At 41.9% G+C, this 1,016,559-nt stretch overlaps 6 protein-coding genes and 4 long non-coding RNA genes across 28 annotated transcripts; 5 read left to right on the top strand and 5 right to left on the bottom strand.

Moving 5' to 3' along the window:
* Nucleotides 1-64,562: 64,562 nt before the first annotated feature.
* Nucleotides 64,563-111,659, top strand: LOC308584792. Its single transcript, XR_014007006.1, has 5 exons — nucleotides 64,563-65,045; nucleotides 65,477-65,580; nucleotides 108,811-108,861; nucleotides 110,816-110,936; nucleotides 111,552-111,659. It is a non-coding gene; the product is annotated as an uncharacterized lncRNA (long non-coding RNA).
* DKK1 (dickkopf WNT signaling pathway inhibitor 1) lies at nucleotides 79,385-82,756 on the bottom strand. The gene is made up of 4 exons (XM_081189841.1): nucleotides 82,346-82,756; nucleotides 82,060-82,222; nucleotides 80,814-80,951; nucleotides 79,385-79,974 (listed from the first exon to the last, which is right to left on the bottom strand). Exons 1-4 carry the CDS (start codon nucleotides 82,553-82,555, stop codon nucleotides 79,724-79,726), a joined length of 762 nt encoding a protein of 253 aa, XP_081045967.1. The 5' UTR covers nucleotides 82,556-82,756; the 3' UTR covers nucleotides 79,385-79,723.
* On the bottom strand, nucleotides 102,271-801,086 carry PRKG1 (protein kinase cGMP-dependent 1). Of its 7 annotated transcripts, none has more exons than XM_081189595.1 (20): nucleotides 759,548-759,808; nucleotides 708,524-708,931; nucleotides 584,427-584,593; nucleotides 431,943-432,056; nucleotides 307,729-307,834; nucleotides 268,720-268,783; nucleotides 241,233-241,310; nucleotides 236,296-236,390; nucleotides 197,350-197,415; nucleotides 184,454-184,528; nucleotides 146,106-146,202; nucleotides 129,399-129,538; nucleotides 119,915-120,004; nucleotides 117,413-117,554; nucleotides 115,819-115,982; nucleotides 113,736-113,858; nucleotides 113,161-113,223; nucleotides 112,312-112,378; nucleotides 110,861-110,965; nucleotides 102,271-108,974 (listed from the first exon to the last, which is right to left on the bottom strand). In XM_081189595.1, the coding sequence occupies exons 1-20, from the start codon at nucleotides 759,703-759,705 to the stop codon at nucleotides 108,876-108,878; spliced, it is 2,421 nt and encodes an 806-aa protein (XP_081045721.1). In that variant the 5' UTR covers nucleotides 759,706-759,808; the 3' UTR covers nucleotides 102,271-108,875. The 7 variants fall into 7 exon arrangements, with proteins under 7 accessions (XP_081045721.1, XP_081045722.1, XP_081045725.1 ...); XM_081189597.1 differs by lacking the exons at nucleotides 102,271-108,974; nucleotides 759,548-759,808 and adding exons at nucleotides 799,555-799,643; nucleotides 800,637-801,086 and having other exon boundaries at nucleotides 109,125-110,965; XM_081189598.1 differs by lacking the exons at nucleotides 102,271-108,974; nucleotides 759,548-759,808 and adding exons at nucleotides 799,555-799,643; nucleotides 800,162-800,308 and having other exon boundaries at nucleotides 109,125-110,965.
* On the top strand, nucleotides 647,014-655,503 carry LOC308586066. Of its 2 annotated transcripts, none has more exons than XR_014007736.1 (4): nucleotides 647,014-647,219; nucleotides 651,691-651,856; nucleotides 653,551-653,597; nucleotides 655,238-655,503. It is a non-coding gene; the product is annotated as an uncharacterized lncRNA (long non-coding RNA). The 2 variants fall into 2 exon arrangements; XR_014007737.1 differs by having other exon boundaries at nucleotides 647,015-647,256.
* A 3,139-nt stretch (nucleotides 801,087-804,225) lies between the features above and the next one.
* Nucleotides 804,226-874,365, bottom strand: SGMS1 (sphingomyelin synthase 1). 10 transcript variants are annotated; one of them, XM_081189721.1, is made up of 8 exons: nucleotides 874,102-874,365; nucleotides 841,813-841,871; nucleotides 832,719-832,790; nucleotides 815,252-816,088; nucleotides 812,167-812,284; nucleotides 808,388-808,541; nucleotides 806,494-806,660; nucleotides 804,226-805,856 (listed from the first exon to the last, which is right to left on the bottom strand). In XM_081189721.1, exons 4-8 carry the CDS (start codon nucleotides 815,869-815,871, stop codon nucleotides 805,677-805,679), a joined length of 1,239 nt encoding a protein of 412 aa, XP_081045847.1. In that variant the 5' UTR covers nucleotides 815,872-816,088; nucleotides 832,719-832,790; nucleotides 841,813-841,871; nucleotides 874,102-874,365; the 3' UTR covers nucleotides 804,226-805,676. The 10 variants fall into 10 exon arrangements, with proteins under 10 accessions (XP_081045847.1, XP_081045845.1, XP_081045848.1 ...); XM_081189719.1 differs by having other exon boundaries at nucleotides 874,106-874,365; XM_081189722.1 differs by lacking the exon at nucleotides 874,102-874,365 and adding an exon at nucleotides 873,556-873,822.
* Nucleotides 874,366-875,778: 1,413 nt separating this feature from the next.
* Nucleotides 875,779-879,183, top strand: LOC308584815. The gene is made up of 2 exons (XR_014007031.1): nucleotides 875,779-875,949; nucleotides 876,275-879,183. It is a non-coding gene; the product is annotated as an uncharacterized lncRNA (long non-coding RNA).
* An 18,655-nt stretch (nucleotides 879,184-897,838) lies between these two features.
* On the top strand, nucleotides 897,839-916,256 carry MINPP1 (multiple inositol-polyphosphate phosphatase 1). Its single transcript, XM_081189699.1, has 5 exons — nucleotides 897,839-898,583; nucleotides 902,415-902,612; nucleotides 905,957-906,054; nucleotides 907,354-907,487; nucleotides 914,360-916,256. Exons 1-5 carry the CDS (start codon nucleotides 897,992-897,994, stop codon nucleotides 914,769-914,771), a joined length of 1,434 nt encoding a protein of 477 aa, XP_081045825.1. The 5' UTR covers nucleotides 897,839-897,991; the 3' UTR covers nucleotides 914,772-916,256.
* Nucleotides 911,092-931,102, bottom strand: LOC308584810. The gene is made up of 3 exons (XR_014007026.1): nucleotides 931,092-931,102; nucleotides 929,094-929,209; nucleotides 911,092-913,055 (listed from the first exon to the last, which is right to left on the bottom strand). It is a non-coding gene; the product is annotated as an uncharacterized lncRNA (long non-coding RNA).
* Nucleotides 931,103-936,268: 5,166 nt separating this feature from the next.
* PAPSS2 (3'-phosphoadenosine 5'-phosphosulfate synthase 2) lies at nucleotides 936,269-983,612 on the top strand. Of its 2 annotated transcripts, XM_081189632.1 has the most exons (13): nucleotides 936,269-936,427; nucleotides 961,747-961,861; nucleotides 962,742-962,977; nucleotides 964,627-964,765; nucleotides 965,635-965,753; nucleotides 965,878-965,991; nucleotides 969,240-969,351; nucleotides 970,411-970,440; nucleotides 975,026-975,231; nucleotides 976,597-976,732; nucleotides 977,781-978,049; nucleotides 979,195-979,424; nucleotides 980,341-983,612. In XM_081189632.1, the coding sequence occupies exons 1-13, from the start codon at nucleotides 936,401-936,403 to the stop codon at nucleotides 980,480-980,482; spliced, it is 1,875 nt and encodes a 624-aa protein (XP_081045758.1). In that variant the 5' UTR covers nucleotides 936,269-936,400; the 3' UTR covers nucleotides 980,483-983,612. The 2 variants fall into 2 exon arrangements, with proteins under 2 accessions (XP_081045758.1, XP_081045759.1); XM_081189633.1 differs by lacking the exon at nucleotides 970,411-970,440 and having other exon boundaries at nucleotides 936,272-936,427.
* Nucleotides 983,613-986,636: 3,024 nt separating this feature from the next.
* Nucleotides 986,637-1,007,896, bottom strand: ATAD1 (ATPase family AAA domain containing 1). 2 transcript variants are annotated; one of them, XR_014006987.1, is made up of 11 exons: nucleotides 1,003,913-1,004,075; nucleotides 1,000,027-1,000,202; nucleotides 998,122-998,220; nucleotides 997,432-997,552; nucleotides 996,134-996,334; nucleotides 994,846-994,952; nucleotides 993,028-993,117; nucleotides 992,500-992,550; nucleotides 992,051-992,184; nucleotides 987,416-991,112; nucleotides 986,637-986,991 (listed from the first exon to the last, which is right to left on the bottom strand). XR_014006987.1 is itself a non-coding variant. In XM_081189700.1 (10 exons), the coding sequence occupies exons 1-10, from the start codon at nucleotides 1,007,687-1,007,689 to the stop codon at nucleotides 990,992-990,994; spliced, it is 1,113 nt and encodes a 370-aa protein (XP_081045826.1). In that variant the 5' UTR covers nucleotides 1,007,690-1,007,896; the 3' UTR covers nucleotides 986,637-990,991. The 2 variants fall into 2 exon arrangements, 1 of the variants encoding a protein (XP_081045826.1); XM_081189700.1 differs by lacking the exon at nucleotides 1,003,913-1,004,075 and adding an exon at nucleotides 1,007,677-1,007,896 and having other exon boundaries at nucleotides 986,637-991,112.
* Between the last annotated feature and the right edge of the window lie 8,663 nt (nucleotides 1,007,897-1,016,559).

The following is a 1,016,559-nucleotide window of genomic DNA, read 5'->3' as shown; positions in this document are numbered from 1 at the left end:
ATAGCTATCAGAGTCAAGTGCTTTCAAGAGTTGATTCGAAAGCTGGCACCTCTAGGTCTAACTAATGTGGCATGCTTATTTGCACAAGGGTGAAAACATCCCAAACAAGAAGGAGAATTGTTAATTTGCCGCCCCAGTGAGATCATCTCTTCAGTGGGTGGTAAAACACTATTTTTCAGCCCTCTACTCCTTCCCAGTGTTGACCAGTATTAATTATCCTAATCTCACTTGGTTTGAACACATGTAATGCCAGATAAAAGCTATTTCTTTGGGAGTAGAGTATTTGTTATCCATATTATGCCTATTCCAAAACTAGGCAGAAGAGGGCGCTGCCTGCATTTCTGATACGTCTTTAAAAACAAAAAACAAAACAGCTTTCCAGTAAAGACTCACTTTCATTCATTGGAGGGAAGAGTTCTTTTTGGAAGCGTTTTGTTTAATCATTTATGCCCTTTGTTTGTTCTGCTTGTGACTTTCTTCAACCACACTTCTTGTGGTATAAGCCATTTAGCCGAACCTGGAAGTTTCATGTCAAAATCCACACAATACAAAGGTCAACAATTTCTTGTAAGAGCTTCCCAGCTGACATCACAACCTTGTTATACAAAAGCTTAAATGAAGTTGTGTGTTCAGGCTTAAGCAGACATCTCTTTGAAGCTCCTAAGGGAGAAAAAATACAGAGGGATCTGGCAAAGGAAGCTTTGAGCAGCTATTGTGCAGCTTATAGCTTTATTCAGTGCTTTTTTCTGGGGGGGGGGGACACAGAGGTACACGTACCCCTAAACATTTTGTGAACCTTTGTACTTTTGTCCATTTACGGTATTTATTTTCCCCAATTTGAACTATAAAATGGTGATTTTTCTTGAGTCAAAATGAGAGTACCCCTAAACATTTTTTTAAAAGAAAAAAACCACTGGCTTTTTTACATTGTCAAAGTAATCAGCAAACTGTAATGCAGACCTGCACAAGTTGAAGTCCACCAAGCCAAATGGGATACCATTAGCTTATGTACGATAGTCTGCAGAGTGTCTGACAGCCTACCTGTTTTTTAAGCCCCTGGCAGGCACAAAAAGAGAGTCTGATGGGCTACCGTCCATGAACAGTGAGCTAGAAGAATACACACAATAGTCATAGTATCATGACAATATTAAAAAACAGCATAGATGTATTACAAATAAATATATTGAGATTCTGGGAAAATGCCTCTGTATTTACTAATGGGGAGTGCCTGGGAATTTGCAGAAACAAAAAAAGGTGATTTTTAAATGGAAAGTGATATTTTCGAGTTCCCCTTAAAGCTTAAAGTCAGCAAAGTCAAACCAAAGCCACACTTGGTTCCATCATCTTGATTCAAAATGGTACCCGACATCCAACAGTCAATAAAGACCTCCCCCCTCACCTGGGCAACCCTTATGCCAAATTTGGAAACAATATCTCGAGGCAGCTGAACCTATGGAGGTTAGACGGGCAGACAAACCATTTTCCAAAGCTTATGGTAGAATTATATTTATACTCTTGACAGAGTGGATCACAGAATTACAACATAGGAAGCACCCTATGCCATATCAGACCAGTGGTCCATCTAGGTTGGCTGGCAGTGATCATCCAGGGTTTCAGGCAGGGCTCTCTCCCTTTCCTGATTGCAGGCCCACTCATGAGGCAGGATGAGGGGACTGCCTCAGGCAGCAGGATCCGTAGGGGCAGCAGAATCCTGATGTTCATCTTTATATATCCTTCCCCCCCCCCCCGCTTCTGATGTGGATCTCCCCTCACCCCTTCTGCCCTAGTGAGGAGGGGGACACCATTTTGTTGTTTGCCTCAGATTCCAAAATGTCCTGGGTCGGCCCTGCCTATGTGAAAATGCTGGGAATTGGAAGCTAGGCCCTTCTGGAGGTGAAGCAGATACTCTACCAGAGAGCTATGGCTCTTCCCCATAGAGAAAAGCACCACTCCCTCTTTTTCCATTGTCTGGGACATTGGGTGTCAATGTAGCCAAAACAGCACACCCAATAAACAAAAGAGTGGAATCGGCCTATGCGGCAAGTTTTGCCCAAGTACAAAACTAAAATAAAATTAGGGGGAAGCAGCTGTAAAAGAGAGGAATCCTTCAAAGCAGCCAAATTAGGACAATTGAATTTCATTTGTGGAGAAAGCTGGAAACCAGGGTGGTGGGTTGAGTGTTGCCCTGTGGCACCAAAGTCCAGCAGACCAGGAGCCTTGTAATTGCATGTGCAACATGATATTCCACATTAAGCACCTTCCTCTCACCAAGACTGAATGTAGTGAATTACCAAGTCAGCTACAAAAGTGTGTTCATGTTTAACTTCCCTCTCAGTGAAACTGCCATGAATCCGTGTTCATTGACAGTGCATGAAGAAGGTGATTGATACTGCCCTCAGTACTGCCCTCAGTGACTTTGCTCTCAAGGACCTTCTTGTGGATTGCAATTAACATGACCAGATCAGTCAACCGAGCAGCCTTTTGTTTGGATGCTTCTCTGTTTGACTTGATTCTGCCCAGCAGCTCTCCTCCATCCAGAGCTAATACATTCTCTTGTTCCCAGATAAAGTTCTTTTGTGGGTTGAAATCTCAGGCTAGCCTCACCAAATAATCCAACTACAGCTACCAAACTGTTATGCCCTAGGAATGTTGTTATCACTTTAGTTGCCCCTCTATTTTGAGTTCCTAATGCCACAGCAATGTCAGTGCTGCTATGCAGAAAGCCCATCAATACCAAGATAATAACTCATTAGTAAATCCAAGGACATCTGGTAACTCCCAGATTGGATGGTTTGTCCTGCAAGAAGAGGTCAAGGGACCCTTAGTGACACCCACAAGCCCCACTCAGTGACCCCAACCAATAGTGCCGCAAGTTGGCCAAGCTGCCCTTCCACCAGGCTGATGCAAACCCCAGAGATTAATAAACTTGCACAGTCAATGTGACTGTTTCAATGTATAGGAGCCAAATATGAATACTGATAACCCCTATTCTATTCACAGAGCTAAAATTCTGAGTTCCTGGGGAAGAGGGATTGACTGTTAAGCAGCTCTGAGAATTGTATGGGGAACAGGGGTCTCCTTACAACTCTCAGCACCCTTTAAAAAAAAACCTACAGTTCCCAGGAAGCCGAGCCAGTTTGAAAAGAGTTATGACACTGCTATAAATGTATAGTGCAGATGAGACTTCAGTCTGAGCATAAGATAGAAGGGCTCAGAGCATTGACACTGCAATAGACACCCCATTAGGTTTCAAGTTGGTCTCCCAAATGATATAACTGGATTCTCATAAAGAGCAACATCAGGCCTACGGATGTTCCCAGCTCCAGCTGCAAAATTAAACTAGCTGCTCTAATTTCACACTCAAGGGAGGAGTGTGAGAGCCATGATTTCCACGTGGGTCTCTCCTTTTAAGAAAAGCCCATCCATTGAGAGACACTTCCTTAAAAGAAGAGAGTCGTTGACAACTGTCCCAGGGCCATCAAGACAATCTCCAGCAGTCCTGCTTGTTCCCTTAGCCCTCTCCTGATCAAACCCCAGTCCTGCAGCCAAGAATCACAGGGCTCCAAGGGACCCTTCAGATATCTCAACGAACCCACCCAAACTAACAATGCAATAGACAATTTTTGCCAAATCAGTCTCTTCACTTTAAGACAATGGTGACTGAAGAACAAATAGGGAAGTTCCATCTCAATGAAGTCTTATTAGGCCTTCTGTAATTATTCTGTTGATAAAGCATGTGTATAGTCAGCATTTTGAAGAACTGTCAATGCAGCTTCAAATAATCCGGGGGCGGGGAAATTTCACCCTCCTTGAAAAGCAAAACCCTTTTGTATTCATAAATTGTGCAGCAGCAGACTGGTCCTGTACAGATCCCAGGTAGATATTGCAACTAAGAATGGAAGAACCTCTTGTAACATACTCCCTGTATAGTTTCTTTTTTTTATCACAGTAGATTAACTTCTCTGCTTTTTCACTTCATTTCTCACTGAGATCTGTTTCTAAAAATACAACTTCAATATTGGTTGCATGTAGAAACTGATGGCTCAGATCAAAAGCCTGATCTCCTCAAGCTGAGATCATATTCTGAAGACAACAAAAGCTGCTTCCAAGTATGTGTTTGTTGTGGGACCAATGCTTCATGCTGGCAAGGGTCTCCCCCCCCCCCGCCCCCGGAGTCTACATGATCTTGCTGGCATCAAAATGCCAGTTTGTATTTTCACCCATTTAATTCAATTTTTTAAAAAGCACAAATCACTTGTGATATTTCAATGGCTTATTTGCACATAATTTATCCATCTTACGGAAGGTTAAGCCAGTCTGAGTCTGATCATTGCCTAAATGAGTGTCTGCTTAGGAATCCCGTGTACACTGCCTTGAGTTCTGTGATGGAAGAGAGGTGGAATATGAATTTAGTAAATAAATAAGATAGTTATACTGCTCGGATACATCCCAAATGGTATTCAGCATAATCCTAAGGCTACTCCCTTATGCACTTTACAGCCGCTTCTCCCCTGTAAACCATGGCACAAGTGGATCTCAATACTACCCAGTATGAACTGCAATAGGGACCATGACAAGGTTATCCTTTTATGCACCTCAATGGCTGACTCCCATGAGAAACTCAAAGCAGAGGCAAAAGGGAGGGATCAACTGAGGCACATAATGGAAGAACCTCTGCTGGAGTGGAGCCCAGTGAGCCTATGAAATGTCTCAAGAGTGAAGGTTCTATTTGTTTATGTCATCGTAGCATGGAAAAATTACTTAGGACAAGGATGATGAACCTGTGGCCAACCAGGTGTTGGACTCCAATTTCCATCAGCCCTAGTCAGCATCAGGGATCATAGATGATGGGAATTGTAGTTCAGCAACATCTGGAGGGCCAAAGGTTCCCCAGTCCTGTGCTGGAGAGTCCTGCTCGCCCTGCTCCTCACCTGAATCGGTGTCTGGTTCAAGGGCCAACCTTGTGTGGTCTGTCCTAACAGACACATAAAATTGGTACCAAATGCCCAAAAATGCTTGGAAATGTATTGATGCTGATCTCCTTTGGGCAGCATTCTTCAAAGGTTTCAGACTTATAAAAGGCACTTAAAATGAATACATGTAGGTTCTAAACTGATTGATTAAGAGATGAAAAGGGCAGATCTAATGGAATCCCAAAAGAAAACAGCTTGTAATACCTTTGTAGTCCACACACATTACTGAGATTCCCTGAAAGCTTCTCTTATCATCATAGTTCTAGGTCAGTGACTCACAGGCAAAGGCATCTGGCTGAAGGGAGGGGAGGGGGCTTCTCTATAAGGGACTGGTTGAGATATTTTGTAGTTAAGCTACAATATCCACTGGCGTCTGGCGCTGTAGAATTCAGGACTGGGATTCATCACACCAAAAAGAGGCTGTATCTTCTGCAGGTTCTTTATTGCTGAATTTAGTCATTTGAGTCTTGTTGGTATTTAGTTGCAGGCAACTTGTTCCAACTAACCATGAGGAATTTATTTTATTATTTATACCTTTTATTAGATTGATTTATCAGTTTAAGCATAGAATATATAAACTGTATGGGTATGATCCAATGATGTCATTCAACTGATGGTTTCTGGGCTTCTGTCAGTGGAAACACCCTCCCTAACTCTCTAAATCTGGTGACCCTCCAGAGCAGAATTAGGGGAAGTATGGGGAGCTGCCTGTGGAAGTTAGCTATGGTTAGATTATAGAAGCTAACTTCAGGCTATGGTTTATGGAGCTGGTTTGTTTCAGCTAAGAATACTTAGGATTAACCACAGTTTGTCCAAGTCTGGATGACATGACTGTGTTCAATCTAAACAGAAGCTTTTGGTCTTCTGTCTGCCAAACTGAAAAGAGAAGAGAGGAGGAGTATATGAAGGCACAGTTCTTACCATGGCTCATCCTCAGAATGCTAAACCAGTGCTTGGCAAGCTGGGCAATAGACCCACCCTTTTTTAATGGATTCAAATGAGACACATTTGTTCAAGAATGACATATTTAATTTATTGAAAGGAACGGTTATATTCCAGTGTGATTATGGGTGCAATTATTTTGCTAAGTGCAAAACTCAGCATTCCCATGGAATGGGAGATTATTGTTGAGAAAGCAACTGATTTGAACACTAAGGATCAAGAAAAGAGATGATTGACATAAAAGGGAATTTTGCTTCTTTAAGGAATGTAGAAATTGACCTTGAGTGTCCATGGTAAAAATCAAAAAGATGAGCTTTAAAGGACCAATAAACTTAAAAGTAGGATTTCCTATGGAATGATAAACAGAATTGCAGGCAACACTGCACAGGAAATACTTTTTAAAAAACCAGTATACCATCAAAAGAAAAGCAGGATACATAAAACTGATTTAAATCTGACTGAAACACTCAGAAAATGTCTGCATCATGCCTGCGAAAACAAAAAAAAAGACGTACAAATTATGTTGCTGAATCATGCCAAGACCCAACTAAGGCTTGTCAGATGCTGGGACAAAGTGTCTGTAACTAAGGCAGTCAAGCAGAAGAGCTATTCTACTCAGATATTCCCAAATGTTCCCTCCCTATGGCTCATAATCTAAATACATTATGTGGGAGATCTTGCATGGGCACCTCACAGGATTGTTGTGAGGATGAAATGAGGAGGAGGGGAACCATATACACCACGTTGAGCTTCATGGAGGAATGAATGGTGCATCAAGATAATAAATACATGTAATGAATAAATTAAAATGAATTAACATTGTGGGTAAATCATAACCACCTGCCACAGATTCACATGCCAGTGCTGGCAAGCCCTGTCAAGCAGCCCTAGTTCAGTGGGGACTCTCAAACCTAGAGCTGACCCAAATGTTGCTCTAACTGTTATGTACTGAAGTTCTCACCCTGGGCCAGCAGGGGGATACTGTAGATAGTTTTCACTCAGGTCCACATATGGAAATAAAGGATCGAAAGTGACGTTCAGTGATTGGATAGTTACAGAAAATGGTTACTGTTGCATTGTAGTGGAGCTGTATATAAACAGGCTGGCTGAACCCTTCAGTTCAGTTCAGTTCTGGCCTGCGAATAAACAAGAGCTGTTTGAAGAATCACTGTGTCGTCTGATATGTTCACCCACAACGTAACACTAACTCTATAGATGAAATCAAATTGAAAGCAGCATGTTGTCCAAATGGGGTTTTTCCAGGGGTATAGCTGAGAAGCAGGTCACATTTCCTGCTCTTATGGTTGTTGCAGGAAACTTTGTATGGCAGCTTGATTCTGGCATGTCGTTTTTTCCTCCCTCCTTCATATGATATGCCTTCCCTAGAATCTCTCCAAAAGCACTCTTGCAGTGGGCAAATGTAACACCAGTAGGGGGTCCTTAAATGCTATTAATCAGGAAGCGTGATGACAGAAATGAGCTATTTTATTAGCATGGAAGAGGATGTGCTTGCCCTAGTAAAACAGAGAGCTATGAAAGCCAAGCGTTGCGCTTGGTGGCGGCAGCAACAGAGAAAGCATTTGGACCATGCAGCGTGGCTCGCCACAGAGATTCACATTATAGCTTTATCTAACAGATTTGACGCTGTCATCCTCGCTGCTCAGGGCCACCCATCACTGTCCAAGGCATGGTTTTGATCTCCCAACCACCTCTACCAAAAGGCAGGCTCCATACTTGGGATGAAGAAAGAGAGAGAGCAAGAGTGATCTGGTGCCTCCTTCAAAAATCATTAACTCAAGGCTAGAGAAACAAAGCTCACGGTGACAGATGTGGTTTGTGACATAAGCAGGCTGTTGTCTCCATGGGTATTAGCACAGACAAACAGCCTGGAGCAGGGCAGAGACGCACTGCTCTGGTGTGGCTCTGTGCAAGAAAACAGGGAGAGCACAGCCAGCTGTGTGTGTTTTGTATTAGTGGAGGGGATGCTTGGCGACAACTTCACCATGGCTAAATGACTGACAGCCATTAATCACATCAGGAACTGCCTCGAACTGCCTCCCCCCACCCCAACTGCTGATTGATACAGTAATCAAAAGATTTTGTGTGTGTTCAAATGGTCTTGAATCCAAGTTTCCATATCCCCCCTTTTCTATGTAACCCCAAATAATTGCTTTTTTTATTCATTTGTATACATATATACTATATGCTAAGGGACACGGGTGGCGCTGTGGGTTAAACCACAGAGCCTAGGACTTGCTGATCAGAAGGTCGTGGTTCGAATCCCCGCAATGGGATGAGCTCCTGTTGCTCGGTCCCAGCTCCTGCCTACCTAGCAGTTCGAAAGCACATCAAAGTGCAAATAGATAAATAGGTACCGCTCCGGCAGGAAGGTAAACTGTGTTTCCGTGCGCTGCTCTGGTTCGCCAGAAGTGGCTTAGTCACGCTGGCCACATGAACTGTACATTGGTTCCCTCAGCCAATAAAGCGAGATGAGCGCCGCAACCCCAGTCAGTCACGACTGGACCTAATGGTCAAGGGTCCTTTACCTTTACCTTATGCTATATGCTCTGTGACATGATAATACTTAGTTTATTTAAGATTGCAGAAGTAATAACAATGTACAAATCTTATCTTGTCAAATCAAAAAGGACCCAGAGTTCTCTTGCTAGGTTTTATTTCATGCAAAGTGAGTTGTCCATTTCTAGGTTTATACAGGCCATACTCTCTAAAAACTTTAGGAATGTTCATTGTGGTGCATGAGTGTTAGAAATAGATCCTCAGTCCCTGGCTTGGAATGCTAAATGAGAGCTAAGCTACACATTATGTTAATAGCTTGTTTAAAAAGTGCTTAAGACTGGTCACAACAGAAAGAAGCCATGATGTGGATTGAGAGATTGTTCCTGTTCCAGGAGATTGGCCATCTCTTTGTCCTCTGTGGGTTTACTCTCCCCTCTGAAAGAACACATGTGTAGATTGGAGGTGCTTCTCAACCTATCCTTGTCCCTTGAGGCTCAGGTACCCTCCGTAGTTAGGAGTGTCTACTACTAGCTCTGACTAGTGCACCAAATACAGGCATTCTTGGACAGTGGTAGCCTGGCTGCAGGGACTCATTCTTAAACTCAAAACTTCATCATTGTAATTTGCTCTCTGTGGGGTAGAATCTAGATAGATAGATAGATAGATAGATAGATAGATAGATAGATAGATAGATATAACACCGGGAAAATGCTCCTCTTTTAAGCATGTTGAAAAATATATTAAATTTGCCATAAACTCACCATCACCCTCTAGTGTCACATTTATATAATGCACTTAAAAACACACTTAAAATGTTATGATTGCAGCTGTATAGCTGAGTCCTGGGGCTACCCTTCCACCTGGTCAGAAAGCTCCAGCTGCTGCAAAATGATGTGGCTAGACTGATGATGGTGACAGACTACCACCATGCCAAAACCCCAGTGCTTAAAAGTTTGCATTGGTTGCTGGTATGTTACCAGGCTGAGCTCAGTGTTCTTGTATTAATTCACATGGCCCTTAACAACATGGTCCGGGGTATCCTAAGGTGATAGTGGTGCTACAATAAAACTGCTTGCACATTTGCAAAGCTAAGCAGGCTCCAGTATCATTTTGAATTGGATGGGGGGCCATGTGTTGGGATGCCTGCATTGCAGGGAGTTGGACTAGTTGACCTTTGGGGTCCCTTCCAATGCTACAATTCTGTTGTTCCTTATATACCAGCCTGATCACTGAGATAGTTGTGGAAGTCTCTGTTGGTGGTCCCCTGTGACTCGGATGCATGGATTGTAACTGCTAGAAGTTCTTACCATCCAACTGGGATGCATGTATTCTAGAACTCGCTGCCAGACAAGTCATGTGACGCACATCACTCTTGCCCCAAACAAAGTGATTTTTCCTGGGGCGTTTGCCAGGTATGGAAGCTGTGCATCTAGCATAGTGGGCCAAAGCCTGTGGAACTCCTTCCTCAGCTGTGATTAGACAGGCACCCTCCTTGCTGAACTGCAGGGACATGACTAAGGCTCATTGTTGCAGCAGGGATTTTAAGGTAGTGTTTGGGTTTATGATAGGCTTTTATTCTACTAGGCAAATGAAGGCTTTTAGAGTAGTGACACCAGTACCTTGGAACACTGCTCCTATTGAAATCAGGCAAGCCACTGCAATTCTGATATTTTCCCTCTTGCTGAAAACATTTCTGCTTCACCAAGAGCTTTTAGAGAATTAATTTGAATCGGTTTGGTCATTTTTTTTGCATTTTATGGTTTTATAATTTTATAGTGTTTTAAAAATGTTACATCACTTTTGAACAGGCTTGTGGTGTGGAAACACTCAAATAAAATAAGTACATAAATAAAATATTTGTTTATTGAATTAAAGTGGGTGAATTGTTTTTTTCCACCTGCACTCTTTGTAACATTGTCTGCACAATACACAAATTGGTTGTGTCTCCCAAGTCAAGAAGTACGGCTCTCTTCTCTCCACTTCCCCCTTTGCTCTTTAAACTTGGATGCAATTTGAGAGACTTGGGTCTCATATTAGTTTTAACTGCTAGCATTGTAGACCTACTGGCACCGTTAACAAAAGGGGAGGGCTCTGACACTCAGAAAAGATGCTATTATTTCACTAGCCAACAAAGATTAAATAGCAAACCCTATTATTAGTGCTAGTGACACACAGATTTACCATATGATTAATCACTGAAGTCAGAATCAAAATTCTGGCTGGCTACTGAGAGTTTATCCAGAGCTCATTAAACCTGTCTTTTTTAATCGGACTTGTAATTTACTATTTCTATGATATCAATAAACTTCTTTTGATTTAATATTTTTTGCCAGCATCTCAGGACATAAAAGTGGGTGGGAGAGCCTGCTGCAATTTATGATGGAACACTATTTCCCAAACCCTTTAAAGAAGGTAATGAGAAATGAAACAATTATTTTCAGTTTGTGTGTGTGTGCGCGTGTGTGCAAAACTGTACAGAAGTGAAAGACAGGGCAACCCCTATTATTACCCTGTTTTACTTACATATTTTGCGATGTAAAGTTGATGAAAAAGTTCATTTAAACATTATCTATAGATATATAGATAGATATATATAGACACACACAGAGAGAGAGAGAAATATTTGGCTGATAAGGTATTGTCTAGTGACAGTGAAATCAGTTTCACATACAGATCTTGTGTTTAAGTTGTCTAGAGAAGCCATTACCTTGTTACACATCACCATATTGTGCCACTAATTATTCTGGTTTGTTTGTTTAAAAATGGATAAAACAGAAGCAGATTAGCCAGTTAAAACATGTATTTGTTTGAAAGGTCTGTTTACAAACTTCCAGAAACAGGATCTTCCATTCCCCATTAGCAATACCACGGAGTCCGCTGGGATGGATACATCCTGTCCATTTAAGCAGAGACACCACCTCTGGTAAGTTTCTCTTGTAGTGAGGTTAATAAGCAGATAGAGGGATGACATCCCGGTACTTTTGACTTTGATGCTACGACAAGGGGAGGGACAGCAGGAATGTCTCCTCATTGGCGTCAAACAGTCCCCCTGAAGCACGCATGCAATTTAAATTATTACAAGGCAATGTTACAAGTACGAACTCTGGTACAAAATAAAGTAATTACATTTAATTAGGCAGTCAGAAAGGGGTAGCCAGCCACTCGCTGCCTTAGAGCTCAGCCTTTTGTTGACTTAACACAGGACAGGTATTGAATGAAACTTCAAAGTGCAAGTAGATAAACTGCTGCTTAATTAGTGGAGACAAAGTTAAGAAACACAAGCAAAACAACAACAAAATCCTCAATTTTCCTTTGCCTGGGAGTTCAGATAAAGACTGTTGTGTCTCCTTTGCGGGTGACCCCATATTAGGATGGTTGTTCGGCTCAGAGTTTGATGATGCACTTATGTTCAAAAGGAAAGATTTTGGCTTTAATTAGAGTAGCACTTCAGAAAGGTGCTAGATTGACAGCCCTAAAGATGGGGGATTCCTGGCTAGCTCAATGAACATTTTTGTCTGCAAATAAGTGGTTTAGGCATAAACCGCTCCTGTCTGCCGCTGTGATTAAGTACAAATACTTAACCTATTTTGTGCTAAGGTTTAAAACTAATAGTCCCAGAAGCTACAGAATGAACAAATGAATTTTGCAGGGAACGCTGAAGGACCTAGCCAGATCAGACACGTCGAGTTCAGCATCCTTTTTCTAGATAGTCAAATGTTTGTGGGAAGCTGACTACTATGACTACTGACTACTATGACATGAAGGCAACAGCCTGGTATATTGTTATTGAACATGAAATATCTCACCTTCTTAAGTTTGTGTAAACCATCCCTAAAGCCATTTAAGCCACAGGCCATCATCACAGCTTCCGGTAGGGAATTGTGTATATGAACCTGTCTAAGTCATCCCATTAGCTTCAGAGACCCTGTCATCATCAGGTCAACCTCTGTGGTCATACCAGGTGCAGAGCCTTTTCAGCGATGGCTCCCCAACTGTGAAATGATCCCAAGGGAGATCCCACTGCCTTTTAGTGTCATTTTATTGATTATAGTGTTTTCATTAGTTTACTTCTGTTTTTGCTCACAGTTTCTTATGAGCTCTACAAAACAGTTTATAAATTACATGAAATAAATAGTAAGTACAGTGGTGCCTCGCAAGACGAAATTAATTCGTTCCGCAAGTCTCTTCGTCTTGCGAGTTTTTCGTCTTGCGATGCACGGTTTCCCATAGGAATACATTGAAAATCAATTAATGCATTCCTAGGGAAACCGCCTTCAGACCAGGTCCGGGGACAGACTGTCCCCGGACCTGGTCTGAAGGCTGGGGGGGGGGACAAGGGCTTTTCTTCCCACCCCCAGCATTTTAAAAAACCCCGGGACAGCGGAGGACTTCTCCGCTGTCCAGGCGATCTTAAAATGCTGGCGGGCGGCATTTTAAAATCGCCCCGGACAGCGGAGGACTTCTCCGCTGTCCGGGGCGATTTAAAAGCCCCTGGGAAGGCAGGCAGGGGGGACAAAGACTTTCGCCCCCTGCCCGCCTTCAGAAGGTGTTCCCGCCCCCAGCCCCGCTTCGGAACAGCGTTCCGAAGTGGGGCGGCTGGGGCAGATGTTCCCGCCCCCCCTCCCCGCTTCGGAACAGCGTTCCGAAGTGGGGCGGCTGGGGCAGCTGTTCCCGCCCCCCCTCCCCGCTTCGGAACAGCGTTCCGAAGTGGGGCGGCTGGGGCAGCTGTTCCCGCCCCCCCTCCCCGCTTCGGAACAGCGTTCCGAAGTGGGGCGGCTGGGGCAGATGTTCCCGCCCCCCCTCCCCGCTTCGGAACAGCGTTCCGAAGTGGGGCGGCTGGGGCAGCTGTTCCCGCCCCCCGCTTCGGAACAGCGTTTTGAAATGCTGGGGGTCGGCAGCGAACGCTCCCGACCCCCAGCATTTTAAAATCTCCCCGGGACAGAGAAGTCTCTGCTGTCCCGGGGAGATTTTAAAATGCTGGGGGTCGGCAGCCCCCCAGCATTTTAAAATCTCCCCGGGACACAGGGAGATTTTAAAATGCTCCCGACTTCTCTGCTGTCCCGGGGAGATTTTAAAATGCTGGGGGTCGGCAGCGAACGCTTCGCTCCCGCCCGCCAGCATTTTAAGATCGCCCGGGGCAGGCGGGGGGAAGGCAGGCGGGGGGGAGCAAAGACTTTTGCCCCCCGCCGGCCTTCAGAAGAGGTCCTCTTTTGAAGGCCGGCTGTGGGCGAAAGTCTTTGCTCCCGACCGCCAGCATTTCCCTATGGGCTTTCGTCTTGCGATGCAAGCCCATAGGGAAATTCATCTTGCGAAGCGCCTCCAAAACAGAAAACCCTTTCGTCTTGCGGGTTTTCCGTCTTGCGAGGCATTCATCTTGCGGGGTACCACTGTAATGTTATATGGACAATGGATTCAAGCATATTCTATGTTGTAAACATCACAATGAATTATTATTATTATTACTATTATTATTACTGCTGTTGTTGTTTGGTCTTTTCTTCTGTGGCAAGAGAAAAAGCTTTGGTTTTCTACATTTATTTAAACAAATTCTGCATCAGTTCTTTTATATCCTCTAAAGTTCACTGTGAACAAGCCAGAGCCCCATTGTCTTCAATAGGACTCGGTCATGACTAACTTTAGCAGGATTTGGATCATTGCCTTTGATCTCATGCGCAACTATTGTAGAATGGAATATCTTATTGATTTCAATGAAATTCACTAACAGGAACAACTGACAGGGTTGGTACCTAGGTTTTATCTGAAGATAACAATGTCCAGGTCAGCCTTTCCGAACCTGATGCCTTCTATGTGTTTTGGACTGAAGTTCCCATCAGTACTTGCTGGCTGGGAGTTGTTCTGGTCCAAAACTTCTAGAGGGCATCAAGTTGCAAAAATCTGATCTATGTCCTGGCTGTCCTCAGACACATTGGGGGAAGCAGGTGATAACATTTGTAAAGATGTAGGGATTTGCAGTGGATATACACCAAGGATCTCTGATTTGCCATGGGTCTCTAGCACATGTTCTTGGTCATCCAGCTCTAATCCCATTTAAACAAGATGTTAATACATGACTAAAAGGTAAAGGTAAAGGTACCCCTGACCATTAGGTCTAGTCGCGGACGACTCTGGGGTTCTGCACTCATCTCGCTCTGTAGGCCAAGGGAACTGGCATTTGTCCGCAGACAGCTTCTGGGTCATGTGGCCATGCCCACCTAACTGCTTGCAAGCAGGGCCTCTCCTGGTGATGTCAGAACACAGGTCAGTAGGCACAAGAAGGCACTTATTTATGTAAAGGTAAAGGGACCCCTGACCATTAGGTCCAGTCGTGGCCGACTCTGGGGTTGTGGCGCTCATCTCGCTTTATTGGCCGAGGGAGCCGGCGTACAGCTTCCGGGTCATGTGGCCAGCATGACTAAGCCGCTTCTGGTGAACCAGAACAGTGCACGGAAACACCGTTTACCTTCCCGCTGGAAGGTATTTATCTGCTTGCACTTTGACGTGCTTTCGAACTGCAAGGTGGGCAAGAGCTGGGACCGAACAACAGGAGCTCACCCTGTTGCAGGGATTCAAACCACCAACCTTCTGATCGGCAAGCCCTAGGCTCTGTGGTTTAGACCACAGTGCCACCCGCATCATGACTAGGTGCATGCAAATGTGGACAGGCACGTGCATTCGACAGCATATTTGGAATGCTTATCCCATTCAAAGCATTACAGTGGTGATAGTTTGTGTCCTCACTCTAGTTCACATTCATATATACATTCAGATTATGCAGAGTTCCCAGTCCAGCAAATGGTACATGCAGACAGGCTTGTATTTATAAATACATGTCTCTTTAGGTAGGTTGGTACACCATGCTGGTGCAATATTGGGAAAGGCCATATCTCAGTGGTTCTATGCTAGCATCTCTAGGCACACACTGGTGAGAGGACCCTGTCTGAAATCCTGGAGAGCTGTTGACAGTCATTGTAAACAGTACTAGATGGATCAATGGTCTGTCTCACTATAAACCCATTTCCTATGTTCTCCTGCTAGTGGAAGAGAAGTAGGATCAAAATGTTTCTTAGGTTCCTGATTTTTTGTTCATGAATTGATAAAGTAATACCTGTATTTGAGAACTGTATCTATTTCCTACTAAAGGCATGGAAATATTGAACTGCGAGCAAGGGAGAGCTGAGAGACGCAAGGAGGGAGGAAAAGTGGGGGAAAGGAAGTAAAAAAAATATTGGGGTGCAAAGGGGCATGCAGAAAAGGAGGAGGGAGTAGGAGGCAGGGGAATTGGGTTGAAGACAAAAGCAGGGGCATGAAAGGGTCTGAATAATAGGAGAGGGTGGCAGCTTCATAATTAGGCAGAAGGTGAAAAGGGTGTGAGAGGATGAAGATGCAAGAGAATTCACCAGGGGTGGTTTGTGTGCACGAAAGGATGGGCTGAGGCATCGGCATGAGGGTGAATGCGGAAACAGAGGTGCAAAGAAGGGCGGCAGAATAGAAGACAGAAGTGCCTTCAGAAATGGGGTTGGGAAGGTGAAAAGGTAGCGTAGTAATTGCATAGGGTGGTTAGGGGAAGATCTAGGGGCTTAATGTGGGAGGAATGGCAAGGAGGTAGGCAAGCATAGTGGGCAGGGGCACAGATCGTAGCTACATACCTGTAGCTAGTATATGACACTACTTTTCTCTGATTTCCTATGATTTTTTGCAATTCACACTTTAAAAAAGAAGCTTGCAAGCCAGACTGTTAAATACTGCTGAGTTCTATTGAAATGAATGAAATGTAAGCACACGGTTAGGAAGTTAGATCCCAGGGCCATTGATCCCAGCATCACAATTTCTACTGGTGCAGCAACCAAATATCCTTTTTATGTTTCCTCCTTTATCTTTCCGTTCTGCAGGTGATAGCAATCTGATTTCTTAATCATCTGCTTTTCACACAGAGGCTATTGAATTTTCCACTGTATTCTTCAACAGGAAAGATTTTCAAATTCTATGAAACTGTGACAAATAGACACCAATTTGATCTAAAAGTTCAGTGCAAACCTGTGTACAAGGCTTCTGCAACTGAACTTCCCCATTGTTCCTTCTGCTCTCCTTGGATAGTATCATTTTATTAAAGACATAAATAGCTACTTATAAATTCCTATATTTAAAATGCCTCGCTGCCTTCGTGCTGACTCTGACAATGAACTTTGATGACAAGTTATGGACAGCATTTTTCATTTTTATCCTAGCACTAACATATTCTGGGTTCATGGACTTGAAAGTGATAATTTTAGCAAACAACTTACTTCCTGTTTTCCCCCCCTCTTGGATCATTCCCCCCTCCCATCCTGGCAGACATACAGACTCCTCAAAGGTACTTTCATAATCATCTGTTCCCTGCTCAGTTACCCACTTCCGCCTGTTCCTTACTTTCATTTCACATGGTGCTGATGCTCTCAACGCTGGTTTAAAATCTCATTGCATATCACACAATCCATTCAATTAAATATAGGAAAGAGGATAAAAGCAGCAACCACAGTCTAAATCCACCACTTTTCATTCCCTTGTATGCATAATATAAGCACCAGAGGTTCCAGGTATGTGCTTCCACTACCATACTGTTCACCGTTGCTCGATCCCTGCTCCTGCCAACCTAGCAGTTCAAGAGCATGTCAAAGTGCAAGTAGATAAATAGGTACTGCTCCGGCGGGAAGGTAAACGGCATTTCTGTGAGCTGCTCTGGTTCGCCAGAAGTGGCTTAGTCATGACCTGGAAGCTGTATGCCGGCTCCCTCAGCCAATAAAGCGAGATGAGCGCCGCAACCCCAGAGTTGGTCATGACTGGACCTAATGGTCAGGGGTCCCTTTACCTTTACCTTTACCTTTACCATACTGCTCAACTGTCCCGACTTTAGTAGGACATCCCGGAACTACAGAAGCCATCCCAGCTTCTGATTGGACCTGGGGTGTCCCATTTTGGCTCACACAAGATCACATCCCCAAAAGACACCCATGGAGGGGCATGTTCCACGAGAGTTGCTTGGCTGCCACGACAAACTTCATGCATGCATAAGAACTGTCTCACTGCCTTTGCAGAGCAACCTTTCTTCACACTGGCAAAGTGGAGGCAGGATAGGCCTGCTGACTCCCACCTGGACACATTTCCACATAAAGCTGGCTGCTGGGGGTGGAGGGCTGGGGGAGAATATTTTTCTTCTTCTGTCCCCATGACTGTGATGTGCTCACTGTTGCCAGCTTCCCCACTCATCCTCAACTGCAGTTGTTTTGAATGTGGACAGTGTCAATCTCTAGTGAATGGGACCAGGAAAAGATTTTGCTCTTTGCCTTAACTGGCCATATCAGCTATGATTTATTTTTTGCCCCATAGCAAGGCTGTAGTATCTATTACTAGTTAAAATATTTACCTATCACCCTTCAGCAAAGATTCCCAGATTGTTTACAAAAACAATAATAAATACAAAATAAAATCAGAATAAAATATAGTAAATTGCAGTATGTTCTTTAAAAGTCATTAACAGTGCAATCTTATACATGTCTACTCAGAAGTAAGTCTCATTGAGTTCAGTGGATCTTACTCCCTTGTAAATGGGTATAGGACTGCAAAAGATAGGCGAGAGCTTTTGCTGAATCAAGCTTATTTTTATCTGATTATCTGAACAACGTTCGATTATAATTCTTATGGACTTTCCTCTTCCTACACAAATTAAAGCAACAAATTAGCTAAAGGCAGCAATGTGGAAGAAGACTGGTAGACTGTGGTCAAGACAGATTTATGGGTTTTCCCCTTAAGCTGCTTTCTTGAGGAAGCTTTGATAAAGAACACATGATCTCAATTATCATTAACTCTGTGTGGTTTCTACATTGGGCTCTCTCAGACTTTAGAAAAGCAGAGAGTGAGATGTTGTGAGACTATAAAGTCTTTTGAGTATACCTTTTGATAGCCTTCTGACAGAGAGTGGTATGTAAATGTAATGCGAATTTATAAGCGTGCAAATATAAATTAGCAGAACATAAAGTAATATCTAATAAATATATTGCATACTCATTTTAAAGTCAGTTTTGTCCTCACTAGAGCTGTGCAACTACTCTGCCCAAATCACAGATCCCAAACCGAAGTGGACCAATATTGCCTGTGTCTCCTCCTCTCCCTCTCCTCTCCCCCCCCCCCATCACATGTTGAATAAGGTTAAAAAACTAATTACACACTATGCAAATATCCCAGGTTTAGGACTTTGATATGGGTTGGGTCGGCCCCAGATCATTCCGAGGCTATTCTGAAATCCTGAATCAAGCCCCAAATTGGATTGGGGCATGTGGACAAACCTAGTCCTCATGTTCCTCCATACCAAAAAATTCCAGGGCATAGAAAATGTGCATGTTGGGATGAATTAGGCTTGTACACTTCCTGATATCTAGTTTGCTATGTAGGGGATTTTATTTTACAAGCAACGGCCATTTCGTGTAGGGGTTCCGTTCCCAGCCCCTGTGCATGTTGATTGTGTGTGCATAAGCGCATCTTGCCCTGTTCTGTTCTGGCCCATTCTTCCCTCTTCCAGGTCCAAAAGGACCCATGCATTGGCAATTGTGTGTCATTTAGAAGCGACTAAAATGGTCACCCCCTTGTTTTTTAATGATTGCTATGGAAGAGTATGCAGTCATGTAACTTGCTCCTCCATCTGAATTTGTGTAACAGAGAAACCGATTTGCACCTAGAAATGGGGAAGAAATTCAATTTTGTTTGCATTTTATTGAGTAACTACCTAATTTTGACTTTTTAAACCAATATGTTAACTCAAAGACAATTCTCCTTTGAAATTCTTATGTCCCTGAATTTTGCAATGCAGTTATGCAAGCCAAACATTGTATAAAAATGCTTATATTAGGGGAAAGTGTTCATTAAAAATGCAAATGAAAACACAATGCATATAATGTGGATTATATTTGGGGAAATTGTTTGCAAAAATCTGTATTATTAGTCATTTTACATTGCCAAAGGCAGACCAACAACCTGGCACTGTAGTAAAGTCAATTCAGGTAACTGGTTTGTAAGTTTCCATAACCACAGCTGAAGTAAAACCCACCAGTCAACATGCAAAATGAAGAAGAAGTAATCCAGTAGGCAGGCAGGTTGGCAGTGTCCATATGAGCTTACCTTCTGGACTGAAAAGTCACCATGGGGAAGAGGTGCATCTCATCTGGACTGCAGCAGGGAGGAAAGAATAAACCTTCCTCCCTGTGAAAACTGTAGAACGATCACAGTATACCTGAAGGAACGTCTCCGCCCCCATCATTCAGCCCGGACACTGAGGTCCAGCGCTGAGGGCCTTCTGGCAGTCCCCTCCCTGCGAGAAGTGAGGTTACAAGGAACCAGGCAGAGGGCCTTCTCAGTAGTGGCGCCCGTCCTGTGGAGCGCCCTCCCAGCGGATGTCAAGGCAATAAACAACTATCTGAGTTTAAGAAGACATCTGAAAGCAGCCCTGTTTAGGGAAGTTTTCAATGTCTGATGTTTTATTGTGCTTTTAATTCTGTTGGGAGCCACCCAGAGTGGCTGGGGAAACGCAACCAAATGGGTGAAGTATAAATAATAAATTATTATTATTATTATTAGTGATAGCTTTAACACCATCATTTCTTGTTTGGCCCTACACATATCCTTTTTTTTAATCAAAGCTAGAATCCCCTAGGACCAGAATTGGGATCCTGTGGCTCTCCAGATATTGGTGGACTACAACTCCCTTCATTCCTGATCATTAGCTCCACTAGCTCAGGCTGATGGAACTTGGAAGCTAATGACACCTAGAGGGCCAGACATTCCCCATTCTCTGCTCTAGAAAGTAGCAGTAGCCTCTGGGTTGTATCCCAGCCCATTTAATATGCTCGTGTTTATTTTTACATTAATATCTCTTCATGACTACTGTATATAATTTATGAATTTAAATCTATAACTATAGTTGAATCCCACATTTCCACGAAGCCATTTGTTTCTCTGCATGACTTCCACCATCAAATGTGCAAAACAAATTTAATAGTTTCTGGATGCCCAAAGCAAATTGTTTGGCTCGAGTCTTGATATTAGTGAGCAGGCATGGTCTTGTGCTTTTTCTTAAATGTACATCTATTAACTTGCTGGGTTTTTACCCTTTTAAATCTCAGTTGCACTGTAAATGGGACTCATTTAACTAGAATCCGGTTATCAGAGACCACATGCTTCTACAGTAGGCAGGCAGCACTACCTAGAAGTAATTTTCAGCATCACTAAATAACAATTTGAAATGCGTACTGCAAGAGAGTGTTTCCATATCTTTCCTCCTCATACTTATTAATCAATTAGTAAAATAAGGTAGGTCTGAATTAATTTTGGAAACTTATGAAAACGTTCAGTTACAGCAGGGGTCACAAATGTGGCGCCCTTGAAGTCTGATCCCCACAAAGCCTCTGGGACCCTTTGCTGTCAGGTGGAGGGTTATCTTTTTGCCTCCTTAAAAAGTACATAGAGTTAGAGTAGGAATTTGGAAAAGTGAGACATGCTCCCCCAACATGTTCTCAAACAGCTTGGAATTTTACCAGTCATGGGGCAGGCATAGTAAATTCTCTCCCACTGGTTGCAATGGGAGGGGACAAAATTATAAACTTATTCTTCTCCAGCTTCCTATCTTAGCTGCTCCAACCAGCAAGACTCTGTGACTTCTCCTAGTAGAGAGGATTGCTCTGGAGCATAAGAAACCACCTGTCAGGCTTCAGGGAATTGACTTGCTCTCCGTGGCAGTAAAGAAAGGATCAAACAAAAGAACATCTTACCAGTTGGAATCTTTAATAATCACAGTGAGAGAACAAAGAACATGTCTCCTAGAATGGCGTTGCTCCCAATTAAGGGCCACTCCCCACTCTGTCCCTATTAATATATGTCACTCCTATGTCTTGTAATCTGAGTTTGTAACCTCTGCACTTTCTGTTCTGACACTTTCTGAGCTCTCTGTGACTTTGGAAAGGGAGGGGGTGGATACTCTCCAGAGACTGCGAATCTGTTAACTCTCTCTCCTAGTGTTTCTTCTGCTAGCTGCTCCCCATCCAGTATTTCCCAGCTTCTGCCTTCTGAACTATGCCCCTCTGCAAACCACTGTTCCAAATCTATACTGTCCTCCTGCTCCTGGGAAGATTCAGGGTCAGGGGGAGGGGGTGACTCCCACCATTCTTCCTCAGTGCTGCCCTCCTCAGCACTGTCCCTGATACCACCTTATACTAAGTCAGATCATTGGTCCATCTAGCTCAATACTGTCTGCACTGACTGGCAAGAGCTCTCCAGGGTTTCAGAGAGAGGACATTGCCAGCACTACCTGGAGAAACGTGGGACTGAACCTTCTGCATTCAAAGCAGATGTTCTGCCACTGATACAATTGGAAGCATTCACTGGTATATGTCCTAAAAGCTGAGATATATATTCATTCACAAAAGGCATGTGGGATTGTTGTCAGCATTTACATGTAAATGTCAGTATTCAGTTATGTATATTTTGCTCACAACCCAAAGGTTTGTGTGCATTGAATGATACTTAATTGCATGGTTTTTTAGTTACCTTTTTTAAAGATGCCTGCACAGATTATTAAACTGCCGTAGAATTTTTTTTATAAGAGTAATAATTAGAGGAAACTGAAGAAGCGGAACAGCACTTGTAAGATAACAACATTTCTCTGTTTACTTTGTGTCATGCTCTAATATAAAATATGCCTTTTTCTTTCCTGGAAGAGGTATGTCATAGAGGCCTTTGATTTTACAGTAATTATCAAAGTTTACGTTCTGTGTTCCTTGACATACCAGGATTAACTAAAAGTCTAATCAACTAATCCTCAGATTTCTAAAAAGTTGGATGTGTTTGTTATTTTAAGGTTCAGATTCCAAAAATGGCAATTGTGGTAACATCTGGAAATGCAGAGGAATGACAAGAGCAATGTGAGCAAGGTTTTGGCAGAGCTTAAAGCTCTTTTATAAAGCAATAGCTTTATAAAATATTTATCTGAAGTGATACCTCTGAATTATTATTTAAAGTCAGAGGTGTTCACATATATTTGAAGAGAAGCAACCAATACAGAGGGGAAATCGGACATGAATTCTGTTTTAGACATTTTCCCAACTGCTTGGTCAAAGGCAGGAAGTACACTTTAAAAGCAGTGAGCGCAAGACCGTCAGAAATCAAATTGCAGTGCTTTGGGCTCAAAATAAATCTAATGTCAGGAAGTGGTCTTTTAGTCCAGTCTTGCAGACATTTTATTGTTTGTGTATATCTATAAATAAATGTTTCCACTGCCCACTCATTATATTGATAAACTGATATGACAACTTTCATAGGCAACCAAAGAAAAGTGTGGGTGCATGGAGGGTAAGTTATAACTGGCACAACTGGTGACATTGCACAGAATTATTGCTGGTCATGGATAGAAATGAAGATGAATTTGGCAATGAATGCAAACTGAATCAAATTTATCAAAAATCACACTTTCCAAAACAATATGAGAAGTACAACACAGCTATCCATCAAAATTGTGACTAAGGTAGAATAGAGTTGGTACTGTTACTTCCTTTGATCGGGACACTAGACTTCTGTTGATGCAGCCTAGAATAGCATTAGCTTTTTTGTTATTGTTGCTGCGGCTGCATCTTACTGTAGGCTTGCGTTCAGCTTGTGGTGTACTAAGACCCCTAGATTTTTACATGTACTACTGGCAAGCCAGGTGTCCCCCCCCCCACCTTATATTTGTGCAGCTGATTCCTATTGCCTAAGTGTGGAACCTTACATTTGTCCCTGTTGAAATTTATTTCATTAGTGTTGGCCCAGTTTCTCCAATCTGTGCCAAGCTAACAAAATTAATTTCAATAGGGACAGAAGTAAGGTACTGTCAGCTTTAAAGCAAGAGGGCCTTTGAGAGCACTGAAGACCAAGCTGATAAAATTTATTTTTAAGGACACTGGCATGTGTCAGCGAAGGAACCCAACACATGGGGAGGGAAGGTCAATCACAAGCTCATACCCTCCAAGCGTCCTGATTTTGCAGGGACAGACCCAGAATCATGAATGCCACCCCAGCTTCTGATTTGATCCTGGAATGTCCCCATTTTCCTTGCAAGTGCTGCCACTGCCAAGCTCAAGGAGGAGGAGGAGGAGCCAACGCTTGTCCTGAGTGACAGCGGTGGTAGTAGTGGCAGCTACGAGGGAGCCTCCCACTGCCTCTCCATGGACACTGCTGACAGCCCTTCTCCCCTGGACAGTTCACAGCAGTTTCTGGAGAGCAGGCAAGGAGGAGGAGGAAAGGCCCAGCCCTGTGTGACTTGCTAGCTCTGAGGGGCAGGCAGAGGGCAGGGCCACCCTGGGAGAAGAGAAAGCGTGAGCAGAGCAGAGTGCAAGGAGTCTTGGTTTTTGTTTTTGTTTTTAAATGCTTTGTTCATCCACATCTAATCTTTCCCCTACCAAAAAGCAATGAAAAAACGGATTAAGGAGTTTTCTCAGGACAGTGGAGGGTGGGTGTGCTGTGTCCAGTTGTAGTGGTGGCTTTTGCCTTTCTTCTGATAGGAAATGCTTGGGGGGGACACACACAAAATGGGGAGGGGGTCAAGGAGGATCATTTGGGTGAGTGTGAGAAATGTCTCTATTTTCATCTGAGGAATGTTGGTGGGTATGCAAGATTGCTGACCAGTTTAGGTTTCACTGTTTTGCTTCTCTTGAACAGACAAGAATAAAAGCACGAGCCTGTCAAAGTGAACATATTGTTTACTTCGTGTGATATATGAGAAAGGGAGAATGAAAACACCCAGAGACAGATTTGTGTGTCGGTTGTCTTTTTACTCATGCACACACATGCACACACAAATGCAGTCCATAAGATGTTTCTTGTTATATGTGTCTATTGTATTCAGTAGGCCTCCCTTCCTACATCTGAATTAAATATCACCCAAAATAGATTTCTGTAACAAGTTATTTCAAAGCACTGAATCCTCTATACACTGGGTGGGCAGGAATTATCATTTCACAAACCACTTTCAACAAGACAGTATGTGTGTGTGTGTGTGTGTGTGTGTGTGTGTACGTACTCTTTCTTTCCCTCTCTAGGGGTATTATCTTCCAAAGTTCTGAAACCAAGGATTAGCAAATGTGACTTGCTGCAGCTTTGACTTTTGTAGAGAATCCTGCGTACATAAAACTTTTAATATTCCTGGGAGTCGTTACAACCACATTAACATTTCTTTTTAGTAATTTATTTTATAAAATCTTTAAAATTAGGCAAAAACAGCACATCTTGGTTCGCCTTAAAGTTGAATGTGTTTCTTGTGGTATAATGTGGCATGGACTAAAATCCACTTCATCGGATGAATGAAGTGTCATTCTCAACTGGCAGGTCAAGAAATAAGTTCACCCGAAGTCAGTGGCATGGTTCAAATGATGGTTCAAGACTTCAAAGAATTACGGAGTTGGAAGGAATCCCCAGGATCATATACTGCAACCCATTGCAATGTGAGAATTACAGCTAAGGAATTGCAATTAAAGAATTCCTGACAGCTGGCCATCCAACCTCTGTTTATAAACCTTCAATGAAGGAGAGTACACCTCATTCCAAGGGAGTCCATCGCTTATGCATTTGGGAACTTGTGATGTGGTCAAGCACATCCCTTAGTACTATCACACGCTGGCTTTGGCAGAAAGAACCTGGCCTGTATTAAGGCAGATTTCCTGTTTACAGAAAAACTGCGCCACTCTGGCTTAATGTTAGATATGATCCTGACGTCTTCGCCCAATTTGTTACCCAACATTAAGCCAGAATTTCCTGGTTTACTCACAGCATAACCAATGGTATGCGTGTCAAGAATCTTGAGATACATGTGAAAAATGACTCAACCCCAACACTTGTTCCTGGCTGGAAGCTGTGAACAATTGTCCAAATCAAGCCATTGAGATGTACTTCATAGATATGTTTGTTTGGCTATCTGTAACTTAAACATTCCCAGCAAGGCATTCAAATGACATTTCAAACTATATATATGTGTGTGTGTGTTAAATGAATGAGCAGTTGCATAGGATCCAAATATTTCCCTTCAAGAAGACGTTGATCCTGTTACAAAATGATAGCATATGTATATTGTACCCATCTGCCAACAGACTGTTACTGGGAAAATCTGATCCTATGCATCCCTACTAATTCTACTATTCATAATGTGGTTACAATATGGAAGGTGGTTGTTTTGAGCGTCTTCTACTGGGCTTCGCCTGTGGCTTGAATAATAACCAATGCAACATTGTTTATAAATATTAATTCCTTAAATAAGCAAATAAGGAAACAATTTTTTCTCCCAAAACATATTGCTTTTGACCCTTTTTTCTTGTTTGTTGCATGCAGGCAAGTGTTGGACACTCATTCAGCAACTGCTTTATGAGCTCCTTTCTGAGATAGCCCTCACAACAGTTTCTGCCATTGAATCTGTGCAACCGCTCTTAAGTGCAAGAGGACATTGTCCCACTAATATAGCTTTCTTTAAAGGGGAAGCAAAGAGCAACACAATCTCCCTGTTTCCTATAACATTGTGGAAGAGTCATACAATTAAAGCACATAATGAAAAAAAAGTCTGAAGACCTTGTTGAGATAGTGCTTTGCCACGATATGGTTTCTTCGTTGGGAAGAGCAAGCAGATTCAGCTAGCTAATATATAAGATAATTTCGGCTCTGAAAACCTAAAGCTGTGGCATATTTCTGTGTAAGTCAACTGCTTGCATATTGGCCCAGCAAAAAGTGCATTTTCTATGTAAAGGCTTATAAACAGAGTGCAACAAACTGAGTGCAGAGCCCGACTTCTTCAACACTTGAGTCTGGGCAAGACAAGATTTTGAGGTTTTCCATTTGTGTGCTGTTTAAGAACTCCCAGTTAGCAGTTCATCATATTGCCAGCCACATGGAGCGTATCACGTTAGGAATTTTTTAAAGCCCCATAACTCCAACCTGTAAAAATACATCAGTTCCAGAGGGGCAAAATTGTTACCTTCTTGGGATATACAATGTCACCATTTTTCCTGATCATATTACTGCTTGGGACTGAAGCCTACCTTGTTTATGATTTGGCTACTCAGATCAGTAGTAATTGATATTGCTCTAATATACAACTTCAGTTGGTAGGAAGGCACCTTTTGTATTCAAAAGACTCAATCTTTTCATTTTCTGTGGTAGTAATTAAGACAGATCATTAAGCAAGGTTTGCCAGCTGTGGTTACTACAAGAAGGCAACAACTACCTAATGCTAAACATTCCTCAGTGGGGTTGTTTTCAGTAAATCTTTGGCTGAGTTTTCATGAATTTGTGCGGAGCTGAAGTTTCCTCTTTGCAACGGTGAAAACCACATGGCAAAGTTAAATTGCTGTAATTGGATGTAGAGAAAATGAATTATGGGGAAAGTAGTTTAATTGGGGATATATTTGAATGAGTTAATGACAAATACAACATGAAATGAAATCTGCTTAAAAGTCTTAAGAAAACTATATGGGGATCCCAAAACTACGGTTTCTAGCTGAAATGTTAAAACGAAGGACATTTTTAAAAAAGCAAAACTTTCTATTGTGGTATCTACAGTCACTTTAAGGGCATTATGATTGTTGCAAAGTTGAAAATACTATTAATCATATTTAATGATTAATTGTTGAAATTACTATTAATCATATTTCTGGTCAATAGTGTAGCACAGTACATGGGATAATGATGCATTTTCTATTTAAAAATGGTGCAGTGATATCTCAGTTCATATGCCAAGTATCTAACAAGATTCATGTACAGTGGTACCTCTAGTTACGAACTTAATTCGTTCTAGAGGTCCGTTCTTAACCTGAAACTGTTCTTAACTAGAGACGTGCTTTCGCTAATGGGGCCTCTTGCTGCCGCTGCGCCACCGGCACACGATTTCCGTTCTCATCCTAGGGCAAAGATCTCAACTCAAGGTAACTCTTCCAGGTTAGTGGAGTTTGTAACTTGAATCATTTGTAACCTGAGGCGTTTGTAACTTGAGGTACCACTGTATAGTCCACAAGTTATTCAATTCCACAAAAAATGAAAACGCTAATCAAATGATACAATGAAATATCAGGTCAGATAAAACACATCAACAGCACACACAAATCTACAAAAAAGGGTGCTGTGTTAATCTCATGGGAGTGAAAATATAATTTAATAGAATCACATCTCTAGAGTCTAATCATTTGTAAAATAATGATGATGATGATAATGATGATGATTTACTACAAAGCATTCCTTGGATAGTTTAGGCATATTACTAAATCCTTTGCCTATCTAGAATTTAAGCTGTAAGATATTTTCCTTGACACCATTTGAACTACATTATAAATTAAGACATAGGAGAGGGGGGCTTTTGAATGCAGCTTTAGCCTGGGGCAGGGGGAAATAACAAGTGTGTGTGTGTGTGTGTGTGTGTGTGTGTGTGTGTGTGTGTGTTCCTTTAAAATTAATTGTATTATAATCTTGGATTAAGCTGTTCATAATAAGATGAACTTCATACACATCAAAATCAAAGTAATTAAGGGGGGAAAGGTAATTATACATTTTAAAAATATTCTTATTACTTCAGAATGGCCAATTGCACACCTATAATTCATGCACTTACACATACAGTTATTTCAAGACTCAAGAATTCCCTCCTTGATAACTTAAATTGCTGGCCACTGATCATTGGTCTCCACAAGCCTGCCTTCATAGAGTTCTCCTTGTTGTTGACCATGTCAGGTCAATGTGGGAATGGCATTCCAGTGAGACTTCACAGTTTAATACACCAGGTCAATGTCGGTTTCAGGAACGCATGGCTTTAAAATATTGGAAGTGACATGGATACCAAATGTGGTGGATTTTTAAAAGTTGAATTACAAATTCCTGCACACAACGTTGGTTCTCTATCGCTTCCACACTTCATACATACTTCTTTTCACTGCCTTATCCTCCCCCCACCCTGCACCCCCCAAAAAAAAAGTCTGTTGCTTTCATGTTAATCTTGGCTGGACCTGTTTGATCTTGTTTAATAATAATAGTAGGACTTGGTGACGCAAGAGAATCAATACTTTTTCGTAGTGCATCTCTTCTAGCCTGAAATTCAATGAGTACGGTTTCTCTCCTTGGTGTTCTCAAGCCATAAACACGTGGTTTTCTTTTTGTGGTTGCAGCCCAGATGAAAGCCATGTGCTTGTAGTGGGAACTACCATGAAAAGCAGTTTTCTCATGGCATTCCATCAAAGAAGAGAAATCTGAAGATTAGCAAGGGGGTCTCAGAACCTCATTCAGATTATTTTATTTTAGCTTAGCACAATGAGGAATATTGCCATACGTTTTCATAAGGAGCATGGGTAACATTAAAGCATCCCTGCCAGGTTTCAGGGAGTTCTGCCCCTTCTGAAATGGGGAACTAGCATTGAAAGACTGATCATGTCTCAAATATACTGAGTTGGATACAAAGGTTCTCTACCTCTGACTAAAGCCGTTTCCTCTGCACGACTATGTCCTCTATGCTGCAATTGCAAGCTTGCATAGTTAAGTGGAAGAGTGCTTGCTTTGCAAGCAGAAGGGCCTATTTTTAATCCTTAGCATCTCCAGGTAGGACTAAGAAAGACTCCTTTCTGAATCCTGGAGAGCCTCTGAACTAGATGGACCAATGGTCTACCTCAGTGTAAGGCAACTTCCTAGGTTCCTAGCTTCTTGTGATAGAATAATTTCACCCAACTCTAACTTTCCTTCATTGAAGGTCATTGTGTTGAAATGCATTATCAGGCTTCCTGGTCACAAGGAGGCTTGTGTGTCCAGATGAATGGGCTTACAAACAGCCTTCAGACTTCCCCATTCAACATGGAATGGTCAGGGATTTGGCCAGGCAGCTCTACAATTCTTACCTGTGGGTTCAGATTGATCAGTCAGTGAACTTTCTCTTACAATTTGAGACTAAGCATTTCTCATTACTGTTGGCTGGAAGTATGTTCATCTGAGATGCCTTAATGAACCAAAACCTCCCATACATCAACCAGTTATCAGTACTGTGGCTTATATTGTTCCATGCTCCCCATTTTCCTGAGTGGTAGAATATTCCAAGAGAAGGCTTCCACACACCATCCTTTTCCTTGTAGGGAGAGAGGACGTGTTTTAAACCAGCCCATTTATTTACAACCTGAACTCTGTGCACAGGATAAATAGCAGCACAGCTCCTCAAACAATATCAGTCCCCAAAATTAGCAGCAGTCCCGAGATTATTTTTTTCTTGGCAGCCAGTGGCTAAAACATGAGATCTTTGGCCAGCTGAATACAATTTGCTCCACCGTCTCCTTCAGGAAGGTGAGACATGTCTCAAATCCCAGTGGTTCAAGGCATCTTCTGGTCACCAAGCTATACAAAAATCTAGAGACAAGACCATGATTTAGTTAAAATACTCACTGATTTTATTATACGGCTAATAGCTCATGATCTTTCAGCATGTGAGAAAGAGAAAAGGGAGAAAGAAATGGAAATTTAAACAAAGCAAAAATCAGCATCAATATGACAACATCCTTAAACCGAAATAAAGGACTAAAAACTATACCAAACAGCAGAAACAACCTTAAAATGCCAGGGATTAAAACTACATTAAAAACTACAAAAACGGTGGATTTAAAAACAGGAAATTTAAATGAAGCCAACTTAAAAAGCAGCAAGTTTTAAAAGCATGAGAGAAAAGAAAGGGTTTTGCCTGCTGCCAAAAAGATATCAAAGTAGGTACTATCTGAGGAGCCCATTCAATAGCAATGGGAAGAGAAGAGCCTTTCTCTTGTAGCCACCCACTATATATTAACTGACAGTAGCAATCAGAGAGGGGCCCTTCACTGATGGTTTCAAGTGCATACCAGAAGAGGCGATTGTTCAGATACTGTGGGCACGAGCCATGAAGAGCAGTCCCACCTATACTCTACTAGGACAGCCTGTCTAGAAGGATACCATGGCTGATGGAATCATAAGCCCCATGAGGTCCAGAAGAAGCTATAGGGTTGCACTCTCCCAGAATAAGTCATTCCACAAGGCAACCAAGGAAGTTTCAGTACTGAAACCAGACTGAACCATGATTGAAATGGATCCAGAAAATCATATTCACCCAAATGTGCCTGGGCCCTTTTTTAAAAGCACACTTGCCGTAATATATATTCAGGCTTATCATTCACAGAGTTTCCTGGGCTTTACAACTCAGGAAGAGAGCTGCCTCTAGATATTCAAGCAGCATAGTAAACAGAAGAAATGAACTAACATTGTCTGGCTCTAAGAGACCAACCTTATGAAGAATCAGGGAAGACCTGTATTTAAGTAGTTTAGATACTGCACATTTTAGCTCCTTGGTCTTCAAGGCTGTCTCCTTTAGAGAATTGATAATTATAGTTCCCTGCCTAATGGTATGGTATCCCAAGCAATTACAGGTATTGAAGCTGCCATTAAGTTGCTTTATCATAAGCAAGGGGCTGATAAGGGGCACATAAATAGTACTTAATGTCAAATGTCATGCCATGTTATGGAAAATGTAGGTGAAATGGTTATCTATACTGTGTATGAGCAAATAAGTGATATAATTATTTCCTTTCTTTATAAACTATGCGTTTTCAGATCAAAGGTATCAATCACGTCTTGTTCAGCTCATGTTCTAACAGCAATCGTTCCTTTTTTCCATTTCCCACTAAAATGTAAATCTGAACTGGCATAGAGCCAACAGAATCTGAACTGGCTTAGAGCCAACAGAAGTTGCTCTGAAAGGGGAGAGTAAATATCTTAAGAAACTGGAGAATGCCATACAGGAGGGGTTTTTTTGCTCCTTGGAATGAATGACTAACGGATTCAGGATTGTAGTAGCTGCAGTTTTCCTCTTATGCCTAGGTGCTGCATTGTAAATTGCTGCTGGCTAACAAAGGGCAGGGGAAAGCAAGAGCTTTACAGGACTTGAGACTTTTGCTTTATTATAACAAAATGCAGAGCTGAGCATTCGCTGAAAAAATAACTCATAAACCACATGTTGCCAAAGGCTCAGAGGATCCTGAAAAACTTTATCCTGTTCTGTGGAATTTTATCATATATACAACTAATACAGACACACAGGTCTCCATCTCCATGATGCAAAATAAATTTTGGCTTTGCTGATCAGAAGGTCAGCGGTTCGAATCCCCGCGACAGGGTGAGCTCCTGTTGCTTGGTCCCAGCTCCTGCCAACCTAGCAGTTCGAAAGCACGTCAAAGTGCTTCCTGGCGGGAAGGTAAATGGCGTTTCTGTGCGCTGCTCTGGTTCGCCAGAAGCGGCTTAGTCATGCTGGCCACATGACCTGGAAGCTGTACGCCAGCTCCCTTGGCCAGTAAAGCGAGATGAGTGCCGCAACCCCAGAGTCGGCCACGACTGGACCTAATGGTCAGGGGTCCCTTTACCTTTAATAGAGTATTAAGTACTCCACTTGCATGTCCTGGTGCGCTCACAACTGCAAGCCAGATCCTTAAGGGATTAAAGGTGGTGGCTCGTACTGTGAATACATACAAGTCATACAGAAGGATACTGATGTCTATGGAAGATAGCGGTGGAAATATCCAGCTTGTTAGCCTAATTTATCCCAAGCCACACTCACCTGCCCCTCACCTGACATCATAAGCAGCGCCAGGTGTGAGGCAGGTAAAGATATGTCAGGGGGAGAGAGAAAAAGGAACCTTAAAGTTCATATTCCTTGGCAGGCATATTCCTTTGTATTTGACATCATTTAAATTTGCTGCCAAAGGCAAAACCTACTGGTTGCACTTGGGAGTTCCCTATTGGAGTTTGCATCTGGCAATGGCCGGCTGAGTGAAATCAGCTCCACTCAAGATTCTCTGGATTGCAGCTGATTCCTGCCAAAGGAGGGGATGGGAGTTGGTGATAATCAGCTGGTTGGCAGCGGCTGCAACCTTGCTGAGATCAGCTGAACTTGGGAATTCCTGAGTGGAAATTATCCAGGCAAGCCAAAACTGAGGTTGGCATCCGATGCTGATCAGCTGATATGCAGTGGCTACAAATTGCACTTCCAGCAACGCTCTTCCTTTGCAGCTCAACTTGAGTTCAAGCTGAGCTGAAAAGGAGGAAATGAAAGAATCAGAGTTGGGTCACCTGGTGATGTCAGGTGGTTGGCAGGTGGGCACCTCTGCCCACCTATCAAAGCAGCCATAGGAAGTGAGGCCACACTTTATCTCCCCTTTTCTTGTATAGCCAAGGCTGTTTCCATGAACATAAGATAAAGTTTCCTGAACTTTATCTTCAGCTATTTCAATAATGCACCCAATGTCCACTCTTTGTTTCCTGTTGGAATATCTTGTGGAAGAAAATGCTGCTGACTTTAAATAAGACAGACTAGATTCTTTTTAAATGTTATGCGTAATATGTATCCTGGCTCTAGGATGCTTGAAATTATCATCCCATACAATGATATAGGATTTTAAGCGATTCAACCAAAATAAGTGGAATGCAGGTTTATGGTGATATAAAAGAAACAAGCATTTAACATAAAATTGTGGCTAAATTCCTAATCCTTTTCTCCTTGGGGCACCAGTACATTCTGATGAAATAGCATGATGAATGATGGAAGAATTATAACAGCATTTTTACTTTACCATGTCTTTCAAGGTCCGTAAATGTTAACACAATGACAAATCATACTAGTTAATATTGTTAAGCTCAGATCTAATCATTGCACTTCATGCATCCATTTCGAATGTACTTCCTTCATTAACCAGCTTATAAACTCAACACAGTTTGACCTTCAGTAAGTGAGCAGGGGTGGAGGGACCCAGAAAGGCACCCTGTCAAAACTGAAAATAGCCCTTTCAGGAAGCGATCTGGCCAACTGATTACATGAGGCACCAGAACTTAAAAGAGGATGGGGTGATTAGCAGCAAATACTACACAATGTTTTAATTCTGTTTTGTGGCCTTAATTTTTTATAAACTTGCAGACGTTATAAGCCTTGTCTTATACTTGGGATCCTTATCATTTGATTGTACTCACTGAGATTAAAGGACATGTTTCTATTAGCCAGTAGAAAGCCTTTCTTCTAAGATGCATATGGAAACACTTCTCTGGAATATTGTGCCATTTTCTTTTCCAACATATATTTTAGTTACCCGTTAAATTCATACTGAATGAGCCATATAGACAAGTCATTGGAAACAGGAAATTATTTTATGTACTACCACCAGAGCAGTTTTCCAAATGTTTCCTTGTTATCATTCAATAGTTACCCTACAGTTTAAGATCTGCTAGTTTGAACTCATCTTCAACAGTTGCTTAAATATTAATTATTATTATTATTATTATTGAAATATCAAGCCAGGGAGATTATGAATAAAGATGTTTATCTTTATAGCAGCAGCATTTTTTGAGTTTCTGTTCATTGTATGCCGAAATTGAAACAAACTTTCTAAAAGCTGAACAAAGAGCATTAGCATTTAACATGGTACTCCAAATCTTCCTCTGCACTGCTTTTCAAGATCCATAAAATATTTATTTATTATTTGTAGTTTATGATGGTTCCGGCAGGTTACAAAAAATACCACAATTAAAAGAAACACAAATGATATTAAAATCATAAAATATATGAATACAACTAAGCAATAACAAAGTTAACAAAATAGCAACTCAGAACAGCAGTGCAGGAAGAGAGGAGACATCCACTCAGCCCAAGCCTTGTGTAAGGAGATACATGCTGACTGATTGGCAAAAATCATTAAATGATGGCCCAAGACACATCTTAGAGAAGATGTCATTCCTCAAATTGTAGGGCCACCACAGAGAAGGCTCTTTCTCTCATGCATTGTCTCAAACCACAGACAGTGACAGGAGTCCCACAGGACTTCCCCACTAATCCTAACCACCCAGGCAGGTTGACATGGGAGGAAATGCTCCTTCAACTATTTGGGGCCTAAGGGCTTTATATTTCAGTGTTAACACCCTAAATGGGCTTGGTAGTAAATTGGCAACCAGTGCAGGTATTTCAAGACCAGGATAATGTGTGTCTGGTCAGAAACCCCCACCAGCAGCTTTACTGCCGCATTCTGCACTAGTTTCAAATTATGAACCATCTTCAAGAGTAGCCCCACAGTGAGTACCTTGCAGTAGTCTAGTCTGGTAGTTAGCAGAGTGTTGATCACTGTTGTCAGGCTATCCCTGTCCAGGAACAGCCATAGCTGGCCGGAAATAGGCCATTACGGCCACCAAAACCACGTGGGTCTCAAGGAACATAGTAACCCCCTCCCCCCGCCTGAGACACAAACATCTAAACAAACAATACGCTTGTTCCTGCCAGGGAATGAGACTGCATCCAGAATAAGAAATCATTTTTTCTTTCTATCTTATTCTGAAAACTGACATTACAGAAATTGCAGCCCCATAATCGTAGTTAAGGTACCAACATAAAAGCACTGAGTATATTATTATTACAATTTTGCAGATCTAGCACAGCTTCATTAATTCAGATTGAGAATCCCAGATTGTTTTGATTACTTTTTACCTAATTTCTTTAACAGTGATTGAGTGTTCTTGTACTTACTTCTCTATCATATTTTCCTGCCCCCCCCCATTCTATGATAACTAGGAGCTAATTTATATATTCAAGCAGCACATTTTTTAATCTCCATGAAAATCACTCGTCATCATGCCTAAATATTGGATCACATAGATAATGTCAGTGTGAACCAGGCTGAGTGTACACAGATAGAGGTAGCAGCATCTGGCTGCAATTTCCACTATTGTGGCTGCACTTTTTCTCACTGCCATGATGACAAGAATTGTTGCTGTGGGTATCTGCTGTTGTTCTTTTACTTTTGCCAGACCACAGGGAAGTAGCCAAAATATACATATATCTGTAACTATAGCTGGTGCCTTCCTGACAGCTGGGGCTATGGATGGCCAGACACACAGGATACTGGGGCTATGAGTTTCAGCAGAACTGAACTTGAACATGGAAGGAACTGCAGAACTGACAGCAGATGTAGGCATGCCTGGAACTGAAAGAAAGGGAAGTTGGGGAGAGTTGCTGCTTAGAAATGCCACACCAAGTCACAATTTGACTTGTTATGCCATATCCCCGGGTAGCCATTTTGTGACTTGCACCCACAGAACTCTCTCACAATTCAAAATTTTGGTCCACTGATCCAAAAGGTTAGTAATTTCTGCCTTAATTAACTACACAGAAGCAAGTCCTATTAATTTTAATATGACTTACTTTCAAAATATGCTTTTAGAATTAAAATGCATGTTTCCAAACCCATTTTCAGCGCATGATTTCAACATCTTCAGACTTAGAAGTCAATCTGTTATTTGCAGGGCAGAGAAAAACTCCCAAGTTATTATGTATAGGAATGTGTATATGCACGCCTTTATCAATTATATTTGTAGATTTTTACAAAATTCGTACAATATATGGCTGTATAACCTTTTCCCTCTCTATGGAGTGCCTCCTTCTTGAACCCCTGTGTTGTTGAGAGTTTCCTGTGCTTTACCACCTCTACCCCCTTAATCAACTCAGTGCTATTAGAGCCATAGACAAAATTTGCATGCATCTAATGATGCATGGTAAACTGCGGGTGTTTTTGGAGCTGACTGGTGCCGGGCATCCCCAGATGTCATTTATCAAAACCAGATGTGCTTTGTATCAGTAAGACTTCTAACGATGTCTACGTGAAGTTAAATGAAGAGTAACTGAAGCCAGATAGGCCTGTTTTGATTTAAATAAATCAAAGCCCATCATAGCCATAGCAATTAATAAACTAAGACGAGAGAAAACATGAACAATAAGAGAAGTCCATTTAGTTTTTTGTAAAAAACAACAACACGGAAGTCTCTGAAGAATGGAGGCAACATCCTTTAGTTTAAGCGCGGCAGCTCTCGTTCTAATCATCAGAACTAATTGGTAAGCCCTGAAAATTAAGAGCCCAAATAGCAGGAATAAATCAACAATGGAAATTTTGATTGTAATGACTTTTTAGTCATGACAGCCTCTGAAAAGCAATTCTTCACTCAAATCATTGTGGGCACAAAAGCCAAAGTTCTGGTTAATGATGTAAGACAAGGTCTTGAGCTGTAATTATGTTTCTTACATCAGATATCTGGCAGAGGTATTAATGAATCAGGGCTCCAATGATTTTAGATAAAGGAAAGAAGTTCAAAAATGAAGAAATAACTGATCCTACATCCACTGAAATCAATGAAGATCTGAGCTGCTTACCTACGGGGGGGGGGTATCCTTTTAAAATCTCACAATCCTTGTATGTTGTGCTTGTATTAAGGCGATATATTAATACAGGCAATTATTAGGAACATTTTGAGCAATTGGATTTGTAATAACTCCACATACAACCAGTGTAACAAGTTGAATACTTTGGTTTTTATTTTATCAAGGAGTTTAAGGGGCGCCCAAGATCTGGTGCAAGATGTGATATTAAACTAGTTGGGAGCAGGGATTATAGTGCTATTAAATTAAATCTACATATAAATGGCCAATTGCTAAGAAAATCCAACACAGTCACATCTGAAGTTGATGGGCATTGTGATCAATTATAGGGGTGAGGCTTTCATTCTTCCCCCAATATTTTATTCCAGTTGGCACCCCTGCATACCATCCTAACTCCACCCAGTCTGTTGTTCTTGCTTGTTGCAAGCTGCTCAGAGTTTAAATAATTTTTAACTTGAAGGGGACATGATAGACCATTTAGTTCTATCACTAAACTATATATATCGCCTAAAGCAGCACTTTCCGCATAATATGTTACTAGTGTTTTTACACTACAGTGTATATCTGTATCTATACACAGATAAACACACACTATGTGCACATATAATACACACACACACACGGTGTGGCGAAGGTGTACAAGGAAAGAGGGCAATTCCCAATATATACAGCAAAGAGCAGTATGATTAGCTAAGTAAGCTCTGGATCACATTTTTGATGCTTCTGTATTTCTTGATAGAATTCCTTCTATGGAGGGAAAAGCTTGATCACCATGAAAGGAATGTAACCATGTTACCAACAAGGCCAGTGAAATGATGGCCTACTTCCTGATTGTATGTTGTCCATATGGTGGAGGAAGAACATGTGTGATGTAATACTTTTATGGGTATGTGTGGAAGACCAGCGGAAGGAAATGTTACTAGGTTGTTGCAGGTTGTTGCTTGCAACCATAAAATTAAAATCCATCAGTGACAAAGCACACAGTGTGTAGGCCTTCCATAAGGGATATAACGCAATGCATACATTTGAAATGTCTTTTTATTACTGCTTACAGAAAAGAATGGGGGGTGAGTAGCCATAATATGTTGCCTCTTTATTCATTCGTGCAAGCCAACACACACACACACACACACACACACAGAGAGAGAGAGAGAGAGAGAGAGAGAGAGAGAGATTTTTTTCCTAAAAGAATGTTTAGAGGTACTCTCATTTCCCTACTCATATTGAAATACTGCCCCTCAATGAGACCAAACTTAGATTCACAAAATGTTTAGGGGTATGTGTACCCTTGCGTCCCCCCCCCTCCGAAAAAAAGCACTGTGTGTGTGTGTACACATATACATATACATATAAATGCATGTATGTGTACACACACACACACAAAATACATATATCCTTTAAAAGACTATATGCCATATATGTTTGAGTTGAAAGTTTTGCATATATATATGGATGTTGGCTGTCTTTTGACATAGTTAAGCAGTTAACTTGTTACTGATGGAGATTCTAATATAGGTTAGCATGTGTAGAGGAGTCCATCAGTCATTGTCCAACAAATCAATGACTATGATGAAGCAAATAAATCACTCATGATTTGGAGAGTCTATTACTGACTCAATAATCCAATGAATTCCCATTTCCACAATGGAAAAATGCTAAGCAGAATAGTCAGTTGATAGATGAGGAGAGTAGTGCTTCAACTAGCTTCAAATAACCAATGCACACAATGTCAGGAACACCAGAACTACTATTCGCAGCATCTGCCAGTGGCAAGAACAGTCCTGAATGCAGTGTTTCTTCTTTTATATAATAGCAGGTAGCAGTTCTGAAATGTGTCTTGGTGCAATTTCAGACTATATCAGTCATGAGGGAGCAGGGTTGTAACTGTAGAGCCTGGGGAGGAGGGTCAAGTTCCTTTGCACCTTGATGTACCTCTTGTTGGCATCCATCTGTCTCAAGAGACAATGGACTGTACCTCCAGGGGTGAAGTCAAACCAAGCCCGGGAAGTATGTATGGAGGTCCTGGCTCCCCAGACGACAAAATCCCTCTCTTGGCTTTACTGATGTGGTCCAAAGGAAAACAGAGCACTATAGTTGGCACCAGCTTGGCTGCAGGAGTTGCCAGTAGGAGGCGTGCAAGACGCCACCCAACTGTCATAGGGGCTCCACTCTGGAATGGTGTAGGAGTCACTCCTTAGCCTTTTCTTCTCCCGAAGATGTCCTGCAAGGCACCTCAGTCCCACTAATAATGTCTGGGTGGGGACCTTCCATTGATAGCTATGGCTAATATCAGCTTCAAATGGGATTTTTTGTGGGACCACTGCATCTCTCTCTACACACCGTGGTCTCAGTCCTGCTCTGGCCTATATTTAAATAATTAAAAATGTACATGTTAAGTCACAACTGCAGGATGTGCTGCTTATAGTAGAATAAAGGATGCTAGCTATACAGAGGAAATGTATTGTTTGAGGAAAACCCCATTACCACCCAATACATATGCTTTTTGCTGCACCCTTAAAAATATATATATGGCAGTGGGATTGCAAACTTATGTGCTACAACTTAGAAACCCTCCACTAAATTAGGACATAAAACTCCTTCCTTCCTTAATTTCTGTACTATTTGCTCGTGGTTTATACTGTTGATAATTAAAGACATATTTCCTATGAGCTCTTAAGTTCCATAGAGTTTTGGCTTTGCAAAAGATGAGTGCTTAGTGAAAACTCCACTCTCCTAGCTCCCAAGAAGCGAGAGATAACCAGAGAATGTACCCCTCTAGCAAGGCAGTCTGCAGGCAGGTAGGGTCTCAGCTGGTGTATCAGATGGAGCTGGTAGACATTTATTGTCGTCAAATCCTGCACCAACCAATAAGATATACCTACAAGCTGATTGGAGTGCCTGGTTGCCCAGCCATATGCACAGTTGAACTGTTGCAGCCCTTAACAGGATTCTAAGTGATCACAAACACTTAGAAATAACTGCTACATGGTGCCTTGGATCGTGTGCAATATGTTTGGGGCAACAGCAGGCTTTAAGAAAACTACTGTATTTTTTGCTCTATAAGACTCACTTTTTCCCTCCTAAAAAGTAAGGGGAAATGTGTGTGCGTCTTATGGAGCGAATGCAGGCTGCGCAGCTATCACAGAAGCCAGAACAGCAAGAGGGATTGTTGCTTTCACTGCACAGCGATCCTTCTTGCTGTTCTGGCTTCTGAGATTCAGAATATATTTTTTCTTGTTTTCCTCCTCCAAAAACTAGGTGCGTCTTGTGGTCTGGTGCGTCTTATAGAGCGAAAAATACGGTGATTGAACTGCCTGGGTGTCTTTGGGGGAAATGAGGTGTTGTCTTATAAAACAGATTAGATCTTTATATTTATATTTCTATCTTACTGTTCTTCAACTTAGCAGTGGAACATAGAAAACTGCCTTGTACTGAACTAGATCACTACCAGACCCAAGTCCAGTATTGTCTACAATGACTGTTGAAAGGCAGCCCTACGTAGAATACATTACAGTAATCTAGCCTTGAGGTTACCAGCGCATAGATTATAGTGTTTAGGCTATCCCTGTTCAGGAATGGCAGTAACTGGTGAACCAGATGAAGCTGCTAAAAGGCATTCCCAGCCACAAAGGACACTTGCATGCTATGGCATAAACCAGTAAACAACAGAAATTACCTAAACGGTGGCCATGAGCTATATAATTTTCAAAATAGATGATCCACTGAAAGAATATTGTTTTTCAGCTTCTCCTTTAGGAAAAGTATTCACATTGGTTTCAACATTCCCTGAGCTTCGATGGTTTTTAAACTGCCAAAGGAAAGCACATTTCAGAGGAATTGTTTTATTTAGTTTGTCAGTTTGTTTTATGTTTCATCCAAAAGGATTATTTTCTTGTAAACCACAGATAATTCCTATAAACTGCTTCCTCCTACAATACATTCAGTGAAATCATTCTCCTCCCCCGTGAATTATATTTAAATACTTTCCCCCCGCTCCATCAGATGACATTGCACAGAAAATGCCAGAACCACATGGAAGAAATGGTTTCATGTGTTTTTCTCGCCTGCAGTTTCCCCTCCTGTTTTATAAACTATAGCAGGCAAAGCAATAGAATCCTTAAATTTGTGAGACTTCATCTGCAGCTTAGTTGAATTCAGTTCTATAACCTACCTATTTATTGTCATTTTAGGGGCATTCCAAAGTGGGAACAAGACCAGTCTTTTGTTTAAAATAAAGAGAAAAACCTTATAATTATGATAAGATGAACATTTGTAACGTTCACCTCTCCACCCTCCTAGTCCCCAGACATCCCACTCCTATTTCTTGGGGGGTGATAAATGGTCCTGTGAAAGAGGGTACATATTCAGTTCAGCTTGACCAACAATATCCAAAAGGTTGTGGAACGTCTAACATTAATGGTGCCAAACAAATCACTACATATCCAGGAATTGGTGTTTGGGCACATGATAAAAACACTCCCAATTTATTGAGGGAAGGGCTCTGTGCACTTCTGATTTCAAGGATACACTAATGAAATAGATATTTTTTTTAAGGGAGAGGACAAGATATACCTGGAATACGCCACTGTGTGTGTGTGTGTGTGTGTGTGTATGCTAAACCAAGGCAAATTAAAATGCGTGCATTTCAAACCTTTTCAATATCTTTATATTAAATAACAAGCTAACGTAGCTATAGGCCAGTTTTGAGACTTCTTTTCTTGCAGGGTTATGGGACAGGAAATAATTTTCACTGAACACGAAACTCAAATGAAAAGGTAACCCAGCTGTACTGAAACAATCGAAGCAACTCTAAGGTTTTGGGAATATCCATCCCCACAAAAATAATGATAATAACAGGCAGCTCTGTACTGCAGCACTCCACAAAGGTCTGGCATATTGAAAGGCCAATCGTTCCAGTGGAAGATCAGGAATACTAGCGAGTCAGTGTTTTGTCTGAGATAAGAATGTAGGCAGAAGCAATAAAAGAAACTGTAGAAGCAGAAACACTAAACTGAGATGCTTTTGGTACAAGGTGATAGACACCATAAAAAGCTAAGAGGTCTCCTATTCCTTCCTCAGTTGACTGAACACTGCCTATAATGCAATCATGCTAAAAAAAAGTAGAAGCAAGCTCTTAACCGGATGTGCCTAGATACTGCTTCTTAATGAGATTGATGTGATTATTTTTTAATCTTCTGGGTCTGGCAATTGTACAGACACAGAGGGGGAGTCTTTGGGACTACAAAAGAATTAAATCAATACAGCAGAGTGCTACAACAAGCTTCCCATTGGAAAGGACTCTGAGCCACATGGTTCAACACTGTGTAAGCGACACTTCCGGAATTTTTTTAAAAACCTCCTTAAAGAGGATGCTTAGTGTCCAACTGTTCGTGTAATAGTGGAGGAAGTGTGGCAGCAAACAGTCAACAGGAAGTGGGCGTGCCACCTCCATCTGACCTCACATGATAAGTGCTGCATGCTGAACAAAATGTTTTATCAGCAGATCAAATCTCAGAGGAACACATGGAAAAGTAATTGCTAGCATGCATGCATGCTAACATACTAAGAACAGATAGGGCTAAGGTCCATGGGTGAGTTGGTGAGAACTGCAGTGTGTTTTCTTATCTAAAACAGGAAACATTTTCCTCCTAATTTTGTTGAAAGTATTACTACGCTAAGCCAGAAACAAAGCTTTTGCTGCAGTTTGACAAGACCAAATCCATATTTTCTGAAACAATGTGCAATGCAAAACACAGCTACCATTTGAAATTTGAACTTATCTGAATTTTGCAATGCAGTTCTCCAGCCAAGTAAAGTGTAAGTGTGTGTGTGTGTGTGTGTGTGTGTGTGTGTGTGTGTAGACACACTAGAGTAAAGTGTGCACCAAAATGCATATATTAGTAAAATGGCATTCAAAAAAGCATTATATTAAGAGAAATTGTTTTTCAAAAATGTGAACATTAGGTAAAGATGCATAAAGAAAAAATTGTAACAGGCTAGTGAGAAAGGATTTACTTATGTAAAAGCCATGCTGCTTCTGCTCCAGAAAGCCTTGCTTTTTGACATGCTTGGTTATTTTACAGTATCTAAAATACTTTCTGCCAGTTTGTGTTAAGCAAGTCGGTCTACAATTAGGCAAACACACTTGTAAAATGTGTATTGTGGAGGAAATTTGCACAAAAATGCTGATGAATTTTCATGAGTGCTTTTCTTAAAATAGTAATAGTAATCACAAAGTGATGTGGAAATATGGAGAACTGGAGATTGGAAAAATGAGAAACTGAAATTGATATATTTGCCCATCCATACCTGCAGGTAAAGGGACCGGCACCATCCTCTTCATTCCTGTGGTTCCTTTCCTAGCCGAAAATCCAGGTGACTATCTCCCAGCTGGCTCCTGGAGGCACTAGGAATGGCTCCAAGGCCAGAGACCACTTATAGCTTATAGCTACAGGTGCCATCTTTGTGTCATAGGGTTAGTTTTTAAAAATAAAATAGTTACCCAGTTCAATTGTGTCTTGGAAGCAAACAAGAGTTGAAGTGAAAAGATATACTCTTGCAGAGTTCTCTGAGAAGAGGGATTGATAGTTAAACCACTCTTGAGAATAGTAATTTTGTGAGGGAAACAAGGCTGTCCTAACAACTCTCACTATCCTTAACAAACTATATTTCCCAGAATGCTTTTTTTTTCTTTGCTCCTTGTCCTATAGCCCACTAAAACTTGAATTTAGCAAAGAACAGATTAAGAAGGGTCGACAATAATATTACTGTAGCCACCTTAGTGACACATGTAAGTGGTCTCCTTGTGTGAGCAGTTTTACTTCAAAAGAAAGAGGTCACACAGGCGGTGGCGCCGCTGCTTTGGGTTTCTCTGTTGCCGCTGAGTCGGCTGGCCAGCTCTGCCATGTGCGCCTCGACGGCCTGCCCAGAGCGCTCCTTGGGCTGCTTTGTTGTGCTGGGCTTCTCTGCTAAAAAAAGGTGGACAATTCTGGGCAAGCCGGGTGGATCTGTGCACCCTGGCGCCACATATGCTTAAGACAGCCCTGCATAGTTCAATCACTTTGGCATAAAATAGGCCACAACTTGAGTGATTAAGGATCTTGCCAGGCATTGGGTGTGTATCCAGTATCAATGAATCCACAGCTGATTGATTGTTTGGCAGGGTTAACCAAGGTTAAGACTTGCCCTATGACATACATCAAATGGGGGCCACCCTCCAATATCACCATTTTGAGATCATCATCAGCCACCATTTGGGCATCTGGACAGAAGCACCTCCCCTTGGATCCCCTTAATGCAGCGGTTCTCAACCTGTTGGTCCCCAGATGTTGTTGAACTACAACTCCCATCATCCCTGAGCTCTGGCCTTGCTAGCTAGAGGTGATGGTAGTTGTAGTTCAACAACATCTGGGGACCTACAGGTTGAGAAAGGCTGCCTTAATGGGATATTGTCAGGATGCTGTCAGCGGCTCCCGGCTGGCTGCCCAGAAAAGTATAAAGACAAGGAAAAGTTTCTTACCGTCCTTTTTTTATTTTAGTCTTTATAGAGAGAGGCTATAGAACCCAGCTTCTTGGGTAATGGTGTTGTTCTGAGTGAATCTCTACCAGCACTGCCCCGTCTCTCCCACTTCCTCATTCGTCATCATCATCACCCCCTCTATGGGTGCTGCTACGTGCCCTCTGTCTTTGATCTCTTTGCTCTCCTACTTTTAAGGATCATCAGCTTCTGGGAGATGGAGGATCTGGAATGCTTTCTAATGACAACGTGTTGTTCCGGCTCTCCCATGATTTCCCAGCTTTCCCCCTCATCTGCCTCTGAGCTGTTACCTGCCTCGAACCCCGTTGTAAATCTATGCTGTCTTCCTCTTTCTCCTCCATGGAAGGGTCTCCACCACTCCTCCTCTGCCCCAGTCCCTGACAAATACTCTGCTTCCTTAGGATCACAATGGGTGGGACTCCAAGGATGTCCACCTTGACTAAGAATCCTACCCTATGCCTTAACTGCTATCAGGTTGTGGCAAAAGCCAAGACAAGTCCAATGCAGTCTGAAGACCAATTCCTCCCTGGCCCCGAATACAGTAGCTGAAAAATTCTGAGACCTGGAACGTAACACTAAGTGTGGGATGGTGGGGAATTCAGCGCTAACTGAGCCCAGGTGCTTATATAGCTTATATTGGCAGGGAGTAGACCAGAGGAAAGAGGTTTCCCCTCTGGTCCACTTCTGAAGCCATGCCCCTCAGCTTGCCCACAATTAGCTGCAGTTGTGGGCAAGCCCTGGAAGCCTAGGGAGAAGGAAGTGGTATCCTCCTCCAGTCTGCGTCGGCACCGGAAGTCCACCCAGTCACCATTGGGGCCATGCCAGACCACAAACACTGCCCCCCATAGCAGCCGGTAAGTCGGTAAGTCCTGCTTGGCAGGGGGTTGGACTCGATGGCCCTTGTGGTCTCTTCCAACTCTATGATTCTATGATTCTCTGATTCTAAGTGGCATATTTGGGGCTCTCTCCAGTCACCGCTGCCAGTACTAACTGCTAGAAGGAAATCTGCTTGTTTGATTATACATGTAAAACACATGGATTGGCCTTTATTTATGGAGCCTGAAAAGAAAACAAGGCACAGCCATTGTCCTCTGGGTGGGAGCAAGTATTATTGGCCTGGTGATCAGCCTAAATGCATCATGTACAGCTTCCATCCATATGTGTTTTTTTCTGCCTTTGTGGCCACTACTGCTGCTAAACGGCTATCATTTTGTACACAAACATGTCTATCTTAATTTACTCATTCAGTAAGTTGAGAAACCACATAATTGGAAGACAGCAAATAGTTCAGTATGTGTATGCTGCTGCTGTTTTGTGTGTTTCAAAGAAATGATTTTCTAAAATTAAGATCTCATATGAGAATGTCAGCAAAGACTTCCTAGTTTTTACTACAGGGAGGAGTGGGGGAAACTTACAGCAGTTCAGAAATATCATGAACAAGAGGCTGCAGCAGTTTCCTCCACAAAGATCTGTAGATATATGATGATGGCATGCGTTGCATATTAAAAATTAGGATCACTCTGTCAAGCCGCCACTTGGAGATCAATTCATGGTGGTCTCAAGCAATGTTTTTTTGTTCTGGCACATTAAACAGACTGAAGACATATGTCTAAATTTAAGACATCCTTTGGGTTCTGTATACATATGAGCCAACTGAGAAATTTGAACTATTTCAAAGCCTTGGAAAAAAGGAATTGTAGACACATCCTTTGTTTCGGCATATATTTCTAATTATCTTGCCTTTTACTATTCTTCTCCAGTCGAGTATAATCAGACAAAATAGATCCTGCTGGGCATCGTCATGCTTAATAAAAGTAAGGATGAAAATCTGCAGATTTGGCGACACTGTGGCGCATGTGATGCACCAGTGGTTCTGCTGCAGTCTTATTTAATTATAACACCACATGCAGCTGTAATAAGGTAATTCTCTGTTTACATTTGTTCTGGCACTCCTGCTATACTTTTGCTCATCTGGGGTGCTAAGGATTTCCAACTAGTAGCACTCTCCATGGGGAGGAAACCCAAGTGAAAATAGTGGATGGAGAAAGGAAGTATACTGTTCAGACCAGGAATGCAGGCATTTAGGAAGAGCATCAGTTGTTGGACCTGATTGGGTCACACCCTCTCATGTAAATCTGGAGGAAAGCAACACCGCTGGAAGAGATGAAAGGATATCGGTGTATACCAACAGAATAAATTAGTTGGTTTTTCCTTTCTTCATAGGCGTGAGTTTCCCAGATTATAATTTTGAGGCTGCAGTCTAAGAGTAGGTAATGCGGAGCTCTCTAGATGTTGTTTGAATCCAACTGTCATAAGCCTCGGCCATCATAGCCAAAGACTATGGGAGTTGTGGGCCAGCAACATCTGGAGAACATCATGTTGGCTACCCTTGCTGCAATCTTTTCCACACTTACCTGGAAATAAACCCAACTTGAAACCGGTGAGGCTTACTTCTGGCATGAATAAATACGTACCAGATTGTACTGTTAGTCATGGGAGAGTTCATTCAAGTTACTCCTGCGTCTTCATTTTATAAATATGCCAATTAATAACTGAGACATGAGAAGTACTATGCTAAGATTCTGGAACAGATTCCCCAGTATATGGAAAGGTTTGTTCCCTGGACATGGTAAATATCATCTTTGCGGACTGTGATTGTAAATATTCAGCACTATGTATGAATGTGTGAACCTATCTAATATGATCGTTCAGACTTTTTGCACAACTTAAAAGCCTGACTTGCCTGCTTGTTAAAGCTTCATGCTGGATGGCTGAAGTCCTAGTACTTAGGTTTCACTCATCACTGTTGGTCTCTTATGCAAACTTGCTTTAACATGCATTGTAATCTGTTGTGCTAATTAAGCTAAATTAATTTAGCAGGAGGGAATTGATTCAATAGCATTAGTAGGACATAGCGGTGTTAGATCCAAGTATCTTGCCCTACACGTGAGGTAAGGCAATCTATGCCATTCCCCAAGTAGTTCTCAGGCGTTTAATGATTAAGATCTATATTCTATCTTTTGCAAGGAAACAGGCTGGTAGAAGCCTCTGTGTAAAGCCTAACAATTATTTGCAGCCCATATTCATGACCAAGGACCAGTAAGTGCCATGTCCCCTTTGTTGGGTAAGGAGCGGTTTGGAGAACATTTATAATAAAGTACAATCTTCATGAGTACAGCATGAATAAATCAATCATTAGGCAGATTTAGTGAAGCATAGGGATAGGCTTTTAAACCATTTTTAATACACTCCAGCTGCTTTAAGGTAGCTGCCCCCCACCCTCTGCTCAGGACCACAATACCTCAAGGACCGCCTCTTCCAATATGAAGCTACCCGGACCCTGAGATCATCTTCCGAGGCCCTCCTCCATGTGCCGCCTCCTAGAGAGGTCTGGAGGGTGGCAACACGAGAATGGGCCTTCTCGGCAGTGACTCCCCATCTGTGGAATGCTCTCCCCAGGGAAGTTTGCCTGGAGCCTTCATTATACACCGTTAGGCACCAGGCAAAAACATTCCTTTTTAACCCGGCCTTTGGTTGATCTTATTGACATCCAACACCCTTTTATAATGTTGCTCTTTGGGGTTTTTTTATTGGGTTATTGTTTTTGGTTTGATTTTATATGTTGTGGTCTTGTTTGTGAACCGCCCTGAGACCTCCGGGTATAGGGTGGTGTATAAAATGAATTAATAATAATAATAATAATAATACCATGAAACAGACCACACTCTGAAGTAAGTTCAAAAATGATTTACTTACTTGATCCAAGGTCACAATCATGTGTTATGTTATGTAGCAATAAGAAATGCAGGTCTATGTTCTTAGGTAGAAAAATATAGCAAAGGCAGCCTCAGACACATGTTTGACACAGATACCTATGTTGAGGCATGTCTGACTCCATTGCATGCATTGTGAAGAGAGGGGGAGGGGGAAGAGAAACAGGAAACAAGACTTACTTCGTCCCTCTTAGGAGAAGAGGAGATGTGGCATATCTGACACTACTTCAGCAATTAGAACTCTGTGGTCCTTAACCCCTTCATATACTAACTTGCAGTGTTAGGTTTGGCTCCCACAGAAACTACAATTCCCATTATCCTTTGCCATGTGCTTTAAATCATGTGTTTTAAATGTGTGCTGGTTGCACTTTCCATATATGGTGTAGTTCTGCCCAAGCTCTGTACTCCCTAGCTGTAAACTGTAAACTTTGTGCGCATATATATATCCCATCCCATCAGTAAGAGCACTGCAGGAAGGTAACAGCCTTGTTGGGGAGTGCCTACAGTACATATGTGTGCTTTCCAGCTGGCTTCTCAAATTCTGATTTTGAGGCACACCAAATAAAAACAGATGTTGTAATTTTAGGAAGCTGACATTGGGGACAAATTTCTTATTTGGGCTTGGATCTTGAATCTTGTGTCATGAAGGCAGGGAGAGGGAGAAAAGTATCACTCCTTCATTAAGGCCACAATCCTATATACACTTACTTGAGAGTAAGCCCCACTGAATCAAGTAATATTTGCTTTGAATAGGATTGTGCTTTACAGGTAGTCTGTTGGCTGTCCCCATAGACTATGTTTGGGCAATAGTTTGTTTCAACAGTTTGTATCCCACTTAAAACCACAGTCTCTGGCTGTGTACGCACATTTAAAGCACATCCCCCCCCCAAAAAAAAAAATCCTAGGAGCTGTAGCTTACCGCTCACAGAGCTAAAGCACCCTGAACACACTACAGTTCCAAAGATTCTTTCAAGGGGGACCTAAAAAGTGCTTTAAATGTATTGTATGTATACAGCTTCTGTGGGTTTACCTTTCCCCCATCTTCTTTTGTGGCTTTCTGGTCCTGTGTGGTCAAAGATAGGTCTGTAGGTCTTAGTCCATAGTCTCCAAGTCTTGCTTCCCTCCTCTCTGCTCGTTTCCTTTTGCATCATAGCTTTTAGATGGTGAGCCTGCAGGCTGTCTTATTTTTTATATCCATATAATGCTTAGTATAAATATTAACAACTGCACTGCAGTCCAGCCCTCTATTTTGCACCATACTAGCTACTACTTCATGGCGCCTGAAAATACTTTCTTGAACCATGCACTATACTAGTATGCATAGTACAAAGGAAGAGCAATCAATGGGGATGTGGGAGGCGATGCTCTTTGCAATGCCCCTCCTCCATCTGTCTTTTAGTAGCTGGAGGAGGCAAGCTGGATTTCAGTAGGTCTTGTGAGAATTCAGTTTCCAGCATCATCTTACACATACCCAGATTAGATAGGTCTTTAGACTGTCGGATTTGACATGATAAAATGATTAGATTTGTTGCACAGTGTTCAGAAATTTACTCCTGCTTGTTGTTTCTTCACCGGCATTTACCATTTTAGAGCGTTGCTGTCTAGTTGGTTTTGCTTTGTTTCTCTCAACAGCTGAACAATCCCACTGTAAATATTCCACTGCATCCCAATTCTCCAAATTCTCCAAATCTTTGTGGCTGCCCAGAAGAGCTTCTGTAATGGGGACAGCTTCTGGCAGAGAATCACAACTGGTGGTTAGCGAATGGCCACAAATTGAAGACAGCAGAACACTGTAAACCGCAAACAAGAGATTAAAAATAATAAAGTACATAAGAAGGATTTTTGTGTGTGTAAACCAACAGTAGAACTGTTGATGTATGGGTGGCCTTCTGCACTTTCAAATGCATCACTACTTGTTCTACAAGTGGACAAATGTATTCTGTTCCGAGGAGCAAACCTGTATGGGTACAGAGCTGCCTATAAGGCTCCAATAGGGAGATAAATAAAGGAATGGGCCTACTTATTCTCTATTGGGTGCAGAAGTGGCTTGACTGGTGGTGGGGTAGTTCTGCTGTGCAGGCTTCCCATCAGATGGGTCACTGCTACTTATCTCTGCCACGATGTTCCTACACAAAATCAGGTCCCCATCCTGAAACATAAAGCCCTTTGCTGCAAACTATTCAGGCTGGTGATTTATATGCAATATAATTCAAATCAAGTCATGCATTTGTGTTGAGTTTTGCAACATCCCTGTTCTTCCTGACACATTTTGATTAAGAGGTTGTCTTGATGGCGGGATTCACCAAACTGTCATGCAACATGAAAATGCTATTAAGAGTGGTGTATTCATCCTCTCCTGTCTCTCTTCACCTATGGTAATAGAGATAGGCGAGAATTAACACAAAGGAATTGTCCACCACTGTATAATGCCTCTCATTTAGCAACAGGAATGACCCAGTGCTGGGTAATACTTCTCATTGAGCAATGTGAATCACCTGAAAAGACTGAACTATAATGCTCAGGATTATATTTTTGGCTGAGTCCCCCAAAGCTCAGTGTATGTATAAACCTAAAATGCTTCCATATGAAATGGAAGTGTTGAACATTTTCACTTGTGACTGCAGTCTCTTGTGTCCCATTGGATGCCACTCCAAAAGAACTGCCAACCTTTCTGGAGGTGCAAGTGGTAGGAATCTTCCAGATGCATGAACAAATCTTTGCATGTGACCCATCCTGGACATATTATTTCCTAAAGACGCAAAGGCATTCCATTGCCAAAAAAAGAAAGAAAACCCAACTCTATTAAGTGTAGAGCTAAGGCATGAACAATAAAAGCAATCAAAACATTTTCACAATTAAGATTGGGCACCAGCATTCCTTTCAATGATGGGTGAGAGGAAGTCTGTCGTTTGATCAGAAAATACCACTGATCTCATGACACTTCCAAACCACTGTAGCCATGAGAATGACTAGTGGTGTCTTCGATCCTCAAGTCCATGTTAGTGAATTTTCCATGTTTGGGTGGTGTGGCCAAGAGGTGGGGGTGGGGCAGACTGCTTATATATAGAAGAAACAGACTGTGTCAAATTGCCCAGTACTTGTGTGTCAAGGCCCCCAAGCCAGCCCCCCTGTTAGAATAAAGAAATTCACACTGACACAGAATTTTGGTTTAAGGTTATTGGGCAAAATTTAGGTCACAACTTTATTGATTTCAGCAAATGTGTGCAGTATTGGCTTAGGCATTGGCAAAAGACTATATCAGACTCCTGCCCCCTTTGCAGGAAGTCAGTAAGGGTAAACCACCAAAAGAGGGAGCCACATCAGGGGAACCCACCTGCAGCTTTCCTCGGTGTTCCCAGAGACCTAGCATGGCTCTAGCCCCTCAATTGGACTTCGGACAGTGTGAAGCAGGTGCTTGGCACACGTCGTGCTGCAGCCTTTATACCCCCTCACGATCACCCCATTCAAAATGATTGGCCAATAGGCCTGGGGTGATCGTGGAGCCACCCTGGCGTGAGGGTATTACTCCACCCACGCCGGGGGGGGGGTCTGAGTTGAAGGCCTGCCCACAACCAGGACCATCTTTTAAGATGATCCTATTTATCTTATAGGTTCACAATCAAAATTCATATTAGCCCTTGAAATTTTTCATTTTGGGACAGGATAACTTCTGAAAACTGCATTTAGACTGCTGGTCTATACTTACGAAATAATAAGCTTGCCCATGGCTGGCAAACTTCATATTGAAGCATAGGATGGGTGTGTGGGTGCACATGCTTACACACACACACACACACACACACACACACACACACACACACACTACAGTGAAAAGACTCTGTTAGTCTGATCACCATTCTGTCTAATGTGCAAGTTGTTTACTGAATAAAGTGTTTGGGAGCCGGTTGCCAACAATCATAAGTATAAGTTAAAATTATATATACTTTATTCTGGAGTGACTGTTGGCAGGCTGAAACCGTTTGTCAGCCTGGTACATAGATAATAATCTACGTGGAACTTTCAGGAGTGACAGTGTAAATACAGGCAGTTTGCTCTTTTTAAAAAAGTAGTGCTTTAGCAGGAGAGGGGGGTGGAGAAGCGACCTAGCCCATAAACTTTCCTAGTGTGCCAAAAGAACAACATTTGTGCAGTTCAGACTTGAGTTGTAACTCCAGCATAACTCAGCTAGAAGAATTGGGGATAAAGGGGGAGGAATAGGTAGGGAAGAAGCAGTGTATCAAATCCTCTTGCTGTTGTAAGAACAACATGAGGGACTTGAGGAAGATGTGGAAGCTCTAAGGAGCTACGCCACCCTTGCTTTCTCTATCCTCTTCTGCAAAACTGTCTTGCAGCTCTTGGTCTGAGATCTGTACTGGCCAAGCCAAAAGAATCAGTTAATCAGGCTGCAATACATAATCTGTTAAACAATATAACAATACTGTATAAAGAAAGTTTTATATGCTGTAATGACACTTACTGTTTTTACAAGCACCCCACTTCCCTGAGCAGTGGAAAGATCCAGGGGCAGCACTATCTGGATTTGGCTTCTATTGGAGGGGGAAAACACTGAAGAATTATGATTGCTGTTTTTGTGGTGTGTGTGTGTGTGTGTATTTGGCTTATTTAGAAGCCAAGCATAGGTGGAGGGGAAGCAGCACTTGCATGCCTACCAGACAGCAGATCCAATGCCAACCTTGATGCTAAATATGGCAATGCCATTATTAAGAGCTATAGCAGTAGGAATTTTCATCATGACCACACCAAGGAAGCAAAGGATTAACTTCCCCTCCCTGTGCGCAGCTGTCCCAATGAAAATCATTGCTGGGGGAATATGGTTAAAAACAAACCATAGACTTCAAGTTAAAGTCATCTCTAGTTTGGACCCAAGATGCTTCCAGCCTCCAGCTCATTCTTCTCTCTATGCTTCATTCTTCTCTGTCCCCCAAAATGCTTCTTTTGATCCCAGTATATCTGAAGGAGCGTCTCCACCCCTATCATTCTGCCCGGACACTGAGGTGCAGCTCTGAGGGCCTTCTGGTGGTTCCCTCACTGAGAGAAGTGAAGTTGCAGGGAACCAGGCAGAGGGCCTTCTCGGTAGCGGCGCCCTCCCTGTAGAACGCCCTCCCTTCAGATGTCAAAGAAAGAAACAACTATCTGACATATGAAGGCAGCCCTGTTTAGGGAAGCTTATAATGACTGGTGTTTTAATGTATTTTTAATCTTTTGTTGGAAGCCGCCCGGAGTGGCTGGGGAAGCCAGATGGGTGGGGTATAAATAAATTATTATTATTATTATTATTATTATTATTATTATTATTATTATTATTATTACTACTACAGTGGTGCCTCGCAAGTCAAAATTAATTCATTCCGCGAGTTTTGTCGCCTTGCAATTTTCTTCGTCTTGCGAAGCACGGTGTCGGGAAAGTTTTGGAAAAGCTTCAAAAATACCAAAGTCTTTAAAAACCTCAAAAAAGGCTACCACACCGTGTTCTATGAGTTGCTCCTCGAAGTCAAGTCGCAACTGTATTAACGGTGTTAAGAAAAAGGAAACAAACTTGCAAGACGTTTCCGTCTTGCGAAGCAAGCCCATAGGGAAAATCGTCTTGTGAAGCAGCTCAAAAAACAAAAAACCCTTTCGTCTAGCGAGTTTTTTGTCTTGCGAGGCATTCGTCTTGCGAGGTACCACTGTATTACTACTACTTTGCATGCCTTACATAAGCCCCTTCCTCCATCTTATGACTAATACTTAAGATCAATCTCAACTATTAGCTCCTATTGAGGAAACATTAATCGCCACATTAACAAACAATCTTACTAATAAAAAAGTGCCTATCTAGTACAGTAGTGTTTGCTATGTGGAAATACTTCAGCACCTGTTGAAGACCTTCCTCTTCCCACAAGCCTTTTAAATGCAGATAGTTGAATTGCTTAAGGTTGTTTTATGGGAAGTGATTTATAAACACACTTGATGATTGACAGTGACAATGAGGATGAGGATGACTAGCCGTAGTACTTTACTATAGAAGTATTAATGATGGCATTTGAACTGGAAATTCATTTTCCAATACGTTGGTTTTGCTAGAGATTCCCTCTGCTGTTTCTTTTGTCAAGAGACATTGGTCATGTGAAAGTTCCCACGGTGAGGGAGTTTCAGCCTCTGTTGTGGCCAAGTCTATTATGCTAAAATTGTTACTATGCATGGTTGAGGTTTTGTTATATGGAGGAAGCTGAGGTTGCTTGGGAGCATATGTATTGGCTCCTGACAAGTCCGGATCAATTGATCAAATGAAAGTTATCAGATTAAAGTTGGTTAAGCTTTCATTAGAGGAATATGCTGCAAAACATCTTATATGAGATCAGGCATCACCAGCCCCATTTCTTGCACATTCAGCATGTAAAGAACCAGGACTGTCCATAGAAGACAAATGAATTGCATCTTGCCACAAATGCTTTACAGTCACTTCTGCCTCTCTTGCTCTAGCTGCTCCAGTTGTTGATTCACAAGAGTCTAGCATAGATTTCTGGACTAAATTTGGCAATGGAGTTCTGGACGATTTATCTGAAGCACTGCAGGTCTGTGCTTGTGTGGTAGCCATATTAAAACTGCAGTCTCCTTCAGTTGAGCTAAGTGCTGAGTCAAAACAGCCGTTATCCCACCGCCTGCCCTCCAATTAAAATATATGGCTTTTAAGCCCATGTAAAAGTAAAGTAGATAAAACAGATATGCTCATTGCCTGTATGTTTCAATTAACATTTAACAGCTGAGTCAACTGACTTTAAAACTATTCAAAATTAGAACAAATTAAAACAGACCATGGAGCTCTAGGGCAAGCAGCCTTACTCGTCACCTTCTTCAACCGAAAGTCAACAGGCCTACACTGGTGTCAACGAAATAAACTATATGCTGTTTTAACGACCTCTTTTATTAACTACTTTTAGCATTGTTTTAAAGCTTTGGCTATTCTTCATATAATTTTACTGGTCTTCTTAATCTTTGTAAGGTGTTCTGAAAGACTGTTTAAAGCAGGATAATTATGAATATGTGTGACCTGCAACAAAACGTTGCAATATTTCCTGACCTTCTTCCTAAAAAAATAGTACCTCTATTTCCGTCCAGTCACACCTCCAAGCATGTCATTCCACACACCCCACCACCAACCATGTACTATTTTTCTATGATGGGAAAGAAAAAGAGAGAATGGGAGGGGTCTCTCTGTGTGTGATATGACATGCCACTCTACATTCCACAGCTATTAAGCATGTTTAGTTCTTACTGGGCTATTGATGGAGTTGACCCCCTTGAATTTTTTGTTTTAGGTATGTGTTGTACTTCTGCTGACATTGCATGCCCGTTTATCCTTCTTGTTTCTCAGTGGCCTTATTGTAGCTACTGTCCTGCTGGCCTCACCACCTAAGTTCATTATTAAAAGAGGTGATAATAGAATTGTTGCTGTTGTTTATCAGAATCACTTTTCAAATGACTGATATTTCAGCTTTCTGGTAGGTTAAATGCATAACAAAAGTTTAATTTTTTTATTATTGAAAGACCCTGCCAGTTTTAAATTTGACCACCAACAGCATTAAGTAAACAGGATATTTATTCAAGGGAGAACCTAGTTCTTTATTAAAAACACACTCAGCTCACCTGGGTTTTCTGTTTCATAGCATCTTGGAAGCCCTGCACAATTTTGAGGACTATTCCATTGCTACAAACAATTATAAATTGTATATTGCGGAGGATTGGGAAGAAAAACTTATTGTTTGCAGAAGTCCAAATTATTACAGAGAAAATTAGGGGTGTTTTTTTCCTGGTAAATGATCCTCACCTTTTAGTCACACCACATGCTGTGTTTGTTCTAAACAGCATGAAGCAAATACTCTGGCTTTTCATGGCTTTAAACATCCTAGTTCTCAACCTTGCTACATCCTTTTAAAAAATAAGTGTTCCTTTCAAAATGGTCAAGATGAAAGTTAGAAATAATTTCAATTTTCAAAAGCCAACGGCATTTGAATTAAATCTGGTTAAAGAATACTGGATGTGAAAGCTTTGTGTTTGCTAAGTGGACTAGGCTTTCATCTTACAGCTGCATTATCCCAACACATTGTTTGTTGTTACCAAAGCAGTAAATGTTGTTTGGCTTCTGTGGAAAACCTAGGGCCCAGGAGACTTTGAAGTATTTTCTGTGACTTAGTGTCACCTACTGTTCCTGTCAGCAAACTGAGATAAATGTGATGGACTCAAGGTGTCTGGTCTAATTCCTTTATTGACACATTGTCTTGTCTTCAAAAACTTGTGTAAATGAATGTATCCAGAGAGTAATGCGTCAGTAATGGCCTTCGAGATAAAGGTCATTGTTTATGTACTGATTCCTTGCTTCCTAAGTTCCTAACAGCCTCCAGATCTTACAAATTAGCACCTCACTGAGATCAAAGTCCTCCCTATTCTTTCTTCAATTACTTGCTTGCCTGGTGGAGCCAAAGGAGACACTTCTAGAATCTTCTGGTCTTGGCTGAAGTCTGTGTTTTGTAGAGGGCAAATGGTGAAACTATGCACTGTCTTTTTACATTTCATTGAATCTCTGCAGACACATTCAAGACCCAACAGAACGCTCACAGTTTCCAGCCTATTGGAAGCAGTGGGTGAAACAAACTTTGCCCATCTTAACAATGAATCTCCCTGACTCTTGGGAATGGCAGCAGCAGTTGTACATACTAGGTTGCATATATTAGCTAAACATGAGCAATGTGATGTGGCAACAAAAAAGGTAATGCAATCTTAGGTTGCATCAACAGAGTTATGTGCAAAGACTGTGAGAAAAAGAACATTATTATTGTTTGGTCAGACCTCACCTTGGAGTACTCTGTCCAGTTATGGGCACTGCAGTGTTAAAAGGATATTAACAAATTGGAAAATGTCCAGGGGAGGGTACCAAAGATGGCGAGAAAACAGTTGCCAACAAGATTTTCTGGACCCAATGAACTATATGTCCATCCCACTTGCAAAAGAGAACATTATTTTGGGGGTTTATTTATTTATTTAAGAGTTGATTAGAACTATCCCGTGTACAAAAGCTTTGCTTGCTACACAGTAAAGTCAAGAGAAAATTAAGTCCTGGATTATCCCCAATAACAACTTTATTTTATAGACAATAAATGTAAAAAAGCAACTTTGTCAGGCAATTTTCATTTCTGGAAAATGTATAGATTGACTGAGATTAAAAATTGTTTAGAAACAGATCCTTTATATTGGACAACTATGAACTACCCAGAAGTTAAAACATGGCCCTATTTGAGAAAACACCGAATTTGAATCTCTAATGCTAAAAGATCAGTCTCAGAAATCATGGAGCGAAATTTATGGTATTATGAACATAGATAACAGCAATTAAAACCTATCAAGCTCAACACGAAGAGATCTGGGACATGAAATACCTGTATCTGCATGAAAATATTTGTGACAGTAGGTTTCACAGCAAACAAACAGCACTGCTGTGAAATATTGATTGATTGATTGATTGATTGATTGAACACCCTCAATATTTATGGGAGATTAAATAGTTTATGTTGGAAGTCTAAAGCAATTAATGGTGATAGATACCATGTTTTTTGGTCTTGCTCAAAGATATGATATTACTGAACAGCTGTTATAATACATAGAAATCACTATTAGGTGTGATTTACCAGCATATCTAATAGCTATGCTAAAGATTTAGTCTTGTTAGAGGACTGCTAATAGCCCACACAACTATTAGTTACACTTGGTGGAAATAATCAATGCACTAACACTGGAGGACAATACAAAGAGTATGGGGAAGAATAATCACTTAATTGAAAAATGGAGCCTTTTTGTTATGTACTGGTGCAACGAGACACAAGATAATGTGGAACAATATGCACTGCTAGAAACATTGTAATTCATACTAACGACTTGGATTCTTGCATGTATAACTTCAGACAAGGAGAGGAAAACAATTAGCTTTAAACTTCCATTGTAAACAATTGATCAGGCTTTCATTAGTTTTCAAAAGCCACTCATTAATGAACCATGGTTCTTCAAATTTCAGCAGGACGCAGATGCATTTACCTGTTACTAGAACACTTCCCATATCTATAGGATCAGAGGATCTTCTCTACTGCTATTACATCATGCTCTGTTTATGAGCCTCCCAGGAGCATATTGAAGACTTGACTAGATCCAGAGCATAACAACTTGTAGAAAGCTACATAATTGTGTAGGGAGTTGCATGAGTAGGAAACCGATACTATGATCTCATATCTGTTTGCATCTGCCCACCTGGGTCTTGCAACATCTCTTCCTGTTCTGTGTTTGTTCATACATGATCATTTGTAATGAGTGGATCGATAATTTGAGAGTAGAAGGCCTATTTCCTTTATCTTTTCCTACTTTATGCAAGATTTTTTTATACATTTCTTCCTTCCTTGCCCACATGTGTTCACCATAAAGAGGTTAATAAGTGCTTAGAGAGTTACCATTACAAATATATTAGACTAATTACAATTTTAAAAGATCCAATAACCCAGCTGCACTATTAATATGAATGAAAGCATTTTGCTTGGTCTCATCCAGGGCCGAACTTGCATTAGAGGAAAAAGTCAAACGGTTCAACTAGGGATTGTGCTTCCTCATCCCACATCCAAGGGCTGTGAGTGGAAAGAAACTCTGCTGGGATGAGGGTGCTCATCCACCCCCACCTGAGGCAATGGTCTCTTCCTGCCTCATGGAAGCCCTCTCTCTCTCTAAACCAGGGGTGGGGGAACCTTTTACAATCCAAGGGCTGCATTCCCATCTGAGAAACCCATGCCAATGATGCAATGGTGTAGCTAGCAGCAAGGGTGCTTGGGGCAGCACATATGCCCTGACCCCAGGGGTGGGGTGAGCTGTCCATGGCACGGGGCGAGCTGGGGCAGGGCACCCAGTGGAGCCTCCAAGGAGTCCGCTCACCGCCTCCCTCTCAGCGGTAGGGTGGCTGGGAGGGAGGCGGCGGGCGCATGCAAGCCAAGCCCCACGCTGCTGTTTTGGGCAGCACGGAGCTTTCATGCAGTCCACCTGTCGCCTCCCCCTTAGCCGCCCTACAGCTGAGGGGGAGGTGGTGGGCAAATGCAAGCCCCACACTGCCATTTTGGGCAGTGTGGAGCCTGCAGGTGCCAGAGCTACCGCATCACTCCCAGGAGAGACGCATGGCTCAGGTGTGCTGCAGGCCCCATGGTAAGTGCCGTCCCCCCATGGTGTGGCACCTAGTGTGTCCCGCCCACCATCCCTCCAAGCTATGCCTCTGCAGTGGTGGGTAGAGCTAGAGGGCGGGATTTGCAGAGCAATTAAGGTACATTGTACCTTTGCACAATAGGTTACCTTCTGCACACACTCATCCAACCATCCCTCTCCTTCCAGATAGGTAAGAGGCTGTATCAGAGTTCCAGGATACATTCCAGCCAGACAAAAACACTCAATAAGGATGTGAATCAGGGGTGGAGCAGGGTGTGCATGAGAACAATCTGAAGGCCAAACAAAGAGGCCTAGACATCTGCATTTGCTCCCCACCCCAGGACTGAGATGACTCATCCCTGCTGTAAACTTTGCCTTCATCAATTCCTAGAGCATCACAGCTGAAAGAAAGGTTTACTTGTATGCGGTCAAGCAACCATTCTCTTGCCTTGGTTTTCTGCTCCAGATATAAGGTTAATTATTAAAACTGGATTTTATGCTGATTCTATAGAAGACTTAATTGCCATAAAAATAAACTTTTTTGTTAATTTATTTTCTTCTTTCATTAATGAGAACAATATGCTTTCCCCCTAAAGTTAAGTGTTCTTTCTTGGCAGTGAAGAACATTACATTCCGCTCTATTAGCAAAATTAAGTGATATGAAAGCAGCTAATGACTTGCTTTGGGAATTGAGAAGATTAGCTTTTCAAATCATTTTAATTTTGAGCAGTCCAACTCAGTCCGTTTAACTTTACAGGAGGGACATATTCGTTTCCAACAAAAGTGCTCATTAAAGCCAAGCAGTGAGATGTTTTAAATTTTAATTTAATTTATTTTTTTTAATAAATGAAGCTTCAGGTTCAATTAATAAATAGGCTACCCAGGGCTTAAATTCATTGAAGCATCCCAAGGAAGAAACAGATGAAAATACCTAGTGCTGGAAGTTTCACAGGACCTACTCACTGAAATCACTTCTATTTAGGGAGCTATACTGTTACAAGATGAGGATGGAAGAACCCCCTAAACCCAAGAAATTAATGGATGTCAGGATCTACCGTATATACTCGAGTATAAGCCGACCGGAATATAAGCCGAGGCACCTAATTTTAACACAGAAAACGTATTGACTCGAGTATAGGTCGATTCACCACACCACAAACCTGGTGGTGGCGGCAGTGGCAGAGGAACAACAAGCAGCCTAAAAGGGCTGCTTTTGGGCTGTTCGTTCCTCCACCGCCAACAGTGGCAAAGGTGAAGGAGGAGGAAGGAGCAGCCCAAAAGGGCTCCTTTTGGGGCCGCTGGTCCATCCACCGCCGCCTCTGCCGCTCTCAAGAGCAGACATAGGAGCCACGGTTGGGAGAGGCACAGCAGAGCTGTGACCTCCCACAAACCACTGTTGTAAATCTACACTGTCTCCCTGGAAGGGTCAGGATGGGGAGGTGGTCTCCTTCTTGACATCACACATCCCCTCCAGTGCCCTCCTCTTCTGCCCAGTCCCTGACATCTGGACGCATAAGTAAAAAGGATGGGGAGGGCTGGTTGAGAATAGGCTGAGGTTGGTGGGACAATGCCCCATTCACACTTATGGAGCAGCCCACATTGATGGAGCAGGGTCTGTCAAAAGCAAGCATAACAGGCTGGACACCAGGAAGAATCATCAAGTCATGTCTTTGGTGTACCAACATTAATGGAACACTTGGACACTTAACACTTCCAGTTTGCATCAGTGGAACATGACTAATACTAACGTAGTAGAGAAAGCATTGGGACATTAACGAAGGTTGGTCTACAAACATTAATTTCTAGAAGTTTAGTGGACACTGAATTCTGGTTAGGCTTTGGGCCTAACCCAGAATCCAGCCTGCCAGTAGTGCATTTGTTCAGTTTAAAGGAGAGATGCTAAGTCCTTATTTTGTCCACAGTCTCTCATTTCAGCATATCCCTAAATATACTGTGCATGCCAAACAGACAAGCAACCTGCTATCAAGGGTCTTCTGGTCTCTCTTTGTGCTTAGAAAATTGAGGGTGCTTGGCACCTTAGAGTAGATGCCCAGTATTTTGTACTGTCAAGCCATAAATAAACAAGACTTATGTGGCTATTCCAAGTTTGGTAAACTAAAACTAAGGGTCCATTCAGTTCAAACCAACCTTTGCCCTATGTTATTTGCAATGTGCTATCTTTAACTCAAGATCACAGTTTTTAGCAAGTTGGACTAGAAAGTCATTTAAGCAGGTTGGAATTTGGCTGGCAGCTGGCAAGCCTTGGGTACTTATTTCCTGTTCCTGTTGTTTAGCTACTTCTACAGCTGACACCAAATTAGTGCTGCAGGTCACAGCATCCCCCATTCTAGCTGAATGGCATGATCCACAAGAATTGATGCTGCTGATCTTTTCTGAATATAGTGGGGCTGGGTTGGGGGAAAAGGAATAATTACTGTGGGCCAAGTGGCACATTACGGAGATGCAGACAAGCAGAGTTCCCGACTGAGCACACATCAGTCACAGCTGCCTGACAAGACTACCAGTGCGTTATACATAAATCTGTTTCCCTTTTCCCTTCAGAGCAAAAAAAAATAGCTTGAGGGGGATCAATTTTGACAGCAATATCAGCAGGCATGCAAAGGGTTAGCCATACTTCATCATCTTCATGGCACACATAAATATGTAATGTGACAAGGAGATCTCTAAATTATTATCTTTTTAAGTTTTTGTTTTTTTTAAAAAAAATTACAACTAGTTTTTATCGTCAGTGCTATAGGGGAGCGAAATGTAATCCTCATGTGATGGGTAGGGAGGGCAAGTGCTTTTGCAAAGGGGTGGCCTTACTTGTGTTTGCTGCTGCTTCATTTAAAAAGAAGGCTTGCCCTTTAGTGCTGGCATATCCTTCCAAGGAAAGAACCATAGCTTATCAGCAGAGCAATGCTTTTCACATGCGGAAGATCCCTGGTTCAGTCCTTGGCATATCCTGTTAAAAGGGTCAAATAGCAGGTGTTGTGAAAGACCCGCTTGAGACTCTGGAGAGTCACTGACAGCCACAGTTCAATAGACAATATTGGGCTAGAGGAGTCAATGTTTAGGAACATAGGAAGCTGCCTTGTATTGTGTCAGACCATTGGTCCATGAGTAAAAGGTTCCTGGGAGTGGGAGTGGGCAGAAGGCACCTAAAAGGGGGCAGGGTGGATCTTGACTGGCCATGGACCCCCTGGATCAGGCATAGGCAACCTCGGCCCACCAGATGTTTTGGGACTGCAACTCCCATGATCCTTAGCTAACAGGACTAGTGGTCAGGGATGATGGGAATTGTAGTCCCCAAACATCTGGCGGGCTGAGGTTGCCTGTGCCTGCCTGGATCCAAAGCATCTACAGTTCCTCTGTTGTGCTGGGGCAACGAGAAAAACATGCCACCACCTTCCACCCCGAACAGCAGGAGTTGGCAAGGATGTGAATACAGTGGTAGCTCCACCACTCCCTTCATCCTACAAGCTGCTTCAAGATTGCTCTGTGATGGCCCAGCCCAATGCATGCTTACTCAGGAGCAAGTCCCACTGTGTTTATTCAGACTTAACTCCTAGAAAAGTATGCATAGGATTGGATCTTTAAATATGTTTCCAGTATCTTACCTGCACAAATAATACATTGTTCTGACTGACACTATGTACTGACTGACTGACACATACACACACACACCCAGATTAGTATTATGGATGATCCATCCAGCTCCGTCTCCCTTTCAGGCATGTCAGAGTCAGACCTTCAGAGTCAGTCCTTCTTAGAAAGATTCCCCCCCAACACCAGTTCAAGGGCCATAAATCTCCTTGCTAAGGAGAAGAACCACAAGCCAATTGGAAGTTAAATTGTTGGGCAACCCACAATCTAATTTAAACTTTGGCTGCTTTATTTTTACCATTTGGAGAAAACTGTAGTTTCGCATAGGGTATAATCATGTTTATTTAAGTGCAACGTATATCTCTATGGGGGAGAAACAGCCAACTGTGGCAAACTGCTTTCAGCAGAAACATGTGGAAAAGACCCAAGAAGAATGGATGGCTCAGTGAAGGTAGCTATGAAGTGCTTTTTCAAGGTAATATGTAGAGAAAGATGCTGAGTGGATTCAAAGCAGAGAAACCCAGAAGATAAACTGAACTCTCTGTTGTGCAAGTTTAGGGGCACATCATGCAGGTGTGTGTCTACTATATATTCTGAACAGTGGCTTGATTGTCTGTCTGTCTGTTCTCTACATCAGAGGTTTTCAACCTTTTCTAGTCAACGGCTCTTGACCAACTACATTCTTACTGTAGCACCCCTGTGGGGCTCAGGAGCCCAGTTATGTCACCCCTTGCCTGCAGAGGTGGCAGCCTCTCACCCCTTTTCGAACACTCCCCCTTGCACAGTGTTCCCTCAGCCTCCTCTCCTCTCTTCTCTCCTGAGGAGTCCTCTGGACAGCCGCAGCTGATGCCCTGGTCTCTGAGCTGCCCCAAAGAGAGGTGCCTCCTCACACTGCCTCACTGGGGCCTGGGAAGCACCCCCCAGCCAGCCACAGAGGCACCATTCGCCTGGGGAGCTTGTAGCCAGGGCTGATGCAACAAACAGCTGTGCAAGCCGCTGGGAGTCAGAGACACAAGAAGGCATCAGAGAAGGGAGGGGACACTGGTTAAAAACTACAGGATGGCCACATCCTGAAATATCATCACCAAACTTGGCACAAGGGTTCCTGAATTGTAGTGGGAATTTTTGTCAATGTTGAACTGTTGGCTGTAATTTGAATCAAGATGGCAGTACAAAACATGGTTTAGGCATGACTTTGCCCATATTTTGGCATAGGTTCAGCCACCTCTCAAAATATCATTGCCAAATGCAGCATGAGTGCTTCCAAAATAAGGCTGGTGGTCTTCATGGAAGCTGGGTACCATGTTGATGCAAGATGGTGGACTGAAATGCAACTTTGGACCAACTTTACCTGGTTTTTGGTGTGCCACCCCTAAGAACTCACAATTTAAAAATTGTGAACTCTATCAATTTAAAAATCACGTTTTTGTGTTTTCTACAAATTATCAGGCTTTGGCCATATTTTCTGGTTCCTGTTTCTGTTGGCAGGGAGATGTCTTATTTGAAATATTTGTAGTACAAATTGCGAAGGCCGTCATTCTTCCAGATATAGCGTTCTCCTCTGTATAAAACCATATTCTGAGAAGTGTTTTATTGTAAGAATGTTTTAATACTTTAAATGCTGATCAGAATGTAAATAGTTAACTGTAAGAAGAATAAACATGTATTTTACATTGACTAGAGCCGAAATATACAAGGTCCGCCAGCAGTGGGCCAAGTGACAGTTAAACTGTCAAAGTTGATCCCTGTTGCTAAGAAGATGGCAGAGTACATTCTGTGTTTTGATTTTTATATATATACCAAGCAGTAGCATCCAAATGTGGACAGCTGATGGCTGGTCATTTGGTGGACATTCCATTCAAATCTATTGGTCCGTAATTATAGGCCAATGAAAGTTTTGAATTCCAACAGGAACAAATGGATTGGCTTGATAGTCCTGACTGAAAGGAATTTAAGGTCAGGTCCAGCACTGTTTGAAGTAAGTTAGTTGGACAGTCTTTGGTGTACTGTAAACAGCTTCAGCCCAGGACTCAAGAACAAACTCTGAAAGCCAAAAAAAAAATATCTGAGAGAAAGAGAGAGATTGAAGTAGGAGCAGCTGAGGAAGCCCACCTGGAATCTGAAATTACTTGAGGTGAGAGCTGAGAAGGCTTCCAAGAGCATAGTGAGTGATTTGAGCATCAGACTTTGGAAGAGCTGAGGACAGGGTAGGGATGGGCAAATCTGTGCATTTTGGTTTCTTTCAGTATTTATAATATTTATAATCTTAAATTCAGTTCTGCATCCTTCCACATCAGTTTGCGTTTTTAAAATGAAAATCATCAGCAGTTTAGTGTGCATTTCTCCTGATACAATACTTTATGCACATTTTTGTATGCAACTTTTGCCTAATAGGCTTTTTTAAAACCAGCAATATTACCAAAAATGTGGTTTTTGTATGCTATTTTCACTAATGCATGCATTTTTATGCTTACCCTAGTACTGTATAAGCACTTTTGAATAAATTCCTTAGCTTGCTTGACTGCAGAAATTGAGAAAAGTGGGAATTTCAAATGATGTCTATGTTCTGGTTCACCTATTGAATCAAGTTGGTTTGTCTTTAAATATGAATGGAATCCAATTTCTCTTCTATCTCTAGGTCATAGTGACTGCAGAGGGAAGCTGTCTTGATTGAAGACTTCTGATGAGGCCCTTTGTAAAGCTAGAAAGGAACCTAACACTCACCCAGAGGGAACATTTCAGGTAAAACTCTCTTAACAAGCCTGCTAATTAATAGAGGGTGAAGTTAGGAAGGGCACTTGTCTCAAGTTATTGTAAAGGGAAAGGAGCTAGAGGAAATACCTAGCTATCTCCGTAAAGCAAGAATAAAACCATAAATGTTTTATGTAACATCTATTTAAACCAACAGTAAATGCTACATAATGACATCTTGAACCAAGCTTTATTTTACAGCTTGCCTGCATGTAAGCATGTTATGTGTTGTAATAATAATAGCCAGAAAATGCCAAGGTTATGCTAGAGCATGATACTGACAAGGTTGCAGGTTTGATCCCCATAATGAACAGCTGCAAATTCCTACATTGCAGGTAGTTGGACTAAATTATTCCCAGAGTCCCTTCCAACTCTGTGATTCTCTGATAATAAATGGCAATGTTTTCGTTTTACCTCTAAGTGAGAATCTGTTTTGTTTTGTGATCGTAGAGAGTTTCCTGTGTTTGTTGGGATCTGAACTAGATTCCCTTGGCAGTCCTTTCCAAGTGCATGATTCTATGGCTGCATTCAGATATGGGGTTTGTTGCATTCATTTTACTGGTTATAATGCTAGCACTTATGTCCTGGTTTCTAACATTCCTTTTGCACTGCAGTCCCTGTTACATTAATGGAGATGGGGTTCAGACCTGTGTCAGGTCAGGGAGGGACAATATGTTTACTGAGGGGTTAAGCAGAGGAATCTATGTACAGTGCTGTGCAATAGAGAAGCAAAAGTGGGGGGTATTAATAGATTTGGCATGATTTGTAGCAATGCAGAGAGTGCATGCTATGGCGCAAAGAGAGGGGTTTTTTTTAAGTAATAGAATAGGTTAAAAAGAAAACACTACATCAAAATTATAATAAATGTCTTCTAACAGCATGGTCCTTGTGGGATAGCAATATAGCAAAGCAGCTTTCTGAGTTGTCCAAGTAGGGCATCCTTCTCCATGATGAGCAACACAGCATCCTTAGTTAAATAGTACTTTCTGCTCTGTACATATCATCAGGTTATCTTTCATCTCCAGACACAACAAACTCTTTGACTCATCATTCTCGCACACACATAACCTGTCAGACCTGAAATTTCATTTCCTCTTGAATCCCTCCACATTTCTACAGCCTCAGGTCTCATCCTCTCATAAAAGAAAACTAAATTAGGTTTACAGAAATCATGCCCTCCATGCAGCTAATGCACTCCGTCTCTTAGAAACCAGACAGCTGCTGTCTCCAGCAGTAATACTTTAGTTCCATTCATTACTTGTCAGCCAACCTGCTCCTTGCTTCACTGTTTCTCCAGCTTGCCCTTCAAGACAAATATCCAATAGGTTCTTATAAATCTGCAGTACAGTGGTACCTCGGGTTAAGAACTGAATTTGTTCTGGAGGTCCGTTCTTAACCTGAAACTGTTCTTACCTGAGGTAGCACTTTAGCTAATGGGGCCTCCCGCTGCTGCCACACGATTTCTGTTTTCATCCTGAAGCAAAGTTCTTAACCCAAGGTACTATTCCTGCTTTAGCAGAGTCTGTAACCTGAAGCGTCTAATATAATAATAATAATAATAATAATAATAATAATAATAATAATAATAATAATAATTTATTTATACCCTGCCCATCTGTCTAAGTCTCCCCAGCCACTCTGGGCTGCTTCCAATCAAATGTTAAAAACAATACAGCATTAAATCTTAAAAACTTCCCTAAACAGGTCTATAACCTGAAGTGTCTGTAACCCGAGGTACCACTGTAGTGAGCAAATGCAGAAGACTTAGAAAACTACTGTGCCATGTGCAGTGGATAACTATGTTAACTTTTACAGAATCCTGAGAACCTTAGCTTGCATTTTTAGACAAAGTAAGGTTTACTGCGCTGCCGCTGCGCGATTTCTGTTCTCATCCTGAAGCAAAGTTCTTAACCCGAGGTACTATTTCTGGGTTAGCAGAGTCTTCTGTAACCTGAAGCCTCTGTAACCTGAAGCGTCTGTAACCCAAGGTACCACTGTAGTCCTTAACATACCTTAGCGCCTCAGGAAGCAAAACTCTGGTATAATTCCATATGCTCATGCTCCCACTCCCAAACATTCACAGAGAAAGATATTAACTGTTCATAATAAGTACCTGTAAATGTATATGGTTTTCAAAGAGTTTTCATTGTCAACTTTTCCCCACAGAGCAACAAATCCTGTAACTAGTAACATTGACTCCTATTGACTTAAGTAGTGTTGTGAGTTTGTGGGTGCTAGAGACCCTGAATTCCTGGGTCTAGTAGGTGTTGGAATTTAATCAAGCCTTCTGAACCCCTGGATACTGCAGGGGTTAAAATATCAGGCCAGTCTCCTGATGAGGTAATTGCCTGAAAAATGAGCCATTAAGATAGCTCTGGAGAGGAGCTCTATGCCAGAGGTTAGTAGGTGGGACCCGTCCTCCAGCTCTAAGATAGTTAGTGAGAAAACAAAGGCAGAGTTTGAAGTAAAGTTGGTTGGATGTGACCTGGGAGGGGGGGGAGGTTGCAGGCTGTTAAAGTCAGCAAGGTGGAGAGAGTGTCAGTATACAGTGGTACCTCAGGTTACATATGCTTCAGGTTACATATGCTTCAGGTTACAGACTCCGCTAACCCAGAAATAGTGCTTCAGGGTAAGAACTTTGCTTCAGGATGAGAACAGAAATCGTGCTCCGGCAGCGCAGCAGCAGCAGGAGGCCCCATTAGCTAAAGTGGTGCTTCAGGTTAAGAACAGTTTCAGGTTAAGAACGGACCTCCGGAACGAATCAAGTACTTAACCCAAGGTACCACTGTATAATAGCTGGTGTCTTTTTGAATCCTAAGCTGTGTCTGTGGAAGAAACAAGACCCTAAGCTGTATATATGTTTAGGTCAACCACATATAATAAAGACACCACAGTCTCTGCTGTGTCTCATTCCCAAAAGGCAACATGGGTAAACATGCCTTAAAACCCTGGAATCTCACACTGCTTAGAAATTGGAGTGGAAATTGTGCAACAGTAGTATTTAAACACCTGAAGGTAGGACAGCAACCAATATTTGTTTAGAATAGAATTATATGGTTTTCATAATTACTTTTCCTCTGCCTCTTTTGTCTGTTGACAATATGAAAATAAATTGAGAATTGGCTATTTTCACCAGGGGAGGCCTAAAAACAGTATGTAATACTGGGCTGCAACTCAGACATTTATATTCTCAGATGTTTCCAAAAGCAGGCTTTTAATTTAGAAAGGACAATGGGGCAGATACTACGTAAGAGACACAGTGTGTGTGCATAACAATAAACTATGATGTTAAATATTAAATTATTAAAGGATGCAGGCCAAAAAATACTTTTTCCAAAATTTATTAATAATGTTACATTCTAGAATCTAGATAAATAGACCTGTTCAAGCCAAAGTTAAGCATTTCTGTTTCCCATATATTCAAATCGGAACTAGTTGTAGCATACATGCATCTCTACCTTTCAAAGCAAGGGCACCTACACACCTACCAACATTACTCCGATGAAAATAGGGACATCCTATTCCATTGTTTTTATTTTATTTTATTTTATTTATACTCCGTCTACCAGGCCCCAGCCACTCTCTCTTGGGCCAAGGAGACAAGTAACTATAGAACCTTTAGAAGACATCTGAAGGCAGCCCTGTATAGGGAAGTTTTTTAATGTTTTATTGTGTTTTTATATATGTTGGAAGCTGCCTAGGGTGGTTGGGATAACTCAGTCAGATGGGTGGTGTATAAATAATAAAATTATTATTGTTGTTATTATGGAATAGGACTTCCCTATTTTCATCTAAGAAATGTTGGAGTGTATTTAGATGCAAAAGTAAAGGCCCATTGAATCTAGGGTTGCATATTCCAAGAGGTTAAAATCTGGACACAAAAAGTTTGCTTTAAATTCTAAAAATCCCCCCCCCATGGGCATTTAGGCCCCACAATAAAGGGCAAGTCTGGTATTTTCCGGACGTATGGCAAGCCTAATTGAATCCATGTACAGAATCATTTACAATAAAACAGCTCAAGTTGCTTCACCACCTAAGCAGAGTAATATGAAACCAAACATATCTTGTGGACCAGCTGGTATGTAACATAGTTTAACATTACAGCAGTGAACCTGGTCGAGCCTATAGGGCATGAGTGCTTCCTCCTTCCATCCAGTGAGACTGCTAGGAGCAGATTAGAAGCATCAGCTTCCTGCTTTAAATTAACTTCTGATTATCATTACCTCTAAAGTCAGAACTGCAAATAAGTTATAAATCAAAGAGTATTGAAACAGCCCAAATCAGAACCACAATTTCAGTTTTGTTTCTATAACCCTGTGCATGATTTCAACCATATTGCAATCCCTGTACAGTGGTACCTTGCGTTAAGAACTTAATTCGATCTGGAGGTCAGTTCTTAACCTGAAACTGTTCTTAACCTGAAGCACCACTTTAGCTAATGGGGCCTCCTGCTGCTGCCGCGCTGCCATCATGCGATTTCTGTTCTCATCCTGAAGCAAAGTTCTTAACCTGAAGCACTATTTCTGGGTTTAGCGGAGTCTGTAACCTGAAGCATCTGTAACCTGAAGAGTATGTAACCTGAGGTACCACTGTATTAGGTGTATTAGGTGTGCTCAAGAACTCAACTCAAGAATAAGCGATGCAAGATTTCCCACTTTTCCCCAGGAAACTTGCCAGTTGCAACAACCTTCCCTCACCACACCTCACTCTGTTCAGATTCCACCTTCCAAATGACTCCAAACTAGAGTGAGCAATTTAGGTTGCTAATGCACAACATTTTATTGCAGATGAAGAGTGGGTAATTTTTTTCCTGCATAGGAAAATCTGTTGCATTATTTATTTTTTTGCTCCTAAAAAGCATTTCAGCTAGTTTCATTGCCAAAAAACAAACAAACCCCAAAAAGTTCGTTGTAGATTGATTATGCATTACTACACAGTGTGTCCCTTTGAAAACAGATTAAAACTGTCCTTACAATGGAGGGTGTGTATCCACACCTGCCTAGTGACCTGGTGGGTGGGTGTATACCAAGATCACAATCACCACTTCCTTTTTCATTCACCCAGGATATGTGCAAGGAAGAAAAGGTGTAGAAAGGTTTGCAGATGTGTATTGAGTAACCACATCCACTCTCGTGGGCAGCAGAATCAATCTAGGTTGTTGAGGTCAAGGCATGACTTAGCTCCAGATTAAAAAGTACATTTTCCTATGATAAATGGGTTAGTGCACAGAGGTGTAGAGAAAGCAGAGTGATGTGGTCCCCTCTGTGACTTCATTGTTTCCAGAATGGCATTCACTTGGGGGGTTTGTTTGTTTTTCTTTTGGAAATATAAGCCAATAAGTGGGTTCTCCTCCTGTTTTCTGTTGCGTTCATGGAGCAACACAGGCAGTGCAGATGTTCCTTAACCTACTTCCCTACCCTCAATACTATTTCCAAAACCTTTAATTATTGGCAAAAAAAGAGAGAGAGAACAGAATCAAACACATATAAACAAACAAACAAAATTAAAGCATTGTTTTTAATTGCCCAGGGATGTAATCCCTTTGTTGAAGAAAAAGATGAGGTTTAATAAACAACTCCCCCCCCTCTCTTTACAATAGTAGTTTTTATTAGAACTAAAAATAATTGGATATTTGGCCACCTGTATGCATTTCCCAACCACAAATGGGATCAAGATTCAGTTACCCAGCCCTGTAGCCAAATTAGAAGAACAGGAGTGAACAGCTTAAGCAGGTGGCGTACCTTGTTCTTTTCTTTTGTTTAATCATTAAAACTTCTCTACCAGAAAGCAAATCACCTGTTCCGCCCCCCCCCCTGCTTTTCAGTAAGTGGTTTTTTTATTTAAAAAAATCTGTACATATCACTTACTTAGTGGGATCAAACAAGGAAGCTTGAAAAAGGTTTAACCTGATTCTCTGTACCCTTCTGCGGCCAAAATGGAATTAAAACTACACATGCTTGGCAAGAGAATTGTCAGGAGGGTGGTATTTGTTTGAAGAGGGGAATTGTGTATCCTGAATTGAACATTGTGGGCATATCTAATGTAATGAATGTTGCAGTCTCGTTCATGTTCATGCATTTATTTGCAGGGTTATTTATATACCACATTTGGGGGCATACCTCAACTGAGGTAGTTAACAATGTTATAAAAATAAAAGTACAAGCAATCTAAAATGATCAAAACTGACAAAGGGGGTTATTGTTTGAAAAGGCTGTTCACATTTAATTTAGAATAAAGCCCACTGATTAGAATAGCCATGGCTTATGAATAAACATACGTGTGATTGGGCTGCATGCTTGCAAGACTTTCCCCATTATTAATTTAGGACTCCAATAAGTGGTGCATTAAGGAAAATTTTAGACTCCGACCTTCATGATCTTGGAATCGGGTCTCTTCCATCTTCTGCTTCAAGAACTCCAGAGAGGGATAGAAGGAACAGCCGAGCACCTTTGTAGATACAGTGGTGCCTCGCAAGACGAAATTAATTCGTTCCGCGAGTTTTTTCGTCTAGTGAATTTTTCGTCTTGTGAAGCACAGTGTCGGAAAAGTTTTGGAAAAGCTTCAAAAATCACTAAAGTCTTCAAAAACCTCAAAAAAGGCTACCACACCGCGTTCTATGAGTTGCTCCTCGAAGTCAAGTCGCAACTGTATTAACGGTGTTAAGAAAAAGGAAACAAACTTGCAAGACGTTTTCGTCTTGCGAAGCAAGCCCATAGGGAAATTCATCTTGCAAAGCAGCTCAAAAACCGCAAAACCCTTTCGTCTAGCGAGTTTTTCGTCTTGCGAGGCATTCGTCTTGCAGGGCAGCACTGTAATTGATTTCATTGTTGGGCAGCTCTTACCATGGGAATGTTTCCCGTAATGGTCAGCTGAAATCTACACTCCTGTAACTTGAGCCCATTCAATATAGTCCTGTCCTCTGGGGCAGCAGAGATCTCCTCTGTGACAGTCCATGTGTTTGAAAAGCACTCTCATTGTGTCTCCCCTTAGTCATCTTCTCAGGCTTAACATGCTGGTAGTGCCTTCAAACTACTGTATGAGTTAGCAAAGGTGTTTGCAAACCAGCAAACATATTGAGAGTTAGGCAAACCTTAGGCATAAGATTGTACAAAGTTTTGTGCCAGTACACCTTTTGCAAGGCAGGGTGTAAGCGTTTTTACAGTGCCTTATGCTAGTAGGGATCTTGAGGTACTGTGCAATAGACTCAACAATCTGGCGCTAAGAAAAATATACGTCTAGATTTCAGGTTTTTTTCCTCACACAACAAATGTATGCTAAGTTGGAAAAAGCCTTGTAGAGTAAGAGCCTTGCACTGGTCAAAAGTTCCCCTGAATCCTGTGAGTTTAAATGCATTGCCTGAATCATAATGTGACCATTTGTTGTCTCATCCCTATGCACGTTTCTTGAAAAGTAAGTTCCACGTGTTTAGTCTCAGATAAATGTACAAAGAATTGGAGACAAAATTTTTGACCTTGTGTGATCAGGCACCTGGTTCTAGTTTACAACCAAACAAAAATTTTAATGGTCACAATGTGATTTATACATTAATATCACATTTGAATCAATAAATTATTTCAACCAAGCTCCATTACAGAGGAAACTCGTTGATTTATGTCCATTCTAGTCCTCAGAAGTCCCACTATGTTCAACTAAGCTTACTCTCAGGTAAGCGTGCACAGGATTGCAGCCCCATGTGCTTAATAACTAACAGGGAAAGTTTCAGAAGGCAACTGCATGACGTGGCAGAAAGCAGCCAACCATTTGTTCCAGGGGAAATTCTTTGTGAAGTTAAAGTAAGTGACCTCAGATTAGGTGCTTCTGTGACCTCGGGGAAACGATATTTTGCAACTAATTGTATTTGTTATTTAAGAAACAGAAAACATTTTTGAGATCCTCTCCTTAATGGGACTGTGTAAATACAAAGAGCTATTATTATGGGTTACTTTGATGTTCTGTCTTCATATTATCAAAGCGCTCTTTTAAGAACAACTATAAGAAAATAAACGTTAAAAAGGCACCACACCCACACAAAAACCCTCTAGAACATTGTAGGTAAACTATCTTTAAAGTAGGGGAAGATTCATATTAGGTGTTACATGATGATTAGAAAGTAAGCACACACCCAGAATTCAGGGCACCCCTGACTTTTTTGAAATGGTGCGCACAATTGAATTTCCATAAAATAAGTCCTTGGAAGGAGTGGGAGAACCCCTTCAATGCGGTTATTTCCTGAATGTCTGTTCAAGTTGCTTCTAGTTGATGGTGTGCCTGCAGTTGAAATACTGTTTATGCTCTGACTATCTAATCTGAAAAGGGACACTTTAAGCAGAGATATATATTCTGGAGAATAATAATTCACTCAGTAATTATGTTGTGGCCATCCGTGGGGGATGAAATTCCAGTTGGGGAGCCACAACAGAGGAGGCCCTACCCCATGTCACTACACAGCAAGCTGCACCTGCTGGTGAGACACTGGGAAAGGGGCCCCCTGTTGATCTCAGGGCCCAGGTCAGCTGAAACAAGGGTGGGGAGGCACGACTGTGCCAAATATCTAGGCCCCAAGTTACTTAGTGCTTTGTGTGTTAACACTGACTCCTTAAATTGGGTCCAGTAATGTATAGGCAGGCATTGCAGATCCTGCAGAACAGATGTTGCATGACATTATATAGAAGTCCCAGCCGAAACACTGCATTCTTCAGTAGCCCTTTGCAAAACATATTACAGTAGTTGAGACATGAGATCAGTAGAGCATACGAAGCTGTAGCCAGGCTATCACAGGAACAAGCAATGCATGCAAACCAGCCAGAGCTGTACATAGGCACTCCTTGCTACCGAGGTCAGTTGTGCTCAAGTAACAAAGCTGATCTAAACAGCACCTACAGTATCTGTTCATTCAGGGGGAGTGCAGCTCTCAGTAGAACAGATCAAATATCCAGCTCAGATACAAGAAGCACTGGTCTCTGTCTTGTCAGGATTCAGTTTCCATTTATTAGCTCCAGTTCCAATCCAATGCAGCCTCCAGGCAGTGGTTCAACACCAACACATATGGCTAAGATAGTAAAGAGCAGTAGAGGAAGGTATCACCAGCATACTGATGACACCAGACTCCCAAATTCTCTGATGACTGCACACAGCAGCTTCATACAGATATTTAAAAGCATTGGGGACAAAGTGGAATCCTGTGGACAGAGCAGAAGCCACCCAGCATTACTCTCTGGAAACAGCCCTGCACCTAGGAGTTGAACCATTTTATCACAGTGGCACCTGAGGCACAAAACTCCCAAAGCACCTCCCTCTGGGATTAAGAATACAATAACAATAAATCTAGAAATTTCCAATTTGATTCTTTGTCATGACACCCCAAATCAGCTGCCTGCGGTAGTCAGCTCACTCAGTCTAATGGTCAACGCCAGATTTAGGGCAGTGTGGGCAGTTCCCTTCCCCCACAGGTCATTGAGCAGACAGGGCACAAAACTATGACAAAATGCACTTGAGAGCATGCACAGAATGGAAAGTAAGAGGAGGGAGGGTGCTGAATTTTGTCCTAACTCAGCGCATTATTTTACCCAAGTCCACCCCTGCTAATGGTGCAGAGAGTCCAGTGGCCGTGGAGACAGGGCCTCATCTAACTATTCAAAGCTGAGTTTAGATATCTAGATGCCTCCATGCGTTTTCACAGGGACTTAGCATGGCGAAGGTCACTGCAATGGAAGAACAGTTTGTAGCATTCAGTAGGTGAGATTGCTCAGACAGATGTGATTATTTCAGCAATGTAGGAAGCGTATAATCATATATTAATATCACTGCTTACATATGAGAAATACACACATTCATCAAACACCTAATACAATCCAGGACAGTGATATAGGAAACAACTGAAAGACATTTGCTTCAGGTGCGCTCCGCAGCAGGCGTTTCAAGGTGGGAAGATAAAAGCAGGGAGCTTCTGATCTCAGCTTGTTAAAACTTCAGGGTCGGGCACATTGCCAAGGTGGGTGGGGGACTTGCTGAAGCATACAAAAGCATGGGCAGCTCCAACAAGGTACAGGAATCACCTGCTGAAGACACTGGTTCAGGCTTTGATTACTTCTCATTTGGATTAGTGTAATGCTTTGTTTTCCAGCCGGCTTTTCTTCCAGCTTCACTTCTTGTTAAGAATTCTGCTGCCTATACTAGGTGGCAAGATGCAAAAAATAAAAAATAAAATAAAATAAAATAAAATAAAATAATTGTGTGTGTGTGTGTAGCAGGGCTTGTACACCTTTAATGGTTGTGCAAAGAATGGGATTTCAGTAGGTGTAATTTCTGTGACAATCCACTCTTCTACAGAACTCTTAAAGGTAGAGTAGTCCTGTACGCACGACCACCTTTATCTTTGCGCTTTAGCTTTGTGATCATGTGAGTTGATGCTTTTCATCCCATCGGCTCCTTATTTCTTTCCAGATCCAGTATCGGTGCTCAGATTAAATGCTCAGTTAGTCCAGCCTCTCCTTCTTGTCACTTCTTGTGGCAAGATATACAAGGGACATATAGGCCCCAATCCAGAATCTAGTTTGTGGCCCCCGAGACTCAGTTTCTTGCCAAAATCTCCCCCACTCCTGCGCTACTGTTTGTTGTGAATTATGGAATTTGCATGCAATGTTGCAGGTGAGCAGAAGGCTGCTGTTCTCCTCTCCACAATCTTGAGATGCTTCCTTTATCCACAGTCTCTGTTGTCTCATCAGCTTTTAATTTGTCTCTCAAATCTTCAACTATTCCTGCCTGAATCTTTTAGTCCTCTTCCATCCTATATGGCAGCTTCACAGGGCTAAACCTTTCTTTATTTCTGTCTCTTTATACTATCCACTTTGCAACTGCATTTTCCTTCCTGGGTGCTTGTAGGTAATTCTAGGAATCATTAAGCGCTCTTCAAATTCTCAAGTCCCCTTCATACATGAACCAAGTAGAAATGAATGTAGAAAGCAGAAGTCTCACGGTCATGTAGCTCCTTACTCTCATCCGCAACATCCATTCGCACATTGAGTGCATTGGCTTCTCTTTCGATGGAAATGGGGTTTAATTTTGCTCAAAGTGCTGTTATATTCCCAAGGGAAGCCAAAGGTATAAGCTACAGTTTGAAATGGGATACAAAGGAAGTGAAGTACCATTGTGTGCACTGCATTATGTTTGCAGAGCTATTATGCTGGGTGTCCCTATTAAACATAAAACTGCCTTCAAAAAGAAGCCACAGCTGGGAGATAACCCACATCAATGCGCTAATCTGGTTTGCATAACAAGCGCAATTTATATAGGCAGATAAAATAGGGGAGTTGAAGCCAAAAAAATTGGAGTTTCTCATAGAAGCAAAGCTCAGCAGTGTTTTATTTTGCAAACCCTTACTTGAACCTTTTTTGTCCCCAGACTATACCCATAAAATGTATATCAAAATTAAGAAGATAGTTTAAGTAACCTCAAGCTAGTATTTTCTCAAATGAGCAACTCTTTATATAAACAGCCCAGGCTCATGAAGAATCAGATGTATTTAAACACATTGCTTTCAATAGCCTTAGTCATGCCTAAAGCTGCTCAGGCTTAGATTGCAGTAGGTAAATTTTAATTGAGCTCAGTGGGACTTGTGAACATGAGTAGGATAAAATTCCTTCATCTCACAAAGGTCCCACAGTCTCTATGCTGTGTGCTCAGATGTATCATCTGAATGCCAGGCAAAGGGATTGTACTGAAGACTGCATCGGTCCACTACATTATTGCCATTAAATAACGTGTTTAGGTTGGAATCCTCAACACACTACTTCCCAAAATGAAAAATTAAAAGATGCTGCATGGATGCAGGTGGAAGACTTTGTCTGCAGCATGTGCCTTTGGGAAACAATATTTCACTGCTTCTGCCTCTGTGCCCATTCAACTGAGCTCTCTTTATGATGGTGATTAATGCAGGAGTTCTTATAGATGCAGCATTCTGCCTTTCCTCATTCAGGTCATTTTCCAGGGTTGAGTTTTCCTCCTCTGTTCTGGCCTTATGTCTCCCAAGGCTGCACAGGTGAATTTGATCTGGGGCATTGTAAGCGGCAGCAGGGCTGGGAAGGGGGAAGGAGGATGTGGTTTGAAAAGGGAACACTTAATAGCTTTTCTCCCTCTAAGGAGCTGCCTGTCACTTCCCTGCAAATGGTGTTTTCTTCATTCTGCAGCAAGCGGTTTCCTGTTTCCTCTCCTCTGTTGTGTCTTCCTGAGACCCTAGCCACAGATGATCACTGGGAGGAGAGCTGCATCTTCTTGTGGCAGATAAAAGCTGGCAGAGGGAGGGGGGAAATTAATCCTTCCTCATCAGTTCAGGCCACCCCTCCACAAGGCAGTGTCACAGCAATCACATTTCCTTTGCTTTGAAACCACCCTGATGTCTTTGCAGCAAAGCCCCTCAGGCCAATTTACTGAAGCTTAAGATGGCACTGGAGAAACATACAAATAATGAAGCAATAGCTGACCTTGCCTGAATAAAGAATGCAGCTGATAATGATCTATGGGGGATTGTGTGCCTTAGCCTTTAAGAAGTGCTGATTCACCATGCCAAGAGAATGTATACTGATGAAAAGGCCTCACAGCCAAATGATTAGCTTTAAAAAAAAGTGCAGGGGGAAGGGAAGAGTGACCAAATCCATCTGGGAGAGGAAACTAAATAGAAATGACAAGCAGCCCTATCTGAATGCTTTCTCCTGGAGTTGGCATTTATTAAGACCACCTTCTGTCAATGATGGAGCATTCCTGTAATCAGAAAGCTCCATCTTCAACAGCCCCATCATGCAATAACAACGTATTATCCCATTAAAATTAATCCACAACCCTAAAGCAAAAGTATTGCTATCAAGGAGAATTGGTGTTCCCTAGGTTTTGTCTCTTGAATGATGAGCTGGAAGGGAATGCAATGGAGTAAAGAACTCAAAAGTACTCACAAGACCACCCTCAAGTCCCAGCCATCCTCCCCTCAACAATGAGATCATGGGAGGCTTCAGCAAGACCTGTATGAAGGCATTTCAGCTCTTGCTTGAATTTCCAAAGTAGTTCAATTTGAGATGCAGATGAATGCACCTCAAGCTTGCTTGGGGTAGCTGCATATTTTATTGTTAGCCACCTTAAAATATCAATGAAACATGTGTTCTTAGAATTACAAACAGAACACACACTAGATGTCTATTCACTGGAGAAAGCATACTTTATAAACAAAGTTCTGAATGAAGATTACTGTGGGTGGATTACCTTTTAATTTTGAGGGTTGTCAAGCATAATGGTGCAATACTTGCACACACAACGCGTTCAGAGCCCAGTTAGTTTAGCAGAGATAGAAAATTTATCTAAATGACAATTTGCTGCAACCCTTTTACTTGTACTGCTATTGAACCCACCCCTGAAATTGCCAGGAGAGAGGAAGAGTAATATTTCATGCTAGGTATTCTCTAGACTTACTGTAGAAACCCAGCAGTATAAATCTGCAACCCACAGAATGGGCTGAAGTGATGGGGAAACAGTTACCAGAGTTACAGCCTAGCACACCTACAATTAGAGATCTGAAACTCTTCCCCAGTGTTTGATCAAAACTGAAGAGTGTCAGGTGTTTCAAACCTTTTCTAACTTGCAAGTATAATCCCTCCCTATAATTCTTAGGTTGGTGCTTCTGCACTCACGGAGACAGTATGTGATCAGATATTACTGTACAAAAAGATTCACAAAGGATGGTCATAATTATTCCAACTAACAGAATCCCCACCCAACAGATAATTAAAAGAAATTTATTTCACTTGTCAAAACAATAGGCTCAATAAAATAAAACCAGTGTGTACAACACATGTCACAATAGACAAGATCATGCAGCACTTCAGGAAAAATTAAAATCTCCCATCATGTACAGTTAAGTGCCACACCCAAGAATTTACAGACACAGTAATTTACTGTAATTAGTCACTTTTAAAAATAGTTCCCTAAAGAAACATGCTTCATCCTCCAGTTTTGAGGGGGCAAGATGCTGGAGTACTTTAGTGTAAACTCTAAAACATGTCAGTCCTTGGAGGTGATTTTTCCGGAACAAGAGTATCCCACACCTCAGTCTCTTTTAAGTCCATCAGGTTTAGTAATAAAAATGCAACTGTTAATGCCTCTGGCAAGTATGTAGTCTGGGTGAGTTGCTGATTGTGTGGTCTCTTTGTATCCGACAAGTCAATCCATCCCCACAGCTGCATCTCTGGAAGATCTCCAAACCATGAGCACCTTTCTTGCGGTGTTTTGTGCACACTTGGCCTTCCTTGAGAACCGGTTTGCAAATCTTGGACCAGAAATGACGGGCACAGCACAGTCCTTCCATACAATCTGAGGAGCGGAGGCATGAGTCACCTTCTTCACCTGAGGAAATAAAGGAAAGGGTAATTGAGAACAGAGCGATACTTGTTTATCCCTAGTCCTGTTTTCTCCTTAAGCAACTGCAGTGAAAGCGATAAGACACTGAACCAACGGTTTTCAAAGTGCTTCCCTGAAAATTTCACCATAACTCGCACATGCTTTGCACATACCACAGGTGCATGTGTGTTTATGCAGGAGCATAGGAAGGCCAGAGGCCAGTGCCACACAAGCTGAGTATGTGCCATAGAACCCTCTAACACAATTTGACAATATTAAGAGTTCCTTAGCAGATCCATTGTGTAAAAGTGTTCCCCGTAAACAGGAATTTACAAGCCATTGAACCGAACAAGCCATGTGTTGACAAAGGATGTTGCCCAGTTCTGAGAGCATGTCTTTGGGTTGCTGCTAACAGTTGTTGACATGTATGTCCCACTATATAAGTACCATCCGTTGCAAGGAAAACTTTGTGGGGAAAACATGCTCAAAATATTGGCCACCCAAGTGCTAGAAATGTGTACATAGTTATTGAGAATGTCACCATTTGAGGTTTCGAAAGAAAGCCTTCACAGCGGAAGGCATCAATTTTAAGAGAATCCTGGAAGGGACTAAATGCCTGTATAGGGACTGGCATAAAGCTATCAGATTTTTAAAACACCACTGCAGTGGTCAAAACAGCAGTCTCTACAACACATGAGTTGCAGCATGCAGTGGGACAATCACTCCCAACGCACCTATTATCAGTCAAGATCTACAATGTTCCAAGACTTTGAAAAACCTTAAACGTGCCATATTTGCCTTCTTTGCCACCCCACCCCAGCCTGTATAGCTGCTAACACCCTTACCTTTTGCATAGTGAAATTGGGATGAAATTGTGGTCCTTTTGGGGTGAAGGTCCAAAGTGCCATGGTCTGAATTCTCTATGATAGTCTCCTCAATCTCCCCAGGATGGAATTTATCATATTCCACTGGTACACAGCTCCCTGATAAAAACCAACAAAAACCAAAACTCAGTGAAAACAAGCTGATAGCTATGGAAAACCATTTCAATCATCTGCTTTGTTGTTCCTGGGTAGACTGCCTCAGATGCTGGAGAAAATCTTGGTGCTCAGTTTTTAAAACACACTTACACAGTGAAATACTAATACGAAGTTGTGTGCCTTTTATCCCTGAAGCCTATAACCTGTTCAGGACCTCAGTGCTAGTGCCCAGTAACCCAGCTGTTTTGGGTAATTTACCTAGTTCTTTCTCCTACTGTTGGAGTCCTCCTTCAGGTGTTACTGAAAACCTGAAACACCACCAGAAACAAAAAGAAGCCTAAGCACTGGAATGGGCTTCCTCCTCTGTATTCTTCAAATGCTTAGCCTGGAGACAGCACAATCTATTCTGGAGCCAACTTCAGGGAGGGATCATAACTCAGAACACATGTCAGGCATGCAGAAGGTCTCTGGTTCAATCTCCCACATCTCCATTTAAGAAGATTAGGTAGCTGGTGATGGAAAAGCCCTCTTCTTGTCCAACACTGGGCAGCCACTACCACTCAGGGTAGACAATGCCAGTCTAGATGAAGCAATAGTGACTCTAGCTAATGCAATGTCATTTATTGCTGTTTTATCATCCGTTCTGAAATCCTGGCAGTCAGCCTGTGTAAGTAACAGTGCCTCACTATACCATCAACTTTTGAGAGAGCATCCCAAGGGCTCTCTGGCAAGATTAAACCCAAACATTCACCATAAGCACATCTTGCATTTAATTTAGAAGTCAGTCTCTCTAGATTCAACAGTGCTTACTCCTAGGTAAGTGCTCTAGCAATTGCACATTGACAGCCAAATTTCTCTCCCCCCCCCCCACTCCATTGACAGGTAGGATGCTGGCCAAAAAGCCAATAAGACTTTCCATTACTTCCAGCTCCAACACACCCACAGCCAGATGGGCAGGTTTTGGGAGTGTGTTCTTTAAACACCCACATCATTTTATTTCGCTATTTTTTTTCTACCTCCAGCACTAGAGCACCTTGCCTCCCACCCCTTTATGCCGGTCTTGTCGACAGGTCCAGCCCCAGGCAAACAACTAAAGCCAAGCAACACTCACCGTTACTGCAATAAGTGCCCGGGCAGCACATGGAGTCGCGATGGCAGCGCTTGCGGCGCCTGCGGCAGGCAAGGCAGATCTGTGCCGCCGGGTAGCCCGGCAGGGCAGGGGTGGCGCAATACTCTCCCGCTCTGCAGTCGTCGTCCCCGATGCACGGATAGCCCTGCAGGCGAGGAAAAGCCAAGTGAGGAAGCGCCAGCGGAAAGGAGAAGGCTCCCAGGAGCCCCGTGGGTAGACGGTGATCCCCACCCCGCCTCTCCCTCTCGCGCGCACCCCAAACACATACCTGGTGCGGATCGATGGGGTGATGCGTGTTGCTTCCGTCGTACACCGACGGCGCCGGGGTGACTGGAAATCCGGCCGCCGCCGAGCTCTTAATGATGGCGTTGGAGATAGAAGCGGAGTTCTCCGCGGCGTCGGCGCAGCCAAAGAAAGAGAGAGCGAGCACTATCACTGTAACTAGACGGCAGGATCCGTCCGCGCATAACGTTAGCATATTTGCGACGGCGAGAATATTTTATAGCAGCTGGAAAGGTCACGGGTTCGGATCCAACTCGGTCTTGGTTTTTTATTTTTATTTTTCAAAGCCCCCAAGTAGAGTGTGTGTGCAAATTCCCAGGAGATAAGGGTCCTTCGAGCCTTGCGGGGGAGTTTAGGAATCTCCGCTCGCTTCCTTTGAGCTGACTTTATACTCCCCGGGGTCCTAATTCCCGCCCCTCGGGGGGAGGGGGAGGGCGCGCAGCCCCGCCGAGGATGGGATTACAAAAGGATCATCCGGCGGAGGTGGGGGGGGGGGGAGAAGATGCGACGCACCCCCGCAAAGCCATTCGCTCATTGGGCGGATGTCCTAATTGGGGATCGGCCGGCAGGGGAATTCTCACTTGCTGCAACGCCATGAATCTTGATTTGATTTGGATACAGACGATTATTCATAGAAAGCGGGGGGGGGGGTGTTCCGCTGGCTTCGCAGCAGCTATCCCTTCAGAGCACCCAAAGGGGAAATTTATTGGTGTGAATTCTCTTCAGACAGTTCCGTGTTTTAGCTGTCCATGTAAGGTGCGCTGTCTAGGGAATAGGGCAACCCCCACCTGTGCATATTTTAGCTCTGTGGCAATTACTTCCGAGTAAAAACGCATAATAAAACACTCCCTTTCCAGTGAACGCGTCTGGCTGAAATCTCAAGCACGGTAACTTTGAAGCACTGAACATAGTGCTTTCTTTCGAGTAAAATGAAGAGAAGATGGGGAACGAAGGGTAACTCTGACTTTATAACAATGTCACCCCTCTTTCTCTTGCAGCCCCTATCATATTCAGTAGCGAATTAGATTATTAGTGAGAAGAGAGTGTTACCTTTGCAATCAATGTTAAACTGCAACCCTAAGTAAGCTTTCCTGGAAGCAGGTACCACAGACCACAGTAGAGCTTGCTTCTGAGTAGACATGTACAAGATTTTTACCATTAACAAATTAGTTGTAGAGGCACAGGGCAACATTCCTTTGCTATGGAACATTAATAATAACTGAAGCTGACAATCAGGGCAAGCCCAAGACAGTTGTGCTTTTCTGTTTGTTTGTTTGCATTTCTATCCCACCTTTCTTCCAAGGAGCTCAAGGTGGTGCATGTAGTTCTCTCAATTTAATCTTCACAACAACCCTGTGGGGTAGGTTATGCTGAGAGTGAGTGACTGGCCCGAGGTCACCAAGCAAGCATCATGGCAGAGCGGGGATTTGAACCCTGGTCTCACAGGCCTTACCGTCCAACACACCAATCACTACACCACACTGGTGTCCCTGCCTCCCATCCCATGTACAGAAGCTAACTGAACTGGCAGCTGAATCTTACTTTAGTGCTCCTCATGGCATCACATTCTCCACCACACCTGGGGGCAGAATAGTGGGTGCAGGGCTGCCCACATGGCACACACAGCACTGTCCTCCAGAGAGGATAAAGGCCAATGCTTCCTCCAACATCTGCTACCTGAAGCAGTTGCCTCACTCAGCTTAAGGATAGAGCCAGCCCCGGAGACAACTATCAAAGATGCTTCAGTGTAGTTGATTCCACAAGTTATGTTAAAGCAAACCATTTTCCTCTGAGATGGCACTGATGTTGCACTGAAGTATCTTACGACTAGTGTCTGTGGATTCTGGGCTGTTTCAAAGCTACTTGATGAAAGGACCCCTCTTCCACCTTCCAGTTGTCTGTTTTAAAGATATATTTTTCATTACATAACTTCGTAATAGGAGGTTGCAAACTGTCCACAGCTGGATTTCTCTTGATGTTTCACATCCAGCCATTCCCACTCTTACCTTTGGTGCGGGCAAACTTATATAACAAGGCTTCATTTTTTAATTTTGGGGATATCAAAAGAGATGGACCAATGGGAACAGAGCTTTCAAGTTGCTCTTTGATGGCCTATTAAGAGGCAAGGCAATAGACTGGAGTTTCTTAATTGCAGATTAGAGAGGGGATGAGTTGTACTGTGGAATTTGAAAATAAATAATTAAATGCGAGATTAGCCTAGTCTGCTTTCCACCCCCTCCCCCTATCGTGCATTTTTTTTTTACTGCTAAGATTTTTGAATTTGGTATCATTGGAGATGCTAGTTAAACAGCCAAGGGAGATCAAAGAACCACTACAGGCTATGAACAAAAATCATTCTCACCCTTTTAGTCCTCTCAAACCATATGTAGTTTGATCAGCTCATGTTGATAAGAAATCCTCTGAACTGCAGCTTCTTTGGAGGTGCAGAGAGCTAATTGTTTCTAGCCATGGGCCTAGATCTTCTAGGGAGCTTAGGTTGGTCAAGGAGTTCAAAGAGGAACAATTTTAATGGGTGCTAGCCACGCCATCCACAAACCATTTCTGTGTCTCTTTTGTTCTTAAATTGGCATTGTTCCTTCAAAACAATGGTTGTGCCATATGTACTAGAGAGCGAATAGATGGGAATTCCTTGTGACAACATCAGTCTCTGTCATCTAAAATAAACTCTGCTAATTATCCTGTTTTTACATCTCAGGAAAAATCATAGCTTTGTAAATAAATAAATTTATATTACAATCCTCTGCATGTTTGCTCAGAAGTAAATTCCACTGTGTCCAAAAGACTCGCTCCCAGGTTCTATGTTTAGGATTGCAGGTACCTATTGCAGCTCTATTGAGCCAATATTTTTGTAAAATACAGATATATTTATACCATTGTAACAAATATGTAGCATACATACAGCACAACAGATTTAGATAAACTGTTGTTGCAACCTAAAGCCTATTGAACTTTTCCACCAAAAACTGTAACTTAGGGTGGCCAGGTGGAAAAGAAGAAAAGGCTCCTGCGCCTTTAATAATGCCTTGGCATAATTTCAGCAGGTGTTCCTTGTCGTTAAATTGCAGATAGGAGCAAATTTCAGTGGGTGCAGTTTGTCATGCGGGCTACACCAGCTGAGATTCCCTCTTATGCAGGTACTTATCTTTTTAACCTTGCCACCATAACCTTGGCATATCTAGTTCATAAACATTTTGGGATGTTCATGTCATCTGTTTTCTGCTTGTACCCAATTACATGTTATCGTGGCAGTTTGCATTTTGTAATTAGGCAATGTTGTGCTATGACATCTAACAGCCCTCTGGTATACCTGGGAAGGGTCCTTTTTATTGCCCCAGATTTATACCTATGCAAGGATAGAACATATCCATATGAATCACTTTACTGAAGCAAGTTTGTAACAAATGAGAAATGAAGTAGTCATATCAGGTTTATTTATATATAACTTTTCTTCAGTTGCTGTAGTACAGGTACATTGAGAGTACTGCTTAAAAACAAAACAAAAAACAAATGGATCAGACCAAAGGCCCAGTTAGTCCAGCATTCTGTTCTCACAGTGCCCAGTTAGCCGGCCTGAGTGCAACAGCACCCCAGTCACTTATGATCCTTAGTAATTGGTATTTAGGGACGTGGGTGGCGCTGTGGGTTAAACCACAGAGCCTAGGACTTGCTGATCAGAAGGTCGGCGGTTCGAATCCCCATGACGGGGTGAGCTCCCATTGCTCGGTCCCTGCTCCTGCCAACCTAGCAGTTCAAAAGCACGCCAAAGTGCAAGTAAATAAATAGGTACCGCTCCGGCAGGAAGGTAAACGGCATTTCCGTGCGCTGCTCTGGTTTGCCAAAAGCGGCTTTGTCATGCTGGCCACATGACCCGGAAGCTGTACGCCGGCTCCCTTGGCCAGTAAAGCGAGATGAGTGCTGCAACCCCAGAGTCGGTCATGACTGGACCTAATGGTAAGGGTCCCTTTACCTTTACCTTTAATTGGTATTTAGAGGTATACTGCCTCCAAAAGTGGAGAATATAACCATCATGACCAGTAGCCATTTTTAGCCACTGCATCATCTTCTTTTAAAGTCACCCAAGCTGATGACTATCACACACCAGAAATAAATCCAACAATGATTGCTACGAATACAATAATGAAAACTGAAAATGAGCTGGCTCCAGGAAAATAATTTCAGTAGGCAATCAAATAATATTCAATTCCTAAAGATTTATTACACTAGACCAGCGATGAGGAGCCTATAATCCTCCAGATATCGTTGGACTCCAGTTCCCATCAGTCCCTGACAGCATGGCTAATGGGTAGGCATGATGGAAGTTACATCCGGAGAGCAAATTGTTAGCCACCTCTGCATTCAACAATTCATTTGTCCAATTAAAATGAATCAACCACCACTTAATTTAATCCAACCAGGCGGGAGTGCCATACTAGGCTCTTCTGAGCTGCTTATTTTCTACTACCTGAAAATACAATTTTCTGACCCCTGAAGACTTTGCATTTTGAAAGTCACATCTCTTCCAATCATTAAGTAATAGTAAAGGTAGAGGTAAAGGTACCCCTGACCGTTAGAGCCAGTCGCGGACGACTCTGGGGTTGTGCGCTCATCTCACTCTATAGGCCAAGGGAGCCGGCGTTTGTCCGCAGACAGCTTCTGGGTCATGTGGCCAGCATGACTAAGCTGCTTCTGGTGAACCAGAGCAGTGCATGGAAACACCGTTTACCTTCCTGCCGGAGCGGTACCTATTTATCTACTTGCGCTTGACGTGCTTTCGAACTGCTCGATGGGCAGGAGCTGGGACTGAACAATGGAGGCTCACCCTGTCACGGGGATTTGAACTGCCGACCTTCCAATCGGCAAGCCCTAGGCTCTGTGGTTCTGGACCACAGCGCCACTCACGTCCTTTAATAGTACACACTATAGTACACACTTTAAATTTGATACACATAATGTCTGTTTTCAGTTCATAAAGTCCTTTCTACAAGTCAGTTATATTTGCTGCAAGACACTGCTATCATAGTCATTGTGAGGTTTTTTGGGGGAGAAGTGGGAGAAAGAGGTGGGGTAATGATAGTTTATGCGTGAAGTTTTGTGACTGTGTCACGTGGGTAGGTTCTTTATGTATTCCTTTTTTGTTTTTGTTGGTAGCATGAGAGGTCGGAGAGCCCAGGGCCTGGTTGGTTGCATTCAGTTTATTGCAGCAAAATTTGGTTGCATGTGTGAAGGGGGGGAGGTCGTTGGGTCAGGTTAGCCATATTAATTGATATGCTGTCGAGGGCGGGGTGAGGTTGTTGTCTTGTTGGGCTCTTTGTTTGTCCCCCGTGCTAGTTTTAATTCATTGGTTAGCTTTTCTAGTGGGACTGTTTCCTATACAGTTTGGTATCAGTGGTCTATGGTCACTCCTGATAGGACCCTCCAGTGTCTAGTTATGATGCTCCTAGTTGCTGAGAGTAGGTGTCTTATGAGCCTTTTGTAATGTTGTTGTCTTGGAAATTGTTTAATAGGGCCAGTTCTGAAGTTGATTCTAATACCTGTTTTGTTATTTTGCAGATTTCTTGTAGGACTGATGTTTGTTTAAGTGAATTCAGTTTCTAAATTAACCAGTCACAGGAGAGGGTTGTCTGCCATATCTTAGCATGATTAATTGCTCTTGCCTTGACTTATCCCAAACCGCTGCTGGGAATTGACCATTCTGCTATATCTTTGCATCAGATTGACGTGTACCTCCAGTTTTTAAATTCCGGGCAGTGAGGAAGTGCTGCTAGAAAATACTAATAAATGTAGTCTAACAATATGGTGTGTGTGTGTGTTTGGATGTGTGAGGCTGAGTGGGTTGATTTATGTACCAGGGATTCTGAACCATTAACTTCCTTATTTCTATGGCCAGCTAGAGAAACCTAATGGAGTAAAGTTGGATATTGCAATATCTGCCTAAAGGAGGTTATGGTTATAGACACCTACATAACCATAAGACACTGTAAAAAAAATAAAAAATCATTCAAATACATTGCACCTTAGGACAGTTGCCTGCTGGAAAATTTTTATTTTTCAACTGGATGATTCTATGATTCCATTGCAGCTGGAATAAGATTATGATTTAAAATGTTCACAGGTTCCCATTTTCATAGGCACGGAAGAGGAAATGACAGTAATCTACCCTGTTGATGTCAGCAGGGTTTCATCCTGGCCATAGCCCAGACAATGGTGCATTCAGCTGAATGCATGAAAAGAGCCTGTTAGTGTGCATAGGGGCTTATATACAATAGGAAAACCTTATCCTAAAAGTTACTATGACCGTTCATATTTGCATAGAAGTAAATTTAGCTGTGTTCAGTGGTGCTCACTTCCAAAATGTATACATTGAATTTTTAAAAGTACTGTTACAAGTTATTATTGGTCAGCAGGCCTAGATTCTGAGATATTTTCCTTAGAAATCAGTGATTTCCAAGTAAGTTAGCATCCTGTTGTAGAAGTAGAAATTGTGGTAGGTTCCCTTGGTGGTCTGCTACCCCGACATCTATAACCAGATTTCAAACTTCAAACCTTTTACTTCTCTGTGCATTTTTTCATGTGCTAAGCAGAAGACACCGGTGTTGTGGGTATAAGTCACACCTCTGATATCAATGTCTTTAGCCAAATTCATAAAAATGATTTCTATGTATGCCCAGATGTACATGAATAGAGAGAATCACATGATCAGGAATGCTCATGCTTCCTTCCCTGTACAGGGAAGCACCCAGCAGTGGTTAATGCCTATGAGAAGTCCAAGCTTCAACTCCTAAGTCACATCTCTGAACTGATCCAGGCATTTGTGTGGTGGACTAAAGGTGACCAGATGCAAAGGAGGATGAGACCTCTGCACCTTTAATGGTTGTGTAGAACAGGGACTTTCAGCAGGTGTAGCATGCATGACAGGCTACACCTACTGCAATTCCCACATGTACACAACTATTAAAGGTGCAGAATCCTGTTTTGCAAATGACAACCCTACGTGGTCTGCTTGTGTGTTCTTTTAGTAGTAGGTTAGAGAGGATGCAGCACATGCTGTTTTTGCTTAATGCATTCCAGGACATAAGACACACACATTCTGAATAGAAATAAAGTTCTCCCTTTCACTGCTCTAGTAGCCCTCTCAATCCTGCTGCAGAGTAACCTAAACCTATTTTACCTTGCCTTTATGATAAACTCTCCCTGTTTCGTGGGTACCCATACCCTAGTTTGGATAGCTATTCTAATTGTAGAGCTGCCTCAAATTATCACAGCTACAAGCACTCTGTTTAATGAGGGCAGGAAGTCTCCCTAGCTGTGGCACTTACTTTGTGAGCCATACATCCAGCCAAGTCCTTTATGAGGGCTGTCGGTCTGGGGGCTACTAGGAAATAGGTGAGTGCATTCTTCTACTGTATCTTCTTGATGATAAAAAAACAAAATAAAGGAAGAATTTTAATGCCATCTAGCTTTTCAAGAACAGTCTGAACAAATTACTAACAGGAAAAGAAGAGGGGGGTGACTGCTAGGCTGAGTGGGTTGATTTATACATCAAGGGCTTTGAAACAAAAGAAAATCTCCCGACAAGAAAGAATTAAATTCCAGGAGAGGGAGTTAAGAGATAAAGTAATTAGGCAGGAAGAATTGTTTGCTGCTTGCATATACTAAGCTATACAATCCTAGGGAGCATAATCCAGTGCACAAGACAGGCCACCCAACTTCATAGGGAAGTTGAATGCTATTGCTGTAACACTACCTTAAAGTGGGCCACACATACCCCCGTAGCAACAGAGAGCCCTACAGCATGTAGCAGACTGACATATTTGCTATGGCGTAAGCTCTGATGGTCTAAACCACAGAGCCTAGGGCTTGCCGATTGGAAGGTCGGTGGTTCGAATCTCCGCGACGGGGTGAGCTCCCGTTGTTCCGTCCCAACTCCTGCCCACCTAGTAGTTCAAAAACACATCAAGTGCAAGTAGATAAATAGGTACCGCTCCAGCACTGCTCTGGTTTGCCAGAAGCGGCTTAGTCATGCTGTCTGCGGACAAACGCTGGCTCCTCGGCCTATAGAGCGAGATGAGCACCGCAACCCCAGAGTCATCCACAACTGGACCTAATGGTCAGGGGTACCTTTACCTTTAAGCTTTGATGGACTTAAGTTCACTTCATCTGCTCTCTGAAGGGTTATCCTTAGTTACTAGGTCTATACACATGATGAATGTGCAGGAATTCTTTTTTATATTGTAAGTAATGGAGTCAAATAGCAAAGGATCCAATTTCTCAGGCTACTTGGATTTGTTCGCTTTTCACCAGCACCCGCCTTCCCAACAAAACACACACATACACATGGGTTGGGGCTGGTAGTTGCCAGAAGCCAAGTCTTTCAGTTCTGAACACCAAATATTTTGTTCTAAGCATTTATTTAATTACACCCTGTGAGGGTTTAAAGTGTGATGGTTTCACGACTGAGGCTCCAACTTAACTTAACCACTCTTCCGTCCTGATTGGCTGATGGTCTCACCACCTTTCACTGGTTTCTGGGTTACCTGGAGCCCCACCCCCTGCAGTATTGTAGAGTGTTGAGATGGGTCATAGGTGTACGTAGCAGCACAAAAGGAAACTAAAGGTATCTGTGTCCCGGTACCATTAGAAAAAGGAAGGACTGCAGTTTAGTGGTGATCTGCTTTGTCTGCAAAAGGTCCTGGGCTCAAATCCTGATCATTTCTTGTGAAAGGCCACCCACTCTCTCATATCCTAGAGAGCTGCTGCCAGTCGGTGTAAACAGTGCTGAGTTGGATGGAGCAGTACTCCAAATGTGGACAAGGTTTCAATGTTCCAAACAGGTCATCATCTGTAGCCTTCTTCAGACATTCAATGAACATACATCAGACAAAGGCAGAATTATGGTGGCTTGCTCTGCCCCCCCCCCCATTTTATGCATATTCGCTCTCATTCTGTAATATGACTACATGTGTACAAGTGCCAATACACGGCAGTAACACAATGGAACTTTCTATCCTCTCCGTTTTTGAGGAGAATTCTGTTGCCAATTGGTGTAGACAGCATTGAGCCACGTGGACCAGTGGCCTGACTACGTGTGTAAGGCCGCTTCCTTCACTTGTTGGGAGTACCCGCAATTCGGGAATTATTTGCTACAGCTGTGTTGTTGTTGTCTTGTGCTGAGAGCTGCCCCGGTCCACGCCTCAGGGCTCGCTTAGCGCCTGTGTTTTGGTAGGGAAAGACCTGCCCGAGTTAAATCCGGAGGGGAATTTTATCCAAGGCAGGGAAATCTTCACACACAGAGCTGGGGTTGTGCGCCCTGCGCAAAATACTCCTCCTGACCGGCCTGTGAACACAAAGCGAGGCACTGAAGCGAAATGGGAGGCCGCCTGTTGCAGGTAAGCAAGCGGCCGCTCTGCTTGGCCAGCTATAAAAGCCAAACCGGGCGCGCGGGACTTGTGGTGGCACTGCCTGAAAAAACAAACAAGCCGGGCAGCCCCTAGCGGCCTCGCAGCTGCCTGGAAGCCGTAATTTGCTCGCCTCCATTGGCGCCTGCGCCGTGTTTTCTCAAGCCGTCTCTGGCGAGCGGCGTCGACCGTCGAGTGAAGCTCCAGCTCAGGACTCCCTTTGAAGCGCGGGAGATCAAACGCCTCCGAGACCCCCGTCCCACCCCAAGGCCTTAATCAGCCCGGCTGGCTGCGCCCGTTTTGCTCTCTCGCAGTAGACACCGCGCTCAGCACATCCGAGCCCCGCTCAAAGCCATTCACACGACCACGGGCGCCGCCTGCTTGGCCCGGACAGCTCCCGGGCAAACAAACGAGACGCATTCGAGGGGCTTTGATGAAAAGGCGGGAGATGAGAAATAAACGGCGGCTTTACTCTCGCCGGGCGACTGGGCTCGCTCGGCTCCCTCTGGTGGAGACTTCAAAGTTTTGGCTTGTGCGCCTCCGTGAAAATGGCTTTTTCTTGCTTTTTTCCTTTTGGGACTTGGCTACGGTTTATTAGTTAAGAGGTGTTTTTTCTCAGAAAACTGCTGGGCATGTTTTCTCTCAAGTTCGAGCGGTCCTCTCCAAAACCTCGTGTCAGCAAGGAGGATTAATGGAGACGGTGGGATAATCCTTCCATGCAGAAAAAGGCTCAAGGAGAGGGTGCGAGGCCAGTGAGGGCTGTGGGGCTGGGTAAGTGGGGGGGCAGAGGATCCCCACCCCTGGTTTAGGGTGGTATTGTTATGCACAAAATTTGAAATGGCTTGAAGGGGAACAACGGAGACCAGTAAGTTGAAGCAGAACTTGGAAGAGCAACTACTGCAGCAATTGCAAGATCTGGAGGAGTGTAGAGATGATCTGGATGCAGGCCAGTACGAAATTCAAGATCTTTAAAACAACAACAGCAACCTCGTGTCAGCGCATGTCAGTAAATAAAGCAGAGAGAGAGGGCAGGAATGCCCCCCCCTTTAACTGGCAGGTTGTGCAGGTGAGCTCTCTCTGGGCATGGGGACAAGTGTCATGGCCCTGCTGGTAGTCTGAGGTGAGGACCAAGCTGGCATGAAAGGCACAGGAGCAGGCCAAGCCTGTTCATGTTAAGTTGGTAATAGTATCTCTATTCCCATACTGCTCAAGAGCCTCATTTTTGGCCTTGGGAAGGAATCACGAGGGCCCCTTCCCCAAGCTCTAGTTAGTGCTTACTAGGCTTTGGGAAGGAGGAAGCACCCCGGGGCCCTTGTCAGAGAGCCAGTCTGCCTCCTGCCCATAGAAGCCTCTTTCTTTGCTCTTGCGATGCATGAGGGGCCCCCTTTGTTCTCCCGCACCTCCAAATTTCCCCCTCGCAACACACCCTTAATGTGGGAGTAAGCCCTGTTGAAATTAGTGGGCTTACCAGTCGAAGCCCCTCTTGTGGGCGAAGTGGGACATAGCCCTGCCAGGATTCTGAACTCCAGCCTTTTTTCCTGTCACACACTGTAATATCAACACATTTCCAATACATTTCACACTCCACATTCCACCCTTCTCAAAGGAGAGGTGCTTGTGAAGAATTGCCCCCCCCCCAATATACCCAAGAGTTAAGCAGTGTGTGTGTTAAAGGGGGGAGTGATGCCGTGCAAGAATAGCAGATCCTTGCATAGAGACAAGAGATAATTATTACTGTAATATCCAGGAAGAAATGGCAGCTCACTGTGATTTCAAACGAGGTCAAGGGTCTGTTTGTGTTTTTTGCAACTTGGGATCTTCTGTGTGCAAACTTGCTTCTGAGTAGACATAGGGCTGCGCTATTAAGTGTTGCATTTTCTGCATGAAATAGGAAAGGCTGGTTTAAAACTGCAGCTGGCATTGTGCAGGGGGTTGGACTAGATGACTCTTGTGGCCTCTTTTCCTTGCTCTCTGCCTGGAGCAGCCAAGAGGTTCCTGCTGCTTGACTCAAAGTTTAACAGCAGCAACAGAGCTTCCAGTTCCTAGAGTGGAAGGGAAGGTTGTCAGAGAGAGGAGCTTATGTTTCACCCTCTTCCTAGCTCTGCTTCTGTTACTGGAGAAGAGGAATGTAAGTGAGCCCAGGCTAAGATGTATTCCAAGGAACTGGGCCCCTGAATGCAAAGTCAAAAATCAAAGAGTTTACACAAAGTTTATAAGCGCAAACTAACTTTTCACCACCTAACGCTTAGATCTTCCACTAAGATGTTATCATGTAAGAGGGGAGGAGGGATGAGAAGTGAAGCATGAGGTTATTAGAACATGGTGATGTAGCAACACTGGGCTTCTTCATCTTCCTGGTGCATCTAGTGTTGAATTCACATTGTCATGCAGTGTGTACACCCTAAAGCACCCTGACCAAGAGTGATGGGAACCCTAGCCCGCTATAATTTTTTCTAGCGAGTGCTGAGAGTCGTAGTTTTATGGGAGGTTCCCAGGATTCTTGGAGGCATGTGCTTTAAATGTATGGTATGTACACAGCCTGTGAATGTAGAACTTGTTCCATAGCCATATCCAGTAATTTTTTTTTCCCAAGAGGAAAAGATGCTGGAACTCACCATGAAGTTGCTACAGTAAGTTGTGGGGCGACTCAGGGCAGCCCTGAACAGATCCCAGAGCCCCTGGTTCTGGTGCCGGTCAATTAAATGTACGCCCACCTCCCTTGTTCCCTTAGATTCAGGTGGATGGCTAGGGCAGCTTGGAAGGGCCCTCATGCAAATGCAAAAGTTTTTGTCCCTTAGAATATCACAGCAGTAGAGGACAGTATAAAGGGACAACTAGTGTTCCCCCCTGCCGATAACTTGTATTAATTTTTATTATATCTAGTTTACTGTTCTGGATCCTAAATCCTCAATACCGTAGTCATAGATTCATAGAATTGTAGAGTTGGGTTTCCGAGGGTCCTATAGTCTAACCCCCTGCAATGCAGGAATCTTTTGCCCAAGGTGGAACTCGAACCCACAACTCTGAGATGAAGAGCCTCATGCTCTTTCCCTTTTCTTGTGCTATGTGGCAGCTGGTGTTCAGAGGAGAGATACCCTGCCCTTGAGCCGAGAGGCATCTTTAAGATGACATCTTGTTTTCCTGTGACTTATGGTGCTTTGAATGTATACTTTATATTGGACTACCATGAAAAACTTTGCTAAAAGTCTTAACGTGCAAGAAAACCCTCTCCCCGCCAGTGATACTGATGTAGAATGAAATGTTGCTTTTTTCCTCTGAGGGGTGTTGGAGGGTATGTCTTCTGAGTTTGGGTCCCAGAGTGTAATGTTTCACTGGCATTGGTATTATCATTTATTAGATCCATACTCTTCACCTCTCTCTGAAAGAGCCCAGAGCTACAAGCATATCCATCTTAATACAATTAAAATTTCTAAAGGACAGAGTAAAACAATCTTTTTAAAAACAATTTGAAACTGCTAAAAGTAATCGTGTCCTCTCAATTGCAGGGTTTCTAGGGTCAGAACTTTCAGCCAGCAGAAGCCTGTGTAAACAGGAATGTTTTGTAAATTTCTTGTAAAAGTTAATATTATTTTTACTAATATTTAGGGCATTTGTAGTCCACCCAAGGAGCCCAGGGCAGCAATAATATACATAATATACATAATATACAATAATATACAAACATATACAAGTTAAAAACAAAAAGGAAAGCAAAAACATTCTAAAAACAATTGCAATTAAAAACATCTGAAAGCATGTACCTTTGCTAAACTACCGTTCCGAGGATGCTTTAGGGGCAACATATGGCAATTAAAGTGGTATAAACCTGATGCGTTTGTAACATAAATGTGCTTAGAATCCCATATAGAAGAATAATGGATTGTCTCAGCCTTTGACTTGCTTCCTTGCAAGTATCCTGTTAGACCTCCTTTAGACATTCCCTTACCTGTAGTTGCTCCTATGCTCATCAGAGAATGTCAGAAGACTTTAATCCATGAGGATGTATCAGATGTCATGGTTAGTAACTATGCAGGCAATGTAGATCCCAAGGGACTGGCCTTAATTGCAACCGTGATGTCTGAAGAATGAGCAACCAAAACATCTAGGAGGGCTCAAAATCCTTATTAAAAAAGAAAGGCTTTAACTGCCCTCTTAAACCCAAGCAATGAAGGAGCCATATGGACCTCTCAGGGAAGAGCGTCAAGTGTTGTCACCCAATGAATAATTCCCACCACCCTTCTGAGTAACACCCCTCCCCACCTTCTCACTATATAGAAGGATCTGGCTACTTCTGTTTCAGTGTATCTGAAGAAGTGTGCATGCACACGAAAGCTCATACCAAGAACAAACTTAGTTGGTCTTTAAGGTGCTACTGGAAGGAATTTTTTTATTTTGACTATGGCAGACCAACACGGCTACCTATCTACTCCCACAATGAGGTCCCTGTTATTCTTCTCTCCCTTAATCTTGACCCAAATGCTCTCACTTTGGCTTTGATGTTCTAAATCTTGGATCTCTTCACAGGTATACACATCCCTGACATATAACGCCACTCCTCCTCCTTTCTTGTCTGGTCTGTTTCTCTGAAATAGATTGTATCCCCCCATTATTACATTCCAATCGTGGGACTTATCCCACCAGGTTTCAGTGATGCCTATTATGTCATATTTAGTTTGCTGTACCAAGAGCTCAAGCTCATCTTGTTTATTTCCCATGCTTTGCGCATTAGTGTACAGACATTGAAGTCCATTAATCATTCCCCCGTGTCTCTTATTTAAGGATTTTTTCCTCCCACCACTAGGTCTGCGTGCTGTTTGCTCCATTTGGTCTATGACATTTGGATGATCATCTTCATCAATTGATAGGCTCCTACCTTCAGGAGCACTGTCTCCCTCCCCCACATTAGTCAGTTTAAAGCCCTCCTGATGAGGTTTCTGAGATTTTTGGCAAAAACATTTCTCCCAACTGTTGTGAGGTGCAGCCCATCGCTTGCCAGAAGTCCATCTTCAAGAAACTGCAGTCCGTGATCTAAGAATCCAAACCGTTCCTGTTTACACCATCTGCGAAGCCAGCTGTTCACTTCCACTATTTTCCCCTCTCTCCCTGGGCCACGTCGTTCAACTGGGAGGAGAGATGAGATGACAATTTGTGCATTTAGTTGCTTCAATTTCCTGCCGAGAGCCTCGTAGTCTCTTTTGATCTTCTGGAGGCTATTGCTTGCAGTGTCATTGGTTCCCACATGAACCAAGAGGAAGGGGTATTTGTCAGTGGGTTTTATGATTCCTTGCAGTCGTTCAGTTACATCTTGGATCTTAGCCCCGGGGAGACAGCACACTTCCCGAGACATCTTGTCAGGCCCACAAATCACTGCTTCTGTTCCCCTCAGTAGGGAATCCCCTATCACCACTACACGCCTCCTCTTAGGTTTGGTCGGGGTTCTTCCATGAGCTGTCCGTTCCAAGGTCGCCTGCACATTCCCTGAGGACTGACTTTGCTGCTCGTCTTCATTTACCTGATCGACAGAAATGAGGGAGAGATCCTCAAATGGAGTCTGCTCTTCGTCTTCCATGCTAGGGGAGAGGACCTCAAAGCGATTGTGTAATTCTAAACAATCAGAACGAACCCTGGGCCTCCTACTTCTTTGAGTCACGTTTCTCCATATATCCGGCTCCTGTGTTGGTGAACTAGCCTCCTTCTCTGGGGAGTCCCCTGTCTCCTCCTTGATGGAGACGGTGTGGTCTGTTGCTTCCAAGAAGAGCTCCAGCTCTCTAATTCTTTGGAGCGTAGCTACCCTTTCCTCCAGTTTCTGGACTTTGTCTTTTAAGAGGGCAATCAACATGCAATTGCTGCAGGTAAAGCTGCCTGCAACCTTCGGCAAGATGGCAAACATTGCGCAGGAACCGCAGGCGACAGCAGCTGTTCCCTCCCCCTCCATCTTGAGAATGTGTCGTTGGGGGTGGCTACAGCGGTCCTCCATCATAAAAAGTGTGCAGACAGGACAAATAACTCCCCCCACAAAAAACCTAGGTCTCTCCCAACAAACGTTTCAGACTAGCTCCCCTAAATCTAAAAGATGGGTATAACTGCCTCAACAGAAACCCTGCCCCCTCTGACCTTTGCACAGGGAAAACAGCTAATCAGCCACAAAGAAACACAAGCACACAAGAGAAAACCCTTTTTGCTCCTTCTTCAACTGCTTTCCTGCTAGCTCTCAATGATTTATAACCATTTCTTTTTGGAGAAACAATCCAGTATTTCCATTTCCTTTTATTGTGTTGGACAGAGCTCAGCTGTAACACTATAAATGGGTAACAATACCACGCAAATAGGTTTGAATAAATTCAGATTAATTTTATACTGCTACTGGCTATTTGAGTACACCTAAGCATAATAGAGCAGTACTGTTACTTCCCTTGATCTGGACACTATGCTTCTGTGGATGCAGCCTAGAATAGCATTTTTTTTTTGCTGCTGCATCAATCACACTGTTGACTCATGTTAAGCTTGTGGTCCACTAAGACCCCTAAACTTACTAGTATAAACTGTTTTTATTTTGAGTATGAATGAATAAAAATAATTTCCTCCCTTTAATCTGTGCATAAAGGAAGTGGAGTTACATTATAGGACCTTTCCTATACTGTCAAGGTCTCCCATCAATTTCAGTCCTAATTCAGGTATTCCAAATTGCAGGTCTTAATTTAATGGGACCACAGGCAGGACTTCAAATTGATGGAGGTCGAAGGCAGTTACATTTTATTTGGTCATTCTACTTTCTAATGAGGAAGAGGTGCTATGACACCCCCCTTGAACACCAGTACCCTGAAACTAACACACTTTATAATAAGGACAGCAGGGGAAGCTGATAAACCAGTTACTAAAGCCCCATCCTGGGTTTGTGTCTCTTGAAAATGCCGCCAAGCTGTGAAAATTCTCCTGATAAAATGAAAAGTGACAGAGCAACTGGGATTTAATACCAAAAAAAATCGGTCAAAAACAGGTTATATGATTCCTCAAGTCTATGGAAACCATGCTTTTTAATCCTGTGCTGACTTTAGATCACTTTATGATGAGATGATGTAGTGCATGGCAATTAAGTCTTCTGTAAGAAGCTAATCCATATAGAATTCAACACTATTTGAAAGTTGCACAGGTGACTGAAAACCAGTGTTGCTCCCGGGCTCAAGTGGTGGTGTGATGTGGTTCCTTGGAGTCCACAGAGTTTATTTTTAGGAAAAGCAAAGAAAACCTACCATACATATGTGTTGAGGAACAAGCATTTATTTGAAGTCTATCACTGAAATTTGTTATTTAGGGAAGCATGCAGCAAATAGGTTTGCTTGCAGCCTGATCCAATGCATGAGGTAATTCCCATGGAGCTCAGTTGGTCTTACTGCTTGCTAAGTATATAGGATTGCAGGCATTCTGTACAGAGTACAGAGTTCGGCATGTTGCCTAAACCCAGGAAATTAATAGATTTTCACACTGTTCTTCTATGTGCCAATTACAGAATTCCTGATGAGTTGCATAAAATAGCTTTTCCAGATTATATGTCCCCTCCTGACATTGTGAAAGGATGCAGTTGCTGCCTAATCTATAAGGAGAGAATGGTGTATTGCAGTGGCACTGAGACAAATGCATTCATCGCTAGGGGGTTCCATCAGGTCTTAATTTCCCCTGCACTGAGCCATGTTGCTTAATTCATTCCGATTCCTTTGAACAGTTTCTCAATATTCCCAGAGAGCACAGGCAATTCATTTTACTGATTTCCTTCGCTGAGGATAGATAAAAATATCATTAAACTTATCATCAGCATGAAAATGGTTTTGAAGGCAGAAAGAGGCAAGCAATAAAAAATACCCCACCAGTACCCACTTCATCAAAGCAGTACAGATTATAAATGTTAATTTCCCTTAAAAGCTGGGTGTTTATTTCATAAAATACAATCCTTTAATTACAGCTGTGTAATAACTGACCACCCACAGGCAGCATTGTTGTGGGTAGGATATTGTCAGGTCTTGCAAGGAATTTAGGTAAGGCCAGTAAGTGTGTGGAGATAGAAAACCTTTTCAGTATTGCAAACTGCAACACTCTTTGTCATGTAAGGGATTTGCGCTTTTTTGGAAGAAAAAGAGAATGGGTATTCTCACCATTTCTAGAATGGTTTGAGATTGGAGCACACCAATGTACCGTATTTTTTGCTCTATAGGACGCACCCGACCATAGGACACACCTTGTTTTAGAGGGGGAGAACAAGAAAAAAAAAAATCTCCCCCTCTCTGCTCAGCATCCCTTCAGCGAAGCGGCAGGAGAAACTGAGCCCCTTCCATTTCTTTGGGTTCCTTTTGCTGAACCTGAAGCCTGTGGAGCGCAGTGGGAACTCGCGCTGCGCTCCGAAGGCTTCAGGTTGCTATCCCTGAAGCCTGGAGAGCGAGAGGGGTCTGTGTGCACCGACCCCTCTCGCTCTCCAGGCTTCAGCGAAAGCAATGCGAAGCCTCCGGAGCGCGGAGGGAGCGGTCCCTCTGCACTTCGGAGGCTTCGTGTTGCTATCGCTGAAGCCAAGGAGCCTGCATTCGCTCCACAGGACGCACACACATTCCCCCTTAATTTTTGGAGGGGGAAAAGTGCATCCTATAGAGCGAAAAATACCGTAAGTGCAGGTAACATGCTGATATTTCTTTTTAACCCGTCTTTAAAATGCTCTGACTTTTTTAGCGGACTGCCCCTTTCCACCCCACCCATCAATTTAAAGTTTTATATTATGCTGTTGGTGCTGCATTCTGTTTATTAATCGCTTATGTAACCATGACCGATATAAGAGGGACTGCCTATTTCTGTATAAATGTACCCTCGAGTTAAGATCAGCCTCTGAGGCTCTGCTCCAGGTCCCAACACTATCTGAAGTAAGTAGGGATATGGGATCTTTTCTGATGTGGAACTCTATTCCCTGAACCAACTTATCAGTTGGCACTATCTTTATTTTCATTTCAGCACCAGACAATTCTTCTAATGCTAGTTTTTTATAAAAATGTTTGTTAATTTAATCTATAGACTAGTGTGGCTGTCATGGTTTTACATTTTTAAAGTATTTTAAAATACTTTAAAATATTTACCTAAAAGACCCCGGTTTTTCTATATTTTACTCAAGACCATATAAACAACTGCCCAACAGTTGTGTAGTATTCATAACACTAATGCTTCTTTATAGATTTCATGTCTACTTAATTTTTATTTTATTAATAAATAATAAAGATAAAGAGCAAAAAGAAGTTTCAGCAGGTTGAAAGCAGCATAAAGTCAGACATTATAAATGAACTTGTTGATTCAAAATATTGTAAAACATATCCATTCCCCATAAACCTGTTAGGCTGGTTTGCATGTATTCTTTGGTAATAAGTAACGTCTTTGAGATAACCAAGCAGAAATCATTTAAGTTCCATAAGTTCCATAGAGATATTGGCCTGAACGGATTTCTGGAATATTTCTATTTGAGAACAATTCCAAAATAGGTGTATGTAATCTGCTTTATTAATTGATTAAACAGAGCCAATTGATTATTAAATAAGTAGTAGCGAGGCAGCAACAGAAGTTAACAGGCACTCCAAGTGTCCTATTTTCCAGGGATTCCAGTCCTGGATTTACAGAAACTGTCTTGGTTTCTGATGTGAACCCAGAATATCCCGTTTTTCCTTAGGACATCCCTATTTTCATCAGAGAAATGTTGGAGAGGAAAAGGTTATGCAACTCACAAGCCAGTGAGATAAGTAACTATACAATCTTTAGAAGACATCCAAAGGCAGCAATGTATAGGGAATTTTTAAATGTTTAATGTTTTATTAAATATTTATTTATTTATTTATTTATTAAACAGGACATCCCTATTTTCATTGGAGAAATGTTGGAGGGTATGAGTTAAGTGGGAGCTGACTCAGGGTGTGTGCAGAGAGGCATGGGCTATGTCATTAGGCTCCCTACCGCCTTGCAAAAGCAGTTGCCTGTCAAGAGGTTTTACGTGGTTTCATACCCACACAGACTTGTGGGCGTGTGAATTTGTGTGTGTATTAATTTCAGGCGCAGCATCTTTATCCTGACATGAGGAGTAAGGGATATGATTCCACAAAGTTGTGAAAGTACTGAGCGCAGGACAATACTGTATGCCATGGGTAGGCAAACTAAGGCCCGGGGACCGGATCTGGCCCAATCGCCTTCTAAATATGGCCCACGGATGGTCCGGGAATCAGCGTGTTTTTACATGAGTAGGATGTGTCCTTTTATTTAAAATGAATCTCTGGGTTATTTGTGGGGCATAGGAAGTTGTTCATTTCCCCCCCCAAAATATAGTCCGGCCCCCCACAAGGTCTGAGGGATGGTGACCTGGCCTCCTGTTAAAAAAGTTTGCTGACCCCTGCTGTATGCTGTAAGAATTGACAGCTGAACAACTGTTTAAAATGCAATTCGAAACACATCAGAAGGTAGAAATATGAACAAGGCAACAATATTCAAAAGTAATTTTTTTTTATTTCAACTCTATAAAGTATACAACAGGCACTCGGCAATTACAGCTGCAGGGAAAATACAGAGCAAAACAAAAGCAGTTAAGTTTATGATAAAAAGTTTTTGTTTTTTGTTTTAGTCTACATCAAAAGAGTGCAACTGGTCAAAGACCATTTGATGAAAGTGTATTCTTGGACAAACAAAACTAAATCCTCCTCTTTCATGTAGAATCCTCAGTAAGAAGAAAACCAAAGGAAAAATAGCCATTAAGATTATAAAGGAAGCCACCGGTGTAAAAACAGCATACATTGGAATAAGTACGGTAGTAGGCAACGCTGAATCAATTTCCCTTTGCTATTAAAGCCTGAAACATCAATGTCTCAGTGCTGTGGTCTGTTTATGGAGTGGACTGTTCACAGAGGAAGAGGACAAATTACACACTTTCAGTGTTTAGCTTTCTAGGTGTACTACTGAGAGTTTGTCTCAGAAACATTTGCATATACAAGGAAACTCATAGAAAGCACTGGTCCTGTTTTGTTCAGTGGTGCAACAAGATTCATTCCTTCTGCAGTCATTGGTTTCACAATGGGAATAATATGGTTTTCTTGTGTGGTGTAAATTTGACAGTCAGTTTGCTAATCATTGGTCTGATCGGAATATTTTTGCAATGGAGCCTATTATAAAATGTGATATGTTAGAACTTTTACTGCACTACAGTTTTAAAATTTGCACAGCTTAGCAAAACAGGAATACCTGTATACAGACTGATAGTATGTCATATATTAATTTGACCTGCACATACATTTATACATTTCACAGAAATGACGCTGTATCTCATTAACAGATACACAGCTCTGGTACATTTATAACAGAAATAAGAGAACAACTTCATCATTTCTGTAATTCATCAATATTATATAATAAAGGCTTATAAACTGTTAGCCGAAAGAACTGTAAAACGCAGCAAGCTAAGAAAGGACAACATTTTGAGGTGTGTTTGTCTTTGTCATGCAGCATAACACCAAATTTGTATTTTTTTTAAATAGGATGCCATGAATTTTAAGGCACTTGCAACAATGCCAAATAACTAGATGATGATCTAAAAACTATGGGACAGATGGACAACGGTACAGTTGACATAAGTTTCAGTAATACTGACAATTATGACATTAATTCAAGTCTACTTTGATCTAAAAACATTACCTTACAAATAAGAAAATGAAAGAATAATGCAATGAAGTTCTAAATAAAAAGCTATATGTGTACCACAAAATATCAACACGAAAAAAATTTCTATTTACATAAATATTTGCTTGTGGTCCTATTATTAAATAAGAATTTTCTGTGAATGATGCAGCACTGTAATAATAAGCTAAAGCTTACCTGTACCTTTAGAACCCAGTTCTAGCAAATGTGTCTCCATTATGACAGCAAATTTCTTTTTTATGCAGATGCACCATCATTTCATATATTAAAGGGAAGCAGAGGTCCCAAGCACGTTTATAGGGAGTAAACTCTACCAAAATGAATGGACCTTACTCATGAGCAAATTGATCTGAGGACTGCAGCCATAAATAATAAGTAGTCTGCATACTATATTTCCAAGCAGAACTGCTGGCAAGCTTTCATTCCCAGCCATGTGATTTGGATTTGGGTTATTGGGTGATATTCAGTCCTAGTGCTACTTGGCATTGACCCATTGAAGTTAATGGTTATGACCAACTTAGCTTCACTGATTTCAGTGGGTCAACTCTGCATAGGATGTAGTTGACTTATTCTCCACCCCCCACCCCCCACCCCGCTGCCGCCCTCACCCTCAAATTGTGTGGTTTTTCCACTTTGGCCTGCAGGTACTAATGATATGTTATGGAGCTAGGGATGTCTGTAATAATATGGCCCTGCTTCATGTCCTAGCCAGGCACAGAAAACTCACCATGGGGTGCATTCCATTCTCCTGTGGGATCTGGATGGAAAGAGTAGCATGTGCACCAGTTGTAAGTAGCAGTACACTGAAATGTGAATGTGTGTGTATATGCTTTTGTATATATATGTGTGAATAAAATGTATTACTTATAAATGCAGGGTTTATTAATACACACACGCTAGCTTAAGATATTTAAAATACATTTGGTGAAGAAGATGCCAGTGAGTCATATGAAAAAATAAATCTGTATTAAGTGCACACCGCACCAATTATATACTATTGAATGCGGCTCAAGGACAAACGGAAGGAATCAAGCCTAATAATTCATACCAAGCTCACTTTGAAACTTTCCTTGCATAATTATTACTAAATTTGTGTGTGACTACTCTTCAGCTGAATGCTTTTAGTTTAACACATTGTCATTTCAGCTATTTAGAGTGGAAATAGCATGTTCTCGTGTTTATAACCAGGAAAAGCCAATTAATCAAAAAGAACAAGTTTTGCATTTAAGTTCACTCAGCGTAGGAGTATGAATTAAACTGGAGTTCTGGGAGTGCTTTTTAGAAGTGAATCCACCTGCAATGTAGAAACAAGGTGACTTTTGACCAAGATGACTAGTCATGTTCTAGCCCTATTGTATAAAATGTCAGGAAATGCTTCGGATAGTGTTCAAATGCTTAAGTTTAGAATTGCATATGTGTTGGATGGTGTAGAAAAGTAATTGGCAGATGTAACAAATGCTGTGCTATACTGGTTTAATGAGCAGCAGAAATGATAAATGATGATGTAAAGCTTTTTGCTGTCTTTTATTGGTTTATACTTTAAAAAGCAGGAGGCTGACTATTAGTTTTAGAAGCCTGAGTTACATGAAATTATGTTCTTCCAGAAAACTGTTGATATATTTACTTACTGGAGAATGATGTATATCTGTTTAGAAAACCTCTGTTCAAGTTGTTGATAGCTACATGAATGTGAAGAATTGTTGGATTAAATTGTAGGATAGCTCTGAAGTGGCATATTTGATTTCATGCACTTGCAAGCAAAGAGAACCCTGTTTAATGATTTTGACAAATAGTAAAATCAAGGTAAATGTGGTTAATTTTACAAAGAAAAATCCTGACCCCCATTTTTTTTAATCATTTAAAAAGTCTGTCCAGATTTGGACAGAAAAGATAATGGGTAGGCAAACAAAGGCCCGAGGCCCGGATCTGGCCCAATCACCTTCTAAATCCAGCCCGTGGACAGTCCGGGAATCAGTGTGTTTTTACATGAGTAGAATGTGTCCTTTCATTTAAAATGCATCTCTGGGTTATTTGTGGGGCATAGGAATTTGTTCATTCCCCCCCCCCCCAAAAAAAAAATACAGTCCGGCCCCCGACAAGGTCTGAGGGACGGTGGACTGGCCCTCTGCTGAAAAAGTTTGCTAACCCCTGGAAAGATTATGGGTCCATCCAGCACTATCTGGGATTATTGCCACAATGGTTAACTAGCTTTTGCATGCTGGAAGGTCAGCTACCATATGCAGATTCTGTAATAATTCCTGGTATACAATAAAATACCTCCTGTAGACTGATTTTATAGGATTAAATAAAGTAGCACTTTATTTTTTTTTTACTTCACTTCCTTCTGCTTTACTTACCCATATTTTAATTGCAATATCTTAGTATATTTTTATGTCTCGTTTGATAAATTGTAGTAAGCAAACAAATAGCATGCCCCTTCAGCTTCAGCACAATCCAGTACAGTACTTAGGAAATGGTGATATCTCTGTCTAGCTGCACCTCACTAGCCAAGAAGGCTTCATAGTCCTTGCTGATGCTGGTTTTGGCCAGAACACCTCTAAGCAGCTCATAAGAAGCTGTGTGAGGAAGAGTGTGCAAATGCATCAGTTGTAGGGGAAGACTTGTCATGTTATAGTGGTGTAAGTTTTGGAAGCTCTGAAGTAGACTGCAAATGGTGCTGCTGTGTTTGGTTTGTGGTTGGATCCTAGTGTTCCCACAAATATTCCTATGTACTGGAAGAAGAGTGCTCTTTCCTAAGATCCAGCAGTTATGTTGTTCCTGACCACTAATACGCATGGTTGTTTTATCACAATCAATCAGGTGGATGCCACAACAAATAGTGGGAAGGCATTCCTGCCCCCAAAAAGGGCTTAAATATCTTGGTTATTTCCACCAGTAATGAGGTGGAAATAGGATCGCAAGTTTTCTGTAATGTATGCCAGTGTCAAGCAGGAATGACTCCTGAAAGAGTTATGCTAATGTCAAATGTGCAAGTATATAAGGAAGGCCATGGTTTCTCTTTTTCACTCCTTAAACCCACATGTTTTCTTCTAATGTATAAGACCAGGAGCCTGGCGGCCTTGAGAAACTGAAAAGGTTGATTGAGCAGCTGCTAATTTTTAAGAAACAAAGATTTTGAGGGCTATTCCGCAGTTTATATTGAGTTAGTAAAAAAACTGCATCGTATCTAATCATTGCAAACTGAAAGCACAATTCTGCTGTGTTTCCTAAATCATATAAATCTTTAAAAATTGCAGTGACATACATTTAACAGAAAGTGCTGTTGCAAGTTGCTGTTGCCGTTAGGGCTTTGAATGCATATAACCTAGGGAGGGTTTGAAAAATTACATTAAACAAATTGGGTTGGATTTACACTGAGGCTGCTGTCATATGCATTCTTTTCTTTGGATGAAAACAGTGGGATTTACTTCTGAGTAAAGCATGCACTGGATCGTCCTGTGAGTTAGTTGAACTTAAGTCCCATCTGGAATCAATTAATAAGTCAAGATTTTATAGTAAGTTAAACAAGTTAGTTTTGCCTGAACTTAAGCCCTTTTAATCCCAAAGGAAGTGAAATATTGGAAAGGGCAAATCAAGGAGGAGGGAGGTGTAAGTACAAAAAAGATGGAAGCTAGGAGAAACACGGATTTAAAAAAGAGAGAGAGGGTTAAGTTAACTCATAAAGAGCAAAACTGAAGATGAAAATTGCTTTTTTGGATTCAGGTTATTGTGAGACTGCAGTGGTGTTACTTTGACGGAAATGAACAAGGGGATAGATGTGTTTATCTTCAGTGGCATTTCATATTATGTGATGGCATCTTAAAAGTGGGTTGTAGGGGTTGTTTTTTATTGAACTAATAAAAACTGTTGTATACGTAAGGCTGCATTAGCAGTGCAAGTATATTGGAAGTACATGTTTCCTGGTAGATGTCTTCACTGAGATTGCTATCATTATTCTATGTTTTTATAATCTATTACTGTCAAAAGAGTGACACATATATGTTAGAAAGCTCAAGCCTAGTAAGTATGATTCACCCAAACTGGAACATTTTAAACTCTCATTAATTTCCGTATGCACTCAACTCTCCCGTTGAAATGAATGGGATTTTGAAGTGGCCCATTTCAGCTGCACACATTTCAGCTCTATGCTTTTTAGACTGATTGATATAACTTGTGGTTGTATTACGTTTCACAAGGAGAGTGGAATTATTTAATGTTTGCAATAAATAATCAAAATACAGCTAGAAAACAGTGGGACTAAGCATTTGGCAAAAAGCAAAAGAAATGATGGCAATGCTATATGGAGGAGCAGCAAAAACGTGTGTGTGTGTGTGACTATTATTTTGAGATTTTAGTTGACAATCACATTCCTTGCTACATATTTTCCTGAAAAATGTTTATGGATGTTTGGTTATTTCATGGATTAAAAAATGTACATAGCACCTATATAGTATGCAGTGAGTCTTGCATTTTCCCTCCTTGGGCTCTAAAAGGTAAATGTTATTTTAAGTTCAGTGTAAATTCCTATTGGACCAGTTGGCTGCTATCATTTCCTTTCCAGGACCTTTTGATAAGCACATTTGTCTTTGTTTATAATATAGTTATTATATATATATAATATGTAAAATGAGTAGTTTTATGAATAATCTTCTACATGCTCTTATGTAGCTGTACCAACAAAATTAAATGTTAGATATACCATGTTCTCAGATACGTGTGAGAACCGACCGACCCATACTTGCTTTAACAGTTCAATAAAAACTGTAGCAGTTGTGCTTTTGTTATCAGTTTGGGAGGGGAAAAGCACATCAGAAATTAAATATGGAAAAGGGTAACATTCATTCTTGTCATGAATACTGCTCGAAAAGAAAGACAACCTATATAGCACTGCTTTGACATGAACTCCAAGACCAATAGCTTTGTGGTCCTCATTGGTTTAATACATTGGCCCGCTTTAAGAGGCCCAACACACTCCTTTTGCTTTTTTGGGAGTACCCCAGACCCCACACTGTAGATTCTACAGTACTTAACATTTCAGAACAGAATTAGCAATACAATGATATTGCAGCTAGAATTATGTGCATCTTATTCTATCAACTTTCAAATTACGACTGGAGTGAGTTCATTACAGTGATAGAAAACACATTTAATTACTGGTGAAAAAGGCTTTGCTTCAGGACCACCATGTCAACTGCTATGTTAAGTTCAAACAGAAAACATGTGAAGAGCACTATTGTCATCTAAGCAAGAAGTCCTAATGCCACTGTAGTGTTACTGTAGCAGCATCAATCAAGGCATCATGGTGACCCCGAGCACTAATCCTTCCCAATTCCTTCAGGTCTGCTGGCAGCCATGTCTCAGGAAGCTGTCTTCAGCAAGGCAGAAGCAGGTAAGAGAAATACATTAAAAGTCTATGTCCCATCCTGAGTTGTCATCAGGTGGTGGTTCATCGTTGTCCTCAGGGAAGCTATCAAAATTGCTTGTATCTGTTGGAGATGCAACCTGTCCAGTGGAGGGAAAAACAGACTTTGTACTGTTGATGATGATGATTTATGCCCAAGCTGTTGTCTGGAATCATTAGTTTTCATGTAATTCATGCTTGCCTGTAAATTCATGCTTGCCAGTGAGAATTCCAAAGAACAGTACTCCATTTATAGAACTGCCATGAGATGTTTTGTTTGTTTAAATTTTCTGAACAAGCATGTCATGGGTTTTGCCTTTCTGGTTAAATAGTTTGCAATCTGACTAATATAAATGTTTTTACTGGCTGTTGATGGTCACTTGGATGAGAAATTTATCTGTAGCAATGGGATCTGTGATGAATGCTTGGAACAGAGGCATGGGGGCTGGGGCCATGGGCACAGTTTTTTTTTAGTTTTTTTTTGGGGGGGACATATTTCTTATGATGTCCTGCCACCCCATGGGCCTTACAGTGCGTCATGAGCTGCTGTGTCATTTCACGGTGCCCCCGTAGCTGGAGGGTGCCATGAGAAGGACACAAGAGTTCACAGTGCCTGCAAGCCTGGCGCTATTTTGCACACTGCCCTGTTGCGTCCTTCTCAGCTGCTCTCAAACTGGAGGGTGGCTTGAGAAGAATGCAACAGATCACCTTGCCAGTGCTGCACCCCTTTTGTAAGTCTTGCAAGGCAGTGCTGGGTTTTGCATAGGTGACATGAGTGAGCCCCTTGAAGCAGGACAGGGCTTCCCACTCTGCAGCTGGGGAGGTGGCACAGCACAGCCCTGTGCCCGTAATGAACGCTCTGTCACTGTCTTGGAATATTTTGCATGAGAAGCAGCAGTTCAGGAGCATTCAGCAGTTTGGAAAAGGCATAAAATGACATGAGAGAAATGTGCTGAGTGGGTCAGGGTACAAAAGGAGACTTTGTAAAACCGTCTCAGCCATGAAACTTACTGGGTGACCTTGGGCAATTCACCATCTCTCAGCCTAACCCACCTCACAGGTTTGTTCTGAGAATAAAGTGGAGAGGGGGAGAACCATGGCCACCACCTTGAGGTCTTTGGAGGAAAAGGTGGGGCACAAATGTAGCCATAATCATACAAATTCTAGAAGGTACAGATAAAAATAGTACATGCTTTGTTTAACTAAATCTTGAAAAGAATTGATTTGTTTATTGAATTATATACAAATGGCTGTTGCAGTAGAAAAACAAGAACCAGTACAATGGCCAGAATAAACACAACTAGTGCTAGTAGAACAGACGTAATTAGAAAGGGGCTGGGCCCAAATAGCAATGGTTAAGCGTAGGGCACCACAGATACAAAAATATATGTTTGTATTATAAACATGAAAGCCAGTGATACAGTGGGCTAGTTTGCATGACACAGTAAGCCAAACTATGGCTCCATGAATGCTGCAGCCAAGGTTTGTTCTTGATTACAGCTCAAAATTAGTGAGGAGCCTGCTAAACCACAAATCACAGTTTGGACAACTTGGGAAGCCAAGCCTTGACTTAGCTCCTCTCCAGGAGACTGCAAATTTGTGTGTTAAAAACTAGTTATAAAGCTTACAAATTCATAAAGCTAGCTATGCATTCTTTATATTTCTTATAATTCCTTTTTCTATAGGGTCAAGGGGGGGGAGCCCCTGACCACAGCAGAAGTTGGTAGTGAAAGAAATGTTATTTTATCCATATAAGTATATTTTGAAAAGAAACAACAGGTGACAGTGTTAAATTTGGAAACATGGAGAGAAGGAAAGAGAGTTTTGAGTTGGCTGAAGGCAAAGCATCTTGGGGTGATGGAGGAGCTCTCTCTCCCCCTAGGGATGCATACAGCATAATGGGATTTCTAGGTTTCAAGACTGCCTGTTTGTCTCCACTTAGGTTTTGCTTGGATATTTGGAAATAAAGCAAATAGTACAAAGACACCTTAAGTCTCCAGTGCTCGCTCATCCAAAGGAAACTAAACTCGGAAGCGCTGCGCCTGGAACTTCTGACTGCTTGGGTAAGTGGGGAGAAGGTAACAGTCGGTACCTAAAGATAGAGGGGAACCCACTATTTTCAGAAAACCAAGCTTCATGACTCCTAAATAAATTTCAAGGTTTTGTACATTTAAAAGTGATAAATTCATTCATAATTTTCTGCTTTAATTTGTAATTTAGTATTTGTTTTAGGGATTTTCAAAATTGATGGATTGTTTTTCAGTATATCACATGAGTTGCAGATGGGGAAGTGGGTGCTTCAGTTTTCACAGTGAATTCTTAAAACCAGAAAAATGAAATATTAAAGCATAGTTCACTATATGAATCAAAATCAGAAATTCAATTTCATCCGAACATTGGAAAAACACAATTTGGTTAAGTCATGAAGCTCATGCTTTCAGGATATACATTGCTTAGCTATATAATATGGGGAAAGGGGTTGCTGAGGATTTGAGAATATTTGTTATCTAAAATAAAATATATCAAATTAAATTGTATCCAAAGAAAAACCCTAAAACAACCAGAGCTTTCACCATTCCTCCTTTTGGAAAGGTCTGTGGGCTTAAAAGGTGAATGTATGCAAGTATATGGTGACTATGGAGAGCTTTCTCCCATTGCTTCATTCCCTGCTGCTACAGTACTGAAACCTGGAGGTACATCCATGAAGTTTGGAGCTCTGGTACAGAAACAGCTGTGCTTCTGTTCAGTCACTTATAAACTACTGTGTTTGGAGGAATCTTTGTATGACTGGTGGAGAGGAAGTGATTACAACTAAGAAGAGGTACCAAAAAGCAAACTATTTTGCACTACTGTACTTTTTTTGGTGGGGGGGGGGAGAGTGTGCCATCAGCTTTTGACTCTGCTTAGTCCCTGGTTTATCATTCGGACTAGCATGGAGTTAGTACAGCAGTTGCAGGTGGTAGATATATGCCTGACAGCAAAAGCACAGCCTTTAGCACTGGTATAGAATCGCAGGAACTTGGCAATTGGGAAGGAAATAAAAGGCATGTTGGAGAGACAGGAGGAAGGAGTAAAGGCGAAGCACAAGAGACCTAAAGCAAACTGGCTAGGAAAGAAGAACAAGCAGCTTTACTACAATCAAAAGAAAACAAAATGTCTCTGGAAATAGATCTCAGTCCAGGACTCCATCTCTACATATGTGCACAAGCTCTGATGCATCAACGTCAGAGAAAACTCTGCACTCTTAATGCATGCCCCTGACAACAGCATCGGTGAGAAACATGCTTATATAGATAAGCTCCAGTATAGCTGGAGGCCCACAGAGCTTTCAACCAAAGCTGGCTGCTGTTGTAGCAGAGAGTGTTTCAAATTTCTTTCTTCATTCTCTGTTCCAATCTAGCACGTATGAACAAATAACAGAATAAATGGTATACTCACACTTGGTATTATAGGAGGTGTCAATGTACCTTTTCTTAAACCTTCCCAGTTAAAGCCTTCAAACCACCTAAAAACAGGGAAATGATAATATAAGGCAAGGAGCAGGATTTCCAGCCCCGCTAAGTCTCCTGAGGGTTGGGGGAACTGTCTACAACTGTATGGGATATGGCATAGAGGGTGGCAGTTGGTAGGGGGAGTGGTGAAAATGGGATGCCTCATTATGCACCACCCACAACCACTTCTGCTAGTGGAAAGTCACACTGCATATAGCACTATAGGAACAAGAATGGCATTTCTCTATACATGGTAAATGTCAAACAAAATGGGACTTTGTGCTATACAGAAAGCATGATGTTTGGCACCTCATTATGACATGTTGAGTGGGAACTATTCCTGCATTGGTATTTTTAAAAAATATATAAATTATGTTCTTTGAAGATATTGTTAATTAAAAACCACCAATATATTAACCAACGTTCCATGCATTTGTTTCAATGCAAATAGCTCACAGAGCCAATGGCACCCAGTTTTAGGAGCTATGAAGCTCAAGTCCATTGAATTCCCATTAGTGGGAATAGGGACTGCACAGAGAAATACTGGTTGTACCCCAAAAGCCTAGAGGTGGTTTAAATTCAAAGCAGATGCCTCATAATAAGCAATGAACTTGTTTCAAGCTTCAAACTAAAAGAAAGCCTAAACACTGCATATATACTTCTCCTGTTGCCCTTGCTTCTGTCAGAATTTTCTCCCTCCATTTAGTACTGGGGCAGGACTGTTGCTTCTTATACCATCTGGAAAATGTCCTGTGAACTGATGGTAATAACTTTTCAGCATCTGAAACATACGTACTTGTGCTTTTGAATATCCTTGACACCGTTTTTTAAGTTCCCTAGTCTTTCTGATGGGTTGTCCCTGTAAGAAAAAGAAAAAAACCACCCCAGCACACAACAGAGTGGAATGAAAAAGCTGGCAGGTAATTCCATTCTCTACTGTCCTCTATTTATTTAAACATTCTCTATCGCACTGATGTTCTCAATAGCATGGAAGGGAGCTAACAATCAAAAGAGTGGACTGTCTACTCCAAGTATGACTCTAAGGCTGTAATCTCAACCATGTCTATTTTACACCCAGGCCTTTGGCACCTGAGATGTGTTTTCAAGACCCACCCTATTATTGTGAATGTAGTATGCTTTATAAGTGCCTTTAATTCGGAACATTAGGTTGTTGCAATCCACCCTGTGACCTGCTGGTGAAAGGCAGGTAAAAGAATTGATAACAACAACAACATCTATTCAGAAGTACATCAGGACCAACCCAAATACCAAAACATGCACAAAAAGTCTATAGAATACAACCAGCATCAAAACAGCAAGAACTTGTGGTGCTAATTCACATTCCCTTCTTGACAATCTACAAAATGTTACCTGCATAGTTTTTTAGTTAGGTTAGCAGCATTTTTGGCAATCTTCTTTGGAAATTCAATCATGTCAATCCCCCTTAGTATGATGTTATAAGTTTTCATGGGGTCTGGGCCTGAGAATGGTGGACTAAAGAAAAGAAAAGAAAAACCCAAAGTTAAAAATCTGTTTTAATATGTCGTCAAATGTTGTAAGGTAAGGCAATAAAAATGTGTTAAACTCCTGAAAGAGCTTTCATTATATAGCAGTTACGTTCAAGCTGATTTTAGTGCTGTTACTAGATGCTGTACCATCTACGGGAGCTTTCCCCATTGTGGTGCCCTGCAGTTGTTTTAGACTACTACTCAATGGCTGGGGTTTATGGAAGCTGTAGTCCTAAACATCTGGAGGGCATCAGGATGGGAAAGAATGATGTGTAGGCCCTTAAAACCAGCAATACCCATGTTCCAGCAGCAAATACATATTAAGTTCTGCAACTTTAAACACAGGGAAACACACATTTTAATGCAATATGCCTATTTATTTAAACTATGACAGAATGCAGAATTTTTGTGTTTCTTTGGTGTAAGGTAATACAGCTCTTGTCATCATTCCTTCTGAGTTGTAAATCTATAAACTGATGAACCTATTTCTATATATCTGGCAAATAACTGTGCCTTTTTACAAGAGCAGGTACTACGATAATGCTGTATTCATATAATTTTGCATGCTATATGTATGGGATGAGATTTCACTTGAAAATCTTGCTTTTTTTGCAACATGAGAATACTTTTCCAGTTCTACATGGATTTATTAAACCAATATAGGCATCATGTTGGGAAAATCTGAGAATTAGGGTCTGAAGAAGTGCACCATTCTAGGAACAGTCAAAGGTACTTTAAAATGCATATATTTGACCCTGATTTTATCACACAACAATTCTGAAAACTTTCCTGTAGGGGAGAGATATAAAAGGGGTTGGTTCAGAATTCCTATGTGCTTAAAGTTCATGGATACAAAAAGGAAAGGATAGGGTGCCTTAATGACTCCCCAACTGTTTCCTTTAACTTTTGCATTCCACTAGCACAACAGTTTAGCTGAATAATGGCCTTTGGTGTTCTTAAAAATATGCCACCAACCATGGCCAAAACCTATTTTGGAGGACAATATTTTTCTAGCATGTTTTGTGAATTGTAGCTTGCTAATGCTAAAATAATGAGGACCTAGACCATAGCATCATGAAATTGTTTTGTCCTGCATGAGTTAAAACTGAATAACCTTTTATGACTATTCCATTATTTCTAGACAAGTGATAATTTGTCTGCTTACCAAATTACATAGTATTCTGAAGTTGCAATATCTGGAAATTACACAAGGTGTGCTATTGTTATTAGAAATGGTTTCAGTACCACGTCTTAGCATTCAAAGTGCTTTATAGGAATCCATTGTCTTTTTAAAGCTGGCATCCCCAAACTTGGCCGTCCAGTCCCCGTTTTGGGACTACAACTCCCATCATCCCTAGCTAACAGGACCAGTGGTGAGGGATGATGGGAGTTGTAGTCCCAAAATAGCTGGAGGGCCGAGATTGTGGATGCCTGCTTTAAAGGCTAAGCTGTGGTGCTCCAGATGTTGTTGGACTCCAACTCCCACAATCCCTGACCATGCTTCTGAAAGGCCACAGGTTAGCCACCCACTGTTAAATCATTCCTGACAGATGCTTATGCTGCCTCTCTTAGAAGTGTAAAAACAGACCTGTTTTATATGTGTTTGCTGTACAAAAAACAACAACAAAAGGCTGCCAGAAGAACAAGGAATGGAAACCAAGAGATTTAAATTTGTAACTCTGCACCTCTGTTGTCCAAGCTTTCCCCTTCTGCTGTCTGTTCCATACCCTTTATTTGCTAGAATGTTGACTGTGAACCAGGGCAAAATAATAATGAGCAGCCTCAACAATAAGTTTTTAGACCCTTTTTTTTGGGGGGGGGGAGTGCATAATCATTGCATATGCAAGCTCTGAACCTCTAGTGCTCCTAATCAAAGTGACAAAGGCAGAAATATTCTCTAATTTGCTGATCTATTTTTATCAGTAGCTCCAATTCAATGCCCATACCTGCCAGTCAAGAGTTCATACATTAAGATTCCCAGTGACCAGTAGTCTGCTGAAATGTCGTGACCTTTGTTCAGGATGATCTCTGGGGCTACATATTCTGGAGTTCCACAAAAAGTCCATGTTTTCTTTCCAAATCCTATTTTTTTTGCAAAGCCAAAATCGACCTGTGAAAGAAAGTTCACACACCCATCAAGAAAGAAAAAAATAAAGAGCAATTATGCAGACACAAAGGCTTGAGGAGATGCTCATGCTTTGCTTAGAATAAACCAGTTCAGAAAGAAATCTTTCATGGGAATATACTCAGAGTGAGAATATAGGGCTGTCACAGAAAGCAGAAGTACAGAAAGCTATGTAGGAACATCTTTCAGACTTAAGATTTGTACAAAAACAAAATAAATGAGTTCATAACACTTGTTTAAGACTTCAAGTTTTACAGATGGTCAATAATTACTTGATCTGTCCATCCGTCAGCCATCATAATTGGCTATTTTATGTAGGAGCTAACCATATGCAGGCAACTCCCATTTTGCTTGCTTCCAAAAAGTGTGCAACCATGCACGCATGGGCCATTTCCGAAGAGGGTGGGGGGTGGGGGTGGGCTTAGGCACACTCCACCAACACACGCAATGACCCAGAATGTAACCCCCCACGCAAAACAGGGGTTGCCTGTAAAGAAATAACGTACAGCAGTGTTAAACAGGTTCAGCTGTCCCTAGTTTCAAAATTATTCTATTGGGGTTAAGTTACAAGAGAGTAGATTTTGACTCAACATGAGAATAAGCTTCTTAATGGCACTAATGGCCTAGATGGGTGGTGAGCTCTCTCTCACTGGAGGTCTTCAAGCAGAGGCTGATCAGCCATCTGTTAGGAACGCTTTAGTTCTGGATTTCTTGCATCAAGCAGGGGTTGGATTAGATGGGCAATGAACCCTCTCCTCCAGCTCTGTGATTCTGTGTGGTTTGTACTTGAACACTTGATGGTTTATAGCATAAAAGGAAAGGCACTCCTATCAGCCTTAACGATTGTCCCATCTGCAGCCATGATGATCTCTTTCAAGAACAGCATGTATTAAGTCAGGCATGTCTGAGGCCTAATTATTTTTTTATCGATAATAGTGTAGCACAGCACACAAAAACTAGGGGATTGAAATAACGGACTATTCGCAGAAATAACAAAGGTATGGTTTGAAAAAGAGCCGTTATAGATTCAGTGTTTCTTTGGATGAAATGTTGGGGAAGATGTCAAGCTCTTTATCTAGTTCTGGAATCATGTGGTATGAACAATAAATTTCCGAGCGTAATGCCACAAAGGCTATTTAAAACCAACTGTGAACTTCAACTTCTGCTCGCCTAAGATTTGGAAACAGTGAGATTAATTTGTTTTGATTAGTCCTTTTTACAAACTGATTTGTCCTGGCAGTACAGAGCTGAGTACTGCTGTTCAGCCAGAAGCACTATTTTATGGCTGTTATAAACCCATTGGAGAAGGCATTTTATTATAATGGTAAAGGAGACAGACCCTTAACTATAATGCAGTGCGCATCTCAATGTAATATTTTATTGCTATTTGGAAGAAAAACATCATGAGTACTCACCAGTTTGGCATAACCTCGGTGATCTAAAATGAGGTTTTCTGGCTTGAGGTCCCTATAAATGATTCCTTTGGAATGCAGATAGGCAAAAGCTTCTACCACACATGCAGTATAAAATCTGGTTGTAGAATCTTCAAATGAACCTCTGCAACCAGGGATACGGGGTGTGAGAAGTGAGAGGAGAAAGACTGAGAGATCAACAGTGCTTTACATTTATGCTTCACATGAACATATTTGTATTTAAAACGTTTCATACGCATTGTTTCTGTAACAAACACATCTGTTTGGGGTTTTTTTTATCTCCATGTTGCAGATAATGAAATACAGTAGCAACTTACCTAAGGCCACTTGCCACCATGGGCACCATGAATTGACATCATCTCATGACAAAGGTTAAAATTGAACTTAGGGCGCCCTGGTTCATAGCTCAATGTCTTAGCTATTACACAACACCAGCTCCAGTGTATGAATAAGCAGAGAGGCAAAACATAACATATTAAGGACTCTCTCTTCTGATATAAACTTAAACCAGTCAGCTCATCTCCTGATGCCCAGTGCTATATCCCCCTACCATCTGACATACAGTGAGACAGGGCTCTCCTAGTGCTACTGATATAGAAGTGTGCTGCAGGTGCTGGAGGGTTTGGATGTGAAAAGGAGCAAAGAGGCATCCCTTCCCTTCTATGCCTGCTAGTTGAGCAGGTAATGGGTACTGGGGCCTCTTGGGGATTTTGAGGATGAATCTGACCCTGTTAATGGTCCTCGTTATGACACAGTGGATGCTGCAGTATAATCTGACTAGTAATTGGGTTCAGAATAAGCCTAGATATCCCCCAGTTTTGTTTGGATGGAGGAGGGGGAAATTGCTGAGCCTGGTTGCTGAGCTTGGTTACAAGTCATACCAGAGAAGGCTTCACCAATCGCTAATCTCTCACAAACCAAGCCACTTTGCCCATTTTCCTTAGAAACCTAAATCCTAGGTGACAAATGCCCCCACCCCTTGCCCTGTAGGGAAGGATCAAAGTAGCAGGGACTGGCCAGTTAGAACCGCAGAGCATGTCTGATTTGGGACACAAAGAACCTAGAAGCTCCATCATTATGAAGGTAGGCATCAGATTAGTTTTGGTCTGCACTATAAGAAAGGTTTGCTTTTGCATGGCTGAAAAGTAATTTGGAGGACATTGCAGTGACTTGTGTAACTACATACAGGGTTTTAAGTTTGGAGTAATTGCTCTGATCTCCACTGGCAGCAGTAAACCTTACAAACTGAGAAAGCATCGTTCAACCATTTTTAGCATGTAATGCATATGAAAACAACCTAAAGGACTTGTGGTGTCAGGAAAGCATATTTCATATATTTAATGACTTGACTGCAGCAGCCCCACTGGCTGCCAGAAAAACACTACTGTGAAACAGCTGTAAGGTTATCATGGAATCATATTTCTTTGCTTGTTTGCTTAGTTGTTGAAGGCTTATGATTTTTTAAAAGCCACAAATATCTTTCTCACATGCTGCACTAAAAATAAAAATAAAAGTATTCCAGTGGGAACAAAGAAAGGTATCGATACCACAATATTCTCACAAGCATACCGCAAGGTCGAAAATAATTGGTATATATTACAGTCAGCTGTCAAACATTGTATTTCAGGAATTGGAAATATTAGATCTTAAATTCTTGAATAATACTCCAAACTGTTTATTAGCAAGCTGTTTGCAGTATGCCCCCCACCCCCCATTAATAGAAAAAAAGTCTGCAGGTACAAACTTGTTTTCAACAACTATTCTACTCTTACATTCCCCACAAATACTTTAAAGAGAGCACTTTAAACCCTCGGCTGAAGCTTAGAAAGTGTTTCAAAAATCCAATCATTTACGAGCCATTTAAATATTGTACCAAGCATTTCTCTCCAATATAAATTCAGCTTCTACCTTGAATTTCAATGTAAGCTGAGTTCCAATCATAGGTTAACATTTCTATTTCTGCCTTATAACTGGTCAGGAAATTACCTTTAAATCTACTGAAACTTTTTCTATTTCCAGAGGTGAATGCTGTTTTGATACCATAATGTTTCAGTTACTAAGTAATATTAATGGATGGTCTGAGGAAAAGCAAAATATAAACCCTTTTCAAAGCTAGATGGCAGTATATACCATGAATATCAGAGAAAAAGAATTACAAGCATTTCAAAGGGTTTTTTAAAGTAAATAAACAAACCCCAGCACCTTGCAATTTGAGTGTGTGTGTGTGGTTTTTGGGGGTTTTTTTTACTAAAGGTTAGGAATTTACTTCTGAAATTTTTTTGAAGGACAAAAGAAAAGTAACTTTAGGTAAATAATTATTATACCCTTCTTCCCTTTGTTGTGCTATTATGTTAATGCTGCTGGTTACTAACTTTCTCCCTATTATCAGTAGTTTATTCTCACTAATTCTTATTTCAGAGTGACCATTCAGTATGCTGGAAGAATTTCATTTCCTATCCAAAGGAATGATGCAGTTTCCCTTACCTGTCCCTGAGAATTGTCCAAAGCTCTCCACCTAAACAGGCTTCCATCAACATATATAAATATTTGCTGTCCTTGAACGTCCTGTATAGCCTATTCGAGAGGGAGAAGAAAACTTGTAATTTTATGTTGTGAACTGCCCTGAGATCTACAGATATGGGGGGACAGTGTTAAACAAATGTAATTATTAATACTACTACTAGGATTTTAATCAATATAATCTATGTATTATTATAATCTAGGGGGCAGGAAGGACGTACTGAGCTCCAGAGAGTTTAGGGATGATATTTTTGATACTCTGAAACTATAATGCTATGCCCATTTGCTTGGATGTGACTCACTGAACTCAGTGGGGCTCACTTCTAAGTCAACATGCATATGATTGCACTTAGTCAATAGATGCAACCAGCAACATTGTATAGGGCAGCCCTATACAGGCAGAGAGGCACCTGGCTGCAGAAGTTAACATCCCAACTCATTAAAAGTGACGGAGACAGCAATGGGGCTTCTCCCCCCCCCCATCTTCTATTGAGTCCACTTGGAAGAAAAATGCCTTGTATCTTTACTAATAAAATGCATATTGTCAGAGCTGCTTCAAGATCCTAGCTCACAGAGGATCACGCTAGCCAGCGGTGATTAAGTAAAAGTCTTTATTGAATTACAGTTTCCATTCTCACGCTGCTGTCTGCAACTCTACGTCTACTAGCTAGATCGGCGAGGCTCCGTCTGAGTCTCCGCCCCGTGCGCACCAACTTAATATCCTAGCCTTGCTCCACCTTTTCCTCCTGACTGTCCTCCTCTGGGTCCCTCTACCCCCCGGGGCTTCTTCCTTCCGGGATTCTTCTGACGCTGACCCGGACCCTTCTGCCTCCTTGCGCCGGGCTTTAGGACCTGGTTCCCTTTCGGGGCTGCTTACTGCGCCGCCTTCCTCTGCATTTGAACTTGGCGCGCGCGCCCAACCTTCCACTTTCCTCTTAACCGTTTCTTCGCTCCCCGATGGAGGTGTGGCCACTCCTGACTCCTGCCCTCCCTCCTGTGGTGAGCTGCCAGCGCTTCCCCCCTGGCTCCTTTCCTCTTCCCTGCTTCCTGGCGGTGACGCTGGTCCCGATTTCCAGCTGCTCCCCCCTGAGTCTCCTCTGGCTCTATCTTCCTGGGGTGCCTCCCTAGACTCCCCCCTTGCCCTGGCCACTGGTGCTCCTTTCTGTGAATCCTCTGATTCACTGGAAAGACTGGGAGATCTCGGGTCGTCGTCATCACTCATCCTTTCCTCTGTCTCCTCCCCTTCGCTCTCTGTTTCCTCCCTTGCCCGTGCCTCTGCACCTAAACCCCTGACATCCATCCCCCCTCGAAGCCCCCCAGTCCCCCCTCCCCTCCTTCCGGTGCTGGAACTGGGGGCTGCTGTTGCAAAGGGACGAACGTCGGATATCGGTCGCTTCCCGTGGCAGGCCTCCAGCGGAACTCTTCCAGGTCTTCCTCTCTGCTCTCGTTGACGACAGTCACCTCCTCTTCCATCTCTGTGCCGCCGTGCTCGAAACCAGGGTCGTCCCCGAAAATGTCCATGTCCGTCTCTCCCGCACTACCTCCAGGCGGCGTTGCTCGGCCGGAACAGTCCAGCCACTTCCTGCGGAACTGCTCCTCCGGCCTATCGTCCCACCAATACGAGGGTTCTGAGACAGATCCCGAGGGTGACCCCTCCGGGGAACGGACGTCTCGTGTTGGTTCCTCGTCCGAGTCGAACCCCCTGAACGTGCTGTCCGAAAGCGTGGGCGTGAAAAGCCAGTCGTCGAAAAAGTCTGCTGGCATCGGTCTATGTGGGAAGAGGGCATGAAACTCGTCTTTGAGCAGAGGTTCGTCTAAAGCGTAGCCCGGCACCCAGCTGTTCGCACTGGCCGGGGTGCCCTCCCTGGCGAGAAAGTATTCTACTCCCTCTTCCCCCCATCTGGAGTCCAAAATCTCCGTGACTTCGTTGATGCGCTCCTCCTGTGCCACTCCCGCGTGCCCCGTTCCTTCTCTGAGCGGACTCGGCGCCGTTCCTGGTTCCTGGAACCTGTGCGGTGCCTTGTAGGGAGTGAGCACCGATCTGTGGAACACCGGATGCATTCTGGAACCCTCCGGAAGCGCCAGCCTGAAAGCCACCGGGTTGACCTGCTCTTCGACTTGGTAGGGCCCCAGTTGTTTATGCCCTAGTTTCTTCTTGGCCAACGACCTGGCCGGCACTGCGTGGGCTGCTAACCAGACCCAGTCTCCCACGTGGAGCTCTTCGCCAACCCTTCTGTGTTTGTCCGCTTGTACCTTGTATGCGTGTTTAGCCAGCTCCAGGTGGCGCCGCAGCTGATCGTGGACTTCCTGCAGCTCCGACGCGAACGCATCTGCTGACTGCGGCTCCTCTTCTCCCCTGCATTCCAGTCCCGGAAAGGTTCTAGGGTGCCGCCCGTTGTTGGCGAAGAACGGCGTGACGCCCGTGGATACGTGCTTCGTGTTGTTGTAGGCAAACTCTGCAAGCGGCAGGTAATCCACCCACGTCGCAGGCTGTTGGTTTGCATAACATCTCAGGTACTGCTGCATGATGGCATTGGCTCGCTCCGCTTGCCCGTTGGTCTGCGGGTGTCTCGCCGACGCCAGATTGATCTTGACGTTCAGGAAGCCCATCAGTTTCTGCCAGAAGTTCGAGATGAACTGCCGCCCGCGGTCGGACAGAATAGACCGTGGCAGACCGTGAACCTTGAACACGTGGTCTATGAACAGTTTGGCGGTTTGCTCCGCCGTGGCCACCTTAGCACACGGAATGAAATGCGCCATCTTGGAGAACAGGTCCACCACCACCAACACTGCCGTCTTGCCCCTTGAGCTGGGCAGATCCGTGACAAAGTCCAGAGCCACCCTTTCCCAAGGTTCGACCGGAGTTTGCAGCGGCTCCAACAGTCCAGCCGGCGGTTTGTGCACCGGCTTTGCCCTCTGGCAGGTGTCACACCTCGCTACGTAGTCTGCGACCTCCCCTCTCATTCCAGGCCACCAGAAATCCCTGGCTACTAATTCCACCGTCTTCTCCTTGCCAAAGTGCCCGGCCGTGGGTGCGTCGTGCAGCTGCTGTAGCACCTTGGCTCGAAGTTCGTCACCCGGCACGTAGATGGCCCCTTTACGGATGAGCAAGCCATCTCGTAGCTGGAAACCGTCGGCCGCTGCCTTGCCCCCTCGCACCTCTGCCATCTTCGTTTGTGCGAAGGAGTCCCCCTGCAACGCTCGCCGCACCGCCTCTAGGTCCACGGTCGCCGCGGCGCACGCCCACACTGTCGGTGCAAAGATGTGCATGGCGGCCGCTGGTGTCGCGTCCTCCAGATACTGTGGCTTGCGGGAGAGAGCGTCTGCCATGATGTTGGTGTCCCCCGGGACATACTCTATTCGGAAGTCGAAATCCGCAAAGAACTCAGCCCAACGTATCTGCCTCTGGTTCAGGAACTGTGCTGTGCGCCAGTGTTCCAGATTCTTGTGGTCCGTGCAAACCTGCACCGTGTGCTTGGCGCCGATCAGAAAGTGCCTCCACGCCTTGAACGCTGCATGAATGGCCAGCAACTCCCTGTCCCATATGGTGTAGTTCTGCTCGGACTTGCTGAGCTTCCTGGAGTAAAACGCTCCCGGCCGCCACACGCCCCGCGGGTCCTTCTGCAGCAGGACCGCCCCCACTGCTCTGTCCGAAGCGTCTGTCTCCACCCTCATCGGCATGCTGGGGTTGACATGAAGCAGCTGCTCTTCCGACGCGAAGAGACGCTTGAGGGCCTGAAAGGACTGCTCCGCCTGCTCTGTCCAGATGAACTTCTTCTTCTTGGAGCTAAGGGTGTCAGTGATGGCCGCCGTCTGCATCGCGAAGCCCTTGATAAACTTGCGATAGAAGTTCGCAAAGCCGACAAACCGTTGGACCTCCTTCCGGTTGCGTGGGCTCTTCCAATCCAACACTGCTCGAACCTTGGCGCTGTCCATGGCGAGCCCCTTGTCAGACAGCTTGTAGCCCAGAAAATCCACCTCCGGCACGTCAAATTGGCACTTCTCCAGCTTGGCGTAGAGCCTGTGTTGCTTTAGCCTGCCCAGCACTTCCTTGACGTGCTTGTCATGTTCTTGCTGCGACTCCGAAAAGATCAGGATGTCATCCAAGAAACAGACACACGTCTTGTAGAGCAGTCCCGCCAACACGTGATGCATAAATGCTTGAAAAACGTGAGCGCCATTTTGCAGTCCAAAAGGCATAACTCTGTATTCGTAGGTACCCAGTGGCGTGAACATGGCTGTCTTCCACTCATCACCTTCCCGCATGCGAATGAGGTTGTACGCCCCCCGCAGGTCCAACTTGGTGAACACCTTTCCCTTCCGTACCTTCGCCAGTAGGTCGTCGATGCGGGGCATGGGGAAGTCCGACGGCTTGGTCACACTGTTCAAAATCCTGTAATCCACTACGAGTCTTTTTTGGGGCGTGTCTCGCTTCTTAACAAAGAATACAGGACTGCCCCCCACTGCCTTAGACTCCCGGATGAAACCGCGCTCCAAATTATGATCGATGAAGTCTTTGAGTTCCTGCAGTTCGTCCTCAGACATGGAATACAGCTTCCCTTTAGGCAGCGCCGCCCCCGGCAGCAGGTCAATTTTGCAGTCATATGGTCTGTGAGGGGGTAGCCTGTCCGCCTCCTTCTCGCAGAAAACTTCCAGAAATTCTGCGTACTTGTGGGGAATCGCTTGCAGCGTGCCTAGCAGCAGCTGTGACTCCTCTTCCTCTCCTTCCTGCCTGGGTACGATGCAGTGTTCAGCACAAAAGGAAGAGCCGAAGACCAGCTGCCTCTGGAACCAAGCCATCGTTGGGCTGTGCTTGTCCAGCCAACTCATACCCAATACAATGGGCGTGTCAGACAGTTGAGTGACGTTGAAGCTGATGACTTCCCTGTGATTCCCAAGTCGCATCACCATTGGTGGCGTCTGCTTCACCACTTGCCCCCCTAGCAGCTCCCTGCCATCCACCGTGACAACCTGCAGGGGCAGTGTGGCCGGCAGCAACTGCACAGCGTGCCTGTCGACAAATTCCTGCCCTATAAAGTCCGCGTTGCTGCCGGAGTCGATGGTGATTGGCACGTCCATGGTGATTCCATTGGGCAGCTGGAGAGATGCTGTGAGCCTCACTACTGGTTTGGGCGGGAGGGGGTTCACTGGCTGTAAAATTTCTGGGGACTGCGTCACTAACACGTCTGGCTGGGCCCCAGTGCCTCTTCCTCCAGCCAGACATCGTCGTTTCCCTGCTGTGGTCCTCCCTGCTGCGTTGCTGCAGTCACCATTGCTGAGGCTGCAGTAAGCTTGTGGGGCCTCTGGGGACACTCTTTCGCCATATGCCCTGGCTGCTCACAGACGTAACACTTCCTGGTCCCTCTAGGAGGCTTCGCCTTCACTGCTGCCGGTGCTAGGGCTCTGGTTGCTGACTGAGCCCTTGCACCTCCAACCTCCATAGGTTCGGCTCCTCCTCCTGGCGGAGGCGTGGATTGCGCCCGCGCTGCTTCTCTGGGAAAGAAGGAGGGGCCCCCGGCTGGTTCGCGCCCTCCACGTCCTTCGTCCTTGCTCCACGGACGTCCTTCCAGCCTCACCCCCACGGCCAGTGCCCTCTGAACGACCTCCTGGGTGGTTCGGGGTCTCTCCCCCCTCGCTATCTCATCTTTAATCGAGTTGTGCAGTCCCTCCCAAAAGAGGTCTCTTACAGGAGCCGAATCTCTGTCCCATTCCAGGGCGCTGACCAAGGCGAAAAAGCGGGCATGATACTGTCTGACGCTGGCCCTCCCTTGTCTCAGCCCATGCACCTCCTTCCGTGCAAGATCAATGTCAATACTTGATAAGAAACACCCATCCATCGCTTTAATAAAGGCATCCGCATTCTGGAGCGCCGGATCGTTATCTCTCCATAAATTGCGCAACCATGCTTTCGCCTCCCCATGCAGATGGGACATGATGAACCCCACTCTCTCCTGTTCATCTCTAAAGTCTTTATGCAACAGTTGCAGTGCGCACAGTACGTCGGCTCTAAAGTTGGGATACTGTTGCAGGTTCCCATCGAAGTGAGAGAGCAGCCCGCCTGTCCGTCTCGCCAACCCAATTCCCTCCTGCCGGGGTGGTTGCTTTGCCAGTACGTCTAACCTGACCTGGAGATCCCTGCAGGCGGCAGCTGCCTCGTCCTCTCTCTTCCTGGATGCGAGAACCTCGGCGTTCAGTTGTGCCACTGCTTTTCTGAGGTCCTCTATCTGCTGCTCAGCCGTCATGTCTCCTGCCGTTCGTGAGCTCGCTAGTGGGCGCCTGTTTCTCTCCCCTCCTCGAGGCTGCAGATGCCCACAATGTGGAGACGGAGCCTACTGTCAGAGCTGCTTCAAGATCCTAGCTCACAGAGGATCACGCTAGCCAGCGGTGATTAAGTAAAAGTCTTTATTGAATTACAGTTTCCATTCTCACGCTGCTGTCTGCAACTCTACGTCTACTAGCTAGATCGGCGAGGCTCCGTCTGAGTCTCCGCCCCGTGCGCACCAACTTAATATCCTAGCCTTGCTCCACCTTTTCCTCCTGACTGTCCTCCTCTGGGTCCCTCTACCCCCCGGGGCTTCTTCCTTCCGGGATTCTTCTGACGCTGACCCGGACCCTTCTGCCTCCTTGCGCCGGGCTTTAGGACCTGGTTCCCTTTCGGGGCTGCTTACTGCGCCGCCTTCCTCTGCATTTGAACTTGGCGCGCGCGCCCAACCTTCCACTTTCCTCTTAACCGTTTCTTCGCTCCCCGATGGAGGTGTGGCCACTCCTGACTCCTGCCCTCCCTCCTGTGGTGAGCTGCCAGCGCTTCCCCCCTGGCTCCTTTCCTCTTCCCTGCTTCCTGGCGGTGACGCTGGTCCCGATTTCCAGCTGCTCCCCCCTGAGTCTCCTCTGGCTCTATCTTCCTGGGGTGCCTCCCTAGACTCCCCCCTTGCCCTGGCCACTGGTGCTCCTTTCTGTGAATCCTCTGATTCACTGGAAAGACTGGGAGATCTCGGGTCGTCGTCATCACTCATCCTTTCCTCTGTCTCCTCCCCTTCGCTCTCTGTTTCCTCCCTTGCCCGTGCCTCTGCACCTAAACCCCTGACACACATATATATATATATATATGCTTTCGTAGATTTTCACGGGTACAGGAATGCAGGTTTTGGTGTCTTCGGGTGTCTTCCCGTGTAAGAGTTGGGGTGTCTAGGCGACGTTTCGACGAGGTCTCACTCGTCATCTTCAGGCTGGTGCTTTCGGCTTCTTGTTACTGGAACAGAGCAGGATCTCAGTGTTTGAGTTCCTATAAATACTGTTGAGGGGGTGTGGTGTATAGCCTCCAACGTTCTGGGCAGAGAGGAAGTTCCCAGGTTAGTGTGTCTTTTCTTCTTTTGTTCATTAATTACTTGAGGGATATCACTCAAGATAAAAAAAACACACACCAACCGCTACTTACATGCACAATCACACCACCACCCTGCACAAATAAACTCCGTAGCCAAGACTCTCATCTCCAGAACCAAACGCCTGGCTGACAAAGACCACTTGACAACTGAGTTACAGAATCTCTCAAATGTGTTAATCGCCAACGGATACCAGCAAAACAGGGTTACGAAGCTAATCCAAAAAGAAACACCCCCCAAAAACCAAGACACAGAAGAAAACAATGGTATGGCCCTCCTTCCTTATATCAAGGGCACTACAGATAAAATTAGCAAAATCCTCCATAAACACAATATCAAAACAGCCTTTTGCACCAACCAAAAAATAGCCAATATCCTCAGAAACCCAAAAGATAAAATCCAGTTAGAAAACCAAGGGGTCTATGAAATACCCTGCAAAGTCTGCCCAGCCACGTACATTGGACAAACAAACAGACGAATAAATGCACGTATCGCAGAACACAAGAATGCCGTCAAAAAAGAAGAAAAAACTTCCTCTCTTTACCAACACATGAAAGAAACAGGACACGAAATTAATTTTGCAGATTCCAAATTGCTCTTTAACATGGAACATCACCACAAGAGAATAATCATGGAAGCCATCGAGATAGAGAAACACCCTCACAACATGAACAAGCGTGACGACACGTCCCGCCTGCCAGACATCTGGAAATTAGCCCTCCCCACAAAAACCGACACCAGAACCAGAGGCACACAGAACGCCATCTCCAATCAACCACACCAGACCCAAACCCAGACCCTCTCCACAGATAAATTACAGACACCATCCAGTAGCCAAACCATAGTGGCACCTCCGGGTGCTGCACCCCCCTGCAATCCCTACACAGATGGCTGGCACAGGGCACAAAACCACAGCTCGCCCCTATACACGAAGCCAAGCCAGAGCACAACTAAGTGCAGTACAGCCATTTTCTCAGAAAAACTCTTCACTAGCTCAAGAGGTCAAGACACGAAAGCTTTAGCAACTAATCCACACCTAATGACCCTCCTAAGTGGTACTCAGAATATCACTCAAGAAATCACTCAAGATATCCCTCAAGTAATTAATGAACAAAAGAAGAAAAGGCACAATAACCTGGGAACTTCCTCTCCGCCCAGAACGTTGGAGGCTATACACCACACCCCCCTCAACAGTATTTATAGGAACTCAAACACTGAGACCCTGCTCTGTTCTAGTAACAAGAAGCCGAAAGCACCAGCCTGAAGATGATGAGTGAGACCTCGTCGAAACGTCGCCTAGACACCCCAACTCTTACACGGGAAGATACCCGAAGACACCAAAACCTGCATATATATATATATATATATATATATATATATATATATATATATATATATATCCCTGTATTTTGATCTCTTCTGTTATTTTGGAAGTTTTATATTGCGCTAGGTTTTACCTTCAAATACAGACTACACTGCAACTCTCACATAAATCGTACATAAAGATAGAATAAAAGATAATTCACACACTCTGCCCAAGCACAGCTTGCTCCAGCCCTTCCTCCCTCTCTTGCCAAGCTTGTCAAAACTGCCAGCGAAGGAGGGATGGAAGGAGTGTTCCCGTCCCCTGTTTGAATGTTCTCCCATGCTTTTGAAGTCTCCTTGAAAGGGTTTGAGATTGGATTATCAAGGTATTGGTATAAATCAAAGCTGTGCGTCACAATTCCTGCAATGCATTTGATGCCTCAGGCCGTTTGAATGTCAGCTGTAATGTTTAGAACACATAAGGAATAATCTATGTTTAATCAAACACTGCAAGTGGGGTTGAAAAGCACGTTCCATCTGCACACATAGGAACACACCCTTATGGTAGGTCAGATCAGTGATCCTTCAAGCTCAGTATCGCCAACATTGCCTGGCATCAGCTCTGCAGGATTTCAGACAGGTCTCTCGAAGCCCTACTTGGAGACAGTGGGGTGGGGCCTTCTGCATGCAAAACAAATGCTCTAACGCTGAGATACAACCTTCAACCAGTAAGGATTTATCAAGGGAAACCACAATAGTACCTCACAATAAAATCTGAGTGAGCCCCTTGCATGATCTGCTTCTCTGAGCGGATGTGCTCCTGCTGTCTTGTGTCCACTATGTGGCGTTTCTTTAGTATCTTCATTGCAAACGTTTTTGATTCATCGCTTTTCAACTGGACCTTAAGGGGGGGGGGGAGAAAATGGCAGATTGGAATCAGGGCACACAATGACTCAAGTAGCTAAAATGCTGAACTTTGAACTACAAGTGAAGATAAAAGTTAATACCGTTCATATATTTGAACATCTGGACCCTATAAAGTTTCTAAAAGTGCAAACACAAAACAGGTGGCCATATATATCTACATAGGAATAGTTGGTCTCAAACTGTTGGAAGGACTTGCAAACTTCCCTTTCCAGCATGCTCACCAACTCTGCATCCTGTCTCCTCGCATCATGTATTCTTCAGTTACAGAGCCTTTTGCAATGAACCACATGCTAGCATTGATTTCAATTCGGAAATTCATCCCTTCCAATGTGCACTTCAAACTGATATTAAAAACATGTTTACCAAACAAAAAACAAACCCTATAATCCCTATTATCCACACCAGCTGCAGTTCTCATGTCATTTTCAAGGTCATCACACAGTAATCAGATCAAGAGGCTACCAGAGGATGGGCTCCTGTGGATTTTCTGTGCAGGAATGGCTGCAGCTGGCTGACCAGCCAAAGTGGGCCAGACACACTTCAAGCAACTGAAGTCACCCAGTCCACAGCTGGGCCTAGAAATACCTCCAAGTGTAACCCCTTCTAGAGTATGTCATCTGCCTAATACCTGGAGCTGAGAACCACAAACCCACACCTGTATCTTGTCAGGATCCAGCTTATTAGCCCTTATCCTGCTCACTTGATTCAGATGGCTAGAAGTAGATACTGATGGCACCACACTCTGAATCCCCTGATTACCACTCCCACTGGCTTGTGGTATTCCACAGCTTAATTGCCATTGAGCAGAGCAAAAGTCACCCAATGCCACCTTCTGGAAGTAACCCTGCAGTTAGGAATAGAGCCACCATATCACCATGCCTCCACCCTGAGGAGCCCATCTAGTAACATACAGGTCAATTGAACTGAACACCACTGAGAGATCTGGGAGAATCAACAGAGTCACACTCTCCTTGTCTGTCTCCAAAAGAATGCCTAAAGCTGTCTAGCCATCTCTCTCTTGATCACCTTGCCCAGGTCACAAATGGTCAGCCCACTATTTGTATTGCATACAAACACAACTTTAAACAGGCCCCAATTACTACATTTCCCCCTCCATTGGAGCAAAACCACATTTGCAATCCATTAAACAGACATGCTTTAGAGAAATTTGCTTATTCAGTTCTCTAACATTTGTTTTCCCACATACTTCTGGTGGCTGTCCCCTTTAAAAAAAAACAAAAAACCCCAAAACACCAGTACTCATTTAAAGCCTTGCCAGCTGCTTGGAGAGGGGGTAATGTGCATTTTTTGAAATGTGAAAATGGAGGGATTTCCGCCATCTAAAATAAGGCATTCACTAATTCTGTAGTCTTCAGGGACATTTTTAACATACACCTCCATGAATCGCTTGAAAAAAGAAAATTGGGGCAGAAAGAAAATCCACAAAGGGGGCCCAGAATAATGATGCCTTATAACTTTTTGGATTACTCTCTTCGCTTAGAAGACTGGGGAATGGTTACATATTTCTTTCTTTTAAACATGCTGTTTAGAGCTTTATGCATAATTCCTTTCCAAAATCACCCCCGTCATCAGCTCCTTTATGATTTTTCAGAGAGAAGCTAGAAATACAATATTCTTTTGCTTTGCAGTCACTAAAAGAGAGACAATTTGATCGCTTAAAAAGGCTTTCTGCCTGGATTCTTCTTTTGAATTCAATTGACATTTTCTCCAATAGGAGTAAACTTGAGCAATTCAGCAGTTTGGTTTTAAGAGCTAGGATGAGATACATGTGAAAATGGCTCACATGTATGGTTGGTGTGTGTGTGTGTGTGTGTGTGTGTGTGAGAGAGAGAGAGAGAGAGAGAGAGAGAGAGAGAGAGAGAGAAGGAGGGAGGGCTTTATTCTACAATAGACCAATTAAGGCCATCAGAAGTATCCTACAACCAATTTCTTCACAGCTAAACTAATAATCCTAAAAAGAAAAGAAAAATGGCAGGTCATCTATAATTCAGGTGTAATAGAAAAGAATGCTAAAATTGAGATAATAACTTTTAAGAAGTTTCCAATTTATTTCAGTGGGAGAGTTAAACCAAAGTGTTTTTAAAAGGCTTCTAAGTGAACCTTTTTTAATATTTGAAAAGCACATAAGCTAGGAATGAAATACCTGTGGGGTTCCTGGGGCCTTCCTCAACATTAAAATGAGCTGGACAGCTCATGCAGAGAGCCATATGTACTATGGAGCTGCTGGATTGAAGTGGTAGTTTCAGAAGTTGTCTTGGGACAGAAAAAGTATGTATGGATTGAATGTAATGAAGGTGCTTACAAACCAATCCCATTGTTCTTAAAAAGTTCCACCTGTGTTTGTCCTATGGCATGAGAAGGCTTTTACCATGAATGTCTGCTTGTGTATCAGTGTGCCGAACATCACAGCTGAACATTCAACAGCAGTTCAAAGCTGGCAGAGTGAGGGATAGCAGAATTAGGACACATTCCTAGACAGAGCACTTCCATGCCCTCCTTTCTGCTTGAGGAAAGAGGCTACTGGGTCATTCCCCAATTGACTTGATTCTTCACCATAACACAACTGCCAAATTATTGCTCTGAAAACCATTCAGAGAACTACAAATATTCATTATAATCCAGAATAAGCAAAGTACAGATGGACTGTGAGGGATGCTTATATGGGGTACCAAAATACACACAGCCTGATAAAAACAAACACAATTCACATTAGGTGGGTGATGCTTTTTTAAAAAATAATAATAATGTTTTTATAGGGTTTGTCAGTGATTTTCTGTTTATGTAGTGGTTGGTTGTCGCAGAACTATTCAGCTATAAAAATAAATGACAAAAGAAAACAAATCCTATTTGTAATGCCTGCATTACTAGCCTGGATGGCGTACTTGCTTTTGTTTGAAATTATTCATGTTGGCAGCTGTTTTCTTTTTATTGAATGCATAATTTTGAGAGGAGCCTGGGCAATTTGGCAATGCTAAATGGATTGTGCAGTAAATGCAGTACTAATTATTAAAGCTTTGTAGACGTAACACACAAAATAGAGGATAAATGCAAAATTTCCAACAGTGGGAAGTTGAAGGAAAACATTTCCCTTCCAGCTGACCAACAAAACTACACATTATTACATCAATTGCAGTCATAAATGTAAGCGCTGCATGAATGAGTGTAACCTTGTGAAAAGCAGAACGGTTCTTCCTTGCAATAGGGTAGGAATGTCAGCCTAGGAGTATTGGTAGAGCACAGTAAGCTGCCTTATATTGAATAAGACCTCTGGACCATCTAGCTCCGTATCTCTAGACTGACTGGCAGTGGCTCTCTAGTGTATCAGGCAGGGGACAATCCTATCCCTGTCTGTAAACCTCTGCATGCAAACATGTGCTCTGCCACTGAGCTATGACCCTTTCCCCATGCTAAGTTTCATGATGGATTGAAACTGCTAGCCAAAAATGGAAAAACTCAAACACCAAAAATGAAATAATATTGAAACTCAAAAGCCATGATCCATCCTAATGTTTGTGCAACAGTCAAGGGTGTGCACACATAGCCTGGTCTGTGAAAGAAGCTTGGATCCCACTGTTTGGCAGGAAAGAGAAGCTGGGGCAGAGCTGCATCCAGTGGTCTATTCTTCCAGATTTCCTGGGATTCCAGCTCTTTGTTTATTGGCCTCTGTATGTAGCATCTTGGTTGCTAGATTGGAGTGGGGAATTCTGTTTTCAGCATTCATTTACACACATGAGTCTCCTCTAGGAACCCGACTTCTAGCTGGATCCAGATGGAAGAATTTCAGAAAAATATATTGCCTCTTATTCCATAGGATCCATTTTCCTTTTACAAAAGGCAACAACACAGTTGCTCTAACAGCCGTGGTAATAGTTTAAGCACACCAGGCTTTTGCAACAAGTAAGAAATGAACCCCGTTCAACTGGCTTTTCTGAAACAAAGCAGTTTTTTTCTTCAAACAGGCAGGAACCTTTGCAGAAAGTGGATCCCTGGCAAGCAATATGCAGAAAATCTAAGTAATCTGAAGGAATGCTATCTATCTTAAATTTCCTGATATCATTAGAATTCATCAATCTTAAATAAACTGTGTCATACATAAGTCAAGAACTTCTGTCGCTTTTTCTAGGGGCAAAGAGTAAAAGTGATTGATGTCTCTGACAAACATCCACACGCTGTCTGTGTCTAGGGTCATTATAGGTGGAACTTCTTGTGTAGACTCAATAAAGCAATGATTTTATGAACATTTTGTCTGCAGGGGGGAAAATGGAAAGTTCACAAGCAAAGGTGTCTTTTTCTTCAAATATACATTTAAAAACTCTTAAATTCTTCATTGTAACATTCCAAATTCTGTGATAGCGGGCCCAAATCCTGCAGCTGGATAATCCTTTAAGGCTTTACAGAATGTGCTTATTTTGCAGTTTATTTCGAAGGCTTTCCCCACCCCCAGCAGAATTTGTAAGTTTTGGGATTCACATCTCCTTTTGGGAACAAGGCAGGTATAAGCTATTATTATTATTATTATTATTATTATTATTATTATTATTATTATTACCCCAATCCTTTCGGAGCTAAGTTCTTAAATTGCTGGCTGCTGCTATTACTTATTTGCTCTTATATGATATTTTAGGTTTTTTATAATGTTTCACAATGTTTTCCTTGTTTTGATGAAAACAATATTTGTGGAGTATTTCTACTGTGCAGGATAAACTGTAACCACATTACTGTGGAACTCAGTATTGCAAAACCTATTCCCATACTCACAAGTGCATGAATAGTTGAAGAGCTTCCTATGTATATTAAGTAAAGGCTGTGAAAAAGCATATGTGAAGCTTTAGTATGCTATAATGCTGTCTCTTTTATTTTACAACTCATAATGCTAAACATCCATAATTGGCCTCAATTCATGCCTTTGTGCATCTTTCTATTTGCATATTCTGCACCCTGTTTAGGAGACATTTTACAGTTTCTGCTAAATATCTTTTTGTTTGGATATAAGGTCTATTTCTGCAGGGCATTAACTGAATAACAAAATGCAAAGAGACAACAATACTTGATATGATCTGGACTGCTCATAGCATGGGTCTGTGCACGTCCTCTTTATGGATTCTCATAAATGAATGCTCTCTCATGCATAATGAAACACTAAAAGTAACCTTGGTTCTTGAATCCCACACTGATATTTGCAGCATAACTGTACATGAGGCACACAAATAGAATTGAGGGTCTCTGTCTCTCTCTTTGGAGGGAGGGGGAAATGGTCTGCAGACTAATGACATGAGCAAAATGAATCCTTGGTTAAAAATAAATTAGCCAGCACAAGCTGAAACATGAGAAAAGCAGTGTCCTTTTTATTTTCTGAAATGCCTTGCTTCATCAAACACCATCATGCCTAAAATGCTGCATGGATAATTAACTAAACCACAGAACCTTATTTAGCCAGTGCATGTGGTCAGTACAGTGTATTCCTGCTCAGGGTGCTATGTTCATGGTGACAAGATCAGCTGAATTTTGTGTGTTATGGCATCTGTGCAAAAGTTATGTGGATTGTCTCATTGCCCATTTTCTTGACCCTGCTGGCCATGCAAGCTGGCCAGGGAAAACAAAAACAGCCAACCACATTTTAGTGGACATTGTAACTGGTCCTAATACATATAGAGAGCAGGCCAATGAAGAATAAGAGTTTGGATTTGATATCCCGCCTTTCACTCCCCTTCAGGAGTCTCAAAGCGGCTAACATTCTCCTTTCCCTTCCTCCCCCACAACAAACACTCTGTGAGGTGAGTGGGGCTGAGAGACTTCAAAGAAGTGTGACTGGGCCAAGGTCACCCAGCAGCTGCATGTGGAGGAGCGGAGACGCAAACCCGGACCCCCAGATTACGAGACTACCGCTCTTAACCACTACACCACACTGGCTCTCAAGATGTAACATTGGTTCCCTGCTAATTACAGTGAAAAATTGGGAGCCAGCTTCATGAATGTGCACTTCCTCCTTGTAGCCCAGGGATGGGGAACCCAACCTTTTCAAAGTATTTGAACTGCTTAACTATGTAGTGAAAGACTGCCCTGGAGAGCAAAGAAGCTGCAACATCTCCAGATGTTGTGGAATACAGCTCCCATTATTCCTAACTGTTGGCTCCACTTGCTATTTTCTTTTTTTTCTTCAGATGCTCAGCTGACCTACTGATCAACTTTGTTGCCAGACAAAGTGAACGAGGTCACCATGCTTTGAGTACCTTTATTTTTTCTCTGTCTCACAAGTTATACATCTTATAGATTCAGAAACCACTGTTTAAAATAGATTTGACAAGCTTAACTGTGGTTTGGAAGGAAGGAGCAAGGGAGAGTGAATTGTCTGGGAGTGCAGAGCAGGAGGGAATCACATTGTGGACAGGAAACCTAAGGCATTAGGGAGGCTGCATCCCTTTGCATTCTAGGAAGAAAAACATGGCAAAGGAAAGACCAGCTTAGCCCTATCCATTGGCCAGAAAAGGAGAAGTTGCAGAGGATTTGCTTCTCCCCTCCTTCCCTACCAGAAAGAACACTGGGACTGCAGAGTAAGAGGGAAAGCCTGTCGTAGTTCTGTCATTGTCCAGGGAACTAAAAGCTACTGGATTTAAGGCATATGCATGAGCAGGAGTGTCTGTGTGCTACTGCAACTGTGAGAAAATTTTGACTGAAAGGAGGGCTATAGAATTAAAAAATATATAAATAATAGTGTTGTACAACACTGACTAAACAGACTAGTGAATATCCTTGGGGTGAGGGGGGAATCATGATTAAAACTATCTGTGCTTTTTTCTGTTGAAGTTAGGAGTCTCACTTCTGGGAGATTCAGATTTCATTTGGAGAACTGGTATCAGTTTAACCTCTCTGCCATGGGTAAGTTTGATCCTCTTTTTTGTTCTCATGGAGAATATGTGCTGGAGCATAATGGAGGCCTTGCTAAGTCCTAGATACAGCCTTGGACATGGACTCAAGTCTCTTAAGAATACTGTAACTGTATAAGTATACAGCTCCTAAGTTGTGCAAGTCCCCACAGAGGTTCATCTGGCAACTTCAGCCAGATGAACCTCTGGCTTCCAGCAAATGCTGAGGACATGTCTCTTTACCGTGGCTTTTGACATTTGAGATGCATATTTTTAAGATCAATCTTATTTCCATGACTGGAAGTTGTTCTGCAACTGTGTTCTAATGTTGTAATCTGCCCTGGGACCTAAGGGTGAATGACAGAAATAATAATAATAATAATAATAATAATAATAATAATAATAATAATAATAATAATAATCCCTACCCCCATGAGGTAAAGATATACCATGCTATTTGTTTTAAACCTTCTGCATCTAACCCACTTGTCAACTTACAGAGTGGAAGAGTAGATTGGGATCAAGACATGCACAGAAGCAATTGCATGAGGAAAATCTCAAACCACATGTATTCAACCAATATCTCCACATTAAAAATCCTGCATATGATGGGGCTCTGTGAATTATATGAAAAATCCAACAACTATGATACAGACCAGTCAGGCCTATTCCATGCAGACATCACATCATGTTCTAAAACTGATTCAGGAGTAGATGAAGTACTGCCAATTTGTAAAGTCTGTCCTTTCATATCTGATCACTCTTCTACATGAACAATGCTCAGTTCTTAAAGTTCCTATAAGTACAGTACATATTAATTGAGATATCTTAGAAACAAGGAGTAAGTTGTTTTCAAAAACTTTGACAAACAACATTAAATTAAACAACATCCCACATCCCACCATAATATACTTCAGAATACAGTAACACACAACTATACAATCTATATATCATCAATCATTACTGTTATCTATTACTAATTTACAGAACAGAAAGAAAAAAAGAAAAGAAAGAGAATTAAGAGAAAATAAAGTTGACTTCTGATTACACCCATTGTATTATCACTTAATTTGATTGTTTTACACACAGCATCATGCTATTATTTTGTTTTCCTAATTCTTATCCAAAGTACATGATTATTTATCACATTCATCTTACATTGAATAACTTGGAGCTTTAGACTTATACTCAGGCTCTAATTTTATTTTTCAACTTATTTTGTACCTGATTAAATTTGCTGAACACTGCACATAAGATCACTTGGGTCAGGAGGTGCTAAAATTAGGCAGAATATTCTCCCACACTGTTCTTGAAGTTCCCATTTCATTTTCTTGACATGTGTATGGTTCACTCAGCTTCATATAAAATGTTTCCTTGTAGCAGTTGCTCCTAGGTTGCTACACTAATTGCATACAAGGTTTGACATTTTTCTTGTATCATTTCAAACAATGATAGATATATTTTGATCTTTTTCTTTTTTATATCAACTGTTAAATAAATGTTTATTTTGCTGGAGAGTTAACAAATGACGGAAGCAAAGTAACAACAACAAAAACCACCCCGTTGAAAAGCTTCATGGTGTTTTACAGATTTTGGAGTAAGGAATTCCTGAGCACACTTGTGAATAATTAAGACTTGCATGTCTTTCCTTATTTTCTCTGCTTCAAATACTTGCTTGGGTTTGCTCTTTAAACTCTATTGTATAACTGGATCTCATCCATTGATTAAGTTAGTAAAAAGCTTAAAAAGATAAATGAAGGCCACAATCCAATGAAGGTTACGCAATTTAAGTTAGAAATTGTCTCAAGGGGAGAATTAATGGGACAGAAAAGTGCTTAACTTTTTTCAAAATGTAGCCCAAATAAATAAATAGATAAATAAGCAGACCAGGAAGCACAAAACACTGTAATTATCTTAAAGAGGGAAGAAAGAGACATATATACAAAGGATACTCTGAATGCTCACAATCTTTTAGAACTCTGCTATTCATTTCATCAATGTAACTTTTGAATATTGATTAGATGAAGAAATTGCAATCACCTAATTCACAATTATTTATCTCCACAGGATAGAAGTTAATGGTCTTGGCCCTCTGGTGTATTAACTTACATTCAGTTTCACGAGCTTATGCTCCATTGTATGGTTACATGGATTTCTTTCTCTGAATGACTCTATTCACTCTGAGAACATTTAGAGTGGTCAAGAGTGATTATTGCTCTGCAGTATGGCACAGTTTTTATAGGATACAGCATCCTAACCAATGTAAACCACCTGCCCTGGTGTGTGCTGTGTTGGAAGAGTTAAGCGGGCCCCCGCTTCCTCAAACCCTCCTTTAAATTAATGGATCCACAAAGTGTATGTATACTTCTGACAGGCCACGTGTAGAGGTCTTCATTTGTAAAGATAAAGTGATGCCTAGGCACCACTTGCCAAGTATTAATTCATTGGAGGATAGGCACAAGAGCATACTGCTTGCAGACTGTCTCGCCAGAGTGGTTATCTCCCGCTTGGACTACTGCAATGAGCTCTATGTGGGGCTACTTTTGAAGGTGACTCAGAAACTGCAATTAATCCAGAATGTGGCAGCTAGACTGGTGACTGGGAGTGGCCGCCGGGACCATATAACACCGGTCCTGAGAGACCTGCATTGGCTCCCAGTATGTTTCCAAGCACAATTCAAAGTGTTGGTGCTGACCTTTAAAGCCCTAAACAGCCTCAGTCCTGTATACCTGAAGAAGCGCCTCCACCCCCATTGTTCAGCCAGACGCTGAGGTTCAGCGCCAAGGGCCTTCTGGCGGTTCCCTCACTGCGAGAAGCAAAGTTACAGGGAACCAGGCAGAGGGCCTTCTCGGTAGTGGTGCCTGCCCTGTGGAATGCCCTCCCATCGGATGTTAAGGAAATAAGCAACTATCCTACTTTTAAAAGACATCTGGAGGCAGCAGCACTGTTTAGGGAAGTTTTTAATGTTTAATGCTGTATTGTGTTTTTAATATTCAATTGGGAGCCGCCCAGAGTGGTTGGGGAAACCCAGCCAGATGGGTGGGGTATAAATAATAAATTATTGGACAAGATATAAAGTCTTACTTGAAAATAAAACTCCAAGGTGGTTGTCACCGATGGAGGTAAAGGCTCAGAAAAAGCTCAATATGGAGGCCAAATGGCCAAAATATTGGGAGATTTTGGAGCAAGAAGGAGACAAATTGAAATTGCAGAGCTTCGAGAAACTAAAAGATAGAGTGCGAGATTGGCTTCATTACTACCAAATAAGAGAGGTATATAATTTGGATAAAAAAAATTGGCTTCCAGGTGGAAAAATCAAAGTTGGAAACAGAATTGTTAGATCCCAAAACTAAGACACTTTCAAGAATGTATAACTTGCTGTTAAAATGGAACACTCAGGATGAAACGGTTAAATCTGCTATGATTAAATGGGCACAAGATGTTGGGCATAACATTATGTTTGCTGACTGGGAACAGTTGTGGAACACTGGTATGAAATTTACGGCATGTAATGCCTTAAGAGAGAATATTATGAAAATGATATATAGGTGGTACATGACACCAGTCAAGCTTGCAAAAATCTATCATTTGCCCGATAATAAATGTTGGAAATGTAAAGAAACTGAAGGTACATTCTTTCACCTTTGGTGGACGTGCCCAAAGATTAAGGCTTTCTGGGAGATGATCTATAATGAAATGAAAAAGGTATTTAAATATACCTTCCTGAAGAAGCCAGAGGCCTTCCTCTTTGGCATAGTTGGCCAATTGGTGCCAAAGAAGGACAGAACTTTTTTTATGTATGCAACAACAGCAGCAAGAATATTGATTGCAAAGTATTGGAAGACACAAGATTTACCCACACTGGAAGAATGGCAGATGAAGGTGATGGACTACATGGAACTGGCAGAAATGACTGGCAGAATCCGAGATCAGGGAGAAGAGGTGGTGGAAGAAGATTGGAAGAAATTTAAAGACTACTTGCAGAAATACTGTAAAATTAATGAATGTTAAAGGGATGTTGGATTGAAAATAAGCGGTATTGGTAAAAAGATTAACAAGAATATGTGAATACGGATTGACAATGGTTTAAAATATATAGTTATAATAGGTTAAGATATTGAGTAAAGATAAGTGATAGAGGGTAAGGATTTGCTGAATTAACTATGTGAACTGGAATACAAAAAAGGGGGTGTGAGGAGGTCAGGAAACAAGTAAATGAAATATAAGACATGAAAATATTGATTTCTTTTTAATTTTTTCTTACTTTTTATGTGTTTCATCTTTGTATTTTTGTATCTCTTTTTCTTTTATTATTGTTATTCTTTTTTATTTCTTATTTTTAATCTTGTAACCTTTTATTGTCTGTAAAATTTCAATAAATATCATTTAAAAAAATTATAAATAATAAATTATTATTATAATATAAGGATATCTCATTGGAGCATGGGATAAACCTGCACCATAAAACGGAAAAAGCAAGACTGCCTCTATCCACTCTAGACAGTCCTGTCCTATGACTCATTTCTTGGCCATAGTGGTGTGACAAAAAGAAGGAATCCAGGAACTGAATCTCTCTCACACACATTTTTAACTATAGGTGTTGTTGTTATAATGGGTGATAAGAGGTATTATATATTGCAAGGCCTTCTTGAGTGGGTAGTGCAGTCCACAGAGACAAGCAGTTAGAAAAAAGCTCCTCTATCATAATTTTGTGCATGTATGTGTGTGGAGAAGGGGGTGAGGAAGGGATATTTTTTGAACTTGAAGCACCAGTGACATTGTAAAAAATATACTCCACTGATTTTAAGGGAAAGGAGAAGGTGGTTTTTCAAAAGCATGTAAAGCAACCACTATGAGTTGTGACTGAAAAGCCATAGGAGGTCAGTGCACATTCTTGGCACACACAAAATAAGCTGATGGGTAAAGTATATCTTAATAAGCACATGCTAATTTACATAAGGCACATGAGTAGATATTTTAAAGCAGGCATAGGCAAACTCAGTCCTCCAGATGTTTTGGGACTACAACTCACATCATCCCTAGCTAACAGAACCAGTGGTCAGGGATGATGGGAGTTGTAGTCCCAAAACATCTGGTGGGCCGAGTTTGCCTATGCCTGCTTTAAAGCATAGGAAGAAATGATATACTGAAGTGGAATCTTGGGCTTTGTACCAATGTACTGACAAGATCTGTACACAGCAAGTCAATAACAGAACCTCTCTGATAGCAATATCTTATGCTTAAATGATAGGTATTGCAGCAGATAGCCACTATATAATGAACCCACGAGAACAGTCGTAAACGGAAAGCATTTCCAAATCAATAGTTCTGACTGACAGGGCTTGGGGAACAGACTATAATTTCTGCCAAAGTGTCCAAAACTTTCAGATATGTTTTGTATTCACTGATTATTCTTTTTTGTCATTCTTTAAATATTCTCAACTTAAAAAGTGTTCCCCGCCATATACTCAAACAATTTTATCCCACCTTTCCACAATTATAAATCCAAGTTTTGCAAACAACAATACAAAATAACAATTGCAATATAATAAAAGTTTAAAAAATAAAACTATAAAAACATATAACGCAAGCCACTAAAAAGCAGTAGTCAACTTCAGTAATAAGGTTCAGCTTCAAGAGTCCACAAGGATGATGATGCTCATATGGAAGGATCTTAGCAGTGAGATGCCTCAATGGAAACCCACTGCTAGTGTGTCTTTCATGTAGTTTAACTAAAGGCTTATGCCAGACACAGTTAGTGAAATGTGGGTTTCAATATTTACTCATGCAATGTTAAGTTGACAATGCTTTTAGAGAAGTTATACATCATTGCATCTAATTTTTATTTACATTTCCCCCTGGTTTTTACAACAAGGACAGAAGGAGGTAGAATACCTGAAGTGTGCAGTTTAGAATATGCCCTAAAGTTCTCTGGAGAAGACAGGATTCACTGTGAGTTGGACATTTGGAAGCCACTATGCAGAAAACTATTAAGTTACATTCATAATTGCTGATAAGCTGACAGGCCCCGTTGGGACTAAAACCAGGTATCCTGGTTTCCTTTTTTGGCTACTCCATGTAATGAGCCACCATGGCTGAAGCTGAGAGAATCTTCTTAGGCAGTGAACTGTGTGACCTCCCATGCGCTGATTTGCTCCCCACCCACCCATGCTGGCCATTGGTTCTTCCAAGACAGGACAAAGTATAAAATCTTCCTATCTGGACTCAGGTGTGTTCTTCAGCTTTGCCTCCTGGATTTGTCCCTCATCCTTGACTCAACTCCTAGTTCCCAGCACCTGGCTTTCCTCTGACAGCAGCTGACAACTGTCTTCAATGTATAAGCAGGGTCTTATCCAGTTAGGAGATTTGTTCATTTCCTGTCTTTCATTGAAGTAGTTGCTGCTTAAGGCTAGGTTTTAGTTTTTTGCATTACAGCCTATGTGCTTTACATAAGAGATGTTCCGTATGGCGCAATGTAAGAGGTCTTACAGTCAGGCATAAAAAAGGCAGCGTGTGGAAACAGCCTCCCAGAGGGAAGGTAATGTGCAGCTCATCTCTTAGTCAAAAGACAAGAATGACTTTGTTTATTTCTGTGGCGCTATAGCTGTTAAAACAGGATGTCTGGCTATCTTATATTGCTTCCTTTTATTTCATCTTAGGCAGAAACATGAGCTGGACATTTCTTGGAATAGCCTCTACTTACTTGGCAGACTTGGTGGAGATTTATGATGGTGGCTGTTAGGAGGTCACTAAGTCTGATAAATGTGTAGGTCAGGCATAGGCAAACTCGGCCCTCCAGATGTTTTGAAACTACAATTTTCCCATTATCCCTGACCACTGGTCCTGTTAGCTAGGGATGATGGGAGTTGTAGTCCTGAAACATCTGGAGGGCCAAGTTTGCCTATGCCTGGTGTAGATTGTGGGCATCATGAACTGTTATTTTTATGCACTTCCTTTACTTATTTATTTATTTACAAAAACAGACTAAGGGGGCAAAAGGGGTAGATTATTTTCTATTGTTCTTTGATAGGAATGAATACTGACGAGCCAGAGTTACAAACCCTGCAGTCCTTTGTATGATTACTTAACCCATATTTCAAACACCTGATTTCTAAAGGAAATGTTACCAAGGCTATTCTGTTTGAATTATTATCAGTATTAATACCGGCATTTATTTATTTATTTTTATTCCACTGAATGCCAAAATAGGCTTCTAAGTGCTTTGCAAATTTCATTATGTTCTTAGTGGATGTGTGCAGATAGATTTGTAATTACTTTCACTAAAAACCCAACTCTGCAAGCCATTTATATTGTTTGCTTGAAAATTGAACAAGTCTCTTCCTGTCTCTTTCTGCAAGATCCTTATGGCCACCACCAGCCATTTGAGGTGAAGAACAGGACTAAAATAGTACCTACTGAGAGATAGTGTAATATGAGACTAAGGCCAGATTTCTTAAAACAAAAAAACCACCCAGGGAACTCCATGAATAGCAATACAAGTCTTCTGGAAATGTCTATTAACTTATAAAGACAACCAAATTATATGGGAGGGACCCCATTACTCCATATGATAGCTCACACTTTTCACTGCGTTAAGTTTTATGATGTGGCTTACTATGATGTGGCCTTTTATGCTGAGGAAAACTCCAAATCTCCTAAATGCCATTCCAATCTTCCTTGAACTGACAATTATTTAAATGTCTGTCTCATTTAATGGACATGTACCTGCATCTAAATTGGTCCAGGGAACACATTCTTGAAGCAGCTGGCACTCACAAAGGTGTCTGGAGCACTATCCACGTACTTATAACAAGCCACATCTGAACATTAAACTGTCGGCCAGTGCATTCTTGACAGCCCACCAGCCAGTACTAGCTCTGAATCACAGACATTCCAGTTTTCAATCTTACCACTGATTACATGATAGCAACGTTACACCTTGGTGATGGGAGAATTCCCACCACAAAAGTCAACTTAGTGCTATAAACAGCATTTAAGCAATGTGTTTGTTTTTTTACTTAATTTTTTTTCCAGAGAAATAAAAAATTACAGCTCTAAGAACATAAGAAGAGCCCAACTGGATCAGGTAAGTGGCCCATCTTATCCACAATCCTGTTTGCATAGTGACCAACCAGATGTGCATGACATTCTACACCTGTCACTGCACAGTAATTTGGTGCTTGGTGGGGAATGGAGAAGAAATTGGTTTGGTCCACTTTTCACAGTGGTCTAACCCATTCCAAAGTTCTTGAACTTGCTTTTAGCTTAGCATTTTCTTTTCACATGTCTGCAGTTAGGTTGGCTGAGATTATTCTGGGTCTCGGTAGATGGGCATGCCCAATTAAATGCCGGACATCCCTCCCAAATGGCAGGCCCCCAATGCCATTCACAATCTCACCTGGAACCCCAGTCTGTTTCAATATGCATTATATAAGCTGTTGTTCAAGGAATTGTGGCACAATCATATGCATATTTACTTGGAAGTAACTCCCACTCTGTGAGGCTTACTTCTTCCCTGGTTAAATGCATTTAGTATTGCAGCCTTAGCTGCAAAGTTCTTTGGCTCATAGAAATTGCCTGCTTAAACTTTAAATACAAATAATTCTGGGTGTACTGTGTGTACATCTCTGAACTGTGCTTACAAACTGCAAGTCAATCCAAAGAAAAGGTTGTTAATGGCATGACTGCTTGCTTGCCTTGCTTTTATGGAAGGGATATCCCTTTATTTTTGGAAAGGCAGCAGAAAACCTGTTTACTGCACTGTACATAACTTAAAGGAGTTCCTAAGAGTCTGACAGGTGTCACGTATCAGGGAGTCCTCCTTGTTGCTATAAATCTGTTACTCACAAATGAGTCACCCAACTAATAATATATTCTCTTCTTATACATTTGATACATACACATGTATAGAACAAAAAAAATACATATTGATCACCAGTATCTTCATTTTATATATATATATATATATATATATATATATATATATATATATATATTAATATTCTATTAATATTGTTTACTTATTTATGTAATATATATCTCATGCCTTCAACATAAACCTTTGTGTAATATATATCACATGCCTTCAGCATAAATTCCCACGGGACCTAATCATACAAAGCCATATAAAACAGAATGCAAACAGAATATATAAAATTAAAGCAGCAACAACAGCACATTAAAATTGCTATTTTGGTTATTGCATAATTCTATTACAAGTTGGAAAATGTTTTTTATCTTAATTGCAAAAACCTAGAGCAAAGCAAACATAATAGCAATGAGGAAATGATAAATATTGCATTATTTCTGAAACTGTACCACAGCCCATGTGAGTCCTTATTTCAATATATTGGCTGGAAGATTTCCCTGTTCCCCCAGCTGTCACATTATTTAAATACAAGGTACCCTGGAGAATGAAAAACCCAGACTTACAAAGGCAGTGACAGGAGTTTATTCAGATTTATTTTTTTCTCACTACTGCAAAGTTTATCACCGCTTTTTAGTGACTGACAGCTTTACACCCTTATCTTCACCAATATTTCTCTTCACTGGGTACCGAACAAGGAAAAGATAAATATCCTTCCCAATCCCCTCTCTCCCCCCACAAGCAAACCCACAAAACAGAGTTAACATGTTAAAAAGAGAACTGTTACCTACCAGCTCAACTCTTCCAAAACCTCCAACTCCAAGTGTGTCAATGATGTTGAAGTCAGATAGTTTCAGGTTGGCAAAGAAGGCAGCTTCGGCTTCATATCTGGATTTTTTAATGCGAAAAAATGGAAATTTCTTAGAAGTGCAAACATGAGTGCTACATAACTCTGTTCCTGGATGACATGCGCGCTGAATGGAGTTTACGAGCTTAATTTCCATCTTGTCTCTCAAAGTTTCTTTGTTTTCTCGCCCATTGTCTTATTGGTCCACGTTCAAAACCTATTTGCATTTCCGCCCCCAAAATAAACCAGAGGTGCCAACAGAATGTCTGTGTAATGCAAATGCTTTGCGCTATAATTCAATTCCAGTTATCAACTGAAGGCTACATCTTGACAGTTTCTATTAATCTTCTCGTGAAGGTGGGAGGGGTGGGGGCTTTTTTTGGAGGATTTTTATTTTTTTTGCTTTTCAATATTTTTGGAAGATAAAGTTTTTCATATGAGTTTCTCTTGTCCGCAAGCTGGCAGTTTCTATAAATGTTTATTGAAAGTGGCAAGATCATTAAGGTCCCTGGAGAGAAACCGCAGCCAGGTTTTATGAAATCAGATCCAATAAGCTGAGAAACTGGCGTGTGGATGTCTGAAAGGAATTATTTCAGACACCCATTAACATTTCTAAAAGAACATTTCCCCTCCTCCTGCGTTTAGAAACTCAGCCTACAAATTCAAAAGCTTTGTGGTTCCCAGATCCAGGAGTTGTCTCTCGAGTCTGTGTACAGAGAGGCTTGTAATAAGTGTGCACAGTACGAGCTATGTAAGCCATGTGAAACTGACACATGTGCGCATGCCAAAACTAAGCCTCCCAAGGGTATACCCATGCAGATGCATCTCCCAAAATAGCTTCTTCTTGGGGATTACAGTATTTTTAGAAAGGCTAAGAGGGCAAATGGGAGAACAGGTTCCACTCACTTACTGAAGTTTCATCTGGGAAGTACTTGGGTGCCAGAAAAAGAAAAGACCTCACGCATGTGCTGCCACCTTTGTTCTTCAGAAACTGTATATGGTTCTAACATTTACCATGTACAGAACAGATAGTTTCTCAAGCATTCCAAAACAGACTATGTGTAAGGTCACATGGGCTAACTAAGTAAAAATTAGAGGGGACTTATTTAGCCGTGCCCTTTTAGCTCATTTATTCCAGCTGGATGTAGGTGTCTTCCTGAATCACACTCAAAAGCGCTTAAAAAAAGAAGAAGTATACTCCTTTAGGTTTCAAAAACAGGTGACCAGAAGAAACTCTTGGGCATTTAAAACTAGTTACACCCTGGTCAGTGTGTTTAATTTACTAGCATTCCTAATAAAAATGTGAATGTTTGGTGTTAATGGCATTTTTTATTAATTACACATGTTTATTTTCTGCTGGTTGTCATTACTCGGGAGCACACTAAAATGCACACCTTCAATTGTGCCGGAGAGTACACCACCAGCAACAACAAAAATCACAAGACCAAAAATAACCACATTTGACTGCTAACATGACCAGCAACACACACACACACACACACACACACACACACACACACACACACAATTAGAAATGTTAAATGCATGTGCAAAGCAACCCTAAGACATTATGCTTCACTAAGGTTTCAACATTTTATTCACATTGCTAGACGAAAAAAAGAATGTAATTCTCATAGATCTTCATAAATATTATTTTTCTCCCAGTTTAATATATGTATATAGCAGTGATTCTGTCATACCTGTAACTGTTTAGAATCTAATCTATGTGTCTGGATGGGCTTGTGTAAACAAAAATGTTTTAAGCAGGTGCAAACAAGAGTTCAGCAAAGGCACCTGCCTGATGTCAATAGGCAGGAAGTTCCAAAGTGTAGCTGCCACACAATATACAAATTTCTTACAAGCACAGATATTATTTGACACTTGTAAGCAAGCAGTGCTGGTTCCACAGACTGAAACAAGTTAACCAGTGCCGATCTTTGAGCAGAGGTGTCACATGCTGACAGGAACTGCAGTTTTCAGGTAAAGTGTAAGGGAAGCCCCGCATATAGTGGTACCTCAGGTTAAGTACTGAATTCGTTCCAGAGGTCCATTCTTAACCTGAAACTGTTCTTAACCTGAAGCACCACTTTAGCTAATGGGGCCTCCAGGCGCCGCCGGAGCACGATTTCTGTTCTCATCCTGAAGCAAAGTTCTTAACCCAAGGTACTATTTCTGGGTTAGCGGAGTCTGTAACCTGAAGCGTATGTAACCCGAGGTACCACTGTACATTGCTTAAAGGTAAAGGTAAAGGTACCCCTGCCCGAACGGGCCAGTCTTGACAGACTCTGGGGTTTGTGCGCCCATCTCACATCTATTGGCCGGGGGCCAGCGCTGTCCGGAGACACTTCCGGGTCACGTGGCCAGCGTGACAAAGCTGCATCTGGCGAGCCAGCGCAGCGCACGGAACGCCGTTTACCTTCCCGCTGGTAAGCGGTACCTATTTATCTACTTGCACCCGGAGGTGCTTTCGAACTGCTAGGTTGGCAGGCGCTGGGACCGAGCAGCGGGAGCGCACCCCGCCGCGGGGATTCGAACCGCCGACCTTTCGATCGGCAAGCCCTAGGCGCTGAGGCTTTAGTCCACAGCGCCACCCGCGTCCCGTACATTGCTTAGGCTCTCCTTTAGTTAAAGAACTTTGTTTGGGTGGGTGGCTGAGGTATGGCCAGCTGTCTTCTGTGCCCCTTGATCCACTGGTCCAGGGGTCTGCAACCTTTAAGACAAAAAGAGCCACTTGGACCCGTTTCCGAAGAAAAAAAAAACTGGGAGCCGCAAAACTCGTCATTATAAAAATAACTTTTTGTCACTTTTTTATTATTTCTTCGTTTGACCCCTCAGAATTACTCCTCCTCATAGAAATAAACGTTAAATTAACAAGTTACCTTTTTGTGTGTGTGTGTTCTTCACTCCCCTTCAAAACAGTGACCAGCGTACATGCCCCCTTTCAATGCAGTGACCAGTGTACATGCCCCTTACAATGTAGCGGGCGGGCGGGAAGGTGACGTCGGGACGGTGCGTGACTAATGCACGCACCGCCCCCATGCGACGTCACAGCCAGTACAGCGCCCGCCACAGTGGGGAGTGTCGGGGCGCACAATGCGCCTCCTCCCCTTGCTAGTATCCGCCCCGGAGCCGCAGCAAAGGTGTAAAAGAGCCACATGCGGCTCCGGAGCCGCGGGTTGCAGACCCCTGCACTGGTCCATTCACAAAACATGGATTAGCTTTAAGGTAGAGAGTGTTCCCCCTCTCTCTACAGCTGTTATTTTCCTTGTGTCCACTACTCAGTGGGTCCAGACATAAAGGTGGCAAGCAGCTGCAGCAAAAGTCACCATCATCCCTCTCCCTCTGGGCATGCCATGTGGCAGTTCATGCTCTTCATCCTTTTTCCTGCTGCTTCCTGATGGACCCAGAGGGAGAAGGCTCTGGTTCTTGTGGTAGTCCCTGTTGCTGCTGCTCTCCCTTAGCTGATAATCTTATGAGCACTGAGGAGCATACACACAGTGATAAAGAAAATTCAGCCACAATGTTGGGAACTCCAATCAGGGCTCCTGTCAGCTGTTGCTGTCTGGGACTTGGGCCATGGCAGCTGCCCAACTATGTTGTCTCCTAATAGCCATAGGTGGGGAGGGGGATGCTGGAAGTAAGGCGCGCAAAAAAAGATTACAAAAAGCAAAAGTAAATAGAAAAACTGCAAAAGCATATTGTGAAGCAATCCTGGTAATCCTATTTCAAAAGGTTCTGATGGGAAATAAACTCCATTTGATTGTTCATTAGGTCCTTTCCATAACCTTGCATCTATGGCCAACACATTACATCTGATCTTGGAAGCTAATCAGCTCAGAGCCTGTGGTGGTTCATGGAATAACCTTGTTTGACACAGTTGCTTATTGATCATTTTACACTTGCCATGATGTGCATGTTAAAGGGGTAGAAGGCTAAAATGCTGCCAAATGGAAGATCAGCTTACAAATCTCTTCATAGCTGAATTATAAAGAACATATTGTGATAAGCTTTGTAACCTAGTCAATGTACTTCACAGATCTATTTTTAATCCAGTTAGGATGCTTTTTTTAGCTCTTACATTTTCCATCATAGTTTATACTGGGATGTTTCTATTTGTAATGTAGGTAAAATGTAAAGGCAAAGGACTCTTGGACAGTTAAGTCCAGTCAAAGGCGACTATGGGGTGTGGCGCTCTTTTTGCTTTCAGGCCAAGGGACACAGACAGCTTTCTGAGTTATGTGGCCGGCATGACTAAACTGCTTCTGGTGCAATGGAACACTGTGACAGAAGCCAGAGCGCACGGAAACACTGTTTACCTTCCCACTGCAGCAGTATGTATTTATCTACTTGCACTGGTGTGCTTTCAAACTGTTAGGTTGGCAGGAGCTGGGACAGAGCAATGGGAGTTCACCCCATCACGTGGATTTGAACTGCTGACCTTTGGATCACCTTATGGTCTAAAGCAAGAGACTCCATGGCAGTGGCGTAGCGTGGGGGGTGCAGGGGGACCGGCTGCACCGGGCACAACATCTGGGGGTTAGGGGGCGCAAATCCACGGGTAAGGGGGCGCAAATCCACGGGTTAGGGGGCGCAAATTACTTACCTTGCCCCGGGTGCTGACAGCCCATGCTACGCCACTGCTCCATGGTTTAGACCACAGTGCCACTGCGTCCCTCTTATTTGTAATGTAACGTCACATTTGCCACAAGTCTTAGCTGAAATTACTAATCTTATTTATGTGGAAGCAAGTCTCACTAATCCAGAAACAGGTGCTTCAGAATTATCCTCCCTGTTGAGGATTACAGCAAGAGAATGGATTTGGAGGACCACACCATTCACATGATGATTACTAAAAGATAACCTGCATTTAATAAAACAGTAAATAGCCATACAAGGTCTATTTCTTAATGGAAAGACAGTTCCATATTAATGGGCTGTTAAACACATTGTCTGAAACCACTTTAAGCCTACATTGTTAAAATAACATAGCATCTTGTTTCCTTTGGGAAACAGGAAGCTGGAATAGATAGGCCTTTGGTGTGATGCAGCAGGAGTATTTTCCTTATGTTTGCATGTTTATACAACATCCTAGTAATCATAACCACATTCACCACCTAATTGTAGCCACGCTGACAGTCCAAGAAAATGCCTACAGTGGTACCTCGGGTTAAGTACTTAATTCGTTCTGGAGGTCCGTACTTAACCTGAAACTGTTCTTAACCTGAAGCACCACTTTAGCTAATGGGGCCTCCTGCTGCTGCCATGCCGCCAGAGCACGATTTCTGTTCTCAACCTGAAGCAAAGTTCTTAACCTGAAGCACTATTTCTGGGTTAGCGGAGTCTGTAACCTGAAATGTATGTAACCCGAAGTACCACTGTATTTGATTTTTGTTCCAAACATCCTATTTTGTAGAACCCTTTAAAATGTAGCTTTTAGCTCACAGCTGCTACATGTAAGTCCTTGCCTCTACTGGCCATCCAAGCATGGAGAATAATGTTTTAGATTCTGCCATGAGCAAAATCAGAAAATTTGCTAGTCCTGTTGCAGTTTTTTGTTCCTCTTTATCCTCCTCAAATTTTTCTCTTGAGCAAGAATTTCCAAATTCACCTGGAAATCATGCTTCATGGAATAGTTGGTAGATACAATAGTGGTGCATTTAAGTCACTGTAAACCTGGTCTTATGGGAGTCTCTTGTTATAGATGGCAATGTGTATTACTTGGATTACTTCTAAACATGGTAAACCAGGTTTGCTGCATTTGAGGACCCTCTTGCAATTTTTTGAGTGAGGAGCAAAGGCTTCTGTCTCAAAGGCATTCCCTAACTATCACCCTTGCTGCCAACACAGAATTTCTTAATTGTTTCAGAACACCAAACAGGACATCTAATCCTGGTAAGAAGCAGACAATAGTCCACAACACAGTTGGGCAACTTGCATTAATGTTTTTCTGGGTGCCAATACCACCCCTATCAAATTTCATTATTCCTCTCCCCCTCAACATTCATTTTTCCTTCCAATCTAAGCTCCAAGAACTCACTTTAAACCAGATTTGGTGACCTCTCCACTCAGATACCCACAAGGACATGCACCACTTGAGTTCTGATGCTGCATGATGCAACTGGAATGACAAATTCTCAAATGCAATTCTTTGAAATGTACTGAAAGCAACATTGCGTGGGGGCAAAAGGAAAACTAAAATTCTGTCTGATCATGTTTCTGAAACCAGATATATTACATAACATTTTATTAATTTTAAAGTGAATTGCTCATATAAAGAGAAAATCCGCTTGTGCTTCGAGCCCCAAAACCCACCCCCCATGGAAATAAAGACACAGTGGAGACAGAATTTAGTTTAAATGTTAATGGGCAAATTTTGGGCACAACTTTATTAAAACACACAAATGTGACTGTATTGGTTTAGGCATTGGTATCAAACTATATCTGGCTCCTGCCCCACCCTGCAGGAAGCCTGGAAGGGTAAACAACCAGCAGGGGGAGCTCCATCAATGTATATAGACTGGTGCTAACCCCTGGGGTTCCCAGGGGTCCTGGCATGGCCCTAGCCCCTCTCCAGGCTTCGGACGAGATCCAGACCCCCAGATTCCTTTAATGGAATACCCTATTCATTGGAGGGGCAGGTGATGGCTGCACCTCCCCTCCCCACATTTCCCTAAACCAATGCCTAACCGCCAAACCTTACAAAGTTGTGACGATTGCTAAGAGGTAGGCAAAAACCAAGTGGCCACAGCCCATCTGCCACATTGGAAAAAATTCCTACCTGGCCCCTATTCCAAAACAGGCGACCAACCAAAGTCCAAAGCAAGGCCAAACACGACCAAATTAACGGGTGGGTGGGCGGGTGTTCGGCAGCCCAAAGCAAAAGGAGGTCCCTACGTCGTGCTGCCAAATAAATACCACCAGCCTTGCCACGCTGCTGATTGGCTAAAGGCCATTGGCATAACTGTGGCACCACCGGCCTAGAGCCGGGTAAGCCCCGCCCACAAGCCGATTAGGGAAGAGTTTCAGGGCCGAGCACAACATGGACCCTCTGTTAGGAGGATCCAACTTGTACATCAACATTATGGGGGAACAGAAGGAGTTCATACAAAGAAGCCCAAAAGCAGCGGGGAGACTTTATAGTTCCAAGGTTAAGAAACTCCTGTGTATACCTGTCAGTGTTTCATAGTTCACCTGGGCTGAACTTGGTGTAACAGGCAATTATAGCAGCAAACACCAAAGAAAAAGCCAATCTCAAGGCTATGAAATTTAAGTATGTAAAACACGGTTACATTTAAATTCCTCTCTTTTTACTCCTTCCTCTTTTACCTTTCCATCTGTAGTCTTCTTCCCATACACTGTCAAAATTTAGATTGTTAGCTTATTGGCACACAGATCACATAACCATTCCCTCTAGTAGCAAATACGGTGGCTTTGAGCCAACCAGAAGGGCAATGAAACTGGGTCACCCACAAACAAGGCACATGTTTCTGCATACACTCTATGTATGCAGAAAAGCATTGCATTGCAAAAAAACGTAACAAAATCGCCCTGGAGCAAAACAAAAAACAAAACAAAACACCCAGAATACTGTCAAGAGCTATGGATGAGCAAATTCCTCCAATAAGAATGGAAATTAGAAGCACTTTAGAGGCCTGACAATGAGGCAAGTGGGAGAGGGGAAGTTGGGTGACAGAGTTGAAAATGACAGCCTGAACAACTGGAGCAAAGTATCAGGAGTATTGTAGACTTCGTAAGAAAAAAGAAAAGTACAGAATAAATCACCGACCAATTTCTGAGACTGAGGGTGGAAATATAATAGGAAAGTGTTATAGCATAAAATATTTCATTATATATCTAATGACAGAAGAAGGGGAAGAAAATAAAGTATTGGCAGTTTGCAAAACATCAATAAGATGTCCAGATTTCGAGAGCAGCAACTATTGAAATTGAGCAAATAGGTGGTCAAATAAGTCATGAATTGGAGCCCGATGTTGGGCAAAAGATTCCTGCATTGCAGGGCATTGAATTAGATGATCCTTGTGCTCCTAACTCTACAATTCAATGAGGCATTCTAAGTCAAGGAAGGAAAAACGAAAAATACGAATGTGAGTTGACTTCAAATTAAGACACTAACCACTAATAGCAAGTCCAAACAATAGCTCAAGAACCAGAGTGCTAAGAAGCATTCATCCAGTGCTATCTTCTGGAACCATCCCTGGGGATAAAACCAGAACCACTGCAGAAAAGTGCCCCCTATACTCATCTCCCATAGGCAGCCCAGGAGGATACCATGGCCAATGGTATCAAAATCTGCTAAGAGATCTAGTAAGAGCAACAGGGTCACACTCCGCCTGCCCATCTCTATAGAAGTCATCATCCACTAGGGCAACCAAGTCAGATTTAGTCCTGAACTCAGGCATGAGTTCAGATTGGAATGGGTCTAGATAATCAGGTTGCTCCTTGTGAAATTTTGAAAATTAATAAAAATAATTTGGGGAAAAAGATAATTGGTTCCTGCCTGCAGCTACATTGCCATGACTGGCAGGGGGTCCAAAGGGCCCATCGTTGGGCTCATACTTGCAAGCCCCCTGTAAACCTCATCAGGCTGCAAAAAGTAAAACTGATCCCACAAAACATGGCTTATTATGTCATTGGAAACCTCATGAGACTGCATCTATCATGGTATCTAGCTCGCTACACAGATGAATGACTTTGTCCTCTAAGAGCCCAGTAAAAATCTCACAGAGAATTTCAGAGCTGTCTCAGGCTCCACCCACTGAATGGACCATTATGAATTAGCAACTCTTAAAATAGATGAATTGTGGGGGGTGGGGCGGGATTTGAGCAAAGGACATCTATCGTTTCGAAAGATAAAAGTTGGGTGTTTTGTTAAGAATGGACACAGAAAGTTTGTGAGGGCTGGTTACTTTGAGGTACCTATGTGTAAGAGTGAGCAATCCTTTCCCTCTCAAACATGGGAATTTGAATGGGTAAGATGGAATTAGGAAGCTGTAAGTGTTATCTTCTAGGATTCTCCATAAATGTTCCTATTCTTGTGGTTTCTCAGCTGGTTCTTACTTGTGATGGCAGGTTTGTGGCTGTGGGCTGATTCTCCCTTTCCCAATGGACACAATCCCATGCACTGTCCTGATTCCAAGTCCTGGTTTTATACAACAGCTGCTATGAAATAGTTAATTATTAATGGCACATTGGAATATAACTAATCAAAATGCAGCATATCTGTAAAACAATGAACAAAGATATTCCAAAAGTGTGCCAATGCAAACCTCTAACAATTCTTGTTGTTATAGTAGAAAACTGCATAACAAATAGGCAAAAGTGTGTGAGAAGCAAATTGTTGCAAGCCCTATGTTTAAATGCTCCATTTTACTCAAAAGGCACCACAGTTCTAATCATTCACAAAATGATAAATGAGGTCTGAGTTTTGTAATTATTCTGCTTTGGGTTTATGAATTTGGTTTTAGTAAATAAAGGAGATGTGTTGAGAAACATCAGACATCTGTTACATGCAGCATCCTCTCACATAAGCAGCATAGCTTAATTCAGCTACGCAGTAAACTACTATGTAGATAGGAATTATAGCCAGCTGGGAGACAGCAATATCTGAAATCAAAATAATCTAACATTAAATGATGAAGACCTGTCTTTCAAAAGGAAAGTTCATGCATTCCGCCTGAAAGCTTCCAAGTACAGTGGTACCTCGGGTTACAGACACCTCGGGTTACAGACACCTCGGGTTACAGACTCGGCTAACCTGGAAGTAGTACCTCAGGTTAAGAACTTTACCTCAGAACGGGAACAGAAATTGTGTGCTGGCGGTGCAGCGGCAATGGGAGGCCCCATTAGCTAAAGTGGTACCTCAGGTTAAGAACGGTTACAGGTTAAGAACGGACCTCCAGAACAAATTAAGTTCGTAACCAGAGGTACCACTGTAGTATAATGTGTAAGGCTACAAGTCAAAATATAGTGGTAGCAACTTCCCTAACTGGTTAGCCACATTTTGGACCTCTTCTAAACAATGACACATTCCTTGAGTACTCGAGTAGCCAGCTCAAGGTAGAAAAATCAGCCCTATATCCTTTGCACATCCCGTCAATTTGGCAAGCAGATGGGAGTTTGGGCTGCAGCTCCTTCCCACATCACTCCCACTTGCTTAATTTCCTTCCCCTTCCTTCCTTGTTTTAACTTCTTCCCTTTCATCCCCCAGATGGCAGAACAGGCACCCATTATCTTGTTTATTGCTGGTTGCATATCACTGTAGTCTTTGTACTACTATACTTCAACAGGAAGTATTCCATGTTCTGTATGTACATATATATTTGTTATCCTAACTACAGATGAGTGAATCCATCCATTTCAATTCCTCTCATGTTCTAATTCTTCCTATCTTAAATTCAGCTCTCCTCATTTGATTAAAAGAAGAATGTCCTAATGAAAATTCACCAGCATTTTAGTGTGAATTTCTCCTAATTCATGTTTTTGTATTCAACTTTGCCTAATATATTCACTTTTGCAAAGCAATTTCTTTAATATAATGTATTTTTGTAAATTATTCTCACTAATACATGTACTTTTATACACACATTACCCTAGAATCATAGAATCATAGAATCATAGAGTTGGAAGAGACCACAAGGGCCATCGAGTCCAACCCCCTGCCAAGCAGGAAACACCATCAGAGCACTCCTGACATATGGTTGTCAAGCCTCTGCTTAAAGACCTCCAAAGAAGGAGACTCCACCACACTCCTTGGCAGCAAATTCCACTGTCAAACAGCTCTTACTGTCAGGAAGTTCTTCCTAATGTTTAGGTGGAATCTTCTTTCTTGTAGTTTGGCTCCATTGCTCCATGTCCGCTTCTCTGGAGCAGCAGAAAACAACCTTTCTCCCTCCTCTATGTGACATCCTTTTATATATTTGAACATGGCTATCATATCTCCCCTTAACCTCCTCTTCTCCAGGCTAAACATGCCCAGCTCCCTTAGCCGTTCCTCATAAGGCATTGTTTCCAGGCCTTTGACCATTTTGGTTGCCCTCCTCTGGACATGTTCCAGTTTGTCAGTGTCCTTCTTGAATTGTGGTGCCCAGAACTGGACACAGTACTCCAGGTGAGGTCTGACCAGAGCAGAATACAGTGGCACTATTACTTCCCTTGATCTAGATGCTATACTCCTATTGATGCAGCCCAGAATTGCATTGGCTTTTTTAGCTGCCGCGTCACACTGTTGGCTCATGTCAAGTTTGTGGTCAACCAAGACTCCTAGATCCTTTTCACATGTACTGCTCTCAAGCCAGGTGTCCCCCATCTTGTATTTGTGCCTCTCATTTTTTTTGCCCAAGTGCAATACTTTGCATTTCTCCCTGTTAAAGCTCATCTTGTTTGTTTTGGCCCAGTTCTCTAATCTGTCAAGGTCGTTTTGACCTAGTATCTACTTGTTTGTACACATTTGTCCACTGGAGAACTGCATTTGTAAAAATTTGTGAATTTCAAAGGCTGGCTGTTGTTCAGTTTGCATATTGTTCCAGAAAGTGAGAATTATGTAGGCTTGCCTTTAAAGAGAACTGAATAAAATTGCTCCCTGTATCCCCTTGGCTGCTTGCAGATATATCCACATGAAGAATATAATAGGAGTTCAAGGAGATTATGCTGAAGAAAGTATATTCAGGACATTTTGTGCATACATTATTTTAAAGCAGAGAGAGCAAGGGGCAAATGTTCAGTTGCAAAGTACAGCTAAACAAAGATAGCATTATAACGTGTGTTTGTTTCTCAAGGTAATGGTGCCAGGACTCATGTTTGGCTTCGATCCTCTTAAGGAATATGTGAGAAGAAATTCCTTTCTAGTATAGACATAATTTCTGTGCTCAAATATCGCTGCCAAGATTAATGTGAACCCTTGGCTCAAGCTAGCATAAAAGCACTTCAGCCAAATAGCTATGCAAGCCAACACGGGGTTTTTTTGTGTGTGTGTGTAATAATAGATTTTGGATGAAACATTTGGTCTAGGCCTGGCTGAATGCAGGTGTAGGTTATAAAAAAAGTAGCCAAGATGAAGCTGCCAACTATGATGCTTTGTTACTCATGAAACTCAAAGGAAACACTAATGGACTGGCAATATAAATCAGTTGCAGTTGATTATGATAGATAGTCTCACTGCTCTAAAACAACAGCTCTGGGTCAATGAGGGGGTTGGCAGGGGGTTGGACTCGATGGCCCTTGTGGTCTCTTCCAACTCTATGATTCTATGATTCTATGAATGACTTGGTCTCAAGAACCCACCATATTCTGATACTCTCTTTGGTTCATTGCAAAAATTTCTCAAATTGCTATGCCATAGTATATCATAGATAGTGTAGGCCTAGTACCTGTTAAATTCAGGCTTGGTAGGGCTTATTTCCTTTTTCTTCTCATTTCAAAACAAGCACTAGGGCATGCCACTGTGATCCAATCTTTATTGGTCAAGCAAGGAATACAGGTATTATCCAAATACTAAGAAAAGTGGAAAATCTCAATAAGATTAGGCAATGGAGGCAGGGCAGTAAACCAAGCAGGGCTCTGTATCACATGATCAGCTCCTAAAAACCACTGTAGCCATGGGAAACAGCTGCAAATTGAGCTATTTTTCTACCTTCCTCTTCCAAATTTTAGGTGCAGTTCTCCTAACACACATTTAGAGACATCATGTACATTCTCAGATATTCAGAGGATGTAAGCCAGGGTTGGCCCACACACGAAGCCAAGTGAGGCAACCCCCTCAGGTGGCAGGAACCACAGGAGCAGCAGATCCTGATGTATAAATTTAATCCCCTGCTTGTTCCAGATGTAGACTGTCACTAACCCCTTCTTCACTAGCAGTGAGGACAGCGCCATTTTTGTGGTTCACCTCAGGTGGCAAAATGTCTTGGGCCGGCCCTGATGTAAGCACATCTATTAAAGAAGAAGAAGAAGAGGAGGAGGAGGAGGAGGAGGAGGAGGAGGGGGAGGAGGAGTTTGGATTTGATATCCCACCTTTCACTCCCTTTAAGGAGTCTCAAAGCGGCTAACATTCTCCTTTCCCTTCCTCCCCCACAACAAACACTCTGTGAGGTGAGTGGGGCTGAGAGACTTCAAATAAGTGTGACTGGCCCAAGGTCACCCAGCAGAGGAGAGGAGACGCGAACCCGGTTCACCAGATTACGAGACTACCGCTCTTAACCACTACACCACACTGGTACCCTTGGAGGGGCATGAGGCTTTAGGTTTATGAAACATCTTTAAGGATTCTTGTGGGAATCTCCCATATGTTCATGTGCATCATTATGGCAAATGTTAGGTGATCACAGCAAACAGCACTTTGAGCTCTCCTGAATACCCCCATTCAGAATTCTGCAATTATTTTCTTGGGTTGTACTGCCGTTCATGCAGATTTCTGTGAAACATCTGCATCTATAAATAACTGCTGCTCTCCTACAATACCTGTCTTTGCTTCTACCTCTCAATAGCTTAAGTGAGGCAGATAAATACATATCGAGTTCTGCAATGCTAATGGATTAAAATATCATTTTTTTTTATTAGTGAGCAAATGGGACTGTTGCACTGATGTTATAATATTGGCAAAGAGCTCCTAATTGGTCAACTGTGCTAATTTTGTACAGTGAATTCCACCCTACCTCTTTACCAAGTCTCACGAGCAGATAAATATATTTCACATTGTTAATTAGAGGCCGCGAACTCAAAATCTGATCATCTAAGCATGTAAATACTTGATGGGCCTCTTGTCTCTAGTCTGGAGACTGAAAGATAGCATGGCTTGCATAAATAAAATGTTCACCACGGCAACAGCAATGCTCTGCTGAATAACTTAATTGCTCTTTTTGTTTATTTTTTAAAAAGAGAAACAAAAAAAATGGAAAGGAGAAAAAGAATCACATACCATCTGCCTGCCATATATAACCTGTTTGGCATGGTGCATATTTATTTGTCCTGCTCTTCATGTCCTTTAATAACTATGTATTGATTGAAATTGCAATGGGGAACAAGTCATATTGCATTGCTCAGATCTCTGGCTCTTGGGAAACTATCATATTAACCTGTTCCATGTTCAAAGATTTCCTTTCAAAATCAATTGGAAATATTCCCTTGACAAATTCATAGCCTCCAAGCTTAAGCACTTGGACCTGTAAATATATCTGAGGACAATGAATATTGAGTTCATTGTATGTTTTATAGGCACTGACTTCTTGTTACAAATCTTTATTTACTGTAAATCATTTTGAGACATTTTATAGTAAGATGTCTGCAAGATGAAGAGATAAATAATATGAGAAGAATACATTTGGATTTTAGTTAGCTATTTTGTCAAAACTAAAAATCAATTTTTGTATTCATCAAGTATTTAAAAAACGTAAACATCATCTCTGATAGTGACTCAGGTTTAAACAACACATTTTAAAACTCTTTAGTTTTATAGCTATGCCTGTGTCACAAAGTTCCCTAGTGTAAAATAATGAATGTTTACTGCCATCCTTATTGGTTCTGTCCCCAACTCCAATATTGTAATCAAAGTATTCAACCACATTTCCTAACAATGAAGAATCAGGACCATATCTATATAGATTTAATAGGACTGAGTGTTTTAAGCAAAACAATAAAGGCCAAGATATTCTAATCAGAGTTGTCTGTTGCTCTGTTTATATTTCCCATTTCATTGTTGCAACTGCTGATTTCATACAAGAACATTTTAGCTACAGTGGTCTCCCTATAATTAGTTAATAGTGATTGTTTTATGAGTTTAGCAGATTGAATAGTTACAAAACTCTGTATAGAAGGAAGGGGAGGCTAGAGTCAATGCATTTCCTCATTCCCCCACACTCACATTTCATTTTCCTGCTAAACAGCTGATTTGCAGGATTTCAACACACACACACACACACACACACACACACATTACTTGTGCTGTTTGGAGTTTTAAAAAGTTATTTAGGAGATTTAAAAACAACAATTTAAGTTCATTTAAAATTGATTTTGTGTAAAATTGTCCATGTGTAAGTATCGGTGCACATAAATACAGGTTTAATAAATGAGAAGAGGATACCAAATAATGAAATACAGTGGTGCCTCGCAAGACGAAATTTATCCGTTCCGCGAGTCTCTTCGTCTTGCGGTTTTTTTGTCTTGCGAAGCACGGCTTAGCGGCTATTAATGGCTTAGTGGCTTAGCGGCTTTAAGAAAAAGGAAACAAACTCGCAAGAACTCGCAAGACATTTCGTCTTGCCTAGCAAGCCCATAGGGAAATTCGTCTTGCGGGACGACTCAAAAAACGGAAAACTCTTTCGTCTTGCGCGTTTTTTGTCTTGCGAGGCATTCGTCTTGCGAGGTACCACTGTAATGGCCTGAGAACAGTAGTGATTGCATATGCAATGCAAAACACAGAATTCTGTATAGTGAAGTGGTAGTTTTGAAAAAAGTTTTTCCACTCTGTCTTACACAGCAGACTTAACATGTGCTAAAGGCTGCTGTGAGGTATGTTTTATATTTCCACTGGGGGGCAAACATGCTCTAGTCTTTAAGAAGGAAGAAGAAGCCCTTCTTGTAAATGTCATTCATTTAGCATATACAGTGATGGACTTACATTCACTTGAGGAATGGTTTTTATATCATGTAAGCTTTGGGATTTCCTTTCGATTTCTTACCAATCTAGATTGATTTATTTTTTTAAATCTACACCACAACTGGGCTTTCAGAGGAATCCCTGCTCTCCATGTTTTTGTGCTATAAAATGCAACTATTTGAATATAGCACAAGCCTGCATTTAAAAATAATGTATGCAGTCTTAAGGGGGGGAAACGATTCCCCTATGTAAACATTTATTTATTTATTTATTCAGTCATTCATTTAAAGTGCTATGTTTCCGAGCCGAAAAGATAAAAAGACAGCTCACAGTAATAACAAAAATAGTATCAGAATATGAAATATTATAACTAAAACAACAACTTAATAGAATGAAAACCCAGCTCTGCAATCCACAGAAAACATAATGAGACTAGGTAGTGGTATTTTTAAAATCCATCAGATTTTATTAATAGTGGATGGGGGGTGTGCGTTACTTAAGCCTCATTTAGAAACGGCTAATGAGGGGGCCAAATGTTCATCCTGTGGGAGAGCATTCCACAAAGATGAGGCCACTGCTGAAAGGGCCCTGACTCTTGTGCCCACCAATCTGATTATGCATCATTTAATCTATTTAATACTTGCTGATTCCACTTTTGAATCTCCTCACAAAGCAGCAAACATAACATATTGTTGCATGCCACCCCAAACTCCAAGCGGTGCAAGTTGCCAGGGGTTTCAGGTGCTTACCCAGGGTATTTTCATTTGGAATAAGGTATGGAGGAGACTGGGGTGTCTTTATCCACAGAAGCTGGAAGGGACCACAAAGGCCATCTAGTCCAGCCCCCTGCCATGCAGGAAACTTTCTGCCCAACGTGGGGCTCGAACCTACGAACTGGAGTTTAAGAGTCTCACGCTCTACAGGCTGAGCTATCAAGTTGTCAAGTCATATGGTTCATTTACACACACATACAACCTGAGCCTACAATGGAGGGGTTGGCAGCTTTAATACTGCAAGAGGGCCTTGCTTTCCCCATAGCCACAGACTTGGATTCAAACAGAAATCAAGCATCACTCTGCCCCACTGGCTTCCCAGCCTGCTGCTTCTAGCTTCTGTCACTCAACCCTCAACTCTCGCCTTTGTCTTTTTAACTATTAGCCAGTTGAGGAAGGGAGCCCATCCATTTGCTGCCTAGCACAGAGCTACACCACCTTACCAGGAAGCGAGCTTGGCTATTCCAAGAATTTGAGTCCCTGCTTGAATTTTAACACTTGGTGGATCCAGGAGTTAGAAGGGTCTCTGCATACAGCCTACTCCACACAAATCGTAACAATATGATAACAATACAAAGCACAATTTTATGCTTTAATAGAAGAGTTTGGATTTGATATCCCGCCTTTCACTCCCTTTAAGGAGTCTCAAAGCGGCTAACATTCTCCTTTCCCTTCCTCCACCACAACAAACACTCTGTGAGGTTAGTGAGGCTGAGAGACTTCTGAGAAGTGTGACTGGCCCAAGGTCACCCAGCAGCTGCATGTGGAGGAGCGGAGACGCGAACCCAGTTCCCCAGATTACGAGACTACCGCTCTTAACCACTACACCACACTGGCTCTCTCACCTTGGATCCCTAAAAATAGCCAGCATATAAAAGAAATTCAGCTAACATGGCTACAAAGCACAATAGTACCAGCAAAACAAAACAGCAGCACCACAGCAACAGCAGCAGAACACTTAAAATCATTCAATAAAGGGGGCAGAGTACGGATATCAATGTGAATTTTTCCTTAGGGTAAAGCTATACACTACACAAGAGATCAGTGATTGTATTTTCTGGTATATATATTTAAGTGCAGTTGGGGTCTGGGTTCTACCAGTTTGCATAACTGAGGAAGGTAACTATTCTCTCCAATACCATTTTTGCGATCTAAAGCCCCTCTCTCAAATCTGTTATCGGACCCATGTGCGAAAAACAAGTCAACGTTCCCTTTGCAGCATCATCTCCCCAATCTGAATCGACGCACTCCATGCTACAATTAGCCTTGTGGGACGGGGAGCATTCTCAAGCAAAGGTAAAGAAAAATGGCTTTAGGAGAAACAGCTCTGTAACTTTACACTTCCCTCTTATTCTGAAGATCATCTTTCTGCGTTTCCTCTCCCTTAATGGGCATATTGTCAATTGAAACTCCCAGCAGAGCTTTAATGGCTTCTATGTTTCTGGAAATTAGCACTAGTGGTTTCAAATTAGTATCTATTTCTACAATCTGGAGCTGGAAATGCACTTGAGAAGTCTGAACTTTCCTGGGCCTTTTACTGTAAAACACCTGACTATAACATAGAATTTGCTGTCTGATTAACAGTAGTGAAATCACTAACCTTCTCTTTTCCTAGCCCCAGAAAATTCAAATCTGAAAATGGCATCGTGAAATGCCACGGGCAATAATCCTGGACTTGGAGATGACATGAGAGCAGAATGCACAACATAATATCCACAGTCCAAGTGGGGGCAATTGTTATATAAAGCAGGGGCTGGGGTTGATGGGAGTTGGGAATCTAACAATGTCTAGAGGGCCACAGGGTCCTCACCAGGAATTGTGAAAAGATTGGAAGACAACTTCAGTAGAATATTATTATTACTGCATCTCATAGAAAGAAGGGGAATGTAAATCCATCAGAAGTGCTACCTCTCCTTGTATTCCATAATGATAATTCCTTAGGAAAACCATATGTCTAGCCAGTTCAATGATTAAACATGCTGATTATTAACCCAACTCTAAAGGACCTGGCAGAACACAGGACTGGTTTAGAGAGACAATTAGAAAACCATAACAACATGAAGCTCAAATGTACTGTGGCATGCATCTCTTGACTCACAATATAATAATAATAATAATAATAATAATAATAATAATAATAATAATAATAATAATAATAATAATTTATTCCCCGCCCATCTGGCTGCGTTTCCCCAGCTACTCTGGGCGGCTCCCAATCAAGTGTTAAAAACAATACAGCATTAAATATTAAAAACTTCCCTGAACAGGGCTGCCTTCAGATGTCTTTTGAAGATAGGATAGCTGCTTATTTCCTTCACATCACAAAATTTGCTGCCCCTCAGAAGCCCCTAAGCTTTAGCTGCAACAACTGAGCACCTCCACCAGGTGGTGTAAAATAATGTGGCAATCTATATATGGGTTGGTTAAAGATGTTATTTTCATTACCTGAGGACTTCATTAAGTATATCTATCTCACTATCTACTAGACATCTGCTTCCAATGAAAAAAGCAAACAAAAATGATCTGTGACAGTTTTTACACCCTAATTGAATGGGGGGGGGAGGGGGGCAGTAATTGTACACAGGCTAAATACATCAACATAGCAGTAGAAAATATGTTGGATGAACAGAAAACAAATAGTATGGGAGTCATACAGTAACAGGAAAAGCCCTATGGTACAATTGCAATTCTCAGAATGGCTTGAAGTATATCTAAAACATTAATGTCAAGATTTTCACAGAGAATCATTTCACACATTATGCAGAGGCAAAACCAAGTGTACATTCAGCAGGGAACTGCAACTAATCACATATGATACATATTTTTTTTCAAATCTGTGCAGTCACATAAATGCAAAGTGGCCCAGAAAGACAGTATATTGCTTAAAATCCTTTGGGGTTTATTTTGACTTTGCTTGGGGGCTACCGTATTTTTCGCCCCATAAGACGCACTTTTTCCCCTCCAAAAATGAAGGGGAAATGTGCCTGCGTCTTATGGGGCGAATGCAGGCTTTCGCTGAAGCCTGGAGAGCGAGGGGGGTCGGTGCGTACCGACCCCTCTCGCTCTCCAGGCTTCAGGAAGCTCTGCGCAACCCTCGGGAGACCGGCTCCGAGGGTTGCGCAGAGCTGCCTGCAATCCCGGGACCAGCGCAGCTCTGCCCGGCCACCGGGAGCCTGGGGAGAAGCTCCGCCCCGCTCCCGGTGGCCCTGCAGAGCTGCCTGCGCTCCTGGGACCAGCGCAGCTCTGCCCGGCCACCGGGAGCCGGGGGAGAAGCTCCGCCCCGCTCCCGGTGGCCGTGCACAGCTGCCTGCGCTCCTGGGACCAGCGCAGCTCTGCCCGGCCACCGGGAACCGGGGGAGAAGCTCCGCCCCGCTCCCGGTGGCCGTGCAGAGCTGCCTGCGCTCCTGGGACCAGCGCAGCTCTGCCCGGCCACCGGGAGCCGGGGGAGAAGCTCCGCCCTGCTCCCGGTGGCCCTGCAGAGCTGCCTGCGCTCCTGGGACCAGCGCAGCTCTGCCCGGCCACCGGGAGCCGGGGGAGAAGCTCCGCCCCGCTCCCGGTGGCCCTGCAGAGCTGCCTGCGCTCCTGGGACCAGCGCAGCTCTGCCCGGCCACCGGGAGCCGGGGGAGAAGCTCCGCCCCGCTCCCGGTGGCCGTGCAGAGCTGCCTGCGCTCCTGGGACCAGCGCAGCTCTGCCCGGCCACCGGGAGCCGGGGGAGAAGCTCCGCCCCGCTCCCGGTGGCCCTGCAGAGCTGCCTGCGCTCCTGGGACCAGCGCAGCTCTGCGCTGCCATCCCGAGCGGGGCGCTAAGTCCCGCCCCGCTCGGGATGGCGGCACAGAGCTGCCTGCCGTCGCGGGACTGCAGGCAGGTCTACGCCGCCATCCCGAGCGGTGCGCTAAGTCCCGCCCCGCTCGGGATGGCGGCACAGATCTGCCTGCCGTCGCGGGACCGCAGGCAGGTCTACGCCGCCATCCCGAGCGGGGCGCTAAGTCCCGCCCCGCTCGGGATGGCGGCAGAGATCTGCCTGCCGTCGCGGGACCGCAGGCAGGTCTACGCCGCCATCCCGAGCGGTGCGCTAAGTCCCGCCCCGCTCGGGATGGCGGCAGAGATCTGCCTGCCGTCGCGGGACCGCAGGCAGGTCTACGCCGCCATCCCGAGCGGTGCGCTAAGTCCCGCCCCGCTCGGGATGGCGGCAGAGATCTGCCTGCCGTCGCGGGACCGCAGGCAGGTCTACGCCGCCATCCCGAGCGGTGCGCTAAGTCCCGCCCCGCTCGGGATGGCGGCAGAGATCTGCCTGCCGTCGCGGGACCGCAGGCAGGTCTACGCCGCCATCCCGAGCGGTGCGCTAAGTCCCGCCCCGCTCGGGATGGCGGCACAGAGCTGCCTGCCGTCGCGGGACTGGTGCACTTCTCCCCATCGCCAGCCCCACAAGCTCGGGGGACAGCGGGGAGGCAGAGCGTGCCTTCCCACTGTTCCCCGACCTGGTTCTTCCAGCCCCGCACCTGGGGGGGAAATAATTTTTTTTTTCTTTATTTCCCCCCCAAAAAACTAGGTGCGTCTTATGGGCCGGAGCGTCTTATGGGGCGCAAAATACGGTATACACCTCCTTTGTAGGGCAGTTGACTCTCAGAGTGAAACTCTCAGTGGAACCTTACTTGCACCAAGGGGAAGAGACAGATCAGGGTGGCCATGTGTCCTGTTTAACAGACGACAATTCTGAATTCTCATAAGCTTTCAGATGAGTCCTCTATTTTAGGGGTGGGGAACCCTTATTGCACTTTGCGGACCAACTTTGACAGACGGGCGGGGTAATACACTTGTCTATCACGTGGCATCAAATCTCTTATGCCAACCATTTAAGGTTGACCCCACAATCCTGTCTGAGCACAGGAGAGCTGGGACTCAAAGCTCTTTGCAGCAGTCTCAACGCCCCTTTAAAGATCACTCCAGCAACCTTTGGAGGGGTGGGGGACAATGCTTCAAATAGTGCTGGAAAAAAACGTGCCTGTTTCTTTATCACTGTGCAACTGGGTGGTTCTTGTCAGAGTCAATGCCTGTATAAAGCAGACATTGCCTCTGGCAGGGATGCAGCAATGAAGAAAGAAAGAAAAACAAGAGTCTGCTTGCTTTCACTGCACATGCTGATTCTTTTTGGAGACTGAGGGGATCAGGGCAAGGTTGGTTTACATCACCCATTATGGCACCTGATAGACAGCTGGACATGGTTTGGGAAAAATTTGGCTTGTGGGTCAAACTGGACTTCCTGGTGGGCCCAGATTGGCCCATGGGCTGTAGGTTTGAAGATTTGTGGGCTCTCTAGCCTGAGCCTGGTTTAAGAATAAGTAACCATAAAACAGAAGAGGAGCCTGAAGCTGCCAATTAGAAACACATGGCTAGCAGACTCAGCAGATATACAAATTCCCTCCGTATTCTCTACTGTGGTAAGATTGCATTTTTATTTACAGCACTGCTGCACGCCACTCCAATCTTCAAGTGGTGTGGAATTCCAGGGTTCCAGGCACTGACCCAGGGTTCATGTTTCCTTTTGGAAATGAGGCACAGCTAGGACTGTGGTGTCTTTATAATATATGGTTTATTTACACATATATACAACCTGAGCCTATGGTGGAAGGGTTCACAGTATCAACACCCTGAAAGTGTCATGTTTCTCCCATAGGACTGGATTCAAACAGACATAAAACACTGCTCTGAAACGTTGCTCTCCATCACATTACTTTCAATTCCCACCTCTAAACTCAGGCTTTTGTCCTCTAAGAGTTGGAGGAGTGGCCCCACCAATTTGCTGTCTTTCCCTTTGCTCTCTCAATGGACCATCAACGTCCCTCTTTTCTCTTGATGACCCATCACCCAGGCAATTACCTCATGAGCAAGCTAGCCTGCCTTGTTTTTTCAAAAACACTTACTGAATCCAGGGGTTAAGAAAACTTTATTAATTTCTAACACATACTGGATTAAGGAATTACAGTGGATGCTCGGGTTGCGAACATGATTCCTGCGAGATGCACATTCGCAAGCCGCATCTGTGCATGCGCGGGTTGCGATTCAGCGCTTCTGTGCATGCACGACCACTGAAACCCGGAAGTAACCTGTTCCGGTACTTCCAGGTTTCGGCAGTCCGCAACCCGAAAAAACACAACCTGAAGCGGCTGTAACCTGAGGTATGACTGTATAGGTATCTGGCACCCACAAACTCATAACACTATAGTACTTGTTTATAAATTTGACATAAAAACAACCACATGCAAAGTAGTGTCCTAATTTATAGTTTTCTTTGGTGATGCAACTTATATTTTTTGGTCATGCACAACGCTCCAACAGATTATTCTGTGAACCCCTGCAATTTGAACAAAGTTGGATGGGGATAATTTCATGTATACGTATGCCAGTGCTTTTACTCTAGAAAAAATGGTGCTGGTACTGCATACCCTTGAGTAAAGAAAAAGGACTGCTTATACCATATGGTCTGACATTGGGCTGCCTTTGGGAATCTCACCGAGCTCTTTCCTTCAGAGCACTTCCCATTTCAGTGCATAAATGAACCAGGCACTTTAGTTATGTCAGGAGGACCAGAACAAGTTAATAATTAAGTTGAACAGAATAGGCCGTGCAGCGGGCATAGCTGCTTCCCTATGCTGAAGGCACTGAATTCTCAGGACCCCTGCCTGCCAACTTTGGTTCTATGAGGTAGCTGTCAATTGAATACATCCCGAGGTCTGCTTCACATGGCCATTCAATGCTCTCAGGGGCAAGTTTACCCACATATTTTCATGCATACATAACTAAATGTATCGGGCCAATCGTTCATCTATCCAGGTATGCTTTTCTTTGAAAAACAGTCTTTCACATTACCTTCTACCTGATTCCTTTTCCTTTGAATATTCTTTTATTATTTATTTATTTTCCAGAAGCCAGGAAAGTAACCTAGGACCTATAAAGCATGTAGTCTGTGGCTGAACTATGGTCCCATACACACAGTGTCCTTCAAATGTTATGGAAAATACGCTGTTGTGGAAATGTAAGAATTCATTATCTCAGCAACATGTGAATTCTCAACAATGAAGCAGAAAGGCACCGGTGGAAAGATAAAAAAGACATTGTTCCATGGTCATAAATATATTCGGTACATGGTGACATGTCCTCTGCATGGTACAACAATATACTTAGGTTTTCTTTTTAGACATTTACAGCACCATGGTTTTTATTTATATCTCTATGAGAATGATTTGGTCCATTGAAAACCACTGTTCTTTAGGAGTAGGAATTTAGTAGCTATTGAAATAAACATATTATGGTTTTCAGCTTATTATGGACATACCTTTGTATGAAATCTCCTATTTGGATAAAGGCCAGATGCCAGCCTCTTCCAAGACTGGGTTTATTTATAAGATTTTATTAAAGATTTTTCATGATACAATAAAGCTTTTCATCTTTGTCTATATAAGTGTCTCTCTGTCAGTAGTGCTGACTTGCGCCCTAGACTGTGGATGCCCAGCAGCACGAGCGCAACATGACACATGACGTGTGCATAGTCTCTGCCTTCTGGTGCTGCCCACTGCCTTGCCTCTGCTGGCTCTCTGTTGGGGCCTGCTGTGGCTGCAGACATGCTTGGGCACCCAGAGTGGACGTTTTGTGGGTACCAAGGCACCCAGGGCCCCCCAGAGTTTATGCCTATGCTCTCTGCTGTCATAATATACTGAGATATTATTCCGTAGTTCTTTTCTTACCATGTATTCATTATTTTGCACCCAGTTCAGTATATTCGGTCCCATTTCTTGTTGTATTTGCCATAATTTTCATTCCATTTCCTTTTCTTCCATTCTTTTTCCAAAGAAGCACGAGAGGTTTTATAGCATTTTCCTCTGAATTCATTCCAAATTATACACAGAATCCTTTCTCTCTGAACTCTATCTCTGCCATCTTAGAATATCTCTTGATCTCTCCATCCACCCCTTTGTTCCACTCCTCCAACATCACAACTCTGCCATTTGGCTGTTTCAGTTCTTCTAGACACCTGTGTGAAGGACTTGTCTATTTCACCATCTGTTGCCTCCAGTTCTACCATTTCACTCTCCTGTTCTGGCAATCCATTATCAATATTGTTATCTAAAGTCTCTGATTCCCCTTTAATTTCATTTCATTCTTCTCTGTTCCAGTGTCATGCTCCATTTCATCAATCCCAGTTCTAATTTCTTTTAATTGCTTATCCAATAATTTCTGTAAGGTGCCAAGAGTCAATGGAATGTCCCACAATGTATTTCCCATATTGAATGTTCTTGGTCTTGTTAACAGTTTAATCTCCACCTTAAGATAATCACAGTTTCCACCTTAAGAACTTCAATTTCCCATCTCCACCATTAGATCTTCATAGCATTCTTCCTGTTCGAACCACATTCCTTTCCCAGGGGAGGAAATGTGATGTAGAAAAATTACTTTAGATATCCGTAGGAAAACAGAAAAGGTTCTTACATGGCTTCTGGGCACAATGTTGGTTCCTCTTAAGTTGCCCACCCTCATCTATGCTCCCAGGAGCTGGCAGCTTCTCAGTCTCCCAACTTAGTGATTTTTCCAGAGCATCAGAGGTTAATCCTCCATTCATTCTTATCTCTAGAGTGAATTTTGATAGCTAAGATTACCTTGGCTATCATTAATCATCATGTAATTACCTACAACACTGTTATTTCAGCACGCCCTGTATCGGGCATTTTTGGGGCATCAGATGGCAGGACAGAGCCTCAAACAACGATGTGCTCTCCCAAGACGACATTCCCAGCATGTTTGCACATCATCTATGTCTACACGACTTGGTCATGTCCACAGATTGGAAGATGGTAGGATCCCCAAGTATGTGCTCTACAGAAAATTGGCTTCAGGCACCAGGCCCATCAGCAGACCAACTTTGCACTACAAATATGTCTGCAAATGTGACAAGAAGGTTGCCAACATCAAACCCGCCATGTGGGAACCTCCTGCAGACAACTGCAGTGCCTGGAGACAGTCAGTCAGGTTGTTCATCCACAGCAGTGATCAGAGGAGGACTGACCACTGAGAGGACCACAGAAAGAATGATGCCTTCATCTGCCTCTGCTGCAACAAAACATGTCTCTTAAACATTGGTCTCTGCAGGCACAGCAGGCACTGTAACTCTCTGATGGTTTGACTTCATCCCTGAAGGTGCACTCTTCCATTGTCTCCCAAGACAGACAGATGTCAACGATGTAGCACAGGACAAAACCACCCTTACTTGCTTCTTACAGTGATCCCACATTGCACTTCAAATAGCATTAATTATACTACTTTGACTCGCATAACAGATAGTACAGTTGAAGATGATTAATGGCATATTCAAACAGTAAAGGGATTAACGTGAGATGATCTAGATTCCATGCATTTCCATGCTAATGAGATTAAAAACTAGATAGCTAGCATTTGTCATGACAAACAACGGATACTGGATGTACCCCAGATAGGACACTTTCCATAGTGTTGATGAGATAATTTAAGTGCTAAACTAGAAAGATATACTGAGAAAAGAAAGTAAAAAAACCACAGGGTGGAATCTAGCATTTGGGTTGTGTCATACATGCTGGTCTTGTTATTCCCCACTCTTCCATTTTAAACCAACCATGAGTACCCCTGTAGCTTGTGAGAGTCTAGTGTGTTAGATCAGAACCTCCCCATTGATATCTCTATAAAAACATTTCCCCAAATGTAAGCAATTTTGTAATCTTATGAATGCTTACTTTCTATGTTCTTTATCCAATATTCCAGCCAGTCTTTTTGAGTATAGGTGCATGGATTACTAATAGAAACAGACTAGTAAATTAGACTATGCCCTTTCCACTCTCCCTCCATAAAATTTGCAATTTTATTTTCTAGAATATACACAGCTCAAATGCTAATACCTAGATTATTTCTGACGGGTATATAATCCATGGAATTCTATATTGAGTTCATTTATATCCTTGAAGAACTGTCTTCATCTCTTTATTCTCTGTTGTCATACCAATTCAGGTTTCCATGGAAACTGAGACGAAATAGGGAAATTGTAAAATCTAAATGAGCAGGAGTAAGTTGACAATGTTATGTTTCATAATACATAAAAATGCAAATAAGCCAAGAAGTTATGGAATGAACAAACTAGATATAAAGCTAAAAAGGTTACAAAGTATTGTAAAAAGTGATATTGCGTTTTAATGTGAAAACTAGTCGATAAACCTTAAAAGCACACACTTGTACTAAATGAGATAATCTGCTATATATTAGAAACTGAGCACATTCAATCATCATATTTTGTGAAAAGTACTCTTTATTTCTGTTGAAATTTTGGCCCTTCAGCTTTGGTGTGACATTTGCATCAGAATCTACAACAGCTGAGAAATGAATTTGATTAAAGCAGTACAATTATTTGGTAACTTGAAATAAATAGTACAGGTCTACAAGACGTAAACATGAGACATGGATGGGAAAATACACTTGCTTAAAAACTTTCTTGAAGTAGAAATCAAATGGCTATTCCAACTTTTAAGTACAGATGGCTATCTATGGGATCTTTCTGCCACATATGCCACCAGATTGCCTGGGACAAAACTATGTGTTACATATATTTACATCATTTCTATGCTATTTGACACTCTTTTGTCCCTGTGGCTGCTGCCATTTATTAGACGCTTAAAAAGGTTGTCCTTGCTGCCAGTCCAATGTGCCATTATGGCATTAAATATGTTTGGCTGTGATGCGCCTAGTAGTTTTGTTGACCACTGTGATGCTACCTCTAAAGTTCTGATGTCATAAACATCACAACACACACACACACACACACACACACACACACACACACACGGGGCCACGGAAAGTGAGAACAAGAATTAAGTTGAACTATGAAAATGAGAGACTTTCAATGTTTGGCAAAGTATTTTTTCAGCTATTGTTATTTGGAATACATATGCAAATTTTAAAGCAAATATCCAGTATTAAGACACTATCCAAGTGAATACTGATAATTATTTGGTTCAGGCCCAATTTATATACACCTGTTTCTGGCAGGTGTGTATGCACACAGAGTATATTTTTCTATCTTACTTTCCTTCCAATGTATGGCTAATCTGTAGCACCTTGTACTTCAATGCAGAGCTGCAAACACACAATCAACTGAAAGATTTTCACCTTTGCAAATGTAGGTTAAGAATGCAATCAGGAAACTAATTAACTACTCAAGGGTCTCATTGACTTTAACAGAACTTCTCATGAGTAAGCTGTTGAATGCTTAGAGCAGTTTAGAGGAACAGATGCAAAGATAATTGAGTTGTCCTTACATATGGTTTCATTTCATCTGATACGATAAGGAGTCGCTTTCACTAAAACAACAGCTTCTATTGCTGATAACAGAATTATTTTAACAACTTATAATGCTTATCTCAGAAACCTTTTTGGTACTCAAAGGTATGTCCTGATCCTTTCCAAGGGAATCACTTTATGATGTTGTAAACAATGCATTTTGTAAATTAGATACATTGATGAATTAAAGACACAAAATAAGAGTAATTTAGATTTGCACTGAGACCTGAAATTTCAGATGAGACTAGAGTAGCATTGTCACTTCATAAATAAGCTGGGGAAAACATATAGCAATTAGAACTCAGATACTTTGAGCTACAAACAACCATAAAAAGAAACACATGCAAATTTTCATAGGAAATAATTTAAAAGGAATCAGAGAGTCATTTGTCTTTCTTCCAGCTAAAATTGGTTATATTAAATATGCAAGTAGACGCTTTAAATGTGTGTTTTATTTTATCCTTTATAAAACAACCTAAGCATTATTCTTGTTTTATTTGTTTTGCTTTTTTATTTATCCCAGCCTTTTTGATACCAAGGCATGTTCTAAACATAGAAAAACAATAAATAAAATAAACATGAATTGCATACTATACAAAAAGCGCAGATAAAAACCAATACTCAGATCAATCTGTTTTATTATTAGTTACAGGTAGGTAGCTGGTGTTGGTCTGCCATAGTCGAAACAAAATAAAAAAATTCCTTCCAGTAGCACTTTAAAGACCAACTAATTTTGTTATTGGTATGAGCTTTCGTGTGCATGCACACTTCTTTTTTATTTTGCTTTTATTATTGTTTACTACAGTTTATTGCTTATTATAGTAATTTTTATTATAGCTATTGCCCCAATCAATTGAACCACATTCAACGTTATCCCTGAGTATCATCTTATATTAATTCCACACTCAACACACCCCTCTCTAGACTACATCCAGGCAAGCAAAGAAGAATTATCAGAGTTCAGGGATACTTTCCATCCAGACAAAAACACTCAAGGAGGGTATGAAGCAGGGTCAATGAGCGATGAGGCTTGGGAAGGATGTAGCCAGTCCAGAGGGCCAGGCAGAAAGCTATGAGGCCCATATTTGGTCCCCAGTTCTGAGGCCAACCCCCCAATCTATCCCATTCAGTACAGCTTCTCTCTGTGAGAGTGGCAGTAGCTGAATAATGTGCCCCCCCCAGCCTGCTGATGGGGGGAACTGCCCACACTATTTTGTGGTCCTGTCTATTTTTCTTCTCTTTTAGATATGGCAGTCATGGGATCTTGAAGGCCTTCCAGAGGCTTCAAAATCCTTTACCTAAGATGGTTACACGGCTAAGCTTTATCTGCATTATTTACATTGCTGAACAGCAATGAAATTTCATAGTAATGAAACATCAATAGTGACATTGTCTTAAATAGTTTGGACTAGTAAATCTCCTCCATTGTATTATAGGGCTACAGTTGTGGCTTTATGTGAAGGGCGAGACAAATGAATCACAAATGAATCTGCCTTTATAAGCAGAGATTGGAGCAGATGGGTGGGGTGGTAGGTGCTACAGCTTTTACTTAGAAAAATGGCTTAATTCAGCAAATTTATATATGATTCATTGAAAGCATAAACTTCCACAAATGTTGACAATTAAAAAGGTTACATACATTATATAAAACTTCAGACATTAAAACTGTTCAACATTAGATAATTAACAGTGCAGTACTGGTCACACTTCAGGGAAAACTGTGTAAAAATACATTTTTAGCAAATGTCTAGTACAAAAGGAGCTTGCTTAACATGCACTGGAAGGGAGTTCCACACAATCAGTGGTGCCACATTGAATAATCTGATCCTGGTGACCACAGAGTGGGAATTGCACAACACTATTAAAAGCACTATCATTTATGAACATGGTGGTTGGACTGGAACGTTGTTGTTGTTTAGTCATTTAGTTGTGTCCGACTCTTCGTGACCCCATGGACCAGAGCACGCCAGGCACTCCTGTCTTCCACTGCCTCCCGCAATTTGGTCAAACTCATGGATCACTGCCTTGCCGTGGTGAAGGGGCCTGAATAACTCAGAGAAGCTATGAGCAATGCCGTGCAGAGCCACCCAAGATGGATTGGTCATATTGGAGAGTTCTGACCAAATGTGATCCACCTGGAGCAGGAACCAGCAAGCCACTCCAGTATCTCTGCCAAGAAAACTCCATGGACAAAGACAACAGGACTGGAATATATGTGGCAAATAAACTGTCCCCCTACTTGCTTTTGGCCTTTAACATAATATGTGAAGCAGGAACGTTTTCTGTTAATTGAATTGGGTTGAATGTTTCACTCACATGAACTTAGTGGTCTTTTTGCAGCGCAGTGTTAGATTTCACAACATTAGAATCTACATAAGCCAGAACATAGTTTTTGTAAAGAAAAGAAAAAGCACTATCCTGTTATTTTCAAACATTAACATAATGAGCAGCCCCATTACTTTGTGGAAAGATGTTTAATTTGGGAATAGAGGGCCAATAAACACATTCAACTTCTCATTATAGCTTTCCCTTGAACTAGCTTAATTGGTCTTTCTTCCACTCATTGGCAAGTTTACTGAAGTTTCATGGATTAGGAGGAAAACATTCTTAGCCTTCAAGACATGTTCTTAGCTGTTGGCACTTTTTAAATGTAAAAAGTTGTTCTTATTCAAGTATTTTCTTTGTTTAAAGATCAAAACGAAGCCATTCAGCGTCTTCTCCTCAGTGCCTCTAGTGCTTTGTTTCCATCTACCCTACATTGCTCTTGGAGCCTGAGCAGCAGCATAATAACTGCAATGATGAAAACTGCCTAAAGCTAGAGGAAAAGCCAGTGCTGAGTGCTGGACAGATTTGGAAACCAACCCTCTGCTCAGCCATGAAGCCTTGGTCCAGTCACCATCTCTTCACGTCACAGTTTATGTTGTGACTATAACATGCAAGACAACAACCAGGGTTTTTCTTCAGCTGGTACTCACCAGAACACAGTTCCTATACCTCTTAGGTGGGCGCCATTGCCATTATAAGAGAACAAAGGAGGCTGGTGAGTTCCGGCACCTCTTCTTCTAGAAAAATAGCACTGACAACAACAAAAGGCCCATGTATGCCCCCCTTGAGATCCTGGGAAGAAGGGTAGTTTGCCAAACATGATTAAAATAGAGAATTTCTTATGGGGGGGGGGGAAATGTAATGGACCCAAAAAAATGACATCCTGTATATGTAAAAAGTAATTGGAGTCTGCCTTAATTTTAAGTAAATGTAAAGAAGGGATTTTTGTATCAATAAAAATTGTAATTTGTTCTAATTTGATGTGACCCAAGTATAATGCATGGGACCAAGGATAAATATTACACATAACTTTATGTGTACTTTATTGTACTATTATTGTATATTTCTTTTATATTCATCTTCTTTGCACCACTTTGGGAGTCTATGGTATATACACAAACCATCACATAACAAATATATGCCATCCAATTGCTTCTTGAGCAGTCCATAAAAATGATAGCATGGCATGCATTAGGCAACAGCATTTGCTCAAAGGCCATAAAGGATTCTGAAACAAAAATGAATTCCTACAGAGAAACAGAATATACAAGCCTAATTTCAGATAAAGGGATCTACCTTAGTAATGCTCATTAATTTCAGTGGATCTATTCTGAGTAAAACTTAGCTGAATATTACTCATAATTTTTAGGCAGGTAGGGCCAAGCTGTCTATATATATATATTTAAATGTACTAAACAGTCATGGATAACTTTGATATCCAAAGTTGATGCTTCCCATTATAGGAGATTAAATGACTCTTTTTAAAGAGTGGTAGTTCACAGTGGTTCTATGTATATTGAGTTTATTATTATTTTATTATATTTCTACACAGCCTCCCAGCAACCCCTTCAAGGATTTTTTTTTAAAAAAACATAATAGGTGGATCACTCCAAAATACACAGCAGATTAAAAACAATAATTCAATACACCACAACTACATACTAGAGAGCTGCAACTGCTGAGGGACAATGAAGGGGGAAATGATTCCTCCACTTTCTTATGAAAAGGCATCAATGAGAGGAAAGACAGTAGAAATAGGGGCGTGAAAGGCAGCACTATGATGGTGCAGAGCTGTTGAAGAGCTAGCAGCATCCAGCAAAAGACATGCTGCCAAACACTGTGTTCCTTTCTGTCCTGCTCCATCCACCATTGATTTGGAGGGTTTTCAGAGGTTCCAATTGTAGCTGTTACTTTCATATTATTAAAGGCAAGGAGTCCCGAATTTAAAAAAGGAAGGAAGGCGGAAGTGCCAACTCTACGTAACAGGTAAGATCCAATTCTTCTGGCACAAGTGGAACACACTGTTGGCCATGTCCCTTTAAGGGCAGACAGAACAAGTAATCACTACTGACAAGGAGCCCGTCATAGCACACAGAGTGCTGCTCCAGAGTATGATTGCTACAGCCACCCAGCCCGGTTCTTCTCCACTAAACAATGGGCCTTTAAAATATTTAGTTTTCAAAAACTAAACAGGTTCATCAGCACATCTTTATCTGGTAAGCTCCCAGGGTGTGTTGAGGCTCCCACAAAGCCATTTGCTCACCCCTCTCCCCAAATCAGAACTGGGCCTGTCTGTTGTGAGGGAAAATGGGATAAAAAATACATATGTATGCCAAACCAAGGGTCTTGAAGGAAAGACAGGAGACCAAATAATAAAGATTTAGATATTCCCTAACTTAGGAAGCAAATTAAACATTAAAAAAGCAGACTTTTGCTGGCAATGAGTCAACTGCTTTCTTCAGCTGTTGCATATGGAATTTGCTTCACAGATAGGCAACAAGAATTAAGTCCTAATCTAAAATGCAGAGTGAAAATAGGGTTGGAAATTATTTTTTGTAGTGTTGCCATCTGTAATTCATTTAAGTTGATAGGAGTTCTTTTCCAGACTTATTTCATGTGCAGCATAATTAAGCCATCAATAAAACAATGCTTTTTTTTGAGAACTCAAGAATATTTAAAGGAAAACATGTAGATTCTTGTTCTTTTGGCACTACCACATTTTTTTTTGCAACATGATATTAATATTGATGTTCGAAGCAGAATTTATGAAGGAATTGCTTTGAAATGTCTGTTTATGATATACTGAAGCACTGTAATTTTTGTTTATTTTATATCTGTATTTAAATGTAAGTAGCTGGGTGAAATTCACCATAGTGCAAGTGGGTCTCTGTTCACTCAGTAGGGTTTCTCCTTTCTTTTGCCACCCTGGCAGCTGCCCCTGTTCAACCCCCCCCCCCTGCTCTGGAGGGTTGTGGGGATCCTGCAGAGGTTTTGAGGGGACACAATGAGCTGCAGGGTGAGAAGAGATGTTCTGCTGTGCAAACAAATTGCAGTTGTGCATCACAGGATGTCATTCATTGTTTACTTGATGTTACAGCTGGAATTCTACTCATATGTAGTATTTGTACATTAGAGAAGATTTATATATGTATTTACCAGGCTGACAGTATTTATGACTATACTATAACTAAGATAACGTGGTACTGAAAGGCATGCCCTTGTGGCTGCTTGTCTATAGAACGAAAGAAAAGTTTTCTAGAGCACTGCCAGCACAAAGCCTGCATTCAGACATCACACAAAGCCACGGTTTCAACTGTGCTTGTTTCAGAGAAAAACAGTTAACGTTAACCAGTTTGTCAGTTCAGACACGACAAGCTGTGGTTAAGTAAAAATGAAAGCAACAGCTTTTGAGCTCCTCACAGCTATACGGGGGAGAGGGGAGTGCAAGTGCCCAAGGCTTGCTGCAGCTCATTCCAGCTCATTTACACTGCACTACAGTATGGTTTAGGGACGCGGGTGGCGCTGTGGTCTAAACCACTGAGCCTCTTGGGCTTGCCAATCAGAAGGTCAGTGGTTCGAATCCCTGTAACGGGGTGAGCTCCCGTTGCTCAGTCCCAGCACCTGCCAACCTAGCAGTTCAAAAGCATGCCCCCCCAAAAGGGGCAAGTAGATAAATAGGTACTGCTCTGGCAGGAAGGTAAACGGCGTTTCCGTGTGCTGCTCTGGTTTCAGTGTTCCGTTGCACCAGAAGCGGCTTAGTCATGCTGGCCACATGACCCGGAAAAACTGTTAAGCGAGATGAGAGCCGCAACCCTAGAGTCGTCTGCGACTGGACTTAATTGTCAGGGGTCCTTTACCTTTTTTACAGTATGGTTTAGAGCGACATCCAAACATGGCAAAAATATTTTAATTACTCATAGCAGGTTATATGCAATAGTGTTGTGGAAGAAGAATCACAAACACTTTAAGCTTACTTAAGACACTGTTTTATCTGATTATATATATATATATATATATATGCTTTCGTAGATTTTCACGGGTACAGGAATGCAGGTTTTGGTGTCTTCGGGTGTCTTCCCGTGTAAGAGTTGGGGTGTCTAGGCGACGTTTCGACGAGGTCTCACTCGTCATCTTCAGGCTGGTGCTTTCGGCTTCTTGTTACTGGAACAGAGCAGGATCTCAGTGTTTGAGTTCCTATAAATACTGTTGAGGGGGTGTGGTGTATAGCCTCCAACGTTCTGGGCAGAGAGGAAGTTCCCAGGTTAGTGTGTCTTTTCTTCTTTTGTTCATTAATTACTTGAGGGATATCTTGAGTGATTTCTTGAGTGATATTCTGAGTACCACTTAGGAGGGTCATTAGGTGTGGATTAGTTGCTAAAGCTTTTGTGTCTTGACCTCTTGACCTTGTGAAGAGTTTTTTCTGAGAAGATGGCTGTACTGCACTTAGTTGTGCTCTGGCTTGGCTTCGTGTATAGGGGCGAGCTGTGGTTTTGTGCCCTGTGCCAGCCAGATCTGTGTAGGGATTGCAGGGGGGTGCAGCATCCGGAGGTGCCACTATGGTTTGGCTACTGGATGGTGTCTGTAATTTATCTGTGGAGAGGGTCTGGGTTTGGGTCTGGTGTGGTTGATTGGAGATGGCGTTCTGTGTGCCTCTGGTTCTGGTGTCGGTTTTTGTGGGGAGGGCTATTTTCCAGATGTCTGGCAGGCGGGACGTATCATCACGCTTGTTCATGTTGTGAGGGTGTTTCTCTATCTCGATGGCTTCCATGATTATTCTCTTGTGGTGGTGTTCCATGTTAAAGAGCAATTTGGAATCTGAAAAATTAATTTCGTGTCCTGTTTCTTTCATGTGTTGGTAAAGAGAGGAAGTTTTTTCTTCTTTTTTGACGGCATTCTTGTGTTCTGCGATACGTGCATTTATTCGTCTGTTTGTTTGTCCAATGTACGTGGCTGGGCAGACTTTGCAGGGTATTTCATAGACCCCTTGGTTTTCTAACTGGATTTTATCTTTGGGGTTTCTGAGGATATTGGCTATTTTTTGGTTGGTGCAAAAGGCTGTTTTGATATTGTGTTTATGGAGGATTTTGCTAATTTTATCTGTAGTGCCCTTGATATAAGGAAGGAGGGCCATGCCATTGTTTTCTTCTGTGTCTTGCTTTTTGGGGGGTGTTTCTTTTTGGATTAGCTTCGTAACCCTGTTTTGCTGGTATCCGTTGGCGATTAACACATTTGAAAGATTCTGTAACTCAGTTGTCAAGTGGTCTTTGTCAGCCAGGCGTTTGGTTCTGGAGATGAGAGTCTTGGCTACGGAGTTTATTTGTGCAGGGTGGTGGTGTGATTGTGCATATATATTACTTCTTCACTATCTGGGAAATGCACAATCTGCTCCCACATCTCTGTTGCACATCCCCAAATGAGTGATATCAAAAGTCTGCGTTCCGTTGCACACATCATGTTGCTTTGCAACGCCGCCTTATCCGAAGCTACTAATAGTAGCTCAGGCTGACAACAACCAAGTACAGTGATATTATTGATATCTACAAGATAACTAGCCAATGCTCATTGGCTGAGAATTATTCAGCATGATGGATTAAAATTGATCTGGTGCTGGGAACAGGAGACAGCAACATGCATGGGATTCGGATATAGGTGCTGCCAAACAAGTAGCCTATGTCCCTGCAAGTGATGAATCCTTCTGGTTACTTGACGGAAAGGTACGTTTCAGAAGCTGGTTCCCCGAAATTCACTTTGTCCTGTTTGTGTACCCGCACCACCCCCCATCTAGTATTTTTCTCTGCCACTGCCACTAGTAGGAGAGGCCAAAATAAAGCCACTGGTTGCAATCCAGCAGTTCAAATGTAAACAATGAAATTTCTGTGTGAGGGGAATTCTCCGTTCCCTTCTCCAAGAAAGATAACACTGCACAATGTGAAATACCTGGGCACATTGGGGTTTATATTCTTTTATAGAGCAAACTAGAAGGCACCTCAGATGTGATAAATCTTTGAATTGCACACATTGTGGCCAGGAATCAATCACTGAGTCAGCTTTCTATATATAAATAAGTAACTTAAACATTCCTCAAAGTCACTATGATCGGTGCTCAATAATGTGATATTTTCCAGTGCAAACTGACAGAAAAGAATAATATTCTGCCACTTATCTTATTAGCAAGTGTGCACCTTGCTTACACAGAACTGTATCTCCTGCTGTCAATTCACAGCCTGATACTTGAAATATATTCCCTTGAAAGGCAATTAGTTGAAGTCAATTAGAGCAACATGAAAAACCATCTTATAGGAGCTCTGCCAGATGAAGGAACTGTTGAACAGAACACCTTTATGAAGCAGGTTTCAGTATGGCTTCTGTTAGGTACAACGTATTCCATATGGATACTTTCAACAAGCCTAGCAAATCTGCGTGTGGTATTTGACTAATATATTTTCTGAAAAGTTGTTGTGCTTTGTAACTTCTAGATGTATGAAGCAGTGATACCTTCAGCTTAACAAAGTCAAAGACCACTTAATTCAGCCACTTTAGGATTGCATAGACATGCAAGAAAAGGATGGGCAGAGCAGTCTTAAGAGGGGCCTGGGAAGAGTGGAAAAGCAGATTATCCATAGCATCCTCAGCCCTGCCAGCTCCTGTCAACCAGGATGTGACATTGGGAGATTATTTTTTGCAGCACTGGCTCCAGGCTGGCATAGCAGAGGTCCAAATCAGGCCCCCTCTGGGAAATGATTCAGCAGATCTATGAATGCCTCAGCTCTGCCACCACCCTAAAAATTAATGCCCTGTGTCAGGTTCCTCTGCTGGCTACCGCTGGAGCTTGCTAGACATCTATAATGTTCTGACTTACCATCAGGGTCAAAAACATACTAGGCTCTCTTACACATTTCTCAACAATACCCTAGAGTAGTTGTAAATATGGCAATAGCAAGTTACCACTTAAACTTTATACTGTTTAGGCACCTTTCAATTTGTGCCTCTCAAGAACCTTGAATTCTGCTCGTTTTATTGCAAAAAAATAATAAAAGTCATTTCTGGTTTCACAGAGAAGATTAAACTATAATGCACACTTGTAAGACTTTCTATTAAGATCGTTCAGGCAAGAGAATGTCTAAGTCGCAATTATAGCAGCCCTTATCATCAATTTGTTGGAATGTGTACTATTATATACAGATTTCTGAGGAGTTGAGAACATATTCCCAAGTTGTCGGTGTTGTGATTCCAGCTAGTCTGCTGGTGTGAATATTATTCCTTTCTTAATATGAATGTTGACTGAAGCACTAGCTAGTCTGTCAAACCAACCTTTCTAACCTGCTAGTTATTTTTAGCTGCAGTTTGTGTAATAATTCCTGATTGGGGGGGGGGAGTTGGGTCTATCAACTAGGGGTGAAAAGGATGGTGTAAGGGAGAAAGCAGGCTGTCCTCCTCTCCGTTGTCCTCTCCTTTCTATGTGCAGGACCAAGCAATCCAGAGGTTGCAATTGCTGCTGCAATGTGATCACACAGCCGATCCTGGGATGTAGCTGCCTTGCTTTGGTGTTAAGAGTGAATCTACCAGCTCATCTTCTCCATGTCTTAAGCCAGAAGGGCAACTGCCTGCATCCTTCCAGCCCATCCCAAGCCCATATCTCCTTGTGTTGCCACTCTTCTTTGGCAGGACAAGCAACGGGAATAATTGCTGCTATAGGAGCCAGCCCAGGTCTGCACTACTTGAGAGCCACACATTTTTTTGACTTGTTGATCTTTTATTTATTGTCTCAAAGAAATACTGTGCAACATAGTTATACTTTTGGAATACGGTAAAAAAATTTACAGTGGTACCTTGGGTTACAGATGCTTCAGGTTACAGACTCTGCTTATCCAGAAATAGTACCTCGGGTTAAGAACTTTACCTCAGGATGTGTACAGAAATCATGTGCCAGTGGTGCGGCGGCAGCGGGAGGCCCCATTAGCTAAAGTGGTGCTTCAGGTTAAGAACAGTTTCAGGTTAAGAACGGACCTCCAGAACAAATTAAGTTCTTAACCCGAGGTACCACTGTATATACATTGGTACTGATCACATTTCTTTAATTTTATATTTTTAGGAGTTTTCTTTTACAACACTAAAGGACTGTTTTCAGAAATATTTTAATTTAGTTCCCTCTCCCCTTTCTTTTAAATAAAGAAGCACAAAGGCAAGTATATTGAAAGAAAGTATATAAAAGAACCATTGACTGACACTTACTTTGCTTTTGCTTCGGCATCCTCATATGCTTTATTGGAAACATCATCCAGGCCTCCAATCAGATGTTTGAAAGAGCTGTAAAGTAAAAGGCACATATTAAAAAAAAATATTCAAGTATAATAAAAACACCGTTAAAAAAAATGTCACTCATTAAGTACATCTTCCTTTCAAGAAACTTCTAAAACATCATGTGGGAGGGGGGGAATTGAATATAATAGAGGTTGCAATTCTATACTAGTCCTGTTTATTGCCAGTAATCAAGCCTAGTTGCCTTGCCTTCTTAAAAGCCTTTGTGGGCCTGCCAGAGGCTTCAACTTATTGTTAAGAAGGATTGAAAGATGAAGTACAAAGAAGAACCAAATTTGCTTTTGTGGTAACACGCAACAGAAGAATTATCTGCCATTTAATGAGCAGCAACAAATATAAGTGCCCCATTCCTGAGAAAACCAACAATTAAGTGGATAAGAATGGGATGCTCAATATGGGGTGGATCTTAGTGATTACTTATTTGAGATTTTTTTTTAGGGGGGACAGCTTTTAACCACCAGAATACTTGCTCATCAAAGCAGACAATGGATATGTTTTTGACAAAGTCAGCACTATTTATCTGATACTACGGAGACCTTGCTCCTAGTGTTGGAGAGCGCTCCCTCCAGAGGCAGTGAGGGGCACCAATCCAGATGGCTTTAAAGAATGGTTTAGAAAAAAAATCATGGAGGACGGCTTTCAGTGGTTATTAGCCATGATGGCTGTGCGCTGCCTCCAGAGTTGGAGGCAGGAATGCTTCTGAATACCAGTTGCTGGAAACCACAGGAGGGGACAATGCTCTTGTGCTCAAATCCTTCTTGTGGGTTTTCCCCAGGCATTTGGTTGGCCACTGCGAAAACAGGATGCTGGACTAGATGGGCCATTAGCCTGACCTTCTTATGTCCTCACATTAGTATATCAATGAAAGAAGAACAAGCTGCCTGCTAATACAGGAGCACCATGGCCAGAGTTCAATTCTCCTTTGAAATGGAAGGTTATAGGAGGGTTATATGTTATAACCAACTAAAATGGTATTTTAAAAATAAAGAGTATTGGGGGAAATCAATTCTTGGCAGGGCGAACATTAATATGTATTTAGCTTTCACATTTTTTGAACTTCAACAGGAATGCAGAAATATTAAGGACATGGGCCAGTAAAGGCAATTCTTAAAGTATCACCTTGAGAAATGAGATACGGAGCATTAAGCTGATCATAACAACAACAAATAAAAACCATTAATTAATTATTTGGTAGTGGTAATTGCCCGAAGCAAATATAAGAAACTAAATTAAACTTCAGCAACTTTCTAAATTAATAACTCTCTGAACTAATAATTAAAAAGGTTGCTGCTTTGGCTCAGTTTTTTATTCAATTGTAAAATACGAGATAAACATACTATTAAACATAACAAAACCATAGCAAAATGATTTCACAGTTTTTGACATGCAGAATTATATGATTCCTCATAATCCCCTCCAGCCACTCATTTGTGCTTTCTACTTTACCTGTCATTCTTCATTTTTTTAAAAAGGTATCTACACACACAAACATGCGAGGTTTTTCCCCACCCCATAAATTGTATTGAAACTTTTCATCGTAAAATAGAATAAAAAACAATCTAATCTAAAAAAATTTAAAACAAAACAAAATAACATCAAAAATAAAGAGAGGAAGAGCAAAGAAAATACGGGGCCCTCTCTCAAAGGTAAATATGAATCCTTCTCTCACACTGAAGGGGGTGGAGCTCCCCCTAAATCACAGCACATCAGCATCCTTGACTAATTAACAACATGTATATTTTGGCACTTTTAAGTCATACATCAAATAACATTTCCAGAATAATGGAGACTATGGTATATGTGATTCGTTAAAATATATGGTTGAGATAAGCACAAATTTTAATTTAATTTGCAATCATTTAACATTAAAAATATGATGGGATTCATCTCTAAGGCACCACAAACCAAAAATATTTTGAAGAGAGAAACATTTTGCACATACTCAGCTGCACCTACTTGTTTTTGCACTTACAGAAATAAATTGTAACATTTAATGCACATGTTTTCCAGGGCTAAGGTTCCTCCATGCCAACTGGAAAGACATGTTGCCTTGCCAATCAGCTGAGAAAAAAAGGTGGCGTAATACCTGAACGAGGGAAGGAAAATGAAGGAATTGCCTATCCAGGGCAATGTTGCTTGGATTAGTGCTTTCCATACCGTCTGCTGGAATACACTAGTGTACTGCAATAAAATACTTTTGTTAAATATTTAAAACAGGCATAGGCAAACCCAGCCCTCCAGATGTTTTGGGACTACAACTCCCATCATCCCTAGCTAACAGGACCAGTGGTCAGGGATGATGGGAGTTGTAGTCCCAAAACATCTGGAGGGCTGAGTTTGCCTATGCCTGATTTAAAAGCTATGATGACCCTAATTTCAGAAGGGGGCATGGATAGAACCTGTGAGTGGCTGCTCCATCTGGTGAGCTCTAAGAACTGCAGCTTGGAACATCTTTGCGTCAAGCTCTGACATTGATTTCAGATCTCCATTCTCAGTCCAGGCACCAGTTAAATCTTGCAGCACACTTATTTCAGAAATTCCATAGCTAGAGAGATATTTTATGGGATGCAACAGTAAGCTGGTGGAGACAGTACTGCATCCAGTTTTCTTGTAGAATTAATGGTGCATGAGTAGTTGAGTTGAGGGAATGATGAGTTGAGGGAATGCTTCAGGTTATATTATGGAGCTTCCTTTTACTCAGGCTCTTGGTTTATCTAGCTAAGTAATGTCCAGTCCATCTGGCAGAACTCTGCAAAGTTCCAAAGTTTGTAGCTGAAACCCATTAATTAGAGGCAGCAGGGACTAGAGTTGGGAGCTCCCAAATTCTACCCAAAAATAGAAAAAACTGCATTTTTTTTTAAATCCTGGAAGTAGATCATCTGCAAAGTCTCTTTCTCTGACATGACACCAGTCATGTGAATAGAGTAGCATTCATAGGTTGGCCAGCTGTAGTAACATTCTGGGCCAGTTCAGTACAATGCTATGTCTAAATTCCAACAGTCTGATTGATAGATATGGGTCTGGCAAATGGCTGGGAGCTGATGGCAGAGTCTGAACAATCTTCAAAATTACAATATCTATAGCAGAGCTTTCCAAACTATGTGTCGTGACACGTTAGTGTGTCAGCTGCAGTGTGTAGGTGTGTCGTGTGAATTACAGTTACCAGCATTCTTTGGCGGAAGTCCACATGCTTTAAATGTGCTTTAAATGCATGGTGTGTGCTCAGGAAACCAAATCTACCAAAATTCATTTTTCCTTCACCCAGTGTGAAGTCACTATTCCTGTTTTATCTGATAGCAGAAGATGTAGTTACTTAACTGGATTTATAGAGATGGTACAGCAATCACATTAAAAATTTAGGAAGGTACTTTGAGCAAATGGCAAATTTGTAACTATGAAAAGCCCGAGAACATGTAATGCAGCAATCAGCACATTTTTACTCGTTCCTGTTTCTCAGAGGCGGTAATAAAAGAAAGAAACCTAGTCAAGCAATTATGCAGATGATGCGTTGAACAAGAGGACAAACATTCCAGTTTGATTTCATGATAAGGTATGACATGTGCATTCCCAACATAGGGACAACATATTTTTCTGCTACTAACAGCTCCACTTTTTCCTCATTCTTTAATCACTCCCTCTAATAGCAAACACAGGCATTAAATAAGGCTGGAAAAAGGGGGGAGTATCAACAATCCTTTTCCATTTGGAAAATGAAAATGAAAAACTGGGGTCAGGGATGGAATGCCCTGCTTTATCCCCTTAAATATCCTGGAGAAAGACATGGCTAAATATGCAGGAAAATGATTTTGAGGAGATATGGAAAGTTTTTGTAGAATTTGTACAAATAATTGCAAGAGGTGTTTGGGAGGTTGGATAGTTTCACTGGAATAGTCTCAGGGGTGGGGAGCACATTCTTATCCTTATTTGTTTATTATTATTACTTTGTCGAGGAGGAGGAGGAATCCTAAATATGAATACTCCTTCTAGCATGAAACATACTGCAGTATTCTGTTGAAGGTCCCATCATTCAAATATAGAAACCAGTCAAAAGGGGGCACAATTAAGAAGCAACAATAGCAAACACACTATGCCAAAATGGTGTGCTGAAATTTAAACTTATAGATATCCCCTAAGCACTAAAAAAAACCAATCTGCATTTCAGTGCACAATTGCCAGTAAATAGGGGTGTGGGGAAATATGGCATGTCCACTTTTATTTTTATTTGCTCTTTGACTAGTTGCCAGATATACAAGATGATGATGATAATGATGATTTTTATTATTTATACCCCGCCCATCTGGCTGGGTTTCCCCAGCCACTCTCATTCTTTCCTATTTTTCTTGCTATGTGCCTAATTTGATTCAACAATGGTTGTGCTGGGCTGTGGCTCCAGACCTCCTAAAAACTGCTGGTACCAAAACGGCTGATTTCAAGAGCCTGGCAACCTTCCTTCAGTGATGCAAACTGCGGTAGGGAAAGCAGATAAAACTGATTACAGTCAGAGACTTCAAATGTGAGTCTAAGGGAACTGTAAGTAGTTTTGAACTGGGTTTTTCAGATGTTTGGGGCTTTGGGCAGAAACAGTCAGGAGTTTTCTGAGTTTGTTGGGTTCTGTCTTGGGAATCCATCAGTCTAAGCTGGCTGTTCCTTCTCTACCATTCCTTCTCAGCTTTAGACTTCTAACAACAAATATATTTTCACAAATTCACCAAACAACTCCAATGATCTTTTCTCCAAAGGACAATGCCCGGGCAAATGTTGCTCAAACTTACTACTGCCTGGGGTAATAAAAGCTCAAGAATTCTATTATTTTAATGTCCCATCCTGCAGAGTCAACTAAATATCCTAAATGAAGAAACAATAAGTTACTTGGGGAAGACTGTGATACCATAATTCAGTTCACAGCAAAATGAAACGGTTATAGATGTGGTGAAGGTGAAACCTCCTTCTCATGTGCAAAAAATGAAATGCAGCTCAACAGCTTTTGCTCTTAACATTGTGTATACATATTAATTAGACCAGTCTGCTTACCCACCTTGGGTGCAGCCGCATTGCAGGCTGGCAATGCCTCCTGGCACTGAGACCTGATGAGGACTTTGGCATCTGAGGATTGCCCTGCTGGCATGGGACAGCTTAGAGCTCACCTTGCTGGCTGGTGTCTTGGATCCAAGCCTGCCTGCAAATTGGCCAATGACAGGCAGGCTTGGAGGCAGAGCTGTCCCAGGGGAAGGGCCTGATGGAGCAGGTAGGCTCCCTTCAGGTCCACTCCCAGGAGATTTAAGGAGGCCCTGTCCTAGCACCTTGTTTTTTATTGGATCTCCCTGTTGAATGGTCTCTTTAAATGTGAAGGTTCATTATTGTTTCACAAGATGTGTATGTCTTTAGGGGCTAGGGCAAATAACGAGACCCAGTTTTACAGCTGTGAAACATAGCAGGTGCTGCTAAGTTGTGTTAATTAAGCTGTGTCAGCAATTGGGTATAGTATATAAAGAGCAGCACCTAGCTCAGTACCTTGGGGGATGGGTTGGTGGTTGAGTCATGCTTGTTGTTATCTTTAGTGTAAAATGAGTTTTTGTTATTAAAACCTTGTTAAAGTTATTTTGAGTTCCTTGTTATGCATGGTCTCCCCAGCAAGCTCTCTGCAGCGCTACTAAACTGCAAATAGCCAACACTCCCACCCACCCACCTACCTCCTTTCATGCTGTCTCAGACCTTGCTATGGTATTGGTGGTCGCCATGTTCAGGCCTGAGCAGAAATTTGTCTACTAGGCAAATTGGCTCCAGCCTGGTGTATTTGCCCACCTCATACCAATCATCACAACTTTGGAAGTTTAGGCATTGGGCAAACATTTGTCTTGGTTGGGGGAGGTTGTAGTTTCTGCCTGCCCATCCCAAAATCTAGGGTATCCAGTTAAAGGGGTCTGGGAGGAGCTGCTTCTGTCTGTATGCCCAGGCGGGGGCTTGGACCTCAGCACTCCTCAAGGCAGAAACCCCCATGGGGGTCCCCCCATTTGATGGAAGTCACAGGAAACCCCCACTGCCAGATTGACCCTTGACATCACTTCCGGCAGGTGGACTGGATGTAAATGGTTATCCAAAGCCTATGCCACACCTCTTTCATATGTTGTTAATAAAGTTGTGACCTGATCTGAGCCCATTCAAGCTGTGTTGTGTCCTTTATTTACTGTTCAACTGGAGAGGTGGGAGGTGGGGGCTGGGGGTGGGAACTGCGTAGTCTGAGCAGGCAACCATAGAAGTTTCCTATTTGAGACACTGGAAAACAACAAAACAAGTCTTAACTGCATGGGGTTGGGCAAATCAATATTTGTTTCCCTCATGCTGCCCCAAGCATGTATACTTGGCTCAACATTTAATTCTCTTCTGCTTTTATATTTATTATATGCAGGTTTTTGAATCTTTTCATAAGGATTTAGCTGTGAATACCCACAGAACAACTTTAGTTGTTTCGGGCCACAAACTCATTCCAGCAACTGTTGAATATTTACTGCTAAATAGTGCCAGCTTTATTACGGAGCTGGCTGCTCTTGAGACCACTGTCTGGAGAGGAGCATGGCCCACAAGATTACAGAATTTGGCCATCCCTGATCAACAGGCATTTTGTGATGTGACAATGCACTGACTGCTGGGGTTATTATTTTTGAAAGAGCCTTTAGGAAACAGCTATGGGCTGAAGTAGAAAATAAAAATAAAAATCTGCTTTGGGTGACTGACCTGAAATACAGATAAACTAGATTCTATAGTCACTCCTTTTTTACATACGCTCTTCAAAAAGCCTGAGGAAAAAATAATTTATCCAAAGAGATTGAACTGAGCCACAGTCAGTCCATAAAAATAAAGAAGTATTTGAAATCTAAATCATGACTGAAACCCATACTGCATAAATAAAATGTGTTTGGTATTATAACAATCACCAGATGTAAGTGCTCCGTGACCAAGAGAGTATAAAACTGACAGGAATAAATGGTATTGAAAGTAGATGCAGCAAGTAGGTTTCTATAAAATTAGTCAGATCGTTTGGTAAAGTGATGTAAAGCTAGATAATGGTAGATGCTCCTTTTAATTTGAAAGGACAACAAAAGTTGTAACATCTACTCGAAAGGGTTTTGCTATGAATTTGATTGTGGCTTTGGAAACAGCATCCTCAGCCTGGAGCTGGTGCAGGGTCAGGCCCAATCTGCCTGCCTCACCTCACTCTCAACCTCTGACACCACAATGCAGATAAGGTGGCTGCTCTCCAGAGCCCCAGGGGCGGCAGTGGGGAGTTGGGATTGCTATGTTTTGTCTGTGGAAGAAGATGATAATTCATATTCAGAGAACACTTTCTGTGTTTAGAGGGGGTGCATCTCTGAACACCTGTTGCTGGAGAAAAAACAATGCAAGCAGGCTGTCGCCTTCATATCCTGCTTATTGGCTTCCAGCAATTATCTGTTGGGGAAGGTAGGACTGGCCTGAAAGTGGCTCACCATCTCTGAAGCCTTGTTCTCAGGCTGTAGAGATGGTAACTCAGTTTCTGCACATTTGAGAAAGCACTCAAGAAATTGCTGTGATTTTCAGGAGTGGGAGATGAGCGAGGAACTTAGTTTTAGACTTCTGGGAGACTGGAGGTGTTTCTATTTGTTGCTTACATGCTTATTATTTACTTATTTTATTTTTTAAAAAGGGTTTGCCTTTGTGGGAAAGTGGTGGCAGTGATCTGCCCCATCTGGGTCCATTTTTGCCTGCAAAGCATCTGAGGAAGAAATCTACATCACATTGTAGCATCCTTTAGAGTACATAGCGGGAGGAGGCATCGCCAAGCCCACCATCCTCCTCCTCCTCCTCCTCCTACTACTGTGTGGAACAGGAGACAATCGTGTTTTCCTCTATCTGTAAATGAAACTATGAATTTCTTCCTCAGATGTGCTGTGGTGACAATGCCCTGGAAATGGGGGTGATCATGGCCACCACTTGCCTATGCTGATAAAATCTATAAAAATCTATAAAAAGTGCAGGGGGGGGGGGAGAGAGAGAAGCCCCTGCTGGTGACTCATAGATTACAGTGTTTCTTAAATTCCGCTGGACCACAACTCCCATCATCCTTGACCTAGCTCTGCTAGCTAGGGATGATGGGAGTTGTAGTCCAACAGCAGCTGGGGACCCAAGTTTGAGAAACACTGGATTACTTATAACAATAGGTCACTGCTCAAAAAGTGTTCCAGGCATCTTGATAATGTTTTCATGCCATTGTGTTTTTTTTGCCCTTCCCACACCCTCACGAATGTGCCAAAAATATTCCCAAAAGAATGTTCAGCACAGTCCTAGGGTGAAGATGAATGTTTCATCTGATCCAGCAAGGCTCTTCTTGTGTTTTTATTTACTTTTCAATTGTCTATTTTGTTGTTACTCTGGACTTCAACACATATACTCATTTGGCTAGTGGATAAAATGGGAAATTGCTGCAAATACTTTACTGGCATATTTCCTTTAATCCTGTAAGCTATTCTCAGCATGGTGTTTCACTTCATATCACCAGTATTCTGTCAGCACTAATGAGGCTCTCTTTAAAAAAACATAAAAAAGAACCAGAACAATAAATTCAGAGAATTGATGTTGGGAATACTCGGTAAATCCATTAGTGTTATATTATACCAGCTGCCCTAGACCAAGCTATTTTAAGTCCTAACCTGTCTGCTCATACATCTGTTGTTAACATAGGGTTGGTTTCAGATAACCTTTTCTTTTTCTTTTTCTTTTTTGGTGCCACAATATTTTTATCCTTCAATTTCCTAATGTTTAAACATGGAGCTGTACTTCAGAACAGGCACTTATTTGCCTCAAAAGTCACGATCGCGAAAAGGAGAACCCATCTGCTGGTTGGATCACAAGGCTCGGCAGAGGTGTTTGGAGAGTTTGACGTGCAGGTGTCTGCTTGATGTGATGTCTACTGGTAGGGCAGTAGAGCCCAATGGAGGTGTGGTGCTTTGCCTACAGTGATGTGTGTCACTGAGATGCACAGAAATAGAACCCATGCAACAGACATGAGATCCTCTTTCTTGGATTTGATGAAGGTCCAAACCTCTGAGCTGATCTTTGCTACTTGTTCTGGAGGAAGAGAAGTTGGGGCTCTGGAGGTGCCCAGCAGGGTTTTCAGGTAGACTAGCTGATTCTTTGGATTGGCTCTTCTTGAAGTTTACCAGGAACCTATAAGTCTGGAGGGTGTTGAGAGTGGAAATTTTCTTTGTCCCGGGTGATGGCAACCCATGCTATGCCACTGGCCAGGTGTAGGGTTCCTGAAGGAAGATGTCTCCAGACAGCCTGCTTACTCTGTATAAGCATGGCTTCTATTGACTGAAAAGGTGGAGGAGAAAAATCAAAAGTGGTCTGAGGCAACAGGTGCCTTAGCAATAAAGAAAGGGGTCTCTCTGCGATTTCCCACCCCAGGGAATGCTTGCCACCAAGTCTTTTCTGGCTACCCGCTTATCTGTGTGGTATGAGGTAACAACTTTCTTGCCTAGTAAGGCAGAAATTGTAAATGCTGCTGGCAAGCTGATCTAACTCCCTTTTTTTAATCTTGACAGGAAAAGACAAAGAGAGAAGGAACTGAGGAAAAAGCACCAGAGAAGGAGCTTGTGGACCAGCAGAACAGAAGAAGAACAAGCTACTGAATTAAAAACAGCAATTTAAGAAGGGGCAAGATAAGGTATGTATATTAAAAACACCCAAGGAAAGAGCAAAGAATGGGACAAATGGAGATTTGGCTGCACTCAACAAAGGCATGAGCAAACTGAATTCTGGGAGCCCTGCATCCCCAAAAGCTGCCTTTGAGCTGTGGGCAGAGCCAAGACCCAATCTGTTGACCTTTCAGTGCAGGTATGGGTAAATGGTAATTCTCATAACAAAAACCTTCTTTATGCTTTCTGTTCAGATTTAACCATTTCATGGGATTATACAGGAGAGGCTCAAATGTGATTAAATACTCAAGTGTGAAAATTTTGCAAGCCTGGTTAAATTGGAATCCAAGGGATTTAGATTCTCTGTTACCTGTGATTAACTCTCTCTGGGGTGGCACTCAAATTTTCAAATTCAGTGGTCTTGTGAGAGCAGATTTCATTCACTACAAAGCTAGGGATAGTTCTGTGGAGCCACTCCCTTTGTTCCTAATGAGCCGCCACCTTCACAGAATTGAATAGAATTTAAGAATACAAGAGCAGCTCCTCTGGATTAGATCGAAAGCCTATTAAGTCCAGCAACCCGTTTCTTGTGGTGGTGGACAACAAGATTCCTCTGAGAAACCCAGAGACAATTCTTAAAGAAAATTACCCTCTGCTGTTGTTGTAGCCCAGCAATTTGGGGGAAGAGCTGTGGCTTAATAAAGCATCTGCTTTGCATGCAGAAAATCCAAGATCTTCCCAAATTCTGGTGAGCTACTGCCAGTACCTGTAGACAATACTGAGCCAGATAGACCAATGATATGACTCAGTGTAAGGCAGCATCCTACATTTGAATGACATTCAGTGGCATACTACCTTTGAACATGGTGATAACATATAGCCACCGTGACTTGTGGTCATTGATGGACCTAAACCCCATGTATTTGTCTATTCTTCTTTTTAAAGCCGTCTAACTTTGTCATATTCTTGTGGAAGTGACCTTCATACACTAATAAGAGAATATTCATTTACATCAAAGGAGCTCTGACACCCACAATAAAATATGTAAGTTTGACATCATTGATTTTAAGGGACATAAGCAAGATGATGATGATGATTAATGGTTTCAGGACTACATCCTCCACATGCAACTTGAATAATGTGTGAGGGAAGAAAGCACTGACGTAAGCTATTAAAGGAGACTTCAAGCATGTACTTTATTTATTTATAAAGCCTAATAGGTTTCCCATAATCTACAACGAGTTTCTCCACTTAGCTTCATGTATATAATTAATTGAGTGTTGGAAATGGATACGCTGACTGCAAAATCAGATTCTCCAGGGTCACAATACAACTAAGTACATATTCCACTATAAATAGCATGAATGCAGTCACACTCAGCTGCACGACATTGTTGAAATCTCTGGTACGCAGTGGATTAACTTTGAGTCCCAGAAGTTTAGAGTTATATATGCACTCTCCTGCTACTTCAAGGACATTGTCAGTAGTAAAAGAAAAGCATATTAGCTGCTGTCATAAGAATCAAAAATAATTACCAAATGATTAAAGACTAATTTTGGATTAATTCTACCTATTTATTTTGATTATGATTAAGTTCCAATTGCAAAATGTTTGTACTGAGTAGTTCAAATAAAATGTGAGTAATTATTTAGCGGCTTTCCTCAATGAATATCTGTCGAATGTGTCTAATTGGGTTCATTAATTTCCATCTTTCCCTATGGATTTATGCAGCATAATGGCTGGTTTATGTAACATGGAACCTTTCTTGTAAATGTGTCACAGAAGCTATTTAGTTCAAATTCCTAACAGCCCCCATCTGTTTATATCAGATACAGCCCCAGTGAAATTCCGGTGGGTCATAAGTTAAATTAACAATGTATTTCCTTTGAAGCAGTGTTTTCTTACACTTCAATAAATAGAATACATTGTGAAATTAACTTCTTGCAGCTATGTATGTATGTATGTATGTATGTATTTAACCCACCCCTTACACATCTATGGTCACAATAGAGCTCAAAAGTAACAAAATAATCTAGAACTTTTTACCATACTCCATACTCCATGTATTCTCTCAACATTACTATCTAATGTTTCACCCTCCATCCCTTTGAGTGCATTTCAATTTGAGGATTTCATTAAAAGGGTATGGGGATCATTTGTATAGATTGATTAAAGTGAAATAAGAGCGCATCCCACATATTGTAATTTAAATGAAAACTCTCATTTAGCAACCCAATAATTGCTTCATATTGATGTAGGAATTAAGATAAAGAAATGCTAATTATTCTGTTGTTGGTTTTTAAAAAATATTCACATCTCCAGGAAGCTTGGAACTGCTGAATTTTTCTGTTGTGAACTGCCCTGGGACCTTTGGATTAAGGGTAGTAAACAAATTTTAACAACAACAACAACAACAGTGAAAGAATGACAGTATTGGGGATCTGTGAGACCACATAGGAGTTATCCTTGTTAGTCATTTCAAATCCCAGAGTCCTTTTACTAGAACTGTGGTCACTGCCAAACATATCAACTGTAACTTAATTTGTGTATCTTATGCCAATACCGGATTAGTAAAGTGCCCCCCCAATGTAGGAAGGGCGTACTCTTGGGGGTACTCTGTCACGAGGTCCAAGTGCTTTTGTGTGGCAAGGCGTGTCTTTTTCCAGCTATGGCTGGTTCATCAGTTACAGCCATTCCTGGATCAGAATAACATTCCACTGTAGTGCATGCTCCTGTATCCTCATGATGAGATTGTAACACACTCTGCATGATGCTTCCCTTGAGGACGGCCCGGAAACTGCGCCATAGTCTTTGGCAAAACTGCTGCCATGGACCAGTAAAGCACAAAAAGGAAGTCTTGTTTAAGGCTGCTTATTTCTTTGCAGTACTACGTGAAGGTGTGGCTGTTTGAGTATCTGAATCTACGATGTGCACGGTGAGGTTTGGGTACTAATTCCTCATGTTTGGATAAGTGAATTTTTCATATAAAGAGCATTTGGCTAGCGGGACCTACGTGTATACAGTGTTGTATTAAAAGTCATCCTGTGATCACTTGTATGATGAAGGGCAATACACACAACTTCAATAAGGATCAGTTTGAGATAATTGGTATCATAGGGTAAAAAATGGCACACTTACTCTCTGTCGATGACAAGACATGTTACGGCTTCAGCAGCGATAACATTGGCTGTCCGAACATCTTCCCTGAAAGGACAATAATATGCATTTTACACAATTTGCCAGCAGTCTCTACAGTAAAGTAAACCATTCACACATTAATATACCTTGCAAATGAGAATTATGCTTTAGTGATTTATTATATTTTCAACCATTTAAAAAATGTCTTGTTTTGCTTTAAATCTTGCGGCTCTTTAGAAATGTTTCCAAAACAACATTATCATAAGAAGTCATTTTCTCAGCAGATAGGTTACTCAGTCATTTCTATGCCTTTTTACAAATTCATTTATCTTGATTATGGGTCTCTCTGACTTTGCGGTTCAGTATGAGAGAAATGAGCAACTAATTCAGTACCAAGGGCCACGTAAGAAGCATGAATATTTAACTGTGTTATTATCATTATCTGCACGTCATTTTTAAAAATGCCAAAAAAGTTCTTCAGAAGATCACATCCCAAACTGGATGAGATTGCTGCAGAATTGCGGCTTTAAAAGCAGGCCTATCCTGTTCAGGATTAAAATCTATGTATTTTATTTATTTATTCAGACTATTTAAAGGCCACTTTTACGAGTTGAAATCACTCAATACCACATGAAAAATAGCAGGTAAAATACAATTCTTATGATAATAAAATATAATACATTACAAAACCTCCCATAAACCCACATTACTAAAACCAGTGATAACAAATACACATTCAGCCTTAAGGCAAAACACAGCATTTTTGTAAGACCACTAAAGAACTAAAATGCAGCATCACAGAGAATCACACCTACACATGCCAGTGAAAATAATTAATTGGGTCTTCAAGGCATTTCAGAGGAACCGAAATGCAGCAGCTTTGCTGGTAGTGAACTTCAAAGTCATGGGGCCACCACAGAGAAAGCCCTTACCTTTTTACCTGACAACAGGCAGTTGAGTTGCAAATTAAATGGTCAAATGTACTAAACCTCCCCTTCTGCTTGGGTTTCCCCCTACAGCTTTTAGTAGACCACCTTCTGGTACTGGACTGTCAGTTTGTTTGTGTGTGTGTGTGTGTGTGTGTGTGTGTGAGAGAGAGAGAGAGAGAGAGAGAGAGAGAGAGAGAGAGAGAGAGAATGAATGAAATAGATTCAGGTGATGGATTGCAGGGACAAAAGCAGTTGGCAGGGGCCCATTTACAGACCTCCAGTCTGCCACAGTCATGTAGTTTTGGGCCTTTATACCATCATTATTTTGAGCCAGTATTTACCATATAGCCCAAAGCTAGGAATAAGGGGAGTTTTAATCCAGTGAAATCTGAAGAGTCATAGGTCCCTCACCCCTCAATATATACATATTGCAAACTCAGGGGGCAATACATAAGGTGCCGAAACTTTAGCAGGGCCTCTAAGGGTGGGAGTCACAATGGCCCAATGAAGATTGAGCATGATTAGTGGCAATAGAAAATATAGTGACTATTAAAGGAAGCGGGGGGCACTGAACGGAACAGTCTTCTGGAAAAGAAAATGTCACACTACAACATTTCACTGTAGCTGCCACTTGTTATCCTCACATTTGGATTTTATATTGCACCTGCAACACCATCTCTGTAATGCTGTTTGAAGGCCATTTGCAATATTGCACTGATAGCTTATCAACACTTTCCGTAGAAGTACTGCTCAATCAAAAGGGGTTTTAGTACAAAAGAACTCTGTTCTCTTACTGATAAAAATGATACTTTTATATGATATACAAGTATACAAAGTGACTCTCAACTTTATAAATCAAAATCTGATATGAAGTTGGCAGTGTAATATGGCTCTTTAAAAAGGTATGTATTTAATAAAATTATGGTATCAGCAAACCTGCAGTAACACATCAATCCTGAGCCACTGCTTTCAAAGTTTTAGCTAATTGCAGAACACTCCATTTCTTCATTGCACTGTGTATGCACCTTTAATGCTGCCTTTTAGTTACCGTCACTGATGACACTATATGTATTGCCTAGTGAAAATTGATTTTTAGTGCCGAAGCACAAAGTGCAAAACACAGAATTTACACATGCCTTCTTTTTCTTTTTTAAAGTGCATTTCAGTACTGGCAATGAAGGCAGGGGTAGATCAGGAAGAAACAAATGTTACTTAATGTTTTCTTTAATGTAAAGAGTCACACACAATGAAAACAGTAACATAACAGAGCTTACTACAGTTTATTTTAGAAACTGAGAACAAATGTTACTTAATGTTTTCTTTAATGTAAAGAGTCACACACAATGAAAACAGTAACATAACACTCAAACTTTTAAAAATAGCAAAAAGAAGCCAAGTTTATCAGGCAATTTCGACTTCTAATAATTAATAACTGTTTGTTTACGTCAGTAGATAAATGATTCCAATTCCAAACATGCAGCAAGTTATTAATACTCCTTTCTATTAGTCTAATCCAAATTTTCATTATAATGCAGCACAGAGTAGACAATCACAGTGCCAACCCCGCTCCCCCCCCCCAACCCACCAGCATAAAATCATTATGAAAATACAATCTGGTGAGCACTGACTCGCAGGTTTTTTCAACTTCTAGGCTGTATTCTTCATCACTACTTCCAGAGAGATAACCCTCATTCTCAGAGTCACTTTCACTGTCAGAGTAGCCCATAGTTAAGAGCTTGCAGTTACCATTTTCCTCCTTGGGAAAACTACTGTTCCCTTCTATCCAATGACCCTACCTTGGGCTCTGGCACAGCTCAGGAATTTTACAGACCTTCCAGCTTAAAACCTTTTAGGCTTGGAAAAGGTCACAGCTGCTCTGGGAAGTATCTCCTGCAAGCAGGATGCAAAATGTAAGCAGAGCATATTGCTGAGCCACAAAGCAGCACAAAGTTCATCTACTTGATGGCACCTCCTCTCATCATCCGCACTCTCTTAACAGCTCTGCTGCACTGAGACCTTCTGCCGCCAACAGATGTAGTGGCAAATGCTTTATACTAGCACAGACTTAAACATGACACCTGTTAACCCACACTAGGGATTTGAGCTAATCTGCATGCCAAAACTTTTTTTAATTCTTATTTTATTGTCTAGCTCAGCAGTTTCCTACAGTTCCTTGTGAAGAACACATTCTGTTCTTCAGTATCAAAATGAAGCTGCTTGCTAAAATCAAAAGAAAACCCTTAAAGGCGGGTGGGGAGGAGCTTTATTCTGTTAATGATTCCTAGAATTGGTTCAAGATGCATTATAGTTTTATGACAGTGCTACTCATAAGTAAAACCCATTGATTGCAGCGGAACCTAAGTGTGAATAAGACTGCAGCCCCAAACAGGCCACTAGAGCATATGACTATTAATTGAAATAGGAGAAGAATAAATTTTCATGAATATTCATGCTAATAGTGATAATAAAAATAATAGTCCATAAATATAATTTAGATATATTTATCTCTTTCTAGTTATTTCAATGCATGTGTTAAGTGTTATTTGTAGGTTGCGGGTAAATGCAAACTTTCTGCTGTTGTATTCATTAACATCTAATTGTGAAAATCACCTGATATATGAAAAATGAAGGATAACAACTATTATTTGAAAAATTGAGGTTTAAATTATTGGCCATTTGATTGTACGTCAAATGAGAAATGCAGAATATATATTTTTAAAAATGAATGTCAGACACAGGTGTCATGTTTTACTGGGATCTTCACAAAGTACTATTACATCTTATTTCAGTATGGAAATCCTGCCTACAATCTCATGTACAGTTAAATGGGTTTAATCCTGTGTTGGATTGTGGCCAAAGTGTTTTACAATTCTTATCTATGTTCCCTTTGAGGTAGGATGAGTGATAATGACTTGTTCCAGGCTGCCCAGATAGTGTCATGACGATTTCTACATTAATCTCCTATGTCAAATGCTATCCACTTCACTACACTGCCTCCAGGCAAATATGAATGAGAAATACATGTCTCCCACCAAAACCTATTGAAATAAATCCCTGTAGTTCCAAATGTATACCATTTCAAAAAAGGAGACGAGGTTCCTGGTTGAGGTTCCACATTTGACAGAATATCTCATGCCACTGTAAATTGAAGGGCGAAGAAGAATGCAAGCATTTATTTATTTTTAAAGGAAACAAACAGGAGTCTGTACCATGGCATAATTTCTATAAATGCAGGATTTTGACAGGGAAACCAGAACCTGTTAAACCTCTTTTGGCCAAGCTGCTATGAAAGCATTCCAAGAACTGGCCGTCTGCAGTGGCTGCAAACTGCAAAAGCTGAGGATCTCATTGCTCAGTATCAAATGGATAAGAAGTTGTGAAGGAAATGGATTTAATATTCATTATGCTTGAGTATATAATTTATGGCACCATATGCCATGTTTCCTAAATATTTTTTATTAATTGCCACTGAAACCCTGCTAAGTGTAGCTTTTCAAATGAACCCCTGATTAATACAGTCAAGCTATAGTTTTCTGCTGTACACAATCTGTGCTAAGCAGGTGGCTATGCTGAACTGACAGTATTAATTTTTTTCTTAATTCACCAAAGAAGATTCAGATTACAGAGCAGGCAGAAGAAAATTATATCAGCAGTGTGTAATTCATAGCCATCACTGAGTCCTGGAGATTAGATGCTTCTGAAATGTCCCCTTTATCATGATTTAGTCATGCACTTCTTTCTGATTTCTGTTAGCAGGTTCACGCTGTGAGATTCTTTTCTTTTACTCCCTTGCTAGCACCACAGAAGTTCTGGTGCCAAGACATATTATTCGTCTTAGCTTTATATGTTCTACTGTGGCTGCATCCTCTTGTGACTGGCATCTCCCCCCACCAATCCGGTACACCTCTGTCTATGCCCGTGCATGTGTGTGATCTTGGCATGCATAAGTTTGGGAGCAACATGGAGCACCACCCTTAGACTATAATTCAGGGGTAGGGAACCCTTTTCAGCCTGAGGGCTGCACTTCATCAGAGGCAACATTATGGGGGCAACAGATGCAATTCTCATCTTTGTACAGTAGGCTGAAGTCCAACCATGAAAGATTCCACCGTTTCTACACGTGTGTGTGTGTGTGTGTACACTAGGCCTGAGGTTCCCCTGGGCCTGAGGTTCCCCATCGCCCACTCAAGTCCCCCATGCTATATCCCATTCTGTTCTGAAGGGTGCCCCAATCTTCAGAAGCAGTCTTTGGGGTTTCATATGGTCACTGGGCAGGGGTGATCAGTGAATATCAGTCTCTAGCCTTGCATGAGTCAAACCATATTCTTGGGTATGAGCCAAAGTAATCCCCCTAGCCCGGGCATCATCGTTAATGTTTTATATTCATAAATCTCAAAGAAATTAACTTTTTTCGTTGTGAAAAATGTGTTATAAATACTTCTAAATTCTCCTTTTTGCTGGAGGGCAACAAAAGTGGAACACAAGGAATAATGAAGCCTCACAAAGGTAACAGAGTAGAGTTGAGAATACCCACTCATCCCTAGTAATGCCCAGCGGTCATAGAATGGACCTCTAAGGGTTTTGGTTAAGGGATATCAACTTAAACTCTGGCATTTTAAAACTCTGGCATTTTTGCCACTGGGATGACTGTAGCTTCAAAATTCTAAGATATACTGTCAAAGGATTTTTATGTTTGTTTAGCAGAAAACTTCCAGCTTTTGCGTTGAAAGGATGCTTCACCATAATCATCATCATCATTACAATGCCACCTGCCTTCTACGGCAGTGGTTGAGGAAGAAGGGAGGCATGAGTATTGGTTTGTTTGCACACTCCAATCACAGCTGAAAGTAACACAGCAATATCTTATAATTTCGAATCTAAAACAGTGCCAATGGCAAAAACATATTTTATGTTACCAGATATTAGCTTTAAGAAAATAAACTCTAAAATGAATTTTTACCGACACTCCTTTGAAGTATCATAAATATTTTATGCAAAGCTGCGTTCTGTAATCTTAAAAAGTCCATCCAAACTACGGAGCTGACTTGAAAAGAAATTAACTACTCTCTAGCTCCAGTGGGGGGTGACATTAGTTCGACCTACAGGAAATTATGTTGCTGGGCATATGATAGGAGTGTTAAGAGAGCAATTAGGGCTGTCATCCACCATATTCCCAGAAGGATAGGGATGGATTTTCATTTCTATGTTTTACACAGACAATGCCTTGCTGTTGAATGTAACTCTTCTTTAAATCGAATCTTAAAATCAAAGAGCAGGCTTATCAAAGTTTGTACACTACTTTTCTTTTTATGCTGGAAAATCCATCACCGAGCTTTCGTTCTGACTTCTAACCAATGCATTAACTACATTTTTTGTCAACTTTATGGAAATTAGGTATGTGTTCATTTGCATATAACAAAATACAGCTAGAACATAGGTCGAGGTTTGGTATTTAGCAAACTCTGAGGAGCCACAATTGGCTATGGACATGGTGTCAGAATGCTTTGCCTTCCTGACCTTGCCTTCCCTCACCTCTTCAAGCTTGCAAAATGTGTTCAGGGTTTTAGTCCTTACTGATTCTGCTGTTAACACTTGCTTTCTGGCTTGCTGTTATGTATGTGTCACAGCTTTAGCCTGCATACAGTGAGGGATGGGAAAAGATGAAAGACGGTATAAATTTGACTTCTGAAACACTTGAATAAGCATGTTGGACCATTCTCCTGAAGGATTTCAAAACTTCAAGATGAAGGATGGAGCCATCCATTCTGTTTCTTGGAAAGCGTATTGATATTTATAATTCTGTTTCACAACAGAGCAACACAGCTATTCTGTTAGATGACGGCAAGTTCTAAAAACAGATCACCTCCATACGCAATGTGTTGCGATGGTAAGGGAATCTCAGGACCAGTTATAAGATGCCAGTTACTTCCTCCAAGAAACTGGGAAGAATTTGTTGGTTGAATACCTGTTATGACTATTTTATGAGCTAGCTTGCACTTACTTTCTGTAAAAGCCCAAAAGAAAGACCCACTTTAGGGAGGACAAAGTGTAGGGGAATGGGGGTGGATGCACCCTGTTATGTACTGAAGTTCTCACCCTGGTCCAGCAGGGGGATACTGTAGATAGTTATGCAAATGAAGGATCGAAAGTGACGTTCAGTGATTGGATAGTTTGTATGCAAATGAAGGATTGAAAGTGACGTTCAGTGATTGGATAGTTTTAGAAAATGGCAACAGTTACATTGTTCTGGAGCTCTATATAAGCAGGCTGACTAAGCTCCTCAGTCCAGTCCTGTTCTGCCTCTGAATAAAGAAGAGCTGTTTGAAGAATCACTGTGTCATCTGATATGTTCACCCACAACTTAACACACCCCATGTGCTACCCTGCGCAGAGTTTCAACGCAGGTTCAGCTAAGAACATTTTGAAGGTTCCCCATAACTGGGATCTGTATTATCAGTGTTCTAAATCACAAGAAGGTTTCTACACATGTTTAGACAAACACACTTAGGGCCCAGCCACACTTTTGTTTGTCCCATGATTTCAAGTCACAGGCCCGAGAAGTTTTCTGTTTGGCCTGCTGTTTTCCCCATGAAAACCCTCTGTTTACTGATGAATTGGAACAAATGTCAATTCGCAGAAAACCTGATAGATGTTTGTGGCCTATTTAATGCTCAAACAATGTGTGTGTGTTCCTTTCGGCCTTGTCTTGCAAAAAGCTGTATTCAAACGGCAATATGATCATCTCTCTTTCATATAGCTTCTTAGAGCCACGAAGCACGTTTACATACAGGTGAGGTTTGCACATACAGTATTTGACTTATTATTTGCGAAACTAGTTATTTAGTTCTGACCATGTTGGTTGAAACGTGCTTGGTTATGCTTAAGGCTGTTACCTTTATTTGTTCAGCTTGTTTTAATTCTTGTATATTTTTATGGAAGTTCATGAGCCATACTAATCAATTTTGAAATTTTTTGCTTTGGACGTTATTAGAGAAACGGATTGTTTTCAATTGGTATTAGATGTTATTAAAATATCTTTAATATACTATAGATGCTCCATCCATTTATATTTTCTCCATAACATAACATACAAGGAAGTCCCACACAATGCAACAACACTTAGAAAGTATGCCAAGTGTTTTTATGCTACTATATTCAAAATGTGTCTCCTTGCATTTCAAATCATTCTAGAAATCCTTAGATTTCCCAGTAAGTTTTCAGAGCAATAATGAAACATGGCATTTATACTGAACACTGAAAGTGCCCTTCCTTTCCCAAAAAGTATTGTGTGTCTAAGAATATAGCAGTAGGTACAGTTAATTTTATTCCCAATAAGAAGTAAGCTCTGAATAATTGATTAATTAGATGCATTAATTTACCATAAACTGTAGATTAATTTAGCAAAGTTCCACACTTAAAGAAATAAACAAGATTACAGTCTTCTTATTCCCTTCTCATTTCACACAAATTTCCTAAGTGCAATATGTGATTAACCATATTTACATAAGGCAAAGGGATTCTTTAGGTCATTAACATCATGTAACTACCAAACAGGGAAAGCAAGCACAGAGGAAAATGAGACTACCTCCACAAATGTCAGATTTCATTAGAATGATATACAGCAACTGTCAGATAGGCACGTGCTCTGAATTTCACTCGTTTATTTTGCAATTCGCTTGGTTGTATTTAAAATCCAAGGGTCTATTTTCAACTAAATGATGTATGATTTTTTTTTACAATTTTGACACAAATCTTTAAAATTATTAACATTGGCAACTAAGAGATCAAGATCAAATAAGAAAAAGGGCCGACTGCTAAAAACTCCTAAAGTGACGTATTATTTGGCTGAACAATATAAACAACTCAGGCCTGTGACCCACAAGGTTATAATCCCAGACTGCAGAGTAGGATGGCTTGATTTAAGCAGATCTTTCTAAACATAGGATGTTTTTATTTCACTGTCCGATGCCCTTTTGCTTCCCTTCGCTGCTGCTTCTCAATACCATTTAACTTCTTTTTTGCCCTCATGGCACTCAGCTTATTACTGCTGCCTGATTTGATTGGTTGGAAGCTAATGGGATTTGCTTAGGGATATCAGTGATATCATCATGTCAGGCATAGTGCTATGACATCATCAATAAAAATAAAGGTCTCCACAGCCAATCAAATCAAATAGCAGTGAAGACAAACAAGGCCAATGAAGGCAAAAGAGGAGAAAAATGGCGCTGAGAAGAAACTGAAGGCAACATAATACAGTAGTAGTAAAGCCACCTACAGTGCATATTGTCAACAGCAAACAGCTCTAACCCACTTACCGTATTTTTCGCCCCATAAGACGCACCGGCCCATAAGACACACCTAGATTTTTGGGGGGGAAATAAAGGAAAAAAATTTTATTTCCCCCCCAGGTGCGCTGCGCTACACCAGGAGCTTGGGGCGTGCTGAGCTCAGCGCGCCCCAAGCTTCTGCGTGCGCGCAAGCAGTCCGCTAGCCTTGGGAGAGCCGCGGGGCTCTCCCAGGGCTAGCGGATCGCTGCGCTACACCAGGAGCTTGGGGCGTGCTGAGCTCAGCGCGCCCCAAGCTTCTAGGTGCGCGCAAGCAGTCCGCTGCCGCCCCAAGCCTCGCGCACCCAGTGGGACCTCCTGCCGGGTGCGCGAGGCTTGCAGACACTCGCCCCATAAGACGCACCCCGATTTCCCCTTCATTTTTGGAGGGGAAAAAGTGCGTCTTATGGGACGAAAAATACGGTAATCCATGTGATGACACAAAGCGGCCGCCTTCTGCACACACGACCCATTTGAACAGGAAATCATGTGTGAAACTTATGGCCTCATGTGCAGTTCCATCTCAGCTCAGTAAGCCAGGGCAGCCCATCCAGGGTACTTTGGTGTGTGGGGTTTTTTTTAAAGCTAAATAATGATGTGAGGAGCACTAGGGGATTGAACTCAATCCCTCCTAAGCCCCTTCCCCTAACAAACAGTTTAAGATTTTTAATAAAAGACCTGTGAAGCCCTGAATGATCTGCAGAGCAACATTGGATCAGAACACTTTTATGAGGCACTCAGTAAAGTTTTCTGTTTGGTTTCCACGACAGTAAAAGGTTTGACAGACAGCTATCATAGTAACATAGGAAGGATTCAGGATGGAGGGAAAGCATTCATGTAGAATGAATAAATAAAATTTTAACAGTGCTGAAAATATATAGAAATGTATGCTCTTCTTTGTTATTACTTGTGCCTAGCATGTTATCTGTTTTAAAGCATTATAATTGCAAAGTTTTGACAGTTCTATTCTCTTGCTTCTCAGTGAGGATTCTTCAATAGATTCCCATGACACCTGCTCTGTAAATCAAGTACAGCTCCAAGGAACAGAGAATAGCAACATTTCACTTCACTACTCTAGTTTTTGTTTAATTCACGATCTCACTGTTTGTAGGCAGCAAAAGACTCTCCTCCCTGCAAGAGAGGGGAGTGGTTGTGGGTGGGAGCCCGGACTCCTGGCAGGGGCCTTAGCCCCTGCCCCTCCTTACCTTCACCTTCCCCTCAGTCCTTGGCGACCCTCGGTGACATCAGGGGGTGAGCCTATAGTTGGATGAGCATCAACAGGCTCCACCTACTGTTGAATAAACCCACCACCTATAGTCATCCAATGCCTAAGCCAATACCTTTTCACTGCTGTAATCAATAAAGTTGTGGCCTTTTCTTGCCCATTAACCTTATACCACGTGTCCATGTGTATTTATTTCACTTAGCGGGGTCGGGGCCCTCGATCCACAACAACTTGGTTGCATTTTTAAGCAGACTGATTTCTTAGATGAACAGTTTTTCAAAGAATATGTTTCATAATCCATATATATATATATATATATATAGAGAGAGAGAGAGAGAGAGAGAGAGAGAGAGTGTTATCATTTGCTTGCTTCTTGATTCCATTATTAGTATTTGGGAGAAGTGATAAATCAGATATCTATACAGTGGTGCCTCGCAAGACGAAAATAATTCGTTCTGCGAGTATTTTCGTCTTGTGATGTTTTTCGTCTTGTAAAGCACGGTCCGTCGCAACTGCGCCTCTTCAAGCGGCTTTAAGAAAAAAGTGCAAGACGTTTTCGTCTTGCGAAGCAAGCCCATAGGGAAATTCGTCTAGCGAAGCAACGCAAAAACAGAAAACCCTTTCATCTAGCGAGTTTTTCGTCTTGCGAGGCATTCGTCTTGCGGGGCACCACTGTATTAAAATAAAAGTTGACAAAATTAAGAAGTGCCAGTGAAGTAGGATACATTTAATTTAATAGAACCAGACAGCAAACACCACACAGGAGGAATAGGGAATATGTGGCCCTCCATATGTTTTTGGATTATGACTCATTATTCCTGATCATTGGTCATATTGGCTGGGGATGATGGAAATTTGTGTCTAACAACATTTGGAGGGGCAGAGGTTCCTCATCCCTGACATGCAGGCAGTGCTGGATTTACGTATAAGCTAAACAAGCTATAGCTTAGGGCCCCACTCCCTTGCCCTCCCAAATTTTTAAAAAATTCTTCTTAACTGTATTTCAGTTCAAAAATTACTTTGATAAAATACATATTTGTTATGTGCAAATGGCTTTAGATACCTATTAGGTCCATGAATTACCACATAGCATATACTGTATTCAACACAAAAAACAGCAACAATTTGCTGTTGACAAAGGACAGCTGGACATATAAAGGGCTCCATTACCTTCAGAATGCTCAATCTTGATTGGGGTTGCTTTGTCTCTTTAGGGCAGGCATGGCCAAACATGGCCCTCCAGATGTTTTGGGACTACAGTTCCCATAAGCCACTGGTCCTGTTAACTAGGGATCATGGGAGTTGTAGTCCCAAAACATCTGGAGGGCCAAGTTTGGCCATGCCTGCTTTAGGGTTTCTGTTTTAGTGATTCACTGTAATTCCACAAACCTTGGGTTTCCACTGAGCAAGCTGATACCTCCCCTCTTATTTCCCATGTTTTGACACTGGTTCTACTGGCAGTCACTACTCAAGTTTGCTATTAGAGCAGGCATGTCCAACTCCTAAGAGACTGCGATCTACTCCCAGTATAAAAAACTGGCAGTGATCTACCCATTGTCATTGGAGGGAGGAGGAGTGTGCGTGGGGTGGGTGGATTGCCCAGAGTCTGGTTGGACATCCCTGTATTAGAGGAAGGGGCAAGAAAGGTTAATGAGATGGAAAGAGAGAGAGGGAGAGAGAGAGATGCATCTGTCTAGCTTAGAAAAAGAGAAGATAGGGAAGACATAAGATATAAGGTTGTCATTGTTCACATCCACAATATACATTTAAAAGCACATGGTTTCCTCCAAAGAATATTGAGAATACCTCTCAGAGCTACAATTCCTAGAACCCATAACAAACTACAGTTCCCATGATTCATTGGGGAAGCCACATTCTTTAAATGTAATTAAAATGTATGGTTTGGATATGACCAAAGTGTAAATAAGGTTCAGTTGGCTACTATGCACAGGAAATAAATAATCAGTTCAAACAAACTAGGGTTGGATGTTCCACACAGCACAAGCAGAATATCCTAACTGCACAGGGGATATGGTGAAATATTAATTGCTGGATAACGTTCAAAGCAAGTTAGACAAAAATGTGTTGAAATGAATTCAACTCCTGAGGCAGGAAGATCTCTGCTGTCCCATTATATAATACTCCTTTATATCCAAGAGAATTGATAAGTGGGGGTCCTTTAAAATGAATTCTATTGTGTACTATCAAAGTGTGCATGCACACGAAAGCTCATACTAATAACAAACTTAGTTGGTTTCTAAGGTGCTATTGGAAGGACTGTTTTTATTTTATCCCTTGATGTATATATATATATAATGTATTAAAGGTAAAGGTAAAGGTACCCATGCCCGTACAGGCCAGTCGTGTCTGACTCTAGGGTTGTGTGCCCATCTCACTTAAGAGGCCGGGGGCCAGCGCTGTCCGGAGACACTTCCGGGTCACGTGGCCAGCGTGACGAAGCTGCTCTGGTGAGCCAGCACCAGCGCAACACTACTTGCACTTAAGAGTGCTTTTGAACTGCTAGGTGGGCAGGAGCTGGGACTGAACGACCAGAGCTCACCCCGCCGCAGGGATTCGAACCGCCGACCATACGATCAGCAAGTCCTAGGCGCTGAGGTTTTACTCACAGCGCCACCCGTGTCCCCGTATAAAATGTATTATATTTGTACAAATACTGCAATGCCCTTTCACCTCAGGGACTCATGGAATAAATCTAAGCATTTACATTTTGCTCCTTCTAGTTAGTTGACATTTAAACAAAAGAAATTCAGAAATATTCTATTTACAGGTTTTCATGTTATTAGCAGCCCTATTCAGAGATTTTCTTTACCTTCTTGCAACAAGTTTTTCTAACTCCTACTGAATTATTTAATTGGTGTCATAGTCACATAGGTCATGAGCAGTTTGTGGAAAAAGCTAGATAATTAAAGAAAAATCCAACAAATAAGGCGAATTACTCTGGTGCTCATGGTTTATTGATCAGTTATGGGTCACACTTTGGGAACAGTGTAAGAAGGCACTTCTGTCATTAGCTTTTTACACAACACATTCTACAGGAAGAAGCCTGCTAGCCTGATTGCATAGATAGTAAGACTGATAATGAAGTAGCGGTAATTGTTGTCTTGCAAAGCAGCTTCAGAAATTCTCTATTATTTTACCTGCCATTTACAGCTGCAAGCTTTTAGTGTATTTTATTTAATGCATGTAGTAATCTAAAGGAAGGGTACTCTGCTTAATGTAAATTGGAAGATGACTATATAAAAGTTTTTGATCAAAAATTGATCCATATAGTCTATATAAGAGGCAGACATCTGAGACCAGTGTGGTATAGGCCAGGCTATAAATAATTTAAACAAATAAATATCTCTGGCTGATTTCTGAAAAAGAACGTTAAGTTGGGAGTTCTATTTACGGAAAGCCATTATAACCTGTAGTTTGGTCCTCGGACTTTCTCCTGCAAACATGTATTATAATAGGTAGTAGAGGAAAAAATAGTAATTAATAAGGGAATATGAAGAGAATCTTCATATGAACATGCACTTTTATTTTAAGCTTTGAAATCGATTTTAAAGGCCAAATGAAATAAAATAGATACTAAGATAATTAATGCAAATTATTCACAAATTCTGTTAGCTGTTTTAACAAATTACTCTTTCAGTACAACAAAGTATTGGTTCACTGGTAAAATTAGCAAAAAGCTTGTTACCTAAAATCAAGTAGGGGGATCAAGTAGAGTACTCTTAATGGAATCCATGTGCTTAGAGAACAATGCTTGTTCCCTCGAATTATTCCCCCAGAAGAGTTCAGTTTGTTTATAATGCACTGAGATTTCTTGAATAAATATTATTTCTTTTACCATTTTCTAAGTTATAGCTTGAAGGAGCTTTCTGTGAAAAAGATTTCCCAGTGTATAAACACTAAACATTTCTTTGCAGCATGAAGAAAAAACTGGATGTCCCAAATTTATACCATGAAAGATAATGTGATATTTATGCCATTTAATTAAGTCCTTTGAAATTATGGCTTTGGAAGATGTTGCTAAAAATTAATATCCCACGTAGACGCATTTCTCATTAAAGTTACACAGCAATTTACCTACCTGAATATGAACAGCTTAGTAAATGGAAAAGTTGGCATATAAAGATAAGTAGAATGTACAGGTGTCTTTTACCTATTCTTGCAAATCAGATGCGGGGGGGGGGGAGATAACAATAACTGTACATGCTTCTTTCACAGCCTCTGGCTGCATTTCAAAATCCCAGTTGTGGAATTTGATGTCAACTTCTTCCCAGTAAACACTTTCCCACTGAGAAGCCACTTGAAGACTCAGGGAATACATTTCTGAGGCAACCTTTGAAGATGGCAAATGCATCGGTTGCAGTCCAAAGCTTTCTTGGATTCAGAAAGGTATGTGCAGGTGCCCTTTGGCTTGTTTGTTTCTAAGGAATGTGAGCCTCTTTCATGACATGGAAAAATATTTGTTGCTTTTTCTCCTTCCACATGAAATCCTTCAATTCACAGGTTAATGTGTCTGGCTGATCTACAAAGTAGAGGGGTTTTTAAGGGAACAGCTTGTATGTTTCCAGCAGGGCTTACCTTCAATCAGTGGTCTTCCTCCTCTTCCTCATTATGTACAGTTTTTCCCCCATTAGTGGCCAACACCTCAATTTCTGTTGCATGAATTAAGTAAACAGGGTACTAGAAGAAAGCCTCCTTAGAGATCAAGACAGGCTCATGATTAAGGCCTGCCACTGCCTTTTTTTCTCTCTCTCTTCTTCCCTGTCCCTTACCTTCTCTAACGGTCTTTGCCTCCCGTTGTCATGTTCTCTATCTCTCTTCCAGAGACTGGAATATAGCAACTGCATATCCTAGGTGCAAGGAACCCCAGTGAAATTAATCTCCAGAGCTCCTGTCAATGGATAACTCTCACGTGCATTGTACTGAACGGAGTTTCTGTTAAACCTTTTCTCTGTGATAGGTCATGTCTAGGACAGAATCAAACCATCTTGGTCTGTGGATTTGTCCATCTTCCATTTCTTTGGACCTAAACTATGTATATTCATCTTTTATTTGGCCTGTGTCAAAACTGAGAGCCAGTGTGGTGTAGTGGTTAGGAGCGGTAGACTCGTAATCTGGTGAACCGGGTTTGCGTCTCCGCTCCTCCACATGCAGCTGCTGGGTGACCTTGGGCCAATCACACTTCTTTGAAGTCTCTCAGCCCCACTCACCTCACAGAGTGTTTGTTGTGGGGGAGGAAGGGAAAGGAGAATGTTAGCCGCTTTGAGACTCCTTTGGGTAGTGATAAAGCGGGATATCAAATCCAAACTCTTCTTCCACGTTAGCTCAGTTGCTGCCTTCCCCCCACTCTGAATCCCTGAAAAGCAACATCATACTGACTGACTACTTTATAGAAGGATGAATAGCAGAAATGCATAACGATCTTTAAATGCCATTTACAGATCTGTATGACAATGTTTTCTAAAGATGCTTCAGGACTCCTGAGTGCAGAAAAGTGGCATTTGAGAAAATAAAACAGGCTGGCATTTGAGAAATGTGCTTATGTAGAGACCTCTGCCCCAAATATATTTAATAATGTCATTAGGGTCAGAATGTACAAAGAAAGCATATGGGAATCCATTCTTCTTGAAGTATAACCTAGCTTGGGATACAGTTATAAGTAAATCTGGTTAAAAGATCAAAAGCATTGGCTGGAAGGAAACAAAGCCCTATTATTGGGGAATCAATGACTTTTCAAATCATGTTAATGAGCTGAATTTTGTGTAATTAAATAGGAGGAAAGTCTAGGATCAATGTCTAGCTAAGGAAAACATATGCTCTCTGGATTAACTTGAAGAGAATCAGTCAAGAATATGGATTCCCTCCCTTTCCTTCATGTCCTAATTTAAGGGCATTCTCACACATTTAAATTTTACAAAGGAGGGGGAAATAAGGAAGAAATAGTGGGTGGAGGTTTTCCTTGTATTAATATTTCTCTGACAATACAAACAATGGCTGGCATTCAACAGAATTTTACTCAAAGTAGACCCACTGAAATTAATATCACCCATTGTTATAGGCATGTTTTTCTATTGTGGAATGTGGCTCCTTCATTGCGTTTGGCATGACATCATGGGGGGGGAATCTATTAACTGTCCCAAATATTTTGAGGTAATTAGAGTGGTCCAAGTGGGAATTGAAAGCTAATTTGTAGTCTTGGGGGAAAAACAATGTGCACCAAGTGAGCTGAAGGAGAACAGGTTATGTTTGGGTTTGGAGCTAACCCCAGGTGCTCAGGGTTTCTAGTTAATAAGCAATTTTGAGGTGTTAGGCTGATGTTGGTTTAGGAATAGAACTGCCTTCTTGAGTGTTTGCTTGCTACTTGCTCTACTTGTAAATAAAGTGATGAAGCCAATATCATGTTAGGCTCCCAAATGACTTTCAGGGCTATGAATGAGTTGTTTCAAAAGAGTTCACAGAATACAATTTTGATCATTATTTAATATGATCAAGATAGTTTTTGAAACCTGGAGCCTACAAAAGAGTAGCAGATTGACTGCTGTTACACAACTCAATCTAATCTCTGAATTGATAAAACAAATTACAGAAAACAAGGGACTAAGATTTTGAAAAGGCCGCACCACACTCAGGGGCTAAGTAGTATATTTCTGCATTAAGAGAATCACTTGTCCACTCCACAAGGCTTGCAATTTATTTCACATCCTCCCCCAATTCCTTGGCATTGGCGACCTTTCAGAGCCAGAAGCTAAAGACCACCCTTCCATGAAGCTTCCATCTTCAGTATGGCTGTCTCAAATTAGAATTCCCAGTCCTTTGCAGGTATATGCGGACGTAAGCCTCAATTGTGTTTTATGGGGTTACTCTCTCAATAAGAGTACAGAGACCTGGTTTTTCTGCAATAAAAGATAAAGCTGTTCTGGAAAGCAACAGAAAGTAATTATTGCCTGACTTTAGTGTGCCACACATGCACACATCACAAAGCCTGCCAGTTTGTTCTCAGATATACCTAGGTGGGGTGGGATTCTTTTCCCCAATCCATACAACAAAAATGAAATGTAATGTAATTGGTTTGATCAAATAAAATGCCTCCCAATTGTTCTAAAACTATAGGGGACACCTTAAAAAGCCTGGAAAAATAATAATAGAATATACAGGAATGAAAGAGCCTTCAAGGGATAAGAGAATTGCGGTGTGTATGGAGGTGCTATGGGATGCGGATGGCGCTGTGGTCGAAACCACAGGGTCTAGGGCTTGCAGATCAGAAGGTCAGCGGTTTGAATCCCCACGATGGGTTGAGCTCCCATTGCTTGGTCCCTGCTCCTGCCAACCTAGCAGTTTGAAAGCATGTCAAAGTGCAAGTAGATAAATAGGTACCGCTCCAGTGGGAAGGTAAACGGCATTTCCGTGTGCTGCTCTGGTTCACCTGAAGTGGTTTAGTCATGCTGGCCACATGACCCAGAAGCTGTCTGCGGACAAACGCCAGCTGCCTCGGCCAGTAAAGTGAGATGAGCGCCGCAACCCCAGAGTCGTTCACGACTGGACTTAACTGTCAGGGGTCCCTTTACCTTTACCTATGGAGGTGTTGGAGCGTCCATGTGGCCCCCCACTCACAGGTGGCCCATGTGTGCTTTCAGAGGAAGAAACACAAGCAGAGCTCATCTGGTGTCAGCTTCTTGCCCCAATGAAGGGACAATGTGGTCACTAATATACTAGTCAGGGGAAATGGAACAGCCCTTTGCCTTTCATTTTGATATCTCCAGTTCAGCACACAAAAGGAAACTGTTTTTCATTCCTTTGCTTGTAAATTGAGAGCATAATTCTGCGGAAGGTTAAACAAACATTTTTTTCAAGACATAACAAGAAGAACTGTGTTAAACTATAACATGCTTTTCTAAATTAGTCTGTATTCCTCTGTGATTTCGTGCTTGGAAACATATTTGAAAAATGTCAAATCTTTCACAAGCGCACAATGGCATTAAGGATGAAACTTAAACCTTTTTGTAATTATTTTGCAGCAGCAGGGCAATACACCAACAGGTACAAAAGAATTTTGTGTTCAAAGTATTGCCAAGTCTCTTACATAGGACCTTCTTCTGCAAAAATGTCAAGCTGTTAATTTATTTCTTGGAGACGAGTGAAACCTTTAGCTCACAGGATGTGGCTCTTTGTCTAGCTGAAAGGCAGGTATCCTACACAAATGGCCTCACGCAACATTACAACACCGGAATGAAATAAATGGCACTCTATTAGAATTAAAAATGAAGTCAGTGGCATTCAGTGCAAATACATCATTCACAGCATAATGCGTCAAAGTACCTAATAAAACCACTTGTGAAGACCTTAATCTTGGAAGTGGAACTTTATCTTCATCTTGGGATTGCAAATCACAACTGTTACTTGTTTCTTAGTACATCCCTCCCATGCATTATGAACTGTCCTATTTCAGTGATTTTACGCCAGCTATGTGGACACCAATGTTTGCAGAGCTAAAGGCTTGCTGATACATAATTTGCTTGCAATCTACAGAAGATCCCATATTGGGCTCTTAGCATCTCTAGTTAAAAGATCTTGGAATGACCCTGAGAGTCTGGAAAACCTTTACAAACCAGACTAAAAGTACTGGGCTATATGGACCGGTGTTCTGAATCTATATAAGATGACTTCATATTTCCAACTCCATAAAACGTTGTAAGGAATGTAAGTCTGCCAACAGGGACACACAGCGGATTTTTACCAGCAAGCCCAGTACCAACCATGGTTCTTATGGACCACCACATGTGCCCAAGTATTTGGAGATATATGTCTGTCTTGTATACCTAGATGCAGAGCTCCACCCCACCCCCAAGAGACTGGCCAACTAAGGGAGTAGAAGAAATGGAAACAGCCACCCACCCTGGAACCCGGTGAGTGGCCATTTCCTGCACATTTCATGGTATTTGGTATTGCTTACCAAATACCATGCACTTACTATGTAAAGTAAGAACTAGGTTTGGCATAGGTTGCCACTATGAAGTGTAGATCTCCTTGAAAAGTAAAAAATTTTTCCTTTAGAATTACAGTGGTACCGCTGGATGCGAATGGGATCTGTTCCAGAGCCCTGTTCGCATCCTGAGCAGAACGCAACCCGCGTCTGCGAGGGTCACAATTTGCCGCTTCTGTGCATGCGTGTAATGTCATTTTGAGCGTCTGCGCATGTGTGAGTGGCAAAACCCAGAAGTAACCCGTTCCGTTACTTCCGAGCTGCCGCGGGACGCAACCTGAAAAGATTTAACCCAACGTGACTTTAACCCGAGGTATGACTGTACTTCTTGAGGTAAATTAGCACTTTCTGTGAGACACACACATTCCTATGCGGTTGTCGATCAACTTAGACACTTGCACTCAGCTAATAAGCTTAATATTGTACTTTCTTTCTCTCTGTATGCTGATTTAATAGTATACATTTACTATGCATGTTTGCTGAAAAGTAAGCCCCAACATGGCTTCTTCCCAAGTAAGGGTGCACAGGTTTTTAATGCATTGGGAAATAAGATTTTTTCCCCATTCTACAACTTCTGTTGAGTGTTATTTGTAATCATTAAGCATTTCAAACAAATCTGACCACTTTGCAAAGGCTTTTCTGTTCTGCAAGGCAACAGTGACAGAAATATATTTGTTTCTTTGACGTTATGTCAAAGAACTCTTAATTACAATTACACTGCCATTCAATTCATGGCCCAAGGAACAGGAAAACCATCTGATACGTAGCCAAGAGGAACAGTTGATGGAGGAGAGAACAAGTTGCTTAAAATAAAAATTTCAAAGATGGCTGTGTTTATCTGCAGATACATGATGTTACGCAAGCCTGAATTATGATGATTTCACTTTTGTCATACTTGTCAAGAATATACCACTTGCATAGTTTACCATTTAAATACTAGCCTCCCATTGACATGTCTAACCATTTTGATGCAAATGTTTGAAATTCCTAAATGTGTGCTTTTAAGAAGTTTCCCAAGAGCTGAATTTAAAAGAAATCAACACCCTTTTCTGCGAGGGTGCTAAGTGAACCACACAATAATAGATGTTTCTTGAGATCATATTCCCTGGTTCTGCTACTATTTAAACTATGAAGGTTATACCAGAACTTGGCAGTACAACATCCATTCCACAAACTCACTCACAAAGTGTTCCAGAAAATCTTCACAGTTACATTTATTTTTCTGGTAAACAGCCATGAGTGTAAAAGAAGGAAAAGTGAACTGAACTCAAATGTACAAAGTTAGCATGGTGATGGTCAGTAATAAATGATAATGCCATGCATTTAAAGGTTTACTGATTTACATGTGTTTATCTTTCACCCTGTCATAAGTGCTCCATGCAGATAACAGCTTTATCTCCCTGAATATATTTCTTAGTCTCAAAGTGCTGTAGTCCTTTCCACATTTACTTGGGAGGTTCACTGCACTCAGTGGGACTTAACTCAGAGTGAACAGGTATAGTCATGAACTTATGATTCCTTTGTTGTTGTTATTTAGTATTAGTATTAGTATACTACCCTGCATCCAAAGATGCAACACAAAACATAAAATGAAAATACAAAACAAATAAGCAAAAAAACAACAACCAAAAAACCCCACATTGGGCCAGGGAAAGGGGCAGAGGAAGGGGTGTGTGGTGGGGGCGGGCCATCCCAGGTGTCACCACTGAGGGGGAGATGACAAAATGCCAGGTGGCACTCACCACGGGGCCTGCAGCACGCCTGAACCATGCGTCTCTCCTGGGAGAGACGTGGTAGTTTTGGCGTGCGCAGGCTCCACGTTACCCAAACAGTTCGCCCACTGACTTCCCCCAGCTGTAGGGCACAGCTGTAGAACACATTCCCTTTTGAGTGAAACGTATGTTCTCTAGCACTACGCTATGACTCTAACATTCTTGGTTTTCTTCTTTCTGTTACTTACTTTTAAAAGATAATAAATCAAATCACCTTATTTATTTTTAAGTCAGATTCATCTTGACACTAGGATGTGCATATTTTCCCCAAAAGCTATTCAAATTCTCAAAAGGCAAACCCTATTGCATCACAAATCATTCCTTCTCCTTCCCAACATACTATAGCTATAATCGTGAAGATGATTCCAAAATATCTACCACAGCCACCAAAAATACCTCTGATTAGGTGCTGTCCCCTTTGACAGTTAAAATATGGCCCTTGAATTCAAGGCTGGGAGAACAAATGTGTTTAAATTAAGCTACAAAAGCTCATTAGCGATGGAGCCATTTATACCTCCAGGTGGATGGAGTTCCAGAGTCAGGGCACAAGGATCGAGGCAGCCCTGTTTCTATGTACATATGATAAATCGGGTTCTCCTTAACAGAGAGCACGTGTTGCGGTTGGGGAAAACAAACCACCTTGCCATGACTAGGCAGTTTGGCAAACCCAAGCCTCCTAAGGGGTTAAGATTGGGTTGCTGGGGTAATTTGTTTGTAGCAAGCTTGGAGGTGGGGTTAGAGGTTATAAATACAGGGGGCCAGAAGTTGGACTTCCTCTTGGCCGTTTTTGCATCGGATCACCCGCCCTCCCTCCCTTTAATAGGGTGGTTTTCTTGATCGATTGACCTTGCTATGCCTGTCATGGTGTCGTTCGCCTTGGTGCGGGGGCACGGTAGGAATTTTGCCATCTGGCTGATTGGCTGGTGCCAGTTGGTTTTTGCCTACTGCGTAGCAAATCGTCACAACTTGTAAGGTTGGCGGTTAGGCACTGGTTAAAGTGGTGCTTGGAGGGGTAAGTGCCTACCCCTCCAAATGATGCGAAGGGAATTCCGTTAAAGGAATCCGGGGGCTTGCCATTCTTTTCGTCCTTGTCCCTGGCATCGGACTTGGGCCGTGCAAGCCCCAAAGGGACAAGAGGGTGAGAAGTGCGGGACTGATGCCCAGCTTCACGTTCTCACCCAATTCTTGTTTCCCACACTGGATTCCGCTGGTGTCCGGAATGCCAGCTCTGTCCCTGAGGGCATGGACAGATAGTCCTAACCAGTGCCTAAGCAACCACTCACATTTTTGTATTGAATAAAGTTGTGGCCAAAATTATGCCAAAAACCAAAACAAAAATTGATGTGTGAAGTGTGAATTTTTTGGGGTGGTAATTGTGGGACTCAACACGCAACAGTGAGAAAAGTATCTAGATGATAACAGAAAATGACATCAGAACAACCCCTTCTGTGCATGCAAAGGTTAAGAACAATATGTATTCCATTTGGAAGGCCATGCTCAGATTTCTTGTTTACTTAAAAACAACATGTGACCACGCTTATTAATAGCACTGTCGTTGTATTTTTAAACACTGTGGGCACAATGCACCAAGCAGTGCTCCTGCTTGTTCCAGCTGGGCTTATTCAGGAGCCTCACGCAAACACCTATGAAGTGAACTGAGGCCAGTTGCAGTTTGGCGGACTGGAATTTCCTTTCCACAGGAAAGAGAGACAGAATATGCTCTTTGAGAGGCTGTGTGAATGGAGTGGTGTGTGTGTGTGTGTGTGTGTGTGTGTGTGTGTGAGAGAGAGAGAGAGAGAGAGAGAGAGAGAGAGAGAGAGAGAGAGAGAGAGAGACAGACAGACGGTGGGGGGGTGAGGAGAGAAAGTAATTGGGAAGCAATCATTTTTCCTTGTGCTGTCTATTCATGTTTTCTTGTCCTCTTTTCAGAGACATACTTGTTCTACAGAAGGAAAATGAACTGCGGAATTTAGTCATTTACTCCTGTACAATGAATTGTTATTGAGTATACTCTTAATGTAAAATACTGTTTTCAAGCATGTCAATACTGTGCCAGTTAACTGGTGTGTGAGTGCTTTTGTGTGGGAAGTTGGAGGCTAATAAGTGGAGAGTGTTTGATTCATCAGAAGTTGGGATACAGGTCCAACTGGTCCTTTCCAATACAATGCTATCTTAAAATACCAGCGTATTTTAAGAAAATACAAAAATAATCTTCTAGTACTTACAAGACGAAATAATCTTCTAGAACCCTGTAAGATTCATTGTGGAATAGGATTTGTGTACCATTCATCAGAATCCTTTTCCTTAAGGTTCCACTAAATTATTTTCTGTGTTTACTATAATCTTTCTATAATACTTCAAGTACCATTCCCAGCTCTATAAATACTGAAAATGTTGTGCTGAGTAACTTTTTCCCACATCTTCATTTGCATTCTCTCCCTTCACGTACTTTAATTGCTTCCATTTCCAGCTTCCTTGGAGATCAATTTTAGGGTTGGGCACAAAGCACAGCCAATGTTTCCCTCCTTGCTTCAAAACCAGCCCTTTATACCTTAGGCAACCCTCACAAGTGGGAGCAAATCCTTCTGGGATGCATTAGCACTCAAATAATTAGAATGGAAAAAGGTGGCCAGGGAGGGGAGAGAGAGATGATAAGCTGAAGACAGGGATGCAGCAAAATTAAAATCCAGTAAGCAGTAAGAAACAGACATGTTATTTTGCTCCATTAAATGCTGGAGCAATCTCAGGCCAGGGAAGCAAGCGAGAAGGCTCTTAATTTCTATGTAGAAGTCTCCTGTGTTATAAAGGATTGCCTGGATCTATCTCATAGGCAACTGAAAGATTAGAAATGGTACAGTAAAATCTATGAAGATCAACCACTTCTGTATTACCTGAAAGTTTCCATAGGTTGTAATCAAACTATTTATTCCGAAAGAGAGCTACTAAGAGTTTACCTAATTAGATTCACACAAGGGGCTATTGGGGAAGGCGGCGGCGAAGCTTTTCACCCATGAACTTCCTTGAGTTAGCTTATTTTGGGCAATTCTCTCCTTCCCTAGCAGTACACTACTTCTCATTTCCCATGAGAAGGGACCTCAGTCCTCCAAAGAGGCTTTTTGTTGTGGAGCACATGTAGCTGCAGGGGAGAAGAAGGGGACAAGGAGCTTTACTACTATGAACTTCATTTGTTACATTATTAAGTAAGTCTTTTAAGGTGGTTTTAGCCACTTGCCCCTGTTTTATCCTTAAATTATTTTTCTGCATTCAGGTAATTAAAGGTGAGTGCTTTTCTTATCCCTTCTATAACTCCACTGCCACCATTTAGTTGCAGATATTTCCAGTATTCACCTTTTCCTCAACATAATGGCTGGGTTTAGGAATACATGATATAATATTATTGGCAAGTAACATGTAACATCATCGGTAGTTATTTGCTTTAAGATGTAATATATACTTTAAAGATAAGACTATTTACTTGTTCTAGTTCTCTTTCCTAATCTAAACTAACAGCCAGTTGCCTCAGTTAATTCACAGAGAGGAGTTCATCCAAAGTCTTCCTTCCGCTCAGGGATTCATTCACCCAGTAAACCTACAGAATTCACCAGGGTCTTTACCCAAAGTCTTCTTTCTGGTCAGATTCATTGCTTCCTGAAGAAAACTGCCACCAGCTGACTATTTGCCTTTAGCTCTTCTGCAGAATTGCTGGATGACACTGACTGACCCCCAAATAGTGCTGTCCCAGTGCTCCCCAGTCTGAAGGCTCTCTCAACTGCTAAACTGTATCTGGTGGTTTCCCTTGGTGGCAGCAGCTCCTGCTCCTCTCAGCACCTTATCTGAAGCCCAGGGTGGAAGTCTTCTTAGAATAAAGTTATAAACTCAAACAAAAAAAGCAACTGGTCCCTGGCAGGACCTCCTGGCTGTCTTAGCCCACTGAGGCCTGGGACAACTGTACCTGGCTGCCCCCACCCTTGGCACAGGCCTGCTCTCAAGCTGTCTCTTACCTCTTCTTTAGTGCCCCAACAAATCACGTTGTCTCCTATAGACCGGCCAGCTGATTTAATGGCTGCTAAATGGATCCTACCCTTTTATTCACTCCAGTCAGAGCCCTCCAATCAATCACCAGGTTCTTATTGAAAATCGAAAACCTTGTTGGCTGTAACTGTGAACCAATTCGTTTCAGTGAGATGTCTACAAAATGACCTTTTAAACTGTACCCCATCATTTAAAAGCTAAATTCCAGAGCCATTCTTACTAAAAACCTCACAAGTTACCTAAGGTGGATCTAAACACAGGGGAAAAACTGCTATAAATTAAATCATTAGAGCAAAAGATGGGGGGGGGGCACTATGTAAAAATGCTGTAAGAAGGTTATGTGCTCTCTGGTGCCATCTGGTGTTTATGTTGTTGTCGTTTAGTCGTGTCCGACTCTTCATGACCCCATGGACCAGAGCACGCCAGGCACTCCCATCTTTCACTGCCTCCCGCAGTTTCGTCAAACTCATGCTGGTAGCTTTGAGAACACTGTCCAACCATCTCGTCCTCTGTCATCCCCTTTTCCTTGTGCCCTCCATCTTTCCCAACATCAGGGTCATTTCAAGGGAGTCTTCTCTTCTCATGAGGTGGCCAAAGTATTGTAGCCTCAGCTTCAGGATCTGTCCTTCCAGTGAGCAGTCAGGGCTGATTTCCTTAAGAATGGAGAGGTTTGATCTTCTTGCAGTCCATGGGACTCTCAAGAGTCTCCTCCAACACCATAATTCAAAAGCATCAATTCTTCGGTGATCAGCCTTCTTTATGGTCCAGCTTTCACTTCCATACATCACTACTGGGAAAACCATAGCTTTAACTATACGGACCTTGTTGGCAATGTGATGTCTCTGCTTTTTAAGGTGCTGTCCAGGTTTGTCATTGCTCCTTTACCTTTACCTACCCTTTACCATTGCTCCTTTACCTTTACCTTTACCTACCCAAGAGTCTCCTCCAGCACCATAATTCAAAAGTTACATGTTTATAACACATTCAAAGAGCTGTATTTTGACTAATGTAGCTGAGTCTCTAGTCTTCAGTGACAGTATTGGTTCTATCTGTTCTTGTAGACTGTCAACTGAACCCCAATATCTCTCTAGTTTTGGTAAGATCAGTCTTTTCCCCTTCACACAGTTAACTGTTAGAAGAGAATAGTTCTTATATTTAAATTTCTCCCAATAAAGATCTGATTTCTTCCCAGACATACAGTTGTTTTAAAATATGGCCAGACAAATGAAACATGAAGCTAGTATTTTTATTTTTATTTTGGTAAATGTGTGACTAACTTACCTGGAAACAGCTTTAATTTATATTTTAATTATATTTCTCTTCATGTGGGGGCAACCTATATTTGTCAAAATAGGACATTCTTAGAGACTTTTTTTGGGGGGGGACGGATTCTAGTTTCACAACAGTGAATTATGCTTAAATCTCCAGTCCCAGCAAAAACTTATTTTTAGAAAAAAACCAATTGCGTCATTCCTAAATTAGCACACCGCCAGTAGGGGAAGCTAGGCTTTCACAAGCTGGAGGTAAAGCTGGGCTCTCTGTGTACCATGTGTACCAAAAGCCATGCGCAAGCCACAGCACCACTTGAAACTCTTTGAATCACTTGCGCAAGCTCCAGGTCTGGATTGGAATGCCCTGCATTTATGGCACTTCTGAATCAGAAGCACTGACAAAGGAATGCAAAATCAGAGCAAGAGAATGGGAAGTTTAAATAAGAAATTTCTGACAAAGTCAACCAATATTCTACTTCCCACAAAAACAAATGGTTCCAAAAAATGTTTTCATTAAACTCTGCTTTTTACCTTTGCTTGAAGCCTTGTATTGATTTTGGAACTTCACTTTATAAAAATACTTGTGTTACAGATTAAAAAAGACTGGACAGCTTTACTTCTCTTTTCTTGAAAGAAGCATAAACTATTCATGCATATTAAATAGAACTATAATTTATCTTCTAATAGACTTTTGCCAAGGGATCTATTTTTTTATCAGGCAGTCAATTAAAATTTGGCATTTTCTCCCTCTTACAATACATAGAAAGCAGGTTTTATTCATGGAATTTTTATTAACACGATTGTTTCCTTTGAGTATCTAATGCATTTCATTATTTTGTGTTTTATGTAAACATGTTTTTTTGAAATGCAAAGTGGCAATTTGAAATTCAGCACAGAAGGCAGACAGCTGATAAGGCACAAAAGATTTCAGTTTTAGTGTTCACTGATCTTCCAGCTCCAGTGTATATTATATTCATTTGTTCATTACCCATAGTGCAGTATTTGCTAATGTTGCTCAACTGGGATGAATTGCTGTGGTTCTGTTTTATTATATAGGAAATCTACATAAAAGCACACAGGCAATTGCACATCATTTCAAAAAGTCTTAAGACATTTGCTTAAAAGTTGAAGAATAAGCTCTTGCTTTAATAATAAAAACAAGCTCTTGCATTACTTAAATCCAATATGGCTAGAGTCTTTTTATGTGACTAATACAACAGAGTTTCGAAAGAGATTCATTTAAGTCATAATCCCTCCCCATCAAATACATTCGCGTTCCCACTTGAAAAACCTAATGAAAATTCTCTCAGGTATGTCAGCTGGAAAAGTCTCCCAGATGCACACTTGCTGAACGCTAATGTATCAGAATTCAAGATGACCAGCTGCTGATTTCACATGACATCTATGCATCTGAAGAAGCAGTTTTTCCTCAAGCACAGATTGCAATGTGAACACGAAGAAGTGATTGCCTGAATCATTCAAACTAAGCTGTAATCTTCCATGCCAATCAACTTCTATAAACATGTAAAACTGAGTGATGGCCCTTTCTCCAAAAATGTTGCCTGCATCATACTCCAACCATTTTGTATTTATTCTGAATGCTAAGCAAGTACTTAACTTTCCCACTGAACTCTATGGTATGTTAGGGTACTTTGGTTTGTCTGAATCATGCCTTTGTACATCAAACTTGTCTCTATTAACACCGTCAATACTGCAAAAATACGCAATACGCAAAAATAAGTTTTGACATATTAAAAAGTAATATGCAATATATTGGATATCAGATTCGAATAAATGTTTTCAAATAAACAATGGAAGAATTAAAATGACAGTATCTTATAAATAAACGTTGAACGAATGAGAATAAAAATAGGATGTGATCTTATTTGTTACCTCAGTAGGTCTGTCATTTAAGCTGCCTACATGCCCATAGTATTAAAGATGTTCTTGAATTCATGTTTTAAAAGGAAACTATAATCTCCTTTCCCAGGGGGATCACATGTACAGCACTGGAAAGTTATTTCTGAATATAAGCAACATGCTCTCCATGACAATGCCAACCACTAAAAGTATGATTTTTTTTTTAAAAAATGTGATCATAAGTCCCTATGGTCCCACATATGTGCAACAAACAAAGGTGTCTGCTGCTATAATTTGGAGCAAGGCCGTAGCTCATTGGGAAGCCTCATGATTTGTATGCAGAAGGTACAGGTGAAACCTATAGCATCTCCGTGTAAAGAACCTCATGTAGTAGGGCTGGAAAAAACATATTGACTAAAATTATACTGAAAGCATATGCTGTATGTGCTTGTGCTCTCAGTATTTTGATCATATGAAATAAACTTTGCTGAAACACACATTCAATCAAAACAAAGCTACTAAGGACATTCCTATTGCGTAGGTCTGCAGCTTTTAGCTCAGGGGATGTGCACAACACAGCTTCAGCCTTTTTCATTGTCTTATGGAATAGCATTCCTCTGAACTTTAAGAAGAGCTCAGAGGTTAGTTTATTATTATTTATACCCCGCCCATCTGGCTGAGTTTCCCCAGCCACTCTAGTTTAACGCAATATTTTATTTTTACTACAGGAATGTAGAAATACTATCTTTTTCTCTAGTACTTCCCACCTTGTATATGGGAACTCACCTGAAATCTTACTTAACTGGGATCAAACTTTCCTAATCATTGGGATTCCCACACTGTACATATTGGTTTACTACATAACAGAAACATATATAATAACATAATGTGGCACACATAAAGACAGCCATCAACCCCCCTACACTCTCTCTCTCTCTCTCTCTCTCTCTCTCTCTCTCTCACACACACACACACACACACATTATTACATATTTCCAATTCTCCACCACTGCCGCCACACATACATTTGCGGGATGTGGAAGACAGCAAGTCTTTCCTCCATTAAATATTGCCATATATATTCTTTCCCACTCATCCCTTCGTTTTATATATTAAGTCATTTTACTAATCAGCTCAGGATGAAAAAGATCCCAGCACCTGGTCTATCTGGAGCAAATTAAGCTGCATTTACACATCCATGCAAACAGACTGTCAGAAGCATCAGGAAGATCTCCACAGGGGCACTCATGTGCACTAAGGTATTTTCAGAGTGGCTTTGAACATGCATTGCACACAAATGCCACCAGCTGCCTGCACAATTACTTGCACACTTCTACCTTAAGAACTTGTTTGCAATGTTCAAATGATTTAGTGCAAAGGAAAGTTATGTTGGCTGTGTAAGTAAAAACAACCTAGGCAGCAGCTGATAACAAGTCACCTGTAAAACCTGAAACTGCTCTCAGATTTCACTAAAACTTGCCCTAACTTGAGGTTATTCCTCACACATTCTTTTTAAGGATCAGAAGGTACAAGAATCAAAGAAGTTACAGGTAACTAGAATTTGCCGTATTTTTACTACACTAAGATCGCTTAAATAAATTCCAGATTTGTTGATATAAATTGTCTTTTAAATCCTACTTTCTGCAGAAACTGGAGATAATTGTGTTAAGAATCCAGCAGCTATTGAGATTCAAATGAAAGGCATGGCATTATACAATCAGACTGACTCCAGAACTGATGCACCATGTTGATATTTAATGATAAATCTACCGAAGGCGATTCAAATGGCATTAAAATACACAACTATTCAGGCATAGCATAGACTGAGAGAAATGAGAATGAATTTAGTAAATTAAAAATTGCATTATCTATCCCAACAGGTGATTTGTAATACGCTGTAACGTCCTTGTGTCAAATGAAGAGGAAAATAGGAAGCCATTTGGCAAACAATGGACTGAAAGAGCAGGTTATTTCTATTTGTAACAGGAGACTGGCTTCAACAGAATCTCACTTTGTACCTGAGATTTGGTGGAAATGTACAGCCACCTTCTGAAACTGAGGCCAAATCTACCTAGATGCTATCCTGTGTCACTAAGATGAAAGTGGCAGTGAAATGAATATGAATATCAAGACAAGTCTCAGGAAGACTACATCCTCTGGGTCAGCTACAGTTCTGGTGGGGAATTGCACCAGAGCTTTTACACAGCGTTTGTTTATTTCAGTGAGGCTTATACAGAAGAACTTGCAGATGGTTCGTGCCCCTTACCACCTTGTGAATAGGCAACAAGTGTGTGTGTGTGTGTGTGTGTGTGTGTGTGTGTGTGTGTGTGTGTGTATATGCTCAAAAATGTACTGTTTGACATTTTTCAACATTTTGAACTAGGGAGGAAATTAAGAAGCAATTATGGAAAAAAATATGCATCTCAGTTCAGTAACTCAAGTAAACATAGTACAATTATTTTGAACATATTGTGTGGGATAGCTTTAGTTTTACTGTTGTTTAGCTGTTGTTTTAAAAGGATGTTTATATGCTGTGTGTTATGTACTGAAGTTCTCACCCTGGGCCAGCAGGGGGATACTGTAGATAGTTATGCAATTGAAAGATCGAAAAGTGACATTCAGTGATTGGATAGTTTTGTATGCAAATGAAGGATCGAAAAGTGACGTTCAGTGATTGGATAGTTTTAGAAAATGACAACAGTTACATTGTTCTGGAGCTCTATATAAGCAGGCTGACTGAGCTCCTCAGCTTAGTTCTGTTCCAGCTTACAAAATAAAGAGCTGCTTTGAAGAAATTTCTGTGTCGTCTGCTATGTCAACCCACAACTTAACACTGGCGACGAAGGTGGGATCAATGGACATCAGAGCACAGCCAGATGCGGCCATCCTCTGAACTGAGCTGAATCACTGAGCTGAATCACTGAGCAAAATCACTAAGCAAAATCACTGGACAGAACCACTGTGTTCCATCCATCGCCCTTCACGCCGGCATCGGAATCATGGCTTCACTTGTGCCTCTACCGCCGTTTGCGCCAGCCTCTGAATCATGGGACTCCTACCTTGCTCGGTTCGACTGCTACCTCCAAGCCAACGAGCTGACAGCAGTATCAAAGGAACGAAAGCGGGACCTATTCCTCAGCTTCTGTGGGCCTGAGGTGTTTGAGACGGCCCAAGCATTGGTTGTGCCTGAAGCAGTCCAGGCAACACCATGGGACACGATCCAAGAGAAGCTCTGCAACCACTACGCGCCAAAGCCGTCCAAGATTGCTGCCTGCCATGCGTTTTACCACCGGAACCAGGCAGAGGGGGAGTCAATCAACAACTACACCACTGCCCTCAGACAGGCTGCAATGCACTGCGAGTTCCAAGACTTAGATGATGCCCTGATGGATCGAATCGTCTGCGGGGTCCGGGACATCCATCTGCAACGGCGTCTCCTCGCCAAGCGAGACCTCACGCTATAGAAAGCCATTGAGGAGGCTGTGGCCTCAGAAGCTGCTGAACGCTCCACCCAGGAAATCCACAAGTCCAGCAGCCCGCGTCTTGCTAGGAAGCCAGTTCCAGTGCATCACAAAGAGGCCAGCAGTGATGAGGCATCCTCCAGTGAAGACGATGACGTGCACCAGACAAAGCGGGATCGCAGGAAGTTCCAACAGAAGTCCAAGGGCCAACCGGAATGTGCTGGCTGCGGAGGCAACCATTCCCGTGCCAAGTGTCGATTCAGAGATGCCATCTGTCGGAAGTGTTCCAGCAGGGGCCACATCGCTAAGGTCTGCCGATCGGCTCTGTCTGACACCCCCCCTTCACTGACTCGCAAGTCCAAGTCTTCACTCCAGTCTGCCAAGGAAAGCTGTTTCACTCTCACCAACTGCCACTGCCCGTCTGGAACCACGATTGGCCAAACTGACTCGCCTACGCGACACAAGCTGAACGTCATGGTGCTCATTGAAGGAGCTCCATGTGACATGGAGATCGACACCGGGTCTGCCCTGTCCATCGTGTCTTGGAGCACCATCAAAAGACTGGTACCCAGAGTGTCCAAAAGGCAACTCAACTCTCACCGCGTACACCTGTGAGACTACCAGGGAAATGACATTCCCGTGGTAGGCGTTGGCCGGTTCCGGATCGCCTTCAAGGATTTTTCGGGCCTGCTCTGGTTGGTGGTGGTCGAAGGTCAGCGGCCAAGCCTCCTAGGGCTAGACTGGTTTGATGCCCTCGGCCTGGAAGTCACCGGCATCAACTGCATCTCTAACGCAGAGACTGAGGGTCTGGTCAAATACTTTGCTGAGGTTTTTCACGGCACTTTGGGCAATATACAGGTACGCCCATCTCCATTAGCCTTGATCCACAAGTCGCCCCAATCAAGCTAAAGCCACGCCAGGTTCCCTTTGCTCTCAAGGCTAAGGTGGACGAACAATTGGACAAGCTGATCACCCAAGGAGTTTTGGAACCGGTTGACCACGCCAAGTGGGAAACCCCCATCGTCACGCCTGTCAAGCCAGACGGGTCGGTGAGAATCTGCGCTGACTACAAGTGCACGATCAACAAGGCACTTCAGCAGCACGCTTATCCGTGTCCAACACCTGCTGCATTCCCTGGGTGAGGGCAAGGTCTTCGCTAAGCTGGACCTTGCCCAAGCCTATCAACAACTGCCCGTCGATGATGCCACTGCTGAAGCCCAGACGATCGTCACCCACCGAGGGCATCCGCCATGCCCTAACAGCACCATTTCATCCATCCAGCAATGGGCAAGCAGAGAGAATGGTGCACTCGGCAAAAGAGGCACTGGCGCGCCTGGACCAGGGAGACTGGCACGAGCGGGTCGCCGAATACTTGTTAGTGCAACACATCACCCCTCATGCAGCCACAGGGCAGAGTCCTGCTGAACTGCTTATGGGCCGCCGCCTCAGGTTACCGCTCAACCGGCTGCACCCAGACTTTGCCATGGCCGAACCGCCAGGCTGTGCCAACGCGCCACGGTCATTTGTTCCAGGAAACCAGGTCTTTGCCCGGAACTATGTGGGGGACATTCCTTGGGTGCCAGCCACACTAGTGGGAGTCACTGGACCTCGCTCGTACCAGGTTGCACTCGAAGACGGACGCTTGTGGTGCCGGCACAGACCAGCTTAGGCGCAGTGTTGGCAACGTGGACACTACCGTGGTGCCCCCAACTGCGCTCATGGCTCCAGAAGAGACATTTACAGATGGCGAGGCTCCACCTACACCTCCCTCGCAAACTGCCAGCGTGGAGCCGAACCAAGCCGCTTCAGAGGGTCTGCCAGACTTACCACAGGCTCAGACCACTCCACTTGCGGAGGCTCCACCCACTTAACACTGTGGTTTCAGTTTTATTGCTTTCATGGTGGTTTTTATTGTTCCTTGATATTATACTCTAGCTTGGTGAAGCTATGTTGACAGGATAGATAAAATTTTGCTACAGTTCTACTTTGATGGTGCAAGTTCTATGCTAGAAATAAAGAATGGCAGACAGATCTTCTGCAACGTGTTGAAGTAAATACCTGGTTCACATATAACACTAAACCATGGTTTATGAAACTATAGTTTATTAAACCATGGCTTAGCATTATGTGTGAACTCTTCCCAGCAGCTTAACTATAGTTTGTTTACTGCCAACAAAGCACAGCCTGGAGTCATTGTTTGTTAAAATATGAAGCTTGGTTTGTTTTAACTACAGATCAGTGTTATATGCAAACTCAGCATCTCTTTTAACCAGGACTTGTTTGAACACCCCACTGCAGATATTTGCAAAACTACAAAAACACTAGGCAAAAGTGACTGAAAAACAAGAGGAACTGGGGGGCGGGGGGACAAGCTGTAGTTTGTTCCATCTCTTGTTTTCCATCATGAATAATTCATGTTTTGTTAAGAAAACATTAGCTTTACACAAACTATGGTTAGCTTTACGTGTATGCCAGGTGTCTCTCAGACCCAGAAAAATCCCAGCAAGCACTCTCTCTCCAATCCATCATAGCTACTGATGATCAATATGGTATCCTACACATTCCCAAAGTTCTTTTGGGCAGCAATGATGCTGAGTGAACTCTTGTACTTTGAAAGGTTGAGCTTGGCCCAAAGTGGAATATAGAACTTACTTAACTCAGATGCACAAGACCTATTTGCTCTGTTGGATTGTGAATTGACTCCTATCAGCTATAGCTTTGGGATGTTCCTCCATTCAAGGAAAAATAATACCCTACTCTGCTTGGCTTTATGTGAAATAAGAAACAAATAGGTTGAGAAATATAATGATTATACTGCACAGAAAACCTCCTGGGGTCTAGAACAGAAAAAATAGGTGCTAAAATGAAAATGGAATATTTGTATTTGTGCCTCTGAATAATTAAAGCATGCATGCATACCCCCCCCCCCGCCACAGGTATATATAAAAAAATCAGAAACATTGCCCAAGCCACAGTGCATTAGTGTTCTAATGCATATTGATTTTATGGGCAAATATCATTTTCTATAAGCTCTTAAGAAACTCTCTTTGGCTCCTTTTACAATCCACAAAACTTTATATAGATTTTACGCTCTAAAAAATTCTATATCTGAAAACCAAGCTTTCCTAATGCATTTTTTCTAACTATTCATGGTAAGTTGGGGTTTTTTTAAACTCCAGTGAATACAAGCAAAAAGACACTGCACAGTAGGCAAGGGAGCATAAGAAAAGCCAAAAATAAAATCCCAAACAGATTATCTTTCATGCAGAACTGCATGAAATCTAAACGGCATATCTAGTGCAGTCTCCTAGTTTTGGGGCGAACCCTACAGAAATGTTCCTCTCCCTTGCCGGCACACAGGACACACAAAAGGATGGCCTTAATTTAAGATTTACTAGTGTGCAATAAGGATACGGAACACATTGTAGATATCTATCAGACCACAGAAAATAGCGATTGTAATGGAAAATGTCACACACAGGGAAGCATAACAAAGCTTGTGGTCAAAGGAGCATTTAAAGATTTAAAAGGGGGGAAGGACCAGTAAACAGAATGGTACAGTGCCCTTGTCAAATGGTCCATCAGATAGCAAAGAAGATGAAGCTCAACCAATAGTCAAGCAAAAGTTACCATCAACAGACCTTCTCATGGTATAAAAGATGGGTAGTTCCCTGGTGTGCACATACTTTCCAGGTTATTATTTTTTTAAGCCTCATGGAAATGTCCCAGAGTTTTAGTACAAAACATTTCTCTAAGGACCACATTCCCCCCCCCCAGCAATTTACTCTACTACAATGGCTTTCTGTAGGTTATTTGCACTTACAGTGGTGCCCCGCAAGACGAATGCCTCGCAAGACGAAAAACCCGCTAGACGAAAGGGTTTTCCGTTTTTCGATGCGCTTCGCAAGACGAATTTCCCTATGGGCTTGCTTCGCAAGACGAAAACATCTTGCAAGTCTTGTGATTTTTTTCGCTCCCCCCTTTTTCTAAGCCGCTAAGCCGCTAATAGCCTTTTAGCCGCTAAGCCGCTAAGCCTTTAATAGCCGCTAAACCGCTAAGCCGCTAATAGGGTTGCTTCGCAAGACGAAAAAACCGCTAGACGAAGAGACTCGCGGAACGGATTATTTTCGTCTTGCGAGGCACCACTGTATATGCATTTTTGTACACTTTTTGTTGTTGTTGAAGAACTGCCATCTCACAAAAATGGTAGAAATGAGAAATTGGAAGCACAGCTGCATTTCACTTTGTGTATTTTTTTTTGAAATGCAAATTAAGTAGCTTTGCATTAAAATGTGAGGTGTACCAAATTTCTCCCCCATTCCTAATGGTGGCATGCTTTTGTTCAGGGTTCTAGCTAGCCAAACACGCCCATTTTCAGGATCTGTTTTCCATTTCTTCACCCCTAGCCTTATTTTCTGGTTTGTTTCCCACAAACAGAAACTCAGCATCCTGTAGTCTTTCTTCATGTCCAGCCCTTACTAAATAAGGGTGGGAATGTGTATTCACAGTCCCCTCCCCCTAATATTCTATTAACAGTACTTCTGCAAATTGGACTTCACCTAAGCCAAAACTGCCTTCTTGTTTGCCAGTGTTCTAGGTCTGGCAACATAGCTGTCGCCACTCAGCATCTGAGTTTGCTATCATAGGGTGTGATGGGCCAGGCTGCCTCGGAAGCCCTCTGGCATTAGCCATTCAGAGTCAGGGAAAAGCAATTAGCTTCATTTGCCCTCTAGGATATAATTTAATTCCTGTCATAATTTTATTTGTATGTACAGGTTGCCAGAGATGAAAAAGAAAGAAAAATAGTGCTGCTGCAGCAGTTGTTTTATGCAAACTGCAATGGGAAAAGGTGAGAATTAGCACCAAGGAAGGCTTTTTTTTTGGGGGGGGGGAGAAATCTCGTGTAAAAGTGCAAAATTTGCTCTAAAAAGTCAAGAAGTTGGATCAGCACAAAGAATTTTTTTTCTTCCTGTAGTTGTAAGAAATTAGATAATATTGTAGAATCAGCTCATCATTAGGAGCTTCACCCTCCTTATGCTATGAAGAAAGGTGTTTGTGGGGCAACACTGCCGTGAGGACGACATACAACACAACCTCCTCTCATATGGTCCATGCCTTCTGACTTTGCCTGAGTGATCTGTGAAGGAGCTGCACTGCAGCAACTTCTGTTGTGCAGAGATTCCCAAAGCTGGAATTGTCCTTTCAAAAAGTTTAACATCTCATAATCACAGAGTAAATATTCACAGCACTGGTTTAAAGGTCTTGCCCCGTATGAGAATCAACGGACAACAATCAGCTAAAATGCCAAAGAGGCTTTGAAAATATAATGCTAAAACGCAGGTGGGGAAAAATGATCCAATCTGTGAAAATAATAACATGCCAGCTGCTTATCTTGGGCAACTATTCACCAGCATATTTCACTGATATGTAGCGATATCTCAGCAATTTAACAAATATTGCTGAAATCAAGTCTTGCTCAAACACAACAAACTAGCTAGCAATCTAGGCCCTGCAGGAGTTCAGCAATGTATTTTCATTCAAAAAGGATTTGCATAATTAAGCTTTCCTCCATGAACTGGGAATGCTTGATAAATATCCCCACTGTTTCCCCTGAACTTCAGAAATCAAAGTATTGGAGTATTTTAATGTACAAAAATTGCCCATGTGCCCTTGTCAATGAATAAGAATTCAAATGAGTAATAACTGCCATTTTGGAATAAATAATATCAATACAAACTGCTTAGGGAGATTCATCATTTCATTTTGAGCTTCTGGTCTTCTGCTGAAATGGATTAGTTTGGTTTCTTCTAGTTTTTACGTTAATTTAATGAAGGATAGTTTATAACAAGACAACTATAAAGTATCAATACTGGGAGGTGATGAGGAACACTCTGTGCTTTGTGTACCAATAGAGTATTTAGGAGAATGTGTATTATCTATTACATGAAAGAATGGAGCTGTACAATACAATAATATTTGGTAAATATTAATGCCTATCTTAGAAGTAGGGATGCCTGAGGAATTCAGTCTCTGTAAATCTGATATAAACTGAGTTAATGTGCACCTCCCAAACTAATGTGCAGAGTAGAATTTAGATCAACTAGATTTCACATTTCCTGAATGGCCAGCTCAAAACTCGTATTAAAATACTTTTCAAAACGCTATTGGAGGAAAAAATGTTTAGAAATTTGGGGGGGTGTTGTTTATATGAATTAAAATGTGAATTTGTGTAGGAATTCTTAAATATACAATGCAAATTAATGAAAACAACAGGACAGGCTTAGGGCAGATAAAGATGTTTATCTAGATAGGATTCACTGGGCAGTATCTAACATAGTACTTCTGCTAGTGCAATGGAACTTCTCCTCCCTTCCCTCCCACCCCAGGCCCTCCCCAAATTTGCTCTAGAGTGTTTGGGGAAAACACAGATTGGGGGTGGTGTGGAGGGGTGCAAGGGAAGGAGGGGAAATTCTACTATGCAACCAAAAGTCATTGCACTCTTGGAAGTACGTTGTTGGATAATGACCCCCTGTCTCCAGTACTACCTTGGAACAGGTGAATAAGGAAGGAGATTGTTCACACCACAGCTATCATCATCGGTTTGTACTAGTGAACTGCCCCACCAGCCACAGAGTCTTCTCTTCACCATTCTTGTATAAAGTAATAAACTACAAATCCGAAAAGTCTATTTAGCAATCCAACCACAGCTTTATTTTACATCTTTTGACTTCTTGCGATGCCCCAGCAAAGTTCAATGAAGAGAAAAGAAAAGAGGGAAAAATGGGAGGCAGGAATGAAAGCAAACATTTTAGCAGCTTGATAGATCATTTAGAATCATAACAAGGCTTACATACAATTGCAAAGAATTATAAATTATATGCAGCCTGCCTTCTGTTTTAGTACAAAACGATGAGTGAGAGTGGCCGAGAATTCTATTTCCTTAAGTTCTAGCTTACAATTTAGAACAGCTTTCATTATAATGTGGCATTTATGCCACTAATTTTTCAGCTACTCAAGACAAACGTTACTTGAAGCAAATCTAAATTGTGTATGTAGGCAAAGTTTAATACTTACCCCTGGAGTGCTTTTTCTCCAAACCAATCTCCCTTTCCTAAAGTACGGAGGAAGATTGAATCTTCTCCAGGCGAATCTTCACGAGTAACATTTACCTGAACAGAAGAGTTTTTAAAAAATGACAGTGAAAGGATATTGGCTCTGAAAAGGTATATTGTACTGAGAAAAAGCTGTAAACTAAATTTTCTGTTCATATCCCAGTTCCATAATGAAACCTTCAAGAGACCTTTTCCAAGCTAGCATTTCCAAACCGTAGGCCCCATCTGGAAAAACGGGGCTATAATACTGGACTAGGAATCTTGCAAGTATTATTAAGTTAATTTAAGGGTATACTACAGAGCACGGCGTTTCTATGCGCTGCTCTGGTTCGCCAGAAGCGGCTTAGTCATGCTGGCCACATGACCTGGAAGCTGTCTGCGGACAAACGCCGTCTCCCTCGGCCTATAGAGCGAGATGAGCGCCGCAACCCCAGACTCATCCACGACTGGACCTAACAGTCAGGGGTACTTTTACCTTTTACAGAGCACAAAGAAAAGATGTCATATCAATACTTTGCTATCCTCTTCATCGTAACACTGTGATGTCAAATACCTAGATTTTGTAAAAGCATCTTATGATGCAGAATATAATGTGTATCTCCACCCAAAGCCAACAGATTTTATTTCACCTGATTCACAACACATAACTAGAGCTGGACTGGACCAATTTTCTAAGTCTTACATTTATATAAGCCCTGGCTCATCCTGTTTTGAAACAGAAAAACAACAGCAATACTAAACAATACTCAACCATTTACGCAGTTCAACAACAGGGTTATATGACACACACAAAGAACTCAAGTTATATTTTAAAGAACTGAGAAAATACTTGGGAATCTTTTTTCCTCTCCCAGAGGAATGATTGACTCCATCGGTTACTATAGGGGTGGGGAAAAGATGCTGTAGGATGTAAATCTGCGGGGGGCAGGCCTTCACTGGGGCATGGGGACTTTGTCCAACCCCTGGATTTGGCCCTCACGTGTTTTAAAATCATCATATGCAATGCAATGTGGGTATGTGGCCAACTTTCAGAGGGTTGTGGGTATCTTTGCCAGCTGAAACAATTGCCAAAGCGCACACAATCCCTGGCTGACAAAGGCTTTGCTCAGGCAGTACAAAGCATTTTTCAGGCGGAGAAGGCAGTAATTCTTCTCCTGATGGATTTTCATCCAAGCGGGGGTGGGGGGAATGAAGGTTTTAAGAGCTTGCATCTCTCCTTTGAGACAGGCAATTTAACAAGCCCATGAAATTCTTTCCTGAGCCTGGCGCAGGAAATGTTCACTCACATTCCCAGTTTTGGTTGATATATTTTTCTCCTAATAGTTTCACAAGGCTGGAACTGAACATTATGGCAGGTGCTGGGTTGCTGCCCAAAATAGCAGCCCCTCATTGTACCCCCTTGTTCATAATGTCAGGAATATGCTACATGGGACACAGACGACATCATACAGCTGCGAGTTTTCCTGTGTAAGAGTGGAGTATGGAAACTTGCAATGTAATAAAGTCATGCAACATCAAGGATCTCCAGATATTTAAGGGAGAATGAAAGAGGGATGTGGGTGGGGGGTTCATATCTGTCATAAGGTGGGGTTTCAGATTCAGAACTGGCCCAACTTCTGCTGGCAATTATGAAAGTTGGGGCTGCCCACCTGCCAGTCACATGACATCATAAGGAAGATTCTCCATTTGCAGCCATGACTTGAATTCAAACATGTGTCTAATTCAAGCCGCAGTGGCAACTGCAAAGGAAGAACTAGAAGTGCACTCGGTGACTGTATTCCTATAGCAGTTTTCTCTAACTGTTAAGTTCTGCGTTATATCTGAGCTTTCACACGATGTGAAGCCACTTCCGAAACTATAGTGGAACATAGTGTAAGTTTAGTATCAATTTCTGTGTTATTTACTTCCAGGAAAAAAGCAGTTTGCAAATAATATGGAAATGAGTTTTAAACTTGTGCTGTATTCCACTATAGTTCTGGAAGTGGCTTCTACATCGTGTGAAAGCTCCAATATATCGTGGAAATTAACAGGGAAACATTGTGAAAGTGGAATAAACGGCTATCTGAATGCTCATCATGTATACGGTCGGTTCCTCTTTTCCAGCTTTAATTTGTTGCTTTAGCTCTTTATTCTATTGTCAGAGAGACAGAAAAAGGCGTCAAATTCAAAAACTGAACTCCACCTGCAGGTGGGAAAGGAAGAATTGGGAGTGCATTTCAATTTCTTTTGAATCTGGTACTACAGCTTTACCTGTCCCATGCCTGGTATTGTATGGCATTAGGTGATGGGCAGATGGGTGTGTTTTGGGCCAAGTCACAGCACAGGTCAAATGGGGAGGCCAGCCTGTCCTAATTAGGCCTGTAGGCTGAGGTTTCCTACCACTGATACTAAGCTTCATTATTCCCTCTAGAAAAGCCAAGCCTCCACATGTTTCCTCCTAAACACAGTTGCCATGAAATCAATTGCTGGAGTTATGGCCAGGGAGGTGGGGGTGGGGGGGAGACAGAAAACTAATATGTAGTATACTTAACATAAATATAATAAATCCACTTTATTAATTTCTAAGGTATTTACATAACTTATGCTTTGAGCTTAAGTAAATATCCAACATTAGGGTCATTATGTTCGGTTACCAACTAGTCTTTGCTCATTCTAATTACCCTCCACATTAAGCAAACAGATAAAGCAAAGTTCACATTCAATCGCTGAGAAACAGAAGAACTGCAGATTATGCAGTTTAAGGAGGAGGTCTCCATAACAGGTCAGAGACAGTTGCAAGTTTGAAGGCCATGTTTCTGGCAGGCTGCCCCACATCCTTTCTCGATAAACAAACCTGATCTCTGGAATAAGAGGCAATGCATGTTCAGGACTTTCCCTCTAACTTATTTTTTTCTACTAATTTGTTTCATCCTTGTTAAACAAAACATACAGTGGTGCCCCGCAAGACGAATGCCTCGCAAGACGGAAAACCCGCTAGACGAAAGGGTTTTCCGTTTTTGAGCTGCTTCGCAAGACGAATTTCCCTATGGGCTTGCTTTGCAAGACGAAAACGTCTTGCAAGTGTTCCAATTTTTCCCCGCTCCCCCCCTTTTTCTAAGCCGCTAAGCCGCTAATAGCCTTTTAGCCGCTAATCCGCTAAGCCTTTAATAGCCGCTAAGCCTTTAATAGCCGCTAAACCGCTAATAGCGCTAATCCGCTAATAGGGTTGCTTCGCAAGACAAAAAAACCGCTAGACGAAGAGACTCGCAGAACGGATTAATTTCGTCTTGCGAGGCACCACTGTATTAATAAAAATTAAAATAGAGCACAGCAAAACGATTAAGATAGCATTAAAATAGGGGTAAAATTAATACAAAGCATATAATTTAATGTAGAATGCACCAACAGAAAAATCCCAGAGCCAGATTAAAATATTTCTAAACTGGAAATAGCTTTTCTCTCAAAAAAGAACTCTACCTGCAGCCTGCTGTAACAGTATTTATTTATGCTCTACATCTTTGGTTTACTTTGTTTATTAGTAATAAATAAAGAACTCTACTGAGTGGGCACTTCCACTGAAACCCTACCACCTACCATGGGGCCTGGCAGATTGGAGAGCCAACAGAAGGGCATACAGAATAGTAATCAGATGAATCAGCTAGAGACAAGCCATAAGATTCATATGGTGCAGACTATTTAGACAAGTAAGGATGATAACCAGCACATTGAATTGGTCTGGAAAATAAAAAGAAAGCTTTTTCAGACAAGCTAGAAATGGAATAATGCGCTCTCATAACCTGGTCTTGATAGATGGGGCACAGAATTCTGCACCGACCACAACACAACCATGACTTAGCATTGGTGACAGGCCAAGTCCTCCCATCCTAACCAGATTTTCTATAAAAGAAGTTGAGCTCCTTTCCAGAAAATAATAAAGATAGTTTGGCTCAGAAAAAAGCCAAGCTAACTGCCCACCCCTTCCCTCTTGCCTAGTCATCCCATCCCTGAATTGTCTTCCCTGATATTCTCCTGATGCCCCCAAACCCCTTATACCCTTCTGTTCAAATTATATTTAGTGATGGCACACTAGGAGCAGAAATGGCGGCGAAGACTACAGCAAGGACAGAGATAAGCCCTCTCCAATCTTTCCCTCTAATATGCTGCTACTATGCAGGACCAGAAGTTCTGGCAGCCCTTGCAGGTTGTAGTTTTTTCCAAGGGTTACTGCCTCTCTCCTTATCTTAGTCTCTGATGCTGCCTGCCAATGCTATTGCTGCCCCACTTTCCAGTTACAAGTGTTATTTAGGGGGAAAGGGATTAGGGAATCAATGAACTGATGGTGAGGAGGTCTGAGGTATTGGAGAAGCCAAAGAATAAATTCTGGAGCTCCTATCTGAGCCTGTTCATCTTTAATCTGCACATTGACTGTAATTCACAATTTATGTAAGTACCAAGTTTCAAAACTGTTGAGATTCAAAAGCCGTTTGCTATACAGTCTGAGTGGGCTGACGTGTCAAAACAGATGCAAAAACTCCAGAGAAATGTGCAGATCTCCTGGATATAAGTTTGTTGTATTATAAACCAGCGTGTTTATATTTCTGTACAGATCTGGGGATCGTTCACAGGAGTCTTATCGTGTTTGGGAAATGTAACAGGTAAATTAGTTTTAACAGCTACACAATCATGTGATCCCTGCAAGGGAAAAATGTGTACAGCTCTGTGTAATAAAACTCTTTAGGTTTTTCATTTGAAAAGTGCAGCCTCCATCGCCAACACCAAGTCACAACATCAAATTAAATGTGAAATATTGCACCCCCCTTGGCACTGCATGGGGGAAAAGCGAGGGTTGGTGTTACATCCCTATAATATGCAACTATTGCTTATGACATGCACTTTAAACAGGGTGCCACAAGAGCTTACCTTGCCTTTGCTGATTATGAAGAAAGTGTCCCCGCGAGCACCTTGCCTGATAATGTACTCTCCATTTTCATAGTGCGTCTGCAGAAAATAAAAAATTACAAGAACAAAAGAAATGTTGAATGCTTGTCACCCAACTTGCAGCTTTACAGTTTCATAACATAATTCTTAGTGATGCAGCAGCAGCAACAACAACTTTGTTCAGGCATTGCAACTTGCATACTTTAAGAAAATACCTGTGGCAAGGAGTAAAAACAACTCAAAAGAAATAAACAGTCTTTGTCATAGTTTTCATCAAAGTATATTTCACACACTGTCATATACAAAACTGGTGATTAAGAGACGCTTCACAAGTCCTCCTATCATTGTTTGTAGTAGTAATTCTGCTTTTCACTTTTCTCATTATCAGTAGTCATGATGGAAATGGCAAGATAATATAATTTTATTTCTGAACCAATCTGAATTTGGCCATTTAACCCACCAAAACATCCAGTCCTAAAGTTGTCATTTGCAAAGGATTCAAGGGCATATTTTCCTGTTAAATTGACAGTTCTGCAAAAAAGGAAAGGTCCTTCCGGCAGAACATGAGCTTAAAGGTAGCTGATGTCATTACAGAGGTTACATTCCCAAAGCCGGGGGACAGGGAGGTTCCTCTTGCCCAAAAATTAAGTCCACTGAGGTAGTCAGTTCTTCTCCAGCAAGGATAATCAGGGGACAGTGTCTTTTACCAAAGTTTTAAATTACATTGTTCATTAAATGACATTCTATTATGTGGAATTCAATGTAAAAAAAAGAAAAACCCAAACAAATAAGCATTGAAGCATAAAAAATGAGGAGTATTGAAAAGGTGTAACAAAGTATAGACCCAGTTTGCTTCCAGAAAGTTGTTCACCATACATCCTGATTTGCTTACAAGGAAATTAGACAATGTCAGCTATTTATTATAGCTCCCATATAAAACAAAGTCACAGCAATATGCTTGTTCCTCAACTATGAGAAAAAGCAAGTGTATGTGTGTTTGTGTGTGTGTAGATCAGGAAAATAGTATAGGGGAAGGCCTTGAGGAATTATTGTCTGGAGTAGATAATGGATTTTCCACATCTTGCTTGCTTAGGTCCTAAATTTAAACCATTAAACTTCGGCTGTGATCGCTGTGTCTCTATTTGGGGTTCGGAGACAGTGAATACTTCCATGAGAAGTAATCAGGGCTGACCCACCTATGAGGCAAAGTGAAGGGGGCAGGATCCAAACGGGTGTCCCAGCCTTCAAGGAGCACATTACCAGCTGCTACAGTGCCAAGAGTGGCTGTAGCCACTTGGAGGCTGGGTCAGCCTCCTCCTCAGCAGCCCCCCCCCCGCTAATTCCACAGCACCTCTGGGCAAACAGGCAGCACTGCTGGTCTCCTCCCACCCTTGAGGAGGGAATGTGGAGACTGCCCTCTGGGGTGTCCTGGACAGGCCTCCTCATCCTGTAATGACCTTTGTTTCCCAGTTCAGCTGTTGGGTGAAGTTAATTTGATTCCTCACCCCCTTGTTCGCAATGTAGATCTTCAATCCCCCTCATCTCTGGCGGGGAAGCACCATTTTGTGGTTAAACTCAGCTGCCAAAATATATCAGGCCAGCTTTGGAAGTAATCACATTATTGTTTTTAAAGGGGGAGGTTTAGAAATAGTAAGATGCCTCATTTTAATTTCTGACAGGACTAACTGCATAGCAATTATTTGTAGAATGTAAATAATACATTTATTTATTAGTGGGGTGTTTTTTATTAACCTAAGGGAGAAATTGTAAATTCTTCATGGGGGGGGGAGAACCAATAGGAAGCAGTTATCCAATAAAATAGCATAACATTCATAGACGCTGTAGCTAATTATGCCCTGAAAGAATCCAGAATTTCCTTTGTTTTCCCCATTTTCCTTTCCCTGTTTTGTAGAGGCAAACATACATTTCAATGTATTCTATTAACTGTTAACATAATATTACAATAACTCTAAGACATGTAAATATATGCAAACTAGTTTTTTTTTTACAAAGTTAATACCTTGAGGCAAATAATTCTATTGTAAAATTATCCAGAGCAGCAACAGAATACTATACATGTCTACTCAGAATTAAGTCTTACTGGATTCAGTGATGCTTTCTCCCAGGTAAAAGTTCATAGAATACCATCCTGAAATTATATCCAATTCTTATGTTTAAATTATTTATTTCTGAGAGGAGCACCCTTCCCCATCTCCTTTCTGAAAGAGACACCTTCACTCTTTTTAGACTCCATGCTCTTAATCGTTCTAGCTGCCCTTTCTGAACTACATTCAGTCATGCAATATCTGTTCTGAGATGAGGTCAGCAGTATGGCAAGCTGTATTTCAGGTGAGGATGAACCATTGACTTCAATAATAGCATTATGGTGTTTTCTGTATTCCTCTCTATCCCATTTCTTACAAATCACACTCCAGGCAATTTACCCATGTAGAGCAATGCAGTATAGACAGTAATACAGGAGACACATTACTTACTTCCATTCCACTAATGTGAATGGCACTACTGTGATTGACATTGAATTTCATTCACACTAGAGAAGTTGAATTGCTAAGGTTAAGAAAGGCCAAGCATTATTAAATCCTCCTCCTCTTGGAATAAGTTAATTGTTGGTCCTAAATATAGTAGTAGTAGCAGTATATAAAAAAGGTAAAGGTAAAGGACTGCTGGACAGTTAAGTCCAGTCAAAGGTGACTATGGGGTGCGGTGCTCATCTCGCTTTCAGACCGAGGGAGCCAGTGTTTGCACACAGACCTCTTTCCGGATCATGTGGCTAGCATGACTAAACCACTTCTGGCACAATGGGACACCGTGATGAGTACCAGAGTGCAAGGAAACACTGTTTACCTTCCCGCTGCAGCGGTACCTATGTATCTATTTTTACTGGCATGCTTTTGAACTGCTAGGTTGGCAGGAGCTGGGACATAGCAACGGGAACTCACCCCTGCAGATTTGAACCGCCAACCTTCTGATCAGCAAGCCGAAGAGGCTCAGCGGTTTAGACCACAGTGCCATAATAATAATAATAATGCTCATTGCTATACCCAAGCCAGGATGGGAAGGTGCCTTATATATTGCATAAACACAACTGAGATTTACCAGTCAAAACCCTGAGAGATAATCTGCTTTTATGTGGCATTCATGGGTGGTTGTTCTTGCGAGCACTTGGTGATGAAATGGCAGGGCAGTAGGTGAGGCAAGGTATAATGTTAAAAGCATGCTGCCCCTTTCTGGGTTTTTCTTGCTATAGCCCTAAGGTCTTCTGCTGTCTTAATGACTCAATTTTTCAACTTTGCTATCCAGCATATCTCCCCACGGAAGCCCTCTGCAGATACATCCTGCATTTTCTGGAATGCAGCTGAAATTCCCTTAGGTAGCAGTTAGCCACGAATAATAGGGCTCACAATGGGGTATTTTTCACTAATAGCAGAAGCTGAAGGATCACATGAATCTTGACAATTAGGCAGTGTTGCCAATAACAGTTACTTGGATCTCTCATTAAGTTCAGTGGAAAAGTTTACTGCACTATCCAATGAGCAAAATGGGGAACATAGTTTTCACTTGCACAGATGCAGTCAGGACTTTTTATGCCTTTTCTCTCCCCATAGAGGGTTTAATGGAACTGCCAAACTTATTTTACTGTAAGTTTGTATATGTGCAGGAAATCTAAAATGGGTCATTTTTGTGAAATACCCAGCAAAGCCCTAACAATTCATGGTGTGTGTGTTTTTACCACTGTGGATTATTTGTTTTCCTCAATCAAGCAATTAGTTTTTTTTATTATTCAAATAACCCCTTCTCAGAAGCAAAGTCAAACACCTGCTAGATCCTCTCAGGATTATAAAAATAAAAAGTTTGTTACCATTTAAAACTGTCACGTGAAGGTTTACATTAAAATTTTGGTAATTAGATTTCTAGCTGATTCAGTTTGCATTTAGTAGAATACTGACACACTGAACAAATGAATAGGTGTTAAACCACAGCAGTATACAACAATTCAGAGGTGGCACTCCTGATGGTTAAAGGAGACAAGCACAAAATTGTCACAAAATTCTAGTCAAACTCATAATCTAACCTCCCTCCTGGTATTGGGGATGCTGAATCTTTTCCCGAGGTACCTGAGCACCTAGGGGAGATGTCAGAAATGACATCCCAGTGCTCAGTAACACATGGGACATGTATCTTTAAGGATGCTGGATGTTCATATTAAGGTCTCAGGCTCCTTGGGAAACTACAGTGACCTGGCAGTGGTTGGTTAGCCAAATGTTTCACAGAGACTTAAAACCAAAGGCATTATGGTAATATTCATCTCCTTTGGTTACTCTACAACATTTAATAATGAACGTTTATTGTCTTAAAAGGTCAATGGCTTAATTTATTGATCAATCCATCAGTAAACTAAAGCAGACTAATAATCACAATAATTTATGACAAGTGAATGGGGGCTAGTCATCTAGATAGGCTGGTGGACCAGGATGCTATAAAAAAAACCACACACAACTAATTAGGAGTTTTAGAATGAAGGCTGCAATCCTGTCAGTGGTACTTGTGGGCAGAATTAAATTCCAGGTGAACAATTAAGTTAAGGAGGGTGACAACAAATCATTATCAAAGATAGTTGATTCCATGTTGATAATTTATTTCTTCCAGCTACTGTACTTACAATCAGTCTAGGAATACGGGACAGCTAAGAGAGTAGCAGTTAAGTTATTAACAAAGATTGAGAACTGTTATTAGGAGGTCTGCTGCCTGGTGATGAATCTGTTTGCAGGTGGCAAATGATGATTGCCTCTCGTAATGAGAACCTTTCAGTGGGGTGTGGCACTGTCTGTTTATTGTTGTTGCTATTACCATTTTTATCTTAGTCTGCCTTTTGGTCAACAGGTCCTCAAGATAGCTTACCAAAATACCCAGAAATATAAAGCATACTCAATAAAACCTCTTTAAAACAATCACAAAAACAGTTCCTGAAGCAAGTCTGCTGCATGAAATGAACTAAAGCAACCCCTTTCCATCAATATTGCATTCATTTCCCAAGAAGTGGTAAGAAGAGGATTTACAAGCCCTTCACATTTTCCTCTATTTTGATCTAATTCCTGGAGCCATTCACTTATTCGGCAGTTACATAATAGCTGAAAAACAACCTCAAATCATGTATTCTCTGGTTATTCTATTAATTGGAGGAAATGAGAAGTGGTAGCGTAAAATTTCTGCTAAACATCGCTGGATGACAGCGTGCCTTCTCTGGGCTGCTGAGTGTTGTAAAACCAAGCTCTTGAATGGCACTATAATTGCATTTGACAGATGTCTTGACTGTACAGTGGTACCTCGCAAGACGAACGCCTCGCAAGACGGAAAACCCGCTAGACGAAAGGTTTTTCCGTTTTGGAGGCGCTTCGCAAAACCAATTTCCCTATGGGCTTCCTTCGCAAGACGAAAGCCCATAGGGAAATCTCCGGAACAGCGGGGAAGCGCAGCGCGTCTTCCCCACTGTCCTCGGACCTCCTCCGAAGGCTGGCGGCGGGCAGAGAGACCTCCTCCCGCCGCCAGCCTTCGTTTCTCCGCTATCCCAGACGGCTTTTGAAGGCAGGCGGGGGGGGGGAGCAAAGACTTTCACCCCCCGCCCGCCTTCAGAAGAGGTCCAGGACCTCTTCTGAAGGCCGGCGGGGGCAAAAGTCTTTGCTCCCCCCTGCCTGCCTTCCCGGGAGAGCGGAGAAACGCAGCGCCTTTCTCCGCTGTCCCGGAGGGCTTTTGAAGGCAGGCGGGGGGGAGCATAGACTTTCGCCCCCCGCCCGCCTTCAGAAGAGGTCCAGGACCTCTTCTGAAGGCCGGCGGGGGCAAAAGTCTTTGCTCCCCCCTGCCTGCCTTCCCGGGAGAGCGGAGAAACGCAGCGCCTTTCTCCGCTGTCCCGGAGGGCTTTTGAAGGCAGGCGGGGGGGAGCATAGACTTTCGCCCCCCGCCCGCCTTCAGAAGAGGTCCAGGACCTCTTCTGAAGGCCAGCGGGGGGCAAAAGTTTTTGCTCCCCCCTGCCTGCCTTCCCGGGAGAGCGGAGAAACGCAGCGCCTTTCTCCGCTGTCCCGGAGGGCTTTTGAAGGCAGGCGGGGGGGAGCATAGACTTTCGCCCCCCGCCCACCTTCAGAAGAGGTCCAGGACCTCTTCTGAAGGCCGGCGGGGGCAAAAGTCTTTGCTCCCCCCTGCCTGCCTTCCCGGGAGAGCGGAGAAACGCAGCGCCTTTCTCCGCTGTCCCGGAGGGCTTTTGAAGGCAGGCAGGGGGGGGAGCATAGACTTTCGCCCCCCGCCCGCCTTCAGAAGAGGTCCAGGACCTCTTCTGAAGGCCAGCGGGGGGCAAAAGTCTTTGTCCCCCCTGCCTGCCTTCCCGGGGGCTTTTAAATCGCCCCGGGACAGCGGAGAAGTCCCCCGCTGTCCCGGGGCTTTTTAAAATGCTGGCGGGTGACAGCGGAGGCATCGCTCCCGCCCGCCAGCATTTTAAGATCGCCCCGGACAGCGGAGAAGTCCCCCGCTGTCCAGGGGCTTTTTAAAATGCTGGCGGGCAACAGCGGAGGCTTCGCTCCCGCCTGCCAGCATTTTAAGATCGCCCCGGACAGCGGAGAAGTCCCCCGCTGTCCCGGGGTTTTTTAAAATGCTGGGGGTGGGAAGAAAAACCCTTGGTCCCCCCCCCAGCCTTCAGAAGAGGTCGGGGGACAGACTGTCCCCGGACCTGGTCTGAAGTCGGTTTCCATAGGAACGCATTAATTGATTTTCAATGCATTCCTATGGGAAACCGTGCTTCGCAAGACGGAAAAATCGCAAGACGACAAAACTTGCGGAACGAATTAATTTCGTCTTGCGAGGCACCACTGTAATCTGTATTTAGAGTTTATGATGACTAGAGCTTATTTTAGGTATTTAATATATTGCCCTATGTTACCAAATTCCAGGTCAGCTTTCAAAATACAAACTGCATATTTTAAAACAACAGTATCTCCAAACATCAACACAACAAACCACAGTAAAAAAAACAACAACACACAGCTTGTTATTAAAATCAACAAATGCTTGACAAAAATACTTTTTTAACTGTTGCCAAAATACAATTAATGTCATGGAACATGCCCCATTTGGGAAAATTGTTTTCATGTATGTTTTCTTAATTAACTCGCTTTTATTTCTTAACTTCTCCACTTGTTCTCAAAAAGCAAATATGACAATGATCAAGTTTCACTGATACCTGAGTGTCATTACCTGGGACCCAGGTGGATGTCATGACCTGAGACCCACTGGGGTCAACATAGCAGGCAGGCATTTCTGAGCATACATTGCTTTCATACATTGCTTTCACAGCACTCATATTTCTGCTTTGAGTCAGTTTCTACTGAACAATAGCTTACAGTCCACTATCAGCAGCTAGCAGGATAGCAAGGAGAGGTTGTGCCGATTAGGAACGCAGGAGATCTGCCAAGTTCCTTCAAGCTAGCTGGAAGGTAAAGTACAGAGTACCCCTATACTGACATGCTCTCGCCCTCAGTCAGAGAACAGGTTTCTGATACACAACTGACCTCAGCCTGCTGAGCCTGCATAAACATTCTCAGTCACAACCACAACGTATCTGTGCCGTTGTCCTGCATAAAGGTATATACAGTATTTTTCGCTCTATAACACGCACCCGACCATAACACGCACATAGTTTTTAGAGGAGGAAAATCCGTAGGCATGCCACCCATAGGCATTCCCTCCGTAACACGCACAGACATTTCCCCTTACTTTCTAGGAGGAAAAAAGTGAGTGTTATGGTGCAAAAAATACGGTAACTAGCTAAGCAGAGATTTTTCATGCACCTCAACCTGTCTTTTTGCTAATAAGCAGGGGCTCGCTTATCAGCTTCACATACCAGAAATGCGAAGTGGCCTTGAAGAGACTAGAAGCTCCAAAATGCTCGCTTCATGTAACAGACGACCAAAAATGCAACATTTTGAACAAGACAGAAGAGGAGTGAATTTATAAACTTTGTTCAGAACTATCTGTCGCCATGCTTATTTGTAAACCAATTAGAAGTAAACATGAGGAGTCCACAAGCTGTCCACACATTCTATTATCCAATCATGTTGCTGAAAGCGATTGTTCACTAGCTAAGCATGTAAAGAAAATGTTATAAAAGTATCTTGAATTTTGTATTTGGGCTCCAGAATTTGCAGAACTCCTCTGGATCATTTATTCTTACCGCAGTCTGCAATAAATTTGAACCCTTTCCATGACGTTACTGTCTTTATTTGGCTAAAGAAGACTGGCATATTTCCAGACCCATTTTGTAGGGTAGCATTACTACTTCTTCAATAAATCCTTACATCATTTGCACAAATACTAAATAGGAAATCAATTAATATTGTGCAACAGGAGCTGGCAATACATAGTGCAAACCAACATATTGGCGATTACATTTCCTCTTAATTTGAAATACATTTTCTTTCCCCAACTCTGTCCCTTTTTCATATTTTGCCACAAGGAAAATATATATATATATATTTTCTGGTGAAATACGGGGTGTTGGTTTAAAAGAAAGAAGATTAAAAAAAGATTAATTGGAGCTGTTCATACAGTTTCAGTGACATGCTGCAATATAATTGTATTCTTAGAGCCTAGATTACAAGGCTTACGATACAAATCACAAGGCCTTAAGAGATGCACATATCAACAAAGAAATTATTACTTAAACCATGAGAAAAGTTACAGTATTGTTGAGTTGCATAGCTTTAGAATTATGCAAAAGAGAGACAAATACAATTGTACAGTTGAAAAGAGGGGTCCTCTAGACAAGCCCCCTGCAATCCAGCCATACACAACTGTTCCATGCAGGGATCAAACCTGCAACCATGGGATTATCGGCGCCAGGCTCTAACCAACCTTAGCCACTTCAATCAGATCATGGAGCACGGAGCACTCCTTCACACAGCACATAGGTAAACTGTGGAATTCACTGCCACAAGTTGTAGTAATGGCCACCAACTTAAGACAGCTTTAAAGGGGTTTAGACAAATTCATGGATGATAAGGCTATTAATAGCTACCAGCCACACTGGCTGTGTACTGCTTCTAGTTTCTTAGGTGGCATGCCCCTGAATACCAGTTTCTGGAGAATTAGGGAGAGGGTGCTTTTGTCCACGTCCTGCTTATGGGCTTCTCAAAGGCATCTACTTGGCCACTGCGAGTGTAGATCACTGAATCATAGGCCTTTAATCTGACCCAGCAGGGTTCCTCTTTTGTACTTATTTACATCCTTGCAGCAAGTCACCACAAACAATAGTCTGCTCAAGCTGCTATTTAAAATGAGAGATTTTTTTACAATTACACACACACACACACACACACACACACACACACACACACACATTTTCCACTTAAAATAGTAGGGTGCCATGATAATGAAAACAATCACAAACATTCCTTTCAAATTGCAAATATGGCTGAATCAATCTGAATGTTTAACATCTATTTTCCTCCCTAGAAGGTCCAGAGCCAAAAATGAAAATCTAACCAAGCTTATTTCTAATACCAACAAATCAGGCAAACATCTTGGACCTGTACGCTTAAATAAAACAAAACAAAAACCACCTCTCTCTGAACCATAATCTCAGTACTTAAATAATCCCAGTACCTATTTTAAAATGGAGTAATCCTCTGCCCCAGAAACCAGAGTTATTAAGAAAAAGGGATACTAGATGTCATGAACTGGAAGGACAACAGGGGGAGGAAGAGGAGGATTCCAGCAAGGGCTATAGCTGGGACTGGGACACAATGGGGCAAGCTGGGGATGGGGAAAGAGAGGTTGGTATAGAAAGTACTCACAGGGAGGATGATGATGAGGTGGAAACCAGTGCATAGGAACCAGAGCAGCATCACCAGAGTGGGCCCTGTCTCCACTAACACAGCAGGCTCTGAGGCGTAGGGAGCAGCAGGCAGGGTGCTCCAGGAGGCTAAGGCAGACAAGGGCCCACTAGCTAGCTCTGGGAGGAAGTGTGTGATTCCTCAGCTAGAGTAGGCTTGGAACAGGTGAGGGTCATATGCCTCGTCAAGCCCAGATGCTGCAATCAGCAGGCAAAGTATAAAGGGGCAACAGAGCTGAGGTGCTGTGTCTGCTCAACTGCCTATGTTGATGGGCCTTGATTTGGATGCTCCTGGACCTCCATGGGACTGGGCTTCAGGTTTGACTCTAGTGTCTTGACTGCTGGCCTTGGCTACTTGGATTGACCCTGAACCTCATTTCCTGATCTTTGCATTTTGAACCTTGCTTGCATGGATCAACCCTCGGACTCTGAACTTTGGCATACTGACTTGCTGACAACTGTAGCTTCCACTAAATCACACACTTTATTTTGTGGCACTTTTGAATCACTCTGTTGACTAGAAATCTTGATTTCATAATTATACCACTTGTGATATGAAAGTTGAAATTCCATATACATTTGTAGCTGGCATTTTACCTAGGCAGGAAAAAACAATGCCCAGATTCCTGCCTAGCTCCTGGACTTGATCACTTGTTAAGCAAGCGAAATTTTTTAACGTAAGAAAACTGGCAAAATACTTCTTACCCTCACAAGTTCCTATAGGAAGTGGCTTACTATTTCCTAAAATCCAAGACAAATAAAATAACAAGGATGCAGTACATTGCAGTGGACAAAATGCTAATTCCAGCCAAGGGAAGTGAGTCAAATCAAATCCCTGCTCATCCATGAAGCTAACTATTACCTTAGCCAAGTCACGCAAGAAGAGTTTTGCTGGGTCAGGATGACCTAGTCCAGCCATCTAACTGGTCAACCAGATGCAGCGAGTTCCATCCTTAGTTATGAGCTAAGTATGTTATCACTTGAAAGAAACAGCAATGTTGGAGTAAGTTTTCCAAGTATGCCATCATTTTGGCACCATGTAATAGTTGTGAATGTCAACCAGGCTGCTTGCTCAGCGCTCGGAGGGTTTCCCCTCCATTTGGAATCTAAATACAATATTGGCCCACTCCACATAGAGGGGCTTCTGCATCACCACATCTGTCAGTTCTGACCTAGCTTTAGGGATTTGGTAAATAAGAAAAATGATGCAGGCAGCTCATGTTATAGCCTCCAAGCATATAGTCATTGTGACAGCTAATATTTCATTTCTACTGCTAGACATCTGTTATATCAAAGTTGTAAACTGCTGATGAAGAATCAAATATCATGAATCAGGGGATTAAAGTTCCTTTTGCTGTGTATAACAAAGGTCCATAGAGAGAAACCAAACATGATTCACTCAAAACTGACACTTGCCCTTGCAGCTGGTGTGTAACATCTAGGAATCACTAAGTCTTGCACATTGTACAGCTGGATGTATCTGCTCCTGTTAAATAATAACATCTAAAGCTGTATTTGAAAGGCACAGATCAAGTTCTTTACAAAAGCCTGCAAAATTTTCTTTTTTCTGCCTATGTTTTCCTATGAAAACTATTTCCATTTTTATGAGGGCATTTGATGTACAATTTCCCCCTCCCACGGGGAAGCTGGGTTTCTGGTGTTTTCATGCCCATCTGATAGGCAAATTGTTTTCCTCCTAACAAGTTGGTGCTGAACAGCATGCTCCAATGTCTGAAAATGATCATTATGTATCAATGCACAACGGTGTCTGAAAAAGTGCACAACTGCTTGGAGTCAGTGTGTGCTATGCCATGTTTAATTGCCTTTGCAGGCACTGCTATTCCACATGGCTTCATATCTGAAAAATATCAGCACATATTAGTCCACAGCCAGTATAAATCTAGTGCTTTTTCTGAAAAAGTGCACAATTGTTGTGAAAAACTGAGCGACATCACCACACTTTTTTCACTTTTGTTTAACATAATGGTGTTGTATTCTAATGAACACCAAAAGAGCATTGTGAAGTTTACATGGGAACATATAGGTATGCCTTACTATTGGTCAGACTATAGGCTGGCAGTATGGTCTTAGGTATTTCCCAGCCTTGCTACCTAAGATTGATTTAAATTGTAGATTCCAGAGATTGATCTTAGGTGCTCATGGATACAGAGAATTTGGGGTAGCATCAGACTATGTGTCTTCCCAATCAGGGAATTGGACCTCATTTGGGAAGCAAAGATGCTGGTCCATGTACTAACAAGTTTTGACAACTTCGGTTCAGTGCACTGTTTGTGTATTGCTATTTGACCCTGCTGGGTGACATTTTAATGCCCAGAATCCTTTGAAACAATATTAACAAACAAACAATCATGATGGTGAGCTGAAAACCATTTTTCTATTTAATGGAAAATAATTGTTTGAACAAAATGTTTATAATATCAACCTTTTCGACTAAAGGTTAGAGGCTGTTTTTTGTTTTTTTTAGGATACACTTTATTAAGTTGTTAAATGTCATGTTCAAAAGAATATACAGAACAAATGAAAGAGAAATGTCCTAATCCAAACACCTATAAATCACAACAATGAATCTTCTAACCCTCGTGTTACATTCACAGCATTCTTCTTAATGCATATAACTCAACAGGTGGTGAGATCTAAAACTGAACAATCATTCCTAGTATGAAATAAAATATTAGTGCTAAGTCCTTTTTACATAAAGGTATATTATTTAAAAAGCTATATGCTGCCTTATAGGTCCACGCAAGACAGTGAACAAAATAAATGCATAACAACACAATGCAGTATTATAATAAAACTTTAAAATTAATATGTGTCAGAAGGCAATACATTAAAACCAACCAGTATGAAGGCTATTTCCAGAGGCATTGCAATAAAACAGCAGCATGACAATAAAACATACATTAAGAGCCATGCATAACTGGTTGGTTTTCAAAGCCTTTTGAAATACTACAATGAGGGGTCCAAGCACACCTCTTAGGTGGGGTTGGGTTCCACAAGGCAGGAATCACTACTGAGATGACCCAGTCCCTACAGCCCACCAGTCTAACTCAAGACCAATAAGTAAAGTACGGCCTCCAATGCCAAGCTTAAAGCACGGGCAGGTTTGTGTGGCATAGGCAGGTCTTTAAACAAGTTGGGGCCAAACTAGGGCTTTAAAGGTCAAGTCCAGCACTTTAAACGTATCAATAAAATATGTTGTCTGGCCTCAACAGTCACACCAGTGGCCACATGTGGTACCAGCTGGTTTCCAGATCATCTTCAAAGGCAGCCCTATGTACAGTGCATTAAAATTTTAGTTAACTAGATTGCAGTCTAATGCTAGTTAACCTCTGTTCTCTTCACACGCTTTAGCTGACTTATTACTGGTTTCAACCTATATTTTTGTAGGCTACTTTGAAAATGTTCCTTTAAAGTGGGTCAGAAATTCATCATTTTCATCATTAGAATTTATATACCGCCCTATACCCAGAGGTCTCAGAAATCATTTTAATGTAATCATTTAACGAATAAATTGTCTGAAATATCTGCCAGGGGCAACAAAAGACAAATGCGTAAAAGCAGCTGGTGTCGAGGTGAGCACTGACATCTGGATTGAGGCAGAAGGTTGTGGTGTGTATGTAGATACAATATTAATTATTCCTTAATTGAAATAATTTGTTATTAAATCTGATTTTGCATCACAAGTCCATAATATCACAGAACTAGATTCAGCTTAGCAATGTATTTATACCACAGAAGGTTAAACAGGAAGAAATTTGCTTTTAATGCAGCTATATATATATATATATATATATATATATATATATATATATATGCAGGTTTTGGTGTCTTCGGGTGTCTTCCCGTGTAAGAGTTGGGGTGTCTAGGCGACGTTTCGACGAGGTCTCACTCGTCATCTTCAGGCTGGTGCTTTCGGCTTCTTGTTACTAGAACAGAGCAGGATCTCAGTGTTTGAGTTCCTATAAATACTGTTGAGGGGGTGTGGTGTATAGCCTCCAACGTTCTGGGCAGAGAGGGAGTTCCCAGGTTAGTGTGCCTTTTCTTCTTTTGTTCCTTAATTACTTGAGGGATATCTTGAGTGATTTCTTGAGTGATATTCTGAGTACCACTTAGGAGGGTCATTAGGTGTGGATTAGTTGCTAAAGCTTTCGTGTCTTGACCTCTTGAGCTTGTGAAAAGTTTTTCTGAGAAGATGGCTGTACTGCACTTAGTTGTGCTCTGGCTTGGCTTCGTGTATAGGGGCGAGCTGTGGTTTTGTGCCCTGTGCCAGCCAGATCTGTGTAGGGATTGCAGGGGGGTGCAGCATCCGGAGGTGCCACTATGGTTTGGTTACTGGATGGTGTCTGTACTTTATCTGTGGAGAGGGTCTGGGTTTGGGTCTGGTGTGGTTGATTGGAGATGGCGTTCTGTGTGTCTCTGGTTCTGGTGTCGGTTTTTGTGGGGAGGGCTAATTTCCAGATGTCTGGCAGGCGGGACGTGTCGTCACGCTTGTTCATGTTGTGAGGGTGTTTCTCTATCTCGATGGCTTCCATGATTATTCTCTTGTGGTGATGTTCCATGTTAAAGAGCAATTTGGAATCTGCAAAATTAATTTCGTGTCCTGTTTCTTTCATGTGTTGGTAAAGAGAGGAAGTTTTTTCTTCTTTTTTGACGGCATTCTTGTGTTCTGCGATACGTGCATTTATTCGTCTGTTTGTTTGTCCAATGTACGTGGCTGGGCAGACTTTGCAGGGTATTTCATAGACCCCTTGGTTTTCTAACTGGATTTTATCTTTTGGGTTTCTGAGGATATTGGCTATTTTTTGGTTGGTGCAAAAAATAGCCAATATCCTCAGAAACCCAAAAGATAAAATCCAGTTAGAAAACCAAGGGGTCTATGAAATACCCTGCAAAGTCTGCCCAGCCACGTACATTGGACAAACAAACAGACGAATAAATGCACGTATCGCAGAACACAAGAATGCCGTCAAAAAAGAAAAAAAAACTTCCTCTCTTTACCAACACATGAAAGAAACAGGACACGAAATTAATTTTGCAGATTCCAAATTGCTCTTTAACATGGAACATCACCACAAGAGAATAATCATGGAAGCCATCGAGATAGAGAAACACCCTCACAACATGAACAAGCGTGACGACACGTCCCGCCTGCCAGACATCTGGAAATTAGCCCTCCCCACAAAAACCGACACCAGAACCAGAGACACACAGAACGCCATCTCCAATCAACCACACCAGACCCAAACCCAGACCCTCTCCACAGATAAAGTACAGACACCATCCAGTAACCAAACCATAGTGGCACCTCCGGATGCTGCACCCCCCTGCAATCCCTACACAGATCTGGCTGGCACAGGGCACAAAACCACAGCTCGCCCCTATACACGAAGCCAAGCCAGAGCACAACTAAGTGCAGTACAGCCATCTTCTCAGAAAAACTTTTCACAAGCTCAAGAGGTCAAGACACGAAAGCTTTAGCAACTAATCCACACCTAATGACCCTCCTAAGTGGTACTCAGAATATCACTCAAGAAATCACTCAAGATATCCCTCAAGTAATTAAGGAACAAAAGAAGAAAAGGCACACTAACCTGGGAACTCCCTCTCTGCCCAGAACGTTGGAGGCTATACACCACACCCCCTCAACAGTATTTATAGGAACTCAAACACTGAGATCCTGCTCTGTTCTAGTAACAAGAAGCCGAAAGCACCAGCCTGAAGATGACGAGTGAGACCTCGTCGAAACGTCGCCTAGACACCCCAACTCTTACACGGGAAGACACCCGAAGACACCAAAACCTGCATTCCTGTACCCGTGAAAATCTACGAAAGCAAATATATATATATATATATATATATATATATATATATATATATATATATATATAGGCTTTTGAAAAAGATAGATATTCTTATTGATTATTTTTAAAAACCAAGGCAGAATAGCGTTCTCTAAAACATTTCACCCTCTATGTTTAATCTTCAGCATTGCTTCACAATATGAATTAGGTCACAAAGAGTAATAATCTATTTTCACTGGGACAGAAAGATGCGGCCAATATGAGGCGAGATCTTCAGGGCTGCTATATTTTATACAAAAAGATAAAACTGCACACATTTCTAAGAGCAGCCAGGGTCAACTAATAAATCAGAGTGATAGGGCAAAGTGCTGTAGCAGAGCACTACATAAAGCTTTCTAATCTAAGATATAAATCCAAGATGAAATGTTGTCATCCGGCAAGAGAGACAGACACAGCACTGGGGCAGTGTGGCTTGCATCAGAGCAGAGGGCAGCACTGGAACATGCTGATTTCAGTACTGAGTGAGATTGCTCAGCGGTTCTTGCAGAATTGAGCCCACATGGCAATATGAGAATAAATCATATGGCAAAGCAAAAAGAAAAAGTGACATAAGAACTAATGGCTATGCCCACCTCTGTATATTAGTCATTAGTGGGGAATGAGTGCCATTTCAGAAGTTTAATTTTCAGTGTATGTTGAAAGCATAGTATCTGAGGGATAGAAGCATGTTTTAAAAGATGATATATACAGTGGTATCTCGGGTTATAGACGCTTCAGGTTACAGACTCCGCTAACCCAGAAATAGTACCTCAGGTTAAGAACTTTGCTTCAGGATGAGAACAGAAATCGTGCTCTGGCGGCGCGGCGGCAGCAGGAGGCCCCATTAGCTAAAGTGGTGCTTCAGGTTAAGAACAGTTTCAGGTTAAGAACAGACCTCCAGAACGAATTAAGTACTTAACCCAAGGTACCACTGTACATATTTCTGTGGGTCTCTCTCTCCCTTGTGTATACATACATATATTCTGTAATATGTGTAAGTGGTTCTAGTGATGTTCAGCACTGTGTTCCCTTGTCTGTGAATCGAGTGCAAAAAGCCAACCCCCGATTGCACTCTAGGTCATTGTGTGAGACGGCAGAGCATGCATAAGCCCACGCCACCCTGTTACGGCCCTTTCTGGCCACTTCCGGGTCACAGTGATATGCACATAAATCGGTTGTTGCCTAAACATTGATATGAACTAATGTACATTGGCTGTAATAGGATGAATTTTCACTCCTCTTGCCTGGAGGGTTCCACAGTAGCCTGGGTTCTGTTAAGGCAGAGCTTTAACATTAGTGTGTCGTGGCACATTAGTGTGTTGGCTGCAGTGTGTAGGTCTGTCGCACCTAGTTTAACCTCCAGTTTACTAGTAAAACTGAATCACTGTGCTGCAAAATGATCCTTGTCTAAAAAGTGTGTCACCCACATGGAAAGTTTGGAAAGCTCTGTGTTAAGGGGTCAGTGTTGCTGACTGTGGGAGCAAAGGAAGGAAAGGAGATGTGTGACGAGATAATCTTCCATTATGTTGATAATATAAGCCTTAACCAGTTACTACAGACGGTAATGGCAAGCAACGACAGCTATTCTTGTGTATTTTGGGCCAAAATAAAATGGTTTAATTTTGCCTCTCCCCTCTATCATCTGGTACTCAAATGTATGAATAAGGTCAAAAGGCCATGGCTTCCTATTTTACTATTTATAAAACTGTTTTCATCCTGTCTTTCACTTAAAAATATGTCTTAAGGAAAAGTTACACACTTGTTCAAACTTCTCTGAAGCAACACCCTAAGGCAGTATTATAACACCACACTCTTTAAATAGTAGCTCATCAGCCTTAAGTTTACACATGAATAATTCATTATTAAAACAGTCATTTTCTGCTCTTCAGTCCTTTAATTACTTGGCTGTCTATTAGGCTCTGCTCCAATTGTTCACTCAGAACCACTCAGGATTATACCAGATGAAATAACCAGAAAAGAGCCCTGTGTTTAAAAAAATTATCACAAATGATGTCAATATATGAATTTATTTATTTATTTATTTATTTATTTAGAAATCCAAGGAAATTCATTTTTTTCTTTATAAGAATAAGGTTATAACAATTTATAATATATATATATGAAATGTAACTTCTCCTTTAACAAGAATTAGCACTTCTGACCAGTACCCTATCTTCCATGTACTGAAAAAAAAACCTAAAAAATATTTCCCAAAGGACTGTTGGGAAAAGAAATAACAGCAAAAGTATGGATTCTGACCTGCTGGGAGCCTGAAGCCCCCCCCCCCGCCCCCGTTCCTGCCTCTTTCCACTTGGCCTAGGGCGGGGCCTGACAGGCTTCATAAGAACTGCTGCTGCTCCTGCCCAGCAAGGACTGGGGTATTTTGGGGAAAGTTTTGTCGGGAGTTTTTGCTGTTATTTATATTAATTATAACACGGGTGGTGCTGTGGTCTAAACTCTTGGGCTTACCAATCAGAAGGTCGGCGGTTTGAATCCCCGCGACGGGGTGAGTTCCTGTTGCTCGGTCCCTGCTCCTGCCCACCTAGCAGTTTGAAAGCACGTCAAAGTGCAAGTAGATAAATAGGTACTGCTCCAGCAGGAAGGCAAACGATATTTCTGTGCACTGCTCTGGTTTCGCCAGAAGCGGCTTAGTCATGCTGGCCACATGACCTGGAAAAACCATCTGCGGACAAACACCGGCTCCCTTGGCCTTTAAAGCGAGATGAGCGCCACAACCCCAGAGTCGTCTGCGACTGGGCTTAATTGTCAGGGGTCCTTTACCTTTACCTTTTTATATTAATTTTTTTGTTTCTTTTCTTTATATTTATATGGAAAGTGTTCAGTTTGGTTATGTAGTTTTGATGTGTTTTATTTAATTTTATGACTACTTTGCTATGTTTGTAATTATGTAAATCTTTTCATATTGTAAGCCGCCTTGAACATTGTTTTAACCGTGGAAAGGCGGCATACAAATAAAATGATGGTGATGTCAAAAAATAAAAACAAAAATATTAAAAATCCATCTCATAACATAAAACCAAGGACAGGATGAAACTAGCATTGAGGTAGGAGAGACAAACTTAAAATTAAAAGCTAGGCAAAAAAAATTCTAAATTCTGAAGAACTGGCCTGAAGCGTAAATGAGAGGAAAGTAACTAAACTGCTCAACCTGAAAACACATTTTTGCAAGAATTTTCACCCCCCCACACACACATTATACAGAGGGTAAATGACACAGCTAATTAGTATTATTATTTATATGCAGACCACTAAAGGAAGTGCATGATTGATGCACCGCCCATTCTATCCCTCTTTACTGCTCTCCTGCAGTGAGTAAAATCCATCACTAATTATAGAAAAGGTGAATGAATGCTGAGGAGAGCACCATGTTCTGAGTTACAGCATTTCAGTGTTCATCAATATAATATTTATGAGATGGCTGTGCATACATGGCCTAATTGAATTTCAGAAAAGTTAAAGCAGTTTTAAATCCCTTCTGAACAATTTTCCAGAGCTAACACCCTAATTTATAAAACCACCAGCAGATGATCACAAGGTACATTTTAATCTGCTTTATATGCTTGCAATTCAATGTTTTCTGGATTTCAACAAATTTTGTTATTTGCTTAAAACAAAGATGCTGTGTCATCGCTGGGTCAGTCCTTTCGTTTCTATCACAACTACATAACAAAACACCAACACAACTTTTTAAAATGCCTCACTAGAAGATACATTCCTAGGGGTTGACAAATACCAAGAAGGAAATTATGTAAATCCTTTACTTCTTTAGCTTCACACATTGGCTTAGATTCATACATTTGTGAAATGGGCATGGACCACTATAGAACAGGGTCAGTGCCAAACTGGAGACCCAACAAGAGAAAAATGATATGACACTATGTATGATCTAGTTGAGATTCCTGCAGAGGGTTGTGTTACAGTTAGATGATCCTTGGGGTCCCTTTCAACTCCATGTTTCTATGAATCCATTACCACATTGGTGTGGATAGTATTGTTATTCTGGTTATAAAGAAATCACCCCAAGCACATAAGATGATAACTTTTCCTTTATTACATAAGCAAAGACCATGTTTCTTGTTGTGGGTGGCGGGGATCTGCTATGACCAGTGTATTTTTCTGGGGGGTACGCATACCCCTAAACATTTTGTGAATCTAAGTTTGGCCTCATTGAGGGGCAGTATTTCAATATGAACAGGAAAACGAGAGTACCCCTAATTATTATTTTTTTGAGAAAAAAGCACTTTTACTGTAATCCTGTGTACACCTACCTAATAGTAAGTACCATTAAAATCAGTGGGCTCTATTTCTGAGTAAACCTAATTAGTATTGTGCTTCACATAGTGTACAAGAATCAGAGAACTTGTGCCCCCAGTTACACCAATCAGTAGTGCAATCCTATGCACAGTTTGCGTGGAAGTAAACCACACTAAACTCTAAGTAAAACCAGGCATAGGACTGCTTCAGATTTATAAGCATTGCCACATATTTCTTACCAGTGGAGATACTGCAGTGAGGTGACTGAAGGTGGCAGGGGAGGAAACCGGAGGCTACAGAGGAGCAGGCAGCAGTGAGGGGGCAGAAGAGGGTGAGGAAAGTGGCTGACAAGTATGGAGGGCGGAGAGATGCACACTCCTCATGGACCCAGATCTGCCATACCCTCCCAGCTGCCCCCAGCCTGCCACCTGAGGCAGCTGACTCACAAAGCCTTATGGGTGGGCCAGCTCTGTTCTTGCAGAATGTAACAAACTTAGGGGGAGAAAGAAGTTTGCATTTCTTAGTACAAATGCTCTCTGCTGTGAGAAAATGACCTTCTAGCTGTGAAAAGTTAATGGGCAGATTTCTATATAACTATGCTATTTAATAATGTAAGAACAGCATGTGGCATCAGGACAATGGCTCATCTAGTCCAGCATCCAGTGGGCAAGCAGATGCCTGTGGGAAACTCACAGGCAGCACATGAGCACAACAGCCTCTGCCCACCTCCAGTTCATATTGCCTCTTGACCTCCAAGGAAGGGCATTTATCTACTTGTCATTTGTCCTATGGTCACATTGATAACAACAGGAAATAGAATAAAATCCCCATGAAACCCTAGCCCTAACAAAAGTGTCTTACAGAATGGCAGGTGGATTGGCTCACTTGTTTGCGTTCCATGGAACTATTGCTCTATGGACCTCTTTTATTCCCTTGAACATATTATTTGATTAAAGTGCACTGAGATTCTTGGTTGTCTAGGCTGAACTGTAGTAAGGTACTGTTTAGAAATCAGTGTGCTTTGCTGGCACAGACTGTGCAATCTGATGTTCAGAACTAGTTTTGTTTTTGTGTTAGCTAGACTTTAGACTTTAATAATCTTCCTCTCTTCTTCCCGAAGTTTGGGACTGACTTCCCCATACCTTTTATTCTAGACTCCTTTATGCTCCCAGAGTGTTCTGTGCCACACTATTACACTGGAATTTATCTTGAGTTTACAGATCAGTTTCTTTTTATGAGGTATGCTATTCAATTCTGTCAGCCTCTCCACTCTCATTATTCACAGAGAGTTGAATACAAACCTGTTATGGGAGCATTGAACAATTGAGTCCTCCCCACTTCAAAAATACTTTTTAGTGACAAATACTTGAGTCTGATGAAACAAACAAAAAAAAAAGGGTCGCTTTAACAGCTCTAAAAGCCAGGTAAACTGAAATGCTAGAATTTAGTTGATAGCATAGGGGAAACTATTTTTCTCCCATCAAATGATTCAGGGCTCACATATCCATACTTAAGACTCACAAAGAGGTATGTGTGTGCATGACTGCAGTCATGGGCTGCAATTTCTTACTTTATTTGTAAAAAAATATCTATAAACCACCACCTGCATAAAATATCAAGACAGTTTAAACCAATGCATACAGATACAGGCAACCCCCAATTTGCATGGGGGTTGCTTTCTGGGTCATTGTGTGCGATGGCAGGCCATGTGTAAGTCCACCTCACCATATTATGCCCTATTCAGTGTCCAACCATGGCGCATGCATGTACGGTCATGCGTGCCTTGAACACACACAAAACGGTCGTTGTCTGTACAACACATATGCACCAGATCTATGCATGTATCTTTTGCTAAATGCCAACACTGTTGCTCAAATCCAGTAAATATTGTAAATATTTAAAAGTCAGGTTTTTTTACCTGGATCTCTGCTGGGGTTTTTTTTTTTAATGTTATTACTATCACCTTTTTCCTATGCAAGTTAATGGAAAGATCTCTATCTCCCAAGAGGAAGATAGAGGCTGTATCCCCCAAAATCTGTGGTTGGGCCAGAGGTCCTACCTCTTAGCAATCACCCTTGGGGTGACAACTTGCTGGGAAGATGACATTTCTCCCAGGACTCAACTAGACTGGTAAAGGAAAAAAACGATTTACCGTATATGCGTTGTATGGGCGATATAACATGGCACTACCAGATGGCGACATGTAGTCCCGTTTTTTCTCTACCTGCTTTCCCTGGTTAAATTAAAAAGCTTTAAACTGAAACACTTCTTTGATGTGTCTAGATCCAGCCCCAATCTTTCCTCAGGATCCATGGTCTTCCCCTGCTCTTTCCCCCTCAATCTCTTCTCAAGTTAATGGAGAGGTTTCTCTCTCCCAGTGAGAAGAAGCTGTATACTAAAAATCCAGGGTAGGGGAGTCACCACCACCAAAGACCTTGCGATACGAGGGCCCTTGCTGGAAAGGGTACAGTTTCTTCCACTACCGTCTTCTCTGGTGATCCAGAGGCTTTTTCCACCTATACAAGTCAAGAGAGAGATTTCATCTCCAGGGAAAATAGGCTATAGCCCTCCAAATTGGGGGTGGGGTAGGGGACAGAAGTCCACTTCTCAGCAACAACCCTTTGGGCAACAGGGACTTTACTGGGGATGACATTTTCCCACATCAGTCTTTTTTGGGGATCCATGTTCCTTCCCCCTCCCCCACTACCCACCTGCTATGATTCCTATTTCACCCCCAGGTCCAAGGTGAGATCTTTTCTTAAGGGAGAACCACTGCAGATATTCTGAAACTTGCCCTTTATGAAGGGGTATACTACAGTTCAAATTATGTGGGGTGGGGAAAGGGGGAGTTGCAGCCATTTTTAGATTCCCTATTATAGTGAATGGTGCTGAAACCAGAGTTGTTAAAGAAAAACAAGTCAAATTGGAAAGGCCCAGAGTAACAAATCACACTGCTTCCCACAGCTACAAATACAAGCTAGATCTTGGGGCTAGTGTGCACATTCTCCACACACAGAGAGAGAGACACGGGGGGGGGGTATTATTTTTGTGTGAAAGAGCTTTCAATCATGTCAGCTCTCACTTTAGTCTAAAGTTGTACCATGCATTGGAACAGACTTCCAGAAATGTTTACACAGAATTGTGGCCTTAAGCTATTTTAGTTCAATGATCAGTATTATTCTTATACTATATATATTTAAAATAATTCACTGCTATTAGGCATGCCATAGGATGATGACTTGCAGGGCCGTCTTAAGCACATGTGGCACCAGGGTGCAAAGATCCGCCTGGCGCCCCCCCCGTTGCCCAGAGTGGTCAACCTTTTTTGGGGGGGTACCCCAAAGTTGTTGACTTTTTTTAGGGCAGGCCAGCGAGGCGCGCACGGCAGAGCTGGCCTGGCCGGCTGTCTCAGCAACAACAGAGGAGCCCGAGGCAGTGGCAGCAGAGCAAGGCCGGGGCCGGATGCCGGGGGAGGAGCAATCAGAGCCCAGTGCAACACCGCCTGAGGCGGTGGCAACTAAGCAAAGCCAGGCGCCTCGTGTTAGCAGCGTGTGCAGGAGGGTGGAGCCGGCTGGCTGACTTAGTGAATGACTCGCCCGTAGCAGAAGAGATGCGGCGCTCCGAAGGGCTCTGCTCTGCTCTGCTCAGCAGCGGCTGTCGGCTCTTCCCAATTCCTGGACCCCAAATCTTGGCTCTGGACTCTTGGCCTGGTGCCCCTGAGAGCCCGGCACCCTGTACCCCTAGCACCTATGGGTAACACGGCCCTGATGACTTGGTGCTTTGATAATTCACATCCATTACAATATGCTAAATAAAATCATCATACAATTTCCAAGTTTAAAGATGTGATCTCATTACATAACAGCCTTTTTACCACCATCCTCACAACAGCATTTGCACATAAGAATCGCCTAATAGGCAATTTCAAGTAGCTTTTTTTGCTTCTGTGTATTAGCTAACAGTTTGTAAGAGAGTTGCACTGCAGCCATGCTAGATTATTCACAGTTTCATAAGGAGAAAGAGGATATTAAATTGTGCTATGAAGAAAGGAGAGATTATTCCTTGCCTCAAACAGTGCCTGTCAGCTATTCTCATTCAGTGCTTGTAAGACTACCAACCTAGATAAAATGCAGTTACTTTGAAAGATAATTTAAGTACCTTTGATTTTGATGAAACATCACAGGCAGAGAGATTTCTATCATGCATATGGAATGCTACCCATAAATAAAAACAAAACAGAAATCCAGAAAACCTTCCGAGATAAACCATATTAGATAAGGTTGAAAAAGAAAAGCTGTGCTCCTAAGCACACGTTTTGGTAATAGTGCAATCCTATATATTATGCGTTTGACCAAACTGTGGGAGGCAGTGGAAGACAGAAGTGCCTGGCGTGCTCTGGTCCATGGGGTCACGAAGAGTCAGACACGACTAAATGACTAAACAACAACAACAACATATATTAGCAGTGTGCAGAACCACAGAATTTGGTTCAGACCCTGCTTATGTGCTCTGCAGATTACCTGATTCAGCTTGGGGTCCTTAAAAAAAAAATCTAATTAAAACTCCTCTGCTTTGCTGTCTGATGGAGGCTGAAGTTCCAAAACCAGCCCTTAGCATCCTAAATGCAATCAGAGGGATGGGAATGGGATGGAGGTAAGTGCAACTGGATGTATTTGCAAAAGGAAAAGCTACTGAGAAGGCTTGCATGCACTTTTCTACCCTGCTTCCAGCCATTAGCTCCTATGTCAACAAATTACCTACTTGACCAACTCTTCAGTTATGTAAAGAGAGAGATTTTTCTAGGGCCATGCCATTCTCAAAGGAAGTGGAAACATTTGAACATTTTTGAAGTTTCTTTTATGGCCTAATGCAATGTATGCAGAAAAAGGAAATTGCTAAAATGATATATCCATTATAGATACATTATTTATTTATTTACTTAGATCATTTTGATACTGCTTAATCTATATTAAAAAAAATTGAAAGCAGTGTTTACAAGCATATAATATGTGAGCGCACGTAGTTGTTTATATTCTAATGCAAGCTGGAATGGGGAAACTGAGAGCAAGGAGCAAGACAGAAATTAGGGGAAAATGGTGTGGAATAACCCAACATTGAGATTTTTTAGAATGGTTTTCATTTCTAGAGGGGAGGAGTCTGATACTTGTATACATTTCATGTCAGGCTTCTTATCATTATTGATGGCTGATGTATTTAAAATTAGGATGCAAAATTAGGGTGGAACTATACAACACAAAGAACAAAGGGCTCCGTCACTGAATAATATGTAGTTCAGCCTGATATCATTAAGATCCGCACTAACAGCAGCCAATTATGTAGAGTAGGCAAAAGGAATGCTCATTGTAATAACATCAGGCACTAGAAAGAGGAAAACAGGTACTTGAAAAGGGGGCTATGGCTCCCAGCACCAATTTTTCTTAACATGTGGTGTGGGCCTGGCAATATTTAATTATAGTGTTTGTTCTGCAGGCTCACCACTTTCCCCATATACCTTATGTTTCAAAGGAACAGTTTACATGTTATACAATTTGTAGCTCTTTCCCCAAATTACTATTTTTCCTTGCACGTCAATTCCATTGTCCATGTGCTAGAATCTAGCAGCTAGATAAAAGCAGAAAAAGACAGTATATAAATATTAATGAAGGTCAGATGGTAACTGCTTTTAAAATGTCAAAACTATCCTTGTGAACATTTAAATAGTGAGTTGTTGCTCAAGAAACACAGCTTATTTTCTTGTATAAACCAAGAACATGTGAAAATACATAATCGCAAGGAGAACAGCACACAGTTTGCATGTATAGATGTCATATAATTAACGCACATAAGATGACATATTAATGGACATTAATTGTGCCTACAGGACTTGCTAGTATGCAATTTTGCAGGTGCAAAAGTAGTAATTAGGAAGCAAATTACAAATAACATTCACAAGTTGCTTGATGTGAAATTAACATGTATTTAATACATTTTGAATGAGCGGATACAAGACTTCCCACATCCCCCAGGACTTGAGGGTCATTAAAAATGGTTCATCAAAATTCTAGCATTAGTATACCTTAATTGCATGGAATTATATGAAGCCTAGCTCATCAGAATACCATTGAAAAGTGAGATGGGGCAGAACTGCAGAGAAGATGGAAGGCATAAGGCTACAAGAGTGATGGAGAAAAAGAAGGCACCGACTCTCCTATAGGCAGTGAAACATGTATTCATTTTAAAAATATTCATGCTAGCAGCGCAACTACCGAAAGGCAATGTATTTTAAACCTAGTGAGCTTAATTTCAATGGAATAACTGGCTGGAAACATTTGTTAGACCAGGTAGCATAAGCTGGTCAAAACTTCTGTAGTGCCAGACCAGTCAGAAAAGACAAGGAAGTCTGGTAGAGAGGTATCTGAGACCCTGTTTTAACATTCCCTCAGGTCTTTTATCACTTCTGGTTTTCAGCCAGTCTGACATCCAGGAGCACTATGTCAGCTGTACATGCTGAACTCAACTGTTCAAAAAGCTGTGGTTAACAACTGGACATGTGATTTCCCTTGAGCTGACATCTTAATTGACTAGATATTTTACACTTTTTTTTCTCTGAGAGAACTTGGAAAGACTGAGCCCAAGTGAGTTGTTACCAATCCTCCACAATTTCTGCTCTCCAAATTTTCTTAAACTTCCCTTGCAAGGTGAGGAAAGGGAACCTAACAGTGAAGGCTGACGATTGCAGAGGCCTCTTCCTGAGGTCTCTAAACTCCCTAGCAGAAATGGATGCTTCTAGCTTCCTTGGCAACCATGGCTGTCATATGACTATGGCATCCACTACCATCTATAGCCATTCTCCATTCCCACTGGAGGCTACGTTTAGGTGATTCTGAGCTGATTGTGGTGGGGTGGCTGTTAGGCTTCAGGTTGTAAAGTGCTGGGGATCATTCCTGAATTCACAATTCCAACCACAACCCCCATAACAGCACCAGGCACCACTATTAAATGAATGCCAAACCCAATTTGAGGACTGAGGTTAGTATCTGGTGCCGTGCTAATTCACATCCAATACAACGAGTATGAGTATGCTAAATACACTTTGAAAGTTGTTGTTTTTTCCAACTTTGAAGGTGTGATTTCATTGTTCACTCACAGTGTTTAGTCTACAAGCGCTGTGTGGACAAGTCTTCAGGAAAATGTCAATTTTGTAATTCCCTAGAAACAGAATCTCTGCTGAAGTAGACTATATGCCACTTGATCTTTTCACCTTTTTTTTTTTTTTTCAAAGGACATCAGTTGCACCATAAACACCATTATCCAAGAGAAGATACTTTACTTCAGTAGAAGTGCCCCAGAAGTGGCTGGCATAGATGAACTACTTTTGTAAACAAAAGACTTCCTACTATACTCCTCTTACTAACACAAAACATTAAAAGTTAAATACCTCTTCCAGGACATCAGCAAGCTTACTGAGTATCTCTTCAGGAAGGCTCTGGAATGTAGGAACGCTGTAAAAAAAGTGAGAAAGGCCATAAGGGTATAGATAAAATCACAACTAGAAGCTCGTAACCACTTACAACAGCAAAGTAAGTTATAGCTTTTAAACATCCATACAGATTAACACAGGTTCAATAGTTCTTTTCCAAATAAAAGGTTAAATGCCAATTTTATATTTAGCTAGAAGCATCAAAGTGTTTAGAACATACTAACAGAAAAAATTGACAACATTTTAGGAGGCAGATCAGAAATTCTGTGTATCTTTTCAAACTGTGTACATGTATATACCCATGAGGAACTTCTGTGTCTAGCAAAAGGAGATCAAGGACTGTAATATTAATCGGCACCACAATTTTAATGATATTAGGTTATTCTGAGTTTTCCTGGCAATAAGGATGTGAGTAAGAATACAAAATAGAAAATCAGTGTTGCGCCAAAATTTGTCTTCTAATTTCTTAAAAGTTTTCTTTCACCAAAAAAAAGAGGCTTCCATCTTTCTGCTCATTCATAGGGCACTTTAAAATTTCTTTAGAATTTTGGGAAGTGGGAGGTTGCACTTATCACTGCAGTATATGGAGGAGGATGAATGTGTTTTTCTTTCCATTAAACATTTCTCTAGCGCTCAGCACCTTTCCTGGCTGCCGACTTTTCCTGATATGAAAATGCCCCATGGATAGAATTAACTCATGTCTTTCCCTGGGCTTTAACTGAAGCATGGGAAGCTGGCTACAAAGTGCCGCAAATCAGTGTTCTTGGTGGTTTGTTTTTAAATGGGAAGTCCTTCCTTATATTTACCTTGCCTGCATATATATATATATATATATATATATAAATAGATTTTCACAAGAATACAGTAACATAAGCAATAGGCATTTAACATAACAGTAAACCACAGGTCCATCCTTCTGAGAACTTTCAAATTCCTATCCATGAGCATACTATCTAAGATAAGGTATTTTACAGTAGTGAATAAAATTCTGTTAGGAAAGAATCTCAGCAATGTTGTGCAAGTCTGCAATATGGTTAGGGAAAAGACAAAGGCAACAAAGTGGTAATGCCTAGATCTCTTTGTAGGCAACATATTCACACCAGCTCTGTTCCACACTGTCACTTGAAGGGAAAAAAAAGAGAACGAAGCAACACAGTAAAAAATTGCTGTGGAAATTGGTTAATTTTGCCCCCTGTCGTGCTCTGAATCACAGATTAAAGTCATAATTAACAGAAGCTAACTCAGCAAATTAGTGCAGGCAGAAAATGGAATGATATTTCAAACTGTTAATAATGGATAAAGATGGAGCTACCAAAGGGTATGCCCACAGGGAAAAGATTTCTGTGAGGGCTGCTGCTGGACTTGATTAAATCATTTCCTCGATCTTTGATATATCTGATGAACTTTATCTCAATGAACTAAAAAATCTCAACGTTGCAAATATAAGGTAAGGAGCAAATTAAGTTCACACGTAAGTAGGGGAAAATTGGGGGGGGGAGCATTCATTTCTAAAGCATTATTTCAGCAACAGAGCAGATAATTAGGCAATTAGAAATGTTGACAGAGCACAAGTCCAAAATAAATGATGTCCCAGAGTGACAAAATTACTAGTATAGTAAACAAGACACTTTTAACAAGGATTGTCAACAGTACACATAACCCATGAATGCTTCTAAATAATAATAATAATAATAATAATAATAATAATAATAATAATAATAATAATAATAATAATTTATTATTTGTACCCCGCCCATCTGGCTGGGTTTCCCCAGCCACTCTGGGCGGCTTCCATAGAAACCAAAAAACACTAAAATATCATACATTAAAAACTTCCCTGAACAGGGCTGCCTTAAGATGTCTTCTGAATGTCAGGTAGTTGTTTATCATTTTGACATCTGATGGGAGGGCGTTCCACAGGGCGGGCGCCACTACCGAAAAGGCCCTCTGCCTGGTTCCCTGTAGCTTTGCTTCTCGCAATGAGGGAACCGCCAGAAGGCCCTCGGCGCTGGACCTCAGCGTCCGGGCAGAACGATGGGGGTGGAGACGCTCCTTCAGGTATACTGGGCCGAGGCCGTTTAGGGCTTTAAAGGTCAACACCAGCACTTTGAATTGTGCTCGGAAACGTACTGGGAGCCAATGTAGGTCTTTCAAGACTGGTGTTATGTGGTCTCGGCGGCCGCCCCCAGTCACCAGTCTAGCTGCCGCATTCTGGATTAGCTGTAGTTTCCGAGTCACCTTCAAAGGTAGCCCCACGTAGAGCGCATTGCAGTAGTCCAAGCGGGAGATAACTAGAGCATGCACCACTCTGGCGAGACAGTCCGCGGGCAGGTAGGGTCTCAGCCTGCATACCAGGTGGAGTTGGTAGACAGCTGCCCTGGATACAGAATTGACCTGCGCCTCCATGGACAGCTGTGAGTCCAAAATGACTCCCAGGCTACGCACCTGGTCCTTCAGGGGCACAGTTACCCTATTCAGGACCAGGGAGTCCTTCACACCAGCCCGCCCCCTGTCCCCCAAAAACAGTACTTCTGTCTTGTCAGGACTTCAATCCATTAGCCGCCATCCATCCTCCAACCGCCTCCAGGCACTCACACAGGACCTTCACTGGTTCTGATTTGAAAGAGAGGTAGAGCTGGGTATCATCTGCATATTGATGGACACCCAGTCCAAACCCCCTGATGATCTCTCCCAGCGGCTTCATATAGATGTTAAAAAGCATGGGGGAGAGGACGGAACCCTGAGGCACCCCACAAGTGAGGGCCCAAGGGTCTGAACACTCATCCCCCACCACCACTTTCTGAACACGGCCCAGGAAGAAGGAGCGAAACCACTGTATAACAGTGCCCCCAGCTCCCAACCCCTCTAGACGGTCCAGAAGGATGTTATCGTCGATTGTATCAAAGGCCACTGAGAGATCCAGCAGAACTAGGAAACAACTCTCACCTTTGTCCCTAGCTCGCCGGAGATCATCAACCAGTGCGACCAAGGCAGTTTCAGTCCCATGATGAGGCCTGAACCCTGATTGGAAGGGATCCAAATGGTCCGCATCCTCCAGGCGTGCCTGGAGTTGTTCAGCAACCACACGCTCAATCACCTTGCCCAAGAATGGAAGATTTGAGACTGGGCGATAGTTGGCCATACTGGCCGGGTCTAAAGATGGTTTTTTAAGAAGCGGTTTAATGACCGCCTCTTTCAGCGGATCTGGGAATGTGCCCTCACAGAGGGAAGCATTCACCAACCCGCAGAGCCCATCGCCCAGCCCTTCCCGGCTTGCTTTTATTAGCCAGGATGGGCAAGGATCAAGGAGACAGGTGGTTGGTTTCACGTGTCCAAGCAGCCTGTCCACATCCTCGGGGGTAATGGATTGAAATTGATTCCATGCAACTTGACCAGACAGAGCTCTAGCACTCTCCCGCCCCAGCCCTGCTCCCATGGTGGTGTCTAGCTCCTTCCGAATATGAGTCATTTTATCTGCAAAAAACTTTGCAAAATCGTTGCAGGAGATCTTGGGGTCTTTACAAGGCCCCGGTGGTAAACGTGGTTCCGTTAAATTGCGGACCACCTGAAAGAGTCTCCTGCTACTATTTTCTGCAGATGCAATAGAGGCGGTGAAGAAAGTCTTCTTCGCCGTCGCTATCGCCACTTGGTAGGCTCGATGTTGAGGTCTAACCTGTGTCCGGTCAGATTTGGAGTGAGTTTTCTGCCACCGACGCTCTAGCCGTCTCAGCGATTGTTTCATCACCCTCAGCTCTGAAGAAAACCACGGGGCTGTCCGGGCTCCATGCAATCGGAGAGGGCGCTTCGGAGCCAGACAGTCGATAGCCCTGGTTAACTCCGCATTCCAGCGGGCCACCAGGGAATCAGCTGAAAGGCCATCAACATGGGATAAAGCATCCCCTACCACTCTCTGGAAACCATTTGGATCCATTAAGTGGCAGGGGTGGACCATCCGAATTGGTCCCACCTCCCTGCAGAGGGGAAGGGTCGCGGAGAAGTCCAGTTGCACCAGGAAGTGATCTGACCATGGCACTTCTTTGGTTTCACTTTTACTTAGTGTCAGATCACCCACGTCACTAGAGGTGAATACCAGGTCTAAGGCATGTCCATGACTATGAGTTGGGCCCAACTTATTCAGGGACAGCCCCATGGAGGCCATGCTTTCCATGAAGTCCCGAGCGGCCCCTTGTAAGGTCGTGTCGGCATGGATGTTAAAATCCCCTAGGACAACCAAACTAGGTGTCTCCAGGAGAACATCCGCCATGACCTGAAGCAGCTCGGACAGGGAATCCTTGGTGCAGCGGGGAGGTCGGTACACCAAAAGGAATCCTGTACTTCCCCTATTGCCCAACTTCCAGAACATGCACTCAGAAAACTGGGTCTTCCCAGTAGGACGCCTGATGCAAACTAATGACTTCCTAAAAATCACTGCAACCCCCCCTCCCCACCCACAAGACCTGGGTTGCTGTGCGTAAGAGAAACCTGGTGGGCAAGCGGCAGCAAGGACAGGCCCATCTGCTTCCTCCAACCAGGTCTCTGTCACACATGCCAGGTCAAATCCTCCATCCACAATCAGGTCATGGATGGCAGTGGTTTTATTCATCATTGACCTGGCATTACACAGAAACACCTTCAGGTCATGTGGGTTTCCCCTGTTGATTCCAGTATCCATCCGGTCAAGGCCAGACCCGGAGGCAGCGATAGTCTTCAAACAACGACTAAACCTGCCTCCTCGGTAATGACATGGTCTGGTCTTAGAGTAACTCCTCCTCCTGCCCATGATCACCGAGATCGGATGTCCCAGTGCTTCCCCCCCTGTGGAACTTGTCCCAGCCATCGTGTTGGCTGGGGCCCCATTCCCAGGCAGCCCTGATCCCGCCCCTTAAAAACAAAACACAAACTATACAGAACCAATAAAACAACAGAAAACAAAAACAGAACAATTATACTAAAATTAATCCCCAGCCAAATATCCAACAAAGGAAAAAAGGAAAAAAAAGAAATACAAATTTAAATTGCCACCGACTGCTTGAGGACATTTTAAAACACATTAACCACTTGGAACAGGGAAGCAATTGCAGAACACTTCCCAGCTTCCCCAAAAGTTTGTTCCAAATAAGGGCCTGGGCCACGCCCCCTGGGCCAGTTGGAAAAGGCCCTGGAAGGGAGCAGGCCCTGCAGTCCTCCCCACAGCCGATGGTCCGAGGCCTCCCCGCAGCAGGAGTCCCTTTATAGCTGGGAGAGAGGGCCTGGGCCGCGCCCCCTGGGCCAGTTGGAAAAGGCCCTGGAAGGGAGCAGGCCCTGCAGTCCTCACCCAGCCGATATATAAATGCTGTCACCTGGAAAGTGACAGCATTTATATATTTATACCTTATACTACTGAGACAGAGTAATTTTTTTAAAAAAGAGCTCGATGAAAAATACATATTTACAAGAATGTATAAATGCAAAATTTCATACTTGAATTATCAGCAAAAATATGCTTGAGTTCCTTGGCATCATCAAACTGATGACTAAGGACTTAACAGCATTTCAGTAAATGATTCGACAGCATGGCCCATACATAAAATTCTGTGGAATTTCTAGGCATATAGAAAACAAGTAGAGGAGATTCTTTAAGGCGGGGAATTCTTTATCTATTATCAGCCAACCTGAGAGATTTAAATACGGTCCTTCCAGTGCATTTGCATTGCTCAGAGGGGCTTACAACAACATTTAAAATACAAGGCTGTAATAAATCAATATAAAAACAGTAAGTGTTATGCTTCCTGCAATGTAAGGTTTTTCCTGCTGGGGATGGTGGAGATCTTACAGGTTTAGGATTATACAGCATAGCAAGACAAATCTACTCTGTCATGATGCATTATTTAGGAGCAGGGTACAGAACAGCCCCTCTGAAATAGTCTTTTTTCTTACATGTATTGAAGTTTTAAATGTCTGCAAAACCAAAATAATTCTAGCACCTAGAATTAATTTTATTTCTACCCTACTTCTCAAATATTGTTTCCCAAAGCAACTCACATCAATTTTTAAAAATGAGAGATAAACCGTGCCCTTTGGTTTAAAAACTAAAAAGGCATAACATACAAGGAAATGGGTGTGGAGGGAAAAGGTAGAGGAGAACCATCACAGCAATGCCAAAATGAAATATAGAAGTTCCTCCCTGGCTGGCCCACTGGTTTTCAAACTTCCTTCCTCATGAAGCACTTTTAACTTTAACTTTAACAATAATTCCTCTGCTACAAAGCCTCTCCTGTGCATTGCAAAGGACTCTGGAAATCACCATCTCTGTTGGGTCAGTGTGGCTCACATGCACTAAGATGTAACCTAGAAAGTATAAAAGCTCCCCTACAGTTGCTTATTGAAGGGTAGAAAGGCTGTTTTTCGAGGGATATTTCTCCATCAGTACTGATCTTATCAAGGAACTTCAATATTCCTTATTTTAAAAGCCTAGATTTTAGTTTGCACTTCTGCGATCTGTTGATAAGGGGAACAAACGTTTTACAAAAGCCATTTAGTAGTAATCGTGCTGCCGTGCTTATCCTTCACTTTTTCCTTAAGCCAGCAGTCTTTACAGATGTGTATATCAAATAAACAAAGTACTAGAATGAGCATGGGAACAACTCTCTATTTCCTCCCATGCTTCTGTGACTTATGAGCCACAGCATGTACTTTCCAATCACAACATCATTTTTAAACTATCATGTAACAAAATTGGGACAGGATGGTATATGAAATGACCGAAAAGGAAAAACTATATATAATAAAAATGCCAAAAATAAATAAATCAGCCAGTCACATGATTTGGAGCTATCAAGTCACATTACGTTAGGTTGCCTGAAGTGTGAATGATGAAATGAACTCTGATACCATCCTGCATTTAGCAGGCAAAATTTCTGCAACAACTCAGAAGTATGGCAACATAATTTATTATGCATGGGATCCCACAATTTCATGTTGGCTGTAGCACACTCATGACTCTTCATGGGTTACTGTGTAAGGCAGGGATGGAACACCTTTGCCAGCTTAAGAGCCACATTCCCTCAGGAGAATCAACTGGGAACTGCACAACAGTGGTGAGCGGAGCTAGAGGTGAAAGTGGGTGGAGGGAAGGCAAAATTGGGCAGAGCAATGGATGCGGTAACACTCTTTGAATAGCAGGCTACATTCAAGCCACACTGAAGCCAGGAGTTTCTACACACACACACTTTCCATCCTCCTCACCAGGCAATGAAGATACTTCACACTTCATGTCAGCTAAGCAAAAGCACTTGAGGAATATGAAGCAGATGATGGGCGGTGAGTGGGAGTGAGGGTCAGATAGAGAGACCTCAATCACCCCCAGGTTCCTGACTCTCAACATAAGAACAAAAAAAAGTCTTCAGAAGAATAGTTGCATTATTTGACAGTCAATTTCTTTTTGATATTTATGGATCTGTTGGACACAAGATTACTTCAAGACTCTGACATTTTATTTTATTTTATTTTTTTTAAAAAAAATATTTATTAATTTTTCAACAGTTTAAACACAACACTACCGAAAACCAAAAAAAATAAATACAACAATACAATACAATACAAAAAACACTACAAAACACTAACACAAACAACTAACAAAACAAAACAAAAACCATTTAAAACACAATCCAATTTCAATATCTTATCTTTCATTCACTTATTTCCACGGCCTCCTCACACCTCCCTTTTTGTATTCCACTTCTATTAATTGTTTCAGCAATTCCTTTCCATCTTCCTCTGTTTTCTATCCTATAATTATCTTAACACATTCTAACCTTATTTTTCCCTTTAATACTCTGTTAATCTATCTATACTTAATTCCTTATAACATTTCTACTAAAGCCATATAACTTCATTCCAACATTTTTCTAACATTCATTAATTTTACAGTATTTCTGTAAATAATCTTTAAACTTTTTCCAGTCTTCTTCCACCGATTCTTCTCCCTGGTCTCGGATTCTGCCAGTCATTTCCGCCAGTTCCATATAGTCCATCAACTTCATCTGCCATTCTTCCTGGGTGGGTAAATCTTGTGTCTTCCAATACTTCGTTATGAGTATTCTTGCTGCTGTTGTTGCATACATAAAAAAAGTTCTATCCTTCTTTGGCACCAATTGGCCGACCATGCCCAGGAGAAAGGCCTCTGGTTTCCAAGACTATGACATTTGAACCTAGGAGGCTGTATTCAATCATGCCCCTTTGATAACAGAAGGCTCTTGGTATCTGCAGGGGCATTTGTTAGTGGAACAGGAAAACTAACCCCCCCCCCCATATTTACACCCTCCCTTCAGCTCCATCACCCCTAGTTTGGGATATGCTTTTAAAACAGTGGGGAGAGGGGAGTGAAACTTGCATCCTTGCCCATTATATTGATTGGAGCTTCCACTGAATCAAAGAGTCTTCAGTCAGCAAACTGGATACAACTGACAATCATTTTGAAGACCATCAGGAAGCAATAGTATGCAATACAGGTTGCTTTCCGAGAAAGATACATGGTACCTTGACATAAAGAAATAGGTTTTCTTTTTTCTGTTTAGCAAGTTACCTGAAAACAGAAGTGATGTGTGATAAGGGCTATAGGTACAATGTGACAACTTTAGAAGCCTAAGTAGATGGAGCTGTGGCAACACTGTTATCTAAGAATGATGTTGGCACTAACAAGATGTTACACCTGGTATTCAGGGATTTCTGCATGGACAGCCATTGCATTGTTCAAGGGAGTGTAAGAAAATTGAATTTTAACAGGAGAAGCCAATAAAGCGTGGCATTTACCAATCTGTCAGCCATACTAATATTTGTCAAAAGGGACAGGGAGTACCAAATGGACAAAGTTTTGCTTCTACACAGAATATATGATCCATACAAGTGTAACAATTACATAGGCATCCTTGACTTGGAATATCATTTCAGAATTGTGCATTCCCTCTTGTGAGAGTGTCCAAGGAAGTACTATCTCTAAAGGCTATTTTTATATATTTGGGTATTAATCTCCTTAAAGACCAATGGGATCATTAGGGCAAGGGATATGAACCCTGTCCGATATGTCTTCAATCAGTGATGAGAGCAAAACGCTCCAGGCCTCTCTACCCAGCTTCAGGACTCTTCCCAGAACACACCCCACATTGCCCCTGCTTTGTGCCCACCTCAAGTACTTTTGTCTGACTGAAAGATGCCCTTGAGCTACAAAGCCTCTTGCTTGCCTGGGTGGTGTTTGGGTGTGTGCAGAGCCCTTTGATTTTTTGTGTGGCTGGAATATAGCCTGACATATGAAGTTAAGTCACATCTATTGCACTACCCACTTTTTGCCCCCTGGCTCCACCTATCACTGGCATCCAGCTCCTATAAGGTTGCCCATGGGTGGGTAAAAAATTCCCCAGCCCTAACACAAAGGTTGCAGGCATTATCCCAACCATAGAATATCTTTTTTAAAAGGGTCTCACTGGATGTAACAATCTAAATGAACTCTTTTGCATGGCAAAATGAGCATCTAATCCCCATAAAATCATAGAAAGCATACTGGAGGGAGAAAAAAGCCAAAACCTAATCCTCTTACTATTTTGACACTTTTAGAGATAATAAAAACAAAACTGTCTTTGTAAAAGACAAGCTGAAGCTCAAAGTCACAGACAACACTAGCTCCTTAGTCTTAGTGAATGTCAAAGCTTCTAACTGAAGAAAAGGCATCACTACTCTGCAATTTACATTCACTGAGATATGAGCCTTATGATTTCAAAACTAGTTAAATATTCACTGACAATATCTACAAAGGATATTTATGATAACCTAAATCAAGTTCAACTGACCATTTGATTTCAGTTTAACAGCTATGCTTGCTACACTTGACAGTATATCAGCATAATAATATATGTTTTGGATATTACTTTGGCAGGACAAATGCAAGTCATTTTTCTCATTATTTTCAACAAAAAAGGAAGGAATTGTACCATTCATCTAATAAAATAGGCTTCCTTTCTAATATTACACATTTTCTATACAGAATTCTATACAGTCATACACCATGCTGTATTTTTCCTAGAGCATAATCATTCGGCAAATGAGGATCTTCTGTATGAAAATAATTGTATACCCTTTCTGATGGAGTTTTGGTACAAACAGATTGTTCTGAGCATAAAGTAGGTCCTCACCTTACAAAGAAATGCAACAAGTTTTTCACTGCATGCAATATTAACACATTCAGTACACTCTGCTTTGCCAAATTTCAGATGCAACCTCTGATGCAAATTTCAGATGCAACCTCTGATGCAAACTCCTTGAAGGAAGGAATTTATTGTTTCTAATTATATTAAAATGTGTATCTTGAATGTGGAGGCAAAATGTATGCACAGCACCCCTGTGAGAGAAAGGGCCTCCAGGAACATCGGAGGAAGAGCCAGTTGACTGCTTCCCAGTGGGTCCTTGGGGTCTCAAATTTCAGTGGCACCCTGTGCAATGCCAAAATTTGCCTCCCTACTGCTTCTCATGCTCCGTTCTAAATCACAGTTGTGGCGTCCCCCGCAGCACCTTCGAAGCTCAGTGCCCAGTGCAACCGGACCGGTTGTGCTCCCCTAAATCCACCTTTGCAGTGGAGGACTTGAGGGTACGTGGCTCCTCGCTGGACTGGAGCTCTGACTCAATAGCTCTAAGCAACATCTGCCACATCAGTCCCAGCTGAACAGCATCAGCTGGACAAAAACATTCTCCTCTCAGGCCTTTGGCTAATGAAACAATCTATGGCCTTTTAAACTGTGAGGGAGTTGCTATTCTTTGCTTATTATTGTGTTATGTATTATTGTGTTTTTATATTGTGCTCTTCACATGAAGGGTAATATAGAAATTTATTAATAAAATAAAATAAATATACTCAAGATGGCTTACAGTGCCTTAAACTAAAACATGGTAAAATATAATCAAATAATATTTGATATCAATAAGGAAGACTAAACTGTCTGGAAGGTATTGCTATCCTTGAGAAATTATCACGAGATATATTTTTTTATAGTCTAAATAGGTATTCATATTTATCTTACAAAAGAGGTATATGTTATAATGCATTGACACTGGGATCTTTTCCACAATGAATCCAAATATATTTAGAATTGTTTACAAGCAGAGATGTCAACAGCAGCAGTAAAGGTGTTCCAGATCTCTTGAAAGGCTGATACATCGGTTCAGAGATCTTTAGTTCTGAACACTAATTTCACTGAGCAGTTCAATTAGTGCAGCAGGACTCCATGAAAGCTGTTGTTTGACTAATTCCTATGTCTCCCATCTAACATAGCGAAGAACAAAGTATCCTCTTAATCATATAACCTGCAAAAGCTAAAGGCTAACCTAAGCAGAATGCTTCAATAATTGATACTTGTGCAGAGATGGAGGAAGAATACCCACTTCAGGTTTTACCCAAGGCAATAATATACTGACAACAAGTCTATGCCTATTTTAAGAAATGTCACCACTATCTTTGCAATCTTCTCATTTGCTGGTTTTCTAAGTATAAATGGAACAGACATTATTGATTGTATGTTTTGTAATTCAGGACATTTACCCTCTGTGGATTCCTGAAAACTAACGAATAGTTGATGTTTTTAATTCAGCATTTAGGCCTGATTTTTATTATCACTGTTCAATATTGACCTCTGTCTCAGTGTTTAACTTGACATGTAACTGACTTATGTTCAAGAATTGTGTCCTTTGTAGTTCAGCATGTACCACTACAGTTGTCTACTTACAGATAACCATCTACTTTTCACACAATTTTCCATAAAGAAACTTTCCTTCTGCTACAAAATTAGTGGTTTAGTAGAACCACAGACACTGTATCCTAGCACCAACAATTACTGTTAATATGACAAATGAACAGACAAAAGTAGGCTGGACCATATATCCATTTGTGTTCTGCAAAAATGGGGATATATTTGAGGTGGCTATTTGATAATTTCTGCATGTGAAGCATGTTATCTGCTGGTAAAATATCTCTTCCTCTTGACAATGGAAACAGTGACAAAACTGGTTCCAAAGTCTCAGCATATTAGGGCTTCATTCACAGATGTTATCAATATTATTATGCCTTGGCCAGGATGACACTCGACAGATGATCTGGCCTACCACTTTCCCATTATAATGGAATCTGATTATTTCAATAACTTGTTGATCAGCACCAAAAGTGCATATTTTACTAAAATCTACCAAAATGTGTACAGTACAGAAATACATCTTGCATACAAATACATCCCAACCTCACCTGGGCATGGGTTAGAAGTCAATGAGAATGGGGATCATGAGCACAACTGGGCTAATGGAGATGCCATATTCCAAGGGTTGCTAGACGTTCAGCTCAAGATTTCCCCAACATTGACACTGATGATGATAAGTAAAGCATGCAAGTAGTTGCAAGCTTCACAATTCTGGCCCAGTTTGCATGTAACATATCTAACCCAATCCATGGCTAAGCATGCATGTGCAAGCATGCAAGCACATTGACTGAATATCATGGGTGATTTGTGCCTCATGTGATTGTGCTGCTGCCACACCACCCAGAATTAAGCCATGGCTTGGGTTTAGCAGTACAGTGGTACCTCCCTCGCAAGACGAATGCCTCGCAAGACGAAAAACCCGCAAGACAAAAGAGTTTTCCATTTTTTGAGTCGTGCCGCAAGATGAATTTCCCTATGGGCTTGCTTCGCAAACTCTTGCGAGTTTGTTTCCTTTTTCTTAAAGCCGCTAAGCCGTTAATAGCCGCTAAGCCGCTAAGCCGTCTTGCTTCACAAGACGAAAAAACCGCAAGACGAAGAGACTCGCGGAACGGATTAATTTCGTCTTGCGAGGCACCACTGTAATCCAAATCCAAACTCATGGCATGTCTTGGCCATGTGAGAAAAACCACAAGTCTGGGTTCATTGTTCTAACTTAGACTTGGGAGTACAGAAATGTGATATATTTCACTCTGTCCCACAGCAATAGATAATTCCTTGCCACTACACCATTAAAAACTAAAATGTTTAAAGACAGTTATATATTTTAGTGTCTTGTTCTGCCGATTGCCAGGTTCCATGATAAGGTACCGTAGTTTTATTTGAAATCAACAGAAGTTACTTCCAGTAAAAGTGTTATAATTAGAAGGCTGATCTACTATTTTTGACTATGCTAGTATTTCATCATTCAAGACTGCAGGACATGTTCATGTTCCAAGCTTTAGAATGCTGCTAGCTGTGATATACAATTCCTTTGAAGTTACTGTTACAAACAGGATATTGGACTAAAAGGGTACGATCCTTCAATTCTGTTCTAACGTTATTTAGTATATTCAGCTTCAGATGGCTGCTTTTCATGTCACACATTAAAGAAATGCAGGAGTTCTCAGAAGCCATGCAAACATCTTAGCAAAAGCACTTATGAACAGCTGTTTATTTCTCATAGATTACCACAGTGAGTAATCCACCCATTTTGCCACAAGGAAAAAAAGCAAATTGGGTTCCCCCGATTTCATGTGTGGTGAGTCATAGTCAACAAGAAGTTAAATTACAACTGCTTTTATACAACACACTCTATTAAACATAGGGTTTTAAATAAGGTCTCCATTAGACACTGCTTCTTTCTCTTATAATTTATTTTCTATTAATTATAAACACTGATATGTATGTATCAAAATACATTTGATATCTTAGTTCTTCAGCCTGTATAATCCCTTTAGGATAAGCTCATTATGGGTACTTTGTGGCGAAATGCCAAATCTCGAGTCAATTGCAAATCATGCTCTGTGCAACAAGTAAATTGAAAGGTCAAAATATCTGTCAAAGCATTCTCACAAATGACAAGATTTAGCCCTCCCTTTGCAGTTGTGTAGAGAAGGCCTTCCAAAAAGGGCATGGATAGTTGCCGAAAAGGTCATAGATGAATAGAACTATACTAGATATTTTCCTATCTCTTAAGAATTCTGAGAATTTTAATAGTTTGCACCAACTGGGTGGGTTTTATGACCATTTTTCAGGTTCATATAAAGCAGGTTTTGTTCACCTTCTCCATTCCTTATTTATTTTCCAGAATACAAATAAAGCATGGAGATGAGCAGCAGGTAAATTGGGGAGTTTGGGAGCTGACTAAGTGAGCTAGACATTACATAGCTCAATAGTAATAGTTCAGAGGAGACTGAGAGACATATACCCTCACTGCTAGTATCTTTTATTTTCTGGTTGTGGGTCATTGTTTGCAGTTGGATCTTCTCCCTGGTATTACCTGCTGTGGTGGTGTTGTGGCAACTCTAGGCTTCCCACTGGGCTTGCTGCTACCTTCACTCCTGAGACTGAAGGGGGGGGGGGGAATCAAGTATCTAGGCAGGGCTTGGGATGTGGTTGGAGTGGTTATTGAGTTGCTCATTCAATATATTCACGATACAGGGCACTCTAGGCTGTCTTTTTATAATTTTTGCATTGAAAGTATTTCAATTAAACAAGATAAAGTTGGAGGTAAAAAAAGGAAACAAAAGGTGCATAAAAATTACCAAAAATTAAGAATTTAAATTATTCATTATTATTTCTACCTTGCCCATCTGGTTGGGTTTCCCCAGGGATCAGAGCCACTCCTCCCCCTATCCTGCAACTATAGTGTTGTGTCATTGTATAACTACTGGTCCAAGACTCCCTGGGGGGAAATAGTGACTATTTAGCCAGTTTGTGTAAGTGATGTAGCTAGTTGCTTAAAATACACAGGATTTTTGAAAGCCAAATCTGTATAGTTTCTATGGTGAAGAGTTATATAGGGGTTTGGAAGTAAATTCTCTGAGAATGAAAATGACTCTCACTCTCACACGTAAACTGGCACTCACAAGAAATGAAAGAGCATTGCAGTTATAATAATTTACATTTACTGAGGGGTTTTTTAAGTCTTAACATTAATTCAGGCTACAAAAGGAAGATTAGCAAGATCACTCAGATCACCATAAGAAAAGTAATATGCAACATTTAAGAACTCAAGCTGGGTTGTATTTCTTAATACAGTTTTTAAAAGGCCCTTGCATTAAGTCACCCTCAATGTTATATAAACCAGATATTAAATCATTGCCATAGCAACAAAGCTTGTATTGCCTGCCCTACTTTTATATCTTATGGTCATCATTCTCAGTATACTATTTTGCTGAATGAATTATAGCTCAGTTTGAAGTAGGAAAGCTATATATAGTTGTATAAGGTACCCAAAAGGCACTCCCCCCCCAAGCAGGAATCTGGTTGAAATTCATTGGGGAGGAGGGAAGAGAAGAAGAAAAAACCATTTAGAGTTTAATGGGGTTTTAAAATCAATTTTCAATAATTATGACAATACAGAGGTGAGAGCAACTCAGATAATGAAGATATGCACAGAAACAACATAATACATGCATGAAAACAAAAATTCTGGGTTGAATCAAGTACCAGCCATGGTCAGAGAAGATCCATTGAAATTAACAAATGTTACTAATTTTAGTGGTTTAACTCTGAGTAGGACTTAATTGCCTACAACCCCTAAGTGCCTTAGACAATTTCTTATATGCTATACAATTCACCATACTCCCATCAGAAGGATTCACAAATCACTGTCTGCCACCAAACTTAATGCAATCTAGACCTCCGTGTGCAACAAGCAGAAAGAACTGGTGTTTCACATTATGCTGCCTGAATGAATGAAGTATAGCAGCACATGCTTCAGTGGAAGGTACAACTTCCGAACTTTCAAAATAGATGGTGTGCAACATGTTAATAGCAGAATTCAATAGAATCTTTCTACATGCAAGCAGTTGGGATTTGAGTAACAAACACGGCCTTTTTACAGATTCAGTGCAGCTCAAAATATACAGTCATCCCGTGCTGAAAACTGTGAGTAGACGTGCTCCTGGGCTGTACCAATCATAAACTTGATTAATCCATTGAAGGACTGTTTAGTCCGAGTCTGATTTAAAGATAAATAATCCCAAGGGCAGGGGCCTTGAAGTTGTCAATCAACAATTATTACCTAGACAACCCAGTGAGCTGGAGCACAGCTTACCTGCTAAGCCTGCTATTATGAGATATATTGCATTTCTATCTAAATTATAGTAATTGTAAGCTAATTTTCATATAGCTTTGCAAATGAGCACATACAATTTTTCTGCAAACCCGTGCCCCATTTTATTCTTTTTTTGGAGATGTTGTGTCTTATACCCTCATTGAAGATGGCTACTGGGAAACATGGCCAACACTATGGGTATGTTAACAGAGAAGACTCTGTATTCACACAGGGAAAGTCTATAATTAACTATTTGTGGTAGCAAAGTATTACAGTATATTTATGTGAAGGCTGCCAATATCATCCACTTAATCCCTACCCAAAGGTTCCAAGGAGGAAGACAAAACTGTATTTTTATTTAATTACACTCTATAAGGGTTTAATGCTCGATGGTTTTGCAAGTGAGGCACAAAACTTAGCTTACCGTAAACTCTTAACAGATAAACTTTTAATCAGCACTATTTTCCAACCAAGTCTCAGGTAGACTTTTCCCATCTAAAATGGCGATCACTGTTCCTAAACAGCAACACCCACTCAGTCCTTCCAAGGATTTGACTTTCCCTCAGGGAATGAAAACCTGCTTGCATTGCCTAGCTAACCCCACTCAAGAGTCCAACTTTGTCTGCCCACAGACAATCCCTATCTCTGAGAGCCAGTTCACTGTCTGTCTCCGCTGACAGAGTACTGTATTCTATCTGAGTGCCACTCAGATAGACAGAGACCTCATCTGCCCACCCAGAGAGGAAGTCCCTATCTGACTATTAAATTGTCAGCAGCTCACTTAAACTCCACACTCTCCTGGTTGGCTGATGGTCACACCAGTTCTGGTTACTGGGAAAGCTGGAAACAGAAGCAAGGAAAAGGCTGACAAGCTGGGGAAACTAGATGGCTGTGAGAACTCTTCTGCAGAAAAAAAAGAGGGAGATATGTAACAGAAGTGTCTCATAGCTTCTGCATGATCAAACATTTCAGTAATTTATAGACCGATTAAAGAGAGTGTTGTTTCTTGATCTTCCTGATATGTTACAGTAGGTAATTTTTGAACCCACAGGTTAAGGAACTTTACATTTGGGGAGAAAAAAAATCTGAATTTAATTAACTTTCAAATCATTTCCATTTGTTTATATATGAAGTGGCATCCTCTAATCCTCCAGCTCTGCCTCCTAAATCACCCTGTAATAATTAATGACCAATTGCTGAGTCAATAAAATATTATTATTCCTTGTCAATTGTATTTAGGCACTTGATTTGCTCAGTTCCAAAGGATGTGTCTGCTGCTGTATAAAATACTGGAAATGGGTTTGAAGAATATTTATTTTCAGTCCTTTCCATCTTTTGCTTGGAAATCACTGCAGTCAATCAAGTGACAACAGTTCAAAATATTTAATAAAAAGTCACCATCTAAATTCAGGCAGCGTTCACACAATCATTTTACATGCGGGAAAAGGCAAATCATCCCCCTAAATCCCCCCTCCCCCCCAGATATTTATTTAATATTCTTTGGCTTGTTAAGACAACATGAAATTCCACTGAAATGTCACTATGAAGCAGACAAAAAAAGGATAATGGGCCCTGTTTGTAATTGTCACTCAATAAAAATTCATAAATTTTCCTTCCTTTTTACAAGACAGCAACAACTAAAATCATTGTGTGTCTGTGTGTGAGAGAAACTGCGACACCTTGGTCATTTTAGGTTTTTTTTAAATAACTCAATGATTTTACTGAGGTCATTTTTCATGTGCTTACTTCCACAAGGGGTCTGGAAGTAAGCAATGGCAATGGGCATTTTCTGCAGCAGCTTCCTGCTTACGGAATGCTCTCCCCAGGGAGACTCGCCTGGTACCTTGGTTACATGTCTTGAGGCACCAGGCAAAAACATTTGACTTCTCCCAGGCCTTTGCCTAATTATGGCCTTTTAAACTGGGTGTGGGCTTATTGGCTTTTGTTTGTTACTATGTTATGTATTTTTTGTGCTTTTTTATTGTGCTCCATGATCCTCAAATGAAGGGTGGTATAGAAATTTAATAAATAGATAATAATGTTGTTTCTTCAAGGGGAGTATTGCCCCATCCAAAACACACCAAATTCCTGTTCTTCGCAAGAAAGACCGCTACCTTGTGTGCATTAAGCTTCACTTATTTTGGCCCCCTCCAGCTCAGCACTGCTATCAGGTCAAGCCACCTCAATCAATCAATCATCTGGCCACTCTAGCAATGCATATTGAAGAATCAAAACCATAGGTAACCCAGAGACTACTGATACTAACAAACAACACTGTGCACTGAAACACGCTATAGAACATTAATAACAAATTATAGTTATTTATGTGTATGCAGTACAACCTACACACACATTCCTACACACAGCCGTAATGAACCACTATTTACGCTGTTCAATTTCCTTTCATAATGTGAGCAAACGTAATCATTTGACAGGATAATTGCCTAAAATTAGTCAATTTACATTTGTTTGGATAGCTCTCTCTCATTTTCCCCCGAGTGTGAATTACTCTAATCAGGAAATGAAGGAACAAAATCTGTGAAAATAAAATAGATAGTGATGATCGGGAAATCTGTAAAGAAAAAGAAAAAAAGAATCTTGCACCCAAGGAACCACAGCAAAACAAAGTCAGGAAAGCGCTTTCATTTTCTTAATTAGAGATATGCAGCACGTTGGTTCCACTTCATGTATTTAGAACAAATATAACTGGAGATTATTATTATTATTTATTCTTAAAGTATCTTAAAATTACCACAGCTCAGCTGTGTAGATTAATAAATACAGACCCATGGCCACGATAACCAATCTTCATTATGTACAGTGCTGTTACATATTATCATTAAATAATTGTCCTGATTAGTACAACTGTACATAGGATGAATCTTTGGCCCTGCAGTAGTTCATGCAAACATTAGCCTACACAGCTGACTTATGCCCAGGGTTTGTTTTATTTTGTTTTTGAAAAGAAATACTTTTAGAATTCATTGAGCTTTGTCCATCCTCATCCAATATGAAGCTGAGAGTGCATGAATATCAATAATAAAAAATACCGGTACATGCAAGCATATTATAAAATATAGCAGCTGAAACCCACAGTAAGAGTGTATAACCCATATGGAGACATTATAAGCCAGTGATGTAACAGCACAATGGTAGCCAATGGAAACAAAGTTTGTTAATTTTTTGTGGCAAATGCTAGACTACTGCCCTGAGTGTACTTTAGAAAGAGACTTTCTGTATGCATCTACTGGCAATTTTCCTTTGATTTCAATGAGAACTTAGCAATGACTAATCTTGCCCATTTATTTCAATGTTACCTAAATGTAACTAACTTATTCTGGAACCAATCCAATATACATAAAAGTAGCAATACCTCAGGTGGCGCAATGGGTCAGTGGGTCTGGCTATTAACCAGAAGGTTGATGGCTGTGGCAGGACTAGATGACTCTCAAGGTCCCTTCCAACTCTACAAAAATTCTATGGCTACTGAACTGATAGTCTTTGGAATGATGTGATATTTATTTGTTTAACAAACTTCTAATTCGTGTTTTAAAATACATCCTTCACAAAGCAGGTTACCCCCCCCCCAAAAAAAAATCCCATTTAAAACATTACTATAAAAACAATACTATAAAAAAGTTAGTACAAAAGCAGCCAATAGCCCAGCATAAGGGAAAACTCCAAAAACCAGACCACAACGCTATCTCCACAGCTCAATTAAAAACTAGCCATTGAAAGCCACAACAAAAATGTGGGTCTTCAAGGCCAGTTTAAGTCTCTGTTACAGGGTCTTCTCAGACTCTTACACCTGTTTTCACACATTTATCCCGGGCAGGAAAGCTGGATTCCTTCTTTCTTTTTTATTTAATGCTTGTATTAGTATCCTCTATCCTGTTTTGCAGAACACCTCAAAACAAGTGAAAGAATGCACAACTACAAACAAATTAAAGCATAGCTCCCCACCCATACATAAAATTAAAAACCAATGGTGTTTCATTTTATATCAGAATCTACTCATTTTAAAAGCAGTTTAAAACAGAAACAGCCATAGATTAGATATTTGCAACTAATCTTTTTTCTTAAAGAAAAATCATGGCATGTTCTTGCAAAGGATACCAATGAGGAAATAGTCACACGTAGCCATGCACATGTATTTACACACATATGGAAAGGCTTTTGGTCTGGTGGATGCCTCCACCAATGAAAGAAGAGAGAAAGTGATATTTTCATATTTCTCTCCCATGCAGCCTCTGGCAAAAGCTGAAAATTGGCTCCCTCAGACCTTTCAGATCAGGGTGGAGGACGTCACCAATGCATGGGCACCAACTGTACACGATATCCTACATACAGCTGTAATCTGAGCAACATCTGTAAAGCATCTCTAACCATATCAGACAACCTGTCTTTATTTATTAACCACAAATTAATTTATCTTCCTTACTTCAATAAGTGTGTGAACTCCAACTTTTCAAATAAAGCTTGATGATTTGGGACAGGAGACAGGAAGACTATGAGAGGAGGCAGTGCCAACGGGCAATCCGGTTCTTTAGTACAAGTTACCTCAATAGCCTTAAAGTGGTTGCTATTTTATTTATTTATTCAAAGGCATTGATAAACCACTTAATATCAAACAGAGCTATGCTGTAGACTGAAAACAGGCTCACCTCAACAAATATTTCTCTTTTAAAATAAGCACTGATCTCCTTTACTTCCTTTAGCTGCTCCAAAATCTAGTTGGAAGCTGTTAGGTACCTATGGACTTGGAATCCGTCGAACATAATTACTTATTTCCGCTTACAAGGCTTTGACATATACAGTGCATAGCTGTAAGCTAGTATATAAACTTTACTATATTATGACCAAATAATATAGTAAGTTTTCTCATTTACACAAGAAAGGCATCAAGAAAGGGCCTCTCATGCGACTGAAGTGAATCAACAGAACTAGATACCCTTATACACCCATACGAAGCAAGAAACTTGTTCTATTGCAGTGATTCCAAGCTCATGCTACTCAGCATATACAAATGTCTGAAGTTGAATGGCCAGATGTTTTATGTATGTTAGGACTGCAACAGGGACTAGAGGATACTCTTTTGAAAATTGCAGCAAATAACTCGGGAGAACAAAATCAAATATAACTCCTTGTAAAGCTTCCAGTCATACATCTGGAAGAATTGAAAAACCTAAGAGCAAATCCCCAAATCTTTGGCAGCCAGAGCAGTGACCCCATCTTTCTTGTTTATAGTGTGAGACAGGTCACTTGATTGCTTACAGCTATTTCTCCGATATCTGAAGATACAGCTGAACACCTAAAGGGCCAATATGATTTAGTGAAAATTGCTGCCTAATTGAGCCAATTTCTTGTCAGAAAGGCTTCTTTGTACTATTCCATCCAGCTGTCTACGCGATGGTCACATACTGTATCCACTTGTTATTTCTTCCAAGGGGGATTGCTTTCCCAAAGGTTCACAAAAAGTGTAGTCAACTTGGTCACAATTCTCTCTTTAAAGAGACTGAAACTTTATGAATTATCATTCCCAAGCCAAGTGGGGTGGGGGGAGGAATAGTACTCGAAATTTGCTAAGCTTTAACAAGGACTAAAAACAAAACAGACAGCTGAAGTTAGATAAACCTTGCAAAAATAGAGGGCTGTCTCATTGGCTTCTTACACCAGCATATCAATAATAGAAGCAAGCCTAGGCTATCCAGGCATTTGCCCAAAACCTTTGGGCTAAAAGTGGGGAATGCATGTAAGCCTTGCCCCAGGGTCTTCACATGTGCTGGATACACTTCAGATCTTCCTGCACTGATAGGGGAGGTATGAGGGGGCGTCAGAGTATGTTTAGCTAAATGTGCTTTAAATCTGCCCCATGACTGAAAATCTTGATAAGCTGGAAAGCGCTGAAGTGGAACAGCCACATGCAGGGACGTTTGGGGCAAGGTTTGCATGCACACCCTGAGGCCTACCCCTACTTTTAGCCCATGCTAAATACACTTTCAGCCTCTACCTAATGTAGATTACTAGATCTCCACTCCCAATGTGAATATAGTCTTGCACACTGGGAGAGTGAGATGAAACCTAGGGAAGGATTAGGGTCCTTGTGGGTAAATTTATGGGGAGGTAGGTTATAAGGTAAATCTTGCTTTTCTGGCACACCAACCAATCCCCCTACATATCATCTTGATTATTTTGTTTTTACAGTGGTACCTCGGGTTAAGTACAGTGGTGCCCCGCAAGACGAACGCCTCGCAAGACGGAAAACCCGCTAGACGAAAGGGTTTTCCGTTTTGGAGGCGCTTCGCAAAACGAATTGCCCTATGGGGTTGCTTCGCAAGACGAAAAAATCTTGCGCGTCCCCGCGGGTTTTTTCGCTCCCCCCCTTTTCCTAAGCCGCCTATCAGCTGTTCCGCTGAAAAACCCGCTTAACAGCTGATCACGGAAAGCCGCTAGACCGCTGTAGCGCTAATCAATGGGCTTGCTTCGCAAGACGAAAAAATCGCTAGACGACGAGAATCGCGGAACGGATTCTTTTCGTCTTGCGAGGCACCACTGTACTTAATTCATTCCAGAGGTCCGTTCTTAACCTGAAACTGTTCTTAACCTGAGGCACCACTTTAGCTAATGGGGCCTCCCATTGCCGCTGCGCCACTGGAGCACAATTTCTGTTCTCATCCTGAAGCAAAGTTCTTAACCTGAGGTACTATTTCTGGGTTAGCGGAGTCTGTAACCTAAAGCGTATGTAACCTGAAGCGTATGTAACCCGAGGTACCACTATATTGTACTTTAAAACCCTCCCCTCCCCTTCCCCTTTTTATTGCTATGCAAATGCATGCTTCATTGGGAGATGACCCAACAAAATCCAAGGAATCTCACAGTAACTCTTCCATCAGAATCCATAGGCAAACTCATATATGGTGGTACCTCCGGTTGCGGACGGTATCCATTTTGGAGGTCCGGTCAGATCCTGAAGTTTCCGCAACCTGAGGACCGCGCTTCTGCGCATGTGCAGACTGTAATTTGCTTGCAGAAGTTCCAGTTATGTTGTGGCAGTGAGCTAGAGGAGTTGCAGATGCATAACTGTGTATGCAGTTAAGGATCACAGTTCCCCTAAATAGATCTTACACTGGCATTTCTTATAGGAAAAGATCTGAACCACTCTTTGGAGACTGGTTGGCTATAAGAACTACCATGATAAAGCCCTCATTGTATGCACCAACATTTTGCATAAACACACACAGCTTAATTGGATTACAGTTTGCATTGATAACATTTTCAAACACCACCAAGCTATGTGTTAAGTTTATTCTAACAAAACCAGATCATTTGCCTTTTCTTTGCCAACAAAAAACAGTTTCTTCCTTTCATTAGAAGCCAGTAGAGTAAATCTAGTGAAAAGAACACTTACAATGAAGGTCTTGGTTTGTTTTGCTTTGAAACTTAACATTATATCTTCTAAAACAACAGACCCTCTGGCAAATTAGACCTTATCCCAGTAAGAAAACTCGTGGCTCTATTGAAAAGGACATTTTTTAAAAAGTCAAATACTTCAAAATCCTTAACATCCGCAGATGTCTTATTACCTGCTACCACCTGTGGCCTCTGTTGCAGAGTCTGTGGCTTTCATTTTTATGTGCTACAGTTCTCTATAACAAGCTGTTTCCTAGCAGACATACCAATTCATCATTTCAGGAAAGCCCTAAATTGCCCCACAGATGGACATTACAGAGAACAGGAACAGCCAACCCTCAGCCTTTTGTGAATTATTTGACAAGTCAGAATTATAAGTGTCATGGGCAGAGGTAATCATATGTATAGCACTGGGATGTATTGTGGTTTTTTTTAGGTATTAGGCAGGCCTTTGGTAAGAACGCAAAATAGCATATCCATATGAAAGAAGCAGCGAAAATACAGGTGGCAGCTATAAGAAATAAAAGAAAACTGAAAGCGTCAACAGCGTTTGTTGCAAAACCTGTAATTATATAACTATAATAAACACCAGGTTATGTAGCTGTAGATTGAAACCACATGATCTTATTCAGCTGCTGCCATTGCTGAAAAGTTAAGAGAGTGGGGTCAATGGATTTGAGAATTCCATGTTTCAAAAGCTTTTGGGGGCAACTTAAACTGCCAAGGGCAGAGCCCTACAACCTAATTGCCATTCTCATGATACTGATGCATATTTATTTCATTTTGAAAATATTGCCCAAGATATATGTCTCCTTCCAAATTGTTTCTACGTCTTTTCAGGGAACCACTGTTCTTAGTTACCGAAGCAAGTGCTGAGCTATATTATTATGAGATAAAAGAAGAAATAAAAGAACTTCTCCTAGTTTGCAATTGACTGGGAAGAAGGTAGGAGAACCTTGTGGGAAATATTCTGCCAATATTCTTCTGGGGTGAGCCCTTTGGAGAAGGGGCAAAAGCTATAGGTACTCACAAGGGCAAAGGGAGTTGTGGGTTCTGGACACAGATTCATCCAATGAGTAGCCTTCTATCTCTGAAGATATGCCTCAGAATATCTACCAGGGACCCATCTCCACAAAAAGTCAGGGAACAGATACTTTATGGTTATTGTATAAATAAATACTCACTGGTTTGCCCCAAGACTGAAAAAGGAATAGAGCAGGAGCAAGAATTTCTGAACATTCCTCTATTTCATACAAAAATGAAGAACTGCAATGGCCTGGTGGTGTACACTTGTATGCAGAGCGTACCAACGCTTGGCTTACGGACATCTCAAATGGTATTTGAGAATGGTTACAGGAGCAATAGGGTTGTCAGCAAGCTGGTAAACTGCCATCTTTGGTGGCATAAGAGGCATTAGGCCAGAGGTCCTCAAACTTTTTCAGCAGGGGGCCGGTCCACTGTCCCTCAGACCTTGTGGGGGGAGGACTATATTTTTTGGGGGGGGATGAACAAGGGATGATGAGCGGCGCACGAAAGGGCTCCAGAGAGGGGCTGCTTTAAATGGCGGTCGCTCGAGAGGGGCGCTCAGCCAACAGCAGCTCCTGTGTCTTGCAAGCAATAGGGGCTGGTGGCAGAGGGATGACGAGCGGCACACGAAAGGGCTCCGGAGAGGGGCTGGCACCAACAAAGCCCAGCCCCCTTCCACCTCTAGGCAAGGCAGGGAGAAACCAGAAGGAGGGAGGGAGGAGTGACCACTGTTGCCGTGTGAGGGAGAGGAAACGAACGCATGTGCTGGCGATCCACACAGCAATTCCTGGACCGTCCGCTGGCCATTGGGCAATTGGGCCTGATCTGGCCCACGGACCTTAGTTTGCCAACCCATACATTAGGCTGAAGGGACAGGGGAGGGGCACTCTATCACAGCCCACAAGGGACCCCCTTAAGGTATCTTGGTGGGGGCAATTTATGTCCTGAAGTCTAGCTCTGGGTCTGATGGGCCATGATGCCGTAGCTGCAGCTCACACCATGGTGAATCGCAGCAATTGTCAACTCCTGCTGTCAAACAACGAGCTGGTTGATCATGTGGATATATGCCCAATGCCTATGCCAAACCTGTTACATTGTAATTAATAAAGTTGTGGTCTATTTTTATCCAGTGCAGATTGTGTTTCTCATTCTTTACTACTTCCATCCCCACCCCCACAGCTAAACTGTACATGGGTCCATGATTATGTATGCTATGTTATGCTATGTATGTTTGCTCAAAAGTCTGACTGTCTGCATTCAACAGGGCTTACTCCCTGGTAAGTGTGCACAGGATTTCACCCTTAATTTATCTAAAATAGATGTCATTGACACTGCAGGTGGTGATACCTGGAAATTAATTTTCAATATGTGACTCTTAAATGTGATAGCATCTCTAATCTTTACTGTACTACCTTCTGTAGAGACTACAACTGGCCACTAACGGCATGTCATTTTTCTTGCTGTCTATTTAAATATTTTGAAGCTCATGCTTAATTCTGAACTTAACTGACTTTCACATTGAATCACATCTAGCTTCCAGTACAATTCCTTATTGATATGCATGGGTTCTCCAGCTGTAGGAACCATTAGCATTAAAGTGAGTGCTCCATAGATGTCCCTGAACTTTATAATGATAGTAAAGAATCAGTGAAGGCTCTACTAATCAAAATATTGAATACAGTGAATACCTAATTTAAAATCACTTTACTACCTGTAAGTAGGCCTAAGGTATGTTATATAAATCCCCACAGACTTGTTAAGGAAAAGTTCATTTCCATTATTCAGATTTCCTTCTGTGTAAAACCAGTGAACCATTTTTTTAAAAATGTGACAGAAAAGGCACAAGCATTATTTAACACTTCTCACTGATTTCCTCTTCGGCTGGGGCATATTAACACTACAGGAGACACCCCAGAGAAAATTCCTAAGAAAAACTCAGTCCAGAAAAAAAGACTTCATGTATATAAAAATATAACATAATCTACTTTACATATTTTGCTAGTCATTGCTCGGTGTTACCCTGGCTGAGATGTGATTATTAAACTTTCACACCCAATGTTAAAATTCTCAAAATGCTATCCCAATCCAATGCAGACTTTTAAATAAAAATAGAAAGTCAACTGACCAAGGCAAAAAAACAAAAAAAACCCCAACCTTATTAAAATGGGGAGTATGAAATTGACAGCTTGATACTTTGGCACTTTAGTTCTGCTCCACTGCTTGGCTGTGCTCAGAGTTTTAGTGAAAAACACCTTATTGCTTTCAGTTCTTTACAAGCAAACCTCCTTCAGAAATAATATCCATGTGTTTGGACTTCTAGATTCGTTTAAAGCAGTATGGAAAAAGAGGATAAATAAGGAAAGGACCTGCTGTTCTTATAAAACTTGTGCCATATGCTGCCCTGAGGACCCACTTTAAGCCCAACATTTGTCTCGTAAAAAAACTACCTAATGCTGGAAGAAACTTGCACTGTGGCTTGAAAGCTGCCCTGTCTGTGCCAGTGCTTGGTGGCATTTCACTGGTGATGAAATAAATCTTCCTACCACACATCTGGAGGACGACATACAGCAGGAGGAACAGCTTTTGCCATCCTGGTGCCCTCCAGATGTTTTGGATTACAACTCCAATCAGCCCCAGCCAGTTTATTATTTATTATTACTATTATTTTTAATAATAATTTTGTTCTTCTTATTTCTAAAGAGAAGTGCGAAGCAGGGCTGCGTTCTCACCCCAAATCTCTTTAGCATATTCTTCTCCCTGGCGCTCTTATATGCCTTCAGCATGTAAGAACTGTTTCACTCGGCTCTTTATAGGGAAGACATTATAAAGATGTCTGCAAATGTGTGACATGGAAGCTGCCAGAATCTTGGTTCAGTGAATAAGGTTATCACTAGCCTTCAATGAAATCTGTTTAGCTAATGTAGATATAACACACTGTGTTAGCATTTCACACCTCTGATGCTGCAGATGAGATTGGTGTAAATCACATGCTAGTCTGGGAAGATTGTGGGAACGGAAGACAGTCTTATCTCTTCCACTGTATGTACTATTTGTACTGTACTTTTGCTTTTACTTCTGCCCATATCTTCTCTTGGAGCTGGAGAGAGAGAGATGCCATGATTCCTTTGTCTGTACATAGTGTGTAAATAAATACGTAGATTAGCTCTACAATGTCTCATGCTTCTAGCTGTGTTATGCTAGAAGATTAGTGTGCATATATCATTTGATATATGTTGCTGAAGTGCATTGGAGAAGAAGGGAAATGCCTTTTCCAGAGCTGCGCATACAGTGGACGCTCAGACTTTGGGGGCTGCAGGGGCACCCCCGGACGTTTTCCAACATGCTGTACCAAGAGAACTTGGGATCCAGATCTTGGAACCCCAGTCCTCTTTTCACTGCAGAATCTACACAGAAGTAGACCTATTGCATAGTCATCCTAGGACAGGATGGAAAACCTGTGGCCCTCCAAAGGTTGTTGAATTCCAACTCCCATAAGACTCAGCCATCATGTCAATAGTCAAATATAGTGGGAGCCTCAGTTCTACAGATTCTCCATTCATATTTTAGCTTCTGATACCTGCATAGAAGCAAATAATGTCCCTGAATTTCATTTAACGTTACAGCTTTGTATCTGGCACAAAAATTGTACAGAATGTTTCTGGAGCATTTGAATTTGCTGCTGGGGTGTCAATTTGTACCAGTTAATCTTAACATACTGTAGTAATTGACACTCATCAAATGATGAAGATCTAAGTGTTTAGAAATTTTCTTTTGAAAACCAAAAAGAGCCTGGGGGGGGGACTGCCCCAAGAAATTCTGATTTTTGCAAAAATGTTCCATCCTATTTTTCAAGCAATAACTGATCCAGGAAAGCAAATATCTACAGACATCACATTTGGGGAGTGGGGTGGGGCATTTTAGTATCCCAAAATAAACCAATACTTTATTGCAGTCCAAAGACCCACAAAACAATTTCAAAACAAGATACAGTTAAAGACCAGACAGACAGATGGAAGAAACCAAGGCAGTCATTTTGTGTTATCTAGGGCATAATGATCTTGTTTCTTATAGCCTCTGAAAGAAACTTTGGCACGGCCAGTGTAATATCATTTGACCTGTCTTCCAAAAGATATTTAATATGGGAGGCTTCAGATTTTCCTGGCAAATTTGCCAGTAAGGGTTTGATCAGTTGATCCCTTGCTTGCTCATACTGCCCACAATGCAGTAGGATATGCTTCATAGAATTGATGTCCTGGGAACATAAACAAAGCCTATTCTGATAGGGGATGCCTCTCAGTCTGCCATTTAGAACTTCCAAGGGAAATACATTTAGTCTGGCTTTGGTAAATAAACCCCGATAGGTAGGTACAGAGAAATTACTAAGGTATGAGGGTATCTGAAAATTGTACCCGTATTGGATTCCAGCTGATACTGGGATACAAATTACATAAGATTGGGATCGCAGGTCACTATGTAAGATGTCCCAAAACCTTTGCCTCAGGGATTCAAGGGCAGTGTCGGAATGCAGATGATATAAGAGGGATGATGGCAGTCCAATCGAGGTGGCTTTTCTGACCATAGTTTTTAGCCATGGGCTGACAAACGTCTTGTTGGTTAAATGTACTAATAATCCCTTCCCCAGGCCAAATACTGAGATCTTGAGTCAGTATCTCAAGGAAGCCCACCATGCTTTGGTGGAGAGTGGGCATTCACCTGTTTCCAGAAATAGAATAAACTGGAATGTAGCATGGGTCAAAAAAATACTTCTAAGTTTTATTATAGTCCTGGGTCACAGGCCTAAGAGGAATGGGGAAGACAAGAGGAGGAAGGGGCTTGTGAGCCTCAGAAATGATTAGGAAATCCAGAGACTTTACATCTGCATCAGGCCAGTATTAGAAAGCTCCTCTTAATTTCTGTCACATACTGCTTGCTTTCAAATTAAGGATGAGCAAACTCTGTGAAGTGTGCATCTAAATTAATCTTGACAATCTTTTAGAAAAGCTCTACTAAAATCTGAAGCTTAATCACTTAATATTGGCAGAGCTTTGAAAAAGACAGAGGGATAAAATTATAATTCTGAGATTGGAACTGAAAGTAGTCAGTGTATCATTTTTGGAGAGTTCATAATTTCAGAAATCTCCTTAAAAGAACAGACCAACATTTTCATGCCTTCACCCAAAATAAAGTAAAAAGTGACAAATCTGTGGTGATCATGATTCAGAACCATTTTGTACAGTGTAAGAAACTCAGATATATATGCTAGGCGCCAAAAGGCTCCTTAAACCAGGGTTACAGTTGCCAAAATGGAATGTCTTGTTGCCATTTTGGTTGTCGAAAGAGGCATGTTATTTTCTCTATTTTTGGTCAACAATATAGTTTCCACTTAAAACTTTTGATTACATTACCTTATACTATATGAAACTAACTGGCATCTTGGGATATTTTCTAAACAATAAGCTTTGATTCCATGGAGATCATCTCTTCTCTTTTAGACTGGGATGGAAACCAAGTGCAACAAAAGTAATTATCAGTGGCTGATTGCACAATACATAGGCAAGATAATAACTTAATTGGTGTACTCAATCAGATCATTTTTCCTGCGGGTTTTTTTAGCACTGACCAAAATCAACAAGGAAATTGGAACCAATGAGATAGTGACCACTATGTCCCTGGTGTGAACTGGTTATTGTAAGAAATAATAGATGCCAAAGGCCAACACAGAGTAGTGAAACTTGAAATGTCTCCAGCTCTATATATGTCTATGCTGCAGTTACTTAGGGCCTTGTGCATCCTGGGGACGATTAAGGACTGAATCAGTCATAAGCACTACAGTGTCATGATGCTTATGATTATTGAACACATTCGTATAATGAGTTAGATGGTCCATTGCATTTGCCTTTTAATACATGAGTGTCTTTAACTGCAACATAGTAATTTGAGCTCAGGCTCTTATGTAGCTCCTTCTCCACTGTTCCACTCAATTGCTATGAACCAGCACTAGGAACAGAATCAGCCTTAAATATTAGGATATCCAAGGTCTGCTTGATTTTGTTTTGATTACAGAACTACAAGCAATAATAAGATCCAGAAAATTTAAAATATATATATATGAAGTATCATAGTTGCAATTCACTTTACAAACTATGAGTAATCATACCAAGTCTGTTTCAACTAGGTGTAGTATAACGAAATCCTATTTTCCTGAGGGAAATTATTTTTGTATTGGATTCTAATAAGAAATTCTGCCAAGTTGCTACCCATCCACCTGAATGGAGATAACAGAATTCCTCCTGTTATGACTCAGTCCTTGTACCATTTGCAACAGTTTACTACCTATGCCATTAATTAAAGTCAACCCCCCCCCCCGAATACAACCTATCACTCTTACCACATGAATGTCAAATGGATTTTAATTTATCAAAATCTAGTGGTAAGAATCACTGCTTGCCCTTGGGTTTTGTGATGCACAAACATGATAGATTGCTTCTAGTGGAAATGGACCCTTACTATCATTCTGTAATAATCAGTATGATCATTTATATTTGCATGGTGCACTGCAATTATGATAATGTAAAATATATACATATATATGTGTTTTATATATATATATATATATATATATATATATATATATATATATATATATATATGCAGGTTTTGGTGTCTTCGGGTGTCTTCCCGTGTAAGAGTTGGGGTGTCTAGGCGACGTTTCGACGAGGTCTCACTCGTCATCTTCAGGCTGGTGCTTTCGGCTTCTTGTTACTGGAACAGAGCAGGATCTCAGTGTTTGAGTTCCTATAAATACTGTTGAGGGGGTGTGGTGTATAGCCTCCAACGTTCTGGGCAGAGAGGAAGTTCCCAGGTTAGTGTGTCTTTTCTTCTTTTGTTCATTAATTACTTGAGGGATATCTTGAGTGATTTCTTGAGTGATATTCTGAGTACCACTTAGGAGGGTCATTAGGTGTGGATTAGTTGCTAAAGCTTTCGTGTCTTGACCTCTTGAGCTTGTGAAGAGTTTTTTCTGAGAAGATGGCTGTACTGCACTTAGTTGTGCTCTGGCTTGGCTTCGTGTATAGGGGCGAGCTGTGGTTTTGTGCCTTGTGCCAGCCAGATCTGTGTAGGGATTGCAGGGGGGTGCAGCATCCGGAGGTGCCACTATGGTTTGGCTACTGGATGGTGTCTGTAATTTATCTGTGGAGAGGGTCTGGGTTTGGGTCTGGTGTGGTTGATTGGAGATGGCGTTCTGTGTGCCTCTGGTTCTGGTGTCGGTTTTTGTGGGGAGGGCTATTTTCCAGATGTCTGGCAGGCGGGACGTATCGTCACGCTTGTTCATGTTGTGAGGGTGTTTCTCTATCTCGATGGCTTCCATGATTATTCTCTTGTGGTGGTGTTCCATGTTAAAGAGCAATTTGGAATCTGAAAAATTAATTTCGTGTCCTGTTTCTTTCATGTGTTGGTAAAGAGAGGAAGTTTTTTCTTCTTTTTTGACGGCATTCTTGTGTTCTGCGATACGTGCATTTATTCGTCTGTTTGTTTGTCCAATGTACGTGGCTGGGCAGACTTTGCAGGGTATTTCATAGACCCCTTGGTTTTCTAACTGGATTTTATCTTTGGGGTTTCTGAGGATATTGGCTATTTTTTGGTTGGTGCAAAAGGCTGTTTTGATATTGTGTTTATGGAGGATTTTGCTAATTTTATCTGTAGTGCCCTTGATATAAGGAAGGAGGGCCATGCCATTGTTTTCTTCTGTGTCTTGGTTTTTGGGGGGTGTTTCTTTTTGGATTAGCTTCGTAACCCTGTTTTGCTGGTATCCGTTGGCGATTAACACATTTGAAAGATTCTGTAACTCAGTTGTCAAGTGGTCTTTGTCAGCCAGGCGTTTGGTTCTGGAGATGAGAGTCTTGGCTACGGAGTTTATTTGTGCAGGGTGGTGGTGTGATTGTGCATGTAAGTAGCGGTTGGTGTGTGTTTTTTTCCGGTAGATAGTGTGTCCTAGGGAGCCATCAGGTTTTTTGTAGATTAGGACGTCAAGGAAGGGAAGTTGGTGCAAAATCTACAAAATCTCGCTAAATTTCTCGCTAAGCAACTTCAGCCCTATGCAGAATCTATCGCTTCACACGTTACAAACTCCTTCCAGTTCATAGAAACAATAAAGAAGCAAAACCTACATCCCGACGACCTACTTGTGAGCTTCGATGTTGTATCTCTCTTCACACAAGTGCCCATTAATGAAGCCTTGACAGCCATTCAAAACAAATACAATCCCCCCGAATACATCCTGGACCTGACCAACCACTGCCTAACCAACACGTACTTCATCCACAATGGACAAAGATACAAACAGATAGAAGGAGCACCTATGGGATCACCCCTCTCACCGGTCATCGCAAATCTGTACATGGAACACTTTGAAACCAATGCTTTAGACAAGTCAGAACACAAACCCAAACTTTGGCTCAGGTATGTTGACGACACCTTTGTAATTTGGCCACACGGGAAGAAAAAACTAGATAGCTTCCTCACACATCTCAACAGCCTACACCCCAAAATACAATTCACTATGGAAATAGAAGCCAACAACCAACTTCCCTTCCTTGACGTCCTAATCTACAAAAAACCTGATGGCTCCCTAGGACACACTATCTACCGGAAAAAAACACACACCAACCGCTACTTACATGCACAATCACACCACCACCCTGCACAAATAAACTCCGTAGCCAAGACTCTCATCTCCAGAACCAAACGCCTGGCTGACAAAGACCACTTGACAACTGAGTTACAGAATCTCTCAAATGTGTTAATCGCCAACGGATACCAACAAAACAGGGTTACGAAGCTAATCCAAAAAGAAACACCCCCCAAAAACCAAGACACAGAAGAAAACAATGGCATGGCCCTCCTTCCTTATATCAAGGGCACTACAGATAAAATTAGCAAAATCCTCCATAAACACAATATCAAAACAGCCTTTTGCACCAACCAAAAAATAGCCAATATCCTCAGAAACCCAAAAGATAAAATCCAGTTAGAAAACCAAGGGGTCTATGAAATACCCTGCAAAGTCTGCCCAGCCACATACATTGGACAAACAAACAGACGAATAAATGCACGTATCGCAGAACACAAGAATGCCGTCAAAAAAGAAGAAAAAACTTCCTCTCTTTACCAACACATGAAAGAAACAGGACACGAAATTAATTTTGCAGATTCCAAATTGCTCTTTAACATGGAACATCACCACAAGAGAATAATCATGGAAGCCATCGAGATAGAGAAACACCCTCACAACATGAACAAGCGTGACGACACGTCCCGCCTGCCAGACATCTGGAAATTAGCCCTCCCCACAAAAACCGACACCAGAACCAGAGACACACAGAACGCCATCTCCAATCAACCACACCAGACCCAAACCCAGACCCTCTCCACAGATAAAGTACAGACACCATCCAGTAGCCAAACCATAGTGGCACCTCCGGATGCTGCACCCCCCTGCAATCCCTACACAGATCTGGCTGGCACAGGGCACAAAACCACAGCTCGCCCCTATACACGAAGCCAAGCCAGAGCACAACTAAGTGCAGTACAGCCATCTTCTCAGAAAAACTTTTCACAAGCTCAAGAGGTCAAGACACGAAAGCTTTAGCAACTAATCCACACCTAATGACCCTCCTAAGTGGTACTCAGAATATCACTCAAGAAATCACTCAAGATATCCCTCAAGTAATTAAGGAACAAAAGAAGAAAAGGCACACTAACCTGGGAACTCCCTCTCTGCCCAGAACGTTGGAGGCTATACACCACACCCCCTCAACAGTATTTATAGGAACTCAAACACTGAGATCCTGCTCTGTTCTAGTAACAAGAAGCCGAAAGCACCAGCCTGAAGATGACGAGTGAGACCTCGTCGAAACGTCGCCTAGACACCCCAACTCTTACACGGGAAGACACCCGAAGACACCAAAACCTGCATATATATATATATATATATATATATATATATATATATATATATATAGTATTTTGGCTATATATATATATGTTGTGTGTGTGTGTGTTTTATATATATATATATATATATAGAGAGAGAGAGAGAGAGAGAGAGAGAGAGTATTTTGACTCTCACACCGGTTTTTGTATTTTCTAACTCAGTACCACAATACCTCAAGGACCAACTCTCACCATATGCACCAACCCAGACCCTGCAACCATCATCTGAGGCCCTTTTTCGTGCCCTTCCTCCACAAGAGGTCCAGAGGGTGGCCACACAAGAATGGGCCTGTTCTGCGGTGGCTCCTTGTTTGTGGAGAATTGACACAGAGTCTACACAGAGCCTAATTCTTTATCATGTGAGCCCCAACCTATTGAATTACACTGCTCATGGGGGGATTCTGGTGCCCTTACCAGTTTTGTTGGTCATCTTTGTGACTGCTTGTAAAAAGCTACAGGGAGATATCAAATGGCTAAAATTTGCAGATATCAAGGAATGACTTGTGAATTCCATTACGGCCCCCTCTACCTTTCTCTTATAATTTGAACACTACAGTACCACCCCATAATTTAATATACTCTAGACATAACATTGGCACCTCACTAAGAACTAAGCTTTAGTTGGGCCTAATAGCCCAACTAAACGTGTTGGGATGCGGGTGGCGCTGTGGGTAAAACCTCAGCGCCTAGGACTTGCCGATCGTATGGCCGGCGGTTTGAATCCCCGCGGCGGGGTGAGCTCCCGTCATTCAGTCCCAGCTCCTGCCCACCTAGCAGTTCGAAAGCACCCTTAAGTGCAAGTAGATAAATAGGTACCACTTTATAGCGGGAAGGTAAATGGCGTTTCCGTGTGCTGCACTGGTGCTGGCTCGCCAGACAGCTTCGTCAAGCTGGCCATGTGACCCAGAAGTGTCTTCGGACGGCGCTGGCCCCCGGCCTCTTAAGTGAGATGGGCGCACAACCCTAGAGTCGGACACGACTGGCCCGTACGGGCAGGGGTACCTTTACCTTTAATAGCCCACTCAGCCCATTAGGACTGGAAGAGCTGTTCTGTTAATGGGTAGACAAAAAAAAGCATAATTAAAACCATTCACTAATGAATAAAAACAGCAAGGGAAGATCAAATTATCTGAATTTCTAGACCTCAGCTAAGGAGTTCAGAACAAAATCTAAGTGACATATACATTACAATTCTACTATGTGAGTGTACGGGCATAGATTCTTCAGTCTTCAAAGTTTTTCTTTCAGTATTTTCCACATCCAGTAAATCATTTGTCATTTTGCTGTGCTTTGGGGCTCAATGTAATAGAGCAGGTATCTGAATTTCAGCAACACGACTGGCTGGACCAAAGTCCATGTCCTAGTGTTAAGATTCCCCTGTTTGTTTTCAATCAAGCTGAAAAAAGATTTCCACTCCAGTCTCCAGCCCTTGTCACTCCCTGTTATTGTGTTATAGGTTGGAATTGTGCAAGACAGCACGTTGTGACAGATTGTTGTGACAATGCTTATAAAGAGGGTGGTGGCATTAGGCAATAAGAAGAAGACAATTTTACAAAGATCATTTGAGGCACTATGAAGAGTGCAATCCTTATTACTATATGGGAAATTCCAAAATGTTTAAATTTGTACAAAATAAGCAAATTTAATAACTATTCAGATTTGCTGACTTCATTGATTATATGGAATTTTAATATACTTTTTTCAAGTTGTATATCCAGTCTACATTGCACTGTCTGGTGCTCTAACCACACTGTTCTTTCCTCCATTAAAGATATGCTGATCAGAGTGTTCTCTTAACAAATTAGGCCAAATTAGGCATGCTTCATGAATTACTATACCAGCTGATCTAATCCACACTACCCATACTAATGTGCAGGCTGGAACTCAGGTTATTTCACACTTCCCCAATGTCATAACACAGTTATTGGCTCAATTAAAAAAAATATCAAAATGAATATTTTGAGACCAAATACAGGAGCTTGGCATGTTTAGCCTGGAAAAGAGGAGACAGAGATGAGATAAGATAATTATCTTCAAATATCTTAAGGGTTGTCACAAGGAAGATAGAGCAAGCTTGTCTTCTCCTGTTCTGGAGGGTAGGACTTGAACCAATGGCTTCTAGTTAGAAGAAAGCCGATTCCAAATAAACATCAGGAAGAACAAGCCTCAGGAGGCTGTGGACTCTCCTTCACTGGAGGTTTTTAAGCAGAGGTTGGATGGCCATCTATCTTGGATGCTTGGACTAGATTACCCTTGGGGGTCCCTTCCAACTTTATGATTCTATGTTTCTAAAATTCTATGTAAAACTATACAATTAAGAAATAATAATTCATAGCTTAATACAGGAAAAGATAGCCCAGATTTAAAAGTGAACACATACAAAAGTGACATGGATTGGAAATAGTCTGATTTGTCCAGACCTACATCAGACACGCTCAATTAATAGATATAAGCAGCATTTGTATGTTTTGGGGACATACTATATGGACTCTGAAGGTAAATAAATCTTATAAGTAGGTCCCATGTGGGAAAAAAAATATCCTTCAGAAAAACACAGACGGCTCAGAATCAATGTCAAGTTGTCTACTGTATAGCAAAATCCCTTATACTTCAGCTCTCATCACCCATTAACCCATGAAATATTATATATATAGTATCATATAAGCAAAGTGATACAACATAATACAAGCACAGTGTAATAGATGCAAATACAAGGTGAGACATAGCCCAGTGGTAGACCATTGCTTTTCATGCAGAAGATTCCAGGTTCAACGCCTCGCATCTCCAGGAAGAGTCGCCTGTCTGAAATCCTATCTCAAATCTTGGATAGCCCCCTAACAAGTCAGTGTAGCTAGATGGACCAATGATCTGACTCAGCTTACTATGTTCAAAGCAAATAGTTCTGGATAATTCAAGTAAGTGTGCCAAGTCAATCAATCCTCTTCCACCCCAGAAGAAGGACAAAACAAGCAATCTGGCTTAGAGACACATTTTTTATGATCCCAAATATTCCCAGTAGTAAAACTGTGAGAATGTCCAGAAACCATATATCAGATATTCCCGAAAGCTGTTTTCTAGGGTACCGCCACCCAGTATTCAGTTGCTACAGCAACAGATGTAGGACAAGCAGAGGAAGGAGAAGTACATTCTTATCAAAGGGCACTATGGAGCTTCCATTGATCTTTGTGAGTTCAGAGAAATTCAATGAGACTTGCTCTCTAGTAATTCAACATAAGCATGCAGTGTAAAGTCCAACCTTATGCTGAGCCAGGTACACCTAAGCCTCTTGGGAGACATACAATGATGTCCACCATGTTGCAAAACAAATTTCTGCTTCTGCTTCATCTCACTTGCCCTGTAGCCCCCAACCTCTGAAACAGATTTTGGTGATGTGAGGGGGGCTGCAGGGAGGGAATAGAGGAAGGAGCCACACCTGCTTGCACAACATTATCCCTAACTCCGCATGGGATCAAGATGAAAGCATATTTATTGATAATGGCTTTAATTTTTACAATTCCAGATTCACCATGAGATTAATTGACTTCATTTGGAAATGGCTTTAGCATGTTTACTTAGTACTTCAGTTCATTAATTTATAAGAATCTGTTCTCTTTCCAGGGCTCTGCAAGCTTGACACATAGAAACAAACCAATCATTGGACTGAAATATTCAATGGGAGTAGGACAAAAGGCTAATGGGAACACTGTTGCCCAGGCAACAAGACTTGTTAGATATTCCTGGTGGCTTTTGGTGGTAATCACTTTTTCTCTGAACAAGGACCACATGTTTATTTTTAATCTTTGATTATTTATAATTAAAATGCAATTAATATATACATTAATCAGCAACCACTGCATGGTTAGATATCTTCACACTGTGGTAGGTTTATAATGATGTGGCGGGGAAGAAATACTAGCATAATTTTTGAGAGTTTAAATTCAAGTTTAAGGGATAACAAGACACATCCTTATGCCTCTCTTCTTCTATGACTCATTTGACCCATATTTGCAGATGCCTCCAGCAAAAAAGCTTTTGTTTCTCTTAAGCCTCATAAATTGCCTCTATTTGGAAGTTATATATATGAAAAAATGTTTTAAGTGGAACAGTTTGCAAATTAGGTCATATACCATTTTTCTGAAACACATTTTTCTTCAACGTGTCTTTTTTTAAATGAGAGATCTTTGATTTGCACATATTGAAAATGGTATTTATATGCTTACTGTATGTTTGATGTTGGTGTTATTTTTCCACAAACAACCATGCAGATGAATTATAATGAGTGAAAAGCAAACAGTTAATGAGGCTGAGATTTTCAGTTATCATTTCCCCTTCTTCAAGCTCTTATGCCAAACAAGTGGGTAAAACATAAAATTAAAAGTGATGAGCAGAAATGAGTGCTCATTACACTGCATTCAAAAAAGAAAGAGAAAAAAGATCCCCACAAAAACCCAAGAAGTGAGGGCAGCAAATTTTGTGTGTGTTTCAAAAAATAAACAAGTGTCATACCTTTTTAAAAATTCCATATACTCTGTATGCTTGATGAGGCCTGTCCTCATCATTATTGTTTGAAAACATTGCCGATCAATAGCCCAAAGTTTCACATTTACGAGAGCTGGAAAAAAAAAACAAGACAAGGGGAAATTTTAATTAGCAAATCTTAATTCGAGGGGAAAAAAACTTTGTGAATTGCAAAGAAAATAATTTGTGCGAAAACGTGAGAATGATCAATTTCTTTTTCCAAACTATAAAATTAAAAAGAAAGAAAGAAAGAAAGAAAGAAAGAGAAAGAAAGAAAGAAAGAAAGAAAGAAAGAAAGAAAGAAAGAAAGAAAGGAAAGAAGGAAAATCTACCAAGCAATGGATTTCAGATGCATTATTCTAACTAAAGAAGTTTTATTCATCAGCAGCTGATTCAAAGATCTCATCATAAATTTGGAAACAAACTTAGAAAGAGTCATATCCTCAAGCATAATGAAATGAAGATACAAAATGAGTTTTCTTAAACAGAGTTCATACCTAGTAATTTAATAAAAAACCTTTTGACACGGCACAACCCTTTCCGAAGATATGATCATATGACATATGTAGTAGAATGAATTCATTTATCTTGTTTTGTTTGAAATAAACAATCAAATTCCTATACATCTAAAATAAAAAATAGGATTCTCCAATGAAAAGCTGACAAAATACGAGTTAATGACTGTGTACTATTATAATAGTTTATTGAGTCATATGACTTTTACAGAAAAGTGAGTGTTTCTGAAAAAACAAACAAACAAACAAAATATATACATTAGGATATATAATCATTTTTTTAAATTCTCACTTTTCAAAAGTCTGCTAAGTTCACAATGTTGGCAACTACAAGTGTGCACTGAAGTTAAGCAGTGTAATAGTCCATCAACCTAAAAAGCTGATTTGACTTTTCACACCCAAATATCTGCATCAGTTTTTAAAATATGCCTAGTCATTCTTATGATGATGACCATGACAATTTGAAGGCCATGCATTTCAAAGGCTAAGAAACTAGACTGCTCACCAACCCCAATCTCCATGCCTCAGTTTCCCTCCCACAGAATGTCCTTCTCCAGGACCACAATACCTCCCTCTGCCAGCCAGTTTCCCTCCCCATAACCACAACATCTATGTTCTCCATTCCTCAATTCCTCCCCCCCCAGGCCACAATGTGGTTTTCACCCTCAAAAATTCCCCACAATAGATCCCCCACAGATCACACTTTCTCCTACCCACAGTACCCTGCCAAATGATATATATCCTGACAGAAAAAGCTTCCATTTATTTGTGCAGCATGTAGAACTTGACTTCCTAAACATATGCTGTGCAATGGGGGGGGGGCGGTTTTCAAAAAATTCTTCTCTGAGAAAGTTTGGCTCTGCCCTAGGATTAATAACCAGAAACAACCAAACCCACTCCTCCCTCTAAATGCCATGCTCAGTTCTTCTTTCATATAAAAAACCTATCTAATTCAATAGAGCTGGGGGGGGGAGCAAAAACACATGAGTCCCAAACTAAAAAAAAGCAGAATGAAAATTTCAAATGATCTCATGATTTGAAAACTGCCTGCATTAGGTGTTTGGATTGTCATTCAACTTTTCAGGCTGGGGCTTTCCGTACCCTGAATGAATGCATGGCCACTTGCATGGTGCTGAATAGCAAATACTCTGGTTGTCTGCAAGATGATAGAGCGACTGCCGAATGAATTGAGGCAGTGTGCTGTCATGCGTTTGAAGCTGGATTAAGAAGTCACTTAGAATTTTGCCACTGAAGTTTGCCATGCCTGCTGCATCCTTTTTTGGCCTATTTTTCTGGTTCTCTAAATCAATCACAAAACGATTCAAAATGCTCAATAGTAAAAAAAAACCCCACAAAAAACTAAAAATCAAGAGAGTTGCCTTGAAGATAATGAAAATGTTCTGGTGCATTCATGCATCTGGTTAAACTCATCAATAGCCACCTGTTCAATTTTGCTGAGGGATTACCTATATCCGTGCATATAAATATTATCTCATATGTAGACATAATACAAAGGCATAATTGTGAGGGCAGACGTTGCTGTGAAGTGGAGATAGACATGAAAACGCTTTTGAATTTGACTTGGTATTCTGTGTTTGAACACTTTGTGTTTGAATTTATCAGCTAAAATACCTAGGGAAAGAAGAGCATGATGTACTTGATCCCCAAACATGTCTGGTGATGAATGCAATATGAAGGAAAGCATTTCCTGGGCAGAAATGGCTTGGTGTGTTTGTGTGGCTAACCTTTCATGAGTTAGTCAATTTTAAAATGAAAATAACTTCACCTTCCTCAGTCATTTCCCTAGGTGAGGGAGGAATAGGGGAAACCTGGCCAGGTAGCATGTGCAAGGAAGACTTGAAGTAAGGGTTAAACAATGGCACCTGCCCATTAGCTGTCTGCCGCAAATCCTGTCTCAGTCCCACCTCTGCATTAGTATCCTGTGATGAAGGTGAATTTCATTCACAATACATGTAGTTCTTCTCAAAGTCTCCGTTTTTTAATAGATAGTATAACTCCCATACCCCTCTACTAATGTCTCCCTTACTGAGGAACAGCATCTCAGGCAACATTATCAACTTCCATGAATATCCACTAATATAACAGAAATTCACAAATATCAATTTTAGTTATAGTCGCTGTGCTATTCAGTGGTTAAAGAGTCTCAGCCTAGGATTTAGGAGAGCCACTCAGGCACAAAGTCCATAGGATGACCTTGGGACCATCACTGTCTTTCAGTCTATAACCTGATTCACAGGACTGCAGTCCACAGGGATGGAGGGGGTGCTACTTTGAGCTTCTTGTTGGGGAGGGGAGAGAGAATGCAGGATATATACATAGTAATAATAATAAAAAATGTAATCTACTTGCACTTTGATAGTGCAAGATATTTATCAAGAACAAATACATGCATGCAACATTACTCCACTGACCATTTTTAAATACGAAATCAGCTTACAGAAGAGTAATCTTAGAAATGGAAGCAGGGAGTATGTAACCCTGACCTGGTCCCACTTTTCCCATGCAGCCTTTTCCAGTGGGGTTCCATGTTTGCAGTGACCCTGATACTGATTTCCAGTGAGTTTTCAAAAACCAATTGAAACATTACTGAATGTGGCAGTTCCCTCACACTTTCAATAACCACTAGCCTGTTTCAATCAGATACAGTTGGAGACTCGTCTCTATTTAGACAGAAATGCATAATTCTTATAAATTTTTTGTGGCGGCTTGAAACTCGCTGTGCATGCCATTCAGAGTTCATACATACAGTGGTACCTCTGTTTACGAACGCTTCAGGTTATGAGCTCTGCTAACCCGGAAGTAGCTGCTCCTGGTTGCGAACTTTGCCCCAGGATGAGAACGAAAATCGTGTGCTGGTGGCACAGCGGCAGCAAGAGCCCCCATTAGCAAAAGTGTGCCTCAGGATAAGAAAGGTTTCAGCTTAAGAACGGACCTCCAGAATGAATTAAGTTCGTAACCAGAGGTACCACTGTAGATCCATGTGCAAGAGATCAGGAGTATCTTATGTGACTGCAGTGAAATGCTTAGATAAAAAGTATCTTTTACTTGCTACAATAAGATTCATAAAAACTTATCAGTGGTTTGTGAAGATACTGCATTCATTCGAAACACACCTCAAAGTGTGTGTGTGTGTGTGTGTGTATGTGGTGATAAGCCACATGTAGACACTCGTATGTTCTTCATCAGCAAAGGCATTCTGAAATAGAACATCTTCCCCTCTCCACCACCCCTGCACCACAAAATATATCTCAGAGGGTCACTACTCTAATGCACTTGCTGGGTTCATACTTGTTTATAATTTGTTTCACAATCAAAGGCCCAATGAATTCAATTTAGTGTGCTTTTGGCAAAAAACTTATTGCTGTAAGTCTATGCCATGTAATGAATGTACATGGGCTACTTATTAAAAGTAAATTAGGTTGGCCTATAATCAATCACACTTAACGGCTGCTGTTTATGCTGTTGCCCCTTTCAGCTGCAAATTAATATATGAACCTGAAAAACACTTAAGTGCTGGACTACGCAGTTAACATTTTAGTACATATTTGGGTACTATGCAAAAAACAAAAACAAATAACAAATGAATAATTATAATCTCTGGGTTCCGCCAAAGACTATGAATTGTGTCTAAGGACTATCATCTTTCTCACTCTGAGGATAATAATGTATTCAACAGTAAAAGAACAAAACACTTTTTTTGTAAATTGCTTTAGGCTGCAATCCATATTCGTGTTCCTCAGGCTAAGTCACAGTGAACTCACTTACTTTGTGGGGTTGGGATGTTAAGAGCTTTGTCTCTCATTCTACATTTGTGCACACATCTGAATAGTAGTAATAATAATTCAACATAGGAATACTAGAAAGAATCTACAGAATGATCCAGAGTGTGAATTTGCTTTTGATTGTTTAGGACAGGGTTTACTACAGCACGATCCAAAGCTATGATACCCCAGAACAAAGTAAAACTCAAGCTCGCTCTCTCTCTCTCTCTCTCTCTCTCTCTTCTAATTTTAAAATAAATATAAACTGACCTGCGTTTGCATGGCATCAAAAGCAAAATGAGAAAATAATGCCATTCAGAAAGGACCAAAACAAGCAGAATTGTGGGGCAGAGAGAGAAAAAAATGATGCTTGTCAATGCAAGTCAAAGGCTTGTTTTGAAACTGTCATTTTTATTCCATGCTGAAGCATGGAAAAGTGATTGTAAAGTATATATGGAATAGAAAGCAATCTCAGCTTTTTGTAAAACACAAGCAAAAGCCTAATTCCTTTTCATATTCCAGAGTGGATGGAGATACACACACACACACACACACACACACACACACACACACACACTTCTAAAGTCTGCTTAGAGCTATCAGGCTAAAGCTATTTTAATAATAATACACGGTAACCTCTCTATAGCCGTTTTCCAGTAAGACAGACCATTATAATGTCACTGTTTTTCCTTCGAGCTATAACTCACCCACTACTAAAATATTCAAGAAACATTGTGGCAGTTGTGATTACATGTTTGAATGGTTTACTTTCAAATATATGTAATATTATACTCGGCATTCACTGTGCTGAGCGCAAATAAATGTAATTTTAGTCCAGGCTTACAATTTCACTAGGGGATGGGCTGCTGCCCCTTATTTGAGCTCCTGTTGCTTCTTCTCCCTTCCAACTGTCCACCTTTCACCAAAGAGAAAAAGTTCACAGGAACCACAGATGTCAAAGCACTGCTGCCTGTCCCGAGTTCGGATCTTATGGCATGTGACACCCAACTTTGATGTGTGTATAAACTGAAGCTAAATCCTGGCAATATGGGAGTTGCATAGGTAGGTGTCTCACCTGCTAATGGAGATGGGGTTCCACAACTTCTGGATGCAGTGACACTCTCCCGGAAGGTAAACTGCTTGGGGTGCCCCTCAATACATCTTTGCTATTAGACACTCAAGAACAAGCAGCCTCTGTGGGGCTTCGTGCCTCCTAGAGTGCTGAGGTATCTGTCTCCTCTCCTCAGCAGAGATAGCTTGGCCACAGTTATCCATGCTCTGGTGACATTCAGAAACGGCTGCTGTATTTTGTTCTACATCAAGCTGCCATTGAGGATTATTTGGAAACTGCAGTTAATACAAAATACAGCAAGCTGGGTAGTACTAATTGGGACTGGGTGCAGGAAACATAGCACACCAGTGTCTTAATAGATTAAATGGCTCCCTGTCTTTTCTTCTTTCTTTTTTAGCAGAAGTCAAAGTACTGGCACTCACTTTTAACACCATACACAGTTTGGAGACCTGGGTATCTGAAAATGCCTGATCCCATTTCAGCCTGTTCATGCATCAAGGTTATCTACAATGGCTTTCCACTGAGTGCTCCTTCAGTCTTATGTGAGACAGGCAGTAACCAGTGAGACAGCCTTCTTAGTTACAGCACACACATAATGTTTGGAATTACCTTTGTAAAGATAAGTTTGCTTGACACCCACATTGTTATCCTGTTAGACCAAAGTAAAGACTTTTTGTTCTCCAATCCCTCTGAATTTGATGTATTGTTTTAATTTACCCTTTTATGATCTTGCATATTTACTACTATTTTTATACAGACTCTATTGCTGCAAATGCAGAATATACATCACAAACACACACACACACACACACACACACACACACACGAGTTTACCCTGCATATGCAACACGGAAGCCAGACCTGAAAACCTGAAATTTGCCAAATTGGAAGCAAAACATATGCAACAGTTACCCCCACCTTCTAACTTATTATGTATTAAACATCCACCTCAGCAGTGCTAGTGTACAGACTGAGAGACACAGCAAGACATGGATTGCACTGTCCAGGTGGTCCCAATTAATGGGGAGGGAGCACAACTCTGACATGTTTGGTTGTACTTGTTGCTAGGTGGCAGCAAAGGAAAAAGGTGTACCAGGGTTAAAATCCAGCAGTACAGTATGTTGCCACAGCTTGCTTACATTGGTTGCTGTTGATCATGGCACCTAGAGCAGCGAATGCTGGCCCACCCCCAATTTTCTGCCTCTGCCATGTTCTGGCTCCTACCAGTTAATACAACCTGCCCTCATCCTGCTATTCACATAAATTATTGAAAAGAAAAATTTTACTGTTAGCTTAAGAAAGTATTTTTTAAAAAATAATTAATAGTACAGAATTTTCTTCTTCTTTTGATTTCTACTTCCTATAGTTTTCTGGATAAAGGGATAAAGAAAATAAATTTCATCAAGAAGCAGCACAAGTAAATTTAGTAGTTTTTCTTTTATGTCCAAAAAAGGTCAAGTGATGCCCTATGCTTCAAAACCAGGCAAGAGCATAATATAAATTCATGATACCTAATTCCATCAATAAGATACTGATACCACAAGAATGGCCCAAAATGATCATTTAAAGCAAGCTGATTTATATGCTACATCTTGTTTAGAGTGAGCATTTTCACCAACAGGATTGGATATGACACTTTGAAGTGAATGCTAAGATTAAAGACTTGTTATGTAACCACAATAATGTACAGAAGATGTAAAATCATCTTGACAAGCTTTTAGAAAATCTGTTAAAGAATTGCAGATTATCTTTTCAAATATCAACTGTTCTGTTCAACATTTCTTCTGAATTGCTACAATAATTGTAGTATACACCAGGCATTACTCTTTTTCTTTCTTTTGCTAGGAATTCATTCCTCTCCAACTCCCAAATACAACATTGTTTTTAGGCTATAAAAGTTATGTTGTACTAATGTGGATTAAGGAAACATTATAAAGATTGGAACTGAAGATAAAAAAGTGGTATATCTGGAGATGATAATATGAATCACCTTGGTATGTAACTAGATAGGAAGCTTGTACATTGGCAGCTAGAATTGTGATAGTATATTTGTGGGTCACTCTGAAGCTGGTCAGAAGGCAAAAGGGGATTTGGAAATTGCAGCTGGATTTGCTATGGACGTCAGAAACAAAGCATGTGGTTTCCTTAGCAAGAAGATATAGGTCAGAGAATAGGTCAGGCAAAACACCAAGAATTTTCAACAATGTCTAGCTAAATTTGTAGCATAACATTCACAGCGAGCTTGTGCCCAATATATTTATGACCGCAATATGTACAGGATTACTGTTTGGATCTAGAGCTTGGAGTCTGAAGAGGAGAAATTGGAAGCCGAAACGGAGTTTGCAACAGGAGCAGCCTGCAGGGAGAGGGTGGTGCCACACACCTGGGCTCTTGGCAGCATCATCACCGCTATGCACAAAGATGTGGAGGTTCAAGGCAGTAGTGAGGTTGCAGCAGTGCAAACACGCCAGTGGAGACAATCCAGTGCTCCCATCAGTGAGCCCACGCCACCACCCTGACCTTGCCTCTCCCCTTCAGTATCCTGGTCAATGGCAGTGAGGCCAGTGCTAGGGGACTATCTTCATACTTTTCTGTCTGTTTTCCGGGGTGGGTGGGTTGTCTGCTTCTGTTTTGGTGAACTGACCTCAACTTGCTTCTTTTGGTTTATGGCTTTGCCCTACCCTTCAGTGAGATGCTGTGTTCCAACTTGCTTTATAAAGAAGCCCTGACCTTACCAAGAGGAGAAATGAGGGTCTCCACAGTGTGTGGCTTAGCCCTGTCTTGCATTACAGCTGATTTGGCAGAAAAGCAGCATGTGACAAGGGCATGTATGAAAATTAAACTCAGAACTGTTTGTCTTAACTAGTTGTCCATCAAATTTAACAACTGATGGCTCTTACATGTTGCAAACACCTGAGGAATTTTGCCAAAAGCTAAAAGCATTTGGATAAGGTTAAAAAAATAATAATTGGTGTGGTGGTGAGGTCCCATGTGCAGTTTGCATCTACTGCACCACTGCAAAGTGTAGGCAGGAGTAGATGGAATGATCATGGTGTGGTGTTCACCTGACCTTCTGACAGCTGAACCAAGGAGGACCAAGGCGGTAGGGAGGTCAGCATGGTGCAAACACACCAGCCAGGAGTGCCAGCTTGGCTCTGCACTATGCCACCTCAATCAACTGACAGGTGAGTGCAGCAGACCCACCATGCTATCTACTACTGTGTGTTGGATTTTTCTCTATGGGCTGAGCACAATGATTAAATTATCAACCTATCAAATCTGAGAAACTGAAAATATGTCCCCACCTTGTTGATAAAGGAGAATGATAAAAGTCTACCAGTATGCAGAATTGTGGCATCTTACTCTCCAAAAGAAAAAAGAAAAACAGATGGCAACAACACTTGGATTAACATTTAGGATTTAACCATGCATAATACTGTCACCATTCATAATTTCTACAGCACATCTCTGCATAAATTCTACAGCACATTATTCTGGAGACTAATTATCATATTTGTCCTTAAGATAGCCTGCTGACATAGGCGATTGTTACTGTTCTTTTACAGAATGGCAGAAAATGACTTGCCCATGTGCATCTAGAGCTTTAGAAAGACTCCAGCTGAGATCCAAGTACGGCATTCAAGAGTCGTGCAAAGCTATATGCAGGCTAAGAAGACAGATTAGAAAATAAAGAATTCATTCAAGATAGGTCAATCACCTAACACTTTGGTAAAATACATTTATGACTAAACAAATTTTGGGAGGTAGTTTAATTTCATTATGTTTCATAATAACAACAAAAAAAGACATTATTTTCATGTCCTTCCAATTCTAAAGGATGCTTTTTGTGATATTACATCATTAGCTTGACAGATATATGGAAAATGGCTAGTGGAGCACACTTCTTATAAAGCTTATTCAAGCAACAGACCAGCATGAAGCCATGTGGAAATCCATTTACGCAGTTAGATACTTTCACTTACAATCCGGCCCTGCTGGATACTTTAATTCATGAATAATAATAACCCCCAAAAAGAGAGAGGGCGAGAGAAGGCGGCCTGGGCATGGCTTTGTTGTGTTTGAGAAACTCACAGAGCATCTCACAGCAATTCATTTTTTATTATTTGAATACCTCAAAATAAAAATAAAAACCTCTTGCCTCTAATTAGAGCCACAAACATTAGTAAAAGCAGAAAGAGAATCCCCATTCATTACGCATAGCATAACAAGCATCGAAACATCCTTCTACTACTGCATCTCATGGTTATATTATGCATGGTAGCACCTGACACTTTTGAGTACAGAGTTTACTGCTAAGCCTAATAAGTCCCCCAGGGTTTCATCCACAATTTCACTACTTTCTCATCTAACAGTCTCTCTCTTGGAATCACAGAACGGTGTATAATCTGAACAGCATTGAGAATGTAAAAATGTTTCATCTTAGTAAACTCCCCCAATCTCAATGATTGTTTCAGCAGGAGAGAAAAACTTACATACAGCACTAATTTATAGTAAAAAAAAGATAAGATAAAATTAAGTTAAAACAAAAACCACCCACACACCAAGAATACAGTACATTGGCAGGGCTGGGGGAATTACAGTGAGATTTTTAAAAAACAAATTCTGCACATATATGTTTAGGAAGGGACATGCCCAAAACTGTACAGGGTATTACAAAACACAGTATGGTGCTGGAATGGAGGGAGATTTGTCAGAATAAATATATAGGACTGAGGTACCTAAGAGGCAAAACTAATCTGAGCACCTTTGGTCTAAGATGCTGTACTATAAGGAAAGCTGGAGTTCCATTCTGGGTCACTGTGCACATCACCATGACACATATAAGTGGGTATTCCCTGTTCTGCCTATGCCCTGCTCTGCTCTATCCCCGTTCAGTGTCATTTTTAGCACATGTGTCAGCGAGCGTGCTGATCGTGTGCAAGTGGAGACACACCTGTATAGAATTCCGCTAAAATGTTTCCTAACGAAATTGCCTTCTTGAGTTTTACGACATTTCTTATTTCTTTCAACATTTTTAATGGACAATAATATACCAGTGTTGTCTGCTTTCTTAAATCTGAGGATGAAAGCCCCTGGCAGATTTTTGCATCCTCAAACCCTATAGCAAACATCTGCTAAGCACTTAGAAAGGAAACTATGTTCTCCACACTACCTATAGAAAGTACTCATGGTGTCTGAATATGTTAGTCCTTTATTTAAATGGGAACCTGTTTTATCTGCTTAATACATCCTTTCTAATACTTTGAGCTTGCCTTATGCACACTAGAAGCAAATATTTTCTTTCTACACCTCTCTCGTTCAAGAAAATTTTAATCTTGCAATGTTGAATTTCCTCCTGGACTCATTTCTGTCAACCACTTTCTATATGCAAACTTATCTTTCACTCTGTGTAACATGGTCAAAGGTTGACCATTATCTGTACTCCCTCTCATTCTTTCTATCTCTAAATTGATGCTGCAGCTAAGTCATATTGCTTCTTTATGATGTCGCTGAAATTCATGTTTTACTTACTACTGACTCAGCAAAATCCTTTAGCTTTTATTGCACATTTCTGCAATCCTTTATTTTCAGTTGTTTCATAGTGCAAATACATCTTTGCCTCTTCTTCTTGTGTTATATAGTTCCCTTGCCAGAATGATCAAGTATCTCCGCTTTTCTCATCATCAACTTCCCCCATCATATAAAGTTGTTCCATCTTACTTTTTAAAAGTATTGATGGGCCTGGCATTCCCTATCCCTCTTCCTTACTCTCTCTTTACCTGCCTTTCCACCCACACACATTCCTTTAGTTGAACTTTCTTCTCCCTGCACTCTTTTCTGTCTCACTGCTGATACGGTGATGTTCTATTTTATTTAAAACTCTCTTCAAGTATCATTCACCCCTCCAATTTCCTTTCCCATTTTGAACATTCACTCACCTCTCCCCAAATCTTTACTTACTTCCCTTTTTCTTCTTCCTAGCATCTAATGAATCTCTTTCCCTTCCTCTCTCCATGTCCCTCCTACCTTCCTTTTTTGGTATATGTGTGTGTGTGTGTTAAACACACACACACATATAATATATATTAATAACAAGCACCATGACCAAAGTTAAACTGTTAATAGATAGAAGAAATATAATTTAGTAGTATTAACTTCTTCCAATCTCACCACATGAAGCTCTATAAATCACTTTCAGCCTTAAAAAATAAAAAAACTATAGTAATGAACTAAATGCCAGGTGTTAACATTTGCTACAGATGACGAACAAATACTTATTAAAACAAGGCAGACAAAGAGAGCTTCACTGTCTGCAGAACATTTCTTCAGAGAAAGCACAGCAAGAGATTTACATTTCTGGAGAGAGCTATAATAGACTGCAGCCCTACAGGGTGGAACAGCTGAAGATAATGTGCCACACAATGATCCATTTTAGAAAGCCAATGCCAAAGCAATGAGTAGGCTTTCTCCCTCTTTTCAAGAAGACACAGCTGTTGTTAAAGCATACTCTTTATTTCCAGAAATGGTAGGGAGAATCCATTTATATTAAAGCTTTGCATTGTTCATGTATGTTTACTTTTCCTACATGTTTACTGACAGCATTTTCAAACAAACACATGTGGAAGCCAAATTCAGAAATGAAGCAGAAAATAATTAATATTTCTAACCACAACAATGTTAAGCAGATTATTGCTTAAGCCACAGATGCATTAAATCTACTCAAGATAGAAAAAGCTCTGCAACTTGCCAAATCACTTTTTGGCTTTAAAAAAGTCCTTGATAAATGAAAATAAAGTGGGAAGGCTATGTACAACATAGTAAAAATCAAAACTAAACCCTTAATAATTTCAGAGTGGTCTCAAGAATTTAAAAGGCAGCTTTGTTCAACTAAAACATTATTTTTTACTAAAGGTTTGCTCCATATTAATAGATACAGTATTGCAATTCCGTGTCTGGAACTTCTACCAAAAAGATGCCCCAGATAGTGAAAAACCTTCTAGAGTTTGTTTTTATTTACATTATTCTGGCTGTTTGCTTGCAATCTACCTGATGATAGATATGGTTGGAAGTTGCCATTATCTATTAAGGAACTCAGACTCCTTCATAGCAATCTGATAGGATGCATATAATAATACTTTACCAAAGATAGACTTCTCGCTATACAAAGATCCAGTAGGAGTAAGCAGGGGCTTCAATGGGGCTCTTTGAGGAGAGATACAGCAGAGAAGTATGGTGCAGAGATGGAGGCCAGGAGGGGACTGCAACGGCTGGTGTGGGTATGAGGAAACAGTAGCAGGGTTGCACATTCTGATAACGATGAGGGATTGGCACAAGTTCTGGAAGAGGAAGGTGTGGCGATGGAGCCTCTTGGTATGAGAAGGTATGTCATGGCCCTAGCTTCCAAGTTCAGAGGGAAATGAGTGGCCAAGTCCAAAGCTTCTGTATCACTGGCTGAAGAACTGGAATGGGTTGCTGTATGTAGGTTTTATTTTATTAGTTTTTTATTTTATATTTTGTAAATGTACATCCAGGTTTCCCCCCCCTTTATATTTTTTGGTGCCCCCAAAAGAGTGGGGCCCTAAGCTATAGCTTGTTTAGCTTTTAAGTCAATCCGGCACTGACCATTAATAAATACTCAGAGATGAGGTGGAGGGGAAAAGGAAATGGCACCTGGGACCTTATGCATGCAAACCAAATGCTTTACCACGAGGTTATGGCCTCTCCCCCCACTCCCAATTACTTGCTACAATTTTACTGTTGTTTAATGAGATCTTATCAATGTATTTTAGTCCAACTTGTAAACTCACCCCCAGTACGTAGGGATGGGTGAATCTGTCAGTTTCAGCTTCTCAGTTTTCCAATCTGTTCTACAGATTTCCACACCAGCTTTGCAAATAAATAAATAAGATCAAAGGGGATGCGGGTGGCGCTGTGGGTAAAACTTCAGCGTCTAGGACTTGCCGATCGCATGGTCGGCGGTTTGTATCCCCGTGGCGGGGTGAGCTCCCGTCGTTCAGTCCCAGCTCCTGCCCACCTAGCTGTTCGAAAGCACCCTTAAGTGCAAGTAGATAAATAGGTACCGCTTTATAAGCGGGAAGGTAAATGGCGTTCCGTGTGCTGCTCTGGTGCCGGTTTGCCAGAGTAGCTTCGTCACGCTGGCCACGTGACCTGGAAGTGTCTGCAGATAGCGCTGGCTCCCAGCCTCTTAAGTGAGTTGAGCGCACAACCCTAGAGTCTGCCAAGACTGGCCCGTACGGGCAGGGATTTGATCTTAAATAAGATCAAAACAAGTCTTCACAAAAAATTATGAGCATTTTAATGTGAATTTCTCATAATATATACAGTTCTGCAAGCCATTTCCCTTAATATAATGCATTTTATGCTATTTTTATGAATATGTGATTGTTTATACACACACTGCTCTATTACATGTATTTCTGTATGCAGTCTGTGGCTGGAGAACTGCATTGCAAAATTCAGAGAAGGGTGAATTTCAAGGGAAGGCTGTGTTTCCATTTGCATATTATTTCAGAAAGTGTGAGTTAGTTAAGTTTGTTCAAAAATATGAACCGAATTGAATTTCTACCCCACCTCTACCAATAAGGAAGGATATAAATAATTATAATAAAGAAAGCAGTGTCAGAAATGATAAGAAGGCAGGGTGGCCGTTTAGTTGAATTATTATTTTTTCCTGGCTCTTTTCAATCTTTCTGAGGTTGAGTTGTATTAAACTTATTTCTTTTAAGCTGCTTTGGATGTGCATTTGTCCAGTATGGACATTTGTGGGATTAAACATCATTTTGCAGAGAACTCTCTTGTTGATGTATGGACATTTGACCTGTGGTGGTCCAAAGAATCATCTTGGGTGTCTACCCCCACTTCCTTATTCTTTTTCTACACATTTTGGTGTGCTTATATGCACTTGACCATCTCTTGAGCCCCTGGGGAAGCTTTGGCCTGGCAGGATTCAACACTCTCCCAGAAGCTTGGATGTATGATTTGTGGTGGCCCAAAACATATTCTTCAGTGGCCTCTGCTGGTTCCTTATTTTCTATCATTATGTTTCAGCTACTTTTGAAGTGCATATATAGACTTCAACTGTGCTTTACTTTGTTTTGAACATGCATGCAAATAGGGACTGAGAATGAATAACCAACTTCAGCATAGTATTTGTTATTTGTTAGGTATGTGATAGTGTAATTTATGTCACCCACCAGCATAAACCAAAGATAAACATTGCTTTTACAGCCTCATGGTTAGTCTGGAGAGAGCTAAACCACAAGCCTGGGTTCCAACGATATACTAAGCCAACCTGTGGAAGTGTGGCATAGCAGCAACATGAGCAGAGAGGAATAAAATGTCCACAATCTCCTCCCCAGGAGCCTGCATGTGTGGGAGCATAGTTTGGCATCACATGACATGCAAACCAGGCCATTCTCTTCAAATAAACCCAGCTTCTTCAGAGTACATTTCCAGTTCCACTTGTTTATCTAGAACAGGATTTACCTGAAGAAGACTAATTAGCCATGTTTCTTACTTCTTGCACACACGACCTCCAGGACTACTCAGTCAGCTTCATACACACAACCAAGTTCAATGAAAAATGCAATAGATGCAAATACACACTGTCCGTTTATTTTGCTCCTTCATTCTCCTTACTGTGCCTCTTTTCATTGTACAGTGGACCCCCCCCCCCCGGATATGAACTTAATTTGTTCCGGGGGTTCGTATGTACCCCAAAAAGTCCGCATCTAGAGGTGCCACTTCTGCGCACACACGCAGCATGATAGAGCTCTTCTGCGCATAGCAAAATCCTGGTTTGCCGCGTTCGCAACCCGAAAGTTACGTTACCTTAAGGTAACATAACCCAAGGGGCCACTGTATTTGTGTAGCACCTACAAATCTAGACACACAAAAATCTAAACAGATGCCGTTCATATCAAGAGTGAAAGCCAGACATTTCTACAGAAAAGCATATATAAATTACTGTATACTAATTAAAAGGATGGCATAGAAGAGCAAATATTTTGGAAGGCACAATATACATTAGACTGAGTTAATTCGCTCCAAATGAAACCTGCCAAATTTTACAAATGACAATGTCGCATTAAAGAAAAACACCTGAAGTTACACTTTATGGATTTGATTATGAATTGTATATAAATCAACTTCAATACTAAGAGAAAGAGACCCACAGGGAAAGAAGTTGTTTTGATTGGGGCGGGGGGCAGGATGAGAATGACAATGCAATCCTGCATTCGGTTTTTCAAAAGCAAGTTCCACAGTGTCCAACAGGACTGAGTCCTGGATAAATAGGTTTAGGACTACAGCCTAAAAGAAAGATGTAGGGAGGGAAAGAAGGAGAAGCCGACAGGATATCTTTAATATTACATAAGCATAGCATCTAATGGGCTTTTCAGCACAGAAAACACAACAGTGTTTCAAAACCAGTTCAGCATCATTTGAGCTGGTGACAGTTCAACCTGAACAAAACAAAGCCCAAAACATACTGAGAAGAGTAAGCATATCCTCTTGCTCTCCCAGGAGTTTGCCTTCATTGGGAACTCCAGTAACAATTGACAGTCTCTACACTAGCTGTGCTAATGGCAGTTGTCACAAAGGCAAGCATCTGTGCTTCAAGCTTAGCTATATTTACCCACACCTGGGTTTTCTTGCTCCTTTCTTTCTCCATCATCACGAAGTTTAATTATTGTCATTTTATATCCTACTTATACAAAGGAGGCAATTCTCAGAGTGTCCTGCTAATGGAAGAAAGGTGGGGAGTCCGGAATATACTACGTATAGTGATTTCCCTATCGTTACAGAATCAACTTCCCAGACCCGCCAGGTTCACCCGTTACTGTGCTTTACTGTGCTTCAGAAATACAGCTTTTTGTCAGGCGTTACCTAGTTAGCTGCTTTTTAAATAGCCATCTGTTTTTAAATAATTGTTTTCAATTACTTGTGCTCAGAGCTTGGAAAGTTTGCTTTGAAAAGGAACTAGCTGTAGTTCAAGTCCAGCATGTCCCAAAAGGAACTAATTTTTGCTCACATTTGTCTCTTTATGAAACAAACAAGTTCTGTTCATAATTCAATTCAAGTTAATCCAAATGGTCGCCGGCATTTTTTTTAACAATTCATAATGTTACAAGCTGCTGTGCTGAAGTGTAAAATATACTTAAGCAGACTAAGAAAACATCAAAGCACACATGCAGTAGGATGTGAGCTGTTTAGTTTATTTCCCCCTGCAGTTTTGATCTTTAAGAGCCCAAAGAGTCAGTGCCATGTAGTGGTTAGTGTGTTGGACAAGGACTGGGCCACCAGGGTTCACGTCTCCATTGACCTTTGGCCAGTCACTTACTCTCAACCTAACCTAAGGTTACCAGATGTCCCCGTTTCCCAGAGACATTCCCTGGATTTACAAATCAGTCCCCATACAAAATCCATTGAAGTTGAAAAGTGTCCCTGGATTCATTGAAAAAAATCTGGTAACCTTAGCCTAACCTACTTCACAGGGTTGTTGTGATGATAAAATGGGGAGGAGGAAAACCACATGAGTTCCTTGGAGGAAAGGTGGGATATAAGTGCAATGAATAAATAACAAATAAAAACAAATAAGGAGTAAAACAAAAAACGTAAGAGAATAAACTTGAAGATTAACTAGAGATCAAAGTTCTACCCCGAAACAAATTTAATTTACAGTCAGTTCACGCAGGAGTGATGAGAACTCCTTTCATGTATATTTCAGATTTTTTGGAACTAATTCAGTGAACTTTATTAAACTGAACTAGTTCACTCCAAGCACTGATCTACTCATTGTTATCTTTTGGGGTCCTTATCTTCATTTGTGAACCTCTTGGACAACTTTGGCAACAAAACCACACTAGTGTTATTCTAAATATTAGCATTTATAAAACATAACAAATGCTGTCTACATATGCAGTAAAATGATGTACATGCATCTATGAATCATCCCTCAATTTCCACAGAATGTATTTAGCATTGGGCTGCAAGATTTCATTCCCCAATCTATTTATGGCAGGACATATTGAAACCAAATAAAAAACAAGTGGTGCTTGCTTCATAACGTTGTGTTGTGTGGTGCTCCTACTCAGGGTTCTGGCCAGTCTGCCACGCCCCTTTCAAGGATACTTCATTTCAATCCCCTACCCGACAGCAGTCAGTCAACCTTCATTAAGCAGTTCCAGCTTTAATGACATAGGTTTTTTTTGGGGGGGGGGTATGTTTTCTGCTGGTTTTGGCTACATGAGGACCAGCACTCAGAAAATTGAGCACAATGATGACTTCTGGTTAGTTTTCAGACGCATCATTTCATACCATCTGAAAGTTGACTCCTAGTCAGTCTTTTATTTTTTTCAACGGATTAACAAGTCAAGAAGCTTCAACTTTATTTTATGAAACTACAATTAGAATCTACAAATGGTATAATTTGGGAAAGGGAGAGGTTGTAATCTATGCATGTAGAGGCATTCCTGTGTACATGCAGACATGACTCCGTAGAGCAGAGCTTTCCAAACTGTGTGTCGCGACACGTTAGTGTGTCGGCTGCAGTGTGTAGATGTCTTATGCAGACCTCTGGTTTGCTAGTAAAACTGAAGTACTGTGTCGCGAAATAATGCACATATAAAAAGTGTATCACCGACATGAAAAGTTTGGAAAGCTCTGCCACAGAGTGCTACTTCCATTGAAATGAACAGTGTGGCCTGCAAAGCCAGGGACTTTATATGCATTAGAGAAGCACATGCTTTGTTGGGACAGTTGAATATATAAATCTGTCTTTACAGGATATCATATGCTTATGGATTTTTTTATTACTCTTTCCATTCTATGTATTTATAATGAACAAAAATGTCACCAGCTAAAACGCAAACATTATTCTTAATTTACTACAAGATGAAAAGCATTAAGAAAACATGTACAGCATATTTCCGACAGGAGATAATTCTCATGTGAAATTAAATATAACTGCTCATTCCTCATAGGCAGAGGAACTTCTATGCAGAGTCAGGCTGTATGTCAGGTTTCTTTTAATAAAGGAAACAGCTTTTTATTGCTCTTCATGTTAAGCTTAATCTAATGTCTTTGGTAAAGGCAGTTAGGTTCAGCGCCGAGGGCCTTCTGGCAGTTCCCTCACTGAGAGAAGCAAAGCTACAGGACCAGGCAGAGGGCCTTCTCAGTAGTGGCACTGACCCTGTGGAATGCCCTCTCATCAAAGAGATAAACAACTACCTGACATTTAGAAGACATCGGAAGAAAGCCCTGTTTAGGCCCTGTGTGACATTTTAATGTAATTTTAATCTTTGTTGGAAGCCGCTCAGAGTGGCTCGGGAGACCCAGCCAGATGGGCAAGGTACAAATAATATGTCAGTGTTTGTAGAAAGCAAAAAAAAGAAGAAAAGGGTTCTGACCTCCCTTTATCTTCTCAGTCTCCTTGTCGGCACAAAAAGAGTCCACGGGAATATCCTTGCAGAGTTTTATTAAAAGTCTTTGTGCAAAACATGACTGAATACCTATACACACCAGCACACAACAACCAACCAACCCAAACACCAGCCACAGCCCAAACTAACATTTCTCACTTATATATACAACCTGCTGCAAGCCGCTGAGTCATGCTGACCCAGCTTTATTCGCATTAAAGAAACAGCGGCCATTTTAGCCGTGACATAATATTTGTTTGTTTGTTTGTTTGTTTGTTTGTTTGTTATTTAAAATTATTCATTCTTAGGACACCTCCAGATGGAATGCTTTTTGAGTGTCAGGCACACTGATTCTGGAAGGTTAGACAGACAATTACATTGGGATATGGAACAGAGACAAGCTTTTTGATGCAGAAATTCCAGCCTAAAAGAAAATAATAATCAGTGGAATGGGGGTCTTTGGAAGAGAATTCTGCTAAATTGACCAAAAGCTGTGCTAAGCTTCACACAATCAAAACAAACTCAGCATTATTAAGCTTATAAATGTTGGCAGCTCTATCATTTCTCAAGCAACCATATAAACTTTGGTATTACTGTATTGATTTGTTTTCAATTCTTTATTCCTCTAATGCAACAAGACATCTCTTTCATAAAATCCATGAAATGAATCCTTCGGAATTGTAAATGCTAGACCAAACATTGCTCCCCCCCCCCCCCGCTTTCTACTTGAAGTATCTTATCCAGTTTCTCTCTTGATGTTTGATATTGTCGCATTCCACCCCAATCTCTCAGCAGTGCAAGATTCCAGGGGTTCCAGGCGTTTACCCAAGGTTTGTGTTTTCTTTTGGAATGAGGCACAGTGGAGACTGTGGTTTCTTTATGATATATGGTTTATTTACACATACACAACCTGAGCCTACGAGGGAGGGGTTCGCAGCATTAACACCCCAAAAGGCTCTTGCTTCCCCTATAGCCATAGCCTTGGATTCAAACAGAAAGCAAACATTGCTCTCAAAATTTGCTGTGACTCTCATTCCAGGTCACATTACTGCAAACTCTCAACTCCAAATTCTGGCTTGATTCTTCTAACTAACCGTGAGCTAGGGGAGAGTCAGATTTTGGTGAGATCTTAGCAGAAGCGGCTGCTGCTTCTCCAGCAGAGGCAGCAGGCTGGGCAGGAAGCCTGAAGGCCTCTTGAGGTTCCACCAACCAAGGCTGCTGTCTCAGCCCTGCCTGCAGGGGCATGTGTGCTAACACACTAGAAATGAAACACAGGTTTCTCTGGAGGAAATCAGAAGGCAGGGTGGATACTTACAGAACCATGTATGGTCTTACAAGTTGTGGGAAAGGCCTTACCTCATATGTTTGATTCAGCATCTAATAAATGCTTGAAAAATGGCTTTTGCCAAATATAGGCTGAATTATTAGGAGTGGCAAATAAAAGCTGCAGTTCATCAAGCGGATTTTACTAGAGCCACCACATATCTAGTTGGTTGTCTGAAATTTAAGTAAGAAAAAAACTGGTATGTTCTCTTTTGCGAACTGCCCCCTTTTTTTTGTCAACCTGCGGCAAACTTCTGAACTGAGTTTTTGCATGTGCTAGTTATATCTCTGAGGCCTGGTGCTTCGAAACATTTGCAATGACTCAAGAGAGAACCAATGAATTCTGACTGATTCTCTGGATGTTCCATGAAGATCTCCTGTCATTATCGGGCTATGATTTATTCTGAAGAAACCAATGGTTTGGTCCATTTCTAAGAAAAATTGTCCTTAGAAACCTATGTCCAGGGTAAAATACATTCCCAGAACTAGCAAAGACTATTTAAAAGACACATGTGTTTTGAAGATGTGAAAGGTTTACAAACCCCAAACTGGAAGACATTTAAAGTGCATACCCATCTGCCACAGATTTTCTTTATTAACTAAGTTGTATTAACTGAAGTACCTAGAATTGTTGCAGATCCCAAAATAAAGGCTAAAACCAACTTGTTTTAACACCAACCACGATTCAGCTAATATTCAGTGAAGCTCCTGGAGCTCAGGTCTGATATGATCTCTAGCTGAAACACCACTTAATAAAGCACTTTTCATTTTCTCTCCATCTGCTTTGGCACTTGAGATATAAAGCACCCTTTCTCCATTTTAATAGATTTTTTTTTTGCAGCAACAATGTGCTCTCATGCAGCTACTATAAAGGCAACACTTAATTTTATTTTGGTTAAAACTTCTGGTTCGTTTTGTGAATGCTTTCTGATAATGGAGCAGCTCCTAAGTGGCTGGCACTGTGGCTCACCTCTGAAGCAAGAAAGAAAAACAGAGGTCCTGCATCTTGCTGTATGCTGAAATACACAGACCCTAAACATGTTTACTTAGAAGCAAGTTGTACTGAGCTCAATGGAAATTATAATACAGCATGGGACTGCAGCCTATGAAGCGTTATTTATGACAGCTAAACCCCCAAGGCATAACATAAGCAGAGCTAAGCTGAAATAATCTTTTTAGTTCTGTTTTCATTGTCACTATTGCTAAAAAAAACCCCACCTCTATACTTTCAGTTCCCTTTTCAGAATTTCATTTAGCTTTCATCCTGCAAGTCCTGGAAAACTGGAATGCACTATGCAAAAGCCTCCAAAGGCTGGCTTTCAATAATCCAGGGAATTGTGCAGTCCCTGAGCTACCCTACAAAAAGTACCATAAATATTCATGCTTTTTACAATAAAAAAGCTCTTGGACTCTCATCGTACTAGACAACCAGTACCACCTGTTAACATAGGAACATAATACCGATAATATCCCTGCTGGATCAGGGCAATGGCCCATCAAGTCCAACATCCTGTTCTCACAGTAACCACCCAGATGTTCATGGGAAGCTTACTTGCAGAAGCTAAACACAACAGCACTCTCACCTCCTACAGTTTTCAGCCAATGATATCCAAAAGCTTAACCCTCCAACCATGGAGGCAGAATATAGCCATCGTGATTTTGTTGTTGTTTAGTCGTTTAGTCGTGTCCAGCTCTTCGTGACCCCATGGACCAGAGCATGCCAGGCACTCCTGTCTTCCACTGCCTCCTGCAGTTTGGTCAGACTCATGTTTGTAGCTTCGAGAACACTGTCCAACCATCTCGTCCTCTGTCGTCCCCTTCTCCTTTTGCCCTCCATCTTTCCCAGCATCAGGGTCTTTTCCAGGGAGTCTTCTCTTCGCATGAGGTGGCCAAAGTATTGGAGCCTCAGCTTCACGATCTGTCCTTCCAGTGAGCACTCAGGGCTGATTTCCTTCAGAATGGATAGGTTTGATCTTCTTGCAGTCCATGGGACTCTCAGGAGTCTCCTCCAGCACCATAATTCAAGAGCATCAATTCTTTGGCGACCAGCCTTCTTTATGGTCCAGCTTTCACTTCCATACATCACTACTGGGAAAACCATAGCTTTTACTATACGGACCTTTGTTGGCAAGGTGATGTCTCTGCTTTTTAAGATGCTGTCTAGATTTGTCATTGCTTTTCTCCCAAGAAGCAGGCGTCTTTTAATTTTGTGACTGCTGTCACCATCGTGACTGGTGTCCATCGTGCTTAGTAGCCATTAATAACGTGGTCCCCGTGAATTTGTCTAATCCTCTTTTAAAGCCACTCAAGCCATTGGCCAGAACTGCTCTAATGGAAGAGCATTTCATAGTTTAACTATGTGGAGAAATAATTTATTTTGTCTGTTCTGAATCTTCCTACATTCAGCTTCACGAGAGGTCCATGAGTTCTCTTTTCTCTACCCACTTTCTCTATGCCATGCAAAATATTACACACTTCTATCACGTTGTCTCTTATTTGCCTTTTCTCTAAGACTAAAAAGCCCTAACTTCTGTAAACTTTCCCCAGGTAGAGGTTTCTTCACGCCCCTGATCATTTTAGTTTCCCTTTTCTGAACCTTTTCCAAATCTACAATAACAATAACCTTTTTGAATTTAGGTGACCAAACTGCACACAGTACTGTATTCAAAATGTGTTTTTACCACCTATTTGCATAACAGTATTATAATATAATTTTTATTTTATTTATGATCCCAGCATTCAGTTTTACAGAGGAGAAAAAAATGGTGGATTAGCTTCAATGTGGTCAAATTCCAAACTACAATCCTTTGATTTCATATTTTCACCACGGAAATTATTGCTTTTGTGTCCCCCAGGTAATCCAAGAACTGGATATCTCAGTGACAAGGGAGCAAAGGACAGCGATTAAAAATACACTTGTCACAGAAGTTTGTGATAAAGTGTCTTGATAAAATCAGTGGAGTATTCCTTCTCTTTCAGATGTAGGCCATTTATTGTAGCATCTGTTTATAGTCAGATAATTTCTGTTAAAACACACTGCTTTCTTCCAACATCCTTCTCAGGGTTTTAGAATCAGTATCTTTGCCCACTGGTTACAACCTTATCACTTATGCACTTCTGAGATAACAACAGAATCTGAAACATGTTCAGCTCCTGATTCAGTCTACTTTTTTTTCTTTTATGCATTCCTCTCCCATCACTGTGTTTTTTAACAAAGCACTAGGTATCTTGCTGGGTGTAAAAAATTATTTGGCTGCATACTCAGCTGCCTAAAGGAACTGAATTTTATTTAGCACACTTTGTTGACAGCCTTGCAATATAAGCGTGGGATAAACAGTTACACATTTATATGGGTTAAATGTTAAGTATCAACTTTATTTGGGCTCATAGCATTCCCAAAGTGATAAAATATAAAAAAAGCTTTCTTCCCTCATGATTATATTCTATGTATCCGTACTTTGTGACTGCTTAAAAACTTATTGTGGCATTATGCAGTATATACAGTAAGTAATAGTAGTAGTAGTACTAATAATGATGGTGTATTCTCCTCCACAAAGGGGAAGATTCTTCTGTGACATTTCATACCCCTTTCTCACACTCTGCATGTGTTCCAATGGTGTGAAGATTTCATCAAAAGGGGTTTAGAGTAAGTTAAATTGCAGTTAACATAAGAAGAAAAATGAACAGCATGTTATTGGGGCCTAAATTACTCCAGCACTGTGAAAACTTTAACTTTACAGCAGGATACCTACTTTACGTTGATAATTAAGGAGGAGGGAATCATTCAGTGCTCGCCCCCACCCCACGTATCTTAACTAGAAGAGAGCAAATCAGTACAACCCCATACATTAAATGATGTACAGCACAGCCCTATCTGTTCCCCCAAATGACCGCTGGCCAAAACACCAAATCGCTCTATGTTTGGTAAGCATTAGAATGGATTCTACACACAAGGGGGAAACCTGGGCCAATCTGGAATGCTCCTTGTGCAATGTTTATACATGGCCGAGCCAGGATCCACCCCTTACATGCAGAACACCTCATGCTTGCTGAACATGTGGCTGAGAATGATACTTTTGGGGGTTGAGGCTATACAGTGTGACCCTATAGCCCCCTCACATGTTTTTAAATGTGGGCGGTTAATCTGAATCCCAACCTCATGTATAGAGTTGAGGTAAGAAGTAAGTAGGAAAGGTTTCAGAAGTGTGTGAGGCCATCATAATGTTCTATTCTACCATCCCTGTATAATTATTCTCTAAATAATATCCTAATAAATTGTTACATTAATTTGGAATCATCATTAAAAGTAATTTAACTGGGATTTATTTGATTCTAATACCACACACACAAAGAGAGAGAGAGTGTGTAGAAGGGTCAAGAGTTCTGTTTACTATTTATAATCAACTTGGTTTTTTCCTCTGTGCTGTTTGTTTGTTTTAGCCTCTCATTTCCTCTCCTTACTGTATTAATAAATGCAGTGGAGTATATCTTACCTGACAGCTGTGAAGTGCTGCCACAAAAGCACATTTGGGGTACATATATTTTTAGCATATAGAAATCCACCCTATGAATAACACAGGCTCATTAGTAACAAACATTATCATGGGGAAAATAATAAATGATACAATGAAACCACTGCCTGATCTTGTTTGCATACTGCAAAACTGGTTGTGCCCCCTCAAGGAATGTCTTCCTGTCAAAACATATAACTCTACGAAGCCAAACAACCACGGGTGGTCATTTAAAGATTCATGTATGAGTAGGATGGAAAACAGAAAGATGATCCATTTGTTGTTTTAAATATACAACCACTGAAAGAATTTGTGTCTAAAAATATGTGTTTCCTCACTGAAGAAGTGAAGAAACAGATGGAAAACAATATGAGCAGCTTTAAGTACAGAAAATAAAGCTTCATTTTAGGATGCATTTTAAGTTCACCTAATCTCAATGTCTCTCCAGTTTTTGTTTCCCACGTGGAACCAATGCATCAGAAATTCTCTAGTACAGACAGCACAAAAGAGACAGACCCGATACTGGATTTTAAAAGGCCACAGATTTATGTAATAAACAACAACCAGGCCAATGGTGAAGAAAGGAATGGGTTGGCTCTCCTGCCACAAATGTCCCATGAGCCCTCTGGTCAACCTGAACTGTTTATATTTGGGCAAGGGGACCCTCCCACCAAGGAAGAGCAATGATCTCTTCAAGTCTCCTGAGAACCACCATCCATATATTACCCTTGCTATCCCTGGAGAAATCACAGTATCCGCTGCTGTCTGATCACTTCCCTATAATCCAACTATTTGTGTCTTTTCCACCCAATAGCTCCTCCTCCACCACTGAATCACCTGCTGAGTTGTACTAAGAATTCTCATGTATAAATTGGCTCCATTCTGAACCCTCCACCAGTGTCTGGGGAGGATGGAAAACATATTCTACCACATGTGATTCATTTAAAAGTATTTCCCTGAGAGAAAAATAGGGCACATGCTCCTGATAACAAAAAAATAGGGGGGGGGCAGGCATGAAGCCTGAGTGGCTCAAATTAAGTGGAAAGGGGTGAAGGAAACTGGTTTAAATAGCCCCATTCCTGGTTTATGTTTAATTTCTGACAATACTTAGGAACTCCTAACTACCACAGTATTTCAACTTGAAATGTCGTTCACTGATCACCACAAATCCTCATGCTGTACAGTAGAGATGAGAGGTCTTATTCTACTTTTTTATTATTTCTTAATGTTGTTATTTGTATTATTTCTGAATTTTGTACAAAGCACTGTGTACAGTGGAACCTCAGGTTACGTACCATCCTCCTTACGAATGCTTCAGGTAACGAGCTCTGCTAACCCAGAAGTAGATGCCCTTAGTTGCAAACTTTGCCCTGGAATGCCAGCGGAAGTGCGCGCCGGTGGCACGGCAGCAGTGGCAGGTGCCATTAGCAAAAGCATGCCTCATCTTAAGAATGGTTTTGGCTTAAGAACGGACCTCCGGAACGAATTAAGTTTGTAACCGGAGGTACCACTGAATTTCAATTTTCCACTGTGTTCATATTAATATACGCATGTTCCCACATTTCTTTTTTTAAAAAAACCTGATGTGAACAATACATAATAAGTAAGCCTCCTCTTTTTTAATAATATTGGTGTGGCCAGAGCAAATAAAGAGGCCCCTCTTTCTTGTATTTTGTTCAGCTAATACATCATGCTTTTTTCAGTGAATACTAATACTACGCCATGTTACAGATTTCTTTCAATATTAAGTGGTATATAATTTTATTCCCCCCCAACACTTCTTTAATGGTTCTGGTAAAGGCTGGTGTTTACTAGCAATCTTATTTAATATTTACTTATTGAAACAATTTATATAGAAGCAACAACCATTTTAGGCATTTCTAATTGACGTCTGATCACCGATGTGTGGGTCCTTTTGGACACAGAAGAGGGCAGAACAGGAGCAGGGCAAGACATAATGGGGGGCATCTATACGCGCTCCACTGACATGTGCAGGGGCCAGAAATGGAACCCCTCGCTTGAAATGGTCATTGCCTGTACCACTTATCTACAAATGCAATAAATAAAAATAAATGTCTCGTAAGTATTGTACAAGAAAATACAGGAAAAGCTAAAAATTATTTAAAAGTAATATTGATATGATTTTATTCTGGACTACACCAAGGTTCTTTGCATGCCATGTTTATTGACACATGTATATCAATGAATCATCCCTAAATTTGGTGTGTAATTCAGAATTAATTCAAGTGGCTATAGTTATCTGATGCTTTTTCGTAGAGAACTGATTAAAAGCAAAACAAAATTCGTAAAAAATAAAATGTAAGTGCCACTTAATGTATCACAAAAGCCTTACAGGAAATCCTTTCATTATCGGGAAACAAATGATTTAATTTGGCTGATAAGGTCAAAATGATCAGCAAGTCATCAGAGCATTATGGATCAAGTTTTTCATTAGATGATTAAAAAAGGAAGTTAAGTATTTCTGTGACTGTTTCAACTGCTTGCAAAAACAAATTGTTATTACTGTACTCTGTAAACACTGTAAAGATGTTGCTTGAAATATTTATCTCACTCTTTGCAAGTTTATTAGGAAATATTGGCACCAGCTGTCTTTCCTGTGTGATTAATTCATCTCAGCTCATATCCATGGTTAGGTTGCTAATTCTACCTTTCTTCCTGGGGAAATCTGTTACCCATTAAGAGGTACCAACTTTGAGACATTAGATTATAGCAGGAAAGAGTAGGAATCCTGGCAGAGTTTGGAAAACTTAACTAGTTCTAGTTCACTCTGTCTAAAAAGGAACTATTTCCAGTTCACCCTTTTACAAAATGAGTTAGTTCAGCTCAAGTTCATAAAAAGTTGATTTGAAGAAGAAAAATCAGAATTCAGTATTCAGAATGTTACAAACGTCTACACTGAAATATAGGTTCTAAAAGTAAACCAGGAACCACACACAATTTATAAGATGTCTCACAGACAGAATGTCGGCTGGTGAAGCTTATTCATGCCAAGTATATGATTAATAAAATGTGGGGACAAGTACTTCTGGTACGTTGGTACTGCATGATTTGCTTCTCCTAATGCCTTGAAGAGGGGGTAATTATCCCTGGCTTTATGTCTGAACCAGGGATTGAGCTTGTTTCTTTTCTAACAAACCAATATGTGTAGCCAAGGTTTATCTCCTAATCACGGTTTGCCTTGAGTGAGATAAGCTATGACCCCCAGGTTGGACATAACACTAGAGATTGTGGTTTGGTTCTCCTGCATGATAGCATGGAGGAGCAAGGCAGACACGATTGTTGTGTTTGTGGTAAACAATAAAGTGTGACTTATTGTGATGGAGGAAATGTGATGGGCATTAGTGTGACACTGAGCCAGATGTTATTAATTATTCCAAACCGCTAGCATTTGCCAACAATTTAATTGGCTGACTTTAGCAGTATTAACAACTCTAGTTTTTTGGGGGGGAGGGGGGAATAATGAAAACTTTCATACTTCACAGTCTTATTATCATAGTAAAGAGTCAGAAAGGTACCCAAACAATCTCACTCCTCATCAGGTGCCTTTATGGCCCCAGGGCAAACACAGCATTGCTGGGAATATAAAACAGGATAAACCAACTTCAGTCAGTTGTCTGTCAAGTTGCTAACCAAAGTCGCCCAACAAAGGTGCTAAACACTCCTTTGGGGCTCTGCTTCACAGCAGGTTTCATCTCCAGTTCAAAGACTGCTGCCTAAAACCTACACACAGTTCTGAACTCGACCCTTTTTCAGATTGACATTATACTTCCTTCCCTTTCAAATTTACTGGAAGAGGCTTTAAAGAATATATTGACAATATGCATTTCTCAAAGGGGCAGCAAAATGACCTCTTTTGCAACCTCTTTATAAGCCAAGCATAGAACCTATGATCATTAGATGAAAAACAGCTCGCTGCTCCTGACATTTCTAGAGTCTAGGCTCCCTGAAATCTGTAATGAGCCCAAGATGTGCCTTGCAAAAAGAAGCTCAAAAGTTGCAGAGATTCATTGAAAACTGTCTGCATTACAGAAGGATCATTTGATCGAGGATGGTCACTAAGCAACTAATACTAGGCAGAGCTGAAATAAAATTCTGAAAATCATTCCAACTATTTATTTTTTTACTCTTTCTGTTTAGATAAGCTATCTATTCTGTTGAACCAGGGGAGTTAAAAATGTGGTTTGCTTGTCTGGCAATAATTGATGGCTGCAGGAGTGAAAATTTGAACAAAACATCCAGCTGAATACAAAAAACAGTGCTTATAATATTTAAGAAGTATGCCAAAACCTTTATGAAAGAAGTTGTATTGCATTGCTTACTCGTTTTAATTGGGATTTTGAAAAAATATCAGGCTAATAACGTTTGCAGAGCCAACGCTGGTGAAAATAATGGGAAACTGATGGATGACGGTGGGTCTGCTTTGCCCAGTTCAAGTGTGGAGAAGCTGCACGGGCTCAGAAACTTATAATGAGCAACGCTAGCAAAAAACAAAACTAAATTTTCACACATGGACTGCTGATGTTGTAAAGTAGTTCATGTTGCCACTAAATTCCTGTGCTGACGAAGTAGTGGATGCCCTGTTCCTAAAATTACTGCACTATATTAGATGCAGCTGGTACATGTCTCAGCAAAAGCCAATCACACCTTAATGTCACTGTAACATTGCTAAGCATTTGCTTCAGCAGGATGGTGAGCATTCAAGACCTTACCATCAAAAAAGTTGATGGTATATATCATAACCCCTTCATGGATCACTGCCTTGTCGTGGCGAAAGGGCTTGAATAACTCCAAGAAGCTAAGAGCTTTGCCATGTAGGGGCACCCAAGATGGACAGGTCATAGCTGAAAGTTTAGACTAAATGTGATCCACCTGGAGAAGGAACTGGCAAACCACTCCAGTATTTTGCCAAGAAAACTCCATGGACATAAAAGAGAGAAGAAAGTGAGAGTTTCCAATGCATGCTCTGGTTCATGGGGTCATGGAGAGTTGAACACGACTAAGACAACTAAACAACAATATACCACAACACTTTCTGTACTTCATTCGGGTGTTAATTCTTAAGCACACATTTAAGCATTTCACTGAATTAGCCTACATTGTTCCTATTTCAGGTCTAATTTGACAGTCATAGTTCCAGAAAGATTAAAATCAAATGGTAACAAGTCTCCAGATAATTTAATTATTGTGGCAGGAACATGCTAGCTACGTTGTATTATTATTATTATTATTATTATTATTATTATTATTATTATTAATATGGAAAACACTGTCAAGTTTTTAAAAGATTTGTCCCACCAATTCACTTTCTTTTTTCTTCTGCAGAAGACAACACAAAATCAGGACACAATTATTTAGTTAAAATCACTCAGGGCCAAATCTAGGCATGGGGAGATAAAGTATGCATAAAAATGCATGCATTCATGAAAATAATATACAAACTGCATTGTGCTGGGGGGAATGCTTGCAAAAGTGTGTATATTACATAACATTGCCCAGAAAATTGTGTATATTAGGAGAAATGTCCACTAAAATGCTAATGCATTTTCAAGAGGACTTTCTCTATTTTTAAAAAAATGCAAACTGACATGAAGATGTGGCAAACAACTTAAGATTTTAAAAGAGTTTTAAAAACAAGAAGCAGAGAGAAACAGAAATTCTTATATCCTAATGTGATCTAGACACTTGTGACTGACATGTCAAGGAACATGTATCAGTATCAGTTGCTTATCTAAAAGTATAAACGCTTGATCTGAAGTTTTAACAGATAATATAAGTTCACCTGAAAGAATAGTTCAGCTCTTAAGAAGTTCACAGGTGGAAATTAAATCCTGGACGTCCAAGTTTACATCTTGGCATTCCTTTCTAGAGACGATGCAAGGTATATTATACCTTTTATAACTAATTTTACTTGTTGTCACCATAAGCTTAAATTTGTCTCTTCTTTGAGTGTTTGCATTTACCGGCCCAATGCTACTGCAAAGGTAATCCCTCACCTGCTTATGCATAAAGCCCATAATTAATATTTATTCCCAAAACTTGGGGTGATTGCTTTCAAGCTAATGTCACAAAATCACAGACTATTCATCAGAGGATTTCAAGTTTCAATTGCTACATCTAATTAACCTTTGCAAAATTTTGACACAAGTAGATAGATATATTAGCATAGATTTGATAGAAATAATATTTTGCCCCTGCATACCAAAGGGCTATCTAAGAAGCAACTGCATTAATATTTTCTCACTAAAAACCCCTTCTTTTAATTACATCAACTTGATTATGTCTCAACAAGCACTTAATGATTCAACAGACTCACCCAATTAAAATGACCTATGGTGATCGTTCCTGAAGAAACAAACCCCCAAAATGAATTCTTGGGGGAGAGGGATAGAACGAGAAAAACTACTAAATTTCATTATTTTAATCCAGATATTGAACGCTTAATCAGTCAAGCATACCATGGAATTTAATTTTCATATTGCTCCGGAACAGGACTCTAGCCCTTGAAGGGACTGCAGTGAAATGCACCCAGACACTTCATTTTCAAAAGTTATCAGAAATGGCTCCTAAGCCTTGCTCAGCTTTGCTATAGAAATTCACCTGAGGACACTTGTCTTGCCCTGTATTCTTCAATTGCAATAAACCTTATTAAAAAAAGAAGCAGGCAGAGACTGCTGACTGGCTGGTGTTATTAATCACTCCCCTTGGCTGTGCTCTGAACTCCCCCATTCATTCATTCATTCATTCATTCATTCATTTATTTGTTTGTTTGTTTGTGTTGCAATACATATATGATTTGAACTTTTTTCTTACTCTTTTGTTATTTGCCTTGCTTCCTGAATCCTCCTGGGTCTATCGGCCCTTGTATGCTATTTATTTACTGGAGATTATACTGCTTGCTATAATATAGAAATCTCTAAGAGGCTTACATAAAAACAGTAAAAATACAACTGTATTCAATAAAATTCCCTAAAACCAGATAAAAACAAAGTAGAACTGTATGTCTGTGGGTTTTGTGGGGGTTTTTTTGACATATGTAACGTAAAATAATCAACTGATATTTTGTAAATAAAACTGAGCAGTGTAGAAGATAAAACATGAACAACTAAGAGGGAGAGTCCTTGAAAGCTTGGGTACAGATTCCTCAAGAGTTGGCATTCAAGGTGGGTGCTATCGTCATGAAGACCTGCTTCCATGTTGTCACCAAGTGACAATCTGCTGACTATAAGCACAGGGTCTCATCAGAATCATTACCCTGGTCTGGAACTTCTTCTCATTTGGGGCAGGAGCATGGGGTAGTGCTGCTCAGTAAGTCACTATGTGGCCAAGAAAGAGAGCAGAGAAATGGTACAACAGGGAACAGGTAAAGGGATAGGGGAAAGCCCCTCTATATATGGCACCTTGTGCTCCTTAGTGGGACAGCAAAATACAATTCAGTCAACTTCTTCCTTTGGGTATCAGGAAGCCAGCTACATTGCCATAAACCTACAGATACATCGATCTTTCTATCTAAATAGCAGTCTCAAGTCTTCAAGTGTGAAGTGTGTGTGGCTAAAACGACATCCTCCACATGTAAGAGGGAGGTATCAATAGGCTTGGGAGAAAGTCATGGTTGCAGAACTACAACATATCTTTAGAGGGAAAACTAAATGCAGGGGAGGCAGTTGTACTATGGGGAAGAATTATCTAATCTAGCTTCTGCTTGGATTCATACCCACATCCATCCTGGTGGGATGGTTATATTTTAATCGGCATAGGTGAGTTGGAAAGAAGGAAAGAAAGGAAGAGTTGCCCCAAGCAGTTTTCCAAGAATCAGTAAAGAAAGTCTATTCATAAATGGAGGGGTGGCAGAGATTCCAAAAAGAATCCAGGGAGGACTGAGTGTGCTCACTGGCCACAAAACTTTAACCGGCTGTTGCCACAGGCAGGGTAGAGGAAAGAATGGGACATAAAAAACAAATGGAAAGGGGAGCAGAATGGAGTACCATAAGGGGCATCTCAAGAGACTGTGCTGCCTGAGTTAGGAGGAGGGAGCCACCCTTCACACTCTTCCTCCGTTGTGGAAAGTGTTTATAATCAAATTGTAAGTCAGAAACAGCACAGATAGCATCCCCACATGCTACATGTTGCTGGAATAAAGGTTGAAACTATTCTGAATGGCAGTACTGCAAGTATGCATATTTGTAAGATGCAGCAGAGATGCTAGAGTAAGTTGTGGTTGGTACGTAGCTTTCAAACAGGGATGTAATCAAGAGTGGTGAATTAGCCAGACCGACATCTGTCAATTAGGCAAATTGCTTTTCATCCCAAGATCTTTTAAACTGTTGACTCACAAGGCATTTGGGCTGAAAATCTTTGAATAAGGCAGAGTTTTAAAAGATGTTAGTCATCAGCTGTATTCATTTTTCTTGCTTGTGATTTAGACAGAGGTGAAGCTGTTTGTATAAGAAAATAAATGTGCATAATTGCAGTGTTTTGTGACTGAATATAGAATGATTTGAGACTCTTCTAATTGAAGTGAAACAAGGAAAAATTACTTTCTCTTTTTTCTAGAAGGATCATACTTCAGTTAGTGCTATTTCACTCACCATAAAATCAAGTCAGCGTATCAAATGAATGTTTTCTAATTTCCATGCTCAGAAACCAGAACCATGACCAGAGTTTCACTAAAGCCTCTAACCTGCCTTTACAACCTGTGACCACAAAACCAAATGCTACCAGTCATGTATTACTTGCAGCTGAGTGATACCTCCCCCTGTCAAACAGCAGAAACAAGTGGTTTATCAAGCCCTATGGCTAGCAGGCTGCCATTTGCTTGAAGGCTCACAAGTTGGGCTAACCTAGTTTTAACTGAGAATAATTCTTAAAGAAAAACTTATAAATGAAATAATTCGATCAACAAAACCAAATAATCATATTTCCAGTATTTAATTATCAGCCACAATGGACTACAAAACAAACTGCTGGATAAAGTGTTTGTATTTTCTCATACAAAGCTATGGTTTAAAATAAACATACCGTTCCTTATTAAATATAATGAAGTCCAAAATTAGTGTAGAATTCAGTAATATGCCTTCTAGCGTGGGGAAAATAGTGTTCAAACATGGAGTTTGGGTCCTGTTTCTGCAGTAGATGCCATGTAAGTGGAACCATGAGCCTCAACAGATTATTCAAGAGTGGTGTAATGTTTCAGAAGGGTAGAACCTGGAGATAAACATGTTTATTGAAATAATACAGGTTCACCTATCTCTCTTGCAAACAGTACCAGAAATCATATTGCTTTGACATGTCCTCGAATACCAGTGCACTAGAATATCCAAAGCACCCACCCAATGCATGTGCAGCCAGCCAAGCCCTAGCAAAAACCAATGGCACCTTCTGCAGTGGGGCTGTGATGGAGGACTCCCTTATGCAGAAAATATGTCAGTGACAAAAAACAAGGCACCAGTTGCCAGAGGTAAGACCGTAGAGAAGCAGTAGCAGTGCAGCAGTGGGTCAGCCCTAGAAGCATGAAACCACTATCCAAATATGGGTTGAGCCAGACTTTGCCTGCTGCAAATGGAAAGACTCATTTCATCCACAGAATACTTTTAATCCAGCAGAGGGATCCCACTGGTGGAGGGGTAGAAGCAACTTTTGTGGAGCTTCCCCTTCCCCTGTGGTTACAGTGTCATATCCCACATGGTTTCAGGCAGACCCCAAAGCCTTCAGGACAGTGTTGGGAGTGATATTGGGGAAAGCATTGCCTCCAGTGGTGGAATCTTCCCCTGGGGAGAACCCCACTTGCAAAATATTCCCACTGGTGGGAGCAAAGCCTCATTGAATCCCGGATGTTTTATTTCGGCACTAAACCAAATGAAACTGTATGGCAAAGTAAACTAAATATTATGCCAAGGAAATCAAAAGAATCGTACCGGATTTGTTTATGTTGCATAATTCATTCTGTTTCAGCTACTCAGCTTTGGTTGGCCCGGAGGCTACAGATGGTGCGGCTTGGGTGGTATATAGTGCTTCATATCAAACACATATCATGCCAGTGCTAAGGAATCTGCATTGGCTTCCTCTTAACCAATGAACCATTTCTAAAGACCTGCTACTTCCATCCATTCAGTGTATTACCCAGTTGCGTGTCGAGGTCCCCAGGTCCACCCCAATAACTCACACATCACACAGAACTTTTTGTTTAAGGTTTTTGGCATAATTTTGGCCACAACTTTATTAAAATACAAATTTGTGAGTGGTTGCTTAGGCATTGGTTGCAACTATCTGCCCCCACCATGGGGGACAGACTGACATTCCGCACAATGCGAAAGTCAGAATGGGGGAATACACTTGGGGGTTACGCGGAGCAGGGAATCTGCCCTCACCCCAAATGCAACCAGGAGCTCGTTGCTATGGCCCGAGCCCCCTTGACAGAGTGGACAAGCAATAGTTAGCCCCCAATTCCTTTAATGGAATCCCTTGCAGCAGCAGCATTAGAGGGGCAGGCACAGCCAATCCATGCCCCTCAACCAACCAAACCATAAACCAATGCCTAACCGCGAACCTTACAAGTTGTGACGATTTGCTACGCAGTAGGCAAAAACCAAATGGCCCCAGCCAATCAGCCAGATGGACAAAATTCCTACCAGGCCCCCGCTCCAAAGCAGATGACCCCATGACAGGAATAACAAGGTCAAAGCGAACAACCCTATTCTAGGGAGGGAGGGACGGGCAATCCGCTGCACGGGCGAAAAGAGGAAGCCCTAGCCTCGTGCAAGGAGTTTTAGCATTTCTGGCTGTCAATCAATAAATGGCAACATTAATTTCTTCCCAACAAGGGAAGCCCCAATCGCATCAGTGGCCAACGATCAGTTAGCCCGCCCCCAACTTTGGAGTGTCCTGGCAGCCCCCACCGCAACACGTGCTCTCCATGAAGGAGAACATGCTTTGTCAGGGAACTGACATCAGATCCAGAGGCGGAGGGAAGGCTCTCAAGTGATGCTGGAGAAGGACCCAGCAGGGAGAGAGGCAGCTCATCAGCTGGGGAAGGAAATCAGTGCAACACCAGGGATAAAGGGGGGCAGATGGGGGAATTGGCGAGAGGGCTCCAGGACTCTTCGCCGGACACCAGCGGGGAGAGCACGGGTCCTCCGTTACCCACACCCTCCCTGCGCAGAAGACTTCCGCGCAGGGAGAGTAGGAGGAGACTTGGCGTCAAACAGCCACAAAGTGAAGGGCTGTCCAGACAGAAAAGGTTTAACAAGCCAACTTAGCCAGGAGTGGCGGCAACTTACGCACGAGCAACCCCTATATTCATCACACCAGTGTTTTGCCATGAACTGATGGTTATCAGATTGTGGTAACAAGGCAGGCTATTTGACCAGTGGCACCAATGTAGTGGAACGACTTCCTTGCTTCAGGCCCCATTTCTCCCGTTTAGCAAGCATTCCCCTGAATATGAACTCCTCAAGCTAAATGTTTCAATTGTTCTTTTGACTGTTTTAACTGTTATACTGTACGTTGCAATGGGCTTGATTTACTGTATAATTTAATTACGGATGCTTTTTCTGTTTTGATGGAATTGTTTATTTCTGCATTTTAATTATGTACGCATATTTTATGATTGAATTTATACTTGTAAATGCTTAGAAGCAGTATATACATTAATAATGATAATACTCAAAGGAGCTGTAATAAGATCACTCCATGACTTATGAAGCTTCAGTAGACAGTAGACATTGGCGACACACATGCATCACTATTTTGACAACTAAAGAACTATCCTGGGTGCTGAATTTTACACTGAAATCTATTCTTTGAGTGCGGTTTTTGTAGCCCTTGCTTATGAGCCCTCCATGTAAGGGTGAGCCGTTAAATTTAATGGATGTTGGGGTCTACCTGCAGACCTTTGAAGGAGATGCATTTTCTACCTATTTTCATTAATTTGTCAATGGCACAAGATACTGTTCTTCTCTATACAGGTATTTTTACAAACTAATTATCACATTATTCTGGTAATTGCAGCAATTTATCAAACTGTGCTCAACTAGATCTTTCTTTTTTAAAAAAAAATAATGCTACTTTTGCTGGTGGAAGGAGGGACTGTCAAGTCCCATCTTGTTATAACACAGCAAATTAAACCATCCTCATTATTATGTATGTCTAATCATAGTTCGCCAGGGTTGCTGGTAGAAATGACTCCAGTAAATTTAGAAATAAATCAATGCCAAGAAAATGCTTTTAGGTTCTTAACCTTCAAGCCTGGTACAGCAGGCAATGTGTGCTTCCCTAGAAATGGAGTCATCCATGTCAAGCTATGTGTCATGAATGTGTCATTATTAAAGAATGCAACTCATTAAGAGTTTAGCCATTGTACACACATGAACAATTCCATATATTCCCTTTGTACTTCAGAACTAAGGGAATATATCATATTGCAGTTGCTTCATTCTGGACAAAATATATATTATTCTGTCGTAAGTTAACTTACAGCAAAACATGACCTTACGGCATTAAAACATGGCTCCCTAGTGTCCCTGCTTGAATATTTTCAGTTTTACCAGAGGAGCATTGGGCCGTGTTTTTCCTTAGAAAAATAAATAGCTGAGGCACTGTACCAGCCACACCAGAGGAAGTGAGTTATGCTGCAGAGAGAGTTGGAGGGAGGCAGTTGAGGTTTATGACTAAAAAATACGAGCTACAATCCTCCATTCATAGCCTTTAAAAATGGCACTAGATATTTTGAGTGTGTAAGAAATGCGCAGTCAGGCCCTTTGTGGCAGTCTACAAATCTAGAAGGAAAACTTGGAGGCATTAGATTACTCACTGGCATGTCAGATGTCAGGAAAGTTCACCCAATTTTATAGTCATGCTGGTATCTCAAGTTGTACAAACAACTGTAAAGTTAACATGTCCCTTTGGGATGCTTTCATAGCTGAACTATCTTTTCGCTGTGTAGTGTCTAGACATTTTATACATTTCATTACCAGACTTGTCACTGGTAGACTTTACTTATATGCATTATTTAGGAGGACACAGCTAGAGTTTGCATATCAGTCTGAGGTTTAGACCAAAGTTTCCTGGTGAGTATCTACTACCTAGATTCCAACGCAACTACCAGCAGCCCTTATAACCTTTAAAAGCCAAATACCTTATACTCACAGGGTCACACCTCAATCTTTTTTCATGTCCAAGAAACCACAGCTCTAGTTTCTTGAATCTTCTTTTAAACACCTACTGGATTTTCGCATCAAGATTATTGGAAGAGACTGGCCTGCATTTTAATGAAATACAAGCAGCTAGCTCTAGTGCAGCTGTTCTTGAGTCTGCATTCAATACCTTAGAATACCGGCTACCCAAAATTTCAATACATAAGAATATGACAGTGACATTTGTGTCAGTGTATGCTGTATGCTGGGACAGTCTCTTCACAAGTAGCCTGGTGGTAGCAGAGAGCACATGCATAGCTCTCTTATTTGGCAGCTGCTGGCGAGAGAAGGATGAACACTATTGGAAAGACTACTACAGATTAGGTCTTTCAATGCGTTTTATAATTTAAGATAATACATAACTGTTGCCACTCTGCTGAAGGCAGAGTCACTCTACACACTGAAGGAGAGTTGTGCTTTGGGATGCTTTCCATGAACACATCTCTCCTACTGCTCAAGGAGCCACAGTGTTCAATGACTGAAACTGGGCAACAAGACATCCTCTGAGTGACTTCTTGCATACTGTGAAAGAAGTGATTACTCTGGGGTCACGATATGAGACGTGGGAGAGCATACAATGCAGCCACAAGGGTGGTGGCAGTACAAAGCTGATTAGGGTAGAAATACTCAGAAGGTCTCCTAACTATTTGAGCAGCTATTAGCCCAAGTGAAGAAAAGAACGTATGCCTGTATCGTTCCTGGATTTCATGCAAAACAGGTCAACAGCAATTTGGGAGGTGATATTCTGCTCAGGAAAGCAGTGCAAGGACAAAAAGTTAACCTTACTTCCCCAGTTGTACTTCTCCACTATGGCCTTTCACTCTACCCTACTTAGACCCTGACCTCTTCTGTAAGACAAACACTTTAAATTCCAGTACAATATTTGTACATTTGGCCAGAGTCACATTAGGCCTGGATTACTACATGTTTCCTATCTAGGCATCAGGTCAAAAGCATACCACTGGCACACTTGAAAAAAGTATAATATGCAATAACAGGGGTGCCAACTTGAATAAAATATTGGGGGGGGACCAAGTATGCCCCACCCTGCATAATCAATCACATGACATAGTGTACGCCCACCATTTGAATGGCAATGCCCATCAATTGGAGAGGGTGGCCCCCTCAAATGTTTTATTGCAGGGGCCGAAGCCCCCATGGCCCCTAGGAGTTGCCTCCTATGTGCAATAATATCTGCTCTTAGCGGCCCCAGGCTACATACATCAGTTATAAACACCTATATAATGTGTACACTGGTGTCTGACCACACATTAAATTCCCTAAATAAAAGGTACATTTACTCATTATCTCATAGCTGTAATGTTCTGTTCCCCTCTAATTAAGCTTATTTTCTTGACTTTTCCTGCTAATTTGCTCACTGAGTACTTAGTGTCTGTGATTCAGAACTCTGGGCCAAATACAGCTTGGAGACATCCTGTACAGCTTGAAGCATCCCAGAGGATCACTATATCTCAAGTGTGGGGATGCTGATCGGAAATGCGAACACAGCCTTCATCAAATAAATGTGAATCATTATACTTTTCATAGGCTGCATACAGCATTATACATCGAAAGCCTTTTCTCCATCTTCATTTAAAAAAGCATTTGAAGCTTTGCACTTACTTGCCTTAAAAGCACACAGCAATTCAAAGGGTACTTTAGATATCTAGCTCCAGTCTTCCCTTGGTAATTCAATAGCCAAGGAAAGTGGTGGTTAAACAAATAAGGAGAAAACATTATGGTGCATAACATATTTACTTCTCAAGTCTTTGTAGTCTTTTAATGTCTGTGGTTCTTACGTTGTGAGGTAATTCCAGTTAGTCCCCCCCAAAGGTAGGAAAATGAATAAAACTAATATAAAAATGTGGAATCGAAATGCCTATCTGTGAATTATTTGGCAGTGGGAATTATATCCAAACAGCAACTATGTACAGACAGTACTTTAATGACTGTACTCTTGATGATTCTATACTTTTTGTTTCCCCCCGTCACTGGCCTCTGGAGTACCACAAATGCTTTCAGAAGGGCCTGGTTCAACAGCCCTAGGCTCTTTGGAAGAAACTAGATCTCTGCATTGTCCTCATTCCCAGCTACTGAAACCCTAAGAGTCCCTAACCAGTCCACACATGCCTTTCCAATATAGTAAGAAAAATTCATTATGTAGTAAGTACTTAACTTTGTGATACAATCCATTTTATTGATGACCAGTACCAAAATAATCCCCCAATTATTATGCTGTTTTACAAACATCTCAATTTTCCAGTACCTGTGCAACATCTTTTAACACTTTGACATTTATTAATCTAAGTTTGTTTCAATTTGTCAAAGCTTTAGAGCAGCATTCTTAAGTAGATTACTGCCTTGTCCATTGATTGTTATCTACATGTCTGCCTTGAGTCAAAGCTTTTACACATTATCCTTCTCAAAATCTGGACTCCTCAGTGTAACATACTTTGACAAGTGTAACTCTTGTTCATCAATAATGACGGCACCACATATAATCAAAGCTGTCAACTTTTCCCTTTTTTTAAGGGAAATCCTATTCGGAATAAGGGAATTTCCCTTTAAAAAAGGGAAACATTGACAGCTGTGCATATAATAGGTATGCATGTTTTAAAAAGGTTCAGAGAAGAAGTAAGGCAAATATTTTTCACAGGAGTCATTCTGCAATGTAGCCTAATGAGTAGCTGGGAGGAAATTTGCTTTAGTATGTTTTCAACAGATTGCTCTCATGTCCCTAATCATAAAGCAGATGCTTTCCTCAAAACTCTTAATTATTTCTCATAAAAGACAAAGACATGGGTGGCAAGTACTATCTAAGAAAATGCATTCCTTTGCACATTCAAATTTAAGTGAAAAATTAGAGAAAGTATCCCTTTCCCCCTCCATAGCCACATGCAAAATTAATTAAATTGATTAATTAATTAATTAAATCGACCTCAAGTTTTCCTCCCAGCATTTCTCAGGCTATGGATTTTGTTATAAAAATCCTCAGCTCCCTTTCCCAAATGAGTTTTTAGCCCATGTGTTTTCCACATGGCTACATTACCCAGGTGGCGCTGTGGGTTAAAGCTTCAGCGCCTAGGGCTTGCCGATCGAAAGGTCGGCGGTTCGAATCCCTGCGGTGGGGTGCGCTCCCGTCGTTCGGTCCCAGCGCCTGCCAACCTAGCAGTTCGAAAGCACCCCCGGGTGCAAGTAGATAAATAGGGACCGCTTACAAGCGGGAAGGTAAACGGCGTTTCCGTGTGCGGCTCTGGTTCGCCAGAGCAGCGATGTCACGCTGGCCACGTGACCCGGAAGTGTCTTCGGACAGCGCTGGCCCCTGGCCTCTTGAGTGAGATGGGCGCACAACCCTAGAGTCTGGCAAGACTGGCCCGTTCGGGCAGGGGTACCTTTACCTTTACATTACCCAAGGATTTGCTTTTCCTGTAAAATATAGTGGTAGTTATCAGAGGGCTGCTGCTAGTACAGAAAAATAATCTGACTGCAATAATTTCGGAGAAATAAGTTTTACACAGTAGAAGTCCCTACAACAAGTGAATGCATTCTAGCAGAGAGGGGAAATACCGTGCCTCTGTCCTCACAAGGAGGACATTCATAGATCAAACAGCTGGCAGGTTACCTCACAGGTTACAACACTGAAAGATTTCTAAATAATTCATTTTCAACATTCAAGTATCCCACCTGATACCAGTCTTAACTCCTCAAAATACCATCTGCTGTTCTTTCCAGTAATGTAAAGAAGTAATTTAACTTCTGTATTTATTTGGGCAGGGTTTGATCAATGAGCAGGTTTTTGTCTATGGTTGGATACAGCTGGACACGATTTTTAATCAAGATGAAGAAATAAACCTTTCAAAACTGCTGTGTATGATACAAGGAAAGGATTTCTGTGTCTTGCCATCGTTTAATCTGTCTCCTTCTGTTCTGCAACCTATACATAATCCACGCACTCTAAACACACTGAGGATCTTGGGGGGAAATGGCAGTGCTGCTTTTCTCCAGTTTGTTAAGCACTCCAGCCACTAGGCTCCAGGTTACAGATGTGGGTTTGCAGATAATCATTTTATTGTGGTAGAATAGAAAAAAACTTGTTCAGCTCATGTAACTTTTATAACAATGGTACTCCAATTTATACTGAACAAGTCAGCCTAGTCGTTGGAGGTCCAGGGCTTAATTGGCTGAGTATTTGTCAGTTCCAGCATTTATTGGCTGATCCTATTCTCAAAGCACAAGCTTCTTGATATTTCTATGGGCCTATTAGGTTTCATATTTACCTGGGAGAAGGACCTACAATTAAAAATAGATGACTCTAAGTGGAAGGCAATATGGGAATCCTAAGTCCTACAAATCAATCTCAGCCTATATAAAGGAATGCTTCTAAAAAATTCAGCATAGGCAGCACTGTATTCCTGCGCAGCTTTCTCAAATAACCTACAGGCAGTGCATTTTTCTAGAAAAATTGGTGCTGGTACTCACCATGTTGTTACAGCAAGTGCCACGGGACTCACACACACACACAAATTACACATTTCTAAGGGTAAGGAAGATAAGAATTCTATGCCATTTGATACATTTTCACTTCTTACATGTCAAACTCAGATATACAAAACTCTCTTCTCTCACCAAATCATGAAATTTGACTTCCATGCTCTGTTTTGCTGCTTTTCATAGAATCATAGAGTTGGGAGGAACCCTAAGGTTCATCTAGTCCAACCCCCATACGATTCAGGAATCTCAACTAAAGCATCCATAGCAGATGACAATCCAACCTCTGCTTAAAAACCTCCAATGAGTCCACCATGTTCTGAGGGAGTCTGTTCCACTGTTGAACAGCTCATACCATCAGAAAGTTCTTTCTGGTGTTTAGTCAGAATCTGTACCTATATTCAGTCAGAATCTATACCTGTGACTTCAACATTGACAGTATTTGTTGTGGGCCAGAACCTGCAGATATGATATAATCAGAAAGGTGTTTTTTTATCAAAGGTTAGTATTGTGGAGACAAAGAAAGATTCTTCTTGAGAAGTCTGAAATGTTAATCCCCATTTAACACAAACAGTAATTTGAGTTGTTGTTTTTCAAAAATAATAAAATACATAATTTAGATAAATCTCTGACCCAACATAACTGCATTTTATTTTTTACTTGTTTTGTCTGTCATAAGTCCACCTGACAAATGTTTATACTTTGGAGAGTCTGAAATAATTTGAGGCCTAATAGGAAAATTATTTATAACATATTTCAAGAATAGTCTATCTTATACTCACTAAGGATAAGTGGATACTTCCATTTTAAACATGGTCTTTGTCTTGAGAATTTAAATTGTACTTGGGCAATTATGCTTTAGCCTCAAGTTCAATTAACCTCTATCTGTTTAGGTCAAATAATGGCAGACATTTAATAGCTACAATGGGATCAAGCAGGAAGATATACAGGTTTTCCTCCTGCTGAAGCAAACTCTGCAGTAAAATGACAATGATAAGGACATTCCCTCTTGTGTGAATGTGAAGGGTGACTGTCCCTTCCAAGATGGGGCGTGCTGTCTGTAGTCTTATATTAAAAGTAAGTTATCTTTATTTAATGTCTGCCCAATAATCAGGGACAGCTTTTTGGATTTTAATACATTAATCCAAAGGATTAATCAACAATTAAAGGTGATACACCTACTGCCAATGACTGGAGCTCATTCCACCGTTTCATCATTGTATGCCTGAATGGGGTTCTGAGGGCTGATTACACATAGTCTATTTTTTTAAAATCATATTTATTAAAGTTTCCAAAAATATAGAAATACAAAGAAAAAGAAAAAGAAAAGAAGATACTTAAAGCCTTACTTTCATTGCCTACTTTCTGGGACTCCCCCCTCCCCCTCCCAACTGTATTCCGCTTTCATTAATTTGGTTCTACAAGCTCTCACTCCAAATTTGAAACTTAGTTTGTTTAACCCACTATCCAAATTGAATTATACAAATCTTACCGCCATCCCACATCATTAACAAAAAGAAAAAAGATTTTCCCCAAGATCCATCCCAGTTCCTTCCACGAATTCCCTTTTTTAAACAGGTCCAATCAAATTAAAATGACATACGTAAGTTATATAAAGAAATAGAAAATAAAAGATATAAAAAGATTCAAAAGATGGTTACACAGCCTTTGGATTCCAAATCTCTCCCCCCCCCTTCCCCGGTTTGAATTCCCCATGTCCATCAGTCTATATGTTATCAGCCTGGAGGTCTCAAGTCATGGCCAAATTTCTCCCCAATTCCATCTTGCCGGTTTTCTTCTAATTTATTAATTTTAATAATAGTTAACTTCAAACGTCCAATCTAACAGAGGCCTTTAATTTCCTTGATCTTTACCACTCCTCCCATTGTTCTTTCCGTGTCGTAGTCAGTCCTTTGTTCTTCTTATTCCTCACTTTCTCAGGTTTCTTGTCCTGTTCAGCTGCTAAAACGTTCTAATTCAGAAATCTAGTATCTCTACAGAGGTTTGTTATTCAGGAACAAAAACTTACGTCCAGTCCCTTCCTTTCTTCAATAGAGAATTCTATTGTCTCCTTTAATGTAAACACCTCTGTAGACAAAATACAGTTTCAGTTTTGCAGCCTTCCCAGAAGATAACGCGAATCCAAGAGTATTTTTCCACTTACGACCGTTCTTGTAATGTCCCGAAACCCCTCTAGGGGGATTGTAATAACTTTGTATCCTCTAATCCAAAAGTCAAATTGTTGTTCCTTATTTTCCGACAGTTTATATCCATATTGTAGCAAATTGTAACAAAATTAGCCAGCAAAGTCCTCATAACAAAGTCCTCTTTATATTCTCCAGCTTTGACAGCTACTTTGACAGCTGTCAAAGTCTCCGTCTCTCTTCACCAGGCTCTGCTAATCGCCCCGGTTCCCAGGGGGGGTTGCATTTTCCTTCTCACCCTCCACTCTTCTCCTCCAGCACAGTTCTTATAATTTCCCATCGTGGAATTAATGATTTTTATCAAGAGTATGCTTCTCTTTCGACCTTGGTTTCCCAGTCCTTGTTTTAGAGTGTTTACAATAGGGGGGGGGATTGACTTCCTTTTTAGATCAGCCCCGCTCGTGCCAAATCCGAAAGAAAAAATTCCTTTTGAAACCCGGTTTCCCAATTACTCACGGGTTGTTGTTAATAGTCCTCCTTTTGAACCCGGTTTCCCAATTACTCATGGGTTGTTGTTAGTAGTCCGAATTTCCAATGGAAGAAGTCAGCGCTCTCCGTCGAATGGCATGCGGCTGCGCTCGGCAGGTAAAGCAGAGGACTCAAAGCACCACGCCGCTCCCCGGCACCCGATCCGAAGCCTTTAAAAAGGCTCCTTCACGAGTCGGGAGGGCGCTAATGGTGCCAGCCGAGTCACCCATGTCCACGGGCTCCGTGCCCGTGGTTTTTACGGGTCCCCGTGTCGCCGGTGCGGTAGGACCCAGCCCCTGCCGAGCAGACTCCCTCCGGAGCTCGGAGTGAGTCCGCCATTCGGCGATGGCGCCAACCCGGAAGTCTGATTACACATAGTCTAGAGTACACTATGCTAGGTCCCAAACTTAAAGAATGAGGCCCAAGTCCAAGCCCCATAGTCTCTACTGTCACATGCTTGCCTATACATACAGAAGATTTCCAGTTTATAACCCAATATTAGGATAAATCAGACATTGCCATGGCTACCTTCCTTTCCCCGGTTGAAGAGCAATGCACGGTTATTTTTCCTAAATAGAATTGTCTGTGCTACAATAACTTTGCCAGCTGGTTCTTTTCCTACTGTTCATACATCTCATTGTATTTTGTTGCAATCCTTTTACAGTCTGTGCTGCAGAAATGTGGAGAACTGAATTTAAGATTGAAGAAAGTAGACAGTGAGAGAATCTAAACTGGTAGATTTGTCATTTTCTTCCAGTGGCCCTTCCCAGGTAAAAGGGAGGGCTGCCATATTATGAACCAATTGAAATTTCCCAAACTTTTTCATGAGCGGCATCAACTACAATGAAAAACACTCATCAAGTTGAAATGTTATCGGAGCATGCATGACAGTGGCATGGTCTTGTATATCTATATCTATTTCAAGTCTAGTTGTTAACTTTTCTCTGTTCCTTTTTTTAGCTTTACAAGGGGAATGCATTTCCTAAACAAAACAGAAGATCAATACTTGATTTCAAAGAGGTTTTTATGTTTATTTGCTTTGCCTTGATTTCTAACAGTTGTTACATGGATTAATGACCATAACATAGTTTGATTTTTTTTAAAAAATTGAAAAGTCAGCAAAAAATCACATTTTATGTGATAGCGTGTTCTCCATCACAGAGAGCACGTGTTGCGGTTGGGGATTCCAAGACACCTTGCTGTTTCTGGGCAGATGGTTTGGCCAACTCGTAAGCAGGGGCGGGCTGTTACTGGGGAAATTTAGATGTTGCCATTTAGTGATTGACAGCCCTATTTGTTAAATACAAGGCACGCAGCAACGGACGTCCTCTTTCCCTGCGTGCTTCGGATCACCTGCCCTCCCTTCCCTAATGTTAGGCTGTTTGCTTGACCTTGCTATTGCCTGTCATGGGGTCATCTGCTTTGGGGCAGGGGCCCGGTAGGAATTTTGCCATTTGGCTAATTAGTGTGTGCCACTTGGTTTTCGCCTACCGCGTAGCAAATCGTCACAACTTGTAAGGTTTGCGGTTAGACATTGGTCTGGAATTGGTTGCTGGAGGGGTATGGATTCGGCTGTGCCTGCCCCCCAAAATGCTGCTGCTGGTGGAGGGGTATGGATTCAGCTGTGCCTGCCCCTCCAAAATGCTGCTGCTGGTGGAGGGGTATGGATTCGGCTGTGCCTGCCCCTCCAAAATGCTGCTGCTGAAGGGTTTTACCATTAAAGGAACCCAGGGGCTCCCCCATGCTTTTGTCCGAAACCCCCTGGCAAGGGGCTAGGGCCACGCAAGCCCTTGGGAGCATGCTGGGGAGAGGTGAGGCATGGTTCCCAGTCCCGTCTCTCTCCCCAGGTGACTTACCCTTCCTGACTTCGCGGGGGGTGCGAATGTCAGAGCTGTCCCCGTGCGGGGGCAGTTAGTGCTACCAATGCCTAAGCAACCACTCACATTGCTGTATTTGAATAAAGTTGTGGCCAAAATTATGCCAAAAAAATTAAACAAAAATTAAGTGTCAATTGTGTTTTCCTTTGGGGTGTATTGGGGACCTCGACATGCAACAAATTAAAAGCAGAAACTTTTGAATTTGAAAAATTACACTACGTTTTTGCAGTGACCGACTTTAAAATAATTTGTAATAGATGCTGCATTGTGGACAATGTCCTATAAAGGCTGTGATTTTAAGACCTTTTCTTCTGGGATTCAGAGGTAATTACAGCTATTTGAGAGAAAACAGCAGGGCTTAAAAAACTTCCTTAGCACACAGATGTGCAATGTCTTTTTGGATGTGTGGGATGCTTCCACCTGCTGAGTTTCATTTCAAAAATGCACATAGATAGCCATTTACTCTTGCTTTTGGCTTGCACCAATTTTGTTTTAAAACCTTCTTTGTTTGCTGTAATACGGTCCTACATGTTTCTTTCTGTCTGGCATGTACTGCATACCCAACTGTTTTGGGAGTTATTTATATCCCTGGCCAGCAGAGACTGGGCTTGATTTCACCAAAGCTCATGTTCAAAACTGTGTTGATTGTCTGTCTTACTTAGGGCTAGGAATGGGTTCCTAAGAATTTTATTGAAGTAAGCCATTTTAAGTATTCATCTCTGATAGGAATTCACCTATAGGCTGATAGAAGAACCAGCTACAATTCAGTATCCTATGAACATTCATTCTAGTATCATGGGATAGTAAATAAGGTCAGCTGTAGGTAACACAAGGCCTGTGTTCCTTTCTTTGCCCATCAAGGCTTCTCTTTGCAGCTCCATGCTCATATTAGTCCATGCAGAACCGGCCCAGCCATTAGGTTTGGCTGATCTTTATGCCTGAACCAGACTAGTTTGTCTGGAGCAAGACAAACCACAACCTGAGGTATAGATAGGATGCTAAGCCAAACCACCTGGGGAGTGCAGCAGCAGCAGGAGGAGGAGGACTTGAGGAGTGCAGCAGCTGTGAGTTTTGCTCCATGAGCCCCACATTTGCTTGTTCATGCAAAGCCATGTTTTGGCTTTGTGTTCAATGTGGACCAGGTCTCCCTCTCACTTTTCGCCATTTCTGGAGTTACTGTTCCTATGCAGGAAATGATGTATTATTTTTGCTCCCATTTAACTCTTTCAGTTACTAGTCTATTACTGGCACAGTATCTTCCAATATGGAACTCAACTTTATGGTGGACAGAGATAAATCTGCTATGAAGGTTCAGTTGCTTAGGAAAACCAGGGCTGCCATACGTCCAGGATTTCAAAGGCAGAAATGATGTCCGAGGGGAATGTGGCGCTTTGTCCTGAATCATAGGAAAGTTAATCAAAAAATCGAGCTCTTTTTTAAAAAGCTCAACAACTTTCAGGGTGTCCTTCAGCCACAACTTCCATACCCTGAGTATACTTTAAAATACACTCATGTTAGCAAATTAAATTTCGACGCCCTATGTTACTGGAACTTTAAAAACCTTTAAATATCATTATTAGATGGAAATCAATTCATTGAATTTGTATAGGCACATCAAGTACCTGAAGTGTGAAGTGCAAAGTGGTCTATGAGCACTTAGTGATGGGGGGGGGGGAATCCTATGATTGGCATCTCAGAACATTACATACATTACATGCTCTAGTGCTTCACTCTAAATGTGTCACAGCACTGGCCATATGTTTCTCAACCTCCTATCTTATTGGTTTATAGTTTAGTTTATATAATGTACTGTAAATATGCAACCTATCTGAAAAACAAAGGTGATAGTCATGTTTCTGTTCGTCTGTCTTTCCTCCTAACAGTTTTGCTGGTGTGGGCTGAAGAGAATTAACTGGAAAGCTGAGAGTAAAGGGAACATAATGGAGTGTGCCCCCTTCCCCAAATGTTTCTTCCTCCATGAAATCCATAGAGGAATAGCTTTCCCTAGTTTTAAGGACACATCAGTGCCTTTGTGACATCACCAGCTGTTTCTCAACACCCCATTTGTATCAACGTGGGTGAAACTAAGTAGGGGGTGTTGGAAAGCAGACAGGAAGAATAACTCAGTGACTCAGAAAGGAGGGAGACAGAACGATAACTAGGAAGTGACTCAGCCCAGCAGCAAATGGAGAAAGCAAGAGGGCAACAGAGTAAAGGAAGTTAAGCAACTACAGGCGCTAATAAGGCTGTTTCTGTAAGTAGTACTAATTTGATAACATATGACATAAAAAGGGGTAAAGGAAATCAAAGTACAACCCCAGACATTCACGTACTTCTTTTTGGAAGAGGTTTTGGGGTGCAATATGAAAGATAATTAAATGTCCAGGCTTCTGATATCTTTTAAGTCTCTAGATTTGTATTTAAACATTTGTGTACCATGCCTGCTCTACCATTTCCCCCCACTCATTGTACAGTTTTATTGAAGTTTGTGTTCTACTCTTAAAAAAAATAATGTCTGTAATCCACTCTAGGAGTCCTTTGGGACCGAAGAGAGGAATAAATAGTATCTGAAATGAATGAATGAATACATGGCAGCCTTAGAACATTTAGCCTTGCCCTACATCCCAGCCTTAATAAACTGTGGTGTATGGAAAGAACTTCCTGCTTTGAAATAATTAAATATTAATAAGAAGAGTGTCCAGCCCTATGTATAAGGGAAAACAACAAGAAGAATAACAGCCCACTAAAAATACGGCAACAGCTGCCTTTTCTGGCAGCATATTTTGTCTATCTGAATAATAATTGACTTATGATTAAGAAAGACCTTTGACCGGTGGTTTCATCATAGCATTTCCCCCCTCCCCCCATTTATGACAAACGCATCTTTATAGGTTAACATTTCAGTTCTACATGTTTTGACTGCTGTAGTTTAATAAACCGTTAGAATGAAGGGGATGTAAGACAAATATATTGCACTAGTTTAGGAATGCTTAGCAAGCTTCCATTCCAGCCCCCACACAAACTCGAACTCTTTCTATACATCTGTTGATAATGTGAATCAGGTAAGCACAGGCTCTAAAATGGCACATAGCCCAGTTGCAAGTTGCTACATGCCCAGCTTGCGGGGAGCTGATCAGAGGCCAAGGGCGGAAGTCTTGTCTAAGTTATAAACTCAAACAAAAAGGCTTATAAGATGAGCCCTCCAAGGCCCAGTACAAGTGTACCTGGCTGCCCCCCACCCTGCTAGGCCAGCTACTAGCACTCAGTCACAAGTCTGCTGGCTATCACAGGTATGCATCCAAATGAGGGGTCAGTACTCTAGACTAGGGCTCCTGCAGGTATGATGGCATGCTGTGGCCTATGTGGGGTCTGGGAGATGTAACTAGGAGGGCACTATAGCTCCGCAGTAGAGTGCATGTGGAAGGTCCCCAGTTCAATTCTTGATATCCTCAGTCAGAAGAATCAGGTAGCAAGGGGTGATAAAGACTTCGGTTTGAGGCTCCAGAGAGCTACTGTCAGGAAAGCCAGCAGAAATTACTGGCCTCCTTCATTGCCAGCCAACTGAGTCCTTAACACTACCTGGATGGAAGTGGGGGAAATCTTCTTACAGTCCCCATCAGAATTTGAGGAAGGAGACACACAGAAGGGCCTAGTCTGTGGTGTGGCCCTGACTCTAGAATGACACCCCCCTGGAAGCGTGTCTGCTGCCCTCATTGCTCGTCATCAGATAGCAACTGAAGATCTTTATCTTTTGTAGCTTGGGTTTTAATCCTTTGCAGCAAAGTCTGGTTCGGTGTTTTAATATTTATTCATACTGCTATATTTTCGCTGTTTGTATTATGATGCTTACGTGTTCTCTGAGAATCACCCTGAACTCCTTTGGAGGAAGGGTTATCTATAAATATTTAAAATTGATATATTTTAAATGCATAAATAAACATCAGTGCATGGGCAATAGCAAGACTGAGAACAAGAACACAGAGAGAGCATGACTAGCATGATTCTAATTGAATCTGGGCAACCGAACACTTAAACAAGGTGTGGGGGAGTGATTTCTGGTGGCAGCCAAAAGCAACCTTTCTTTACTAGTCTTTTATAAACATGAATGTTTCTCACTGAAGTTTGGTATCTAGATCACTGCACAAAGATCACATAAAGTGCTTCTTAGGTTGACTGACCAGATAATGCTTTTATATATCTTAATTATGCACACACCTGTGCTAAATATGGTTTTATTTACTCAAAGTAATAGCCACACAATTTTTAATTAGTGACACATTGGAACCTGATTTGATTGTCTGGGCAAAACTGTAAATATATGAACAAAACATTTTATAGAATTCTTGTTCCTTTTGTGCTCTCCATCCTCCAACAAGCAGGCAGATGCCACTAACCAAGTTATTTATGTTTATATGAAAATATAATATTATGCAGAACTTTCAAAATGCTACGCTGTCTTAACAGCTCACACAGCCTTTGGAACAATAAGGAGCATAACCTAAGTATTCCAACTCAGTAATCCAGTGAAAAATAATAGATTCAAAAGAGTGACCAGGTGAGTGTTGGTTTGATTTATTATCTGATATAGAATAGCGAGCAGGTGTGAGTAAGAGATAAAGATAGAAGAGCCCTGTCCACTTTGCACTCAAAGGAACTTCATGGATGACTTGTCGAAAGTTGCAGAAGAGGCAGGGTGGGCTCAAGGTTATGCTTATTCCTGTACCAACAAGCTGTGGGTTTAATTTCAATGAAGAAAAAAGTGTGCCTCACTGAGGACTAATCCTACCATGATTAGACAGAACGTATCTAGTCCAGCATCCTGTTCTCACCGTGCTCAAGCAGATGCCTGTGTAAAGTGCATAAGCAGGACTGAAGCACAATAGCACTCCCCCTTCCTGTGGTTTCCACCAAATTGGTATTCAAAGGGATACTGCCTCCGACAGCAGACATGAGGCCCAAACTTGTAAGATTCGCTGCTTCAGGTGTCAAAATAATTTGACCAATCTTGGGTACTACACACCTTGAGAGAGGAGTTAAGGTAAGGATCTCTTGTTCCTTGTTAAGCAGCAAAACACCTTGGGCTGGCTTTGTAGTTGACCTAACATGTAGTATTAGTCAACTTATGCATTGTCCCAACTGTTTGAAAAGTATATTCATTACAGCCAAAAGCTGGAGTGCCTGACAGTCATAGGAAGGCTCTTCATGTTATGCCTATTTATATATTAAATTTATATATCACCCTTCATCCAAGGATCACATGATAGTTTACAATGTCACACAAAGCCATCATATCAGGACTCTTTCAGACATCCTCCATTAGGCAGGGGACCAAACTACAATTTCCTCATTCTGACCCTCGGTGAGACAACAGGCGTTGGCCCTAACCTTTTGAGTGCTTTCACTATACTACCTTCAGAACTGGTACTCCTCGCTGATAAGAAGAAAATAACATCCATAGAAAATAACGAAGAGCTGATCACTACTGCAATACTTTCTGTCCTCCCACTATGTACCTGTGGGACCTTAGCTCTGATTGGCAGCTCCAGGCATACATAATGCAACCAATAACTGAAGCAGTTCCCTTTTTTATGTATTCACCTTTAAGTGCCAAGCACCTGGACTCTGCTAATAGCCTGGACTGTTCCACTTCAAGTTCCTGGGGTGTGGGTGTGTATTCACACACACAAACACAGTGGTTTCTGCAAAGCTTAAGGATGACCATTCTACCCATAAATTGTTGGGATCAAAACTCCTTCTCCAAATTCCAATGTAATCCTGTTGCTCCCACCAACTGTATTTACAAAGAAGCAACAATGAAATATGACAGGTTGGTTAAAAAGCAGTAAGGTTCTATCTTTGTACATGTTAGAACAATCACACAGTGTGCTTTGATTTGGTGCCTGGCAAATGAGAAATGGCAGACAGAGGCTGAGAACTATGAATGTGATCAGACCTAAACAAGATAATAATAAAGCACTAGCATCCCCCTCAACAGTCAAATTATATATTTTTTAAAAATGAAACTATTGTCTTTGCTTTAGTTATTTTCAGTGTCTTCCTTTGAACAGCCTTGAAAATGCCAGCTGAGAGATGAAAAAGGGGGAAAGCAAAGTTACAAGGTAACATTATCGCAGGTAGGTTTTTTTCTTCCCACAAAGTTGTCAACAGAAAGGCATTCTCAGAACCAATTCTGTCAGAATCTAATCTACTATCAGTATTCAAGTAACATACCGGCAGAATTTAAGGGGCGATCACAAGAACTTTTCATCATGCGAGAGTTTATTCCAGCAGTATTTGCCTTCCATAAAATTCACATTCAATCAAGAATACTACAAATATCTAAAACCGGGAAGTGTCTCTTCTCTCCACAAGTGATGTCAATATTGCTTTGGAAATATGCACATGCTCACAAGACGTGGCAATATTGCTTTAGAAACACGTACAAAAGCAGAGATTTATATCACCTTATAGCACAAGTTCATAGATAATATGACCCCAGACATCCAATAGGACTGAGATCAGATGAATGGGAATAGCAGTATATTTTATTGGTTCTAACATACCATTACTGAGTAGACAAGTTTTTGTTATTGTAATGTGTTGCCAATGTGAGTAATAATTTAACCCCACCAAGTCCTAGGTACCTAAAAGTTCAAACAATGTAAAAGCAATCTAAAGAAATAAGGAAGAAATAAAGATGTACTCAGTGAACAAAATAATGATTAAATTTCATGCATCACTTTAGACTGCTCAAACTCCTTCATATACAGAGGCCTCATTAAGACATAGTGCTAAACTAGGAGCCTTGGACTTGCACAATACTTTCTCTCCTCCTTCCTCCTTTAGCATGGCTACATAGAAGCTTTCACATACATTTTTAAATTAACTACACTTTAGTGTTACTTCTAAATTCTAAACAGTAGTTAGCCTTAACTATCATTTAACAAATCAGCTTCATAAACCACAGTTTGGTGTTTCAGCAAACCAGAGTTTAGAGTTTAGACTAAGAACAATCTGTTCCTATCTGGACATAATGCTAAATCGCAAAAGCTTCCAATTTCTTCCTTGTAGCTATGGAAGAGGAGAGGGAAGGGAAGGGAAGGGAAGGGGGAGCACATACTTATTGTTGCTCATCCATGCCCTCCCAAGACCATAGTTTAGTGTAACATATGCCATCCTTACAACACTCTCTTAGGGTAGCATACCTCCAAACTGTAGGTAGGGGCCTGAGGATGAATGATAATAGGTTAGATAAGACCAGTGCAGGGCAAAGGGGAAAACTGAACTGGGAGTGTCTTAGTTGACACCTCAGCCTCTGTTGTAGCCATTATGCAACACAAGCTCTCAAAACAACTTTAAAACGGAGGGACTCCTTCACTGTTTACTTAATTCCCCTTTAATTTAAAGTAGACCTAATTGAATGTTTGCCACTTAAAGTAGTTAAACAAGAAGCAGTATATTTTTAGCATCTTCCTTACTGCAAGGAGAGGGAATTGAGAATGATAGAAAATTAGGAGAGCATAGGAGAGCAAAAGTTGATCACAAAATCTACAGTCTCCTAATCTTTCTACTTCTTTGGTCATATTCTTACATTTATAGGCTTATATTGTACATTAAAAAGCATTTAGGAGCATAGTTCTCACAGTTTGTTAAATAATTTTCAAGCTCCACTACTTCCTCATCCCGTTAAAGAAACAAACCCAAATTCTGGCAGAAACAGCTAACACAGCATCTCTAAAGGTTTTGGTGAGTTAACTAAAGAGGAAAATAAGTTTGAAGCTGCCACATGCTAGTCAGCCTTTGTAGTTCAAATGGTGGCAGAAGTGTAATTTAAAAAATCATCCAAGTCAAATTTAGTGTTTAACCAAAAAGTCATAAAAACAATACAAAAATGTCAACCAGTGGTTCAAATGTGTGTCTTTAAGACCAAAAAAGGTAGAAGGGAAGTTGCATCAATTTCTAAGCTCACAGCAAAGTTTACCAGTCTTTATGAACTATCAACATTTACTAAGGCTGCAATCCTATATATTCTTACTTGGAAGTAAATCCTATTGAATTCAGTGGGGCTTACTTTTTAGCAGATGTGTAGAGGGTCGCACTGTAAGTCCAGAAACAAGGCCTTTTACTGAATAACAGTTTACATTTCTTTAGCCCCACAGCATTGTTCAATTTTTCTACTGCAACCCTCAAGATACTGTAAAGTCTCTATATAAACCCTTAATGTAAAGAAAGCTTTGGAAAGGCTGGCAGGTCACAATCAGAGCTTTTTAAACCACTGTTAGCTTTAATGTAAAAATGGTAAAAAGTTAAGATTTGACAAGCCCCCATATCCATAGGTAAAGGTAAAGGTACCCCTGCCCGTACAGGCCAGTCGTGACCGACTCTGGGGTTGCGCGCCCATCTCGCTTAAGAGGCCGGGGGCCAGCGCTGTCCGGAGACACTTCCGGGTCACGTGGCCAGCGTGACGAAGCTACTCTGGCGAGCCAGCACGAGCGCAGCATACGGAAACGCCGTTTACCTTCCCGCTATAAGGCGGTACCTATTTATCTACTTGCACTTAAGGGTGCTTTCGAACTGCTAGGTGGGCAGGAGCTGGGACTGAAAGATGGGAGCTCACCCCGCCGCGGGGATTCGAAGCGCCGACCATACGATCGGCAAGTCCTAGGCGCTGAGGTTTTACCCACAGCGCCACCCACGTCCCCCCATATCCATACTAGAAGATTAATTGCTTAGGCTGAAATATATCCATTGAAATGGAAAAACACAACTATGTTAGGTTCTTAAATTTCAGCAGGTCATAAAACTGCCAATATCATAATGCCGTTATATAAATCTGTGATGCAAGCACATTTGTGTACAGTTCTGGTCACCTTACCTAGAAAACATTATAGAGTTCAAGAAGGTTCAGAAAAGGGCAACGGAAATGATCAAGGGGTGGAGTGACTCCACTATGAAGAAAAGGTTTCAGCATTTGGGGCTTTTTAGTTTAGAGAAAAGGCAGGTAAGAGGTGACATGATAGGGGTTTATAAAATTATGCATGGAATGGAGAAAGTGAATAGAGAAAAGTTTTTTATCCCCCTCATAATGCTAGAACTCATGGACATTGAACGAAGTTGAATGTTGGGAGATTCAGGACAGATAAAATAATGCACTTCTTCATGCAGTGCATAGTTAAGCGGTGGAACTCCCTCCCACAGGAGACAGTGATGGCCACCAACCTAGATGGCTTTAAAAGCAGATGAGACAAATTCATGGAGGAGAGGCCTCTCAATGGCTACTACCCATGAAGGCTGTGTTCTACTTCCAAAGTTGGAGGAAGCAATGCTTCTGAATACCAGTTGCTGGAAAGCACAGAAGGGGAAAGTGCTCTCGTGCTCAAATCCTGCATCTGGTTGGCCATCATGAGAATAGTATGCTGGACTAGATAGGCCTGATCCAGCAGCCTATTTTTATATTCTTAAATACCCCCAGAGCAGCCACACTCCTTTTGCCCTAACAACCTGTGAAGCACCAAATATTATGTTGCCCCAATAGTAGAGCTTTCTATTGCTAGTAAAAGGAGGATCTGCACAGCAGCACGTCTAGAATATAATTAATTAATTAATTAATTAATAATTTATAACTTATACCCTGCCCATCTGGCTGGGTTTCCCCAACCACTATGGGGAATACAATATCCTATGGCAAGCAGGACCACAGGAATATAAGTGGCCCTGCAGATTTTTGATTAAGCACGCAATATTCATTCTGTTATTTTAAAGCCAAAAACAATGGTAATTGAATATAGAAATGCATTCTATTGTTATGGCAACCTAACTTTAAAAAATACATTTAAAAATGATACCTCAACCAGAACAGCAGTGTGTTGTTATAGCAACTAAATTTTCCCAGAGTATTTGTGTTTAAAGTTATTTCTTCTTTTCAGGCTTCCAAAAACATGGAAATTTAACATTTTGTATAATTGTGCTCAGTTTCAGTATATAATCAGAAAATGGAAATTATTTTTGATGTCTGAATTGTGTAGTGAAATTATGTAGTGATAGCTGCAGGAAATTAAGCTTTATGCCAGTGTAATAAAGATCAGGCATGAGTCACTAGGCAAACCACTGGTTTGATATATACAAGTATGCTATGTGTAGATTCATTTTGCAGGAATAGCTTACATTTATACTGCATCATTAATTCTGAATTATCAAGAGTTCCTTTGCTCATGTTTTGTAAGGTGTGACAAATACCTGAAATTTATTTTTGCAAAATATAGTAAACAAGGTTTCAGAAATCCAAACACAAAACATAATTACCTATTGCATTCTAACATTATTCCTTTGATCCTTCTCTGTATTTGCAATGTGTCTTATGAAACATGATTTCCAACTTTATTCCAAATTATTTTTCTCATTGATCTATAGCACTGCTTCAGATAATACAAAAATGAATCTTTCCTACACCAGTTTAAATTAATAACATTACTTTTATACAACCTTAAAATTATGCTTAAAATATATGGAAACAACAGAAGCTTGCTTTAGATTCAATATTTACAGTTTCAGTGTTGAAACAACTGGAAATGCTATTGTGCAATTATTTTTTCTTACAGTTGGTAGATTTGGAAACCACCTAGCCTTATAAGCGTCCTAATCACATGAATGGTTTGTGCACCAGGGGTAAGTAACCTCTGACCCATGGGCCAAATATGGTTCAAATTGGCCCATGAGGCCATTTCCCCCAAACCATTCATGATGATCATCTGATGGGTGGGAGGTCAGGGTTAAATCCTGTGTTGACTCAATGCACCTGTGCCCAGCAGGAAGTCAGTGCAATGCCAACATGAGTAGGATTTAACCCCCCCCCCCCTCATCACCCCCATGATGGAGAAGAGCTCAAATCCTGCTCAGTTCAGCTAGAGTCCATGGAAACCCCCAATAAAGCAGAGGCGGGGAAACCTTAATTTTTGCAGTGCCTCACAATGTGCTTTGAAGTCCTTGGTTAAAGACTTCAAAGCACCTTGCACTGACTTGTGGCTGATCCTGCTAAGGATCTAGTCCATGAAGCGACAAAGGGTTCCCCATCTCTGCTGTACTCTTACCTGATGGAACCTTTGCAAAACTTGCAAACGATATGACCCTTGCACGGACCCTTCGATTGGGCTTGGGCTAACTGAAATTGCAAGGCTTTTTAAGAAGCCTGGACTTTGCTGTTCTCAGAGCAAATTAGGATTGGATGGGGGAATTCATGTTCCTCTAAAACTGGTGCGCTCCGGTATTTATACCCACATTTATGCTTGGATTATTGTAAAGAAACATCTCCAGTATTCCCTCTTCCCAAGGATATTAATCCTGTAAAAGCTGCCTTGAATGAATGAATGAATGAATGAATGAGGGAAATAAATAAAGGAATAGTTCCCATTCATCTTCACAATGATATTAATATTAACTAAAAACAGATCACAATTACAAGTGTCCTCTGATACAGGAAATCATTCGTAGTTTAACTCAGGCACTGTTATAATTTTTTAATGTGTTTTTTCTATTTACTGTTTTAGGGTTTGTTTGTTTTTTAAAAAGACCAAATCTTCCTGGATGCTTAAAAATAACAATATGATTCTTGTCAGCCTATTCAATGGTATTCATACAGTTTACAGTTTAATAAGCACTGAAGAGAAAAATAGTACTATCAAGCTGAGTTTTTTGCTTTCTCTGTTAAATATTTGTTTTGTCCTTTGTGTTTATTTACAGATAACACTTACTTTTATAAGCTTTTTATTTCCCCCCCTTCTCTATTAGGGTTTAGAAGATAACTTCAAATCTCATTTAGCGCATTCTAGTCAGATTTCTCTAAGCAGTATGAGTCTCTCTTGAATCTCTTTCCCTCTCTGCAGGGATAAAGTATTGAATGAAATGGGTGGATCACATTTATTTGAATGCAGTGGATGGACTTCTATGTCACACATTTCAGTTTGTCAGATGGAACAATTCCTCCTCCCCTTCCCACACAAGCTGTTCAGGGGGTTCTCCTGACCTCCCACCAATCCACAGTGCCTCCATCATCTGAGGGTTCAAGCTCAGTGTATTGGCCCTCATCTAGTTCACTTCTGTGCCTGGACAATGGTGCAGCTCATGTACAGACTCTACTAACTCAGATGTTATGGAGCTGTGAGTTATTGGCTTACTGAACCCCAAATACAGCACACCATAGAGCAAGGACCATTGAGGTGGTAATGCAGTTCCCCAAAGCTATTATCTGGACTTGACCCTGTATGGCCACTGTAAAACAGTGTCTTCTATGCCTATTCCACAAAACCAGTCCAAGAGGGTACTACTCCTGTCCTACTCTTGATACAAGTGATCCATCAGAGTAAACATGGCTGACTGAGTCACAAAACTGCACCTGAATCCAGACTGGCATAGATCCATGTAATTCAGATCCTCCAGAAAGCCCTGCAACTGCCTGGCCACCACCTTACCAAATAAAGGAGCATGTGTGACTGGGTGATAGTTGTTAGAAACCACAGGGTCCAGGGTGGTCTTATTTAGGAGGGGATGCACTTCTCACCATAACGGGGGAGACTGAGACTAGATGCTATCTGGTGTCTGCTTTTTCTGCTTCCAGGTGCTAATTGCTGATGGGCAACTTCAAGGCGCTTGCTCTTCCTTATCTTTAAAACAGCCCTTCAAGCAGAGGTCCTGTAGTGTCACCTGATTTCCCAGGCCAGGCGGATCCCCAGTTATGGTAACACTATCCTGCATGGTTCAAACCCTACAGCACCGGGCAATATGGTTCTTCATGGTACACAAGAAAGGGGAGTGACCAAGTGCACAAATATCTCTTACACCAAGTCTCCATTTTCACCAGTATATAACACCTGAACATGCACACTAGGAACTGCCTTCACCCTATTTACCTAATAATTTATAGCACACTTCTTCCATAAATGTACATCTGGCAGGTTTCAAATGCTGACACATATGGAATAATATTGTAGCATTTTGCACTTGATAATTATTCATTATTATCAAGCTGATGGCATTGTTACATAAGCACTAAGAAGCCACAGATGTAGTTGGGGGGCAGGGGGCAGAGGTGGGGTGGATGTCTCAATAAACAGCAAACGAACATTGATTGCCACTCTGCTTTGCTTTGTATGTGTGTCTGGGCTGGGCTGTGGAGGTGGTAAGTGTGAAGGCAAATGCTAAACATCAAATATCTGCAACTTTCTGCTATCTTTGGCTATTTCTACTTTCCAGAAATTGCTCTTTAGGTCATTATTATGGCTTTTCAGAAGTTGGTATACTGTTGAAGAACCAACATTTTACTAGACAAAAAGAAATAAATGCAGAACCATAAAGTATGAAAACCTGTCACTGAAGCAGCAACAAAAAATACCCTTCAGTGTCCAACTTCATGTCCTGGCCTAACCACAGATTTGAAAAGAAATGAATGTAAAGAAATGACAAAAAAGGCATTCCACCTTCCGACATCCATTCTATGACTAAGCTTATACACAGGGGATTTGGCTTTGAACAGAAAGTGAGAGGAAAGAAGAAAGAAATTCTGCCAAGAGCCTTGTTCAACTCATCTTGAGAAAACATGGCACTTTTTGGTTGCTGTTGTGGCTATATCATTGTGCTGTCAAGAAATGGATATTTGTGCAGCAGAAATAGTCTGTTCTCCATTCCTATTGGTGTCCCCCAGTCCTGTTTTCTTCAAAGCTAGAAAACAACTGCATGTAACGTTAACAGTACATATTTTTTTAAAAAGTTTGCTTATCACTGGCCATTATTGACATGCATTTGAGGTTACCATCTGATGGCTTGTTCTTGACATTCCCAATACTGCCTGGTTACCTACAACACTATTAACAATAGATTCTGCTGGTAGCTTGCATGAAAAAGGTTGGAGCTTTCACTCAGTCTCACAATGAGGATGCCATATAGGAGGCAAAAAAAAAAAAAACCCCTACATGGCATACAGATTGACAGGCAACTCTGAAAGTATGCATTCACTCTCATTTAGCATTGCCTGCCCTCATTCAGTTACTTCTGTCCTCGGGATCATAGGCAGAATTTTAGTGTAGGTAATAGCAGGGGTGAAGGAAAAAAACATGAAACACGGGGTTCAAATCCCAACTATTGTCAGAGGTTCCATGGTTAGCCCAGGGCAAGGGGCAAATTAAGTTCAACCACCAGACTAGATGGGTTAAGGGCATGCTACATATATAAACAAATCTATTTTTCCTTCAAAACTTCTGAGTTTGGGATATGGCAGGACTTTTGGAAGCATGGGTGACTGTACCCATAGCGAAGCACAATCAGTATTGTATAATCTATATATAAAAAACTGTATGGATGACATTTGATTTCAGCCATTATCTCAAAGTATCATATGCCATCTGCAAATATGTATAATATATTGTCACATCTCAAAGGAGAGTTGCAAAGATAAGAGATTTTTTAAAAAACCTAAGCGCCTGAGTATCGGTGGACTAGATAAACAAAAAGAATGATGGTTGTAATGAAATTCTGCCTAATGAGTTTACTAAGGCCTGGGAAACTGGGACCACACACACATTCTTCAAACAAATACAGTCACAACTTTGACAGCTAAACTTTTGTTGTTACTGTAATAATGATAGTGTTCACTGTTAAAAAAAACCTTGGGTGGCTCTTCCATCTTTAGGGTATTCAAACACATCAGCTTTGATTTATACTGTTATGAGTATGTGGGTGCCTTAAATTACCGAGTTCAGTGTTAAAACTGCTAAATCTATGTGTATTCCAGCTGTGCATTAGTTGCTTCCAATCCTCTGGAACCAGCATGTGTCAAAAGCTAATTAAGCCAGGACTAGCCTCCACGAGGTGATAGCCTAAAGGAAACACGGACCTTGGGTTAGTGCATTTTGAACCCCTGGAATGTTGCAGCTCTCACAAATAGCATGTAGCAATGTGTGATGTGGTGTTCTTCACTGTGATTGTGTTTATATATCTTATATTCTAGTTAGATGAATATAATATCAGGAGGGGGGGGGGACCTGCTGCTTAGCCACAGGCAACTGCAGAGATAACTTGAAACCTGTGTGTGAGTTATTATCATTCTGGTCCAAAAGTGACATCAACTCTGCTAGGCTTAAATGATTTTATGGCAGATTCTTTCATGCAATCTTTGTGTTTTGCTTTGAAAAGTAAATACATTAACTCCAGAAGGACTAGGCACACATGCGGCAGTAAAAGTTAGGGTATGATTAGGTTCAAGCTGCTTTACTAGCCCAAATACAGGGGGAAAGAGACAAACCTTGCTTTTCGAAAGTTAAAAAAAAATCAGTCCGGAAAACATCCCTTCCCATCCAAACAGAATAATTAATAATAATAATAATTATACTTAATTCGTTCCGGAGGAACCACTTTAGCTAATGGGGCCTCCTGTTGCCGCTGCGCCGCCGGAGCACAATTTCTGTTCTCATCCTGAAGCAAAGTTCTTAACCTAAAGCACTATTTCTGGGTTAGCGGAGTCTGTAACATGAAGCGTATGTAACCTGAAGCGTATGTAACCTGAGGTACCACTGTACTGTAATGCATCAAACATTAAAAGCTTCCCTAAACAGGGCTGCCTTCAGATGTCTTCTAAAAGGCTGTCATTGCTAGTCCACCTTGTTTTAATTCATAATTTTGCACTTGATAATAATGAACCAGCTCACAGATTGACATTTATGTTGACATTTTCAGATCAAATATAATTTTGATAGTGTGAGTTCTACATGGGGGAAGGGGAAAGTCATATATATGGCTTATTTTGATCCAAATCCAGAACAAGACTCAAGTCTGCAATTTGCCTTGAGCAGGTGACCTGAGGTACATCACACGGGGTTTTAGCCTGTGTTCTAGCGCCTAGTTCTGGTTAAAGAGGGTAGGTAAAGGTAAAGGAGCAATGACAAACCTGGACAGCACCTTAAAAAGCAGAGACATCACATTGCCGACAAGGTCCGTATAGTTAAAGCTATGGTTTTCCCAGTAGTGATGTATGGAAGTGAGAGCTGGACCATAAAGAAGGCTAATCACCAAAGAATTGATACTTTTGAATTATGGTGCTGGAGGAGACTCTTGAGAGTCCCATGGACTGCAAGAAGATCACACCTCTCCATTCTTAAGGAAATCAGCTCTGAGTGCTCACTGGAAGGACAGATCGTGAAGCTGAGGCTCCAATACTTTGGCCATCTCATGAGAAGAGAAGACTCCCTGGAAAAGACCCTCCACCTCAGAAAACCTGATGTTGGGAAAGATGGAGGGTACAAAGAGAAGGGGACAACAGAGAACGAGACGGTTGGACAGTGTTCTTGAAGCTACCAGCATGAGTTTGACCAAACTGCGGGAGGCAGTGGAAGATAGGAGTGCCTGGCGTGCTCTGGTCCATGGGGTCATGGAGAGTCAGACACAGCTAAACGACTAAACAACAACAACAAAAGGTAAAGGACCCCTGGATGGTTAAGTCCAGTCGAAGGTGACTATGGGGTGCAGCACTCATCTCCACTTTCAGGCTGAGGAAGCCAGCATTTGTCCACAGACATGTTTCAGGGTCATGTGGCTGGCATGACTAAACCACTTCTGGCGCACAGAAACATCATTTACCTTCCCGCTGCAGTGGTACCTATCTATCTACTCACGATGGTATGCTTCAGGGTGAGGTAGGGCTAGGTTAAAACTTATTTTATGCCACCTTTCAGTTGATGGCTTCCGAAGTAGTACAAACAAGATTAAAACACAAATTAATCAATAAAATAATTAAAATAATTTGGATCCAACCACCAGTAAAACAACAAATCACAACTCAAGGGACTGAAACAACATCCTCAACTATCACAAAATGCTTGGCAGAAGAGAGAAGAATCATAAGCCAGGAAGGCAGCAGGGACCTTGAAATGGCCTATCAACAGTTAGCACCTGGTCAGCAGACTGAGCAATCGCATAGGTCACCCAGTTGCTGTGTTTGTTATTACAGGGAGAAGCATTGCATTTCTACTTAAATTATAGTAATTATTTCTAATTTTGCACCTGTAATATAGCTGTAAATATATTACACAAATATACTATAGGATATAACCAGTGCTTTTTTTCTAAAAAAAATTTAGGGGTACTCTCATTTTCCTATTCATATTGAAATACTGCCCCTCAATGAGGCCAAACTTAGATTCACAAAATGTTTAGGGGTATGCGTACCCCAATAAAAAGAATTAGATATAACAGAAAGTGCCTGGTGTTGCCCAGGAATTCTAAGAAAGTAAATAATATTGCCATTTTTAAATAGATAGTGTAATTTGTGAGTTTGGGGGTCGTGCACATACATACATTGACACATGGTTCAGTGCATTCAGTGTCATCCAAACATAGTAAAAGCCATCTCCACCTCAGAAAACCTTGTCGGGCAACAATGTTTTGAAAGGTATCTGATCAGGTTCAGTTTTGAACCCTCATACTACATTGGGTGATGGTACCCCCAAACTGGGTGACAATATTGTTAGAGACTTTAAAATGATTGTAGTTTGGAACCCATCATGCCAAATTATGCAAAAGCACACCAAATTTGGCCACAATATCTTCAGACCCATCCAAATTGGCACATGTTGGATCAATCATGCTAAATTTGGCAAAGTCGTGCCAAATTAGGTGACAGTAACTTCAGACATGTCCTGATCAGTGTAGTTTGAGTCCATCATGCCCAAAATTGGGCAGAGTTATACCAAAGTCACATTCAAGTCTTGATTCAAAATGGCACCTAGCACCCCATCATTGATGAAGGCTACCACCCCTACCTCGTGAACTCTCATGCCAAGTTTGACAATGTTGTCTCAAGAAGTGTCCAAAACTATTGAGAACAGATGAACCAATAGATAAACCACTTTCCAAAATATGTAGTAGATGGGGTGAGGGGTAGTTTGTAAGTGGTCACCCTAGGGAAAGGCCACCCACACTAGCAAGGAAACATTTTTTGCACCAGAACTAGGCCAGAACTAGTCAGAATGAGTCAGTCTCTGGCTTCTGAGTTGTTTGTGGATCTTCCTGATCCTTTATGTGAATCAACCACCAGGTTCCTTAGCTTACCCTCAACCTAGCAAGAGCGAAGTCCAACATACTTAAGTCCACTGATTGATATGGGTTTTAGCAAGTTTTACTCTGTTTTGTATCCTGGTTCTTAACTTAATCTGAGTGATTCCAACACCAATTTGATAGCTTCCAAATTATTTTTTCCATGCATCAGAACATTTCCGTTCAGTTTTTCAATTAGAACAATCCTTTGGGGTCTTTCACTGTGGCTGGCAGATACTAAAAGCATGTTGCTACAGGGCCCATGAGAGTTATCAAACCTTGCTTGTTGGCTCACCAGCTGATTCAGTAGGGAAGTAGCATTATCTGATAGTTCTCTCTCAGAGACACTTCAACATCTCATGGGAAATGAAAGCAGCTTAGCAGCAGGTGAGTGAAGACGAAACTTTTGGTTTTAAGATGGGGCAGGAGTGTGTTGGGCTGATCACAAAGCAGGATTTGATGGCTCCAGTTTGATCAAAAAGTTTGTTGCATTTATTATGGTTGCAGTAATATGTCATTTTCAGGTGGAAAAGGCTCTCATCAGAAATCTTCAAAATACCTTTTCGGATTATTTCCAACAAATGTTCATTTTATATCAGCTTCTTCTATAATGCAAATATGTCACTGCACAGGTTAGATAACGTTAAGGTAATACAGTACATGAACAATAATTGTGTGAATGTTTACCTTATCATGTTGTTACCAAAGAAGGGAAAGCTTTAGTAACTTTACCTGTTCATCTTCATTGTGCCCTAAAAGTGATCTGATTATTTTACGTTCAAACAATCTAGCGACTTCTATGGGCTTTTTCTCTGATTACAGCACTATGATATGGTGCAAATTTATGTGAGCATAGGGTTTCCTTCACCTTCCTTCATTTTCTTCCTGTCTTTAAATAAATTCTGAGCTTTATCTTGCTAACACAAATGGTCCAATTGAAAGCATCATCCAAACCATTTTGGATACTTTCAAAGAGACAATTCACTTGCAACTTAAGTTAATGTGGGTGAAATTTAGTGCTATTACATGAAGTCGGAAGTGAAATTTTCCCAATGACTCATGCTATTGAATACTGATTCTATTGGAATCAATATGATGACACCTATTATTTATTTAATGCAATCAGAACGTCTGTATTGGTAGTGATGAAAGGGCAAATGCTTTTCAAACAGGACCATTACTGACTTAAGTGCAGGCTTGTCTTTCCAGGTGCAGATCAATTTGGGGGTTAGAGATTATAATGCTAAACTTCTAAATTTAGCATTATACACACCCCACACTTGTAATAATCTATGACGCCAAGTGATGGGTGTTGCATGGCATTAAATCAGAATGATTGATGACTTTGCTAGGTAAAAACTTGGCAGGTGGGAATGCCACCCCATTAAGATGACTCTGCTGCTTCTGTGCAGTTCTGACTTCCTGACCCTGACCCTAGACTCCATAAACCTGGACCACTGCTCCTAGTGCAGCCAGCCTCACCTTTGCTGTCATGTAGTCTGTGCATAACAGCTACTGGGACTCATTACACATTGCTGAGCCTGAATTCCTTTTCTGTTGCCATAAATATTTCTTCCTTACTGTCACATAAGAGCCTCTGTCTTTGTGGTCTGGACAGGAGCCAGGACAGCCGTAGCTGAGTGTAGACAGCCCCCCACACCCCGGTTGAATTTCTAATCCCTGGCAACAATATTTTTATTTCAGCAGCCATTTTGAGTAAATTTTCAGATTTTATGATCAGTTCAACTGATCTTATTTTTATTTTATTGTATCTTTTTAACCTTACTGTATACAACTCGGAAATTATGGTATTAATCTGAAAATCATCAGATTTTGTGTTAACCCACAAACATCTGTATTAACCCACAAATGCAAATTTTACAGGAGATCAATTGCTTTTATCTGTTACAATAATGGTCTAAGGCCACAATTGTGCACACACTTTCCTAGCAGTATAGCAGTAGGCCTAATTCAGGGGTAATCAACCTTTCTTGATGGTAAAATTTCCTTACCGCTCACTCACTTGATGGAAGGAGGATTCAGCTTGTGTTGTAGAACCCCCTACCACCCACCTGGAATCCTGAAACACCCACTAGTGGGTGGTAGGGACCAGGTTGACTACCCCTGGCCTAATTGAACTTGGTGGAACTTACTTATGAGTAGATAATCACACTATTTTGTTCTAATTCTCAGATTAAGGAGCCATAAATAGCTTTCACAATCACAGCAAATAATCTAAAATAATACCCTTCCAAGAAGTAACAGTGAGTTGCCTACCAACAACCAGATTAGCAAATGATACAGTGTTTGAGATATTTATACATGTTTAATCTCTAAAGTGCTAGATACTAATGACTGATATAGCATGTTGCTATCTCTTTTCTACATAAAGCCGTCTGCTCAGTCACTGCAGAAAAAGCCCTATAAGGCTGCTGTGTTGGCTTAAACAGAGTTAATTTTCTCATAAACAATTATGTAAGTTCTTCAGCACATTTACACATATCCAAGAGAGGTGAGAAACCCTCCCAATTTTTACGTTAATCATGCTTTGGGGGATAGCTTTAATAACTCAAACATCTGCCACTTCACCTTGGGAACATTACGCAGAAGCGATGAAGAATAATTTTTCACAGCTCTGAGAAACATTTTAATTTTTATGCATAAATGCACTCATTGCTAAGGTACTTATAATCTAATTCAAAATTATGTGGCATCACCTTTCTCTCTCTCTCTCTCTCTCTCTCTGTGTGTGTGTGTGTGTGTAAAAGAAGTATAAACAGTTTTCCAGAGCAGGTCAGTATAAACAACCCACATGATGGGTGTTTGTGGCAACTAACGGGTCTTGTGTCTAACACCCACTGGAGATCAAGACTAATAGTCTCATCTTACAGAGAATCAAGATCATTATCACAGGATAATTAGGATAGCAGAAGCAGAATGGTGGGTGGAACTAGCAATAGTTGGGAGGGAATGACAACACAGAAGGTTTTCTGATGACTTATCCAAGAGGAAAGATCTCTAAGAACTGGTTGAGTAGAATTTACTGAGGGCCCTTCTAACATTAATTGTGAAGCATGTCAGTTACGGCTGGGTTATATAAGAAGTTCATCTTCCTTTCTGCAAAAGCTAGTTTTTACACACACATCTCTCTATCCTCCATCAAAACAAAGAAGAGGCATTGTTAGAATTTGTTTTTTTTAATAATAATAATAATAATAGCAATAGTAATATTTTAAATGCTGTAATCTGGCTGCCCTGGGATGTTAGGATGATGGGCAGATAAAGAATATAATAATGATAAAAATTAAAAGATACATTATAACTAGGCAAAACACTTGGGGTGTGAAGCACAGCCAGTGAGGTGGTGGTCTGGGAGCGGGGGAAGGCCAGCTTGAGAGGCCTGGAGGGCCAGATTCAGGCCCTAGATCAGAGGTACTCCAAGAAAGTAAGCCATAAATTTATAAACATTCTTCACAATGCAAAATGCACATTGATAGAAAGTGTTGCACACATTACTGGTTAAAACAGGTGTTATTAGGTTGCATTAATTCCTAATACCACAATTATTTTAAAAGCTTAGAAGCTAGACCATTCCAATATAAAGTATCAATGGGCCAGTTCACATGTACGTAATGCGAAAGCATGGTATTACAACAGGGGCAGCTAACATGTCATTATTCAGATGCCATTGGACTCCAGCTCCTATGAGTCCCAGTCAGTATGTCCAATGGTCAGGGATGGTAGGATTTTGTGTCCAACAACATCTGTAGGACCACAGATTTGCCACTCCTGTGTTACACGTATGAGCCTTTGCTTGCATGCTCTGCCTCTGCCCTTTCCTCACATGCTCCACTTTAATAAGTGAAAGTATAAGTGGAAACGTTATTTGTAGTTTGGCTGACTGACCCAACATGATGAAATTTGGATAGTAATGTCCTGTGCAAGGCACTGTAAGAGAAATCTGCCAGACATTTTTTTGACTAATATCAATTTACTTAAAACAGAAGTATGAGAGGTTGATTTTAAAAACTCACAAGCATTGCCATAGCAATTGATTGGATCCAGTATTGTTCTTCTAGGTAAGGTAAAAAGGTAAAGAACTCCTGGATGGTTAAGTCTAGTCAAAGGCAACTGGGGTTGCGGCGCTCATCTCGCTTTCAGGCTGAGGGAGCCAGCATTTGTCGGCAGACAGCTTTCCGGGCCATGTGGCCAGCATGACTAAACCGCTTCTGGCACAACGGAACACCGTGACAGAAACCAGAGCGCACAGAAACACCGTTTACCTTCATGCCGCAGCAGTACCTATTTATCTACTTGCACTGGCATGCTTTCAAACTGCTAGGTTAGCAGAAGCTGGGGAAAAGCAATGGGAGCTCACTCCGTTGCAGGGATTCGAACCGCCAACCTTCTGATCAGCAAGCCCAAGAGGCTTAGTGGTTTATACCACAGCACCACACACATCCCTATTGTTCTTCTAATAGATCCCTAAGAGAATGAAAAGCTAGAAGGGTCCAGGATAGCCACCACTCATCCCTGATATTTATGCAAAGGAGATTAATTGCTTTCCAGGTAGTCTATAGACCAATTTAAATTAACTTCTCCCTGACTGGTTTTGTGGACAAGTTTTAAGATCAGAGTGATAGATAGCAAGAGAAATTGGTGATAATTCAGCACACTAATGCTGTGTCAGTAGACAAAATTTATATCTCATCCTTTATACTGCAGATCTATGGTTAATACCTGTTAGGAACATTCTAGACAAGACTGAGAAAGTCAGTCAAGGATGTCAGGTCTCCTACATGACAGGAAACACATTCTGTTGTTGTTGTATTGACTCCAAAAGTTGAGTGCACTTGTAATCCAGTTAAATGTTCATCAGCAAAATGCAGTTCACACAGGCCGCCATCAACATTTATCAACTGAGAGATTTCTATTTGGCAGGCTAAAAAAAAAAAGTCACTTGTAATGATATGAAAAGCAGAGGCCTAGAAGAATATGTGTCTATCTTACTATACAGCAAAATAAATGAGTGTCAAATTTGATATTTTAAAAACGATAGGGAATGTTAGAAAATTTATTTCAGAACACTTACAGGCAAACTTTCATCTCACCAACTTTGACAGTAAGTTTCAGCTGCAAAGGAAATCAAAACTGACAGATTTGAACAGCTGTGAGATAAATTCAGTGTTTGGCTAGTTTTTATTTTGAGTCAATGCTGCTTGGCAGGTCCAATTACAAAAATAAATAAATAAACATTTTGGTTTTAAAAACTGTTAAACAAATTGTCTATACTGAAGCCTGACAGGGTACAATTTTCCACCAGAGCTAATGTATTTTCTCGGAATTTGTGCATTCTTACGATTTGATCATTTACTTCAGTAGACACACACACGTCAGAGCTTGTCAAGCAATGAGGCACACATTAATTTTGGACAGATAGGCAACAATGATTTTCCTATAAGATGAGTTGATTACACCTTAAAACATTTCTTTCTGGTATAAGTTATAACAAGATGCACTTAAACTTTGTCCAGAGGATATTAAGGAAGAAACATATTTTTATTATCTATTAAATTTACTGACTTCTAGTCAATATCAAAGATGTTGATTTTATGCTGCTGATGTCCTATTGGTATGTGAATTTCCAGCAATATAGCAGGGATCCATTTGAGGAAAACAAGAGAGCAATTTTTACGTAGGTCACAGCTGAGAAAAATACTAGTTGTGCTAAAGCAATTTCTTCAGCAGCATGAAACCATGTGTGTGTTATATGGAACAATGACCTTGGAATTCATCTCTAGATTTGTTGTTTAATCTCAGAAGCAATATTTTAAAATGACCATTGTAAGAAAATGTATAACAGGTATATTAGTCTTTAGAAAGTAGAATTCCAAATAATCAGCAAGGAAATTCCCAAAAGGTACGATATGAGCATAATGTTGTGGTGCCTATAATTCAAATTATATTTTGAAAATTCTAATACCAGACCAAAACCCACCGCACTTTGGGTAAATACATCCTATTTTTGTTGGTGCTGGGAAAGAGAAAATAAATTCTATCATTTGCCTTTCCCAGGAAATGGAACCAGGCCACTTTTTATTATTAGACAGTCCAAAAACATCAAGGCAGAGGCCAGGATTTTGGACCCATCAAGCCAGATATAGCCCACCAGCCATGTATGGCAGCCTACAACAGAGTGGTGATATTTTTGTTTGTTTTGCCTAACAAGTCTATTGTAGGACTTAATATGCCAAATTTTAAATTGTTGTTATTTGGGATATACTGATGAGACCTTAGCATTTGTTGTGCTTTTAAAAACAGCTTCAACCTCTCCCCTTCCCAAATAACCCCCCGTGTTTGTTTACATTTCTTATTTCCTCAGCTTTATTGTCCCCAGGCTACTCAACAGCTATTTCCAGAACAATTATCAATATTGGATTAATAAGGTCCACTGTGCTGCTCATATTCACAAATTGGTTGTTTGTGTTGTCTGTTTATTTTGTTTGGTGTTTTTGTTTCCCCACAACAAGGAGAACAAATCACTTTTGTCTGCATGAACAGGAAAGTGCAAATCAAGTTGTCACTCTCAAATATGGACATACAACGAAAACATGTCCTCTAAATAATGCCATGCTACACTGGATCAGCAAATGATTTACGGATACACAGGGAATTTGAAATTGGTTTCTAATCATAACACATCCCATTATTTCAGGCAGGGATTTATATGAGAATTATCTTCCCTTCAATGTAAGATTCTGTTAAAACAACAACACAATTGTCACTAATTTCATACTTAACTTTAGGTGGGCTTACAAAATACACATTTAACAAGCCACCTTTCATTCTCTTAGCAATGTATGATCAAAATCTGAGCCTTTCTTGTATAAGAACCTCTGCCCTGTTTAACAAGCCCTTGTTTGCAAGGCGAGGAAGTTTATTTTTGTCCATATTCTCCAAAGTGGTCAGCTCATGAGTTGCAAAACATCTGGCAGAAAATAGAGAAATATCCTCAGCTTTACACCTTTTGAGGACATTTCCAGGTACTTATTGTTTTCTCTCTGCATGACGCATTTAGCAGCATCCAACATACTTTTGATGCTGTCACCTTTTCCCATGCAGCACACACTCTGTTTGCTTCTTGTGCAACATAAATATGGCTATTTTTCTTTACATGTTTTGACTTAGTCTGCCTGGAGATTTCTGCTTGTTACACCACAGAGATTTATGGTTTATGCTCCACATATGAAGGATGCTGTTCATTAAGTAAGTGCTGAAAGTCCACTTAGAAGTAATCCAGTATACCTCTAGTGCAGGCATAGGCAAACTCGGCCCGCCAGATGTTCTGAGACTACAATTCCCATCATCCCTGACCACTGGTCCTGCTAGCTAGGGATCATGGGAGTTGTAAGCCAAAAACATCTGGAGGGTCGAGTTTGCCTCTAGTGCGTTAGTTATAAAGTTTATGTTTTCTTTTTGTTTCCAAAGCAGCCTGCTATTTTAATTCTTTAATTGAAACCTTCAGGATGTATGAAAATCAGAAGTCTAAAGTTGACTGACTTGATGTATAGTTTGGGACTTGTATTACTCACGTGTAACTAGCTTTAAATTTACATTTGCTTAGTCATAGCCATTTAAAATCAAACCAAATGAAGACTATTGATACTGTAAGGCATAGTTTTCCATATTGTGTGTCATGCAAACGTTCCCCATGCTCTTCCCGGGGCTGGAAAGGGGTTAGTTCAATTTCTGGTTTGCTAGTAAAACTGAATTACTGTGTCACAAAATGATACATGGCTAAAAAGTGTGTCACCAACATGAAAAGTTTAGAAAGATCTGCTGTAAGGTAAGCACCCTGCCAAGCTTTGCAAAACTTATTAGAGCTTGCATGGTAGAGGTACTTGATTGGCTATACTCATTAAGCCTACTTTAAGCATTGGGAGAAATGCTTAATCCATGGGTAGGCCAACTAAGGCCCGGGGGCCAGATCCGGCCCAATCGCCTTCTAAATCCGGCCCGCAGACGGTCCGGGAATCAGCGTGTTTTTTACATGAGTAGAATGTATGCTTTTATTTAAAATGCATCTCTGGGTTATTTGTGGGGCATAGGAATTCGTTCATTCCCCCCCCCCAAAAAAAATAGTCCGGCCCTCGACAAGGTCTGAGGGCCCTCTGCTGAAAAAGTTTGCTGACCCTTAATCCAACTTTTTGCCAATGCTAGCTGGAGTTTATGAGAGTTGTCATGCAAAAAATCTGTACAGCAACAGGCTGGCAGAGGCTGGATTAGTCAATATTATAAATTTGTAAGATGAAGTACACGTTAATAACCTTCATTCAGCTGACAGTGACCAGTTCCTTACTTATGCATAATTTTGAACTGTCTCCTGCCTCTATTCAGGAGATTTCAAGGTGGTGGCAGTGACAATTTAAAATAAAGGTAGTATCTCTTGAGTCCACACCACGATGCAGAACAGTATGTAACTTCAATACACAGAAATAAACCAAAGACTGATCTGTAATGCCATTTGAAATCCCTTTACTGGGCTCCATCCTTATGTGGAGAGGAAGAACAGTAAAGTTTGGACTTGTATTATGTCTGCTGTATTATTCTCACAAATCTTTTAGGGTGCAACAACCATAATTTTTCACCATCCCACACTGACTCATAAGTGTCCTACCATGCTCCAAACAAGTGACGTTATTAATCTGTTTATAACATTTATTTCCCTATTCCTCAGTACAAGGGATCTAAGAGTGGTGCACAATAAAATACCGGTACCAACAATAAAGCATTGTCAGCATAAAAAATGTCAGTAACAAAACAATGCTGGCTGTTTGACCGCAATAATAGACATTCATTCATTTGTTTATTAACAAAGCAACTTATCTTACACGTGTGTCATGTCGCAGCTGGCAAATTCCTCACCAAAGAACAACATGGCATCCCCAGCATTATACCAAGCCCTGGATCAGGCTCAATCTATGGGTGAGGAGTCAGGATCCATAAATAAGGCAGAGGAAGGGCAAGAAAGAAACTTGTCTCATCTAGAGAAGTTAACTACAGACAAGGTCTCCTTGGGAATAAGACTCTCCTCTCAAGGAGACATCTTGATGAAGATAGGTGATAGGAGTCACCTTAGGTCAGGGTGTGTTTTAGCAGCTCCAGCTCAAAAGTCCCACTGCTAGGCTGGAACAGCAGCTGGAACAATGTCTTTGTACCAGCATTATGCTTTATCAATCTCCTGCCTCCTAGTCAGAACCTGACCGTGGATTGCCTGTGACCTGTCTCATGCATTCTTCCAGAGTACTATTTATAAAATTAATCTATCGTGTGTACAGTCGTACCTCGGGTTACAGACGCTTCAGGTTACAGACTCCGCTAACCCAGAAATATTACCTCAGGTTAAGAACTTTGCTTCAGGATGAGAACAGAAATCATGCAGCAGCAGGAGGCTCCATTAGCTAAAGTGGTACCTCAGGTTAAGAACAGTTTCAGGTTAAGAATGGACCTCCAGAATGAATTAAGTTCTTAACCCGAGGTATCATTTTATTCCCTTCTTTGCCCACGGGACAATTGGAACATGACGCTGGAGGACCCTGATCTTGCCATTTGCCTGACCCCCTCGTTTTGGACTCTGATTACTCAGACCCTGACCTTGAATCTATCCTGCAAACTGTTGCTGTTTTTGCCCATGCTGGTCTTGCTGCTGAAAAGTACCGCAAGTGTTCAGGAACTTAGTGAGAAGAGGACAGCACACCTAAATATCTTTATAACCCACGGGTAGGCAAACTAAGGCCCGGGGGCTGGATATGGCCCAATTGCCTTCTCAATCTGGCCCGCGGGTGGTCTGGGAATCAGAATGTTTTTACATGAGTAGACTGTGACCTTTCATTTAAAATGCATCCCTGGGTTATTTGTGGAGCATAGGAATTCGCTCATTATTATTTTTTCAAAATATAGTGCGGCCCACCACATGGTCTGAGGGATGGTGGACCGGCCCACGGCTGAAAAAGGTTGCTGACCCCTGTCATAACCTGACTGAAAATCACAACTCATATGTACTGATGAGTACAGGTCCATAGTTGTGCATCAGACGACAAATTTGGTTGAGATTTTCCCTTGGGGCACGAAGCCAGTGAAATATGCCGAAATGCTTACAGTGGGCTCAAGGAGTGTAGAGAACCCAGTACCACTTCCATTCAAGCCCTGTTAAGTTCTGTAGAGCTTGGCAGGACACTTTTTTTTGCTTACAGTGCTGATAAACTCCATTATGTCTACTTTAAAAGCTATTTTGAATGGCTACTGCTAAGCAAATTTAAATCAATCATTGTGATCACTCTCATCTCCTGAAAGGTTTAACTGTCACAGTCTATTTCAGAAACTAAATACCATGCAGTACATTTTTATTCCCTCTTTTTTCTTCCTTGCATGTTTTAAAGAGGCATTAAATTTCAGCACAGGTTGACTATTTGTATGCGTGCTGGCTGAGGCTGCCTCAGACATCATATTAGTCTCCTGAACTAGAGACACAGGTGTGAGCAAATTCCTGGGATATAAGAAGGGCTCTTACTCACCAGTAGAGTACATATTTTGCATGGGCCATATTTAATAAAGACAGTATCTGAGATAGCAGGGTTATACTACTACCCCGGAGGGTCACTGCCCGTCTCTGTAGTTAAATTTAATACTGATCTGATTGGTCAGTATAAGCCATTTTGTTATAAACAGCTCCCAAAGAAGAGGGGGCTTTACACGAGAAGATTTTAAAAAGCAGTATCTCTTCTTTCCAATATCTTTATCCATTTCCTTCCAGGGAAAAATAATATCTTTCTTGTACTAACAAATACAATCAGGGCAATCAAAAGAAATAAATCATATGTGTACAGCATTTAAGATGCATGTCTGTATAGATAAATAAGGCCAGGTTTTTAGGCCTAATGACTAAATTCGTTGATTGTTTCCAAAACTTATTTATTATTAAGTGGTGACTTGCATCACAGATAGGAGATCTGGAATGATGTAAAAAGCCTGTGGTATTTGATCTGTGATGCAAGTCAGCACTGGCTGTGCATTTTTACCCTCAGTCTTGGTATTTTTTAAGAATGGTTCGCCTGTATATTTATCACTTGATAACTGCAGCCTCACATTACAAGAAAAAGGAAATAGAAAGACCCCCACTGGCAGCTTCTGTTCTATGGAAAGCAGTTGAAGGGGGTGAGGAGATTTCACCCCTCCCATACCCAAGAATCTCCTGACCATCTCCTGATGGTCTCTGCTGACTCTACAGAGAGCAGGAGGCGTGTCCTGCCTATCTACTTATTCTGCCCAGCAACATCTCTCTGTGTGTGTGAGAGAGAGTCAGTCAGTCAGTGTATCGGAGAGAGTGAGAGTGTTAGAGATCCTAGAGATTAGATTGCTGCTAAGAGCAGCTGCAGACTCTCAGTGTAGCATTGATTTATGCTTAGAATATTCAGCTCTGTATATAGTTTTGTATCATAGTTGTAGTTACAGAATAAAAGGAAGATATTTTACAGAGCTGCTCTCCGAGTGGTTTATACTCTGCAAGACTCTGCAAAACTCTGCTGCGCAACGACTGTATTATTGAGACAGTGAATCCGGTGCTCTCAGCTCCAAGCTGTGAGTCCACAGCACTGTGACCTGTTCCTGTGAGAAAGGAGGTCTCTGGCGGTGCTACCCAGCTCGCCTAGCCCAGTCGGGGTTGAGGTGCATGAGTCCAGTTGGTACACTGGCTCTAGGGCGATGCTGACAGGGGGTGGGTATTGGCATCGGATAACTGTACTCCAAAAAAGCTTATGCCATAATAAATCTGTTAGTCCTTAGATGGTATTTGACATCTAGTAAATTAGCAAAAAAATGTGTCAGAATCAGATATCTGTTGGAAGTGTAACAAGAAAGAGGGTGCCTTTTTCCATATGTGGTGGCCATGTAAGGTGGCAAAAACATTCTGGGAAATGATTTATAATGAGTTGATAAAAATGTTGAAGATAACTTTTATTTTAAAACTGGAAGCTTTTCTCTTAGGAATAATTGGTTCAGAGGTACCCAATGAACAGGAAAAAAGTATTTATGTATGATACCACAGGTGCTCGAATGATATATGCCCAGAGATGGAAAGAGGAAATGGTTCCAAACAAGGGAGATTGGCAACAAAAACTGATGGAGTATGCAGAAATGGCGAAACTTACCAGAAGATTAAGAAACCAAGAAAAGAGATGTTTTAATACAAAAGGGGGGAATTTATAGATTAGTTGAAGAATTGTTGTAAACAGCTTAAATCATTAGTAGGATTCACATAAAAACATGCAGTAAGAATAACTTGAATAGAACATAGAGGATAACCAGTAAACAGATTTGAATTGGATATGCAGTGGTAAATATATATAAGTAACCACAAAAAGGGGGGAGGTCGATATTAAGATTTGGAGTCTTAAATTGGTTGTGTACATTTATTTTTGTTATAATGAGAAAAAATAAATAAATTTATTAAATAAATAAATAATTCTGTTAGTCTTTGCCACCCCCACCCCCCATTTTATTACATGTTTGCATGCGGTGATTGGCCCTGAGTAGGCCATGCACAACAAGAAACATCCAGCATATATCTGGGGAACCGTTCCCAAAGCAACCAAAGAAAAAAAGACTTGCTACTTTCCATAATTGATTATTTGAAAGAACTATTTACAGGTAGGTAGCCGTGTTGGTCTACTGTAGTCAAAACAAACAAACAAACAAAATTCCTTCTAGTAGCACCTTAGAGGCCAACTAAGTTTGTTATTGGTATGAGCTTTCATGTGATTTTTTTTTTAAAAAAAGAACTATGTTTTTGTTACCATGGTTTTGGGGAAAACTATATATTGCATGCCAATCCATATACAATCGCCGCCCCTCTCATTTTTTCTTGCTAAAGAAACAGTGTGGGGTATTCTGTAGAGTGATTATTATCTTATTCGTCTCTTTTGAAAGCTTTGCTTTCAGTCTTTGGAGAGTGAAGAAGCTGACGCAAACAAGAGAGCAAAATTATTTCTGATAACATGCAAAAAGCTGCATTCATGAAGCAGTAGTAAAGAGTGTAATTTCCCAACCAATTACATTCCCTGAATGCTCCTTTAAACTACTGTCAGGGAGAACAAGTTTAGGCATCTCAAAAATAACTACCTAATGATGAGGGAAATAACTCTTGTAGAAAATTAATATCTATAGTGTTAAGCCATAATTCTGAAATGAAAATACAGGGCAAATGTCATCATTGAATTCTATACAAATTGTAAACTAATGAAGCACTTCTTATCCAAGGGGTAAGCTTTTATATTCGGGGTAGGGTTAACTAGCATGCTTGGGCAAGAGGCTCCGAACTCAATTCCTGTGGCACTATGTGGGCAGGACTATAAATGTTCATCACTCGTAGACAACACAACCCTTTTGCAGGGGTATTGCAAACCCTGTGTCAGTTCACTGAACAAGGGGGTCATCTGGAGCTCTGGCCCAATCAACTCAGGCCCCGCAACCAGAAAAGACCTCAGAGGTACATGGAATCACAAGCTGGAAGCAACTCTTCCAGCAACAGTTCTGGCAACACTCACCAGCCATTGGCCATGCATTTGTAACAAGCTTAACATTACAGTCATACCTCGAGCTGCGTTTGCTTCACATTGCATTTTTTCAGTTTACGAATGCGGCAAACCCGGAAGTGTTTACTTCTGGATTCGCCACTTCGTGCATGCGCAGGAGCGCTCTATCGTGTCACACGCACGTGCAGAAGCTGCGCTCTACTTACAGACTTTTCAGGGTGTGAACGGCACCCCAGAACGGATCGCATCTGTAAGTAGAGGTACCACTGTATATCCATCTGACACTACAACCTGTTGGATTGTTGAAGGGCCATTCCAAATCTGACAACTGCTAATATAGCCAAGTTGCAGGTCTGATCTCTCTTATACATAAGATAAGCTTCCCCCAGCCCAACGTTTCCTGCTATTTCTGGCATCTGGTTGTAAGAAGCTGAGCAACACCTGTGAAAAGAAGCATGAGGGCAAGTCAAGTCATGGAGCGATCCCTCTTGTAGCCTAGAATAATGTCATTCCTAGAATCTGAGCCTGCCAAATCTGCTTTGGATCTGATTCAGCAAAGCTGAGCAATATGCCAGCCACAAAATTGACTTGAACGCACTGGGAAACCTGGTGGAATCAAAAGCTTGCAACTATTCTAGGATAATAATCAAATTCATATTGTGACCTCTTAACAGCAGACATTTTGCTACCAATTCACATTATACAGAAACATGCTCCTCTTGAGAAGAATGGAAGAGCAACCCCTGACATAATCAAAGCTTATTAGGATTTCTGACATTTATAAACCTCTAGCATTGACCACATAATTCCTGGGATAAAACTGCCTGCTGCTGATAACTGAGAAGCCTTTTTTACCCCCTCTTCCTCAATTTGAATTGCTGCTTGCAAACAAATTTCATTGTGCCTGTGTGTGTACACAAAACAAATATAAATGAATTAGCTTTCAAATGTTTGGGACAGAATCCAAGATAAAAATAAGGAATTTAAAAAGTAAAAGGAAATGGTGGCTTGCAAATGTTTAGAAACATTCATGCCATTAAGGCTGATTAGAGTAATACACCCGTCCTTGCATTGGAGGCAAACTCTGAGAATAAACCAACTACTTCGGTGTATATATAAATGTTAGAATTCCTGCTCCATGATTGCAGTCATAGGATTTTTGTCTTTCACATGACGGTATATGTTTTGACTCCACAGAGTGGGAAGTGACGAAGACAGGATGTTTGTGTTACTGTGTTCCATGAAGTGGGACTATTGCCCTTTGTTCTTTTTCTCTTTGCTGTCTGATGCTAGAGAGAGAGGGAGCCATGTTGCACTGTTCCATGTGTGTTTATATGTAAATAAAGTAGATTAGCCAAAATGCTGAATTGCTGAGGTCTGTTACACATGATGTGCAAACTATGCGGATCCCTAAGTGTGCCGGTGTCAGTTGGCATCGGTCGCTGTGATGTTCGGGCAGGAGAAAGCTTTTGAAGCTCCCAAATGATCGACCAAGAGGGAGGGAACATGCCAGTGGGGCATGTGTCTCTGCCAGAGTCCTACTCGAGTGTAGGCTGAACTCCTGACAATAAATACCTAAACAAGATACATACTTGGATTAAATCTAGGAGATATTTGGTTACTTTGTGAATTGTCAATCACATGGAAATATTTGTTCTAAAATAATAATAATAATAAAAATTACCTAACAATTATCTCTGAAAGACAGTTTGCCCACCATTATTGGTATTCCTTAAAATGTGCAACTACCTGAGAGAGCATAGTATGTTTAGGGACACTCTTTCCTCACATAGGTCAACAACAAGCCTGAACAACCCATCAACAGGAATGGGTGTGCATATCAGAATAATAATTTCCTAGAACATAGAATGTCCACGGATCACTTGATAGACTAATTAATGTGGATAGGGTTCTTGTGAAGGTTTAATGTTTGAAAAGTATGGCTATAAATTGTTCACAGAAGACTTAAAAGAGATGTAGAAAACGCAGATATTTATTATGTGAATGCATACTGTAGCTCCTCTATTCTGCTGCAAATTCTAAGGGTTTCCCTCCCCCATAACCTTATGTTATGTGAAGTTGGTTTGCTTTTCATTTTAATCTTCAAGCTGCTTGACATTTTTGAAAATAAAGGATCCAACAGCATACATGCAGCACATGCGCGCGCGCACACACACACACACACACACACACACATGCAACATCTATCTCTATTTCCATTACAGCAATTTCCTGCATCCAACAAGCTTTCAAATTCAGCCTCATCCCCAAGTCAAGTGCTGAGTACTAATGTACTCAAAAACAAAGAAAACAACCAGGTAAGTCCCAAATATTCACAGGCCTACAAGGCTAAAAACAAACTGTGGCTACAGCTGGTGGTTTTTCTCAAGTAAGACAAACCATAAGCCTGGGTTCAGACATAATAATGCTAGGTCAAACTATAGCCTAGCTTTGGGTACAATGGCAGAAGCAGGAACGAGGAAGAGATGCATAGGCACATTTTTCCCTTCATGCACTCACACACTCACTCATTCAAGCTTACTAATAGTTTGGCTTAGTATTACCACGCCTATGGTGATCATGGTTCTTGTGGATTTAAAAGTATGAAGTCGAGTCCTCAGCAGATTCTCTTGGAAGTAAGTCAATAAGTTCAATGGCCTCACAGAATTGCAGCCATGGACATTCATTTCCTATTGTTACATTAAAAACTTGAGTTTTTAGAACCTTAAAACCTAGCAAGTAAATCCAATGAGAAACCAAAAGAGACTGTTTCATGATTCCCTCTTTTACAAGTGAGGGCTTAGTTTGGGCTTATGTTTCACACTTACTCCATACTATCTTTGAGCTCATTAGGAGTTTTGGCAGGCAGTAAAGAAAATGGATATCAAAGTTTATGTATGCATAGCATTTATGGGTAATAGTGCCCCACGCGGGTGGCGCTGTGGGTTAAACGACAGAGCCTAGGGCTTGCCGATCAGAAGGTCGGGAGTTCGAATCCCTGTGACGGGGTGAGCTCCTGTTGCTCGGTCCCAACTCCTGCCAACCTAGCAGTTCAAAAGCACATCAAAGTGCAAGTAGATAAATAGATACCACTCTGGCGGGAAGGTAAACAGCGTTTCTGTGCACTGCTCTGGTTTGCCAGAAGCGGCTTAGTCATGCTGGCCACATGGCCTGGAAGCTGTACACCGGCTCCCGTGGCCAATAAAGCAAGATGAGCGCTGCAACCCCAGAGTCGTCCGCAACTGGACCTAATGGTCAGGGGTCCCTTTACCTTTAGTGCCCCCCGCAGCTTTAACATGGGAACACTTGCATTATACCCTTAATAGTTGCAACCAAAGAAAAAGCACAAAAAGCAAGCATGGGGACAGGAGCACAACTCTTTCCATGGTAACAAGAGACCCATGGGAGAATCCACACATTAAAAAAAGAGAAGATTCGACTCCAGGGTCTCTTCACTCCACAACTGACATTTTGAAATGAATGATACGACATTGCTCTAATGTGCACATTCATATAAATCACTAGGGCAAATGGAAACTGCTCCTATAAGAAATGCTGCCCTTCAACTCTGAACATTCTTTTCCCAATTAACTTTCACAAGAGGGGTGGCAGTGCTGGTGCTTGAGAATAAAATGGATCAGGAGCATATGGAAACTTAAAACTACATTATACTTTGTCTAGACGCCCATAACTGAAACAATTAACCTGACCCCAAAGGTTACACTACTACCTACTGTCATTTTAATAGAGAAATTAATATGGAAATTAAGTTACTCTTTATCTTCATTAAGTGACATGCAGTTGATATAATCCATTATTTCTTTTTCTGCCTATAAAGTCACACAAATAATGAATTAGGCTGACAATGCATAATAAATGAGATTCTTGCCAAAAGATTTTAAATGTCAGAGTTGTGAGATAAAAATGGCTAGCTTAGAACAGCAGACCCAGCCCAGTGCCAAGTAATCCTTCCATGTATTACACTGGAAAAGCTTATGGTTTTTAATGGAATAAATGTGCTTAAACTAGTTTGCTCTTCATTTACTAATCACACATTGCTTTTGCATTTAAAAAATGCAAAAATTGCTGAACTCTAGAATTTGTTTATAACCACTGACGACTTCATAGTGCTATATTTAAGAACTGTGTTGCTGGGTCAGATAAAAAAAAAGCCATCTAGTCCCAACATCTTGTTTCCAACAGAAGCAATCTTCCAAGAGCTCAGATAGCAGGTCCACATGCTTGTGCTGAAGATCCTGAGTATGTGTTATGGTTCCTTCCTTCCTTCCTTCCTTCCTTCCTTCCTGATGATCTACAGGGTCATCAACCTGTTGCTAATTCTACATAATTTAAAGTTTAGTAGACAATTGATGGTTATGAATTGTATACAACTGTGTCTCTGTAGCCAGGGAATCCAACTGGGTCTCTCTTGTCATGGAAGGCTCTTTGATACAATATGCATGAAGTCTCCAGGGTAGCAGTGGACCTTTTCTGCTGGGTATGTCCCATATTGGGATAGGGTCATTGTGGGGAAAAGTAAGCACTTGTCAGTAAGCACTTTGGCAGAGTCTCAGTAATAAAGACAGAAACAGGACTGATGATGGCATGTAGTGACACTGCAGATAGGTGATATGATGAAGGTGATACAACACAAAGCAGCAGAAGTTTTTGTTTCTCTGGCATCATTGTCCTTTACCAGGTACATAAGAATCAACCAGGAGACTCTTTTCTTTTCCTTTAATAAAAAACCCCATTGAATTTACAAAAGAATTACTTCTGTAATTCTGGGTGTCTTGTGTTGCACTGTGCAAAAACGTATTGTTTCTTTCAGCTGTATCAGAATTATAATTACGCAGATCAACACTTAAGAAGATCAAAAGAAGATCAAGGTTATTACAGCATATGTTTGATTTGTTCTGAGAATTCCATTGATTTCATTGAAGAAAGGATCATCATAAAGCCAGCTGAAACAAAATAAACTAGAAATGTATTTTAATATGACTGTGGCCCTATAGTGCATTTGGCTGCATGCAGTTTCCAATGGTCTTGATGGTAAAGGTATGAGATCAATTTTTTTTTTTATAAACTTTGCAGATATACTTGGGAAAACAAGGTCATAGCTGAATGAAACAAGTCTGCATTCAGATGATATGATTTAAACTACTATGGACTTACATAGATGTTATCCAGGAGGAATCTTCCATTCATTCAGCAATAGAAGTCAGGCTACGTAAAGGCTATGTAACATTCCTACAAGTAAATAATTTAGTAATGAGGATGTGTACACTCTTGTTCTTCACCAGTTTAACATCTCCCTCTGGACTGGGGAACATGGCCATCCTGCTCATCAGTTAAACGTGTTCTCCCTAGCAGAGAGCACGTGTTGCGGTGGGGGATACAAGCCACCCCAGTGGGAATTTTGCCATCTGGCTGATTGGCTGGTGCCACTTGGTTTTTGCCTACTGCGTAGCAAATCGTCACAACTTGTAAGGTTGGCGGTTAGGCATTGGTTCAAATTGGTTGGTGGAGGGGGTAAGTGCCTACCCCTCCAATGGTGGTGCGGAAAGGGAATTCCGTTAAAGGAATCCAGGGGCTTGCCATTCTTTTCGTCCTTGTCCCTGGCATCAGACTTGGGTCGTGCATGCCACCAGGAGCATGAGGGTGAGAAGTGAGGGACTGAGGCCCAGCTTCATTTTCTCCCCAAAATTGTTTCCCTCACTGGCTTCCGCTAGAATCCGGAAGTCAGTTCTGTCCCTGGGTAAGGACAGATAGTCGGAACCAAGCAACCACTTGGTGCTTGGTTGCTTGCCTAAGCAACCACTCACTTGTGTGTATTTAAATAAAGTTGAGGCCAAAATCATGCCAAAAACCCAAACCAAAATTGATGTGTGATGTGTGAATTATTGGGGGGTGGCTTGAGGACGTTGACACGCAATTTCCATTTCTATGTCCATAGCAGCTGTACCATGCTGAGAGGGAACAGATCACCTGCCTCATCTGAAAGAAACCAAAACTAGAAAACTACATGCCACCTTACACTTTATTGTGGGTTTACTAAAGGTAAAGGGACCCCTGACCATTAGGTCCAATCATGGCCGACTCTGGGGTTGCGGCACTCATCTCGCTTTACTGGCTGAGGGAGCCGGCGTACAGGTGATGGCCAACATGACTAAGCCACTTCTGGCGAACCAGAGCAGCACACGGAAACCCCATTTACCTTCCCGCCAGAGTGGTACCTATTTATCTACTTGCACTTTGACGTGCTTTCGAACTGCTAGGTTGGCAGGAGCAGGGACCGAGCAATGGGAGCTCACCGCATCGCAGGGATTCGAACCGCCGTCCTTCTGATCGGCAAGTCCTAGGCTCTGTGGTTTAACCCACAGCGCCACCCGTGTCCCATGTGGGTTTACTAGGGTCTTTCAAAATGCCACGTTTTGTGCCAGAGAGTATAAACCTAAATCTTTGTCTTGGCACAGAGTAAACAAGAACGAAATGTAATGAGTCCAAAACCCCATTAAAATGTTGCAGTATGCAAACATGTCTGGACATCTGAAGGTTAATTTTGGAGGACTGCCTCCCAGTGACATCTGCTGAATATTCTAAAGCAGCAGTTTTAAAATACTCAGATGTGTATTAAAAGAAGTGAACTTGTGTCTTTCCTGGTAAGATGGAAAACATATCTAAAAGCACATTACATCATAAGTCTTATCTGAAAGTTATGAGAAATTTGCTAAATTTCCCTCTAGATTATGTTTACCTAACAAAATATTGTAGGCCGATATTTTGGTGGTATGTTGTTTCAACTTTAAGCTATGCAAGCATTCAAAATCTTGTCCCCAATTCTAGCACAGAAGGTTTATTTCATAGGTGAGTATCATTATTCACTAAGGCATCTAGGGAGTTCCTGGAAAATTCAAAGGCAACCTGGAACAGAATTAAGCATTTACTGGAATAATATAGTCACATGTCAAAATAATGCAAAAAGAGAGATTATTAAGTTAATTATTAAGATTTTTCATTACTTGTGTAGTATTAAATGGCATTGCAATTAATTAGAGAAGGCTTGCATGCTTTTCAAGCACTCTGACATAATTATAATGAGATGCATAACTGGTTTAATGTTATAATTCTTCATAATTCTAACCCCACACAACACACACATTACTGAATGCAAGGATATCATTCTAAACACCAGTATATTCTAGTATGTTGTGCCTAGCCCTTACCTAGTGCCAGGCATGCAATCCATGGAGGACAGACTGGAAACCCCTCAATGCCCCCCTCAGTCGACTGCTGAGAATTCCCTTGGTACCATATGAGGAATACTTGGAACTCTCATAGAAAGGAATGGAGTGGCACCCTGAGTCCTTGAGAGCACTGTTGGCAGAAGCTTTAGGTGCAGGTTGAACAACAACAACATGGTATGTTTCTATAGACTCAGAGTCAGTCTACTTATGAATAAGCCATCCCAGACCCTCCAAGTGTTTTTCAGGGACATCTCTGATACAGAGACGCTGTCCAGGTTTCTGATTTGATCCCATAATGTCCTACTTTTCCTTAGGATGTCCCTATTTTCATTGGAGAAATGTTGGAGGGTATGGAGTTATCTGACCCCGAAGCCATCTAAAGGCAATCCTGTATAGGGAAGGTTTTTTAATGTTTTATTATGTTATTATATATGTTGGAAGCTACCCAGAGTGGCTGGGGCAACCCGGTAAGATGTGTGGGGTATAAATAGTAAAAATATTATTATGGAATGGGATGCCCCCTATTTTCATCAGATAAATGTTGGAAGGTATGCTATCCCTGTTACTCCTTCACTGCCAGAAGCTGTGGTTAGGGTTTGGTTTAGGAGGACAGAGCATATAAGTATGGTGCAACCATAAAACTTGTTGTTGTTGTTGTTTAGTCGTTTAGTCATGTCCGACTCTTCGTGACCCCATGGACCAGAGCACGCCAGGCACTCCTGTCTTCCACTGCCTCCCGCAGTTTGGTCAAACTCATGCTGGTAGCTTCGAGAACACTGTCCAACCATCTCGTCCTCTGTTGTCCCCTTCTCCTTGTGCCCTCAATCTTTCCCAACATCAGGGTCTTTTCCAGGGAGTCTTCTCTTCTCATGAGGTAGTCAAAGTATTGGAGCCTCAGCTTCAGGATCTGTCCTTCCAGTGAGCACTCAGGGCTGATTTCCTTAAGAATGGATAGGTTTGATGTTCTTGCAGTCCATGGGACTCTCAAGAGTCTCCTTTAGCACCATAATTCAAAAGCATCAATTCTTTGGCGATCAGCCTTCTTTATGGTCCAGCTCTCACTTCCATACATCACTACTGGGAAAACCATAGCTTTAACTATACGGACCTTGTCGGCAATGTGATGTCTCTGCTTTTTAAGGTGCTGTCCAGGTTTGTCATTGCTTTTCTCCCAAGAAGAAACTCCATGGACAAATACAACCATAAAACTAATCTCTCCAAAAAAAGCACTTTGTGAGAGATGAGATTTGTTTTTACAGTGGTACCTTGGGTTAAGAACTTAATTCGTTCTGGAGGTCTGTTCTTAACCTGAAACTATTCTTAACCTGAGGTACCACTTTAGCTAATGGGGCCTCCCACTGCCCCCACACGATTTCTGTTCTCATCCTGAAGCAAAGTTCTTAATCCGAGGTACTATTTCTGGGTTAGTGGAGTCTCTAACCTGAAGCGTCTGTAACCCGAGGTACCACTGTATTTTCAGGAACTACTGACCTGTTTGAACAACACAGTTTGCTTCTGATCCTGCTGGGCCCTAGTCTGAAGAATTTCCATGTTGTCATCACCACCACCAATTCAGTTATGTTCAACAGAGCCAGCCCAAGACATTTTGCTTCCTGAGTGAAGAACAAGATGATACCTTCTCCCATTTATGTGGGAGATAAAGATGCAGCCAAAATAAAATTTCATGTGTTGCTAGATAAGCAAAGGGTTAAGACACATGGAGTACCCCCTGTAAATTCCTATAGAGGGGACTCACATCCCTTGCAGGAAAAGTAACAATAGGAAAATAATCCTTACTACGTCTTTCCTGTTCAGAGCTCAGTCTTTTTCTTCATCAAGTAACTAAAGAGAGAAGATGCTGGTCCTGTGCTCTCCTGAGCAGAGACTCCATTTTTATCTCAACCATGTGTTTTGTAATCTAGAAGCATATTCTGTCTAATTTATTTTCACTGATGCTTACTGCTGAATCAAGTCAGAAGCTTTATGTGAGTAAAGAATATTTTTACATTACAGACTTCTGTGTTATTCATTTTTTAGAGGAATTAAAAGGGTGAAATTGAGACTACTAAAGCATTCTGGATAATTATTAATAAGGTTAAGCAACCTTAGTCCCATAAGTTTCCAGACTTTATTCTGCAAATAAATGGTAATTTAAAACTTTGCTAACTAGTCATGAAACTCACACTAGTGAGTAAGAGGAAGGACTAATAATAATTAGTATCCTCTTCTTCCCTCCAAATTCATCCAACAATTCTGTGTCCAAAAGCTGCCTAAACTGGCATTCAAAATTACTTCAAGACTGGCACTAGGATAGAGTCCACCACCATATTTCAAGGCAGCATGCTAGCTTAGAGTACAGGGCAAGCCACAAAACACACAGCCCTTCCATTAGTGTTTGTTGCCTGAGGCACCTGCCTCACTTTGCCTCCTGGTAAGGTTGGCGGTTCGAATCCCGGCAACAGGGTGAGCTCCCGTTGTTCGGTCCCAGCTCCTGCCAACCTAGCAGTTCGAAAGCACATCAAAGTGCAAGTAGATAAATAGGTATGGGTCTGGCAGGAAGGTAAACAGCATTTCCATGTGCTGCTCTGCTTTCACCAGAAGCGGCTTAGTCATGCTGGCCGCATAACCCGGAAAAAACTGTTTGCAGACAAATGTTGCCTCCCTCAGCCAGTAAAGTGAGATGAGCGCCGCAACCCCAGAGTCGTTCATGATTGGATTTAACTGTCCTTTACCTTTTTAAAGGCTGAACCTGATGCTTAATAATATGCAGGCTGAAGGAGAATCAAGTCAGATTATTCAGTATTTTGAATCAGCAGCAGTGATGCCAGTAATTGTATTAGTGCATCTTAATATGTAAAGCATTACTCACAGTTAGAAGTTGCTAAGTGACAATTACATTTAGAAAAGAGTGACTTGATGTCAGATAGCTACAGTCATTTCAGTGACATTCATCATCTATCTTATCCTCTCAGAATCATCCTAGCAATTTAAAGGTAAAATGGTTTTGCATCTGTTTTGTGTGTGTGTTCACAGCTGTCAAGCACATGATGTATGACTATTGTCCCCCGTCCTCGAATTGACCGATTATTTTCATTCTGTGGTCTAAAATTATAGGATTATAGAAGCTCTAGAATGCATTCTGCTCTATCACAAAAGTTAAAAGGTGTATGGGGGAAAACAAATGTGTGACATAGTTCAATTCTGTATGAGGATCATAATGTGAGCCTCACCATAGGCAAATAACCGTAAGAAGAAAAATTAAGTTGTCGTTTAACATAGCAGTTCAAGGCTGCACAGCTTGCGACCCAATAAGCTGTATGCAGCTCACTAGCTACGTATTGTGGCTGCCAGGTTCTTGATAACCTCCTTGTTTTTGCAGTCTCAGGCAAGCACCAGAAACAGCTGGTTGATTAAGTCCCTGATGGGCTGTCCTATATGGTTGGAAGGCTGTATTTTGGCTTGGCGGGTTGGGCAGTAAGTTATTCAATGCTAAGACTGTTATACTATAACAAAAGCAGTGTTGTATTGAAAGCTGTTTGCAATGTCACAGTTTTAAGAGGAATGGTATAGCTTATGCACATCACTGTCTACATGCTGATGAATTCCAGATACAGAGTTCCTGAAAGACTTGAATAATCAAGTAGCTATTTGATGCAATGCTGTTGCAGATAATCTTACAAAATTCCCAGAGTTGATTTCAGTTTATAAATTCCTTGTTTGTTTGATGGTGTGTGTTGTCTAATTCTGATTGTGTGTGTGTGTTAATTTGTATAATGAAGCATTGTGTAGCAATGCTTTCATATTCTTTTTCAATGTGAGCGAACTTGGGAGGGGTTTAGACTGAAAAGTGACATGCAAAAGCAGAAATTAATGAAATCAATAATTCATTGGTTACTATTGTTTCTGCATCTTAATCCCAAAAACGTCCCGAGGCCTATAGAGGTGTAGCTTTTAGGGGAAAATGTGTATCTATTCTTTATTATCTAGAAAGACAACAGCTTTCTGCTACGTCATAAGGATTTCAGCAGATGGAAATGTGTGAAAAATTAATACTAGCCTTCAGCAGATTGTCAAGATTAAAGTTCTTGGATCAATAGAACTAACTGCATTTTTCCAATCGAAAATATCTGAAACAAGTCTCTGTGAATGTTATACTTTAAACTATTTATTATCATAGCCTCTCAGTGGTTACACTAAATGTGATATGTAACATTTCTATTTCACTTCTTTTACGATTACATCTTACAATGTGAGTGAAAATATTATCCTATGTGTGTTTACTCAAAGCAGATATGCCTAGGATTGCAACCTTATTGCAAGTCTTATTCATTATTATTAAAGAACACATTTAATTGGTCATGAAAATATTTTCATTTTATTGACTGCCTAAGTGGTGAGTGCTATGGATTCATAAGTGACCAGAACTTTTTAATAAAACAAAGTGGGAGGGAAATAATTCCCCATATATAAAGGAGAAATGCTTTCAGATAGAGGCAAAGCAGGGGAAGAATATTGCCTTTTTCTGCTTGTGGGCTTCCCGGAGGCATTTGACTAGCCAAAAGATACAAGATTAGACAGACCTTTGATCTCATCCAACTGGGTTAGTTCAACTTAGATTAGTTCTTCTGAGCTATCCTGTTTTTTATTATATTTTCAGAGGAAGAATGTGAAACTTATCTTGACATAAATGCCAAGTAGGTAAGGATCCTGAGACTTGGAGAGGAGGAGGAGGAGAATTGGATAACTAAAAGGGAGATGGCTCACAAGAATCCATGAAGGAATGGTTGGAAATTTAAGTAAGTTGACTATATTAAGTGTGGATATGTAGAAAGAAGCTGGAATATTGGATTCAATACACTAAAGGTATTATAGAAGATCTGCGAGGGATCAAATAAGAAAAGAGTAAATAGTAACATAATTACTGAGTTCGCTTTCCTAATGGGACAATTTCAAATACAGTGGTAGCTCGGGTTACATACACTTCAGGTTACATACACTTCAGGTTACAGACTCCGCTAACCCAGAAATAGTACCTCGGGTTAAGAACTTTGCTTCAGGATGAGAACAGAAATCGTGCTCCGGCGGCGCAGCAGCAGCAGGAGGCCCCATTAGCTAAAGTGGTGCTTCAGGTTAAGAACAGTTTCAGGTTAAGAACGGACCTCCGGAACGAATTAAGTACTTAACCCGAGGTACCACTGTAATGCTGAATTCATTAACAGAGTGCCTGGTTTTCACAGGATATTTTGTTCTACATTTGGGCAATATTCACTACTCTGGGGAAATCTTCTCACATGAATAAATGTAAAATGCAAGCCAGGTAATCACAGAAACTGAAGACAGTGATTCTGATTTTTATGGCAGGACTTTCTCCAGATGTTACAATCAGAGTTATTGCTACTAACTAGATACACATTATATACTTTGTGTTTGCGTTAAAATTCATATTCGAGGACAGACTACTTGAGATGCAAGAAAATGTGAGAGCCAGCTCTCTCAATTTTTATTTATTTATTTATCCTTTGACACTCATCAAATTTGTTTGTTCATTTTAGCTGCAAATAACAGCCTGCCTGCCTGCCTTATACAAATGGGATTCTGTTGAATTTCTAGGAAAGGAATATATGCCAGCAGACTGCCAAAGGAAGCTGTGAAGATTTCCGACTTTGATACGCTCTGTTTTAGCTCAGCTTGGTTTCTAAATATAGCATACTCTGGGCAGATCAGCCAAGTTTGCATTTGTAATCTTTTTAATATGGCCTTATACCTTCTGCCGGTGGGTGATTATCTTTGGACAGTGACTATTGTACAAGATTCACTGTTCCATACAGATTAAACTCTTTAGTGTTTGGAAATGGAAGACCAAAGGAATTTAGCTGCCTTAACTGGAATCAAGTGTGTTCAAAGAAAGTCTCAAGCCAAAGCTCTGTTACCTGATACAGTTTCACAGAAGTGCTCGTACAAGCTCAGCTCTGTGCAAAGCCACGCAATGCTCATTGATAACTTTCCTCCATCAGTTTGTCATTAATGCATGCACAAATGCTGTACTGTAAGGTTTCTCTAACTTCCAGTAGCTTAAAAAATAATAATAATCTGACTTGCACTTGATTCCAAAAGCTTTGTTTTTAAAGTGTGTAGGAGTAAGTGTTGATGTACTCCCACACACTCTGTTTCTGCATGTTTCGTTGATATCCGTGTGCCACCTTGAGAGGCAAGTAATTCTGTTGTGCCTCTTTATTGGAAATGATTGATCCAATTGCACATGCTGGAGAGACAGGGAGAAATTGTGCACCCTCAGTAGAGGATGACAAGGAGTCAAGACCAGCAGGGACATAGTGAACAACCTCCTCTGGGTATAAATACTTCAGACTCATGAATGAAAAAAATTAAAGTATTTGCCATATAGGTCACAAGTTCAACGAGAAGCCTAATTCATAAGGCTTACCTGACTGCAGGTAGCAGGAGTTTTCTCAGGGTGACATGCAAACTGAAAGCAGAGCTGAGAGAAGCACTCGACTTGCACAACTGGACTCACAGAACCCGGATTGCATTATATATAAATTAAAATTGCTGCCATAGCATCCAGCTACATAGAACAGCCATACCTTTCAGCATTGCTTCTGATGGCCTAGTAATAGGGGCAAAGCACTTGACAGGAATCTTGAGCCCATGCTGCTGGATTTGCTGGTGCTATGATGTAGTGCCCATGACATATGTGCTGCAGGCATTGCCTTGTGGGAAAATTAAAGTGGTACCTGTGACAGCAAATCCAGCCACTTATGCCTCATGCTGCTATCAGTACTAGCCACTCAAAATTAAAGGGGGGATTCATTGTGTGAGCAATGGGTCCTTACTGGAGCCCCACAGAACTGTATGCTGCTACAAAGCCTACATGTTCTGCATGCAAAAAGGTCTGATCTCCAGGTCAGGCTGGCAAACTTATGTCTGAAACATGGGATAATAGCTGCTACTTAGTGTAGACCAGGGGTTGTCAAGCGCAAGTAGATAAATAGGTACCGCTCCAGCGGGAAGGTATATGGCATTTCCATGCACTGCTCTGGTTTGCCAGAAGCGGCTTAGTCATGCTGGCCACATGACCCAGAAGCTGTACGCCAGCTCCCTTGGCCAATAAAGCGAGATGAGCGCCGCAACCCCAGAGTCGTCCACGACTGGACCTAACAGTCAGGGGTCCCTTTACCTTTACCTTTACCCCTAGTGTAGAAAATGCTGAGTGAGGAGGAGAATGGTCTAACTAACTATAAGGCAGCTTCCTATGTTCCTGTTTGAAGCCTAGTTTAGACAAGCTAGCCATTTTGTTCATGTTCTGGATTATGATTCTTCATCTACCTACACTAGTCCTAGACTCAGCCATTAGTGAAAACAAGTAGTGGTGTTTGTTGCTCATTGGGACTGGTGGTGGACAGAGCAGCTAAGGAGGTTAAGGCACATTTACCTGTTCAAGTGGTGATGACATGAAATCTTTTTCCTTCAAGAATTCACCACAAGATGAAAATTATATCTCGGCAAGCCCCGTTTCTCCATTGTTATTGTTTTTATTTAAACCACTCCATGAACCAAGAATGTGTACGTTGACCACTAATAATGAACCATATGTTGTAGATATTACTGCAAATCTATGCTGTTTTTGTGATGTACAAATGACATGAGAAGACTTGGTCTATTTATTTGAAAATTAAGCAACTTATAACTCCTTAAAGTAAGTACCTGCATTTAACTTGGCTGGCAAAGCACATAAAGCTGAAAAGAGTGGGATGGCTATGCCAAAATTCTCAGCTGACCACTCAAGTTAAATTGAGCAATTTTTCTTGTGTGGCATGGGAAATCTAAGAAATCAATGTACTTGATAAATTAGTTTGATAAATTAGATTGGAAGCTAGGCTGCAATGTAACAGTTGCCAAACTTTCTAGTAAAAAAGCAAGACAGGGCTAGATTTTGGACATGCCCTAGAATTGGCTTGCTAGATATTGCATAGCAAGTATATAGTTCCAGAAGCAAACACCCTAAAAGCAATTCAGAATAGCTGAGAGCAAATTAATTGGCATACTATGCTGTAAAAAGCCTAGGTTTTCTAGGATCCTAAAATGTGTATAATGATGACTCAAGCAAACATTTTTCAAGCTTGTACAAATATGTAACACAGGGGCCCCTTGCACATGCATACCATAATCACATCCTGTACATAGATTAATGAGTCATGAAAGAAAACATTCTATTTTAATTCTGAAATTACATTAAATAAAAAAAAATATGTATCTAAAAAATGTAACACTCCTTCTAAAGAAGAGTCCTGCCCAAGCTTGTTAACTATTTTATAACTTTCTTTGGTCCTAATAAAGATATTATCTTGTCAATGTTTCGATTTTTTACAATCATTATTCTAAAGGACCCATTCGGCTGCAAACATTTTGTAAAGTTTTATTGTTCTGGTCCTTTAATGGCAGAACCATTAGTTATTTCCCCACAGTCGGTTTATCTTGCAAAGTCACTATCAACAGATAAAATAACTAGGTGGTTGAACTGTTCTTGCCCCATAGTAAAACACCTGCCGTTTTTCACAAGTGCCAATTTGCTCAAACTTCTCAGCATCTATCACAGTCAATGACTGTGTGCAAATAACCCATAGGACTATGCATACTCCACTGAAAATAAGATGAAGGAATGGAGGGATTCACACTCTCTTCCAAAAGATTGTGTGTGTATTGAAGCCAGATATAAGCTAACATACATTTAGTGAATTGCCTTCAATTATTTTACCAACATACTACTACTGCTTCAGGAAAAAACTGACATGGAAAACAGTACAGTGCTCAGTTTGTAGCTCTCAAGACATATGTAGCTCTACATATTTCCTCTCTCTTGTAAGAAGTCTTAAATTTGAAAAGAAATTTATTCACATTTAGGCTGGAAACCCTACCTGCACCATCACTATCCCCCAGTATTATGAGTTATCAATATCCCTGCTTGATTATTATGGTTCTTTGTTCCACTCTCCTGGCTAGTCACAAAGAACTGTGGGACTGGTCGTTCTCAAGAGAGCATGCTGCACAAGGAAGCACAAATTTTCCTGTTTCCCAAATGCTAATTTTTAAGGCTCTAATGACCTGTGTAGGATGCCGGTGGGGCTGTGGGTTAAATCACAGAGCCTAGAACTTGCTGACCAGAAGGTCGGTGGTTTGAATCCCCGCAATGGGGTGAGCTCCCGTTGCTCGGTCCCTGCTCCTGCCAACCTAGCAGTTTGAAAGCACGTCAAAGTGCAAGTAGATAAATAGGTGCCGCTCCGGCAGGAAGGTAAACGGTGTTTCCGTGCACTGCTCTGGTTCACCAGAAGCGGCTTAGTCATGCTGGCCACATGACCCGGAAGGTGTACACCGGCTCCCTCGGCCAATAAAGCAAGATGAGCGCTGCAACCACAGAGTCGTCCACGACTGGACCTAATGGTCAAGGTCCCTTTACCTTTACCTTTAATGACCTATGTAGCTCCCGAGCCTTCCCAAAGGATTCAGGGGAGGAGGGAACCTTTGCAGCCTAAATCTGTCTGATTGAGTTTATACAAATATATGGTACATATACTCTGTAAGCCCTCTTGCATCTCATGATAGTCCTAGTCCTCCAGCCCATTATATAATCATGTGGGTTGGGATGAGGAAGATTTTAGTGAGACAGTTTCACTGAGTTTGGGGCTTCTGAACAGCTCCATTTATTGGTAGACCTAGTGGGAGATGGGGAGGAAGCACTGTTTAAGTTCATGAAAATCTCACAAGTATCCTGGGCTATTCTGGGACAGTGCAGAACGGGCAGGACCCCAGGTGCATTCTGCTGTAGAAAATGTTGCATTTTATTGATTATGATGTTCCTTGCACACTGCAGTACCTGATGCACTGTGGCTTTTTTACCAATAAATGTGGTCAAAAATGTAGTAGCTTGCCATGCTAAGTTTCACTCATTCTAGTGAGTGTTGTGTAACACAACAACAAGGGTCAACAAACGAAGTTGCAACCCCCTCACACTTCCTGCACATGCATGCTTCTGTTTACCCACGAAAACAGCAGGAAAGAAATGTATGCCAGCAGATTGCCCAACATTCTGCAACTTTCCTCCAGCAATATTCTAGGTTAATGGGGTTGCAAATTATTTTTTATTGATGCAATTAACATGGAAATGAGCACTAAACTTCCACTACATTCCGCTACATTTTCTAGAAGTGGCTTTTACATTGTGAGTAAGCTCGCATATAATGTGGGAATTAAGAGTTGGGGAAATGTTCGGGAAAAGAAGTAAACTGCTGTGTGAATGCCCTCATGTATTCCACAAAGCCACTGGCTTAAGTCTTCTTCAACTCATTTTGCATTGATACCTTATTTATTTTTTATACATTTTTCAGATTTTGAATATACATAATACATTTTCCAAAGAAATTATTAAAGAAAACCTACAAAAGGTGATGTACAGGTGGTACTTGACACCCAGCAAATTGGTAAAAATTGATTAAAAAGGATCCAAACTTTGCTGGAAGTGTCAAGAGGTTGAGGAAACCTTAAGGCACATGTGGTGGACATGCAAACAAGCCAAGGGTTATTGGGAAATGATCTATGTAGAACTAAAAAGTTTTTTTTAAAAAAGTTACATTTCCCAAAAAATGTGAGGCCTTCCTACTAGGCATAACATATAATGATATCCCTAAAAAGACACTTTTAAAATGAAAGGAAAGAAATCCTGACCAAAGAGCAATGGCAAAATAAAGTGATAGAATACACAGAGCTAGCATACATGACAATGAAAATAAGAAACCAAGACCAAGACGAAACTCAGATAAAGGATGAGTGGAAATACCCATGAGAATATTTAAAGAGAGCTAATATTTACATTAACTTACAAATAGGAATAACAGTATGAGCAGCAGTTACCAACAATAAAGGATGTTTATCGGATAGAAAAGGATATGCAGCAAAATAAGTGTGCATGCACACAAAAGCTCATACCAAGAACTAACTTAGTTGGTCTTTAAGGTGCTACTGGAAGCAATTTTTTATTTTGACTATGGCAGACCAACACGGCTACCTATCTGTAACAGCAAAATAAGGTTTGATTAGAATGCCATGGGGGAAGATGGAGTACGAAGTCCTGAGGGAAGTGGGTTTTTTTTTCTTTTCTTTTGAAAAATGTGTATATTCAAAATCTGAAAAATGTATAAAATAAATAAATAAGGAAGAAGAAGAAGCTTCTTCAACTCAAATGGCATTTAAGGACATGGATGATACTTGCTCCCTGTTTGTGTTTGCCTTGCCTCTCCCTTCCATCTCCTCGTTTTTATCCTGATTGCTGTTTGCTGAACTGTTGAAACTTGGATTGTGGGCTCATTGTGGCAGGGACCTGTCTTTTGTTGGTTATGTTATTATAGAAAGCCATGTATATAAAGAACAAACAACAATCTATTTAGCACTTACACCCGCCATATTTGGAGTTGGGATGACATTTTGGATTTTAGGTTATGGGGGATCCCTCCCCTTGCTCCTAATGTGTCCTTCATGTGTCACCAAATAAATTTATGCAGCATCTGTTGTGCTTGGTGATCTGCAAATGGTCAACGTCACAAAATAAAATCTCTAATTAGGCAGAAGCGTCTCTAATTAGGCAGAAGCGTCATTATTTATTTCCAGGAATAATTCATTAGCAGACGTGTGCCCTGCCCTGAAGATTTAACAAAAGCAATTATGGTACATTCATGTCTTGGTGCTTCCTCCCTACCACATGCTTAAATAAGTATTTTTCTTCCCTTGTATTTCTTTTGCTTACTAATAGCTTAGTGATAAACAAATCTATTTACAACTAATGGCAGGGTTCAGGAAGATTTAATAAAGTTTCTGGGAAATGACTTTTTAATAAGGACTCTTACAAGTTTTTGAAAGGTTAAAGATATACTTCAAGACTGAATGAATGCATAGCGTTTAAAAATACATGCATTTTTTCATTTACATTTCCCTAGGGTGCAGCCAACTTCAAAAGCAAACAAACAGAAAACAATAAGCTGCTATGCAAGTAACAGCTGCCCATTATGGATAACTATAACAATGTTTGCTATAATGGAACCAAGTGTTCTGCAGTTTGGCTACTTGGGTATTCAAGGCATATCAGATGAAATACAAGCCATAAAAATAAAAAACCCCCGAAAACTATTACATATATATATGCAGAGTAACTAAAGATATGGTTTACCCAAGTATCTGACACACACACACACACATATATATATATACAGTGGTACCTCGGGTTACATACGCTTCAGGTTACAGACTCCGCTAACCCAGATATAGTACCTCGGGTTAAGAACTTTGATTCAGGATGAGAATAGAAATTGTGTGGCGGCAGCAGCGGGAGGCCCCATTAGCTAAAGTGGTGCTTCAGGTTAAGAACAGTTTCAGGTTAAGAACGGACCTCCGGAACGAATTAAGTACATAACCAGAGGTACCACTGTACACACACACCTGAAGGAATAGGCTGATTCTATTTACAATATGTTCTTGTCCACACAAAGAACTTTAAGAACAGGATATGTCTGCACTTAAGGTTTGAGTCAACATTTTCTGTTTATGAGCATAATAGAACAATATTCATATGGCACAACAGCTGATAAAAGGTGAAAGGGTAAAGAACAAGCAGGTCAGCATCCTATCAATTATTCCAGAATGAGGACCAACCTTTGCATTACAAATCAAGGAAAATATGAGCAATGAGTAAAAGGGTAAAAAAACCCAACAACCCTAATATATTAGTCACACAGCCTTGTAGATCATCAACCCCCTGTACCCCATAACAGGGCAAATTGAGAGCTATGAGAGCAATTAGCTTAGCTGCCAATCCTATAAACACCTTCCCGGTTTATGTTACAGTGGATAGATTACTGTGTTTGTCCTATAAGGATATCTTCCCCTGTCTTTAAGGAAAGGCTGCAGTCACAGAGGATTTCCTTTTCTTCCTCACAAAAAAGAACTGAAAATAATAAAGGAGAAAGTGAGAGCTGGCAATGCAATTTTGCTTGAAAGCGCGCGCACACACACACACACACACACACACACACACCCCAATCAGATATACAGAATTTCAAGGTAAGCAAAAGTTTGGTGTTTTTTCTTAGATGAATTAAGTAAGAGTAATAGTGGCCCATACAGCTGTAGGCAGAGCGTAATAGTGTGCCACTTGCTTTTTGTTCAGTTTTTGTAGATAAGTAGAAAATGCAGGTGCCATTCCGGGCAAAGAGAGTAAAAAAGCAGCCCTGCTCAAGTTTCTTCCTATCTTCTGCTGCAGATGGATAGAGCTCTTCTTATTGTGATATTTGTAGCACACAGACACACAGAGATATGTTCTTAGTCCCATGAGGTAACTGTGTGTGTGTGTGTGTGTGTGTGTGTGTGTGTGTGTGTGTGTGAGAGAGAGAGAGAGAGAGAGAGAGAGAGAGAGAGAGAGAGAGAGAGAGAGAGAGAGAACTAGTGAGACAGAAAGTAGCAGGTTTTCAGCTCAAAAGGAGGTGTAAGGGCTACAAAAGCAGCTATTCACAGAGTATAAATTCTTCTGATGTAAATTCTTCTCTTGTAGTATAAATCTGACAGAAAAGTGCAGCTCCTGACCAAAAAAAAAAAAAAAGTGGGGGGGTCACTGTGCACAGCCACATCATTCAACCTCCTAGATACTCACTCCCCATCAATCAGGCTTGCGTGCACAGCACATAAACTTTCAGATAATGTGAACAATGACTTGAACTGACAGTAAATCCAAGTTTAAAAGACATTTGACTGTTCCTAACACAGAATAAGCTACTCATGAAATCATCCCTGCTTCCTCCTGAATTTATATATATATACACACACACAAACATGAACACATGAAGCTGCTTCATGGGATTCAGAACATTGGTCTTTCTAGTCCAGTACTATATTTTGACTGATAAGGATAAGTAGGCAGAAGTCTTTGCCAAAGATCTTAACCAGAACTCCTTTGTAGGACAAGTAACAAACATTATCACATGCTAGTTTCTGTAGGAAAAAAACTTATGGTAGAGGAGCTGAACAAAACATGGCAATACTACTGGTATGCAACCCTACATCTGTGCCCATGTCCTCAACAGCTTTGATAAAATATATTAGAGGAAAAATCTGTCTTGGACACATTAGATACACAGGATGCACATTTTCTTTTTCTTTTTCTATAAAGTATTAGATCTCTGACTGTGTTCCAAAGGGAACTCAGGAATGCTTCTCCAAGCTTACTATCTGAAAGTGTTTGCAACAGAAAACCTCCATGTTAAATATTCTGAACACAATGCACTCCAGGGATCCTGTGTCAAATGCAGTTATCATCTTCAGAAAGTAAGGGAACAGAGTAATCTGTGCCATCATTATTGCTGTTCAGGAGGAGCAGAAATGTCCAAAATTTTAAAGGATCCTTAGCAAAGGAGACAACGAGCATTCATAATCTATTAGAATCCCTAAGACACTGATAGGCATTCAAATCAAACTGAGTTCATACATCTAGTTCAAAAAGTTACTTTTGTTTGAGGAATTTGTTGTTGTTGTTGCTGCTGCTGTTGCTGCTAATCGTATCCATTTTCAGCATATGTGTTTCCACTTACAGCTTTAGTAACTTTATTCTTTACAATATTTTTGTATTAGAATCTGGTAAAGTCTAATAGTTACAGGAGTGTGATATGAAGCAGAAAGTCACCAAGCTGAATACTGCCTCTGCCATGAACTCACTTTAGGAAAGCTGCTCTTTCCTAGCCTCAGCTACCCATCTGAAATAATAATATGGACCAGCTATTTACTTTAAGGAGCATGGCTTGGAATCAGAGATCTGTGAAAGGAAGGTAATTCAGAGAAATGAATTTTATTCCCCTGTAGGGTCCCCAAAAGCCGCCCTGCAGAATTGGGGACCCTCCTAATGTGAATTGTGAAGACTGCTAGTAGAGGCACTAATTGCCCCAAATTAATACATTTTCCTTGTATGAGTGAAGCTTTGGTCCTCCAGACTGTCTCTTCCCAAACACTGAGCCATGAAATGCAGCCTCTTAAAACAGCAGTAATTTTATATGGATGGCACCTAATTAAATAGTAAATCCACCTATCTGCAGGGATTATTAGCACTGAGAAACAAAAATAATTTCATTCCTAATGTACATCTTAAAATGAAGAATTAAGCAATAATTTTTGAACCACTTTTTTTACAGTAGCCCCACTGATACTGATAGGGTTAGTCCACAATAGTCTGACGACTACCAAATAGCCCACAATCATACAGTCAGATTATATGAAGTAAAGCTAGCTGAGCTCTAAGGAATTTACTTCTAGATAAATGTGCAAGGATTGCAACTTTAGTTTTGTACATTTGTTCTAAAAGATTTGTATTCTGAATATGAGGGATGGCACTCAACATTTGGATGAGTTTCAGTTAATTAGGGCTTCAAAAAAACGGGGGGGGGACTTAAATAGTGCTTTACTTTGCTTACATTGGACATTTTTGAAGTATCCATGTGAAGTAAGAAAGATAAATTTATTGTGCAAACATAAGGGTTTGACATTCCAGTGAAGAAGGCAGAACACTTCTTCATTTGCAATAAGTTCTTTATCATGCCTTCTTCTATCTTCATTTTTAAAATTCCTTTATATAGCTGAAAAGCATCTAAGCTAAAATCACCTTGATCTTGTATGAGTTATGAATATCAGAAGTTTCAGCACATCCTTCAGAACACATGTGAGTAAATGGTATGAATGAAATCAATTTGAGGACATAACTGACAGTTTCATGATCTGTAAAAAAAACAAACCCCAGCAATGTTTTGAACCATCAATGCAGATTCGTGACCTATGGAACACAAACAGCACTATGCTCAAAAATTCATCTACACTGTTCTAATCTTAAAACAGATAGTAAAACAAGATTCCTCCCAATCAACCACACACAAAAACTGGATTCTTCTGAACATCCAGAATATGATCCACAATCAGTAAGGTTGTAAGTAGGATGTGTTCATAGGCCTAATTGTGGACAGGCACAATTAGGACTGCATGGATGAACAACATGACCCATATAATCAGCGAAAACATCCAGAACTCCCAGATTCCAGTAGATCCCCAATCTAGGAGGGGCAATACTGCCATGGACAGACCAATAAAACCACACAAGATTCCAAATTCTTGGCAACCTCTCCACCAGCCTCACCTTATATTAAAACACAGTTTGGTGCAAACTTGTAAGCAAGCAAACTTATAACCACTAAGATACAAAGTACTGGTTTAGTAGTATAGTTCAACATTAAATGTGATGCACTCAAAATTACTTCACTGACAGCACTTGCAGTCCTTTAAATGGTTTTGTCTTTGAAACACAATTTCCATTCTAACCTTTCAGGGCTATAGTTTTTTCTAGAGAGCTGGAGAGGAAAATTCTCTTTGAGGAAACAAAATTTGTCACCAAGTGGCTCGATGCACACTCTAAATGTTCCACATTAATTTTCTGTCATGCTAGGAATCACTTAGCCTCGATTTCTAGCAAGTTCCCACACACCAAATTCTTGACACAGAGATTATGCCATGAAGTGGTTGCACTAACATTTTTAAATGTTAAATAGAGTAATTAATGCTGCCATCCTAAACACACTTACTTGGAATTAAAAGTCGTTAAAATCAATGTGACTAATTATAAGTAGAAATGTTCCATGAATAGTAAAATTGAGGAGAAGCAGCTGTGGCTACTAGATTTTGCTACACCTGAACCAGGGGAAGATAAAGATGAATGGCAAGAAACTCCTGCCTACCCATGCTGGATTCTTCTATGATAGACCAGGCAGAAGCTTCTAGCAAATATGCTGCCTTAATGGAATAGGGTCAAATATATTTTTGGACCAGGTGAGGCTAGAGGACAAGGCATTGCAAATACCGGCAGGATATCTGCTAAATTTTCCTGCCATCAGCTAGGTTGATGAAGGTACAGGGACATACTGCAAACTCTGACTGCAGTTTTCTGACAGATTGTGCAACTCTTGGCAAAAGGTATAATCTATGCACTATGTCCTGGAATACAACGCCCAGCATCCCTGACCATTGGGCCCTGCTGAGTGAGGATGATGGGAGTTGCTTTCCCAAACATGTGGAGAGAACAAATTTTGAAAGACAGAGGTTTCAAAATTTGGCAAGAAGGCAGAAAATCTTTTAGCAGAATTAATAACAGAGACGTATTCCAGTATGCAGGCAACCAGATTGAAAGTAGCCAAGTCTGTACTCTACTGGTCAGGCTGAGGAGTCAAGGCAGAAGCAAAAAGTTTCATTGGACCATCTGCAACTCTTGTGTCACTTGAGGTGATGACTACGCACAATACTACCATGTTCCTGTCATAAGAGAAGGCCAGCAGTTCGTCACTCTGGCAAGTTATTATGACAGTGCAGGGAGTAAGGTGCCCGAGTTCCAATACCAGCAAACCTGATTTAATATATCTGACTATGTAATCCAGGAGTAGCCAACATGGTGCCCTCCTGATGTTGTAGACTACAACTCCCATCACCACTGAGCAGTTACTATACTGGCTGGGGCTTATGGGAGTTATAATCCATAACATCTGGCTACTCTTGGTATAAGTGATAAATCGATTGTTACTACTACTGTGTTGGCTGGGTTTCAGACCTACAATGAATTTAGACCACTCATTGTACATAAGAGATTGACTTAGACCAAGTCTGGCCTTTGGTCCATCTAGCTCCTTATTGTCTATGCTGGCAGTGGCTCACCATGATTACAAACAGAAGTCCCAGTCCTACCAGGGGTGCCAAGGACTGAACCCAGGATCTTCTGTAGTGCATGTGCTTTGTCACGAAGGCACTGCCCTGAACCTTGTTGTGTTATAAAGCATTTTTTTTAAGAAAATGAGAAATGTTTGAAAAGCTGCTTCTGCAATATGGTGGGGGAGGGGGGGTGTCAGCTCGATGTTTGTTTTTTAAAAAATCCACTCAGCTAGCACAAACCCTTACTCTGAGCCTTGGGACATATTTTGATTCTAGATTATGTCTAGTCTCTTTTCAGTCTGTGCTAGCTGTACCCGATATTGTTAAATCAAAGCATTTCTGCCTGCCATTGCTGCCGCAACATAATGTTTTTGCCTCTTCTCATTTTACGAGGCAGTGTAGAGGCTGTGGAGACTGGAAACCATCTCCAGCGCATCTGAAGTACTGATTGTTTTTCAGCACCGATGTAAAGGTTTGCACAATCATCATCAAGAAACAAATAAAGTTGTCAAAGTCTATTGTCTGGGGGTTCTCGAAATCTGTCGCGAGACAACTAAAAGTTTTCCATTCTAATTACCTTCAAAAAGGAGAGCCAATTCCTGCTATATAATGAGGTTTTCACTCTAGCAATGCTAAGAACCATTTTTTTATTCAAAGGTCTATTTGATGTTTTATTGATTTACTCTATATTCAAGAGGTTTTAAAAGGTTCTCACTCCGCGGGGTTTTAAATCCAACCTATCAAGGAATATATTTTGGACAAAATTGCAAATAAATTAAATGTGTCACCAATGTGTAATTCAAAATATAGCAGATCCCCATAAATATACTAGTCATGAGTGTGTGTGTGTGTGTGTGTGTGTGTGTGTGTACTATTCCTATATCCATTTGTCTTCTATGTGTTTCTCTTTTCAGTGATTTATTTTACCCCTTTTTGAAAGTATGTAAATGCATTCACAAGTAGTGTGTGAGGAAGTACACTACCATTACCCAAGGCAACTTGATACCTTCCCCCACCCAAATACACATAGTTACATATGACTAGCTGGAGCAGAATGTAAACAGAGCTGCCATTTATCTACACTATGTTTGTGGAGGCATATTTGAATGCACATCTCCATCCATATTTCCAGAACCACCACCATTGGGACAAGTAGGGCAGAAGGCATTGAGACCAACAGTATGCAGAGTCAGAGCCAATGAAAGACAAAGCCTACTAATTCCAGTTTTGTTCCCATTCTCTTTCCTGCCAAGTTTTACAAAAGCAGCCCTGAGACTTAAGGAGGAGGGAGCTGACAAGGAGTGCCACACCATGGACTGGCTGCAAATAAGAAGGCAGGCAGGGGGACTGGCTGAGGACAGACAGACTAAAGGAGCAGTTCCCCCATTTGCCCTAATAATTACATGACTACTGCATGAAACTATGTGTGACTAAAGCTGGGCTGGAGTAAATGGCTTCCCACACAGCACCGCCAGGCAGGCAATGAAACAAACAGTATAGTTTAGGGTACTGTACCTCACAGAAGGTGGCACATCAAATGAGAGGTATTCCGTATGTTCTATGGGCCCACACCTGACCAAGGAGTCAAAGAGGGAACTGCTGGAGTGATAGCTTTCTTTTCAGGTCTGTCGCTTCACAGGCAAACTTCTACTATATCCCAGGTTACTCTCAACAATAAGTACAGGCCTCCAGTCTTGGGGTACCTGGCTTTTGTGCCCTTTGCCTCAGCAGGAATAGCCCAGAATTTCCTATGGCAGAAGTGGGCTGGGTAGAGTTGGAATGCAGATATTCCATATTTGGCCCAACCCAATAGGCTTAGGGAAAGAGTCTCTGGCAGAGGAGTAGGGCCAAACCTCCCTTCTTTGTGTGGAGGACCCCTCACTTGGAGGCCTAGCAGTCCCAAACTATCCTCTGGACTTCTCCCCCCTCCCCCCCCCGAGGTATTTTATATCCTCCAGGTCTCCCCAACCTTCATTCTACAGCTGTACTCCTTCCCTCCCATCAGGCAGATTTATGAGAAGGCCCCACCCTGCTCCTTTTAACACAAGTGGAACCTTCAGGCAATGTCCAAACATAGTCTCCTCAGGAGTCGTTATCTGATTGGTCCTTGGTGGTTGAGACAGGGGCCTCCTGAAAGAGCAAAGTGCTGGCAAAGGAACAGAAAGCCTCTGTGGCCCATCAAATATGCAAGAGCTTTGTTAGTCTTCGGTGATGCTGTAACATAGTCATAAATAAAGCAATGCTATGGTGCTAAGTATGTAATCCCTGATGGATGGGAGCCAGTGATGAAAAATAAAGAATATTTAAAAACAGCTATGTTCCAGCTAATGTTGTGACTGTGATCAGGCATGAAAAATTGCCAATGATAATAAAGATAGTTTCAATACGCTTTTCAGACTTCTGCTAACCAAATGTTTTAGTGCAAAAAATTGTCACAGCACTTTAGTTGATTTGATTGACATCCTATGCCCTTTTAGAATGTGGGGTTTTTTGCGGGGGGGGGGGGTAATGGGTTGTTGTTTTTATTTTGATCATATGTTTTGCGGTTTTATATTTTGATTTTGTTCTGTGAACCATGTGAACTGCCTGAGACCTCGGGTTATAGGGCAGTATATAAACAACAACATAAACAACAGTATAAGTGATATTGCACAATGCTAGAAATATATGATACTCATAGCCCATTCAGAATTTGGTTAGATTTCAGCTTATTTCAAGTGATCAGAATTTTGAGTACTATACTCAAATGCTATTATTCCAAGAAGAAGGTATACAGAATTTTATAAAAAAACAAAACATTTTTAATGAATATCACATGGTCTTCAATATGCATTACCCACATGACTCATCACTTCCCAATACTTCTTGATGCTGAAAGTACATTTTTGATACAGTTTGATGAGCCAGAGATATGCATTTACTGAAACCAGTGGGACTTACCCTGCAATGAAATGTCACAGTGAATTGCAGCCTTGAAGGAGCCTTGTAAGCCTGTTGAGGCCCCACAAAAAGGGGAAACATAAGTAGAGAAAGAGGAAAATGCTATCTTTTTATTTCCCCTTCCCTGGGATTTCCTCTTCTATGTTAGAGAGCAGAACATAAACATTTTGTAGCTTGGGGGTGAGTGTAGTGTATCTGGAAAATGGGGAAAATGTGTCTTTCTGAAACATCCTTGAACAGTGAAGTATGCATTCCTTCCACCTCCAAGATACTCACTGTAAGTAAAATGTTAGTGGCACGAGCAAGTCAATTTCTTTTCTACATTTGCCATCCGCTTTCCTCTCTAGCCCTCGCAGCTGACACTCTCTGTTTCAAAAACTGTCAGGCAAAGCCTTCTCAGAAAACCCTGGGAAATTCCACACAGATTCTACTTTTGCCATCCCTTTCGTCTACCCCTTCTTTCTGTCAAGGAATCATTCTTTGTTTGCCCTGATGCATCTTTTTAACTGAGATCAGCTAAAATATTATTATTTTTTTGAAACAAGTAACCTACTTCAAACCAGAGATAACCAAATACATATTCGTGCCTTTGAAAGAATAAATAATTGGTGCTCCCCAATGGTGAAAACGTAACAGTAAATCAAGTAGCAGGCAACTTTTCTGCCCTTTCCTTGTAGCTCAATATCGGCTCCTTGAGGCAGGCTCCTTCTTCCCAACGTATTGGTAGAACAGGCTCTGCCCCCACCTGGTTACTTCACAATTTCCTAGTTCTGGTTTTCAAAGAAGAAACTGCTTTCCTCCCACACTGCAGAAGTGAATATAAAATACTGAGATATTGTGGTGGCAAAATAACAGGTGTCTTAGAAAGTGGGTGGCTTTCAAATAGTCTCAATCCCCCCTCCCAAATTATTCACATACCTGAATTTACACAGTACATATTTCCTTATCTAGTGATTTACCGTATATGGAAGTTGATGGGAAGCAATTGCAGTTTCCATGCTCAGACTTCCTGCACTACATTAATATTAATATTAAGCCAGCACTCTCAGTGTTCTGAACACGTCAGAAATAAGAATGCATAATAGTATTCTATTAGACAAGATACATGAAAAGTATTGTGCCCTCTGTATTCCATGGTTTGGATCCCACTCCCCCACTCCCACTCCGGTTTTGTACAGTTTCTCATTTCTATACGTAGCCAGAATCAGCTCCTTCCAGTGTTTCTGAGCCGTTTGAGAATGTACATTGGTCAATTATGCCTATGTTATGATCCCAATCTCATTGTGAGATCTTAAAATATAAGTCAGAAGAGATACAACATTTTGAACTGGCAGGTGTAGAAACCTTTGAAAGAAATATGCATAATTTACTTTTATGTCAACTACACCACGAATCAGAATTTAATGAAATAAAATATTCCCGTGCCAAAGGGTAATTTTGAATCATTTGGTCACTAGCATATGAATTGTTAAAGACAATTTTAAATTAAATAAATTATCATTTGATACCTGAGGATCTATTGAGACGAGAAACCTTGTCAGTGTGTTGTAACTTTAATTACTAAAGTCTTTAATTTAGAGGTTGAACAAAAGTGTAATTTCCTGAGGCTGAACCAGAATATTTTTACACGTACTTTTGGTCTGCGTTTACTTCTTTCTCCAGAGCAATGTTCTAATGGAGTTGCTATCCTACATGCACACACCTTCCCTGTGTAGTCATTGCACTTGACCATGCCATGTGGCAGCCCAAGGCATACTAAGGACCTGTCAGAGCCCAAGCAAATGCCCACTGGTTCTACAGCTAAGTTGGCTCTGCTGGGTGCTGGCAGGGACATGAAGATGGCTAGATGCACACATCACACCAAACCCAACAGCAGCAGCATCTGAATTACTCCAGCCCTGGTCCCAACAAGCATGCCAAAGAAGCAGGTCCATGGTTATTCAGACAGTGGCATTAGTGAATATAGGAACGTGGGCCAAGTGCTTTGCCATCCAACACACACACACACACACACACAGAGAGAGAGAGAGAGAGAGAGAGAGGCTGTTACATGGAAGTAAGAAAGATTTTATATATATATATATATATATATATATATATATATAACAATTCGTATTAATTTTTCAGTTTATACATCTCAAAATAAACATTTTACATAATACCACATAGCAATTGACTTCCCTCCTTCCCCTTTCATGGTTCATTTTACTTACCTATCATTCCTGCCTATTTTACTTTGGCCAATCTAATTGTTTCTCCATTTTACATCCTTCAAATATTTACCATACTGTTGAATTTATGTAAATGCTACCAGCATTTTCAATTGTACACAATTATTTCTTAAATATTCAGCAAAAATTCTCCACTCCTCTTTGAATAAATATTCTTCTTGCTCTCTTATTCTATAAGTTAAACGTGCTTCTTCCGTAAATTTTATTATATTAAGTTGCCAATCTTCCTTACTAGGGATATTGCTCACTTTCCATCTTTGGGCTAGCAAAATTCAAGCCGCTGTGGTTGCATACATAAATGTCCCCCCCCCCCGATAACTGGGAGCTTCAAACTGAAGTATTCCTTTTTTAAAAAGCTTCAAGTTTGTGGGGGAATGTTGTTGTTGTTGTTAACTCATTGTAAATCATTTCCCAATAGCCTTTAACTTTTTAAAATGTTCACCACATGTGAAAAAATGTTCCATTTCTCTGCATTTCAAACACAGATCTGATCCAACTTTGTACATCTTGACCAACCTACTCAGGGTTAAATACCATCTAGGCATCATTTTCATATAATTCTCTTTCAAAGTATAACGTGGTAAATGTCAAATCATTCTTCCAGAGTTTCTCCCAGAGGTTTAGGTCTATGTTATGCCCTGTATCCATAAAATAAGAAAGAAATCTTTATCCAGACAAGGAGTAACAATTCAGGAGTTCAGGCGCAGGGCTAAATTGATGACGATGTCCCAACAAATTTCTCCATATTCTGTACATGTGTAGAGCGAATTTTGCAAAAAAAAATTTTTTAACAACAAATGCACTATGGTTTAAGCATCACAGGAATGAGCCAAGGCTCTTTTGTCCCCTGTTCTCTAGTGCAGCTGCAAGGAGATTGGAAACTTGCATTTTAGATTGAATACAGTTTGCCATGCCATCTAAATCTAGGCAAAATGTGATTTGCCTTAACTATAGCTAGTGGAAGCAAGACACCTTCAAAGTTCAAACTATAGTGTACCATAGTTAGTTTTTACTAGCCACAGTTAAGATGAGCCAAAGTTTAAGATCGGGAAGACACAGAAAACTAGTTACTCATGAACATAAGTGGACATTTTAAAATTCCTCACTGCAGCAGAACTAGAAGAGATAAAGGACCATACAAAGCCTGAGGGGAGCAAGGAGCCTAGACTCATTTTTTGTAATGCTAAACTATATTTTAATATTACACCCAAGACAGCCCACTGTTGGTTCACATGCTTATAATATCAGAAATCTGCACATAATCAGTATTTCTTCCAGTATTTATTTTACAGTTACTGAAATTATAGAAATACTCAATAATTTTAATGATCTGTTGCTTTTTCTGATATATTTTTCAGGTAATAGATATCAAAATATTCAGAAAATCAAATTAACCGTCAGGCACATTTTAGTTTTTCATAAATTATTAATTTCAGAATGCTAATTAAAGAATGTTTTTTTTCAAATATGCATTACACCAACTCAGAAGGTACGCATTATGACAATGAGGAACTTATTGTTGGGAGCAAGGGAGAGGAGAATGAGTAAATCCCATTGCACAGGAACAACGGCACTTCAATCAGAAATGAACAACTTTAACTGGTAACTCTTAAAATGTCTGCCTAGCATTGCATTGCCAGAAAACTGTATGTAACCCGTAAGTATATGCTGTTGATACTCATCACTTGAATGTTAGTAGGGAGGAAAAACAGGGAGAAAGAGTTGTCTTTCAAGGTGAACTGTAAGTCTTCACAAAGCCCCTAGAAGACCCTGAATGAGCTATGTATTTAAGTACCGGTAATAGTCTAGCTTTAAGCACATGAGGTGTTCAAATGAATCCACTCAGTTTGACTTCAGTAGGAGGTCTCACTTGCTTAAAATAGGTACATAATCAGAGACGAATACTTCAATTTTCTGTTCCCTAATGTCCCTGGAATACTGCAAATAGCTTTAATTGTATCCAAGACTTCCAATGAGCCTCACAAAGCACCTCAGGGCATAGTCTTTTCCCTTGTGCCATTAAATAGGATTGCAATATCTTCATTTGATAAAATAGCTCAAGCAGCTCCAAAAATATTAATTGTTCCTGTGATTCGGGGAGCCCTTACAAAGCAGGATTCACACACACATGAGCTGCACTCCTAAATAATGAAAAACCAGTATTGCAGAAGTAGTGATTTGAAACCCAGGGATTGATGATGATGATGATGATGAAAGTATCTGACAGTGGGCTGCTGTAACCTGATCTGTTGAAGTTTCAAAAGACCTTTTAAAATAGGGTTCCTTGAAGCTGAAAAGTAAACTTATGGCCTTTCTTCCATATCTCTCTGGAGTCACAAAGGTGATCTGGGAGGTATTGTAGCTTCTGAAGATCAGTTGATGAGTGAAACAAACACCAACTTCTCTGCTTCACACCTACATGCTTTAAACTCTGAATCAGGCTAACATTGGACAGTTGCTTCTTCTGATAGCTGACCTCCAGCTGGGTTTGATTTCTGTCCATGGTTTAACTTCTGTACTTTATAACCTGTGTGGTAGTACTTTGTAATTAACCGTAACAGTAATAGGAGAAGCTGGCATTTCTTCAATAGACATTCTGTTTGAGTTCCCCATCTCACCACCGATGGTTTTCTCTAGCTTCTTCTTACTACTGCATCATTACCTTGTTAGGGGAAAAAATTAGTTCACTTTGCATTTTGATATGAACTTCCAGATATGGACTTCACAAACCAGCATATGAACCACAGCATACCTTTCATGCTAAATTCCATTGTGATGTAGTTCTCTGATCAAAGAATGCACACAAAAATGCATACAACAGTGAAAGGCTCATACAGAAAGTGTAGAAAAATGCATTCTACTAGGGGAAAACTGATTGCAATAAGCCACATTAGGTAAAATTGCAGTGAAAATGTATATGTTGGGAGAAATGTGCATGAAAATGTGAGTGAACTTTCACAGAGACTTAAAAAATAATTCTGACATAAGCCACTCTCTTGAAAGAAAGAGCAGGATATTAATTAAATAAATAAATAAGAATATTATGCAGGAATAAGGTTAATTGAACTTAAGAATTGGAAAATGAGAAACCAAAACTGAAAGATTTTCCCATTTCTAGTTAAGAATCTCTCACTGGTGCTCTTATAGCTAGATTCTTAAACTGACATATCAAGAAGCAAGCCCCATTGAATCCATGAATAAATATATTTAGGACTGATCTGTACAGGCCAGCTTTCTAGCCAGGGCTTTTTTCAGGGGGAACTCACTGGAACTCAGTTCCAGCACCTCTCAGGGGGGTTCTGGAACCTCTTCAGTGAGTTCCGGCACCTCTCAAGAGGGTGCCATTGCTATTGTCCGACCTGGTGGAATGCTCTGTCCTATGAGACTAGGGCCCTTCAGGATTTAACCTCCTTCCATCGGGCCTGATCTTTTATTTCCTTTTTCTTTTCTTTTATTCCCTTCCCCTCCCCTTTTATGAAGATTACCCGCTCTGAGACCCTACAGCTAATTCTCCCCTGGCCTCCTCGCTGGCCCAAGTAGTACCAATTCAGCCAGCTAGCCCTAGGGATTATCTAATGCTTATTTCCCCTAAATTGGTTTCTGAATTTTGAATTTTATTGTTATTCATGTTTTTATACTGTATTTTATGCTGTTTTTACAATTAAGTGTTTTAAATTTGTTGTTAGCCGCCCTGAGCCGTTTTTGAAGCGGGAAGGGCGGGGTATAAATAAAAATGTATTATTATTTATTATTCTGAGAGAAAAAGGGAGGTGTTCATAGTGAGTTCCAGCACCTCTTTTTCTAGAAAAATAGCACTATTTCTAACTCAGCAATCCCACACACCCACACACTCTCACACACAGTGTAAACTGACCAGAAATTGCCCATGTTCATCTAGCTCAACGGAAGACAGAAATGCTAGTAATCTTCTCTTTTAAGAAGAACATTTCAGTCTCCTATAGAGACGCATTCATATCCTACACCAATTTCTCTGCACAGAACATGTAGTTTCATTACAACACTAAACAAGCTTGTTACCAGTGCTGCAAAAATCTCAATGTCATCTTGACATACAAGCCGGCAAGACAGGAATTACGATATGGTTGCACAACAAAATGCTGGGTTGGCTGAAACTGTGTCTGGGGGACCTTCTTCCAGGTTAGCGCCATCGGCTAATGGCGGATTCCCTCCGAGCTCCGGAGGGAATCGGCTCCGCAGGATTTGGGTCTAGCCGCTGCGGCAATGCAGGGACCCTTAAAAATCACAGGCGGTGAAGCCTGTGAACCTGGTGACTCGGCGGGCACCATTTGCGCCCCCCTGACCCGCGAAGGAGCCTTTTTAAAGGCTTCAGAACAGGGGACGGTGTGAGTGGCGCGGTGCTGAGAGTCGACTGCTTCTCCTGCAGAGTGAAGCCGCATGCCATGGTCGGAGAGCGCTGACTTCTTCTTATGAACAATTGGATTTTAAAGCAGCAACCCGTGAGTAGTATGGAAATTGGATTTGTAAAGGAAAAAAAAATTTTTTTAATTAGGCACGATCGGGGAAGGCGCAAATAGGAAGTCCATCTCCCCGTCTTGTATATAATCTAAAGCAAGGACCAGCTAACTAAGGTTGAGAGGATTTTTTCTTTTTTATTGGGTAAAGACATTAATTTCACGATTTGGCAGTTTAAGTAATCTTACTGGAGGATAAGAGCTAATTTTGGGAGCTGAAGTGCCACCCCCCCGGACCCGGGAGTGATCCGCGAGAGAGCCTGTTGAAGAGATATTGAAGAGCTTGACAGCTGTCAAATTAGCTGTCAAGACGGGAAAAGAGAACTTTGCTTTTTATTGTCTCTGCTGGTTATATTCGTTACAATTTGGCTATATTTTGTTGAAAACAAGGAAAAACTGATACAAACTAACTTGATTTTTGGATTTGAACTGGAAGGAATACTAAGTAACCAAAATCCCTCTAGAGGGGGTTTTGGGACATTACAAGAATGGCTGAAGGAGGGAAAATTCAAGCTAATTTGGACAGAGGTTTTTTTCTCTTGGGAAAGTTACAAGGCCAAATTGATGTTTTGGCTACCAACGTTGCAACTCTGGACTTAACAGTAAACAAATTCATGGAATTTGATAAGGACTTGATCCAGGAAGCTCATGCAGCTGGACAAGAGAAGAAATCTGAGAACTTTGAGAGTGTGGAGAAAGAGATACATGTTGTTTCTGAGGGAAAGGAAGGAGGAGATGTAATGTTGCAGATGACAAAGGAGAGCCAGAGGCCTGACATGATGGTTATAAAGGAAAATAAGAACTTGATGATGAAATTTTGGTTCGAGCTGGAGATTGAAGAATGGATAGATCTCCTTATGTGGAGATCTGAAGACCTAAGGATTACAAATTTGATTAAGGTGAAAGTTGGAGCTTTGGGGACATTTGGACTTGAAAGGAGTAAGAAACAAGATTTGGGCTCCACTTTTAAGTATGGAGGTCTGGCTGGAAGAAACATTGTCCCTATCGGGCCAGAGTGTCTCCGAGATCTGGTGTTTAATACTAAGGACTATCAAAAAAAACCGGCAGAGAGGAACTGAGAGAGAATTAAGAGCCTCGGACGTGAGATCTCCAGGCTGATAGCAGATTAAGGCTGATGGACATTTGTTGGGGATTGAAACCAGGAAACGGGACGGGGTGGGGTTTGGGGATCCAAAGGATACATAATTATAATCCGTCTTTTTTCTTTTTATTCTGTTTAGTTATTAGTATGAAAAGTGGGGAATTCATGGGAGGGAATTTGGGTCGACTTTAGAAAAAGGTTTTAAGATTTAAGAATGAGCACTGATGTATAAATTTTGACGTTGTAAAACTGTTTTTTTTTTAAAATTGAACTAAATATAAAAAGGTTAAAAATTGGGGATAAGACCTTGTTGAATTAACAATTTGAATTGGAATATAAGAAGGGGAGGTGTGGGGAAGTCAGGGAAATATGTTATAGAAAAATAAGGATTGTAAACTACATGTTTTCTTTTTTTGTTTTTTGTTTTTGGTTTTTTAATGTATTAAAATGGAAAATTCTTAATAAATATCTATTTTTAAAAAAAGAAACTGTGTCTGGGGGTGAGGGCAGGTAAATAACACTTCCTCCTCCCCCAGCCACTTGAAGAGTTCTACCATTGTGCTGTATAAAGGGCTAACTGCCCAGCCCAAAGCTAAGCACATTGTACCTATGTACTACAGGGTGTGTGTGGTTAGAATAGGGGTCCCTATTCTATTCTTGTCTCTGAACCAGGCTTCCTCAAACTCGGCCCTCCAGATGTTTTTGGCCTACATCTCCCATGATCCCTAGCTAGCATCCCAATCAGGGATGATGGGAATTGTAGTCTCAAAACATCTGGAGGGCTGAGTTTGAGGAAGCCTGCTCTGAACTCTTCCTGCAGTTGTATCTATAACTTCGAAAACAGACATGCAGGCCAATCCTGTCTATTAAAATATACATTCTGTGGAGCAACGAGGCTGATAGGACAGTTCAATTTGTGTCCATGTGAACAGTTTCAAGTAATCAAGGTACACATACTACATAAACAGTACGATTTTTCTAGTCGGACAGACATCATTTTCCTCAGTCTATCAAGGGAATAAGGTATGTGTGCGTATGCTTCCTACTCCCTTCACATACTTCTGGTTTATCAAACCACATTCTGCTGTGACAATCAAAATGGAAAACTTTTTAGATTCATCTCTACAAACCAGAGTCGCAAACCACTGTTTGATCCCAGTTTGCAATCCTGGTTTTTAGGACTTGATCAAACCATAGTTTTCCAGTTCAACAACAAACTGAGATTTGATAAACTAGTAAGCATGCTATTAAGACCATAAGAAGAGCAAAGGGGAAGGGTGGAAAGCACATGCACATAACTCATTCCTTATTCTAAAACAATAGTTTGGAAGATTAGAGAACATTCTAGACACATTATGTTAACTCATATGAGTACACATCCAAGAATCAAGTGCAGTGATACCAGATATAACTGAAATTATAATTTACAAATATAAACCAAAAGTAATAAAAGTATCAATCCTGGTAGTCTTGGCTTTAGGTTCATCATGGATCAGTCAGCAGAGTCAGCCAAATCCCATTCTGTTCACTTTTACATTAAGCATTACCAAATTTTATGAAAGTTGCTGCAACGTGCATTTCAGTATTACTGCAGCCTTGTCAAGTTCTGAATTTTTTAAAAGTTGGGAACTATGGGAATTGGATAATATGACCAAGTAAAAGAATATTATGAAAACAGCTTAATGGGAGAGACAGACCACACAGAAGACAAAGTTAGCAAGAAAACAACAGAAAATGCCCATAGGACCCAGATATAATAAAGTTAAGTGACAATATTCTCTGCATCAGGAAATAAAGCAGGAAGGCTGAACACTGAAAATGCTAGAGGCAAACAAATAATTCTAATAAGTGAGTACTAAAGAACAAGAAATGAGTCAAGAAGTAGAGGAGCAAGACAAATTAAAGATCCCAAATGCTTCCCAAGAGGCGAACAAAATCAAAGCTTCAATTTTGTTAAGCATAAACACATACAAAAGAACTAACCAGCAATGTAATCTAGCCAGTTTAACAAATAGCAAACCCTTGGGAATGTTTTTGTATTGGTTTGTTTGTTTTTTTTCATTTAAGACGTTCAAAGAAATCCTTGCTAAAAACTGGGAAGTCAAGCAGCTAGCCAACTGGAGGTTGACTACATCTCTGGTAACTTAAAAAACAACAACACAAACAACACAAAAACCTAGCATTGTCCATTGAAACAGCAGCAAGACTTTTTCCTTATCAAAAGGAGACAATAATAAAGGGAAAACCCATGATTACTTCTCCATGGGAGAAGGTAACCACCACCACCACCACCCTGCCTTGAAAGGTCTAAGAATTCCCACCATCACCCTGAAGATGAATCAATCTTCAGGAATGCCTTCACCCCTACAAAATGCTGAGAAAAGCTGACAATTACCGTAATAATTTTGTAAGCCTCTGTCACTATAATGATGTTTTGAATTATGATTCATGGCCCGTAAGTGGATTGTTTGAAAACTGATGTGAACTGCAGCAACGACACGACTTCCATTTTTGTTTAAGTTTTTAAAAAACAAAAACAAAGGAAAGAGAATGTCCCAGTCCATACAAAATGACATTTGCTTAATAAACCATAGTTTGTTAAGCCACAAATTATTGGGTACAGAGCCTGAGCACTTGAGCATCCTTGTGGGCACATTTCCCCCTTCAGATGAGACCAAGAAGCATGTGGGGCAGAGTTCATATGTCTTCTGTTGCTACCTTCCTGGGAATATGGGAAGTGGCTCACTCTCAGCAAATAAACTGCTCAAGTCTGGGAGATTAGCTACATGCCTTGAAAATTTCTACCTGGATATTATCACTGAAGTACACTGCAGACACGCACACACAAAAACAGAAGGTCAAAGCCAACAGTGATTTACTGAAGGATAGATATTAGTGCTTTCCAGAATTCCCAGTGCAGTTTGAAAGCACACATTCTTCTTCAGGGGAAATGTTACATGTTTTATGCTTGTCGTAGGGTGGAAGCTGCTTCTATATTTTTCAGGTTTTTATTACCTAAAAAGAGAATGTCCGAATACCAAACGCATACAAGAAAGAAGAAAAAGTATATTGTGTCAAATCTCCCCCCTTACCCAGAACTTACCTGACTTTGGAATAGGAAAAGTGCTGATAAAATATTTTTACAAGCTTAAAGTCCAGAAATGGAAATATGGTTTTGATTTTCCCAAGGAGGAATGGCTAACACTTTTCAATGCATGGGAAAAGAGATAAAGCTGCAACCAATTATGTTCATATAATCTTGAATCTGCACTCAGAACGCAACCGCCGTTGTTTGTTACAATGTAAAGTGTCTGAACCCACATTATTCTGTACAGTTTTGCCATATTTGCTGTATTTGTCTACAACTAGAGAAGCTCCAGGTCCCAAAAGATTCCTAGGCAAAAATCAAAATTTAAAAACCATTGTTTTGCTCTTCTGCTTGCTTCTACACATCTAAACTATAGCATGTAGCCACTTTAGAGCAATCCAAATATAAATCTGGTCTCCTTTCTGTTGTTCAATAACAACGCCCCGTTAAGACTCAAAACATTTTTTGCTTATCGATGCTGTGCTTATTTGTCTTCTCCTTGACATTTTCTAATTTTTAAAATGCAATCTTTTCACCTGTTTAATTCCTCTGAGTCTCCATGCTTTGCAGCACTCTGATTTGAAAGCCAGGCAGAAGTTAATGAAAAGTATACGTTGTGTTTGCCAGTTCATCTGATTCTCATTAAAGTTCTGAATTCTTTTGGAATGTTATGCAGTTGCAGAGAGATAATGTTGTAATACTAAGCTCTTGGACAATGTCACAAAGTGGTGAACTGACATCATGCTTGAAGAGGTAACAAGCTCAACATCTCTAAGAGCAGGCATAGGCAAAATCCAGCCCTCCAGATGTTTTGAGACTACAACTCCCATCATCCCTGACCACTGGTCCTGTTAGCTAGGGATGATGGGAATTGTAGTTCCAAAAACATCTGGAGGGCCGCAGTTGGCCTATGCCTGTCTAAGAGGCTTGTGCTGAACCACAGCCACATACTTATGGTTCTCCTTTACATAATTCACTGTTATCTTTTTGTAGGTTCCCTATCGTTACAGCACTTTACTGTTAGCTCTGGTTGGGTTTTTTTTGCTTATTGGCTTTTAATAATAATAATAATAATAATAATAATAATAATAATAATAATAATAATAATAATTTATATCCCGCCCATCTGGCTGGGTTTCCCCAGCCACTCTGGGCAGCTTCCAGCATAATATTAAAGTACAATGATTCATCAAATATTAAAAGCTTCCCTAAACAGGGCTGCCTTCAGATGTCTTCTAAAAGTCAGATAGTTGTTTATTTCAATGACATCTGATGGGAGGGCATTCCACAGGGCAGGCGCCACTACCGAGAAGGCCCTCTGGCTGGTTCCCTGTAAGTTCGCTTCTCGCAGTGAGGGAACCGCCAGAAGGCCCTCGGCACTGGATCTCAGTGTCCTTAAAAGCTCAAAGTTACTTAAAAGCTCAAAACGTTTCAAGTAACAACATTTCCATTTGCAATGCATTATACACACACAGTGTGCAGGGGATATCTTACATTCGTGTGCCGTGATCACAGCATTACACAGCTCTGACAGACTGAAACCATCGTCTTATTCACAGAGGAGCTATTGTAAGACCAAATGGCCATATCACTCTTCCAGAGGGCATCAGCTGTCCTAATGAGTTCCAACTGTGATATCGAGTGTAAGATTACGTATTCACTAAAAACTGCTCCGGAGGGAAGAATAAGACTTTTAGATATAGCATGACTGGAACAATGAAAAGGCCTTATCTACTGCATGCCCTATCACAGCTCAAACCTACATGATAAATGCAGCAGGAACTTGTCCTGCATTTGTATCTGATTCTTTGCTGTTCAGCAGATCAGAAGTGAACCTCATGTATACACAGCTGACTAGCTGGGGGTGGGGGGAAGCTGTCTCAAGGTTTTATAAGGATGTTTCCACTGTGCTTTCCACTATGATAAATGACAATGATAAATTACTTCCCACCCACCCACATTACCCTTAATTTTTAATTTTTTTTGAAAGAACTATGCAATTACCGGTATATATTCCCACTATGCTGACTAACTTCAGGTTAGGTTTTCACCACTGACAATACTAAAAGAAAAGTGTGTCTGCCTATATTTTCTCTGAAAAAAATATTTGCTTATTTACTATACAGATATATAGCCCATGCATACTTACTATCCCAGGTGGTTTATGATAATTAAAATCACAACAGTAAAATACAGCAACAGTAACATCCAAGGCTACAAACCCAGCCTGTTTTATGGAGGCAGTGGTAAAAACACCTCAGGAAACCCTCACTGGATTCAGAAAATCTAACTAATTACTGGCCAGTTGCCAGTCTCACCTTCTTAGGCAATGTTCTTGAATGGGTAATTGCAGATGAGATCTAGGGGCTCTTGGAGGAAACTGATTCTCTAGATCCATTTCAATTAGTTTTGTTTAATTTTGCCTAGATCCCCAGTAGTAAATGTTGAAATCTTACTGGGAAACAAGGGACAGTTATTCTCACCTCCCTGCCCCACCCCCGGTGATGTTTTAGTTTCCAAATAGACATGACATAGGTTTCTAATTATCAGGGTACGTTGATCTCTTGACTTTCTCTGGAATGGTGAAAAATGAGTATAACACTGCAGTCGTGCTACTTTATTAGCACCACAGCTAATGGTGCCATTTATAATTTAATTGTTTACTATCCTGGCACTGTAGAATGCGTAATCTTTTGAATAATTATTTGGAACCATTTCAATCACAGGCAAAAAATTAGCAGTTAATCATCTGCCCTGATTTCTGCTTTCTCTTCCATACATCATCAATATCCGTGATATTTCCTTAATAGTCTTACGTTGTTTAACTTGTTTTTTGCTGCTCTCTTTTTGAGTGGCTGGAGCAGGAAGAGTTATTTGTTATTTTTGTAAAGTTCAGAGAAGCTGAAAGAAGACTGCTCTTTCACTAAACCTCTGCAGGCAGTTTTGGTTAATTCAGGTGGATAATGTGGTTAGTTCTATACCTCTCAGATGACTGGGGTGCAGCTGTAATCATCTGAAGTTGCCCTGAACCTCCTTCCTTGCTAAGGCTGCCATTGCCACTATTGATCACTATAAATAGTTAAAACAAAAACAAAACAATAATAGTGAACAATAATGATGTTCAGGTGTAAGTGCTGATTATTATATGCCTAAAACTGCACCTCACACACCTGAGCGGGAAGTATCAACAGGCTATGGGAACTCTAAGGTTTGTAGAAGTATGAAAAAAAAATTGGGGGGGGGACCTAAGGAGACACCTCCACCCCTAAATCAGTCCAACAAGAACTGAAAATGCTCGGCAGCCTCAGAAAGAAAAATGTTTAATTATTTTTATATATTTTTTCAAAACTCCAAAAGTGAAAAGGAATGTAATGTAGTGTCCTATAACAGGAGCACACAATGCTGCAACCTTTTGTTGTAGGTTCCACTTGTAGTGCAACTTCAAATGACTAACTAGTTTGGGGGTCAATATGATTTAATGAGATAAATAGATAATTCTGTAAGATACTTATAATAACCAATTTGTATGTCTTTTACTGAATATGACAACTTGAGCCATGGCTTTTTTCAGTTAGAATATCCATCTGTTAACAAGAAAAAAGATTAATATCTTATTTCTGAAAGATCAGAGAATTGCTTTTTATCAATAATACTTTATGTGCTGTCTCCTTTATTCTGAATTTGAATCAGTGACCCATCACTTAATATGAACAAATGGAGCTGTCAAGTGTAAAAACTAGCACAAAAGGAAACTGTTGAGCCCCACAAGCAGCACTCTTTATTTTATTCAGAGAGAAGGCTGGGGTGTGTGTGTGTGTGTGTGTGTGTGTGTGTGTGTGTGTGTTTGCATACTGATTATTTGGGAAAGGGGGGGGGACTAATGCAAGAGCAAGTGTTATCATGTGCCAGTGACTGACTTGAATGGGAAGGCATGCAAACACAGCAGAGACATACAGGTAGCAATACTGTAAAGATATGAAACCACACATTTACAGATGCAGTGTATGAGCATGCAAGACATTGTTTTAAACATCAATATCATGTGCTTTTTGAAGAGAAGGATGCAAAAAGTAAGAAATTTTTTTAGGTGCAGTGACCTTTCAAAATCCAACTGAGTACCTCTCGGGCAAAAATATATATATGGATTGCTCCACTTCCAAATGTCATTCCCCTATTGTAATATTACACTGCAGTACCACTACCATTATGGACGCGGGTGGCGCTGTGGGTTAAACCACAGAGCCTAGGACTTGCCGATCAGAAGGTCAGCGGTTCGAATCCCCACAATGGGGTGAGCTCCTGTTGCTCAGTCCCTGCTCCTGCCAACCTAGCAGTTCGAAAGCACGTGAAAGTGCAAGTAGATAAATAGGTACCGCTCCGGCGGAAAGGTAAACAGCGTTTCCGTGCGCTGCTCTGGTTCGCCAGAAGCGGCTTAGTCATGCTGGCCACATGACCCGGAAGCTGTACGCCGACTCCCTCGGCCAATAAAGCAAGATGAGCACCACAACCCCAGAGTCGGCCACGACTGGACCTAATGGTCAGGGGTCCCTTTACCTTTTTACCACTGCCATTGGGCAATACATGAGATGCACTGCATTTAAGGCCTCCTTGTTTCCTGTACAACAAGCCTAATTGCCATTGATTTGTTGCCATTGATCTACGCAACCTTCAAGACTCAAGTCATGCAATTTGCATGTACCGGGCCATTAAGAAACAATTGATTGTGCAGATGCTGTCCTCCCCACCCTCCACCCCTGGCAAGCTGTGTGTTAATTAGCTGAAGAAATAGCAGAGTTGGGTGGTGGAGGTTATAGGAGGTGTTATGTCACACGGGAAAAATGTGTCCATTTTGAAAAAACAGAGGTCGGGGAGGGGGGGAGCAGACAGATGGGGAAGAGTTGTTTGGAGCAAGGGTTCTTGGGAAGAGGGGCGGAGCCAGCACTCTAGGCATAGGCCGTGCAGGGCAGAGATGTCTGGGAATCAAATACTGGGCTGCTGTGAAGGACAGAATCCTCCTGAGATGTGAATGCTGTGAAATCTCTCTCTCTTGAAAGCTTCCAGTGTACATATGTGTAAATAAATCATATTTCAAAGATGCTGCAGACACCGCCGCACCTCATTTTCCCCAAAGGAACACCCTGGTCGAGTGTCAATACCCCTTGGTATCTTGTGCACTGCTCAGCAGAGGTTGGGGTGGCCAGTAACAATATTTTACCTTTTGTGGCATTTGAGAAAGCTTACAAAAAACTATTTACAAAAAGACCAAAAAACAAAGCATACTTAAATTAGTACAGAAGACCCAGCTAGATCCCAAAATCCCTTGCAAGCAGACTGACACCTCACTTCTTTAGGAAGACTAATAATGAGGAGCACTGATTAGTTTCTTCCGGTACCAAAGCTAAAGAGCCAGAACTGTAAAAGTCCGGCTCTTTGCATAACTTTAAAGTTACTCTGGAAGGTGAGAACAAGGTTTTAACATGCAACAGTTAAAGAGAAATGGTTCTGCCAGAACTGACAAACTTTTCGAGAGTATTTCAGGTTGCATTTTTGAAGTTGAATGCTTAACATTATCAATGTTTCCATACGGTTGCCAGCTGCATATTCAGAGTTGCAACAAATAAGCCAAGTTGTCTTTAGACAGAATAGACAGATGTTCCAGCCAGTTTCAGAGGCAATAGCAATAATGTAAATGTGTTAGTCAATAATGTTTCTTAAATAAGCTCTCTGCACTTCAAGGAATTGCATGTGTTTATCTAGAACTAGCAGAAACGCCTCCAAATGCTAACTGGTGACCTCCCTGTCAGAGCGAAGGAATATCAAGCTAATTACAATTATGACTGCCATTCAGTTATTTATGCACTAATGAGCGAGTGAAATTGCAATGAAGTCACTTGTTAGCATTCTAAGTGGCATTGTGCACAAAGTCATTGCCTACAGAAGATTCATAATTGCCATCAGTTGAAACATCTATGGGGTGGAGGTGGGGAGGGATAAAACAAGTACAAAATTACTAACAAATATACTGCCAATTTCTCTTCAGAATTTCTCATTTCAGGATGACAATAGTTCTGGCCTCACCACCACTCCAGTTTAATGAGGAAAGAGAGTTGCTGTTAAATATCAGACACAAAACAACATCTTGAGAAGGAGGTGGATGAGAAGGGAGATGCTGTGAGGAATAATAGATGTAACAGCACTGGCTGGCTATACACATTAACAGTTTCTAGCCTGTTTGCCCTAAGTATGTGCAAAAAGAAGGGTATGCGAACAATGAAAAAATAAGTGAGACTCTATATCTTTATCACAGCAACACTTCTATTCTCCACCAGCTCCTTTAGCTCATCTACTAGAGTCATCTAAGTTTTTTAAAATGCATTTCCCCCCTAATTTGCATAGGAAATGTAACAATTTCAATTGCAGAAGCTTTTGAGAACTGAAGGAGGGCGGGTGCAGAATCTATTGACTGAACTTCCGAAACACAGATTCTGCAAACTGTCATATATCTAAGCCACTTACTGTAAAACACCAATTTTTGTTGACATACGAAACATGAATTTCTGTAGCATGCCATGATACACTCACTGTTCAAAGACCTTGGAAAGAGCAAACGTTCCTCAAAAATGTGTAGACCTGGAGCGTTTTTGTTTCTTTTTACATATACGAGCACTCCACAAAAACTGCTAACTGACCGAAGTGCGTCTGGACTGAATATCAGTATTTGTCAACATTATGACTTCAGGATTAAACTCCAAAATATCCTTACTTTTGACGGTGGCTGTCCGGGTACAGTTGTAAAGGATAGCGAGTTCCCCAAATACCTTGCCAGGTCCCATGGTGCACAGTTTCACACCTTCCTTTGTCACTTCAACCTTTCCATCTGTGAACAAAGAACAGTTCCACATCACAAACTTTTTATATCATTTAGAATTTGTCCTGCATAACATTTCATGAGCATGAACTGCTGTAACAGGAGTGGGGAATTTGTGGCCCTTCAGATGCTGCTTCCATCATTCCTGACTATTGACCATGCTGGCTGGGCATGATGGGAGTTGGAGTCCAACAACATCTATATGATCACAGCTTCCCCATCCCTACCCTCTCACATTGCATAGATGGTGAAAAAATCAATGTGGCAATGATGCCATGCTTTACAGTGTAAGTATGCTTTGTTTTCCATTTGTTTAATCTTTCAATCTGTAGTTGAGGGAGGCACTTCCACATACATATACATTCTACATATCCAGAAATGATCCTCAAATGACATAAAACCAAAAGTGGATAAGCTTTGAAGATTGGGTAACTGTGCATTAAACAACAAGCAAACTTAGACACTAATTCTTAAAGTTGCAAAATTCTTAGGGAGACCAGAATGAATGGTAACAGTTCAGGGAGAAAGGGAGCCAAACAAGGCTGATATCTCAGCCTCGCTGATTGAGTGACCCTGCAATCCTAACTCTCCCTCTGCTGTTGCAATGGTGAATGGCAGCTGAAAAGTGACAGTTGAGGGAGTGGAGTCAAGTGCAGCTAGACTGAGCAGAACCAGCCTAGCTGTCCCTTTTCCTACTGTTTCTTAAGAGCAGCCTTTCCACCAGGCTGCAGCAGAGCCTGCAGCACTTTCTCAGCAGAGTCCGTGGAATGGGCCCTAGTTCCCACCCCCACACCCTAAATAAACATATTCCTTGGCTGCCAAAGATGTAGACTCATAGTGTAAGAATCTGGATACATCATTTGGGAATTACTTTTTACTAATTCCAGGGACTGTAGTAAATAAAACAGACATCGAAAAAGTCTAGCCTCCCACTTTTTTTCTGAACTTGAAAAGATTGGACACTGACGTCTTCCCAGAAAGAACAAAACTCACATATTTTTTAGTTAAATGTCATGATACTCAGTTCAGCAAGCCCTCTTCTTATAAAGCAATCTAAGCAACTAATTTTGGTCATTTTAAAAGGGGGAAAATCCTAATCCTTGTGAACATTCATCCATGAAGAAAGAAGCTGTTCTGAAAAGAAATTATTTTGACCCATTTCCATTGCATAATTTGCATTTTACATTGTATTTGCATTCAAAACAATTAAACTAATTTTATCATGCCTAAAATGAGGCATTTCATATCTAGAGGCAAAAGAAGCCATGGCCAATCTGTCTACTTCAAAGTGGCATGATACACCAATGTATTTGTATGCCTTAGGTTTGACTACCAAAAATGCCTTCCTTAGAGCCCACTTAATGTGGAGTTGCGCAATCACCATTCCTTTCTGAGCAAAAAAAAAAAAATTGAGTAAATATGTTCTGCAGTTCTTCATAATTGAGGGAATTGATGTTACATCTGTGTAGACTTCAAAGACCTGTGACCTCCCAACCAACCAGCAAGTCTGGCTTTTCAGGCACTCACTAAATATATAATTATCCACCACTGCAAGAGTAAATCTATACCAATCACAAGAAATTGGTGGCAGATATATTGCAACAGGCAGCCAAGGAACATTTCCATCTTTACAAAATTGAGTAACCCAGGTAAATTCAAATACACTGGGAGATAATTTCTGAAGCTATATGTATTTTAGAGAGTCTCCAGACTGCACTTACAGAAACACTGTGTACACAAGGAAACACTTGAGTACATGCAGGACCAAAAGGGTTCTTGGGTGAAGCATCAATGTGCTTAATGGCAGCCACATGTTCAAAGGTCTTTCCACAAAACGCAAGGTAAGGATGCCCCTTATCAAGCACTGAATAGCACCAACCATTGCTTGCTGGAGAATTCATGTGTGCAACCTCTGTCTTATGAATTTCCCAACCTCTATGTCTTACCAATATTATATAGCCTATATACCCCTATTTGGGCAGGGATAGCCTAACCTCTGTTGTCTACACTCTGCTGATCTCTAGGTTAGATTACTGCAATGCATTATACATGGGGTTGCCTTTGAAGATGGTTCAGAAACTGAAGCTGGTGTATAACTTGGTGGTCAGGTTCCACACCAGGGCAAGATTGTCTGAGCACATAACACAAATCCTGGCTCAGCTGTTAGGCTACAAATTAGTTTTCAGGCCCAATTCAAAGTGCTGGACCTTGTGCATCTCAGGCTCCCAATACTTCAAAGACCACCTCTCCTCATATAACTGACCCAGAACATCCAATCGTCATCTTAGGCCCTTCTCTGTGTGCCTCCCTCCATGGAAGGGTCCAGAGGCTGGCAACATGAGAACGGACCTTTTCAATGGTGGCTCCCTGTTTGTGGAATGCCCTCCACAGGGAGACTCACCTGTCACCATCATTGCATATATTTCGGTACTAGGCAAAAACGTTTCTTTTCTGCCAGGCCTTTGGCTTTTGATTATCTGTAGCTTCCTTGAGTGAATGGAATTTTTTTAAATCCTGCCTTTCAAAAATATGAACACCATATATATATGGTGATACCAGCAAAACAGGGTTACGAAGCTAATCCAAAAAGAAACACCCCCAAAAAACCAAGACACAGAAGAAAACAATGGCATGGCCCTCCTTCCTTATATCAAGGGCACCACAGATAAAATTAGCAAAATCCTCCATAAACATAATATCAAAACAGCCTTTTGCACCAACCAAAAAATAGCCAATATCCTCAGAAACCCAAAAGATAAAATCCAGTTAGAAAACCAAGGGGTCTATGAAATACCCTGCAAAGTCTGCCCAGCCACGTACATTGGACAAACAAACAGACGAATAAATGCACGTATCGCAGAACACAAGAATGCCGTCAAAAAAGAAGAAAAAACTTCCTCTCTTTACCAACACATGAAAGAAACAGGACACGAAATTAATTTTGCAGATTCCAAATTGCTCTTTAACATGGAACATCACCACAAGAGAATAATCATGGAAGCCATCGAGATAGAGAAACACCCTCACAACATGAACAAGCGTGACGACACGTCCCGCCTGCCAGACATCTGGAAATTAGCCCTCCCCACAAAAACCGACACCAGAACCAGAGGCACACAGAACGCCATCTCCAATCAACCACACCAGACCCAAACCCAGACCCTCTCCACAGATAAATTACAGACACCATCCAGTAGCCAAACCATAGTGGCACCTCCGGATGCTGCACCCCCCTGCAATTCCTACACAGATCTGGCTGGCACAGGGCACAAAACCACAGCTCGCCCCTATACACGAAGCCAAGCCAGAGCACAACTAAGTGCAGTACAGCCATCTTCTCAGAAAAACTCTTCTCAGAAAAACTCAGAAAAACTCTTCACAAGCTCAAGAGGTCAAGACACGAAAGCTTTAGCAACTAATCCACACCTAATGACCCTCCTAAGTGGTACTCAGAATATCACTCAAGAAATCACTCAAGATATCCCTCAAGTAATTAATGAACAAAAGAAGAAAAGGCACAATAACCTGGGAACTTCCTCTCTGCCCAGAACGTTGGAGGCTATACACCACACCCCCTCCACAGTATTTATAGGAACTCAAACACTGAGATCCTGCTCTGTTCTAGTAACAAGAAGCCGAAAGCACCAGCCTGAAGATGACGAGTGAGACCTCGTCGAAACGTCGCCTAGACACCCCAACTCTTACACGGGAAGATACCCGAAAACACCAAAACCTGCATTCCTGTACCCGTGAAAATCTACGAAAGCATATATATATATAGTTTACATTGTAACGTATGTGTTTAGGGTTGTAAGTCGCTTTGCACTTTTGTAAGAAAAGCAACCAATAAGCTTAATTGGGGGGGGGAGGGAATAGCAATAAGCCCATCAGTTATTCAGTATAGCAGCTGTCTCCCTGCCCTGCATAGATTCACTAGGCAGTGTACATTCAAACTATATGGGCACACTAAGTCTATGCACAATTTGTCTGCCCATAGTAACTGTTCCTGTAGTGAGAGCCTGTCGCTTGAAGGCAGGGCTTACTGCTTGCTTCATGTAAAGAATGTCTGAAGATCTCTATAGGAAACTGATCAACTTTTTGATGATTAGATATGCCTATTTCTACAGTTAACAGTAATTTGAAAGCACTCCAGTTACAATAGTTAGTACCCTGATCTCTTTAAAAATAATATGCCTGAGGGTAAAATAATTCTGCATTTATATATATATATATATATATATATATATATATATATATATATATATATATCTAAAAATCCTTGTTAGCTCATTTATTATATACTATTCTGCAAGTTCCAAAAATATGTTGTACCAGTCAGGAGTCAAGCAACCAGAACAGAACTGCCGTAGGGCAATTTCTGCCATTGTAGAGCTGGAGGGGGGGGATAGATTTTCATTGCCTGCATCCTTACATTAGGCTTTCCAGATGAACAACAGAATTTTGCATAATTAAGGTCCCTTGTTTAAAACTGCCAGAAGCTTGGAACAAATGAATATAATCATTAACTCACTAAGTCAGGAGACTGCACAAATAATGTTGGACATCACAGGCCCCAACAGCACTCAGAGAAAGAAGAACAAATGAAAATAGCAATACAGTCACAAACTACCAGTAATGAACATTTTCATTAGGGAAGATAGTATGTAGACTATTCTTTCAGGATCCAGGTCCCAGGGAGAGCTGCTGCAGCTGCTGCTGGTGCGTTTTGACTACTGAGAAATGCTGATGTTTCTGGCTTGGCAAAATAGCCAAAGAATTTCAAGGAAGGCAAATTACTTCAGTAAGGGATGGTGAATTTTATCAAAGTATATGAAAGTATATGAACACCGCTACCTCCCCAAGAACTAAACAGCACATGGAGTTAATCATGCGGTTTGCCCTCAAGTGGAAGATTTTTCTTTGCAAAATTCACAGGGGGCAGATTCGTATCAAGTTGGGTATTTTGAAGGGCCTGCGAATATACTGGAAAGTGACATCTCTGTTCCACTCTATTTGGTGAAGTCTGCTTGCTCAATCCAAATACAAGCTCTGATCCTCAAAAACCCTAACTCAATATGGAGGCAAAATCACACATTCTCTTGTCCTCCACAGTGAAAGCAAAAATAAACTAAGGGCTGCTTTTTTCGGTTATAGTGTGAACATTTGGTACTTTTAGCACATTCAGTCCATCCAATTAAAAATTAAATAACATCCTTAGCCGAATTGCACTTGCGTTTCTCTCATAAATTGGTCTATAAACTAAACAGCCCTATCACATTCTCATTTATTGTAAGGATATTTCCCCCCTTCCAATAATTAAATGGCCATTTTCTCCTTCTTGCAAGCACGGAGAAGGAAAAACAGATTAATAGACTCTGAGAATGTCAATTTTATAATGGCCAATAATCTAATGGTTTATTACTAACTTCCAGTTTTGCCGTTTAGGGTTAATATAGTTTTATGAAATCAAAACACTTATTGAGATCATTTTGATTCAAAAGCACCTTTATCAATATATAGCATCTTTATTCTGGTTGGATTAGCAAAATAATTCTACTAATGTTGCTGCTATAATACAGGCCTGTACAGCTTGTAACCCACAAAATTAGATGCAGTCTATGAGCTATGTATTGCTTCCTCACTGATAATGACAATTTCCCACTCTTCACCCAAGGTTGGTTTTTTTTTTGGGGGGGGGGAGCACTTCCCTACATGCACTGATATTGGTTGAAACCTTGCTCTGAAGCCCAGACCAACAACTACATCAGACATGAACTTTTCAGTGATGACACTATCACTGTGGATCTCTCTTCTAGAGAAGGTTACCACTCTCAACTGTTTTTTAACTTTTGAGAAACTAACTCTGCACTGGTGTTGCTCTGAGCATCACACACAAAGTCCTGCCAGTCAAAATGGAAAAATTGGGGGAAGGGCTTTTTTTCTTTGCCAACAACTCCCTGTTTGTAGGGGGGTTGCATTCAAGGTTCTCAAAGATAGAATTTTATGTGCTATAATGTGCTTACTCAAACACATACAGAAATACAGATAGAAACCCTACTTCCTCTTCTCACCAACCTATTAGCTGCAGCAGCATAAAGTCTCCTCAGTTTAGTGACAGCTATTTTTCTTTTAGGAAGAAGCCCCACCCTGGAAAGAGTCTTGATTTGACACTGAGTATGCCTTGCAAAAACATTGTCTGAAATGTAGAGATAGCAAAAATCTAAGTTGATTCAAATCATCGTAAGTAGGAAACATCTTATCTCCCATATGTGCAGATGATACTTTCTACGTGTCCAAAGCTCACAAATCAGGGAATAGGCTTCTTTCACCATGTTTTTCCTGCCTAGTCTGCCAACATTCCTGATAGACCTATTTAGTTCCTTTTCCAGAAATTTACTTGTACAAAAGAGATGGGACCTCACACACACATTCCATCAGGGCCCCTGGCAAAATAGCAACTCTTGGGTCACCTTTGTGTAATACATTTTGGGGGAGGAATGAGGGGGCGATACTCAGCAATAAAGGTGCCATAGGCAGCAGCACAGCATGGATGCCATGGGCATAAAAAAGGGTGCTGGTGCTCCATACCTGTGAGTACTGTCACAAAAGACCCACTCTTTACGCATTGTTTGCTGACATTCTTTCACTTTTGTTTTGTTCATTTGCCTCTGACATCATTAATACTTAAGCAGCAATCCAGAAGCCCCCTGGTGTTTCAAAACCATTCCATACATGGCATGTTAAGGAGGAATGAGTTCACTAAATGACGCACACAACTTGAGACTGAGTCCTGAGACTTTTAAGAGGTAACAATTTCAGATTTTTCAGCCCCCAAAGCTATATTACTGAAGGTACGCAAAGCTGAAATCTAATCTTATGAAGTCTAGAGGGGGAAAGGATTTAAAATATATAAAGGAAATAGGAGAGCTGAGCCTCAAAATCTGCAGGCAGAAGCCTGGGGGCACATAACAGAATTGTCAGCTATCTGGGAATACATACAAACACACAGTTAAAGTTGTCTTGCTGTTGAAAAATTCTAATGCAAAGCTTAGATGAGAGGAGTGCACTAAAGAGAGAGGTGAAGAAAAGTATGCCCATTGAAGAGAGATGCTCTTCAGTAATTAGTAGATGGAAGGCAATATAAAAAGAAGAGTTTCTGAGAACTTGATATCACAATGATCTGCTTTATGATTTATTTATATTTTACTAAACGAGTGCAGAAAGAAGAAACACCATAGTGCATCTGTAGCAGCACAACCGCACGCTTTCATCTGCTCCAGCTGCAACAAAACATGTCTCTCCTGTATCGGTCTCTATAGCCACAGCAGGCAGTATAACCTTCCAACAGTTTGACTTCTCCCCCAAAGATGCATTCCTAAATTGTCTCCCAAGATAACAGATGCCAACAACTATGGGGAAGGGCTATAGCTCTGTGACAAAGCATCTGCTGTGCATGGAGAATATCCCAATTTCAATCCTTTGCACCTCCAGGCAGGGCTGAACAACTTTAGCCTAGGATAACAACTAAGGACAACCTTGCCCTGCATATCCAAAGCTGATCACTGAGATCATAAGGGGAAGCACTAACTGTAGTCCCCCATGGACCAGTAGCATGACTCACGCCAATATGGAGTTTTTGGATTTCATAGAACTCCCTCCCAACAAATCAGGCAGGCACTGTCTTTGCTCAGTTTCAGATGCTTGATTAAAACTGTTTTATTCCAGGGGTCCTTTGAACCATGAATGCTGCTCTGATTATTTAATTCCCCAATTATTAAATTATGTTTTAAATGTTCTATATTGTTTGTTTTTATTTTGTCAGCTGTTTTGGGACTAAAATAGTGAAAAGCAGGGCATTGTATACATTACAAAAATAAATAAATTCTCATCACAATAAACCATAGTTCATAATGACATCTGAATGCAGCCAGTATGCCTTTGAATACCAGATGCTATGGCAGAAAGTTATTGTCACCTTTATAATTGGCCTGCGAGTGCTATTGAGGCATTAGCTGGTTGCTGTTAGGAACAGAATGGTAGACTAAGGAGATCTTTCTCTGACCTTTGCCCTGGCTATACTGTCATCTGAGGCCAGAGGTCATACTATGGCAATGCAAGCTGTTGATAGAAGAGATGCAAGTTCTTTCAGGCATACTGCAAATTGCCACAGGGAGCATGCACACATTATGACCACTGATTTCAGAGAGAAGAGGAGGAGCCTTTGTGAAGTACAGTGGTACCTTGGTTCTCAAACTTAATCCGTTCTGGAAGTCCATTCCTAAACAAAAGCATTCCAAAACTAAGGCGCGCTTTCCCATAGAAAGTAGTGCAAAATGGATTAATCCATTCCAGACTTTTAAAAACCACCCCTAAAACACCAATTTAACATGAATTTTACCATTGATCCATAAAGTGAAAGCAATAAACACTGTACTGCAGTCCCACAATCAATCAATCAATCAATCAATCAATCAATCAGTAGCTGAACTGGGCTCCACACAGTCACAAAAACAAAACAAAAAAGCCACAAAAACAAAAAAAACACAAAATAAATAGCAAAAACAGACAGATCTCAGCGTAACACTCAAAACAGAAGTGTGGCACTCAAATCAGAAGCGTAACACTCAAAACGGAGCACATTCTGCTTCTGAAAAAAGTTCGCAAACTGGAACACTTACATCTGGGTTTGCATTGTTTGGGTTCCAAGTTGTTTGAGTACCAAGGTGTTTGAGAACCAAGGTGTTTGAGAACCAAGGTACCACTGTACCATGAACAGTGATGCCCAGTACATTTAATTATCATGTTAAGCCTATCCCTATTCCTATTTTACTTGAAAACAAAAACTAGGAGGCAGTGACTGCCCTGTTCTAATTCAAAACATTCACATAAAATCATTCCTTTTTGGAAACCCATTAAATACTAATGCAGTTGGTTGGAGCGGGGTGCTGATAATGCCAAGGTTGCAGTTTTGACCCCACATGGGACAGCTGGCATATTCCCGCAATGCAGGAGATTGGACTAGATCATGGGTAGGCAAACTAAGGCCCGGGGGCCAGATCCAGCCCAGTCGCCTTTTAAATCCAGCCCTCAGATGGTCTGGGAATCAGCCTGTTTTTACATGAGTAGAATGTGTGCTTTTATTTAAAATGCATCTCTGGGTTATTTGTGGGGCATAGGAATTCATTCATTTCCCCCAAAAAATATAGTCTGGCCCCCCACAAGGTCTGAGGGACAGTAGACCGGACCCCTGCTGAAAAAGTTTGCTGACCCCTGGACTAGATGATCCTCAGGGTCTCTTCAAACTCTATGATTCTATGGAGTGCCCCCTGATGTGAGTGTTGAATAACATGGAGGGCTACAGCCAGCCAGTTCAGCTCAAATATTTAGAGTGGTGCCTCGCAAGACGAAATTAATTCGTTCCGCAAGTCTCTTCGTCTTGCGAGTTTTTCGTCTTAATGCATTCCTAGGGAAACCGCCTTCAGACCAGGTCCGGGGACAGTCTGTCCCCGGACCTCTTCTGAAGGCTGGGGGGGCAAGGGCTTTTCTTCCCACCCCCAGCATTTTAAAAAACCCTGGGACAGCGGAGGACTTCTCCGCTGTCCGGGCGATCTTAAAATGCTGGTGGGCGGCATTTTAAAATCGCCCCGGGACAGCGGAGGACTTCTCCGCTGTCCGGGGCAATTTAAAAGCCCCTGGGAAGGCAGGCAGGGGGGACAAAGACTTTTGCCCCCCGCCAGCCTTCAGAAGAGGTCCTGAACCTCTTCTGAAGGCGGGCGGGGGGCGAAAGTCTTTGCTCCCCCCCCCCCGCCTGCCTTCAAAAACCCTCCGGGACAGGCAGGCAGGGGGGAGCAAAGACTTTCGCCCCCCGCCCGCCTTCAGAAGGTGTTCCCGCCCCACCGCCCGGCTTCGGAGCACCGTTCCGAAGCCGGGCGGCGGGGGCAGCTGTTCCCGCCCCACCGCCCGGCTTCGGAGCATCGTTCCGAAGTCCGGCGGATTCGTGAGGAGGCTTCCCGCCCCACCGCCCGGCTTCGGAGGAGGTCCGAGGACAGTGGGGAAGATGTGCTGCCCTTCCCCGCTGTCCCGGATATTTCCCTATGGGCTGTCGTCTTGCAAAGCAAGCCCATAGGGAAATTCGTCTTGCGAAGCGCCTCCAAAACGGAAAACCCTTTCGTCTAGCGGGTTTTTCGTCTTGCGAGGTACCACTGTATTTATCAAATCGATAACTCAAGCTATCTATAGAAACATAAAAAGGTAAAGGTACCCCTGCCCGTACGGGCCAGTCTTGACAGACTCTAGGGTTGTGCGCTCATCTCACTCTAGAGGCCAGGAGCCAGCACTGTCCGCAGACACTTCCGGGTCACGTGGCCAGCGTGACAAAGCTGCTCTGGTGAACCAGCACCAGAGCAGCACACGGAAACGCCGTTTACCTTCCCGCTATAAAGCGGTACCTATTTATCTACTTGCACTTAAGGGTGCTTTCGAACTGCTAGGTGGTCAGGAGCTGGGACTGAACAACGGGAGCTCACCCCGCCGCGGGGATTCGAACCGCCGACCATGTGATCAGCAAGTCCTAGGCGCTGAGGTTTTACCCACAGCGCCACCCGCGTCCCTCATAGAAACATACAACCTACCTAATAAAAACGTCCTGACATGAAATAAAGTAATTAATTAAAATAAACACTGTCATATTTGAACAATTGTTAATATATGCATTCTACCTGGGTCAGATAGTTTTCCTACAATCCATTTTAGATCTCTGATCCGACCTTAAGGGAGATCTTGGTGTTAACTCTTCATACATTAAATGCTTACTAGCCCTTTAGACAATATCACATCAGCTCGTTTTCGGAAAAATAAATGCATTTTGTGACTAAAGGACAAAAGCACCCCTTGATATATTTTGGAAGTACCCAGATTGCTTATGTCACTCAAGAGATCTGATTACTTTCTGAACACTATCTCAAGTGTCTCTGATAATCACCTAAAAGACAAGATTCATTATGTTCATCAGTCCTAAGCAGCTGTTGGATTATAACATTCAAATTTATATTTTAACCACAACAGCCATTCTTTTCCCTTTCGGGGTTATGCTCTTCATTTCCTGGCTTTTCAATGTGTCTTATAAATTTGTTGAAGGTTTTACAAATAAATAAATAAATCAGGCATTAGAAATTATAGCCCCATGAAATATTAGAGCTGACCATCCACGGCAACTTTATTTAATTCATTTTGTTACAATGAAGCACATGTTTAGTATTTGCTGTGCTGAACAAGGAGGGGGGAACACATTGCAGTCTCTCATTATGACAGACAATGAAACACGGCCAAAGGTGGTGATTATCCCTTTAACAAGGACAATGACATTCTTCTCACATTTATGGACAGTCATGTTGGCAGAACAATGAGTACATTTTAACTTATAGCAGATATGAAGTAGTTGCCCTGTTGTGTAACTTCTCGGATACCAGACAAGCAAACCTGGCAAAACAAGCCAAAACTACAACTCTTCTAATCTCATTCTAAACCACTGAGCAGGATGGCTGTGGCTGGTAGGAGGAGGAGGAGTTTAGAAAGAGATGGAGGACCGCATCTTAGCCGCCTCCCCATTGTACAAATCCCATCCAATAGTGTCTATGCAACTATATTTTACTCTGAGTAGACCCGTTGAAATTAATAAACATGACTAAATTAGGTCCATTGATTTCAATGCTTCTTCTCTGATTAAAACTTAGTCGAATACCACCGCCCCATATGTTGTTGAAACAGCACTACTAGATTTTACTGCCTCGCATCTCGACGCCTTTTTTTTATGTGATACAACGCATAAATACTGAACTATAATCACTTCTTATTTTTCATTGTCCCTCTACAATGCATGCAAAGAAAGCTGCTCCTTCCCTAAATACCGTTTTCAAATGCTGTAAAATGGAGAGCAGAAAACAATTTGATAACTTAAACCTTTGTTTCTGGGACGGAGTGCATGCCAGGCACAGGAAGTGATCACTTTACAACAGAGAGATCACCACCCAACAGTGAAAACGTAAAAGAGTTATTGTAAAAAAAAATATCAGGAGGAACTGCAGGAGGTTGTGAGTGGGTGCTCACAAAGTCAAATTGTTAAACAGAAAAAGTAACTATTGATATTGTGTAGCAACAGTTGTATCCAGTGTATACAAGTTTTCAATCTCAGGTGTCTGAAACTAAGAAGGCAAATTCCATTTTAATTAAGTGTGCAACCAAGTATACATTGAACAAGCTTCACAAAGCAAACTTTTACACCAATAATGCTGCAATTTGTCATATTGCTAGTTAATCCAATACCTTTGATATTTGATATCTGAAATGTGTACTTTTATTATCTTTTGATTGGTTTGTAACATTGACTTAATATTATTAAACATGCGATTAAACTCCAAGGACATCACGTGAATCTGAACACCACTGGCATTAAACAATGGAAACATTGACATGTTCAGTTCAGTTTCCTATGGGAATCATTTACGATAAACATAAAAAAGCAGTATCATTAAGACTGAGGCAAATAATCAGATTAGAGTATAAGGAGTTATTAAAAATCATTCACTCATCCTGTGCTAAGTTATACCATGCAACAACTTTCAAATGCCTAACCCAGAGAAAACTGTATCATTTCCAACTGAATTAAGTAACATGGAATAAAACATACTGATTTCATAAACAAAGTGTTAACACTGCAGCAAAAAAAATACAGTGTTAGCAAAGGTCTAGGAAACTGCTACCAATCCAAGAAAAATATATTATCTAACAATGCTGAAAGTGATTTAAATTACAGAGGCTGGTGAAGATCAGAGAGTAATGCAAAGAATAGTACTTAATAGCCAGTATCGTATTGGAACAAAATCCATAAAACATGAACAATACACATTCTCAAAAATATGATTAAAGCTACTGTTGCTTCTAAGCCATGAACTTTCTACCCTATAACCAGCATGATATTTTGACTTCCTGTTTTCTTTTCTGCCCAGGGTTCTGTACCTTATCTTGATTTTTTTCTTAACTGTTTCCTATAGACTGCTTCCCCTGTAAAAAGAAGCAATTGCCATAAGCTTCTGAAATAATAACATAATAATCAATTGCAAATGTGGCTTTCATTTATTATTGGTGAAACTGAGATAAGCCTCACTTGGGGAAACTGTATTTTTGTGATTTGACAGATATTACCTTTAGGTGCCATCTGATCTTCATCTATTTCAGGGTAGTGAGACAGAAACAGTGTTTCAGCAGCTGGTAGTGGGTCTTTCTTTCTTTCTTTCTTTCTTTCTTTCTTTCTTTCTTTCTTTCTTGAACTTAAATGACTTCGGAGGGTGGTAGATCACTGCCAGTTTTTGATACTTGTTGGTAGATCACAGCCTACTTGAGGTTGGACGTGCCTGCTCTAAACCATGCAGCTATGGTGGCGGAAATGGGAGAAATGACACTCTAAATCAGGGATGTCCAACTCCCAAGAGATTGTGATCTACTCCCAAATTAAAAAAAAGAATGATCTACCCATTTGGGAGATGATAACCCAAAGTTGTTGAACCTTTTCTAGGAGGGCAGGCCAAAGTTGTTGTTTTTTTAGAGGGATAGAGCCAAAGTTGTTGAGTATTTTTTTTTGGGGGGGGGACGACGCCGTATTCCATTTTTGCAGTTGTGCAAATGAAGGGAAGAGAGAGGGGGCAGGGCCAAATGCTCTTTTCCCTCGCAGAGGCAAGGACATCCCTGCTCTAAATAATCTTCATTGAACTATCCCCCTACTTATTGATCTGAAGGGGAACAGCTAGAGCACCTGCTTTTGATTGCAGAAGGTCACAGGTTAAATCCCTGCCACCTCCAGGTAGGCCTGGGAGAAAACACCGCCTGAAACCCTGGAGAGCTGCTGCCAGTCAGAGTAAGGTAAAAAGGTAAATGACCCTTGGACGGTTAAGTCCAGTCAAAGGAAACTATGGGATACGGTGCTCATCTTGCTTCAGGCCAAGGAAGCCGGTGTTTGTCCACAGACAGCTTTTCTGGGTCATGTGGCCAGCATGACTAAACCGCTTCTGGCACAATGGAACTTCATGACGGAAGCCAGAGCACACAGAAACACTGACTACCTTCCTGCCACAGCGGTACCTATTTATCTACTTGCACTGGTGAGTTTTTGAACTGCTAGATTGGCAGAAGCTGGGACAGAACAACAGGAGCTCACCCCATTGTGCAGATGCAAACCACCGACCTTCTGATCAGGAAGCCCAAGAGACTCAGTGGTTTAGACCACAGCGCCACCCGCATCCCAGGAATAGAAGACAACACTGAGCTAGATGCACCAACGTTATGACTTGATATAAGACAGTTTCCAATGTATTTATGAACACACAAGTGAATTCATGCAATAAAATGTGTTTCTGAGATGTGCAGGCCCCAGTACATATGGCTTTAGAGTTCAAAACCAGCAGGCCAAACAACTGTAATAATCCTGGTTGCTTATGTTCCTATTTCCCCATAGCCAATTAGGAAGTAGCCTGCAGCACTCTGCACAAGCTGAAGCTCCTGTACCACTTTCAAGCAAGGTAGGAATTTGTTCTATTTATTACAGTATTGAGTTGTATATGAAATAATAATGGAAGACCGGTGAAAAAGAACCCTAAAGAACAGAACTTAAGAATGAGGGAGAAAACAAGTGATGAAGAGTAAGAAGTTGGACATGATGAGATAACGGATGGTAGAAACAAGGCATCCCGGCAGCCAAGATGGGAGTACGTTATTTGCATGGAGCTATGCTTATAATGCAGGACCTCAGTCTAAAGTGATGCTACCCTTGCTTTGTAGCTGTGAATAAAGAAGCAACTGCTGCCAATTTAATTGCATGGAATAAGCTTGCTGTATCGCCAGATGAAACATGAAGCTGGGAACTGAATGCAAAGTGTAACACTCAGCTGGTAATAAGGAGAAACCTGCCTGTTGCCTGCAAGAAAGAAAGAAAAACCTGGTTTCCCATCACATTTGTGAAAGCTGCCACACACAATGAAAAGTCGGATGCCACAGTCCTAGATCATGAAAACGCAGGGTACTCTTTTTCCGTAACAATAAAGACGATGCACTGAGACTGTAGAGTTTCAGACAGTTAAGCATGTTGATGCTTCCGCTGATTCACTGTTGTAATACTAACTCACACAGGTGGAGTAAAATATATGTGAAGATGCCCAGCTATTCTCAGAGGAGGAAGGGCTTGCCTTACATTATGCTTTGGTCTGTGCCATCTACACTGACCCTAGTAGCTCTTTGGGGTATGCAGATGAGGCATACCGACATTCAAAAAACACTTTACCTCGAAATGCTGTAAGTATGATCTCTAGTATTAGGGGATAACCACATACTTAAATATTTGACCTCTTATAAAAGCTCTTTTTGTTCTAATGAAGGAATGGGTTAGGGTTAGTCTAATAAGGCTACACTAAAAAGATCAGGACAAAGTTAACCCTGATATATATGCAGTAAGATTTATCCAATGTGCTCATAATAAGGAAGATTATGTTTCTATTATCCATTCTGTCCTAGGCTACTGGCTGCAACATGTCACAATGTTCTACTTTTGGCCTGCAAAAGTTGGAGTACTATTTCTCATTTTAATCAGGTGCTCATCCCAAAATTCACACACTTTCCCTCTAGCTTAGAGCCTGAAATCCAAATTCCATTACTTGTGGCATATATAAAATGTTTGTCATTTCCAACTTTCAGAATAAATCAGCACAATCCTGTCCAATGATGTCTAAAACTTTTGCAGGCTTTATTTTTTAAATAAAATGGCTCAAAAGTCATTACTTTAGTTTAGATAGACAGAGACAGGAAAATGTTACAATGTAACTCTGGCAACCACTTCCAAAATACCCCAATCCCAAACCCAATTTTCTTCCTATATGAAGGAAATAATAGCACATGCTTATTCAGAACCACATCTGAAAACAATCTAAGTAGTGGCCCTGAGTTTTCATGTTCAGCTCATTCATAATTTTAGAAGCCTACATAGTCTTAGGACACATTGGCATAAAATCATTTTTATTTAATGTGCTTATTCAAAACATCACCCAGAGAATCCAGATTATGAAAAGGAAACTAACAGATATAAATGATAAATGAATAAGAAATGTAATCCATCTGTTCTTATCTGCCAGTGTGGATGCATGGACAGGAAAAGATTTGTAAGGGAGAGCTGACGGACAAAGGAAGAGAAGCAAGCCCTCCTGCCTCCTGATTTCTAGCTGCATGTCCCACATACACACATCAGTTCGCAGCATGAATGTTGCAATGCAAACTCCAAAGGTGACAAGGAATTGCATGTAGGTGAGTGCATGAAATTGCATGCAAGCAAATCAGTGGGCTGGAAGAAGAGTGATGGAGTGCTCTGTCTCTCCTCTGTACCCAGCAAGGATGCTAAGACGGAAATGCAGCACTGTGCTGCATGAGGAACAGAGCTCTCCACCTCTCCTCTGTCAGCCCATAACAGACTAGTAAAAAAAAACCACACCAAAAAAGACTGAAGGATAGCAGTTTCTCTTGAGTTTTTCTACAAGGCTGTAAAAACGTTTAATTTGCCTTTTTACAACCTCATCACAATTATTATTATTATTATTATTATTATTATTATTATTATTATTAATCTAGATTTTCAAGATAGCCTACAAAAGAGAACCATAAAACAAATATGAAACGTCAAAACATCAGAAACAAAAGCAATTATTGTAGCAACAATAAAAATACACAAAGCAGCAGATATAAAATCAGTTAAAATCCAGTGCAATCATATGTGTGTGTGTGTGTGTGTGTGTGTGTGCGCGTGCGTGCGTGTGTGTGTGTGTGTGTGTGTGTGTGTGTGTGTATGTATGTCTAAAACGTGGCTCTCCGGGCAACCCAGTCACATGGCAATATATAAATAATAATAGTTATTATTATTAAGAAAGCCTACAGAGTGACAGGGATATTTAGAGAAGGACTTCTGGTGCCAGACTTAACAGGTTTTTTAAAAAAGAAAAGAGGGAAAAGCTAACATTTTCAATGAATATATCCCGTCCACAAACACCTCTGTGATGATGTTGGCATTGAAATATCATCACAGTGCTCAGATCATCACTGGGTCCCCACTCCCTCCCCTTTTGGTTGGTCCAGCCTGAAGATGAGCATGCAGCTGCCAGTTAGAACTTACTATGGAATATTGTAATTGGGAGGAACTTCCCCTGAAGACAAGTTGACTGTCTGTAGGTGTTTGATTGCCTCATAGCAATTGTCACAACTTAAGGCAATGGGTTGGAATTTTAGCTAAATGGGTACTCCATTAAAGAGTGTCCAGGAAGGTGTTTCTATCTCGGACTGATGGGCCATAACACCTTTCTGATGGTGATATTGGGGAAGGGCACCCCAATTTGGCTTGAATCATAGGGCGATCTCCCTTCCAGGATTGACCCAGCCCATTCATCAGCCAGCTAGTGTACCAAAGCCTACTCCATGTGTAATCAATAAACGTTGTGGCCTATTTCAACCCAAATAATGGTATTCTCTTATTTCTTCCCAAGGGGTGGGGAGCAGCCTGGCTGGCAGCATAAACCCTGTACCTAGGCATGTAACAGGTATGCCGCCTTGAGCTCTTCGGAATATTTCTAAAAGTTCTGACACTCAGGAATTTGATAAAGACAAATATGCTTGAGTCCTTCACTTATAAGAATTCCCGTCGCTTTCCATGGGACTTCTTGCCAGGGGAGTAAGCTCAAGCTTGGAGCTTATGTCAGCTATTCAAACACAAATTCCGTAATAAGTTTTTTTCTGATTTTTTTTGTGCATGTTTGATTTGTTTAAATAGCTGTCCAAGGCAGCAGGGGCATTCTTCCCTCTTTATTTTGGCATTAATGCAAACAAATCACTAACACTGACAGGAAGCTGAAGCTGTGAGAGACGGCTGAAATGATAAGAAATGTTTAAGCTGCTGATTAACGTTTAGACATTAGTTGCTTCAACATTTCTAGCATACTGTCAATATCAAAAATGAACTGCAAAAGAGTGTCAGCGTGTATCGTTGAACATTTGCAATTTTTATCTCAACCTGGTACGGAATTAGATTTAGGGAGGATGTGGGTAGGGGGGGGGAGAGAAAGAAATAAGCTTAGAAAAACCTGCTTATGCAGGGGTGAAGATGTGGAAAAGGACAAGAATGCCAAGGAGAATCAAGAACATATATCTCTACAAATGATTCATCTTGTATGTGTCAGAGAGAGCCACGTTATAAAAAATATATTAAGGGAAATGTTAATCTATGCACCTTGCCACAATAAATGTCATTGAACAACAAAGCTGTTCAGGGAAAAGTAATTAACATACTACTCTACAATTTTGTTTTGCTGTGGTATCTTAGAATTGCCAGATAAGGAATGTTGCTCATGGCATCAATTTTATCATAGCCCACCCAGATTTACATTTTGGTTGTTTTATGTCTGCCTTCTTAGAAATTAAAGGACTCAAAACAGTCTGGAGAAAAGTAACATCCAGATGAAAGAGTCCCTGATACAATGTGAGAGAAAACATTAACGATGGAGATGACACTTTGGAATTTCTCTTCAGGGATAAAAGAAAATGTAATGCTATAAATATTTCTGCATAAAACAAAGATGACATGCCAGACAGTATCAAGGGTAGGCCCTGTATATCACAGACAGCACCTTTGGACTGTGTGTGCACCCAAGCAGGATTAATCATACGGGTAGCAATTCAATCACCAACCGATTTCTCTTCTCTGTCTCCTTCACAGGGCTAGAGTACCAAGGCTTCATCAGAAAGAAAGAAACTCTACACAATTACAACAGACCTTGAAATACCACAAATCCTTTCTTTCTATTTTTATTTTTCTCTTTCTTTCCTTTTGGAAACAGGAAATGAAAAAGGTTCAAAGTTTATGGTTTCATGACCCCAAAGAATAAATATCACATATCAGCTCCACCAGGCAAACAAATTTTACATCTTTGCACTCCAAGATACATTCATCTTCAATTTTAAGAAAGGGGAAAAGAATTAGGTGTGTTGTCAAATTATGCATTATATGACAGATCATCTGGTATTTGGTGTTTCACTTAAAAGCAGTCACATGGTCCCCAAATTGGATGGTAATAGTGATTTAGTCCTTGCACCAATTCCCCCAACTCACTGCTATTTGCTCCACTGAAGGAAACATACTTGCACATTTCCTTCAGTAGGGATAACTGTAGTTTTGGCGGGAAAGGGAGATTGTAACTTTTCTCCTTATCAATTAGGAAAAATGTATCAGGGGAAAGGTTTAAAAGCCACAATGAGGCTGCTGCAATCTACCGTATTTTTCGCTCTATAACACGCACCCGACCATAACACGCATGTAGTTTTTAGAGGAGGAAAATCCGTAGGCATGCCACCCGTAGGCATTTCCTCCATAACACGCACAGACATTTCCCCTTACTTTCTAGGAGGAAAAAAGTGAGTGTTATGGTGCAAAAAATACGGTAATTCAGGGGCCCCTAAATCAAGGCATCCGAACACAAGATCCGAACACATGTTTAGATGTATTCAAGTCTCCAGGGCCAGATGAACTGCATCCAAGAGTATTAAAAGAACTGGCAGATGTGATCTCAGAACCACTGGCAGTCATCTTTGAGAATTCCTGGAGAACAGGCAAAGTCCCGGCAGACTGGAGGAGGGCATATGTTGTCCCTATTTTCAAAAAGGGGGAAAGAGAGGACCCAAATAATTATCGCCCAGTCAGTCTGACATCAATATCAGGGAAGATTCTGGAGCAGATCATTAAGCAAACAGTCTGTGAGCACCTAGAAAGGAATGCTGTGATCACCAATAGTCAGCATGGATTTCTGAAAAATAAGTCATGTCAGACTAACCTGATCTCGTTTTTTGACAGAATTACAAGCCTGGTAGATGAAGGGAACGCAGTGGATGTAGCCTACCTTGATTTCAGCAAGGCATTTGACAAGGTGCCCCATGATATTCTTGTAAAGAAGCTGGTAAAATGCGGACTTGACTATGCTACCACTCAGTGGATTTGTAACTGGCTGACTGACCGAACCCAAAGGGTGCTCATCAATGGTTCCTCTTCATCCTGGAGAAGAGTGACTAGTGGGGTGCCACAGGGTTCTGTCTTGGGCCCGGTCTTATTCAACATCTTTATCAACGACTTGGATGATGGACTCAAGGGCATCCTGATCAAATTTGCAGATGACACCAAACTGGAAGGGGTGGCTAACAACCCAGAGGACAGGATCACACTTCAAAACGACCTTGACAGATTAGAGAACTGGGCCAAAACAAACAAGATGAACTTTAACAGGGAGAAATGTAAAGTATTGAACTTGGGCAAAAAAAAATGAGAGGCACAAATACAAGATGGGTGACATCTGGCTTGAGAGCAGTACATGTGAAAAGGATCTAGGAGTCTTGGTTGACCACAAACTTGACATGAGCCAACAGTGTGACGCGGCAGCTAAAAAAGCCAATGCAATTCTGGGCCTCATCAATAGGAGTATAGCATCTAGATCAAGGGAAGTAATAGTGCCACTGTATTCTGCTCTGGTCAGACCTCACCTGGAGTACTGTGTCCAGTTCTGGGCACCACAGTTCAAGGTCACTGACAAACTGGAACGTGTCCAGAGGAGGGCAACCAAAATGGTCAAAGGCCTGGAAACGATGCCTTATGAGGAACGGCTAAGGGAGCTGGGCATGTTTAGCCTGGAGAAGAGGAGGTTAAGGGGTGATATGATAGCCATGTTCAAATATACAAAAGGATGTCATATAGAGGAGGGAGAAAGGTTGTTTTCTGCTGCTCCAGAGAAGCGGACACGGAGCAATGGATCCAAACTACAAGAAAGAAGATTCCACCTAAACATTAGGAAGAACTTCCTGACAGTAAGAGCTGTTCGACAGTGGAATTTGCTGCCAAGGAGTGTGGTGGAGTCTCCTACTTTGGAGGTCTTTAAGCAGAGGCTTTACAACCATATGTCAGGAGTGCTCTGATGGTGTTTCCTGCTTGGCAGGGGGTTGGACTCGATGGCCCTTGTGGTCTATTCCAACTCTATGATTCTATGAAGATGTCTCACATAATTTAATTCTCACATGCACGCACTATTTGTGAGTACAAATTACTCTGGGCTGCACCCCTGTTCAGTCTGCTTACCAAAACCCCAGCCATTCCCCTCAGATCAACCCCCCAGAGCTTCCCCTTCCTACTCCAATTTCTGAAGCCACTTCCCTTTTCTATTCTGCAACCCCGTTTTGCATGCATGTTACTCAAACCTCTGTCATTGTTTAAACTCATCACCACCTTTCCTCTGTTTCCATCCATTTCTGCTTTATTCAACCATGTGCTATTGTTTAAAACTACTATTCTCCACCCACCCGCTAACTGCATGAAAATCCAAGATTATGATGCAGCACTACAAATCTTCCAATGCAAAGACAGGATTGCATGTTTATGTATATTGGGGAAATAGATTATTTCAAACAAAGGCATTAATTTCAATGCATACTTAGCAACTACATCCAGATTTTCAGCACAATAATTTTTACACTGGGTTTTTAACATCAGACCACAGTGTGCAAGGTTGGGAGAGTTTAACCCTTTCCTTTGCAGCTGCAAACTTGGGCAATTTCTCCCCACACAGAAATTAGGAAAGTAATAGTCTACCACAAAATGTTATCTACGTATAAGGAATCTGTGCTTCAAGGCTTCTTGAACACCATGATCCTAACTGGACACATCTGCACCACAACCTTCCCCCTCCCTAGATTTTCTAATGCCACATCTAATTGAATCCTCAGATTTCCAATTTTGTTTCCCCCACTCTTACCTTCATTTTGTAGTCATTTCCCTTCCTATCAAGATCTCATCCTTTAAATCTCTTCCTCAAAACTTAATTCTTTCGCAAGCCTTTTTCTTGGCCCTGCGTATCTTTTCTGCATTGCCTGCTAGTATTATTGCTACTCTCACTATTGCCTTCTTGTTTTGTCCCTTTGTTGGTGTCCTGTATGATTTATTTAGTTTAGTTAGGTTGAAGGCACTCCAAAGCATGATCCATATCATGACTCAATTACAAAAGCGGGAAGAAATAAGAGTTATGTAAATATAATTATTTTCTTCCTACACATGATAGATAATAAAGATGCCTATATATGACTATGTGTTGGAGAGCGAATAAGGAACAGAAGCCTTGAAGCACAGATTCCTTATACGTAGATAACATTTTGTGGTAGAGGATATTGTTTTAATGAATATGATTGCAAACCATGAACCAAATTCAGTCTTCTGGTATACACGACTCTCACGGTAGAAGAATGTATAACAATAGGAATGGGAAACCTCTGCCCCAGGGAAGCTGTATGTAGCAGCGGATGCTACATAGAAACCTGCATCCTCAGTCCATCCTCATGCAGTAATTAGGCTTTAAAAAGCTCCCATTGAATAAAAGTCCCCCCCCCCAAAAAAAAACGTAATTGTGCTTTCCATACATTATGACCTCTGTGCACCCTCTCCCTAAGCAGCTTTTAGGATTTAAATAATTTCCCAGAGGGCAATTAGAGGGGAGGGCACAAGTAGGGAGGGACGGTCAACCCTCTTCTACCCATGTGCTGCAACACCTCCCACCAAGGCATAAAAAAGAGAAAAAACTGCACCCCCAGCCCCAAGTACCACTAGAATGTGCCCTCCAGAAAGTTCTCATGAGAGAATGTGACCCTTAGGCTGCAAAATGCTCCCAACCCTATAGTATAAGCAAGATACAACTGCCATGAAAAACAGCAAATCTGAGTCAAATTTGCAACATATATTAAACTCCCCTGATATTCTGCTTCCTCACACTCACTGGTGAGAGTCAGTGAAGTTGAGAAGGTTTCATGAAACATAGAAAGTGATGAGAACCAGGCACTTTATATATATATATATGATATAGGAGAGGATAAGAGCTGAAACAGGGGTGTCATCGTCTGTGGCTGGGTTACTTATTTAGAATATTGACCATGCCTGTTGTTCATACAGGGACATCTTCCCAGTAATGACTGCTACAGTGCAAATCAACTATTGGTTATTTTGATTATTTAATTTCTATATTGCTCAATATATTATAAATATCTAAGCTGTGCACAAACCTAAAGCAACGACAGGCACTTAAATATTACAAAAATGTGCAGTTATATATAAAAATGTTACTTTAATACTAAGTTGCTGATATATAAAAATCGGTATCAATTCATTTTCCTTCCGACACACCCTCCCTCTCAGCCTCCAGGTTTTCACTCAGGATCCAAACAAACAAGCAACGCACCCACAAAAATATCACAATGAGAAGAGTTCCTGGAAACAGAGGAGTTTGCTCTAGACTTGTTTTTAATGGGCAGGCCCAATGTGCCTGGTACTTCCTCAGGCTGCCCAAAGCTGTGTCCCATTCATACCCAGTTCCAGGTGCTGCAGGTTTGCTGAGTTTCCTAGGGGCTCCAGAGGATGTGGAAAGGGCCCCACTCCAGCTACAGCTCTTTCTTCACCCTCTGTCCTCTCCTCTTCCTCCTCCAGCTGCTTTACTGTTCCATGGCAGAGCAATATATACAATGTGTTCTTGTTACTGGTGGTGGCTAATGTATATAGTATTTTAAAATATTCAACAGAAGACTGAGTAAATGAGGGTGGATAGGAGCCAGAAACACTATTTGCCACAGCGATGTATAAAATTTATCACTATAATGAAATGAAGCAGAAGAATTTGGATTTGATATCCCGCTTTATCACTACCCGAAGGAGTCTCAAAGCGGCTAACATTCTCCTTTCCCTTCCTCCCCCACAACAAACACTCTGTGAGGCGAATGAGGCTGAGAGACTTCACATAAGTGTGACTAGCCCAAGGTCACCCAGCAGCTGCATGTGGAGGAGCGGGGAAGCGAACCCGGTTCACCAGATTACGAGTCCACTGTTCTTAACCACTACCCCACACTGGTGAAGAGATGCTGTTGCATTTTATTTATTTATTTGTATTGTGGTTTAAAAATCAGCTTTCTATTTTGTTGCTCTTCCTCAGTTTACTACTAGAAGAAGTCATGAAATATTTACTGCTTTTTCAACTCTTATCTTCTCTTGACATGCATACAGAAAGTGCTCCACACTGCAATTCTGCAGATAATTAAAGCTGAAGTGTAAAACAGAGTGGCAGCCATCAAGAGCATGCATTCCACTGATATGGAAAAACTGCACAAATGCTAACATTTCTTACTGGACATTACAACACTGCCTAGGCCAAACTGCCTGTTGTAGAGACAACAGAAAACACTGCAGCATGCCACTGAAATATTCAACCATTACAGCTGCTGAACACATAAAACAAAATAAAGAAAATGTCGGAGTTAGGACAAGAAAGAAACAGCAGTTCAGGGAGCAGGGTGAAGCCTGTTCTCCTCTGCTGACCAGTGATGCAAACTAGATCTTTGTTAGTTACCGCCAGATATTCTAGAACCTGAACCAACAATTCAGAGGTTTTGATAATGCAATCTTCAGCCTTGCAATTTCTTCTGGGGATTCGTAAATGCATTTATTGGATTTATACCCCATCTTTCCTCCAAGGAACTCAAACCAGTGTACATGGTCCGCTGCATCTTTCTTTTATCCTCACAACAATTCTGTGATGTATGCAAAGCTCAGGAATGGTGACTGGGCCAACGTTATCCAGTGAGCCTAATTGGCTGAGTGGGGATTTGAACCTAGGCCTAATCAAACACTAACCACTACATCCTCCTCAATGGCACTTTCTTCTTTCTGTGGTGAAACTCTTGTTCTTAGTACTAATTCTGTTGCTACCTAGAGATGATAAACTTAGCAAGTAGCTGGAAAAGGAGGATAGGATGGAGAAAACAGCAAACCTGGAATGGGATGGTGAAAAAGGTACAACTGGGCAGAGAAGAGAGCGCAGAGATGAAGACAGAAAGCAATGTGGCCATTTCCTCAGTACCCTGGAATTTGTGTGTGGATAAAGACGTCAGAGAAGCCCTCCTCCCAGGTCCAAGGAGGACTAATTTAAATGCAGTGCAAGACGTGTAAGAAAATCTCATTTAAACTCTTTTTATCTCAACTATGCATGCATTACTAGCACACCACGGAGCAGGGGTGTACTGGTGTGTTAGCACTGCAAATGCAGCAGCTGGGGGCCAGTTTAAACATAGTACCTTTTGAAAGGAATGTCTCATAAATATCTTTTTTGTACAAACCCCAGCATCACATTTAAATTGGGCTTCAGGGGCCATTAAAGTTTCTTTGAAGAGAAAATGGATTGTTATCTAAGTTGAGAGAACAAAACAGAGAATAAACGTCATTTTTTCAGCAGAACCTTCCTGAAAACGAATTAAAAATAAAGCATAAAAGTGCCTCTCCAGAATGCTTAAAGCTCCTAGGTTCAGAATTCGGATCAATCGTGTGCTAGTGTTGCCCTAGTTGCAGCCCTTGATGACTCTAAGTGCCTCTCCAGAATGCTTAAAGCTCCTAGGTTCAGAATTCGGATCAATCGTGTGCTAGTGTTGCCCTGGTTGCAGCACTTGATGACTCTAAGACTGTGTGCATGCCATTAATTTAAAGCACATTGCATCCCTCCCAAAGGATCACTTACCCCTAGAAATTTACTGTTTACAGAGATGAAATTCCTAGCACTCCCAACAATCTACAGTTCCTAGAATATTTGTGGAGTGCTTTAAACGTATGGTGTGTAAGGTAAAAAAGGGAAAGGACCCCTGGATGGTTAAGTCTAGTCAAAGGCGACTCTGGGGTTGTGGTGCTCATTTTGCTTCAGGCTGAGGGACCTGGCGTTTGTCCACAGATAGTTTTCCAGGTCATGTGGCCAGCATGACTAAACTGCTTCTGGTGCAATGGGACCCTGAGACGGAAGCCAGAACACACGGAAACGCCGTTTACCTTCCCGCCGCAACAGTACCTATTTATCTACTTGCACTGGTGTGGTTTCAAACTGCTTAGTTGACAGGAGCTGGGACAGAGCAACAGGAGCTCACTCCATTGTGTGGATTCAAACCACCGACCTTCTGATTGGTAAGCCCAAGAGGCTCAGTGGTTTAGAATGTGACACATTTGAAAATAATTGTGTCTGAGAGATGACTCGCAAAGAAAAAGGTTTGTTTTCAGTGTGCCACTGCAATAGCTCGTTCACACATGGATTTTATCCCTTAATGTGTAGTCCTCAACTACAAATGTGGATGTGTGAATTAGACCATAAATACCTACCCTGTGACTATGAACTGTGTATTTTATCTAGCAAACAGCACCAATAATACTTTTTCCATTGTTGGTAGTGAGTCACTATTTTTAGCATAAAAGTTGACTTGTCATTCACATTTGTTTCATTTTGTTTCAAAAGCTTCCTGCTGTTATTTAGAAAACATGCTCCCAGACAACATAAAGTAATGTCTTGTTCTAAATGGTATTTAAGGTTTAAATAATTTCACAGAGCAGATGGCTATTATGAAAGAAGGGGGAAATTCCAAGGCATCTCCCCCAGCCATTCTATTAAATGTTTAAAATGACTATACAAGAAAAAATAATACATCAAATGAATCTAATAAGGGGCATAGGGAAACCCAAGTTTTTTAATGCAATATGTCAAATTTTTCATGTACAAATCAAAGGATAGAATATCCTCCATCCTCTATAACACTGAAAGTATGACCCTAATAATGAACATTTAGTAACAATGTTTTTTTATTTCTGTTTCAATATTACTTGCAAGAACTCTATTAATTTCCATTCCCTTTTGTCTTTCTCCATATGATACATAAAAATAGAAAGGTATATGATTTACAAATTATTATGGCAACTAAGAATAGCAAAATTATTAGACCCAAATGTTATTACAACATATCCAAGAACTACGGAGTTAGAATTTTTCTTTTCTTAACAATGTTTTTTGTGTGTGTTATATGGAATATTTTTGATACTGTGCAGTTCTGTCATATAAATAAAAATCTTTATTTTAAAAAAATTGCATGTTTTCCCACTGTTAGCTGTACAGTAAAATGTGAAACAATGTTATGCTGTGAGCTTATTGTGTCATTTTATCCAGTGAATATGTGCAAATATGGTTTGATTCTCAGGAACAGATTAGATGATTTTATAAAGTTAATTTAACATTTTTTCAATGTTTTCAGAAGCAGTGTGGGAGCAGTGGTAATGTAACTGCTTTCATTCTGCTCCCAATATTATTTCAAGTGAAGTGATCTTGTATGTAGCAGTGTTCATTATGTGGTGGTTACTTCCCATGGCTCCCAAGACAGAGTGCTGTCGGTATGGAGAGGAACCATACTGTGAATTCCATGTATATATGACCTATTTTCTTCAAATGTGGTTGGGAGTAGCTACACCCTCAATTTAATGCTGTTTTAAAATAAGTATTTCCCTCTGTAAAAAACTAGAATTATTAGTTACTTGTCTGCCTCAGTTTCAAAGAACTGAGAAAAATGTTGAATACTCCTACTGAATTTGATCATAGTAACCCAAAACCAATTTTTTTCTCCATTAACATTCTACAATGCATATTTGCACCAGAAAAAAATGGAAACAGTGTACTGTACATTTTGCAGCATGGCCCTATGAACCTTTGTGCATCAGTAATGAAAAAGTGGATAGGGTATTCAAAGAGACATGGTCTGTTGTTTCAGCATTGCAACCTGCAGTGACAAAGGACCAGTGACTCATCTCCATATTCTACAAAGTTGTACTGCAAAATATTTTCACAGGATACTTTTAAGAGACACATGGGGGCAGAGTTGAACTTCCAGTGAACATAGTACCGTTTACTTGTTGCTTTCCCCCCTCCAAGTCACCACTGCAAAGGCACATCTGCTAAAGTGCCAATGCAGAACTGGGCTGCAGATCATATTGTATTTAAGTATTATCTATTTTAAAGATTTTTATCCTGCCTTTTGATTGTAATAGACACCAAGATGCTTTGCAATACCTGTTAAAACAAATTTAAAAGAGCAAGAATATTTATAGTAAGCAATAAACAGTCTAAAACAAATTAGTGATGCACATTAACAGCAGCAAAAATACCAATAAATTTGTTAGAGCTAAGCAGTGTTAATTGCTATTATATTCTCAGGCAAACAGGACAGACTTGGCCTGGTGTCTAAAAGCTATTAATAGCAACACTACCTAACAGTATAAAGGGACGTGGGTGGTACTGTGGTCTAAACCACTGTGCCCAGGGCTTGCGGATTGGAAGGTCGTGGTTCGAATCCCCGTGACGGGGTGAGCTCCCATTGCTCGGTCCCTGCTCCTGCCAACCTAGCAGTTCGAAAGCATGTCAAAGTGCAAGTAGACAAATAGGTACTGCTCCGGCAGGAAGGTAAACAGCGTTTCCGTGTGCTGCTCTGGTTTCGCCAGAAGCAGCTTAGTCATGCTGGCCATATGACCTGGAAAAACTGTCTGTGGACAAACTTCGGCTCCCTCGGCCAGTAAAGTGAGAGCGCTGCAACCAGAGTCATTCGCGACTGGACTGTCAGGGGTCCTTTACCTTTTTAACTAACAGTATAGCATTTTCAGAGCTTCAAATTGATTGAAATGCATTATCTAGCTGAAATCCTTACAGCATCCTAAGTTACAGGACTGTCTGCCAGTCCATTTCTAGACACAATTCAAAGCGCTGGTTATGTCCTACAAATCCTTAAATAGCTTAAGACCAAGCTATCTCAAGTGCTGATATCCTCCCAAGATTTCATTCTATCTGTCCAACCAACATTTAAGATATACAGTGGTACCTCGTGTTAAGAACTTAATTTGTTCTGGAGGTCCGTTCTTAACCCGAAACTGTTCTTAACCTGAGGTACTACTTTAGCTAATGGGGCCTCCCGCTGCCACCTCTGCGTGATTTCTGTTCTCATCCTGAAGCAAAGTTCTTAACCTGAGGTACTATTTCTGGATTAGCGGAGTCTGTAACCTGAAGTGTCTGTAACCCGAGGTACCACTGCATTTGGTGAAAACTCAAGAAAAGGCCTTTCAGGGACTAGATCCAGACTTTGGAGCTGTCTCCCAAGTAAGACTTGCCCAGACCCTTCATTGATGGCCATATGCAGGAAAGTAAAAAGTATATTAAGCATGCATTTGTTTTACTTTCCTAGGGCCAGCATGCAAACCATACGTAGTTCCTAAATTAATTCCCACTTTTTCCATGCATTATCTGTATGCTTATTAAGGAAACTTAAAACCCTTGGATTATCACCAAAGGGGGGGGGAGCAGCAACCATTACTACGAAAATGTACACACATCTCCAAGGAGTCTATTAATGTTCTTACACAATTAAACTGCACTGCCCTTTCTGTTTATTGCGAATAAGTTCAACTACTGAGCTGATCTGAGGTGCAGAAAAAGCACTTTTGGTGTGACATTTGCATACACAACTCTAAATGGTAGAAAGATGTTTACTGTTAATGCATCGTTGTTTAACACTGTGCACAACATGTTAGCAATGCCTTGGTCCATATCAGAAACACAAATTATACTTTATAAGAGTGAAGATCAGAGAAGTCAAAGCTATATCTCTGTAAGTATCACAAGAGTAAACAGCAGTTACGGAAGACCTAAATCGCTTTTGCCTTGCTTTCCCTCTGCCTTTGCATTATTGCACTGCCAACAAGTCAGGCCTGACAGAATATAGTAAGAAGTGTCTTAGCTTTTAACATAACATTGAATCCAAATATTAGAACACCTAACCTGGTTTTATTAGTAAATCATAAAACTGGAAGGTGAAGCCTGAATCTAGGCATTTGGCACTTTGAAATGCTGGCATATATCAGCTGGATTCTTTAGTACATTCTATGATTTGTGCATTCCAGTCCTAAAAAATGCCAAGAAATAAATTAACAGGGAAAGGGAATTAAGGAATTCTTCACATTATAAGCAAGCTCTTCATTTTGCTTAAGAGCAGCCTTTTGCTTCAGTATTCATTTATTACTTGAGCAAAGAATAACTTCCATGTCCACTGATTCCTTACACAGGAAAATAAAACATGTATTTCTACTACATAGCCTACAACCTGGGAATTGCCTGGCTGGTTCAAATCAGTATGTGAAATTCAGCCACTGCCTGCTCTCATTGTTACAATGGTCAGTGGTCATCTATTAAACATTAAAGATATATCAAGATATCAAGCCTTTTGGGTTATAGATTCTAGAGCAGGGATGGGTGACTTCTGTCATGCTAGAACCATCAGCTGCAGACCCTTCAAGTGTCCCTATTTTCCAGGGACATCCCTGATTTATAGAAGCCGTCCCAGTTTCTGATTTGACACCAGAATGTCCCACTTTTCCTTAGGATGTCCCTATTTTCATTTGAGAATTGTTGGAGAACATGGTAAAGGTAAAGGGACCCCTGACCATTAGGTCCAGTCATGGCCGACTCTGGGGTTGCAGAGCTCATCTCGCTTTAATGGCCGAGGGAGCCGGCGTACAGCTTCCAGGTCATGTGGCCAGCATGACTAAGCCGCTTCTGGCGAACCAGAGCAGCACACGAAAATGCCATTTACCTTCCCACCGGAGTGGTACCCATTTATCTACTTGCACTTTGACGTGCTTTCGAACTGCTAGGTTGGCAGGAGCAGGGACCGAGCAACGGGAACTCACCCCGTTGCGGGGATTCGAACTGCCGACCTTCTGATCAGCAAGTCCTAGGCTCTGTGGTTTAACTCGCAGCGCCACCTGCATCCCTTGGAGAACATGGTAGGATGTCCCTATTTTCATGGGAGAAATGTTGGAGGATATGGAGTTATCTGACCCCCGAGCCGTCTGAAGGCAATCCTGTATAAGGAAGGGTTTTTTTAATGTTTAATGTTCTACTATGTTTTTACATACGTTGGAAGCTGCCTAGAGTAGCTGGGGCAATCCAGCAAGATGTGTGGGGTATAAATAGTTCCTTTTGCATCTTTTAAGGAACACAATAGAAACACTGATATACTAAAACATCCAGAGTCCTCCTTAGCTATGGAGATCAAGATCATAAACTAGTGGGAGGCTCTCTGATGCTTAGACTAAAAGAAAACATAGAAGGAAATGAGTTTCACTGCAGTCTTCTGCACTATTAGCTAGAGAAATGAAGTCAGCAAATGAACTCAGCACTTCTAAAGAGAATTTCACTGTCACTGCTCCAGTAAAAGCAGCTATTATACCAGACACCACTTCTGTGTGACAGCTTCTGCTGGCAAATACAAACTGAACAATTTGTCCTCTTCCACAAGCCATGCCAACCAGTCTGGAAAATGGAGGAAGATAATATTAATCTACCTACCTAACACATGGAAATATTTCTGAATTTCTTTAAAGATCTAAACGACTCCATAAAACTTGACATTTGATAAAGACCAGTACATTAAGCTGCAGTGTAGTGTTTGGATTCCATTCATTTTTTGAGGGCTTGAAATACTGAGGTTTATTCAAATTCATCTACAGTACTAACAATAACTAGACATCAGAAACCAAGTTTTGGCTAGCTGTTGTGAAACAGTATGTGGAAATAATCTGCTATCCTTGCTATTAACACAAAGGAGCACATATAGCCCCCATCATGCCTGCTTTTTTTTTTTCTTTTTTGTCCAGAAATGCTGACCATTTGCTTTCCTAATACCAGCTATACCATTAATTGACAATGGTTCACACCTACCACTAAACCGCATTTTCACACATACCATTAAACCACAGTTTAGCAAACTCTTGGACTGAGGTCCAAGAGTTTGGGGGTTTTTCGGGGGGGGGGTGTTGCTGTTCTTGATGTTAGTTTTTAGTGTTTTTATTTTAGATTTTGTGATTTATATAGAAATTGTTCAGTTTAGCTGTGTATTTTTGATGTTTTGTTTATGACTACTTTTTAATGTTGCAGTTACATATTTTTTCATGCTATAAGCTGCCTTGAGCATGGTTTGAACTGTGGAAAGGAAAGGTGGCATACAAATACAATTGTGTATGTATATATGTATTATGAGAACAAACTTCAATGAGCCTTAGGGCTTGCCTGTTCCCAGCTGCCTTCATCCAAAGCGGTGACAAGGAGGTTGGAAACTTGTGCTTCTGTTTTAGAATAACCACAAGTCAGCAATATGTTTGTACCCTGAACTATAATTGAAACAAGCCAGCTTCTTAAACGAACTCATGAAGGGTGATCAGAATGGTGATAGCAGGTGGACGGCACCCATTCCCATGACCTTTCCATGGGTTTACTTAACCCTGATAATTAATGCTTGCAGGAGGATAGGACTGAATCCCAATATTACTTACAGAAGCAGCCTCTTTCAATGGATGCTTCCAGAATATCACTACTGTGAGGGAGGAAATCAAGTGCATAACGGAGCTTTAGGTTTGCTCAGTTAAAGTGGATTAAAGGATTCTGTCACCATAGCACAACAAATCCACTTTAAAAAAAGAATCAGACTTTTTGTGGATCGGAAAGTAATGATGAAATATACTGGAAAAAGTGGGATGGATGAATGGCTAATAGGAAGACATATAAATACTCCACAAGCCAATCAGGATAAATTCAGAACAAATGTTCCTTGTCGTATCGCCATCCTAGAAAAAAGTCAGAACGAATACTCAGTAAAGACTGGATATAAATGAACTTCTACATAAGCTTCATGCAAGCAAATGAGGATGAATGCCCCAAAATAGGTCATCTGGAGCAGCCCCAAACACAGGACAAAAGATCCACAATTAGGGTAGTAAAACCCCAGAAAATGAAGAAAACACTTGAAGCAGGTACAGGCAGACACCAAAAATAAAAAAGGAGGCAGCCTTCAAGAACAACCAACAAGGATCCTGCTCAAATTACTTCTCCATATGCAGAATAGCAGATACTGGCCATCCTCTTGAATAATGCAATCTGCACAGTATTTTACCATTGTACAAGGAGTGCATGAATGGGAGAAGTATCTGGGTGTTATAGAATGTTGATCAGATCTGTCCTTCTGTACCTTACTGCCACTCCCTGCTTTCTCAAAACCCGCCATCTGAAGCATCTGCTTCACTTTGCCTAATGATAGGGTCAACCTGGTAGATGGATTAATAAGAAGACAGATATTGGGAGGATCAGTATGCACTTGGGTGCAAGAGGACAAGAAGAGGGCATGGGAAGCATTTGCCAAGGCCTCTATAACCATTTCATTTTTGTCCAAGATGGCAGTGGATGTGCCTGCAGCCCATGATTGGAACCTGTAGGGTCATCTCTGTTTAAAAAACATAATGAAAAAGAAAACAAAAGCAACATCAGGTAAGAGGTACTTTATTATCATTGTTGGCAGAGACATTTCACCAACATGCTCAACCATTACCCCTTAAATCCACCTCAAAGAGGACATTTTGACCCATGAAAATGCTGATGTGGTTCAAGAGCTTATTGTTACCTCTTATGGACTTAACTTCTGTGTTTCATTTACTAGGCTGAAAGCCAACACAGCAGCTTTCATGAATATCAAAATCCATGCTCTTTTCTAGCCAGGCGTGTGTGAAATTATTCATCTCATCACTTGATAATGGAGCTAATTGTTCCCAAACTCCTTGATGGTATCTATAAAAACAGATTACCAGGTGGGGGGAAATTACTCACAGTTTCATTGCTTAACCATTCCTCATACTTAACACTGAAAGAATCCAGAGGTCCCTGGTAGTTCTTACAGCAGGAACAGGGGAGGGGTGTTTTGGGTTGTTTTTGTACAAGTCCTGACAGCTGGCATTTTGCATGCTCTGATACACCACAGGGTTCTTTTCACCCATACATGCCTTGTTTTTGAAAGGTGCTGTGCACATCAGCATCTTTGGGATTTGGAAGATTTATCCCCACCAGCTGCTATATGGCAACAACGGAGGAACCAAGGCAGAAAAAGGAGCCAGCATAATGAGACCAAAAGAGCATTAGGAATTACTGAAATGAGAAACAATTGCTTCAGTAAGAGCACACGGACTTTAAAATTGCAAATCTTTACCATTTCAACTTGCCTAATTGCTGCTACAGTTGATTTCCTTTCACTTAATAAATCAGAGTAGATTGAATTCCACAGAAAAGTTAATTACCTCAAATGACACTTGAAGAGGTAATAGATACACTCTCTCCCATACAAAAAAAAAAAAATGTTCTTCCCATTGAAATCAATGGGAAACTTAATTTATCTCAATTCCTTTCCTGCCCTATTCTTTTCTCAATGCACCGTAACCAAAACCGTGTCAGTTACAGTAAGTTGGAAGATGTCCAATAAGCTTCATGTTTGAACAAGGTTTTGAATCTGACTCTTCTGTGGTCAAACCCAACATTCCATCTCGCAGCTCCCACCTGGCACTTAAACTCACTTAACAAGACGTGCTTTCCTTTCCCTTTCCTCCAGATAGTTTCTGCACAGCTGTTACTGTTCTTCCTCATTTTATCTTGTTTCATTCAGTGTATACAAGCCTCTCCAAAATGCATGTGGAGGGCATTTGGAGCAGATATTACAAAACCTGAGGAAATTCCAAAAGCTGTCCTTCCTATTAACATAATCTCATTTGTTTATCTTGACTTTCTCCTTACTTCTCCCCCGATCCTAAACACTGAATCGTAAAAGCAAGGCATCAATGAGTGAAAACCACATTCACAACACAGTTAAGATGCAGTACAGAATGAAGTCTTGACACTTGACAAATGGCAACATTCTGCAACGTTCTGAAATTCCAAGCCTAATATCCTAGTACTTAGAAGAATTAAATGAAGCAATTACTGCAAATCTAGTAAACACCCAGCTGCTTTCTGTAAGGTAGTGTTGCTGCTGCTACTTCAACAGGGTGAAAAATGGCTGGGAACCCTTCAGAATTCTTATACAGTAATACCTCAGGTTACATATGCTTCAGGTTACAGACTCAGAAATATTACCTCAGGTTAAGAACATTGCTTCAGGATGAGAACAGAGATCATGTGGTGGCGGTGCGGCGGCAGCGGGAGGCCCCATTAGCTAAAGTGGTGCTTCAGGTTAAGAACAGTTTCAGGTTAAAAACAAACCTCCAGAATGAATTAAGTTCTTAACCCGAGATACCACTGTACATGAAATCAATGAAAGGCCTGCCAGCTTTGTGCTAACCCCAAGGCAGCTTCCAAATTAAGACGGGCTGAAACACAGAATTTCCACAAGTCAAGATTGGGGCATGGGTGCTATTGTCTCCTTTTCCCATCCTTTCTCACATGTTCTTTTTACACATGGATAGTTCTGAAGAACTAGCTATAGGAAATCAGGCAGGACACCTGAACACATAAGAAGATGGGAAATCTAGCTAGGATTAACCATTATTAGCACCAGTGCAGAAGTTAACAGTGAACCATGAATATGGTTAATAAAGGACTACCAGGGGAAGCGAGGTTTGCGCTAGACGGGAAAAGATAGCTCTTGATTTTGATACCACTATGTAGGGAAGCAACAATGGAAATTATTTTTGTTGAAACTTTTTCTTTACAATCATAGATACTGGCAATGAATGAAGAGTTTAAGGCCACAAACCAAGAGGCACAAAGTTATATGTAGTAGTACAGGAAATCAACAGGTCCCCAAGTGTTTTGACTTGTGTTAGCTCTTCATCAACTGACCCCCTGAGATGCTTACTTCCCCCCTATAGTTTTCAAGAGCAGCTGCATGACACCCATATCCTGCAAGGAGTTACCGCAACAAGTCATTCTCTAGGGGTGGTTTTCAACTAAATTTTACTCAAAGTAGACCCACTGAAATTAATGAGTCCAATTTAGCCATGTACATTAATTTCAGTGGGTCTACTTTGAGTAAAACTCATTTGCATACCACCCTGAGTATCTAAGAGGGCTAACTAAGCCACTTTACCACAGGATTTCCAGACAATACTATCTTAAATGATACCAGAACAGGAATTCCATTGAGGAAATGGATAACAAATACCACAGCAACACTTTCCCCATTTAATCAGGGATTCCTAGGCTTTCTCATGTCAAATTTATGGTGTGGGAGCTGCTGCAAGAAACTGCCTTCACATATTGCTATTGCAATGGCAATGTCAGAAGCCATGGGCTACACTGATATTTTTTCTGACCTCAATGTTTCCTCCTTCACCAAATGAGGTGATGCAGTTGCGAAGGAACCTGAACCAATGTGGCCCATAGCTTCTGGTATTACTTTCATTGCATGAAAAGGAGCAACAATACAGTGGCTTCCATTCTTCAAATGCCAAGGTTCCCAGAGACCAAAGGCACACAGATAAATACTCTATTCCTGAAGCGCTATATGGTCAGCCCGTACTGCACAGAGCAATGAAATCTAAAATGCGAACGCCCTGATCTTACTGGATACTTCATTCCTTGGAAGAATCGCAAGTGTCTGCTTGTTCTTGCAAAATGCTTCAGCCTCAAAGAGAGCCTAACTATGTGGAACGGCAAAGGAATTTAGATTTCATAAAACTTCCCATTGCTCTGAACTGTTCAGCTGGCTGTCACAGCATGGGCAAAGAACAACTTCTTTGTCTCTGTCACACTCCCAGCACTAGAACATAAAAATTCTCTCTGCTGTTATCAATCTGACTCGGAGTGCATTTCTTCCCATCATCACTTGAGCTTCCTTCCTTGTCACTTCATTAGTCACATGGTGACCTGTGAAGACCATGAAAAAGTAAAGGCCATATAGGTTTCAGGCTCCCAGTGTCTATGGATAAGTGATTTTTTATAATATATCACTAAAGCTCAGTGACAGAAAAGCTCAGAAGACACATGACAACAATATCTTTCAGACCAGGCTGAAGGGAGGGAATAAAGGTTAATATGTCTCTATGGGCAGCTCATCAAGAAGCATCTCCAACCCTCTTCCCAGAGGAGAAATGGAATATCATTTGTCCTTGTGTCCACTGACATTTATCGACGAAACTCAAGAATTATTATCCCAATATTTGTTGAGGTTACTTTTAAATATTTCATTTTAATCAAAGAAAAAAGGGCAGCTAAAAATGGAATGGTCTGAAACAGGGGGTGAGGGGAAGTAACACCATTCCTAAAAGGTATTCCTGACAGAATATAGTGAACCATTTCAGTAAGGAAAAATTTCTATGACCCAAGATCTGAAGCTATCACCTTTACTTTCTCCTTACCCTGACCCCAACATTTAGCCAAATGTTATTTAGTTGTTTGCTGAAATCCTATCAAGTCTCCTGGTTGCAGAGCTAAGTTTGAACATCGGATGTTTCCCATTGTGTTCTTCAGGGTCAAAAAGACTTGCTTGTTGGTAATGATTAATGTATGCATTTTTATGTTCTGAGCACATGAACATTTGTTAATGCAAAAAGAATATACAGTAGGAGCATGTTCTGTAAAATGAACACAATCATCTTAATTGATTTTATACTTCCCAATCCATTTTGTTGTGACACACACTTTCCTAGGGCTAAGATTTCACCTGTTGTAACATCCTTGCCTTTGCATCATTTGCAAAACAAATAATTACTATAAAATGCTTCTGCCATGGTCGGCTTAGTAAAATGAGGCAGATTGGGTGCAGTGTTTTTTTAAAAGTTGTAAAGAACTGAAAAATTATCTGAAAACTATAATAAATGCCAGTAAAGAGAGGTGTTTTTTTAAAGTCTATTAATAAAATGCTTCAAGCCTCTGTATCACTTTCCCTAGTGCAATTTTACTGAGGTCAATGGACCTGAATTCACAACACCGTTTTAATGTCTGTCTCCTGTCCTGCCTCTAACATCTAGCTATTAAGTGCCAATCCACAGGACGGATTTTTAAGAGTAATGTCATCACAACTTGATTTCTCCAGTGGTTTTTGTAGGGTCAACCAATCTTGTAAATGCTACATCCATCATCTGTCGAGATAACAATTCACCACTTTCTGAAAATGAGGAGACAAACTTTGTAAAAGTTGAACCAGGCCTGCTTGATTCCAAGGAATAAAAGTGATCATATGAACTGGTTCTGAACACCACAATAGAACCAAGCTTAGTAATGATTATGTCCCACTGAAAATATATGGATTTAGGTTAATTATGACTAACATGTTCTATTGGTTTTACTGGGAACCTGTGCCCACATCTAAATTCTTAGTTGCTTAGTCTGCTGTTTTCTGCATTTCTTTTGTTGCTTTTGTCTGTGATAATTAACAGAAGGAGAACCAATAAAGTTTGCCAGCCCATTTCCATCTGTTTTGCAAACAACATAAAGTTTGTTCCATATTCATGTATTTAAGCATTTCAGACATGATCAAGAAGCAGGTAGTTTAAATTTTATTTCTGTGTTCGTTGCTAGGTAACTGTGGCTGGATAGAATTTGATTGGCTATGTATTCAAAACGCTTGCCAGAAATGTTAGTACACACAAACAGGAGGGGGGGGGGCAGGCAGGCAGGCAGGCAGACAGACAGACAGACAGACCGACAGACCAAAACTCAGATACTTAAGGATGCTTTCTTTTGAAATCAGAAAGGAGTGACAGGTCGTCAGCCTGCTTCGTCCCTCACAATGACCAGAATTCTGTAATTAGGAAGCAGAAATAATAGAAGAACACATAAGCAAAAACCCTTGTTTCCTAATTCCACTTCCCATTGTGCAAGTGGATACACAGTGCTATGCTCTTGCTATATGTACCAACCTGCTATAACCAATGCAAGCCCTGTTTACGCAAAGCTCCTCCAAGACTCATCATGAAATGAAGACAGAAAACTAGAAAGCTCATACTGCATAAACAGGAAGCACAAGGACATTAAAGAGCATATTAAATAACATTTTGCTAATATTGTCTCTACACTCCTGTGCTACACATATAATGGATGTGGTATAGATAATCCTGTTTATTTAAGTGACACCATGGACATCCAAGACATTGAGGCAATGAAAGAAAAAGCAGATGAAAAGGATGTGCTGCTTACATAAACGTACCATTGACATGAGACTGTGTGGGTGGCAGCAAGTAAATTTAGATCACTAGATAATTCTAACTCAGAAAATGTATTAGCTGAATTCAGTCTTCATTTTGGGAAGTAAAAATATTCAGATATGAAGTATCAGGTGTGATGCCTACCAAAAGATTTGTGGGTTCATCTTCACCATTCTTGGCCTGACATCTTTGCCACCAGTTTTTCAAAAACTAGCACCATTGCGTGTATGTACCTAAGAGAGCCAATAATTCATATTACTCAACAAGTAATTGTCAGTGTCATAGGGATGAGATGGGACACTCAGTATATTTAGACCAGGCATAGGCAAACTCCGGCCCTCCAGATGTTTGGAAATACAGTTCCCATTATTCCTGACCACTGGTCCTGTTAGCTAGGGATGATGGAAATTGTAGTCCCAAACATCTGGAGGGCCAGAGTTTGCCTGTGCCTGGTTTAGGCAGAGCTAACTGTAGTACTATATAAATTAACTTTTTTTGGAGTGGCCTAATTGAAACAGTACAGCCAAGCCAATTACAAGGACTACTCTATGATTATAATGGATACTTTAAGGTGTCAATCAATTAAGGATGGGCAGGATCCCCTAAGAATTAACGAGATCTCACTGCAGTTCCATGGTGCCTCAAACCTACATACAGCTGTTCATAATAACCCCATTCATAATGGTTTACCCCTTAGGCCTCCCTACTGATTCTTCCTAATTTGGAATCTTCTTAAACACACACACACAGCTGCATTCTCTGGAGCACCGAAATAGCTAGGACTTTCTCTCACCAGCTTATTTTAGTAAACATAAATTAGCTATGGAAAAATATCCATGAGAAGGAAAGCTGCTCTTGAAGATGGTTGGTCAAAAAGTAAAGTTACATTACAAAATTTATTAAAAATAAAATGTATGTGTTAAACTATTAAATCTACATAGATTCAATATTATTATTTTACTTTTATAGAATAAAAATATGCACACTATTGCTGTCAAACTTATCCACTACAAAGTCCAATTGAATTCAGTGGGAATGACAAAGTGTGTTCTCCCTCATAGAGAGCATATGTTGCGGTGGGGTCTGCCAAGCCACCACTCTGCTGCCAGGCAGAGTTAGAAAGATGGCCTGTGCCAATGATTGGACGATTGGGTTGCTGGGGTAATTTCTATGTTGCCAACTTGGTGGGAGGGATCAAAGGTTTTATATTATGTGCACGCAGCTTGGAGCTTTCTATTTCGCTGCATGCACCAGATCACCCGCCCTAATTTCAGGGATTTTTGTGTTGACCTTGCTATGCCTGTCATGGGGTCATCTGCCGTTGGGGCAGGGGAATTTTGTCCATCGGCTGATTGTCTGGGCCATTTGGTTTTTGCCTACTGTGTAGCAAATCGTCACAACTTGTAAGGTTGCGGTTAGGCATTGGTTATCAAATTGGTTGGAGGAGGGGTAAGGATTGGCTGTGGCTGCCCCTCTAATGCTGCTGCTGAAAGGGAATTCCATTAAAGGAATCCAGGGGCTTGCCATGTTTTCATCCAAATCCCTGGAATGGGGCTAGGGCCGGCAAGCCCCGGGGAGAATGCAGGGAGAGGTGAGGGCTCTGGCTCAGTTCCATTTCTCCCCAATATTGTTTTCCCTTACTGGCTTTCGCTGGAATCCAGAAGTCAGTTCTGTCCCCGGGCAGTGGGACAGATAGTTATAACCATTGCCTAAGCAACCACTTTATGTATTTTAATAAAAGTTGTGGCCAAAATTATGCCAAAACCCTCAAACAAAAATTATGTGTGTTGTGAGTTATTTGAGGGGTGGCTTGGGGACCTCGACACGCAACTGAGAGACACGCAGCCTTCCCAACCTGGTCTCCTCCAGATGTTTTGGATTACAACTCCCATCAGATCCAACCAGCAGAACCAATGATCAGGGATGGTGGGAGTTAAGTCCACAACATTCGAAGGGTACCAGGTAGAGGAAAGCTGATCTTGTAGACTGGTCTGGAAATGCAATACTTTTCCAGAACAGTAGCCCAGATAAGTATTTAGTTATTTTTTAAAAATGAATCTATTTATTAGAAAAAATGGTGTGTATAGTTTCGGTGAAGAAAAGCTTGACACACTTCTGAAAGTAACATTGGCCACAGTATAAATTTACTTACTTGCAAGTGTCAACCTAAATCCTTGAAGCTTACTGCATTGCAGTGGCTGTGTTATTATCTTTGTGCAGAAACAAAGAGATCAGATGAGAGAGATCTCAAAAGTAAGAAAAAATGACAGGTTAGCAATGAAAGCTAAGTGTTCAACAGCTAAAAGGTTCATCCCCCCTCCTTTATTAAGGGCTTTGTCTCCAGGCAAAATTTATTTTTAAAACACAGCAATCACTATATATTGCTATACAGACTGAGCAATGGAAGTCTCTAGTAAGAATGGGGATGAAGAGAAGCACCTTTTACTCCCTTCTGTAGCTCAGTGATTTATGGGCATGAGCCAAATTACATTAAGGATTTCAGGCTTAAGATTGGGTCCTGATTTAAATAGGCTCCTAGATTACTAAAACTGCATACCTATGTGGTGACTGCTTCACTTGGCTGTATGCTTAAAACAGGGCTCTCAGGTGTAATGTTAGCATGCTGCCATGGATCACTAGCCCAGCCAGTTGTCCCACTAACATGTTAATGCAAATGCATAGCAGCTGGATTTAAATATTAAGATAGATTGTTGGATACAGTTTTAGGGATGGTTCTTTAGCATTAGATTACCAGGAGGATTACTTCCTTGAAAAAGCCGAGTGCCGCTGAAATAAATGTGTGTCACTGTAGAGTGTCCTTTGAGGACATAAGGTTCTGATGGATCAGACCGCAGGTACCCACTAGTTCAACATCCTCTGAACCACCCCAAGATCTTCAGGTGAAAGGTAGTATACAATTTTAATTAATTAATTAATAATAAACATCCTGTTCGCTACAGTGGCCATTTGTGCCACAGTGGGTTGCTCTGCATTGAAGTTCCCAGGGTTTGAAATGCTTTGAAGCACAAAATTTACTTTCTGAACTCTGGAAAAGCATTTATCAGGTTATGAAACGTATTATATGGACTGATTGCTGCCGTGGAACTAGCTTTTAAATGACGATTTCAGAAAACAGAATGTGTGACCAGTAACAGTGAGGGAGAAATTTGTTTCAGATTGCATTTCAGTGAATCAAACTGACAAAGTGAATCAAACAAACAAAACACAGCCATCCTTAGAAATTCAAGCTTCTCCAAATTTTGCAATGCAGTTTTCTAGCCAAGTAATGTGTACAAAAATTGATATGCTAAGGTGCATATATTAGTGAAAATAACACACAAAAATGCATTATTTTAGGGGGCATTGCTTTACAAAAGTCTCTTAGGCAAAAGAGAAGTTTGATAATTAATTCTTGTGCTGTTTTTAAAAAGAAAACAAATCTCAAATTGATGTAGGAGAACTGAACCTAAGAATGGAAAAAAATGAGAAACTGAAATAAATTGAAATTGATAAATTCGCCCATCCCAGTTAACTGTCAGTCCCCTTACTACAGTGTTTCCCAAACGTTTTTGGGCAACGGCACACCTGTTTACCGGAAAAAAATCTCGCGGCACACCACCATTAAAGCCCCGCCCCGTGACGTCAGCGCGCAGCGTCACGCCGGGAGGGACGCACAAAAGTGAAAGTTTTTTCCCTCCCCCTTGCCGGGGTGGGAGGAGGCAGCAGAGCGAGGGACTGAGGGACGGCGGCAGCTGAGGCGGCGGCGGCTGTTGTGGTGGTGGCGGCGATAGCGGGCGGAGGAGGGGGCGGCGGCGGGGCTTGAGGAGCCGTCGCCGGGAGTTGCTGCTGCTGCTGTTGCTGCTGCTGCCCGGACATGCCGGCCTCCTCCTCCTCCGCTGTCTCGCGCTCCTCCCTTTTGCGCGCGCTGCCCCGCCGCTCAGCACCACCACCGCGGAGCCGCCCCCGGCTCGACGCGGATCCTCGCCGCCGCCACCTCTCGCCGCCCGACTCGCCCGCCTCCCTCCCACGGCACACCAGCCGATGTCTCACGGCACAGTAGTGTGCCGCGGAACACCGGTTGGGAAACACTGCCTTACTAAACTGTTTCAGAAGTCTTCAGTGGTTGGAAAGTCTCAATGTTCTAACATTCTGATTTCTGATTATCCTTATGTGTACATTATATATTTTCATTATTGAGTATTTATCTATAGTGGTCCCTCTTCCTCTTGACGCTTAATACCTGATTCGGTGGAATATTATCTGAGAAATAATACACTCCAAAATATTCAGTTGTATGATCTGTATTCATGTTCTTATTTTGTTCAGGGACAAAACCAGGATTACCAAAGTTTTGCATTTCTTTTCTTTGTTTAACAATGAAATATGGCCTTGGTTAGTCTGCATAAGAAGAGAAGTTCAAGTGTGGGGGAAAGGCATATTTGTTTTGCTCTCACCAATAAGAAAAACAAACAAAATATGAGGGCAAAGAAAAAGTGACAGAGCAGGAAAGAAGAATGATGGCATACATGACATATCTCCTTGAAACACAAGTTCTATTACAAATTCATTTCCTTCCTATCTTTTATGGTATTACAGCATAGTCCTGCCTAGATCAAAGCCTAGAAGTTATTTAAAATAGTTCTTTCTCACACAAGGACCAGGAAAGGTGGCCAAAATTAGAAGGAAATATTTTAAAGCAATCTCAACAATATAATGAATGTATTTTTAAAAAACAAAAAAAATGGGATTGCTTTCCATAATGACTTAGCAGTGCAGTACCAGGGAGCATAACACACAACTTAAATAATGTAATGATTGTCACAATCAGTGCTTTTTTTTCTTAAAAAAATGTTTAGGGGTACTCTCATTTTCCTACTCACATTGAAATATTGCCCCTCAATTAGGCCAAACTTAGATTCACAAAATGTTTAGGGGTATGTGTACCCCTGCGTCCCCCCAGAAAAAAAGCAATGGTCACAATACATTATTTTGCTGCATTTCAGTATGGCACATGCCTACTATATTGTAAATGCTTTCACAAATGATGAATGATGATTATTAGAATATTGTTTTAGATTACCATACTGGGGCTTGGATCCAAAGGTGTAGCCTTTGGGGCTATTCTAAAGGCCCAAAAAGCAATTCCATAACAAAAATGTTCTGGTAAAGAGGACTTAGAGGGTGGAAAATCAATACAAAAAAGCGAGAAAATAAATACAGGTGGCCTAAATATTTATTTGTTAGTAAACTATTGAGTAGAATACTGCTCCCACGCCATTCTAAGGTTGCGGTGTTAGTTGTAAATGGGTGGTGAAAATGAAGGAAAAGGTCCAACATTTAAAAAGAAAAAAACCTAATATCTAATCCTCTCCAAATTTCACATGAATATCTACTATATTACACTTTTTAATTCTTATTTTCTTCAATGTAATTTTGCATGTTTACAAAACTGTACAATTAGCATGCGTCCTATATGGAACAATTACTAAGTGTAAGTTGTTCGTATCTGCTGAAGAAAAATAGAGTCTTGAAATGCTTTGGACAGAAGCTGCAAAGTATATTAACAAATGCAACTGTGTTTCTCCACACCCCATTCCTCACTCCTACCCCACAGTGATGCAATCTGCCTCCTCTGTAGCAGTGTCCTAGCTATAGGACTCTTTCTACGGATTAAAGTTTCTTAAATATTTTTTTTTAAGCACAAAGAAACAACCTTTTTTCCTGATAAGAGGAGATTTAGTAATCTTTGTGTTTTCAAAGAGTTATGTGGATTTAGCCATATGATTCCCATTAGTGTCAATAGGAGCCATGCCGATTAATCCCAAAGAGTTATTTGAAAAGATGGAGTTGGTATGGCTAGATCACAAGAGCATCATATCTAATAGAGAATCAACTTCTAACTGATTTTTACTTGACAAAGCACTCCAATAACATTTGGAAGTGGTGCAAAGTCAGACTGTTAGAGGTTAAAAAAAACAAAAACATTTGTTGGACCAGACCTGTAAATCTTACTCCATAAACCTATGAAATATTCTAGTAGGCATGGTCTGTAGGTATGTAAAGAAGTCAGCTGTATCTAACTTATGCATTGCTGGCTCTTGACTGTTGCGATACACTCCTGATTAATGCTTTTTGATACATCATGGTTATTCCAAGTCACTGGAATTTGCACCATCCATCCTACCAGTTGGAGAGAAGCTAATTTTTTTTAATCTGGATAGAGAGAAATGGCAAGAAGCAGCCTGGAAGAGATTCATGGTCATGCTCCTGTTTTTGAGAAGCTGATGCTGCTTCAGGATTAGTTCCAGTGCTGTCTGGGTCTGTCTGCCTGCTCTCCCACTACTCAAGCTATGCATTTGTAAAATACCCATGAACAGGCTTTATACAGCACCATCACTGTGTGCAGATCCAAATATGTAGTTGCTTCCATATTTAATGTGGGTCAAGTGCAACACTCTTTATCCACATAGGTAAAGGTAAAGATACCCTTAACTGTTAGGTCCAGTCATGGATGACTCTGGGGTTGCGGAGCTCATCTCGCTCTATAGTCCGAGGCAGCTGGCGTTTGTCCGCAGACAGCTTCCGAGTCATGTGGCCAGCATGACTAAGCCAACTAGCAGGCCCAGAGAGGGCAGAAAAGGAACCACAAGGACCGTGGCAGGTTATCATTGTTGTGAACTGCCTTAGATCTACAGATGAGGGGACGTGTACAAATTTAATAAAAATAAATCATGATCCTGCTCCCCTACCCTACATTGACTCAGCTAACCTAAAGCCTCATCTGAATCAACCTACTGACAATGCCAACAGCTCACAAATAGACATACAAATATTGTTTTCCTTTTAAAAAAATGATTATGTGCTCCAGAACAACGAGCTGATTATGACACAAGCAGGGGGTACATATAATAACTGGATGCAAAATTATAGTTCTAAATAAATACAGATTAAAAAAAATGAAAGGCTAATTAAGGAGCTCTGCTTTATCAGATCGAAAGTCCATAGGTCTATGTACCTATGGTGCCAACTAGATGAATATGGGATGCATCTTCACCACTTGATTCACAGCAACCTTAAGAGGCATATTTAGACACAACTGGCCTTGTCATGAGTTATGTAGAATCATGTGGGCTCACGCACCAGATCTGAAGCATGCTACTTGAACGGCCACTTACAAGGCACAACTGACTGCGTTGCCAGTCACCACTGTGTCAGTGCTCCAGCCCTTCTGACTGCCATTCCTCAGCTCCTTCCCTCTTGCTCATTCGCCCACTACTGAGAAAGTAGCAGCAGTCATATATTCCAGGCCTCACTCTGAGTGAGGCACTGTAGGTGAAGAGACCTATGGAGCATCTTCATAACCACTGCTTTGCCACAACATCACCTAATTACTATTTAAAGATATTAGACGGTGAGGAGTTAAAATCTATATCTATCTAGTCCACAGCCACCTCACTTACAATCCCTCACTCTGAGGAAGGAAACCAGAGATTGTGACATGGAATGGCTGCACAATCACCATTTTCTTGGCAGTGAATTGTGGAGGAAGATGAAAGAGGCAGCAGCTGAGGTCAGGAGGAGAAGGCAACAGGGGGAAGGAGGAGATGCAGTGGTAGGTAGGAACACCCTCAGGAGATGCAATGTCTTGCACAAACTTTGTTTTTAGATTTCGAGAAGCAGGTGTACTTGGGAACAGGTTACCTGGCTGTTGTTCCCCAGTAAGCTGCAGCTAGATATAGTAACTTCGTTGTGTTTTGTTTTGTATTTTTGGTATTGTATTTATATAATTAAAGGAGGGGGTGTTCCAAGGCAATGCTTATGTTCTTAAGATTTCTTGTATGATGACAAATAGTTTGCACATTGCCTAACAAGATTTCTCAAAGCAACAGCTGTTATGCATGCATGCGGCTTTGATATCAAACACCTCAACTTAGAAGTCATTACACAGATACTAATGATAAGGTTTTATTATTTAGATACTTTCCAAGTTAATTTAAGGAGTGTATATCTGAAGGGAATGGTTAGGCGCGGTTTATTTAAGGTTGTCAGTCACCCACTATTTTACCTACACTTTCGTATTTTTCTTTTGGGTGTGTTATCTGGTTTTTTGTTGAATAAACCAGATCTGGAAGATCCCCCCCCTTAACGTACCTGCCTTAATTAGAGCGAACTCCCTGATGTGATGTGATCTAATCTGCCCTAAATTCCTCAATCCCCTACTTCCAAATGCATCCACATCTCTCCCCAGCAGGCAATGCCATATTCCTTGGCTTTATTAACTGACCAGATATTCTTGGAATCAAACTCGTCTAGTGCAGGAAATCTTGTCCAGTTTAAATACATGATGATCTATGAAGCAGTAACAAGTCCTGGGCCAATATACCTTCAAGGTCTCTCTCTTCTTTTGTTTGCCTGGGCAATTTATTCATAACTTGAATTTAAACCAGATTTACCAGTTGCATCAGAACATCTAAGTCCACTTTAGGCTTATTGTGAAGGCACGCCTTTTGTCAGAAGCGGAGTGGTTATGTTTTAAGCTCCAGTATCTCTCTCTCTCTCATACACACTTTAATTCTTCTTGTAGAAATTAATCCCTGTTTGGGATTATGCTGCATATCAGCTTCAATCACAATGCAATAGCTTGAATGGATTGTGAATCAGGCTGATGGAAGCTGGAGTTTTTGCCCCCCTGTCATGTAAGCTAAGGAGAGGAAATAAATATTTCTCAGTTGCCTTTATTTTTAGAGTAATAAAAAAGGGCTGCTGAGGATTTCCCTAAACAGCATGTGAATGGATGTGAATGAATGTGAAAAGAGAACTGAGTGTGAAAAGATACAGCCTTAAATAGGTGCTGCCTCATTTGCATTCTATTTACAAAAAAAGATAGTTGCTTCTTGACAGTTTGCTGCTGGCTGACATCTTGGTGTGCTAGAATGACCTTAATTATGTACAGATTCCCTTTACTTCATTATTTGAGCACAAACATTTAAAAAACGAAACAAAAAAACCCACACATTTATTTAACACTTAGCATGTGCTGACCATTCTGTTCTGCAAAAAGCATTCTCTGATTTGGGTGTAAAAAAATAAATATATTGCAAAGCTTTGGTTTCTTCCGCTTGAGGGATTTACTGCAAATCTCACACAGAGCTCTAGAACACTCAGAAAGCACTGAGAAAGCAGAGCGGAAGTGTGAGAGTATTATTGAGACAAGATGTTCCTGCTATACTGAAAATGGGAAGAAATGCTAAGATTTAGCAGTTTAACACCACAAAAGGAAGCTTACACCCCAACACAATGGCGTGCCAATAGTAAGCAGTGCCCTGGATCCCTCTGAAAACACAAGCAGTAAGAATATGCCAACATCACACTGATGACTGCAATATGCTTTGAAGTCAGGTACTAATATAATTATTATGGGCTTGAATGACACACCCTGAAACTAAAAGCAACTAAACATATACAATATGACATTATTATTTCTCTCTCCCCCCCCCATCCCTTCAGCTAATAATATGCTTCCCTAAGTTTAGGTTTTGTGCTTTATTTTCTTCCCACCTACACACAAGCAGTAAAGCCATAGAGGAAACATGCTGAAGCAGAGGCTTGAAGTGTGATGCAGGCCTTCCCAGTCAAGCATAAATGCTTACCAAGGGGAGTGTGAGCTGTTCCCTTGTCCCCAGCCCAATGGATCAGGAAACAGAAGCCCTTCTAGAAGTTATGGTAAACATGTGCACAGGAAGGGAGGTATGGTAGTGCATAAACTATATGCGTGTAGGTTCTGCACCTATACTTCAAACCCTTTCCCAGCCCGCCCCCCACAAAAAGAGTCCATTCCACAATCACAATGTTTTTGGACACCTGCATGCTCTTCCACAACTATGCTGAATGTTCCTAAGAGATGGGATCAGGGACAGGTGGCTTCAACATCAGGACAAGTTGGCATCCTGGGGCAGCTGCCAGGACCCTGGCACTCCTCAAGAGTCCACAGCTGATACCCTCTCTAGGTTCTCCTTTAAAGTATTTTTTCCAGCCTGATGCTCTTAGTAGAGCTTGTGCCCAAGAATCACAGTGCCCAAGAATGATCTTACATTAGGAATACTGCAGGAAATTGAAATGAGAGCTAGTTCGGTTTCCCAATGCTGCTTAGAGCACACCTCAGAGCACTGCTGCTGCCGCCTTCAGCATCACCAGAAAACCCACTATCGCATTGATTAAGGAAGGGCAGTTAGCCCTTCAAGCCTGGAACTGGCCCTGATGCTCATATTCTGTTACATACACTATTTTACTGTACCATTCAATAAGGGCCGGAATGACAGTGCATTCAAAGGCAGAGCCTTGGATTGCGAGTTTACTGCCTTTACCCTATTATTCAAGTAGCAATATTTCTTGGGGAGGGGATGCAGCTTGTGTGGCGAGGCCCAGGGGCCCAAAGTTCCCCTTAGATAATAAACACATGGCCACAAATATTTTGAGTTAATGGGATAAATAAGGCCACACCTTTATTGGTTACAGATGTGAGCAGTTTGGCCTAGGCATTTGGGTGAGGCCAGACTATATCCTGACTCTCCTGCAGGAAGTCTCTAAAGGGTCAACCACAGAGAGCGGGAGCCCTAAGATATACATCAATTAAGAGCACCCCCAGGGTCACTGATGGGGTCGTGGCATGGTCCTAGCCCACGCCCAGACTTCGGACAGGATCCACACCCCCGGATCCCTTTAACAGGATACCCTTAACGAGGAGGAGCAGGCAGAGGCAACAACCTCCCCTCCCATGAACCAGGCTTACCCAGTGCCTAACCGCCTAAACCGCCTACAAAGTTGTGACGATTGCTACAAGGTAGGCGAAAACCAAATGGCTGGTGCCAATTTGCCAAGTGGAAAAATTCCTACCTGGCCTCAACAATAAGGTAACTGACATTAGTCCATAGCAAGGCCAAAGTCTTTACCCTATTATTCAAGTAGCAATATTTCTTGGGGAGAGGGTGCAGCTTTCCAGAGTTGCCATGGTTTAGGAACTTCTGTAGATTGCAGCCTGCTTTCAGCCTGCTGTGTGGGGAGGTGGACCCATTATTGCCTCTTGAATGACCTCTGTTAACTGTTCCATCACTTTCCAGTTCCACAGAACTGTAGAGCTGAAAGGGATCACAGGGTCATCGGAATCAATTGAATAATTGAAGTTGATTCCACAAAAAAGGACAAGATACAATACCAAACACCTCCCTAGGAACTGCCATCATAATAGTTGTCCTAAATACAAGTGACTTTATTTTCAAAGTGTCATGCAAACATGCCACAGTGGGCCTTTGAAGGATCCAGAGGTGTGCCCTCCACAGACAACAAACTATGGATCAAGATGACAAATGGAGGATGCAAAGTATCTCTTCCTTGCTGTTCTTGGTACCACCTGATAGGTGTGATTTGATGGCCTCAGAGTGAGATTTCCACTACCTACGTAACAGAATCGCATCCTCTCCTTTGCAAGTCTATGAAGGATGAATGGGAAATCAAGCTGAAAACAATATTAAATTTAAGCGGCTATGCTGCATAAAAGCAATAGTCCCATGCATGATCTCATACAGTACATACATACTGCTTAGGCAGATGTTTTCATCAGTCACTTATTAATCTTATGATGGAGATGAACCACCACCAGATAATATGCGAAAATCCATTTTTATCCCCTCCTAAAATGCTTTTCTTCAGTTTTAACTTTCAAGACAATCAAATTCCCATTAATCTGTTGTTAATGAACCAAAGCAAAGAAGAAAAGTATAACTTTCCCCCTAATACTGGTAGAAAAAAAAATAGTTCAGATTTTTTAGATAATAATCAGAAAAACATCAACTGAGTTAATGATGCTCTGCATTTCAGCCTTGGAAACAGCATTGCACTGACGTACTTATACACTTCTGCTTTTCGAAGAGAAATTTTGAAGCTGGCCTGCTTCAACTCCGTTATTAGTCCACATATTAAGGTGATTTTCTTCTTCTGCCTAAAGCCATATATCTCTCTGGCTGTTGCTGGTTATAATGCTTTAATAGTAATTCCCTGCTTGAAAGCAGAAAGGTTGCGGGAAACAATTCACACTGCTGTCCGCAGATATTTCATGATTCTCAGGAGCATTTTATGAAAAACTGTTGTTTGCACAGTACTGACATGGTCCCTGTTGCCTACAGAATCATTCACTGATTTATTCAGCCCTTAGTTACCAATGGAGGTGGGGTGTTATGCAATCTTCCCCCAGATTGGTGCAGGGTAAAGGTTGCATGTGCCTATTGCTCTCCTATTAGGGATGTGGGTGGCGCTGTGGTCTAAACCACAGAGCCTAGGGCTTGCCAATCAGAATGTCGGTGGTTCGAATTCCCGCAACGGGGTGAGCTCCCGTTGCTCAGTCCCAACTCCTCCCCACCTGGCAGTTCGAAAGCATGTCAAAGCACGAGTAGATAAATAGGTACTGCTCCAGCAGGAAGGTAAATGGCCTTTCCGTGTGCTGCTCTGGTTCGCCAGAAGTGGCTTAGTCATGCTGGCCACAAGACCCAGAAGCTGTACGCCGGCTCCCCCGGCCAGTAAACGAGATGAACACCGCAACACCAGAGCCGTCCGCGACTGGACTTAACTGTCAGGGGTCCCTTTACCTTTACTGCTCTCCTGTTACGCTGCCACCAGAGAGAATAGCAAATCATAGGTAGCTCTTGCTTGTCAGGTCTGAAGTTTGGATTGCTGAAGAGAAGCCCTCCTGTTTTTGCACGCATGCAACATTAGCTAAACCAGGGTGCAAGACTTGTCCAAGGCTATCCGGGCTCCTGCCTGCCCAAGTGAGGATTTGGACCCAGGTCTTTCTGTGCAAAGTTCACCACAACCGACTTTACCCCATACTTCCTCCAAAGGGCCTGCACATCCAATCAAATGGGGAGTGGGGGAGCATGCTTTCCAGCAACACATGTCCCATCACTCCTCCTAATCAGGATGCTCGTACAATTAAAATTCTTCATAAAAACATAAAGCTATTTTAAAATGCCTGCTGAAATAAGAAACTTTTAACCTACAGCTATAGATACAACAGCAGCAAAACCTAGTGGCAGTTCCTAGTGAGTGTCCATATAACACTCAAAAGGGTGCATCAGCTTAATCTATCACAAACTGTGCAGTTCTGAAGCAGAAAATTTGCTTCAAGAGAAACAGCCAAACAGGATACTTTGATAACTTAGTACATTTTACTCCAATAAATACCTTTAAGACCCTGAGATCCATAAGGTTTAAGGAGGTTAAAAAGGCAGTTATTTCCTTTCCAACCTGCCTTCATCCATCCCAGTACTGTTTCCATTCTGCTGCAGTTTGGCTTCCACCAAATACTAAGCTTTTAATTTCACCATCTGCTATTTAACATTATTTGTGTAATTATTTACACAAAATTAATTTCAATGTAAAGGAAATGTCATAAAAACATTGTAAAAGGGGGGGGAATACATATCGTTTTCAGGCTTTTAAAAAACACAAGAATATTGTGAATGAATACCAATCACATTCACTGGATTGATACCAATGATATTTTCTGGATTGGTTTCTGTTCTAGAACTGGGACGAAAACATGAACAGCAGTCATTTTCATTTCTGTTTCAGACACAATTCACAAATAAGGCTACAAGCACAGAACAAAGTTTAGGTTTAATATTGATGATCCAGGCTATCCTATGTACCTCAAGGAAGTGTAGTTGTTTAGATGCTTTATAAAGAAGCATTTTCACTAAACCTCAATATTATGCTGTAGGTATGCATTTCAAATGCTACTAAAAGTTTTGAAAGTGTGTTCAGAAATTACAGCAAGTGCAAAGGGAAAAAAGAATCAGAAGTAAATACTGGGTCATATTTTGAGTTGCAGTATTTGTTGTTTTTAAAGAAAGTTTGGATTTTCAATAAAATGTTATAGTCTTTAGCTTTGGGGAAAATGCAATAGCAATAGCAAACATTTTGGGAATCGGTTTCACTAGCATTAGAATCTGTCTGCCCTATAGCAAAGAGAAAAATGTGTTTTGTTTGCAGTTGTGGCAGTTATTGAACTCAGAATATACATTATTCCCACTGCATTCATTTCCGCACAAGGCCTGCCTTTCAAAAACAAAACAAAACAAAACACTGAGGTAGAAAATATTATGGTCATAAAGGGAAATATGGAACAAAACATGTTCCCCTACTGTTTTGGCTCTGGGCCTTTTCTAGGGAAATGATGATGTTATGATAAATCAAACACTTTATTTTGACATTGTTTTCTCATAATGCTGTGTTTAATCAAGGAATGCAATGGGGCAATTCACAACTGTTTCCATCTTTCATAAAGGTGCTATGCCAATTCCCTGTGCAATTAATTATCCTAAGTTCAGCTGTATATTGCAAAGCATCGGAGTTTTAAAAGTCACTGCATCACGAGAGACATGTGGGCTGTAAATTCAAGCAGCTCTCCTAAAGAATATGTTAATATTATCTGAAACAGCAGCAAGTTTATGTCATAAAAAGAGTATATCATATGCTCCAACCATCCCTGTTCACCAGGTGCTAACCAATAAATCATAGTCCTTGTTTTGTCTTTAGGAGAGACATTTTAATGTGTGCCAATACACACTAGGTTTCCTTATACTGCATCCTGATCCCTCCTACCACATGACACCTCCCAGCACTGCTGAATAGACTGGAATTGCATCTATTCTATAAAAAAAACAAATCAATTGAACACCCTTCTAGAGGACTTAAAAACAGGGCACAGGACATATATTTAAAAGTAACATAAATGAAAAAGAGATTGTTATGGTCAATTTACTTACTCCCTCACTTCTGAAGTCAGTAAAGGTGGGCAAAGAAACCTGATTTTTACAAGTTGGTCAACCTGTGCAGCTCTCTGTTTTCTAAAGCGCAACCCCCCCCCCCCACAGTGGTGCCTCACAAGACGAAATTAATTCGTTCCGCGAGTTTTTTCGCCTTGCGATTTTTTTCGTCTTGCGAAGCACGGTGTCGGAAAAGTTTTGGAAAAGCTTCAAAAATCACCAAAGTCTTCAAAAACCTCAAAAAAGGCTACCACACCACGTGCTATGAGTTGCTCCTCGAAGTCAAGTCGCAACTGTATTAACGGTGTTAAGAAAAAGGAAACAAACTTGCAAGACGTTTCCGTCTTGCGAAGCAAGCCCATAGGGAAAATCGTCTTGCGAAGCAGCTCAAAAAATAAAAAACCCTTTCGTTTTGCGAGTTTTCCGTCTTGCGAGGCATTCGTCTTGCGAGGTACCACTGTATTCAGTTTTCGGCTGCTTGTCTTCTGTGGAGGAATTCTAGCTAACACAGGGAGTCAGATGTGAATTCAAAGTCACACAAGCCATAGAAGGTTGTCTTCCCCTTAATCTGCATAATATATGGAAACATCATGTGCTTAATCTTCTGGTGTTGGATAGTTTTTTCAACCCCCCTCCCCCTTTCATTGCCTAAATCAGGCATCCCCAAACTCTGCTCTCCAGCTTTTTTGGACTACAACTCCCATCATCTTTTGCTAACAGGACCAGTGGTCAGGGATGATGGGAATTGTAGTCCCAAAAAACATCTGGAGGGCCGAGTTTGGCGATGCCTGGCCTAAATAGTCATTCCACCTACTCTGATTGGATCAACCTTTTATGCTGCAGGAAAAATGCAAGCAATTAAAACAGCAACTTACTTTCTATTCCAGTTGGTGAGATCAAAATCTGGGCTAGAATTCCTGCTTCTCCTTGCATCTTTAGCCCCTTTTGTGTGTTAATGGTATGAGGGGAGTTCTATGTGATGACTGGGGAGCAGGGCTGCCGAGGCCCTGCCTCTGGTGTTGGGATCACTATTCTGGATAATCAAGAGAGCTGGCCAATGATGTGTCTTAAAGTAGGGTGGTGGGAGACCAGCAGCACAGCTCTGTTCCCCAGTCATTTCATGGAGCCGCTTTGTGGGAGGTCAGTAACCAAACCTAACTAATCCATATTCTTGCTAGTTAGCATGAGAAGGGGCTAAAACTACAGAGCTATACTGGTGATACGCAGATTCTCAGATCATAGAAATACAATTAGTAGAGGGGCCTCTGTGTGATGTCATTTCCCCTCCTCTCCTGGAGAGCAAGAAGCATTGCTTTGATCAGACATGCCTCTGCTTGCTCCAGCATTAGGCACTTACACTGTACAGTGGTACCTCAGGTTAAAGACGCTTCAGGTTACAGACTCCGCTAACCCAGAAATAGTACCTCGGGTTATTATAGTCTAATGGCTATGCTTTTAATTTTGCCAAGGATGTGATCTTGCAACTCTGATAAACCCCCACACGTGTCCCTGGAGGGATAAATTGCAACGGCACTGTGGGTTAAACCACAGAGCCTAGGACTTGCCAATCAGAAGGTCGGCAGTTCAAATCCCCACAATGGGGTGAGCTCCCGTTCCTTGGTCCCTGCTCCTGCCAACCTAGCAGTTCGAAAACATGTCATCTTGCAACTCTGATAACCCCCCACACGTGTCCCTGGAGGGATAAATTGCAATGGCACTGTGGGTTAAACCACAGAGCCTAGGACTTGCCAATCAGAAGGTCGGCAATTCAAATCCCCACAACGGGGTGAGCTCCCGTTCCTTGGTCCCTGCTCCTGCCAACCTAGCAGTTCGAAAACACGTCAAAGCGCAAGTAGATAAATAGGTACCGCTCCAGCGGGAAGATAAACCGTGTTTCCGTGCACTGCTCTGGTTCGCCAGAAGTGGCTTAGTTATGCTGGCCACATGACCCGGAAGCTGTACGCTGGCTCCCTCAGCCAATAAAGTGAGATGAGCGCCACAACCCCAGAGTCGGTCACGACTGGACCTAATGGTCAGGGATCCCTCTACCTTTACCTATTAAAACCCATCCTGCAGCTTTCACATAATTAATGCATAAATAGGCTTCTATGGGGACAACATCTGGTTGATTCCATTTTGAAATCACTTGAACAACAACAAAAAACCTCTGGGGAAAATGTAATTTGGCAAAGCCTACTGGATATAACGTCTAGGCATATCTTTCTTTTTGCAATCATACTTTCACAAAAGAATTAAGATACATATAAATACACATGTGAACTATTAGGGCTAGAGTGTAAAGCTTTTGGTCATCAAATATTTAAATTTTCTAATTTAATCTCTAAACTGATCCCTATAACAATTATCTACTCAAATAAATAAAAGATTTCTAGACAGAAATTTATGTGAGAGGGCAGTGGAAATGTGAGCAATTATGATAAATGTGCATTGTGTTTTTGAAGTCATTTTAAAACCATCCAGGCTGCAGGCTGTTAAAAATGTCAAGGAGCACATGCTTTACATGTGAGCCAGTGAGGTGTAAGCACGCATATAATGTGGTCTCAGGTTGCAGCCATATTAAATATAATTTACTTGTCATTTATTTGTGCTCTAGCTCCCCATTGTAATTTGCCTGTGTTGTAACTCTTGAACTTTAAACACTGTGTAAGACATGCATTTAAATGATTAATTAATTTCACTATACATGATTAATGTCCATTGAAGCATCATACCTAAAAACAAGTTATAAAAAAGCCAACAGTAAAACAAAAGAAATGCCTTAGACATTCCCACAAGGATCTGAGTATGACACTGTAGCCCATTACTAAATGATAAGATTTAATTTGCTAATTAATATCCCATGGAGAAAGAACTAATACTTTCTTCCATAGAAAAATGAGACCTGTAATTTTCCAGAGCATAGCAAATTTCATTGGAAATGTGTGTGCAGTCAGCTGCCTTCCATCTGTGTCTTACCATCTGCATATATAATACAGCTATTCTGTTCCTACTTATTGGATAGCATGTCAATCTGGATTATTCACCTTCTTCATTTAAGTACATTCGCTGCTTCTGGAAGGTAGTTATCTTGGAACGTCAAACACCTTATATGGCGCTCTTATATTGCTGCAAAGAGCAATTTGGTTTAAGCAGGCTGTACAGGAGTACTGGGGTTAAGCAAACCTAATTGCTACATGGTGGCATTTTGCACACGTTTCACATGGCAACATGGCAACATACCTATGTTTGCCAGCAACATGCGTCACAACCAATGTGTAAAAACTGCCTCAAAAGTATAGCTATGTACCTTACCACATTCAATGCTTTATGCTTTTTAGGCATTTCACACACACACACACACACACACACACACACACACACACACACACCACTTTATAAACATATAAAACTATGTGTGAAAGACCATGGATAGCACCTTTAACCAAAAGGCTCCATATGGTGTATATGGCAAAAGGAGGAACATTCTGCAAGCAGTGTGTTAAACTGCTAAAATGTGACAACAGCGGACCTTTATTGGACAGCATCTTTTTTATTATTTAAGTTTGCATCAGTACTTTCAGGAGATGTTCCATTCCATCCTTACTAAATGTCACATACTGGGTCACTGATATTCTCATTTTAAATATGGGGAGCATGACTTGTTCAAGCACCTCAAGATAATTCATGACTGAGCAAGGTTTCAGGTCAGGTGCAGCCACCACACCACACAGACTGATGGGTTTACTGAAATAACATTAACGGGCAAATATCCTCGGATTCAAAGCAGCCAGTATTTGCCAGGCTCTATATTTATGGGGGCTCAACAGTTTAACAGTTTGGGTGGTCTCCTTAAAAAAGCTCATCCCACAGTGCACATCTGTGTTTAAAAAAACCCTCTTAAGAGCACTACTGTAATAAAAATAATTAGGAAAGTCTTGCCTAAGCACTGATATTTATTCAAATGTGTTATCTATTAAGACATATAGGTTTGATGTGCCCCGAAGGTGAACTATGCCTGCTCTAAGCTACAAGTGTAGCTGATCCAGAATGTGCACATGTAGCTAAGGAGGCTACCCTATTCATTTCTACCACCAACTGCCCTATGGAAAGGATGCTAATGAATGGTGAAATCTTAATATTATTCATTGTGATTTTATTAATGTATCTATATGTTACTTGTAAGCCACCTTGGAAGGATTTGTAACCTAAAAGGAGGGATATATAAATATATAAATTTGGGTGTATGGGGTGTTGGGGAGGGGTAGTACCTCTGGTGGGGGGACACATCTTGCTCCTTTCTGGGGTAGTTTGTCCACTTTGGGTTCCAACCCTGCACTCAGCTCTCACCTGTGGTTCCTAGAAGCTGTCAGCATGTGAGAGTGACCACATCCTAGGAACAGCTTTGACTGGCTAGTTAAACCAGATGAGGGTAGCCAATGGGACCCAAACCCTTGGTGAGTTAGGGACTTCCCCTGCATGCAAAGACAGGCTCCGGCAGATTGAGTAGACAAGACCAATAGTGGGTCCAAGGGTCAAGAAGGTGGTTTCTTCACATGCTGTAGAGGGAAGTGAGGGACAGATGGGTCTCATCAACCTGGGCAGGTAGCCCTTTAGAAGAAGGAAAACTGATCCTAAACATCTGCTGTCTTGTGGGATATCTTCAGGAGAAGAAAAGACTAAGGAGCAGACCGTATAGAAATCTGGAGTGGAATCCCTCAGACAGTTGGATGGCACCTTCTACACCTCCTTCTAACAACTCCTGTAGCCAAGCTGTTGCCAAATGTATTGCTTGGCTTTCTTTTGGACCACATCTGCAAGCCTGAAGGTGTCATCTTGTTGACTGGGCAGCCCAGGACCCCCATACACACTGCCCAAGTTTGCACCCCAGGGAAGTCACTTCAGTGCTGCTAACACAGCAGTTTGACTCCAACCCTGGATGCCAACAGATATATAACTATATAGATATAGATGGTGGACCTGTATCTGCATCATTTTGTATACTGCAGCCCACCACTCATGTACACTCAGGAGGACCAGAACAGAAAAAAACAGCTGTGAACATTAGACTTCCTTTATCTTTCAAGGGATGGCTGATGAATCCTCAGACCCATACTTTTCTTCCTTCATATTGCCCCCACTAAACCCCCCTGGGCTGCTTATCTCTCAGAAAAAGGAGGCAACTTGTCTGTCATTCAGGAGGAGAAAAAGGAGTGAAGATTTTATCTGTCCTCTCTAGTGTGACTGTTTTACATAAACAGATGTAAATCTCTCTGCTGATAACCTCTCCTTACATAATGAACCACTGTCTGCAGTTCACACTGGAGATTCTATTCTTGTCATTAGCAATACAATATTCTCATCTAACATCCACCTGACAGAGCAAGCAGTGTATCTCCCTACATGCATACCCAGCAAATGGAAGCATGGCACTGCAGACCTCTGGCAAAATAATATTTAGCACTGGTAAGTAACATCAATTTTTTGAAGTATCCTGTGAACAAAGACTAGGTCAGGACTAATATTGTATTTCCAGAGCTGAAAGTGCTCCAATACCTACATGAAAGACATCCAGAATCCTGTTTGGGAGATCCATGCTTGCAAATGTTATGCAGGTAACCAGTTTCCATTTTTGTATTCTTATTATTCATACCAAATATTACACGGGAATTGGTTTTAACATTCTGTGTCACAAACCTTAGTTTTATACCCTGCCATAAAAACTCATTCAATGTCAATTCTCGATACATGAATGATTTAGATATCAAGTGAACTAATTTTGTATCAGATTCATTGGTACCAATACTTTTCCCCTATGCATGCACATGGGCATAAGGTATGTAGGGGAGCATCCTCATGAACGCTGGCTCTGCCTACAACCTTTCCATATTGAGCAGGTAGGACTGCTGAAACTCCTCACCATGATTAGGAGCTCTGCATTATCCTAATTTCTGATTGTCGGTAGACTTGCGTGCCCAGGTGCCCGCAGACCTGACACCCCGACTTTCAGAATAATAACCAGATAAGACACAATACACTTTTGGGTCAAATAAGGCCACAAATTTTATTGACTACAGATGTAGGAGGTTTGGCATACCCATTGGGTATAACCATCAACAACCAGCCTGCTTGCTGGAAGTATAACCATAGGGATCAGCCCCGAGGTGAAGAGGATCGGCTCTGTAGGATTCCTGCCTTGAAGAGTGCTATGGCTTAGCCCCCTCCTGGGCTATGGAGCACCTCCTCCTAGATCCCTTTAATGGGATACCCCTTCCCTTGGAGGCGTGGGCAGAAGCTTACAACCTCCCCTCCACAAATAGTAAGGCCAACCCAATACCCAAACCACCAAAGCTGTGATGACTGCTATGAGATAAGCAAAAACCCTTGACAGGGCCAATTAACCAGAGGGAAAGATTTCTGCCTGGCCCAAAATATGGTGACCATCATAGTACATAGCAAGGCCATGCATATACAGAGAAGAAAACTAAAAGGGAGGGTTCGGTGGGAGATTCGAGGAGGAACTGTGTGTGGAGGAAGGAGCCAGGCCTCTTTATATGCTTGAGGAGCAGTCCCAAGTGAAGCCTACTGGCTCACTTGGGCCCATTCTGGCTGAGTGCCTGCCCCGAAGCCTACTGTTGAAGAATATTCCATTATCCCTGCCAGGATAGTGTTAGAGGAGGCAGTGGCCAGCCCACAACACCGTGGCACCTTTAAACAGGTAAGTGGGCTTCATAAAAGCCCACTTCAGATCTTCCTGCTCAACACAGAAAGATTGAGGATATAGCATGTACACTCAGTGTATGTGAGGACATTGGGGCATAACAGCAATGTTCAGAATGACAGCCTGAAAGAAAAGGAATGGCTACATAAACTGATTCACTGCTATATTCTCCATTGTGCATTCATAGCTCCTTTTCTTTCACTTTGGTTATGACCTTCCACATATCAACACATTGTCAATCTAGGAAGAACACATACTTTAGCTACAAGCTAATATTTCACTGTTGACAATGAGCAAATTTTGACAAATATTTTGAACAGAATGTGTGTTTGAAGGATTAGGACATGAATTAAGCCCCACTTAATGGGTCCATTTCTTAATTTTGGAAATGTATCCTGCAGAATAGCATTTGGCATAATGCACCACCAGGAACATTAATTGCCCTGAAAAGAACCTCATTCTACTCTGTGTAGTTTTGAAAGAAATTCAGCCCCACACAAGAAAACAACCAGCTCGTACGTATGTGCAATGTGTTCCTAGGAAAATAAAGTACTGGAGGGATAAAAAAGAAAGTTTCTTAACTGAGTATGCACTCATGGGAATCTGTGTAAACCATTATAATTCACTAATTTTGTATTTATTTTCTTCCCAAGAACATACTTTATTATCTACTTAACACTTCTAGCAAAGATCCCTGAGTAATCTCATTTCCTCTTCATTTTATTGTGCACGGTTTGTTTCCATCTGCCTGATAAATGGTTGTCATTGGGAGTGCAATTCCAGAGAGAACAGTTGTTCCGGTGCTTGTCATGTGAACCTGTTATGCTCCATAAAAAGACGTTGCAATCAATCTACTTTATGCTTAAGAATGCAACATTTGCGTGTTGAGTCCCACAAGCCACCCCCCAAATAACTCACACTTCACACTTCAATTTTTGTTTAAGGTTTTTGGCATAATTTTGGCCACAACTTTATTCAAATACAAAAATGTGAGTGGTTGCTTAGGCATTGGTTATGACTATCTGTCCATGCCCTCAGGGACAGAGCTGGCCTTCCGGATACCAGCGGAAGCCAGGGTGGGAAACAAGTATTGGGTGAGAATGAAGCTGGGAATCAGACTAACACCTCTCACCCTCATGTTCCGGTGGGGCTTGCCCGGCCCAAGTCCGACTCCGGGGACAAGGACGAAAGAATGGCAAGCCCCTGGATTTCCTTTAACGGAATTCCCATTCGCATCATTTGGAGGGATAGGCACTTACCCCTCCAAGCACCATTTAACCAATGCCTAACCGCCAACCTTACAAGTTGTGACGATTTGCTACGCAGTAGGCGAAAACCAAATGGCACCAGCCAATCAGCCAAATGGCAAAATTCCTACCAGGCCCCCGCTCAAAGGCGAACGACACCATGACAGGCATAGCAAGGTCAAGCAATCAAAACCACCCTGATAAAAGGGAGGGAGGGCGGGTGATCCGGTTCAAAACGGCCAAGAGGACGTTCCCTCGTCTGGCCCCTGTATTTATAGCCTCTGGCCCCTCCTCCAAATTGCCAAATTAGAACTCCCCAGCAACCCAATTAACCCTTTAGTGCTTGGGTTGCTAAGAATTTGCCGAGTCACTGTAGGGTGGCCTGTTTCCCCAACCGCAACACGTGCTCTCTGTTAGGGAGAACACGCTTTCTCAGAGTTCCTCTACTAGTAAGATAGCATTTCTATGGCGCTGATTCATCCAACACAAAACGATTTCACATATTATGTTAATATGAAACAGTGTGATACCATTTCCTCTTTCATTTTTCTTTTTAAAATGTGTTTTACTTCAACTCAAAATATGATAGCTTAAACTTTTAAAAGGCATCTGATGATAGTCTCTCAACTAAATTAATATTTCATGGTATTTTTGCATAACATTTCTTAAAGATCAGAATTTTTCAACTTTGCCAAATTGCAAAAATGTAATGGATCTAAGCAGAGCTCCATATTTTTATGGAGCTTTCTGCGACAGCTGTACACCTGATAGATCTCCTTAAGTTCATGGAGCTATTTCCCCTTCCACAGCCAGTAGTCATAAACCCCATCTCTTTGTTGTTCACTGCCCCCAATTAATTTTAACTGAGAGCTTTAAATGAAGTTCCAGAGTATGGCTGCACCCAAGCAATCAAATATTTTATTATGCACTGCCACATTTAAATTTTTTTCCATCTGTGTATCTATAGTTATAATGTGGGTTAGATCAGGACTCTTTTCTTCCTTTCTACATATTTAATTTGATTCCTCAGAGGTGGGTGATAATATGGGGATAAAATGAATCCCTACACACATACCACACACCTCAGTCACCATCTCAAAGTTTTCTGCATAGACTGGATAACCAGTTAACACTGATTATCAGTCAAGGTCAGAGCTTTCCTCAAGAAAGAGTAATTTGGAGCAGATAACCACCAGATCCATTCCACTTATGCCACACTTTGAATTAATCATCCATTAGTTATTTTAGCTCATATTTTCAAAAACATATTTTTCAGATATATACATGTAATTTATTTACCAGCAATACGCATATGAAAAGCAATTAAAGAGTGCCACTTAGTTTCATATACTAACAGCTGGTCAGAAAATCAACTTCTACAAATATAAATAATATGGCATATTAAAAAGTATTCTTTTTTCAGAAATGAAAAGTGTGAGGCTATCCATCCTATAACATGACATAAAACATTTCTCCAGCTTTCCTTCTCCAGATTGTACACTGCCCACAGCAACCTTGACTGAAGAAACACAAGAGAATGAATCACTGATTTCAATTAGTAACAAACACCATATGTTTTCATCTAAGGAATATTACCTGTTACTCCTTCTTTTATATGGGTCAAAAATTCCACAACAAAAACCATAATTAAAGCCATCATTCATCAAGTAAAAGCTCAACTATGATTTCTCTCACACTAAAATGCACGTGTAGCCAATATTTGCACTGAAAGGAAGGCCAAAAATCACAGCTTGCCACCCACAAGCCACCAGGTGGATTATGAGACTTGAATAAGAAATATGTACAGAAAACCCAATGCATGTAACCTTAAACTCACAATTCATTTCCATCATACAGCCTGAGAATCACTCCTTTAATTGGGAGCTCATATGCATTTCATTTAGCATTTTATATATGTATAAACTGCATTGCAATATTGTGCTCCTTTGTGTCCATCCAGTGGGACAGTCACAAAGTGGGTGAATTTACTAAGTGAGACCTCATTTTCCACCACCCAGGTAACAGGGTCATCAGGAAGAAAACATTGCCCTATGCAGGCCTCAGAGTTCAAACAAAATGCTAGAAAATTCTAAATACCACTGCACATCAGCTACTGAAGGGTCAGTTATTAAATATAAAAATCAAATAAGAAAGTGATATGCTTTCAGATGTCAAACACTGTCGCTGAATATTGAATACTTGGCAATTGTAAAAATGTACAGATGAAATTTTGCAGAACATTTAACAGAGCTGCAGCTTTACACAAGTATTTTTGTCACCACTGTGGGTTGTTATGGTTCATTTTCATGAACCAATGATGAATTTATGTTCTGTTTTGTTTTCAAGCAAGTTATTTTTGTGTATTTAACAATATCTAAAAACCTGTATCTAACATTTGAGTTCATTTCTTAATTCTCCTAGATAATGAGCAGAAAATAAATTTGTAGACTAGAGGGTCAAAGACAGAAAAGTGAAGAATACAGAAAATACTCATTTTCTGAATCTTTAAAGATGGGCCAACAAATACCAGCTACCAATTAAATGTATCACAAAGTGTAGGCTGCTCCATTTCCTCTCAAGGACCAGTAGGGTTACAAACATTTTCTGCATACAAATTGAAATTACTCTCTCAAGGTTGGCAGGACGAACCACACATGGGCATAATTTGAAATAGGGTTCTTTTTTACTGAGTTGATCATTGCAATGTGGACTGCTAAGCATCATATGCCAATAAAAAACTGGAAATGATACTTACATAAAGGTAATTACTGGTGATGTATCATTGTTACACAAGCCCTATTTATTTTATGGAAACAAGGACTTGTGTGAAACTCTCTATTTACCAGCGAAATTCACAAAACTAAAAGATTCAACTTTTCAACAGCATATTTTACAAAACAGGTTTGAAATGTAAGGCATGAAGCTACATCTGAGTGCATGTGCTCTATCTCTGTGACACTTTTTATGCTTGATGGCATCAACTTATTACATAAATCCTGACCAACTTTATGTGGCACAATAAAGCGTGTTCTCCCTAGCAGAGAGCACGTGTTGCGGTTGGGAACAGGCCACCCTCCAGTGACTAGGCAAATTTAGTTGAATCCCGGCCATTTAAATGGTTAAATTGGGTTGCTGGGGTGTTTTGATTGTTGCCAATTCGGAGGAGGGGTCAGAGTCTATATATACAGGGGCCAGACGTTGGCACGGCCTCTTGGCCGTTTTGCATCGGATCACATGGAGCACTGGGACAATCTTCTCATTGTCTGGTTACATTTCTTTATTTCTTTATTTCCCCTTTCTTTTAATCCTCTCTAGTCCCTTAAATAATTTAATTCCCCCCTTTTCCTGTTCAATTTCCCACCCCACCCCTTACCCTGCCCTGTAGGAAGATTCTCCCTGTATCTGTGGCTTGCCTTTCCCAATAGGGAGAGAGCCCCCGTTAGGGGCTTTCTTTCGCAAAAAGGTTTCCCCCATTTCTCTTGTTGAAATTGTGGGGCTAGTCAGGGCTGTTCCCAGCTTAGCTGGTATCACTTTCGTTTATAGTATCCCCGAAGGTTGGCTTTATGGCTCCCTGTGCCTCCAAGGACTATGAGCACTCTGTATATGCTCTTGAACTATGCTGTTTCTGAACAAGTTTATTTTCTTTAAGTTTGTTTTGCCCTGATAGAGGCGACTGCCATTTTGAGATGAGCCATTGTGGCTTAGTGGCTAAAGTGCAGGACTAGGACCTGGGAGTTCATATCCCCCTCTTAGCCATTGTTAAAACAAAACAAAACAAACTGCTCCTTGTGGGCTATTCTGTTGCTGGGCAGTTCGGCCCATTTGTGATAAAAGAACTTTGGGTTTCTTGAAGGGGTGCTTCCCTCTAAAAGGGCAAGCAGGGGTACCTGGACAAGCTGTGGGCTACCTCAACTCTGCTATTTCACTGGAAACATTTATGCCTGGCCTAGCAGGTGATCCTAGGGCTTTGCCCTAGAATTCGATGGCCTGGAAGCGTTTCCGGCCTGAATAGTGTCCCCATGTGGTCCATGAAGCATTGGTTTCACTGGGTCAGCGCATAGTGCCGGTAATGCCTAGGTTGCAGGATTGGTCCCTGTATGGGACAGCTGCATGCTCCCCCATGCTCTACCTGGACACTTAAGTCCTTTTGGTGGTTACCTCACTGCGAGGGATGTAATGGGCGCCATGTTTGCAATATGCAACTGGGAGAAAGCACCTTTGCGTGCCCGCATTGCAGTTTGCTCTGTGCGTTGCAGAGCACGGCGCTGCACGGGCTGCAATTGCATTGCATTGCTAGGAGATTTGCAGTTGCATTGCACGGAGGGTGTGTAGTTGCATTGCACGGAGTGTGTTGTTGCATTGCACGGAGTGTGTAGTTGCATTGCACGGAGGGTGTAGTTGCATTGCACGGAGTTTGTTGTTGCATTGAACAGAGGGTGTGCAGTGCACGGAGTGTGTAGTTGCATTGCATGGAGTGTAGTTGCATTGCATGAAGGGTGTGTGCATTGCAGGGAGTGTGTAGTTGCATTGCATGGAGTGCGTGTGCATTGCAGGGAGTGTGTAGTTGCATTGCATGGAGTGCGTGTGCATTGCATGGAGGGTGTAGTTGTATTGCACAGAGTGTTTTTTGTTTTGCTTTGGTTTTTGCATTGCACGGAGTGTGTGTGCATTGCACGGAGTATGTAGTTGCATTGAACAGAGGGTGCAGTGCACAGAGTGTGTAGTTGCATTGCATGGAGTGTAGTTGCATTGCATGAAAGGTGTGTGCATTGCAGAGAGTGTGTTTTGCATTGCACGGAGTGTGTAGTTGCATTGCACAGAGGTTTTGTGTGTGCATTGTACGGAGTGTGTAGTTGCATTGCACAGAGCGTGCTTTTTGCATTGCACGGAGTGTGTAGTTGCATTGCATGGAGAGTGTGTGCACTGCACGGAGTGTGTGTTGTTTTTTTTTGTTTTTTGTTTTTTGTTTTTTGCATTGCACAGAGTGTGTGTCTGAAAAGGAAGCTGGCTTGGCGGCAGCTTGGTTGGGACTTCTTTAGGGGTTCTGGCCAGCGTCGGCCCTGTAAATTTACATATCATGATGGCTGCACAAGATGCCCCCTGCCCAAGCGGGGGCTGGAAGCTGGCAAGCAATAGCTCAATACCTTTTGCCCATATTCCCATTTTATTTAGGGATCCAGTTGGATATTGTTGCTAAAACATACCACTTGGCTATGGAGAAGCTGTCTGCCTTGAAGGAAGTTATTTTGTAATACTTCCTCTGTAGCAAGTGATGCTTCACCAGATCCGATCTTGCTGGGTCACTTAACTAATCTTCCCACTAGGCCAGGCTGCCTAGATTTCACCCCTCCCATATCCAAGAATCTCCTGAGGAGTCTGCTGATTCTCCAGAGAGGAGGAGGCGTGTTCTGGTCTCTACTTATTCTGCTCCAGCACCAAGTCAGTCAGTCAGTCAGTCAGTGTCGGAGAGGGAGAGAGACTGAGTGTTAGAGATCATGTGTAGAGATAAGGTTGCTGCTAAGGGCAGCTGCAGATACTCAGTGCAGTGCAGCATTTATTTATGCTTAGACCTATTAAGCTCTGTATATAGTTTGTATAGTTGTAGATACAATAAAGAAGATATTCTACAGAGCTGCTCTCTGAGTTGTTTATATACTCAGACTCTGCTGTACTCTGCTGTGCGACGACTGTCTTTTTGTTGGAGTGAATCCGGTGCTCACAACTCTAAGCTGTGAGTCCACAGCACTTTGACCTGTTCATGTGCAGAAGGTGGTCTCTGGAAGTGCTACCCAGCTCGCCTAGCCCAGTTGGGGCTGAAGTGGATGAGTCCAGTTGGTGGCACTGGCTCAAGGGCGATGCTGACAGAGGTCCCCTTACCTTTGTGTATGCCTACCAAATGTGGTGAAGGCAGATATCAGGCGATGGTAGCAATTCCTGAATGTATGCAATAGTAGTTCGCCATGGCAGGATACCTTGAACCCGCTCAGGGATTTTCAGGTTCATGCTGGTGCTGCTGGATCTTTGCCCTTTGGTTTTTATTTCAAGGGCTGCTGGTGTGCAAAGCTATGGCCTCAAGCCTGGTGTGGTGAGGCAATCATGTGACATAACTTTTCTTGAGTTTTCCCCATTGTAGTAGCAGTTCACATGTGGCCCGAGGAGTTCAGTGACCATCGGATCTGCTTTTGGTCTGATAACCAGGTGGTGTTGAGCGTCTTGGCAAAACAGTCCTCATGCTGTAGCACAGTCTCTGCCCCTCCGCGCATGCTTTCGAGCTGCGCCACTTAAGGTTTAATATTGTGCTTTCTACTCTCCAAATTACGCTGACACTATCCGATTTTCAGATGAAGCGCTTCAGATCCTGGGCTCCAGACTCAGCTATTGCCAGACTTTTCCAGTCTTGTGGCATTTTGACAACAATTAATAATTTCAGAGAGCGGCAGCTTCCATTTCCCCTTCTGCTTTTACCTCTTATGGGAAGGCCTGGATGGATTTCTTAGCCTTAAGCTGGCAGTTCTTGGCCATTCGGAAGAATTTGCCCCCATCCTCTGAGCAGATCCTGCAGTATTTGGTCCACCTGCTGCAGATTGGGCATGCGGTTATAACTATCCGAATTCAGTCCGCTGCAATGTCTGTTTCATTGAAGCTTTATTTTTTCAGAGACCCTTGTATAAAGTTTGCAGTGCGCAGGGCCTTGGAAGGTTGGAATAGGCTCCAACCTCATAGGACAGTGGGCAGGAAGTCGGTCAATTTTTACCTATGCAGTATCTGCAACAAGTTAAAACTTGTCTGCGGGTTAAAGATCAAGGTGAGACTCCTTTCAGTAGTCCATTGCATTTTCGCACTGAGGGTTGGGGAAATGGTTGTTGGAGCCAGCACGGGGCCGAGATTCTGGAGGCTTATTGCTTCAGGACTTTTCCTTATCCTTTGGAGCTTGTCATTAGAGCTGGTAACTCTAAAACAGACTTAGTGGGCAGGAGTGCCACAATCAGGCTTCCCGCCACAGGTGAGGAGGGCCCTTGCCCGGTTATGGATAACAGAATATTTGGCTTTTTATTCCCTGGGGGCTGGCCCGCTCCTAGTGCATGAAAATGGGTTCCCGTTAGCCCGGCATCAATGTGCTTACGTCGTGCACCAGTTATTAGAGCCTGCGGCTTGCTTACTGCTGAACACTCCTCATTCCTTACGATTAGGTGCTGCTGCAAAGGCTGCACACTGGGGGCCTGTCAGTAGACAGGATTGTGAATACGGGTCATTGGAAGTCTGACGCTGACAAGGATTATATCAGGAAGTGTCACAGTGACGTCTGTGCTGATGCTTGTCTGTTGTTTCCTTTTTTCATAGGAGCAGCTGTGCACATTTGGGCCACAGCATTGTACACTAGGCTGGCAAGCATGTTGACGGGTTTGGACTGGGGCGTCATCTCAGTCTTCCTGCCCATGTGAACATATACTGGATGTCCAGATGGGGAATGCTTTGGGAGGAGATCCTTCCTTTGGTGCGGTCGAGTGTGACCTGTGCAGGTCCTCCCGCAGTGCTGGTGGTACAGCTGGGCGAGAATGTTTGCTGTCTTCCTCCAGCATAAGTTTGCATTCCTGCATGCAAGAGGGCTTGGATTGAGTTGATGGCAGCTCTCCCTGGACTCAAAATAATTTAAGGCATTGGTTCAAGGTGGTCTGGAGGGGGGGTGGGAGCACCTGTCCCCTCCAATGCGCAAAGATGTTCCATTAAGGGAATCCAAGGATTTGCCATGCTTTTGTCGACCCCTTTTGAGGGGTAGGGCCATGCAAGAGTCCCTGGGAGCATTTGGGGTGAGCTTGAGTCTGATCCTGGTTCATTCCTCCCCCATGCTGTTTATTGGAACTGACGATATGGTGGGGCCCAGTCGTCAGTGCTGCCCTGCTGAGGTCAGGTGCAGCTAGTCGGGAACCAATGCCTAGACAAACTACCACCGAGCAGGCCAGAAAGCATGTTAATAAGGCGGTGGATAATAGAATAAAATAAATAAAGTGAATAAAATAACAAATAAAATAAAATAGGTCCTTGCTTTAGGTGGTTCTGTAATATTGCACCCTCCTAATTTTCTTCAAGGCTATTGCCCTCTTTAGGGCAGATGGGGTGCATCTTTCCCCTATGGGGAACGACACCTGGCGGGATGCGATTGCCTTGGGATTCATTGCTCCCCCACAATGTTGCTGGTACTGACGATATGGTGGGGCCCAGTCGTCAGTGCTGCCCTGCTGAGGTCAGGTGCAGCTAGTCAGGAACCAATGCCTAGACAAACGTACCACCAAGAAGGCCGGAAAGCACGTTAATAAGGCAGTGGAAATAAAATACAGGTCGTTGGAAATCGAATGCATTCAAAGATTATGTTCGTTAACATTATTGGTGTCTTACAATTTTTGCTTGTTTCATCTTATTTATCAGGTTTAGCGGTGACCCGTGTTTGGATTGTGGGGCACAGCATCGTCCATTGGGCTGGCGTCGCAGCACGGCAATCTGGATTGGGTCCAGATTTCGGCTTTCCTCCACATATTCGCTTGTCTTGGCTGTCCAGACGTGGGATGTGCTGGTCGGAGTTCCTGCCAAGTATCCGGAGGCAGTTGCTCTTGGAGGGGCCGCCAGCTGCTATTGTGGTGCAGCTTGGTGAGAACGACCTGGTGCCCATGGACTGTTTGTCACTACGTGCTGCAATTTTGGGTGACCTGGAGACGCTGCGTGCAATGGTGCCGACAGCGAAAAATTTTTGGTCAAAGCTTTTGCAACGCTGCGTTTGGAAGGGCAGTCGTTGCCCGGCTGCCACTGAAAGGGCCCGAAAACGCATCAATTCTGCTGTGGTCAAAAAAGTTTTGGAGCTGGTGGCGATGCAATTTCCCACCCCGAGATTCTTTTTGAGAGGCCATCCTTTTTCCAAGCTGATGGCATGCACCTTTCCGCTTCAGGGAATGAGGCTTGGATTGGTGCGGTGGTGACCAAGCTGAGGTCTTGGTTGGGGCTGTGAGTGGTTTGGCGGTGAGCTGAGGGCTCCATGGCGGTTAGGCACTGGTTAAATTGGTGCTTGGAGGGGTAAGTGCCTACCCCTCCAAATGATGCGAATGGGAATTCCGTTAAAGGAAATCCAGGGGCTTGCCATTCTTTCGTCCTTGTCCCCGGAGTCGGACTTGGGCCGTGCAAGCCCCACAGGAACATGAGGGTGAGAAGTAATGGTCTGGTGCCCAGCTTTATTTCTCACCCAATACTTGTTTCCCACGCTGGCTTCCGCTGGTATCCGGAAGGCCAGCTCTGTCCCTGAGGGCAAGGACAGATAGTCGGAACCAGTGCCTAAGCAACCACTCACATTTTTGTATTTGAATAAAGTTGTGGCCAAAATTATGCCAAAAACCTTAAACAAAAATTGATGTGTGAAGTGTGAATTATTGGGGGGCTACTGTGACTCAACACGCAAAGCGTGTTCTCCCTAGCAGAGAGCACGTGTTGCGGTTGGGAACAGGCCACCCTCCAGTGACTAGGCAAATTTAGTTGAATCCCGGCCATTTAAATGGTTAAATTGGGTTGCTGGGGTGTTTTGATTGTTGCCAATTCGGAGGAGGGGTCAGAGTCTATATATACAGGGGCCAGACGTTGGCACGGCCTCTTGGCCGTTTTGCATCGGATCACCCGCCCTCCCTCCCTTTAATAGGGGGGGTTTTTATTTAAGCTGATCGCTTGACCTTGCTATGCCTGTCATGGTGTCGTTCGCCTTGGTGCGGGGGCACGGTAGGAATTTTGCCATCTGGCTGATTGGCTGGTGCCATTTGGTTTTTGCCTACTGCGTAGCAAATCGTCACAACTTGTAAGGTTGGCGGTTAGGCACTGGTTAAATTGGTGCTTGGAGGGGTAAGTGCCTACCCCTCCAAATGATGCGAATGGGAATTCCGTTAAAGGAAATCCAGGGGCTTGCCATTCTTTCGTCCTTGTCCCCGGAGTCGGACTTGGGCCGTGCAAGCCCCACAGGAACATGAGGGTGAGAAGTAATGGTCTGGTGCCCAGCTTTATTTCTCACCCAATACTTGTTTCCCACGCTGGCTTCCGCTGGTATCCGGAAGGCCAGCTCTGTCCCTGAGGGCAAGGACAGATAGTCGGAACCAGTGCCTAAGCAACCACTCACATTTTTGTATTTGAATAAAGTTGTGGCCAAAATTATGCCAAAAACCTTAAACAAAAATTGATGTGTGAAGTGTGAATTATTGGGGGGCTACTGTGACTCAACACGCAAATTCCTCGGCTACTATCTAGAGCACAAAAAGGCCTCCAAAGATTACAGAAACTAGTCAATCTCTGAGCTAAATCACACCCTCCCCCAGTATTTATTTTTATTTGAAATATTTCTATATTACCCTTCAGCAAAATTGGTTCCAGAACAATTTATATAATTAAATATATTTATGATGGGGGGGGGGGGAGAGTCAGTTACTGATGACTCAGCTGAGCTTTTGATAGAAACCATGATCTGGGAATCCTGGTTGCTGCTAAACAATGGAGTGAGAGTGAGCACATTTTGTAGTGTGGAATCAGTCAGCCAATTAGCAGTGCTTAAAACTCCATGTGGCCGTCCATGGTGGAAGTGCTGGGGAAAAGTAGCACAGAGGGAAAGTGTTAAGCATTTCCTCTACTATTTTTCTGCGGCATATCATGCCATCTTTCTACTCAGTGGTAGAGGAAGGGGTGTGGGGGGTGTGCGGGTCTCCCCGGGTGTCATCATTGAGGGGGGTGACAAAATGACAAAAAGATGAGTTAAAAAAAATTTGGCTCACAAAACTTTTTACTTCAGTCAACAAACGTAAAGAAACATGGCTGGCACTGGGCACCACACTGCGGCAGCCGGCACTTACCGCCCTACAGCTTAGGGGGAGGCGGCAGAGAGGCTCCACACAGCATGCCCCGCCCCCACGGGCTGCTTGCCCCGCCCCTGGCTGCAGGACATGTGCGACTCACCAAGCACCCGAGTGGATAGCTACACCACTGTCTCTAGTGTTTTGTATTTTTTACCCTTCCATCTAGCTTCCACTGTCTCTAGTGTTTTTTATTTGTTACCCTTTCATCTAGCTTCCATGTTTCTGGTCTGCCATTGAATATCTAGCTGGGCTCTAAGTTGCAACTTTGTTGATAATGGGTATGGCTAACTTGGGCCCATTAATTTCAATGGGTCTACCCTGAACAAGCTGGGTACGAGCCTCTCAAAAAAATTAAGTGGTCAGGTTCATTCTTCTCTTTTCTGTGTAGTTGCTCGGCCAGAGAAAACAGGAATGTATCTGTCCTCTTCTTACAGTAACTTGATAGGCTTCCTGCCCCTAATAATAAAGGTAAACAATATCTCCACTCCTCCCTTCTTTTTTAAAAAAAGAAAGATGAAAAAAATAGTCATTAAAATATTTAAGGATGTGCCATTTCAATGGAACTGAACAGTAATTACACCCACCCTCTTTCTCAAATAGCATGAAGCTATTACTTTGTCTGAAAATTAATGCTGCTTATTTGTAATAACTTGAAGCAATGGCACCTCATTATAGGACATAATCAACAGCCGTAGCACAAAAGGCCAAGCAAATGAGATTTTGTATGTTGGTGAAGTAAGTTCATATTTAAATATAATTTGCCTCTGGTGCTAAGATTTCTCCCCCAACCAGAAGTGGGAATGTTTATCTCTTTATGATCTGCTTCATAAATTATTTCAGCAAACAAAGTGACTACAATAATCATAAATGGAAATATCTGCCCTCTGACTCAGATTTGTTGAGAAAGCAAGGTCAGCTAATTATACATGAAAGATAGAGCTGCCTTTGTGAGCTGCACAGCGGATGAGAAGTGAATAGAAGTATAAAGATATCATTCAGGATGGAAAAAATAAGGTAATGTCATGCCACAGTCAGCATACAAGATTAGATCATCAGCTTCCATTAGTACATACTGTGTGTTCATTTTCAGGTTTCAGTGGGGAAGAAATACTAGCCTTTTTACTTTAGTCCTCAGAAACGTGACCCAGCAGATCTGAAACTCCAACAGCTTAAGAGATTCAGTGTTGGAATAAGAACATAGCTTTGAGAAATCTTCATTGGATTTCATGGTTTATTCAATGCAACAGCCATTTTGCCCTGTTCAGAAGTAGAGCTTAATATTTTTATCTTCCACAAGCATGTATGGTGGTTGGTATTGCCTAGCACAACTTAGGCAAACAAAAATTGCTGAAGCAATGATCGCCTGTTTGTGCTCAACTTCTGATTGCAATGCTAAGAGAAAATCCAGCTCCTTCCCCACTGAAACTGCTTTCTGCCGTCAGTATTTATTTAAAGTCAAGAAATCCCACCCACCCTGCAAGTCCTCCATCATCAGTTTTAAACATTTCACTTGTAAACAGGAAGGGAATAGTCCTTTTACCGACTGACATGTCATAAACTACCAAGCCCCGCCAGGAGCTTGACAACCTTCCTGATTTTGCAGCCTGTCTGAGATTGCAAAAAGCAAGTTGCCAGGCACCTATCAGGTAACATTCACTAGCAGCCAGGTAAGGCTGATGGACTATATTTGGCCTGGTAGATTGCATGGACCTGCTTTGAGAGGGTACTTGGCAGTTACAATCTAGCATTAGCAAAAGACAAAATGAACCCTAAGGGCAGTCGACCATGAGATTAATGAAGGCTGGAGAGCAGCAGTGCTTGGCTGAACGCTTTTCTTTGGCCTCTCGTCAAATACCTTCAAACCTCAAATCCACCTCCTGGCTGTGTGAGTCCCCTGATCTTTCAGGCAGCCTTTCTCTCAAATTAGCTTAACCAGTCTTAGCCTTTGTTTTCTAGACATGATAAAATGCAATATGAAAATTTGTACAAATAAACTTCAAGCAGTTCTCCTTGAATTAAGTTAACAACTGAGCTGACCCACCAAAAAGAGAGAGAGAGAGAGGCAGAGAGAGACAAAAGAGATAAGTGAAACAATAAGTGGTACAATTTGTATTATCCCTGGTCTATTCTTTGATTGTACAAAAAAAGGATATTTTAGACATGTACTTAAGGCGTTAAGTGGTTTGCTGCCAGTTCATATCCTACACCAGCTAAGTATTACTAGCTCACAGCTATCAAAGCTTTTAGCTTGGGCTTCTATTTGCACATCATGCGTTTCTCACTGCAAGAGGAGGTTTTATTTTCTGCATTCCTTTCTGTCAAAGAAGGTTTTTAATAAAGGGTTTTTTGTTTCCACATTCAGCTCTTCAAGACAACAACTTCAGAAGAAAGAATATACTATAAATACAGATGCAAGGAACCATTAGAACTGTAAGGGTGACCATTCGATCTGTACAGCCAATGTGTGGAGGGGGCAAGAAGTTGATCCTGATAATCCCACCCACAACATTTACAGCCATGCACCGCTGCCTGTGTATTGTGTGCATTGTTATCAATGGGAAGTAAGTGCATATAGGATGTGCAGAGTCTCCTTAGTGGGACCACTGTGGCGTTGGGACTCCTGTTGGTAGGAAGAGACTCTATGCATACCTATGTATGCACAGAGCCTCTCCCACCCTGCTGACATTCTTTTTAATGGACAGATACTGGGATGAGGCTGGTCCAGCTTTTCCCTCCAGACACTGGCTATATGAATAGACTGGACTTATTTCAAAGTGTCATTATTACATCCCTGCATTATTACATCCTGTTGGAGGATGGATGGTGGGTAACAGATTGAGGTTGAATCCTGACAAGACAGAAGTACTGTTTTTGGGGGACAGGGGGCGGGCGGGTGTGGGGGATTCCCTGGTCCTGAATGGGGTAACTGTGCCCCTGAAGGACCAGGTGCGCAGCCTGGGAGTCATTTTGGACTCACAGCTGTCCATGGAGGCACAGGTTAATTCTGTGTCCAGGGCAGCTGTCTACCAGCTCCACCTGGTACGCAGGCTAAGACCCTACCTGCCCGCAGACTGTCTTGCCAGAGTGGTGCATGCTCTAGTTATCTCCCGCTTGGACTACTGCAACGCGCTCTACGTGGGGCTACCTTTGAAGGTGACCCGGAAACTGCAATTAATCCAGAATGCGGCAGCTAGACTGGTGACTGGGAGTGGCCGCCGGGACCACATAACACCGGTTCTGAGAGATCTGCATTGGCTCCCAGTACGTTTCCGAGTACAATTCAAAGTGTTGGTGCTGACCTTTAAAGCCCTAAACGGCCTCGGTCCAGTATACCTGAAGGAGCGTCTCCATCCCCATCGTTCAGCCCGGAAACTGAGATCCAGCGCCAAGGGCCTTCTGGTGGTTCCCTCATTGCGAGAAGTAAGGTTACAGGGAACCAGGCAGAGGGCCTTCTCGGTAGTGGCGCCTGCCCTGTGGAACGCCCTCCCAGCAGATGTCAAAGCAATAAACAACTATTTTACTTTTAAAAGTCATCTGAAGGCAGCCCTCTTTAGGGAAGTTTTTAACGTTTGATGCTGTACTGTTTTTAATATTCAGTTGGAAGCCACCCAGAGTGGCTGGGGAAACCCAGCCAGATGGGCGGGGTATAAATAATAAATTATTATTATTATTATTATTATTATTATTATTATTATTATTATTAAAGATCCCCTTCATTTTCTTACAGGAACCATGTGCACCAGTTTAACCCTGGGACTTCTGTTTGTATTACTCTATTTATTATTATGACCACTTTTACAAATTACCGTATTTTTCACTCTATAAGACGCACTTTTTCCCTCCTAAAAAGTAAGGGGAAATGTGTGTCTGTGTTATGGAGCGAATGCAGGCTGCGCAGCTATCCCAGAAGCCAGAACAGCAAGAGGGATCGCTGCACAGCGATCTCTCTTGTTGTTCTGGCTTCTGGGATTCAGAATATTTTTTTTCTTGTTTTGCTCCTCCAAAAACAAGGTGTGTCTTATGGTCTGGTGTGTCTTATAGAGCGAAAAATATTGGATAATATAGCACCTTTTTTGCTAAACAGCTTTTATGCAGCTTTTATGCTAAAACTCCCATGTACAACTCCTGATTTTTTAAAAAAAGAAATGCTGGAAATAAGATTCAGTATATAAACACCATATCCTGATTCTAATGCATGGAAGGTGTAATGGAGCAAGGTTAAGTAGTACCTGCTGAAGAGCAGGCGCTACTTAACAGAACGTATTAAGCGCCACATAAGTGGTGCTACACTGTCCTTTGTAAATAAAATTAAAAAGCCAGTAAGTTTGGAGTGCACTTGAGACACAACACAAGTGGGGAAAGAACTAATTATCCACAATGAATTGTATGAAAGTTGTGAAGACAAGGAAAAAGAAGGTAGCAGTCACAACAATTGATTGGATCAACCTCCTTCCCCCTCCCATCATACAAAGTAAGATTTTCTGCAGGCAAAGGGGAAGCAAATGGTGCTGCAATGGTCTAACCACAAGATTACTGTTTCAGACAAGTGTTTGGTTTGTACCTGGTACACATCCACAGTGCTGAAGTAGTGATGGAAGGCCATGATCTGCTTTTACAAGAAGACACTGCTGTATTGGGTGCACGAAATGTTCCTTTCACACAGAAGTGTGTTGAGTGTGTATGCATACACATGCACACACACATGGCATCTCTCTCTCTCTCCCTCCCCCCTCCCTCTCTAGCTTTCTCTTTCCATTTCCACCACAAGCTATGCAAACAGCATGGAGACAGAAGGTACACATTTCAGACACAGAAGCTGTCTATCTGCTTGGATGAAACAGCTGTGATACTGGAGCTAAGCAAAAGAGGGAGGAATGGGAGCAGCATTCCTGCTAGTATTAGTTGATATCCATCTACCCTGATCTGCAAATCATTGTGTACAGTAATGGGATACACACCCACAAACAAAGTGCTAGTGTTGAGTTTGTGACAAAAGTCTTTAGCATATTCAGAAGGGGCCTGAGTACATAAATCTTGAGAACAGTGGGCTTACATGGACGTGTGTCAGTACAAAATACTTCTTTCCCCCCTACAAAAAGCTACTATTACTAGGCAGTGTCATTAACTTTGGCTGTAAGGAGACATAAGGATGGGTAAAGAGTTGAAGGCAGTTTGAAAGAAAAATAGCTACTCATGCCATTTTTACTTCTAGCAAATGGGTTTCCAATTTTTGCAAAAGGTTTCAAAAAAACATAAGGAACCTGTTTGATCACAGTAGTTGTCAAGGGGAGAGTACGCCTAAGTACACAATGGAAGGGAAGCCTCTATCACATCAGCTTGAACACATTTGACAAATACTGCATGTCCCTTGACTTTTTGCATTTTGTACCATAGCATGCCCTAAAGAGCATGGAATTATAAATACACCTACTGAAAAACATTTAAAACGTATTTGATCAGATGTTTATGAGCATCGAAATCCTGATGAGGGGCAGGGGAAGCACAGAACAGTACAGTGGTGCCTCGCAAGACGAAATTAATTCGTTCCGCAAGTCTCTTCGTCTTGCGAGTTTTTCGTCTTGCGATGCACGGTTTCCCATAGGAATGCATTGAAAATCAATTAATGCGTTCCTAGGGAAACCGCCTTCAGACCAGGTCCGGGGACAGTCTGTCCCCGGACCTCTTCTGAAGGCTGGGGGGGGGACAAGGGCTTTTCTTCCCACCCCCAGCATTTTAAAAAACCCCGGGACAGCGGAGGACTTCTCCCCTGTCCGGGCGATCTTAAAATGCTGGCGGGCGGCATTTTAAAATCGCCCTGGGACAGCGGAGGACTTCTCCGCTGTCCGGGGCAATTTAAAAGCCCCTGGGAAGGCAGGCAGGGGGGACAAATACTTTTGCCCCCCCGCCCGCCTTCAGAAGAGGTCCTGGACCTCTTCTGAAGGCGGGCGGGGGGCAAAAGTCTTTGCTCCCCCCGCCTGCCTTCAAAAGCCCTCCGGGGCAGGCAGGCAGGGGGGAGCAAAGACTTTCGCCCCCCGCCCGCCTTCAGAAGGTGTTCCCTCCCCGCCGCCCGGCTTCGGAGCAGCGTTCCGAAGCCCGGCGGCGGGGGCGGGTGTTCCCTCCCCACCGCCCGGCTTCGGAGCAGCGTTCCGAAGCCCGGCGGCGGCGGGAGGAAGCGTTCCCGCCCCACCGCCCGGCTTCGGATGAGGTCCGAGGACAGTGGGGAAGACGCGCTGCGCTTCTCCGCTGTCCTGGATATTTCCCTATGGGCTGTCGTCTTGCGAAGCAAGCCCATAGGGAAATTCGTCTTGCGAAGCGCCTCCAAAACGGAAAACCCTTTCGTCTAGCGGGTTTTCCGTCTTGCGAGGCGTTCGTCTTGCGAGGTACCACTGTACATCCTTCACTGCATTGGTAACACTGCTGGCTTCTGCTGGCCAGGAGAGAAGGTGGAGGGTGTTTTTCTGTTCCAGTTTTTGTATGTCAGCTCCAGCTAGTAAAGCTAGTAAGGCTTGAGGACTGGGCCCTTCAGGGATTTGATGGGGCTTAGGATCCAGCAGATCTCAAACCTCTGGCACCCCACCTCCATCATAGCCCAATATGCCTCATTTTGGGAGGTTCACACCCAAACCACTCCAGCCACCAACATGGTGGCAGGTAAGACCAAGGTCAAGAAAGCACTAATCCCATCACCTTCTATGCATGGATAAACTTTCTTAGCAAAACTGGCCAGCAACTGCAGGATGATTGGGTGGGTGTTTATCATAACATCAGGAACAAAAACCTACTGGAAGTATTTTTACCAATGTAATGGGAAAATGTAATTATCTATAGGAGCACAATCTTTTCTGTCTGCCTATACTAAAACAAGAATAGTATGATGCAGTGTTAAGGTTGAATGACACTTATAGAAATTATCGTGTAAGAAATAAAGAAGGAATGTCTTGGTATCTTAATTGAAAGGAAGGCAATTGCAGTGATTTCATGAAAACAGTAAGCCAGATATAACAGCAAAAGCTTAACTCAATGACCTGGTAGTCTTGTCAAACTCAGTTTTTGTATCACATAGTACCTCAGAAGCAGGAAAAGTCAGAGGAGAAAAGCAAAGGGTAGAAATGTGATACAGACAAAGATGAAAGAACATGAGAGTGAAAGGTTTTTAAGAAGAACTAGACAGGAAGAAAAGAAAAGAGAAAACAGAGGAGTTGACAGCAAAGTGGGAAATTGGCAGTACAGATTGATGACAGCAAGGAGAGGTGAGTTATGACACGGGAGATATAAGGGGGAAAGAGAAAAATAACAGCAAGAAACTGAAAATGTGATGAAGGCAAACTATTTAGGCATTTGCCTTAAGATGACAATAATCAACTGATGTCATTAATTTAGTTTAACAAGCAAGAATTTAAAAATAAGTATGGAGATACAGCAACATTTAACCAACTGAGAAGCAAATCATAGAAGATGACAAAGACATAGACCCCAGATATTAGTGAATCAAATAAAGAAGGACTATCTAGCTAACAGTTACCAGGCAGTTACCTACTTGCCTAATAATTTCAGTATGCATATTTTTGGTACAGCTGTTGCCTTCATGCTCTACTTGTGATATCCCACAGGCATCTGGCTGTTGAGTGTTAAAACCAGACTAACCAGACAATATGGATTTTGGGACTCATCTAGTAGGGTTCATCTTATATCCTAAGGACTCAGAAACAATATTTTTGTATACAGTATTGGGAAGTGAGGCTAATAACAACTTAGGCTTTCGGTCAGCTGGGAGATTAAGAACCAGATACTGCTAATTTAAATTACTGAAAATAATTAGTTCGAAACAGATTGAAACAGGTATAAGACATGAGGTAAATTAAGAATACAAGGCAAATGCTAAAGAATCATTTCATGTTGAGCTGAGGGTTTTCTACTGGGAACTTTTGGGTCAAGATTAGGGGGGCATGAGGCGAAATGGAGTAATTTAAGGGTTGTATCAGACTAACCTGTGGTCGCAGTTCTTTTTTCATTTTAAAAAAATGTTTGTGTGTTGCTGCAGCCAATGTTGGTGTTGGTGGAGCTAACAGAAACAACACAATGGCAATCCAAATGTGAAAGCTGCCCCTTAAGAGTTTCTGGTAGAGTGCTTTCTGAGCCCTACTATCTGAATTTATTTTTTAAAGAAGGAAGGATGGGGATGATGAATGGAACTTTGGCATGCAAAGCTTAAGCTATGTCCCCTACCAAATGAAAAAGTAGTTTGCATGTGTATAAGTAGTATGGACTAGATAATATAAAGGCATAGTTCACCAGGAACCTTTACTGTACAGACTCCAGGAAAATAGAAGGGAAATGTGAAAAACCCTTTGTTCTAGATCTATTAATTTAAATAGGGTTTGTGCAAGAGAATTTTCTTCTGCCAAAGGTAGTAGGTAACCCGCAACAACACCTTAATTATACAGACTGGGTCAACCTCCAAGTGCCACAAGTGTTGGTGTTGTTTTTTTAAAAAAGCACACAATATTAGTGCTATAAGTAGAGAGGAATGACTCTCTTTGGTAAAACATAATTGCTATTATTAGCTGGATTTCAATTTAATTTTATCTACTTTTTGTTGTAACTGGATGGCTGTCATGCTGCTCCTGCTTCTCAAATGTAACACAAATGATCATCTCTATTATCTGAAAATGGCTACGTCTCACCCTTCCTTTCAGCTCCACCTTTGCTTTACAAGCTGGAGCTGAGATGAGCAATTTGCTGGTTAAAATTTGGAGTGCAGTTTTACATTAAATTAATCTGAGCACTCAATGAAATTAGATAGCTTTCAATATATAGGACAGTTCAAGCTCTCATCTACAGTATAATACAATTACACAGGGTAATTAACCTGATACTTCTCCTCAAGACAGCTTTTAAAAATAATAGTAGTGGTAGTAATAATACATTTGCCAGATGACAAAAAGGATATACATACTGTAAAATATGCTCACAATGGTCTTTTCAAGCTCCCACAAAACCTCACTGACCCACTTCTTGAAACTGGGGGAGAAGCATTTGAAATAGCATTACGGCTGTAACTGGGAGGAAAAATTTCCCCTCTCTCATGCCCATTTGGAAGTGCTCTGACTGTGCCATGGACTACTTTACATCCCAAACTTTATTTTTTGTTTTATTTAGTTCCTTGTCTTGTTGAACAGATAAAGAGTACTTGCGGGGGTGAGGGCATAACAAACAGATCCAGAGGTGAAACATATTTAAAATATACCCATGGCTTGCTGACATTGGTTATTTCTTTGTATACTCATTAACATGTTTGTTTTTGTGTAAAATCTGAAATTGAATAAAAAATTTTTGTAAAAGCCTGATTCCACAACTTTGTCTTTAATAATTGTTTCCTGCACTTTGCTACTCTTTTAAGTACTGAAAATGTCTCTGAAAATGTCAAATGTACACTGTTTGACTTACTGTTTCATTTAGAAGTGTTCTAAATTATTATGTTTTACACATGAGAAACATATAAACATATAGGTCACTATAAAAGATACATAGGTGTGTGTGTGTGTGTGTGTGTGTGTGTGTGTGCGCGCGCACACACACACACACACACACACTGCATTATTACGAGCACACAAGAATTGGGCATCTGTGGTCACAGAATCTTCATAAATACCAATGAGCTTTATGCTGAAAATGGAATGTGGATAAACCATAACTTCATGAACTGAATATTATTGATGGGCCTGGAAAATGCTAAGCAAACAAACAATTTATGAAGCTGAATATCAATCTGGAAGAGCACTCAAGAGCACTCATCCTCTCTATATCCTTTTCTCCTGGCAACTCCCATTGAGAATTCTTGCTGCAAAAGTGAGGTTCTTCCTCCTATCTGCATTTTTTGAAAATGTTGCAGTGTATCATATTATATCTTTAAAAACAAAAAGAGAAGCAATACGTATTTCTACTGTATGTGCAAAATTATGGATCAACTCACTGGCTTAATCAACCAATGTAAAACAACACTTCCTGTTGTAAAAACTAGCTTAGCCATGCTACATAAACAGACATTTGCCTTAGGAGCTGCCATGGGACTGCCAGAGAATGTCGGGGAGGAGGAGGAACAATCAGAGGGAGGTGGACAGGAAGTGCCAGATGGGGAAGGGGGAGAGAGCCAGGAGGCAGAGCCCCAGCACCGCACAGGAAGTTCTGGCACCGATAGTGAGGTGGTGCCTACTCCGTCTGCCCAGGAGAGGAGAGAGTTAAAGAGGAGGGGGGGAGAGGCATCACAGGAAACTTCCCCATCTTTTCTGTTGGAGGAGAAGCCGGCAAAAGCCACGCCCAGAATCTGAACTGGAGGATTCAGATGCATGTCTGTAATGTGCTGCCTGTACATATGTAAAATAAAGAACTGTAAAGAACTCTGAGTGAGCAGAGGTGCTTATTGCAAAGAGCATACACAAGCCATCACAGCAGCTCAGTTTTGTCATGAAATGCAAACAGATACTTTACAACTGAGAACATAAGAAGAGCCTGCTGGAGCCCTCTAGTCCAGCATCCTGTACTCTCAATGGTCAGCCAGATGCCTGTGGAAAACCCACAAGCAGCCCTGGAGCAGAAGAGCACTCTCCCTTCCTCTGTTTTCCAGCTATGGGTATTCAGAAGACTTATTGCCTCCAATCATGCAAGCAGAGCAGATCCCCTACGGCTAGTAGCCACTGATAGCCTTCTCCTCCATGAATTTGTCTAATCCTCTTTTAAAGTCATCCAGGTTGGTGGCCATCACTACCTCCTGTGAGAGCAAATTCCATAGTTTTATCTCTCCTGAATCTGCCAACATTCAGCTTACATTCAACATTGTTTCAAACAGACTTCACTATATATATATCAGTCAGGATAATTTATCTTATTTATTCATTTTATCTCAGGAAAAAAGGCATATGCCAAACTACCCTCCAAGAAAATCATGATATCAAGGATCAAATTATATATCCTAAAACTTCAAAGGGAAAAAAAAACCCTGTCTTGCAGGCAAAGGTATGCCACAGATGTACCTTACCTGTGAAATCTAATGGCCAGTTCTCTGAATATAGAGTGTTGGGTTAAAATGATAGAAAAGGAGGGGGGAGTACAGTTTGCGCAAGTATGGGCAACGTGCCCTGCTTGTTTAATAAAATCATCTTCTACAAGTGCTAAAGTACTATATGCAGCCTCTTTTAAAAATTGTCCACAATTTTCCAATCACTAAAACTGTTTCCAAAGAGGCGCTTTTTTGAGCATCGCAACAGCTGGGTTTCCTGCAGTTTTACAAACAATCCAAATTTTGTGGTTTCAACATTTGGAACAACTTTCACTCTATGATGAAAAGTTCGTCTGCACAGATTTAGCAGGGTTCTTCTTCAGATCACTGCTTCCTCTTCGCAGAGGGCGACTACACTAAAGCTTGGTTGGTTGTATCATCCTGCTATGGGTTTAAACTTTCATTTAGCCCTGTGCTTTCTAGCCACAAGTCCATGCTTTAAAGTGCCATGTTCAAGCCCTTTTTTTAAAAAAAACACATTTTGTCCCGGTGCTTTCCCTGTGGAAAATCACTCTTTAACACTGAATCATGAAAAAACAGCAATTTTGGTTTTCTGCAGATCGCAGTGTGCCCCGATTCAATGGGAAAAGGTAGGTCGTCGTGGGGAAAGACCTGAGACAAAAAAATACCGTATTTTTCACTCTATAAGACCACAAGACGCATCTAGTTTTTGGAAGAGGAAAACAAGAAAAAAAATATTCTGAATCTTGGAAGCCAGAACAGCAAGAGGGATCGCTGCGCAGTGAAAGCAGCAATCCCTCTTGCTGTTCTGGCTTCTGGGATAGCTGCGCAGCCTGTATTCACTCCATAAAACACACACACATTTCCCTTTACTTTGTAGGAGGGAAAAAGTGAGTCTTATACAGCAAAAAATATGGTAAATAAAAGCACTCAGGCACAGTGCTTTAAAACACAGACCTGTCTGTGCCTAGAAATACATAACGAAAGGAAGTCTCAATGAGCCCTAGAACAATTTTAGGTTTACCACACATTGGACACATCTGTGATAGGTGTAGTAAACTAGGTATCTGTTCCCACCTAAAATCAGTGCAAATGCAATGAATTGGGTTAAAATGCATCTAGGCTATATTTTACGTGATTCTGATCAAACCTGGTTTGGGGGCAAAACATCAAAATGCATTTCCAGGAAGGCCATAGCAGGTCAGCTTCATCTGTCAGGATGATTAACAATAGATATTATCTGTCATTTTATCCCTGTGGAACAGAGGTAGCATTGGGATAAACTTCAAAGTGCTCTGGATGGATTGCTCTCTGTTGTGGGATCGAGAAATCCGCTTGGCCCGTTGAGTGACCAGGAGTGGGTCCTTGTCAACCACCTTTGAGGTCCAAGAAGCATTTCTTTAGGAACAGCCTCACAACTGCCTCCTTCAAGGCAGCCTACCCCACCGTTGGAGTCATTCTTTACCTTCTGGACACAACCAGTCTATCTGTTCCTGCAAGAAAAATCTACCCCATGAATAATTAGGCAAAAATGTGGTCAGTCACACTGCACCAAATACCTTGTCTACACCCCCACTAAGGTGACTTTAATTATAATGCAAATTTATTGTTATATTCCAGCGGCTGTTACTTATTTCAGCATAGCGTTGCCTATTTTAAGAAACCTTATTTTGGGTCGTAGAAGATTTATGAATTTATCACCTTCTCCCCAGCTAAGCACAAGACATAGTTTGAGGTTGAAGATACTATGACAAGCCTTCAAGTTGCTTGGGCGATAGTGTGCTGGCTCTGATCTGAGTCTGTGATGGAACTCTTCATATGACCAACGAACTGTGATAAAAATATAATAAGGGGGGCGGGTTCACCACACTCAATGACTTCGTTCAAGTTCACATATTAAATAATCTGTTCTGGTATTTTATGAGCAAATTTTATCATCCAGTGATGCACTTGTAGCTCAGACAGCAAGCTTGTTTCCATAGTAATTGAGTCAATGGCCTACTGTATCTGCTGATTTTTTTTATACAACCCTGATTTATATGCAATTTTTATTGTTGTTTAAAGAAAGGGCCTCGAAAGATTTTAATAAAGTAATGAGCAAAGGTAGATACAGTATTTACTCTCTCTCCCTCTCTCTCTCTCATACACACACCCCTCATAAGGGGGTGCACCACAGACGCTCTAGCTTCTCAGCACGATTGAGGGGGCCTGATGTGATGTCCTGTGCTTTGGCTCCTAGGAGCTAGTGCCTATGGTGCATGACTTTCCTTATTAGTTTTGTTTTAATCTATTCAAATTTAAGCCAACTTTTAGTCAAGTGAGTCATGTGATGACTCAGCCAACCTTCGCTACACTTTATGGGATATTAAATTGGCTTATTTCCCCTACCCCCCCCAAAAAAAATCCCGTTATTTCTCATTATGGACAAATGGAGGCTTGTTGTGATTATTCAGTGATGCTCCCTGCACATGGTCAGATGTTATCTCACATCTGAAGCATCTAGCCATGACACTGAAAATAAGTTCAGATGGGCCCTGACTCAAGTAAAAGCTTTGCACTTTTTCTTTTTAAGCAGGAAGACCAGGACTTAAACAGTTCTCATCATTCTTTCATTTCACAAGTGCTGTGCAAAAGCAGGTGTGGAGAGCAATCATCTCAAAAAGCCACCAGCGGTTATCAAGCTCATCACCTAAGCATGGCTATTTAACTGCACGATGAGGCAGGTTGTCACACTTCAGCCGACGTGTAAAACTTGTGATATATATTTTTCACAGGTCTTGCTTGAGTTGTAGTACATAACTGTCAAATTCTACATAACCCAAAAATGTGCAATCACAGCTGCTTTAATATCAAAAAGGCACAACCTATTCATGCTCATAACAAAAGCAAGCTAGGTTAGCTGTAGCGTCATGGTGAGGGGCAAGTTTCTAACTTCCAAGAAGCATATTTGTAACAACTGTATGATAGGGAAAACATCTGCAGGTTAATCTTTTCCTGACACAGTGTAATGCTATGATGTTGAAAGCCATGCCTCCATGCTAAACACACACACACATGCACATCTTAGGCAAAGGCTCCCTCTGTGCTCAGAAGAAGCAGATCGACAAGAGTTTTACAAGGTCAGCTTTGTCTGCAGCAAAGAATTGGCAATCTTTTGATGAATGTGTAAGACTTATATAGCTACAAATACAAAATATGGGTTGAATAATCAGCAAGCTGTATAAACTGTTGGGGCTCACGCAAGCCAAGGCAAAACCCCGCTTTTCAAAAACTGATGCTCAACTGCCCTTGATATTCCATGGCTCAAAGAGGGGTAATGGGCATGCTTTAAAAAATAATGTTGTTATGCATACATAGTGAATTTCTTCAGGGCATAGAAACTCTATGAGGAGTCCCAGTCATTGCCCTCTTTATATGTACAGGACCACCATGTTCACTGTTACATGTGGTGGTGACAGCCACCTCATAGTTTCAGAATGAAATACAAACTTTCAATGTTTTTTTTAAAATAGCCATTTGGCTTGATTTTTGAACCTGAAGCAAAGTGTCAAAATGACCCTTTTATGGGTTTGACCAATATAATGTGCTGTGGACATCAAATAAATGAATACATAGATAATATTCTAGCACCATGTTTGCTTTGGACTGGAACTCAGTTGTGAACACAAGAGATGAGAATGACAGCCTTCCTGAAATCTGCTGCTGGAAAACATCTGTCTCATGATACATGTTAAGCTTCTTTCTGTGTGTTTTAGCTTGAGCCTCAAGCTAGTCCTTTAATAATTTACTCTGAATTAAAGCAGCATGATATCATCTCAATTTTCTACATTTCTCTCTATCTTCCCTTGTTAGTTAGCTTTATGTATAGCATACAACAAGTGAAAGAAAATCCTATTCTCCCAAAAAGTAATTCACAAAAGATAACCATAGCAACACATTAACCTCAGAATTGATCTGTGGATTTCTGGGATACAGGATTCTACTGGCCTTTAAGAAGCTGATATTTAACTTGAAGCCCATGTCTAATTCAGCAGTTTTTATTTCAAGTGTTAGGCTTACTCTGTTAAGCTGTTCCTTTCTCATTGGATTCTCAACCATCTAAATTTTACCTAATTTTGCCCATGAGCAGTGCATATGAAAATTGCTGGCCTGTCTTTCAAATAAATTAACACTACTTCATTTAAAGTGAGAACATTTGCTCTAAAGTTTTTATCTGTTAGTGCTTCAATACTATGTAAACGTGCTCTATTTTGTTTATTCTGGCCTTTGTCTTTTTCCAATAAAACAGAAGCCACTACAGTCAGTGCCCAAGCATAATGCTTCTCTGAACTTTGTACAAACATATAGAGAACCCCTTGTTTTCTTTGCTTCCAATGCCTTGTCTGTCTGTGTTTATTTTGGGGGGGAGGGTGGGGTCAGAGGGAATATTGAGTGATGTCCTTTAGTGGCTTCTTTCACTCCCTTTATTGAATCTCCTAACAGTTTGGATGCCCGATTTGTATTTATAGCAAGACATGGTACTATGACATGTACAGTATTAATTATTCAAAATGCAAATGCCCTTTAAACCCTGTTTTCCTGTACATGGGATACAGTGTCAGGTCTTCTATGCAGTTGTGGCCTAACTACACAACTAACAATTTGCCTACACATCTTCAAGCATTATGGCTTTGTGATATCATTATTCAGTCACACATGGTTGGCTATGTGACCTTTTCATGTCATCAGATATCAGGACATGATTCCCAGTTGACTGGGATCTATTATCATCAAGAAGCAGCCGGTTTCAAAGAAAACACACACAGTCCAAAACACATACTTACCAGGTAGCAAATAATCAGCAAAAATGGTGAGGGGGCAAGGGTGGATGCCACACCTACTTTCACACTGAAAAGGTTCATAGGCAGACATTTGACACAGTCCTCTTAAGAGTTATTGAATTTGTCCCCAATACCTCCTAACAGGGAACCTTACTGTCTCTGATCATGGAGATTACATTATTAGCAACCAACACCAAACATGATTGCCACACAAAGAATGAACCAGCTCATTACTAATCGGCATCAGTATAGTCCAGACATGTTCAACTGGTTGACTTCGATCGACAGGTAGATTGTTGTGTTGCTCCAGATCAACCGTGGGATTAAAGTACGTGATTGCCTGGTTTCTCCTGACTGATCGCGCCATGGCTTACCATGGCGCTATGTCGCATTGCCGCTACAGAGTGGGAGAACAAGGGAGGACGGCGGACTGTAGGGTGAGCAATTTTATGCAAAAAAGCCCAAAAACTCCAGGCACTCCCCCCTAAAAAAGCTCAACAACTATAGCTAATCCTTCCGCCAAAAAGCTTGACAACTCTTGGCAATGGCAATGGGTAAATCACTGCTTAGAGAATGCTTGCTGCTGCTTCAGAACCTCAGACAAGACCAATCACTGCTCAACATCCATCGGACTGAGCATAATATATTGGCATATAATATTATGCTATTCAACTCATCCACAATTTAACGTAAGATGTGCAGGTCCACTGCACATCGTGTTATTCAAGGTCCTGTTGTCCAAAAGTGTCAATAAAGTGAGGTTTATTTGTTAATTTCTCTTTAGCGTTCATACACTGCCCCATCAACCATGTCATCTGCACAGCTCATAATTTAAAATCAATAACCAAGGCATGCAATTATAATCGATCAACAGCTAAAACAACAAATTAAAAAAATGCATCAGCACAAAATTAGTGTGTCATAGAAAGCTGTGTAAGATCATTAAATACAGCACTAAAGCCAACAAGAGTGTGTTGTGGGAAAACTACCAGACTGCAAGTTTGATATGTATGAAATTAACGTTGCAATCCCATGCATATCTGCCCCAAAATAAGCCTGACTGAGTTCAACAGGACTTAATCCCAGGTAAGGTGTGTGTAGAACCTCCACTTTTAGCCACTCATACCCCAAACTAATATGTGGATCAGAACTTAATATATTTGTTGACTATCGCCTCCTCCCTCCATGGCAATTGACTTCCCTGGGTTTGGCAGACACACACACAGACATAGAAATGAATTTATTTTTAAAAGTTTGAGTGAGTGACTGAGAAGTAATATAAGAAAGCATAAGATTTTTAAAAATCACTTCAGACAAACTATACTATAAAGCAGACTAGTAAAGCAAAATTAGTCAAGACTATTCTAAAGGAAAGGGGTATACCTCTGCCTCAAAATACAGTGGTACCTCTGGTTACGTACTTAATTCATTCCGGAGGTCCGTTCTTAACATGAAACTGTTCTTAACCTGAAGCACCACTTTAGCTAATGGGGCCTCCCGCTGCTGCCACGCTGCTGGAGTACGATTTCTGTTCTCATCCTGAAGCAAAGTTCTTAACCCGATGTATTATTTTTGGGTTAGCGGAGTCTGTAACCTGAAGCGTATGTAACCTGAAGTACCACTGTAATAGAGTAAGCAACACTTAAGACATTGTCAAAAGCAAACAGCAGCAAGATTAAGTCAAAACAGAATAAATGAAAAAGGAAGACTTGGGGAAGGGGAATAAAAAAACTGAGTATATGGTTTGGAATGTACTGATAAGAATGCAAAAAAGCTTCCAAATAACCCCACTAGAATTCAGCTAGCATACTGTTCCTTACAGTACAGTGGTACCTCGGGATGTGAACGGGATCCATTCCGGAGCCCCGTTCGCATCCTGAAGTGAACGCAACCCGCATCTGTGCGTGCGCGGGTCGCATTTCACTACTTCCGCGCATGCGCATGACGTCATTTTGACCGTCTGCGCATGTGCACACGGTGAAACCCAGAAGTAACGCGCTGCATTACTTCCGGGTTGCTGCGGATCGCAACCCGAAAATACTTAACTTGAAGCACATTTATCCCAAGGTATGACTGTAGTTCTTACAAAAGAGCAAGAAACACTGGAGAACAAAGCTACTCATTGCATCAACATCCTTCCACCAGAGCACTATGATTGCAGAGCCCTTGTGAAATCATTCCCTCTGATTACAAACTAGATCTGTCAGTCGCAAAGGAAATTGTCATACCTTGGCGATTTCCATATATGGTAAGCTTAAATACATACTTTCCCTTTTATCAGAAACAGAAAACTTTTATTTTAGCATCTGAATTTCTCATGTCCCCTAAAGCATTTTAGTATAGGGCAGACCCTACTTCATCTCAGGCAAGCCCAGAATCCTTTTAAAGCATCCTGTTTCAGCTCAGGATTTGACCAAATCTGCTGCACAGCCCTAGCATTAACACATTTTTAGTATGGTTTAACTGCAACTCCTGATGTACTTAGTAGTTAGCACAGAACTACTAATATTGTTTGAAATTAGGCTTGTGACTTCATTTTACATGTTTTTAAATGTTACTAAAAATGTATGTGTAATGGTTCAAGGGGTTGCTCATGCGTAAGCCGGTGCCCACACCTGGCTGGGTTGCCTAAGTGAACCTTTTCTGTCCGGACAGACACTCACCCGTGGCTGTCTCAATCACTGGCAGAATCCGTCAGTGGGTGTTTCTTAAACTTCTTCCAGCAAAGAAGTTCTTTCACGCCCAGTCTCCTCCTACTTTCCCTGTGTGGAAGCCTTCTGCGCAAGGAAGGCGTAGGCAGCAGAGGACCCTTCCTCCCCCCACTGGTCCCTGGCAAGGAGTCATGTGACTCCTTCTCAGATTCCCCCATCTGCCCCCCTTCTCCACTGGAGCTGAGCTGATTCCCTTCCCCAGAAGATGGGCTGCCTCTCCCAGAGCACATGGAAACACTGTTTACCTTCCCACCGCAGCTGTACCTACTTGCACTGGCATGCTTTCAAACTGCTAGGTTGGCAGAAGCTGAGACAGAGAAATGGGAGCTCACTCCGTCGTGGGGATTTGAACCGCTGACCTTCTGACTGGCAAGCCCAAGAGGCTCAGTGGTTTAGACCACAGCGCCACCCGCATCCTTAGCTTCATAGTGGCTATGAAGGTGGTGGCAGCAGCAGAGCATAAAATTGTGAAATAATGCCTCCTTCAAGATGCTGCAAGCACCATCCTTTAGCATCTAAGCAACAACATTTAGCATCTAAGCACGCAAATAAAGCTAAATAATCAAGCTCTGCTGGACATGCACTCCAGTGATTAACAATTCAATAAGAGCTATGAATTAAACATCCATTTACCAGTTAGGAAGTAACACTTATGAGGAGTAAAATAAAATGTGAAAGTTATGGAGACTGAAACAAGGGACATATTTAGCTTCCAGGATAACTAATGTGACTAGGCACTCTGTAAGAAAGCCTCAACTCCCCACCCACCCCTTTCTATCACTACCAAGGAAATATAACAAATGATTAGAAAGAGAACATACCCAAGTGACGCTGACATAAAACCCCCACATATATACTAAGTAAAAGCATATGTTTTACCACTCCACCTCTCCCCCCTTTTCTTCTCCCCCCCACCTTATTATGTATACAACACTAATGTCCCACATCAAAGGTAACTGATCTGTATAAAAGACTCTATAACCTGAAAAAAGAGACAATGCACGTACTTTTGTAAACCAAGAAAAAATAAATAAAAATCATTTTTTAGAAAAGAAAGCTCCAATCAACAAGTATACTGAATTACTTAATACTAACCCCAATTTGAAGGGAAAACTTGGAAAGATTACTGTGCATTGTAAAGCAGGGTTCCATTTTTTCACTTTGTCCCACACCATCTGTTTCCTTCAGCCTTTCCCTCTTTGCTCTCTTCCTTCCATGTAATTCACCTTCTTCCCACACAAAATAAGCAGCAGCTGCATAAGCCAACATTAAAGACCATGCTTCCAGTCACTTAATAAGCAGGCGAATGTCATTTTGTTTCTACCACGGAAACAAGACATCTCCAATTTGAAATGCCAAATGAGCTCATAAAGGGCAACATAAGAAGATCTCTGCTCGATTAGTCCAACGGCCATCAAGTTAAACATTTTGTTCCCACAATGGTCAACCATATGACTATGGGAAGCCCTTAAGCATCTAGATGACTACTGTGAGAGTGCCATGTATTTTCCACAGAACAATAGATAACAACAATAGATTGCTCCCCACCTTTGTACAATCTAGTTAACCACCATATAAGTTTGAAACTCAATCTTCATTCCTTTATTAGCAGTCAGTCACATCCATACTAACAGGTGACAAAATTAAAGTTGACTGAATTAGCAGTTGAAGACAGGAGTGCCTGGAGTGCTCTGGTCCACGGTGTCATGAAGAGTTGGACATGACTAAACGACTAAACAACAACAACAACAACAACAACAACAAATTAGCAGTAGTGGCCCAACTGCAACTGGTTTGGCCTCTTGCAAACTTATGAACAGTAAAAAAAAAATGTCCTGACTAAAGAGCACTACTTTCTTTTCTACTCCTTGTCCAAACATTAAGAGAGATTTATAGGAACAAGGAGAAGAAATGATAGGGCATGGATTTACAGAGAACCTACCTATTTGTATCCTTTTATGATTGGGGGAAAAGATTATTTGAATCAGATAATTAATCTGAGTTTATTAATCCTTTGATTTGCCATAGGGATAATTTCAAATGGCACAGGTAGCAGTATTATAAGCATCCCTGTGTAGAAAATGCAACTAGAAGCCAAATTAAAATAATTTGGCAAAATTAACAGCAGCAGAATCTATCTAAGCTCCTCAGAGCAGGGGGCAATCCTTTTTGCTTGCATTGCCCTGTCAAGTGCCATGCATGTCAATGGAATTATGTAAATAAGAAACAATGAGCCAAGCTCTTTCAAAAGGAGCTTCCCATATCAGAAAAAGAACACATGTAGATGCTTGAAACATATGCAATTATTCCATAATTCATTGTGTCCTCCGCAAAGCATGTCAATATAGACAGGAAGCTTATAGTACATTCATTTGTCAGTATCACCACCTCTGCTGAAAAAACCATGTCTTACGTATATAACCAAAAATACTTTCTGAAAGAGCTGATCTTCATTTAGCTTATTCATATAAAGAATTACAGCAAAATTGGCAAAGATAAACTTTACTCACATCAGAAGCAAGGAAACTGACCTATGACACCTTTGGCAGAGTAGATAATTGCTTTAAAAATATAGGCCACTGTTCATGAACATTTTGATTTCTTTCCCTATCTACAATGAAAGCCATCTGCTATGCATGGCTGACTTCATGAATTTTCAAGTCCATTTCTATACTGGAAATGCAGAAATGGCTTTTGTCATTAGGAAAAATATGGGAGAGCACAGAGCACTTCATTAAAACAGAATATTGCCTAGTCTAGGCATTGGGCTACCACTAAAATACAGATTTAAAAGCCTAACCTGATTACTGTGCTTTGTTTACAGATAGAATCATAGAATCATAGAGTTGGAATAGACCACAAGGGCCATCGAGTCCAACCCCCTGCCAAGCAGGAAACACCATCAGAGCACTCCTGACATATGGTTGTCAAGCCTCTGCTTAAAGACCCCCAAAGAAGGAGACTCCATCACACTCCTTGGCAGCAAATTCCACTGTCGAACAGCTCTCACTGTCAGGAGGTTCTTCCTAATGTTTAGGTGGAATCTTCTTTCTTGTAGTTTGGATCCATTGCTCCGTGTCCGCTTCTCTGGAGCAGCAGAAAACAACCTTTCTCCCTCCTCTATATGACATCCCTTTATATATTTGAACATGGCTATCATATCACCCCTTAACCTCCTCTTCTCCAGGCTAAACATGCCCAGCTCCCTTAGCCATTCCTCATAAGGCATCGTTTCCAGGCCTTTGACCATTTTGGTTGCCCTCCTCTGGACACGTTCCAGTTTGTCAGTGTCCTTCTTGAACTGTGGTGCCCAGAACTGGACACAGTACTCCAGGTGAGGTCTGACCAGAGCAGAATACAGTGGAACTATTACTTCCCTTGATCTAGATGCTATACTCCTATTGATGCAGCCCAGAATTGCATTGGCTTTTTTAGCTGCCGCGTCACACTGTTGGCTCATGTCAAGTTTGTGGTCAACCAAGACTCCTAGATCCTTTCCACATGTACTGCTCTCAAGCCAGGTGTCACCCATCTTGTATTTGTGCCTCTCATTTTTTTTTGCCCAAGTGCAATACTTTACATTTCTCCCTGTTAAAGTTCATCTTGTTTGTTTTGGCCCAGTTCTCTAATCTTATTTTCTTATATTCTTATATTCTCTAAGATATTTTCAACATGTTTCAGAATTCACACTCACGCCCACTTCATTTTTTTAGGTGTATACCTATTATACCTGTACATCTGAAATTGTAAATGCAACTAACACATGCTTCCAAATATGCATGATAGAGCTATCCTTGTCTGTGAACTATTTTTACTGCAACTACATGCTAGTATATCTTTTCTGCTTCACTAGCTTTGCCTATGCAAAATGTGTGAATTGCCTCTATGTCTTAAGCAGGTCTTTTTTTAAAAAAAAAAAAAAGCCTAATATCACTTCAAGACACCAGACACTCTATTCCCCTTCCATTTCAATCTGTTTTCTTTTATTTATTTTGCCTCCTAGTCATTCAGTAGTCTATGCCCACTGAGCATCTCAGAGCTTATTTTGAGACACACCCCCCATTTTGTTTTTCCACCCTCTATGTGGGGGTTTGAGGAGACAGAGCCTGGTACCAAATCCTGCCTAGACCCTTTGGTGTCTATGTTTTCTAATCCTGGGAATATATTTTTTAAAATAGTTTCTCAGTGTGAACCAAGAAATGGCCTATCCAAACAATGAGATATTGTACTCTACCCTGTTTAGATCTTTGTCTCCACTCCTCCCTCTTCTCCTTTAAGTTACTTAATACCATTCCTTATCTATGGCTAAACAAAGAAAGCCTTGTGTAGTTAGTAAACACTCCATTTTGCCCATGTGGCAGTCCCAGCATTCCACACCATCTACTCCCCTTCATTTTCCTCCCTTCTATGCTCCAACAGCATTCTGTGCCCATTGAGCTGCATCACTCTTTATTGGCCTTTTTAGACTCACTCGCCTGCATTTGGAGCCTCTCCCTAAATGGGGTATTTTGAGGGTGGGGGGCAATGGTGAATACAAACAGCCGATCCCAAATGTATTAAATTGTTTTAACTTGTAAATTAATATCCATGGGCAGCTCTCTTTTCCCTCCCTAGGATATTTAAAAATAGTTTCTCAGTGTAAGTCAGGAACTAACCTGCCCAGGTAATTAGAAAGCTCTTTTGGCCTTTTATAGGCCCTTCCATTAGACAGAGTGAGGCAGAAACCTCAGGTAGCATATGCTGAGTGATGGTGAGTCTATCTTGAGCCTCCAAGTAACTTCTGCATGTGGAATGGGGTGTGGTCTTGTCCTTCAAGCCACAAAGAAGATCATCTCCGCATGTCTTCACCAAATAAAGGGAGGCAGTTACTAGGGAAAGTGCCTTTGTGGTGGTAATGGTGCCAGAGATATGCAATGACTTCCCCAGAGTGTCTCACCGGGTGAGTCTTTTTTGTGGTCTTTTTAATGCCAGGTGAGTATCCTTTTTCTTTCCCCAGGCTTTTTAGTTATGGTGGTATCTCGGGTTACATAAGCTCCAGGTTACATATGCTTCAGGTTACAGACTCCACTAACCCAGAAATAGTACCTCGGGTTAAGAACTTTGCTTCAGGATGAGAACAGAAATTGTGCTCCAGCGGCATGGCAGCAGCAGGAGGCCCCATTAGCTAAAATGGTGCTTCAGGTTAAGAACAGTTTCAGGTTAAGTACGGACCTCCGGAACGAATTAAGTACTTAACCTGAGGTACCACTGTATATGCTTTTACCAACTTTTAGATCTTTGACACTAATTATTTTCCCCTACACTGTATTTTGGGTGGATTTTATTCTGATTTGATGTTAGCCTTTGTACTCAGTTTGTGTTGGTTTAATGCTGGACTTGATGGTTTTGTGTTCATTGCATAAATGCTGTTTTTAATACACGTCTTGTATTTTTGGATTTATTGATTCACAACTTTTTAAAACTACCCTATAGGACTTTGTTGATGGTGAGGTACCAGATTGTGTGGAGAAGCTATTTTTTGAGTGGTGCCCACAGCACATTCTCAAAATCTGAAATGTGTCCACTGATCCAAAAAGCTGGTGATTCCTGCTATAGATAATATAGTTGTGACATACTTCCATGTAATCTCACAACAGTTAAACTGTGATACAAAATATTGCTTCTACCTGGACCCACTGGCTCCTTCCTTCTGGTAATGTGAAGCTAAACTGAAGTGTGAAAATGAAGACAAAAATTCTGATGAAGCCAATGTCAACATGATTGCTAATATTAAACGAAAGAAGGATTAGAGGCACCAAGGAAACTGCATTATTCCTGAACCAGTAGCAGCAAAGTTTAATCTCTACAGCATGTTCTATCTTATTCATTGGTTTCTGGAAAGAAATTCATTACTGTCTGAGTAGAGGTAAGGAGCCTATAATTTCATCTTGTTAAGTCAAAATAAAAACAAACAAAAATAAAATAGGAAAAGTTTCTGAAAGATCTAATCACTGTAGTGTGAAATGAAGATAATGGACTCTGTTTATTCTATATAACTTTTGTTGTTGTTGTTCAAATCCATGGCAGAAAAACGCAGATTATACAAAGACTGAAACATGAAAAATCCAGATCATTCAGTTTACCCTGATAGGGAATTAGAGTTTTAGCTTCTGGGGGTTGCTGTTTATATATTTTACCATGAGGGGATTTTTTATTATTATTAAAAGCTAACAGCAGCAAGCCTGAGATTTTAAAAGCATTTCCATCAGACGAACAGCATTACTGTCAGTTTGATTTGGCCTGGAGTCTTTGGGTTAAGACGATATTTCTTGAAGTTAGTAAACAGTGGCCAGGAGCTTAAGCTGCAATGGTCCATTTCTAACATGGCGCAATAGGAAAGGGGGTCACAGTGGCTGCATTCAGCCACTACAAACCTCAGATGTGATGCATACAGTTAAGGAATATAATATATGCAGTTACTTACTGATAAGAAGAGCATGTAAGGAGGGAGTGTGTCTGCAGTGAGTTACTCCTCCTCTTGGCATCCAGTTGCTGAGACCCACAAGCAGGGATAGTTGCATTCAGGTCCTGTTTCTAAGCTTCCCATAGGCATCTGGTTGGCCACTATAATAGGATAGTAGACTAGAAGGGCCAGTGGCCTGTTGCAGCAGACTCTTCTTATGTTCTTATGCTTACCTACACAGCGCAAAGATTTGAACCTCTGTAGGGAGAGAGCCTTTGCACAGACAGGCTGCCACTCCAAATGGGACCCTGATTACTTAGGTTCCAGATCCTATGGAAGCTCGTATGTACATCCTTTTTTTGCTAACACTTGTGCTGTACATATGGATAGCAGGATGCATAGCCCCACTCCTTGCACATATTCTCTTTTACTGTAAGTTAATGTTCTGTTCTCCTTAACTTCAGGCATAATGGCTGTAAAGAAGTTATGGTTCAACATGTCTTCAGACCAAGATGAAGACCGATGTAAACAGAAGGGGTTGCTCACAATGCCTGTGTGCTGCAGTTACTACACACTTCAGATGATATATTTACAATTAAGGGGAACATGCAAGGATAGAGTGGGGCTGTGTGGGGTAGCCCCCTCTCTGTTCAGCATCTATCCATACAGTTCAAGCATGCTAATATCTGAAGGAGGGAGTGCTTTGTGTATAAAGGTTGCTCTGCGATTTGGAACCATGATCACTGAAGGTTACAAATCGTATGGAAGTCTGTACATGCAGAAAGCTTCTTCCTTCATTTCAGACATTTGCACTGCATGCATGGATAACAGGAGCGGGTCCTGCTACCTGAAGGTGTGTTCTCCTTAACTGCATAATTTCTGAAGAGGTATTATGGTTTGACACAAAGTGAAAGCAAAATCTTCTAATCTCATCCCCTTTCAAATGAAGGCAGAGTTCTGCTTGATGAGGCTACTGCTATAATGCAGTTTTGACATTCTGAAGTTTGAAACCCTCAACACTGTGAAATGCTTCAAGCTTCAGACCTTCCTTGACATAAAATCTGAAGGCTCTCAACTTATGCCACAGAGGAAGAACAATTAAATTAAAATTTAGCTATAAATAAGCAATAGATCAGATAATAGAATTCCTGGAAATTGCATAAACATTGTAGGGTAATGGGCCTATCAGACACTCAACACTCTGTCATGGACAAATACAAAATAACATTGGAGGTGAAGGGTTGGCTTAAACTCCACATACACTCATAACCTTCCACAAACCACCTTTTTAAACAATGCCAGAGCCAATATAAGCTCTACTTAAGAGTAGATCCACTGAAATTAATGGGTATATCTAACTTGGGTCCATTCCATTCAGTAGGTCTACCCTGAGTAGTTTTACATAACCCAATGTGTGCCTCACATCCTATGTTTCTCACTTACCACAGAAAAGATTGGGCTGTTGCAACTGAACAATGAATGTGTGGTGTACTGGACAAACCTAAAATGTTGAACTAGGGTTGAAGAAACATAGGTTTAAATTCCCACTCAGTCATGAAGCTCACTGTGTGATCTTGGGCCAATCATTCTCTCTCATAGGATTGTTGGGAGGATAAAATAGTAGTGGGACCATACATGCCACACTGAGTTCCTTGGAGGAAATGTGGAATATAAATGTAATAAATGGTTCTTATAACCTAACATATGAATCATGTCAAGGTATTTTCCCATGCCTTGTTAATGAAATATTATTTGCAAGGACTAATACTGCTAAGGGTTGGTTCACAGATACAAATCACAATACATTTCATGCAGACATCCATGGGTATGGGGTGTGAGGAATGCCAGAGCAAACTGCTCTTGTTCACACAAGAGCTAGCAGCATCCAAGTGTGATTACAACGATGGCAGTAAAAACAGCTCAATGACACTATTTCAAAGACTGCTGCTAGCCACTAGCTGGTTGTGGCTCTCTATAGTCCCCTTCTCACAGATTTTTCAACATGGTTTCACATGGGAGCACAGCTGAGAAGGGATTGCAAAGAAAAGGTAAAGTCAATGTGGTGCCCTCTAGATGTTACGAACTACAACACCCATCAGTCTCAGCCAACAGGGCAAGGGGTCAGTGATGATGGGCATTCTAGCTCATTAACACCCAGTCGGTTCCACACAGGCTACTTTCATGTGTGATATGGTCCTTCTGATACAGTTTCTTAACTGTATTTACTTACAGTTTCAATATTAAATCAGAATTATCTTTTTTGAAATGAATCACTGTTGTTGTTGTTTAGTCATTTAGTCATGTCTGACTCTTCGTGATCCCTGGACCAGAGCACGCCAGGCACTCCTGTCTTCCACTGCCTCCCGCAGTTTAGACAAACTCATGTTAGTAGCTTCGAGAACAGCGTCCAGCCATCTCGTCCTCTGTCGTCCCCTTCTTCTTGTGCCCTCAATCTTTCCCAACATCAGGGTCTTTTCCAGGGAGTCTTCTCATCTCATCAATCACCATTAGCATCATATATTTAGAAGCAGTAGCAAACACAGACATTACATTTCCTATCTAACTGCAATGTGATTGAATGCCACCTTCAAACCATAATTATCAGCTAAAGTATAAGCTAAGTAAGTGGCAAAGCAGCACTTACTGATGCATGCATACATCTTCAAGCAATAGCTTCAGGGCTGCAATGTTGCCCCTTCACACTGTACAAAGTAAAGGTAAAGGGACCCCTGACCATTAGGTCCAGTCACAGACGACTCTGGGGTTGCAGTGCTCATCTTGCTCTACAGGCCGAGGGAGCCAGCGTTTGTCCACAGACAGCTTCCGGGTTATGTGGGCAACATGACTAAGCCACTTCTGGAGAACCAGAGCAGCGCACGGAAACGCTGTTTACCTTCCCGCCGGAGCGGTAGTACCTATTTATCTACTTGCACTTTGATGTGCTTTCAAACTGCTAGATGGGCAGGAGCTGGGAACGAACAATGGGAGCTCACCACGTCACAGGGATTTGAACCGCCGACCTTCTGAATGGCAAGCCCTAGGCTCTGTGGTTTAGACCACAGCACTACCCGTCCCCCACACTGTACATAGAAGTCTATTAAAGAGAAAAAAGCCACCTCAGCTACCTAATGAATGAAGTAAAATATTAAAATAACTACTGTTCATCTTGAGATCATGTTTTAAATAGTATTTTCAAAGCTAAGCATATCAAAGGTATTCTAGAATGTGGATGTCATCAGTTGGCACTGAAGTGGCTTAAAGAGGGCATGAATGAAGAGGTAATGGACAGACGATATCAATTTGTCATAATTGTGTTCCTCCCCTCACCTTCTCCAGTGACCTCAGGGTGCACTGCATAGGATAGCCTCATTTTATTCAAACTAAAACCCTGCCATGCAGATTATGGCAAGACTGTGACTGGCACACACACAGTCTTGACTCAATTCACATTCTAGAATTATGTGTTCCTGCACTGAAACCCTATACCAGAGCTTTCAAAACTTTTCATATTGGTGACATACTTTTTAGACATGCCTCATTTCCTGACACAGTAATTCAGTGTTATTAGCAAACCAGAGGTTAAACGAACCCCTTTCCAGCCCTGGGAGGAGCACAGGGAATGTTTGCATGCCACACCTACACACTGAAGACAACACACTAATGTGTTGTGACACACAGTTTGGAAAGCTCTGCTCTATATTGTAGTCACCGTGCCACACCAGCTATAGATAGAAAGTGTTAAACATTCTCAAACCTACTGGCAAACAGCTGTTTTAAAAAATTAGTTACCCTTCTCAATTTAAAAAGGATTGATAATCAAGTATACTGACAGCATTTTCTCCACTTCATTTATTATTTATTTCATAAAATTTATATACCGCTGGATAGTAAAAAGAAAAAAAGAAACCAAACAACTTCAAAGTAGTTTGGGGGTGGATTCAGTAAGAAGGATTGACAGCAATAATTGAATTTGTATTGTTATCTTAACTTTTCAAAAAAGGTGTAGATACAATTCATTACAGCCCTATGCATTAGGTTTCTCTTCTAAGGCCGACATAGACAAGACAGCATTGTGCTGCCAGCACAAAACCAACGCCTTTTCACCTATTTGAAACTACTCAGGTGGACTTCAGCACTTTCCTCACAGCATCAGTAAATTTGCATACCTGTCCTTCTGTGTCTGACAATTACTACCCTCTTGCTGTATCTTTCATATGCCAATAAAAAGTCTAGTCTATCAAATTACTTGTCATTGTTTGGCTGTCAAAATGACAGTTTGCTGAAATTGGTTGAGAATACAGCAGGATGCACAATATGCAGTTACTTTCTATAACCCAAAAAGCAAAATTAAGATTAAAAATAGTGTACTTTCTGAAAAAACCTACACCTACTTTATAGTTACGACAGCAAAACACTTCTTGCATTTTATCTGCTGCATGTACTTACCTTGAACACTGCAAAGTTTCTGTGCAGCTTTATAGGGTCATTTTTTAATGGAGGTGAAAGCATTGGAGTTTCATCTTTCTAGACTTGCAAGTAAGTCCCCTAAAGTCACTAATCAATGTACCGTATTTTTCGCTCGATAACACGCACCCAACCATAACACGCACGTAGTTTTTAGAGGAGGAAAATCCGTAGGCATGCCACCCATAGGCATTCCCTCCATAACACGCACAGACATTTCCCTTTACTTTCTAGGAGGAAAAAAGTGAGTGTTATGGTGCAAAAAAATACGGTATATTTTCTCTTGCCTGCCTGACCACATATATCAATGAGAGAAATTTGCAGCCTAAAAGGGAGAGGGGCAATGTTTTTAAAAACTTCTTTGGCTGGTAGCCTAAAGACAATTTGTATTCACCCAAAGTGACCAGATGAGTCACAAGTTTCCATTATTTTCCTAATCAGTGTTTTTCTTGCAAACATAATTTTCAAAGATACTTGTCCCTTGTCTGCAATTACTAGAATCATCCACAAAAACATAGACATCAAGGCTTGAGATGTGTTGTTACCTGAAACAATTTAGCAGCAGATGGTGCCTTTTGTTTAGAAGCTGAATGCTTTTAAAACAAAGAAAATTAAACTAGTCTAATTAACAACCTATTGACAAAAGTTGTTCATTATCAAAAACGGAGACAGCTGCCAAGTAGCAAAAACAACTTCACCCTTACCCTAATAGGGGGGAAAGTACCTTTAAAATAAACATGTTTACAGAGAAAACTAATTTAAGGCCAGAGAGATTACTTTCCCGTAGCCTCTAAAATACTTAATAAAGCCATTACCATTTATTGGGTGCACAAACACAAGGCATTTTTTTTCCTAGACAGCATTTCATATAACAAAACACCCAAAAGCAAACAACAGAGGCTTTGGAAGAACAACTACTTGGACACCATTCTGGCAATGGGTCCAGTTGACATCCCAGTGTACCATCTAGTCTGGTTTTATGGGACCAGTTCCACCTCTGAGGCCTGAGGATGTGGGATGAGATGCTTACAAAAGTTCAGCTGACCACAGGCCATCTTGAGCCTAGCCCCTCATAGCTAATTCAAGCTAGTGGTGGGCAAGTGGTGTGGGGGCTGACTGAGTAGGTCCAGGGTGTTGTAATAGGCCTTGTTTGAATCGTTTTTAAAAATACAGTTTTAAAACATTTTAATTTGCTTATTATATGAGAGGAGGGATGCATATATATGTGAGGTCACAGGCATACCATGTCCTCTATCCACTTCTTTCACATCATACATAGCTTATTCACTTCTATCATATCCCTTCTTCCCTTTTTTTGAGACTAAACTAAAAAGGTCTAAACCAAACCTATCCTAACTGGGAAGCTGCTCCAACACCAAAACCATTTGGGTTGCCTTTTTGTGAACCTTTTACAATACTACACTATCTTTTGTTGCATTTAAAACAGAAAACAAAAAACAATGATTCTACCAAACCACAGCTCACAAGGAATCTGACTGTCCTGAAGCATTTGGATTATGGTCTAATAGGAGAATCCACCCAAAAATAGATGTGAGATATGCAAAATAATATGAAACGTGTAAGATTCAAACTGTCCTTCCAATGAGGAAAATAAGACATTCATTAATTGGAATCTAAACGTCTCTCCAGATTGTCCCGTCCCCCCCTTGCCCCATGTATATTCTGCAACATGCCATTGATGCAATAATAGCGAATTAATGGAAAATTTATACTGGATCATTCACACTTTATTCTTCTTTATGGATTGTTCTGCAATGCTTCTCCAATGTTTCTGCGCTACAGCCATCTGGAGGGGCACTTTTGCCCTGCAGCACAACAGAAGTGGAACAGAACAAAACCCAGAAAGTAGGAAAAGTTACAGGAATTTAACAGGAAACTACAGGGCATGCAACTACTGCAAACAAAGCGGTATGACCCCAAAACAATGGCTGTCACAAATGGTATTAAAAATATGATCACTTGTAACTGCCCCAATAAATCATGAGCAGAAATCATGTTAAATGCGCAATAAAATGGTTGTCTGGAGCAAAAGCAGATACATTAATAATAATGATGCATTTGACATTTCTGTACATCTCTGTCGGTTTGTTCTGGCTTTTTATTTGGTGTTGTTCATTCGTTTGTTACAATTAGAAAATAGTTAAAACAGATACATTTTTAAAAAAGATATCTGTAGCGAGGGGAGCCTAAATCTGGCAACTGTGTTACATTTTTCTCTTTCCTGTTGCAATGACCATGCACAATGAGAAGTTATCCTGCATAAGCCTTGCTGGGATAAATGAGAGAAGCACTATGTGGTGTTAAGTTCTTCCTTTTCATTTCAATGGCTGTTGAAACATAGAGCAATAGATGTAGGGACAATGAGCACTGCCGAAAAGTAACGATGACCAAAAGGAATGACACTTCTAAATGTCCTTTGTAAACTGCTGGCCCACTTATCCCTAGCATTCTCATCTTATACGGGTATGTAAAATAAATGACAATAATGAAACTAGACAAGGACAACTTCATTGTTTTCATACTCTACACTTCATTGTTATATATGTGATTAAGAGTGAACCCCTTCCACATCCACCAGCGTTCTCCTGCCCAAACGTATCTGATCATGATGCCGAATCAATCTGTGTAGGGTTCATCAATCTATTTCTTCTCTTCTACCTCTGGCATGGTTCAGCTTTGTAGCTCTTTCCATTTGCTTGTGGCCAACTACAAATTGAACAACACAAAGTAATCTCATAGGATTTGAAGGAAGAATCTTGCCTCAAACCTTGTAACTGGACTCAGACTTTCTTCGGCTTCATGAATCACCAGATACTTTCCCCCCAATCTCTTCTCTGCAAAGGCGGAAAAATCAGACTAATAATTTATCTTCAGGAAGAAATCTGCTATGGGTCATGTAGTCTCTATTCATACCTCTACCTCTCAATTCATGCCCTTCTCTTGACAAAATTTGTGCTTTGGTACCAAATATTGCAAACTACTAAAATACTAATAATTCTCCTACTAAAACTGGAACAAATATGCAATGTAGCCTTTCCAATTACTCATCTCAACTACCTACTCATTTAAAACATCCATCCTGTCCTGTATTGTGCGCTAAGGGCCAAGGAACACTGTGTTTGTACCAATTGTGTGTGATCTTTGTTTTGTGACAGGCTAATGTCTGTGTCTTGGCTCTTTCACACTGAACCAAATACATCAAACCTTTCCGCAGGAAGGCCAAGGTGCTAGTCACCACTGGGAATTTGTCACATCAGGCATCTCCCTGTTGCTTACTGCAAGATTCCTGTTATCTCCAATCAGCAGCTCTTCTCAAAAAGCCTGAAGATGAGAAGCATTGGATATGGGAAAGATCAGTATGAGCATTTGGAGAAGCAAAGAAGGAATAGAGTCAACAGGAGAGCAAAAAAAAGGAGGGGAGCATTTTTAAAATAGGGAGAATTAAAAGGGAAACATCAGTGCCTAAACTCTCAATAACAGGAGCTGTATTTTTATGTTTGAAGGTGTGATAGGAATTTTGAGGTGTTAGATATATGTTAAATGTTTATAAGTGTACAGACCAAGCATGTACATAGATCAGCACAGGAAGACTGACCTGAAACCATTTTGATTCCCAAACTGACCAAATGTTTTCCCTGCAAAGGGGGGGGGGGGTCAGGGAGCCTTCCCATTGTCTCAGGAATTGAGTAATCAGCATTTTAATGCAATCAGATAATGGGTGACAGATTATCAGGAAAGACAATCAGGAAAGGCAATCAGATAACCTGACAAACAGGAAAAACAACATTCAAATTTCTCTTTTAGACCGCCTTTTCTGTGATGTAGGTATGATGTATCTGGGGGGTGGTCTTAGGTTACACCCCTTCTGTGATGTATGTATGATGCTTCTGGGGGGGGGGGTCTTGATCTATAGGGTGGCAATTTCAAAAGTCCATATAAGGCCTTACGCGCCATTGTTCTGGGTTCCTCCTCCCTCCTTCGTGTGGTGAGTGAGGACCCTGTTGCAACAGATCAATAAAGATCAGGCTTACTAGCTGCTTTGCTTCTCAATATTCTCTGGTTGGCCTCTGTTATTTTCTCCTACCAATAGGGAACCTACGTAAGGACTCTCTATGTGCTCTTGGATACCCTATAAGGGAACAGGGCAATTTTTGTTTACAACAAAGGTATAATAAGAACTGTGTCCCAAAACTAGCATGTGGAACAGAAATCCAAAGCCACATTAAATATGCCCAACACTTCAGGAATGCATTTGACTGAAAGTTTTAACAGTGGTATGTACTTTGAATAATGACAGAATTTGTACATGGCACTGGTAAAACCAAACATTTGAATCGGGTGTTCATTTTTGCAGGCAATGAAAATTCCTGCCTGCCTGTTTGGTCTCCTAGATTTTGGGGGATGAGATGAAGTAGCAGGAAATATATTCAGGAGGAAAAAGATCTCCCAAGTTGCTACAATACTTGACCAAAACTATTGACTTTCTGTCTCCATAGCATGGTTCGGTGGAAAGTACGATCTGTCTGTAGTACAAAGCCTGACAATTTTCATCCTTACTCTGATAAAAATGCCTGACACACATTTTTTTTTTGGGGGGGGGGAGTAGATTCAAGGTAAGCAGACATTTTACTGCTGATGTACAACTTTAGCATCCTCACTTTAAAATAAATAAATATCTCACAGTATCTCACAGCTGGATGCTTTCTTATGTGTTTTCAGCTAGGCTTCTTATTTCCTTTTTCACCCCTCTGACTCACCAACTCCACATAGGTTGTCTTTTCTCAAAAGTCAACAGTCAGGCAGCACTGCATGAAACAGATTTTCTGAACACAGCAGGACAGGAAGATTAGCACCACCAAGGAGGCTAAAAGCATTTTTAAAAAGATGTATTTCATACACTTCGAAGCAAAAGGAAACTATGACCAGATCAATAGAAAGGCAGAGAAAGGAAACTGACCTATTATATACTAATCTATACTGGAAAAAACCATCTATTGCAAAAGTGATATAAACCTAAACACATCTATGCCAATGGAGGCCCAATATTTTGCTAAATCACCCAGAAAATAGATTATTTGCTGAAAGGTCACTGAAAACATCCGCTCAAGGTATGAGGCGGTTTTAAAAAGGACATTTCAGTGTTGGAAATTATTATAAAAATATATCAGCACATCAGAGTGCTTTTGTCATATATCTATTATGTGCTCATTTTTAGAGTAAGCAGTACAATTCCATTGAAATGAGCTTTTTAAGAACATTTATAATGTCAATTTTGGTTTTTACATAGTTCGTATAAGGCCTCCAAGGTGAGCAGCTATGGGTTTAAAGAGAAAAAGGGTGGGGTATGTGCATAAGTCCCACCCCTCAGTGCTCCTCAATGCATCTAGGAAGTCTCTCAGTCAACTACCACAAGCTCAGCTTTCTTAACCTAAATCAGTCATCAATCACTTCACAGGCTACAATCCTACAAAACACTTGCCTGAAAGTAAGCCTCAATGAACTTAGCAGGGCTTAATTCTGAGTAGACATGCACAGTTATTTTTTAAAAAAACTCTTCAAGTAGTCTTTTCTATTGGAAGAAGTAAAAGTAAATGCCTTTTAGATTAGAAGAGAAAGCCAAGGGGAATGTGTTAGAGGAGGACTATAAAACTACCAGACAGAAATATTTGGCCAGATCCATCAAGGAACTTCCATTCCCAGGCTCTTAACTTGGGCCTTTACAACAACCAGACCAAGATGTCCATACCAATAAAAGTTCCTCTGCTTCCCCTTAACAACTCAACTCACTCTTGGGGAACCCAACCCAAGGGCTGCATTCTCTTATGTGCAAGCTGCCGACAGACAGAGGCAAAACTGAGCAGAGCAAAAAATGTGAACATTACTTTTGTGCAGTAGGACCATTTCTATATGCACTTGCACACCTCTCTATTATCCATCTCTCCACTAGGGTTGCCGCATGTGATCACCTTTTTTGGGGAGAAAAGTGTCACCTGTCCTGTTTGGACTTCAAATTGAGTACCTTTTTTCACGTATTCAAATTCCTCCTCCTCCTCCTCTGCCTCCTCAAACTGTGTCGGCAGAGAGTGGGTCCAGTGCAGGGGGGGGGAGCGAGAGCCTGAGCAGGAGTTTGTGTGGGCAGAGGGTGGATCCATGGGGAGGAGAGCTGAAAGTGAGTGTGAGAGTTATCGGGTGACCCAAGCAGAGGGTGGTGTGGGGCCAGGAGGAGGAGTTTGAGAAAGAGAGTTTTTGTGCAGGCAAAGGGTGGGTTGCAGAGAGCAAATGAGGGGGTTTGCAGGGGGCTGGGCTGGTGTGGGAGAGAGAGCTTTTAATGTGGGCAGAAGGGTCAGGGGTGGGTCAGACTCAGAGAGCAAGATATGGGGTTTGCATGGCCCTGGTGGAGAGCGGGGGAGAAAGAGAATTTCTGCATGAGCAGAAGCGGGTGTATCAGAGATGGAGACTTGGAGTCAGAGAGGAAGAGGGGTTTCTGCATTGAATAATCCACTGCAAACCCTGTGTGTCATTTTAATGGATTACTTTGAAGTCATTTCTGCACCAGGTAAATTAATTTTTAGCTCCCCAATTGACCTGTCCCATATTTTGCCCGACCTGATCTTTATTTTGCCTGAACAAAGGTGGCAACCCTACTATATCCACCCAAGCAATTATCAGAGTTCAAATATTTGTTCCAGTCAGCCAAAAACACTTTAGGGAGATTCAAAGCAAGGGTGGTGAGGGGTGTATCCTGGGGAAAGGGTGCATGGCTAAGGAGCGTGTGTGGCCTGGAGAGAGTGCAGGTGAAAAACTGAAAGGTTTCAATGACCAAATTTGGCTTCAACTAACCCGGGGATGGGGAACCCCAGGCCCAAAAACAGAAAAGGAGAGGGGGCCAGCTCCCTCTGCCTGCCCATCCCCATAACCTTACATATATTCAAGGGTGACTCCAGCAATGGTGACTCCTGTACTTGTGGGGAGTCTTTGTATGCTGTGGAACCTTGGGAAATCTTTCCTGTTGCAGGCAGTCCTTGTTGGACGTGCATAAGGTGACATGAACATGGGTGGGTGATGGAGCTAGCATATTCATGCATACGCTTCTCCCCTCCCCCTTGTTTATTTGCTCACCCAAGACACGCAAATCCCTGAATAGGGCTCTTATGAATTACTAAGCGCTTTCCTAAAACGTAGAATGCTGAGCATGTAACACTTTTCAGCACTTGATTAAGTTAGATTTTTTGTTTTGTTTATTTTCACCATCTCATTTTACTGAACTGAGCTGCACAGTTGAAAAACCTGACAAAGCTGGCTACAGTTTTCTGCTGAGTCCCTGAACATTTCAGTCAGATAGGAGGAAATGTTTTGAAGTTAGGATAATTATTTATTTACTGAAAGCATAATGACTGTATGCACAGTTTAGGAAATAACTTGACAGGCCCCGTTCAAGTCTCACATCTGAGCTTCCAAAGTGGATTCAGATTTTAAAAGCTGGTGCCTGATCTCCTGGACTTTCTCCTCTAGCTCCTTACTTGGAAATAAGCTGTACTGCAATTAAGGGCCATTGAGGAATATTTTTTATATTTTTTTTTTTTTGCAAATTTTGATTTGAACTGTGCAAGACTAATGCAAGAATTGGAACTGTTCTTCACCAACATCTGCCTTTCTTGACTGCTCCAATGTACTCCTTGGCTCAGAAAAATGCTTCTAAGTTATATTTTTTAATGTGTGTTTTAAGAGAGAACATGTTTAAAAATACATATTTTTTAAAAAATGCTGATTAATGCAGAAACAGGACTGAACTGACTTACTGGTGAAACATGGGAAAGTGGCGTAGACCAGAAATAGACCGCATCACCCATCCCTCTTGGTACTTTCATCAAAGAAAATTGATTGAGATTCTACAACCACTCTAGGGTGACACAATTTATGATTACAATATAAAAAAACACAGAATAAAGAATAAAAATATGAGCAAAAATAAACCAACAATCTCCTTTCTCATAACACATTTAAAAGGGCATTAGCTGTAAGTCAGCCAAAGGCCTAGTTGAAAATGAATATTTCGCCTGGCACCTAAATGTACATAATGGAAGTGCCAACCAAACCTCCCTGAAGAAAACATTCTACTGCAGGACACTGCAGAGAAGGCCCGTTCTCGTGTTGCCACCATACAGACCTCTCGTGAAGAAAGCACACAAAGAAGGACCTTAGAGGATGATCTCAGGGTCCAGATAGGTTCATATGGAGAGAGGTGCTACCCTTGAAGGGAGAATGTTCCCCAAAATGTGTGTTGTTGTTTTTGTAATTCCCGGAGAGTTGGCTTTGAGGGTATCCCCTGCAAGAAGGTCCCCTCAGAGACTCCTTAGGACCTTGTGTATTAGCATGCTGCTAAAGCACAAAGGCTTTTTTGTTCATTTAGTGCTCCAAAGCAAGGTTCCTGGGCTGTACAAGCATGGAATGGAAACATTTTATTGATTTGGATGCTGCCAATACAGTGCATGGGTGTAGTGGTTAAGAACGGTAGACTCGTAATCTGGTGAACCGGGTTCGCTTCCTCACTCCTCCACATGCAGCTGCTGGGTGACCTTGGGCTAGTCACACTTCTTTGAAGTCTCTCAGCCTCACTCACCTCACAGAGTGTTTGTTGTGGGGGAGGAAGGGAAAGGAGAATGTTAGCCGCTTTGAGACTCTTTCGGGTAGTGATAAAGCAGGATATCAAATCCAAACTCTTCTACTCTTCTTCTTTATGGGAGTTCCGTAGTAAAGGAAAGCTCAGTAAACACCTCAGTGGCATTTTAAATAATAATAATAATAATAATAATAATAATAATAATAATAATAATAATAATAATAATTTATACCCCTCCCATCTGGCTGGGTTTCCCCAGGCACTCTGTAAAATACAGTAATCCATCAAACATTAAAAGCTTCCCTAAACAGGGCTGCCTTCAGATGTCTTCTAAAAGTCTGGTAGTTGTTGTTCTCTTTGACATCTGGTGGGAGGGCATTCCACATGGCGGGTGCCACTATCGAGAAGGCCCTCTGCCTGGTTCCCTGTAACTTGGCTTCTCGCAGTGAGGGAACTGCCAGAAGGCCCTCGGCACTGGAACTCAGTGTCTGGGTAGAACAATGGGGGTGGAGACGCTCCTTCAGATATACTGGACCGAGGCCGTTTAGGGCTTTAAAGGTCAGCACCAACACTTTGAATTGTGCTTGGAAACATACTGTCCAATCCTTCTGCGCAGGGCTAAATAGCATGGGGGGAGGTATGCCTGTTTACTGGCCCCAGGAGAGTAAGATGGTATCCTAATGGAACAGAATCCTGAAAGTCCGCATTGTGCCCCTCACACTTACTAAGCTTGGGCAGAGGACGCATTAGCTACCCAGAACTGGATCTGGCAATCCTCCTGCTTTCCTCCTGGATCTTGTAATCACAGGACCCCAAAGGTGCCATGCACTACTATAGCTTAATCACTCCTGCTCTGTCCCCTTGTCCTGTCCCCAAAAATAAAAGGGGCTTGGTAGCTTCATTTAAGAACAAATAATCTATATGTACTGCATTACGATTGTCAAATGCTGTAACATATAAGCCATCTTCATTTCTTTTTTGCAGTAATAAATCTGAAGAATACTCATTTGATTTACTTTGGAGAGGCTAAGCATTCCCCTCATGTAAATTAGCATCAAATTTAGCCTTCCGCTACAGAACCTGGCTATAAATAGATATTTCCTGAGTAGATCAATTACTGGGAAACTAATTGTATTAACTACTTGTGTGAACAATAACCCAGTTCTCTAGTTTACAGCTTTTATTTAATAAAGCTGAGATAAAACACATGCATTGTACGATACCAGTGGGGCATTATCATGTAATCCAATTGCATCCAATGTAAGGCATACATAGGCATTTATTGGACATAAATTTTTCACTGATTTAAATAACCACATCTATCACTCAGCCAAAATGGTAACTGATGTACATGTATTTTTGTATCTCATGTTGTTACCAACTTATGAAAATCCCAAACAATGACCGAGAGGTGGTAGGAAGTTCTCCAAGATGAGACAGCTGCATGCCACTTAGAATGGTTTTTACTATATATTAACAGAGCTTACTTCTATCTGTAAAGTTTCATCTTCATATGCTAGTGCCAGTTACCAACCCCTGAGGCATTATAAAGTTATACTGCAGAAATGCATTTATCCCTGTAGTTCTTCTGCAGATAGAATGGAGGAGAGAATAACTCTAACATTTCCATGGGTAATGTAATGGGAATTGGGGTTGCTTGTGCGTAAACTGCAAACTGCTCCAAGCTAGCCGTGTAGCTAAAACTTTCCCTGGTTGACAGCCCTTGAAACGCGACTGTCTTAGTCACTGGCAGAATCCGTCAGTGGGCGGGACCTAAATTTGCACCAACATAGGAGTTGTTTGACTCCAAGTCTCCTCCTAGATTCCCTGCGTGGAAGCCTTCTGCGCAGCGTGGGCGTGCCAAGCGGAGGTCCTGTGCTCTCTCCGCTGATTTCACTGGAAGAGTCTCTGAGCCTCCCCTCTGCCTTGCTCTCGGCTTCCCCTTTCTCCCTGGTGTCCCCTGGATTTCTTTCCCCCGTGGGAACCCTCTCTCTCTCCTTGCTAGTTCCCTCCCCTGCATCACTAGAGCGACTTTCCTCTCCTCTTCCCTCTGATGGCAGTTCCCTGACAGGTAATGTCTATTTTATCCATTTTACCACACTGCCAAAAGACAAAACAGCACAACAATAATCTGAATTAGCACTGTCTTTGGAAGAATATATCCATGTTATTAATAATGGCTAGCCATTTCTCATATTTTATTTTCCCAGACTTAACTTGGAAACATCTATGAAAAATAAGCTGATATAGTGAATATAAACATCCTTTTACATTTTTAGAACGAATTAAAATATTTCACTTCCTTCTCTCTGCAGAGATTTGTTTTAGATTACTTGAAAGTTTCTGTTTTCCCCCCTCCATCCTACATGAAAGAGTATGGTTGTAATTTTTAAGTATGCTTTCCTTGGCATAAATATCTTTGGTCACAAGGGAGCTTATTTTTTATTTAATTTCTTTATTACACCAGTTTTTATACCACTTAACATTAGAATACCAATATTTACTTTTGAATATGTAGGAATGTACCATATGAGATGTAGCAGGAGTCTATATTTATATGGAATATCCCTACACATCACACATATTCTTTAAAGATTTTTGATTTTCATATTATTGCAAACTGGGTTGAAAGGATTATAGGCATCCAAGTTCCTAACTTGGTTTACTGGAGGTCAGTCCTCCAAATCCAAATAAATACAATATTCTATATTCACTATGAAGCTGATAAATAACAAAAAATTGCAGAATCCATAAACTACTTTGGTTAAGTGAACTTAAAGGTAAAGGTACCCCTAACCATTAGGTCCAGTCGCGGACGACTCTGGGGTTGCGGCGCTCATCTTGCTCTATAGGCCGAGGGAGCAGGCATTTGTCCACAGCTTCTGGGTCATGTGGCCAGCATGACTAAGCCACTTCTGGTGAACCAGAGCAGCGCACGGAAATGCCGTTTACCTTCCCACTGGAGCTGTACCTATTTATCTCCTTGCACTTTGACGTGCTTTCACACTGCTAGGTTGGCAGGAGCAGGGACCGAACAATGAAAGCTCACCCCATTGCGGTGATTTGAACTGCCAACCTTCTGATCGGCAAGCCCTAGGCTCTGTGGTTTAGACCACAGCACCACCCACGTCTCTACTTACTTCCACTTAAATCTTTGAGACTAGTAGCCCAATATTTGCTTGATTTTTGATTTCAGCCTACATTTGGAAATGGAAGCTGGATGCATTAGTCTATTTCTGCTTCGTGTCACTTTTGCATGTATTCACTCTGTGATTTAAAAATAAATAAAAAATCCACACAAGCAGTTGTATATAACTGCATATTTCTGAATGTACATTTATAAAGCTATTTTATCTCACAATATGGATTTTAAAATACGCTCTAATATATGTGTTTTTTTTATTTATCCAAGGACTGCATTTCAAAATTCAGAGAAGGATATAGAGATTGCAGAGCCTTGAGAAACTAAAGGATAAAGTGCGAGATTGGCTACATTATGCTCAGATTAGGGAGGTCTTGGATAAAAAAACAGGCTTCCAGGTGGAAAAATCGAAATTAGAAACAGAACTGTTAGAACCTAAGACCAAGGTACTATCAAAAATGTATAACTTGCTGTTGAAATGGAATACGCAGGATGAAACTGTCAAATCAGCTATGATAAAATGGGCACAGGACATTGGGCATAATATTATGTTTGCTGACTGGGAAAAGTTATGGACCACTGGAGTGAGATTTACGGCATGTAATGCCTTGAAAGAAAATATTATGAAAATGATATACAGGTGGTACATGACCCCAGTCAAGCTGGCAAAAATATATCACTTGCCCGATAATAAATGCTGGAAATGTAAGGAAGCTGAAGGAACATTTTTTCACCTCTGGTGGACGTGCCCAAGGATTAAGGCTTTCTGGGAAATGATTTATAATGAATTAAAAAAGGTATTTAAGTATACCTTCCTTAAGAAACCAGAGGCCTTTCTCCTGGGCATTGTCGGCCAAGGGATGTCAAAGAAGGATAGAACTTTCTTTATGTACGCAACAACGGCAGCAAGAATACTTATCGCAAAGTACTGGAAGACACAAGATTTGCCCACTCTGGAAGAATGGCAGACGCAACTGATAGACTACATGGAACTGGCTGAAATGACTGGCAGAATCCGAGACCTGGGAGAAGAGATGGTGGAAGAGGACTGGAAAAAATTTAAAGACTATTTACAGAAACGTTATAAATTGTATGAATGTTAGGAGTATGCACAAATGAGAGCAACACAGCAGCAGTAAATTTAATGTAAGACATATGAGAATAGGTGATGTTTAGAGAAACTGTGAAATCTGAAGAAACACTATGTTCAAATTTAGCAGGCTAATTTATGAACAAAATATTTAAAATTTGGAATTGAATACATGAGAATTATAAAATAAGAATGGAAGAAAGGTAACAAATTGCTGTATTTAATTATATGATGGAGAACGCAGGGGAGGGTGATGCGAGGAAGTCCAAAGATTATGAAAGTATGATCTATGAAGATTTGCAATCCTTTTTCTTATCCTTTATTCTTATTCTCTTTATTCTTACTTTTTCTTATAATTTTACTTTGAACTTCTCTGTTTTTCTGTATGTTTGATGTTATCTTTGTTGTTTAAAATTGCAATAAATATTTTATAAAAAAAAAATTCAGAGAAGGATATAATCAGAATGATAACTATGCTCCAATCTATGCATTAGTCAAGGAGGTGTATACTATAATTCAAATGACAAAACACTAAACGGACCCAAGCTTCTGGGATGTTTGCAGAGGGAAGGGAATATTAATACACTGTTAGGATGCATTGAATTCTGCAGCACATTCTAAGCTTCTTGTCAGCATTAAATATATAGGAGTTCACAACACACACGGTTCTCCCTGTACATTCTCTTCTATTGACTTTATGTCCCATAGGGATTGCTATCAGGGTACACAAATTAAAACAAAAGGAGCTAAAAACAGGAGTGAAGCTCAAGGGTGGTTGGTGTGGTCCCTAGCTTTACACAATCTTCACACCAATTAATGACCTGTGTAATTAATGACCTTGTTTGGGCACTGGGAATTACAGCTTTGTGAACTTCAGTTCCAATGATTCCTGCTGGTGGAGCTGTGCTTTAAATGCATGGTATGTACACAGCCTTAGAGCAAGCATCAAAAAATGAAGCTGCATAGTAGGCTCTTTCCAATGATGCAGAAGGAAAATGAATACCATCAAGGGAGAGTAGGATTGAAAACATGCCATGAATTATAGGAAGTGTTATGATAGGATATCAATGCCATAATGTGATAACAAACCTAGGAAATACACCAAGATAGCTGCCAGAGGCCACAGCAAACTATGGCAAGTTCTTAAAGAAATGGGAGTGCCTGATCACCTCATCTGTCTCCTGAGAAATCTCTATGTGGGACAAGAAGCTACAGTTAGAACTGGATATGGAACAACGGATTGGTTCAAAATTGGGAAAGGAGTACGACAAGGCTGTATATTGTCTCCCTGCTTATTAAACTTATATGCAGAATTCATCATGAGAAAGGCTGGGCTGGATGAATCCCAAGCCGGCATTAAGATTGCCAGAAGAAATATCAACAACCTCAGATATGCAGATGGCACAACCTTGATGGCAGAAAGTGAGGAGGAATTAAAGACCCTTTTAATGAGGGTGAAAGAGGAGAGCGCAAAATATGGTCTGAAGCTCAACAACAACAAAAAACAAATATTATGGTCACTGGGCCCATCACCTCCTGGCAAATAGAAGGGGAAGAAATGGAGGCAGTGAGAGATTTTACTTTCTTGGGCTCCATGATCACTGCAGATGGCGACAGCAGTCATGAAATTAAAATACGCCTGCTTCTTGGGAGAAAAGCAATGACAAAACAGCATCTTAAAAAGCAGAGACATCACCTTGCCAACAAAGGTCTGTAGAGTTAAAGCTGTAGTTTTCCCAGTAGTGATGTATGGAAGTGAGAGCTGGACCATAAAGAAGGCTGATCGCCGAAGAATTGGTGCTTTTGAATTATGGTGCTGGAGGAGACTCTTGAGAGTCCCATGGACTGCAAGAAGATCAAACCTATCCATTCTTAAGGAAATCAGCCCTGAGTGCTCACTGGAAGGACAGATCGTGAAGCTGAGGCTCCAATACTTTGGCCACCTCATGAGAAGAGAAGACTCCCTGGAAAAGACCCTGATGTTGGGAAAGATTGAGGGCACAAGGAGAAGGGGAAGACAGAGGACGAGATGGTTGGACAGTGTTCTCGAAGCTACCAGCATGAAATAGACCAAACTGCGGGAGGCAGTGGAAGACAAGAGTGCCTGGCGTGCTCTGGTCCATGGGGTCATAAAGAGTTGGACACGACTAAACGACTAAACAACAACAAGCTGCCAGAGGAGCCTACTTAGGGAAAATGTTATATTAATGGGGTACCACAACAAACACAAGCATACACACTCACCCCACCAAGTACAACTTTGTCTTGCATTATAATCAAACTGCACACTTGAAACAGCCCCAGCGAGACAGACCATCCTTACCTTCCAAGCAAAGCAGAGAGCTTTTAATGTCTCTGCCTTAATTACCAGGGTGTGGGATGCTCTTGCAAGGTCTCGCGGGACTGCCCAAGTTCCCAAGAGCACCCCAGAGCCCAGCAAGCAAATCTGAGAACTTAAAAACTTTTTCTGCGCTGGGAAAACTCAGTGTAAAAGGAGCTTTTAAGCTCTCTGCTTTGTGGAATTTTAACCAATCTGCTTTCAACCACACAAGGTTAAGTGAGATGGTACTTTACTTCTATCTACTCTAGAATTCTAATGTGTCAATCACCTCCCTCTTAGCCATTTCTCTCTCTGTGTTCAACTCTTTTCAGTATTTTCTTACATGGAAGGTGTTCCCTGATCAACTATAGCCCCTCACAAGGAATAAATTACATACTTGAACCCAATATTTTAAGCAATGGATGAGTCAAGCATGTCTCAAGGAGAGTCATGATAATTTAAATATTTCTTAATATCCCTTTCCTAAAAATCCCGAATATTCTTACTGAATGTTTGGTGACTGTTGTGCAACAAGCTATTGAAAATTATATTTTTACAATTAGGAAAGCAATCAGCTAGAGCTGTCAGATAATTCCAACAAATACAGAAGTAGGAGCCGAAATTGCCAATGTTCCCTAATTCTTCCCATGTCTGGAAAATGAAATCAGTTCAGGAATATAATCAATATCCACTGTTGCTGTTTTCAGGCCACATAAGTTATTTAATTACGCATAACTGATTATTCCCACTACAATTTGCATTACATCTTCTTTACATTGAAATGAATAGAGTGAAATTACATAAAATTTTGGCATTGCAGACAGTGAGGTGTACATCATAGATTCTGTCAGAAGCTGAACTGCAGCAGAACAGAAATATTGCTGCATGGGCAGGACAGAATGAAAACCAATGCCTTCTTACAACACTACCACCAGCTTCCATGCTTCTGAAAACATAAAACAGATTTACCATACAATTCTATATTATCTCCTTAGAAGTAAGTTCCACTGAGATCATATAGAACGCATATAGAATTGAAGCATTTGCATAGCATTAAAACAATGATTGGCTCCCCTCCCCACGTAAAACTAGAAGTTTTTGTCTATCACAGTACCCTGGTCTACAAAATATGTTGCATATACAGTGGTACCTCAGGATGCGAATGGGATCCGTTCTGGAGCCCCGTTTGCATCCTGAAGCGAACACAACCCGCGACTGCACGTCTGCGCGGGTCACGATTCACTGTTTCCGCGCCTGCGCGTGACATCATTTTAACCATCTGCGCATGTGTGAGTGGCAAAACCTGGAAGCAATGCGTTCTGTTACTTCCGGGTCACCACAGAGCACAACCTGAAAGAGCTCAACCTGAAGCGTCTTCAACCCGAGGTATGACTGTATACATAGGCAAAAGAAAATAGGTCCTCTCCAATACACTGGGATCTTAATCATGCCTCCCCTGCTTTGTAAAAGCTTGACCTCTCTGTCATTTATATTGCAACCTAAGCATTAATACCACAAACTACTGAAACATCATCCCACAATTGACCTTGCCTGTAGGTTGCAGAAATGTGATTCTTGTAACTATAGAAACTAAGCCATCAACATTTCATCTTTGATTCATTTGATTAATTTGAAGGCAGAAGTATCAAGAAATTGAAAATTAAAGTTTGGTCCATCTCAAGAAAGCAATTCAAATGCTAATAGCAGGTAGGTTGCCTCAGGGGGCTTGGGATCCAATTCACTGATATTTAATTACAATATAAGATTATTGAAACATGTGTCAAAATTGACAAATAGCAGAGTTTCTACAAACCCAAATTTTGCAGCTCAGTCTTATTAGAAATGTACAGTGCCACATTAGACTTCCTTATTATACGAAGAAAGAGTCAGACATCAACGCTAGGAATAAAATTCACGTTGAAATCTTATATGTATTTTTTCCAGCTTAGAGGTCCACCCCTGCTTCAACAGACTGGTTAAAATGTCAATTGACATAAATCTGCTTTACAGTTAACCAACTAAAGCCACTTTGTACATTACAATACGTGATTGAAGACTAACTCTTTTCCAGTGTTCCTGATCACAGGAACACAGCTGACATACGCTTCAGTACTTAAAAAAAAAAAATTCAGCCTTTAAAAAAATCATATTGTTTTGGGCTGCAATCCTGCATACAGCTAGGCTACTTAACTCCCCTTGTGGTCAATGTTATAGTTGGAAAGGTGCAGTCTAGGTCTCTCTGGAATTGCAGTCGTTGTGTTTTTTACTGCATGGAGTAGAACTTGCCCTTCTGTCTTAGATGTCTTGAAGTTTTCCTTCATGTACAAAATCAGTCTTCCATGCTGCTTTCAAATACCCCGAAGAAAAAAGAACTTTACACAAAAGGAAAGGAAACAAAAGAAACCAGTCTGCTGTCCTTTTTCCTTACAAATAAAGGACTGCCAGCTTATACCCTTGTCTGAGCACATGACAGTTCTTACAGAGCCAGTGCTTGGGTTTAATAGCTGCAAAATAATCATTGACAGTATTCTGGTAGTCAGCCTGCAAGATGTCAAGAGCCAGAACCAATGGGAGCCTAGAAATCTTCACTGAAGCTTTGCCACTAGCTTGAAGCTACAATGAGGTTTAAATGGGCATAGGCAACTGGTGGCAAAGCAAGCCATTGGAACCAGGCAAACAACAAGTGGTGTGGGGAGAGAACACAATTCAGAGCCAGCACAATTCAGAAAATTGCAACTAGCAGTCTCTATAGCTTAATCAGAGCTCATTAGAAAGAAAAGAGTCTAAAGTGTTGAATAATAAGGAAAGCCAGGATATGAAAGGAAGGGATGTGAAGAACCAGTTGACTCACAAAGAAGCAGTCAGAGTAGGGTAGGAATAATCACTGGGGCAAATCTCAGTTTCAAGACATATCCCAGAAAAGGACGGAAATGTAACTGATTAAAGGTCATGAGCTTGAAGTAATTTCATCTACTGCCCAATTAAGGAAGTTTCTGTTGTTGTTATTGTTGTTGTTACTACAGGGTCTTTCCAGTGGTGGTTCTCAGGTTGTGGAATACTCTCCCTAAAGAGGTGTGTCTGCCTCCATCATTAACTTTCAGCAGGAATTTGAAAATGTTACTGTTTACCCTGAGACAATATGCCCGAAGAATACAATTCCTGGCAAACCCAAGAATGTTTGTAACTGTAACTGATTCTAGATGTTTTTAACTGCAGTTGCTATTACAATATTTTAAGCCATTTTATAAGGGTTTTTTCATTTCTATATCTGTTTGCTGTCTTGGACTTCTTTGGGAGGAAGAGTAGAATGGAAATGCAGTAAACAAACAAACAAATAGTTCTGTCTTTTACAGCGTCACACTAATCAAGAAAATAATTATGAATACATATCCATTAAAGATATTTGGGAGACTGAAACTACTGCAGTGCACATATATGTCTTCTTATATCTGGGACTCTACATTTCAGCACCCCTAAGTTCTCTAAGAGCCTTCAGCTACCTTGCTACGCTACTTACAAAACATCAGGTACCTAAAAGCCAGCAGTAAGTGAAGTAGCATCATGTTGTGCTGCATCTTCTAGGGAAGTGCTAGAGATGCTTTGGACCAGTACAACGTCCATCTGCTACATAGTCATTTTAGGGATGGGGAATTTGAAAAGGCAGCTGCAGCTGCAGCAAGACTAACAGAGCGCTTGAATGGTGATCTACTTTGCCTTCTGAGGATTGGATGCCTCTGCCTTCTTTTCAACATATGCAGTAGTCAAAAACTCTCATTTATTTAATATTTAATACATTAATTTATTTAATTCAGAAGTCCACATTCTGCATGCAGTCTTCCCTTATAGTCATACACTGCAGAGGACATTTCCTTATAATTAATTTATTGAACTTTATTTTTGTATTCTGCATTTTTACTGACAGTATATATATATTTGTTTTTACTTGCATTTTAGCAATGTCATTTAATGGTTTTTAGTTTGTAAAACACTTAGAGGTCTTTATAAAAATATGTTAAGTGGGCTGTGCACTGATTAAATTTATCTATTGATTGCACCATACCATATGGGAGAAACATGTGGCTCCCAATATATTGCTGAACTGCAGCTCCCAACATCCCTGAACATTGGCCATTCTGTTTGAGACTGGTGGGAGTTTGAATCTAAGAACATCAGGAGGGCCACACATTGTGATTATTGTCTTTTACTGGCCTTTCAATAATTTCTCTACATTTAGTCTTAAGTCACATGCCAGGTATTGTGTATTTTTGTGAATGACGGGTAAAGACACAATGACAGGGTGGGCTTGATGGATACAGCTCTGCACCCTCCCTCCCTCTCACAGGAAATTAATCACTAAGGGTATACTTGCCTGAATAAGATGGCTTAAGTGAACTGAACATTGGTCCCAATCAGGGCTTTTTTCCAGCCGGAACTCACCAGAACTCAGTTCCGGCACCACTCAGGTGGGTGCTGTTGCTATTATAAGAGAACAAAGGAGGCGTTCATGGTGAGTTCCTGAACCTCTTTTTCTAGAAGAATAACACTGGTCCCAATGAAATCAATGGGACACATTAGTCATGGGAAATCAGTGCAACTACCTTAGTTTGGATCCAGACAATTATTTCCAATATTCTCAGAATTACAGGGACTGCAAAAACCTTGGGCATGTTTCTAAACATTCTGATTAACATACTGTATACAGCTTTGATTTCCCCTTGTTGTGTGTGGACATTTTGGGGGGATGTAAATACCAAGCTCTGTCACACATGGTTGCATGGCTGAAAACTCACATTACAAAACTGTGAACTCTGAGCTTTTAGACAGCACAGGAATCAAGTGTCTTCTAGCTTGGTGTGTCTATATTTGGCACCCTCAAATGTTGTGTGGAGTCTGGACTTAATATGCAGATAGCTTTCATTTTACCAAACAGAAATGTTGGGAATTAATCCCGTCATGCTCCTAACTGCCCAACCCACCTACCAAATTCACTTTATCAGTTTGGTGCAATATTTTAAAAATCTAATATGCCCACTGTGGTAGTTCAGACTGCTGGGGGCGTGGGAGCCAAAAACGTTGTAGTTTGGGGAAACATTTCCTCTCAAGCTAATTATATTCCACTCCTTAGCTAATTAAGAAGGTCCCCTGCTGTCATTTCTTATTAATATTTCAGCATAATTGAAAGAATTAATATTAGGAGATAAGACCAGTTTTCCAGAAAAAGTTACTTTGGCATTACAGTACCTTCATTCAGAAACGAAAAAGCATAATTGAATGGTATCTGTCCAATCAGCTGACTGTATACACAGCTAATGTAAATGAGCTCTGCAGTCTGCAAAATGCAAACAGAGCTAATGAAAGGAGTCTTCAGCATATTGTTTATAGAGCTGGTTTGATATTTTATTAACACACATTAGCAACAAACCAAAACCAGTGGTTTTTGAATTACTCACCACTATGTCTCAAGTCTGTACACTGGCTTATTCATTCTATTATCCACAAGCACATTGAAATCCTACATCCAGGACTTTGCTTAATTTCCAAGGGAAAAGGGAGCAGGAAAAACAACTGCTATATATTCATTTGTTGGAGGGATTCAGGTTTGTAGCGTATGCAGTAAGTGGTATTTCAGATACTACTGAAGTTGTTTACCTGTGCAAATTTTGCACACGTGCATGACTGACAAGTAAAGACAAACTGAAGATTTCAATACTACCTCTGTGACTGGGGGGGAATGCAGGTCAGTGGAAGTAGCATCTCCCTCTCTAAAGCAAGTGTTGGTTTCTCCAGGCATAGAAGGAAAATCACAGGTTTGCACATAGGAGTCAACTTCTAGGCGCCGTGGGGGCTTCGCCCCCCCCTAAAATATTCAAGGGGGCTGCCCTCCAAAAAGTTGATGGGCATTGCCATTCAAATGGTGTGTGTGCACTGTGTCATGTGATCAATTATGTGGGGTGGGGCTCACTTGGGCCCCAACAATGTTTTATTCAAGTTGGCACTCCTGGGTTTGCAACACACATACCAATTCTGCTGCTTTTTTGAGAGGGCAGAGCAGTAAAATTCTAAGAGTTTTTCAAGGGGGTTAATTTACTCTAGTGTACTACAAGGGGAATAAGAGTTCCTTCCCTGCTTTCAGGTTTTTTTTATATTCTCATTGTGTCCTCTTGTAACAAGCAATGAGGAAGCTCCCTGCCTGGCCCCAGTGCTTCCCCATTGCATCTCCTGGGGGCAGGGAAAGGCCCACTGCATCCCCCCATAGTGAGTGTGAAGCTTTTCTGTGCAGGCCCACACTTTTCCCCTACAACATTTACTGGGCATTCAGCAGGAAAGTTCCTTTCCACATTCTTCTGGCCCAGACCCCAGGAAATGTCACTGCTTTGAGACCATTGTAAGTTGCTATGAAAAGATCTGCCTGAGGAGATATGGCAGCAAATATATGCTGCCGTGTAGAAAGACTCATCATTCCTATAAGCAGACAGACATGACAAGGCTTTTTTAGAATTGAAAAGTGGGGGGGGGATAGGGACCCTTGACCACTTATTTATTCAAAATAGGGACTCCCAAGAATAGCTTACATATCTATAAAAGCAATATGGTCCCTGCTGTCAGGCCCATTATATAAAAAAGCACAACCCAAAATGGAAAGGGGAGGGGTAGAGGAAAACCAGCAAACTCACACACCAAATGGTAAACAGAATTCTGTGTCCCCATCCCTATAGTAGCTTTTTTTTTTTTTTAACCACCATCTTGAATTGCCAAATTTGCACTGTGCTGAAATACTGGTTAAGTCAGCTGCACTAACATCTGCATCATCACAGTGACTGAAATAAAAAGATCTGTGTGGGTGTGGGTGTGTTTTTTTTAATGCATTGCTGACCTGGGAAAACTAAATATTTGGTCTCCTACTGAGACTGACAAATAGGAAAGTTGATTGCTTGCCAAATCATTCCTTTTTTAGCAAGACCTCTTGGGTTGTCTTTGATATCTCAATGAACTTGATACACGCAGCAGCCTTTCAACTCTATAGGATACGCATTGGCCCTCCTTACAACATCAAATATAATACAGGGTGGAAACAGCAGACCCTTTGTAAGCTATTTGTCAACTTTTAAAAGTCTCACAAGGAGGATCTAAGAGACAGTGTGGGGAGACAGTCATTCAATAGCTCAGGCTGCAGAAAGCCTTCTCTCCCCCCCCCATAGCTAAATCCTATGCCTACTTTCTCATAAAGAACCATGGATTGATTTAGATGAAGAGAGGGGGAAGAGGTGACAAAACTGATTTCCAGTAAGTGCCCCCCGCTTTATTTTCATAACAAGTCCTTGAGTCTGTACTCTGAATGGTGACACCAGGGACCTAGAAGGTGCAGGGCTTGTCAGTCCAACCCCTGCACAGTCTCATCAGGGCTGACCTTAAGGCAATTGGAGCAACTGGGCCAAATAGGGCCCCATGGGCTGCTCCTGGGGGGCCCCCCACACCAGGGCAATCTAGATGGATTTTATTTATATCTATAAGATTTTGCAGATTTTGGCTGTGAACTGGGGCCCTGCAAAGAAAAAAGAAAGTTGCGCCCCACTGCTTCAAGTTGGGCCCCACTGGCTAGCCCTGAGTCTCATAGTTGCTGGGCCTGAGTTGCCCTGCCCTCGCATGAAGCCTTGGTTTGCAATTTTGGGAGATGGGAGACTGCGGCACTGGGGAGAGGGCAGGCTGGTGAGGCCCCCTAGACTTAGAGATCCAAGTTGCCCTGCCCTCGCATGAAGTCTTGGGTTTGCAATTTTGGGAGAGGGGAGACTGCCTGCTGGGGAGCGGGAGGGCTGGCAAGGCCCCCTAGATTTAGAGGCCCTAGGCTTCAGCCTACTTAGCCTATACATAAATCTGGCACTGTAAAGAACCCTACTCTGTTCAATGGGGCTTACTCTCAGTTTTAGGAATGAAGCCTAGGACTAGTTTAGGATTTCGCATTTCAAGGGAGAAATAAAAAGTGTGGTTTGTAATTTATGGTAAGTTCTATGCATATAGTTGCAACTTCTGAAGTGTAACTTGCACAACTTCGTTGCAATGAAATGTGTGAACTTCAGACAGAAGCACCTAATGCATCGTGCAACTTCCCCCTGCAACACGTTTTTCTTATTACCCACATATTGCAAAAGCATAAAAAGTGAACTGAAAACTATTCGACCCAGATGTCTTTCACAACTAAGAAATGAAGGAGAAAAACTGCAATGAATTAAATTTATGTGGGTTTATTTAGATTTAGAATATCCAATGAAGAGCCTTTGTGTCTCCCCCATGCAACTGATTTGTGTTTCCTCTACATTACCCCAGCTGCTTATTTTAGCTGTAGAAAAATAGACTGTGGCTGCTTACCACACAATACTAGGCAAAAACATGGCTTAATGTGGTGTGGCAGCTGTGCCAAAGTTTAGCTTAGTGTATCATCCAAACGTGGTATAGTGGTTAAACTTTCTCCTCAACATTACATTAGTGAGGAGAGAGCTTAACCATGATCCCATGTCATGCTAAGTCATGTTGAGCTAAAAAGGACCAGGTGCAAGCAGGCGCAAGCAGGAGCCAGCATGTTCATGAAGTTCCAGCTAACCAGACATACTGTGTCTCATGATAATCTAGGATGCCCCCTGCTGAAAGATTCCAAGGGCCAAATTAGATATGAAGTGAATTGCAGTTAACATGCACATTTTTATTAATGTACAGGACAACTGTGAGCAAGCCTATGCAGCTGTGGGATTGTCAGTGTTGGTATGGGGAAGTTTCTCTCTTTCCCACCTTGCACAGCACAAAAAAATAAATAAAAACGAAACAAAACTCACCAAAATTACTATTTGAAGTTCCTGTTGGCACAAATGAATATCTACTTTGACCTTCAGGGAATGCAAATATTGGAGAGTTCAGAAATTTAATGTTTTGTTTTGCCTATTTGTTTCCAAGGGCTGAAATAAAATCATTAACAAAATGCCATCCACTTGGCTTAATAAAAGAGAGGCAATAAAATGACTTAACTATTTATAGTGGTCTCTTACACACCTAGCAAGTGGTTTTTCTCTCCCTTTCATGGTATTTTGAAACCTCTATAAGTAATATTGCTTAAACAGAACTGCACAAAAGTTATATTCAGTAACAAAACAGGTGTGTGTCACTCAATTTCACATCTCTAATCCATTTGGCTTCATGACATGTTTGAACCATAATACTGCCAGGCTAGAAGTAATTTTCAAACACATTCATGCCCAGATTTATAACAAAGGGTGTTTACAATAAGGCTAGCTGCAGATATTGGCAAGCACATTTCAAGTACTTCAGCAATCACCTATTTTCACAGGGGCTAATTTTCTTTTCATACAACCTAAGATCAGATTTGGGGCTCAGTTGCGCTGTCAGCATCACTGCCATGATGAACCATATATGGCAAGTGGCTATATTTAAAGGAAAAACAGTATAATAACGATCCAGTATCAACAGATTTATACTTTTTGGCAGATCAAAAGCACAACTACTGCATTTTATGTCTTTTATTTACTTACAATATTTCTGAAGTTTCAAGCATTATGGGATCATATCTATTACATATACATGACTAATAAGCCATATTGCAAGGGAGCAGTCAATGGACACAAAATTTATATGCAGCCATGAAAGATAATGTACTGCATTTTAAACAACTATGGTGATACAGCAACTTTTATTAGACCACCTAGTTATGAAAATTTGCTAGCAAGTTTCCAAAAGAAAATGGGAACAATCCAACTACATGCACAGACAGAACAGCTCCAGCCAGATCATTGATAGTTCTGCCAATCTTCTGTTCAAAGATAAGGCAAGGGAGAATGTACCCATTTCACTTTCTCCCAGTGCTATTTTTCTAGAAAAAGAGGTGCCAGAACTCACCATGAACACCTCCCTTGTTCTCTTAGAATGGCAATGACATCCATCTGAGGGGTGCCAGAACCCACCTGAGAGATGCTAGAACTCAGTTCCTGCAAGTTCCCCTGAAAAAAATGCCCTGCTCTCTCATACACCCCAAACCAACAGTCAGCGCTACTGCCAGTTATCTGTTGATCGGACTTGCTTTCTTCTGGATTAGGTAAGGAACTGTACAAACAACACTGGTTTGCTTGTGTAGTTCTTGATCCAGATAGTGCTCCCTAGTACCAGCCTTACCATTAGGCAAAGTGAAGTGACTGCTTCAGGTGGCAGATTTTGAGAGAACAGGGACAGCAGAGACCTTCATGTTTCTCTTAAGCCCCTTGCCACTCCTCATTTGACCCAGGAAGTTGTTTAATCCAAGCCACCCCCATCTGCCCTACACTGTGTCATATACAATATCAGGTGTGAGGCAGGTAAAAGCTTGCTAAGAGCAGGCTTTACAGACACCTCTGACTAGCTATGCCTTTGTAACACCGGTTTCTTTGCAAGCACCACCAAACAGCTGGTCCATGGTAGTTGCAAAGCACAACAGGGTCTTGCAACTGCCTCTGATCAGCTGGTTGTCGGTGCTTGCAAAACCCTGTGCCTGTGGTTTCCAATTGCACGGGCAAAGAAAAACCGGGCTACCTGATGGCATCAAGAGATGGGAAGCCCCACCCACCAGTCACAGTCGTCCCATGGGGCAAGAGGAGGTAAGGGTCCTTTCCACTGGCCAGATACAGTTCTCTGCCCTGTACTAATGTAAGCACATTCTTTCTTTGTTTCTGTTTTAAGAAACAGGAAGGCAGAATGCTGTCACTATACAGTTGAGTAGACATTAACCTCCAGATGCATATCTAGGATCACTTGCTTTCTGTTGGCCCTGCCTTTACTAGCAGCATTGCGCAGAGAAATCAAGCAGGCAAAGCTTTTAAGAACATAGAAACAACTTTTCCCTGCTAAATTTCTGTGTGGCAGCCTTTTGTTAGGAACACAGCCAGCAACATATTAACCATGTGAATGAGGTTACAAAACCCTGAACTGACCCCAATATTTTCCTTCTGTGACTCAAAAATAGTCAATTTCTGCCAAGTTATTTCTTTATTTTTCAGCAATGACTGTAAACTGAGCTGCGTGTTTATGACTGAAACAAGCCAGCTCCACAAATCACGGTATGAAATAGCACTTCCTCACTTGGTCACTTGGGGGCTATTATTACTTAGTGGGGACAACCTGGTAGCACATCTTGCTGGCTCTTGCCTTGTGCTTGTAACATAATATCTTCCATGTCATGTGGAAGATGCAGGCTTAAAGTTTAGCGCAATCGTAGTCCATTTAGTCATTTATTCTATCCACTACACACACACACACACACACACACACACACACACACAGAATGAGAGTGAAACAAAAAAGTGTATTAATTCTGCCCATTAGAAATTTAATGTATGCACCGTTACAAAATGTTATTCTGTTGGGAGGCAATGAAGATTAAAGCTGTTGGCATAGCTCATGAGTAGGGGTGACAACTGCTACACCATTCAGAGGCAGTGTACCACCTTGCTTTCTGCTTCCTTTACAATGTCTCATACAGCAGCAATTTTTTTAATACCCCAGGGTAGATTAGCATAAGAATAGTGAAGTGCTCACTGAGAATAGGAGTAGTTTTTTTAACTGAATAATGTTCCACTCTGAATATATGCTATAATTCTCCATTTTCACATGTACTGCAGTGCGCCTTTATTACAAAGTTATAATCAAAGCCAAGGTAAGAACATTTAATAGCAACATAAATATCATTTATATAAGATGCTTCCCAGGGATGCCAGTATGCTGATATTAATATCTGCTTTTTCATAATCTTCTGTATTATAGCAATACCTGGTAGAGGTTAATCATAGATTACAAAATATTTTATGTACCAAGGTGGGCTGTTGTTTTTATATCACCGGAGGTACTGCTGCCTCTGCAAATAAAGATATTTGCATTCTATGACATGGCATGTGTGGAAAACATTAGCTACAAGTTTGGAAAAACAGGTGTAAGATTGGCAATCTGATGTCAACAGTAGCTTGATTTCAACAACCTCATGTTGTTGAGACATTTTTGTAGTAAACTATGAATAAATGCAATAAATAGTAATACATGTTGATAATCTACATTAATGCTTTTCTGCAGTACTGCTGCTCATGGTTTACTTGTGAGGCATACAATACCTGCTGGTAATAATGCCAACACTTCTTCCCCTTTACTACCGCATTTTGCATTCTACGTTTATGACAACTTTTTTTTTTACTGAATTGCATTTTTCTTTTCCTGTGTATTCATGCACACCAAGCTTTTGCTATTATTACTATTTTCATATTGTTGGCATCCATCTGACTCTAGTGCTGTGCCAATCAGCAATGTGCAAGGCTCTTCATGATGTGGGTGTCCATGGAGGAGGAGAGCTAGCTGTAGAGGGCTACCTCTCCTCTCTGTCAGAGTCTGTGCTCACACTGCGACCCTCAGCACCCAGTCCTTTCTGGAATGGCTTTCTTCTTCTGAGCCACCTCCTGCCTCTATCACCTCCCAGTTTGACCCTTCCACAGACCAGTGCTGAGTGTCCCACTACCACTGTCCTGCATCTAAGTCTTCTTCCTCTGTGTCATCCCTTGGGAGTTCTTGGGCTGGCATCTCCCACCACTCTTCATCATCCAACCAGTCCCTAACAGCTACAACTTTTGCCATTAAATTATAAGCATGTTTCTATTTTAATCATGTTTCTATGACTGTGCATTATTCCATATTAAGCTCACAACAGCTCAGTTAAATTAGGGTTAGAGCTAGTGGTTGTCCTATGATCAGCCAGCTAGCGTCATTACTGAGTATTATGATTCAATGCAATTTAAACAAAGGCTGGAGCTCTCAGGGATTTTAGTTCATTTTTTAAAAGGACATTTGCATGCCACCCAACCACATGTGGTCCACTGGGCAGATTGCAATAAATATTTATTAAAAAACAATCTAAGTACAAAACAAAACCATAAAATAAAAAGGCACATAACTATAGCAAGAAAACAAAATTCATAGCGCGTCCTAAGTGAAAATACTTTTGTCAAGAGGCTCAAACTACATGAGTTGTTAAAAAAGCCTTCACCAGAAGCAGACTGGGAGAAAGTGCAGCTAACAAAGCACAGATGTAATATGATCAGCCCACTTAAAAATCTTTTATACATATTCTGGACCAGCTGCAGTATCTGGACCATTTTTAAAGTCAGCCCCACGTATAAGATACTACAAAAGTATAAACAGGATGCTGTTAACTTCCTGTACTTAGCAGGGGGTTGCAGTAGATGACATCCAAGGTCTCTTCCATCTGTAAAATTCTAAGATTATGAGAAGCATCAAGAGCGCCACAGGGACACATAACACAATACGAAGATCAGAAATGGCAATTGTGGGAAGCAACTGTGTCAGATGGAAGCATCGTGGGAAAAATGTGAACAACACACTCCTGAATTTGCACTCATTCTCACCTGTGCTACCTTAAGGTATACTATTCACTGTGAATTTTTTCTCCTTTTTTTTCAAAACTGAGCTACTCCTAAATTATCTCTTGCATTGTGCATTGTGATTCAAATGGCCAAATACTGTAGTATTTAAAATGTAAAGCAGCACTGTGAGTATAAGGATCAACTCGTCAAACAAATTTGAGTAATACTAACAATTCCCATGCCTCTGCATCAGTGTGATAGATTAACAGCATAATGTAGAGTATCTCATCATAAAAATAAAAGATGAGAATCATTTATCTTCAATACTGCTTGTAGACAAATAATAGGAATATATGAGAAAGGCAGACTCAGTGTATTTAAGTCCTTGACATAACACAGAATTAGGAGGGGAAACAGTTTTCTGAACACTAATGGGACAATGAGACAATTTCTAGGCATTATTTCCAACAAGTTATTTACTGGAGACAAAATGTCATATTTTTCAAGTTCTGTGGCTAATTAAGATATTGGATGTCTTTTGCTTGACATTTATTTGGAAAGGCCTTACATATATATTTGTTCTACCTTTTCTTTCAGTACCTTTTTAATATTAATGAGGTTTATTTAGCTGCCGGAAGCTCAACCCAGTCCTCTCACTTTCGTTTTGGTGAACCAAGCAGACAGTTGTGCTGAATTAACTGGAACGGTATTGTTCCCTTTAGAAAACCCTCTCTTCCCTTGAAAGGGCAATTTGCTAATGCTAATTATGCTAGTATCATGCTAGCGTTGTACAAAGGAGATGAGATGTACAATGAAGCATAGGATAACATTTTCTTCAGCCCGTCTGAACTTGCACTCTTCTCTCCCGGAGAAGCCACATAGAGGTTTTCCAAGCAGCTGAACCATGCAGTAAGTTCTCCAGAGAGCTGACACCAGTGTGGTGATTATGTCGCTTTGAACAACTGCAGGCTCATCATCTGATCTTGTACTCCACTGTTACTCAAAGCCAAGCATAGGATCTTGATGACTCTCAAGTGGATAAAAGCAAAAGTAACTTGCATACTGAGGACACGGGTGGCGTTGTAGGTTAAACCACAGAGCCTAGGGCTTGCCGATCAGAAGGTCAGCAGTTCAAATCCCTGTGACAGGGTGAGCTCCTGTTGCTTGGTCCCTGCTCCTGCCAACCTAGCAGTTTGAAAGCACATCAAAAGTGCAAGTAGATAAATAGGTACCGCTCCGGCAGGAAGGTAAACGGTGTTTCCGTGTGCTGCTCTGTTTCTCCAGAAGCGGCTCACTCATGCTGGCCACATGACCCGGAAGCTGTACGCCGGCTCCCTCGGCCAATAAAGTGAGATGAGCGCTGCAACCCCAGAGTCGTCCGCAACTGGACCTAATGGTCAGGGGCCCCTTTACCTTTACCTTAACTTGCATATTACTAAGACAATTGCAATAATATATTGTACTACTTAAAAATCCACCAGCGGAAGATTTGGGCTGAACTACAGCCTAAACATACAACCACCACAGTACGTTTCTGCCTCCAGAAAATACCCAGTAATGTAGCTACAGGTGTTACACAAGTACCACTGATGATTTTTTGCGCATCTCCACAAAAGTCAAATTATAACCAGCTGAACCGTATGCTCAGCATTCACTAATATAATGACACAGGCCTCGTCAGTGTGCTGCCAGGACCAGAACTCAAACACACAACATCAGGTGCACACAAAAAAGGTAAACCATCTGTATGAGGACTTCCACTTGTGCCACAGGACTTAACCTTTTTCTCCTCTTCCCATGCACTCCTTATCTACCACTGCTCCCCACCCTGGCGTCTACTCCAGAGGGTTGGGGGAGGGAATCCAGAACATATTTGGGGTAAGCTCAGGAAAACAACAGTCTATGTGACTTCTGCCATGCATGCAAAAAGACATTCCAAACTGGACCCAGTAGCAGCAGGCACATAGACAGTTACAGCTGGAAGTTAGCTAATATATATATAGGAATGGATGCTGGATTGAATTCTGGCACTGGACATGTAGACTGAGTTGGGAGCTTAATACACAATTTTTTGTTACATGAATGTTTAGTTCGACAATAGCAAAAAGTGAACAAGAGAGAATAAATATAATTGTTTCTCTCTTACATCCATATATTAATCTTTTTTTAAAAAAAAAAGAGAGAGAGGAAGAATTTGTATGCAATTTTCCTCAGCTCAAGAAAAGCCCTTTTGAAGTTACTATTAATCTCCACCCTTTTCAAAAAGTAATCAAAGTATTTTATAAGAAGCTAAAATGGAACAGAAAAATCAGGTTAATCCAAAGGTGTCATAATTTTTCACTCGTTGTTATGTTCTTAATTGACAACAAGACAGATGAGAAATGTTCAATGTTTTCTTTCGTGAGTGTGTCCAGTGTGTATGTGTGTGCTGATAAATAAATAGATATGGATTACATCCTACTATATATAGATAAAGCAGGGAAGCAGGGAAGAAGCATGTGGACATGCTGAAATCATAAATTGAAAAGGAGCATGGTAGGAGTTGATCTTTACTAGTGTAAAAGAGATCCTAGTATTGTAGAAAAATACAGGATGATCAAAATGTCTCTTTAACTATATTTTTGTTAAGGAGTAGGGTGAAAAAATTATGGTCCCAGGGAATGGTATAAAGACACCACCTTTCTAAAGCTAAGGAGATCTGGATCGAATCAGTGCCTGGATGGGAGACCTCCAGAGAACCAGATGCATGACACTTCGGAAGAAATAAGAAAATAAACAAATAGGTTGGCGGGCACATGAAACAGGGTCTTCTTTATAGTAGCCCCCGTCCCCTCAATTCTGGTAGTCAATTCTGAGTGTGGACTTAAATTTAAAAGTTGGTGTTTGGTAATAGGTTTAGCTGAGCTGTTTTGTGTTTTGATGGTTTTTATATTTCCACTGTAAAATATTTATCATTTTTTTGTAATTTTAAATGCTTTATGTGCTTTTAAATACTTTATTGTTTTTCTTTTTATTGTAAACTGCTTTCAGAGACAATCTTCCCTGAAAATCAGTGCAGAAGCCTAATTAAGCAATAAAATGCAATGCTTAGACTAGACTAGGATAGACTAGGATAGAATAGAATAGAATAGAATACACTCTCTGCCCTGCCCCCCAAAAAACAGCTCTGAATGAATTGCATTGGATGAGCACTGCCTAGCCAATGAAATGAGCCATGAATCCTTATCTTCTGTGGATGCCTTCAGGGCAAAAGGAGAGGAGGAAATAATTGGGCTTCAAGACTGGACTTTTTGGTATGTTGCCTGCACCTGCAACTTTCCCTCCCTGCTCCTTCCCCCACTGCTAGCATTGTTGTCTGGTGGCAAAGTGAAGCTGATACATTCTTCTTCAATGCAACCACAGGATTTGGAGGTGAGGTGAAGAAAAATTGAATTAAGAGACAGCACACACCTCAGAAAACACCATTTAGTTGACGCAAGTCTCTGAAACCAAATTTCTCTCCTCAACACCAATGGGCACCTGGGGATCAAGGGAGAACTCAAATGGAAATGTATAGGAAAAAGTGATTTTCCCCATTCCATTCTCCCCATTTCAGCAATAAAGAATTTATCAAGGTGAGGACAGAGCTCAAGAAAGTAGTCCTCTCATCCCCTTTCCCCAGCAATTCAGCTCCCCGTTCACTCAGTTTTGTGGTAATCCACCCTTTTATCATTCCTACTTACAACCTCTTTTCCAATAAAAAAAAAAAAATCATCAAGTGATACAGGAGTCTCTTTTGAGTAAGGATTACAATGATGTAATTGTAAAATAAAATAAAATAAAATAAAATAAAATAAAATAAAATAAAATAAAATAATAAAATAAAATAAAATAAAATAAAATATAATATAATATAATATAATATAATATAATATAATAAAATAATAGTGGCTTACATGAAAATGTGCTCTGTCTGCATCTACCACATTTACTGGCACTTTTTGATATTAAATGTGTTATATTGCTTACTTGCAGTTCTATACCATATTGGCCCTAATATAAGCTGCAATTTCTCCCCAAATTCCGACCACGAAAAGTTAAAGTGTGGCTTAAATTCACAACCTTACAAAAATTGGCTTTTACGATATCACTGTCGGATTTTCTTCTACATTTGCCATTTACAGGTGTGAGTGCCTGCGGAATTTTAAGGGAGTGGCTTCTATTCGGGTACAGTAGTACCTCGGGTTAAGAACTTAATTCGTTCTGGAGGTCCATTCTTAACCTGAGCACGATTTCTGTTCTCATCCTGAAGCAAAGTTCTTAACCCGAGGTACTATTTCTGGGTTAGCGGAGATTGTAACCTGAAACGACTGTAACCTGAAGCATCTGTAACCCGAGGTACCACTGTATTCTCTCCCCCCCCCCATGAATTTTAACGGTGCGGCTTATTTGAGGGTATGGCTTATATTTGGACCAATACGGCATTTTTTTTAATGCTGTCATTCAAAATCAAGGCCAAATGCACTTTTGCATAATATACAATTTTAGTATCTGACTTATTAGTGTCTCAGTGATAATTGTTCCTTTCAACAGTGCACTGGGGTGATCAAATCGCTCAGTCAGTACAGCCTGAGATTCTTAATTGCAGTGTCATAGATTCGAGCCCCATGTTGGGCAAAAGATTCCTGCATTGCAGTGGGTTGGATGTGATGGTCCCTTCCAGTTCTACGATTCTATGAAATGCCTATTTGTTTGGAAGCAAAACAGGGTCACCCATGTACTCAAAGGATTCCCTAGGTTTGCAGAAGCATATAGGTTTATAAATTACATTGGCAGAGATGTGTAAAATTGTAGGGAGATCTTTTTCTAACTGGGGTCAGCCAATGAAGTTGACTGTTGGGAGATTCAGGAAAAAAAGAAAGTTATTCTTCACCCAATGCATAGCTAAACTAGTCCACAAGATGTTGAGATCACTGGCAATTTGGATGACTTCATCAATAGAGGATAAGGCTACCAACCGCTATTTGTCATCAATACAGCCTCTGAATACCAATTCCTGGGGCTCATGGGGGGAAGACAACTATTCTACTCATGACATGCTTGTGCACTTCCTAAGGCGGTTGGTTGGCCACTCCAGGAGCCTAATGCTGGATTAGATGAGCTTTAGGGCTGATCCAGCAGCACTCTTTTTATGCACTGCTATACAATTACCTTTGCAACTTTCCTGCAATCATTTCCTACCTTTAGTCCAAGAGGACTGTTCTGGTGATGAGCAAAAGACAGACGGTGGAGAAATACGCACACATCCATGGTTCATTACAGAGGTTTTATCCATCCTGGAGCCTTACCAAAACTCCCACCCAGGTTTATCACAGCAAAGGCTGATGAAATTTCTTCAAGAAACCCACCTGCAGAGCCAAGACATTCATCCTGAGATCCAATCATGCCATCCATTCAAAACCCTTTGAATCCATGCAAGTTAGGAACTGAATTTATGTCTAATAAACTTCTGCAACAATTAGATATAATTGGAATCTTAGCTTTGGTGTGAATGCATCTAAGTAAATGTAAATTAGCTTTAAATAGGGCATAAGGAAAATTAAAGAAAGCCTCTCTTAATTGCATCTCTCATTTTGGAACAATGCCGCCTGTGTAATGTGATTTGGACAGACTTCTTATGTAAGTAATGCATTTTTAAAAAATCCCCTTACCCCCAATTTCATCCATTTTACTGTTCTGAGTTTTACTGACTTCCACTTAAGAGCAGGTGAAAGCAGGACTTGTGTCTTGGACTGTATCAGAGAGGACAGCAAATAAGGTATTGGAGTGTGATGAGCTGCCTTGAAGGATTTAACACAGGGATGGAGAAATCTGCAACCCTCCAGATGTTGGACTACAACTCCCAGTACCCTTGGTGGCCATACTGACTGGGAGTTCAACAACAAATGTGTAAATTTCTTGTTGCGTAAACAGCAGTTGAGAAGAAAGCTGAGCAGATCTGACCACAGCCCTGACAAAAATCCGCTCCCTGAAGCTGCTATTTAGCTCCTTTCCCCAGCACTGAGATTATTATTAATAATAAGAATTGAATTTCTATCCTGACCTACACCCGCAGGTCTCAGGGCTGTTCACAGGATAAAAATAATACACACACTATATAGACACACACACACACAGAGAGAGAGAGAGAGAGAGAGAGAGAGAGAGAGAGAGAGAGAGAGAGAGAGAGAGAGAGATGGTAGGAATTCTTGAATGTTCTTGTGAACCACTTGCTATTATGTATTTTGTATTCAGATAAAGGGTGGTATACAAATTTAATAAATAAATAAAAATAAACAGAATACTATTAAAACTCCTATTGTGATATATTTCAGCTGTTTTTAGAAAAAATAAAATAAATGGTATCTAGTGGGAGTGGTGGGAAAGGAGGGCTGACAAGAAGAAAATTCTTGAGGCTCTATTAACTTCTATGAAAATAAATGAGTCCATTATCTAAGTGATCTGCTAGATAAAAGAAAGCTTTGCTTGAGTCTATAATGCTGGGAAAGAAGCAGGCACAAACAACATCAACATCAACTACGATTACAGAATGAGGAAAAACATAGAATTCACTGACTTTCTTCAGGAATGTAAAGCTGGCAACAAACTAATAGGTAGCAAAAGTCTTTAAAAGAGCACAGGTTAGAACAAGGTCAGTTTGATTGTTTATAATCAGAAACAAAAATCCATTTTGTTTTTAATATGTTTATGTAATCCTTACATCTATCCTTTCTGCATGTTGTACACTGAAGTTCTAACCTTTAAGCAAAGGGAAGAAAGCAAGAAGCTAATATTTTAAAGAAAGCTAAGGACACACAGTGGGCAAAATGTCAGGACTAATCAGAAAAAAGGTGAATATGGACAAATCCTAAAGCAAACTCAGTGTGTCACCTTTAAATTATTAATACCTTGCCAAAATCTCCAGGTCAATTTCATACATGATTCAGAGATGGGATTTTCCCCACAGAGCAATTTAAAGTCTGTATTTACATGCCTGCCAACAGAGATAGTACCACGCCTCTGGAGACAGGCTGCATGCAATGTATAGGGGAAACAGTACTATATCAATGTTTGGTTTTTCTATTGCTCACAATTTAGACAAAGCTTCCTAGATTTTGTTACTGTGGAATCTGTATTATTAATAATTGATTGGGTTGCAAGGCAATTTGTTAATATCATATTCATTAGCTTATATTTGAATTGTTTCCTCCAGAACTTGAACCACTAAGCTTTCATTAACCGCAGTTGCATTCATTGACACTTCTGTCGGAGTGGATTAACTATCAAACAAATGCATTGCTTGAGGGTTTTGTTTTAAAAAGGCCTCCGCTCATCAGTACTCAAGAGTACTCTTAAATTTTAAAATACAGCTAAAGAATAATCCACAAAAGAAGTACACAGAAGTGACTATGTCCTGCCTGATTGTTCTTCCACCAGACAATATAGCATCTACAGTGGTACCTTGGGTTACATACACTTCAGGTTACAGACTCTGCTAACCCAGAAATAGTACCTTGGGTTAAGAACTTTGCTTCAGGATGAGAACAGAAATCGCGCAGCGGCGGCGCGGCAGGCCCCATTAGCTAAAGTGGTTAAGAACAGTTTCAGGTTAAGAACGGACCTCCAGAACGAATTACGGTAAGTACTTAACCCAAGTTACCACTGTATATGAACATTATTAAGTGCCAAGATCCTCTTGTAAGACCTGCTAAATATGGTGCTATTAACTATTATTATTATTATTATTATAAAAAGCAACTGCATTTTACATTTCTGTACTCATGCACACAAAGCAGCTCACAACATAAAAATAGAAATCTTATTATTTGTTTCATTCATATGTTGTTGTTTTTTTAAAGACCCTTTTGTTCAGTCTCGTCAAAAGAGAGAGAGAGAGAGATACCACCCTTCATCCATAGATGTCAGGCTGGGTCACAATATAAGAATACAATATAAAAACATAAACTACGTAATAATCACAAGAACAAAAAAACACAAACCAATACCCCCCCACACAAAAAAACATTTAAAAGATGTATAGCATAGTAATCAGTCAAAGACATTCCACAATTTGGGAGCCACTGCAGAAAAAGCCCTTCTCATGTTGCCACCCTCTGATCTCTCATGGGGAAGAGTTTTGATGTAACGTTTCCACATGGGATTGTGCTAGGCAGAAGGGTAAGACAGGAGGTCATTTCTACTCCCTGCTATTTTTCTGAACTAGTACATTTTCCTAGGATGCCTGCCCATGCCATACCCACTTTAAAAACATACATGTCTGTGGTCCATTTGTACAGATTGAGAATAAATTCTCTTCCGTACATACAAAAAGAAGGAAGTTTATTTACTAAGGATGAAAACCAGACATCTCTGCACATATGAGGATCTGTGCATGAACTAAATAAATAACCGCTATAAAGTGGCTGAAATAAGTGTGCCAAGAATTCTTAAGAACAATAACTGCAGAGAGTGATTGTAACTTTGTACTCACATAAAACAGCATAAAACTCATCTTCTCTTGTTGTCACTTCTCAAATTTCTTATTAAAATCTCTCCCCCCACTGCCCTCATCCATGAAGCATGCAGGATGTTTCCCAAATGTTGTTGTTAATCCCATACAATGTAACTGTGGATGATCTCATTAATGACTAATCTTCTTTCTGAATAAAGTTAATCTCTTTAAGTCAATGATATCTTGGTTCACAGGTTAATTATGTGCTACGAAAAAAGTGCTTCTTTTTAACCGTTTTGAATAGGGCACCTTTCAGTTTCTCTAGATGCCTTATTGTGTTTATCTTATTTATTTATTTTAAAAAATGACTGCCCCAGTTCATCTTTCTGTACATTATTTTGTATGTTACAATGTTGTCCTTTATAACTGGGCTTCCGACTGTTCTCACTGTCATTTTATACAACCTGAGAATTACACAACCACAAAAATGAAAGGACAGTTTAGCCTGCAGTTCATCATGTCACACAGAATCAGTGAGAACTTCCAAGGTGAACTGTGTTAAAGATGCTTGCAGGCCATTTGGTTACATGTGTTCAGATGGCTTGTGATAAAAGGCAGAAAAGCAAAAGCAATCCCCCAAGATCATGACTTTTGCTTTGCCTCAAGTTTACAACTAGACATGGGGAGAAGGGTATTCTTCATGATTCCAACCAAGGTCTTCTCAGCTGTACACAATAGATTAATAATAATACTAATAATAATAATAATATCAGGGCACCTAACCCTTATCACTCCAATGGCCACATTGACTGCTGGCTAATCTTCCAAATAATGCCAGTGTTGTGCATTTTAAAGTGAAAACTGACATAGCCAGTTTGTGGAAAGACACACAGGAAGACATAATGGTGTCCACTCTTTCCTCTGCCCAATCCATGTCAATCAGTAGAGGAGGGGAGGGAGGAGTGAACTTCAACTTCTGTAGAGCAGAGAGAGATATTTTCCTTCCTATTACACACTGGCCTGGATGGAAAGGTTCCTGGATGGGGAGAAAGATATCCCTGTCCAGTGCTTTCCTTTCAAAAATGTTTCTCCTTCCCTTTGAATGCCACCACTCATGCAGCTCAGGCGACAGAAGGAGCAGCACAAATTTTACCGGGGGCTTGTGAGACATTAAAAGCATTTTGTTGGGCCTGATCAACATACTCTTCCACACCCTGGAAAAAAACAATAGTTCCTGACTTGCAGCAGCTTTTCTTTCTCTTCCCATACTTCACAAAACGTATTTTCTTTCTTCTAACAATCCAATTCATAAAAGTTTATTCTTTCATTGTTACTGCTACTGATTAAAGTATTCTGTTGAATAATCATAATCATCAAACCCATTGAACCTGAATAGAAACACTTGCTGCAAGTGGTTGTGAGGATGAGAGGTTATTTATCTTTACTGTACAGAATATGAAGAGCATATTGCATAAATAAAATTTGATATTTCTGTTGCAAAGACAGCTTACTAACTTATTGATAGATTTATTATGCATTTTCAAAATTATTCTTAAATATATTTACCTTAATTAACTTAACATGCTTGCTGTTATATACAGTTTCTAAAGTAAAGTTTCTACCACATTGGATGATCCCCCCCCCCCGTAAAATATGGTGTGGGAGCACACACTTCATTGGAAAGGCATGCAAGCAAATGCTTTTGAAGCAGCCTAAACTCTCAGCCTCCTTCTAGAAATCTGCAAGGCTGTTTCATATTCCCGTGCTAACTTTTTCCATATCAAAGTGAAAGTGGAGAGAGTCTCTGGGAAAACAGTCCCCCATCCCATTTTAGCAAATGGTACTATGTCAATTTTTTTCTGAGTGGTTCAATCTCTTCCTTATTATTATTTCAAAGCTATGTAATGAATAAGGAGCTCTCTGTATGACTTCTACATCCTACCAAAACTGTTTATATGCATAAGGGCTTCAATTACATGTCAAAATATGCTGTCACTTTTTCTACCAAATCTCAGGCACAACTGCAGGGACTGTATAACTACTCCTTTGATTTCATGCATAATTTATGCTGATTTTCTTTTCTTGCAAGCTTTTCACACTACATTAACAAAAAGCTGATGGCTTTAAATCATAAGACTTTTTTAAAAAAAATTACTTGTGTTGCAAGAAAAGGAACAGAGACACATTTTTAGATATCATTTAACAATACTAACGAAACATTGTTTTGTTCCATGCTAGTAAAAATAAATAAAATAAAAATATCCATTGCCGTGAATCTAAACTACTACAAAAATAGCACAGCATATGCCAACCACCGCAGCCAGCTCCTAAGAACGTAAGACGAGCCCTACTGGGTCACACAAAGACCCATCTAGTCCAGCATCCCATTCTCACTGCAGCCACTAGATGCCTACAGGAAGTTTGCAACTGGTAATGGATACTCATCCAATGTCTATTGTTGTAGCTTTTGAATATAAAGCTTCATGGTCATCAGCTCACGTTCAGCCAAAGGCCATTTGAATCCTCCCCTCTCAGTACTATTATCTGTTCATGGATATTATACCTGGCTGCAGAAAAGTGAGGCCCACTCCATCAGACTGAGGAGTTCAGTTGCCATTTGGTTCATCCTCTCCCAGCACATAGCAGCCATTCCACCTGACCATTAATCCTTAATGTAATGTTTCTGAATTTGCTGGGTTTTCCTGTTCCCACCCCATCCTTTCATTCTTTAGAATTATACTAAATCATGGGACACAAACCAGAACAAAAACCATAGACCAGCCAAAGGCAGACATACTGTATTTTTCCGTGTATAAGACTAGGTTTTCTTCCTTAAAAATAAAGTCAAAAATTAGGGGGCATCTCATACATGGATACATCTGCCCCCCCCCATTTTCTAATATCTGAGTCAGATATAATAGGTGGCATCTTATACATGGGGGCGTCTTATAGACGGAAAAATACGTTAGTTGGCATGCAAGTGTGGGAATTCTCAACACTCATCAGCTGGGAATCAGATAGAGAGGTGCAACAAATAGTGATCCCATCTTTCACCAAATGATTGCTGCTGGCAGTTATGCTTCCCATAGCCTGACTAACAGCTGTTTGGTAAGGAGGGGAGAGTGACTATGACGGGCAGGAAGGTGCATGGGGAAAGTTATTCATGCACACCTTCCTACCAATGTAAATTATACTCCCTGTTTAGCAGACTAATAGGGCACCGGGAAGTCCTGAGTGGGTTGTGGGTTGTCCACCTATGTTGCAAATGATCATGATCTCTGTAACTGTCATTTCAGTATTTGCAAAGACTTTCCCTGAGCTAAATACCTTCACTTCCAATCAGTGCTGCAGAATGGAGGGTACAGTGGTACCTCGGGTTAAGTACTTAATTCGTTCCGGAGGTCCGTTCTTAACCTGAAACTGTTCTTAACCTAAAGCACCACTTTAGCTAATGGGGCCTCCAGCTGCTGCCGCATTGCCAGAGCACGATTTCTGTTCTTATCCTGAAGCAAAGTTCTTAACCCGAGGTACTATTTGTGGGTTAGCGGAGTCTGTAACCTGAAGTGTCTGTAACCTGAAGTGTATGTAACCCGAGGTACCACTGTACATCTGAAATTCCAAATTATTTCCATGTCAGTTTGTGTCATATGATCTGTGCCATATGATCTGTGTTGCTATGCAGCAGCAACACATTGCTATTTTATGAAACACTCTGCTTCATCTCTGGTGTCCTATCTACTAAACAAAATTTCAACTGAACTATGTGCAGATTATGCACATAGATTATGCACGCAGTTTCTGCAATGTGGACAGAGAAAACAATCCTATCACCATCAGCATTAAGTTTGATGCTATTAATTACAAGATTCCATTTCCCTGTTCCAAAGTAAATTTGGGAGCCAGGCTCCTCCCTCCATCAGCAGTCACTTGGCAGTAGCCATCACATCAGGCGGCAGAAGAGGAAAGAGAAAGGATACTCTATTGGAGCCCCTAAAAAACCAGCAACTTTTGCTTCCTATTCTCTGAACATTTTCACCCAAGCTGCTCATTAAAAGAATTTGCAACTAAGAAGGTGCACAGGAGTTTCCTTACATTCCTTCTCAACCCATTTTCCTTTTTGTGTCATGCCTTTTTAGATTAGAAGCCCAATGTCAAAGGCTGCCTCTTTATTGTGATCTGTAAAGCACTTTGAGGACTTTTTCTGACAGAAGGGCAGGATTAAAAAATATTTAAATAAACAAAATAAACAAAATCCCATATCTACCCTTGTTGACCCTGATCTTGCTTCAGTGAGTGAAAATGATTTGTGAGGAAGGTGATTACGAACTGAAAGACAACCAGAGAAGATCTGGAGCTCTGCCAGTCCTTTCCCTGCTCCACTTCACAGTCTGCCCAGGCTAGTTTTTTTAAAGTCTTTTATTTTTAAAAAGATCACATAGCTCAACATAACATGGAATTTCAGCTAGTCTATCCTCATTTATTTGTTCAAGCATTTTGTGAAGTAATGCAAACACCTCTAGTTTATGTATTTTCAATATAGGGATCTGATTTGCTTTAAATCAAAATTTGATCTCTTCCTATGAACATCCAGTGCTAAAATAAAATATTATTAACTACTTGCCCTCATATTTCATGCAAACTGCAATTCTTGTGAAATAATATTTTAAAACTGCAATTTTTTTTATATTGGCATTCATGAAGAAGCTTATAATAGGGCTATCATTTAAGTGATCAAATATATTGTTATGGGGGAATCATGATGATTCAGTTGTTAAATATGGCACACTAATGTAGACACCTTTGGAACAAGTGCAATAGGATAAAGATTTCTACTTCCAAAATGTGAAATAACACATTGATCCTCATTAGGAAGAAGCAACACCCACACATCTGATAGCTGTTAACCTAGTGCAGCCTTGGCGGTATTAAAATGCCGCACCATCTCTTCATAATGACCTTTGCGAATAGTTTAATTAAAAATAATGACTGAAGAAAGCTGAACATGTTTAGCAAAAGGAGGCACACAAATAAAGCAGAACAGTGAACTACTGCTTTGCATTAAGATAACAAAATGAAGTATAACTGAGCTCTGAGCTTCAGCTGTTTATTCTGTATCTAAACTAAGCAAAGATATTGGCTCAGGTGGGGAAAGTGTGGCCTTCAAGCTGTTATTGGACTACATCTCCCATCACTCCCTGACCATTGGCTATGCTTGCTGGGAATAATGGGAGGTGGAACCCAACAAAAGCTGGAAGGCCACAAGAAAACCAACCAAAAATTATTGCCTTGTGGCAACAATGGCAGGAAGCGTGGTTTCGAATATCGCACAGAAATTTATTTCATGGACTTTAGAGTAAACATAACTACATTTCTTTGAAATGCTGTTGGAACACTGTAACAATGTTTTGGGCCGAGCATAATCGGAAAAAGGATAATTGGCTTTGGCCCAGGTGACTGTACTATACGTGTCCAGCCCAATTTTGCTTTGTTTGCTCCTCAACTTTAAAAGTCTCCTTTCTTTCACTTCTCCCTTTTCTGTGTCAGCTTCAGCATTCTAGCAGAATTTCGGACTTGTGAGAGGTCATGGAGAATTAGCTTGATGCTTTCAAGCAGTCTCCAGAGGACATTTACTCACACCGCACACACAAACCTTGCAGCACTTTATTCGCTCTAGGACATGGTTGCTAAGTTACCTCCAGGTATTGCTCAGGTTCATGGGGTGTGACAGCCTCAGCTGATGCTTTAAAGCAGGTGCACAGAAATGAAAACCAACCATCCCACAACTGCAAAGTCTTCGCTATCCTGAACTTTCAACTTCCTAGAAATAAATCTAATTTCTTGCAATGGGAACTAAATGGCGATGTCACTGAAGTGGAGGTATGTATGCTGGTCCACCCATGATGTGCACTTAGGCAGGTAGTGACCCTATGGGAACCCTGAGTATCGCTGCCATCAGTAGCAGAGAAGCAGAGAGATTTCACTGGAAGCTGGGTATGCTTAGGACAGTACATGACCTTGAGCTCCATGGGAGATACATGGGATAGAAATGTAATACAGGCATCACCCTCCCCACCCCCTTAGGTGCATCAAAGTCTCTGCAAAATTAATAAATAAATAGACTGGCTTTCCCTCCTGCCTGGAAGTCGCTCAGAGCTGCTGCCCAAGCAAGGGAAGGGCTACAGCGCTTTCAAAACTGCCAAGTCTTGAAGTAGCTGGAGCCCTCCTGGTGCACAGAGGGAGAGAGAGATTCCTCAGCTTGGCTTCTGACCACCTGCTTGTTCGCTCGCCTGCCTTCTGGCCAGGGCAGCACATTCGTCTTCCACCTGTCTCTGTCTGGTGCCCCATCTGGGTGGCACTCCATGCCCGTCTGTGGCATGTTGCAGCTAGTGTGCTTTGGGGTGGAGCCTGCACACACGCAGAGCACCCCGACCCCCTGCTTGGGAATGAGGCACCAACTCTCTCTCTCTCCCTGACTTTGCTCATGCTTGGGCTTGGGGGGGAAGTGGAGGGGACAGAAGGTCAACCTGCCTAGCCCAACCTCATCCCCCTGACACTCGCCTGGTCCACCTCACTCCCCCTGCCCCCCACCACTGCCTCTCCGCACACTGGGAGAGTCGCCAACTTCCAAGTCTACTTACTCTGGAGTCATGTTGTGCACTCTCTCTATCTCTCTCCTCCTCACATTCCCTCCTTATAAAGTGGGATGCTTCCCAATTTTATGCAATTGCACTTATCATGCAGGGGCCTGGAATGTAAGCCATGCGTAAGTGGGGGGAAGCCTGCAATGATAACAATAAGCGAAGTACAAATGGAGCATGTCCTATCTCATTTCATTCTCAAACAGCACAACCCTTATGGAAGCATGGTTGCTGTTATTCATGGTTGCTCCTACACTGCTCTGTTAACGCATCCAATGACCATGACTAGGGGCAGTGCATGGCTACTTCATACCATCCCAGTGACAGTCATCCTTATCAGGGAAAAAGTGCAGGTTTGCATAAGCACTTTAGTCCTACCTTTCAGACTTTTCTCTCTTTTTTCCAGTCCTGGTTTTTAAAAGACTTAGCACATGCTAGGCATCATAAAATACTAATGTGTATCATAATCACCAATGAGAAGTGGGAGGTCAGAAGACGATTGGGGAAAAAATCGTTGACAGGTTGAGGGGAAAGTGTTTGCCGGAATTCATGCTAATAAATGCCATGCTTCTTCACTGAGTGCTCTTATGGGGAATGTATAACCACAACAAACACATCCTGTTTATGATATTGTTTTTTGCATGGTGTTATACAACTAATCTCTCATGCAGAAACATGACCAACACTGCCAAAAGTGTAATAACAACTGCTAAAAATCAAGTGGGTCTAGGAAAATTCAGACAAGCTAATAACACATTCATCAAAACCAAAATTATGTATTGAAATTGCAAACACTCATGGGCGTAGACAATAACAATAAAGAAAAATATTGGTAGTTATGCAATATAAGTAATACAATGTAATACCTCTATGTAACTGATTTCCCTTTTAAACATAATGGGTGGGATTCACCTAACAAGCTCCATCAGCAAAAGCCCTGCAAAGAACAATCACCCTCTCCCCCCCCACGTGCCCCCTGCCCACATATAGAGGGAGGAAAGGGGGAATAGTTCTGTCTAGCAAGCTGAAATGCTTGCACACAGTGATGGAGCTTCATGCTCCGGCACCGGGGGTGGAGAGCAGACGGGGGCAGGGCTGGCATGCGTCCCAGGGGTGGGGCGCGCCGCCCAAAGGGGTGGGGCATGCATCCTGGGGGCAGGGCGTGCGTTCTGCGGGCTGGGCGCCTAGTGCGGGGGGGGGCAGCCATGATGGAGCCCCACCGGGATTGTGCTGCCAGGGGCAGTGCGCTCCCCCAGCCCCCCTTTTCCTCCATCAGTGTTTGCACGCACTGGAAATACATCATAATGCAACATAATGAATTCCACCCAGTGTATTCTCTTGGATGCATAGCCATCCCTTGCACCATTGTCCACAGAATAGTAAAGTAAATCATTTAATAAAGCAGTAGAACATGTTACTGCTTGTTACATGTTAAGGAAGAAACAGCAAATGAGGAAACAAGGATAACACAAGATTCATAAGAAGATAAGAAAAGTCTGCTGGATCGGACCAGTGACCCATCTAGTCCAGAATCCTCACAGAGCTTAATCACTGGCAAATTGTTGCTAGATAGTGTGTGTTAGGGAGGAGGCCTGCTTGATTGCCCCACTTTGCAGAAGAAAACTAGAGTTGATGCACCTTTGTCCCCTTTATAATATTCCATAAAACATCCAAGTTCTACCCGTATAATTTTACAGGCAGTGTATCTAGTGTACACTCCAGTCTTTACTCTATATACTGGAATTATTGCACTAGAGATGCAGTTGTGGACATCATAAACATTTTAGCATGCAGAGCTTAGAATGTCTGTAAGCTGCACCTTTGGGTTTTGTAAACTCCACAGCAGCAATTAGAGTTTACATATGCTGCAAACTGCATACAGATTTCTAAAACTGTTTGAAGAAAATTCATTAGGGGCTGCAGAAAGGAGAACGTTCATCTATGCACCAATTTCTATTGCAGTTGAAAAGCAGATTGGCCCCCTCTGAATAATTGTTTCTTAAAAATAGTTTGAGGTCTGCTGCTGATATGTGTTGTGCAGGAAAATAAGGAAAGAGAAAAGTATGGGAGGCTGGTCCACTTTGGATCCCTGCTAACAGTTGACCCAGGAAGACCCTGGAATTATGGAGCTCAACATTTTGAGAAGCTTAAAGAACAAAAACTGTGTTTTCTACCAGATGTAGTGCAGGTAGAAGGGAGACACTTCTGGAAGTGTTTCTAAGGTTCCACTCAAATGTTGAAACACAAAATATGTCAGCTAATTAAATATATGCTCCTCTGTGTGGTAAATGAGTACATCATAAACAGTATATTCTGCAGGTAGTCATGAATCAGTGACACACAAGTAAGCTCTAGTGGAAATGTATATTACCAGTGAAACCAAGCATTTGATCTTGCTACCATCACATCACTATAGTTGCCATTATCCATTACTTTGTTTAATTTCTTTATAATTTCATTTTCAGTACGCAGATACACCTAGACTGGTTAAGCCAGATAAATTCCAGAAGCCTGAAAGCATTCTCTGCATTATCACATCTGGTGACCATCAACAGACTGGGCTGTACTTCCCAGTAACAGCTAGCTGACGTTGCAGGGACCTTACAACTCTATGGGAGCCAATAGTACTGTGGCACATGAATTCTTACAATCCAGGTTAGCACTAATTCTCAACCTTTTTAAGGTTCTCAATTTATTGCAAGATCTGTGTAGAAATTGGACCCATTTATATGTATATATTGACCCAGTCTGCCAAACCATGGCTTAGTGTGAATAGGAAGCTTTGTAGATTTCCAGAGATAAGATAGCAGCTGCTTTACTCCTTCTGCCCTCTTGCCATTACTGCACAACTGTGAGGTAAGACATGGATTGGCTTAACATTACATCGTTCAAAACCAGGCTCCTGGTTTATCTCACTCTAGACCAATCATGGTCCATCTGTATTAATTTACAAAGCCCTGTACCTTAGGAACAGCCAAAGCCCTTATATCCCAACTCAGTCATCAATATACCGGTATGTCATTGGCTAGCTCTGGAGTTGGAAAGGCTCATCAGACAACAAGAACCCAAGTCTTTAGTGTCATTGGCCTAGTCTTGTGGAATGCTCTGCCACTAGAGATTCAGCTGGTGCCTTCTGTTTCAGCTTTTAACAACACCTGCTGGAAGTACTTCCGTGCCACCAGTCCTATGGAGAAAATTATGCAATCCTCTTTTCATAATAGTTAGCTGATGGCTCTTGACTTTAAGCATTTACATTGTTTTTATTATATGTTGATATTGTTGTAAATTGCTTTGATATTTTTTATGATACAGTGGTACACAAGCATTTATAAATAAATAATACAAAAATTTAATTTTGAAAAGTACTTCCGTTTCACATAAAATTAAGATGTGCCCATGCCCATGCATTTTAACACATCCAGGTGCTGGAAGAGCTCATTTACAAAGTAGTTGCTATTTCACCTAGGATGATGCTGCATAATTGTGTCAAGTGTTAAGTGTTCTCGAAAGTATAACACGAATTGGGGGCAACACTTACAGGGGAGAATCACTAGGTGGGAGGAAGAGGTGCATAACCCTCCAGCACCCACTGATTCTTCTCTGCAAAAGTCCCATCCCTGAGACCATTTCCCCCCTACCTGTGCTTATTTCTAGTCTCAGAGACTGCCAGGATGAGGGACGGTAATAAAAATGTCCTGGAGACTTTTGTAGCGGTGGGATTAAGCACTCTTAATTGAACCTGAAGTTCTCCTCTGCCAGTGTCACTTAAATATCAATAAAATACTAACATTTTGAGAAACGCCATTATTTCCTGGTAACGTATTTTTTTGTTCTCATATATCATGCCAATGGAAATTTTGAAGTTATTGTTTCGTATATGAAACTGCAACATAATAAAGGGAAGTTTTCTTTCTGCACATAACATAAAATTTGTTAGTGCTGCTTCCTGCACAGTATGGAAAAATTGCAATCATAACCACCACACTTACCTGGGAGTAAACCCTATTTAATTTGATAGGACTTAAATCTGAGTAGACATAGTTAGGATTGTGCTACCAAGTTCAGGGCCCTCTCTCAGTCACCAATTCATAATGCACAACATTGTTCTAGTCAAGCATGCATTCCCAAAGCTGAAAGAAAAACAAAACTGCTCTTGGACAAAAGGGCTTAGCCTTAAAAGGATAGGAAAACAAACTTACGACAGCAGCTTTTTAAAAAAAGTGATGTAAGAGTAGCATTAAGGTTTTGGAATAAAATTACATTTCAAAGCATAATTTGTAACTTTGAGGCTCCTTTTATTTATTTAAGCAACCAAAACAAGGAAGGGCATGATTGACACAGGGAAAGTTAAACATTGTTCCATAGATTTCAACAGGTGAGTAAGTATGTGCTTAAATTTTTGTCATTTAACTAAAAATGCTTCAATCCGGGCTGGACCATTTTACCCAGAAAATCAATATACTACACAATATTGTAATAATCGGTCCATTTTTTTCACACCAAACCAGAAAGCTAGAGACTTATGGGAGATGCACTGAGCCCCGTAAAAACTCTACAATCCAACCCCTAGCAAGCAGCCTTAAATATCTTGGAAATCCATGGTATTAGGTTGTGACCAGAAAATGTATCAATTTGCCTGGGTTGTTTACTGGTGCAAAAAAACCCACAAACATGAACAAAAATCTGCCAAATTAGACCCTTTGATAATGACAAATATGACAAATAAAACATGTATAAATGCAGTGCCAACAACTGCACCACCAGCTGTTTTCAAAGGTGTTGAAAACACAAGGAGAAAACTCAGTTCTCAGAAGCCTGTCATATTCTCTGAAATTAAATTGTTATACAGGAAACAGATAGATTATTAAACCTATCTTGGGCCCTTGAGACTGTAAAGCTCTTCAGTTCCTCCTTTCAGAACATCTGACAGTGCTGTAGCAACATGATAAAACTTCTTACATCATGTAATACAAATTAAGGATAAGAACAATATTTTGCAATTAAGTGATACTTATAATGCATGAAGCTATCAAGGTACTTTATAATCAGCAATCTTAGTATTAAAAACACTGCACTAAGTGATAATTTTTCACTTTTCTGATCTCTTAAAATGAATGATCTATATGTAGTAATGTCAACAGGTCATTTCAAGTTTTCAAATACAGGTCTTCAAACTTCTAGTTTTTTGACAGTCTAAAACTACAGTCACTACCTTCTTATGTTGTGTACTCCAAAGATGACAACAGGATTCCACATGTAACCAAATAGTTAAAGAGATGATATGATTGGGCTGCCATATGCCTGGATTTCCTCAGACATTACCAGGATTTCAAACGTGGAATTGAGGTCCGAGGGGGATTTCTGAAAGGCAGCACTTTGTCCTGGATCTTAGGCAAATCAATCGCATTATTTCAGCTTTTTTTTTTTAAGGGGAAAAAAAAGCTTGGGATGTCCTGGTTTTTACTTTTTGAAATAAGATAACCCTAGGGTATGATCAAAGTATTAAGTCCGCTTTCCAGTTTAGAATTTCACAGAAACTGTGAATCATCCCCAGATCTGAAAACATCATGCAAACGTGATTAAAATATACATCTAGATAATACGCATAGTGAAATTTCCTAAGCAGTTCTGCAATGTGTGTGCCTTTCACTCAGCTGAATATGCACAATATAGCAGTGTTCTAAACTGTTATATTGGGAAGCAATCCTCAGGGTGTGTCTGTATTAACAAAAATCTGCACTGGATTCTGCCCGTGTAGTCCAATCCATTCACTCAATATGTACTCTAGCCCTGCACCCAATCTGCAGATAAGTGTGTAAGGCAGCAGGGCACCACACACCACCACATGGTTTCTCACTCAAAGTGAAAAAGACTAGATTTGCAACACTCTCACTTCAGCTGTATTGTTCAAAACAATGCACTGTAATCAGGGTGGGTTACCTGTAGCCCTAATGACCAGGAGTGGGCAGATATGGGTCTACTGCAAGATCTCTGGGTAATTTGAAATAGACAAGGAGTTCTTAGTTGTTGTTATTTAAGAACAGCAGAAAAAAAGATGTGTTTCCCCTCCCACCCTAAATTATAGCATTGAAATGAAGAATCCTTGAAGGTAACAAGGAGTGGACTATGAGCTACAGGCAGTTCTAGAACTCAAAACAAGTCCTGGGCTTAGAATTCTTTACATCTAAGTGTGTGTCTTTTGCACTAGGCTCTGGCTCATAAATCTCAGGGTTCGAGCAAAGAACAAAGAAGATCGCTCAAATATGAATTCTGCCCACCCTTGTACCAGGTGTTGTAGGACTCCAGTTCCGTCAGCCTCGGCCATCAGGACCAATGGTCAAGGATAATAGGAGACTGAGGCCAATAATCACCTGGAATGCCACAGATTCCCCAACCCTGAATTGGTGTAAGTGCAGATGCACCACAGTCTTACTGATATAGTTAAAGATGAATTCTAGTAGTACCATACTGAGTATGAAAGCAACATGCAATGAGTGGAAACCCTTTATAAGAGTACCATTGCCTCCTCTAGCCACTATGGAATGTTCCATGTAATGTAGCGATAGTCCCTCTGGAAGCAGCTAAGAGGGAAAACATATATATATATGAATGAAACAGCTGTACGACATACCTTCCATGACATATACCAGTGAACCGACATCTCCCTCTTTGATAATGCAACTGTCCTTGCCATATTCCACTGGATACATACAATCCACAATCTCCTGGATCTGTGACAGTTCTAGATTCTTCATGAAGTCATTGTCAAGAATAGCTTCCTTTATTAGATCCTTTGACCTATGGAGAGAAAGGAAAGATATGTCAAAATGTGCTAATCAACACCCAAAAGCAGCATGTGCGAATGTGAAATATATATATATATTTAAAAAATCTTACTTTTTAGTTTCGGAAAATACTTATAACAAACAATTCACACCACACACACCCACACACCCCATTCCATGCATATACAATACAACTTATTCACAAAATCTAAATCTAGAAGCAGGGGAGTGGGGTGGGAAGTGGGGTGCCGAACACCTGTATGTTCAGAATTTGTTTTTAAGATTGACCTTTCCTGTTTATGAACCACAAGAGAAGAATAGTTATGCAAATACTGTCACTACTTAGTCTATGCTTAGCACCCATTGAAACAGAATGTACATAATCTGGGGACTTGTTAATTGTTCTAAGTCAAAAATACAAAAAACTGCAATCATGTTGTAGGAATAAAGCAGTCTAAAATTCAGACATCTCTTCAAGAAAAACTATACTGTTATGAACAACAATAACTTCATGTACTAACTCCCACCAACTTTACCTCAGCAGTTCCATCAGCATCAAATACCAAAAATTATAGAAGTGTCTTAGTTATATAAAAACTTCTTTAAAGGTTTGAGGTCATCTGGTTTTAATGAAAGAAATATAGAGTAACTACATGGCTTTTTGTAATTATATTTTTCAATAACTGTTAAAAGGACTATGTTCTTCCCAGTGGTACTTGTAATAGTTCTGTAGTTTTTGAATAACCTTTCAAATATCCCCATAGTTCAGTATCTCAACAATGCAGGTAGGACCAATCCCTTTGTTTTTTCATAATGTTTTACAAAGCTTTTAATGAAGCATCAGCATAAGACTTGAAGAATTATCTACTACTCTGAATCACTCAAGCACAAATGTTAACTGTGCTCTAGTCATCATAATTTACATATTGAATTTCCCCCAGTATGTCTATCAAATCTATCTTTATCCATCTGATAATACAGTGAACAACATAAAGATTACAGACAATAATTGTTTAAAAGCTTCTTAAGGGATTTTGTGCAAATGAGCATCTGAAAATTATAAATGTGAACAAACAGGGGCTTAAAGAACATAATTTATAAATGGTAACATTCAAGAGATAAATATCATACATCCATGTGTATTTGTGAGATTCTTGGTTAATTTTGTTTGACAAAACCTGCCTTTAGTTATTATTTAAATATATGCCAAATAAATATTTTATGGTCTCAAGGTAGCTTCAACATTAAGGGAGAGCATGTGGGTGACTGTGGGTGCATGCAAATAGCACTTCACATACAATGTGTGGAGCAGAAACGTCTGCTGTTTCCTAGATTCTCCAACCAAGCAGGGGAGAGAAGGTTGGCTGGTTTAATTGCTTAGAGAACTATGTATTGAAGGTTGTTTCCCCCCTCTCAGTTTCCCCCCCAAAAAATTATACAGGGGTAGGAAACTTGTGGCTCTCCTGGTGTTGCTGGGGAGTACAAGGTAGTGTTATGAATTTGGGACTCTTCTAACCCCTGGATCCAGCAAAGGTTAACATATAAGCCAGGCTATCCTCCTGTGTTGAGGTGATAGCCTGGATGAGGTCCTGCTTCTCCCATAGCCATAGCCTTGGATTCCAACAGAAATCAGGTCTCTCTCTCTCTCTCTCTCTCTCTCTCTCTCTCTCTCTCTCTCTCTCTCTCTCTCCCTTTCTAGCCTGCTAGTTTTGCTTCTGGCTTCTAGCTCACATCACTCAACTCTCCAAAAATCTGGCCTTTTGTCTTTTTAACAAACAGACAGTTGAGGGAAGGAGACCCACTCGTTTTTTTTCCCTCTGGCACAGAGCCACTCCCTTTGTTACCTTAACGACCCATACTTACTTAGCAGACCATTACAAGGCTGGCCTGGCTATTCCAGAAATTGAATCCATGCTGCATCCAGGAATTTGAAGCGGGGCTCAAGCCTACAGCCTACTCCCCCCCCCCCAACAAAAAAACTCATAACAATATTATACATAGCCTTCTAAATAAGGGGCACCCATCTAGGAGCAATGGTCTTCGTAATGAGTTACAATTTGTTGTTACTTCATTCATAGCACCGAGCTGATCATCAGGTCATTCAGCATAAGTTAGCTCATCCTCAAGCTTTGTATGTTCTCATGCTGTTACGCTCAGACTCTCCAAGTGACCCTATTTTCCAGGGACAGTCCCAAATCTACAGAAGCCATCCTGGTTTCCGATTTGATCCTGGAATGTGCCACTTTTTCTTAGAACACCTCTACCTTCATCGGAGAAATGTTGGAGGGTATGGAATAGGACCCATGGCTTTTTTCCAGCCGGAACTCACCTGAATTCAGTTCCGGCACCTCTCAGGTGGGCGCCATGGCCATTCTAAGAGAATGAGGGAGGTGCTCGTGGTGAGTTCCAGCACCTCTTTTTCTAGAAAAATAGCACTGGACGTCGCTATTTTCACCAGAAATGTTGGAGAGTATGTACGCTGCCCTATCAGATAGTCTGTTGCAATCATATTCTAATCACCTCACAAAACTGTACACCTTGGCATTTTAACAGCACAAACTATAAGTATTGTTCTTTTATATATATATAAAAAATACAGATAATGTAATCTGTGACTCTTCCAAAAAGATATGCAAGTCAGTCTTTCAATACTATCTCCTCTGCAGTGCCTCTGGGGACATCTCTGCATGCTGTCACTTTGGTTAGCTGCTGAACCAGTCTGGATCATACAGCACATGCCCAGCCATGCCAGCTGCTAGAGCAAGACATGACCAGGAGTCTAAGTCGCATGCATAATTATATTTAATGCATCGCATAGTCTCTACCCCCCAAATTGATATGGTAGAAGCGTCTTCACAAGAACACCAGGGTAATCTATTTGAGAACAAAGCCACATTGCTCTTCTTCCATAATAACAGTCAACTTTCAATCTAAGAGCAAAATATTAAATTTAGAATATGTATACAGTTCCAACATAAACGTATGTTTACTCAGAAGTAAGTCAGTGTTCACTGGGGCTTACTCCCAGGTAAGTGTGCATAGCTTTAGGTTATTAACATTTCTTTCCAGTACTGTATGTCCTTCAAGTTTCAACCACAATACCAAGATCTTTGTTCTTTTATTCTTTTAAAATTCATTCTTGTAACCTTTCATTGAAAGTACAGGAACTTCCTTCTCCCTGATCTTCCTTTAGTTTAGTACATCTTTCTCAAATTCTGGTCAGTAGGATTATTTGCCTTGTTAGCTGTGCAGACTGCATAAAAATTATTCTCAGTTATCTCCACTAGCTATTCTTCTGTCTTTGATCAAATATAAACTGTTTTGCAGTTCTGTATACCTTGACCCACTGTAACCTTTGACTGACATCTCTGGCTCAGTTCAGACATGATGGCAAACTAGTACGATTTGGCACTATGTTGAAGAGCTTGGAATTAGGCATGTGTTCAAAGATTCTCTCTTATCTTCCTCCTTGCACATGGAAATTCCTCCCAAACTTGCAAATTATGGTTTGTGCTAGCCCTGCAAGCTGGGATTTTAGACAAAAATTGTAAACAAACAATACTTTACTGACAATGACAACAACGAAAGGTTCCTGTAGTAATTGGACAACTGCACCCCAGACAAATCCCACAAGCATATTAAATATTATGCACAGTATTTTTTTATATAAACTTGCTGCTAACATAAACTTCAAATCGAGCATTTGGGGGGGATTGAAAAGCTCTGCAGAAAGAAGTGAACTGAAACACACCTAAATATTTAAAGCCACATTTCTTGCTAGTAAAATGATACAGCTTCTCAAACAATGACACTACTAGGGTTGGTCTACGGAGGGTCCTACATTCATTGAACAAAATATATTTGCCCTTTGATTGTAATGAGACCTCTAAGCAGTTTACAAAAATGATAGCGCCACATTAATGACACAGGTCATAATGTGTTTTCTTTCTTCTTCATTTTAAACATTTTCTACAATGTCTGCACCGTTGCTGGTGGAGCAAAGATCCAGAATATGTCCACTTTTTTATTGATCCGTGTGCCTCTGGGTCTCCTCAAACCCATTATCATCACCACTGCTCCCCAAATATTACACTGGCAGGGATTTTCATGCAAAACACAAACAAATGTTGTGCATTTTACTAAAAAGTTATTATATATAATGTAATATACAATGATCACACTGCAAAGTATGTAGGTGTAGACAAGTGCTTTGTAGAACGGCTGCAATTATACTGTTTCTTTGTACAACCAAGTGATGTTTCTTGATAATAGCAGCATCATTAAAATGGAATCTAAACCAAATTTCCCTCAAAATTCACACCAGCAAATTCCAAGTGAAAGTGATATTTGCATCTCAAGACTTCCCTGTTAAAACAGTTTTGGAGTTGGCAACTCTCTCATACACACTCTCTCTCTCACACACACACACACGTCATTTGTGAGCAACTCTTCTACAACTGGCAATAAAAGCTCCATGTGCTCATAGTTTCCATATACAGTGGTACCTCGGGTTACATACGCTTCAGGTTACATACGCTTCAGGTTACAGACTCTGCTAACCCAGAAATAGTACCTCGGGTTAAGAACTTTGCTTCAGGATGAGAACAGAAATCATGCTCTGGCGGCGCGGCAGCAGCAGGAGGCCTCATTAGCTAAAGTGGTGCTTCAGGTTAAGAACAGTTTCAGGTTAAGAACGGACCTCTGGAACGAATTAAGTACTTAACCCGAGGTACCACTGTATTGATTTCATGTAATCTCACACTTAAAACCACAATTTTATCATTTGATTCAATTTCAAAAGTTGATCATGTTTCTCCTAAGTCCCATCTTATATCGCTCAGTTCATTCATCCTACCATGTACTTTAGTCAAAAGAACAACAGCAGAAGTGTAGCAGCGGTGAAAGAATCTTTTTGCCTTACTTAGTTGTACACTATGTTATGGCAGATAACTAATTAAAATACAACTAGTACGTGTTTTTCATCTTGGTGAGGTTTAATTCATTACAGAGACCGTGAGAGCAGCTTAGCATCATTGCAAATCTTGTACATTCACATTTTTCCCAAGTACCTGCCAAACAGCAGTGATTAATTTCCTCTAGAGCATTTAATGAAATGCAGTTTACATCTTGTATAATTGAATAGTTACTTCAGATAAAAATACATTGATATTAGGGACAGTTCTGAAAGTATCTGAACCTCATATCATGCTTTATTAAAAACCAAACCCACACAGTTGTGCTTAAGTTTTACATAATTTCTGTTATCTATGAAATAAGACATTTAACTCATCCTTTGCTTTTCTTTTTCGGGACAACAAATAGCCTTTGGCTACTGTACTTTCCTTTGTTTTTGGAAACAAAAAGCCACTTCATTGAACTGAGCTAAAGGATGAGTTTACTAGAGACAATCTAAACAAGCCTACCATTTTTACTGGACACATTTCAAGGCAGGTAGGCTTTTGGGAATATTCATTTAGCCTTGGGGCCACCAACGTTGTGTTTAGAGGTGTCCCCGACATCTCCATTGTCACCACCACTCCATGCTTCCTGTCCTTCCTAATTAATAGCAAATTTGGGGAGTTATTATGGTTCACTGATATGTAGTTTTACCATTGGGAGAAAAGCTTGAGCTTCCAGTCACTGTCTTCTCCCAAAAATGCCTCTGAACTCCACCTGGCCTCAGAGGCACTCTTAGAATAGGAAAGGAAGAAGGGCGCTTGGAGCTGGTGCTTTGCTTTCCAGTTTGCACAGCTGAGCTGACTTTTTATTCTATTCTATTTTTTTAAAGAAAGGAAGAAGAACTGCCTGATAAGTGTCTGGAAGAACTGGGGGAATGATGGGAAGGGAGAGCATTTGGAAGTGCTGCCTGTTACAATTTGAGGAGGGTGATGTGTTTGGTGTTTTTGTGGTTGGGGGTGTTGGGGGGGGGACAGACTGTTGCTTGGCTGATTTGCGGGGGTTGTGGTTTGGTTTGGTTTGGTTTGGTTTTCCAGGGAATAATACCAAAAGACAATGTAAGCCTCTCACTTTTTTGCATTTCATAAGACTAGAAAGGTTTAATGTGATCACTGATACAGAACACCATTAAGTGCTGTACACTTAGAAAACAAGAGAAGTTCAGACTAGTATAATTAGCAGGTAATTTGCTCACAGTGCAGTGATTGAGTAGAGTTAATCTGCCAGTTATACATAAATTATACAGAGCACAATTACTGTTTATGGAAGTCTTTTGAAAACATTTGGACAATGTGGACGTTTTAATTCCTCGTAGGGTTAATAGCATCAGTCACATATAATAAACATTATGACAAAAGTTAATTAGCATCTCTTTCTAAATCAATCACAAAGCATAAAAGAGCAGAGATTAGAATTTCAGAACTGGATTGAACACCTGATGAGTTTACATTATATTAAGGGGTTCAGACTTTTAACAGCTCAGGAGGTGCACAAGGTGTCGTGACATACAACCGAGCTTGAATTTCAGCTGAGTTTTGTACCACAAAAGACATCAAAAACAGCTCTAAAGAAGCACAAACACTAAGGTTGACAACATTTCCAAAGGGCAGAGAGGGGATACAGCCAATGCACATTTCTTTATTTGTTCATTTAATCCAGGAGTGCAGATTCATTTTTTTGTGTAGGGCAATATTGAAAGTAATCTGCTAGGGACCACACACTGGTGGTGGGTGAGACCACAGCCCAAAGTGAATGGGGCCTTTCGGGGAAGCAAGTTTGTTGTGCAATGCGACCCACACAATTATATTTATGGAACCTGAGTTTGTTGGTACGTGACTGAATGCCATTGAAAAGTGGCAACAGCCTGGAATCACAGAGAGTGAAGGCAGGTTTGTTCGCTTGAATGAAGAGGCGGGGGAAGGTGAAGGCATGACCTTTCTTTCATTCCTCCTTATTCCTGATGGCAATTCCTGATGGCAGATGAACCCAGTATAAAATTAACACAGATGCTGGTGACAGACTAACTAACCTTTGTATTTTCATTGCACTGCAGCTTTGCAACTTAATACAGCAGGAGATTCTAACATGTACTTTGTTCCTCACTTGACTAGATTCTTCAAGCCAAAGCACTGAAATCTTTAAAATTTAAGAATTGTTTCTCTGGATTAGTGGGGGCTGTACTGCCCTAAACAAGGTCAATCCCATTTAATCTGGGAAGCTCACTGGGACCAGACTAAGTCAGTACCTGGATGGGAGTCTGCTGCAAGGGAGAGGGCCATAGGTCAGTGGTAAAGCCTATACTTTAAAAACATAAGGCTCTAGGTTCAACCCCTATCATCTCCAGATTAAGCTGGGGAAAACTCATCTGAAACCATGGAGTGCCTCTACCAGTCAGTGTCAACAATTCTGAGTTAGATGGATCAATGATCTGACAGCATAAGGCAGCTTCCTATATTCCTATGATTTTATGAATAGCTGAAGGTCCATTTCTCCAGAAGTCTCTGAAACTTGCAAGCAGGGCATGAAAGTGTTGTTTGACCCAGGCACATTAAGTCATCGTTTAGTTATCATTCCTCATTTTCATTGATAGACCTCTATACAACATATGTATCTAATATTTCCCCCCAAAGCTATCTATTGCAGAAGGTTTAATAAGATTATACAGTTTACCAAGACAACTTTCTAAACAATAGTGAGTATCATTATTTTAGAAATGGAAGTCACTTCGAATGGGAATTGAAAAATGATATAGGCCTAAACCCAGAGAAAGTATTTTTTCACTTTAATTTATTGAAAATGAACACTGCAGCATCTGTCTCACTTTAATCCCATTCCACCACCCTATCTGTGGAATTATTAGGGGTCCCAAATTAAACTAGACAACGTCATTCATACAGAGTTGGAGGCTAATTCTTCCTACCAAAGGTCACTGGGAAATTTCACATCACTAAGCGCAGGCAAAGTCACTAATTTGCTCTACTTAAAGGCTGTTATTGAAAGTAAAATTTAAAAGAACATATGTGATCATTGTGAACTCTTTTGCTTAAAGCAGAGAGAAGTATTTCTTAAGCCTGAATTAGAGTCAGTGATACTAATACAGAAATCAGGTGGTTAGTGCTGACAGAAATGGAGCCAAAACATGACCACTAAGAAACAAGAGGGAAGTATCAACATGCTCAGGAGAATCCTATGATTTGCAGAAATACCAACAAACAAACAAACCTACCTAACATACACAATTCATTGAGAGCTGAATTATGACTCAGAATGCTCAGATTTGGATAAAATATGCATATGGTGATTCATAAGTATATATGCAAAATTAGCAATAATTACTATAATTTAAATAGAAATGTAATACATCTCATCATAGTGGGGAACCAAGTATGACCAGGTGACCTGTGTGCTCAGTCTGCCATCCAGGTGTTGCTAACTGTTGGTGGACAACTTCAAGGTTCTTAATCTTTAAAGTGGACTTGGAATGGGGGCCCTTCAAACAGAGGACCGTTCTTTTTTTAAAAGCAGGTCACATGGCCACCCCCTAACAGCAGCTAAAACTTTTGTGTGTGTGAAAGTTTCAAGAATGAAATGTGTAAACAATGTGACTGTAAAACAATCTGACAAGATTTAACTGGGAGGGAAGAAAAGCCAAAGTAACAAATTGTTAGGACACAGGAAGGAGGATGGTTGTCTCTGGAAGGCTTACAGATCTGGCAGCAGGGGAAAATGACTTCTGGTAGCTTTCCCATGGCCAAAGGATGCCAAGACTGGGAACACTGCTTTCCAGGATTTGAATATACCATGATGTTGTTTTCTATATTAAGCACACACAATCCAACTGAATATACTAGTTACCATTATCTAATATTTAGCTTTTAAAAACAAAGCAAAACATGTAGTTAATACAGTCTGCTTCCAATTTATTTATCTCATTCAGAAAAAATCAATGTCAGCATAATGATGAAGTAGCTGCAAGTAGACTTGGGGTACAATGTGGAAATGCCACATTTTAATTTTTACGATATGCACCCTTTTTACCTCAGCATACCAGCTCCGACCTCCTGTGACAGTGAAGGGAAGCACATGCAAAGTGGCATTGGTTCCATGATTCCAAGAGGGACTACTCCAGGTCTTAAGACAAACCCTCACCATGAAAAACTCCTGTCTGGAAACCTATGTTGTCTCCACTGTGGAAGGGGCATGTGGATCCCAAAATGGCCTCCACAGTCACTTATGGATTCGCTGTTAAGACCGTGTTCATGGAAGACAATCTTACTTGGCTACAAGTGATTGCAGAAGAAGAAGAAGAAGAAGAAGAAGAAGAAGAAGAAGAAGAAGAAGAAGAAGAAGGGTGAATGGAATTATAGTCCAGCAACATGCATTGGGTACCCCTGCCCTAAGAAGTCTGCATGTGGGAAGTATGCCCAGCACCATCTTAGAGGCACTTTCCCAGAGAAGAAAACAGAGGTTACCAATTCATTAATACTGACTTTTCCATGAGAAACATTATGGACATCACATTTTGTGGTGTCTCCTTCTCTTCTCTTTGCTTGATGCTATAAATATTCAGGCTGCATTAATAAAACATATTACATCAACACTAAAATTTAATGTTACAAGTTTAAAACACATGGCTTAGTGTAATTACAAACTTTCCTGTATTGTATTATGCTCTATTTTGGGGAAATTCCTTTCCAGAACGTGTTTAGGAGATTAAATTCTCAATGGAAGCTGAGCTGTTTTGTCTGAAAAGATGATGATTCACCCTTTAGGTCCTCAAAAGGCTAATGAACCTTTTAAGACTCTCTTTGAACTTTGCATCTCTTTAACAAGTATATGACAGCAGAAATAATGCTGGTTGTGATAGAGAACAAATTGAGAAAGGAATATAGTCATAAATAAGGACATGGTCAGTCAACATTTGACCACCCCAGACCAGATACACAGATATACAGATTAACCATGTTCTTTTTGTTTTCTAATTGAAATAAAATATAGTTACCTGTCATTTATTCCACCACAAAACCTGGAGTTCAAATGCCAGTGGGAAATCAGCTTAGCGATTTCTAAGGCTTGCTAGTTTCTCTTTGTAGGTGAGTATACCCAGGAGACCTACTCACAGAGCCAGAAGGATCAACTGATTAAATTATCTCAAAAGATTTCTACTATCCTGAGTGACAGACAACTTGCAACAATTCTCCCCCCTCCCCTTTTCCTTCTTTGATTGCACTTGAGATGCAGCTGTAACATTGACTGTTAAATGCTGATACATGTATTTCGGAATTGAGAAACAAGGGGTAACATTCTACTCTCTTCTGCAGCCACTGCAAAATATCATTTGTATACATTATGCTCCTTTTCTGCTGCTCTGATTAGAAAGATAGAGAACCTTGTTTACCTTGTCTTTGTGATTTACTGTTTATTCCTGTGTGAATCAAGTACATTCACTTTAACAAGTAGGCTGGTTTTTCCTTTTTTCAAACTGGCTAATTTTGTATAGGACCCGAAGGGTTAGTAAGTTTGCAAATGTTACAGTTTGAAAAGCAAGCATCAAATTCTACATACAAATGTACAGTACTGCAAACCCCACACCAAGTACTGTGTAAATAGGCCAGCATCCATCAGAATTCAGATCCAGAGTCTATTTTGAATGTGAGGGCTGAGACTGGAATGTACGATAGAAAAAAGGGTGACCAATAGTAGGTAGACCCAGAGCCAATGACAGGCAGAGACTGGCTAGCTGTATGTAAAACAACAACAACAACAACAACAACAACAACAACAACAACAACAACAACAACAACAAAACCATACAGGTGAGGGCAGAATGAGAGTGATGAAGCAGTTTCTCATTCACTCTAATGGACCAACCTTCACTGATTACCAGTTCACTTTTATCTGGAATTAAACCCATTGATTCCAGCACTGAAAGAACAGCTTCAAGGAAGTATTGAGCCCCAGGCAAACCACTCCCAAGACATTTTGCTACCTGAGTCAAAGGACAAGATGCTACCCACTCCCCACCCCCACCCTGACAAAAGCTGACTGGCCTGACATTTGAATCTTACTTCAACAGTGTTGAAAAGTGATTCTCAATTGCACCTAAATGCAGTCAGCTATCTTAGAGAACACACAGCCCTGCCCTCTGTAACAAAAGTGTGGAGCAGGCAGGAGTCTCGGGGATGATGGGGGGAGGCAGAGAAAACCCTTGGCTGCTGCCTAGGGTTGCCAGGTGTCCTATTACAGAGGGCAGTCCTCTGAATGTCTCCACTCCTATTCGAAATATTTTTTATTGGTTTTTACAAGAACAAACTTAAAACAATGAAGAAGAAAAGCTTTTTAACATATCCATATATGAGATTTTCTGAATCTCATGACTTTCCCCCATCCCCTACAAGGGTCCTTAAAATAATTTTTCTAAGACTACATATCATTACGTTCTCCACAGTTTTCATCTCTCTAAATTATCCATGTCTTTCGTTTCTTTACAAGTTATTTTTAAAGTCCAGCTAATGTTTTATTTGTTTACAATGGTCTCCTAAGTAAGTTATGCATTTTCCCCATTCTTTTTTAAAGTCATTATCTTCCTGATTCCTGAGTCTCCCAGTCAGTTTTTGCAATTTCAACATGGTCCAGAAGTTTGGCTTACCATTCTTCCCTAGCTGGGACTGGTGATTCTTTCCATCTATGAATGTCTCCAGTCCTAATCCACTTTAGAGATAAAGAACCACTAGAAGGGAGAGCAGGGACTTTGAAGTTCTCCATCAACAGTTAGCAGCACGGATACAGCAAAATGAGCAGAAACACAGGTCACGTGATCACATGGCTATCTTGAACACATGGCTTGATGTTCTGCGCCACTGGTCTGCTATACTGTATATATGAACTCTAATAGATTTATTTCTATTTTTTGAATGATATCATTATTCTATTATATATGCTTTAACAGTTATTAGCCTACGTGTTGTGTCTATATTTCTGTGCCTCAGTCATTCTGCCTAATGATAGGACTGCTGGTTTTCTGTAGTTATAATTAGCAGTTGTGTTTAGAAGGCCTGCAAAGTCTGTTCTCTCAGTCTTGCAAATGAGCCCACAGAAGTTACTAGCCCAAACATTCATGTCAGTCTGTCTACCCACACATACCCATGTTTGTGCCACATAGATGGCATGCAAGAAAAAGAAGGGGGGATAGTTATCCTATTTATAAAGGTTTTCCTGTGTGATCATGTGGAAGAGATTCATGCCTACTACAGACAACTAGGCAAGTAGCTGGTTGCAGGACTGCAAGAGTTTTACCTCGTGTTACCACAATTTTCAGGTTTTTCTGTCAACCAAAAGCCTCTTCATAAGCAAAAATTTCTTTTCAAAGTTGGAAACTTACAAAAGTGTACTGATTGGCCCTGAATTGTCCCAGGAACAAAAGATTATAACCTCTGAAATTTACTGAACACACTGGAAGTCGCTCTTCTGACCATTATCCTTTTAAACCACGGGTAGGCAAACTAAGACCTGGGGGCCGGATCCGGCCCAGTCGCCTTCTAAATCCGGCCCATGGATGGTCTGGGAATCAGCTTGTTTTCACATGAGTAGAATGTGTCCTTTTATTTAAAATGCACCTCTGGGTTATTTGTGGGGCATAGGAATTCATTCATCCCCACCCCCCAAAAAATAGTCTGCCCCCCCCACAAGGTCTGACAGACAGTGGACCAGCCCCCTGCTGAAAAGGTTTGCTGACCCCTGTTTTAAACACTCTTACAGCTCCCCTCACTTGCATGCCTTTTCTCATTCTACAAACTAAAAGTTAACATTGAGGAACATAATCTGCCATAACAAAGAACAGAACGAAAGAGCTGCTACAAGAATGTAAGAATGCACTTAGGTCAGCAGTAAATTGCAATAGATCTTTTCTCAGCCAGTGTAAACTACTTCACTTTCATGCCTGCAGATAAAACAACCTATTTTTTATTTTTTTATATTTTTTTAAGATGACCACTATATCTACAACCATTCTGGAAAAATAAACCTTTAAGGTTGTGTTCTCCATTTAAGAATAACAATTTGGCACTTCCAGTTGGAAGGGATTGTAATAAATGCAGCAGATTGCCAGGATGTCATAAATTAGCACAAAAATGCTTCCTGACAACTCGGCACTAAAAGAACAACTGTGTCTATTAAACTTGCAATCCTAGACATACTTACCTGGTGTTAGTCCCATTGAAATACATAGGGCTTGCTCCTGTGCAGACATACTGTGATTTACTGTGGAGAATAAGCATTCAGAAGGAGAGTTCCACAAGAAAAAGGAGGGCGATCCAAGTACCACTGAACCTTGTGCATCTCTGAGAGACATGCTTGGTCTTCACCTGTTCCTAGAATGCCAAGTGTCCTGCTTTACAGAGGATATTCTAGTCCTCAAAGAAGGGTTGTCAGATGACAGTCCTCTGCTTGAAGAACTATTCAGTTCAAGTTCATTTTAAAGATAAATAGCCATAAGGAGGGACAGCAGGTCCCCTGAAGTTGCCCATCTACCTGGACTGAACAGGCACACTCATCACCTGGTTACCATGCATTTCTATAAAAAAGGTAAAGGTAAAGGACCCCTGACAGTTAAGTCCAGTTACGAACGACTCTGGGGTTGCGGCGCTCATCTCGCTTTACTGGCCGAGGGAGCCAACGTTTGTCTGCAGACAGTTTTTCCGGGTCATGTGGCCAGCATGACTAAGCCGCTTCTGGTGAAACTAGAGCAGTGCACAGAAACGCTGTTTACCTTCCTGCTGGAGCAGTGCCTATTTATCTGCTTGCACCTTGATGTGCTTTTGAACTGCTAGGTGGGCAGGAGCTGGGACCGAACATGGGAGCTCACCCCGTTGCGGGGGTTCGAACCGCCAAAGCAATGTACAAGAATTAAAAAGCTAATACAAAGTACGGTATTAAAACCTGATGCAGTACAATTATTGCATTAAAATAAGTGTTTCCAACATGTAAATTGCCATATAGAATTGCCATACAGAAATTACATGTAGGAAAAAATTCAACACACTCCTCCAAGTACAAAAAACACACACAAAACAAATAAAAAATATTGATGTGTGTCCCCCTCCCCGCTTTAACTGCTTCCCAGTTAAAATAATAATTAAGATATTCCAATTACACATCTTACACTTCATCTATGTCTTGACATTTGATACCATGTGGTGGGCTTTAGTTCAGCTACAATCCTTTCAACGCAATGTTGAAACAAATCATAACAACTACTTTAAGAATTTAGGCCTAGAAACAGAAGTACAAATGTGACAGGAAGAATAAGGGCTAATAACTAGTAAAGGCTAAGCTTAGCTGCATAGTTTAAAATAAATAGCTAAATTACACTCTGTTCTTAACTAAGACTAACAGCTGTTTCTTCTTGAATGAGTATAGTGAGACAGTGATTTCTTTATAACACTCTTTTGCCTTTGCTAGCTGTGATTATTCTGGGGGAGGGGGAAACAGTTACCTTTCTTACAAGCCTTTGCAAATCTTGCACTCTTGCTTAATAATACTGTATTGCCTACAATTACTCTCTTGACCATTTTAGATAAGTTTAAAATAAATTAAAAAGCAACCAGTCACAGCGAGTAAAAGCTAGATTTGCACAGCACCTTGAAAATATATCCATTTTGTTGTCTACAAGTTTTTTTTCCTCTTAAAGTGTTGTTATGGCAATGGTCTGTTTGAAGTTCTGCAGTATTGTCAGTGGGCTGAGCAAGGCATCAGACTGCACAGAAGTACTGTGTCTACTTTGTTTGCTTCCTCGACAAACTGCAGCAAGGTAGCTTCCATAGTAATATAAAAAAGATGCTCTTGCTTTCATCAGATAAAATATACTGGAGGGTTCAAGTGGAAACTGCACCAAATGTTGCAGTGCGCAGTGTTCTTGTTCACTCTCCCAGTCTAAGCCATTCTTTCCTACACAATACTCCATTGCAACCCCCTTGCCCACCCCACCCAGTCATTCAGCATTATGTGGCCACTGAGCAGACTCAGTCTACATCAGGCTGCTTTGGTTCCCTTCCTTTCACCTTAGAGGTTTCCTCCCCTTTTCTTTTCTGTATGCTGCTTCCAATCATCCTGTCTAAGGCAGTTCTGCTTCCTCCATCCCTGGAAGAACGGGAAAGAAAGGTGAGCCAAAGCCAGATCTCTACAACACAGGGATGATGGGAATTGCAGTCACATAGCCTCTTAACTGTAGGCCATACAGATTCATATCATTTGATGGACAATGTAGGAATTCACAACTTCCTAAAGCCAATCAGACACCTCCTGGGATGAATGTTATAAAGCAACAAGGGCAGTGGTTGAGCATACTAGTTGTAGGTCAACACTCTCCTAGTGCCTAACAGCATCTTCAGGCAGCAGTAAGTGAGGCTCATTCAAGCAATAGCAGCAAAAATGGATAAGGAGATAGACAGGCCATTAGTGCACCTAGCTCAATATTGTCTACACTGACCACCACTAGCGCTTCATGATTTCATGAGAAGGATACCTTTCTCAGCCTGAGGATGCCAGGGATTGAATGTGGGAACTTCTGCATACAAGGCAGATGCTCTACCACTAAGCTTTGGCGCATCTCCCAGGATGTCCTGTGATAGTGCTGTACCCAACATGGAATCCACATCAAAGAAGATCTGAGCATTTCCCCCCCAGAAAAATGCTTAGCAAATGAGTCACAGATTGTCACTGGAGTTTCAGAATATGCCTTACTACAACAGTTCTATTGTTTGGCACTGCGTAGCATCTTCAGCGTATGCAATATCACCAGCTGATAAGCTGACAAGCATATCTGCAGAATTCAGCATTACTTTACAATATAAGCTGCAATCATTTTCTCAGACCTCATTTTGCCCTATGCTACTGCTGATGATCTGAAGAATCATAAGCATCTCCCTCTTGACTAATTGATAACCTTCAGAGGACCACCATAAAAGTGGCAGCCAGTTTTGATGAGGGACAGCTAGATTGTTCTTGGTCTTGGATAACAGATGTTTCTGAGAAATGTACCAGGATGGTTGATGGAGAAGATAATGATACTTGGAAAAGCAGACGGCATAGCAGATGTTGTTGCTTAGTAGGAGCAGGGATCTGGCAGTATGAGAATCAAAGCGAGTTCCCCCTTGTGCCTGATATCTAATAAACAAGAGTGGCACACAAAAAAGGACAGGGCTTGTATTGCTGGTGGGGAAATTGTGCCATTCAGCCTTGCCATATTTCCCCAATTAAATGCCCACACGCCCTATTGGCCTTCTTCCTGCAACCAGATCAACCAGATTAATAAATCTATCAAATGCCTTGAGAAAGGTAGTTCAGAAGTGGCTCATTCCCTGGAGATTTTCAAACGAAAAAGAGTATATGGCCACAGAGTAGAAAGAATATGAAGGAGTGATAGAATTTCTCTCCTTAGAATGGCATAAGACCTTATTCTGCCAACATTATCTCTGGGCATGAAATGCCATGTCAATGACAGCAATTGACAAAAGAAAAAGAACAGAATTCAAACCACCCTGCCACTTTATATTATGGAAGGCCAAAAAAAATGAGAAAGTTATTCCCATTGTGAGAAACTTCATTTCAAATAGCAAAGGGCAGCACGTGTTTATACTCTAAAATAAAACTGCAAGCCAAAGGACTACTAATCAAAATTGTGCTTTTAAACATTTACATATATCTGCATCCAGATAGTCGGGTTTCTTATATCAGTTCTTGCTTAAGCAATAATCAACCACTTGAATGGAAATTGTGATCAGGTCAGGTAAGCCACGCCATGCCAGCTGTGCTTCACTGATTTATTCCTTTCTGTTCCAACAGTAGCCTATTCATGTCAAGTGCCAAAAATTATAGGCAAGGCTATGGCTAGGAAAGACCACTGGCTGAGCACTTGTGCCATTTGGAAATTAATTTAAAGCAGAGCCTTATGATGTTTTCTTTGCTATGGGGTTCTTCCAGGAGCAGAAGCAACCTGGAAAGCTGGTTTTAATTATATAGGTTTGAATCCTAAGCTGCATTAAATTAAGGAATTGCACAGAAGGAAGAAATTCTCTACTCCCTACGCCACCTCCATGGTCTCTTGAAGAGACTCTCTGGAGGTCAGAAGCCTCCTGAATAAGATGGGATGGAACTTGAGGGATTGCTTGGGTGGGTTGAAGGGTGAATCACCTCAAGTCAGGCTTGAATTGTAATATACTAACTTAGGAAGTGCATAGGAATTTCCCCTCCACTCTCCATAGCAGCCGTCTCTTATATAAACTTGCTTAATCCAAACCATTGTTTTTCCCAATAATGGTACAGCAAATTTTACTCATATTCTCCCCCAGGCATATTTTCAGCTATTTCACTTGGAAAGAACAGCATACAAACATTCATGAATGGATAAACAGCTCTCTTTCTGCCTTTTCTACTTCCACTGACACAAACAATGGAATTACTGAAGTGCATGCAAATATGAAGCCAAATTATTCAGCTACTTCCATTAACCCCAAATTTGGTGCCACATGTTGGCGAATCAGATCCTTAGGAATGAAAAGATTTATAATAGTCTAGTAGTGTCGAAGTTCCCCTTTATTATGATGACTTGCAGAAAGACATAAAAACAATCATTGCTGGGTTTTCATCGAGCACAATGTTTGCATGATCATGTTTTGTCTATACAGTATAGCTGAATGTCAATGAGATCTGGAGCACGAACAAAGCAAGCTGCTGCGGCTGTCATACCATGTCCGCTAGTGGTTTCAAAGGTTATACAGCGGCAGCAATGGTGGAAATGCAGATGAATGTGACTTCTGGTGTAGCTTTCAAGAAGGAGCTCATTAACCTCTCCCTGTGATGAAATGCATGAGCACTTTCCACACCTGAAAATTTTTATCATGGGGGAAAAGCATGATGAGATCCTGCTTCAGATGCTGCACTAGGAACATGACAAGTAAGACATGTCAATAGCCAATAGATTCTGTGAACAGTGTAAGATTCAAGAGAGTTCTGGTTCATCTTGCTGGCCTAGTTCACATATCATGGTATGCCGAACTCTGGCTTACCAGGACCACACAAATATGTTGGCACCCAAAAAGTGCCAACTCTCTTTCCTTCGCCCCTGTTCTTTCAGGCCAGGCCAGCATCTAAGCCAAAGTTGACTTAGCATGTTGGCTGCAGCCAGGATCATGGTTAAACTCTCTCAGCCATGAGCTGTAGCCAAGCCCCAGGTACAGCTCATGATTAAGGAGAGGAGCCTAAGGTTCAGATGATCCCAGGTTCAGATGATACTTTAAATTTTTGCTTAGCTGCTACACCATACTGAGCTAAAAGGACCAAGGAAGAGTCAAGCAGCTGCAGTCTCCTTCCGGGGAGCCTATACATTGATGCTAAGCAATGGTTTAGCTTAGTATTATTACCTGCAAGTGTAGCTACTGGTTACCAGCTCACTGAGAGAACAAATAAGGTGTGTAACATATAGAAAAGACTCCCATGCTTTCTTACCTTTTAATGGGTTCCACCACCTTTACAAATAATTATAGCAAATGTTGGCATGAACATGATAAAGCAACAGTAGCTAATCAGGTTGATATAATGTAAAACTACTTTTCACAACTCTTTCCCATCCTATTTAATGGCATTTGTTTTGTCAATACAAAGAGCACTGCACTTGTATATTTACTGGTCCACTAAAGCTACACACTCTTCCAAATTTTCATAAAAGGCATACCACAGTACAATTAGAATCTGGACTTAACGTCTTCTGAAATGTGATTTAATCCATTTAATCTTATCTGTCCATTAAGACATGGTGTCCATTTCCTGAAAGCAGTTTTCTTCATTTACGTTTAGAATCACAAAAACACAAATCAATTTATCTCCTCCTCGATGGATTTTTTTTACCCGAGTCACATCAGATAGTGTATAGACAGAGTAATAAGCAATGGCAGATTCTAAGCGCTGTTATTGTGATATGAAGTGGATGAAAAGAAGACTTAAAGCCTCTATGTCTGCAATTAATTTTTCTAAGGTATTATATGAATTTGTGGTTGCCAAGCTGCAGAAACCAATACAGTTTCTTCCCTCAAAGACTAATTCCTTTTGAGGCACATATTTTTAAGTATACTTTTTAAACAAGCTGTAGTATGGTCCAAGTTGTCATGCACAGTGCATTTGAACCAGTACAGATGCAAACACACACTTTTCAAACTGCAGTTCAGAAGGGGGGTGGGGTGCAGCTGAAGCAATAACGATTTCCATAAGCATGTAATATTAAATAGGTCCTGTCTACAAATGTAGTTATAGACGTGATCTGAGTTCACTACATTATTTTTAAATCTGTTCATTTTAGCTCATTTGTCCACATTTTTAAAAGATAGTATCTTCTCCATAGCAAACCTTTAGAGTGTTTTCACAAGGATCACCAAGAATGCCTTTCCTTCTGAGATACATTCAATAGTGGATTTTGTAAATGCAGGCACTGCCTTACATATGTTTTAATGGTCTGTTACACTGTTCCACACCCATAATAGTTTGGATCAGGCCATCAAAATGCTAAATAATTTCATATTTGGTCTGGAAAAATGTAGCTACAGTCATACCTCGGGATGAATACACTTCAAGATAAGTATTTTCGGGTTGCGTTCCGTGACGACCCGGAAGTAACGGAGTGTGTTACTTCAGGGTTTTGCCACTCGCGCATGCGCAGATGGTCAAAATGATGTCACGCACATGGGTGGAAGCGGCAAAACACGACCTGCGCACGAGCAGACACACTGTCGCATCTTACGTTCTGTTCAGGATGCGATTGGGCCTCCAGAATGGATCCTGTTCACATCCTGAGGTACCACTCTATGTCATAACAGTTGTTTTACATTTCAACATCTCCAGAAAATATTTTCATAATCTAAAGTGTGTCCTCCCTCAAAGAGGGCACATGTTGCAGTGAGACCTGGAGACTGACCTCCTGTGTTGTGGGTGGGTATATTGGACAAGCCACAACACCCAATTGGTAGGTCCTTCATTGCTGGGCTTAATCTGGCCAATGGAGTGCAGTCTAAATGGTTCAAGAGACCTATATACAGTGGTGCCCCGCAAGACGAACGCCTCGCAAGACGGAAAACCCGCTAGATGAAAGGGTTTTCCGTTTTGGAGGCGCTTCGCAAAACGAATTTCCCTATGGGCTTCCTTCGCAAGACGAAAGCCCATAGGGAAATCTCCGGGACAGCGGGGAAGCGCAGCGCGTCTTCCCCACTGTCCTCGGACCTCCTCCGAAGGCTGGCGGTGGGAGGAGGGCTCTCCGCCCCACCGCCAGCCTTCGGAAGGCTGCTCCGAAGGCTGGCGGCGGGAGGAGGGCTCTCCGCCCCACCGCCAGCCTTCGGAAGGCTCCTCCGAAGGCTGGCGGTGGGGCGGAAAGACCTTCTCCCCGCGCCAGCCTTCGGATGGCTGTCCTGAAGACTTGCGGTGGGAGGAGGGTTTTCCTTCCCACCGCCAACATTCAGAATGCTGTTCTGAATGTTGGCGGTGGGGAGGAAAAACCCTCCTCCCACCGCAAGCCCCGGGAACAGAGGAGAAGTGCTGCGCCCCTTCCCCTCTGTTCCCGTACCTGTCCTGAAGGCTTGCGGTGGGGAGAAAAGCCCTTCTCCGCACCGCCAGCCTGGCAAGCGGTTTCCATAGGAACGCATTAATTGATTTTCAATGCATTCCTATGGGAAACCGTGCTTCGCAAGACGAAAAACTCGCAAGAAGAAAAAACTTGCGGAACGAATTAATTTCGTCTTGCGAGGCACCACTGTATGCCTATGCATGTGACCCAGAGCTTCCTCTTTTGGCTTGTGCATTGGAACAGCTAACAGCATGCCCACTGCACAGCCGAGAGACTTGCCTTCAACAATGGTCTTTGGTAATACATTTCCGTTATTGCATTTATTTTATTTTATTTCATTTAATTTATTTATTTCCATTCCCCCTTTATTTTAAGTTGATCCCTTCCCCTTCCCCTCTCTTCCTTCGGGGGCTTTCAGCCCCTTGAGCGCTCCCAGCTACGGAGCTTGCTGCTTGTCCTTTTAATTTCCGCCAATGGGCGCAATTGCAATGGCTTTGTTCTTGGACTTAGGCTGGCTGGCTGTGGCTTCGGGGCTTTATAGCCATAGGGCAGCTTGGAGGATTTCACGATTCTTGCTGCCTTGGGCGGCTGCCTTTAACAGGTTCCAGTTATGAGAGTCCCCTCTCCTAAAAAGAATTGCTGTTTTCAGTTTGTGTAAAAAGGCTATTTGGAGTTTGTTATTAAGGGCGGGAATCTCTCTCCCCCCCCCGCCCCGCCTGGTCGCCATTTTGGGTTCCCTTTTTGTTTTGGGAGAGGTTCAACCCCACTTGGTTTTGGCGGGAGCACCATTTTAAGTGTTGGGGGTGCCTAATTTATAGTGAGGGCCTTGATTCAATACCCTCCCACCCAGTAAGAAAGGGTTCAAAAGAGATGCCTGTTAAAAGGAATCTCAGCCCCGCTCTCCCTTCTAAGAGGGTGATTAGGGATCAGTCGCAATCCCTGCGTTCTGTGCCGGCCTCTGCGGTTCCCCGGCACACGCTGGATCATTTGGGTGCAATTGTGGCTAATATCGATTCAGACCCTGCCGCAATTGCTAGGTTCAGCACTGAACTTGAGACCTTGGCCCAGCAGTTTGGGAGGCCGCCTGATTTACAGTCTGGCCCTTCCACGTCATCCACTGTTTTTGAGGCTCATGGTCCTTTAGATGTGAGTGAGGGGAGTGAGGCTTATGACACTTCAGGTGCTTTGCCCTCTCAATTTCAGCCTTCCAGGATCCCCGTTCTAGCCAGTCCTAGGGGTCACCCTAGGAGTCCGAGTGCCATGATGCAGTGGGCCTTTCGGTCAGGAATGCCTTGTTTGCAGTCAGCAACCCCAGGGTCTGGGAATGTTGAGGCTCAATTAGCACCACATGTGGGTGGAGGTGTCTTTCCCCAGCCAAGCACCTCACATATTTTTAGTTCTGCGCAGGTTCGATTGGCCTCTGCAAGGCAGACGCTCAGTGTCCAGTCTTCGGAGGAGGATCTCCCGGTGCCTAGAGTCCCTTCATCTGGTGGCAAGTGGCAGAGGAGTTGTCACTCCAAGTGGAGGGCCAAGAGGCACAGAGATGGCGATTCCACCTCATCTAGTGCTACGTCCTCTCAGACCTATGATGATGACTCAGACGCGGTTCTGGGTTTGTACTGGGGTCATGGTGAGGGAGCTTCGGGCCTTCCCGGGTGGAAGTCCAGTGGAAAGTTGTCTTGCATAAACCACTTTATTATTAGTATGACCTATGCAAGAGCAAGGTATGTATTTTGGTGAAGCTTACCCAGGAAAGCTTCCTCATGGATTTCACTACAGGCCTTGATACCAGGGGAGGGGGAAACAATCACTTGAATCTTATCTTGCATCCCCGTTTTAAAATCTTAACACCTATTATTTGCTGGTAATATTAAAAACCAAAGTCTAGTGTTAAAAGTTTTGGTATACATTCTTATGCACTAGTTTCCTAGGAAACCAGCAGTTTCATGGGGTGGGAGGGATCTTGTGTTTGTTGTTTCATCGAAAAGTCCACAATGCTGAAGGTATACATGCATATGCTCTGTTACTGGTGCTTTTATAGTTGAAGAAAAATTCAAAGGCATGTCCACTGCACATCTGTATCCATTCTAAATGGGGGAGGTGAGGAGGAAGGTGTCTAGGGAAGATAGTCAAAGGAGGAGGACGGGGAGGAGAGTGTCTATAGCTTGCTATAAACTGACACACATCTACCATACCTCCATTATTATAGATACCCCTGAGATTATATGTGAGGGCTTCTATGGTAGTGTGAGAGTTCTTGTTACACTTTAAGTGCAGCACTCCTTGTTTTAGAAATTAACCACTAGCTGTACATCCCAGCTGCATTAGAAATGAACAAATATATTTAGCTTGGCCTTTTGCAAGGCAAACACACTCAAAAAGAATAAGAATACGGATTGTATGTTTGTCCGATTTTGTGCCTATGAACCAGTGCGACTTTTTGGAGAAGGCTTCTATCCTTAATCTTCTGCCTCTGGTTAGAACAATCTATCTTTGGCTATCTGGAATCATTTGCCATAAGTGCATTACAGTAACATTTTAGTACAGAAGGTCCTGCCTCAATACTGTTGCCTGCACCTGAGGATCTTTGTTAGGTACATGTTTGCTCAACATTTCTCTAACAATGCTGAATATGAAAAATGGGAAACAATTCCCGCCCCGCCCCCGTTACAGTTTGTTCAATAGTTTTTTCTTAAAAGCCTACAACAATCAACAGTGCATTTGATTCAAGCAACAGACTGAAGACTGCTAGATTTACTTCTAAACACAGAGAAAGCTGAGATGGCAAAATCTTCAAGATAAACTCCTTAAAAAGAGATTTTTTTAAAAAAAATGAAATGCTACACCTGAAAAAAGTTCCACTCACTAGTGCTATTTTAATACCAGGAATAGAGCCACCCTCTACCCACCCAGATAAAAAAACAACTCCTCCATTTACCGAGGTTAAAAAAAATGCCATTAATACAATATGGGATCAATAATACGAGCCGAACCATCCATAAGGCAAGGTGAGACCTCAGGTGGCAGAAAAACAAGAGACAATGGTCCTCCTACCCCACCACTTCTACCACTACCAGAATGCACCCTTCTTCTCATTGACAGAAAGGCATTCCAGCATGCAACATTGCCTCTCAGCTTCCCCAATCTCAGATGGAGAAGCCGAACAACAATGCTTTGTGGAATGCCCTGTATCCCACAGCTTGGCAAGAGCTGGGGCGTTCCTGCATGCCATGTTGTTGCTCAGTTTCCAAGGAAGTGGTGGGAGGGTAGCAGAAAGGGCTGCATAGTGGCAGGGGTGCAGGAGGCAGCAATTCCTGTTTTGCCTCTGGTGGCAAAACGAGAGTGGGTGTCCCAATGCCAGGTACTTAATTGCATCCCTATCATTTTTCAGTAAAAGACATTAAGCGATGGGAATAGTTGTGGCTCAGTGATAGAGCACATGCTTTGAATGCAGAAGGTCCCAGAGTAAATCCCTGACACCTCCTGACAGGCATGGGGAAAACCCTCTCTGAAATCCTAAAGAACCACCACCAGTCACTGTAGACAATACTCAGCTAGATCATCCAATGGTCTGACTCAGCCTAAGGCAGCTTATGCTGCTTATGCTACTGAGACATGGCAGGTGATCTGCGTTTAGCTTGGTGAATCACACACTGTCTAGGTGGGATGTAAAGATTTGAGGAACCCTTATGCCTGGCAGGCAAGAAGAAAACAGATGATACAACTTTCTCAAACAATTCTAGTACCGCAATATGTTGCAAGATATGCAGAAAATTCATCATGGCCAAAAATCACCATGCAGTATCTCAGAAATTATGTGTATACAATCAGTTCCTTAGAACGTAAGAAGGGCCAATGTCCCATCTAATCCAGCAGCCTGTTCTCAAATAGGCCATCCAAATGCATATGGGAAACCTGGAAGTAGGACCCAAGCACAAAAGAGCCCTCCTGTGTTTTCTAGCAACTTGTATTCAGAAGCATTACTACCTCCCACTGTGGATAAGTGTAAAAATATTAGGAACGCAAGTCTCTTGCTTCCAAGGTAGCTGAATCTTACTGATGCTCCTGAACGTCACTCAATGGAGAATTAACAGAATTCCCACACACAAGCACATAAATTGTATTTGTTAACAAAGATGACAGCCAATTCATTTAAAATTCTATCAGTTTCCCAGCAGGATTAGTCTATGTGTGCTAATAGGAGCTAACAGAACAGTGACAGCTTATTAGAGGATTGACTTGCATTTCTTAGGCCTGTTTCTGAAAGAGTGTCAAAAACTGTTTGGCTACAATTTTTAGATATATTGTTTGTCTTGTAGCATAATCTTGGAAGAGTGCCATACATTTGCAGACCTTTATGCATGTCTACAAAAAGCATTTCAGTGATATCATGGAAGTACTGTTCTACACATTTTGCAGGATGTGGTCGTTGTTAGCTCTGTCATTAGACTGAGTGAGGCAGTCACTTCAGGTGGCAGATGCTGGAGTGACAGATGCTAGAGGGGCAGTAGAAGCCCCAAACCCCAAGTCATTCCTCCTGAGCCCTCCAGCCAACCCCCTCTGTCAAAGATCAGAGCACTGGAAGACACTAAGCCATTGCCATTGTTGAAGTAAGATTCTCCAGTTCAGTGAACTTCTCTACATGGAATAGAGAGTGCCATCTTGTCCTTTGCTTCAGGCAGCTAAATGTCATGGGCAAGCCCTGAATATGGTAGTAACTCTGGATTAAACTAGTTCAGAGCACATATATTTGACTCCCACTAAAAAAAACCCCACAAAAAACACCACTTTACCTGTATTGAGAAAGCTAGCACATCAGGTAGGATGTTAATTTCATTGAATGTGTAGAACAGTTCTTTATATAGACTGTATAAAATCTGGTTTCTGGTTTCTAAAACCCTTTCTCCCTGTGAAAGTGGTTTTCATTTTTTCTGCCTCATTCTCAGGGTACTTTATTTAGGAATCTTGTTGTTGATGTGATGTTGTGGATAATTGTGAAGTGGAAGAGAGTTGTGTATCCCCCCCCCCCATTAAGCACTTCTCCAGTGCCCTGCAGCCTCTTTAACTACCTGCACACTGAACAAAAAAAGACCCATGGGGCAAATTGCTTCATGCTGCCTTCCCCTGAGCTTTAATTGAAGAATGAAAAACCAGAGAAGCCTGCTACTGAATGCCTGAGGTTGGTACACTCACTGATTTTGTTTTTAAGGCAAGCCATTCCTTTCATTTACAGGGTGGGTGGGGAACCTGCAATGATTTTTTTCAAAAGTAAAAAGATGTTACTTTAAAAAATATGAACTGCTGTTACGCAATAGGAAGCCCCCCTCCCCCCAATTTCCTGCAATTACTAGCAAGCTCAGCCAAGGACATCACAGCTTTTTTAAAAAAAAGAAGTCTGGAAAGTTATTCCACCACTCCAAAAACATAAAGCCAAAGCTCCTTTTGAGAATGCACTAGTTAGGGATGGAGACACCTGTTGTCTTTGGAAAAAATGAGAAACAATATTTAATGCAGTTCTCCCCATTTTACACATTTCTGCAGCAATTTGCAATTTTAAAATCCTCATGAAAATTCAGTAGCATTTTAGTATAAATTTCTCCTAATAATTGTGTTTTGTATGAAGCTTTGACTACTATACAAATTTTGTCTTCCCTAATATAATGCAATATTAGGTTATTTCCACTAATACATACAATTTTATGCATGTGCTTCCCTAATATATGTGTATTTTAGTTGGAGAACCATATCACAGAATTCAGAGTGCAAATTTCAAAGGCTAGTTGTGTTTCAATTAGTCTGATGAATATTAATTGGGTAGGTTTTATTTAAAATTAGCACAGCCTTCCCCAACCTGGCTGCAGCTGTTTTGGGCAGCTGGAGGTTTGGGGAAGGCTGTGCTAGTCCTTGAATGGGTCTTACTTAAAGTAGCTCTCTGGATCCCAGGCAACACTTGTGGCTTTTACTTGGAATTCATTCAAATCACTAGGATTTACTTCCAAATAAACAGGGTTAGTTGGACTTAGATCTTTGTGACTTTCCTGGGGTCTGCTTCAAACATTAGAGAGGGGACAGCACCTCCATGGGAAAAAATACAGGAAAGTCACGTATAGGATCACCACAAGTGTTTTTATACAAAATATAAAAACTGCATGTGATATGACTGTAACCTGTGCATCAGCTTGCACATTCCTCATGGCTAGGTACCAAACCAGGGCCCATGCCATCATCAAGCAAAATGAGGTGGCGTCTGAGGCAACAGGTGCTGGCCATCATGAAAGGGCAACAAATTGTCCATTACTTATTATGTAGATATTGTTGTTTTACACGGGAATGGGTGATTTTGATCATTTGCCCTGAGCACAAAAAATGTTTTGAGCCACTTCACTAGAAAACGATAACTCTTTAAGATAAAAAATGTCTAGATATGTTTCTTTTCTTTTTTTTACAACTACGAAGGCTGCTACAATTGGGAACCTTTTGAGCTAGAGCACATAATATCCATCCAAGCAGTCCATTGGAGTCCCCAATCTGGAAGGGCTATAAAATACTTTGTCAAGTAAGGCTTGAACTCCACCTTGGTGACAAGTACTTATAACTACAACTGCCTCACTCCAAGCTCCATGGAGACTGGTTTTGTCACTTGCCCACTGAAGAATTATTGCTTCTCAGGTATCACCACCATCAGCACCCCATCCCTGAAATTCCAGCCAATTTCTCAATCTGATGTTCCCAGCAGAATAAAAACTTTGTAAGAGATAAAACAGATCAATTTCTCTTTTTGTCAAAGTACTCACTCTGTATAGAATACACTCCTTTGGATTGGTCCAAGACATTTTGCTGCCTGAGGCAAAGGACAAGATGGTGCTCCTCTCCCAATTTCATATGCAGAAGTTGAACAGCCAGGCACTTGAATTGTGCTTCAACACTAGCAGCTGAATTGCACCCCACACTGCCCCTGCGGGCAGCAGGCTAGCTTAGGGGGTGCAGGGCAGGCTAGTTTATGGTGCTCAGAGGAAACTAACCGCCAGTCTGAGGCAACCACCTCACTCTGCCTAACAGTAGGACTGGAATTGCTACTCCAGTCTTGTACACCAATACACACAAATGGATATGCATTTTTGAATCAGTCATCCAAGTCCTGTTTCCCCTATGACTAATAGCAGTGACCTCTGGAAGAGAGCTGGAGAGGGATCCAATGTAGAATGTGTACCCTCTCGACTCTTTATTCTGTTTGACATAAAATATGTACTCCCAGCAAAGTTTGTGATTTCCACAGGGACATGCTGTACAGTTTTCAAAATGCATACAGCTGTTGCCCATCAGAAAAGAAAGCATTTTTTAAAAGCATAGTTCTTTTCCCATAGTGAAGAAATAATAAAAGGGCCCTTATAAAGTGTAGTATTTGTTAAGGATCAGTTTGAAGCACACGGTCTAAAAATAGTTTTCTGTAATACAAACTGCTATGAGAGAGTTCATTCCAGGCTAGGATAAAAGACTGATCCATTCATGTTGTGTTTTTTAAGGCCACATCTTACGTACTTAACCATTTTTGCACGAACATATTTGTGGTAGGAACATTATTTTCCTTATTTTCCAAATAAACAGAGTATTGTTTACAGAAACTGGTTTTTCACTGACACGAGCTTTGGAAACACACCTTTTTCTCAAAAATAAAGTTCACATGTTGAGTTAGACTTAACAGCAACTTTTTTTAACACTGAAAAAGCTTGTTCATTTGGAGATAGGAAAGAAAGCTGAGAAAGCTAGAGTGAAGCACATGTAGAAACAGAACAATAAGATAAAATAAGGTTTCTACAACATAGGAAGCTGCCTTATGCTGTGACAGCCCATTCATCCATATAACTCAGTACTGTATGCAACAATTGGCAGTGGCTCTCCAGGGTTTCTGATGGATCTCTTTCAGCCCTACCTGGTTGAATCTGAGACCTTCAGCACACAAAGAAGATGCTCTACTACTGAGTAAAAGAACTTCTTTTTCCATTTTTCCAAATACCTCTTTTTTTGCTCCTATGTACACTGGGGTAGTTAGGTAGTTCTAGAGACTAGTCTAAATGTAATGGTCTTACAGTTCTCTTACATGAGATGTTCTTTAAATAATGTGAAGGGCTGTGAATAGGATGTCGTTAAAGACCTGATCATCAACTAAATCAGGCCAATTCAGACAGATTGGCTTTGGCTTGATCAAGTTGAGACAGCCCTGGATCACTCCACCTGGAGCAATCTGGGGAGGCCAAACAGTGGGCCAGTCAGATGGTGCGGGGGAGGAAGGAGAGATAGGTGGCTTCCATAGGATGTGTTTTGCCAGCATGTTCCCTGCAGTGAATGTACTGGCAAAGAAGCACCCAACAGGACTGAACTCGCCATTCATCAACTGGTGAACATAAGATCCAATCCTGCTGTCTGCAGGGATTTGCTTCACTAGTGCATTCTCCACAAGGAACACACTGTTGGAGCAGCACCCAGCATGAGTGAAGTCTGAGTCGAAGGTTCAGTCGTGCTCTGTGTAGTGTGTTGAGGAGGGAATGATACACAGCATCTCCATCTTCCCTCCACCCCCTCCCAACTGTATGTTTAATTAGGAATTTAAAACTCTGATTAAACATGTGGCTGGGAAATGGAGGAGAAACCACAGCATTGACTTCTCCCTTTCCACCGCATGCTTAATAGGGTTTAAAATCCCAACTGAATTCTAGGGATTCTCTTAAATTGATTTGGGGCCCACATCCAGGTTGGGTCAGTCCCAGATTGGTCTGGGCTTGGTGAGGGCTGACACAAAGTGCCAGATCGAATAGAGGGAGACCATGCACAGCCCTAATAATGGAATTACTTCAATTTCTTCAAAATGTGGTAACCCAGCCCTGCTGTGTTTAGGGGCCCTCCTCTTCACTCTGCTGAATGGGACCCTGGGCCTCTGCCCCCAAACCCTGCCCTGATGGCGCCACTGTTAAAATGGGGGAGGGGAGGGGATCAGTAATCCAAGAATTCGTGAAAGTAATAGTCATCAATATAACCAGCAACTTACATTGCCTTAGATGTCCTTGATGTGATTTTTACTCAGGCACAGTAACCAAATCTGGTCCACCTGGCCCTCAGAACTCTGCCCAGTTCACAATATCATGGGCCCTTCTTTGCACCTCAAGTATTTTTGCCTGACCAGAAAGTGCCTCTAAACTCTGATAAAGCCTCCTTGTCTGGATGGAGGATAGAGGGAGCACTATACACTATACAGATAAAATTTACATTATTTGCTTCACCACCGTTTGCCTCTGGCCCCACCCACCACTGGTACATAGTCCTCAGAAGGCTGCCCTGAAGGGAATGTGGCCCACAGGCTGAAAAGGGTTCATCACCCCTTCTCTATACAGGTACATGCTTCAGACTGATGCGGGAATCTCAGAAGTAGAGCAGGGTTAGAATGGACAGCCAAGGCCAAAAACATTTCAAGATGCATTGTCTTTACATCACAAAATCCAAGCTGATTTAATCGGTACCTCTTGAGTGAAATATCTGTAGGAATTCCAAGGGAACTTATTTCAGTAAATTTCAGGGTGCACTTGTCTGCACATCTCCTTTGAATGGAGATGTCAATATATTGTGTCCATAATTTCCTCAAAATTATATTTTGCTCTTCTCAGGTGGCATAATTGGCAAAGAAGTTTCGCAGTCAGTAAGAGTTAGTAATTTCAGCTTATTTGGATGCCTTCGAATGGAGAGTTAGAAAAGGAGATGGAAATCTAGAATTAAACTGAAGCCGAATTCCTAAGGCAATAATGATGCAAATTGAGGTGAGGTAGGAAAGATTCTGCAAGGCCAGGGTGGCGAGAGTGCAGTCAGCAACCACTGAGGAGTTATAACAACCCAGCCTTTCTCCCACACACCTACAGTGGTACCCCGCAAGACGAATGCCTCGCAAGACGGAAAACCCGCAAGACGAAAGGGTTTTCTGTTTCGGAGGCACTTCGCAAGACGAATTTCCTAAGGGCTTGCTTCGCAAGACGAAAGCCCATAGGGAAATCTCCGGGGACCTGTTTTAAATTGCTGGCGGTCGGGAGCAAAGACTTTCACCCACAGCCGGCCTTCAGAAGAGGTCCTGGACCTCTTCTGAAGGCCGGCGGGGGGCAAAAGTCTTTGCTCCCCCCGCCTGCCTTCCCGGGACAGCGGAGAAGTCCCGCCCCGCTCGGGATGGCGGCGCAGAGCTGTCTGCCGTGCCGGGATCAGCGCGGGCTCTGCACGGCCATCGGGAGCCGGGGGAGAAGCCCGCCCCGCTCCAGATGGCCGCGCAAAGCTGTCTGCCGTCCGGGGACGGCAGGCACATCTGTGCCGCCATCCCAAGCGGGGCGCTAAGTCCCGCCCCGCTCGGGATGGCGGCGCAGAGCTGTCTGCCGTGCCGGGATCAGCGCGGGCTCTGCACGGCCATCGGGAGCCGGGGGAGAAGCCCGCCCCGCTCCAGATGGCCGCGCAAAGCTGTCTGCCGCCCGGGGATGGCAGGCACATCTGCGCCGCCATCCCAAGCGGGGGGCTAAGTCCCGCCCCGCTCGGGATGGCGGCGCAGAGCTGTCTGCCGTCCTGGGACTGCAGGCAGATCTGCGCCACCATCCCGAGCGGGGCGCTAAGTCCCGCCCCGCTCAGGATGGCGGCGCAGAGCTGTCTGCCGTGCCGGGATCAGCGCGGGCTCTGCACGGCCATCGGGAGCCGGGGGAGAAGCCCGCCCCGCTCCAGATGGCCGCGCAAAGCTGTCTGCCGTCCGGGGACGGCAGGCACATCTGCGCCGCTCCGCTCGGGATGGCGGCGCAGAGCTGTCTGCCGTCCTGGGACTGCAGGCAGATCTGCGCCACCATCCCGAGCGGGGCGCTAAGTCCAGCCCCGCTCGGGATGGCGGCGCAGAGCTGTCTGCCCTGCCGGGACTGCCATCCCGAGCGGGGCAGGAGCCTCCATAGGCGCGCGTCACCTCTCCAGCCGGGAGAGGGTCGCAGGGGGCTGCTTTAGCCCCGCGCGCGCTCTCCCAGCTGGAAAGGTGACGTGCGCCTATGGAGGCTCCTGCCATAGGCGCGTGTCACCTCTCCAGCCGGGGGAGGGTCGCAGGGGGCTGGGGGGAGATAGCGATCTCCCTGCAGCCCCTTGCTGCAAAAGACGTCGGGGGAAGCGGGGAAGCGAAGCGCTTCGCTTCCCGCTGCTCCCGGACCTCTTCTGAAGCAAGGGGTTGCGGGAAGATAGCGATCTCCCTGCAGCCCCTTGCTGCAAAAGACCGGGGGAAGCGGGGAAGCGAAGCGCTTCGCTTCCCGCTGCTCCCGGACCTCTTCTGAAGCAAGCGGTTGCGGGGAGATAGCGATCTCCCCGCAGCCCCTTGCTGCAAAAGACGTCGGGGGGAAGCAGGGAAGCGAAGCGCTTCGCTTCCCGCTGCCCCCAGGACCTCTTCTGAAGGCTGGCGGGGGGCAAAAGTCTTTGTCCCCCCTGCCTGCCTTCCCAGGGGCTTTTAAATCGCCCCGGACAGCGGAGAAGTCCTCCGCTGTCCGGGGCGATTTTAAAATGCCGCCCGCCAGCATTTTAAGATCGCCCCGGACAGCGGAGAAGTCCTCCGCTGTCCCAGGGTTTTTAAAAATGCTGGGGGTGGGAAGAAAAGCCCTTGTCCCCCCCCCCAGCCTTCAGAAGAGGTCCGGGGACAGACTGTCCCCGGACCTGGTCTGAAGGCGGTTTCCCTAGGAACGCATTAATTGATTTTCAATGCATTCCTATGGGAAACCGTGCATCGCAAGACGAAAAAACTGCAAGATGAAGAGACTTGCGGAACGAATTAATTTCGTCTTGCGAGGCACCACTGTACTTGTAAGGAGCAGAGCAGCACCGGTATGTTCCTACCAAATACAAGCTTAGATACACTTGCTGGCTGAAGAGGGGAGCAAGCTCTGAAGCAACAAGGTTGCCCTGACCAAAGTGCTGCATCTTTATCAAGCTTGCTTGGCTCAAGCTTTCATAAACTATCAATTCAGGCTGGAGTGTGGCATGCTGAAAACAAAAACAAGAGGAGACGGAAACTTCCCTGCTGTAGTCACCACTGAAAAAAACAGCTGCTTCTGAGATAGGAGAGCAAGAGAAAGAATCCCCTCCAAAAAAATAAATAAAGAGCAGCTTTACAGGTACGGTAAATAACGTTATCTGGCAGCTGGCTGTGAGTCTTCCTATACGTTAACTCTTCCTGGGTCCTTGAGAAGAAGTCTCGTATCTTAGCTTCTCAGAATCACAGTTTCCCACCTTAGCAGTTTTAGGGTTGGAGGCTGTCCTGCAGGGCATAGGTCATTTAATGACAAATCTTTTATTGAGAATTCACCCTGATTTTGGGGCATCAAGTTTGCAGGGAGGTTAAATGCCATTGGCTATTTATTCAGATTTGTTTCTGGCAAGATTACAGGATGTTGCATCATTCAAATGTTATTCCACACTTTCCACTGCATTTACCCATCACTTTCCTAACTGCAAAAAGTCTTATTTTGGGGGTACAGGGAGGATGAGTTTGTTGTTCACTAAAAGAATTTTAATTGCACAACCTAAATCTGCTGGCACATGAATGTCCCTATTTTCAGGTGAGATTCAATCTCGAAGAACCCTTAGTTTAAACATCACCTTCTTCTTTTATTACATCCAGGAGATATATATCAGTGATGATTACTCTAGTTTATCCCTTCTAACAGAGGTTACTTCAATTTTTTGCTTCAGGTGCCAGAATGTCTAAGCACCATTCCTAGAAATTATGTTCTCATAACGTACCATGCTCTTTACAATAATAATAATACAGTACATATATTCCTGGCCAAAAAAAAAAAAGAAAAAAGATTAAACAATGTAGTAAAAACAGATTGCATTTGTCTATGTTCAAATTTCTGGTAACCTTACAATTCAGTCATTAACCACTTTAGTAATGACTTCTAAAAAGGAGATGTATAGCTATTGATGTCTTCTTCAGAAACATGCAAAATACAGCCTTCAGGAAAAGATGGGTGGCTGGATGGCTGCAACTGGAGAGAATGCTAAACCAGTTTACCACTACTGTATGCCTGAGTGAGCCACAGGCTCATGTGCAGCCATGAAGAGACTAAAAGCTTTCACTTCCATTTTAAACTAACAGCGGTTATGTGTTTTGTCTTAGCCAAGAACCGTGGCTAGGAGAAACCAGGATTATAAACAGTTTGGTCCCTAAACCATGGCTGACACTAAGCATAATGACTAACCATAGTTTGTTAAAAAGAGAAGCAAAAACATCTGATGTATGTATTCCAAACATTAAAAGTTGTAGAAATCTTGTCCTAGTTCATGAACTATAGACGGTCCTCAACATTCTGTTTCAAGTGTGAATTCCACACACTTGAAATTCACCTAGATATGCACATAAAGAATAATTATTAATGTACTTTTTTTCTCTCTCTCAATATACAACTGCATTTATAAAATGCAGCCCACTGGCACAGGTACTATTCTGCAAACAACATTCATTGCCCAGGGGTTATAATTCCTTAGAGAAATTGCAATGAAGTGAATAATGACTGTTCAACAGCAGTGTCTGTTGGAGTGTTATTCACAGTATTTAAGTGTAATAGGCAGATTTATGATATAATAATGTATTCATAATGGAAGTATTTATTTTTTATTATTTTCTCTCTGTAATGAATGCCCCAGTATCTCTAGTAATTCTTATTACATTTAATGTGTTTTGTATGCTCTATATCTCCTGAATGCATTTTCATATTTTAAAACCAGGAATGAAAATAATACCTAGTCATTGACACTGATTAGATGAAGCTTATTATCATTAAAAGTTATTTGCAATTCTATTAAACATTCACCCTGCATATAAAGCATTCCATATTGACAATCTTAGCCCAAGGTATAATGATTAAATTACATACTGAAATGGGCCTTATCAGGAACAATTAGTAACATGTAGCAACTTACCAGAGAGTTTATTGGTACAGAAAGGCAGAGAAAAAGTACAACCTCCTAGACAGATGCTTTGGTAGTCTAGAAGGTGTTCCTGTCCTGAGATAGCAGGTTAGGAAACAGTTGCGTTAAAATGTAATAATCTACCTAGTCAAAATCCCATAATTAAAATACATGGTCAATATCTTCTTTGGAGGGCAAGCACAGACTGTAATTTTCCAGTTGATATTATATGAGAAACTATGGTCTGTGTTAACAGTAACAACACAATCCAGTTAGGTTGGGATAAGAACCACTGATCTCAGCGAGACTTACTCCTGAATAAGCATGCATAAGATTGAATAACCAATTAATTCTGAGATAGCATGGGGAGGAGTGAGCCTGTGAGTCCTCAGCAACTTCTTTGTTCTCCAGATTATTTGGAGAATTGTGTGTGACCATATTTATCTTTAGCAAATGGCCCCCAAACCTGACAAATTTAGCTCACAAACATTCAGAACACCAGCAAAGTTGTTTTTTAAAAAGTGTGTGCATGCTTGAGGGACATATGTCCTATTAAGCAAATGCAGCCCATATGTATGATTGCCCTGTGTAACTGGCTTACTGGAACTGCAAATACAGGGGAAGCTGTCAAGTTATAATCATGACTGGGGAGTAGGTAGAATGAAAGTGACATCTGCTGAAATTCTCAACTCTGCTTAACTATGAAAGGTGCAGGAGTTATGTCATGTCTTCCCCGCCCACACACACATTTGGCCAACCTGCTGGTGGGCTGGTTCAGCTTGGTCGGTCATGAATTGTACAATCCTGTTTGTATATAATGGAGAGCATGATAGACAGTGGTGGTGGGGTGGAGGTGGATGAGGAGCTATTGTTGGTGTGTTGCATCCAAGTTCCCAAAATATCCATTTCTCATTATGCAGAAAGACAATTAGTCATCATTTAAAACACACACACGTTTTTTATAGCAGCAGAGGCAGGCAGAGAGTTCCATTGGTGTTTGGGGAAGAGAAAATACAAGCACTATGAACTGGCATATTATTAGAGAATGGATTTAGGTGAAGTATTTCAATTCCTTAGACAAACAGGTAAAATGAAATACAGTTGCTAGTAAAATGCTTTTGTTAAAACATACAGAAAATATGAGCATTGTCTTTCATATACTGAAGGGACCACTTTTCACCTTTGCACATAAGACTCCCAAAGCTAGAAAAAAATCTACCATAGACGGGTGGATACAGTTTGCATTCAAACCTATCAGTCACCAATCAATATCATGCAAATGTACTAATAAAAATAACAAAGGTAGTCTCCACATTGAATTCAGACTAGAGAATTAAAGCACAACCTTTGACAGGAGACAGGTATCAGCTGCAATGTTTGCACATGGATCAATTTATGCTGATCTATTGTGACTGCTAGAAGATGTCAGGATCCAGGTTTTACGTCTTGGGATTTGATGCTGGCCAGAAGTATAACCAAGTCTGAAATAAAATGTTCATATACATCTTTCCAAATACTAGTCTCATGGTATGTCAGGGGCTGCTAACATGGTGCCCAACCAGGGGGAGGGCTGTAGATAGTGGTAGATCACCTGCTTTGCATTCAAAAGATTCCAGGTTCAATTCCTGGCATCTTCGGTTCAGTTTGGGAAAGATGTCCTGTCTGTAACTCTGGGGAGCTGCTGCCCATCAGTGTAAACAATACTGAGCCAGAATACCAATGGGCCTGACTCTGTATATGGCAGCTTCCTAGGTTCCTATGACAGGAATTGTAATTCAAAACATCTAGATTAGAGGGTGCAACATTGGCAACCCCTACGGTAGGGTTTGGGCTCTCTCTCTCTTTTTTTGGGGGGGGGGGATTCTGTTGCAGAAGAATAGTGCTATTGGGAGATTATCTTGAGGAATTGGGAGGTAATGAAAGACCCAAAAGGGGGATAGAAACTGAATGCTAAATCCCATTTCACTGTCCACCCCAATCTTCTTTTAGCATGCTTCCCCTTCTCCTGGCTTTTCCTCTCGATTAGTACTTTCAGCAGCAGCACGTAGCTCAGTGACTTTTCGCAGAAAGCCAGATGTTTGCAGGGGATGGACAGAGGAAATAAAGAGAGAGCTTTTTAAAAAATGTCCTGGTACTCTGTCACTGCTAGTGTAGTCTGTTTAAAATCGAGACTCAGCACTGATCAAGCTATTTGCCTTAAAAGGGCAAAATATCTGTGAAAATAAACTTCAGCTGGAAAGACAGGAAAGAAGGGGATGCTGAGGTCTACAGCAACTTAGTCACTATTGTGAATGCCCTACTCCTTCACAAAGAAAACACTAGCTTCCTAGAAACTGAGAACAAACCAGTAAGGACAAAGGGAAAGTTATTGGTTACAGAATGGCACAAGGGATGGTATTATTATTGGGAAGAGCATTGTTGTTATAAATGTGCTGGTGGTGTTCCTGTTTGCAGTCTGAAGTGTATGAACTTGGGCCTGCTTGATGCAGTTACGTAGTTTTGGACTTAAAGGTTGCATCCATCGCCGCCATTCCACTTGTGCCACAGTCTTCTGCTTGTGCCATGGAATCTTCCCTCTCCCCTCCCTCTCACAACCTCAGCATCTGCTCCAGAGGACTGGAACAGCAGATGGGAATGGGAGGAGCATGTGGAGAGAGAAGAGGAAGGGGAAGTCCCATTGTACAAATGGAATTCTCACACAGTGCTGAATATAACCCATTGGTCTTACATCCACCAGCTTTAGTAACATGTATTACTTCATTTATTTCAAAAATTAGGAAGTCAGTCTTGCTGCCTTTGGAAGCCCCCCTGGATTTCTGTCGCAAAGTCCTAATGGTTCTCTCACACACATTTTCACAACCTGATTACTGCAACATGAACTGAACAGCTCACATCTGGGTGAACTATCACAAATCACAAAAATGTGTGATGTCCCCACATACTCCATGCTTTCCCATGTAGTACTTCCTTCTCTGATACTATAAATTAAACTGGACTGGAAGAAAAGTATCCCTGGAAGGATGGACTGGGGGTTATGAACAGCAAGCAGGGAAAAGGCTCTGAATGCTTTCTCACTCACATACTACTCTAGCCCTTGAAATCTCACCTTATTCCTTACATATCAGTGGAGCAAATCGGCATTAAACATTCGGGTCTGCATCAGCCTTCATGTGCTATCTGGGTCCGAGAGAGAGAAAAACCTGAAGTAAGTGAGCGAAACAAGACAGATCTAAAGAGACTGTCCTCTGCCTGTGCTGCCCATCAAACACTGAATAGTTTTCCAGCATACAGCTGAGGCTTCAACACAGTGGATTCTAAAACAAGGAGCAGGAAGAACAAACAGAGAAGCAACAGCACCGTTCAGATTTTGTAGCAGGCTCTGATGCTACTTAACCTGAAGAACCTGCCTCTGTAAACTAGAGATCTCCCTCCAGATTGAGGCAAGTTCCCCAAGGCATCAGTCCTGCCACCTCATTGACACAGTCAAGGCAACTAAGTGGGTGGGGGAGAGAGAGAGGCAGAGATGGCAAAAAGACCAGCAGCCAAGCATTTTAGCCTGTGGTTGCTAGGATACTGTGGAGACCCTCCACTGCTAAGCAGACAAGGGAGAGAAATAATAATAATAATAATAATAATAATAATAATAATAAGAAGAAGAAGAAGAAGAAGAAGAAGAAGAAGAAGAAGAAGAAGAAGAAGAAGAAGAAGAAGAAGTGGCTAGGCCCTATCGACAAACAGCAGTAACAATAGAAAGATGCCGCTTCCTCTTGTCCATCTCCACTAGTGAATGAATTTCCGGTGAAATAATATGCTTTACAAACCTGGAAACTGTTACTCAGTAGGCTAAGGAGAAGAAAGACAATTCATATTCTAGAGCAGCAGACACTAGGCCTCTGGTTAATGGCCATTCAGTCTGCAATTTGAAAGCCAGTTTTCTAGGACACAAATCTCCCCTACCCCCTAGAGCATTTAGAGGTTATCTTATCAATGTCCTAAAGGTTTCCATGGCAATGAGCAGTGCTCTTTTTTATTTAGAGAGAAAGAGAGAGAGAGAGAGAGAGATCAATTCTGATTATTTTCTTCTTTAATAAGTAGTTATTAATGCAAGAGAGGTTATCTGAAAGATTACCGTGTCATTCTATATAAAACTGCCAGGAAATTTTTGCTGAAGTGTTAACGAGCGTAAGCAGGAGTCTTATTTGGCTGTTTGTCCGAACACATGAGGACATAAAATGGGAAGAGGACACTGCATCAGGTTTGTCCCCAGTGCCCCCGTGCACCCAGATATCTCTTCAGACCTTTATGTGTGTTTTACATGAAGGTATGAAGAACACATATACTACACATGTCCCCTGCCTTATTAGGGTTTCCAGTCCTGAGAAGGCTTCTGCATGTGTTCAGCCAAGCGAACGTAGAAGTCACCTTCAGACCTTTGTGCTAAATATGCAAAGGTCTGAAGAGGACCCTGCCTGTGTGAGGGCACTGCGGGCAGGCCTTGCATGCATGCTACCCCTCCCCACTTTAATCCCTTGAATGTTCATATGTCATAAGGTTACCAGATTTTTTTTCAAAGAATCCAGGGACACTTTTCAACTTCCTACTAAATAGGTGGATTTTGTATGGGGGCTGATTTGTAAATCCGGGGACTGTCCCCAGGAAACGGGGATGTCTGGTAACATATGAGCATCTGAACAGGGCTAGATTATTCACATCATCTCAATGTTTGCATTTTCTTTTCAACAGCATGGTTCTAGCAACAAAATATATTATGGGTATTGCTTAATGATGATCATAACACACTCCTTCTAATAGACTTCAGAGTTTCAGAGAGAATGAAGATTACAGTCCTACAAATCCTAAATTTATGTTGTAAAAGTAACTGTATTCTAAAACTTTGCTAAGACATATAGTGAACTATTCCAAATAAAAGTTTTTCCCGTGTTATAGAACAACCCACAACTTTCTCCTACATTGCTCTAAAGGTGGCTGAAACAATTTTATAAAATGCATCATTTGTAACTAAATTCCTTAAACGGAATGACACTGACAAAGTACCGTATTTTTTGCTCTATAAGACTCACTTTTTTTCTCCTAAAAAGTAAGGGGAAATGTGTGTGCTTCTTATGGAGCGAATGCAGGCTGCGCAGCTATCCCAGAAGCCAGAACAGCAAGAGGGATTGCTGCTTTCACTGCATAGCGATCCCTCTTGCTGTTCTGGCTTATGAGATTCAGAATATTTTTTTTCTTGTTTTCCTCCTCCAAAAACTAGGTGCATCTTGTGGTCTGGTGTGTCTTATAGAGCAAAAAATACGGTAACTTATTTGAAATGGCTGAAGCAAATACTGACACAACACAGTGAATTAACTTATTTTGAAATGGCTGAAGCAAATACTGACACAACACAGTGAATTAAGCCTCCCACTATCTATCTTATAGCTGGTTATAAATGGTCAGTGTACTACCACACAGAATGGAAGTTTGAACAACAGAAGTGAATATATTGAACAATATATATATATATATATATATATATATATATATATATATATATATATATATATATAGTTCTTTATTTTGATGTTAGCCCGCTTTTCTAAAGGAAGCTGCCATGTATAGTATACATTTCCTATTTTTATTTTATTTTATTTTAAAACCATTAGTTATCCAGATAGCTTAGCTAGGACTGGGTTGGCACAACCATTCAGGCAGCTGTTTGAAGTGGCACATATAAAAAACCCACCACTTCTGGAAATAGGGTAATAGCTCAGGTTTACATACTACATCTGCCTGAGCTGGTTCCCCATGAAAGCATCTCTACAACATTCCAAATAGAATTTTCACACACATCTCTGAGAAGGGAAGGGATAAGCTCATAAGAAGAGCCCTGCTGTATCAGGTCAAATGTCCATCTACTCCAGAATCCTGTTCTCACAGTAGCCCACCATATGCCTATGGGAATCCTGCTTGTAGGACCTGAATGCAAAAGCCCTGTCCCCACTTTTAATTTCAACAACTTGGGCCATGTGAACATCTCCCCATGGGGACATTGTAGAGAAACACCAGCACACAAGCAGGAAATGCCACTTGCACTTCCTATTTCCCCCTCACATCTTCTCAATCATGCCCCATCAGCAAGATCTCAGAAGCCTCCTCAATGATACTGAAATGGATTTTGGGATGCATTTTATTTTGTGTATGGATCCTCTTGCGCTGCTCCTACCCCTTCCCCACACATAATATCAAAAGCTCTTGAGCTAGCCCTGATCATAGGCATCTGGCCTATATTCACCACCCTGTCAGAGAATTACATTCCCCTTGAGTAAATGCAAATACAATTTACGCAAATCCTTTTGAGTCCTCTCCCTCACCTCCCATTTATACAAATCAGTCCACAGTCTGTGCCAAAATTCCTCATGAAGTCTGCAGGTACATAATGAATACTTTCAAAAGCATTTTGCCTCATATCTGTTTGGCAGCTCAGGCTTAGTCAAAGGGTGAAACCCAGCCTCACAACAAAAATCTCAGCAAAACGCCCACAATGAGAAACAATGGTAATTCTGCAAACATAAAGTTGTAAAGGACTAGGATCATTGTGCAATAGACCTTGATGGCACTTTGTGTGCTGTGCAGAGATGCTTTAAAAATTTGTTCTTTGCTATACATTAACTAACCTGATTCTACAATTCCCAGACTACTGCAATGATTGGAATGTAGTTACTCCGCAGATTTCACATCTCCAAATTTTACCATGTGCTTAGTGGTTCAAAAAATAAGGTCCAAAAATGTATATAAAGATGTGTACTTTAGGATAAAATACACACTCCATAGATATTTTTTTTTAATTGCAGGTTAATGTGGAAATGGGATGGAATGAACATACGCAAAACGGGCAAGGACTGACCTGCCCATCCCTAGTGTTGTAATGTAGCCTATATATTTACTTGGAAATAGATCCCCACTGAAATAAGTGGAATTTACTTCTGAATAAACAGTACAACTACATACTTTATTGTTTTATGAGACGGGGAGAGGGAGGATAGCCTATAATCCAAAAACTTGTTAAAACAGATTTTTTTAAAAAAGTCTTCCTGTTTTATCACTTAAGAGAAACAGATGAGTAAAGAGAGGCCTCATTTCGAAACATCCAACTTAGTTGCAACGCTTGAAACTTACTGAATGTTTAAAGTGCAAAATAAACCTGTATTTTATTTTGATCAATACTGCTATTTGTTTGTTTGTTTGTTTGTTTTATTTATACCCCATATTACTCCAAGTGCAGGACCTAAGGCAGCAATGGGGCAAAAAAACCAACAAATACTGTAGCCTTTAAGGTGCCATTTTTACTGCTTATCTTGGGATTTACTTACGCCCAGGTTATTTTGCATAGGAGTCACCTTTCTATAGGAAAAGAGAATGCAAACTAACAAGAAAACAATAATCACAGATCCCAGCAAACAGCAAAGAATGCCCTCATTTATAGTATTTATATGAATGAGAGAACTAATGTGTAACATAATTCCTTGCTACTCAGAGCAGTGAGCAGCAAACCTGCCTTCATTCACAAGTTAATTGATCATATTATAAGAGGGAAATGTTATTCATAAACATTAGACATTGAAGTGATGAGGTTTCTCTCTCCTTCTGGTCTATGATTACTTATAAGTGACCATATGTAAGGGAGAAACTCTCCACAGAAGCAACAGTTCTGAATGTTAACTCTCAGAAAGAAAAGCTTGATGGTTATGCATAACCCCCAAGCAGAGCATGCATTTGATCATGTCAAATGGCTAAACAGAACATTAGTTCATCAGTGAGCTGTATCAAATAGGGAAACATAGACAGCAACATTGTGTTTACAAAAATCAACATTTAATCTGTATAGTCTATCTTTGAGAAGATTTCTCACATCTGCAGGTATTTTATCTACCTCACAGGAATTTTTAATATAGCATCTAAATTTGTCAAAATGAACTCTATTTGCAAAATACCAATGTAGGCAACTGGGATGCTACTAATAAATGAAACCATACAGTGTGTTTTGACATAAGCCATGAATTTCTTCTTTTTTAAAAAAGAAGTATGCATGCTTTTTCATGATTACCAAACCGTATACATGAAGATTGATTGGACAGTCATGAAAGGAAATTAAGAATCACGTGAAGGATGCTGTATTTCTTCTTCAGAGGTTTCAATTTCTCAATTAAAAACTTGTGGCAGCAAGTGAGAATCAAGAACAGATTATTTCCCTCAAATTTATTTTAAAAGATTCAAAGTCAGATTTATTACAACTGTCCTTTCACCATCTCCTTTCTGAGCAGGTAAGCCAAGCACAGGAAAAATATTCTGAAAGGATTCTTTTTCCTTCTTCCTCTCCTTTGAAGACATTTCAAAACCACAGAGAGAAGCAAGATCAGGAATGCTAGGGCAATCCTCTGAGTAAGTGCCAAATGGGACTTGTGTGCTATGTTCAGGCTCCGTATCTTATCTTTGTCACAATGGATCTTCCCTGATTTTTCTGCTAGTTGCAAAGAATGTCAGGCAATAAGGAGCTCCCTACACTGAATGCCCATTCACTCAGCAGCATCTTATTGACTGTCGCTCCACAGTTTGCTGCCCACAAGGTTTCCAATAGGATTTTGTTTTATGAGAGTATTGTACCTTCCCTCCCCCTTTTTTCAGAACACACTGTCACAACCTCTCTCCCATTTTGTCATTTCTTATAATTTTATTGCTTGGTCATTGTTTTATTCTGAAGCCATGTATAAATCCAATGGGATGCCACAAATCTGTCCTCCATAAAGGAAATGCACTTTGCAAATTCTTCCTTACCTGAACATGTATTGTTATTTTAAAAAGGGCCAGAAACATCATTAGATAAATAGCATGACTAGGGCCCCCAATAGTATATTCTGGAGGAATGATGGCTCACCTGCTTTGCACAAAGAAGGTTCTTAGTTCAATCTCCAGTTAAAATAATCAGGTAGCAAGTGAGAAATACCTCTGCTTGAGTCTCTGGAGAGTCACTGCCAGTCAGAGAGGGTAATACCAGGCCAAATGGACAGACAGTGGTATAAAGCAGCTTCTCATGTTCCTGTGTTATGGGCTGGCCCACAATTTGCATTTTGACTCCCACTGGAAGGAAGAATCTCTAACTGAATAATTATCCCCTCCACAAGTTATACACCCCCATACAAGATATGCCTACCGTGCCCCCTTTATCTGTGGCTCTGGATATGACAGCCAGTGAATTCAATTACTCTATTTTTTGCTCTATAAGACTCACTTTTTCCCCTCCTAAAAAGTAAGGGGAAATGTGTGTGCGTCTTATGGAGCGAATGCAGGCTGCGCAGCTATCCCAGAAGCCAGAACAGCAAGAGGGATTGCTGCTTTCACTGCGCAGTGATCCCTCTTGCTGTTCTGGCTTCTGATATTCAGAATATTTTTTTTCTTGTTTTCCTCCTCCAAAAACTAGGTGCGTCTTGTGTGGTCTTGTGCGCCTTATAGAGCGAAAAATATGGTAATTGACAAGTGACAAGCTAAATCACCTCTTACATCCTCTGTTATCACTTTCTTCTATCACATACAGAAGGACAGCAGGCATCAGTGATACAAGGAAATCCCAAGAGGAACATATTCTCAGGCATTTGAACAAAGGGAATGTTTTCACAGAAGTCATATAGAAAAATATGTATCAGAACATTATGGAGCTGGGAAACAAAGAAAACCATTTATACTCCTACCCTTTGAGCGTTTTTGCATATATATTGTTGATGGTGATGTAGAAGCATGTATGCCCTGGTGTTCGAATCACAAAGTACTTCATGTCTCCACAGAGCTGAATGTAAACTGGGGCATTTGTTTTAACAGAATTTTACTTATTCTGTATTCTCAGTGGAACATAACGCTGAAGTGAGAAAACTCTTTGTTTTTGCTAACTGCGTGAACCTTTACAATTCAGTGATTTAATTTGCATGTTGGAAAATTAAATCCAATGTTTCTTTCAGCCTCTTTGAGCCTTCTAACATGGGGCTTGCTATTCATCTGACAAAAAAACAAAAAAACTATAAGCCACCTCAGTGTACTTTCCAGCTGACCAGTTGTTTGTCCACCCAGATAGGCTTAAACTGGCCTTGAAAGCTGATGAAAGGAATTACTCACATCATTGGTTGAACAGAAATGTGGCAATGATGGAGCAATTTGACAACTGCCTATCCAAATGGCCGGCTCCAACATGCAATGGATTCCCTTAATGTTGCCACAAACTGAGAGCCAACTCTTGAATATGCGACTCAATCATAAGCTTGTGTGGAGGCATCTTTAGCTTCCAGAGTGTGAGCCAGAAAAAGTGTTTGTGTGTGTCACATAAGCACACAAGTGAATTTGCTAGAGTTTCATTCTAGTACAACAGGGATAACCGGCATAATGTCCTCCATATGCTGTGGCCAACCAGGGAGTTCTAAAAATGTACAAATATGGATTGACGGTAACGATAACCCAGAGGTGAAATCCCAAGATAATCAAACACATTTTCTGTGTTCTAACACATTGTGTTACACACGGTAAGTTCCTGTGAGTCTTTCAATTCATGCCTTCATCCTGAGTAGCAATTCTAACTTGTGTTGATGATTATGAGTATAGGAATATACAGAGTTGTTGTTATGTAATCCTGAATTTATTTATCCTGATGAAAAAGGTATGATATGGGGGAGTATTCTTAAAATGTTTTCACTAGTAATAAAAACCTGGTGTTAAGGGATTTACACAAATATATGTGCCTTGAGAACTACAGCTTATGTTGATCAAAAGTTTTCCTTAAGCTGAGAAAAGAAAAACTATGTAACTCAGAGAACCCCAAAGTCCAACAAGAATTTGAAACCACATGAGGAAACTGAAAAGCAATGTATATTTTATGGATGTGAGTAAGTTTCCAACACTCATTTTTCAATTTTACTCAGAAGTACGGCTCAATTCAATGGGATTTACTCCACAGACTTGTCATTATGTAGTCCTGGATTTATTTATCCTGAGGAAAAGGGAATGATATGGGATGGGTGTTCTTCACTCAAGAATAAAGCCCTTTTATTTACTCCCTTTGGGAGTACAGTATAATGCTTACTAAATGTGTATAGGATCATACTGTCCAAAGGAACAACTGAACTCACAACATCTGTTGACTATTGCAACCCATAGCTTCCTGCTTTCGAAGCAAAAACATTGCATTAGTTTTTGACACCTCTTAAATTCTAACTTAGGTTGTCAGAAAGAGCAAAACAGACACCTTTCCCCCTTGCTCTCCTTTCTAAAAAGCCTTGTCAGTTTTGACTGCCTTGGTGGACTTGATGAGCTGTGAACGGTGAAGCGGACCAGACTTCTCCAAAGAGACTCAAGAGAGATGAGAGGAAGAAGTAATGCTGGCGAATGGCGAGGAATCAGAAGGAAGTCCTGCACTGGTGTCGCTGTGCCCCAGAGACACACTAAATTATGTACTAGAGAAAGCCCAGGCTGCAAACTCATGCGGACCAGCACTGGCAGTATAAATCTAAGGCACCTCTCTGTTTCAGACAGCAGTACAGCCAAGAAGAACGACAGAAGAGATGACGGTCTAAGAGTAAGCCACACTCTTCTCAGGGTCACTTGAAAGAATGCAGAGAATGGGGCTATCAGAGTACATATTTTGAGTGCAAGGACTGAGTCTCCCCTGCCCCCGTACATGGGATGCAGTAACCAATAAATGCAAAGTGTGCACAACGTCCCTGCCTTTACTTCATCACCAAATAATTGCAACAAGGCACCATATAGCTTGAATTAAAGGGTCAGGGTGTCAGGGCCAGAGGCAGGCTTGACCCTTGGGCACTTTTCTTTTGAGAAATTACCGTATTTTTTGCACCATAACACTCACTTTTTTCCTCCTAGAAAGTAAGGGGAAATGTCTGTGCGTGTTATGGAGGGAATGCCTACGGGTGGCATGCCTACGGATTTTCCTCCTCTAAAAACTACATGCGTGTTATGGTCGGGTGCGTGTTAGAGAGCGAAAAATACGGTAAGCTCTGGTCTTCTGTGTTTCCTCTCTTTCTTTGCAGCCTCACAGCCCCCACCTCAAAACACCAGTAAGGAACTGCAGACAAAGTTTGAAATGAAAGAGTAAATAGACCCAAAGCCTTCCACTACCCAGGAGGAAAGAACAACAACCACCTGAGGGTCAGAGGAACAAAGAATTCTCCACAGTAGAAAAGGAAACTTGTTCTGAGGTGTAGAAAGATAAGGCTGCCTCTTCAGATTCTGAGAGAACACTAAAGAAGGCAATTCAGTGTCCACTGACCTGAAAGTAAGCCCCATTTGACTCAAAGTGTTTACTTCCGAGTAGACATATAGGACTGTACTGTGAAGGGGCTGTCTAAACCCTTATAGTCTTTGTATTCTCACTGGGAACAGAAAGAGGAAAGTGACTGAGTGGGGAAGGTTGTCGCTCACATTCTTACCTCTACCTTGTGATACCACCAATGCTCAACTTGCAGATAGATGGCCTTGCAGGCAAAGAAGTGAAAAGCAGCTTTGCAGAGAGCTACTAAGTCATAGATATATGTCACAGATAAAGAGCATCCAGGTCACCTTTTTATGTCACACAGAATGGTTAAAGAAACTACCCCAAATATTTTTGCCTGAGTAGGTTCCAAAGAAAACTTAGGTTCATAGGAGAACATGTTAGCAAAAACACCCCTCTCTCTTTAATAAAAACCTTGTAAATAGGAAACGGGTGCAATTAAAAAAAAAAAAAGGTCCGTGAATTTGGTTCACATAGTTCAAATGGCAGGCAGTCCCCAGTTAAATTCAGGGCAGAAAGCCACAACAATATCAAAATCCCAGACAGAAACGACATACCACACTGGAAGAGACAGTCTGATGATGCGGTTACTGCTGTGATAATTTTGAGAAAGGGAGAAGGGGATAAAATGAGAGAAACTGTGCTCCCCCGCCCTTCACATTTCCACACTCTAGGAACTCTCATTTTTCTGCAGGGGGATTTGGATACCTTGATATCTGAAAAGGACACAGAAGAATGTGGCGTTGGAAATGTGGGCAGCTCAAAAGATAAAAGAGTTTTTAGCGCTAGGAGGGAGGGAAGGCAGATTGGGTGGAAGCAATTTCTGAAGCTGAGGAGGAAAGCGATGGGAAGCAGAAGGCGGCGCACAGGGATCCACAAGGCGAGTGAATGGGCAGTGCGGGCGACAGAGACAGATACACGGGGGGAGAGAGAGAAAGAGATAGACCGAGACCACATCACAGGGACGCCACACGGACACAACGCTTAACCCCTGGCTTACTGTGGGCTCTTGGGGTAGAAAGGCAGGGTGACATGGCTGAGGTCCTGGATGTCAAAAGCGGTGGGCTCGGCTGAAATGGCCTGCCTCTTGGTCCTCTGCTCGCCATGCAAGGTGGTGGAGCTTTGCTGGTGCGCCTGTTGGGTGGCCGGCCGGATCACCGAGCGGTACTTGTCCAGTTCGTTCTGCAGCTTCTGGATCAGCTCGTCCTTCTGGTCCAGCTCCAGCTCCAGCTCGTCGATGAGCGCATCCCGTTGCCTCAGCTCCTCGATCTTCTCTTGCAAGGCATATTGTAAATCCCGCAGCGTCCCCATCCTTCAACCTCCTCCTCCTCCTCCGCCACCACCTCCTCCTCCACCTCCGTGGGGCTCCTGCCTGCGCCCCCCTCTCTGCGCGTGGCAACTTTCCCCCCCGCCCCACAAATAAGTAGTAGTAGCCGCCGCCTCCTCCTCCTGCCGCTTGTCCCACTTCAAGCCAACTTTGCCAATCGTTCCTCCGATCGACCTGCTGCTGCTGCTGTTGCCGCCGCCGCCGCCGCCGCCGCAACCTCCGCCCGCAGCTCCTGTTAGCCTTTTAACGCGCGCCTCCTCCAGCCTGGCTGGCTTGGAGTCGGCGCTGTTTTTGGCTCGGCGCGGCGATTCAGGCTACGCGAGGAGGCTTCGAAGAAACATCATCGTCTTAAATGGTGCCCCATCGGCACCAGTTCAGCGACGGCTGGGTGGTTAACTGTGATTTCTATCTTGCCTGCGTCAAGCTAGACTGGAGAGAAAGGCAGCGAGAGGGAGAGAGAGGGGGAGAGAGAGAAGGAAACGGAGGGAGGGAAGGAAGGAACAGAGCGCGCGAGGGGCGTCTGCAGCATGCCGTAGTCCAGGCACTTTCCCTCCGTCGCTCTTCGGAGGGCTACTAGGACTCTGCTCAACTATACAGCCAGCGGCTCGCTTCTCCCCACTCCCACCCCCCTTGCCGCCCCGCCTGCTCGAGGTAGGTGAGGGGGTGGGCGGTGTGGCATGCCAGGCACTTCACGCTGAAATGGGCACGCCACGTTTGCAAAGGAATGTGCAGCCTCTCTGGACACTTTTCATCGGGAGGGCGGGCGGGCAGACAGCCTTAGTTACGCACGCAGACAGGCACTTCGGCTATAAACATCCACAGGAGTAAGGGCTTGGCCAGACCTTCTCCAGCCGCTCCCGCCCCCCCCCCCCAGCAACCTCCAGCTGTGGTAGAAGAAGTTCCGTTTGGACGATGGGCACACGCAAGATCTCACACGCGCACCAAGCAGTGCCTTGCGGTTTAAAAACGCACAAATAAATTAGAAGCAACAGGGACTGCAGAGCCAGCCCGGAGGCACGTTGCTGTCTAGGGTTGGCGAATGTCCCCTTCAGCCCCAGTTAAAGTGCATAGTGCCCAGCGCTGGACAGGTTGCTTTGGAACCCAAGGCAGAAAATAGCACAAGCATTTATTTCCCAGGGTTTTGTTTATTTGTTTGTTTGTTTGGGTTGGTGTTTTTTTTTAAAAAAAAACCAACAACAATTAAATTACTAAGAGTTCGCTGCCCATTTATAACACCCAGAAGCACTCTACTTAATAGGAGGAAGTGCTTTAACTAACCCCCAATATGTATTTTGGACTGTTTATGGTCACTCAGTTGGAAAGAAAGTCACTCTGTATATGCCAAGGCTCCACATGTTGCAGAGAACACAGTGACTGCTCCTCCACATTCTCCTTAAGCACTCCTAGTAAAAGACAGATCTTCATAGCCTGCCCAAGGCAACCTAGCCTGCCCAAAGCAATCTCCAGGTTTAGGGAAAGATTTATCTGTAGCGCCGGCAAATATATAAACACTTGGAGACACACACATCTAAAATATTCATTGTGAAGCCATTACCAGGCCATTTCAAACAGCCCTATAGCAACCTCCAGGGGTTTTCTATCTTTCTGCTTCCTGATACCTGAATTTCCATTTTTGAGAGCTTAAGGAAGCAGGGCATAATTAGTTTTTCCAGAATATCCACTTTTTCTCAGGACAGTTATGTCGCTTGTCCTACTGTATTACAGTTGGGTAGTAAACTCACTCACCTACTGTGCCTTTACAGCCACATGCAAAAAGAAGGCAATTATCTGAAAAGAAAAACAACTAATTGACCAGAGGCTGGGAAAAGTAACATTTTAAATGGGCTTTGAAAGAAAACCTTTGGAACAGCTCACTGGAAAAGGCTGCTGACTATAAAGTTTTTTTTTAAAAAAAATCATACTCATTCTTGCTTCAGGCATGAATGGGTTGAAAGGTAACAACTTCATCAACCTGGGATCTTGCTGGGTTTTGGCCTCACACCCTCAAACTGAGTAATCAGAGGAGAGAAACAGGTGCAGCCTTCATTCTGCACCAAAATACAAACTAATTTAGGCCCAGGCTGCCCCTACTTAGCAACTGGTGCATGACTTCAGATAAAGCACCTGGATCCTGCACACTCTAGCCAATATTCCTTCCCACCTGCAATTCCAAATCTCACACCAGGAAACAAAACACTGCCATGAAACCCCCTTGCTGCAGAAGAAGAAAGGAGGTAGTGTGCACAATGCGTCTTACTACAAATGCTTTGAGATATGACATATCATGGCAAAAACAGATTATTCATGCTTCTTTCTGCAGGCTATTTCTGCAAACTATTATGTGCAAACTCAGAACTACAATTCTGGCTTCTTAATCCTGCCAAATCTGCATAAAAGTTAAGTTCATCCACAAAACTCAAAGGTGGAGCTGCTCTTCAGCTCACTTCTATGTTATAGAATGAAATGCTCACCCATAAACATCCTTAAGTGGTTTTACAATAAAAACATCAACAACAAAATCTACATTAAAAAAACCAATTTATTGTCCAATGCAGATGAACATTGTAAAATAATGTCTACTTAAAAGGTTTGTGGAAGAGGAAGGTCTTTGGGAGGTGCTGAAAATACAGTAAAAGTCTGATATATAATGGGAGAGAGTTCCAAAGGGCAGGTGCTGCCACTCGAAAAGTTTGATTCATACATCATATGGAATGGACTTCCTGATGAGATGGTATCTGCAGGAGGTCCTTTCCTGCAGAGCACGGTAAATGAGGGGTGAGATTATATTTTAGATTTCTTGGTTGGAAGCTATACAAAGTTTTATACACCAGAACTAGCATCTTGAACTTTGCCCACTACCTAAGTGGCAAGTCTTTCAACAGTACAAGTCCTTCAACAGCAGCATAAAATGATGAGAGATATTCTGCTGCAGTGAGCACTTAAGCTGATGCATGTCATAGTTGCTGCAGCTTCCAGTTCAACCTCAGCAGCAAAAGTTTACACTGATCCTTCTACAAACATGGTTCATAGGACTGATGCAAACATATATGTTTGTCGTGCAATAGCATCAACTTCACGTCACAAAATTATTTATTATCATTATCATCATTATCATTATCATTATCATCAGTTACCATCACAGAATTTTAGTATCTCCTCACACTGTCTCAAGTGAAATGCTTTTTCAGTAGAGTCAGTTCACACATTTAGCTACTGCCAACCAAGTGTTCAGTACTAAGGTTTTAAGAAACCAAGGGATGAGCATACAGTGGTAGCTAAGGTTACATATGCTTCAGGTTACATACGCTTCAGGTTACAGACTCCGTTAACCCAGAAATAGTGCTTCAGATTAAGAACTTTGCTTCAGGATGAGAACAGAAACTGTGCTCTGGTGGAGCGGCGGCAGAAGGAGGCCCCATTAGCTAAAGTGGTGCTTCAGGTTAAGAACAGTTTCAGGTTAAGAACGGACCTCCGGAACGAATTAAGTACTTAACCCAAGTTACCACTGTACATGTGTGGTGCAAATATCAAGAGTTTGAAATGGCCTACTCCCATAAAGGTAAAGGTACCCCTGCCCATACGGGCCAGTCATGTCCAACTCTAGGCTTGTGCGCCCATCTCACTTAAGAGGCCGGGGGCCAGCACTGTCCGGAGACACTTACCGGTCATGTGGCCAGCGTGATGAAGCTGCTCTGGCGAGCCTGCACCAGCGCAGCACACGGAAACGCTGTTTACCTTCCCGCTATAAAGTGGTACCTATTTATCTACTTGCGTTTAGGGGTGCTTTCGAACTGCTAGGAGGGCAGGAGCTGGGACCGAAAGACGGGAGCTCACCCCGCCGCGGGGATTCAAACCGCCAACCATGCGATCGGCAAGTCCTAGGCGCTGAGGTTTTACCCACAGCGCCACCCGCCACCACAGCTAAACTTTGAACTTCCATGTACTGAGGCAGTAGAGCCAGATTATAAACTGTTAACAATGAGGGTGGCAGTATTCATCATTCTCTGGTTGTTGGCTCCCAGTGGCAATTGGCTGTCTGTTCCTGGGCACAGTGCTGGTTTAAACAGGCCAGGGGTGTGGAATGGACATCTGTGGCCCTCCAGGTGTTGCTGGAGTACAGCTTCCACCATCTCAGACCCTTGGCCATTCTGGCTGGAGCTAATGGAAGGCAGAGGCCAACAATGTAGGTCTTCAGTGAGATACAGCAAGGCATTTTTTTCTGTTTTTAGATATGAGTACTTTCCTCGCCTAACTCTCTTAAAGTTATTTATTGTTTGCATTTTTAGAATGGCTTGATACACTGGAATGATGATTACATTTGTCTCCCAAACACCATAATGAGGGCAGCTGTGTCAGTAAAGACAGATGTGATGTTTCTGTTTGTGACAAATTTGGAGGGAGGGTACCGGCATGAAAGTAATATGCCCCTAGTGAAGAAATGTACACTTCAAAGTAGTTGAGCTGGCAGGTTTGCTCATAGCTTGATGAAGAACAGGCGTACAATGAGGTTTGACATTTTTCCTCCATGGAGGAACGCTCATGAAAAATGTTACATTGCAACAGAAAATTGACATGGATTGTGCAAGAAAGATCTATGAACATGAGCAGATAACACTATAATCCCTTCTTATAGAACTTTCTTGTACAAGAAGAAAGATCTGTGAAGATTTTGAATTCTGGGCTGGATTCTTAGAAATGCTTCGACTTTGATGGAAGAGACTACAAACAGCACATACAGTTCATTTTTAAACAAAGAGCATCCTTGGATGGAGGACTAGCGAGAAGCTGTCCTCCACTCCCACCGGCTATGTTCTTCTGCTCAGAATAATACCTCAGTGGCTTCTACTCCCCCACTCCCTTCCCCGCAGGAAAGTATAGGCACCATTTGTGTTTGTAGAGTTGTATCTAGGCTCCCTTGCACCCTTGGCAAGGAGCCATACTGGCATCCCCCATTCCTTGTGCCCTTGGCAAAGAGCTGTATAAGCATATCCAAAGCTGGGAGAGATCATGTACCAGAAATTCAACAAGTTAGCTTTTCATCAGCTTTCATGCCCCACCAGTGATTTTCTCTGCATCTATTAGGATTAGGCCTGCTCTGCTCTGTCTCCCCTCCTCCTCCATCAGTCCGTCTGTCTGTTTCCCTTGCTTCCTCCTTCCCTCTGCTTGCTGCTTTCCCTTCTGCCTCCTTCCTTCCTTCCCTTTTCCTGAAACTCTCTCTGTCTGCCTTCACTCAGAGCCCTGCTGAGCCCTCCACTCCTACTTATAATAGTGCCACCAGCCAACTGGGGACTTCCTCCACCGAGGCATCCAGAGGAACGGAGGAGCGGCCCAAGAAGCAGGTGGATGGGCTCATAGCCACTATGAGCCAGAGTGGAGAGGCAAGATTTTTGCGCCTCCCTGGGACAACCCCTGGGAACATCCCTATGTGTATGTGTTAGTGAGAGAGAACAGTGAGATTGAGGTTTTGAGCAGAAAAATGACTGAAAGTACGAAGGTTAAAGCAGCCACTCCCCTAGTAGCTCTGTTTTATGGTGGCTTTGTTCCTGCCTGGCAGAAAGTGCCAAGTAGCGCTGGGACATTAATTAGTATACTGATTCTACTCATCTATAGTTCATCTTTGCTTTGAATCCAAGTGATGCAATGGGAATTGCATTTCCCCTTCTTAAATATTTGTTTTGGATTATTTTAAAAACCTTTATAATTATTTATAGAATACTGTTTGTTTTGATCATTTTTAGCTGCCTTGAATACTATAGCAGAAAGAAAGGGCACAAATGTTTTAAATCAAGCAATCAGTTCCCATGAGTCTCTTGGCAGGAAAGTTTGTGTACTGAACTATGGTTGAACGGTGTGTGGCATGACGGATATTATTATGAAGTCATGTTTGAAATCACAGTACAGCTTCCTAGTAGTTAATGGTCTTAATGCTATCAAATGCAGGCTTGGGGGAGTATTTGTGCGTGGTGCTGGGGTCCATAGAAGGGCAAGACTATTTTGTGTAAACATCTGTAATGTGATGTTTGTTTCAATCTTCATATTACAGATGAATAACTTGCTTTCAACCTCTGGAAGTACTCCAAGTGCTCATCTTGTACGGTTTCACAAGCAAATGCATAATTTCATGAGTATTCATGTGAGAAAAACATTTTATCAAAATCAGCTGTAAGTGTTTGAAACAACTTGTAACAATCTTGAGTCACATCTCTCAGGATTCTTTTAATAGTATCAATGAGCATGTAGATGGGTGGGGGGTAATCTGGTAAACATTGTATGTTCAGATTTCCACAAAGCCTTTGACCAAGTTCTTCACTGAACAGTCCTGAGAAAACTTTGCAATCACAGAATAAGGAGCCAAAACAAATCACGGTCAGCACTAGAGCTGGCACCACCTAATTCTGCTTTTATCTCCATCCTCCCCTCTGTTGAGTTCTACAGAGGCAACACAGAGACTATGGCAGAAAAGACTGCCAGCCAGCAAGTGCCACCCACTAGCCTGGCTGTAAGTAAGAAGGCAGGCAGATGGGGTCTGGCCGAGGGCAGACACTGACTAGTCTCCATTGAATTTATCTCCTTTAAAGCAGAATAAGTGTGGTAGAGACACCAAAAGCAGGTCAAGCACTTCATTCAAAATATTTCAAGATGATTTGATTAATGAAACTGCAGAAGGACAGATAGTCATTCTGTTTTTATAGCTTACAAGGCAGGTTTCATTTTCTGACATACATTTCTCAAGAGACATATTTTAGTTCCTCCCAGCCCCTTCCAGCCCCGTTACAAGTTTCACAGTAGTATGTGCTACAGCCTTGATAAAACTGGAATTTCCAAAAATTTAGGTTACTAAAGGTCTGTACATTTGAATCTTAGTGGTTTGTGGATGTCCTTCTAAAGACAATCCGCACAGCCACATTCTTTAATGCCTTGCTAAGATCAAAGGGTTTGCAATTAATGCTATAAAGAAATGCTTAACATCAGAGAGATTTCTTTCTGTATGAAAGGAAAAAACCTAACCACCATGAAATAAAACCAGCTCAGTCTGCCAAAGTACAAGACACAAAATACTTGTGGGGCTGGAATCCTACACAAAGGTCTGTGCAGCGCAACACAACATTACTGAACTACATAACCATGGTGTGTGTACAGTCAGCTACATGCAAGAAGAAAATAAGTTAAATAGCTAGATATTATGAAAGTAGCCATTCCTTCTTTCAGCTCATCTCAGAACACATCATCCTTCTCTTTCTCTCTCCCACAATGGAAAGTGATTACTGTCATAATATTTATCAGGCAGAACCAGCAAAACTAAGACTATTGCTGCAAAGCACATACATCCCGATACCATAACTTTTTAAGAACAATCATATATTGATTTATTCAAACGTCATAGAAAAAGCGTTTTATAGCATGGGCTTCTTGAATATTAATCAAGGGGGGGAGCCCAAACCATTATATACAATCAATAATCCCATAACAAGCATAGAAGGTCAGGAATGATATGATTTATGAAGCAGCACATACCCAATGGTGTTCTGTAACAACTAATTGACAGCTCTGGGCATAGAAACCTGTGCACATACAGCTCACCCAATCTATAATTCTCACACAGATAATGATCCATAAGGATGCTGGTTCTTTGGTTTTGAAAGATTATGAAAACAAAAATATAATGAAGTACATTGGCCTGGATTTTAAGATAAGTCAACTCAACAAGTTCATTTGAAATAAGGCTTACTGTCCCCCCCCCCTCCATTTACAGTACCCTGAAAAGTCTCCCCAGAAAATCAGGGGCCCCTCCTAAACAATGCAGGATGGGTCATGGGAGCTAGGAGACAGAAAAGGAAAACTGTGTAGATTGAATAATTTTGTTCAACTCCCCCGTTTCCAAGCAAGCCCCGCCCCCTTCCAGTCACACACACATTATTTTGTCTTAGAATGCAAATCACAAACTGCAACTAATATAGGCCTTCCTAGGATTCAGTGGCCCTAGAACTGCTGCAGGGCTAGCCTTGCCATGTAGCAGCCTGTAACAACTTGCTTCAGACAGCATTAAAACGAGGGATTGGATAAAGGCAGGAATTGGCATGTAAACTGTGCAGCAAGGCAGTTTAAAAGTATATTATAGTGGGGAGGGGGATGCCATTTAGGCTCTGCTTTATGCAGCGAAATGTTTTGGGCTGGCACTTGAGTTGATGTTCAAGAAGGGCTAATCAGAATATTAGCCTGATTCAAATCTTGTCTCAACCATGAATTTACCAAGCCACCATTTCTCTTTCAGCTTTCAGCAAGCCACCATTTCTCAGTCTCCCACTGACCTATCTTACTATGTTGCATACTTGGGAGAAAAGCAGTAGCCGGTAGGACTGGTAGATATATCATCCAAAACCAGTCTGAAGTCTGATATGATATTGGTTTCATAATTTTTGACCTGGCAATATAATATGAATCATGATGTCTGTGCGTGTTTCTGCATGCACTTTGCAAAGATCACTATGTGGGGGGAACCATGAAGCCATCCAATGCCTCTACAAAGCTTCTTCCTTATTTCAGACATCATGATATAAGGGTGTATCATGGTGTTAGCTAGTGATATATTGTGATGCTGAAAACCAGGTATCACCCAGCCCTAGTAGCCGGAACCAACTGCAAAGCTGGCAAAACGTTTGCCACCATCTTCCTGCAGCACTGGAATGCAAGGAGCTCAATGCAAGGAGTCAACAACGGGTCTTCTATGACGTTGCATCATGGAGATTTTTCTATTCAAGATAATTCAATTATCAAGATTACTGCTGCATTTGCAAATGCATGGAATGAATTTTGCCTTTCCGGTATCTCTGAAAGAAATGTTCCATATATTGGTACTGTTGCATTTTCACCTTTTACCTGTTCATCTGCTATAAATTAACATCCAATGCAATAATATGAAGAGAGAGAAAATCTACTTGTTCCCACCTCTACTATGGAAGGTTATAAGAGTATGAGAGAGTAATAACCGACAGAATCTGAAGGGTTGGTTGCAGGTCACAGGTAACACAAGGCATATAAAGTTACATATATGACTCATCTTATGACCTATATGACTTTGTGAAATAGTTGAAATCACCTCAAAATGTAGATTCTTACTTTAAAAAAAAACCCCAGAAAGAATGTTTAGAGATAGCATTTGTTTGAGCAAATGTCTGTTCAAGGCCAAGAATGGTATTCTGAAACCAAGGAAGAGTTTAGATAACTAAAAGCAGATGGCTCACAAAGAGGAGGGGGTTAGAGAGAGACCAAATCTATGCTACAATAGAAAGAAAAAAAGACACCTGCTGCAGTGACTAAAAATAAATGATGCACTGAGCTATAACTGGTAATATACTTTAGCTTTTTATATCTCATTAGAGCCATAATATAAGAACAGCAAAAATGAATGGCAGTCACGCAATTTAAAACTGAAGCATTACTGCACTTGCAAATAAAATTAGTCGGCTCTGCCTCTGTTCTATCATCCCATACTCTGTAAAATAAACAGATCATGTTATTTTTGTATTTCCTTGCACCTCCCAAAATAACAAATAACATAAAAGGGAAAATATGTTCACAAAGACCAACTTCTCCCTGTTTATTATTGTTGTTGAAGATGGTAGATCCCTTCATCCTTGATGAATTTGTGGGGTAGAAGAAAAACAGCAGCGTAGTAAAACTGGTTCAGTAAAATGTCCTTCCGGATAGCTTGCTATGCCCATCCTTAAGCAGCTCTGTAATGCAAATGTAAGCGCAGGTGGGTGGGTGTCAGGGACATAGTGTGTGGGGGGACCCAGGGGATCATAGCCCCGGGCACACAACTTTTAGGAGGCATGAGCCAGATGTCCCCATGCGAGGATTCCCATCCTGCCCTGCCTGCCACTGGGGGTCTGGGCCTTGGAGCCTGGCCTCGCTACCGCAACCCCGGCTGCCTTGCTGAATGGCCGCCTGGCCAGTGTCAGGGGGGATTTGTCCACCAAGGGCCTGCCTCCTTCCTGCATGGGTGGGCTGGGGCACAATGCAGCCCTGCTTGGCTCCAGTGGCTAGGGCTGAAGTGGCACATGGGCTCTGTGAATCCTCCGCACCCCGTGTGTGCATGCCCGGTAGTGTTGACGGTGAGGCCTGGGCTGGCGCAGTGGGTTCTGTTGACCCTCCATGCCCCACCCCGGCCTGGCATGCGCACCCTGGGCACCAAGAAAAGGACGCACACAGGAAAGGGAGGCACAGGGAATGTAGCAGAGAGACATGCTGCAGGACAAAAATAACACTTTTAGTGGGGAAACAGTAAGAACATGAATCAAGATCCAGCCAAATCCGAGCAGTTACCAGTCCTGCATATTAAATATTATTTCTGTCCTGTGTACATTTTCATGCTGCAAAACTATTCTATATACAGTTGTACCTCAGATTACAGATGCTTCAGGTTACAGACTCCGCTAACCCAGAAATAGTACCTCGGGTTAAGAACTTTGCTTCAGGATAAGAACAGAAATCGTGCGGCAGTGGCGCAGTAGCAGCGGGAGGCCCCATTAGCTAAAGTGGTACCTCAGGTTAAGAACAGTTTCAGGTTAAGAACGGACCTCCAGAAGGAATTAAGTTCTTAACCTGAGGTACTACTGTAGTTCATATCTAATTGCCCTCCTTTTAAACACAAACACACACACACACACACAAACATATATTTGCAACAACACACTGATCCACACACAAGGACTGAAACATCACATGTGTGTGCAAATCATTCCATGATTGAGCATTTGAATTATGTACATACATACATGTTCAAATCAGTCTCCAAAAGACAAATCCAGAGGGCCCAATTTGAAGTGCTATTTTCTATAAGATTGTAAAGAGATAAAAGTTAATATACAGCAATGAGCCATGAGCATAACTGAAAGCCTCATGCAGGGTTTCTTTAGCTGAAATGAAACAAGTCTCAGAGACAGGTAATCACTTTCGTGCAGGAGATAATTAAGCCAAACAATGCTGTTTATTCAGTCAGAAACCTTGCATGCGCCAAGCATGGCATGTTTTGAAGTGTTTTTATTAGGTTATTCTATAAAAAATAAAATAAATAAAATCAGCTTTAGATACTTTCATATAGCCAAATCTGGTTCCAAATGAGAATAGTATTTGTCTCATTCAGACTCAAAAAAAAAAAAAAAACTTTAGCTGGCATTAGAACTAGGCATAGGCGGAAATAGGTTAATTCAGCAACAAAAGGAAGAACTGATAACTATAGACCCTCCAAGTGTCCCTATTTTCTAGGAACAGTCCCAGATTTACAGAAGCTGTCCCGGTTTCTGATTTGATCCTGGAATATGCAGCTATTCCTTAGGATGTCCCTATTTTCAGTGGAGAAATGTTGGTGGGTGTGGCAGTTATCTGGTTCCTGAGCCAAGGAGATAAGTAACTATACAACAGACATGACCAGACTAGGCTCTCCAGATGTTTTGGGACTACAACTCCCATCATCCCTAGCTAACAAGACCAGTGGTCAGGGATGATGGGGATTGTAGTCCCAAAACATCTGGAGGGCCAAGTTTGGCCATGCCTGCTATACAACCTTTAGAAGACACAGGGAAGTTATTTTTAATGTTTGATGTTTTGTTATGTTTTTACGTATGTTGGACACTGCTCAGAGTGTTGTTGTTGTTGTTAAATGCAATGTCCCTATTTGCACTGGAAAAATGTTGGAGGGTTTGTAACTAGCGGGCAATGGAAACCTTTGCACCATCAGTTGATCATTTACAGACTACTCCTAACTCTACCACTTCTGTGCTCTTGTAATTTCTTAAAGGTCCAGACTCTTGAGGCTTTGTTTGCACATGCAACTGAACTAATTGGGAATGAGTTGGAGAATGGACCATACCACTTTAGGTTGCACTTGAGTGCCGCTCTCCTACCTGAAGAAGTCCCTGCAGATGGAACACTAGCACAACAGGGAATGAGCAGAGCTAAAGCATCTGTCTCTGATGTGTAACTTTTGCTTGCAGGGCTTTTACATGCCTCAGTTGGGAATACTCTACTCCAGGGGTTGTCAACCTGGTCCCTACCACCCACTAGTGGGCGTTTCAGGATTTTAAGTGGGTGGTAGGGGGTTCTGCGGCACAAGCTGAATCCTCCTTCCACCAAGCACTGGTGGGCGGTAAGGAAATTTTACCATCAAGAAAGGTGCATTAGTGGGCAGTAGGTATAAAAAGGTTGACTACTACCCCTGCTCTACTCTATCATGTCAGGATTCTGACTTTTCAATCTGCTGTGTATACAGAGCTGGCCTCAGCAAGCACACTTTTCAGTGCTTCATAACATTTTTAAAAAAATAACACACACACACTCGCACACAAAAACAAAAAAAGCCTATGTGTAAGTAGAATATTATTACAGCAAGGAGAGAACAAGGCCAGCACCTTTCCCCCCAGCTGCCTCAGTTCCCCCACGTTACTGCCTCAGTTCACTACCTCAGTCTTCTACTACCTAATTCAGCTGCTTAGGTAGACACCTGAGTTGCCTATCTTGTACTTCACCCTATCTGTAAGTGCCATTAATACCACTCACCCTCCAATGGACCTGGAACTTCAAACCTGTTGGGCAGGAATTCATGCTGTTTGCCATTCACGATTCCTATATCCAAGCAACCCAAGCTGTGGGTTGGGTCTATGAAGCCACAAACTAGATGTAAAAAGGTTATTGGGCAGTAGTTGGCCAGAACAGGTGATTTAGTAAGGCAGCTGATCCCTATATCTAAGTTCTCTGGTGTGAGCAGCAAAATTATTCCGCCACAGCTTTGAGGGCTTACTGTAGACCCAACATTTTCCTTGGTGTTGGTTGGCTCTACTTCATTGCAACCTCCCTCCCTCCCAGGACATTGTAACCTGACTGTAGAAGTTCAGTCTCACACGCCTGCAGGAGCAGGGTATCAGAAAAACAGCTCCTATCTTAATATTCCACATGGCCTTTGATTCTTGACCTATTCTTGACCTAACTATTTCTGATATATTTTTAAAGCTGGTTGTATGAAACAAAGTCAGAATTTCCTAAATGAATGTATAATATATATGGCAACCTCCCTCCTCAACATTTTGCTCCTGAAGCTTTCAACAGCATCTTTGTAGCATCACCCTTCAATATCATGTTAGGCGATCTCATGCATAAATATGGGTTATAACACAGCTGAGCAAAATATATCAAATTTATTTGTACACTAGCTTTCGTGTTACCACTGTGGCATTGTTTACTTTCAAAGCATTATTTGCTGTGGCAGCTAAGATCAAGCATCTGCACTCAATGTAACTCATCTCACAACACCAGAAATGTCATCTCCTGTTTCCAGAAGCCTACAGCAATTCTTACAACATGCAAAATTCATTTTTATTGTAGCTCTGAGACAATAATAAAACAGTTTAGAATAACAAATTTAAGAAAAACCACAACTGTAAGTCATATCAGGAAATGGAAAGACATTCATAGATACCTTAGTCATTATACATATGTATGTATAAATAGCTCATTTTATATTTTATTGCTTCTGCTCTTGCTAGCTTCCAGTACCAACAGTCTTAGCTGTACTATCAACGTCTTATGTCTGGAGTTCCGGACTACTCATCCAACAGCCTTCTAAGCCCAGCAGCACACCTTATCTCCTCCTGCCAGTAATAGACCACTTTGCTATAATTTATAATCAACTAGGCCCATGTGTTACATAGCAAGTCCTCAGAAGTGCTGATTTATTATACTCGGAAGTGGATCCTTTATAAATGAACATTATGTCAGTGAGATCAAAGTTGCAATTCTGCATTTAATATTGTACAGGATGACAGTTACAAAAAGTGTGTGTGTTTGTGTAAACACACACACATACAGCCCTCTGCTTGCTGTAATTCAAATACATATTACTCCTAAGCCTAGCTGGTGGGGTGGGGTGAGTGAGTATGGACATACATGTAGAATTAAGGAACAGGATGCATCTCAGTATGTGTGCAGCCCAGAAATCTGTCTCAGTACTAGAATTGAGCTTACATTCCATTAAACCAAAATGTATTCCAAGTTTCTTCTTTCCCCAAACTGTCTTAGTTTAGGGCAGGAGGAGGCACCTTTGTTGCTATTGTTAAAACAATTTTGAGTCAGAAATTCTGCCAATCTGCTGCAAATCACCCAGAGTTCTCCCAGCAGCCCCCAATGTACATGCTGCCTACTCCAGACTATAGACACACCATCTATTTAAAGCACATCTGCCTTCAAGAGTCCTGGGAACTGTAGCTTACCCCTAACAGAGCTACAATTCCCAGCACTCTCAAATTCCCAGGATTCTAGGTCGGTGTTTTACATGTATGGGGTGTACGGTGCCTCTATCTAAGTCTAAGCAGTCAATCATGAGGCCCCAGAATGTCATACCTCTGTGATATCACAACAGCTAAGCCATTTTTTTATTCCTGACTTTGTCATGTTGTTGGACTTAGGATAGCAGAAGAATTGTGGTTAGTAGGCAACTATCTCTGCTGTATGAAAACCAAAGTAGGTAAAGATGAAGAAGGGCCATAGCACCAACATGTATAGGGCTGACTCTGTGCTTGTCATAGAGCTAGGCACTTGCTTTCATTACAGAAGACAATGCTAAAATCAAAACAAAAAACAACCCAAGTTCTGCTGTTTCCATCAAAACATCTAGCAGGAAAAACTGATTTTAAGTTCTAAAAAACATGTCTCCTTTTAATTCCTCTGATCATAAGATTATATGTTGAAAATTGACAAGAGGTTGGTTTAGTAACCAGGTTCATTTTTAATGAAAATGTATTCTTAATGTACAGATAACCCTTAAGTCTTTATGTGGGGGGAAACACAGTTGGATTTTTTAATTTTATTTTTAAGTTGACTTTATTGTGTTTCACAATAAAGTCAACTTAAAATCAACCATTACACTCTTTCCCCCTCCCATCCTTAGTGTTAGTGTCCTAGAATTAAAGAGAACAACATCTCTTTCTGTCTTCAGCCTACACAAAGTTCCAAATTTGGCAACATTTGACATAACATTCTTGTGCATATGCATATGCAATGAGCAATGCTCCTCAGTCCTGACAATCCAGGTCCAAGTAAATATTTTGTAATTATAGTATGCCATGCATACTGCTACCGCTTCCCTATATGTTCCTCAACAATGACCTACAAAGCACTGAGTTTTACCAATAATTGTAATATATCTTAATATTCTACCCTTTTGCCTTTAAGACGCTACACTATTTTGCAGTCATGTTCTCAAGCATTTCTGCATAATCATTAATTCCAGAAAGCGTTCATGAAAATTCACATTCTTAGCATTCCAAGCACAGAAGTCCTAAGAATACTACTAACTACCCAAGGGGTAGACAATCTTTCTTCTCTTGAAAGGAAAATCCGTTGGGGGCTGCATGCTGGTGGTAGGTTTAACAGGATTACTCTCAAGTAAGCAGGAAGAGGGGTTATTAGTTTTTTTAAGTACAACAGATAAATACAACTACAGTTTCGGAAAAAAAGTGAAAGCAATGCTTTTCTGACTTTGGTGTCCTCCACATATACCCTTGACAAAAGCCTACACATTTGTTCTCATATAGATGATGCAGTAAAAAAAAAAGTTTCCCAAGCAATATAATCTGAAAAGGTTTTAAAACATCAGTTTATTTTTTTATCAAATAAAATACTGCCCCTTACAATTGCGTCAAATTACATAGAAAGTGTTGGGTGTGCTCTAAAAGGCCCAGAAAAAGCAGGTTGAAACAAATAATAAGGAAGGAACTTGAGGTATTGGGCAGGGCACATAAAATGAAGCTGGAAGCCTCAGGTTGTCTACCTGTGATTGATTGATTGATTGATTGATTGATTGATTGATTGCATCTATTCCATGCCCTTTAGCCAAAAAAGGTATCAGGGCAACTTGGAAGAATCAGTCCTAAGATGGTTCATGTCCTCAAGCTCATAATCTAAAAAAGAAACAACACCCAAAAAATGGAATGGGAGGGGGAAGGGAAAGCAAGTTCAAGCACGAGTCACAATGCTTCAAGTTATGCTTCTTGCAATGCAAATTATATAGTTCTGTCTATGCAGATTTTGGATGTTTAGAAGAGTAGCAGCTCCTCGCCAATGTCAGTGGTGGTTCTGGCTGTCGTGCCCTTGATGAAGAGCAGTTTCTCTCCTAAGCACTCTCCACCCTCCCCCACACCAGATCATATCCTGGTGACAATTCTGGTCCAAGCCTGGAGGACAGGGCAGCTCCTGCTACACAGTCCTTCCCTCATAGACCATTGGCCTATGACTGACAGCTTGATTGTCCCCTGAGCAAAGGAGGGGTATATCAGTGGCACCACATCCAGCCATCCATTCATTTTCCTCTTTTTCAGAGAGAGAAAGACGGTAGAAGTAAAAGGACTGCTTCAGACATTAGGATCTTTATATGGAGTGGCATTATGATTGCAGTGTATGGAGGAAGCAGCATGTGACTCAAAGCATCCATGAATAGGAGTGATAATTCATAGATCATTTTTAAGCTGTCTCACACAGGAAACAGCATCTGTGTTAGTTGATGTGCCAGTATAGCATTTTCTTTTCTTTTCCCCTATAGTACCAGTATAAGTAATGGAACAGTAACCAAGTAGGCTCAGAGAGATAATTTTTAAGTAAATGATCCATATGCAGATTTATATGCTCCTGACTTTCCCAAACAGCAAGAAGTTCCAAGGGCAACAATACCCAAAGCACAAGAGGAAGCAAGCAGAATACATGTTCCTGCCAGGCAAAAGATTGGGTGCCTCACATCAATTCTCCGTAAATATTCCCTGTGCTTCAGGATGCTTCCAGCCTTCAACTAAAACTGTGTTCACACTCCTGTTTACTGCACCTTCACTGCATTTCCAGTGCCATTTTTTTAACCCACATTAACATGATGTTATCCAAAATGCGTATGTATCCTCTACTTTGTTACAAAATACTACTGTTCAGTGTATTGTTTCTCAAACCAGCTTCACACCAATTGGAGTCCTTATGCCATTCCTACTTCATCTCTAGTCAAGGTATAAACACTTTTGCATAGGGTAAAGACATCCCCACCACTGTCGATGTCCCCTGGTGCGTACACAAATAGAAATGAAATTGACACTAATGAAATCATGCTGATGTGAACAGCTTGGGGATAAAGAGCTGTGAAACACACATGGGGCAAGAGATCACAACTTCACTGCACTCTAAGACACTAATGAGCACACACCTTAACCCTTAGCTCTTTCTTGCTCACTCTGCTTCTTTCGTCCCTTCATGAATATATTTTATATCATCACACACTCCCCAGTTGGGGTTGAAGTGGGAAGAATAAACTTGTTAAAAGCTGAAGAGTGATATGCAGGTACTATCCAACTATGAGAGTCCACTGAGAAACTATCAGCCACCCTGGACCATTAGCAAGAGCAAGGATAGCTCAGTCAGTGGAGCATGAGTCTTTAAATCTAAGGGTCGTGGGTTCAGCCAGAGTTTTCCTCCACTCACGGTTGAGCTGCCTCCCAGCTTGTTTCCTTGTCCTAAACTCTGGAGTACACCAGGGAGCCAAGCAGTCTCTATGAAGCGGGAGGGGGCACTCAGGGAAAAGATGCTGAAAGAAGCATCTGGCCATGACAAGGGACTGGTGCAATATCCACCACTTTCAGATCATCCTCTCCCTACCCCTTTGAGAAAACAAGGTCCGGTGTGGCCTGCCACATATGTTGGGCCAGTGACATACTGGGACAGCCCCATTGTTCTCATGGCAGCTATGGAGTTCTGAGCCAGTCGCCAGGCCTCAGTGATACAGACCAGATCAGCCTCCTCATTCATAATCACACCATGGACAAGGGGTGACTTATTCAGAGCTGACCTGGAATTCAACAACAGCAGCTGCAGACCCAAGGGCTGGCTGATAGGACAACTGCAATTCCCCAAGGTGGAAGAGGGGCTGGCACATGGCATAGTCACCAACTGCCTGTGTCGTGTGCCCCTTATCTAGTGTGCCCCACCCCACCCCTTGCCCAGAACCACTATGATTGGGGGCACCCCTGCTCCTCTCTTCCCAGGAACATATTACGTTCCTTAATTATAACAAATTCAAATTTAAAAACACACAAGTTAAAAATCATTTTAAACAATTAGAGCAATAATAACAGCATTAGAACCTTGAAACAAAATGCCCTAAACAATACCCCAACCCAAGAGTCTGTTCAGCTTTTGTGGCTGGGGTCAGTCAGGGCCTGCAAGGCAGGAAGCAGGTCTTCCAGGATTCACAGCCAAGATATTTCAGATACAGTGGTACCTCGGGTTACAGACGCTTCAGGTTACAGACTCCACTAACCCACAAATAGTACCTCGGGTTAAGAACTTTGCTTCAGGATGAGAACAGAAATCGTGCGGCAGCAGTGGGAGGCCCCATTAGCTAAAGTGGTACCTCAGGTTAAGAACAGTTTCAGGTTACGAACAGACCTCCGGAACTAATTAAGTTCTAAACCCGAGGTACCACTGTACTGTACTTTTTGATCCTGAGAGAGGAGTATAAACCAAACCCCAGGAACCTGCATTTACTGTAAGTGAGTGGGGAGAGGAAAATAGAGGTGGCAATGCAAAAAGACTTGTACTTTCATCTAAGTTACAAGCCAGTTTCTCTCAGCATATAGAGCTCAACTACCCAACACAACAAGACTATGAAGAACAAACTACATTTTAGGGCCTCTGTCTCAGCCCCATCCCCACAATATGGGCATGATATATTTCAGCCTCATTCCAACTCATCTGTAATATGGCTGCAATATTATTGCACAGTGATATCCAGATGAAAGGCAGTATATAAATGTAATAAATAAATATTTGTCTATGTTTGGATATAATTAGATGTCATTTTGGATCAAGATAGTGAAGTTAAGCTTTTAAAACTGCCCCGATTTTTGTGTTGTGGTTTCTCAGAATTCCCAAGCAACACCAGGTACAAGGTTTCCAGTAAACTATATAATGACACAATCCACGCTGCATGACAGTATCAAGAAGAAGAGGGAACAGGATCATAGTTACTCAACTGTGTCTTTCTCAAATAATATACAATGTAGAGGACTACAGGGAGTGTGTACTAACCGTAAGTAATAAAAGGGTGCTACTCCTATAACCTGCATGAATTCTGGGATTCCACAGGAGCATGGGGGAAGAAACAAAGAATGTGATATTAGCCATTTAAAAAGTAGCATCTTTCTAACCATTACGGTATCAAAGATATGCTGTAAAGTGGGTAGCAAATGTGGCATCCTCTAGCTGTTGTTGAACTACATTTCTCCCAGTCCCTTCCAGTATAGTAAATGATCAGGAATGATGGGATTCATAGTTCAACCTTTGGAGGGCACCGCAAGCTGTGAAACCTTGCTGACAATCTATCTGCTTGCCACACCTTGACGTATTCCGCCGCTGCCACCACCACCACCCCGAAATGGTATTCTTGTTTGTGTCCTGCACAGTGTCGCCACATCATTCGTTTCATACCTTTCTTTAATGGAACTGAAAGCAACATACCTTGGACTCCCAGGCAATCTTTCATTTAAACATTGACTAGGCCTGGTCCACTTATTTCCAACAAGGGTGCTGCTCCATGAGCCTTCAGACAAAACCCCAGGACAGCGGCATGTGTCCAAGTGAAACTCAGTTTTTAAACCTGCAAATTCCTTTATTATAGTGACTTGGCATGAATGGCATTCTTAAAGAGTTTTAAGGGATACAAAGTGACCTTTTTAGTCTATGACCTTCCTAAAAGTCTTTACATGCTTTCTAAATATACATGGTAATTATCCCGTCTGGTAAGGCTATAAAGCTAACATACTATTTCAATTTTGCATCAAATAGCTTTGGTGACATTTCATGAAAGCTGCAGATATGCAAGGCCAAAAAGCTTTCTCACTTTAGTTACTAAACATTCTATTAGTGGTTGCATTGCCGATATAACATCATGAAAGAGATAATGCTTGCAACATCTTGCCTTTTTTCATAATGATAGGCTAGCTAACAGCAAATAGATTTATAATGCATTTCTGCCATTCAAATACAATAGTGTAACTTCTGTGCCATTTTTCTTAAATGTCACTGTTCTTTTGTGAATACATTGACTTCTCTTTTTCAAATATAATTTGTATTTTTATTCTTCTAGTAAGTGGATGTCATGTTTTTCCTTCTTACTATAGCCAAAAACAATCAGAAAGTTATTTCCCCTCCTTTCTTTTTTCTGTTGCTTTTTTTGTTTAGCATTTCTTCTGTTGCCTTAAATGGGCTGTAGGTTTACCATGCACCACATTCATCAGATTTTCTTTCTGTGTTAATTTATGGGAAGGATAAAATACAAAATCTGAAGGTACAATTGTGCCCTCTAGTGTCTCGTGTTCCATGACCATATTTGAGTCATCACATCACTTCACCAGAATGCAACACAAACCTGCCTTTAGGCTTTCAATCATTCATCCAAACTTTTCAAAATGAATGAAATAAGCATATATTTTAGAGAAGTATTTGAAGAGCGTAAGTCAAATGACTTTGTTAGATTTCTGATGACCTAATTTAACTTTTATATATTGAGCAATTTTAAAGGCATGTTACTCATCTAGGCACATTTCAGTCGAGCTCCAGGCTTGGTTATGGTACCAAAACAGCCTTAGTCCCCCTGACTGATAACCTTTACTGGGAGAGAGATAGTGAAAGTGCTATGCTTATGATTCTCCATGATATCTCTGCAGCTTTTGCTATCACCGATTATGATATCCTTCTGGGATCACTCCGAACTTCTGCTTACAGGTTCATTACCAAAGAACAGTACTGAATGACTACTGTTTAGGTCCATGGTATGTATATGTACTATGCATTCCTCAAGGGGCCATCTAATCCCACTGCTCTTTAACACCTATATACAACTATAGAAGCTGTTATGCATGCAGCATGCAGATGATACTCAATACTATCTCTTGGTTCTACCTGAATCAAGAGAAGGTATTCAGGTGAATCAGTATCTGGACACTGACAGTCGTCCTGTGGGTCAATAATACACAGGTTCACTAACTGGAATGTTGACCTGTCCTAGTCTATGTAGCATTCCCCCTGAGGGAGCAAGTACATAGATGAAAGAGTGCCTTCTCCAATACCCTTCAACTCAAAATTTGTGATCTGGGACATAGGCCAAATTGTGGTCCCACCAGCAGGAATAGTATGAAGAACAGGAACCTACAATAGGGCATTCTTGGCAGTGGCCCCCTAGGCTATGGATCTCACCCAAGGGAAAGAAGGCCACCCCCCTCTTTAACCACATCCAGGAAACATGTAAAGACTGTATTTTATTCATTCAGGCTTTTGGCCAATAATTCTATTCAGGTTTTATTCAGCTAGTTTTGATAGTTAGTAAGGCTGTCATCGTGCAGCCCCCATTGAAGGCTTTACAGTGCGGTATCATAATTGTGGATTGCATGAAATGAGAATGGAGCCACCACTGGAGAATTTGTAGTGCCTCATCCCAATTCTGGATTTGCACAAAGTCAGAGTAGGGGAAGGTAGCAAAAGAGAAGGCAGGTTTTATGGCAGTTTTAAACACGGGCAGTTTTAAACACTAGCAGGTTTGAATACAGAGGAGTAACATTTGATTATTTTGTAGAATTATTGTATGTACATCTGACATGGATAGTTGGAAGTCCTTTTTACTTATATATTTTATTTTCCTCCTTATCCCTATATTATTTCCTTTAATAATATTATCTCTTTGTTCCCTTTCCTTTTCTGCTTTGTTTTTGTTTGTCCTCTGCTCTGGTCTTTTATATTTTTTGTGGTCCTCTATTCAGCATTAAAGAGAGGGTAACATGCAGGTGAAGCTGATGAACAGTTGATGAAGATCCCTGAGTGTGATGTGGGGAAGGGAAGAACTACCAGGGTAGGAGGGTGGGAGAGGAAAAGGAAGCCCCTAGGTGAAAACCTGGGAGGGTTCACCTTTCTCTATGTGGGGCAAGTTAAGATTTATCTATGAAAAAGGACTTCTTCTTTAAGTTTCTGGTTTTGCTTAGATTAGTTTTTTATTGTAATGTATTATGAAGATCTTAATAACATTTTATTTTTAAAAAAGATGGGGGAAAGGAGGGAAATGATTCCAAATGGCGCCTGGGGTTCAAATGCAATGCCAACACCCCCACCTCAGAAACCCCCAATATGAGTTTTGCAACAATATCCTGAGAGGTATCCAAACACAGAGAGAACAAACAAACCATTTTTCAAAATATACAGTAGATATTGTCAGACCTATACTTTATAATCCAGTTTCCACTAACACAACTATAAGAACCATATCACTTTAATATGCAATTTCCTCCTAGCTGTGAGCTTTATGGATTAATTAAGGATAATTACTCATTATCATGGTCAGTTTGCTAAATTTATGTACTGTATTTCCAGCTTGAATTATTTAAGACATATTAATTATTTACATCTTTTTATTTCATTCAAGGAAGTTATTAGGAGCCAGATGCGGTTATTAGGCTTGGCAGACAAAGCAAAGTGCTGTCTCACGAGGGTAAACTACACAGGGAAGGGAAAGGGGCTGGCGTACTCATGATGACATCTGTGGATTACCAAAGAGATGCAGGACATGCTTTTAACTCCATCAAATGATGAAGACTCTGTATTACCTCTCTACTTACTGTCTAGCGCATATTCCGATAAATCCTTGCCCGTGACCTTCACTCTTCCAACTCCAGAACCTTCAAACTGCCCCCTCCAAAAAAGACCTCTTGCACCTCAAATAAATCCATTTTTGTCCTTTACTGTTCCCTGTGCCTGGCATACTTCTACGATACTACTTCACTCCTCAAAACCCAACTTTGCCCTAAAGGTGTTGGCACAAACTTACATTCATAAATTCACTAGGAGAGACAAGAGCCACCATGCCACTTACCTGGCAGATGGGTTGCTATTGCTTACCAGGTGGTGAAGTGAAGCAGCAGGGAGGTTGGCATAGTGCAATGGTACCAGCGGAACTAATCTGATGCTGTTGCTGATTTGTTTGCACCACACTGGCATCCCTACCACCTCCTGCTCCTGGTAAGTGGCTGCTACCCACCTGGCAGGAAGCTAGTGTTGTGGCAGGTCACTTCTGACTGCAATTCAGCTGTAACTGAACAGCATGCATATTCTTCCCATTTCTATCTCACTTTTTCTCCCCACCCCACAGTGTCCAATTTTAGCTTCTTTAAGCAAGGACTAGACCTCTTACACTGACTAGACGTCTTACACTGCATCATCAATCTATGTTTCAATACAACTGGATAGCCTTTTACATAAAGATGGTGGGCTGAGCCTTTCAAAACTGTACTCATTTTAATCACTGATTTCAAAACAGCAGTGGTGGTGGTGGTGTTTTTTGGGGGAGGTTAAAAATTCCAGAGCAACGCTGCGTACTGGGCTGCTAGTTGTTCCTCACTTCTGAATAAATGGTCAGCTTCAAAAATACAATATGGCAACAGCACAGTTTTTTAAAAATAAACATCTCTTTCCACCCCCACTAAGCTTCTGTTCTATACTAGAGGTTTGCAATCCTCCTCAAATCAAAATAACAAATAGTTGAGCCTTCCCAAGTGTAACTAAGGCCCCATTACACATGACACTAAATATCACTGGGGACCAAATCAGGTCTCCCCCCCACCACCACCACCACATTAATAGCAAGCATAAGGAGGGGGTTGATTTTCACTAGGGCCACTCTTTCCTCCCCTGCTGCTGTCCTGATGAAAGCAATGTGAAAACAGCCATAAATGAAAATCCTACTTCTCTGCCCTTTCTGAAAATATCAATAGTGGTGTGAGAGCCTGGTATGGAGAAGACCATGTCACTGCTCTTTCCCATGTCAGCATCACCCTTGCAAGGAACTAAAACAGCACTGGCATGGGAAGGAGGCATAGTGCAGACTATTCCCAAAGGAACTCTTACTTTTGACACTATCTTCTTGAGCTTTGGGAAGGGTGACACTTGCAGTGGCTTCCATGCCACAAAAAAGCCAAGAGGAGCCCACAGCAGCTGCAGCTGCTGGAAAACGGTCGTGTAAAAAGGGGCAAGGCAAAAAGAAAAACAATCTCACCGAAGCAAAAACATAAATAGCTGCCTTATGCTCAGTTAGAATATTTATTCTTCCAGCCCACAAACTGGTGGCCTCTAGAGATTGTTGGACTACAACTCCCATCTTTCTTGGTCATGCTGGTTGGGGCTGATGGGAGTTGAAGCCCAAAACTTCTGAAGGTTTGTGAGGGGTGACTGACAGTGACTCTCCAGATGTTCAGGCATATGATTATCACATCATCTGCTACTTGATTCTTTTAGCTAGAGATGGCAGGAACTGAACATGGGGGCTTTTGCATGCAAAGCATGATGTAATCTACAACTGAGGGGAAGTCACCCCAGCATGTTTCTGCAGAAAACAATTCAGGAAAAGGGTGGTGCATCCATCTCCCCCAGCCATGGTTTTAATCTCTATAAGGGTGCCCACCTCCCATTTTAATAACATTAGGTTAGTGAACTTTTCTGTCTGGGCATTTTCCAGCCATCTAAAATGGATATTCCATATATAGTTTTCTGACAGCAGTAAAAGTATTTGCTGCATTCCAATTCTGTTTGGAATCCAACCTCAGAGGCTTCTCCCCACCTAACATTTGTTTTTTTTCCAGTTGGGTGGATTTGACACAAATTCTTCTCTAGGGTTAGAACTGATAAAAATACCAGTGATTAAACACTGGAGCTTTTCATTCCCTCTCGCCTTGCCAGGCCCAATACCAGCCTCAGTTTATATCTGTGCAACCCCACTGAGAATGTGGCACTCTGTCTATGTACTGCAGCTTGTTTAAAGCACACACAGAGAGACAAAACATTAAACCCTGTTTGAAAATTTGGTCTTTCAGGATTCTCTGAGGCTCTTTTCTATGAAAGGACAACATGCAGCCCCAAATTTAAAAGCATTTTCCATTCACGGCACAGATTTTGCCCTCTGACACTCTTGTCTCACTGTTAGCTCTTCGTCTTGAAATTGCCTTAGGCTGCAATCTTATATACACTTACCTGGAAGTAAATTTTATTGACCTCAAAAGAGCTTATTTCTGAGTAGACATGAATAAGATTGCACTGTTTCTTTTTATCCAAATCTCTCATGTGCATATAGAAGCTAAAGAAAATTTCTGAAACTTCTTGAACAAGTAACATAATCTGGAACAGGTTTTCCTGTGTTGTGAATTGTGTTTAGTGCTAATACATTTGCATCTCCTTTAACATTTCACAGATGGAAATAGTCGAACACCAGCATACTTGCAACAGCCCTATTCTAACACCATGGATTGCTGCCGGAGACTCCCACGCACACTATTACACATTGTAGAAGGTTCTTCTGTGCTGTGTTCATTTACTCTGCAACAGACTGTTCTGCACTGGCTTGCTTCCTCATCACAGTTTCCTTATTTGTTTGTTTAGACTTACTTTTGAGGCCCCTGGAGCTTAAGGTTGCTGGGTTGCTGGGTTGTTGTTTTTTAAGTTAAAGAACACTTAATCTCACAATGAATCTGGCTGCAGCTATTATACTCTTAGGTTTGCCCTAACGTTTCCAAATGTTGAGAAATTCCAGGGGTGCTGTGCTTACTCAGGTTTTGTTTCCTCTGGGAAACAAGTCACTGGGGAGCATAACAGGGATTTATAATGTGCAGCTGGAAAAATGTTAGGTGTTTGATTATATAAAGTACAAACACTGGGGGAAACAAAGGTGTGAACTATCTCCAGGCAAGAGCCCAATGCATCCCACTGTTCCACAGTAAGACAGGGACTTCAACCAGCTCACTTGCACATATGGACTGCTTTAATATGAATCCTCATCAAGCCTCATTCTTAAACCTTCACCCTTATGTAAGTCAGACAATGAACTGACAAAACGAAGCTGATAGTTGCATGAAATGTTTTGATTCCAACCCCCCCCCATTATAACTTCTGAACTGAAAACACCACATACTCAGTTCTTGCAACTAGCAATGAGCTATTTGTTACACTATTTCAATTATTGATTTTTGCAAAACTACTGTGAAATACTCCTCAATAGATCTTTGACATGTTTTATTTTCCCCTCTACAGAGCGGCTTGGCCTCCTTCAGCTCCAACCGTGTAATTTTGGTCTGAGCAGAATCCAAATACATAGCCATAATAATAATTTAGTGTCACGATCCTAATCCAAATATACTCACATTTCTTTGACAGATGCCCATGATTTCACTTTTAACTGATCCATTACATCTCCAAAATGTTACTTCTCTGTATGAAATGTCAACTAATCATTTATTTTCTACGTTACGCATGCATTGTTCTGTAGTTTAGACACTTGAAACTTATTTTTTTAATTAAAAAAAAAGGGAACGCTGACTATTTCCAAGGACACATTCACATTAAGAATACAATGTGGTCCTGCTAGTTCATGCATAGAGTTGTAATTTGCAATTTCTGCAACCATGGCAGCACACATTTCCTGCAATAGTTGTAGGAATTGTTTCTGGGATTCAGAGCCATACTATGACTGTGGACCACCATATGTGTATCTCTAGACTTAGTGTGTGTGTTCTCCTGAGGTCAGTGGATACATTAACACACAATATTTAAAACAGATTTAAACAACAATATCAGTTCCAGCAAATTTAGAGGTGTTATACCATCTGCCAAACACAGGAACCGACATCTGTATTGTCTTCTACACCTGAAGTGGGTGAGACCTGAACACATAAGACTCACTAGCTTGGGTCCTACCCACAGACTCTGAGGCTCCCATTCAAGCATCAGAAACCCTCATACTAGCTAGTTACAGCCCAGATCAAACATTATAATCCTCACATGGATATGTTCCGAGATGCAATCCATAAATAATTTACAGTGGGAGAAACTGACATTTCCTCTTTTCTTAAGTCTTTCTGGCCTGAGAAGTCTCCTCTTTATTTCGATTGTGGCCCCAATAAATTGAGATATGGCTCCATTTTGTGCTACCTTAGTCAGACCTCTGCTCCTAATAGCGTGAGATAATGTATCAGCAAAGCATTGCTTAAAAGGATTCACAATAAATGGAAATGTGCACAGATTTCTTATCTTTTAGGTTGTGACAGATGCATATTTATTGTCTTACTGAGCATTAAAAAAAATCAATATGAGAACCTTTTATGCTACTCTGATATTCATAGTTAAAATATTCATTAGCCTTTTCCTGAACTAGAAAGAGACAGCTGCATTCAGACACAAAGTAGCTTGGAACTTTGAATGTGAATGACATGTGCCCCACCCACGATTTTATACAGTGTTTAATTCAAGGCACTTTCTTGTGCGTCATCTGCTGATTCTGTGAAGTGTTGGCTCCTAGACAGCTAGCTAGCAGCACAGTAGCATACTGTAGCATCATGATCACAAAGCCCCATTTTTTCACAAAGGTACACTAGCACAAGCAAATCTTATGCACAAATGCACCCATCCACCCACCACCCACCAAAGAGAAGTGTTCATTCTACTGTGAACCTACTGGTCATTCTACAGAACTTACATATTGGATCAGAAAATGGTTGTTCGAGCATAAATAATGTGCAAGGAACGGTGAAATAAACACAGCTGATTGTAACCAATTACTGCAATACAAAGGACTATGATAGCACAGCACTAACAATACCTGAAATAAATGGCTATATGAAGGTTATTTAAAGTTCATTAGATTTCCACTTGAAATAGTGGGAAACAGTAACCCAGGCTAATAAAAACAGCAGGCTTATTTAGAACTATAAGCAGATCAGGTACTCTAAGGGGAAATAAATTTGTAGAGCTCTAAAGGATTCAAAGCCCAAGACTTGACCTTAACAACATCATAGGAACTATAATTTATTGATTGTAACAGTAACATATTGCAGAACACTTTTTATCAAGATGTCCAAAGGCTCACATTCACTACCCATTTTATCCACTAACCATTCCACCCACTTCATTCAAACGTAAAATGAGTAGATGATTTATTCCCATCCTAGCAACCAGGGATTAACAGAAGCAGGGGAAGAAACTAGTAAAATAATGCCATTGCTGAACATGTTTGTGAAACATTGAAGTACCATATGGCCAAAAGTTCATTTCAGTTTGCTCTCTTTTTAAAAAGTTTTTGGTTTTTCACATTGTAGTCTCATTTTTTGTATTAAATAGAAAACTAAACTTTAGACAGGCTTTGGCTTGGATTTCCCATCATGGATAGGCTAATTTTTATGTTACATGGGAGTGGAAGAGTGGTTGTTGTTGTTGAAAGTTTTGCATTTTCTTCATGTTTAATCACTCAGAGCTTCAAACCCCCAAATCGAACCTTTATTTATTAACAAAATGTGATTTTGTTGGTAACTAAACTAGTAAGACCTTGTTATCCTGAGAATAATTCCTGTTTGCTATATCTATGTGTCATAGCAAAAAACTTGTATGTGTAACAGTGCATATGCACAAAAACCTTTCAACATTACCTCCCCTAATAAAATGAAATAAGTTTAGGTCTCAGCTGATTCAATCGTAAATAAAACACAAGTCTTTTCCAGAGCTGAATGACCCTCTTTTGGCCTCCTTTGAGATTTGCAAGTAAAATCAAAGATGTTTTCTGAAATGCAAATTGTACTTTCCTATGATGTATCAACAGATGGCCTTCATTCGTCCTTACAGACTAATTTCCAATGGACCAAGTTTTGTGTCTAAAATTTAATAATGCTAGCACTAAAGAATTAGATTTTTTTTTAAAAAAAATACAGCATCAGAAGAACATTTGGCTTGACTATTTTCTTGCATATGTGTACACAGATGTAAGATACAAAATATGACATGTGTATACCATTACACATGTAATTGACAAGTACATGTTTTGCTATGCATACATGTTTTAGAAAGCACCACATGTCTTTGTAAGGCAAATTATGCGCTCTGTCAATTTTCACACATGACTGTGCACCTAGGGTTTACAACTTTTTATTGTGACATCTCTGCAGCGAAAAATGTAATATGCAAAATTGCTCTTTACATGCTTCCTTATTAATGAGCTCACAGAGAAATAGTCACACAGCACACTTTAGCCAAGTTGACCCAGGGTTGCATTCAGTGAAGTTTTCCTATTTGCACAAGGACTTCCACTTGTACAGCAGAACCTCCTCAATCTCTCCTTCTCCTGTGCACACTAACTCTGTGAGAAGTATTTCACCAACCCTCCAGAGCAGATTTGTGAGTGGGGATGAGCAAGAAGGAGAGGAGACGGAGGGGAAGTTCTGCTGCGCAATTGGAAGTCTTAGTGTAAATGGGAAAGCTTCATTAGATACAACCCATATGCACTTTCTCTGGCACTAAGCCTACAATCTTTAGCATAGTTACTGGAGAACTCAGTGAACTTATTGCCACACTAGGTGGCTATTACATAATTGCCATTCACTGTTCTGCACTGGTTTTTATGGGGTATCTACATATTATCACCAAAACAGTGTCCTCTGTTTTCCCCACACTCTTTCCATCTTTTCTCAGGTGGCAGAAGTCAAACTTTTGAAAGGAGAGAACAACACAGTCTCCACAGATGCGGGCAAGAAAAGGCACAAACTGAGGTACATGTACTGATCTTCACTATAGGGACAGGCATTGTGCAACTGTTCTGGGGAACACTTTGGCATATTAACTGCTGCATGGAACCTCAATTTTAATTATACTTCCAGCTGATAGTGGGAAGAGCAAACTTCTTCAAAGCCTTAGATGTCCCTAGTGTAGCTGACTAAATAAGCATGTATCACTACTATCCTGTGAGCAATTATTTAAGATTAAGCTCCACTGAACTCAATGGGAGTTACTTCTGAGGAAACACATATAACTGAGATTAACTCTCTGTCAAATTGTCAAATATAAAATGGGCATTAATTGGTTCACCATCTAGTACCAATAATACAAACAATACTAGCAATCTTTGCCACCATACAGTTTCACAGTCCATCTTCAGCTTGTTCTGTCTCTTCCCTTTGCTGGAAAGAGCCCTGGAACATGAACTTTGACATCAACTGCTGCACAAACACCCATGTATAATGTAATGTAAGTGTAAGCCACTTTGGTAGTCAATCTGACTCTAAATATAATACAAACAAGCATAAAATATCATAACCAGGAATAATTTGTAAACTTTTCTGAAATATGTGCTTCTTTCCTTTATGCAGGACCTTCTAAAACAATATATGACCAGAACCTTTTTCAACCTGAGAGCCACATTTTCTCAGGAGCAACTTTCTAGGGGCCACATACTAGTGGTGGGTGGGACTAGATGTGAAAGTAGGCAGAGCAACTGAAGTGAAACTTGTCCAGTAGGTTACATTCCAACCATGCAAAAGACAGAATTTTACACACACACACACACACACACACACACACACACACACACACAGTTCTCCATCTTGCTTCTAGGCAAGCAGCAGGCATTATCACAGTTTAAGGTGTGGCCTGCAAGAGACTGTTCAGCCTGTGAAGAGTCAATATCTGAATGACACAAGGTTACCCATGTCTTCTGTATGATAACAATAGCACCTGCCATGGGAGAGATGTCGTGGAACAGAGACAGTGCTTTTTTCTGGGGGGATGCAGAGGTATGTATACCCCTAAACATTTTGTGAATCTAAGTTTGGCCTCACTAAGGGACAATATTTCAATATGAGTAGGAATATGAGAGTACCCCTAAACATTTTTTAAGAAAAAAAAGCACTGAAATCATAGGGTTGTGTGGATCCATTTAGAAGACGCTGTTTTATTTCCATACTTCTGACTCTTAATTGCTTTTCTCACAACAACTCCTCCCTCTAGGTATCTTCTTTCCTTTCTGCCAGTTCCTACCCCCAGACAAAGATTAACAGGTGCATTTTTTCCTCTGTGCATTTATATATGTACAAAACTGTTTATTTTATACTTCAAAGTCATCAGAATCGCAACCATTGACCATCCCCTCCACTTTCTCCTGCTAGATATACAGTATATAATCCTGCTCCTGGGCATACTCCGTTTCCACAATGACACTGGGATCTAGCATTAGGTAACTGTACCAGCAGTTACCTAATTAATAGAAGGTGAAGAAATGGAGGCAGTGAGAGATTTTACTTTCTTGGGCTCCATGATCACTGCAGATGGTGACAGCAGTCATGAAATTAAAAGATGCCTGCTCCTTGGGAGAAAGCAGAGACATCACCTTGCCAACATAGTTAAAGCCATGGTTTTCCCAGTAGTGATGTATGGAAGTGAGAGCTGGACCACAAAGAAGGCTGATCGCCGAAGAATTGATGCTTTTGAATTATGGTGCTGGAGGAGACTCTTGAGAGTCCCATGGACTGCAAGAAGATCAAACCTATCCATTCTTCAGGAAATCAGCCCTGAGTGCTCACTGGAAGGACAGATCGTGAAGCTGAGGCTCCAATACTTTGGCCACCTCATGAGAAGACTCCCTGATGTTGGGAAAGATTGAGGGCACAAGAAGAAGGGGACGACAGAGGACAAGATGGTTGGACAGCGTTCTTGAAGCTACAAACATGAGTCTGACCAAACTGCGGGAGGCAGTGGAAAACAGGAGTGCCTGGCGTGCTCTCGTCCATGGGGTCACATAGAGTCAGACACGACTAACGACTAAACAACAACAACAACAACTGTACCAGCAGTGAAAATTAAAAGGATTAAAAAATACGTTATCTTAGAAAACTATCAACAAAAGAGGCTCAGACAGGGGATGGTGGGGAATTTACATTTACACTGACCGTAGATAGACACCTTTCCTAGATCTATAGCGATCAACTTCTTATGCTACGGAGTGGTAAATCAAGAGGTAATCAATTTTTGAAATTCTTGTTTGCGTTAAAAAAAGAAAACCTCTCAAAGTGGTTTGCAAAACCACAACAACAAACCAACCAAAGAAAAATCAAGAAAAAAATTACAGTCATACTGCAACACATAACAAAAGCTAAAATACTAGAACACATTAAAATCACCTCCACTTTCCAAGCATTTACCAAAACATAGAAGCAATAAAAGGACAAGAAGGCCATTATCAGAAGCAATCACTGTCCTAAGGTCCTCCACCTATGAAGTACAATTGGCCCACTTGACCCAGTGGCGTAGCGTGGGTTGTCAGCACCCGGGGCAAGGCAAGTAATTTGCGCCCCCTAACCTGTGGATTTTAGCAGGGAGCAGAGAGCTGCAAGTGCGAGCGCGTGCCCCCCCCAATGTTGCGCCCGGTGTGGCCGGCCCCCCCTGCACCCCCCACGCTACGCCACTGACTTGACCCAGGTTTGGTCGCAGTGACCTAGAGCATGCAAAGAGCGAGGCTGGCCCAGCTGCACTACATTGAGGTGACTTGCTTCAGATGACCCAAGCAACAAGCTTTATTGGAAGAAACATGTTTTATTAATGTTCATTCTATTTATATTTAAATATCTCTGCTGCTTTTCTATTGCAAGATATGCTTCAGGATATTACTGAGGGGAATCCTGCCTGATTGCCAATGGGACACAAGTAAAATGCAAGGTAATTCAAATCACAAAATAGCCTGCTGTAAGGTTCTCTTAAATTCACCAGCGAAGACAAGTATCAGATTTCTTCAGTATAATGTTGTTTCAGGGAATAGTTTTAGCTCTGATCTGTGATAGCTGCCTTGCACATAACTCCCAGCCGCAGTTAAATAAACCTTCCAGAGGGTTTCCCACCAAAAAACATACCAAAATTCTTAAAGGGATAGAACTTTCTTTTTCTTTCTTTTTTTAAAGTAACACTAAAAATTAGTAACAAACAACAATATAACAAGCTAATCTCAGCACGCAGCAACTTTCAATAAGTGTGTCTTGCTTTCTTCTGGCTTTGTTAAAACCTTTTGAAATTGTATTAGTTTCTGGTGCCTGTTTGCTCATACAGTAGTTTTCTTTTAATGGGATTTGGGGAGTTTTCTCCCTCCAAAACATACCAAACCACAGTCTCCCACACACTAGTTACACGAAAGAGCTTCTTTTCCCTCACAACCCTTTCAGGGAGAGCACTTCATAATTTTATACTTCTCGGGTGCATTCCTTTGAACTTAACTAGCACTACTAACTTTGTTTAATTGCCAGTTTAATACTTAGAAAATTGCCTTCTGATTTTCAATGTGCAGTCATTAACGGTTGAATAGATGGTGTGCTCACAGTTGTCTTGAACCTAAATAATTCTCTCACATCTATTAAAAATGACTATAATAATGAAGGGCATTGCTTATGCTTTCTGTGCCTTTTTTTTTTTTTACCAGACCAAGCCGCTTCACATCAATGTGCCTAGCATAATAAGCATGCTACTATAACAGCTTAAATGTTTGGCAGTCGCATGGATTCTGTGAGAGAAGCTCAACCATTTCCATACACAACATGACAAAACACTCCAGCACAAAAATAATATATGGGGAAAGATACCTTCTTATTCGGGACTGGCCCAAGACATTTTGCTGCCTAAGGTGAAGGGCAAAATGACAACTCCCTCCAAGCCACGTAGGGAAGCTAAGACTGGCAGTCGAATCTTACTTCAGTACTAGTGATGGGATAATATGCTTCACTGCACCTGAGGGCAACAGCCCAGCCACACCTGTGCATTTAAAGCACTATCATCTCATTTTAAACAGTCCTGGCTTCCCCCAAAGAATCCTGGGAACTGTTGTCTGTTAAGAATGCTGGGAGCTGTTTAGGACCCAGCTGACGATCACAAGAGGTTTAAAAGTTCATCCCTCTTCCCAGGGAACTCTGGGAAATACAGCTCTGCAAAGGTCTCCTAACAACTCTCAGCACCCTAACAAACCAAAGTTCTCAGGATTCCTTAGGGAAAAGCACAGTCAACTGTTCAAAGTAGTATGATATTATTTTAAATTTATAAGGTTTGATGGGACCTTTGGGGATGCAGGGCATGTCAGTCCAGTCCACTCCCCACAGCTGCATCCGTCTAATGGTGGGGTTGGGCCTGTTTATATTTGCTGCATACTAGGCCAGCTTCAGAATTCCAATAGCAGATACAGCAAAATAATAGTATTTTTTTTAAAAAAGAGAGGACAAAGAACTGTATCTACTGGCACAGAGCTTCCTAAAGTAATATTCTGTGCATTTGGTTTCTTAACACCGTATTGAAACAATAGTTTTAGTTTAGCTCAGACAGTGACCCTCCCTTTTACACACACAACACCAACACCAACACCACCCTCTCATGTTGCCTGGTGCTTGACAAAATTACTGTTCTTATAGTCCCAGGCAGGCGGCAACAAGAGGTTTATTGAGTCCCTGGAGGAGTGCCATACACACTGGTGATTTGCATTTGGCGTGGTGGCTCAGAAATGTCACAGGCCTGTTTTAATACTTTTAGAGAGCAGAGGTTAGCCCCCCTAATTTCAGTAAGACTTAGAGCCACTCTAGATGTCTTTTTTATTATGCATTCATGATTATTTGTGCTTATAATGCTACCGGGGTAGTCATACACAATCCCACTTTCAATAGAGTTTGCAGCTGCAAAATTTTTGGGGTGGTCACACTTCATTTCTAATCAGTGCATACCCCATAACTTCCTCCTGAAATCCTGTAACATTTTATACCACAAATCTGGTTTATTTTTGCAACGCTTTTGTTGCACTATAGCCCCTCCAGACAGCAATAATGTAGTAGTAACATTAGGGAAGCATTACAGAGCAAATTAGAACAGAATAAATTCACCCCAAATGTACTATTATTGTGTTAAAAACATATTGTGGAATACACCTGGACATGAGTCTGGAAGTTCCCTAGAAGGTGTGTTTAGGATTACAACCTTATGGGTATTATCAAAAACTAGATTTAAGTGGACAATATATTGGCTTTCAACTAAACAAATCCTTCTTGGTGGTTTTTATGGATTTTTGTTTTGTCATAGGCACCAAACTTTGATCACAGCCCAGACAATTCTGACAGTTCATGTAAATATAATATTGTTGAGCAACAATGGACTTTAAAAGGGTAGGCAGCTGTGGAGCACACTTCAGTCTGACAATTAATTGTAATTGTTGCTTATTATAAATACAGGGCAAATTAAAAATATCTAGCTACAGATAATTTTGAGACTAATTTCCATGAGTTTGTTTTCAGATGTCACAGGCCTAGCTGTGACACTGATTACATTGACCCACACTGCAACCTAACGTGTCAAGGGAGCAATTCACGGTCGGTACTTCCTTGCATATGCTACAGTATTCCATATACAGCAGCATCCCTTATGATACATTATGGATCTGGGTGACACAACCAGCCCTCTGCCCCCAATTGTGGTGCTTTCCTGAATTTGGGTTAGTACCTGCCAGTGTGCTGATTACTAAGATCACATCTACACCAAATATTACAGGGCTTCTACAGCAAGGCCTTTAAATGTGGCTGAGGCATTATTGCTCTTGTACAATCAGCTGGAAGTGAAATTAAAATGATTGTCCCACACAACACTGACAATGCAATCCTATGCACATTTGCTCAGAAGTTCAGGAAAAGGTATACACAGGAATGCAGCTTTAAAGAGCATTATTTTTTCCTGCTAAATATCTGCAACTACCTACTTTTCAAACATAATTATGTGTGAATCAAATGGAAGTGAACCTCTTGCCAAATATACGGTGTGTGTGTGTGTGTGTGTGTGTGTGTGTGTGTGTGTATATATATATATATATATATGGGGAACAGTGTCCAGATATGGAGCTTCTTTTTCATTCTTCTTCATCATGCAGGACCACATGATGACCACTTGAATTTGGACATTGTAGTGTACTTGGAGAAGGCATCCTAGCATGGCTTGCCTGGGTCCTGGTGACAGCAGAAACATGAATACTGCCCTGTCTATGAAATCTAGCAACAGGCAACTGCATCTAATACTGGAGTTCTGATGCCTGCCCCCCTACACAAACTTGCAACCCTAGGTGACTTATTCTCTCCCATGAGGTCAGAGCTGACATGACAGAGAATCTAGCTGCACCTTTCTCCTTTTCCCATTAAAAAAATACTCAAGAAGCTTAGGCACTATGATGCTCTCTCCTTTCTCAGGGAAATTTGGGGGTTTGGGGGTGGAGTGTTCGGATGGGACAATCATATTGTGAGATGTGAAATAGGGCACAAAAACAATCTTAAACTGGTGTAACAGTGATTTCCCCCCCCCAAGGAACTCTGGGAGCTGTACTTTCAGGAGGGAGGAACTTATCTAGGTCCTTACCGAACTACAATTCCCAGAATCCTGCCCTGACAGCAAAACTTCTCCTTCTCCTCCTTCTTCTTCATAGTCTGGCAAACTGTATAAAACTAATATAACTTGTAATATAGAAGTGTGATATTACAGCAATGTAGATGTAAATCTTACAACCTATTTTAATGCCATTTTTTAAAAAAGGAATCATAGCATCAAGATGCATTTCCCCAAATATGAGGACAAAAAGGGACAAATAGACATTTTGAAAATGTTTTGTTTTATAGCTATTGTGTTTCCAGAAAGTGCACAATTTGTTCCTGTTTTCTTTTAACGCTCAGGACAAGCTTTAAGAAAAAGAAAAAAGTACTGTCTTGTATGGTTCCAAGTGAATATGGAATTAATTTTGTTCACAGTAACCACATATACTGTATTACAAATGTTCCTTGCTAATTTCCGCTAGAACCTCACTTTGCTCTGGGTTACTAAGCACCCAATTAGCCTTCATTCAAGTATTAACCTCATTTTAACATTTCTGTTAACAGCTGCACTAGTAACTACCCATGCTGGGTCAGGCATGATGTCTGTCACACTGGAACAACACCATGGAAACAGCTACCATTGACAGATGTAGTACTATAGGGTACAGAGAAGTGGGAAGAGAGGAAAATGTCAGGCTAGTGGAAGGACTTAAGGCTGTATTAAGGAACCTTCAGACCCATTAAAATCCAGGAATAAAAATACAGTTATACTCACTTGCTAAGCAAAGCAATTATAAAGGGTATTGCAACCAACAGAAATCATAACAGGATGCAATCATTACCACCCTTTGCTTAGTTTAGGATGCTGCTATAATTACATCAAGGCTGCTTACACACTCTACCTTCAAAGCGCATTTCCCTCTTCCAAGAATTCTGGGCACTGAAGTTTGTAAAGCGTGTCCTCCCTAAAAGAAGACGTGTTGCGGTGAGACCTGGAGACTGACCTTCTTGTTGTGGGTGGGTATACTGGACAGCCACAACACCCGACTGGTAGGTCCCCCGTTGCTGGGTTTAATCTGGCCAGTGGGGTGCTGTCTTAGCGGATCGAGGGACCTATAAATACCAATGCACATGACCCAGAGCTTCCTCTTTCAGCTTGTGCATCGGAACACCCGCCCACCTCTCCCTATATTTAGGGAATTTTGTGATTGACCTTGCTATGCCATCATGTGTCGTCTGTCATTGGGACGGGGCACGGCAGGAATATCCCCCACTTGGCTGATTGGCTATTGCCATTTGGGTTTCGCCTGCCGCGTAGCAAACCGTCACAAGTTGTAAGGTTGCGGATAGACACTTGTTCAGGTGATAGGGATGGGGGAATAGTCTCGCCATCCCTATGTGAAGGATATTCCGTTAAAGGAATCCAGGGACTCAACTTGGTTTGGTCAACCCCCAGGAGGGGGTTGTGCCCGTGCCTGAGTCCAGGGGAGCATTTGGGGAGTGGACATAGCCTGTACCCAGGCTTTCCACCTACCCCAGGTGCTCACCCTTGGCTGACCTATGACAGAGCTCTGGGTCAGCGCTACCTGCAAAGGTGCAGGGAGCTAGTTGAACCAGAGCCTATGCAACCACTCACTTTCTGTAATCCATAAAGTTGTTTCCTAAATTCCACCAAAAACCAAACTAAAATTTGAGTCAAATGTGTTTTTATTTAGGGGGGAGGTCTCTGGGTGTGAACATGCAAAGGGTTTCTGAGAATTATAACGCTGTGAGGGATAAACGACAGTGCCCAGAATTCTTCGAGGGAAAGAATGTGCTTTGAACGTGCTTTAAAGCTACAGTTGTACTCAGCCAAGCACAAGCTATTCCTTTCACAACTGCAGCTCTGCACTGCACTGCAATAAAATGCAAGTTGTTACCTTGAGGATTGTTTCTAAGTAGGTCTACTTCTTTACCTTAACCATACTAGTCATCACTATGGTCAGGGTGCATGGACTGAACTGCCACATTTTAATGTAAAAGGTTACATTATCTTTTGTAAAAGGGTGTATATTCAGAAATAGAGCACTGTCATTTCCTGCACAACTGTTCCTTAATCTTTACCTGTGTGTTTTCTGAGCCTGTTTGATCTCTAGATAAGTCACTTCAGCTATAACAAGGTGTTCTGCACCCTCTGCAAACACTTAAGGCAGGCAGAGAAGATGAAAATAGACAGGTCAATGGGCTTTAGAAGCTTCCATGGATTACAGATGCCTTTCTAAAAACATATGCCAAATGGGAGAACGCCAGCAAATAATGCATAGCACAAAGTAAGTTCCTACTAGATTCAATGGGTTTTACCCTCCAATAAGTGGGATTAGGGATTGCCCCTAAATTCAGCAATTATTCAAACCCTGCTCCACAGTCACAATTTATGGCACAATTTAGAGCTGCTATACCAGACTGCATAAAGTCTGGGAGACAGAAAGGAAACAACTGCTATGTAGCTGTAACTGCTTCAGACTATTAGTTCTTGGATAGAATATCAAGATTCACAAATATGATTATTGACCTAAAGTTTAAAATTAAGATGTGGCCCAAAGAGGGTCTAGAAGTGGCAATTAGCCTATAATGAATATGATGTCAAGATAACTGATGGCTACGCCCTAGTTATAGAACGTCATCGGGATGATTGCTAAACCTGAGCATCTTCCAAAAGTCTGGCATAACCTTCTTGTATGAGCTTATTGGAATCTATCAGGGCTGCAGTTGTAATGTGGCCAGTGCCTCCTGAGCTGATGACCTGACATGTCCAAGCCTTTGCACCACCACCTATCTATAACCAGAAAAAGAGAACTACTGTATAGGGAATTCCACCCAAGGTTCAGCTAGTGAGCTATTTTAACAGGTTGCATTTATATGTGCTTACCTTATTTAACCATAGCTTTAACTATACGGACCTTTGTCAGCAAGGTGATGTCCCTGCTTTTTAAGATGCTGTCTAGGTTTGTCATCACTTTTCTCCCAAGAAGCAGGTGTCTTTTAATTTCGTGATTGCTGTCACCATCTGCAGTGATCATGGAGCCCAAGAAATTAAAATCTCTCACTGCCTCCATTTCTTCCCCTTCTATTTGCCAGGAGGTGATGGGCCCAGTGGCCATGATCTTAGTTTTTTTGATGTTGGGCTTCAGACGGATTGCCGAAGAATTGATGCTTTTGAATTATGGTGCTGGAGGAGACTCTTGAGAGTCCCATGGACTGCAAGAAGATCAAACCTATCCATTCTGAAGGAAATCAGCCCTGAGTGCTCACTGGAAGGACAGATCCTGAAGCTGAGGTTCCAATACTTTGGCCACCTCGTGAGAAGAGAAGACTCCCTGGAAAAGACCCTGATGTTGGGAAAGCTTGAGGGCACAAGGAGAAGGGGACGACAGAGGACGAGATAGTTGGACAGTGTTGGACAGTGTTCTCGAAGCTACTAACATGAGTTTGACCAAACTGCGGGAGGCAGTGGAAGACAGGAGTGCCTGGCGTGCTCTGGTCCATGGGGTCACGAAGAGTCGGACATGACTAAATGACTTAAACAACAACAACAACCTTATTTGAACAAGGTGATGTCACCTGCAATGAGCATACACAGGATACAAGTTGATACAAAGCAAAACTCCAGAGCACATGAAGCACAGTGTATGAGGAAAGCCTTATAGGTAAGAGAGTCTATGGTAAAAGTCGGCTATTACTCCCTGCAAAAGTTTCTATCTCGGGGCCTCTCATATGCACTCAGGAATTAAATTCTGTAATTGTACTTTATACTAACTGAGCCTGACAACTATTTATTCTCCTAAATATCGCACTCAAGAGAAGTGTTCTCCTGCTATAATTAAATATAACATGTCTTCCTGATGAATGCCAAGGCAAAGAAAAATCAAGTATCAAGAATAATAAACACAGGGGCAAACCTGAGCTTCATGTAGCATTTTTTTATTCAAATAGCTGCCTTTTTCATTCCATGTTATAATACCAAATATATAGATGATCTGGTGTAGAAGATGAACATTCTGCTGTAACAATAAAGCTGCACTGCTGGCAGTTTAATGCACGAATTTACAATTTAAATTTACATCCATTGCACTCCAACAATTCACAGCTTGGATGCATCAAGTTAACTACTTAAGGTTCTCGTATTGGTTAGGCAGTTGTTAATAATAATTTTACAGGAGTGCTTACACTTCATGTGCTCACAAATTACATGGCAGTTTCTGGGCAGATTCATAAGCATTTACCTTCTGGGGGGCCCAGATAGTAGGATGAATACATACCACATTATCCAGCTCATGCAGATGTATCCAGATCTTTCTTGAGCCTGTGATGGTTCTTTGTTTCTGCATGTGGTCCATGGGTGCTATTCCAGAATTGCATGCATCTAACATTTAAAAGCCATATCTGTGTCTAATCTAAATGCATTAAAGTTGTAGACACTGATTCTTGCATCTATAGTGTTCCTTTACCTAATTAGCCATTTTCTTTTCTGTGTTAACTTCTGTGATGCTTTTGTGGGGTGCTATCATATCCCCCTCCATGACCTTTTTGCTTGCCTTAACTGAACAAGCTTTATCATTATCTGCTTGTAAGATAAATGGTCTGTTCCTCTGATCATTTTGGTTGCCTGGTCTCATGTGTTTCAGCATGAATGCCTCCTTCTTCAACCTTAATAATTTAGAGTGGGCACATTATTGAACGCACAATCTTAACAAGGCCTGCTACAAGGATGTCAGTACTTTCCAAAGCTGTCCGTACTCAACAAAGCTGATATTCCAAAATGAGAATAATAGATGATGGGGATCAGGTGCCAATTTAGACTGGGGAATGGTGCCATAAAAAGAGTTCTATACCTCACCACCTCATGTTCTGGTTCTAAGTTTCAGTTCATGTGGCCTGGTTTGCAGTAAATAATAAAAATGGTCACAATTTTCTCACGTCAGATGTGTTTTGGCCCATAGTGCAGTTGCACTTTTTGATCATCTCTGAAGACTTAATTTTTGTACTGGGGCATCAAAGACACTTAGGGATTAATTTAACATTATATAAAATCCTTACACTGATATCTTTTTCCTCTTCAATCATTTCCCGCTGCTGAATGTCCCAGCCAGTGATGCAAATGCTAATTATCTGTCCCCAGATGCATGACCTTGAACTCTACACTACTGAAGTTCAGCAGGTCTGTTACTTAAATTCAGTTCATTCTGTTTGATTTGTGGATTCTTCTCCATATGTGGGATATTTCTGATCCAGGGCTTTATTCAATTCTTGGATAGATAATTTTTTAAGCAAGCATATGAGTACCTCCAAGTAGAAAAGGTACAGTGAGAACTGCTCCATTACCCAAGTTCCTAGATTTTTGTTGCATCCAATATTTAGACACAGTTCCCCTGAAAGAGCTTGATGAATAATGGAAAGGATAACTCCCACATAACATTCCCATGTCCCCGTGTTCATAAAATCACTTTCAAAAGTCTGTTGAGGTCTCTGACAACTACATCAGAAATGTAAAATGTCTGCTCCTTTTTTAATCACCTGAAAATAGGATCAGTATGTGCTTACTTCCTCCAGTAAATAAAATACAGTGGTACCTCAGGTTAAGAACTTAATTCATTCTGGAGGTCCGTTCTTAACCTGAAACTATTCGTAACCTGAGGTTCCACTTTAGCTAATAGGGCCTCCCGCTGTCGCCGCGCCACCGGAGCACAATTTCTGTTCTCATCCTTTTCTTAACCCAAGGTACTATTTCTGGGTTAGTGGAGTCTGTAACCTGAAGCGTCTGTAACCTGAAACGTCTGTAACCCGATGTACCACTGTATTGCATAAAATAAACTGCAAGGGTGATCCCATGCATAGCTCATCTGAAAACTGAATTTGGTCTCTTCCCACTGCTAAGCTGCCACCATTTGCAGAGGTATCAGAGAGTTCCAATAAAAATGGAAACAGGACCATAAACTGCCAATGTTGCTTATTCATTTCATGTCCAGAATGGAATTCAATTCGGCAAATACTATTGGTATTCAATGTCATTGTTGCTTTCAATCCGCAAATTATATACAGTGGTACCTCTAGTTGCGAACTTAATTTGTTCTGGAGGTCCGTTCTTAACCTGAAACTGTTCTTAACTAGAGGCGTGCTTTTGCTAATGGGGCCTCTTGCTGCCGCTGCGCCACCGGCACACGATTTCTGTTCTCATCCTGGGGCAAAGTTCTCAACTCGAGGTAACACTTCCAGGTTAGGGGAGTTTGTAACCTGAGGAGTTTGTAACTCGAGGTACCACTGTATAATTGTTTATGTTCTCTCTGCCCCATTTGTATTACCGTATGTTTCCTTCATTGAAATGAATTGGGTGGAGAGAGAGAAAGACAATGTAATTATATAATGAATTGTGTAAATTATGTATTTTCAGCACAGTGGACAGAAATAGTGTAGTTTTTAGCAGAAGATGAACTGCAACAGAACATAAACAGTGCTGCATGTGATGAAACAGTGCTGCTATGTACGCCTATAGTTTTGCAGTCATCTTGGTAGAACACTGGCCACCCTGTAAGCAGTGCTAGCCTTGCCATGCAACTGGATGAAGGTACCTGCTTCAGGTGTGGCACCATGAAGAAGTATAGATGATGAAAGGAACTGGTGTTTGTATATTGCAGCAAGGTTTTTGTTTTCAGTGTTGGCCCAAGCAATAGGGAGATGCCATTTGGGCTCCACTTCAGGCAGCAAAATGGCTTGGGCCAGCACTGACTGAAAGTGCCATTTCATTCTTTCTCTGAGTGTAATCCAGTCTTTGTGCCCCAAACTTTAGTGGCGGCAGAAGAAGAGCGGTGCTTGTTGGTGCAGTGGAAGTCTGGTACATAATCCACCCAGTCCTTCTGTGTACTGATGACTCACTCTCCTGAAAGTGATGTATTTTTTGGAAGGGGGGGGGGACAGGATGGCCTGGAATGTTATCTCTCTGAATGCCCTTTCATATCATCACTGACAATGAAAGCTGATGTTTCACCTTGTGTGCCCTCCTCCAGTTTTAACATAGAGATCAAGTTACTTTCTGGAGGCTGAGCAACTGCATTTCCTGAAACCCAAGCTTCTTACACCTCGTGATGGAAAAAACAATTAGGGCAAGGAAGAGTAACAAAAAACATTTGAGTATGAAAAAAGAGAAAAGAATGTGAATTAAAAAGAATCAAGGGTGGAGGGGACATATTTGATGGATTTCCCTCTTTTTGATAAGTTAAAGTAAGATGGCTTTGTAATGGGGAAGAATGGCTGGAAGCCAGGGATTGGACTGCTAATTTTGCATCATGCCAGGTGCTTCCCTTGGCTGCTATGGGCATTTGCCAATAAGCAGATTAGGACCAGTGAGAGGAATATTTAGTCATAGTGGAGGACCCACACAGGTTCCATCTGCCTCATCCAACATGCAAGAATATGGGAGGTATGGGATGGTTTCACCACTGTACAAATGAAGCTAATTGTGGGAACATGAGGTAGGGACATCAAGGCCAGAAAAAGAAAAGTGCATAAATATAAGATCAGAAATGCATCAAATTCAGCATGTGGGGAGCCGCTTTAACCAAAATGTATGAATTGGGAATGAATTGGTATTTGAGTAATTGTATTTATTGGGAAGCAATTGCTATTGTTAATTGGGCTATTATTGGAAAACTAATAAAAATTTATTTGGAGGCAATGAGATAGCATGCCCCTACAACAGTTGGAAAGGAAAGGTGGCAGTAGCAGAGTAACAGCTTATTCAGAAGCACATTATCAACCTTCCTCTATTCTTGAAGAAGTTATTAGATGAGTTAATTTAAAATCTGTGATGCCTTTATGTAATGCTTCTTTAATGTGCCACAATATTACAATTTTGTTTAAGTATTAAAGAATATTTGCTTTGGAAAACAAAAACAAATGTGCATTATTAATGAACAATGACAACAAAAAAATACAGTTCACGCAAGGGTAAGTTTTAACAAAGGCTTACAAAGGGGAAAAACAACCTTCATTTAACTGCTAGCCAAAGATATTTATGTAATACATTCCTGGTCATTTATTTATTTATTCAGAGATCCGCCCATCACCAAAAATGGTCCCAATGTGGTTTACAAAAAGAAGAAGAAAGGGGGTTATTTAAAAACGTAATACATAACAAAAATATTAAAATATAAGGTGCAATTCTCATACATTACATAATTAATATAATTAAAAGCACTATAAGATAACCCATCAACCACTAAAAGCCTGGTGAAAAATGTACTGTTCCTATTTTTTATGATTAATAGTGATATATATCTTTCTTACAGCATATTGAACTGGTCCCTAATGTATTTGTATAAGATCTTATAGAACTGCCACTTCACTAGTGGAAACTAGCTATTTTTGGTGAGGTTGGAACACACAGACCAGGAGGAGACCCCAGGAACTCCCACTACAACCATGGAAAACTCCAAAGGCATAAAAAAACTCCAAAGGCATAAATGCTTTTTTTGGGTGGTAAAAGCCCCCCCCCCCAAAAAAAAGCCTGTGTTGAGAGCTGACCAGGAGAGACACTGGATCTGCGAGATCCAAAGCCCTCTCGTTCTTTTGAAGGGTGAAGGAAGAGTTGAAAAGTCTACCTTCCCCAGAGCTGGCACAATTATCCAGGTCAATGGAAGAGAGGAGGAGGTGGGAGGCCAAATAGGAGGAAATGGAAAATGTACACACACATATGCACACACCAGGTCCCCGCCCCCTGCCTAACACAAGCTGGTTGTTTCTCTGCCACAGAATCTCTCCTCCACTGCCACTTTAGGATTGCTTTGATACAGTACAATCCTATGCTTCTACTCAGAAATAAGCCTCATTGATTACAACAAACCAAAAGATTTCAAAATTGGAATTCTGCTACATTGCATTGTGGCCAGACATGAGAAAATATTTTTAAAATGCTGAATATACATGCAGATCTAACCAAGGCCATCACCCTCACCAAAGGAAGGAGAAGAGCTGCTATTACGATTCGGGTCTGCTCTTAAAGAGATAGGTCATGCAAGCTACAATTGATTACCATTCATTTCTCTTAAGCCCTCCCTGGGAATGTGGCAGCCCCACCTGCACAGATGTCTCAGGCAGAGATGATAAATTATAGACAAGAGGTCAGCAGGGAATGCTGCTGTTGTCTATCTGAAGTAAAGGTGCTTAGATCCACAGATCAAATGGGTCAATATTCAGAAATGTACGACCATTTACCATGGCGGAAAGAAAGAAAAACACTAGCAGAATCTGTTGGCTCAAAGTCACGCAGAAGTTTGAAGAAAAATGGCAGTTCTATCTCCCTGAAATTATATGTGGTTTTCATGCTGTCACAGATAGACCCTCAAGAGTTTCAGGTGAAGATGAGATTGTTAAATAAGTAAAAATCTAAAAGGCTCCAGGCTAGTTTTGAAAAACTGCCTACTCTAATGATCAATGCTATGTACAACTTGCAGAGCATAAACAGCAGTGAAGTCATAAGAGAAAAATGGAAATCCATACCATTTTATGTATTATTTATCCAAAGTTTTGGTCTTTTTCATCTTCTCTTCAGACATTATTGCCCTCCAGTGATAAATGCGTGACCAATAGCAGAAATGATTTCAAGTCCCCAAGGGAGAAATGCTCTGTCACTGCAACTGCATATATATATATGCATATATATACAGTGGTGCCTCGCAAGACGAAATTAATTTGTTCCGCAAGTTTTTTCTTCTTGCGAGTTTTTCGTCTTGCGAAGCACGGTTTCCCATAGGAATGCATTGAAAATCAATTAATGTGTTCCTATGGAAACCGCTTGCCAGGCTGGCAGTGCGGAGAAGGGCTTTTCTCCCCACCGCAAGCCTTCAGGACAGGTACGGGAACAGAGGGGAAGGGGCACAGCGCTTCTCCTCTGTTCCCGGGGCTTGCGGTGGGAGGAGGGTTTTTCCTCCCCACCGCCAACATTCAGAACAGCATTCTGAATGTTGGCGGTGGGAAGGAAAACCCTCCTCCCACCGCAAGTCTTCAGGACAGCCATCCGAAGGCTGGCGTGGGGAGAAGGGCTTTCCGCCCCACCGCCAGCCTTCGGAGCAGCCTTCCGAAGGCTGGCGCGGGGAGAAGGGCTTTCCGCCCCACCGCCAGCCTTCGGAGCAGCCTTCCGAAGGCTGGCGCGGGGAGAAGGGCTTTCCGCCCCACCGCCAGCCTTCGGAGGAGCCTTCCGAAGGCTGGCGCGGGGAGAACGGCTTTCCGCCCCACCGCCAGCCTTCGGAGGAGCCTTCCGAAGGCTGGCGCGGGGAGAAGGGCTTTCCGCCCCACCGCCAGCCTTCGGAGGAGCCTTCCGAAGGCTGGCGCGGGGAGAAGGGCTTTCCGCCCCACCGCCAGCCTTCGGAGGAGGTCCGAGGACAGTGGGGAAGAAGCGCTTCCAGCTGACAAGAACCTACGAGAAACTAGAAATCCGAAGAGCCACCATCTTATGTGATCTCTTGTTCCTACGCAACTGCCGAGACAACAACTTAATTCCCACATGCTTCCAACTTAAATTCCACTCTAAAACCCCAGCTACCGAAAGGATCCTGAAACGAACTGAACTATCCCTAATCAGAAACGAACTACATAAGAAAAGATACCTACTAAACCAAACCAACAAAGATCTGCTCACTCTTCACCTCAAACTCTGTAACAAAATCCACCCTGCACTCTGGGACAAATGCAAACAACTAGCCGTTTGGAGAGCTGAAACAGAGTCCTCACATAAGACAGACACACACACCAACAAACTCCACAAACTAGAGAAACGCCAGAAGCCCAGCCACCCTCCACAACAACCCATGAAACAAACAGTACATAACATATCAGACAGGATCCTCACCTCAACTGAAACCAAAGTACTCTCCAAAGGCTTCAACTTTGCAGTCGCCCCGAGACGCATCCCCACGGAAAACATCATATGCGGAGTCGAAGCTAGCCTAACCAAAATCAACCCAGATGAAGCCAATAAAATCAGACTCGAAGTCACCAACATCCTCTGCTCCAGCAAACCACCCAGAAGCAATTTACACAAAGAAGAACAAAAAGCACTCACCAACCTGAGGAAAGACAACAACATAATCATTCTCCCAGCAGACAAAGGTAATGCCACTGTTGTGATGAACACATCGGACTACCAAGCAAAACTATCAAATCTACTCCAAGACCCTACCTACCAACCTATAAAAACAGATCCCACCACCTATCTGAAAAAAACCACCAAATCCAAAATAAAAGCCTCTCCTATCAGTGAAGAAATCCAGCTAAGAATCATCCCCAGAGAAAAATCATCCAGATGCCCCAAACTCTACGGTCTCCCCAAGATACACAAAGAAGGAACACCACTCAGACCAATAGTCAGCTCCATAGGCTCACCTCTACAAAATCTCGCTAAATTCCTCGCTAAGCAACTTCAGCCCTATGCAGAATCTATCGCTTCACACGTTACAAACTCCTTCCAGTTCATAGAAACAATAAAGAAGCAAAACCTACATCCCGATGACCTACTTGTGAGCTTCGATGTTGTATCTCTCTTCACACAAGTGCCCATTAATGAAGCCTTGACAGCCATTCAAAACAAATACAATCCCCCCGAATACATCCTGGACCTGACCAACCACTGCCTAACCAACACGTACTTCATCCACAATGGACAAAGATACAAACAGATAGAAGGAGCACCTATGGGATCACCCCTCTCACCGGTCATCGCAAATCTGTACATGGAACACTTTGAAACCAATGCTTTAGACAAGTCAGAACACAAACCCAAACTTTGGCTCAGATATGTTGACGACACCTTTGTAATTTGGCCACACGGGAAGGAAAAACTAGATAGCTTCCTCACACATCTCAACAGCCTACACCCCAAAATACAATTCACTATGGAAATAGAAGCCAACAACCAACTTCCCTTCCTTGACGTCCTAATCTACAAAAAACCTGATGGCTCCCTAGGACACACTATCTACCGGAAAAAAACACACACCAACCGCTACTTACATGCACAATCACACCACCACCCTGCACAAATAAACTCCGTAGCCAAGACTCTCATCTCCAGAACCAAACGCCTGGCTGACAAAGACCACTTGACAACTGAGTTACAGAATCTCTCAAATGTGTTAATCGCCAACGGATACCAGCAAAACAGGGTTACGAAGCTAATCCAAAAAGAAACACCCCCCAAAAACCAAGACACAGAAGAAAACAATGGCATGGCCCTCCTTCCTTATATCAAGGGCACTACAGATAAAATTAGCAAAATCCTCCATAAACACAATATCAAAACAGCCTTTTGCACCAACCAAAAAATAGCCAATATCCTCAGAAACCCAAAAGATAAAATCCAGTTAGAAAACCAAGGGGTCTATGAAATACCCTGCAAAGTCTGCCCGGCCACGTACATTGGACAAACAAACAGACAAATAAATGCACGTATCGCAGAACACAAGAATGCCGTCAAAAAAGAAGAAAAAACTTCCTCTCTTTACCAACACATGAAAGAAACAGGACACGAAATTAATTTTGCAGATTCCAAATTGCTCTTTAACATGGAACATCACCACAAGAGAATAATCATGGAAGCCATCGAGATAGAGAAACACCCTCACAACATGAACAAGCGTGACGACACGTCCCGCCTGCCAGACATCTGGAAATTAGCCCTCCCCACAAAAACCGACACCAGAACCAGAGGCACACAGAACGCCATCTCCAATCAACCACACCAGACCCAAACCCAGACCCTCTCCACAGATAAATTACAGACACCATCCAGTAGCCAAACCATAGTGGCACCTCCGGATGCTGCACCCCCCTGCAATCCCAACACAGATCTGGCTGGCACAGGGCACAAAACCACAGCTCGCCCCTATACACGAAGCCAAGCCAGAGCACAACTAAGTGCAGTACAGCCATCTTCTCAGAAAAACTCTTTACAAGCTCAAGAGGTCAAGACACGAAAGCTTTAGCAACTAATCCACACCTAATGACCCTCCTAAGTGGTACTCAGAATATCACTCAAGAAATCACTCAAGATATCCCTCAAGTAATTAATGAACAAAAGAAGAAAAGGCACAATAACCTGGGAACTTCCTCTCTGCCCAGAACGTTGGAGGCTATACACCACACCCCCTCAACAGTATTTATAGGAACTCAAACACTGAGATCCTGCTCTGTTCTAGTAACAAGAAGCCGAAAGCACCAGCCTGAAGATGACGAGTGAGACCTCGTCGAAACGTCGCCTAGACACCCCAACTCTTACACGGGAAGATACCCGAAGACACCAAAACCTGCATATATATATATATATATATATATATATATATATGGCAGAAGTGAATTTCTTCCTTAATATTGTGCAGAAATATTGTGCTTTACTTCAGTTTCACACTTTTATGTTTGTATGATAATCATCCACCTTTTCTCCAAGCTAGACTCAAGTCACATTTGTCAGCAGCTATATACAAAAAGGGGTGATATCTCTAGAGAAATGTGAACAAAAAATGGAAGGTCCTAGCAAAATTCTAGGCATGAAGCCAAAGTATACATGCATAATCACACCCTTTTATTATGTAAAAATTTAATTTAGCTCACCACAGCTAACACAATTTAGAAACACTAGCCAGTCCAAGCACACATACTGAAAGAGAAGAGGAGGAATGGAAAATTCATTTTTAGTAATCCAGCCTTCCCCAACTTGGTGCCTTTCAGTTGTTTTGGACTACAACTCCCATCACTGATGGAGCTAATGGAAATTATAGTCCAAAACATCTGGAGGGTTAGAGGAAGGCTTTAGTAAACCTTTCAGCACCCAAGCACAGAAGGAAATGTACTTGCGTATTACATGTCAAGGAGCTTAACGTGGCATGCATGGCTCCCCACCCTTACCCCCCAAAAACCCAACTTTATCATCACAGCAACCTTTTGAAGTGGGATAGCTTGGTACATGGTTATCCAGTGAGTTTTGTAGCTAAGTAGAGATTTGAACCTAGGTCTCCCGAATCCAAGTCCAACACTCTGACCACTAAATTACACTGGCTTCATTACTTCTCAAATAATCTTGAAAATGCAACCAGAGGTACAGTGCTAGATAGGAAATGGGTAGAAAAGAAGAAGAGAGGTGATGACTTAGCATTGAGCCTTTAAAGCCTATGTCCTGGGGTCTGAAAATTGTGCACACTGAAGGCCAGTGGCACTTTCAGTGCTTGGAAAGTCCATTTTTAACAGGAACTCGTTCCAGTTCATAGATCACAAAGTTGGAAGGAACCACGAGGATCATCTAGTCCCAACCCCTGCAAATGCAGGAATCGTTCCATCCAAAAGGGAACTAACTCCAGTTCCAATTCATCCTTTTACAAAACAAACTAGTTAAATTCAAGTTCACCCAGACACTCATTTTACCCTTTAGGAACACCCTTGTGCAGCTGAGGGAGCTCATTTGTTCTGTTTCAAAGTGGTTTGCATTCCAGCAGCTTCCAAAAACGGTGTTAGGAAGGGGTTTGAAAGGGAGAAAGCTCCTTCAAAGGCCCTCTTCCAGCATTGATCAGCTGAGTGGCCCTGGGAGCCAGCCTTCAAAAGGGCTTGCTGCCCTTGCTTGAAGCATTTTGCATTCAAACTGCTTCTTAAAATGGGGCTTTTTCCTCCTCTGCTGCTTCTACCATAGTCTAACTTGCTGATTTTCTTTTGCCTTTGAAAACTATTTTTACAGTTTCCTTTATATAGTTAGTTATTTTTAGGCACATGAAAATATTTCACTTTTTGTGTGTGTCCAAAAGTATTTCAGAAAGGCAATAATTCTGAACAGCAACTATTTTATTCCCTTTTGAAAGAAGCACACATCAGAGATGTAACATTTTAAACCGAAAAACTGTAAAACAACTCATACTGTTTTACTAGCTTCTGTATAACTAAAATTCTAAAAAAATCAGTGCTTGGATCCAGGAGGGTGGGATTGGGTTTCTTTTTGGTCCTGCTCTTATCTAACACAAAGTACTGCTTTCATTTTAGGGCTCTGTCAACCCCTGCCTGCCCCACCTCTGAAAGCAATTTAAAAGAACTCAAATTAGAGGCTGTCTTTAGAGAATAACTAATCAGTGTCATGTCCTCTGGGGTTTGACGTTATAGCAGCCACTAGCTTTTTCTTGTCTAAAGTTGCAATTTTTACATCACAGCCTCTCAGTGGTACATGCCATTTATGTCAAACTTGAGTCTGGAGTCATGTTGTATATGATCAGTTTTCTCTTTCCCATCCCCTACCCATGCCCCCCCCCAAAGGAGTATTCAGGATATTCTCCACTTTTTGAAATTCTTTTTGTGCCAGCTGCCACCTGACAATCTCCTTGACTGACAATATGCCTGGGTTGTTGTGGATAGTGCAAAACGGCAGCCAATTGGCCACTCCTGTTGCTACTGCTGCTCCTTGCCATGGCAGCAAAAAAAGCTGTGCCAGTGCCACTGCTAATGGCCACCTCAGAAAAACTGCTAGAGAATTTATTCTCCTCCTGGAGAAATGTGGTATAGTAACTTCCCCAATTCCTTTGCCCATAAATAGGGTGGAGAAACTCGACAAGCCTTTGCTCACAGCTCTACTACAGTCACACTAAGGATTAGATGTCTGAATCGGTTAACTCAGACCTAAGACTGAAGTCACATTGGGGAGGGGGGGTTCTGCAATAGCCTGCCTTGCAATGGCCATTGAAGGACGGCACATTAGCAAACTGACCATAACATAAACTATTTCTTTAAAACTGAATAATGTTAACTAGATGCTCACTTATTGTAGCACAGCTGGAACAACTCAAACATGTGTACTATCCAGATATGCATTTGCAAGATGCAAAAAGAGTGGATGGGTGGAAACATAGAAAACCTTATCCTGAGCAAGACCATTGGTCAACCAAGCTCAGTTATATCTGCATTGACTGGCAACTACTTTCCAGGGTTTCAGACTGGGTCTCTTTACCAGCCCTACCTGGAGATGTCTGGGTTTGAACCAGCAACCTTCTATATACAAAGCTTGTGCTCTAGCACTGAGCTATGGTCAGTGAGTAATGGTGGGGAATGTAAGCCAACCTTCTACTTGTATATGCAGTAACATTTTACAATGATAATCCCCAAAAATTCTTTCTAAGGCAAAAGAGCCAGTGTGTAGTACAGTAGTTGGGAGTGCTGGACAAGTATCTGGGAGACAAAGGTTCAATCCACACTCACCCATGATGCTTACGGGTTGACCTAACCTACCTCACAGGATTGTTTTGAGGATGAAATTTAGAGAACTATGCATGCCACCTTGAGCTCCTTGGAGGAAAGCTGGGATATAAATGTAAAAATAAGAATGAAATGAAATGAAAACAAGCACAATAATTTCCTGGGGAAATGGGAATTAGACAGGCAAAATCAGCCTTCATGAATACTCTTTGAAGCACTTTGATTCTGAATAATCATGTCAAGGTGTACTTATTTTATGAGCACACTCAAAATTTGAGCAAAGGTAGCTTTGGATAGAATGGGTGGTATGCAACTAACATAGCTCATCAAATGAAAGGATTTTGGCTTGTGCAATAGGGCTTCTCCTCCCAATGCACACCTCATGCCCACCCCAAATCTACTCCAGAGGGTTGGCAAGGAACCCCAGAACAGATTTAGTGGGCACATGGGGGGAAAAGAGAGTGACAAGTCCCATTGCACAAAGGGAAATCCTTAAGCTGAGAGAAGGCTTACTTAGATACTTTGGAATACTAATGAAACTGATCAACAGCAAGAAGTGCAAGCAGCTGATTCTGTTTGTCCATTTATCTATTTTTGCACTGTCTCAACTAGAATGAATACACATCCTCTTGCTGTGAGATGCTTCTAAGGAAAGGACAGCTTGTGCATGTTTCTGTCAGGTGCTTGTTGAAATTCTGCTTCAGAAATACACAGAAATGCTGAGAAGGAAGAATGGCAAACCCTTCCTTTCTTCACTGTACACCTTTTACCATGGAAGGTAAACGGAACCTTTAGATACAACACCATGTACATATTTTTCACAGTTGTATCTTCCACCACTATACACTGGCATTTACAGTATAAGTTTTAGTTGTAAACTGCTTTTCACTTATTTCTGTCTTTAATTTATTTTTAAAATTCCTGCATAGATTGCAGCCTGAATGTACATTCTTCTGGACAATGTCATTTTTCCCCACTAAAATATAATTCAGAAACAATTCAATACCACATGCAGAAAAAGACAACAATGACTTCATTGAAAAGCCATCATTTCACTTCCAACTCCTCATCGGCACCTAGAATGGCACTGCAGCTATAGCTTGCTCAAGGATTTGAAGTCTGTGCTGTGGCTATAAAGTATTATCTCTCATTACCCAATCCACACACCTGTGAAGTTGCAGTTTGGCTCCTTCTGATAGGAGCACGTGCTTGGCAGCGACTTGTCTCTTCTGAACAACAATATTTAGCATTTAAATAGCTTACTTTCAGTATTCAGAGGGCTTTCCATATATTCTTTCAGTAATCCTTACAACTGTCCTGTAAAACAGGCTAGGATTAGATGGGACTTTTTAAAAAAAACATCTTCAGATGGCAGTGGCTCCCTAAAGTCTCCCAAGGAAATGGGAGAGGAGAGGAGGCTGAAGGGACATTTCACAAGAGAGGGTGTTTGAGAACGGACGAGAGGCTGCCAGCTCTGCAGGCAAGGGCTCCTGAGCCCCACAGCGATGTCACAGAAATAATGTACTTGGACAAGGGAGCAGTGGACTCAAAACAGTTGAAAACCTCTAAACTAAAGGAATGTGCTGCTGGTTCCTAAGGTACCAGAATACTTTTGCCTTCTTCTTTATACAGACTTAACACAACCATTTCCCCGAAGTAAATAGTAAACAGTGCCCTTTTTAATCCTACCACCAGCAACTCATATCAAAGTGTCTGCCACAGCAGAATTCTATCCTGCCCACATGCTATCTTGGGAATTATGCAGAGAATAGATAACACGTTTTCCTGCAATTTTTAAAATGAGCTCATATGAAAGATGTGATCGATTGGAGCAGTTTATCACAGCATTGTCTTGAAGCACCTCCACAATATTTCTTAGGTTTCTGTATAACCATATTTTCAAAAATTCATAACAAAGCCATGAAAAATCTCTGCAGGCTGAACATTGTATTAAAATGTAATATCTCAAATCCTGTGAAATCTATAAGACAGTGGATTACTTCCCTGAGGGAACCTCCTATCATTTCAGTCATTTGGAAGTGGGCAGAAGAAGGCATTTTAGTGAACACTCTTGGGAACAATCTCATTTTTTCGGGGGGGGGGGTGTGGATGAAATACTCATCCTATTACTCTCACAAATATATGCACATGCCTGGTCCTACTGAACTAACTACAGTGGTACCTCTGGTTACAAACTTAATTCGTTCCGGAGGTCCATTCTTAACCTGAAACTGTTCCACTTTAGCTAATGGGGCCTCCCGTTGCCGCTGCACCACTGGCACATGATTTCTGTTCTCATCCTGGGGCAAAGTTCTTAACCCAAGGTACTATTTCTGGGTTAGTGGAGTCTGTAACCCGAAGTGTTTGTAACCCGAGATACCACTGTACAGTGGTACCTCGGGTTACAGATACTTCAGGTTACAGACGCTCCAGGTTACAGACTCCGCTAACCCAGAAATAGTACCTCAGGTTAAGAACTTTGCTTCAGGATGAGAACAGAAATTGCGCGGTGGTGGCACGGCAGCAACAGGAGGCCCCATTAGCTAAAGTGGTACCTCAGGTTAAGAACAGTTTCAGGTTAAGAACAGACCTCCATAACGAATTAAGTTATTAACCCGAGGTACCATTGTACACAGTAATTTTCCAAGTTAATAAGATTCCTACCTTCGGTTTATTTAAGTGTTGCTCTCAGAATTGGAGAAACACAAAATTATGCCTTTTGCACTATCAGATCTAGGGTATCATGTGTGATGATGTCATTGTCTTTGAGTCTCTCTCAAGGTATTCATGTGAAAAACTGCTTGCTGTTACTGTGGAGAGGGTGCATTTGAAATGAGCATTCTGATCAGTTTGGGTTTTTAACAATTTTATATGATGACTCCATACATCTGTCAAAGTGGGCTCTTGCCCCTGAAAGCAGTTAAAAACCAACTGCAGCAAGAAATGCATCAGGTTTCATGTGCAACTATGCCCACCGCTTGCCTTCAAACTGCCAGTGTTTTGCAGGAGGTGTTCAGGTACATACTGGAAATTTAGGTTTATGCAAATAAAGCTGATCAAAATGCTCTGTTGCCATAGTGCAACATATAAACTTGGAAAAATAAACAGGCCATTTGCAATTAGGAAAGTAATGAGGAAATGCATTGAAAAGTATGCAATGAATGAATAATTAATAGAAAGATATAAACACCACACAAGCAAATCAGGACAAATATTCATTGTCGTAAAACCTCCCCACAAATAGTCTAACTTTAGCATGAGCTTTGTAAAAATGAATGTTCAATAAACAGGACGTTGTTTCACTTGCTGCTATTCACATTACCTATATGTCCATTGAAAGGAATTATTAAAGCCTTATTCACATGGTACAATTGGCTGTTGGCCTTCCTTTTTCTCCAGCTCTCATCTGAGTGGTTTGTTCACATAAGCAGTATAAATGTAAGCTGGACACCAACAAAAGTGTGTGAAAGCAACTCTTGTTATTAGAGAAGCTCTAAGATTCCTTGATGCCATTAGTTACTGCTGTTCCCAAATTACATCAGTTCTCATAATACATGTTACACTGCTTGTACAAGTAGATTATTTGTGCAAGCAGCACTGGGGATCAGGGAGATTGAAAATTAGCCAGCTATAACATGCAAAATCTGCCCACAGCTATTCATAACCAACCTTAGCACAATTCCATTGATGGACTTGTACATTAATGTTCTTGTGGAATATTCATACTGAGTGTTATAAAATGCAAGCCATGACATCAGAAAAGATTGCTTCACTTCCAGGCTCTGGAGGATTATTGCGATTACAGGCAGGTACAAATGAATGAAATCACCTTCTTGCAAAATGCTGAATGGAATGCTCCAGGGGAATATTGATTCAGAAAATTGAAGTCAATTAGACATGACCTCATTATATCTCATTCCCTGCTGTGCTACCCCATCAGTGGGAAATAGATCTTTTCCTTGCAACAAAAAAAAAACGGCTGATAGCACTTCCTAGATACTGTCTTCTTTGAGGGAGAGACTTTATAAAGTTTCTGCACTTTCATGCACACATAAAAAAAATTGTGAATGGTATTTGTACCGCAACATTTCACACACTTCACACAGAGACACCTTCATGGATGGGATAACTCCGCTGGATTTGTTTTCACTGTTCTCTATACTGCTGGGTTGGAAACAGCCATTAAGCAAGAAGTTTTGTTGGATTCCATCTATAGTCAAACATCTGGAAGGCCATAGGTTTCTCACTTCTGCCTTACAATGGGTTCTTCTTGTAGAAGGGCACTTTATTATTATCTTACATTTTTATTCAACTTCTTCTTTGAGCAGCACATTGTAGCAAACATGATTCTCCCTTCCATTTTTCCCCTTACAAGAGTCTTGTTAGGTAGCTTAGGCTGAGAGATAGTAAGTGGCCAAAGTTTATCCATTGAGTTTCATGCCTGAGTGGGGATTTGAATCCAGATCTCCCTTATTCTTAACAACTTTTGGATCCATGCTGAAGTATTTGGTTATTTTTAATACTGTGGTTATTTCTAATCAAATGAATTTGTACCTTTGGTAAGCATGCCTAGTGCATTGGTTCATTCAGTGCTGTTTTTCTAGAAAAAAAGAGGTGCCAGAATTCACCATGAACGCCTCCCTTCTTCTCTTACAATGGCGATGGCACCTACCCGAGAGGTGCCAGAACTGAGTTCTAGCAAGTTCTGGCTGAAAAAAAGCCCTGGGCTCATCCAATTGCTTATTATAATAATAGTCAGGTCTCAATCCTAAACACACTTATTAGGGAGTAAGCTCCACTACTGAGTACATATGCAGACTTTCATAGTCAGGTACACAGAACCAGGGGGGGAATATCACATGGGGTCTGAAATGCAGAGAAAACTGAAAACACTCTGCACAGTCTTCCTTTCTTGACTATTTTGTAATCTGGCATATAAAATAAAGCCCAGTAGCCAGGTCAATTAAAGAATAGGAGTTCAACACAGCACTAAGGAGATTGTCCCATCAGCACAAGTGTTTCTGCACTTGCTTGATAGAATTATCTCCCCCCCCCCCCACTCCTCCTACCTGTTCCCTGTTTTGGCAGTTCTCCCCCCCAACCCCCATTCAGTCAATACTATTAATTCTTTCATAAAGTTACGTACATCATGATGTAGGATGGCAGAAAGCAATTCTGACTGCCATCATATATTCACTTACTTAGGTGTAAGTCCCACTGAATTTAATTCTGAATAGACATGGATAGGATTGTGTCCATAGAAGAATGGAAGTTTCACAGTTTATAAAAAATATTCCAGTGGAATTGTATGGGGCTTTTTAAAAGTGTTCTGCTTCATGTCTGCCTAACTCTGTAAACTGCCTAAGTTTACAAAATAAGTTAAATTTTATTGATATTAAAAACTCGGAACTTACTTGCTTTACTTACTTACTTACTTATAATTTGTTACATTTATATACCCAATTTTCCCCAAGGATTTCAAGGGAGTGCACATGATTCACCTCACAACAACCCTATGAAGTAGGTTAGGCTGAGAGATGGTTACTGGCCCAAGGTCACCTAGTGAGCTATATGGCTGAAGAAAGATTTGAACTCTGGTCTACCATAACTAACCATAATACCACAGAAATATATAGGGGGAACCAGTCTGTGTTCCTGAAATTGCAAAACGAAACAGACTCATTTAATGCTGCCTGGTAAGTATTCTCCCCCCGCCAAACCACTGCTGCCTGGAGATGAAAAGGCAAACTTTTTGAAAACTGAACACCCCCCACCCCAATAATGCAAGTTAAACCTTAGCTCCCGCTGCCATCTTGTGGCTAACTGTGTGACAACCCTGTGAGAAATTAAGAGTTTAGAGCTTTAAAACAAAAATAAATACTTTTTGGCATAACTCTCTGTGTATATGCAATGGGGTATATTAAGAAAAACAACATTAGCAAAGGGAAGAGATAAAAAATATAGGCACTTTAAAAAAAAATATTAACCGGCCAATCACATCAAATCAAATCACATCACATAAATTCCGAATTACAAAGCCGAATTTTAAATTTTGTTGAGGGAACCCATATTTCATGATCCGAAGGGGGATTCTGATCATCTTCTTGCTACTGCGTTAATGTCGAAATCAGTCCAAACAAAGTTCATAATTCTATCCAGACTTATCTTGCTGTTTCCACATCACATCTTGTTCATATATTTTCTCTTTTTTCTTTATGATCTCTTCTGATAGTCTCCTTAAGCCGATAAACACCAATAATAATCCTGTGTGAATTTTTCTGTTCTTCCAGTCCTCAAATCGAGATGGTTTCCATATATCATCGCCTTCATAGATAACAGCGCTCTTTCCCTCATTAATTACAGAACTGTCGTTCTTAAGTCCCACTGAGGAATTTCATCCACAATATAAAAACAGCTCTATTTCTCTTCTCAGACTTAAGTCCTCCGACAGAACTTCCCAATATGGCGACGGTATTTTTAACTGCGCCATTCCAAAGCCCTTATACATTCCATGCTCTTCTTAAAACATGCTCTGGTTCAAAAGTTTATCTCCACACAGCCTTAAATCCACAGCTTAAGTCCTTAAAACGACATTTCTGACTTGTGGGTGGGGGGGGGTTCTTGTTTAATCACATAAAGGAAAGAAAGGAAGGTTTTTTTCCCCCTCCCCCATCAGTCCCTTTGCCATACCGAGTCTTGGCGTATCTTCTCATGATCTATACTTGTTCCTCCGACTCATCTTGTTTTATCAGACATCTCTTCTGTTAGCAGTCTTTACTCCCCCTTCTTCCTTGAAATATGTGCATTAGCTTCATCCAAATTATTTCTTTTGAAGTTCTTGCAGCTAGTGGCGCGAATCAGAGACGGTGTCCAGGAGTGCCGAAATCCCACAGGAGGGCATTGTGCCTAGTGCCCCCATCCCCACAAATTCGGGGGTGGTATAGGGCACAGCAGGCAAGGGCAGTCCGCCCCCACCATCATGGGGGGGTAGGGAGGCTATTTACTCCCATCACAGCCTCCAATTTACCTCGTGTGGGTCGGAGAGATGTTATTGTCAGCCATCTTCTGATGCGCCCCTAGTGGTCCCTCAAGCCAAAAATATAGGCACTTTTAATGAACAGCAGTCCATCATTGCCATATTATATCCAATTTTACCTCAACATGTGCTGTATCCTTCACATTTCCCCTTTTTTAAAATAATCTGGGACTCTTGGTATTTGGAATCTAAAAACATTATTAAGGCTTATGTGCCAACATACATTTGAAGCACATTACTTCCTCCAAAGCATTCTGGGAACAGTAGTTTGTTAAGGGTTCTATAGCTCTGTGAGGGGAAGCTACAGTTCCCAAGATTCTTCAAGGGTTGTCATGTGCTTTAAATGAGTGTTGGGTGTGCTTTAAATGTATGGTGTGGATCTGCCCTACATTTCTTAATTGGCTTACTATTCCAGGCAGAAGCAGCGTGCTAGATGGGGTAAAGCGACTACACTAGCTTCCCAGCAGGTGGGTCACTGTTGCTTATGGTGAGGGAGAGGGGAGGGACAAATGTATCAACAGAGTCTACCCAGTACTTCTGCTGGTGAATGTGTAACATGTCCCATACATTTCTGGTGAGCAACAGCTACCCCACTTGCTAGGAAGCTTGTGTAGTGGGGCTTTGCACCACCAGGCAAGCAGTTTCTGATGCCAGGATGTCTCTGTTGCTAGAAGATTCTCCTCTGTGTTCACAGGAATGTAAACATTTCGCATTATAATAGAATATGTTTTGGTTTACTGCAGAAAAATAACTACTATGGCACCTTATAGCATCATTTATTCACTGCCGTATTCATAACAAGTGTTAGCACAAAGGGAAATTCTGTAAAATATCCTGAATGCATGCAAGAGTGAACTCTGGTGGGCTTCTTTACATGGGGCAAGTACAAATAATGGCCTGCTTCTTGTAGAGGCTATCCTTACTTCCTACAATGATGGAAAAGGCAGCCAGGCATTCACTGAGTATCTTCCTTGGCAAATATGAACAGGTGGGGAGAGGGGGAGTCTTAAAGGCTTGTCAGTCCCAGGTGGCAAAAGGATTTAATGGATGAAGAAGAAGAAGAAGAAGAAGAAGAAGAAGAAGAAGAAGAAGAAGAGGAGGAGGAGGAGGAGGAGGAGTTTGGATTTGATATCCCACTTTATCACTACCCGAAGGAGTCTCAAAGTGGCTAACATTCTCCTTTCCCTTCCTCCCCCACAACAAACACTCTGTGAGGTGAGTGGGGCTGAGAGACTTCAAAGAAGTGTGACTAGCCCAAGGTCACCCAGCAGCTGCATGTGGAGGAGCGGAGACGTGAACCCAGTTCCCCAGATTACAAATCTACCGCTCTTAACCACTACACCACACTGGCTCTCAATGGAATCAGAACCTTGAGCGGGGCTCAAAATCCAACTGGCAGGCATTGCAGCCAGCACAGATTTTGTTGTCTATTTGCCCACCTCTTCACATTATAAAGGAAACAGGCCAAAACACTCTGCATGAGCTGAAAGTTCTGAGTTGTCTTCAAGGGCTGCCCTGTATGAAGCACATTATTGTAGTCAAGCCAAAAGGGTGTGCACATGTGGATGTGGGTGGTCAGGTTCCCTTTCTCTAAGAAGAGGCAGTACCTTCATCTTTAATGTAACTCTTAGAAGACACTTTTACAGTACATGTAACTTTTGTTGCTGTTTGGTCGTTTAGTCGTGTCCGACTCTTCGTGACCCCATGGACCAGAGCACGCTAGGCACTCCTGTCTTCCACTGCCTCCCGCAGTTTCGTCAAACTCATGTTTGTAGCTTTGAGAACACTGTCCAACCATCTCGTCCTCTGTTGTCCCCTTCTCCTTGTGCCCTCAATCTTTCCCAGCATCAGGGTCTTTTACAGGGAGTCTTCTCTTCTCACATATAACTGTTAGTACCACTATAATGTCTTCCTCCAGGTACAAAGATGGATCCAGAGGCCCATACAAGGAATAGTTATTTCTGTCCAGTTTCCAGGATAGCAACAGCAACAATTTTATTATCTTTATGCTGCCCATCTGATCGGGTTGCCCCAGCCACTCTGGGTGGCTTCCAACACACTATGAAAACACAAAGGATGAGGTTCTATTCCTCCTCCTCATGGTATGGCAAGAAGAATAAAACTTTGTAAGGGCCAGTTTTCAATCTACATTGACGCAGACAAAAAGTCAAACTACCTAAAATAAATGGAAATAGGATCAAATGGCAATGCTTTTCCTTATTAGCTTTTTTTTTTTTTTTTGCTCCAAATGCTTATGAAATGTTTTAAATGACTTTTGTTCAATTGTGCATGAAATAAACCTGATTACAATCATAAAGCTGTATTAGCACGCAGGCACGCAGGCACACACATATATATCTGCCATATATTATTCTTCTAATGACACGTTTAAATAGCATTTTTAACACTTCTGGAAACATGACACTTCCTAATGGCTTGAGGAAATTATGAGAATGTAAAAATGGTTACAAAAAAACCCCAGGTTAAATACGTCTTTTCCAATATTCTCAGTGACTATTAAAAGAGTTTTATTGTAGTTCTAGTCTCAATAACTCTTTATACATTTGTTATGGTTTCATCTCTCCAAGGAAATCAGGGTATGGATCCCTCCCTCTCACCATTTTACCACTCCCTACAATATTGTACAGTAGGTTAAGCTGAAAGAATGTTCCTAGACGATAGCTCCCAGAGTTTTCAGACTAGCCACCTTTAAAGATTATACTTTTTTCAAAAAGCAGAACAGCCATAACTTGTTCAAACTGAGGTATATGTTGATCCAAAACCAAGCTCAACACTATATCCACTGCACCAGGCAGCCCCTCAAAGTATCTATCCCCCTGTCCAGATCTCAATCTACCATAACTCAGGGACCATAACTCTATGGTAGAGGGCACATTTAACAAGCAGAAACTTTCGGATTCATTTCCTGGCCTCTTTGGGCAAAGGGATCATGGTAACAGTTGGTGGGAATGACATGTGACCCGTCCAAGACCTCAGAGACCAGCATAAGACCATAAAAATAGCCCTGCTGAATCAGGCCAGTGGCCTCCTGTTCTCATGGTAGTCAGCCAGATGTTCATGGGAAGCCTTCAAGTAGACCCTGAGTGGAGCAGCACTCTTCTCATCTGTGGTTTCCAGCAACTGGCATTAAGAAGCACACTGAATGTCACTGTCACTCAGCTAGCCTACCTCACAGGGCTATTGTGAGGATGAAATGAAGAGGTGGAAATGTGTAGGCTACTTTGAGCTTCTTGGAGGAAACAGTGGGAGATAAATGTAATAAATAAAAAAAATTAACTTAGGTTGTGAGACTAAAGTGACTATCTTTCATCACTGGTGTGAATGCTCACAGGTTGCTTTATTCTGAAATGAAATTTATCAGGAGATATCAAAGATTATTAAAACAACATATTTAAATTTCTCCCCAGTTAACCCTACTAAATATGTGGACAGATACTTATGAAGACATCTCACCAAAAGGAAGTTTTGACATGGATGCTGCCAGCTGCCAGGATGTCTATAGCACAACAGAGGAAATCTTTTTTTTTTTAATGTGACTACAAAAAAACTCTGAAATTTGGTTACTGCAGGACAAAAAAATAAGGCATAAGTTACAGTCTCTAAGGGAAAAGTAAGGTTCAGTATGGTGGGATTTTATTTCATATATTTTAGTTTCAGATTTAAAGGCAACTTTGCTGTCTAGAAAAAAGATGGTGGTCATGATTTTATATTGGGTGTTATTTAAGAAGCTCAGGTTTTGTATGTCCTGTCTTTAGTGGGATATATTAAATATTTGTTATTTGTTTACTTGTCTTTGCAGCTCCATAATAATTTGAAAAAATAAACATTCTTTAAAAACTTAGCTCAACCTACTTCAAAGTGCTGTTGCAAATACAAAAGGTGGAGAGGAAGAAAACATTCAAAACCTTGAGCTTCTGGGTGGAGAAGCAAGAAAGAAATATATGACACACAGCACATGGTTAAACAATGGAATACACTCCCACAGGAGGCAGCGAGGGCCACCAATTTGGACAGTTTTGTGCAGGATAAGGCTATGAATGGCTACTAGCCCCAACAGCTTTGCTTTACCTCCATTGTTGCAGGCAGTATGCTTCTGAATACTAGGTGCTTGAAACCACAGGAGGAAAGAGTTCTCCTGTGCACTGACGGAGGAAGAGGCGTGCGGGGGGAGCGCACTGCCCCTGGCAGTGCGATCCCGGTGGGGTGCCATCGCAGCTGCCACCCTGCTTGTGCTGGGTGCCACACCCCTAGGGCAGTGCAGCACGCCCCCGGGATGCACACCAGCCCCGCCCCCGCCTGCTCTCCACTCCCCGGTGCCAGAGCATGAAGCTCCGCCACTGCTCCAGTGCTCAGGTCCTGCTTGTGGGCTTCTCATAGGCATCTGGTTGGCTGCCATGAGAACAGCATGTTAGCATAAATGGGCCACTGACTGTCCCAGCGGGGGTCTTCTTATGCTGCTATTCAATGCCATCCACAGTTTATGCAAATAAAGCCAGAAAAGCAGCCTTCTTGCTATAACTGCACCATTCTACGGTCCTGATAATTACAGCACAGTAACAAAACCAAGAAAAGTTTTGCCAGCCCTGATAAATAACAACAAGCTAAGCATGTTTCATTGTAATTTGCAAACTTGCTTGAATGGCAGGCACAAAGTAAAGAGCAGCATAATATAATATCAGGGAGTGATATCAGGGAGCTGTGCTGGTGGGAGTTGGAGTCTAGCAACATCTGGAGGGCCACAGGTTCCCCATCCCTCATATAAATCAATCAATAATTGCGATGTTCGGTACCAGCATTCCCATTTTGCTAGTGATTCTGTTTACTAGTTGTACTTGGTTACAGCTTTATCTCCACGGAGGGTGTCTGCCCCCGCAAGAGAATGCCTACTGATCAGAATTTTTTGTCAAAACAGGAAAGGAGACGAACTTCACCACTGTCAATTCTTCAGGCAAAGGTGGTGCTTGGAGAGAATTGCAATTAGCTGTGGCCTTAATTTTATGCCAAACTGCAAAGAAAGAAAGAAAGAAAGAAAGAAAGAAAGAAAGAAAGAAAGAAAGAAAGAAAGAAAGAAAGAAAGAAAGAAAAGTTCTCCTTCAAGAGACTGTTGGCTATCCCAAGGCATAAAACAAGCTTTACTGCCCTAAACTTCACACATTAAATTAGTACTCAAGTATAATTTTACAGTTGACAGTATGAAGGGCACCCTAGAAATAAATAAACCAAAGCAGCATTAATTAAGGGGGTGGGGGAGGGGGAAGACTACCGGCTGTTGTCACCATAATTGCAACGGCTGGGTGGATATTTAATATCAAAGAGCTGTGTTTCACACACACCCCTAAAATTAGCTGCACTTCGGAAATCTAAATTTCTCACTTCAGGTATACACATTTCTAAATTTAAAGTATATATACTACAATCTGTTGACGTCTAAACTCGTGATGACCATCCCCTTTTCTGCCAGCTATATAGCACTTTGATTATGCATAGTGCTTTGCAATGTTTTTAAAATAGCTAGCACTTCCCAAATAAAGATGGAACTAGAAGTTACAGTATAAGATTCATGGAGCTGTCTCCACTCCTTCTCTCTTCCTCCCTTCCTCCCAGAAACAAGGAGTATGGAGGTAGGGAATCTGTGACCCTGCAGATGATGCCGCACTCCAACTCCCATCAACCCCAGCCAACTTGGCCAAAGGTCAAGGATAATGGGAGTTACAATCCAGCAACATCTGGTGGCCCACATGTTCTCCATCCCTAATGTAGTATAACACAACCCATAACATGACATCACCATGCTGCGCATTTCCCCCTCTCCTACCTAACACAGTTGGCTGCCAGCTAGATTTCCTCCTCAGGCTGCTGACCTTTTGCTGACACATATATTATTCAAATGCCACATATAAAAGAACACGCAAACCTTCCCCAAATGATTGCCCCTTCCTTATAGCATTTAACAAGGCTGCAACACAAGGTATTATTAAAGGAGGTCCAAAATAAAGATTAAGAATACATTTTATTGCTTTTGATCTATGATCATTGTATATCATCCAAGAACAAAATTACACTGGGTGTCTTATAATTAAAAATAAAAACTAAAACACAAGACTGGATCCAAGCTTAGGTCTCATATGCGTTTGTGGATTCCCCCAAAGAATACTGGGAACTGTAGTTTGTGATGGGTGCTAAGAGTTGTTAGGACTGGAGAGCCATATTCCCCTTACAGATTTCCAGAGTGGTTTAACAATCAACCCTCTTTGCAGGGAACTCTGGGGAGTGTCTTGAGGGTCAGAGAGAGAGGCTTCGAAGGCTGCCTTTGGCCCCCGGGCCCGAGGATCTGCACCCTGATCTAAAAGATCTTAAGATGGAAAAGCGTGGGAAGCTAAATTCTTCATCTGGTGCCAAAATGTCCACTACATAATGCCAGGTAAGCCTCTCTGTAGGGGTCAATGCTGCCACCACTTCAAAGAAGGGGTAGGATAGCTCAATTGGTTAGTTAGAGCAAGGTGCTAATCGCAACAATGTTGCAGGTTCAATTCCCATAATGGACAACTGTATATTCCTGCATTGCCAGGGGGGTTGGACTAGATAATCCACAGGGTCCTTTCCAACTCTGTGATTCCATGACTAATCAGTAGCTGTGATTTAGACATGTTCCTGCTTAGCCATTATTATTTCTTGCACTTTTCTTCAAGCTGCCACCAAAAATGGAAGACTCAATGAGATTTGAAGAAGAACCTTCACCACACTGATGAAAGGGCAGTAAGGAAGTCCAGCTCTTACATCAAAGAAGGGAACTTGTGGTTCTCCTGATCAGACTCCAGTTCACAGTAGCCCCAGCCAGCAGACCCAAAGGTCAGGTATGATGCGAGTCACAGACCTTCAACATCTACAGAGCCAAAGGTCCCCCACCACTGCCTTACCTGCACCCAAACTATTCTGAGGTTCGCTATCTTGCATCTGTGTGGCTAAGGCTCCATTTTTAAGCACAGTGGCTAAGGAATAAGTCCCACTGTAAACAGCAGGACTTACTTCTGAGTAAACATGCATACAATTACACTGCTGCTGAAGTTCGTCTTATGTATTTACTTAGGTAACCATAACTTGTTCATCAATTGATCCAGCAAGTGGTAGGTACCATTTTACTATGTAAGATATACATTGAGGCTGAACTAAACACACCCAAAATCACTGGTTCTCCTGACTCAGGGTGGAGTGGGATGTCAGGAGAGGTGACATTTCGAGTATTGTGAGTGAGAGACAAAACCTACTGGGGCACCAAGAACAGCTCCCAGACTTTCCTTTATATTGCCTTAGAGGGGTAGGAAACCTCATGCCTGGGGGACAAATGTGCCTCTCTAAACCCCCCGATCTGACCATCAGGAAACTTCCCAACCATACCCCCTTTCATCAAACCTCAACCATCATTGGCCCTCCTTCACACGTTCCTTGAGTTTTTCGACCTAGCCTGTGTCCATCAACTCTGATAATGCCTCTTCCTTGCCTGAAGGCAGGATGGAGAGGGCCACCACTGGCATGTGGCCCGAGGAAGGTTGCCCAGAAGGCAACGCGGCCCTCAGACAGAAAAAGACTTCCCATCCCCGCTTTCAAGTTTCAGGAAAAAGCAGCTACCGCATACCTTCCAAGTGCCATGATTTAACCATGGCATCCCCAGAAATACAGAAGCCATCTTGGCTTCTGATTTGATCTGGGAATGTCCCAGAAATGTAGAAGGGCCTGGGGTGCCTGGGTAAAGGTGGGGTTACAGGGAGGATCCTAGAGTCCTCCTGCCTCCTTCCCGAAGCTGGCAAGAACTTACCAGCAGTGGCGGAGCTTCATGCTCCGGCACCGGGGGGCAGAGAGCAGGCGGGGGCGGGGCTGGGACACATCCTGGGGGTGGGGTGCTCCGCCTGCAGGGGCAGGGCACCCAGCGCAGGCAGGGAGCAGCCACGATGGCACCCTGAGTATCGCGCTGCCGGGGGCGCTGCGCGCCCCCTGCACTCCTCCTCCTTCACCAGTGATTACCAGGCTTTGGAAAGGAAGCAGGAATGCTCTCAGAACCTGTCAGAGCATCGCACCTCCTTCCTAAAACTGGGTAAGGTCTTACCAGGTTTGGAGAAGGAGGGCGGAGAATCTGCATTTCCCTTTTTTCCCTATTGTAATCTGTCTCTATTTTCATCTGTTGAATGTTTGAGGGTATGCTACTGTGGTGGCAGCAAGTTTTTGCCTTTTTATTACACTTTAAAATGCTGCTTGTTGTAGGGTAGCAGTGGCCCAAGCTCCAGGAAGCTGCTGTGCAAATGTGGAGTGGTTTGTTCAGAATCCTTTTTACTTTTTCATGCTAATGGAAACTATTTATTGGTGCAACAGGAAATGTGCCTTCAATTCAGAAAGAAAGTGTGTTTTGGCTACCAGAAATCTGGGGAACAAAAAAATAAGAGAACAGCTTCGTATATCATTTTGCCACAAGCAAAGATGCCAGCTCATCACTAACAACATCACAGCTCTCAAACTTCTCAACAGAAATGGCTCTGGAGGATTCATGTATATAAACTCAGGAATTACAAGCAATTATGATAGATTTGTTTATCGTTTCACACATACCAGGAGTAGAGAACTTGCAACACTATCACATGAACCAAAGGAAGTGTTTTTTTCACAGCACATGCCTGATCTTTGGAATTTTGTGTAATGTCATGCGATAATGCCCATCTGGATAGCATACTGCAAAGAACTAATCCAGGGCCTTGCAACAGAAATAAACCATATTGACAGTCACAAATATTTTCCATTTTTCCGTTCGCATGCGTAACATAATTTGCATTATGAATCCCAAGCTATGTTTGTGGACATGAGCTTTTTTTCTTAGTCTAAAAGGGCGAAGAAGAGCTTTTGAATCAACTCTTTAAAACCTTGCTGGAGGGAATTAAACAGAATAGTAATTGGGGGGGGAAACAATTAATCTGGGTGCCTCTTAATTTGCAACTTAGCTTCCAGGCTCTTTGCTGGGTAGTTTTTTCTATTATATTTTCAAACCTCTCTGCAGTTACTATGAGAGCTCAGTTGGAGAACCTCAGCATACACAAGTACCAAGCTTCCATTGCCAAATTAGAACAAGCACTTCACGGAAGACGTGGATATTAGGGCTTTATTGCTTAATAGATTAATCTGTAAGATGCTCAAGCAGCAGATTTTTTTAATGTATTATTATTATTTTTAACACTGTATTAGATTTCACTCCCATCCCTCCACCAAGGATCTCAAGATTTCCCCAGTCCCCTTAACCTCACAACAACCCTATGAAGTTGGTTAGGGCTGAGAGTGACTGACTCAAGGTCCTAAAGTGAGCTCAATGGTTGAGCCAAGGTAGGGGGAGGCAACCTAAGGCACATTGGCCAGAAGCGGCCCAATTGCCTTCTCAATCCAGCTCGTGGACGGTCTGGGAATCAGCGTGTTTTCACATGAGTAGAATGTGTCCTTTTATTTAAAATGCATCTCTGAGTTATTTCTGAGGCATAGGAATTCGTTCATTCCCCCCCCCCCAAAAAAAAATAGTTCAGCCCATCACATGGTCTGAGGGACGGTAGACCGGCCCACGGCTGAAAAAGGTTGCTGACCCCTGAGCCAAGGCCTCCAGGCTTACAATGCTAATCATTACAAAATGTTAACCCTGTTATGCAAACGGCAATGACCTTTTGAAAAGAGACATCCCTCCTCTTCTAAGAGGGAAAGCCTGTTCTAAAACATTTGGATGCAACATCTAAGAAAGAATGCTTCCAAACTATTGTTTTTAATCATAAACAAGTTTACTCAATAAATTGACTTAGGATGCAATCCTGTACACATTTACCTGGAGAAAGCCCCATTGGATTTCTAAGTATTTCTGCATAGGATTGCAGTGTTAGAACTCATACTGTAAATTGGTTGAGATTTATTTTATTGAGTGACAAGTGTAGTAGCGAGGATCACTGGATCGTATTCACTGAGTACCAGTTCATACATGAATGTGCATTTTTTGTTTGTCCTGGACAAACAAAACACACCCCATTAATAACCACTGTGTGTGAAATGGTTGATATGAAAGTTCTGTCTGTGTTAGATGGCTCAATCACATATTCTAGTGACAAAATATGAATGGTGAACCAGACCATCTATTATGATACAGCTGATGTGCCCAAATAAGTGATTGCTGAAATCTAAAAATAATCAATGAAGCCTGACAGAACTGATACCTCCAGCCTGAAGTATCTAGTGCTATCAAGAATAGTGCTATTTGGACCATTGCTCTGAACCAGGAAGTTGTTTTGCATGGCGTAGGGAAACTCTATGATTTTGCAGCATCTTTTATGTTTGCACTTCTTACGAGGCAAAAAAGGATGCCTGGAGTCCGCTATGTGAGCAGATTTTAGCATTGCTCCCCCACACCTTAAATGTCCAGCTGTCACATTGCCCAAATGTCAGATCAGCTCCTATTATTGGATTCAGACTCCTCACTACAGTTTTCAAGCAATCTGGCCAATCTGCACTATGCATTGCCAGAGGGACTCCAAATTATTCAGCAGTGCATTTGGACTCCTGAGGGAGGGAAAGGGAAGGGGTACTATTTCAATAATTTAATCACATACTTGAAAAATGCCATAAACATTTTGTATCATTCACAGGAGCCTTTAGCATATCATGTGTTGACACATAGATCAACATAAAGACTTTGATTAATGTATATATTTGTTTTATTACCAGAAAAAACCCTTAGTATTTACCAAATGAATATCATGTGCTCAAAATGCTTCATAGACATCATCTCCGTAATCAGAGAAATCTCAGCCCAACAGAAATTGTGTTGTTTGAATATTATAGCAATAATATTTAAGTGGGAATGAAACATACAGTATTTGTATTTGTTTTCCCAACAATGAGAGAGGTCAAGGTGGAGAGTTTCAGTAAAACAAAATTTTAAAAGGATCCTGCCATTTTAATAGCTGTTGTTCACTCTGTATACTTCAGGATCTGTGTTTGACCAGACTCTTCAATTCATCTTTCAATCTCTAGTATTCAATCCATCAGTATAAGGCCCTTTTCATTCCCAGCACTAAATCTATCACTATTAATTTGTCACTATTTATCATCATCTTTTAGCAGAGAAATCCAGAAAATACTCTTTCATCCTGATCTTAAGCATATTTACTCCTGTTTACTTACATCAGAAGTAAACCGCATAGAGTTCAACTGTGGTTTGTGGACCATCAGTGGTCTGTGCTGTGTCTGTGGATTTGTGATAGAAGATGAGGGCTAGCCCACTTGCCCCACTGAATACACTAAACTCACAACTTCTGCTCACTTTTTTTACATGGCTGCAAATTTATGTGGTTAATTGAAAAATAAATTGGAAAAATGCAGGGGGGATCAAAATAATCAGTAGAAAAAACGTCAAAAGGAGGTGGGGGGGGGGACAACAATTGGCAGTCCCACCAAACATTGCACTCACCCTGGGAGTGTGTTCAGGCATCATCAGAGAGTCCTAGCGAGAGCAGAGAGAATGGTGGTCTAAGAGCAAGCGGAGGTGACCTGAAGCGTGGCCCCAAAATGCAAGACAGCTTCCTCCTAAACTGGTTGGAGAGCTAAAAAGCAGAGATAGTCTTCCTGACTTTACACCTTTTTGCGTTTGTGCATGGTTCCTGGGAACCAAACTCTCGAGTAAATTGTGGGCTTACTGTTCATCTTGATTTTTAATTGTATTTTTATTTCTTCTTCTTTTTTTTAAAGAATTATTTATTATAGACGTATTATATTGCCTTAGAGTTTGAATACTATGGAATTAAAATTGCTTCAACAGGCAGACAAATCATTAAGTGGTCTGCCAAGACCCTCAGCAACTTTCCAGTGGTCCATGGGAGGGGGCAGTTTGGGACCCACTGCTATACATATCTACTCAGAAGTAAATTATATTGAGTTCCAAGGGGCTTAATCCCAGGTAGTAAAGGTAAAGGTACCCCTGCCCGTACGGACCAGTCGTGTCCGACTCTAGGGTTGTGCGCCCATCTCACTTAAGAGGCTGGGGGCCAGCACTGTCCGCAGACACTTCCGGGTCACGTGGCCAGCGTGACAAGCTGACTAAATTAATCCCAGGTAAGTGTGTATTAATTTAGTTTAATTAATTAGTTTTAATTTAAATACTTTAAAGTAAAGCATATAAAACCATAGTACAATATAATAACACAGATATAACTTTTTTAAAAACCCTAAAAACCTTTAGAGCCAACATTTTGTATCTTTTAGGGGTGGGGGTAGAGCGAAAACTGCCTGTGGTATTGTTACTAAAAAGACATTCTGTTCCTTTAAACGTTCTTGTGCATCTCTCCCACCCTCAATTCCAACCATTACTATCTCCATAGATTATACTTGTCATAACTCCCTGTTACAGTGAGTCAGTGTGCTGAAAATAAACTTCATGGCTTGTATTCTATTCGAAAGCAGAAGCCCAAACATTGAGGGGGGGGCCGCGGCGAGAATTTACCCTCTGTCCTAGTGTAAACCACAAAGAAGAGGAAGTTGGGACTTAATAATTGCAGTGAATGTTGGAAGAAAAATGTGTGCTCTTGACATCTGATGGAAGAGATAAATCTGTCTCTGTGAACTGAGACTAACTCTCCATCCCCACAAGTTTCCCAGTTTGGGAAAGAGCGGGGAGGCGTGCAGGAGTGCGACATCCACAGCCTTGCGAAACCTCTTTGAAAGTCTTTTTACCAGTGGGAATATCAGTCTCATGGAACCCCTCACTTAAATCCTATATTTACAAGGCCAGTTTAATTTTGACACAAAAGACCTACAGTGCTCTCTTTCAAGTGAAGCTGTGGCTTCAGAAGCAGGACTTTCAAAATTCATAAAATAACCCCAGTCATTAATGCAGCCTTATTTTTAAAAGGTGACTGCAGCAAAGGGACCAGTGCATCCATTTTTTAAAAAAATTAAAAAGCCTCTAAGCGAACTGGGTGTATTAAAGATGATGACAGCCTTCCCCAATCCTACCCCGACCTCCCAAACTCCAGGCGTTTTGAAAGATGAGACACCCAAAAACAGAAATAAACTAAGGAACTACACCAAACCCACACACTCACACACATTCAAGCCACAGTTGACACTGTGAGGAAGCCAATTTTTAATCACACCCTTCTGGCTTTTTTGTATGGGATGTGTCTAACACAGTTTTACAGAGACCACTTGGACCGCTGTGTAATTTTGTCACTCCAGCAACTTCTTTCTCAACAGAAACAAATCTTTACTGTTCCTCATTCAGACAACCTCATCTTCTCCCCCCCCCCCTCCTAGATTTAGGAGCAGTAAGAATTATTTCACATTTGCTGATTCCCCGTTCTAGACAACTTATTATAAGGTTTAGGCTACCTGGGAGCAAGTTCCCTTGAATTCAGTAGAACATTTTTCCAAGCATGGTTAGGCCTGCAGCCAACGTACAGATGTCACAAGAGTCAGTAGTGTTTATGTAATTGGCTAAAAACATTCTCATATATTTAAAAAAAGATCCCCTCAAGTAACCAAGCAGTGTTTATAAATAAAACATGCAATTTATATTCCTTTATTATTATAGAATTAACTTTATGTATTACTTTTATCTATTATTATTATTATTATTATTATTATTATTATTATTATTATTATTACGTCTGTATTACTTGAATGGGGGACACAGGTGGCGCTGTGGTGTAAACCACTGAGCCTCTTAGGCTTGCTGATCGGAAGATCAGCAGTTCAAATCCCTGCAACCGGGTGAGCTCCCGTTGCTCGGTCCCTGCTCCTGCCCACCTAGCAGTTTGAAAGCACATCAAAGTGTGAGTAGATAAATAGGTACTGCTCCGGTGGGAAGGTAAACGGTGTTTCTGTGCACTGCTCTGGTTTCACCAGAAACGGCATAGTTGTGCTGGCCACCGCAGCCCCAGAGTCATCTGCAACTGGACTTAACTGTCAGGGGTCCTTTACCTTTACCTTTTTATTACTTGAATGAAGATAAAGCACTATCACAGAAGAGGCATTTTCCACACACACAGGAAGGACTGCTTCTTCTAGCAGATAGTGCCTGCTGCAGTGCGTGTAAATCACCTAAAAAAATTGTTTATAGGTCCCCCCCCCTTTTAGAGCTATTGTTTTGTTCAAGGGCAAATAAATTAAAACTCATGATTCATTAACTACTTTTTTTTAAAAAAAATCCTTATTAATGACACTTTTTCTTATTGTTCATTGTTTTTATAGTGTCAACAAGATACATTGTACTGTAGACCCATATAAGTGGTTAGGTCCCCTGCACCGAGAAGCTTACAGTTAAACGTAAATTAAAGTGAATGAAGATGCAGGAAGGTTTTAAATCTGTCTTCATCCATGCAAAAGGAGAAAACGAACCATGCCCATTCTGAGCGGATAAGTTTATTGTAGCACTATAAAGAAGGAATCTTTTACGTTTCCTATTGTAGTTGGAAGGTAATTGTGCTTCCCAGATCCCAAGACTTGGAACAGTGGCCACTCCAATGACCTCTCCTGGTCACCTTCATTGCTCTGGGAGCCTACCTCAGGTTAACATTTCTACACAAGAAACAATGCAAAAGGGTCTCAGAGAGATTTGAGGGCCAGTTTAAAAGAGTCTAGAAATATGGGCACAGCAGTAAAGGTGGCGAGAGAGGAGATTCCAGCTGGACATCAGGAAGAACTTTCTGACAGTGGGAGAGGTAGTGGACTCTCCTTCCTCAAAGGTTTTTAAACAGAGGTTGGATGGCCATCTGTCATGGATGTTTTTGTTGAAATTCCTGTGTTGCCCGGCGTCCCTTCCACCTCTATAACTGATTCTATTACATACAAACTCTGAAATCCTCATCAGCACGAAAACCAAGTCTCTAACTCAAACCGGCCCATCCCTACCAGACAAAACTTTGCCCCCCTCGAGTTCTAAGTTTACACACAAACACACAAACACGTGTCCAGCACGTGCCTGGTACCTCTCCTTTCTCACTAAGATCCTTCTCCTCCCTCCAAGGTATGATCATTCAAAATAGGCAGGAGAGTAACAGATGATGATGAAAGGAAAAGAGTCGGGGTGGGGTGAGAGAGGGAGAAGGAGAGACGCCGTTTAATGGGATATTCAATATCCTGCAACATGCATTTTGAGCTCTGCACTTCCAGCGGCTTAAAAGCTCATAATGCGCTCTGTACTTCCTCTCGCTAATGTCCACAGGGGGTTTAATGCTGGGGCCGATCGATGGGGCTCCTCTGGTGTCACGATCTCTCTCTCTTTTTCTTTACTTTTTCTTTCGCAAAAAGCAGCAGCATAAGCCAGACTGGGAAGGGACGGGCTAGAGGAGCGGGATTATTTTGGAGCGCCGGGAGAGGGGGGAGAAAGGAAGGGGTGAAGGAAAAGGGAGGGATTTGGGCTTCTCTCCACCAGGACCTCCCCTCCAGATTTCTTCCTCTCCCCTCCCCTTTTATTTCCCAAACATCTCTAGATTGCCCACTCTACACCTCCTCAGCCTCCCCCCCCCCCCGCGTTGTGAGAGCAGCCAATTCTAAGGGCAAAGGGAGGAAAGGGCAAGCGGCTTCGACCGTCGCGACTGCGCATGCCCGGCCATCCAGGCATGCTCAACAAAAATAGAAGGGCAGCCCAACTGCCAAATGATGGGGAGCAAAAGAGGCTCTTCATCTCGGTAGGCGATGGGCTTGCAAAGAAGAGAAGCAGAGGAGGGGAGGGGGGCACGGGATGGGTGGGTGAGGACTCTTCCAAAATATCCCCAAGAACTCCTGGAGGAACTTTGCCACGCTTTGAGAGCGCACTATTCAGATGCCCGAGAGGGTTTGCTGTCAGCCCGGGTTTATTTTTTATTTTATTGGACTCTTCTGCACCGCTCCAAGGCAGCACGTGATGGGCAGGGCAAGAAGGCTCCACCGCTTTCTTCACCCTTGGGAAACTTGTCCCCCTAACCTTGGGAAGGGGGGCTGATTGGGGAGGGGGGAGGGAGAGAAGCTGCAGCCCCGCCAAGGAGAAAAGGCAGCAGAGAGCGAGGAGGGGGTTTGCACACACCCCAACTCCGCCCCTCACTTGGCTGTAGCCATCCAGCTTTAAGGAGACTTTGGGGCTGGAGGAGACAAGGGTGTAAGATGTGACACACGTATCTGCACGCGCTCACGTATCCCCCCCCCTCCCCAAACACACACACACACCCTCTCCGTTTTCGTCGTCCACCGTCCCTACCTTTCGGATTTGGTGAATTTGCGAAACGCCTGCCGGAGATCGTGGAAGGAGCGATAGGTCTGGGGCTCGGCGGAGATGCCTTGCGCCCGGGTGGTGCGGGGTCCGATGTGGGTGGTGGGCGCGGGCAGCACGGACTGACACTTGTGCAGCTTCCTCCTCAGCTCCTGGATCTCCTCGTCCTTCTCGGACAAGCGCTTCTCCAGCTCTTTAATCCGCTCATCCTTCAGCAGCAAGAGCTTGGCAAAGTCCCCTTCCAGCTCGCTCATGTTTCGAAAGCCCTCGCTCCGCTGCAACTTTTCCCCCCTTCTTTTTGGTATCCCGTAAGGAAGCGAGCGGGGGAGCGAAGGAGCAGCAGCAGCAAAAGCAGCAGCAGCAGCGACCCAGGCGAGCGCGGAGTGAATGGAGCCTCTAAGTAAGAGAGGGAGAGAGAGGAAAGGGGAAAGAGAGGGAGTGAAGAAGAAGGGGGGGAAAGTCAGTCCAAAGCAGTGGGGAGAGATCTGCTGTCACTAATGGGTGGTGGTGAGCGGCTTTCTTCGATCCACTTACTGCTGAATGGGCTGTAAATGGAGGCAGCAGGATGAGAGAGGGCTGAGATCACTGGATGTTGAGTGCTAATCTGGAAGCGTCCCTCGGGACCGGGTGATTATCTTTCATTGAGAAAGCAATTAGAGCTACCCTCCTGCTGCCGCCGCCGCCGCCGCCCTTCATACCTACCGGATTCACTCGGGGAGGAGGAAGAGGAGAAGGAGGAGGAGGATGGAAAGAAGAGGCATGCGAATAGCCAACAGCAGCCCCACCAAACTCCTAAGCTCTCTCATCAGGACAAGAGCTCTCCCTTCCTCCATCTCTCTCTCTCTCTCTCTCTCTCTCTCTCTCTCACACACACACACACACACACACACCCCACATCTTCTGTGTTAAGTGGTACAGACAACAGAGAGAGGAAGAAAGTTGATGGAGAGAGAGAGATGCAGTCCTTAAAATAGCAACCATTATTACTATGCAGCCTGAAGGGTGACACAGCTCCCTGTAACCAAAGCTTCGGGTCCGGGGTTGTAAAATTAGATGTCCTTCATAAATTATTGATCCCTCCCCTCCCCTCAAAATAACCTCCACAAATTGGTTCCTTCATAATGGTACTTAGCATTTGGCCAGGCGTATGTCAAGGGCTCCAAGCACTCCTGGTGCGTTTTTCTCCTCGAGAATCCTAACAACAGCCTTGTAAAGTGGGTCAGTGTTACTAACTGGCTTGTTATAATTGGGAACCGAAGGCACTGGTGGCTCGCTTAATAGGACACATAGGGGGAATGTGAGGAGGGCTCCAAAAGCTGCGGCCAAGCGCCTCCAAAAAGCTAAGGAGCAGATCATGAAGGAAATTGGCATCTGCACGTTTGTTCTCGGTGTTTGCTATTCAGAGATATACTTTTCTCTGAATATGGAAGTTCGGCTATTACAGCTGATGGGGGGGGGTCATAGACCTATAGCACAGACCTAACAAACCCATCACCGCATCCTGTGGCAACTAATTCCACAAGTTAACTCTGCATAGTTTGAAAAGTAGGCACCTTCTTTTTCTGAACCTTTTCCCAATTAAATTGTTTAGATGACCCCAAGTTCTAATATTAAAAGAGGAGCAGGGAAATCTCTCATTTCATTGATAATTTTACAGTATAAACTTCTGTCACATCTCCCCTTCCCTTCTAAATTAAACAATTCCAAAAGTGTAGCCTTTTCCTGTATGGATAACATTTCTTATCAGCTGGCTTGTTTTTGTTCTTTATCTTTCCAGTACTGCAGTATTCTTTTTTCTTTTTAATGATGGTGTGATCAGAACAGTGCAAGAAAATTCCAAATGTGGCTGGGGCACAGATTAGCATAAGGGCATTGTGACAATGGCAGTTTTCTTTTTGACCTCTTTTCTATAATTCCTGACATAGAATTTGCCTTTTTCTCTGCTGCTACGCACTGAGTTGACATTTTCAGTGACCTATTCACTACTAATCTTTCCTGGGTAGTCGTAGACTAATCAGACCCCATCAATGTGCGTATATAGATTTTTGGTTTTGTTGTGGGTTTTCCTTTTCACCCCAATGTGTATGACTATACACTTACTTATATTAAATCTCATGCACCATTTTGCTGTACCTTCATGCAGTATGGAGAAAGCCTTCCAATATTTATTCACAGACTACCTTGAGTTTCATAATCAAATAAATTTGGCAACTTCGGTGCTCACTCCTGATGCCATTTGTGAATAACCCAGCTGACTTTCCTTGGGCATTAAAACTTGCTAGTTTATTGCTGACCTCTGCTTCCTACCCTTTTGACCACAGAAGGGTCACTTGATGTGAGATTTGAACTGAAGACATGTCAGCTCATGGCCTGCTATTACACCATAGTACTCTTAATAATCTTTTTATTCCTTCCTTACTGGGGCCTCTCAGAATTCCAGGGCAGAGTTCTTTTGCTCCCATTTCGAGTACCCCAAGTGCTGCTTTGGTGAGTGCCTATGCATTTAGAGTATATAATCTTCACAATAACATATATGTGAAGATACTGCTCTCAAATTGTGCAGTGTAACCCTTCCATAATAACAAAAAAATAAGTCCCACTGATTTCAATGGCTAGAGGTTGGTGCTGAAAGGCAGTGTTCTCAAGTACACCTACTGGGTTCAATGGGGCTTTCCTCGAGAAAGTCTGGAAACGATTGCAGCAACAGGCGGAAATCCTAAAAGGGCCATAGCTGCAGGCAAGCCTTGCTTCTTCAGGGATGTTCCAGCTGCACATCTTTCATCTACGTGGGGCTGCCCTTGAAACTGACCCAGAAACTCCAGCGGGTGCAGAATGCCACGGCAAGTCTCCTCACAGGGTCCTCGCCATGGGAGCACATTCATCCGGTGCTTTACCAGCTGCACTGGCTCCTGGTGGAGTACAGGATCAGGTTTAAGGTGCTGGTTTTAACCTTTAAAGCCCTATATCACCCAGAACCCTCATACCTACTGGACCGCCTCTCATGGTATGCCCCATGGAGGACCTTAAGGTCTGCAAATAATAACACCCTGAAGATCCCAGGCCCCAGGGAGATTAGACTGGCCTCGACCAGAGCCAGGGCCTGGTGGAATGCTCTCTCACAAGAGACCAGGGCCCTACAGAATTTGACATCTTTCGCAGGGCCTGCAAGATGGAGCTGTTCCTCCAGGCCTTTGGTCGGGGTTCAGTCTGATTCTTTTCTTTCTGCATAAGAACAAGCATTAAAGAGGTCTCCTAGCCTGCTTTATAAAACCAGTGGTAACAGTTGGCCCTGGAGAATATTAACTACTCTCACTTTTACCCATGGACTGCCTTCTATCCAGATTTTAATGTGCTCTGAACTAATTTTAAGATGTATTTTAATTGATTGTCTGTTCTTATGTTCTTTGTATACTGTGTTAGTTTTATGATGTTAGCCGCGCTGAACCCAGCTCCGGCCAGGGAGGGCGGGGTACAAATAAAAATTGTTGTTGTTGTTGTTGTTTTAAAGGGATAAGCCTCTAGTGTAGCTCCATAGGTTGTTGGACTACAATTTACTTATTCTCTGGCCATTACCCTTGCTAGATGGGAAGTCCCCAAAATATCTAGAGGGCTACAGGTTTCTTACCCCTAACTCTAGTGTTGTTGTCGTTTAGTTGTGTCCGACTCTTCATGACCCCGTGGACCAGAGCACGCCAGGCACTCCTGTCTTCCACTGCCTCCTGCAGTTTCGTCAAATTCATGTTGGTAGTTTCAAGAACATTGTCCAACCATCTCGTCCTCTGTTGTCTCCTTCTCCTTGTGCCCTCAAGCTTTCCCAACATCAGGGTCTTTTCCAGGGAGTCTTCTCTTCTCATGAGGTGGTGAAAGTATTGGAGCCTCAGCTTCACAATCTGTCCTTCCAGTGAGCACTCAGGGCTGATTTCCTTAAGAATGGATAGGTTTGATCTTCTTGCAGTCCAAGGGACTCTCAAGAGTCTCCTCCAGCACCATAATTCAAAAGCATCAATTCTTCGGCGATCAGCCTTCTTTATGGACCAGCTCTCACTTCCATACATCACTACTGGGAAAACCATAGCTTTAACTATACAGATCATTGTTGGCAAGGTGATGGCTCTGCTTTTTAAGATGCTGTCTAGGTTTGCAAAAAGGCCTTGCTGAAAGCTTGAAGCATCTCTGCAGTGGGGTGGGGGGGTCTTGCTGTTGTGGACAGGTGAGTTATTACCACTAAGTGAGGTGTATGAAAACAGTGTGTCACACACTGCTTCAGGGAGGGGCAAATGTAGATTTTGGCAATCTGTCATGGATGCTTTCCTTGAGATTCCTGCATTGCAAAGGATTGGAACTAGATGACCCCCAGGGTCCCTTCCCACTCTACAATTCTACAAAATAACTACAAAATAGTTAGATGCATATCTGGATGGAGAAACCAGTAGCCCTTGAGATGTTGTAGGACTATAACTCCCATTACCTCTGGCCACTAGCCATGCTACTTGGGACTAATGGAAGTTGTAGTTGTAGTGCCACACATTGGCTGCCCATGCCCTAGACATAAGTTCCACTGAAATCTATTTAATTATTTATATTGAATTTATATATTTATATAGTTATATACCACCCTTCATCCGAAGAACAAAGGGCAGTTTGCAATATAAAAATACAAAAATACATAGCATAGTAACAAAAAAAATACTACCCCCTCCCGCCCAACCACCCCAGTTTAAAAGGCTATAGATTGTTTACTTAGCCAAAGGTCTGGGAGAAGAGGAATGTTTTTTCCTGGTGCCTAAAGATATGAAACAAAGAAGCCAGGTGAGCCCCTCTGGGGAGAACATTGCAGGAAAGGTCCATTCTCATGTTGCCACGCTCTGGGCCTCTCATGGAGGAGGCACATGAAGAAGGGACTCAGATGATGATCTCAGGGTCTGGGTAAGTTCATAAGGGGAGAGAAGGTCCTTGAGGTATTGCGGTTACAGTTCAACAGCATCTGGGAGCTAAAGATTGGGGAGATTGTTTAAGTTGTCCTCTTTACTACTCTCCATTGCTGAAGAATTGTGTGGTCCCCATGAGCAGTTTGGCTGGGTTCTGATGTTGAACAGAGCAAGGGAAAGCTTTGCTTTTCTAGCTGCATTTTACAAGCTTATCACAGAGCTCTGGTTGAGGTGGGGCTAGAGCATGCACTGCCCTACTAGGACTACCGACTCACTACCAACAAACACAAGGCAACATACAATTGCCTTGTATACAATCTGTGTATACAACAGTTTGTAACATTTTCATTAAAGTAAAAACATTTTGGGAATATTTATTTTATTTATAATAAAACCATTGTAGCAACCTCACATGCATTACACAAAGTAGCTTACATCAATTAAAATCACAATATAAAAATAAAAATCGGCGCATAACATCCACAGGTGACAGATGCAATTCGCAAAGGGCAGGCAGGTCACATAAAACAAAGTTTGTCACTAGAATCAACCCAGCCTAACAAATTAAACACATGCTAGAATAAAGATGTCTTCATAAGCTGGTGAAAGGCCATCAAAGATTGAACCATTCAGGTACTGAGAAGGCCTTATTTCTTCTCTGTAGATCTTAATGAATGGGCAGGCTGGCATGGGAGGAGGTAATCCCTCAGGTATCCTTGACCCAAGTCATTTAGTGCTTTAAAAGGCAAGCACCAACACCCTGAACCTCAAAACAAATTGTTAACCAGTCCAGTTACTGTAGGACAAGTGAAATGTGGTCAAATAAACATCTTGACCGCCACATGATGGACCAACATAATTTCCCGAGGACTCATCAAAGTTAGTTCCATGTAGAACATGTTGCAGTAATTTAGTCTAGATGTAACTAAAGGGCAAGGCACATTTAATTAGGGTCAAATCAGACCTCTTTAGGAAAAGGCACTGCTGGTTCATCAGCTAAGCTAGCCAAAGGCACTCCTAGCAGCTGCCACCACCTGGGCATCCAGGTTCAAGGATGAATCTAGGAACATCCACAAACTGAATACCCAATTCTTCAACCTGCAAACTCAATACCTGATTCCTCCTCCCCCCCCAAAAAAAAACCCCACTTTGAAGTTCTATTCTGGAGTCTATCTTCTTCCTGATGAGGAACAGCTCTCTCATCTGGATTAAGCTTCAGTTGATTAGCCCTCAACTCCAGCCTATTGCTATCAGCAGGCAGCAATTCAGAACATCAACAACTTGGTATTAGATGGAAAGGAGAAATGAAACTCTGTGCTATCTGCATGTTGATTACAACACACTCTAAACATCCAGACAACCCCGTTCAGTCATATGTAGATATTGAACAACCTACCAAAGAAGACAGTGATGCCATACACAAATGACCAAGGCGTTTAATTGGTCCTCCAGCATCACTTTCTGACACTCAATGAAGAGCCAGAACCATAGCACAGTACCTCCTAGGGCAGGAGTTGTGGGGGACTTGTGGCCCTCCAGATTTGTTGGACTACAACTCTCGTAAGCCCCAGCCAGCATGGCTGATGGTCAGAGCTGGTGGAAGTTGGAGCCTAACAACACTTGGAGGGCCATGGGTTCCCCAGCCCTGTCCTGGGTGCATTCCCTTCAAACTGTCTGGAAGTGTACAATGGTCAACAGCATCAAACATTCCTAAAAGGTCCAGCAGAACCAAATGACATGTAAATTCCTGGTTAAGAAAAAAAGGGGGGGGTCAAAAAATATCATTTTTGTGCCACCCAAAATAATAGCACCCTAAGAAATGTGGCAGCCCCACCTAATGAGAAAGGATGGCTACCATCCTGTATCTATGGTTGTGAGCCATCACTGTAATTGAATGCCTACTGTCCTCACTACCTGCAAGTAAGATAATGTAACACATGAAAGGTAAGACCTAGGCCGCAAAAGGTAGAGGTAAAGGACCCCTGGATGGTTAAGTCCAGTTGACTTCAACTATGGGGTGCGGCACTCATCTTGCTTTTCAGGCCAACGGAGCTGGTGTTCGTCTGCAGACAGCTTTTCCGGGCCACGTGGCCAGCATGACTAAACTGCTTCTGGTGCAACGAGACACCGTGATGAGTGCCACAGCGCAAGGAAACACCATTTACCTTCCTGACGCAGCAGTACCTATTTATCTACTCGTCCTGGTATGCTTTCGAACTGCTAGGTTGGCAGGAGCTGGGACAAAGCAATGGTAGCTCACCCTGTTGTGCGGATTTGAACTGACCTTATGATCAGCAAGCTCAAGAGGCTCAATGAATTAGACCACAGTGCCACCTGCGTCCCTAGGCTGTAATGCTATACACACTTACCTGGGAGTAAGCTTCATTTAACTCAGTGGGGCCTCCTTCTGAATAGTAGAACTTTGCACGTAGGGTAGTGTTTATCATTCATGGATTTGCTCCTGAGCATATGAATAGCTTCCACTGAAAGATAGTGTGACTGAGGTGATGCTAAAGCAGCCCGGTGACTTTCAACTGTTTTAGACTACAACTCCCATCATGCTGACTGGGCTTATTGGAGTTGTAGTCTGAAGCATTTGGAGGGCACTGGCTTGGGAGAAAGCTGTGCTTGATTATATAAACTTTTGGGTTTCTGATAGCTACACCAGAAATGGAAGTCATCACTTATTGTTTGCAGCCTCCAAACCCTGAATTGTGTGTGAACGTATCTTTGGTAAAGATATTGGTTGTAAACCGAACTTTGGAAACATACAACTGTGACTTTTTCTTCACTGCTATATAATAAAAAACAATACAGCTAGGATATGACCATTCTGAGTTTTGTGTGTGAAGATTTCCCCATTATCTTTCTTTCTCTTTATCAACACATCCACAGCATCAAATAAACAATGCCCACAGGCATTCAGTTATATGTGAGTTTTCCTTGTAAATTCGTTAGGCTTTAAAATCCCTGCTCATGCTGCCACTGCCGCCTTGTGAGAAGTAGCCTTATGGTGCTATTTGCAAAGTAGTCTTAAATGTTTCCACATTAAAAAAAGAAAATTAAATACAACTCTCTCTATTGTTCCAAAAAGGAGAGAGACAGCTCTAAATAGCACCAACATGATATATCAGAGACATAATTAGCAAGCCTTGCTTGATATTTTTTTAAAAAAACAGTAACCTGAAAATGTCACTTCTTGAAGAAACTATCATGATGTAATTAAGTGGAAAGTTAGATAGTTTTAAAATGAAACCAATTAGGTTTCAACAGCAAATTATAAAGACATATTAGAACACCTTGTATCCCAATTTACAGCCAGCATGATGCTTGAATCTTATTCCATGCAGTTGTAATTATACTATTTCCTATCAGTCACGTACATAATCTATTTTTCATAAGCCCCACAGTTTCAGCACATTGCCACTCTCCCACATTTAGCACCCCTAGAGAACCACTCCTGCCAATGTTACTGGAATTATTTGGGGAGACAATTTACAGGCAGCTTATAAGTGGTGTTGGCTTCTGCTTTGGAGAAGAGTTTCAAAAATAAAGCCCATTTAAGTCATTGGTCACCTTGAAGTTGACTGCCCAGATACAGTGGAAGCAAGTTGGATGTGGCAATGGAGGTTGTGCATAACTTCCTCCCAGCTGGATTGGACCCAGATGCTTAAAGGATTGCTATCAAGTGTGTCAGACCCTGCACCAGGCCACCCAATCTGCTCCCTCCTAAATCTGTTCTAGGTTCTCTCCAACCCTCTGGAACAGATTTGGGGAGGGTGTGGGGTGTATGTGGGGAAAAGAGAAGGGGGGGGAGTTCCATTGCCAAGCAGATATCCTTGCATGGATGGAACACATTACTTGAATAGTGCCCTGCCTGTTACATTTTCTTAGTGCAAATCTCCCCTCCTAAAATATAAACTTCCTGTTACAAGCAATTACCAATCCAGTGGGGTTAAAGCACCACACTTTCTCTTGAAAGAGCTAGATTCAAATCCACACTTGGTAATGAAGCTTCTTTGATGACCTTGGGTCAATTGCTTTCTCTCAACAAAGGGTGGGAGAGAAATTTGATTCAGTTCACATTTAAAGCCAAATTTCCAAAACAGCATGAGAACTAAAACATAGCTTAAAAATTCACTTATCTGAATTTTGGGTGCAGTTTTTCATCCTATTTTGAAAGATGCATGTATCGGGGGAAATGGGCATAAAGGTGAATATACCAGTAAAAATAACATACAAAATGTAAATTGCTTGCAAAAAAGGGTACATTATTCAATAGTATGCTTTTATTAGGTGAAATTTACTTTGAAATGTTGAAGGATTTTATTAGAATTCTTTTTTTAAAGCAAATTGCTGCAGAAACCTGGAAGACTGAATTTAAGATTATAAAAGTGAGAAACTAAGGTGAATCAAAACTTTAAAATCTTGGAAGCCGCCCAGAGTGACTGGGGAAACCCAGCCAGATGGGCGGGGTATAAATAATAATAAAAAATTATTACAGTGGTGCCCCGCAAGACGAATGCCTCGCAAGACGGAAAACCCGCTAGACGAAAGGGTTTTCCGTTTTGGAGGTGCTTCGCAAAACGAATTTCCTATGGGCTTGCTTCACAAGACGAAAATGTCTTGCGAGTTCCTGCGGGGGTTTTTTTCCTCCCCCCCCCTTTTTCCCAAGCCGCTAAGCCGCTTATCAGCTGATCCTAAGCCGCTAAGCCGCTTATCAGCTGATCCTAAGCCGCTAAGCCGCTTATCAGCTGATCCGCTAAGCCGCTAAACCGCTTATCAGCTGATCCGCTAAGCCCGCTAAGCCACTAATAGCGCTAATCCGCTAAGCCGCTAATGGGCTTGCTTCGCAAGACAAAAAAACCGCAAGACGAAGAGACTCGCGGAACGGATTCTTTTCGTCTTGCAAGGCACCACTGTATTATTATTTCCATCAGTACTCTCAACCTAACTGACTTTGAGGGATTTGTGGGAAGGATAAAAAGGATAGATAGATAGATAGATAGATAGATAGATAGATAGATAGATAGATAGACAGACAGACAGACAGACAGACAGACAGACAGACAGACAGACAGAGGAAAGGTGAGGTGTAAATAAATAGATAAAAGTTAGATGAAATGGTGGCAGGCAGAAAACAGTTTTACTGAAAACAGATATTCTACAGCTGTTCCTGTCAAATGTTTCAAATGGTGCCTTACACAGATGTGTGGCTGTTGGTAGAAACTGGCACGTCAAGCTCAATGAGAATGGATGAGAGGGAAGGCTCTTTAGGGAGTGTTCTTATCCGAAAAGGAAAATGGAATTCCATCCAGTCAGTGCTTCTGCAAATGCATACCATACTTGAACAATTCTCATGGGTCGTAGGGAAGGGAGTTAGCTATGGGGGGTGGGGAAGGGGAGCCATGATGAAACACAACACTTTTGTGCAAAGCTAAGGCAGACATGACTTTTTATGGAATATTTTGATGGAATACTTGGGTCATTAACAAAAATGAAAAATGATTCTAAAATAGAAATTACGTTACATAAACTTTGATAGGTAGAAGGATGTTACCAATAGCTCTATGGCCCTATCCACACATTACACAAAGGCATGGCATTGTCGGAAGCAGGCCTGTGCTTTTTAGTGCCACCCCTGACAAGCAACCATCTGATGAGCTTATTTGTCTGTAGAGAAATCTATATGCAGGTGGTCTTGCTCACCTGTAAAGACTTCAAGCAGTCAGGACCCCCAGCTGTGCAGAAGAAAGGCACAACTCTTTTGAGGAAGGTGGTGCAGTTTCAGAGGTAGAGCTAAAAGCATGGCCTCTCTCCAAAGTAAACATGGCCATGCCTTACGTTTGAGTAATGTGTGAAAAGGGCTTATGTTTCACAACACTAATGTGGGGAGAATTGAAAAAGGGATGCCCAATACTCCCCCTGAAATTCCCCCTAGGAAGTTTTGAATCCCGCCCACCACCCTTGCCAGGCTCCACAATGCAGTGGAGAACTGGCACACAGTGTAGAATTTAAACCATTTGTATCCCTTGCTTGATTTTATTCTGCAAGCATTTACCCTGTGCTTAAACTCTTAAGAAAATGTGCATTTGGCAACACACATGTGCTGACTCTGCATGTAGTTCCATCCTTTTGCAGGGAGAAGGAGGGTGGGAGCTCTGAGTAACTTGAGAAGGGCTGCTCTCAGGCAATTGCCAAAAACATAGCAGAGAGGAGGGAGGAGGCTTATTTAAAGAAAGTTCAAGTTGCTATTTAAGGAATCCTTATTTTTTTAAAAAAATCTTCTCATGGGAAAAAAAAGAATCAGTTCTAAAATGATGAGATGGAAGCCTTTCTCACTATTTTAGATTAGCCTACCTAATGACAGAAAATAGTTTCTTCATAAGCTTCTTCATAAGTTTCTGGCCTGGTCAGACTTAAATATATTTAAACTGATTTCTGAAAACACAAAATTATTGGACACAAATCAGGGGAAATGAAGCGTTACTCAAGTCCTGTTGATTTCATCTGAAGAATTAAGCTCCCTCCTGTTTATGGAAGCATGGAGTGGGGAAGTTTCCCAAGTGATAGCAGCCCTAAAAGGGAAATAAATGTTATATTGCATGTTACTTGTAAGTAACAGAAGGCTTGGTTAGGTCTTTTTTCTTTTAAAAAACAAACTAACTAAAAAAACAAATAAAAGGAAAACAGCGCCCTCTCGTGTCTGAAAGCACCTTGTTTGAGCACTGAAGGATGTGGAAAGAAATATGACCATGGTCCCAGAATACAAAACTAAAATGATACTTGGTGAAAGGTATTTGACGTTGTAGCAGTCTAAACTGGTTCCCTGGCTGGGCTGTTTTTAGCTTTCTAAGCCTGCCTGCTGTTTTAAAGGATATTTGAAGAACAAGCAATGATTTTAAGTGATGCACTGCATTGGGCAGGGGGCGGGGACTGTATTACTATTATTACTTATTATTATTTCATTACATATGACCCATTGCCTGTTACAGTTACAGATTGCTACAGAGTTACAGTCCCCTGCCCCAAGAAGCTTACAATCTAATTTTCAGTGCAGGTGAAGGCCAAAAATAGAGGGGAGAAAAAATAATGTGGAAGAACAACTGTGCCTTTTCTTTCACTGGTACTTAAGTTTGCGTAGGGTTTTATGTCAAATTAGGAAAGATGGGTTTAGAGAAGTTATTTGACAGTAAAGAGATGTGATAGGATGGGAAGCCTGATGGGACTCCCAGCTCTCATCAACCCCAGCCAGTATGGTCAGTGATAATGATCTTGATAACTGCAGATGGAATCAAGCTATAATCCTAATGCGTTAATGAAATCCTGTGTGTTTGCAGTTGCTACGTTTAACGTCCTGGCCAGGCCTGTGTCCTGGCCCACAAGTCAATGTGCTGCAGTTTGAATGTGTTGCGGTCAGGGTGTACAAAAGGTCTTTGTGACTGATGGACTTGGACTAAAAGTCAATAGCCTTTGGACTTGGTTATTACAAGTACATAAATGAAATGAGGATAAAGGGCTTCATGTGGTGGTAGAGAGGTGTGCCCACCACTCTCTGATACCACAAAGATGTCAGTTATGAACTTGCCAGTGCCCAGCTGTGCACAGGGGCGAATTATGGCTAACCAACACCCAGGGCAGGGCAAACCGCCGGTTGCGCATGCATTGTACCACTACGTACAACGCATGCATTGCTATGTAAGGCGCATGTGCGGTATCGCTACGTACAGCGTATGTGTGTGACACCGTGCATGTGTTGTATGTAGTGGTTTGCCGCCGGTGCTGCCCGAGTGCTGTACGGATGGTGGTGGGATCCTCCACATGCGGCTGTGGCGGCGTGATGGCTGCTCGCGCCGCCGCGTCCAGGGGTGGCGGGGCAAACACCCCATGGGATGCCTTCTTGTCACCCCTCCAGACATGGCACCCGGGGCGGACCACCACCCCACCACCCTCCCTTGCAACGCCACTGGCTGTGCAGAGATATGTGCATGGTTCTTTCCATGCTGGCTGGAAGGGGGTGCAGGGATACCTCTTTCTCTGCTCTCCCAGGAACTATGGGAACTTACTGGATTTTTTAATATTTTTTTTATTTTGGAGAACATGCAACCTTCGTTTTGAGCATGGAATGCTCTTTTGATTCTGTGATTTTGTATTCTTTGTATTTTGTTGTAACTTTATAAACACCTCTAAGTAATTTATATCACAATGATGGTATCATTAAAAAAAATAATGATGGCCCTGGCCAGGTCATAGCTCTCTTGACAGATGATTTGGTCTGGAGCCACAGTGTGGAACTCAAGGATGAGATTGTCCACCAGTTGAGTGATAGGAACTGGACTTGAACAACATCTGATGGACCACAGGCTCCCCATCCCTGTCATAGGCAGTCTGCCATTTCCCTGACCTAAAACAACTTCCGGGGTGTCCTGGTTTTTACTTTTTGAAATATGCAACCCTACGATATTGCAGAAGAGAGAGAGAAAGGGCCAAGAACTCCTCTGCAGCACGGCTGCTCCTAGGTCAAAATGAAACCAGACTGCTGATTTAACCTACACTTGTCTATCTTGGCTCTTCCTTCCAGGTAAGCAAGTTTAGGACTACAGCCATATATTGTTTTAAGATTTAGGTAGAAATGCTGCATCATGCTAGGTCTTAATGGGATTTAATTTCTCTTTTTTCCTGTGCTGTACAAAAATAGGTTTTGAACACCTTGCAGGAATTTTTTGCAGAAGTTTCTCAATGCTGAAATTTAACACCTCCTGCCGTTAGCATAAATGATTTGCCATTTGCCAACACATCTCGCTGGCATCGGCCTGATAAGCTGCCAGACACATCTCCTGGTTAAAATAAATAAATTGATACCACAGTATGCCGACTATTTCCTCCACCGCCCCCTACTTCAAAGCAGGTTTCTGGTAGTTTATAATTCTGTCAGTGGTTTTAATATAAAAAAATGAGGGGGCGGGGGAATATTCTGGGGGTGAACCCACTCGGGCCTGAGGCCTTGTTAATTTTCAGGATCATTCACTGTTATCTCACATGCCAACCTGTGTCATATTTAAATGGTGTGGCTGGTACAGAAGGCATTTGCCAGCTACCGAATTCATTTCTGCCTCTCCTGAAAATCAGCATACGTTTGGCCTAGTTTGGTAGAAACACTAGAAGACCAGTTGTTATTTTAGGACCTACATGGCATAATATTTCATTCCTAATTGCCCCTCAGACAGTGATCTTGTATATTCTAAGTAGTACATGAATGCCATGACAATTTTACTTTTCGTACTTGGTATTTTATGTTCAGTTCTAATCTTAATAGGTCAAGTTAACCATGGTGTAGAGATTGAGCACATTATTTTTTAGAAATTTGAAGGATATTAAATTCTATTTATTAAAACTGAAAGCAGATTAAAAAAGGCGAGTTATTTAAAACCACCTGATGCATTAAGTCAGAAAAGGTCATGCTCTTAATCCTGGAATAGTCCTGTGTTTGTGGTTTCGGGGAGATTGTTTGCTGGAATATTCCCAGAGGCCTTCATGTGGGGAACTTCCATTCCTTTGCTCTGAGGTGACTTTTAATGGAAGAAATGAATAAATGTCCAAGCTAAAGTGAACCACAGTATTATTGCGAGCTACAGTTTGAGAATACCATTCCTCTCTCTTAACCCTTCAAACATTACTCAGACTCACCCTTGCACAACTCCTGCCACACCAAGCCCAACCCAGGCCATCAGTCATGTATCATGTTTATTGTGCATTCATCATGGTTAGTACTCAGGATGCTGTCAGGGCAGTTATACGCGATCATGCTTTCAATACCATTTGTGCTTGCAAAAGTTTTAGAATGGTTGTACTGCTTCAGCTGCAACTGGTGTGTGCCCCACAGTTTCTTGCTAAGATCCTGTAGCTTTCTATACTACAGGTGTTCTGTTTGTTGGGGGGGGGTTACTCCCAGTTTTAATGTGCTTTATAGCACAAGAGTTCCTTGACAATACACTGAAATATATCCATTTGCTTGTAGCATAGCTACTCGCACATACTTCTTAAAAGTTTCAAATAGAGGCATTCCCACGAGGGCCTTGTGTGTGCATGTGGAAATGAGTGATGGTTTAGCACAGCAATCGCAGCCTGACCACAAAAACTTCAAAAGTGTAAAAAATGAAAGTACAGCGGTACCTCGGGTTACGTACTTAATCCGTTCCGGAGGTCCGTTCTTACACCAAAGCACTCTTAAACGGAGGCGCACACTTTCTCTAATGAGGCCTCCCGCCGCTGGTGTTTGGCTTCCGTTCGTCTTCCAGGGCAAAGTGCACTAACTGGAACACCTACTTCCAGTTTTGCGGAGGTCGTTGTCCGCAGCATTCATTAACAGGACTGTTCTTAGACCGAGGTACCACTGTATGGTGGCGTGGCATCATAGGGCAATTAGCAGGAAGGGGAGATGTGAGGATTCATTTATTTATTTCATAAAATGTATACACCACTTGATTGTAAAAAACAAACTTTCAAGTGGTTTAACAAAGGATAGTGGGAACATAGACAATGGAATGGGCAAAGTTAAATTCTGGGTGAAATAAAGCAGGGACCTTGGGAAAGCAGCATAGAACACCTAATAACGCAGGATAACATGGGGCCAGTCCAGGTTAAATCCCCTTCAAATGTGCTGTTGGCAACAGGTTCCTGCAGACACCTGTAATGAAACCTGGATGGGCCCAAAGTTATGGTTTTGTTCTCTCCCCTCACCCACCAAAGAATGAAAAAGCAGGGATTGTCATGCATCTAGCAGACTACAGTGCATGGCTCGTGGGGTGTCCCAGTTCCAATGAGGCCCTGCTACACCCCTCCAATGTTCTTTCTCAAACGGCGGCAATTGAAGCTATTCCCAAGGCATGGAAGTTTTGAAAAAGAGTTGCACTGTAATTGTGCATGTATGAAGAATTAATTTTCTGGTTCAAGTACACCACAGATACACGTGCAACATGTTCACTCAGAAGTAGGGGCCACTAAGTTTAATTGAGCTTACTTCCAAATAAGCAGGCAAAGATTTTCCATTGTACGGCACCAGACGTTGATGCAAAGTCAGTGCAAACATATTCCATTGCATTGATTTCTCTATGGAATCCACTCCACAGGCCAACTCCCTGATGAGTATTCAGCAAGCGCCAGAGACACCCAAACCCACAATGCTTTAAAGCACCTCATTCCCCCAAATGAAGCTTTCATTTGATCCTTCATCTCCCGACCTGTCTGGGTTTACCTGCTTTTGGGACATGCAATGAGATCCTGCTCCATCCTTAGCCCTGTGCATCCAGTTATGTGCTGTTTCAACCTTCCTGGCAGCCCAGCATGAACACTGAGAACATCACGTCCCTTTTGTTGGCTGTGCAATGCACAAAAGACTCAAGGGGCAGCCTATCTCCCTTTGTATTGAATCCTTTGAAGTTTGATGCACTATAAGAGAGACTTGCTCTGTATCTGATCTTCCTAAGAGTCCAGTGTGCTGCACAGCTAAAAAAAGGCAACATAGCAGAACCAGAGGGTCCTTCACAGATTTATGAAGCAGCCTCTGACCTGGCCCTGATTTCCTCCTTAATCACAAAAATTAGCCACTGATTTTTTCAAAGAATCTAACCCCTGGTTATGCTTGGGGTTGGGGTGGGGGGTCATTCTGTGGCTTTTTTATCATCAACTTCACAGGGTTACACAGCCAAGATTGCCAGAACATTGTCTCAACTCCTATTACTACTACTCCCCACCCCTGCAGAAAAGAAACTGCAGATAGTAGATATCAAAGACTCGCCAGCTATTGAACCAGGAAGAGCGGGTGCCTTCATTCCTCACTGAGAACTCCCTCTGACAAAAGGAGATCACTTTACAAGACAGAATCACACAGACATTACTCACACAGTGGCTGCAGTTATCCATTTAGGTATCATTCCAGTAAATCTTTTGTGTGGCTTCTGCAGAATATTCAAGGTACCACTGGGGTGTATTCAGGTGGGGGGGGGAAGACTCCACCAACTTAATGTTACACAGAAAATTTGGTTATCTGCTAGTCCAGGGCAGCATAACCACAACAGAGAAGTTCTTTCCCCATGCTGTTAACGATATATGTTCTGACAGTGAGAGAGACAGCAAGAACCTGCTCGATCTGGCCATCTAGTCCAGCACCCTGTTCTCACTGTGACCGCCCAGATGCCCTCAATCAGGATCTGAGTGCAAGAGCAGTCTCCCCTCCTGCAATTTATAGCAACTGGTATTCAGAAGCTTACAGCCTATGGCAGTGGAGCCAGAGCTTAGCCGTCAAAGCTAGTAGTCATTGATATAGCCTTATCAATGTACATTTTTCTAATCCACCTTTAAAGCTATCCAAGGTGGTGGCCATCCCAGCCTCCTGTGGGAGTGAGGTTCATAGTCTAACTATGTGCTATGTGAAGAAGTACTTTCCATTACCTGCTTTGTTTCATCTGATATATTTTCCCATGCCTGCAACACCCCCAAACTCTCATTCACTGAAGCTGTGATCTGTGCATACGCTACAGATGTCTGAAATCCATACACCTCAGTTTGGCTTACATTTTCCAATCTGAAGCTGGTTTGATAGAAAACATGCCAAACACCAGTATTACTCAAGAAACTACAGAACTCCTATGCAAAAAAAATGTCCCGTCTTCTCATCTTCAAACACAAGTTTGGGGAGTGCACTAGAGCCACAGTAAATGGTAATGTGTACACAGCCCAACTAAGCTGAAATCTGAAACTAACCCAGTGGCATTTACATAACAGAAAGGGACAAAGCTATGATCTGAAAGCTTTTTCCCCTGCAGTACCATTTACCATAAATCAGACCCCAAATTCTGTTGAGAGTCTATTGAGTGATGCACGTGGATGTAGGCTTGAACCAGCCCTTGCATAAAAGTGGGGCAATTCATATTGTTCCTTTCTGAAGTGTGTGGTGAGAGGGCACTCTCCATCTGACCATATGAGGACTCCTTCAAAATTCTATGCTTCTAGCTCTCACATGGAAATACAATACAAAAACACCACACAATACAAAAATAGATCCCTCACAACACTGGACAATAGAGCTCTTTCACAATGCGAGTCTGTGTGTTTTCAGAGCTGTTCTGGATGATTTACAGCTGTTCAGGAGGAGGATGTTTGGGGATGACTTACCCCCCATCCTTCTCATTACAGAAAGTGAAAAATAAAAATTGGGGTGTGTGAGAAGGAGTATAGATAGGCTTTAGCTATAAACTTCACACACACACACACACACACACACACACACATATATATAATTATTATTATTATTATTAAGCCTAAGAACCACAAGTTATGGTCGATGTTAGTATTTGCAATTTTCTTTTCATTTTGAAACTTGGACAATTTGCTTTTCTTTTCTTTTTCGTCTCTGTGCATGTATATAAATAATGCCTAATTTTAAAAATTGGTGCTGCATAGGTAGGCAGCAAAATTCCTGGGCAGCAAGATTTGGCCATATTCAGGTGGCAATTGGGGAATTTGTTGGGAGGGCAGTTTATGGGAGCTGCATCCAATCCATGGGTTGCCTCCATGTGGTTTAAGAGACACTCTGTAATTACCCAGTGTTAGAAACCATGCAGAGTAACCAGGAAACTGTTAAGTGCACCTGCCAGTTAGTTATTATTTTACATTCTGTTTTATGAAGTGATTATGACATTCACAGAAGTGAAGAATAGCATAAAATTCAGAACGTGCTAATTTGCATTTTTTTAGACCTGGCTCACAACTCTGTATGAGGCTTGCAGAACCCTATCTCATTTATTCTATTTCTGTTGTTGCCTGGAAAGCTTAGCTGTGTTCTTCTAATCACCTTGGATGTACTCTGTCTCATTGTTATACTTTCAAAGCCATAAAGACTTTCTCTCCATGCACAACTAGTATAGCCATTTTCCTAGATAAGTCTACTCGTTTTGCCATAGTTCTCAAAGATACTAACCACAAAGGGACCACTTTCAAAGCATCCTGAGGGTGAACGTTAAAAGAGTGCTGTGAAGCCAAACGGGACTTAAAAATAGTTAACATACTTGCTTTCTTACCAATATATCCCACCCTTCTTCCACAGTATGGCCTAAAGTTATGAACATGTGGGTTCTAAGCAGTTGCTCAGGTACTGCCCAGAACCAGACATCTTCACAAACGGGTGTCCTGATCAAAGGAAGGATTCCACTGAACACAGCTGAAATCTTCCTGCAGACCTTGATGTCACTGAGATAGCTCAGCTGGTAGAGCATAGGACTTAATCTCAGGGTCTTGGGTTCAAGCCCCACATTGGGTGAAAGATTCCTGCACTGCATGACCCTCGTGGTCCCTTCCAACTTTACAATTCTATGGGTCTAGGAAGAGGAGGGAGTGGTGTACACTAAGACATTGGGGTGAAGCCAGCACATGCACACTCATGCCCTTTTCCCAGTCATTGCACATTCTTTTGAACACCTGAAAAGTGCTATTGTTTGCTGGATATCAAGTGATAAACACTACATTATTTGATAGGACAGTTCAGAACTTCTGAATTTATTGATCTATAGCATATACTGCTATTCTTATTGATTTCACTAGCTCTTAGAATTATTTTATATGATTGTATTATTATTATTTATCATTTTTTTCTAGCTGAAACTATTACAAAAGAGAAAATAAACAAACAGAATACAAACAAAATAAAGTGCATTGCACAGTTAAAATAATTATTAAAACCAGACATCCTGTCAGATAAGAGTTTGGTCCCCTGAATAATTTAACTTATCATCCCCACAAACTTTTCTGCTTAAGATTGCCACTCTAAAGGCAAAACAGACCACTTTTTCCAAGATGTATGGGAAACCTGTCCCCTAATAAAAAGTTAATCAAATACTCAATTGATCTCCCAAGTGGGAGATTTAAATCTTTGAACAAAGCTGGTCTAAAGTCCTTGTAGATCCGAGAGCTGTTCAACGAACCTATTCCCCTTGGGAACTGTGGTTTGTTAAGGGTGCCGAGAATGGCAACTCTGTGAAGAGTAAATTACATTTCCCAGAATTCTGTGGGAGAGGTTATGTGCTTTAAATGCACTTAAAATGTATAGTATGTATGGCTTCTTCTTTGGCAATAGTATGTATGTAGCCATAATTAAAGTGTTATTGGGCTGAATGTGTGAAAGCTACTCATTACTGATGACCAACATGACTGATAATAAAAGTCATTTCATTTTTGGACCCCTGGAACATAGACTATGGAATGACTGTAGATGGTTTCCCTACTCAGTATACTGAACCCAAACTTATTGCAAACTATTAGGCCGCCATGTGAGTTTAGGTCAGAGAGGTGAGATTTAAATTGGGGCACTTCCTTGTTTGGACCTCAGCCTTTGAGCCATTACACTTCTCCAGCTCTGAGACAGTTTTTTGCATTTAAAAGACCTCTGCATGGGCTCTGCTAATCACTGTATTCAAATGACAGATGCAGCAGATGTGTTGTACGATTTCCCAGTCCAGTGAGAACACCTGGATTTTTAAAAAAGGAATGGAATTTGTTACAGTTTAAAACAATGTGGGGAAAAGTCAAATCTCTCATCAAGATATCCTAATAAGGCAGTGAGCTGCATAACTGTTACTACACATGGAGGCACAAACACGCGTCTCCCCAAACAGATTATTAGTACTGTCAGCTTTGGTGGTTCTGATTACTTGTTGGGGCAGGAAGAGATTAAATCAGTGCTCAGTTTTGTTCTCTGAAACCTCAAGATGACCCAATGCAAATGAATAATGTATAAAAGAGGGAGCATATTCATGTGATGGATGCAGCGTTCTTCCTTCTGTATGTGCAAAGCAAGAAGATCAGAACCCAGAGAAGTGAGCCCATACACAAAACAACACAGATTGCCTTTGCTGAATCAGGCTGCATGTCTTCAACAGCATATATATGTTAAAATAGGCAATGTGGTTTTAATAATGAGCCTGCCCAACTCCCTAGAAACAAAGTTTGAGAAACAGTATGCTGCTTGGCTCTTGGAAATGTTGGTGAGCGCCTAGCAACAGATCTATTGTATTGGAATAAAAGGGGGGGAATATTATCGAAGGGGAAATAAAACCAAAATGTTAATATAACTTCTTCTAAAAATCTTTTCAGTGTTTTTGTTTTGTTTGTAGAAAATTATTTTCACAAACAAGGATAAAGCAATCTCACAAAAGCAAGTATTCAAGGCGACTCCTTTCACTCTGCATTTATTACAATTGGTCAAATTATACCTCTACTCTTAGACCAGACAGCCAGTGGCACCTGTGTAAGCCTTGATGAAGCTTTGACATTCGCTTGTGGATTGATGTTAGCAATGCAAGGCTTTCTTATAGAAATTATGGTATGTTTGTTTCTTTAAATTGCTTTTTTTAATAAATAAAAAAAGACTGCATTTAATGAAGTAATCTACTGTAATCCACTTTATTGGGAAAGGGTGAGTCTCTAAGCTTTAAGATAAGGTAAAGGTAAAGGTAAAGGGACCACTGACCATTAGGGCCAGTCGTGACTGAATCTGGGGTTGCGGCGCTCATCTTGCTTTATTGGCCGAGGGAGTCGGCGTACAGCTTCCGGGTCATGTGGCTGGCATGATTTAGCCTCTTCTGGCAAACCAGAGCAGCATACGGAAATGCCGTTTACCTTCTCGCCAGAGCGGTACCTATTTATCTACTTGCACTTTGACGTGTTTTCGAACTGCTAGGTTGGCAGGAGCAGGGACCGAGCAACGGGAGCTCACCCCATCGCAGGGATTTGAACCACCGACCTTCTGATCGACAAGTCCTAGGCTCTGTGGTTTAACCCACAGCGCCACCTGCGTCCCCAAGCTTTAAGATAAAGAGAACTGCAATCCAATGCATGTCTGCTCAGACATAAGTCACACTGAGTTCAATGGGCCACACACCCAGGTAAGCGACCTACATTATTTATGTAATTATTTGTTGAGCCCTGAATATTTATTTATTTGTTTATTTACAAAAGTATCTCTCTCTATATATATTGCCCTCTCATCAAACATCAGGGTGGAACACAGTGATTTAAAAAACTTTTAAAGGCTATGCAGAACAATCATTGAAATGGCTGGCTAGTCAATAAAGTTTTAAATAGCTGCATAGAGACATTTGAAAATCAAAAGTGAGGCCGCCTGCCCAATCTTTCCTGGAAGAGCATTCCACAGCCTGGGACTGGCGAAGCACAACTTCTGGCCGAGGCCAGTCATGCCTCTGTAACGGGGGGGGGGGGGCAACTAGCAGCATTCCTCCAGGTGATTTCAGTGGTCAGGTTTCAATTTAGGGGCTCCGGTAGCCTCTTAAGGCATCCTGGATCCAAGTTGTTCAGGGCTCTGAATCTCAACACAAGAGCCCTGGACCTGGTCCAGTAGCATATGAGCAGATGTTTGAGCAGAGGGGTCTCAGATTGTTGGTTGTCTGCTTCCATTGGCTGAGCACTCTACATGTGGATGCTAAGGGGTGAGGCAGGAGTGGCTGTCAGCGAGGGGTGCTGCTATGGACCTGGCACCCTAGCAGTGCTGCTGCCTTCTGGGATGGTACAGGAGGTAAGGGCAGTCCAGGTGCACTGGTGGAGCCAATCCGGCTTGCCTCAATCATCCTAATTGCCCTGAAACCCATGCATCCCATTCAATGCCCAATACTGCTTCTGGGAAGCCACATCCATAACCTCTGGCTGCTCCTGGGCTGGGGCTATATTGTCCAAAGAGGGCTTTTAAATGCATACTCGGAACCATATAACGTTGCCAAAAAAAGAATGCCGGAACAAAGCAGCATTTTTTTTTGAAAACTTCTGTCTAAATTTAGACCAGAAGAGCTAGTCGTAATTAGGTGATGTCAAGAACTTTGTAAGGATTTTGATGTGGAATCTTTCCAATTTGAAATGTTATGTGGTAGAATCAGGGAGCACTCGGCTGCCAAAACTCAGCTGGAGGCCAGAAATCAAACAGAGAAAAGCCTCTGCTGAGTTTCAGATATATTTCAGGCTAGCTCCTAGTTCAAAGAAAGCACAACTAACAGAGGAGGGAAGTCCCAGCACATTTGCACTCTTCAAAAAGGCCACCTTCTTTTCTTTGTTTATATTAATATAATAAGATTATAGGGAGAAATGGACTGCAAAAAATTAACTCTTGAGGGTTCATGTCATTTCTTCTGGCAACCTTGACAAAGAAAGGCAAAACAATTCTGGGAAAGGAAGCAGGCTTGTGTTAAGATAGAAGAGAAATTTAAAATCCTTGATAACTTAGATTTCCAGGTTGTGCTTCATAGCAGTCAATAACAAAGAATTGCAGCAGGTCCCTGGGTAAAGCAATTACACAAATATATACATTCTGCTGTTCTCTAGTACAAAGGTTGCTTCAAAATCCTGGAGCTAGAATGAGTACCTAGAGTTTTGAGATTATGGCTAACGATCTAAGGAAAAAAGGGTCATGTCAGAGATAGAATGGAGCTGGAACATTTCCAGCAGACTATGTGGTAAAATGGCTTAGATGTAGAGCTGAAGATAAGACAATGGAGCAAGAATGTTTCTATATATGCTGGAAACTGCCCAGAGTGGCTGGGACAGCCCAGTCAGATGGGTGGGTTACAAATTAATAAAATTAATGATGATGATGATGAGGATGATGATGATGATGATGATGATGATTTGTAAGCTAACCACATCATTGGGTGCTCACTGCCTCTCTCTGGAGAGCTTATGCTGGCAGTGGATCTCAAGTTTCAGAGTTTTTCAGCTGTGCATCTACCCTTGCCTACTCAAATATTACAAAACACCATAGGGCTCTAGTAGGGGTGGAAGAGACATTCAATTCAGTTCTCATTTAAAGATGAACCTAGCAAATTCTCACTGCCTGAAACAATGTGCAAACTAAAATTCACACTTCTCTGAATTTTCCAGTGAGGGTCTATCAGCAAATAAAGTGTACAAAAATGCATTATGCTAGGGTAAAGTAAATATATAAATTCAAATATTACTAGGGGAAAACTTACAAAATGCATCTTATTAGGACAAATTACTTTGCAGAAATGTGTACATTAGGAGAAATTTGCAAAAAACAAACAAACAACTGGTGAATTTTCATGAAGATAAATACAGAAATATAAAAAACTGAATTTAAAAGTGGAAAAACTGGAAAACTGAGAGAAACCAAAATGGGCGCATACACCCATCCCAACCACCAATCCATGGTCTTATCCTTGACTATGAAAGGAGGGGCATTCACACAAACTGGGCACTTTCCACTGCTATAACTAACAATGGGGGGAGAGTGGATTATAATGTGCTAGATTGTACTGTTGGTTCATACCCCAAAGACATCTCTGCCATATGTATTTATTCTTTACACACAGGCATTCTGACATCAAGGATATATTTGGTGCTGCTACTGCCATTACAGAATTCTTAGGGATTTCCTTGAAAATTCAGGTAGCTGACAGCATGGACAGATTTTCAAAAACAAAATTTAGGGGAACCTTACAAAGATCATCAATTACAGATAGGTAGCCGTGTTGGTCTGCCATAGTCAAAATAAAAAAATTCCTTCCAGTAGCACCTTAAAGACCAACTAAGTTACCGTATTTTTCGCTCTATAACACGCAGATTTTTTCTCCTAAAAAGGAAGGGGAAATGTCTGTGCGTGTTATGCAGCGAATGTGTGGTCCCTGGAGCCGAAAAATGAGGCAAAAATCAAACCGCGCTTCAGGGAGAAGGGAGCTCCGTGAGAGAGGAAGCTGTTGCTTTCCTGCATTCTGCCTCAGGGTCTTACTGCCCACCCTCTCTGTTTCGTTACTGTGTTTGCTCAAACGGAACAAAGAGCAGGGAAAGCCCCTCCCCTCCAGGCAAGAAGAGAGGAAAGGAAAGGAGCGTCCTTCCTTCTATCCTCTCCCTGCTCCGGAGGGAACAATGTTTGTGAAGGGAAGAGAGATTACAGGTTCGGCTTAAAATTCTGATTTGACTTCCTGCTTTTTGTTTTTGGAGACACACAGCATTCAAATATGCTTTCTTCCATTTAAAAGGATGAAATCCTTAAACAGTGTTTTGCCTGTAAATTCATGCGATCTGGAAGATTACAGTGTCTGTACCTCTTAAGGGATGGCAAAGCTTAGGTTTCGCTGCTAAATAGTTCTTAATGCAGTTAAAATGCTTTCTTCTGTCATGCTGGTGGGAGGGAGAGGGGGAGAGAGAGAGAGAGAGAGAGAGAGAGAGAGAGAGAGAGAGAGAGAGAGCACGCTGGCTGGCTTGTGTGGGTGGGTGGGGGGAAACTTTTGCCTTCCTTTCCTCACGTTATAGCCCTCTCCTGCATTCTTAGCCTTCTGTGTTTTTCCTTCCCTCCCCACTTAAAATGTGGTTACAAAGCATGGATCCACATGGATCCTCAGGATCTTTGCATTGGGTCACCCCAAATTCACCATCAGAGCACACAGCATGTCCATGGCTACAGCCTGCCCCCCCAAAATCACACACCCATTGTTGCCTGGGGCTGCAATGGTGCAAAAACGTGGTTACAAAGCATGGATCCACATGGATCCTCAGGATCTTTGCATTGGGTCAGCCAAAATTCACCATCAGAGCACATAGCATGTCCATGGCTACAGCCTGTCCCCCCCCCCAAAAAAAATCACGCACCCACTGTTGCCTGGGGCTGCAATGGTGCAAAAACATGGTTAAAAAGTATGGGTCCACATGGATCCTCAGGATCTTTGCATTGGGTCAGCCAAAATTCACCATCAGAGCACATAGCATGTCCATGGCTACAGCCTGCCCCCCCAAAAAATCACGCACCCACTGTTGCCTGGGGCTGCAATGGTGCAAAAACGTGGTTACAAAGCATGGATCCACAGGGATTCTCAGGATTTTTGCATTGGGTCACCCCAAATTCACCATCAGATCACATGTCTGTGGCCACAGCATGAAGCACAAAAATGATACGTCCACTGTTTCATTCAGAATATTTTTTCCCTTGTTTTCCTCCTCTAAAAACGATGTGCGTGTTATGGTCAGGTGCGTGTTATAGAGCGAAAAATACGGTAGTTCTTGGTATGAGCTTTCGTGTGCATGCACACTTCTTCAGATACACAAAGATCATCAAGGTGGTCTTTGATTTCTAAAGGAGATATTTGTGAAGGAAAGTTAAAAATGTTCTGCCCATTGTTTGTGGAACACCAGTCAAAGGATTTGATAAAATCAAGCATTTGTAGTTATATTGATTGCACTGGGAGAGGCCTAACACATGAGTCACTATCCCATTAACATATGGGTAACCAATGTGGAGATCTCTACATGTTGCTCAACTGCAGTTCCCATTATCCTCTACCATTGACCATTCTGGGTGAGGCTAATAAGAGATGAAGTTCACAAAATCTAGAGGGTACAACATTGGCTACCCCTGCATTAACACTAAGGTTCCTACTATTGTCTGGGTTGTGATCATTAATTGTACAAAATAATGATTTTTTAATATTAGTTAATAATCTGCATACATGGATTTACCTTGGATTTTCTCTTGTTCTTATTCTTTTTGATGTGCAGAATGTAATTTCAGCATTTTGGCATTATAAATTTCTCCCTTGGAGGTATAGCCATAGAAATATTAGTCAGAAAAGTATCCTTTTAAGAAGTGCTTTTTTCCTCTCTCTTTCTGCCCATTTCTTTTAAAAAACTTTTTTTAACTATATATTTAAGGTGTGGTTGTGCCATATTCCTGTGATCTTCCCTCAGAGAACATTTTTTGAATCACACAAATATTTTGTAATAAAAATATTTTTATGACTGTGTCCTGGTCTCAACCACTTTACTGCCATAATACTAATTTACTTAAATGAAGAATGTCTGCTAGTAGAGTCAATGAACTAGGGCTTTTTTTATTCCACAAGGGGAAAAGGAAAAAGCTATCATATTATATCTGCAAAACCTTTTATTCAAGTTCTTTCAGGTGTCTTTATATTGGCAATGATTCTGATCATTGTCTCTTATTAAATTGGTTCTTATTACAGTGGTACCTCGAGTTACAAACACTTCGGGTTACAGACTCCACTAACCCGGAAGTAGTACCTCAGGTTAAGTACTTTACCTCAGGATGAGAACAGAAATCATGCGGCAGTGGCGCAGCGGTGGGAGGCCCCATTAGTTAAAGTGGTACCTCAGGGTAAGAAATGTTTCAGGTTAAGAACAGACCCCCGGAACGAATTAAGTTTGTAGCCAGAGGTACTACTGTTATTGTTTCCATCACTGAAGTGTCTCTTTCCGCACTTCTCTCAGCTATCGTATCATTTTAGTGGAACTGCAGATTTGGAAGCGGGACATTGGATCACCTTGTATGAACCACAATGTATCCCATACTGAAGCATGACTCTTCAATTGATGGGAGGTGCAAAGTCAGGTAAAATGCATCAATGGTTCCACTGTAAATTTCTCTTTTAAAAAAACCTAAATTAAGGGGCAAACAGATAAAGGAGAATAATATATACAGTAAAAAAAACAAAATAGAAGTGGGTTCCTCATTTCAAGATGGTCTCCAGATCCTCTAACGAAAGTTCTTGGAGAAATAAAAACATTTTTTAAAAAATGATAATAATTAAAAACAATGGGTTAAAGACTATTGATATAAACAATCACTAACACATTTTTGTAAGATTGGTTGATTAATCATATGTGCAAAGGCTAAATAATGAAGTATTCAAATTTCATAAAAATGTTATTATAATGGGCTGGTTAGTCATGCTTTGGTCCCATTCTATAATTATTTATGTAAAATGTGGAAACACTGAGTCAGCCACGTAATGAATGCTTGAATTGTATTTCCTATAATTTAAATTTTGCACATTAAAAAAAAACACTGAGATAGATTCACACTGCTCCTTGTTTAACTGCAATGGGTTATTCCCCACCCCCCACATCATCACTACCTGGAAATAAAATAATTTAAGGAGGAAAATAATATTAATCTGACAGTGTGTCTATTTATATCTAAGATCAAACTTTAATGAAGTAATTTTTCATGGTGCATCAGCAAAGCGTATGATGCAGGAAAAACTGTACCCATTGTATTATCTTCAGGTCCATCAGTTTTTATCAAGTTTATGCTGTATGAAGACTTTTAATGGAAATCAGCAACTGTAGCCATCTAGTGCATGTTGTTATATAATGAACTGGAGTAAGACCCCAGGAAGACATAATTGCTTGCACTGGGAACAGCCTTAAGCACATTGTGTAAGGTGTTGTAACTGCACGCAGATTAAAACATGATAGTCTCTGCCCACAGCCTCACAATCTGGAAGATATGGCACAAAAAGAAAAGGGAATGGGGAGGAAAAGAAAATATATAATCAGTTCTAAACAAAAAACACTACAGATCTTAAAATGACCAGTTGGAATATAGGCAGTCCAAGGAAGGGGAGAGCCAGATGGCAGATGGCTTCTCAACTGAACTAATGGAGTTGGCCTTGCAGCCCCCTCTCTCCCACCTGGGCATTCAGGCTGAATTTTCTCACACAAGAGAAAGCGATGTCCACCAACTTGGAGGGCTTTAAAAGAGGATTGGATGAATTCATGGAAGAGAAGACTAACCGTGTTTACTAGCCTTGAGGGCTACGATCTACCTCCACTGCTGGAGGCAGTATGCCTCTGAATATGAGCTGCTGGGAATCAGTTTACCTTCCTGCCGGAGCGGTACCTATTTATCTACTTGCACTTCGTGCTTTTGAACTGCTAGGTTGGCAGGAGCAGGGACTGAGCAATGAGAGCTCACCCTCTCGCGGGGATTCGAACTGCCAACCTTCTGATCGGCAAGCCCTAGGCTCTGTGGTTTAACCCACAGCGCCACCCACATCCATTGGAAAGTTTACAGGATTCAATATTCTTTTTTTACACACTGTTCCTGCCTGCTCATTTTCACTGCATTTTCTGTGTGCTAAAACTACTAAAAAAACTGCAAGAGCACAGCTTCCTGAGGCAGGCATCCTATACACACTTACCTGGGAGTAAGTACCAATGAACTCAGTGGGTCTTACTTCTGAGCAGAAACCTACAAGATTGTGCTCTAAATCTTACAAAAACTGTTTCCCCAATAGACTTTATGAAAAGATTTTTTTAAAAAATGAACCTGAAATGTTTGTTCTGTTACTTGAATTGCCATCTCTGTACAACAGTTTGGAAAACGGGACTGGAAAAATACTCTCACAGACGTGGAATTTTTTTATTTATTTAAACTAACACATTTTTTAAAAAAGAAAAAGAAAAAAGGGGACGACGATACAAGGAAACTTTTAAGGTTGAAAGTTGGCTCCTGTTTAAACATACACACACACAAGTGGTTTGTTTTAAAAGTCAACATTTGAAAATAGTAGCATTTCCCAAACATCATTATGCCATGGCAGTAGTGGCTAAATATCAATAATACTAGCCTTCAGATGAAAAGGAGAGAGAAAAATATGGATGGTATGATGACCAAATAGTATTTCATACTAGACACCTACGGTGAAGGGAAAATGAAAAGCAAACATTGACATGAAGGCTGAAATCCAGTGCTCAGCTACCTGAGAGTCAGCCCCATTCTTGCCCAGTAAAAACACTAAAATCAAATATACAAATCACAGCAGTAAGAATTATCTAAAACAAGCATAAGTGTAAGCAGCTAAAACATTTACAAGTCATATAAAATGTACAAGCTGTATAAAACCAGCAAGGAACAAAATTTGGTGCAAATATCTAACACACCAGGTAGATGTAGTCACTGTGATTAAATCTGAAATTAAAATGGAAAATAATATGAAACTCAAAATAGAGAGCCACCAGTCTTGGGAACGAAAGATTAAACAAGTCCTTTTCATACATTTTCTAAACACTTTCATCACACACTTCCAATATGTTTATACTTTTCACACCTTCAAATCACAAGGGTACACATAAAATAGGATTTGCCAAAGCAGAAATGCATTCACCACTGCATGTTCATTTCAGTGGTATACTGAAATTACAGTATACCTTGTAAAATGTTCTGTATGGATTGAGAAGCTACCCTTTTTCTCCATAGAATGATCCCACCCACATCACCCAAGCATGTGACTCTTTTTTAAAATAAAAAGCTAAACATTTACATTTTCCACTGTTTCTTTTTTCTGTGAACATTCAAGCCAAATGTTTCCCAAGGGCTGCTTTTCATATCCTCAAGGAAAAGCAGGAAAGTTCAATATTGTTTTACAATTCTTTTGCAGCCCCCGAGGGGAGAGAAATTAGACAATGCCTGTTATGCACTGCCAAAAAAAGAGAGAGGACCAAAAATCACACCACTTTGCATGAGATTTGCATATGGTGTGTGTGTGTGTGTTTGAAAATTTAGAAAGAATTACTATGATTTAAATACAGGCAATTCCCCATTTACTCAAGCTCTATTTGTGTACGACTGTGCACACACATGGTGCCGGGAACCTGGAAATGGGGAGCACCCTGCAGAGTTCTCCTGGCTCGCAAGCAGACCCTCCCCAGAGCATGAAGAGGATGTCCTAACATGCAGGGTAGCTCATCGGCTGTCACTTTGCCGTGCATCAGCTGAACAAGCCCCACTGCCCCTCTGGCTCGCGCAAGCCGGAGGGGCAGCGCATCTTCTTGACCAGCTCAATTAACATACAGGGAAGAAGCAAGGCATGCTGCCAATCCCCTGGCTATCAGAGAAAAAAAGATAACACAATGGAAGTCAATAAAAATCAAAACTCACTCCCCCCCCCCAACTCCAAAATGCCCTTCTGCAACAGCCTTCAAAATGCCTGGCATTTACACATTGTAAGTCTTCTCTCCGTTTAAGCCCTTGCATTTATTTCCTTCCCATCATTAGTTCACCAGATAGTTGACATTCTTTGGGCAGACAGGAAGAACAGTTCTTGTGTGCCACCTACAGTAGATCAAGCATTTAAATTATGATCAGGTCTAATGTGACATTTGAGCACCAAGACTAATGAGCTTTAGCAGGAGGTGGATGCTTCCGCACACTCTCAACTCTATAAACCAGTTCTACACAACCTCAGCACATAAAAGTACAATTGGAGATGAATAATTTTGTCTCTGTAAAAGCAAGTGAAATCCATTCCACTATTTTTAAATAAAAAATGTTTAACAACAGGCCCAAATTTTTAAGCTAGATCAAAATGGCATAGCTTTTCTAAAATACTTAATAAAAAAAGCTTTAGAGGCTGAAAACAATCAACTGGTTTCAGTTTGATTTTTTAAAAAATGAGTCTTAGGTCAAGAATTGATCTATTACACAGAACACAGGCAGGAATTTATACCAAACACTACAAAGGGGAATAGAAAACAAAGAGAGAAAAGATCTAATGTGTTCTTAATAAAAATAAAAGGAACATCAACTTCAGATTGTCATGTGACTAAGGACTATATAACAAATGATTCCCACCCCTTGGGAGAAATAATTTCCTGTGGGAAAAGTGGACAGAATTATTGTGTGTGATGTATTGTGTGCTAAGGTTTATTGCAACACACTTTGAGAAGTCCATGTTGGAGATACACAGTTTAGGACAACCTTGAGTTCCCATATATTGTTGAACTACAAATCCCATCATCCCCAGCTAGTTTAGCCAATGGTCAGGGTGGAAGATGAGTTTTGTAGTCCAACAACATCTGGAGGGCACCTGATGAAGCTAGGTAGTTTAGAAAATGTCTTGAAGTTGAATCAGTCCATAAGTATGTGAAACCTACCTGAAGGATACAGTACTATTATATATTTATATCTTACTTTTCTGTTTTAAAAAATGTATACGTACCCTGAACTGACTTCAAAAATAGAAAAAGATGTCTAGAGGTTGTTATCAGCAAGAAGAGCCTGCTAGATCATGCCAGTGGCCTATCTAGTCCAGTTTCCTGTTTCTACAGTAGCTGACCAGATGCCTATGGAAAACCTGCAAGCATGATTTGAGTGCAAGAGCACACTCCCCTCCTGTGACTTCCAGAAACTGGTATTCAGCACCTGACTGTGGAGCCACAAAATAGCCATTGTGGCTAGTAGCCATTGATAGCTTTATCCTCCATGTTTGTCCAATTCTCTTTTAAAACCATCTAAGTTGATGGCAGGGGACATGGGTGGTGCTGTGGTCTAAACCACTGACCCTTGCCAGACGGAAGCTTGGCAGTTCAAATCCCCGCGACGGACTGAGCTCCCGTTGCTCGGTCCCAGCTCCTGCCAACCTAGCAGTTCGAAAGCACGTCAAAGTGCAAGTAGATAAATAGGTACCACTCTGGCAGGAGGGTAAATGGTGTTTCCGTGCTCTGCTCTGGTTCACCAGAAGCGGCTTAGTCATGACCCGGAAAAAACTGTCTGCGGACAAACGTTGGCTCTCTTGGCCAGTAAAGCGAGATGAGCGCCGCAACCCCAGAGTCGTTCACGACTGGGCTTAATTGGTCCTTTACCTTTACCTTTAAGTTGATGGCTATCGCTGTCCTTGTAGAAGTGAGTTCTATTGCTTAACTATGTGCTGTCTGAAGAAGCACTTTCTTTCTAATATGACAAATATAAAAGAACTGTTGTGTGTTCATGATGAATTTCCCACAATGTGCCAGTTCTGTTTTAACCTATCATTGTTATATTTTACCAGAATTGAAAATAGGAGTACAATAAAGGATGGTCAAAGTCTAAGCCCATTCAAGGCTGTAATCTTCTACTTGATACCTCAAGAAATCTCACCCTTTATTCACCCAGCACAAAGCTCTACCTTGGTAGAGGTATCCTTCCAATATACCTTCTAGATATTATTGGACTAAAACGCCCATCATCCCTGACTATTATTGGCCATGCTGACTTGTGATGATGGGAGTTGTAGTCTAACAACATCTGGAGAGCATCAGGTTGACAGAGCAAAAATCAGTGTTGGCTTCAGATAACTTTTGTATCAAATCAGAAAGAAAAAAGGAAACATACTTCACAGTGCTTTGAACCAAAGCACCTCCTTCTACCAAATGATGCAAAGATAGTTGTCATATTTCAAACAACGAAAATCACAAAAAGCCCTTTGGGAGCTATTTTTATGAGAAATCAGCAAAAATGGCACTGACGACATGGGCAGCCATATGTCCGGATTTTTCTGGACATTAGAACGATTTCTGTCCAGACAGTGCTGCTGACTGCAGTATTTCAGATATGTCCAGGAAATTCCAGGTGTATAGTAACTCTAGCAAAGATATGAAGGTTGTAGGAGGGGGGGGGAATATGGTTTATTTCACAATTTACTGCCAAGTTACCTGATTCACACTTCCAGGAAAAAAAATATGCAAACTGAAACAGAGCTTTCCTTCACATTTTGCACATTCTCTGAATTTTTCAGTGCAGCTCTCTAACCCAAAATGGTGTGCAAAATGCATATATCAGGGCGGAAATATGTATTAAAATACATATACAGTGGTACCTCAGGTTACATACGCTTCAGGTTACAGACTCCACTAACCCAGAAATATTACCTCGGGTTAAGAACTTTGCTTCAGGATGAGAACAGAAATTGTGCTCCATTGGTGCAGCGGCAGGAGGACGCCCCATCAGCTAAAGTAGTGCTTCAGGTTAAGAACAGTTTCAGGTTAAGAACAAACCTCCAGAATGAATTAAGTTCTTAACCCAAGGTACCATTGTATTGGTGAAATTAACATAAAATAATGCATTGTATTAGGGAGAATTGCTTGGAAAATTACATACAAATAGGTTTATATTATGTTGGATGTGCAGAGAAACCTTAACAATTTTTTGTGAAACTATTGTTGACAAATATGTCTATCCTTAGCATTGGAAGCAAGAATGTGGAGCCCCCTCCTGGAATCTGTCATCAAAGCAACTACTTGCCATTACATCATAAGAAGGCTGGCCTTGCTTAAAATATCTGCAAGGCCCTTTTTAAACAGCGTGCATTCCTGAACTCTGACAAATATATTTCAACACTGATTTTCCATGTGTCTCCCATTATAGTACAAAAAGGGGGGCACACTGCAATCTTGATGATTCAACTGTTAGAAAAAGGACATGAAAATGGCTTATTTATCTCCAAAGGCCATTTTCCCTTACGTTTTTCTGCTTCTTCCTAAAGTCCCAAACTTTAAACCCAAACTGATCTACAGTTGCTGCTAATTAAGGCAGCCCACTTTGGGACTTATTATAGGTGACTTTCAAAGTTTCTGGTTCCAACTTTATGAGTGGAAGCTATCACTTTATAAAACCTGGGGGGGGGGGTAATAGAACATAAATCTATTGATTAATACATACATATATACTATATATATACTACACACACACACACACACACAGAGAGAGAGAGAGAGAGAGAGAGAGAGAGAGAGAGAGAGAAGAATGGGTCTTAATTTAGGTTCCAAAAACCAAAACAAAACCAGAGTCTGTACACTGTTCACTAGAGTTATTCACTATCCACAGAGCTAGCTTTTCATGCCCCTGTTCCACTGTCCTACAGTAAAAGACCTATTCCTTGGATATTTATTCTGCGTGTTACTAAAACCTGTCTTTAGTTGTTTTTCTTGGTACAGTTTTTAAAAGAATTTTTAATTGATTTTATGGTATGTTTGCAAATGCCATGTGACTCATGTGAACAGCAAATCATTATACACACACACACACACACACATACTTTTTATATATTATATATGTCTATATACACACATATTTGTGATAATAATAAACTGCACTGTAGCCAGGCTAAGTCCTTGGTGAAGGCAGGATAGAAATCCAGTCAATATACACTAAGTGCCTTTTTTTGTTTTCAAAAATTAAGTACTAGTATTCACATCTTGCTAAAAGCACTGTGAGTGCCCACACATAATGGTGGCCATGGGCAGCGAGAAAATTGGTGCTAATATTCCGTTCTGGTGAATACTGTCACAAAAAAGCTCTGAATACACTTAAATCCATTTTATTTGGTATATGGTCATGTTCTATACTCAAAAACACTATGCAGCAAAAAGATAGAGACTGGTTGATGGTATAACGTATTATTATATGCAAATAAGCAAAAACATTGATGCTATGGAGATTTGAAAAATCTGCCTGGCATTAGGCATTGGGATAAACATTGTCTGAGACTGCTGTCCTATGTACAGTAACCTGGGTGTAAATTGCACCAAAATCAGCGAGACTTACTTAAAAGGAACCTTGCATAGGATTGCATTGCGAGCCCCCTTCAGCTTATCTTCATGAAAATTGCTGTGTTGGAAGTTTGAGAATCTGTTATCTTGTTCTAGGCATGAATTCATTAACACTGTGTCCTGTTTACCAATTAACGCCGTGTGTCCTGTTTACAGAGCACAATGTGAGACATGAACAAAAGAAACCAGATTCTGCTCTTAAGACAAAAATAGATTTTGCTCACTTTGAGTTTCCATTATCTAACCTCCCTACAAAAACAGCCTGTTTCTCTAAAACTGATGCAAGAGAGACAATGGTGTGTGTGGTTTTTCATGTCTAAAAATATTGCTTAAATCTATGTTAACGTACATATTGTTTAATAATTTATTTAATTATGTATTTTTCCATCTCTCATGTTTGGTATGTATTAGCATTTGTGTGTATTTTGTGTTACATCATTAACTGCAAATTGGTAGCAAGAAGACGGGTGAGTAAATAGAAGTTGAACTTTTTGCAGTGAGTATGTGGCAAAGTGTTCATGTGATCCCTTCATTTCATGCTCAGATCCCAGTTTTACCACCTGACTACTCAACCCACTTTCCAAGAATAGCAATGTGGTGCCGAGCATGCAGAAGACAAAAGACGAATGGAGGCCTCTTCTCCAATGCAAAGACTGTCCCCACTCACTTTAATTAATAGAATATTATGTCAGCTTAATTTACCCCAGTTACTGTACTGAGTTAGGGTTTAAGTTGTTAGTCCATCACAACTACCCACTCAAAAGACCTATTTTTCATTTGTGTTTGTATAAAAAATATACTGTTCCTAAGGGTAGTCACCTTTGTTTTCCTACGCTTGCAGTTTCTCTGTTCTTTAAATAACAAATCTGTTTAACAAAACTTTTTTTAAAACTACAATAAAATGCACTCATTTTAATGTGTGTTTTTTTAAAAAACAAAACAAAACATTACAGGTTTAAGTGCCCTTTGCTGTTCGTTGGATTATATATCCTTGTACAATTCTTCAAGACAGAGAAGGAAATTTGAAATCAGCATAAAAGAGGCATTTTTGGTTACAGTAAGATCTGTTATCCCCTCCCCACAAGACCATGCACTTCTGTTTATAACACAGATTCTTATCAAGCAACATGGAAAACCTTGTCATTGGATCATATGACTTTAAAAGCTAGACATCTTACAAACCCAGGTCAATAATCCGAACTTTCTGAAGTTCTAAGGATTATTTAAGGAACGTTCAGCTGAGTGATAAAGTCAATTACTTTCAGTTAAAAATTCTCTGTCCGAAATAACATTTCCCCAGCTAACCTAGCAGACTGGTTTTCAAATGATATCCTTCTCACCTCGCACACATTTATTCAGACCCACAATTGACTTTTGCCTTGTGCATTTTGTAAACATTGTGTAGACAGTGAGCTGCAATGACCTAGCTATCTGGTCAAAGGGCTGTATGGAGCAGAGAGATACGGCCAGTTAAAGTTTAACCGACAGAACTGTAAACCAACCTGGGGTTTGTTGAACCTTTGGAGTTTGATATGATGATTAGAGTATAACCAGAGTGACACGTCGCAAATTCAGCATAATCAAGGAGAACCCTTCCAGGTGGTGATCTCTGAAATTGCTCAGGTACAGTTTTATTCACTCTGATACCTTATTAAAAAATAGGGGATAGGCTGCTAAATTTCTTACTGTCAGTTATTATAATTTGTAGGGAAGGACTTAATCTCAGCTTGTTCAGAACAAGAGGAGAATTTTTAATGTAAAAAATCAATTGCACAAGTCTGCAGCTCGCAGGATGTATATGGCTTTGTCTGCAATCATGTGTTTATCATACAATTTCCCCAGTGCTGGTAATCAGTTGTTACCAGTGGCGTGAGAATGTTGATTTTTAGTATTTGCAAGATGCAGACAACTGCTGAGATAGATACACTAGCGGCAAAGGCTAAAAAGTTGCCTTCTTGTTGTTTGCATGGCTTGCCTTCTCTAGCTTTTCCCCTAAAGCATTGGACATCAAATGCAGACACTGCATCCAGTTTTATAGGAAAGGTAGCAAGACCAAACAGCCACCAGAGAGAAATTGGTTGCTTTCATTTAGAAAGAAATGAGGAGGAGGTAAAAGAGGAGTTCCTGACTTCCCCCGCTCCACTAATTCAATTTAGATTTGTTAAAGCACAACTCATGGAGGCTAATCATTGTGTGGATGTTTCACTTACAAAGCAGCTACTCTCTAAGATAAACAGAATTCTTGTTCTATTTCTGCATCCATAGCTGTTTGGTTTGTAAGCAAGCACCTCTATGGCTAGTGCCTTTCACTACTGTGTACCAAAGTTTGTACTATAATTTAAAACCAGGGAATGCAAGATAACAAGTAGTATCTTTTACTCATGACTATTACTTCTGGCCTCACGGTGTTCTATTTTAGATCTGGAAAAGACAAACAGAACGCCAAATTAAACAAAATGGTTCATATTAAATTGCCCGCTGACAGTTCAGCATTTAATGCAAATAGGGTAGAAGCAAAAGACAGACCCGCTAAATTATTAGTGTTGTGGGCCCAGAGTCACCTTTTGAGGATGACATACATTATACCTTTGAGGGCAGGGACTGAACGAATAAAGGTATCTGTATTACTAATACGGTGCCATTTAAAGAAAAACTGAACACAACTTAAAGCATACATCTATGGATGGAGAGGATGGGAGAAAGAGATGATGTATTTTGCCTTATTGTTGCCTCTGTGTTCAATGGATTACTACTTCTTGCTAAAGAAGCAGTATCATGAGCAGTCAAAGGCAGGGAGAGAAATGCAACTACTGTACAAGTGGAACCAGCAACAAAATGTTGCAGAGTGGAGCACACCTATTCAGTGTTCCAGACAGCCGTTTTTTCTTTCAGGAGACCCCATTCCATTCAGCCTGCACCTCGGTTTCTCATGTCTTCCTTCCTAACAGTCAGCATTCTGTAGCCCCTGAGCATGTTCAGACTTCCTTGAGCTTTTTTGCAGAACAGTTGGTACGCTTAGATTACTCCACACAAAAACATTTTTTGTTGTTCTGTAAACTTTGGGGCTTTCCTGACTATGCTGACATTTCTCTCTTGATTGAAGTTGGTGTCATTTTGGCTACACAGGAGAACAGCACTCAGAGAAAGGAGTTTGCTATTAGTGTAGTTTCCATCAACCACGTTTAGTTATCTCATGCTGCACCTTAAAAAGGCAACCTTTGTGTTTATCTTTATCATGAACTGGATTGTGCATGATGTTGAAGAATACTTGCCTTGTGACATATACATGTGTTGCTTACACACACAAACAAACAAACAAACAAACAAACACAAGCACACACACACAACCCTAATCCTATCTCACACAATCAGAGGTGTTTGTTTCAGTATTGGAGCTGCAGGCATAATGTCAGTTGCTATCCTCAGGTAGGAGATCTTGGGCTCTAACAATAATTCTTACTTTCTCTCCCAGCAATGAAAGAAATATTGGGCAGGGCAAAGGGGAGAACAGGCAAGAGCATCAACATGAGGGCTAACTCCCTGTTCCACTCTTGGGGGGGAATCCTAGATTTGGGGGTAGGAATAATTTCTGTTCAAGCCCAATGAATATATACTGAAATTTGCTGGTATCTTTATAGTGAGAAAAATCCAATCATGATGTAGTCCATTTATGAATTGCTTGGCAACTGTAGTTTGCAGTACTTTTTGTTCCACACTCAGGCTACATCCACACCATACATTTAAAGCACTCTTATAGCACTTCAAGGGTCATTGCTTCCCCGAAATAATCCTGAGAAGTGTAGTTCCTAAGGGTGCTGAGAGTTGACAGGAGACCTGCAGACGGCAACAATTCCCAGCACCCTCAAAAAAGTACCGTTCCCAGGATTAAAGTGCTATAAGCATGCTTTAAATGTATGTAGATGTAACATCTGTTCACCTAAGATGAAGTTGCGGTCTGCTTTTTTTATTTGTTCCCAAACATACTGTCCTTTACCATTCCAATGCAATTTGTCTAGAAGTGTCTCTGGCAAGTCAGTGTTTTCAAGTGAGTTGGTCTATTGATCTGCAGAAGACAAACACCATTTTTCTTATCTTATTCATGGGCACAGTTACTAGGCTTCCAGCAAGAGCAGCTAACAAGCAGCCTCCAGAAGCAAAAAAAAAAAGGGGGGGGAGCACAGCAGGAGCCTGGAGGGAATGGTAATACACTGGAAACCTGTGTTTCCATCAGATTGAGAAATCCCACGATCTCTATCTTCGCAGTGTGCATTGATCTTTGAACAGTCAAGACAAATGTGTCTGCAGATTGGGAGAGGAGGGGGAGGAGAAGCCACAGCAGAGTGAAGCATTATGAATTAGACTGTTCCAGCTAGATCCTCAAAGGGAACCGAGAGCCAGCCATTCAAATGAGAGCGCAACATGTAGCACGGCTTGTCAATCTTTGGTTATTTCAGCAATGCTGGCGTTATTATTTGCCCATGGCCGTGCAAACGAAAAGGAGCTGGCATCAAAAGAACATGCCGCAAAGGTGGGGTGGCCACAGCTCAGTGGTGCTATGCATGCAGAGGATCCTAGTTTTATCCCATTCTAAAAAATAATAATAAAGACAGGTATTAACCAACACTACAAGACTATTTTATATATTGGCAAGACTAGCAAAGATTAAGATGAAAAGAGATGGTAATGAGATAGTTATCTTATATAATCTAATGCTGTAATCAGTTGGTTTAAAAAAAAAACCATGGGGGAGAGGGCTATTGAAAGCTGCTAGCCATGATGGCTAGGCTCTGCCTCCATAGCTGGAGGCAGCAATGCTTCTGGGTGCCACTTGCTGGAAACCGCAAGATCTTGTACTCAAATACTGTTTGTGGGTTTCCCCCAGGCAGTAGGTTGGCCACTGCAAGAACAGGATACTGAACTAGATGGGCCATTGGCCTCATCCAGCAGTCTCCTCTTAAGTTATTACTCCTTAAAAAAACCAAAACCACTTATGAAATGCAAAACGGATGACATGCTGTTAGGGAAATATAACCCACCTCCCCACCCCAGAAATGAAATGCCACAGTGAGCAATAAGGAACATGTTTCCCCAGTTTACCTGGGAACTCTTACTTATGTACCAAATATATGAAATGAAGAGAACAAGTGTTGTATGATGGCTAGAGTGCTGTCTTAGAGAAGGAAGACTCAGGTTCAAATACCTGCTCAGCTATGAAGATCACTGGATCTGACTGAAGAAGTCTGCTCTTCTAATCTAGACTTGAGTGTATAAAAGGGAAGAATGGGGTTAAGTTCCCCAGTTCAATCCCAGTGTCTCCAAGCAAGATTTCCTCTCTGAAAACCTGGAGAACTGTTCCTGGTCACTATAGACCAGGGGTGGGAAAACTGTGACCATCCGAGATGTTCCTGGACCTCAACTCCTTTTTAAATTTTCTGCTAGAATTGGATGTGATTTGCAGACATGGTCTCCCCCTCCAAGGGGATGAAGCTTTCTGAATTTCAGAATACTAGCTGCAGTGGTTGTCAGTGTTTGTAAAAAGCAAAAAAGGGGTTCTGACCTCCCTTTGTCACCTCAGCCTGGTCCTTGGACCCTTGTCAGCATAAAAGAGTCCACGACAAAAGTATCCTTGCAGAGTACTTTCTGCTTTTATTCTTAAAAGTCTTTCTGCAAAAGCAACTGACCAACTGCACACACATCAACACTACCAGCTTCCACTAACCAACCAACCAACCCAACTCAACACCAAACTAACATTTCTCACTCTATATATACAACCTGGTGCAGGCCGCTGACTCATGCTGACCCAGCTTTTTTAAGCATTAAAGAAACAGCGGCCATTTTAGCCATGACAGTGGTTCTCTGACTTCACCATTTCTGGGTAAAGAGCATGGGTCTGCAGGAGAGAGCATGGGTCTGCAGGAAGACTGGTGTGGAGAAAATGTAAAAAACAAAACGAAACACCCAGCAAGAACTCTTTTTGCCCAAGGGTCGCTGGTGTGAGGTGGACTTATGCCCTGAGGTATTTGGGGAAATATAATGAAGATTTCACAGGGGAAAGCATAGATTCACATGAAAAGCAAACACTGTTTTTAACCTCCACCAAATCCCTGTGACTGGAATGCCCTGGAGAAATAATTCACTGTGATTAAAAACTAGATTTGTCTGTCAAAATGAATTATCTTCCCCACCTCTCTATCCCCTGCCTTATAAAGCTCTGGTCATTTCCTGAGTCAGCTTGGTTGTGTTTTTCAAGAAAAAGGGGGAAGAAATGGTTGTGAAATTTTTGGACAGTCGAGGCTACAGAGTGACTGCTCAGAATCCCTGATCTGCCTTGAGATGCCTTGTTAATTGTGAAGTCCGACTTGGAAACATGAGAAACTTCCCTGCTTCCCCTTGATTTGCATAATTTGGGGTGCACGTGTAAGTCGGTGCACATTCCTAGCTGCTACATCTTCTCTCCAACACTCTGGGCTCACCTCCTTCCAATCAGCATCTTGGGCAGAAACACAACGTGTGGTCTGGTCTGTGGGAGAATAATTGGGAAATGTTGCTTTGGATGGCAAAATAGTGTCAGTCAGGTTTTTCCTTCCCTTGGTGATCCAAAATATGCTATGTATTACAAAGTAATTTAGATACAGTCATGTGTATTGTCTGAGGTTTTCTGCTGGTTTAGTGCTCTGAGATACATTCCCAGAAGATGGGAATTTAATGGGTGTCTAGACAAAGGGAGCCTCTATTGTACTCATATTTAATTATTTATTTTACTTGTTGCATGAGCTGACAATGCCCACATCAAAATTATATCAAAAGGGTAAAAAGATTATAAGTATTTTGACTTAAAAAGGAGAAATTATATTAAAAGTCCCCTTCTGAAGCAGCTTTTGAATGGGAATAAAAAGATGCTCTAATTTTAACTGGCCAATAGAATCCCTTTCTTTTTGTAACACTGCACTTCCAATTCTGAGCTACAAAATACTAAGGAAATTAGAGTCTTAAAAGCAATCTGATAGTGAATAATATCCACCCTATAACAATTTTGCAAACATTGGCAGCTTCCAGTGTTTAACAGAAGCCACCTTAGAAGAAGTGAGATACTGTAAATGTGAAATGGTAATGCAACTTCAGACAGTACTTCACAATCAAACAACAATTAAAAATTGTTAAATTCCCCTGTTAAAGCAGGGAAGTAACTTTGATAACAAAGGCTTAAAACTAGATATGAATGGGGCAGCCATATGTATTAATGGGTGTGCCTGCACATTTTGGGGGGGAGTAAAAAAGTGAATGGGTGAGGGTAGCTAACCCCCCCACAACACATCCCAGACACTTATACTTCACTAGGTGGTATTCAGCCAACTGTTATTCAGAGCAGACCCATTGAAATCAATGTACTTGACTAAGTTGGGTCCATTAATTTCAGTAGGGCCACACTAAGTAAAACTTAGCTGACTACCACCCACTGTGTTCTATGACTTCAAACATTTGTTTCCTCCAATCCAGGCTTGCTTCTGGTATCACAACACTTCACACATTCCCATTCCCCCGTTTTATATGTGAAAGGGGCAGATACATACATAAATCCATGTATCTGCCCTGTTACATCTCATTTCACTCTTACCTATCAAAACATATCCTCCAGCATGTTTAGGCCAAAAACCGGGACACACATCTTCCCAGCCATGTTCCCACGTGAGTCACAGGACCCACATGAGATCACAGAGCCCAGAAAAGTGCACTTTGGGACTCTGCAATCTTGTGCATTTGCGGGCCTCTGTGATCTTGCAAAAACAGACTGAGACAGTCGAGAGGTATGTCAAACTTATTTACCTAGTTTAAACATTTTAAATTATCCTTTGATGGTAGTGGCTTTCCAAGTTGAGTGTTATTGTTTTCAGATTCATCTTACTACTACTAAGATGGTGTCTGCTAAATTCTGGAAGCTACTATAGTTTGCAAAGCTGTTACAGGCTAAATATGGCCATGAAGCTGGGTGGTCTTAGGCCAGTTACTGCCTCTCAGCCTAACCATCCTCACAGAGTTGTTGTAGAGATTAAGTGTGGAGGAAGAGAACCATGTACACCACCTTAAGCTCCTTGGAGAAAAAAGTGGGATAGAATGCAATAAATAAATATTATCCACCAGTCATTGGTGCTAACTTGAGCATTACTTAATGTAGATTCTCTCCCCCAAATTAAAACTTCGATTTTCTGCTGTAATTAGGATGCAGTCCCATACCCATTTACTATCCAAATATAAACAAGCTCCTAAAATTTGAGTTTCTTTGTACAGGTTTCATTCCAACAGCATTGTTTACATAAAGTCACAAAGCCATCATCATTTACTCAAGGTACGTACAGATCTCAAACTGACAAAGCAAAGCAAACCATCAGTTTTCACGTTGGTTTAAAATCACCAACCACTGTCACACAAGCAGGATATGTGAAGTGGTGAAACTTTCATTATTATATTACAAGGGGTAAAGGTAAAGGGACCCCTGACCATTAGGTCTAGTCATGACCAACTCTGGGGTTGCGGCGCTCATCTCGCTTTATTGGCTGAGGGAGCCGGCATACAGCTTCCGTGCCATGTGGTCAGCATGACTAAGCCGCTTCTGGCGAACCAGAGCAGCGCAGGGAAACGCCGTTTACCTTCCCGCCAGAGCGGTACCTATTTATCTACTTGCACTTTGACATGCTTTCGAACTGTTAGGTTGGCAGGAGCATTACAAGAGGAAGGAGCTCCATATATACAAAACTTCAGCAAGTAGTAATGAAAAGAGAAGGGGCGATAATTGTTGTTGTTGTTGTTTAGTCATTTAGTCATGTCCAATTCTTCGTGACCCCATGGACCAGAGCACGCCAGGCACTTCTGTCTTCCACTGACTCCCGCAGTTTGGTCAAACTCATGCTGGTAGCTTCGAGAACACTACCCAACCATCTCGTCCTCTGTCATCCCCTTCTCCTTGTGCCCTCCATCTTTCCCAACATCAGGGTCTTTTCCAAGGAGTCTTCTCTTCTCATGAGGTGGCCAAAGTATTGGAGCATCAGCTTCACGATCTGTCCTTCCACTGAGCACTCAGGGCTGAGTTCCTTAAGAATGGATAGGTTTGATCTTCTTGCAGTCCATGGGACTCTCAAGAGTCTCCTCCAGCACCATAATTCAAAAGCATCAATTCTTCGGCGATCAGCCTTCTTTATGGTCCAGCATTCACTTCCATACATCACTACTGGGAAAACCATAGCTTTTACTATATGGACCTTTGTTGGCAAGGTGATATCTCTACTTTTTAAGATGCTGTCTAGGTTTGTCATTGCTTTGCTTCCAAGAAGCAGGCGTCTTTTAATTTTGTGGCTGCTGTCACCATCTGCAGTGATAATAGTTTGCCTTAAATCCACACACTGCTTCTGTTAGGGCTAAAAGGCACTTCTCTACATGTGCTGTTGCTTTTTAATGCAAATTGCAACAGCAGGTTGAGGGAGCTGAAAATTAAAAGACCAGAGAAGGCATGGCAGGTGAATTTAACCTCATCCTCTTGTGTTGTGATCCAGAGGGAAATCCCTCCAGTATTTGCTATGGGTGAAATCTCCCATTGACACGAAACACTAACTTCAAAAGACCAACACCAAGGGAGGAAAGCCTTAAATTTCTTCTCCACACCTGCTCTCAGCCCATTAATTATCAGCCTCCTTGCCCCCCACAAACTGATTCAGCTCACATTTTTAAAATTGTGCTCATTAGGCACATTTAGATAAACTCAAGGCCTTAGATAAAGTTAGGGCCTAACTATACATGATGCCACAATTTAAGGAAATAAACATCCCAGGGGGCACCAATGGGATATTCCACCACCACCACCCCCTCAGTGTTAAATGCTATGCTGGGTTGTTAACTGAAAATATGGCCCATTAAGGGAAAGTGAGCCAGGTGCCTACAACAGCCACCATTGCCCCTCAATGACGCAAGTAACACAAATCATCTGGTTAATGACGTGTGTGTGTGTGTGTGTGTGTGTGTGTGTGTGTGTGTGTGTGTTACTGATATGATTGAGAAACATGCCCACACATTCATGGCAGTTCACTGAACTTGATCATGGGGGGGACGGGACTTTTTGTTCTCTTATTAAATACAACTTCTCTCAAAGCCTACTACCTGAAATCACACATTCCCTAAACACAACCATTACCTGAAGAAGGCTTTTCTGAAACATGACCCAGTCATGTTATACAATATTAACTGTACATTGTAGAAATTGTTGTATTGTTTTTAGTTTATTGAGTCTGTGTCTTATGTATTTCACCTTATCATAGACCACTTGGGTTGCTTGTGGATGTGAAGTGTTTTATAAATCTTCAAAATAAAATAGCCTTTATAGTTCACTTTGTAGTGAGGCCTGCTATATATTTCTTGCCTGAGAAATCTACAAAGTCCCCCCTTGATTCTCTTTGCTTTGTTCAGGTGTTGGATCTTCTACTTTTGTTTTCTAATTCTTATGAATGATTCGTGTACAGTATCCCCACCCATATTGTGGTGCTTTCTTTTTCAAAAATATTAATCTGCTTAATTTATCTCAAATTTGATTACAGTGAGCACCCCTAATTAACCTGATTTTTTGGTGATAATCACTCACAATGGAATCAAATCAAAAATCCGGGGATGGATTGGCCGGCACACAGAAAGAAGCTACCCTCCGCACATTAATGCAGCGCACGGGATATAGTTTGATTCAGGTAGGAGTTTCCCTGTCAAATTATTTCTCCTTTGGGACTGCTAATTTAAAGGTAAATTAAGGACCCTAGCTAAAGTTCGATCAATGACTTTCAGAACTTAGTGCTTAAATCTGTCTCTCCCTTCCCACCCACAATGTGTATTGCAAAAATATTAACATTATTCTGTTATAAGGTACAGTGCTGCATGCAATGGGACATTTGATTCCTACCTATGGTGCGCCTGATGGTATTCCAGATACAGAATGCAAAAAAAAAAAAAAACCCATGTGATCTGGCTTATACAGCAGCCATGCAACCTCCTTCAGGAGGGTGTGGTCTTCCAGAGGGTTCACATTCCCACAACTGGAATGAAAAAGGAAGGAAGCAGCGTTTGCATGGTGAGGGCAGCATTTGCATGCACTGACAGCTTCACATGATAGCTCTACAGTCAAGCACTACAGTGTAAGCAATTTAATTGGCAAAACAAAAGTCCACTGCAACCATACAAATCCTACTATCTGTATATTCTACCCTCTCAAGTCTGTCCTGGTCCCACAATCTCAAGTGGGCTATGGGACAGTGTTGCTTTGGGGGGGGGCACCAAATATATTGACTTGGCTGAAGTCTTGAACTGGGTCCCCTCCAACTGTTTTGGACTAAAACTCCCAATTTTTCTAAGATACATCTAATGAAAGCCAAGATGCAAGAACAGACAAAAGTTATGACCAGGCAAAGAAAACCTTCTGGTGTGTATAAAAAGATATGCAGTCTTGAGAAGAATTAAGCCAGTTTTCACAACATCTTTTGTTCTCTTCAATTCAGGAAAATGGCCAAAGGAAATATGGAGGGCCGCCACCAGGCTGGGATGGACCACCACCAGAAAGAGGCTGTGAGATTTTCATTGGAAAATTACCCCGTGACCTCTTTGAAGATGAACTCATACCGTTATGTGAAAAAGTAATGATTTAAACCGGGGCAGATTTTATTCACTTACACACACACATATTCATATTCTAGGAATTTGACTGCAAACAGCAGTAATCCTGAACCTCTCAGCAGAATCAGGGTGGTAAAATAGAAAAGACTCGTGCAGCTCTTCACACATAATAGGACAGGCATGTTTCCTACTCTGAGAATGTCTCCAGTAGGAAGAACACTGCCATATGGGAAACTGCCAGTGTGCCACAGTGGCTCAAGCATTAGCCTTCTGTGTCTAAAGCCCAGGGTCAAATCTCTGGTTGGCCATAGCGATAACTAGGTGGTCTCACATAAGTCCTACCTTTCAACCTAAGTTGTTGAGTGATTCTTTTAAGGCCAAGATATTGCTTTGAGCTTCTTAGACTGCAGGTTTCCCACGGTCATCTAGTTGGAACAGAATGGGGGACTAGATGGGCCTTTGACCTCATCCACCAGGGCCTTTCTTATATTCTTATGATGCAATTCTGAACAAAACACAATTCTAATAATTTTCATATGACCCTGTGTGGTTTTAAGTACTTACTGGAGGTCGCTAATTTGCAAATACAATTCCCAAGTCAGCTTCTAGCTTCCAGGGTGCAAGCCACAGAAAGCTAAGTATATAGTATCAGGAGGACTTTGTGTATGCAATGCCTAAGAATGATTTTGCAAGTGATACTAAGAATACTTTTTAGCCTTGTCTATGCCACTTGTAAGTGTTGTTAGTGAGATATATAAAATGGAAAGAGAATTTTTTAACTGAATGTAATTATGGAGCATATGGTGCTATTTTCATTTCCAGTTACGGGAATTTTGAAATGCTAATTCAGATCCAGATAGCCCTTCACCAAAGTAGCTGGAACCAACCACAAATACTTACAATAGTTTCCACTGCTTTATATAAATGTTTTGAGCATATTTTATATGTCTGGTAACTTGCATCTGATGAGGTTGACACTTGCTTCCTCTCGTCTCCTGAGACATTAAATGTGTTATGTCTTTAAAGGTGCCGCAGGATTCATTGCTGTTTTTTCTTGCAGCGGACAAACTTCTGTAACTTTTGGATTATGTATTCTCAAAGCCCATTTATAAAATACCTAAACAAGTCAATTGCTTGCTATGCTGAGATACCGCGTTAACCAATGCACGTTCATTTGGAAACATCAATTCATATTAAGATTCACAATGTAAACCCATAGGTTAAAATGGGGAGCGCCAGAGCAGTTGGGATGATCCATGCTCAAGGCTGCCAAGCAAGCAACAGCCACCATATCACTTCATCACTTACTCCACCTGTATCCCAGTATCTTGCTTGAAATGTAAGTGCAGAATCAGGAGAAGCAAGGAAAAGTTGGTATCTTGAATTAGGTTGTAGTGTTTGTAACACTGATATTGACAATACTAGTGACACCCATACAGTGCAATGGACAGAGTTTGGGCCTGGAAAGGCCAGGATTTGAATTCCTGCTCAGATATGAAACTCAGTGAGTAATCAGGTGGCCAGGTGGCCTGCATTCATACAGAAGATGGAATTTCAGCAAGTGAAATTTCCCTCTTCCGCACAACTCTTAAATGTGCAGCAGCACAGACTTCTTTTGCAACTGCCCCCCTTGCCAGATGTACTTCACAAGTTTTTGTGGTGATATCATGGGAATACACCATATACTCTCTTGAACTCCTTGGAAGAAGGACAAGAAGCAAACATGATAAAATAAACAATACAAATCTTCCTCCAATAGGATCATTCCTGCATTTTGGGATCTATGTCCCATTTTTTATATTCAGCACCATAATAATCACTTTCTTGCAGCTTAGTTCTGAGTGATAAAACCTCTGAATGTGGCAAAGTGAGCTCTTTAGACATGAATTATTATAACTGTGTCCTGAGAGAACATTCTTACAGCCTTTATTCACATCATTGCTCCCATTAACATCAGTAAAACTATCTGTGACAGTACCGCCTAGAGAAACAAGCCTTGGCAACAGGGTCAAAGGCTTCTGTGATGAGACAAAGTATGGGGGGCAAATAATGAGTGGATGGTGTAAATATGACAAGTCCTCAACCATAGCCCATTTCCTACTTAGCCAAAAAAAAAGTATGCCCATGACAGTGCTGTTAAAGATGTGGAAAAAGAAAACTGCATTGCGTGAGTATCTAGCTAAATCTTCATGTGCAATGGGGCATTGTCTTTTCTGCTGTTATCAGAGCTTTGGTTTTTGCTGTCTTTGGAACTGGAATTGTTCATCAAAATTTTGAAGTGTGGTTGCAATGCCCGTGAAGACTACTAAGGGCATCATTAGCACAGACACAGTCCTGCGTCATATGCCAGCACCTTCTTGTTTTGGTGCCTTGTAGTGCTTCTTAGTGAGTGCACAAACCATGCTTCCCCTCTCATGAGACACACCACCAATATGCAGGGACAATTGGCTAGTGGTACAGTATCTGTACCCAGGCTTTAAATAAGGGCTGGAAGGGATCCAGTCATGATAACCCTTTGGGTGAAGGCAAGACCTGGCAAATCCAAACAGTAGCTAAGTACTATAGGGTGTGCTATTGTCTAATGTGTGAGAGCTGCTCTAAGCCAGAGCACCCTGCAAGACATAGATACTCACATGTGTGTCCCCCATCCCAAGTTTATGGTGTTATCTGCACAAAGGAGCTCAGACAGGGTGTTATCAAGGTGTTAATTGAAGTCATTTGCTTTGCTAACCTGCCCAACAGCACCAGCTCAGCACAGCCTGGACTTCGATACATGCTGCCTCTGTTTATTTTGACTTTGTACATGGGTCAGAAAGCAAATCTTGAGTAAAATGTGCTCTGGTTTATGGTCAAGGCAATGGCCAAGCTAATCTAGAGTGAAGCAGAAATACAAACAGAATCACAAGAACAAGAGAACTTTGTCCAGAGATGTTCTCTAGTGCAGACAAAAGCTCCCTTTCTGTGCTTGTTTATGGAAGTTCATGCTTTTGCTTTTGCAGATTGGAAAAATCTATGAAATGCGGATGATGATGGACTTCAATGGAAACAACAGGGGATATGCTTTTGTGACATTTTCTAACAAACAGGAGGCCAAAAATGCAATCAGGCAACTGAATAATTATGAAATTAGGTAAGCAGTGTTTGTTTAGTAGTTTTGCATATCTCGCTGACACCTGCAAAGCAGGTCTCAATTTGAATATAATGCAACAAATGCAATAAAAGTTGTGCTCTTTAAAACAAAAACAAAAAAGGAAAAACTAAAGAAATTGCCTTAGATCAAGTTAGACTATTGGCCTGCTTAGCTTAGTATTGTCTACAGTGATTAACACCAGGAGTAGGTGCTCCTTGCCTAAAACCATGTGCAGCAGAACAAAGGGTCATGTTAGTAATCAGCAGCTGAAAAGCCTGTGGGCCATGTCTGTATGCCTAAGACTCCACAGCTGCCAACTAGAAGCAAGAAGGTTATGGAAGGAAAGTGGCCTTTGTGGCAAAAGAGGGTTCAAGAAGGCCAGTTTGGGTGCAAGAGGAGTTGCTCCCCCACTGACAAAGTGATACTTTGAGAAGCATAGCTGGTGTCTAGAGATGACTACTATTACTACCACTACAACAAGAAATTATTACTATTCTTGTCACAGAATAAATACACATCTGTTGATTATGTGTTAACTAGTGCTTGTTGCATGTGAAACCTCATCTTGTTATTATCATTATATTTGGTGAGAACTACTTGCATGAGCAAATTCTCTAGCCCAGGGATAGCCAGTGTGATATTCACCTGATGCTTTACCGCTCTCATCAGTCCCAACCGGCATAGCCAATGGTCAGGGATGAGGGGACCTGTAGCAGAGCAAAATCTAGAGAGAACCACACTGACTATCCCTTCTCTAGGCTACTCTTAACATTTCTCCTCTAAAAAAAAAACACCTCTGAATTTTATTGCTAAGTAATGAAAACTGGGTATTCTGCAGCCCTTTATAGCAGGCACAGGCAAACTCAGCCCTCCAGATGTTTTGGGACTACAACTCCCATCACCCCTGACCACTGGTCCTGTTAGCTAGGGGTGATGGGAGTTGTAGTTCCAAAACATCTGGAGGGCGAGTTTGCCTATGCCTGCTTTATATTTTTAAGGGCTGGTTCACTTGACTTCTGCTTGACTAACTACACCATTCAGAAAGTTTGACATGAGAGCATTGGCTCTAAACTGTAATCATGGGTCAAGATTTCACAAAGAGCTAAGCCTGTTTCACCATAAAAACAAACAAACCTGGAACTGTTGTTTGTATGCAGGAATGGTCGACTCCTAGGGGTTTGTGCCAGTGTAGACAACTGCCGTTTATTTGTAGGAGGAATCCCAAAAACGAAGAGGAGGGAAGAAATTTTGGCAGAGATGAGGAAAGTTACAGATGGTGTCATTGATGTCATTGTATATCCCAGCGCTGCCGATAAAGCCAAGAATCGTGGTTTCGCTTTTGTGGAATATGGAAGCCATCGGGCAGCAGCTATGGCAAGGCGGAAACTGCTGCCAGGTAATGTGGAAAGAAAGGGGATTTTAGCATGTCTTACACTCTTCCCTTTTCTCCATTCCTTATGCCTATTGGCTTTTAGCTATCATTTTTGCCTCTTTTATATATAATTTGAACATGAATAGTGGAAAAATTCCCCTAGGATTCAGTACATTATATGCTAGCATTTTAGGGTAAGCGTTAGCACAGTTCTGATTATTTCACAAAGTGAAGCTTCGCTCACAGTGCACGCCTGAGCAATGAAGAAATCAAATAGTAACTATGAGAGCCTGTGTGTTCTCATCTATGTGCAATCAATAGCACATTTTACAATTGTGTAAATTCATTATAGCAATAACTTTAAGCAGAGAAAACCTGTATTGTCAAAATCACCTACTTAATGGGTTGTATCTAAGTTACACTCAGAGTAGACACATTGAAACCAATGTATTTGATTTCAATGAACTGTTCTTGAGTAGGACTTAATTGGACTTCTTCATCCCATTATCTTTCATTTTATTTATTGTCATAGTTGTGGAATTCTGATTACTCCACAGGAAGGATACAATTATGGGGACACCCCATAGCTGTAGACTGGGCAGAGCCAGAGGTTGAGGTTGATGAAGATACAATGTCATCAGTCAAAATCCTCTATGTGCGAAATCTTATGTTATCAACCACGGAAGAGACAATTGAAAAAGAATTCAACAATATTAAACCAGGTAAATAAAATTAAAAAGGCAGCTTGGTCAGAGTTGCTCAGAGTTTGTTGGTAAACTAATGCAAGAACAATAAACTGTTTTTAAAAAGTACTAAAAGGAAATATTTTTTATGTGGGAATATCAGGAAAGAAACAAAGCATTTTCCATGAAAAATCTAGGATTGAAAAAAGAATACCACAATTTACACGCTACTATGTGAATATATCTTCTCCACTTTCCTCTTGTGGATCCAGAGCTAAACACTAGATTACATATGCTATATAATATACTAATATAATTTAGGAAATATATATATAGGAAATGTTTTATTATAATATATATTTAGGAAATATAATAAAATAAAATAAATTTATTTCATTCAGGATGTTGAATTAACTAGAAAACCCCCAGAATGGATATTTTTAATTGGAGAAATTGGCAATCCTCTGCAAATTTGAAAGGAAAACAGATATGCTTTCTCCTACTTGTGTGAAGTTTGACTACTGACTGCTTTAAATCGTATGAAATCTAAGATGTTACTAAGTGCTCAGGTTTCAAAACAAGCACGGAATGTTCTGAAGAGCAATATTTCACTTTTATAGAATTCAGCATTGCATTCCCTTTCAAGAACTCAGCAAGCTCATTCTTCAAGACTTACACCCCAAAGATTTCCCACCCTTCCAGCACATAGAAGATGGCATGAGCAAGGCAATGTCATTCATTGCAATGTCAGGGGGCAGTGGTGTAGCAGTTGGAGAGCAAGACTAAAATTAGAGGGGACTCAATTCAAATCTCTACCCAAGCATGAAGCTCACCTTGCACTAGTCACCATCTCTCAGCCAAACCTGAGGATAAAACTGGAGGGGATAAAACACACACCATGCATGGCACTTTGAAATCCTTAGGAGAAATATTTGATGAAATGATATAATGATCGAATTGTCAGACCAAGACTTGGGACTGGCACACCGCATAACCAGCATGCAGATTATTTTTGTGTTCTGACCTGCGCAAGTAACCAAGTTATGGCATTGTTGGTGGCTCCTCCACTCTGTTAAAGTAGACTGCCAGCTGCCAGAAGTTAGGATTGTTCCATAAACCAACTAACACCCAGATTTGTTTAATTGCATATGCTTGGAAGAAAGCTCACCTCCCCCCTTTTTTGTTTTTGGTTCTGCAAACCCAGGACCTCAATTAACATTTTTAACAGACCGTACTCTCTGAAATAATTTAATAAAATATTGCATAATCGGCCATCAAAACAGAAATTAACAGGCGTAAAACTTCCATTCCATTGCGCAGAACTCTGAACACAAATTCTCCAGTGGCTCATTATAGGCCCAAAGCTACTATATAAAAACTGAGTGATAAGAGAAGCAATTATACTCAGCTTCAGAAGTCTACATACTTAGCTAAAGATATAGCTTCTGTGAGAGGATTTTTTTAAGCTTTATTTTTCCTGAAGTTATATGTGTGTTTATTCAATATTACAGTTCTGTTCCTTTGGATTTTTACTCTTCCTCTATCCCTGAGGGGTTCACAACAAATTTAGTAGACGTAAAATACCCAAGTGTTCAGAAATCAAAACCACAGCCCAAACATGTCCACCCATGGCACCTCATTCTACCATTTTCCCAGTGCAGTGTGTTCATCTATTGTTGTGCATTCAACTTTAAGTAACTGAGATTAGACACAGGAACTTTGCTGGTAGTCGCTTCTGCTTCTTATCTATCAGCAAAGTGATGATTCGGGCAAGAGTTCTTGGGCAGTCCCCACTCATCCAGAAAATCAGGTTTCAAATCTCGAGAAAAAAATCTGGAACATTAGGTAGTGAGGATTAAGTAAGGACTGCAAACCTTCCCATCACTACCCACCCACATCCCCCTCTCTAACTATGGACTTCTTCACCATAAAAATGTTTTAACAATTTGAGATAGTGTAGAAATATTTTGCTTTTAAGTTAAACCCTGACCTTCCTTAAATTAATTACATCAGGATGACATCCACACATAAAATCAGACCATGTCTGAGAACTACTTTTCACATGCACTTGTGGAGGGGGTGTCTTTCTGTTAACATGATGCTTCCTACTAGGTGGATAAGCCAATGTGCCAAGAGGTCCATCATACCCATTTTAGGAGCACCTTTCTGCAGACCGAAAGACAAAAATAAGCAAGACTGGGCACATAAGTAAGTTTCTATAAGTGGTCCATGGTTTGCGATGCCCAGATCTAATATTTATTTACTGTAGAATTTTTTATTTTTAAAAAAATCATATTAGCATGGCAGATTAATGACCAAGGACACAACTCAAGCAGACACATTCTACTGTAGCAATATCCAAGGCTGACCTAACCTCCAAATCTTTTCTACAGGGTCAGTGGAACGGGTAAAGAAAATCAGAGACTATGCATTTGTGCACTTTAATAACAGAGAAGATGCTGTTGAAGCCATGAAAGTGTTAAATGGGAAGGTAATGCTGGATTAATTTAGTATTGGCTAAAAGGGATGTAGAGAGAGCTGCATGTATATGGCAAAATAAGATTTTACAATGTGTGTGTGTGTGTGTGTGTGTGTGTACACACCAATACACTATAGTGCTAGCAGAGGCTTGCCAGAGTTGTGCATGTTTGACCTGGATGGCTTTGGTTTACGCTAAAGTTATTTACTGGTCTTTCAAATCTGTGATACTTCTTCCATTGTTATGGTTTGGATCTTGACACCATTGCAGTAAGACTAAAATCATGCTTCCTGTTTATGGTTCTAGAATTGTGCCAAGTACCAGTGCAAACTGTTCCCCTTTGATTATGCAATTTCCCCTCCCTCTGGAAAGAACAAAAGTCAACCATCGGATTACAATTCGTATACCACTTGACTGCCACTTCCCCACTGAGCAATTGTGTGGGCATAGCCAAAGCACCAGGAATGCATGGTACTGGCATGGAGACTGCCCATGAACCCATGTGATGACAGGCTCTCAAACATCATAATCCTCCTATATGGGCCCACTGTTATATGGAGACATGTTCAATAGCCTTCCACATGAGGGCTCTTAGATGGGAAACAGCAGGGCCTGTAGGGGTGACCTCATATGAGAGGAAGCTCCATACAGAAGGAAGCATCCCTTCAGATACTGTGATCCCAGATCATATCTGAGATGTGAGAGGTTTAATATCTGCCACAGTATTAGAGAGTGTATTCATGCATTGATATGCCTCATTTTTCTGTCATGTCTTTTTTTTTGTTTAAAGGTGGTGGATGGCTCTCCCATTGAAGTCACATTAGCCAAGCCAGTAGACAAAGACAGCTATGTTAGATACACCAGAGGCACAGGAGGGCGAGGAACAGTGATGCCAGAATATACTTATACATTTGGGCACGTATATGATCCTACTGCAGCCTACCTGGGAGCCCCAGTATTCTATGCACCTCAAGCCTATGCCGCTATTCCCAACCTTCATTTTCCTGCTGCGAAAGGACATCTCACCAACAGGGGCTTTATCAGGCCACCATCCATCAGAGGTAATGCTTGCTCACTGGAAGTATATAACGTTATCAGTACAGCCAAAGTTCAGAGGAATCTTGTTTACATCCTTTGTAGCTTGGCAAGTAGTTACATCATTGCAGTAAAAAAACCCACACAAAACACCTGGGCACTTTCTCTCAGATGGTAAGGCAACTAAATAGTAGCTTCCATAGGCAACCTGAGCGCACAGCAGTGCCGTAGCGTGGGGGATGCAGGGGGGGCCGGCCACACCGGGCGCAACATCTGGGGGTTAGGGTTAGGGGGCGCAAATCCACGGGTTAGGCGGCGCAAATTACTTGCCTTGCCCCGGGTGCTGACAACCCACGCTACGCCACTGGCGCACAGGTAGGTTGGGATCAGGCATTCCTTCAGGTAAGCACCAGATATTTGAACTGCGCTTGGAAATAGAGCAAAAGTCAACATTCTGTTGCATACCTTCAGTTTGCCTTTAAAGGAGGAATGTGGCCCTCCAGCCAGCATAATCAGTGATCAGGAATGGTGGGAGTTGTAGCCTGTCAGTACCTAGAGGGCAACAAAGGCCTAAAGCTTACTACAATGGTTCCCCTTAATACAGTTGTCTGTGCTACCACATATTTTATTATTATAGTTCTCTATCCTGCCCTTCCTCCAGCAATCTGTGGCATGATTGCCTATGCTCACTTGATCCAACTATTTTTACCTACACTTTCCCACAATTCAGCTGCACATTGGGTGGTTAGCAGTGTAGACCTGTGTTGTGAAACAAGTTGGTTGTACACAAAATGTGCAGATCAGTTCTTGATTATGGGGAAGGTAGCTGAGGCAATAACAGTTTTGGATCAGTGTAATGTCAAGAGCAGTGTTGCCACTAGGTTAAATCATGCCACATTCTTCCTCTTGTATGACCTGTATTGGGATAATTCACCTTAACTCAGGAATGAGGAACCTCCAGGTGTTGCTTTACTCACGCTCCCATCAGCTCCAGCCAACATGGCCAATGGCCAAGGATGATGGGAGTTGTAGTCCAACAGCATATGGAAAGCCTCAAATTCTCCATCCTTGCCCTAACAGTCTCTCTCTCCCCCCCCACCCTCTTATTTTGCATTCACATCTAACCTAAGTACCACTTCTCCCATTCATGTCTCCACATTAAAATTAGGCTTTAAGCAAATGAAAATAAAATTGCACAAAGAATCTTAAACAATGCAGTATATGTCCTCTATAACTCAATGAGGCTTACCTCTGAGTAGGCACATATAGGACTGCACTGTGAGGGATGAATTACTAAATTACATACATGTGAGTGTGTACCATCCCATAATCTCAGTTGGAATCTGTGTTAGGAATGGGATGGCATATTAAAAGAAGTTCCTAGTTTGATAAAAATGGGGTAAAATGTAAACACCGAAACTGATGAATTTAAATTTATTCCTTTGTATGTTGATCAGTCTAATTTGTAGCTATTGCTCTTCATCCATAAAATGGGGACAGATTTGAAAATGGGTATAAAAAAATCAAAATAATCTGTGCATGAGCTCAATGGAAAGGTAAGCTTCATATTAAGCCAGACAGAAGAAAGGAGATGAGGAGAGCAATTTATAATTAATATGTTTTTACCCAAACCACCATATATTCCGGCAAATCACAAAATGAAGACTGGCCCAAGACCTGGCTTGTATTATTAACAGTATGCCTGGAATTCAGTGCAAAATGATACTGCTGGAAGGCTGCACTTGTGGCATATACATTGCAGCAGGCTGCAGTTCCCCAGTTCACATTGTTTTCTTGACTGAGGCCTTTTTTTAAAAAAATGAACCTGAGGTGCCTGAAGCTTTGTTAGCTAAAATTACAGATACTAAAAATAACAAACCCCTCCACAAGGTACAGTCCCATCGGTGCTTGTGCATATCCATGCACATTATTGCCCTTCACTTCAAAGGCAATAAAGGGATTCTGTGCTTTGCACATGGCTACTTTTCATTGAACTATGTTCTGTAAACATGGAAACAGCACAATAAACGTTAGTGTCAGGGGTTCAGGAGCAGAGACGCAGAGAAGGGAGGAGACGGAGAGCGAGGGGGAGGAATACGAAGGAAAGATGAGTGGGGATGACGAACCGAGATCGCCGAGCTTATCCAGTGAGTCCGAAGATTCCCAGAAGGGAGCGCCAGCGGTCAGAGCAAGGGGGAAAAACAGGGGGACACCCCAGGAAGAAGGGTCCAGAGAGGGATCAGAGAGCAGCAGTTGGAGATCGGGACCCACGTACCCAGCCGGGAGCAGAGGGGAGGAAGGGGACCAGATATCGGGTTCCGGAGGCTTTCAGAAGGAGGGAGAGCATGAGTCAGGAGTAGTCACGCCCACCTCGGGGAGCGACGAAACGATCAAGAGGAAGGTGGAGAGTTGGGCGCGCGCGCCAAGTTCAAATGTAGCGGAAGCTGGCGCAGTAAGCAGCCCAGAGAGTGAGCCAGGTCCCAAAGCCCGCCGCAAGGAGGCGGAAGGGTCAGGGGGGTCCGCGTCAGAAGAGAGTAGGAAAGAAGAGACCCCGGGGGGCAGAAGGACCCAGAGACGGAAGGAAAGGCGCAGGAGGTGGAGCAAGGCTAGGATATTAAGCTGGTGTGCTAGAGGCGGAGACTCAGACGGGTCTTCGCCGGTCTGACCTAGAAGAAGTAGGGCTGCACATTGCAGTTTGGAAATGCAACCTGTAATCCAATAAAGACTCTTTTAACCTGAACGCTGGCTAGCGTGGTCCTATGTGAGCTGGGACTGAGTGGCAGCCCTGACAGTAAGACCCGTCTCATTAAAGCTTCGGACACCTGATACCTCGCAGCGGAGGCAGAAGCAGCGAGAGGAGGAAATTGGTGTTTGGGAGCGAGCTCACAACGGTTGGCAGAGATGACGGAAGCAGAGAAAATTTCAGCGCTGCAACAGGCAGTGACCCAATTGAACGCGGAGGTACAGGCATCCAAGAAAAGAGAGGAGGATGCAGCAGCCGCCTACAGAGATCTCCACGCCAGGTTTGAAGCCTTGGTTAAGCAGGGGCAGCCAGGACCCAGACCGGAGGGGGTTGGGTTGGCACGGAGAGCAGGAGGGCTTGTGGCTCACTTCGATGGGAATTTACAACAGTACCCCAATTTTCGAGCAGACGTAATGTGCGCACTGCAACTGCTAGCGAAAGACTTTAGAGATGAGGAAGAGAAAGTGGGGTTTATACTATCCCATTTGCATGGGGATGCGAAAGCGTGGCTACGCAATTTGTGGAGGGATAAAGATCCGGCGCTTCAGAATGCAGATGCCTTTATCAAAGCGATGGATGCGTGCTTTTTATCTACCATTGACGTGGATCTTGCCCGACGGGAGATTCATGGACTGAAACAAGGGAGGGCGAGCGTACGCCAGTATCACGCCCGCTTTTTTGCGCTGGTCAGTGCCTTAGAATGGGACCGGGATTCGCCCCCAGTCAGAGACCTCTTCTGGGAAGGTTTGAGCAGTGCTGTTAAAGACGAAATTGCGAGGGGGGAGAGGCCCCGGAGCACGCAGGAAGTGGTCCAAAGGGCGCTGACTGTGGGGGTGAGGCTGGAAGAACGTCCATGGTGCAGAGACGAAGGACGTGGAGGGCGCGAAGCAGCGAGAAGTTTCTCTTTCGTTCCCAGGGAAGCTGCGCGTGCGCAATCCACACCTCCGCCAGGAGGGGGAGTGGAACCTATGGAGGTGGGAGGCGCCAGGGCTCAGTCAGCTGCCAGAGCCCCTGCACCGGCGGCAGTCAAGACTAAACCTCCTAGAGGGACCAGGAAGTGTTATATATGCGACAGCTCTCAACACTTGGCGAAAGAGTGTCCCCAGAGGAGCTCCAAGCACACTGCAGCCTCCGCAACGGTGAAAGCGGCCACGCAACACAGCGAACAACAGCAGGGAAACGACGATGTCTGGCTGGAGACAGAGGCACTGGGGCCCAGCCAGACGCATCACTGAAGCAGTCCCCAGCAATCTTGCAACCCACGGACCCCCTCCCACCCAAACCAGTAGTGCAACTCACAGCATCTCTCCAGCTGCCCGATGGCGTCACTATCGAAGTGCCGCTTTCTGTGGATTCTGGAAGCAACGCAGACTTTATAGCACAGGATTTTGTGGAGCAGCACGCTATACAGCTATTACCGGCCACTCTGCCCCTGCAAGTCGTCACAGTGGATGGTAGAGAGTTGCTGGGGGGGCAGGTGGTGAAGCAAACGCCGCCAATGGTGATGCGCCTTGGCAACCACAGGGAAGTCATCAGTTTTAACGTCACCCGCCTGTCGGACACACCCATTGTGTTGGGCATGAGTTGGCTGGACAGGCACAGTCCGACACTGGCTTGGTACCAGCGACAGCTGATCTTCGGCTCCTCTTACTGCGCAGAACACTGCATCCTGCCCGAACAGGAGGGAGAGGAGGAGGAATCACAACTGCAGTTGGGAACGTTGCAAGCAGTCCCCCACAAATACGCAGACTTTCTGGAGGTCTTCTGCGAGAAGGAGGCAGACAAGTTACCACCGCACAGGCAATATGACTGCAAGATTGACCTCCTACCAGGGGCGACGCTACCGAAGGGGAGGCTGTATTCCATGTCGGAGGATGAACTACAGGAACTCAAACAGTTCATAGATCACAATTTGGAGCGCGGTTTCATCCGGGAGTCCAGGGCAGTAGGGGGCAGTCCTGTTTTCTTTGTGAAGAAGAAGGACACGCCCCAAAAAAGGCTGGTGGTGGATTTTCGCCTCTTGAACAAGATGACCAAGCCCTCTGATTTCCCCATGCCCAGGATTGACGACCTACTGGCGACGGTGCGCAAGGGACGCGTGTTTACCAAGTTGGACCTGCGAGGGGCGTACAATCTCATCCGCATGAGGGAGGGCGATGAGTGGAAGACAGCCATGTTCACGCCTCTGGGAACCTACGAGTACAGAGTGATGCCGTTTGGATTGCAAAACGGTTCTCACTGTTTTCAAGCTTTCATGCATCATGTGTTGGCGGGACTCCTCTACAAGAAGTGCGTCTGCTTTCTGGATGACATCCTGATATTCTCCGAGACGCAGCAAGCGCATGACCAGGATGTTCGGGAGGTGCTGGAGAGGTTGCAGCAGCATAGACTGTACGCCAAACTGGAGAAGTGCCAGTTCGATACGACGGAGGTGGATTTCTTGGGTTACAAGTTGTCGGACAAGGGGCTAGCCATGGACAGCGCCAAGGTTCGAGCGGTGTTGGATTGGAAGAGCCCGCGCAACCGGAAGGAGGTCCAGCGGTTTGTCGGCTTCGCCAACTTCTATCGCAAGTTTATCAAAGGGTTCGCGATGCAGACGGCAGCTATTACGGACACGCTAAGCTCCAAGAAAAAGAAATTCATCTGGACGGAGCAGGCGGAGCAGTCCTTTCAGGCACTCAAGCGTCTCTTCGCGTCGGAAGAGCAACTGCTGCATATCGACCCCAGCAGACCGATGCGGGTAGAGACAGACGCGTCCGATAGAGCAGTGGGAGCTGTCCTGCTGCAGAGGGACCCACAGGGGGTCTGGAGGCCGGGAGCGTTCTACTCCAGAAAGCTCAGCAAGTCGGAGCAGAACTACACCATCTGGGACAGGTAGTTGCTTGCCATTCATGCAGCCTTCAAGGCGTGGAGACACTTCCTGATCGGCGCCAAGCACACGGTGCAGGTCTGCACGGACCACAAGAATCTGGAGCACTGGCGCACGGCGAAGTTCCTGAACCAGAGGCAGATACGTTGGGCGGAGTTCTTTGCTGACTTCGATTTCCGAATAGAGTACGTCCCAGGCGACACCAACATCATGGCGGATGCACTGTCCCGAAAACCGCAATACCTCGAAGAGGCGACGCCAGCGGCAGCCATGCACATCTTCGCGCCAGCTGCGTGGGCGTGCGCTTCAGCCACAGTAGACCTGGATGCGGTGCGGCGGGCGTTGCAGGACGACTCATTCGCGCAGGCGAAGATGGCCGAGGTGCACAAGGGCACAGCGAAGAGCGACGAGTTCCAGATACGGGACGGCTTGCTCTTACATAAAGGGGCCATCTACGTGCCGGGAGATGAACTTCGCGCCAAGGTACTGCAGCAGTTGCACGACGCACCCACGGCCGGGCACTTTGGCACGGAAAAAACGGTGGAATTAGTCGCAAGGGACTTTTGGTGGCCCAGACTGAGAGGGGAAGTCGCGGACTACGTCGCGAGGTGCGACACCTGCCAGAGGGCCAAACCGGTGCACAAACCACCGGCGGGACTGCTGGAACCGCTGCAAACGCCGTTTGAACCGTGGGAGAGGGTGGCCCTGGACTTTGTCACGGATCTCCCCAGCTCGAGAGGCAAGACAGCTGTACTAGTGGTGGTGGACTTGTTCACCAAGATGGCACACTTCATACCGTGTGCGAAGGTGGCCACGGCAGAACAAACAGCCAAACTGTTCATAGATCACGTGTTCAAAGTGCACGGGCTGCCGCGGTCTATACTGTCCGACCGCGGTCGCCAGTTCATCTCGAATTTCTGGCAGAAGCTGATGGGCTTCCTGAACGTCAAGATCAACCTGACATCAGCGAGACACCCGCAGACCAACGGGCAAGCGGAGAGGGTCAATGCCATCATGCAGCAGTACCTGAGATGCTATGCCACTCAACAGCCTGCGACGTGGGTGGATTACCTGCCGCTCGCCGAGTTCGCCTACAACAACACGAAGCACGTGTCCACAGGGGTGACGCCGTTCTTCGCCAACAATGGGAGGAATCCCAGAACCTTCCCGGGACTGGACAGAGTGGGGGAAGGGGAACCGCAGACGGCGGACGCTTTCGCGTCTGAGTTGCAGGAGGTCCACGATCAACTCCGACGGCAGCTGGAGCTAGCGAAGCACGCTTACAAGGTGCAAGCGGACAAGCACAGGTGGGTTGGCGAAGAGATCCGAGTGGGAGACTGGGTCTGGTTGGCAGCCCACGCAGTGCCGACCAGATCGTTAGCCAAAAAGAAGTTGGGGCACAAGCAACTCGGTCCATACCAAGTCGAAGCGCAGATCAACCCAGTAGCTTTCAGGCTGGTGCTACCGGAGGGTTCCAGGATGCATCCGGTGTTCCACAGGTCGGTGCTCACTCCCTACAGGACACCTCACAGGTTCCAGGAACCAGGAACAGCACCGAGTCCGTCTCAGGAGCGGACGGAGGCGGGGAGATTGCCACAGCAGGACCCCATCAACGAAGTCACGGAGATTTTGGACTCCAGATGGGGGGAAGACGGAGTGGAATACCTCCTAGCCAGAGAGGGCACCCGGGCCAGTGCTAATAGCTGGGTGCCAGACTACGCTTTGGAGGAACCCCTGCTCAAGGACGAGTTTCATGCCCTTTTCCCACACAGACCCATGCCAGCAGGCTTCTTCGACGACTGGCTGTTCACACCCACACTTTCCTCCAGCACGTTCCATGGCTTCGACTCGGACGGGGAGCCCGCACAGCGCACACGTTCCCCAGAGGGGTCACCGGAGGGTTCGGCGTCCGACACCTCGTATTGGTGGGACGATCGGCCAGAGGAGCAGTGGCGCCGGAGGTGGCTGGAGATGCCAGGTCAAGCGACCGACGCAGAGACTGACATGGACGTGTGCGGGGAGGATCTCGGTTTCGAGCACGGCGGCACCGAAATGGAGGCGGAGCAGCTCAACGTTGACGAACGCGAGGAGGAAGACTCGGAGATCTTCAGTTGGCGGCCAGCGACGAGGAGCGAACTGTATCCGGCATTCACTCCTGTGATGATGGAGCACCCAGCAACCACCCTTGAAAGCGGGGAGGGGGGAAGGGGGGGCTTCGAGGGGGGGATGGATGTCAGGGGTTCAGGAGCAGAGACGCAGAGAAGGGAGGAGACGGAGAGCGAGGGGGAGGAATACGAAGGAAAGATGAGTGGGGATGACGAACCGAGATCGCCGAGCTTATCCAGTGAGTCCGAAGATTCCCAGAAGGGAGCGCCAGCAGTCAGAGCAAGGGGGGAAAACAGGGGGACACCCCAGGAAGAAGGGTCCAGAGAGGGATCAGAGAGCAGCAGTTGGAGATCGGGACCCACGTACCCAGCCGGGAGCAGAGGGGAGGAAGGGGACCAGATATCGGGTTCCGGAGGCTTTCAGAAGGAGGGAGAGCATGAGTCAGGAGTAGTCACGCCCACCTCGGGGAGCGACGAAACGATCAAGAGGAAGGTGGAGAGTTGGGCGCGCGCGCCAAGTTCAAATGTAGCGGAAGCTGGCGCAGTAAGCAGCCCAGAGAGTGAGCCAGGTCCCAAAGCCCGCCGCAAGGAGGCGGAAGGGTCAGGGGGGTCCGCGTCAGAAGAGAGTAGGAAAGAAGAGACCCCGGGGGGCAGAAGGACCCAGAGACGGAAGGAAAGGCGCAGGAGGTGGAGCAAGGCTAGGATATTAAGCTGGTGTGCTAGAGGCGGAGACTCAGACGGGTCTTCGCCGGTCTGACCTAGAAGAAGTAGGGCTGCACATTGCAGTTTGGAAATGCAACCTGTAATCCAATAAAGACTCTTTTAACCTGAACGCTGGCTAGCGTGGTCCTATGTGAGCTGGGACTGAGTGGCAGCCCTGACAGTTAGTATCAGAGGCATAGGGCTGTGTTCAACTAAGTTCTACTGAGAGCAGTCGCACTGGAATTAATGACCTAAGTCAGTCATGTTTCTTAACTCCAATGGGTCTCATCTGAGTTGGACTAGCATTGAATGCAACCCATAAAAGCTTTAAGCTTTACTCCACACTGGTGGGGCTAAATATAATGAAGTGATTGAAAAATTGTCTACCCAGCACTGTCAAAATCTGCTGCCTGAGCTCAGCCACATCTCCTTATCTAACTGTAGGGCTGCCCTTGCCCAACAGTTGAGCTGGTCATGGTGCCCAATAGAATTTTATATCGCCATCACCAGTCTCTGTAATCATGTGTCAGTGTGTGGGATCAAAGTCTTCCAATGAATTAAGAATCGGAGATTTTCTGGTAATTTGATTCAGTTTAATACCTTCTTACATTCCTAGAAATTTACATGAATGTACCTGTAGGGGCTGCCGGAGTTAGAGGACTAGGAGGACGTGGCTACTTGGCTAACCCTGCCCTGGGTCGTGCATACCAGCTCAAGGGAGAGAAAAAAGGGGAGGACAAGCTCTACGACCTTTTGCCAGGAATGGAGCTTACGCCAATGAATCATGGCAGTTTAAAACCGCAAGGAATCAAACTTGCTCCACAGGTGGGTAAGACATATTTAGAATAAATGATGCTCCAGCTTTTGGCCAATGCATGTGTCTTTCTGTTAGCTCTAGATACGTAAAGCAGATGTAAAGAAAAAATAATTCCTGGGGTTCATCTTTGTCTTCCCAGTGGCTATGGGGTTTTTCCAGCTACAATTTCTGCTTCTGCCTCTCTCTCTCTCTCTCTCTCTCTCTCTTTACCAATTTTATCAAGCCAAATTTGAATCTGAAATAGCTGTCTTAAGGCTGATAGATCCAATTGTTTTTTTAAGTAGAAAATGTCCACAAGAAAAAACTTTCCTCCATTTTCCTCATCTATTTGTGGACAAGCTGTGGGGATGTTACCGGCTACTAGGACTGTAACTCAGTGGGAGAGCACCTGCTTTGCATGCAGAAGTTCCCAGTTTCAGTTCCTGGCATCTCCAGGCAGGAGCTTATGCCAATCACTATAGACAATGCCGAGATGGACCAATGGCCTGCTTCAGTATAAGGCAGGTTCCTGTGTCCTGGAAGCTAGAGATAATCCAGCAGAGCAGGAGATGGCCAGTTCATCCCTTACAGAATGCTTACTACTCAGCAAGATCAGGTTAGGGTAATATATGTAAATATTATTTGTGGGACTGACCCAGAAGGAAAGTGTCTTCCAGCCAAACAATCTGCAAATTACAAATCAAGATAGCTCTGATGAGGTCAGATTAAACATTGTTTGTGCCATTGCACTGTGGCCTTTCTGATTAGGTCTTGTAGACTGATTTGGGTCTGTAGACTGGATAGGACCTAGAAACTAATCAGAGAAAGATGCAACGTGTTTAATTTAGTTGTAGTCAGCATCAGTGTGTCTCAAATTACAAACTGTGTTTATTCAGTTTATTTTAAATTGCTTGGATTGAATAAATTGTTTTGCTTGCAAAACAGTGCTTTTATCCTTTTACTTGCACTCCTTCAAAAAAGTTGATCCTAAGGGTTGGGGGGGGGTCATTAGAGAATAGCATGGGGTCTGCAGAAGGAGGAAGGCAGCAGTGGATATCCCCCTCACATGAGCTGAAGTCACTTCCCATGCCCTTTAGATCCAACCCGTAATTTATATCCTGCCTTTCCACCTCAAGGTCTAGACTTCAAGGCATCTTGCAATCCATCATTTTAAAAGAATCAATATGACCAGCCTAAAAAGTAATAAAAGTTATCAGCCTAAACAAAAGACAAAACAATTAACAAAGTCAATTAGCAGCAGACATAAAGATGACATAAGATCATAATGTCATGAACTAAAAATCTGGAGAAAAAATAGTTTTCACTTGGGTGCCTAAAGAATAAAAGTGGGCTCCAAGCAAATATTTCCAGGAAGGATGTTCTATAGTGAGGTTTCCATCCCAGAAAATGTCCTGTCTCCCATTGCTATGCATCTAAATACAATAGTATGTTCTCAAGAAACAGTGACTCTGTATCAAGGGAGGGCACAAATAACCGGGCAAATAGAATGTATTCAAAAAATTTAAATGATGTGATATAGTTTCCAGACTGCAGTAATGTATTCTGTTATTCAATGGCTGCATTTTTCATTCTAGATATTAGAAGAGATCTGCCAGAAGAATAACTGGGGACAGCCAGTCTACCAACTTCATTCTGCCATTGGGCAAGACCAAAGACAGCTGTTCTTGTACAAAATCACCATTCCTGCCCTTGCCAGTCAAAATCCAACTATGTATGTAACTACTGCACTTGCTGGGGGGGGGGGGAGGACTGTAAAGTTTTATAAAATAAAGGCATTTGATATCACCACTAATCCCTCAGTCATACAATGCATTGTTTATAATATATGCAACTTGGGAAGAAGGGGAAACATTAACAATATAGATAATTTAAAATATATTTTAAAAATACTTAGAGCTAGTTTCAACCAATCAGTCCTACTATCAGAAGCCAGTGTTAGGGCTTCCTCCAGCACAACAAGGCTTTTGCCCCTTCTCCTCCCCTTGCGCATCCCACCCACTCCTAAATTAGCTCAGGGGGCTCTGTGGAAACCCCAAAACAGCATGTGGGAGCTGAAGAAGGGAGATTGTTCCATGTGTCAAGCTGAAATGCTTGTGCTAACAGAACAATCTCTTTAGCGCTCTGTTGAATTCCACACACATAAATTGCGGTTTGCCATCAGGTGCAAATTGTACATACCCTGAACCATTATCCTCTCAATTTTTTAAACAAGCAGATTTTCAGAGTTTGGGGCATTGTTTAATTAGTGGTTTTGGTGATTCAGTCAAACAACAACACTTTAACATCTTGCATCAAAGGCTACGATGGATGTTTGCCAAGATGCCAACCATAGGAAAATGAAATTAATGTTTACCACTGATTTGCAGGCATCCCTTCACGCCATCCAAGCTAAGTGCCTATGTAGATGAAGCCAAAACATATGCAGCAGAATATACTCTTCAGACCTTAGGCATTTCCATTGAAGCAACAGAGGCCCCTGCGGCTACAGCAACTTTCCCAGGTATGTTAAGGTTGTGCAAACATTTTCTTCTCTGGGCTATTTAACTGTACCTCATAGGTAGCTCAGCCACAGTTGGTGGTAGAGAATCTGCAGAAGGTCCAAGATTCAATTTCTGGCATCTCCAGGTAGGGTTGGGAAAGATTCCCTGTCTGCCTGAAACCCAGGAGACAATGACCAAGAGGACGTTGGTTAAAATCCCAACACAGCTGTGAGGGTCTCATTGGATGACCTTGGCCCGGCCACACACAGACTCAGCCTAATGTATCTCACAGCAATTGCCAAGAAGATCACAAGTATGCCACCTTCAGCTCCTTAGAGAAATGCTAGGGTATAAATGTAACAAACAAACAAAAACTCAACAGAGTAATGTTCCCGCCCATTAGCCACTTCATTTTAAAAAGGCAATTCTAAGCAGTGTACCTATACTAATATTAAATAATTATCAATAATGCACAGTAAAAACTTGTGCCGCACCACATGTTAGGCTCCCCGCATAGTTTGAAAATTGATCTCTCAAATATAAGCATGCAAATTCATGAGCATCTTTTCACTAGTGTGTGTGTGCGTGTGCATGAGTGTGTGCATGTTGTGCAACTTCTCTATCTCTTGCTCTGTTTACCCTCTCCCTCTCTGGCTCTCCCCCTTGCCAGGGTCCTGGTCATTTCACTCTCCTCTCCTTCCCAGTCCTCACCTGTCTATTTGGATCCCAGATGCATTCTAGGGAAATGAAGTTGGTGGGTGGCCAGCTGTTTACTTTCATAGAGGCATAGAATTCTAGAGTTGGAAGAGATCCCTGGGGGCCACCCCTGCAATGCACGCTTTACTTTGTTATGCACACCTTACTACACACCCAGCAACCAGGTAAATAAACACAGTGGGACCTTGGTTCTCAGACAGCTTAGTTGTCGAACAAATTGGAACCCGAACGCTGCAAACCTGGAAGTAAGTGTTCTGATTTGTGAACGTTTTTCGAAAGCTGAACATCCGACGCAGCTTCCTCTTGAGTGCAGGAAACCCTTGCAGCCAATCAGAAGCCACACCTTGGTTTTTGAACGGTTTCGGGAGTCGAACAGACTTCCAGAGCAGATTAAGTTTGAGAACCAAGGTACCACTGTATTTTAAAAGAAGTCTCAGCAGGGGTCTCACAGGCACCAAGGAGGTCTCTTGTACTCATTGCAGCACTCATGGGTGCCAAATGGGAGAAAGGAAGACTATTTCATAGCACTCTGATCCTATTATGAATTAGCTAGTTAGAACGATATGATTATTTTAATTAACATTTTTTTAGAATATCTTTCATATACAGAAAGCTTGGTTAGGTAAACTAGTGCATATAAGGAGCTGAGACATAAATTGAAATAACATTATAAGTAAAGCTTTCTGCACTGTATTTATAATTCTTTCTTTCACATTACTGGAAATATGTGCCCATTAATATTAATATGTGTTGATTAATATGGAATCTTTCAGGAACATCAAGGCTTTTTTAAAAAAAGAAAAAAAAGTTTAAAATCTATCCAGCTTCCTGCCACAGAGAAAAATCAATTTGTCTAGGCTTGTTCAAGCTTCCGCATTATGTAAGATACACTGATGCTTTATTGAACCCAGTGCCATTTACGGCTTAATTACAATGACCTCTCTCTTTCCTTTACTTTCTGTTACATATGACTTGGAAGACTGAGAGGTGCCTTTTCTCCATTCCAGTTCAGGTGTCTTTGGTAGTCTGGGAACAATCTCTCAGGTTAGCCAAAGCTAACGGAAAATGCATCATTCTAAAGAATATTTTCTTCTACTTCTTGGTGGAAGAATGGAGTTGTCTAGATATTCATTGTCAAAACAGGGCTAAGTGTCATTTATAGAGGCTACATAAGGGAAGGATGTTATTCTTTACTGTAGTGTTGGATGAATGTTTGGCCTCCTTACAGTCTATTTACCATTTTTATGTGTGTAAAAAAAGTGTACAAATAGAAAGCAAGATAAAACAAATCAAGGCTGTAATTCTACTGTTTTGAGGGTTTTTAAAGGGTTACGCTGTAAGTGTCAATAATTAGGGCAGGCGCTATCAGTAAAAGCAATATATGGCAACAGTAAAACAAAACTAAATAGCACCAATAGCTCTGGGATGGCTCAGTTGGTAGAGTATGAGACTCTTGATCTCAGATTTGTGGGTAACAGCGCCATGTTGGGCAAAAGATTCCTGCATTGCAGGGGGTTAGACTAGATGACCCTCGTAGCTTTGTTTTGGCTTGTGTGATTTTTGTGTGTGTAATTTAGGGGGGTTGTGTAATTTAGGGTTGCCATAAGCCTGGAATTTCCCGGACATAGCCAGGATTTGGCCATTGGAAACAGCGTCCGGGCGGAAATCGCATATTCTTTTCTACTGTCCATTGTACAACCAGCTATGCAAACCCATGCTACCCCCTCCCCCTTTTTTTGGGTAGTCTAACATCACAGCACTGTGAAAATATCAGATTCTATCTGTCTGACATTAACCCAGAAGTAACTGCAAGGGTGGCTGAGGATTTTGCCAATAGTATCTCTTAGAATGATGAATGGCACTATTTAGTGGGAAGAAATCCCAATGAAAATCCTCATTATTATATATTTTACATGGCTGTTTAAAGCTCAGCAACTTTGCCCCAAAAAGGCTCAACTACCTTTGTGTCCAGATTTTCACTTTTTTGAAATACGGCAACCTATTATATTCATTTTGCAGCCAAATCTGCACATTCAGTTAAATCAAAGTTCTTGAACAAGAATGTTTAAGTTGTTCCAAAATAAAGAAGTGAATAAAGGATTATAGTCAGTCTCTGCAGCTATAGCAAAATAGCCTTGTGTTTTTTGTTTTGTTTTTAATGTCCCTGCAGGATACATTGCTAATGCAACTGCCGCAGTGACAGCTACTCAGCTCAAGCAAGCAGTGACTCTGGGACAAGATTTGGCAACCTACGCAACCTACGAAGCTTATCCAGCATTTGCAGTAGCTACTCGGAGTGATGGATATGGAGCATTCTAAAAAAACAACCCAAATGGCCTGTGTAATTTAAAGCAATATCGTACATTTAATCAAGCTATGGCAGGGGGCAGGAGCTACTTCAAGCTAATGATTAGTCAGGTTCAATATGATTCTGAATTAGTGATAGGGCAAATTCTGATGTAGCAAGGCTTCACTGCTTTTAGAATAGCAGTTTAATAATGGTAGACACTGATTTTTATTTTTAAATCCACTTTTTTTTTTACAAGCAGGGGGGTAAGCCTAACCTAAGAAGGAAAAGAAAACTTAAAGAGTGTGTTGTTTCATTTGTGTTTACAAACGATGGTCCTTAATTGCAATTTTCAGTAGTATTTTTGTAATAATGTAAAGCAATGGTTTTCAACCAGTATGCCGTGGAACCCTTGGGTGCCTTAAATGATGGTCAGTGGGCCATGGGCAACACTGGCCTCTGTCCCGCTTTCCTTCCCTCCCTTCCTCTAATGCCCTCTCACATCTCTACCTCCCAAAGGCTTGCACAACTGTTTGTTGCAGCAGCCCTGGCTTCCCAGGCGAATGGTGTCTCTGGGGCTGGCCAGGGGGTGCTTCCCAGGCCCCTGTGGGGCAGTGTGAGGAGGCACCTCTCCTTGGGGCAGCAGCTGCCTGGAGGACTCCCAAGGAGAGGGGAGAGGAGGCTAAGGGAACACTCCACAAGGGAGTGTGTTCAAACAAGGGTGAGAGGCTGCCAGCTCTGCAGGCAAGGGGTGACATAACTGGGCTCCTGAGCCCCACAGGGGTGCTTCAGAAAGAATGTAGTTGGTCAAGGAAGCCTTGGACTCAAAAAGGTTAAAAACCTGTGACATAGAATTTTTTAAGTCATGGGGCTTTTATATTTCTCAGATATTCTTGTTGTAAAGCATTTTATGTAGGTATGAATCCTGCATATGATGGTGTGTTAGCTATAATCTTAGGGCCAAACTAGATGCTCCATTAGATGCTTGACTGCATTTAAAGGTGTTTTTAAATGCAAATAGCAGACACTGCAGGGGAGGGGACCCTGAATATTGCTGAGGTCACTGCAGACAGGATGGGGAAATTTAACTCTTTCCTCTCCTACGGCTGCCCTACTCATCCAAGGCTCTCATTGGTACTACTGGCTTCTGTCCTGCATGCTGGAAAGTATATTGGAGCTTAGAAGTATGGGAGCAATGTCTCAAAGATAAATAAATTGGTCCCAATGTTCATTTTCAATCTTTTAAAAACATTATATGGCTGAATAATTATTTTGGAATTTTTAGCTTCAAATATTAAAGAACGGTCCTATTCAACTTTACTCAGAAGCAAGAGTCACTTTGTTCAATGGGTACTTACTTCCAAGTAAACATGCATAGGATTGCAGCATAGCTATCTCAAATGATTTTTAATTGAATTGTGCAATCCAATCCCCACATTTGTAAACCAAAGGAACACCCTAGATAAACTAGAATATACATCCGAAAGAAAGAGGGGAAGGATCATTTGGTATCTTCTATGAACATCATTTAGAAATGATGCTTTCCTGACTTAAGATGTTATTTTAGCATCTTCACAAATGTGATTATAAATTGGCTGATTTGCACATGGGTTTGGGGGAGGATAATATGTCGCGTGCGCGCCCCCAAAAAAGTCATGTTGCAGTACTGCACCTCAAAGGAAATAAAAGGAGGTTTGGAGCTAGTGATAGTGGATTTGGCTATTGTATTGCAGCACAACTGTATTGAATACCTGACTCATCACATATCCCATTAGTGCTGCTTGTGACATCCAGTGTAGCTCAAACATGGCCATCTCTCTCATCTTTGCTTGTTCTTTAAATCAGTTCTTAAAAGGTCCCATATTACAGAAAGTTCAATTATGTCCTTGTTGCTTTGAATCATTAAGAGAACAAAAATAAGACTTTGGAGGTGGCAGAGTAAAACCCAAGTTATATCAAAATGATTTTCTAATTAAAGCACCAACAATTCTGTTCATTGCTTTGCTGGGGTGGATTCAGTGTCCCTTTAACTGAATATTCACTACATTTTTGGATATCATCTGCATTCAGTTCCTGCAAATGAATGCTTTAAGTGAGCCTGTAATCTTTTTTTGTTTTGTATTACCAAGGGTGTGGAACAGCAATGGGTGTGGATAGTGCCTGTCTGAGCTGATTCAGGCGAGTTTCAAGCTTGTGGTTCTTAGAGGGCCTCTAATATCAAAGCTGCCAACTACTGAGATGGCTTACAGTGTCATGGAGATTGCCAACTATTTGGTGAGAAGTTGCAATAAAGAAGGCACCTCTAGCAGAGGACCATAAACATAGTTGTCTCATGTGTCCAGGTGTCCAGTGGCAGTGACCATAAATTTAATCCTGGTGACCAACAGAGAAAGCCTCTTAAAAGCCTCCAGTGACATCACAGGAATGCAAAATGCCTCTTTTAGAATTTTGTCAGGCTGCAGCTTGCAGTGATACCCAATACAGGACTGCTGCTGCCCCTCCACCAAAAAAAATCACCTCTGCTTGTTCAGCAATAGATGCAGAAGGGCAGCATTAATTTGCTTCCATGGAGCAAGGTAAGAAAGCAAAAACTTGCCGCCTGCCAGAAACATGGGGTGACTTCCAAGGCCAGCCTCAATTTGCAAGTGTCTGACATTTAGACTACTGCCAGAACCTTATTGCTAGAAAACCACATTCTGTGTCAGGAAGATAGGAAGCTGTGCATTGCATGCACGATGACTTACTGCATCAGGAGACCCCAACAAGGCTTCCTCCTGATGCGACAGTTGCCTGCCAGGCTGTGCTAGTCTGTGTGGCCTCTCCCAATGGTGCATGGCCTGGTGCAACATTCTGCCAGGCTGTGCAGCATCTCTTAATGTGTCACGACCATGGACGACTTCACACCAGGCTGTGCTGCATCGGGAGAAGTTGCACAGCCCAGGGCAACTTACCTCCAGGCCTCCTTGGCTCCCTCAAGATTGGGAGGGGCTGAACCCCATCCCAGCAGAACTTGGGGGTTGTGGAGGCCTCATGGAGGGGATGCCCCTGTCTGAAGTCCAGCCCATCCCTGGACTTCAGACAGGGATTGAACTTGGGACCTTATGACATTCTACTCATCTATGATCCCACTTCTAAGGTCCAGTATTCTGAACACGTGCAGACCAATCCACCTTCCGCCACCTCGGATGATCCATATGTATGCATTGGAATCACCCTAAATTGGAACTTTCTTTCCATGCTAGCACCAAATTTGTAGGTGGTGAGTGAGGGGTCTTCAAACAGCCTCCATGTGTGAGTTCATCCTAAATCGTTTTTGTTAATTATACACTTGTGAAACTTGCCTAGTGTCACTATATTCACACCTCTAATGTTAGCAACAAAATACTTCTATCTGGTTGAAATCATTTCTTACTTTTATTTAACTGTATACTCTTCCCTCCCCCCCCCAGCTATTATTTATACACAGTAAGATAAAGCAGGTCCCTGAGACACAGAAACAGTATTAAAATGTGTGCATAATAGCACTTATATTTTTCATACTTTTAGTACTCTTTGTATAGAACTGCGGCAGCACTGTGAAATCACGGAGGTAGCTTTATTTGGAACAACTGTTCGTTTCAAAAATGGAAATTCAGCAAATTGAATAGTGAACCATCAATTAAGAAAAATGTCAGGTGTGAAATTCTGTGAAGCTGTGTTGTAAATCAAATCGTTATCAAATGGACATTAAGAAATGATTAAACTTCCTTAAATAATGTTGACGTGTCTGCTTCTTTTATAGCATTCGGCCTGACAGATATCTTTAAAAGATGGTACTCCAACAACAAAGTTGTCAAGCTTTTTCCCCCTGGGGGGGGGGGGGCAAAATCCCAATAGCAACAAATAGTTTTTGAGCTATTTCTTAGGAAATTCACCAATAGCTACATTTCCAACATGAGTTGCCATACATACGTCTGGACATCTCAGCAATTTCTACTCGGACACTGTTTCCGACTGCCAAATTCTGGATATGTCCAGAAAATTCCAGATGTATGGCAACCCTAGCATATTAACTGGTTTCTTCTTTCTGACCACTTGAAACCACTCCATCCAACATTTAATGGGTGAAAGTAGGAACACTCTTATGTGGGCATCATAACATACTCATTCTCACACCAAGGATCATAACCCTCTCTGCTACTATATTCTGCTAACTAAAGGTTCTTTGTTGGTTATATTCTGCAATAATTTACTCCGCAACAATATATTCTGCATTGGTTTCTGAATCGGATGTGCTAGTAAACAGACTAAAAGAGTTTCCTTTGTTTGTTTGTTTTTAATAAACAGCTCTCTACCCTCCTTGCATGTTTTACCCTGACTAAAATGTGTCCCTGAACTGTGCTCATTCCCTTAGTTTCTCTGGAATGGGATGGAAAAGAGTGTGCATTAACTCACCCATTTTTGCCCCTTAGCCCACCCAGCAGCAATATTTCCTAGGTATATTGCCCAGGGCTACTAGAATGCCTGGCTCTTAAAAAAGCAATTGCTGGTGCAGTTTTAAAAACAGAAACATGAAACATGACATTTGAAGCCCAACGTTTATTGCAAGATGCATGGGTCATCTATAAATGCCCATTTGAGTCTAGGCCAGCAATTGCCCGGTTCCTTTCCTATAGATACCATATACTGTGTTGATAGATGCTGGCACTTTTCCACTAGGTGTGCCACAAACAGGCAAATAAAACAATGCAATTAAATTGCATCAAAGGGCAAAGGTGAGTGAAATCGGGATTCAACATCTCCACTAACTGTGCATTAGGTACACATTCTGATGTTCTGAAAGAACATGGATTGTGCCATCTAGTGGAGGCTGGGCTCCTTTTTTTCCTTGGCAGTTGTGCCAGTTATGTTGTAGAAATGATGTGAAGAAGCTTGTCACTACCGCTTGTCAAAGTTAGGCCCCAGATCCATAGGAGCAAAGGACTTATACTGCGTGGGGAGGGGAGGAGCTGTTTCTCCTAAAAAGAGGCCCAATGTATATAGCTTGAGCATTTGAAAAGACTTGCACATTTCTGTTGTTTTACAGTGGTGCCTCGCAAGATGAAATTAATTCGTTCCGCAAGTTTTTTCGTCTTGCGATTTTTTCGTCTTGCGAAGCACGGTTTCGGAAAAGTTTTGGAAAAGCTTCAAAAATCACCAAAGTCTTCAAAAACCTCAAAAAAGGCTACCACACCGCGTGCTATGAGTTGCTCCTCGAACTCAAGTCGCAACTGTATTAACGGTTTTAAGAAAAAGGAAACAAACTTGCAAGACGTTTCCGTCTTGCGAAGCAAGCCCATAGGGAAAATCGTCTTGCGAAGCAACTCAAAAAACCAAAAACCCTTTCATCTTGCGAGTTTTCCGTCTTGCAAGGCATTCGTCTTGTGAGGTACCACTGTATGTTAATTTCTAAACTCCAGAAACTACAATCTGTGCGCAGTACAAACATCTTACATGGTGATGTGTGTTACTTCATTTACTTCAAAATGTGGCTGGGGTTCGGAATCCCCTGCTCATTCTGCTGGAATTTTGCCTCAAAGTCCTGCCCTGATACCATTACTGCTAGTGGCTGCAAAGTTAAGGGCCATGGCGAGGGAGGCGGGGGGTGGAACTGTAGCCAAACTAAAAAGGATCCTGCATACTGTAGAGGGACTGACAGACTGTCAGTGCTAGATCAGGAAGAGCAGAGTTCAAATTCCAGCTCAGATATCAAGCTTACATTGGGAAAGTCACTGTCTAAGCCTAGCCTATTTTAGCACGCTGTCGTGAGTGTAAATTGGAGTAACCTAATATGCCAATAGTGGGCCTTCACTATGCCAGATTTTGTTGTACTACAACTCCCATCATCCCTGGCCATTGGCTATGCCAACTGGGACTCATGGGAGATGGGAGACTACAACTCCCATCATCCCTGGCCATTGGCTATGCCAACTGGGACTCATGGGAGATGGGAGACTACAACTCCCATCATCCTTGACCTTTGGCTATGCCAACTGGGACTCATGGGAGATGGAGTCCACCAATGTCTGGAGGGTTGCAACACCTTGAGCTTCTTGGGGTAAGGGTAGGGTGCAATGTGATGCCAGACAGACAGAGTCCTGCAAATGGCAGCAAGCCCCTTCCTCCGTGCAAGATGCAGAGGCCTCCAAAACCAAGAACTTTTTTTGTGATAAGGAAAGAGGCAAGAAAATTCACCAGGAAGTGTGGGACAACACTTGCTTTGTTACAGAAACATCTAACCTCCCAGCAAACAAATCAGGATTAATACTCACTAAATAGTCAGCGCCATCTAATCTCTCTACAAATTAACCAGGATAAATGCTAAAACAAAACCAGTCATTTGGAAATGCCATGTGCTGAACAGAAGTGGAAAACTGAGCAGAAAATTCACATGGGGGGAAGGGACTGTTTCTCCTAAAAAAAGGCCCAGTGTATAGCTTGAACATTTGAAAAGACTTGCACATTTCTGTTATTTTATGTTAGGTTCTAAACTCCAGAAAGTACAATGCAATACAATATAATACGTGCACAGTAAAAACATCACCATAGCAATCTCTGTTTTTCCATGCAACTGCAGTCCATCAGGTCAGATAATAGCAAATTGTTTTGTACAGTCAAGGTCTCTCCAAAGCGTGAGATAACAGCATTTGTTTGAAATGTGGCCAGACCTGACCTGTTGCAGAGTGGGGGGTGGGGGAGGGAGGCAGGAAGCCCAACCATTTTCAAAGCACATGGCTACTTTTTCTTTTTACCTTTCATGAGCAACTAAACAAGCCCCCATTTCTTGTGTTTCAAAGGGCCATCAGAGTTTCCACATCAAAACCAAACGGCTCTTTCTGAGCAAAGGTAACTTAGTTCCCAACTCCTTTATCACTCAGACTTAGTTAACAATTGTTTTTAAGAAATAATAATCTAAAACATGCTAAAATACATCAAATTCAAGAGCTGGGCCAAAAGTTTCTTTTAAAAAATGATCAAAATGTCGAGTTTCATCACTCAGATACTGAAAGCAATATGTTTCATTCTACATTCAAATTTGTACTTATGAATATATATCCCTCCAGTCTTGAAATTCTAGTAGTATTTTAGTTTCATTGGCACCTCTTGATTGTTTTGGCAGACATCATATATGCAACATGCACAGCAAGCTCAGAACGTTGTTGTTGCTGGTATCCATCTGTCTCAAGAGACAATGGGATGCGTCTCCAGGGGTGAAATTAAACTGTTGCGTTAGCAGCACTGATGGGGTGCAAGCCTGGTGGTGTGTTTGGAGTTCCTGGGCTGCCCAGAGGACAAGACCTCCCTCTTGGCCTCACTGACGCGCTCCAAAGGAAAGCAGAGCAATAGTTTTGGCACCAGCTTGGCTGGAAGGAGGCATACAAGGTGCCATCCAACCGTCTTAGGGACTCCAAATTTGTGTAGTGTTTACAACAGAGCTTCCCAGTGCTTTTTTTCTGGGGGGACGCATGGGTACACATACCCCTAAACATTTTGTGAATCTAAGTTTGGCCTCATTTCAATATGAGTAGGAAAATGAGAGTACCCCTAAACATCTTTTTAGAAAAAAGCACTGGTTGTGACACCTTAGTGTGTCAGCAGCAGTGTGTAGGTGTCTTGTGCAAACGCTGCCCACTCTCCTCCCAGGGCTGGATAGCGGTGAGTTTAACCTCTGATTTGCTACTAAAACTGAATTACTGTGTCACAAAATGATGCAAAACTGAATTGCTGTGTTGTGAAATGATACATGCCTCTTTTAAGAACGAGGCATGAGTTCTCTTTTTTAAAACCCCTCCTCCTTCCCTAGCCCTTTTTCCTTTCATGTCATGTCTTTTAAGATTATAAGCCTACATACAAGCAGAGACTGTCTTTTTATAGATTTGTAAGCTGGTCTGAGAGCTTTCAGATGTGGAACAAAGCAAACATGCTTTAAATTAAGATAGTTAACAACAACAATATCTTGGACACAACCTTTTAAAAATCTCAGATGTTGCAGTTGATAAATCTTAAAGCTCAGTTTAGTGAAAAATGTTTAAAGTAATAAAATGGAAAATTTGAATCTTTGCCATTTTATAGGAGTGATGCCTTGTAGTCAAACGTATTTGCTCACAGCAGCAAATTGAAGCATGAATTGTGCAGAAAACTGCAGGATGAATTCATCAACTATCAGCACTGTGCAACAATGCCCAGGAATAAGTGGTTCTTGCAAGGCAGTGCTGAACAAATCCAAATGAACTAAATGGAGACCAGCAGTGTTTAACACAGTAACCGTTACATCCTTCTGTCATTGTAAAGATGGGGCAATGCATGTCCCATCTGTGCTCTTGGCTCACGTGGTGTTACTGGACTGTGTCAATGTTCTTTAGACTGGAAGGAGGATATGGGATGATAGAACTGGCCTGTTCATTTTCTGCTCACAATTTTGGACTATGCAAGGGAATGTCACATTTAAGTACTAAGCTACATTTTAATCAAAGTCATAGATTAGGGAGGGAAACCATCTAGAGAAAGCTTGCTGACTCCAGTTACAGCGGTCTCAAAGACTATATTTATATGCACGCTGCTGATGCCCTGTAGCCATATAATAATACTAACACTAATCCTCAGCGTGGGAAAGAAAACAAGCAGGAGACAGATTAACATCAACAACAAAAAGTAATTAGACCAGTTAAAATGGGCTAATACTAGAATGAAGGAAGACTAAGGAACAGTCCAACATCTATCACTGACCAGTGGCATAAATAAGTGTAAGTACTTGGCCAGAAAGGGTAAATATAGTGGAGATAAACAGTACACTAGTCCAAGCTGCATAAGGCAGTGAACTGCAAATGGCCTGCTACTGCACTGAGGTTTGTAAGCAATGACTGGATTCACTTTTGAGTTAAACCCTTTCCTGGAGTAAGATTTACAGCATTTAAATGTCTCCGATTTACACCAGTGGGTTATGTACGCCTGGCAGTCAGCCCCTTCACTGACATCTGAAAGCTGCAGTTCATTTGGTGTCGTGTCTGCAAAAGTTCAGGTTTCTCTATCGCTTCCTCACTGTCTTTTAGTTTTTGCTATCTTGAGTAAAGCAATGCCTGAAATAAGCAGCTGTGCTGACGAACGGCAATAGTGGCGTCATTGTCTCAAAAGATAATGCCAGGCTGCTTAATGCATTTTGATGCACAGCACAATTAACCTTGTCCTGCGTGCCAGAATTTCCACTAGAAACAATGACCTACTTGCTACGAGGTGTCAATGAAAATAGCAATTATATTTAACCAGGGTACAAAGGCAAGATACTGGATGTTGCAGAGCTCTGCTGTTCCCAATTTCTCTTCCTTTTGGGGGACACTAAAAGCAGATCTACAGAGCCGGCAGCCTTTCTTGCAACTGTTCCATCTCAGATTACAGAATGGGAGGTGTCAGATTTCAACCCTTCTCAGAAAAACCCTTCCTGCAAATGGGAGTTACGCACATGAGGGTTAAGTATTCTAGCTAGCTGGTCTTTTCTGTGATGTACCAAGGCTTGTATCCAATGCAACGCTAAGCAATTATCCCATCAGTGAAATGATTTCTGCTTGTGCCTTGGGACTTTGCCCCGCTACCCTTGTCCTGCCCCACTCCATAGCTGTCAAGTGTCCCTTATTTGAAGGGACAGTCCCTTATTCCAGCGCCATGTCCCGCTGCTGTCCCTTATTGATGGATGTCCCTTAAATGTCCCTTAAATGATGTCCCTTAAATTTCAAAGGAAGCAGCTCCTCTCCCTCCCTCCCTGCCGGCCAGGGAGGAGGGAGGCTCCAACTGTGTTGCTTGGCTGTGTTGCTCACCCAATAAGAAGTCTAAGAATGACTGGGGGGTGGAGCTTGCATGCCTTGTGTGTGGCTAGTTAATGCAAGCTGGGGAGGTTTTTGAATGCTGGACGCCATTTTGTTGCACGTGCTGCTGCAAACTTTGCAGTGCAAAGCCAGGCCGGGAAGCCATCATAAGTTGAGGCTGCATAGGCCTTGTGGTGCATGTGATTCAGATTCTATTCAGTTGAACCTCTGGTTACAAAGTTGGTTGGACAGTGTTCTCGAAGCTACCAGCACGAGTTTGACCAGACTGCAGGAGGACAGGAAGACTGGAGTGCCTGGAACAGGTGAGGCTGCAGGTCCCTTATTTTGGCTGCTGGTCCCTTATTTTCAAATCTGTAAGTTGACAGCAATGCCCCACTCCCTGCACATGCAAAGATGATATTGAATCATAGAACTGTAGAGCGGGAAAGGATCTCAAGGGTCATCTTGTCCAACCCCGTGCAATGCAGGAATCTAAACTAAAGCATCCATAACAGATGGGTATGTCAAAGAAACTCCTAGTCTTTTCTCTTGCCAAGGTACTATTGACATACTGGGAGTCATATTCAGTACTGGCATTCCACCAGCTTTTAAAGATACACCTCCTTACATAAGCAGTCTCCTGATTGAACCTCCTATTTTACTTGTCTTAATCGCTGGCTTGACAGTTTTAATTGCCGTGCTGTGTTAATAGGTTTGTTTTGTTGCTCCATTTTAATTGTGAAGCTTTATTTTTATTCGTGTGAACTGCTCAGAAGCCACCTTGCCAATTAAGCAGTATATACATTTGTCAGAGCTGCCTCAGGTCCCAGCTCACAAAGGACCAACGCCAGTTTCTCTTTATATACAAAAGTCTTTATTGAAGTCCATTTGCGGTTTCACAGTAGCGGCGCGCAGCCCTACGTCTGTAACTCTAGACCGTTGAAGCTCCCTCTGAGTCGCTCCCTCCCCCACACCAGTTTAAGATCCTTGCCTTGCTCCACCTCCTTCTTCGTTCCCTCTTCCGCTGGGTCCTCCTGCCCCCTGGGGTTTCGCCCTTCCTAGACTCTTCCGACACTGATGATTCCCCGGATTGTTCCCCCTCCCTCCGGCGGGCTTTAGGACCTGGCTCCCAATCCGGGGGCTCTGCTGCCCCGCGCGCCCGTACATTTGAACTCGGCGCACGCGCCCAGCTCCCCACCTTTCTTCTGATCGTTACACTACTCCCGTCACTGCTTTCCCTCCCTTCCGGGAGGATGGCTGGTTCTGACCTCCCCTCCATTCCCCCTTTCTCCGATGGAGGCGCGGTCAGCCCTGACTCATTCCCTCTCCCTGCTGGAGGGGACGCTGCCCCTGACACACAGGAACCTCCCCCCCCCCCGCTATGCTCTGGTGGGGAAGCTGGTCCTGATCTCTGGGCTGCCGCTCTGGGAATCCCCGCTGGCCCCTTGTTCCTGGTGCGTCCCCCCCCGGGACCCCCCTTGTCCTGACCACCGGCGCCCCCTTCTGGGAATCCTCTGATTCGCTGGAGAGGCTCATGGAATCCCTCTCCTCCCCGCTGTCCTCAGATTCTTCCCATTCGCTCTCCATCTCCTGTCTCCGCTGTGCCTCTGTCCCTGAACCCCTGACAACATTTAATGATATTAATAAACATTGAAACGTATGTACTATCCATTCACTCAGATACACTGCACACGTCTGCTGAGATGGTGTGCTCTTTCTCAAAGGGAATTTTATTGTGTTGTGAGCACCAGGTGGTCAAACTTTATTTGTGGCTAGCTGTCTTTTAAAGCATATTTTTAAATAACCGATGTAAAGACCTATCAATAAGCCCAGACAGGAAACGTGTGATGACGGACAGTAGGGTGGATCATCAGGCAATGAAACGCTGGCAGAACTATATTGTCAGATACATTAAAACTATCAACAACAGCTACTAGCTATGTTCTGCCTTCATGGTGTTTTGTCAATGGGTTCTTTATCTGGGATGTATGAAGCAAATGCAAAACACAAGCAGTGAAGTCTGAAACTTATTGAGCAGCACGCTTCTTATACACAAGGATACAGAATCACTCCTTTGCACAAGCATAGACACAAGATAGGATAGACTAACATACCAGACTAACATACACAAGAATATCAAGCAAGCACCAATCCCTCCTTTACACAAGGACAGACACAAGAATAGAATGCACTAACATACCAGGCGAATGGCAGAATCCCTCCTTTCAGCTGCTGGAAGCACCAAGGAGACCGTAATCTGGCCAGACTATACAGCACATTCATCAGTTTAGGCCTGCATCAATACTGCTACCCTTCAGCTGGCTTGACTGTTACTACCTTCACCTTCCTTGGGGGTCTCATGAGCTAGGCCAGCAGGCAAGCAAAGTAATTTTGTACCAGAAGCCCTCGTATGAGCGCAATCAAGTCAGCAGAACTCAGCATTAGAATCACTGCTGCTGAGCTCATGGTGACATGAAGGGTTCATTGTGCAAGGCCACCTACACCTCCTTGGTAACCATCCATCTTCTGCATTTCCACTACTCGTAATCAGAGGAAGTATGCTTCTGAATATTAGTTGCTGGAAATCACATGTGGAGAGAATGCTGTTGGATCCTGTTTGTGGGCTTCCTACACACAGGCATCTGGTTAGTCACTGTGAGAACAGGATGCTGGACTAGATGGGTCATTGGCCTCATCCAGCAAGCTCTTTATTATATTTAGATATTCTCATGGTTGTTTTTTGTTTGTTTGCTTTGCTTTTAACAGGAGAGCTTTTCACAGCAAATCACCCCATTCATTGATCTTGTCCGGTGCTGCTTACTCAAACCAACAACAGCTCTTCAAGGGCAAAGGTCTCTATGGATCCTGCTACCAAGATCCTTTATCTGGAAAATCTGGTGATTTCTAAATTCAGAACACAGGCGCTGCCAGTGGGTTATGCTACATTAAATATATACAATTGGAATATGCAACAAAATCCCTTTTGCAGTAAATCCTCACCTCCTATCAGCCGTGCTCCTGTTTAGGGTTTTAGTCAGCCATGTTCCATTCCAGGAGGATAGGCCATTCCACTTAATTCCATCCCATCCCACAGCACTAGTTTCTTCTTCTTCCAGTCATTAGAATTCTGCGATATGCTCAGTCCTCATTGGGCTGTTTGGAACATTGTGAGTTTCTGCATCTTTAAGGTCCTATTTTCTACTTGCCATTTTGCAAATCTCAAGGATCCCCCAAGCATGCTGATATCCTCCTCATTTCTCAGTAGTTTTGTTTTGACTACAGTTCTGTCAGCACTCACCACCTGAGTTTGCTATTAGACGGACTACTAGCTACCTCTTGACAACAACTCTTGGTAGGGCTTGTAAAATGGGAACCATTTTAAGAACATTTTAACCAGCCTTTCAAGGGGCATAACTTTGAGTGCCTCTTTATTTCCCCCTCATTGCTGGCTGCGCAGGAAAAGTCTAGACATTACTCTTCATGCAGAGAGGAGGAGGAGAATAACAAAGAGATAGAGGCAAATTCCCACTGAAATGAGTGAGATGTGATTTCAAATGCAGGTGTGTATCATTCAAGGTGCACAGTTTGGATAATGGATTTTTGCCTGTATAATCCCCGCAGAAGCAAATTCAGTTTTGTTGCCACTGATCTTATCCAAGTGAAGAAAATAGGCTGAGGAATACTCTAACCTGCCTTCTGGAATATTTATAGCTTCCCATTCTTGCACTAATTCTGTATTCTACAGTGAAACAAGTTGTGTTTCTTTCTCCCAGAGGGAGAAACAGGTAGCATTAAAATTAAGTTCTTGCTGCCTCCTTAATGAGGCATCCTCATTTGTTATGGATGCGCTGTACTCTGCCAGCCTGAGAGGTTTTGACTTCAGCTACCATTTTCCTATACAAAAGACCTCAAAGTCTGATTGGGGAAAATATCAGAGATCTTTTAAAAAGTGGGTGTGCCTGTGAAAAGGCCTTTGGTTTTGTTAGGCACCTGTGTTTCAGCTCCAAATGCAATTAAATCATTACATTGTACCTTTAAATTCCCTGACATGGAATGGGCATGAGCACAAAATTTGCATTCTCAAGAATCTCCATTTTAATAATAATAACAATATTAATAATAATAAACCTAACCTAGGATTTTATCCGATTAGTCCTACTTAGAGTGGGTCCATTGAAACAAATGGACCTAAGTTAGTCATGTTCATTAGCATCAATGGGTCTGCTTCAATTACGATTTCCCTCATGGCTATAAATATATGTGTGAACATGAGCGGGCTGGATGATGCTTGCCAAAAATTATTATTATTAATAATAATAATAATAATAATAATAATAATAATAACAACAACAACAACAACAACAACAACAACAACAACAACAACAATAATAATAAATTATTTATACCCCGCCCATCTGGCTGGGTTTCCCCAGCCACTCTGGGCAGCTCCCAACAGAATATTAACAACACATTGAAAAATCAAACGTTAAAAACTTCCCTAAACAGAGCTGTCTTCAGATGTCTTCTAAAAGTCAGATACAGTAGTTGTTTATTTCCTTGACATCTGGTGGGAGGGCGTTCCACAGGGTGGGCACCACTACCGAGAAGACCCTCTGCCTGGTTTCCTGTAACCTTACTTTTCACAGTGAAGAAGGCCCTCGGAGCTGGACCTCAGTGTCCGAGTTGAGTGATGGGGGTGGAGACGCTCCTTCAGGTATACTGGGCCGAGGCAGTTTAGGGCTTTAAAGGTCAGCACCAACACTTTGAATTGTGCTCGGAAACATACTGGGAGCCAATGCAGGTCTTTCAGGACCAGTGTTATATGGTCTTGGCAGCCACTCCCAGCCACCAGTCTAGCTGCCGCATTCTAGATTAGTTGTAGTTTCCGGGTCACCTTCAAAGGTAGCCCCACATAGAGCGCATTGCAGTAGTCCAAGCAGGAGATAACTATAGCATGCACCACTCTGGCGAGACAGTCTGCGGGCAGATAGGGTCTCAGCCTGCGTACCAGATGGAGCTGGCAGACAACTGCCCTGGACACAGAATTGACCTGCGCCTCAATGCACAGCTGTGAGTCCAAAATAACTCCCAGGCTGTGCACCTGCTCCTTCAGGGGCACAGTTACTCCATTCAGGACCAGGGAGTCTCCCACACCTGCCCACCCCCTGTCCCCCCAAAACAGTACCAGAGAGATGGCGGAATAAGAGTTTCAGTGGGTGGAGTTAAGCATTCAATGTGTCCTACAATTTAGCAAAACATGGAAAACTTCAATATAGATGAGGTGGGGAAATAAGATAAAAATAAAAATTTGCCCGATATGTACCATTTGGGCATGTCACAGAGTTTACTGTGGCCTGTCACGGGCTTAGAATTGCCCAGGTGCAGAATTTTAGTTGGATTTTAGCCCAGATTAGTAAGTCAGCTCCAACTAGCCTTATAGCTCCATGTGGTGTTCAAGGGGCTACTTGGGAGCAGAAAAAGAACAGTGGCACTTCACAGTCTATCCTAAGAACACTCAGAACAGCCACATGTCCCTGGCAATAGTACACAACAGGGCAACATCACCATTCTTGCGACACTTGGAAACTCTGTTAAATTGATTTATTCCCACCCACAATTCCATTTATTGTTCAGTTTATTATGCTGGCACTCAGTTGTCCTTCCCTTTTCACGCTGGGTTGTTTTTGTGAAATAGTTTCAGATGCACTGAGAAAACTAGAAAACAAACCACTACCCAGACATACCAACCACACCTAAAATCTGTAAGCATGCTAGACAACCAGGCACATTTTTTGGCTCATATAAAGACTCGATTTACTTCTGGCATTCCATGTGCCAACAGCTAGAAAGAAGTTTGGGAACCATAAAATCAAACAAACTCTGGTGTTTTTTCAATTATTTTCAGATGATTTCATTGGTAGGACCAAGGAATTGCTTTTTTTTAAGTGTTTTGGTCAGGGTTTTGCAGGAAGGATTCAAGTGCATATAGGGATTGCACAACTGGAGTGGATTAAAGTGCTCTGTTTGGCCTAACACAATAAATCCACTTTTTTTTAAAAAAGTGGACTTTTTGCAGTTTAGAAAGTAATGGGGAAATTCATTGAAAAGTGTGGGGTGGAGATTCATGGGAAGACATATGAACAGTACGCAAGCAAACCAGGATGAGTGCTTGTTTGTTGTCATATCACCTTCCCGTAAACAAGTCAGAACAAACACCCAAGCAAGAAAAGACATAGTCTAACCTCCCCATTAGCATTACGCAAGCAAATCAGGATGAACACTCAGTAAACAGGATGTTATAGCCCTGCCTTCTCTAGTGCTGCTCAGACACCTCTTCCTTTCCTTTTCTTGCTTGGTGCGGCTGAAAGCGGTGTCATGCTTTGAAGGACACTACTTTAGGCTTAGTCGTCCCAAAGAGCAGATGAGGTGGTAAACCTGTTTGTGGACTGTACCATGTCAGATGGAAGGAGGGGTAATGGCAGGGCTTTTTTTTTCAACCAGAACTCCCTGGAACTGAATTCCGGCAGCTCTTAGAAGGTGGAGGTCCTAAAGCTCAACAACCTTGGGTGGGTGCTCAGCAAGTTCCACCACCTCTTTTTTCTAGAAATAAAGCCCTGGGTAATGAAATGGCCAAATGCTCTCCCCCCCCCTTCTTGCACATAGAAAAGTGGCATGTCCCTTGGACTTTATGGATGTCTGATGTAAATGCCCTACACCCACCCACCCCTTCTTCAGACATAACAGCACCCCAACCTCTGCAAGCAGGCCTGTGCAGAGCTTGTTTATTAGAATAAAGTTATAAACTCAAACAAAAAAGCAGCTTATAATTTACGGGGATACTTTCTTAGGGAGGTCTCTGATTTTATGTGGAGCACTAGTGACACCCGGTGGTTGCTTGTACTCATTACAGTTTTACTTTTTTTGAACAGTATCTCCATTGCATGCAAGAACAGGCCTAACAGCCAAGGTCTATGAAAAAGCAGTATATCAACAAGGCTTCAGGGTTTTTTGGTGTTCTTTTGTTTTTTTGCAGAAACAGGAATGGCAGCAGCAGCAGCAGCAGCAAGTAAGCACATTTCTGATCTTAGTGGCTGTAGAATACAGGGCATCAATCAAGTGTAAAGATCACAGATAATGATTTCCAGAAAGGAGCAGCCAAGTTAGGCATGTCTGGAATGTACTTCGGCACATTTTTGAAAAGGGAATTATTGGGGTTAATGCTGTTCTAACACTGTCATAGTACTAGATCTGTTCCACAGAACTTATGCGTTACCTAGCCCTCACATACAAAGGGGAGCATTTTTGTTGTCACGTTGAAGTAAGCTACTGTAGCTGAGCAACTTCCTCAAGTTCTCCCACCAGCCAAGCCTGCCCACTGGGTTCCGAGACAGGGCCAGCCATAGCTCGGTGGTAGAGCATCTGCTTTGCATTCCAAAGGTTACAAGTTCAATCCTTGGCACCTCCAGCTAGGGATGGGAATGCTCTTTGTCTGAAGCCCTGGGGAACCACTCACTGACAGTCGGTGTTGACAGTACTGAGATGGACCATAATATCTAAGAGCGAGGAAGCTTCCTATATACGAAATGTCCAATGCAGGACATTCTATTGCCTGAAGCAAAGGGCAAGATGCCACCCTCTCATTCCACATACAAAAATCAAGCAGATTGGCAAATTAAATCATATTTCAACACTCTAGCAATGAGACAGGGTCTTTTACCACACCTGAAGGGCAATGGCTAGCTTAGTGGGTGCAGGGCAAGCCATCTCCAAGACAACAGCAATGGACAGTTCACATTCAATAGCTTTACACTGCTATTGTACAAGAAGTTGTTTTTTTTAAAAAAAAAATCACTTCAGATCTGGCCCCAACTCTCCTTTATTTTTTTTGATTCCTGGCTTGTTCTTTTCATGAGCTCATTTCTGCCTTGGGCTTTCTGACACAGAATGTGCAAATGAATTCAGTCCCCAACTCCAACCCCTAGCTGACGGATAAAAAACACGTACCCTTCTTTCAGGACACCTACAAATGCAACAGGTAGAAAAGGGTGTTCAATCATCATGTGTTTTTTTTTATAAATTTTTTATTGGGTTTTCCGCCTTTATAGAGACAATACAAACACAACAATAACACAAGACACAAACATGTATAAATTCAGCAGATCCTCTTCTCATAACCTTGTTCCCTGACTTCCCCCCACCCACCCCCCTCGTGCATCCCAATTCCCAAGATTATATCAGCAAGTTGGTATTTCTCCTCTTAACCATCTTATTCATTTTGTTGCCTCTTTTCTAATAAAAAAAAAAAATTGATTTTCCTAAGTTGGACTTAAGTTCTCTTCCATCGATTTTTCATTTTGTCTTGAATAAAAGTCATATTAACCAAACATGAAAGTCTTAAGAGTTTTTAAGAATCTCCTCTTCCCTCCCTTCCATCCCCGGTTTTTGTTCCTTCCCAATAAAAATCCAAAGTCAAGATTCTCAGCCTGGGTTCCTCACGTCCGAGGCTTTCAAGTCCCTTTCAGTCCCTCTCCGCCGGTCTCGTTGGTAGTCCTTTATATCAGTCGTCGAGTCTGGAAAAGGATCTTTCACCATCAAAACATATTCTCTTCCCACAAGGAGATTTGAAAGCAACTGCTGGAGTATTTCCACAAAGCCTGTATCCTCAAAGTCAAAGTCCAAACGGAGGCCCCAATCATATTTCTTTATTTTAAGTTCCTGTACATATTGTCCCAGAACCTCCTCCTTCTTCTTCTGCATCTTTCGCAGACTTGTGGTAGATGTGTTCCCAGAGTCTCCTTGCTTGTGTTCCACAGATGTCAGCTTTTGGTTGTTGCTTCCCAAGGTTACTTTCTCTTTTTCTTGTTTAGTCTCTTCCACCTCTGTAGACATTGTTTCCCATTCAGCTGTGGATTCTTTCTCATTCAGGTCCTCAATACAAACAGCAGAGTTGCCTGTTCCCAAGGTCATAATGTTAAGTTGTTTATTCATGGCTAAGCTCTGCTCTTGTAAGATTCCCACCAATTGAAACATCCTTTCGATTTCCACTAGTAACTTTCCATCCACAGCCATTGTATCCATTGTAGTTTCACAGAATTCCCCCTAGAGGGAATCTGGTTACTTATTAGTCTTTTTTCCAACAGTCCTTTAGCTTGTTATTGTTACTTTGATTCCAACAATTTTAACTCAATTATAACTCGTCTTAATCCAGAGGGATCTTAAATAGTGATTTTTCCGCTTTAAACTGCCCGTTTGACAGCTTTGACAGCTGTCAAACTCCGCAGCTCTTACACAGGCACAAAGGCAGGACGTTCCCGAGCCCGGGAGGGGGGGTTGCTCAAAACATAAAGAGGGTCTCCAAAACTCCACTCTCCAGCACAGAATTTCCTTTAACTAAATCTTGAAAGTTAGTGTCCTTTTTAACTCACCCCACCAAGGGTAGGCTCTCCAGCTTAGCTCTTATGTCGTTGCTTAGATCGTCTGCAAGGGGGGGGGGTGCGGACTTCCTTTTAGCACACCCCCCGGTCGTCTCCAATTCAAGGAAAAAATTTTTAAAGTCCCAATCCGTCTTACTCACGGGTAGTTCTTTCAGTCCAAATTTTCAAGGAAGCAAGTCAGCGCTCTTCAGCCATGGCACACGGCTTCACTCCGCTGGGGTAGCGGTTTACTCTCAGCACCACGCCACTCTCCGTATCCTCTCCGTAGCCTTTAAAAAGGCTCTTCGTGAATCGGGGAGGGCGCTTAAGGTGCCCACTGAGTCACCAGGTCCTCAGGCATCCGCGCCTGAGGTTTTTGAGGGTCCCCGCGTCGCCGTCGCGGCAGGACCCGTCCCCAGCGGAGCCGATTCCCTCCGGAGCTCGGAGGGAATCCGCCATTAGCTGTCCGCGCCAACCCGGAAGTCTGTTCAATCATCATGTTGTTCCTTCTGTCTTTGAACCTGAAATGGCTATTCATGCATTCTGCTTAATGGATTACTTATCCCTAGAAAATATTTTTGTCAGTAATAATTGGGAGATAATATCCAAGAATTCCCTGCACATTATCCATGCACACAGAGAGAGATTGAAAGTGTCAATCAGTATTATCAGCATCTACTAAATGCCTTCCATCCTAAACTCTTTTTATAAGGAAGTTAAAATATAATCCAAACATGGAAAACTTTGGGGAAAGCGAAGGAGAAATGGATAATGACACATGATCCAGGTTTAGTCTTCTGCTATTGTTAAAAGTCTTGGATGGGATTCATATAAAAAGGTTATCCAGCTAGTTTAATGGGGCCCAGCTGAGCATTAGTGCATGGCAGTGGCGTAGCGTGGGTTGTCAGCACCCGGGGCAAGGCAAGTAATTTGCGTCCCCTAACCCGTGGATTTGCACCCCCTAACCCTAACCCCCAGATGTTGCGCCCGGTGCGGCCGGCCCCCTCTGCACCCCCCACGCTACGCCACTGGTGCATGGATACAAATGAGTATTCAGGTTCACATTTGCAGTCTCATTCATTGCACATCTGTAGACCTGCTTGTGCTATCAACATCTCTTGCTAGATTAGATGCTGCTTGCAAGCCTGAATAGGTAAGATAAATTGACATACGGAGGCAGCTTGTTCCAAAGAGAAGAAATAGAAAGCAAAAACTATCAAAGATGCAACATGAAAGAACAAACCTTAGGCATATGTAAGGCAGCAAAAGGTAACAGGGAAACAGATGCCTTGTGACAGGTTTTGCCAGCCTTCTAGCGCTGGGAAGTTGCATAAACACAAGGTCAAAGTCTGCAAAGCAGAATAGAAGGAAAAGCAGCCAGCAGGTTTTTCCCCATGCAAGGAAGTCAATGGTCGAAGCATGAGAGCGCTTAGGAAAGGGTACAGTTCCCCTCTCTGATAAGACTAGGTTACGCATTTGAGGCAAAGGCAAAGATTGACACACCTGCAGTCCTCGGGGTGTGGGTGGGTGTTTATATATCTGTATCTATAATCCTCTTAAGTGAAAAATTCTCAACAGAGAAGAGCCTTTTCAAAAAGCAGGAAGTCACCAGAGAATTGCTCACCTGAGGCCCCATGAGGCATCATTATGAATTACTTGCTCATTTCCTGAAGTGTTGGAATATTTCTCCTCTGCAAGGAAAGTGTGAAAAGCCTGGAATAAAAATGCAAAGTCAGATGTAAAATTGTAAGATGATAACTGACTCGGTGCATTGCATTACACAATGGATAACCGGCCAACATGCAGTTGTAGCCTCTACACTAACCTCTACACAGAGTAGACCCTTCAAAATGAATAGACCTAAGGTAGTCATCTCCATTAATTTCAGTATGACTAAGACTGTACAGTACTCAACTGAGGGTGTGATAGTACGGTATATCTCTTTTCAACCACCTTCATTGGCTTCCTGTTTGCTTCTCTACTGAATTCAAAGTGCTGGTGCTTATTTATTTACCAAGTTTTACATCCTGCCTTCCTTCAAGGAATTCAAGCTGATTGCATGGGATTCCCTGTGTAACTTCAGCAAAGTGGTTGCCTCATGACCCTTCAGATCAAATTTTCACTTTGGAAGTGGTGTTTGAACTTGCCAGTAGTTGGGGGATGGGTGCTGAAATGGCAGTAAAATCCAGGGGTGTGTTTTTTTATAACCAACTTAGGCTTGCTTACCCTACCTGGGGAGAATGGACCTTGCCTTATTTATAATTCAGGATGCCCTACTTCAATGAACGCTATGTGGGGGGGGGGGTCTCCTTAGAGATGGTTTGGAAATTTCAGCTGCTCCAAAATGCTGTTTGGGGTCAGTTAGTCAGAGCATATCATGCCCATATTGTTACTTCAGTCTCATTTCTTTATTGAGTTTATGACAGGTGTTACAGTTAAAATGCTTTTGGCACTTCACAGATTAATTCTTTGGTTCATGAGCAAGGGACACTTTTCGTCAGTTACCCACACTATTTGCAATTCAACCACTGAGGTACTCCAATTAGTACTCAGGGAGTTACCTCACCCCTTGTTACCGGCTTGGGAATCTTTTCCTAGAAAAACTCTCTCCTCCTGACTGGAATGAGACCCAGGGAGTCTGTATTCCCACAGCTTCTACCTCTCCTGTCTCAGACTCAGCCCTCCAGTGAACTCCTGTCTGTTTACCTTCCTCAGACACTCAACCCCATCTTCCTTTCGAAGCTGCGAGGCTCTTTCCTCTTGCTGTGGACGGTCTCCTCAGAACAGATGTTCAATTCAAATCAGATTCTCTCAGGCAAACCCTCTCCTAATCCCTATCTCCCATCTCAAATCGAGCCCTCTCTCTCTCAAACTAAACCCTCGGTCCCTTCTCTATCCTTGTCTAACTCTGTCCCTCAAAAACTGCTCCTTTTATTCTTCCCTCCAAAATGCTGCTCCACAAACAGCCCCCCCCCCCCGGCTAGCTGTCTTGGTGGTCATCAGAGAGAAGCTCCAGCCCTCCGGGTGCAATTCTGAAGGACTTCATCACCAGACTTTGGTCTGGTTCCGCTGTCTGTCACAAATACTATTATGTTGGTGGTTATATGCAACAAGACCTTCTCAGAGGTGGCCTCACAGCTGTGGAATTTCATCCCATGTGAGGTCAGGCAAGCCCCGCCCCTGGATAATTTTAAACAGGCCTTTTTTATGGCCTTCAGAAGCTAATTGCAAATATTGCTGTATAAATGGCATTGCAGCCTAGTTTCTAAATAGGCTATTTGCTATTTCCCTGCTGGCTTTTAGAAAATACGGCACAGATATTTTAAATGGTTTTAAAATTTGTTTTGAAATACAACATTCTCAATTAGGGTTTGATGTGAGTGTGGAGAAATTACCGTTTAAAATGTGTTTCCTGAGACAGGGTTTTGTTTTTTTTTAAAAAAGTTTGCTGTGGGGTTATGTGAAGGATTAAGTTTAAAATACCATGAATCTGAGGGTAGATGGCAGTTGGCAGCTACTCAGTTGCAAAAAGAATGATCATGGAAAAGGGGGTTCTTTTTATATGGACCAAGAGGATTGTGAAATTTCACTGGGTAGAAATTCTTGGTCACTTATTGGACACAAACAAAGTGATCTGATGAGGGGGTAGAATTATATGCCCCTCAAATCTGACTGGTTGGTTGCAAGTGTAGGCTGGCTGGAACATAAAAAGAGCCATTCTCAGTGTATTTTTGCTCTGCTACACATTTGAAAAGGGCGTGTTTATTCTTCCGCTGCTGCTGCTGCAGCTGCTTCTGCCATTTTCATCCCGCACTATTTCAGTTACTTTTGAGTTGAAATCTGACAAACATTTTTTGTGCTTGCTTTGCACCAGGAATGCAATGTTGGGGTTATTTGCAATGAATAATACATTGACATTTTATTCTGCTGAGGAAACAACTTTATTTTGAATTCTTTGTTTTGGTGTGCTCATTTAAGGCTGGAACATTTTGTACACTTAGCTGCAGGAACCGGAATAGCTGGTTGCACCCTTCTGCTCCACTTATTAGGATCCCAGCAATAAAATTGTCTAATTTCATATCTACTCCCGTATGTCTCCCCCCCCCCTTTACTGCTGATGTAATTATTTTAATTAAAACTGCCTTGTTCCCACAGGCTCAGACAAACTTACTATTAATAAAGCAACATTTCCTTTGCTTTTTGCTTATCCTCATCGTTTACTTAACCTCCCTATCAAATACTTTTCATTGAAATTATTTTAAACAAAATCTTAAAAACTGTCCTTTTCCCCCCGTGGGGGGGGGGGGAGGCAGGGAAAATGAAGCAGGCACTGGGTAGAATGTGCTGATTATTTTGTTCCTATCAGCATCCTACTGGCTGCATATCGAACCAATGGCAGTCTCCAAAGGCAGCCACAGACAGGTAAGCAATGCCAGTAGCCCAGTCTGAATTTAACCAGTGCAGGAGTAACCAAAAGCAAATTGCCATTTCCTGCTAGCTTTGGCAGCCTAGCAAAAGCTGGTAAAAGTCTTTCTAGAGACCAATGCTACCTGGGTAAGCAGAAACAATGAATCACAGAGAACACCCAAATTACATCCTTACCTTTCTTTAGCTTTCTCCATATCTTCACTCCTGTCTTTGTACCATTGTTTCCAGTTCTATCTCTCCCCATGAGCTTCAGTTCTCCAGTTTGAACCAGCTCAGCCACCGGCTCTGCCTACTCTTCCTTGCTACCTCTCGTGCCTACTTCCAAGAGTATCTAGCGAACGGGTAGGTGATGTGGTGCCCTCCAGATGTTTAGTGAACTTCAACTCTCATCAGCCCCAGCCAGCATCACCAATGGGCAAGAATGATGGGAGATGCACTCCATTGGTGATATTCCATTAAACATTTGCACCAGTGCAATGGGATTTCCTCCCTCTCCTCTCCTCCTGTGTGACCTGAACTGTTACCAAATCTGCTCTGGAGGGTTGGAGGAACCCCCAGTACAGATTCTGGGGATACATGGTGTGCGTGAGAACAGTACAAGGAGAAATCTTGCATTGGAGGAATGTTCTCCTTATTGTTAGGTTGAATACAAGCCCATTACACCAAGAGGGCACCATGTTGGCTATCCCTGATCTAGACAGTGCTCCCTTTTTGTCTTCATTCAGATCCCCACCTTTAAGCTTCACCTTGCCAGTAAAACCTTTGGCCTACCCTCTTAAGTCACCATCGCCAGCTAAATTTTAAGCTGTGTTTTTATCTTATGTTCTCATCCTGTGAACCACACTGGGAAGGGAGGTATATAAATATAAATAGTAGCAGTAGCAGCATCTAAAGTACATGTATTCATTCATACCCACCCCTTGCCCCTTAACATCAGCTTCTCTCAGCAGAAGCTCGTCTTTTGGGCTTAACTCTGTACAGCAGCACATAGACTGATAAGATTTCATCCAGTGCTGGCAACAGGGCTCTATATTGTTACAAGTTCCTTAACATATATCCCAAGCTGCCTATGGCTGGAAACGAGGATACTGGACTTTGATGGGCTACTTGCTTCACCTAGTGTTCATTGCAGTTTGAATCTGAAGCTGCAAGCAAGAACCGACCGCAACCAGTGCACAGAGTTGGTGTTTGGTGTTGCCGCAGTCATCCCCACCGTTAAGGAGAAAAGTCCCAACTGATGCAACAAGCTGGAGAGATGAAATGGCACAAGAGCATTTTGAAAAGCGGATGAAGACGATGCCACGAAAGAAATGCATGAGCCAGGGGGCATGCATTTAGCAGGGGGTTGGACTCGATGGCCCTTGTGGTCTATTCCAACTCTATGATTCTATGGTTCTATGATTCTAGGTGGGAACACTCAGTAAGGTGTCGGATAGGTGTGAAAGCATGAGATCCATTACATTTAGAACAGGTTTAAACATATTAAAATTCTGGACCCACTTTCAATAAGGCACAGGATTCATGTTTGTTTGTTTTCTTTTACCATATACCATCCCCCCTTTTTTTACACCCTTACATTATCCAGAGACACAGAAAGAGAGAGGAAGCTAAAAGTATATTGTTTATAATCAGAGCATAGGTTGCTTTGTGGACAAAAAGAACTAATTTTAACTAAATAGTTTCAAAATTCCGAGGGGTAAAGAGAAAAATCATATATTGTTTGTTTGCAGAACTCAGCATAGCTAAAATTGTACAATCCTTCTAGCAAAGCTGAACATTTAAAGCCAAGTTTTAAAGTCAAGCCAAACAGAATGAGCCCCACAAAAAGCCAACACAGATGGCATTAACGTTATAAAAAAGAGACTACTTGTTTAAAAGCCTTTTTATTTTCCTTCACCATTATTGTTTTACAATACAAATTTCACCTTGTTGAACACACAAAAAAACCCTACAGAAGATAACTCTGTTTCACGTAAAATACAGAATGAATATATATATTTTTATATAGATAGATAGATATATGCTTCTTCATTCTTAAAAAACTATTTTGTTCTGCACATTGGCAAGTATAGGATAGAATACTTCCCCCAGACACAATATGTATGGCAGGACTGAAATTTTAGAGTTACATGCAGTTTCTGCACAATTCTGTTTTCAAGAAATCAATTGTTTTTCAACAAAATTTTCATTCAGGGATGAGACATTGTTTATAGTTTGATTTTTGATTTGCTGATCATTTGGAGAGAAAAATAATCTTATAAAAAGGAATCCATAGCTGTTTTCTTGCTATAGTTAAAATCCATGTATGGAATGGACAATAAAATAATTTAAGAAGCAAATTTCACTCTAACCTCTCCACAATATGTGAAGACTTGATTATGCTATTTGGTTTTTCTTCCAATTTAGTCATCTGAACATTGCAAGCAGATTCCCAATTTAATTTAGATATAAAATCAAAATTTAGTAATGTATACAATACATATAATATTTGTTTCATGGAATACTTTATTTTAAATTAAAACTTGTAAAGACTGCCTACTGACCATACTATCAAGACAAGAAAGGCACTAGAAACAGATACATCTCTCTCCCAAGAAGCTTTTTTTTATTTTAACTCTTTTCTCTGACATGTAAAAATCTTTTTTAGATTTTATTTTTACGCATATCATTTTGAAAAATAAAGTTAGGAAATACTTAGAAAAATCACTTTACAACAGAATAATTTTTTTGCACTTTTTGACACTGTCACTGCAGATTTACAAAATCAAAGTTTACCAAACCTTTCTGTGTCTATCATTAGTAGCTTCAGTGAAACAGGTAGAAAGATTCCTGTATATTATTATCCCAATCAGGTATTTAGAAACCTTCATATAGACATTTGCTAGAAAATGGCTTACAGCCCAATCTTTGGGGCAAGAGATATGAAAATTATGTTTTCCCAAGAAAATAATACGCTTTGTTCCCAGACGAGACTGGAAAGACCAGAACTTATGATATAAAAGCCTCTTTTTCTGTTTACGCTGCTGCATCATATACAAAGAAACATGGTGATGAGCAATGCAAATCCAAAATCTATTAACAAGAAATGTATACAGTGCATGATAATTTACGGTTTCCTTATTGTTGTCCATCGCAGATCCTTTGGAGAGAGAAAAAGATCACAGTGCTTACCAGGTAAGAGACTAGATTACAGTCAAGGTAATGGTTAAAAGGTAGAGGAAAGGGAGCAGTTCAGTTTTTATGGCATCTCTTCTTGCGGAGTTCTTAGCACTTTTGGACAGTTCTTTTGCCATCTCTTCTTCTTCTTTTTTGTAGCTGTTATGTGTCATTCACCAATCTGCTGTACTTAGGCTGTCTACCCAGTCGGAGAGCTTGCCAGGAAAATGGCCAGTGGTAAGAGCGTGGGACAATGCCCGGAACATTCTTTTCAAAGTACTGGAAGGGTCTATACCACCACACTCGTGCAAGGAGGTTTGTCTGGGAAGCTTCTTTTAGCACCTGCAAAACAACAGTGTTTACAAATGAAGCCTCAATAAAGGAAAACCAGCAGGCGCCAGTTTATTTACTCTTCCAATATATTTCATGCCTGAAGCACATTATTAGGGTCCCATTATGACTACTACTTTTTGGGGCTGGGGGACAGAAGAAACACAGGGGAGAGCTTGCTATGTACCCCATCACACCAACAGAAAAGAAAAAGAGTACAACAGAAGTGGCACATGCAAACTATGATTCAAATGTGCTTTGCTTCAGGAACTCTTTTTCCTTATCATATCTTGTTATATCTCGAGAAGCAATCAATGTTTTTGCATAGTATCTAGTAATAATGGTTTCACATTTTAGAACACAAAAAAACCACCCCTGTCCCTGACTGTTTCACAAGTAGGAAAGCACCGAGCAGGAAGTACGTAACATATTCAGGACAAGCCTGAAAGGCAGATATGAGTAGCCAAACTTGTTTGAGCTTGTTGCTTCTCACTCGCCCACCCAAGTCCCCTCCTCATGACAGAAAGTGTGAATGCACACATATATAATTTTTGCTTTCCTAGAGGGTCTGGATAAAAAATCAGATCCAGTGCAATAACAAATATATTGGAATAGGTCAGCTTAAGCTGTTGGGGGAAGAGAGACTCACTTGTTGGTTGGCCATTGTGTGATACCACCAGAAAAGTCTTGTAGTGATGTAGTAAGCCACCACCACATCCACAGTGTAGTGGTCGTGAGCCAAGAGGATACAGAACATCCCCACTAAGCTGAGAGTCCAACAAACCCAATGATACCACCAGAGTCGCCGAGGTGAATCTGAAGGCAAGGAAAGGTGGAAAGCATTAATGCGATGCACATAGCACATTCTCCATCACAGGGTGAAGAATTAAACACAGTATCATAAGCTGAACATCTTCAAATGGGATAACCCCCAGCATTCTGTGGAATGGAAAGAGGATAGTAACAATATCATAGATATCTGTGGCCTCAGAACTCTAGCTGCCATTGCCTCCCTGAGGGAACAGTGCAGCCATTCAAATGAGAGCTCAATTTAAGCAAGCATTTCTTGTTAACTTACTATTGCTATCATTGTCACTGCAATTTATTACCTGCCCTTCTTCACCCCCAAGCCCCAGGGTGGGTTACCACAATTAAACACAGTATTAAAAGCAGTTTAAAGCAATTTAAAATTGCCAGACACACTTCTGTTAGAAGGGAGTTTCACAGCCTAGGGTCTGCCACAGATAATGCCTCTCCCTGGACCATCACCCTCCAAGCTTCTGAAGGCTGTGGAAGGGTGCTCCCTCCAATGATCTTACTATCTAAGACAGTCTGTAGGGAATGAGTTGACTTTTTCCCAGGTATTTGGGGTCTAAGTCATTTAGGGCTTTAAACATTAACATGAACACATTGAAACTTACTGGCAACCTGTGCAGCTGTTTTAAACAGGGGTCATATGAGATCTGAAGGGAACCACAGACCACTGCACTCCCTCCATCTCTCCCTCAATAATTGTTATCAAGCACGGCTAGCAAAGTGGTCTGAAGCCAGACTGGAATGGAATCAAATAACCAGCTTCCTCCAAGCATGCCTGAAGCTGGACTGCCACCAGCTTCTTGAGCACCTTGGCGGAATGGGGTGGGGTGGAGGAATGGGGTGTTTGCAGGCTTTATCAATGGTGTTTCAAATATATGCAATTTCACCTATACGCCCAGTGCCTCAGAACATAAATGGGGAGTTGCCTGTATACTGTACTAGTTTCCACTTTTAATAAGCAGTTATCAGCCATAAAGCATACAAAAACAAAATTGAAAGAACCAAAATGAATGGGAGGATCATGATTCTCCAAGAATTACAAGTGTATGGGTATTTATTGATGCTTCAACTCTGCAACTGATTTATAAACGGTTAATACTGAAATTAGGTAGCAGAGAATTAATCATGACAAAGGGAACCAAAGACTTAGGCTAATCTTCTTCCAATCTCAGTTGCTTTAGAGTTGAATTGGGTTTCCCATTAATCTTGGCTGCAGATCAGAAATGACTGAGCCAGCCACACCAGACCAGCACAATTGTATTAGCATTCAGATGTGATGTCAGGTAAAACTTTTATTCAGCAACTATTTTCCTTGGAAAATACATTAACATAAACTACACTCCAATCCCAGCAAACAAATATTATTAAGATGAGATGTGCCTTTCCTTTCCCCCCAGTTTGTTTTACACTGTAAGTTGTCATAATAAGAGAAGGATGAGAATGCTGTGCAATGAGTTTGGATAGAAGGGCTAAATTACGTTTTATTCCCATTGTATGTTCCTCTAAAAACATGCTCAAAGGAAGGCTAGCGTTCTTTGTTAAGAGTTTCTGTGTTTACTTTCATTGTTGGAAACTTTCATATTTACTTTCATATTTATTTCCACTGACATGCTTTTTAGCAAAATTATCAAGGTACAAAGCGCTAACAGCAAGGCAGTATTTTACAGTGTGTTCTCATATTAACTAACATACATTTTTTAGTCCAAAACTGAAAAAGTCAAACTTACACTCTTTGATAAATAAGTATGTAAGTGTTAGCATAACTGTGTGACCGCTGAACAAGTAGTCACCACACAGATCGTGTGATCCTGTGATGGACAGCCCGCCTCCAGCAAGCATCTTCATTATCCTCCTCATGTGCGATTCCCAGTCTCCAAAGAGCTGATGGAAGGAGAGGGGGGAGGAAACATCAGCACATTTCATATTAAGATCGATACCATTTAGAATAATCTTATAAAAGAAAGCTTAATTTACATTCAGAACCTGGCATTTTTTAAAAAATATATCTTATTAGGCATTAAGACTCTATACGACTTAATGCATCATAGCATTCAATAAAAATATCTTTTTTAAACACACACACACACACACACACACACACACACACACACACACGATCCTAAGAAGCCAACAACCATGTCTTTGCATTCGTGAATTTTTCAGCAAGGGAAAGGCTTAAGAATTGAAATAATATCACTTTAATTATTTCAACTGCAAATGCATGAGTAATTAAAAATATAGGGTTGTATCGAACAAAGCCATCCCATTAGCACTAGGACTTCTGCTTGCATAATTGGATTTCTTCTCCTTTGCTCGTACCTTCCCTGCCCCTCCCTCCAAATCAGCTCCAGAGGGTTGAGGAACCCCCTGAACACATTTGGGAGGCATTTAGAGAGAAGAACTCCCACTGCACAGGAGCTAGTAGTATGACTTTGTTCGATACAACCCAAAGTCAAAAAAAGCAAATAACTTGCCCAGAACTATCATTTGCTAGGTCATAATTTGGCCAAAGAGAAATCAATTGTCATCTTCTTTAAAGAAGCTTGTTGGCTGATAAGAAATGGTGATATGCATGTTATCCTCCGTGGTTACTATGTACATAAGGCAAGATCCAGCCAGTGTTGTGCACTTTTAATTGCCAATGGTCTCACATGTTAAACACATGCCTAGTAAACATTATAAATCTCGCCTGAAAAATCATGATATTGGAATTCATAAAACATCTGGGATTCACATTGGCTTCTGAGATCATTACTCTCACTGCTATTACATTTTTCTCTCTCTCTGAGAGCTCCCTCTGCAACAAAAGGAGCTAAAGATAATTAACAGGTGCCTGCAGGCTGTAAGCAGCTCACCTCCAATGACCATGCCTGGGAGCATATCTTAACAGCAGATAAATGGCCATTCAGATACAATAAAATAAAACTAGCAAGGAATAGCGAAATGTTTATAAGTGCTCCCATTTAAAATCATGTCCCTGCCCCCAACCGGGTGTGCATGGCTCACAATGTTAAATGATGCCCATTACTGTGTAGAAAAAGTGTTCCCGCTCAAGCCATGTAAATGGGTAACTTGTCTGTATTCCCTCAGTGGCTATAAAGGCATAATTGAGAATGGTTTGTAAACCCTGGCAGCACACTGTGGAATGAAAAGGAGAGGTGTAGAGCTCCTCCTAGAAGAACAGCTGTTCAATCTTGTATCTAGCACTTGCCTTCTATAATATACAAGTGCTGGAACATAGACAATAAACCAATAGCAACCATGTGTGAGATGTTCCTTATAAGTACCATGGCTTCATATTATTTCAGCCAAATAGTAATTAAACTTGTCAAACTGCAATATCCAGTGGAGCCCTGCAGGCACTAACTCTGCATGAATCGGGTCAAAACAGATAAACAGGAAGCTCCAGCTGCCTCTCACAAGCTGCTCGCCATCATCTTGGATTCCTCTCACCCCAACATTAGTTCTACAAAATAATAAGGTTCACCTTTGAATATACAAGTATATACAAGGCTTGGTCTGCAGGATTTGTACATCGACACCAATGACTATTTTGGCATCCAATAAAGACCTACAGGTCCACTGGAATAGTATGCTAACCCCTTGACATGGTATATTTAGGAGCTCCTCTTTCTCTATCCCAGGGGTGACAAACTTGCAGCCATCCAGCTGTTGTGGGAGCCTCATCTGCTCTAGCTAGCATAGCCAATTGTCAAGGCTTATGGGATCTGTAGTTCAGCATCATCTGTAGGGCCACTTCTCCTTAGGTTTGTTTAGAAACAGAGAGCTTTGCAATGGCAAGGCAAACAACGGACAAGAGATTCACAAAAACCTTGCTGCAAATGGCATGCACAGTGCTTGAGAAAACATTACGCAGTGAAGAATATAACTCTTTCCCGTTATTGTGTCTGCCCTCTATCATGCAATGAAGATTTATAGAGGATTGTTGAGGCTACTCCTCTTCCAGTGACAGAGTTATGGCATATTTGTGGGATATTGTGCAGATAGCAATGCTTGCATGGATATAATCTGAAATGCCAATGGTAGAACAAGGTTGATGCCAGAGATAGCGACAACAACCTCCTGTCATGCTTCCTTGTACAACCAACGGACCTCATCTGTCCTGCTTGGTGAAAATCACTAAGCATCCCCAGTGCTCTACTGCATGGTATAAAAGTAACAATTGCCACTGAAGATGGTAGTCACAAACAATCCCATAAATTATGAACCAGTCTTTCGCATTTTCATTTCAGGGATAGTGACTTGATGGTTGCAACTCAGCCCAACTACCCTGGCTTTTCAAGGATTTTTATTTATTTATTTAGCAGGATTTATATACTGTTTAATCATCAAAACCTAAGTGAGTTACAAAATTTACTAATAAAACTCAGGTGTTCCAACACAAAGTTAGCCTAAAGGTTTTCAAAATAAAATCAAAGAGTTTTTAATATAGGCACTGTAAATCAAACTACATGTTTCAACACTAGGCAGGCTCCCTCAAAAACAAACAAAAACAACCCTTTCTAGTGGTTGCTGAAAACAGTACAGCAAAAGCACCTGCCTAATATCAATGGGCAGGAGTTCCAAAGTGTACTGTAGGTGCCACTGCACTGAAAGTGATGATTCCCTGAAAGTTTGTCAGCACCTGTAGAAGTGGCGGTTCTATAGTTCTTGTCCAGGTTCTGGCCTAAGCACGAGGCAGAGATATAGTAAACCATAGTATGAGTTGCATCTCTATACCAGCAGAGGGAAATCAACACCACTGAGCTTCCTGGAAATTTCAGCAACCTGCTACATGTGTCTCCAGCAGACGCTGATGGTATAAGCACAGGTTAGTCCTAGTAATGTCTGAAAACCATGTTCAGAATGTGGCAATAGGGGACTCCCTACATTCTGGGAATGTATACAGCTCTATCCTTTGTAGAGAGGAAGTCACCGGTAGTTGTGCTCAAGCTCCGACGGTGCTGATCACCTTTCAAGAGGGCTGGTGGGAATGCGGACTGCCTTCAGAATGACAATCATATGACTGCTCTCAAACTGAACACAGTTTGTTTCAGGTGATCCAAGGAAGGTGGTACAGTGGTACCTCGGGTTACATACGCTTCAGGTTACAGACTCCGCTAACCCAGAAATAGTACCTCGGGTTAAGAACTTTGCTTCAGGATGAGAACAGAAATTGTGCTCAGGCGGCGTGGCAGCAGTAGGAGGCCCTATTAGCTAAAGTGGTGCTTCAGGTCAAGAACAGTTTCAGGTTAAGAATGGACCTCCGGAACGAATTAAGTACTTAACCTGAGGTACCACTGTACTAAGCTAAATTCTGATAGAACCTGTTTATTATCAAACACTACGGCTGAGCAACAAGCAATACTGATCAGCCGTGAAAGAACTGTTGCCAATTCTCCTTGGCGAGCGATTCACAGCTCACTCTGACTAAAGTTTTCCAAATCTTTGGGAAAATAAAGAGTAAGATTTTAGACAACAATAACACAAAGGGGGGGAAAGTTACCTTTGGAGAACAGTTGAAATGCATGCCAGGTACCGGGAGGGTAGTAACATACATCGTAATACACCGATACAGGTACAGTGTGCCAACTATACAAAAATATCGCCTGCTAATAATGGACCTGGAGGAAAAAGGGAGGAAATTATGCATCACGAAGTTTTTCAGGATTGTGTTTTCAAGGCAAAATGAGCATGGTGCTCTAGATGCAATTTATGTACTCTAGGACAATAAATAATTCATATTCATTTTGGTAAATGAAACATTCATTTAAAAACAAATGGAAGCTATTATTCTCACTTAGCAGAATAGACCAGAAAAATCAAGATAGCAAAGGCAGCAGGGTAATCAGTTCCAAACATTCCTTCCTAACCTGACCAAGAACAGAACTGTGGGCAGAATCATCCAGATATCAGCAGGCTACTGAACAAAGCACAGGCTGTAATCTGGGATCCAGCTGAGGGGCAGAACCAGTGGCATGTGGTGAATTTTTGCATAGGGGAACAGTCAGGGCCAGAGGCGCCAGCTTGCAAGGCAGATGACGTCACGCACATGAGCATCGTGCTTCCCTCTGGCAGGATGCTGGAGCCCTCCTGCTTCCTTCTCAAAGCTGGGTGAGCTTTGGGAAGGTCGTGGGCAGGCTTTTGGACCCTCTGGAGCATCATGCCTCCCTCCTTAAGCTGGGTAGAAGCTTCCCAAGCTTTGGGAAGGGGACGCCAGGGGAACATTTAGGGGACTAGCCTAGTCTCCCTAGTCCAATGACCGCACGCCACTGGGCAGAACCCGCCTCTCATTCCAGATACTGAGATCTCAAGGGGCAAAATACAGCCTAGACTCCAATTGGGTCCTTAAATAAATGCCTTTATTCTCCCCATGCCCCTGTAAATGAGAGGTTGTCATTTATTCCTTTACAGAAAGGTGAAGTGCACTGGAGGTCCAGTATGACAATGCTCCTGCAGAGGAAGGCAACAGGCTTCCATGAACATTGTGCAGAAGCTTCTGTTTCTCCAATATATCAATGTGAACCATTTGTTTCTATGGAAGAAAGAGGCTGAGAGGAGAAAATCGGGAAGACCTGAAGATAGGCTCGCCTATTTCCTCAACAACCCCCCTCCCTGTTTACAGAGACAACTTTCTTTCACATAAGGCAATAAAAGGCATTCAAGAGAGAAAATAAATGTATCTTGCAATGTTTATGGGCACCTCACTTGTTCTGTACAGGCCAATTTTAAGTGCAGCCAGCCAGTTAGGAAGTATAGCTTCATTCTAGGCCTTTTTGATATCTACGCTAAGCTAGCTTGGAACATAAATAAATATCACAAGACATTAAATGCCATTTATTGCTATTCTTTTAACATTTGGAACTAGTAAGTACTTTATATATTAGAAAAAAATATTATGAAACACATTTTGAAGTTTTCTTTATAGCCTTATAAGGCAGAATTTCAGCTGTACTGGTAGCAAAGTGTGGTTATAAACAATTCTCATAACATTCCAAACTATCAGTGCATTATAGCCTGTGGAGAATTTTTATTCTTATCTCTTAGGAAGTGAAGATAATGACCTGAGAACAGAGGATATACTCACGGAATGAATATATGTGTGTGCATGCGCAAGCACAAGCACGCATGTGTGTGTGTGTGTGTGTGTGTGTGTGTGCGCACACACACACACACACACACACTATATTGTGTATAATGTACACACACAAATGTGTTTGAGATGTAATGTAGATAACAATAAACAGAATCCAAAACGGCATGGGACTTTAGGCTATTTTCTCTTAAGTGCAAACATACACTTCATAACCGAGGCCATATCTCATACTGCTTTTGCAAATCCCCCTCCTGCCTCCCCAGTTTTAAAAATGCCATGCCATGAGGCAGGCGCTGCTATGCAAAAAGCTTTATTAGATGCACGGAGCTATCTACATACTGTTCTTTGTGCACATGCTATTTTTGAAATACAATGGAATCTTTCCCTCATAAAACACCAACACATTTTAAAACTAAAGAAACGAACAAAAAATGAGGCTTGAGATTGCATTTGTGGCAAGCAGCATTCTAGAGGGGAACCATGCTGCAATACTACTATAAAGGGCCCTCTTCCTCACGCCCTTTAAAAGCAAGAGTGACCATCTTTTTCAGCCAGGTGGCAGCACTGAGAGTTGGCCAACCCTCTGACAGAGGCATGCCAGCAACATGAATTGCTAAAGGGGCCAATGCACACTCATACATGCACATGTGCTGACATACACATACCCCACACATTCTGACGCCGCCGCCGCCACCATCCCTGGAAGGAAAACTCCCTCCCTCATTACCTAAACCTCTACAGCTTTCTTTTTAATGGTGCTATGCCAGAGAGAGAGAGGAGGCACTTTTCCAAAGTAAGGTGAGGTGCCCAATTTTGGCAGAGGAAAGGGCTGGTCGCTATAGGCACTTTCATGGGCCTGATCTGGCCCAGGGGTCATAGATGTGCCATGTCTGCTTTAAGGGCTTCAGCAGATCAGGCACCAATGATCTAGCTGCATGAGCAGCCCAAGTGCTTTCCCCTCCTATGGACATGGCTCTGAAGGCACACCATGCAGCAGCCTGGTTGAAGCTAAGCAGGTCCATGTATTAACTGGATGGGACACTGCCAGGGACTCCCATGCAAACTGCCTTGAATTGCATGGAAGGAAGGAAACAAACAAAATGAATAAAATGGTCCTTTGATACTAGAAGAGAGCAACAAAACTAGTATGGAGAAGCGTTGTCATCCTGTAAGGAGAAGGAGGGGTAAATTACCAATGCAAGTGAGCAGTATTGGGGCTGGTGTGAAACTTCTTTCTAAATAATTACTTACAAGCCAGGTTAACATCTTAGTATAAAAAAATCCTTATATATCTGTTTAACATACAGATTTCATAAAATTACTGTTCTTGCCTCTGACTGTATTTAACATGTCTCTCCACCACATTTTACAAGCCAGGCTCATTATTAAAGAAGCAGAGTTAACTTGAAAAAAATAAATCAGCAAACTATAAAAAATAAAATAATATTAGTATATGGGACTGAATAAAATATTATCAAAATATGCATGTACTTACTTGTATTTTAAGAGCAGCCACTGAACTGCCCAGAGTCCTACAAGGATCAAACCATTAATTTCACAGATAGAAAAGGCCCATTGAACTCGACTAAAGTGATCAAAAAAAGCGTCTGGTAGGGGCGGATCCACCTCCTTGGGAGGCACTCGTTCATGGACAACTGAGATTGTCACTGTTGTAAGGACTAGACAGCAAAGTGCATAAAAGAAAGCCAAAAACGTCTTCCCCCATTCCATGGGATACTGAGAACGTTCCGGCTCTGGCATGTGGATTTGTATCATATCCTTCCTGTACCCGTTTGGCATCCCGTTTGGTTTGCTTTTGCTGCTGAAACCATTTTCATTGCTGGGGGCCTCCGTACTGATGACCAAGTGGCCGTTGGCATGCCCGTTCTTGTGTACCTCAATATGGTGCTCCATTTTCAAAGTCTCTATCATGTCCAGCAGACGTTGGCCATTGTCCGAAGACACACGCGACAAAGGGGGCTTCTTGAAATCCTCCTTCGTTAGGTTCACCAAGTCCTGCCCAGTGAAATTCTTCAATGGCTCACAGTATTCTGGCACAACATCTGACAACCAATCGACCACTTCCTCGCATGACCAGAGTGCGATTTCTTTCATTTCGTCCAAACGCCTGCAGTCTTAAAAATCACGTTTAAACAGGACAGTTGTCACTATTTTTGCTTAACAGGAAGTCCTTCTTTGACTCGCTCATCCTGTCTAAAGATCAGTAGAAACCAGTTTTGCAGGTCGATGCACAACAGCTTCAAATCGCCTGGTACAGATATTGACATGTGGCATGTAAAAGGAATGTTCACTTCATTTTGCATTTGCCTTTCTACAGTTAAGGGAGAGAAAGAGAGAAATGTAGTTAGAACATTATTTTTTCTTACTGCTGCAAAAGACATGATATTCAGGCAATATTTGCTTTAATAGAATCAGATGCCTTTCATTTATTTATTATTTGTACTCACAACCTGCCCTTCACCAATGGTCTCAGGGAAGATTACAAAAAAAACCACACAAAATTAAAGCAGCTAAAAAACTAAAATAAGCTAAAATTGTTGTAACAACATAAAATAAAAACTATGAAATTAACAAACTGGCACAGAACATCAATTCAGCAGGAGGGATAACCCCTACTCAACCAAAAGCCTGGGTAAAAACATACAATGATTTGGGGGAGGGGGGACTCATTCCACAATTTGTAGCTTCTCTTAATTTGTGCCAGCAAATAATCATGGCCAATGTGTGTCTGTGTCATTCCAAACACTTTGGATCAGGGATGGCATGAACTTGCTGTCTGAAGTAGAGAAAAAGGTAACCGGAGCCCCATCCCTTCAATGATCAGAAGCCAACCAGACAGGCAGCTGAATCTTACTTTGACACTGGCAACAGGACAGCATCTGATAGTGTACCTGAGGGCAGCAAGATAGGGAATACAGGATGGCCACATAGCAAAGCATGTGGGTATGGGTGTGGGTGTGGGTGTGGGTGTGGCTATGGCTGTATGTGACAAAAGGCAAAAATATACTGCGTGACCCAAGACGAAGCAATTTGCCCTAAGTGGGAAGGGTTTATTCACTGGTGCAATCTCAATGCACCACAGGAGGTTAAGGGATTCCACCTGTGATGCCTTAAAATTAAAAGAGATGATGAAATTGTCATTCGGATCAATTTCTTCCAGCAAGCGTCGGGGTGTGGGTGGGAAAATCACTCTATTGAGAAGATGGTTTGAGATCACATAAGTACCAACAGGCAACCTGTTGGGAGAATCAGAACACAATACACCTTGGGCCGCAATTCTTAAGCATAGCTTTGCTTTAAAGTGAATTACACAGAGAATTGGGACGTGAGTGGCGCTGTGGTCTAAACCAGAGTCTAGGCCTTTCTGATCAGAAGGTCGGCAGTTCGAAACCCCACCACAGGGTGAGCTCCCGCTGCTCAGTCCCTGCTCCTGCCAACCTAGCAGTTCGAAAGCATGTCAAAGCGCAAGTAGATCAATAGGTACCGCTCCGGCGGGAAGGTAAAGGGCGTTTCCGTGCACTGCTGTGGTTCGCCAGAAGCGGCTTGGTCATGCTGGCCACATGACCCGGAAGCTGTACGCCGGCTCCCTCGGCCAATAAAGCGAGATGAGCGCCGCAACCCCAGAGTCGGCCATGACTGGACCTAACGGTCAGGGGTCACTTTACCTTTACACAGATAATTAAAGGGCGCTTTCAAGTAGAGGTTCTTAGGATGAAAGTGCAAGTCACATTCACTCTTCTCCAAGTCAATGAAGGGAACAAAACACATGATGAAAACGGGTCCCTAGCCCTACTGTTGGAGTGGGGGGGGGGAGCCTGGAAGCATGTGGGCAGTGCATGAAGAACCTCAGACAGTCTACTGTTGCTGAACAGGGCATTTCACATCCACCCACAGAGACACATATAACCCTTCTCTCTCCCTGACCCCCATGCATAAGGCAATATAGTCGGCTTTGTGAATAGTGAGACTTTTAAATATCAAGTCCCCCAAAGCAGCCCCCGCAACCACATTGCAAGGGGGAAAAGACTCCAGAAACTCTGGTTTTCAAAAGGTTCTGTGGCAGAGTAAGAAGCTAATTCTTGGGATTGGAACACCCCTGTGTGTGCAAATCCAAGTCTTTTATAGTGGGGTCGTTTGGACTACTGCAGTTCAAAATGAAATCTGTTTCTTTGGGATTTATTTAGCCTTATGCTGGTTACTTCTCCCTTTAGAACAGCATGCTAGCTGAAAAATGACATCTGGGTAAATAATCTTGGATAAAGCAAAGTATTAACTTCAGTGGAGATACCAAGAGACAAGGGATTACACAAGGCTAACTTGCTGGCAGAGGAACAGTTTAATATTTTTCAAGAATTCAGCAGAGATGTCTGCCTATTAATTGTCTGTGCAATCCAAGTAGGTGAAAGGTTGGGTTGAACAGTAAGACATCAGATGAGAGCATGTGTTTGGAAACTGAGTGGGTGAAGAAAATGGGTGCAGCAATACTGAACCTGTTCCCATATAAACACAGTACAGTGGTACCTCGGGTTACAGACGCTTCAGGTTACAGACGCTTCAGGTTACAGGCGAACCCAAAAATAGTACCTCGGGTTAAGAACTTTGCTTCAGGATGAGAACAAAAATCACACGGCTGTGCGGTGGCAGCGGAAGGCCCCATTAGCTAAAGTGGTACCCCAGGTTAAGAACCGTTTCAGGTTAAGAACGGAGCTCTGGAATGAATTAAGTTCTTAACCCAAGGTACCACCGTAGTAGAGACTCAGGACACACTGTTACTCAATCTATTGTTTGGAAGTTCATGTAGATTCAAGTAAATAAAGTAAACATGTTTAACCAAGGAAATACCGTATTTTTTGCTCTATAAGACTCACTTTTTCCCTCCTAAAAAGTAAGGGTAAATGTGTGTGCGTCTTATGCAGAGAATGCAGGCTGCGCAGCTATCCCAGAAGCCAGAAGAGCAAGAGGGATTGCTGCTTTCACTGCGCAGCGATCCCTCTTGCTGTTCTGGCTTCTGAGATTCAGAATATTTTTTTTCTTGTTTTCCTGCTCCAAAAACTAGGTGCGTCTTGTGGTCTGCTGCGTCTTATAGAGCGAAAAATACGGTATATAAAGCAGAAGGCAGAAGTTTTCATTGAAAAATTGTGCTTGCTAATGTACGGTCTGATTAACTAGCCAAAATGGCCCAATGTAATTTGGTATCATGATTCTGATGACAGATTCTGCTTTAAGAAGTAAAAAAACCCATGTAGTTACATACTGTCATCCATGTGCACAGCAATGGTAGCCAACATGGTGCCCTCCAATGGTTTTGGACTCCAACCCCCATCAGCCTCAGCCAGCATGGCTTGTAATTAGGGATGATGAGCAGTTATAGTCCAACAACATCTGGAGGGCAGTGTGTTGGCTTTACAAAGAATTAGAGGGTAACTCCCTGGCCCAAAGGGCTTACAATCTGGATAATTAAAGAAATAAAAAGCAGTGGAAGAGGAGACGAATAGAAGCAAGAATAAAGAATGATCAGTGACTAAACCGATTCATTCCTTTGATGTAATACATATGTAGAAATTATTCCTTTCATTATTGCTGTTTTGTTTTGTCACTTGCAAGTTTTCCAATTAACTATTTATTAGGGTTCTGGGTCCTTTTATATCAGTAAGGAGCTAAAATAATTTCTTCATTGCATTCTGTTAAACTTAAAGTTTTGCTCCTGTTGTAAGTTCTCCTCTCCAGAATTCTGCATCGTTGGTAGCAGTATAGCACTTGACTGCATAGGCAATAAATAGGCTGTAGTTTACAAAAATGTTTCATTTCTTATTCTTCCTGCATTTCTGGTTCTACAGCATCTCATGCAATTGGTGAGCACTAGTTCTAAAAATGGTTAGCTTATTTTCTTATGCTTGTTTCCATGCTTGTGCATTTCAGACATTTTTGTATATATAGCCCAAGAGAGTTGCCAAACTGATGTATCCAAAATTGTAGTGGCCTATGTCACATCTCTTCCCCAAAATTTATTTCAATGAAGCATTTTTAGGCATAATTTGTCCATGGTAAAATAAAAAGAATCTGACATGCATAAACCATGCTGTAATCTATCTGCTAGCTCAAACAAAACTCAAATTAATTCTGCAATAGGCTTTACCAATGTTCAAACTATCCCAGGCTGAGCCAATAATGTGCTGACAGCCTGTTATTTCTGTGAGTAAGGCTACAGAGTATTAAAAAGACAAAAGGGCAAAAGTGTATGCTTACTGTGAACACAATCAGTGGAAACTTTATTCATTTTTTAAAAAATGTGTCAAGAGTGTTATTTCTTTGTAGACTACTTTCAAAACAACTGGTCTGTAAATGGTCACTTTCAGGAACCCTAGGAGACAAAGACAGGTGCTTGAAGAGACACAAAGTTTGCTCTGATCTTTCCCTATAACGGTTTCTATTAATTGCTTCATAAATGACAGCCAAACTAATGTGTGACTTTTCAAAGAGAACTAGTACACTACAATGTAATCTAGTGATTAAGAGAATGGGTTGTGAAATTGGTTATCAAAAGTGGGGTAGAGAGACTAGATTTTGTGGTGTACTGTACACTAGAATATGATGCAAGCAGCTGTTTTTTTGTTTTCCATTCAGTTAAAAGCTTCTTTCTGTCAGCAACCTGGATCCAGTTGTTTCCAAGGTCTTAAATAGGTAATCACAGAAAAGCTAATTTGGGGGAATTAGCAATATTACTGCTGGGAACTTTACTGGTGACAACTGTGCACACACAGAACAGCATTGGCTTTGAACGTGGTGCTTATTACAAGAGATTTGGCAAAGACCAATAAGAACCCGATATTAGTGTGCCTGGTCCACGGAGCCAACAATAACCACACTGTTGTTGTAAGTGTGTATTTATTCATATAAAAAAAGTTTAAAGGTAGTAACGTGACAAAACAAAATGATTCGGAAGCAACAAAATGGCGCTACAACTTGATATGCCACTATAGAACTAATGCGTACACAGGCTACCCCAATGTGTTGCCTGGTCTATATGCTTAGTTACTGTAGCAGAGATAAGACTAGAGATGGAGAGTCACCCAATTTTGAATTGTGAGGTGGAATCCTAAGAGCTTTGCTACAGGAAAAATGAAAGAACCAGGAAGAGAAGGAGCGATGTTAGATGCAATTGTAGAATTTTTTCCTGTCTCATGAGAGCCATAGAACTCTGGAAAAACAGAAAGGCGTCCAGAGGTTGAGATGCCATATTTATGCATCAGGTGGTAGGGAAACAGCTTAATTTCTTCACCATAACTTAAAGGTTCACTTTCACAGACAGGCAAAAGGAATCTTATTGAAGTAGGCCGCAGAATGGCAGCTATCGATCAGAATTCCTTTGCAAACCCTTTGGTGGCATCAGCCTTATCCTTTTGCTACCCATTACAACTTGGAGATAACAAGCAAATGCTGTTATAAGAATTACTGAGATGTTATACGTGAAGCACTTTGAGGACTTTGTGAAATTGCTTTTGAAGTGCAGTTTATAAAAAATATACTACGGCTGCAGTTCTGTGTACATTTATGTTGAACCTTGAACCAATTCATTACGAAGTAGCCTGCACAGCATTGGGCTGCATAGTGCAAACCTATGTACAATTACTTCAGATTAAGCCTTGTTTATTTTAGTGGGATTTACTTTCAAATTAAAACGCACAGCATCTGGCCATCAGAATAAATCTGCAGGGCCTCAGAAGCATACATTTATTTTGTGCTTTGCCACCTTGGAGCATATTATGGATTGCTGAAACTCTGCTCCCTCACTTTTGCTGAACTCACTGCAAAAGATGAACAGGGCAAGATGAAGCATTTCACTGCTGTGCAGAAATGCAGTTAGTGAAGTTTTCTTCACTCAGCCACATCACTTTGCCTTAAAGGGAGACATAAGACGCAGTTGCAAGTTATTTGCCATTTTTGCTATATTATTCATCCTGCACTCAGCTCTCACCTGTGGATCCTAGATGTTGTCAGCATGCGACAGTGGCCATACCCTGGGATCGGCTTCAACTAGCTGGTTAAACCAGGTGAGGGTAGCCAATGGGTCTCAAACCCTCAGTGAGTTAGGGACATGCCCTGTATGCAAAGATAGACCCTGTCGGATGTAGCGGACAAGACCAATACTGGGTCGAACAGTCAAGAAGGCTGTTTCTTCACATGCTGTAGAGCAGGCTTCCTCAACCTCGGCCCTCCAGATGTTTTTGGTTTAAAACTCCCTAGTTAGCAGGAGGAGAAGTCAGGGATGATGGGAATTGTAGTCTCAAAACATCTGGAGGGCCGAGGTTGAGGAAGCCTGCTGTAGAGGGAAGTAAGGGGCAGATGAGGCTCAACCTTTTCCATCTAAGAAAAAGAAATCTCTGATCCTAAATCTATGCTGCCTTGTGGGATATCTTCAGGAGAAGAAAACCTAAGGGATAAACCATGGGTAGGCAAACTAAGGCCTGGGGGCCACATCCAGCCCAATCGCCTTCTAAATCCGGCCCGCGGATAGTCCGGGAATCAGTGTGTTTTTACATGAGTACAATGTGTGCTTTTATTTAAAAGGCATCTCTGGGTTATTTGTGGGGGATAGGAATTTGTTCATTATTTTTTTTTTCAAAATACAGTCCGGGCCCCCACAAGATCTGAGGGACAGTGGACTGGCCCCCTGCTGAAAAAGTTTGCTGACCCCTGGAGTAAACCCTACACAAATCTGGAGTGGACTCCCTAAGACAGTTGGATGGTGCCTTGTACACCTTCTTCCGGGCTGGTACCAAACATATTGCTCTGCTTTGCTTTCGACCACATCAGTGAGGCTGGGGGTATTGTCATCTGACAGCCTAGGACTTCCATACACACAGCCCAGGCTTGCACCCCGGAGAGGTCACTTTGTTGCAGCTAACGCAGCAGTTTGACTTCACCCCCAGAGACGCACTCAGTTGTATCTTGAGACAGACAGATGCCAACTATAACATTACCAATTTCCTTGACAGTTTATTGTGAAGCTAAAGGAGTTTGCGATACAAAAGAGTGAGTCACTGTAATAACACTAAACTGTCAACCTAAACCAAAGAGGTGATTCAGAAAAACCATGGCAAGCAAAACAAACTTCCTACTTCTTTACAACCCAATCAGCAAACTTTCCAGCCTCTACCGTTTTAAAATGCAATGCAAGTAATTTTAAAATACTAACTGGAAATTTTCTTCACCATAAGTATCCATATCAGTGTCTGACATCTGTCATTTTAAATACCCTTCCGAGAAGGAGAGTGTTTTAAAATATTTACCCCAAGAACCAGGTGAGCCAGAGTTGAAGAAGAGAGACTGACTGCTATTGATTTACTATCCATTTAAGTCAAGGCTGAATGAGAATTTGAACTGAGATCTAAAACTACCCATTTTTCTACTCAACCCGCTTGGCTCTTATGCATTTAATGCCTGGAGTTGAAATTGCAAGGGCAAACACAAAATAACAAACCAAACAAAGGAGTTTTCAGTAAAAGCCTAAATGACATTGGATTGATCTTTAAATGCACGTATGCATTACCTGGTGTATATGCACTGGACAAAAAAAAAAAGGAGGAGAGAATAATGTTGTCTTCTACCACAAACGTGAAGCCTACTTAAGGGCACAAGTATGTAGAAAAAGGCAACATTTTCTTTGGGACTCCTATTCAGATAGCTCTCTTATATCAAAACCTGACAAAATTGTCCAGTTACTGGTGAACCAAAAGTAGCACAAAATATTCACACTGCTTTTGCCAGCATTTTCCCCCTAATCCCATGTCTTGTCTTAAAATTCCCAAGGAAATTTTACCTATATGAAACTTTCATCTCAAACCCACATGCCTAAAGCCATTCCATTACACCACTGTTCTGTCTGTAGGTTATGATGTATCCCTGCCTGTAATGCATGGTATCTATGGCTACATTAAAGGTAAAGGTAAAGGGACCCCTGACCATTAGGTCCAGTCGTGACCGACTCTGGGGTTGCGGCGCTCATCTCGCTTTATTGGCCAAGGGAGCCGGCGTACAGCTGCCGGGTCATGTGGCCAGCATGACTAAGCCGCTTCTGGTGAACCAGAGCAGCGCATGGAAACGCCATTTACCTTCCTGCCTATTTATCTACTTGCACTTTGGCGTGCTTTGGAACTGCTAGGTTGGCAGGAGCAGGGACCAAGCAACAGGAGCTCACCCTGTCACAGGGATTTGAACCGCTGACCTTCTGATCAGCAAGTCCTAGGGTCTGTGGTTTAAACCACAGCACTACCTGCGTCCCTATGGTGACTTTACCTTGTAACATATTGGGACATGGTTTTGTTTTATATACGCAGTGTATATAAATTCACAATGTATGTGGGATTACATGAAAGGTTCAGTTCAAAATACAAAGTATCTGTTGGTGGTTGTCACATAAGACTAGCCTGGGAAAAGTGGGTTCTTTTTATACTGAACTAGAGGAATTGTAAAACCTCGCTTCTAATTGGCCTGCTGGACGGAAATTCTGGATCGTTCGCCACACAGGAAAAGCAGTCTTATGAGGAGAGAGAATTCTATGCCACTCAAATCTGATTGATTGAAGCGTGGGCTGGCAGGAACATAAGCAGACTGGGTCTACCACTGTTCGGAGTGTGTTGACCAGGAGTAGAAAAAAGAAAAAGCTGGGATAGAAGACAGAAGGCTTCTGGATGGACAGGAGGCTACTGAGGCAAGGGAAAACCAGGAAGTACAGTCTGCCCCCAAAAGAGCTGATTCACTGGCTTATGCCAAAGATTAGCAGAGAAACCATGAAAAGTCTGTGAGCAGTGAAGGGAGAGTTTATAGCAAGAAAGCTTCTGGAGCTGAACAGAGAGAAATTCCAGCAAGCCTGGCTGATAGGAAAAGCAGCAGAAGCCATCTGCACCCGATAGTGGTGATAGCTGCATGCCTGAGGAAAAGAGACTATGGATAATTGGCACTTTTAGGAACTGCATTTTACAAATCCATCTTAATTCAATTTCTGTATTTGAAAGCAACTGTCATTATAACAGTGTCGTTATAAAAGCAAGCATTAGTGACCAATTTAACTGCAGTATTGCCCTTATTTTACCCCTGCGGGTGGTAATAAATAAAGAACATTTCGTTGTTTTGATTTGCTTACAAAGCTGCTTGGCTACTGGGTTATAGTTTAACATGTCTGTAAACAGTAAAGCATAGATCACATGGTGGCAGTGCTTAAAGGGTTTTGAAACATACAATAATGGTGGGAGTATAACAGAAACTGTTTCATACATCTGATGAATCAACAGGGAGAAATAGAGGCTGTTTCTGCGCATATAAGAGGAAGTAATTCTCCATCACAGAACATTATAGCGCGGCTGAATGGACCCTTATGATAAGAGAAGGTGGAGCTACACTAACAACACACTGCAGCCCTCAGCAAAATAACTTTGTAGGCTGGTGTGCATGAGAAAAACAGGCTGAATATTGCTATCATATCTTAACACTTGTACAGTATAAGTAAAAAACCCCAAAAACTATCAATGCCAGTTTCCCAACAACTTCAGGGTATGATTATTTTCCTACCTAGTGTAAGAAAACAAGTGTTAAATGGTTGCAAAACGTTAGCCACACTACTTTAATTTGTTTTTCAACAGGAGACACTCTCCAGAATTAAGACAAGTCACCTAATACCCATTCTAGCCACAATCTGAAAAGCACTAACATGCTGCTAGGTCTTTCCACTCATGCTAGAGCAACAATCCAGAAAGCACCAGTGGTTTTGGCCTACTAGAGAGTTTCCTCTTTAATTTCTAAAGCAGCTTACCATGGACCTGGGGTGAGGGGCAGGAGGGAGGGAGGGAGGGAGGGAGGGAGGGAGGGAGGGAGGGAGGGAGAAAGAAAGAAAGAAAGAAAGAAAGAAAGAAAGAAAGAAAGAAAGAAAGAAAGGGGGGAGGGAGAGTGCTGCTGTTGCTGTTTGATGGGAGGAGAGTGTGTGCCTCCTAGCTAGTCACATTGTTCTCTGGGTTGTGGCCAAGACTTGAGCTTAGTTTTGCAGCTTTGTTTGAATTATGTGCTTTTACATAACTTGAAGCTGGTCCTGAACAGATATTACGGCTTCGACCAGTTATACTATCTTTATTCCCTACTCACGTGGAACTGCAGTGATTTCAAAAGATCACCACATATGTTGTGGATACTGAGAATGAGCCATAGGCGCAGGAGCAGATGTCAGTCATGTGGACAGTATGGGGGGAGGTGCAAAAGGGCAGACTGTGTGGTGCTTCTCTGAGACAACAACTATGGCTGCTTCTAATTACATCACTGCCCACAAATTATCCTGAAGACATTGCCCTGTGGGTTTCTGGGAGTGGCATCTGAAATGCTAAAGATTAAGAACATAGCACAGCCTATTTCCACTCTCTTTAAAAACAACAACTGGAGACTTCAGATTTGTCCAGGCTCTTTTGACTTTAGCATAATACTTTATGTGAACCTGAATAGTTTTGCTCCCCCCCCCCCACCTTGAGCCTCCAATGTGTTGGCCCCACAGTGACCAAGTGTCCTACACTACAGATGACAGTCCTCTGTTGGGACGGCTGTCCAGTCCAAGTCCAGTTTAACAGACAGATAACTTTCAAAGGGGAGAGCAAAGCCCCTGAATTTTCCCATTAACAGCTAACATCAGGACATCAGACCGAGAAAGACACAGTGGTCACCTGTTCAGTCTTATTATTTGCTATTGGCAAGGTATATAATATTTCTACGTATAGTAATTCTTTCTAAATTTGTGCGTGTACCTGTAAATTAGCACATGCACATTTTACATAGTTCTGTGCCCTCTTTTGACTTTTTTGAGGATGCATTTCTTCCTTTTCATGGCAACACAGAAGGAAAGGTTCATCATACATCGAGCTCAACCAGCACAGTTCCCACTCATCACAGGGGATCCATATTGTGCATGCACTCCTGTCTGAAAAAAGTGTTAAATCTTTTAAGACTATTTTACTAATGTTTAGCTATAAAGACTACCTCACTTCATAATCTCTCCTTATGTACAACCAGTCCAGTACTCAAGCCTTCTTCAAAAGATGAGCAAGATCTCTACAATGTTTGGGGAAAGCAAATTTACTATGGTTTTACCTAAAGTTACATTCAACGTCTATTGATATTTTTAGTGTTTCTAGATGGAGATTTTGCCTTGTTACTCATAAAGCAGCCAACACTGAACAGCATTTTTTCCGCAATATCTTCAAATTCAGCAAGACACTATGCAGAAACGTAATAGACTCAAGGCACTTTGGAGTACTAAAATTGCATTCACTAGTGTTCATTTCACTTACAAAATATATGTAGCTGCAGTAAGTGGAGAATTCCCATCAGGAATTCCTAATACTACCTACAGTGGTGCCCCGCAAGACGAATGCCTCGCAAGACAAAAAACTCGCTAGACGAAAGGGTTTTTCGGTTTTGCGTTGCTTCGCTAGACGAATTTCCCTATGGGCTTGCTTCGCAAGACGAAAACGTCTTGCGCTTTTTTCTTAAAGCTGCTTGAAGAGGCGCAGTTGCGACGGACCATGCTTCGCAAGACAAAAAACATCGCAAGACAAAAAGACTCGCGGAACGAATTATTTTCGTCTTGCGAGGCACCACTGTAAATTGTTTAGTCAACCATGGAGACAATGAACCTCATACACTAGTCTGAAGTTCACAGACTGTGATCCATTGCTAAGGTGTTGGCCGTTCCTCAGATCCCAACACCTACACTGCATTTGAAGATGCTAAAAATACAATTGTGCCATGGCATAATCCTATTATGCTGTGAGTCACCAAGTGACTATTAAAGACGCAGCACAGTCCTAAACAAGTTAACTACTAAAGTATTAGGGCACCCTTGGCTGGAATCCTTTATACAGAGATTACAGCTGACCCAGATAATGAAGACAGCTTTGTTAAGGAAACCAGGATGAAAGAAACACGCCAACAAAAGTGCCCATTAAACAGCCAGTACAATGGACCCTGAAACCTGTTCGCTTTTGAAATTGCCCACTATTGTAATGATACAGAAAGTGCACCCTAAAGAGAAACAGTGATGGCAACTTCTATATTCTAAAACATACAATGGTAGAGAACAGAGGTAGGCAACCTAAGGCCCAGGGGCCAGATGCGGCCCAATCACCGTCTCAACCCAGCCCGCAGACGGTCCGGGAATGAGTGTGTTTTTACATTAGTAGAATGTGTCCTTTTATTTAAAATGCATCTCTGGGTTATTTGTGGGGCCTGCCTGGTATTTGTACATGAGTAGAATTTGTGCTTTTATTTAAAAGGCATCTCTAGGTTATTTGTGGGTCATAGGAATTTGTTCATTTTTTCTCTCTTTAAAATATAGTCCAGCCCACCACATGGTCTGAGGGACAGTGGACCAGCCCATGGCTGAAAAAGGTTGCTGACCCCTGGTGTAGAACAATATTGTTAAGTCTTAAGTAGGTTTTAATTTGCTTTTCTATTTATCACAATTTCTAAGCAACCAATCGGCACGTCCACACAGTGAAATACAACACCGCAATCATTATCCCTATTTCAAGTGAGAAAATTTTGTTCTTTGTTTTCTTTAACCGCTGCCTTTGCCATATTTAAGTGCAAGAGGCACTTTGGCAGACTGGCTTCAGAGTGCTCACATTTGAGAACTGCTACTTCCCTGCCTAATTCACAGCTTAGTAAGAACTCCCCCGTGCTATGTGATCAGAGAGTAAGGGGAGGCTATGATTACATGAGATCATAAGGAAAAAGAAAAGAGTCGGAACTTCATTAAAAGTCACACAGAAAGCAGCAACGTCACAACAGACCAAATCATACATGCCTAGATAAAGCTCTTAAATAAAACACTCACGTTTCCCCCCCTTCAGCTGCATTTCTCCATACAATGTGTACAATGCGCGACATCAGTAGCTTTTAAGAAAAAGAGGAGGAGGAGAAGACCTTACTGGGGAATTCGGTTCATCTGGAGGAAGCCTGTAACTTATGTGGGAGGAACTATGTACCGTTAGAGAGAACTTTAAGCCTATCGCCATTCAGAAATGCTAGATTTATTTCACTGCAGCTTTCACAGATCAGAGAATGAGGAAGGGTGTGCCAAGAGAATGTAGATTACATGGTATGTTGGGTGTGGTGGTATTAAGCAAGCTCAGTTTTCCAGTGCTTAAAAATGGTGGGGCAATTTTAGGATTAAAATATATTGCTTTTAATTTCTTTTTTGCTCCTGAAAAGTATCTGCAACCTAGATAATTAAAGCTGAGTTACAAAACTCCAGGTTTGAGTATCTTAAGTATATTAATGCAGCAATCCAAAATTCATTCCAATTCCTACCTAAGTGTTTGCAGATGCTAAAGTTGCAAATTGAAAACACAACAGTCAGTTACTGTAAAGAAAGCCTTTATTTTGATTGGTTTTACAAACAAAGCTAATTCTTTTAAGAAGGGTGCAAAATCACAGAGAGTGGATTTTAAGGGGGGAAACTGAGAAAAGGCAATCCTATTTTTACCAAATTACTCTGTCAAAATATCAAACGATTACAGGGAAAAGGAGATTTCTAAAACTGATCTTTTAAACCCAAGTTCCCTTAACAGAGACACATCAGAGGTCAATGGATTGTACTGTGGCATTCTGATCTTTTTGACAGTACTAGCACTTATAGACCACTTCATATTGTAATACTACTACTGTAGTTGCAGTTGCTACCTGCTACTAGTTAACACCTGTAACAAAGTCTGACTGCCATTCAATGTTCCTTTGCCACTACTGATACACACTTTCCTTTGGTCTTAGAAACACTTCTCCAATGCAACACTCCAGATACAACAGCTGTCCCCAAATAACTACTGTGGTTCTCAGGCATGACCCATCTCATTTCACCACTTGAGGCGAAACAGGAATTACCGCCTCCTGCCCCCTCCTGCTTTCCCACCAACATTGAAATGTCCCAGCTCTCACTGAGCTCAGCAAGCACTGGGGTGTTCCTCAAAGTGTTGCCTCTCAGCTTCTCCACCCTGGGTGAGGGAAGACTAGTAGCAATGCTGCATGCTGGAATGCCTTCCTCTTGCCAGCAAGAAGGGGCGTTCCAGCAGCAGTGGAAGTGGCGAGGTGGGCGGAGTTCTGCCTCTCGCGCTTTGACCACCTGAAGCAGGTGGTTCTGCTCAAGTAAACATTCTCAACAGAAGTTACCACGATTGGTAGCATACCAATGGTGCAACAACTACTGCTAAAAATATTAGCACTTAAGGGAGTCAGCAGAAGAGGTAAGAAAGAGAAAGAGTCAAGAAGTAAAAACAACACATGGTGTACCGTAAATCATCAAAGTGCCAGCACACGTTCCTGAATAAGAATGAAAAAACTGCAAGTAAACACACACACACACAAAGGTAGAAATTGTTCCATGTGTGGTCAGAGAGAATATCAAAGCAACTTCAGCCAGGCAACAAATAAATAATATTCATAGAAAATCATTTAGTATGGTAACATGGGGGAAGGAATAAACCAGAACTACAATTCAGTGCATGTCTATAGAAAAGTAAGCCCCATTGACTTAAATGGGGTAATGTAAGTAAGCAATATATCGCTGGTGAAACCGTCACCGCTATTGAGTCCCTCTGCTAGCGGTGCCCACTGGAGGAAAGAACTCTTAAAATGCAATGTCACAAAAATTAAACGGAAGTGTAAAATTAATTATTGAATCAAAATAGGAAGGAGAAACAAGGCAAGTGTACTTGCTGAGTTTTAACATTTCCCACGCAAAATGCAGTTCAAGTCTGCACAGGATTAAACAGAAAGGTCAGGCATTGCCTCTTTCTCCTGCCTCAGTGCCACTGCCTTTCCATAAGAATTGCCATCTACATCACCAACACAGAACGTGTGTTATGTGGACTGTGGACAGGACAAAGGTCAAAAGATTAGCCATGCTACAAAGATTTATATTCTCCCCTAGAGTTAATGTTCTAAGAATAATGCTGGTCATTGACCATAACAAAGAGATTGATTGATGAAGGCAGAAAGATTAGCAAATTCTACATATGGTATAAGCTTCTTTGCACTCTGAACCTCAAAAGCATGGAGTACATTCTGCAATCTCGTATCAGATATAGATCTCAGAGTGGTTACTTACAGTTCATGGGTTAGCTGAGGAGTAGCTAACATAGTGCTTAACTACAACATTCCTGATTTGCCATGCTGGCTGAGACAGTAGCATTATAGCTCAACAGCAACCTTGCTTTAAATATACTATTCCCTCTTATTTTCTTTCCATGAAAAAGAAAATAAGAGGGAATAGTAGAAGATTAGCCACATCCACACAGTCAATAAATAATCTATGGAAGTAATCTGTAAAGTGGCAAACTTGTCTCAGGACTTGCAGGAGTATCAGCGGGGGGCGGAGAGAAAAAACCTCAACTTTGCTGAAGCCTCCCTCATAGAAGCTCAACAAATGTGGGTGTTCCCTCTCCCCAAAAAGCTCAACAACTTTGATAAAGGCTCCCCTAAAAAAGCTCAACCAATGGGTAGATCATTGCCACTTTTTTAATAGTGGGAGTAGATCGCAGTCTCTTGGAAGCTGGACATCCCTGCTATATGAAGCAGGCGAGAACCTTTACAAATAAAGATTGTCAGCCACTGGAATACATATTTGGGAACCTATTCAAATCAATACACAAAATATTCATTTTGTACATTTATATACCTCCCTTCATAATGCAAATTTCAGGACCGTTAAAATATGAATTGAAACTTGTAGGAAAATCTTATATCCCACATTGTTAGTCAAGCTGATGTTACTTCATGTGCTCACTGAATGAGTTTTAGTACTATAGCCTGTGTTTGCACACAGAAACAGACACAAACACAGATGTCTGTATGTGGGAGAGATTTGATGGTGCTTGCAAAAGTATATGGGAGAGGTGAAAGAATGCAAGAGATTTTACCTTCAGGGATGACTGATGCAGTACAGTGATAACTGCAAGTTGTTGGTTTAAAAAAAAATTATTAGCATTTCTCAGGAACGTAAGCTTTCTGGTTTTGCCAAAATCCAGAGATCCGTTCCCTCTAGACTTTACAACAAAACACATTTCACATGCTTTTTTTTTAAAAAAAAAAACTTGGCTTCAAAGTTTCCCCAGATATTGCAAATGAAAGGATCACTTACACTTGAACCAAACTACACTGCAATTTCGCTTTCAAAGTATTTGTAAAAACAAACCAGGTAGTATGAACTTTGAAGGTGGGGGGGGGAATACAGTCGTACCTTGGTTTTCAAATGCCTTGTGAGTCAAACGTCTTGGCTACCAAACGTTGCAAACCCAGAAGTGACTGTTCCAGTTTCCAAACTATTTTTGGACCTCAAACGCCCAACAGGGCTTGTGCAGTTTCTGATCAGAAGCTGTGCTTTGGTTTTTGAACATTTTGGAAGTCGAACGGACTTCCAAGGTATGACTGTATATTCTAAATGCACACTAAAAAAAACCAAATGACTATAAAATGTGCGAAATAGCCAGATTAGGATTTGAACTTTGCAAGGTGCTTTTAGACAACTCTTGCATAGTACTAATACATCTATCTATACTATTTCCTAAACTGACTACTTTAACACCGTAGCAGGAACAAATTTAACATCTTAAGTATACGACATCAGAGTTTTCTTCCATGCAATTAAAGCTTTTTATTTTATCATGAACAGTACAAACAAGTATTTGAAACAAATATTTAATCAGATGTCACACATGGTGGAGGAAAACCTCTTCTTAATTCAGAAACATGGCCTCTGAAAGAATCTACTCAACTGTGCAGATAGTTGGTGACTTGAAACTGGGCTAAGAAGACATGCCTGCACGAATTAAACAGTACCAGTCTTTTTATCTCTGGTGTGATTCTTTACACAAGTACTTTTAAAAAATAAAGAAATGGAACTGCCTTACCTATCTTGCTCCTTGAAGTCATAGTGTCACCCATCCTTTCAATTTGTTGCTGTCTTGCCTTTCATTTGTCTCCTACCAAGCAAGAAGAACTTTTTCACTAATTTCTCACTCAATGACATTGTTTCATATATATTTTTCTTGCATACATTCTATAATACCAGGAAATACAAATTTAATTTTGCAAACATGTGTTTGGTTGCTGCTGGAATTCTCCTCATATACCCCACCCACACACAATCTTGAGGATTGGACAAAAGTCCAATGTATATTTTTTGGTCTCATTTTTATTCTTGGGCAGCACTACAAATGTCCTCTTTCGCAATCCAATACTTATTTGGAACTCACATGGCAGCATTCCTGTGCCTCTGTGCCAGTTGCTGTGATGATAGGAGGCAAAGGGGAGTTAAAACAGTATCTGTGCCAAATTTCAACTACCTCAATCACTTTTCAGCGAGTGAATGAAGATCAAGCTTCATCACATAGAGACACTTGAAAGTCAATGTTCACAAACAATTCCAGCTACTTAACATAGGTAAAATACAACTGCAATTGCAGTGCAGTTAAGGAAAATTCATTTACCTAACTAACTCATCAGAAAACAAAATACAGTGGTACCTCGGGTTACAGACGCTTCAGGTTACAGACGCCACTAACCTAGAAATAGTACCTCGGGTTAAGAACTTTGCTTCAGGATGAGAACAGAAATTGTGCTCTGGCGGCGGCAGGAGGCCCCACTAACTAAAGTGGTACCTCAGGTTAAGAACAATTTCAGGTTAAGAACGGACCTCCAGAACGAATTAAGTTCTTAACCTGAGGTACCACTGTACTTTACTGAAACTACAACATCTCATTAACATATATCTGCACACGCATATATCTAGCAAGAGCCAGACAAAGCACTTGTAGGCGGCCAGCACAAGGTCTGAGGTGAAAATTCCTTGCTTGATTGTCCTGTCCCTGTTTGCAAGCCAAACAAGTACATTCTTTGATCCACTGAGATACAGGGCCCCAGAATGCAACAAGACCAACCTTATACATTTTGAGAAGAATGTAGCTATGCTGGAAGAATTTGACCAGCTTCCAGGAACAGAAACAGATGCTGTTTCAAACTAAAAACAGCAGGAACAGGCGCACACATTGCCACACAAGTGTGGAGTGGTGTTCAGAGTGCTAGATTTCGGTGTGGGAAAACCCAGGTTAAAGAACTTTACTCAGCTGCAATATTTATGGAATGTCTAGGGCAAGTCACTGTTCTCTCTGCTTTATCCCACCTCTCTGGGATAAAGATCCTTGAATCAGCTGGCTATATATAATAAAAAATAGTCACCCATTCTGATTTTATTTGAGATGCCTATTCTCAGCAGCACATTTCTCAACAATTGCACACTATGAATCGGGTTGTTACTTTTATTGGTTTCTAAAGATACAGAATAAGGATTTCTGCAAGTCACCTAAGAGAATGTGGGGCCTTTCAAATTCAGCTGTCTTCAGTGGTTTGGAACAAGATCAGATCAGTGATCTTCTTGCATGATAGGCTACCAATAACTGCAGAGGGTATACCATGTACGTTATACTCCCCATCCTCATGCTGTTAACAAACCAGGAAAATAAGCCAAGACAGACATATAGACATTAAGCCAGGGTTCCCTGGTTTGGATGCAATAGGGAACGGCGGCTTAATACAAACTAGAAGGGGTGCGGTATAGGAGCACTCAGCCCAAACATTAAATAGTGTGTGTGTGTATAAAACCTGCAGGACTGCAGCTAACTTGCATATTATTTTATAAATTGTTTAACAAAGGACAAATGCCAAGTTTTAGTGGGTGGGGGATGCATGTGCGTACTTTACAATAGTCTGATCTAGAATTGTGAAAACTCTGGAAAGTGTTTGACTGATTACATGCACAGTAACCACAGTTGGGTCTCTCTTTAAAAAAACCCAAAAAAACACCTCTTCAATCTTTTCAGCATTTCTGCCATCTTTAACAGTAAGAACTAGAAACTTTAAATAAGCACACAGCAGATGGTGTTCTCAGAAGGGTCCGACCAAAAAAAAAAATGCATACGGGGCTGTATTGCAGTCACTTTCCTACATGCAGCCTGCCTCAGCCTTAAGCCAAAAGGGTGTTTTCCCGAATGCTTTGCTGTGGCAACAGCTCCAAAACAAAAACAGTTGCATTGTACAGCCATGAATAATTTGCAATATTCAACAGCAACAGTTTCAGTTCTTCCCCGAAATGAATCATAACATAATACTTTCAAGTCAGTCATTTCCATGTCAGTATCCGTTGCCATAGTGGCAGACAAATGCCACCTTTATTACCTTACCCAAAACCTTATGATGAAGCAGTGTGCTTTTACAAATACACCTTCTAAAGTTGCATCAAAAACACTGAGCAGGTCTCCACATAAGCTATTAAATATGCTCATTTTGAGAAAGGTTTGTTAAGATGCATGTTAATCAAGTACAATAAATCCCAAGAGATAGATGTGTTTTCCTCTGCTGTCCTTGGCAATTATCCAAGTTCTTAAAAAACACATGAAAAAACCTCCAGAAAGAGTTGTGATCGTTTTCCAAGACAACTCAAGGCTTAGAAAATGTGTTCCTCCATGCACAACAGATCTTGCATCTTCTAAAACAACTTTCCTGCTGGCCCCTCCAAACACCCCACCTTCCAACTGGTTACTGGCGTGTAGAAACAGGAGCACCTCTTCATCACTCTAGTGTTTTGCTATACTGTATACTAAGGAGAAAGGTACTTTGGGTGTCATAGTACATAAATATCAAGGGCATTTGTGCCAGTGTGCTGGAAATGGAGGAAGGGGATAGATCTTCCTTCCCTATATATCACCAGGGTGGGGAGGGGGAGAGAGAAAGGTGGGCAGGGAATTTAATCTGAGACTGAAATGAATCAGAGAACTTGTAAGGCTCACCTCCACCTTCAGGTAGGCAGGCTTTTTTAGGAGCTATCAAAGTTATTCTCAAAGTTCTTGACCTGGGAGAACTTTGCCAGAAATCTCCAGTGATTTCCTCGAAACTTGGTAGTCCAGGTGCCATCAAATCTTTCTGTTAACCAACAACTTAACTGCAGGCTTAGCCACATTATTTATTTATTAAAAGCACATCTTGCCCTTCCAACAGCATGCTCACAGACAGCTTAGCAAAACTGTGAAAAGGAATTACACAGACGAGTATCAAATTAATAAAATTCAAAATATCTACTTCTTCCAGAAGGGATGACAAACTGAAGGCTGTTTCTCTCCTATTAGCAATTGGTAGACTGTAGCTACACCAGGAATTGGGAGCTTTATTGATTTGAGTACTCCTGGAACTGAAAAATGTTTTCAACAAGGGTGAAGAGATGGTCACACTATGGATAGTGGCAGTTAAAGAAAGCAAACATATATATATCACGTGTTATGGGGCGGTGGTTTGCCAACTTTGTTGTATTGCAGAACACACTGCTAGTTCTTTAGGTTCTCAGCATATTTTTCAGCTCCAGGAGTACTCAAAACATTATGAATCAAATGTAAATAAATGTTAACAGCATAGGATCAAAACAATTGGTGTGAGCCGCAGATCTTACAAGCTTTACAACAAAGTTTCCCCTCTTTTTCACTATGTTGAGCAGAATACCCCCAAAAAACATACAAAACTGAGTTAGAACATGGTATGTACTAAGCAAGTGTAATCCAGAGTGTTATTATAAATAAAAATTACTAATGAGGATCAGGATTGGGTATTGCTCAGGCTCAGTATGCCCAAAGCCAAACATGAGGTTCATGAGCTTGAAGGCCCAAGGTTCCAAGCCATTTAGAAACCCAGGTCCCAAGCCATTTAGAACTTCATTGCTTACTGCAAGCACTTTGAATTATTCCTGAGATAGACTAGAGGCCTTTGATCTGCAATTAACTTGGCTGATGGGTTTCAACAGAACTTCATTGTGATTAACTTCCACTGTATCAGAACCAAAGTCAATTTCCGTAATTTCACTACTGTTGCTAGCACCAAATCATAAAAGTCAATAACCAGTTCCATCTTCACCAACAGAAAGATGAGAGATGTGAGCTTATGAAAGAGTCCAAATTTCTAAACACTGGCCACAATCCAGAGCACATGCTGAACTTTCTCCCTGCCAGCTGTGAAAGAGAAAGAACCTGATGTACTCAGAGCTGTTTATCATAGGTGTCACTGGAAGTCCTATAATCTGAGGCATTGCGCTGAAGTACTGATGTGCAAGATAAATTTGTTAATAAACTAGTAGTACTTATCAACTTGCCAATAGCAACAAGAGCTTGGGCTCTTTTTTTGTGGAAAGAAGAGCTCATTTTGTTTAACATGACCTTCCTGGAATGACCTGCTATTCCAAGCAGTTCAATAATCCAATAAGTCCAATAAGTCTGTGCTTACTAGGAAGGAGATAGATAGCATAGGCTAGTTTACATGATGTGGTTTGACGGGAGAAATCCAATTATTTTTTCAAAGGCTTAAGTAACCAAGTTGCAACACTATTACTAGTTCTATTACTAGAGAGCCAGTGTGGTGTAGTGGTTAAGAGCGGTAGTCACGTAATCTGGGGAACCGGGTTCGCGTCTCCGCTCCTCCACATGCAGCTGCTGGGTGACCTTGGGCCAGTCACACTTCTTTGAAGTCTCTCAGCCCCACTCACCTCACAGAGTGTTTGTTGTGGGGGAGGAAAGGAAAGGAGAATGTTAGCCACTTTGAGACTCCTGAGGGGAGTGAAAGGCGGGATATCAAATCCAAACTACTACTCCTCTTCTTCTTCTTCTTCTTCTTCTTCTTCTTCTTCTTCTTCTTCTTCTTCAGTGGAAAACTCATAGTGAAAATGCATCTACATCACAAATACTATACCCTGTCCAGTTAAAATTACTCTGCTTTCAACAGAATAAATTCTACCCTCTGTCAATATTGCTACACTTTTAATACAGCACATGTCCAGAAGCAGGTTTCATTACATTGGCCCATTTATTTGGTTCGAAACAGCATGCAATGGAGTTTTTATTTACTTTGTGATTACACAGTCTTTGCAACTTATGCTCTCATGTCCTCTTTGCAACTCTTGAACTGCCAGGATTTCAACAGAAACTGAAAGGGCACTTTATGAACTATATATAACAAGTCAAAAACTGGATGTTACTCTGAACGAGACTGCAATGTTCACTGGGAAATTATATGTGATACTATCAAGAGAATAGCAGCAAGCAATAATGCAGTTGTGCCTTGCAAGTTGAACGTTTTGGCTCCCAAACGCCGCAAACCCGGAAGTGAGTGTTCCAGTTTGCTAACGTTCTTTAGAACCCGAACATCCGACGGAGCTTCCACGACTTCCAATTGGCCGCAGGAGTTTCCTGTAGCCAATCGGAAGCCGTGCCTTGGTTTCTGAGCATTTTGGAAGTCAGACGGACTTCCGGAATGGATTCCGTTCGACTTCCGAGGTAAAACTGTACGCTGAGTATGAACAATTACCATCATACCCACTTCACCACTGTTTAACTCACTAGTGGAATCCATCATACCCACTTCACCACTGTTTAACTCACTAGTGGAATTCTACAATGGTGAAATTGGCAAAGAGTCCCAAAAAGGCACAATGCACCATTTAAAATAGGAGGGTGGTATGAGATGGTGGGGTCAGGAACCTATCTTAATAGAAACTGCACAGGCAGGGGTGTGGGAGGCAAACCTCCCTTTCTCTTAGAGAATGATCAATTCCTCAGTGAGTATGACAAAAGAAAAATTCAAAACCATGGAGGGAAAGCTCCAATCCTTCAGGTAGCAAGGCCTGATTAATAGTTGCTAAAATTGGTTATGTTATGGTTTATTTCTATGCTGCTTTTTGACCCAACGACCCCCAAAACAGTGAATATATTAATACAGAATAAATATGCAATAAAAATACAACATATACAGTAAATCAAAACAATGTACGACAGGAACATCACAAAATACCTTCCAGCCACACTGGATATGAGTTTGTAAGCTGCATTCATGCTCTCACTACAGATACAGCTCCCCTGCATAACTTTCTCCCAGAAACCAAGTTAACCCATATTCCTCCTGCCCCATCCCTCAGCTGCCACAACCTCTCACCTAGAAGCAAGCCCATCTACAACCAATCGCCCAGGAAGAGTGCCCTCACTCTCATCATGCCACAAAAAAGTGGGAAAACCCTTTCGGTGTTTCATCCTTCCAGACCATCCCATTAGTGCTGGCCTGCCAGCACTAACCCACCACCAACAGAGGCTTTCCCATTGGAAGCCAGCTACGGTGGTGGCAAAATTCATGCTCTTTACTGGCAGGTCTAGCTAGCCAAACTTTCTGTTCCCAACCCACAGAAAAGGGCTGGGGAGGCTAAGGCTGCTATCCTAGCCTCCTAGCCAGCATCAGTCGTGTTACGGCTATCCGCTTCCTCTCTGATCCAGTGGTGGCTGGACTCAAGAAGGAATGGAAATCTTCATCAACCAATAGATCTTGGGAAGAAGTAGGCTCCTACTGAATGAGAAGAGACACTACCCATTGTGGAGTGCTGTCTGGTACAAGCAGAAATTAATGTACACTGCAGTTACCCTTTCCAACATAGGCTGTCTTACAAACCTAGGTACATGGAGGTCTAACCCTTCAAATAATTTCATATGGCTCTATGAATAAGTGACAGTTTTTCAAATATTTGGTTCATTGCACCCAACTGGCATATTCCTACACTAAAAAAAGAACCATTGTTACATTTATGTTAACACTCAATATTTTTCTTTCGCAGCAAGTATTATATCCCTGACTGAACAAGGAGACTTGTCTATTTATCAGAACCAGAATGCATCACTTATTCATCATAATCTTTTTTATTATGTACCTAAGGATACATTGTCTTTATTCTACAGACACAGGAGAATATGTAGGACAAATTATTTCATATCAGTGACAAACTCTTTTTCCAACCTGCTCTAAACCTCTGGCTGGAGCTAGCAGGATCAACATTCATCATTTCTGAATTAAGTACACCAACTGAATTTGGGGTGGGTGAGGTGTTATTTTTTATTCGGTTTTTGTATTAATTTTTGGCTATACATTTTGTAGGGTCCATAGATGTGTAATTCTCTTCTACTTGTACTATTATCTGACAACTGATCTTGGAAGCTGTACTTGATGTTTTATTACAGTATTTTTAAAAGCAGATCTCAAAAAATTAATATCCTTATATTTATTCTCATAAGGCTAGGCAAGAAAGTGTTTTTTGTTTTTGCATGAACATCCTACAATGCTCGCACAGTCATCATAAAATGAACTACTGAAGAAACCCTGTGGCAGACAAACTGCAATATAATCCCAAATGCACCATTACAAACCAGGGGGGAACCAAGCAAGGTGGTTTCTGCTGCATCTGGTCTAAAACTAAATCCTCTTCTCTTAACCTACATTTTCTCCCTCCCAATATTGCCGCAAGTATTTTTCTTAGATGTGTTAAAATATTCAGAACAGGAATATTCCTCCAAGCGAAACGCAAATTGCTTATTTCTCAAACCCTTAATTAAAACGTGTTGTAAGAAAATCAGCATTTAAGTAAAGGGTGGGGGGGGACTGCATGAATAGCTCTGCCTCACAGCATGGGATGGGAACACATGGGAGTCTTGGCCCTTCCAAATCCAATCTGTGAACAGTGCAAGTCTGCGTGGGGAGCACATGGAAAAACACACAAACCTCCTAGCGGAACAAATGACATTTTATTTGTGTAAAGTGATTGATTCAAAATGTTAATAAGCAAAGTTAAAAGCATGGCGCTCTCCTGGTGCTGTTGGAAACCAACACCCACCAGTCCCAGCCAGTGGTGAAGCTGCATGCTCCAGCAGCGGGGGCGGAGAGCATGCGGGGGTGTGGCTGGCGCACATCCCGGGGTGTGGCACATCACCTGCGGGGGCGTGGTGCGCGTCCCGGGGGCGTGGCGCGCTGCCTGGCATGGTGGGGGGTGCACGGTGCGTCTGGGGGGCGGCCATGATGGAACCCCCCTCCCCCATGGTGCCAGGGGCGATGCTCTCCCCCTGCCCCCCCCCATTCCTCTGCCAGTGGTCCTATCAATGCATAGGGATGATGGGAATTGTAGGCCACTGAGGCCAGAAAGGCATCACATTGATTACTCTGATCTAGAGGGTAGGAACATTAAAATAAGAGGTGGGGGGTCACACTGAAACATCCACACTTTGACTCCTTTAAAGTTAATACATCTAAATTTGACTTTGTATATGAAAGAGCAGCTATATAATCTGTTACATCGTGTGGGCAGCAACACTGGAGAGAGCAGGGTGCTCATTGTTAATGAAACCTCTTTGAGCAATGGGCTTTCATTAAGATCCAAAATTCCCATTTTGCTCAGTTGTTATACATGTTGTCAGTTTTTTGGTCTTCTGAAATTACGCTTTTATGTGCTCCAACTATAACCACAAAGGGATTGTCTGCAGTTGTTGTTTTTTAGAACTATTTTTTAGAACTAACTATTTAAAACTATTTGTATATTTATGTGTTGCCCAATTAATTCAAGGGCAGCTTTTTAGTAATCAAAATATTTTTGATTTAATTTAATTAACTGACTGATCAGTGAAAAGCTTTACAGGGGTAGAAAACGTACACTTGCATAATAATAGCTAAGCAATTTAACAATACCAAGCAAAAAAGAAAAAAAGAAAAACAAGTTGTGAATAAGTATAATAGAGGGGCTGACAAAACCACAAACCCCCCTTCAGCCAGGCAACTCACTAGGGGGTCTTGGGGCAGCCACTATTTTTCAGCCTAATCTGCCTAACAAGATAAGGGGGGGGGGGAGGCAGAGAATACTACTGATGCTACCTTGAGCGTCTTCAAAGGAAGGTATAAATGCAGCAAACAAATTTGTGATTTTTAATCACTTTTTTCCCAAAGGCTATGCAAATTTAAAAAAAAAACACACATTAACCACATAGGTGAAAAGCACCTTAACAAACCACTCATTACACAGACTGCCCCAGAATAACCAATGACATAGTTTCAGATAAGTGGATTCTATTTTCTAAATTGAACAAACTCAACAGAATAGTGGGAATTTACCATCATAATGCAATTTTCCATCTGAGATTAATCTTCTTCTTAGCTTCAAACGTCTCTTTCTAGAGAGAGGGAGAGAGAGGGAGAGAATGAGTAAGCCTATAGTTCTTTTTTAATATTTCAGATAATTATAGCTTTCAGAGTGAATGCATTCCCTATTGCTTAGGTTCTCATTCTTGAACACTGGATACACAAAAGGGGGTTATCATCATTAACTATCCCATGCACACAATACTTTTGCTGCAGCTTGGCTTCCCAAACTATACATGTGAAACAACACTCAAAGGTGTGTGCATTCTTCCCTGCAGGCAGCTTATCTTTGTAAAAAAAAACAACAAAAAAAAACAAAAAACCTTCTGAAGGGGTCCTAGATTCAGGCATGATATTGCTCAAATATTCTCAAACTATTATTTCTCCCATGGCTTGTGCACTGTAACCAACCATATTAATTACATATATTAACAAGTTAAAGCATTATTTTTCTTTATGGCCAGCAGTTGTCCTTGCCAGGTTTTTCTGATGCTGAAAGCATGGTCGTAGGCGAGGGGGTAGCTGCCCCCTCCAATTCAAGTAAATAAATAAAAATGCTTAACTAACTGGCCAATTGCATCACAGATAACTCGGTTCTGCCTGCCAAAACATAAAGCCCCCCCCCCAATAAATCCTAACTACGCCAATGTGCTGAAGTACCAGATTTAGTTACTCTTTAACTAGGAATAACTTAGAAATTTTACTTATGATGCCTACGACACAGATGAAATCCAGTGTAACTTTGGATTTTGCCCTCAAATGAAGCATCGTCAATGTGTTTTATAGCCATAATTTTACTGTTATTTCTTACTGTGAATAATGACTTGGAAAGTATGTTGATAACTTCTAAAACAAACTAGTTCCCTCCACCATCAAAAGCTGCACAGTATGTGCACTAGGAAACGGCAACGGATACTGATATTATGGGTAATGTTATTTTTGGTCTCAGAGCATAATTGATTGCTATGTTAGGGATCGGGAAGGATTTTCCACATTTTTCCGATCTGGTGGCTGACTCAGGCAAGAAAGGAAATGTTGACCTTTCTGTGCAGCATGAAGGATTGTTATATCCCTGCCTGAGTCATAGGAGAACCATTTTACTGTGCATACCTATCCTTCTAGCATCCAAAGCAATCAGTACTTTATGCTAATGTGACAAGCCCAATTAACAGGAAACAAATAGTAAGCCAACAGTATTATCTCAACAGCATGGGGCCCCCAACAGTCATTTGATTCAGCGGTACATAGAGAAACTGCTGTCCTTGCCACCATTACAAATCCACACCATGTTCCACAGAAAGATACAATATGAATTATTGGGAAATATAATGGGGAAAGTCTGCATTTCATGGATTTAAATAAAAGACTGCAACTACACATGTGTTCCTCTGGGAACACACTACTAGCTTCCATATTTTGGAGCAGTGGCATCTAATGCAACATGTCCTATGAGTAGAACAGGCATTCAGCACTCGCCTTTTCCATCTTGAGTTACATTAACAATGCAATTCTAATCATGTCTACTTAGAAGAAAATCCTACTGAATTCAACAGATAAGTGGGGTTAGGACTTGAAGCCTAATCTATCTTCTTGACCGAGAGCTCTTTTATCATAAACCTAGCCAACCCAAGGAAATTTTGAAGTTAAATGTTATAGAGTTAAATCTAACCCCTTTCAATGTTCAATCTACCCAATCCTAAAATCTGTGACCCAAGCTTTGGTACTGATTGTGAAGATTCTCTATCTAGGCCAAGTCCATTATGTAATTTCAGTAATCTTTCATACTAACCCTCATTAGCTTGGCACATTCTCCAGGGTATCTTGGGTCATGTGTTATATACCATTCCTTTTTCCAGCTAATAAATTAAGGCACTTACACACAAAAATCTGTATAGACCATGCAACAACATTCTGCCTATTTGTTGTGAATTAGAGATGGCTGAAGATCTCCAATTAGCTGATAGTAACGCTATCCTTATTCCAAAATCAGTGGTAATACCATTTCCTACTGCTCCTTCCCAGTTTAAGGCCCTATACAAAGAAAGCCAGTCTTCCTCCCTTATGTTGGTCTCTACAGTCCTAATAGGAGTGTTGGCCATTCCCATTATGTACAGTGGTACCTCGGGTTAAGAACTTAATTCGTTCTGGAGGTCCGTTCTTAACCTGAAACTGTTCTTAACCTGAGGTACCACTCCCACTGTTGCCGCACCGCCATGCGATTTCTGTTCTCATCCTGAAGCAAAGTTCTTAACCCAAGGTACTATTTCTGGGTTAGTGGAGTCTGTAACCTGAAGCGTCTGTAACCCAAGGTATCACTGTACGCAGCATGGCAAAGCATCTTCACCCCGGTGCATCCGTTTCATGAAGGTAAGGCAGCTGGCAGTGGGTGGGTGGCGGGCCAAGTCGGCCTGGCCAGTTTGGGGGGTGGCGCGTGACATCATGCACACGCAATGCCCCCCCCCAAATGTTGGAGGGACCTCTGCATACATCTGTTTACACTTCCATTCTTGCAGCTGTCAAATAATCATAGAATAGTAGAGTTAAAGGGGGACCCAAGGGTCATCTAGTCCAACCCCCTGAAATGCAGGAATCTGACAGGTGGCCATCCAACCTCTGCTTAAAAACCTTCAATGAAGGAGAGAACACCACCTCTCATAGGAGTCTGTTCAACTGTCAAAGTTCTTCCTGTTTAGTCGGAATCTCCTTTCTTGTAACTTGAATCCACTGGTCATCTAAAGTTTGATTAGCATTTCCTCAATACGTTCATCCAAGTTGTTTATAAATATGTTGAACAACAGCGAGCCCAGGGTAGAATCCTGCAGTACCCCACCTGTCACCTTCCCCCCAGGATCATGAGGAGCCGTTAGTGAGCACTTTCTCTCAGGCAATTTCTTTATTATTTCTTTTTTCCCCCTCACCTGTACTGTGTTCCCTGTGTTTTCTGCAAGTATTTTGTTCTAGCTTTGCCTTTCTTAGCATTTCTCTCTCTTCTGAGTGTCAGTATAGTACAAGGTGAACTTTTCGTCACTGATACAGTTAGTACATTGTTTCTGTCTAATCAAGCATCATCTCACCTTCTAAGACAAGACCAATAAGCGCACATTAACCTGCTATCCTCTGCATAAGAAATAATTCAAAATAGAAAGCAATTCCCTTTCCTTACCCAAGGACTGCAAGTTTCCTTTTGCTGTGATAAAAACCTGCTTTAAAAATATTTGCCATTTCCCTGCAGCCATCAGGATGTAGCACAAGTAATTTAATGTATTTGTATCTGTATATGAACTGAATAATTATTTGATTGTTATGCTGTACTAAATATCAAAAAACTCACCCAAATATCAAGCCACAAAAGCCAGCAAACGGGGGGTGGGGGGAAGTAACCTGACATTTCTCTGGCATACAATTATGTCGAAATTCAAAGCAGTCATCAGACAAAAAATTAATATAAACATTATGAGTCACAGCATTGGTCTGTGAGAACAGCTTCACCTCGCATATCTATCAGCCTGGGGGTCCTTGCAACAGGTATCTCACCTGCAATATCAAGAGCTGGGAATATAGGTGTGGTGTTACCGCACAGGGAAATTGATCTGGTTCAAACAGGGTCAACATTTCCTTGCTTAAAACAAAGTACTTCACGTGGAAATATAATTGTACCTGAAAGAATTATCCACGAAATATTCCAGAAGTAGGATTCTAGCTCAAATGTTTGGGTTTTTGGTTTTTTGTTTGTTTTTTAAAGGAACTGTTGCCTAAACTATGGGAAGTGACAACTGTCAATTTAGCAAGTGAATTGCCTATTTAAAAGTGAATACAAAGGGGTGCGGGACGCGGGTGGCGCAGTGGGTTAAACCACAGAGCCTAGGACTTGTCGCTCAGAAGGTTGGCGGTTCGAATCCCTGCGACGGGGTGAGCTCCCGTTGCTCGGTCCCTGCTCCTGCCAAGCTAACAGTTCAAAAGCACGTCAAAGTGGAATGGTAAACGGCGTTTCTGTGCGCTGCTCTGGTTTGCCAGAAGCGGCTTAGTCATGCTGGCCACATGACCCGGAAGCTGTATGCCAGCTCCCTCGGCCAATAAAGTGAGATGAGCGACGCAACCCCAGAGTCGGTCACGATTGGACCTAATGGTCAGGGGTTACCTTACCTTTACCTTATAAAGGGGTGCAAAAGAAGTTTGTTTGTTTTTTAAAAAATGAACCTGGGCTTCTCTTGTCAGGTTTCTAAGGAACAAGCCTTCATTTGGAATTCAATGCAAATATCGTTTTTAAAAAACACATTTTAAATTACAACCTTCTAATAATAGAAATCAGTCACTACTGGTTATTTTGTAATTTGTGAAACAGTAAACAGAAAATGAGAATTAGATAGTTTCATTTTCAGAGATTGGCAGGAAAGTCCAACACTGTCGCATTTGATTTCATAAAAGGAAATTTCTCTAAAATGACAGGGCTAATAAAAAAGTTAAAAGGGAAAGCAAATGGATTCAAATCTCTCCAGAACACTGTGGGTGGATCCATCTAAGTTGTTGTATGAGTAGAATGAGGTTCGCTCATGCAATGGGACTTCCCCAGTCTCCCCCCCCCCAAAAAAAATCTGCTCTGGAGGGCTGGGGGGGGAGCCCAGAATAGGTTCAGGGGGTTTGGGGCATGCATTCCACTTCTATATTTTAACACTATACAGAATTGCACCTTTGGGGATTAATCAAAAACGCATTCAAAGAAGCTGAGCTGGAATGCATACTGTCACATGAAGGGTTGGTTTTCATTAGAAGCATGGTGGGGAAGGGGTTAAGCCTCTCCTCCTGTGCACCATGGTCTGGATGAATATTGCCTTCCCTGAACCTATGCTGGAGTCTAAGTTAGACATTATGTTAAATCATGTGGTTAGCAACCATGTAAGGGGATTTTGAAAAATACTAGGTGCAGAGGGAACAATAAAGTCCTAACTTTACGGATGCATCCTCTCTACAAGAAAAGTCCACAGTTTCAACACTTTGTAGTTCAGCAAAAGGGAAATTACAGAGGAACATGATCAACGTTCATAAAAACCTTGCAAGGGTGTAGCGTCTAGATGAAGCTTCTCTTTCCACCCCTCCCTCAATATACTGAACCTCGGGCCATCCAATTATGTCAAAATGTGGGAGATTCAAAACTGACAAAATGGACTTCTTCGCATTGCGCAAAAACTATGAAATTAGGCAAAACAAGATGTGGTGATGGCCACTACCCTGGAGGCCTCTAAAGGGGATTGGACAAATTCATTTCAATAATACGATGGCTATCTGCTACCTCCAGGATCAGAATGTGCCACTTATTTGTTCCTTTATGATCCATTTTAGTTAAGGTTTTCCAACACACTATGCAATAAGAAACTAACTAATTTAGAAAGAAATAATAGAGAACAATATATAAAAAAGGAAAGCAAGCAAGAGGGGGGGAACAAAATAGTAACAACCGCCATAATAGTACTGATTCTAATAAAAACATTAAGTTATATATTTATGTACATAGGTCTCTATCATCATTTAATCTTAATCTTCTATCTACATATAGAGTTTCCTCCTACTAGCTCCCACTTGGGAGGCTTCCCCCCTTACTTGAATAAAGCCACTCAGAGAGTGCCAAGTCTTAAAATGGAGATGAGTACCCATAGCTCAGCTGTGTGTTTTTAACTAGAAGGGAACCCGCTGGATTTCATAGAATCATAGAATTGTAAAATTGGAAGGGACCTTAAGAATTATGTAGTCCAATGCCTGGAATGCAGGAATATGCAGCTGTCCTGTACTTGCAACCTTGGCATTAATCAGCACCATGCTCTTATCAACTGAGCTACCAATCCTCATACTGCAGCCTTATTGTTGTAACTTAACCCGAGCAACAGTATAGGCACACCTGCTTGGCTGGAGATTATTGCTACTTGGTCAGCCACAAAAAGAGATAAATTGTTTTACTAACATATCACATCTAGCCTATTGGATGCTAGAAACCCTTCATGTCAAATGGTGAAATTTTAGACACATATATTTCTATGCTTCTTAACTATGAATCAGAACAGTGGTCCAGTATATGGGATGTTGGACTTTTATTGAGGACCCTGCACTCAGATAGACTCACCAAATAATACTCAATAGGGCTGTTGTGAAGATTAATGTTGTATTACCCCTACCTGAGTTTTAGGTCGGCAGTCTCTTTGAATAAATTAACCCAAATCCATCCATTTATCAGCAACAAGAGGAGAGTAGGGATATAGATTTCTACATATGTGCAACTCTTAAGTGTTTGCTTTACTTTTTTTAGTATTCCTTTATTTCTATGAGACAAAATAGCAGCTACGTATTTGAAAATCACAGAAATGTCAAAGTTGAAGTGTTTTAAAAAAGAGAATCCTAATGCAAATGAGTTCAAATAATCAATTCTGTAGTTGGGGGGGGGGAGATGAAAATATATGCATCCACTACTAAAACTATTCATACTATTGCAAATAATGATGTTCCTAAATGGAAAGAACACTGCTAATTGCCTGCTGTCTGAAACCAGAATTTGATAAATAAGTTCAATTATTTTCCCTTGTAAATCCTTAATGGCACCTTGTCTGGCACAGGATATTTATTCTTATTGAAGGTTTGCAAAACCTGGCAGGTGCTATGAGACTTCCTTTACCTAGGCAATAGATTGTTAAAGCTGGGAGAATATTTATTTGAAGCATGTATCATATTTACTGTGCAAGATGATCTAGAAGAAAATAACAGTTTCTTGTTTGTTTTTAAAGCCAGGCAATGAAATAACGCCACTACAAAACATTCCCCAAACGGAAACAGTTTTACTTACAAAATACACTTTCTCACTATGTTAGAAGTGGGTGTAATATCCCATGTTCAAATAGCCAATTTAACTTAGAATCTTAACAGTTGGCTTTGAGATAACATCATTCCTCAGTCTACATCTACTTTGCAGGCTCACCGTGAGGCTAAGATGCTACTCTAAAACCCATGGGGAAAGGGTTGGTTGCAAATCAGTCAAAACCAATAAAATTCTTTAAGATCCCACTGATTTCAACACAACTCACTTTCAAAAAGAATGTGTAAACAGGTAAGTTCCAAAGAACATGAATGGCCAACACTAGGGGTAGTCAATGTGATGTGCTCCAGATGATGTGGGACTACAACTGTCATCATCTCTGCTTATTGGTCATGCTGCCTGGGGCTGCTGAGAGCTGAAGTTCAACAACATCTGGAAAGCACCATGTTGGCTAGACCTGAACAACACATACTAAAGGCATACTTCTGAGTAGACATGGACAAGATAACTGTACATCCCAATGAGTTAAATGGAGCTTAGTCACAGGTATAGTAGGATTACAGCCTTGGGTGGTTTATTTTTACTTAAATGAACTGCTGTAGCTAGTTCTTATATTTATTGGAAGCTGCTCCAGAAGCTCCTATAGCCCACTGGGTGTAAGGACATTTGGCCACCCAACTCCCTCTGGACTCCGGCATAAGTAAATATGTACATAAGGGACTGAATGGCTATCAACATTTACATCCATTTAATACAAACAACATACACTGATTATCAGGTTTCACTGAGATAAAAAAGGGTGGGGAACCTGTGGCCCTCAGCTTAATTTAGGGAGGTGGGGGAGTCTGCAAGGAGAGATGGAGCGTGAATACTAAAACGAATGGAGCAATGTGAAGAGAAAGGGGGAAAGCCCTATTCAAGCATGCAATTCAGACCTCAGACAACAGCAATTTCTTCCTTCCAAGGTAACCCACTAGGGCAGGAATCAGCAAATTTTTTCAACTGTCCCTCAGACCTTGTGGGGGACCGTGTCATGTGACAAACACACATGAGAGCAGAAGCAGCAAAGCAGGCTGGGAAGTGCAGGGACTGCACAATCATTTGGGCCTACTAAAGTTATTCAGGCCTAACTGCTAACTGTTGAGTCACTCTGACATGTGACTTAGCAACCAGTTTCTCTTTTGTGTTCTCTGTAAGATGTCAGTTAGAGTCAGTCTGTTTCAGTTGTGAACAGAGTCAGTATGTAATCTCAGTCAAACTGTTTGGAACCATGTTGTTTATGAAGAAGTTTATTTTAATTCAGTAAAGCTTTTATTCTTTAAAACTCTGCATTATTAATTTACGCTGCGTGTCAGACCGGACTATATTTTGAAAAATAAATAAATAAATAAATAAATTCCTATGCCACACAAATAACCCAGATATGCATTTTAAATAAAAGCATACATTCTACTCATGTAAAAACACTAGGCAGGCCCCACAAATAACCCAGAGATACATTCTAAATAAAAGGACACATTCTACTCATGTAAAAACATGCTGATTCCCAGACCGTCCGCGGGCCGGATTTAGAAGGTGATTGGGCTGGGTCCAGCCCCCGGGCCTTAGTTTGCCTACCCATGCGCTAGGATGAGAAGAAAGATTGTATGTGAGGGTGACAAAGGGTAGCCCTACTTACTTTTTGCTCCAGCCCAACCACCCACTGCTACTCAAATCCACCCTCCCCCAATCATTCATTTGGCAAAACAACATTAGGAAGCTATTAGGATCAGAAAGTCATCATTTATAGATAACTTAGACTAAATTAAAATTTAAGAATAATTCTAAGGAAGTGTAATTAAATGCCTTTGAAAGAATATACATATAAACAGAGCTGTCCACGTGGTAAATCCAGAGGATGCTCCTGTACTGATTTAGAACTGAAAGTTTCATGCAATTAACATAAATGCATAAGTTCATTTTGAAAAACTATTATTGCCTCAAAATACCCCTTTGAATACTATTTTTTGGTCACAATTCCAACGCTTATATCACTTCCAGGAGACTATTATAAAGGGCACTGATGAACATCTAGGGAAGGCTGTAAAACATCTAATTGTTCTACAATTATGGTGCTGCCTTCAAAAGTCTCTGTGTGGGTCAGCATTGTATAATGGTACTGATGGTGTCAGCAGGAGACCTTCGTAGCACCACCACAGGTTACAATGAACTTTTGTAGTCTATCTTGCAGCTTTTGAAAAATGCAGAATCCATACAGCCTACAAGCTTTAAGCCGATTCTTCTCTATTTCAGCAAAACAATTTATTTGCAAGAATACATAGAGAGCAATCAAAGGCAGGAAGATCTGCCAACACTTTCCATTTACTAAGGCAGAAAAGTGTCAATTACAGTATTAATTTATAGCACACTGAAAAGACAATCATTAACATCTGCCTAAATTATTCATAGCATTTTACTACAGAAAAGGGAGAGAAAGAGAGCAGCAAAGTTTGAATTCATAGGGTGCTGCTAGTCACTGCTGTTTCTAGGAGAAGAGAATGTGTTCCATTGTTAGTCTTTACATAAGTGAAAAGCTTGGCAGGAATTTTAAAGTCCGTCATGAAAAAGAGACCCAGGTTCCACAAAGATTTATGCAGAACTGTCAAGCTAACATTATTCTAAAAATGTTGGAGACACAGAAAGCCTCTTTTCCAACTGAACAGCATTTGGACCCGTGTGCCCCAAAATGTCAGAATTAACAAACCCAGAATTAATAATAACTATATTTGGCCACCTCATGAGAAGAGAAGACTCCCTGGAAAAGACCCTGGTGTTGAGAAAGATTGAGGGCACAAGAAGAAGGGGACGACAGAGGACAAGATGGCTGGTCAGTGTTCTTGAAGCTACTAACATGAGTTTGACCAAACTGTGGGAGGCAATGGAAGACTGGCATGCTCTGGTCCATGGGGTCACAAAGAGTCGGACACAACTAAACAACAATATTTTATTTTGTATACACCATTGCTAGGCAAACTAAGGCCCAGGGGCTGAATCCAGCCCAATCACCTTCTAAATCTGGCCTGCGGACGGTCTGGGAATCAGCATGTTTTTACATGAGTAGAATGTGTCCTTTTATTTAGAATGCATCTCTGGGTTATTTGTGGGCCCTGCCTGGTGTTTTTACATGAGTAGAATGTGTGCTTTTATTTAAAATGCATCTCTGGGTTATTTGTGGGGCATAGGAATATGTTCAATTTTATTTTATTTTTCAAAATATAGTCCGGCCCCCCACAAGGTCTGAGGGACAGGGAGTCTTCTCTTCTCATGAGGTGGCCAAAGTATTGGAGCCTCAGCTTCAGGATCTGTCCTTCCAGTGAGCACTTAGGGCTGATTTCCTTAAGAATGGATCGGTTTGATCTTCTTGCAGTCCAAGGGACTCTCAAGAGTCTCCTCCAGCACCATAATTCAAAAGCATCAATTCTTCAGCAATCAGCCTTCTTTATGGTCCAGCTCTCAATTCCATACATCACTACTGGGAAAACCATAGCTTTAACTATACGGGCCTTTATTGGCAAGATGATGTCTCTGCTTTTTAAGATGCTGTCTAGGTTTGTCATTGCTTTTCTCCCAAGAAGCAGGTGTCTTTTAATAGGGTAAGGCTAATCTCTACTCGGGACGCGGGTGGCGCTGTGGGTAAAACCTCAGCACCTAGGACTTGCCGATCGCATGGTCGGCGGTTCGAATCCCTGCGGCGGGGTGCGCTCCCGCTGCTCGGTCCCAGCGCCTGCCAACCTAGCAGTTCGAAAGCACCCCCGGGTGCAAGTAGATAAATAGGGACCGCTTACCAGCGGGAAGGTAAACGGCGTTCCGTGTGCTGCACTGGCTCGCCAGATGCAGCTTGTCACGCTGGCCACGTGACCCGGAAGTGTCTGCGGACAGCGCTGGCTCCCGGCCTATAGAGTGAGATGAGCGCACAACCCTAGAGTCTGGCAAGACTGGCCCGTACGGGCAGGGGTACCTTTACCTTTTTACCTAATCTCTACTCAGGGTCTAAAGCAGGAATGGGGCAGGAAACATAATTTTGACGCTTCTTGTATGTCAGGTGTACGAAAGTGTCAAAAGAAAAGACTGCTGTGGCAACGACTGAGTGGACATTTTGTAGCAGACAAAGAATTCCTCAGCATCAACAAGCTACTTTTCTCCACAAGACAAAAGCAAGCTCTAACTTCTGTAACTTAGTACATTTACTGAATTCTGAATTACAAACCAAAAGGAAGAAGAGGGTTTTAGCTCAAACGCTTTGATTCCAGCAACTCCAATACATATTTGTAGCACCAGGTGTACAAAAACTTCACTGAATGCAAACCTTTCCCTTCAAAAGAAGAGGGCAGAAATTGTTGTGCATATATGTCTTGTGTGTATTCCATTTATCTATAAAATGTGCTGTGAAAAAAATATTGCCTGCTTAATAAATGAGGCGGTCAACAAAATCATTTACGCTCGCTTGCTCCATCAATGGACACCCTTTCTTGATCAAATGCAATTTACCGGTACTGCCGACTAATTTTAAACTTTGATGTCTTTGCTTGATATCTGTGTGAAAACATGTTTGTATTTATAGCACGAGAAGGAAGCAGTTCTAGAAAAATAGCTCTATTATCTGAAGAACAAAACAAAAGTTCAAGAACAGCCCAAAATATTCTTAGAAGAGATCAAGTGTTCAGCAAACAATAGACATTTCCTTCAGAACCTAATGTACTTGCTATGGGACAGGGTGAGGGAAGCCAAGGGAATAACTTGCTACACAGGACAACAAAAGTCCCAGCTAACTGAAAAAGCTCCACATTGTGGATGTATTCCCCATATTGTCTACAAACAACAACACTGACTATCTTGTTTTCTGGAAACACACACATACAAGGTCATAACAAAACCTGATAGATATATTGCTTCTATTTTGCTGTAGTTTTGTTCAACACATTCTCTTCTAATATATCACACATGGGGTTACCATTATCTTCCTCAACAAGGCAAGATTGGGAATATTATACTTGTAACATTCTAAGGTAGATACTTTACACAATCATTGTCACTCCAGCTCTCAGTGGCAATTTTCTTAAACTCTAAATGCTTGAATATCGGCAAAGCAAATTTGTTTGTCTTTTCAGCAGGATAACACTCCTGGCTGCCCAGCCTGGCATACACACAGAAACATGAAAATAAAGTTTTATAAAGCAGACAAAATTCCATTCAATCAGAAAAAGTCCTGGTAACAACCACAAACCTATTGGTTATTTTTAGTAAAATATTTAACAGTAAGATTATATAATTGAATTTAGGTCTTCTGTCCTTTATTTTGGTTGGGGAAAGCTCCACTATACATATGTCAACCTACTGACTTGTCTACAAGCATTCAGTATCTTGTTCGTAAGAGGTTTAGCCATGTGCATGGCTTGGACCTTGAGCCAATCCTACTCTTCTTTTTCATAAACGTACCCTGTCTTGTTGGGGAAACTGTTGGCACTGTAGGCGCTGGTGGCGCTACCTAGGGCTTGCTGATCAGAAGGTCGGCAGTTTGAATCCCCACAACGAGGTGAGCTCCTGTTGTTCGGTCCTAGCTCCTGCCAACCTAGCAGTTCGAAAGCAAGTCAAAGTGCAAGTAGATAAATAGGTATCGCTCCTGCGGGAAGGTAAACGGCGTTCACCAAAAGTGGCTTAGTCATGCTGGCCACATGACCTGGAAGCTGTCTGCGGACAAATGCCGGCTCCTTCGACCTGTAGAGCGAGACGAGGGCCGCAACCCCAGAGTCGTCCGCGACTTGACTTAACGGTCAGGGGTTACTTTACCTTTACCCTGTCTTGTTACGTGCTAGTTTAAGTTTCAAAACTACAATTAGCAATTATCTGCTTTCTAACGAGCATGAGCAAGCAGCAGCTCAATATGGTTTTATAGCAAAGCCCCAGGGACCATAACGAGACAAATGATCAACAAGACTGTGGATGGAGATGGAGAAATGCAGACACAACAACACTGAATGCATTTGTGAGTGACATGATCGCTCCCCAGTACCCTCTCTGGCTGCAGGAAACCCAGAAACCTTATTGATCTTCTGAGGAATTCCAGGCGATGAAATGGGCTGGATGGTTAGAGCACAGGTGGCACGAGTCTTGGGTGAATACAGCAGAGAATATGTGAAAGCATATAACCATGGCTACCATGTGGCGCTGTTGGCAGAGTGGAAAGTCTATTTATCTGCCTCTATTGCATCCTCAGAACAGCTCTGGCTGAACAGGCTGGTTAAACCCAATCTGAGGGGGGAGAAACAGCTAATCACTCAGAAGTGCACTGGGATGCATTTACAAAAGCACTGAGAACAAAGCTGCAGACATCTGTATCAAACTGGACACCACAGTTGAGGCAGGTCCTGCAGATCTGAGGGATCAGTTTCAATTCCTGAGGCCTGAGAATAATAAACTGGACATTTGCAGGCAGTGTTAGAAACTCAGATATGTAAGCTGGCACCAAATGGCTCCTTAAGACAGGATTATGGCCACCAAATTTGAATGCCTAGTTGCCATTGGGGGCCAGATGGCTCGAAAGTCGTATTTTTCAATATGCATTTTTGGTTCCTGAAAATTGTTCTGATTGTGCAAATAAAATATTACAGATAGAATTATTGTTGCTTGTTTGGGAAAACAGGCAAGATCCAAGGATTCCTAGGCATGCACCTCCAAATGGTGGAGACATCAGGTGCCATCCTGGCACCCAGGCATCTTCACTTAGTGACAAGCTACATACAATGCGCCTGGTGCCTGATGAATTTCGAACACTGCTTTCAGGGGTTAGGCTCTGCGAATGCTCTCACCCCATAGTTTAGAGGAGATCGCAGTTTAAACCAGCCTTCCCTCTTCCTTCAGATATTGTTGGCCTCAAACTCCCAGTCTCAGCCAGCCTGCCAATGGTCAGGGAAGACAGGAATTTTAGTCCAAAACACCTCGAGTTGTAACCCATATATCTTCAAAATAAGTTTTCACATCACATTTTAGTCTTCAGTTTCACTTCCAAATGATAAGAATCCCATCAATGGACTACCTTATTTCTGATGTTCTAAGTATTAAAGTTGTGCATAATACACTAAAGCTAGTTATTCTGCTGCAAATATGAAACATAAAAGAAAAACAGTGCAAAAACAGGGGTGTGATGGCCATTAATGAGCTAATTATCAGATTTCCAGAACCTGTAAATTACTTTCTGTTGGAAAAAAAACCTAAGAAGTGCATATTAATTGTGTGTGACTGGAACAGTCATGCAAAGGCACTGTTAATTAACTTTTAAGTTCAACTTGCTGTGATAGTTACATTTTATTTACAATCTTGTATACCTCTTTTTAGTCATAATTGTTCTGACAAGTGCAATATGAATGACAAATAGTTGTAGCTGATGCCCAATATGCTAGTAGTGTTCAAAGCCTGTTCCCAGCTCCAGCTACTTAGCCCTTACACATGCTTGCCATTTCTTTTAAGAACAGTTTCACAGGCTACAGCCATAAGTGTGCTCATGCACACCTCTAAGTATTCCATTGTCTAAATATTTAATGTACTGCAAAATAGAATCACTGAGAAAAAATACTTATACATGAGTGAATCCATATAGTGCAATAATCATATGAATTCCCCATATGTTTGAAAATTTCAGTGTAAGAATTCACTGCTGTGATACATATAAAAGGCACCCCAAACATAATGCAGTCCTAAAATTGCACCAAGAAAGCAGCTTGTCTGTTCCCCATAAGTTTATAAAATGATAGAATTGTAGACTTGGAAGGAACCCCAAGGGTCAACTAGTCCAATCCTCTGCAATGCAAAAAATCACTACTAAAGAATCTCTGGCAGACGACCATCCAACCTCTGTTTAAAAACTTCTGATGATGGGAAGACCATCATCTTCCAAGATAATCTGTTCCACGGTCAAATAGCTCTTACTGACCAAAGTTCTTCCTAATGTTCAGTTCGAATCTCCTTCCTTGTAACTTGAATCCATTGGTTCGGAGCCTACCCTCTGGAGCAGAAGAAAACAAGCTTGCTTAATTTTCCATGTGACAGCCTTTCAGTTATTTGAGGATGGCTATCATATCACTTCTCAGTCTTCTCTTATACAAGCTGAACATACCTAACTCCCTCAACCATTCCTCATAAGGCTTGGTTTCCAGACCCTTTATCATCTTGGCCGCCCTCTTTTGCACACATTCTAGCTTGTCAATACGTTTCTTAAACTGTGGTGCCCAGATCTGAGCCCAGTCTCTTCCTGTAAAGTCTCTTCCCTTGCAAATGTAAATGCAGCTTGGTAAGAAAATTTTCAACAGGAAGATGCCCAAAGGAAAGTGGTTTAACCATCTATATTAGTACCATTTCTCAAACAACTTGGAAAGGAGCTACTTCTCCCTTGCTTCAATTCTCAATCTTTTTTTCTCTCCCCCTCCCCCACTTTTGGCTACTTATAAGATTATCAAAAACAGTAAATATTTTAGCTTCAGCTGAAAGAGTTGCTTTTTTAAAATGTTATTTCATACTACTGCTTAATGTTTTTTGACTGTAAGTTGCCCTGGACTTTTATGGAGGGGAGGATATAACTGTTTTAAGTAATAAATTGTCATTGAGTGGTTGGACACAGAGGAATAGTGAGAAGAACCAGCTGGGAAACCACCAAGGGAAGAAGGCTTAGAGCCAGGGAAGCAGTGGTAGGATGACAACAACGACTCGTCAGAGGGAGAAGACTGGGAAAGGGAGGTGTTGGAAGCTGAAGATGTAACACAGCTTAGTGAGCTGGGAGAGTCTATGGCAGAGAGAAAGTCCAGAATCAGAGGCGGAAGCCAAAGCCAGCGAGTGGGAGGAGAAATGAGGGCAAGAGGCAGAAATGAGTCAGGATGGTGAAGAATCATGGGTATCTCCCCCTCCTGCTATGTCAACAAGCACCCCTCCTCCCCATATCCCAGAACCAGAAGGGGGCTGAAACGGGTAGAGCAGCGACAGGCTGCATGCAGGTGAAGTGTCTGATTGCTTGGGGAAAGCCCTGGAAAGGAGAGAACTTAGAAAACTCTGGGGAGGCGGGAACTTTCGGTCTCAGCAACTGATTCGTGGGATAAGACCTACCAGGAATGAGGTGCAGTGCTCATTAGGCCTGACACTCTGCCAAGTCTGTGGAGATCATGTTTTTGCTTACAAAGAGTTAACGCCCAACTTTGAATGGTCTGATTTACTGCCAACTCGCTCTTTGACATAAATACACAAATAATAAATTTCCAGCATCCACTGTTAGGAAAAAGAGGTGTATGATTGATATTCAGAAGGCAAAAAGGAATGTCAAGTATGCTGTTTCTCACTCTCATCCAAACATGTTTGAGTTAGCAATTACAAGACTCCTGGGCATACTAGCTAAACAGAAGTATCAGCTGGTAAGAGAGACATGGCAAACAAAACCTCCCATAAGAAACTGTTGAAGGCATGCAGCTCATGTGAGAAAAAAATGTGAACACACATATACATGTTTCATCTGAGTAAATAAAACAATGTTCTCCTTCTTCCTGTTCCCCATTACTTGAAGCTGCTAACAACTCAAAGTACCAAATGCTAGAAAAGATTTGGAAATATTACCAGAATTTCTCTACTGAATTGCATACGGAGGACAATTGCTGCATGACTAACTGTCCAACGTTCTCATTTCCCCTAAATATCTTGGGGAAGGGGAAGGGAAACTTTTCTATCCCGCAGAGAAATGTTGTGCCTGGATGGAATGGCATTTATTTAAGCAATGCAATGCAACTGTATTGCCCAGCACAAGAAACACTGCCACATTCCAGGGACTCACATTATAAATCAAACTCCCTATCAACTTTTGCTTTCATTTGATAGCAAAACTGCTTCTTTGTTTAAGCTACAGAATGGTATCCTTGTTATTATTGGGCTATCTTGCCCAAACAGCTGTGTACTGCACTTCTCACAGCAACACATTGCAGTTCACTCAAGCCAAAAGGTAAGAGAGAATGACAGAGTAGTTCTGCAGCAACTAATAACCAGATTTGCAATACATATTTCTCAAATTTCTTTAATAGTTCCCAAATAACAGCCTTGTTAGTCTCCTACCCTAATGAAGACATATCTTGCCCTTTTTGGTTTGACACAATAGGTCAAATTACTTTTCCTCTTCTCAATCCCTCAATACCTACCAACTTTTAAAACTAAATAGTTAATCCACCCAATGTGCTCTGGTCCATAAAACCTAATGCAGCAATAAAATTATTAAGTCTGTAAAGTATCCCAGAACTTTCCTCCTTTTTCTTGACTACCCAATCTCTTTCCACCTATACATTTCAAGGTTGCAGTTGCCTTTTATTATATGCCTAAAAAGAGGAACACATAGATTATGCTGTGAGGATTCCACTAAACCTGTAATCGCATTACATTCTTTGTAGTCTCAAATAATTCCCCAAAAGCCTTTATCACTGTTACCTTTTTGCTCCCTCTCTAAACTGAAAACTTGTCTGGTGTCTTCAAGAGATATAGAAAGGCTAAATATCAGTGCTGACTGGTGAATGTTGGTGTCAAACAAGGAATCACTCACTTCGTTTCCTGTACATCACTGTAAGTTTACCAAGTACTAAAATCCATTTGTCATTTCATAAGCTGGACATTTTATCTTGACAAAGGTCAGGGTTTCACTTCCCATTTAGGTGGTACTCTGCTGAAGTGACTAAGTGGAACCTCCTGTAAGTAAAAAATGAACAGTGGTATTTCCTTTGGCAGACCTTTGGGCAGTATTCCACTAATGAGTCTCGTCAATGCAAGGATTTTGACTTCTACAACAGGCCTTTCCTACCCTCTTCTCCACCCACACGAGCCCAGCACCTACCTCAAATCTTCTCCAGATGGTTGAAGGAACCCCTGGAATACATTTAGGGGCACAGGGAAGGAGAAAAGGATTAAGTTCTGTTGCACAAGCAGAAATCCTTATGCTGATGAATGGCTCTCCTTAATGCTATTCTGGATTCCACCCTTTGACTTTGAAACCAATTCCTTTCTTACTTGGATAGTTATGAGTGGATGCCAAATGTGAAAACCAAGGGAGTACAACCAGACTTCATTTAATTAGACACCTGAAAGGTTGTTTTCTATTATGACAAGAAAGTGTATTCTCCAGACACAAAGAAAGCAATATTGTTTTACATGCCCAATGGGTCTCCCCATAGGATTTTTTATTATTATTCTGTTATAAACACTTGTTGTGCTACATTTTGGAATTAAAAAGAACATTTATGTTGCAGAACAATGGTTTATCACATTTTTTTAAAACGTAGGAAATACAGGTCTGCGCTACAGACAGAATTCAAAGGTTCATATTGCCCCTATTAGGAAGAAAAATACTTAATTACCAACCTACATTGCAGAGCCCAAACACTGAAAAATGAAAAGGTCTGATTACTTGCTTTGAGCCTCCTTAGGCTAGAGTCCAAGCATGTATCTGTACAATTCCTTTCTGTACACTGGTGGTAGTTCTGCAGAACATTTCACAATACTTATGTTCTAATCTGTATATAAATAGGTCTCTTCTGGTTTGGCGGAGCAAGAGGAACTTCAATAGCATGGTGAGTTATTACTTTAAAGCAAATGAAAGATTGCACCAGAAGTTGACATAGTATGCCAAGTCAGCAGTAGGAGGTCAAAGGCTCATTACAAGAAAATTTCATGAACTTAAGGAGCAGTCTGAGATGGCAAGTGAGACAGTCTACCTAAAAGGGCACAATACTGTAGAGCAGGCATGTCCAAAGTCTGTTTCAGGGGCCTAATTCGGCCGGCCGGCCGGTTTAATGCGGCCCCCGTGGCAGCATATGTCCTGGGGTAAAATCCTAAAGAAAAGCTCAACAATTTTGGTTGGCCCTCACGCATGTTCCATTCAGCAAATCTGGCCCTCTTTGAAAAAGTTTGGGCACCCCTGCTGTAGAGGCAGAAGTCCGCTGCTGATGGTTGTCACAAACTTCAGTTGATTACATAGCTATTACATATAACACACATACTCATGGCTCAACCCTATGCACAATCATTTCAGTCTTTCAGAAATGAGATGTAGATGCATGGGTAGTCATGCCAGCATACTACAACAATCGGCAGCACTGAAGTAATGACCAGAGTAGCCCCCAAAACTGATGCTACAGAAGTGGGCTGCCTACCCATTTTTGTCAGAAACCCAAGACCCAGCCAGGATCTAGAGGTGGGGTTTACTGCTGTATTTTTACTGATAATGCTAGTGTTTCTGTCTCAATTTCAACCATTCATTTTACACTGCAGTACCTACTGTGTTATGGAACCGTGGCTTTTTTTTATCCATATACTGCCAAGTTGTGTTAACTTTTATATATCAGGAAAGAACTGCATACTAAGATACCACCCAAGATTTCAACACATCAGCGGAAGTGGTGCAATCATGTAAACCTGAGGAAAAGCACAATGCAAATCTCTGTGGTTTTCCAAGCTAACAGGATTGCTAACCATTTTTTTCCAAAAATCGATAACATGAAATGAGCACTAGATTTCTGCTAGACTCTACTGGATTACCAAAAGTGATTTTTAAGTTGTAATAATAATAATAATAATAATTGTTGTTGTTGTTGTTTATATGCCACCCATCTGACTGGGCTGCATAGCCACTCCGCTCTGGGTGGCTCCCAACAAAAAATAGTAAAAGTTCAGATAAAATGGGGAAATTAACAGGTAAGGAAACATCAGGAAGATGGGGGGAAAGTGCCATCTGAATGCAGTCATTGTGACAAGTGACAGCATTGCATCATTATGGATTAGGCATAAAGGTTATATTAGTAGACTCATCAGCCAGTGAAACCACACATACCTGAATCAGCAAACTTTCCTCACGTTATTTGATGAGAGCACATGAATCATCACAGCATGGGAACCAAGTCAGTTGCTTCATAGTAGGCTTAATATAAAACCCTCAGGTGAGAAAAGAGAATTGAAATTCAGGAGCGCTTCTGTAAGCACAAGACATTTTTCAATCTCTTTGCACAATCATCAGCTAACATGAGACCTCATGCAGCACCTTGTACAACATGTCAATATGCATGCTTGTGCTATGTTCCACATTTTGCTAACTCTTGTGCAACATTTTACAAAACAGTACCACTGCCAGAATTCTTTCCATTGTTCACATCGAGAGTATTAGAGAGGATACTACTTTTAGTATCAATTTTAAAAGTCTGAGTGCACAGTAAACAGAAGCTTTCTTATTCCCACCCTCCTCATTGCAACCAGCCTCTTCTTTAGATACAGAAAATATATATACTGTATGGATACCATTGCTATCTACAACATCTACTGAAAATAACCACAGAAGACAGGAGACAAGAAATGAAAGGTAACAAAAATGAACAATTTGCAGAAAGGGTTATGCAGTACTTTAAAAAAAAAGTATTTTAAAGTGCTGTAATATATGTAGTACTGTTTATCTGAAAGACTTTCTGTACAGTCTACATATACTGCTTTTTAAAGAAAAAGAAAACAATCAAGAAAGTGCTCATTATCCAGTTTTAATGACAACGTTCTAAAGACACATTCTAGAGACTTGTTGATGTATTTTGCAGCCCAACCATAAGAGAAATTCCTAATTTATAGGACTTATTTCCAAGTTAAAGTGTTCTTAGTATTGCAATCTTAGCTACAACAAGCTACCTGGCATTCGCAATTTCAGCAGAACATGTTAAAGCCAACAACAAAATTAACCCACATGTTAAGCAGGAAGTGGCAGAGAAGGTACTAGAAACATCACTATGAAAGACTGCATTAATATTTGAAGCACTACTTTAGGTGAACACTGCTGTGTGTCATTCCCTCAAACAGCTGCCAGATCTTAAGTGTCAGGCTGATCCTATGCATACTTACACAAATGTAAGCTCTATGTCCAGTGGAGCTTACTTAGAAGTAAGGAGCATATGTTTTCTATCTTTGTAATACAGCATATAGACCATACCACCTTCTATTAATAAATCACCCCTTCAAGAAAATAAAAGCCCTATAATGACAGACAGCAACCCCCTGCTGTTGACAACAATAATCATAAATTCACGTACAGCCTAATTCCTTTGGTTTTTGACAATCCAAGCTTGTGGGTGCATTTCTTGCAAGAAGAAACACAAAATAGGAATACAAAATATATATGAAAGGGAGCCCTATACTAGCAGCTCTCCACAAGTTGTTGGACTCCAACTCCCTTCAACCCCAGTCAACACCGTAAGAAATGACGGGAGCTGTACTCCATCCAGCACCAACTGGAAGAGTTTGGGGTTCCCTACTCCTGCCCCATAATATGCTCTCCTGTTCAGCATTATTTATTAATGGAACAGATTTATATCATACTTTCTGCTATCTAGGTTTCTAAAATGGCTTACAAACATGTTTGTATAAAATGTATCTTCTGAGCAGGGACAGGCCTTAATCTTATAGATAACCTATTTTCCAGGTTATCTTTTAGCATTAAATCAGACCTAGCAATCAAAGTTAAATATCAAAAACCTAAAGAAGAAAGGGAACTACTGATGAACTACAACACACAAGTCCAAGTTTACGACTTACAGTGGTGCCCCGCAAGACGAATGCCTCGCAAGACAGAAAACTCTCTAGACGAAAGGGTTTTCCGTTTTTCGATGCGCTTCGCAAGACGAATTTCCCTATGGGCTTGCTTCGCAAGACGAAAACGTCTTGCAAGTTTGTTTCCTTATTCGTAAAACCGTTAATACCCAGGGTGCATTGCTGGAAGAGGTGCAGTTGCGACTAGACTTCGAGGAGCAACACATTGCACGCGGTGTGGTAGCCTTTTCTGAGGTTTTTGAGGACTTTGCTGATTTTTGAAGCTTTTCCAAAACTTCTTTTGCAGCTGTTTGGTAAGTTAAACTTTTAAAACTTTTTTTGGGGGGGTGGATTTTGGGTTGGGGTGTTTGGAATTCAAGGACTTGGTGTTGGGGAGAGGTTTGCAAGAATCTGGAAGCTTGTGTGGTTTTTTTCTGCATTTTTATGATTTTCTGTGACCATTGGGGCACTTTTTAAAAAAAAATTCTGGGTTTAAATTTCTGTGTGGTGGGTGGCTGGGGGGACAGTTCAGGAGGGGTTTGCAAGAATCTGGGAGCTTGTGTGGTTTTTTTCTGAATTTTTCTGATTTTCTGTGACCATTGGGCAATGTTGTTTTTTTAAAAAAAAAATTCTGGGTTTGAATTTCTGTGTGGTGGGTGGCTGGGGGGACAGTTGAGGAGAGGGTTGCAAGAATATGGGAGCTTGTGTGGGTTTTTTTTTAATTTTTATGATTTTCTGTGACCATTGGGCCATGTTGTTTTTTTTTTCAAAAAAAAAAATCTGGGTTTGAATTTCTGTGTGGTGGGTGGCTGGGGGAGCAGTTGGGTAGGGGTTTGCAACAGTTGGGGAGGGGTTTGCAACAGTTGGGGAGGGGTTTGCAATTTCTGTGTGGTGGGTGGGTGGCTGGGGGAACAGTTGAGGTTTTTGAAGACTTTGGTGATTTGCAGCCATTTCGTAAGTTAAGTTAAACTTTTAAAACTTTTTTGGGGGGTTTTGGATTTTGGGTTGGGTGCTTGGAATTCAAGGACTTGGTTCAGGGTTTGAATTCCTGTGTGGTGGGTTGCTGGGTGCTTTTGAATTTTTTGGGTCTGAATCACTGATTTTTTTTCTTTTTTCTGAGTTTACGAAGCTAGGAGCTGTGCTGCCATGGGACCCAAGAAGACTGCTGCTGCAGAGGCCGGCAAGAGGAAGAAGGAGAAGGTGACGCTGGAAATGAAGAAGGAGATCATCCAGAAGCACGACGGTGGAATGCGTGTGACGGACCTAGCCAGGGAGTACGGCAGGAACCCATCGACCATCGGCACCATCCTGAAGATGAGGGAGAAGATCCTTGTGACTGATGCAGCCAAGGGAGTCACCAGGATCGTGAAGAACCGCCCAGCTGTTCTGGAGGAGGTCGAGAAGTTGCTCCTCATCTGGATAGAAGCAGCGTGCAGGGGACACAGTGACTGAGGCCGTGATTTGTGAGAAGGCCAAGGCCTTGCACACAGACCTCATCCGGGAACAGCCAGGAACCTCAGGCGAGCCAGAAGTCTTCAAGGCAAGCAGAGGCTGGTTCGACCGGTTCAAGACGAGATCTGGAATCCACAGCGTGGTCAGGCATGGAGAGGCTGCCAGTTCTGATGTTCCTGCGGCTGAAGACTTTGCAGTGGAGTTCCTGGAGGTTGTGAAGACGGAGGGCTACGTTCCACAGCAGGTCTTCAACTGCGACGAGACCGGGCTGTTTTGGAAGAGGATGCCCAAAAGGACTTTCATCACTCAGGAGGAGGCCAAGTTGCCTGGCCACAAGCCCATGAAGGACCATCTGACCCTGCCCTTCTGTGCCAATGCAAGCGGCGACCTGAAGATCAAGCCCCTGCTGGTGTACCACTCGGAGAACCCACGGGCCTTCAAGAAGCACAAGGTCGACAAGGAGCAGCTGAGTGTCATGTGGTGATCCAACAGTAAGGCTTGGGTCACACGTGTGCTGTTTGTGGACTGGGTCAATCTTGCTTTTGGCCCTGCTGTCAAACAGTACCTGTGGACAACGATCTGCCGCTGAAGGCTTTGCTTCTGATGGACAATGCTCCTGCTCATCCTAAAGGCCTTGAGGAGGACTTGTTGGAGGAGTTCATCTTCATCAACATCATGTTCCTGCCACCTAACACCACGCCACTGCTCCAGCCGATGGATCAGCAGGTCATCGCCAATTTCAAAAAACTCTACACCAAGGAGCTTTTCAGGCGATGCTTCGAGGTGACTGATTGCACCACCATCACCCTGCGGGTATTCTGGAAGGACCACTTCAACATCGTCACCTGCTTGAAGATGGTCACCACGGCCTGGAAAGGGATCAGCCAGAGAAATTTGAATTGCGCTTGGCGCAGCCTGTGGCCGGACTGTGTGGCACCAAGTGACTCTGATGCACCAGAGTCAACAGTGGTGCAGGACATTGTTGCCTTGGGGAGGACCATGGGCCTGGAGGTCACAGAGGAGGACGTCAGCGAGCTGGTGGAGGAGCACGACCACGAGCTGACCACCCAGGAGCTGGTCGAACTGCAGGCAGAGGCTGCACAGGAGCAGGCCTCACTGGAAGAGGAGGAAGCAACTGAGGAACGGCTGTCCTCCAAAGAACTGAGGGACATTTGCCTGAAGTGGAAGGATGTGCAGGCTTTTGCAGAGCGGAACCACCCTGACAAGCACGTGACACGTGACCTTGCGAACACTTTTGATACAAGGGTTATGTCGTCTTTCAGGGAGGTGCTGAAAAGGCGGATGAAGCAGCAGACCATGGACAGGTTCTTAAGCAAGAAGCAAAGAGTGGAAGAGGAACCTTCTTCGAGTGGTCCCCCAGAGTCTTAGAAAATGTAATGTACCTTTTTTGATTTTTAAATGTTTTTCCTGTCATGTTTAGAAACTTAATTTATTGTTCCTTCAATTTTTGAAATGCTCTTTACAGTATGTGTGACTTAATAAACTCTTGCTGTACCAAATTTGGCTTTGTTTGGACTTTTTTTGACCATAGGAACACATTAATTGGATTTCAATGCATTCCTATGGGATTTCGTGCTTCGCAAGACGAAAAATTCGCTAGACGAGAAAACTCGCGGAACGAATTAATTTCGTCTTGCGAGGCACCACTGTATTTTGCGAGGAAGCAAAGCTAACACAAACTTATTTTTAGATGTCAAACTATTAACAAAATAAAACTATCAGATATATTGATTATCTTGTGTGGCAAAGCTAAAGCAGAAACCTATGTGCAGCAGAGTACTGAATAAAGATATAAGACTCCAGTCCTTAGCACACTTGCAACTGCGGTTCATTGAAATTACCAGGAGTCTCTTTCAGGTAACCTCATTATAGTCAAGTTGTAAGAATCTTGATTATGAGTTGAATTCCCTGCTGTGCAGAGTTCACAGTGAAAACTCTCATGCCAGCTCTTCAGATCATCTTCTGTAACTGAAAATTGCATTATCTCACTTAGCTGTTATTAACCATTATTAATATTTCATACAAAGCCACAGCTGGAATACAGTAAGCTCACGAGTAATCTCAACTACAAAAGAGAAGAGGGTGTGGGAAGAAAAAGGACCTAACATTCTTTTACTTTGAAGCACTTTTCAAAGCGAAAACTCCACCCCTCCAGAAGAATTGTTTAAATATCATGTTTATTATTGTTTCCAAATCAAAGACAACAGCTTCTAAACACAACTTTATCTGCTGCAACAGCAGATGAACAAGTGACTTGTACATCACATCTGCAGTTCCTGTGTGCAACATTTGGAACTGACTTGGGATGGGTGGAGAGACTTTATGGTACAATGGTATCTAGGATAAGTAGCAATGTTAAAGTTTCTAGTCCGTTCATGCAGAAACTTTCTTCCGTGAGCAATCAAGTTTCAATAGTTTGAAAAGCCTTAAATAAAGGGCAGCTGGTCACCCGGATTTATAAGCAGGCAAATCACTGCCAATGCTAACATGTGAAACTCAACTAAGCTGCTCTGTATTGTGTACAAATAGTTGCTAGCTCAATGAGTGCTACTTGACCCAGAGGACTGAGGTAAGCCACATGCTCTGCTCCCACCATCATAGCAAACCTTCTGCTAGGCAGAAGTCCTACTATGCAAGATGCATGGAAACATAGGAAACTGCCTTATAACTGGATCAGACCAGTGGCCCATCTAGGTCACTACCTTCTTTGCTGATTGGCAACAGTTCATCAGGACTCGATACAGCAATTTTTCCCAGGCTTAACAAGAGATGCTATGGATTACAGGCTTGTTAGCTGCTACATTTATACTAGAGCAAGTGGAAGATAAGCCAAAAATAATTAAATGCAAGCTCCTCCTACAATTCTTTTCAGGTTCCTAACTAGGCCAAAATCCCACTGTTACACAACGTAATAGCATCAACTGTCTTCCCAAGCTCCTTATTGCAATACATAAGTTCTCCAAATCTCATTGCCTACTGATCAGGAGAACTGACCAAGATTTTGTTATACTCTGTGGAAAGCTGTATTTACAGTGGTACCTCAGGTTACATACACTTCAGGTTACATACGCTTCAGGTTACAGACTCCACTAAACCAGAAATAGTGCTTCAGGCTAAGAACTTTGCTTCAGGATGAGAACAGAAATCGTGCTCTGTCGGCGCGGCGGCAGCAGGAGGCCCCATTAGCTAAAGTGGTGCTTCAGGTTAAAAACAGTTTCAGGTTAAGAACAGACCTCCGGAACGAATTAAGTACTTAACCCGAGGTACCACTGTACTGTTAATTATTCTTCTAGTCAGCAGAGAGTGGGGCACAGAGGAAAGGATTAACTCCACTTCTAGAAGGCAAGGTCAAAACAGAATTAAGCTTCCTGTGACCATCCAGATGAGGAGGGGGTCAGTCCCCCAGTCCATAGACTTGGTCCTAGCAATAACAGTGTCTCCCACAGACAACTCGGGAGCAGTAGCAAACCAGAACTAGGGAGCTAGAAGAGAACAAGGAACCCAGAATAAATCTGAGATAGAATAGTGAAAGGAACACTGCAAAGTGCAGAAGATACAAAACAGAAATCTCTCCCCACTTCATAATATTCCAGGCTGAACTCACAAGGCAGGGCTATCTGCTCCAGAAGAACACTTCATGGTAAATTCAACTTTCCACTGTCAGTCAGCAGAGGACTGGAGCACACAGGAAAAGTTTTTCAGAAGCAGTATCCCCAAGACTAGGTGGGAGAACTTCCAGTCACAGGACCTGCTGAAGGACCCTCCTGCTAAAGGCCACCTCATCAAGGACATATTTGTCTCCCTTGTAGAGTCTCCCAAAGATGAAGCAATGGGCTTAGCAGCTGGCTAAGATAGAATGGGTCACAGTGCCTAAGAGAATAGGCTGAGACTTAGAATGGTAGGTACACCAGTGCTATACATTCCCTGACCAACCAGTTAATGGTTCCTCTGGACACTTTCTTTGCCCTGGGCCTTGTAAAACACAAATAGGGTTTCTGTGCATTTCAACTCTTTGGTACGTGACAAATAGATCCAGACTGCCCTCCGGACGTCCAGTTTATGCCCTTTCTTTTCCTATGCTTTCTTTTTTCTTTTCCTAGCTTTTTCCTAGCTTTGAGAAGTCAAGCAATATAGGCCCCAGGGATGGGTGACAACTGGAGTTCACCTTGGGTAAGAAACTGAGATCAGGATGCAAGGCAACCCAGTTCAGGATAGATGCCACATTGTTCCTGACTGAGTGACTGATAGCACCCACAATTTCCCTATCTGCTCATGGAAGCAACTGCCACCAGGAACACAAACTTCCACATAAGCTCATGTGGGATGGAACCCAATGATTTGAAGGAAGATACCATGAAGGTCCTCTGCATAAAAGGAGAGATCCCAATCAGGAGGTATGTGGATTACCAGTGGGGAAATTATGGAAGCAACTCACAGAAACTGAGATGTACGCTGGTACCCACATAATGCTATCCAGGGCCACTGGCTAGTGTTTAAAAATATTGGGACCAAGACCTTGCTTCAGATCTGCCTTCAAGAAATCCAAACTATTGGGACTCTAGCCTCCAAATGGCAGACTGTGTCACATGCACCTCTGGAAAGCCTTCCACAAAAAATGTTGCAAAATGTGTAACATAGCACAAGCATGCATATTGACATATTGTACAAGTTGCTGTATTAGGTCTTGTGTTAGATGATGATTGTGCAAGAGACTGAAAAATGTCTTGTGCTTGCAGAAACACTCCTTAATTTCATTTCTCTTTTCTTAGAATCATAGAATCATAGAGTTGGAAGAGACCACAAGGGCCATCGAGTCCAACCCCCTGCCAAGCAGGAAACACCATCAGAGCACTCCTGACATATGGTTGTCAAGCCTCTGCTTAAAGACCTCCAAAGAAGGAGACTCCACCACACTCCTTGGCAGCAAATTCCACTGTTGAACAGCTCTTACTGTCAGGAGCTCTTCTTGCCTGAGAGTTTTATATTAAGCCTACCACAGAGCAACTGACTTGGTTCCCATGCAATGATGTTATCATGTGCGCTCATCAAACATTGTGAGCAAAGTTTTGCTGATCCAAGTATGTGTGGTTTCACTTGTTGATGAATCTCTACTAATATAAACTGCATGCATAGTGACGCATAATCTCATATATCCAATTAGTGGATACTTGTCAGTGACTATGTTGAGGAATCCCTCTTCTAGCAATGTGTGTTGTTCAACCTCCCGATGCAGAATTGGAGCTAGTGCATGTGTAGAACTGCCCTTGGAAAAGCCCAGGCATAATGGAAGTCACCATGCCAGAATGGAAATCTACCAAGTCCAAAAACCATGGGCTCCACAGTGCAGAGCGACTAGAAGGACCTGGGCCCAGAGAGCCCTAGTCTGGGTAGAAGAGTTGTATGCACCTTGGGGTTCCAGAATCTGGACACAAAGAAGTCCATTTTCTTGTTGTTCATGGCAAATGGGTCAATCCTGGGAGGCCCACCTTTGTTTACGATGAATTGAAACACTACTGGATAGAGATACCACTCCCCTGATCAATCTCCATTCTGTTCAGCTAACCCACCTTGATGCTGCGGATTACCCAAATGTGTTCTACTGAGATAGAAGGAGATGTTCTTCCTTGTAGGACAGCAATAAGTTGTTTCCGTTTGATCAGATCCACAAAGGCTAGGAGGATTAAGTAGTTAGCCCTCAACCCTAGTCAGCTGATGGGAGTGGGCTGCCTTCTCCACACACACTTGGACAAAGCTGCCTCTCCATCCAATCAAGCTGACATCTGGAACAACCCTGAGCAGTTTCGGGAAGTGCAATCACCACTGGAGGAGGTGGCGGCAGCGTTTCCTAGACAGACACACCAATCAACTTCCCAGCTATCAAGGTCTGGAAGGGCAGAAGAAGCCACTGCAACAATCTGGCATTGAACCTCCCTAGGGCAGCAAGTTGATGACTGCCATGGAGCCCTGAAGGCAAGCAAAGTCCATGGTCTAATGGTTAAAACTTGGAATTGGCCAGTCCTCTCTCTTTTGAGCAGTGCTTATGGTCACCTCAAGATGTTGAATTTGATGTTAAAGGTTGGGAGAACTCTTCCAGTGATACTTATCTGAAGGAACAGGGGTTCATGATGAAAAAAATAACCTGAACATTCCTGTGTATCTGAAGAAGTGTGCATGCACACGAAAGCTCATACCAAGAACTAACTTAGTTGGTCTTTAAGGTGCTACTGGAAGGAATTTTTTTATTTTGAACATTCCTGGTTGATTTGGTGTAGGAAAGACCCTGATCAGCTTACCATTGAGACAAAGATACGAGTGTACCGCTATGGGCCACAGCTGGGCCAACGGTGCCAAGGACTGAAGAACAACACACACACACCCTCCCCCTACAAAAAAGGTGTGGTGGACAACCTTGATTTAGATTATTGATTGCCTTACCAGGGTTTGAGCCACAGGTTATGTCCCTGCAGCACTTTCTGGAAGAGGTGATGAAGAAAAAGAGAAAGATGGTGGGGGGAATGAATGTTCCCTTTGTCTCTTTGATCTATGCTCTCAGTGCCTAGGCAGGCATGAAATAAATTCGGCAAGTGTTTCTTTCATAACCTCTTTATTAAGCCAGCCCAATATCTCTGTGGGCAAGTGTATCTGATCTCCTGAAGGAGTCACTGTCCTTGCAGCAGGGCTACCCCCGGATAAAAGCTCCTGTCCTTTGCTACATGTCTGAAGCTTCCCTCCATCCAAGGAGATGATGCCTCACAAGCAATGGAAGCACGTCCCACTCAGAGACATGTTGGGCCTTCAATTCCTTCCCCACACTCTCAAAACATATAGTCTGTATTCCCAAGCAACTGGCATGGGCTAAAATGTCCTGCTACAACCTGCACAAGTACCTCCCTACTGTTTTTAGAGATGGTGAGGAGACACAGAGCTGCCTGGAGCACATTCCTTGCCTATCAACCTGGCCCCAAAGAAACAGAGCACCAACATGAGCTAACCATGCTGTGTTTAGCACTGGTCCCAATTTTTTGTTTGCTCGGGAAGAAGGGGGGGGTGGAAGAACAGATCCATGCTAAGCTGTACAAAAGCATGTTCTTGTCCCTCTGCAAAGTGGTACGCTAGGGAGGGGAAGAGCCAGAAGGGGCCTCTAGATATACCCTGCCCTTAATCTGGATCCCTGTCTCTCCTGGTTACAGCGCTGGTGGAGTTGGGTGTGAACGAAAGATAAAATAAGAAGCTTCCCTTCCTTCGAAACATGTGATGCTGGAGAGCAAAGGAAAAGGAAAAGGAAAGGGAAAGGGAAAGAAATCATAACTGCTCCTGCCTGCAAAGCACACAGACCTAAAAATTAGTCATGCTTTCCAATTGAAAGAGTCAAAACTGTGGGGGAAAGGTTCCTTCCTCTTCTGGGCAGCCACAGCAAACCGTTTTTAAAAATATAGTTTTGACCCTGCCTTCTAAAAGCAAAGTTAAACTTTTCATCTATGCTCCACTCCTCCAGTGACCAAGAACTAGGTATAGTATTAAAAAAATACTTTACAACAACAGAAGATCTTTGACAATTCTAACAGTGCATGCAACATGGCATGTGATATGGCTATTTAAATTTTCTCCTAAGAACTGCTATCCATAGCACTGCTAAAAGAGACTAACAAACAGCACACTAGCCAGGTCCAATATTTCCCAAACACACCCCTCTCCAACCTTCACATTAACCTCAGATAGTACACAAATATTCCTTCCAAATCAATTTCCTCTATGGTGAAAACTCTAGTTTTAATCTTAGCACACCTTCAGATAGCATGCTAAGGCTACAACTCTAATATTTTCTACTCAAAAGAATTGACAGGGATTGCTTCTACATAAGTGGGAATAGAGCTGCTTCCTAAGCAACTAGTTCAAAGCCAACATCAGGTATGAACTCAAATGATGGCTTTATGCCAGAGACGTAGCTAAGGGGCAGCTAGCCAGTTTTTTCCCCCTGGGTGAAGTCTCCAGAGGGGTGTGCCATCGAGGCTCTCAGCTTGTGTGTGTGTGTGTGTGTGTGTGTACACAAATGCACATGGGGGGTAGCCAAACTGAGTCTTTGACACGGGTGAAATAAAGCCTAGTTTTGCCCCTGCTTTATGCCATCACCCAAAGCCCCTCATCTGCATGGTGTCTAACATTGCCGCACTGTGCATGTGCACTGATATAAATGCACACAAAGCAGTTTGACGGAACAACAGGTGTTATCTAGTTTTCACTGCAAGACATCCTGTAGCCTCCGGTTCACACACACACACAGTTAAAACCTTACTACTCTTAACCAGAATCACCAGCCCCACCTCATCCCACTTCCTGCCTTATATATTTACCCCAGGCTGTAATCCTATGCACACTTGAGCGTAAACCCATTTAAGTCACTAGGACTTCATAGGCCCAGCCTTTCTACAAAGCTGCTGTCTCACCTCACACACACACACACACACACACACACACACACAAACATACACACAGCCCTGGCCCTGTAACTGCCTCCAGTCATAGTATTAAGAACCTAAGAGCTGCCTTTGCAGGATCAGACCAAAGGCCTACCAAGTTAAGTCCAGCTTTCTGTTGGCCAAGCCAACTGATACCTGGGGGAGGTGAGGGAAACTCACAAGCGGGGCGGAAAGCACAACAGCACTCTCTGCCGTCCACGTTCCCCAGCAACTGGTCTCACGAAATACTTCACCTGGTCACTTCAGACGGGCAAGGCGTGTGTACACAACAGCTCTCGACTCGACCGGCTCCTGGCTGAGGCGACGAGGACCCTCCGCCTCAATTCCCTCCTCCTCGCCCCCCCCCATATCGTAGCAACTCACCTGGCCAACAACCGCAACCCCGTCCTACGTAACACACCAGCCGCACCTCGACCTCGGCCGCCGGAGTTGCTGCTCTCCTTTCCTCGCCAGCGCGCGCCCCGCCCCGGCCGCATCTCCTCGCTCGAGCAGAAACCCCGCCGCCCTCAGCCGCCCCGACGTTGCTACCAGAGCGAAGGCTTAAGAGGAGGACGAAAAAATACCACCACCACTACCACTATTACTACTACTGCTGCTGCTGTGACTAGCTGGAGTGCAATTCCTCAAGTGTCGACCCCCGTTCTCCCGGACCCCTCCCCCGGCCACTCTTGCAAACATCCCAACCCCACACTCGCGCCTCCCTCGCCCCCAACTTCGGCGCGTTTCGCCTCTGCTCCCGCCTCCCCCCCCCCCAGCCACCAGTTCGCATATGTCTCCAAACCTGGCCCTCTGCCCGCGCTCCCCTGACGCGTCAAGAGCTATATTGGGAATCCCGGTTGCTCCCGCTGGCGCCGCTGGTTAGCAAGCGGGCGGGGGGGGGGTTCCCGAGGGGACCCACCGGGCACTCACCTACCTTCCTCTTCCGTGGGCCGCTTTCCCTCCGGAGGCTCCCGGTTGCCAGTGCCTGGCGTGCAGCAGCAGCAGCAGCTGTGGTTCTGCAGCAGGCGCGTCTCCGCCGGCTGGGCTAGCTGGCGACGGGATGGAGGAGGCTTCTTTGGACGGAGCTGCCTCGCCTCCTCGCCCGCCAGCAACACGGGGAGCGCGCGGCGGCGGCGGCCCGTGGGGTCTCGGACGGAGGCGGAGGAGGAGGGGACTGTCGGCCGGGCGAGCAGGCAGGCAAGCAGGGAAAGAGGGAGGGAGGGAAAGCGACGGCTCCGCCACGTGACGGGCCGTGTCATCCTGCGCAGCCATCTTGCGTCCCTGCCGCGCCTCCTCCTGGAAGAAGGCGGCGGCGACAGGGCAGCGGCATCCCGGCGGCCTTGGAGCTGCCTTCCCAGGCGCGGCCTAGACGGTTTCCCGAAAGAGGAATCGGCCTGGGGAAAAGGGTGGCTGCTCGGTCGGCTTGTAGGGGCAGCGGGAGACCCGCCGGCGCCGCTCTCTATAGGCGGAAAGCCGGTGACTTGACTCGGGTGTGAAAGCCGCCAGGTTACCCCGGACCTCACCTACCTCGCAGGGTTGTTAGTGAGGGTGAAATGGGTTGGGGGGGGGGGGGGAGAAGCATGTTGAGTTGAGCTCCTCGGGTGGCCAAGCGGGGTGTCCGTGTTAGTAGGAATTAAAAAGGGACAAACTACCGACTGGGGAAACCCAGCTAGGAGCTGCGAGTACGTGTGTGTCCTGTTTGAGTGGTTTGCTCAGATATTCCCCATTATGCCCAGTGGAGCAAATGTGCACAGGGTTGCATCTTGAGCCTATGCACTTAACTGAAGCCGTGAATCCCACCGGGTTCCAGAACTCTTAAACAAGGGTGTGAAGGGTTGCGTCCCAACATGCAGGCATTTGAACGCGTGAAGCCTTTCCCGGTATATACGGATTGGGGTTAGTTGGGAGTTTCAAGCTACTGGTATTTCTGCATGGCAGTTTACTGTTAAAAGATTGCTAAAGTGAATTACATTCGCTTACAGGGAGTGAGTAGTTATCCCAGGGTAGTTTCAAAGAAGTTGTCTTTGTTTTGTACAGTAGTATCTGTTTCCAAGCAAGCATGTCCCTAGCATATATTTAAGCTACAGAATGGGAATTTCTGACACCCTGTATATGTGAGAAGACTTGTGCACAAAACAGTATTTTGATCACCCCAGACAACCCCCCTGGTTTTGGGAGTTTGATCTGGAGAAATTTTGCTGGTGCAAAGTAGCAGTAGTGGTTTTATTGGAGAGGAGGAAAGAGACTGACATAAATAGCAATAGACAGTGCCTGGTGTTTATAAATAGCTCCATTTCCTCAGTGATGAAACCACTTCAACATACACAATTTTTGTAGTACTTCAGATGATGCTAGCCTGTAAAGTAAACTTTACCTGTCTATCTCTGTATTATAGACTAGCAGGATAGAAGTTGAGAGAACAGTGACTTGTCTGAGGCCACCTGAAAAGGTGACAGCTGAAATGGGATTTGAACTGTGAATTGTCTAGCTTACATTCATAGTCACTATACTATAATGCTTCCTCACAGTGCTTTTTTTTTCAGGGGATACCTCTTTTGTTGTTAAAAAGTGTGGCACTTGACTTACTGTAACAACTCAATGGTGAGTACCTGCACCTCTTTCTTTTTGCTTAAAAAGTGTGAAACTTACTATAATAGCTTCATGGTGAATACTGACACCTCTTTTTCTAGAAAAAAACCCCGCTTCCTCATAACAGTTTAAGTAAGGGGGGGGGGCCTTTTAAATATAAAATGTAAACAATATGGAAGGGCACCCTTTGTATTAATTACATACAGTGGTGCCCCGCAAGACGAATGCCTCGCAAGACAGAAAACTCGCTAGACGAAAGAGTTTTCCGTTTTGGAGGTGCTTCGCAAAACGAATCTCCTATGGGCTTGCTTCGAAAATGTCTTGCGAGTTCCTGCGGGGGGTTTTTCCTTCCCCCCCCCTTTTTCTAAGCCGCTAAGCCGCTTATCAGCTGATCCGATAAGCTGATAAGCCGCTAAAAGCGCTAATCCTCTAATCCGTCAATGGGCTTGCTTCGCAAGACGAAAAAACCGCTAGACGAAGAGAATCACGGAACGGATTCTTTTCGTCTTGCGAGCACCACTGTACATATTTTTAATACCAAAGTACATTCTCTATTTCCCCCTATAAATAAAATCATCCTGAAATCAGTATATCTGACCTAGATTCTTTTACGCTCATACTCTGCTCTCTAGGAAGGAAGTATTTCTCTGTGGTGGGTGAACCTAGAAAGCAATGTATTATTGCCCCCCCGCCCCCCTGCCCACCAATTCTCAACAAATATATCTAAAATGTCCAGACATTGTTGGGAAGGGAGAGGGGTTAATAAAACATTACAGGCAGTAACTGGCATAAAAGGAGCCTTGAATATTGTTCTAAATAGCAACCATAGCATATGACAGTTATACAAATGCTTATATTTCAAAGTCCAATAACTTTAATAAGCTTTAGACCTAGCTCTATGACAAATAGTTCAGTAGTTACAGAAGAGAAACACAAAAGGCTACATCGCAAGGAAGGACAACAAAGAAGGGACTTTAAAAATAATTGGAATGGGGGTGTATAGAAAGAACAAGGTATGATAAATTGGATAAAAGGAGAATAAGCACTTAGCCAATGTCAGGTGTTGACTTGGAATTTTTGCAGTTCATCTCTCCTACATAAATTCAACAACTAATGGGCTGTAAAATTGACTATGTAATACAACTAGTGTACAGTGCTTGACATACTCAGCCAAAGAGGAGTCCTCTGTAAGCCAAATACTTGGGGAGAAACATGCAGGAGTTTTTATTATTATTTTCAATTGCTTGTGCTTCCTTTTTAACTAAGGTCACTGCCCAAAAGGTGAATCTTGGTTTTAGCAACTTCAGGGTATGTCTACACTATCATTCATTGTCACATTTCATTTCCATTTATCCTAAAACTGCCACTCACTTTTTGACTGTAGAAAAACACACTTTCTCCTCTTGGGATGTTGGGCTCAGGTTTTTATATATCCTGCCCTCTCCCCAATCTTAATGATAAACAGTGTGCCTCTACAGGTATCAATATTTTTTATATAGCATTCCTGACTGGGCCCAACCTTGGATACTTTTAACAGTATAAAGCATTTAACATCAAATAAACATTTATAAATGAATGCACATGAAACTGCATTGCACTGGGAGGAAACGCATTACAAGCAATTGGTCTGTCTATGCCAGTAGACATATCTGGCTCTCGGCATCAAGTGAGTGTCTTTTGGATCTGAAATCCTTGTAGCTGGAGAGTCCAGTTACTGAAGCTTGGACTTTTTGCATATACAGCATGTGTTCTTAACAAAAGTACGCACAGAAGGCAAGTGCAGAGCAGAAACTCACGCAGAATTGCAACAGGCAAACTCTCCTGAAGGCAGATAATGCAACAGCATACCTGCATGGACAATGAAGGAGTAGCCCTTGTCCACTTGGAAATGCAGCACAATTATACCTACTCTACTCTCACAAGCTTCAGGAGTAAACCCCAAGGAAAAATCCACACCCAGTGCCTTGTGAGACATCTTTGGGAGAATAAAGAGCTAAGGAGTAAACCCTACACAAATCTGGAGTGGTGTCCCTAAAACGGTTGGGTGGCGTCTTGTACACCTCCTTCCGGCAACTCCTGCCGCCAAGCTGGTGCCAAATGCATTGCCCTGCTTCCCTTTTCTCAGGGCAGTTCAGAACATTTCAATAAGATTCAACATAATCTAACATTTTGTTAAAATACAACATATCAAATAAAATATAGAACCCCATAAAATCAATGTCATTCTTCAAAGTAGCTAAGAGGCAAGAAGGAAGGAAGGAAGACAAAGAAAGAAAGAAAGAAAGAAAGAAAGAAAGAAAGAAAGAAAGAAAGAAAGCTTAAATGTGAATGATTGATATGAGCTGATATGATGAGGACAGAACATGGTAAGTATCAGGAAGTCTTACAAGAATAAATTTAGTTTCAGAATTGGGTGGAAGTTCTAGAAGAGAATCCAGGAAAATGGAAAGTGATTAAAGAGGGTTTCGAAAAACTAGTAAACTGGGAAAACAGAATCCATGGCAGCCTTCTGTGTGCTTCTAACCTCAAGCTGCTACCACAACCATTGGCTGTTCTTATTCAAAAGGTTTGCAGTTTTTCTGGTTTATGCAACTAGTTTATTGCCACTTCCCCTCTGGGAACTTGAAGGAAACCCATCAAATCTTACTTTATTTGGACTGTGTTCAATGAAAATACTTTTGCTGGTGCCTTTAAGACAGCAGGGAAAGTGTCTTGGTCGGTTTTGAACTAGAGTCCCTGAGGTTTCAAATACATTCATACAAAAATTCCTGTGGTGGCACCAGACTTGGGAGCATATTCCCACATCCTCTTTCAAGCTGTACATATGTGTTTCATGTCAACTATTTCTGAAAGACAGAAGGCAAAGACCATACATATCTAAACTCTTCTGTTAATCTATTGTCATGAACTGGCTGGATGCCATGGAGTGGTGGGAGGCACCAGCTGAGGAACCCCCAGGGGAAGAAGGCTCAGAGCCACGGGAGTGGTGGTGGGATGATGATGAATAGTCAGAGGGAGAAGACTGGGAAGAGGAGGCGTTGGAAGCTGAAGAGGCAACAGAGTTTAGTGAGCAGGAAGAGGCTGTGGCAGAGGGCAGTCCAGACTCAGAGGCAGGAGGGGGGGGCAGGAGATAGAGATAAGGCAGGCTGCTGAAGAATCTAGGGAAGCCCCCACTCCTGCTGCAACCAGCTCCCCTCTCCCCTGGTCTCTCAGAACATGCAGAGAAATGAACAAGAGGCAAGTTGACAAAGCATTAGACTGCTAGGGAAGGAACTAGATGGGGGGGGGAGCTTCAGTGGTGGAAAGGTGAGGACTTTCAGTCCTCACAACTGCTTCATTGGAGCAGGACCTCCTTGGGAAGCTTGTTGCAGCTGCTAGGACTGACCTGCTTGTTTTCTTTGAATAAAGAGTTAACTTCACTGACATTGACTGCTTTATTGTTTTATTGCTGACCTATCCCTGACTCCAGCTCCTGGCATCTATTGATTTATTCCATTTTGTGTGAATTTCACTCTTAATTATACCTTTGGCTTCATTTATACAATGAGCTTTTCTGTGGTTGTCTTTCCACCTACCGCATTTTTCGCTCTATAAGACGCACCAGACCATAAGATGCACCTAGTTTTTGGAAGAGGAAAACAAGAAAAAAATATTATGAATCCCAGAAGCCAGGACAGCAAGCAGGATCGCTGCGCTGCCCGGGAGAGGCTGCGCACGGCTAAGTCTCCCCCAAGAGCCGCTGCACACACGCTCCACGTGGCTCTTTAAAGGGAGCGCTGAGCAGAGCCTCCCGCCTGCATTCACTCCATAAGACGCACACACATTTCCCCTTACTTTTTAGGAGGGCGAAAGTGCGTCTTTACAGAGCGAAAAATACGGTGACATGCCTGACTTCACTTGTGCTTCAGCCTGGCTTCCGGTCATTTATTCCAATGATGGTTCATGATCAGCAGGTCAGTTGTTACCAAGTTGATGGTAATAACCACTGAAGATCATACGGCACAATGTTTTAATAAGAGATGAGTTGGGGTGGGGGAATGAAAGGACCTTATTATTTAGCCTATTTCTTAAAATGGGGTGATTGCAGCAGCATAGTACATATTCAAACAGTAAGGCATTCATTTCAGATTTCATTGCATTGCATTAAGCATTTGATCACTGTAGAATGCTTTAGTTTCAGTGAATTGGCATATATGTATATCTTGTTTTGTTCCCCACCCCCCTGACGCAATACAGCTCTCCATAAAAGTGTGGGCTGCCCTTTACAGATTAATACCTTCACGAAAAATTTTATTTGTGATCTTAGCAATGGATTTTTGATCATGCTTTATTATATTGTTGTGTATTATTGTATTGCTTGTCTATAATCTTTTGATTGTGAGCAGCTTTGGGAGGACTTTCGGCTTTGAATACATTTCAATATAATAATAATTATTAACACTAATGAAACAGCTTGGGCCCCTTGGAGATTTTCCAATATGATTTGACTGCGATCTGGTGGTTGTTGAGTTACTGCATAGTAAATCCACATAAGCCAGTGCAATTTTCCCGTAAGATTATTTCTGCAGCATCTGTTGTAGAGGTACAGAATCTTTTTCTGGGCTGATTGCCATTTCATCTGTTGACACTAAGGGAATAAGAGCAAGACTATATCCTGTAGATCCTGTGTCAGGCTTTAGTATGTGGCACTTTACCTAATGCCTTTGTCTATATTTGCTTGTAAAATTAGGTTTCGTGCATTTTTACTTAGAAAAACCAATTTGTATATGTACGCCGAGGTTCATTGCTTTCCGGATGACAAGGATAACTCTTTCTTGTTTCTCAAATATAATTAGGTGATTTTGTAAAGGTGGTCTCTGACATTAGTCAAAATAGGTCCAGTCAAAATCCACTGATTTCTGTGAGCCTACCCTTAGTGTGACTTAGTTCACCCTAAACTTTGTAGTGTTAATTCTCAAAAGAGGATATAATCACATCCATAATGTTGTCCTTGTTTAACTATTTGCTAAACTTTTAGTTTTGAATACAGTACTGCTTTAGCTTTAAGACACTGAACTACCCTGCTTTCTCAAGGTGGTGTTCCCAGTTGTAGGACTCCCAAGAACATTTCATAACAATAATTGGGATCCTTTAGTGGCTTCAAAGAAAAGCAATTTATTGTTGTTGCTCCTTCAGTGGTATTTCATTAGCAGTGGCTCAAACAGTGAGCAAGGGAGGTTGTTCTTGAGATTTCTAATACATGGTCTGGCAAGATGAAAAATGAAAGAGAACCACTATTGATACTTTTTTCCAGTCTGCTATTATCCAGTTTGGCCCTTCCCATCATTTAAAGCTTTTTCTTCCATCCTACAATTAATGCATAATCATATTGGTATCTTTATTAAAGGTTATGTAAACTGTGTGGCTGCATTCCAAAACCTTTCTTTTAATGTGGGGTTTTCCAAAATGTTGACTACAAGAAACTTAAACAGCTTCTCAGCATAATTATTTAGATTAAATCTGTATAGAGTTCATCCTGGGTTATAATGACATGACTGAAAATGCTGAAACTAGTATATTTCTGTAGATGGGATTCCCATTTCTTCTGCTAAGTTTCCTAGATCCTGAGATCTAGAGCAGTCTTCCTCAACCTCGGCCCTCCAGATGCTTTTGGCCTACAACTCCCATGATCCCTAGCTAGCAGGACCAGTGGTCAGGGATGATGGGAATTGTAGTCTCAAAACATCTGGAAGGCCTGATCTAGAACATGACTATTAAACTAAAGATGTTCGCCTTTTTTCTTCCCATGCTCCTGCAATTAAATTATTTTAGTTTAACTAAAACTCACGTTGTTGGCATCCATATGTCTCACAAGACAATGGAATGTGCCTCCACTGCATTAGCAGCACTGAAGTGACCTACCCAGGACACAAACTTGGGCAGTCTGTATGGAGGTCCAGATGGCAAGACCCCACCTCTTGGCCTCGCTGATGTGGTCCAAAGGAAAGCAGAGAAATACATTTTGGCACCAGCTTGGCTTGTAGGAGTTGCCAGAAGAAGACATACAACGCGCCATCCAACCATCTTAGGGACTCCACTCTGGATTTCTGTAGGGTTTACACCATAGCCTTTCTTCTCCCAAAGATATCCCGCGAGGCAATGGAGGTTTAGGATCAGTGTTTTCCTTCTAGATGAATTATTTCCCAGGTTGACAAGCTGCATCTGCCCCTCACTTCTTTCTACAGCATATGCAAAAACTGCTTTCTTGACCACTGGACCCACTATTGGTCTCATCCATTCAGTCCACCAATGGCTGTCTTCGCATGCAGGGGAAGTCCCTAATTCACCAAGGGTTTGAGACCCATTGGCTACCCTCATCTGGTTTAGCGGGCCAGTCAGAGCTGTTCCTGGATTGTTGCCACTGTTGCATGCTGACAGCTTCTAGGAGCCACAAGTGAGAGCTGAATGCAGGGTGAGGACCAAAAGCAGACATACAAGGCAAAGGTAAAGGACCCCTGGATGGTTAAGTCCAGTCAAAGGTGACAATGGGGTTTGATGGGAAGTTTTCCTTCTGCACATTCTCTCCTCACCCACCCTAGAATGCACAGTTCACATTGAGTTCATGAAACATCTTACCCTGACCTGTTCTTAATGCATGGTTGACCACATCTACGGAATGTGATAGTTATGTTCTTTTAAGCCTTACTATATCAATCACTAGTAATAGTTTAAGTCTTGCTATATCAATCATTAGTAATTGTTTAATAAGGAGGTTTTCACGTCTGTCCAACTCTGTGTTCCCTTTCCCAACCTTTAATCTATTGATGATTAATGCTCATCTCGCTTTCAGGCCGAGGAAGCCAGCTTTTATCCACAGACAGCTTTCCAGGTCATGTGGCCAGCATGACTAAACCGCTTCTGGCATAACGGAACATCGTGATGTAAGCCAGAGCGCACAGAAATGCTGTTTACCTTCCCCACCACAGTGGTACCTATTTATCTACTTACACTGGCGTGCTTTTGAACTGCTAGGTTGGCAGGAGCTGCAGCAGAGCAACAGGAGCTCACTCTGTCTTGGGGATTTGAACTGCCGACCGATCGGCAAGCCCAAGAGGCTCAGTAGTTTAGACCACAGCGCCACCACATCCCTACAATGACTACAAAGACGTATTATCCCAGAAGGAGCACAACATGTCCCTCACCATTGATACTATCCTTTCCCTAACACCCCACACAGCCTTATATTTACTCATATTTCTTATATAAAAAGAGGCCTACTAGATCAGGCCAAAGGCCAATATTGTCCAGCTTTCTCGCAGCAATCAGATGCCCATGGGATGTCCACATGCAGGATATAAGTACAATAGCTTTCTCCCCACTTGCGATTCGCAGCAACTTGTATTTGCAGGCATATTGCCTCTTACAAGATACATAGGATCCATGTGGCCCTTTCTTTCTGCCGCTTCTCATATTTCGCTTGAAATGTTACTGCCTCAGTGAAAGTGAATGTTCAAAGAAAGAAAGAAAGAAAGGTGGTTTTAGAAGCCTGCAAAGAAGTGGTTTATGGCAGCAGAAACACAATAGTCTCAAGGCAAAGCTCTGGGTCACGTCACAAGGCTGGCCAAAAATCTAGCTAAAGTAACTTACAGTAGGGCTCAGCAATCTAATCCTGGGGCCAATGTGAAGAGCACTTCCAGTAGCCAGTATAATGATTGGCTACTATTGTAAAATTGTGAAACAATATTTGACAGACAGTAGGAGAGACGTCTTCAGCCTCTTTCATGCCCACAAGCTGGCCCTCCACTAAATTTAATGTATTACCAGTGCTCTAGGCCAACATGTGGCTGGCCACTCTGGGAAGCAAAATGCTAAATTTGATGGATTTTTGCTCTCTGGTCTTAGGTGGTGGTGGGTGTCTCTGACAGCAGAGGGATTTGTGAAACGAACAGGGCTCTTCTCTGTGCTTGCAGTGATATTGTTAAGCCACACCAATTTTGTGAGCTAAAGTCATATGGAGACTAAAATAGAATTTTATTATAGGAGTTCATTGCAGCCAACACAACAATATTTCACAGTTAGTGGTCGGGAACTGTACTAGATCATACCATTATTCCAGCCTTATAATCCTCCCCAGGTTCAATGTATTGTCAAAATGAAAGGTTCTCGGTGAAATGACCTAGTTGTCTTTAGTCAGCTAATGTTATTGCTGCTTTTTGCAATGGCTGTGATTAATTTTCCCAGGCAATAAAGTACTGTATTTGGAAATCATATATATTTTGCTGTCTGAATAGATAGATGTACAGCTTCTCTCCTGGGAAAAGATCTAATTACTTGTTTGAAATAACTTATTGCAGCCAATTTGGACTTTCTGTTAAGATTAATTGACTTTAATTGTTCATTCAATAATAAGGAGATGAGAAAAATAGGGGACAAATAAGCATGTAGAAAAATGGAGAACTGTTAAGTCCTCTGCAATCCACCAAAGCTTTTATGATTATTTTATTGTTTTAAGCAAAGAGAATTATGAACCTGAATTATTTCCCCTTAGAAATGGCAAAAACGCCAGCATTGTTACATTTTCAAATTAGTCCTTGTTATTTCTAGTTTTAAATTCTTACTTGTTTTTATGACTTAATCTGTTTTATATTCTATTTCTGTACTCCACTTTTTATGTTGGTCTTTTATTTGGTTGTACTGTATTTTGTATCTTTTTATTTTATTGTCAGGTGGAGTTGAGATTATAAGCTGCTTTGTGGAGGACATTCCTCAAAAAGTGGAATATAAATGTTTAAATAAGTATTTAAATTAAAGAAAACACTGCTTATACCTTATACTAAGACATCCTTTTATCCGACATCCTCTGTAGGAGAACAAGTAAATGAAGGTATCAGTAGCAAGCATAAAAGTGCTGAAATGGAGATCGGAGAACAAACAATACTGATTATATATATATATATATATATATATATATATATACCGTATTTTTCGCCCCATAAGACGCACCGGCCCATAAGACGCACCTAGATTTTAGGGGGGGAAATAAAGGGGAAAAAATTTATTTCCCCCCCAGGTGCGCTGCGCTAATCCAGAAGCTTGGGGCAAGCTGAGGTCAGCGCGCCCCAAGCTTCTGCGTGCCGGCAAGCAGTCCGCTGCCGCCCCAAGCCTCCCGCACCCGGCAGGAGGTCCCGCTGGGTGCGCAAGGCTTGGGGCGGCAGCGGACTGCTTGCGCGCACCTAGAAGCTTGGGGCGTGCTGAGCTCAGCACGCCCCAAGCTTCTGCATGCCGGCAAGCAGTCCGCTGCCGCCCCAAGCCTCCCGCACCCGGCAGGAGGTCCCGCCGGGTGCGCAAGGCTTGGGGCGGCAGCGGACTGCTTGCGCGCACCTAGAAGCTTGGGGCGTGCTGAGCTCAGCACGCCCCAAGCTTCTGCATGCCGGCAAGCAGTCCGCTGCCGCCCCAAGCCTCCCGCACCCGGCAGGAGGTCCCGCCGGGTGCGCAAGGCTTGGGGCGGCAGCGGACTGCTTGCGCGCACCTAGAAGCTTGGGGCGTGCTGAGCTCAGCACGCCCCAAGCTTCTGCATGCCGGCAAGCAGTCCGCTGCCGCCCCAAGCCTCCCGCACCCGGCAGGAGGTCCCGCCGGGTGCGCGAGGCTTGGGGCGGCAGCGGACTGCTTGCGCGCACCGAGAAGCTTGGGGCGGGCTGAGCTCAGCTGGCCCCAAGCTTCTCGGTGCGCGCAAGCAGTCCGCTGCCGCCCCAAGCCTCGCGCACCCGGTGGGACCTCCTGCCGGGTGCGCGAGGCTTGCAGACACTCGCCCGAAGCAGGGGGAGCCCTCCAGAGGGCTCCCCGTGCTTCGGGCGACAGGCTGCCGCCCCAAGCCTCGCGCACCCGGTCGGACCTCCTGCCGGGCGCGCGAGGCTTGCAGGCATTCGCCCCGTAAGACGCACCCTGATTTCCCCTTCATTTTTGGAGGGGAAAAAGTGCGTCTTATGGGGCGAAAAATACGGTGTATATATATATATATAGTGTTGTAGTCTAGATTTTTCCAGATTGCATATTATGCTTATTATGAAAGATTGAGGCAGTGTTTTGAAAAGTAGCTCCTCAGTTGTCAGTGTAATCTGTGCATTATCAACTAGGCATCCTGGCATATGAACCCTTTAAGAAAAATAGCTATGACCCAGGAAGCCTGCTTCCAGAGAGCGGACGCAGAAGTATGGTCTGGCTGGAGAAGCTTTTTACTACTCAAAGAAGTTTCCCTGACATCATCAGAAATTGAGTCTGTTAACCATTAACCTGGCCTGCGGTGAGTTTCTTCATAAAAAGCTGAAAACAACACTGAGAGGAAATCCATAGGGATTTTTTTGGCTAAAAGGGGAGAAGGAACCTGAGTGTTTATTGTTTCATTTTTCATTTTATGCAATTCTACAATACTCTATTGTAAACAAATACAGTGGTACCTCGGTTTACAAACTTAATCTGTTCCAGAAGTCCGTTCTTAAACCAAAACCGTTCTTAAACCGAGGCGCGCTTTCCCTAATGAGGCCTCCAGCCACCAGTGCCCTTCCACCGTTTGGCTTCTGTTCTTAGACCAAGGTAAAGTTCTCAAACCGGGACACCACTTCCGGTTTTGCGGAGTTCGTAAACGAAATCATTCATAAACAGGATTGTTCTTAAACCGAGGTACCACTGTATGTATATATCAGTGGAACCATGTTCAACAGTTTAAAGATAAAAGTGAATAAAAACTATCATTACTCCAAAAAGTGTCGGGGGGGGAGGCATTATAGTGTTACTGAGAAAATTAAATGTCCTCCCCCTGCCGCTTTTAGATTTCAAATTATTTAATTCACTTTTTTACTTTTGAGAATGAACACCTCCCCACTACAACAAGATGTGATTATGGTACCTGCAGAAGCTAAGAAAGAAAGGAAGACCGTGAGGTCTCCTTTCAGCAACCACCAGCCATTTTTGTTTGTATTTTTAAAATGGTGTTATTTAGGAACATAGAAATCTGCCTTATACTGAATCAGACCCATTGTTCCATCTAGCTCAGACTGGGGACATTCCCAGCCCTGCTCAGAAACACCAGGGATTAAGTCTGGGAACTTCTGCATGTAAGACAGGTTTTGTACCACTGAGCAATGGCCCACATGAGTTCCAAGTACTACTTTAAACCTATAGATCCATTGGATGTTCCTGAGCTTTTGCACGGTGTGTATAAATAACTCTTCCCTATCCAGTCCCTTCAGAATGCTTGTAAATTTTATATAAACCTATCTTATCTCCAGTGCACGTTGGGATAAGGTTAACTCGTTGGTGTTTCCCAGCATGCTCGTCATTTAAGGAGTTAGGAAAGTCCAATGAAAAGATGCCATAAATCACTGGTGTTTTGATAGCACAAAGATATGAAAGGTTAATGGAACTATTAACATTGGGAAACCAAGATCAGTAAGAAGAGCGCTAGGAGGAGAAAACAGGTTTTGAGTTTTAGTGCTTGCATTGTCCCTGCTAGGAAGTACATTACCATTAATCTTTATTAATGCTGACATGCCACCCATTATAATGCCAACGCCAGGGACAAAAAATAACCAGTACCCTTGAGAAAGAGAATGTAAATTGAATTAGTTTAGAAACTTAGCTAAACTACAGGGAATCTGCCAGAGGATGGGTTTTTTAAACGATTTGGCTCAAAACACCACTTTGGAACCTGTCTGTATAAATAAAAGGGGGGAGATCAAGCAAGAGGAAACAAAAAAATGGAAAATAAGTTCAACAATTTTCAAAAGAGATTCTGAATTGGATCTGAAGGTGCTGTACTGCTCAGGGAATGACTCCTTTGACCCAATCATATATCTTTGGCTTTTTAAGCTAATTTAAGTATCTGATCCAAAGCATATTTAGATGCAAGGATGCACTAATTACTTGGCGGGGGTGATTCTTTGTAAGCTTAGAATTGCTGTGTAAGTTTGAAATCCTATGCACATTTATTTTAATTAAATTATTTGTTATTGTTTTTATGATTTAAAATCCTCTCCTCAAGAGGATCAATCCAGTCTGGAGCTGTATGAAGTCTATATACCAAAAATGTAACATGAATTTAGTTTTCTTGGGATTTTGTGGAGTCATTTGACTTTTTAGCATCACCAAAGATCCTGGGATCTACTTCATTACTAAATGTATTGGGTACCTAACATGGATTAACACTAATTGTAAGGAATGATGTTTCTGTCTTGCAAAAGGGGTTTTGACTAAATCCCCATTTGGTCACTTTCAACTATGGTCTTTATTGATAAATAGTTTTTAAAAAAACCTATAGCATTTTAACTATACCTGAAAATCTATTAGTCTAAATAATTTGAGGGACAATATCAGGAAGAAAATATGGGAAGGTATGAAGATGCCTCCTGATTTATACTGCTGAATCAGAAACATACTCAGCATTTTCCATTGCTTCTTAATTAGCTAACAGAAAAGAAGTTACTTATCATTATGAATGCAGGTGGAATTTGATTTCTGTGAATTCCAAAGTGGACTGACCTGATCCACATCACCCCAACAAGCATGTGGATTGGAACATAATTGTCCTTCAGACTTCTCTGAATTTTTCCTACACATTTCTCAGCTCAAAAACATACCACAATGCATATTTTAAAAATGTATCTTTTGTGTTAAAATGTGTTTTTAGAAACACATACTTTGAGATAAAATACATATTTTGTGAAAAAAATCAAAGTTAAATATAATTCTCATGGGTTTTTAAAAAGATAATTTTTTACAAATTAATGTGTAAGCAGGGGAGAACAGACTTATGAATGCATGCACAATTCACACAGACTGAAAATAGGCTGGTCCAGCCATAATCAACACTTAGTATATGCCTCTCTGACCCTGTTTGGTAGCATAGAAATGTAATGCCCCCAAGTGGAATATACCAACACAGCACCTTAAGGCAGTATGAAGAAGAGCAAGGCATCTTTTCTAAGTTCACAAAGCTCTAACCTTTTATGATATTCTGATTAGATCTTTTTTAAAAAATAAATAAAATGTAAGGGGGTGGATCAATGCACTGTCTAAATTATACTGATTCGTTCCTGGAAGCTAATTTGCTTTCTAGCAGTAAAGAAAGCGAAATCCAGGAAATGGAATGAAGTGCTCTTCAAAGGATGACTTGTGTGCACTTGGCAATAAAATGCATCCCTTCTTGAAAATATGCCATAGAGTAGGATCATTACTCAGTCCTGTGTGAAAGACGCGGACACTTTTTTGAGAATTACTAGAGTTGGTTCACATAAGCTGTCGATTGATTCAAATGTGTTGTCTCGGGCACATCCAGACCCCACATTAAAACACTCTTATCCTACTTTTAACAATCATGACTTTCCTGCAAAGATACCTAGAAACTGTAGTTTTGTCAGGCTGCTTGGAGTTGTTAGGAGACCATTAACTAACTGCAATCCTCATGTCTCTGGTGAAAGCCATGATGCAATAAAAGTGCTTTAAATGTGTAGTGTTGTCAGTACCAGTATTCAATGGGACATTTCATAAAGAAAAGCAAAAGTTGAAATCTGCCACACAGTGCAGGTGTTTCAATAGTTCAGTTATGATTAGATGTTTAAATTAGGAAACTGAAAACTTACAGGTTATATAGATGGATGGTTTGCTTTGACATCACTGACTGACAGACTCAAAAGAGTATCAAAATTGCTTGGGTTTTCCCCTGACAGACAACTGATATTCATGGATTCCAATATATCTTGCATTTTAGACACATCTGAAAAGAATATTTTCTTATGCAGTTTCTTTGGCACCTGGACTACGTACATTACCTCAATGTAACAATTGGTCCATATGGACAACGGATTGCCAGAATGTGCTAGTTTCTTAAATGAACACCAGATTTGTGGAGCAGGGAAGGGAATGTAAGGGAGGCTGGGAATGTAAATCTGAATCTGGGACAAACCACAATCCATCATGAGGAGAGATTTTTGCCTCCTACGTTATTTAACAGAGGCAGTGGGAGGGTATTTACACTAGCAACTGGGAACACCTCTACATTCAAAATTCAAGCTGGTTATGTAGACAGAGACTGGATACACATATGGTATCCGTCCCATGTGCTGGGTTGAAACTGGGTGTGTACCTGACTCTGAAACTCTCGTAGAAAACAGCACCCTGTAAATATCCTTTTTGGCCACAGCAAGCTGCAATGCTGTTTTCCTATATCAGAGGGATGCTATTGCTTGAAAGTGTGTATCTTGAAATAAAGCCCTTGAGCTGCACAGATAATGGGAGGTACTGCCCCAGGAATTTTAGCTTTCATTCAGAACAGACAAAATATGTGACTGCTGTCTTAGCATCACGTTATATGTTTTATTTTCTGTCAAATAATATTTTTTAGTTTTCCAATTTTTAATGAATCATTATCAGATCACATCAGATTTAAATTATTTCCCCCCAAAAACGTTGACTTCCCACTCTTTGCCCTACTCCCCCCCCACACACCATTGCTGCTTGATATTACACATTTATCTCTAATTCACATTTCATTCCTTATATCAGATTTTATTTTCGGATATATCTTTCCTCAGTGATGTAGATAGGAGATGGCTGTGGAAAGGACTGCTCTGTAAAAGGGGAAGGTAGTGATTTTGCAGAGAGCCAAGCTCATGGGGAGAGAAGCTGCAGTGTGCCCCACATGCCCTCCCCCTTTATAGCAATGAGTTCCTGTAGAAGAGTTTTATCAAGCCTGATTGATGTTCACAGTGCAGGGAAGGAGGTGTGGCAATGCCCATGGCTAGAGTTTTCCCATTGCTGCTGTAACTTTTTCTGTATAGCTTAAGCCTGGGATATTCCTAACTAGTTCCTGTATTACTTCATGAGAAGCAGGTCACATGTGCTGCCAGGGCCTCTTACCTTTTATTTGGCTAATCAATCCTCCTCTAATAGACAGGCTAGACCTTGCCATGCGGCTCTAGGCTTGATTACTGCAATGTGCCCAACGTGGGGCTACCCTTGATGACTACTATGCAGCTTCAACAGGTACAGATTCCTGTTCTGCACCTTCTAAGTGGTTTTAAGGATTCACCCATATCCGTTTTGTTCTGTGCCATACATTTTCTGGCAGTCTGCTTCCAGTTCCAGTTCAAGGTACTAGTTTGAACGAGTGTTCAAAACTCCCATTGTTCTAGGCGCATTTTTGCGACAGCGAATTTCATTAGCGCGAGCAGTTTCTGAGCTCTGGGTGCAGTACTGTGCCTAAGATTTCAGAGTGGAAGGAAAGGAGGACCCCTTTCTGCCTCCCCAATTCTAGCTCCTCACTGAAGACTGGAAAAGAGACCTCCTTAAGAATATTAGAGGGGTGGGCAGGGGAAGGACTAGACCATGTGAAACATGAACATAATATTTTAGCTGCAATTCATTCATTTTTAGCTTTGTATTCTTGTTATAAAAAGCATGCCTAGACACTCTTTTGCTGCACCCATAACCTAAGTTTAAGATGCCATTTATCTCCTAGCTTTCATATTTCAGTTTCTAACACTGGTTCGAACTTTTCAAGCCTTCCATGACCCCAGTCCCTTGCCTTTCCCTATAAAAGCCCACCTACAGATTTTCTCATCTATGCCACCTTTGCAGCAGGCATGGGCAGCTTATATTAAGATTTTTACAGTAGCTGACACTGGCCTGTCTTCCCAGTGGAAGGGAAGAAGTTTGCAGGCCTGGACCTTTGAAAGGGCTGCAGGAGTATGTAATCTTTTCCACCAGATTTTTGCCCAGTTTCTGTAGGAACTGTTAAGATTTAGAATATTTGGTACTGCTGGTGGTATTTAGGTTGTTTTAAAATGTATTCTTTTATATTCTTTTATTGCTATGTAAACTGCTTTGTACATTGGGGAAAGTAGTATAAGAATTATTTAAATAAATATGGTTCAAAAATATTCTTTATAGGGTAATCACTTCTTAAGCAACTTGGCACAGCAATATAGGAGGAGGCAGGATAATGTGGAGGCTGGGAACTCATAGTCCCCAGTATAAGCTTGGGGATCACTTTGACCCACTCCAGCCCACATCAGTTTCGTGGGAGGAGGAAGTTACCCTACATACCAGCTGGCTGAGCCAGTCCTGCCAGTGGGATTGGTGGCAATTGACTCTAGTAATTGCAGCACATTGTATTTCACATGTGCAGCAATGGAATAATTAGACAACATGTTTACTCAGTAATAGAATCGTAGAATTGTAGAGCTGTAAGGCGTCCCAAGGGTCATCTAGTCTGCAAGTAGCAAATCACTGCATATATCATATGTACAGTGGTGCCTCGCAAGACGAAAAGAATCCGTTCTGTGATTCTCTTCGTCTAGCGGTTTTTTCGTCTTGCAAAGCAAGCCCATTGAAGGATTAGCGGATTAGCGCTATTAGCGGCTTTTAGCGGCTTATCTGCTGATCGGATCAGCTGATAAGCAGCTTAGCGGCTTAGAAAAGGGGGGGAGGGGAAAAAACCAGCAGGAACTCGCAAGACATTGCGAGCCCATAGGAAATTCGTTTTGCGAAGCACCTCCAAAACGGAAAACTCTTTCGTCTAGCGAGTTTTCCGTCTTGCGAGGCATTCATCTTGCGGGGCACCACTGTAGTAGATATATTCAAGATGTTTAGAACTCTGTTCATAATAGCTCAGTTGATAAAGCATGATACTCTTCCTTTCAGGGTCATGGGTTCGAGCCCCATGTTGGCCTAAAGATTCCTGCATTGCAGGGGGTTGGACTAGATGACCCTCAGGATCCCTTCCAACTCTACAATTCTGTGATTCCGTGTCACTAACATGTTCCTCCATTCACTCTCAGGTTCACCTGATGGTCTTATTAAGATAGATGTCTTCTATGGAGTCCCTTAAATATGCCCCATAATCAGACTAGGAGACCTTGGTTCCAGTCCCTATTTAGCCACAGATCTTTTGGAGTTAAAGACAAAAAAATGTGACTGCTATATTAGCATCAGACTACATTTTCTTTTCAGGGACACATGCAGGCATATATTTTTAAAACACCCATACTGCACCAACTTGAATGCAAACTGAAGGCACTGGGGGGGGGGTTGACTTATCAGTAATTAGGTCTGTAAGCAATAAAAGTGCATGGTGTTTTTCCAAGTATGAATCATGTCCCCACTAGTATTACTAAAAGCAGAGTTATCCTAGGCTGGGCAGAAAGCTATGCAACAATTATGTTGAAGCACTAGGTATGTGGTTGGCTGTGTGTGTGTGTAAAAGATTTAGTACACTCAGGAGCCATAAAACTGACTTTCTTCTAAAGCTTAAGGAATATGTTTCGTAATACACTTAATTATGCCACCCACTTCCCATTATTAGAGTCAGTAACAAAAATTATCATTGGCTTCAAGTTATTTGGCCAGTGAAATAGAGCTAGACTGTCCCTCGACTTCGCAGTCCCAGAACACCTGGTAGTTATAACACAGTTCTTACTGGCAGTGGGTGTGGAAGAAGATGTGATTTTTCTAGCCAAGGGCTGGGCCTAGTCTGATCTTCCTCATACCATGGATCGTTTGTATTTTTTCTGTAAAAGAAATAGTACGGTGTCCTATTGCCTCTGAGTCCTCTGGCAGATGGATGGGGACCATGTGGGCTTCCCTTCAGTTCTGAAGTCCCAGGGTAACTAATAGATTATCAGGGGTGCCCAAACTTTTTTCAGAGAGGGCCAGATTCTACAATTTCTCCCCAAAGAATTTTACCCCAGGACATATACTGCCACGGGGGCCGGATTAAATCAACCGGCTGGCCGGATTAGACCCGCAAAATGGATTTTGGACATGCCTGGATTAAATGGTAGCTAGAGTTTCAAATATGCTTTGAATTGCTTCTAGTTTGCTCAACACTCTAGCCGCATTTGGGCACTGGTTTCTGGATTGCCTTCATGAGTAGACCCACATAGAGTGTGTTGTATTATGTTTGCTTTTGGTAGTACCTCATTTATTTTATTTGCTTTTTCATTTATTTTACATAAGTCAAACACCATGGGTTTCCTTGGTGGCTGCTTCCAGACTACCTGCCAAAGAAGACCAAGGTAATACTGTCTTTTCCAACTTCCACTGGTAGGCAAAAGCCTACTTTTTCAGGCTCCTGATGCCGATCTGTACAAATTGGCTTCTACTAGTTGTGTTTGTTTATGTGCCTTGTTTTTTATTTGTATTTTATTACACTTCTTTGCATCTATATTATATTAACTGTCACAGTGGGTAAAAAGTCAGGATACAAATGTAACAAATAAACACATTTATAATAATAAATCAGTCTTTGAACCAGTCTTTAATACATTTGCCTTTCTCTTCAATCTGATTTGAATTAGGCCATCTAAAGGGTCTTTCATTATTCCTTGGAATTGTAACACACCAAGCCCAGATGCTTCCAAAACATTTGTGCTCAAATCTGCATGTATTTGTTCAGCGCTTGCCCTTCATTCAGAGTTACAGGGGGGGAAATGTGATGATCTGTTCATTATTTCATTTTATAAATGCAAAGATTACCCAACACCACAGACTGAATAGGAAAGAGACATGACTCAGAGCCACGTGGACTCAAAACAGATGATCAAACTTTCCTTCTGCCAGAAATGCTACCTTTGCTTTGCTGATGTTGCAACTTCTTTCAGAGTACACAGTGGTGATGTATTTGTGAATACCTCCCATTTCTTCCTAACATCTTCTGTTTGCTTCCCTGTCTGCACTAATTAAAGGTGTGCCTTTCTCAGTCACTGACTCGCATGTGTTTGAACAAAGCTATTAAAAGGGAGCTGCTCTGTAGTTTTTAAGGAAAAGTGTGTTTGGTACTGGGAGTTGTGTCTTTGAGACAGTTCTTCACCCTCAAGTTCAGTATCTGAAACCCCTTCCAAATGGTGTGAGCCACTTTACATATTTAGTGAAAAGTGTAGGATTAGAGTCATTCTCTTCTTCTATCACCATCACTCACCAGGTCCTCAGCACAAGAAACTCTTCTTGTATTTGTACTTAGTGTTTGTTTGTTTGTTTGTTTGTTTGTTTGTTTGTTTGTTTGTTTAAGACCATATCTAAACCTCTTCATATTAAAAATCTCTACACGGTCTCCAATAAATCCCAAATGTACAATAAAACCAGCCATATAAGTCACTAAAAACATCATAGAAAAACACAAATGCAATACACCATCATAAAGTCCAAAAGGACAGGGCCCACCTTTAGGGAAGCTCGAAAAAAGAGGAAACAAAACTAATAGCTCTTCTTGCATAGGAAAGGGGAAATGTGATGTTTCTTTGATGTTTTGTTGCTGCTTTTATTTCCATTTCAATTGCTTCCAAATAAGAGAGCATATGGACTGTAGTCTTAGTACTTTTGATGAAGGGAGATCTGAGTGAAATCTTTTTTTTTTTAAGAACCTTATGTATCAAAGAAAGACGTATGGGATCATGTTTTTTATTGGTTTTGGTTTTTAATTGCTCGGCACATATTTTCTCTGTTATTTTATCAAATTGCAATATTTCTGTAGCCGTGGGTGAATTAACTTCCTCTAGGATGCCTGGAACACAGCCCTTTTTTCACCATTATAGGCAGTGCTTTTTTCCTTAAAAAAATGTTTAGGGGTACTCTCATTTTCCTACCCATATTTAAATACTGCCCCTCAATGAGGCCAAACTTCCATTCACAAAATGTTTAGGGGTACGCGTGCCCCTGCATCCCCCCAGAAAAAGAGCACTGATTATAGGAACTGCCGAAGGGAAGGGAAGAGGGAGAAAGTTGATGATCTGAGAGAGAATAGAAATACTGAGGAGATTGTGGAGAGGAAGGGAGGGAACCATAAAAGATCATGGAGAAGAAAACAGCCACCACCTTTCCTCACACAAAAGCAGAAGCTCCACTGTAGGAGTGTGTAGCAGAGCATCTCAGGACTGTATTGGGTCCTCTCACTGTGTTTTCATAGAGCAGAGTCATTCAGACATTAGGTCTCTGGGATCTACTTTGTTGTTTTGGAGTGTGGATTTTTTAAAACTAAAATCCCGCTCCACCAGCTGGAGCCTGGTGTAACACTTCAAATTAAAGAATTCTGAGGCTAAGAAGGAATTTGAAGGGCCATGGTTGGTTTGTTTTCTAAAAAACTGAATGGAGCTTACACTCTTCCCACACAAACGCCTCCCTTGGTTAACCAATCCCCACCTGAGCTTTCTTCATTTCAGCAGTGTCAATTATGGGGCAGTTGGGTGTAAGTTTCTTGCTGCTAATGTTAAATAACAGCAACTCACTCAGAGATCTGTCACTCAGAGATCTCTAAGCAATGGTCAGGGATGATGGGAGTTGTAGTCCAACAGTGTCTGAAAAGCCACAGGTTCCCCATCTCTGCTCTGGGTGAAAACATGGTAAAATAAAAGTGTTTGTCTAAAGGCATGAAAACACCACCAATGATGGGGTCAGCCGAGCCTCCCTGGGCACAAAAGCCTGGGTGCCACAATGGAAAAGGCCTTGCTATGTCCTCACCAACCTCAGTTTGTGGTAGGAGGCGGACGATGGCCTCTGCCAAAGACCTGAGTGGAAAGACAGAATCACGTTGCACAAGGCAGTCTTTTGAGTACCTTGGCATGATACCTAGTTTGCTGGGCACGCTATTTGACAACTTAAAGAGAGACAATTGCACTGAGACATAAATGCATGTTCTATCTGTGGTATCACATTACAACTCTTTATTTGAAGCATCCCACTCAGGGTGCTAGCCAGACTTCATTTGGCTTTTCTGGTTCTATTTTTAAACACTGACGTTAGTTTTTCCATACTTATTATCCGCCTTGTATGTAAATTATCCATTGACTGCAAGATGCCAGGGAGGGATGTTTGCAATGCTTAATAATCTGTTTGTGGCCTGCTAATAACAGCAATCTGGTTAGTTTCTATGAGCTGGCACTCTGCTTATTAGATAGCCTCAGTATTTTCCCTGCTCTCCCAGGGAGAAGTCTCTCATCAATGGGTATGAATCACTGCACATTGTTGTTGTTTTGGAATCTTGTAGCTTGGATGCAGAAATTTAGCATATGCTCAATATACAGTTCCCCTTCTTCCCTCCCCAAGGTATTTTTTTTTTGTTGCTTTGTTTTTTGCAGGATTGTGGCTGAGGTATAGCAGGATCTAGAATATTCATAAAGAGCAGCTCTCCCCTCTCTGGAGGGGTGAGAATCTCAGCTCCCTGCACAGGGTTCTCTCAGACCAGGAATTGTCTCTGATTCCTGCAAGCAAGCAGCTTGGTAGCCTTGCACTGCCGCCCCCCCCCCCCCGCTTTTTAAAGGCAAAACCACCAGATCTTTCACAATTTGCCAGTATTATCCATAGTTTGAGCCTGTTTGTTGTAAGGACCTAGATGTTCCTTAGAATGTAACAATGTTGGGTAATTACAGAGAAATTACTTGCAGCAAACACTGCAAGTTTGCTGTAAATCTTTCAGCCTTAGCCTCTTCTGTTTCCCAGATTATGAGGATACTAGGACTGGACTGCATTGCAAGGTTGTTGTTAACCACTCACTCACCCCAGCTTCATATGAGCACAGGGCTACTTTGACCCACGGGGGTGGGGAGTCTAAACATATCTAAAATAACAGCGTTGGCATCACCCAAAGTCCATTCAACCTGCAATCAAAGCAGCCTTATAATAACTGGGATCCGCAGCAGCATTGTTTTGTTGTTTGAGTATTTCTGACAAGACCCTCAGTAAGATATATGGTCGTGTGCTTATTTTGCACAATTATTCCGCCTTCCCAAGGCGCTGAATGGACTTGAGGGAACAAGGGAAAGGGAAGAATACATGATAGTGGTAGAGGGGTGCTTGTTTCTGTTCAGCTGCCCTGTCGGCTTTGGGAAGATCTTGTCAGGCTTCCTCAGCCTCTCTCAGCAGGTTCCCGAGGAGGCTGAACGCCACTTAGGGCTGGGCACTGTTGTATATATAGGATGGCGGGGAGAACGGGGAGGGATGGGAAGCAACAACCGCCATCTTGCTTGAGGGCGGCAGTGGCTTAAAGCGTTTAGAAGTCATGCGGCGAGGTGGCCATTTTGGGTGCGGGCAAGCAAGTGGGCGGGCAAGTGGGCGGGGAGTCACCGACCAATCAGCGGAAAGGAAAAGCCAAAGCGCTGAGGGGGAGGCCCCTGTGGCTCGACTTCCTGCGTGGGCTTCGCGCTTTACACCGGGGTTGAGGTCCGGGCACCGCGCTTAGGAGGAGAACAGCCGCTTCCCTGCCGCTCTCATGCTGCGACCCGACGGCTGCCTCTTGCTGCTGCCGCTGCTCTTCCTCCTGGCGCCGGGGCCCGCCGAGGGGAAGGCGGAGACGGCGGCCGAGAGGCTGAGCCCCTACTTCGGCACCAAGTCCCGCTACGAGGAGCTGCACCCGGAGCTCCTGCGGGACCCGCTGTCGCTCGGGCCGCCGCAGCCCGGCTTCCCGCTGCCGCCGGCTTCCTGCGCCCCGCTGCAGCTCGGCGCCGTCTTCCGCCACGGCACCCGCTTCCCGACGCGCAAGCAGATCCAGAAGCTGGGCCGCCTCCACGGACTCGTCCAGGGAAACGCCGGGAAATGCAACGCCAGCGCCGCCTCCCGCCTGGCGCGCTGGACCATGTGGCTCCGGCCGGACATGGACGGCAAGCTGGCCCCGCGGGGGCGTCGCGACATGGAGATGCTGGCCAGGCGCCTCGCCCGCCGCTTCCCCAGCCTCCTGGCCAGGAACCGACGCTTCGCCTTCGTCAGCAGCTCCAAGCACCGGTGCCTGGACAGCGCCGCCGCCTTCCGCGAAGGGCTCCGGCAGGCGCTCGACGGCCAGCGGCAGGGCACGTCCCAAAAGCATGGTGAGAGTAACCCCGCATCCTTCCCACTCCCAGCAAGCCGTCCATTCTCTGCTTCATTATAACCTGCATGGGCGTAGCTAGGATTTATGTTAGTGAGGGCGGGGACGCCCACCTGTCGTCGTCCTCTGTTTGGCTCTGTCCAGCAGTTTCCGAATGAAATGTCTCAACAACAGGTTTTTTATCACTTTATTTTGACCCCAAGAGTGATTCTACAATTGCTACTTTCAGTTAAGTATTTGGAGGGGCAACTGCCCCCTGCCTCCTACCCCCAGCTATGCCCATGATAGCTGATGGCACTTTGGGGTGTGGTTGCAGAGGTCAGGACCATTTAAAGACCCCAAGGCGGCAATAATGTACCCCACTTACTATTTTTATTATTATGTGCACGTATTAGGCACTTTAGGCAAAGAAAAAGCATCAAAATGAAATGCACGCATGAAATGCGCCTGGGATTAAGTGTCATAATTGAATTCAGTAGGACAAGGTTGTCAGTAGAGAAGCCTAGCTTTGCAATATGAGATTCTCCCCCACCCCCAAGCAGATACGTTAAAACCAAGAGGAAAAGAATTAAATTAAAACACACCCCATCCACTTCTAAAAGGCCACACAGATAGTTAAAGGTCTAGTTATAGAGGAAAGGTTTTAAGTTGGGAGGCAGTGCATAAAAGGCACCTTCTTGTGTTGTCACCCTCTGGGACTCTCATGGAAAAGTCCTGCAATGTTGATCACAGGGTCTGGGTCAGTTCAAATGGGGAGAGGCAGCCCTGGAGGTATTGCAGTTTTGAACCGTTTAAGGCTTTATAGGTCAAAACCTGCAATTTGAATTGGGCTGGAAACTAATTGGCAGCCAGTGCAGTTGGGCCAGGATTGGTGTTATATGTTCAAATGGTCTTGCCCTGATGAGCAACCTGGCTGCCAAATGTGAGCCCCACAGATAATATGTTGCAGTAATCTAACCTAGAGGTTGCCAGAGCATAGACAACAGAAGTTAGGTTATCCCTGTCCCTGGGCCACCAGCTGAAGCGGATGGAAGACACTTTGTGCCACCGAGGCCACCTGAGCCTCAAGCGACAGCAAAGGATCCAGAAATACCATATTTTTCGCACCATAGGACGCACCAGACAATAGGACGCACTTTGTTTTAGAGGGGGGAGAACAAGGAAAAAAAAATCTCCCCCTCTCTGCCCAGCGCCCCTTCAGTGAAGCGGCAGGAGGCGCTGCACAGAGAGGGGGAGAACTTTCCCCCTCTTGTTTTCCCGCTCTATAACAAGGTGCCGTTTAAGGTTCCTTTCAACCTGGTCTTTGGGGCTGGTGAGGGGAAGCCCACCACCAGCCCCAAAGAGCAGGTCAGGGAGCAGCGGAAAGGCGCAGCGGAGAGGCTCCTGCCATAGCCGCGCGTCACCTCTCCAGCCGGGAGAGGGTCGCGGGGCTATGGCTTCTTCGCTCCATAGGACGCACACACATTTCCCCTTCATTTTTGAAGGGGGAAAAGTGCGTCCTATAGAGCGAAAAATACGGTACCCGCAAGTTGCATACCTGCTCCTTCAGAGGGAGTGTGTAACCCCATCAAGAGCAGGCAGAAGAAGAAGAAGAGTTTGGATTTGATATCCCGCCTTTCACTCCCCTTCAGGAGTCTCAAAGCGGCTAACATTCTCCTTTCCCTTCCTCCCCCACAACAAACACTCTGTGAGGTGAGTGGGGCTGAGAGACAGGCAACCTCCCATCCATCGGTTCTAGGGAACTACCCACTAACAGTGTCTCATTCTTATCTGGATTGAGCTTCAGTTTATTGTCTCTCACTGAGTCCATTACCGAGGAAAGACATCAATCCAGCACATCCACTACCACACCCTGCAGGGTTGGATAATCATTTAAGGCCCCAGTCCCAGCCCTTTTCTCTTGATAAGGGTTGTTTTTGTCCCCCTTTGTGTGTGGTACTGGTCCCTCTCCTAAAAAAAGAAGACCTGGCCAGAACTTTCAAATCATAGTTAATGTGCTTATCTAATATCATTCCTGCTCACTGCTCAGCTAACTTAAATACCAGCACGTTTCTCCGCTGTCCCGGACGGCTTTGGAAGGCAAGCGGGGGGGCAAAGACTTTCGCCCCCCGCCCGCCTTCAGAAGAGGTCTAGGACCTCTTCTGAAGGCGGGCGGGGGGCGAAAGTATTTGCTCCCCCCTGCCTGCCTTCCCGGGAGAGCGGAGAAAGGCAGCACGTTTCTCCACTGTCCCGGACGGCTTTGGAAGGCAGGCGGTGAGGAGCAAAGACTTTCGCCCCCCGCCCGCCTTCAGAAGAGGTCCAGGACCGCTTCTGAAGGCGGGCGGGGGGCAAAAGTCTTTGTCCCCCCTGCCTGCCTTCCCAGGGGCTTTTACATTGCCCCGGACAGCGGAGAAGTCCTCCGCTGTCCCGGGCGATTTTAAAATGCCGCCCGCCAGCATTTTAAGATCGCCCCGGACAGCGGAGAAGTCCTCCGCTGTCCTGGGGTTTTTTAAAATGCTGGGGGTGGGAAGAAAAGCCCTTGTCCCCCCCCCCAGCCTTCAGAAGAGGTTGGGGGACAGACTGTCCCCGGACCTGGTCTGGAGGCGGTTTCCATAGGAACGCATTAATTGATTTTCAATGCATTCCTATGGGAAACCGTGCATCGCAAGACGAAAAACTCGCAAGAAGAAAAAACTTGCGGAATGAATTAATTTCATCTTGCGAGGCACCACTGTAGATTGGAAACGTTGGCATTTAAGACATTTCAGGTATGAAATATATTGCAGTATATTTAAACATACAAATTTTAGTAATATTAAGGAAATTTAAAATGAATAAATAAAGTGAAAATATTTTATGTAAATCACTTCAATGATTAAGCGATACGCTAATCATGTTAAATAAACAAACACACTGTTGGTAACTGGATAGTACTGTGTATGCCAGCAGTTAAAATTAATCTTGAACCAAAGGCTCCTTGGGTCATATTCAGCGTTTGGGCCATTTGTTCCTCACTCACGATAAAAACAGTGCATACTGAGAACTGCAACCAACAGATTCAAAAACCAATGTGATTGATGTCAGAGTAGGTTAAATTTACATGAGATTTTCATATTAATTGTTATACAGAAGATAGGCATGTTGAAACACATGAAACATTCCGGGGTAGTGTATTCTGTTTATATGTAGGAACTGGGGGAGAGGAAGATCAGTCTCAGATTTTTGTACTGGGCTTTCAGGTAGGGGCACTCAGAATGCTAATGAGCTGTAGCACAAAGTTGGGAGATAAGGAATAATGGATGTTCTAAAGGGCACCGTATAAAATCACTTCCTTAAGTTCCAAGTGCCCAGAAGTGAGGAGTGGTAGTTACTGGGAAGATAATCATAATTTTATGAACTAGGGAAAGTGCAGAGCTCAGTATTTGGAAAGGATAAAATAAGAGCGGTCCAGGATCATTCAGATGGTTGATTTTAGTGAGACCCTGAATAGTATCAGGCAGGCCATTGCCTGTGGTGACGTGACTTTATAGTCCATTGTTTCTAGAATCAAGCCCACAATATTCTTTCCACAAACCATTCGTCCAGTTTACTTTTAGCAAGGTTTTATGTTGATAGAGGATTTCACAGAACCCTTGGTTTCAGAGCCCTTTTGAGAAATTGTGCAAAATGCTTTATATAAAAAAGCATATGCCCCCTGTAGTTTGCTTGAAGCAACTACCTTTAACTCAGTGTTTGACTGAAGATTATTCAGTTTTAAGAGTGTGTATTTTGCAACGTGCTTGCTTTTGTGAATTTATATTCCACTTTAAAGCAACTTATGACATTTAATAACCTTTTGGCATTTCATTTTCAGCCACGACGACAGAAGGAATTGAAACCAACGACAAACTGATGAGGTTTTTTGATCTATGTGAAAGATTTGTTAAAGATATAGAAGACAATGATACGGCTATGCATGAGCTGGATGCCTTCAAGGAAGGTCCTGAGATGAAGGAAGTAGTGGGGAAAATCGCAAACACCTTGTGTCTACCAGTGAATGACTTAAACGCAGGTAATGTTCTTTTATCAGCTTCCTACCTGTTCTCAGTTATTATGAAGAGCAAATAAGCAGTAAACATAAACATCTTTTGGGAAAGCTTTAAAGGTTAACTTCTGTTGAACCTGACTGGGGGGACATAAAATATTTACCCTTCCCCCCCCCCAGTGCCTTGTTTTCATTTTCATTGCTCTTAGGGACTGGTTCACATAAGTTAAAGTATCTCAGCTGCATGCATTATATGACTCTCACAAGTGCAGAGATGCACACTTGTGCCACGCAGAGTGAAAACTGAAGCCTAGTTCATGTTTCTGTGGTAGCCTGGAGAGAGCAGACAGTCGTGCTCCATTGAGACAAACTCTTAGAAGTATTGAAGATGCTTGGGAAAATTTGTACGATGAAGTGCGGAATGCAGAAAGGAAATGGCCTATCAACTCTTGCATGCGGTTTTCAGGTAATGGTGCGGTGCACACGTACCTATTTCACTGCTACAGTGCTTTTTCTTTTTTAACTACAAAACATCCACTACCAGCAAGCTCTGTAGCTAGTAACTAACAATATCCATGTCACGAGCCATTATCAACATTGTCTTTTAATAAACTTTATTTTGGTGTGTGGCACAAGCTACTGGTGTCGGCACCCTTTCAAGAACCTCTGTAGAAAGAGCAAGCAACTAAAACTATCTACCACAAGAGCTGCAACTTTTCCAAAATTATACCTAGAAGAAATGTACAACTAGTTCTCTGTGCCCAGCTGATATCTACCCACAACTGACTGCTGCCAGAGTTGTTTAAAGAACAGCTGGTGGTGAAGCATAGAGGAAGGATGTTTGTGGATGGTTTTCTTTGTAAGTCTGTGTCTCCTGGGTACATGCAGATGTTTGGGGCTGCCTAAAGGGAGTGTTTTGGCTTGTGGTCAAACACTTAAGAAGCATGAGAAACCAACTACAGTGGTGCCTCGCAAGACGAAATTAATCCGTTCCGCGAGTCTCTTCGTCTAGCGGTTTTTTCGTCTTGCGAAGCAACCCGCTTAGCGGATTAGCGCTATTAGCGGTTTAGCGGCTATTAAAGGATTAGCGGCTAAAAGGCTTAGCAGCTTAGCGGCTTAGAAAAAGGGGGGGAAAGCGAAAAAAAATCGGAACACTTGCAAGACGTTTTCGTCTTGCAAAGCAAGCCCATAGGGAAAATCGTCTTGCGAAGCAGCTCAAAAACGGAAAACCCTTTCGTCTAGCGGGTTTTTCGTCTTGCGAGGCATTCGTCTTGCGGGGCACCACTGTATCGTGTACAAGTTCTTTGTGGCAACCTTTCCCCCCTTCCTGGGCCACAGGCTAACTTTATTAGATTTTACCAGGAAGAAAGTATTTTCATGAGAAAAGAGAGGACCTCATCTTGCTGTTGTCGTACAAACTTTATGGATCCAGATGGTGATAGTGCTTTTTTTCTGTGGGGGACTCAGGGGTACGCATACCCCTAAACATTTTGTGAATCTAAGTTTGGCCTTATTGAGGGACAGTATTTCAATATGAGTAGGAAAATGAGAGTACCCCTAAACATATTTTTAGAAGATAAACACTGGTGATAGATATTCCACATAACTTTGTGAATCCAGATGGCATTAGGTATTCCGGTTTGCACTAAAAACCCACATGCACCCAGTTTAGTGGGACACAGATGAACAGTGAAATGGGCATCTGGATGTGCATTTGCATTAATTATTTGCATTATGGGTCTACTTTTACTGAATCAGGAAGTATTATTTCATTCTACCGTGTTTTATCCTTCCTATCAACCGTTTCAGGTGGTTAACATTCCATTTAAAATACAACAGAACATCACTAAGCACCAATCAAACACAAAAAGTGGGGGAAAGACATACTTTTATCAGATGAACATAGGTAGTATCATTATTACAGTTCACTACTCCCCAGAGCCACTGCAAACAACTCTATCCTGTTTTTCTTTGTGATAGATAAAGGCAGGTGCATCGATTCAAGTTTTCTAGCAGCATAAAAAGTCCTTTCTGTCTCACTCTTGAATTCATTAGGCAAGGGATTTTGAGTCATAATTGATGGAGGAGGAGCTCTAAGATATGCAGATATAAATGTAGTAAAGAAGGTCAATGTCATATGATACAGTATTGACACTTCCGTAACTCCAACTTCTGAAACATCTCTCTCTTGTTACGGAGTGTAACTAAGCATTATCCTGTTACTAAATGTGCATAGATGCAGTTTTGACAGTTTCATTTGTCACTTGCCTTTTCTACAGATTGGGTTCTGGTGTCCTTTTTCACTTGACCATCTGAACTAACTAAAGAATATTGTGTTTCCTGTAGTGTACATGCAACAATGATTTCTAGTTACTTTAATCATAACCCTGCTAAAAGTGATTGAAACAAGAGCAGGTAGTAAGATGTTGTCTGAGTATACGTATTCACTTATATGTTGGTTTTTTTACAGAATATATGATTATGATTCTTTCAATGGTAGAAAGGTTAACATGTTAAGTTTCACCTAACAGCCTTAACAACGAGGCTTATATTTATACAGTTTGCAATTTTAATTAAGTTGAGTTTTTGAACAAGTTTGTGAATATTTTCAGAAGCACTTGCATGCATAAAACACTCCAGGCACTGATGTGTTCTTGTTCATACGAATCTAATCAAATAATTCCACTGCAAATATTTAATACCCACCATGTATTCCGTGTTTATATATGTTAAAAACATTCTTGAAATACTGTACATAAAAATCCCACATTCACTAGCTCATTTCTTTTTGCTTATAGTTTGTAGTGTATTATATGTATTGATTCCAGGGATGCAGAAGACTACGGACCCATTTGTGGAATTGCAAGCATAGTTCTTGCACGTCACCCCTCTGTTTGTGCCAGGGATAGGGGAATTTCTTGCCTGCAGGCTAGGTCTAGCTCCTGGTGCCTTTGGATCCATTCTGTCTCATCCCTCTTTGCCCCTCCTTGACACAGTAATTAGACTAGAAAAAAGCTTCTGTTGTTGCCAATGGAAGCTTTTGTTTCAAAGCCTAATTGATGTACAGAGGATAGGAGTTCAGAAGTGAGAGAAAATCATGACCTTGCCCACGCTTGTTATCCATTTCCCAAGATGTTATCCCTGAGGAAATACGACTCTCAGCATACAAAGGGTTCCCTAGCCTTGTTCTATACACAGGACTTGGTTCCCAGATTGTATCTCTTTTTATTGCATGTAAAGGGGCATTTTGTTCACCACTGACGTGGTCCTTGTGTGTTGCCCTTTCTGCGTAAACATTTCATTGATGGCTTGCGGCATCCTACCTGATGTACTGTCGGTGTGTTGCTAACTGTTGCTTTTCTTTACAACAGATTTGGTTCAGGTGGCATTTTTCACTTGCTCATTTGAGCTGGCCATAAAAAACATTAGCTCCCCCTGGTGTTCGCTCTTCAGTGAAGAAGATGCCAAGGTAGGTACTGTGTATACGTCTGCAACCCCCTTAACTAAAGAAGTGGAGAATTGAATGTTTCAGTGTATTGTGAAAAAAACTGTTATTCGGTCTCACAGAATTATATAGGACGTAGCGGGTAGTATTCAACCAAGTTTTTACTCAAGAGTAGAGCCTCTGAAAGTGCTGCGGGTGGCACTGTGGGTTAAACCACAGACCTAGGGCTTACCGATCAGAAGGTTGGTGGTTCAAATCCCCTTGATGGGGTGAGCTCCCATTGCTCGGTCCCTGCTCCTGCCAACCTAGCAGTTCAAAAGCACATCAAAGTGCAAGTAGATAAATAGGTACCGCTCTGGCAGGAAGGTAAACGGCGTTTCCTTGCGCTGCTCTGGTTCGCCAGAAGTGGCTTAGTCATGCTGGCCACATGACCCAGAAGCTGTACGCCAGCTCCCTTGGCCAATAAAGCGAGATGAGCGCCACAACCCCAGAGTCATCCGCGACTGGACCTAATGGTCAAGGGTCCCTTTACCTTTACCTAGAGCTGCTGAAATTAATCAGCATTACTCAGCTAAGTCCATTAATTTCAGTGGTCTACCATGAGGAAAACTTGAATTCTAACCATGAGCTGAAATCTGGCACTCACTTAACATGATTTAATTTGACCAAAACAACCTGCTGCGGCAGGACAAGTGCTAGCACAAATGATACTACCACGGTTTGATCTTGGGGAGTGTCATTTAACATTCCTGCTCTCGTTAGATACCCTCTCCTACTCTGCCCAACCTTCCAGCCTGTCACCCTGAGCATCTGCGTGTAGACACCTAGGATAACAGATGCATATATATTGGCTATATTCAGTCTCTTTCTAAGGAACACTAAATTCCTAAAAGTAGTGTCTGCTTTTAGCAAGGCTCATAACCAATGTCTTTAGCATTAGCTGCACCTATTGACTTCACTCCTGTGCAGGAAACAATCCTTTGCCTACCTTTTCACTCATATTCCTATTAAATTGTAGAATTCAGTGCTCATTCCCGTTTGCTGTTCCTGGCTTGCCCCTGGGAGGCTGCAACTACAGTGTTATAAAGGCAGGTCTCTGCCAAAGCATTTGCTCCTGATTGCAATGGTGGTAGGGAGGGAAGAGGAAAGAACCCATTGCCTGAGGTGGAAAACGGGATATCTATCTATATTGATGGGTTAGGTACCAATAGTTATATGAAAGTTTGTGTGCATTGGAATGGCCTGCCTGTAATTTACTAAAATATATTGTTGCGTGTAAAATAATCCTTCTTTGTAACAACTTTTAAATGTGTATGATACCAGGTACTTGAATATCTGAATGATCTGAAGCAGTACTGGAAGAGAGCTTATGGGTATCCTATCAACAGCCGCTCCAGCTGCATTCTTATGCAGGATATCTTCAAACATTTGGACCAGGCTGTTACAGAGAGTAAAAGGTAAAAAATTGGTGGTGGTGGTGGGAAAACACATACTCTGTTTCGTGGTCCCATTCTAGGTGCCACTAAAATGGTTCCACCTTCTTGAATGTGCCACAGCTGCTATTTGTGGAACGATCAATATATGTAAGCATTCTTTTTATGTTTTATGTTTTAAAAGACCAAAATGTGTGCGTGTGGCACAGAGCTTTCCAAACTTTTCATGTTGGTGACACACTTTTTAGACATGCATCATTTTGCTGCACAGTAATTCAGTTTTACCAGCTAACCAGAGGTTAAACTAACCCCTTCCCAGCCCCAGGAGGAGTGCAGGGAGCGTTCACATGACACACCCACACACTGCAGCTAACACACTAATGTGGTGCGACGTGCAATTTGAAAAGCTCTGGTGTAGCAGGTGGTGGAAGAAGGGGACAAGGAATGTGACACTGGGTTGGAGAACCTTTTTCAGCCCAAGAGTTGCATTCCCTTCTGGTCTATGTTCCAGGGACAAGAAGAGGCAGAGCAACAAGTTTGAATGTTTGAATGTACAGTAGGCTAGTTTTTCTAGACCCCTGCCTCTTCCTACAGTCAGGAAAGCCCAAAGCATCGCAGTTCAAGGACTCATTCTAGCCAGCCAAAAGCACTTGAGGCCACAGAGCAGGGAAAGTGGCCTAGGGAGGAGGGGACGGCCTAGAAAAAGTCCTTTATGTCAGATATAGATGCTTACAAAACAAGAGGATGATTTATTGAGAGAAGTGTCTTCTACAGGACCGCCTCTCCTAGCATGCCCCACGGAGGACCTTAAGGTCCACAAATGACAACACTTTGGAGGTCCCAAGTCGCAAGATGGTTAGATTGATCTCAACTAGGGCCAGGGCCTTTTCAGTACTGGCCCCAACTTGGTGGAACGCTCTGTCACAAGAGACCAGGGCCCTGCAGGATTTGACATCTTTCCGCAGGGCCTGCAAGACAGCTGTTCCGTTTGGACTCAGTCTGACCCTTATGTTTCTCTTCCCTTATGGTTTTGATCTATGGGCTACTTTTAAAATGAAGCTGCATTTTAAATTATATTTTAACTTGTATTTTAAATTGGTTTTTTTTCTTTTTCTTTTTCCTATTATGTTTTTGTTGTAATTTTACTGGTGTTAGCTGCCCTGAGCCTGGCTCTAGCCAGGGAGGGCGGGGTATAAATAAAATATATTATTATTATTATTATTATTATTATTATTATTATTATTATTATTATATTATTATTATTATTATTATTATTATTATTATTATTATTATTATTATTTTATTATTATTATTATTATTATTATTATTGCATTTAAATTCAATTGAACCGCTATGGTCACAGTTAGGTGTATGAGCAGGTCTTTTATTTGGCTTGCAGCCCACTTAAGACTGATTTCCCACTTCAGTTTGGATCTGTGGCAAAACCTCCCTTCAGTTTGTTTCCGGATGCCTGGATATCAAACACATGACTATAACTTTTTATATTCTAACATGAGTGGAGAACATATGGTGTCCATTCTTTAATGAGCATTTGTTTTGATTCGTTTGCAGAAAGGCTATATGACTTCCCATCAAACATCCCAGTTTTTAGGGCCCTTCCCTGTCACTTTCCTTACTGCAATAAGTCATTTTTAATTTTTAAAAAATGGATTTGTTGCACCAGAGTGCTTTAAATCATGCAGACCTAAATATCCATAAGCTATTGAATCCCTCCTGAAAAATAGTGGCAGTCTGTAGGCAGCTGATTGTTAAACAACAAAAAGCGGCAGGAGATCCCAGTTATGAATTGCCTGCATCGTGTCTAGATGTGATATAATTAGGAGCTCTGTGAAACGGTGCTGTTCCTTTTCCTAACAGTTGATGGCAGTATAAACAGAAGATGCTAATCTAAATTTTGAATAGGTTTCTCTTAACTAAGCTTAGTAAACTAAAGTACCTAATTGCCTCTTTCACCTACCAGCTTTTTCTGAATACTGATAATAGTTTATCCTGACAAGGGAGCAGAGGGCAGCTGTTGCCTTCTATGGAGGGTGAGTTGAGACACGGGGAGACAAAGTGACTTGCCGTATGTGACACCTAGAATCGAGTAGATAAGTTTAACTTCCAGCCACTAATCCCCAATTAAAGCTGCAGCTAGATGACATAACGTATGCAGAGCTAATGTAAAATAAGCATTCTCATACCTGGCTCAAAATAACAAGCCACTTTTTTATCTATAATTTTTCTATTAAAATGTACTCTTAGTATGGAATAGTAGAGTATTTAATCAGCATTACTTGTACCAAGAGGCAAACAGTTCTTTCCCACAACATGAATTAATGTTTAAAAAACACTGTGAAATCATTGGAAGTCTTTATAATAAATTTGGGGTTGAACTTAATTTTCTTCCATGTGAAGGTAACATTTTGAGAAGTGCCCATCTCTAGATATGTCCTATTCCACAATTCCCTTCAGTATCATTCACACACACACACACACACACACATATATGACCAGACATTTGACTAAGCCAGGCATAGGCAAACTCCCACCATCCTTATCTAACAGGACCAGTGGTCAGGGATGATGGGAGTTGTAGTCCCAAAACATCTGGAGGGCTGAGTTTGCCTATGCCTGGACTAAGCTACATAGAAACATACAATTGTAGAGTTGGAAGGGACCCCAAGGGTCATCTAGTCTAGCCCCCTGCAATGCAGGAATCTCAAGCAAAGCATCCAAGACAGATGGATAGTTGCTTCATAGTTTCTTCCTCCTCACTTCGTAAATTGTTCCCCCCCCCTTAGAATTTAAATTTGTATATGTTATGTTTATTATACGGTTAACACCTGCCTTAATAGAGTGACCATATGCAAAGGAAAGCACTGCCTCTGTGTTTTCTAACTGAGGAAGGAATTTCAGCAGGTGCAGCCTATCCTATGCATGGATAAGAGACACTTCACCTGCTTAAATCTTCTTTTACACAACTTTTAAATGTTCAGAAGTCCAATTGGGTTAATCAGCATTGTGATTCCTTAATACCTTATGACCAAGGGTTTATCTGAATCAGTGGAGGTGTGTGTGTGTGTGTGTGTGTGTGTGTGTGTGTGTGTGAGAGAGAGAGAGAGAGAGAGAGAGAGAGAGAGAGAGAGAGAGAGAGAAAAGAAAGAAAGAGAGAGAGAAAGATTCTCTTCAGTGACTGGGAGGGATCACTATTTGACATCAGAAGACAGCCTTATTATTGACCCTATATGAGATATGCTTCTGTGTGTATTAATCTTAGTGTGTTTAGGGATTAGCTTTGTTTGGAGTGGCTTTATGGAATGTTTAATTATATAACCTTGTAAAGATTTTTAAGAGCTCTAAACAGTTTAGGGGAGAAATTGACTTGTCCCAACCGCAGTGACTTTTAAAACTCCATCCTGAGGTTGAGGAACAACTTCTCTCATTTGATTCCTGTCGGAACTTAAGACTCCACTTGGTGGACTGTAGCCACAGCCTCAGCTTCTGAACAACACACACTGAACATTTCAAAGCCCTTTGAAGTGAATGGTTGCGTTTCTGTTGTGGATTCCGTTTATTTTTACAAAGGCACGGCCATGTTTTTAGTCCTCTTGCGTGCTATAGTCCTCATAGTTGGAATCTTGGAATTGCAGAGTTGGAAGGGATCCCAGGGTTCATCTAGTCCAACTATACCTGCAAACCCAGTGACCTTTGTGACGCTATCAGCTGGCAGCTGATGTTCGAATAGAGATAATGCATTGCATTCTCTTCTTTACAGAGAACAGTACACAGATCAGAGCTGTTTGGTTGTCATCGGGCCAACAGGGGGCAGGTAGGGCAGCATTAGGGTTGGTTTGAGAATTCAGTGTTGAGCTGTGAGTGCCGAGTTCTGTCACCGTTGCCTTATAAGCTTGGTGCCAATTTCTGCCTATTTTTTGTCTTCCTGCGTGGTACTGCTTTACAAGCATAACTGAACGCAGTAAGGCATGTGCATGAGTAAGACATGCACAGGTTTACACTGCCAGATACTTTTCAGAAGGGCAGGGAGAAGCAGAGCAAGAACTGAAGACACTACCACTATAGTCAGATGGCTCCAGTGTTATTTCATCAGATTCAGCCTTTGCCAATACAGTGTCCTTCAAATGCTCTAGGGCTACAAGGGCTACAACTCCCAACATGCTGCCTGGAATTGAGTTTTACACTGAGCTTTCTTCTTCATTGCAGCTTAGAAATGAGAGGGTAGCTTCTAGTTATTATATCATTTCAAAAGGCATTTGGTAGTCAACAGAAGGAGTAACAGGAGTCCTTTAACAATGATTGAAGTTGAGATTATGTACTCTGGTTATGGGTATATACACCTTCCTTCTTCTGAGTCATACCATCTGTCCATCTTTGAGAACAGTGTTCCTCAACCTTCAGTTCCCAGGTAACGTTGGACCACGACAACATCCCTGACCACTGGCTAACTGGATGGATCCAAGGTTGAAGAACACTGCTCTAGAGGGTGGGGAATCTTTTCCTGGGGCCATATTGAAAGCTCCCACCTCCTCTCATGGGCCATTGTGACAGGTAGATGGGGTCCAATGGGAACTCCGATGCCTGCAGACTTGCTGATTTGCACTGACAGCAAGCCTTGCTTTGTCAAGGAACAATAGAGAGTGCTCTCTAAGGCTCCTAATTGTTGGCAAACACGTCTCTACTTGCTCCACACTTAACATCGCAGATAATATCAGGTGTCGGGCAGGTTGGTGTGGCTTGGGGAAAATGGTCTCATAGACTAAACTGGAACCCATGCTGGGCCTGACTAGACTTGTAGACCGGAGGTTACCCATCTCTGCTGTAGAGTCTAGACTGGGACTGGTGGTATTTGAAGTCCAAAACATCTGAAGCAGGCTTCCTCAAACTCAGCCCTCCAGATGTTTTGAGACTACAATTCCCATCATCCCTGACCACTGGTCCTGCTAGCTAGGGATCATGGGAGTTGTAGAACAAAATCATCTGGAGGGCTGAGTTTGAGGAAGCCTGATCTGGAGAGTGCCAGATTGACCAAGGCCGATCCAGCCCTGTGTTATGTATTGTGACTTGCAGCAGCTCACCCAACAGCGAGGGATAGGTTTTAGGGTTTCTGAACACATCTTGACAGCTTGGTGGCAAGGTATTCTGTGTGCTGAATTGACTTTGGGATACCCACTTCTGATTCTTTGAAAGAGAAATAAAACTTTAAAATGCCAGCATGTAAATTCAGATTTGATTGTTTTCTGATATCTCTTTACTGAATGGGTTTGTACGTTACTCCCAAACTCTTATTACACAAGCTAGAGAATTTTGGATGTTGTTGTTGTTTAGTCGTGTCCGACTCTTTGTGACCCCATGGACCAGAGCACGCCAGGCACTCCTGTCTTCCACTGCCTCTCACAGTTTGGTCAGAAGAGAATTTTGGATACAGTGGACTATCTCATTAGGCATTAAACTCCTGAGTTCATGCTTGAGAGAAACGCCTTCTTTCTAAACCAGTCAGACACTGCCTTCATTTGTGGGTGAGGCTTCTAAGCTGGCAGCCAACAGATGAAAATGCCAAACATCACCTTTTGCCTAAAGAAAAAGAACAAAGATCTGTTTGCTGTGATAGTTTACTAAACAGAAAGCAATTTATGAGTAACATGGGATCTCGGACCTTTAAATTTTCTAAAAAATATATTAACTATAAATAGTAGTGTTGATAATAGTTTTGGGGAGAAGAAACTAGACAGCTGCTTTTGCATTACTTTTTTATATTGTACCATCACCGCGGTATATTAGAGTTACATAAGCAACATAGACGCTGTAGGAACTTACAATCTGAAATGAAACAGGCATTTGGTCAGTTGACTGTCAAGGTGGAGGAGTGGAGATCATGGGCAGAGATAAAATGAGAAATAGGAGTCAAAATATAGGTTGAGCAGGGGCAGAGAGAGGTCTTGAAGGCCAGGCTTTCTATTGAAAGATCATGGGAAGTCAGGGAAGGAAACAAATGATGTGGTCAGATCAGTGAGAAATGAGAATAATTTTGGTTTTGGTTTCTCGATAGACGAGAGAGGACTAAGATGTGAAAGAGGAAGAAGCCAGAGGGCTTACATGAACCAGAGTTGTAGCCACAAGGACAGAGAGGAACAGTTGGCTTTTTAGTATGTTGTACAGGGAGAAAGGTCCATAACATGGCCGTTCTAAACAGGTGGGTAGCAGTGGAGAGAAACTAATCTAAGATAAACTGTGACACTGTGCCTGGATGATAGGATGAATGAAGTAGTCACCATTCGTGTGCAAAAAAAATCACTACAGAGTGAGCGCTTCTTGTGCATCATCCGTAGATGAGTTGTGAGTTGCACATTCTCTGCTTTGCCATTCATTCTCTTTAGAGAATTGCTCTCTTCCACTGCACCCCAATAACCACATGATCTCAGCTGTAACTGCAGGCCATCTCTAACCAGGAATGAGATTGAATTTTGTAATCTTCTAGTTCTTTTTAAAAGAATAACATATTTTTTTAAAAAATGATTTCTTGACCAAGTGTTTTTTAGCTGTCAGATGCCATTACTACGGTTCAGACCACCAAAAGTAAAACAACTCTTTTACAGTAGCATAGTTGGCTAATTCTTGTAACTATACAGTAGTTGTGCCACACTGCTTGGGACTCAGCTACATTAGTCAAAAAACAGTGTTTTGAATGCGTTATAAAAATGCAACACCAGATGGTGCTGGAGAGTAAAAAAAAATATTATGTGATTTTCCATAGCGTTTCTTTTTCTTTGGTTATGATGATTTGATTTCTGACTTATTTATAGCGTGCTTTTCCCCGAATGTGTAGATCCACCCTTAGATTCATCTGACTAACCATCTTTTGCTTTTGCACTTTCTAGTTCGAAGCCTATTTCCTCTCCCGTGATCCTCCAGTTTGGACATGCAGAAACCCTTCAACCTCTCCTTGCTCTCATGGGCTACTTCAAAGACGAAGAGCCTCTTAAAGCTAACAACTACCACAGGCAGATGCATCGAAAATTTCGTAGTGGCCGCATCGTCCCTTATGCCGCAAACCTGTTGTTTGTGCTTTATCACTGTGATCAAGCCACAACTCCAAAGGAAGAGTACAAGATCCAGATACTGCTCAACGAGAAGCTGCTGGAATTTCCACACACGGGAGAAACCGTTGCTTTGTACACCGACCTGAAAAACCACTATAATGAAGCCCTCCAAAATTGTCACTTTTCCGAAGTATGCGACATGCCAAAAAATACTACTGAAGGTGATCTGTATATAAAGGGGACAAAGTAGAGGAAGCGTTTTTTGTGTGTGGAAGTGTTTGATAAAATGTAGCTCTTTTGCTTATGCTACTTTTTAGGAAGATGTACCATCACACTTTAAAAAAAGAACTTCATAAACTGGTTTCTCAAATTCAAAAACAAAATTACAAAAACAAAGATACAGGACATCTCAAAACATTCAAACAAACCTCTGAAGCTGTTTCTGGGGAAAAGGCTGCCTTTTTTAGGATCAAGAATGATCTAGGTGTAACCACATGGTATTTGGCATACAGTTTACTTCATAGCTATGCCAGTTATTTAATGTTAATAGTTTGGAAGTTATCGTGGATCTCAATTGCTGCTTCACTGGAATATTCACTTGTGAATACAGTCTCTTATGTACAAACATCTCCTAAGTACAAACATCTCTTATATAAGATTCCAGGTGGTTTTCATGGTTATGTTTTACAAAAATAATTGGTTTTTGCCAAGTATTTTGGAGACCTTGCATAAAAGGTTGCATCTAGTTAAGTTATACTCAAAATAGTCCACTGAAATAATGGACTTTACTAATTACTGATTTTAATGGGTATGACCTAATTGCGCACAACCCCCAAATTGTAAATCAATAGGAGAATACCAGTGCTGCTTAATCTATTTTCATAATTCAGTCTTTTTTGTGTTTTGTTTTGGTAGCTTTTGCCCAGCAATAATGTGGTTCTGTGGCTGCAAAAAGAGGGGTGGTACGTTTGCCAATTGGGCAGATGCCAATCTGTGATGGGCATTCAGGTATTCTATAATAATAACATTGAAGAGAAGGGGGTCACTGCTTTGAGTTCAGTTTCAAAAAGAACAAAATTACTCAGCCAGAGAGAGCACATTCGTACCTTGGAAGTCGAATGGAATCCATTCTGGGAATCTGTTCGACTTCCAAAATATTTGGAAGCCAAAGCATGGCTTCTGATTAGCTACAGGAAGCTCCTGCAGCCAATCAGAAGCCCCGTCTGACGTTCGGCTTCCAAAAATAGTTTGCAAACCGGAATAGTCACGTCTGGGTTTGCGGCGTTCGGGAGCCAAAACATTCAAGAACTTAGCTGTTCAGAAACCAAGGTACGACTGTAGTTCATAGTGCACATTTTAAAGAGGAAATCCATGATGCTTTAATATGGTTTCCCCCTTTAAATCCATTCTTGGGTGTGGTTTCCATATGTAAACTGTAAAGAGACTGCTTTTCCCACCTAAATATATTCAATCATGCATTGAAGCAGGAATTAGGTTTTTCAGAATTGAAAATAGTATTATCACCTCAGTCTTGGCTTTTTTTTGGTCTGTTTCTCTATAGCTTTTTTTCATTCCTATGAACCATTCCTTGAAACCGGAGTGTTGTTTTTTTAGTGGGACACTATCTTGGATACAGTATTGCTAAACACTTTGAAGATTTTTGGTTTTTACCAAGAGTTGCTGCTAAAAAACCCATGCTTTTAAGAAAACTAATAAAGAACAAATATCCATAAAAGGGACTGCATCATGGTCATACAGTGTGCAGCGTATCTCTGTGTTAAATTGCTGGTCTATAACGTGAGATGCCATACACCACCATTTTGAAGGGAGCTCTTTCTAAAGAGAAGGTTATACTGACAATTTTGGGGGGTGGGGTAGGGAGGGGAGGTTCTTAATTGGGAGTGTCAGGTGAACAAACCTGTAAGGATAGGTCTGTTGACACTGTAGTCCCGTCTATCTAATTCCACAGGATAAACGAAATGTAGCATATCGCATGATAAAGCTGCTTTCATACTGGATGAATATAAGTATTTGTGAGCAGTGTGGTTGCTAAGGTGTGTGCTTACAGTGGAGCCTTTTGTGTACCTATAATTCAGTTTATGGTTTCAAACTTCTCCTGCATATCATATAATGGTTTGGTTGCTGTATAACAAAAGAGGGGAAACTTCACGATAGCACAAGCTGTTTAAACACCTCAAATGTTGTCAGATAGCTATCACACCATTCCAAAAAAAAAAATTTAAAGAAAAAAAGTAACTATTGGACTGATTTGTCTCATTTGTTAAATGCAGGATAGATGTTTAGGCTTAAGGCACAAAATGCACCATACAGACCTAAAATGTGGGGAGTAGTCATTTCAAGTGGAAGAAGAGCAAACTAGAGGGGCTAGTGGAACTTTTCTCAGCCAGCTGCTCCCCCCCCCCCCCGGCTGGGCTTGGAGACTGGAAATGAGCTCAGATTCGGGAAGGTGTTGTGGTGACAGGGCTAGGAAAGGGTTTAGCACCTCCCATTGCAGCATCTGCCTCTCTGCTTGAAGTTGTATTCTATACGTATGTGCACACACATATACACACACAATTTTATACCTGTTCAGCAACCCATGTCCTAAGATAAGAATCAACAGAAAGTGATGAGTCATCAAAAGGAAGTGATGAGTCATAGAACAGGGCTATGTAGATAAAAGGTGGAATAATGAAGAGATGCAAAAAATGCATGCAATTCCCAATGAATAACTCTACCAACTAGAGGCATCATGCAGCTTTCCTTTCTACTTGTGGCAGGGCAGGGAGATGGAAGAACTATATACCGTATTTTTCGCTCTATAAGCCGCACCAGACCACAAGACGCACCTAGTTTTTGGAGGAGGAAAACAAGAAAAAAAATATTCTGAATCTCAGAAGCCAGAACAGCAAGAGGGATCGCTGCGCAGTGAAAGCAGCAATCCCTCTTGCTGTTCTGGCTTCTGGGATAGCTGCGAAGCCTGCATTCACTCCATAAGACGCACACACATTTCCCCTTACTTTTTAGGAGGGAAAAAGTGAGTCTTATAGAGCAAAAAATATAGTCTTTCATTACTTGAAAACTAGGGTGAAAGAATGGCGCCCCTTTCTGTACGTTAAATAAAACAATTTAATTATTGTTCTGTACTTTCAGGTTGGCAGTCAGCCTGACCTACCTCACAGGGTCGTTTTGTGGGGATTATATGAGGAGGGGGGGACTATTTATGCTACTTTACGCTCCTTGGAGAATAAAGCTGGAGTATATAAACAATAATACTAAGGTATCTCCATTCACTGCAGTGCGGCCAGCAAGTTTGCTATTTGAAGAAATAATGATGACTCGTACCTGATGCCCTACTTAAATGTGGTATGAGGTTATGGTAGCGCACCTGCTTTCTAAATTGCCACTCCTAAGCGCTTGTTAAAATAGTGAGTTGAGCGGCTACGTTTAAAACATTGAAGATAAACAGGGGGACATTATTTGCAATCAATTAAAAATGTTTGCAGAAGGTGGGGAAATGTGTTTTAGTGCAGGAACAGGCTTTGGCTTCTGTAATTTACAAAGTGGGTCAAATGCTTCTGTCCTTGAGCTTTAAGCTGGCAGCCCTTGGGTCTTTCATTCAGCTGTTCATTGGTAGTCCTAGGATGGGTCATAACACTTAAGATATCTCCATATTTTAAGACTACCTCGGAAGTTGGAACGGAATCCGTTCGACTTCCAAAATGTTTGGAAACCAAGGCATGGCTTCCTATTGGCTGCAGGAAGCTGCATTGGATGTTTGGGTTCCAAAGAACGTTTGTGAATTGGATCACTCACTTCCAGGTTTGCGGTGCTTGGGAGCCAAAACGTTCAAGTCGCAAGGCGTTCATCAACCAAGGTACGACTGTATAATGTTAAATGTAGTCAAATGTCCAGGAAAATGCAGTTTCATGTTTACAGAGCAGCTTTGCAATGGTGCCCCAAAATAGTTACTACCTACAAAGTAACAATTGCATTGTATTTGCCTTATGTAAGCTTTTTCTTTTTCTTCTTGGCAGCAAGCCATTAGTCCTCAACAACTTTCAATGAAGTGATGACAAGCGGATTAAAAAGTAGTGTTTACATTGCTTCAAAGAAATTAAAACTCCCTGCAACTAAGCTTTTTTTTTTTTTTTAAGGTAAAACTATCTTCTTGAATGGTTACACAATTTACCCATATGAGTTTTCTATCTTCCTGCTGATCAGGAAGCTGACACAGCAGAATTGACAACACGGATCATTTGTTAGAGCAGGGATGGAGGAGGGAGAGAGAGAGACAGAAAAAGGTTCAGACTTAAATTGTTCTGTGTACAGTCCAAACCCAATAATGGTAATACACTGCAATGCACAGTTTGGGATACAGAGAAATAAGAGCATAGAGAAATTAAGCAGACAGATGGAGGTGCTAAGAGTCACATTGATGGCTCACTGGAGAGAAATTTCTTTCTCACAAGGCAGTCAGTTTGTACACACATGCAAAAATATCTTAGCAATCCATAGCCCTTCACAAACACCCTTCTTAAGAAACAAAATAACAAAATGGACTTTTATAGTGGCTCCCTAATTGTGGCTCCATCCCTGCTCTAGAAAAATTTCCTGCGTTTTCAACCATAGGATGAATTCTGGCATCATGCAAATATTTTGGTGAGTCATAACGTGGGTAAATTTATTACAAATTTTATAAAGAAATCTAATTGCACTTATACTACCTTGTCATGAGGAGACAATGCAATGCTTGCTCACATAAACATTCTCGGCTGCTCACTTTCATTTGCTGTTCGCATATTGCAGCATCTGTAAATGAATCTCATTTGGGGTAGCTAGTGCCGGTACTTGGAATAAGATTTGCCTAATAGAAGATCTGTAAGATCTTTGGGTGTACTTCCCAATCTTTGACTAAAAGCAAGGCAAACAGTTGCCTGACTTCTTGAAGACTGGCCTTAGACTGCAGCAGCAATCTGTATGTTTAAAAATGCAAGAGTAAACATGTTGATGCAAAGCCAGTCCTCTTCATCTCCATAGGCCTTGCATGCATGCTTAGACTTAGAGGACCTGAGTGACACGTAACCTTTTGAAACAGGCAATACTGATTATTTGCATGTTGTGGCAAAGATATTTCTAATCAGGCAAATGGAGGGAAAGGGAAGTAGAAGGCTGTCTAGCTGCAGCAGCAACAAAGGTATTTAAGCCTGTATAACCAGCTTTGCAGTCAGTTGGGTTTTTTGCTTGTTTGTTCTTTGCAGCTCTTAGGAGGGAAGAGGTGTGGGTTTGTTTCTGTAGTGAAAAGCCACAGCTTCTCCATGGAAAGCTTTATGACTCCTTTTTCAGCCTCTCTTCACCACACCCTCCCTCACATTGATGAAGAAGTCCCATGTGAAGGTGGAATAATGCACACACATAAAAGCAAGTTGCATACGTGTTAATACATCACGTGAACAGAGGCTTTTGCGCACACAGCGTTATAGATTTTAGGACCTTCCTAAAACATTAATTACTAGCAAAAATGATTATGATATCTTAAGAGGTGTCCAAGTGCACAGTGGACCAATGGACAATTTCCCAGAATAGATACTAGATATAGCTGAATTTAGGGACACAGGTGGTGCTGTGGGTTAAACCACAGAGCCTAGGACTTGCCGATCAGAAGGTCAGCAGTTCGAATCCCCGTGACGGGGTGAGCTCCCGTTGCTCGGTCCCTGCTCCTACCAACCTAGCAGTTCGAAAGCATGTCAAAGTGCAAGTAGATAAATAGCTACCGCTCCAGCGGGAAGGTAAATGGTGTTTCCGTGCTCTGCTCTGGTTTGCCAGAAGCGGCTTAGTCATGCTGGCCACATGACCCAGAAGCTGTACGCCGGCTACCACGGCCGATAAAGCAAGATGAGCGCCGCAACCCCAGAGTCGGTCACGACTGGACCTAATGGTCAGGGGTCCCTTTACCTATAGCTGAATTAAAAGCTTTGAATTGATCTTACTCCCATCTTCTTGTAGAGTTCCCCTAATACCTATATACACAATGTTTTTACCAGCAATAACAACAAAAGAGAGAACAGGGCGATAGTATCTCTTCCATATGACAGTCTTCTGTGAATGGTATAGTATGCTTATGCATATAAATTATTGTGGGAAGTCACGTTTTTTATCATCATCTGAGCATTTCGGATTGGTTTCTATCTGTCTCAATAGACAATGGAGTGTGCCTCCAGGGGTGAAGTCAAACTGGTGCGTTAGCAGCTCTGAAGTGATCTCTCCAGGGCGCAAGCCTGGGCATTGTGTATGGAGGTCCTGGGCTGTCCAGATGACAAGACCCCACCTCTTGGCCTCACTGATGTGGCCCAAAGGAAAGCAGAGCAATGTGTTGGGAACCAGCTTGGCTACAGGAGTTGCTGGAAGGAAGCGTTCAAGGCGCCATCCAACCATCTTAGGGACTCTGGATTTGTGTAGGGCTTACTCCTTAGTCATTTCTTCTCCCACAGATATCCCACTAGGTAGCGGAGGTTTAGGATCAGAGTTTTCCTTCTCCTCCTAGCTACCTTCAGAGGTGGTTGAACCCCATCTGCCACTAACTCCCCTCTACAATACAGCAATCATCTTCCTGACCAGTGGACCCACTATTGGTTTTGTCTGCTCAAGCTGTTGGAGACTGTCTTCACATGCAGGGGAAGTCCCAGACTCACTGAGGGTTTGAGATCCCCTGCTATCCTCACCTGGTTTAGCCGGCCAGGTGAAGCTCTTTCCAGGGTGTGGCTACTCTCCCATGCTAACAGCTTCTAGGAGCCACAGGTGAGAGCTGAGTGCAGAGTCGGGACCAAGGGGGGACAAACTACCCCAGAAAGAGCACATCATGTCCTCTACCAGAAGTACTACTCCACTCCTAGACCCCCATGCACCCCATCATCTGAACAACTGGCTGTGAATTTCAACATCACAGGTGCTTGGAAAGTAGTTCATGCAGAACTAATAGTATGATGATGTCATTTTTTGTAGTCACGTAAGGACATAGCTTTCCTAATGATTGGGCTCAAATGTGCGTGCCAGTAACTCATGATGACTTGGCAACTTATGTTTCCCTGTAAATATTGAGTAATGCTTTCAGCAACCTTTCTCTCCAATACCGGACTCTTTTTTTAGCAGCTGAATGATGCTAAAATCACTCAAAATGCATCACAGGAAGTATAGCTTGCAGCGGGCAGCTTCTTATCCTTGTTATATGTCACAGATGAGAATAGAAGCACATACATTTTGTGTGTGTGTGTGTGTGTGTGTGTGTGTTGCATGTTGCTTCTCTTCTCACCACTCCAATGCTAGACCATTCCCTTCTATATAGTTGGAGATTCTCTTTCACCTCCTTGACAGTAATCTGACTATAGCTGTTTGCTTTATAAAAAAAAGGAAAGCACAATATCACAATTGTTTCAGCTGTTCTTCCTATATAACAGATGCGGGTCACACCCCCCCATAAACATTTATTCTGTGTATACAGACATTTATTGAGGGGATGAGGTAGAAGGACATGACACTCACGTATGCATTTATTTGCATGCACACTGAAGTCAGATTGCAACACACACACCCTCCAAACTGTAACTTCTAGAGCAGAGCTGAGGGGCATTTTCAGCCCAAGGGCTGCATTCTCAGCTGGTAGAGCATGAGAGTCAAGGTCAAGGGTTCAAGCCCCATGTTGGGCCAAAGATTCCTAAATTGTAGGGGGTTGAGCTTGATGACCCTTCCAACTCTACAAATCTATAAAACCTTCTGAAGGTCGCAGGTCAGTGTTGAGCAGGGCCAGGAGGAAAAGTAGGTGGAGCAAGATATGCTAATCATACCTCCCTGCAGTGGCCTAATTGCTACACAAACTCACACTTCCCTCAGAGGCATTATTAGAGCTCAAAGGCACATTTTAATCAGACGAAAGCACTGATGGTTGCATTCAGGAGACAGTTCTGAGGGCTAGGTAGAAGGACCTGAAGGACCTTTCAGCTCTTGTGCCTGAGGTTCTCCAAGCCTGAGAGAAAATCCAGTGGAAAGGGTTGAAACCTAATAAGTTCTTGGGCAGCCTTCCCCCAACCTTAGGGTGCTTTTGGACTCCTGTCATCTCAGACCATTGGTCATGGTGGCTGAGGGTGGTCATACTTCAACAACATCTGGGGACCCAAGGTTGTAGGACATGGGTGCATGCAGACAAGTTTTTTTTTAAAGGCATTCTCATCTACCAATGATATCTGTTACCATGGTGTTGTTCCAGTGTGACAGGCATTGTGCCTGATCCAGCACGTCTACCAGTTACTAGTGCGACGTATGTTGCGTATGCAGTGTATAATTGCATAATTAGAGTGACTTGTACATGAATGGAAGATTTGCCATTCTTAACTGTTCACTTTAGACTAATGCATAAAAGGCATATTTTCGAATGATAATGTTCCCTATGTGAGTTTCTGGCTTGTAGTGGGGCAAAGGTTTACACCTCCAGCTTGTTCCTTTAAGGCAGTGATCCCCTGCCGCACTGAAAACTCCCTTTGTCAACTTTTGGCCTGTTTACTCTCTCACACACACATGCAAAAATCTAACGCTCTGCAAAGGCTGTTTGTTCTGAACAGCCCCACTGGAATCAAGTGTGTACAAACTTAGCTGTAGTTTCCCAGGTAATATAGCGTGGAAGAACCAGCCTCCCAACGCTGGCATTGTTGTGGCTGACCTGACCAGGATAGAGATGGGTCGGAGAAGGGCTATGTGAATGCCCAGTGGAGCCAATCCAGTATTCACATAGCCCAGTTCTACTCCCATGCAAGAAAGTAGCAGAGGTGTCTCTGGTGTCAAGGGAGTGGCTCCACTCCACAGCTTGTACCACTATGGCACTGTAGAGCTCTACGTTCCGCTTATCCTCATGCATCTACTAATAATGAGTTCAGGAGGCTCCCGTTTAAAAATGTCCCTTCACAAAGCATTTTGGGTCTATGTTCTAAAAACAATTTCATCTTAGCTGAGCCTCAGATACTGGATTAGAAGGGGGGTGCTTTATTAGTGCGCTCCTACACGGGTGGCGCTGTGGGTTAAACCACAGAGCCTAGGACTTTGCTGGTCAGAAGGTTGGCAGTTCGAATCCCCGTGACGGGGTGAGCTCCCTTTGTTCGGTCCCAGCTCCTGCCCATCTAGCAGTTTGAAAGCACATCAAAGTGCAAGTAGATAAATAGGTACCACTTTGGCGGGAAGGTAAACAGCGTTTCCGTACGCTGCTCTGGTTTGCCAGAAGCAGCTTAGGCATGCTGGCCACATGACCTGGAAGCTGTACGCCAGCTCCCTCGGCCAATAAAGCAAGATGAACACCGCAACCCCAGAGTCTGTCACGACTGGACCTAATGGTCAGGGGTCCCTTTACCTTTACCTTTTACCAAACTATATGCAAAACTGAAATGATTCAGGTCTTCTTAGCTTCCTTTCCCTGATGGTGTCACCCAGAACTTGTTCCACACAAAAACCATTTCTAAATCAGTTCCTTCTTGCATTACAGTCTCCTCCTCCAGTCTTACTGTCATCCGATGATTTTTTTTATTTTTAAAGGTGGTGGCACTGCGTACCCTTGAGTACCCCCCCCCCCAAAAAAAAGCACTGTGTCATCATTTTCTGTGATAAACTGCCCATGGCCTTCACTTTGTCTCTTGGACTCCCTTATGTTATTTGGTTCATTCTCCCTTTCAGCCAGTTTTGCATTGCCCTGTCTCCAGGAATACCCCACACATTGAAGTTACCTCTCCCCCCCCCCTTTTCTTTTAGATTCCTCATGAAAACACACCTTTTCCAGGAAGCCTATAAAGAAAACGCTCACATTACAGTAGCAAGACACATTACTTCAACTCATCAGTGCATAAAATTAACGTTGCTGTTGCATTTTAGGTTTTTTTGGGGGGGGGGTCCTTGTTTGTTTGTTACTGGTGTTGTGTGATCAACCTGCAAGCAATAAAACTGCATGAGGTGGGATACTCCTTAATTAATTGTGCGTACTTTTATGTGGGAGGAAGAGGAACACCTCAGGGTCTACTTCTGAGTAAATGTGCACAGGATCGGTCTGCTTAGTAATAATTAATTTGAAGACTAACACAGCTGTTGGGAAACTAGTAATTCCCATTTCTGAACACTTGCCAGAGGCAAGATTAGTCTCGCATTTGTTTGAAATCCAACACATCTTTGTGTTAGCAATAGCTTCAAATGCATTCCTCTTTGTTGCTTGAGGTCAATGTGGAGGCAAGAAGGAAGCAAAATGTTCTCAACTAGATCGTTTTTCAACTGCTTGAGACCTCTACACAGTAATGCCCCTGCCTTTTTAATCCTTTGGCAAAAGGATTTATTCTGAGGCTGTGTATATGTTACCGCTTACTCTGGCTCCAGAGCGCTCCCACCTCTGCTGTTTTGAAGAAGACATTAGCTGCAATGCATATGTTATGTACTGAGTTGAATAGGATCCAAACTGCAGCAGTCTGATTGGTCCTAGAACAATAGGATTCAGAATGCAGCAGTCTGATTGGTCCTAGAACAATGCAGCAGCATGATTGGTTGGCAGGATAGAAGTGAATCCACAACCTGATTGGCTTACAGTAGAATTCCGGAATTAGCCAATCATGTGCAGCCCATTGTGTAAATAATGTATATAAAGCAGATACTGTGAGGGGACTTTCATTCATTCCTCCTCACCACTATGAGCTGAATAAAGAGCATGAAATCACTTTGCGACTCTGAGTATATTTCAGCATAGGTGTTGTGTAATTTCTTGAGAAATGGCCCCATCTGTTGCTCTTTCGCTCTTACCATCTTCCATCCAATTAGCAAACAGAAGCCATGGTTAGAATGAAGTGGTGTGTACATTTCAGGAAGCTGTTGCACATGCAACAGGTGACAGCGCATGCAGATGACAGCTTCGATGAATTGGAATTTGGCACTGGGGAATGAATCAGGTAATGGGCACCAGGTGAAGACATCCATGCCTCCCTCTCTAGTCTGAAGAGCAACATAAAAAGTGACTTGAAACGCTGGGGTGGCGGGGGGTGGGGGATAGTGGCAGGAATGACCTCACTGCTGTTTGAGCTGCTGGTGTGTACATAGCCTGAGTTTAGATGTGAGTGGCAAATAGCTGAATCAGCCATTTACACAACTCTGTTCAGAGTCCTGACAAAAAAACAAAACTGTGAGCAAATAACTACCTGCAGAAAATGTACCTTGATCAGGCTGTGAACTTTGTGTGATGTTAGATAACTAGCTTAAGGGCAACTACGAAAAGGGGATAATGGGAATTATCTGAAACTGAGCTCCCTCTGTTCTGTTTAACTGAATCCCTGCAAATTACCTTGCTGGTTTTGAGTGCTTCTAGGTGAAGATTCCCCCCCCCCCCCGGAAGATCTCAAACATACTTTATGAACACACCCAATACTTGCCAAGATTAGCAGAGTCAAAATAACAGCCACGATCCAAAAGAGGAATTGCACAGGGCTTGTTGCATAACAGACACACATTCATAGAACTTTTGTACTGCTTCTCCGCCCCTCTCTATTCAGAGAACTTCTTGCCAAACATCTTAGCTGGGTGAAAGCTTGCTGTTTTCTGAGCTTCGTTAACTAGGGGGAAACATTAACACTGATGCAAAATCAAAGTCAAAAGATATACCATATTAACTTTGCAATCCGATGCAATGTTCACACGGCAGCAAGTCTCATTTTGTTGAAAAGGGCTTTCTCCCTAGTTAGTATGTTTATACTGAAGGCTAAGCCAGATAAATTCTAGATATTTTTTCTTCAGCATGTGTTGTGTGAATAATATTTATTTTTGTTCCACTTCTGCTTAACGTGATTCATCTAGAGCATAGAGAAAGAGAGAGGTTAAAGACGGCAATGAAATGTAATCTACCAGCACTGTGCAACCACAACATTTTATTATAATTTGAGCAACAGAAAGCCTCATACATTTTTCAAGCAAAGCTAGAACAAACATATGCTAGGACACCATATCTTGAAATGGTGTGGGTGTATTTTTGAATTAATCACTGGGTCATTTCCAGATAAGATTCCTCAAAAGCACAAAGACAGATTTTGAGTGCCATACAAAATGTTACACCCAGAATACAATGATTGTTTCACAAAACCATTGGCCCAAGACAGCGATTACATTTGATGTATGTAGGCCTGGTCTTTCACTTTGACTCTCTTTTGGGGTGGGGGTGCAGAATTGCATATCCCTTTTCACACTATGTCTCTGGGGCTTCTCTCCATCTCCATTCATCCTTCATTCTCCAACTTGGTGCCCTCCAGGTATTTTAGTGAATGACAAATATCACTCATTGGCCATTCTGGCTGGCATCGATGAGAACTGTAATGTGAAACATCTAAAAGGGCACCAGGTTAAGGAAGGCTAGTTTAGAATCTAAAGTTTTAGGGCAGGGGTAGCCAGTGTAGTGCTGCAGAGCAACATAGGAAGTGACATTATACTGAGCTGACACTGACTGGCAGCAGCTTTCTGGGATTTCAGAAAGTGGCATTCCCAGCCCTGCCTTCAGTTGCTGCTGATTAAACTGAGACCTTCTGCCATTGATCTACTGCCCTTTCCCACAGCTGATGTGGAATAATAATAATAATAATAATAATAATAATAGTAATAATAGTAATAGTACTTTATTTATACCCCGCCCTTCCCAGATTAAAAACTGGGCTCAGGGTGGCTCAGGGCGGCTAACAGCAAATATAAGGCATTGATTATTGTAGTCCAATAACATCTGGAGGGTGTTGGTTACTCCTGTTTCAGAGCCAACGACTGGATGAAGGGGTGTGGTACCAAAGCAGTGGAGTTAAGCCACAGCTGATGGTTATCTCTGTTAATATATTTGGCTGGTATTACAAGAGAAGAGGTTTCTGGCAAGACTACTCCATTGATTATGTTGTGTCATCATCCTAAATGTTTACTGAACTACATTCCAGAATTCATGTAGGACCCACTTAAGGTCTACCTGGCCATTCCTTATTGCTGTTGGGGTGGCTGAATGTGCTGAAACAGCACACCTGAAGCCCAAAGTAGCTCCAGGACACACAAGAACTTAAGAACTGTTCTTACCTATACTCCATTGAAGTGTTTCCCTTGAACAAGTCTTGTGCTTTCCCTATAAGAAGTAAACAAAGGCAAAGGCCAGCCACTATGAAGTACTTCTCCAGGACGGGTAAATGGTCCCATTTAACATTGTAAGAAGGGGCTGGATGAGATCATCTGAAGGCTGAAGGTCTATTTGTCATTTTCAGTCGACCTGGAGTCATTTTCTCCACTGTGGATCTTTGCTTGGGGAGGGATACTAATGGGCTAGATGTGGGTGAATAGACAAAGTCGAACATTGGTAAAATACAATGTTGTGGTGCTGGGTGTTACCCTGGTTAGTTTAGCTGGGAGAGTGTTTGAGATCAGCAGATCATTCCCTACTACAGCAGACTTGCCAACAAATATAAGAGTTTCCGAACATTTCACTTTGGGATTTTTGAAATATTAAAAAAGAGCAATAAATGTCAACAAATTTCTGACATCACAATGTATGTATGTTTCCATAAATGCCAAAAACATAATTCTTCAGCTTTTAGGAGGATGTATCTGTGCAAAAAGCAGCACATTTAAAACACATACTAAAAAAAAAAAAAGAATATTGGGAACTGTAGTTCATCAAAGGTGCTGGAACTGTAGCTTTGTAAGGGGCAAACTAGTATCATTTTAAAATATTGGTGATAAATGGCAGTTGATGATGTGAGCGAGGTAACAAAACTCACACTAAAGGTTACATTTTTCAGGCTCCCCTTTGTGCCACAACAACATAATCCTGTCTACATACAAGAGGAGTGCAATTAACAGTGATGCAAGCATTGCGTGAGAAATCTCTACCTACAAATGTGCGGTATATCATAAACCTGTGTTTGATGAGGTCGTGACCACCTGACATCTCCCAGGTCATGCAAGATATTTGTGCAAGCCTTTGCACAGGCATTCTTACTTGTTCAGAAGAATTATTACGCTGCCTGGGGTTTCATAGCAGCTTTTGCCCCAGTTCTTCCCATAGCCTCAGAGTAAGCTACTGAAATCGATTCAGTGTTGCAGAACATGGGTACCATTAAGCAAACATTTGGGCTGCCTAACTAACACTCGTTTAAATTGGTTGGTGTTAAGCAGCTTGTGGACACGACTGCAACCTTTTAAAAAATGTCAATTCTAATTAACAATTGTGGCACATTGCCAAACGCACATTGCCAAATGCCCGACCCTGCAGCGCTCTCCAAGCATCATTACCAGCCCCACAGATTCTAAGACAGGAATGACCGCTCCCCACATCAAATGGGGGGCACCTTTTGCGTGGTTGCGTGCAGCCCCCCGGATCCTATGCGGCTCCCAGCCATATAGCCTGGCTTCGCCCTTCCCAGGCTGGATATCTGGAGGTCTCCATCTACCTCAAACAGTTACCCAATCCCACCTGGGGAGGCGTTGCCAGGGGACCGGGCCAGGTAGGGGGAGGGACCTCCATACTCACACAATAGAGGGTGGATCTTACCTGGGAATCATCAGTTGGCTCCAGAGCTTCTCCCACCCTGCCCTCCCTCAGTTAAGCCTTCCTTTGCAGGTTAATCTCTTTTCCACAGGTACGCGGGCGCTGCTACATCATGGTGTCTGTTGAAGGGCCGGAAAGAAATTTTCCTGCATTGGCAGGTTTTGCCTTCCCCATAGCAAGACGTCACAACTTTGGCGGTTTCAGGCATTGGGCGGAATCCTTTAGTCTATCTTCCCTTAATGGGGGGGGGTGAAGCAGTGACCCATGCTCCCCCTGCAGCGGCGATCCCAGGGTTCCCTGTTAAAGGGGTTGTTTTGAGGGGAGGGATTGGCTGTACACCAATTGGATGTCATTGCTCTTCCCTGCAATGGCGGCGAAACGGGGGGGGGGGCGGGCTCTCTGCTTGAACATATGTTCTCTAGAGCTAGCCCAATCCCCACACATTCTGGATAACCCTCATGTTCCCCAGATCCCCAGCCAGGGACTGGGAGGGATAAACACCCAGTGCCTAAGCCAAGGTCTCCCTCCATCTGAAACTTTAATAAAGCTGTGGCCAATTTTAATCCCATAGCACGTTGTCTTGAGTCGTTATTCCACTCAGGAGTCGCCTGGGGCTGGGGGGACTCCACCTGCCCACGCAATCCCCTCCCTTTGCTGCCCCACTCTGTCCAGCAGGGCTAGCACACCCCACCTTAAGGGTGGATCCAGCATATGTGGCTTAAGAGTTCTTCATCCTCCTCAACAGCCTGCCCAATCGTCTGTGCTCCTTCTGCAAGTTCAGGAGGCAGAGCTGAGGCCTGCAGTTTCCCATCTCCTGGACTGCCTGGGCTGCCAGTTAATGTTTTACGGTATGGCCTGTGGGACACAAAGAGAGGAGAGAGGCACTTACAGAAAAGGCAGTGAAGAAACTGTCAACCCCTCACCCCTGCAACTTATTAATTATTGCCCGCATATACCAACAAGTTCATCCCTTCCAGGTACATGTGGGTCCTCTTTTCCACTTATAGAGAGGGTGCAGGAGAATGTACAGAAGCTATTTTACTGTGTGTAGGTAAACTGTACTTTAATTGCTCCATCCACTTTTGCTTCAGGCCCTACCCGCCTCTGATATGTAGTCCTCAGGCTGTAAAATTCATCCTGCCCCAGCCAGCTTATTTCAAGAGCAAACTGTACTACTTTTCCTGCCAATCTGTTCAACCTGGGAAGCACTGCAACAAATGGTGTGTGTGTGTGTGTGTGTGTGTGTGTGTGTGTGTGTGTGTGTTAGGCCTGTCACTCTCCTCCAGTTACCGTATTCTCCCATGAAAGGCAGCCTCAGGCATTTTGACTGGTGTCCTTGATTCCTTCCATCTACAGGTTTCTGGAGCCTTGCAACCTCTTAAGCAATATCCCCGCTTTTCTAGCTGCAGTCCCTACTGGCTGGGCTAGCAACAAATCTAGCATGAATGAGCAACCATTCCACAAAACTCCACAAAAGTTAAAATCCCATGAGTTGCTATGGATGTTCAGCATCAGACTAGGGGGAAAAACAAACCTCTTTAAAGATGAGTGCAGTTACTCTGTTTCCTTTGGGCAGACACAAGGGTATTTCAACACCTCATCAAAACAGGAGTGTATTTTACATGCTTAACTTAATACACATTGGTTTGTTTTTTTAAAAAAGCTTCTGTTATTTTTTCCTAAAACCTATTATGCAAGGACAAACTTCACAAGCATTTGACCTGTAACCTGCAGTATTGATACTGGCTCCATTGCATGGCTGTTGTGAAACTCTCTCTTGCTCTCTCCCAACCTCCAAAACAGCAATATGGGAATAATGTATTATATTTACCCTGGCATTTCATTGGCAGGATTATTTCAAAATGTTTTTTCTCATGGAATATGACAATAGAGTAGTAAATCCTATCTTTGCTGATACTTTTGCACAGCAGTAGGCATGCTGCTGCCCAGCCACTACTAAGATGTTGGTGTTCTCCACTAATTTCCATGGGTAGCACTCACTTCCATCCTTGGGGAGGTTGAATCGCTTCCAATAAAAACCTGGAAACTCCCCCTCCAGACAGTGAGATGGATCTCTGGTTTCATTTTGTGGAGACTGTGTTCACACTCCCATTTACTGTGCACTCACTGTGGGTTTATCCACACTTCCTCTTGACCCACTGCTTCCCCCCAATCCTGGGGGAAACTGCTCTTAAGCACTCAGTCAGAACAAACATCAATTTGGGTTTTCCTCTTCATGCAGACCTTTGACTTGTTTGAGGTGTGAGTTTGTTTTTGTTGCATTATGTTCCCTGGTGATAACTGGTATTTATTAGCTGCTGTTTCACCCCTGTTTTGCCCTCTTCTGGGTCCAAAATGACCCACGAGTCAATTGAATGCCCGCAAAATGGTCACAGCCTGTACTTGCACACTCATGTGTTCTTGCTTAACCATAGTTTAGCTCGGCTTCACATGCAAACTGGACCGTTGTTTGTAAACCAGTTTCGTTCTATTACCTATGAGTGTTCAGTATGCATTTTTCAGGTTTTGCAATTTATTGTTCTAAGAGAACAAACCATATTTAGGAATAACAGTCAGCAACTACATTGGTCAATGGGCCAGTGTATGGAAACAAAAAAAGCAAAAGGCCAAGCCCCTTCCCTTGCTCTTATCAGTGGACCTTTTATTTTTATTTTTTAACAACTTATGAACTGCTAGAAGACCTGGGATGTGTGTGCAGGGAAGTAACACACACTCCCACTTTTCCCAGTTTCCCAGCCAGCCATCTTAATTTTACTAATACCTGAATAAGCTTGAATAATGTTTCTTGTCTTAGGGAAACTCATTGTCACAAGTATGAGAATATGTGTTCATGAGATATTATTTTTCACCAGCTGTAGGACAAAATGCAACCCTGAGAGAATTCACAGTGTGTAAGTAAATCCTCTGAAACAACAGAAGCATAGAATAATAAATGTAGTAAATGTATACTAATCTGTACTAATCCTCATTATTACAAGAAGGGAGCTGTGTTATGTTGCCAGAGGGGCAGTTTTTATTTGTTCAAGAAGAAATATCTCAGGCCAACATATTCACTCTATTTAGATATTTGTTAGCAAAAGTGACCAACAGTTTAAAATGTTATCCAGGAAATATTGTGTACAGATTCCAGTTCTTTGAGGAAGGGAGTGAGAAGAGTGCTGCTTTTGAAAAAAGGCTCTCTGCTTATCTGTACCTACCTGGAGTTACATCAGTTATATAGTATTCTAACACTTTACTTCAATTTCCTTTGTGACACTTAAAGCTTTTGCTGGATCTTCCAGCCCAGTTTTAACTCTTGGAGCCACAAACAAACAAACAAACAAACACATCTCAATGGATTACATTCCAAATGAGTACAGAGACTCTAAGCATGTTGTTGGTTCAAACTCGTGTGTGTGACATAGTGGAAATTTTATCACACCATAAGTACCTTTCTGTGGATTAGCTATTCACGTTTTATGGCTGGGTTTTACATTTTCTTATCTATGTAATCAACTGCTTATAGAGTATAGCATGTTCTCCTTCTATATCACTTAGAATGTGTGACAGAGCAATTGCTTGTTCTGTACAAAGGGCTTATTTTAGTGCAATGAACTACAAGATGTATGCCGGGTTTACCTTCCCACTATAATGCTATTTACAGGGCTGGCCCACCAAGGAGGCCAGGTGAAATGACTGCCTCAGGTGGCAGGATCCACAGGGGCAGCAGATCCTGATGTAGAGCTTTCTCTCTCCGCCCTCTGTTCCCAATGTAGACCTTTACTCTCCCATTCTTCCCTGACGGAGAAAGGAGAACCCTTTTGTGGTTTGCTTCAGGTGCCAAAATGTCTTAGGCTGGCCCTGACTATTTACACACATGACAAGAAGAAAGAACAGGTGTCATAAATTTATTTTCCAATTAAATTGCCTTTCTCACTGCAGTAAATGAAGAAAGACCACCTAAATGTATCTACAGCAGCTCTTTGGGGCCAACATGGGGAAACCCTGCCAGACGGGCAGGGTATAAATAATAAATTATTATAAATTATTATTATTATAACATTTGAGGTTCTCACACATCTGGACCTCCATGGCACACACAGCTACTCAGTTTTTTCAGTGTCACATTCCCAGTCTCCCCAAGGCAACACTTAACAATTTAGGGCCAAGGCAGGCTGTGCATCTTGCACTGTTGGCTTTCTACTTTTGATACTAGGGATTCCTGAAAAACAACACCGAATCCCTGCCCTTTCTATACTGTATTATATATAGTGGCCTTGTCAGATGATGTGGGCTCCAGTCCACAAAATCTTATGCCATAATAAAATTTGCCCGTCTTTAAGCTTCCTGTTGTTTATGTAGCAGCAGGCTAACAAGAGCAGCCCCTGTGGAAATTGTCTCAAGTGTGTGATCTTCTCCTAGCACTGCTGCTTCTTTGCAGCTGGAGTGAAAGAAAATACAGGGATGTAGTTGGCTTGAAGCGGAGGCGAGGAAGGACAGAAGAATTAAGGTAAGTGGTGCTGTGGGTTAAACCACAGAGCCTAGGACTTGCCAATCAGAAGGGCAGCAGTTCGAATCCCCGTGATGGGGTGAGCTCCCGATGCTCGGTCCCTGCTCCTGCCAACCTAGCAGTTCAAAAGCATGTCAAAGTGCAAGTAGATAAATAGGTACCGCTCTGGCGGGGAGGTAAACGGCGTTTCCGTGCACTGCTCTGGTTCGCCAGAAGCGACTTAGTCATGCTGGCCACATGACCCAGAAGCTGTACGCTGGTTCCCTCGGCCAATAAAGCGAGATGAGCGCCGCAACCTCAGAGCCGGTCACGACTGGACCTGGTCAGGGGTCACCTTTACCTTTATGGAGGAGAGGACTTTTCATGGCACTACTGCCTGAAGCTGCCACGGTGTTGCTTTTGTGCCTGAAAGCTGTGTGTGTGTTTTAAATATGCTGGTAGCACTGCCACCTCACGTCCTGCCTGTAGGGTTGAAACACACCATTGGGTTGTTATTCTTACTATGATCCATCAGCCCATGTCTCCACCTTACAGCTTCTTCTTTCTAGAACACATGTGAAGTACTTGTTTGCCACTTTAGCAGCCACAGAGAATCCTGTGAAATGTAGTTTCCGTGGGTGCTGGGAACTGTAGTTCTCTAAGGTCAGCAGCCTTTGACAAACCGCTGATACTCCATGCCTGTTGCAAGTGTCATCAGAGTGCTTTAAAGGTGTGCTGCGGGTGTGGCTGGCTGTGATAGGCTATGATAACAACTGCCGAGGACCAGAAGGAAGTGCTATAAACACCTCCAAGTATCCCTAATATATCGCGCCTTTACTTGCCTGCGTGGCTCTGTCACTGCAAGCTGCTTTGGGCTGGGAAGCAGGGTTTATATATAAAAACAAAATAGGCAGCCACTTTCCCAGCCCAGAATCACCTATCATGCCCAGAGTGTCCTTTGACATACAGTACTTTGCTTTTTTTGCTCCCAGGCTTCCCTAAATCAGCGTTTAAGGCGAGGGAAAGCCCGGGGTTGTTGTTGTTTGTTTGTTTTCGTTGCACAAAGGCAGTGGCGTAGCGTGGGTTGTCAGCACCCGGGGCAAGGCAAGTAATTTGCGCCCCCTAACCAGTGGATTTGCGCCCCTAACCCCCAGATGTTGCGCCCGGTGTGGCCGGCCCCCCCTGCACCCCCCACGCTACGCCACTGCTTTCACCCCTCGAGCTGTTGGTAGAGCCGGGACTAAGAGGCCATCCAAACACCCCAAATCCCATTCACCCACGCAGGACGACGAGCCAGAGTGGGCCCCTCCACCTATAAACTCCCCTCCTAGTGATATGCAGCGAAGAGGCTTGTAAACCCTTCAATGGAGTCCCGAAACCCCTCAATGAAACATCAGGATTTCTCAAAGAACCATCGCTGACCAATGGGCATCGTCCAAGGTGAGAGGCAGCCAATCCGAAGTCAGGAAGCAGCAGCCCCGTGTCTGGAGCGCGCGATCCGCCAGGAGAGCGCAAGAAACCGAGAGCAGAAAGCGGGGAAGAAGCGCAATGTAGCAACAGCGGATACAATGCATCCTCCTGTTTCCTTGTTTCTTGCAAGACAGAAACAGAGGGCGATCCAGGGCTCCCCTCCCTCCCCCCTCCCTCAAGCAAAAGGTCCTTTGCCCTTAGGGGGAATCCAGCTTCGCCCCAGGAGGCAGCCCATACCCCAGACAGTAATCCGGATCCTGCCAGAGGAGAAGCGCAGGAAAGCCTCGCGACTGGAAGGAGGCCGGCCTCCGGCGCGGGTGGGGGGGCCCCGTCGGGGCGGGTGGGCGGTCTTGGCGCGCAGGCACTAGAGCGCCGCCAATGGCGCGTTTGGCGGGCTGCGCGCATCCAGACAGCGACCCGAGCCTGGGCGGCGTGGCGCTTGGTGCCGGAGCCTCCGCCCGCAGTGCCCCGTCGGGAGACCCGGCCGGAAGGAGCCTCGAGCCGCCTGTCGGACGCGGTTGAAGCAGCCAGGGCGGCATGGCAGGCGGCGGCGGCTCCTCGGCGACTCCACGCGGCCAGCCCAGCGCGCTGGCCGAGCCCCGCAGGCGAACGCTGCCCGTCGGTGAGGAGGGGCTGCCTGGCGCGCCCTCCGTGGCCCTGACGCGCGGGGACCGCGGCCAGCGCTGAGAGCCGCTGCCAGCTACAGCCTGCGCCCGAGGCTCTTTGGCGACTCCGGAGGCAGCGAGCGCGCCCCCCCAGAAGTTGCGCCCGGTGCGGCTGGCACCCCTGGCACCCCCCACGCTACGCCACTGCACAAAGGTGAGATTCTTGGCGAGGGTTGGACCTCGCCTCCGTCCAGCGCCAGCCTGCAAACCTATAGCCAGGGAAACGCGTGGGTGAGACGGTGTCCCCTATCGGAGTAAGAACACACGTTTTTGTTAAGCGAGCGCTGAGGCGATTTAAAACAATAAAAAAGCGCGGGTCCTCACTGGCGCGGGGGGTGGGGGGGAAAGGACGCAAGCACGAGAGGAGAAAAGTTTTCCTGCGAGTATACTCTCGCGGAGCCCTTTCCCCTCACAGGGAAGGAAAAAACCCCCGCACTCTTCCCGCCTGTGGCAGCCGGGAGCAGAGCAAGCAGCGAGGGGAGGAGCCAGAGGAGGGCGCGGGGTGTGAGCCGTGGGCTGGAAAGGCGGTCCGGGGAAGTGCTACGTGTCTCCTCGGCCGCTTTTATACCTACTCCCTTCCCCTCGCAGCTTCTCAGCAGCCCGCGGGAGCCAGCCGCTTGCCTTCCTGCCCGCCACCCCACCCCGTCACTGCTGCCAGGAGCCGAGGGAGCCGCGAAGCCGGCGACATGTCCGACACCAAGAAGCAAAGGATGGTAGGTGCTGCCTCAGCAGTTGTCTCGCGGCGGCGGCGGCAGTAGTAGCAGCAGCAGCAGCGGCATAGTGCCGGCGCCCTGCGGGAGGCGCCCTTTTTTTTTTTAGCATCTGCCCCGCCATGCTGCGCTTCTTTTTCTCTCTTCTCGCTGATGGGCGGCTGGCTGCAGCCCCCTTCTCCGCTGGGGCAGAGGCAGCCGCACCAGGGCGCAGCTGGAAGATGCCATCCTGGTCCGCGCAGCAGCCCTTAGGTCTACCACCAGCGGGGCAGGGGATGTCGTCTCCCTTTACTAGTCCTCTTTGCGTGCCGCCAGAAAGGTGATTTTTGTCAGAGAGACCCTCGTTAGAGGAGGAGGTAGGTTGCGTTAGCATCCTGTGGCTAAGAGTTAAACTGGCACTTTGTGGCTGAGGTGGGTTGGGGTCATAACTGTCAACGTTTCCCCTTTTTTTAAGGGAAATTCCCTTATTCCAAATAGGATTCCTCGCAAGAAAAGGGAAAAGTTGACAGCTATGGTTGGGGTGTCTTCCCAAACGCCATGAGAGCTGAGCAAACTTTTGAGTTTGCTAGGCTGGTGTGTGAGTGTGAGAGGGCATCATGATGCCCGTGTCTTGGCAAATATACTGTTTTTGTTGTAGAGTCGTGGCTGCATTCAGACACATGGTACCCTTAAAGCACCTTCGAAGCACATTCATGGATGCTTTAGTTGAGATTCCTGCATTGCAGGGGGTTGGACTGTATGACCCTTGGGGTCCCTTCCAACTCTACAATTCTACGATGCTATTATTCTTTCACTCAAAGATTTCTGGGCAGTGTAGTCTACCCATCACGGAGTTACAGTGCCCAGAACTCCTTAATAAACTCTGTGTGTGTGTGTGTGTGTGTTCTTCAAATGTGTTTTAAAGGCATAGTAGTCATCGTCTTCAGAATTGGCACTTTTAGCGGGGCTTTGTTTCCTAGTATAGGAGCTTTGGGCTGCAAGTCTCAGGGCCAAGTAACCACAGGTGTCCTGGTCTAGGTTTACAGGGGGAGAGTCAAAGACCTTGTGACTATTATTTCTTTAGTGGGGTCCCTGTCTCCAACATCTAAGAGCTGCCTGGTCAGCAAGAAATGAGTGCTTTGTAGCTACTGAGAAGAAATCTTCTCACCTTCTGTGCTGATTGGAGATCGAGTGAAAAGAGGTGAGTCAGCTGCTGAGGATCGGGTCCTAGGGTCACTCTGGTGAAAGCGTTCAGGAAGGGACACAGAGGAATTGCTGTTCCGTATGCTCCAAAGCTAAGCATTTGGGAACACTGAAAACGTGAGCCGCTTCAGTTTCAGGAGAATGGTGTGCAAGTCCTGTTACATACAATGGAACTTCAAGGAAAACATAACCTCTCCTCTCTTGGCACCATGCAGAGGAGATTGGACATGAACCGCAAGCAGCCACCTCTGTCTACTAACCCACCCTCTTTGTCATCCCAGTCCCCATAACAGTGCCGCCTACAGGGAGAGCGCAGGTGGTCAAGTGGCAAGTGGCGGCTCCTTCCCTGACCTTCAGCTGTGCTTCACAGGTAGAGAGCGAGTAAGAGAGTGAGCAGATTGGGCTTTGTCTTCTTAGAAGCAGTGGCCATTTCCTCTTTTTTCTCGCTCACTCATTCATCCGGGGGCTTCTTTGGGGCCTAGTCATTCTATTGCACAGCCTAAGGAGCAAGGATGTGCAAGCAGTGAGAGGCACTGGGGTAGCCATCCTTTGCCTGATCCTTCCTGTCAAGAGAAGAACAGTCTGAGCAATTATATGGAAACGCAGCAGCTGCTCCTGCCTCTTCTCAATCACCCTGTCTCATCGAGTGGTATGTTATGGATTGTTTATGCCAAGGATGGGGAGCCTCACACCCATGGCCCCCAAGTGACCCCAAGGTCCCCCTATCTGGCCCCTGGAACTCTCTTCAGGCCACACACCCCATAGTGGTCCCGCTTCACACCCTAAGTGCTTTTGCTTGGTTGGAATGCGTCCTGGAATTTTGATGATTCTTCTTGCTTGCCTACTGTGGCAACTGTGATTATTCAGTGACAGGGCGAAAACACTCTGTGTATGGACAGAGGAAAAAAGTCTCTTTCCATGCATCAAAAGCTTTGAAAATAGATTCTGGATTTGAAGCCTAAATCAGTTCAATACTTGCTTGAAAGTTCATTTCTAGATGAGCATTTTAATATAATAAGTTTTTAACAAGGGGTGCTTAATTAATATTGATTTATTAGCATTTCCTACACCCGTGGGAATTTATGTACAAATTCTATATTGTCTGAAATATATGTTCCATTTAAAAGTGGTTTCCTTCGACATTCTCCCTGGCATTAAAAGGAACATACATGTGTGATGAATTATAGATTCAAATACTTTCTTGGCATGACTTGTGAAAGCTGCCTAAGTTGGAAGTGTCTGTTTTGTGGTGCCATAGTATTCAGGTGCTGATGTATTGTGTCAAGATGCTTAGGGCCTGACTGCATAGGGCTTTAGCTATGGTGGGGGATGTATTTGAGACATTTACCTGACAGGGTGATTTAGCTGGTTTACCTTTCCTTTCAGTACCCAGCATCATTTTCTTTGCACAGAACCCAAAGTTTAACCTATGTGGTCCCCTGCCCATCAGCATAGTAGACACGAGTGATAACAATATGTTGAGTCACGCTGTGTAGATATACAACTGTTTTTTAAAAAAGAGGAGTGGTTATTTAATTAAGAGCATTTATAACTCTGGATTCATTTCACTGGATACTAGGATGTGGCAAAAGATACAGATTCCATAAAATTACATTGCACTATTTGCAACTGCGGCAAAGAAAATCCAAGTGAGACACTTGATCCAAATGTCAGGGGTTTGTAAAGGGGACTTCTTGATTTGAAAAAGCCAAATCTAAGACTAACCCCAGGACGTTTTAAGATGTACTTTAAATTTGGTTGCATTTTAAATGGAGCATAATTTATCCACATTTTAGAGGTAAAGGGACCCCTGACCATTAGGTCCAGTCGTGGCCGACTCTGGGGTTATGGCGCTCATCTCACTTTATTGGCCGAGGGAGCCGGCGTACAGCTTCCGGGTTATGTGGCCAGCAAGACTAAGCCGCTTCCGGCGAACCAGAGCAGCACATGGAAACGCTGTTTACCTTCCCACCAGAGCAGTACCTATTTATCTACTTGCACTTTGATGTGCTTTTGAACTGCTAGGTTGGCAGGAGCAGGGACCGAGCAACAGGAGCTCACCCCATCGCGGGGATTCGAACTGCAGACCTTCTGATCGGCAAGTCCTAGGCTCTGTGGTTTAACACACAGTGCCACCCGCATCCCCATCCACATTTTAGGTCTGTGCTAATTAGCATTTTACTGTATTTGCAATGACCTATGCTTACAAGCAATAAATATCAGTTGTGTTGTATTTAAGGATAAAGATCAGCTAAAACCAGGCTACAGTTACTGCAGTTGATTGCTATAGCAAAACACTGAAAAGCAGTGTGGAGAAAGAGGTACTCCGGGGGTGGGGGTGGGGAAACTAACAAAACCCACTAGAGAGATAGAGTTATTTTGCACAGCAAAGTTTGCAAAGTTTCCACAGTGGCCACCTTAACTACTTTGTCTGCCATTTCTTCCAAGGTGCCAGTAGAGGTAGATTGCAGGACACAACTTCTGTATCTGGAAATGTCCTCATTGAGCACAGAATGCTGGAAAGTCCCTTCCTTGTAGTAATTGGGGTCCAGAATGCAGTGTTTCTAGAGCAGAGAGAAAGAGGGGCCCAAAGTATGGGAAGCCAGAGGTTGTTTCAGGAGAAGGAATGATATTAGCAAGACACACCTTGATTCAAGAATTTGGTCAGGTAGCAGGTTTTAAGTTGAACAAGACGAAAACTAAGGTTTTAGAGAAAAATCTAACGGAGATCGAGAGAGATAAGTTTCAGAAGGAGACAGGATTAACACTGGTTAAGAAAGTGAAATATTTAGGGGTTAATATGACCACTAAGAATGTGAATTTATTTAAGGATAATTATGAAAAATGTTGGACTGAAGTGAAAAAGGACTTAGAAATATGGTCAAATTTGAAGTTATCATTGTTAGGTCGAATTGCTGTGATAAAAATGAATGTATTGCCAAGAATGGTGTTTCTGTTTCAAACATTGCAAATTTTGGACAAAATGGACTGTTTCAAGAAGTGGCAGAGAGATATCTCTAGATTTGTATGGCAGGGCAAGAAGCCTCGTATAAAATTTAAGATATTAACTGATGCTAAAGAAAGAGGTGGATTTGCCCTGCCAGACTTTAAACTTTATTATGAATCAGCCGCTTTTTGTTGGCTGAGAAAATGGATGCTTCTTGAAAATACTGACGTGTTGGATTTGGAAGGTTTTAACAATGTATTTGGTTGGCATGCATATCTGTGGTATGACAACGCACATAAAGCGTTTAAAAACCATATTGTCAGGAAAGCACTGTTTAATGTCTGGATAAGATACAAAGACCTGTTAGAAAATAAAACCCCGAGATGGCTGTCACCAATGGAAGCAAAGGCTCAGAAAAAACTCAATATGGAGGCCAAATGGCCGAAGTATTGGGAAATTCTGGAGCAAGAGGGAGATAGACTAAAACTGCAGAGCTTTGAAAAAATAAAAAACAGAGTGTGAGACTGGCTCCATTATTATCAAATAATGGAGGCATATAATCTGGACAAAAAATCAGGCTTCCAGGTGGAAAAATCAAAATTGGAAACAGAATTGTTAGACCCCAAAGTTAAGAATTTGTCAAGAATGTATAACTTGTTGTTGAAATGGAATACTCAGGATGAAACAGTGAAATCTGCTATGATCAAATGGGCACAAGATGTTGGACATAACATTATGATGGCTGACTGGGAACAGTTCTGGACCACAGGTATGAAGTTTACGGCATGTAATGCCTTAAGAGAGAACCTAATGAAAATGATCTATAGGTGGTACATAACACCAGTCAAGCTTGCAAAAATCTACCATTTGCCTGATAACAAATGTTGGAAATGTAAGGAGACTGAAGGTACATTCTTTCACCTTTGGTGGACATGCCCAAGGATTAAGAACTTCTGGGAGATGATTTATAATGAAATGAAAAAGGTATTTAAATATACCTTCCTGAAGAAACCAGAGGCCTTTCTCCTGGGCATGGTCGGCCAATTGGTGCCAAAGAAGGATAGAACTTTTTTTATGTATGCTACAACAGCAGCAAGAATACTCATCGCAAAGCACTGGAAGACACAAGATTTACCCACCCGGGAAGAATGGCAGATGAAACTGATGGATTATATGGAATTGGCGGAAATGACTGGCAGAATCCGAGACCAGGGAGAAGAGTCGGTGGAAGAAGATTGGAAAAAAATCAAAGTATATTTACAGAAATATTGTAAAATTAATGAATGTTAGAAGGATGCTGGAATGAAGTTACATGGTTTTAGCAGAAATGTTATAAAGAACTAAGTAAAAATAGATTGTTAATGGGCCAAAGTGTAAAATTTAAGGTCAGATTGTGTTAAGATAAATTACAGAACAAAAATTGAGAAAGATGGAAAGGATTTGCTGAAATAGCTAATTGAACAAGAATACAAAAAAGGGAGGTGTGAGGAGGTCGATGATACAAGTAAATGAAAGGTAGAGATATAGAGATATTGGATGTGTTTTTTAAATGTGTTTGCTTTTCTGGTTGCTTTGTTGTATTGTTGTTGTTGTTTTTGTTTTTTCTCTTTATTTTTGATGTATTGTGAATTTTTTACTGTTTCTTTCTTCTTTTTTCTGTAACTATTAAACTTTTAATAAATATCTTTTTTAAAAAAAGATATTAGCAAAACACACCTAGGTGGCTCAGGCAAGAAAACCACCAGCAGTGTAAACTGCAAAGAGAAAAGCCAGTGTTCTGAAATGCTTAGCAGTTACAACATCATCCTCTGTGCCCGTTAGGAGACTTGCCAGATACTGAGCATATAATCTTGTGGCTGGGCTGGGGTTATATGGTTCTTTCAAGAATGTTAATAAATCAGAAACTGCTGTCACGGCTCGGGTACAGAGATGTCTAAGTGACAAGGCTGGGGCCCAGATTATAGTTTTATATCCTGTAGCTAGGTGAGCCCGCTGTATTATTTACATTATTTCATCAGAGTTACTCGGCTGGTAGCATATATTCTGCTTCAACTGCAATGCATTCTTGAGGAAGTAGCTAAGAGATATAAGATGACAGGAGAGTAGAAACACTGTAAGATCCTCCCTCCCTCCACTATTATCATGGTTTTCTTCATATTGTGATTGCTGCAGCCTAGGAAGCTCTCTAATCTCATTTGCTTCCTTTTTAACGTTCAGCTTCATTGTTTGACAAATTGGCACTCTTGACTTGTGTTTCCTAGGCTGTTTGAAGGTTCTCTCAAAAATCTTATTGTACACAGGACTGAAGTGACAATACAGAAGATGTAACTCTTTATTGCTCTAATTTCTTTTGGGTGAGCAGTGATGGGAAAATATTTGAAATTGTTTAGGGGCGGGGGGGGGGGGGAGCAACAACAAAGGACAGCACCAAACAGTAATGTTGTCCCTGAATGTGTTCAGAAATGTAATTGAATGAATAAATACTCTCTCTTTATACCTGCTTGAAGTTTGCTTCTTTTCTTTGTCTTTTTGAATCATGTTTGTAGGACCCAGACTTATAGATGGCCTGAATAAAGATGCCATATATGCCCAGGAAACAACATAATATTTTGATGTGCCTGGGATTTGTGCAGTCCCCAAATCAGGGTGTGTACACTTTCAGACTTCACATAACTGTTTACAAGAGAAAAGAACTATGAAGCGTGAAAGCTTGTAGCACTGTTGCCAACATAGGTTGGGTGGGTCTTATAAACCATGATTACTTTTGTCTCTAGCTGATTGTCATCTTTCAGTATATGAAAACAAAAGAAAGAAGAAGCCCATTTCTCCCTAGTTGGATGTTACACTTACATAACTATTTGTTATTTTTTTAGAACTTCATGTCCTTGGCTTAGATCTGAACTGTGTTTGTTAAGAAACAACTCCAAATGTCAGGAATGGATGTGTAGATAAAGAGTTTCACTCACCAACATTAATCACAGCCAATTAGGCACATTGCATCTCACAACAGTTTAAATGCTTAACATTGTCACAAGGGTTTGTACAGCTGTCATGTTTTCTGGATATGTTGGTGTATTGTATCTAACAAGGAAAAAAACCCCATAAATAAACTGATGACAACAGACAAAGCAGAATTAGTGACCCCTTGCTTTTAAAAATGGGTAGTTTAAAGCTGGGTGAGTGGAATGCACACTTTTAAACAGTATTGTAGTTTGTTTGTTTTTGTCTGAAAATAAAATACACCCAATGTATTTACATATAATCTACATTGAACTGCTTGACAGTTCTTGGCAATAGGACCTTTGCTAGCATATTAAAAGTTGAAACTAAGGGCTCATTGCAGCCAAAGTCCTTTCAGTACCTCCAAGTCCCATTTGTTTAAGCATGGGAAATCAATGAGACTAAAAAGTGCCTAGCTTTGGGCTGGGGCATACCTCAGCCTAGTTTATGTACCCTGATCCCATTCATATTTACAGTGGTACCTCAGGTTAAGTACTTAATTCGTTCTGGAGGTCCTTTCTTAACCTGAAACTGTTCTTAACCTGAGCTACCACTTTAGCTAATGGGGCCTCCCACTGCCGCTGCGCTGCTGCTGCGCGATTTCTGTTCTCATCTTGAAGCAAAGTTCTTAACCCAAGGTACTATTTCTGGGTTAGAGGAGTCTGTAACCTGAAGCATCAGTAAGCCAAGGTACCACTGTACTCTGGGGTTACCTGGCTTTGAGCCAGCCAGCCACTGTAGCTTTGCCTGTAACAGCAGAATGATGTTCAGACACTTACAATCAGACGGTGATGTTTCTCTGCATGCTGTGAAAAGGTTCGTGTGCTGCTTTCTGCGTATCCAGCTTTTCTGAAAGGCACACAAGAATGCCACACCCCTTTTTTTCTTGGATAGTTAGAAGCCCTCATGTGCAGGCTTCTACAGCCTAGAACATAGGGCACCTAGAACATAGGGCACCTGCTAGTTGCCTGTCCCTCACTTCTGGGAGTATAGGCAGGAAATAACCTATACTCAGACTGCCTGTGAGTTACCATTACCTCACAGTGAGCTGGGTTTAGACTTGTTATTTCCCAGGTTTCCTCTCGCTCTCAGCCTCTTTCACATTGATCCCCCATGCCACCTGACCTGACTAAACCTTAAGGTACTGAGCAATGTAATTGGATACCCATCTTCACTTGGTCATGCTTCCTAAATACACAGGTGCAGAATGTAAACATGGGTAATGCGCAGTGGCGTAGCGTGGGGGGTGCAGGGGGGGCCGGCCGCACCGGGCGCAACATCTGGGGGTTAGGGTTAGAGGGCGCAAATCCACGGGTTAGGGGGCGCAAATCCACGGGTTAGGGGGCGCAAATTACTTGCCTTGCCCCGGGTGCTGACAACCCACGCTACGCCACTGGTAATGCGCAAGTTCACAGGCAAATCCTGAGTAAAAATCGGATAAGTATTTTTAACACTTCTCCTGGATTAACAGCTCTATTTGTACAAACACTATACATAGCAAGTGTAAAGGTAAATGGTAAAGGCCCCCATGATGATTAAGGCGAGTTAAAGGTGACTATGGGGTGTGACGCTCATCTCGCTTCAGGCCACGGGAACCGGCGTTTGTCCATGGACAGCTTTCTGCATAGCAAGTCAGACAATTGCTTCCTTACATTCTGGGTGCATTTACCTGGGGGGGGGGGATACTGTTCTTCTGTTACCAGCATTACTAATATGCATTGGAATAACCACTCTGTAGTTCAGAGAATGTAGATTAGTTAGCTGTCATCATTGTTTATGTACTAATCCACAGCGGTACCTATTTATCTACTTGCACTGGCGTGCTTTCGAACTGCTAGGTTGGCAGAAGCTGGGACAGAGCAAGCGTCCCTGTAACTGGACCATCTATTGTCTGCAGACTGGCAGGGGCTCTCCAGGGTTTCAGGTAGGGGGCAATTCCCAGCCCTACGTAGAGATGCTGGAAGCTGAACTTGCGACATTTTGCAAATGCTCTACCACTGAGCTGTGGTTCTTCTCCTTACATGCAGACAAGACATATTAATATGATTGGTAATATGCAAATCATTTAAATTAATTTGTTAAAATCCATGAAATTGGTCACCTAAACTGTTAACTAGTTCACAACCTTATTTTTCAAAATCATAACAGTTTCATTGTGGATTAATGTTCTACGTAGGAGTCACCAGGATGGATGAGACTATTACTCTGCCCTCTAGAAATTCCTTAGATGAATGTTATATAACAGCTCTGTAATGCATATAAGTGAAATAATCTTGTAGGACATGAGTGGATAAGCTGTCAACCTTATGGACTTGCTGCTATAATAAATGTTAACTTGATAACCTTGTTGGCAGCCTGGAAGTTAAAGGACAATACACTTGGCGAGTGAATGATTTTCTCACATCGGGAGCAGAGTCTGAAGGCCACTCATGGCTGACATGTACTGGCAAGGCAGACTGAATCAAGCTCATAAATCTGTCAGTGTACACTTCAGGACTGTGAGCAAATAAACCTTGGGTTTAAAACTTGTTTAAAATTTTCAATACAGGGGTCAATGAAGGAATCGACCTAGAAGTTAGAATTGCATTCTGCTTTGCTATTCCTTTTTAAAAACAAGCCCCCTGCCCCCCCCCAAAAAAACCCTGAGATTTAACTTACATTTAATCGGCTTCTAGCTATTCAGCTTGCTCCATAGTAGACTGATTGATTCCAATGGATCTTATTTTAAAGCAAACATGTTGTATACTGAGACCAAGGACTGCTGTCCTCAAATGACATGCTCTAGATAACTCAATTATTTTAAGAGTTGTGTTTTAAATCAAAACCTTAAGAACCATAAGGTATGGTTTGCTGCTCATCTGGGATTACTCCGAGAGAGAAATGTGAACTTGTGCTTTGGTGCTCTTTTTGAGCTGGGGAAATACTGCAGAATGCAGAAATGGTGAGCAGCTAGGCAAGGGAAGAAACGACTTGTGGGAACTGGGTGGGTTTTCAACAGTATTTAAAAGGCTGATTCGGACAGCAATGCATTATTTTTTTTACTGATAATTGACACATAATCACATAAACCTACTTTACCAAATTTTAGGAGAATGGATGCATGCTCAGGCAACAATGAAATCAACAGGGTGTGCATAAGATGATGGTTTACAGTAATATTTATGTCCTTTTTGGCAGCAAAACCATGTTGCATTGCTTTTGTTGTTCTTCCACATTAATTGTGCTGTTTCCTAGTCACTACTCATTAGGGGAGTTCTTTGGCTGGAAATAAATCATTAGAGAGAGATCCTCATGGGACTTGTCATAGTCCAAAGGATGTAAAATCTGGTTAGCTTATGCTGTGTGCTCAGTTGTATGTGTCCTGTGCCAAGATGTGTTAGAAAACTGCAAAGTGTAATCATGGCAAGGCCATTGTAGATCAGGTCAACGTATGACTGTGTGTCTTTCAATGTAATAATTCCACAGTCTTTCTTCCTACTGGTAAAAGCCCGTTTGGAATCCAGAGATCTGCAGTGATTAATCTTCATTAATATTTTGTACCTTATTTTGCACCTTATATATGCTAAAACAGCTCAAATAAGGCCAGACGGAACCGTTTTCTTGGAATTAAAGAATGAGACATGCCCAACATTCCAAACAGCAGAATTGTTGTACTTCAAATAATGTGCTTAAAAACTATTCTGTACAGATAGTTTCTGTTACTGCCTTGCATAGGCGCCGACTCCATGGGGCCTGAGGGGGCCCGAGCCCCCTCAAAAATTCGATTGGGGGGGCAGAGCCCCCCCAATAATTTAAGAAAATTATTAGTGCGCGAACCTTCGTGTAAAGTCTGGCGGGCCAGCGCTGCGGCCGCGGCGACATCAAAAGGACTGGAGAGTCCCGAGGAGATTGCACGGCGGGGGAGAGAGAGAGGGAGAGAGAGGCAGGAGGTGCACTCATTCGCCGCGCGCACGCACACGCAAATACAAACACACCGAGGGAGAGGGAAAAGTGTTTTGCAGGAGGAGCTGCTGCCGCCGCTGCTGCTGCCAGGACGCGCCAGAGGAGCCGCCGGGTGGGAGGGGGAATCCGAACGGAACAACAACGAGAGAGAGAGAGAGAGAGAGAGAGAGAGAGAGAGAGAGAAGCAGCAGCGTCTCTGAATGGGCTGGATATTCCTCCTCAGGCGGCACTGGCTCTGTGGCTCCCGGGGCCTGGGCGGCAGCAAGCAAACCAAAGGAGCCGCCGACCGAACAGCAGCAGCAGCCGCCTGCCTGCCTGCCTGCCTGCCTGCAAGCCTGCCTTCTATACAAAGGTCCAGGTTCTTACCCGGTCTACCTGGAAGAAGGCAGGCAGGCAGGCAGGCAGGCAGGCATGGGACGTCCACGCACCCTGGCCTGCTGCCTGCCTGCCTGCCTGCGGCCGCCTGGCGCTTCTATACGAAGGTCCAGGTTCTTACATGGTCTACCTGGGGGGAGGCAGGCAGGCAGGCAGGCAGGCAGGCAGGCATGGGACGTCCACGCACCCTGGCCTGCTGCCTTCCTGCCTGCCTGCGGCCGCCTGGCGCTCCTATACAAAGGTACAGGTTCTTACCCGGTCTACCTGGAGGCAGGCAGGCAGGCAGGCAGGCAGGGGACGGCCATGCTGCCTGCCTGCCTGCCTGCCTGCGGCCGCCTGGCGCTTCTATACAAAGGTCCAGGTTCTTACCCGGTCTACCTGGGGGGAGGGAGGGAGGCAGGCAGGCAGGCAGGGGATGGCCATGCTCCCTGCCTGCCTGCCTGCCTGCCTGCCTGCGGCCGCCTGGCACTTCTATACAAAGGGCCAGGTTCTTACCCGGTCTACCTGGAGGCAGGCAGGCAGGCAGGCAGGTAGGGAACGTCCACGCTCCCTGCCTGCCTGCCTGCCGCCCGCCTGTCACTTCTATACAAAGGGCCAGGTTCCTACCCGGTCTACCTGGAGGGAGGCGGGCAGGCACGGGGGTCCTGCTCAAGCAAGGAACCGACGCCTACCCGGCCAACCCGCTGCCTTGAGGCAGGAGCAGCAGCTGCGCGGGGTCTCGCGTTCTCTCAGAGGCTCGCGCTGCTTCTCGCGTTCTCCCTCCCCCAGGACCCCGGTATGGCCCCCCCCAATATTTTTTATAAGTCGGCGCCCCTGCTGCCTTGCTAACTAGGTCTTGAAAGTATTGCCACACAAAGACACGTTAGTTATTTCTGGAATGTGAGGGACCTTAAGAGAGAATTATAGTCAGTTTTCAAAAGTTTTCAAAAGTTTCCAAGCCTGGTCAACTGGACAGAATTCTTGGTCTCCCCAAGTTATTGGAGGAGTAGCTAATTACATGTTTGAATGATCATCAAAAGTATTTGGCTTTTGTACAGCAGGCCTATGAGCAGAAATGACTGGTGTTTTGAAGTCACCACCCACTCTATTCCCTTGGCAAAAAAAAGGCAAATTAGAGACTAGATGGTAGTTGTTCATTACCAAAGGTTCTAAATTTGGCTGTTTAAGGAGTGGTCTCACTGTCACCTCCTTGAGGTAGAGAAAAACCATTCCCTCTCTCAAAGTGGCATTAACAACCCAGTCCCCCAAATCTCAAAAGCAATGAAGTGCAAGGGCCAAGCAAGGAAGTTGTAGGCCTTAAAACTCCAAGCAGTTTGTCCAGATCTTCAGGCAAAACAAGCTAAAAATCATCTGTCCTACAAGCGGAAGATAGTATCCTGGTCCCATCCATCTCTGAAATTGGACGGAATTCTACAGCTTTTATTACAGTCTAGTAGATCTTGATTTCAGGTACACATGCAGGGCCTCTGAGGCTTCTGTCAAGGCCCAGGCAGATTCATAGGAGTGCAGGCAGCCCTTCAGAGAACCTGGTCCCTTTAAAAGTCCATACCAGCACTGTAACTTTGAACAAAAAATGTGTGGGCATCCAATGCAGCTGGTATATTTTATGTGTAGCTGTGAGAAACTGGGTCATAAAGTTTTTTGTACAGTTCTCCTGTGATCCCCATTTATGTGTTAGAGGTGTAAACATTGTGATGCTGTGGAAATTAAGGCTTATGACTTCGTTGCCATGTGAAAACTTTAATTTGGTTCCAGATTATACAAAGCAGACTTATCCAGTGGAGACCAAAAAAGGAAATTACTTTCCCCCCAGAAGATAAGAGTTACACTAGGGATTCTTATTTTCATAACAGAAACTCCCTCAAGTAGAAAAATAACTATTTATTCCCTCCTGCTCTCCTTTATTATGTTATTCTCAGTCACAAACACCTAGTTTCTTCTCAGGCACCATAGGTTGATGGAGGGCTCAGGTGTTTAATGAAAACATTTCACCCACATATATCACTAAGTATAGAATACCAATGTAATGTTACGGAAGAAGATGGGATCTGCTTTCGTCACTGCTGATGAGGTGGTTTTGAGGGATAGTTCTCTCATCTTTGCAAACTTAAAGGCTTGCAGCAGCAGCAATGCTGAGAGTGGTCAAGTTAGAATTCATGCCTTTGCTTGCCAACTGCCCAAGAGTCATGGCAGGTGTCAGAAAATAAATGGATCAACATACTACACACAGAAAGAGACGGACAGAATTATAGCTGTCCATTAACAATGGAGTTGCAAACACAACTCACTAGATACAAAGTGCGCGAAACCAAGGCCGCTCAGAAAACACAAATCGAGTAAGATACACAGAGTACATCTGCACCAATAAAAAGATACTAGACAGGAAGAGAAACAAGCTGTTACAACTGATCCACAAATAACAGTTCAGTAGTCCAGCTGCTATCAGTTGCATGGCTCCATGGGAGGCAGGATCAGCAAGCTAGCCTATTTCATTTAAAACTTTGGTCATGAATGTAAACAGTCCTTGAAATACATTCTCATGTATATATTCAGGAGAGAAGAGTTTCATTTCCCAAACCATTAAGAACTCAGAAGACTGGTGATCTAGAGCTGCAGAAAGATTATGCAACACAAGTGAATGTTTTCTTTTCTTTTCTTTTCTAGTTTATTTTTGGCGAAAGAAAGGCATTTTGTTGGATTCAGTGAGCAACTGTAGAGCCAAGTAACATCTGTTTGTTATAACAGAGGTTTTCTGCCATTCTCCCCACCATCACCTCTCTTGTGCTTTATTTCTTGGCCCTAAGTTTGGAGCTTCCTGAGATCTTCTAACCAGTTTTGGACATTATAGTACTGTATAATAACTGTATGTCTGCAACCCTTTTGAAAAGTTATAGCTACAAAGAGCAACAAGCAAGCAAGGAAGCCATTTCTTTACATTCCACCTTATTGGCTGCTTTAAGACTGTAATGTGAAGTTTAAAGGTTATCATTCAAAGGGAAGTGGCTTTTTAATAGTTAAGAATAGAGCACATGCAGTAAGAGCTTGGACTGGAGTGTGCAAATAATTGCATTGCCAGAACATCCTAATGCCTCGTTTGTACCAATACAATGATGCAAATATTTAGACCTGATGTTAGCATAACTTTGAATCCCTGCATGAGTACGGCAGGACTATGGCAAATATAATTTCTTTTGTTTGTTTATGCACATGGCTTCTCCAAAGAATAAGGGGAAATGCACTTTATCCCTTGCAGAGCTACAATTCCAAGTACCCTGAGCAAACTACAGTTCCCAGGATTCTTTGGGGGAAGCTATGTGCATTGGATGTTTGGTGTGAATATGACCTGCGTCCCACCCCTTGCTTCTCATTACTTAATCTGATTTGCCTTGGGGCAAGTTTCTTCCTTGTTCCTTAACAGTGGTAAAATGTTACTTCAGCAAATATGTTGAGTATGTTAAATACTAACTTGGGTTCCTCTCTCAATCAGAATTTGAACGCCAGAGTTTAACACCTGAAATATTTCTAGACTGAGGTCAAAGAGACTGCAATTCTACAATGGCTTATCAAAGAACATTTTATGGATAAGAGCAATTACTTTAAACAAACACAATGTTCTTGTATTATTGCAGAAATTAAGTACATTGCATTAGCTGAACATCTTGAACTGAAACCATGATGTTAAAAAAAGGGAGATTTATAATGTGTCGTGAATGGTATGAATATTTAGATAAGGTTGCACAAAATGTCATAAGGTTGGCCAGTAACTACATCATAAATTTGCTCTGCACATTTCAAGAAATCGCAGATACTAAAAAAAATAATAATAGTGAAATGTTAACATCCAACACTGCAATAAACTGATTTTACTGCAATTGTACATGATGGATTTTTTCCCCTTGACATTTTTTCCTCAAGTGTGTTTACTTCCAAGCTGTGATATATAATGCCATTACGTTACACACTATTGGTGAAATACAGCTGGTTTATTTCTAGTTAGTAGAGATTTTGTAGCCTTGTAAAGCAAAATAAACATTGTCTAAAATATATGACGCTCCATTTTGCTTTAGAATTTTGTTTCAGTATATCTTTCAGGTCCAGTAGGCATCTCAATATGGAAAGCAGATTTTTTAATTTATTTATTCAGCACTTTAATGTGTAAAATACTTGCCTTAGGTTGACTTTAATGCTATCTGCTTTGTTGAGCAGCACTGGGTTGTCAAGTTTGATTATGCACACACAGAGAGAGCCAGCTGCTATAAAGGCATTCAGGAGACTGATATTAATATTAACTTTTCAGATAAAAAAATATTATTTCCTCCAATCCTTTTTTATTTGCTTTAGCCACCTGGACCCTCACAGCACCAGTCTGGCTTCAGGCACTTCCTTTCTCTCCTTCTTTAGATGATCAGCCCTATTAACTTATCTGTCTGGCGGGGCTAACGCCAAGCACAGCAACAGGAGTGCCGGTTAGCTTTGTGGACAAGGATTCCTTATTGTGAACCTCCCTGACCTCTATGGTTATAGGGCAGTATACAAATTTAACAAATGAATAAATAAAAATTCTTGAGCTGGAGGCCATATGTTTTTAGCAGGAAAATGGAGAAGAATGAAATTTCCCCAACCTTATCAGGAGCTATGTTTTGGTTCATCAGAATTGTTTTGAAGCTTGCATTAACTTGAGAACAACTATGTTTCAATATGACTCCTTAAAAGTGGGAGACATACTGTTTTTAATCTTGGGATTAGCAGTTTTAGATAAGCTTTGCAGTTAACAGATTATTGTGTTATGATCTATGATGATGAAGATTATCTTGCTTATCTTGAACCGGTGAAGCAGTAACAAAGGTAATGTTCTTTTATGGTTCCCCCTTGGACAGAAGGGACTTGAGTTGAGTCCTAGGTTCATTTAAGGTAGTGAAGAAGAGAGGGGAATGGCCATAATGGAGCATGTGATTTGCATGCAAAAGGTTGCAGGTTTGGTCCTCCACATCTTTGGGTCTGGCTGGGAAAGATGCCTGATGGAGCAGTGTAGATAATACCTATCTAGATGGAGTGACAGTTGGATTTGGTGCAAGGCAGCTGCTTAAGGTATGTTGTGTGCTCTGAAATAGTACCTAAGCATTTTCTACTTTCACATATATGCATAGAAAGCCCACAGACTATGTCCTGCTACAACTTTGAGGTAGTGACTTAAAACAGGAACTTTCTTTAAACCTGCTCTTCCATTGCTACAGTATAGTACATGGGCTTGTACTATACCCTGTACCCTGGAAAACACCCTGATGTTGGGAAAGATTGAGGGCAAAAGGAGAAGGGGAGGACAGAGGACGAGATGGTTGGATAGTGTTCTCGAAGCCACAAACATGAGTCTGACCAAACTGCGGGAGGCAGTGGAAGATAGGAGTGCCTGGCGTGCTCTGGTCCATGGGGTCACGAAGAGTCGGACACGACTAAACAACTAAACAACAACAAAAGTACATGGGCTTGGAGCTCATTATTTGTGGAAAGTTGGTCACAATCAACTTAAGCCCAGAGGGATCTAAATATGATGAATTTGCTCAGGATTCAGCTTTGGTTGTCCTTCAGCGTTATGGATCCTTCCATAACAATTTGGATCTGTTTATAGTTAGCCTATGTTGTGCAAATTTCATGTTGCTTGGCATAGGCAACCCATCCTTACTCTGAATACAAAGCTCCATTTGCCTGCTGTTGTAGATGCTTAGACAGGATTTTATATGCGAACTTAAGCTAGGATAAGATAGTCTAGGGTTAAACTTTTGCTCTGCCTGAGGAATATGGCTGGTAATGGCATTTGGAAAGGCAGGGCAGTTGTTCAGGGCCGATGGTTGTTTGAAGGGCTCATCAAGCTGAACCATAGATATGGCATAATTATCCACCCTCTTCAGTTCCTGTGCTCAGAAGATCAGGAAGAAGTGGATTGAGAAGTGTGCAGATGATAAACTCTTTCCTTGAGGGAAAGAGAAATAGCTACTGTTTCTTGTCTAGGGCTTCACAAAAAAAAATGGGAGATGGTCTTAGTGGTCAGCAAGTTGTTGTAAAACCAGGACCTTGGCTATTGCGTGATCTTTGCATTTGTTTTAAAGGAAATGACAATGGAAGAAAAGTGTGTCTAATATAATATAAAAAGACTAATACTCAGGCACTGGCTGATCTTGGAAGGAACAGAACATTCAAGTGCATTTCCCATTTTTTATTCATGTGTGTTGGCCCTTTTGATTGTTTTGTAGAAACTTGCATTCACTTTGCTTTGGGGGAAATGTATGCTTTGAGATTTATTCTACCTTTTCCACCTATGTTTCATATTTGCTTAACTTTTTTTTTACCTAGTCACTATCATTAAAAGAGTACCATGAAAGTAATTATTCTGTCAAACTGAGGAACCCTAAAGGCTTCTTGGAGTAGCTTATTAACTTGAAAATAAGAGATGGCCTGTCAAAAAATCTTCCCTGTAGGTCCCATCAACCTCCATGGGCTGCTCTATTGGGTCCCCCAACCCTTAAGAGCACATTTTGGGATGGGGGGGGGGCTGTAGGAGCAAGTGGAAGAAGGGAAAATTCCATTGCATGAGCAGGTTTGCTCCTGCAACATTGGATTTCCCTCTATATTATTATCACAACATAGGATCGGAAATCAGTTGATCTAGTTTTTCACTAGATTGTGGAACTAATGCTAAGTGGAACCCTTCAATTTGCTGGACTAATGAACAGACAGGATTGGCCAGCTGCCATTTCAACTCGAGTCCATTTAATTAAAAGCAGTGTTTAGAGTACCTTTGGTGGCAGTTCTCAAAAGCAGCCACAGTGAACAAAAGCAACTTCTACATTGCAGTTGGATTTTTATTTTTGCAATTCTCTTTTAAAAAATAAAATAAAAATGCACGAACCTCATGTGTAACTTTTGGTGTTCTGTCTTGTTTATTTGCTGTATCATCTTCCACTACCTTAAATGTTTTCACTGGTCTCTCAGGCTAGCAGGGTCACTCTGGATGTATTGTCCAGCTCATGGGTAATAATTCCCAGGCATCTGGCAAAACTTACTTTTCAAGTCTTCTACACAAATTTCATCAGTTTACAGAAATGACTCTAAATAATAAATTCATTTCAACATTGAGAGGAAAATAGTGTAATATACAGTATATGTATTGTGTGTTTACAATGCAGCAGGGTGGTTTGTTAACGTCTGCAAACTTTAAAGATTTGGCAAGTTTTTCTTGTGTACTTAAAAATCTTATTTACGTGCAGTTGCCCTTCCTGTGTTGGAAAACGGGCATTGCACACATTCCCATTTACCCAAAGGCACACATATTCACATTTCACTAGGACTGGAGCTATACTGCTGCTGTGATGAATACTCAGGGAGGGGATGGAAAAACCATACAGCTAGAAAATACAAAAATGGCATAAAAATGATAGGCATTTTCCCCAGCATCCCTAGAAAGGCTGCCAATGAACCAGTCAAGAACTGTGCCAGCAATGACACCTAATGCTGCTCACACATTGAGAAAGCCAACACAATGTGATAAGGATATACCCCCAGTTCACATCCCTGCACCACCATATACACAACATGCAAGAGAATCCTGCAGTGCCCCAGTTTCATCAGCCCTACAGACTCGGCCCGTAACAAGTCCTCTGTTGCCAAACCCCAAGCATCCCTTCAGACAGTGGTCTGAAGCCCCCTTATGCTCCTTCCAAACACTGCTTTATGAGCCCGACATCCAAAGGGGAGGAAGGACAGCCTGTACAATGCAGTACCCATGCAGCTCCCCCTGGGTGGGACACCTGCAGAGAGTACACACAGTCCTGCCTGACACCCCCAGTTGTTGGGAGTGGCGTAGAGTTTGGTATGGCGTATTTGTACCTGGAGTCTCGAGCTGAGGTGCTTTAGAGCTGTAGGCAGAGAAGTGTAGCAGTGAGCTCAAGTCCTCGGGTGTGTTCTGAAGACAGACTGTTTTGTGCAAAGGTATCCCTTTTTTGTGCGAAGTGCCCTTTCTCTGGGTTTCCGTCACCAGAGTTCTGCTGTGCAAGGGTCTAATTATGCAGAAGATGGGGCAACATGCCATAATACCAGAGAAGTGGTCTCACCATTGCGGGGCTTGCATACTGGTCGTAATGTGTTTTCATAGGGTGCATGTGGAGTTACACTATAATCTAGGCTCTGCCATGGTGACATGAGCAGATCTGTTGACAGAGTAGTGCTTTGTTTTTGGTTTTTTAAAAAACCCTCATGCTGACTTTATGGGGGTGGATTTCTTGCACCAGGTTTGGGGCTGGTATAAAGTTGTGCCATCCATGGGGTTGTGGCCATTGATTTAAAGGACACAGGGGTTTGCTGCCGTTATGCTTTTCCCAAGATGGCCCCATTCCGCCATCTTGCCAGAGTGCCTCTCCCAATGTCACTGCACCTGTGCCAACATGCTGCCTACAACTCCCATAATCCTTGGCCATTGGCCACTTTGGCAGGATTTATGGGAGTTGTAGTCCCACAACATAAGGAGGGTGCCGTATTAGTTAGCCCTGCTGCACCCTTTTAGCTTGTGGAACTTCAGAACAAATTTGCGCTCCACCTCAAATGATTAAGGATCTCTTGAAAAATCTCCACTTGTAAAGTGACGATTTACAGTCGAAAGATGATTGCTTCCTTCATTTCGCTATAATTTACCATGACTATAGATTACTTCCTTAATTTATTAGTAATAGAAGGGGGAAAGGTTGTATTTTATTATATGTTACTATGGAAAATGAGTTATAAATTTGTTAATGAAACTGCTGACTCATCGCTGCAGGAGGACAAAACAGTGTGGATTTCTTTTGACTATGTGATTGAAACGTATTGTTTTTCTCTGTTTTGGGAAGACTATCCATAAGGTTTGTCACACTTTGTAACAAATTTTGAAACTGCCACTTCCTCCTTGCCATATTTTAGCAATGTTTTAGCCCAATCAATGAAACCAATATGAAATATCCATTTTGTCACAGCTTTGTGATTCCTTTCTTTCCCCTCAATGGGTGGCATATTCCTGATGGGTCCCTGAAGTATGGATAATTACTCGTTTAGTGAACAGAAACACAATGACATATAAACACCTATATAATATAGTTGTACCTTGGAGGTTGAACGGAATCCATCCTGGAACTCTGTTCGACTTCCAAAACATTTGGAAATCAAGACGCAGCTTCCGATTGGCTACAGGAAGCTCCTGCTGCCAATCAGAAGCCTCGGGAACCTGCATTGGACATTCGGGTTCCAAAGAACGTTGGCAAACTGGAACACTCACTTCCAGGTTTGCGGTGTTCGGGAGCCAAAACATTTGACTTGCAAGGTGTTCGACTTCCAAGGTACAACTGTATATTCTTAATTGGTTCTGATTATGCCTCATTGTAACAGCACTTGCAGTTCCACAGACGGAAAGATCTAGGTATATTAAAATGAACTTTATGTGCTGCATTTCATGTTGAATGATACATGAAAGCTTGATTTCTTAACAGCTAGAGTATTGTTGGGCTAGCAGCTGAGGAGGAAATTTTTTGTCACTTCAGAGACCTTGGCATTTTGGTCTGTCTGTCTCCAAGCTGAATGGCTGCTTGTTTGAGGTAACTAGGTTGTCTTTGTGGATCTCCTTGGGAGAAAAAAACCCTCCTGTGTTACATATCCCAGTAGAGGCGAAAGACTGGGGTACTAGTGCCAAAATTAACAGGAACAAAGTGCTAAGATTGTACCAGTGGGCAGAAGTGGTTTCTCTCAAGTTTGCTCAAAGAGCACTGAATGAAAAATGAGATTCTGAAAGAGCAATTGCTCTGGCACTGGTGGGTAACTATAGCTGAGGCCATGGAATAAATGAGTATTTATGTAGGAGATTCTGTACCTCCATGTCAGACTGCTGCTTTTTAGGCTACAAGGAAGCCTTTTTGGCACTGGAGACACTGAGGACTAAGGCTGGACTCAGGAATACCCTGCTCAATTATGTACTACGCAGGAGTGAATGAGGACAGCGTGTACACAAACTGTAGAGTTCCTAAAGGAACATCTTGTTCAGTGGCCTGCCTATTCTGAGGGAGGATGCCCTGCTATCTAATGTATTCCCTGAATATGCATTTCCACCATTTCCCTGAAAAACCTCGAAAGGTACAAGGTGTACAACTGTTAGTGACTTGCTACTGTAACAAGCTGCTCTGATTTAAACTTTATTCTTTAAAGTTTAACTTCAACCTAGATCCCTGGCTGTCAGCTAGCTTTCTTGGAAGACCACTTTAAGAACTGAATGAGGGGTTATAGCCCATCTCCTCAGCTCCATTGGCTTCCTAAGTGGGCCTGCTGGCAAGTTCAGTTCCCACACTTATTTCACATTATTTTGGGGCCTACATCGGCACTTGAGGGAGCACGTTTTGCCTCATAGTGGGGCAGATTTGGCCCAGGAGTCTCCAGTTGCTGACTCTTAATTCTATTCAGCTCCATCTAGGATAAAGTCGTTGTTTTCGTCGCATTTCTTGGGGGCGCAGGTAAACAGTTCCCTTTCTGCTATTCTTTAAAAAAGTGTTTCAAAATGTATGCTCTCTCTCTCTCTGTGTTGCAGGGAGTGATCACGCCTGCTGTCCTTGCCCCCTTCCAAAGGCTGATTACCTGTGGTTTTTCCAAATGTCTTTCATGCAGGGGCAAAACTAGGCTTTACTTCACCCAGGTCAAAGACCCAGTTTGTCACCTCCCATGTGCATTTGCACACACATGCACAGGCTGGGAGCTTCATGGTGCCCCTCTGGTGGCTTCACCCAGGGCAACCCCCCCCACACTAGTGCCACACACCCCAGCTATGGCGAAAAACCAAAGGATGCCATCAGGAAGTTATGGGGCCTATTCTGAGTTATGGGACATGCGCTGATTGAAAACAAAGCACTAACACTGCCCCAAACCCTTGCAGCTGCAAACAGGATCAACAGCAAGGACACATTTAACCCCCTCAATGCCACCAGCAGCACAAATCATCATGAATGTGCAGTAAGGGGGAGGTCTAGAGAAGCTCTGAACCTGCACTCTGCCCTTGTTGCTGGTGCTATGTAAGTAACACAAGCAAGTTTTGATGGGAATCAGGTGTTCCCTTTGCCTCTTAATAACAGTCTTGCTGGTTTCAGCTACCTTTGCTCCACCTTGGTCCTTCTGCAGATGCTCTCAGGCTCTAATTCTGTCCCTACTGGGACTTGTGCCCAGCACCAACACTGGCTAGGTTGGGAGTGTGAATGCTGAAAGTGACAATGAACAGAAACTGTTATTATTACTTTGGAAAAAAATATCTGTATCACCGTAGAATGCCAGTGGGACGCGGGTTGCACTGTGGTCTAAATCACTGAGCCTCTTGGGCTTGCCTATCAGAAGGTCGGTGGTTCGAATCCCCGCAACGGAGTGAGCTCCCGTTGCTCTGTCCCAGCTTCTGCCAACCTAGCAGTTCAAAAGCACACCAGTGCAAGTAGATAAATAGGTACAGTGTTCCGTTACGCCAGAAGCGGTTTAGTCTTGCTGGCCACATGACCCGGAAAGCTGTCTGTGGACAAACGCTGGCTCCCTTGGCCTGGAAGTGAGATGAGCGCCACAAACCCATAGTCGCCTTTGACTGGACTTAACTGTCCAGGAGTCCTTTACCTTTACCTAGGATGCCGTAGTAGGTACGAGCATGTTGCATGTTAATTTGGAGGGTTTTTTGTCGCTGAAACAGGATTTTCAAAAGTATCAGTGTTCCAAACCCCACTTGCCTTAGCAGTGTTATAGTTTGAAGCCTAGGAAATGGGTGAGTAGTTGGTAGTCTGCAGTTTGCATACTCCTTCATGCTTTCTAGATTGGTTGCTTCATCTGGGATGCAGATGTGTTGTGAAAAACCAACACTGTCTCTCTCTCTTTGAAGACTCGGGACTTCAGCGGCATTGTAAATGTGCATGTTTCTCTAGAATATATTTGCATTAGATTGATAAGGTCTATGAATAATAGTGATTTCTTTTAGATCAGAAAGATAGATTTCAGTTATATGTACTGGTAAAGACAGCTTTCCGCGTTTGTCAAATTTTAATAAACATTTATCCCCCAACAGTTCAGATATATTCTGCTTACAACTTGTAGCACAAAAGCATAGCAACATTATGTTTATATTATAGAGTTGCAATCTTCTTCTAGGAATCATTCTCAAACATCTGATATATATACAGAGAGTTTTGATGACAACATTTTTGACTGTACTCTAGTTGTTGCTGTTTACATTTCTGAATGGTTGTGGATTAAGGTGGTATGTCCTGGTGAACAATCAGACCTTGTATAGCCGACTTTCAACCAGTGTTAGAAACTGAGATATGAAAGCTAGGAGCTAAATGGCATCTTAAGCTTAGGTTATGGGTGCAACAACAAAATGTCTAGGCACATTTTTTTAATAAGAATGCCAAGCTGAAAATGAATGAACTACAGCCAAAATACTATGTTCATTTTTCACATGGTCTAGTCCTTCTCCTGCCCACCCCCCTAATATTCTTAAGAGGGTCTCTTCTCCAGTCTTCAGAGAGTGGCTGAAAGTGGGGAGGCAGAAAAAGCTCCTCCTTTCCTTCCACTCTGCAGTTTTAGTCTGAAATCTTAAGCACAGTACTGCACCCAGAGCTCAGAAACTGCTCGCGCTAATGAAATTCCCTGTCGCAAAATGTACCTAGAACAATGGGAGTTTCGAACACTGCTTTCGACCCATCTGATTTTTTAAAAAGGTTCATAAGGTTGCTTGATTGTAATAATACGAAACTTATGCATATTGAAACACCAGGAGATTTGTTGGGAGTGATGAATGAGAGTGTGGATTTACTCTGCACAAAACACAGTTGCCAGGGACTTTTGTCTCTTTAAGAATGATTCAGCTAAAAGGCGAAGAAAGAACAGGTCAAAAGGGAGTTTGGGCCCATGCTGGTATTTCCTGCAAGCTAAATAATTCCAGCAGGGTACAGAACTAAACAAACCTTGAACGTTTCTAGAGTTTATAAAGACAAGCTTACTTGGGACTCCGTGGTGATAAACAAAAAAGGATTTTAGTTGGAATTTTATAGAGTTTTGGGAGATGCTATAGTGAACATTCAAAGAGTGCGATATACAAAGTCCTCCTTTCAAATCTCTCTTCAGTGTGATAAGGAAGCTTCTGTCTGTGACTCTTAGGCTGTGTACACACCATACATTTAAACCACACACCTTGCCACATCAAATCTTGGGAAATTTAGTTTAAGGTGCCGGGGAATGTAGCTTTGTAAACTACAGTTCCCAGAAATCTTCAGGGTGGAAATGTGCTTTAAATGTATTGGCAGCCTTAGTCCCTAATTCTGCGGTATGAGAATCAAAATATGGGGGGTGTTGACTTCCAGGATTGTTGTAAGACTTATTGAGATAAGGAAGGGTTGTCCAATGGTGACCTTTAATCTAACTGAAAGGACTTCTGCTTGTGCATGGCTGAGAACCTGGTTTTCACTGATTCCAACCCCCTGCCCTGCTCAGCCACCTGTGCCCCAGCCCAAAAGCTGCTCCTGAGGATTGAGGGGTGCTCCAAAACAGTATGGGACATAGCACAGAATGGTTCAGTGTATAGTGTCCTATCTCATATGAACAGAAGTACGTTCTGCAAGCATGGGGGGTGGGGGCTCTGTTCCCAGAGCCCACTTGAGAGGGCTGAAGATTCCTGAGCATCAAACTCCTCCCCCTTTGTAAAGCCTCAGAGCCCTGTGGTTGCGCAGTAACATGTGTTCCTTCTTATTATTTTTGCTTTATGATACGTTCAGGTTGTTTCGTTACTGTCAGTCATGGCATAAACGGTTTCATTTCATGTTATTTGTTTGTGTTTCTGTGTGATTAGAATCTCCATAGGTCCACCAATGTGGTCTACCAAGCTCACCACGTTAGCAGGAGTAAGAGAGGGCAAGTCGTGGGCTCAAGAGGTGGCTTTCGAGGCTGTACAGTGTGGCTCACAGGTATTGTACTCATGATTAACTCAGCAAGTTGGCACATGGGAAAAGCTATTCACACAGTGGACAAAGTTACTGTATTGCAACTGATGGGTCCATTTTTATAAGTCACATATAAGGAGAAAGAGGTGTTGTTTAATGTTCAGTTCAACATGGCCAAGAGATGTGAGTTCCAAACGCTTTAATATAGTGGTGGTGACTTGCTGGCCCATGGTTTGTGCCTGGCTCCCCAACCATTTTATTTTTGTTTAATTTGTTCCTGCCACAGCCACCCACCAACTTTGCCAGTAGCGTGGCTCATCTGACAAATAGTGAGGGGGTGATAACCCCTGTGTGTCAACTGATCTATGTGTGCCCTGTATCTGTTTGTGTTTGGTGCATGTGGCATATGCGCATATGTGAGGCAATGTATTTGTTACCTGTCACTGGATGCTCAGAAATTGAGACTTCATGTAGAGCCATTCTTCACATGCAGTCCTGGGTGGCCACAGCAGCTCCCTGGCTCCCATTTCCCCAGCTAGAGTTTTTTTTTAATGTCTATCTGTAGCCAAAATGGACTGAAAGAAGCTTTGCACAAACTGTGCTGTTACCGGTAGTCAACACTCCACTGTAGACACCTTTTCCCTGAGCAGTGAGAATATTTGTGAACATTTCCCAGCAGATCAGTCAATGGATAAAGAGACTCATACATGACCAAAGACAAACACACATACCTGTTGTTTGATAAGTTAGATAACTTGTTTATAAAGGAATAAGAATGTTTTATTAAATGAGTTTAGTTGCATGATCTTTGAGAACTTATTTTATGACATATTTGTGAATGTGAAGGGTCCTTTGGTTTACATGAAAAATCACAGATTTTATGCACTGCCTATTATTAATACAGGTCTTTCTGGTGCTGGCAAGACAACCATTGGGTTTGCACTTGAAGAGTACCTTGTGGCTCATGGCATCCCTTGCTACTCCCTTGATGGGGATAACATTCGTCACGGACTCAACAAAAACCTTGGCTTCTCTGCTGATGACCGAGAAGAAAATATCCGTCGCATTGCTGAAGTTGCCAGGCTGTTTGCCGATGCCGGACTTGTTTGCATAACAAGTTTCATTTCTCCATTCTCAAAGGTAAACCTTTCAAGAAAAACTTTTACTAATATTTGTGGAAAGAAGATACCGTATTTTTCGTCCCATAGGACGCTCTGTCCCATAGGACGCTCTGTCCCATAGGACGCACCTAGTTTTTTTGGGGGGGGGAATAAAGGGGGGAAAAAATCCCTTTATTCCCCCCCCCAAAGCAGGTCGGGGAAACAGAACCAGGTCGAGGAACAGCGGGATGGCGGCGCTGCGCCTCCCTGCTGTCCCCCGAGCTTGTGGGGCTGGCCGATGTCTACCCCGCGCGAGGGGCGCTCTGCAGCAGGGCGCCCCCCCTGCAGGGCGGCAGGCTGCTATCCGCAGCGTGGGGAGCCTTGCGGGGAACTCCTGCAAGGCTCCCCACGCTGCGGATGTCTGCCTGGTGCGGGGGGCGCTCTGCTTCAGGGTGCCCCGCCCGCTGGGCGGCAGGCTGCTATCCGCAGCGTGGGGAGCCTTGCGGGGAACTCCTGCAAGGCTCCCCATGCTGCAGATGTTTGCCCGGCGCGGGGGGCGCTCTGCTTTAGGGCGCCCCGCCCACCGGGCAGCAGGCTGCTATCCGCAGCATGGGGAGCCTTGCGGGGAACTCCTGCAAGGCTCCCCACGCTGCGGATGTCTGCCTGGCGCGGGGGGCGCTCTGCTTCAGGGCGCCCCTCGCGCAGGGCAGCAGGCTGCTATCCGCAGCCTAGACATCCCTGCCGGACCTCCCGTAGGGCTGCCTAGGCTGCGGATGTGTTCCTGAAGCCTGGAGAGCGAGAGGGGTCGGTGCGCACCGACCCCTCTCGCTCTCCAGGCTTCAGCAAAAGCCTGCATTCGCCCCATAGGACGCACCCAGATTTCCCCTTCATTTTTGGAGGGGAAAAAGTGCGTCCTATAGGGCGAAAAATACGGTACATAATTTCCGCCCTCCCTTCCCAACAGGTGGGCTGGGTTTGTGACACCGAGCGGGCTTACCTGGTCTGGTGCCTCCCACCTGGGTCAGGGTGGCTATCGTCCGGCCCCCGGCCTGGAAGGACAATGGACGGCCAGCTGGGGGTGGGGCAAAGGCCAAGGGAAAGAGGCTAACCCCTTTGGCCAAACCTCGCTTTGTTTCTTTCTCTTTCAACATTTGGGAGCTAAAAATACAGTCCTTTAAATATATTGTTTCCACGTAAAGCATTGTCAAGGGGTGTTGGAATGGAGGTTGGTCCAATATTTTTATTCAGCATTATGCAAAAGAATTCTGTTTATAAAATATAAGCATGTTTCTGGCAGAGAGAGAGAGAGAGAGAGAGAGAGAGAGAGAGAGAGAGGCTGTGTCCTGTGTCTGTGTGCCCTGTAGGTCTGGATACATCCCATGTTTGGATTAATGTTAGTATTTTAAATGTGGGTATATCTCTTCTTTTATTTTAAATGTTATCTTAATGCTGACGTATCGTGCTGTTTTGCTGCTATTTGTGGGTAGATGCCCTGAAAAAGCAGGATAAATACCTAGAAACAAATGAACAAATTATACAAGAGAGAGAGAGAGAGAGAGAGAGAGCGCTTTGTATCAATGTCCTGTCATGTCTCTCTCTGTGTGAGTGTGAGTGTTTGTACTGTAACGTAAAAAGAAACAAATGTTAGCATTGGTATGCTATTATTTACTCTGCTTTCCTTTTATACAGGACCGCCAGAATGCAAGAAACATTCATGAGGCAGCTGGACTTCCTTTCTTTGAAATCTTTGTGGATGCTCCCCTGAATATCTGTGAGAGCAGGGATGTGAAAGGCCTTTATAAAAAAGCACGAGCTGGAGAAATAAAAGGTATGCCAGTTTTTGCATCTACTGATAATGTATTCTATTCCCCACATGGAATCCCCAGTTCACATCGCCCTCCCATCCCACTTCTTCCAGAAGTCTCCCTTGAGCAGCAGACTTGCTTTGACTGAACTCTGCCCCAGTCTGAATTTGTGTGTTATTAGATACCCAGGTGAGAGGTCCCAGGGGCCTCCCACGGCTGTGCCATGGCTAACTGCAGCTATGGACCCAACACAGCTGTGTTGCAGGAAGGAATGGGCACTCTGGTGACACATTCTCCTGTTTGAAACCCAATGAGCTAGATAGGAAACTCTGCTGCCTTGGAAGGCAGCAATTTCTCTGTAGTGTTTTGACTTAAGTAGTTGATGAGAGGGACGTGGGTGGCGCTGTGGGTTAAATCACAGAGCCTAGGACTTGCCGATCAGAAGGTCAGCAGTTCCAATCCCCACGATGGGGTGAGCTCCCATTACTCGGTCCCTGCTCCTGCCAACCTAGCAGTTCGAAAGCATGTCAAAGTGCAAGTAGATAAATAGGTACCGCTCTGGCGGGAAGGTAAACGGCATTTCCGTGCGCTGCTCTGGTTCACCAGAAGCAGCTTAGTCATGCTGGCCACATGACCCGGAAGCTGTACGCCGGCTCCCTTGGCCAATAAAGCGAGATGAGCGCTGCAACCCCAGAGTTGGTCACGACTGGACCTAATGGTCAGGGGTCCCTTTACCTTTACGTAGTTGATGAGAGGTCTCCAGCAGTTCGTGCAAAAGATGCAAAAGCCATTCCTAAGCATGGGTGTCCTGAAAGAAGACACATTTCCTTGCCCTTTTTAACCACTTGACTGCCATGCTATTGTTTATGTAAATGAATATTCCACACTCTAGGATTCACTGGAATTGACTCAGATTATGAGAAACCAGAAGCGCCTGAAATTGTGCTGAAAACCAACGTATATTCTGTCACTGAATGCATCCAGCAGATTGTGGACCTCTTGCAAGATCAGGTACACTGTTTAAGTAACAAAACCTAGAAAAGCATGAATCTCTCTCCCCCCCCCCCTTCCCAGACCCATTTTAAAAAATGAATATTGTCACTAAGGGCCTACACATCTTCTTTTTATCCTCTAGAACATTGTTCCGCCAACTGCGATCAAAGATGTCCTTGAACTGTTTGTCCCTGAAAATAAAGTTGAACAAGCTCGGGCTGAAGCCAATGCACTGCCTTCTGTGAAGATTACCAAGGTAAGAGAGTAGTAACCTGGAGGTGTGAAGTTGTGTTAATCTGCTGTAGCAAAACCATCCAATGGTAGTGGATTTCTTCACCCTTACATTCCTTCCTGTGTTGCAAGGATTATGCATTGTTTGGTGTACTGTGTATCAGGGAGGTCTATCAGTGCATGGAGCCACTAATTCTTGTTGGTGCCACTTCAGCACCGTCTTCATTCACATCTAAAGCAGCATCATACCACTTTAAACAGCCATGGCTTCCTCCCAAAGCATCCTGGGAACTGTAGTTTGCTAGAGGGCACTGAAAGTTGTTAGGACTGCAGACCTCTCTATTCCCCCTCACAGAGCTACAATTCCCAGAGATCCCTAGGAAGAGGGCTTGATTGTTAAAACCTCTCTGGGAATTGTAGCTCTGTAAAGGGGATGGGGGTCTTTGAACAACTCTCAGCACCCTTTAATGAACTATGGTTTCCAGGATTCTTTTGAGGAGAAGCCTTGGCTGTTTAAAGTGAAATGATGCTACTTTAAATGTATAGTGCAGATGGGACTGCCATGCTATTGGGAAATGCAGATGGGGGGAAAAAGACCCAGAACTAGCTCTGCCATCAAGCCGATCGAGCAAACTGCATCAGCTTGCCAATTTTATAGTTTAGTATATTTTTATTACTCTTGGAGGGGTACCATCTGAATGTTCTGCATCGGGTATCAAAATCTCTTGGATTGCCTTTTGAATGCTTTCCAATCCTAGATTTTTACTGGCTTCTTTTAACTACTTCTGGATTTTAATGTATATATATATTTATTTATTATAAAATAGTTGTTTTCCTGTTTGTATTGCATTTTGGAAGTGATCTTTGTCAACTTTAATTATGAACTTATTGTAACTTCATTGCCCATCACCTTGTCCACCTACCTGGTAGAGAGGCAGCTGGCAAAGGTGGTAAATAAACATTCCCAGGGCATCTTAAAGACTGACACATTCACTGTGGCATATGCCTTTGTAGGCTAGGATCTACTTATTCAAATGCAAGATGGGAGAGTAAATTGGATAAATAGCTCTGTTCTAATCATCCATATCACTCTGTCTACTGTATACCTAGGGAAATCAGGGTCCAGCTAAATATATGTATCCTTCTCAGTGTGTTCAGTAAAATACAGTCATATGTAATCAGTACTTAAAACATTTCTTTGTTACCTTATGGCTTAATGTCATCATTGGGTGCACCAGGGGTGAGAAACTATTTGTTGAACTATAACTCCCATAATCTCTGATCATTGGCTATGCAGGCTAGGCTTGTTGGGAGTTACATCTGGAGAATTAAGGATTTCCCTTCCTGATTTACACTATGGAAAGGTTCCTCAGAAAGACCCGTTTCCTCTCAGCTAACTCTGGCAGAAGTTGCTGGCCCCCTTATGTGTCATGGACACATGCTAATGAGAGAGTTTACAAGATGGGTGGCCATTATGCCTCAGGGAGCCAGAATCCAAAATCCTGCATGTACCTCAGGTTTTCCCAGTTCCATAATATTCAAACCGTATTCTAAGGAATCATCTAAAGCTTATCCAGACTTTCATAATAATAAGAGGAGTAAAAGGCTGCTTGTTCGCCACTGCCAGTCTCTCTCTAGAAGTTGCTAAAGGAGAGTGTTTGATGTATTCTTAGGCCACCAACCTTTAACTTACCTGTGAGTTTGGGGACTCATTTCCCAATTGCTATTATTATTTTTACTGTGTATCTGTATGGTGGTAGTGCTGTTGTTGTGTCCCACTTCAGATCAGGCCACAACCATGTAAGTGTGAGGGAACTTCACCATCTGAAGACCAATGTTCTAGGTTAGTCATTCACTTCAGCCAGGACTACACCAAGGCCCAGTGGCCCCAGTCCACACCCTGTGTTAATTCCAGGGTCTAAAACATTCCTTAAGGCAGGCATCCCCAACCTTTGGCCCTCCAGATGTTTTGGACTACAATTCCCATCATCCCTGACCACTGGTTCTGTTAGCTAGGGATCATGGGAGTTGTAGGCCAAAACATCTGGAGGGCCGAAGGTTGGGGATGCCTGCCTTAAGGTACTCAGCTACATACAGGTGTCCTGTGGCCGACTTACAGACAAATCAGTTTAGAAAAAAAAACGCAAACAAACACAAAATGAAGATTTAACAACCACTAGTCAACACTGAGTTTATTCCAGGCTTCTTTTATCTTTGATGCTTTTGATCCCAATGCAATTGGACTCAAAATGATTCCGACGACACCTGTGGCCATCTACTGGCTAATAGTTGCAGGTGCAGCCATTTAGGCTTCTACAACTGCATGATTAGAAATTAATATCCGGCTACTTCTGTAGAAATGCTAGCTTTTTTTTTTTGAGGGCTGTGTGTATTATTATTAATTGCATGCCCTTTGTATATATTTGAGTTGGGGCTATGTTGATATAAACTGGCTATAAGCAAGCAGTAAATTTCCAGAGCTGTGAGGGGGATCCAAAACCTGCCTCCTACACAGTGTCTACCAGGTGAAGAGGCTTTACTGCCTTAATGATGAATCTAAGTGCACCTTTTATTTATTCCTATACAGTGGTAGCTCTGGTTACATACTTAGTTCGTTCCGGAGGTCCGTTCTTAACCTGAAACTGTTCTTAACCTGAAGCACCACTTTAGCTAATGGAGCCTCCTGCTCCACGATTTCTGTTCTCATCCTGAAGCAAAGTTCTTAACCCGAGGTACTATTTCTGGGTTAGCAGAGTCTGTAACCTGAAGCGTATGTAACCTGAAGCATATGTAACCCAAGGTACCACTGTATCAGAGAATGGTTGGTATTGCTACTGAAGGGAGAGGAATTACATGTGGGGATAATATTGCATTGTAGCGAAGGTTTCCCAATATTGCTGGCATTGTGTGATCTGGTCATGAACCATGAGAAAACTCTTGGGGAGAAACAGCTCACAGTATATGGGTTTCCCTCAACATAACCTGCCCATCATAATGACTGACACCTGCTAGTAAAAAAATGTGGTTATGATGTTTTATGCCTTTTGTTTTGGTCATAAATAACTTACACTTTTTAGTAATTGGGCCTGTATTTTAGTACTGGAAATGTAGTCACTTTTATCTAAGAAAATATTTTTTTGGGGGGGCCACACAAGAATTGGGGACACTCCATTGTATTTAATCAGAAAGTAATTTGCAATACCTAAAAGTGTGAAAACAGGCAGTCTTTACTTGTCTTGTAAATCTGCCATATGGTGTTCTCTTTTTTTTCAGTTGGATCTGCAGTGGGTTCAAGTCCTAAGTGAAGGTTGGGCCAGCCCATTGAAAGGGTTTATGCGGGAGAAAGAATACTTGCAAGTTATCCATTTTGGCACCTTGCTTGATGGTATGATTTGCCGGTTCCTACACTTTGTCGTTAGAGCTTTTGCCTGCCTATATGCACATTGCGGGTTATTCAGCAGAAGAAATCAGTTCAGAACACTTACCTGTTGAGGTGACTGGAGCATAGCTTTTGAATGAAACAGTTCACATTACTGCTGTATTGGGAGATGTGGAAAAAACCTGCTGATCACACACAGGTGCATCTATGCCAGATTCTGGGCATGTCCAGTTGAACTAGACCTAGCCTCACTCCCAAGGGCCACAGAAAACGCACAAAGCCTAAGGCTTTGTTTTGGGGGAGCATTTCAGTCATACAAGCTTTCCTCTTTATTTCCCAAGTCACTGGGCTTTAAAATGCTATTTGTGGTGTAATGGATAGAGTATTGGTCTAGGAAACCTTGGATTCAAACATGCATGAATCTCACTTACTGGGCATAATGCAACAAAAGTTAGTTGTAACTAAATTCCACTGAAACCTAGAGCTGAAAGTAGTTTAAGAGATGCTTTAATTCCCATGGGGTATGCACACATTTCTCATGTCCCACCATTGCTCCCTGAAAATAGGATTCGCAGGGTTTTGTTTTGTTTTTTTGAAAGCATACACAACCTGGAAATCTTAGGAAAGTGGAATGGAGCCCTCTTCACTTCAGTCCTATTCCACTGCTTGCCATAATATTTATTTGCAAAGAACCTTCGTGAGATAACACATGTGATCTTTTAATCTTGCCTACTATATGGAGTTGTTGTTATTAACATAAAATAGGAAAACCTCAGAGCCCTTATCATGTGCAACTAGCGGCCCCAAATAAAAACCTACATTCTCACCTGCATAAAAGGACAGATTCAGTCAGTGGGTTCCAGCCTTGCATCATAATACAGCACAGGATGCACAACTGCACCTGCGTTAGCTGCAGCCTTGAGAACCTTTTCCTCTCTTCCTGCATTGGTCTGAATGAAGCAAGAGGATGTTGAGGGCTAGAACATCAAATTGAAGTTATTTGCCTGGGGGTGGGGGGGTGGGCCAGTTAAAATATGGTTGATAACTGTGCTTATATTTTGCCAGGAAGGGGTAGAGTTGATATATCCGAGCTTGGTACGTATTCAGTTGTTTTCTTCCCCCACTATGGTATGAAAATAATTACAGTTATGAGATTTTCATTTAAAAAGTTAGAAAATGTATGTTATAGAAATGAAATTTTGATGTAGAGGGCTGCAATCCGTTACGAGTATATTCGTGATCCAACCAGTTACCAGTACCAGGTTCCTCAAGCATTTTTATTGGCTGGGAAAGGATATGTCTTAATTGGCTTTGATCCCTGATTGGCAAAGCTCTTATTAATTTCCATAGATCAGGCTTGCACTCAGTTCTTTTGTTTAAGGCGATTCCTCAGTGAATATTAGCCATATGCAGCTTGTCAACCACTGACCCACATGCAGCTCTCCAGTCCCATACGCTGAATATTTGATGATAAGACCATTGGCGGAATCCGCAGTTTTATCTCTAAAATCTATATATTTCCAAAGAGCTTTCGATAAAACTTAAATAAAAATGCATCTGGTTGAATTGCACTATGAATATATTAAAAGTTCCTGATTATGCATGGATTAAATATGGGTGACCTATAGACATTGTAAGTATAAAATTTAAAATAAGGTCAGCAGAATCTGCACGGTGGCTTGGATTCAAAGGTTCCCCCTCCGTGAGCAGAAAACCTCTTTTGATCATGGAAGGGCTGTGGAAGAGCGTTGCACAAGAACAGTTCTTCTGTTTCCGCAATACCATTTGCTATTATTGCTCTGGATTCCATACATTAACTGGTTTTACTTTACATCCCTGACATATGTGCAAAGCAAGCCCTCGCAGCTGGAATGCAGAAAAGCACTTACAGCAGCCACTTGCAAACACAGCTATTTAAAATCCCCAAGCACCAAGAGCCAAGCAAGCCTGGCTTTCCTAATGTTTGTTAAGTGGCTATTGCAAGCACTTTTCAATGGAGACATGTTTGCTCTCCAGCCATGATGTCATACTTTCCAGGGATGAATGGCATGTGTCCAATGTAGTTGCACAATTTATTTGGATACTGCAATGTAGTCCAAGATACTTTATTGCATTAGACCTTCAGCTTGTACCCCAGCCATTAAGGCTTGCTTCGCCCAAATGTAAAGGATTTAAATAAAGTCTTCAAAGAACAGTACTAATCACTGTACTTGCTTTTTGCTAGTGCGTCTTTGGATCCAACCCATAACCAGGATGATCAGATGGATAATCTCAAGGATAGTTAGAGTAGTGCAAATAATCACCAAATCCATTAAAATTTTACTTTGAAATTGTAATGAAAATCACATGCATTCAATGGTTAAAACTGCCATGATACTTCATTTCAAATTTGTCATTGATTATATTTTTTATAAACTGAAACCTTCAAAAAAAGTTTTAATATGTTTGCGAGCGTTAAAAACAACCACCAGCTAAAAAAAATTGGGTAAGTTTACTAGAGGGTATAGTTTTTACAAAGTAAATGTTGTGTTTGAACAACAGCAAAACAAAACTGATTGTAAATATAGGAACACTGGATGCACAACAAAACAGAAAGGCAAAGTGATATTTTGATGCTAAGAAGTGGCGTAAACTCAGCATGTGATAGCCAACATTAATCACAGTCTGAGTAGACCTATTGAAATAAATGAATTTACATAACTCTGAGTAGGTCTTAGGTCTTACTCAGTATTGCACATACTTGAATGAGCAAGAGCATGAGTAACAGGGTTTTTTAGTGTGTGGGGGGTGGATATGCATTTTGAAAATGTGCATTTGGAAAAATAATGTGCATTTGGAAATATAATGTGCATTTGGAAAAATTGGTGTGAGGGATGAGACATGTTAGGTATATTTGTTTATTAAGCACATAACTGTGTTGAGGGCAATATGAACACAATCATGTAAGGAAAGAATGCACTGAGTTTCCATATTACCGTATTAAAAGACGTTTTTCTCTGGGGCTTTTTTCTCTTTGCTGCACCTTCATCTTTGAGAAGATAATGCTTCTTTGCATCCTTGTAAATACTCTCAAAGTACTCCTGTTTTGTGCCTTAAGGCCTGTGTCACACCCTGTGTTCCTTCTTCAGTCTATTCAAACACAGCTGGTGTTTTGATATTCTATTATATATTTTGATGTTATAATGATGTTATGTTGTAATGGATGTATAGCTAGAAGTATTTTGTTTCCACAAATTGTTGGGTCCTGCTTTTCATTTTGAGTCCAGTGTTTGCACTTACCAGCCTTTTGGTGCTGGCACGATGGGTTTTGGTAGCAAATATACGGGTGAGGATTGCAGAAGGGTTCTTGCAAATTGATGACCCTACAAAGAATTTGACCTTGCCCTTCAAATCCATGGAGTACACACTCTCAGCACGAAATGGCCCAATTTTTCATTAATGAAAACATAGTTCACATGTATGTATATATGTATGGATACATATCTTGGAGGAGTGCTACACTCACCATTTTCCTTCCCCCACTGCATGAAAGACAAATATCTAACTTCAGCTGGGTATGACAGGCAGAGGAGATCCAGTCAGTGAACTACCGTAATCCAGAGAACTCCCTAATAATTTATTAATCCCTTTTGGTTTTGCTCACTAAACTCCTCTTTTTCCTAGTCAGGCCTTTCAGTTGACGAGACCAAATATAGGCCTGGACTGAGTCTGAGGCAGACCTTCTAAAAACACTTGGCAGCTTAATTCTGCAGACAAAATACAGCTATGGCAGAAGAAATTGAGCAGGCCACTCTGCTGATTTGAGAGCACACTGAACTGAACTGAACTGTCAGTCTTGCTATGGCTGTGCTGTAGCTCCACTGAGTCACCTACTTGAAGGAGCAATTTGTACAGAGTTTATGGCTATATATGTCATTTGATCAGTGTAGCGATCATATGTCCTCTTTTTCCAGGCCACTTCCTCTTTTTCATGGGTAGAGTCATCCTAGAGATCCATAATTAAAAGTAGAAGTTGGCAAATGTCTCCTCTTTTTTCGCTCTTCAAAATATGGCAATCCTACAAATTTATAGATAAATTTTGCTGCAAAATCAAAGAAAACAAACCTTAGTTTAAAAAAGAAGAGACTAGCTACTGGTGAAGAGCAAAGGTCCGAAGATCACTCATATAAAATGCTAGCGATTATATGAGTCTTTGAAGCAATCAGCAAACAAACCAGTAATCATTACAAGACATCATATCGTTCTGAACTCTGGTTCTGAACTAAGGGATTCACTTTGTCCTTGATCCAGGAGTTGCACAGCCACTCCTAAGTGTTCCTGTGTGTTTTCCCCCATTTGCTCCTGTAAGAGGGCACAGTACTGTGTGCATAAAGGGATGTTGACACAGAGCTCCTCCTATTGAAGTGGATGAACAAATCTACTTGCACCTGAATGCTCATGCCTTGTGGCAACATACAAGGAACAGTGTGCATGGATCTGTAACATTCTAAATAAAAACAACAACTTGAAAGTCCAATTAGGAGGTAGATATTGCATCCTCTAACATCTTTGTTGAGGTTGATGTTGTACCAACAAACTGTAGTGGTATGCAAGGGTGTTTGTTTTTTACAAGGTGAATAAACTTTTTATTTAGTAGCTCATTTGGTGCCCAACCTTTCAAGTCAGTTCAAGTTAAGTCCAAAGTATGAGATTATGCCATGCAGTGTACTCTCTTGTGACTTCCCGTTCTTTGGTGTTATTTAACCTGGTTTTAATCACAGATTTAATGTAAAATGTTTTTCATTGCTCTGATGCTTTAATTATTGCAAATGGTTTTTTATTGCATTTTGAAGGGTTATTGATTTTAGTGCTTCAGTGCAAATTGCCCTTGGAGCAGAAACACTAAAAGGTTCATTTATAAAACAAATACATTTCACCTCTAATCTCTGTGCTATGACTCAGAGCGCCCTTCACCATTGGGTGTGTCAACTGTGACAGCTCCTGGACAGAGACAACCTTAGCAAAGTGATCCATTCTCTGCTAACCTACAGATTAGACTACTGCAGTTGTCTTTGAAGACTGTTTGGAAGCTACAATTAGTTCAAAATATGGTTGTTAGACTGTGAACTGGGGCAGTTGATTGGGAGGTGTCTCGGCATGGAGAAATTGGATGGGGACAAGTTTTTTTCTCTCTTTTACATATCAATTTCTGGATCTGTTTTTAATTGCTGCTGTTTTTATCCTGGGGGTCCCACCCTTTTCTTTTCTTTTCTTTTCTTTTCTTTTCTTTTCTTTTCTTTTCTTTTCTTTTCTTCCCTGGGTGTTTTGTTTTAACATTAAAGCATGATATATAGATAGATAGATAGATAGATAGATAGATAGATAGATAGATGATAGATAGATAGATAGATAGATAGATAGATAGATAGATAGAATAAGTGAATCGCCAATGCCTACAATTGGTGACAAGGACCTTCTCGTTTCAGTGCTTCCAGATGAGCAACTTAACCATCCTTTTCACATATCTGTGTGCCCTGCCCCATCTTGTTGAGCCACAGCTCTGATCATCAGTGGCTATTGGCCATGCTAGCTGGAGCTGGAGCCCAGCAACATCTGTGGAGCCATCCCTGATGAATTTTTATATTTTATTTCAATTAACTCACTCTCTCTCTCTCTATATATATATAATTTCTTTCAACAGATGGGGTTATTAACCTGACCATTCCAATTGTACTACCAATAACTGCGGAAGACAAGAAACGCCTGGAAGGATGCAATGCATTTACACTGGAGTACAATGGGCGGAGGGTGGCCATACTGCAAAATCCAGAATTTTTTGAGCACAGGAAAGAAGAACGTTGCGCACGTGTTTGGGGGACCACATGTGCAAAGCACCCGCATGTAAAGGCAAGTGATCACAGAATAAGTTCCTCTATTTCTGTGGTGATGAATATGAGCAACCTTTCTACCTATTTAGGTTGATAGCTCTGCATCACTTCAATAGAAAACATAAATTCTGCTGCAGCAAGAACTAGGGCCTCCTCGGGAGTGGCCCCAGGACTCTTTCAAGAGGTGCGGTTGCATACCCTCCTCCAACGGCAATGTAAAAGCTCACTCACTTATCAGGGAAAACTTTGGGGTTTCAGTAGCCACTTGCTATGTTTTGAAACTGCTCACAACATTTCTATTTCGGGACAGGTGAGAAAGGCGATACAGTCGCATTTGTAATTACACTGGGCGCTTTTCAACTAAATTATGGTGCTAGTGCAAGGATTTGCACTAGTGCATGGGTTGTCCCCCCACGTGCCACTTACATCATTTCCAGTTGTGCTCTGGAGGATTAGTGGAACCCCCAGAACAGATTTAGGGGGTTTAGGAGAGGGTGAGATCATTCCATTTCACAGGGAGAAATGCCTGTGCTGACAGAACAATATGCTTAATGCTACATTGAATACAACACATGGTTGTTGTTGTTTACTGTAGCTATTAATACTGGGTTTTTAAATGCCTTGAGCTTTTCTTTTTTTAAAATGAAGGTTGGCAAGGTTTGAAATAAATACATCTTTGTATTAGGAGCTAAAGATAGCAAGTTTCGTAAGAAGGAAGTATGCAGAAGTCTCAATGGCTATTTTGCACCAGTCCACCTCCCACCCCCTGGCCTTTTGAATGGCTGCTGGGGTTGCTGAAGGCTTGTGCCTTCCAGCTAAGCCTGAGCCTTTGCACCTCTCACCTAAGCACTGCTTGAAAATTGAAAAATTGAAAGGATGGCAGCGCATGGGGGTGGGGACAGATTAGAATGCACCAGTGAGAACAGAATCTGCCCTCCCTGGCATGCTCAGGGCTCCATATGTCCCTCCTTCCAACCTAGTTCCTGGAAAATCTTTCTGAACTGATTGCAAAATAAAGTTTATGAATTAGAAGCTAGCAACAGTAGATAATCTCTACTGTAAATAGGCAAAGTTCTGAGATCTAAGTATATAGCAATATGGCCATGAAATCAAAATTTTCAAGCAATGTTTTTCTAAACATGCAGCTGGGACAGGAGATGCGAAAGTTGTCATTCTCTGCTTCAAATTATCTTGAACTTTCTTGAACTGCCTGGAAGCCACAGTTTGCCTGCCACTCCTGCTACATTTCTGCTTTTTAAGCAGTCAGCACCACAAAACCTCTTCGATAAACTCCCTCCTTCATTTTACCATGGATAACAGCTGTAATCCCACAGTTACATTAGAAGTATCATTTTGCCTTAATTAACTGTGGCGTCTTTGATAGATGGTGATGGAAAGTGGAGACTGGTTGGCTGGTGGAGACCTCCTTGTATTAGAGAGAATTAAGTGGAATGATGGGCTGGACCAATACCGCTTGACTCCCTTGGAGCTGAGACAGAAGTTCACAGAAATGAATGCTGGTAAGTGTTTGCATTTGCAACATTGCTTGTACCATGTGGCAGGGAGCAGGGCCTTCTCCCTGGTGGTTCCAACACTCTGGAACCAGATGTCCTGCAAGTGTTGAGGAACATATATAAACCACACTGATCCAATACAATATGTTGCCTGCTGCTGAGCCCAAGTGGCGTCTCCCACTAAAGTAACATGTTAAAAAGATTTGCACCATCCAGGTACCAATTCCTGCCTTCATCTATTCCCACCCTCCAGGAGTTCTGCCGAAGCAAACGGTTTGACCCTGCTCTTTGGTCCACTGAGACTAACACAGTGGTGGCTGTCCTGTCCTTCCAAATGATGGGACAGCAGCATTTTTGAAGCCTGAGAAAGACAGTAAAACAGGAGTTTTCCTGAGCGCATAGCTGGCGTTGAGCAGCTCTGTTGGAGAGCAATGTTTAAGAGAGGTTCTGATTTAGGATGCTGAATTTTCTTATTAGGATGGTTGTTCCTGATGTGCAGATTTGCAAGTGTCTCTGTGACGGCTTTATTGTTCTTTTATTAGGATTTTTGTTGTTGTGCAAGTCAAGAGATGTTGAAAATGAGGCGGACCATAAAATGTTTAGAAATGAAAACAATGTGATTCTCTCTTTCATTGGGGGGGGGGGGGAGAGAATGAAAAGTTATGTTCTTTGGATCGTGCCTTGGGGGAAAAAAAAGTTCCCTACTATAGAAAGTCAAAGGCCTCCCAGGAGTGAATGATATTCATGCTAGAATTCCAGTGCTGATGTTGGCTTTATTAACAGGAAAGGGGAACCAGCAGTCAGGGATGATAGGAATTACAGTCCAGCAACATCCAATGTGGAAGGGTGCAGGTTCCCCATCCCTACTTTATAACAACCCTGGTTTAGGGATCTGTGTGTGTATGTTTTATATTATTATTAAGCCTGTAAATATTAAAAGCTGCTGTGTTTAATGTAGGTCCATATCATCTACTTTTCACTGCTTAGCATCGTGGTGCAGTTTTGCATGTCCTGGATCCTCCCACATCTGCATTTCCCACTTCTTACATTTCAGATGCGGTGTTTGCTTTCCAGCTGCGCAACCCTGTGCACAACGGACATGCCCTGCTGATGCAGGATACCAAACGGCGCCTCCTTGAGAGGGGCTATAAGCATCCTGTGCTGCTCTTGCACCCTCTCGGGGGATGGACCAAGGATGATGATGTGCCCCTCGAGTGGCGCATGAAGCAGCATGCTGCAGTGCTGGAGGAGCACGTGCTGGATCCAAAGTCCACCATTGTGGCCATTTTCCCTTCTCCAATGTTGTATGCTGGACCAACAGAGGTATGCATCGTTTTGCTGTCCTCCTCTGCTTCTCCCTACAATGGGATTCTTTTCCTTTTAAATTATTTCTCTTAAGTCTTGGGAATTCCCTGGGAATTGTAGCTGCAGTGATGGGGACTACAAATCTCCAACAGAACATGATCAATGCCCTCACTAACAGAACAATCCTGTGCATACTTAGTTGAGAGGGGCTTATTCTCAAGTAAATGTGTATAGGATTTTCGCCTAAAGTATTATTTCCAGGATTCTTTGGAGATAAACATTGCAAACTGGTGCAAAACCATTGTAAGCTCAAAAGGGCTTACAAATATCAGTGAGAAGACAGTCGCAGCCCTCAAGCTCACTATAAAGGTAAAGGGACCCCTGACTATTAGGTCCAGTCATGACTGACTCTGGGGTTGCAGCGCTCATCTCGCTTTATTGGCCGAGGGAGCCGGCGTACAGCTTCCGGGTCACGTTGCCAGCATGACTAAGCCGCTTCTGGCTACCAGAGCAGTTCACGGAAACGCCGTTTACCTTCCCACCAGAGCGGTACCTATTTATCTACTTGCACTTTGACGTGCTTTTGAACTGCTAGGTTGGCAGGAGCAGGGACTGAGCAACGGGAACTCCCTCCATGGTGGGAATTCAAACCGCCGACCTTCTGATCAGCAAGTCCTAGGCTGTGTGGTTTAACCCACAGCGCCACCTGCGTCCCCAGGCTCACTATAGATGCAACACAAAAGAGGGGTTGGGAGGGAGCAGGCAAAATCAAGTTCAGGCACTAATTCTTAGTTACAGGGATTTTGTGGTGAGCATATGGAGCAGGGGACAAATGGAAAGGGGAGTAAAATTGCTGATCTTCCAGCAAAGCCGAGGGAGAAGTCCTGTAGCCTGTCTTTTCTCCTCTCCTATAGTGTGATGGAATGGCTGCTGAAAGTTGAGGGAGGAGCATGAATTTGTTATGGGTTTTCATCCAACCCTCCTTGGAAGTTTTTAAGCAGAGGTTGGATGGCCATCTGTCGTGGATGCTTTAGCTGAGATTCCTGCATTGCAGGGAGTTGTGGACTTTCAAGTCTACCATTCTATGATCCCTCAAAGTTTTTTCAGCCAAACTCAATCCATCCACCCATCCGTCAAACTCTAATCCTGTGGCGTGTCCTCAGGTCCAGTGGCACTGTCGGGCTCGGATGATTGCTGGAGCCAATTTCTACATTGTGGGCCGAGATCCGGCCGGTATGCCTCACCCAGAGACCAAGAAAGATCTGTACGAACCCACACAAGGTGGGAAGGTGCTCAGCATGGCTCCAGGACTGAACTCTGTGGAAATAATTCCCTTCCGAGTAGCAGCATACAGCATAGTACAAAAGGCGATGGTCTTCTATGATCCGGACAGGTAAGTGACACAGTAAAGGACCACCTGTAGCAGAGGCTTAGTGGTTTTCTAATGGCTTACCTAGGCCTATGTGCTCATTTGCATCAGAAACGGTTCTTTCCCACATTCTCCTCCTCATGAACTATGATGAGACTTCAAATGAAATAGCATGAGATATGTTGAAAGGCAATTGAAGCCTCACAGATGAAGAAAAGTATATGTTGTTAATTCAAATTGCTCAAAACTGTGAGGAGGCTCATTTTGCAGCATGTGAAAATGTTTGAAAAATCTGTTTCTGGGTCTTGGATTAGCCAGTATGTTGAAATATAACTGCCTGTAGCTGCATGGCAGCTCGCTCCGTCCAAGATTCATTTTGGAAAATTACAAAATCAGAGTTTGCAAAAAGACCTGCCCAGTCGATAAGCGCCCATAGAGAAATAGCACAGCGAACATTATGTTCTGGTTCATGGGCTTGATTTGCTCCTGCGTGATATTGTGAAGCACAACCTTGAAATCTGGGTTTCAGTTCTAGGATTCTTGGAGAGGCCATTGCAACCATATTCATCTCGTTTGTATGTTCATTAAGATGAACCGAAAAGTTGCAACTTCTGTGTGTTGCTGCTGGTATTTCATTCTTTCTACAGTCATACCTTGGAAGTCGAACAGAATCCGTTCCAGAAGTCTCTTCGACTTCCAGAACATTCAGAAACCAAAGCACGGCTTCTGATTGGCCGCAGGAAGCTCCTGCAGCCAACCGGAAGCCGTGGAAGCCCTGTCGGATGTTGGGCTTCCAAAAATAGTTCGCAAACCAGAACACTAATTTCTGGGGTTGTGGCGTTCGGGAGCCAAAATGTTCGAGAACTACCGTAAGCTGTTCGAAAACCAAGGCAGAACTGTATTTGTAATGTCTTCATGGATAACTTTTTTTGCTTACTAGGCACAATGAATTTGACTTCATTTCTGGCACACGCATGAGGAAGCTGGCTCGTGAAGGCGAAAACCCCCCTGAAGGATTCATGGCGCCGAAAGCTTGGAAAGTGTTAACTGAGTACTACATGTCACTGGGAAAAAATAATTAATTTTGCTTTTATCCAAGTGCGTCTTGGTTTTTAAAGATGGGCTCTTTCAGTTGATTTATATGCTGTTCTACATCTTCTAATTTGAAATTTTCTGCTGTTTGTGGGCATTTTCTTCCCAGCTTTCCCGTCTCTGAAGTTATTAGGAAATTTCCTCTTAATTTCAAAGGAAAGCCATAGAAGAGATTTTATTGTACATATATATATATATAAAGAGAAAGATTATGGGAGTCCAAAGCCATATACTGATTTACCACAGCCTTTCAAAAGAGGTTGTCTGAACTGTGCAGAATTATGCAGCTGAAAAATTTGGAGTTATTTATCTGTTCTTCTTTGTTGCTTTTAATTAATTGCATGGAGCAAGCTGGGGATGAAGTTGGACTTTTGCTCCTCCTCCTCCTGAGCAGCACTAAGTGGGAAGTTTACTTTCTGCCTAACTTTGGCATGGCCTTTCATATCCCTTTTAGCGGGTTGATGCGACATTGTTTTTTAAATTATGGTGATTATTAATAAACACCAGCATCCTGATTCATCTGCAGAAACCCTCATAATTCCACATCAGATTTCTCCCATCATCTCAAATCAATTTTCAAACTGTTGCAAGCAATTTGGAGAGTCCTGGGAAGTTGATTTAACACTTAGCAGGGGTTGCAGGGCCAGCTCAGAGCACTTTGTTGTCTGAGGCAGAACAGCAAACAGTGCCCTGCCCTCCAGTTCAAAGTGCATAGTATCCAAAGCCAGTCAAGTTATTTTGGCACCTGAGACAGAAAATTCGCTGTACAGCTCAGTTGGTTAGAGCATGATGCTGATAAATCCAACATCGCAGGTTTGATCATTGTTCTACTTTTGAACTCCTAGATTTTTACACATTGGACGGTAAACATTGCAGGTGCCATGAGGGAACTAGGGTGTTGTGGTCTGAAGTTGATACCATGAATCCATTGCTGAGGTTTGTCTGCCGCATTCAATATGTGAAGCTCTTTGGAACAGCCTGGAACTTTTATTGAATCCAAGCTTTTTAAGTGAATCCCTAGCCTTCATGAATGCAGACTGGATGTTGTATTGGCAAAGATTGTTCCATAATGCAGAACAGATCAGCCATCCCTGGGGCTATATGGGAATTCCAGCTGCTAGTCATATTCTCACAATTTAGTAATAGTTGCACTAAACCTCATTGAGGTTTCTGGTTAATCTAAGGTTCTTCCAAAATGTGATCTAGGCATTCAAGTGTATAATATTTGTTATACAAATATTAATACGCTTACAAAAGCAGTGGTTGTTTGCGCCAGTGCTTCAGTCAATTGTGACTGCATATGAAATTTATTATGAGACTTTAGCATGGGGGGGGGGGAGAAAGCATGATATATTCCTTCTCTTCAGTCTTAACTGCTGTAGTTAAAATAAAAAAGGCACTTGAAGCCCAACACTGAGTTAGGCACAAGAGCTAGCACACTGGTATTAGTCCACCTTATTCTTTCAGAATAGTAACTAAATATTTCCCTTGTCTGCTAAAAATGCTTTTTAACAGTGCATTCCTATGCATGCTAACTCAGAAGTCTCATTAAGTTTAATGCCGCTTACTCTCGGGTGCATATAGGATTGCTGCCTTAATTTCTTCCACATGTGAACATTGTTCATATGGAATACAAAGAGAAATGTATTTTGTAGCCCACGTAGATTTTACATTCAAATTACAGATTCTGGAACCGTAGCATGTGCTTTGGTCATGAAAAGCATCCATAGATTTAGAAGAGGAACCAGATGCTCTTCTGTAAGCAGAGAGAGTCCCATCTATTTGTCTTGGAGAGGACAGCTTATCTGCAGAATTCACAAAATGCTGGTGGTAGTATTAGTAGTTGGATTTAAGATAACACAAGCCCATTGAAGTCAATTTCACCAAATCCACCTGATCTGAATGTTATTCAGTCGTACAAGGGACAGAGCACAAAAACAGGCAGTACTTCTGTATGTAAAGTTTCTGTAAAAGTTAAGAGCAGGTTAATGACAGTACAGGGGGTCCAAACCCTTCTCCCATGTGAGCAGATTGCATATGTGGGACTCCCTCCTTTCCTGCTCTTCTTCTGATTAGTCTTCCTCCCAACATGTTGAGAGCTGAGCTGGCCCAACAGAGGCCCTAGGCCAGGGCATGGACCGGATCGCGCCCAAACTTTGGCCAAGTGTTTAAGTCAAATACAAATTGCAAACTTAAAAACAACATCTGCCTTTCCATCTGTCTTATCTAGGAATGAAATAATATGGTTTCTAAAGATTGTGAAATGATGTTCTTATTTCCTGTAGCAATCATGCAACAAACACATCTTTACTGTCTCAAAATCGTATTTGAGAATGCCTTTAAACGGTTCCAGCTTTTAAAGTTTTGGAATCCTCATGACAAAATCCCAAAAGTATAGTAGGGCTGCATCCAAAAGTTGTTCTGTTGGCGCAAGGACTTTTGCTTGTGCACTGGAACTCCTCCTCCCCCTGTGCACCCCAAATGTGTTATAGTGGTTCCTCCAAAACTCCGGAACAGATTTGTGGTTGGAGGTGCGGCAGCTTTCAGGAAGAGAAAGAGGAAGGGGAAGTTCCGTTGTGCAAACAGAAGTCCTTGGGCTGATGGGATGACTTGGTCAGATACAGCCCATGTGTTCTTACAACTTGTGTGAAACAAATGCAGCCACTGGGCAGAGAGAATCAGCTGTTTTTGCTGTACAACAGGCTGCATGGGATCTGCAGCAAACTGCAATGAATTAACTAGAGATTGAAAATCAGCTAATGTATATTAACAAGAGTGCCTTTTATATCCAAGCCCTCTGGAAGGGACCTTGAAGATAGAAACGATCTTGCCATTTTATAATTTAATTGATATTTTAAATAGTGTTTATATATTTCTTTTCTTTTTAACCTTATACTACTATATCCATTGCCATCAGTTCAAATATATATGGGGTACTACTCCTTTTAAATAGTTAAAAGAAGAATATTCTGTAATATTTTATAGCATATTTATTACAGACACGAGACTGGAATGTATGCCTTAGCTGATATACATATCTTGATTAAAATGTCTTCTGAATTTCGTATTCTACTACTAGAATTTGCTTTTAATATCAATAAATATTTCTATGTTTAACTATTTCCCGACATTTCTTATTTATCAAAGGCCAAAACCTGCTGCCTACTGTCTGCTACCCCAAAAGCCATTGGCTAAGATGCTGTGATGTCATGGAATGTTCTGTGTGGCACTGTATCATGCTCAGTGTGAAGTTGCCAGCGGCAGAATGTTGTCAGAGTCCAACTTGGAAGAAAGCGAACTTCATTTACATAGGCAGAAGAGCTATGTGCTGTTACTAGGAGGCAGGAACAAACAGGATGTGCAGAGTGAAGGCCGAGAACAGAATAGGAAGCAATCACATGGCAAGCTTTTGCTAAAAAGCATGATGTTAAGTATTTTAAATCAAAAGGAGAGCTAATGGAGTCAGTAAGATGATTCCATGGAAATGTCTCAGAAGTACTGAGCAGAAGCACAGAGAGCTGAGGAAAAAACCCAAAGGCGAGACAGAAACCTCTGGCAGCTGATTTTCCCCTGCTGCTTCGTTATGGCAACACTATCACTGGAATGAAGTAACCTGGTTTTAACCTGGTTTGAAGGGGGAAGATGGCTATATGGAATGAGACTGGAACTTCAGGTAGGGAGGGCTTTGCACTGAGACTGGGTTACATGTTCTACAAACCCAACTCTTCTCCACTTATTCCCCACTTGTCTCACATTCAAACAACCAGTTTGCACATGACAGGTTGTGCTTGGGCAGCCCAAGAATGTGCAGAACGAACTGGGCTTGAAGCACGCATGCAGCTATGTCCAGTCCCTATGCTCTGTCATCCACCACAGGTGGGTGAGGCATAGATGCATGGAAGGATGTACGTAAAAGTCCAATCCAGGCAATAGGCTTTTGACATACGGTGAGGGGACATGTGCTAACCTGAGCCCTGCTCTTGTGCCTTGCCATATGTAAAAGTCACACAGCAAATCAGCATGAAATGGTCCAAGACCTCTAGTGGCTTATATAATTCTTTTAAGGGAGAAAAACGAGCTCCTCTTTAATGAAAAATGAGATTAGGAAGGGGGGGAGTGGAAGTTATTTTTCCATGTACACACTTCGGAGATTTAACTGCTCACTTGAAGGACAAGCACCTTTTGGACAAGGTTAAGTGTTTTAAGCTCTAGAGCTCTGTAATACAACAGATTTCTTTACAAGGGATGTCTAAGACCAGAAGTAGGTATGTTTGTGCACTTTACTCAGGTATCTGGCCTGAGTACCATCTGGCACTTACTACCATGAAGGAGAAAATGTGGGCTAAATTGAAGATTGTGCTCAAACAAGTTTATGCAAACATATCTCCCTTTCTAGGGTGTCCTCGTCTTGCAATACACTCAGAAGCAGTGTTAGAATGAAACAAGGAATATTCGGAACAGTGATACTGACTCCAACCCTTTAGGACAGAGTATACAGGAAACTCTAGTACAGAGTGTGTTAAAAGAGGAGTGCCACTCAAGGTGACCTGATTTCTCAACAACACACAAGACCCCAAATTCCTTCCTGCTGGCATCGCTTGTGCACAGGCAGCAGGGTGTGGCAGCTGCCTGGCAAGCCCTAGAACACTCAAGTTCACTGAGATTCCAGAAATCACAAGGCAGTGCTGATAAGAACAACATTTACTGGCACAAGGACATACATTATGCTTTTGGTCTCCATCCAGAGGAACTGATATTAGATCCTGCACTCTGAAAGCAGGATTTAAATAGCATTTGCATGTAATTAATATGCACCTAGGCAAAACTGCTGTGTTGGGCCATAAATATAGGTAAGATTAGAGTTGGAGGAATCTTGTCAACTTCTTGCTGGAGCTGGAAAGTCCAGTTTAGAGCAGCCTCACCCAACTTGGTGCCCTCCACGTTCTTTGGACTACAACTGCCATCGTCCTCGGCCATTAGTCACACTGGCTGGGGTTGATGGGAGTTGGTCCCAACACCATCTGAGAGCACCAGGCTGAGAAAAGCTGGTTTAGAACATCTCCCAAGACATGGCTGTCCAGATGCAGCTTAAAGCCCTCTAGTGAGGCAGACTTCGCCATCCGTTTAGGCAACTGGTCCATTGTTGAACTGAGTTTACGGATAGGAGAACTTAATGGTCAACTGAAAGCTACCCTCCTGAACCTTAAGTCCATTAGATCTACTCTGCGCCCTCTAGTAGCAGAAACAAAGCCTCTTTTATGAGACAGCCCTTCAAGTATTTTTAAGAATGCCATCATGGTCTCCCTTAGTCCTCTCTGGGAAAACCACACTCAGTTCCTTCAGCTTTTCCTTATCAGACTCGTTTTCCATGCAGCTGACCATCTTTGTTGCCCTCCTGTCAATCCATTCCAGTTTGCTTCCAAATTTCACAGTGTAACACTCAGAACAAGAGACAGTCCTCCAGCCTGAATGAAACACTATGAGCTTAAATAAAGGGTCAGAAATAAGTTGCAAAAGCAAACCAATAATTCTCCTGAATTTTGAAAAGACAAGCAAAGGCCTTTGGGGAGGTCAACATTACAACTTTCTACAAGGGTCGTGCAAATTATGCTCGGGCATTCAAGGAGGCAAACTTAATTCAAAATGGCATTAACTCAAATCCATCAACATTCTGCTTGCCATCACTCCAATGCAAGTTTATTTTTATAAAAGGTATGGGACTTCCTAATTTGGATTATAACGGCAGCAGGGAGGGAGCCGTGTTAAACCAGATGCCGCTCTAGTCTTGCTAGTCACTGAGGGAAAAGCTTACTACTGAATAAAGCTGCACTGCAAAATCTTATTATGTTCAACCAACTTTACACCTTTGCAATGGCAGGGGAAACATGCAGGCTGAAGACTGTAATCCTGAACACACTAACAGCAGCAACTCAAGCAGGGGGATCTGGAGCAGAGCTCACAGCAACACAGACAGAAAGGGGTAGACCTCTATCCCCCACCTCCGCCCGAGGCCACCCACAGCTTCTTTTACAAAATGAACATTACATTTGTGTGCAGTTTGCCTCTTACTTGGGGGGGACGGGTCCCATACCACACTAACGGAAGAATCTTCTTGGGAAATGAAACGGAACACAAAGACAGAGCTGGACTTCGAAAGGAGGCCAGATAAGAGTTTTATTTCTTTTCCCCTCATTTACATTTCACCATTAATACGTGTACTTTTGCTTGATCCTAAAAACCATGTGGAAAATGTTTTTGCTGCAGCAGCACACAGAAAAAAAGCAGTTGCAAATGTTTTGCTACAATCATCATCAATCTTATTGCTTCGTCATCCATTTAAGCAGCGCCAAGGCCAGTCTCATTTGTCACAACATATATATTTTTTTATTTGGGGGTTGGGACCGTACAGATAACAATTCTTGGTTAACGGTAGTAGCTGTATTGTTTTCTCCTGAGACCCGAGGAACTCTGCTTTGCATTCAGGTAGGAGCAGGTGTGCCTTAAGAGACAAAGCACTTTGTTCGTTGCTTATATGTTAAGTACCGTATTTTTCTGTGTATAAGACTAGGTCCCCCCCCCCCAAAAAATGTCAAAAAATAGGGGGCGTCTTATACACGGATGTATCCATTTTCTTAAATCTTATACATGAGGGTGTCTTATAGACGGAAAAATATGGTAACTCACCGAAGCAAAGCTTCCTCAAGCAAATGGGAGAAAATAGTGAAAAGAAAGACAACTTTTCAGCTTTCAAAACGAGGAAGGATAAGCAATGGCAACCCACAAAACTACTGTTCGCAGGTCCACTTTAGACATCTTTGTGTATTGGAGAAACAAGTATAGACTCCTTCCCTCCTCCTCCACACACACACACTCATACACGGCAGGAGCTCCATGTACAGCTACATGGTACATGACATGTACACCTGACCTTTTCTCTGTCTCTTTTCCAAGAGGTGCACACAATGAACCCCAACCTCACATGTTAAGTGCATGGTACAGGGGAAAGGTGTTCAAACGTTCTTTCACTGTGCAAAAAAAAAGGTTGCTGAATCAATCTACAGTGTTCCAAGAAGTAGGGTAAGCCATGAAGCAGCATAACTTGACAATTCCACCACCGCCAACAACAACAACCAAAAATGGGCTGAAAAGCTCCACAAAGATTTCTCCAGAATAAGTGACTGGATACTGCTTAAGACTGAGCCTTGAAAAACGTGGAGCAAACGAGCTGAGAATTAAGTTGAAATTAATGTAAGGAAGAGATAGCTTGGTTGCAGTGAAGGCAGTTGTTTCAGCAAAAAGGCAAAAAACCATTGTTAGGGTTTACTGGGGTATTTGAGGGAACAATAAAAAAATAAAACAATGTTATCACAGTAAAGACTTCAATCCAGAGAAAATGTGATTTGCCTGATTTTTAACTGAGAGAGAGAAGTGCCCAAAACTCAGGCAGACACCTGCTGGACTGAGGCATCTCTCCTTTTTGAGGAAATAACCAGAAACTTTAACCTGATCCTATGTAGTGAGAGAGGGTAGGGAAGGATGCTGCGAATAACAACTTAGTATAGCAACTTCAGAATCTACATGTATAGTGAAGAATTAAGTCACTGGCTGGAAAGCTAGACATACCAGCAGACAAGAGATAAACGTGCGGAACATGCAGTGACAAAGCAGGTAGAAATATAAGTATAAAAGAATTATTTGGAAGGATAAATGCCCGAAGAATTGTTCTGGGAATTATTATGGCAGAATGGTCCAATTTATGTTGCATTAGTAATTTAAAATCTTCGTATGGTTTACTGCCCTCAACCAGTCTAAATCATGCCCAGCAAACAAGCACTATGGGAGAAGGGGGGGAGGGGCACAGGACACAAACACTTTGAAATTTCTAAATAATGTATCACATATAGTGATATAGCTAGGTTTCCTGTTTCAAAGGCTCTATTGTTTGAAATCACAGGAATACTGAGCAGGATCCAAAGAGACTTGTATGCACACTTAGTATTTCTGTGCATGCAGAGTGACGCTGCCAAGTTTCCTGAGCTGCTACTACCTTTGGAGCCTAGCAATTGCAAACGAAATTTGATTTTCGTCCAGGAAAATTGGCAATTGTAAATAACTGGAAAAGGGATTCAAGAAAGCCTTTCACTTTGTTGGGGGGGGGAACCTTCCTGTTGAATGGCACACCTTCTATTATTTGGGGTTGCGGCTGCTTTGCACCTGAGCTAACAAAAGTGTAAATTAACATATTAGGTAGAATGCAAGCAGGAACAATACACAGACAGCTTCTTATTTTTGCAGGAAATGGTCATAATTCTTTTTTTTTTTAAGGCACAAATTTTCTGATATGAACTCATTATTTGGAGGTTTAGCTCAATTTGTGTGACCTTTTTATTCACAAGCAATAGGAAATGGTAGAAAGAAACAGCACGCCTATGAGGTGCTCAGATAATTATACTGATTTTGAATTCTGTGCTTTTAATGAAATTCAGAAAAATTAAATGAAGGGCATGAACAGAAAAATGCTATTCACTCTCTCAAAATATAGACACTCATGATTATCAAAAGGAACTGACAGGTGACAGACTGTACAAAGCAGTACTTTTGTCATAATTCTACCTATGCACTCCAGTGTCCAAGGATTCAGTTTTGCAAAAGCAGCTCACATAAACCGCTCTTAAAAGGATTCAGTAACACAGATATATCGGTAGACACTAGCTGCAAGAACAAGTAACAACATTTCAGACAAAAAATGGCTGAAATCCAGAGGAGCACATAAATAAGCATCCGGATTTTCCTCTAGAAATTGTTCCACAAAATCGTCCCCAATAACCATTTTGGGACCGGATGAAAGAGGTTTTGAAAGGCAAACAGAGTAAAAGAAATCACATACTGCAGCAATATTTCCCCTTAAAGAAGGGAATGCTTCATGCAAAACCTCAAACACCTATTCAATCTAACCCAAATAGTAAAACGGATCTGGGGATTTTCTTACAGGCTCCTTCTGGGAAGAAAACTGAGAAAAAGTGATGTAAACACAGGTTATAAACCCACACCCACAAGCCCCTCTGGATCTTGACCTGAAACCTGCACTGCACTTGGTTTTATTTAGCCGCAAACCATTTGCTAACTTCCTTCCTTGAAAGAAAATGCAAGCCTATGAGCTGAGATGCAGGAACATTCTGCATTTTATATAAACGTGTTGTGCCCAAAATAGCACCTGCAAGAATAACCATAATCAAGTTATAAAATGAGTTGAGGGAAGTCTAGAATTAATCATTCCCTTCATCAGTTTTTTTACGCATCTTTTTCAACACTCATTTCAATTACTAAAAAAAAAAAAAAAAAGCTTATGAAGGCTGTGGCTGTTTTGGGTAACTGGCTACTTTGATTAGTGTGGATTCATATGACCATTGAACAGCTTTAAGGGTGAAATTTTTTTTACTCTTAATGCTGAAATGCCACCTCACCATTACTGAAGAATATCTGAATGTTATGTCATTCCCTCTATCCACCAGAAGACCTGTGGAGAGCTTCTCAATTGAGCAAAGGTAGGGGAGAAATGAAGCAAATGTTTAAGATTATTGTACTTAATGTTATAATGTTGTGACCACTTACAGATACCAGCAAGTGAGACAATATAGTCTTACAGTGACAAAGGAACTTCAGCAATAGGAGCCCTCTAGGTCTTTGAAGTTCAGAAATTCAGAAATAGAAAAATAAATTTTGGTAATATGCAGTTACTGATGTTCTGTAATGGTTATCATGTGACCATATAAAAAAAGTTATTTAAAAAAAAGGTTTGGATTCATATAAAATCAAAAGGTTCACGAGGCATTATGTGTTTTTTCTACCTAAACTGATTGGCACCAGTGGATACCATAAGTTAAATGGAAGAAGTCAAATTTATCTGCGTTCCAGAAATTTATTTTCCTGAAGCAGGTTTTCTTCCTTCATATTAAGGTACTACACAAAAAAACAGATGTTTACTGAAATATTTTAATCCCCTGACTTGGTTTGATCCTGAAAATGAGTTGTTTTTTTTAAGGGAAAAGAGGGAAAAGAAAAAAAGAGAGAGAAGGCTTTTCATATTCAAGTTATCTACACATTATGTCTATATATAAAAACAGTGTGGAGATATATATATATATATATATACACATATCATACACACACTCATACATATATGTACATGAACTGAGTTTGCTCCTCCCCAAAGAAACAATGTGCCATACTTGAACCAACCAACAGGCTTTTAAGGCTGAAACCATGAAGCAAGACATTGTTTTCGAGCTAGACTACATTCTCCCATGTCATGATCTGTTACAGAGGCCATATCCAATTTTGCAATATTATCAGATTTCAATAACTTAAGATATCTGCATATAAAAAAAACAATTCTGTCAACACTTATTAAAAGGATATTTCTGCTTCCAATTCATTTCCACTATCTAAATGACAAAAAACAGTCACCAAATGAAACCGTGTGAGGGCATTCCTTAGCCTTAATCTAAACTAACGTGCATTAGAACACTCTGATTTGTCGCATCCTTGGACTTCCTCATCTTCTCAATTGCCCGGTTCAGATCCCTCTGCTGCACGGGTCGAATTTCATCTTCTTCATTACTAAAAAAAACCCAAAAAAGCGTAAAGAGGATTTAAATGCTGTGCAACACAAGTATGGTAGTTTAATCGTCAGTAAGGAAACACACAAAGAACACGGTATATATAAAAGGTGAGTGCTTTGAATGACTCTCACTTCCTGTTCTTTGAACTTCTCTGTAAAGTCCAATGTGGAATTAGTGAATATTCTGCTGCCCATAGGCAGAGATGTGCACACTGTTCCTGCCTCAGATGCACACGGATCCCACCAGGGAAAGTGAAGGGATAGGAAGGATGTCATTCCCACTTTTGTTGTACTCTGTGTAAGGTAAAGGGACCCCTGACCATTAGGTCCAGTCGTGACTGACTCTGGGGTTGCGGCGCTCATCTCGCTTTATTGGCCGAGGGAGCCGGCGTACAGCTTCCGGGTCATGTGGCCAGCATGACTAAGCTGCTTCTGGCGAACCAGAGCAGCACACGGAAATGCCGTTTACCTTCCCGCCAGAGCGGTACCTATTTATCTACTTGCACTTTGACGTGCTTTCGAACTGCTAGGTTGGCAGGAGCAGGGACCGAGCAACGGGAGCTCACCCCGTCGCGGGGATTTGAGCTCACCCCGTCGCGCGTCCTAGGCTCTGTGGTTTAACCCACAGCGCCAGCCGTGTCCCTGTACTCTGTGTACATTTAACTAAATGTGAAGTTGTACTCTCCAATACAACATCCTGAGATAGCTCAGTTGGTAGAGCACGAGGCTCTTAATCTCAGAATCATGGGTTCAAGCCCCAAGCTGGGCAAAAGATTTCTGCATTGCAGGGGGTTGGCCTAGATGACCCTTGGCACCCCCCCCTTCCCACTCTACAATGCTACGAGTCTATGCTTTCTGTTTTTAAAAAACCACTTTAAAGATAAGACACCGGATTAGAGATCATATTAAAAACCTCTGTAGTTTCAGTAAAAGTTACCTGTCTTCATATGTTGAATTAACATATTCCCTGACGCAGAGCAGCGCGGCATCACGGCACATTTCCTTCAAGTCGCTTCCTGAGAACCCGTCTGTTTCCTTAGCAACTTCAAGGAGATCGACACGCCTGTCCACCTACCAGCAAACAAGCAGCAGCCTATGAATGCCTTGAAAATATTTTAACAAGTTCTAACAGCGGTTCAGATTGAAGGAGGATTAAGAAACGTTATCTGTTCCAACATGGACTTTAGCAAACAGCAGCAACAACAAAAGGCTATGGGCACAATCCACAGCGAAAGCTGTGCCCTTTCAGCTTAACTGGCATCCATTAGAGAAAATTAAGCACCATGACTGGGATGCAATAGCTGGCTGAAGCCATTACAGATTCTACAGCCCTTCCAATAATGCAAACCATTCCAAGTTCTGCTGCATAAGAAATAACCGACTTACATTCTCATTCTTCAAAATCAGCTTCAAGATTGCCTCTCTCTGCTTCAGTGCCTTGAAATTGAGAACAAAACATTTGTTACAAAGAACAGGGTGGCAGCATTCTCACTGATTTTGGATAAACAGAAATCGATGTGCTGTAATGGCACTGCATCACGTTTGTGCAATTCCCATTCGTGTCACTGGGCCTACAGAAGGACAGCAGAGTGGTAATGTATTCACAATCTTCAAAAGTAAGTGAAGACTACCCCTTGAAGCAATAGGCTTTTACTCTCCCCCCATTAGCAGCGCCCAAAGTTCCCTTCCCTCTTCAAGGAAGAACTAGGACTGGCTGGGACAATAAACACCAGGGAAAGGAACTTTAAACTTTTTTTAACTACTCGATTGTATTACATTTTTATCAGTATATTGTATACTGTCTTAGGGATCCTTTGGTCAGAAAAGTAGCTATAAATAATAAATAGTAATGGTCAACAGATAACTGAGGAGTCAGGCCATACAATTCACGGCTGTGAATCTTCTATGACTTACAGGTTGATTGACATGAAATCGTGTGGGCATTCTTCTCATAATAGCTGAGTCAAGATCCTGAGGGCGATTGGTAGCTCCCATCACTATCACCTAAAAGAAGTCAAAAAACGAAGGAAGAGCAGAAAGGTTTTTTGTTGCAAGATGAATCAGAAGTCAATACAGGCCAGACAAGCTCAGGGAATATATAGCTCCCACGAGTATTTAAAACCAAAAGTGATTAGTGCCCAGGATTTGGGTGAAAAGTAGAGATACACTTCCTGTTTCGAAAGACAAAAAAAGTTCATCACAGCTGAAGATGCAAATTTTGGCATGACAATCGAGATTCTGAAAGGTTTGGCTCAGCTCAATGTACTTTATGCAGCAGTATGTTCCATAATATATTCCACAATTCTCCTCAAGTACTAAAGTGCTTTGGTGTAATTGGTTTAAAAAGCTCTACTGCCCAATATGAAGCAAAATAGGTCAGTCTCAAAAACCTGAGGAAACAGTCTGATTAAAGATGCCATCAATAAATTGCTGGGGAATAGTCTTAGAAGCCTTCCACCCCAAAAGTTATCTGTTAGTAACAAAACTGGTATCTGGAGTCAATTGTCACATTTTCAAAATTGCATGTGGTTTCAGAGATATAAAATAGTATCAGATCAAATGGGGGAAAGTTCTGATGTTCACCATCTACAACTGATGCAAAGTAATATTTAACGATTCTAGGTTATGTGTCTCCCAGCAACCATTTCCCAAACTAAATGAACTTGACCAAGCATAAATAGTGAGACTTGTTGTGGAGTGGGGGTTTCTTTTTAATTCATTTAGTTCGACATTCATCCTCAAATACTGCTTTCTCAGTCTTGTACCCTTGCCCTGCAAATGCCACTGGCTTAGATCTGTTCCAAGAATCATCACTTTTTGTACAACACCCACAATGAGACAAACACACATTTGTGCCACAGACAACCCTATACAGAGAAAAATGCAATGTGTAAAGGAGCCCTGCTTCGAAATATTGCTGTATTTCCTCTGAGAGGGAGAGAAAGAGAGAGAGAGAGAGAGAGACTGCCCTCTAGAGTTGAAAAGACAAACCATGCCAAAAGAATTCCCCTTTATGCAGAGGAGAAAGTGAGGTACTGGCCTGCCAACAGGACAACACTAGTCATTAGTAGTGGGAGCCAAAGATATCACCAGAGCCTCTGAGCATATGAGATCTCATTGAAATTTTGGAGGCTTCCTATTGTAAGCCTATATTGGACAGAGAGGCTTTATCTGTAACTTGCATGCCAATTTCCCTCCTGCAAAGTTGACTTGAGGCCTTGTCCCTCTCTGATCTCTGTGACGGCAACCACAAAATTCTGTGGTTATGAGATCACCACCTCAAGTTTCTTAATCTGAGATGCTTCAGAGATACAGATCTCAACTGCCAGAGTCATCTACTCTTTTCCTGAATAAGGCAAGGCTTCCTTACACACACAACCAAGCCAAGTAAGAGTGAATCCAATTAGATACCCAATATGACAATCATCTCAGGAAAAATCGGTGGCCGTCTACAGAACACTGAAGCCAAAGTCCCAGGAGCCTGCCTTGAGAGGGGCATTCCTGTCCAACCTTTTAAAACCTCCACGTGGGAAAGTGAACCTTGGTGTTAATTCCTTGATCTCAAGGAAAAGAGAGCTCAAAGAACGGCAAAAGGGTAAAATAAAATACTAGTTTAGCTGCAGTTAGCAGAAACGGATGAATTTTGCATTTCCTTGCTCTTTAGCATTTAAATTGTCCTGCCTTTTTATGCATATAAATTTCTGCCCTTTTCTCTTAAAAATTATTACTTACTTGGCAGTTATAGTCGGTGTCCAGGCCATCCCAGAGACTCATGAACTGGGCTTTCATCATAGCTGTGGCTTCATGATCGGAACTTGAACGACTTCGTAGAAAGGAATCTGAATTTTAAGAGAGCGTTTGAATTAAAGCTTGTGTTCATGGCTATTTTATCTTATTACCCTATTGTATTGAATATTATTGAAGAAACATGCACCAACTACATAACACTAGAAGATTCCCAGAAACCATACAACTAGTTCTATATACTTAAGGTGGGCGTCTTGGCTGGTGTTTCGCAAGCAAAAAGCCAATATTTCCTCTCTTGCCATAGAGTAAACTACTTCTGATTGTGATATGGGAAGAATGGAGAGAAGACTGCAAGGAATGTTGAACTAAGTGGATTTTGTTCAGATCCTGCAATACAAGCCTCACCTAATGCTGTTCATTTTGCTAGATGAAAAGGATTAGTCTCTCAGAGAACTGGATGTGCCATCATAAAAAAGAAGAATCTGTCATATCTACTAAGTAGCATCACCACCAACCATTTCCCCTAAACAATACATTCATCTGCCAACACACAACTACTATTTTAAAAAGTGAATGAAAAAGTGCAAGTTCAACAAAGAATGAAGTATGCAAATGTACAGAACTGCTAAACCGATTAACACAAACTGTTGTTGCTTTCTTCTGGGCAAATAAACTGTATATGCTTGGTCCAGAATTCTCCCCCCTCTAGTATGCCTCCTGCCTCACTCTTGTAAGAATTAAGTGGCATACAACATATAATATTCACACCTAAGCACAACATTAGGCAAATGTTACTTTAATTTTTCCCCACCATATTTTAACTGTTCAGCTCCTGGAATAGCCAAATTGACAATATGTAAATAATAAATTAAGAGCTAAACAATTAAAATATGCAAAAATTTAAAGAGGTTTAATTTGTACATTACTTTTGAAATTTGGAGTTTCATAGTGAATGTAAATGAAGGTTGAAGTGGGTGAGATAACTTTGTTACATCATCAATATCTACATCCAAATGAAAGCATTTTTCATTTCTTCCTGTAGTAAACACCAGATATTGAGTACACATATATTTGGCATTAGCAATATAGATCTTTGGCTACAACCAAGTTAAACCTGTGCTATCAAGCATTTCCTTATTTTCAGAGTGACTGCCTTCTTAACACTGATATTTTGCCAAATAAGGAATACATACTTGATGAGATTCATTTCATTTTTAAAACTTCAATGCAATTATATTTTCCTATGACTACATACAGAAAGTACGTATTTTACCTATTTCATCAATAAAGATGATGGAAGGTTGAAGCTTCATAGCAAGAGAAAAAACAGCTGCAGCCAGCTTCTGAGACTCCCCATACCATTTGTCTGTCAGTGTTGAGGGTTGAAGATTAATAAATCGGCAACCTGCTTCCTTTGCTGTAGCTTTGGCAATCAAGGTTTTACCACAGCCTGGAGGGCCGTAGAGAAGTACTCCTAAAAAGCAACACATTGTTAACATTTTATTGCCGCTTCGTTTGACAGACACAGCATGAACACCAATGGAGTCACATTTGCTATTAATAAGATTGCTCCTAAGTGCCTTTGGATACTCAAGATTTGCACCGCCATTCATATATGGCTCCCATACCCAATGAATCCTGAACATGTTACTTTGTTCAGGCTACAATCTTTGTGTTAAAAACAAAAGTGATCTCAATGGAAGAAAAAGAGAGCACCAGAGGCATAAACTGTCACTAAGATCTGTTCAGCTGAAAGTTAAAGAGTACTGGTTCCATACAGCTTAGCATTGAAAGGTGTATTTGGAAATAAATTCCACCGAGTTTACCGGAAGTTGCTCTCACAGCCTTGTGCCTTAGTTTCACCAATATTCATAGGAAATGGTCGTAACGTTTCAATCTGCATTCTTCTGTTCACATAGAGTAATAGAGGATCCTGCGACTCTCCAGATATTGCTACACTGGAACTCTCATCAGCCCAAGCCAGCATGGGGTGATGGGAAATGTAGTCTAGCAACACCTGGAGAAATACAGGTTCTGCAACTCTCGACATAAAGGGCTCTTGCTTTTTGTTAAGGAAACATCTTTTAAACCTTTTGATTACTACTAATTGAATATTTGAAATCTTAGCCCCTGCCTCTCCGGAAGAATAAGATGGCAAGGGGCAGGACAATCACTCCACCGGCCAGTGAAAGAGCGGCTACTCTACTGCTTGCTTTCCTCTTCTCTTCCTCTTCTTTTTCCTTTTGTATGTCTATTGGATTACTAGATCCAATGTACAATCAGTACAATGTATATGTACAATCAGTGTAAGTGTTAATCATAATAATGGCTTGGTAATCATGGCTCATGCCAAAGCTATTAACCAGATTCCTGGTTCGGAAGAAAGAAAATTGTAGTCAAGAGAAGACTTCCCGATTCATTTTCTCACTTGCTCTGAAAATGGGCTCTGTGTGCTTGAAAAGGCTTGTTCATGTCTCCGTTTATTAAGATGAGATATAAGTGTCTGAATGCAGCTGAAATCTAGCATGGCCAGTTTCAAGAAAACATCCTCTATGACCTCTCCATACCTACCTTTCGGTGGCTGTAAGAGTCTGGAGTTCTGAAACAGATGTTTCTTCCTGATTGGCAAAATTACTGTGTCCTTCAGGTCTGTAATAACTTCATCTAAACCTGCAATGTCATTCCATGTTACCTGAGGCACAAATACAATATTAAAGAGTCATCATCAAGTAAGAAAACAGTCACATTCTCAGCTAAAGAAGTTTATGGCTATCTATAATTGTGTGTATTCAGATATAGCAGATAAGAGTGGAGCCACAGTAAGATTTGTGGTATTACTTTTTTGATTATCATGTTTTAAGTCAATTTAAGATGCAATCCTAAATCATCTCATTGAATTAAGTGTGGCTTACTTCTGAGTAAACATGAATAGGATCACATTATCTGTATTGTACAGATCTGACTGCAATTATAATTAGTTTTGTGATATGCAAAGCAGATTATAGTTGGCCCTGAAGTAAAGTCTCCTGGCCCACTTCCTGTTCTGGAAAATATAGAAGATGATTTCCTGCTAGAAAATAGTCAGGCGCACTTGGAAGTTTCCTAAGTTAGGAAGACTCTTAATTTATTAGCGTGTAATCCCTGCATGAGTAACAGCAGCTGCATTTTACGAAGTTTTATCCCAAATATTACACTTTACTGTCTCCCCGAAGCACCATTTTTCTAAATGAATAAGAAAAAGTGAGAAAGAGAGATGCTTACGTGCATGCTAAGAGGGTCTACAAGATGTGCAGCAATGCTCATTTCATACTCCGTAAGCTTCACATTTTTCACGCCTATTTGCTTCATTAACTTTTCTGCCTATAAAGAGTTTATTTAAAAAATAAGTTAACATTCAGTAACATTACACTGTTCACTTTTTAAAGTTAATAATTTGGAGGTGTGTTGTTACTTGAAAACATGGACAGCCAAAGAATTGAAATTTGAAGATCTTTACACAGAACTGTCAAATTTTTCACCTGTTTGAATGTAGCGTGACTTCACCACCACCCCTTTTAGTTAAAATGTGACTCCTCTGTATTTGATAATTGTTCAACAGGTTAAGTAAACAGAACAAGGCCACTGTCTCAGGGTCTTCCTCTGTGATAAATGAAGGCAAGCCCCAACTGCATTTTACTACTGTTAGAGTAAGGCAGCAGCACAACATCCTATCAAAACATAACAGATTGGGGCAGGAGGGGGGGAAGGGGAGGAACAGCTTTGATGCAAATTTCCTTTGCCCTGTTTACGAACAATATTCGAGGGAGATGCTGTGACAAAAATCTCAGCTGACTTTCATGCAGGAATTAAGACAGCAACATACACTATTGGGGGAAATAATATTTCCTCAGCAAAAAAAAACACACCTGTGGTTTCAAAAAAGGAACAATGCAACACCCACGTAAGAAGACCAACTGATGCAGGGCAGACGTAAATCAACACTTGGGGAAGGGATATAGCACAGTGGCAGAGCAAGGGCTTTGTGTGAAGAATGTCCTGGGTTCAATCCCTGGTATCTCCAGGTAGGACTGGGAAGACTCCTGTATGAAAGGACACTGCCAGTCAGCACACAATGCTAAGATAGATGGATCAAAGGTCTGACTCCTCTTCCTATATTTCTAACTAGCCCAGGAGCCGAGGACCATTTACAGCCCTAGGGCTTCACTCACTCATGGCTAGTTGGCCGTTGGCCACACGTCCTTGGTGGGTGAAGCCACTTCACACTTACAGGTGAATGTGCACACACCTCTTCCTGCTCCTCAGCTGATTTTTTATCAGTTAGATGGTGTGTGTATGCAGGTTTGTGATTTTTTTTGTGTGGATCAGAAAACGAGGGAAGCGATTCATGGGAAAGCACATCAGGCTTCTAGCAAAGGCACTGTGTGTGTGTAAAATTGGCTTCTGCTTTTCCTTCCTTCTTCCGTCTTTAGTGATGCAAATCCAAAAAATGTAGCAAGTACTTTCCAGAAGCTTGAAGGGGGGAAGCAAATCAAATGTGCTCTTGCGTCTCAGACCATGCTGAGCAGCGGGCATAGCAAAAAGGGGCTTGACTGTCCTGGTAAAGGGGAGGGGAGCTGAATGCTTTGCCACCACTTGCTAAGGGCAAATTTGAGGAAATGCCCCATGAAAGTCAAGCTGGAAAGCAGGCAAGTGCCTTACTGCTTACCCTCTTCCTTTAAAAAATCCTAGGCCGGGGATGTGACAGGTGAGAGTAGGTCCAGGCTCCAAACCTCTCAGCTGACAGGTGCTGACTTCAAGCTTTGTGAGATCTAGCAAGAACTGGAGCGTAACACTGGCAGTCACTTTAAAGCCCTGTTTGTTTGGGCTTGGATTTTCCTTTCCAGCGTGGCTTAATTCACTACAGCACATAGGAAAATTGGTCACCTAACACCAGTGACATCAGATGATTGACTAGTTCGTACCTCCCCTAAAAATGGCCCACCATTGGCCAGATTCAGTTCCTCACTCCCAGTCTAAATATTAGCAGCCATTAATGACAACAATAATAATCTTATTTGGAAAACCTCCTTGAGCACCTGGCCTTCCCATTTATAAGCTTTTATGTTCCAAAATGTACATTCTGAATAATTGATATTTAGGAAGAAATATTTTATTATATGCTCCTACCTGTTTCTGAGCTTCTACTTTTTGCTTCCTTGTTGGATCAATTGCATCTACCATCCACTTAATAGTAAAATAGGTCACAGCACCAAATATTGTCAATCGGAAAATTAAACCTACAACTTCATTCCGACTAAGAGGACGAGAGAAGGCCTCTGCATGTACCATTTTGCTTGTTTCACCTACAACAAAAGAAAGAGAAAGTTCTTATAAAAGGGTGTCTTCATATTGTGTTTAACTGGCAGAGTGGCAAGACTATTGACATGTCCAGCTCATGTGTCTTTACTCCTACCTGCTATCAATGAACTGCAGTCATCTGAAGCACTGTTCCCAACTTAAGATAAACAATATTTAAAAACAGTCTATACCACTAAAGTCGTACCTTGTTTTGCGACCAGGATCCGTTCTGGAGCCCCAGACACTAGATGAAAAGGACACACGGCAAAGAGCCGCTCTGCGCATGCGCACGGAACGGTTTGCGCTTCTGCGCATGCAGCAAACCCGGAAGTAACCCGTTCCGGTACTTCCGGGTTTGCTGCAGATGTTCAACAAAATGGGACACTCGATGCGGCAGACTCAAAACGAGGTACCTGCAGAATGAAGCCTGCAGAATGTCCTCAGTCTTAGACGCACCAAGCAAGAATTACAGCTGCTAAGTTCTGGATACTAGAGGGAATTGCAAACTGCAAACATCACCTGAATTCCTAGGCCTTGCACTGTGAAAATGCTGCTTTCTACTACTGCCTTTACAAATAGAGGTGGCAACTAATTTGCATGAGGATTCCATTCCTGGCCCCTGCATGTCTTGGCCGAGCGTGCATAAGCCTGCTACGCCCATTGTTCTACTCTTTTCTGGGTCCAAAAGGACTCGTGCATCAGTGGTTGTGTATCAGGAGCCAGATCTGATACATGGCCCCAGAACTACATAATTTTGGGGACCTGTGGGCATTGCCCTTAGAATGGATCCTCCAGATAAAACATGAGAATGCATTACCTTCATATATGATATTGATACAAAAATGTACTACACCACTGATGGGACAGAAGCAGTACAAAAAAGTCATACAACGTGGATGGAGTTCCAACCAAATCTCACATACATGGAAGGAGCTGAAGACCAAGAAAAACAAAGAAGGCACCTATTAAGAGCCATTGTTCTCACTTTCCACTCTGCTTCCATACAGCTTATGCTCCAACTAATGATTGCAATTAAAACACATCAAATTCAATGGCTTCAAGCCATAGGCCAACCTAGAGACTACTGCAACAGAAGAGGATAAGTGGAGAGAGGCACACGGCAATCAACTTGGTATTTGGGTCAAATTGATTATTTGCCCTGTGGATATATTATGCCTGCATTTCTTACAAGTACTTATTGATCAGAATTATTCATCTATTGTCACTTTACTTCATACCCTGCTCTATGGTCCCCCTTCCCTCCCTGCAAGCAACAAGACTGATAATTTTGCATTCTGAACTAATGCAAAGCAATTCCATACAGAGACTGAATCCTGATGCCCAAACATATTTCCTAATCTTAATTCAAACTGAGATTTTGTGTCAACTAAACACAACCTTTTTATCTTTTTCTCATAACATGCGTCATTTCCCCCCTTTCAACAGTGCTTAATTTACTATAAGCAGAACTTCTGGTACTAAAAATAGCTTTTTCAGTGGAAAATGTCCCCCCCCCAAGAGCACCAAAGCCCACAACAAGGATATTTGAGAAGACAGAAGGAAAATAACATTATCTCAGTGTTTCGTCTTACATTCAAAACAACTGAGTTAACTTAGCTCTAAATGTTTGTCCATAACATAATGGGAATGTCAACAAACAGCTAATTGCCTCTCCTAGCTCTTCAGTGAAAAGGAGAATACTTTAGTTTCATTAAAGTTGAGCCAATTACATCACTCAATATTATATCTTGACTTAAAGAGTTACATTTAAGTTTGCCACTCTTAAGTCTTCTCTTTTCTTAAATAGGAACATTTACATAGAAGCAAATACAAATCAAATGTAAGGCCAGTAGACTACAAGAGGTACTATTTATCTGCCAGGTAGTGGTCAAGTATCCATAGCTAGTATGCCACATACAGCCAAAAGCTGAAGCCCTCAAGCCATATACAGGATAATATTAATAAGTTGTGGCCTGTCAGGTGCATTGTAGTCACAATTCTTGTTGCCTGCTCAGAGTCGCAAAAATTGGATTCATCAAGAATGTGACAGACCTCACATATCACCAGCGTCCTATGCTGCCAGGCTACTTAGCTAAGATGTGCCAAGTGCATAGGCATTGTATGACATTCTCTACTTGCTTTCTGAGTTTCTTTAAAAAGCTGAATTAAAAGAACCAGGACCACAGTACTATTAACCTGTGTTGTGATAGCTCCAACTTCAGTGAGAAGCATTAATATGATGAACAGCACGTTACAACATTTGTAGCACAATTCTAACCATATCTACTCAGAAGTCCCGCTGAATTCCATGGGACTTATTCCAGGTAAATGGGAGTTAGGACTGCAGCCTTGGACAACTATTTGGAAACTCAGAGAAGCAAGGCAGGGAGTGCTATTTGTAAAAAAAAAAAAAAAAAAAAAAAAAAAAAAAATTATATACCATTGTATCATAGAAATATCACAGTGGTTTACAACAATATAAAAATGTTAAACCATACAGTAAAATAATAAAAAAGGAAAATAATTAAAAACAAACTTCAGTAGACAATTATGGGGGATGTACTCTTAATTGCCTGCATAGGCCTGACAGAAAAGTTTTCAGCAGGCGTTTAAAAGTTGTTACAAAAGGCGCCCACTGAATTTCCATTGGCAGCATGTTCCACAGGGAGGAAGCAGCATGGCAAAGGCAAAACAACTTGAACCTGTGCCTAGAAAGCAGAGAACAAGCAGAAGTGTGAATGAGCCCTTGGTGGCTAGAAGACCTTTTACTAGCTGCAACTGGTAAGCTACCACCACAGTAGTTCTTGTATTAGCTACTTCAAGCCTGGATTACTGCAATGCACTCTATACGGGACGTCCCTCGTGCTTGGACCAGAAGCTTCTATGACTGCAAAATGCTGCAGCAGGATTGCTGAAAGGAATGAGACCATGCATGCATGCATACAACACCTCTCTTCAGAAACCTGCACTGGTTGCCAATTTGGCTACCGGGCCCAGTTTAAGGTGTTGCTATCCGTATATAAATCCCCATAAAAGCTTGGAGCCCGTTTACCAGCAGGGACGCCTTACCCCCCCCCCCTCCAGCCTGCATGGCCAATGGTCAGGGAGGGTAGGAGTTGTAGCCCAAACTTTCTGGAGGGCACCAGGCTGGGGAAGGCTGCTTGCAAAGCAATGCATAGATGCCAAGTGCTCTGAGCGGTATTAACGACACCCGCACAGGCAGCTTTTGTGGAGGGATGCGGAGGGAGGAAATGGAGAAACCAATGCCTGGGGTGACCTTGGGTCAGCGGGAGGAGAGAGACTGGCCTTAAAGCGGGGTGGGTGGGCTTTGAGCCTGGCAAGCGCACAAAAGGGAAGGCAAGGGGGGAGGACACAATATATTAATAATCATAATAATTTATTATTGATACCCAGCCCACCTGGCTGAGTTTCCTAGAGACTCGCCTTCCCCGCCCCCCCCAAGTCACCCAGGGTTTGAGGCCTCTCGAAAGAGGTTGCACAGGAAGACGCTTTACATGGTCCAGACGAGCCCGTGAAGGAATACGAAAGCGAAAGGAGCGGCCACCGCCGCCGGGCTCCCTCGCGGTGACCTTCCCGCCCCGCTTCCTTTCCCCTTGCAGCGCCTCCTCCTCCTCCTCCTCGGCGCCGGGACAAAGGAGGAGCAGGGCGCGGTGCCCCCAAAGGGGATTGGGCTTGCAGCACGAGGGACACTCACCCCGACCGGCCAGCCAGCCAGCCAGCGACGAGAAAGGAAGCGGCTTCCAGCGGCACCAACAGAAGCAGCAACAGCCGCCAGTGCCTCGTAGGCCTCGCCTCTTTCCCCGCCTGCGCCAGGGCCGCCTGCGAATTCCCTCCGCTTCTGCCCCGGAGCCTCGTCGCAAAGGTTCCGCTCGAGACGGAAGGGGGAAGAGCTGCCGCTGTGGCAACGGCGAACGGGAGTGGTTACTAGGACTTCCCCTGCTCGCGCTGCGGGGTGGGGACGCGCATTCTTGAGGCAGGAAGTCAAGAGCCCAGGCTAATAATAATAATGATGATTTTATTATTGGTACCCGGGGCCCATCTGACTGGGTCGCCCCCAGCCACTCTGGGCGGCTTTGCAAAGTGTGTGTGTGTGTGTGTGTGTGTGTGTGTGTGTGTGTGTAATATATAAACATTACGCGTTAAAAGGCTTCCCTATACAGGACTGTCTCTTCGGATGCAAAGGCAGCACAATCCCAAATATATTTATTGAGTCCTAAGCATCATGGGACTGGCTCCCATGCGGAGCCCCTTCTTGTCCTTGCTTACTTGTCAGGACATCGCAGCGTTCTGGAGGATTAAATGAACTGCAGTCCTGCGCGGTACTCGTTTTGGGGAGGAATTAATGGCAGCACAACTGATATGAAAGTTGGCGGGTGTTTTCCCTGTAGCAAGTTCCTGAGCGTGCATAAAAAACAAAAATCAAAAAATCATTTTCATCCCGACTTTCCTCCAAGGAGGTCGAGGCTTCCCAAATGGTTCCCCCTTCTCTCCCTCGTTTCATTCTCGCGATACAGTGGCTTTGTGGCTGAATTTGGGATCACACCTGGGTTGCTTCAATCCTTAGTCTTCTAACCAGACCTTGTCTGTAACCACTACATCACCACACTGGCACCGACAAGCAGAATTCAGCAGGTGAAGTTCTTACTTTCACTGTACTTCCAAGTTGTGAAAAGCGTTCTCTTTCAGGCAGCTGATGGGAATCATTGGCATTATGGTGGGGACCTGTGGCAACCCTATGTAACCCACACATATTTTTTACTCTGCCTTTTATTAAACAGACAATTTGTTCTTATTATTTTAAAAAAAACATTTTCTTTTAGAGTTTGGTCAGATTTTAAAAGCAGATTATTGGGGTGGGTTTGGTGTTCTTAGTTCATTTCTACATCCTCTAGATTTCAGTGGGATATTCTTAATAAATACAGGTCAGGTGATAAATTGAATGGAATGAGGGTATTTTAGAACGAGGCACGGGATCTGATTGCGTAGGAACTGTATGGCTATTGAGTTGAGCTCTAGTTAAATGCTAATTATCAGGAAGTATTTATATTTTTAATAGGATAAGGGTGTGATCCTGTACATGCACACTACAATCTAAGGCTGCAGTTGTCTGCATGTTTTCTCAGAAGTCCTGTTGTGTCTGTGGAGATTACTCTCAGATAAGTGTACACAGGATTGCAACCTTAAATTCCTTTGGACATGTTGGAACTTACTCCTGAGTAATCATGCCTAGGATTCTACTATGAAGAGTGTTACATTATTTTATTGCTTGCCCTGAGAAAAAAAACCCACTTTGGTGAGGTTGGCTAATGTTACAAATCCCCACCCAAATTAAGGAACTGAGGTTGAAAGTGATTTATCTAAATGAGTCATTGTCTGAAATGAGATTAGATCAAAATTTCCCAGGAGCAATACCAATACTTTACCAACTGGTCTCTAAAAGGAAGTAATTCATTCCTTTTAAGCTTTTGTGGTCTCTCACCCTGACAGTGTACATGATACAAAGATGTCACTCAGGGTGAGTGCTATGTGATTCCAGAAATCCCTATTTTACAGTTGGTTTGCTTTCAAAATATCACAGTTCTAGCAAACATGTTGGATGACCTTAATTACACAGTATATTGCACAGGCACGACGTTCCAAAATGGAATTGTATTTTTAACAGTGTGGGGCCCAATAATGAATGAAATTATAAGGACTAATGACATGGATTGGGTTTCGTGAACGTTTCCCACCATTTCTCCATAATCATGAGAGAAAAATAGATTTTCTACAAGAGGTCCACACCATTTGCTGCATGTTTATATATGCAAATACAGTGGTGCCCCGCAAGACGAAATTAATTCGTTCCGCAATTTTTGTCGTCTAGCGAATTTTTCGTCTTGCGAAGCATGAAATCCCATAGGAATGCATTGAAAATCAATTAATGCGTTCCTATGGTCAAAAAAAGTCGAAACAAAGCCAAATTTGGTACAACAACAGTTTATTAACTGCTCTTTAAAGTCACACATACTGTAAAGAGCAGTTCAAAAATTGAAGGGAAAATAAATTAACTTTATAAACAAAACATGTCTTTGTTTTTAGACAAAGGAAACAAAGCCGCGAGACGTTTTCGTCTTGCGAAGCAAGCCCATAGGGAAATTTCGTCTTGCGAGGCAAATCGAAAACGGAAAAACCTTTCGTCTAGCGAGTTTTTTGTCTTGCGAGGCATTCGTCTTGCGAGGTACCACTGTATATGGACATTTGTATTTGTAGTTGTTCTACTGTGAACTAGACTCTACCTGGCAATATTGTAGCCTACCTTAAATATATCTTAAGGAAAGATTACAACTACCCATCAGAATAAGATATTATAGAGAAATCTATTTTCATTGAGCTTGCCTAACTTGGTCCTGATTCTCATGGTACCCCACCATCAAAATCTACTTTCAGTCACCTCATTCTTGTCTTAATGTAAGGAGTCTGAGGTGTCACAAACAAATTAGATGAGGGGGGATATGTATATTGTTTTGAGTTTGGGGTAGAGAAAGTAGGCTGTATGCAAGATCCAGCAAGTGTTAAAATATAACCCAGGCTAGCTTCCTGTGTTAAGGTGATATACTGGGTGATGGGCCATTAAAAGAAACAAAGGAAAGCCGCTCTATGTGAGACAGCAAATGGGTGGGACCCCAGCTTGTGGTTAGTTAGAAGAAGGAAGCCAGATTTTGGAGCTGAGAGTTGCAGTGATGTGACCTAGAAGTAAAGCAGCAAGCTGGAGAAAGAGTCAGAGTAATGTTTGATCTCTGTTTGAATCCAAGGCTGCAGCTATGAGAGAAACAAGTCCCTGTTGGGATGCTAATGCTGTGAACCCCTCCATTATAGGCTCCAATTGTATATATGTGTAAATATACCATGTATTTTAAAAGACACCACAGTCTCCACTATGCCTTTTTCCTGAAGGAAACATGAACCCTGGATAAGCCCCTGGAATCTCACACTGCTCAGAGATTGGGGTTGGTGTACAACAATATTAAATGAATGCACTCATGGCAGTGCTTCTACAATCAAAGCGTTGTAGCCAACTAGCAGCAAACTCTGAATCATGTCTACTCAGAAGTCCTACTGAAACCAGTGGGGTTTAGGCAATCAGCGGGGGTTTTTTTGGGGGGGGGAGGTGCCAGTACTTACCATGAAGTTGTTACACTAAGTGCCACATTTTAAACCAGTGCTTTTCTTCCAGAAAAAAGGTGCAGGTACTGCGTACCCTTGAGTGTCCCCAGGAAAAAATCACTGGGTTTAGGATTGCGGCCTATGTCACATGCAGAATAGTCTCATTGAAATCAGTAGCTTTGACTAACTTAATCAGTGTGTCTAATCTCACTTACCTGGTTACAACTCAGAAAGATTGAACGGCTTTGCTTCCCATATGTACGTGATACAATAAAAGGGAAAAAACAATATTTCAGATATTTCTTGCCTTACCGAAAGATTCCATGTTTTTCTAAGTGGTATAATCACTTGCTGTCTTAACAGTTGAGAAAACTAACTAGTGAATCCCCTCTTCCACCTCCCATTTTCTTGTTTTGGCTCCTCATCCCATCCTTCTTCTTTATTTGCAAATTTAGATTGTTTATGTAGTCACAGTACATTATACCTAATCTACTTCAAGACATTTACACAGTGCATTGAACAGGTTTTAAAAAATCAGCAAGGCCACATGTTAAGGATGTGTGATCTGTACATGCATAATACAATGGTCTTGTGACTACCACACGCATAATAATACAGTAGGTATGGGAGCAGCACAGACATAAAACAGTAGTATTTTAAATATCTTTAAAGTTTGACTAATGTGTCAGTCTTCTACAGAGATACGTTGAGCTGAAGCTGATTCTGCTAGCCTTTAATCTGCAGTCTGTAAACTAAAATCATAACTTTATTTGTTTCTAAGATGCATATGCCTCCCTTTAACATAAAGGTTGGTAATCAGCTACATTTTACTCAGAGTACACCCATTGAAATGAATGAATATGGCTAAGTTAGGTCCATTAATTTTGATGGGTCTACTCTGAGTAAAACTTGGTTGAAAAGCACCCAAAGTATTCTCAGGGTGCCTCCCAAGTACAAACAGGCAATACAAGGTTGAAGAATGACCCACAGAATCAATAAGAAAAATTGAGCAGTGGGTAAATGTGGCATAAAATTTAACCATGGCATTCATTATCGTCATAGGCCTCACCGCAGGAGAGAAAGGGAAGTTCTGTTGCGCAATAGGAAATCCTGACGGGACTTGTTAGAATACTGCCCCGTGACTTAATCAGTACTTTCTAGTATGAAAAAGACTGTATACAGATTTGTGGGTGCTTTGTTTGCCTCCACTTCACTGTCCTTATGGTACAGTATAAGTATTTTCCCTCCCAGATTTTTATCAGGTAGAACTACTGGGATCAGCTGCTACTGTACCCAATTTTGGCACCGTATAGACAAACCCTTACATTCTGCAAACCTTTCGTTGGGAGATAACATTCTATGTAGCACCTTGACCTTGTTTTATTGGCCTAAGCTGCTGTTATGCAAGTAGTGGCTTGTGCCAGTGAAGGTGAATTCAATGCTGAGCGAGTTGAGACTGCCCTGCTTCTCTGGAAACTCCAGTCCCTGTGGCTGATGCAGGACTGTGCAGATCTCTACAGCTTCAATGAACCATAAAAACCTGTAAGAGTAGATCCTGCCCTTCTCCAACTTCAACGCTACATTGGTGAAATAGTGGGTTGGGATTGGGGATGAAGCAGTAGATTGAATATATTTCCTATAGCTTGGCCAACCTGTTCCAGCATGACAAATAGTTCTTAATACAACACTTCCTCAATGTGTCTTCATTTTGGGGAGGTAGGGGGTGGGGGTAGAAATATCAAATAATACAAGAGCTACACTGTATGACACCAAGCCTCTTAAGTTGTGCAGAAACTCTTAACTTTGAAATGACTCTTTAAAAAAACACTGCTGCATTTATCTGAAGGTATTCATGGTTTTTTTTGCCCCCCTGCTGTCACTGAGAAATATAAGCTTACTGAGATGTTTAAAAGACCTTTGGAGATGTGGAAATGTGGGGTTATATTGGAATATTTCTTACAGTCTCTGCTAACTTTATAACATATAAAATTTTATTGCAACTTTTAATTGAAAGACATTGGAAGGTAGTTACCCATGATCCTTCAATGTGACCTCTGCAGATGTCCATCCGCATTGCTTTGGGGTGAAGTAATGACCACAGTTCTGGGATATATCAGTCATGAAGCAATGATGTGTGGTTTGAAATGTTAATTCTCCAGTCCCATAAAGCAGATTGATAGATGAGGCATAAAATGGTTCCAGATGCTGTGTTTTCCTAACTGTTCAGCTGTGCTCGCTTTCCCTATCTCTATAACCCGGAGCTATGTTATTGTAAGTAGGCCACCTGCAACTTCTGATTTACCTGCATGTGGAAGAATGCCCTTGAATGTATTTGTAAAACAGTATGTCACCACTTCATTTTATTTCTGAGTGGTTGGAAAGCTATGGCAAACTGAACTAGGTAGTAATTATAGAATTATTGCAACACTCTTGCATTAATCATATTTATATATATTCTTTATTACTGTACAAGAAAATCAAGGTGGCATAGATATCTGTCTCCCCTCTCCAGTGTATCCGTACAACAACCCTGTGAGGTTAGTTAGGCTGAGAGACAATGGCTGGCCAAAGATCAAGCAGTGAAATTAATGGTTGAGTGGGAATTTGTACCCAGATACCCCCAGATCTGAATTTGACACTGTCTGACCACTACAATGTACCAGCTAGTTGCAAATTCATATGATATATGAACAGCAAACTCGTTCTCTGAGTGTTGATCCTTGACACCATCCAGGTACAAGAGAGAGGTATCAGCAGACTTGTACAAGCCCCAAGATTTGCAGAAATATTCCCCCCCCTTAGAAAAAAGACCCTTAGGGGGCAGCCCCCCCTACCCCAAATATACCAATTCAGTGAGCATGCTCAGTGGCTATGAAATGCCGGTTGTCTGTTGGGTGGGTGGGGAACAGGAAAAGCAGAAGTGTGGGTGGCGGAAGGCACAGCAGATGGGTTTCCTGAGTGGTTTGTGCCCTGAATAGGAGTACTATACACAACAACTTTTGTTGCAGATCCCCTTGTTAACGCTATATATTATGATGTGAATATTATGTACAGTATGGGCACAATGCAGCCAAAGTTAAGTCCCCATTTATTTAAATAGGAGATTTATAGAACGATCCTATGGGGCTAGTGAAGAGGGAGATCCATGAATGAAAACATTTGTCCTTGGAAGTCTCCCTCTTGCATGTTCAGAACTGCCCTTCACTCTTCTTGCTGTCATGCTAGTGGCAAAAAGAGGGAATGCTGGATCCCAAAGTCCTCTCAATCCTGAGAAGGGGAAACAGGGGGCGGAAGTACCAGCTGATTTACTAATTTTCCCTCTCACTGGGACCACTGCAGGGAACATTTTGAGTAAAGGGGTCCCACGGATGCAAAGGGGGAGGGGGGAGGAAAAACACTGCCTGCTCCCAATTCTATTTCAGATTTGTTAGTGCATCCACTATAACTCTTTCCTCCCCATACCAGGTAGGCTTGCTTAACTCTGCCCTTGTAATCATGTGACCTGTCTTTTTTTTACTGAACATATTGGAAGAAATTCGAAGAATCAGAAGGATGAACTGTTAGTTTACTTGAGCTGCAATAAGATGGAGCTTTCTATGGAGTCCACAGTGTGAACTAGGATAAGTACTAGTTAAGCAGCTTTACTAATGAGAGTTGGACCTTGGCCAACTTTTAGTCTCCTCTTTTCCTTCTGGGATAATTTATACACTGCAGTTTTGAGTCTTGTGACAGACGTGGAATATATAAAATTTAATTCTGTAATAAGCTCCCACAACCTCCCCAAACCAGAGTAGGATATGAAAATCAAAATAAATAAACCTTTATGATTCTTCCATGTTTTAAAAACTCCAAACTAGTCACCCTTACCAAATTTTACGTGGAGCTGTCATTGAAAAGCATTAGGTCCAAAAGATTGCTGTCAGGTTTTTGTCTGGGGCTGTTTGGATAGAGCACATTACTATGCCCCTTTGTAATTTCCATTGATTTTCTGCTTGTTTGGGGGCTTAATTCAAGGTGTCTGGAAAAACACTGAATGGCCTAGGGCAGTGTTTCCCAACCACTGTTCCGCGGCACACTAGTGTTCCGCGAGATGTTGCCTGGTGTGCCGCGAGATTTTGCCTGGAGGGAGGCGGGCGAGTCGGGCGGCGAGAGGCGGGGCGGCGGCGGCGAGGAGAGGCCGCCCAGCGCGGGGCTCTTGCCGTCTGGCTGCCTGCGAGCTCGGCGGGCAGTGCCTCTGTCCGCAGCACCCGCCTCGCGGCTCTCATTCCCTGCCAAAGCTCACCCAGCCAAGCCGCGCTCTCCTTCCTGCCTCGCTTTGCTGCCTCCTCCCCCCCCACCCCCAAAGCTTGGAGGTTCCCCGGCAAGGGGGAGGGGAAAAAATTGAAACTTACACTTTCGTGCGTCCCTCCTGGCGTGACGCTGCACGCTGACGTCACAGGGCTGTAATGGTGGTGTGCCTCGAGATTTTTTTCATCAAACAAGTGTGCCTTTGCCCAAAAAAGGTTGGGAAACACTGGCCTAGGGACCATATTCTATACATTTATTCCTGAGAACTCAAGAGATCCTGCACTGGGTTCCACCATTGACTTTGTGAAAGAAGGCCATTTCATTTGCCATGTCAGGATTATGGAATACCCTTCTCAAGTAAGCCTTCCTGTTTTGTTCTGCTGAGTTGTTAAGATGCGGCTTTTAACAGGCAGGCTTTTTACTGTTTTTTTGGTGGAGACTGATAGATGTTGTTGGACTACCTACCATCTGACCAAGCCTACATACCACTGGTCTACATCTGCTAGACTACATCCAGAGGGCTACTCCATATTACTCCACTAATAATGAAAACACTGGTTTAACTACAGTGGTCTTACTATTGTATGAAAATTGTCAGCCTTGCAGTTTGCAAATGGCAAGCTAATTTCCATTTAATATAGTTTATTATGTAATTCTGCACAGTCTTTAGTCTCTTTTGTTGACATTCCCGAAAAGAGAGTTGTGTGACTCATCTTGTCGTGTTCTGTAAAGTGGGTGGGGGAAAATGATGGGGGAGCTGTTACCAAACCAAACAAAAACTGGCTTGGAGGATTCTATTTCATCCCACTTGAGAGGCAAACAGTTCATTATAAAGCTCATACAGCTTTATTATTCCTGGACATTCCACTTTTACAGGACTTTAAATTTACACTGTGCTTTGCAAACACAGATTAAGATGTGTTCTTTACCCTGAAGAGCTTGCTATATAAATAGCTACTGCTAAAGGTGACTTGTAAGAGAAAATCCTGAGTTGATACAATTTTGCCCCTAGCAAAGTTATTTTTTTTTAAAGGCAAGTATGTGTAGTAAGTCCCTACACTGTACATCTGATTTAATGTTTGTTCTACTGTTTCATGGTTTTGCAGCTAATGTCCAGCACGGGCTGAGCTGTTGGATGATAATATATTTAAACTGAGACAAGTAGGCCTAGAAATTAAAGCCATTTGCTTTTGTTAATGTGGGTACTGAGACACATTTCAAGTGGCGAGCTATATAGTCCATTATAGGTCTCTGAAGTATTTGCTTTCTCACTGTACCTCAGTTTTCTTAACTATCAGTTAACGGTCTTCAGCTGCTGGTTTGGAACATGCTACCTAGCATGGCTTGCACTGGTAGCATTGTTCCATCATTTTTGTTTTGGGATTTAGTTTTTATATAGGGAAATAATTGGGAGGTAAAAAGCAGTGAATACAGGTGTACATAGCAATAATTGGGTTACATATTTTGGCCTAACAGTGATTTTGAAAAGGCTGCAAGGCTGAAGCAAGCGCTAGGAGGTTACTTAACTTTTACATCCTCACTGTAGATGTGCTGAGTTTTTGCAAAGAATGAAAAAAATGTAGCACTTATACAGATGAGCCAAGCACCTAGTATAGGCCAGTTTCATTCTATTGCAGTAATCATATACATCCATTGAGGAGGATGTGGAGTGCATTCCACCTCCTTCTGAAACCAGCTGGTTGTTTGGAGCTACGGTAGTTATAAATGATGTACCAGAACTGCCTTGCTTGAGCTGTGATGTCAACATGCAGTGTTGCTGCAAAGAAAATCAGACAGTATGGCTGTGAATAGGGGCTTCCCCTCTTCAAACACTTCAGAAATGTTTGTAGACAAAAATATGCAAATGGGACACCAGAGGCCTCATCTGTGACCAGCTTGTTCTGTTCTTGCCCCCTCCTTAGTTCCTGCCCCGTAAGGATTCCTTGTTACCAAGGTGAAGCAATCTCCCCCCTCCCAATCTTTTCTAACCTCGTGCAATCTGAGGCGTGCATTAAATGTGTCTCTAGAGGCTCCTAGATAGGAAATAACCTTGAAAATGCAAAAACCATTTTTAATTAAAGCAGGTACAAATGATTTCAATGAATACACAATTGCACAATTCTCACAGTAAGCATCTGGAGGTAGAAAGGATGTAGGAGAACCAACACCTCCCTAGGAATAGCTGAAGTTGCCTTAGAAAAAACAAAATGTATGTGAGCATGCAATTATTTCCAAAATGCATGATGAAGTTTCCAATTATGTTATGTACACGCCACAGCAATTTCACATGATATGTTCAAGGCACAGAAGTTGGAGTTGGATCTTCTCTTTGAACCTGTTATTACATGTAGCATCTACATGCAGTTCTCAAGAGCTTAAGTTCATGGGCTTTCCCAAAAAATATTCCTAGAACTCTACTTACAAGTCCAATAAAGTTGGACTGCGAGCGAACTCAAATGTTATTGTCTAAACAATTCCTTTATAGCAATGATGTTTTGACGACAGTAACAATGGACTTGGGGTATTAGTGCAATAATAAAGACTGGTGGACTGATACTTAGAATAGCTATTCTCCTCATGAGAGCATAATGCTATGAGTTTGTGGGTGCCAGACATCCATAATACATGGATCCAGGAAGTGTTAGAATTTAATCAGGGCTTGGGATTAAACTGGGTGCCAGACCTTTTAAATCCCTGTATCGAAAAGTGCTAAAAATATAAACCAGGCAAAAGTGCTAAAAATATAAACCAGGCAAGCTTCAGGCAATCTCCTAATGATGGGCCATTAAGAAAAGAGCAAAGGAAAAGTGATAGGCCATTAAGAGAGCAAAGGAGAGGGGGGACTCTGTGCTAGACACCAAATGAGTAGGGCCCTTCCTCCAGTTTTTAAATAGCAAAAACAACAAGGTCGGAGTTGAGAGTTGGCTGTAACATGACCCAAAGGAAAAAAAGGTTGCTGGCTGATGAAGGCAGAGAGCGCTGTGGCTGAATGCAAGGCTGCAGCTATGGGAGAAACAAGACCCTTTTGAGGTGTTAATGCTCTCCATTGCAGGCTTGGGCTGTATATATGTGTAAATAAACCACATAACATAAAGACACCACAGTCTCCACTATGCCTCATTTCCAAAAGGAAACTTGGACCCCGTGTAAGCATGGAACCTGGAATTCTGCACCGTTCGGGGATTGGAGTGGCGTGCAGCAATATTGTTGTCGTACAAAGCAGTCTCATGGCATGGCATTCATAAATGGTGTAGCATCAACTTAAATATCTACTGTCCTAAAGGTTTATCCCTCATTCTGAAGTGAACTATGTCTGTGAAAGTAGTTACAATGAGATAGCTACTAATGTGCAAAATAAGGAAATAGATGCAATTCCACTTGTTTTGTTTAGGAAACCACTGTGCTCTCCCCCTTTTATCGGAGCCCCAAGTGGAGTGGATTCCATAAGCAAACTATTAGCTGGTAGGAAGTTGCAACCATTATTATAAATGAATAAAATACATTTCTACATCTTTTGAAGAAAGAGGAGAAATCACAATCTTCATTACACTCTGATGTGAGTTTAGTAATAAAAATGGTAGGATAGTAATCAGGGTTTAAAAATAGTGCATGTTCTCTAGAGTGTTCTGTGAACCCTTTTAGAAGCACCTGAGCCTTTTTAAAATTCAAGTTAGTTTAAAAGCTTTTTAGGGATGTTTGATGAGGGAGTTCCTGGAAGGGAAGCAGGAAAACTAAAGTGTGCATATTAATGGTTCACAGCCACAATTTATAACAGAATAACTAAAACGAGTAAAGTCCAAGTGCTCATACTTTCTCATGATAGAAAGATACATTAAAATTCACTAAAGGCAGGAAAATTACCAAAGAACTAGCCAGGCCACCAGAGCACCAAGGCATGAGACAACCACTTAAGACAGGAATGTTGCAGAAAAGCTAATGAATTCTCCCCATCTGTCCTCACAAAGGGAGATGGTGATGGACCATTAGCTGAAAAATGTTCATCAGCCTGAGGAGGGGAAAGACTGTAAACTGATGCAAAGCAAAGTACTGCACAAGATCTAGTAAAAGACACAAGATCTAGTTTGCTAAAAATGGAGAACATTTTTTAAAGGTTGGGAAAGCAAAGGTGTGTGATCAGTTTTGCTTTTCGCTGTTGTTTGGCCTTGAGCATTTCCCCACCCCTTCTCTCTAAGGAGTAGCCCATGTATTTCTTTATTTTTTTGACGTGCAAGTACTGAAGCATAGCTTGGGCGCCCTAACGAGAGGTGGGTGGGGCCGACTGGGCCGGTGGCCCTGGGAATTTTGAGGAGCAGGACAGCGGCGGGGTGAGGGCGGGCGTTGTGGGCGCTCATTGCAACTGCGGTTTCCTCTTCCAAGGCAATAGGTGGCGCAGCAGCCCTGGCGACCGCTGCATCCGTTTCTTGCCATGCTTCGCTGTTAAAGACCAAGCTCAGACGGAAGCCATGGAGCGAAGGGTGGCTGCTGATAGTTCGCGCTGCATTGCAGCCACCTGGGGGCCACCGCGTTCAGGGCTGCTCTTAGCACTTCCCTGTATTCGCCCCGCTGCTTTTGATCACTACTTGCTCTTGCACGATCGCCCCGACTCGCCTGGCCTGTCTCCTCTTTTCCTGCCGCCACTTGTGACCAGGGCGACTTTGCTGTCAGTTTTTTGAGCGCCGAGTGACATCAGCAACTAGGCACGCAAAGCCACGAAAGGCAACCCTTCCCTGTTAAAAGTTTACAGGTGTCTACAGGACTGAGAAAGAACACTTTTTTATTTTTTAAAGATCCAGCACCACGCAGGAGGCTAAGAGCCACATTGTAGGGATCCAACGCTCACATAACGAGCCTCGGACGACGCAGCCACCCATTTCGCCCACCGCTTTCTATCGAATAATGCTGCTGAAG

The sequence above is a fragment of the Podarcis bocagei genome, assembly GCF_964188305.1.
Source record: "Podarcis bocagei genome assembly, chromosome: 4".
Lineage (NCBI taxonomy): Eukaryota > Metazoa > Chordata > Lepidosauria > Squamata > Lacertidae > Podarcis > Podarcis bocagei.
This window is presented reverse-complemented; position numbering and strand designations above follow the sequence as displayed.

What these genes read in the sequence shown, in the direction of transcription:
- DKK1 (XM_081189841.1), bottom strand. Translation starts at nt 82,555, where the DNA reads ATGCTAACGTTATGCGCGGACGGATCCTGCCGTCTAGTTACAGTGATA. An exon ending in GGGCACTTATTGCAGTAACG is followed by an intron (nt 80,952 to 82,059) that starts GTGAGTGTTGCT and finishes GGTTTTTATCAG; the next exon opens with GGAGCTGTGTACCAGTGGAA. An exon ending in CCAATTTCACTATGCAAAAG is followed by an intron (nt 79,975 to 80,813) that starts GTAAGGGTGTTA and finishes TTATTTCCTCAG; the next exon opens with GTGAAGAAGGTGACTCATGC.
- PRKG1 (XM_081189594.1), bottom strand. Translation starts at nt 759,705, where the DNA reads ATGACATCAATGACACCATCTGTAACTTTCCTCATCTCTGCCAAAATT. An exon ending in GTTTTGGAAGAGTTGAGCTG is followed by an intron (nt 129,539 to 146,105) that starts GTAGGTAACAGT and finishes CCCCCCCTTAAG; the next exon opens with GTCCAGTTGAAAAGCGATGA. An exon ending in CACTCAGATTTTATTGTGAG is followed by an intron (nt 120,005 to 129,398) that starts GTACTATTGTGG and finishes CCTCTCGAATAG; the next exon opens with GCTATACAGGACGTTCAAGG.
- SGMS1 (XM_081189721.1), bottom strand. Translation starts at nt 815,871, where the DNA reads ATGAAAGAAATCGCACTCTGGTCATGCGAGGAAGTGGTCGATTGGTTG. An exon ending in TGGCTGCTCTTAAAATACAA is followed by an intron (nt 812,285 to 815,251) that starts GTAAGTACATGC and finishes TTTTTCCTCCAG; the next exon opens with GTCCATTATTAGCAGGCGAT. An exon ending in ACACAATGGCCAACCAACAA is followed by an intron (nt 805,857 to 806,493) that starts GTGAGTCTCTCT and finishes GTTGTTTTGCAG; the next exon opens with GTGCTAAAAGAAGCTTCCCA.
- MINPP1 (XM_081189699.1), top strand. Translation starts at nt 897,992, where the DNA reads ATGCTGCGACCCGACGGCTGCCTCTTGCTGCTGCCGCTGCTCTTCCTC. An exon ending in GGGCACGTCCCAAAAGCATG is followed by an intron (nt 898,584 to 902,414) that starts GTGAGAGTAACC and finishes TTTCATTTTCAG; the next exon opens with CCACGACGACAGAAGGAATT. An exon ending in GCTGTTACAGAGAGTAAAAG is followed by an intron (nt 907,488 to 914,359) that starts GTAAAAAATTGG and finishes TGCACTTTCTAG; the next exon opens with TTCGAAGCCTATTTCCTCTC.
- PAPSS2 (XM_081189632.1), top strand. Translation starts at nt 936,401, where the DNA reads ATGTCCGACACCAAGAAGCAAAGGATG. An exon ending in CTGTACAGTGTGGCTCACAG is followed by an intron (nt 961,862 to 962,741) that starts GTATTGTACTCA and finishes TTATTAATACAG; the next exon opens with GTCTTTCTGGTGCTGGCAAG. An exon ending in GTTCACAGAAATGAATGCTG is followed by an intron (nt 976,733 to 977,780) that starts GTAAGTGTTTGC and finishes CTTACATTTCAG; the next exon opens with ATGCGGTGTTTGCTTTCCAG.
- ATAD1 (XM_081189700.1), bottom strand. An exon ending in AAGTAGAAGCTCAGAAACAG is followed by an intron (nt 998,221 to 1,000,026) that starts GTAGGAGCATAT and finishes AACTCTTTATAG; the next exon opens with GCAGAAAAGTTAATGAAGCA. An exon ending in ACTCTTACAGCCACCGAAAG is followed by an intron (nt 996,335 to 997,431) that starts GTAGGTATGGAG and finishes GTTGCTTTTTAG; the next exon opens with GAGTACTTCTCTACGGCCCT.